This window comes from Aythya fuligula, chromosome 3, assembly GCF_009819795.1.
Source record: "Aythya fuligula isolate bAytFul2 chromosome 3, bAytFul2.pri, whole genome shotgun sequence".
Classification (NCBI taxonomy): domain Eukaryota; kingdom Metazoa; phylum Chordata; class Aves; order Anseriformes; family Anatidae; genus Aythya; species Aythya fuligula.
In genome coordinates this window covers 49,869,114-51,022,546 of record NC_045561.1, presented here as the reverse complement: position 1 = coordinate 51,022,546, position 1,153,433 = coordinate 49,869,114, and the positions used below count along the sequence as shown (strand labels likewise).

At 39.8% G+C, this 1,153,433-nt stretch overlaps 4 protein-coding genes across 20 annotated transcripts in view; all 4 read right to left on the bottom strand.

The window, feature by feature from the left end:
- Positions 1-3,716, bottom strand: part of TAB2 (TGF-beta activated kinase 1 (MAP3K7) binding protein 2) — a 19,983-nt gene extending 16,267 nt beyond the window's left edge. Inside the window, exon 1 of the mRNA XM_032183737.1 lies at positions 2,597-3,716. Coding sequence (XP_032039628.1) covers positions 2,597-2,698 — 102 coding nt within the window. The 5' untranslated portion in view covers positions 2,699-3,716. The remainder of the gene's footprint in view (positions 1-2,596) is intronic.
- A 104,644-nt stretch (positions 3,717-108,360) lies between these two features.
- On the bottom strand, positions 108,361-268,986 carry UST (uronyl 2-sulfotransferase). 2 transcript variants are annotated; one of them, XM_032184695.1, is made up of 9 exons: positions 268,492-268,986; positions 209,616-209,659; positions 190,157-190,312; positions 183,283-183,362; positions 168,431-168,584; positions 143,766-143,863; positions 141,506-141,663; positions 112,074-112,353; positions 108,361-111,697 (listed from the first exon to the last, which is right to left on the bottom strand). In XM_032184695.1, exons 1-9 carry the CDS (start codon positions 268,757-268,759, stop codon positions 111,640-111,642), a joined length of 1,296 nt encoding a protein of 431 aa, XP_032040586.1. In that variant the 5' UTR covers positions 268,760-268,986; the 3' UTR covers positions 108,361-111,639. The 2 variants fall into 2 exon arrangements, with proteins under 2 accessions (XP_032040586.1, XP_032040587.1); XM_032184696.1 differs by having other exon boundaries at positions 108,361-112,353.
- A 43,271-nt stretch (positions 268,987-312,257) lies between these two features.
- Positions 312,258-861,892, bottom strand: SASH1 (SAM and SH3 domain containing 1). 10 transcript variants are annotated; one of them, XM_032183556.1, is made up of 21 exons: positions 861,467-861,892; positions 412,477-412,605; positions 375,918-375,968; positions 375,747-375,796; positions 364,336-364,376; positions 362,722-362,808; positions 361,336-361,448; positions 359,982-360,083; positions 345,529-345,661; positions 341,220-341,566; positions 337,344-337,472; positions 336,698-336,769; positions 334,133-334,276; positions 331,779-331,914; positions 330,594-330,763; positions 329,366-329,575; positions 328,506-328,656; positions 326,133-326,246; positions 318,613-319,748; positions 316,881-317,012; positions 312,258-316,055 (listed from the first exon to the last, which is right to left on the bottom strand). In XM_032183556.1, the coding sequence occupies exons 1-21, from the start codon at positions 861,875-861,877 to the stop codon at positions 315,795-315,797; spliced, it is 4,119 nt and encodes a 1,372-aa protein (XP_032039447.1). In that variant the 5' UTR covers positions 861,878-861,892; the 3' UTR covers positions 312,258-315,794. The 10 variants fall into 10 exon arrangements, with proteins under 10 accessions (XP_032039447.1, XP_032039445.1, XP_032039449.1 ...); XM_032183554.1 differs by lacking the exon at positions 337,344-337,472 and having other exon boundaries at positions 340,731-341,566; XM_032183558.1 differs by lacking the exon at positions 337,344-337,472.
- Positions 861,893-892,192: 30,300 nt separating this feature from the next.
- Positions 892,193-1,004,187, bottom strand: STXBP5 (syntaxin binding protein 5). Of its 7 annotated transcripts, XM_032185451.1 has the most exons (29): positions 1,003,906-1,004,187; positions 1,002,165-1,002,262; positions 973,903-973,984; positions 972,929-973,029; positions 962,545-962,679; positions 961,220-961,283; positions 957,261-957,344; positions 946,877-947,000; positions 945,437-945,515; positions 939,464-939,618; positions 938,402-938,474; positions 936,354-936,501; positions 935,847-935,914; positions 934,778-934,818; positions 932,471-932,691; positions 930,821-930,999; positions 929,790-929,915; positions 929,143-929,294; positions 927,584-927,667; positions 921,048-921,113; positions 917,855-917,911; positions 917,718-917,765; positions 910,717-910,767; positions 905,742-905,981; positions 904,464-904,833; positions 901,637-901,802; positions 900,771-900,882; positions 898,217-898,437; positions 892,193-897,583 (listed from the first exon to the last, which is right to left on the bottom strand). In XM_032185451.1, the coding sequence occupies exons 1-29, from the start codon at positions 1,004,056-1,004,058 to the stop codon at positions 897,542-897,544; spliced, it is 3,540 nt and encodes a 1,179-aa protein (XP_032041342.1). In that variant the 5' UTR covers positions 1,004,059-1,004,187; the 3' UTR covers positions 892,193-897,541. The 7 variants fall into 7 exon arrangements, with proteins under 7 accessions (XP_032041342.1, XP_032041343.1, XP_032041344.1 ...); XM_032185452.1 differs by lacking the exon at positions 927,584-927,667; XM_032185453.1 differs by lacking the exon at positions 927,584-927,667 and having other exon boundaries at positions 921,048-921,110.
- Positions 1,004,188-1,153,433: the final 149,246 nt, after the last annotated feature.

Sequence of the window (1,153,433 nt, the reverse complement as noted above, 5' to 3'; positions counted from 1 at the left end):
TCAATGAGCAAATTGGAGAACTCAAGGGGGAAATGGGGCACATGGAGCCCCTGTCATCTTCTGGCTGGCAGAGGCAGAGTTTCAACCGCTTCTAGCTCTTTATAGATCAGAGAACCGGTTGATGGCAGAACTGAGCATATTCCAGCAAAACAATACCCCTCATCTTAGCTCTGCCCATGTCCCAACTGAGTTTAAAATGTTGGCACCCTGAAAGAGAAAGAAAAAAAAAGAAAGAATAAGAATGTTGGAGGGAAATGAGGAAGCAAGGAGAGGATGTAGACTTGAGGAGCAGGTGGTTATAAAATGCCCCGGACGAAAAAAAAGAACAAAAGGGGACAATGTCCAGGGAGAGAGGACGTCGCAGCAACTCCTTTAAGTGAGGAGAAGGGAACAGTTGAATGCAGGAAGCTTGCTGGGAAGAATGGAGGGATACAAAACTTTTCAGGAACACTCAATGCCGTCAGCCCAAGAAAGCAGTAGGATTGTCAACTCCCTAGATGACGCAGGTTTACATTTCACCTATTAGATTTTGGTTGATCCCCTGGTTTCAGGATACTAGGATATTGCTAGTAACAGCGGACAAAGAACAGCATTGAGGTATCTGTGTAGTATTCCTGCACAACTCACAGTCCTCTGAAGAAACTTTTGTTGTAATGAAAACCTCTTGTCACTTTTAACTGCATAACTGCTTAACTTCTTTTGGGTTCTCTCAACATTATACTTCCTGATTTAAAAATAGCTTCTCTCTGACACATCAGGTACTGGGGGGGCAAGGCAAATGGCAGCATTTCTTATTGCTGATAATGTACTTACTACACTGCATACTTCTGTTACCACATTTATCAGAAATTCCTTTTACCATGCTCAGCTTCTAGAAGGCAGAACATGGGATGCAGACGCTGTTCTGGAAGCATTGCAAATACACATAAAAGTACCCTCAAACTCTGCTTTCCAATCTTTACCTCCACCTCAGGTACAAAGTTTCTCAGATTGAAAAGGTTATTTTATTTTTTTAAAGAAGGCTATCTTAGAGTAGCATAACTGGAAGATGATTCAAAGAGATCAGAGCTCATGAATTTCAAAGAAACACCAACCTAAGAAAAATGTTGGTGAGTCTTAGAAACTCTCAGTTCTTGCACAAACAACTATTAACAAAAAGGTAACTTTCCAGTGTACTGAATTAGTGTAGTAGTATTGCACATATGGAATGTTAAATCACCTTATATGATTTTTAAGGCTCCTTTTTATATTAAAAAATCACTATTCAATGGTATGAAGACTGAGTCTCTGAAGAGACATACACCAGCTTTTAAAGAATCAGTAATTACACCCAAAAGGTGAATATTGTTGCATTCACTGTCTACTCCATTGACCTTGCTCAACAAGCAATTCTCTTGTTTGAATAAAAAAAACCCTTATACTATAAAAAATAGATGATTCCTACAGAGAGCTAATATAAAAATGGTGAGGTACTATCCTGAGAATGTATCCAGGCTATCCATAGTCTGGTTCAATTTCCCCTTTAGCTAAATAATGAAAGAGAAAAAGTTAAGGCAAGCCTGAAACCTCACAGGCCCTCTTGCAAATCGAAACCAATTCTCTCAAGAACTGCAGTTTTCATAAATTCTTACTCTATTTCAAATATAGAGTTATGACGAGGTCTTGAAAATACACACATTCACTTGACACAGTCACACTTGTACTCCCAACAGTACCAACAGGCACAGCACTGCGTTTATATGCATGTATGTGTGACTATAGATACTTATATATGAAGTATGTACATATATGTATTTTACATGTTAAAATACATATAAAAATAAGAACCAGCAGTGTTTATATCATAATTGTATCATAGCCATGGATGTCATAGCCATAGTCCAGTGACATCCAGCTTCTGGGAACTCATGGCCATCTTTCTCCCAATCAAGTTGTGTATAGTGTTGATCATTATGAGTATGCACACAGTCCTCTATTATCCAGAGTACTCAAAGGTTGAATACTTTAGATAATGACAAAATCCAATCAGCATGGGTACTTTGGGATAACCAGAAATGCAAAGCAAACATTTAAGCAAAAACAGTTAAGCCTATCAGCATTTGTTAGCTCTGGGCATTCAGCTGTCCCCATGTCCTGCTTCCTCAGGCTTTGGTCAGGCTTATTAAGTCATCTGCCAAAGTAACTGATGTGATGTTATACAGCAGAAGTGACATAAAATATGGGTATACGCAATGTTGCATTTGTGCAGCACTGCCTTAAATTACTCCCACTGGACTCAAGTTGGCTTTGCATCTCTCTTTTTGCCACAATTGGCCTTGGCTCTTGAGATGGCAGGAGCATACTGATTGGAAAAATGGTAGTCTCCATGCACACGCTGCTTTGGTTTACCTTGGGCCACCCCTGACTAGACATGGAAGAGAGGCCAATTTAACACTTAGCTCCCTATGCAAAATAAACAAATTGGCTGTGTATAGTTGTCTCATTCAAAGAGGAAAACAGAATAAAAAACTGCTTTCAATGCAGACACCCACACGATTAGTTAATATTTAAAATAAGTACCATCACTTACTCATACGGTCTTTAACAGAACACTGACCTGTAACATGCATCTGGATACAACACCTTCAGGTACCTCAGGAAACTTCTGTCGCAGGTCATGTAAAACCTGAATATCAATTTGCTGGCTTCCTTGGGCCATTCGTATATTGCCTGGTCAGGATTGTTTTTCAACAGGCAGTTTTAGGCCTTAGTAAAGGGAGTACTCATCTCTTCTGTCCCAGCATTTTCTGAAAGAGGAAGGAAAAAATTAGGGCACTGAAAACACGCACTTTTGATATTAAAAAAAAATCAAAAAAAAAATGAAACGCACAAAAATCCCTCTCCAGTTATTAAATGTAAGTCTGTATTTTATGTCAGTGTTCTCCCACACCACATCTCTGGCTAACAAACTGCCCTTCAGACACTCAAAACCTTACAAATTGCTCTTTTATAGGTACATCTCTTAATCAGCTTCCTTTTTTTTTTTTTTTTTTTTTTTAAATGATGACCTTATAAAATGTATTAGGAATAAGAGGCACTTGGTTAATCAAAGTATTAAAATTTGTGGTTTTAAGATCAGCATTTGCTTATTTAAAACATGAATAGAAGCAAATAAGTTTACACCAAAAAAAGGGAGAAAGTCTTAATTCAGCTTGAGTGTACTTAGTTACCTTTATCTTCACTGTTACTGCTTATTACCAGAAAATTGTGGCTAGAAGCTCAGTGTTTTGTAAGTTTCAAAATTTATTAGCAATATCCTACTCTTTTTTACCCAACATACCTCTGAGATTAGGACTGCAAGAAAATAACCCTGTAACGACTTATGTTTCTTCAACTAATTGTTTCTTTTTAAAAAGAAATTATGAAGATCATATCACAATCAGCCAATCAACACATTTATACAAAGTATCTGTCCTGAGCTTATGGTATCCACATGTTATTAACAAGAACAGTCTCTAGCAATTAAGTTTGGAAGAATGCACTTGTGCATTAAGCAAAGAAATGCTATCTTTGGTTTTTTATTGTTATATTTATGTATAATATTAGTTTATACGAAGTAGTCAACTCCAACACTGTCCTGGTTTTGGCTGGGACAGAGTTAATTTTCTTACTAGTAGCTGGCACAGCGCAGTGTTTTGGATTTCAGATGAGAATAATGCTGACAACACAGGGATGTTTCAGCTGTTGCAGAGAAGGACTGCACACACAGCCAAGGACTCGTCTGCTCCTGGCACTGCCCGGCCAGCGAGGAGGCTGGGGGTGCACCAGGAGCTGGGGGGTGACACGGCCAGGACAGCTGGCCCAAATGTGCCAGACGGATGTCCCACGCCATGGGGGCACCATGCTGAGCAGTAACACTGGGGGGGCTGTCTGAGGGTGTGCACAGCCACTGCTTGGGGCCTGCTTGGGCATCGGTCGCTGGGTGTGAGCAGTGGCATTGCGCATCATTTGCTTTGTATGTTGTTATCCCCTCCTTTTCTGTCTTAATAACCTGGCCTTAACTCACAACTTCTATTCCCCCCTCCCAATTCTTTCCCCCATCCCACTGCAGGGGGGGTGAGCAAGCAGCTGTGTGGTGCTGAGCCGCCTGCTGGGTTAAACCACAGCAAACACTCGTTTACCTCTTAAGTTCACAAACCTTCAAACATTTCTGTCAACGTATTCACTTTTTCCTTCCCTTTTCTGCCTGCTTTTCTTTTTTCTCCCCTCCTATCTTGCCTCACACCCAACAGGCATCACTGCTCCACCACCGCCACTGACACCCCCAGCCTTCCCTGAGCACTGCACCAGCTCTGCTCCTCTGCAACATGGGCACTGCTACGAGCAACACCTTCAGTCCAGGAGAAGTACTCCAAAAATTAAATTGGTTTTGAAACATGTGAATTGATGCCTCTTCCTTAACAGACCCTTGGTTTTGTTAAGTACCTCACACATGGCTAAAGAAGTAATCTAAGATGTGCTCAAATCAAAACAAAGGAGTTCTCACAAAGCAAAGTCCATGCTAAAAAAATTAATTAATTAATTTTGGTGTTGATTTTATGCCTTTTTTTTGAAGGGAGGTAAAGAATAGGGGATGAACTATTTTTTTTGGTTTTGTAAAAACAATGGATAAAAAATAAAAACTGGATATGTGACAGATTATTAACTTGTTTTGCTTCCTTAAGTACCTTATTTTTGTGCTCTAAACACTGTCTGGATGCATGCCCTTTGGTACAGTGTCTCTTTAACAATATGGGTACAGATTCTTATCTCTAATGATTTCCCCTGATACTACTTTAGACCAATTATTTCCTCTCATACTTTGTCCTCATTTGGCTTTCATTTTGCTCTTTCTTCACTAGGAATTATTAGGCTAACATTCAACACAGCACGGGTTTCTTTTATGCTGAAGACTAGTGTTTTTTTTTTTTTTTTAAATTTTATTATTTTCCTTCATTTTTAGTCAGTGCTTATGAACTCTAAACGTAACGAGGACCTTCTCCTGCTGCAATGTGCTCGCTCAATGTCTATCTTTTGGGACCAAGGCTATTTAATTCCTTTGAGATTTAAAATACCATAAAATCCACACCAATCTGCCCTATATATTCACTGAAACCATCTTCCTCTACAAAAGCAACCAGTGAGTCAAACCTGAATACGGGAATCAGCTTTTATTATTTTTCTTGAAGCAGTATCAGTATTTTGAGATCTTGCTGAGCCCAGTGAAAAAAACAAACAAACTGCATTTCCAGTTATGAAGACTAGTAGCTATGGAAAAAGTTGATGCATGTGACTGGAGCCCCAAACATAAAAGACATTCCTCAACTCCTCACATTTGCATCCCCAGCGGAGTTTCTCTCTTCATATCCCTTCCCTCTCTCCACCTCTGCCAAGGATTTCTCCTACCTGACCAAGGAAGCTCTAACCAACCTGCTAAAGCACGCAGCTGCTGCCTGCAGGAGCTGCCCCTGGATCCAGCAGCCCAAGCTCTTCCCAACAATCCCAACAATCCCACTGGCACACTCCCCTTGTAATGAAGTGCAATGTATTGCAATGCCATGGCTTTTCTAAGACTGGAAAGATAGAGACAAAGTGCAAAGAACTGGTGATGAAGCAGGAAGCACGTGATTTCCAGCAGGGATCACAAGACAGGCACAAAGCCCTTCCAGGACGGAAGGCCTGAATCACTCCACTCTAAGACCTCTTCAACTCTTCTGCCGTCTCTGGCCCGAACTGGTGAAGCACCAGTCAGCTGGTAACTGGCCTGCACCAGGACACTTCCAATAATAGCTGAACACGGTCTGAAACTGCAACGCGTTACCCTTCAACTGGCTGCCAACAATTCAAGAATAGCTCTAGGGAAGAAAAAAATCATCAAAATATATGTTACTCTGAGGACTGTCTACATGCGCTGCACTTGGAAAAAAACCTCATTAGCTAATAAAACAGCAAAGACTGAAGGTCCTAAGAATACTCCAGGAAACATCTGCTCATTATTTCAGCCCAATAAATCCCATCCTCTATGATACAGTCACAATACATATTTAATTAAAAGTATGGGAAAGGAGAGGAATTTTTGTTGGAATGCTCAGAGATGCTCTGAGAAGAGACCACAAACCTACCCACAGTTTTTAGTGTACGTAACAACGCAATATTCTACTACTGAAGGCAATACAACTTCAAAAGGCCTTAACACACGATTAGTACCAACCAAGACTGTGAGAACTGGAAACTCAGATTATGCAACTCCTCCCCAGCACACACATTCTGTTCATCTGACTGTGCAAGTGCAGCTTCCCTTCTCTTCATGCACTTCATTAATGGAGACAGAGCAGCACAACTCTAAGATCTGGTTCCAATCAGACCTGTGCAATTAAAAAACCTATGTGGAAAGGGACGATCAATATGAAGATATGGGAAAAGAGAGTGCAAGGTGGTTCTGGGAGAGTCCTACACAGGCCAACTAGAAGCAGAAAGACACTTTCAACACTACCAGCCACAGAACGACTATGGTTCACCTAGGACAGATGCACCTGCACTAATACTGCACAAATTTACTGTGTAACCCAAGAGTGCCACCTCAGAGCCATAGAGAAACACTTCAAGAGACTGCTACTACACAAGGCACCCTATGGCAGCTGCCACCAGTCCTTAAGATCAACCACTTAAGGGTAGCATGGATATACAAAACAAGCAGTGCACATACCTTAGAGTTAAAAAAAATAAATAAAAAAAAGACTGCAAAAATCTCTCAGTGAGACATTCTTGTTATTTCTTCAATGGTTTGGAGTGGTAAGCAGCTCTGGGTGGTGACAAAAGCAACACTATTGATACACTTTCTTTAAGGAACTGTTAAGAAAAATACTATTCTGCAGAAAGAAACGAAAAGCAACTGAAGAATTCCCTTGTAATCAGCGCTAACTGCATTGCAGTGCTTCTCTAATTAACTGCCAAAGCTGGCAAAATCACAGCAAGTCCAGAACAATGAAGAATTTTGTTCACAAGAAAATTGATTTAACTTGTTCAATACCAAGTGCCATTTTTTCCAATCACTCCTTGACGGAGTAATCCATTAAACTGCAGAAGAAACAGTTAAAGAAACCCTCACATGCGCCTTCCTAAAACCTCTTAATTTCAGCCCCCAGTTCCTCTAACCTATGTAAAACTAACCCACAACACACTGCATCGTTATCTGTAACTTCTACACTTCTCATTCCCTCTGTAAAGTACTAAAAAAATTGCATCTACTATTTATATAATTTCCATCTTTTGCCTGATGGATCAATTGGCTAAACATCATTTTCTGCTGTCTTCAAGAAGATTAATACACACTTTCCCAGCTCTTACCACAAAAACTGCATGGAAAAAAAGTCACACATCAACTGCTTTCATGAAAAACTTTTTTTTTGTTGTTTATCTAGAACCTTTAAAACCAGCAGAACAAATCACTTTGTATTCTATCTCAGTGTCTGGTGTCTTGATAAAATGCCCAACGTCCACATATGGCTTCACTGGCAGTTTAGCATATAAAAAGTGCACTTGCGTCATATGAGCATTAAAGTCCTACTCCAATCCTTACCTGAAGGAAAACCTACTGCATAACTTGAGTATTTAAAGATTATTAATAAGCAACACTGTGTATTGCCCATCTGAATGAGCCAAAACTTCAAAAGTAAACTGAAAAATCTATTCATGAAATTGTCAGTAGAAACAGCAGAAAGGAAGATATACTGGGCTTTATATTTCAGCTACATCCAAGTAAATTGCTCATGCTATCCCATAGTTTTAATCTGATCACATATGATCTGTGTTTTACTGGGTTCTAAAAGACAACTAATTGCTCTGAATCACGTTGTGTTACTCACACAGATAAAAATGCTGGAAAAATAATCAATTATATTGGGAACCTGGCTGTAAATATTTATTAAGAGGGAGCTATGAATGCAAGAACAAGAGCACACTTCCTCGCATTAAGGATGCAGATTACAGATCCGCACATATGAGACTGCTCTAATGACAGCAAATTCAACGCACCAAGCTGCAATGTGAGGCCAGTAGAGGTTGCTAAAGTGCCTGTTGAGACAGCAGCCAAGGGACTTCGGGCATTTCTTTTCATGGGTCTAGGAGGTGCAGAAAGACAGCAGAAACAGATAAGCAATCGTAAAGACAACAAAGAATAAAAACAACCTTCTATCTCCTGTTCCTTCAGTAGAATCAGTGAGCCTCCCAACTCTCCTAAACTATTCACCTACCTAATGCCTACCTCAAAATAGAAAACAACCAGCTTCTTCCCTGTGCTCCACCTCCATGCCTTCTTGAGCAGTACCTTCCCCCACATACTGAGTTGCTTTTTTCCTGTTATTTCACCTGAACACCTATCCCAGCACCAGGTCAATAACAGATATAAAAAACCTCTCTGTTAACCCTGCTTTCCCAATTCTGATGCATCACTCCAAGTTGCTAGTTCAATTGCAGACCAACTGGAGTCCACTTTCCATCAAGGACTTCCTTACACCAAACTGCAGGAATCATAAAGTACGGCAGATATAGATATTGCTATCATTTCTTTCATGAAAACAGAGGTCTCTGGTCTACACTTAGAACTGGTAATCACATCATAAACTTACGAATCTCTACCCACAAAACACCCCTAAATGGGATCTCATTCCTCTGGCAGTAACAAGCAGCCTAAGTTAATCACCAGTGTACAATTGTTATGCATCAGTACTTTCCCCATGAATTACATTTTTGTATCCTCATTGCCTGAAAAAAATTATTAGCTAAGTGCCACAACTTAAGTGCTTGCAACTTACCTCCCCAACCTCTTACATATCGACTTCCACACTTATTTTTCCTTTCTTTTCTTTCTAATCTCTACCTGCAAGCCCTTGCCAAATGGAAGACTAGAAACTCCTGCCATGTGTGCCAAGGAAATGGGGAAGGAGAAGAAGACTCCCATATTCTGTCTGCAAAAGGGATTATGAGGAACAACAGAATATAAGAGCTTACACTAATATCACTTTAAATACATATATTTAAATAGAGAGCCCTGTGGAAAAGGATCTGGGAGTTCGGATTGACAACACGTTGAACATGAGCCAGCAGTGGGCCCTGGCAGCCAGAAGGGTCAGCCCTGTCCCGGGGCACATCAGGCAGGGCACTGCTAGCTGGCTGAGGGAAGGAAGTACTGTGTGTGGTTTGGGGCACCACAATGTAAGATGGATATAAAGCTGTTAGCGAGTGTCCAAAGGAGGGGTACAAAGATGGTGAAGGGCCTGGAGGGGAAGATGTATGAGGAGCAGCTGATGTCCCCTGGTTTGTTCAGCCCAGAGCAGAGGAGGCTGAGGGGAGGCCTCATGGCGGCCTGCAGCTCCCTCACGAGGGGAGCGGAGGGGCAGGCGCTGAGCTCTGCTCTCTGGGGACAGCGACAGGACCCGAGGGAATGGCATGGAGCTGGGACAGGGGAGGGTCAGGCTGGGGGTTAGGGAAAGGGTCTGCACCCAGAGGGGGGTCAGGCACTGGGACAGGCTCCCCAGGGCAGTGGTCAGGGCACCACGCCTGACAGAGTTCAAGAAGTGTTAGGACAATGCTCACAGACCCAGGGTCTGAATTTTGGGTGGTCTTGTGTGGGACCAAGAGTTGGACTCAATGATCCTGGTGAGTCCCTTCCAGCTCAGGATATCCTATGATTCTATGAATTTCCATTTTTATAAACACACTATTCAGCTTTTCTGTGGTTATTTAAGTCATTTCAACAGTCTTTATAGTATCTCTACTTGAAATAGAATAATTCTCCTATCACAAATCCAAGCTACCTTCCACTCCTTACCATTCATCTCCTAAACAAAGACAAAAAAATCAGCTTATCACAATTACAGTTCCGAGTCCCATCCCCAACGTACCAATCAGTGATACTTTTATTCAGTTATTCACCGAATGTCTGCTCTGCACTTTCTCAAGCCAAGCCAGAGTACAATACAGGATACAAAACCGATTCAGCCACATGGCCATAAAACAAATATCAGAATTGCAAACACAGTGTGGCTAAGAGTTCACCTCCACATACTGGATTTAACAGTACAGCAGACATGTATCAAATAATGATGAGTACAATCAGAGGAAGGTGGAGAACTCTGCTATGGTTCAAAGAGACAATCTGTTCCTTTGGAAAAACTACTTTAAGTGACCAACTTGTGCTTCTCTTCCAACTGTGGTATTTTCCCCCCAGAACTCATTATTAAATATTTATTTCTGTGAATGAATATTAACACATTTCATAATGTCTTTTTAACTCCTGTTCTAAACAATAATCTGCTATAATAAGTCCCACCACAAGATTTTATACATGCACATATACAATACTTAGAGCTTTAATCTGTCAGGTATTTCCTTGGAAACTATGAGCAGTTGATATAATTACCAATTATTTTTCAAGGAAAATTAGTTAGTGGGGGTTGTACTTATGTTAGTCAAATAAAAATTACTTTTTTTTTTTTTTAACTGAATTCTTTTAATTTTTGCCATGTTGGCCACATTAACATGCCCATTAAGGTTTCTATTAATGGATTTTACAGGAACTTTATAAACATACTTTTGAGGGTGGATGCCTACACAGCTAATTGAGAACAAGGGCACTTTACTGAGGGTCACTCTGTGGATTCTAACAAAGCACAGCTTTTGCCATAGCTCAGCAATATTAACGAACCTTACCCACAAGCACCTTAGAAATGAGGTTTCTCAGATAAATATAACTAATTCATCAGGAGTGTGGCTTCATTAAAGTAAAATCTTTCACAACAGTTATCACGCTTGCTTTAACCTATTGTTAGCAGGTATTGTAACAGGTTGAAAACTGATCTGTATTTTCCACACAGCATATTAAACAAAAATCTGGATCTGAGAGTTCTGAAATTTGTTTAAAAAAAAAAAAAGTTTCAATTTTTTACCGTAGACATAGATGTGAAGAAAGAAAAGTATCTCAAAGAGGGCTGAGAAGGTATTTTAAATTCTGCAATTACTCTCAAGGATATACCCATCGATTTAAGAGCAGCACTTTGCATTTGCTGTCCTGTCTGCTCTGTTCTTCCAAAACCATTACGAGCTTCGCACTGCAACAAATACTGAACACTATATGTATCTTAAATACAGTACTTAACATAGGATGCCATATGGAAGTGAAGTAGACAAGGTAAGAATTGCATTACATAACCCAAGCAGTGGAGTTTTGTCAATTAAAAACTCTAAATGCTGCCTGCCTGCATTAAGATTTCAATCTTAACATCTTTCAGGTCAGTTCTACACAAATAATCAATTATCTTCACCTTTGATCAAATTTATTCCCCTTTTTATGCATCCGTGTATTTGCTTCCATTCCTTAGCTTCCCTACGCACAAAAAAATCCCTCATTGATTCAGGAGAAGTTCAAGCAGCAAGTATTGACCTATCCTTAACTGTGGTTTTTATCAGGTTTCTTTTACAAATTAACAGTATCAGAAAGCTACAAAGTATATTCCACATTTTTCCCCTTCACAGAGTTTCCTCTATGAAGAGAGCACAGCTTTCATAAAGAAAATCCTATACAAATCCACAGGATTCTACTGTCAAGTGCAGGTATTGATATTTTGAAGACTACCTATTATTTCTAGCACTGACATTAAAAGGAGAGAAGAAAAGATGAAAGAACACCACTGTGTGCAAAAATGAAGAATCAGAGAAAGAAGCAGGAATACACACTGACATGATTAACTTTTATTTAAGATAGTCTGAAAACAATGACAGCCTACACACAAGCAATATTTGGTTAATTAAGCTTGTTTTTCTCTCCAACTCACTTCACTAGATTTCCTTTAAATTTTTTTTTTTTTTAATAGATGCTTTGGTAATGGAAAATTCAAAAGCTTCCTAAAATGTGGTTTTTAGGCAACAAATTTAAAATGGAACTAGATGCTACAGTCTCTTACAGATTCTCTGGTCCCAGTGCACACTAATGCAACAACATAAGAAATATTCCCATGAGTCAGACAGTCATTTTAGCCCGGTGCTGTCTCCCAACAGTGGCAACAAAAAGCAGGAAAAAGCCTGAGCCTTTTTGCTACATGAATCTCACATTCAACAAGTCTATACAGCTGTTTGATTAAGGGAATTAGAGAGCAGAGCCCATCTATTCCCTTTACAGACCTGTTGACCAGTATACCCTCCCTCAGAGACACGGATCATAGCACCCAGTACTCAAGAGGTTCACCAGGGCTTTATGCCGGAGCAAGACAGACACTGCTCAAGTCCTTACTGACGATGCCCAACACCTCTGTAGGCTTTTCTGGCTGCTGCTGAACACTGAGTCAACCATAATTACAGGAGCTCTACCCTAAATTGTAATGCCAGTTCTGAACACAGTGGCTGTAAGCATCACCAGACCTGCTGCACACCGCAGAACCACATGCTGCGACTTTAACCCCCTATTGCCACCCCTCCTTCCCACCTATGCTTTTTTTTTTTTTTTAACCTCAAAGTCAGAAAAAAAGTGTTAAGTTTGTGGTGCAAAGCCTGTTGTTCATGCTGCTTATGATCACAGTAACAAGTAGGGTAACAAGCATGGAAGTGTTGTTTGGTTTATTTTTATCCTCTCACTTTCATAAATTTTAAATCATTACACACAAAACACTTCTAAAAGGCGCTGGCTCCAGAGCAGTTTGTAAGATTTCTAGTTTTTATACCTGACCTCATTCCAAATCACATCAAAGTTTTCCTTGAACAAGTTGCCCCCTAAAATGATGTAGATATTTGGGGAAGTTGCCAGTAATCCACTGCCAACGGCAGCAATAAAGCGGAGGCGAGTGACAAGTTCATTCAATAGCTTCAGGAACCTCTACAACAGTTGACTGTGGGCCAAATGGGACTACCCTGCAGCCCAAGCGCACAGAAGTCCATCTCAAAACCTCTTGGCTCCAAACACACTCAGTATCATGAAACCACACTCCCATTACAACCAGAACTGCACAGCTTTCCGACTGCTAGCCCCACCACCACGAACTGCAGCCTGGCATGGCTGGCTGCTTCGGAGCTGTCAGCCCCAACCCTGGAGTCTCCAGTCCCACCATAGTTCCTTACCAGGTAAGATTCAGCTTACGCTTGCGAAGGCCACGCGATCTTTTCTTCAAAACTCTTTTGCTACATGAGGCAGCCATCTGATCAAGCAAGAATTGTGATTTCTAGGTCACCATAACTCTAGACATTTCCCAATACTTTTTGATAGCATTTGTCCAGTTTAAAAACTAAACAAGAACAAACCCAAACTAGTTTTCAAACCTTTACCAAGGACAGAGGCACCTGCTTACCATCAGAGGAGCCACCAAGGGACATCACCATGTGGAAGCAAGCACACAGAACAAGCGTGATGCTTTTCGCTTTTAAAAGCTACCTGGAATATCTTAGGCTCTCTCAACATAAAGAAAGCCCTCTTCAAAATTACACATAAACAGTTTATTTTTATAAGACAGATATATGATTTCTCAGAAATAAACTCAGATGCAAACAGTTCGTATTTATAAAAGCACAACTAAGAGAATCAAATCCATGCTGAAATACTCAACTGAAGAACAATTGCAGGGTTTCAGCTGATGAGCTGACAGGTTTTGTGAAACTATGTATTTATGCCTTACCACACAACCCTTGTAGAGATGACCCATTACTACAGCATTGCTGTAAAGTTTCTCACCGATCACTTAGGTGCAGTTAGCTCTAACTTAGCACACCCCAGCTCTCACTCTTGGAGCTATTCTCACTATATCTCACTATTTAGAGCAGCAGGACCTGTCATCGATTCAGCAGTAAATAAAAGCACTTACTTCAGCCTTCTAGTGGGAAGACTGTCAGAGAGGCACTTTAAACCTAAGTGGTGTATTGCTGAAGTAACTGTCAGATTTATCCATGAAAAATGCTTTGAAAAAAAATCACTGAAAGTACATCACTGTTTTTCCTGTATCTCCAATTCGAAGATGAAAGTACACCAAAAACTGAAGTGCTAACGTACATGCACCACATACAATGATTTTGCTCTCCTTTATAGCGGCCTACAACTGTTGAATGTAAAATTATCCCACTGCCACGTTTCCAGAATTCAGAAAGTCTGAGAATGAACTTCGTGCCCTTTCCAGTTTGTTCCCATCTGCAGTCGTCATCATATTTCTTCAAAATTAAGATGTGAACATGAACAAGAACAGTTGTACCATATTTTCAGTGCTTGCCAGGTATTTCCATTTCTGATGTGCATTTTGAATTGTTCAGTTCACAGCAGGAAGCTCTGGAGTGTCTCAGTACCCAGACAAATATTTAACTGAGCCGTTCAATACAGAAGCCAGTGACAGCACTGCAAATCTCACAGCTTCCACTGTGAAACCCAGTCTTACAGTGCTGACGACTAGGAGGGCATTTAACTCACAAACTAAAAGATAACCCCATTAAACAAGATGACTGACTCTAAATCCTACTAGGTGAAGTTGGTTCTCAGTGACAATTGTGACAATTAACACTTCAGCCCTTCTTCCAAGATTAATCTTAAACAAAGAGTCACTCCTAAAAACTACAGCAATATCACAGAACTTAAATATTCAGTGGGCAAAGCTACTTCTCAATTGCACGTCACTGACTTCCAAATCAAGTAACCATAAGCCTTTTAAGTACTAGGAAGTTAAGTAAAAAAAATTAAATTTCAATGCAGCCACATGACATGTGATTGCACATGCATCACTGAATGTCTGTCCAACCTCATGCAGTAACTCCACAGAAACGCCAGGCACAGAACTGCACTCTCTGATTTTAACACAGTGGAACAAAACCACAGACAATTTCTCTCTTCATACCATACTCCAGCTCATTCATCAGCATTAATTGGTAACTCACTGGGCAAAACACTGTGCTTCAGAACGGTGACGTCTTGCAAACAGCCTTACCAACACAGACCCTTTGGTGATCTCATTTTACAGGATGGCAGCAGTTCCAACCTGTGAAACAACACCTTTCCCAAGTCACGGAGACAAAACCTCTGATACCCCACAACCTAAGCAAGCAGAGAGCACTAACACTCTGCAAAGTTTTCTAGCAAGGGCTCTCAAATCTGTTGTGGTCATACCAGTGCTAACAACTTCTGGTTGTATACAATGTACACAAAACCCTCCCACACAAATTGAATTTGCACAAGTTATGGTTATGTACCCTTCGCTGTGATTCACAGACCATGTTGGGAACGCCTGGTTTATAGAAAACACCACCCAAAAGGAGAGTGTTGGAAGTGAAAATGTCTGACCGGTATCACTGGCTTTAGAGCAGTTACCATCTGCTTGCAGCGAAGCCCAAAGCCACAAAGGATAGCTTAAGCAATACCGTTCTGAGCAGGTCTGCAAGCTGTTACAAGTGAAGAGCTGTATGATTTAGGAGCAAAATAAACTCCTCACATATCATCTTTCATATTCTTTCCTATGCAGCATAAAAATTCAGTTACCTGAATGTAAAAACATACATTCAATGCCATGTACAAGTGTGCTTTGAAATTCCAGCGGTGGAATTTGCGATCCTGTTTACATGAAAGCCATTAATCAAGGTGTTAAAATGGATCATCAGCAACCCATACCTGCGTGTTGAACTGCCAGCATGCTGCATCAGAAGAGTTAAAGGACAAGCTGCGTTACTTCCTCCTAGCTGTCACAGCCACACTCTTCCTCACTACACGTTCTGCTTTTTAAGACACTGGAGTCCCATCCAAAGCATACGCATTCAGTACCACAAGCCAAATCCTTCCACTCCCATCTCAGTGCAAATGTAAACAAAGTTTAAACTGCTTGGCTTTCATTTGTAGCTCAGTCCTGCTAATCAACCTGTCAATTCAGATAACCCTATAAAACTAGCACTCCCTGTATTTCAAAAATTTCAGTACGAGACAGTAGTGACTGACATCAAAGTCACTCATGTGTGTATTAAGTGGATTTATACCAGACATGGTGTCAAGGTTCAGACGAGTGGTGTTTAGGACAGTCTAAGGTCCATTTTCTCTCGTGGGTAAGATCCCATTTTTCTCTCCTCGACCAGGCAATACCACTTCCTCCCTCGCACAAGCACACTTGTGTGAAGTATGAAGAAGTTAAATTACTTACAAAAAATAGATCTTAGTCTACTCAGTAACACCCTCCTTTTTTTTTTTTTTTTTTTTTGGGGGGGGGGGGGGGGGGGGGGGGGGCTATGTTAATTTTAACCTAGATCAGTTTCCCAGTCTTGTTCACCACTCTGCCAGTCAAATGGTTGTGCCAACAGGAGCAATCCGGGCTGGCAGAAGCAGTGTCAGCTAAAACCCTTCTCAGAACCACGATGTGAAGATGAAAAACTACTTCCCAGAATACTAATGCTTGCCCTGTTCCCTGATGTTCTTCCCTAAAGAAAAAATATATACATTATTTGATGCCAAAGAAAAAAAGCTTGGGGAATGTTTTTTCAAAAGTACATCTAGCAAGACAGGTACTTTATTCTCACTTACAATCCAGATGGAAGGAACACAAAATTTAGCACTTCAAGAGCTTTCAGCTAGCGTTTTCAACCTTACCTGCAGTGTAAATTTTGTGCAGAAATCAGCCAATCATTTTTAGCATGCCATTTACAGAGAAACTGGTGCCTTTCTTTAACTTTAAAGGTCTCAAACTACTTCCAACAACAGAAAACAAGCACTTCTATTCTACTTCACAGATGCCAGACCAGAGAGTATTCAAAGAGTTGCTAAAAAGCATCAGGCTATGGGTATCGCTTCAGATTTTAATGTTTCACTGACCGTATGCTAGAGAGAACGTTGCAAAATTCATTTTTCCAAAGTAACTATTTAGCCAGATTTCAAGTATAGTTTGAAAACTTACTGAGCAGACACTATTGCAGTTAAAGCAAACACGAATGCTATTAGTGTCACAAGTAGCATGTATCTGTGTTTCAGCAGTCCAAAGCAAAAGAATATATAACCAAATAAAAGTGAAAGCTTTTAGATTTTGGCAGTGTACTTTTCCCTTATGGACAGAACAAGCTGTCCCCACAAAACTAGTATTTACCAAACGTGGCTCGATGATCAAATTACACCTTCTCTGGCGTTCACCAAGTAGCGAATGCATATGTCACAAAAAGCCACAAAGAATCCAAAAAGTTTATAGGAACTCTAAAGTATTCCCTCTACTTTCCACACACTCCTTTCAGAAAGCACTCTCAATTCCCCACTCCACATGCAGAAAGCAAGTTACTTGTTTTATGCATTCATATTTCAAGAACAAATCTTTTCAATCAGATTAATTAAAAAAAAACACTACTGCAAATCATCTGCCCAGTATGGTAGTGACACTGATTTTAATGTGTCAAGGAAGCAGGACTCCTCCTTCAATTCAGACTGCCAAACCAAGAGCGATTTATGTCAAAAATGTATGTGGAATGAGAAAAAAAATAGTTGCTAAAGTCAGAGTTGTGCTTACCCAGATTAAAGACTCCACAGGTAACGTTCATTCCTTAAGATTCATAGCTTTCTTGTTCTTCATTAACAAAATAATGACGTATTTCTAGGTATTAATCTCAAATTTTTACCAAAACAAATTATTTTTAAGGTCTTTTATTAATTCCTCTCCCCCCTAAGGGACATACTGCTACAAAATGTTTTAGCTAAGATGTACTGGCTTTGACACAAATGAAAGCTGACTAGTCAACCTCCTAACATTTTCTGATTTTCAACTCTTGAAAGTAATTCCAGAATTAACAATTTAGCTTACTTTGCTTCTGTGGAAGGAAGCAGAGTAAATCCACTGAATGATACAGGCCCAAAAGCTCCACGAACTGTTCAAAACAAGTCCAGAACGCCCTCATGGTTGGAGGTGCAAGCAATGAAGCTCCAACGCCCACATTACTAGGCTTGCCAGCTGCCTCCTTTTGAGCCACGAGTCCAGAGTGCAAGGTACCTCAACCAGGAAAGGACAGAACCATCTTTAGGCGATTTTGCTCTTTCTAGCTTCAAGTTCCAGACGGCTTACGAGGAATCCTCAAGCCCACCATCGTAATGCACTGCAAAGATGAGCTGGACTTTCCTCTAAGAAAAGACTTCAGGTCTCTTAAGATGTATGGGATCTGCACTGTGAGTTAGTTGCCTGGCAGTAATAGCCAACTTTACACACCCCTTTACTAATGAATCGCTTAGAGACTTCCAATGAAACTACAGGAGAAGGCCAAGACAACTGAAAGCTTCAGCAAGAGAACATCACTTTCCTTCTTTCTCCATCCTGCTCCCAGACATTGCAATTCTCCTGTCTCTCTTGCTCTAGCCATGATACTTGCTGGCCTCTTCCATGTTGAGCTTATTCGAAGACAATATCCTTCTTTTGCTGGATTATTCTTTACGCTTCAGCAGCAGTGAGCTACGGAATAAGCTCAAAATGTCTTGGGTACATCTGCCTTTATCACATCCAGCACATACTAGGGCACACTGGAAGACCTGGCATGCAAAAAGCCTCTAAGTGTGTTATTCTGAAATGAAGGACGTGAATGGATGGATCCAAACATCCATTCCAAGCAAGGCTAACCTGAAGTTTAAATTAGGTGCACAGCACCTTGGTGAGCCCAGTTCTGGAAATCCCTAAGGATGGAAATTCTACTGGGTCTCTGGGAAACTTCCTCTAGTGTTCCTCCACTGACACAGAGTTTTTTTCCTTACATGTAACTGGGATTTCTCTTGTTGCAATCAATGACGGCTCTTGTCCTTCTGCTCACCACCTCTGAGAAGGGTCTTTCTTTCCCATTCTTCCCTGTAAGTCCCATTACGTTATCCTAACGCTATACATAAACCTTTAGCCATCACACTTAAGAGACTGAATCTTCAAACACTGGATAAAAGGAATAATCACATCTACAACCTGCCGGATGTGCTCTTGCGTACGTACAGTCTGCAAAGTCCTTTTTGCCTGTGCTTTGAGAAAACCAACACATGGGAGGTACTTAGAAGTCAATTTCGATCACAGCTACTGCTTGAAATGTGCCTATTTATAAGGTTAAGTAACTTGAGGCTTTTATAGTGCTCTTGCATCAGCAACTATATTCTAAACAAACAAAGTAAAAATGGCCATCTAAAGAACTATAACAATTAGGATAGAAATACTGTTCTCTACTTTTATGTGTGCAATACTTTCAACATGTGAATCCATTTCTGATTATTTTGGGAACACATGGACAACGTGCAGAACCTAGAGAAAAGCTTGCAGTTTCACAGTTGCATACTTAAGAACCTGAAATGGGAATAAACACACAGAAAAATGAAAGCTGTGGGACCGAGTATGCTATGGAGAAAAGCTATGGGCCTGCGTGTGTTTTGTGACACTGCGGCCAGATTCAATCCAAACCTCTGTGCCAACTATTTATCTGCTACTGTTGAGCTGTATGCAGATCCTTAATAAGTAACTTATGTGAACCCCAACTATTTTTTTCTCCTGAGACCTTTAGGTCCCTCTCCATTGGCATGGCACGTCTCAGTGGAATTTAGTTCCATTTGAATAAGACCAATTTCTTTCTAGCCCAGACAAATGTCCTCTGTAGGCATCACAGAGATCCCATTTAAATATTTGAAATTCAAATTTAAAAAATGCTCAACTTCTTAATGCCAAAAATCAAAGCCATGGCTAACAATGTTTTTCACAGTAGGAAAGTTTTAGATGCCAGTATAGACAGTGGAAAAAACTTTTCAATATCATATATTTAAGTTCAGAGAAACTATCAAGACCATCAGTGTGGGAGCCACAGCTCCCCAGGTCATAGCAGCCGGCTGGATCTTGCTCTGCCTTTGTGAATAGAGGCAGGATGGCCATCTGTTAGTTAGTTAAGAGAACAGTAAACCTCATCAGAGAAGGAACATTTCGGTATCAGAAGGGCTACTAGGAGTTGTTACTGGCACTGGCTGTTATGAAACTAAGAAAAGACAAAAACAGTTTCAGACGGGCTTTTTAACTTCACCCCCCAGCCCCTGACTGCCTTGAAAAGCAGCTTCTTTCCAATAAGGAATGGAAACTGCTATACTTTCCGTGAAATAAAAGTTACCACCATGTTGCAAATGAATAGTTGGTTATTTTAAATGAGGTGGTATAGTTAATTCCTTATGTGGAAAGAAACGATTAAAAACATTTTGAAATGCTGTGGCTTCCTCTTATCCTACAGACTCCAGCAAGCCTACTGATGAGTCTTGAAACAAATAGACACGCAATCACTTCTGGTCGTTACGTGAGAAATCCTCAGAGCAAAAGCCTATGAAACAAAGTTGGAAGAATCTATTTTCTTTGAGCTTTGATGGTTTTCTACCTTACCCTTACAGCTATGTTCGGCAGCAAAGAACAGCGCCCTGTCCACGTGTGCAATCAATGGAAATGCCACCTCCTCCTCATGCCGGTATCATCAGGGCACATTGCATGCTTTTAAAAGAAGTAACAGTCCTAATGATTAGGTCCTAGAGGGGAATCAAACAGCAGAAAATTCAAGGCACCTCTGAAATCTTGCCCAGTCTGCAGACAGTCAGGGTTCTCACCCTCCCTTATGTAATAAGAGCATTAATGACACTGACCAAGACATCTTAACCGCTTTATTGGGAGCCACAGGGGACCAATACAGCTGCTTGATGTTTTCTCTCTCTTTTTTATTTATTTTTTAAATTAGCTTGAAATAAGACTCCATAAATAGCAGGAAGCAGCAGCTCCTGCACATTAGCTGAGTTAACAGTAAGGGAGAAAATCACATCTGGAGCAATTTTCAAGGCATTGCAGCATGAATTTTGACCACACTGCACCCGTTTGCGTCAATGAGAGCTAGAGCTATATAGGCTTAAAAGACATGACTAATTTTATTCCCTAAAATAGAGGCTTAGTGACAGTGGCCACAGGCAGCATTCAAGGAAGCAAGTAAAATGCAAAGCAAGCCTTCCACTGAATCCACTGAATTCATCATAACGTAAAACAGATTATCACAGATAATGAAATTAACAGACCTGAAGACATTCAATTCAACAATATTAAAACGTATTCTGAAATACTCACACTTGTTTCACTGTTTCAGTTACAGTAAATTCAAGCCCTTTTACCATCAGTGAGTCACAACAGGATCGATTGCTCCAGCCAAATGAAAAATAAATGCCAGTAACACCACCAGCCTGAGAGGCAAGCTGTAGACCCACACCTTTCGGGAACAGAACAAAGCAACGTACTCAAGAACAACAAAAATCCATCATGATGGAAAGCCACTTCAGTTATATCAATTTAGAATGAAGAACTACGAAATGCTTCTAGGCCTGGATTAATACTGAAATTAATAAGCAGCACAGTCTATTAATTTATACCAGAAAAGAGACAAAAGCCAGTTCTTATTAACTGTTAAAACTCTATAAAGATGACTCTCTTCCAAACAACACTGGAATTTAGAAACGTTATTATAGATTCAAGATGCCTTTTTTTCCAACTTCAAAAGAAATTCTGCTTGAGTTTTCTTTATAGCTTCTGAACTATTGCATAACTTTCTCAAATATCAGTGATTTTAGCAATTTCACTCTTGTGCAGATCAGTAAGCTTACCCACATATTACAATTTTGCTTCAGTGTTTAGGAAAGCTACAAAGAATCAGCAAAAACACTGCCTACAAAGAACAGATTTGTATTTCCTCTCCAAGCCACAAAATGTAGAAGGTTAGAAGCTGCTTTTTCCCCCTCCATTTTAACGAAACCTTAAACTTTGCATAATTAGAAAAAGCTCTTTCCAGTTGCTGCCATAGGATAATAAACTCTTAAAGGAATACGCAAAGCACAGATTTCTACTGTAATACTAATTTATATTTACCAATTGATTTGTCGTTGTTCAACATAACACGATTATAATTAACATTTTATAGAAGTTTGTTTCAAAATCTAAGATTTCTCACTGTCATAAGTATTAGAGCCTATTCCAGGCCAATAATTGGAAGCAAATTTGGGCAGAAGGCATTCCAAAAACTAATTACCAAATAAGAACAATAAAACCGTGTTACAGCCACATGTGAGCTTAAATATTTATCAACTTAAGAGAATAAAACAGATGAAATACTGTATTTACAGGGCAACAAGCTAATTAATTACACAATTAGTCAAATATGGTTGAAAGAAGCCCGCAACTACATAGCCACCTTTGTAAATGCTTAGTGACAACAACTCCATTCTTTATCTCCAGAAATCTTGAACATCTTCAGGTTTTAGCTTCTCATTGTATCTACTCAAGAACTGTGATAATCATTTCTTCTAAGATTTTCTGTTCCCCTCACCTCCAAAAATAAGGCTTGTTGCTAATCTGTCATCATCTGGAAGAGTAACAGTGCAGTTAAAGATGGAAGCAACTACTTCTGTGGTAGATGTATTCCAAGTAGGCAACACAAAGAAGAAAATAAAAAAAACTAAGCCTTGACTTAGTTCTGTCATCTTCTAGATATCCATAGTAGCTCAAATCAGTTTACAAGAGGCATGTTCAACAGAACTGACATGTTCTGAAGTGGTGTATACATAATTCGACAACATAGAAAAATCAGAGAAAAAAAGCAAGAAAGCACAATTATCCTTTTCTCCATGCCACAATCAAAACAAACTGTACTGATGAAAGCTGCATCTGTACGAGGAGTATTTTGCCAACGTAGTCTAACTGTACTTGACGAGCACCTACAAACACAGATTAAGCCATGGGCTGCAGTTTCACAAGCACTTTTTTTCCCCCCTGCAGTACCAGCTTAAGCAGTCCTCATCCCTCAGCTGTGCTGGCACAACTGTTTGTGCAGCTGAGCAGCGAGACCGGTCAGGGAATCGATCCAGGTTAAAAATAATATTTTTCTGATGGTAAATTCCACAACCTGCTTTGCTGCACAGCCACCTGGAACAGTTACCCCAGAGCAACGCAGGGGCAAGGCAGGAGTAAGCAGTAAGGTCAGGGCGGCTCATGCCAGTGCTGACATGGAAAGAAATGCTCATGAAACTACATTCTTGGTCTTCAAACGTTTTGGCAATCCCCGAGTAGGCACATTACCCAAACATTATCCAAAGGAGAAGAATACCACCTCACAAATGGATAAAGAAATAGCAGGAGGCTCCCACCTACTTTTCAGGAAACACTGTTTAGGGGGTTGGGAATTCTCATAGAAGCTACAAATTTTCAAAAATAGAAGTTAAAACAACAAAATCACAACAGAAGAGGAAAATCAGCTGTAAGCTAAGACAATAACATCAATTTGCAGGACCTTTATATGCAAGCATATTTTTGTGCTATAAATAAAGTAACAGGAAGACTAAAAATAATCTGACTATTCTCTCAATATTAGGTACCCTGTTTACAATAAGGGCTACACCACATCCCCTCAGTAAGGCTTTCTTTTAGTGATCTGCATCATTTCTCAAGTTTTTCAGTCCAAAGGAAGTATTGGACAAACTCAAGGCCACAATGAGGTACGAATCCCTGCTGGTTGTGCACCACTGACATGATTTCAGCTCCGGGGGACAGCATGGAAGACAAACTGCTCGAGTTTATCATTGTATGAAGAGGTCTTTCAGACAGAAGTAGCTTTATATCATGTTGAGGTGCGTGCAAGGTGTCTCAACCATGTTCAAAAGGAGCATCCCTGGCATGTGATCTTTTTCCTCCTCCTGCCTGTAAACACAGCACGCAGATTTTTGAAAGGATTGCTGTTAATGCCTGAAAGCGAATGCTTACTTTTATTAAAAAAATAAAAATTTTGGGAACAGTCAATTATGCAAGTTCGTACCTTATTCACACACATGCTTCACGCTCAGGCAAGTTTCCCAACACCTCTCACAAAAATCGATCACTCCAATTAAAGAAAGCTCAGTGACATGGTTTAACGGTAGACTAGGCAGCGCTAGGCTAAAGGTTGGACTAGATCTTAGAGGTCTTCTCCAACCTAAATGCTTCTATGATCCTAGAAACGTGCCTTTTCAAACAACACTGATGCACTTTCAATTTGAGATTTCAAACAGCCAAGTCAGGGCTTTTATGACTTCTCTCACTGAATTTGTGCCACAGCCGTCATGGGATACTTGAATGCTATCTACTCAGAGAATCAGGGAGTCAATGCATTTTTTTCACCTGTTACGTTTAGATGTTTGTAATCAAATTTAATTCAAACTGCAATGTAGAATTTCAAGACGAGTATACCAAAATTAGTGTTATAAAAATTATTTGAAATCAGTAATTGCCAGAAAAAGACTGCACTCTCTCTTCATCATTGGGCAGTAGCAATTCCTCAAGACGGCTCACGAGCAACCAATCTTGTTCGGCAGCAGACCAGGTAATAATCATGAATTTTGATGTGGCCAAATACTCAACACAAGTATTACCTGTTTATGCACACACACATCATCAAAAAATATGCATTTCCTTTTACGTAAGTCCTACCATCTTATTGTGGTAATCTAGAGGCACCTAAATTTATATGCCTTCTCAGAAGATCCTACAGCAGGGAGCTGAGCAAACAGCTCACTGTCACTTGCAGAAATTCCTTTCTAAATACCTTTACCGAGCTCTTTTGCTAAATGTCATCAGGGTCAGCGTCCTGCATCACAACAGGTTTGCAGGCAGAGTTTTGTTGTACATTGTTTAACAGTACATCAATCATTAAAAGCCAACGAATTACTCTAAGTGAAATTTCTTCACCTGTTTATCACCTACCTGTCCCCATGTTTCTGTCCCAGCCAACTCAACCCAGTTGCACAGGTTGCTGCTGCCACCTATCGGAAGAGGCCTGACTCTTCTTTCTCTTCTACGCTACCTTTTCTCTGGTTCACTGCTCACAGGATGCTTCAGAGAGGCAATTGCATTTGCTAGTAGAGCAGAAAGCTATTCTTTGGGGTGGGCTGTATCATTGTCTAAGAAATTTAGCTGTCTAGAAAAGGGACTAGGAAATGTCAATACGAGCACACATGCAGAAGAAGAGTACAGGCTGGGAATGCATTTCCCTTGTTAAAAGGAGGGAACTCTTACTTCCAGTTATACGAACAACAACAATCACAGACCACTAGAATAGCCAAATAACACGTTGCCAGTTATAAATGAAGTGACCACTTCTACTGCTATCTTCAGCAAATATCTTACCATACCATTTCTGCTTAAATAAACTGTGAACAAAGTTGGTTTCACAAGCCTACTGCTTTTATATATACACACTTAAAGACACTTAAGCCTCTAAAAACAAACATTTAACTGACTTTTGGCACCTTTTGTAATTCTTGGTTTTGCATCATTTTTTACTAAAATGTCCTGTTCGACACCCTCATAAGCTTGCAAATGACAGAAATCTGGGGAGAGGGGCAGATTCACCTGAGGCTCATGCTGCCATCCACAGGGACAGCAGGTTGGAGAAGTGGGCTGACAACAACCCCATAAATTTCAACGAGGAAAAGTCCTGTGTCTGGTGAGGAACAACCTCAGGGACTTGTACGTGCTGGGGGCCACCCCGGTGGAAAACAGCTTTGCAGTAAAGTACCCAGGAGTCCTGGTGGACACCAGGTTGAACACACATCATCAGCAGGGTGCCCCTGCACAGAGGCAGCTGATGGCTAACAGCATTCCCAGCTGCATTAGGCAAAGCGTGGCCAGCAGATGGAGAGGTGATCCTTCCCCTCCACACAGCGCTGGGGAGGCCTCACCTGGAGTTCTGCGCCCAGTTCTGGGCCCCCAGCTCAACGGGAGCATGGACATACTGGGGAGACTCCACAGGGATAATGGAGGGACTGGGGCACCTCTCCTATGAGAAGGCTGAGAGAGCTGGGACTGCTCAGCATGGAGAAGAGGGGACTCGGGGGCATCTCATCAGTGTACATGAATACCTGAAGGGAGAGTGCGAAGAGGATGGAGCCAGGGTCTTTTCTGCGGTGCTCTGGACAGAAGAGGCAAGGGGCAAAAACTGGAACACAGGAGGTTCCCTCTGAGCATCAGGAAGCACTTCTGTGCTTCCACATCATAAATATCCACATCAAGAAGCAAGTACAAAGCATACAGTATAACTCAAGTTGTATGGTTAGATGGTAATTTACAAATAAGTCTCAAGCACCAGAAACACAACCATGACACTTCTGCTTCGATCAGTATTTTACCACTCAGTTATGAAAACCCTTTGGAATAATACTTTTTCACCTAGATGGTTGCACAATTGCAATTTTACGACTAAAACTTTACAAATTACAGTTAATCCAAAGTCATCACCAGAATGAAGCTGACCAGAAGCGTTCGCAATTTCAGATTTAAAAGCATGAAACTGTAGCCAAAAAAACCCGATTGCTGTGGAAACAGAAATGAGCCTTCTTTTTCTGAAAGGCTTCAGACAAGAAAGAAAGAGTGAAGAAATTCTCACCAGTATAATTCCTTTCTCTCTCTCATTCAAAACAAGCAGCAGTTATGCTCTTTAATGGAGCAGATAAAGCATGAGTCAAAGTTTTGAGAAATTCTGTGGTATACAGCAAGAGCCTAGGCTCCACACAGCCTCTGCCTGACAGCGTGAAAGGAAGAGAGTAAAAACCACCCTAGAAGCAGTTGAAAACTCAGCACAGACTTTCAGTTTTATGTCCAGCTGTAACATTAGTCTACCTATTCGAAGAATTTTGTCAGACAAAGGCTCAGAAGGGAAGGAACCTCACTCTAGAGTCTTACTCCAGCTGCCCTATCCTAATTTCTTTTGCTTTTCCCTTTCATTTCTGTCACCCAGACTGCACCCATTCCAAAGATTAAAAAAAGACAGACCAACCTTCAACATCTTTTGGTTCTTATAACAAAGAAAAAAGACATCTCAACCCAAATTTATAACCTTGAATTATATGAGCAAGCTTTGCTCTTTAGCCTGGAAGGACAGAATTTTGTGTTTTAAGAACAATCAAGTTCCGAGATGGTGATCTGACTTCAGGAGCCAGAGCTCCATGAACACCAAACATTATGAGCAAATTGTTGAGAAACGACTCGGCTTGGCTCTATGTTTCCTTTGCTACTTGTTCCTCTCATCTCTTCACACATATCCTACTAGTGAGCAAGAATACGCCGAGAATAATCACAGAATAAACATATGCAGAAACCAACGCTTCAATTACCCTACATCCCCTTTTCTCCACTCACTCATCTCCTGAACAGTAACCACAAGTAGAAATTTCACTTTCAGATCTTCACAGATTTCAACAAGCTCCACTCGCTGCAATCAGCAAAACAAAACCAGTTACAGATGTAGTCTGAAATAGAGCTGTCACTATAGGCTGGAGGAACAGGTTAAAAAATGTGTTTGGAAAGATTAAAGTACATAACCCCTTGTAGGATACCCAGGAAAATGAACAGAGGAGAAAGGCCGTCAGAAATAGCCACTAGCAAGAGCGACAAAATCTGTATAGTGCCTAAAAATTCCTGTTGTCAGCCGGGAGCAGCACTACTCACAAACACAAGGTCCTCCATACAGACAGCTCTGTGTGCCTACATGACTTGTTGATCCCGTTCTCCTTGGAAACGGCATCTGCTCTCAAAAGATAATTTTACTGGCTTCTCTGATAAAACTCTTATCTACATCAAAACATAAGACATCAGCGTGACTTTAAGACCCAAAACCTAGTCTCTCATACTTGAATTCCAGCAGCCTACGAAGTATTACGTTTCATTCTCTCAGCTCAGGAAAGAGGTGACTGAGATACAAAAGGAAAACTAAAAAGAAAAGTGTACACGATCATAACTGAGAGAAGAGGCGGCCAGAGCTCCAAACAGATCAGAGAAGACCTTCCCAGCACCCCCGGTCACAAAGCTTGATGTCCCTACTTGCCATTTCCTCAAATACCAACAAAAGGAGATCTGTTCGACATGCATGGCATTAAAGGTAAAAACTAACATGTATGGAACAACCAAATAATTTGTTACCAACATATTTATCTAGTTATACAGGAAATATCTGAAAGCTATCATCATGATCCCTTAACAGACCACAGATACTTAGAGCATCACTGCCCCTAACTGCTGAAGATAAAGGCAAGAAATTTAAGAACTACTCTTACTAACATCTGTAATCCTAGGCTTCTTTTTAAAAAAAAAGATATTGATGATAAAAAAAAAAAAACAAACAACAGAAAAACCAGTTCCTTTCCCTCAGTTAAAAAAGTGAAGGAAGAACCTGGATTCTGAACTGTCATGAGATCCAAATCTAATTTCTTAAAGAAGAAATTAAATGAGCAGTTCAAACCTAACCAAGACTCATTTGCTCTGAGCTCGAAATTAGGATCTCCAGCTTTTCAAGGAAAGCACTCTCCTTCCTTCACACCTTTCACAAGCAGAGTATTTCTTACTACTTGAAAAGAGCTTCACCATTTCTTCAAAACAGAAAATAAACATTGTCAGTATAAAGTGTTTCACATATCTATTAACATATACTGTGCAAAATAATTACATTACAGACTAAAGCCCTATCAAACAGAAGAGCAGAAATCAGAGAAAAATATTTCTTTTCAAAATGTAAAGCGCTTTTCTTCTTAAGATAGGAAGTGTTTTTTCAAGTTTAAGGATGACTATAGCAAAAGCAATCAGTTCTAAGTTTCTCTTATTACAGCTAAGTGAAAGCAGAATTGCTCTAACGAGAGCAAACATTCTTGGTTATTTTAAGCATTTGGAGAAAATTTTCATGCATTTACTCAAAGACATCACATTTTCAGAACAGCAGACTTAGATATAAGGGAATAATGAAACACAAGATTAAGAGTTATTAAGAGTTAAGTCCAAAGATCTAATAATAGAACACGTCTTACGTTTTGTGCTTTGCTGTTCTTTGTTTTACCCATACTTTCCCGAGAAAGAGACTGCTATTACTAAAGAAAAATGCTTGACATTACCTTGCTAAGCTTATAGGCTTCCCAGCAGTATCTAAACAATTCTCTCACTCTCTTCAGGCACGACCAGCGATACCTTGTCCTGCAGCCTCCACAGCAGTGAAGTCTCCCACGGTTAACTCCCTTTCCACAGTGATTTGATCAGCTGAGAGGTGGGTAGGCAGAAGGAGGCTAATGAGCAAGGGAAAAAAATCCACCCACTGCTTGTAAGTACATTTTCAAAACACTTCCACCTTTCGTAATAAATGACAGTATCATTTATCACTACTGAATACTAAGAAGGGTAAAACATATGATCATTGTAGGACACTTTGGTATCAACGAGGCCTTCCCATGCCCTGTTTCCCACAGAAATAGATGCACGCAGAAGGAAAGGTCTGAAGCAACTGCAGCAGTGGGCATGGAGTCCGCTAACTAAGCGACTTCTGCTCCCTTCTCATTGACCCTGGAGACCCACCTTGAGCATCATCTTGGTTTCTTCCACGAACTTTGAGGTTTCTTTTCCCAACAACCTCTTACACCACTCTCTCCTGGTCAAGGAGTACAGAGGATAACCTCACAAACACACTTTGACTTCTGGGCTGGTCGAGTATTTTCTTTTTCCCTCTTTACAAAACAAAATCATTTCTTTAGTCGATGGGAGAAGTGCAAGGTGGAAATCCAGCATTTGGGTAGAAACTTATTGAAAGCCAGACTTCATCAAATTGCTTTTTGCATCTTAGTAAGCAAGCCAAGTCCCTGGCTAATCCACCATTTTCTCGAGATGTTTCAGTGTCAGGAAGGCTAGATACTCCAGCCACTCCTGGGAACACATCTCCAACACAACTCAGTATTGCACTGCCATCCCCCCTGCTCCCAAGCAAACATATCCCCTCTCCCTCCCATGATATGAGCCAGTGCTGGCACACATCTGATCCTGCAGCAAGCCAGTTCAGGGAGCAAAAACAGAGGGGAAAAAAGTAGGGTTAATTTTCTGCTAGATTAGCTTTGACTCAGACAAATGCCAGTGCCAACACAGGGAAAGGGGCTGAGCCAACTTGGATTTATAAATCACACCCTTTGGTTTTCCTGAGGGTAATTTTAGAGGAGGGAGAAAAAGCCCTGTGTTAGCATTGTAGTGTTGTGTTCAACACTAGAAGAGACTTCTCTGATTTTACGTTGCCTTACCACTAGAACAAGCATTTAGGAAGTAAAACATCTAGTACAGCTACACAAGACTGTGCTGTCTTTTAACACAGTTGTTGAGACACAGCCAGAAAGCAGGAGCAGGTGGAGAAGCCTCACAAAGACTGGCATGACACCTTCAAGAGCTAAGGTCCAGGTGGCAGATAGGGAAGAAAGCTCTTCAGCTATCAAACGCAGTACCACAAAGAAAAGTACAGACACGAGCCCTCTTTTCCATCTCTCCTCTTCTCTAGGAGAGGAATTAAAGCCCTTGGGTAGGAAGGGAGCTTATACCAGGAAAAGGCCTACAGCCAGGCTGCCACAGTTCTGGGCTACCAGAGCTCAAGCTGTATTTACACATGGCCAGCTTCACCTGCACAGCCACACGAGCAGCAGGTCCTCGGGTAGCAGAAGCCTTCCTTCACAGAACGGCTGCCAAGGACCAGGGGAGAGAAAGGAAGAAAGGCGGTCATCAAAACTGCAAACTGTTTGCACTTTCTCCTCTGTTAGTTCCCAAACTAACACATGGAAGGACAAAACCAAGGCCCCCACTGCAAAACCCAACCTTATACAAAATGAGGTAACAGGCACTAGCAAGGAAAAGTCAACTAGAAATATTCACGTCTGTGCCAACAACTAATTGTTCCTGTGGCATTTCTTCAGGGGGCATACACACCAAAAGCACACACACCAAAAGCAACAGACATCTCTAAACAGTCGTACCTCTAGCTCCCACTTTCCCATATTTACCTCCTTTATAGAATAAGATACAGATCTCCTGCCCAGGAACTGGTAATACACCACTTTAAAACCAGCCCCTCTGCCCCAAGCATTTCCCATGCTTCACTATGAACCTTCTTCAAAGAAGAGAAAGATGCCACTTTTTCTCCAAGCATCTCTAAAAGCAAGATGTGATCATCACTGTGCTTCCTGCTATGTAAGGGACTAACAACAATGACTTTTTTTCTGTACCTCATTGCAAACAGGATTTGGGAAGAGGAGATTAACAAGGGATGAGGAAATGTATGTTGGGAAGGGCAGAAATGCCTCCAGTATTTGAGGTCTCCCGATAGGTATTGCCATGCCATACATGAAGACAAACTCCTGCAACAGAGGCAAGATTTAAAGATCACCCCCTCAAAAATAAGGTAGAACACCAAACAACTGAAAAAACCCATAGACCAAAACAGGGGACGAGGGGCTGAGGGAAAGCATAGAGATGAACCATTATTTAAGCAGCTAGATATCAAGATTACACTATCATCTAGCAGCACAAAAAGAAAAGCTGCTTCCTGAAACTGACAAACCTACTATTAAACTGTGAAACCTAACCAACTTTTTTAATTGTAGAAACAACAATTTTTATACATATTAGCATGTGCCAAAAGTGGAAAAAAGCTAGTATGTTTCACAGATTAAAGTAGCATGTTATTAACTTGTCAGTAATTCTGAATGAATTTCCCACTCCCTTTATTAATCTCTTATTCTCCCTCTCTTATTTAATGTTTTTGTGCTTTCTAGATATACCACCACGTAGCCCTTAACTAAGAAATTAGCTGCATCTCTTCACAACCGAGTTAAACACTGAAAATATGAAAGCGCATGCAAGTCGGAGCTTCCAAGCTATTGAGCTTCGGTGCCTACGTGTATCCTTCTGACCACAGGCATAACCAGATACCAGGTGTTTCCAGGAAACTACAGAGTGCCGGGATCCCATTTTATAAAAATATATTAAACAACTGCATGGGGGGAAAGAAGTGAGGCTGTATGGATAGCTATTCACAACACCGAAGTAACAATCTATTTATTTCATTTGCATCAAAGATAAGAGGCTTGCTAATAGAGGTAGACCAACTACTGAAAGATGAGATTAACAAATGCAGACTAAGTGGTAAAGGATTTGTTACTCTTGTGCTTAGCTTTGTATTTGAGAAGAATTCAATTTTTCACCCATTCCAGTTTTCTGATGTTTGTCCTGCAAAAACACTAAGCTGTGGGCTACAGGCAGGGATAATTGAAAAACACAGATGTGGACTTTTCACAAGAGCTGGCAAGAAGAAAGGTATGAAGAAAACCTCTGTGCTTTAGTTTTGTGATAAAAGTGCATTTTTTCCTCTGTCGATGAATAGCAAAGTAAGTATTGTTCCTTCTAGTTACATGTAGCTATAGATTCAGAAGTGAGGCAGCGACAATAAATTCTTGAATTCCAAAGGTGCACAAAGCCATGCTGCAGGCTCCTCCTAAATCGATTTCCAACCTTAGCTGGTCGATGCATTCACATTAGAAAACACAACTAAAAGTTGGGAGCTCTAGGTGCGATGATAAAATGTGAAATAAGAAAGTGCTTCTGAAACCAGTGAATTTTGACAGCCCGAGAAGCCACCGCACACATTCTGCCACATTCACTGACGCGACAGCGCGAGGTGATGACTTGCCCTTATCACACACCGGCAACAGCCTGAAGTCGCACATCCAGAGCTGAAACACTATTTTCCTGTAATACTAAAAAAAAAAAAAAAAAAAAAAAGGTTTGGAGTTTAATTAACAAGATCTCATGCTAGTGTAACACTGACTTTTTTTTCCAGCTGAAGCATTCTTTTTCAGCACGAGCTATATTATGTTGAGTCAAGCTGCAGGTCTCAAGATCTCATTTGCGTTGGCAAGAAGCTCCCTGCTCATTGATGGGGAGTGGAAAAAACATTCGGCAGGGCTGCCACTGGCTCCGCAGCGCAGAAACACAAGCTACAGTTTGGCCTGGTCTTTTGGCCAGTTTCGACAGGAAGGAAGCCTGTAGCTCCATCAACTCTGCTAACACCATTAGGTGGTACTTGGACTTTCAGATACTCTCCGTCGCTGGGAATTTACTCGAAACTGAAGCCCGCAACAAAAATTTAATCAAAAGCAAAAGAATAAAAAATCAAACAACAAAGAGGTGATGGCAAACTTCAGCACCTAAATAAGGCTCAAATGCTTGTGGTTCGGACAGCATTTTGTATGCAGGTGGACACTTACATTAAGCTTCAGTTTCAGAAAGTTGTTCAGTATCTGCCAGCCCGAAATCTGCACACACAGGCCATATTGGTAACTATCCTATGATGTTCCAAAGTCCATCCCAAACCTGCAACTTGAAGAAAGAACAGCTACACACTGATTTTAATGCACTGATCTTCAGCTGAGGTTTCACATTCGCTAGTGCAGCTGAATAGCAGACTGTAATTTAATAGGTTCACCAGTTTCCTCTCATAACCATTAGAGATTACAGAAGGCTCTAACTCAAACCCAGCTCAAGTAAGACTCCTCTGTAGTGTGCTGGTGAAACAGCACTGTATTTACAAAACATCTGTTTTGCTATCCCATCTTAACCACCTCCTTCCTCAAGCATCAACAACATTGCATCCCTTTTCTAAGTGACTCTCCATCTCTCTCTCCCTCCATACTTCACATACCTCACTGCGGTTAGGCTTAGCCATTTGCCACGCTTTCACCAGCTTCAGTGGGACCTGCACGTCCTTCTATATTGCAACACCAGGTTACAGCATTTCCAGACTAAACGCTTTAGAAAAACCCAGCCGTTCTTACTGAGACAGAGGAGACTGCTAGGATTCTTACAGGCACCATCACTTACAGCCCAGTAATTAAAACATGCCTGTTTAAAGCACTTGAGATTCTTTGCCTACCTCCAGATAACTCAAGAAGAAATTACTGCATCCATCTTTCGCCCACACAGGCCACTGGTGAAGATTTCCCTGTCAGAACCCACTCGTCTGTTCTGTCGGGGAAGTCGGTTCAAGCAGTTCCTGTCCCACTTTTTCCAGTGGCTAGCTTTTAACCTGTGTTATTTCTGTGATTCTGTTGGGGAGCATGCAAACAGCAGCACAGCCACAGGCTGGCAGAGGTGACTTCTTGAACTGCCCTTGCTGCTTGGCTATCACCGCTCTCAGGACTGCATTTTCATGAGAGGCTTTCTTCATCAGCAACACAAGCTTAAAGAACTCTTTATCCCTTCCTCCTTGCCTCAGCTGTGCAGAAAAAGTTATTTGTGGGATCAAACTACAAACCACATCAGTGAACTAAAGGGAAAGGACAGCAAATCCATATGCTAGAACTGCTGACGCGAGAAACATCACCCCCAGCATGAAGTTGCAGGACACTGCTGAACTGATCTAGCGGCTCGCCAGCACCAAGGAGGGACTCTCCTTCCACAAGATCACCTAAGAAATGTGAACAGCAATCCACTTTTTCTGGTTCGTTTTCTATCTCCCCGTTCATAGACTGACCTGGCTTATGGACAGCGGAAACCAAAGACCAGCCACTTGTGGCAGCAAAAGAAGCTTTCAGCCCTCGGTCACAGCAAGCTCTCAGACCGGCCCAGATGCTCACAGCCATTTGCGTTCTTCCATTTATTTCTGTGAAGGTGCAGCCTCAGGGGCACTTTTACCTACACTCCAAGCATACTCATTTACATAGAAATACCAACAAGAGTCAGAGCACCCGGTGTATTTCACATCCATAAAACGCCTCACCCCAGTGAAGGAAGTTCTACCACCATTTTACCTGTATAACCGCACTGTATCTCTGCAGACATACAACTGCATTACAGAAGGATCTCACGCTTGCATGCATCCAAAATAATGCAAGTATGTTGGTAGTGTTCACAGCCTCGACGAGATCTGTTTTCACCAAAAGCGTGAAGATAACAGATTAGCATATTGATATTTTCCCCCTTTGCAGTTATGTGTATGAAAGCACTACTGGGAGAAGTGATATTTTCCCTTCAGCCTGGAAACCACAGGGGTTTTCAAGCCTTTGTAGAGGAAAAAGAAACAAATAATGGGTATTTTCTCTGAACCATACTGCTCAACACATTACCTGCTTGAAACAAGAGGCTGGAGAAAACAGAAAATTCCCCAATCCAAAGGACAGTCTCTCGGGCTGCTTACAGTTTATTTTTTAATCTCTTTCACCAGATACTGTGGAAGAGGAACCCCAAAAGCGGTGTACTTCTTTAGGGCTGGGAAAGGAAGATGGAAATGTGCTTCTTGGGGAAGAGCTGGAACCAATTCTTTATCAACCCCTTTCATTCATACTTTCACGTTAAGTCCTAACTCAAACACAACTTAAGTTACATTGCTTAAAAAATGCTTAGTTGTCAAATTTCTACTTGCATTCAACCCATTTAAGACAAAAGCTCTCTCATTCTGACTGGCCTCGAGTGCCGTACCACAAACGCATGCCACCGTCACAACTGGAGCAGCCTTCCCAGCTCTGATGCACCTACCTCTGCCCTCAGCAGCCACCACCAAACCCAGGCTGGTGAAGTTCCCACTTAAGTAATTTCATAGCTTTTGCATGAATCATTCAGACAAATCTTAAAAGTCTTGTGTCAAAACAGCTACATGAATTACTGCCGTTCAAGACAATGCTGCAGCAGGCAGGCAATTTTAACTTTTTTTTTTCCTTTAAGATAGGCACTGCTTAAAATCACTGAAAAACTAACAATAGGCATATAAGAAATGAAAGCTAACATGAACACTTTGCTAAACGTCTCTGTCTAATCCAATATATGTATCTTAGTAAACTTTTTATTATTCATGGGACTGCAAACTCTTCTGGGACTGCCTTAATAAATATTTATATAGTGCTCTGCACAATAGAGCCTAATCCAAGTCAAGTTCTCCAGCCAATACCAAAGCATAAATAAAATACAATAATCTAGTATTGGCAATTATTCCAGCAACACAGTTTAAACTACAGTCTCAGACCAAAAAAATAAAAGTAAAAAAACACTCATTTACCACAGACCTGACAAATACACTTTTTTTTTTTTAAAGGGAGAACGAGGTACCATTTATTTTAAAAAAACTGAAGCAGCTTTTTCATAAGCAAACGTGAAACTTACTGCTTCCAGAAAGAGCACCTTTCACTAAATCCATTTAACTAGTACGTATCAACCTAAAATGCCTTTTAAGCTCACTTTTGCTGAGCCCAAGGAGATTCCCACTGCTGTTCACAACCGGCTTAAACCTGTTAGATTAAAGAAGGTTCTAACAAAAATAACCTACCATTCCCTTTCAAAAAAAATGCTTTGTCCAACAAAGGGAAAGTAGCAATTTGAAGCAGATGAATGAATTGAAAGAAATCCAAGCACAGAGCTCATGACACTTTCTTTGTCTCCCAGGAAAGCCTGACCAGAGCAGGGGCAAACTTAGCAACAGATACTCTGAAGAGGAAACAGAATTGAAAAGGGAATGACAAGTGCTGAACTGTTTTCTGAAGAAGGAAGAGGAGTTTCCGAGAAGAACGGTTGGAACAGGTGAGGAAAAAATGCAAACAAAGTAAAAACAAACACAAACAAGAGGGCACCAGCATCTGAATTGTGAAGTATATACCACAGATTTGCAAAGGGAAAGGGAGAGTGAAGAACGATACAAACAAACAGATCTACTCTTTTCTAGGTCACCTACAATTATGAAAGGATGGCAATAAAGAGGTGGCTAGAGGAGACTAATTCTGTGTTCTGCAAAATCTACGTCTGCAGAGACAGATTCTTAAAAAGTCAGGAAGAAAATTATCAACATTGCAAAAAGACAGCACAGTACTGCAAAAATAGATACCTAGCACAGCAAGGGCATGGACCTTGTGAAGGATTTGAAGACAACCTGAATTGACAAAGGATGCAATTCCATGCCACACTATACAACTTCATTTCTTTGAAGTGTGAGTTTTTTCCTACAAAGGTGAAACCGTTCATAATTTTTTCCACCTGAGGAAATCAGACTTAGGACTTCCGCAGGAAAAGTATTTTCTGTATTTCTAACCTTCAGTACGAAGCAAAAGCCCATTTTTTTTCCTAAATAGATGCAGGAAAATAGGTGATGGATGTATCCATGTATCTCGATGTATACGTTACTCACAGCTTCTGAAACATCAGATCAGTAACAAGGACTAACATCTGGTGGGGTGGCTAGATATTGAAGCCTATATTTTTTTTTCCAGTTAGTTTACACTGCTGAAAAAGTAAAACATGCTGAAAACACAGTGATCAACAAATGAGTTTATATATATAAAAAAAAAAAAAAACAACAAAAAACACAACATATAACAAAATGCATTCTAAAGCCCTAAGTGTGATAGCTTTTAGGAATTTTCCTAACAATTACTCCCTGGCCATATATTCACAATTGATCTTTGTACCAGTCACCTACAAAAACAGCAAAGCCTCTTCTTGCCCAATAGTTAAAGAACATACACTGCAGTAAATAGAATTGAAAGTTTGCTGTTAAGCATTTCACCTGCCTGCCAGTGAGTTCCCTTCCATTTTGGCTAGCATCATTTGTGCAACAGAGGTCTACAAGATAAATACCTACTTCAAGATTCAATGAACTAGACCAAAATCTTCACTTGGAAGGGTAGTAACAAATTATTTCAGACATTAAAACAGTTTGATGCTACCATGGCTCATTGTCATGGATGAACCTGTTAGACCCGGGAGCACATTCACTACACCGCTGCACGCGACAGCCCACATAGGCGTGACTGAGTTACACTGACATGAGGCAGCTAGTCAGGTCATTTAAACTTGGAAAACAGATGTAACAATGAAATAACACGTTGGCTATCAAGTATTTTGAAAGCAACATGTATTTCTTATGCAGCTGAAGCAACTCCTCCCTCACGGACGTTCTTGCCCCGTGCTGCTGCAGGTGGGGATAAGTGTAATCACAGCCCTGCAGTGAGCCAGACCCGGGGGCACAGAAGAGGTTTCATGCGTGGAAGCACCAGCAGACACCCAACAGGCACCTCAGCAGCGTGGCAGTCCACCTAGCTACCCCACATACTGCACTTTTTCTCCCCCTTCAGCTTTCATCTTCTTAGGAATCCTTTGTAGCATCATTTTTGTTCAGTAAACCCAGGCTGGCAGCTGCTGCTCTCCAAGGAACTGTCCCATGAGCAGCAGGGCTAGCACAGCCTCATTCCCCACAGGTATGCGCTGCTCTAGCCGTGCTCCCAAGTCCCAAGGAATCGCCTTCCACCCCTGTCCCAGATGCCCTTTATCTTGCCCCCTTTTTCCAAGCCCTAGCCACAGCGTACCTAACTTATCCTGCCCTCTAACTACCAGCTGAAAAGAGGAGTACTGCCCGTCATATCTAGTTCTTACCCCAAAGACTGGCCAACTGGCATGCTCAACACAGGTAACCAATATGCTCATGCAAGACTTTTCCCCCAAAGAGATCCTCTACTCAGTGAAGACATCCATTTTAGGAAAGCTTGTTAAATATTAAAATGCAAAAATCTGAGACCTTGCCTCTTGGCTAATTGTGTCTTCAATGAAGTTAGCTGATGAGCTCAAAATTTATTGAGGCACGGGATTAAAGAAAACATAATTGCTTGAGACTTGTATCTTCATATTTAATTTGCCTTTCTGAAGACAATCTACACAAACAGAAGACCAAGGTGTCAAAGACCTGTCTGGAGCAACATTTTAACATCTCACACAATCCTCAAAAACACCAATTCTATTCAATTTTTAGGTCCGCATGTAAAAGCCAGTGAACAAACTGAAGTCCAACCTCTTCAAAGGTAACTATTTCTTTTAAAAAGTTACACAGAAAACCAGCTCATCTCAGCATCTTATCCACGTGAGATCGGTTCATTCTGAATTTCCAAGTTCCAAAATTTATTTTCTACTAGGTATAATTAAGGTTTCTTAAACTGCACTTCCATGTTCCTTTTAATAACTATTTGCATCCTTTGACCATTTCAAACACATTTTCAAGGTGGTGTAAAAGTCTCAAAGATTAAAAAAAGGCCTCTGCAAGTTTTGTGAAGACTGACGGCTACGTAGAGAAGAGAACCTCAAATCAGAGCCTTCAACGACGGGGAAAAGCAGGCGGCAATCTGCCTGCTCTGCTGGCAGCACCAGCATGCCAAGCAGTCAGCATGCAGATAACACCAGATTTCATTAGATCTGACACAAGCTTAAATACTTAACACGCAAATACTAACTTCAGAAAATCATAAATATCTCGTAGTTTTGTCTTTGGAAATTCTAGCAAGCCTAACCATATCACGACTAATGGGCGTACAGTTCTTAAAAGTGTTTTCAAAAAAGTACATGCAACCTTCAGACGTGCTAGTTTTTATTTTTTAAACCATTCCACATTGCTAAGTCAACACTTCTCTAAATATCAAAGGGAGCACAAGTTTTACATCCCTTCTGAAATGCTAGCAATTAAAGAAAGGAAAAACTAGGTTCTGCTCATAGTACAACCAGGATGTGAATGAGTTTTAAACCACTCATCATTAAACACAGTGAAATTTGATCTTCATCTCTGTTCAGAATAGTAAAGAGCTATACATTTTCCATACTGCCATAAAAACTGATTATACATCTATTATATTCTTAGCAAAATGCTTTATTTTTAACGATTTTTTTTTTTAACTGAAGTTCTGCAGCCAGATATTGAACAAAACTATTCAGCACACTACCGTAGGTAATGCTCAACTTCTTGCCGCCAAAGATACCCAAGACGCTCTAAAGATATTAACTATTTAACTCCACCTTGGCTGCACCTACAACAAGATCATCTTTAATGATGCCTTTCATTCAACAACCAATGTGCTCCAGTTACATCAGGATATCACATACACACAACACCAAACTCTCCACTTTAATTATGTGCAACTATTCCACTTGGCTTTACTAGAACCAGATTACTAACTGAGGAACACCAAAATCCAAAGGCAGCACAACACAAAGCTAGAAAGAATGCAGTAATCATCTGTACACTCTTTGGAATACCTTGAGCTTGCTGATCAGTTCAATAAAAATAAATTCTTAATTCTAGAGTCATACAAAAACGATCTAAAAAGCCTTATGTCAGGGACAGCATTAATACTGTCACAGTGATTTTTCTGGTAGGCATTCTTAAGAGAAGGTGAAACTGAAACAACTCTTATACTGTAACCTCTAAGTGCAATTACCAGTTTATCAAAACTTTTATCCAACTGTGAAACCGACCGCTTTCTCGCTCTCCCAGCTGCATGTATGTATGCGGAATCCAATCAAGACCAGTTTGCTAATCAGGGTTCCAGATGTTTTAGAGCATCCACCAGCATTTTTCCTGTTTGAAATACAGAGTGTATACTTTTAGAGTTGAGATAACCTACTACGCAATTGAGGAGGAAAAAAAATGCAAAACTCGAATCATTGTACACATTGGTGGAAAAAAGTTAACTTTTGCTTCAATCATTTAAATATTTGAGTTTTGAGTATAGCTTTAAAAAATCCAGTTCTGAATCAGTGGAATTTTTGTTCTATTTCCTGTAAAAGCACCAACAGCAACATCATTCGGCATTCCGCTTGCAACAGTTCAGAAAAGATCAGCCTGATCCCTCAGTCCTAAATTTACAGTCACTTCATAAACTCGAGGTCACATCTGACCAACTTATTTCTTCCACTGTTTCCAACCAAGGAGATCGCAGTCAGAGGGAGGAACTTGCAATAGGATGAAGAGCAATCTAGTTTTATGTTTCAAAGTACTTACTCCCAAAGAAAGTTTGCCAAAAGCACTTTAAGCTCCCTAGCAAAAAAAATATAAGTTTGCTGAAAATAATCTCTTCAACAGATGACAGGTTTAATTCTATAATGCTTAAAAAGCATACCAGTTATTCATAAAACTAAAGACCATTACGAAACAACACAACCTCAGCCCTCAAAGCAATGCAACGGTGACAAAAACTACTGCCTTCTTTCATCCTGTCACTGGATGAGAAGGTTCAACCAGGACACCATCATAGGAAGAGTGCCCATTTTCACGAAATCTATATTCGTTCCAACAAACTTAAAGGAAGAACCCATTTGACTTCTCTTGATGTTTAGATGAAAATGGTTTACGTTTCAGAAAGATTTTGAGAGCTGGTATGCGTGAGGGCAGCGTATCAGGAAGATGGCACTGCCCACACAGATAATGGTATGGAGGACGCTTTATCAGACATCTCTCAGTCGCAACACCTCCTCCAACAGCTCCACCCACTCCCTTCTGCAGGCTCTCCTGCAAAGCAGCAAGAGGAGCAATGACCCAGGTCCTCCCAGCTCTTAACTGACAGCTCAGTGAGCCTTCTGCTACAGCCCAAGTCAAGGTACAATCTGCAAATGAGCCTTTATAAGTCCAACAGATGAGTAACTTCAATGAGCTCAGAAGTGACTGAAGCTTTCTGTTAAACTGAGGGCAGAACTTACTGAAGCTGACGACATACAGGTCTCCTAATCTGTCAGGGGAACTTCCCTCTTGCCAAGAGACATAGACAAGATAAGAACTGTGAGTTTTGACAAAACCTAATTACAACAATACAGATAGAGAACAAAATCGAAATATTTAGATGAAATGCAAATGCCTAGCTATCTGCTAAGTCACTGGCTAAACCGAAAATTATTCTTGATTTCAGCAAATCACGGCCATGCTACTGCCATAGGGCCACTAACTCACCTTACTGTAGTGCACACGCTGGTACAATTTTAGTGTCTACGGTTATAATGGAAAATAGTTGCAGCAGTTGAAGAGAAAGACTTTTCGTGTTTATCTTTCCAGTACCTATATAGGTCAGAGCACTGAAAATTAGGTGCAATGCCATCTTCAGCCCTCTATAAATGAAAAAAGCGGTTCCTGAATTTCAACCTGTGTCAACACCTTAAACTAAAGGTGACGAGAGAAGCACGCCTGAAACCCACTCCTTGCAAGGAGGTGTTTTTTTGGGATTACTCTCCTTTTTTAAAGCCCTGCACTCGGTGCCACTAGGATGGAAGTGCCTACAGGTCCTGGGCACAGCGCAGGGACCGCCGTGCTGCCCAGCACAGGACAAAGCACACGAGGCCCGGCCTGCAGCAGCTCAGGGCACCGTGCAGGGCTCGGGCTTTCCCAGCAAGCCTTCCAATGAATGAGACAAAGCCCCACACACCTCCCCACCGCGCTCCCGGCTCCCGCAGGGGGGCCAAACCGATAGAGAAGGCCACCAAACCCCACGGCCGGCTACACCCAGCCCCTGCCCGCCCCGCACCCCGGCCCCACACAGGCTATATATGGCCTCGGCGCCGGGCAGCCCCCGCCGGGCAGCCCCCGGCACCGCACCTCGGCCCCAAATGGCGGAGCCGCGCCCGGCGGCCGCACACCTGTCACCTGCCGGGCCCCGGGGGGGCAGCGGGGCCGGGAGCGGCGGGGCCGGAGGCTGCGGAGCCGCCCCGAGGCCTCCCCCTGCCCCCTCCGCCAGGCCCCGGGATGGGAGCGGGGCAGCCCGGCCCCGGGAGCCGCCGCCAGGCCCGCCTGGGCGGGGGGAGCCTTACCCTGCTGCTGCCGCCTCGCCTCCGCCTTCCTCCTCCTCCTCCTCCTCCTCCTCCGCCGCCGCCGCCACTACCGCCACCAGCGCCGCCGCCCGGCAGGGGGGACCCCGCCGCCCCGAGCCGCTCCGCAGCCTCCCGCCGCCGCCGTCCCGCTCCGGGGGGGAAGGAGGAGGAGGAGGAGGAGAAGGAGGAGGAGGAGGAGGGAGAGCAGCGGGGTCCGTGCTGCTGCTGCCGCGGCGGGCGGGACTAGCGGGGCGGCCGGGCTGCGGCTGGCTGGGTGGCTGGGTCCTGGCTGGGTGGCTGCTGGGTGGCTGCGGCGCCGCCGCCGCCGTCCTCCTGCTGGCACCGCCGCGGCTCCTCCGCTCCGCTCCGCTCCGCGTCGCGCCCGGCCCGGCCCGGCCCGGCCCCCCCTCCCCTTCCCGTCCCTTCCTTCCCTTCCCGTCCCTTCCCCCGCGGCTGCTGCGCTCCGAATCAAAATAGTGTCACAACATGGCGGCGGCCGCACGGCATCGCGAGAGCCGGCCCCGGGGGCTAACGGGAGCGGCGGCGGGAGGAGGAGCAGCAGCAGCAGCAGCAGGAGGAGGAGGAGGAGGAGGAGGAGGAGGAAGGGGGCGGGGGACGTGGGTGCGGGGCTCTGCCCGCCCGCCTCTGTGCCGCTACCTCCCCTCTACGCCTCTTGTCCCCCCCTGTGCCGTGCCCGCGAAAGTTGTGTTAAAAAACAACACCGCACACACACACACACACACACAAACACAAACAGCGCCGTGACTCGGAGCTGTTGCGCTGGGAGCGGGTTTCTGTCAGAAATGCCGGTGCTGTCTCTGAATGCCGTCGTGCTTCATGCAGGGTGCCTGATTGCCATCACTGCGCACATCATCGCTCACCAAAATCCTCTTTCCGAAATGCCAAATCAGCAAGAGCAACTCAGTATGGAGGCTGGCAAAGCCCTCCATGCCCAGCCCCAAACCCTCCTTCGTGCCCAGCCCAAAGCCCCCCTCCATGCCCAGCTCGGTGGTCACCAGCACCCACAGAAGGGACCCCTGACCTGGCCAGGAGCCCCACCGGCCTTCGAGCAGCAGGCCCTGTAGGTCCTCGTACAGAGCTCAAAATGGACCAAATCTTTCCTCTGACAGAAATATAGGCATCCTTGGTTTTAGTGGGACATTCAAGTCGGTCCTTACATTTCATTTTACAACAACTTTCAGATGAGCTTCTAGAATCATCCCAATTGTTTTTTGTGTTGGAGGAGTGTTACGTCCCACCACTGACTCTTCCCCGCTCTTGCTTTATTTCCTTTCTTCCTGCTGCCTTGGTCTCTTCGTCCCCACAGCTCTTAGCAGGTGCTGACCCATGCAGTCCAGCAGCGGACAGTCTGTACGCTCGTTCTTGCATTATACTAGTCAGCAAAGTACAGCTAGAAACAGAAATGCTGTAAAACGAATCTTCATCACTGGTAGCAGAATGAAACTCTACGACTCTCAGCTTTCAGACATGACTATACAAGTAGAAACTATACGACTATATGACTTTCAGATTTCCCTGTACAACAGCGGTACTGTGCAGAAATTGGTTAAGAGAAACTTTTTTGTCCCCAACCTTAATTCTCAAAGGTACCAGAGGTTTCCAGTGCCTTCCAGCATATGAAAGGAACCACAAAACTGCTAGGCCGTAGTCATTCTGTAAAACCCTAAAAAGTTGCAATATCCTTCACAGTGGTGTGATGAGAGGGCTCTAGTTTCTTCACAGGACATTAGCTGAGAGATTGGCCAATTGACACTTGTGATATAAAATTGCATAAACTAACAAAAAACAAACATGCATTAGACAGGAATTAAATTATTTGTGACATAATTTAGGCTAAGTGTTCTGTTACAAGAAACGATATTCTCTGACATCACAACAATGGATATTTTCAGAAATGGTTAAAACATGTTTTCCAAATGAAAGCACTAACTTGTAAAAAAAACCAACCCTCTGAACCACATTCAAATTGTCAAACAGAGTAAGCAATAGCAGAGACGAGTTTTGTTTGGAGTAGGCAGGGAAGAGAGAAAACACAACACCAACGTGCCTGATAGTGAGAAGGGAAAAAAAAGGGAAAAAAAGGAAGACATTTTTTCCCCCCATCTAAAATATAGAAATATAGGCGTGCATATACATTCCAGTAAGAATTAGTCATTTTCATATGCTGCAACAGAGAAGTTTGCAGTTCTTCTGCACATCAGCAGTATGGCACATGAAGTGCATGCGCCCAAAGTTTATTACCAAGCCTGTCTTGAGTCAAGGTTATAGAGGGTGGAGAATCTGCTGGAATTTGTTTGTTAATTGTAAATAAAACAGTATCTGCCCCAAAACAGCCAGAAAGGAAGGTAGTCTCTTGCAAAAATGGGCACTGGGGCATCGAGAAAGAAGACACAATGGAAACATCAGATCACAGAGAGCCATAGCTGGCTTGGTCCACTGTAATTGTGCAGATGAATTAATCAAATCTTCTTCTTTTGAAACCTGTGCTGTAGACAATTCATGATCTACCCATCATCTGCCCAAGCACACTGCTGTTCAACTCTTCCAACACAACTGTTTCAAATGTCGCTAAGCAGTACCTGACCTTTCAGACAGATGTGATAGTATACTTAAATGAATAAATCTTGTGCATTAGAAACTGAGTTTATTTTGTTAAGTTAAATACCAAGTTAAATATTTGACTCTTTTTGCCTGCAGTTGCTAAAACAGGGATTTGCCACAGGAAAGTGAAAGCCCATCTCTCACTGCTCCACAGAATCACAGAATTTCTAGGTTGGAAGAGACCTCAAGATCATCGAGTCCAACCTCTGACCTAACACTAACAGTCCCCACTAAACCATATCCCTAAGCTCTACATCTAAACGTCTTTTGAAGACTTCCAGGGATGGTGACTCCACCACTTCCCTGGGCAGCCTGTTCCAATGCCTAACAACCCTTTCGGTAAAGAAGTTCTTCCTAACATCCAACCTAAAACTCCCCTGGCGCAACTTTAGCCCATTTCCCCTTGTCCTGTCACTAGGCACGTGGGAGAACAGACCAACCCCCACCTCGCTACAGCCTCCTTTAAGGTACCTGTAGAGAGCGATAAAGTTGCCCCTGAGCCTCCTTGCTACAGCCTCCATCAGCAATATTTACTGCAGTGCTTAAGCGACGGGACATGGGACCGAGCTGCTCAGTTCTTTTCCTTCTCTTCCCAGGCTCTGTTCACACTGCACCTATGTCTGAGCCCGTTCCTAAAACTGCCCTTCTCTCCTCTATAGCAGCTAATTTGAAATCATTTTTATCACCTTCCCAAAGGCAAAGAATGCAGTATTTAAGAAAATTGTTCTGTATACTGATATTCAGAAAAGAACTATTCTCCTATGTATCTGTAACAAGAAGTAGGAGGATATATCTAATATTAAAATCTGGGTGTAATTCCTGAGATGATGCAAATCAAAGCTTCAGTCATCACCGAGGCACAGGCAGCTGCCTGCCCAGCAGTCCGGTAGATTCAGAACCTTACCTCTTTTGCTGCAGATTTTAAATATTACCTTTTTTTTGGCCTTACAGGTTACAAGTTCATGTTTTTCAAACCTTCACCAGAGTTCATATTCTTCACAGCTAGGGAATAAAATTATAAATTAGATTGGGGAATTATTCTGAATATTTTGTACAGGAAACCTGTTTCTGCAAAAGTACAGTGAATTCTGTGAGTCCAGTACTGACATTTCTGGTGCTCAAATCTCCTGAGAAAGCTTTTTACAAATGAAAAGAGAACCAGTGCAGTTAAACCCAATGCACAACAATTGTCATAATTATGCCTGAAATTGAGTTTAAATTTGGTTTTCTGCAATGGAAAATGGTGGCATTGACAGCTTTAAAAACACCACTTTTCACTTAAACAGTCACCTGACAATTTCTTTTCCATTCTTCTAGACAGAAAGTCTGTCAATCTTCAGGCTGACAAAAAGAGGACAACAAAGGAGAGCCTTTGAAAGCTCCCAGTCTGAGGTTACACCCACAGCTTTCTCTGTAAAAACAATTAGATTTATTTTTTTTTAATAATGTGACAAGGGAATACAGAAATTCACCTTATTTCACAGAACTCATGCGTTGTGCTTTTCCTGTTCTACCTAGCAGTTATCAGCCGTGTGCCACAGTACAAGAACTTGCCTGGTCTAATGTACAGAAGTGGACATTGCTGGATTTGAGAGAAAATTCAGCTGCAGAGCATCAGCACAAAACCAAAGCTGTGATCAATACACAGGACAGGTTTGCTGAAGGGAAGGAAGGTTCTCAGAGCTTGTCCTTCCCACTCCCCCTTTGGGTGCTTATTCTGTGAAATAGCTTAAAAGACACACACCTTTTTTCTTTTCAGTATTGCACTAGTCCAGTTATTGATGTTTATTTGGAAGAGTGTGTTGGAAACTGTAATGTCAATAGTCTACTTTCTTCTCCTTCTGTTATAAATGTCAGAGTAATCCTGAGTCTGGTTTAGAAACAAAACAAAACAAAAACCAAACCCAAAACACTTTATTCTTTAATCAGAAACAGTTCTAGGAGCTCAGAATTTATGAACAACCCTAAAATAACAAACAAGTATAATCACTCAAGTAGGAGAAAATGTTTTGGTAAAGAAATGGGTTTCAGCTCGAGTTATTCAAAGATTATCTTGAACTCTGGATGCTTGGGTTGCACACACGAGCAGTTGGGAAAGGCTGTTGTGCCCTGACATTTTCCTTGTTGATCTGCAGCACACAAACAGCTGCACTATCGCTGTTGAGCCTCCCCTGGTTTTCCAGGTTGCTCCCTTCCTTTCTTCAAGATAGCACCAGCTTTTTTACTTCCTCGCAGCTCATCTATTTAGGAGTAGAGAGCAAACATGACATTCGAGATAAGGATGTGATTAAGAGGTGCCTTAGTGGTTCATGAGTTCTCGCAGCCTCACAAGATTTGGATAAGGCATGAGGGAAATCCACTGAGAGAGGCAGTCTACCTTGGCATTTCGATTTTAAGGCTTATGTGGTACAAGTGAAGCATTATTGTAGGCTACGTATTAATCTGACACACAAACATAAAACAATAACAGTTTTGGAGACTTGGTAAGGCTTTTTTTTTTTTTTTTTTTTTTTTTTTTTTTTTAACAATAGCTTGAAATAAAAGCATTCATTTATATCGATCCTGAGTGTCTTAGAAGAATGTTTACACTTGAATGAAAATATCTTAGCCTGGCCAGAACAATTTTGAAGTTTTTTAGAAGTGTTGTTTTAAAACTGGGAAAGAGTGCTGTGTTAAATCAATCTTTTGACTAAGCTGGAAAAAGCACATCATTGATAAATAAACAATTTATGGATCTTTCAGTGCTCTGAATAAGAGAATACAAAATGAATAAAAAGCCATCTAGGTTGCCATGACATATGGCTGAGACACTACCTACTGGTGGGACACATTTAGTATTATTTGATGCTACCATCAAATGACTCTTTTATGAAAATATTTTTTGATGGCTCACATAAAATATAGAAAGCCAAGATCATCTGAGGCTCCAAGGCACGTAAGAAGAAATATCAGTTATTTTTCATCCTGAATCCACCATTTACTATAATTTGTGGGAAGTTCAGTAGAAAGTAATGATAACAATACATTTCTGCTTTTCTTTAGGGTCTTGGTTCAGCAAAACATCCAGTCTCTTGCTATGGTCCATCTTTTTTCAGGATACCCCTCAACCACTTGCTTAAATTTTACACTGTGCTGAAACCTGAGGCAAAGAATGGGCTTAAGTTTTTTTCTGGACAGGTATAACTTGCTGGTCTGAGACAGGAAACCTACCTTGAAGTCCAAACAAATAACTTTCCTGTTCCAGATTCGAATCAGTCATGAATGTTTTTGTAGTAAAAACATGTGCAGAATGCCTTAAAGCTCTTTCATTTCCCAGCTACTGATTTTAACCTCTTCTGTCTGATCGGCTTGAGCCAAATCCTTCTCCTTTACACACTTTGTAAATGTGAGCACCAGAGTGCAAGCTGCAATACACTTAATCTTATTGTAAATGTCAACATACAAGGTGCAATAATTATATTGTGTATAAATTCCCCCAGGAGGGGGGCATTGGTAGGTGGTTAGTATATTTTAAAAAATAACCTGCAGTACTCCCTAAACCTAAATGGTTGCTGGTATTAGATTTCTCCATCATCTTCTGGCCTTCTGCCTTCTCCTGTAATTACCTTAACTCCTCACCCAATAATAAAACTCTCCGAGCAAATCCTGTGCCTGTTATTAAGTGAAATTAAAGCTCAGAGGAGATTCCCCGCATTCTTTCTTCTGTTCAGCTGTGGTGCTTGACAACTTGCATGGTACAGATGAAACGCACAAAGCCTTTAAGCCATCCTGTATTAAAAGAAAAAGTAACTTGGAGCTTTCTAACGCTGATATGCATTAGAAACAGTTCATGTTGATGTAGAGTGGTAGTGGATTCACCGTTTTGGTGGAAAACTCACCAGTGTAACGAAACAGAATCAGTCATGTAAGCTTATATACAAACTGTACCGGTTTGTTTCATCCCAGATCTCCTGCAAGCCCTTGTAAGGAGAAGGCAGCTCAGATTGCAGGTCCACTCTGTCCTAGGTCTGCCCGAGATTGCCAGCAGGAGTGAAAATTGCTGGAACACGTTTCACCGTGTAACCAGCCACCCTCTGCTCACTGCATCAGTGTCACCAGATTCCTCTCTGACCTGTGTGACTTTCAAGTTCCAAGTCGAGCTGCGTTTCAGTCATCATCTCCCAAGCTTCTACCTTTCCTATTGGAAAAGATCACTTGTATGTATTCACAGTTAAAAACCTTTCGGTATCACAGGGCAAGATATTAAGAAACAATGAAGTTCTAACTCATTAGCTCACTAGAAATAAGGAAGGTCATTCCTTCTTCAAACTAAAACACTCAAAACAGGTAGAAAAAACAATACAGAAAATAAAGCTTTCTACCTGTGAAAGTATCAGGAGGAATTCCTGAGGTGGCTGGTCATTCATGAAAACAATCAGCTAGTGCCTCAGCTGTGTTCAGCTACTACAATGTCACGCAGAGGTTGAAGAGGAGAGTTGTGAGAATTTTCTTAGGAAAATTGCATAACTTACATATTTAAAAGAATGAATTGAAGTCCAAAAATTTTCAGCATTTCCTTGTTGGTTCATTTTTCTTCGCAAGATCTTCCGATAAATAGCAAAATACCTTAAAAATTCATGACAGTCTGTTTTTCCATCAGGAGGGTGCCCGTTCTGAGAAAAGCACGCAATCCTCAAGAACATAACCAAAAAACTATAGCCCCAGCTAGGCCAAAGACAAAGTTGTGCTTAAATTTAGGCATAGGAACAGTTCTCCTGGCTTTCCTCGCATGCTTAAAATTAAGCATGTGTTTTAACACTTTACTGGATTAAGGCCCATGTCAGCAAAATAAATTTCTTGGGGAGAAGTAATAAAACCGTAGCTTGCAGTGAGGGACAGCAGAGCTATTCACGGCTACAGGAGCTTTAAAACACTGGCTGGTATTTATGTATTTAAAGAAGAAATCAGGCGTTAAACAAAACATTTATTTTAGATAGCTATCTAATTAGCCTGCTACAGAAGCACCTTCATTTTTCTTAATTTGATGAAAAACATTTCTTGCATCTTTGCATCCCTAAAAGCAAATTAAACTCCACATCAAGGAAGAAAAGTTTTCCAAGCACGAGCTTCGAAAGCAATTATCCCAGTGCTTCGTAACAGCCTGGCTGCTCCAGAGATACCTCTGCATTCCCCAGAGAAGGAGACAGGCAGACAGGAGGCCAAGCTTTCTAAACACTGAGCTTCGTTACAGGCATGCACCTGAATTTGCTCATTCAAAAGATTTACACAACAAATAAATCATATAATCGCATATATACAATAAATGTCAGCCAGCTAATTCTCTTGTATGGATTGTGCACTGATGCATATTTATTTTTAATGTTAAGCACCTCTCTAAATATTTGGTATTGTATGCCTGGCCTTTAAAGAGAACTTACATCATCTGCAGAAACAGAAGGCGTACAATACTCCTAGATGGTGCCTATGTTGATTTTATTTTTTTCCAGCAAAAACTTTCTGTTGCTAACAACAGTGCGGCAGAATATGAATTCTAGCACAGATAGGGCTCCTTTGGGGTTTGACGTGCAGTGCTATCTGGCCCCATTTGGGACAGACCTGACTTAGGCAATGGCACTGCCGCTTGCTCTGCGGTAGCACATCAGCTGCTCCCAGCAGCAGGGGAGCTGTGCCCGTGGGCATCCTCTTGCTGATGTCCTTACACAGAAGATGTGCTGAACTTGCACAGTAACAGCTCCATTTATCCCTCTTGCACTACTTTGCAACCGTATTGCCAAGCAATGGATGCACACTGCATTTTCTGCATTCTCAAAAGGAAAAACTTGGATTCGAAAGACAAGGCACACTCATTTGTTTTCAGGTCAGATCCCATCTTCAGAAGCCTTCTTGTTGCAGGCAGTTTTCCAAAGGGAATGAGGCTGCCGAGTGCCCAGCCTCAGGCATGCACTCATCCATCCTTCTCAGCCGCAGCTTCTGAGCCCAATGGATGGTTCCAGGCAGCCACATTTGCAATGCACGATTTTTTCAGAAAATAAGTGCCTGGGGTGTAGAAAAAGATAGTAGTGTCTTTACAAAAGGAAAGAATAAAGACCAGGCTGCACTCACCCATGTTGCATCGGTGGGAATCCACAGGGAACCCCAGCCTGGAGGCACCAGAGTATAGTAAAACATGTTTTCTGACTCCACTATTGCCAAAGTCCTGCTTTCACCAGGACTGAAAGCTCAGGATCCTCTTTTCATGCCTTATGTGCACAGCCCACTGCTCAGTGAAGACCCGTTCAAGGTCCCAATGCCCCACAACACAAATAAACATTAAACAGTAATTTTTTTTAGCTCTGTAAGACTTCTGAGATCACAGATGGGAGTAAAAATGGCTCCAAGAGAGGTTTTTTTTTTTTTTTTCCTGGTAATCCTTTTGGATTATCCTCTAATTAGCAAGGCTGGTCAAAGAATGTCCCTCCACTTCTTACCGTGGAAATGAGCACTTTGGAACCCATACCAGTCATGTCTCACTTCCAAACTATGCCTGTCTTCTGCTGCTGATGGGCAGAAGGGTACAGGAAGGCCAGAAGAACGGGTCAGATTCACCAACAGTTAACTCTATGCCGTGCTTCTAAATAGCTGTAGTAATGGGACCATAAAAACTCCCATCAGGTCGAGGTTTCCAGCTTGGGAGCTTGCTCCCATCATACTACATATTTTAGAGCTTAATCATCAGCCCTTCTCCAAGCAAAACTCCTACCTGTTTCAGTTAATCTTTGTCAGAATCAATCCCGGTGCTGGATAACAGGCTGCATTTAAGGTAAAAAATAAATAAATAAAATAAAAAGAAGTTTCTAATCACGGAAATGAAGTGCTGAAATAGTCTTCCAGCGGTGATGGGGAGTGAAAACCAGTTTCAAAATGCAATAAAAAAATGCTATTGCAGCTTCATAGAATTATGTTCAATGAACCAGAGAATTCTCATCCGCTCCAATTTCCCAGCTACTAAAATGCAGTATCTGGCAGTCATCTGAAATCCGTGCGGGCACTGAGCTGCAACTGATTAAAATAATTGTCACTGATCTTTTGTGATAGTGAGACTATCGCCCTCAGGAAACCAGAAGATGTAAACTCCTGTTAAGAACAAGTTGCTTTTTTGTTTGTTTGTTTTCCTTCTTTATAACAAGCCACTTTTCAGCTTGCTTGTAAATATTTGATGCCTTACAGCATGGACACGCTTTGTTTTTAATTTAGAGAATTTCAATTTAATTTTTAAGAGTATTTAAGAGTATTTTTCAGTTTTATTTTTAAGAGTAACACTTCTATACAGAAATGGATAGAAAATATTCATTTTCAGAAAACATACTGTGTTCTTTAAAAAGACACCAAAATATTTCATGTTGTATTTTAAGGAAATATGCTAATACATAAACTATTTGCATTATAATCATTCAGTACATCAATGACTAGTTTACAGAATTGGTAGCTTGGATTAGATAAGGTGGAGAATATGCTCCTAAGCAATAACTAGAAAGGGATTCATGTTTCTTTAGACTCTTCTATTTTTAGCTGCTAAAGAAATCACTTTCTTCTACCTACATAGCACTAACATGTGTGTAGCTGTTACAGCACTGTGCACACACTTTTGCTCCAGATAATGAAGCTCTAGTAAGGCAATGCATATGCTAAATTGCAGAAACACCTGCACATTCCCAAGGCAATAAATATTTATGCAGTAAAAGTGTTTTAAGTATGATTAGTGCTCTTAAGAAATCTTGGGTTAAAATCTGCATTTTTAAGCTTAAACTAGTTTTCATCCCTCAGCTTATACAAGAGGGAGGAAAAAAAATGTACAAAAAAAGGACACAGACATGTAAGTTAGGTTTTGGTTGTTATTTCTATTATAGATTTCCTAACCATTAAAAAACAAAGAAAGATCACAATGAAAGAAAAACAAACATGGAAAACAATTAGGACACAGTTTTACATTACTGACACTCATAAGGTACCTGCATATAAAGACCAAGGAGCATGGCGTGTTGCACAAGAGGAGAATAGAGGTGATTTTTGGTGTCTATGTCAAGATGAGATACCCCAAAGAACAGATTTCCTTTCCGCTGCTCACCTATGATACTCATTAGCTCGATCTATCCAACTTTTAGCTTAGGAGTGTATAAGCCATTCATTTAGAGTCACGATCCTGTTTACCTAAACGTGCAGCCATTATTTCTCATGCCTGTGTCACAAGTGGAGGTTTGCAGCTTCCAATTTCAATAATGCATGGTCAAAAAATGAATAATGTCGACCGCGAGGCCGTGTAACCAGGCAGTATAGCTGCAGCCGCTTTCTGTTTCTTTTAGAGGTATGGTGACTCGTACAGGAAAATTACGTCTGTGCAGTCACTCTGAAGCAATGTGATGATGAAAAACCAGCATCCGGTATCATTTTAGAATGGAATCAAATGGAAATGTTGTAAAAGGGAGGGGAAAAATGTTGCAGTACAGTGTGTAATTTCGTGCTTAAATGAAAGGACGCGCTGTCACAGATGATGCAATAAAATAATAGCATACAACATTAAAACAATGCCCTGCAATAAGGGAGTTGGCTAGCAGATAGTACACCTATGCTTCTTGTAAGGTGTTTCCTATTGCAGTTGGTTCACCAAAATGAAGACCTCTTTCCTGGGTATCTTTGGACAAATGCTCTCTTTTATTTGCATTGCTTTGTAACAATTCCTGGACTGCTGGAAGCCACGTTGGAGCAGCCGGAGGGGCTCATCCTGCAGAAGCAGCAGGCATGGCCCCCCATCTGGCTGTGCAGCCCATCCCCAAACAGGGCCCTTGCTACCCATGTCTGCTGTACTGGTAGAGGTCTCTCACGGTGCTGTACCTGAGCCATGGTGGCCCCCCATGCCCTAAAGATGCCCCGCTGAGGAGCGTGTCAGCAACAGGCACTGAAAGCAGTGCAGTGTGTGTTTCAGTCACGTTGCACGGTGCAGGTTGCTCTGAAGCAACCACTGCTGATGCTGCCACCCCTGCAAAGTACACTTATGGGGGAGGAGGTGCTGCTGTTTTATTACTGAGAGAGGAAAGACAGAGAGGAAGAAGTGAGCACAAGGTTCCTGTCTGGAGTAATGCCTGAAACAGTGTTAATAAAGACATATTCTGAGCACTGTGATTTTAACATTTTTCTGTAGGAAGATGCTCGCCTGTGAAATACTTATTTCCTCCTATGGTAAGAAAAAATCCCCACACCTAACTCTGGAGACATCACGAGTGTCTTAATTAAAAGGCAAGCATGTAGGACAGCACAGAAACAGACTTGTAACAAACAAATCTTCATGTAGAAAAAGCCCTCCATAAATCAAAAAGCAGCACAACTACCTGGGCGAAGGATCAGTGCTTCCCATTAGTGCAGAGCAGGTCCATTGGCATATGGTAAGGAACCCCAGGCTGAAGGGATGCGCACCAAGAGCATGGAGTCACTGCCATTTGGCATGCATACGACACCAAGCAACCTGGAAACACAGAAACCCCCCGCCCCAGAAGCCCCCCACCCTGCCAGTAACAAAAGCTGGGAAAGAGATCAAATACATCAACTGAATTATTTCAAAATACAGAAAAGTTCCATTACATGAACATTTTTTCTCTTCCACGATATGATCAACAGTTCTGTCTTGTATTAGATGAAAGACTATTAGAATTCTTTAGCTTCCAACATACTTAAAAACAAAAGAAGTTAAAACCTGCACTGATGTTTTATTTCCACCAGTGTATTGTCCCTTGGCAAAGTTCTACAATTCTTATATTTAAAATTATTAACAAGCAACTTTCCTTGTTCTTTATGCTTCTGTGTTTCCTTTTAAAAATGAAAATATATGCCTTTTAATTTTGCATTTTTTTTTCTTATTATTTATGGCTTATTAAAAGCATTTCTACTGAGAGCCAGCTCTTGGTCATCATTCACGCTACCTTGTTTCAGTTCTTTTTTTTTTTGAAAGTGCCTGACTGATGTGTCCTCACCTCTGCTAGATGACCTTCTCTTAAAAACCACAAAGAACTTCCAGGTAAACAATGTCATATTAGGCTTTATAAACAAGAGTAAAGACAGCAAGATGCAGAACGTAATCTTGCCCTGCTCAGCACTGGGCTTCACAGGTCAGGGTGGATTTAGATCAGTTTTACTGAAACCAGAGAAAAGCAACAAGGAAGGATTAGAAGTGAAAAAATTGCAACCTATGAGAAAAAGATTGAAAGAACTGGTACTCTTTGATCAAGAGAAGGAAAAACTGAAGACTGATAAACTAACAAACTTCAAATATGGGACAATTGCTTAAAACAAACAAACAAACAAACAAAACCACACCACCAACAAACACCTTCATTTGCTGTGAGGTTTGTGGTTAGACCTTAAGTGAAGCTTTCTAGCAGCGGGTGCAACAGAAGTACTGCAGTGCTGGGGAAGTTCACACAGGTCCACCTCTGGAGATGTCTACAAACAGGTTAACACACAAATGTTGGGCAGGAATGCTGTAGGGTACAGTCAGTCTCAAAGGGAATGGATTACATTACTTCTTTAAGGCCCTCCCCAGGTCTATTTCTATTATACACTATTCTGTATATATATATATATATTTAGAGAGAGAGAAAGAGAGAGAGTTTGTTTTGTTTATATATAAACATGTGTTTATATAAAAACAATATCTATGTATATATGTATTTATACATGTATATATATGAACATATGTTTATATATAAACAAAACAAACAACCACCACCACCAAAAAAATAAATAATGAAGATGCAACTATTTCTGCTAGCTTATCACAATATTTTACTGTTGTGATCAACTCCTTTATCAATCTAAACCACTACCATGTTAGATACATGCAAAAAAGTGTTGTTCAATGCAAACATAAAAAATATGTTTTTACAAATTCTTACTGTTCACAAAATACCTCTCTCCTTTACCTCTTCCCTCAGACTAGCAAGTGATGAAAGAACAAGTCACTTTATTCTTTAATATGACTTGAAATGATCATCTTATGCATTATCAGTAAGAAGTCTGGCCCTTAAGCATTCCAGCTCCTGTATTCCAAATTATATACAAAGGATTAGAAAGGGTCTCCCGGGTCATCAAGTCCAGGTCCCTGCTATCAGAGTCAGCCCTGTAGTCTGTAATTTATCAAGATTGAATTTGTTTGCAGAGTTCTGTCTTGAAAGACTGCTTTCATTATGCTCACTGGATGGCTGTTCCAGACCACACTCCTCTGATGTTTCAAAACTTCTTAAGTTTTCAATGTAAGTTTAGTTAGGGCGGTTTATACTACTTTGCTCTTGTGCCAGCACTGATTTTTATCTTATATATCTCCTCTGTGACAGCAAAGTCCCTCTTGATTTGGGGGTTAAAATTTTTTGTTTCTTCTTTAGCTGGTCCCTTCACCACCTTCCATTTTCTCCTACTAATTTTCATCTTTGTGGCATTAACTCTTGTTTTCCCTGATGTGTTTCATTGACATCCAGATGGCTTGGATTTGCTGCTTTGCTCCTCAGCAAGATCAGCTGGTAAAGGCATATACCTTATTAGCATGGCATAATCTACTCTCGAAGTACATGTTGTATTTTATCTTATTTTTAATTTTTCTCAATGTATGCAGTTATGTTTCCTTCAATAATTGAAAGCTTTACACAGGGATGAGATATGAGCAATGGATCCAGCTGCTCATGCTGTATCTCAATATCTTAATCATAGGCACAGTATTTGCTACTTATGCCCTTCCCTCACTATCTGACCTGGTGTCAGCTATTTATTCAAGTCTTCACTCTTGGATTCCATGTCAAGTGGTAGTTCTTTCAAAATGCTGCTTATTTTAATGTATATTTCCATCATCAGCCTTTCAGTCTCGGGTTGTTCTTCAAATGATTGTTGGTTCTTATTTAAGCCAGAGGACCTCAGTCAATAGTCTCACCAGCTACATTTGTGTGGTAGTCCTACAGCACCCTCCAGGAAGGAGGCAACTAGGACATGGATTCCCCCTCAGCCAGAGAGGGCCCAAGCCAAGTTACAGAGTCACAGAATCATCTAGGTTGGAAGAGACCTCCAAGATCACCTAGTCCAACCTCTGACCTAACACTAACAAGTCCTCCACTAAACCATATTACTAAGAAAGTAGAGAAGTTCTTCCTAGTATCCAACCTAAACCTCCTTTGGTGCAACTTAAGCCCATTCCCCCTCGTCCTGTCACCAGGCATATGGGAGAACAGACCAACCCCCACCTCGCTACAGCCTCCTTTAAGGTACCTGTAGAGAGCGATAAGGTCGCCCCTGAGCCTCCTTTTCTCCAGGCTGAACAAGCCCAGCTCCCTCAGCCTCTCCTCACAGGACTTGTTCTCCAGGCCCCTCACCAGCTTCGTTGCCCTTCTCTGGACTTGCTCGAGCACCTCGATGTCCTTCTTGTAGTGAGGAGCCCAAAACTGAGCACAGTACTCGAGGTGTGGCCTCACCAGAGCTGAGTATGATCCGCTCACCGACCCCCTACAGGCAATTCTCTTGCAGGACCTTCCTCATCCCATCTGTTAGGCTAAGTTATGGCATAGTTCAAACAAAAAACGTTGGGGGACCACGAGTGGGAGGAGGAAGACAGAGCTTGTGCCTCTAGCCTAGTGTTAGGGACTGGGTCATAGCCCTGAGGTGAGGTGCCCAGGCTGTGGATGCATTTCACTCAACGGTGGTTAGCGAAAAACTCAACATCACCTGTCCGTGTGCCAGGTACAGAGAGGCAGGAGATCCAAGATGGTATTCTCAACAAAGCAGCCTGAGTGGATGCGAAATGCTATATCTCACTCGCGTTTCAGTATGTACTGATGGTGTGGGAGAGAGAAACCTGCTGCTGTGGTGTGAACTGCCATGACTTGGGATGGGGAGGCAGGCAAGGAAGTAGGCTGGGTGTTTTGCCAGCTATAGTTAGGCGCCTAAATTCCACTCTAAACAAAATGTGAGTGTTTCAGTGCTTACAAAGTAACCTGTTGATCAACAGTCTGCTGACAAAACCTGAGTCCAACACCAGTTAAAGGAAAGCGTTATGGCTGTGGCTTCCCTGACTTTTCTGACCACTTCAAGCTTCCTAACCTCTGCAGCTTGCCCGTCTCTGGAGGAGCAGTAACACCCTAGCAGAGTTTATGTAACTGCTACTCAATATTGCTTTAAGCTTCCTCCATCTGACATGTAAAACTTCCACCTGCTCAGTCACCCAAGTCCTGACTTGAACTAATGACTCTTGATACTACAGTGCTATATTTGCTCCCAGCAGGCTGATAACATATATGGAGGAGCGCCTGATCCAGTTTATGCTATAGCCTGAGACAATAATTGCTTTGCACTGGTTGTTATCACCTAGCAGCGGGATCAGTTTAAGTTTGTTGCTCTCGAGAGAACAAGGAAACTGCAAATATGGTGAGAAATCCATGTGCCATTCTGCCTTAAAATGCCAGAGAGCCACTGCTATATCATTAACTATAATTTTAACCTTTGACAATGCTGTCGATGAGCCTTGGTATTTTGAGTGCTGTTGATTATGCTGTCGATGAGTTCTTGGTATTTTGTCATCGCTGTACTATTTGTAAAAAAATGCTTCTCTCCATTGGCTTCTTCTTTCATCTCCGCGGTTGGCAGCCTTGATATTTGTTTTTCTGTATAATGGAAATTCTAGAACTGCTGGTAGAAAATGAAGTGTTGCTATGAAAAACACATGATTTCTCCCCTCCCTTTAAATACTTCTTTCTTTCTCTCTGTTTAAAAAGGAATACTTTACAGTGTAAATGAATACTGTTTCCTCCCCCTCCCAATTTGTTCCGAAGGCAGCAGGAACTTTTTAAAAGCAGTTTCTCTCTAAACTTACCAGTGAGATAATTCTGAGTCACTGTGAAAAGTTTGTTTCTGTCCACCCCCTTCTCTTTTGCACAGAGGGATTTTCACAAATCTGTTATCAGACAGTGCTGAGAGCAGAGCAACTGTGGAGTCTCTAAAATGCCAGCAAAGATGATCAAGTTTCCAGTGATAAAATGCAGGAATAAACAAAGCATTGTAGCATGCCTTGCTCTTCATTCGAGCATTTCCTTTGCCTCATTGACACAAAGTAAATATAAAAAAGGCCAGCAAGTACAAAATAAGCCTCTGTTCTACACCAGAGCAGAATAAAGCAGCTCACAGGCTTTCTGTTTAAGCAGCTTTACAAAGTTCTGTTTATCAGTGAAGTTTCCTCACTTCTAAATCTGGCAATTTTTGTTACTCCCTTTATGCTCAGTGAGAGGTCTCCGCTCTCCAGTCCTCTGCCCCTTATCCCTGCCCTGCTTCTGCTGCTGTGTGCAGAATGAGCTTTCTGGATGCTCCTCCACAGAACACAGCAGAGCTCAAGTTCCATGCAATAGCTGCATCTGCTCCAAAACCATTTTTTTTTTTGGTCTAAATAAAGGCAAAGATAGAAAATCCATTCACCTTGCTGAGACACGGCCACTGGAAGCACTTGGTTCCTCTCCATAACACTCTGGGAAAATAATTTAATGAAATACCTGGGCATTCCCTGTCCCACATCTCCTTAGATAACATAGGCTTTATGGTCACCTTCTTTCCCTGGCTGTCTGGTCATATTAGGACAGGAGATGGGAGTCCAGAGGATTTACATGCAGTGTAGGCAGGGCAGAGGTGCATTAACATACAGGAGGGACGTTTTAAAGGCTCTTTTGTTGATGAAGAAAACTTCTCATGTTCCTTCATTCCTAGTGGAGGTCAGTTTTGGCACTGTACTAGACACTTTCCTGGCCATACACAAGAAGATTAATGAGAAATATTTACCATGGCACTGGTGTGCTGAATTCAGTGTATCCCTGTGGAAACAAGCCCCTCGGATGACCAGAGACACCTTGCTGGCGATTTTGCAGTGGGGTTGGGCAGAGATAGAGTTGGAGATGCCCAGTGGCATCAAGGTGCCACTGTCCTGAGCACGTGGCAGCAGAACTTCAGGGCTGTACGGAGAACTAGAAGTGCCTAGGGCTCTTAGGTGCTAGAAAGCAAGGTGTGTTTTGTGGACGGCTCATTACATTTCACTTTAGTAATGTTTTAGTTATTATTATTTTTTTTTTCTGTGTACATAATTCTGTATTTTTTTTTTTTCTTTTCTGTCTGATCCTGAGGAACGGTCATTTTCACAGCCTGGGAACTGCAGGGAAGAGGTGAGGTAGCACTACTCTGCCTTATCCTGCCTCATGGGTGGTTTGCTGCTGTGTGCTTAGTCACAGGTGGTGCCACAAGAGCAGCAGCCCGCTCCCTGGTGGATACCCTAAACTCAGCTCTTCCAGAGCACAACTTGATACTCCAGTTCTGACCCACAACCAAATTAATGCACAGAAATCATGCAGGTGGTTTTAAGCTCGTACTAGGGACTTTGGTGTAAACATTGCTATGGATGCACCAACTTGAGCAGAATACATCAAGATGCCTCAGGGAGGTCAGGAGACATCTCAGACACAGCGCCTCTGCTTCTCGCTGAGTCCTAATAAGCTTCTGGGTCTGATTAAACATGAGGGTTTAAAAATTTCTGTGAGGGCCCTGAAAGCAAATGCTGAGCCTTTTGATGTATCCCTTTCACCACCGGGCAGCCAAAAATCACCCACAGAAGAAGATAACTCTACCTCTTTCATGGTGGAGGCAATGAGGGATGCACATGCAAAGTGAGGTGTGAAAATGTTCAAGAAAATTCAGAAGTTCAGGAAAATTCAGGAGGCACCATGCAGAAAATGACACACATTTACATACCTGTGTGCTGGATTTCATCTCTATAAGCCCTGGACTGCTGGTATCTGAGGGAACCAGGTAATTTTCTGTTCCAAGAGTTCTTATGCCCCACTTCCTAGGAAGCAAACAAAGAACTGGTGGATAGGATTAAAACAAGTAATGTGATGAAATGCCACCTTACTCTTTTGATGCTCGCAAGGGCTACCTGAAGAACGGTTTTATCTTGTTAGATCAGTTTTGTGCCCAAGTTACTTCTAAACCCTGACATGTATCCTTTTCACAATTTGAGTGAGACCAAAGGCTGGAATTAGAATATTTATGAGAGAAAAAGATGCAGCAGTATGTTAAAAGGGATTGAGGAATGAGTTTGTTTTCCAGTTCTAGAGGCACAATGAAACTAAGTGTTTTGCATGAACTATATCATCAATGGCTTAAAAAGATTAAGAGAGCATGTGTGCTTTGTGTGCATAACCTTTTCAGCTGCATGGCAAATAAAATAAATTAAGAGAATAGACCAGATCCAGCAGTGGGTTTACATTTAAATACAAAGTTTACATTTAAGTTTCTAGGAGAAGAGTTGGAACAATTTGGAGTAGGTTTGGATCTTCACATTCTCTTAATATCGAATTGCATAGTATTTTTAGATTTTAATACTGTACATGTTTTGACCCAAAATGCAGTTAAAAACTTCTTTTGTCTTGGGTCTATTGTGAAACATTAGCACTTGACATGCTATAAACTAGGGCTAGCATAGACTTTCATAGACATAACCCCCGAATCAGTGTTTTTTTGTTTTTTCTTTCTTCTTTCTTTCTTTCTTCTTTCTTTCTTTCTTTCTTCTTTCTTTCTTTCTTTCTTTCTTTCTTTCTTTCTTTCTTTCTTTCTTTCTTTCTTTCTTTCTTTCTTTCTTTCTTTCTTTCTTTCTTTCTTTCTTTCTTTCTTTCTTTCTTTCTTTCTTTCTTTCTTTCTTTCTTTCTTTCTTTCTTTCTTTCTAGTAAACACAGATTTACAATGTGCCAAAAACTATACAGTTCCCTTCAATCAGAAGTCAGGAGGGAGGCTTTCAAAACATTCTGTGCTTTTTATTTGAGCCACCTCATGGCTTTTTTTTTTCAGGCATTCCTTCCCAGCAAATAGCACAAGAGCTAGCATGCTGAACAAATAAATATACAAAGGTTACTGAATGTATAACTCTTTCCCTCCAAGGAACCTCCTTTCACCTTGCATGCACACAGTGCAGGCTCAAGTTGAAAACATAATTTTTTTCCCTCTCTCAAGAGGAAAAAAAAAAAACATAAAAAAAAAAACCTGTAAAGACTCAGAAGAAAGATTATTAAATCATGGTAATTTATTTTGTTTGAACTTTCCAAAGGTCAAAAACCTCCAAAAGTAATTTCTTTTTGTTGAAACATTTGTTTAGACCTCCTCTTAATGTTCACTGGGGGCTCCCACATTTTCCTATCCCTCCACAAAGCAAGACTTGAAGATTGTCAGTGAGACACACCAAGTTCATGTTGCTGTTGATCAAGTTTCTAATAATGAAATCTAGCCCTTATGGCATCTCATTTAGTGCTATGGCAAGGCACATAGGGTGAACACAATTCAGTATGGCAAACTGCCCTGTCCAGTAAGGTAAATTATTTTCTTAATCTCAATCTGTATATAGGGCAGATTTTGGTTCATTAAAAGTGAAATCTTACAGCTTTACAAAGCTGTGCCTCTCACAACCTCAAAACAAAAACAAAAACAAAACAGGCTGTTTCCTAACTAGCCAGCTCTGAAGCAGATAGAAATATCAAAGGAATTCATCTCACTGGCCAGTTACCTGAAGTGGGCTGTCCCACTCCATTCAAAAGGTGAAGTTTTGAGCAATAGGAATTATATACTCTTGGGCTCCCCTGGAACACAGACAAAAAAAAAAAAACAACAAACAAATGGGGACAGCAGGGTCTTGCACAGGAAGGAAGGCAAGCGGGTGAAGCTGCCCTCTCCACTGCTGCTCTTTGGGGCATATGGAGGCTGAACATCACAAGGTTTTATGTCAGATTTTGCCTTTTTTTTTTTTTTTTTTTTAACAGTCACTTGGTCTAGGTCCTTTTGAAAGATCTTCACAAGCAGGATTGCATCTTTGGAAACACTGTTTTTTATAGGGTTTAAAACACACATGGTTAGAAGAACCTGACCCAGAATTTAATGTTTCTTGGGTAACTGATAAACACGGAGTCTTTCTGCGTTTTCTTCCTTCTATTAAAGTGTCATTAAGGAAGCATTAGATGTGAAGAACATTCACCAGCCCATTTTTGTCTAGGGAGGGCAGTACTCTTCCCTCCTTATATCCATGTGTTGGGATGCTGGACACCACTGGCAGGGCAGCATGACGAGCAGCAGAAATCCTGTTACAGCCGTCGAGCTGTGCTATAGCCACGACCTGCAATGTACCCAGTGGTTGCCTGTGGGGAGGATGGGTGTATCCGCAGGAAATCCTTCATGTTTAGGGTTTGTCATTGCATTTGGTTCCCATGAAACTGGAACTGAAAGAAGGGCACACTATCAGGAACCTTTTAAAGTTGACCTTATGATCTACTAACTCGGACTGTTTCCCTGGTTCTTGAAAAGCAGTAGTAATGCATCAGAAAATACGGGTGAATAAATCAAACCTACACTTGCACTTGTCTCTATATTCACCCTCACACCTCACAGTTTTCAGAGTGAAAACTGGCAGGTGCCTGCCATAACGCAGACACAGCCATTTAGAAAAAGGCAGTAGCATTGGTTAAGGGCCATAGGAATATAAAATATGAGCCACTTGTCACCTGTCAGTTAAAAGAAAACATTGCACGAGCATCTTGGGACATCTCCTTTGCTGTGTTTGTGTAATTTGGTAACTTTTCCAAGCACTTTCCTTACAGAAGCTTTCAATTAGTTTATTCTCTCACCATGCCCACTTCCCAAGATTTGTCCTTCATTTAACCAACGGAAGCACTCATTTTATTTTAATTTCCCCTTCCCTCCCCACTCGGGGGCTTTCCCCCCTCCACAGAGGGCGGCTGTGGCCTGTTGGGGCCCTCTCAGGCCCTGGGAGCACCCGAGGGCCCTGCTTGCTCTGGTGGCCTACAGAGGCCTGTGGGTGCCGTGGTGCTCAGGCATGGCCCTGCGCTTTGTAGCTGGGTGTAAATACAGCTCAGCTCAGGGCAGGGCCGAATCCGGCCCTCAGCCGGGCACAGGGCACGGTAGTGCCGCTAAGTATAGCAGCGGCTTCGCGTACAGTAGGGTGACCCAATAATTATGCAAGATAATACTGTATGCAGCTTGCTCGCCTCGCCATTCAGAGCACTTGCCAATAATACACATGCACACTTCGTTATCTCCTTTCCTAGCTGGTGGCTTTTATACGCGGTCTGTTTTCTCCCGAGATCACTGGAGCTATGGCACGGAGGGCTGTCTAGGTATATTTAACCCTGCGGGTCATTCCAACGTGCTGCTTTAAAAGAAGATCATATTGTTTTTCCTGCTTTCCATTTTTGAAAGGCTAGGCTTTGGCCAGAGGGCACTCTACATATCTGGCTGCAAATAGACTGCTCAGAGCCAAGCAATGCGGTGCCTTGACTAATTTCAGCATTCACTTAAGCTAAATTATTTATGATACTCTCCGCACAGGCCTTTCTCTGTTGTTGTTGTTTTAATGTTGTAATCTTCGCCAGAATAAAGGGATAATTTGCATGCATTTTCAGCTACTGCAGTAGCTAACACATGGCTCTGCAGATCGAGGCCAACTACAATATATTCAAAGTTTGAACTGAGTGGCCAGAAGAGGGAAATTTTGACGTGTCAGTAAATCACATCCCTAATGGTGAGAAAGCTTAGCATTTTTACATAAGCAGCTGAAACAACATCAGAAACATTTTCCAATGATATAGTTATTCACTTGTATCACAAGCTCATCGCCTTTGCTGCAGGAACGTAAATCAGGGAGATGTTAGGCTGAGAAGGGTCTATTTTCACCTCCAAGCTGGTATTATGAGTCCAAGTTCATTGTCAGTGGAGCGTGGCTCTGTCTTTATGAGAATATCAAACAGAGGGAAGAAATACAATAGCATTTTAAGGAGCCTTCTCGCTCCCAGCAGACACAAGGTACAAGAGATAAGAAACCAAATAAAAATTGGAAGGGAATGCAAAACCGAGAGGTACCCCCTGCTTCACCAGCTGCTGGCTTGCCAAAGAAAACAACAGAAATGGGGATTAGAGCTTGCAACGTGCACATTAGCGCAGGACTACCTATTCCCTGCCTTTTCTCCTCTGAAAAGCTGCCATGTGAGGAGAAACATTCCTTTTATTATTTATGGGGACAGCCACTCTTGTTTATTATGCTCATGTTACTATGCTCCATGCCAAGTACAAGCCCTCTTTTTTTACGGAGAGGTTTTTCTTTGTATGAAGGGGGGAAAAAAAAAAGAAAAAAAAAGAAAGAAAAAAACCAACTGTTTGCAGGATTTAATTTAGAAATTAAAGCCAGGGCAGAGAAAGGAGGTCTTTCTGCAGAGCTGGGAGCAGTAGGAGCAGTGTGCTGCAGCACCCAGCACCAGTGTGCTCGTGGTCAGCTTGCCCTGGCCTTCTCCAGGCACCCAAACACCTGAGCAGCACCAGGAGCCCCAAGTTCAGGGTGGAAAAAAGATGAAACAGCCAATAACGTGAACAGCAGTGGCTGGGCAGTTTGTGGGAGAGGGATATTTCCCTCCCCCCCACCCCATCTCCCTGGGTTTGGAACAACATTGACAGGATGGAAAGAAAAACAAGTTTATTCCCCCCTCCTCCTTTTTGTTGTTGTTGTGGCCAGGCAGCTGAAGAACAGCTGACCTGTTTTCTGAGTTCTGCAGCTCTGGAGGCTCCACAGCACCTGACGGCTTCTTTGTGCCTGTCCCTTGAAGCATGCTTAATGCTCAAAGGCCTTGCCCTGGTCAGGGACTGCAAAGAAGGAAACTCTGGACTGCTCTTGGATCACATCCTGAATGTGGGCAAGGGTTTGAAACACATAGCCAAATACAAAGAAAATCCAAAGGCGAATGGGAGGGAAACCAGGCAGCAGCTTTGTCTGTGGTGGATGGCAGTAGATTTACTGCCTGGTTCACAAACTGCCTACAGCTGGGGGAAATTGCTAGTTCAATTCTCCCATGTTTAATGTGATTACTGGTACTAGTTCACAGGCTTAATTTCATTCCCTTGAATTCCTCGCCACTAACAGAAAACAATCAAACAGAAAAAGGCACAATAAAAATCCCTTCCAAATGCACAGAATACAGAATGCATTTCTCAAAGCAGGAACTTTCACTCATTCTGTCTTCAGAAGAGATTTTTCTTTTCTTTTTAAGTAAATTTTACAGAGAAGAGGTTTATATTGGAAGATGGATATGCAATGTTGTATGGAAAGAAGAGAACTCTTTCTTCTTTCTCTCTGGGGTTTTTAAAAACCCTGACCAAAGACCCTTGAGAACATAATCTAGGAATTATATATTTGGATATGGGAGAAAGTAGAAAGACCAGAGATTTGCAGAGTCCACATCAAACACCTCACTGGATGGTGAGAAGGGGCAGCTCTCCCCTGCTGGGAGAGTGCATCAATCACAGAATCGTAAAAGTAGGAAAAGACCTCCAAGATCATCTGGTCCAACTGTTCCCCAACCACCAATATTACCCCATAAACCATGTCCACATCCAACCTTTCCTTAAACACCCCCAGGGATGGTGACCCTTGGGATGGGTCGTCAGCAGACCCAGTACACCTGTTCCAATGCATGACCACTCTGAGAAGAAATGTCTCCTCATTTCCAACCTGAACCTCCCTTGGTGCAGTGTGAGGCTATTCCCTCTAGTCCTGTCCTATTCCCTCTAGTCCTGTCACTGGTTATCTGCGAGACGAGGCCGACCCCCAGCTCCCCACAGCTTCCTTTCAGGTAGCTGCAGAGAGCAATGAGGTCTCCCCTGAGACTCCTCTTCCCCAGACCAAACACCCCCAGCTCCCTCAGCCACTCCTCACAGGACTTGTGCTCCAGGCCCTTCACCAGCTTCGTAGCTCTTCTCTGGACATGCTCCAGGGCCTTGATGTCCTCCTTGTACTGAGAGGCCCAAAGCTGAACGCAGTACTCAAGGTGCAGCCTCACTGGAGCCGAGTACAGGGGAACGATCACCTCCCTGCTCCTGCTGGCTGCACTATTCCTGATACCAGCCAGGATGCCGTTGGCCTTCTTGGCCACCTTGGCCATTGCTGGCTCATGTTCAGGCAAGCATCAACCAGCACCCCCAGATCCTTTTCCTCTGCACAGCTCTCCAGCCACTCTGCCCCAAGCCTGTAGCGCTGCATGGGGTCGTTGTGGCCAAAGTGCAGGACCCGGCACTTGGCCATGTTGAACCTCATCCCATTGGCCTCTGTCCATTGACCCATCCTGTCCAGGTGCCTCTGCAGAGCCTTCCTACCCTCTGGCAGATCAACACTGCCCCCCAGCTTGGTGTCACCCACAAATTTACTCCTATCCTATAAGGACTCCTATCCTATATGTCATTTTTCAGATTTTACCCTTAAAATACAGGCTACAGCAACTGAGTTCTGGTTCAGAAACCACTTATTGCTTCATGATGGCCTTACAACAAGATGTGGAGCAAATGTTTTCCTGTTTATCAGCAATACAAATACCATATGACAGCAATACTTCAGGCAGAATCTTTCTTTCTTTATTGGCATGATCTGAGTTACAGCACAATTCCCAATAATGAAACGGAGCATACCATAGCAAATTGTATTCCAACAAACTGTGTTTTTCTCTGTATGAGGTTGCTAATATGAATACTATAAGCAAATTATATGTTTAACATGCCATTTCACCCTTCTTTACTATAAATTGCTGAGCTTACCTGGATTTCATCCTCAACATAGCATTAGGGGTTGCTGCAGATACTGTATACACTACATTCCCAGGGCAGGTATCTCCAGGTTATTGCCTCAGAACGACTGATAACTTTCCATGCTCTTTCAGACTTGCCTGGGTAAATTCTGCAGGCATGGTTTCTCTAATGGTGTGCCTATGGATGTTTTATTTTACATTTTTCTCATAAAGAGGCAGAAATAATGGCCACCTTATAAACAGAACGCCTGATATAGTGCGCTGAAATACTACTCTCATTGTGCCTGTGCTATCCAGTGTACTGTGCACAGCACAATACATTTTTGTGTGCTGATTTTACTACCTGTTAAACATATCTTCTCTGTCAGTGAGACTGTCCATTTAATTTAATATACATCTGCTCTGCAACTGCTACATTATTTAAACATTTACAATCTTGTTTGCCAGTGATTGTCTCAGCGTCTCTAACTTGTTAATTAATGTTTATTGCGTATCTGATTATATTTTACTCATTGTTCCCTTAATTTCCACTGAATAAGCCATAAACAGTTCTTATTAGTTATTATCAGTTTAGCTCGGCACAGGATTAACGTTATGCCATTGTTGACATAAAGCTGCAGTTAATAATTCACTTCCTTCCCTTCAGCCAAGGCAGGCAGGGAGTTATTTTCTGGCTGTTTGCATCCCCAGCCTCATGCCCCTGCCCGAGTTAGACACTGTCCAGTAGATGTAGGGATGAATTATGCTCCAGAGCTCTCTCTTGCATCACCATCATCATCTTTCATCCCCTCACTGTCCTCACCTCAGGAAAGTCAAACTGAGTCCAGTAGCCTCAAGGGAATTATTTTCATTTACAGTGCTGCCCTGCTGCTGCATCCTTATCTCACCCCAGTGCCTTACCAGCCTCATTTTCCTCAGCCCTTGATTTCCTCCTCTGAGAAAGGTGCTAAAAATTACCAACTTCCCCTTGGGGCTTGGTGGCACAGGTAACTCCCAAATTTTCCTGCCTGGGGTGAAGTCAGCACTTTATAAGCACTGGTGTGCCCTCCCCTTTGTGGTTCCCCACCAAGACAAACATGCTCTTGCTGATTTACCCATCCTTGGGAGCTTTGCAGTCAGCAGCTCTTCCCAACAGTGCTCGGGGACTGGTCTCTGGCATTATACCCAACCAAGAGAAGTTGTGGATGCCTCAACCCAGGAGGTGTTCAAGGCCGGGCTGGATGGGGCTTTGGGCAACCTGATCTAGTGGGAGGTGTCCCTGCCCATGGCAGGGGGGTTGGAGCTGGATGGTCTTTAAGGTCCTTTCCAGCCCAACCACTCTGTGATCATATGCAGCATGGATATACCTGTATCTCTGGCAAGTAGATATGAATCTCCCAAACTATCTTTGGCTGCAGTTGTTCAGTCTTCTCTGGGGCATACTGCGATGCACGTCTTGCTCACAAGGCCCACCAAAGCTTGAATCTGTTTTTGTTGTATCGCTCTTCCTGGCTCCACGTGGGCTGGCTGTGTGCTGAGAGTGTCAGGTCTCTGTGGGAGAACCGCTGTCAGCTCATCTCTTTGTAAATCATGCTGCAAAGTGCAGGCAGGATGGTTGCGGGGGCTCTGGGCACCACTACAGTACTAATAAATGCTCAGTAATAATAAAAGTAAAGGAAAAAAAAAATAAAAACAAATAGCAGCAGCAGGAGCTGGCAAGAACCAAGAAACCGGAATGTTTTCATTTCTTTGACCTTTTATTAAAGCTAGTCAAAAATGTGTATCTGAGAAGTCTTTTCCAGGAGAAAATCTCTCTTACTCTTTTCTCCAAAGTGAAAAGTTACCAACAGTTTTATTTTTTCACAGAAGCTTCTACAACATTATAGTCAGATTTACTGAAACTACCCACAGATGTGTCAATTTACTGAAACAAACCATCTTAGACAAATGCAAAACATTTGACAGGAGTTCAAAGAGGACTCTTTAAAAGCTGCTTAATAAAAATGCTAGAAAAGCTGAAGAATCACAGAAAGAGAATAATTTTGAATACTGTTACACAGTTCTAGTTACACAATTTCTGCTATAAAAAATTGGAACTGTTTGAATATATTGAATACATAATTGTGTGTGCATGTATCCTTATATATCTATGTAAGTATCATTTATATTTATTATTAATATTTATTATTTATTGATATATGTATGCTAGCACATACAAATACCTATATGTGCTTAACTGTTTCATGGCCTTAGAAACTATCCTGGCCCTCTCAGGTACCGACAGTCACTGCTATATAGGGGCTCTGGAACAAAGTCTGGAGAGACACCCACACTCTGTGGCTCTCAAGGGGGTTGCAGAACCCAAATAGGCCATTATTTATCAAAAGTTCATCTGTCTTGCAATGGAAATAGGAAGTGCTTAGATACATAGAGACAAAAGATTTTCACTCTGTTTCACAAGGTGCCTCAGTCTCTGTTGCTGAGGAGCTCTTCTTGCAGTACGGTGCTGTCAGGGCCACCTAACAGACAGTCTCCAGGGGGTGATTTTGTTCTTGAACTGTAAAGGGTCACTGGCTTTAAAAAGCTTCACATTCCCACTCTGAGTGGAGCAATAACTTTTCTATTTTATAAATAATGTCATTGTAATGTGCGTGTAAATTAAGGACCCTGCTGATTAGTTTCTAATATTTGTTCTGCACTCCCAAAGGAAAAAAAGAACCTGGCAAGGAAAACAGGTATCCAATGAATCACTCTTCTGTTGATTGAATGAGGTTACTATTATTTCTAGAGACTTGAAAAAACATGACCTGTGCTTCTGAATTTAATTTTATTGTTACTGACACTTCTGGTCAACTTAATGCAATGTTAAGGCCTGCTGGTTCTCCAGAAAACTTGGCTCTTATAAATAATGCTCACTGTCTGGTTGCATTGTGGAGTGTTGCCCAGATCACATCCCGGGTGCAGACCTGGACAGAATGAGCACCTGTACCAGTCAGTCTGACCCAGCATCCTACTTCTGACAGGGCAGCAGTACCGTGGATGAAGTGATGCCTTCTCTGGAACACCCTTCCAGCTTCCAGCCGTCAGCAGGTAGGGGATTTCAGGATCAGGAGATAGCATCTGGGCAATTGCATCAGTAGGTCTTGATTAAGCTATTCCCTGTAAATTGTTTAGTGTTTTCTTATGACTTAATTTACTTTTTTGGCTGCCACAGCATCCCGTGGGAATGAAATCTACAGCATAATTGTGCTCTGTGTGTATTGATTTAAACCTGAGGCCTGATCATTCTAGTTTTTCTGACACAATGAGTAAGTGCTTCCTATCCATCTTTCTCCCCTGTTGACTTGGTTTTATAGCTACCACATCTCCTCACAATTATCTCTTTTACAGGCTAAAAAATTGCAGCCTCTCTAGTTTCCCCTCACATTCCATACCTCTGAGCATCCTGCTGCTTTCCCCGACCTCTCTCACTCAACCAGCCCTGTCTGAGGTAGGGCAGCAGAACTGCCTGCAGTAACTGTAGTGTAGGTGGATGATAAATTTACCCAGTGAAACAATGACGTCTTCTGTTTCACTCTCTTTTTCTTTCTCGGAGGCTTTTCAACTTTCTCTGAGCCTTGTGCAACCATTTTTCTGTGTGTTAGCCACAGTGACTCAAAGGTCCTTTTCCCAAGCAGCAAGTGGGTTAGTTCCCAGCGTTCTGCACACGTAGGTCAGTTTCTCTCATTCCCCGTGCCCCTGGTTTGTGTTTCTCATCACTGAATTTCATTTGCCAACTTATCCATGTCTTTTAGGGCACTCCATACATGAAAGAGTTGATCCTGAATGCAAGGAATGGGAAAGATCAAATGTTACATTCATTTCTCATGCACACATGCATGAATCTAGACTTTTGATTATTTCTCTCTCTGTTTGAACAACATACTCTCCTCTTGCTAACAAAGCTATGCTGATCTGTCACTGACACCCCCCAGATCAGAAGCAATTGCTTTATTTTGTAGCAGCTTAGACTGCACAGCTCATTACAAGCTCTATTATGAACACCTTGTTTTTAATTCTCTCTTGAAAGTAAACTGTTTGAATATCTTTACTGATATTTTATTGGCAGGACAGAAAATGTCTAATACATTCTGATTAATATTGCTCAGTTAATTTTCAATAAATATTTTACATATAAAACAAATCAGACTTGGTCAAGTTATCATAGCCAAACAATGTACAATCTCATCACCACATTAGAGTTACAAAACCTGTATCATGATGATCTGCTTTTTATTCTGTGTTTTTAAAACTTTAATGCTGGATGCCTGTTCCACACTGTGTCACACAAGAATAGCAATTCTTTATTAGGAATTGGTCAATGGCACAAGTGGGCATGGGCTTCCCATGTTCAGTGTGAGTGCTTTCCCCACAGTCAATTGTTAGCACATAAATCTTAAAGCAGCCTTAGGTAAGTACTTCAGCTTGGCTCTCAGCCTTGTCTGGAAGTTCTTCTCAAAAAAAAAAAAAAAAAAAAAAAAAAAAAAAAAAAAAAAAAAAAGAAAAGAAAAAAAGAAAGACCACCCAACCAATTTTCTGTTGCCAGTTATGTATTGTTAGATATGCCATGTTTTCTGCCCCAAGGCACTCTTTCTAGTATTATTCTACCTTTGTCTTTCCTTCATGTGTCCTCCCCTTAACTCATTTTTATTCAGAATTCTGCATATCAGGAAAAAAAGTTACAAAATCAAAAGAGGAAACATTAGATTTGCAAGGCAGCAAAAACAGAAGTCCAGCCAAAGAAGAGTAAAATTTTAAGAGAAGAAAATAATAATTTGGTCAAATAAATTGCCTCCTACTTACTTTCCTTCTTTTATTACACCAGATTGTTCTTTTGGTGAATGTGTCAAGCTGATGAAGGTCTCTACCATGATTCCCAGCTGAGTTTCACCTCAGAGAAAACAGATCTTAAAGTCTGAAGGACCTTTGGAAATCCCCGAGACTGAAGGACTCTCCCGGCATAACCGTGTATGTCTGCATTAGGAGTGTTGTCTCCCCAGCTCCTTAACCACATACCCCTTTAGGGCTGTGCTGGAAGGGATGCTCACAGGTATGGCTCCTTCTGCTTCCTTAGTACCCATTCATAGATAGCACCTGACCATTTTCAGCACAGCTACAGTGAAATGACACATTTCCTACTGCAGTCATGCCTCCAGCCTCACATCTAGATTTTGGCCCTTGTACAGGATAAGGCCTCCATGAGGAAAGAAGTGGGATCTTGGCAGCCAGCACTGCACAATCTGGGGGACAAGAGAGCATGATGTGGAAAACTGATTACAAAAAACATCTCCCTCTTTGCTATACTTTATGAAAATACAAATGAAATACAAATATACATAAAAAAGAAAAAAACACGCACAAAAACAGAAACAAACAGCTCCCCTTCCCCAGAACTAGTGACTATGGATACCTTGCTAGCTGAGATGACTTTGGGTGGCCCCGGGAGCTGGAGGTGTATGCAAAGTGACAGTGTCTGACGTGTGGTATCCCCAGGTGCTGAGTTTTGGGAAAGTCCCTCCTGCAGACACAGAGTAACTCTTCCTTAGCAGTTAGCAAGCAGCAGAGGTGACTTTTGCTTAGGGAAACCAGATTGCCACATGTTCTAAACGTGTTTTAAAGGGGGCTTTTTTTTTTTTTTTTAATAGTTAATGCGTAAGACCAAAGAGTAGGTAACAAAAGAGTTACATGTGAAAGAAAAGCTAAGTTTCATAGCCATGATTATGGTACATGGGACCTAGAGGACACCCAGGCCAAAGGCACTACAAAGTGGATGTGGCCAGCCTGCTCCAGGGTAGACAAACCCTGAGCAGTGTGAATTTGGGTTGGTCTTTATCACTAGGCTGTGGATTTACAACCTGGAGTTATGGTTTTTACACTATTTGTACATAACAAGAAAAAATGTTTTGCATCTTACGGCCTTTGAGGAAAGGCTCTCAAGGCGATTTATGAGCACTGAGTTTCCAGAGAGCCCAGTGAAATTCCTGTTAGGAATTGCTTAGTTGTGGAGATGAATGAAGCAATGTGCCGTAAGTTTAAAGCACTCATTCATCACCATACAAGCTGTTTAGCAGAAGAAGCCCAAACCCAGAAGCCTTTCTGATGCGTGGTGAGCCCTTCACATGTGTCATGCTATGACAAAGGGCTCCTGAGGTGGCGGCCTGCGGCTGATAAGGCAAGAGCTGCCTTCCTGCCCTGCATCTCATGCTTGCTCCAACCTGGTGGCTTGGCAGCATTCTTTCCAGTGAAAGGAATACCGTGGGAATCTTCTTCCCTTCCTCCTGCAGGCCAGGCTCTGTTTCTGGGCAGATCGCAAGGGTTTACCTTATCAGGAGAAATTCTTGTGCCATGCAGCCTGATGAACAGTTCAACTGTGTGCAACGTGCATCCCCATGCTGCAGCGAGAGGGAAGGCTGGTGGACTCCTGCGCACCATCCTGGTGACATATAATAGTGCAGTGACACCATAACCGAGTCTGAGTGGTCTGGAAGCTTTATTGGATTGTAAGGGAGCTCTGCCCTTCATGTGACATAGTGACAGAGCTTGCATGGTCTGCAGAGCTCGGAGCATCCCCCAGCACCTCAGCCTGTGCCAGACTAAAAGCACAAGCTCTAGTGAGAGGACAGGAAGCCTCCCACCAGCCCATGATGGTGGGACCTGCAGGCGGTGCTGCTTTACCCGCCTGCTGCCTCCTCACCTGGCGCAGTTTGGTTAGCAGCTGTGGCATTGGTGCTACAGGCAGCTGTCCAGGCCGTCTGGCATCCTGGCTGGCAATATCCTCGAGGGAATAAGGGAGCCTCGAGGCTCTGCTCCTCCTCTGCCATCAGAGGTGAAGCCCTGCAGGATCCAGGCATGTGCTGGCAAAACAGCCTGGGGAAGCTTCTCTCACAGTGACACTTGCCACATATGCCCTGAGGATGCCCAAAGGGTTTCAGTCTCCCTCTGGCTCCTCGAATAAACATCACTTCCAATGCAAGCAATGTAAAACAAACAAAAAAAAAGTTTGGAGTACAGGCTCAGTTTACTGGGGAAGGACAGCAGGGTCAAACTGCAGGGGAGTCCTGGGCTGCACTCAGCATGCAGCGGATCCAGCTGGTTTGGTTCATCTTGCTCTAGCTGTAACAGATGAGAGAAGAAATGCTCCTGCCTGAAACTCTGTTTCAGTTCCTTTATGGGATTAGTGCTGGAAGGACCCCCGCCTGCATCACGCTGCATTGCAGAGTTGCCAACATCTCCCCATCCTGGATCCAAAGAAGTCCCTATGCCACCTGCTGTGTCCCAGTCAGAAAGGAAGGATGTGAGATGCATCTTTTTCTATTTTTTTTTTCTTTCCAAGTTCACATCTGCAGGAAGGGACTAACTTTGTTGCCTGTACTTGAGACCATGTGAAGATGGGAGCTGCTTTCAGCAAGGGTCTTTGGATTCGAGTGACACTGGTAATACATGTAAATAGCTAGGCACGTTCAGTAAACAACAACAGCTTTTCTTTCAGTTGTAGAATGGTATCTGGCAGGCAGACAGCATCTTTTTTGAATATAAGGCACTTAGTCTACAGGTGGGACGCTCCGTCCAAACAGTGACAATTGTATATTCCTAATACCTTTTGCAAAAGTCTGCAGTATCATCTGTTAAAAAGTGTCTGGAAAATCCACCTTAAAAAAAACACACCAATGAAATGGCCTGCCAAGCTGCAGCTTCCTGATCCTTCCATTATAAAGAAATTTGCTTATGGTGCAATTTATGTAGGCTCCATATTCCAGCAAAAATACATCAAGTGGTATCAGGTTACCAGAATCAGTCCTAAAGCAACTGTTTCCTAGAGGGGGAGGTAAAAAAGCAGCAGCAGCTTGCTTCACGTTCAGTAAGTGGTTGTGACATAGGGAAGTAACAGGAACATGAGAAACAAGATTTTTTTTTTTTTTTCCCCCTTTTTGAAAACCTAATATGGTAACTAAAAGGAGAGGAAGTGCCTATTTTTCAAACTGAACCTTAATCAATTTTCCAGCAAGGACAGTGTCTCCAGACAGCGGTCTATCTGCTGCAACAAAACAACGACCATAATGATACCCCTCCCTCTTCTTTGAGAAATTTCCTGGAAAAAATATCGCTATCATCTCTAAATCTTCAAACGTTGTAAAATATCCTGTGTGGGGTCAAAGAGGCTTCCTGAAAGAAGGTCTAACAACACAACCTCCCACTCGCTATAGATAAGCTTGTGTTCTATCTTCCAGCAGGAACTCGCGTTTCAAAGACATGATTTGAAATAAAAATAAAGAAAAGGGTTTTCATCTTTTGCTGAACTGCTTAGGTTTTTCTGTTAGGGAAGCAAATATTAGCAGAAGCCAGTGCAGCTGCTACAGAGCTTTTTTTTTTTTTTTTTTTTTTTAAAAAAGAAGCTACATAGATGCATGAAACAAAACTAAACCACATGTTCAATCGGTGGAAGTTAGAACAATTTCTCTAGAACCCACAGTCATATATTCATCAGCTGGAAACACCCATTTTTTAAAGAGCAGTTATTTCCTTACGTTTTTCCATTTATCTGGAGCAGAAGCAGCAAGCCCAGTAGCATGCTCGAGCCCAGACCATTCCCTATTACAGAAAACAACCTGAGTGCTAGAGAAGCAAGTTCACACGGAGTGGAAGTGACCTATTTCATGACCGTGACTCACTTTCCTCTCTCTTTAGGCTGGCAGTTAGCTGCTGTGCCTCTGCTCCCCTCACCCCACGTGGAAGGGATCTGGTTTTGCTGAGTGCATCTGTGTAACTTTAACTGTGAAGCACTGCAAAATAGGCTCTGGAGATGATGGTGAGCCTGAAGTACCTGCAAAACTTCAGCTTTACAGGAGTCTTATTTTGGCAAGCAGTAACCCTGCAGTTACATAGCTGGGTATTATATTGTCTTACAGGGTAAATCCAGGCAGGCACATGCTTGCTAAAACATTTTTAAAAATCAGATCTGCAGAAGATACTGGCTTGTCTACTTTCTCAGCTGATGTGATTACCTGCTCCCATTGCCGGACTTCCTGATCTATAAGAACAAGGTGATCTTGAAGAGGTGACACCCATACGAGGTATTTCATTTGCATACTAGCAGTGGCAACTGAACTTTTTGGAACTGATGTTGCATTTTGAGTTTGGGGACATGGGAGCAAGAGCTTGACACTGAGTACTTGATCTTCAAGGTATTTGATCTTCTTTATGGAAAATGTGAATAAGGCTGCACATTGCTTGTGCTATCCAAGCTTGCCTGCAGCTTTTATTCACATAGCCATGAGATCCTAAACATGCCATTTAGTTTCAGGGCACTTCATAGTAATCCTCTCATGAATAGTCACTATGTGTGCAGAGGAAGAGATTAAAACCCGAATGGTTAGCTCATGCCAATCCAAAGACTGGCACGCTGTGGGCTCATTAGGGAGCAGCTCTCAGAGCTTCCTACGCGCATAGCTGCGGTGTGACACTGACCTCTCTGGGGCTTCAACCTGCCACTGTGATGAACGGGCTGGGGACTCTCCCTTTGCACCCGGATCATCCCCTGTCATAAACTGCCAGCAGCCTACTGTTTCCACAGCATGACCAGGGCTCTGTTTCACCATCACAGCCCTGGTGGCGGGGCATCTACTCTGGCAGATGCACAGCCACAGATCTGCTACTGCTGAGGACTGTGGGTTGGGCTGGGGCTCTCCTTTGCATAGCTGCCTGAGGCTCAGGGTGCCTACAAAGTCAGCACCATTTTCTATGTGGACAGTCCTTTAAAAAGCAAAAGAAAGGCAAGTTATTAGTACAGTTTTATATCTCTGTCTGAAAGCAATACAATTTTTAAATTAGAATAATGTCAAACCTACGTGTAGATATGAAAAACACTGATTGCACATTCTGCAGTAGAAAGGAACATGTACAGCAAACAAATGAGACTTTAAATATAAGTGTTCAAAATAACATAACTCACCAGAGTGAGTCTGCATTTTATTAGCATCTTCACTGTCCCAACACCCCTTTCTGCAGGCTAAGGAAACACCGTGCAGGTTCTCCTACCCTGGTTTGTTACACTTGCTGAGGATGGACTGCAGGTCTGTACAGAAGCTACTTGATTTTGATGTTTCTTCAGCTACATCAAAATCAAGTAGATGTCATGAAAATATTTCTGCACACCTCTGGTTTATGTGCTACAGGGGAACTCTGCTGCAGTGGTTTTATTGTATTTAGTTTCTGAAAATTTTCCATTAAAAAAAATCTCATTGTTCTTAACCAGAGGGATAGGGCTGTAAAGTGGAGCCCCATATCAGACCCCAGTCAGGCAATTGCTCTATTCACTTAGTTTTCCATTAGAAATAGATGCAGTTACAAAATAACTTGATTTTGATCCTGTCTATCCTAGAAACCAACATTTGGGGTTGGTTAGAGCATGGGTAGAGACAGAACAAAAATGTACTGCATGTTCATTACTCCTGTCCCAAATCAGCAGGCTCTCCTCTTATCAAATACCCACTGCCTTTAGTGATCAGCTGAGGGGGATGCTTTTAGTGCACCTGTGTAGGCCTGTCAATTAACTGTCAATTAATTGCCAGCTTTTCAATTAAACATCTGGGGTAGAAGGTGCAGCTGGAGTAGGAAACTTGCCATAGGAAGACAGCAGTCTGCTGAAACAGTCTGGGAACCATAACTTTAACAGTTACTACTAGACTCTTTGATAGTCTGGTTTCACAACTCTAAACTAAGAGTAGGTAAAGCAAAAATTTTGTATCTGGGTGCTAGAACAGCCTTATGCCAAATAGTGGCATTAGACGATATAAAACTGAATGAACAAAGTCTTCCAACACCATCTGTATTTGATTTCTTCCATTAAAAAGTACCTGTGAGAAAAGTCACATTCTTATGTTAACGTGTACTTACCAGAAAATTTCTTTCCTACATGCAAATCATCTTTCTTGAAGAGTCAGTGTGCAATATAGATTGAAATTTCTTACCGTATTTTCAATGTTACTACAAAACAAACTTATCATTTAAGATCATCTCTCTTCATTCAAGTTTCTCTTTCTGACAATGCTTTTTGCTTCTGTACCTCTTGTAGCTTTTCTTAACTTGTGCCCTCTAGTCCCTTCTGAAGATCTTCATTATTTTGCCCTTTTCTGACAGCCATACTGATCTTCTCTGCCAGCCAGTTCTTCCAGTAATGCCAAATGCAATTTATATGGGATTAAGCACTAAAGCTAAAGAAAAAAAAAAAAAAAAAAAAAAAAAAAAACAACAAAGAAACCAACCCCAAAGACTTGGCCAGAGACTTTTCTTCATGGTGTTCTTTCACCACATACATTCGGTGCCAAGCTCGTTTTAAAATGAACTTCCTCTGACAGTTTACATCTTTTAACACCTCCTCCCCTCACCCACCAGATATCTCTCCTCTTATCAGCCTCTGCCATTTCTCAGGTGAATTTTTTAGATACTCTATAAGAATCCAATTAAAGAGTAATCACATTAAAATAACGAATCACCAAGCAACATGTGGGAGAACTCACACTGAGAGAATGAGGAGAACTCAGCAGGCATAGAGCCTGCATCATAGGCAAAGGCTGGCAAACTGCTGAGAAAAGCAGACACACAGCCAGGCCTCAGTGATGGGGCAAAAGATATTTCCTAGAGTCTCAGAGATCTTCTCAGAGGAGTTTTTGTTGCAATACAGAAAGTTCCCGAGCTGCTGAACTGAGAGGAAGCCTGAAAAAAAGGACCTTTTCTGCCAGGACATAGTGGGCAAGAAGGAATTCGGTTTCTAAATGCTTTTTCTTCTGTTTTGTCTCACGCTAAGTTTTATCTGTTTAAAAAGCTACAGGATCTAGTTTCTGTTATAATAAAATGGGTTTGAGTTTAAAAGCTCTTTTGCAGTCTTGGGAGTGCCCAACTTAAGAAGAAAAAATTGGCAGATCTACTGCAAAGCTTTAGTCAACTTGGAGTCCCATCACAGCCTTCAACAATCTGCACATTATGCTTAGTTGGGAAAGAGATGTTTGCTTCCTCCAGTGAAATAGATGACAGAATCTGTCTCAAAACCTTCAGAATTACCAAGAACAATAGTGTACATAGCACATATCAGCCTCTTTTCTTCATTTACTTGCATGACTCTTGCTGATCTTTGCTGCCATATGAGATTTGCCTTCCTTGCTTTCCCCGGGAGCATAGATTTTATGATTTCGTGCTCACAGTAGTGTTAAGCTTGATGAAAAGTCAGAATGATATTCTGACTGTTCAGCTAAACAGCAGAACAGTCAGAATATCAGCCTGCTTAATGATGAAATAATTTCAAGACTGTCCTTCATAACGAAAATACAAAGCTCAGGTAAAAATGTGACTATGGTATAAGGCCAAATGAGATAGCAGTGAGATGGCAGCGTATATCTACCTATTATTTGTCACTCTAGTTTTCTCTTGCAAGTTTTACCCAGCAATGAAATAGTTAACAACACTAAACTGTATTTTGCTGCATGGCTTTAGTAATAACATGCCATTAAGATGAATGGCAAAAGTTCAGATCTTTGAAGATCTTGCTCTGTCTGACTGTGGACTCAAGCAGACACCTTTGAATTGCTTATCTTTGGCTTACGTTTTCAAAACCATTGCTACAACCATCTGAGGGCCAGCAGGATGTTTGTAAAATACTAAAGCCATGGGATAGAGCACAAAGTGGCATCCACTACAAGACAGACTCATCCTATGCTGCCTGTGAGCCAGCTCAAACTGCCCACACACTATGTGTCTTCATGATTTGCATGCCTCTCTTGGGCAATATGCTCCCTTGCACCTCACTTTGTCTTCAGCCTTACGAACCCTTTGTTCAGACCGAGCAGCAGAAAAGCAACACTTAGAACAGACAGGGAATTATCTCACTTGTAAAAATAAGCATGCACGTGTATGCATGTGCATGCATGTATGCTTGTATGTGTACACACACTAAAATTTAGTTTAATGATTCATGTTGTTTTTCTGCCTTTCCAGTCCTGCCCTGTTGATGTCCAGAAAGAAGTTGCCATTGACAATAGTTTTGAAACTAGTGGGCATGAATTTGTGAATAGAATTTCATTACTGTGCTATTTTGTCAGTCATTAGTACTTCATTTTACATGCCATCCATAACATCCCCAAACCAGAATCTGATTGACTGAATATGTTTTGGCTTTTGCTAATAATAACTCTTCTGTTTTAGGAGCATAAACCATTGCTGCTAAAGTGTGGTCCTAATGAGGAGTTTGTGTTAAAGGAAATCAAGGTCTTGATTTGACCCTGGTTGGGACTTACAGCCAAAACACTTTTAATCCTTCCTTCAGTCTGCCAAACAAGGTGTTGCTGTATTTAGGCAGCCAGGCAAAGGAACCTCTAGCATTTCAAGTTACTTCCAATGCATATACCACATGTAAAGCATAATTTCATATTATGATGTGGTAAATAAAAGCAGAAGAAATTCCCAAAAGCATGAGCATCCTGAAAAATACTGAGTTCAGCCTTTGAGGCTTCCTCTCAAAATGGATGAAAAGTGGTCTGTCAAGCAGCAGCTTAGTAGGCTGCCAGCTCCTTTTCTGTCTCTTCAGACTGTGGCTGAGATCTTCAAAGTTCTCCAGCTACTTCACTCTTGGTTGAATATCTTTTGGTGTCTTCTGTCAAAGTGATGCAGGTCTCTTTAGAATTCCGATTACCTGGGGCTCCCTTCATTTTTTCTTTCATTTGCTATATGTATCACAACAGCATCCAGGTTAGTCAGCACAGAGCACTCTGAATATGCAAATACAGACTCTCCTCCTTCCCTCATCCAGCCTATGATCAATGGTGTTGCTCCTGTGCCCTTTCTGAGTCCCACAGTAGTCATGGGTGGCTTGAAAGACCTGACTTCAATGAGGTGTCAGTTGCCCCACAACCCACCTCTGTCAATGCAATAATCAGGACCTGCTCTGCTCCTAGCAGCTCACAAAATACTTCATCTCTATCGCCGGCTCTCATCTGCAGCATTGCTTGGAGTATAAGCTTTCAAGTCTATTATTGTAATACAATCCTTTTAGCAATTGCTATTGCTTTTAAAACCAATTTGTTCCGCACTCACAGGCCTCTAAGCTCTCATAATATTAAGATCAGTGATTGGTGCCTGCACACTAGACTCTGCTTGCTAACAGAGGTCTCAGAAAACTCTCTGGTTACACAACAGGCTAGTGTGGAGACAGTGGAGAGAGAAAGGGAAAAAAGAGCACTTTAACTACACTTACTAGTCTCTCTTCCAGAATTGCAAAATTCCCTCTGTTGTAAATTACTGATGAACAGTTCCCCACATACCCGTGCAGTGCAATGGCTGTTTGGAAGCTCTTTGTTAGCATAACACAGTGTAAAATGCTGATCTTGTGCAGCAGGTCTGAGAACAGAAGGCAGTAGGGTATTTCAGGAAGATACTTCATCATTTTTGGCTTCACAATGCACTGTTCTAAAACTGTTGCTTCAAAATATTTTAAAATACGTTCATTATACTATTACAAGCATTGATGGATTCATTTGAACTAAACAATTAAAGAGGTATAATAACTCTACTCCCTGAGCACTTTAATTTCACTTAACAGTGCAAGAGCTCAGAGGAACAAGGGCTTACACAAAGCCCATCTGTTAGCCCGTTTCCCTGTTAGTTGGTTTCAACTATATTTGAGAGAGCACCAGCCTCTTAAAGATAATTTCACAAACTTGGCAGGAAGGGTGGGGGGTTGAGATGATGTGTGTGTGTGTCAAAGTGGTGGATATTTGAGTCTGCACAGCGGTTACAACAAGCCAGCGGACAATATCCCAGAAACAACAAAGCGTGCTTTATTCTGCTCTAGAGGCCAGGATAAGAACATGAATTGAGGATGGCTTGCTGCAAGGGTTGGAACTGCATTCTGTTGTTCACCCTATTGTTGTTGTTATGTATTTACCCTGTAAAAATATACCGGGAAGGACAGGACTAGCATCTTGATAGCCTTAAGACTTCCTCACCTGAATCTTAGTTAAGAAAAAAAAGTTATTTTCAAAGTTCCAATGTTCCAAGAATATTTCAAAATAAACATACACGATTATTTTTTATTGAACTTAGACCTGCAAAGATGTATCTTATGTTAGGCAAAGCAGACAAGTGTGTCTTCTTGGGATTGCTTTTCCACTGCAATTAATTCTGGCACCTACTGAAAGGATAAGAATTATATTAGTACTATTAGAGTGACTATGCCAGCCAGCTGATGATATGAAAGCAGCTAGGTTAAAGCATTTGCTAGGCCACTGAGCATTCCCAGCATGAGCTCAAGAAACATGAGCAAATTCAGGCTGAGCAAATTGCTGATTCAGTTACTAAAACTGCAGTGCCTCCTTGTCAGCCAAACTCAGTGCTGAGCAGAGTGTTCACCATCTGCCCCCTGTGCAATGCTCATAAATGTTGCAATCAATATACAATTTGGGATGTATGGGCAATGCTGGAAGGTAAAAATATATTTTCCTTGCCAGATATATGTTAATTGGTTGTTTCATTTTGCACATATGGGACAGTAAAATGTATTTGTTTTCTTGCCAATAAAGGAACATTTTCCTAACACTCCTTAGTCACATCATATCTACAAAAGGAGAAGGCTCTGATGTTTCCTGTTGGGTTTATGGTTTACATTACAATTCATACACAAATGTTTTTTGGCACTCTAAATCCTGAGCTAGAAGTATTTTTAAAATTATGTCCTGAAATAGGAACTTCAGAACACTGTGTCGGCATCTGGCAGATATCTCAAGAGTGTCATGAACTGTTACTACTTGAGGAACTTGGCAGGCACTGCATGGGCCTTGTGTACCTTACAAGTGTGTAGGAGTCCACTAACAGCTTAATTGTTGAGCATCTGTATTGCTGGGCTCTGCAATAGGCTGTCCACCCTCCAACCTCGGCAACACACGGTGATCCAGGAAGATTTCACGGGATGTGTCTGGGCTCCTGAGCAGTGACAGGCTGCTCAAACACAAGTGACAGCACCCCACCATTTCATGAAGCCCAGCATTTCCTCCTCAGGACAAACCTTTAACTGCTAATCAGTCTCACTGCTCGATGGGCTTGGCATGTGCGTTTCCATCCCCGTGTGTTTTACAAAGTGCTGATCTGCATGCTGAGGCTGAAGGCACTTTATAAAGTGTTTGGGTTCTCATGTACAATAGCGTTTCCTGGTAGGAGAGCAGAGGGACTGCTGCTGGGGCGCTGGGTGAGAGGCAGCGGTGAAGCCAGCAGGCCCCAGAGCATGAGCGCATGGCTGGCGACGACTACGGCTCTCCCATCCAGCAGACCTCTTGCTCCAGGACAGAAAACCCTTCCACTCGTGCTTAAAAGTGGTGCCACGTTGGGACTGAGGGCTTGCTGGGTCTTTTTGTGGGCCTTGGCCCCCAGCCTAACTGGCGTTGTAGCCACGCTTTGTGACTGCTCGGGAGCAGCCGCAGCTGTGCTTGTAGGCTGGAGTTTGCCTGGAAAACCAATTTCATGTCCATCTCTCTAGCTGGGCCTTTGCAGAGGCCTTTTGGTGGGAGCTGTATACGTGTTGTACTTCAAAACATCTGCAATCATGTGTGTTCAGGACAAACTCTTGCTCCTTTAAGAAGACACACATATGCCATACACTTCCATATGGTTAATGGCAAGGCAAAACTTTTGCCACTTTATAGGGTCTTCATGGAAAAAGTTACATAAATTTACATAAAAATGTTAGTATTTTTTTCATGGTTTACTCACGATTCTGGCACAGGAATCACATAACTCCAGCACAAAAAACAATGGTTTTGGCACTGTCTGAGCCATGGAACTAAGTGCTGGCAACCCAGGAGCCCTTCTGGGATGAGCAGCAATGCCAGGGACCTTGGAAAGGGAATGGAGGCAGATTACTGTTTTCAACCTAGGTATGTACGCTACAACGAAGTCTGAGGCAGCTTTTCCCAGATGTCTTGGTGACACTGAATTCCTTTGCCTCCCATTTTTTAGTAGAGCAGAGAAATCCCCCAAACTGGGAAGAGTAGAGAGAGAGATGCAAAGACCAAAGTGAAGAATATGCAGTAAGTCAGTCCCACGATCCACCTCCAGCAAGAAGCAGTAGGGAAATAAGAAAACAGGAGTGCCAGAAGAGCAGGCGCCTAGGTGAGAACAAGCGTTCCTCTGGGGCTTGTGTCATGTGTGCCTTTTTACGACACCAGCTTTCCTAGAGCTGAGTGCCTTCTAAACCCTGCTTTCTCCAACAGGAGCTGGGATCTGCCCTTGGGCTGTTAAATTTTTACAATAGTTGAAACAAACCAGAGTGCTCCTGCTGTCTATCTCTGGGCCTGAGCTACTGGGACCAGGCAGGAGGACTCGTCCCCTTAAGCCCTTGGCTCTAGTATTTATTGCTTCTTACCATCCAGTTTGGACAGTTGTAGAATGTGTCGCAAGACAGAACTTTTAACTTTGGCCTTTATTTAATTTGACACAGGGTGGGGCCTTTATTCTACATCTTTCTTTAGAGGATAGAAATGTGTTTGGTCTGTATTAATTTTCTGTTCTGTACCAATGGTTGGCATCGATTGGTTTTGGGTTTTTCTTTTGCACTATAAATGTTAAAATAAACATACCAAGGTCCCAAGTGGTGGTCAGGGATTTTGCCAGACCATGGGAAGTAGTGGGCCCCAAGAGGCTCTGAAAACCACCCAGAGAAATAGAGTACAGAAGATCTGCACCAAGCAGGGATAATAATCCATTCCAGAAGCTAGAAAATATTTTCCAGGAGACTTGGCAATTGTGGCTGGAGATGGAGAGAGAAAGAGAGAAAGAGAGAAAAAGAGAGAGAAAGAGAGAGACAGGCAGTAAGAGAGAAACTGTCCTTTTTCCAGGAAAAATTGAAATGTCTGAGAAAAGAAACACCCCTGCTATTGCAGGGTACATAGCTACAAGGAGAGATTCACCCAGCAGAGGATTTGCAACTCCAGATATGCAGAAAAAGTTCTTCACCTACTGCAGAGTCCCAACAGGTGATAGCTGCAGGAAGTGGTTGATTATGAGAGAGATGACAAGGCTGGTAGATAAGAAAAAAATTAAACTAACCCATATGAGTCTCCTAGACCCACAGTATGAGGGTCAGAGAGACCAGCAACTCCTCTGGTCTGAGCCTCCTGAACCCAGTTTCAGCCCTTAGGATAGGCTATTAGGTTTTGGACAGTTATCCTCATAAGGAGACCAATGGCTTGTCTAACAGAAGCTTGTCATTTAGAAAGGCCTGGAGCTCTGATGTGATGATAGCTTGACATGCAGAACCCACCGCTTTCTTTGACAATTTGTTTTAATGCTTACTCTCACTGTTGAACATTTCTGATTATTTTCTTATTTGAATTTTTCAGGCTTCCGCTTTCAGCTGTTGGCTTTTGTTGCACATTTCTGCTAGATTAAGAGCTCTTTAGTTCATGATAATTTCCCTCAGGAGGGAGACATCCTCTGTAATCGAGTCACTACTCATTTTTTACAAGTCTTTATTACACTCAACCAACTGACTTCTCCAAGTCATGGCATTTTTCTCTAGACCTTGCATAATTTCTTGTGGCTGTTTTCTGCACCCATTCCGGTATTTCAACAACCTTCTAAAACTGTGGGCATTGAAACAAGCTCCCTAATACTGTACACAGGGATAAAAGCACATCCCTGCTCAAACTGGATTGGGGTAGTAAACTGTTTTTACAATCTTATTGTGATTTTTTTTTTTTTTTAATTTCTGTCTCTGTCAGAAGCTGACCTGGTTTACAGTTGATAATGAGGTCCTACTCCCTACAGTGCTTTACTGGTGTCTCTTTCTCACACACTCAAAGTCACGCTGGTCATCTGTCTTGGCTACAAAATCATCAAGCACCTTTGTGAGGTTTTCACCTCTTTCTACAGCATAAATCAGTCACATATTTCTAACCTGAGCAGTTCCTTGCCAATGTGGCAAGATCACTGCTCCCTCTGTCTTACCTGTGACCCACATCTGATGATGGAGACACTGTGGTCCAACCACCAGTCTGGTCATACCTAAGCAACACTGAACAGCCTGCTGCATGTGGATGGCCATCTGAAGGGAACCCTCTAATGAACTCTTTGTTGTGGCTTCAAGCCCTGTGTTAATCCCTTTGGAAGGAACTACACAGACATTGTGTATCATTAGCCTTACAAGAATGCTATGTTGTAAAACAGTGTAGACTTCTAGTGACCGTGTTTCCATCTAATGTCATTAACAATTCCTTTTTTCTGCTTGTTATCCCATTTTTTGGCCTAGGATCCTTTGTCAGGCAAACTAAGCTGCAGTGCTGTCAAGTCTCCTTGTGACCCACTGGGACGTTGGCTGAACGCTGTGCATTGTTCTTGGGTCCTTCCAGTGTTTCAAGATTCACTGTAAATGAGTATTTCTAGGCCAGGATCTTCTCTACCATGTCTGTAGGTCTCTTGACTGCAAGTTATCTAGGCCTGCTGATTTTCAAAATACCCATTCCAAGTCAGAGTGGTCTAATATATTATTTTTGTTTGTTTGTTTGTTTTGTTGTGAGTGGAAAGAAGGCATATATGCACAGCAGCTTCTGCCTTCCAAATACAAGTAAAACCAGAGTAAGTCTATCTTTTTTTTATGTGGCTATTGATCATCTTATCATCTTTGTCTGTCATGCATCTATTTCCTTTTCTAGTACTCCTTTAAGCATTGTGTCAAAGTAGTCATGTTATTGCTTATGGCATAAATCAAGCCTTCTTATCAAAATAAATCAAACATAAATCAAAATAAATCTTCTTATCAAAATAAACCAAACATAAATCAAACCTTCTTATCCATCTCCTGCTGCTTTTTACATAGGTTCCCTCTTATTAAAGCTCCATAATTTTTCTTTCTCTTATTGGTGCATAGCTAATTTCACTTGAATATTGCTTTTGATGACTGGAGGCAATATTCTGAGAGACACCAAAAACCATACAGTCTAATGTCTGGCATCTGAGTCATTCTGCAGAAGAATCCATCTCCTTCAGTAGGGAATTCAGGCTCTTTCGTGATGTGCTCTGAATTTCACCTAATACTGAAAACTTGAGTGAGGGTGACTGTTGCAACTTTGGGGTCACTTTAAATACATTTTTGGTCCTGGTTTACTTCTTTTTGATTCAAGTGCTCTTTCTCTCTTCAGTTGTACCAAATTAATAAATCAGTTTTATATAACTATCAAGTTAATTTGTTTCTAAATAAATTTCTAAGTTTCTAAGTAATAAGAATTATAATCTAAGTTAATAATCATACTTCTACCTGCTTTTTTTTTTTTCACCTTCTCTCAGTTCCACATTTTTTTTATTTTTATTTTTTTTTAATATGTTCAACTTGTCAGCAGTGTCTTCCATTTGCCCCTACTGAATGTCATGCTGCTACAGGCAGTCTACTATCAAGTTTCAGGCCAGTCACTAATTATCTTTATCTAGCATAAGGAAAACCAAAAGATTTACCTCTGTGGGTACAATACACTTTTGTTGAAAATTCTTTTCAGACAAGGATTATCTTGCAAAAGAATCATACCTCTCTAGATTTTTTTAAAAAATTAGCAATTTGTCATATCTGCCCCTCCCCAGCCTTCCCAAAGTCTCCATCTGGGGCTTTATGCTGGAAACAAAACAAAAATGGGAGGAGGGGTAGAGAGAAAGAGTAAGGCTGACTGTGAGGTAGATAAATCAGTGAACTTAACTTCACAGATACATTTTCAACTGTTTCCCCATATATTTCCACTGTATTAAGCCGTATGTTCCATTTTGATCTCTGGAAAGCCTCCACCTATTTTCTGCTTAATAAAACATAATTAGCCAATATTTGTACTTACCGTAAGCCCTCTTAAATCAACACTCTATGTTAGCAAAACTCAAAGCAGTATTGCCTAGACCATTTTCAGTGTTGACACTATTTCTTCCAGTGTACAAACCTCTGATACTAGTGCTATTGGACACCATGTGGGAAGCAGTGCTCTGATTATACCCTCCCCCCCTTTATTTCAACATGTGTAGATTCTTTGGCATTTTTTTTAAATTTTTGGGGGGCTTGCAACAATATATTCTTATCAGAGGTACACAGGGAGAGCTTGCATGAAAGAAAGGTGCTGTATGCTTGTGTTTAAGTCCTCGTTCTGGAAAGCACAAGAACTGGGAAATGCTGCGTGGTGGCAAAAAAATGACAAATGTGGTTCTTCCAGTTTTGTGTGTGAACAGAGCAAGCTGTTTAGTGATGCCTCTGGCTGAATAGTTTTCTTAGTTTGTGTTGAAACCGAACATAAAACTGTCTCCTGTACCTCGTGTATCAATATTTTTTATACCATGGTGATGATAGTTAGGGAGTTGTTAAATTCAGAACAGGAACATAACTGCATAAATAAACCTAAGGGATCCCAGCCCATGGAGAATTGGTATCCAGGTATTCAGCCAACCAAAACCGAGCGTGTTTATGTAAGAAAAGGACTTGTATTTCCTGTTCTGTGCCAGGCTCCTTGGTAATTAACGTCCCGATACAAAACTGTGCATTCACTAACGCCATGCACATGTCGTGTGGAGCTCTTTCAAAGCTCCTGAGCAGTCCCAAACTCAGTAACAAGCACTACCGTGGGCCTCTCCAGGTTTACCTGGAGCCAGAAGCAGAAGTGGGTAGGTAGTAGAAAGGGGACAGCAGACAGCTCTGTTTGTACAATTTGGGTATGAGGTAGCTGAGAGCAAAAAGCCCATAGCCAAACCTAAGCAACAAATAACCTTAAATCCCAGTGCAGGTCATCTCCCAAGGAGTGGCTGCATCCCACACATTTGCTGATTAGTGGTTCACACTGAAATAACCAGGCAGGCCCACTCAGACAGCTGGCTGGCAGACAGGATTCCACAAAGGAGGAATCAAAGCCAGAAATCCCTCCTAAATGCCAGTTTCAGACATGCATCTTCATTCCTCCCCCAGCCTCCTTCCTAAACCCAGAAGACAGCAAGCAGGATGGACATTTGATGCCAGAAAGCACTGTCTGAGATGTTTATTTTATTGCTGAAAAATTGAACAGTATGTTGAAGTACAGATTTTGTTTTGGGCTAGCCAAGACTGAAGGCACAGAGGAGACCTGTCAGAGCCAAGGAAACTCTGTCACAATCCCTTACGCCAAGCATTTTGCACTTCCAAAGTAATCATGGAGCTATATCCGTAAACACATATGGAGTGTGTGCAGGACCTTGTACCAGGAATAAGGAAGGAAGGGAAAGTTACTAACTGTGTGACCAGCAGTGTGTACCGTCTGGCAGACATGGTCTAAAACAAGTCTGGAATTGAGAAATTTATCTATTGTGCCTTTTTTGTTGTTGTTTTAAGAAACTTTTGCCAGGGAAGATGCCACGTTACCAGGAAATGGCTTTTTGATGTGATACCGTATTTTCTGCTGAGTTGTTCTGGACCAGTGACTGGACTGAATGCCCAGCTCCAGGAAAACAATTGAGATCAGGCCTCCAGATACAAAGGAGCTGCTTTCCATCAGCGCAGGCTGCTTTTACAAAATATTTCTGAAGGTGCACAAGGTTAGATGTAGGGTGCCTGTGCAGGGAGGCCATGCGACCGCTCTCAGTGTCACTTGTTTGCTTCCACCGTGCGCAGGTAAGTTGGCCACCCCGGTGTGCTTGTAGGGACAGCGGCACACAGGGGACATGGATGGGGCCCAGACCGTGCTGAACTGACTGTGGTGAGAGGCTGCGCCGTGGGCACCACCTCAGCCTCCTGCTGCCTTCGCAGTGGCTGAATCCCAAAAGCACCTACTGATCCCCTGACTGGCGGGCCAGACCCAGCCACTCCTGTGAGAACACGGCCCACCTGCAAGCTGCCATCCGCAGGGAGGGAAAGACATTTGCCCTGTAAAAAACAGAGTGAAAAATATGTTTGTCTCCCCTTTAAAGATAAAGCAGTGACTCTTATTAGCAAAGAATATGTAAGTGGATTATGTATTTATGACCGCAGATTCACTGCTTCACAAAACGCGAACAGGGTTTTTCTTGGTAACAATTCTTATAGGATCCATTTGGGGTGCGTTTACCACATTTTCAATAAGTTAATAGAGATCCAGAGGCTGATTCTTGATTCTGACCTAGGGTGGTTCCCACAGCTCAGCCATCTTATGGACAAAACCCTAAAAGTCTCTGTTCAAGATCAGTGCAGTCATTACGTCTATCGGGGAGCTACGAGGGGAACGCTGTGAGGAGCTGGGAGGTTTAACTGACACGTACTGAGAGTAACACTGACCATGGCTGTGTCCTCTCTTTCCTATCTTGTTTGCAGTGAAAGAAGAGTTCTTCGAGTGCTTTACTGTGTTTCGCCATAGCTTCATAGGTTTTGAAGTATAAAGAGATGGTTAGATTTGAGCTGCTTCGTCAAGAGTCAGCTATTTCTGGAAACTTTCTTTGGATAGCTTGCTCCAGTGGCTTATTTGGCTCACTACAATAAATGATCGTTTACACATAAACTTGGCAAATGTCAATTGCTCCCATTTCAGTTTGGGAGGCCTTACTGCACTCTCTTGAGAAGAGTGACAGTCGCGTGAATGAGGACTTCTCAGCCCCATTGGCCGCTCAGAAGGGCTAAATTTGCCCTGTTACAAAAAGTGTCAAATTTCATGATTCTTAGAAGCAAATCTATTGCTCAATCTTGCAGGCATGTCCAAGAAGCCCTGCTGGGCTATTATTTACAGATTCTGAGATAATAGCTTTCAGGAGATTTTCTGGGAGGCACTGGATATTGAGCGAGAAAAGGGTGCGCTGTGCAGGGAGGGACTGACACCTCCCTCTGCTCAGTGGGGAGATCCTGTGAAGATGTCTATGGGCTGCTCTCAGTCTGCGTCCTCCAGGGTGCTAACTGGGTCAGACATGGTGCTGGAGGGCAGGTGGAGTCCCTGCAGCAATGGAAAGAAAAGCTTCTCCAGAAGTTAGAAGTAAATATCTAACCGTTGTGCACAGTGAGATTTTTTTCTGATACTAATTCAATAGCTCAGCAAACTGAGCAGGTGAGACATGCTGAATTTCCTAGACTGGTTAGAAATTAAACTCAAGTATGATGCCTGCAAGCTGCTTGCTTGATCAGCCCTGTCCTGTAGCAGCTGCTGCAATCAGTGTTTAGAGGGGACTCCAACCAAAACCCCGCTCTGCCACACCTGCACTGACTGCCATGTCCGAGATGTCGCAACTATTACAACAGTGAAGAGCTCACTGGCCAGATACCAGCCCCAGGACTGCTTCTAACTCCCTGCAATTCCTTGTTTTTGATGGAAGTCATGTGAATGGGAGCCAGAGCAGCAACACAAAACGTTGTGGCTCCGAGAATGAGAAACATGTTCACACAGCAATGGTAGAAAAATATTTTGGATTCCAACAACAACTATGAGAATTAATACGAGTTTTATAGGGACACACATTTGTTAGTCCTCTAGGCTAATTACAGCACCATAAAATACGGTGATAAAAAATTACTGATTGAATTGCTAGAGATGGAGCGTGGAGAAGGGGGAAGGCAGGAGAGGTATTGCTAATAAATCATTGTCCTGTCCAGCGGGTTTCCATTATTTGGAGAGAAGGGCAATTACCGAGGCACACTGCTGCCCTGCTTTCAAAGTTTAACATTCCTGTTTGATATCTGATCCAGCAAACAGTGTTAGGGGGTATCCAAGCAGCACGCACAGCACTTTAAACAGTTAAGAGAGCAGGGGTGCTTGAACAGGTTGGCCTTCTCGGCCATGGGGTAATTAAAGACACGCACACATAGGCATCTCCTTAGAGGCTTATAGGTACAGCCTAGATGTGGCTTTGATGAGAAGGGGGGACCATGTTCCAGGCTCAGCATCACCAGTGCATGGTCTGAGGCTCCTGTATTCATGAAAGAGGTTGGCTTATGCTGCCTGAGTCAGAACCTGCCTCAACTTTGCTTTCTAAAGCACAGGCTGTGCTCCAGCTGGACCCCAGCTCTTCGCTTCCAGAGAAAGGTCAAGGGAGAGCTGGCAAGATAGGGTGGGCAGCTCAGACACAGCCACCTTGATGCCACCCCAAATAACAGGCTGTTTGGCTTCACATACATGTGGATGTAGTGCTCAGTGACATGGTTTAATGGTGGACCTGGCAGTGCTGGGTTAAAGGTTGGACCAGATGGTCTTGGAGGTCTTTTCCAACCTAAACGATCCTAAATGACTCTAATTGCACAGGACAGATTCAAACATACAGATATTTTGTGCTCAATGCAGTACGGTGCCTAGCCTTGAAAACAAAATATGAAACCACAAATTTCTACAGCAGAAAGATGCAAACACTTCAGTTTCTGCATTTACATTTATCCCCTTCTGCTCCCAGTGATCGTTGGGGGGGTTCACCATGAATTAAGGACACAAAAGTCTTTCATTTTATTGTATGGTTGCTTGCCATAACTTTGCTGCCACCTTCCACGATGGTCCCAGTCATCTCTGCTAAACTGGAGAGTGCTGCACCATGGGCTGGGGCATTATTTTTTCCCAGGGGTCCTCTCACTGACCTGCTGCGTGAGCCTGGCCCCTACCTTCTCTCTGAAACCTGGGTGCAGAATAGGGTCAGTGAGACTGATCTGTCTCTCTCTCTCTGTGTCTGTGAACACGAGGCTACAGACTGTGCACGAGATGCTGTTAATACAGCAACAGTGGAGTTAACATCTAGTGTCGTACACTGGAAAATGAGAGATGAGTTAGATGGGCTAAACGAGGCAAATTTTTATTAATATCCTGCAGAGTCCAACAGAGCATACAGCCCAGTGTACAGCCCACTGGGTGTTGAAACATCAGTTTGGCTTGCCCGACTTTATCCTTGCATTATTTATGATTCGAACCACCCTCTCCTCCCCTGAGCACAGCCAGGTTTTAACCATTTGAAAGAAGTCAGCACTCGGAGTAGCTCTAGCAGTGACGGGGTAAGGATAAAAGCCAGGAAAGGATTGCAGGGAGAGGTACTTACTGTGCATATTTCCCTTTGCCTTTGAATCACATTTCAACTTTCTCTGCCACTTCTGTGTCTCTTATCAAGCCTCTTCTGGGTTCAAAACTAACTCCCAGCGCAGGGAGGGAGCTTACTGGAGCCAGCAGCTCTACACCGCAGGTCAAACTCCGTTGTTTTCACTCTGCTCAGCCAGCCAGAAACACGGCCCTCCCCTTGCCGATGTGCTGTGCCAGGAAAATTGGGAAGAAACTTGCGGATGGATAGGCAGGGTTTCAGCCTGCTAGCCCTCAACTAGTTAAAGCTGCCGTACGCCTTTCATAGTACTTCACACCAGCTTGGGTTGTACTCATTTCACCCAGATACTAGGGCTTCTTGTGGCTGTTGGGGAGGACCCAAGGAAAAGCCTATTTCCTCTCGTAAGATCCACTGATGTACCCAACCTGTGTTGGTTCCCCTTAGCCTATCTGTTATGGCTCTCCTCTCCTCAACATCTCAGTCCAAGGAAGCATGGGGCTGGCTCTGCTCCTGCTGATACAGATGTTGGCAGCCTGTAACCCCAGGGTCTGCTGTGCCCGGGTGCAAATCAGTCTCCACCTTCCTTCGGCTGCCAGGCCAGAGGCTGCTTATTGAAAGTGATGGTCACACACAGGCAGGTGTCCTGGCACCGTTAGCTCCCTCGCCTGTGTCACATTTGCTCTGTAAGCCTCTAGGTGTTGATCCTCATCTCAGCTGTTATCATCTCACTGCTTGTAATGTTCTGGCATTCGGAGGAGCGATACTTTCATTTTCAGCAGCGAAAGAATACACTCTAGCATGGCAAACAACTCTTTATGGTGAAAAGAAAGTCTCAAGTCCTGTTTGTAACACTTTCACCTCCGAGCTACGTCAGCAGGCCTTCCAAATGTGATTCTTCACTCTCCCCATTTTAAAAAAAAAATTATTATTATTATTTTTAAGTTTTATTTTATTTTATTTTATTTTATTTTATTTTATTTTATTTTATTTTATTTTATTTTATTTTATTTTATTTTATTATTTTTATTTCTTAAAATGCCAGTCCAATTTGCTGGACTTGCCTGCACTCCCCAGGAGACCAGGGAGCATTCTGGACCAAGGGGAGAAATCTTATCCCCCCCAGCAAAATAGAAGGGGGAGATAGTGGCCCACAGGGAAGTACTAACATGCAGCACCTGGAGGTAAGGGATTCCTGTTCCTAGACACAAAGCCACGGGTGCAGTGTCTTATATCCAGATTGTTGTGCAGTCTAACCCAAAGTGGTATCAGTACCACTGTTGCTGCCGTGAGGTTTTCTCCAGTCAAAAAAATTGCTCTGCAAGCTAGCCTCTGGGTGCTTATGTTTTAACCGCTGCTGACTCCAAGCCCCAGAGTATTCCCTCAGTGGTTACCTGAAGTGCTTAAGTGAGCTGCACCTGGAAGGAATGCAGCTACAGGAACTTTTTTTCCGGGCTACAGAATATTAACTGGTGTTACCCAACTGACTGGCATTTCGGTTTACATCATTCAACATCTTTGCCTCAGAAGAACAAAAACACAAATTGAATTTTGGCAATGTGAGCAAGCTCCATTCCAGGAGCTGTTTATGAGCTGTCTTACCAGTCAGGGAGCAGAGAGGGAAGCGAGGCAAGCTCCTCAGAGAGGCTGCATCGTGTGCTCTTGAGCAACCCTAGAGCCATTATCTCAGTATCTCACATTTCAAATACTGTAAGAAATGGAAGCATTTATTAAGAAACTGGTACTCCATGGTCACCTTCTGATTTCTCTAATAGGATTTTTATAGTGGCCAAGCTTAGGGAGACCCAGATTTGGGTGGGGGAACATTTTCCCACATCTGTAATAGATCCATTGTGACAGTGAAGACGTGTCTGGACTGCCAGTATTTTCTTGGAAATATAAGCTGAATATTTTCCTTATGGAAGTGAAGAATTCTCTGTTGAAATTTATAGTCTTCCCTCTCTAATATCCTGGAGGCTGGACTCCCACAGTCCACCTTTACCATGGCTGGTACCTTACTTTCCCACAGACCTGTGGAGACCACCACCTGACCAGAGTTTACCACGCAGTCAGGCTAATTTGAGACCCTTCCTTCTTCTTCTCCCCGCTGTTTACAAGCTGTGCATGTACAAGACACCAGAGGAAGGAAATTGGTAAAGCCGGAGAGAGAAGAAAGGAAATTAAAATCTTCAGATCCCCCAGGCTAAATCCTTTCTTGCTGACAGAGGCTGGTCTGCTGCAGGACCTGGTGGGAGCCGCTCCCCCCCGTCTGCTGTAAGGTGGGATGATGTGAGACTGGGTTACCTCTGATGGAGGAGCAAGGAAAAATGGCTCAGGAGCAGGGTCAGAGTGCACTTCTGGTGGATTACTCCAGAGAGACATGGGGAGGAGGGAGAGCCACAGCACTTCCCCAGCCTTTTACATGTAGATCTGATCTGCCACAGGCACTGAACAGCTCTGTTACGCCAAGGCTAGCCACTACCACCCCATCTGGGCACGTTCCAAATCGTTTTTGATGCAGAAATGTTTGTGTTTAATCCTTCCTTGTTTCTCTCATCCAAGCCTGTGCCCACCCCATGTCTTTCCTCATCAGCTTTGGGAGAAAACATGGTCATAAGGCAGGTAAGAAAGAGCAGTGGGAGCAGAAGTCCTGGCTCCTTGATTGCTGCTCTGCCACGGCTCCTTCGCCTGGGATAGCAGCAGGCTGAAGGCACAGAAGAAGGCAGAGGGAGCTGCCACCACGCCGCTTCGTTTTCAGCCGAGGAGCTCTCCTCCTTAGGGCTAGCACAGTGATCTCCTTGTTTCCAGAGTAGGTGCAGAAGCCATCCTATTTTCTTAGCACTGATTTTCATAAAGAAAGGACTTTATGGAAACCACATGTGATTGACTCGAAGACTGATGCTACCAACACCTGCCATTCCTATTTATGCCTATTTTTAGCATCTCTTCACACAGTGCTGATGCAGCACAATCTCTATTCTATAATATCCTTCCTAAAAGCTGAACTTTGCCAAGAAATTTCACACAACCATATGTAGAAATAGCCAGATAAATATCCAGCAGAAATGGATGAATCCTTCTGTGTATGTTTGTGTGTCTTGAAAGGTTCTCCCTGAATCCAGCTCCCAAGGGTATGCCAGGGTCTTATGAGAAGACAGAGAAAAATTGGAGCGTGTTGGCTGCCCAGACATCTGTTGATGTACAAAGTATTCCCAAGCTCCTGCACTGCAGCTCCTCATGATGAATGGCAGCTCTAACTGCATGGCACTGTGCTGAAATTCTCTGTACCTGTCAATTATTTTCCCCTTGCTGTGAATGATGGACAATTTTCCAGAAGGGGTTCAGACTACTACTTCCCAACCCAAACCCCAAATCTTGGACTCCTAGCAATCTACATTAGCGATCTTGACTCCTAGTAATCTACGTTACTCTACATTGCAGGACTCATAAGGATGTTACTTCTAAATTTTAAAAATTAAATATAAATAAAATGAGCTGTACATGAGTTACAGTGATAGTAGCAGCTTATTAATTATACATGAATTTGATCCACACAATCCATACAAGTGATCTGTCTCCATCTTCCTGAGAAAGCAGTCTTCATTAGTCTTGTTAGGAATTTGTTGAAGATGGGACTAAAAAACCCCTGAGCCATTTGGATCATCTGCCTCAGTACATCTCAGCTATGAGTCCCCTTTCCTGCTCCTGACAACAGAATCTCTTTTGCTCGTTACTCTCACTTTGTCGTCACAGATAACTCTACATAGCTTGTGGATATCAGCTATGGAAACCATGCCAGCTTCTCCAGAGTAGCTTTAGCTGGTAGCTTGTCACAATTCAGTGGTGACAGGAAACTGAATTTCATCCCTGGATTCTGGAGCAAGTTAAAACACCTTTTGATATTTAATGGGCCTTTGTTCTTTAACATGTAGCTGTTTACCATCATATTTTGGCAGCTTCTTTGGAGATACCAGCCCAAGGAGGTTGTTTCAGTGGAAGTCCTGGGTCCCTGCTGCTTGTTTTTGCCATGCCGTGATGGAAGGTGCTGTTGGGCCTCGCCATGCCTTGGTGAATCCAACACTTGCTAGGAGCCCTTGCTTTCTAGCCAGGAACTGCTGCAAGCATCCATTCCTTTCTTCCCAGAGTACTTTCCATTCATTTTACCCCTTCTTCCCATATTCAGACTCCTTCATATATCACCTGCATCCAAGAACAGTTCTAAAGCAGCATCCAGGTGACCCAGACCACCAGCAGCCTGCAGAGACGCTGGTGTGACAGCCCTGTACCTCTTGTGTTACTTGCCTCTCTATCCCACCCTCAAAATCCAAGCAAACTGCTCACCTGCTTCGCTCTGGCTGCCACTTATCCCCACCTAAGATGCATGGTGCTGCTTTGACCCTGTTCCCTGGTTTGTGGCCTCTGAAAGGACCGGTAGGAGATGTGCTTTGCAGGATGGGAACCACAGCGAACCAGAGAGCTTATCCTTTCCACCACGTGGATCAGATAACAAAGGTGTGCAGGGCTTCTCTCTCAGACCTGCACCCTGAAGATGGAGCGCCTGCTTCCCAGGTCCTCTCTCCCATTGTTGCTGCAGGTATAGGGGCAGGCTGCCCCATGCTAAAGCTACAGCACAGTGGGAGATGTGCTAATGGAGAAGGAGGATTAAAACCCCCTTCACCTACCCAGGGAAATGGATTCTGTGCATCCCAGAGGCCATGAAACATTTGCCTTTCAAAGGCAAATGGTGCTAGTAAATTCATACCTACATTAGTCCTCATTATCATACACCAGATTTTACTGACCTTCATTATATTGCAGCAGGTTCTGCTTTAATAGGGCTCTCCGAAGGGCTCTCGGATGCTGGCAAGACTCTATTTAGTACTTCATGCCATTGGTACGTGGCATGGTGGGAGAGATGAGTGGCTGCTCTGCCCAGACCCCATCCCGTTCCCATTGCCGTGGCCACACCAAGAAAACTGCAAGCCAAACAAACCACCTTACAGCACCAATTCCTTAACAGGCAACGGCCGTCTTCCCATAAGGTCTGAGCAAGAGACGATCCCTGCCACAGACGCTTGGGTGTTGCCCATGGAATTTGGAAGGATGAAATCATCACACGTCCCCCCACCCGCTCACGTTGAGGCATTTCTGACTGGTATCATATGATGCGGTCACCTCCAATTAGAAAGGACTGGGATCAGTGATTCAGGAGGTCACTTCCAGGCCTGCGGCTGGAAAGAGTTAGTTTGAGGTCGCCAGAGGAAGGCAACGATAATTGTTAAAAGTGGCTTAGGGCCTGGTCGTGTGTGAGGAGGGCAGGAGAGGGGAGATTCAAAGCCCAGCTCCTTAACTCTGTTTGTACGTTTTGGCAAATCCTTAAGCATGCTGTCCTTTTTATTCCCAACGAGTTTCCCTTTTCTTCGCAGCTTCTGCACGGCCCCGTGGGCTGTGTATGCCACGGACTCAGCCTGGCTGCTGGCACCCAGTCAGGCTCAGTACACGCTAGCAGCACGGTGAGTGACACAGTTATTCAGGGACCTTAGACATGGCTATTGATATAAACAGCTTTGTATCGTTTGCACCTGGATCAAGAAGGATGTACTTGTCATTGCCCCCCTGGCACATCTCCTGGTGGGATGCAGCAGGCACTGCTGCACCTCCTGCTCCAGCCCATTTCCAGATTCAGGAGCATGCATCTACACTGCAGCTAATCTGTTGGGAAGGCTGCTTTAAGAGCCTTTACGCCTCTAAAAAAGCAGAAGTTGAGCACTCTGACTGGCTGCCGCAAAATAAAGCCCTTCTCTTCTTTCCCACATGCATGCACAATATTAAATAACATCTTCGTGTCTGAACTGGGACAGATCCCTGCACACGCTGGGCACGCAGAGCCTCAAAAGAGCTTTCTTACACAGAGTCTATGGCCCAGAATATTTATGCACAACTATGTTTGTATGGATGTGTTTATATTCACAAGTAATTATGCAGCAGCTAGGCATTTTACAGGCTTGTCCTCTCTCTGTCTCCAACAAATAGTGTCTTTAATGTCCTAATGATGTACCAGTTCAATGTTTACATCCCTTTTTACTGTGAATGTGGTTGTTTGATGTTTGACAGCAATATTTCCTGTCTCTTACCAGCAGGACCAACAACTGATTTTCATTTCCTTAAAGAAGAAACCCACATTTGTACTCTCCGAAGGCAAAAAATGTATAAAACGTGTTTTCTGAGGAGTAATTTCTGGGCATGGTGTGATGCCAGTCTCAAGCCCTGATGCTGAAAATTGTTCTTCTGTAACTTATTAGTGTTAGTTCCTCCTTTGGCCTGCAGATGAGAGTGCATGTACTAATAACTCAGCAGAATAGTACATGTGGTAATATATTCAGTAATATTCAGCTTTACCCATGCATTCTTTCTCCTCTGTTTTTGTAAAGAGTTCCCCTTCTTTTTACAGTTAAGCCTGGACATATTTTTCTATTTTAAATTTTCCAATGATTTGTACAAGAGAGTATTAAATTGCTAAAGGGCATATTAAGTATTACAGCTCTGTTAAACTTGAATGAAGCAATGCAAGTCTGGAACACATTTAATAAATCTGCAGCTTGATAAGCAAACTTTCTTTGCCGAATGTGACATTCCAGTGCACTAATCAGCTGTGTGAAAGACCTGCCTCTAATTCTTTTATTCTTTTCACTTCCTCACCCAAGGACTCCAAGCAGCTGTGGGCCTCCCCTTCTCTTGGCACTTTTTAGTTTAAAACCATTTCTGTATCCTTCAGGGGAAGGTTTGCGGGAGCTGGGCATTGCAGACTTAAGGACTGTCTGCACAGCCTCACTGCATCTTACATTTTCCAGCCTTTTTTTTTTTTTTTTTTTTTTTTTTTTAAGTTGGAGAATGAGAACCTAGTAGGTTCTGGTCTGAGGAGGGCTCACACTAAGTGTGTGGAAGTCATATCAAGAAAACACCTATGTCACTGACTGCAGGGGGAAGAGATCAAACTGGGCCACCCAGAATTGCCTGGGAAAGCTTAGAGATATGACAGGTTTTTTTTTTTTTTTTTTTTTTTTTTTTTTTTTTTCAGTCCTTTTATTTATTTATTTATTTGTCTGAGTGCTCTTTTATTTAAAAAGATCACAGGTCATCTCCAGGGTGATGCACCTCTTTAATTTCATCCACAGAGGCACTGGCAGTTGCATTGGGCTCCATCAGGAAAAGCTTGTGAAATGTGAGATCATTACAGTGGTGACGTATGGTGGCAAATCATCTTAGATGGATGGTAACTGTTCTAGAAGGCTTCCCCTTGTGCGTCGGGTTCTGCTGGTGGTGTGTCCCACCACTGTGCCTGTCCATCTTTATTGTAATCAGCACTTCTTGCCTGGAATAGCATCTTGCACAGCCCCAGACTTGGTCCTGGCCCTAAACTGAAAGGGGAGGCAGAGCACGTACAATGCTATGTTGCTGCAGTGCTCCTGGAGGGCTGCTGACACTCGTGTTGGTCAGAGCAGTGCCTGGGGCAGGTCAGTGAGCTGAGCAATTCCCAGGTTTATTAATTAAATTTAAATAATTAATAAATCATGTTTAATTAATTATTCCATTTAACATCCCCTTTTGCAGTGTCTCGAGGCAGCTTCATTGTAAGTGATGTGAAGAGTGACAAATAAAATGCGTGCACACAATTTTCACAGCTCTCCAGCCAGCAGTGCTCCAGAAAACAGAAGCACCTTTCCTCACAGATGCCCATCTGTTTGAAGATGCTCGAGGGCTGACATTGCAGAGTTGGAGAGCTCCAGAGGTGTTTCTTGAGTCTTTCCCAGCCACTAGGAGAGCAAACATGATGACCACTGGAAGAAGAGAGGATAGCAAATGGTCATGGAGACATGGAGAAGAACGGGGTGCGGGACTGATGGTTGAGTCCTGGAGCTCAGTGAGAGGAAACTGCGTGTCCTTCTCCTTTAACATCAGCGTACAGTAACTGGTCCCCATGCCCTGCGCCAGCCTGGCAGGACAGAAAAGGCAGGCTGGGCTGCGTGAAGAGGCCAAGCACCGCACTGACAGCGGGCGCACAAGGCTCCTCATGCTTTCCTGATGACACGCTTCAGCCCAGACGGGGCTCTTTAGGAGCGAGATGCCGCATGTGTCACAGCCCTCAGAGCCTTGGCCCCCGCGCCGAGGCTGCCACCGGGAATGCCAGCTATGGCGCTGGGGTTATTTTCACCAGGCTGAATGGGCTTCCCTGCCATTCCGCAGAGAGCACGAGACAGCTGGAAGGCAGCGGCAGCTCTTCCTCGCACAGGAGGCTTCAGCCACCTCATCCCTCCGTGCCCGACCAAAATAGCCAGCGGGGAGCCGCGGGCAGGCTCCTGGAGCTCGGGCACAGCCCGGCTCCCACCGCCCTGCTCCCGGGGCCGGCTGCCCGCCCTCCATGCCCCGGCCCCGGCCCCAGCCCCGGCCTCGCCCCGGCCCCATCGCCGCGCCTGCGGCTCCCCCTAGCGCCCGGCGGGGCTGCACCTGCCCGCGGCCGGGCCTTGCCCTTTTAGTCGCTATTTTTATTACCATTTTTATTATTATTATTATTTTTTCGAGGGAAAAGCGGTAGTCCGTCAGGGCTGCGGCTCGGGAGGAGGAGGGCACCGCTGTGTTTTGGAGAAGCAGAGGGCACGGGGTTGGGACTGGGGGGTGAGAGAAAGCCTTTAAACGAAGCTGATATTGGCCGGTTGCTAGAATAAAGCGTGAAACAATGCAATAGGCGGCCTTGCTTCCTTGTGTAAATGTGCGGTATCAGCTTGCACCAGCAGTGCTGAGGCGAACCGAAGGAAGAAATGCCCCTGTCTCTGCTCCACTTCCCTCAGGCTGGCTCCAGCACATGAAAGCCAGTGAGGTTTTTTAAGCAGCATCACCCGGACCCATCACTACTTCTGGACCGGGGGCTGAATCCTTTCCCTGCTGCTCTGTGCTCCTGACTTTTATCAGGCGAAGGCTTTTCATGAATTGTGCCTACAGTAGCAGGGAGAGTGCTGCCAGAGAGGCTGCGACTGCCTTTCCATGAGCTCTGGTATGGATGCCCAGCCCCCTAGCACCTGCCTGGGGCATGTCTTCCCCTGGTGCCCCTTGCACAGAGCCCTGCTCCTTCCACCTCACCCATGCTAACTGCCTCACTACGCAGGGACCTTGTAATCACTGCATGTGCCAGCCCTGTGGCACCACTATGCCAGCTCCACTGGCGCTGGTCAAACAGCAGTAACCATCACACAGTCTCCCAGCCTGAAGCAACAGCTAACGTAGTGCTTCCCCAGGGCAGAGCTAACCAGCCCCAGTTGCTTCCAGTGCAGTTTTGGGGGTTTGTTCAAGCCATTTATATTCTTAAATGCAAACAGGAATGATGAGTAAGTAATAGTTTTCAACTCACTGGGCTAAAGCAAAATGCTTTTGGAGGGACAGGCTAAAAAAATAATGGATACTTTGGTTTTGTTGGGCTTACTATTTTTTTTTTTATAAGAGACTGTTTCATCTAAACTGAAATGACTAGCAAGCACTGGAGGGGAGGGAAGAAGGAGAAGCTAGCAACACTCTGAGCATCAAGGCATACAACCTGGTCCTCCTCAGTAAGAGGCTCCCACAGCTTAACCTGCACTCGCCCTCCTCTTGCATAAGGATTCTTCTGCATAAAAAGGATTTTTTGGCTCATTACAGATGCTGGAAAAGGGGGGTGGAAGCCTTGGGCAAACCAGGTGGTTTGGAGCTCCTCAGGGCACTTGCTGCTGGAGCTGGTGGGAGCAGAGGGGCAAGCTTTCTGCTCTCTCTGAATGAGGCCCTGGCTTCAGCAGCTGCATGTAAATAAGGCAACCACTGCAAAGCATCCGAGCCTGCGAAGCCAGGCTCTACCACAGCCATTGTGATCCGCGTTATTCAGGAATTCTACAAAACGGCACCAATCCTCATAAAAGTTTTGCAGAGTAGATAAATACTACGCTCCAGCCCTCGCAGCGAGGGAGAGGGAAAGCTTTAAGCAATTAGGCTAGGCCACACAGCGATTCGGCAGCCGGCCGGGCCGCCAGCTGTGCGGGGCTCTCGAGGCAGCCGTGCCTCTGTGTGCTCCTCTGTGCCTGGGACAGCAGCGTGACCCACACCGTGACCCACACCGCGACCCACACTGCAGCCTGGGGAGGGGTACTGCAGGACCACATGCATATTTTAGGGAAGAAAGGGTCTGACCTTGCTCACCTTAGTGAGGAGAAGCAGCTCACCTAAAAGATGCCGTCTGAGAGCAAAATGTGTTTTCTCTGTTTGCCCTCCCCCCTGGACTTTCTGGATTGCTCTGGTAAGGTTTCCTATCTATTTTGTGCTTTTCTATCTGTTTTGCAGGGAAGTTAGAAGCTCTTAGCTTTGGTCAGAGCTGGTCTTGGCCCAAGTTTTGCTGCTGCCTCTGCTGTCTTTCCTATGATGAGAACAGAGAAACTGGGCCGTTCTTGTCTTCCTCACAGGAGCTGGCTGCCACTGCACTCTACCTATGCTGTACAGAAACACTTTAGGCTCCTTCGGCGTGACTGGTACATGCACATGCGGGACTGGAGCAAGCTCCAGAAAAGCCTCCTTCCCCCAGGCAGAAAGAGGACATTTGCTTTCCTGTCAGAGAAGCAAAAGCTTTTCCTTTGTCTCAGAAGACATTGTTTTGGAAAATCAGAGCTGACTACATCATAATTCCATCCCCTTCTCCCAGTTTTTGAGTGATAAGACATGCACGATGCTGCTTGACACTGTGATATTTATAAGACAAAGTAGAGGTCAGATTTGCTGAATGGTTTCCAAATTCCAGTGAGGTTTATCACAAAGAGCCCCATGCACGGACCGAAGTGGCGTGACTGACAAGGCCAGGATTGTGGAGTCACTGAAAAGCCCAGCTTCCAGCCAGCACTGATGGGCCACATCACGTTCACTGGGGCACAACCTGCTGGAAAGCTTCAGCTATGTGGAGAATTTGGGGAGTTTTCACAGCGAAGTTTCTGGACAAGAAGCCCCATTGTGAGGAGCTCAGTTTCATGCTCCGAGGAGCAGTGCTGTCCTCCATCTGCATGCTCCTGTCTGGGCCTGGAGGGGAACAGCCCGGAGCTCAGCCCCCATGCAGCAGGCAGGCAGGGGGCTGCTGTCCTCGCTGGATGCCTCCAGTCTCCCTGGAAGAGAGGCACTGCCGGACTCCACTTGCCAGCTTTCTGTCCCGAGAAGTGCGGGAAGAAAGGTTTTTCCCACAGCAAGTGCTGACAGGACTAGCATGGAGTTGTCCAAAGGAGATTTGGCAGAAATGCCCACCAGCTAGCTACAGTTAAGTAACTGGCTCCGTCTCCCTCTCTCCCCTCAGACACTGGCCTCCAGGGCTGCTGCTGACACCCAGAGCCTGTTCTTGTGTCTGAGGCCTGACGCTGCTGAGACTTCTTTGCACCCTGGTGCTCTCACCTGCCAGCGCATTTCAGCCTCCCGGCCCCAAGCCAGAGGGGACGGATTTGGCATTGCTAAGCCTCAGTTATTTCAACAGAGGCAGGCCATGACTAGCCCCAGTACTCAGAGCAGAAACGGGAGCAGGGGTGAAGCTGACACCTCCAGGGTGGGCTCAACCTCAACGTCTTTGCCCCAGTATCAAGGTTTAGACCAAGGCTCAGCAGCTCTCGCTCCTCCACAAAGCACTCAGACAGAGGGGCTGGGGTGACATCCAGGCTCGTTCACTCTCCCTGAAGATGCTCCCAGAAGACACAGACAAAGCTCCAACAACACGCACTGCCGAGGCACCATGGTAAGGCAGGGAGGAGTTGAGGGAAAGCACTGTGTCTGTCAGCTGAGAGGCACACGCCCTGCCTGGCAGCTGGAGAAGCTGTCTTGCCTGGAGGTACGTCACGCCAAACCAACTGCACAATGGGCAGAGTGGGAGCTGTCCTTTCGCTCTGTGCTGGTGTTGGTTGCTGAGCAGGAAGGCATCGCATCACGGTCTGGGCTTCTAGGCACTATTGGAAACAGAAGGAAAATTCAGTTTAGACTATGTATGCAAACAGATCTGATGACTTTTCAGGTAGGTATTCTTGCAAATGACTAAATCTGCAAGGTGTGACTTCATCTACCCATCTATCCTCATCTGTCCTCATCTAACCCATCTACTCATCTATCCTCAAGATCACCTTTGAAAAACACAAAGCTGATGTATAGCCTCTCCAGTTCTACGGGTGTCTGTTGTGTAACCAAGTAAGAATAGGAATTACCTGTTGTCCCCAAAGGACATAAAAGATCTGATGAATGGCTAAAAAGTCATTCCTATTTAGGCTGTTACCTGAAAAGTTGGGAAGTTTCAAGGAAAAGTTATGGGGAACAAAAAATTTTCACAGAACTTGTTTTGTCTTCTTATATCTAGGGCCAGTGTTAGAGCAGGAAAGAAGGGAAAAAGGGTTAAGACAATTGACTAAATTGTAATTGGTGTCTTCTTCACACCCCTCCTGTGCAATGTTGGGAATATCACTTACCCACTTGCAGTATCCGTTCCCAGTGTATGAAATGGGGATAACAGCACTTCTTTACCTCCACTGTGGATCAAAAGGATAAAGGTATTAATCATTTTCCAAGATGCTCAGACAATATTGTTAGTGCAGAAGTACCCTACGCAGACTGACTTTGGGAAATATACCAAAGTCTGTGGTTTGTTCAAATGCAAAACAAATGGATAAGGTAAAAATAAGAAAGGCTTGCAGCTCTTCAGGGAGGAATGGGTGCCTCATTGTCACTTCTTCAGCAAATCTCTTCAGCGTGATCTTATGAATCTTGTCTTCTTTGGGGAATCAGGGAGGAGACCAGCAACTGTGTAGTTGGTCTCCCCTTCCTCCTTCCCTTCCTGAGTTTACTGCCACACAAGCTAGACTGCAGGTGCCCAAAGGAGAAATCCCCATGTGCCATGGGAAGCTGTGTTCTGGACTTTCCCTTGCATCTGGCACAGGCTGGAACAGCCTCTGTTTCTCTCCTGCACCTGATCTGGAGATGATCATGAGTTCAAAACTGGGAGATGCCATTGGCCTTTGCTATCTCCTGCACTGTCCTGGCATCTGAAAACTGTGGCAGCGGCTCCCTTTGTGGCACTGTACCTGAGTATTACGCAGCTTGCTAGCAGCAGTGCTGCACTGAGGAGCATTCAGTTCAGTCAGCTTATCCACAGCACTCAGCCTGGAGAAAAGTGTGCTGAAGGATCAAATCCTTGTCTCAGATCTGCTCCTGCACTTCAGAAACAGGTACAGGCTGCGTGCTCTGCCAAGTTTTTAGGTAGGGTAGCATGGGAAAAGCTGTGAGAGTGCTAATTAAATAGAAGCACGTATGAAGCAGCATTTTATTTTAAATCACGGTCTCAAGTTCTCCAGATGAGACAAAGACAAAACGAGAGTGAATTTGTGTAACACTTCAGCTGGATGCTCTGTGTAATCCTAGTGTTTAGACCACTGTACTTAACAGCGTTGCCTCCATGTACTCCTGCTTTTCACAGCCCTAATTCCCCCTCAATCTAGCAGATTTCTTTGCCGTTCTCCTTTCTGCCCATCTGATAGGAGGAAGGGAACTGAAGGATGGTGAAAGTCTGAATAAAACACACTCCTACCATGCCTCGCTGACACCAGTGTTATTACTTACCCTTACATGACAGCTAAATTCGTCCACAATCAGTTAAATGCAAAAACAGACTTGCATTCTTCCTTTATGTACTCAGAAAAGGAAATCCACATGTTTATATTCAAAATCCACATCCAAATATACCATTGGTGAGATCTTACCATTTTCCAGCATGTGAAAGGCCGAATACATGTTTGCAGAAAATCCTCCCCCCTTCCCACCCCACCGTTGCCCCCAGAGCAACCTTCCACCCTGCCTCCAGGCTCCTGAAATGTGGCAGCCCCACACACTCTGCCATGACACGACTGCTGTGGCATGCAGGGACAAACTGAAGAAAAGATACAAGCGTTTTTCAGTTGGAAGTGAGACATTAACAGCTGATTTATGCTGGCTGAGGAGCTGAGATGTAGCTTTCAACCTTCAGCACAAGATCCCTGCCATCTATGTCTAACCTTCTGCATTTTTTCCCCGGTGTCTGTCACCAAGTGGTCTTGTAGCACACTTCACCTCCGTGCACCTCAGCAGAGCCTAATTCTGCAAACACTCCCTTGGGACACTACACTGTAACAACAGAAGTGGTCCCAGCAGTGCCAACACCACTGGGTGTGCGTTTTCAAGCATCTCACCAGATGCTCTTCATTTTTTCACATGGAGTCTGTTTATAGAGGTCTATACATAACAAGGCTCAGTTCTTTTTTCTCGTCTTGGCTCATGCAAGCAGATTGATCAACACTGCTTTATATATTTGCTCAAATCTTTGCAGTAAAGGCTGAAACCTTAAAAAATAAAAAGAATGGTGCAGTATTGTATTACAGTCTAGTTGCCCTCAGAAATGTTGCTGCTGTCGTTTTAGGCTATGGTCTGCTGTCACAGATGTTCCCTTTCTTAAAATGGAGGAAAAGTTCAGAGCACCATTACCCTTAACTGGGAATTACAGAGCTTTATTTTTTAATAAGATGGGGAGCTCTATTCTCTGGCAGACCACGCATCTTCATTTAATAAAGAGGGTCTAAGTTGGCATGCAGTGTCATCTCCTTTATTAGTCAAAAAATGTACCTTTATATTGAATATTTGTCTTTATTACATCAAATATTGAAAGCAGGACAAGTTCAATGGCTGACATCCACAGATGTGCTCTCTGGTGTTTTAAATTTGTAATTTTCTTTTGTGTCTTTATGACACTATGTACCAGTGGTAATCATTTACAAATTGAAATACGTCAAATATACCATTGATTTCACATACCTTGAGTTCTGCTGAGCTACTTCTCTATGTGTAAGTAGAGAACACTTTAGATACTCTGATTTAGCCACACACCATCAGAACAATTTATGTGGAAGAGAGGTAAATTAAACAGGAACAAAAAAATGCACCATTTGTCACCATCATTGAAACTTAAAACTAAGATTTATTTTTTTTTTTTTCCAGAATGCTGCATTTTAACAATGGTTGATTCTTTAGTGTGAAAGCACTGATGTTTTGCTTACATTAGAACATTGCTTTGGACTTATGGAGCTTTTCAGCCTGGCCATCAAATACCATGTCTAGCAAAATGCTGTGTATGGGAACCAAGCTGTTTTCTTTCTACACAAAACTTCTTTCTACTTGAGCAGCCATAAAGCAGACTACACAAGGTATTTCGGGGAACTTACTGCATGTATCTCAGGTAAGCAAGATAATTCTGCTTTCCATCTCATACCTCCAGGCAGTTCTGGACGCAGAAAATAACCCAGGAACAACCTGCCCCAACCTCTCTGCTGAAGTTTGACCTTTAGATAATAAACTGTGCCGTATAAAATCCTGTTCCGCCTGGTGCCATTCCAACATGTCCCCGTAGCCAGTACACCCAGGCAAGAAAACTAGTGTAAGCAATTAGATTATAGTGCTATGAAGAAAAGTACAAGTTTTATTTTTAAACATTGCTGGGCTGAAAAATATTTGTATGGCTTGTTTATCTTTCAGGAGATGGTAGTGAATAAGTTAAAGAATATTTCATCCCAAAACATACGCTGCTTTCATTGATAGCTAAGCTAATGTACACATATGTTTTCTTATTTTCATAAATGTCAAGCACCCGCCTTTTTCCCCCACAAAGATTTACAAGTACATGCATGGCACTTCCTACAAAGCTGTCGTGGGCTAAAGGCTTAAAAACAATGTTGTTTTTTTCCTTGAATAAGAAATATTCATCAGACCAAAATATAATCATTTAAATCAACTTCTTCCTGAGAAACTTAGAATTTGGAATGTGCTGAAAAGTTTCAATAAATAAGTCAAAGATTAACCAGCTTAAAACGTACCTTTTAACAATTACGTAAAATATATTTAATGACAGACAAAAAAGCCGTAGGACCAGGAATCTTAGATGCTATGTGCCAGATAAATTTATGAAGTACCATTCGAGGAGGAGAGGCCAGGTTGATTGTTAAGAAAAATACAACAACGTTAAAACCTAGCAAGTAAATTGTTTAACAGTTTTTGTATTTAGGTTACAAGTAGTGATGGCTGAAGATACCATTAAATAAACAGATAAAAATAGACTTTACAGTAAGCGGCAGTGAACTTGCAGGAAGGGTGAATGTGTTAAGTGACTGATTATTCTGTTACAATGTTGGCAAAAAGGATTCAAACAGAACTTCTGAAAGGTGAGAATATTAATTTTCTTTCCAAAATATAACAATTCCACAGTGTGTAAACTAATCATTACTCTTTCAACGTAATTTCATAGAAACCACTTAAAATATACAATGCAGCAGATTCATATTTTAGCTAACATGTTAGTTGTTATCTGTGCCATGTTCAGCTTTCTTTAATGCACTCCCTCATGGCAGCGCATTGCTACCACCAACCTGGGATGTTAATCATGAGAACAGAGTCTTCTACGTAGCATTTTCTGTAAATAAATGTCTTGTCTTAACACGATTACACTTCTTTATTCTTGTTCTCTATGTGTAGGTACGGTAAAGACTGCTGATGAAGACAGGCCATAATGGGTATTGGCTCTCAGCAGGCTCACGGCCGAGGAAACCCTTGAAAAGCACATTCGAGCTTAGCCTGAGTTCATGTGCCTCGTCCATCACAAAATAACTTTTGCTGTTAGTTCAAACCGAAGGATTACCGTGGAGACAGCAGGCGTGCTGCTGAGACAGCCGCAGGATAGGAAGCCAATAGTGCCTGGCAGATGTTTGAGAGGGCACGAGCTGGACACAGGTGCTTTACTCCAGAAGTCTTACTGGGTGGGACTCATGATGCAGTTCTTCAGCTGTGCTCTGGGACAGGAATTTATTGCTATTATCCTCTACTGGTTTAGCTTCCTCTGGGCCTAAGGGTGCACAAGAGGCCAAGGCCTCATTGAGACCCCCAGCCCCCCCTGTTCTGCTGTGGAGCAGGGTGGCTCTGCCCATTGCGGTGTGCAGGTCTGTTGGTTCTGCACCTGCAGCCCAGGCAGATCATCACTGGGAACCCCGGGGACACCTACCTTAAAGACAACAGCCTGTTGCATATGGGAGCCATCCCCATTTCTCCTCTCAGCCAACCCTATTCCACTTCCCAGTGTTTGCTGGTAATACTTGTAGTGATCAGCCAGGGCAGGCTTGCACAGTGCCTCTCTCAACAATGCATCATTGAATTGGCTTTGGTTTTACAGAGCATAGCTTTTTCTTTTCGTTTTATCATTCTGAAGTATTTCAGCTAGGGAAGTGGAGTGTCTCCATGTTGTTAATTTTACTTCTAGCCACACTAGTAGCAGATGTTTGCACTGGTGTGGCAGCTGCGCTGTGCTTCAGACACGAACAATTAAATTCTGCGATCACAGAAGCATTGCTTATGTTGAATCAGAGCTCCATACCCTTTTTTTTTTTTTTATTTTATTCTTTTTTTCAATTGAGCAACTTTTTCTGCATCTCTACAAATACTCTCCCTGAACAGAAAAAACACACTGCACCTTTTCCACCAGAGTCTAATAGAAACGTACTCAGCTGCAAGGAACAAAACTGCAGTTTACATAACCCTGCCCCACAGACTCTTCATTCTTGCCATTCACTGACCTGGTAGCTTTTTCCGCTCTATGAACTAGAAGGGCTTACCAGAAACATCTAGTTCCTGTAACTTGCCTTATGACCAGCCGCATTAATTTGCCAGAATAGTAGACTTGCTCCTCCCACACTGAGCAATTCAGAAGCCATTATCTAACCCACTCTTGAGCCTGTTATCCTTGGACGTGCACACACGGCAAAGGCTCTGACTGCATCACTGGAATACCAGTGCTCTCTGGGCAGAGAGAGGCACTCTTCCCAAATGGCTCACTGCCTCCTCATTTCCGTAGTTAATGCCGCAGTATTATGCAATGAAGACTTGTTTCTGGAGAAAGAGAGAGATGAGAGTCTGTAAAATTCACCTTGAAATAGTGCCTAATCTGTTCTTTTATGTTTTGCAGATGCCCAGGGGACTGTTGTGTACTCCAAAAGTTATTTTGTGATAGACAGTAGATACTTCTCTCTTGAAATATGCTATAGCAAGGAATCTATGGAGCCAGCACAGTACAGTAACATCAAACCCACAAAACCAGGCACCTCCCGATTGCCCCAACATGTGGGACTGCTCTGTTTCGTTCTGTTTTAAATGCTGCTGCGCATTAACTCAGTTCCTTAAAGAATTACTTTTAATAATAATTAAAAAATCTTAACAAAGCTGGAGGGGTAACCAGAAGAGAAAGGATAGCTCTTCCATCCATCACCTTTTATAGATATCCTCTAGCCACTTTTCATCATCTTCTTCCTCATCGTCTATGGGTTCCTCTGTTTCCAGGGGAGAAGGGATGAAGAACTCGGGTCTGGGACGTGGTTTCCTGATAAGAGACTTCAGTCCAAACTTGCGCTTTAGCAGGTGGAACTGTTCTTTGACATAGTAATAAAACTCATATTCATATCTCATGCGTTGGTAGAGGATCTGTATTGCTTCTGGAGAGGGGACGGTCTTTTTCACTGTCACAGTCAGATTGCCAAGTTTCCTATGTTCTGTAAAGAAAATAAGCCACATGGTGGGTACTGATTAATGAGACCACCTAAACCTTTTTTTTTCATTAACATTAAAACTTGACTGTACTGCATTACTGGCACAAATGACCTCAATCTGCCTCCTTAATAACGTAACTACTCTTAGTGATTTGAAGTTAGACTTGCATGTTTAAACATGGCTAGTTCGCGCACAGCATTTGGCATTGCAGATAGTCGCTGAGGATCTTAACAGGCAATGGTTATCTGCAAATACAAATCAGGTCACACCAATTATGAGCACAAACTACATTTAGGGAAACACACATAGTACCTAATTGTGCACTAATCTTGCCTAGCTTTGGAGATTTTTGCTGATGCATGTGAAATATATATCCAACACACAGCTGAGCTGAACTAATCATTTACTTCCTATGTGGCACAGTATGCCGTGCTGCAGTTGTGCTTTATGACTGTTCAGACCTAAGCGGATATGTATCCGTCTGAATCCATCTCAGGCTAGCACCGTTGCATCAACAGATGACACCCCAAGACTGAATGTGCCTGTTGACTTTGTCATCTTGATGCACATATTAATTACACTAGTACATCTTCCTATCATGTCCTGGGACTGGAAGATTTCAGTACGTTTCTCTTCACCTGATAACTTTTGCATTGGTCAACCGAAATAAAACACAATTATTGCTGATAAAGATTTAGCAAAAGCACTGTCTTGCCTCTCTCTTTGCCTCCTCTCTCAATAGATTATTTTACCACTAGAGATTAATTTATTTGAATAAGGTGCAAAGTAAACCACTTCAAGGATCCATTTTGCTGTTTTCTACCAGATGGCAACAAACTGCTGGACTATCCCAAGTATATTCTTCTTCTCCAATACAGAAATGTAACTGAAGGTCAACCGCGAAAAGAGCAGAACAATAACCTCTGGGAGTACTGACCCCCCTACTACAACTGTCTTAAGAAGAAGTGGAGATGAATGTTACAGTGATGAAGCAGTAGCCTCTGTCATTAATCAGTTTTTCTGAAAACACAGTGCTCCAATCCAGCAAAGTTCGTGTGTTACTTTTATATAAAGTGACACCCATGGAAATGATCCTAATAGCCTTAAAATACCCCTTGGTCCAGGCTAGGCAAGATGAATGGGACTTGCCATGTAAGCAAAGAGTAAGACAGCAAGACTCAAGACAGCAAGTGCTGCTGGGCTGGAAATTCTCCTATTCATTTGGTTTTATTATGTGAACACATCTGGTGCAGAAGAAAAAAAATGTATCTGAAAGAGGTATTTTCCCTCTCATTTTTGCTTACCAATTATAGTACAGCAATTTGTAATGGATATTATACAAAAAGAGAACAGGTTGACTAGTCTACCAAACTTAATGTGGTTATAAATCACAAAAAAATGATTTAAACATTGATTTTATTTTGCATTTGTACTTTTAATTCCTTCTCTAAAGGAATAATGGTTTTCATTATTTAGTGACAATTAAAACATGCTGTTCTGTTACTAAATGGAGCTTTTACACCAAACTTCATAATTTTTGGCACTGAGATGTCTTTACTCATATATCTAAATAATTAAACAGCTTAGTGTACAGAGTTTTTGTTCTTTAATTACAACAGTACCGGTGACATGATCTATACTTACTGACTGTTCACAGGTTGTCAATTTGTATAGTTTTAGTTAGGAGTAAAACTATTAAAATGCATAGAAGTTGACTTTAAAAACAATCGGGGGGTGATCTTTAATATGCTGTCTAGATAAGAAAAAGCGTAAAGGAAGGCTCATGAAATATTTGCATTTAAAACTGGCATTAGCGTAAAAAGCTAATGAATGGGGTCAAGAACTTATTCTCTTCTACACTGCCTACATCCATAGACTGAAATAGACTAACAAAGGTCTCATGTTTTTAAAATTTTAATTATTCGTTCATGTTGTCATTGATGGGCATTAGACAAATGCGTTCAAGGAAGGACACTGTACTCAGCCTGTCCTTGGGTAAGAAAGAAAGCAAGAGCTGTCTTCTTATGATGATTTAGCACTTCAAAAAATTCCTCATTCTGGTGCTTAGTTGGTAGCTTCCACCAGCTTTGCAGTCTGGTTTTCTTTACAAACTCAGCAGCAAATATACACTACTAAATATTTCATTTATTAAGTTCAAGCCTTTATACTGCTTGCCAACTGCATTTTTATTTTACGTAGGTTATTTCTGTTACAGAAAACACCATTTACATCGCTGGAGAAAGCTCTTTATTTATACGGTCCCTCCAGGACTCTAACTGGGAAAAGCCACTTCTTAAGGCACCAGCTCCCTTTGGTGGCTGCTCCTTCCAGCAGAGAGAGGCACTTGTGTTCGGCCCAGGAGTGCTGCCAACGATGACAAGGTGAAAAGAGCTGGGCTGTTTTCTTGGGGGGGGAGCAGCACAGGGTGGGACCAGCCAAAGGGTGGCTTACTGGTGCTGTGCCAGGCCAGGAGCAGCCCGCCAGCACCAGCTCGGCCAAAGAGCCAGGTGCTGCATGCCACCCTCGCAGGCAGGCACCGCCGGGGGAGAGCCAGCCAGCAGCTAAATACACTCAAGCTGAATTTGCCCGAGCTTTGCAATTGCAGTAAGCATGACATAGAGTATCTGGATGCGTGCAATTATTCTGTGCTCTATGAACGTACCTATGTGCATATATTGATATATACAGACAGAAATGCACATGCTCTGAAAGGAGAAATGTATATTCTCTGTCTCCTTTCAGTTTGCCTCTCAGTGTAACTATCAGTAACTGCAGCGTTTAAGTAGCTGTGAGATGCTGCTTGTTAGATAGGACTAGTTGGGACTTCAGGCTTAGCATTTTGATAAAACAAGTTTACTTTTTTTTTTTTGTTACACTTGAATTTTATTTAGACTGGTTTGTAATCTTAAATATACTTGAAAGGCTCTTTAATACAAATATGAATGAAATCACAGAACTGCCCCTTGAAGTCACCTTAACCACTTCTCATCGTATAAGCAAGATGGAAAAATTATGTAGATTTGGCTTAAAGCCAAAATAACAATCTGCATATGCTACATAAACCCAGCTGTCCCACCAAAGGACCCCATTTTATGACCTTTGAGACAGCTAACCATATGGAGGGCAACAAACTACACCATTTACTTTTTAGGGTTATTTTTTTAAACTGTGTTTGCTTTGGCGTTCTTTTAAATTACTAAAAAGAATGTACTATACAGTAACCAAACCTCCCAGTACTGCCTGCTCACTCCTTGAATTAACGTGGTGAAGACTAAATTGATACACAGATATGGGTGAAGAAAATTAAATTCTTCTGGGTTACCAGGTGATTAATATTTACTGTTACTTTCCCCACTTTCACTTCTCCTTTCTTCTCTTTTTAATTAAGAACTCTGACATTACTCACTGCAGTAATGCAGTAATCCAAACCGTAGGGGAAGGAGGTTTTTTTTTTTTTTTTTTTTTTTTTTTTAAATTTTGTGGCTTGAAAAACCTTGGATTGCCATATTTAGACAAAATGATCCTAAAGACTACCTCCAAAGAGAATTTATGAGTTGTGCTTTCTACCACGAGGTGCGCACTCCCAAGCTTTGCTCCCAGCTAAGCAGAGCTGCGGGGAGCTGAGCGGCCTCAGGGGCCAGGCCAGGCCATGCACACCAGGCCTGGGCCAGCTGTGGGTAAGCAGAAGGTGGAAAAACGCTGCCCTGAGCTCTGCTGCTCCAGGACTGAGTGAACACGATGGTTGTCAAAGATAGAGCAAACTCATTTCCTGCAGCCACGCAGGGAGGCCCCCGTCTCGGCTGCACACAGCTGAACTGCAGCACATACCTACTTCTCCATGGTTTTAAATGGAAAGAAACGAGTGTCGCTGTGGTTGGGCATGACGTACAAACCACCGAGGGCCTCTGCTTGGTGTGCCACTCAAACGAGTGAAAAAAACGAGCCACTAAAACAGGACTCTGGTGGCTGTGTGAAGGGCAATCTCCCCTCAGAGTATTTAGCTGCAGCTCAGCTGAACATTTTCAGGCACCACTTTTTCAGACTTTAAATTTTTGCTGAGCTCTCGAAGGGCATCAGGGAAATGATGTTTTTGCGAAAGCAGAGGAAATACCTCTGTTTGGTCTTTCCCTCGGGCAGGGCCTGTTCCTGGGCCAGGTGGAGGAGGCAGGCAGCGGCCCATGGCCACACCGAGCTGGGGTGGTGCAGACCTCTCCGAGTCACCAGCTGAGGTGATGGGTACTAAAACGGGAAGCTGATGAAAAAATAGGCAACAATTTGTCCCACAGCATCTACTAGCTCTGTCTGAAATACACCAAGTCCCTCTTATTAACCTCCTTATTGCTTGTATGCACCGGGGGTCATACCAGAAACAGAAGTTAGCTCTCTTCCTCTCAGTTAATCTCATTAACAAGATAAGGTGTAAAATTTAACAACATTTAGATAAAGATTAAACATTTGTGTGTGTACCGAAGACAGTTACACTAAGCTCACTAGCAATACTTGCTTTGTTTCAGTATTTTTATCTTAATTGCTGTGTTTCCTTCATGGCATGAGACAATTCCCAGCTCCAGAGGATTAGAAAGAAAACTCTACCACATTGGCACACAGTAATGGCCCATCTCTTAATTGTCAGATACGTATCTCTGTGAAAAGACAGCTATCTGGAGGTACGGAAACACCCCAAACTTCAGACATCTCTGGTCCTAGGCAAATCTGACGTCCTTATTATCAAGCAGGGATCATGGGAGCAAATACACCAGATTGTAATTAGTTCAGACACTGCAAATTGACTGTCTATGAGAGCGTCTGAACCAGGTGGGACATCACAGCAGTTCTGTTTCTACTTTGTTACCACTACAATGTATAAGGAAACCTCAGGGAAGAATAATATCACTGTTAACCTAACATAATTTCATAATTTTATTAACAGTAACATGGACAAACTGCAGGGAGCTCAGAGAATGATAACCTAGCAGAGAAAAATGGAGGAATGCCAAAAAAGAGATTAGCCAGGAACGGCTCACAGAGGCATTCTGAAAGACACATAATCAAACAATTACTTAAGCTGAAGGATATAAACACCAAGGAGGCAAGGGACAAAACCAGAACAAGGAGGAAAGAGGAAAGGGAAGGAGGAGGGAGAAAGGAAAATAAAAGGGAAAGGAAATATTAATCATAAATGTATGAAATACATCAGTAAGGCTCAAATCAACAAAAGAAATATCTTCCCGTTGTATGCATGTAACACATATTAGGAATATATTGCAGAGATAAACACTGCACTGGTCTGGCCATGGACTGGACAAAGTAACAGTGGTATGTATCCAACAGTGCTCTGTAATACCGCTTAAGCTATCAAAGGCATCATATCACTATTACAAAACACTTGCGTTACAGCACATTCAACAACACAAATATCTATCTTTCTCCATACTTTCTAAACAGACACCACTCTTTGAGGTCTCTTCTCCAGCTAGAAAGTATTTACATGTGTCATGAAGTCTCCAACTCTCCTCTTGGAAACTTTTCACAGTATTATGCTCATGTCTCTACCCGTTCAAAGCTGTGGATACAACAATGTGCATTTCCAGCTGACACCTCAGCTGACTCTCCTGTATGCTCTGCCTGTGGTGCCGCCCAAGCCTGGAAACGTGCTGTATCTCACACACAATCAGATAACAAATCTCAACAGGATCTTCTAAGAGACTCCTTTTCTTTGGTTCAATTTATGCATTGCATTCCCAGTTAAGATAAGTTATCACACACACCAAAAAAAAAAAAAAAAAAGTTGAAAATTAACCCCCATTGGTAGAGCGAAGAGGCAAATTCTTATGAGAATGTGGTCAGGTACTTTTACTGCTGTTTAGCAACTTTTGAGCTGAAACTAGACAGGGTTGGAGGTGCCAAAACCAAAGTCATCTGCAGAGGAAATGCCAGGATTCTCTAGTTCAAGCTGCTGAGAGAATTGCTAGGTTTGCAGTTCATATGAAATTCTGAATATATCTTTTATAGCTGTATAAGTATTACTGAATGAATCCAGTCAACCTGACAATCTGACAAAACCACAATTTAAAAATAGTTTCTTACAGATGATCACTTGTGAACACTGTTACATAGTAGGTTAGGCAGATACTACCAATATTAACTTTTTTTTTTTTTTTTCAGAGAGAAGAGAAAGTTGGAGTGATCGAGACAAATTTCAGCTGTGTTCATGAGCAGGAAAAGCTACACCACAGATATGTAACACAGAAAATCTGCAAACAGAAATACAGCCTGAGACTTGAGCAACTTGAACGGGCATCTCGCCTTTGTGCTTCAAGTCACAGTAGACCGATATGTGTGATTTGTGTCCACAAAAAGGAAGCCTTGGAAGAGGCATGCAGAGCAAGCTTACAGTGTCTAAGTGGGATGGAGTGAGGTGGAGGTGTCTTTATTTCCATATATAGTATTGATGAGTGCAACTGGCATATAGCATTCAGCTTTGTAACCACATCCTAAATCAGACAGGATACGAAAAGAGCCTCGGAATGAATACCGGGGTTGGAAGGAGGACTTTAGAGAAAGAAGATACATTTGCTCTGTTCAGCTGACCAAAAAAAGATAGAGAGGTGACTTGTTTACAGCATCCACGTACTTTCATGGTAAGAAAACTACAGATTCTTGGTTGGAAGTTGAAGCCAGAGAAATATGAACTGGAAATAAAGCACAGTTTTTCAAGTGGTGAAGGTGATTAATCACTAGAAAAAAAAATAAAATCAGTTGATTAGCCCTTGGTATTTTGGTGTTTTTACATCAGAACTGGATAACTTAACCAATTCCAGTTACTGATCTCTCTGTAGGAGAAATTGTGTGGCTGGTAGCACAGAAAAAGCCAAGCTAAATGCTCCAGTGGTCCGTGTAAGACTTTTATAGCTGCAGATTTCAAAAGTCTTGCATGTCTCAGCTTCCAAGCCTGCAGCACCACTTCTGAAAGCCTTTTCTGAGTGCTTTTGAGACACCTAAGTGAATGTCATTTTAAGAACATTTTGAACACCTAATTTGCTACCATTTTCAGTTCTTGGCTGTTCAAAGCCCAGGGGTCACCACCCTGCAATATCAGGCCCTGGGGGACTGTGAAATAACAAACACTAGGTTAAAATAAAAGTTTGAGTACATGATCTTAAAAATTATTAATTCTAAGTGTTGCACCTTTCTAGTGCATACATATGACTGCTTATTGCTTTATATGAGAATAACTACTGAAATGAGAAACTAGAGCAAAAATGCTAACTAGAGCTAAAGTAATTGCCAATAAAAAAAATGCATTGCCAAGGTAAAACCACGACTGATATGGTATAATGGGGCTGGAAGATACGCAATACTGTATGCAAGTGGCTATTAAAATGGAGAAAAAAAGAAGGTGCCAGTTCTCTTCTCCCTTGTGAGAAGGCTGCTGGTTCTAAGAAGATTTTCTCCTAACTGTGTCTGCACACAAGCAACTCAGAGCCCTGAAATTGCTTTATTTCTTATTATTAAAAGTTAAAGAAGGTCAAGAGAAAATTCTCTCTTTTCCCCTTAGATTCTTTTGTGTATAATGAGCAACTGAAGGCGGCCAGGGGCTGAGGCACTAGTGAAGAAGGAAGAATGCTACAAGAGCAGAAACAACACACTGTTCCTTTCAAGTTCACCCCCTCCTGGCCCACAGCCTGACTGCCTTGGCCAGCCGCCAGGGTATTGGGACAAAGGCTTCCTCCTCTGGCCAAAACCGAGGAAAAGGGCCCGTTGTTTAACACAGGCAGACTTGTTTCAGCAAGAGCAAAAACTAAAAATAAGGGGAATTATATTAACTGAAAGTCCTGAGAGAGAAGAGAAATCCTAGTGTGGCTAATGCAATTCTCGCTCCATGCCTTTCCCATAGAGGGAACGTCTTGACTGTCTACCTCTCAGGCTAGAAGGGAAAGTGAAATGTCTCAACAGGGTTAAAGCCATAAGGCTGCTGAAACAAGAATGCATCTTTCTTCTTTCCAGGAAGCCCCAGGTGTCCCACTACGCCCCTCTATGCCTGCCCTAGTACGCTTATGTGAAGGACAAGCGTCCTCACTCATAAAAAGATAGCAGAAATTTCCTTGCTCCTAGCAGACCTTAAAGATTCTCCCAGATAAGGAAGGCAGGCATTTAGCTATCTAGGGAATTCACAATGACTGAAGCTCCTACTGGATTTCACAAAGCTGTTAAAACATAGTGAAGGTGGATTCACACCTGGGCTTGTTGCCATCTCATGGTCTGTGATGGAGAACATGGGACACTCAGGGTTCCCCACAGGCTGAGAGGTCTCCCTCCTCCCCAAAACCCCTGAGGGAGATGCTGTTGCAGAGGTTACGCAGAGATGTGGTGGCTATCCATGCCACCCTCAGCACCTCCTCTTCCAGAGCCCAGTCGCATCCAAGGGCAGAAGACTTGAAAAGGGCAGAAAAAGCTCTAGGTCTGAAGCAAGCCACTTGACTTTGAGCACTGAAGTGCTTGAGTGATGTCAGCTACTTCAGAGGTTGTATTACAGGATGTAATGTCTCAGTGAGCTCTTGCAGGAGACTTCCCCCAGCAATTATTCATGTGTCTGAGAGCTTTCGGAAGCAGGCCCCAACTCAAGAAGTGATTTTCATCTGCCTGGGTTAAAATAAATTAATACAGGACACTTTTCAGTGCTTAGATGCTGTTTGAGGACCATCAGGATTTAAACACGAATGTACTTGCTCTGTATTACAGGCAATAGATTTTCCTCCTGAAGTGGAGAAATGGCATTTTTGACACATACTTACAAGACCAAGGTCTTTCCTGGAGAAGGCCTCCGTGTACATCTGCACCAGCCAGTAGCAGAGACAGGCTCCGCTGCAGCACTTCTCATCTATCTTCAGATTTGTGTGATCCGTTCCAGCACACCTTGACTGTTTTTGTGTGTCAGCATGAGAGCAACCCATTGAGGAAACAGAGTTTGCTCAATGATCCCTTTTAATTCAACTCGCATTTCGCATTACTGTGCTGACAGGGGAAGAGATACATGGTCACATCGTCCTGCCATCCATCACCTTGTTTACAGGAAGTATATTCTCAGTAGCCTCAACTCGATTGCAGGATAAAGGAATTAGCTGAGTATTATGAAAACATGAATCAGAATGGGAGATTTAGATGGTATGAAAAGCCACTACTTCTGTACTTGATCCTGCAAATTGCCTTGAGTCTGTAGTATTTCAATCAGTAGTTTCGTTCCAGCATAAGAGAGACTGGCTAGTATCAAAGTTTCCAGGATGACTGCACTTTTTTTGATTTAATGACAATACTAGCCCTGACATAATGACTACCATGCTTTAAGGCTATACTGCACAAAACTTTCCTTTGTGCCTAAGAAAACAGGAGAAAAATGACCTACTGTCTTCTTCTATTTCTGTATTTCTGTATTTTTCTATTTCTATATTCTGTATGCACATGTAAACATTAACACCTCCAAATGAGTACAAAATGGGAGAGAAAACAGGAAGGATGTGACAGCAATTAACGAGAACCCTTCAAGAAAAATCAGTTTTGAGAAGGAGCTAGGCTACTGAGAAGAACCCTAGAGCTGCATCAAACCAGGCTTTTGTTGAAGAAGATTGCCATTTTCTACATTGCAATTTTCAAGACCGGTGAAACACAGGTCCCCAACATTGCTCACGAGGTATGCAATGTTAAGAGTTGAATCAAGATAAAGAGAAAACCTCGTGGTAGGTTGACCCCAGCCAGCAGCCAAGCACCAAAAGCCACTTGCTATCTCCCCCCACCATGGCCCCCACCATGGGATGAGGGAGAGAACAGGAAGAAAAAAAGGCAGAAAACTCCTGGGTTGAGATAAAAACAGTTCAATGGATGGATTAAAAAATAAAAATAAAAAAGTGATACAAAGGAAATCACTCAGCACCTCCCACAGCTAGACTAGTAGCTCACCTAGTCCCTAAGCAATAGCCAAAACCTCTCTTCTTCCTCCTCTACTGTTGTTATTGCTGAGCATGAAATTGCATGGTATGGACAATCCCTTTGACCAGTCTGGGTCAGTGGTCCTGTCTGTGTCCCCTCCCAAGCTCTTGCTCACCCCCAGCCTAGTGGCTGAGAGGGCAGAGTCAGGAAAAGAGGAGGTCTTGACCCTTACTGAGCTCTGTTCCAGAACCACAACACAACATCGGTGTGTTATCAATGCTTTTAGCCACAAATCCAAAACACAGCACTACACAGGCTGTTATGTAGAAAGTTAACTTGAACCCAGACTGCCCCAGCACACCCACTGACACAGGGACATCAGTTCTCCTCAGGGAGTCAGCATCATGGGCCATGTCCTCTCATGGACTCAAACATGCATAAAAAAATGTCGGATATAACATGCATGAGAAAGCAGGAAAATTGCATTATCATCTTCTTTTAAAAAAAAGACATAATGGTAGCACTGGGCTTGAGAAGGCAGGATGACACAGGGTGTATGAGAATTGTTCTGAGTCACAACAGCTCTCTAACAGCTTTGCAAGGCTTGGTAGACAGAGCCAGGAGAGGTTCATAGGCTGTGAGGCAGCTCTGCCACATGCAGGCAGGGTCCTGCAGGGAGCCAGCATAGTCTTGCATGGCTGTGTAAAGCCTTTCTGAGAACATAGATCTTTTTCCCAGTCCCTCAATTCCAGTCGTTCTTCTGCATGGTTCCAAGGCAGTAACTTCAGTTGGGGTTATCTCTGACTTCATATTAGCACTTCGGCACTCATGTCACCACTTGGATTTTTTGTGTTTGGCTGGTCACTCCAACACAAGTTGAAAGGTTCACTTCACCCTGCACGTTTGGCAGCGTAGATAGGGCCACTATTCTGTACTTTCTTTGGAGGTCAAATTTTCAAATTTTCAGCAACTTGGGGCCACCTGAGTACTGGCAGCCCTGTCATCTTTGATGTTTCAAAACAAAGACATCACAAATTTTCGTTCGAGAGCAAAGCCAGAATAGCGGAGCTCAGCTCCTACAGGCTCCACAGGCTCTAGCATGAAAACTGCCAGGAGAAGAGATTTTATTCCCAGTTATCACATTGATGAGGTAGTTTTGACAAGTCCCTCTATGCCAAACAAATCAGAAAGTATAAATTAGAATGTTTTAGGCAAGACATAGATAAGACGAGAGAATGTATATATATGTAGAGAAATGAAAAGTGGGCGTAGGTTTTATGCCAAGATGTTAGAAGAAACAAGAGAAGACGGGAACAAGAGTTAGTTTGATAAAGATGTCCATGTGAATGCTTATACCTTTGTGCTTAGCTGCCAACGTGCATCTGCCATTATCGTTTACCTGATATTTACGTTTCCAGAGTAAAAGCGGCTGCTGTCAGGTGTGGGCAAACCTGTCACACCTTTCTCTAGGAAACTTAAAATACACATATAACTCACACACGTAACAGGCACAGTGGATAAGATGAAGTATCTACTCAGTCACTCTGCTGAGTATTGGAATGGTGGCCTGCCATTTCTCTTCCTACCAAAGCCATGCCACATCTCTGACCATCTTGATTGCTCCTGCTGTGTACTTGCTCTAATTCTGCTAGACACATTTTGACAGAGTGCGATTAAAGCTACAAATAATTAATGAGGTCTCAAGGAAAACGCTGCGATTTGTGGTTAAAAGCACGTACAACATAAATAATTTCAACATTTTTCATACGTAAGAGGCAGAAGCAAAGACATAGATTTAACATAGATTTGAAATAGTGCTTGTCCCGAAGCACAGGCTGAGAATACTTCTTTTACTTTAAGAACAAAGGCAGTTCAGTGCAAGAGGTTTCTTCAACTTCATTGGCTAATCCTAAAACCACGAGCAGCACCTACAAGTGAATTTAATTTATCTGGTAAAGTAACATAGAAAATGTTATTAAATATGGGAGTTAATAATTCAGTGCCCACTTTCAACAGATAATCCTCAAAATATTAATATTCTTTTTTTCTTTCTTAAAAAATAAGAAAAATTCCCATCCCTAGTGGATTCTGAATCTATGAAATCCAAGTCCTATTTGTTAAGCTTATCAGAAGAATAAATGCTTGGATTTTAATGAAGTTCTGTGGAAAACATATCGGAGAGGATGACACATTCAGGGTTTCCACAGTAACAGAAACAATAAAAAAAATAAAAAAAATCAAGGGAGCCTTGTAATGGCCCATTCAAACCCAAAGAGATTGTCTCTGGGAGACTTGGAGTGAGTTTACATGGAAGGGACACCTACTGTGTTGGATGTGCACATGCCCTTACACATGCCAAGAGGGCCATAAGGCCCACACTTTGACTCAGGCTCAGTTCTCCCTTGGACACCAAGGCATGTATAATCAGGTTAAAATCAGATTTGTTCTTAGTGTTGAGTATATGGGTCCCAGAACTCTTCAAAACTCTCAAGTTTAGTGTTTAAACAAAGGCCAAGTTCTCCTATAAGCATTGGGGTTATGAAATTGCGCTTCTGAGGTCTTTTAAAAATATATTCCTCGCTGGTGTGGCCAGTGGCTATGGTCATCATTTTCTGAACAAACATGGTACCCAGGCACATCATATTCAGCTGACATTTCATCCATCTGCTTGCCACAGTGGCTGAAAGTATTTCTGGCATATGCCTAGAGCATTTAATTTTGTTAAGTACATTTACTGAAGAAACTAAAATCCCTAAACTGAGCAAATACAGAGTCCCCATAAACATAACTACATTTTTTTTTTTTTCATTTGCTCAGAGTAATAGTGGGAAATGAAAAACCACGAGGCTGAAGGAAGTGAAAGGACTATTTACGTAGCATGGGAAAAATTAAACTGAGTTTCAATGCTTTAAAGTGTCCACCATCTGTTTATCAAAATATGTTTGTTGTGCTTCTTTTGTCTTCAATTATCCAGCCTGTCTGCTCTGATTTATGGACACTGCACTAGATTCTTCCTTTGATTTTAATGGCAATCTGTGTAAGTTCTGCCTCCACTTTGAAATCAAAATGTTGGGTTGGCACTGCCAATTGCCAAAAAAATATACCAATGTATCGTGTGCTGTTTCTTCACAAAATTGCTCACACATATGTATACAGTATAAAAAGATGCATGGGGCTTGGAGTTTTTCCTTTTCTGTGCATGAGATGTGAAATGTCTATGCTCTACATTTTTATTTATGTTAAAATAAAACCTGTTGAACAAGTGGGATGTACACCAAGATGTGGTCTGGAAGGGTAACAGAAACAGACTGTAAATTAAATAGCTGAATTAAACAAGAATTCAAACCATTGATTTCTACAAGCAGCTTGCAAAAACATGCACCAAGGAAAATAATTGTCAGCGATTCAAAGCAGAACCTTTGGCTAAATAGTGAGTCTGCACTTAAAATAGGCTATATAATGTATTCTGCAACTGCAGAAAGTACTGGAGCTAGCAGGGGACCACATGCTATATTCTACCAGCAGCAGAAGGCAGTGCCAAGTAAATACTGAAATTCAATACACAAAAAAATATGCTTTGCAACTTCACTGTTGTTCTGGTGTTAGAAGTTCTAGATGAACTGGGCTGACATTTTGGTAAGCTGTTTGCAAAAGTTTGACAGGTTTTCTGCTATCATCCAGCAGCAGTGGCATAGCTGCACCAAACAGGCAAAGCTGCAATTTGTACCTGTTATTTTCAGCTAATAAGAGACAGGAATGATTGACTATGAAAAGGGTTTGCAGTCCCATAGGAGCTATTCTTGGTATATCAGGATGAGTATACTTGTATATCTGGATGGTATTCAGGATAATGCCTTTCTGTCAAGCTCTTGGACACCAACAGCACTCATCTTACCCTTTTCACCATGCAGACTGAAAAGAATCATTTGCCATTGGCAAATAAAACAAAATAATCTGAACAAGAGAAATCTGTCCATAAAGAAAAGCAGCTGGTTTAGCATAGAGAATCATGGGCTAAACTGAGTACCCCAAAATAGGAAAGACCACGACCTCTTCAAAGCGCTCTTTGGCATTCAGGATTCCCAGCTTATACCCTATCTCTACTGGTATTTAACTGGCACCACAGGCACCCAGAACTTACCACTACATCTGACTGGGCTAAATTCAGAAGGGGAATGCTTAAGATAAGAATTTGGAGAGAAAAACAAACAAATGAACAAAAACAAACAAACAACACCTGAAGGATCCACAAATCTTGAAACAATAACCCTAACAAAGACATAGAAATCACTATTACCTGACACCTTTATGGTGAAACTGGACAAACAATAGTCACTATGAACTAGGATTCAGTGCAGAAAAAATGATCGAGGTCTTTTCAAGCAGTGAAACATGAGCTATGGACAGGGCAAGACCAGAGACACACCTCACACGTGGTTGCATACAAAAAAAGCCATGGAGAGAACATAGAGCAGGCAGCTGGCAAAATTACTCCACTGCCAAACATCCAAGCAAGTTTGTTTGATCATTGCTTTCTGCCCCAGTTGATCCTGCCACACTTTACCCTCTTCAAGATCTCTTCAGTTTTACTATACAAACTCCTTCCTCAGATTTCCTGCCTTCTGCAGTTCATTCTCTAAGCATTCTTCTAGCAGCTGCTTTTGTCTCCACATAGGGGTTCCCAAGATTTTACTGCAGTAGATCTTTCTTTTCATCAATCTCTTTTGCTCTTGGCAAAGAAGTCCTGATCTTCTACTGCATTTCTTTGCCATACAGGGAATCAGGCCATATACTTTGCTCCTGAAAACACCACAGCAAAAAAATATTACAAAAGATGCTAAGAAAACCAACCCAACCCAACCAACCAACCAAAAAAAAACCAAACACCCAGACATTTCCCCCCACCTCCCCAAAACAGCTCAAATAGCAGTCACATGCACATATTCATCTATTGGATAGGCAAGGAGAACACTAGTAAGGCATAGCATAAACTCTGTTTTTATAAGCATACCTCTTCCTTGCCCCTACAAACAATACTAAATGCAGGCTCCTTGACAGCATCCATCTGCACCCAACTTTATACAAATGTACAGCACAAGAGAGAAATATTCCTGCTTTAGGACTTCTGGCAGCCACTGAGGATATCAAACAACCTCCTGAAGAGATAAGTAGCTGTTCGTTTCTGTTCACTGACCACGTAGACTTCAGTTTCTCTTCATAAAGTACCTCACACTAAATAAAGTCAATACGCAGTGAAGTGAACCAGGTTTGGTAAGGGTCTGAAGACCCTCCAAAGATCAGTCATGGCTACTGTGAAAGTGGCACAGCACGTACAGTGACAGTGGGGAGTGGAAGATAACTTGAAAAATAAAAATAAGAAAACAAAGCCCTTCAAATTTTTTTCATTTCATATTTTCACTGAAATAATATTTATTGGTATTAAGGTTAAAACAGTTTTTGGTGAACATTTTCATTCAACATTTTGCATTAATTTGTTTTGGCTATGTTCTCGCTATTGTCATGTCCAATTTCCACTAGCTTTTAGGAGATTTATACTACATAGCAGCCATACATTAATTCCCCACTCTCAATCCACATGGCAGAAAAAGTGCATGCTTCTGCCCAAGCAGTAAACCTTGACACTCCCTAATGCCCTGAAAGCAATGGGAGCACAGTCCTGCAAAGCACAAGGACTTGTGTGTGCCCACACAAATCCTACAACAGCTACCAATTTAGTAAGGCATCATGCCCTTTATTCAAGTGACAGCCGTAACCTTATTTCCAATATACCTCAAGAGTTTCTGACATCAGCTGAAACTACTATTATGTATTTATTTTTTTTTAATTAATCCAATTTCAGAGACATTTTCCTAATGTTGTACTTGTGTTCCCAATAACCTATCACTTCTTCCTGGCTAGAAACAAAGAAAAATCCTCCCTACCCTCCTTTTTCCTAGGTGCAACAGTGCTTGTTATCCCTCTCCTCTTCTCCCTTTATTTCCAAGAGAAGCAAGAAGTCAAATAATGTAGCTGACTGTAAGTGAAGCAAAACAGTCAAACAGCGGGAGCAAAGAGATTGGGACAAGCATACAGACTTTGCTCTAAGCCCTGAATTTTCATGCTCTGTAACACCAAAGGTGCAATACTTGTTATGATTTACAGGTAGGTACACACATACATGTACTTAGAGCATGATGTATCACACAATCACACAACAGATTCATGTACCTTCCAAAACACAACTGGGAGAAAAACTATGGAAAGGAACAGACCACTACCATTACCTATTCAACACTTTCACTACACAAAAAGTATGGACTCATACCACAAAAGATGTGGGATCGGGATACATCATTTTTCCATTGACCTAGCATAGCACAGGAAATAAGGTTCCTTTTTATGTCCGATACAGAGAGCTGAGTAATCCAATAGTTACAGGGAAGCCAGAACAGAGGAATCACGGAAAGCCATGGGGAAAGTAAATTGATTGTGAAGAGAGAATATTTCAGGGCCTGAGAACAGAGTGGGAGCACTGTGTCACAGACAACGGATGCTGCTGCAGGCTTTCAACAAGCAGCAAAGCAGGGAGGGATGGATAAATGCTCGAGTTTACTTGTTCTAACTGAGCAACTGCAGGAAGATGCCTATTTAAGGCACTGCCCCCTGGATAGCTCTTCTATTTCTCCTGAGTCTCCAATTATTATTTTTTTTTCTCTTCAATACCCTCATTTCCCCTGAGTATGCACTCATCAGCAACTTGCATTCCTCAGAAATCCTCCCACTAGCTGTCTGGAAAGACATTCATGCTAGAGGGCATAACACTCTTCTGACACGAAGATGCCTTTAAAACCACAAGTCATCTTCAGAAACCGAACTGCATGGAGGTGCACGAAGAATTCCTCCGAGACCTACTTTGGAGGCAAGTGAATTCAGCCAACTCACAAACATCAGCAGTAATTTCATTCAAGTAAGCATGTTTGGTATTCTGAAAGCCTTCCCCCAAACCACACACCTCTTTGCACGTGCACTTCTTTTAAAAGTATTTTCTTCTTGGCCTGTTTTTATGCTTACTTTTTGCCCTCAGCTTGTATGATAAAAATGTTTTCTGGGTGAGCCCTGGAGAACCGAGCAGACCAAACACTAATGCTCATATGGAATTTATTTAGAGGGGGGAAAAATCCCTTAAGTTGAGTACTTATGTTATTTTGAACTGGTTTTATATTTTATATGTACATAGTGGAGCTGGAATTTCAGGGCTGGCTTTTGTTTGCATTCATCATGAAACATTTGTTATATGAGCTGCTGCTACTGCTACCAAAACAGCTGCTGCTCACTGCTAGAAAACCAGAGCCCATCTCAACAGTTTCTTTCTTTCACTGGTAAATCTAGCTGGCAAAAGAGGCCCAGTGTTCCTACAGAAAAACTGCCTTTGTTTGGCTTCACTGTCATCCTCACCATCTTCTGCCTACCCTGAACATGGACTTGAAAGAGAACAGATAAATCAGAGCAAGAGCAGGTATGTACTGATGCTCCTGACATATCTGCAATTAAAGGCAGATCAGGACTACAGCTGCATGAGCTCTCTGGTCTGCAGCTAGGACAGCACCTCAGATATGAATGCCTTCCCTTCAGCTGCTCCTAGGATTTAGCCAGGATTCAGCCTTTCTGTCCTATGTCATCATTTTCTGCTATCCAGAAAAACTGAGCCATGGCTTGATCTACCTTCCAATAAAAACTTCATTGCCATAGAAATGCTGCTGTCCAGTGACTCAGGCGATCTGTAGGAGACTGCTTCTCTATGCAGAAAAAAACAAAACCCCCACCTACCTGACAATCTGTACACTTTCCTAATGACTTGGCCACAAACCAGGACCCAGCAGATGAGTGGACTGTAGTCCTGAGTGCTGAGGACAGACCTCCTGAACTACACATAAGCTGAATTTTAGTATGTTGCTTTCTTTGTTACAAGCACCACAACACTTAAGTGTTGTTCTCGCTGCTTCCTGGTGATTTCAAGTTGGCAGTGAGCACTCTAACCCCATTCTCATCTTTTTAAGAGAAAATTTATCCCAGACTTAAGCACAGTCCCTGCAGGACTCCACTGCTTCTTTAAAGTAAGGGGAGACTACCAGATAATTAATGCCTACCACTTTAGCCAATTCTATCTTTCAGGAGAACATTTTTTTTTTTTATTTTCTCATAGCTGGGTAACTTACTTTCCTTAAGAGCTTTTGGACAGATCCTGATGAAAATCAAATGTGTGCCATCTTATATCCATGTGCTTGCTGACTCCTTCAAGGAACTAGCTGATTTTTGAGGCCCTACAAAAGCCACATTTAATTTTCTCAACTGTCTACTAATCCCATTCTTTCTTATAATTCCCAGACATACCTAAATGGGATTCTGTCATCTGCAGATGTCTAGATCACCATTTCAGCCCTTAAAAACTTGGAATCATGTTAACTACCTTCTGTTCTTCCAGTGTAGCTGTGGATTGATAGGACACACAGCAGAGCTGGCAATTACAGTTTCAGAAACATCCTTTGTGAGTAGTGGCTATGACAGCAGCATCTTGACACTGCCAAGGAGGAAAGAAAACTGAGGAGAAAATTTGTTGCTCTAGCAACAAATCTGTTACCTGTATCATAGATGGCATGTGTGAATAACTGAAAAGTTATTCGGAGTTAGTCCAAAAAGATATGTACAACTCATAATACGGCATTTTTAAAGCGCTGTAACCATTGTGCAAATGTTGGGGATAGAAAAAGCAGCCCAACTGGAAATAACACGCTAATTAAGGAATACAATAGGATTGCAATGCAGAAGAAAGGGTTGAGAGAGGGAAGATGAGCCAGAGAGAAGTGGAGGGGAACATGCTCGTTGCTACTACATTTGTAAATGTGTGATTCAACTCCAAGAACAACGTAAAAGAAGAAAAAAGGAATCTTCCTAGCCATATTTAGTAAAAACCTCTTCTCTTGCTACAGCTTCTGGGAAAGCAAGCTTTCAAGAGGGACAGGTCAAAAAGGCTGGAAAATTCCAACTGGGAAAGGAAGTGGGGAGCATAAACTCCAAGGAAGACTTGCTCTTGGAAGAGCAAGGGGTCAGCTCAGCAGCATTGCAACAGCCTCCTACCCCAGGGCAGGTAAAGGGGACCTTCAGCAGAGGGGCTCTGAAGAAGAAGCAGAGGAATGGTGTGAAGCTCTGCTTGAGTGAGCACATTATCCCCTCAGGAGTGATGGTGGCAGACATACCAAAAGGATTCCCGTGTAGCAGCTGAGAGCTACACTGCTAATACATTTCCTTGTTTTTAATTCTTTTAACTTTGTAACCAAGGGCCAACCCTTACACTTTGCTGAAATTTATTCACTAATTCTTACATTTTTTTTTCTTTTTTGGTAAGAGTAATCATAGTAATCTTAAAGTGACTTAGAGGTCTTTGGATGACCAGATGATTCCCACTCTGGAAGTAACTTACCTATTTACAGGTACACTCTTGGGATGCTTCAGTCTCAAGAGAAGAACCACTATCATCCAGGGACTCAGAGACCCCAGACTGTGTTTGGCATTTGTAAGTGAGGAAGGGGTAACAACTCACAGTTTGAGGATCACCTGGCACTTTCCCCTTAATATTACCGATTTTTAATAAAACCCCTTTCTACTGACCCTTCAGTCTCTGATACCTCCTCATACCCGTCATTACTAAGAATAGGTCCAACATGGAGCCTTCATGTTTTACCTGTAGGCAAGGTAAGTACAGTGACATTTTCTATGATGGCTTTCTTCTGCTTGAGAGTGCCTGCCTGCCTGCCACCTCTCCCAGCTACCCACCGTCTCCCTCCTTCCAGCTCTCTGGCAGACCAGTCAGTTGAGGTTGAAAATAACTTTTGGTATTAACTTTAATGCTTTTATCAAGCTGCATGCAAGAAAATGCCTTGCTATAATTTCATATTTAACTTGTTAGAATTTATGGTCTTTCATCTTTTCCTTATTTTTGTTACTACAACATTTTAATTGTTATAGCAACTAATTTTTATCACTGTAAAAAATTGATTTTCAATTGCTACAATTATGTGAAAACCCAAGTAATTCCTTAAGGATGGCTACTCATCTTGACTGTACAAAAATTACAGGTAAAATCTCTTTAATTATACTTCTTTTCTGTAGTTACCTTACCCTTAATATTTTTCAAAACATTTCAGAGCCATCAAAGATACTTTCTGATGGTACTCACATTGCTCTTGCAATGTGTCTCCAGGATAAGAATCATCAGTTGAACATGTAACCTATTCTGTTGCTGCTGTAATAGGCACAACTTATGATTAGTTTGAGGTTAAAATACAACCACTTCTTTGAACACGGAAAACATGATTATGTTTCTTAAAGCAAAGTGAATAGTCAGCTCCAATCTGCTCCATACTGTTGCTGTTACGTCAGATATGCTGTATCTTCAGTTAAAGACATTTCTACCCAAATGCTAACCCTGAAAATGTAATGTGGCACAGAGTCATGATCAAACCAAATGTTGAATTGTTATGGACCTATTAGTAACAGAAGTTCCTCATATTCCAGCCTCAGCCACTTTGTGCAATTCAGTTGTTTCCATGCAGGTGAAACGAAGACCTGTGTAAATGTACTGGAACTGTAGCTGAGACCAGAAGCATGCCTATTAATTGGAATTTAGCAGCCATCCACCTTGTCCACTATGCCTTACGCTGCCTAAAGAGAGGTCAAAGTTGCTGAAGAAGCAATTTGCATAGTGTTACTGCTATAATTTTTATTCAAATGCTGTTTTAAAAGCATACACAGTAACAGAGGTTTAGCTGGAACGTTAGTGATTAAAATAGCATTATGATTTTATTTGGTAAGTTATTCAAGGAGGAATGAACTGTCAATGCAAGCTTGAATTGTCTGCCATTAAAAAGATTGTGGCATCCTGTCATCAGTGACCCTGGATTATTTATGAGATATTAACGCTGTACCTGAATGCAGCTTTCCCTGTGTGCCAGAGCTTTAACAATGCTGCTTCCCCAAGTTTTTTTTTTTTTTTTATACTAGGAACAGGAAACATTGAAAAGATGCATCAGAGAAGCAACCTTGGATGAATAGCAGGAGCACTGTTACAAATCCATAACATCTTTAGTGACTGATACACTTATTAGATAAACATTATAGTTTCTTGAAAGATACCAGCATCAACGCTTCAAAATGATCTCCTGACACAAGAGAATACACATGAATTCTAGACATGTGGGATGCAAGGGTTTGGCTGACTCGCCCCTTGGGGTTTAGACCACAAATACATTTTGTTTTTACTCCAAGAAAGTATGAAATTACATCTGTGTGGGTTTAGTCCAAAACTGGACAGCCCATCAATAGATCTGATGAAAGGAAATTGAAAGAATGCATGCATCATGAAGATGGGGGATGAAATGCAGAATCTGAAGACTAAAGTCTTTTGGAATTGCACTAGAAGATGAAGATGAAGCTGCAGGTAGTCTCGGCCTTCATAAACCTACAGATACAAATGCACTACGCAGAAAGTTTAGAGAGGGAAAACTCTGTTCATGGTGGAGAGGTACAGACAAGAGCATGCAAAACAATAAAATGGCTTCAGGCAGACTTCGCCAACTGATGACCAGAAAAAGGTGGCAGAGAGGAATAAGAAAAAGGTAGGTGACTGCAGAGCACAGCCTGCAGTTCTGAAAACCAGCCAGAGATGTATGGGCTTGGTCTCTGCAAAGGTTCACAAAGAACCACCTATATAAGCAGGTGAAACCAGCACCCAACGAGAGCTGTGCATCAAGGGAACACCACGCCAACCAGAGAGAACAATTATGGCAAGCATGCCAAGAAACTGGATTCAGTCTCTAACAGAAATCCTTTTCTACGAGAACTGAGCTTAGTGCCCAAGCCAGCAATATTAATCCAGCTAGCATGTATTATACCACAGAGAAATGAAAGACTGAGTAATTCTATGTCATACTTAGCCTATCTCTGCAATACCTTGTAAATTGTCACAGCTAATGAGCTCACGTGTTTAGAAGCTTTAGTAGAAGAGGAACATTTGACCTAGGTTTTTTCAAAGGATGACCCAAGGAAACAGGGACTTCACCTTCCATTACATCTTCACTTCAGGGCAATACACAGGGCAAATTCAGAACCACAGCAATAATTTTGGCAGATGGACCCATAAATTGCTCTTTTCTACACCCTAAGCTCAAGGAGCAGATTTACCCTGGATGAGAGCCGTAACCATGTCAAGCTCTTAGCTATCTCACTTTTCAGCTCAAAAGGCACCATTCATTTTGGACCATTTATAAACAAATGTTCTGCTGCATAACCATGCACATATGGACTAACTCCAACCTAAAAAGCACATGTTAGCAGGGAACAGTAAGTACAGCAGGCTTGATCCTGGATGCATACAAGCTCCCTGTAGGCTTGGAAAGCCTTTCCAAACTCTCTTGCCACAACTTCAGTGTTGCTGGTATTTTAACAATGATATTTAAACTATCTTGGATAAATCTTTTGGTCACACAGTTATGTCTCCCATGTATCACACACATACTCTGGGCTGGCTTCACCTTCCAGAGCAGAATAAAAACCTGCAGCTGTTATGAGATGCCAATTGTTTCTGCAGAACGCGCCACAGAGAGTTTAGTTTCTGAGATGAATCTTCAAAAGATCTAGAGGCTCTCCTGAAAAATAGTCATGAGAAAGTCTAGAAGTACTCAAATGCTTCCAAGAGTTCCTATTCTTAAAACAGCTTGGTTTATTCACAGTGGGATTTGAATCCTCTGAAAGTCAGAAAACAACATATTTTCCTTTTATGGAATTGGAAAAAGGAAGAATATTTCCACTGATTGTGCTTATCACTGATTGGTGCATCCACTAAATTCAAGGCACCCCAGATCAGGCAGTCTGATTTTGTCCCTGCTCTCTAAACCTTATTTTCATGGCTAAAGAGCTAAATAATATATCTACAGCTTTTTACACTGTCCTCAGCTTTATAGAACAAACCAAAGAGCAGATTTTTTGTGAACTGTCCTAGATGCTACCGACAAAAAGGGGAACAAATATCCCCCTGGGACATGTGCTGTGGCTTCCCCTCCCCATCTTTCTTGCACACAAAGAACAGGGAATTTGTTTTACAATACAATAAACAACAACATAATTAAACACTTTTCCTAGAGCATAAACTGCCTGTTTTAGTGTACAGATTATTTTAAAGCATTCTTCTAGATAATTTTGAAAGTTCAGACATCAGAGGGAGAAGAAATGAATGCCTTGTCCACATTCCTGCTTCTATTTTCTTTTTCAGAACAGGATGTTGGGTGATAAAGAAGAAAACGCCACCCAGGCAGAATGTAACTTCGCATGTGCTGTTACCATTGGCACAGTGTTCAACTTCCCTGAAAGTCCGGAAAAAGCAGGGAGATTACACCACCTTCTGGACAAAACTTTTTAAGTCACACAGACAATCATTTTGCTCCACATAATGGATGGAAACATGCCATCAAAGCGTTATACAGCTAGCTACTTCCCATGTCCAACTTCATGTACTACCTCCATGCACAGCTTATGATTTTCCTTTTCTGTAGAAAATTTTCATATGTAGTGATTCCTTTTCAGAGTATTATTTAGGGAAAGCACAAAGCTGGTTTAGAGTGTGAGGCAAAAGAATATACAGCATATTTGGAGTCTCCAAAGTTTTTAAGTATTTGAATGTCTGCAAAGTTTTCCCATATTCTGTTTTAAGAAAGTAAGAGATGCAAAGAAGTGATGCAAAAAATCTGAGAATCTAGATTTAATCTCATCCAAGCTGGTTTTCTTCTCACATCAAGAGTAAAGATGCTTGTAGGAGAGAGAGAGATGTATTTGTGCACAAGAGATGGGCCAGTGTATCCTCTTTCCACCTATCAGTGCTAGCTCTGCCCTCTCCAGAAAGGATGGTTCTTGAGAAGTAGGTAGAATATTAGAAGGTACAGATCACCTGACCTTTTTTTTTCTTATTATTAATTTTCATTTTGTATTGAACAAAGGCAGAGCACAAGACAATCACTGTTTAACACTGCACAAAAATCACCACCTCCTTCCATCAAACTTCTTTCCACTTTTCTTATTCAGAATTTTTGCTCTTAGAGGTCACATCTGCAAAGGCTTTCCTCTCAGTTCTTGGATGGAAAACACAGTGGGATCCTTCCTGCCCTCCCTTTGATTTCTCCATATCACAGCAACTTTTCTAGCAATAACAATCAGTTCATTTGAACTGATTTTCTGAACATTTCCAAATGCAGAGCATCCATGTCCTGGGTGCTGGAGCACTCTAAGAACAGGATGCCAGAAAGGCTGCCTGGAGAACTTAGTACTAAAGGTATCAGAAATGTCTTTCTTTTCTGGGGGAGCACTACTAAAGAAGTGATGTCATGAACGGGGGATAAAGAAAGAAAAGCCTCTCTCAGCCTTCTTCACTTGCAAAGAGTTTTATTTCGACAGAGTGGAAAAAATGCTCTTTTCCACTTCTAGCACAAGAACCATCTGAAGGCACGTCACACCTTCAGTGAAGTTTATCTCATCTTTTTCCTAACTCTACCAAAGGGTTTATATCTGTGTTACAGGACCTCAGCCTTGCAATAACAACAAATGGCAGCAGTGCACTCCTTACTGAGTTTAAAAAGAATGAGAAGTTCATAAACAAAAACAAAACTCTATCATCAGCATTCATGAATACAAAACGATTAAAAAAATCAGCATTTTTATATTACCTAGGACAGTATTACTACGTTTAAAACCATTCTCTGCAAATGTAATTGTCTCTAAGAATTACATTTTCAAAAAAAATCATTTTACATTTTACCTGAACAATATATTTTGTTCCAGCTGACAGTATCAGTAATTTCATTACAGTCAATAAAAGTAACTGTCTGAAAAGTCTAAGTTGGTCTTTTTGCTTTCAAGTAAGATCTGTATGTCCTTCATAGCAAAGTGTAATGTTCAAGAAACAAAGTTATGGTACGGGGAAGAAGTGTTTTTATAGGGCTTCTAGTGCCAAAGAAAATTTCTGAAAGGTGAGAGAATAAGGCTTATTTCTGAGGTGATTAAAAAACCCTTTTTATTGCCTATTCTTTTACATTAGATGCTGTTAACTTTTACCCCATGTCAGAGAAGTTGAAAAGGCCAAAAAAATGCTCTGCTGTGCTTTGTGTGCATTTTCTGCCCCTTTAAAACACCAAAGATACAAAACCCACCCGTGCCCATTTAAAAATAAACCGTGTAAGCATTCTCCACTTTCTGGCTACCAGCCAGACCATGGAAAAGAGCTACAACCAGCAAAAATGAACAGGACTGACCAATTATTTTTCCTTCAGTTGTGCTCCTGAGAGTGAGGAGAGATTTTGCATGTGAAGTTATTCTGTAACTATTTTGGGCCTTTCACATTGCAAAGGAATACTTTCAAATTCTGCAGTAAAACTTATCCAAGGCTCTGCAATTGGACCCTATCTGCTCCAATGATGGGGAAAAAATGAAGGAACAACAGAACAGCAAGCAGCTTCTACTGCTTAGCACAGAACAGAAATCCAGTAAAAAAAGTAATACTTTTTTTTTTCTTTTTTTTTTTTTTCTTTTTTCTTTTTTAATTCTATCCATGTATATTTTGCACTATCCTCTCCCTACTTTTGATCTCTTGTCAAAAGCAGTTGTGGCCATCAAGGTGGGAAGTGTGCTCTGGTGATCCTGCTTGGCAGGGGCTTGGACTAGCTGACCTTCAGAGGGGCTCCTTCCAACCTTGGCCATTCTGTGATTCTGTTTCTTACTTTTGGACAAGACAGGCACTTAAAAAAGAGGAGTACCTTTGCAATGCTTGATTTGATACCGATATTAACACGATACTTAACTTCACGGAGAGAGTAGAAAAGGGAAAAAACAAAACAAAACAAATGAAACAGCTGCAAAAAATGCTACAGGATTAATAGTTCCAAAGAGCTGTCACATTTTGTTGCACATTGTTATAAAATACACAAGTCAAAATATTTGGCATATGGATTAGCTCAAGGAACCATTGTTATTAATGCAGTGAGGACAATTATTCTTCTAACATTCTCTGACATTGAAATTTCTTTAAAAGTTACCTTCCATCAGTCTCCTCCTGTCAGCTTATATAAGACATGATGAAATAAATCTTGTGTCACCAACAAATGCCCTTAAGTCACATTACATTGCACAGTTATATCTGTCACTATATAGATAGACAGCCGCACTTCAGTTTATGTTCTCTCTGATGTAAATGTCCTACTATCTGATCAACAGAGCCACAATTTTATTGCTCTTCTGCTTCAGAGCAATAAGAGCAAAGTATTTTTTGATGGTAAAAAGGCTCCAGGCTTTGTTTTCTTGCTAGGAGAAGAACACTGAGCAAGAGTGTTTATTAAAAATTATTGACCTGCTGTCTCAGATGAGAAATTCTACTGCAGACAAAGAAAAGAAAAAAACACTTGAATAAGACTTGTGTAGTTAAAAAAGCAGAGATGAGGAAAAGAAAGTTTCCATATTTACTGATATGTGCTATTATCACCCTACCCTGAAGGTTCCTGATAATAACAAATTTGCTCAGATTAGAGCTGTAGCAAGCTGGTTTCCACCCAGAGCACCTGTAATGAGAAGGATGGCCCAAACTTTGAGAAGAAAGGGTTTAACCCAGAACTGCCACAGCTGTATCTTAGATGCTTTTCAAGATGCCCAAAGCAGCCTCCAGCAGATCAAGAAGTGCAGGTATGGGCATGTCCAAAGGTCACCTTGTGGAGCATGTGTTTTATGGACATGAATACAACCAGCAGTTTACTACCTACAGTGGGAGGCAGGTGCTCCTAATTTTGCTTAGTTTCCAATGTTGGTGGGAGACCAGCCACCAAGTTGTTACTTTACTTTCTAATCCATGTAATCCACTAAAGGATGGAGATTGCCTTCCTTCAACCAATTTCTGCTGCTAAGCAGCTCTATAAATTCAGTTTTTGAAATGTATCTAATCCAGAACTGCTTGTTGCAGTGAGCTCTGGTGCAGACTCGTTAGCCTGGGAATAAATCCCCCTCTTCCCCCCCCCCCCCCATACAGGTCCTTCCACTGTATTTTTCTCATCTGAATATGTTAAATTGATAAAAAGTAAGTTCTGGCAAAGCTTTACCTTTTTTATATGAAGAGAAGACAGACGGCCATTATAGTATCTCAGGTGGAACAGCAGGCTAGCACACAAAACTGTACATTTTATAGAATTATCTGCAAGCGTTAGTCACAACAAAAGGTTATGTTTGGCTTGAGGCATTTGCTGCTCTGTGGGGTACCACACAGCTGGGCAGGAGAATAGCATCTCTTCCTCCCAGCACTTCATGATGCAACAGCAGAGGGTGTTGCAGATCAGGTCTAAGGTGCACTGAAAAGAATTACATAGGATTTCTTACAAAGCACTTGGAATTTTTTTTCTTTCTGACTGATTCTGTTAAGTCTTTTGTGACTTAAAAAAAAATAATAATCACACAATACACCCTTGCATGTATGAAAAGAGTAGAGAAGGGTTAACAAAGGGAAATGGTTTCCTTTCTATTACTCCTTGTTAATCAGTGAATGGAAAGAATAAAACAAACTTTAATCCACATAGGGAATATTGAAGCAAAGAAATGACAAGACAGGTCTTATCCACGAAATCCCAGAGAAGAGGAAATCACTACCCCGAAACGTGGGTCAAACCTCCCATATATAATGGGATATACACAAAGAAGAGATTATCCAGCACTTAAAGATTCTGGGAGATTATTTATTTCACTTCTGATGATTTCAAGGGCACTCTGATGAAAAATCAAGATCCTGTGTGCTGTTTATTAGCTTCCCATATTGGAAAAGAAGTGAAAATCTATGCTGCATAGAACAGCTGAGGAAACCCTACAGATTCCCACTGAAAAATCTGCTGATTACAGAGAGTGTCCTTCTAGTGATCCCCAATCTCCTTCCAGTCTAGCATTCCTATGGAAAAACCTTGGAGAAAGAACTGGGCAAACTTTAAGAAGACTTCCTCATGCTAAAAATGTCTTGTTATTTTATTTATTTATTTATTTAATTTACAAATAAAAGAGAACTTTCCCTGTAATATCTGTATCATGGCTTAATACAAAACTTCCAGACATCTGTCCTAGAAATAGGGACTGGTAGACAGTCACCCACTGAAACCCATAATTTTTTCAAGGTGACTGATTACTGTTACAGCTGCTCTCAATCAAAAGCCAGTGATAAGCTTAGTGCACTACAAACAAAATTCAACATTTGATTAATGTGTTTTTGATATATAAATCGGTACAAAACATACTTCTCAGTGGCTGTAGGCATTTCTAATTGACATGAATGCAACCGAGTCACCAGGAAAGAAGGGAAGTTTTACCCCTCCTTAGTTCATACCATGTTAATTACCCAGTCAAACGTAAGCAGATCAGTTCTGCAAAAACAGGAACATCTATTCCTTGATTTAAGCATAGGACACAAAACCATCTTCTAAAGAAGTTAACAGAAAATAAGCATTGGGAGGGATGGACTGAACACAATGAAAGAAACCTTTCAGGTTGATGCCACAGTGCAAATTAAGAGGTTCTCATTTATCTCTGTTCTCCTTTATCTGCTGAAGGCCACCTGAGTCTTTTTTTCTGACCATGCTTTCTATTCAGCGTGCTGTGAATTTGTACTTTTATTTGTACTCATTTAATCTCTGTTTAAGTGAACAGTTATTTCAACATAATTGATTAAAATCTTAGCAACTCTCACTCAAGATTAAGGGAAAACAAATAGCCTGGTAATTAAGAATCCTTGCGGTTCAGCTCCCCAACCAATTTCTTCCAGATTTCATTAGGTAGATATTGCTGACAGCATTCTGAGAATTGGCAACATTATGTGAGAGCTCACTATGCCAGAATGAAAAGAAGAAAAAGTCACTCTAGTGATAATTGGGAAGCTTTCCAGCATGTGGCAAGATTACTGGAGCACCAAGTGCTTGCCTGGGAATGAAAACCACACAAAGATATTAAGAATAAAAGCAGAATACATACCTTTCTCCATCAATCAAATTTGCTCCCTAAAAGGAAGATAAATCTCTTCATTGACTAACTAAGACATAAATAGTCTACCTTTCAGTCGTTATTTAAATTTTGCCAAAATTTCTGTGAAAATAGCTGTATAATGGAAAAAGTTACCTGGGTTTTTGTAGATGCTAAGCACATCCTTGAAATAATGAGGTAAGAATCTTTCTAATAAAAGCAGCACATCTTCCAACTCCTCCAGAATACCCACAAGCAGAAAATTTTCATTAACGTTCAGCTTTGCTCTTTCAAGGGCCCATTCACCAGGTTCCCTGTATGAAATTAACAGACGGAGAGGAATGGAATTAAAAAAAAAAAAAAAAAAAAGGAATGACTGTTTAAATATGTATTTACTTCAGAAATTCAAGCCAAGAAGACAACTGCAGGGGGAAAAATATTCAGTGCTGAATGCTGTTCCTCCAACAGAAGATTAAAAAACAGAACAAGACAAAAAACTAGTGTGCCTTACTGAGATTTTCCACACGACATCTAGACTTGATTTAACATATCATGAAAAACATGATCACAATAAAATGAGGTTAAAAACTGTATGGAAGTACCCAGTTCCATAGATAACTTCCACAGAGATGTCTAAAAGCTCACACTTGTGAATTCACACATTTCTGCTCAGAAGCACAACCCATCTTGCTGGAGGAATTATTTTTCCAGGTGATGAATGGCTCTGAGGGGACAACTCTGGCAATAACTCTGAACAACACCAGGAGAACTGCTGCATGTAACCATTGCCTTTTGTTATCCAGTGAATGCCACAGAGGGGGCAACTGGCCTGTTTCCTGCCTTGTCCTTGGGTTAAGGACGAAGTCTGCCAAGGTCTCCAGGAGCTTCCCTTTCTCTGCCAGTACCCCATGACTGCCCTGCAGATCTGATACAGGATTCACATTTGTTTTCGCTGACAGATATTGGCTTCAAAAATCATTTGGGGGTTATTCTATCTTTTCCCTCACTGACAGAAACTATCAGGAAACTATCGCATCTCCATCATACCAACAGGCTATGTCCTAAGACAAGCACATATCAGTTCCTGCAACAGAAAATGTGTATGTGGTGTTACATGTGGCTGGACATATATCCACCACATGACCAAAAGCAGTATGCGTTTTTCTCTTGTCATGGGTCTGAAGAGACAACCATCCTGTATTTCAGTTGTGTGACATCATGAAGACAGGTGGTCTGTCCTAGCCAATTCCCATCTGGATTTAGGATCTTTCTTAATATCATTTCCTGCTCTTCTGCTGGAGACAGCATGAAGCTTTCCCAGCGAGGCCATGACATCTTAGAGAAAGCAGGTCTTAGGACTCCTCACACTCAGCCGAAGAGGCTGTAATGCTGAACTTCATCTTGAAAACGAGTTTAAAGACATGATTCTTCTCAGACCTGTAGCCAGTGCATGATAGGAGACAGATCTAGAACAAGCTAAAAACCAGTATTTTAATGTTCAGGAACCTCATAGAGATATATTGTGAAAGTATTTATGTGTGCCACTCTTGTTAATGGGATTATTCATATATGCAAGTCAAATATGCGACCATAAGTATTTGCAAATGAAGCCAAAATATATAAAGAAAAAAATGTTTAATGAAGACATGAATCTGTTTTGTTTCTCAATACTATCTTCCTTTATGCCAAGAAATAAAGTAGAAATTTACAGCAAATAGAAACAGAGACAAAAAGACAAAAATATGAATGTATTTTTACTTGTTATCACAGCTACAAGAAAGTATGGCTTTTGTAAGAAATTTTTGAAAATATTCACAGCTATTCCATTATGGAAATGTGATAATAATAAATAAATATATAATACCTTGAAGTTGAACAAGCCTACTTAAGAATGTGTTGTGACCCAAAATATAAAAATATTTGAAAACAAGAAGGTATTTAAAATTATTCACACACTGCATGAAAGTTTATTATGCCTCATCAATAATACAGCAACATGAGAATGGCAAAAATAGACACATTAAAAATGAGCTAATTCAATTACAGTTGTAGAAGGCTCCACTTTACATAATTTTAAGCATGTTCACTATTTCTTATGTAGAAACAGAAACCTAGGGTTCCTAAGATACAGGCCTGGTATAAGCATCTGAGCAAAACTAAAATGTGTATTAAAAAATTACAGTATGGGTAAAATGGTTAACAAGCACATAAGGTCACTCTGCCAACTCAGAAAAAAAAAATTCCTACCCCTCTTATTCCAAAATATACACATGCAGTTGCCACATACAGAATTACACTGTACTTAACACTTTTCTCTTGTACTTGAAATAAATGTTATCTCAAATTACCAGTTTCTGACAAAATGCTGTCAATGGCTACTAGTGAACAAATTGAGATACCTTTTATATTTATTTACCTGCACCTTGGATGCTGTCCACAGAAATATGGTATGATATAAAATAACCTGGGATTGGAACATTCAGGGTAGTTTTCAAGGATACATACATTAATGTCCTGTGGGTGAGAGAAAAGAAAATGAGGTTGATTACTGTGTTTTCCTTTCTTTATTAACAATTGTTTTATTTATCTCACACTTTACACAGACATCTCAGAATCAAAGAATTGTGCTGAGGCTATACCAAATACCTTAGAAGGAATTTACCAGTCATTTTAATACTTGCTACATTTTATTAGAAAGCTGCAGAAAAAAAAAAAAAAAGTTATTTTGTTCTATAATGTTTTTCTGCAAAAACCACAATTTTTATTTTGAGATTAATGTATGATTCAAAGCGTGACATATGGATTGACTTTTACAATGAATTATATATTTAGTTAGGATATTATTTTCAGACTTAGGATATTATTTTCAGACTTTTCTTTCTTCTGAATACACCCAAGGGGAAACAAGAAGGGGCCAGAATAAATCAAATTTAGACAATGATTATTTTATTTATTTATATTATTCTGCTTCATACAATGACTGGAATGAACTTGTAATTCACACAGCTTGCTCCTGATATAAAAACATACATCACCATTGATTACATTCCTGAGATGTTCAGAATTGAGCCTATTGTGTAAACCCTCACTGAGAGAAGAACTTATTAGAAAGTATTTATCATTTTCCTGATTCATCAGCCATCTAATTATGGACTATCTTTCATTTCTCAAAAGACTAGGCATAGCTACTGAACCCTGAGGAACTGCACCCCATTTCTAGTTTTACTCAGCTCACTAACACTCCTGTAAATCGGATTGAATTCCACCACCCTTATCTAGCGCCTAGTAGACCCTTGTTCTGCAGGCAGACTCACTGATTCCAAAAGGACTTACTGGGGAAAGAAAGAGTAAGACAACATAAGCAAAGATGAAAGAATCGTATCTTTGCAAAACTCTCCCATCGTTCTTCAACATGTGCTTTTATAATGCAATAGCCTTGGTACACATGGACAGGAAACCAGTGACTAACCATAGAATCATAGACTCATTCAGGTTGGCAAAGACCTCTAAGATCATGAAGTCCAACTGTTAATCTAGCACTGCCAAGTCTACCACTAAACCATGTCCCTAAGCACCACATCTACACGTCTTCTAAATACCTCCAGGGATGCTGACTCAACCGCTTCCCTGGGCAGCCTGTTCCAATGCCTCACAACCACTACAGTGAAGAAATTTTTCCTAATACACAACCTGAACCTCCCCTGGCATGACTTGAAACCATTCCCTCTAGTCCTGTCACTGGTTATTTGAGAGAAGAGGCCGACCCCCAGTTCCCCACACCTTCCCTTCAGGTAGCTGCAGAGAGCAATGAGGTCTCCCCCGAGCCTCCTCTTCCCCAGACCAAACACCCCCAGCTCCCTCAGCCGCTCCTCACAGGACTTGTGCTCCAGGCCCTGCACCAGCTTCATAGCCCTTCTCTGGGCAGGCTCCAGGGTCTCAATGGCCCCAAACTGAACATAGTACTCGAGGTGCAGCCTCACCAGAGCTGTGTACAGAGGGACAATCACTTCCCTAGTCCTGCTGGCCATGCTATTTCTGATACAAGCCAGGATGCTATTGGCTTTTTTGGCCACCTAAACACACTGCCGGCTCATATTCAGCCAGCTATCGACAAATAGTCACAGAGCCAGCTTTTTACCTAGCAAAGGGTATACCTGTCCAAGCCATAATCAGCCGGTTTCTCCAGAAGAATGCTGTGGGAAGCAGTGTCAAAAGCTTTATTAAAGTCTAGGTAAACACCATCCATACTTTATAAAGTAAATGAGATGGGACAGAGAACATTTCTGTGGGCACCACACCCTCTAAGAGCCAGAGTTGCTCAGCAGCATGGGAGCTGTGTAGAGCGTCCACTATACCAACAAATGCCTTGGGCAATCCTAGGGCCGTGTGGGGTATAAGGCCCTGGCTGCAGCATCAGCATCTGCGAACTCAGTGCAGAAAAGCTCTTCACAGAACATAAGCCCTAACTAGTTTCACATTTGGGTCCAAAAGCCTGTTTAAAGTATTTTCCCCTTCCTCTCATCTTACGCTTCTGTAAATCAGGTTTTATTAGTGAGTCAGGAGATACTGGACTGCAAAGTAAATTACATGGTGAGGAACTATCAAGGAAAACAGCATAAAAATTGCAAACTGGCATACAACCAACCCATCTCCCCTGCTCCCCACAAGCATACTGAGAAGATATATACTGTAAGATTTATGTTCAAGACATAAATTTTGAAATTCAAGGCTCAGAGCTTAACCTAATAAACACCCTTTGCTCTCACTGCTATGAACATCACTGAGAAATCTACTGGTGGCACAGTAGGGTGGCACGGGTAATTTGCTAATTTGCTCTTCCTACGCTCCCAATTTTTTTTGTTTTTCTTCTCAAAGACCTTATTGCCACCTTTCAATATATAAAGGAGGCTTATAAGAAAGATGGAGAAAGACTTTTTACCACAGCCAGTAGCAGCAGGTCAAGTGGCAGTTTTTTTCCAGTTTTCAGCTGAAAAAAGGTGGATTTAGATTGGATATACAGAAGAAATTCTTCACTCTGAGGGTGAGGCACTGGCACAGGCTGCCCAGAGAAGCTGTGGATGTCCCATCCCTGAAGGTGTTCAAGGCCAGATTGGACAGGGCTTTGGGCAACCTACTTTGATCAGACCTCTCCACAATAAAGAAAGAGGGACCCTTCTTTATTCCTCAGCTCTCAGATGTGATCTACACTGTTCATGTCCTGCTGGGCTTCTCTCTGCAGGGAGGCAGAGGGCTGCCTGGAACCAGCAATGGTCCCCTCCCCACAGCGGCCCTGGGGCTGTCAGTAACAACAAATGATTTCTTTTAAAAAGAGTTTTTCTATTATTGTTACAATTTTGGCTGGAATGGCATTTTGGTAACAGCAATGTCCATTTCCTTTGGTAAAACTGTCTTTCATATAAAAATAATGATGTGCCCTAATACACTAATCTGTGAACAAGTCAGACTACTGATCTATCAGAGGTGTATCAAAGACGTGCTATTAATTTTTTTAAGTTAATAATAGAACTGTTTTATTTGCTGTAGCATGTTCATATATGCTATAAGAGGAAGCCTGCATGTGCTAAAAAAAATTTATGGATACAAAATTTCTTCTGGAATTTTAGTGCTGTCATAAAAATACCAAACGTTAAAGCACTTCCTGTAAAACATAAAACAATTTACTTAAGTTAATGACTTTAATTCATTGCAGATATTATATCATATACCAAAAGACCCAGTCTTAGATTTGAGACTTTTTTTTTCCCCAGTGTAAAATCCTAACAGTACTGGTAGAAAAAAAAATCATTTCTTTGGCCAGAAGATGGAACACCAAAGTTAAAAGAAAACCTGAGCTTCAAAACATTCCATATTTGTTTCCTTTTCTCACAACCACGATGCAGAATAAGACAGTCTTTCCATGTCCTGCCCTGGTTGAATATTGTGGCTTCTGTGACAGAGCCAGGAGACCCTGCTTACAGCCGGGTCATGGTGCATGGTCCTTATTCATGTCCAAAGGCAGCAGATGTGAAGTGAAGCTGTGTCATGAGGACTACAGAGGAAGCAGGGAACTAAATAAATACCTTTCAAGGAGAAATATACCCATGAAAGGAAATGAAATAACCTGATGTGGAAAACCAGTGAGTAAGCCCAGTCAATGGTGACCTCTCCTGCTTACAAGGCTGCTCTTAATACTCCGTGGCAGTCAATGGCCCAGTCTAGTCCTCACCATGGGCGGCCAAGAAAAGTTTTTCTTCTCTGCTGAGAGACCCCAAAATCCTCTCATGGCTTTTTGAAGGTTTTCTCACATACTTGCTCAGTGTTTGTAAGGAGGTCAAGCTGACCATTACATCCTTAGGACAGCGTTGCATCATACAAACTAAATACAACCACATGGAAATAAAAAATAAAATAATTTGCCTCTTCCTCTGACCCCTGGCTAGGGAGCTGTGGGTACCACAGAGCAACTGGGAAGAAAATGTAAACAACACAGTTCAGAAAATGCCTTGCAAATGTAAATATGAAAGGAAAGAAGGAAATGCATGGTTTTCTACTTTGTAAGGCTACAGAAAGACATACCTTGCTCCTAAGAAACTGAAAAATCAAGGTATAGTTGGAGTTAAGGTTTTCAAATACAAAGGTAACATCTTACTGAATGTTATTTAGCAACACAGGTTATGTATGTATTTTTACAGAAAATAAACTATGCCATAAATATTTTTAACCCTAGTTAAAAACATTTTTACATCATCAGTTGATATTTATGGGTTTTATTCAATTGCAATCAAATATTTGGATAATGAGAGCCACACAGCAGCAAGGAGACCTGCTTTATTCAGACTCTGGAGGAATTTGGTGGTGCATCAAGCCTAACAACTTTGGCAGAAGATGGCTGTGAGGTGTGCAGGCGCTGGGCATCGCTTCCCAGACCAGCACTGCCAGCACAGCTGAAGCCAAGTGCTTCCCAGCCAGTGCTGTCCTTGTATCGAGCCCCTCCAAGAACTGCTGCCAGGCAGGGGGGATTGAGCCAAACTGCACGGGAGATTTCCCAAGCAGATGATTGCCCTCTGGAGACTACAGTACGCTGGTCAATGCTATCTGAACACCAATGGCAGACTGCAGATCGAGCAGCGGGTACTTCAGGGAGAAGCTCCACGAGATGGCAGAGCTGATCTAGCTAACCAAAATGCAGGTCCCCAGCTGGCCCCTCTGCACCAGCTGTGATTGCCCCTTCACTCTTATGCGGGCTCCACCAGCCCAAAAAGGCAACAGAAACCCTTTTCTTTTCCTCCACTGCCTGGTCTCTCCATCTGAATATGAGGGGGCACTTCTTTACTGGGAGGGTGGCAGAGCACTTGGCACAGGTTGCCTGGGGAGGCTGTGGAGTCTCCTCCTCTGGAGATATTCAAAACCCACCTGGATGCCACCCTGTGCAGCATGTGCTAGGTGACCTTGCTCGGCAGGGGGTTGGACCAGATGGTCCCATCCAACCTCATCCAACCTGTGATCCTGTCTTCTACATCCCTCCCCAGGTGAAGCAGGCCACACCAAACGTCTTCAGCAACACTCTTCAATTTTTAGTTTTGCTAATGTGGTCATTGCAATGACTAGGAAACTGTCACCAGAGAGCGTGGTCATTTCTCCCTGGCACCGGTTGCCTACTGTGCCCAAATACTGCCCCAATGGAGATACCCATCCATGCTCACACATGCACCTAGCGGCTGCCAGGACCAGAGTCACTTTGAGCATTTTCTTCTGTGGCACTGTGAAACTCCTCACTCCCCAGGGACCTCTTTCAGCTGGCACTGCCATGCCTTTTCTGCTTAAAGGCCAAGTGTCAATACCACTTTACCTCCAATCACCACTACGTTAAAAGCTGAGCTAAGGTTTAAGCTGGTTTTAGTCACCAAAAGTATTCCTTTCAACTCTTTCTCACTTCACATGTCTGTTTTTGAAGAGATACATTTCTGAAAGCTTTTGTACAGCTCTTAAAAGGCTGCACAGACACTTCACATTTCTGCAGGTTTTCAACTTCCCTTCTTCCACATATTTGTCAGCAGCTGAAATATGCTTTTTCTTAAAAACAACAACAACAAAAAAAAAAACAAAAACAAACAAACAAACAAAAAAACACAAACAACACCTTGATCTAATAAATTCCCAGGAAAGCCTCATTATCATTTCTCCCCAGAATTCCTCTTCACCTTAAGCTAAATTGAATATTTGATAAAACGCAGCAGCAAAAGCTACTAGAGAATGACGAGAAGAAAAGAGAAAAATGGAAAAGTCAGTTCTCTCATCACCCACACTGCTGTCAGGCACAGTGCTCTGCTGGTGAAGGAGACAATACAACAGCCTACACAAGAGATCAAAGGAATATCCTTCAGAAAGTTTCAGGGACTCTTAGCAACAGTGTCTTGGAACAGCAAAAGCACCCCGCAGAGCCAGCTCCTTTGATTCAAGCTGCTGTCCTCCAGCTATCTGATGTAAAGGTTAGTACAAAACAGAGATTACCCTGTAAAACAAAGTGATGTGCTCTTACAAATGGTTTACTGAATATATATATATATATATATTATTTTTTTCTCCCAACGATTTTTCATTTCCTGGAAATAGAAAGTGAAAAATCCCTTCCCATCTCTTCCAATTCTTCAAATGCTTCCTACAACCCCACTTCTCCCCGCAAAGCATTAGTTAACCACTTGCTTTGATGGTGGGACTGCTTACCTACCCACCTCTCGCCTCTTGATGCCTTTTGCTCACAAGACCAGAAATGTGGAGAGCGAGAGGCAGTAGTGTAACACTGTCAGCATTCAGGGACCACCAACGCCAACCCTGCATCTTGCACAAGGTCCCCCGGGAGCCCATGGGAAACAATGAGGACAACTTGGAGGACTGGACCCTGCTATGCTTTTGGGAGTATTCACAGGGCTATTTTTGAGAGGAATCTTATGTAAAGTTGCCACGTACACAATTGTTCTGGGGAAACAACAGATCCCCACAAGCAGAGGCAATGCACAAATGCCTGCACATTAGCTCTTCTCCACATCTGCCTTTCTGCCTCGTCAGGCTGCCAAAAGGCTCCAGAGGCATCTTGTCCCCTCTAAGAGCAACCTCCCTCCCTGGCAGTACTGAGCTGGGTAGCAAGTCACACTACTATATGGACACTTGAGGCAAGTCAACAACGTGTACCATAAATACATTTTGCAAAGATAAAGTGTGGAACATAAGGTAAAGTGGAGAATAGGAAGGTCTCTGTTCCGAAGAAACTTTCTTTAAAGAAAAACGCACTTGAGAAACTTGAAAAATGTTTTCCAACGTTTAATATGAATAAAATTGCTGTTTATTTTTTAGAATGGCTTTTGCTGCCACAAGCAGGACTGCACCACTTCCCCTTTCTGATCCTCCAGCTCAGAGACCTGATGTCAGGAGAAGACATGCCAGACAGCTCTCCTTCCCCCAGGCAGGGGCAAGGCCACCAACCATTCTGAGAAAGGGTGGAGGGGCCTGGCTGCAAGTGCTCTGAGTTGACTTGAAAAAACAAACTTTAGAAGTACTTGTGGTACACGTGATAAAAATATTGGCAAGCCTGGGAATATTGTTTTCTCTTTCAGTTTCATCTCCAGGGAACGAGTTTTCACCAATTAGCAAGGTTAGACAAAACCGAGCTTACCTCTGTACCCAAACCAGCATCCAACTGCACACAATGTCTGCTGTAACCGATGGGCAGTGCTGCCACTTCCACAGACAGAAATAGATTTAGTCGAGGTGCCATGGATATCGGTGACTGTACAGCCGCTCATCCCAGCAGCCTTTCACTCCTCAGCCCTGTGGCTGGCTAATTCTGCTCGGCTCCTGGGGGTACGGTCACCTCCTCGCTTCCTTGGGGTGGGCAAAGCATACTGCCACGCCACCCCACCAGTCCCATAACTCCCCACTGCCTTCTGCTAAGCCTCCTTTACCCATGGTTACCAGGGCAGACTTACTACTGAATATTTCTATCTCATGCTGCCCAGGGTAGCAGACTAATGCTGTATTTGAGAGAGGGGATGCGGAGCTCACAGAAACCTTGGCTACTGTGGATGACTAAATATCCGGACAGGTAGTGTAAGAAGGAATACATACAAAGTTTGAGATTTCTCATGAATAAAGGCATTGGTAGGCTAGATATTTCTAATCACAAGTTAATGAAACTTCACTTTGTTTCATAACATGAGATAATTTTTCTTTAATTAAAAAAGCCTGTATTATAAGAGTACAACTATTCAAGAGAAAATTCTATTATGAAAATCTGAAGAAAGAGACAAAAATAGTTTCAACTGTTACCATACAAAGACTGGTTCACTTAAGCCTTCTTTTAATTTTATTCAAATGAGAGAACTTGACTTTTCAAAGCTAGCCTAGGGTAGCCTATGGTTTGCTTAGATTCAAACCATGCTGTCTTTACATCGGCATAGATTTCCTTTTTTTTTTTTTTGGATAATTCTGCATTTTCTTTGAATTGACTTTCCACTTTTTTTTTTCTGGCAAAATGTGTGTTTTTCATTTTTCCCCCAGACCACATAAGCAAATATGCCGCCAAGTTGAATTCCCACTCTTTTCTTACTGACGGACTTTTTTTGGCTCAGCTAGTTTGCCTGGCTTTTCTGCCAACAATGTATTCAGCTCTTCTTCCTGGCATCCCAACTAGTGAAGCAGCACCTAACAAAACAGTGTCTTCTGCTAACTGTCTACATGTTCGTTTAGCACAGGCATAAATTATTCATTCATGTACAAACTTTTGCTGGCATTAACGTAGCAGAGGTGAACACCTCTGCCCACAACTCCAACATGTATTTGGCAGACACCAAATGCATTTGCAGATCCCAATTTTCTATTTCATAACTCCTCTGTTACCAGAAATATAATTAATTTGTAGACAACCAGATTTGCTAATTAGAACCAAACCATTCCTTAGGGCTGTAGCACTGCTTCTGTGAAGAAAGGCTGAGAGAGCTGGGGATGTTCAGCTTGAGAAGGCTCCAGACAGACCTCACTGCAGCCTAAAAAGCCTTAAATTAAAAGAGGAAAGATTTAGATTAGGTATTAAGAAGAAATTCTTCACTCAGAGGGTGGTGAGGCACTGGCACAGGTTGCACAGAGAGGCTGTGGATACCCCATCCTTGGAGGTGTTCAAGACCAGGCTGGATGGGGCTTTGGGCAACCTGCGCTGGAGGGAGGTGTCTCTGCCCACAGTGGGGGGTTGAAACTGGATGGCTTTTAGATTCCTGCCAACCCAAACCATTCTGTGACTCTGTAACAGTTGTAAGTAGGTACCTTCTGACATCTTCCTTTTTCATTGCTTTTGTATTTTTCACCTCAAACCATCTTGGCACAGGAAATATATTAAAAAAAATAGAAAGAAATTATGCCACAAAGAGTACCTGCCAGCTGGAAGAAGTGTATGATTTAAATAATCATCCTATTGTGCAGGAGCATTATGCTGTGATAAAGAATGAATTGCAGTGGCAACTAGCAGCACCGAGACAGTCCATCTGTCACTTTTGCTTATCAACACCTCTTCATAAAAGAATCTGGAAAATTAGTTTGCTCAGATGATAACCCTTAATAAAGCCAATTAAGGATGGCACATATACAATCCTGCAAGCCCTGACCAGGAAATACTCTCTACCTCACTGATTTTTCATCCCTTCTGAATGCAGCGGCTGGATGCTGGCCAACAGATGCTCGTGAGAAAAGCAGCGAGTCAACAGACAAATGCAGCTCACAAAAGGTAATTGTGGAACACAGATAAAGTCAGTTAGCTACAAATGATGGACTCAGCCTGGACTGAGATGCTGGTCAGTGGGGTTGAAGCAGACGCAGATGGCAGGCGAGGCTCACCACGGCAAGGGTGGTGGCACAGGTAGGGACATGGTTTGTACCTGGACAGTGGGATGCAGCGCAGCTCTGGCTGCTGCCTCTGCTTGGGGGGAAGGCTGCTACAGACAACCCAGGGCTTCAAGAAGCTTTTTAGTCCATCCTTCGCTAAGGGAGAACTATGTTTTTCTAAAGTAGGGTTGTCAATTCTCCATAATGACTTATCGCTATGATGACATCTCTCTACATAAAAATGTCCATATCCTCTCTCTCTAATAGTCAAGAAATATTTACTAGTACCTGACATGAATACACCTTTATGTAATTTAAGGAAACTCCTTTTTGTCTTAAGTTGTGATGAACACATGGAATAACTGGAGGACAACTGCTATACAACACATTTTCACTCCTTTGCATTTCCCTGCAGTATTTCCTTTTTCAGAACGTCTTTTGGACTCCCTTCAATTTCTTAGAAGTCTGAAAACAGAGCACTTTTAACTTAGGCTTTTCCAGCTCCAAATAAAGCAGAAAATACCTCGCTGATGTCTTCTGTAAGTTCTCTTCTGAAGAAGAGAGTGCTATGGAGAGAATGAAGGAATCATTTCATATCTCTGGCTCCTGGAGCCCAGCATCTTCTGTTGTACTTGAAATGCTGGATCCCAGCTTTGTGCTACGCATTTGGAACAGGCTGCCCAGGGAAGTGGTGGAGTCACCATCCCTGGAAGTCTTCAAAAGACGCTTAGATGTAGAGCTTAGGGATATGGTTTAGTGGAGGGCTGTTAGCGTTAGGTTGGAGGTTGGACTCGATGACCTTGAGGTCTCTTCCAACCTAGAAATTCTGTGATTCTGTGATTCTGTGATTTTTTAAAAACCGAATTAGATAAGATACAGAAGAAATTATTGTAAAACACTGCAGATCATCACCTCTCTACTATACTACTCTATTTATGTTAAAAGACTCACTGACCAGTCAAGTACACTACAACACTAAGACTCAGCGTGTACTGAGTTGAGAGCAAGTCCTGCTCAGAACTGAGCAATATTATGCATTAAAGATTGTTTGGAATGAAAAATCATATCAGAAGAAAAATATCTCTTATCCCATAGGAGAGGTGGGATGCTTTCATACACAGGAAAGGGCCCTCTAGGGAGGGAATTAATCAGAAGAAAAGTTTCAAAATGAAGTGACAGCCAGTGATGTTTTAGGAAAAATGCATAAAATGAACAGAAGAAAAGATTGCCAGAACCAGCTAGTATTAGAGGACACTATAACAAAGAACACAACTAGCAAGAGGAAGAATCAACATATGTTAGCAGAGATAGCTGAGCCTCTCCAATTTCTGACAGTTCTGTGATTCAGTCCCTAAAGAAATGGCAAAGACAGCCTTATGTATCTAAATTCCCAAGGAAAAAAAAATAGAGGAGGGGCTGATAAAGGATAGGAAGCCAAGGGCAGGAAATAAAATGGCTAGTTTTCTTAGTGAAATGAGACACTGAGTAGGGTTGCACAGTATCTGAAATATCACTTGTGCATTACAGAGAAGGCTTAACAGTGAAATAATACTTTTCAGGGATTATTAGTGACAGTGGATGAGAAATCTGGCCTCAGAGAGTTATAGAAGAACCCTATAATGCTAAATGATTAGTTGATGAAATGCTGGAAGAAATTCAGGGCCGGTAAATGCATACTCTGGATGAAAAAAGTGTAATTGGGTTTTTAAATCCGAAAATAAGAGAGAGGAATGGAAGGATGGTCTATCGAGGGTTATTAAACACAGATATGAAAACAATGTCTGGCTGAGGAAATCTGCAAGCTGAAGAATATCAGGAGCTGGGAGGATGCTGGAGGGGAAGCAGCCCTTCAGCCCTTCCCCAGCCAGGCTGGATGGTGCTCCTGTCTCGCCCAGGACATCTCATCTCATCTTCATCTCCCAACGAGGACTTAAGGCAGGAAGTTCACACGTTTACTTACGACACTATGTTGTTTGCACAGATAACATGGGATTTAAAGTTTTCAAAATATTGCTCAGTTGCTATAATACAGGAAAGCCTATTTTAATAACATGACATTTCTGTAGTTTCACATTTTTCTCATGTCTTCTTTCCCAGGTCAATTCCTTTAAACCCTGACCTCATACTCAGAAATCATGCTTAATGGATTTTAGCAAAAACCTCAAAACACCTATACTAACAGAAACACATTTAAGTTCTATGAACTCCATAACATCTTGACAATAACTTTACACTGTTTCAGTAAATCTCCACAAATAAACAATAATATTGTTTTAACAATACGAAAGTTTTTATTTATTTATTTTCTTTTTTAAAGTCTGGTTAAAACAAGTATCAGAGTTCCTAACAGTAAATATGTAATCAGAGAGAAACGATCCATGAGACAAAGGGAAATTAATTTCATTGGCAACAGGCATTAAATATGAATGCTGCCTTACTCATTCTATCAAGACAGAGAGAGAACAAACAAGAGACCGTTCAATTTGCACATGCTGTAATGGAAGTTCATATGACAAAAATTAGGGAGAAAAGGGCTTACTTTATTCAATATAAATCTTCAAAGTAAGAGTATGTATATGAAGAAGGGAAAATATGCCACACACACACAAAAGCAAAACTGCTTTCCTGAAGCCTGTAGTGTTTATTTATATTGCTAAGCTTTTCTCATCAGAAGATGCAGCAAAATTCTCAATGAAAGGAAACACTGAGTAGCTTAAAATTTTCATTTTAACATACAGCTCACCCACAGCTTAGTCTAGCTCTCTTGTGAATTCCAGCCATTCTCTTTCCAATTCTCTTTCAGTGATGTTCAGGGAAAGGGACTGTAGCCAAGAGCCTATGATGTGTACCTGAAATAATTGTCACTTAAAAAAGACACTTAAAAAGACTTTTTTGTTTCTTTAAAAAATAAATAAAAAAAAAAAAAAAAAAAAAGCTCGCTGATGTCCTCTCATTAAAAATGAGAAAGGGTACGATCATCCTCATACAGTACAGGTTATATTTTCCTAGTATTTTTAAAGTTAGATGATAGTTTTTAAAAGCACAGTATTGACCTTTAGGAAAAATCAACAGACTTCCTTACAGCAACAAGGTCTAAATGTCTTCTATATCCTCTCAACCTACTTCAGTTGTGGTGGCACTTTACCACAAGCCTTTTGAATGGTGAGACAAGAGCTAGAAGTGTGACTTGTGCCCTGATTCTGTTTTCTTATCAGATTTCTGCTGTGTCTGCTGACCTTGAATCTCTTCCTTCGCCTCTCAGGGCTTAGATACAAAAAAGCAGAGAAGAAAAAAAAACGCTTTTTCTGCACATGGCTTCCCTGCTGCTGCACCTGGGGATGGTGTCTACTCTGCTGACCCCATCTAATTTTCATATTTATAATCTTCCCCACGCTGAACAGCTATAATGCTTTTTTTTTTCTTTTTTTTTTTTCTTTTTTTTTTTTCCTGGATGATTACTAGTACTTTGCATTATTTCTAGCAGTGCCATTCTGAATTGTAGAAACAAAATGGAACAAACATATTGATTTCATCTGTCAGTTTGACAAGACAATCACTGTATGGACAACTCCAAGTATTTTAAACTCCTAAAATAACAAGATATAGACACATAAAATGTTCGTATTTGCCTCTTTTTTATTTTTGAGCCTTGAGTCTGCTGAAATTCTTTTCTACAGTGTTGAAAAACAGAAAAATGCTTTCCTACCTACGTGCAAATCCACCATCTATCATCTTATTCCAAATGCTACTTCAAAAGGTACAAGTAACAAGATCAATTATAAAATCATGTAAGTTAATAACTCTACTAGGAGGAACAGGGAAAAAAAGAATTTATTTATTTTTTTAATTTTAAAAATCAAAGACATCATCTCTTTGGATTACTTTCTGACGAAATTTTGATTTTTCTTTTCTTCTCCAACCATTGATGCATAGTTTTGTTTTATTTTTCTCCCCTTTTAAAGGGAACAGAAAATTAATTTCTAAAAAATCTCATTTAGCAACCCACATTCACCATGGAAAGTTTCCTATTTGCCACCAGTTAGTGGATTTTTCCCCAAGAAAAAGGAAATTACTCTTGACAAGCTTAGTTATGAATAGTAGCTGGCTTTGCTTGGACCAGAGCTCATAGGAAAAAGTTGAGTTCAAGGCAACCTGACTAGACTGTGTTTCAACAATTCACTGAGCAATAGGCAGCTTTGCTGAAACAATGGCAGCCCCTTTACCAGAGTCCCTAATAATCATCTAAACACTCTTCTGTTGTTCTTTTACTTTTCTTGTCTAGGTATAGTGCCTGTAGTTGCAAGGGATATAGGATCTTTGAAAATACTAGTCAACGAGAAACAAGAAGAGAACGCTTAGAATGAAAAAATCAGAAAAAACGTACACTGCTTTTGCTTGATAGGAAATTTTCCCTACCTTAAAACAGTTCATGGACAACATATTTCTTAACTGTTATGGATGGTTTACAGCTGCTTTTGAATGAAGGATTTACCTTTTCATTCCACAGAGGCCCCCACTGCCTCCCGTGTTAGTTCATAACCATCAAACTGTAACCAGCATCATCAGCCAACAGGTCCGCGAGTGGCTGTGCTTTTTGAGTAAGGTTATTTAACGTTAGTCATCCTAAGAAAAAAATAAAGCATCTGAAACAGTTGACGTCTGTCTCATGTTTCCTCTCATTTCTTTCTTTAAAAAAGTGAGGAATTATAAAGAAAGACAAGAAAATGTGTTCCTGGCATCAATCCCTTTCCTTAGTTGACTGACTTTAAGGAAACAATGGCCAAGTGCCCCAAACCCCACTCAATGTCAACAAATACAGGTTTGCAGCTTGTCACAGTCTGTTCCCTCTAGTTTTCTTCTAGTTTTCTCCTGGCAACACCGCCTTGCCATGCTATTAAAAGTTGCTTTTTTTTTTTTTTTTTTACTTTTTAATTCAAGTAAAATCCATCACGAAAAGGCCGAAGGAAACAGGGCATGCACAGTTTTCTGAAGTACCCCCAGTGACCATCAGTGACCACTCAGCTGCCTGGATTTATTTCCACTGGGCTTTCATTTCATTAAGATGCCAAGATACCTTAGAGCATGTGGTTTGAATCAGTCTTCATCTCAGGGCACAGAAACCATTATTCTTCCCAAAGCAACTGCACTGAACACTTGCCAAATGCTCTTTTGATTGCAATTGCTTATCGGGCTGGCAAAGAAGCCAATCTTCTGACTCATTGTCCCTGATCCTTTCATATCCCTCTGGGAAAATATGAGAAGGGAGGACACTAAATACCATCCCAGGGCCTCCATGTTAAAAAGTTCATTTAAGTTCATTTAACTGAAGCTATTAGCATGCTGATAACCTCATAATAAAACTTTGAGTCTTAACAAAAAAAAAAAAAAAGAAAAGAAAAGCACCCACTGTAATACCCTTTATGCCAAGATGGAAAATCTGAATATCTGGAATATCTGACACCTGAAGACACTCCTGTGAGAAGGCAAACCAGCCACTTGCCAGGTGGCACCAAGCACTGGAGAGAACATCCAAATGCAGTTGCCAACAAAAATCTGTGGTGTTTGGTATCTAGTTAGAAGTTGTTTTGTAGAAACACAAATGCATATTTCTACCTCTAAGGAGCTTATTGAAGCAAACAAAGCAAGACTAGACAGACAACATCTGTTTGTTGGGAAGACTACTCCCCAGTTCTGATCTGTTCATTCTGTGAGGAGACAAACAAAAACGAAATTTGCATTTTGTGCTTCATTCTCACTGTGTCATTCAGAGGGTTCTTTCCTGTATTTGTGTGTTTAGTCAGCCAATGATTACAGTCAATTTTATTTGTAAATAAGACACCCTATTCTCTTAGCATTGTGAGCACGCTGCTTTTGGCATTATAGAAAAGCCAAAAATCCATGGTCTAACATTGTCCAAATAGATGGCATTGCCATAGGAGTTGCCACAACAGAAGAGTTACTAGTCACAGGCACCGGTACTTTTATTTAGCCTGGGCAGGAAACAACATATTAGCTTTAGCATCTGAAGGAAACCTCTGGAATTGCCTCCTTCTGGCCCAGAGTGGTTGTGCACCTCAGCTGTGTCCCCAGTGACATTTGGCACCCTGTGTTTGTCCTGGCTCCAGCCATGTGAGCCTGGTGCTGACCAGTATAGGGCATGGTGCGCTCATGCAGGCACCTGGGTCCATGCTAGCTGCCACCAAGGGTAGGTACAAGACTTCAGAAGGGAAGAAATCTACAAGAAATAGGATAAGCTAAGTCTTGAGTATGCCTGGGCACTGAAGGTCCCTTTTTTTTTTTTTTTCCTGCAACATGCTGCATCTCAGCTTGCACATGGTTTCCGCATAAACCACTTCAATCTTAGAAATACAGAATTTATCTAGTTATTCTGCATTCACTAGAAGAGTCCACACCACCACCAAAAAATACATGCCTGGAAAATGCTTTGCTGATGATACACAGTTTAAACTAACGATAAGAAGAGAAACAGATTAACTTAGAATACATTCAGGGCATCGGTCTAACTGTGCACACTAACTAACAGTTTAACACTGCACAATACCTTAAATATCTCAGCTGTGAATGTGCCAGGAATCTAGAGCACAGTATAGTCTTGAATACTTTTAGGAAACCACTGCTATATTTTACCATGCTATCAGTGTGCCATAGGCAGGTTATTCTGCTGACCCCAGGACACTGAACTCACACTGCGATTCCGCTTTCTGGAAGGCTTTAGCAAAGAAGTTTTAGAGATCAAGATTTCAGTTTATTTCACTTTACTGGCAGTGCTGACAGCCAGAAAACTTATGTATTAACCACAAAAAGGAAAGAGGAAGGAGAGTGACAGACAAGAAATAAAACAGGCTAATATATATATATTTTTTTTCTGTCAGGTTGTCAGTTCCTACATATTTTTTTTTGTAGCTACAGAATGAAGAGTATACCTGACTGCTTGAAATTACATTATCACACCATAAGCTGAACGTGTTCAATATATTGACTGTAAGAGGAGGGGTGCCTGCCTCTCAGCCATCTATAAAGAGGACTAAAAGGTCCTGCAGTTTCCCTCCCCACCACACTGTCAATAAAATATTTTTGATTTAATGTGGTTAGAGCATAAAACAACCAGGAAAAACAGATCTAGTAAGGAGCATAGTTAGGAGGGTATTTAGTACGCTTTTCTAGTGAAGGCCCCTATGTCTTCATTAGACAAGACTTCAAACCTTCTTTTTTAATTAATCATTAATACAATACCAAGCATTTAAAAAATCAGACTTCTATTGATGAATATATAAATATGATTATATGGTATTAAAAATATTATTTGTTGTTTAATGCAAAGTCTATGTTATTTAGCTCATGTATAATGTAACTTTAAAGACATTAATTTTAAAATTTATGCTAACAGAAGAGGAAGTTGGAGTTATTCTTTTCTTCTTGATAAAAAACCTGCTATTCTAAAAAAGTATCAAGCAATAATTGGTTTTACTTGATGACTGCTACAGCACAGAGCTCTTTAGCTTAACACAAAACATTGGTGTGCATTTAACAGAACACGCACATCACACAACGAGGTTCTCTTAAGCTTTGTTTCCATTCAAATGCAATGGTTACTTACCAGCTAATTATTGTAAGTACCCATTTATTGGGAACCATTTAAATGTAGTCTCCTTAACTGTGTCCTCCTGTTCTCTTCACATTAACAGCAATCAAAAATACATGAAATACATGAGGAGAAACAAAAATGTGAACACTCAATCAGGAGTTACAGAAGTTATCAAAACACCTGAAGCTCATCCTTACTGAAAAAACTGTACATCAAAAACAATAGATTTCTACATTTTGGAAAGCATGTACTTAAAAAAAAAAAAAACAGTTTAAAACCACCATATTAATTATTTTCACATTGTCTGTTTTGGCACCTTTACTAGTAACAGGGCACAATGCAAAGTTGTGAGTGCATTTCACACTTTAAATATATTTGTCTCATCTTTTTCAGATAAGTTTGAGAATAATCAATACAGTGTAACAATTAAGAGCTTCAGGCCTGTTGGGAAATTGTAAAAAATAATTCAATCGGAGCTCTAAGACAACAAAACTGTGGCATAAACCCAAAAACATGAAATTGGTTTAAAGTTAAGACACAACATGTTTAACTAGAAATGTCTGTAATGAAAACTAAGTGAAATCACCTAACAGTAGAACTCATCTGCAGGAATGTTTGATACAAAGTTTGATTTTGACTGACATGGATCAGTCACTGATTTTAGAAACTCTTTATAGGCTATGAGGAACATCTACTCATGTTCCTCTATGCACAAGAGGAAGTGAATTGCACACTCCCAGCACTTTTTCCTGGGTAGGGAATGAGAGCTTAAGGTTATTAGAAAGATAGGCTGACAAAATAATGCTTAATAAAGCTAAGAGTTAAGTCAACTCTTAGCTAACACATGAAATACATATATGCAACCAAATAATAATAAAATGCCACCTGTATACTTAATTCTACCTGCACTACTGCAGACACTTTGTTGGCCTTACACCAAGAGCTCCCCACCAATCTTCCCCTTCTCCCTGTCCCCAAACACGGTGCCTCCACTGCCTCCCAGGGTCCTCCCAGTGTCTTCCCATTACAAACCAGCTCCAGCATACAACGATGGCCATCCTGTTTCAGATCTGCAGACTGCTCCACTTGTGCCAGGACCCTGACCAGGGCCTCTCAGCACGCACCTTGCCAGGACTGGAAGAACAAGACCCTTCTTCTACACCCCAGGCTTGGGCTGTGTACCAATCAGAGATTTCCTGAAGAAGAGATCTTGCCCAGATATTCTTTCTTTGTGCAACTTTCCCATGCCTTCTGCAAATTAGTCTTGTTATATCCTCTCTCCTCTTTATTTCTTCCTCATTTGAAGCGTGCTAATCTACTTAGTCATTCCTTGCATGGAAATTATTCCATACTTTCATCGTTACTCCTACCCAGCTCTGGATATTTTCCAGTTCTTCCAAACCCATTTTGGAAATGGGAGGTCACAAATGTTCGAGGAGGTTAAATGCAGCCATGCTACAGATTTATACACAATGACGCTCTCTGTTTTGTTCCCTGTGGCTTTTGATTTGCCTTTTTTTTTTTTTTTTTTTCCCAGAACTGAGCTGATGCTATTGCAGAGCCATCCACCCCACACCCCAGGCCCTACTGACTGGTAACTGTCCACTGAGTCCACGTCGTTTCCTCTGTGAAATGAGGCCTACACACCCCTCCAACTGCCCTCCCGCCTGTGCTGAAGGCGAGGCTTGACTTTTATCCCTGGGCTACCCAAGAATGTTCTTTTTTGTTCTTCTTTTAAATCTCCAAAACATTCTGAAAATATAACTTGGACATAACTTCTTCCCTTATCCAGTTATTTGGCCCAAAAAGGCCAGTATCAACATATTAGACACTCGGTTCGACATTTGTGATTTTCTACCCCACAAACACTAGCTTCCTACAGAGAAGTTGCAGAAAAATAGTTCCCCATGTTACCATAATGCATTTAAAACCAACCAACCCACCCACCCACCCAAAAAAGAGACCATCAAGTCCTATCTTGTATTCTTTACACTCATAAAAGTACTACTAACTAACTTGGCAAAATCAACATAAAAATGAAGATTCATGTTTCTCAGCTGGGATTAATACAGCTGGGTCCTTAAATATAAGAACATAAATTACTGTATATACTAATGCTTTAATACCATGTACAGTTTATTGCTGGTGCTAAGACTCTGTTATTTTAAGGCCTCAGATTTCTCGTGTAGTTTCTTAACATTTGCAACAGGCAGAATTTTTCAGTCTCATATAATTGACCAGTAGAACATTGCACAAAAAATACCTCATGTTTTTAAATTCTGAAACAAATATTGTGGTTATCCTGTATCCTGACTCCATGAAAAGGAATGCAATACAGAATGATATAATTAAAAGAGCAATATTAATAAAATCCATATCTTTGTGTATTTGCTATTAATATATCTATTATGAATTACATAAAAGATTTTAGTGCTGCAATGTTAAACCACGATATGTTGCTTATTTACCCTATGCAATTGACTCAGATCAGTAAATGAAAACAGATTAGTAAGACGCATTTTCTCACTCTCATGTAATTGCATAATGTTGCAACATTAGGAATGCAAATCCACAGGGGAACGTTAAAAAATATTGCTTTGTAAATTAAAGTCACTGAAAAGTAAATGTCAGCCATGAAAACATTTCCTTTAATGTTACTTTATAAGTTGTTTAATCAGTCTCTCCTCCAACTGAGTCTGAATTATCCTTAACTTCAAGGCCCAATATATTATTAATAAAAAATGGGGAAAATCTGAGGGCAGGATAGTTTGCTCGATGCTTTGGAATATAAACAGCAGGCGAAGAGTTACAAAAAACACGAGAAAAAAATGCCGTGAAGAGTTAATACAGCAAAAGAGAACAGCTGGAGACTATTAAAAGCACTCGTTAGAAGGAAGAAGCAGCAAACTGTTCTAATTGGCTCAGCTGACAGGTGGCTGCGCTTTGGCGGTGCCTTCCCGGCAGCCGCAGTGATTGATGCTACTGTGTGATCCTTTGGCCAGGGGTACAGCTGCAAGGCTGCCCTGCAGCTCAGGACACGCTGCAAGGCCTCGAATGATCACTTCAAGTCATCTCAGCACCGATATATGGCACGGGGAGCAAAATGACTACTGTATGTTTGGGAAGGAAGGGAAAACAGAGGGTGTGTAAAATACTCAACTAAACATAAGTACCATTTTCAGTTACTGGGTTCATAAAAAAAAAAAAAAAAAAAGGAAGAACTCCCTAATATCTAGTATGCACTGCATGGACATAAGCAAATCATTTTAACCTCTGCATGCCACAGTTTTTAAATCCAAATGATACTAAGTTCATCAGACCCTCCAAAAAGTCTGTGGTTCAGTCAACATCTAGGCATTTGTGAGATCCTCGGCAGAAAAATCCCATATAGAAATGTGCCCACCCCCAAGCTGCAGACAGGCAACTCTCCCATTCCTTTCTAAGCAGAAACATGGAGGAGACTGGCAGCAGGGAGGGACAGCCACAGGCTTAGCGCCATGACCTCTCCTACTGGCCATGTCTCTGGCAAACTGAAGGACTTCAAGAAACCTAGCTAAAGTTATGAAGGAGAAAATTTTTTAGAATTTTGTTTGTAAGTTATGAAATAACCAAAAAACCAACAGGCCGCTTAAAAATTTTAGTAAGAAAAGCCAATCTTTGTCAGAGGAGATGTCTATGTTATCACAATAATTCTGACTTGAAAGTTTCCTAACATCCTTTGAATTTTAATTTGTTCCTTTAGAGTGATCCTAATGCACTTTTTACAAGTTTAACTTAGAAAACAAAAAGACAGATGTTCCTTTACAAAATTATCTTTAATGTAACCAAAGCTGAATATGATCAAATATTATTTTTTTAAATGAGAAATTCCTATTTATTTTCCTGAGATATTGAAATACTATGCTGAGCCTGGGAGAGAGATGCTGCAAACTTAACCACTAATTATAATGAAAATCTGAAACATCCTATATGTGGATGACAAGTTCTTAATTTATTAAGCGCTCTCTCTCTCTTTCTTAACACAAAATCTCTCCTGGCAAATTAACTGAAAGATATCTAGGTCTTGAGTTATAAGCCATGCTACTAACAATCCCAGAATTAAAAGAGATCAGAAGCACACAGAGCCAATTTTCTGCAACTCAATCAACAGGGCACAGCTCACAATGCTTCACACCTTTATTCAGGCTTGGCAGTCCTACATCAAAGTTCTAGAATGCATTAAAGGAAGATGAAAAAGCCATGCATATCTTTTGCTTTCGATGTTTCACACTGCAGTTGTAGTAACTGCCAGATAATCATTAATAGGCCTTTTGGAAGGGACAATTTTAATACAAACCTTTCAAACATTTATGGTAGTCACACCATCAGGAGTGCTTCTTACCTTCTGCACTTTCAGGCCTAAGCTATATCAACTGGTGCGTAATCTTCTCTTGCTGGGTACAAGCAGTAATAATAGCTGTACTGACAAGGGATTACTTGCTTTATTAAAGTGTATTTATTCTAGTTCAATCTGAAACACATCCACTACAATGAATTTGAATTCATTATCATGAATTTATCCCATCTTACAGGAACATAGGGCAACTCTCCCATGAACATGCTTGAGAGTTTACCTGAGGTCCTTGCTACGATTTCAGACCAGCACCCTCTCCACGGTATTCCACACTAAAGCATTGTCACTGTTTATTTTGGGATAGCTTGGAAGTGATCTGTTTAGGTGACTGACAGTAACTCACTCCAGCTGAGAAAGTGCCAGGTCAGGGCAAGGAGCCGGCTAATCTGGATGGGAAGTCTCACATTGCAGCAGCTGCCTCCACCGTATCTGGCTTGTGAATAAAGGACTTGTTTTCTATCTTGGCTTTGAATTAAATTTTGGTAAACACAGACATTTGCAGAAACATTTAAAACAATTTATCTGACTCCTGAATGAATAGTTGTTTTCTCTGGAGTGGAGTCAAAGCCTGAAGCTCTATTCAGAGAAGATTTCAAATGATCAGCGAACAGTGGAAATTTCTGTCTTTTTTTTTCCTCATCTTTGCAATGTCAGCAGTTAGGATTTTCACAGTTAAAAAAAGAGCACCCAAGGAACAAAAGGACTAAGTTTTTTTTTTTTTTTTTTTTTTTTTTTTTCCCAGCCCCCTCTCCCCCATTTCTTTTTTCTTTAAGGGTCAGATCTAAGGGGAGGGAATGCCTCCATTAAGGATATCACTACCTGTTGGCACAGCAGGAGTTCACTGGGTACAGAACTTTACAAAACCTGATTTTAAAATGTTTTCCTTCCCTTATTTACTTATTTAAAAGCCCACTTTTCCACTTTTTAGAGGTGCTGAGCTCCCACACTTTCACATTGAAGTTTCTGAGACAAAATGCATGCTCTTAGCTTCTCAAGAGAGAAGGGCAGTGTTCAGTCATTGACCAAAATGCCAGGGTGGCCAAAACATCTGCCAAGAGATGTGAAGCCAGGAACATCAGTGCTAGGAGAAAAATGCAATTAGCCATGAATATCCCAGTTTCAAAGGTTGAGCACCTTTCCTCATGTAAACCTGGCTCTGGTAAAACTCAGGAATTACTTGGCCTTAGACATTTACAGGTTCTCCAGTCCATTTTGTAACTAACTGCTGCCAGCACAAGGCTTTTCAGGATCTTCAGCAAAGAGCACAACCTTTTGTAACAATCAGCAGTTCTGTATTTTCCTAGCTTTTGATCTGAGGCACAACGAAAGAAGAAAAGTAAAAGCTTCTTGTATCCACCCTGTGCTTTCCAGGCATCTGCTCACAGTCAGGCACATCTCATCCCAAATGATTTAGGTTTAATTTTGTGATCAATACAGAAAATATTTAATATGTTAGTGTTATCATTAAGAACTTGAAATTGGGATCTCTTAACTTCAAGTTTATCATTCATATAGTCCCTCACAGAAAAGCAACACTTTATGTCAAATTTTCAATAAAATAAAAAGGCAAACATTGGGGAAGAACTGTGAGAGGTATGAGGACAGCAATCAGGCCAGCCATCGCTTGTGTGCTGAAGTGCTGCACTGGCTCACACGCACAGAGGTAAAACCAACTGCTTAGTTCTTCACAGCTACATCAGGCAATTGATTTAGCAGGCTTCTGAAGCTACTATGCCACAAAATCCATTACCCTGAGTTTTAAAACACATGCCAGCAGATTCTTTTGCACCACCAAGGAAAAGATTAAAATGCAGTCACATAATACATTACTTGGTTGAATAGCAGAAGTCTTAAAAATGCTTAACATTCAGAATGAGTGGCTTTCATTAAAATTAATTTCACTGGCAGGTGGCCTATATGTTACTCTGACAGGAACAACCACCCTCTTTGAGTAGCGTGACTGACAATCAAACTTTGCCAAGGAGAGGTGGAGGACAGATTCCAAAAAACATTTCCAGGCTTCTAACAATGAACTGGAGATCAAAGCAAAAAAAAAAAGTATTTTTGATGAAGGTTATGAAGGTTATGATCAGAGTCTCAGAATGACAAACAGCCTTTTCAACAAAACGACTAATGTTCTCAACAGATGGCCACTTAATATTTCCTTCTGATTGTAGCTTTTTTAATGATTTGTGTATGTGTACGTGTGTACATGCATATAAATAATTAAATATAACTTCCGAAAGAATACCCCAACACAAATGAAAATAAGAGGTGATTTATTTTTTTTTCCCCCTCTTAGCTTTTAAACCCACACAAACACAGGAATTAGATCTGTATGTTTCAGTACATCTGGCTTGTAACATCTCATAGGATAACATCATGCTGTCCTGTCAGAGTTGTGTCACTGAACCCTCTCTGCATGATCATGTGTGGCTGAAGGCTGAGTCCAACCAAACTGGATCTCCATTATAAAGAAGTTAATATTTAATTCCACCTTTTTGCATTCTTCTGTAGGTGGTGATGAGCATGCAAAGAGATTGGTTACCAGGTATCAAACAAGTGAACCAGCACCCTTACTTCCATGTTCCTCCCTCAGCATTTGTACACCTCCTGACACGGGATCCTCATCTGTGACAAAGGTTTACGGGCATTATGATAGTTCAGCAGTTGTGCAAAATAAAAACTGTTGTTATGAACAGCAGCACATCAAGCATTATTACCACTTTCTTAATCAAAAAAGAATACAAAGCCAAACCTAGAATTGGTGTGAAGAAACATTGCACAACTCACCAGGAAAAGTATCAGAGACTTGGGCACACTGAATTTACAATTTTCCCAATTTTCCTCTAGTGAGGCTGAATATTTACTGCTGCAGCTTCAACCTAAAACTTTGTCTGAATATTCCTAATAACTATTGGCAGAATGATTACATCTTACTACTTAGTCCAGATCCAACTCACTGGGAGGACTGAAATTCAATGGCATTTGGGACTTGCTGCCAGCTTATACAAGATCAAACAGGACAACTGAACTCACCAGCAACAGCCTTCACATAAAGGTGGGCAAACTAAGGACCAAGAAAGATGAAGACAGTTGAAAACCACAACACTGAAGGTTCCTCGGTCTCCTGCTTTTCAAGCATCCAGTTTGAACATCAGCATTATGTATCTACACAGGGACATCAATAATTGGAGCTTTTGTTTAAACATACCAGATATCTTTCCTCCTGCCTCATACTGGGGGTACGGATCATGTGATTCTGTTCTCCTCTCCAGTCTCCAAAACGTCGAAAAAAATAATTGGATAAAAATCGATTGACAGGATCTCTAATAATATTGATGTACACTGGCTGGTCTCCTCCAAACCTGGTGGGAAGAAAAATGGGTGAATCTTACCAGAAGGTTTCAGATAGGCAAATGTATCTCTTTCCCCTGAATGTTTTCAAACTATTCTCTACAGAGTTCACAGCATTTACAAAGCTAGAAGTAAAGCTGAGATGCTTATGACTAGTTACAAAACTGTAAATGCATACGAGATTTATTTAGGTGTAATGGCAAATATCACATTAAGCTGTATGTGGACTACGAACATTTTAGTTTAAGACCATTTTTTTCCACTGTGTCAATGGTTATGCTTCTCAGCTTTCTCCTTATAATTTTCAGATGAAGAACCTTTTGCAGATGAATCCAAGGATGAACATTTCTTTTTTCTAAACACTTGCTTCCCGTCTCAAAAGTCATGTCAGAGCAGGCAGTGCCTGACACTAACTGCCATAGGGCAGCTTTGCATCACCTTCACCTGTACAAGAGTGGGAATGTGCTAAGGATTTTGCAACATTCAAGCATATTTCAAAAGGCTTCTTTTGGATGAACTGACAGATATGTATGGTATTTCCATCTATTTATTTGCTGTAACTTGTGCAGATATTCCTCCCCTCACCCCCAAACCTGCCCCATCTGCTGAATTTGAGGTTATTTAGTGGCTATCTAGCACCTTACACTCATACTGCATTTCACGGAAAAAAAAAAAAAAAAGTCAATATGAAAAATCCTGCTTCAAAAAACAAATTAAGTATTAATTTCAAGTACACACAAGTCTGAGGAAAAAGAAGGTGTAAAACCATCTGTGACCAGGGTCTGTTAAAAAAGCAAAAGACAGCATAGGTACCTGCATCTTAGAGGACCTGTCTCCTCCTGATAGTTAAGACAAACATGTTCAGTTTCATATACGGAATACAAAAGGAGAAAGGGAGGAAAAGAGAGCTTGAGAAAATACGGCACGTGATTTTACTGTATTTTCAGAGTGTTATAATATTGACTGCTTATTTTACATCAACACATATCACTAGCAGGACAGGGAAAATTGCCAACCCAGTGGAAAGAGAGAGGGAAGCTGCTTACATTCTTCCTTGGTCAAAACAGAAGGATGAACATTTATGCCCTGGAACTGACTTACAGACTGCAAACGATGTGAGACAGAGCAAAGTAAAACTTATTTGGATGGTGCTGTTCCTAGGATAAATCCAACTTGAAATTTTCCTGATCTAAAAGCGTGCATTATGTTTCTCCACTCTGTTTCCCCACTTTAAGAGAACAATCTTTAGTTAAGCACTAGCTCATGTTTTATTTTTGGGAGCTGAAGGATATAGCCATATTTAAGTATTTAAATGCTGTTTATATGATTGTCTAAGCCACAGGTTGTATTTCTTTCTTATAAAATGTGAAATATTAGATTAGAAGACAGAAAACAGAAGACACCACTTAGATTAAAAAAAAACACAACACAACTCTCAGGTTTTCTTCATTTTTGAGTCAGATAAATAATTGAAGGTATATAATAAAAGATCAGGGCTCCTCATAAATATTAAAGACACAGCAAAATGGTTTAAAAATATGACTTATAGTAAGAGACAAGAAAAATCCCATACTCTCAAATTTATTTTTATTCTCCATGATTCCCCAGACCCGTAAACACAGCCTGCAAAGGTTTGTGTATATTTATAACTTATTATTTATGCATATCTACCTATGTACACCAGTAATTAGATAATAATTTATTTATTTATGCATATCAGGAATCTGATTGACCTTAATGTTGCAGGATCACCCCCATAATTTGAAGATGCACAGACAGCAGAAAGCTTTGAAACAATCCAATTAAGAAGGCAGATGCTTCTTGCTTCCTGATTAGCACATAGCCCAGTTTGGACATATGTCTGTAATGGAAACATCCTGAATTCTTCTCTGAGATTGTTTTTGCTGCTGTCTTTGCCTTTATACAGAAATAAAGCTTACATAAAAACCAGACATTCCTGCAATTATCATAGAAAATTAAAGGCATAAACCTTTGACAATATCTTTAAAAAGAAAAAGGTTGGTGAATGCCATGGCTGGTAGCCACAAAAACTACTTGTTCAAGTGAAATTGCAGGCAAGATTAGGTTGCACCTAAATTACCAAACATATTATTTTCCTGCTGCTTGATGCAGATTAACAGTAATCTAAAGACAGTAAGAACAGATGAGAGCAACAGCAAGTTGTCTTAAGACATAGAGAAAGATTACAAGAGTCAGAGAAGCGAAAGAGCAGCGGTATCCAGCCTGGGGTTTGTAGAAGATGCTAAGCCTAAACTAAACGCTCCTCAGCAGAGGAAAACAAGCAAAACCAGACAGTTATTATTTGTCTAGATACAATATTCAACAAATAATCATTGTCTTTTCTGAAGTAAAAGGAGTGGTCGGATTGCATAACCAACCACCCAAAGCATTAAAGCCTCTTCTTTTTCTGGTAAAGTCGTGTCCCTGAACACGTGAACTGTAAACTCAGTACCAACAGCTCTGAGAGAAGAGGCTCATCTGTCCCTAAAGGACAGCTGGGATGGGAAGTCAGTCTCTCACAAGGTACTGCAGAGGAACTTCTCATTTTGGAAATGGAGACTGTGGCCTCCCAAAACACCGCACAGCTCAAATTTCTGACTTCCTGCACACTTTAACCGGCCTGGTATACACCCAGCTGCAGTTGCTCCATCAGGCAGCAAGCAGGGAATTTTTAGAAAACTTAAATCTGTTCTGGCACTTATTCAAATCTGCATTTTTTAAGCATGGTTTATAATACTCCAAATTCCAACCATTTGTTTTTACGGACTGTACTGGGACTCTGAGGGAAGCTAAGCAGCAGTTGCAGGGCACAAAAAAAAAAAAAAATCCTGATGGTTAGAAATCAATAACCTTAGGCTATTTAGATAAAAAAAGGAAAATCAATGCTCCATTTGTTCATGTATATTCTGCCCATTTTTAGATATCTATTAGTCATCATATTAAATATTACTTAGCTCTCCCAAATGCAACTTTTCAAATTAATAACACCCACTTGAAAATGCTCCTGCAAACAGTAATAACATATAGTGCTCTCATTATACATGTACATCATATTATCTTATGTATTCCCAAATATCTGTTGTGAAGGATTCAGAAAAAAAAAATAATTTTGTTCTTCTAGGCCTGAGCAGAAGGCTTATCTTCTATAAGAGGAATCACATTTGGATCCTGCCTGGTAAATATATTGGATCCTTCTCACGCCCCGCAGCTCATCGCCATAATTGGGTTGAGTGGGACAGGACACAGCCTCTCCAACGGAGAACTGAAAATGTACACACTGATCCTCTGCAATGCTCCTTCTGCACTTAGCTTCCGATTTATTTAGCATATACAATTACATCGCATTAATTTTAATTACTCTGTTGTGACAGATGTATTTTCAGATTCCTCATCAAAATAACTAGCATATTTGCAGGCTTCAATCAATGATACTTAGATTCATTTGTAGCATTTCCCCATCCCTCTTTTTTTTAAAGAAAAGAAAAGGAAAAAAAAAGGCTGAGAAATAAGCCAGATGTTGCAACTCTGTCATAGAAAAATGTCTCTGACGAATTCTGATTTTATTATTTACATGAGTAAAAACCTTTGCCCAAAACAGTTAGCAAACCCCATTTGAGTCAGGAAGAAAAAAGCAGTAAAAGATTTCAAAAAATTCCATCAAACAATTTGTTTTGCTGTAAAATGGAGTGTATTTCAGCTCCTGTCATTCTTCATTTAAGCTCTTTTTTAAGGAAGGTTAAATATGAATGCAGTCCTGTCACTTCACTTCAGGAGGCTGCTGCAGGTCTGCTCAGCACAAAACTCTTTGCACAAGCAGGCTTCTTCATCCCTATAGGCAGAGCACATTCCTAGAGGAAATCAAGATTCCCAACCTTTTCTCTACAAGAACATCAGCTGCCTGTTACTCTTTTAATGTGAAGAATGTCTTCTTAAACAAATGAGTTGGTTGCTGTAAGTTAAATACATGTATAATGGCAACAAACAAGAACTGACAGTCAGATTAACATGGATAGGTATATTGTGTCCTTCTCAGAAAGTCCAATTTCCTTCTGCAGCTTCATACAAACATGCTGAGAGCACAATTGCCCAGGAAGCTTTACAGATTAACTGTGTTACAGCTCCAGTACCTGGTCTGCAGCACAGATTCAAGGAAAGATCAGGTAAAAACCCCAATGTACAACTTTCAGCTTTTCAGGACTTAAACAGATCAAGTCATATCAAATCCTGTCTTCCAGAAAAGGTATCTTACTTGCAGAATTAGAAATGAAAAGTCACTGTAATCTCTCTTATTAACAAACACTTCTGGTGAAGCAAACCCATTCTGTACAGGAGGCATCAGGCAACTCTGGGTTACTCCACCGACCCTCCTCAAGGATGAGCTGCCACCTTTTTTTGCAACAAATCCCAGAGGAGTGGGCTGAGGTATTGTCTGCTTGGTGCTGCATTGTACTGCCAGACTCCCAACTCAAGGAGTTTATCTTCTTGCTTTTGTGCCTTTACCCTGTGCTGTGGCCATGCTTTCAAGCTTTTCTTTGGAATTAGGAGGAAAAAAAGAAGTGTGCAGAGATAATTCTTTTAATTTCAAGACTGCATTCTTGGCTGGGCTGGCCTTGAATGGGAGGTGTGATCCAAAGTGCTCAGTGGTTCAAAGTTAACAGTAAAATGGTGCAAGCTGGCAACACTGCTCTCATAAACTACCCCTTCCGAAGCTGTGACATCAACAGCAGAAATTTCAGCTCCCGAGTGACATGTCTGGGTAATGTCATCATAAAAAAAAACAAACAAAACAAAACACAAAGAAATTGCTTAGTAAACTGCCTCAGACCAGTGAACAACTGGCAGATTACACTGTGAGGCTTTCTATTTCACTATGCTGTAGATCTCCCAAAATATTTTATGCTGTATTTCTGCCAGCCTTTTACGTCCATGCATGGCAAACATACTGAAAATTATCCGTATCTATGCCTTTCCGTACACTAAGGATATCAAAGTAGTTTGAAATATAAATTGATAATGAACAGCACCAACACTGACACAACTCCTGCCTGTGTCTATGTAGCATCCCCAGCTCAAGTAAAGGGAATACTTGAGAAGGAAATACTATTTGTGGTTTTATTAATGAACAGCTGGAAGCAAGAGTGAAAACACTAATTATCCACACAACACTAATAGCAGTTAAAGTCAAACTCTGCATGATTTAAAACCACTTAATTCCAGATACTTTGCTTTCAAGGCTTTCAAAAGGTCAGGCTCAGGAACTCTCTAGACCTCTAATTAACATTTTGCTACAATTTGGAGATGTTCCATCAAAAGCAAATGTTGCACATTATGTAGAGGAATGGAAAAAAAATTACAAATTATTATGAAAAAAAAAAACAAACATTTATAGTAGAACAGCTAACACAACACTTTCAGAAGTATTAAATCAACCAATATGGTATGCAGGAAAGACGCATCTTCAAAACTGAGAGCACAGATTTGGCTGAGATGGTTATTCACATAAATCTTGTGACCTGACTTCTTAGGAAGGCTATCATGCAGAGGATGTAGACAAGGGTCAGAAGTTACAACGCACTCGGTATTGCATATGCAGCTTCCCGTCTTCATGCTTTTATCGGGGTTGTTAATGGGGACTCCAGCTGTTTTGTGGAAATGGCTGTCACAGAGCAACTGAAGACAATGCTACGAGCACCATATGGAAATTCAAATACAGTAAACTGGGTGTAATGAAAAGTCACCTCTCATCACAACCCGTAACTTGGTAGTACATGTTGCGTGACAATGCACAGAATATAAAAATCAATGTAACATGACTGGAAACAACAACTGAAAACATGGCTGCCACATCCCAAAAGTGAAATTCTAAGCAATCAGCATTGAATAGAAGGATCTGTGGATATTATTACGTTTCAGTATTTGAACCTATACTGTCTAATATCACCATCTGTGGTTCAGAAGAAAAGCAGAAAACCACTGGTCACAGTTTCAGATAATAAAGTAGCAAGAGGTGAGAACAATAAACAGAGCGGTTTCATGGTACAGAGACACTTGAACAAGCCACAAGGTAAGCAAACACACATTGTTGGACAGAAAAAAAAAAACAACCACAAACACCACCACCACAAAACGAAACAAACAAAAAAAATCACAAAACAAAACCAAAGTACCTAGAACCAAGAGCAGAGGACACTCACAGGAAAGGAACCATTTTTATAAGGACCAGCATGCCTGCACTCAGCAGTGTGAGATTTTCTAGGCCAAAATGATCCTAGTTTCCCTTCTTCTATGATGCACGAGTGGAGAAGAGCAAAGACCTGCCACAGCACCAACACAAGCACTAACTGAGCTCTGAGTCCTTTTCAAACAAAGCACGCAGAATGTTCAGAGCAGAGTCACAATGATGAAAAAATGCCTTGCAATGAAAAAAATGTCAAGAAGGGCAGAGCCTTCACCTTGAAAACAGAACGAAAAGGAAAATAAAAACACCTGAGAAGCCTGGAAGGTGACTTTACCACAGCATAAGAACCTACACATGAAAGATAACATAGGAGAAAAATCAGATAAAAGGAGCCTTCAAGTAGTAGGGCAAATGGATTCTGAGATCCAATAAAAAGGAGTCAATTGGCTTTCTCAGAAAAAAATTATGAGGAAAAACAACTCAAAATTTAGAGTCAGAGGACAATTCAATATCAGAAGAATTTACCAAGGATAGCAGATTCTCCATTATCAGTAATTTTGAATCAAGGTTTAAACAGTCTGTATAAGGTGTTGTGCAAGGGTGAGGAGGACTACAGAAATGACTTGATTGCCGCAATCCAACTTTTGCCCCAAGGCAGAATCAGCTATGCAGTTATCACTACCAACTCCAGCATCCATGAGTATACTGCATTTTGTTGCTTTGCTGTCGTCTTTGTTCACACATTTTCTCAGATGCCCAATCTAGAACTCTGCTGATGCAATTTAAGACCACCACTTCTGATATCATTACTTTCAAAGAACAGTGTATTTCCTTTACCTTATCACAGTCCCCTCTTTCCCAGTCTTCTCTCTTGTTTCTTTCTCTGCCCTTTCAGTCTTTTGTCACAGGTCACTTTTTTCTCTCTGATCTTTTCCTTTACTTGTTTTTGGACTCTTACTGATTAATGAACATCTTTCTCAAGTTAATGTACTCCAAGAATAGTAATATAATCTACAGTGCAAATATGAGCACAGAAACCAAAACAACAGTAAAAAATGATAATTTAAGCATTTTGACTAATCCCACTGGCCTTCAAGTCCATGGTAACTAAATTTCAAGTAATGATTTCTATTCAGTGAATATTGTATTACCTGCTAAATGAAAGCTGTAAAGTCTACTATGTGAAGAACATGGGAAATCTATGGAAATAAATTTTAAAGCAGATAATCTAAAAAACTGTGAAAAAAATCACTACAGGGCAATGTTTTCAAACAACAACAAAAAAACAACCACAAAACCCCCAAACTCTTAGATCATACAAAGGTCAAACTCCACATTAGATTTGTGCTTAGCCTTCCATCAAGTCACAGTTAAAAACATCATTACACTGTCACATCATTAAAAAAAATTAGTATAAAAAAAGAAAAAAATTTAGTAGGAGGGATTACAGCACCATGTGGCCATTCATGAAATGTGTACTTTACAAGGCGGACCTCACATGATGGTAGAAAGTGTTTCATGATGTGTTAGCAAAAAATATAGATTATAATGAACACACATAAAGACACAGTGTTAAAGCCGGGCACATAGGTTTAGCTGACATTTCCCTACTTTTAAGGGCTTAACCAAAGGTTAATTTTTTTTTTTTCTTAGCATATTTTTATTGACATTCTCTTTTTTTAAAGGAGAGAAAATCCACAACATGAAACTACTTTAGTAGGTAAACTTAGGCTGCAATCATTGTTTCAAGATGTCATTTCAAGGAGGTATTTCAAAAGCCTGATCCCTCCTACCAGTGAACTGCACAAAATGGGTGCAAGCTGACTGATTTACTGCATGAGTACTCATGCAGTATACTCATGCAGAGTATACTATAGTTTGTATTTGAAGGGGCGTGGACATTCAGCATCTTCAGATTTGCCCTGAACATTTTTCTCGAAAGCTAGTTGAGTACAGTTAAAACACATAATAGGCATGTTCTGCAAAACATCTGCGTTCTGTGTGGTATTACTTGCTCTGGAGAATTTGGAGAAACAAGAATTCTCAAGTTGTTAATAAATGGGAGGGTTATGACAAATATTCCATGGCTCTGTTTTAAGTCAAAGAAAGCAGCATCACAGAGTCACCGCTGTTTTACAGACGTCTTAGCAGTCTATAAAACATTTAAATTATATTTCCAAATTGACAGGTCAAAGACACATGTGCAGGTTAAGCCATGGCAAAGCAAGATGACCTGCTTTTTAAAAATGGGAATAATTTTTAAATCGTATCATTTTATCATACAACCCTTATGAACAATCAAAATCTGACATGCAAGGCTTTCAAAAGCCAAGCTTCCAAGCAGAGTGCCCCGCTTTCAAACATGCAGCTGATTTGCATGACGTATAGGCAAGTTACTTTTCCAAGAGTTACCTCCTTTTTGTTTTTTTGGCCATGGACACATTTTTACAGAGCCCAAGAACAAGAATGCTGTAATGTAAAAGTGCTGTGCTGAACTGTTATTTTCTGCATCAGAAGAAACACGACTGCCAAAGAACAACAACAACTGAACAATATTCAGAAATCAAGCACAGTTTTGCACTTATCCATACTGAATCTCTCTCTGTCCATATCTACTTCAAACAGCACGTGATGTACTGGTACCCATAATTCAGAACTTGGGTATGAGTTGAAACAAAGGTTGTAAACTCATCAGCACTACTGCATGTGACTGTGTCAGTCCCTACAACAGACTGATTTTTATTAGTTAGTGTTGGCCTCTGTGTCTGTTTAAAAAAGTAATACAAAAATCAGTAATGCTGATACAGACTGTTTACCAAAAAAAATAATATATTTTTTTCAAGAAAAACAAGGGCTTTGCACATTAACTTTACTAATGAATAACAGAAAACCAGAAATATTTCTTATGTTGATGCCAGAGACTCAAGGCAAGTACCCTCAGGAGCAGAAGACCTAACAGATTTTTCTTTCCTCCTCCAAACCTGTCCCCCTCGTGCACCGAGCAGGAAAGACACAGCAGAGCTGGGGCTGGCATTCAAGCAGGGCAGAGGGTGGTGGCCGCTGGCTGTGGCCCAGCAGAAGCCTGGCAGCTCCGTCTTGCTTGGCTTTCTTTTCGGCGGAGGCACCTGCAGCAACGTGGTTGTTTCTGGGTTTTCTACTGGCCTTACAAATTGTATTTGAAACTGTCCAACGGGTTCAGAAGTTATTTAGGAATGAGGTGTGGGGGGAAAATGGAAAGAGAGGCAGAACAGCTGGAACAGCTGCATGAGCCTTACTTTAGAATTTAGTAAGTTGTGCTAAAAGGAACGCATTGTCCTCTCCTGTCAAGCACAGGCACACAGACACCAAATGCAGACGCACTGCAGGTATTAAACTGCAACTGAAGAGAAGAACGGGGCAGCAGCCCAATGGTGCAGAAAGGCCGATTCCTCCCATCTGCTGCTGGCCGTTAATTCATTCCGGCTTCTCAGACAAATAAGATATACTGAAATTTAAGGGCTAATTAAAACGTGAGATTAAATTGAGTTCACACTTCATCTCTTTGCATCTATTTACCACATCATAAGACATTTTAAAGGAGATTACTCCAGTGGCTTATGACTCCTCCTACAGTAAGTAAAGAATTCATTGCTTTGGTGAAACCTGAAAAAGCCTGTTTCTCTCTCTGGGTGGTCTTTTTAATGCTTCTCCCACCTATGACTTTACCCTGACCTAGCCAGCCAGCCTTTATGCAAGCAAAAATCACTTACCAGTCACTGACAGAGGCACGCCTTTAGACTTTAACACATTCCTGTGTAATGTTCATTTACCCTGAGACAGGAGGGAGCAGGCAGGCTTCCAGCTCTGCTTGAACAGGGGGCTGTAAGTGCATGTTCCGAAGATATAAAAACACCTACTGTGATTAGGTGTTGGAGGGAAGAAATCTGCCTTACCACATCCAGACTGGGAGTTGTGCAACTCTCCCGATCCCTGACTCATCCTGAACCAAAGCCTTGGCCTCGCTGCCCCTATATGCATTCCTGCAAATGTTCTTCTGCTTCTCTGAAATCTGTGACACTTGGAGCACACTCCAATGATCTTGAATGGTTGCCAAAAGACTGTTATAGTTACTTAATTCATCAGAAGAGTTCAAGCGGGGCTTTTCCACAAACTTGAAGCTTCTTCCCACTTAATTTTTCACAGGCTAAATAAATAGATGACAAGGGGTGTCTATGATAAAACACAGTGAACTTGAAATATGAAATAGCTTTTTATGTTTCTGCAAGTTATTCCAGTTTTTCAAAGCTTCTACAGCCTAACACCATGCTACTTGCATCTACTAATAACACCTGCCATCTCAGCAAATGTAGCAGCGGCATATAAATCTGTACCTACCTTGAGCATATACATTCTTATGTATTTGTTTCTGATTAACATGTCAGAAGCTTTTCACAGCAATATTAATGTAGAAAATTAAATTCAGAAAGAGACATGTAAGAGACCTTACGAAAGATGCCACAAAACCCATAGTACTTTTAATAATGGAATTGTTCCCACAGTTCTTTTTAAATAGATGCAGTATTGATACTGAAAAGGAATTGGCATATGACAAAGCTAAATGGCAGCTGTCATCCTGATCCTGCCACGTGTCCTTTTCAGGCAGACATCCATGCACAGATACAAACCTTTGGAATTCTTGAGATCCTTGTAAGTGGCGATGGGTGCTCCTGCCTTGTGCATTGTGGGCTTTAGCACAGGTTATTACGGACAACTTCTACCTTCCTTGGGTACATAAGATTTTTTTTTTCCTTTTTGTTCTTAACGTTTTTCTTTTTAAACAGCAACAGCCAGTATAAAACCAAAAAGCATCCAAACATTTACCTCTGCAGATAACAACATTTCAAAGTAGGGTTATCAGAAGAAAGCCAGACATGTAGAAGCCAGTCCAGCATTTAAAATTACCTGAGCAAGACAATGATCATTAATGAAAAGCCTCATCCAAGAATCACAAGCAAAGGAGGATTCAATAAACAGCACCATTTCCCCCAAAATAAATAGTCCCGAAATGGACTGGATGGAGCAGCCACCCATCTGAGGCACGGGGATGTCTCCTAAAGCTGGACAGACACAAGGCAGACTGGAAACACAAGCTGGGAAACTCTGTGAATAAAGTTTTTCCTTAACTGGTCTGTGACACGTGCGACACATAAATTCCCTCACATTAGAAAACAGCAAGAAATCTAGTTTTTTGTCTTCTGTTTGAAGCTGCAATTAATTAGATTTCTGTCAGTAAAAGTTCACATGAAGATTTGCTTTAACGTGTTCTGTTAAGATTTAACTTTTTGTCTGCCTCTTTGCACTCTTTGGGATTGAGAAAAGATAGTACTAAACTAAAGAAAGACAAGAATGTAGGAAAGTAAATGAAGATTCATGACTGCAGCTGAACCAGCAGACACTCTTAAATTGTTCAAAAAGAGAGGAAAATGTCCCTGGCAAGCGTTCAGGTTCGGATGGGATTTTCAAATTTTCAGAACTTTATTCAGCAGAACTAACAGTGCCTCTGAAACATGCATGTGCTCAAATTCACCGGTGACCTAAGCCTTAGCTCACTTCCACAGGAGATTTTTTCTGGAAAGAAGATGTAAGTGATATAGGCCTTTTTTTTTTTTTTTCCCCCTCTCCAGTTGGAAACAAACTAAACAGCATAAGTAAATGCCACAATGCTTTTCTGAATATTCAGAGAGCTTTAAGTGCTGACAGGTTTATAAGCAGGTGCAGGATGCGAAGGAGGAAAATCCAAACGGTCTGTCATTGCTGTTATTCACATCAGGGACATTAAACAAAAAGCAAGTTTATTTTTCCTACTACTGTTTGGGAAGCTGCGAGGCACCAATAACTGGAGGCGAAGCAGACTCCCTTTTTGCAGGCCTCTGCTCTGTTTTATCTGCTTCTCTAGTAGCCAATGCTAGGCTTTGAACTGCTTACAGCAATCCCTTCAGATCCTGAAAGCACTCAAACAAAAATGTGTGGTGACCTTGAAGCTTACTGAAAGAGAGATGAAGATAACATGCCTTTACCTCCCACCTGTCTGCTCGATAAACACAGGTGGAAGGAGAATAAAGCATTCTCTATCCCTTCCTACAAACAAAAGGCTAGGTTCAAAGGTATAAAACACCAAAGGTGAAGTGACTTTGTTCACTGGACTAATATCCAGGATGGCTGCCTGGGAAAAACTTTGTGATGTCCAGTAAAGGTTCTGCTACAATACCTTGAAGAAAGCCTCATCCCTTTCCTTGTGAAGGAGCAATGATTTTCACCAAAGTGGGCTTCTTTTATGTTCAAGCTAAGTTGTCTCCTACCTTCAGCCCCACTCCCCGCTGTGCTGCCTTCCCACCAAGAGGTGCTGTGTAAAGTCTTGAGCTGTCAGTCAAGAAACACCACACTGATACTTTGACACTGTTGTGTTTTTGTTTTTTTTTTAGTTTCTGGGGTATTGCATGGCTTTTATGTTGAGCTGGTAGAAGGGCTAGGTCAAACAGGAAGAAGCATATCCCATAGGCAATTTCAATTCAGCTATCCACTATGGATGGGCCATAAAGGAATAGTTCTAAAAAAAAACATCCCTCAATCAACCAGAAAGGAAAAAGAATGCACAGGCAAAACTGGAACACCTTCACAATACCATACTATTTATAATGCCTATTTAAATCACATTCTTGAAACTTCTGCAAAATCGGTACTTGACACTCTGCTCCCTAATGAAATACAGTCTAAAAATAACATTATAGAATTAAAGAACAAAGTAAAATATCCAACATCCTGCTTCACCATTAGATGGAACACCACCAATATATTTTGAAACTAAAACTCTTACAGATGTTTAATTTATCAGAAAACACTAGGAAATCCTAAACCAGAAGTAAACAATATTGATGCACCTCAGTGGTACCCTATTTAAAAGACTAATCACAGCCTCTTCACTACTAGACAGCTATCAGTTAAACCAAGTTTTCTCTCAATAAAAGGAAAAATACATTTTCCTGATTTGCAAGTAACAGCCAAAAAGGAAGCTGAAAATATTTTAATATATTTTACACCGTTCTATGTATTTTCACAAATTTGTACTTAAGAAAAGTGTAGATGGATTTAATCTTATGGAAAGACTACAGAAGATACATGTTACCCGTGCGACAAGGAGGTACCATATTTATAGGAAATGGAATCATAGGAAGAGTAAGAGGTAACCGTGTTCATGTTTTTCTCATGTATCTAATGCTGTGTACCGCCTCTGAAAAAATCAGCTTAATCAAGAACTTCCCTTTGACCCTCAGGCAGGCTACTTGTTTGATCCTGTATTTTGGCTGGGAGAAAAGATCATTTACCAAAGATGTGAAGTTCTATTCTAATGAGTTTTATAATTTAAAAATAATGTATTAGTGATGGAACTGTCATAGAATCAGAACAGAGAACATGGAAGACTAAAATTCTGTTTAACTCTTCAGGTTTTCATGCAGTGAAAACATGCCTATAACCAGTTACAGGCAAGTGAACTTTCAATTGCTCGGAATAATGTATTTTCTAAAAAAACAAAACCACCAACCCCTCCCAAAATTTAGCATTTCTTACTGCATTCTCTACCCATGCCTGAAGCCATACATTCAAAGCACATCCACTAATATTATGGCATAAACAAAACACTGGGAAGCTAGGCAAGCTCTTGCAAAGCTGTAGAAAATTCACACTTCTACAGAAATTCTTTCATCTAAATACCAGGAATCCAACTTAGTAGCACAGATGGCACACATCCTGATTATAATTTTTAAATGAAATTTAAAGCCCGGGCAATAACCATCTGCAGTTAGCTTTAACCTCTGTATCCTGGCTAAATGCTAACTGGCATAACTCATTCACACCGTTCCAAAAGTTCCTCAGAAGTTTCATCCAAATTCAATTTTCTTCACATTCTATGCTATAAATTTCTCTAGAGTCTTACTGTGTAATTTAAAGAGCTGCTACTTTTTATGCCAGAAGGGATTGCACTCCCATGATATGGAGTGTAATTCATTTGCATGGTTTCTAAATACTTCTGTATCCTGTGGAACTGGGACTATTTTATCAGTACAAAATTAAATTGGTTAAATAAAAATCATTCCAGGTACAAAATTAATGAGCTTAGCAGAGCTTTCATTCTTAGATTAGCATCTAATTACACAGAGATGCCACACAACTGTGGCACAACAGGCTGCTGCTAATCTCAAAGACCCAAGTTACCACCTCTAGTGTGTTGACTGGAAATGTTAGAAACCAAGGTAATCTTGGCAAAAGCATACAATAGTTTTCTGGCTTTTCAAAAACATACTGTATGTAACTATTTGGTAGGAAAGAGACAATAGAGAAAAAAACTCTGAAATGTGACTTCCAACGCCAGAAAAGAATAAAAGTCCATTTTTATATTTGAAAAAGAAAGACAAATATTGTGTGTATTACAACTAATAGAAATCAGCAAAAAATACTGTGAAAATATGTCTTACCTTGAGAAGTTGAGGAAATGAACATGTCTAGTGAATAAATAGGGCTGCTCAGCAGTGCTTATGTTTTTAATCAATTCCATCTGAAAAGAATTAACAAATCAAATTTTCCATGTTATGTCAAGGCACATTATGGAGACAAATATAACTTAAACAACATATAGTAACATAATTTTCAAGTCAGCATTACTCAGGAACTCCTTTCCCACCATCCCTCCCAAACATCCTTACCAAGATAGCACTATCACTATTGCATGCCTAAACAAGGAAGGTTAAAGATGCAGACACCATCATGCTATCATGGAGCTTATGTACTTCCAAAAGTGGATATTGGTTTAGAGAAAGGCTTAAACGAAGGGAAAAAATGAAATCCTGCCTAAATCTGCACCAGAAGGTTGCAACCGGCAGCTGCCTTCTGAAGACACCAGATCCATTAGCTAGAATGCCAAAATGTAAAATAACTGAAAATGTAACAGAAAACAGGACCTGAGCCAATGTCTATTAGAGCCTGGCAGAAAATCATATCCAGACTACAAAAATATTAAACTGCCTCCAAGGGAGATCAATCATTAATTATTTCTGTATTTCTTAGTTTTGATATTTGGACTTTTTGCCATGTTTTTTACATTGCATATCACATTTTGTTGCTTCTCATCCATTTTTCATTCTCCTTCTTTTTTTCCATAGGACACACAACCTGCCTTTGTCTTTCAGACAAGACTAGGTGTAGCCATATAATTCTTAGGACCAAATGAAAAGTGCACACACAATTATGTTCTTCCCTACTTTCCTCTGCCTTCAACATTTGTATACGCATACAACAAGCACTGAAGCAAACTGTTCATCCATCAGGCAGGAAGGGAAGAGGCCACTTAGCTTTAGTTGGTCATCTTTAGACTATGGATCCAAGTACAAACATACCTTCACACAGCTCCTCCAGCACAATAAAACTGCTATCAGCAAGAAATTCAGAAACCTAAAGAGCAGAACTTGCCCAGCCCAAAATTAGAAAGCCCAGGACACTTCATAATAACCCAAATAGCTGACATCCAGTTAGGACTTGTAACTCTCTGTGCCAAAAAGTTATATTCATCCACCTTGTTTCCAGAAAGAAACAGAGGAGAGACTCTAGGGGCTGGATATCAGAGGTCTCACTTTGTTTCTTTTTTTGTGTGTCTGTTTTATCCAGCCAAGTTACAGGAGAATTGGAGTTCTCAAAACTGTATGAAGCTTTCTGCTGTATTGGTATTTTACCTGTATTACTCTATCTGCACAAATGAGTGTCAGAAGGAAAATACTCATATGGTACAAAAACTCTGTTCATGTCACTACAGTCATCACTGTAATTCGTTCTTGGAATAAATGAGGTACCATCATTATAGCATAAATACGGAGATGTAAAGCTGTTATAAACATACAATTAATTATGTTGTGTATTACTTTAAAGCTGCCTGTGTTTTTAATGACAGATAAATGCGTGCAATGGGGTACATGTGAGCATTACTAAGTACCTCTCCAGCCTCCCTTGTCCATCACCTCACCCTGTGGCAGGTGCCAACTGGCTATAGCACCTCATTGAGTCACAGTGCAGTACCACAGCACTTCCCATTTCTCTTCATCTGATGTATTGGGCTTGTGTCAGCCTGCTGCTGGACCAGCAGAGGCACTTCGGCATCACGAGCACAGGCAGTCTGCAAAGATACATGCAGATGGCTGCAGAGCATCTGGCTGCCTGGCTTTTTTTTTTTTTTTTTTTAAGTTCTTGCTACCAAACTCAATCTCTTGTGCTATGATAACTTACTCTAAGGCAGACACAGAATTTTGTTTTGACTTAAAGTACCTTCATACTTAGACACTTAATGTTCAGCTGGGCTTGTAAGCAGATGTGGATAAAGCTACAACGTGCATATGAACAAACAAGCAAAAAACATTCTTTAAAAAACCCTGCCAAAAGGGTAAGTAAGGCTCAACAGAAACAACACACAGATGTCAGTAGGGAAAAATAAATAACTGTAATGGCTCACGGCCACATGCAAATTGTGTCCATATTTCCCATGGGCCTCTCTCTCTCTGATCCCACTGTGTTGAACTGATTTCAGCTTAACAAGCCAAATGTACTGCTCAGGAATACCAAGCAATCAGCTCTCCTTTTAAGATGATGCAAAAACAAATAAAAAATCTTCCAATGTCTCCCAGAAGAGTAGGGTCTCTAGGATTTCTTTTCTACAAGAAAACTGGTATAGAGGAAGAATGAGGAGTGGACGATAGCTCAGGAATGTGAGCACCTTTGGGTGCCTTTGAATGGGCCATGCAGGAAGGAGATAGACACAAGTATAGATCATCTAAACCACCCTAAAATTGAAAAGAGATGAAGACATACAAGCACCAGCAGATACTCCTTGGTATAGTAGCAGATACTACAATTGTGCTAGCAAACACAGTCAGGGGGTGAGAGGAACCAGAACACATCCATGTTTGGGGAAGGAAGCTGCAAAAATATCTGGGGGAAGCCTGAAAGGCACACATGCCCGCTAGGACATGGGACTGTAAGAGCCGTCCACCTTTCTCACTGTCACCCTGAGCTCCCCTGCAAGAATTAATTTCTAGCTTTTTCAGTGAAACAGTGCTTACAAAGATATCAAATGCATTGGAAATGAACTAAATTGCACCAGGAAGTTGATGCTGCTGAATGAGGATCTAGGGAGAGGGAAATGGCAGGACATGAAGAGTGTGTGGACATACTGAGGCAGTGGGACCCTATGCCCACATGCTCACATCTGCCAGCAGAGCCCATGGTGCTGCCTGAGCACTTCAGCTCCGTCGCTGGGCAAAAGTGAGCCCAAATCACTGCCTGCACTGTGCTGCCAAGGACAGCGAGACTGCATGCCCCACAGCAGGCATTTGGGAGATACTAAACCAAAGCAAGCAACTGCAAGGAGCACTGTGACATGATCAACTGTGCTGAGACATTTGCTGTCATTGACAGAAATATTTGAAATTTAAAGATAAATTACATGAGCAGAAGAAGAACACAATCCCCCTCAGCAGCAATTCATTGCAAGGACTAGTCTTTCTGACTCCTGTGACTCCTTGCTTAAGCTTTCATTCTATTTTTTCTCCAAAATCAATTTTCTGTCTTTTAAACAGGATCTTCAAACAAGACCAGATCTGCAATTAGAGGCAGCTCCATAAATCACAAGCTATTTTTGAATCCTAAAGCCCACCTGAGCAAGAAAACCAAGAGGCAATACTCCAAGGGAAAAAAGTTTCCCTCAGACTACTGTCCTACACTATCGTAGCATCTCAGCTGGCCATGCTGAAAGAATCAAGTCACCATGGCTCGGCATCAGCAGTGTATTTTTCAGTCGCTGCTGCATTGTAAATAACAATCCAGCAGATGGCACAGTGAAATGACTTGGAGAGAGACGGCTTGGGGCCCTCCCTGAAAGGAAAGAAACGTGGACCATGGCTTGGCTCCAGCCACAGCATTGTTTCTGCATCAAAACTCAGCTCAGCCTTGTGAGATAGGACACCTTCTTTCCCCCTTCCATAAACATCTATCTCTACACGCTGGCCTGCTGAGAGCAGTCCCATTGCGTTTGAGATTTGTAATGGTTAATTGCACTGGGAACAGGAAGAAATAATCAGATAATAATCTTATCTAGAGAACAGCCAACGTGTTCCTACTTTTTGGAGCTGATTCATTTCACTGGGAGAGAATCTGAGGTCAAAATATATAAAAACAGTGAGGTGACTGATTTTCCAAGTGGATGACACTATGGTTTCCACTAACACTGATGCAAATAGGACAAAAAATTCTCATTATTTGTCTCTCTTTTGAGTTGTTTGCCTTCTTTTATACTGGTTACGGTCTCTAAAGAAGGCGTGTAGGGTCCAGGAGGCACAAGTATCTACAGGCATTTGGCGTATCACTTTCATCTCAGTATTACTTCATTTCCATAAACAATTCACAGCTCACAGGAATGAGACCAGATCTTCATTTTCAACTCTCAGAGATTTGGAATTGTTTCAAAAATTTCTTAAATTCCCTGAGCTGCTACGATCAATTTTCTGCTTTCAAAAGAATTTAAGAAAAATTAGCAATGGATGTTTAGTGTGTATAACTTGAATTATATATAAAGCCAGCTGTCCGTCCAAAAGGATGGGGGGTAGAGTGAAATGATGTGAGGTCAAACTATCAGGTACTCCTATATATGGTCAGTATTTGCATATCTATAGACAAACTCATTCTTACTTCTGAGTGCAAAAAAGAAGTTGAAATCTGCAATTACATTGACTTTGTATACATAAATACTACTCATAAGTTCTGTAGTTGGAAGCTCCTAATTATGAATTGAAAATATAGTAAATGGCAATGACCTAATTAACTCATCTGCTTCCAGAAGCCACTCCTTTATGCCCGTGGAGGTTCAATGGCTACACTTCTAATTGCTGGCAGGCAGACATAATTTGGGAAAATTTCTTCGTAGGATGAAGACTGGAAGAGGCAATGAGCATACAGATTCCAGTTAAATGCAATCTCCATAGTCATTAAAAACACCTACATGCTTAACTTTATTTAACAATTGCAGACTGTGCAAGCTAAATATTTACAGAAAAGTCTTGGCTGGATCAGAGCTTTAACCAAACATGGGACAGACAAATGACAGAAGGGTGAGAGCAATAACATCTCGAGCGAGTTTCTTATGCGGGGAGCCTACAGCCCAGCCCAGACCTCTTTTCTCTCATTCCAATGCCTGAAGCCTCAGACAATTCATTCTCTTAATTTCCTCTTGTGTGTACCACATTTAAGGTGGGAGAAATAATTCATTTTTCATATTTTACTCATAAAAAATGGGAAGACAACTGAAAATACCCTAAACTACAGAACAGTTAGTGTCTCCAGGCATGTAACCTGGCGATCAAGTGTGCTTTTCAGCAAAAGTATTCATTAAATTATGAACCTATTGTAACTACGTAAATAAGCCATAAATTAAAATAGAAAGACTCACGTTATAGCAGGCCATGCTAGAGAGTAAATCATCAGCTCTGTAACAGTATGTCTACCACTGTTTGCGTTCCTGCACATTCACTGTACAGTAACCCAAAGCTTCTGGAGTGAAAAAAATAATGCACCTATTTATCCTCTGTCAGTGTATTGCTTGCATCACAAATCAGTCTGGGCTTTTTTGGAATCTTGACATGTTGGACCAAAGCACAGAAGACTGTTTACATGGGATCTGTTATCATGTTTAACATGTTCTGTGCCTACCAGAGAAATGCAGCAGATTATGAGGATGAAGGATTGTGGCTGTTAATACTTCTGAGGTTTTTAGATTTTATCTCCCAATTAGCAATGAAACACAATGAAGGACATAATCAAAACAAAACCCAAACAACCCCGAACACAAAAGCAATCGTACCAATAGAAATCCCCTACTGCATAACCAACAATTAAGCAGAAAAAGTAAGAAGCAGAAAAAATAACACAAGAAAGCTTGCCCCTGACCCGGCCATTCTGCAAACTCCCCAGGCTCGGTTTTGCTGTGCACAGAAGGATGCTGTGGCAGCTACAGCCCTGGGCTCTGCCCGTCCCTTGGTCACCCAGTGAGGCTGAGTAGGGGCAGCAGAGGGGGCACTGCCCTCTTCCACAGCCTTTTGGCTGGTGGGCAGCCCCTTATAGCCAGTTCCTGTCTCTGGCCACAAACAAATGCCCTAGAGGGTTAGGTGAATTGCTGTCTGTGGGACCCGAACGGCTACACTGCAAGGAAGGAACACGGGAACTGCAGTAGTTTGGGAATCCGCTAAGTTTGGGAACTTTCATCTGGAATGAACTGCTATATCTAAAATAACAAACATTGAAACTTATGCTCATAAACAGGCTACAGATAAATAACCCCTAACCCCAGGCTGATGCCACTGGTAGGCCCATCCCTCTGTTTTGATCACTGCCCACATCCTTTTGTGGTTTGTAGATTGCTCATCTCAGGAGTGATGCAGGCAGCTACAGCAGCACTTACCTGAATCAGCAGATCAAAAGAACAGCTGTGGGCAACGTGTGAAACAGCTGTGTGTAAGGCATCTGAACTAATCAGCACACTTTGGAGACTGAGTTTTTTTGTGTTACTTGCATCAATACCTATGGATGACATTGGTAGTTCTGGTGGGCACACAGTTATGCTAGATACAGGTGAATTTAAATAACTAGATCTCTTGTGGAATGAAAATAATGCCCTCTACAGCTTTAATGAAGAGGGTTGTCTGGGTAAAGAGGTTTCACTTGGCATTGATTTAGGGAGGGTTGTTTTACAATGTGAAAAAGGTAGACAAGTGAGAGGCTGAGATAGGTTCAGGGATGTGTCAGACTACAGCAACATGACTTAGCATGGCCTGGGGAAAAAAATTAAATTGATGCAAGTCATTACTAAAAGTGAATGGGAAAAGCCAGCAGAGAAATTGGCTATTATTTATTCATACTCTGCTTAAAGAGACCCAAGCTAGGTCTGAATAAGCCAGCATGCCTACGTGACAAACGGCTGTGCCCTGCAGATACCTTAACACAGGTCCCAGAAGCTGTTAGCACCTAACTTCACTTGTAGTAACTCTTCTTGCATCTCTGCTGGATTAACTGCTACGTCGAGTACATTCAAGAGCTGTCTCACTGGAAGCTTTTTTTTAACATAACCCTCCACATCATGTTGCTCTTGGCTCTACCATCCATTTCTCCTGTTAACTAAAGCTACTTAGAAGATGATGAATACTGGCAGATTACTCAGGTAATACGTCTTTTCAATATGATTTGTGATAGTTCCCTTTGTTTCTCAGCTTCACAAACACAGTAACAGAACAGGATCTAAGTTGAGCAGGAGTAACTTACCTGTTCATTTTTGGTCAGTCTTGTTTTGTTATGAATGTCAGACGTTACCAGGTTGAATCCATGTTTCTCTGATAAAATTCTTAAAAGCAAAACCACAGTTCGACTTCCACACTTTCCAACTCTGTTGTAGACAACCTGGCTGGGGAAAGGAAGTACCTAAATAAAGGTTGAAAAAAAAATGAGTCAGTATATTGCTATTTTTGGCTTTGTATCCCAGTCACAGAATATTTTGCCCGTCAGCCAACAGGTATGTAGAAGACAATTTCTAGGACCCTGCCCAGGTCAGAAACATTCATTTCCACCAGCAAGCCATAAGCTCTTTATAATAAAAACACGTCACTCAGGAGATGGCAAACATAGACTTCCCCCTCATGACCTACTTTAAAGTAACAGCACAGATCAGTAGCTACACAAGGAACACTAAGCCATGGCTGATGACTTCCAGTGAAGATGACGATGGACTTGTTGACTTGATGGGCTTGTTGACTGCCTCCATACAAAGAATGAAGAGCAGTGAACTTGTGCTACAGTTTGGCAGCTCAAAGTGAAGTTGATCTAATGAAAGAGGAATGCTCAAGTTGCAAAACTTCAGCTTTAAAGAAGCAACAACCAATTGGAGAGAGCTAAAATTAATCAACCGTTTCAATGTAAAATATAAACATGAATCTTCTAAAGTCTTAGAGAAGGAATTGTGCCACTGGCGAGGTACGTACTTGTGCAATAAACCAAGCCAGAAGACACTGCCGGGCCTGGAGGACAAATGGCACAGTCTGGTCACAGCCACACAGGTGACATTCACTAAGCATCAAACCAGACCAGCCACATCCCACCCACCTACCGGCAATGATCTCCAGCTCAAGTTTCTTGCACCACACTCCTGTCCCCACTCGGGAGACTGATAGTTGGCTTGGGCTAAAACTATGCCAAGTACTATTCAGATAATTTAACAGCATGGGCAGCTGTGACCCCAGACTTGGCACTCTTCATGCAACTGCTGCAGGCATCAGTGCTCTTCACTGAATACCATCTCTCTGAAGCTGAAGGTAAGCTTCTTTTTGGTTCCAAGAACAGCAAACAGAAGGTCGAAAAGTTTGAAATTTCTTCTTTCAGTTATTTCTCAGAAATTCCTATTACAGTTTGACAACATTTATTATTATAATTATTACTGTTTTTGAGGCAAAGAAGGAGGGACCAGGGGTGCAGGTGGGGTACCTGTGTGGTTCTAACAGTATTTTTCCAAGGCACAACCAAAAGAGCAGCTCACAATAGTTAACTAAATGCTTTTAGACAGCTCAGGTATTCTAGAAGAGAAGTGCTTCACAAATAAGCAAAGCAACACGTCATTGATGGTGCTTCGTATGCTAGACTAACGTGAGCAAATATAGCATGTTAATTAAGAAGTTTTATTACTAGACATATTGAAACCCAGCTTAGAGCAATCGCAGGAATAATAAGGCCAGTAATACAGGAAGTGGTTTGGCTCAAACCCCAGATCACCTGGGGAAAGGTAACAGATCTACAGTCAAAACTTTCAAGGATGAAAGAATAGGACAACTGAGAGGTGAATATGATATCATGATTTGTGGGCATAAAAACCAACAGAATATGAAAACCACAAAGGCTGTCATTACAGTAAGTCCAGTGAGGAATTATGGCCACAAGTCTGCAACTAACATAAAATGATACCAAAGTCCAGAACCACCAAGTGTCTTCTACAACTATCTACAGGCTTGCCAAGTTGAGACCTGCCATGGATGGGTGAGCACCCACCTCTGCTCCATGCAGTGAAGCCTTATTTTGGCTATTTCCATTCAGACTGCTGACAAGGAAAAGGCTTTTGATTATTTCTCCAAATGAATATTTAGAAATAGCTTTCATTAACTGCCAGCTTACAAACTGAACTTCATTAAGCCTGCTTTCATACATTTGCACCAGCTGTTTTCCACTTCTGGAAAATGTCTGTCTTGCCTTTGAGGCAAGACAACCAATGTCAGGAGTGATGGACTCTTCTTTTAAATACAGTATGTCCTATCACACTTCAGACATTTTTCATGCAGAAGCTTTCATTTTTTGCTACTTAATGAATTGTTTGGATTCAGTCATGGCAGACATGGTGCCCCAAGCCTCTTCTGTACTGTCCTTGCTGTGCTCTTTCCACGTCCGCTACAGATCTCCCTCACTAATGTAGGCACAGCACAACTTCTACAAGAGACAAACAAGGCTTCCTCTGCAGGAGTCAGTGGGCACAACTAGCTTTCTGATCATTCAGCAGTTTGGATTTCTTCAGTGACATTGAGATAAAGTCACTGTTTCTTATCCATTATGGATTGCATGCTAATTTTAGCTATTGCCTTAAAAAAACCCTTCTGGCTCCTAAATTTCAGCTGCTCCTTACTGGTAGTGAAGAGAAGATCAATGAAGCACTGATCTTGCCAATACTAGTCTACTGCTGCTCCTGGGGATGCCAGTCTCTTAGCTCCATGTCACCCATGCTGCATCTCTTGGAATTCAGATCCTCAAAACACACTATAAAGCATTTCATTGTACTGTTTACTGACCAAATGCTACTGCTGTCTGATAGTCCACAATTTCCTTGACTTAGACTAGATACCAAAGCAAAATGATGAGAAATTGCATGATGTTGTAGGAATCCATTATGCATAGCCATTCCTGCAGGATATACAAAAGACTCTCCTGTCTATTTTGTAAGATGAATAAAACTGATGTTTGTTATTTATCTTCTAAGAGCAGAAGTATTTTGTCATTCTGGTATATATTTCTAATATGTCAGAAGTCAGAGTGTGATTGTTATATGCACTACATTTTTATTTTTTTTTTTAAAGAAAAAGAAGTAAAAAGCAGTCTATTAAAGTACATAAAACAAGCACATTGAGCTATTCTACTGATTAGGGTCACTACTGATCAGAGATGTTAGGAACAAATAAAACTGGAGTGAAAAGGAAGGAGACATCAGATTTGAGATCTGCAGACTGCTTTAGAAGCTTAAATCATAAAACTGGGAAACCAAAAAATGCAACTAGCAATTCAGTGTTCTAAAGAAAGCTGGATGCAGCCTTGTTTTGTTCCTGGATGATTTCCAAGGGCTATTCTATCAGTAAAAGGCACTCTGAAGTCACATTATCACATTAGACAAACAGTTGGTATAGCAAATAGCAGCAGCATCTAATGCTATAGACCAAGAATCATCTGTTTTCAAGACCTTTAAATTGGCCAACATTGTCAGGACCTCACGGTTTCACCTACAGCAGCACACGTATGGCACTTAAGGAAAGCTTGTTTTTATATTAAGACAACTGCACAAAATGTTTCCTGACACAAGGCCTGCAACGTGGTTCTAGGCAAGACATTTTCAGCACAAGGAACAGGTCATGTGCCAAAGCAATGGTGTGTCTCAACCTACAGTTACTTTTGCTGGTGGTGCAATCATGTTTTCTAGCAGTAGGATTTCTAACATAACAGCAGTCAGAAAAGGCATAGAAAAGGCTTCTGGCACTTCTCATGATATTGGAACAGCTAGCAGATCTTCATCAGAGAAGGAAAATGCTTCCTCAGGAAACCCTTCAGATTACATTCATAGAAGACTGCTAACTAGAAAAAAAATAAAAGGAGAAATCTAGATACCCTTATATATAATGGGAACATCATACATAATGTTGAACATAACATAAAGTGTTGGTCATTCATGGCACTTTGCTATCATCATTACACTTCAAGACCAAAAGAATATTACTATTGCTTCTAGTAGCAATGTTTAGGATATCCTTCACTGCAACGTAACTATAAAGGCTGTGACTCCCCAAACTAGCTGTGGAAGGGGTAGGTATTTGGTGATCACTGTCTTGTTTGAGCTTTCTCCAGTACATCTCATCTGCTGATTCAGCAAGTGAACATGGGCCCCATAAAACACACATAACACACGACGTCTTCACTATTTTGCCACGCTTATGTAAAGGTTTTCTATGAGAAAACCAGCCCCCTTATTCTTTAATCAATCTTTCCTGCAGAAGCTTTACTTCCCATGAAATGCAAAATCCCATCCTCAGTGGTTACAGAACTCCAAAGGTGATGAACTGGATGGTGCACCAGTACCTAACCTTTAATACTGGTAAAAGTATGTAGTGGAGAGTTTGGAAATGTTAAACAATGCTTCATAATTATTAACTGCTTTGATTTTCATTTCAGAGTTGCACTTTGCAAGACAGTGAGCAAAAATTTTTCTACATTGATACTTAATTCATTTCAAGTGAATTTTGCTGCACTCAGATTAAATTCAATTTTTAAAGAAATCCCTGATTTTATTACACAATAACTTTTGGATGAAACTTATTAATACAATTCTTTTTTTTTTTTTTTTTAAAGAAAAGAATGAAAGCAAATAAAAGTAGGCCTTTGTAAAGTTTCTGTTCTAAGCGCAAATAATTTTGCCAGCTAACATCTACTAATCAATTTTGGCCAGTTTTCACCTTTGTTTCTGAAACTCACCTTCTTATGTAATGCAGTTCTGCTCTGCATGCAGACAATAACCATGGCAACGCAAAAAAAAGAAACCAAAAGCAAATGCTCACTACAGATAGAGAAAGCTGAAATAAAGGGCTATTATTTCCAGAGAACTGTTTAGTTTAAAGGAGGCCAATATATCAATGCCTTGATTGAGTAAACATGTGAATGCGCTTGGGTAAAATCGGACAAGATTCAAGATAAACACTACAGCTCTAAGATTGCTTTAGAAGAACACAATAATTAGCTGTAATCAGAACTTCACTTGTAGCACTGCTGAATGTGGCTAGCTTTAAGGATTCATTGCTGATGCTTTGCTAACATTTTATCTATTAACGTCACCACTCCACTTACACACCTAAATGCAACAGAGAGCATGCCCAATACACAAAGCCATGCAGCACAGAGGCTTTTGGTACTTAAACAAACTTTTGTTTAATGTGACCAGTTCCCTTAGGACACTGCAAATCTGCTTTCTGCATTTTAGGAAGAGATTAAGTAATTTCTTGGAAGAAGAAGTACTTCTTCTAGAAACCTGAGTTTGTATCAGGCAGATCTAGACATGCAAGACAGAGAAAACGAGGAACTTAAAAGGAACTTTAAAAGAGGAACTCCTTTGTTTTCCCACTCACAATACCCACAACAGCAACAGTCAGACAATATAAGAGATCATGGCAGAAGAGACACTTGAAAAGAGTGCTTCTATAATATTAGCAGAAGCAAGATGGAAAACAGAGGTTTGGGATTTACAAACTGCTAATTGGGTTACATTTCATTTTGCAATGGGAGTTGCACCATATAGGCTAATTGACTGAGGTGATGCTCGGCAACATAATATTCATGTAACAATGCATAACTTCAAAACAATTAGAGTGACTTTATTGAGCATGGCATCAAAGCCCAGAGGTAATAAAAACAATTCAAACATATAATTAATTTTGGAGTTATACAAATTGGTACTTACAGTTATAGAAAAGTAAAACCCACAGTATAATTGCAACAGCTCTTTTCAAGGAATTGAAAAGTTATACAACAATGTACTTGTCAATTCAAACTGTTTTTTTTTTTCCTTTTGTTCCACAGTTAAAGAAGTTGACAAGAACCATTCTGAATGAAACCCAGTGGAAGAAAAATCATGTTTATCCCAAAATGAATTTGCATTAAGGGTGACAACTGTCAAAGAGCTCTCTCTTTAGGCCAGTAAGAATTTCCCCAGATAAGTAACTCATGTCAGAGATGCACATATCCAAAAGCAGTCCATTATCTCCACAAATTTTGCAGGTAAGTGAATCACTCCAGTGACCACTGTCCTTATGCATAAGAGAGGCCTGAAGCTGATGCCCTAACTGGCTTCTCCTTTCTCAGCAGACACTAACTTGTGGTCAGAAGATGCTCCACCTTAGCCGTGTGAATGAGGCCAACCAACACACACACAAGTGATATGATTGCGAAAACAAACGCTTGCTAATGTCACACATCTCTGTGTAATACCAAATCTTCCCTCTGCAACCCCTCCATTTTCTTCCTGCACAGCTGAGAGACAATCATAAAGCTTCAAAAATGGCTTACTGTGTCAAAGGAATGGTCTGTTTGGCTCATGAGTGGTGGAAGATGCTCATTATGGAGAGCAAGCAACACCCAACACTGTCTGCAGACCATTTCTCTCTGACATTTCTCCTCCTTTTCCAGCACACCCAAAAGAAACTCCAGAATTTTGTTAATCACCATGCATTTCATTTTTACCTTATCTTCTACTGTTCCCAGTGAACACCCACCCTCATATTGCGGGTTTCAAGAAGACAGATTAGATAATTCAATTACTAGCTTTGAGATCTTAGATCCATCTGATGCCTCTTTTTCTGTGAGGTTTGTAAAAAGCCTGTCACAGGCTACTTAAAGACAATCATCGAGGCCAGTTAGAGATAGCATATTGCAAAGATAACTTCAGAAATTCCCCCCCGCCCCCCCCCAAAAAAAAAAATCCCTTTCCAAACAAAAATTACCTTATTCTCACTTAAAAGTGCCTAGAACAAAGAATTACTAACACAAAGATTTACCAGTAGAAAGCGTGGTTGAAAGGTGAAAAAGTTACCCTCCCTCTCTCCTAGCTAAATATCATAGACACAATTCTGTCAAGCACCATCATGCTTCTCTGGGCAACCTGTGCCAGTATCTCACCACCCTCCGAGTAAAGAATTTCTTCCTTATATCTAATCTTAATCTACCCTCTTTTGCATACAGGTTTTAGAAGCTGTGGATGCCCCATCCTTGAAGTGCTCAAGGCCAGGCTGGATGGGGCTTTGAGCAACCTGATTTAGTGGGAGGTGGCCCTGCCCATGGCAGGGGTGTGGAACTGGGTGGTCTTTAAGGTTCCTTCCAACCCAAACCATTTTGTGATTCTCTGGGCAGCCTGTTCCAGTGCCCTACCAACATTAAAGATTTTTTTTTTCCTCATATCTAATCTTAACCTATCCTTTTTTAGTTTAAAACTGTTATCCCTTGTCATGTTACTACACTCCCTGATAAAGAGTCTCTCCTCATCTTTCTTTTAGCCCCCCTTTAAATATTGGAAGGCTGCTATGAGGTTTCGCCAGAGCCTTCTCCTCTCTAGGCTAAATAACCCCAGCTTTCCAGTTCAATCATCCAGCCAATTGCTTATCCACCAAGTGGTCCATTCATCAAATTCACATCTCTCCAATTTGGAAACAAGGGTGTCATGCAGGACAGCGTCAAATGCTTTGCAAATTCCAGATACTCAGCAGTACCTGTCTGTCTATCTGTAGAATGTAGTGGCAGTAGGGAAAGACAAGCTTTTGGAAGTAACCAACACTAAAGCAGACTAGACAGCATCATCCCCTTTACGGTTCACTGAAAATACACTTAAAACCACAAGAAAGATAAGGGTGAAGTTTGTTTGCAAAATCTGAAGTCCATACAGCTGCAGTGGAGCACTGAAAATAGGCAGAAGAATAAACAGAAGATTCTTCTGTTGCATCTTCATTAAGCAACTAATTCAATTGAAAAAGCATGACTTTTAAAAACAGAGCATTTCATCTTTTTGGCAGCTAACATATTTGGAAGAATAAGTTAAAACGTGTTCCCTAATGATTCAACAACCCTAAGTACCAAAATAATTGAAAACATAAGCATGGAGCACAAGCAACAAAAGGAGATTGGATGTAGACACAGTCCTCCCACTTACTAAGACAGAAGAAAACCTACTATAAAGTGTCTTCCAATGTTAGTGATTCCCAATTTGTCCCACAGAACATATCTATATAGCCAATACCAAACCCTCCTATACACATATATATATTTTTTTTCCTTTTTTTTTTTTTTTTTTTTCTTTTTCTGGGAAGTACTGAACCCCTATAATTCTGAAAAGAGCTAAGACCAAAGCATAAAGATGTCTGCCTGTTAAATCTTGGATCAGATCCTATTACAAGATACCAGGTCCTATTACAAGATACCACATCTGTACATACAGCAAATTGATACTTGGATAATATCAGTAACAACCTGTGAAAAGAAAATTGCAAAGAGCAAGTTTTCAAAGTTAAGGCTGAACCTTGTCAACACATTTGGCTTTGCTCATTTTATCCCTCATGTCTGATTTATTTTCCTACAACAGCAGCTTGCAGGTGAGTAAAACCTCTACTGCTGCCATCTGCTGCTCAAGATTTCCCAGAAAAGAGAACAGAGACCAAGTTTATTTCAGGTATGTGAAATGACCACAATTTTTAAATTCAGCACAAGCATACAAAGAGCGAAACAGACTGGTAAAGAGCAGATGTTCATTCAGATCACTTGGCAGTTTCAGGTGGTCATCGATATTAGACAGCACCTTGAAGTGCGAGCAGACTCCTGGATCTAATCCCTCAGACCTGAATGGAAGTGGTGGCAGCTCCAGCTCCTCTTGCGGTTGAAGCAGGCGAGAGGGAATCACCCTACCAAGCAGGTAATGACTGGGGCTACAGCTGAACATCTGCTAGATTAACCACATCTTTTCCTTTCACCCTTTCTTAGCACAGCATGCTTTTCAGCCTCCTCTTCATTCTTCTTGCTTTCCTCTGCAGTTGGCAACTTGTTCACCTCTTCTGAGACCAAAATTAGACACAAATCTGTACCTTTTCACCCTAGCACCAAAGAGAACTGAACAACTATGCTTCATATCTTGCAGATGTCCCTTTTTAATACACCTGAGAATGACATTTAAAACAATCGATGACTGTTTCTCGTATACAGAGAGGTGCAGAACAGAAAGACCTTACTCTTTTCCTGTGGTTTGACCTCTCTCAACCTTACATGGGTGTATGCAGATCACAACAGAAAATAAAGTATGGTAAGGCTGTCATTAGTTCTCTTCTAAAAACCAGCATTTTAATCTCTTAGTTACAAAGCTCCTCACATTGTGTAATTCCTCTTGCTGGCACGTGCCTATCTCATAACAAGATAAAGGAGATCAGTGATCCAAATTGTTCACTGATGCTGGCAATTGAGAGAATGAGCATGAATTCAGGTAGGTTAAAATTTTTTCATGTCACTTCAATCAACCCAGCTTTCCACTGAGAGTTTTCCACATACTATTGAAAAACCCTTAAGCTGCAGATTTTTTGCAAGCCAGATTCCAACTCCAGGGTACCTTCACATTTGTGTATATATATATATATATATATATATATATCCATGAAAATAAAAATATTGGAACTGTAAAGTTTAAAACCAATTGGTTTTCCTCCTGAGCCCAGGGTTTTGTACACTGTGATGTGCTCAGAACACACTGGCACAGTTATTCTGTCTAAGTAGTAAATCCTATCACATCCAACCCACATATTTATATTGGATACTTACAAAATAAGAGATATTAAGTAGCTAAGCCTGGTTTTAAAACTTTTTATAACACATTGTGGCATTGGAGTTCCCTTAAGTAACCTAACTACCTTGTAGCAGTTTCTGTGCTTCCAATGCAGTATTCATGAATTCACCCAGGGAGCCAATAATATTGGATTTGACTGTGGTGAGTGGTAGACTAAATAATTTATTCTTCTATATGCATTTGTCTTGCTTCACATTAAGGTTTAACTCTTTTGTATCTCTATTGTGGTTGACTATCAGTCAGGCTGTAGCTAGTGTAACACATCATGGTTTCACCACTACCAAGGACCTGTCACACTATGTCTCAGTTTGCCCTCCTATCCTTTACTTTAGCCCCTCTTCAGTACTTTCACATTTTATTTTAATGTTTCCAGCATGGTCTTAATCATGTCCGTATTTTCCATTGCACTCTGTGCAGGCACTTTACAAGTCAATTGCAGCATGAAATATATGTTGTTTATAGCCAAAACTGAATTTTAATTTGTAAAACAGGCCAGTTGTGCTGACACTGTCAGGCTGGCTCTAGGGTGCTCCTGCTCCACATGCTCAGAGGAACTCAAAGGATCTGGATTTCCTTCAGAGCTTCTGAAGGTAACAGATTCAAATCTGGTTCATCACAGTATGTCACCACCTGGAAGGAGCAACAAGAAGCACCCACATGAAGGATGATGTACTGCCGGGTGACTCTTCCAGGGCCATTATTACTCACAGGGCCAGAATAACTTTCCAACTGACCAGAATTCACATCTGAGCCACAAATGTATCCCATGACTTTGGAGATGCCACATGCTGTAAGCCCAGTATCAAGTGCTCCCATTTTACCTTCCTGCAGTCTGACATGATGAATCTGGCTTGCTCAGGGAAACCAAACTTCATTCCTGCTGCCCAGAGGAGGACTCCTTTCCATTACAACGGGAGGAACTTCTCCCTGCACCTACTCAAAAATCCCAAATAGTTCCAGCAGCGAAGGGCTCCATGTTCCCCCAGGATGCCAGGGCATTATTGGTAACATCCTGAGAATTACCTGTTCACATCCCCACTGCCCCTGGCTTATATTACTCACCCAAACTCCTCCTCCACCTGAATTACCATGATACCATCACTCTTGCACTGTCCCACTCAAGACAAACTGTCCTCTTTGCTCAGTTATGAGTCTATGGTTGACCACACATAGTTGAGCTCCCAATCTCCTTTTTGATTAAAGCTCATGGTTGTTGTTGAAGTACTTCATCACTATTTACTGTTCCCTCAGCTATACTTTATAGTTAGAAAACTATACAGTAGAAAAGTGCCAGGAGCTACAGTCTTGCTTTTTAAATCACTAGGCTTTCAAATTAACATTAGAATTCCTATTTGTTTTTCAGTTTTGCAAGCTTTTTTAACATCTGGGTTTTCATGTTTTTTTCTTCAAACAGAGTGGCTGGAAAAGGAATATTTTTTTCAAGTCAACAGAGATTCTTTCAGAATTGTTTTATGTTAATAGATTGGGTTTTAAGAACATCATCAAGGAAGATGAAGCTTGTGGTAAAATCATGAATGTTACTCAACTGAGTCACAAGGCTTAGAAACTTCCACCAAATCAGTTTGTCACTTTTACAAGATATCCTGTTGTGCTACTCTAATCCAGAATGGCAGATTTTTATTTTCTCCACTGGAGGTTTAGGTCATCCAGACCTAGCTGTAAATTGGACCTCAGTATTATGAACCAGCATTTCCTACACAACATATAATCAAGGCGGACGTGATTTATTATATTTCTTATTTACCTGGCATTCTGTGGAGCCATGTATTTCTGCTAGGTTTCCTTACGTAGTGTAACATATATCCATTGGAATGTATTCGATACAACAGTATTCTTATTTGAGTGGATATGACTAAGTGACTATAATGTCCTTCTGTGCTATGTTAGTTTATGAATACATGCCTGTCACGAAGGGGAAGAACAGGGAGAATGAACTGGGCAGCTGGAAATTTGAAACTGCAATCTGTAAAAGATCTTCATATGCTGTGAAATAATCTGCAAGGATGCTTAGCAGGTGAACAAAAATCAACTCGGTAGAAATCATGTACTAAATTTCAATGAAAATACAGAGCTCTATTAGCTTCAGAAGTGGGGACACTAATGCCTTGGACAGTTTATTAGTTATTGTACATGGTATAAAACAAAACCTACAGGTCAAAAAGTTGGTGATACCAGAATTTTTCTGTTTTGTGTAATACTGGAGTGACTGCTGTGTTAATGCCATAAGCAAGAAAAATCCACCTTTAACTACGCATGCAGCTTGACAATTAGAATACAAATCAAATACAAGACACTTTCGAAGCATCTTTGAAATAAGTTAGACGAAAACTACAGACTGCTATCATTCACAAAATCTGCACCCCTGTTGTTGCTCAGTCTTTTGAAATTGAGAGGCTGAAAATGTAAGGCTTAGTAAAAAGAAAATTCTCTATTGTTGGAACTTTTTCAGGATATCAGCATGCATAGTATCCCTCATGGATTTATCTTCTTGTGACAGGCAGTCTGGCTTTAATTTCCCAAGTCTCTTTGTACTGTCCATTTACTATCAATCAATCTTCCTATATGAACATGTTTCTGATATACTATGAACTGAAGAAGAAAAAAATAATTAATGATCTTCTCTATTTTGGGGAAAACCAGTGGAAAACTATTTATTTTCCTGAAGATTCTATATCAGTAAATGAATATGAACAAAACAAACAAATTAGTGCTCTAGAACTATTCAAATATTTTTACAACACAATTCAGACTTAATAGTGTAGATTCTATTGTAGCTTTTGGCAATGTCTCTCTAATACTAGAGGGCTACATCATTTACCAGCTATAGCTTTAGGAGGATTTCAACTGATTATAAATAATATACAATGGTGTAATATTCCTGGAAAATCAGATTTTATTCTCTCGAGATACTGTGATTTATAAGCAAGAACACCATTTCAGAAGAACATAAAATAATGATTGCCAATATTTCAACTACTCTTTTACAACCCTTTAATAAAATTAGGAATTGACAAGTATTTTATATGTATTTTTTAAATCTAAGTATTTATCAATTGTACTAGGCTCAGAAGCCCAGTTATACAGTAAAACAGTACTTCAAACTGTGAAGGGTGGTCCTTGTTGTTAAGACACAGAATTCTGTTTTAATATTTTGATTTTATCATCCATGTAATAAGTCTTGCAACTGCAGTAAGTTACTTACTGTATTTTAGCATTTCTGAATTCTGACAATTTTGGCTAGATGAAAACTTTCACACTGCACAATCATGTCATAAACAGCTCTTCTCTCTATAAGCAGGACAGGCTATTTTTAAATCACTGAAATTTCTGCCTTCCTCCCTCCACCCTCATCCAGATTGACTGTTTCTCAGTGTTTAACCTAGACTGCAGTAAACTATAGGATGGCTTGCTTCAAAGATTATCTGCTATTTGTTTTAGAACAGAGAATTAAAATACTATCAAAACCACAGACACTTCTGATTCATGCTTTTTAAAATTCCTAATAAGCATGTATCTGAAAGAAACCAGTCTTTTTTTGTGTATTTTTTTAAGTCAAGTAATTCATCCCTAACAAATTGATCACTTAATAGCGCATAGCACTACAGGAGTAGAAACCCATGCTCTCAAAAAGATTGCTAGCAATAAAGCAAAAGTTCAAGTGAAACAGGAAGTATCCACTCAAAAAATATCTTAACAAAGGAAAATACAGCTCTTGGCTGTTATCCTTGTAGTGCTACTCAAATAATTGGAAAAAAAAAAATGAAGTTGGCAAACCTGATGGATATGAAACTCAAAGTAATGGAGGCAATGCTGACATCAAGACAAAATAAAATAATTAAAAGAAAGTATGTATTTGATAGCTGTGTGTGGCAAATGAATGGGCACAGTGCATATCAAAGGCTGCTCAAGATTTCTGCTATATTTTCTGTAGTCTTGATCCATATGGAAAACATGAACAATTAGTGCAAGACTAGTAGGTAATAACTAAAATAATGGTGTAGAAGGAATTTGTCCACTTTGCAGCTTCAAACAACAAAATCAATTTAAATTTTATTTTGTGCATGAGTTTTTGTTGTTGTTGTTGTTTTGACCTCATACTGACCCACATCCATTTTTGTGTTCACTTAAAGCTTTGAAGTACCGTCGCACAAGTGCTAAGGACAGGAATTTACTGGCACCTAAACAGCTGCCAAAAGGCATCAGAGCCATGACAGGCATCCCATGGGAAAGCCATCAAGAAAAAGAGAAGGGACCACTTGAAAGTCATTTGTCATCTGTGTGCACAGCTCCTTTACACATATATATCAGCTGCACCAAAAGAGGGATGTATCCTGATGCTCTTAGCAAGTTCTCAGGGGAGAAGCTCTCATCAGTAAAAACAGTAGGTTTGACGAAGATCACATCATTAGCCCTCAAAGGTCAGGTTCACCCTCATGGATGGAGAAAAAACATCTTATTCACTAAGGAAATAGCTAGAACAAATATTAGAACAGAGTACACCATTTGTATTCACTGAAATGCTCACACAAGAAAAAAATCAACTGAATCATCATCTGCCCACTAATTAACGTCAATTTCACAAGTGTTTTTTACAATAGGCTAGAATCATTGATAGGCATTACTTATATTCCAATCTACATGGAATGGATAAACAAACGATCACCTTGAAAAAAAGCTTAAAATTAACCTTTTCAGATGTTTATAAGGAAACAAACAAACAAAACAAAAACCAAGAGAATGAGATAGACACTCAAACTAGGAAATCCAATGCTTTAACTTCAAGAGTTATTTTTTACTGATAGAATAGGAGGTTATGTTTGGCTCAACTGTATTCCCTTTTTATCTGCCACATGCTAATAATACCAGCAAGATCAGGCTATGCTAGTGTTACTGGGAGTTGTTTCTACTCGCAGAAAAGCACAGACAGATCTATTTTGGGACTAGAGAAAGTCTAAGATTAGTAAATCACTGGTTAAGTCTTCAGTTCCTAAGGACCAAAGAAGAGTGGCCTATGCTAGGTGTGTTACCTTCATACCACTGGCACATTCCCCTTATCAATGAAGGAAGCCTCAGCTGGGGGAAGATTGGAAAAGCTGGCTGAATGAGATGTAAAGGGAGAACCACAGCCACCTCGGTGACATTGATCTGTGGCACTGAACAAAACCTTCCTTGTCTACCTGCACTGGGAAAACTGCTGATGATACCTTTATTTGAAAGAGCAACCATGAACCTTGACCTCCTGACACGTAAGCATGCTATTCCTTGTTCAGAGAAAAGTTGCTACTTTCAGTTCTTCCACTGGGGGAAAAAAAAAAAAAAGGTACTTAAAACAAAATTAAGAAAAAAGGCACCTAGCCATGATGAAAAGCCAAAACTAATATGATTTACAGTAAAATATTAGAATAAATTCTGCAAAACAGCTACTATTCAGTGATTATCAGCTGTTGGTGGCTTTCTTCTACAACTACATATCATTGATGCTAGCTATCATTCATTTCAACCCTGGACAATTAATTGTTGTTCATTAACTGCATTCCTATTTTAAAGTAGACACACAAAATTAGAAACCCTTTGATTCTAAAATATACCTCATAAACCTACCAAATACCCCCCTCATGTTTTCATTTCCTTCATGGCATGCTGTAATTCCCTCTGATTAATGCAGCTGGCATTAGGAAAACACTGAAGACTTTCACATAACAGTGCCAAGTAGGACTGACCCCAGTTGAATGAAGCAAGACAAGGATACACTTCCCAGGATAAGTGACTGCCAGGATTGCAAAAAAACAAATCAAGGGCTTTTTGTCTATTCATTATGCATACTAATAAAAGAAAGCTGTATTGTGTATAGAAGCCATGCATAGCTTCTATAGGTACATGAGGTAAGTCAGTGATAAAAGGAAGACTAGGGAAATTGTGGGCCTTCTCTAGAAGGAAATGGGAGACCTGTCTACCTGAGATATGGAGAAGACTGAGGTATTCAATGACTTCTTTGCCTCAGTCTTCACTGTCAAGAGCTCTATCCACACAGCCCAAGCCCCAGAAGGCAAAGACAGGGACTGGGAGAATGGTGAACCATCTACTGTAGTGAAAGATCAGGTCTGAGACCAGCTTAGGATCCTAATGGTGCACAAGTGGTGGCTTTCTTCAATGGGGTTACAGCATTGGTGGATAGGGGAGGAGCAACTGACATCCATCTATATAGACTTGTGCAAAACATTTGGCACTATCCTGCACAATACCCTTGTCTCCAAATTGGAGAGACATGGATTTGATGGATGCTCGGTAAAGAAGTTGTCTGGATGGTCGCACTCAAAGAGTTACAGTCAATGGCTCAATCTCCAGGTGGAGATCAGTGACGAGTGGTGTTCCTCAGGGGTCAGTACTGGGACCAGCATTGTTTAACATCTTTGTCTGTGACATGGACAGTGAAATTGAGTGCACCCTCAGCAAGTTTCCCAATAACAACAAGCTGTAGGTGCGGCTGACACACTGGAGAGAAGGGATGCCATCCACAGGGACCTGGACAGGCTTGAGAGGTGGGCCTGTGCAAACCTCATGAAGTTCAACAAGACCAAGCACAAGGTCCTGCATCTGGAACAGGGCAATCCTAAACACAGATACAGGCTGGGCAGAGAATGGATTGAGAGCAGCTCTGAAGAAAAGGACCTGGAAATGTTGGTTGTTGAAGAAGCTTAACATAAGTGTGCACTTGCAGCCCAGAAAGCCAACCATATCCTGGGCTGCACCAAAAGAAGTGTGGCCAGCAGGGTGCGGGGAGGGAGCCCAATGGGGGACCATGTTGGAGCAGTTTGCTCCTGGGGGATGGGACCCTGTGGGACGGAGACATGTGGGAGCAGCTCTTGAAGAGCTGCTGCCTGTGTGCAGCCCCCGCAGGCTCAGCTGGGGAAGGACGGCATCCCATGGGAGTGACCCCATGGGGAGCAGGGGCAGGGAGTGACCGTGAGGGAGTGGCAGAGACGAAGCCTCTGGGACTGACCGCAGCTCCTGTTTCCCTGTGCTGTGCCGGGGGGAGGAGGTAGAAGAGGGTGCATGGGGGGGAGGTGAAGGTGTTTTTAATTTGCTTTTAGTTTCTCACTGCTCTAGTCAGCTAGTGATAGGCACTACATTATATTAATCTCCCTATGCTGAGTCTGTTTTGCCTCTGATGATAATTGTTGAGTGATCTCCCTGTCCTTATCTTAAGCCTTGAGCCTCTTCCATGACATTTTCTCCCTCTTTCCTCTGAGGAAGGGGAGTGAGAGAGTGGTTGTGGTGGAGCTCAGCTGTGTAGGAGGGTAAAACCACATCATCTGTTATCAGTGTATCTAAACACCGGCAAATACTTCAAAAAGCAAATTACCTGTGACTAATACAAGGCTATATCCTGCTATTCCACTGAGCTATCCATCAAGCTTTCAGGAGTGAGGATGATTACATAAAAAGCCCTAAAAACTTTACTGACCACGTAGGCAGCTAATCACAGATTACCTACACAATCAATCACCTACATACCTAATCAACTGGCCTTTCTAGAGACAGCTGAGTTCCAGCTGGATGAGGCTGTGTTCACACAGCTTCAAACTATGTGTTTAGAAAGGCAAGGAAATTTTCCCAATGTAAACAGGAAAGTGTCTGGGTTGGATAAATCTGGCCAACGGCTACTATCCATTGGGGTATAGTTGCTATCCACAGTACTTTTCATCAGCAAAACAAAATTCCTGAAGTAAAAGTTACCAAAAGGTTAAATCTGAATCAAATTTTCAAAATTCAGAACTCTTATTTAGATTAGTGCTTTTTCCCTACTGGTACAGCTAAGCATATTTGAATGCAAATGCAAGCATGACAAATACAGGTCTGGAATAAGCATTGCTTTATTCTTTGGAGCTGAGGGTTCACTGTGGAGACCAGGCAAACACAATCATGGAGGCTGATGTACTTCTGGGAAACAGAAGCTGACTACCCAAATAATTAGGAAAAATTTTAAAGAGGGTACAAGAGGGTACTAAATGAATTTTAAGTATGGAACATTTGTTTAGCTTTAGACTTCCCCTCTACTTCCCTCTCACCCCAATCTCAGTTAATAATGATTAAGATAACAGGTGATTAAATCACTTCTGTATACAGCCATTTGTATTTGCACATGCAGAAAACATGAATAACTTCTGTTCTTTGAGGGGACAAAAATCAGAAGTCCACCATCCCCTCTTTAATTGGACTTTGTGAACCTGAGTGTAACAAATTTCCATGTACTTGCTGAAAGTTACAGATCTCATGCACACACTGAATTTTCAGGGAAAAAAAATAAAGTGAAGAATCCCAGTAGCTTGCTTTCACTGAGAACTGAGCTAAATCAAATTTGTTTCCACATTACCCTACTTCCTCTGACCAAACGCCAACCGTTTCACCACACTATCTTACACATGTGGTTGAGCATTTTAAAGTGAAGGCTCAGGATGTGATTTCATGGTCACTTTAAAACAGACATTGAGTGGGAAATGCCATCAGAATGAGTGGCTCTTCACTTCCACCCCATCTCTAACTCCTTGTACCTGCTGCACTTGCATTCAACAGTGGGCCACATCAGTGAAGCAATCTGTCTGAAAACTAAACTAGAAGAAATATGCATTTTCGGTAACTGCTCCAGCTCTCCCACACGAACAGCTGTATCAGCCCAGGGAAATCCTGCACCACTGTGAAAAATGACCCCTCCATCAGCACACTCCACTTTTTTAGCTCGAAGTGATCATACAATCTCACCTTTTGACAAGGAGTTCTTAAAGTAGGTAAAATTTCTACTGAAAGGCCAAGAGAGCTCAGAAAAGCATTCAAGCATCTAAGTCCCACTAAACAACATTACTTCAAGTATGCCCCCTTCCGCTTTGGTGTTTTACAAGTAACAGTGCAAATTCAGCATAATTTGGAAAGGAAACTTTCATAAAAAACGCACCCTGAAGTTTTACAGTTGCACAGCATAAAGACTACAAAACCACAGTTCTGCCCAAATACCTCAGTAAGATAACACACTGTACCAGCAGAAATAAAGTCAGTCTGGAGAAATTAAAAACAGCAGGAGAAATCTCTCTCTCTCTCTTTTTTTTTTTTTTTTTTTTTGAAAATGCTACTATACAGAAGGAGTTATTAGAGCCTTGCTGTCTGGAAAGACAGATACAAGATTGTATCAAATCAGGTTTTAGAAAATAAACCAGCAAAACAAAACAAGAGACCCTAATTTCTGCTTCCACTTCCACTTCTTTCCTCTTGAAGAACCATCACAATGTTGGCTCTCAGCTGTAATGTCATGAGATGCCATGACTACAGTAAGGGTATAGACAGCACCACACAGACATACTTGATAGAAAAAGTATATTCTACCCCCATAAAATGGCTCATTATGTACATTTATTAAATATATCCTTCCACTCTGCTTGAAAGGATTGCTCCTGCAGCAGAGCCCATGCTTCAGGAACTGCTACCAGCAAAAAGGCCATCTTCACTTCCCTTATTAGCTCTCACAGTGGTGTCAAGCCTCCTGCTGCATACTTGCAATGCTATAACCATACAAATATTCATACAAAATGAAAACAGTTATAGATCGGATATTCTAGCATGAATACAGTTTGTCCTCCAGTGAAAGTAGTTCACCAGGAGTTGACCATTTGCAAGCAAATACTTTGCAAGAAAAACAACATTGCGACAACTGGTATGATTTCCAAAACAATTAAGGGATGCCTGTCCAAGAGAGACAAATCTTGTCTTTGCATGACTTTGCTGACAGAAAAAATTCATCACTAGAATCCTATCTCCCCTTGACTCAATGACAAAAATCCCATTAGTTTAATCACCCAGACATTTAACCCAAGTTACTTACAAATGCCTGAGAACACTGGGAAAAAAAGTCAGAAAGGCCAAGTGCTGTTGATGTAAACTCAGCAGGGCTGTTTTGCACATATTCCAGAACAAGTAAACATACTAAACGTTAAAAAATAAAATGAAAGAAAGCAAAAGCAAGAAGAAAGCAAATGCAAAATAAAAGCAGCTCACCTTTTGAGGGGGTGGTCCGTGGTCATCCAAGTAAGTGGAATTTCCTACAAAAAGAAGGTTGAAAATAAATAAAACTCATCCAATGCAACTTCAAAACTTGTCAATGCATGGGAACAGTTACCTTTATCGCATCTGTTCTGTGGTGTCAAATAATTCAAGGAAAATAAATACCCTCTGCTTTAATTTCTGCTTCAAATGAGAAAAACAGTAGTAATTTGATTTGGCTAAATTTATGATAAAAGGTTAGATGCACTTTTTATTTTTTTTTTAAGCATAAAATTAAATGGGCCAAGGCAGCATTAATTAAACAGTCATGGCATTCAATTATTTGCATGACAAAAGTTGTCAGCTGCACCCTGGTACACTTCAAGCAAATGAATACAGTTAACCTCAAAAAGATTCTTAAATAGTAAAGTATCAAAGGCCTTCAACAGATTTTTCTCTGATGTAGTTCACAAGCATTCACTATCTTCCTTCTAACAAGGGTTTTTCCCAACCTCCAAGCTGCACCTTTGTTCCTAAGCAGTACAGATGGAATAGGATCTGTATTCTGATGTGATTATACATGTATGTGCCTTTCCAAGATGCTCTTTTAATTCAGAAGAAAATTTTCAGAAAAAAAAAAAAAAAAAAGCTTCTGAAATTCTAAATTGCTCTCTTTTTAGGTAGTTACAATAGAAAAGGCAGCATTTTCAGACTTTATACCTATTACTTGCACACACACACACTGATAAATAAAATAATCCCTCCCACACTCATCCACATGATGTCTCCTCTCCAGCTATCCTTCCTGAACCCTTCTGCCGAAGGATTAACTATGAGCTTTCCCAACATGTCCCAGCAGAGGATAAAACCTTGGCGCAGGCCGAGAAGTTCTCCTCAAGCCATGCATACATATCCTCCAAGTCATCCTCATATCAAAGACAGCAAAGATACCTCTGTACTAATCTTACATCCATATGGACTATGAGAATAACTTTTAACAAGTGTCTACTAAATACTCAAACATGACGTTGGTGAGGTCTCTAAAAAGCATGGTCCCTTAGTGAGCATCTCTACTCTTGGGGCGTTGAAGGAGCAGCAGATGATGCCTCTGGGGGAACATGAGATAGGTGGGGGGAAAACAACTTGCTACCAAAGAGCTCCTCTCTTGTCAATCTGGCCAAAATGATGGTGTGTCACATGATTTTTGAGAGTGCCACAAACAAACAAACAAACAAACACAAAGAACTGGGTCTAGGAGGCCAACTTTTCTGCAGCCAACAGCCACCTTCTATATGATTTAACTGTTCAAGTGCTTTCCATGACTCTGATGCAGAAAAACTCAACTTTCTACATATTTGACACAAATATCCATCCTCTGAATGACACAACTGATTATTTTAATGCCATGGATAATTTCAATCAACCCCTATATCCATGGATGAAAAATTTATGTTATCCTTTCCTCTGATATGGTTCTAACTGCCAGGATAGTCTTCCCGTGCACAGACTGCTAACAGAGTCTCCTGTACGACCTTCTGGTAAAAGAGCCACCTGTACACACAGAGATGGTCTTGAAAATAAGCTTTTCAGAAAAATGTGGAGTTATACATTGGAGTGGTGCAAAGAAAGCCCTGTTAGTGCTTCCCCTCCTGCACTTATTCAGAAGTTAATTTTCCTGTAGGATCAGGCTTCATAGCAACTTTCACCTCTTTGTCATTAATCAAGCTGAAATACTGCCACTTCGTCTTTAGCAAACACTCATCATAGCTCATTTTGCTGAGGAGAAGGATTTGAAATTATTGAGAAACAGATAATTACAGCCATTGTTTATATGATATCTTAGACTGCAGTGTCAAGAGAATCTGAAATATATTACAAGAAACATTGTTGAGATATCCTTTAAAATTAAGGAGCCAATAACTTAAGCAATTTCACTTTCCTGTATCACTAACCTACGTTCTTGGTATGCATACTGCATTTTCCTTCCTGTGTCAATTTTTAGTTATTACAATTAAATCCAAATCTTCCTGGCATCGAACATGTATCCTGCAGACTTGATTCCTGTTCTTATTTATTTATTTTATTATTTATTTATTTATTTTAAGCACAGTCTAGTTACTGCTGTATCCACTTTTCCATTTTAAGACAATAGTAAGTTTTGGTCCATTTTATAAAGCTCTTTTTCATGGCAATTTCGTACTCAAATCCAGAAGTAACAACTGGCTATATAAAATAATCACAAGACTGACACAAGTGGTCAAGCAAATTCAGAGTACTGATTTGAAATCCAGTCAGAATACCTTACAAATCAAGAGACGAGGATGGAAAGCTACAGAAATTCACCACTCCCTTACACTGCCCCAAATGCCATGTGCTGAATTAGTTTCCTTCTCCTGCCAGTTCTTCTGCTTGGGCTCCTCAGGCATATAAAATGGAGCTGATTTCAGCATCCACAGTGTGCCAGACCAATTCCATAGTCTGAATTCTTTTAGGTTCATGTTTAAAATGAGTATTTGTTTTCAGTAATAAAAGTGAAACCTTTTGCTGTATGATTCATACCATACCCTTAGTAAAAACACTAAAATAATTCAACAAACCCAGCTGTGATGGTGTGGACCAAGCAGGCTCTGTGGTCTGTCTGCCAGCTCCTTAACCTTGTGAAGCCCTTCATGTGCTCTCATTGAGCATCTTATCATCGAAGATATCCTTCCCTTTGGCCAGCAAAAGTAGGGCAACACTACTTGAGCCTTAACATGTGCAGAAATATCCTGAAAAATACACACCAAGCTCAGAATATTTTTGCAGAATACCTGCAGAAAATAGTAATTTCTAATACAAGAAGAGGCAATGCATGTTACACATGGCTCCTAAGTTAGGTACTTACAAATTGTATGAACTTTTAGTGCCACTTCTCAGAAAATACATATCAGACTATGTTAATTAAAAATACAAAAAAAAAAAAAAAAAAAAAAAAGGAAAGAAAGAAAAATCAACATGATAGGTATTGCAACAGTGAAGAAACATCAAGGTAAAGCCAATCTATGAACTATTTTCTACTAAGAGATGACACAGAAGTACAAAAAATGGAAGTTGCACAGTAAAAATCAGGAACTTAGGAATGACTACCATAAACACTGAAACCACTGTTCATCAGGCTGAAGTGTTTATTGTAACTACATCAACACAACCAGCTAATCTCAGATGGAGAATATGATTATGCAGCTTTTATATGCTCTGGCAGACAACAACTAGAACATTATACAAATATGCTTTTGACATTACTAAGTGTCACAAGAAGAGAAAATATTTTCTGTGGTGCCGCTTTCTGTGTGAAGTGATAGAAGTCAACAGTTTTTCATTAAGAATCTACTCCGTTCTCCTGAAACAACATATTTCATTAAATTATTAATAGGATTTTTCTGAAACCCTTTAATAAACCTTTAGTAAAGCTTTTGTTCTTGTCTGTCATCCAACGAGACTTTTAAAGATTATTTTTTTTCTGGAACAGAGTATTTATTCTTTAAAAAAATAAAAAATCTGCCTTATAACTTTTTCTGCCTTCCTTTAATAGCACAATAGTCAATCATTAGAAACAACAAAGGAGACAGAATAATCAATGGTCAAAACAGTGGTATGCATTCCACAAACACGCTCAGCAGCACACTTGCACTGACTGAACACAGTCTTTTCCAGTGTCTCAGGAAAAAAAAAAAAAAAGAGTCCAGCTTTATTACAGAACATGGTGAATATACGAAAGCAGTCCAGTTTTCTCCATAATTTATTATCTTTGAGGTTAAGTGAATCAGATGTATGCAAAATCTTTGGGGAAACCTTGTGGTTATGTTCCTTTTTTCTTGGAATCACTGAAGTGTGGGAGTTTTTGCTTGAAGCAAGCCAAGTTTAAACAGAAAAAGATGGTCAGTCTCCAGGATTAAGGACAAACATGACTGTGTGCAGTTCATAACCACAGAAGGCAAGATTAATTGCAATCCTGGAAAAACATCTTAAAAAAAAAAAAAAAAAGAAAAAAGACTGGAGAGTACGGGAAGAGGTGGTAAATGGGCTTATGTATGAAGATCCTTTGATAGTAACTGAACCACAATCACTGCATTTGAACAATTTAGATATCATATGGAAAGAAATGGTCAGAGATGAAGGGAGAAAGCCAACATGGAAAATATGGCATTTTTACTATTTTCCTGGAGCAGGTTTTTCCCTTGGTGGGGATCACAAGAAGTGGTCTAAGGGAACTGGGATGCAGTTACTGCCAAATTTATCATGTCTTCTGAAAATACCACTTTGTTCTCTTTACTTGGTCACTGTCTCAAATTTCTACTAGCCAATGTAATCTTTCTTGGCATACCGTCTACAAAATAAATGAAAGTGCCAATGACTACTCAGAAGAGGATTAGTTCTGCTCTGCTTTCAGTCAAAAGTTATTTAAACAAGAATCTGAAAAGCCACTCACAATCAAGATCAGTTCATGGCTCCCCAGTGCCAATCGTCAGTTTGTACTACACATTTGGTTGGACTCGATGACCTTGAGGTCTCTTCCAACCTAGGAAATTCTGTGATTCTGTGATTTTCCTCACTTTCTCTTTTCTTTCCACCATGAAAAATTTCCCAGGACAGGAAAGACTGCAGAGGCTCCACCAGTAGGAGCGTTAATTTGAACAGGATGCCTGCGGCCGGCAGCAGGTACCAAGACCAGCCAGGACTGCCAGAAACAACAGACTGAAGGTGCTGGGGTTGTTCTCAGCCTTCTGTGTTTTATAAGTCTTTTTTTTTTTTTTTTTCCCAAGGTAGCAGTGGACATCCTCAGAAATGTTGTGGATTTTTACACATCTGAAATAATACCATGTCCTTAGTCATCATTTCCTGGAGCCCTTTATGGATCAAAGGCAGGAAGGGGGATATGGACTACAACTTGAAAATCAGCAGCTTAGCAGTCTGATGTTGCCCAGCTCAAATCTAATATAGAAGGGAAACCCTCTGATTGCTGAGGTCAGCAGAGCTGTACCAGCCTCAACAGAGGGATTTTTTTCACAGGTGTACAGAAAAGATTAACATAGTAAAACCCTAGTGTCCAGTCTGCACTGCAACACACAGTGATTCACTACAATTTCTTCCATTAAATATAAAAGGTCCTGTACCTACAAGCGGTTTCCTCAGCTTAAGACTAACACCTGTCAAAATTTTCATTTTGAAGATGGAAAAATGTAGAGCACTATTTTTAAAAACATTCTGAAATGGATTTTTCTGCTTCCTTTTTTGCCTTTCAAAACATCTTAGTTATTTCTCATTTTTTAAGTCATAAATACCCCCAAAATAACCCCAAAGCTATGTATTAATTCCATGTCACTGCACGCAATGAACCTGGAAGATGACTAAAATGCCTGTTTAGCTTTACTTTCCAGTCACTGAACCCTGGAAACTTCATTAAGATATAATTCAGATTTGTTTACCTGCAAGTTTGCTCTAATACAAAGAGGAGAGAAACTGGCACACTCAAATACGGTTTTTGAAAACTTACTTGTAATTCAACATATGTAATATATTTAAAAATACTACTATTATAAAGACATGGAGGGTTTAAATAACTGCAGGTTCTAAAGTAATGCAGAACATATATCAAAGAAAGACACTAAAGGAAGAAAAAAGCCTTTATACATATATATATAAAGATACGTTATATATATTTTATACACACGTATAAATACTGTCTTTCTTTATACTCACAAGTTTGTCCAAATCTATTACTGCTTATACATTTCCCTTTTAATGTAATCAGGCTAGGGAGTTAAATTGTTCCATAGGTCAATTGCTTCGGAAAAACGTCCATACTGATTGTATTTGTTCCATTCAAACATACTGAATGTATAATTACAATAAATAAAAGAAGAAAATCAAAACTTTCAGTGTTTTCATTCAAAAAACAAACCAAATTTCTAATATGGCCAAATTTATCTAAATTGTGTGAACTACAGCAAACACTATGATGGAAATAGGGCAATCCCGGACATGAGTACAGCCCTGGAGAAGAACTCATTGAGAGCAGCCCCACAGAGAATGACTTGGGGGTTCTGGTGGATAAAAAGCTCGACATGAGCCAGCAGTGTGTGCTTGCAGCCCAGAAGGCCAACTGAACCCTGGGCTGCATCCACAGATGGGTGGCCAGCAGGTGGAGGGAAGAGATTGTCCCCCTCTGCTCTGCCCTTGTGAGGTCCCACCTGGAGTGCTGTGTCCAGGTCTGGGGTCCCCAACACAAGAAGGATGTTGATGTGTTAGAATAGGTCCAGAGGAGGACCACAAGGAAGATCAAGGGGCTGGAGCACCTCTCCTATGAAGAAAGGCTGAGAGAGCTGGGAATGTTCAGCCTGCAAAAGAGAAGGCTCTGGGGGGACCTCATTGCGGCTTTTCAGTACATACAGGTAATTTATAAAAAAGATGGAGAGTGACTCTGCACAATCAGACAACAACAGGACAAGGGGGGATGGTTGTAAACTAAAAGAGGGAAGATTTAGATTAGAGATTAGGAAGAAATTCTTCACTCAAAGGGTGATGAGGCACTGGCACAGATTGCCCAGAGAGGCTGTGGATGCCCCATCTGTGGAGGTGTTCAAGGCCAGGTTAGATGAGGCCCCAGGTGACCTGATCTAGTGGGTAGTGTCCCTGCCTACAACAGGGGGATTGGAACTAGGTGATCTATGAGGTCCCTTCCAACCTGAGCCATTCTATGATATGATTCTATGAAATATCACGGGCATTGGTTTATTTGTGATATTCCTAATGTTTTACTTTATTTTATTTTTAAATTTTCTTCTATATGCTAATGAGACAAACATCCAGTCTATACTTCTACAAGAAGAAAGACACAGTTTAATGAACAATTAGAAATGCTGTCCAGATGAAACGTAATCTGAATATTTAATAATGACAACTCTTGGCTATAACTGGTCTCAAAGAAGGGGAAAAACCCTTCCATCTTACAAACTAACAAAGACAGAACCAGGCAGTCTGAAAAGAAAGTACAAAATTGTCCTATTACCAGCCACAACATCATGTATTCTTCTCGTATACAGACCATGTACAGAATATTTTGCTCTGAGACACTTTCTGGGAGACTTTTCCTAACCTGCACATGCAGCAGAGGTGAAGGCAGGGCAGGGGAAAGTGCACACTACACACAGCCCTCCTCCTGCAAAGAGAGGAGACTCCAGAAGGCAAAACAACTCGAATTGTGTAGTTAAGCTTTGTTTCAACATGCCTGCTACAGAAAGGCAACAAACCTTTCCACTGCAAAAGTACAGGCACGCGTTTCATTTTCATATTTGTTTTGTCAATACACTACTTTACTACCACTGGAGGCAAAAAGAAGAAAACAATAAAATAAAATCAACTAAGAAAAACAGATATTTTCCTGTACTCTAGGCAGTTTGGAGAAGAAACTAACATCCCAAAAAAGGAGGTGCCATTAAGCAAAACTATTTCAATGTTACTTGAATGTGTTTCTCTATGAGAACAAAGACTACTGTCTATCCCCACTGCCAGGTAGCTCTTTGCAAACTGCACTTCAAAGCTGCATTAATCTGTTCTTCGTCTTCACTCTGTTTTTCAGCTGGTTCTCAAATTCTGCTTTCTGGTATCACACAGCAAGTGAACACTGATTAAATAAGAGGTTTTTCTTTTCAGAGAGGATTTTTACCCTGCCTTCTGTCACAATGTGTGCCAGGTATTTTGCAATGACTTGTGTTTACTTCTTAATTTCCTCAGCAAAGATTCACCACCACAAAAAGGCAGAGTAAATTCTCTATATAAATACAGTACTATATTCCCCTGTGCCCTTCAGGGAGTCCTTCTGAAAAAGTTGTCATCGCCAGGCAACTGCAAACAAAGCTGGTCAAAATTTGAGGGGCAAGCTGAGACTGACAGCTGAAGTGCCACCCATTCAAATCACACAGACAGAAAGACTGGCCCCCGACTTTATTTCCTAACTGGCTAACATGAGAATAACAGTGGAAGCTGTGTCAAATTATTATGGCTGAATACAAAAATGATTTGCGTAGCATAGAAACTGTCAAGTTTCTCTGCAAGAGAGTAGTTAGAAACATGACATTCTGAAATGAGCTAGACTTAAAGAAATTCATGTTGCATGCTTGGGAAACTGCCAGTAGTCTGCACTAACCACTATCTTTGAGAATTCACAGAAAAGGAATGAGTGAAAGACAATCCTCTGAAAACAGATATCAAAACTCTTAAACTGAACGGATTAAGCACAGAAAGATGTTGCAGTAAATTATGAGGATTGGCCATCCCCAGGGATGTTTAGGAGCAGATCAAGCAGGCACTGCCAGGAATGACACAGGCGTCACCATGCTGCTTAGATCAAACATAATAATTTAGATCCCATTCCAGCCTTACTTCTTAATTTTTATTTTTATTTTAATCAAACAAAAATTCCCTGGGTGTTGTACTGTGTCCTATCATTCAATATTTTCATTCATTTATTGAAAAATGCAGTACACAGCACTGGTAATAAATTTGGTAACCATGCCAAGTGAAGGGATTTGACAATGGAGAAACTCTGGGACATTGTATTAAGTTTATGTGGAAGTCTGGGAAGCAGGGGTCTATTGGACTGGCATCTACAAGAAGAGCCCAGCAGCTGCCCCACCTTAGATCAGAGCCAGCTCCAAAATGGGACCCACTGCTAGCCACAGCTGAACCCATCAGGGATGCTGGTTGGGCCTCTGGGACAGGCAGATTTAAGAAAGAGGGAAAAAAAAACAACAACAGTTCCCCTGCAGCCTGTGGAGAGGCCCCCGGTGGAGCAGGCTGTCACCCTGCAGCCCATGGGCCCCACATGGAGCAGATCTCCATGCTGCAGCCCGTGGAGGAGCCCCCGGTGGAGCAGGTGGATGTGGCCTGGAGGAGGCTGCGGCCCATGGAGAGGAGCCCACGCAGGAGCAGGGGTCTGGGGGAAGCTGCCGCCCAGCCGTGGGGGACCTGTGCTGGAGCAGTTTGCTCCTGGGGGATGGACCCCGTGGTACAGAGCCGTGTGGGAGCAGTGCTTGGAGAGTTGCTGCCTGTGGGCAGCCCCCGCAGGCTCAGTTGGGGAAGGACGGCATCCCATGGGAGGGACCCCATGGGGAGCAGGGGCAGAGTGACCAAGAAGGAGCAGCAGAGACAAAGTGTTAGGGACTGACCACAGCCCCTGTTCTCTGTTTCCCTGCACTGCTTGGGGGAGAGGGGGGGAGGACGTAGAAGAGGGCGTATGGGGCAGCCAAGGTGTTTTTAGTTCACTTTTAGTTTCTCACTGTTCTAGTCTGCTAGGGATAGGCACTACATTATATTAATTTCCCTATGCTGAGTCAATTTTGCCCATGACAATAATTGTTGAGTGATCTCCCCATACTTATCTCAACCCTTGAACCATTTCCATCATATTTTCTCCCCCTTTCCCTTTTAGGAGGGGAAGTGAGAGAGTGGTTGTAGTGGAGCTCAGCTGCCCAGCTGGCTAAAACCACCACAGACTAACAGAGTCAAAAAGATGTTGATCGTTCAATGAAATGGCCTGAAAATACTAGATGCAACTCAGTAACAACAAGTATAAAAATTTCAACTCAGGTAAGATCAACATCTTCAAAAAAGAAGAATGGGAAACAATGGGGAAACTGCAGAAAAGAGCACAGGGAGAGATGATGGGAAATGAATACCAATTTGCTTCCTTTGGATTTCTTTGAGTATTCTGTGAAAACTTTTCAGAAAGATCCCTCCATTCATCCTTCCATTCCAGCTGAATGTCTGGTGATACTTTCACTAGCTTGGCAAAAACTCCATTTTAACTAATCTTCTTAGGATTAAGCCTTAAAAGCCTGTTTCCCTCCTCCAAAGTGAGAGATTCATATGAGGATATTTTAAGACCATTTGCCTTCATCAGAGAAATTTATTTATTTATTTTTGCTGTTACCTGCAGAACGCATGACACAGAGGAAGAAACTTTGTTGGACAAAAGATGCTGACAGAGTCAGGACACATCCCCTCTTAATGCTCACACTCTCTCCTGCACCAGGGAAGAGCATGTCAGATTCAGGGAATTTCCAAATGCACATCTGAAGTTTGGGACTGCAATTCCACAGATCAGCTTTCTCTTTACAAGACTCTCCTTGCCAAAGTGACGACAATTTAAAGATGGGCCTGATGGCTGGAGAACAGACATAATGATGAAGCTTCAATGAAAACCCTGTCAAGTGCAACGCCTCTTATTCTCGCTTCACTCTGCCATTCAGACTGCGAACTCCAGGGAATCTGTATCGACCAGACACCTTCTCAGATGATACAATTCTCAAGAGTTTCCTATTACATCAGTACCAGACATCAGCTCTGGTCTTTTGCATGATGTTTTTCCAGAGACAAGGATTTTATTTGCTTAGTTAAACCTACGCCAACTTGCAAGTTTTATTCCTGTTCATTGCATTTATGTAGATATTTTCAGATTTTTTTTTTTCTTTTTCTCTCTGTTCCTCCTGCACAGGCAATCTTGGAAACCAGCAAGTCAATGAATTTTGGAAAACACCCAGCTGGCAAGTCACCATTTATTCAAGGAAGATTTTTATTACTGTTATTATTATTAAGCACTATGCAGCAAATGCTGTCCAGAATGGGTTGTTTGTTGGGTGTTTGGTTTAAAGTTCCTATCCCAGGAGGCACATTTCCAAGAAACTGCTCAGGGCTGCGGTCTGACCCCAGCGGTATCTTCCTAGCGGAGAAGAAATGAACGTGCTTCACAGATAATTGATTGCATAAAGCTTTAAAGAATTATTCATATTTTTATCATACTAAAAGCAGATGAGTTTTTGTGCATATGCTTTTCACAACATCCCTCAGGTCATGTGGTTGCTATGACTTTGTCACACATCATTACAGACGCAGCTGCATTTAGGATAATGGACCCCCCATCTGAGGGAGGTGTGCGGGATCAAGGTATGTCTCTACAGTCTTCTGCTTTCTCCACAGTCAGGTTCCCTTTCTATCTGATCTTAAAAAGTACTACTGAAAACAGAAAAATATACTTCTGCGTTTTTTGTTTTTTTTTTTTTCAAGTCTGTCTCCTTTTATTCTCTCTCTCTTTTTTTTTTTTTTTTTTTTGTGCCATTAGGAAATCACTGTAAAACTCTTCCCTACACTTGTATACCTTTCAGAAAGCAAAAGCACTCCACATAACTGCCTTTGTGTTGCTTTCCTCTGTGAAGGAAACATGAAAAAAAAAAAAAAAACACAAGTTGTTTAACTATGATTAGTTTCCCTTCCTCAAAAGGTTTAACAAGCATAAAACATTGAAGTAGCATTTCTTGCCAAAGTCTATTAGAAGCCTACAACCACAAAACAGTATATATAAGTAGGCCAGATAAGGAACATACCGTACTTAAATGAACTATTTCTTCTGTATGACACATTAGCATAAAGTTTTATTAATCTCTATTACAAAAAATACTTAAATGTCAGATGGTTTTCTAGACTTCAATATGATTTAATGTAAATATTTTCCATTACTATAAATGCTTTGGCCAAACTACTCAATTTTCACACTATCCGGCTACTGGCTTCAGTTCATGAAGACATTTTAACTCCTTTCTACCTGACTCAAACAGATGCACTTTAATGACAGAAAGACTTCTGTAAGTGTTCTGTGTTTTAGGGACTTCTGTGTACAAATTGCATCTTTAAAAATAACAGGCAAGATTTAGCAATCATAGAGCATTGGACTTTGCTTAAACCTGCCTTTCCATTTGAGCACCCCTTCACCTACAAATGCAAAAGGACAGGATCGACCCCATTCCTGCCATTCCAACCCCTTGCAATACATTTCCCTCAAATTCAGTTTTCAGCCTTTACTGGAAAAAAAGTCATTTTAGCACATGGAACAAGCAACATAAAACTCAATGTTTCTGAAATTATTCTCTTCTACATCTGTCTATTCCTTCGATCACTGTATGCGTTCAGTATAAATGTCATGATTTAAAAAGATGAGTTTTCCTGCCTTCAGCCTCACTTCTCATGATCTCAAGCAAGATATACTCATTTTTGTACCAGTGCTTGATTTGCTAGATTGACTTGTTAGCGTTCTGTAAGGTGCCCTAATAATTCAGTGAATTGCCATAAAACATTTTTGCTCTTCAAAATCTAATGCTGCCTTTATTACTAAGTCTAAGATCCACATGGCATACACAAGACTCACCTGTATGAAAGGACAGTGTAACTCTCATGACTCTCATGAACTCATAAATGCATACAGCAAAAAAATATAAGTATGTACTGATGGCTTTTCCCAGATTGTGAACAAAATGATCTGGCCCTCAATTTTTAAGCATTTAGTACACTCTTGACTTTAAGATGTTTAGGTAAAAACATGGGAAAGACAGTGTTCAGATGAACAGTGTTCAGATGTGTTACTTAATTTCAGCTGCCTTAAGCTCTCTTATGACTAAAATAGTCTTCCAAAAGTGTCAGCAATGCCAGGTTCTACATTAACATTGTTATGTTAAAAAAGAACCATACAGTCTCATAACAATGCAGTGTCATACAACCATACAAATAGTCCAAGTTTCATCGACCTCAGCAGAATTTTTCAAAATAGCATTATTCCCTTCATGCTCTCTACCTGTCCCAGAAACATTTCTCTTTTATATGCTACCAAACACTTGCTCCTACCGGTGAGGAATTTAGCTCGGTGAAGACGCTAAGAAGATCTCAAATGCATTTTGACTCACTTGGATAACTGTTTGTTTATTTAGGACTGCTCTTGGTTGCTTTGGCTGCACTTATGAACTCCGAGATGCAAACATTCACTCCTGGTAACAATTACCTAGGCGTGCTCTTTCTTTTTATATCGTTTTCCTGTGTTTTATTTAGCTTTGAGAACCACATCAGGATGTCACAACTAAGACATGGTAGTTTAATAGATCTCTAACTGCCACTCACCAGCCCTCCTACAGACCATGATTCTTATAAGAGACATCTCAAAATACACAACAAACATCTGTGCTATGTAGGCTATCACCATATATCAGCCATTACCTAAATTTGGCTTCTTAGTGTACATATGGATTAAGAGAAGCTTTTTACTATATTTACATATAACTATATAAATATATATCAGAAACAAACTCTAGTTTGCACAAATGGTTGGGAGACTTCTAACCAACAATGAAATTAGTTGTTTAAAAAAAAAAAAAAACACAAAAACAAAAGGTATCACTTCATTTTGTCACTTACTACTCGACAAAACAGCATAGACGTATTATTGCATTATGTTACTAGAAGGTGTATTATCACTAAGACATGCCTTAGCCTATTTTGGAAAGGTAATAGTGCTTTAATGCCAAAGCATTCATTTTCGCAAAGCTTTTCAACTTTTGCTGAAAGGTGAGAAGAGGCTTATCATTCTAATCATATAGGCACAATGGCATAATTCTGCAACATTTCACGAGGTCATTTCAGTGACAGTATTTAATTTCTAGAAATTTGCTTGGCTGAGATACAGAATAAAGAAATTGTAGCACACTGAAATTAACATCCAGATACCTCAAAAAAATGCAACTCTTCACCTTTCTACAATTCTACATAATTTTTATTGTTTTCCAAAGAAAGAAGCTTGAAGAATGTCTAAAGTGAGGCCATGCTGCTGCTTAATATTATCTGCCAACTGCAGCACTTGCTAATATGAATGTACAAAATTCATGATTAACTCCAAAGGGACTTTTTTTTTCCTACAGCTGAGAAAACAAGAATGCAAAAAAATTACTTATGCTAATTTAATACATAAAAAGCATCTTCTCCCCTATTACAAAGTCTATAGAGTTATGGCTTTTTTGTGTATTAGAAGTTTAAATACCAACATATAACTACAGCTTAGTTTCCTCCTATGTGCTGTTTCCTTAAGTGAAAATATTCCTAAAGCAAGCTCATCCCAATCTCATCTATTAATTTTCTTACAGCTTTTTCTTTCTTCATGTGGGATTTCTCTCCCCTTACAGCCGAGGTTCTGTAAGTACACTAATTCTGAAGTTAAATTACTGCATTGTTCCACCAGCAGCAAATTGCAAAAAGTGAGTCCTATTTAGCATGACTGGAGGTCCTTACCCTGGAGATGTATAGCAGAACTGTTTTCACATAGATACCATAGAAACTAAATCAAATCTCATCCCATTTATTGATGTGCTCTTTCCTCAAAGATTTTGCCTTTTTAATGCCCAAGTTTTAAAGCTAACAGACCAATACCTTACAGCTCGAAAGAGACCATTTTCAGAGGGTAGATGCTCAGAATTTTCCAAAGCCAGGTACACATGCTGGCAAATTACATACAAGGTAAAGAAGCTAGCACCTCCAGACAGAAAAAAATGGTCTGCAGTGTAAAGGGGATGAGAATAAACAGACAAGTACATGGATGGTACCTGCAGTACTGATATTAGTCACTCATGGACAGCTTAATGCTTCTATGGATTGTTCTGACCTCTGATCCAAAGACAGAGGATACTTTCTGAAGAATATTGAACTCTGATTTAGAAGAACTCCTGTGGGAAATGAATTCTATTTCTGGTAACATCTAAAAATTGGTAAAAGGCCAACACCAAATTTGTTTTGATTTGAATGCAGCCTTAAGTGAGTGCATTAAATTGCACTGCCCTGCCACAGCAGCAGGCACACTCAGTCTGCAGCCTTGCTATGAAGGTAAATAACTTTCACCAATGGCTGCAGCAGATTGCTTAATATTCCACTGTCTTATGCCTGACAAAGCCCTAGGCACTGGGACATATGTCGGGGCTTTTTGTTATTATTTTCCTCTCTGGTGTTCAAGAATTTGTCCCAGACTTCCTACCAGAAGTCATCATATTCCAGGTCTTGATGTCCTTATGGATCCACTATCAGCAGCTTTCATGCTATGGTCAGCCAGAGTGTCAGCTCCTCGGCTCCCCTGCCTCCAAACAAAATACAGCTGTGAAAATACATCCTCTCAGTGGCTGTTGCAATTTCATGCAAGCCGTTTTAAAGGTCTCCACTGTTTTCTTCTTGTTTCCCACAGCAGTTTCCACTGTATTACATTATTTAACAACGAAGAGCTTTCCAGAACTTATTTTTGTCAAACAGTAAGAAAGAATGTAATTCCCCTAGCTGCCTCCTCAAAAATAGTACATTACTTTTTTTTACTCAAATTAAACTAAGGATTAAGAAAAAAAAAATCATCCTGAGACAGAATCTTGGCACTGTAAATAAAACAATCTGTTGAAAATTAGGAGTTGAAAATGGGACTTTAAGGAGGTAAAAGAAGGGGGTAGAAACTTTGACAAAATGCTGTGGTACTGGGATTACTAATATTCGTATTTCAGAATACAACGGTGTATTTACTCAGCTCAGGCTGTAACGTGTGTTCACAGCCAAGGCATAAGCAGTAAAGTGTTTCGGATGACTCAGCTGGGCCCAGAGCTCCTGCTCTGATGCCAGGCAGTTTCCCTCCCTTTGCAATTCTTCCTTAGAGCGGGACAAAACTGTGTTTCCTCCAACAACTCTAACAAGAATTGCTTTTCTTCAGAGCCATCTGAAAATCCAGATCATTGCGTGAGATATTTTGTAAGAGCCCTTACAGAAGGGAATCGATCTAAAAGCCCTGTGAAGGGTTACTTTACTCTGACATGTTCATACAGTACCCAACACTCACTAACTTCATAATTAAAGCACATCAAGCTTCCAGCACCACTAAGAGATTTGCATTCATCTGTTTAATTCCAGGACTTTCTATATACTTGTGTACTTTTCCCTGTTTCTTTGGGATGTAAACAAGCATTGTATCCAGCTCTGGAGAATCCCTGCAATATGCTGCCATTTTAGTTCACGGAAAACTAAAGGAAAAGGCATAAATATGGTGCTGTCAGTTGGAAAACGTGGTGAGTAAACACAAATAAGATTTCGCACAGGCAGCTGACTATACAAGACTCCTATAAAACTATAGCATTTTACTACAGGCTTACAAGACTTAGACTCCCACACACCACCATGGATGGAAAGTGGGGAAGCTGGGCTTCTTTTGTTTGCTTTCTGAAACAAACGGTCTGGCAAATGAGTCACAGTGGGAAACTAGGGTGCGCACACATCATAAAAAAAATTAAAAAATCTGCACCACACACAAAGCATTCTGCCTAGAGCTTCACAGAACTGGGAAGGCCAGCTTTGCCCTTAAAAAATCCTTTTTGACGTTGTTGCTTCTCTCCTTCCCCCTCATCCACTCATTTAGAAGGCTGCCTTTATCATAATGAAATCACAGATTATCCTACATATAATTTCCAGGGGTAGAAAAGTAACTTCGCACTTGATTTATCATGTTGTATTAAGCTACTACATTTCTGCTGGGGCTGGGAAGGATGCCAGCAGGCTCAGCATACCCTCTTCCGCCACCTCCAGTCGAGTAAAAGATTTCAAGACCTTCTGCTTGTTTCCAGCACTAACTGTAGTTTTTTATAGTATTCTCCAGTATAGTATTTTGATAGTATTCTCCATTACATAGAACTGTTAACTAACAAGATACATTTTTACCATGTATTCTCATGGCACTCGCTGAATGTTTAGTCACACTTTAAGTACCACGACTGAAAGCTATTAACAAACAGAAGTCATCCCTTATGAATTCCCTGGGAGAAGAAAAAACAAACAAACAGAAACAAGGATATCACACCTCGTCAGTGACATTGCAAAATCTTAGCCCTACACTGCAACCTCCTGGGTTGCTTGGGCAGCTTAGCCAAACCCTGGCAATGCCCAGAGTCCATGCAAAATGCCAGCCTTACTTCAAGGGATCGGGTCAGGTCTTTGACCACCTTCAGCATCACCGCTGAACCTGGAACTGTTACCAGCAAACAGCTGGACCACTTATTTTAAGTTAAATGTCCACAGTGCCTGAGAGACAGTTTTCACAACTGCCAACATTCACAGCTCCTGGGAATTGTGAGTCTTGGTTTATACTGTAAAAACATTCAGTTATTGCAAGAACTAGCAAGGAGAAAGGACTACCGATGAGCCCCAGGAAATCTGAAGCAAAGCGTTAAGCATCAGGTGAGACAGGTCCCTCTCCTCTTTATCAAAAATGGATTGGCAAACAAATATTAGTAAGCCAAAGAGTTGTTAAGGAGTTTAGGGACTTTGCTGTTTCCTCAGCTTGGAGGTTCAACAGACTCAAGCTAAGACATTGACTGACATCGGTATCATTGCTAGGACTACGTGCTGGGACTATGGCAGACCAAGCAGAAGAAGTGAATAGGTTGTATCATCACATTGGACTATGGTGTTCTAGCCACAAACCACATACAAAGAAAAAAAAAAAAAAAAAAAGAACAAAAGACAAAACCATCACTACTGTCATTTACCTAGGGATTCCCTACACCCATTTTAGAGGACAGATACTCAAGTAGGTCATTAAAACCCAAACAAACTTTTAAAACAATTTTTGCTAGAAGCCACCTCTTGGCTACACAAAATTGTTTCTCTGCTTAAAGAAAGAGTGATTTCCTGCATGAACCTGAGTTGTTATAAGATGCACATCTATGATACTTCACGTTCCGCATCATATTCCAAAAACGTTAATACAAAAACACCAGACAGACAAGGCACCCTTCCCAAAGCATGCGTGCATCCACAAGGGCACAAGCAGTTTCCAAATACATACAAAAAAAGCAACTTTGAAACTTCAAGAACTTCAAGTACTCTATGTGACATTTTTAGATCCAGCAATGGCTTTGCACAGCTAGAACAGGACAGCAATATCAGAAGTAATTAGAGCAGGCTGGGAAATGTGATTTCATAGTATAGCTAAGATCTAGGAATAATTTACTCATTCAAAGATCACAAAGGGGAAAGTAGTTTTACTCCTCCCAGCCACTCACCAATATCCCGGAGGAGCTAAGGTTTCTGTTAAAACGATCACAGAGGAACAGGCATTTTACAGTTTCAGAAATTGTTTTCAATACAGAAATAAATGAAGGCAGTTCACACTTTTCAGGAAACTCATAAAGGCAGCACAGAAATGTCAGAAGCCCAGTTCGGATGTCTTCAGTGATTAGAAATTTCTGCCATTGCAAATGGAAGAATACCATCACCTCTATCATAACACTGTTTTCACACAGCTGAAATTACAGTCTTTTTTACTTTGCAATCTGGCATACAACCTGTTTTTGACTTGACTTCTGTTTTTAGCATGCTAGTTAGTACTTAGAACATTATGCAGTTTTGGTGTTTTGGACTATATTTCTGCAAAAATGCCAGCTCCACGTTTTTTCCAAAACTGACCTGGTATTTACTGCCAATCTGATTTTTCTAGATTGTTCTGACACACATCTGTGCCCTTTCCAGCTCTTACAATATCTTTACTTCAGATTCATCTGCAAATATAATCAAAATGTTAACTCTGCACTTCTTGAGCATTAATGCAGATGTTAAATGAAACCAGAATACTGATCCTTAATAGATACCTTCTTCAACACATACATATGCTGTTAGAGCTTAACACTGTGCTACGTAAGTATTATAATCATTGCTGTTAATCTCATCAATTAAGAATATATACACTAATGGAGAATGCAGGTTAGATGAAGGAAAGAGACTTAGCTTCTGTACATCATCATTGTTTTTTTGTTTATACTTGTAGTGTTGCACTCTAGCACAGCTTACATGATACAAAACTGCATCCAGCCACCAGCAGCATCCTCAGCACCACAAGAGGCTCTCACAACCAGCATGTGGTTCTGCTCTGCCTTCTGTAAGCCTGCCCCAAGGTGTGCCTGGACGCAAGTTCCTGGTACAGCTCCTGCTCATGCAGCTGCAGCTTTGGGGTTTCAGGCACAGTTCTGCCACCTCCACTGCTCAGCATGAAACCAGGCTGCATATGGAACCAGCTCAGGTTGCCTTACTGTCCTCCCTACCCTCCTACCACATTACTGAACGTCACCACAGTAAGCACAAGGTTCCCCTTCTGAACTCTCCAGATTTGATGGGAAGTTAATAAAACCGACTGAGACTTACTAGAAACGTGACAACCATGCCCAGGACGCTGCTGGGAATTTATTCATTATCATCTTAGAGAAAAATAACTTCCTACAAGAAGCATGAGGCTTTTGACTACAACCTCTGAGCAAAGAGCCACTTGAGCAAGGCACTGTCACGAGCACACAGCAGCCACACACCGCTTCCTCTGGGCACCGTGCAAAGCACTCAAACGTTAATGGTTCTGATAAGAAAAATTTCAGGGCTGCCAGCACTACACACCATGACATCTTTAAACTTGAATTACTTTATGATTGAATCATCAACTACTGCTTCAAATGTTCCAGAACTACAATGTGGCACGTATGAAGTTATTCGCTGGGACACAATTCTTTACTGTGTTCTAGTTTCTAGCAGCCCTGAATTGAAATCACGCAGTTTGAAAGCAGGACCCATGACAAGCTGGTTGCTTTTGAGACTTCTGGCTAAGTGTCAAAACTAGAAAGGTGAAACGGGAATTAAAGCTGTTTTGAGACAACATTTTTTCTCCCTTTGCTTCTATAGAAACCAAACCCTATCTGCTTTCTCTTGCTACTGCTGTTTTGAGAAAAAATCAAGTACATTAACACTTTCATTTAACCACTTGCTTTTACTTTAGCAGAAATTCCAGTTCTGCATAATAAGTTAAAAATAATGATAATAATACTTCTGGTGTGCCAAGAGCATCCCTTACTGAACAGCGGTAGAGCTGTGCTACTGCTGATTCGGCTGCTTCTGAACCCCGTCCTGATTCTGTGATTCACCTGATTGGCAACAATGGAAAAAAAGCATGGAGAGTGCAAACATTCAAAGTAACAGCTGAATAACCCACTACTCATCAGTGATTTTTTTTTCTTAAATTAAAACAGATTAACACCACTAGGCAAGCCTAGCTCTTCCACTACACTCCATCATATGTTTATGTTTCCTGTACACACTTTAACTATGACAGTTCTGCATTTCCTTCAGCTGTTAGTAATGTAGTTTTAATGTAATAATAATGAAGAAAAGCCCCAAACCACAACCTGAAACATGCAGTAAATAGGAATGACAGCTTCCCTCAAGTGCTACAGATACATTTCACTTGCGATACAAACCAAACTAAGCTTTCTGAGAGTCTCTTGCTGAAATCCATGGCATACATACAGCGTGAGTCAGGTGGGAACTGATGAGCCTTACAGTCTCACAGTTTTTGAATCTCCATCTCCCTCGGTGCAAGAATCCAAGTGGAGCTGAGTGACCGTGCTCTCGTTGCAGGGCCCGTTGCTGCTGCCATCACCACCAGCAGCTCCTGTGTGAGCTGAGCCAGGCCCTGGCCAACACCCCCATGGGAGCATTCTGCAAGCGTGGCCACAAGGGAACCTAGCGCAAGGCCACCATGGAAGAACTCATGTTCCCCATATCCACAGGCATCCAGCAGGAATTTCAGCCTCCCACAGAGGCCCTGCAGTCCTACACCAACCCTCAGACCTGTGGCCAGGGTAAATTTGACATGGCCACACAGGCAGCCACAGTGATGTTTAATCTGAAAAAGGCTCTCCAGAGGAACAAGGCTACTTGCTGGTTGAACACGAGCCAGCAGTGTGCTCAGGTGGCCAAGAATGCCAATGGCATCCTGGCTTGTATCAGAAATAGCATGGCCAGCAGGACTAGGGAAGTGATCATCCCCCTGCACTCAACTCTGGTAAGGCTGCACCTCGAGTACTGTATTCAGCTTTGGGCCCCTCACTACAAGAAGGAACCCAAGTTGGTGGAATGTGTTCAGAGAAGAGCAGTGTAGCTGGTGAAAGCGACTGGAAAACAAGACATATGAGGAGCAGCTGAGGGAGCTGGGGCTGTGTAGTGTGGAGAAGGCTGAGGGCAGACCTCATCACTCTCTGCAATTACCTGTAAGGAGGTTGGAGTAAGGTGGGTGCTGGACTCTTTTCTCAAGTGAGAAGTAATAGGATGTGAGGAAACAGTCTCAAGTTGTGTCAAGGTGGGTTTAGATTAGATGTCAGGAAGAATTTCTTCACAGAGAGGTGTGGTTAGGGATTGGGAAGTGCCCAGGGAAGTGGCGGAGTCGCCTTCCCTGGAGGTATTTAATAGATGTGTGTATGTGGCTTCACGGTGGAAAGGGTAGTGTTAGGTCATGGTTGGACTTGATGATTTGACAGGTCTTTTCCAACCTAAATGACTAGATGTTACTCTCTGCTGGGACAGGCTAAGGTACACATGTAATTGGATATTATCAGCAAGCACATGAGCCATGGACACAGAAGCAGCTGGAGTCACAGAGCAGTCAAGAAAACCACGGGTAAATTCACTTCCTTGGTAGATTTAAGCAGGAGGTAAAATATCTGCTGTCCATAGTAGAAGGGGGTGAACACCACTTTGGTCAAATTTTCCCCCAGGTACCACATGGCAGTATTACAACTTAATGCACTCACTTTTGCTCATCTCCTTCACTCCTGCAAAGACATTATTTTCACAATGTGGCATCATTTCTGGCATCAAGCTATGTTATGAAGAAAGTTTAAGTGATAATTTTTACAAATGACATTTCTATAATCTGAAGACTTCAGAATGTGTGAACAACTTTCAGCATTTCCCTTCTAAAATGTTATGATCTACAGAGAGTTGTAAAAACAGTGAATGTTTATTCTGAAACAGATTCTCAAGCTAGACATGAAAATTGCAGCTGGAAATGCAACTTTTTTTTTTTTTTTTTTTACTGAGCAGAAAAATAGGAAAGCACGACAACACATGCAGGCAAAAGCATGATATTGTGCTATCCAGAGGGTTTTCAGTACATGTAAAAAACATAATTATACCATAAGAAACAAAGAAATTAAAATTAAAAAACCCTTTTTGTTGAACCAAATAGTATCCTATTTTTGTGTTTAATTGAATGTTCTCCAAGCAAGACATCTGAATTCGATTAACAGAAGTTTTGTTTGGGGGTTTGCATTTTTGTTTTGTTTTTTAAAATACTAAAAAATTAACTATGTGATCTCATTTTTGTTGAATGACAGGATCATGAGACAGAAAAAGCACAGTCCAAGTTTTTTAAAAAAAAATTGTGTGCAAGAAACATGGAATGTGATCACACTGCAGTAGTGCAGGGATATGTGCCATAGTCGTGCTGTTATACTAATACATACGTTCTGAATTTCAGAAGTTGTTGTTTTTCCTCAAAGTCTTGAGCATATAGATGATGTGCTAATTTGTTCCCAGGTGCCTCTAAGTAATGACTTTTCTTCAGAAAAGGATAGATTACAGTTCATTTTGTTCCTGGTAAAATAAAGGCCACTCAGATAAATCAGGAAACTTGAAAAACGCATATAATTAAGAGTTACGTTTTGGCTAGTATTTTCAAATATCATTTCACAGTTGATACGCAGAGATCGATACACAGAAAATTCTGATACAACAACACAGTAGTAGTCACTAGCTTCTTTCTGCTATCATTTGTGACTATTTGGGTTTCTCTAGAAGCACAGCACTGGCGTCAACTGTTCAGTTTTAACTTGGAGAGTGTCTCATATGCAACCTACAGGCTGGAACTGACCTGCAGGAATGAAGGTGTGAATGACCATCCAGACTTCCCCTTCAAAACCTGCCATGAGCACAGAGCATTACTGCTCACCCAGGAAGCCTGGGACAGAGTACTGCTGTTACAAGACATCGAGGAGCAGAGTTGTCCACCAGGGCTGCGAGAACATGCACTGGAAGGTGAAAAATCCTGAATATTCACAAAAACCCACAGCAGTATTGCACACAGCACACGGGAGGAAGATGGAACTCTTGCTAAAATACATTAAAATGGAGACATGCTGCTATTGCCAGTGAGTGACAGCAGTAGCTTGCGGGGGGATTCTAGATGCTGATCCAGTCAAGCCAGTGAATACAGATAAAATACCTATTTAAGGTATTTTCAGACACTGATTAGTTCATTAACAGATCACAATGGACTCTTCCCCAGGTCTCTTTGTGGGGGGCTACTCTGGCTGATAGGTGTTAGCACACTGCATCCTCTTCCACATATACAGGTGTCTCAGTCCGTTTTGCATTTCACGGGAGTCATGACTATTCTTTTCTTATAAAAGCCACCTGATTCTCCTTTCTAATGTCTAACCAAAATTATTGAAATATTTGTTTGTATCTGATCCATCTTTCTTTCCAGTAATATTTGTTCAAAAACAAGAGACAAGACAGAAGTTCAGAATTCAGCAAGCACCCAGGGTAAGAGCAACAAGCCTTGCAGCACTGTCCACGTGAATACTTTCCTTTGCACAGCTTGAACCCATTAGCTTCTTTTGCTGTCTCTACACCATCCAATAAAAGTAACTGAATCCAGCCCCATTTGTAACATCCCATTATTTAAATGTAAGCATTTATGCCTCTCTTTCCTCCAGATTTATAGAGAGAACTGTCTGTAGATTAATAAAGCTGGAGATCTAATAGGCTGACCAGCATATGGGAATAAGAGGCTGTGTTATTAAAGGGGTGGGGATGTGCATCTTGTGACCTATGAATCCTCTATGAAATTGTAAATACAGCAGCAAGTCCACAATGAAGTACTCGAACCACACAACAATATAACAGTGCCTATCAGCCACTGTAATTTTAAGGTATGTCATTTTTCTCCAAAATTGCAAATGTTGGTTTCAGAATAAACACATTTAAAACTTGAGAAACTACTGCATGCTTTCTGTAAGCTCAGCACGCACACTCCCATCAGAGTGTCAAGCCCTGTTCTACAGAACATAAATAACTTCCATGTAAAATAGGGAAGAGACATGACAGCATTTGTTTTGAGGTGCCTCTGCAAGAGGCAACTGACATCTCAAAGTTTATAAAATTGTTTCCATGCCTCAGGTCACACAGTTTCAAATGACAAAAATACTTCTTTCCAAATTGTTACCTACCACATCTGACTAAACAGCATGCATACAAGGATGAGCATGTTTGTTTTTCTAAAACCATTCCATATATAAAATTAGCTTGCTTAGTGACAAGCTGATGGTAAACCCAAGCAAAAAGCACTTTTCTGGTTTATCTTGGAACAGATTACCAGCTTGCAGCTCACACAGGTAATGCTGTGCATGTTACTCCTAATGTGTGAAAGCCTAGGACCAACTGTAACACAGGAAGAGCAGCTGGGATTATTCTCCCCTATTACAGAGGGCTAATCTCCTACTTTTCCTGCAATTTTACACCAAGGAAAGAAAAAACATTAATCATGTACAGTCCTGTTGTTCAAAACATTAAGAAGAGTAGTACAAAAGTCTCAGCTATCTTTAGGAGAGAAGACTGACTGCCATCCATGTGAATGGAGCCCAAGCATTGCAAGACCAATAGAGAAACATGGTACTAATATTGATGTTGATATTTGGTACTCGTTTAGAATTGTTTGGAAAGTTTAAGCATTTCAGGGAAGTATATGATATTAGCTGGACATCTGCTCTTAAGCTACAGGAATTCATACACTTTGCTTCCAACTTCACCTTCCCAGGAGGTCAAACTCCAAATTCAATCCAACGCTGAACCTCTCGCTGTGTTCTACGAAAAGCCCAACACAGAGCTCCAAGAAAAGCACAAGCATCAAAGCCTTCCCCTGGCACATCTGAAGATTTCCCAGGAGCAGCTATGATTGTTTAACTGGTCCTTGGCTCCGCTTCTCGGATGGGCCTGCTGCACTCCTGCTGTCAGCCATAAGACCTGGCTCACTGGTGGAGCCCGAAGGCAGCCCTCGCCTGCTGGCTGCGCTCTGCAGCGCCTCTGCCAGCCTCCCTGGCTCTCACTGCCTCCTCTCCAGCCTGCTTCCTCTCTCTGCTGATATCTGCAAAATGCAACTGGCTCTACCAGACACTGTCTCCACCAGACACTGTCTCTGTGCAGCATCTTCTTTGCCCGTGCCCAGGCACCCTTCCGAATCATATTGTCTGCAAACTTTCTTCCTCCCTTGCTGTCTAAAGGGAGGATGATCTTAGGGGGGAACGTGTGGGGGAAAAAACAACACAGATGGGAAACCATTCTTGTTGCATAAATTTACTTAGTGAAATGAAAACTCACACGTCGTGTTTGGACAGTTCATGGGGAATTCATTTTCAGCAAAACTTTGTAGGTCTGCTGGCGACTGAAAGTTTGCTAGAGCCCAGGAGTGCTCCTCTCTCCTTGGCTTGCACACAAGCTACTTGTTCTAGGCTGTGTCATGAGTAGGCTATTATCCACAGTTGTTTAGTAATACCAAGCCTCACAGCTCCTGTATTTTGTAAAGGGACAAATATCCAGCTCAAGCAGAAACTGTTTAACCCTTGGGCAAAGTATGTAAAATGAGCACACAGCAGAAAATGCCGCATAAAGTTCAGATTCCTTCCTGAAAGCAAGAAGAATTTCCCTTGGCTCCCCTTCCAGATGCCAGAAGAAATTATTCTCATATCATCATCCTGTACAACAGGTTAGAGAAGTTTACCCCTCAATTACTGCCCAGCTCTCCCTTGCAGTGGAGTATTTACGGAGTATTTACTTGCCCACCAGTTGGCGCTTTTGAAGGCAGAACCAAAGAATTTGATACTGCTCAAAACAGCTCAAGTCCATTTTGACAAAGACTGTTGCAGCCAGTTTTATTTCAGAACTAAAGTGCCGTGATTATTTTTTATTATTATTATTTTTATTAAAAAAAGACTTGTTTTTGAAGTGTTGAGTACTTCAATTCTGGCATTCACCAAAGAAATCAGCAAAAAATGTTTCCACTTTTTTTCCAGAAAAGACATATCTGAGCCTTTGCCACAAGAAATGTTTTTGTCCTACATTTTTGATAACTTCCCAGAACATTTTCTCCTCCCTTCATTATATTTTTTGTTTTGTGTTTTTTTTTTTTTTCTCCGTTTTTCTCCATGACTTCTACACAAACAGCACAAGAAAGCCAGAATGTTTCTCAAATGTAATTTTCAAAAAACTTGCTACTGATACTGACTTTATTGCAGCCAGATGCTCTGTGACAGGTTTTTCTCTGTACATCTCTTAGGGCTGACCCCAGATTTCTCCACATAATGAGATTATCATTGCTACCTTCAATACAAATTTATCTGATTTCAGCTTCCAACTATTGCTTTCTGTTATAAGTTTCTCATGTACTGTAATTTTCTTAGTATTTTTGGCCAGCAAAGGTACTTGACCGCTGTAATCAAGTTATATCCCAGTCTTCTTTATGCTAAACCAATATTTACTGAGTTCTAAGCTTCATTTTGCAACATTTTTTTTCCATCCCTCAAATCAATTTAGCAGCTTTTTTTTTTTTTTTTTTTTTTTTTTCTCTCTCCTGGTACTCTCTCCAATATATTTTTCCTTTTAAAAAATGTGGCTGTTAAAAACTACACTATGTACAGAGATAAATGTCTTCTAATTGTTTTTGTTTACTTGCATTAGAGCAAATTATTCCTCCTTACCACGGCACCAGCCTGAAGTGCATGCCAATATATTGGCAGAAAGGACATTATATTGTATAGTATAGTGGTGTAGTATAGTATATTGTATAGTATAGTGGTGAGCATAGCTGCCTTCCAAGCAGTTGACCCACGTCTTCATCGATGATCTGGATGAGGGCATTGAGTGCACCCTCAGTAAGTTCGCAGATGACACCAAGCTATGCACGTGTGTCGATCTGCTCGAGGGTAGGAAGGCTCTGCAGGAGGATCTGGATAGGCTGCACCGATGGGCTGATGTCAACTGCATGAAGTTCAACAAGGCCAAGTGCCGGGTCCTGCACCTGGGGCGCAATAACCCCAAGCAGAGCTACAGGCTGGGAGAGGAATGGTTGGAGAGCTGCCAGGCAGAGAAGGACCTGGGAGTGATGGTGGATAGTTGGCTGAATATGAGCCAGCAGTGTGCTCAGGTGGCCAAGAAGGCCAACGGCATCCTGGCTTGTATCAAACAGTGTGACCAGCAGGGCTAGGGAGGTGATCGTCCCCCTGTACTCGGCTCTGGTGAGGCCACACCTCGAGTACTGTGTTCAGTTTTGGGCCCCTCGCTACAAGAAGGACATGGAGGTACTTGAGCGGGTCCAGAGAAGGGCGACAAAGCTGGTGAGGGGCCTGGAGAACAAGTCCTACGAGGAGCGGCTGAGGGAGCTGGGCTTGTTCAGCCTGGAGAAAAGGAGGCTCAGGGGTGACCTTATTGCTCTCTACAGATACCTTAAAGGAGGCTGTAGTGAGGTGGGGGTTGGTCTGTTCTCCCACGTGCCTGGTGACAGGACGAGGGGGAATGGGCTTAAGTTGTACCAGGGGAGTTTTAGGCTAGATGTTAGGAAGAACTTCTTCACTGAAAGGGTTGTGAGGCACTGGAACAGGCTGCCCAGGGAAGTGGTGGAGTCACCATCCCTGGAAGTCTTTAAAAGACGTTTAGACGTAGAGCTTAGGGATATGGTTTAGTGGGGACTGTTAGCGTTAGGTCAGAGGTTGGACTTGATGATCTTGAGGTCTCTTCCAACCTAGAAATTCTGTGATTCTGTGATTATATGTGAAGCAAGCTTAACCTTGAATACTGACCTACACAATTGAGCAATTTTATGTATATAAATATTTGCAAGGATTCTAAATCTAGATAGCAAACCTTATACTACCTATTACTGCTTAGGCTAAAATTAAAAATATATAAATATATAAAAATATCTGTGTTTCTTTGCAAGACTTAAAGGATTTTTCAGATTTTAACAAACCAAAGCAAGTTTTACTCCTTCAGTTCCTACACTTGATACCAGCAATGCTAATGGATAAGAAAAAACAAGCTGGACAATGCCGCACACTAAACAGAGTTTACAAGTGTTACTCGTCCAGCTCATTTTCAGAAGTAGTCTTTAAAAAATTTGTCTTTAACCTATGAATTAGGACTGATTTCTGGTTGGTCATAGACACAATATTTAGCATCAAATATTTTAGTGAAAAGTACAGCAGGTACCAACTGATTCTAAATAGGCCCCAGCATTGTATCTCTGGCAAATTAGTAAATGATAATTTAAAGCTGCTATTTCGTCAATTGCCATTGAACTAGACCTTAAGTTAGTCACTGTTATTCAATATTTCTTAAGTGAAACAGCATGTCTACGTTTAAAAAAAAAAAAAAAAAAAAAAAGTCTATAGCAACAGAAGTCAAAGCGTAACTGCCATTAAAATCTGTTATAATTTTTGGTCATCATACAGACATCATGTTTTGTAGGAAAATACCACTGGCATTCCTGTTGTAGATAGACTGGAAATGTCTTTTTCCTCCATATAAAAGAAATATTTTCCTGCAGAATTTCAAGGTCTTTGAAAAATCTTCAATTCTTAGATTTCCAGAGGAAATGTTTCCCTGGACACAGTCAAAAAGGCTACAATGTTTTAAACCCGAAATATCTTTGTTATATTTAGTGTTTTTTTTTGTTTGTTTGTTTGTTTTTGAGTATCCTGTGGATTTTTTTTCTCCTGTTTTCCCATAAGTAGAAGCAGTTTAAGCTGTTATGACAGACAGATGTACACAGACGTGCATCAGCACTTCCTTGCCTTCATCTTGGCTTAGGTGTTAAAATAAGGCAAAAACTACACTCAGCATCTGCCCTTTCAACACAAACAACAAAGACAATGCCCAGAGAATTTTAAGGAGATTCTTAGCTCTTTCCGTTCCCCCTTTGTATTTTGATTATCACAGATTTTATACTTTGGATTATTCTTAAATACAAATCAAGCAAACCTGAACTAACAATTTAAAATCTAGATCTCTCCAAATGTTAACATACACCTCTGCAAGCACCAATTCCTTTCTCACTGATCTGCTGGCACAGCTTTAAATCATGACATTCTGCTAGTACCAGAAATAAGAAAAACACTTTTTTTTTCCAAAGGTCTCCAGTAGTTCTTTTTCACATTCCAATTCTATTAGAAGTCCTTTCTTCAAAATAGCATTTCTTTGCTGCATCTGTTGAATCACACTCATGTTGACAAGTTCCTCTCATAATAAATGATGAACATCGTTAGAGCTGGCCATAAAGCTGGTGGAAAGCAAGAAAACACTTAAATGCATTCACTTCTGGATTTCACCAAAATATGCACTGATGACAACACGAAAGCATGCAACAGTGGACACCTCTGTTCCGCACAGAAGGTGGTGTATGACAGCAGAGCCACACCTGGAAACAAGTGGTGTAGCACACCGATGGTGGGCTGGCATGTGGACTACAACGCTATCCAGAGCCACAGCGCACCATGGAGGGCTGTGGCACCCATGCCACCACGCTCAGGGACACGTGTGTGTCCCATACCGGGGGAATATCTGCCCTCACCAGCATGCTTCTCACTGGCGTAGGCATCTCCGGGCTCTTTGTGGTGTCACAGCACTGCAAATGAGGCCTTGTGTATGAACAGAGTGGCACGGGCCTGGACAGAAGGAAACAGGAGGTGGACACGAGGCCTCGCAGCAAGGGCAGCTGTGGGCATGCTGCTCACTCTGTCCATTGCCCAGGTTAGCATTCACCTCCTGTTGCAAGGTCTTATTTACAGCTGCTTAGAAACTAAAAGGGCTTTGGCCATTTTATCCCGTATTTACCAGATGAAACATGTCTTATGCTGTAGGTGTTCTGGAAGTAACATCTGACATACGCAAAATGGAAGTCTTCTCTTATCAAATACACAAGCAAGAGCGACTAAAGACTATCTGAGAGAGAAAGTGCTTATTTACCACTGGCAATTTTTCAAGGTGAGGTAGACCAGCATAAATCTTACTGAGACATGCACATCCTTCATAAGAACAAGCCATGAAATACTGTTTGGTGTGGTACCCTACTGACTACATAAATAATACTAAATAGAGGGGTTACCTACAAGCTGAAGAGCAATTAAAACAGGATCTTTGTGACATCAGAGAAGATGAATATTGAGCACATCTTCAGAGCTAATAAGAAAGTGCTGTCACAAACTTGTCACCTCAGCTAGCAATTTTTATTTTCCCCAACATTTTTTTCTAGTCGAAACTTATCTAATAGAAAAATAAACATTAGCTCTCTTTCCACAAGTCAGGTTCATTAGTCGTTTGGTAGAAATGCCACATCTTTTCATCTCTTCAAGCCAGAGCAAGATGGGATGTACTAATCTGGGACAACTGTGAAGGCTTCCTTTTCTTCTCTGTCCCTCATATTATGTACCATATCCTTTCCTATCCCTCTAGACAGAAAGTCTGTTTCATAGCTATTCCCGATCATTTCCAATTGCTAAAAACACTCACACACTTCCCAAGTGCCTGTACTTCTGGAGGAGCTGTGGCTATAATATACCCAAAGCCACAGACCTCAAAGTAATCCTGTCACTGTGAGCACAGTTACTTGTGTAAGCAGAGAGCATAGGCAGGAGAGGAAGGGTGGCAGAAGGAAACGCTTCTCTCTGACATGCTGATGACCCAAGTCACCTACAGTAGACCCAGAGTCCACCTCTGGAACTGGCTGGGACTGTATAACAAGCTATATATATGAAATGTATTCTTGCCTCCTGAGGGAACCTGCTGTTGCCACCAGAACTATGTTCTCCATTGCTTGACCTCCTGGCACCTCTTCTGCCCTGGTGTGAGCTCTCTTACAGCAGCCAATTCAGCCACCCTTCGCCCATTCTCTGAATAGAAATGCTGGACTGCACTGTTACTAAAATAGGTATTCCCTAAATAAAGGATTCGAATGCTTCCTCCTGGGAAACATATAACTGAAGTAATATCTTTCATTATTGTACAATCCCTATGTTTTAGGCAAATTACTTTAATCCACAACAAGGGCTTCAATCACATGCATGAAATCCCTCAGCCTGCAGATTCTCGCATGTGGCACAGTTTGTTTCATTTCTGTTGCTATTGTAACACTATTACTTAATCGCCTAACTATGTAAAACCCAACATATGCCTCTCATCTTCTTGTATATCTTCAAACCCCTTTGACCTACTTCACAAACAACACTAAACAGCACAGTAATCACACACACACAAAAAAAGCTTTCTGCTGGCTTAATGCAGTACAACGAGCAGTGATCTCTTCTAGAGAAAAAGCAATGAAGGTAACGAACCACACTCAAAGCAACCTTCCACCCTCATTCTCTGCACTAAACACATCACTCAAAACAAACAAAGCCGATTACGAAGAAATAACAGCCTTCAAAAAGAGAAGAAATTCTGTTTCAGAAGAGGAAGCCTTCACCTGTTCGGCACAAGCATCACTTCAGATACGGACTCACTGCTGTGTAAAGCCTCATCCTGGCACATGCAGAGGCCGGAATGAAGAAACAGAAGTTGAAGATGCTCAAACACTTTAAAGGTTGTTACACTGAGGACCATATGTCTTCACTGTGCTCTCATTACCTTCCAGAGTATCATTTTCTGCAAATATGAGCAACTCCGCATATAGTAATTTTAAGTTTTAATTTGTCTGTATCATGAATTTAGAAACGGAAATCTTTCAGGTGTTTTGGATGAAGAGTGCTATCTGATGTGAGGGAGAACTATTTGATGTGAGGAAAAAGGATTTCTCTGGGACCAGAGGCTCTTTCCAAGGACAAGGAGTTGATAAGTACCAGAACTGAACCACTTTCCATCATTCCCTTTAACTTATTGAGTTATACATTTAGACCATAAGAGCCACTTGTGAAGTCTGGAATTGCAGATATGGCCATGATAAAGATATTCTTTATTCCAGTAAAATAAACATACAACCATGGAAAGGCAGCCTGTATCTAGAACAAACTAAATCCAGTACTGGGGCAGGGGGGTCTCTTCATTGTTTTTACCAACTTAGCTGAGGGAAAAGCTGGAAGAGCAACTGTTACCAGGTACCACTTTTGATCTTAATCCTTAAGCCAGTTCATAGGGTATGAAGAAGATGTAAGATGAGTTCTTCACCTGTGCTGTACTGAGCTGCGAGACTGTCAGCCTGTTTTGTGGGCAAGGAACTGTAATGTTTTTACTCTGCTTTTCCCTGAGCTTTGAGAAGCATCCTGGAAGTTACTGGAATTCTTCTTCAATACAATTTAGAGTAAAATACTTTAAAGATGATACAGTACCATTTTTCATGGTTTGCTTAGTCCTTTCAAGTTTCAGGCTATAATAAAATCAGGAATTTCAGATGCAAAGTGGCTGGCCACTCCTGCATTGCTTAGCAGGCAACTGTGTATGAAACCATTTCAGATGGAAATAAATTTACTCAAAACTGTCAGCAAAACCCAAAAACATTAAGGAAGATGACTGTAGAGTAGGGTCCCTCCTCCTATTTCACCTTGAGCCACCCATTCTATTCAAGGCAGATCCTCAAGGGCCATCAATACGCAGCAACAGTTGGGAAGAAGAACCAAGAGGATAAAAGACTCTGATACAAATACATGCTAGCCTCTCTCTATTTTGGGGAGTTCTGTACACCCGTCAGACTCTTGTAGTGTGTGCTGGACATAGGGCTCTACTTCACTGCAGAAGAACAGAGACACCAACAGTAAAAAATGCAGAGCATCAGTCTATAAATAAACCTGAATCCCCTCCAGTTGGAATCAGTGAGTGGGAGCAGAAGAGAAATGAAGTAGGAATTTATTCACTCTTGGTAAACAAGCGCTAGGTTTCCAGAGGTTAAACAAAGCATCATCCATCACACTGATATATGCACAGGTCCCACTGCAGTCAGATTCTGAATAACTAAGAAGTTGTTTCCTGAATCCCATATTTTCCACAAAATGTTTGCCTGACATTCACTTTCCTACATATCCATTGTTATGTTAGGGACAGTGATTGCTCGTGTAAGCTACCATTTCTTTCAGAATGGCTCAAGCTAAGTTCCTAATGAAATTCACTGCACCAGGTAGGGTACCGTAAGATGGTCTAACCACCCATTTAGGGCTGGAGAGGGAGCACTTGAACAGACAGACCTGCAACTCAGTTTTGGCAATACTGAGCAGATCTCGTGAATACTTCAAACCACTTAGAGCACTTGTCAGCATCTGGACAAACTTTTTGTTGTTTAACAGATAGAAACAAATGTAGTAAGAAAGCAGAAACAGTGTACTTAAGGCATTTTAGAAGGTTTTCAAACAGCAGATGTTACTTTTCAAACATCCTATCTGCCATGTTACCAATTGCCTAATTCAGCAGAAAGAACAAGAGATGATGTAGCCACTCCTGGGCTACACATCCCGATTAGGGCAATTAGGCCAATCTTCAACAAATCTTGTTTGCAAGTCTCTTTAGCAGGGTTTTCTTGCCCAACATGAAGGTCAAACTAGTTCTTCCTCTGTTCCAAACATGGGGCCAAACGCTGCCTACGTCCAGCACAAGAAAACATCAGAAAGCTTTTCTTTGCGATAACACATTCATTTGCCAGCCTTCAAAAACTCCAAGAGTGAAAACAGACCACCCATGCATTTAAAGCTCTACACAAAGTTTCTCTTGCAGATGTCTAGTCCTCCTTTTGCCTAATTGATCATCTCTTACAGGTTTTACAAGGCAGAAACATCTCTCCTCATCATGACAGTTCATTTGCTTTACTGGACGGACAAAAAAAATTAGAGACAGCAGAGGTCAACAATTAAAAGTATATCCCATTTTTAAATGACAGAAAGATATTTTAGTATCTCACATAAATGACTCCATATGTTTTTCTGAAAAGAAAGTCCTCCGAAGACAGCCAATAATATCCAGAGTCAGCTGTACTGCATCTGACACATATGGAAAGGGAAAGGTATGCAGCTTACACCTAACACAGTAAGATTTCACTTGTGATATTTATTCATAAAATAAATTAATAAATTCACAGACCTTATAACAACTGCTGAAATGACTCCATATAACCAAGATGACTTTTCAGCATAACGTGTCACAGAACTTTTCAACCCTATCTCTAAACCCAGATCACTGGGTTTAGCAATCTTCCTGTAAGATGGTGGAGTACAAAACTAAGCTTCCTTCAAGAGAGATTTGTTAAAACCCATCTCTACTATTTTTTCTTAACTGGTTTAAAAAAAATATAAAAAAACCTACAGTTCAGTAAGTTATTAGATCTTCCCATTTCAAAAATAACTATATTGTGAGTTTCCAAATACTCAGTGTTACTATTCAACGCACAAGTAACTAGTGACAAGACTTTTAGGATCCAGTCGGAGAAAGCATCCATGCATGAATCTCCCCACCTTCTCGTATCTTGACTTTGGTTTCCATGCAAGCTCCACTAGGGTCTGTGGAAGGAACACATGACACCAGCTGCCATGGAGCATCTTCAGGTACAGTGCAGAAGAATAGAGGCAAAAAGCCATAGTAACAGTAATACAGTTCTGATTAGTAACCAGAGTGTTCCCTGGTACCATCCATCTCAGCACTTACACTATTCTTAAATGTATGTTTATATTTTACAAATCTATCTGAAGTTATAAGGAACTGAAACAGCAAATTGAAAGTGAAAGGCTTCTTATACCACAATTAATCTTAAATCTGATACAAGAAGGAATGCAGAACTGTTACAGTTTCATACAACAACTGTAGATCAACACCAAAACAAAATACAACTTAAGCATTTGGCCCTCTGCTTTCAACCTAATCGTTTGTCTGAGGCAGACAGAAAGGAAGTTTGTAACTGTATAATATGAACCAGAAGTTGCACAAACCTTACTTTGGACATGTTGTAGTCTATAATCAGAAGGCATAATTTTGGTAATTACTTTGGAAAAAGGTTAGGACTGCTACAATGAAGTTTCCTGGTGACACAAAGCTGAAATGAACTGTCAACAGCGAAGGATTACGATCTGGTGTATGAAGAACCATAGTGATGCTGAGGGTTAGAATAAAGAAAAAGGGTTGAAACTAGGTAGTACAAAACCACACGCTGAGAGATCTTCCCTAATGAGGCTGGAGCCTTTCAGATGGAAACTCTGTGTATTGATTAATGTGTCCAGATCTATAAAAAGATAACAGTGAATGCCAAGAAAGGCAAACGACAGCATAGCATGCATCAGGAAAGTCCTGTCCATGAGAGAAAAAGGATGTAGTAATTATTACCTCTGAACAAAGTACTGAAAGAGACTGCTTATAAAACATTGTGAACCATTCTTGTCAATTTTGTTCTAGAAAGGGTAATTCACTCTGTAACAGGTGCATGACACGTTACTATCCCCATCAGAGGTACGGAGGGCATCAGCAGAACCTACCAAAAAAAAAAAAAAAGTGGCACAAGATCAAAGATACACAAAGATGTCATGGAGAAAAGTTTCAGCTGGAAGAATTCTGAGGAATTCTCTGAACATCTGAGAATTGTTGTTCAGTACCGAACTTTCAGTAAGAATACAAAAGTAATCAAATGTAACTAGCTTTAAGGTTAAATCTGAACAGTTAATAAAAGGGATTACAGTAGGTAGTTGCATACAATAGTACCGGACTGGATTTGGGGTCCCTCCCTTCTGTATTGGTAGCTTTGATTACATAGCTCAAAACTCTTTAGTTCTGCTCAGAAGAAAGAAAAGAACAAAAGAGATTTCTTCAGGTAGGGTTCTGCAATTTTCTCCTTCCAGTCTGGCAGACAACCAAGCTGATACTGTAGTTTGTTTTATCCCAGTATACCCGGCATCCATAAAATCCTCCTCTAATACAGCATGTACAAACAGACCTGTAATCTTCTTTTGTCAACAGTTTTATGCATATTCTTAGAAGAACACACATAGGCAGGGATTTCAGCTCCTGGGCAATGCACACACCCCTCCACCCCCATAATCTCATGTCGTTGCCAGAGTAAGAAAGTTGGGATCAGGCAAATTCCAAAAGGAGGTTAAGTTTTCAAAGTCATCCTACAGGCAGAAGAAAGGATGCTGAAGTGGAATGCACAAGAACAATCACCAGCCCTTACAGTTGGGTGCCCCAATACCTTAACAACACTCTGCTACAGTTTCCAACCTACTGGCAAGCTCAGTCATTTAAAAAAATTACTATGATGTAAAATTAGAAAAAATAATTTGCTAAGAAGGAGGTGAAAAATCTAACCTCAGCTAACTACTAGGGTTGAAAGATCTGAAACCAGAAGTTCCAACACCATTACTGTTGCCACTTTGTCCACAGTTTACTGCTCTGGTGATATGTCTAGACAGACAGATCAGGGATTTAACACAAGATCATCCTCCCTGCAAAAGTTCAGTCCTTCAACTTACAGTTCAGTCAACATACAGAGGCACCGGCAGGTAAGAAATGCACAGTGGAGTCACAACTACCTAGGAGGTAGAGGCTAAACTTAATTTCAACAAAGCCTGCTTGAGATAATTCCACAACAGTTAACACCAATTCTTCCCTCTTTGCACTTCTTTCTTGTTTTCAGCCTGTAGTAAATGATGTATGCTGAGCTGCCTTACAAAAAATGTAGCCTGTAACCAGAAAATGTTACAAGCTAGACCATTTCTAATAATAGGGCTTAATCCACTAATACTCAACAGAGAAACTAAATCTCTTTGTCGTGGACTTCTGGTAACTGCCACTTCTGCATTCTGTTTCTGATGGCCAGTGTCCTCACAAAATGCATGGAAAGCCTCCTCAAACACAGCAAATACAGCACCACACTTGTGCCGCTGAACATACAAATCAAATCTGGAAGTGGGTCAGTGACGGATTTTTTTTGGCTTATTTGCCAATATTCACTTCTGACAACACCACAAAAGCTAAAAAAAAAAAAAAAAAAAAAAAAAGTTTTCAGCAAATGATGCCACATCGTAAAGTTTCAGCTAAATTTTAGAATTCAAGTGTCGATAATAAAGTCAACACCTTTTAAACAAACAGCTTTGTTGATATGTGCTATTAAAAGCTGTTTATTTTGGTCCAACTCGGACAACGCCAAAAGAGCAGGTTTGATTACGTTCAGAGTCTTTCCAGTAATTACACATCCAGAACCACTGCAGTGTGGTTTGCTATTTAAAAACAAACGGCTTAGCCCATATGCTTATCGAAAGGCCAAAAAAAGGTAAGCTATATTAAACATACCCAACGTAACCAGCAGGAAGAAGCACACAAAACATGGGTTGTCTCCCCATCCCAAGCCTCCAATCCACGATTTCTTCCACTGAATTGTTGTTACAAAAATTCCTAAAACGTCAACAGCGCTTAACATACAGGAAAAAAAAAAAAAAAAAAAAAGAAGCAAAACATCTTAACCACAGTATTCCAAAGATTCTCGGCATCTGAGGAGACACAGCCCAACAGCGTTTTCAGTTCTTTATGCTCTAAATACTTCCATAAAGCCATAGCTAAACGCATGTATTTTCAGCACTTCCATACAGCACTCTAAAGAAGTGTTAGACATCCAAACAGCTCAAAAAATGGAGACAGCGCTCCTTGTGAACTTGGCAGTGCCCAAATCAAAAACTTTGCAGCCATCAGTTTTCAACCGCACTAAAAAGAAAAAAAGAAAAACAAAAAATCCTGCAAAACCTAATCCAATGCATTATCTCCAGCTTTGTCAAATGTCACACTCTCAGATCTGCAGAAAGGGCAGATTTCTCAAATCTCATATTGCCAGTTTTAGTATCACACAAAACAAATGAGCAAACAACTACTTTCAAGTGTTAACATGCTTTCCAGTAAGATGATTGAACATTAAACAGATATCAACAGACAGGACAGATGTAATCAAGTATCATAACCAAGGCCAGAGAGTCCCTGCTTGATGAAGAACATCAGAAAATATCATCATGCATCAGCCAATTTGTGCTCAGAACAACACCCAGCGATGAGGACCATTGCTCTGACCACAGCGTGCCCCACACGGCCAGGTGAGGTGATGGACCTCAGGGCAGCAAGGTGGGGACAATTGGAAATGTTCCCTGAATTGGAAGACTTTGCAGGAGCAAGGCATCAAGGAAGGAGCAAAGACAGATCCTGGCTGTACCTTAGTCCCTGACAAAAAAAAAAAAACACAATGAAAACCATTACTTTCTATGTTTGGCTACAGTAGCACCCAAGTTTCTAAAAACAGCAAATAAGTTGCAATTCTCAGGCCTTTGAAAATAAGTAGATTTTATGCAGAAAACAAAACACCATATGCTCCTAAGAGAAGCAAACCCTACCCAGGCAGTAATCCAGTTCTCTGTAACATGAATCCAGAATCATGTTACCTCTGCAGAAATTAAGACAAGCTACATACAAATGTTTTCCTGCACAACAAATTATATTTGTACTATTGAGAAAATTCTAGTGTTCCACCTTTTCTAAAGTACCATGCATTGTCTAAAACACAACAAGTGGCGCATAACACTTCATTTGCTGCAAGCCAAAAGAGCATTAGCTTATTTTTGTGGAGTTCAGAAATAAGTTATTGTATCCTGTGCCATCTGGAACAGCACACACAATAGCAACACAGACGGAGCTGTGTCAGTTCTCAGGAATAACCAATGGACATCGTACTACATAAAAACCTCAAGTCACTTAGAACAGTCAGATTTTATGGCAGTATTAAATTTATATTCACTAGAAAATGGTTAGTCAAGAGTTTCTAGCTTGTAAGAGAGGAAAGAAAACTATGGAAAGAAAAGTTTAATATCTCAATGAGATATAAAGTGATATTTTGCACACCATGCTACACACAAACAGCTGCATGAATGCACAACATATTTATCACTCTTTATACTTACTACTTCCATTTTTTCTTATAGTGTCGCTTATTGCCTTATACTGTAGTCACAACTTATTCTTTTAACTCTGCCAGTATGCAGATTCAGTTGCAGCTTTTACTGAAACGCAACACCCACTATTTGCTCCTCAATACTCACATCCTGCAACACGGAAGACCACCAAGTAAAAATGCTCTATTAGGCCACCGCCACCTTTCTTGATGATATTCCTGTTCACGTGAGTGAATTTGTTTGACCAATGCATGATCATATAGCTTCAAGGATGCCAACTGTCCTCATTTGACAGCCTCTGACTGAGTATCACAGAAACATGGAGAAGCACAAAGGTAAGGAAAAACGGATGCAGTAACTCTTAAAGCCAACACATTGCTACACTTTTTTTGAGTAAAAAAACTTTAATCCTAAATATCACTTAGAAAAACTTATTTACATATGCAAAACGACCCCCAAAATAGATAACAGTCTGAAACAGAAACAGACAAAAAACCCCACCACAGTGAGCGAGGCCAGCACTGCTGCCTTTGAGCTATGCTATTTTTCAGAGTGCAGCTGTTCCCTCTCTCAGCTCTGTTTGTACACTAGCTGGCAGCTACAACCGACTGCATTTTTCTGAGAGAGAGAGAGAATGATTTTGATGCAAGTCCAACAGTAAAGCAGTGGTTATTTGTTCTTGTTAAATCAGGCTTTTTTTCTTAACTATTAGTACGAAGTGTCAGCTATGTGATGACAATCGCATTACTTTAAAAATTTACAGAAGATATTGATATTCACTTTCAGAAAGCCAGATTCAGATTCACATCCCAGGTGTCTCTCTAAAAGACTAGCAAAAGTAATATTCAGAAGTTCCTGCACTTTCAAATGTTCCTCGTAGAAGATTAAAACACTGCTAACTTTCTGAAATCCCTGCTGATTTCCTCATTGTTTCTAGATACTTGTTCATGCAGTGCACAGAATGGCACACTGACAGAAACAAGTCCAAAATTCAAGTAATTTTCTTATTTTGCCCTATAGCTACAGAAGGTTCCCTCTTTGTCAATTCTTATCTACCTAGATCAAAGTTCATATGTCTTGACGTTCACTTTATGTTTCTAATAATAATGAACATCACCTCCTAGACCATTTCCTCTTTTTGATCTCAAGTGTTCTTTTTAAGATATTTGTTTTGTTTTTAGTTTTGGTTTCTGATAGGCATTGTTTCTACAACCTTGCTCTGATAACCTGGATTTGTAACTTCAAAACTTTTCAGTTTGCAAGAAAATTACTGCTCAAAAAAAAGTTGAATCTGCTGCTTGTAAGCACCAGAAATCGCATAATCACTTTCACAAACAATAAAATTAAGCCACAGTGTAAAGTAATGGGTGTGTAATAAGGAGATAAGTTTTCATTTCCCATGCCACTTCAATGGAAATTCTTATCATATTAACAAGAATCATGTAATCATTAAAATGGTTATCATTCAGCTGTCATTCAGCTCCATTTACATGTGAGAATAGACAAAGCATAATGCAGTGCATTATTACGACTGGAATATAAAAAACCACCAGAACTATAACTCTTCTAATATTTCCATAAGTGCCCTGTCTTGTTTAAAGTCCTTTTTCCAGATTAAAGTATCACAGATTTCCTTTCCAAAAAAGCAAACAGAAAAACACAGCAAACCATGAACTATAGAAATGTTCAGAAGAACTTTCATTAAAAGGGAACAAAACAGCAATAGTTATGAAACACTTTTTCAACTTTGATTGATAGTTCTATTCATACAGAACAACAACAACAAAGTCCAGAAAGGAAGTGAAAATATGCTTGATATCGATTATTAAAAGTAAAAACAAACAAACAAAGAAAAAACCATGAACATACTCCCTCTGAAACTCTTACCTTATTATTGGGCATGGCCCTACTGCAGGCCATGTCACCAGTATGACTATTTCAGAAGCAAAATCAAGTAACAGCTCATGGGTTTCTTATGACTTGAAGATGGAAATGACAGAATGACAGAAACATCTCTTGTGGGAACCCATCAGCTGAAACAAAACCCACCTACTCTGAAAACCTTACAAATAATATATATATATATACACACACAAATATATATAGTGAAGACATTATGAGTTTAAACCTAGCTAAACCACTAATCAAAAAAAGTTTCTGAATCTCTGGAAAAGTTTCTAGATACCATATACAAGAGTTTTTCCTCACAGTGGCTCCCTGTATATTTTTATAACAAAAAATATTTTTTATCAAGTAAGCAATATTCACAATTATCTGCAAGTGAGAGAAATGGGACACACGACAATACACTCTAAAATGAGACTTCTCTCATAGTAGCATGAGGCTTCAAGGTCCTTCCATGAAGAAATCAGCTGCACTTTTGTGATCTTGCTAAAAGAGTTGTTCACATTTGAGTACTAAGCATAATTAGTAATGGAAGCTGATTATTATTTTTTTAAACTAAATTACTTCAGCCAGTGTGTTGATAGAAAGTAAATCAGATAACTCGAGCTTGGAACTGTGCATATGAGAACTGTTTATGACTGGTTCAATGAAAGACAAGCAACACAAGCATTTCTTAGCTAAGTCTACATTATTCTAACTTAACCTATAACAACGTTCATGTTTTTGGTCAAAGCACTGTTTTTTCCCCCCTATAAAAGTTCCATTTCTTCTCCTTCATCTCCAAATATATGTTCCTTGTATCATGTACTTATACTATCATATTATTCTAGCTATTATATCATATATTATTATTATACATGCACACTTATGTTACAGACCATTATCTTTTCTTTTTGTTTTGCTACTGCTTACGCCCTGCCTTTCCAAGATGAGGTAGACCTGAGAAGCAAACATGGTGGATGAGGAAATGAATGCTCACTGCCAGCATATCACTAAATTGCCGTCTCACAAAGGGCTGAGAAATGGCTCTAATCTTATTTCCTATTCCTTGCAGCAGCACATACAGTTCCATACAGCAACAAAGCGCAGCATTGTGAAAACGGCGTACAAGTCTACCATGATAAAGAAGGATTAAATATTCACTCTGTAGTATCCATGCTTATCTGTATTTCCACTTTCTATTCCCACTGTTTGTGTTCTCTCAGAACCAAGACTCTTTAGCTCTAAATGACCACTGGTGTGTGGTGCAATCCTGTACTGATCCAAGGATTGGATCCTCTTCCCTCTAAAGGACACTCTCACCCACCTCTTACTTGCAGTCTCGATTCTAGTGTCCATCAACAACTTCACTGAGTTCAGTTTACGTCAAAGAATCAGGTCAATAAAACAGCAGAAATGCTTTTAATTTACTTCTTAGGCAAGCCAACCCATGAAACTAACAGAAAACAGAAAGATCTTTTGCATGGCCCACAACTCCCAGGGCAAATCACCACTCTCAGAGCAACAAAGCATTTGACAATTTTATGTGAAAACTACACATCCCTATTACCTGAGAATTGCTGCCCAGTGGGCAATCAATCCAGTGCAGAGAGCAACAAAGAATCAAGAGAAAAAGCCTTCCAGAAGAGAAAAGTACTTGGTACCTCTTTAAATGGAGAACTTCACAAGAAAGACTTCTGTGATTTATTAAAACATTTGATGAAAAGGAAGTGGAGGAAAAAAAACATCGATGATATGGAATGATGTCCCAATTCTATAATTTGAATTATTCAAATGAATTGTTTTCCAGTGTGCAGTATCACTGTGGGCATTAAACCTCTGCAAAGACATCAGAACCTGCCTTGACAAAACAGCTCTGCTTCTTTCTATCTTGAAGCTTAAAGGTTTCCTTTTAAACTTTAAAGGTTTCCTTTAAAACTTACTCCAAGTCTCCCAACAATTTAACTAGATCCAACTAACACATGCAATTACAGTAGGAAAAAGGATGCAAAAGTACTCAAGCTGATCTTCCTTAACTCCAGGAAACAGAGAAAGTACTGGAGAAAAAGAGGAAAAAAAAAAAAAAAAAAAAAAAAAGGCAAAATTCCTTCAGATAGGAATGCTTGCCAGTGCCAAATATGAATGTCTTGTGTGTGCTAAAGGAAATCTCAGAATATTACTGCTAATCTCAGAAAATAAATTAACACAATAGCAATTCCTCTCTCAATCCACAAGTAATTTTAAGCTAAGCTTGCTATAATTTCTTTAAAATTAAACTATAATTGAAATTTTTTATTTTGTTTTTTTTGGGGCTCCTCAAACTTCAAGTCTCCCATCCTTGGAACACCAATCTGAATTAGATCCAACCTGCCAGAGGTATCAGTTTCACTGAAACAAATCTGCTTCAATATTTTTCACTTGCAAAGGCACTGTCCAATTTATTTCAAGACAGAATCACACTGGAGTCAGAGTAACAAAAACAAGCAGGCTTGATTTTATCTAACTTTGGCGAAGAGACGGAAGCATCATATCGTTTAAAGTTAATACATCCTAGAGGCACAATGGATTTACTGTTCTACTTCTTTGTTCTAAGAAATCGCTCTCCTACTGACCTAAGAGGAAAAAACACACAGAATGAGATGAAAATGAGAAAAAAGGATTGTGCTGAAAAGGGTAAAACGGTAGCTGGAATCACTCAGGAGCAATCCCTTCCCACCATAATCATGTTTACATCCTCTCTTGAACTTCCCATCCATTCTCTCTCCCTCAGACATATATGTTCTCTAGGATTTTGTTGTTGTTTTGGGAGAGCTTAACTTTGCAGAATACATGCAGAAGCTAATCAAACTGTACTTCTAAAATGTTTTCTGCTACAATAAATTGTAGGTCTAAATAATTTTATTTTGACTCCTAGGCTCAAGTCCAACTGGATATTTAACTGCGTAAAACTTAAGAGCAAGTTCATTACTAAAGTTCAGACTCCAGAAGAAATATTCAAGCTATAGAAGTGATTTGTGAATGTGACGTGCAATTTTGACATATCCATCTCCTTTAGGCTGCAACTGAAGCCTGGACGTAGGCCCTACTCCTAAATCTGCACCCAATCAGCAACACATCTGCCACATCGATCACCCTCAATGCATGTGCACTCTAGACTCAAAACAGCTCCACATCAAGTACAGCACAACAAACAGTGAAAAACTGGCTTCTGGGTTCTGTTCTCACAGCATTCAAAGGCTTTATTTTATGAGATCTCATCTACAGTTGGAAATACAAAGTAGTATGATGACTGCTTTTTCTATGTCCTTTCATTTCCTAGCGCAAGAGAAGAAACATTTCCTTCACACTTCACGCTAGAGCTGACTTTTCCCTCCTACTCTTAACCAAATTTCTGGTAGGACAGAACGTGCAGTCAGCTTTGCACAGCATAGCAGAGGTGGAAAGGCACCTCGGGAGGTCATCTACTCCAGCCCACCTGTTCAGGGCAGGGTCAGCTGGAGCAGGGAGCTCAGGGACTGCTTTGGAATATCTCGAGGCAACCTATGCCAGTGCTTGACCATCCAGACGTAAAAAATGTTCTGTTATGTTTAAGTGGAATGTCCTTTGTCACCAGGGCCCCACCTTATTCAGGAGCAGAACCTCAGTTTCCCATCTGTATCTCAAGAGTAAAGGAGATCCAATGGTAGATGTTTTAATTCCTTACAGCCATTCCTAATTCAATTGTAAATTAGAGGGAGGACACACATACTGACCTCTGCGTAGCAAGGCAAAGAAGTAATGCACTGTTTAGTATGTGCTTTAACTCTGCATCTTTTTCATATTGATTAAACTGTGTGTAACAAAGGATATAATTTCTCTTTTTATACACACACACACAATTGATGCTGTTTTTTCCATAATCACATTACATTTTCTTTCTATTAATGTAAGTCCTGTAACCCAGCGCCTAAACTCTGCACTATCTCTGTACTCAAAAACATGCAGGAAAAAAAAAACTACCACTGAAGAAAAATCTAGCAGATCCTCCTCCTAAAAAATGAACATGTGACACTACAGACTGAACTCCAAATAAAACAAACTGAAGATAAAGTTACATAAATACAATAATATTAAATAATGAAATGTAAATTCTAAGAAATTTCAATATACGCCAGTACAATAAACCCAGTTTGGTCACACACTTTATGTTATTTCTAGTTAAAGAAAATAAACATCAGGCCCTACTGAACTGTAGTTCTCAGCAGTAACTTAGCATTTGTGTCTCAGACGCACTGAAATTGGTATAATTCACATAAGGACTATTAATGCAAGCTCTGGCTTTTTAGTTGCTTAACACACACTTTCCCATTCTAAACTCCTTTACTTTACAGGACTTTTAAGCTGGTGAAGCAAAATTTTTTTTTGGTCAAAGAAATTGCGATGCATTCAAAAGCACACAAAAGAGCATTTCGCAAATTTGTACTTTATATAAACTGTTCTTTGTGGTTAACAAAGAATTACAGCTGCGGGAGGCAGAACGCATTTAGCCATACATTAGTACTAACATCATTTTGTTATAAGTGCCCAAAAACATGGCAAAGGAAGGAATGAGGAAAAATGCTTACACTTTTCCTCCTCCTTGTTCTTCCATCCAACTTTCTTTCCAAGTTGAACAGGAACATTTTCTAGACAATACATGTGACCTGCACAGCATTGTAAGCCTCTGTGAGATATGACCAAACGCATACAGGTATGCACTAATAAATCTATCCAGTCACATGGATTCCAAATCCTTGGGTCTGCAATCCAGCAAGCATTCACTGCCCTAGCATGCTACCAAAACAAATAAAAGAGATTAGTAATGCTTGGTCAGTAGGCAGGACCCTGTGCAGTCAAGGATCAGGAGTGCAAACAGCCTACAAACATCCATGCTTCTTTTTTCTTGGAGAAAGAAAAGAGTGTAAACCTTACTTATGATGTTATTTATAGAGTAGGAGTAAGGAAATCCTTTGAACCAGAGCCATACTACAACTGAACAGCTAAACCTGCCACTTCTAACTCAAACTTAACTACATATCGAAGCACTGTGGGTCTCTTATTTTCCTTGATGTTGAACATATACACATAAAAAATAGCTCACGATCACCACATTTATTTGTTACAGGAATGAAATTTCAAGTTTGAATTAGGATTCAGAGTACTATGCATGAAAATGGAGAACGTTCATACTTTGTTAGCCAAAATGTAATCACATAAAAGCAAAAAACTACCACATAAACCACTCAATTCTTCTGCCTTATTTTTTTTTAATATTGCTGTTTTGTTTTGTTTGTTACATGGTAACGATTCTGATAGAATGAGAAAATAAATTCCCTGGTCTCTTTTCCTCATACCATGCAGTAATTACCTGTGAATTAAGGCAATTTGTGAATGTAAAATTTTAACCAATTGTAGCCACAGGGCCTAAACAGATGAAGCTTGCATGAAACTCATCGACTCCCTCACATTATGAGATCCTTTGTAGTAAAAACATTTCTGTTTTCAGCACAGATAAGGAAGTGTTTCTAAAGCTGAATATACAGCTTTTAAACTCTGCTGGCTACAAAAGCAGCTGTTTTAACATCTACCCATGCCACAAATACAATTTTTCCCATGACAGTAGGGGCTTTGGTGAACAAATTACACAGAGGTGATGAAGACAGCTGCAGAAGGCAACAAGAAATAGGCCAATTACCTTTTCAGTGGGAAGAGGCTCCATAACACACCGTTTATTGCTTATCTGCTCCCCCACTGCTATTCCTGTCTCCTGCTCACTCATTTTAAGAAGAACACAGTAAGAGGTGCTCTGTTCTAGCTTAAATCAGGAAAGATTCACCCAGCAACCTGTCCTTCTCTCACCCCACTTTTCCCCCTCCCAGTTATCACTTCTTCCCACACACTTTGCTTTTCTTTTGAGAGACTCAAGTCTTACGTATGGCTCTGCAGAAGCAGGCTTCTCCTGTTGATGGGAACAGGTTGAGTGAAGACTAAAAAGTGGCTGCTTGCAGAAAGGAAAATACAAGTTACTATATGTACATAGGGCAGTGGCTCTGTAAAAGCTACTCCACAGTCTGTCAGACTTCACAGGATCAGAACAGCTTGGGTGGGAAGGGACCGTATCCAGTTCCAAGCCCTCTGCCATGGGCAGGGGTGCCACCCACTAGATCAGGTTGCCCAGGGCCTCATCCAACCTGGTCAGACTTGGTTTCACTCTCTTCTGAACCTTAAAAAGCCCCACCAAAGAAAACCAAAACAAACAAACAAAAACGAGTAACTCCATTGCCTTTCAGGAGCATTGTGCAGATATGCTCCCCACAGGCTGCATAAACTTAAATCACCCCAACCAGGCGAGCCAGATAAGTGCTGTGAAAAAGGCAAGCAGAAGGGCTGCTGTTTTGTTAAGCATCAGTGTTTCATTAGACATGCTGTATGCATTTCCAGGCAAATCCCTGTCCTTCTGAGTCCAGGAAATTGTGGATCTATTTCTGATACTTCTATTCACCAAGCAAACAACACCAAGCAAGTTACAAAGCCCCTCTGTGTGCCTTAAATAAAAGGTGTTAATATTTACTTTCCTCTTTGAAGTGTTGGATGGAAACTGTCATATGAAGATAAAAAACAGAAAGATGTACCCTCTGGTCTGTAATCAGAGATAGAAGGGGAAGAGAGGAAGACAGTCAGCAGCTCCCTTGCAAAAGCTGAATGACTTCTTGGTCTATGACACCAAGCAGGAAATTCCAAGATTTTTTCATTTTTAAGAAATAAGTTTATCACTGATGCAATAGCTCCAGACAAACATCTCTCCCTACAGATCAGGGGTAGTACAAACAAATCCACTAAACAGGGGCAGCTCTTATCTCGGGGCCAGTTGGGGTTCAACAGCCCCTCCAAGCTTTATAACCCTCAGTAACATCTCACTGAATCTTACTTCCCTCATGCCCAAAGCACGGGCAGTGTGTGCGCCCTCACCAAGCCCAGCACCACAGCACACTGGAACAGGCAGCCCACTGGGATCCCTGCCAGGTAAAAACCATCGGACCCTCCACTGCTGCTGCCTGCTCACACTCCAGCCTGACATGCCTTATTCTAGAGCTAGAGGAGTGAAAAGGAGAGTGGCAATGCCAGCAACGGTATCACAGCTTACACAGTGAACTTACTGCATGCGAGTCACTGAACACCTCACCCCAGTAATGAGATCCAGCTACTGCCAGCCTCAGCTCTGCTGGAGCTGGGGTCAGAAGGTGAAAGACTGCACGCAACTTTAGAATCTTTCAGCTTCCAACATTCATAACCAAAACATTCCAGGGAAAAAAAATGAAGCCGTCAGCTGTTTCCATGTAGCACAGCGCAGAAAGTAGGTGACTGCTGAGCTATAAAGAATCCCAGAGCTTTCCCAAAGTTTGCCTCATTGATTAGATAAGATTCAAAACTAGAGGGGGGATGCAACAAGATTAATAGAACAAGGCTGTTTATCAGTTCAAAAGTGATTTAAGAAATAAATCAGCACCAAAAAGGCAATATGCAAGCACCTTGGATTCCTTACTTGGATTCCTTTCTCCCTCATATATGTGCTGAAAAAGACTTCCAAGGAAGCCTGTATTTTGCAAAGGACTTCCCTCTCACATTCCCATATCACCTTCCCTTGTCCAGAAGGTGAGGCTACACCTTGATTTTCATAAAACAGACTTGTCTTTCTTCCCAAGTTACCTCTGGTTTCAATGTTTCCTCAGCCAGTAAGGGGCAACACATCCTCAGGTTGCAGCTAACTCTCAGTCTCACCTACCTCTGTGCCCCTTGGTAATGGTAGCCAATACATTAGCTTATCTATTATTCATTATTATATGTACTGCTGTGCCTCTATCAGCCTGTTGCATGGATGCAGTGATGACCAAAATGACACAAGTGGAAAAAAAAAAAAAAAAAGACAAAAAAAATCACAAAGAACCACAAGTGCTAAAGTTTAGGCACTGCTATTTTGCTGTTCTAAATAATTTACTCATTGTGTTATCTCCCAGTGGGCAACACAAAAGAAATCTGTACATTTGTATGGGAAGTTCTGGTAGGAAAGAACAATCAGCTGCAGATAAGAAAGGAACTAAGACGTCAGCAATTTCACAGCCTTTGCCTTACAATATCTGCTACAATGTTTTAGATTATATCACAACCCTTGTCACACACCCCTCTCATGGAACTGTGAGACTTTGGGAGAAATACGCATACCGTATTATCAAATCCACCCATCAAGCGGTGACGAATATCCCCTGTGGTGTTATTTTTCCAGTGTTTTATGCAGTCTATTTCTAGGCATCCTAAGCACTGAGGTTTCCATGACCCACTGACATGAACTGCTCTCTCAACCTAAAAATCTTGCTAGTGGGGCTTCCAGTCTCCTCTCCCTCCCCCTCATCTCCAGTAGTCATCAACCCATGGTTTTAAGAATAAATGCCACAACGACCCAGATTCTTGCCATCAAACTTCAGAAGTCAAGGACTTGGCTGTCATGAAGACACAGGCAGCCCTACTGCTCTTGGGAGTGACCTCTGCCGCTCCCCGATGGCTTCAGAGGAAACCTTTGAAAGGAGAAGTCAGGGCCTTAAGGACAAGCCACACTCGGTCTAAACCTCATGCAACTTTTTCTGATCATCAAAGACACCTTTCCGTCCCCTCTTCCCCCAAGCAGTTCTCTTCCACTTAACCTCTTCTTGGAACACTACTGTCCAAAATGCCATTTCCATCTGTAGTCTCATCAAACTTCAGAAGAGGCCTACAAATATCTCAGCTCTACAACCTTTCTGTGTATTTTGAAAAATCTTGTTTGCATTTTTCTTTGCTTTTTAAGAACGCAAAGGTACGGGATACTTGTGGGACACTTCTCCCAAGATCCTTACTTCTGATTTTCAACATAGATTCAGATCTCTTTGCTAGATGTAGGACACACAAGAGAGGGAAGAAAGCCACCAAGGGAAGAGAAGCCACTCTGGAAGCCACCAGCTGCTAAATACGGTCTGGTGTTGTACAGGAAATGATTAACCAGGGGACTGGGCCACTACCCGTAAATACAACAGAAGCAGAGGGAAACAGAGATGGCCACATCTTACAAGGCAATGAAAAAATGAGGAAATGAGACCAGAAGAAAAAAAAAAAAAAAAGACCAATACTATATTTATCTCCTTTCTGATAAAAATAAGTGGGAAAAATTGGCCATACTAAAGCTTTATTTGCTGTGAGATGAAGCGATAATAATACTAATCAATTAGTGTAAGCATTCATTTCACAAAATTATCGTGTCATTTGAAATTGAAGCTGGAACTGGTATACTGGGAGACAAGATCTCAAACACCTTCTGAAACGGTATCATCAGACTTGCTTTCTTTTCAGATCTCCTCAGCCGTCCCAGTCCCTGCAGGTCTCATGTTGTTTTCAACACAAATTGAGAATGGAAATTGAAGTTGAAAAATGAAATTGCCATGGAGCAAAGCTGTACAATTTCATATTCTGAATAGGTAATTACTAGTCTATCTGGAAAAACAACAGACTTTCCAAATAGGGGAAAAAAATTGAAATGATGAGTCAAACCCCTTGATTAGCAGCTTTTGATCTGGCCACTGGCTGCTCATCTCAAAGATCCGTAATATGCTAGCAGTTTGGTGACCTCCTATGAATACTATGTTATGTATTCACAACGCATCTGGGGCTGACACATTAAAAACCTCTACTGGCCAAGTGGATGGTTGGTTCTCCTTCAAGTCAACATGCTCAGGAGTGGGAGCACTAAAACCTACCTCTGAGTACCCAAATTGTCAAGGGCTCCATGATCTCCATGCCAGTTTCATGACAAACTTCCACTCTGAATCATTAAGCGTGACAGAAAGGAAGCTTTGGCAAGCATCCAAACATCCGTTTCTGAAGCACTAGTACTCATAAACCCTAATACAGACCTAATAATCGTGCTTCCACACTTAAAGCCAAACATCTATTTTCCACACAACAAGATCTGCTTCCCTCATTCCAGCTCTGAAGAGCAAGAGAGTAAAATAAATTTCAGACAAATTATTGCTCTCCACTTCCTATCCACCCTCCATTCTCCAAACATCCCCTAACACAGATCCTAAAACAAAGAAAAACAAATGCCTTGATATATAAACATAAGCTATGTTTGAAAATCTACTTGCCTGCTCACCAATAAAGATGGGGAAACTTTTGGTGAAAAGTCATGTGTCATCATTTTCCATGGCTTTCACTCAAAAGTTAAAAAACAAAACAAAAATAAAACAAACAAACCAGCCAACAACCAAGCTTTTAGCTTACGCTTTTGAGCCACTGCTGCATTGGTCAGATGAGGTGTTGGAGACAAGAAACTCCACTGCCCAGGGAAAGGCAGCAGTGGCTGAGACAGCAGCGGGGTACTCGAGCCTGGTGCTCCCTTTCACCTTAATGGCAACATGCTATGACTGACCTGTCTGAAAATAACCGATCCTACTTGTATTACACATCTATCACAAGCTGTAATGATCTGGAAGCAGCTCTTGCCCCTTAACGATTAGAGAGGAGATAACTAGCTGAGGGTAGATACCTAACTCAGGAGATAAAGTCTGGCGCATGAGTCCTAAAGCAAGACACAAACAGGCACACAATTCTCATGCATTTCAAAATGAGTCTCATCCCTTTCATGCCCCCATGGTTCAAATGATCAGGTTCTGGACCCTTGTAAGCCCTGGATCCTGATCCCACTACTCCAGAAGTAAAACAACGCAGAGCAGTGAGCATGGGGACCTCCCCCAAGCACCCAATCCTTCATGAAAGACAAACAAATTTGAAATGGCTGCAAACATGTCCTTAAAAATTATCTGTCCTGAGTAACAACGTGGTAGTTTATTTTCTTGAGTGTGTTCACCAAAGTCAGATGAACAGAGAAAGCAGCTATTCGCTCCGCTGGCTGTGCTTCATAACACCATTAAAACACAGGGCTTCCTTTCACAGCGCTGCAATTTGGAACAGCACTTGCAGGGGGTCAGCAGCAGGTGCACAGTCACAACTTCCAAAAAAAGGATAAACAGACTTTTTTTTTTTAAATCTTGGATTGGAAGAAAAAAAAAAAAGTGAATTCTTACATCTCATCTACAAACCTTGTCTTTGCTTACAGAAACAGCTACAAAACCAAAATAGCTACTGGAAACTCTTCTTGAATGAGTTACTGAAGTCAGAAGTTAACATGTAAGTACTTCCCCTCAAAGCTAAGATAACCCAGGAAGAAGGGCTCTGTTCCTCTTAGGTGCCCCAAATTTATGTCTGGAAAAAAAAAAAAAAAAAAAAAAAAAAGGCTAATATTATAAAAATACCACTCAAGCAGTTCCAGTAATTTCAGTTTCTTGCTACCCACAGAAGAGATTAGAAACTCTCTTTTGTGACTAATATATATATTAAATGACACAATCATAAGAAGAGGTAGGAGAAAGATTCAATTACTAGCTGGAAACAAGGGATAGAACAGCATACCATAAAAAAAGAGAGAGAAAGGAAAAAAAAAAAAAAAAAAAAGTGATGTTCTTTTTCTTTTTACTCCTTCAGGCTTTTGTGCCAGAACTGTCCTAGGACCAAAGCTGACCTGTTCAACTATTTTACAGAGCGTTCCCACCAAAAATCAAAGCTCTACATTGTACTTCTATCCTATGTTCCAGAAATTTTGACAAGCTAGACCTGCACTTAAGTAACAAATGAAAAAACTCCACTTACTGTCACTGATGATTCTGACATGTGCTACTGACTTCAGAATAGTTTTATCAGGAATCAGTGTGGTAGAGCTAGCATAGATGTTAATCTCAAACCATTTAACTTTTTTTTTTTTTTTTTTTTTTTTTTTTTTTTTTTAAATAGCCTTTATCCTTCCCACAATGCACTATGTGTTGAAGCTTTTGTACGAGTTACTGTTGTTAGAGTCTGCTTTCCAACATCCTTTAATGCTTATCATTTTTTGCCAAGCCCTAAGCAAAAGCAATTTTCTTCCTCCTTAATTTCATATGAAAATAGAAGAACTACTCCATCAATCACCTTTTTTTCTTCCTGTGACAGCCACCATTCTTTTGGCTGAGCATTCCCTGACAGAGCACAAAATGCTTGCCATTCACTGGAAGTGAATGATGCTTCACGAAAATGTGGTTTTACTTTTGTTTTTGCAAATGAAGTCTATGCAGCACAAACGGAAACAAGAAGTACGCGATCTGACTGCATTCCCTTGGGCATGAAGTCTTTGCTATGAAGACGTACGTGCAGAACTGTTAGAAACTGATGCCCTTTGATGAGACCGTGGCTATCAATTATAACAATAACTCCTAAAGTAAAACTGCACAGAGACTGTGTTAATGAACAGTAGCAATACCCTTAATAGGAATAAAGTAGCTGGACTGCTGACTGCCTCAGACTACATAGGATCTCCCTTCCAACACTCTGCCTCCCTTAACACTTTCATAAATGGCCAAAATCACAAGTATCTTTCTTCTTTAAGTATTTCTATGCCTACCATCACTGTACGGAGAATATAATATTCTATTACATGTTTATCTTCTTTATGTCCTTTGGGCAAAAGGGATTAAAATAAGATGGAATTAATGTACAACTTGTTCAAAGTCATATGAACTCTGTCACAGACAAGAACTGAAGCCTTCCCCACTCCCCCAAGTCAAACTCTAGCATCCCATTTACCCAGTGGACTCATCTTCTCACAGGTGTATACACCTAGGTCTGTATCATATAATCTCAAGTTAGAAATATATGTGTATATATATAAATTTTGAAAAAAGTTGTAATAATATTCCCTCTCATCAGGAACTGAATTAATCTTTTCAAGGTCACAGGCAAAGCTGCCAAGATGAAGCAGAAAAATGTACACAGCTGCACACACACAATACCTGATTGCCATGCTGACTTTTGACTTGGTAAAGCAGAAAATGTACCTCTGAATGAATATCATCCAATTTTCCAAATATATTTAGAATATCAGCATCACACTTTCAGGCAAGTTTAAACACTTTTGCTATATGAAGTGTTTCATGGCCAAGCAGGATAATGTTCTGTGATTCTGTGGTAACATAGTGCAGTGACCACTTCATCTTTCTGAAAGGAAAAGGCTTGAGTCAGTCATAAAAAAAAGGGACATTCTGTATCTGCTTAGAGTATTCCTTGACAGCATCATGTGTTAGCTAGAGCTCTGTTGATCTTACAACTGGACAAGTGGTGAATGATGAGCAAGTCTTGAAGCCTTTTAACAAAAGTTTATTGGAGATGAGGCACATCTTTTATATTCCAAAATAGCTTGCTTATAGCATGAGGATTTAGCAACATATATTGAAGTCCAAACACCTCAAAAGAAAATATGTACCACATTCTCCATAGCAAAATTAGGAAGTCCAAAGAGAACAGAAAAGTCAGTGAGGAAAGATACAGCTACAGACTTGTCATTTTGGTTCAGAATCTTTCTTTTCAAGGCTTTAAGAAGCAACTTCGAAGCTGACATTTCAGTTCCTTGTAATGTTAATGAATTTTAACATGTAATAAATTTCAAGTGTAATGTATTCTTAAACAGTCCACTGAAAAGCCAGACAAAAATCAAAATGCTTAAAAGTACAGAAGAGCTCTTTTGAGAACACCACATGTTCTTGAAATGATGAGGGGAAAAAAAATGTCAATAGGAACATAACCAGGGCCTTGTTAAAAGCATATTCATTTAAGAAGCAGATACTGTGTATCACCATATTGACTTCATCCATAGTGGAGGCTATCTTTCCTTGAATGTATTTTTCCTACTCACACATCTGACAGGTCTTCAAAACCAGCAAGTTTGTGGAAAACAATATTGATGATCCAAGTGCAAAACAAAACTGGATGAGCCAACTTTTTGGCCATTAAGAAACAAACAAAAAAAAAAAAAAAAAAAAAACAAAAAAAACACAAAAAAACAAACAAAAAAAAAAAAAAAAAAAAAAAAAAAAAAACACCCAACGATAAAATAACATGCTGTCTACCTAAAACGGAGCATGCTAGGTGCTTTCACTCTTAGGAAAGCTTGCCCTGAAAAACACCAGAAAAAAATACAAAAGAAAAAATCAACAGCCACACTGTACTGAAATAAAACCAATTCATACTACCTCAATGAAAATTCTTCGCTTTGCATTTAGTTTAAAATAGTTTGAAGATTTCTGCTACAGCTTCCCCTGAAAGATTTCTTTCTGCTGCCTTCACCTGACAGAATTATGGCTGGATTCTCCCGTGCGTCCAAAATAAACAGTCACCCTTGTTGTGACAACTTTAAGCCTACGGAGCACATCTCCTGGCCAAAACACTTGAGAGCTTCCAGCGGAATGAAGAGTGAGAGTGGGGAGCAATTTAGAGCCTGTTTCAGCACAACTGGCCACTTCAGTCTTTTGTCTTGCATAGGAAGCACAGCGCAGGCAATTTCCACATGCAATCAAACCCCTGACATCAAGCAGTGCACTTGTTGGCAGTCTCCCGGGGAGTTCAACAGGGGAAATGATTTAATTGACACGAACAACAACAACAACTTCACACTGCAAATACTGAAGATCAAAAGATTTATTTTTTTTTATTGGCCATTAGAGGGTTGCTAGCAGCCCTTGGAAATACCCGTTTCTGTGTTTTGAAGCACGTCTTTATCACAAGCCAAAGCAGGAAAGACTACAGCAACGTAAAGCCACTGCTGTTCCAAGGGAAAGGGGTCCCCAGTGCCTTCCCCAGATGCCACGGGTCTGCCCAAGATTTATGAGCTCTGTCCTACACATCTTGCAGAAGATCCTCCTCACTTCCTCCAAGTGCTGGAACTGTGTTTTGGTTAGCGAGCCAGGGTTACCTTGGCAGAAGCAACAAGCAAGATCTCATAGATGTTGTGTAAATCCCAATACTCCAGTGCATTACTGAAAAGCCTGGCAGCTTTTAAGCTTTCTTATTTTTTGAAGCTCATAGATGGTCCAGGACTGATATGTGCCCCCACACAGCAAATTTAAGCCCACTGGCAACAGGCATGCTTTTATGAAGTATCTTCCACAGATTCTTTAGAAATAGCTGACTAATACCCGCGCCCCCACAGATTACATGCTGCAAACCAGTGCTCTACATCTATCCTGATGGCCTGACTACAGCGTGAAACTTGAGCCCTGTTCTTGTGAACCACAGCCAGAACGGACAGCGGAAACCAACAGCATTCCACAGACCTTTATTCCTATTAGATCTATTATGAGCTTGAATTCGGAACAGGATTAAAAAAAAAAAAAAAAGCATAGCCTCATATCTACAGATCTCCTCCCATTTTCCCCATATGACCCTTCCAGAGCTCTGCAAAAGAGAAGAGATGGCAACGCAAAGTGGAAATACTGAATAGAGCTACTTTCTCCCCCCTACAAGACACCACAACATTTTTCCAACTGATTCTCCCCGATTAGTAGAGCAAGCAAACAAAAAAGGAGACAAATACGGACAAAACACCAGAGAATCTGGTCCAGGAGGAAAAATAGTTACTAGTAGTCTGAATATTCTAAAAATACAGTCATCTGCCCCCCCAAACCTGTCCCCTGCCTCACCAAAGGAAAGTTGAGAGAATTAGCAAATCTTCACACTTGACTCCTTTGAAAACAAACTTATTCCTCCTCCACAGAGTATGCTGCAGGCCTAAGAACTAAATGAAAGCTGTTCAGCCTCGCAGTTCTCTCACCACCTAGATTTCCTTTAAAGCACACACCTGCCCAACACAGGTGTGATTTCCATCCTGATTGCCATTGAAGTCTTGTGCTGTTACTTGTGAACTTTCTTTCAAGTTCTGAAGTAAAAAAAAACATCCAAGCATTCCTTCCAGAGTATCATAACTAACCAGGAACAACACACTGAAACCTGAAATGCAAATAAAAAAGCAAAGCCGGACAAGACGGCCCCCCTCACGCTATGGAGGCCGCAGAGTAATTAAACTGAGAAATAAGTTTTCCCTTTGGTCTAGTGCCTCTTGGTTCTTGTAGCTATAAATGCAATAAGGGCGGCTGCAAAATTCACACACTGGAAACATGGTTTGCAAACTAGCTGTCTGTCTGATTGGGGATTTAAATTTTCACACCATAAACTGTGGCTTGGAAGGACTGGAAGGAAAGAGTTGCTTGTTCACTGGATCTGTGGCTTCAGGGGAAAGAAAAAGTTTGATTTTCTTTAACGTCATGAGACTTGACTAGTCAAGCTGTTTTACAAAGCACCATGCACATATGTAGGGCTTTGGTCATTAGCACGGCCAGGTGTCCACTGCCTATTACTCCAAACACTTGTCAGTCCCCTGGAAGGCAACAAGACTACCTGGTTACAAAAAAGCGTTCACAATTTGCAAACCTTACCAGTTGGACAAATCAAGGAGTATGGCACTGTTCTTGGAAAATGTACACTAGATATATAAAAACTCTTTAACAATGTCATCCATAGGGTGACAGCCCAAATGGCACTGTACACCAGCAAGGGTAAAATACCTGTAGAAAATACCATTCAAACAAGCACATTTACGTTGAGGCAGAACACGCTCCATTCACCAGCAGTGGTGCAGTTTGCTTGTTGGGTACCAGGGCTCAGTCCACAAGGACCCTGCTTCAGACCCAGGCACCAGCCTGCTGCAGGGCGTGAGGCAAGTCCTCATCCTCAATGTCCCAGCTGACCTGTGCACAAGGAGGAAACTCCTAGGCTAACAAGTGCAGAAGTTTGCTAATGGTGAGATATGAATAGATCTGTCCACTTTCCTCCTGAGGGAAGCCAACATTAAAAATAAAAAAAAAAAAAAAGTGACCACACAACAAAAACAACCACCCCCGTTTTCAAAGAACACCGCACTCCTTCCCCAGGAGCTCATCACGTTTAGGCGCGTACAACAAAGGCTCCTTGGCACCTGCTGAGCACCTCACAAAAACAATCACCACCCATTCACCCAGATCCAGCGTCTTCCAAGCTTTTAATCTCCAGGCCTCAGAAGACTTTCCAGCAGAGACAGCTACCGGCTATGGTGGTTCAAGCATCCGAACCCAGTTTTATTTCCTGGATCCCTCAAGAGCAGTCAAAAGGCCATAAAATGAGATACTGTCTAACCCCGTGTACCTCTATCTATTCCCTATTCTCTATTCACACCAGCCAAGCAAGACTCATCCTTAGTGAAGATTAAAATTAAAAAATTGGCATGAACTTTGCTTTGAAACAGAGATATCTGTACTTGATCCAATTAAGAAGTCAATCAGTTGTAAGCAAAACCTGCTTCCGCCTTGGTGGAAAACTTGTCCTTCAGTGGAGGAATATCTTAATAACTAACATTACATGAAGAAAAAGAGTCAGTAAAATCCAATTGGCAATACTTTGGCAAAGGCAATATGCTGGTGCATTTGTGAAGTAACGTTCAAAGAGTTTCTTCTTCTGTTCTCACTTGAATTTTCATTGACCTTTTTCTCCAGCTACAGTAGACTCAGACTATGAACCGGACAGGATTTCTGTCCACCTGGTCCTCCCCCCCACCCCACAAAACAGGGACAACTCGAAGTGGGCTGCTCGGAACCTTGTCCAGCTGAGCTCTGAGTGCCTGCAAGGATGGCCGGACCTCCCTGGGTAGCCTGTTCTGACATCTGACCACCCTCGTGTTGAAATTTCTTTCCCTAACATCTCATTGGCACTTCCCTTGCTGCAACTTTGTCTGTTGCCTCTTGTCCCACTGCTGCGTGCCTTCCAGAAGAGCCCGGCTTTGTCCTCTTATCTTTTAACTGAGGATACGGGATAGCTTTCCTTTAAAGAAAAGTAACACACGTACACGCACTGAGATGTGCTCCTAGGATGTTCACAAAACACATACGCACGCATACAGCTTTCAGCTTGTTTTTCTGAGCCACAAGTACTGCGCTCTACTTTGCAACCTAGTGCTGCTGTCTCTGAGGGGTTGCCCTTTTGCAGTGCTTAATGCTGACAGCTTGCCTTCGCAGCCACGAGGAGCTAAGGTGGTAAAAGCCGGTACCGAAACGGCTCCGCACCAACCTCCCCGTGAGGCGAAGCCCTCCGTTCCCCTTCCCCGTGCGGTTCAGCCCCGCCGCGGCGCGGCACTTGCACAACGCACTCCCCCCAGCTCCTCCGCGGGGCAGGGAAGCAGCCTCCAGCGGGGCAGACACGGAGGGCACCGCAACCCAAATCGCTGCGGGGCTGCGGCTCTGCCCCTGGGGGCGAAGCGACGCGGGGCGCCCCATCCCATCCCATCCCACCCCATCCCCGAGGCGCAACAAGTCCCCGGCGCGCCCGGCCGCGCTTACCCAGATAGTGCCGCAGGTCCAGCAGAAAGTGCGGGGGCCCCCCGTTGAGCTGGTAGAAGAGGGAGCCCAGGCAGAAGAGCAGCAGGGCGGCCATGCAGAAGCCGTAGTCGCGCAGCGAGAGGAAGGGCAGCAGCGACAGCGGCCGCCGCCGCCTCCAGCCCCCGCCCGGGCCCGGGCCCCCTCCGGCGGCCGCCGCCGCCGCCGCGGGGGGCCGGGTGTCCGGGCAGCCCCCGGCGCCGCCGTGCTGCTGCTGCTGCTTCTTCTTCATCCTCCTCCCCTCGGCCGCCGCCGGCTCACGCAGCCCGCCGGGGAAGGCGCATCCTCCATCCGCCTGCTCGGCTCCGGCTGCCCGCGGCGGGGAAAGTTGCCGGCGGCTCAGGGCGCCCGTCCCGTGCCCATCGCCCGCCGCCCCCGGCAGAACCCGGCGCGGCGGCTAAGGGGAGGGGAAGGAGGTGGCCACCATCCCGCTCCCGGGGCTCCTCTCCTCCTCCTCCTCCTCCTCCTCCTCCTCCTCCTCCTCCTGCTCCTGCTCCTGCTGCTGCCGCCGCCGAAGCTCCGCTCGGCCTCTCGCCCCGGTGTCGAGTTACAGCCGCCGCTCCTCCGCCGAGCCCTGCGCGCCGCCCGGCCCCCGCCCCGGCCCCGCCGCCCCCGGCACGGCCCCCGCCGCCCGCCCACCCCTGCCCGGCCCGGCCCGGCCCAGCCCCGGTCCCCGCCGTTGCCTCCCCGCGAGCGACCCCTGCGGGCGCCGTCGGGCGCCGCCTCCACGGGCCCGGCACATCCCGAGGCACCTGCCCCGGGCGCTCCTGGCTCGGGCGGGGGTCGCGGGGCTGCCCCCTCGCCCCCACGGCCGAGCTGAGGCGAGGGGAGCGCCCCTCTCGCCGCCTTGCGACGGGCCCCGGGGATCACGAAAGCCCAGCGTGACTCCCGACCGCACGTGGCTCGCAGTGTGATCCCTCACGACTTGTGGTCGTGCCCGCAAAGCTGCTTCACACAACAAGGGTGAAGGGTTCTCGCTTCGTGCTGGGCTGTTTAATGCCATCGCCCTCTTCATACATCTCCTTTGAGACTGTTCGTGTCCCCAGGCACCGTCTGCAGCTGCAATGCATTTCGGTGCATCCCGTGGCCACACTGCCACCACTACAATGGAGGGAGGAGGCCTGGTACGGCGTTGCCAGTCCACAGTCTCATTTTATAGACCTGGCTAGAAGGGGAGGGCTTCCAGCCCTTCACGCGATCCCCCGAGAGCCTTCTTTTGTTTTTAGCCAACAGCAAGTTCTGTCCTCTGTGGTTTGGGAGAAAAGTAGGAAATCATGACCCAAGTGCAACTCGCCAGGTCAGAAACCAAAATGCAATCACCCTTTTCCTTTTTAGGCTTAAAAAAATGCATCCTGATTGAGGGGGGCTGACTCATAATCCTTTAGCACTCGCAGCTGCAAATTCTGCTCAGTAGGCTGGATTCGGGCGTTTTTGCCACTGACACTGAAAGGCACGTGTAAATGCCTGAATCCCACCTACCTTACTGGCTTAGATTTGTTGCTGGTTTCCAGCAGTAAAGGGCATCTGCTGAAACAGGGAAATGAACCTTAGTGGTGTGGACAGGACCATAGAGCCAGAACCTGAAAATAAACAACTAGTGAGCAATCCCCTTGGATTCATTGATAAACAATATCCCCATAGTGGCTGAAAGATCAGACCTTAGAGGATTTGGAGAGGAAACTATTTGGTTTAGTTACAGTCTATGGCATCACTGCACAGATCTTTCAAAATCCACACAAAACCCAAACAAAAACAAAGTTAGGAACAATGATACCTCACTTCTGAGAAGGAGAAAACAAAAATGATAAAATATAAAACAGTTCCACTTCAGGCTAGTGCTCAAGCATCAAAATTGACATAAAAGGTCAGTCTTTAGGACTGTAGGTTGCTTTAAACAGAAATCCCCAGTAATATTCAGCAGATACAGTCCTAAGTGTATTTGCATGGTTAGACTACCACTTAGTGATTCTCGTGAATGTCAGTTTGAAACAAAGTGTGAGGGGCTTACTTAACCTGCTCTGCTGCCTTGGATGTCTTGCATTATTTTATATTGCTTTGAACACTTAAATTGTCTACCAGACAGTTTGCAACAACCACACTGCAGATTCATTTTGCAGTGCTAGTTACTGTTGCAAATGAGAAACCGGTAAGCATTTACATTGAACATTTGAGAAAAATGGATGCTTTGACAAGAAGACAGACAACATCTGTAAGGTGAATCAATACATCTCTATTTTTCTAGTTGCAAAGAATGTCTTTGATCTCTAGGAAGAGATTGTGGAAAAAAAAATAAAAATGGAAAGCAAATCTATCATTGGGAAGAGAGCGCTTTATTAAGATCACTCTTTCCATCGACAGGTAAAAAAATTCTCTTAAGAGGAAGAAGAGAAATCATTATTCCTTTCATATGTATGAACTATCACACCTCTGTTATTCTATCAATTAAAATGCCTAAAATTAAAGTAGGACAACAAGTAGGAAAAATAAATATTGTTTACTTTGTTATAGCTTGATGTAGTGTAACTGTCTCCCTATTTTTAATTCCCCTGTTACTTATCGACTTTAACAAAAATATATGATTATGCATGCACAGCGTAAAGCAATTAAAACATATATATATATCCTTAGCAGGATTTTTGCATTCAAACACACACACGCAGAAGAATGAAAACCCACATTAAAGGAAAGATACGGTTGAAAAGCCAAGTGTCAACATTAAGAAAATCCAAAGGTAAAATTTTTCAGACAAACTTGTTTTAACTTGTAGAGGATTTGAGTTGCAATTCAGCCTTTAATTGTGTGATTATATTGTTTGCTCCCAGGACTGCTGCCTTGTATGGTGTCTGCGACAGTCACTGATCATTGAACACGCAGATTTTTGGTTTATTTTTAATCTCTTTGTTCAACATATGTCCTCAGGCTTTGTTTAAAGCTACCTAAATCCTGCCTGTAATATGGAATTATTAATGTCGTAATAGGCTTTTCCACAGTGTTCATTGTTACAGTACCTTGAGCATACCAGGAATGTTTCTGAATTACTTTCATGCAATGCAGCTAATATCACCATTTCACTAATTGTACAAATGGGACACAGAGATTAATGTTAAACATGTCTATTAATTTTGGTTGCCAGGCTTGAGATGACAGGGTTTGCCTTAGTGAAATACTTAGTGTTATGAAGCATTTTGTACGTTGACAGCATAGCTCCCATGGACTTTAGGCACAGCTATGAATGATAACGACTTCTACAAATCAGAGCCCAGGCTCTCAGACTGAACACTAGGCATAAAACGACCACTCAGTGGCCACGCAGTTCAAGCAATCTGCTCAATGCCATATAGGAGTGCTGTGGTGCTAGCAGGCACACCACCGATAACTTTCAGAGCAGTATTTCAGATAACTTTCAGACTGCAGCAGTCTTCATGCTCCTTGCCTGTCTTGACCTTGTCCTGCTCCTTTTTTTCCTCCTCTCCTAGACCCAGTCTCAGCTCCAGGATCTTTGTCCAAGTGTGTTTCCTTCCATGACCTCAGCCAGAGTAGGTCCAGCTTTTTGCTCAGCTTTGCTCCAGCTGAATCCCTCTCCTGGCTGTGATGGTTCCAGCAAGAAGGATACTGTGAGCTCAGGGGTGGCTCCCTGGGGCTGGAGGAGGATGCTCAGAACAATCAAAGGAGCAGAGAATACCGCTGCCAACAATTCCCAGTTGGGTCTACCTCAGTGCTACACTAGAGACTGCTGAGCAAACTCATAACCCCCACTGAGAAATTAGCTCAGTGAGCGAGATGAGCACAAGGAGGTCGTATGTCAGCAGGACACACGTCTGCACTTGGCAAAGGTCCTGGTTTAGGTGCCAGTAGCCCAGTGGCCTCATCTGTCCAGTTTGTCAGGTCAGCTGCTTGCCAGCCCAGGGATGACAACGCACCCACAGAGCTGCTTGCTCATGGCTCCAAGCCCAGCACACTGCTCAGTTGCTTGGGAATGGCTGCGCCAGGCTGCTGGGGGCTATAGCTCCGCTCTGCTGAGCGCACACAGCCCGAGGTCACGTTGAGATCTGTAGCCTTCCATTGGAAGAGCAGAAACCATACGTCTAAAAGTAAACACTGATGTTCCAAGGAGTGGAGGCATTGTAGTTTCTCATTTTTGCAGCAGTAGGATTTTGATTCTAACATAAGCAAAACATCCTTCACTTATTCTGACATCTGAATATTTTTTGTTGTTGTTGAAGTTTTCTAGATAAATTCTGCAAATTCCCCAGCTGGGGTATGCCATAATAGGCAGCTTGCAAAGGTGTAAGCAACTCGAAAGGGATAAGGTAGAACCCAGGCCCTGTTTTTTGTAAGAGAGCAAAGACAGGAATTTTAGATGCAAGGCTACACTGAGTAAAGGCTCACTGGTTTATGGGAATAACCTAATGTAATATCATCTGAGAAGCACCCATGAAAGATTGCAGCTTGAGATTCCTCCAGCACTTTCTGTCTGATTTGGAAAGGGTTGAAAGCATTACAGGGTAATTGATGACAGCCGTGCAGGCTTTATTTTACTTTATTCAGCAACAGTCGATAATTTGATGGAGATGAAATAAGGGTTCACCATGGCTTTTAATTTCATGCACACAAAATGCTTGCAAATTTCATCTTCCTTGACTGAACTAGGATTGTAGGTCTGTGCTGGCTAGTTGTATTAATTCTGTCCTTTGTGGAAGGTTCAGAAATACATTTCTGGGAAAAATATGATAGTAACTGTCTGAAGGTAGGTACATGAGCCACATCCTATAGCTCATACATCAAACAGGTACAACCTAGTGACACTCTGACAATGCAGGGTCATTCCAGAAAAGGTATTTAGAATTTTTAATTAAAATGCCATTTGAAAGTATATGAACATGGTCTATCAACATCACTTGGAGAGTAATAGAACTTATCAAAATGAATTCATATTAATCCCTTGACATTGCTGGCTCTCCCCAGCAAAGTGCTACTCACAGGGTTGTCCTTACTCCTGATTACAATGGTGTTGTTTGTTTAATTTTATCTGAAATCAAAATGGCTAACAGGAGTTAAACCAAGACCCTTTCTTTTTTTTCAGCAGTATGCATATTATTGAGAAGCAGCAATGAAAGCAGAAGATACAAGACAGTGTTTTATAATGTATAGTCTTAAAGATCAATTTTTCCCCCATCATAAATGCCCACTCATAACAGCCCAACTGAATTCACTTTGACTTTGTGTCCTCTTTGTATTGATTTCCCAATAGTAATCTAAGTCTTGCATTTATCTCAGGAAACTGACAGCAGAAAAGCAGAAGTTCCCATGTGTAAACAAGAGTTTTCTCACAGCACACCCGCTAAAAGCCACGCTTGTTTAGACAGTTAACAGAAAAGCACCATGCGATGTACTGGACAGATTTAGACATGTAAAGACTGAGACCGTCACATGGGGAAAATACAGCACTGGTGCTAATGAGGCACCAAATAAAACAGATAGCGAGACACGTCTGAATCCAGGAATTGTACAGAGTATGCTGGCACCACCAGGCTATCTCTAAAGTAGCCAGTGGATGTGTGCAGCACCACACAGGGCTATGCCATGGTAATAACAGGGAGCAGCAGGGCCAGGCCAGTGCAGCGCTCACAGCAGAATTAATGAGGGAGGGCAGAAAGCCATCCTGGCACCGCCTCACCTCCTCCTGTCCCAGAGTGATTCCACAGCTCCCTGCAGTGCACCGCAGTCTCACAAGGAAAAACATTGTGGGAAGTAAGCTGATCCACTGAGAGGTGTGTTGATGCTGCAGCTGGGAATGTTATGGGACAGTGAAACAGGCTGTCATACATCTAGCATAGCCTATAGGAAACCTCAATCCACATCCCTGAAAACACCCCCTAAAAATACCTTTACTCATGTTCTACTAATAGTAACACCACTACTCTCTTATCAAATAAGGCATCCCTATGAACCAGGTCTCTCTTTTCCTACAGGAAAGAGAGACCATTCCTTACAAGTGAATGCCTTTGGCCTCAGACAAGAGGGAGAACTAAACTTTGTGTTTTCTTGTCCTGCGTTAGTTCTCCAACAGCAGAAAAAGTAGGATGTTTCTCTGTGGCATCTAGTCTGGAAGAGGTGTACCAGGGACGCCCACGGGATGGTCCCTCCAGGTGCTATCAGTGCATAAGCAGAGCTGCTATTCCTGAAGGATGCTGCTTCAGCTCCTGGTAGGCAGGTGCTGTAAGCTGATGCAGATCTCTGTGTGGCAGAGGCACCCTCAGACCCCAGGACTGACAGCACTTGCCAGTTAAGGAGCAGGGGATCTAATCCACAGGTGACCACTTCTAGGCCAGTCACTCAGGGAAGGCTCCTGATGAGATTTTCAAAAGCAGAGGTCTGAATAACTAGGGGTCTAAATCCCTCGTTAAATTTGGCCCTGTGTATTTTCAGCTCATCTCAGGCATTATATAGAATCATAGAATATCCCGAGTTGGAAGGGACCCGCAAGGATCATTGAGTCCAACTCCTGGCTCCACACAGGTCTACCCAAAAATTCAGACCATGTGACTAACAGCACAGTCCAAATGCTTCTTGAATTCTGACAGGCTTGGTGCAGTGACTGCGTCCCTGGGGAGCCTGTTCCAGTGCACAACCACCCTCTCAGTGAAGAACCTCTTCCTGACATCCAGCCTGAACCTCCCCTCTTGCAGCTTGACTCCATTCCCTCGGGTCCTATCGCTGGTCACTAAATAGGTCAGCACCTGCCTCTCCACTCCCCCTCGCGAGGAAGATGTAGACCACAATGAGGTCTCCCCTCAGCCTCCTCTCCTCCAGGCTGAACAGGCCTTCACCTCTAGGCCCTTTGCCATTTTAGTAGCCCTCCTCTGGACACTCCAACAGTTTCATGTCCTTCTTGTACTGTGGAGCCCAGAACTGCACACAGTACTCGAGATGAGGCCACACCAGTGCAGAGTAGAGTGGGACAATCACCTCCCTCGACCAATTAGCAATTCACAAGCTGGAAGTTACCTTATTGAATTATTCATATGCATATTTCATCTAATCAAAGTATTTCAGAAAAGCTGTTTGTTCACACATCAAAAAGCCAGCAAATGTCAAGCTCTGTCATGAATCCTTCGCTTGGTAAAGTGGTATTCACTAAAAAATTAAAAAAATAATACTGTTATGCATCAACTGCTTTTATATAAACTGCCATCAGGATGTCATTACATATGTTAGGTCAAATTTTGGGAAAAGCAATGTACAGAAAAGGGACATATCCACAAGCTAAAAGTTTACAGTAAAGTCTGTAAATTAGTTCACTTCATCTTCTGACTGCCCACACAAGTTGTGGTCCCTCACCGCATAAAACCTTTACATGAAACTGCCTTTGTTGTTCCTTCAGTTACCGATGCAACGACCTACGGCTTCCAACCCCAAAACAGAAGTGGGCCCTATGTCAGATAATATAAGCTTCACTACTTAGCTACAGCAGAGGGAAGGGAACATTCTACCAAATAGTTTGCCTCCACTGCACAGGTAACTTGGTCTTCCAAGCACTTAATTTTACCAGGAAGCATGTAACTGGCAGAGTGGTGATACAATGCTGAGAACTGAAAAGGCAGGTCGAAATTTAAAAACCCCAGGCCAACAGAATAATATTCAAATTGCTAGAATAATTTTCTGATAATTCTCCACAAGAGCCTGTCCTGCACACAAGTAGGCACACACATATACTAGGCGTAACTTACACTAGTTCAGACAGGCTATTGCAACAGCCCAGAGCTTTTTTCCAACTTGGTTTTGACTCATTTCCCACACCGTTACATATATAAACTTGGCTTCCTATCATTTCCTTAACATATGCACATATAAACCTGAAAGTTTTAAAGCTGTGAGTAAAGTTTCATTTTGATTCTCTCTGTTCAGATTAGGAATTTTATTCAGTGACAGCTGTAGAGTAACTGTCGGAAATATGGAACTTTTTAATGTTTTGAGTAAGAATTTCTCTCATTTGAATAATTCATTCTTGTTACTCTTACAATTTCACGTGGTTAGAAGTGAAATATGCAAAGTAGCACATAGATCTGCCTATCACAAGTTATTCCCGCCCCCCTAAATTAGAGACTTTGGCAACAGTATTTCTGGAATGCAGTAAACATTTCCTTTAAACCTATACAAAATACATCTGGAAGACAGTGCCTATGGAAAAGAGAAACCGTATAAATCAACTAATCAGGACCTCTAAAGCAGAGCAATAATGTTCATAAAATTAAGGTAAAAAAGATACAATTCAATTAACATAGTCATGAATGTTGGACATATAATAAATAGCAAATAAGTATTTGCAATAGGAGAAAGAACATCATTCATTTACAATGATCTAGGACAAATAAATCAAAGTACCCTTGCTCAATTTATTGCATTTTACCCAACACCAAGGCTTCCTCTGGACCAATTTGGCTTTTCTGCAGTCTTTGGCCAGAGTCACGTGACTGGAGCAAAACTATGAATTGCTTTAAGCACTCCCAGATGCTGGGGTTGTCAGTCTTAGCTCATATTATTTCCAATTCTTGTGGAAAAAGAAGGCATATATTCTCACTGTATGGGGCTTTCAACTGAGCAATCTCCTGATGGAAAGACCTGAGTTTAAAAACCAGAGCAACCAACATGATCAAGTGGTCTGATTTCTGTTGCTTGATGAAATAACAATTGATTCTGCTGTTGCTGCTGCTATTATTTTACCTCCTTTATACTTTTACTTCTGTGCTTCTTGATGCAGAAACCTTTGCTGTTTCAGTGGGACCATGCGTGCTGCTGATTGAGCTAAGCCAGACTTTCACATCACACCTTGTAAAGGCAGCTAGTATTGCCCTTATGGGAGGCTCTTTCAAAAGATGTAACTTTTTTTTCCTCTCTTTTTATCTCAAATTAACACAAGCAGGCTCAACCATATGTCATTTGCACTTAGAGAACAGTACACCCTGTCCTTGAAAGATCTGCTTAAAGTGTTGATGCCTTTTCATACTGAAATGGCATAAAGCAAAAAAGGGCGTATGTTTATAATTTTACAATGTTTGTTAATTTACTGCAAAAGAAAGGTCACATCACCTTCTTCTCAGCCTTGCCTCTTTATTCACAACTGCATCCATCCATCCTTGCAATAAAAGTCTGTTGCAAGGACTGTGTATGGCAGACCTTGCTTACACTCTCTAGATGAGTTGCAGACCTCGTAGATTTGTCAAGCCTTGTGTTGGCCAAAGGATGGGGGATGACAGATGCGCATCTGGGTAGGAAATCTCAGCCTGAATTGGGTAATGGAAACCCCCAAATACAAAGGGAGATCACATGGTACATAAATCCTTGTCTGAGCAGATAACAGGAACAGGGTGGCAGGACAAGGCTATTTCTCCAAAATCCACACATTGCACCAGCTGCATCTCCACTCCTCTGGACCCCAGCCTAGGTTTCTTGGGCCAAGCACAGTACGATGAAGATTTATTCCTCCTGCGATCATCTGCGTCTGATCCCAGGTCAGGAAACAGCTACAGCACTACACTGCAAACGTATGAAATGCAAGTGCTGTGGAAGAAATTATGATACAGGGTCAAAACTGTGATTCTCCCACTGACTTCAGAGATTTGATTGGCTTGCTGATCTTGGCAAGAGTTGAATTTCACCCCAAGAGAGTAATTAAACAACTACTTTAACTGCAATTCTCTTGAGTGTTACATCAGCATCCATACAGTTATAGATCATAGCAGTTAGAGGACAAATTGCACCCCTTATTGTTGTTCAAGCTCCAAATGACAGCCTTGTGTCTCTAACTCTTCTCGTGGTAAGAATCTATAATTTTGCAGCTCTTTGCTACTGCAAGTATTGGTCACACAAGTGCCAAAATGTCCGTCTCTTTACAAATGTAGCTTGTTTGTTCAAGCCAGGGTAGGTAGGTGCAAAACTCAACTCTGGTGTTTTGAAAATTCTTCTCCTTCTAACAGAAACTTAAATATTAGATGGAAATAAATCATGGTTAGACTACACCCTCAGCGAAAAGCAAAGGAGAAACTTTGGTGGAGCAATGACATATTTTAGAGAAATATGGAACCTGAATGCTTCCTAAAAACAAAAATAAATACTTTAAGCTTCAGAAAAGTGGAAGTGGCTTCATTTTTAGCCTTGAGACTTGACCCAGGCATGATCCCCCACAAGGACAAGTGACTGTGTATTGTATATGCATACAATGGACTAACTGTTAGACTAATGGGGGGCTGCAGGAGGTTTCTGGGGCCCCTTCATTAAACTAATGACAAACATTCATCTCTTGTTACAGAGGATACATTCTCTCCTATTTTCCTGTTCTCTCCTGACTCCTTTTGCAACTCACTATATTTTCTATTTTTAAATGTCTTTTCACTTTTGTTCCGTGAATTCTTAAGACAACACAAGATGAGTAAAACACTTATTTTCTATTTATTGCCAGTCAAAATTTCTAATATTAATACACAACTAAGGTTCTTGTAACTACATGTCTTCTGACATCGTATCGGAGACATTTCAACTTTTCTGAGGTTGTGAATGTGGAAGTCTAAATCCATCTTTAGAGTTTTGGATGCACAAAAACTACAAGTTCAGATATTTGCTGTAGTATTGAAATGCTAAACTGGAAGTTTTATTGTTTATATATCACTTATTATATGCCTAATACCAGAAAAAATCAGCATCTTGTACCTGAGTTCAGTGGGCCATACAGTGGGGGTCAATTTAATTGCCCTGTGGACTGCAAGCTGGGACTCCTATCACTCTCAAGTTGTAAGGAGACAACATGCCTTCCTCTGCTAACAGCCATACCTGTCTCATGATGATCTATGGAATGACAAAGTCTTGGGTGGCACAGTTAATTTGATCTTCTCATTTAAATTCATTTTCCCAGCCTCTGCAAAACTGAGTGACCAAATGGCTACATAGAATGAATCTCCAGGCCTCCGCTTCATTTGCGAATATTTGAACAGATATCTGCTGCCTACAGGTCTGTAGAAAGGTGAATCCTGGTTGACAGCCCTTACAAGCTGCCCTTCCCGAGTCCTTCCCTTTCCTTGGGTAACTCATTTGCTGTTGGGGCAAAACCACACCTCACCTGAAGAGGGTCATATACTTCCTGTATCTCAGCCATATGAATATTCCTTCCATTACATTTGTTTGATAAATTAAAGGGAACAAAATTAAAATAAAGATAATTCACCAACACTACCTTCAACCCTAAGGATGCCTCTACTTCTCACCGCTTGGATCTGCCGTATAGGCCTTTTCTGTCCAATAGATTAAATAGGTTTGTTTTAGCACACATACAGCTAAGCAACCAAAACCAGGAAGGGGACGATAGTAGTCTTTTTACTGGAGCTTTATGGCTGGGAAAACTCTGAGAAGCAAGCAAACATATCAAACTTTAAATCTATATATTTTTAGAAGAGTTTGGATAACATTGCTTATTAAATGGTGAAGGCACGCAAGTACCCCACGTGTTGTTTTTCTGCATAGCTCAAGACTTTTGTAAATTAAAGCAGAGCTGGAAGATCCCAAAGAAGTTTGGCAGAGAGGCTGTGAAACATTTTATAACCTTTACATCATTGTCTTATGTTTTTCAAGGGAAATTACTCATAGTGCGATTTCTACTGTGAGTAGAAATCTACTCCCTCCTGCAGCACCACAGGAAAGTTGCAAAGAGGCAAGGATTAGCTGGTGATAGTAAGGTGAGAATTTCCATAGTTTGTCCAGTGTCTCCTAATTTAAACTCTAACTATCCTTTACTAAGTGAATATGAAAACATGCTAGTGCTTTGGGAGCGCCTGCGGTCTGAAAGTGCCCGGTCTGAAACGGGACGCTTGGTGTGCTATATACAACTCAGTCATTGGCTTCAGAAAGCAGGCTGCCAGATGTTTGCACTTCTAGCACGCTCTGTAACATACTCTCCCCAAAAGGAATGATTACATACCTGCTTTGGCAGTGTCACCAACTAGAAGGAATTATTGAAGAGGGTGTTTCAGGGACAACAATGCTTAAAAAGTTTGAGAAATTTAAGAAGCAAAAAAAAAAAAACTATTGGAAGTCTTGAAGTGTGCAAGACACTTCTGTAACAACAAAGTTGGACAAACTGTATTCTAGTTGAATGAAAGCAAGTTATAGGAAGGCAATTCCAAATGGAAAAAGAATGCAAAAAAATACAGTAGGGAAATTTCCAAATTGAAACACATCCTGTTATCACCACCCAAATATTTTTCCATAGCAATTGTTTTTCAACATTCTACATCTAAGTGAGTGCCAAATAAACATAATGCTACATTATCTTCTGAAGGAGACATTGCCTACCAAATAAACCTAAACTCCCAGTGCAGTAGTTCAGTTTTGAGCTGTAATCACTGTGTGATGCAAGAATTCTCTTTCACACTTAAAAACAGTAGTACTAGACCTGTAGACAAAGGACTGAATTTCATATTGAACACAAGTACTACATAAGGAGGAAAGGTAAAGCCTATTGGAATCCTGCTGTGTTTTCTTTTTGTTATGCTTTTGAATGTGAGAAGAAACTGCTGTCATTAAAACTGTCAATTCCTGTTGGGATGTGGCTGGCTGGGAAATGAGAAATGCAAATAACTGAAAATAGGAAAGTGTTTTAAGAAATTCCAAATGCATCATGTTCAGAATATGCACAATACTTGCAAAAGCCAGACATGGACAATCTGACACTGTCCCCACACAAGGGTTCTCTGGCTGGCAGGGTAGTACCTCTTCTGCAAAGGCAGCTGTAGAGAATGTTCTGATTTAAAAAAAAAAAAAAAAAAAAAGAAAAGAAAAAGGACACATGGAGAGCACCTTATTGCACCTTAGAGCCATGTCTTAATTTTCAGTTGTAACTACCCTTTAAAATAATTTGAACTTTTGATTTTTTATTATGTGGACTTTCCAAGCATGCAGTTACTATATTCTGTTATTATAGCAGTAGAATCTGCAGCAGTCTTTCATGCTGGCATTTTAATCACTAGTACTTATCATTGCAAAACTTCTCACAGGCAGGACTGATTGGTTAGATCAAACTTCACATCATTTACAGGGTCTGACATCTCACATAATTAACTAATTTACTATACACCATAGGTCATTGATTTTCCACAGGGGAAAAGGAAAAAAAAAGTAATTAGAGTGAAACTGGCATCTATTACTTTCTTCCCATGGATCTTTCTGTCCATGGTAAGTGTTCCTATTTTCACCCATTGTCATTTCATGAGAAAAATTTCATTACTTAGATAAATGTGTCACAGTCTTGCAGTCTTGTTATCAAGATTATTTCTCTTTTTAGATGTGCAGTTTTTGTTTCTGAATGTGGTTGAAGCATTTTGCCCCATAAATGTACCTGACAAAAGTATGCCTTATATCTTTTCATCTTATTTCAGCCTTTCCATAAAAATCAATATTCTTTTTCTGTATGAATTATAACTAGCTTCCTGAATAACCTACCTTGCATAATAGATTCTCTTATTTCTTACTGTCCTTAGTAACAGAAGCAAAAATGGAAGGGAGAAAAAGACAGCAGTGTTTTATGTTATCAGTTCTTTGTGTAACATTATGCTGCTGAATGACTGGATAGATTTTTCTAACTCAAATTGCACTGTTAATATTTTGGAATCAGAGCAGTTGTACACATGGACATATAAACATTACGCATTGCAGCTTAATCCCTATTCCATCTACGCTACAAAAAGGTAGCTTGTTTATCCATATTCAGCTTTCAGATGAGGCAGCTAGCTGAATGTAATCTGGTTGAGGAGAAATATGTCATCTTGTGAGAGTACAATTTCTTTGGTGTTTTGTTGTTGCAGAAATACCTGTCACATAAAAGGTTTTTGAACACAGGAAAAATGAATAAATTAATAGGTGATAAGCAAAACTTGTCTTTTACATTAGCCAGGGATACAGATCAAGCTATTATACATAGCTTTGACCTGGAGCCTTTCCTGTGGAGGTTAGAAGTGATTTAGAAACACTGTTACTTTAGAGGTTTAAAAATGCAGTTTCTTGCTTACAGAACAGGCATGCTGCTCTTGTCAAGGTTTCCAAAGCTCAGTGCAGAACATGCCCTCAGCTGCCTGCCGGATGCTATGGGCACTGCTGACTCTGCTCAAAACCTGGTCCTTCCCTTTGCTTCCGTAACTGGCTGCAATTTTGTTCTTCCTTCTGCCTCCTTCTTCAGAGGAGCCCTGTTGTCCTTCCCAGCCTTCAGCAGGCACTGTCATCCTCTTCTCCTTCCACACCTTTCTTCTGGGCGATATGAGCTATGAACACAATGCAGTTATCTTCTGTTTCTTGTCTTAAAGATTCACTTCAGAACCGTCTCCAGTCCAAGCTAACATTCCAACCCATCTTCCTCACTCTTCCTCTATTAATACATTTGGAAAAAATAGCTCAGTGTCTGTGTTCTCTTCATGTTTTCTTCCTCATGCATTTTCCTGCCAGTCTCAGCCCTGACACCTGGGTATTGCCTTTGAGTTTTACCTCTCCCCTCTTCCGCAAACCAGAGCTATATCTAAACACTACCAGTTCAACACAACCTATTCTGCCCACCCATTCAGACAAATTGTTCCTGGTGCTTCTTTTGCATCTCAGTTTTGATATGTTTTTCTATCCTTCTCTGATCACTACTTAAACAGGACATGGGAGGAGACAATAACTACTGAGTTAAATCCACGTTTGTCCCTTCAGAAGCATAAGCTGATGGGAGACAAGGAAAGAAAGAATACCAGAAAGAAAGCCAGAAATGAAAGCTGTTGAAATAACATTCATTTTTGAGACTTCTGCTTTCAGTCACAGGGCAAGCAGGTCTCTGCCCCAGCAAAATTACTGTTGGGTGCAGCAGAGCAGAGTGGGAAGACCCAGGGTCACGTCAGTGCTCAGCAGTACTAATGAAATATTCCAGAGCAGCACAGCTTGTTCATCTAACAAGTCCCGTGGCCCAACTACTAGGCTTAACCCTGGTCAGAGCTCTCAGGCATAACGCTGTTGATCTTTCCATTTGGTAGATAGATGCCTCTTTGTGGCCAAGATCTGAGGTGCTACATTTTAAAGTGTTCTTCTGCTCTTGATGTGGGGTTTCCCAATGCTACTGAAGCCTCAAATTTAAATCCCTGGAGAATAGAAGTGTGTGAATGTGGCTGAAGCTGGTATATATTAATAAACAACTTGAACTGCAAAAGGCAGAAGTGAAAATCAGTAGCAAGAACGGAAGTGAAAAGCATGCTGAATGGCATTTTCTGAAGAATAGACATTTCAAGGTATAATAGCGATGTATGCTTATTGTATTGACTAAAAGATAGACAGGACACTTAAAAGCCTTAAGATTAACCTAAGATGATCTGAAATGAGAAGCAGTCAGAATCAAGAAGTGCAGTCCTGAACTAAAGTCACTGACAGTCCTGAAGTAAAGTCACTGACATTAAGAAGGGGGCAGTATGGCAGCAGAGACAACGTGCTGAACAACAAGTTGTCACCACTGGTTAACAGCAGATATTCAAAAGCAAGTGACTGAGTCAGCTGGACCAGACAGGCTTCAATAAACATATCAGGACCAGAAAGAGAAGAGTGCAGTATACAAGTAGAATGGAAGAAAATAAAGCTATTCTTCTCACTATTGTGCATTTTCATTTCACAACATTTAGGAGGTATTCAAGCCTTCTCAGGGAGTGCTGTGCTTCTAAGCTACCAAATTCATAATTATGAACCATCAGAGTTTAATGACAGCACAATCACAACTCAGCAAGGCTCACGCCTGAGTGCATTCAGGTACCAACAGTGAATTAAATGGTTTCCAAAATCACATGTATACACATTCTGCTGAATAGAAATCTATGCTATTATTTCAAAAATGTCTCTCATACTTAATGTAATGTGAAAGGCCAAGCAGCTTTAAATTTTAGAGGTAGGAAAAGATTGCATGTCTTTGAATAAGCTTAAAAGTGGTGTGGAGTGACTCCAGGAACAATCCTAGCCAATTACGAAATCAGAAGGACGTAACAGAAGGAGGCAATAACTGCAGTTGTGTTTCATACTGTTACCTTCAATGAAAAAAAAAAAAACTTATGTCCAATGGGTACAGCTATGTATCATTCACTTTTTTCTCCTGTAGCCAAGATCATAAACATGAAAAACACTTTCCAAAAAGGAAGACATGGTTTTGCTCATGTAAAATACATCTTTCTGAGTTACTGTGGCAAAGGCTGAGCATCAAGATAATTATTTCCCCCTCCCCCTTCAAATGGGGAACACATTTCTAAGACTATGTAGGGGTGAGAAGGGGTAGAAATTAAACAACCAAAATTTTACCAGATAGTTTCTCAGAATCCTCACATCTCTTGGATCCTTGTATCATGTGTCCCTGGAGAAGAACAGCATTACAAAACAGCAAAAAATGTGTATTTTTAGCTGCTATACAGCATTACACATTAAGAAAGTGTTTTGTTTTATTTCAATGAAAACAAACAAAACCAAAACAAAGAGCAGAAGAATGGTGGGAATAGGTCCATGAGGAACCTTGGTAGGTCATTTAGCACATCCGCCGCTCCCAAGGTAGAGCTGGCTATGCCTAACCTACCCTTGAAGAGATATTCTTCAAACCTCTGACAATAAGGGGCCTGCAGCCTCACTGGACACACTTCCACTGCTTCACTATTCTGACTGGTGGAAAGGTTTTCCCGATATCTCAGCTACATCTCACTTGATCCACTTTGAGTTCATTACTTCTTGTTCCGATCACAGCAGTTGTGGAGAAAAGCTTAATTGTTGACTTTATTTTTCCTGGTGGTCTTTAACATTTCTGCTAAAGCATTTCCAATTGTTACTACAATTTTTCTAGATGATCTTTTCTCTAAGCTAACTGAAAAAAATTCCTGTGCCTTTCAACACTGATCTAGTTTCCTCAAGCTCTGTTCTCTGCTGTTGCTCTTTTATAAAAAAATATATTTTTATAATGTAGTGCTGAAAAGCAGAGACAGTACTGAAGTTTGACAATGTCTCACCAGAGCAGGCAGCTCTGCCCCAAGCCATTTAAGTCTGCTCTCTGGGACCCAAACTTCTTGTTTTCACAGACAATGCAAGCAGCAAGGTGATGAAGTGAGTTCTAATTAAGAGAATTATCAGTGAAAGTTGGAAGCTAACCAATAATCTTTCAACTCACATTTTCCTTGAAACATAACTAAAGTCTAAACTCTTTTCTCTTACAGGTACAGGAACATTAATCATGGCTCTCCTGACTTCTTGGGCAACCTTTCTTATTCCATACAACAAATGACAGGATGTGCAAACTTTTAGCTTAAGCTGTTCCTTAATAAGGTTGTCATTTTCTAAGCAAGTTAGTAAGCTACTTAGAAACTAGAGGTAGGGATTCATTTCTGCAGTAAGTGATCTAGGAGCTTTATTATGCATTAAAGGTTATTAGATTAGCTTTTGAAAAATGTGGCCCAGATCTAAAAACCAATGTAAGATCAGAAATAAAATGTTTATTTTTATCTATGTTTAAAAATTCCCCCAGACCTCCTAAGCCTTCTTTGTATCCCTGTTCCAGCCTTAATTTCTTGTGTTTTTATTGCTGAATTTTATTTTTAGAGATAAATATTCCCTTGATGTATTTTGACTATTAAAACCATATTATATATACAGATTTTTAAACTTTTTTTAAAGAAGTTGCAAGAGTCATCTGTTTCTCTTTCTCCAAGAGAAAAGCATCCTATGGCTCAATTAAACTCACTATTTGCAGTTTGGGAAAGAAGAACCCTCCAGCAGCCTGTGTTCCTTCGTTACAGCCTACCTCTGTGCAAGGACAAACTGTAGCTCATGGCCTCTGCTGAGATTCATTGAGCATGACCCTGCTGCTGTATTAAAAGACGACCATGCAGCAAGTCTCAACAGCACAGGTCTGATGAGTTGTATTGCTCATTCTCTGGTGAGCTCCTGTTTTGAGCTACACCCGATAACCTTCTCCGTGACAAAGTCTTGGCACAGATCTGGAAGTCACAACATGGATGGTTTTCAAAGCGCAACAGGGACATGACTGGCCCAAGTTAGGCTCCCTCCACCTTGCACAGTTTTCTAACATTATTCTAGCAGGCTGTGTACTACAAAATGTTTCACGCATGACCCCCATGGAATATGACAATAACCTTGGTTTCATGCTGTAAAAACATCGTGGGCTGTAGTGCAGCTCAGGTTGCTTCAGATGCTCTGAACTGGAAAGAAAAAAATTAAAACAATCACCTCCAGGGGCCTCAGTGCATCAACTGAGGTCTCAAAAAAGTGCAGGGCTGAGCTCTGCGCAGGACATCTGGGCACTTTCTGCTTGGAGGGCAGCCAGGCACTGGGAGGACTGACAGGATGTGTCCTACACCACTTGGCCATGTATTGCTTCCTTCCGTAGTTTACTTAGCAGTACAGGCATACCTAAATGGTCTGAGGCGAGAGGAAGGCTCAACACTCATCTCACACACTTCACATAGCAGAGCTATGCTTGCCTGTAAATCAAGTGTTGCTCTGGTAAGAGCACCACATCTTCTTGTAAATTTAACTACAAATAAAGAATTTGACAGTAGATTTGGGAACGCACAAAATTCGAAACCATCAAACCCTCTGCCAGATGATCAGGTTGTATCCTTGCCTTTTTGTGGGTAAGCATACAGAATTGTGAAACACATCAAGAGTAGAAATGCACAAAGTAAATGTGTTACCACAGGCAAGTAAACAGCTCAGCTGGGTAAACTGTCCCAAAATTACACATTCCTTCTCATTATGTAATGAGAAACACTTTTCTGCAAGAAACATGTATTATTTTTTTTTTACTTATAAAACTTCAACTTTTAAGTCCCTCAAGAGCAGTATTAATTAACAACTAAACAGACCTAAACAGAACTAAAAGAAGAACATGCCTGTAAGGTTGTGCAAATACATTCTCCTACTCAGTGCTATTGAGAAGTAAACAAAACCCATAACCCTCAGGATATAAAAATATAAGAAACAGCAACAAATACTCCATGGGGTGGGTAATAAACAGACAGGAAGTACTGTGAGATGATAGCTGGTGTTAGCATCCTGTGTAAATATATGCAAAAAAAACACACCCCAATCTGAACTTCAGTATGACAGGGAAAAAGCAAGGTGGTGGAAGAAAGAAGGGCATCCTCAACTGAATTCCTGCATTTCTGAAATTTCTCGTGCTGGATTCAGACAAAGTTTTATGCTATTATTAAGTTTGTGATCAAGCTGGTGCTCTGAAGTCTTATATCCTATGTAAAATAGAATTGTTCCTAAGAGTTATGACTGAAGAAATCCTTGATAACATGAATCGGACAGAACTGGCACAGACTTATCTTCAAGAGACCAAAGGCAAAGGAATAATTTTCAATTGGTGTGAACAGCTCATCCCTATACAATACTAACTCTGAAATCTGAAGATGACGGACTGAATATTGACATTGTTATCATTTACTGCGGATCATTTTAGTAGAAAAAAATCTGCCAATATAAAAACTATACTTAAAGACAAGAATATATTTGTTTTACTTAGAGCAGTGATTCAGCCTCCTTGTATACGAATGACATTATTTTCACTTTGAACTTGTTGTACTATTTCTTAACAGAATCTCAAAAATATGTTCATAAATTTTCTGAATACTTGTGATTATATGAATAATTGTTCAAGGCCATCTAGAAAAAAATCTAGAGGTAGTAGCTGAAAATTGATTCACTCATCCCAAATTGAAAGGTCTTTTTTTCAAGTTTTTATATTACTTAGTCATTGTGACAATTACCACATAATTTATCATCAAATTAATTCCAAGTAAACTTTATTTTTCATTGAATCCTATTACTTAGAATTGGCTTTCCATAAGTTTCTTTTGGCAGTCTTTCTACTTGCTTTGTTTTTCAGGACAAAGCTCCTTAAATCAAAGCAAAAAGAGGAAGTCTTTGACAAAACTTGAGCCTAAAGCCTCATTAGCTCAACTAACATTTGGCTCCTCTGCTTTTTTTGGCACCTAGGACCATCTTGGGGTGAAATTATATAGATTTTCAAAGTCTTCCTTTCAGAGACATAGAATGGGATTCTCTTTTACCAGGCATCTTAACAATTTGGTTTCTCCATTATAAATACATTATCAGTTGGTGTTTCATAAGTTTCATTGCTGTTGCATATTCCTCTCTGGATATTCTATGTGTAAATTGTGAGCATGCACATATACCTGTACATATGAATAATGACAAAGACACCACACCAGACTATTTCAGGCTTTTCACATCAACAGTATAGGCAGATGAGCATAAGAACAACAACTTATCTTTACTGGCCCAAATTTATAAATGTAGAATGCTAGGTAAATATATAGGGCTTATGTGAAAAATAAACAAAAAAACAAACAAAACCATTGATACAAGAAAAGACCGGATGGCAGACTATAGAGGGAAAGTGGAAGTGAGAAGAAAAGTTACCACCTGGATTTTTTAAATCAACAGCACCAGTACAAGCTATGAAAAAGTGAAAAACAGTGCCTGAAGACATGGTAATGCTGTACTCAAAACTTTGTTTCTTAAGGTAGGAGAGCTTCAAATGGTTGGAAGTTTTGCAGCCAGCAATCCCTCTTTCTTGACTCCCAGAACTTCATCCTCCAGCAGAGGGGCGGCACCATGTGTTTTTCCTCAAGAGGGCATCTACAGTCTGAAAGGTTTGAAGTCAGTATTTTTGGGCTAGCTCAATGTTCCTTGTCTCCAGTTCAGAGATTTCAGTCCCAGCACTTACATCTGTATTATTGTTTTCAAAACTTTAAGACATTCTGTCCTCCAAGAAATGTTTTTAAGTAATAAACCAAAACAAAAACCATGACTGGGGTGGAAATCATCACTCTTAATTATGCAAAGATTACTATGAAGGTTATCAGCTCAATTTTCCTCCTTCACTGTAAGGATGGCACCTTTCAGCACCAAGACAAGGCATGTGCTCTGTTCTGAGTAAGAAAAATCACCTCATGAGTCACTGTGAGAAATAAAGAGCTTGTGAATTTTTCTGATGCCTCCTGCACAGCTACTGCTCACATCTCCAGTTCCTCAGCTGATGAGACTTGACATCAGCACTTGAAAAGGCTGGCAATCTTCACCTGTGAAGACAGTTTCTTACTATGTAATTTTGACCATCTGGATACAGCATCATTACTTTATTTCATTCTTTGAAACATCTCTTTTCATGAATTCCCAGGAAATCATGTTTCACTCTTCTGCTTGACTTAAGCTGACAAAGTCATCTATTGCATTCTTCCAACAGGTTGAGCTCTTCCTTCAAACTCTTTTGGCTCTGGGACAGATCGTTCATCCCCGATTTTACTATTTCTCTCTTCAGTAATCTGTAATCTGTCTCTGAAATAAGTTTCCTACACTTCTTCAGGCTACCTCCTTTCTATATAGAATGTAAAAAGAATGTAAAAGGATTTTTTGTTTACTTGATGGAAGTTTTCACATACTTTCAGAACAGAATGCACAGCCCTATTGCCTACAACACTAGAAGTAACTGTAAATGAGTTTGGCATTAGCACTTAAGCCTTAAAAAAACATTTTCTTCACTAAGAACATCATGAGGAACATTATTTCTCTTGGCAACAGATGGCTGAGTACACACTGCGAGTTTCAGTGATGAAGAAAATGTTAAGACATACCAAGAAGTAGTAAGGCATGCACAGGAGGTGGAGCTTAGATAGGTTGCCTGGATCATTAATAGAAAATTATCCAGACAAAGTGCCAAACTACATGTAGGAATGCATATGTATAGAATATATGTACTCAGTGGTGGTCTACATCATCTCCAAATGACAAAAACTGCTAGGTTTACAAAAGTGTGCTGGATCCCTGTCAGCCTTTTTTTTTTTTTTTAAATAAAGCTTTGGCTCTAAAGTTTAAAAACAGAACAGGAGAAACACTCAGCCATGTAAAACAGAATGCTTCTTTTCTGAAAAAGATATAAACCTAAACTAGGCCAACAGATAGTACTCACAGAAACCCTAGTTGTAATCCTGCTCCATAGATTTAGAAAATTTCTGTTATTTTCCTTAAAGCTAGCATGTTAACAATCCTGAACCCTTATTTGATTTTCCACTGGGAGAAAAACAAATCCAACAACCAAATTTTGAATTGATTATAGTAAAGGTTTCCTGAACCTGGCTTTCAATCTTGCTGTGCTCCTACACAACATGAAGCCTCAGTGGAATTCACCTTAGCGTGATAAAAATTAGATACACTCTGCAGATTCTTGCCTTTCAGCACATATATAATCAACAACATATCTGAGTAACTTCTTTCAAATATTGGCCACAGTGATCTGAATTTACACAGCACTGTGACCTCTCATTATCTAGCTACAGATGTTCTGGGGATGAAGGACCTGAATGCAGTTTTCCCTGAATTGCACAGAGGTAAGGATCTCTTTCTGCATCTCCTCTTTCACAGAGTGTATAAAGCATTTACTCAGGTAAGGGGAACAGAGGACTGGCCTCCCACCAGCATTGGATCATATGGGAGTCACAAGTCAATTCTTGCAGTATTCACAAAGTAGAACTGGTTGTCAATGAAGATGCACAATTGCAAACATCAACCTGAAAATATCACAATCAGCATTTCAGTCTTTACATTTAGACTCAGGTGCTCAGGTACACCACAGGTTGAATCAAATTTCTTCCTTGTTCAGTTTGCTATACTGAATAGTATCTCAAATATGTCACTGAATTTTGAACATGGTTCTGCAAGCTATTTTATACCCCATACATGGTATTTTAATGCTCATATTATAATTACAGAAGCTGTGTATTATACATACAAATCAAGTAACATGCAGGCATTCCGTAGCTTGGTTCTGCTCTATGAGATCTGGGTGGCAGGTCACAACACCACCATTTAGTGCATATATACATTAAGCCATATATTCAAAAATTCACTAAGCTCCCAGAGGGCTTGAGTCTGGTACTGAGATGAAAAGACAGCGTGATCAAAACAGACAGCTTGTTACTTGTGGAAGAGCAGCTTTTGGAAGAGTAACTTTCAACAGCCCTAAAGATTGAATTCCTGTGGTTTTCCATATCTAAATGAAGGGTGGTGTCATCCCTTCCAACTGCCTCACCAACACACCACTACTCTATTTCAGGGATGCCCCGGAGCTGTTATGCCCAGAATACAGCCAAAAAGCTTGCCCAAGATGGTCTGAGGTTGGACATCTTTGCTGTGTTGTTCTCAGCTTCAGGGCCTGTTGGGGGACCATGCACAGTGCAGAGTGACTCCGCACCCCAACCAGGGGGTGCCCAGGATTCCTGCTTGTAGGGCTCACGATCTGCAAGAAGCTCAGTGCCAGCCACCCTCCAAACAAAGCCTCCTGGATGCCTGCCTGTACAAGTGTTCCCACTGTTATCTGTGCTGTCATCACACCAGTACTCGGGATGAGGTAGAAGTGACCAAACTAGGAAATTGCTTAGACACAGCACTTACATGTATAATGTAACTGCACAAACACAGTGCATTGCTCTCTTTGTTTAGGACTGGTGAAGAGGGAGGACCGTGAAGCATGCTTCAAAACACCTAATTATTCAAACAGGTATTCAATAGCTCCTGCATGTTGTGGAAGTGTGCTCTCCTTGATGTTATGTCCTTTGTTACAAATGCATGCACTTGAAAAAAAGTCTTATAATTAGCATGAGTCCTATGAAAGCAAGACGCACAGTTCACATATTAATATTAGCATGTTATATTTCTGCATTTTTATGAGTGTTTTTCACAGCACAGAAAAACATTATTTCACAGAAATAACTAAATGAAAGCTTTTACATTGGCTTATTTATATCTGAAATCCTCAGTGAGCAGTATTTGTGGAACTGACTCTTTTCAAAGTCAAAAATTCACTAGGTTTGTTCCTCTTTCCATAAAAAGAGGCCCCTGAAATGTCATTAAAGTTCATGAAACAAGATGGTAAGTGACAGATGAGTGTCAACCTTGGCGGTTGTCAGTACAAGATTGCACTCTACTGAAGTGGGAAAGAAACCTTTGATGCCTTTGGCTTTTTCTGAACAGATGATATTCTGAACAAGCCTGTTGGAGTTAAAAGTGAGGGGAGAAGAAGGTATCATTTTTTGCACAGTTCTATACTCAATATTACCATATGGGAAAATGGGCCTTAAAAAAGTGTGTGTGTTTGGGGGGGGAGGGTAAGCAACCTGTATACATTTCTATTTTTAAAGGACTGTCTTCTTAAAATATCTTAAATAGGTTCCCAGCATTGAGATTTTTGAGCATGTCCTGAAAAGAGGTGGCAAATAGGATGGGTCATAGAGTAGACCTGCGTGAGAGGGGGGATATACCCACAGGATTGTGCCCACCTACAGAGAGCATTCTGGATCTACCAGTCTAACACCGTAATATCCCAGACCAGATCTAGAAGCACATTTTTTTTTAATTGGACCTTGATGGGCACTTTTGTGGAAAGGTAAGTGCAGGTAATGTTGGAGAAATACACTTGCTGGAGAGCTTTGGCAATCCAGTCAGTGTGGCAGAGGGGAATGGGACAAGCATGTTGCACAGGAGAGTGCTATATTGCTTTTGGTTTCACTCCCTTCTTAGGTCTCAGCAACTGCAATGTTTAAGCATATCCCTAAATGAGTAATGCAAACAGCATGCTTGCTATGTCAGCCCCAAAGCCATCCCACTAAAAGCCAAGCTGCTGCAGAGCAGGAAAAGTGCAATGGTGATTAGCCTTCCTACTCCTGCTGCTCTCACTGTATTCCTGCCACTGCCTGCTACTAGGCAGATACTGCCCTCCAACAGCACTGCTGCTTCCTGTGTATAGCAGGAGTGATTCCCACAGGTAGCAGTAGTTCATCATGGCCTCTTTGTGAATACCATCACTTTTGCGCAGTGACTTAGAGAAATAACACTCTAGTAAATCTCCCTAATATAAAGGATGGTAGAAATTATAGCCACCAATAGATCAGGTTAGGCTGAAGTCAAAGCTCAGTGCTCCCTGGAGCCATGACAAGAAACAGAAATAATGAGTTGCACAATAATGTCATGAAATGGATAAAGAATTTCCCCCTCTTTCTTTCAGAGGGGAAAAAAAAAAAAAAACTCCTCCTAAATTGCACAGCACAAAGAGTGCTCCCCCTCTTCTCCGATTGTGCTGTAAATGAAAGGATGGTCCCCCACACTTCACAGCCACATGCCTTATCCCTAACTAGAAGGCACTATCTTTAGTGTTGTGAACTATCCTATAGCCTCTCTTGCTTTCTGCCATCACTGTCAAAAATTATTTTTATTGTTGTACACATAACCCTATCTACTGAGACTTAACTGAACTGCAACCAAAATAAGCACACATACACATGCATACCTTAGACCTTCATTAGAAGTTCAGTTGCCTCTTAGCCTCAAGACAGAAATGAAGTCACTCCCAACAGGTTAAGCATTGTGCAAGAAGTGTGCTTACATCACCACATAGCATCTTGAACTCTTACCCCCTTAAGCTGTATCAGTAGATAAATGATACCTACCTTCCTTCCTAAGGGAGGTGAGACTAGCTTATTTTTTATAGCTTAAAGATGATAATAAATTTATTAGCCACAAAGAGATTCTTTATATTGGCTTTGCCACTTAAAAACAATTTGTAACAACACTATGATGACCTACACTAGGCAGACTTCACCCCTCCATTAAAAAACCTTATCCTTTTAAAAGGCATGACTGCAATGACATTAAGTTAATAAATTAAATATCTGCCAACTTTTTTTCCTCTTTAAAGTGGACTGCTTGAAAATTGATGGGCAGTTACTCAGCAAGACTGTTCCTTATCACTCTACTGAGTGAGAGCACAGAAAAAAAAACATTTCCAAATAAGCACAGTTATGCATGTGTATAATGCAAGGAAAATTACCTTGTGTTGCAAAGCACTGAACCCTGTTATTAGTATACGCACAGCCACATATGCTTAGATGAGATATAAAAACTGTCACTGAAGTGGAAAAACAGATCTGGAAGCTGAAAGTTATTAGAAGGGAGTAGAAGCAACAGGGAAAGGACATTCAGAAAACTACATAAGAAAAATACAAACAAATTGCAAAGGGAATGGAAAACACGCAAAGAGCTCTCCAGCACTGCTTGGCCAACCAGAAGTTAGGTTGTTTAGTTACAATGAAAGCTTTTAGGGAGAGCTAAAGAACTTTAAGTGATAAACCAATAGCTTAACAAGTCAAAGTGTGTTGGGGTAAGCAGGAAGCTGAAGAAGAATTTGAGAAAGGGGGAAGAAGTGATCCTGCTGGGACAGGTTAAGGAGCCAGACCTGGGCTCAGTCATGGGAAGGAGCACACCTTGCATTGAGTTGTGTCAGGCAGCCATGGGACACACACTCCCTCAGCTCACCCTATGCTTCCTGACATGACAAGGGATCATTTTCTGAGGATAAAATACAGACATTTCCACAAAAAACACAACTGAGAAACATCACTCCTGCTGCCATAGCAGTCAGTGAATACCTGGGAAGCATTACACTTACTGAAGAAGGTCTAGGGTGGCCCAAACCTGTCTGCTTTTGGGGTACACGCTGTGCCTGCCCTGCTGCCCACCCTGCCCCAACATCCACCCCCTCACACCACAACCTCCATGTGAAAGGAAGCATCGAGCAGAAGTGCTAATACAGCCCTTACCTCAGCAAAAGCAGCTTACTGTTCCCTCCCTACTTCTGTCACAGCCTCCACCTTCCCTGCAGGTAGGAACTAATTAGCAATTAGTAGAGGAGCACACCTCCTTTATATTTTTCCTTTTAATTTTTTTCAGCTGAGCCTCACTACAGGTGCAGCCACACTTGTGCCTCTGCTTAGCTTCAGCCCTTGCTGCAGCTGTGCTCCCAGCCCTGTCTCTAGCACAGGATCGACCTTCCCCACGAGCATTTCAGCATCACCCAGCCCCAACCCATCCTGCTGCAAGCCCTGTGGGTTTCCTGCTGATAGGCCCAGTGGTCGGTCGTGCTGGGGCAGGGCTGGCATCTCCCACCACAGCACATCCTCCCCACGGCCACTGCGGTCCCCCCAGCCTCCCTCACGTTGCTCAGAGAGCTGTCAGGAAGCCAGATGTGTAGTGACAGAGCTGGCCCACCTCATTAAGGGAAGAATAACGACCCTCTCAATTAACGTGCACCCCATCTCACCTTTGCTTTTGGGGCATCCAGAACAGCTTTGTGTGATTTCTGGAATGGCTTGGCTGGCCGGCAGATTGAATGCTTGCAGCTTTGAAGCAAAAAAGATGTTTTATGAGGCTGCCAGCCCTGCACACCCTCTCAGGGATGTGAAAGACGAGCTGTGTACTTCCTGGCACCTACTGCCTCATCCATAATCCCGACCCAGCAAGATGCCTTGCAGGCATAGTTAAGGTGCAGCTGAAGTGTACGAGAGATGATTTGTGAGCCAGGTGCAGTTTAAGCACTGGCAGCAGAAAAACACATTTATTTTATTTTTTTATTTTTACATGAACAAACCTGAGGTTTGAGTGACTGAGAGCCGATAAATGCGGATGTGTATTTTTACAGAACATCTTTTCAGAGTAGAGATAGAGTTGGAGCTCTTAACCGCAGAGGCTGGGATGGAGCCATACCATACGTGTTTATATGGCAGTACAGGAAGAAAGGTTATCATGTTTTAGTTAACATTTCAAACTAAATTTCTCTTAGCTAACTTTCTGCTCAAACCAAACCTCAACTCCCTCCCCTGCCTTTAGATTGCAAAGCAGTTTAACACTATAAAATGAATTTTGAAAACACAGCTGCTTGCCACAGCTCCCTGAGCTGAGTTAAATCTATCAAATATATGTCTTTTGGAATTTAAATGTTATCTTTCTTTCTATTAAAAATTGCACTGGAGGCTCTACTGGAGTCCCGGATGACCTCCAGAGCCAGTGCCTGCATGTGACCACCCGCTTGTCCCTCTCACTCTTTGCAGTAGCAGAGGCATCATTTTCAGAGTCTGCTTTGGCTCACGGAGGTTGCTGGTAAAGCTGCTCTGGGGATTGCACCTCGTTGACAGTGAATCTGTGAACACCTTTTATCTGGAAGCAAATGTCTTCCTCGACCATGATTGACAGAATCCCAGAAGTGTTAATCAGGAAATTTCAAATAGTTTCAAAAGTATTTCTGCTAAAAGCAGCCTTGCCTGGAAGGGGAAGTGTTCCAACTTTAGGAGCATCAACCTGGAAGCTCATTTTTGGGGTGAACATAAATAACCTATAAGTACATTCATATCATCTTTGTCATACTCAAAACTCAGTGCTGCTGGATATTTAAAAAGGAAAACATTGTCAAATTTTGCCAAGATCTTGTGAGATAAATATTATTAAAACAGATTTGATTCTTATGGTACTGTGTTATGATTCAATAATTTTGGGCTATCAACTTTATGGTTTGTGTGGAGGTCTTTCAAACTTGATACGTTGTGATACAACCTCAGGTATCATATAATAAAATGCATATATTTAGTCTTTATTTCCATATGACTTGTCTGTAAGTGTTGCAGCTTTGTTGAATGTTTGATGCAAGTTTCCTTCTATCTTTTCTCCTCTTTCTGACCCTGCTATGCAGGAGTAATCCAGCTGATAGGAGTCAAAGTCATCTGTGACCAGGCTTCTTCAAAAACTGCTGCACCAGCTCAGCTTTGACCAGTGCTTTTCTGAATGCTGAAGAGTGCAGGAGTCCAAGGCACAAGTGTGTAATTCAGACAGCAATGAGTGAGATATCACTGCTACAGAAAAAGTTTGTCTGGCGTGTATCCTGACACTGGCAATTTGAGCAGTAATTTCCTCCCCAGATGCTGTGGAGTTTGAGAGAGTTTGGCTCAAGAGGTTAAAAAAATAACGTTCTGGCAGTAAACAGTTTTTTAGAAACATTATTTGGAGACATTCAAACTTTTGCAATGCTTTGTCTACGGTAATAGGAATTGCAGCAAGTAATGGTATTAGGTACACAATATGTACCTTCAAATGATCTGCTTGGAAGACAGAGCCCTGCTGGACTTTGAAAGCTTTCTATCGGGATATAACTTTTTCAGCTTCTTTATTTTATCCTGCTTGAATCAGTATGACGTGACTCGAATGCCCACAATTTGGGGAAAACTTGAATCTGAGCCTACATGTAAATTTTTGACTTTGTTCTATGGATTTACTGATTTATTTGTCTATAAAGAAATCTCAAAGCTAACAAAAAGAAAAAAGAAAAAAAGGGAAGGAGATGTTTAATGATAATGGAAGCAGTAAGCAGAAGCCAGCTTCATTTCCTTCTTTCCCACCAAATTCAGCCTCTATTTAAAAATCAGTTTCTCATCAGCCAGTCGGTAAGAGGCAGCGCCTTCTCTGTGAAGATGAATCCTGATATTTACCCTAACCCTTGGCCCTAGCCGCTTTTCCCTTCAGAGGTGACAGAGGGGGAAGAGGCATTCTTCAGCTCCCCGAGGGACCTGGACCACTGAAAAGGTCAAGCAAACAGAGTTATAACCACGGGGCTTGAGGCTGGCCAGCACCTCAGGTCCAAGCTGAGCGGTGCTGCTGCTGGGTGAGTAACACGATGAAATTGGCCTTGGTGCTGCGTTGCAGAAGCAGACCTTGGAGCACTGCATGCTTGTGCCAGATGGATTGCTCAAGCTTGGAAAGCTCCCTCGTGAGCACATAATCACGACAGGCCCCATTCCTGGAAAAACAACATGGCACGGACAGAAGGATTTTTACTCACTTTCCATCAGAAAAAAACAATGGCTGGGAGTAGACTTCATGCTGTGGATGGCGAACGGGACTTTATGGGCTGCAAGGAGCCATTTGCTTGCTGCGCACAGTGGTGAAAGCAGAGCTGAGGGGTGCGTGCTGGGCAGGCAGACCAGGGGGAGGCTCGGCCAGGCGGCCTCTGGCCTCCTCCCGGGGCAGGACATGGAGGCCTGGCTGATGCTGCCGCTGTTGTTCCTCTGGTTCGCGTGGTCACTTCAACCCTGAAAAATTAGTGATTGAAATAACAGCGAGAAAGCAGATGTCTGGAATTCGTCTGGACTAAGCAGGATGGTTCCTCTGGTTCCTGCTTTGAAAGGCCTGAGCGGAAAGCTGGAAGGGGAGGACGGGAGGGCAAAGGTAGCGCTCGAGCCACGTCTGCATCACCGACTGCACAGCAGCCGAGCCTACCCATGGCTCCACGTGGTGACCCTTCTGCATCCAGTCCTTCTCATCAGGTACTCCTGGCTTTGTCACAAGCTTTATTATCACACAGGAGGAGAAAAGCAGCATCTGTTTAAGGCTATATATTAAAACTAAGCTCTATATATTGTACACGAAAAGGGAGCGTAAGCCAGGAGAGCATTCCTCAGCTGCTGCTGTTGGCATCAGCTGAAGTTTGGGAAGTCTTGTGGAGTAACACAGTAGTTAGCTGCTCATTTTTTAAAAAATTATCATATATATATATATATATTTTAATAGGAAAGACCTTTCCTTTTTCATATGCATTCTCTCAGTGTCCTGGGCAATTAAATTGGGGTGTGAGGGACTGCAGCTCACTCTCAGCCAGAAGAAAAGTGATCTCACATTTGACCACTAAGGCAAAACCCACTTTGTTACTGCTAGTCCAGACTATGGAAAAAATGAGATACAAAGAGAAAAGCACAAGCTGCATCTTCCAGCCTACGAGTACATGAATTTAAGAACAATTATGTTAGATTGGACTGGTTTTATTCGTCTCGGTATCACTTCTTCAAATGCACCCTGAACTGGAAATTTGTGGAAAGGTTATGAGACATTTCCCCTGTACACTCTCCCAGCTATCTGTGGTTTAAGTGTGTCTTGATGTCAAGCCTACAGTCACACCATCATGTTTTCATCAGCCACAAATGAAGCTATCTATCTTTCAGAAGCTTCTCGATCCTTTATTTCTCCTGGCTTCTGAATCAGCCTGCTGTAAGGAACTCCACAGTCTAGCTGCACTGTCATGAACAATTGTTTCCTCTTGCTGATTTAAAGGCAGTGATTCACTGCTTCATGAAGGCCATGAGCAAACTGTTTCCCATTCCCATTTTCCCTGGCCGTCATTGCTTCACCGACCTTCACCATATCTCGCCTCAGTCTCTCCCTTCAAACCTCAAGAGTTATTCAATCTCTCTTCATATGAAAGCTGTGCTGCACTGATCATCCCTTTCCTCTCCCTCTACCTTATTTAATTAAGTAGGTAAGAGATTGGTAAACACTTAAACTCCACAGTTATTAAGTTAGGAAGAAAGTTATTAAATTCAATATTACTAGCTCAGCTGCACTGAGAGAACAAAGTACCCCCTGCTTGGTTGTGACCCACATTTACCTTACCAGAAATCCAGCCCTTGTGGGCTCTGCTGATTGTGCCAGGGCACACTTCAGCTTACCCTAGCAGAGAGCACTGTTTGCCCCAAACCTGTGTGTAACCTAAATGTGTGCCCCTGCAATGTCACAAGACAGGTGGATGGGGATTGTTTCCACAATTTCACTGCAATCAGTGGGAATCCACTGCTTACCTCTGTATGAGGATGCACTTGAAAGAGCGGTTTGTTTCTTTCACTAATCCTCACAGAGAAAAGCATTATTAGTTTATTAATCTCTTTGAAAACACGGTAAAAGACAGTTCGGATGTTTGCCTCTCAGCGGTTTCTAGCAGGAGGAACATATATCACACGGAGAGACACGTTCCTGCAGAGCATCATGCAATTACCCAAACCTCTCTGCAGTCTGTCAAGAAGCTGTGCTCCCTGCCATGCTTCATTAACAGCAGAAATCCCTACGTTTGTTGGAGCCAAGCTTACACATTTTTTTTTCAAATACGAGTTACACAGCCATCCTTCAGTTCGAACAACTGAAGCTTTAGGAGCCATTTGCTCAGGAGAAGAGCCTCAGAGCAGGCTTTGCCATAGCATCGGAGCCAGTACTGCTGGGATGCCTGGAAGCTGGTACCACAACCCAGCTGTGCCCATCACAGTGCTACCAAAGGATGAAAGATTCGTTCCCTGAAGCACTCACAGCCCAGGTATGAGAAGCAAAGATGGGGAATACAGCCTCTGGATGGGGAGCAACAAGAGGAATGGTCCTGGGCAACGCCAAAACATGAGCTAGAGGCCTCACCACACCAGCACCTGAAACATCATTGAGGCTCCGGTGACACCAGGAATTCTTTAAAGAGAGTTTTGAAGGATGTAAAGTAACTTGGCATGAATCTGTGGATGAGGTCTGCTCAGCCATGGGATATGGCCAGAGAAGAGATCATGAAATGTAGCCATGAGTGGAAGCAGGAATTGGCATCTTGCTGCTGAATGACAAATGACAGCGAAGGGCCAGGAGGGCTCGTGAAAGGGTTTGGGAAGGAAAGCCAGGAGAGAACAGCCACACTGCTGGCTCACGGTGTGTTAACAAACTCCTCCTTGTGTCAGCAGAGCTGTGGTATTGGCAGCACATATGCTTTTAGCTCACCTGAAATCTGAGCTTCTCCCTTCTCCCAAGAACTGTTTGGTAGCAAAAAGGATCGGGTTGAATTCCAGGTGATTTATATTAAAATTAGAAATGATGCTGGTGTAAGAGACCGAGAAGCCACAAAAGAATGATGTCTCAGGCAGTTGGCAGAAAAGGGTGTTACCACACTAACGAGATAAGATACAGTCAGAAAAGGGGATCCTGTGAAGGTTACACATTTCTGGGGTCTGCTTTCTTATCTTGGTTAACCATCTGAGACATCTTGGAGCCTGTGGTTCTGGCAGCCAGGGGAGGAAAAGTATTAACAACCCTTTTCCACTGACCTCCTCTCAAGAAGGCTCAGGGACACAGGCTGCACATGCGGAGTAATTAGCACATGAAGCCAGAACTGGAGGTGGGGGCTTGCTTATAGGTAGAACAGCTCAGAGGGGCCAGGTGAGCACCCACTACCACTGCAGACACACCAAGAGCTGGACCAGAGATGTTGCTGGAGCCCAGGGTGGTGATCTGGGCCTTTCCTCTGCTTCTACCTTTCTGTCTTACTCTCTCTCCCTTTCATATATAAAGGGTCACTCAGCCCTTCGTGAAATAACAAGGTTTAAACAGCTTCCCAATATAGATAACAAGGCTTGATCAATTTCTACCAGAGTAGCTTCTGCCGTCAATAAAACTTTTCAATCAATCGTTTGGTGATACGTCACCTCAATTCAGCCTAAGGGTATTGCGAATATCTCCTCTCCAAGTGGGCTGTCCAGGATGGCCTTCTCTGGGCCCCCACAGCTGGCTCAAACTCCAGCTCAATACATACGGTGCTCAGGAACAAATAATACTCATCTAACCCCAAATAGGAGCCAAAAGCACAGGCAGGGTAGGTCACCATCTCAGCTGGTGCATTATAGCTCCTTCCTGCACCTGGGCCATCTTCTTAGTCTGGGAGAGCAGCTCTGAGCGGCTTTTGGGACAAACCCTAGGTCCTTAGGGTATGTGGTATAGTTTTAAATGCCCTCTGAGGCCTACACATTTCCCTTTCTCCTCCAGAGCTGATTACCTCTGTGAGTGCAGGAGGTGGGCAGAAGTTACTTTTCCAGGACCTTAGTTCAGGGCAGCCCGTGGAAGTGTATGTGATGCTACAGATTATCTTTAGTCTCTGAATAAGAATATTGAATGAATTGAAAAAAAATACTTCGACAACTTCTCATTCTCTCCCTCCCCAAATGTACCTGTAATGGTTTCGGCTTCTATGAGACATACTCTGGATGTCCAGTATAATGGTTTTGCAACCTGTGCCACAGGTGTAGGTTAGCTGACTCAAAATGAGGCAAAGGGAACATGAACACTCATTTTCAGACGTATATCAAGTAGCCACTGGCAGCAAGATGCAAAGTCAAGGACACCACAAATCTCTAAAGTAAGACTCTCAGGTTGGCCAACATGTAATATTGATTATCGTAGGGGCTACACGATGTAAATAAAAGTGCATGGCATAGAGCTGCATGAAGAGTTACTGAACAACCGTGCATCACAGAGCTATTTTCTTTTGATGTCATTCAGAAAAAGTTATTGGACAAAAGAATTATAACATGATTTCTGTAGTTGCTCTCTCAGAATGTGACCTGGAAACATCCCCAGATCCACCCTGTTTGGCTGCTTCTCTTTGATTTCAAGAAATATATTTTCATCAAAATGAAAAAAATATCCAAACTGCTGCACAGAACGTTAAATCAATAGAGTGTTTTCCTGACTCGGAGCCTGGTGGATAACTGTACCACTCACAAAGCTTAGCACTGAGATTTGCCTCTGTCTCACTGTTGCCACTGTTGCCACAAAGTGGGGTACAGTCAAAGTCAGGTGGCATGATTGTTTCTGGAGAGATACAGCATGTGCTGTATGACAGGCAGAGAATAAAACTAATACGTGGTTTGGTTTCAGGGTAAATGCGATTAGCATAAATTTATTTTCCTCTAGAAAGAAAAATACTCTTCATCTGTCCTTTTAAAATATATATATATTTGGTTTTTGTTTGTTTTCATGTTTTTTGTGTTACAGGCATGACTTAAACCAGTTTCAGCTGACGCAGACACAAACCCATTCTTTCTGTTACTGTACAGCTCAGCCTTGTTTGCTATCTGCCCCAAATATCCTCAGCAATGCAGCCCACAGTTCTATAGAAATATATATTTTTTTTCTTCTTGTTTTCAATTTGCCACCTGGACTGTTTCTTAATGCAAAGTCCAGTTCTGCACGGACTGAGAGGAGCATCGTGGAGAAAAGGTGTTCAGATCATCAGGGGCAGTTGCAGAGGACTCGGCAGGGTGAACGGAGGCCATACAACCAGCATTTGTTCTTCTATCTTCTAAGAACATTTGACTCTAAAGTCCTTTTTTAATTTCTGGAAGGCAGCAAGAGATTACTGTATATTAATAGGCTTAAATACACAGATTCATTAAACAAACAAAAGGAGATGGACAGAGGTAGAAAGCTTTAGAAATTTCATTTTAATTTGTCTTTGGCATAAATTCTGCTAATAGCAATTTTATCTGCCTATAGTTATGCCATTTAACTATCCAGTAGCCACTCTTACGACTCAGACCACAAATACAGAAGATCAGGACTAAGAAAGCTTTAATCCCTTGCAATGTTTGTTCCTAGCTGCTTATCTACTAATTCCAGCTCTAAATGGACTATATATGCTCATTTTGAAGAAATATTTTTTAAATTATTTTTGAAGTGCCTTAATAAAAGTAATATTTATGTGGTCTAACTTGTGAGGAGAACTTTGAAGATAGTGAATATTATAGTTATATTTGCCACAACAGAAAAACAATTTTATAGGCCATCATAGTCTTGGATTAATCATATAGAAGCAGGGAAAATGAAAAACAAAAAGGCACAGACCACATAGTTCCCTTGCTATGTAATATCGGTTTATGGGATTTTATTTCTTTAGCCTCCAGTAGATGGCAATCCAGTACTTGGCCAGTAAAACTATCATGTGAAGAAACTCCTCTGTATACAAGTCCACAGGGACTTTAATCATATATTGTAAGTGCAACTTTGCACTGAAAACATCATCCAAGTGAATCATTTAACCAATGTTATGTTACATTGCTGGCCAGCTCAGGACAACACCAGCACAAATTTGACTTGAGAAGTGTGTGGGGGAAATGTCAGCAAATTGGAAGATCTTTCCATCTTTAAGGGATGATGGTTGTTTTAGTGATGATAATCGCTTAAACTGACATATTTAGAAGCCTTTGGAGGTAAATATATACATATATATTAAATATATATAAAAATTTTAGAGTCTACTTGCTTGGAATTTCAGTTGTTCTTAATGTGGTGCAAATCCATTTCTTGTGTTTAAAAATAAACTAAATAAATAAAATGCACAAAACTGCCTGAATATTCTCCCTTCTGTTTGACCTTCTTTCAGGCCATGACTACATGTACTATGTGCCTGTGATCTTCTGCATAGTACAGTTGCTCTAGGACCATTTCTGGGACTGTCACTGTAAGATCCAAGCCACAAAATACCCCAGGTTTGGTGGAGTCCCTGCCTCAGCTGGTAGCCTGGACACTCACCTCACTGCCCAGATCACCAGAGCCTTCAGCTGAGCTTGGGCTTGGTGAGAGTGGTGGTGTCCTCCTGCAGAGCTGGGTGGGAGGAGGTGAGTGGGTATGTGTGTGAAAAAGCATAACAAGTCAGTAAGCTGCAAAGGAAATGGAAGACAGCAAGGGCCATATGATAGAAGGGACATCTTTGAAGCATGAGGAGTTATTTTCTTAGCTTTCTCCAGGCAATCCGTCTCCCACCCCCCAGTTAAAGTAAAGTAAGTTTCCTTGTGTTAAAGGAAAGCACAGTTACCAGTCCCAATTCCTAATATGCTATTTCCTCTTCAAAGTTCATTTTGCAACAAAGACTTGATAAGACATGCCATTAGTTTCTATCTTACTTTTGCAAGAAGGATTCTTAGTAGTACCAAGATGAAACATATTCCATTCCAAGACAGACTTGCCAAGTAAATTATGCTTTTAAAACTTTCATTTTACTTGATGGTTTGATCCTTTTCCTCCCCTGTTCTCACCTTTACAAGCTTCCTTTGTGTCAGGTGAGAACTAAAGCAGGTCACTCACAAGCCATGTCCCAGGTTCCAAGAAGTCCTGGGCTCCATAGTAAGTCCCTCCTCAGGCATCTGATGAATTTTCTTTGTGAGGGAGGGGGAAGGAAAGCTCTGTTCTGTTTTTGCTGGGAAAGTTCTCAAGAGTGATATCCTGATTTCCAATAAAGTCACTGCACCACTTAGTTTGATAACAGACGGATTGTATTCCTTACTAACACCTGGCTAGCATTAGTCAAGTAATAAAAACGTACTCTACAGCAGATCAACTCTATATTGTTTTTCAGCATACAGACACAGAAGGAAGTTACAGCAAATGTGCCTGTAAATACAAATAGAGACTCAAGTCCATTTTTCTTATATTTAATAATCTTGCTCACCCACATAGGTTTTATTCATTGTTCCATTTATACATTTAGTGTGAAGTTTTGTATCTTCTAAAAGTGTGGATTGATAGATGCAAAAAGGGCCTTTGGGCAAATATTTGACATTTCCATAACAGAGATGAATGGCAGCAGCACTTGCAGAGCCATTTCCATTTTCAGAGCCTCATACTAGCATCAGTTACTGTTTGTATTCTGCTTTGGATCGAAGAGGAGCTGGAGGCAAACTAGATTTGCATGAGATGCAGATAACAGGCACTAAGTGAGTTTCTATGTGAATTTCCTTCAGAGGTACTCATACCATATATTGGTTAATTGCCTCATGAGCAACCAGTGTGGGGCTGCTAATTTTGTGTGATCTCATCTTTATTTATTTATTTTAAGCCCTCGGTTCTTTAGAGGTAGTTAACACGATGGCAATGACAAACCTTGTATCTGCTATTTTCTTTAAAAGTCAAGCCAGCAAGCAGAAAGTATGCATCTGGAAAAATTAACAACCTATTTTGTATTCCCATTCCTCTGTGTGAGAAAGGATGAATCAGACACTGTTGTGATTTAGAGCTAGTGACAGCCTGCTCATAAGAGCACAGAAATAAAGAATGGCTTGCCATGCTAAGAGTCGAGCAAGTTCTCTTGTTTGTTTTATACTGTACTCTCCAATACTTCCTCTGGTAGTCTCTGCTTCTTCAACAAATGCTGACAAAGAATCTAGACTTGTAGGGAGAAAAGTGAAATAGAAATATTTTCAATTAAAGCTAACTAAAGATGACTTCAAATCTGATCAATTCTACCAGAGTTTAACAAGTACCTCCTGGCTTGATAACTAAAGCAAACGAAGATCTGGCAAACATACTCAACTGCAGAATCCAAACTTCTAACAGAAATACTTAATAAAAGTTCAAACAAACAAACAAACATTTTCATCCTTTGGCATAATCAAACTTATTTTGCCACCACGATTTGCCAGTGGGATCCTTTCCTACGGTGTGTTTTGCAGAAGTGCTGCAAATCTATAAACTCTACTGAAACAAGTGAAAAGTAGTTGCATGTATTCATTATCTCTGAAAAACTGGACCACTGGTGTCTTGTCCAGTAGTAATTGTCCTGAGCCATGTGATGACTGTTTTGGGGATTAATGGCCAGGATTTCTCACAAGTGTTCAGAAATAAACTGGAACTTTTTGTTTGTTTGTTTGTTTTCTCCTTAATTTCTTCACGTATTTTTAAGTAGTTCCTCTTTGAAAAATGTGGCTTAGAACTGATTCATTAGATTGATGGACAGAGATCTAACATACAACAAACACACTTCTGAGACCCTCTACATTCCCAGAAGGTAGCAACGCTGCTCTAAGTTTTATGACATTTTTCAGCTTCCCACTACTTTCTTTATCCATCCCTTCCTTCTCTCCCAGCAATCCTCACCACCATCTCAGCTGCTCTGGGTGACCCATTTTCCCTCCTCCTATCTTCCTAATGAGGCCAGAGTAAAAAATCACCAGGAATATTCCTTACTATGTTTTATGCTTGGGCTGCTCAGGAAGATGTCAGAGTTGTGTGATTCAGCTGCAGCTGAAGAGGGCACAAAGGAAGAGCAGAGACAGAGCTCGTCGACATCATTCTCCCCAGCTGTGGTGGTTTTACCCAGCTGGGCAGCTGAGCTCCACCACAACCACTCTCTCACTCCCTCTCCTCAAAGGGAAAAGGAGGGAAAATATTATTGAAAGGGCTCAAGGGTTGAGATAAGTATGGGGAGATCACTCAACAATTATCATCACGGACAAAACTGACTCAGCATAGGGAGATGAATAAAATTTATTACGTATTATTAACAAGTGAGATCAGTGAGAAACAAACAAAGAAACCAAAAACACCTTGCCCCCATCCACCCTCTTCCACCTCCTTCCCCTGAGCAGCACAGGGGAACAGGGCACAGGGGCTGCAGTCAGTCTCTAGCACTTCATCTCTGCTGCTCCTTCACAGTCCCTCCCACGGGATGCCGTCCTTCCCCAACTGAGCTTGCGGGGGTGCCCACGGGCAGCAGCTCTCCAAGCACTGCTCCCACACGGCTCCGGGGTCCATCCCCCAGGAGCAAACTGCTCCAGCACAGGTCCCCCACGGCTGGGCTGCAGCTCCCCCCAAACCCCCTGCTCCTGCATGGGTTTCTCTCCATGGGCTGCAGCTCCGGCCCGGGGCCTGCTCCTGAGGGGGCTCTCCATGGGCCGCAGCCTCCTCCAGGCCACATCCACCTGCTCCACCGGGGGCTCCTCCACCCACGGGGGGGCTGCAGTGTGGAGATCTGCTCCATGTGGGACCCTGCCCTGCTCCACCAGGGGCCTCTGCACAGGCTGCAGGGGAACTGCTGCTGCCTGCCTGGAGCACCTCCTGCCCTCCTGCTGCACTCAGATGGGGGTCTGTGGCGCTGCTTCTCACTTCACATTCTCCTAGCTGCTGCTGTGCAGCAGTTTGTTTTTTCCTTTTCTGAAATCTGCTCTCACAGAGGCACAAACAACATCACTTACTGGCTTGGCTCTGGACAGCGGTGGGTCCCTTTGAAGCCGGCCCTTATCTGACATGTGGCAGCTTCTGAACTCTTCTCACAGAGGCCACCCCCGCAGCCCCCTGCTACCAAAACTTTGCCACGTAAACCCAGCACACCAGCAGAAGCAGGGCTGCACAGAGGTAATAGAAGGAACACTGCATGGGATGATAATGGAGGCAAAGGAGAAAAATCAAATGATAGAAAGCAAGTACTAGAAAAGAAATGCTTCCCACTCTAGCGCTGTGCAAATCTCATACAAGCTGTAGGGTGCAATCCAACAGAGCAGTGCAGTTTGCTCTAAATAAAATTTATCCAGATGCACTTCGTGTGTATCAAGAAGATGTTGCCTGGGGAACCCTACTGCTATCCCCTGTACCTGCTGGTCCTCCAGGGTGTCGTGTTGTTTGTGCCTCAGGACCAAATGCTCCTAGTAAAAGCAACATTACTCAGAATTAACAAGTGCATCTGTCCTGAATGCTTCTCTCACTTACCTGATTTAAATGAATTTCTCCTCTGCAGATGGTACTTTGACTTCATAGAACTTTATAAAAGTGGTCAGCAAAATAGATACACCTGAAAAAATGTGCAAAGAGAGATAGCTACCAGCTTGGAAGGCCTCTGGCTGGCTCACTTGTCTTCTCACCCTGATTCCCATTTGAATGTGGTATTTTTTGTGAGGCAGGGACAAAGCATTCACCAAATTGCATCACGGCTGCTGCAGTTTCCTCATGATACTTCACACCTGTGGTGCTGTGCACCAGGGGTCAGAGGGCTGCACACACCTAAACAAGCACCGAATGATGAGCTGGAGAGCAGACCTCGGCAGGACCTTGTCCTTGACACTCTTGCCCACAGGACACTAAGATGCTGCTTGCAAAAAGTGAGGCTGAATCTTGGCTTATTATCGATACAGACAAGCACAGATGAGTTTTTTTTTTTTTTTTTTCCTGGGCATGAAATATCAGTGGTTGGGTTAAACACTGTGTGTTGCAAATGCTTGCCTGCTCCAGGGAAGGCCTGTCTTTACGCTGACAGGTATTAAGCAGGAGCTTGTGACATTGCTTTTAATGTTAACCTGTAAGAACCCTCCTAGACTCTTGTAGAAACCTCCCATATTCCTGAAGCAAGACTAAATCGATCAAATTGCTAAAATACAAAAAAAAAAAAAAAAAAAAGAAGAAGAAAGAAACAAACAGACTTAAGGTTCTGGGCAGCCTGGAGTCATTCCACGGGTTTTGGTGTGCCAAAAGGCAAATTTGACTCAGACATGCATGCATTTTAGAAAGCAGCCTGAAACCCTCTCCCGGTTTGCTATCAGGCTGTGGAGGAGAAAACTCAGACAGCAGCAATTGGTCCCAAGGGATGTTCTGAATCTAGCCCTAAGGGGCTAGGAAAGTCTCTCTTGAGGGGAAAAGGCTTAATGAATGGAGAGAGTCTCTTATTTAATTAAATGAGTGCTCATTTGTGTAACTGAATTAATCTAAGCCATTTTTCTGCTCTTCAGGAACCGCACTGTTTCACATTCAAAGCACCTTCTATGATGCTTATACTTTGAAGTTGTAGAGTAAGAGATGGAAGAACTTCATGAAATAAACCAAATAGTACAAATACGTCCTACTGATCCTTATAAGAATATAAGCTGGAAACACTGCACAGGCCAGAATACAGTTTCAGTCAATCAGTGGACTCACTTTAACACAAACTGTGTTAAAACCCAAGCCTGAAATGGATCCTGTTCAGTGCTTTAAGAAATCCCATAATCAATGGATATGGACTAAATCTGATCTCTCCAAACCTGCTGTATTCTGCTACAAGGTGGAAAACTGACTGCAATAACTGAGGCTTATGTCATGTTGGAAGTGCAAGTTTGAAGCCCACTCAAAAACAAAACAAAACAAAACAAAAACCTCTTTGCAGTTAAAATATATATATATATATATATATATATATATATATAAAATGAAGAAATGTCATTGCGTGGGAATGCCAAAATGACCAAGCTGTAGTGGGGGTAAATAAGTTTTTCCATGGTGATTTCAATTCTCTGAAGGCTTCCTCCCCACTAGTCTTCTAGGCCTGCGAGTGGGTACGAGAAGGAATATGCTATCTGAAATCTGAAACTTGAGAACGAGAGGCTTTTAAAAAAATTAGGACTAGTTAACAAAATAAAGAGATGTCTTATCATGAGGGCATGGGAACAGATGATAATTTTTAAAAAAGGCACGCCAAACAGTTCTTCTAGGCAGCCTTTGTATTTATTTATTTTTTTTTAACGTTGAAAGACTAACTTACCATATGTGAGCTCCACTGCTTCTGGTCTCCTTTCCAGCATTCTCTCATACTGGAGAGAGAGGTGGCAATGAGCAAGTGCAGCCTGTGCTGCTCCAGAAAGGCAGCACACCTCTGTGTGGCAGGGGTTTACACAGGAACCTTCTGCTCAGGAATAAAGTTTCTTTTTAGAGGTATTCGTTTTTAGAGGTATAATTTTAACATGTTTCTTCTATATCTCTTTTTTTCTTATGTAATGCTTCATTGTGAAGAGAGAACGTTTAGACCAAGAGGATAGGTACATATGTGCTGGGGGGTGGCTGTGGTTGTTTTTGGCAGTGGTCACGGTGGTTAGCACACATTTGGATCAAACTAGCAAAATGCTGAGAGCAACAGATAGGGGCTTTGTGTTTCAGCTGCTCCCAAAGCAATCCTGGACCATAGCAGTCTTGGAAGGGAAGCAGCACTCCTTCCAGCTGCAGAAATGGCAAGCGCTCTGGCTTTTCATGTCGTTCAGTGTTTGTTTTGTTTTTATTTCTATTTTGTTACTTGAGAGACTCTTGGAAACAGCCTGTCTTTGAGCCAGCTGCTGTCCCTAGAGGCTGTTTGAATGCTCTCCCCTAGCCAGCGAAGCAGTGCCCTCTGGTGCACAAGCACAGCAGTGGCCTGGTCCTCAGCTGAACCGAAGGATAAGAATAGAGGGAAAAAAATTCAAAGTTCATCTTGACATTTTACTGCACGCTGCCTCATTCCCATCAACTGTTTGCAACGTGGTACAGTTCTGATGGGAGCGCTGCTTAAGGGGAACTGAAGATCCAGCTGTCTGGACCCAACCCAAAGGATGGATTTTTTTTGTTTTGACCTTTTGTCATTTCCACAGTTAGCAATGGCAAAAGTTAGCAGGCACAGTCTACCCTTGTCACTATGGGCAATGATCCATACAGGATTAACTTCTAGGTATGGGTGCACTGTTGCCAAGTGGACTCCATATCACTGCTAGATTGCTAATTGTACCCATTAATTACTTAGAAAATTTAACTAGAGCAACAAAGGCCAACACACTAAGCAGGAAGTGACTTAGGTGAGCAGGAAGGAAGTCACGTCCTAAAGCTCCTTTGCCGTCCCACCTGGACACTGACATCTCCTTACGGACTGCAGGGATGACCTACCTGCTCAGGGGTCAAAGCCACCCTCTCCGCAGCGAGGCACCTACGCCAGCCCAAAGGCACTGAGCTGCATTCAAAGATCAGGTTTGAAATCCCTTCTTTCAGGCAAGAGCTGTAATGCCTGCGAGTTGGACTCCTGTATCTTCCCCTGGTTCTACCAATATTTAATTATTCCACTGCAAAGTGGAAAAGCTCCCAAGGGGAGAATTCAGAGACCTCTCATCCAGATCTCCACAAACCCAGCAGCTGGACATTAAAGGTATGTATGTAAGAGACAAAGATCCAAACCTCCTCAGGACATCAGCAGAGCAAGGGCTGTTCAGGGCACTGAGCTTTGACAAGGAAGGGGGACAGCAGGTTATTGCCGATACACTGCAGAGTCCACAACTGTTCATGAAACTGCGGAGTTCACCAAAACCATGGCAAGGAGGTTCAGACAGTGATGATTCACGTTGCACTCAGTCACATTTTTAGGACTCCGGCTAGTCATGGATTATCAGGGCTTTTAAAAGTTTATTTTTTAATCTTTTTTTTTTTTTTTTTCTTTTTTCTAGCTGTTGGTGTGTGTTGAGAATGCTTACACCATGAGGAACTACAGACTAGGTGAGCTGGAGGGAGGAGGCCTGAGATAGGAAATTAAATAGCTGCACATTGCTACCACACCAGTAAGCAAGTCTTTTAGCTACATTAAGAGCAACCAAAAAAAAAAAAAAAGAGAGACACCAAGGAAATTTATTTACTTTTTATCTATGAACATATGACATATAATTATAGACAGTTTTGATACACAGGAAAACCCTTTTGTCAACCTTTTTTTTTTTTTTTTTGCTAAATGAAACAGCACAATAATCTTTACACATTCATATTTTGTTTTTTTCTTTTTTTTTTCCTTTACAATACACAGCTTTCTTGGGTTGAAGCAAACTGCAGGACATATTGAGTACTGGTATATTACAGCTACTTACATCATTTAAGAACAGCAAATGGAGAAAAATAAGTTATTTAAATATTGATTTCATATACAGAAAGTGCAACTTTGTTAGTTGTTACATAACTTGCTTGACAGTTTTGATTCCCCAGAGGGTGTCAATTAAAGATAAAGGTATCTTGGACCAAAAGTATTATTTATTCTAAAAATAATACAGTACAACTGCACAGCTGTGACTTGGTGAATCGACCACTGTTGCTGCTCTTAGAGATGATGACCTGTTTGAGTAACACAACATTTAATGCTTCTGATCGTGCTCCCAGCTTGCATTTAAAGCCAGGCTCCTCGAAGAGCCCAAGGCCTACCTGGGTAGTAATAGAGGGTTACTGATGGAAGCGCACAGTTACGAAGGCATTCTGCAATATTTGGGGCTTGCTGCTTCTATTGTTAAATAGCTATTTGAGTTACAACGGTACAATGGATAGATGCGTAACAGCATTAGCCTGAGCAGAGCAGGTTGAGGTTCCAGCGGCAGGTTTCTTTTGTGCTTCCCAAGAGTCAAAGAGTGAATTTTTGCTTAGAGCACTGAACGGCTGCGAGGAAATGTAAGAGGTGTTATGGCTGTACACTGCCTCACCTGCTTGGGGAACGCCACGGGTCACTGAAACCACAGCAGGGAAGCTCAAACACTGAGAAGCTTAAGGCTTTTTTTAGATTAAAATATAAACTAAAATTATAATTCAAGTAAGACCACAGAGCACAGTCTTAAAAAGGAAAACAAAGCAACTACTAAAACTCACACACCTCAGACTGCTCACTCTAGTCCTGGATGGGTGGGATTTGGTTTCCCTGGGCTATAAAATCATTTAAAAACAAGGAGTTACAAAGAGAGTTTGGCACGCAGGTTTGGCTTATTCCTGTATTTCTTCTGTTATTAAAAGAGTGGAGGTAATTAATATGGGAGGGCTTTATTATGTGAGTTGCCTTCCCTGCAACAAGAAGAAATGTTTCCTTTTTTTATTGCATATAGCCAGCTTGGGCTCTCTCTTGCTCCAAGGAAGCTGCTGTCTAATTTTCCTCAGTTCTGGCCCCTGCCAGTAATCCCAGGAAGTCTCAATACTCTTTTCATCTCCTGCTTACTGATAGTTGCCATGTAAACCTCAGAGAGGAAATGACAAATCATTATTATTAAAAAGTCTTTTCAATTATTATTTTTTTTAAGTTCACCAGCTGCGTGAAACATCTATGCTGTTGTTTCCTGATGCTGCCATATTACAACACAACGATTATACACTGAAGACAACATTACAGCAGAAGATCTGGAGGAGCTCTGTTTGAAACAATTTCAAGTTATACCGGTGAATTAGTTGCCTTCACGTGATGGTGTAATTCCTGATGGGGACAGAATGCAAAGCTGATGATACCAGGAGTCAACAGCTCTAAAGCTAGGAAAGTAAGCCTAACACCTATCAATTCCACCAGGAGACAAATTAATTATCATCTGTAGTAAAATGCATAGTTATCTGACTTAAAATTTGGCCACGTAAGGACCATATATAGCAAGGACTCATGTAGTAAGCACAACCTTTTATTCATCAATCTGAGAGCATTTCCTCAGGAAAAGTGTTATTAGCTCAATATGAGGCCAGGATAACTGAGGCACCAAACAGTGAAGTGACTGGCCTGGTTTTATACAGTAAGCTGATGTCAGAACTGATAATGCAAACAGTCACACTTCCTGGCCTGTGCCCAGGTTTCTTCATCTCACTTTGCCTACCAGAGTAAAGCTTGCTCTGTCTTCCGTGGAGCATTTGTGCTATAAGAAAGCTATAGGATACACCATACATAGACCCCAAAGAAAAAAAAATAGTTATATGCTATTCATGATAATCTGTATTTGGTATATAAACGTGTACCCATATAGAAAAATAAAATCTGTCATTAGCCACATATATGAATGGAACGTTTCACATGGATTTAGGCAGAAAAATATCATTACATCATGAAAAAATGGTTCACCACATATGCCAGAACAATGCTGTCTTCCAGTGAGAGGTAACATTAACACTCAGACATGAAGGATATCGACTGTTTTAAAATCACAGTGTAATTTATAAGACAATATAGGATTTATTTGTCCATGCAATGAAATTACCGGATCTCATTATTTCTATGGGACACAATTTGATTTTTGATGCATTTTATTTCCCACAAGTGATTTTTCATTTGCAGAAACCCACTGTTTGGAATCGATATGGTCAGGATACCAAGTCAAAGCTGCAGCATAATGATTGACAATATAACACAGTACACAGAATATGATTAAAATGAAAAGCAGTTACATATATACAAGGCAGTATATCTTGGAACTGTTTAGTAAGAACAGTAAATGCAGACCGTAGTGAACAAGAAGTTAGCCTCACAACCAAAACCTAGCATAACCCTGCATTTGTAAAAGCATCTCTACAACCCATAAGATGTCATGATGAGGCAATTTATAGAAGCTACTTCAGCTGGATATCACCCTAAATGCAGCTTAAAAGTGACAGGTTGAAAAAAGGCTTGGGAAACACGAATACAGGTAAGTGAACATTAGGTAACTGCTTAACAGCTTGTTTTAAGGCAAATAAAAAGCAGATTGCTAGAAAGCAGTTATAAAAATGACCTCAGTTCTGTACAAATTAAAAGAAGCTTTCTGACTCTCCTTGGGTTAATTGCATTGGAGTGACAGAAATGGACCATACTGTAAACTAATTCCAGTCCATTGACTTTGGCCTAGCTAAAGGCTTTGTGGCATATTGGGACCTATACCAAGCAACAGCAAAAATGACCAGGGAGGAAGGTATGTGATTAGCTCTAGACTGCTAAATAAATGGCATTTGCCAAACAGCTTCTACCGGGGCTTGCACCTTGGTTTGCACAAGGTCTGTAGGATTGACTCCAGGTGTACAGAAGGCCCCCAACCTAAGGAGTTCTACATAGAAATGGGGCCTATTATTAGTATCACTTCCACGAACTTGTGGAAAATATGTAAGGGTCCCTTAATTCTGTGACACTGTCTGATCCCAGGCCAGCCCTATGTACTTTATGAAACAAGAATACTTTACAAGGGAGAGAGGGGGAGGGAAGTACCACATCTATGTTACCTGGTGGTTGCTTCTCTTCTCCTTCAGTTGCCAAAGACAGCAATTGAAACATTTCATACCCTTTGAAGAAGATATCTGCCTGTCCTTTGGAGCCACTTCCTCGATCCCTTTAGCTATGTGAAGTAATTAGGGCAATATCGGTGCAGGAAGGAGCAATGGGTCCTTGACCAGGCAATGCCATGCTAGGGAGCATGTTAAATTGCCTCTGGATCAAGAGGTTTGAAGAGTCTTGCTGCTGCCAGGAGCTTGCTTATGTGCCTTTCCTCTGTGATGCCAGCTTCTTGAAGGTAAGTTTGTGACAGAGAAGGCACTTTGCTCAGTGTGTTGAATCCTGCTTCTGTGAGCGGGCTGGAATACATAGGTAGACCAATGGAAATCAGCCAGTCAGATACAGAAGTGATAAGTCCTGGGGAGACAGGTTTTCGGCAAATTTCAGTGAGCCCTCCACTTGGAATCTGGGCAGAAGAGAAGAAAAAAGAAAAAGCATTAACGTTAAACATACTGCTTGTTTTACTGCAGGTCGTCTTCTGTTCTTCTAAGCTGGTAGAATTCAACAGCAGGTGTTGCAGCTTCTCCCTCTTACGGGATGCATGTTGGTATGAGAGTGGGCTGTGGGCAGAAAGGCTAAGATCACCACGGAGAAGGAGAAACAGCAACAATTTTGGCGATGTAGATGCAGTGGGCAGTATTCAGTTGCTTGGGCAATTGTCATGTACCATTCTGAATTAGTTTGAAATCACTCAAAAATACCCAGCCTTCTTCCCAGGCTGATCCATTCCAGGTTGATCCAAGGGAAAAGAATACCACGTTTGCCTATTACCTCCTCAGACAGACCAAGCTCTTTTATAAAAAGACATGAAGGTTTTTGATTGTTTCCCCCTCCTGCTTTTTCTAAGGAGAGGAGTGCAAAACGGCACACTTTGAGAAAGGAAAAAAGGGTGCAAAACCTTTCAGGTATCAACACTGATATCAAGATATCAATATACACCATCCTTAGTGAGTGACTCTCTGTTACACTTGATAACAGTCTCCTTAAATTTTCCAGGGATTTGGTCAGAATAAAGGGCTGTCTGCCCTCCTTTAACTATTAAATATCCTCCTTTGGGAGAGGGGGAGAGACCTACTGCCCCTGTAGTACCCCTACATATGTCATACTTGCTGGGTGAGCACAGGCAACAGTTTTGTACCAGGACTTGACAGCTTCCTCCCTTTACCAGTAGTCAATCCTTTTTAAAAGGTCTGCTCATAATTAAGAAACTTGGGTTTAAGGAAATACTTACTGCCATGCGATGCTGCTTCCTCAGCTGCTTTACCCGGATCTGGTCCATGTTTGCAGCGACATCCTTTTCAGGCTGGTCCAAGTCTTCCGAGTACCTCTGTACCAAAGCCTCAGGAATGCCACAGCGACCATGCTGAACGTTCCCAGCCAGCCACAAAGGAGAGACAAGTGAAAGAAGCGTGTCAGTACTGATCAATCGACACAAACAAAGAAGTGTGGGATGGGAGCAAGAAGCATTTTTCCTCAAGATTCACAAAAATAATTTTACTTTGCTATAAAGCATGATGGTGGGGAGATGCAAAAATAGCAGTATGTATCTTTACCAGTATCTTTAACAAACAGCAGCATACAGCTTTTTATGAGCTTTAAGGTCAGTTCCAGTCTCACTGAAATCAACAGCAAAAATCCTATCGCTCAACTTGAAGGAGTGTCTCCCCAAAGGGCATGTTGTTAGCATTTCCCAGTGAAACTCGACTCCCATAAGCTACTGAACAGTAACTGGTTTTCACAGTAAGCTTCTCTGGATAATTTTATGAGGTTTGGTTTAATCAGTTAACTGATGTGATCCTTCAGCCCAGCTGTTCCCTGATTCTTTTGGAGGCTGCGTGACAGATGCAGCAAGCCTCCAACAGCAGTGGCAGGGCAAGGTCTGCCAGAGACAGACCAGTAACAGCATAGCACATGTCAAAGAACATTTCTTAAATTCTGATTTACTCTTTCCACATCATCCTAATTTAATTTGTTCTTCATGCAAGGACTTTTTTCTTCTATGTTCTGTTTAAAAAAGGATTTCTATACATTTCCTACCAGGACAGCATACTGGTAAACTCACACTTGCATCTCCCCTTGCACTCTGACACTGCGGCTGGACCACCTATGCTGTGCTGCTGCAGAGTTCTCCCTGAGTGCCCCAGCCCACCTCCTCCCAGGCACCACTTAACTGCAGAAGATGTCTGAATCAACCAGCAACTGCTATTTGGAATCGTAATATATCCTAGGCACCAAAAGCTTTGGGCTATTACAAGCTTAGTAACATTCTCCTTCGTGGCATGAGATGTAGCACATGTCAAAATTTGCCTCAGCTTTTGAAAGGGGTCAGATATCTAACATTCCTGCAAGTCAGCTGCTGGCTCAGTTCTGCTTCTGAAGGGTGCAGAAGAGGATAGCCCAGAAAAACAAGAAATGCATGAGCCTTATTTACGGACAAAGATACTTCTGGGAGATGGGAAATTACCATGTTCTGTTCTGTTCTTCCTTTTAACACTGCTCATGCATTTTAGCCAATGACTCTTCCAAGAAAACTGAAAGAGCAATCCTCAAGGGACGGACTGGAAGTTAGGACTCCTTCCTTCCCAAAATGATGTCCTCATCCCTATGCTATTGATTCAGATTTTCTTGGAAATCTATGTGACTTCCTTCTTCAGCTTCACTTCCCTACAGCAGCAGAGGAGGAGATTTCTGTGCTTGGTGCCACCACAGTACTGGTGGCCCTAAGAGATGAAGACTCAGAATAAGTCTGGTATCTCAGTCCCTCTGCAATACATCTAGATAGTTATTTTAGGAAGAAGGCCCAATATTAAAGACAAGCACAGACGCATAATGTCTAGAGTCTTCATGATTTATGGTTTATCTAGGCCGGTTACTTGCAAAAATGCAACAGATAAGATAAATGAAAGACTAGCCCCTTGGAACATTGATAGAATAAAAAGACTGAAGCAATGTGCTCCACCTACCTTGTCTGAGTATGGTTCTTCAGTAAGATCAATGTCTTCAGACTGCAGCTTGTTTTCTATCACCATTTCCAGATCCATTCCCCTGCTACAAGAGACTTTCCTTGCCGAAGCAGGACCGAGCTTTACCACGTGCTGCTGAACACTAGCAGTCTCTGGGAGCTCTGACAGCCAGGGCGGCAGTGGGCTAGGAGGGGTAATGGGCTCCTGTTCAGAAGATGTCCTATGGGCAGGTACTCCGTGCAAATCAACGGGAGCGGATGGGCTGGACTTTTTCACCGGCAAACACGGTGCTTCTAGACTGGAGTGGTTCCCGCTTGCGGTCACGGGAGGATGATATAATCCGTTCGAAAGGCGTTCTCGGCATTTTTTGGCAGGGACAGGTGGTGGCTGAGAGGGATTTTTTGGTTGCATTCTTGCCTCGTTTGTGCCTTTTTGCTCAGCTTCTAGACCGCCCTTGAGGACTGGAGCATAATCAGCCCGTGCAAGGTCATGAAAGCCCTTACTCTGTATTTCAAGAGGTGTCCTTGTTGCAGGGTGTGTCACCAAGGCAGCCTGAGCTTCACAGTTTTTCAGGGGGAATAGAACAGGCTTTCCACCTGCACTTTCCGTTACAGAGCAGTCCAACTCCTTACCTCTTCCCTTCTGAGAACTGGCAGCTCCCTTACCTTGCTTAGGCATCAAGTCACCTACCATAAAACTGCCCCCATGAGGCTGAGGTGTCAGGGCAGATCCAGTTGCCTTTTTTGCTGTATCCAGTGAATCCTGAGGAAAAGAATCTTTCTTGCTAGTGTCCTGTAGGTTGGTATTGGATTCTCCCTGGAGATCGTCCAGGGAGTGAGATCTTGGCCAGGTATCCACACCCTGGGGGCCATCCAGAGTTTCATAGCTCCGGCAGACGGCAACTGGTAAACTCCTACGGTTCTTCTTCAGACCCATAACAGCTGGAGGTTGGACAGAGCTCTTCAGAGCACGATGTGAACAGCTCAACCGGCTTTCTTTTTCCCCTTGCTGGAGAGTTTCTATTGACTTGGTCAGTGGGAGTGTAGGATAATTGGATAGCTGGTTTCTGCTGAAGTCCTTAAAGCTGTGCTCACTTGCTGATTTTGAGGGCAGATGACAGGTCCTTCGAGTTTTACCTAAAATCAAATAAATCACAATCCATTATAAAAAAATACCCTCTGCGTATTAATAGGGGATCACTTCTAAATGACTTTGAAACACAGTAGTTTAGTATTTAACTCTAAAAGCACAGGAACCCAATGCCATTTTAAACATGAATTTCTGAGTTTCAGCTTTGCTAATGAAGAACTGATAATTGCTATCAGGTAAGGAAAATACCTTTAAAATAATTACTGTCCCATCTGCTCCCCTGCTTACAGAGCTTTGAGGTCTAAGTCACTTAAACCTTTTTCAATGAAAATATATCCTGCACTTAGACCTGATATTCTATACCAGTTATATGAACTGGTTTGACCCCATGCAGAAGTAACTCATAAGTTCTGGCACTTTTCTCCACTCTTCTAACTCCTTTAGGATGTTGATAAATATGTTCACCTCCTAATGGAGTTTACTAGATTGCTTTAAAAATGCAGGAATGCTCAATTTTATTTTTTTTTAATTACTACGTATGTCAATAGTGTTATTTCATCTCTAAAGTAAACAGCAAACCATTTTTGATGGTAAATCAGAAAGCAAAAATGTTCCAGGAAGACTGGTGTTGCAACAATCCCTTTGTAAAGTTACTTTTAGGAACAAGGGTTTTATGGAGAATGGTCTTACACTATGAAATTGAGACTGTTACAAAAGAAATTTTCAAGAGTGACTAATCTTAGTGTTATTCTCATGCCGTATGCTTTATCAGAGTGGAAGGTCTTAGAAATGTGGTGTTTTATTATAACGATTTAAGATGTGAGGACTTGAGCCAATCTGAACCACATGTCCTTTGTAAGCTTTATTTCATATTTTTATGAGATATGCACCAACACTTTAAGACAGCGTAGAAGTCCATCAAATCTGCTTGATAGAAAAATTCTGATCTCATTACTGTATTCATGAGCATGAAATCCAAGGCCATTTCTCCAGCGCTGCATAGATATATGTGTATTTACAAGACTGAAGTAAATTTGTCTCGGAGCAGACAACCTCTCAGAATGAACAACATATCCTGAATAATTATTTTTTTCTGGGTGATAATGCTACTTTTGCCCACCTACAGTAAACTTTCTAAAACAATGACAGATAGCTAAAGCTTGGAACTTCTTTTTCCAATGGAGAAAAGAAAGAAAAAAGCTTTGGCTAAATGTTGACAAAATCCAATAATAATAGGTAATTAATTGCTGTCAATTAAAGGATAATTTAGCTTTAGAGATCTGAGAACTTGTGCTAACTTCATTCAAAATGAATTAATCTAATGCACTTTTAAGCAATAGATGCTTCCTTTCATATAGTTTGCCTTCAAAAGAGAAGCTTAATGTTTTGTTTTTGAATAATATATATTGCTCGCCTTAAATATGAATGCTAACATAAATCTAGTGTGTGTTTTACTTAGGAGTGTCCCATTTCCAAAATTCCTGTTACGCAAAGAAAGCACCTGCTTAACCTACAAGAGAAATTGCTTGCTTTCCCTCTTTTTATGCTCAAGGAATTTAAAATCAAAGTAGTCAGAAAACTAGCAAATATGGCTGAGGGTACCTTTAAAGAGAAATAAGGAGAACATTCCCCCTCAAGGGGGGAAGTTGGCCACGTTTACTCGTATGCCAGCCAGGTTATTCTGTCTAAAACCAACACGTGCCCACAATGGTGAATACAAGCATACAAGAACTCTCTTCTCAGAATGTGTACAGTTCAGCTCCAGCTAAGTAGCACCATTTTCCCAAAAAGCTAATAAAGACACATCACACAAGAACTTGGTTCCTTTCCTACATCCTTGTATTCAGGTAACTTTGAGAAGTAGCAGAAAAACTTAACTACCTGCACCTTTTTGTGGAGTGAGACCACTGCCTTCTGAAAATAACTTACAACCACATTAAAAAAGCATGTTTAAGAAACATTACATTCATTTTTTAGTACCCCAGGCACTAATGTCAATATGTAGTGAGCATGGAAAGGAGTGTTCTCTGTTCATTATTCATATTTGCTAGCACATGTCTGACTTAGGCAGCGGTTCACCATATTGTCTAGGGCTTGCTGTCACAGCTCACTTAACACAATCCGTGTACCTTCTTTTCAGCCTGAAATATTCATCAGGGCTTACGCTGGTTTTAGAAAGGCACACTGAGATACCTCAACACCTAAAAGAAAAGTTCTGACAAATGCTACTGCTGTGCGATGTTAGGCTTTTACTGAAGTTATGATGGTATCTAGGAAACATCATTTTGTTTCTTTGGGATATGCCTGTGTAAAGTCCAGTAACGTGGGGATGAGAAAAAGAAGAAGTGGGAAACAGGAAAAGGAAGAAGAAAACAGAAAAAATAAGAGAATAAAAATTCTAGGAAAACAAAAGCAAACTTTAGTTCATTCCAGCCCTGATTCACAAAAAAATACAAATGTGGTGAGAGTAAGGGAAAAAAAACAAAACATTTTTTTCTGCAAAATAAGTAACTAGATATATAATCTTTAAGGTCTCTGCTTCAAAATTGTTTAAAACAAGCAGTGGGTTCAATGCTTCAATGCTACTGTTTTGTACAAAGGACAAGGATTCAGATTATAATTTCTCTTACATAGATTTGTCATGAGCAATGTAGCAGTATGACCACTGTGATTTCTCCTCTTCTACCTATTCCTTCCCTCCTCCTGACTGAGGGGTATAATTTCAGTATGCTCTTGTGAAATTAAGAAAAGAAGGCCATATTTCCTGAAAGCAGGCTTTTAAATATGTTTTTAAATTGTTTCCAGGAAGCGGGGACCTATATAAACAATGTCTACAAATGTAACATTCCTTCCCCATCTCAAAACAAACAAACAAACAAACAAAAAAAAAAAACTACAAACCTATACCGGTTAAAGTGTATATTCTTATGACTCCCTGGTAAGCAGACTATTGCCTTTCATAGTGCTGTCAACCACAGCAATCTCTCTGATTTAAATATGTGCAGAAGGACATAAGCATCTGGCTGAAAACTAAGATAACCAAGGTGATCCTTACACAAAATTAATGGAATGTTTGTATTGTTTTCAGTACAAAAGGTTCAGTTCAAGCTACAAGCATACTTTACCCTTTTGTTCAATGTTATGCTGCAGTGTTTTTTTTATTAGATAAAGCTGTGTCCACCTCTCATGATATAGTTATTACTGTTAGAATACACAGAATGAACTTTTCAATCTTCTGTCATTATCTACCTCAGAAGAAAGAAAATTATCTTTGGGAATATTTCCAGAGGTACCAGAGCTACAGCAATAAATTTTGAGTGTTTCCCTCAATACCTTTTGTGTGTGGAAGATCACGCTCAGGGAATTCAGAACTCAAAACCAGATACAGAATATATTCAATGGCCTGTATAGATCCCAGATTTCTTTTTTTTTTTTCTTTTTTTTCTTTTTTTTAGCATTGCTTTCTGTGGCAGTATTTCTGTGTGCATTTCAAACATCTCAACTGACACAACGAAGATGATGGCACCTGAGACAATCCTTACATCACTGCTTTTTTATGAATACAACTAGTAGAAAACCACCCTACATCAGGCAACATGGCCATCTGTTTTGTTGCTTCCTCTTCTGACTAATTAGTACTGAATGCTTAAGTGCTTTGGGTGCTCAGTTGGCACTACGGAAATTTGGGCTTCAGTTCCTGAACAAATCAGAGAACATCATTATCCCACCTGATACAGTCATGGTTTGTCAGCCTCTTCATCTTTGTGCCTTGCATATGCAATTCCTATTCCTTTCACACCCTATTCCTCCTTAAGAAGGTATGCATCACAACAGGAAAAGGTTCAAAGAAGCCAGGCGTTATCAGAGATACAGAATGACTTATGATGGCTCAGATTAGAAAAGAGATGCCTTGAGAAGGAGTATGACAGAGGTCTATACACAGACAATGCTAAGTATGGAGGTTTTAAGGAAGACCATGGATGTGCATAAAAATAAACAGTTTGAGGAAAATGGATGAATGCCAGGAAACTGTACCAAATTCATGGAATTTCGGTACCTTGGGAAGCCTTAAATATGCTTACTCTGTTCTTACATTCTTCTTGTAACTATCTGCTTTTGGCTGCTTCCTGAAGGAACTAGATTTCTGATAAGGTTTCTAAATGTGTCTCAGACAGACAACTGCATGCAAGAAGAACTCAGTAACTGCACTGTTATCAGAAGTTTAAAGGAGAATTCATCTCTCTGTGCCCTGTTTTAAATCAAGGACTAGTCTATATGGACTAATGGTCTGATCTTGTATGGTTGCTTTCTGGTCTTATTTTCTTCCTGTTTATCACTGAATAAGTTGCAAACTTTATAGTCCTTACTCTCTGCAAATTGCATTAAGACCACAATGTTGCTGTAAGTACACTGCAGATACCTATGAGAAATGTAAGTATTTCTGCAGCGGGATCCAGAGAAGAAATACACCCATATCACTGCCATAATACATGGCAAGCCATTTTTATCCAAATTGCAAGAAGAGCTCTGAAATCTTGAACTGATGCCAAAAGGTGCAATATCGGCCTAAAACAGGGCCCTACTGTGGCCATTAAAACATTATGCAAAACCATTCCCCGGGAAATGTGAAGGCCAGTTTCTTCTCATAATTTCATTTTCCCCTTTATGAAAAGCAGTTTATTATTGCTGATCCGCACATTATGATGTTTATATTAGACAAATGATTATCCTTATTTTAACAGTTGAGCCTCCAATGTATTTTGTAAACAATAAATATGGAAGCCATTACTGTCCATGAACTTTGCCGAGAAGGTGGAGCACATTTCAGATTAACCAGCCTTAACAAAATCTCTGAATGACTCCCATACTGAACGTTCTTTTCATAATGGTTTTCAAAGCAAGCACTAAATGCATTTGTGAGCAAAAATGATACAGAAATGCAGCAAGCCATAGATGAAAAGCAATATAAAAATCATTAGTGGTATTTCACATTCTGCAAAACTCAGATAAAAATAATAGTTTAAACGTAAAAGTAAGTATCTAAGCAGACAGGCAATAACAATTGCTTTCAAAAGATTTTATTATATTGTTAAAATAAGGAAAATGTACAGGCAGCAATTTAACTTCAGTGCTACAGCTATCATAATGATGGCACTTAGAGATAAAAAGGAAAGAAAATTGTCACATATGCCATATATCTAGCTATGATTACATTCTAGCATGCCTGCTCCATGAGGATTCATGTTCAAGGCGAAAATTCCCTCTGCTTTCAGGAATTTAGTATATTGCCAATTTCGAGCATTCAGCTTCAAAGCAAATTGCAATTTTCTTCAATAAATGGTTATTTCTGAGTGACAGACTGACAGAAAATGGACATACTAAGAGAAAGATCTTTAGCTTGTATTTTAAATGGGAGAAATGGCTACTACAAGGGGCATACAGCATCTCTGTTTATTTTGTTCTTGGATTCCTGTTTATACTGGATGTTAGTGATGAAACCAGGCACTCTGAGGCCAAAACAAGGCTCAAAAGCTTGGACTGATAATGCCAAGCACCAAGTGAAATACAAACCAGTTTAATCCATTTTAATATTTAATCTCTAATGAAATATTTGTGTGTACAAGCTTAAATCCCTCAAGTATGTAGTCCTCAGTCAACACAACAATCTGATTTCTTCAGAACATGGAGAATAATCTTGATTAGCATCCATCTCAGTAATTTTTCAGCACATCACCTTTCACTGATGCACAAGACAAGGTAGTTGGAACTGAGCATAAGCAGTTCTTGCTTTTGTTTTAGCTTATTTTCTCACAAGCTTTTAAATTAAGTTAACTTGCTAGCCACTTGTTCATACACTAAAATACTAAATCTCTGCACCTGGCCTCTGATCAGATGGGAATGCAACATGCAACCTGAGCAAAATGAAAACAAAAATAACAACAACAAAAAAAAAACAGCCTAAAACACAGTGCATTTTAACTGTTTATCTTATAAACAGTTTCTGTGTAAGTTTAACAGCAATTTGCCTAATCCCAGTGTAGTTCGGATACTTTTCCACTGCCAATGGTCCCTTAGAAAAGTGCTGTCTGAGTGTAAGTAGTGCAAGCCTCATGAGGCATGGCTGCAAGACTATGATAGGGGGTGGACAAGACACAGTATGGCAGTGAGAGTACCTGTTGCCATATGATTACAAAAAAATAGCAGATGATTTGTGAAATGTGATTTGTTTTCTACCACTGCAAATAAATAAATTAGAAACAGCAGCGATGAAGACCAATGGCCCAAATCAAGACGGAAAGAGGCAGCCAGAGCAAGGGAGAAAGTCAAGCATGAAGTAGTTCACATAAGCTAGAAGAGGAGCTGAAACGATACTAAGTTATCTACTGAAAACAGGCTGCAAGGATTTTAAGGCTCATTGAGGACATTATTACCATTCTCCAGGTTTTCACTGCTTTCGTAGCAGCCCGAATCCCGAGGAGAGCATCCAGTAAGGCCTTGCCCTTCAATGAGAAGTTTCTCCTGAGATCCTGACTGGTCGCTGTTACCTAGAGGAAATGAGAATACAGTGAAAACAGAGACAAACAGAGAATTCAGTAGAACTTATCAACCTTCCATTTCTAACATCATTATTTTCACCGTTTTAACAACTACAACAGATCCATGTTTAAAAAACAGTGAGCATTAGGAACAGCCATCACAAAGTGATAAACACTGTTGTAAACATTCATCATGTTTGGCACAGGATTAAGCAACAACATCAGCACAAGTGTCAGGGAGCATTGCTGTAAACAATAAAAGCAGAATGAGCTGTCTGCGTCCTCAGTTGCTTTGGGGACAAGTCCTACAATTTACAACCACCAAAATTTATTTAAAATGATGGTGTCAAAGTTTTTTTCTAAGAATTAAAAAAAAATAATACCCAAAACAAAAGCAAAAAGCATTAAGAGAACGAAATAAAGTGTTTGTTTCTTTGTTTGTTTTTGTTTTTAAAAGAATAAAATCCTAACCCTGACTTATATTCCAGATGGGACCAAAAAGAAGGATCAAGAATGGGTCTGGCAAAGTTAGGCAACGTCTCCTGAGGAAGGGGGAAGTGACAATGGAGAGACTGGTGGTAAAAATTTCCTTCCTTCCTTGATCTGTGCAAACAACCAACGCTCAAGTGTGGTCCAGTTTAGGCTGCATAGACCTGATTCCAGGAACTTACAGCATTCAGTTAGAAACCACGTTTTATAAAGAAACTAAATCTGGAGCTGAAGACACAGAAAAGAAACTTCATGATGCAAGGACTCAGTTTATGCTGCATTCCTCCCCACCCCTGCAATACAATGTCAGAAATGGTTCTTCTGATTCCTATTCTCAGCACATGAAAGGTAATTATGGAGTGGAAAGAAGTGCTGCTGCCCCTCCCAGGTTCCAGCTGTCTGGTCCCCATTTCCCTCTGCTCATCATCCTGACTTGGAGCCGGAATTTATACTTTCCAGCCACCACATCAAATAGTTCTTGACCAAAATTGAAGGTCCCTAAAAAGAAAAAGATTCCTTCAGGGAAGTGAACATTCTAAACAGCTCTGCAATTATTAAAGAAAAGTTCATATTAGGTGACATGAAGCTACTCTTATAAGTGAAAAGAATACAATTCTGCAACTGTAGTTTTACTGGGCGGAGACAAAAGGCAGAGAAACTCTGGATGCCTCTTTGGGAACTGTACAGGAAAGATACATGTCAGTGAAAGCTCAGGCCAAAAAGCACAATCCAAAGATGCTAACCACAAATCTCTTATAATAGAATTAAGCATTTCCCACTTAATAAGCAGCTGTTTAAATTGTTGCTATGACAGTTTTAGCTACACTGTAGGATTTTGCACAGAAGCAGCTGAGAAAGTCCTCCCACAATTCATTCCACCGATTCTCATCTGTGGGATACTAAACTTCTGCCAAAATTTAGGGATGAACGGGAAACTCAGTATATCTTAGGTTGCTTCACGTAAGCACTGAAAGCATCTAAATTCCTGTCTCAAGCAAGACTTGCTTTTCATATAAATGATTCTGCTGTACTGTGACTCTTGGCTACTGCATGGATGGTACAGCCCTGCTTCTTGCTGTGCAGCGACAACCCTGTCCAGTTGGACTGCCAGTGCTTACCCTGCTTGCCCTCATTTGTGTAACCTCGCCTGAGACCATCTGGACAATGGACAGAGTTGCACTGCTGCATATTAGACAGATGGTTCACTGTCTTTCACTCTTTGTACTTGAACAATATATTTTCTCCCTCCTGTGAAAATCACTGTATTGATGTATGCACAATCTGAGGCTACCTGTACAATCCTGTAAGTCCAAGAATCATATGCACATGCAGGTAAAATCAGACAAAGCTTAAATCACATTATCCTTCTCCACAGCCCCCTAGCTTCGATCTTTTTCCTTGATAACCTCAATCTCTTCTCTCTAGTCTAGAAGTGTCTTCTTGACTATTTACTATGCCTCAGCTTCTTATTTTGAGTAGGTCACCTCAGGATTTATTCTCAAATATCAGTATTCTAATGGGTAAATGATGTACGTTTGACATCATTTGAATAGGCTAGGTATGCAGGGCTTATAAAAACAAAGAATTCTGTCAGAACAAATGCAAATCTTAAGTCATTCCTCAAAAATCTACATGCTGCTATATAGAAAGACCCTGGAAATAACTAGATTAGGAAAAAAAAAAAAGTCAAAATCCATGAACCAGTTCCCTGCTTTAAGGGGTTCACAAGGTTCTTGGCAGAGCTCTGTTGAAACTGAAAACCTCAAACATCTCACGTACTATCATACTCCTGCAGAAGTTCCACAGCTGTGAGGAGAACAGCTCTGTGCTCAGGATCTCGGATGTTCAGTTCATCTAAATCCTCTTCTTCTAGAAGCTTAAAGGTATCCAGATCTTCATAACCATTGAACAGAAAAGTGGGCATATGCTCCTGCATAATAAGAGAAAGGAAAGAGCTGTAAGACAACATGTTTATTCAACTTATTTTGGCAATAAAAATACTAGAGGAGATTTTCATAACCAGCAAAAATATCAGTAGCTTAGCAAATGCAAACCACTGTATAACAGCAAAATTATAGGACTACAGCTTGTATAAACATTGCTCAGAGCTCAGGGAGGTAGCTGTGCCAGATAGAATACTGCACGTATTTTTTTATTTGGAATGCACTGTATTAAATTGCCTGGGTAGCGTGCTACCCATCTGCATAATATGCCACAGCTCTGTATGAACAGAGTACTGCAAACGATGAACAACAGCCACACCAATTATCTCCAGCTCTCTGAACAGCAATGTGGAAAATAACTTATTTTGTAAAGATAGAGTAACTATTGTTATTTTTTTTATTATACTTTTACTTGCTTTTGATGGGTGTTAGCTGGTAGCAATACCATACAAAGATTTATAATGGCTACAATGCTCTCTGAGCGCATACAACAAAGAAGCCTGCAGCACATCCTCACAGGCAGTTCTGCCTGGCCTTAGCTATTTCCACTTTGCAGCTAAGACCTAATTCTGTTAAGTGGGGTAATGTTGCTTAGGACTATGAATCTGCAGTGCAACTTTCAAAACTGGTAACTCCAAAGGTGTTATCCTTCCCACAAACAAAACCAAAGGGATAACAGAAGAAATGTGGACAGACCTTTAAGTTGATGCGATCCAAGAGATCCTCCACTGACTTGGGCTGTGGAGGTCTGCTTTTCCGGCGTCTCCTGGTGGGCCGCTTTGGCTTCTCTTCCTCTTCGTTTAACACATCCACGTAGATAAATTTGAAAGTGCCAACCTTGTTGTTCAACAGGCCCATCCAAGTGCCCATGGGGGGTTTGCTGATGATATCAATGATGTCGCCTTTCTGCAGACCAAAGCAGCAAGGAAGTCATTTAGGCATGCTTTGTGATGGATATTCAAGCAAACACATCATTTTTCCTTGGTTTTCCATATTCCCAGAATGGACAGAACACAGTACACAGCATGGAAAACACCCTTTAGTTTTCAAAAAGTTAATGAGACCTTTTGCAAAGATTATAGCCCAGTGATGCATTGCTGCTGTTTTGTACAGAGGTCTCCAAGCAGCGCAACTATCCGAAACTGGTGCAAGAATGAACAGATCAGACTGCTCAGCATATAAGGACACGTTCTCACATCAGATCTTGTAAGGAAAGGAGGCACATGTAGAAAGTAAAACTGTTGGTTTTCCTACCAATTATCTGACCGTAACAGACAAAACAACGCACAAGGTTTTGTATACTTATAGAGATTACCTTTCTTACACCTGCTTTAACAGGAATTAGCTGCCCTTGGAATTTTAAGTAATGAATGCCCTGTACAAAGTCATATAGTTTCGACTGAATACTGCACAAATAAAACACTGATACCCAGAAAAATTAAAAGGGGGTAACAACTCATGGTCAATTAATTCAGTATTAGTTCAAATTAACTTATACATGTATTAACTAAAATGCCTTTAGAGGACATTGCGTGTAGGTGCAACCACATCTCTTCCAAAGATTTTGAAAATTATGCCATGGATGGACTAATTCATTGCAGCAGGTAAAGTAGTTTTCCAATCTTTCAAACAAAATCCTTGCAAAAGAGAAATTAATGTGTGGCTTATTTTTATTTTTCCTAAAAATGCAAGTGTCTTTCCCTTGGATGTGTGGAAATACTAATACTTCCTTGCATTTTCTAATCTTTCAGTATCATTTGAGCAACTCTCAAATGCATCAAAATAAGATAGGTTAAAAGGCTTAAAAAACCCACAAGCAACCTCATTAACAGACCAAGAATTGTACAGTTCTTACGAGGAGCTCTTATGTAAGAGTTTTGCCAAAATACACATTTGACCCCTTAAAAACAAACAGAGCTGGTACCTTGAGCTTCAGAGAGTCTGTGTCATAGGGACTTGGAGTAAAATCAGTGTGAACCCTGGCTCTTCCACAGAAAGGTCCTCTGTAAGGAGGTTCTTCATCATCACCATCTTCCGATTTTACGCTCTCCCTGTTGCTGGTTGAGGAATCCGTTGTGCTCACTGTCTGACCACCTAAGCACATGTACATGACAGACTTAATATCAGTCCACAAAAGAACAAATTATTTGTGAAGGTTAAACCAAAAAAGCAGTCAGAGCTTCCTAGGAAACATTTTTTTTTCCTACAAAATATGTTGTTGGAGTTGGAACTCCTTAAATGCCCTTTCTTACACCAAATTATTCTCCTCAATATTTAACTGAGAAGATGATTAACTAGTGCCTCACCTATGATATGTCACAGGAGTGATATTGTCATCTTTTTGCTAAGCTTTGCCCACAAAAAAACATAGTGATGTGAGGAAATTGAGCTCTGAATCCTATATGACGGGTCCCTCATATTCATGAGTTTGGTTTTATGGTGACACTTTGTGTTGTTATTAAAAAAAAAAAATAAATCAGATTATATTCAGAAAACACTTTCATTATTTAAGCACTGAGCTTTTTCTTCAGTGTTTTTGCCCAGTGTGTTCTTGTTTTCTATTGATCAGTAGTTCATAGAATTAAGTTCACCCCATCTGGATCCTGCTTGAACTCTGCTTTGTGCTAGAAACAACCTTAACCAGAGAGGTTTAAAATAATACTCCTCTAGCTTGTTAATGAGAAAACCTCAAGGTCTCTCTGGAGGGGAACCAAAAAAAAAGCCCAGCAGGAGTGCCCAGCAGAAATCTAGTGTGAAGATGTGCTTGTTTGCTACTTGTCCTTGATCTGGAATTGAAAAAGCACTTTCACTGCATTGTTACAGGTGAAGGACTGTGATTCTCACTCCAGTCATTTGCATTATAATAGCAGGACCAGCAGACCCAGCAAGAAAGAAGGATTTCACTTTTTCAGGGCTCTGTATAAACACTGAGCAAAAGAGACAGTCTCTGCACCAAATAGCTTACGGTTCTTTGTAAGCCCTTAGTGACTAACCCTTTTCTACTTTTAACCACTGTTTCTGTTTTGCCTTTCTCTAATTCTGCTTACTGTGGAGATCTCTGCTCCCTGCAGCCACAAAAATGGAGCAACACAATTAGAACAGGACTTACTCATTGAGCTCTGACCACTTAAGGAACTCCTCAGGCTCTCCACTGAGCCACCAGCTTTCAGCTTGGGCTTGTCCAGGGAGTCAGTGTCTGGCGGTGGTGACTGTGGAGAACCTGGCATGACCCCAGGACTGGACTCCTGCAAGGCATTGAACCATTTAAGTTTGGTAAGCGAGCACAGGTATTGACAGGAGCTGCTCACTCATATCTGAGGAGAGAACTTCTTGTATTTTCCTGCTCTTTAGAGACGGGACAGAAACATAACACATTTATCAACTTATTTAGTGATACTCAGCTGTGGCAGACACCCCATTTTATTACGCATGATGGCAAACAGAAGAAATCAATAACTGTCTGAGAAAGCTAGCACTGCAAGTGGAAAGAAACATTACACAAAACTACAAATTCAAGGTTTCCAAAACACCCACTATATTTTATCAGCAGTGCTTGCCAAACAGCTAAAGCCAAATCCAGCTTTCTGAATCAGGATTTTGTAAAAAGGTGAATGCAAACAAATCAGATAATTCAAGTCAAAACACAGCAATGTAAATTTTTTTTTCAGTGTATTATTAGTATTTTTGCTTATTTACCTTGAAGGAAAAAAAAGAACTAGAAAATGCAGCCTATACATAATATACATGCATACAACACACATAAACATAAATGCATAAATTAAAAAACAAAAACAAACAAAAACAAACAAACAAAAAAAACGGTTTTGCTACATATGCAGTAGGTGAGCAATTTCTTTTTTCATTCAGTCAAACATTACAGGAAATCCAAAAAGGTCTTTCCTAAATTGAAATCCTGTCAGCCTCTGTGACGCAAAACTGAAGCAAAGCAGATTACTTGTGGCAGAATGGTTTTGCTTGTTTTCTCTGAATGCAGGCAGAGATACTGGCACATAGTTTGAGTCATGCCAGAAAGATAGAAGGTAAAAATATTCTGAAATGACTGTGCCAAGAAGCTGGAAAAGAAAAGAACTCTAGCTTGCATACGAGAATAGGGTTTTGAGCTGGTGTGTGGTCATGAAGCTTTTAGATTAAACCTATTATTTGCATGCTGCAGAGTCAGCAGAAAAAAAGTCCTCCCAGCACAAAACTTCAGAGGCCTAGTCAATCTTGCAGAGAGCTAGAGGGCAGAAGTACTGCTAACCCACTGAGTTCTCACTGCATCCCTTCCTTAGGGAGATTTTCCAGCGGGGCACTTTAAGGACAGTAAGACACCAAAGCATCTTATCACTATCAAATCATACTGATAGACCTTGAAATGTTTTAATTATAAACGAAATGTAACCATAACTATGGCACTGCCCCTGGTCACGAACCAGTAGGGCGAGCAGTCCCCCAGGAAAGGATTTCTAATGTTACAGTGCATTGTGTAAGTCTGGTCATGTACCTGCCTGCTGTGCTGTGTCCGTATTTGCACTTTGGGGTTGTTATCTCGAATCTTATTAATTGAAGCTCCTTCTACAAGCAACAGCACTTTGCATTAATGCCAAAAAGCTCTGTCTGGTAGGGCATGACAGCATTTCCGTTTCCATTTCCATTTTTCTATTGCAGCAAGCATCCCCGGCCATCCAGCGACTGGTAAGAGGCCACTTGGGGGCGATATTTGCCAGAGAAAGCTCTGCTTTCCCGGCGGTTTTGTAATCTATTAAATACACATTGCAATAGTTTTAAACAAACGCTGACGAATTTTTGACACACCACCAAAGCAACGAACCCCAAGTATACCAGAAGGGGTATCTATAGAAAAAGCCAGCAATTGTTCCTAGGCCACTAAAATTCAAAGCCTTATTGTACTTCAGGTTTAAGACTGAGTTAGAGAATTCCATAATGAACGAATAAATAGGAAAATGTTCTGTGGGGTGCCCCTCTCTGACTGCATTGTGCATCTGTCTTAATGAGCTGCTACAGAAAGCAAGTTATGATGGAAAACAGATCTGTAATAACAGACAGGCACTGTGTATGTGAAATTATGCTGGGAATTTAAACTAAGGTGTAAACTGCAGACTAAATGTATTACTGTGACCCTGTGTCACAGGCCAGTTCCCTTAATAAATAAGGATGATAGATAAAGAGATGGAAATATAGAGCAAGATGTGCAGTGCCATCAACCACGAGCTTCTGCTGATGAGCTACTTGAATGAAAATCTGGAAATGCATTTTCATGGTTGTGCTTCTGTAAGAAGCCATTTCACAGTGAGGGATTTTATAAGAACATAGGAATAAGCCACAGCACATACTCTTGTTAGAAATTTCTTTACAGATGCCTTGTGATACCTCGAAGCCTGGTAATCAATATTGATTATCGCTTCTATGTTATTAAGCAGAGTCCAATGAGACCTTACATACCTGCTCAGACAGAGAGCTGCTGTATTTTTTAGACATCCTTTTCTTCATGGTTTCCTTTACAGATTTCACCTTTTTGCCCAGAGATATACGGGAGGCAGAGGGCGATTTGATCACTTCTTTATAAACAAAGTCTCCTTCTTTGCCCTGTAAAACAAACCAGGGTTAACACCTATAAAATATAGATCCAATTTCTTCTCCATCCAGCAGTCACTGCAGAGGTAGCCAGTCAGATGCAGGATGGTAGTGTGGTGTTCTGTTTATTGCTTTAAATTCTCTCTTGAGACCTTCTAAAACCACTGCAGCCGTCTGCCATAACCTACTCTTAAGGCCTGACTTGTAACTTTACTGTAGGTACCGTGTGCAGATAGTTCTGGGGTCTGTTGGCACTTCTTTGTCCCTTTGGGTTTCAGGTAAGTATTTGACTTGACAGAGCTTAACTATCTCAGGCTAAGCCCTGCTGATGGGACATACAACAGTCGTGTCTCATGTTGGTCAGTACCACAGTTTTACAGGACTCAAGGTACTTCTGAAATCCTAGCCAAATATCTATATATATACACACAGATACCTGTATTTGGCTACTCAAATTTATGTTCTGTTTTTAGAAAGGCATTCAGCTAACCTCTCGATTACCATCTTTGTGGCTTTACTGTGGATTTTTGTATTAAAAAAAATGCAAACAAAAGCTACTAAATCCATCATCCATGGTGGAAGGTTGCACTTGCACACCTATTCTTGAAACACGGCCATAAGCTGCTGCTGAACTAAATTAGCTGGTCCACATATAGTGGATGACAAAAACCAGCTACTTTGAACGCATTTAACCTTTTCTAAACTAGCTTTAGATACCTAGCATTTACTTTTGCCACAAGCACACACAACGAATTACCATGGATCAGCTAACATTCTGCAGAACTTGTATGACTCAGCCCTTTTTCAGATATTCCAAGCTGCATGTTAAACACAGTTCTTCATCCTACAGCATTTCAGGAACCACAGCACGGCAGTTCTATTAGAGTTCTACCACCACTGCCATCAGTACAGATGCACCAAAAATCACAACGCAAAAAGGGCCAAAATCTGCTTGGCAGCCATCAGATTGATTACTGACTTTGGTCTCTGACTTGGTTCAATATTCCCCTAGAGGAAAGCTTGAGTACACCAAGTAACAGTAAAATAAGTGTATGCTATATTCTACATAAAGGATTTATTCCCCACTCCCCCCAAAATTTATGCATGTTTGCTACTTTACTGATGTTCTGCCAAAAACATTCTCTGATGTTCAACTGATAATTTATTACTGACCATTCTATTTTTTTTTCCCTTTACAAGTGATTGCAATGTCTTTGCTAACTTTTGGTCTTTGAGTAGGAAATAAGGACAGCCCTTTGCCTTTTTGGATGTCCTCCCCCTCCCAACTGCATTAAGTTAGTGGACTTAAATGTTTAAAAAACAAAACAAAACAACAACCTTGATCTGCATATGTTAATTAATCTGGCATACTTTACCTGTCCCACCATGCGAGACAGGTGATGTTAGTAGGAAAACCATAGCACCTAGAATTTACTCTCTCCAATATCGAAAACATAATCTGAACAAAACATGTCAGATTAGCTATGTTTAGGGATAATCAGTGTAAGTTTGGAATTTAGCTTTTTTACTGAGTTGAAAACTGATGAATAAAATATCCATCCAGTTTTGACCAATAAAGGGGGAATTTATGATGTTAAAACGACAACAACAACAAAACGTTGCTAAAAAAAACAAAAACCAGCTGTTTAAATGCTGACATGTAAAATGTTTCACAATTTAGATTTGTTTTAAGTTAACAGGGAAGTTTTCAGAGCCAAACTTGAAACAGAAAAGAAAAAAAAATATAGACAAAAAGAAAAAATGTTGACAATTTCATTTGATGCGACATTCTGACTCATTTCTGTTCTATTATTTTTAGCCACAGGCTGACCAACAGCAACACTAGGATCAACATGAGTAACATAAAATGGAATTAACTCTCAGGGGAGTTACTTTATTGTATAGAAAAAGTTCTCTTATAGACAAAGGGCTCTGTGTTCAATTGTGCAGCACCCAGAACAGCTGGGTTCTGGTCTACTTCAGAACTTGTAGATAATGCAAAAAGAAAAGAAATAATGCATCTCTTACAAAATGACTTCCACCCAAATAATCTGCCAATTTCCACTAAATGGAGATTTCTAATTATTCCAAAAAGTTTTACCAAGAAAAGATAGTAGTTCTATGTTTTGCCTGGGGTGATGCTCTGAGGAAGTTAGACACAGGAATAGTCCACAGATGTGCCCCCAGATCTGTGCTTTGATCACTTGTTCCTGCCTCTTTACACATATGGTGTATAAATACTTATACACACATGGATATGGGTGGATATGTTATTCTCAAAGCTAAGGAAGTCTGTGGTTAACAAAGATACTTTACTTTCTTGGATCCCCAAACTGCTATTATGGACCTAAATTACACTTCAGTCTATTATAACTCTATTGTGCATTTCATTTTCTGCTATTTCAAGCCTGAGCCTTCTCGTCTTATACTCACCATTTGGTCAGAATTGTTTCCGATATGAAGGGAACGATTTGTCAAGTCAAATCCTCCAAAGCTGCAGGTTCTCTGCAAAAAAAAAGGATGGAAACAGTTCTATCACAATGATTAGCTCACTTGAAACACTGTGATTTGAAGAACACCAGTGAAAACACACACGTCTGCAAAAATGGAAACAGACAAACAAACAAAATGATGGGAGATTATAAACCAAGAATGCTGTTAAAAGCAATTTGAGTCATTTGTCTTTTCCAGAGACAACTCCTTGGCCTAAGGTCTGCTGCTGTTGAGTCACCTATTGCCTACTCTTTTTAAAAAGAAAAAAAGACTTTCTGGTCTGAGGAAACTGTTGATCTTATGCATCAAGTTTTCCAGGTTGCTGGCAACTCCACCTCAGCACTCCCATCTGCCTTCATAAATTAGTCCACAGTAGCACTGAAACAGAGAACCACCAATCTTTTAAAGCATCGAATAACCTACCTTCTGGGAATTGCTGCATGCACTCCATTTCCACTGAAATACAGGGAAATGCTACCTTGTAGGGCAAAACCCTTGGTAAGAGGAGGGAAAAAGCCACCCAGCTATCTGTCAGCGTTGTGTCCCCAGTGATTCAGTAACCCCCAATTCCAGATTAGGTATTTACCATCACACCTCTGGTGGCACATGGCAGCTCTGCTACTTCTGGGAGAAAGTACGTCATATTTGCAGTGGCACAATCACCTGAGTGACTCAGTTTTGGCTGAATGCACTGGTGCAGTTTATCATAATCATCCTGCATAAAAAAGAAAATCAGCACTATGATACCGCTTCCTTCCTAAGAGCAGAAGGCAACTAAGCTCAGTACAGTTGCATTTCCACAGCCAAAACCAGATTGTGTAACAGATGAGTCTGCTAAAGCTTTGGTATTGCTTGAAAACAGCGAGCCTCTTAGGGGGCTCAGAGAGAATCCAGCTTTTGCCTTGTAACCTAAAAGGTCAAACCTTTGACTTTTTTTCTGGCCACATGACCAACCAGCTGCACAGCACTCAAATACCCGCCCCTGACAAAAGTCTCAAAGGGCAATCCAGGAAAATGAGGACATGGCTGCTGCAATGTACTTGCACAGCTTCAACTCCGGGCCCTAGGCAGGGGTTTTGAGAGAGTCGTATCTCTGTTGTAAGTATTCTCTTTAGAGTTAGACCTGAGACAAACAGGAGAAAATCAGCAACTTGCAAACTGCAAATTCTTAGGGCCTGAACCACTCACTCCATGGGGTAACTTTAAAGAGACCTTAAGACTCAGCTTAAGACACTTTAAGCATCAGATCAGACCTGCAAATGATTGCCAAATTAGTCCCGTGAGCGTGTACTTTGGAGCTGCAAAGATCCACCACCTGAGAACCACCAGGTGCTTTGCTTCAAGGCTCTATTCCAAAGAAACAAGCCCTATAAACTGTGCCACTTAATACACAATTAGATCAATTAGTTCTGTTAATGGAACATTCTTCTTGCCCCATTCACTACTAATCAACATATGCGTTAATTGCTTTTAAAAAGTTTTATTTTCTGGCTTTACAGTGGGTGCTATACCCAGTGCTTGAATGCCAATTTTTGTACCCATCACGGCTCTACCAAAACTCAAATCCAACTTTGTCTATGCCCCCCCCGCATCCAAAAAAGTGTTGTGATTTGAGACCAACCACAAGGAATAAGACGAGTTTTTAAAGCACAGCACGTTTAGCTATGAGTAATGTTCTCCTGTGAAGAGTCCATTCTAACTATTCCTGCAGCGTATGGTAAATCCAACAATGAAGACAGGACATCTGGAACTGCTCTGAGCAAGCTCATCTGTCAAACCAGCCAAAGCTCCTCCTCTAGCAGTCTTCTGAGACAGCAAAACGCCTGTTGGTTAAAAGCTTCTGCATAAATGTACCGTATTAAGGACTTTTATTGTTATGGATATTGTTATTCATTATGGACCTCCCCTACGTATAACGTTATCTTCAGCCTTCAATTCCAGTAATGAGCCTGGTAATTCTGTACCAAACAAAAGGTCTGTGGATGAGGAAAGGGATATTCAATGGAATGGCCATGCATTAAAAAAATATTATCATTTTGGGAGAAAAGAAAAACTGATGCTATTTGAAAATTTCATGCATGTCCAGGTCACTGAAACAAATATAAATGACAAAAATGAATGGCAAGGCAAGACATAGTGACCGATTCCACTGAATACATAGGCATTGCAATTTCCCTGAGGTTGCAGCAAACAAACATTAAGTGTTTCTAGGAAGAAGGAGTGGCATTAGCTCAAGTTTGCCAGCTTTCTGTGGTTTCAGGAAGAAGTGTGTTGAAAAAGCTAGTAAGAGCAGTGCGTCCCCACCTTTTATCCCATTGTAATGAGGCTGGAGAAGCAGTTAGCTGAGGAGTTCATCAACAACAACAACAAAATGCTATCCATTTCTTCTCTGACTGTATCTCCGTGAATACACAAAAGTCAGTCCAGATGGTTTTCATAAAGAAATTACTGTAGTAAGACCACTTTCTAGAAGAACTGAAAAGCTTGTTTCTGACATCTGTATTTACAAAGACAGCTTTAGAAAGCATTTTTAACTATGCAGCATCACTAGCCCAAACGAATACACTCTTTTGCCTGAGATACCACCTACTGCTCAACCCTGAGAAGGAAGGACAAAAAAGCTTTCTCTTATCTTTGTAATATCATTATGGGAAAACAGTGTCTTCTGAGTACAATATTTATGAAAACAAACAGTATCATGTCAGTGGCAGGGCAAGCAGTAAACGCAGAAGAAATAGCGAAGCAGCCAAGAGAAAATATTCATGCTACTGAGAAGGAGAAAAAAACAAAACAAAACAAAACACCAAAAAACTCAATTTTGCATCCAGAGAACAAAAAGTGGACCATAAAAATATGGTCAGCTCCCACATGTTATTCAGGGACACCGAGGCTGTGGGCTCTTATATTAAGAATAACTCACACCTGGGGAAATGAAGCAGAGGCCTCTCAAAATAAAACCTGTAATTCAAGAAGAAAAGCTGTTTTTACTGTATTGTTCACTGGGATATCTTGCTTAATGTTATGGGTGTACTGCTGTTTCCACCCACGGAGGGAGGGAATATACCTATATTTTCTACTAGACAAGAGACTGGTTCAGCTTTGGAGATCTGGCTGGCCCCAAAGGCAAGTTCCCAGGAAACTCGGCATCATGGTGAAGGGAATGGTCAAAACTGGGTCATATAGTCAGGAAGAGACTTTGGGTCTCTGGAGTGCTCCAATCACTTAATATCTCGTACAACACCATTTATTTTTTTAGCCACCCCTTGTTCCTTTTCCACAGTGCTCTGAGGGAAGTTAACACCTTCACCTCAGGCAAGAAAGGAGGAGCAGTGGCCAGGGACAGAGCAGAAGGGGCACTTTTGGTGGTGGCGAGCAGCAAGCAGGGGGGCAGTGTCTAGATAACGTAAAACTCCCTGTCTTTCTGCAGCTGCGTGTTGACAGCAACTACAGAGCTGGATGGGCAACCTGGTGAGATGCAAACTGAGTTGTGAAGGGCCAATATGAGGCAATGACAGAGGGCAGGACAGAAACAGAGCACAGTTAACTAAGCGTGCTCTAATCCTTTGAAGATCTTGTATATCTCTCAGTGTGCCTTTAAGAGATTGCTGACTTCCAAAGCATCGTAAAAATATTTTTATACTGTCTCAAAGCTTTTCATCAGTCATCTCGATTTCTGCTCTAAGGGAATTAAAAAAAAAAAAACACAGCATTTTGTCATATTTGCTCTTTCTCATCGAGTTACTCTGTGCACATAGAAACTGCAGACTCAACAAAACTCTTCTCTGATGAAATTACATCAAGCTCCTCATGGCTTACTCTTCCCATATAGCTGAATTCCAGTGCTTATGAGTTTATAATGGCAATGAAAGCAGAAGAAGCGCTGAGTTTTAGTTAAAAGTATAAAGCAGAAACAGTGTTGACTGCAACCTCACAGAAACTGGAAGACCACCTTCATGACAACTCTTTGACTCACAGACTTTTGGTGGATTCTCAAGAGAACCCTTTTAGTACAGCGATCCACTGTGGCAGCCCACTTCCTCTTGGCTTCCTCATCCTCCTCTAGCAGGCATCTCCTCAGGTCCTGCTTGTCGGCCTTGCTCAGGGTCCTGTCAGTAACGGGACGCACCAGCTGGGAGAGGTTGAGGTGACTGTACAGGCTTTTCTCCACCACATAGGTAATATTGAATTCGCTGACAGAGGTGCGCCCTCGTAGCCTTCTGTTTGGGAAGCCACAACCTCCACCCCCTTTCGCTTTGTGCCGCAGTAATTGCAGGTCGCAAGTGGTGGGGGATGCTCCTTTCCTAGCAGGGCGCTGGCAAAGAAAAGCTCTGGAACAGGAATAGTTAGTATCCATTTTCTTCAATCGGATCTGCTTCCTTACACTCTGAATCTCCTCCAGGGACACCAGAAGATGGTGCTTGTGCCTGTTGCTGTCATAAAAGCAAATGCTTTCTGTACTTACCCCATGGCTCAGCGAGCCGAGGCTCTTCTTCATTTCCCCATCTGTCAAGGAGCGGCAAACTTTCTGGGTCTTCTCCTCTTCTGGGTAAGAGAAAAATGTCCCAAGTTTCTTGGGAGGCTTGATAAGGCCACGGCTATCAGTTTTGCTGAAGGTCTTCACCAGCTTCCGGTTGGCTCCCCACGTATCAAGGCTGCTAGATGAGGGAGAAGTAGTGAGTGAGTCCGAGTCATCCTCTGGCTGCTTCTCACAGGAGCCATCGAAGTAGAATTGCTTCTTGTGAACTCCAGAGTAAAGTGCCGATCTGTCATCCAGTATGGGCGAGTTGTCAAGTGAGTGCTCTTCCACACCTGCAGGGGGATGAAAGCAGGACAACGGATGTCACTGTTCATAACTCTTTAAGATCTTTCTCCGTAAAGTTTTATTTTATTTAATTATCAACAATCATCCACTTAAAATGGAAGGAAAACTCTTCCTGATTCAAGAAGCCCAGAAGGTATTTGCAGCTGGATACAGCTGAATCAGCAACTTCCACTTGTGAAGTGAGAGTTTTGGGATAACAATAAATAGACTATAACAGCATGTAAATAAAGCAAGTGCTATTTTAAGTTTCTCTCTTTCATCGGCTGCTAAATAAGACCACAAATGCTCTCACTTAGAAATCCTTGAAAAGCTGGAACTGGGATCTGTTTCTTATGTTCTTCTTCTGATGCTTTCTACGATGGCCTACTAAAGCTCTGCCCTAATGAAATTACGATAAGTCAGAAATATAACCAGGGATTAAAAAAAAAAACACAAAACAAAACAAATGCATCTCTCATTTAGGTCCAGTTTTCAAACACCCAAAGCTTCTGCAGTAGAAAACAGTATTTGTCCCAGAAAGTTACAGAGCTGATCTCAGGGCTGAAATGAAAAGAGCTGGGATTTCCACAGGGGAAAAGGAACCAATTTTTATGATACCGAATTTACTTAACAACCAGATGCGAAGTAAAAAAAAAGCCAAAGTAGGTCAGATTGTGGTTGTGCCAATTTCAACACTGTCCTGCTAACGACAGAAACACATTGTTTTCACCAAATACATATTTCACAGAAAGGGAAGCAAACTTTCTGAAACACAAGTGGATATGGGAAAATAGCCAGGTCTCCTTTCTGGAATGGAGTGAAGGGAGAAAAGTACCTGGAACTGTGATTCCTTTTCACATTTATCATTTAAGAAACATTTTTGTCTAGTGTTTTCTACTGAGCAAACTACAGGCTCAGATATTAGATGAAGTAACAAGGAAAGAGTCAAATGAGAGTACACATCTTGCTCAGTCCTGCTTGACAAATTTCATGGCAGTCACAGGTATTTATCAGAAACATCATTACCAAAATACCTATGATTTACTAAAGTCATTTATTCACTAATAAGGGGAAAAATCAACACAAAAACCATTAGTTGCCTTGTACAGGCTTCCTGTCTCATCTTCAGTCACTCAGCTGGCAAAACATATTTGCCCCTTCTTTACTGAAAGCTAAGACACTGTTTTACCAAAATAAAACTCACTGTGACAGTGAAGGGATAGCAGGTCACATCTGACACAACTTTCACTGCTGAGAACTTTGCTGGGGTAGATCTGTAGATTGGAGCCTTGTTTTAACTCCATTTTCACTGGACTGTCCAACTTGCTCTTTTTCTCCTCTAATTCTCAATTTGAACAGAAAATTGACTTTCTCCTGAGACTGGATATGGGCTGATAAACAATTTTAGTCCACTGAGTAAATATGTTTTCAAACAGCTTGTAAAATATGCATTGTGTGTCAACATCGTAACAGATGTTATTTGGAGTCAGTCCATGACACAAAGCCATAATGACACAGATGTAGATTTAAATGTTTTTAAATGCTATATAAGAGCGGTGCCCAAGAATTAAAACCTTCACTTAGCTCACTGAGGGAAGACTAACACAAAATACACATGGATTCAGATATTGGCACGTACTAGTGACTGTCAGATCACCAAAATTTGTATTTAGTGCAACAAAAGACTCACTAGCAGAACTGTGGGAGAAGGATCTGGGGGTAGGGTACTTTAAAAACAATGGCAATGTATAAGGAAATTTGGAAAAGCTCTTCTTTGTCAAGACTTTTCTGAGGAGGGTTATGAGGAATCTTTCTTCTAGGGAATTTCATGTTGGTTTTCAAACCAAGCCTACTGTCATACTTTAACAAAGGCTGTTGAACACCTATGAATTTACTGACATTATGCTGATGCTACTACATCAAATAGATTTCTCACTCAATCCAACTCTCAAAATCCTAGCCATCTAGGATTTCACATGACTTCATGTTTGTATACTGGTTAAATAATAGCAGCAAACAGCTCAAGAACCAATTTAGTCAACTTCAGGTAACTTGGAAGGGCAGATGGCAATCCCCACATCTGACCACAGTATCTTCTGTGATCTTGCAGAGTCCTCTGACACATTTGAACGGGAATACAGACCTACATTATGAGATGTGGGGATGGACAGCATTTATGAAGCACTTTTAATTTGTCCTATGAAAATTAGGGTATGGGGAGACCTTTCTGATAGATATCTAATCCTAATGTGTCATTGACTCCTTAAGGTGCCTTCTACTTATGTAGAAGCAATCCATCTTGTTATTTAACAATATACACTTTTTTTTTTAAGCTACAGAATTCACCAAGAGCCAACCTACAAAGAAACGCCACAGCCCTGGATGAAGCACAAACTCTGAGTTACAGATGAATTACTCAGAAAAGCCTAGCATTAAAACAGAGGAGATGGGCAGGAGATGGAGAAAGAAGGAAGCAGGGCAAGATTTTTTGGAGTTCATTCAATGAGTTGGGGAGCAGGGGTGGAAAAACTCAGTGGAAAAAAACCTGGAAGGAACTGAGACACGTAAGTGGAAGACTGAGGGAGAAAATTAAAAAGGCAATGAAATAGAATTGCAAGTGAAGCACTGCAAGAGAAGGAATTAAGAACAAAACAGTTAACATGCTGAAGAGACAGCCTGGTCAAACTGTAGGAAGGCGCCTGCATGCCCTTGGGCTGCCTGGTCCTGCAGCTGCTCCCAGCCCTGCAGTCTCTGGCTGGTTGCTCCCCGCAGCTTTTCCCAGACCCCCAGGGGGTAGGAAAGGCATCGCTGGCGTTCCTCCCTCAGAGCAGGGGAACACCAGCCCTGTTTTGTTTGCCCCTTCCCATAAAACATGTTTTTACTTCCAAGATAACCCAGCTTTATGCTCTCTTTGTCTCCCCTGTGAGGTGAATAAACCTTTTCAGGCCAAGAGAGCTGCCCAGAGCTCTAAGCTGGCTGAGCCTTTCACTCCAGTTCGTTACATGACCATCGTGCATGAGAGAGGCAGGCTCGATCATAAATCTGCCAGCAGCTTCCTGCCACATACCCAAGAAGATGCACGTGTTCTCCTTAAATACACTCAGAAGGATTCATAATATGGTTCAGCTCACTGCAAAGCTGAGGAGAATCACAGGGTCTGATCCTGGGAAGGCCACTGACAGAGAGAGGTAGCCACAGTTCCAGTAAGGACTCAAGCACGGCTTCACAGAGAGGCTACTGAGGCTCAGGCTTCTTTAGTCTGAGTGCTCACACATGGATCCAGGTCATCCAGAGTTAATTTTGCAGCATGGCATTCCCAGGGGCTGAACTGTTTCCCGTTTCCCCACCCTCCATTCTCTCTCCCACTCCCCCTGTCTCTTGGCAGCACGGCTCATTCAGCAGTCAAACTGCAAGCAGGCTCCCCCTGAACCAGGAGTTAACATTACACGAGGCAGCAGCTATCCCACAAGAATGTCCGATGGACTTTCTGTGCTTCTGCCACAGGAGGAGGCCATGGAGCACCACTGCTCTACCCATCAGCCGCTCCCCTCCCCAAACTAGTTACGAGCCTCACCTGTGCTGCCTCCCAGACCTCGGAGGAGGGAGCAAAGCGGCGGCTGCTCTGCTCCCCTCCTTGCAGTGCCGGGGGGCAGCCGGCTGGAGTCACTCCTGGTCTCGTTCCCTCCAGCGTGGGGCACAAAACATAAACCGAGCTCTAATCTCTTAATGAAGGGCTCTCCAGCACCGCGCTGGGAACGCCTGGAGATCAGCAGTAACCACATCCTAGACTGTCACTTTCCTCCTTCTACAGACTCAAAATGTAATTACTTGGGTAATGCATGCACCATAGACAAGGCAGCCTTTCCCACTGTCCCCTAAGAACACTTCCCACTCCCGCCCCTTTTCTGTCCCCTCTCAACAGAAAAATGCATTAACACATACGCTTTAACCATACGCACACCGATTTTACCTTCTGTGCTGGGTTTTTTCATCTCTTCCACTCTTATGAGTTTCTTTCTGACTCTGCGAGTAGAATTTACCAGCTTGTGCAACCTCTTAAACTTCACCGACTCCTCTGTTTCATCATCGGATTGTTCTCTTGACTGGCAAAGAAACAAAGGGAATATTAATAAAGCAGTTGTTCCACGGCTTGCTCCTTCAAGTCAAGTTAACCCAGTTCATCTGCTGCGCTGTGTCAATGCAGCTCTGTAACTGGTATCATATTTTCAGCCCAGGTCAGAGAGAAACATTTAAATTAGTGAGGGTTTTCTTTTTTTCTTTTTCTTTTTCTGAAAGCGTGACATACCATTTTGATTTCTAAATCTGTGCAACGTAAGATCCTAGGCACTGAAATGCATTCCTGCCCTTGTCCTTCTTCCCATGCATTGTGTAATAACTACTTCCACGTCCTCGCTCAATGCGTTTCAGGCAGGGCTCTTTCCCAGGGCTCTTCTTACCATACCAGTTATGCTCCTGTGGTTTGGGTCGGTCACTGGTCTGTCTGGCATCTCAGAACTCGCTGTTTAAACCTGGTTATAAACAGCTTCTCCAAACCGAAGCTCTGTCATTGACGACTTCTCTTTTTTTTCCCCTCAGTCTTCCCAGAAAATCAAAAACAGCAGCACAAGAAAGGGACGGGAAGGAAAAGGAAGGAGGAGACCTCATCTGCCTTGCTCAGAAACTGCCACAGCTACAAAACGCTCCTTTCCTCCTCCCTGCTCCCTACACTCCTCCTGAAGGCTCTCGAGGCTGGAATTAAGATGGACACAGCATTCCTCCAACACTGACCAAGGGAAAACTCTGACCTTTTCAGATATACAGTGCAGTCCATATTCCCCAGCATCCCGTTTTGCATCTGATCCAGTATGCTCAGTTCCAGCTGTTTTCCCTCAAGTATCAAACATTACAGAGACAAAAAAAAATCCTCCCTTCTCCAGCAGCAGTGACACAACAAGCTGAAACAATCCATTCCTTGTGAACCAGAAGACGACTTCGTATTTTCGAGCCAGATCCAGCGCTCGATGTGCTACTTCCTCTGTTTTAATCAGTTCAGAATGCGAGCGGCGGCGGGGGGAAGGGGAGAGGAGGCCGGCAGGACGCTGCAGCCCGGCCAGGACAGCCCTGGCACTGTGCGCTGCACATTCCTGCGCGCCGCGCGGGCTCCAGCTGGAGCGCGGTACAGATTGTATACCTTAACTTTGTGCTCGCCCGTGGCCCCAGCCAATTCCCTGCCTTCGTAATGGCCGGCTCGAAAACCTTAACGCGACTTCCTGGCGGTGAAGCTAGCTGGGGTTCCGCGGCGCTCCCATGATTTCTCTCCTTCTCCTTAATTAAACTTTGAAAATGGAACAATCCCAAACAGACCCGAGCCAAAAAAAGGGAAGCAAAAAAAAAAAATTTCACCCTCTCCCCTTCCCCAACAAAAATGCTCTCTCTGCTTATCCAGAGACCGATTAAAAGACAGCCCGAGTATAAAAATGCTTTCTGCTTTTCAAACGTACTTCGATATCAGGATGTGGTAACAGCAGTAGATGCTATGGGACAGGACACCAATTAGCAGCTGTATGTGCACAAGTATATTTTCAAAGGCACAAACTGTGCCTGAAGGAATCAGCGCAACTCTGAAAGTCGACCTGGTAGGAGCACATTTCACAGAGCCAGCAGAACCATGCCTGAGCAAACGCCAGCCACTTTCTGCGAGGGCACTGCCAATTCCCGATGCCCCCCAAACTTCCTGATATTCCGAAACAAGAAGGAGTACTGAATGGACCGCATATGGCAGAAGGAATTACCAGGCTGCCACCCGAGCGCCACGGGAATGCATTCATTATGGGTACAGACTGGATAGGTAATTAATAATCTTCCTTCAGGAGAAATAAGGCAGTAGAGAGGGGCAACAGACTTGTTTATATCAAGATAAATTAAGCAGCAAGAAGAGCATTAATTCAGAGATTCCGGCTGGGACAACTTAGTGACATGTCAAACAACAAGATATACCTCAGACATATTTAGATAAGATGAAGAATGGATTATTGACTGTAATCAAGAAGTTCAGTCAAGACTTCTTAGGCCACTAAGCACATTTTGGCAAGCAACCATCATGCGTGCTCTGTACTCCAGATACATTTATTTTAAATGCAATTACTCTACGCAATTGCTTTCCTTCATTACTTCGCATCCATCCTTGGTATGCAGGGCTCCTGTTTACAGAACCGTGAGCTCTGTGTGATTTGGAGCACAGCTCACACCCGGTCCTCCCTCCCAGGATGTCACTGATGTATACGAAAGTTGCCTTGCAGATCAACTGGCCTAACTTCTGCACTACCAGTGTCCGAGAAAGACCTGTCCCTCAGTGTCCTCCACAAAGATCCAGCAGCAATCACAAAAGCTTTTACAGTGTCTGACATTTGCATTCACTACTGCCACAGCGAAAGCAGGTGCCAAAATAGCCTCCATACAAGGGACTGACACCGAACCCGAGTGGGTGGTACAGTGGATCCCTACCACACTTCAAAATACACGAAGTGCCATCCTAATAAAAGGCTAGCTGGTATTTCCTGCCATTGCAGGACTCTTGGTACCCTTTGTTCCAGCAGCCAGGGTCCTTTATGTGCAGTGACAGACACTTCCTAGCCCCGATGCTCGGCCGGGAGAGCTGAGAACAGCCTGTATTTAACAACAGGAACCGCCGGATAATAGCCTGACTAAAAACTAAGTCAGAGTCTCTCTCCAGCAGTCTATTTCCTACCATATTGGGTCGCAAGTGGCATGGAAAATCTTTTGTAAAGGAAAAGGATGGCTAATAAGGTTACACAGAAAGGCCTAAAAACATCTGTGACTACGCCAGTGGTGCTGGTCAGGAAACTTTTTTTGTCAAATAATGCTGATTGCTTGAAAATTAAACTGCTTTGAAAGAGGATCACTTTTGTTTCATTTCCTGATTTCCAAATGATTTAAAAAACAACAAAAATAAAACCAAACACCTTGAAATTATCAAAAGGCTCCATTTTGGCACACGGAAAACAGAGCTTAATTTCCCAGTTCATGCAGTGTTTTCTTTCGCAGCTAATATTAAACAGAAAACAGAAATGTAAAGCATCCGGGCCTAAATGACATATTTGGAAATTATCAAACTTGGACGTTTTGACTCATACGGCCCATTTTTCCTCTCCGGGTTTCAAGGCGACAGAATGGCCTTTTTTGGTTGCGGCTCCTGGCTTCGGATGGGAAAATCAGCCTGATCCCACTGGCCCACCCTCGTGCCCCCTCTCTCCTTCTCTGTCCCTTCACGTGTGTCAGCACGCTGTGGCACTACAGAAGGGCAGAAACACGCTGAGAAGGGGACAACGTGCCTGCCGATGGCCGGGCAGGGTCCGGGCCGTGTGTGTGGGGCTGGTGGAACAGCCGGGCCCCTCCGCAGCCGTGGGCGCAGGCCTCTCCGCGTGCTCCAAGGGGAAAACAAATGGATTTGCAGTACTGTAAATAGGAACAACTGAACTTCCATCTCCTCCGCTCCAAATTTTTCCATCCGAAGGCCCATATGGCTCAACTTTTAATTATTTTGGCTAATGCCGCATGTAGTAATTCTGCGGTGAATGCTCAAGTGTTTCATTTCTGGTTTCCAGGGCAACATTACATCAGATTGCAGACAGCTGGCTCCGCAGCCCTAAACCATAACAAATCGGCCAAGCCAAGGCGCAGGAATCGCGCTGGCTTTAAAGAGATAGCGCGGCCGGGGAGCCGGCGGGGCCCCTTGGCGGGGCCGGCCGGGCGGAGCCGCCTTCCCGCTCGCCTTGGAGCAAGTGCGTCCCCGACACATCTGCGCTGCTCTCCCGGCGCGCGAGGCCGCCAGCTTGGAGCGCTGCGCCGCACGAGCGCGTGCGGGGAAACGGGGACTAAATGAACAGCATCTGGAAGTACCCAGGGCTGCAGGCGGAGGACGGCGGCCACCACGTAGCGCATGGCTGGGAAACGGTGGGGAGGCCAAGGCCCAGCCCGGCCCCACCACGCAGCTCTCTGCCGCGAGTGAGCGTGGCCGAAAGCCTGCAAAGACGGTCTCGAATCTGAAAGAGACCCATTCCCTCTACTAGGACACCTCCCTGCTCGTGCAGCCCAAAGCCACGCACTGCGTCGCCTCAGACATAAACCAAACGAAAAGCCGCGCATCCAGGAACAAGCAAGAAATCAACATGTGCGCTTCAGCATTCTGCTCCCGGCGTCCTCCTCGCTTTCTCTGCTGCTTTTCTCATGCAGGCTCTTCCTTCCCTGCTGCCTGCTCTGGAGGCGAGCAGCACGCGTGGCTTTCTGGCTGTGAAACACCGAGCCCCTTTCATGCGCCGCAGAAAAAACAAGAGCCCACAGTCCTAACCTCGCCCTCTGAATTAGCGCTTCACACACACGCACGCGTGCACGCGGCTAGCGTTTATTATGGTACTTGGAATTAATAGGCCAAATGTAAACCAGGAGTAAGTAGCTTGCTTTCGGCACGACTTTGTTTGGAAACACTACAGGGTTATAGCAGCAGCACTTAAAAAACACAAGATACGCAAGACCCGCTGGCTAGGTCCTAATAAAAATGTGTAAGAAACATCAGGACAACGGGCAGTTGAAGGTATCACAAGTGATTCATCTGTTCCAGCTCCATAAACAAAAACATACATAACTTTTACGTGAGCTGTATGAAGCCATTTAGGGGGATGTTAAACTTTTACCACCCACTTTATGCCCAGCAATCGTACAGCCCCAAACTGAAATCTCTAGGAAATCTCCCATCTAAGAAAGCAAAAAATCCCTTAATACCTGTTTAAGCCTAAACTGCAATTATTTCTGGCTATCAGACAATCCTTATCCAGCAAAGTGGGGCACAAATACACATGCAGATCTGTGGCATATCACATCATCCACCCCTTGCCAGCTCACTTCAGAACTACAAGCTCACTGCAAATACAAAGACATTTTGCTGCTCCTTTTAGGAGACGTGGCTACACGTGTCCTTTCTTCTCTCTCTCTCTCTCTCTCTCTCTCTCTAACAGGCTTTGCATCCGCCAAAAAAAACAACCGTTCTAACTTTTTTCTTTGTATTAAAGTTGCCTGGACAAAGTCAGAGACAGGAAAATAGAACAGAAAAGAACTTAAAAGCCCAAGGAAAGGAAGAGAAAAACTGAGAAAAGCTATACATGCTGTGCTGTGCCTAAGAATAACCACAAAAGCCTTTTCTCTTTCTCCCTCTCTGAAACAGGAGGCACATCCTCTCCACATCACGCTACATGCTCAGTGACTTACCAGCTTCGGCATTTATAGGCCTAAAGCTCAGTTTCGAGTAATTCCCCCCGAGTGCTCAGCTGCTGTCAGCTTCGTTACCCTGAAATTTAGGATTAGACCCTTCTTCTGAAGTATTGCATTCGCTCAGAATCCCGTCCACAAAATGCCTCTTCTCTGGAGTTACATTATCAGGCACCAAACTGGCTCTGATTTCAGCGCTGAATATGTAAAGAAGAAAAAAAAGCGTGATGCTGGACTCAATTAGCTGTTTTCTGCTCCCTGATTGATTCCCCCAGTTACTCGCTAGCTGCATAACTTGCAAGAAAGGCATAAGTCATCAGCTCTAAGCAAATCTTCTATTCACCACAAGGAAAAAAGGGAGTGTTGTACATGGCAAACAATCCCTGTTTTCACTGACGAAAGCTTGCTGACCTCTTGCTGGCCTCCAGTTCCTTAATTACTGTCTATGGAATTTCAGTTAAAGAAAAAAATACAGAGAATCTGTGCAAAGGCAGGACGAAGACTGACCCTCAAACGCAACCGCTAGAGTGGAGCCTGTGTCTATAGGAAATATAACTTAAGCCCTTTACCAGGCTCTTTTTATTTTCACTTTTAAATTCTTTTGACAAAAGCCCCCCTGATAATTTCCCTTTATAAAGGGCTAATTTGACAGAAAAATAAACTTACTTTAATGTTCTTCAAATTAGCAAACTTACTTTTTTTTTTTCCCCTTTTTTTGGTTTGCAGTGCTTTAAAAAAAAAAAAAAAAAAAAAAGAACATCACTAACAACTGGCAATGATGTTTAATTCCAAAATCTCAGCCTGGTCTAGAACTGGCCACGTTGTGGCTTTATGAAACACTGTAGTGTGACTTCCAACTTCTCCTCCTAGGCTGGGCTCAAACCTCCCTTCCTAAGAAACAGACTCTGAGATGCCCAAGTAAATTACAGTCAACCGTACCTAATCCTGGACCTTGAGGCAATCCAGAATTGGGGCAATTCTTTCCAAAGCACAAGAAAATGGAGCAAAACCTCTGCTAATTAGCAGCAGTGCTATCCAGCGGTGGGAAGCAGTAGTGAAGGAATACAACAGCACCCTCTTTAAGCCAAGAATATACATGTATAATCCCCCCTTACTCAGAACAATACCTTTAATGGACAGTTGATCTGGGTTCACTCCAGATCAGTCACACAGTGAAATCATAGCAGGACTAAGTATCTACTTCCTTTGATGACTGGCTGATTTTAAATAGCCACCTGGCCATGTATCTTTCTTCAATTTTCTCCATCTTTGTATTACCAATTTTACAGCTTTTCTATTCCCTAACAGTCATGTAAACTGGATTTACTGGCATGTTGTAGCTGGGATTTTACCCTTGAATTACTTCAGCCCCAAAACTCTGATGTAAAACCCCATGGAAAATTCTAAGCTTTGGATAAAACCAGCTGGTGTTCTCCAATTTCAATAACATACCAGCCCACATCGAGTGAAACATGACAGCGACTTCCTTGAAACATATCCCAGATTCCCTTAAAGTTCATGGCCGGGAGTGAAATTGATCTAAGTTTTGGGCTTGCAACTTGAGTTTTGAAGGTTTTGGTTTCACTAAGAAATATTCACAAACCTCTAATCCTTAGAGAGGCTGTTTATAGAAAAGTGTGTGAAATTCAGATGTGATAATCCTTATCATGTTCTGAGGCTCCCAAAAAGGGCCTCCAAGATTTTAAAGAAAATTGCATGTGGTCATAAAGTTCTTTGCCTCTTCCCAAAATTAACTGCAAGAGCATGAATTGCAAAGACTGTGCGAGTCTAAAGCATGAAGCAGTAGTGTCAGCCCCCCAGGTAAACCGAAGAAAAAAGCAGTCCCACGTCTGGGTTTGGCCTGTGATTACTTACAAGGAAATCAAAGGAGAGTCTAACGGCTACTTTGGTGAAAGATGTATTACACATTAGCTGGTGACGACACTGCTTGCTGAAATTAGTGGGAAATATTTGTCATAAGTAACAAGAGCACAATAATTTAATTCCCCCTGGAGGTCTGTCTTGATACTAGAATAGCTGCTTAGGCAAATTCCTAGATGTTAACTGTTTCCAGGTTTTTGTTAAATAATTTTGAGAAGCACATTGCTGACGTTTGCATCTGCACGCCAGATACATTTCTTCACGGTTGAACTGTTTCTCTTGCGATTAGAATAATTAATTTTAATGACATTATGACTGCGCTCACGTACCACTCATCATAGGTATATGTGGCAGAATGAAGCTCTGCGTTACATTACTTTGTATCTGTTACCATCCAGCATTCCTTTCCAATTCTCCTGCAGACTTTTCTACACATGGGAGAGAGAGACTCTACTTCATCGTGGGTTTTGGCAAGGCCAAGAGGACACGAGGAGAATCCCTACTTTTTGGTGTAGACTGTGTTACTGATGAATGGAGTACACCATTGGTCCTGGAAACCAACCCCTGAGCGTTTCATAAAACCAGTGGTGGAAGGGAAATACATGAAATACAGTGAAATTCGTATCAGAGATGGTTTAGGAAAAACAACAACAACGACAAAACAATGAGAGCCCTTTAGCAAAGGGTATGGTAATTTAAATTATATTCTTATCGCATTTTTGAACAATCAAACCATTAACGCTGCTGTCCTAAGTGCGAGAAGTAAACACCAGCAGTGCGGGGGGAAAGGGGCAAGTGGTAAACGACAGGAGCACAATTAAAATCTTCTATTGTACCACAAGTAAAGATTATTCAGCCTGGGTCTGCCAAATAGGGCAGTGAAACACATGGCTTTTGAGATTCTTAGTTCTTGAACTGAGCAGGGCTTTGTTCCAATTTAATAGGCTTGGTCTCTGAAAAGATGGGGGCAGGGAAACCACATTCTGGATTACAGCATCTCCTGCTGGCTGATGCACGCAGTGGGAACGGTCACAGGAAAAAGCTGTAACCCACGGTCTCACTTCCTCTAGGTAACATGCAGAGAAATTAGGCAGCTGCCCAAAGGCCGAAAGGTATACAAGACAGAATAAGGTGGTAGGGAATGAATATTCAACTAATTTGCCTTCCCACCTTCCACCCTCCTGAAATACGTGGCCAAGCATTTTGTGGTGAAGTTAGTCAATGGGGCTTGTTTGAATGCAGTCAAAACAGAAGTGGTTAATCACAGTCACCACCTGTGCGCTCCTGCAAGCTCTCTCTTCTCTGTCATGATAGCAGGAAGACTTTTCTTAGAGACCTTCCTACAGACTAATTACATCCAGTCTTCACATATGCAGGAGCAACTCCTGCTGGCAGTGACCAGGAGGTGTACTTGGCTTATACCGCTGTCAATGTCTGTGTACAACCTTGTGGTGACAATATATGGTCCCACCAGCTATACAGACACACACCTAGCTAATCTGTATCTGAGGACAACTTGGGCAGGTCTTCCGTGGTAAGTAGTACTTATTGAAGTCATATAGTTGTATTCCTAAATAAATGTATTCTCCAAATTCTAAAATTTTCTGGAAAAAATCAGACCAAATAGGTTGAAAGAAAACCAAAACAACCCAAACAACACCTTACAGCGTTCTTCAAAGCAACATATAAACACATCCGTGATTTCCCACTCCATGCAGCACTGATCTAACTTCAAACTTTGTGTACTGTCCTGGAAACTGTAATGGCAATTTGTGTTTCTCTCACGAATGCTCTTGTGTTACTATACCCATGAGAAACCCTGCTGTTGTGCATGGACAGAGATGGGGGGAAAGTTCATAGCAAAAATGCAGTTATTCTTCTGCTACTAGATTCCAGCACGAGGTGCTGGACACCTGCGCTGACTGAGATCACTGGAGAATGAGGGCAGACAGTGCTACCCCAGACAGACCCCCATGCTAGACGTACAGCCTGGGAATTCTCCGTTTTGATGCTGTCTTATTATTGGCTCTTTCTTCATCGCTACTATTAATAAGTGCTGAGAATATTACAGAAACTTGGAAACGAATAATAAATATACTATCCAACACAATGAGGGGCATTAGTGCCTTTCGGGAGATCTTCACACAAATTGGGTCACTAGACTCTTCAGAGCAACGCTGAATGCTCTGCATTCATTCACAGGCACACTGAGTATCAGCTCCCCTCTGCTACTTCAAAGAGCACACAGGGCCTGGAGGCAGCAACAAGATCTTCAAGAACTGAAACTTGGGAACATCCTGTGCCACTCCTAAGCCTTTCAAGGAAAAAAAATAACTCAAAAACTGGTAGATCCTCCGATAACAGCAAATCCGGGCCTGACAGTGCATAGCTTTCAAAATGCTCAAAGTATTCATGTTGTTTCCGTTTAAATACTACTGTTTAAATTACAAAATCTCCTCCTACCCTAGTCTCCATTCACATCTAACACTGGTTCTGAATACTCACTGACTTCTACCTTAGCTCTAACAGGTTGGAAAGAAGGGTTTTTTTTCCTGTAACATATAGCCCTATGTGATTAGCAGTTATAACATTAACAAATGGTTAACCACTTCAAAAATCCATCAGTATTAAGAATAAAAATCAATTTAAAACCTGATGTATTCTGAAAGCATCAGCAAGCTGAATCACTGAAATACAGTATAGCCCTGAATAATATGGATTTGCTGTAGCTACACTTATATTTAGTCAGAGACAATTGGTGCTATGGAAGGTATATTGCAATTATTTCTTTTCTTCTTACTCTTGTGCTTAACAAAACAACATAGTAATAGCTGTTATGAGTCAGAGACAATTCTATCAGACTTGGTCTTTTATCGGAGTTAAATTTATGCCAAAAAGGGAGCAGGTGCATACACAGGTAATACAATCCTGATTCTACAGCTACAGCATGCCGCAGACTCAAATGAATAGGACCCAAACACCTTTCTCTCCGATTATTTTGGTTTTCACAATGGTAGGAGATACAGAACCAATACTGAATGCTTATTCAGCTTTTAGCCCCATTGAATGGCTGGACAAATGAAGAAGTCCTCAGGAAATAACACAAAACCTGGGAACAACAAAAGGGTATTTTGGTCTAACTAGGCCTGCCTCTGTGTGGACTCAGTTTGCTGCCTTCTGCCATGAGACAGATCAATAGCAGATGGAAAAGAGCAAAAATGGGACTGGAGCTTCCCAGAGCTGTGGCTCACGGTAGATGAAGATCTGGCAGACCCGGCCGAAGAAGCTTCCAGAAGGCAGCTGGAGCAGCACTGCTGCTCTCCCCTCACCCAGCCGCTCTGCCGGAGGGAGATGTGGTTTTTGTTTTCCAGGCTCATAAATTGTAAGGCCTCTCTAACGAGGCTGATAAGGTGGTACGTAGCGGGGAGGGGGGCTCAGGGCAGCTCTCCTCAAACGCAGGCGTGTGTCGCTACCTGGGTGCCGGCGCTAATGAGCTCCGCGTGGCCGGCCATTATGTGATGATCAAAACTGCAGCGCACAAGCCCAACAAAACAGCTCAGTCCAGGGCTAATTACAACTTCATTGAACTTGCATCTACAGAAGCTGTCGGCGAAGTTAATTAGTGGTTTGTTTCCGTGACAGCGTGCGCATGATACACACGCTTCTGTCACAATCTCCCTCCTTTCCCCCACTCCTGCATCAACTATGACAACCGGTACCAATTAGCAGTCTTTCAGCAGAGGGCACAGGAATGGATTTCTATGGGTTTCTCCTAACACTGGTCCTTCAAGCAGAGCTCTGGGGATGGAGCAGCCCTTCCAGGCTTCTGTTTAAGATGGACAGAGAATTTCAGCCCCTTAACGTTATCAAACGAGCTCCTGTCTTTAAGAAGCATAAAAGGCACCTCAGTAATGGGAAAGAATGTGGTAATTTTGAAATCCTCTTTCCCTGAACTTTCTGAATCCTGAGGACAAATAGGTCCTTATCTAAAACCCAGAAAGGGATTCATTTGTAATCTGCACCTGCTTTACAACCCAACACTTGGCAAAAGGCAATGAAAGCTTGTCTAGAGCTACTCTGAGCAGCCTTCATTTTAACGGAGATGAAAAATCAATATTCACAAATCAATTTGTAAAAAATGACAAGGTATTTCAGACTTCATACATCTGACTAAGGAGAAAAACAGTTTCAACTGCATTTTATATTACCTAATAAATAACACACATAACTTTGTTGTGAATAAAAAGGTTCACAGTGAGGTTTAAACCCACCAATCGCTCTAAAGTGGCGGAGAACCAAGTCACCTACTGGCTTGGCAAGGCTTTTGTTTGTTTGATTGTTTCCTAACAGCAAGCAAACAGGACACACAATTAACAGCACAGAAATTACATCAGGCTGCCTCCCTTTGGATACTGAGGAAATGACCCTTCTACCCTTTGCTGTTTATCTCTCGGATTTAATTTTAAAAGGGTGTGAAATGCAAGTTTCCATTCCCTGGCACAGTAATTTAAAAGAAGAGGGGTTGGGAAGAAGAATCTTTAAATCTTTGAAATGAGTTTAGTAGCAACACCAAGGATGTTAGTCATAAACACATGACAGTTACACAAGCTAAAAAAAAAATAAAGCTTGAGTTTCCTTTTTTTTTTTTTTTTTTTTAAACAAAAGAAAAACGACAGCTAATGGCATTTCCCTTTTAGAGGTTATCTCATTGGTGGCTGTTCCTATGTTTTAGGCAGACCTGACTTGAAAGTATGGAGCACTTAGAGATCTCCAGATGTTCCCCCTACATTTTTAGCTTCTTTGAATGCTTAGTTTATTTTATTATTATTATTGTTTTTTATTTGTCTTGAAATGTTGTTATCAGACAAAACTAGACCGAGATTCTCCATAAAAACATCTTCCCAAGTCCTCCTAACTACCAGCAAGTCTCTGTCTGGACAAATAAAACAATAAACAATAAACAGAATAATAATAATAAAAAAAACAACCCCCAGAAATTATACTAATGTTTTGATCTCTCTTAAATCCCTGAAGTTATTAAACAAGTGTATAGCAAGTGAATTAAAATTATGCTTTTCCTGAATTTCCTCAATCTGCAAGTATCCCACAATTCACTTTTATCATGTGTGTACAAAATGTTCACAAAATGATCAAGTATGATCACAGTGTTCCATCAGAAATTGCCTAGTAACAATTTGGCCGTGAGACCGAAAAAAACAGAAATCAGAAAAAAATGCCAACAGAATCAGAAGAGTCATTGCCCAAGGAGTTTTAATTCAAACCCGAAACTTCAATTCCAGTGACTCATATTTTAAATTACTTTCTGGGGCTAGGAGGCAGTGGGCTATCTAACAGAATGTTTCTAATATATGGAAAAACATCTTTGCTCCTTGGACTCTATAAAATGAGTGTGGTAGTTTTGAGTTTCCGAGTCTGCAGAGTACAAATCACACAAATGGCACTGAAAGTCAACCGATTTAGCAAAGGACGGGCTTGAACACAGAATCAACACTGTGCCTCTCAAAAGCTGGTCATTTTAGATTAATAGAGATGTCCTTTGGCAAAACAGTCTGGGTGAACACATGCCCTATCTCTAGACATATCTGACACTTCACACTACTTGTTTTCCTCCCTCTTGCATGTCAGTTATAGCTCAGAGTCTTTCACCCCAGTTAACCCTAATTGCTTTTTGGTCCAGAAAGAAGCCAAGCTGACATTTGTTCTAACATGAACTTTTGTTTCTGCATATGATCTGCTCTTCACTTGAAGGCATGCAGTTTCACAGCTTCTGTTAAATGCAACCAGGATAAAAAATAGCAACAAGGGCAAAAATCTGGGGAGATATTTAGAACGACAGAATACAGATTCCCCCGTTGATGTTAGCAGGAAGATGGTTCAAATCCCACCAGAACAACAGAGAGATGCAAGAAAGCTCTTGGCTGGAAGAGTAAAGACAGCTTATGAAAATAATTTCAGAGAAGAGGTGCCAAGTCATTCCATTCGGGAGCAAATACTGAGTCATATTTTGTCCTCAGAGGTATATACAGCTTTTGGTAACTTCAACACAAACATAAACCATTATCAGAGTATTTCAGACTGAAACTCAGTAGACCTCTGAGATTTTACTAAAGTAAATGAGAGTTTTGTGGCTTTTCTGCTTTAAGTATTTTAGTCAAAGGCATTAAGAGGGGAATGTCCAGGCTATAAATACTAATAAGGAAAAGATCAAGACACTTTCACTTGGCTAAAGAACCAATGCAGAAGAGCAAAGATTCTTCCTTCTATATTCTTTGCACATTTCTGATATAGCAGAACAGGCTAGAAGGCAACATCAGTTCCTCTCTGTTCCCATCTAACTGAAGATGGGCATTTTTTTTTTTGAATACAAACAAGAAAATCCTTCTCCACCACAAAATATTTTAAACATCTCATAAAATGACATAGCATTCCTCTTTTCTTTTAGGGAGGAGAAGCTAACCCTCTGCTGCAGTTAGCAGGAAATTCCATTGACAATAAAATAAATAAATCAATCAATGGGCTCAGAAGTCTATGATTCAAATATATGGGTTACAAAGAGCTTGGATTTGACAGCCAAATGTGTTCTTCTGTAAGATTTATCAGTGAACTTTCAATTAGAGAAATGAAGTGGAATAAACTACTCTGTGGAAATGAAGATATTTGGAACGAAAAATTAATTAATTCAGTATGGCATGACACAAAGACTGGTGCCCATAAAAACAAGCGAAGCTACAAAACTCAGAAGCAAAAATAAGGGAAGAAAGCTGCCTTACTACTTTTGGGTCTCACAAAAGCTGCAAACTTTGGGCTGAGAGTTAGAAAATGCAGAGCTAGAACTGTTTGAAACCAGCGGGCAGCTAGGACTTAGCCAGGCTCTCAGCTAGGATGCATCAACAACAGCTGGGAAGGCCTGAGAAACTCTGATAATTCACAGTAACTGAAAAATAACATGAAACAATTCTAAATATATAAGTATATAATAAATAAATAAAAAAACACACCTCTTTCTGTGCATTAAAAAGCAGAAATTATGTAATAATCCAGTTTAAGTCTACAATAACAGAACCTGATGATTTAAAATCTCTATTAAAGACTTGCTGTAGACAGAGCATATCATCATGAGGTCAAATGATAGATTTGCTATTATAAATCACCAAGTAAATTAGGATACTGCAGCACCACAATGAAAGACTTTAAATATTAAATGATACTGGGAAGCATATCAAAAGGACAGGTACTTACATTACAATTGGAAGACCCATCAAATGTTGAGTAAGAACCATCAGGCCAGTCTGTAGTATCTCCAGTACTTGACTGCCTGTGCTGGGCTTCGTACTCCTTCAGCTGAAATTCAGGAAGACAGAGAACACGTTTTCCAGTGAGAAGAAGCTATCAGTCTTCATTAAAATAGCAAGAGTTTATGTATTTTCATTCTTTTTTCTCCAGTATCACTGTGGAATGGGGAGAATCAGACCTTTTGCATTGCCTGTCTCACTTGTTTAAAATAAACTCATTTATTTTGCAATCAGCAGTTTTAATGATAAGATTTATTTTTTAAAGAAAGTGATCTGTAAATACTGTTTTTTGATGAATTATCATTGGCAAAATATAAATTATACATCCCCATCACAGGCACAGTTTACACTGGACAGACTCACAATATTCTACCAATTTCCTTGATAAAGAAAATTATCTGCAGTGAAGACTAGGAACCGATTTTTATAATTTTACAACTAAAGAACATTTTTTCCACTTTCTAAAGTCTAAATATTTACAACCAACCCTACTAGAGGAAAATTGTTGAGAGGATCATCAAGAACTGATGATTAAAAAAATGAGGGAAAAAAAAAAAAAGAGTTGCTGCTAATAGCTCAGACCACTAGAGGGAAACAATACCAATACATATAGTGAATATTAAAGATCAGGTACAATTCTCCCCCACATTTTTTTATTTTTTTTTTAAACAGCAGAGATCCCAGTATTACCCCCCTGGTGATTTTAAATTTTTGCATTTTTTTTCATGTTATGATTCCCAGTAAAGCAGTATTTCCTTCAGAGAATAACGTAACCTTAATTTCTATGATAGCCTATAGCCAAGATCAAGCTCATGTTTTCTGAACCTGAGGTACCCATACAGAACATCCTGTGCTCCATCATGTTATGTTGCTCAAGGGAACAAAATGAAGAGTGGTACAGAAACTTTATCATTGGCCTTTTGGCTTCTGAGCAAACAGTTGTTTTTCCTGTGGTTCATCAAAATTCAGATTTTGTAAAGAAACACTTGTGTCAGTCACTAATCTGTCAAAAATCACATCTGTTTTGATTTTAATGTCAAATACCCAAAATGGCTGAGAATGTTTGCTTATAGGACTCAATTCATTTGCCATACATTAGGCACCTATTTGGCTAAGCTAAATCTCACTTTTCCCATAAACAATGCAATTCCTATCTAATTTGTACTACCTAGTGCAAAGTAACAAACAGGCAGTTTTTCGCCTGTTCTCCTGTGTTTTGTGAGCACCTGAAAACATTGAATTGCTGTATCCTACATCATAAAATATTTTCCCAGGAAAACTGAAGTGTGTACTTATCATACCCTAGCAAGTGCTTCCTCAATAGTGATCATCTTCTCTTTGACCATCATCATTAGCTGGATCCGTTCCTCATCACTCATCGTGATCTCACTGGCCACGTACCCGACATCCTCTCCTGCAGAGAAACACACCGAGAAAACAACCGTGGTAAAGATGTCACACACAGAGTGGTATATACTGGAATTGGATTTTAGCTGGACTCTGAGAGGTGGTCACCACATAGATCTGGCTGGCCAGAATAGACCCCTCCCAGACCAATCTCATAGTATGATTTGACAGGACTGAATGATTTGGAAGTAACTAAGCAATGACATGAAGTAAATTAGGGCTAGAAAAACCAAGTGTACTATGACACCGAAATCAAGACAGTATATGAGAAGGAGAAATAAAACGTGACTGATACAGTTATTGACCCTAAAGATGAGAATCAAAAGAGAAAGTGTTAATGCCAGGTAAGTCCTAAACTCAGCCCCGAGGAATACTTTGGTCAGCTGAGTGGATGGGAAGCCATTCCAGGAACAGTGTGCTGGGCCCTCTTAGCTCTCTGCTGTAGAGCTACGAGCTGGCACACAGTGCTGGATATATTTGGCCTCCCAGCTCCAGGACCTCTTCTGATATGAGTTCGGAACGTCAGCGTGGAGAGTTAGAACTTGAGAGCCAACAAGGACCCACACTGAACTGACGGTACAAATGCACCCCTTTTCAACCTCGTAAGCAGGTTCCTAAAATTTTTCACAATCCATCTGAACACAGTCACAGTAATGCAGGGAGGCATCTGTTTGCAACAGAAGGATCTAACAGATACACACGGGGAAAAAGGAATTTTCTTTGTGAAGCAAAATATTTAAAGCAATGCACAACTGCATCTTTTGAAGAATCAAAGGAGACCTGACAGTTTAAGTGGAATCAATCCTAAATTTTCACTATTCACCAGGTGCATTTCTACTACTCCTTGTAGTATTGTTTCCTGCAATGAGAGGCTGGACTAAAGCCTAAATCAAACAGGTCTACGTAACTAAATCCCAAAGAAAGGAGAAACACCTTTCTAATTAAAACAGATAAGCATTTCTCTCATCAAGTCAGGCTGAGAAGAAAAAACATCTTATTCATTTTTATATGGTATTTATAAGAACCTGTTAATCACATCATTTTGTGCATGTGCTATCTCTGACAACAAGGACTGAAGGTGTTCCAGCAATTTGGAGTTGTGGCCTCACAGAATGCGACTCATCCTTCTGTGAGCCCCATCACAATGAACCAAGTCAGCGATACTTCCAGATCCACAGATTTGTAAATACCACACTGCTGCAAACGAGTTTTACTCTTTTGTATGGTTGGATCCTTGTATTTTGTATGGATAGGTTCAAAAGCCCTTTAAAAACATTTACCTTTGGAAGTCTGCCTCATTAGTCCTTTCTGGTTCTTTCGGAAATTCTGCCAAAAAAACTTATTTTTCTTTTTCCAGTCTGCTTTCCCTAAGAGAAAATTAGGGAGGGGGAAAGAAGGGAAAGGGAAGAAGGATTTCAAAAAGAAACATTAGTTAGTAAACACTACAGAAGGTATCAAGTTGCATTTTCTAAGACAAAAATGAGAATAAAAAATCTCAAATTTTCTTTGTTTCTTGAGTTAGTCTGTACTAGAACTATGCTGATGTAGCTTATTCAAAGAAATGCGCATTCTTTTATAATTGCCAATGCTATAGATGACCGAGATAAGCCAATAACTTACATATTTTGAACTATAAACAGAAAATATTTTACATTCATTTTGATATCTTTTGAGCTGTTAATGTCAAGTTTGGAAGTGTCTTTGAAGCATTTTGTTGGTTTATTCTCTTTAGCTGAACCATGATTACTCAGCAAAAGCTACAAGTCAGATAAGGAATTCTCTAATATATGTGTGCATATCTATATAGAAAATAAACAGTTTGTGTATATAAATACACACACATATACATTCTGCTACTTGGCATGAGAAATTCCAGGAGATCTTCAGTTACATCTGACTCTTGCTCACTGTATGCCTTGACTGTGCACGGCTGGGACTACATGTCTATTAACATCAGATTTGCATACTGCTTGATGACCCAGAAGTAAATTATTCATTCTAGAAAAGTAACAGGATCTGGATCGAAGGAAGGCATATAATTGTGCTCTGCTGAATTAACCAGGACACATGCTACCAAGTTTATGCCATCTGCAAGAGAACATACTGTGCCTGATCTGGCAGAAATGCTACTGATTTGGATCTACTTCATCCCTCTGTTTTTCAAAAATTCAAGTGAATGCAGTTTGTTCTGTGCCACTGAGTTTCAGCACGTGACTATGGTATTTTGGATCTTGCCTTAGAAGCCCCAGAGTTGGGGCTTCTTTGACTCTTTGAAAAACAGCTTAATTTTGCACTGTGTGGAAATGATCCTAGAAAATTTTTAAAAAGAAACAAGCCCTCTGCTCTAATTTTCCAACTCTCCTGTGAATAAAATAACACTTAAAAAACACACCACCCTATCCAGAATTTTACAAATTTAGCTAATGAGTTTGGATACCAATTTGAACTAATTATAGTAAGTTTAAAAAAAAATAAATAAATTGAAAGACAACAGAAAACAAATACATATTTAAGAACGCAAAATATTTCAGAAACAAAAGATGAGCCTCTGGCATGACATACACAAACACAGTTATTCACTGGCGGTGGTAACTTTCAGAATACAAATGGATAGGCTAGCAGTAATCAAACATTAAGGAATTTGAAATTCAATATAACAAGTCAAAAGCTGTGCATTTATCACATGACAATGCTGGCTGAGCTGCTTCTGAGATCACCGAGAGCCCTAGCATCTCACGTTTAAAGCTCCTAAGTCTCACCCTCCCCACGCACAGAAATGCTGCTGACTTCTGCTGGCATTCTGTTTACTCAGCTCTTCACATCCTAGCACAAGCGAAACTGAAAACCTGTTTAAGAATTCAATAGAAGTATCAAATAAAACGAAATATACTGACCTACAGAGCCTTCTTCCGAACTTGATTTATGAATGGAGAGCCTAGAACACAAAAGAGAAATGGACTTATTGATGCAGACTTCTCACGTTTCATGGGAGCTGTCTGATTACAGTAAATTATAGTTTCCAAACAATACATCATGAGCTGTTTCTCTTCCCCTTTCTTCCAAATGCAGCATGTTGGAAACAAAACCTGAACCCACTGGTCTGACCACAGTAACTGAGTTTCCCTCTGCACTCTCTGAAAAAAGCCTTTGACCAGCACAGAAAAACATCACTGACAGAAGCCTATGGTTAAGCCAAAAGCATCTCGGGATCCCTCAGAAAAACACTTTTTTTTCACATACTTCCCTCCCTTTCATTTCATTGGCTGCCTTAGAAACCGTAGCACTGGGATGCTGTATTTGTTTAGGTTTTAACAGTTTGGGGCCTTCTTGACTTTCATCTGCAAGTTATTTATAAATATGCATTCATCAAACTTTCGGAAAGCCACCAAGAGGAAGACAGGAGCAGAGGTTTAAAGACCAGCTGAAGAAAACTTGTCCGGACCCTATGAAGTGGGACCACGGATGACCGGAGACTACAGCTGCTTCTTCCTGTTTCCTTTCTGTGTGCTTTCCCACCAGTTTACGCTCCCTTACTAAAAAGCTAGCTAGAGAGACTTATTTTAACAGAACATGGGCTTTACAAACAACCCACTAATATAGTACATAAGTCTTTTGTTCTCGGTCTTTATGTTCATTGAACCAGTTTTCCATAATGGATTCCAACTCAGTGCCAACGTTCATTGTGGGACCTCTGATGAGACAACATTGCCCTCCCACCCCCAGCCCCCCCCCATTGCCTTTTTTTTTTTTTTCTCTCTCTGTAAATGGAGCTAATGGAAATTACCAAATCTTGTGAAATTCTTTGAAGCCTTCCTACAGGAATCTCTAACCAGGCTGAGCCAAGCCAGTGAAATTACTCTTGCCAGCTTCAATGGCTTTGCTTGAGGCTCCAAGTGCAAAGCATTACTGCAGTATTTTTGGCTGAGAGCTCTGCCCTGTTACATGACAATGCCCTATTGTGCTGTGCCTGTGCTGTATCCATGCAAAATGGAAACACACATATCCCACTATACCAAGAAGTATTCAAGCCAAATTGTCCTGTGAATGAGGCCATGGAATACATACATGTCATATTCTAGTTGCTGTCTATAGTGTTTGCACAGGTTCCTTGCGTTTTCTTGGACTCCCAGAAGAGGGCAATGCAGAGTTTTTGATAAATCCAGCAAAGCTCTTGAAGGCAAATCTTAGTTTAAAACAGTTCAGAGTTTAAAAGATGTAAGCAATTACTGGCCAACATTTAGTAAGCATGAAAAACACCCTCATCAATTTGCAGAGACATCATTAGAGGGGAAATGAGACAGTATGAAGTTTCAGTTTGATTTAGAAATTCATCTAGGCAAAGAGGGTTTGGCATAGCAAAGCTCTGAAATCTGACCTCTTTCAACCTCAGTCTGATTAAAAAGTTAATCCAGCACAGACTGCAAACCAGCTGAAGTAGCTAAACTTCAGATTTGAAGTGCATCAGGTGGAGGGAGACATTTAGTGTTTTCCTTGCTGATAAAGTCTACCTTTGAAGGGAAAAAGTTAATGATATAGGTGTATGCCACCAACTGCTTGGTATTTCAGAAGTCAGAATAAGAAATGCAGAAGAAAAATAACCCTCAATACTTTCTGGGTAAAATAACCAGAAAGTCCAGTGCCCAAACCACCAGACTTTCTACATCCAGACATTTAAAGTAAAGATGTCAGTGAGTATTTTTTTAAATAGAGGAAAAACGGATTAAAAGTATGTGGACTTTTATAAGGAGACAACACAGTAAAAAGAAAGCCAACTCCTGTTGGAAGTGACAGAACTAAAAGAGTAAATAATTTGTACCTGACCACTGACCTCAACCATCGAGCGAACAGTTACTTTATCTTAAATTAATTCAGTATTCACGAAATGAACCAAATCACCAGCCTTGAAGGATGAACTCTCTTAATTATCAGAACTTTGCCTCGCTAGTGAAATCAGCCTCAAAGCAGAGGCAATCTCTTGCACTCTGCAGCCTCCAAATCCATTTGAATTCTTTTCTTCTTCACAGTTGCCAACAACGATGCTAGCAAGCAGCAGGTGTAGTGGCAATGTTTGTGATGTGGACATCTGTTCCCTGGGAATTAGCCTGAGGCCACCAACTCATTCCATGCTGGTTTCCAAAGAAGGGGAAGAGCAACAGGAGCATACTTGTGATACTCCTGAGCCAGAGAGGGTGAGGAGATGAGTAGGATCCACAGCAAGCAAACTGCCTTCTCCTTTATATCTGATTTAACGAGTATACTGAGTTTCATCATAGGATGCAAATTTCAGTTATCATTTCATGCATTCCCTGAAGAGGAAATCTTCCATGTCTGGGCTGACCTTGAAAATGCTAACAGCTGGTCTTAAAGGATGGAAATGCCAACAAAGCCTACCACGCAGAGCCTGACAAAGCATTTGCTTCTTAGTTCTATCAGACAACTCTGACGCTTAAAAATGCTCAGTGAAATCAATCAAGTGCTTTACTTCCTAGCATAGTACCTCCGAGTTGCTTTATGTCTGATTTGCCAATTACACTCCCTTACCCTGTTAAATCTGCAGCTCTTCTGTGAACGTGCGCTGAAAGTGATTTGTGTTCTTCCATTCATAGACTGATAACTTGTACTGAAAGTTAATGATGCAGTGACACTTGGCAGAAGTCTCAGCACTGCGTGCCTGAAAGGGAGCCAAATGCCATTACTCCACCACAGAGGCCTTCATTTTTGTTGTGGTCTGATGTACAACTTCATTAGCAAGCTTTCACATGAAACGTACTATGTCACAGCATATAGCAGGAGAAATATACGGGTATATGTTCAGACAGAAAGGGAGACAAGATTTATGGCCAGAGGGAAGGAGTACTTCTGTATCTGCCCCAAATCTCTGGAAGTGAGCTTCAGAATGCATCAGAACTTTAATCCATTGATCTCACAAATTAAAAACCATCTTCTAGGCCTTTACTTAGGGCCTCTCAGAGCCAAACTGCCGAAACAAACAAACAACAACAAAAAACCAGCACTATAGAGTATTTAAGAATTGAGCTACTACTTTGGGGAATAACAAGATATTACTTCATTCCTGCCTCAGAGAGATGACGGCTTTCAGTGTAGCTGAGTAAATTACATCAGAACAATCAGCGATCAGAGACACAAAATCTGGTAGCAAGAGCAGCCCTGGATAACCTGGACTAGGAACTAGATTATTAAAAAGACTGACTTAACAGAAACGCCAAACATTCTGACTTAACATTCAATGCCAAAATGTGCTAATACGCAAACAAGAGTGACACAAAGGACAGTATTTCAAATGTTGGAGGTTTGCAGATGATAGAGTACTTGGAGATACCCACTGAAGAAAAAGAAAGTGACAGGGAAAAAAAGAACACACAGTAACAATTTAATCCTAAAAGACAGAAAGAAGGATGGGACATTCCAATGGCAGTATGGAGAATGAATATATATGGGAATAGCCTCTATGATTGAAGTTACTCATGAATTCCAACTAGAAGAGGTAAAGAGAAAAGCTGTAAGGATCAGGGAACTGAACACTTCATCTTAACAGCGCAGGCTAGAAAAGTTTTGCCTCTTCAGCTTGCCAAATTGAAAGCTGAAAGGAGATTATTTTACTGCCTATTAATAAAACAGGCATGTGAACAAGCAGACATAAGGTGGTAATAAACAGGGTGTTACCATTTCCTAACTATTTGGACAAACTTAGACCAGTAGGCAGAGAATGGGATAGCAGCTTTAAAAACTGCTTCTAAGAGGACGCCTGAAAGACCAGACCAGACATTTGATGAGGATGAGCTGGACATGAGGACTGCCTCTGGAGGGCACTTCTAGTTCTTTTTTCCAGACTGTGGGTTCATTGCTTTTGTATAACAACAGAAAAGCCAGGCAAGCACAATGGTCTTTGAATCCATCTGTCCATAAAAGTGCTGCAGCTGGGATGACCTTGCTGTACCAGAGTAACCTCTCCCTTTATAAATTACCTCTGAAATCCTGGATGTGGACTCTAAAAACTGGAATACAAGGAAGAATTGATGCACAAATTTGCTTCACAAGCCCATTGCAACTGAATCTGGTCATAAAGAGGCTTTTAACTTGGCTGTGTTCACCTTCTCTTGCTAACTCTGGGCTGGTTCTGACCCAGAAAGAGAAACGCCACGGCTTGTCTTGTACAGGGAGCGGCTGATTTCACAAGACACACGTTCACTCGTGCCTCAAGACGTGGTGTGCTGGGACACCACAGAATGGGAAAAAGAAACCAGTGACACCATGTGCTGCTTTTATGAATGCACCTGAGCATTTTTGAAAGCTCATCATTCCCGAAGCAGAACTAACACGGGGACTGAGAATGACAGGAAGGCTGATGGGCTTCTGTTTTACCACTAAGTATGTTCGATGCAGATGTGCTTTAACACACAGCTACATCTTGTTTATGGCACATAAAATCCACAGGTGCATAGCACCATCTGTTAATGAAACCACTACTGCTATGATCTTCAATAAACTGATACTGGCCCTCTCCTTTTTCCCGATGACTATTTATAGACCATTGAGGAAAATGCTTTTCATGGGATTTTCAGTCTACACATATTATTCGCATTCATAGCAGCAGACAAGCTGATGTAAAAGCCCACGCTGGCTTCTGTCGCCAAGCCGTTTGGTTATCTGCGTGCATTAGAAATGGCCCAGTCACATAATTAGTATCAAAAACTGACAGACTTGTAACTGCTCCTGACTGAACACAAGGTGATTTATCTAACCAGAGCTGGCACAGGGAAGAAAATGGGCCCTTGGTATTTTTATCAAATTTGCATGAACCTGAAGAGAAAGCAGGCCTGCAAGATTCTGACCTTGGCACCAGTGTGAGAAAGAGATGGAAAGCAAAGACGTTTCATTCAATTATCTTCTCATTAGGTTTCCATAGCAATGGCTCTCTAAGCAGGTCAAAACTTTCTCAGTGGAAACAAACATGGGGCTGCCTGTGGCTGTGTGTGCGTGTCCCAAACCACGACCATGGCGGAGCCACTGGGCTGCCTGTGGGCACCCAACATGGAGGCCGGTGGCGGGGCTGCATCGCACATCGCCCGGGCGGCCTAAGGGGCTGAAGCAGGGGCAGATCGCTGTCAGCCCAAAGCTCCTCCATGGCCAAGCATGAGGCAGCCGAGGTGATGCACTGCATGCACTGCTCGCAGTTCAGCTTCCTCGTGAAAGGCGGCCTTCATGCTGCCCAGCACCCAACTCCCAGGACAGAAAGCTCCTGCCAGCGGCTCGGCTCCGAGGAGCACTGGTTCCCCTCCTCACGTGTCCCAGGCGGTGCTTGGCTGGCCTCTCGCTCCCATTGTGAGGGTTATTGTGGGAGTTTCCTGCCCTACTTCTCTCGAGGAGGCTGTTTAAAGGCAGCATGAATAATTTGGCTTTGACTAAATCAGGCCTCAAACAAGTGACAACGGGGCTGTACACATTCACTGCTTCTTTTTGATTCCTGCAAGCACAGGGTATAAAGAAATGCATCTTAAATGAGGACATCTCCAGTACGGCAAGCTTTTACTTCTTCCTTTTTTTCCTTCCAACACTCCTTTCCATTTTTAACCTACCCAAAAGGAACAATTTATTCCATCAGTAATTAAGTGCAGCTTTTGGCATCCTCACTTTAGGGTTTTGTTTGTTTTCTGCTTTGTTCTCCTCAGTTTCTGCCCTCTCCTTGCCTCACGTCCTCTGGCAGAGGACTCCTGTTTCTTTGCAGAAGAGCTTTCAAATATCTGCCAAAGTTAATTTGGGCACCCTGTCAAGTTGCCAGAATCAAATATGACAAAATTTAAGCCCCCCCCATCCATGACCTGGAGTGATGATTTAATAACCTCCTGCTTTCAGAGCTTGACCTGTAGTTTGGATGCGGTAGGGGATGAGGATTAGGAAATCTAGCGTTAAAAACTACTGGCAAAGGCCAGTAGATTAGTGTACCAAAGGGGGCAGAATTTAGGCTTGCATGAACTCTGCTGCAAAATGAAAGCTGTTTTTAAAGACTGCTGTTTTCAGTAGAAAACACTGCTGAACATGGGGACACCAAACTGCAGGCACTCTCCCAGCCTCGGGCTGATGCGAAGTTCAAGCTTATTCCGCAGGAGTGTGACCGGTGTTACTATGGCACATCCACTGCAGAAAATCCTTAAGAACAGATTCAGTCAATAGTTTCTCCTACAGGGCTGACAACATGCAGATAACCACTTCTGTTGTGGCTTCACTGGCTGGCAGCTAACAGCCTCAGAGAAAACCCCAACTACTGAGCAGCCTGCAACTCCTCCTCTGACATCCACAACAAGCAACCAAGGAGCCGGCCAAACTGCATCCACTCAACGTGGGAGAAGCTTGGTTTAAGACGTGCACCCTGCACACGCGGAGCACACGACAAAGATACTCACTCTGGAGAGCAGCTGAAGCCAGGAGCTGAGCACGCAGCTGCCAGAGGGACAGCAGCTCCCCTGTGCTGGAATGCAAAGCCCCCGAGCAATGCTGCCCCATACGTGTGAGCTGCTTGCCAGCATCTTCTGCTCCGTGAGGCTGTTTCTGCTCAGCTTCCTGCTCTGGCAGAGTCTGGGATTTCAGTATTCAGGATCATTGGGCAGAAAACATTTAAAATATACTGAGCTGCAGGCTGAGAAGCATAGCTAGGCAACGCATGGCACTCGATATGAAGTATGACCATTTACTTGGTCAGCAGTGTTCTTGAGTGGTACAGATCTAGAAAGAGACGGTGACTCATGCAGAAGTTGGCAATTCATAACATTCACTGGCATGCAAAGGTGGTAAGAACGCCTGTGAAATGCCACAAGCATTACCCCATGCATTACTTTGTGTCCTTCCTTTCTCTAGCAGCTGCAAATAAAAAGAATGAGTACACAGGAGTGAGTGACTGTACCTCATCCTGCCTGTATGTAGTGCTCTTGGGTCTCTCACCCACTTTTCTCTCTTTCCGGGCAGTTCTCTGATGCACCATGTTTGAAATTTGCCCAGAGGCTGCTGGAGTGAGCAGTGAGAGCAAGCAGATCTATTTCCCAAGAGGGAAAATACACAACTTCCCCTCTGCAACATCCCCAGTTCTTCTGAAAACAGGATGAGAGTCAGGATGCAGAAGCCTGACTTCAGGGGACTGGGTTTAACCTGGATTTCCTGGCAAACATGCAGAGCTCATCAGTTTGTCATGTAGGCCTGAATACTCAAAAATGGAACAGGCTAAAAGTTGAATTACATTGTTTTAAATGCTCTGTTTACAATTATGAGAAAACCCTGCTCAGTCCCCTGCCTGGGTAAACATCCTTGGGGTGTTGCCATCACTTTGAAATAATAGGGATTGTATATACAAACACATCCCCAGATCAACATGCTATGGGGACAAAGAGGGAATAGTAACTACTAAGAACACACTTACTGCCTATTTGCTACAGTGATTATTCTTCTGGCAAATCAGAAGTCAGTGTGTCTAATTGGAGCACTTGCAGTTCTGGGGAGATTTCTGTTCAAAAATGAAATGTCATGGATAGAGATGCTGCTGCCACTTTGCTGGAGGCAGACTGAGAGTCTGCAAAGCTACACCAGCACCCCAACTGATGCTGTGACTGCTGTTTAAAAGAAGGAAATTTTGGAAAGGGCAGAGGGAAATGAAATTAATTATTGAGAAAACAAAAAACAAACACCTCATTCCATGCCTTGCATTATTTGCTGAATATTATACGGCTAGGAAGCCTGCCCAACTGCTTCATTTACAGAAGTAACTCTAGCATGGCCAAACTCAGAGCAATTGTGAGCTGAAGCTTGAACAAACATGACTTTCTCTTCCACTCTTTATTGATAGCTTTCCAGGCCACATCAGTACCCTTGGCGTTATCCTCCACACTCCTTCACGTGAATCTCACAGGCCTTTGATACAGTGAAGATTTTTCTCTCCTTGTCAGAATCAATCAAACAAAAAGCATCTTTGGTAGGGCATTTATAATGCGTAGTGCAGGTTCATATGTGCCGTCTTTATTTGTACTTTCATCAATTAACAGGAACAGCGTTGCCAGGAACAGAGGAAGGTGGCATTGCCCCAAATGCCTTTTGGAGTGACAACCACTTGAAGTGACAAGCAGCTGTCTTGAGGCTTGTTTAACCCCTTTTTGCCTCCCTCCAGGCACTACGGCTGTTCTTCTGTGTTACAGCAAATCACCCACTAGACAGAGACTTGCTTGGCAACTTGCTGGACTGAGGGGACCAACTAATTTCATGCTGGCTTTGAACAGATGGTAATAATAATGACCCGGGCAGCACAGTTAGTAAGATTCAAGGCAAGACCGAACATACACTGCCTGTCCACATAAACGGGATTTTTTCCTACCACAGGGCATCAAGGCTAATCTGTTTTCAGTGCGGTGCACAGTGGAGCCTGTCAGACTTTCTCTTCAATCGGGCACCACAGAAAAGGAAAACCAAACCAAAGGTTAAAACAAACACAGTTTCTTCCAGACTCTCTCAAAGCCTCTTTCTGTCTGGAATCTCTCAACTGTCAAATTAAACAACCATCCAGGTGTGTTATTTTAGAGCTTTAGATCCTGGTTGGGTTAAGCTGCAGGGTGTGCAAACAGCAGCTCTGGGTGAGGGAGCTACCGGAGACTCCTGCAATACGCTGGGCCAATCGCTCTTGCCTCCTCATGCCAACAGGAATTCTCTTTTTTTCATTTTCTGAAGCAACCAGCTCATGACACTATACAGACAACTCCTCTTTGCTCACCCTAAAAAAAGTTTGTATTTTCAATACACGAACGTGTAATTTTTCGTTAGCCAAGCCTTTACTTGGGCTTTGGAAGAGTATGCACAACAACAGATTTTTCAGCTCCAAAAAGTCTGGATGGGCATTTTGGGACAAATCTTTCTAATTCAGACCTCCAAATCTATTTCTGAATATGAGAAATCGATGCACATCTACATCCAGTTTCAAGTTTGACAAAACAGCCTTCTAACAACAAAAGCAGCTTTGTAAAAGGTTCACCCCAGATCTATCACACAGCAGAGGTGGCCACAGAAGCAACGGTCCCAAAAGGACAAACTTCCTGTCTCTTGTAGCATGCCCATGCAGCAAAACTCAGCTGAAAGCCATAAATTAGACAATGTACACAAAAAGCCACTAGTTCTTGACACATCCTCCCCCCAAAACATCAAACTCAGCATCTTAGTAACAAGTACAGATGGACTTAAAATAGTCATTTTTCAGCAGATCAATTTTATAACCTTTCCCTTCCTGGAAGAGGACTGAACTGACACGGGCATGCCTCTGAGCTAGAGAACTGAAACTAGCACTGATGGGGCAGGCTGCCACTAATAGGCCAGGCCTGTATCATTTCTGCTTTGATTATTTTCTATGGCATCAAGTAGATACTTGTTATTTTCAACACTCTGCCCAGTTAGCATCCATTATGTTGGCTTGTTTACTGAAGTGCAAAGTTTTGATCTGACCTCCCCTGTGCCAGTTTCACATATCTGATTGGGTTAACCACATACATCCCCTTTTGCCCCTTTTGAGGACAAAAAAAAGTCCTCAAAAAGGACACCTGCATTCTTGATAGGTCTTCAAAAATCATAGATCTCTTCCACCACAACTAAGATAATGAAGATAATTTCCTTTCAGTGAAGTAAATGGGTAGTCTTGGAATACAGTCATTCAGAAGATGTTTCTGTAGATACTGTCTCCTCACTCAGTTATTTGTGGTACAACACCTACACAGAGACACATTTTCGGAATCTGGCTAGAACTTGTAAGAGGAGTTTATTCCCAGTTGTGCGCTGTCCTCCTGCGAGATTTTTATCTCGTCATTATCCGAGGTGGGATAATGATGTTGTTTACCCATGGGGAAAACGCTTTGAGACGGAGAGAGAAGTATTATGATTATAGGATAACCTTGAAGGCTTACTTCCCAGACTGCAGTACTCATCATGTTCCCATCCACTCGGCTCCTTTGGTTTCATTACAACGTGAGACAGGGAAGTATCCTTGAAAAGAACTTCTCCATGTTTCAATATCTGAGGTATCACTTTTAAATCTTGCACTTGTAGGTTCTCTCTCTTAACAGCACATCAAATGGGGGCAGTGATGGTACCAAGGTAAAATTGACCTTATCTATCTTAGGCTGTTTTGAAAATGAGTATCTACCTCAAGCAAGCCATCACCCCTTTCTCTGTGAGTGATGAAGAGAGACAAGGCACCTCTAAAACATAATTCATCACTTTCCAAGATCTTCAGCACGAATCAGCTTTTAGACGTTTCTGCGGGAAGCTCCTAAAGAGCTGTTCCACTCCAAATACCTGACTTCCATGCTGCCAGCACTCAGTGAAGCAAGTCCCATGTGCCACATCTACTGCAGCTCTCTCTAGAACTGACACTGCTTCTCCTGAATGAGCAAGAGCAAGGGCAGCAATTTTATAAAACCTTCCTGTTATGGTTCAGTGGTATGGAATCATGGCTCCGCCAGAAGCTATTCAAATGCGAGACTGTAAAACTTTACTAAATAAAGCACCTCACATTCAGATCTGGACTCCGTGCACTGTCTCTGTACTAATCCAGCTGGCACAACCCTATGACGTGCAGGCAATTGGAAATACAGTGTCAGTTGTCTTCCTGCGCTGCTGCACGTTACCCTTAGCAGTAGGGAACCGAAATCTTGGGATCAAAGGAAGGAGGTGCAGAAAACAAGCACACATTGCAGCAGGAGGTGACAGTAAACAGAAACCCTCTCAGTCCACACAGAGAGCTTTTTATTAAGGACTGCTAAAATTAAAGTTCCTTTTAACTTGGTTTTAAATACTTCACTCCCTTGGCACCTTCTTCAAAAGCACAGTTACAAACCCAGGAGTGCACAGGAAAAGGAAAGTGGTTTAAGTTTGTAGCTCTCCCTTCCTCTAGTCTATCTTTTTTGGCTGCATTTAGGTCTAGCCCCAGAAAGTTATTTTTAAACAGGTTTAATTTGCAGAGAATGTGCAAACAGTGATGTTTCTCAGAAATGACTACCAGTTTTATCAGTGTATGCATGTCCCAAGTGCACACGAAGGGAGAAAAGACAACTCTCCCTTGATTTAAAAAAACAAAACAATAAAATGCCAAAAGAGGAGAGAAAGAGCAGGTTCCAAAATGGGAACCAGACAAAACAGAGGGTGGATCTTAAATCCTGGATCTTAAATCTTGAAGTACCAATGCAATTTCAAATCAATTTACTACATGGAAAAAGAAAACACCAAATTTCCCCTCTCCTTTCTTGCCTCCTGTGCCCTCACTTACTTTCTTTCAGTGTCTGGTGTTGACGCGGTGCTGCTGAGACCCAGTGACTCCTGCAAGAGAAGACACACAGCAGTGAGTGCAGACACGAGAGCAGCCTTTGCCCAGTTTATGCAGAATATCAAATGAAAAAACAAACAAACAAAAATAGATGACCAAAATCAAAGTGTTTACCTCAATTTGGGATCTCAGCTGTAGAGATGTGGGGCTGGCATCAGGTTTCTCCTAAAAGAGAACAGATGCCAGGTTAATGAAATGTCCAAACACCAGGAAGAAGAAGTTGGAAGCGCAGAAAAAGGAAGAAACCGGATAACAGAACCTTGGGATACCTCAAAACCTGCTGAATGGCAAACATTAACCTCTCCAGGAGGAAGCAGTCTCTGGATACAGTCTGAAATAACTCCAGCAAAAGCCAATTCCACTCCTTATCACTGGAGGTTACAGAACAATGTAAGATTGCCACACAGAAGGGATTCAAAACTAAACAGAAGGAGGAATGAGTTATTTTCTCTAAATGGTCAATGCTCAAAAGATGCTCATGGAAAAGGCCTGTTACTCTTTTCAGTATTTCAGAATTCTCTCCCTTATATGTTTAGTAAGAGATTTATTGTTAAGCCACTTGGTGTCCCGATGCTCTGTACAGGGTTCCAGAAAGGTTGAAGTGGGGCAAATGTGGGGGACAGAGTAAAAGCTCAGGATCTGTTTCTGTTAACAGACTGCAGGAGCCTAAATGTACTTGGCTAGAGCAGCCTGTGACTACACACACATCATGAACCATTCCCCAGCCTTCTAACCATTGGCACTTGTGATACAAGATTTATAAAAAACATAATTTACAAATGCTTAGCTACAACAAAAATATTGCTGTTTTGAAACTTTAAGGTATCATTTATAAAGAATAATAGATAATTATTAAGTATGAAAGTAGTATTTTTCTCTAAGTATTTCCTATTCCAAGCCAGACAGAATATGCCAGCTCAGTTCACTGCTAGATACAACAACCCTTTTCCATAGCCCAGTGTTAAGGTGCGTTGCTCAGTGACAGCGCATAAGAGCTAGGAACAATGCCCACAACTTTGGGGTCCCAATTATGATACTAACAATGTGGCGAGAAAAAAACATTCACAAGCATTAGTTTCTCAAATGAGTAAAATAAAAAAAAAATAGTTTCAGAAATTAGGCAGTTGAGGTTTTTTACGCATCACAAAACATCCTTCAGCAAAAATACCGCTATCAACAAGAATTTTGCTCATGCAGCTATCTGTATTTCCACTGCAGCTGTGGATTAAGAAGATGCAAAGATATAAAAGATGTAAAAATTACGCTATATCATCACACAACTTATTAGTTAAATTCAAGTGGAATTTCTGACAATTTTCTTTAAAGAGTAATATGCAGGAAAAAAATCAGCATTGAAAGAGCATTTCCTTTTAATGGGCTGAAAAAAACGCGCGGATTCTGCTCTGTTTCAGCAAGGCCTGTTTTTCACACAGAGATGTGCCAACAGGATGGACTTCAAAGCACCTTCCCCCAAATGTCTGGGATATAACCAGCTACCCCAGGACCCAGTCACTGAGGCTCCCGGCGTAATCAATGGAGAGGCAGCAACTCCTACAGAACAACTCGCCTGGCTGGCTTCCCACACCTCGAGTTAGACGAGGCGAGTCCCACTCGTGGTATCTAATTTAAGACTGTTAGCCAGCTACCTGAAAGGCACCTAGCATTAGCAATGAGTCTGGCTGAAGTCAGTGGGAAAATTCCAACTGGGATGACGGAACAAATTATAGTTATTTGTCAGTGCGGAGAGCTGCAATTCACTGCTTGATCTGCATGTGAAACAAGGGGGGCGCCTGCTTATGACCAGATATTCTCAGCCAGCTCTGCCCCTAGAGAAGTTGTTACTGCAACCCAAGGGCCAGTGTGGCTGAGTAAGCAACCACAGTCGTCCACACGCTCACAAAAAAAAGACACGGATTTATTTCTCAATCCTGGAGGTCCTTCTGTTCACGCATTCCTCAGCCTCCATGTAAACCTCTTATCTCTGTGAAATTGTACTTCCTATGCCCTTTGTTTACAGAAAGGGTGACAAAATGTTCTTAGCATTTAATACAAAAAGGAAAAGTAGACACAATTTTCTGGAAATGCAGCATTTTGACGCTGAGCAGGAAATCGCCGCTAAGTGCCGTGAAGTGGTGTGGGATTAGGGCTCCCAGAAAGTTTGCAAGGCCAGAGGAGCCCAGCCTGGTGACGACCCCAGCAGCCTGAAGGACACAGAGTGGCTCATTGCCACATGCTTGGTATTGAGCACTCAAGGCTGACATGGGGTCATTGCTCAACTCGTGGGATTTGCCTAAACACACGCAGTCTGGGTATCTGCTTTTGCTGATCCTATTGCACAAAAAGGGAACCGAAGTCCTTGAGTGGAAGTCAGCACCACAAGGGGACCGTGTCCACCCTCCGGCAGCCCCAGCAGGGCTCCTCCTGCTGTCAAGCAGAAGCTGGACCGAGCCCAGGGAAATTCCACAGATGCTCACAGATCAGGGAAGTGAAATTAGCCATTTGGCACCAGGCATCCCTCTCTCTGTCCTTTGGCTCTGTCAAAATGGAATCCAAGAAAATTGTTTATCCGGGGAGGACTGCGGGCACACTGCTGCAGCCTTCCTCGCCCCCTGGCCCACCCTGGCCTCACAAGGAGGAAGGAAGCAGCAGAAGCCCCGTGCTCCAGTCCTGTCTAATTCACGGGCACTTCATTTGTCCACTGACTGGCACACGGCTGAGAAATGGAGCATTTTACAAGCTATCACGTCTTAAAGTTTCATGTAGTCAGGAAGGAGAATCCACTGTGCGTCCAACATGCCTTCAGATCCCAGCTTCTCAGCAGTAAATATTCCACTTTCTGATGATTTACCTGTTGCCTTAAAAAGCTGCCTGCTGCATTTTTTAAATATATATATATATATTTAATATTGCAGTTTTTGTAAATTATCATTTACAAGATGATATCTGGGTTCCCAAGGCCTTACAGAAGTCTTTTGCATGAGCAGTTGCTTGTGGATTTGTAGCCTGAGACTGCAATTAGATGGAAAGTTACCATTTTCAGCCTAAAATGAAAACTATTCAGATGAATAGCCAGCTGCATCCTGTGTAACAAAATCCTAAAAAAAGCTGACTGTATTTGCTTTCTTTTTTTCTCACTGTCAAGCCCACCCTGTTTGAACAGGAGCAGTTTTATATGATCAGGATGACTGGAGGACAGAAGCAAGGACAACTCTCCTCTTCCTCCTCTAAAACTTCGCAGTGCTGGAATGCAAAACACCCGACGGTCCTGTATTACTGCAATTATAATATCTACCCCCGTTCTACTTCTAATAGAATGATATTTTTGCTATTACTATTTAGACAAGAAACCAAAGGAAAATACTTAGGAAAACATTACTCTTGACTGAACTTCTGGTTCAGGTTTTTATCACAGATCACAGAAATTTTATCAACCTGGAGTAATTCTATTTATTTAGGTTAAAATCCGTTAAACCTTACATTACAAATCCACGGGTTTTGTTGACTTTAATACATCAGGATCAAAGCCTTTTTCTATCAAGGGCTAACTCTAGAAGGTTGAGAAAGCCTTATACGGTTGGCGTGCTATGTAGCACGCTACATCTTTTAAAAAAATATTTTCCAAGATTGGTTTCATGAAAGTACATCTTTCACCATTCTGAACTGAATCTCAAAAACGAAATACAGGAGAGCTTGGGTTTATAGAAGATACTGCTGCAGTAACAGCCACCCCAAGCCTGCATTTCAGTGCTCTGGTCTAGACAAAGTAGGCGTCAGGGCAATCGGCATTTTCTGTCCTAGCTGCCTGCCGCCCCAGATAACTGCCCACCACATGGATCCACAAAGCTCGTCTGCAGCGTGCCAGACATTCATGCCACTTGCACGCTAAGCAGTGTTTGTGCAAGAGATCTACTGATCTGAGAAAGACCCTGCCAAAAGTGGCCACCGAGCTGAAGGGGTAAGGCTCAGGTGGTCTGGTGCATGAGAAGTGTGTCAGTGTTTTCTTTTATTTTCTCCCAAATCTCTCATATTGAAAGAAAAGGCGACTTGTGAGCTTACTGACCAGGAGTTGTGGTTTATGCTTCAAGCCTTAAGTTGATTGCCTCAGGGCCCAAGAAAGAAGCTTCCTTTACAGGTAGCTTTCCTGTTTATTTTGTTCGCTGTGTGATTTATCAAGTCATTTGGTTGCAATTTCTCTTCAAATAATTAAATAATTTCTAAATAATTAATTTTAAAAATCTTAAGTAATTTCTAAATAATGTCATTTCTGTTCTATATGTTATCATCCTTGTAAACATGCTGAAAACAGTCTTACTGTCTTTATGAATCAAGCCTGAGAAGTGCATAGGGGAAGAAAGCATTAAAGCACAAAGCATACAGGGAAGAGGCTTGAAACACATTTCCTGGCTAAAACAACATGCTCTGAATTCATGAGGGACTTTTCCTCCTGCGGTAACTTCAGTTCAGTTGTTCTGAGTGCAACACAAGAGATAAGGGAAATCTCTGCCTATCTGAAGGTACGACTGTTCTGCTACTGACATACACAAGCGTGGTGGAGGAAAGCATCCAACTGGAAACCTGGGCACTCAGAGCAGGGCTTGTGCGCTCTACAAGAGGGCACTTGTGTGTTTTAATTACCTAAGCATTAAGCTTCATCTACGTTCGACACTACAACTTTGTCAATTTAGGAAATTATATTTATTGAATGAATCCCTTACAATTAGAAATTCATGAACCTCTTCACAGTTTCTACCACAGCAGCTGTATGCAGCTAAATTATAAATTTAAACACTCCTGTGCAGATCCCAAGACAGGATTAATCTCACTCTGCAGACAGTGAAAAGTGAGGCGCACACAAGTGCTGGGGAAATTTAGTGACATAACTAATGGAAAAGATGACTGAAGTGCTCATAAATTTATAAATAATTTTAGGAAACCATTTCCACAGGTGTAGATAAAGCACCTACAGCAAAAAATTTCTACAAGAAAGTTCTGAAAGTCTCTTCCCCCAGACACCTCCCGTTTGCTCTGAAGGCGCAGTGCCTGCTCCAGTCTTGCTGCTGAGATGATTAACCACCACCACATCTGACAGACAGCCGGAGCACCACAGGTCTCCAAGCATTCGTTTTGCTCAGAAAGCAGTCGTTCTGCCTGGGGTCCTCCATCACACATCACATTTCAGCCTCTGCAGAGGTTCTGGAGAAGGTGCAGGCAAGCCTTTGTGCAGGGACCGTGCAGGTACACAGGTGCTTAATGGAAATTGCCTGGGAGGCACTAGCCACGCGTCACGGAGCAGAATATAGAAATAAAAAGCCCTATCCCCGTGGCTACTGCCTCAGCAAGTATTTGAAGGGATTATCCAGCTCAGTGAGCTTCCAGGGGTGCAGATCAGCAGAAGTCCCATTTTGAGGCTCAGACTGCTGCCTCTGGTCCATCCTTTCACTGGAGCCGTTTTGGTGGAGAGGGGAGGCTTTCTGCTCCTACATGTTAGGGCCAGAGCTGACACATGCTAACTGATTACATCCTGCAGCAGCACCAAAACACTGGACCGAGGAAATGAACTAAGTGGGAGGAAAGGTGAAAAAATGGGATTTCAACCAAGTAAAGACTTCTACACATGAAATAACAGTCTAAAAATCTCGATGCCTCACAAGCAACACAGACATAGGCCAAATCTTAGCTTAACTACTGATGATTGTAGCTTCAGAACAAAAATGCTGCTACAGCACTCACGTGCCTGCTTTTAGCAGTAGGCATGAAAGAAAAACCATGCCTCTTGGCTTGATGCAGGTGCTGGACCTATCGAATGTAACACGTCACAGGGAGCAGTGCTTGACATTCTCCCCTCTACCAACAATAAAAGCACAAGTGGTTGTTTTTAGTTTTTCCCCCGTAAGAAATACACTGCATTCAACACTAATGTTGGAAGCCACAGGGGCTGAAAAACATTCTACAGTAATTTTGAAAAAACATAATTCATTAGTAATTACAAAGGAATGACAGCCTTTGTAAAGCTCTGTAACAATAAAAAGCTATGCAGAGCTAACTCATAAATCCATTCGTAACAAACAGAGTCTGAATCCAGTGAAATTACAGTGCAGACAGGGAAAAAAAAAATAAACAGCAGCAAAAGCCTTCAGAGAAAGGAAAGTCGATACAAGAACACAGCTTTCTACGGTGGGAAAATCAGATACATTTGGATCAATTTCCAAACAAGCTGAAGCAAGCCCAAAGCTACAGTAGCTCTCTCGGTGCTAAAAATGTAATAATGTGAAGGCGTATATATGCAACCAGGGCACTGCAGGTCTTTGATTGATGTGTTTTACACCCATTACCCAAATGCTAAAATGGTAAAGCCTCTAGACTGGTGTAACTGCATCTGCACTAGAGCTGTTGGTGGTATAAATAGGACCTGCCATTTTTGACTAAAAGTCCTGATGTCTGTCAGCATTAACAGCTAAACTTTTCTTGTTCAAGTATGGCCAAAAAAAATATGTGTGTGAGGAGAAATAACGATAGAAAACAACGCAAAAGAGGTGGGGTTTCAGGAAGGACCTGAAGCTCGTGAGGGTGCTCATGGCATTGGGGAGAACTGCGATCTTTCAGGTGGATGAAAAAATAGCCAAACACATCAGGAATGTTTAAACACGAAGCGAGAGGGTAACTAAGCAAGCAAACAGCTTTGTTAGAGTGCGCTTTGCTGTGGGAGCAGGCTGGGTGGGCAGATGAAAGAGCTGTGGCAGCAGAAGCACAGGGGACAAGCTAGGGCCGGGGGACCAGGCTTTGTGCCCAGTGTGTCCCCACAGAGGGGTGCTGGCACAGGACAGGTACCAGCACACCAAAACAGGGATCTGGCATCTCTGTGAACTGCACGCTGCCCCCGCCCCTTGCTTTCCAGCAACTGCAGGGTCAGGAATTTAGAGTGGTTTTGAAGTGAAACACTAACAGTGTTGCAGATAAGGGGAGAAGAATCACAAGCAGCTCCTCATCTTTAAAGCCACGGAGAATATTCCAAACTTCTTGTGAGTATCAACAGCTTTGGTCAGCCTTTATGCACCTTTCAAATTCAGTATTCTGGTTATGGTCTGTCTCCTTTTTGAAACGTTTCTCAGAACTCACTGATTTTTCATTTCCATGTATACAATGCTGTACTACATTTATTATGAAGCTTATTCACCATTTTCCCATTTTTTCTTCAGTATTTTCAAGAAGAACAGAAGACATATTTTGGCTTTGAAAACATGCAAGGAAAGAAAAATGGAGTCTCTGGCTAAGACTGATGCCTCCAGGAAACTTCTACAGCCACACTATAAGTCCTCTCAAACAGACATGCCACGGAAACACCAGCTAACACAGATCCACTCTAAGCTGTATTGGTATTGATTATGCATTTGTGCACCTACAAGCCACTATCCATGCCTGCAGCACACAAAATTTCAGGTGATCTGTATTGCAAATGAATATAATCTTGTGAGCTGCATCAACTGCTACACCAAAATCCCAGGGATTCTGGTGAGTTTGGTTGTTACTGAGGTACTGCTATTTTTACAAGCATACTCACACTTTGACATAATTAATTATACTAGCTAACATTAAAAAAAACACCTCTCTGTTGTTTTCACTTTATGTTATGCCAAACAGTAAGTTACCAATGAATTATTCAGATCTGTAGCAGAAAAACTACAGTTGACTTTGATTCACTAGGGCCTTAAAAACATTGGTGAAATTCTGGAGTAGGCAAATCAGAAGAAAGCGCTATTCATTAAAAAATCTACAAAGAAGGATTTTTGTATTGCCACAGATGCATGGGGTACCAGCAGTCAAGTCTTTCATTTCAGGAAAAAAAAAAAAAAAAAAAAAAAAAAGAAATATTCTGTATTATTTTCATGCTGGGAAAGCTGTGATTTGCTTTACCTAGGGAAAAGGGAGATTGGTTAAAACGAAAAAAAATAATTACAGAAGTTACCCAATGGAAAACAGGATACTTTAGTTTAAAACTTTACCCTCCAGGTTTTTTTTTCTTTTTTTTTTTTTTCCCCTAATTTATGTCATGCTCATAATCTGCAATGCATTTTATGTCAGAAACATCCATCATTGTAGTTACTGTCATGTGCAGACTGGCTACTGCAATGAAATGAGGCAGCTCTCCCATCTCATTTACTTGAGCCACCTCACCTTACAGAGGCTCAGAACAGCAAACATATTTGAAAAGAGATCCATATCTTCCTATTCTTTCTGTTAGATCCTTTAGCTATGTTGGGTGCCAGCCTTACTTCTCTGAGCTTTGGGGGGCACGTTGCCAAGCAGGCAGAGGAGCTCCACAGCCAGGATGCTGCTATCAGACCATGCTCTTAAGTGCTTGCGACCTACTCCTGAATTTACACTCCTGGGGGGAAATCTGCACCTATATTCAAGCTGCTGATTTTAAAAGGTCTGTATACAGACACATATACACATATTTTGTGTCCTCTTTTTAAATGGGAAACTGAGCCTTCCAGAACATGACTAAAACCTTTATTCAAGAAAAAACACCATATTTAAGACTTTCTCACATCCAGCACAGAATTACTGAAAGTTTTAGTGCTACTGCTCAGGAAATAGATTTTTTTTTCCTTTCAAATTTTTAGGGAAGTGCAACAGTCCAACAGAGAACAGGAACAGAGGTAACAGAAGAGTACAACGGAGATTTAAGCTATGCAAGGATGTGAACCACATTACCCCACATCCCCAGTGAGTAGTCTTATGAGGATATGCCTACATGCACATCTACTAGTTTTCTATTCTTTCCATGAAGAGATTCAAACAGCCTGATATACTGATATGACACAGAAAGAATTATGTCAAAATATGTGTAACATGGATTCTTGCTTTCCAACTGACAGCAGACCTACACCTCTTTTTTTTTTGCTTTCAGGTTACAAACACCATCAGCTACAAGCTCGAAAGTACAGAAATCCTGAACTCAGAGCATCGCAGCTCTAGCCTTCGATCTAGTCATTCTCCGTGCTTTAGACTCAGTAGGCCTTTTCTACTGATTTGCACTTCCAGTTTAATTTTTTTTTTTATCCTGTTTAGCTCCCCTTAGCAACTCGTGTCCATCACTCCATGAGAGGATTGAAGCCAGACATCCGTAACAATGTGAGATATGCTGTTTGTTTCATCATTCAGAAGCAAGGAGTTTGTGAGGTTTGCCCTCCATTTAAGCTGCTGTCTGTGGTAAGAGCAGAAATGCAACTACAAAAAGGTTATGAAAAGTTTAATACCAGAAACTTAGGTCAGCAAAAAAAATCCAGTCTTAGCAAACATTTTTTATTACAATCAGCTCATTTCAAAGGAGTTTGTTTCGAGATCCTTCTTAAGAAGGCACACTTGAAGCAGAAAAGAACTGGTGACACTGCTTTAAGATTTTTATTTTTTTTTTAAATCTGACATTTAAAAACAGAATGAATGTTTAACTTAACTCCTACACAGGTATGTGAAACTGATCACCCAAAACTTAAGCTGGACAATATGAATCCATTCCCTAGAGCTATGCACTGAAGTGTTTGCTCTCAACCTGCATAAACGCACTCCAGGAATGTGAGGGGGAGCGGAAGAGAGACAGAGGTTGATAGTTGGATGCTAACTTCAAAGTCTATTCGAAAATGAGGGAGAATTAATTTCTTGAACAAGAGAACTGAAAACAAATTAACCATATTAATGCAAAAAAGGATTAGCCCACAAATTGCTAGTCTCTATTTATACCTCCTCCCTGCTATAAAAACTGCCTTTGATAAAGAGACTTTCAAATTAGTCATTTTCTCTTTTCCTTTGAAACTGAAGCCTGTATTTGATGGATGCTTTGGGCCAGACCCTTACTGACTGAAGCCTTCATCACTGGCCATCACATGATGATTATCATCAAACTGAATTACAAATTAACTCTGACGCACTGTATCGTATTTTTAGGCGCAGAGATCACATGCAAGGTTGTTCCCATCAGAGTGAAAAAATATTACCAAAGCCCAATAGCTGTTTGGCACATTGCAGTGTATTTACAAACAAGGCACGCAGCATCCTGATCTCTGAAGACCGCAGGACCACAGCCTCTATCTCAGTGTTTACAGGAAAGGCAGCGGGCTCTGTGACATGAAGATAAAGCCAGCTGGGGCTCAGACACTTCAGCGAGCATTTGTCTGCTAGTATCAAGTAGTTATTATGGACTTCTACACAGTTATGATAGGAATCTGTATCTACACGATTATTGATAGATGGATTCTTTACTGGCTCTTTACATTTAAGAAAAGACTAGCTGGAAACTCTTATGCTGGTAAGGGTTAAACCGACAGCTTTGAGCAGGCAATTAACCCTTCCTGCTGCTGGGCCAGCTCCAGCTAGTTGTGAAGCTCAGCCGTGCTGCTACATGGGCATCACTAGCTCCGGGTTTTGCCCCAGCATGCCCACCAGACAGCAGAAATACGGGCTTCAGTGATTCTTGGATTCAACAGGCAACACAGGTGGCCCTGTGGATCTGTCATACAGATGTAGTGAGGGGCACAGGACTCAGATGTCCCCCAGCAGAGGACGAGGGGACAGGCCCCTCTCCCTACTGCAAGGCCAGGCCCGATTCCTGCTCTCCTTAGCCCAGTGCCACGCTAGCACGCAATGGCAAGGCCCAGTTTTGTTTTGTGTCGCTGTGGTTTTACACGGCGTGGCAGTCATCCCGACATGGAGCCAGTCAGGACCTCTTCCAAACAGAAGGCCGACTGCTGAACATTGAGCAAACCTAGCACTAAGAGTGTCTGTGGAGAAAAAGTAGCGATGCCAGCGTTAGGTGCTGCATGCAGACAGCATGTTTGGGCCTTGGTGAGCAGCCCTTCTTCTGTAGCTGCTGAAACTCAGCCCTGCGAAATCCGCCACAAGAGCTGCCACTGCTGCTCCAGGCAAATCATCTGCAGCCATCATCCACAGCCGTGCACACAGAATGGGGAATGCTCCAGGAAAACCTTACAAATGCTTCACTCTCACACGTTTTCTCCCTTGCAGAGCTATAACACGTATTCACAGCTCAGCTGCTTAGACTATTTTATTACTGAAGAGGCAGCTGTGAGCATCCCAAGTTGCACTTCAGCCTCTCTCTCCACCGGACTGTGGGTCATGCTCAACTTTAAGGACACAAGAACTGGCCAAGCAGAAGCAGGTGAAGCTCAAGTGCAGCACAGACTTGTGCTCCAAGAGTCACCTGCGGCTGTTAGGTGTTCAACAGCCCAGCAGGCCCAAGCAGCACACGCACTTCATTCCAGCAAAGCCTGTACAAACTTTGTACTCGCTGACGCACCTTCTTAGTCATCTGACCCACTCAGTGTCATATTTTACTATTAAAGGAGCACTGCTGTCACAGTTAATCAAATTATGGCGTTAAAAACGCTGACATGCGTTGTTTTTAACTTACATAGCTTGTCTTCCACACAGTGAAACAGACACCTCAGTGACCGGTAACCATTGCTGTTTGGAGGCCCTCTTCTAATTGTGCTAAATGGTGTCTTTACACAGACTATCCCACAGCACAAGAGCTGGGCATGATTTCCAGGGATGTTCTGGTGGACTAGGCAGAACTAGCAAATCCAGTCAGTGTGCCTCACCTGTGCTGGCACAGGGAAGGCTCAGCCCTACACATGCCTCAGCAGAGAACCTAACAGCTGGCTAATTGGAAAGAATCACTGAATCACACAGTGGGTTGGGTTGGAAGGGACCTCAAAGCCCATCTAATTCCAGCCCCCCTGCCATGTAAGAGACCACTAACAACCACAAATGCAAGAAATGCCTTAGTAACCCTGGAGCACATTTAGAGCACGCTCTCTACACCAAGCCCGGTTGATTTAATGACAATATAAACACTGTCTTTCGCTGTCTTCCTGCAGAAACTTGGGTCTTTATCATGACTCCTACTTCACATAACTAAACCAATCACCTTCTGTATGAATATTGAACGGAAACAGTCAGACCAAGAACAGAAAACCAAAAACCCAAAGGACAAATGAAACACTATAGGCAACAAATAACAAAGCACCAGACCAGAAGTGGCAAAGGAAATGCTGAGAGCTGGAACATGTACATTGCAGAAGTTAAGACCAAAGCAGACTGTATACTGCAAACCTCAAGGTAAGCAGTGTTGTACCAGACCTCATCCTGGACAGAGATGAAGTCTCTGGAATAAAGAGCCATTGGCAGAACTATTGAAAAAAACAAATGGAACAAACCCCTCAAACAGAAAGGCAGCAGCAAAGGTACAGAAGAAACATAAAACTCATAAACACCAAGTCCAGAGACCCTCACTTCCCTTAACAGCACTGCAGTATTGCTATGAGGAATGCTAACTCTCAATTACAACCTAAGAGAAACAGAATTTGAAAGCTGCAGACAGTTGAAATCTACCGAAGCCAAACCCCTACAGTGAATAATTTGCTGCCAAGCACTTGCGTGCTGCTTTGTCACTGCTGGCAAACCACACGGAGCAGACACATCGCAAGCTGCCCGATTGCAGCAAGCAAAGGGTTTTCTGAGGGAAGGGAGCATGCTATGTCTTGTCTCATCTGCCCTCCCAGCAAAAGCCTTACACATGCAAAACCTGGCGAACAAATGACCAAACACCTTGCCTTTGCAAATGCCTTTGTGTAAGCGTTATGACTCAGTTTGCTGGTAGGCTTTCCAACTAAGTTAATTTACTGTGGTAAGGAAAATCTGAGCAAAGTAAAATTTAAGTTGTACAGACACTTGCAAGAGTTTCTAAATGTCTTTTATTTATTTATTTATTTTTTTAGCCAAGACCTGCTTGTTTGGGCAGGTGCTACCAATGTTATGGGAGCGTCCATGGTACACATTCCTCTGTTCAACCGCCTTCACGAGGGAAAGGTGCCCTGGCTTCTGCTCAAATCACAACACAAACAAAATGACTTGACTGAAAAAGCTTTTTTCTTTCTTTTTTTTTTTTTTTCTCTGCCCAGGCTCTCCTCAGTACCTTAGTTCTTTTCCAGGCTATGATCCTAGCAGAGTTTAGTTACAACAGCTGGAGGCTCTTTTCAGGGCACAGACCATTTCTTTAAGAGCTTTTCTTGTTTCAGCCCCAGTTCTAACACAAGCTGTTCCTCAGCATTATTTTGCCTCTTATTTAATGTTATATGAACTTTGTGAATATGCGCAAACCAACAGTATGCTTACGGTGTCTTATATTACACAAGATTTTGTTAAAAACAAGCCCTTCCTTAAGCGTGCAGAGAAAACTTCACACATGCAGTACAAGCAGCATGTGACTCTGACGCAGTGGTTTTACACAAGGCCATTTCTTCTCACAAGTTTAATCAAGACAGTAACTCTAATTACACAAGTTGGTATCACAATTACTTGCTGATCAGTCTGACACTGATGCATTATATTCATTTTTTATTTATTTTTTAATAGAATCATTAAGGTTGGAAAAGCCCTCCAAGATCATCTGGTCCAGCCACCCCCTACCATCAGTGTCACCACTAAACCACGTCCCTAAGCACCACGTCCAACCTCTCCTTGAACACCCCCAGGGATGGTGACTCCACCCCTCCCCTGGGCAACCTGTCCCAATGCCTGACCGCTCTTTCTGAGAAGGAAGGTCTCCTCATTTCCAACCTGTAATTCAGGCAAGTCTCCCTGTAATTTCTGGAAAAAAAAAAAAAATCCCTATCTACATTCAAGTGTGTAAAGCAACAGTTTTCCTGAAAAGATTCTAAGAACTCAATTGGGTGAGCAATTGGCTAACGGGCAGGGCCCAAAGGGTTATGGTAAATGGGGCTGTGTCAGGCTGGCGGGTGGTCACCAGTGGGGTCCCTCAAGGCTCCATTTTAGGGCCGGTACTTTTCAATATTTTTATAAACGATCTGGATGTAGGAATAGAGGGTATTTTGAGCATGTTTGCTGATGACACCAAACTTGGAGGAGTTGTGGACTCAAATGAGGGCGTAAAGGCCTTGCAGAGGGATCTGGACAGGTTGGAGAGCTGGGCGATCACCAACCGCATGAAGTTCAATAAGAGCAAGTGCCGGGTCCTGCACCTGGGACGGGGAAACCCTGGCTGCATGTACAGACTGGGCGATGAGACGCTGGAGAGCAGCCTAGAAGAGAGGGATCTGGGGGTCGTGGTAGACAGCAAGTTGAATATGAGCCAGCAGTGTGCCCTGGCAGCCAGGAGGGCCAATCGTGTCCTGGGGTGCATCAAGCACGGCATCGCTAGTAGGTCAAGGGAGGTGATTGTCCCGCTCTACTCTGCACTGGTGCGGCCTCACCTCGAGTACTGTGTGCAGTTCTGGGCACCACAGTATAAAAAGGACATGAAACTGTTGGAGAGTGTCCAGAGGAGGGCTACGAAGATGGTGAAAGGCCTTGAGGGGAAGACGTACGAGGAACGGCTGAGGTCACTGGGCCTGTTCAGCCTGGAGAAGAGGAGGCTGAGGGGGGACCTCATCACAGTCTACAACTTCCTCGTAAGGGGGTGTTGAGAGGCAGGAGACCTTTTCTCCATTAACACCAGTGACAGGACCCGCGGGAACGGGGTTAAGCTGAGGCAGGGGAAATTTAGGCTGGACGTCAGGAGGGGGTTCTTCACAGAGAGGGTGGTTGCACACTGGAACAGGCTCCCCAGGGAAGTGGTCACTGCACCGAGCCTGTCTGAATTTAAGAAAAGATTGGACTGTGAACTTAGGCACATGGTCTGAACTTTTGGGTAGACCTGTGCGGTGTCAAGAGTTGGACTTGATGATCCTTAAGGGTCCCTTCCAACTCAGGATATTCTATGATTCTATGATTCTATGAACTGAACAGACTTTTGTAGTACATACAGCTTAAATTCTGTAAGCTATTAACAGAATGTTTCTTTTAAGGCAGGAGGTACAGAGCATTCTTCATTTCCAAATTTAATGATATAAAAATAATACATTAGCAAGTGTAGCTGAAACTACAAAACAATCTCTCATATGCTACACCAACCTTTCACAGATTATCAACAGGTTCTGATAATACGAATTAGATCAAGTGCATTGCAATGCACTGAGGGTGCTACTTACTTCCCTAACGATACTATGGGTGTATATACTTCCATTGGCTTTCAAACCAACAAAAGACACATAGTGCAGTTCATCAATATCACATATTTTTCCCGTCTTTCTAGTCTGCTACTCATTTAGCTTAATCCATGACCCTTCTAACATACACATTTTGAATATTGGCTTTCAAAGACATCGAGAGGTTAGGACAACAAAATATTTAATCACATGCCCATCAACAGTACTGACATGCTTAACTTTTGGCATGTTTTTGCATGCTTCAGTGGATGGAGACCTGATCCCACATACAGTATATAAGCAGTAAGAGTACAAGTTAGCAAATACTATAAGATACTTTTTTTTTTTTTTTTTTTTTTACAGAATGGAATTGCAGTGTCTGTAGAAACTGCAGCTTTCATCATGTTTCACAATGCATAATCTACAACTTCTACACAACCAAACCTTTGGAGGATAAACAGATCTTTAATCTTTTTTCCAGATTTGAAAAACACTCTATCCAAGTACGTCCTGAGACTCTTTGTCAATTCATAAGATCACAGAAAGAAAGAAGACAAGAGGGTGGAAACCATTCAGTGCTATGAACGAGTGGGGAGCTGCAGCAATGACAGGAAGATTACCTGAAGCCAGTTTCATTATTCACTGTTCCTCATAAATACATGCAAATGTTCACACCTAGGAATACTCCTCACACATTAGAATTCTGTGAGGGTTCCTATGACTGCCAAATTGCAAAGGAGGATGTAACGGATTTTTATTTTTTAATAGTCTTGAAGGATCTATTTCAGTTCTGAAAACTAGAAATGCTTCACACAGAAAATATTTTTAAAAGATAATCAAAAAATCAATCAACTATTTTTGCTGTTAACTTTTTCCTAAGTACTCAAAGTAAATGATAACAGTGGACTATAACCATCAGTTCTACTCGTAATCTTCATCGATTTCATTTCATTCTTGTGTCTCCCTGTCCTTGACTAGTGCCAAATTCTAGCTCCCTGTAAGAAGTGCTTGGCAAATGTATATACTAATGCTTAGCTTGCTGTAACTTGAAAATGCCAAAATTTAAGCTTGAATAAGCTGAGAGCACTCATTTGACACAAACATTATTCTTACACTTAAAAAAAATTAACTGCCTCTCAGCTTTCAGCTTGAATTAGACACTGTGAATCAAACTCAACTATTAGCCTTCTATATTAGCAGCCTTATTTGCTTACTCATTCAATACCATTCAGAGTTAACTGAGAAACAACTTTCAACAGCCCAACATTGCATGTTTCAGAAAGCAGTAGATGGATTCTCACAAATTGTGCGGCTGCCCCCCACCTCGCCAAGGCCTTGACATGCCTGCAAGGATTGAAAGCGCTGCTACTGTTGTTTAGGTACTAAAATGTGAGGTTATCTCAGTAGATCACTCCCACTCCAGCTGCCTTGCTGGCTGTGCAAGATATCTGCAGTAAAAACTGTTCCTCGTGGCCTTTGCCTGTTTGCTACTAAATTAGTCTGTTTTCTTTGCACGTCCTTGGCTTTTCTAACACTTGCAAATGCTCATGTTTTATACCGTCCCTTTCTATCACTTCAAGTCTGTGTTACAGGACAAAGACATTCTGAAGTTTATTGACAAAAGAAAAACATCTGCTGGTCAGGATGAAAAATATGAATGATCCATTTGCTTTAGTGTCCTGAAAATCAGTGTCTTAGTAGTAACAAATGTACTTCTAATGATTATTTTCAACGCACTTGAAAAATAATGAAACCATCTTCAATAGTCCATTTAAAATAGGAGGAGTTACAGAAATAAGACCACTGACGTTTTAAGATACGGGCACACAAGGCTAATTGAAGCCTGTCTCTCTCTTTCCTTCTGCATCCCTACCTAACTCTGGGTGTTCTCTAAGTCATAGATTTTGATGTGTCCTCCATACTAGGGAAAGAGGAAGTAAAAGTCTTCAAAGAAGAGGAAGAAGCCCCCTCTAGACTTGTGTTCTGCATATTATGCACTTTGTAATGCCTCAAGCAAGTTGATTTTTAGAGCTGTTTTTACTATGTGCCATCCTACTCTGTGCAACCTACTCGCAAGGGATTTTTCCACAGCTACAAACGTAGAAAAGTGATTTATGTGGTGACCATGAAACACACCATGCACTGCTATTCCCAGAAAGAATAAAAACAAAACAAAACCCACTCAACCTCGAGGATATGCCTCCCACCACGGGAGCAGGTGGGTTCAGGTCTGCTGTACTGCTTTGAACTCTCCTGTTTGTACTGCTGAAGAGAAAACAGCAGCTCTGTAGACAAAACTGGAAAGAGCACGCTGTGATGGTCAGAAGAGAATATGAAGTAAAGCTCAAATGCACAGGAGACTACTTCAGAAGATGGTGCTCCTTGGGTGAACAGCTTGAGACAAAATCAGCAACAGTTCTGATGAATCTGTCGATTACATTTGACAATATTCAGACAGCTGTGGTCTCCCAATGGACAACGAGGCTCCTCACTTTCCGCAAGCAGCTAGCTCAACGCAGAACTGAGTGACAGTGCGGTAGGCTCATCCAGAGAACCTACACGGAAAAAAAATTTACTCTCCATTATTTTCTTGTGCTCTTCCTGTAAATGCTCTGAAAAAACTCTTGAGGGTTTAGGAGACTAAACTGGAATCACTCAGGCTACCGTATAAAAAAAATGAAACGTAGCTATTACCATTTCCTATTCTGCCTCACGCTGCACAAGCACATTAGTAACACATCCTCCTACGGTGCCCACAGACAAAATGGAGAATCATTTGCTACAACTAAAGTAAGCACTTCCTCTAGAAGGAAAACAAAAACACCACCACATACACAAGAACCAAACCCAGCATGGAAATTAAAAACCATTCCCCTTACCTTCTGTGAAAAGCATTCCTGAAACAATACAGGAGAAATCTAGAAACTAAGAGAGGCCCTCTTCCAATTCTGTTACTGACTTTCCAAATTATCACAAGGAAGTCACATAAAACTTCTGTGCCTGTATGTGTTTGTCTGGAAATAAGAACCCTTACCTACTGTTCACTCGCCTGCTTTGCCAAAATTTTTGTGAAGCAGTCTGAAAAACCTCAGAAAAAGACAAACTGAGGAATACAAAAAACTAGAACTACATCTCTTTTCTGATGTTCCTTCATATTTGCAAACCAATGGCCATTAATGCATGCCACCTCAACTCAGACACCTGGCTGGCTGAAGAGGGCCCTGGTGCTGCAACCACTCTCTTGTCCAAAAGAGCCTTCAAAACCATTAGTGAGAGGATCCCCTGAGAAAGTAACCTCAAAACACTGTCACTGTCTCCCTTTCAGTCTCAGCAGATGAATCTCTAAATTCTTACACAGGCGTATACATGCTCGTGTAGATTTATTACACAGACTAGATTTTAATTAGGCTTGATCACTAAAGGCAGCGGTAGCTTTAGCTTTCTCTAGTGATCCAGGAAAGGAGAAAGAGACAACATAGGAGCAAGTTTACAAGAAGCCCGTGACAGCAAGTTGACAAGCAGATGAAGTCTTGCTGAGCAGGTTAAATTGTTTGTCCTATCTTATGCTCATTGTAACTGCAGGACTATTGTCAGGTTCTTCGTTTTCAGAGTAAATAGCTGCTCTGAAAAAATAAATACAGGGAAAGAAAAACAAAACACTCTAACTGCCTTTTTATGACAATCCAATTCCCTGAAAACTCATTCTTCTCAATTTGCCTTGCTTTATTAAAAGTGTGCCTGCCAAGTCGAGATAACATCTCTTACTGTTATAATTTTGATCTACACAGCAATTCATGATTTGCTCTTTGGCAACTCCGGTGCAGTCTTTGGCTCTGATTCTGGATACAAACACACGAGCAGCTCTGCAGACTTCATGGACTGTGACTACATTTCCACCATTTGCATTAATAATAAAAAATTTACTCAACTTAATTTTCCTCCTTAAGCTTCCCCTGTGTTTTGAAAAAAACATTTAGCAATTGTGCTCTGAAAGCAGACTTTGAGGAGAATGTGTCAGCAGTTAGCGTTGTGCCCCTAATTAAACCAGCATATTTATGTTCTCCATAAATTCCCTCGGAAGCCACAATGTAATTGCTTCTATATGCCAATTTTCATAGGTTATGCAAATGTTTTCACATTATCAGCATTGCCTTACTGACTGCCGAAGATAAGGTCCTCATCTAGCAACGCAAAGGAGTCTTAAGCTTTCTCTGCCATGCATCAATAAGAAACAGGAGACATCCACAGAGCGCCTTCTGCTCCTCTAGAAAAATCTCTAACTAAACAAGAGTATTACCATTTCTAGATTATTTAAAGGGACAACTAAGTATATAGTTTTTTCTTCTTCTTCCCCTGACCTAGTATCCCTTAACCAGAATGCCCTTAATTTTCACTGTGACTCCTTCAAATACTGATTTATGCTCCTTGGGGGATTGCTCCTTTCTGCAGTTGGAGAGCTTTTCACATGGCTGAATGAGTGTCCTGAAATTTTCATCAAATTCAAAGAATGATTATTGCTATAATCACACCTATAAGCTTAATTTATTTTCTTGCTGTTTTGAAAAAAAAATATCTTGGCAGATGAAAATCCAAGAATGGCTCACAGCCAACTGTCAAGGAAACGCAGCAACCAAAAGCAACAGCACATCCTGTGTGCCAAACGCCAGGAACACCAGTAGGTTGTGTTATTTCTCAGTGTCACTGAAGTGACACCGTTCATAATTGGTCAGATCTGGTCACTGTCCCACTGCAGGCTTTAGCACACCCAACCAAGAGACTGGACTTTGTCCAGGGGTGAGGGATCAAACCCAAAGTTTTTGAAGCTCTGTGAAATGCATGGATGGAGATCATACATAACAATAACCTGTCAGCATACACATTATTATCATGGCAAAATGAAAGAAAATCCTCACAATGTTGTAGATACAAAGCCTGTCCTCTTTGTGACAGTGTTAATCCACCACCTGAAAAACATGTTTTTGTAAAGAGAAGCCATAATGTTGGGAAAGGACAGAAGCTTTTTTACCTGATGTGCCCTTATACTTCTAAAACATTTTTTCTGAAGGCAAATCAAGTGAGCACTGCGGAAGTATCCTTTCCTGCCTGGTTTTAAAACTTTTTTTGATGAAGAACTGTATTTTCCATAGAAAGGCAAGGGGAAAAAAACAAAACACATGAAAGTAATTTCAGCAGGAGCGTAGGTACTATTTCATATTAATGAAAATCAGATCATAAAATAGCCTATGGACTAAGAAAGTGACAGTCAAACACCTATATTAAAAACAATAGTGTTTTCTCCATTGTAAGACAAGCTTCAGGATATTGTTTTAGAAACAATAAAAAATAAATCAGGATCTTAAAATGCAATTCCATAAAACAAGAGAATGCCCTATGATAGGAAACAACTCGTATAAGTAACAATTTTATTTCACAAAGCAGTTATGTGATTCTACATCTATACAATATAGTTTGTCATTCGATCTTAAAGTTACCAGGCACAAGAGGAAAGCAAGCATGTTTGGTTTGTGTGCATCACATGAAAATTTAAAAATATTTTCAAAATAAGAGATGTTAATATTACATAAAACGGAGAAAAAACAAAACACACGAATTTTACAGCGTGGTTCTGTTGAAAGGAAGTCTGGAGAGCAGTCATGTTAAAACCTGAGTTGGCCCCTCGTTTTCGTCTTTATTATGGCATGCAATAAATAAGGTTGTCAGGGTTCAAGCCCAAGTAATTCATTACTAAATTTATGGAAGGCCCCACTACAGAAATCAATAAATAGTGACTTAAGGAGGCAATATGAATAAAGCAATGTCTTCATAATACTAACTATTATAGCGGTATAGGTAAATAGGTAACTCTATTTGAGAGGATGGCAAAGATTTTCCTTGCGGTAAGTATATTCCAAATCAATCCAATGAATACAATTTGCATTGAATAAGTTATTCAGTATTTTGCAGATGACCTCAATGCTGAGACAGGTTATGTCCCATCTTTTTGCAAGGTGACACATAAATACAGGGGGTTCTCTGGACCTGTTCCATGTCACTCTGACTTCTGGACTGATCCTTTCCTGCAAGTCCACAGTGGGATGTGCTTTTCAGAATGAACTGAAAAAAATAAATCTACATCAATAAAGAAATCCAAGAGAGCACGTAAATATAGCTGCTCAGTGATAAGTTCCTGTGCCAGAATCTTGCCTTATTTTTGGCAAAACTAGTGTCATCTATACAAATACATATGCACTCCAGATCAATAAATACATGCTTGATCTCTACTGGTAGATCAAACAAGGTACAAAGAGACACTGTTGTCTAGATCTATTATCAAGGCGCAAAGGGCTGGAAGGTACTGTCATTATTCATTACACAGACAAAGGTTGTTTTCATGTAAGGCTCCGTTCTAGAAAAACAAACACATCAATCCACCGACACTGCTAGGGAAATAACTGATGAAAAAGCAGATTATTCACTGGCCTAATTTCATAATAGGATGCTAGTCTGTAAAGAGAACTGAAAGGTACTGCATTCAAACAGAATTACGCAGTCAAAGAGATCCAGGGTGGGGAACATCTGGATAGCTAACAGGCTGGCAGAAATAGACATGGGGATTATCATGAATCATAACCACACATGAGCCTAAGTGTCACACTGCTGTATAAAGAACAACTGGTGTATTGCAAATATAAACACAATAGTGGCGTGCTACCAACCCTTCTGCTCCACTCAACCCCACTAAGAAATCAGGTGCAATCATGGTCTGGTTTTGGCACTGTTGTTAGAAAAACAGGGAGCAAATCGATCAGAACACAGGAAAAAACAAAAAAAAAAAGCAGAGATATTTGTGAATGGTCAACCCTGGTGCTGAAAAAAAGGATGTTTAACCAGTAGGAATGAAAAAGGGAGGGGGGAAGAGAACATAGCGTCCTTCATATATATGAAGGATTACTGTAAAGAGAAGGAAAAATGTTTTTTGTTTCATTGCAAGACAGCAAAAGGTAGAGAGAAGTCTGCGAGATACCAATAAAAATACTCAGTGGTAAGGACTGTACACACTAGAATAATTTGCCTAGGGAGACCATGGAATTAACATGTTGGGATAGATTTATGAACAGGTCAGATCAACATCTGTCAGGAATAATAAGCATCGGTGAATCTGTCTTGGGGCAAAGGACACACCTGGTGTTTTCTCGAAATTGTAAGATGAAGCTAAGTTGAATTCCACGCCGTGCAACGCTATAAAACACAGAGACTGAGGGAGCAGAAAACAGGGTATGTTTGGCAACCCATCTTCAACCACAACAACAACAAAAATTCAGATCTTGCTTTGTATTTCACTTCTGGTTTAGCATTTCACACACAACTACAAAGAACTTCCACTCCTCCAGTTGCCGTAAGAGACATCCTTATCCCAGAGCAAGCATTTGCAACCTTAATCAGGTGTGGCTGAGATACAGACTGCTCATGGCAATGTCTAATTCAAAACTGAAGGAAAGGAAGCTATATATAGCAGTTTAATTTCTCACTTATTTTGTACTTTAAGCGATGTTTTACATGTGCACCATCCTCAACTCATCAGTCATCAAGGGTGTGTTTTACATAGATTTCTGAGCCTTTATATTCCTTCTGTTGCTGTTTTGCAGAACTCGCATAGCTGCTTTAACAAAACTCCTGCTTTTCATGAGATACTAGCAACCAACTTGGGGAGGTAAGTACAAGAACAAGGAACATAGAAGGGTAGAAGAAAAGCATGGTGCAGAAGGCACTCAAGGAAAGGAGAACATTAAGCATGTGGGATGAAGTGAGCGGAGAAAAGAGGCTGAAGGGACTCTTGTACTCCAAGTACTGATGAGAGAAAGGGTTGTGAAGCTTTGAAAAGAGACGCTGGACCACAGAATGGCTTGGGTTGGAAGGGGCCTTAAAGATCACCTAGTTCCAACCCCCCTGCCATGGGCAGGGATGTCACCAACTGGATCGGAATGCCCAAAGCCCCATCCAGCCCAGCCTTGAGTATCTCCAGGTGTAGGGCACCCACAGCTGCTGAGTTGCTGCAGGAAGGGATTGAAGAGGAAGGTGTGGGGAACTACTACAACGGAAAGCTTTGAGAAGATAGACGGTGTCAGGGAAGGAGAGTTATTATGAAAAAGTCATTTAAGTCAAGATTAAAAATTAATTAATAAAGGAATTCTTAGTATAAGATGACTTCTTTCACACCTCTACTATAGTTACCAAACTCCAAAGCTGGAGATATGGACAGTGAGTAGGAATAGGTTCCTTAAAAAGTTCTGGTAAGACACTTTAATAAGAAATGCTATTAAAACTACATGAAATCCTCATCAGTCGCAGCTGCTCTCAAGAAGCCTCAATTTGATATTTCCTTTTGCTGTTCAGATGGCTGAAAGACCAATTTAAATAAGATTATCTTTTTAGCTTTCCAAACCTCCTTTGGTGTTCCTATTAGCTGTTAAGCAACACGTGTCATTTCCCTCAGCTTAAAGAGGTGAGCCATGACAAAACTCATCTTATACCCTTCCACTTGGTTTACAAATAATGCACCATTCTGTGAGCTATGGGGTGAGCACTTCCATGTTACAAATGTTACATTACCTAAAGCATTGCCACCATACAATATGTGCTCTTATACAAAATGAATTACATGAACATTATCACCAAAATTTTAGGTTTCACTCGTGGACAAGGTTTTGCCCCTCGCAAGTAAATGAAGCTGGTAACTTTCAAGGTGCCCCTCAGGTAACACCGATCAACCAGAATGAATTGCATTAGCATTAAGAAGCAGAATGACCTGCTCTTGTATATAATTAAATTCTGATTTTTAAAGAAAATTGCTAGGCCCCAGGTTTTAGGAAACTGCTGGAACTTCATAAAGAAAAATTGATACTCCCATCTTCAAGACTGCTTGACTTACAAGATGGTAAAAAAAGGACTGTGGTTGTAAAACGGTAAAGGGAAAATGGGTGTTAAAAAAACAAAACACCACACCCTAGAGATCACAAAAAATAAATAACTAAATTAAGAATGTCAACTTTTTAAGGGAATCCATAAGCTTATATGTAAAGAGTTTGAAAAATGCTGTAATTACCTCTAATGAAAGTTTACATACTTCAAGCAGAGTTCAAGAGCTACTACTACGCAACTAGAAATATCCTTTCAAATGAATTACCTACAACTATCTCAAAGATAATGGTAAAGCATTCTTCACTGCGAAAAGGTCCCCAATATTCAGGGAAGTGTTAAAGAAGACATTTATGTCAAAGGCTGAAAGGAAACACAGCAGATAACCTGCCATAAGCAAAATTACTCAGAGAGCCAACTAAGATGTCTTGCCCTAACTGTATGCCTTTTATTGTCACGAGAGTTATTCAGTAGTGGCCTTTTTTAATAGAAATATGAGTAATTCCAGGTAGAAGAATCTCAATGTCACCACTAGTAAGCAGAGAAGATCAATTGTATTTGCACTATTTAGAGAAAACAATAACTATTTCCTGTTCCATTTAGCATGGACATAAAAGAAAACACAAAGGATGTTTCCTACTATACTTTGCTATGTTTCCCATGAAAGTGACTTTTGGCAAAATGCCTCTCTCCTTAAACTTCATTATAGACCTTATATTTTCAGTATCACCCACTCAGCTAAAATGCCTTCCTGCTTTCTTCTGCTGTGGCTGCCTGAACATTTTTATTTTTGTAATTTTTAAGAGTAGAAGAAATACACTCAAGATACAAACCCTAGAGAGAGAGATGTCCTGCCACTTCTCCAAATGGAGCTATAATACAATAAATCTCTTTTGTATTACAGGATCTTCTTATGTTTTCACAGAACTCCTCCAGTTTATTCTTAAAAGTTAATAGTTTTAAGTCCTCCTCTCATTTTGTGAAGCCGGACTATGGCAGAGCTAACCTCAACTTTCATTTTCTAAGGACTTTCAAGTGTATAAAACAGTCTCTGTAGAAACAGTTCAACCTTTCCATGCCTCTATTTTCAAAGCCTTTATTTTCTCTTTTCTCATTCACTTCATTTTGAAGCTTGCAAAGCTTCAGAGCAACCTACTGTAGTGGAAATCAGAGCCTTGACCGTGGCTCACAGTTGCAGTACCTATAAGGAAAAGATCAAAACTGTTATTAAAAACCTCCTCCCTTGACCTCATGCCTCAACAAATTGACCCTAAAATATACGTATATATATAAAAGCCATTGGTCAAAGGGCCTTAAAATTACTAAATTTATGCTACACTGCAGCATTTTTTCAGTTATTACTTTAAACTTTTGGTTATTACTTTTTGTAATACTTTAAACCATGTTATCTCGTTACAGCATCCTGATCAACACAGCCAGTATAGGTCTCACACCAGTGAAAATAGCTTGGGGCTTTCTGGCAGTTTTTTTCTCTGGTAGCCTTCAGGGTGAATCACCCGTTTTTCTCTATCCTAGCCCAATTTCCTACTAACCTACTCATTGTACCTCCTAGCATTTCACTCCTCAGCCGTGGGAACAAGCAATGACACCAATCTCTCTTCTTTCCTCTTCTTCCTCCTGTCAAACCTCAGTGACAGGTCCCAGCTTATGGGGGCACCTGCTCCAGACTTGCTTGGCATCCTTATTCTGCTCTCACATGCCCCAAAGCCAAGGCTCTTTCCTTCAGCACTCATCACCTCCTGCCATGCCTGAACAGTCTAAGTATCTCAACAAAACTTACAACAGTGGCAAGATGTGGGAAGCTCCAAAGAGCATATCTAACAGCAAAAAATTATCTTCATCTTTCTAACCTTCCAACCTCCTTTGCTCGCTTTGGACCAAAGACTCAGTGAAAAATATATGACTACTTCACCTCTGTATTTACCTTAGCTGAACTGTAACACACTGAAAAATTATTATTTTTTTTTTCTACATGTTTTCAACGATCTTCCATGTATAACTGCCCCCTTTTATTCAGTCATGGAAAGCTTCCTTAGATATTTTATATTTCCATGTTACCAAAGACAGATGTAAAATTTGACACGTATCATGGTGTTTTTCCATTTCCATTGCTTAAAGGAATTTTGAAGATTAACATTAAAAGTTCTTAGGAAATTAGGATGAGATCTACAAAACAAATTAATAGTTCAAGAGCAAAGGTGTGAATTTACATATACCACCTGCAATTTAAAAGCCACAACAAAATTAATCCACTAGTGCTGAACATATCTCAGTTCAACGGAGGAAGAAACAACAAAGTTATCAAGTCCCCTGAAATGTTCATCCCAGACAGCATAAAGGTAAATTCTAGTCTTGCTGTTAATTTGGGAGGCTACTCATAAACAAAGAGATCAAGGGAGATAATTGACCTGCTAATGTCTATCTTACAAACAAAAAGTTATCCAAACTACTCATGGAGTTAAAAACAGCAGTAAAGAAAAACAAACTTGAATTTTGCTAGAGGGTCAGCAGCTTGGCTCCTTTATATAGTATCAATCTGAAGTGAAGCATTTGAAAAAATAAAAAAGGAGCCAAAGCCCATTAGTCTGAGATTCATCTTCCTACTCCATTGCCAATAAAGCCGTTCAGCCCTGTTTCAAGTCTTTTTCAAACTGCAAGTGAAGAAGGTAAAATAAGATTTAGAAGCTTTGTGGAGAAGATGCCTACCTGGAAGATGAGACACTGGTATTCCCATCGCTGCTGCAGGAACTGTTTATGTATGCGAATTGTGCTGATCAACAGATAACGTTAAGACGACTATGGAATATTAAAAGCACTCCAAGATAGGAGATAAGAGTTCAAGTTTCCTCAAGCAGAGGAGAGAACTGAACTTTGGGTTTCTACCCCACTGGATCAAACCACCACCTCCTACTGTTTGCAAACCGTGCCCTTTGTTTCTCATACTTTCCCACAGGTGTTCAAAATGAATATTTAATTTGGGTCTTACTGAAACAGCACGTTTTTCAGCCATCGCTAACTGTTTGCTAACTTTCCAGTGAAACCAATGCATTTCTGAAGAAAGTCCACTCTATAGTGAAGAAATAGAGCTCTCTACTTCTGCATATCAGCATTATCCCCTCCGTACATAAATGGCATAAAGCAGCCAGAGAGCTGTAGGAATGGCAGTGAGCTATTGACTAATAGAGCTAGACTCTTCACCAGACCTCCATACTTCAGAAGAAAACAGTAAAGTTGTTTGGAAGATATTTGATCAAGAATACCTCAGTGGTCTTACACACTCTTAAGATATGCCTGGCTTAAAGAAAAGTGAGATAGCGGGCTGGACTTTAGCCTTGAGCCGCAGGCCACCTAGCTTGTTCATCACTCTGGCCATGCACTATGTAATTAGCTCTTGTGGCCAGTATTCGTTTACAGCTGCTCTGGTAGTACAACCAGCCTAATGCCATTACTTGTTAAATCCTTCTGAACTTACCCATAAATTTTGTGCTGCTCTACTGCAAACTCATAGTCACAGACAAGACATTACAGAATTACAGAGGTAAATCTCCCTCAGCAACAAAATCTCCGGGAGGAGAGGCCTAAACAGGGATAATGGTACTCAAGTTACCAACCTCAAAGGACACAACAAAGGGTAATTAACGTTTTTAAAGTGCTTTGAGGGTGGAAAGCACTATACAAAGGAGAAATTAAACTATCTGGTGAGCAACTGTGTAGGCTAGCAACTGACGGCTCCAATTATGTAGATCACCACATGAATGTAATAAAGCAATTCCGATGACCGACTTCCTTCGTACATCTCATTGGCATCCCTTCCAGCAATTCCCCCAAGTTGTGAAACTTTAAAAGCGATCTTTTGTGTCAAAACGGACTTGAACTATGGCTTAATCTTTGCTGTGAGACCAGAATGAGGAGAAGCCTAAATGCATCTGGAGGTGGCCCAAGACAGACAGCCCACTGAAGCCTGAAATGCACCACTTGGAGGTGGGCTCCTTTCAAATAGTGTTTATCATCCTAGCTTTTTCTTGAAAGAAACTTCCAAATTCTGAGTTTCTTTTGCTACCTTATCTTCCTAATTTATCTGGGTACCTTGAAAAGCTCGTCTGTTTTTCCATAGTTATATCCACTGATTTAATAAGTCATTATTCCTGCAAACACTGCCTTCTTTGCATCCTTACGTGAGCTGAGGTACATGACTACATTGCCATCATTTTCACACGGAAAATGGATCTAATGATTACGACTATTGTCTTATCGGGAAATGCAACAGCAACAGGCAAGAGACACAGACGTAAATGAAAATTACCACTGTGTGTTTCGTAAGAACCTTATGCATTCCAAATTTTGCTTATCATTTCAAGTCTTTCTTCTTTAATTAGTTTCTAATCCGTGACTGATTTTGTTTATCATGCCCAGCAACACAAGAAATTCATCCTTCTGATAAGGTACTGAAATTTAATCCTGCTGCAAAGTATTACCCATTCATATTCATACGTATACAGAAACAGGTTTGCTACCTTCAATTACTGTTGAGTAGCTATTACTTAATTTTCTTGAACATCTAAAAAAGACTCCAGAATCAAGGAAAATCTGGATTCAGAAATCCCAAACTATTTTGTTTCATTTTGCAAGACAGTTGTAATCTAAACTGGGGGGAAAACTGAAATATAAATCAAGAGGGATAGGGCAGACAGGAGTCAGGAAGAGGGGTTTCCATATGCTATCCATTCCTTTTATTATTTTGTGGAAAGCAGATTGATCAATCACTAAAGAAATCACATCTCTTCAAACTGTTTGCACTCTCCTTCAAACACAAAGTTCGCAGACCGTCCTGTTTGAAACGGAACATTTCTCTGCATGCTTCAGGCAATACTGCTGAAACAGGAAACCTACACAACACTGGAAAAAGATAAAGCATGGAGAGATCAAAGGGGGTATCTGTGCAGTGCCAGAACCTACATCATGAAGATCAGGGCCAGGCTGGCAAAAAAAAAAAAAAGAAAAAAAAAAAAGCGGGGGTAGGAATAAACCTTTTGAGTTTGCAGAAGGAAGCCTGCCTTCCTCTGGGCATCTTTGCTGGAGGAGTGTCCTTCTGCAGTGGAGAAACAGATGTTCCAAAGCACATCCAGATGTGCACGAATACTCGTGATGCGTTTCTCATTCCCCTCAAAACATGCTCTTGGTTTATTCCTGATTAAGACCTGTCAGTTTTCCCTGACAACCTGCAAGGCTGTTCCATTTCTTACAAGTGCATTTCTTTTTGGATACCTCACTAACTTCAAGACTTCTGTCTTAAGCAATATCCTCCTTATTCCTTGAGGTCCAGCAATGGTGTTCCTCTACCTAAAGATGCAGAAATGGAAGCTAGTGCAACATTACTTTGATTCCTGAAGCTGCTGTCAGCCATCTTCAGCACACGTAGATGGACTGGTTGGAGGATGGAAGGAAAGGAACAGAGAACTGCCTGGGAAGTCAGAACTAATCTACACAAGGACAACGAAGAGTCCTGGGCAACCTGATCTAGTGGGTGGACATTGCACCTTCTAGGTTCATTCTTCTGATGATTCAGCTGCTATCACTTATCCGATACTCTTCTGATACAGTACCAATCTTCTCCTTAACAGTCACTACTGAATCCAATAGAATTACCAAAAAAGTTACCCAAAGTCACCTATTTTGAATGCAGGACTGGAAAAATCTTAAGAGATTAGCTGTGTGCATTTTAGATCAACACTGGATGCTACTTTATTTTTCTTCACGCAAGTCACACCGGTGTTTTTAGCTGGCTATCAGGATTGTCCCAGGGTTTGCAAAACCACAATAAACAACTGTCTGCTAAACAACCTCTGAACTGCCTGGCAACTTTAGAAAAGCATGTTAAGCATGTTCACAGTATCCTGGATCTTCACTCCCTGAAACTTAATGGTCTGCCAATACATGTTACTGTCCTTCCCAGAGTAATGTCGCTCAGGTATTTGGAATCCTTCTATCAATGCATTGACTGCACACCACAAAAACCATTTACCCATTCGGGGTTTTATTCTGAGAGATGTATTTTCTTATATGACAATTTAATTCGTTTTCTTTCATTTTTTAATAATCTTATTCCTTGCAATGAAATTTACCTCATGGTCCAGGCAGCGTGACACTGTAGATTTCCATGTTGGTTGTCATCTTTTAAATTCAGAGAGGAGAAAAGAAAAAGAAAATACACAAAGGGAGCTGAAGTTAGTCAACCGATTCCTCCTCCTACACTCCCGAAGTCCTCAGGCTCCAATGAGATCAAATCACAGCGTTAATACAAATCTAGTCTGTCAGTTCCGGCAGACATGCACTGCTACTAGCATAAAAGAAAAGCACAGCAAGAATATGTTCAATCGATCTTAGGTTCAAATTAAAAGTCCTGCTAAACATAAAGGGACAAGAAAATCACTACAGATGAAGATGCAAGATTGAGAATAGCTAGAAAAACATTTATACCTCTAAAGGAAAGTTATTCCTCTCTATAGTTTCCAGTCAGACTACCCAAAGTGAGTTACTTTTTCTACTTAGGACATTTTTTACTTATAACAGTATTACCAATTCTGGAAAAAAATCCAGAAAATAAATAAATTCAATATATAAAATACATTCAATAATTTGTTCTTCCCAGAACACTGACATTGCCAAAAATACAAACGTTCCGAAGACTGGAAGTGTTGAAGTGAAGATCCTGCTCCAAAAAGCACGGATCCTCTGAATGCATTAAAGAAAGGTAAGGTCGCCCAAACCACCACAACAAGCCACTGAGTCTCCAGCCTACAAACTCTGGCTATAAATAGACAGATTTTGCTTTAGGGATTATTCATAAGTGGGCTTCCAAAAAAAATAGAGTTGAGACTGCAGGAGATCATTAGCTTACAGAATGTAGAGAGATTTTTACTAAGTCTGCTAGAACTAAGTAGACTAAAGGCTGCTTAGAAACGCATTCACTTCACTGTGTTTGGAACAAGCCTTGCTTTATTTTCATTCTTAATGCTAGCTCTGTATTTAAATGCCTTTGCTGTCTTGATGTGTGATACATGAGACACTAAAAATAGCCTGTCTGTTTCACAATTTCAATTGTGTCTACCTTTGAAAAGCTCCATTAATGATGAAAAAATTATTATGAAGTAAACTTATGTAGATATGCCCTAAAATATCGAGAGACTGAGACTGCAGACACAGAAATCTCCATTATGTATTTCCTACGTATGTAAATCTACTTTATGCACCTCACATTTAGGAAAAAAAGAGCCTTATTTTTTCCCTTCCAGTGTAGTTTGAAATGCTTAAAAGTCCGCATCTTTTACTACTGCTTTTTCTTTCGTGTGTCTGACTGATAAGGCCTGGAAACCCTCCAAAATTTAAGAAGTCTTATCTGCGTGTTCTCCAGTTCTTTTTTTTTTTTTTTTTTTGCATGCTGTAGATACCTTTCTAATCCAATTCAGATGTTGTTTGTATTTTGGAGGGCCTCTTGTAGCCAGCAAGACAAAACAAAACAGTGGGATTCTGTTCCTGCAAGATAGAGGTGTCCTCTCAGGACAAAAGTAAAAGCACACAACATTGCATTTGCAAGGCAGAGCTGATCATTTCATGGCAGGGAAAAAGCAGCCTATTCAAGGGCCCGGAGATTTTAAATGTCTGTAAAACACAAAGAATACGGGAAGTGGCTAGAGCCAGCTCTAGTGCAGGCACAGGCAGATTCCACAAAGATATTCAGGACTGCAACTTAACTGGCTAACTCCCATGGAGACTTCTTAAATGCACATCAATCACTGACTGGGAAACAGTTCGGGGTATTTCAGTCTCCTTCAGCGAAGGCTGGCCGAGTTTCTTTAGTGGTCTTATGATATCGCCCACCAGTAGTACCATATCAGCCAAACGCACCTCTAAAAAGGCTAAAGATTAATTACTCTGTCACTCTAATTACTAATTACTCTATTTGTGCCACTTTTCGTCAACCCTGCCTTGGCGGACACATTTGTACATGATGATGACACCTAGACTGTCGAACCTATTTGTCACCAAACATCTGATTGCTGAGCACCTTTCAAAACCGTGCATGAAGACATGAGCTACGTGCTTACGCATGTGGGCAGGAAGGCAAGAATCGTATCTTGGTTTTGTGTTCACTTCTATTTTCTGACTTCATGTATGTGCAGATTCATTCAGGTTCTGTAAAACCACAAGGGCCTAGGGAAGTTGATTTGTAAGATATATGCAGTGTACTTACTACCATGTAGGCAGAGAGATCCTGAACACTTCCCTTTCTGTGCAAGGAAATCAATTAAATCCATGCAGGAAGAAAATAATAATAAATTAAAAAAAAAAAGAGGTAAATTGTGTGCCTTGTCACTTTCCAGTGACATTCATTTCAAATTCATGCAATTCACAAATCAAAAGATTAGTGCAGTTTCTCAGTGCCACAGCCGTAGCTGTCAGAACCCATCAGGAAGCCTCAAGCTGCTCTTTGACTCCAGGATCACCAGCCACAATGCAGAGCTTGGCAGCAGCAGTTAGCTGGCCGCTGTCAGTGATGGATGAGACAACAGAATGCAGTTTGCTCTTTCACAGCTACATCAATACTGTCCTGCCCTGCTGACAGGCAAGACGAACCTGGTTTTGACAGCGAGCCAACCAGATACGAACCCAAAGACACAAAGGAAGCAGATATGAGGAATAACAAGGAGCCATCCTCACCGAGTCACTTTTCTGGCCATAACCACATTTTAGCAGATGTCCAGATGAATATTGCCAGTGATACATCCATTACGGGCCTGAAAATCCACTCTGTCTACTGCCTGCAGTTCTTCCTCAGCCAGAAAAACATACGGTGCACAGGAATAGGCCAACTGCTAGGAAACGTGGGCAACTCCCATGCTGTTCACAAACATTAATGTCCAAACCCAAGCACATTCTCCATTACAAAAACAGAGGCAAAATTCCAAATGTAAAAAGCAGTTATCGTGGCTGGAGACAACCAACAATCCCTGATGGCACTACCATTTGGAAAAATAATCTGTGTTTAGCTCCATCTGCAGCTACTGTTTTGTTACAAGATATGCTGCTCTCCCAAACAATTTCACCAAGCGATATTTTTTAAAAATCCGGCGAAAGCAGGATATCCAGACTGAAATGGCCATGGTCTGATAGGAAAGGTTGGGGAGGAGCTGATTAAAAAGTACAATATACAATCAAGATATCAACACTTGCTCCCAAACAGCTTTAAAACATTTTCAAAGCGTACAGAAGCAGCAATAAACAGCTCATATTTCTGTCCTTTCAGTGGACATGCTACAAAGGGTGATCTGGGCGAGCCAGTGCTGAATGCATGTTCTTGGCAAGGCTCGCCAGCGCGGGCACTTCTTTGTTATCGTGCTGCTTCTCCTGACGCAGCCTCTCCGGGCAACTTTTGGAGGACGCTCGGACCCCTGGGGTGATCCACTCTTTCTTTCTCTGCAGAGCATTCAGTAAACGCAGCTCCAAACCCAACACTGGCCTTTTGCATTTTGTGTTTAACACTCATCCTGCTTTAAAATCCGAAGGCAAATTCCAATACCTATTGCCTTTTAAATTTTTTTGCACGAAGTATCCAACTTCAGGAGCTCTTCTGTTTAAACCAAATCCTTCTCCTACAGCCGATAATCAGATATATTAAACTATCACAGTGAAAATGTGTGCTAGTCAACGTGGCCATTCCCTGCCCACTGTGTACCTACTGAGTGCAGCACGCAGCAGAATGGCTATCTGATGCCCAGAAACTGTATTATACACTGGTGATGGATATAGCAAAAACTGAGCACTAATTTAATTTTCAGTTGTGTAATCTTCACACTGACTTAAAAGTTCAAGAAGTCATCACTGGAATACCACAGCGAGCAAACCAAACGTGGGAGCCATTGCAGATACATCTCCAAGATGTTCTTTCATGCAGTCATTTTCTCTGACTACAGTTTCTCTTGAACAGGATGAGCTAGTGAACCACTCGCTGGTCTGTCTTGGGTTAGCTCGCATCTATTTAAACCAGCTTGAAGCTCTGCACCTTTGATGTGAGTTAATTAAACTCACATGGGTTTCCCCAGACTGGCTTCTGCAGCTTTGGAAGAGAAAGGAGCCAAATTAGGCCCATCTGTCCAAATGGAAGGGAATCCCCTCCTGCCATATCCTGCCACATAGCACACTCCATCACCCAGCACAGGAGCTGCCTTCCAAGAGCCCCAGTGCCAGAAAAGGTGGGCATCACGGCTGCCAGCAGCCACCCAGCATACCAGGTACATGGAGGCTTTCAGATCCACACTTCCTGCTGCCATCAGCTGCTATGCACAGAAGGCTCAAGGGTCTGTATACAGAGGGATTTCCTGCAATCATCTTTTCTTTAACACTTAGCCTTAAGTAATCGACGTCATCAGGTACAGCTGCTGGAGAATGGGAGCAAACCATTCCTTGCTGCTAGTCAGTGCTGAGATCCAGGGAAACAAAGACAGAACACACCACTACACATCTTCAGCTCCCACATTTCTCTTAAAGGGTTTGAACTCGCAGAGGAGCTGCAGAACTGTTACCAGATACCATACTGGCTCTACCACAGCACTGTGAGGTTATTACCCTTACCTTGCTTTCCCATACAAACAAGATGGGATATGAGATTTACAGCTTGAGATTTCTAAATAAGAAGTACTATACTAAGTGACAGCAAACAATCTGGTTTTTATAAGTATTATTTCATACCAGAAACTCCACAGAGTTTCAAAGCAAAACTGCTAGGAACAACTACAGTCAGCAGGTTCACAATTTACAAGCTCTGCAATAACCAGTAACTTTCGTTATGAGTTTCTATGTGATACCGAAGAATTACCACTGCAGCAAAACAATGACCAAATATAAAATAAAGAAGAATTCCTTCAGTAACCTGTTTTCTGTCAGACAAGATTTGTAGGAAGTATCTACAAAACTGTAAGTAAAATGTACGATACAGTTGGGAAACAAACTTAACATAGAAGACCTAACTAAGCATGCCCAGAAGCTTTCTTCTCTCTGACACAGATTATGAATGTTATGAAAAAATGATGAAAAGGTTTAAAATGAAAAAAACAATCAGTAATACACATGTACAAAACAAACATGCATATATACACTAAGCAGTGATAAACACTTACTAACGTTACAGAACTGTAAGGAAATGGAAATCATCCAACAAGCAAAAATGTTTTTGTGTTAGGCCTCCTGAAAAGGTTCCTCCCCAGACCTAACAAAAATGAGTTACAGAGATGACCTGCATATACTTTAGTTTCAATGAAAGTGGGACTCCCCAAGGAGTCTGCACCACTGAATGGGTAAATTCCTGGCAGGTTGGGCTTTAAGGGTCACTTAATGGTTAGTGTGCTGTACTTGGAAGGCCAGTTATACGCAGAGAACTGCAGGATCTATGGGCCTGTCCCATTAAATACCTGCAGAGGAAATAGATGGCACCATTATCCAGGCTGTGGATTTGAGTTAGAGTCAATACACTTGAGGGCACAGCTGCCTTTCAGAGTGACCTCACAGAAATCTCATGAAATTCAACATGGACAAATACAAAGTCCTGCTCCTGAGAAGGAGTAAACCCACACACCAACACAGGCTGGGGACTGACAGGCTGGGTCAGCCTGCCCTGCAGAAAAGGCCTGGGGAGTTTTGAGGCCATGAGCACACCTCCAGTTGTGCAGCCCTCAGTGCTAGCAAGAATGAATTGTCAAATGAATCGAATGAAACCAGAGGAGGGCCACCAAGTGCTCAGGGCTTTTAGCCTTTACCCTGCAAAATCAGGCCAAGAGGGCTGGGAAATTCATCTTGGAAAAAAAAAGACTGTCATGCAAAGCTACCTGATGGTAGCTATAGGGAGGTTATCAAAAACATGGAGCCCAGTTCTTTCCAATGGTGTGTAGCACAAGAATGAGAGAAACAGGCCCAAAAAATTATACGGGAAAGTCTGTAATAGATTATCGGGGAGGAATATTTACTCTAAAGACAGTGAAGCAGAGGAACAGGTTACCCAGACAGGCTATGCAGTCTCCATTGTTGATTGAGTCTCAAGACCCAACCAGATAAAGCCCTGAGCAACCTGTTTTGAAGCTTTGAATTCAGCGTCAACCCTGCTTTGAGCAGAAGGTTGGATTAAAGACCTCCTAAGGCCCCTTCCAGCCTGAATGACTGCGACTCAATGTCCCCCTACAGGTTCTGTGACATGCTTTAATGGAAAAGGGTTCACAAAATTGGTGACTGCTTATATTTGGGAGCATGAAATCAATAGTTGCACCTCAGAGTTTTAAGAAGCTGTACTTTCCCAGTTCATACAGTGCAACAAACAGTCGTGCAGTTGAAAAACAGTACACAATTTCATTATGCTCACACCAGGAGCACACTGACTAAGAAATGCAGTCTCCAGGCTTAATAAATCACAACAAATATCTAAAAAAAATAATAATAATTAAGCAGTTAATTTCCAAGTGTTTAATTGAATTGGCCCAATTGTTTATTTGCATGAACGCAATCACATCTGGTTACTTCTCTTGGTAGGGAAGTAACTTTCAAATCATCAGGATGAAACACTGATGATTCTCCTGGGTCACAAACAGCAATCACTTGTCAAAAAAGCCATGAACTTCTCTACGTACCACATCAAGGTCTTGTGAAACCCTCCGCTTGCGCAGCTCTTCCATCCTCTCGCACACATCCGTGAAGCAGGTGTTGTAGTAGTCTGCATACTGCTGTGCAAGGTCATCAATGTTTCCCAGTGACCCATCCTACAGTGGAGACAAGGGAAAAAAAAAAAAAAAAAAAAAAAAAAAGAGGCTAATCAGTTTTAAAATTCTAATTTAAAAGCAACAGCACGAGCGTGAGGGAGACCCCATCCCCACAAGGCAGGCAGCACACAACTCGTGGCTACTCAGGGACAAGTGGGTCGGTCCTTGCTGCTCCCTGCACTGACAGAAACAGCAGGGACACTGATGCCGAGCAGTGGTGTCCCCAGGCACAATCTACCTCGATTCCCTCCTGCCCACATGCATTCATATTCCAAGTGGCTCTCCCGAGCAGCTGCCCACTCGCCCCATATCCAGTCATTACATGTTTCACCGACCTTATTTACTGGGAGTAGCCCTGCTTTCCTTGACAATGACTAACAGCACTTTCAAACGCTAAAACCTCTTGCTTATAAGCACCATCAGTCAGACTGCAAACAATTTCAGCCAAATGAGTTTAACAGGCGAGTTTATACCACCCACAAAGACACTCTGCCAGTTGTTCTTTTAAGGTACTCTGGGGGCGGAAACAGGCTTCGCTCGGTCCCAAATGTCTGTTCTGCTAGGCAAGATTGCTACCCCATTAATAAAGTGGCTACAGCCAAGAACCTGATCGTAATCATCTGGTAATTACAGCCAGAATTCATACTTCTTGAATTATGGCTAAATAAGGGGGGAAAGAAAGGCTGGATATTTTAAGTGGCATTAGAAATCTTTCTGAACTTTGGGTATCTGTGTCAGAGAGGGCAGGGAGAGGGGGTGGACAAGGTGGATTACCAATGGGCACACACTTACATGGGGCCAAAAGATCAAATGGAGACATTTTCTCTTTTTGTCTAAATTATGTTAGTGCATATATGTTATTGTATACATATTATCTACCTTTTGAAGAATGCCTACACAAAGTATGGTTGCTGAGAGCAGAACAGGGATACACTGCGGTGTTATTTCATTGTTGCTATCTGTTAATAGATGTAACACATAAACATAAAGTTGTCTTGAATATTAAGAAAAAAATAAGCAACCGAGAAGACATTTAAAAAGAATTATGCTAATAGTACACCTAAGTTGCAATGCAAAGTGTTAACATATGAGCTAGGAGGAAATCTTTTAATTAGAAAGCACATCTTATTGAAGCTATTGCTATTTGAAAATAAATAGCCCTGTTTTCTGGGTCTGACTGTGCTGAAGAGGCAGCCCTGCTCTAATGAAGTATCACTTCCAGTTTGGAAAAAACTCTCCTATTAAGTCAGAGTGGAAGCCTATTAAACCTGAGATTCTGTGAAACACACTTTCTGCTTTCTTAAAGTACATTTCCACATGCTCAACAGGTATCTAGAACTCCCCAGAAAGCTTTGTAGAGAACTCATGTTCCCAAAATGCGGAAGGGTGTTCAGTTCCTTTAAACTACCATGTACAGTAGGGATGGAAAGCAATTTGTTGGAGCAAAATAGGTACAGAAAATATATATACATACGCACCCTCCTCTGTGAGTAACTATATATATATATATTTATTATTATTTTATTTTTAACTGTATTTCCTACCTCTCAACCTGCCAAAGATCTCAAATGGGAGATGTATAGAGTGTTACAAGATTATGTTCCTTAGTGTAAAGACACTTCTGGGAACTTCAGACTTCACAGAGCTTCAGACAAAGTCTTCCATACCAAAGTGAGCATGCAGGTTACAGGGACAAAACACCAGCATCTTTGAGAGCTCGACAGCGCTGCCCTGCCTTGTCCCTGCTCAGCAGCCACATGTCCTCTCCAGCTGCTCCCTCATCACAAGTCCTCGCTTCCCAGTAACCTGGGCAAGAAATCTGGACTCTTCACCTGTGCCACAAGCCCCACACATCTGCCCGTGCAGCTGGGCACTCTCTCAGTGGTTGTCACAGCCTTGGCTGAGCGGCGCTTGCTGATGCCCCCCACACACAGAGCTGCCTTCACAAGGTTTGCACGCTCGGTAGGGATCACCAGCTCTGCTGTGCCAGGGAGGAAAACGAAGACAGAAAAAGCAGCCCACAAATGTAACCTTCATTTGGTCGCTGTTGCAGGCGATACGAAAACCTGCATGGGTTTCAAAGAGATGAAATGAAATCTAATTCCCAGCCATTCCCTTGTGACAAACATTTTTCTGTAAAGGTTACAAAAAAAGTTCCTACTTCCCAGCATCTTCCCCAGCTGGACAGAGGCTGCTTATTGCTTAATAAGCTTTGCCAGTTAAGACTATAGGAGCTGGAAGTGGTAATAATAGTAGGATAAGACTGGAAACCATCATTTCATTAGAACAATATGAAAGCTGCTTCATTACTTTGTCAGCCTGTCTCCTTCCTGAACTCCGGAGACCTTTAAATTTCACGTGGTAAGCTTGCTGGGGAATAGGTGTAACTTGTGTAAGTAAAAGTTATACAACAGAGCAATTATGGATTTTATAGGTTACCGTCATGACTCTGAAATTGAGTAATACAGTCCAAACCCAAACATACCACGTTCAGCTAAAAGCTGAGCCAGCTCTACTGCGAGCAGGGCTGAGACCAGACAGGACAGAGGCCTGCCATGCACAGCAGAGCAAACAAAGCTTCGCAAATACTCATTTTTCACTGCTTTTGGTGAGGGAAGAGTGGTGCTTTTCTTCAAAGGAGGTCTCCACAGGTCCAAAGGTTTGTGACTGTCCCTAGAGTAAAACAAGCTCAATGACAGCACCCAAATTAAAGCCTGCAGGGGTGGGGTGGCCCTCCTGCAACCAAGCATGTGATGGCAAACAGCAGCCTCTGGACAAGGGACAAAGGCCACCAGCCCCAGAAAGCCCAGAGAAGCCACCAGCCTGCCCGGCAGGCAGGATTTCAATGAGTCAACGCACAGGTCTCAACTTAGAGGCTATGCTTCAAATGCAGCTCGTGCCAGCTCTCCAAGGAAGACAAGTCCTGTGTGAAAGGAAGCTTAACACCCAGAACGGATGAAGGGATAGAAAGATCACAAGGTCTCGAGGACAAGAATTGATTCCTGAAGAAGACAATCACTGCAACCCTTCCATACGTTTCTGCTGGGTTGCCAGATAGAGGGCAGTTTACTTGTGGGGGCATCCAGAAAGGAAAAATAGATCCTCAAGTCAGCCCAAGTCAAATACAGCAAATATTTAACACCCAGCAGCACCTACATGTTACATACATGAAAATAATGTTATAACTTGACAGATGATTATGTATCTGATTTACACTATCTCAAGTTTTCTCCCACAGGGTGTACATTAAATGCATGTGATTATCTCCATCATCCACCCCTAATCTTTAAGTTTGTATGCAAACTTTAGCACCCAACTTGAGAACTCATTCATCTCCCTTACAAGGCAGTGGACTTGTCTAACGCATTTTTAAAAACTCCCCAACATAATAACATAGAACATTAAAATCATTCATAACCAATCATAATTTAACAGGATCTCAATCTGATACATAAAGAATAAAAGCCAATATTAATTTTGGTAACTTCCTTTGACTTTCTTGCCTTCATACACAAGCCAAAATCTAGAGGATTTTTAAAATAATAGAAATAACACTCAAAACTCATTTAAAGTAAGCCTTCAGTTATGTGCCACTACATCTCATTTTGACATGGACCAACCCATATTTGAAACAGTTCATGAGATCCTCATGAAAAAAGGCACAGCTTTCAGATTTATTCTTACTGACATATATGTAATTATCATATAAACCCACTGATCATCTCTGGAGGAAAAAAAATCATAAGCAACCCAAATATTCATTAAAATTCCTGAAATACTTTAATTGGTTCGTAAAAAGTTAACATGTTTTTCCTAGAACTCTGCTACTGCCTGAGAGCTTTTCAGAAATAGTCTGATAGGCAGAAAAGCAAACAACCCACTGATTTTGAAGGGGCAAACCTAAAATTAAAAATGTATAAAATACTTTAATGAAAGCAGAAGCTAGCTCAGATCCCTATTTTTGGTTGCCAAATAACGTTCCTGAATTCCCATCTTATAATGTATGCATACAACATTTTTTGGCATCATAAAACAGGGAGTAAATGATGAATTACCCTGGAATTCCCAGGGAATTAGTTCTGATATGCATGTGAATACCAAAGGAATCCACCGAGATTCGTGTTAATGGAGTGACTACAAAGGGGAGCTGGAACGATTTGACACTTATTATAAAGTTAGTATTTATCGGTCACTGCTCATCAGTTGCTTTAACGCCCTGGCAGAATCCTTTGTATTTGACATCTAAAAGTATAAAGGAGAAAAATGTTTCGCCAGAAAGCTCTGCTGGCAATAAAATTAAGCAAAAAATAATTAGTATTTTAAGAATAATAACGATAAAGGAAAAACAGTACTAGGACTTTATTACTTTGCTAGTAACAAATACGTTTCACGAACCTGTTTATGGACCAAAGTCCTTGGCACTGGCACAACATACATTCTTTCTGCACAGATTTTCACACAGAATAGTCTTAGAAAAAGCTTAAAAAAAAACCCACAGCTATTTGAATTTTTACTTCACTACCTCAGGCTCTGACACAGTATTATTACAAAGCTGCATATTCCAGCATATCCCCCTATTCTATCAGCTGTGAATGTCAGGAAAGAGGCTTGATTATCAAATACACATGCTCGCTCTTCAAAGCAGGGAGTGAAATTCATGCAGCTGAGCAAATCTCCAAAACGTAACAAAGATCCAAATGCTATGAGGCTCTTTGGTCAGCAAGACCAACTCTGGCCACTGCACAGGCATGATCTGGGAGGCCAGGAACAGGTCAGAAACCTTGAGGAAAAAATCCAACTTATTAAATGTATAAACGTACGTGGAGAGGGCACAGATGAAGATGCTCTTTTAAAAGGCTTTGCAACCATGCCCTGGCCAAGGCATGACTTTGACCTTCGCAGCCCCAGCTGAGAAAAATCCATTTCCCTGCCTGAGACACAGGACTACTGTGTGGAGAGTGACTGTAAACACGAGCAGCTTATTTCTGGCACTTGGATCTTAACAGGGACGCCTACCAAAAATTTGTGGAAGATGATCATGCGTTTCAATAATACCTTTGGTTTGGATAGCTGTGAGGAGAGCAGAAATGAAAGCCAGAACGTGGGCCAGAGCAAACAGGCTTGTTTGGGGAGGAGAGGATAGGGGGAGAGGGAAGAAGGACCAGAAAAAGAAAAGCAGTGAAATGAGAACATATGTGGAAAAGAAACATATTTGTGCCTAACAAACACACTGTTTTCAACAGGACATCATCTGCACAGCACACATCCAACGAGATCTTTTGATACAGCAAGAACTAGACTACCTGGACAGCATGGGATGCTCAGGTTTCCCTGGGACAACTCTGAACAAGACACCAGCCAGTTGTAGATGTTTTCCCCAGAGTGGGCTCACAGAAGTTGAGAAGTGTGTGCACGCTGCTCTAAGCAGCCCCAGCCTGGCAGAGCATCTCCTGCACCACAGGGTGTACCGACACACGACTTCAGGCCACTCGCGTGAGATACAGAGACTGCATTCCACATTCCTCCACCATTCTTGTTGAGAAGGCAGATTTAAATCAGACCCACACCTTTCCAAAACAGACCAGTTAGATCTGTATCCACCTCTCTGGCTAAGGCTTGCATCTGTGTTTGATACAGCAATTTGGACTCACATGAGGACTTGCATCCATGTGTGTGTGTTACCCATTTCTGACCCTCTTACCCATCCCTTGCTAGCAGCGCATTTCTGTCAGGAACAAGACTGATGTTTCACATGCTGGCTTAGCTTCAAACCAGCTGCCATTAAAAATAAACTCAACAAGCTGCTAGAGAAATGTCTCCTTCTCTTCCTAGGGCTCAGAAAGGACAATCTTCCATTCAGCAGAAGAAACAATTCCACCATCCATAAAGCGACAGGTTCAAAGTCTATCTTGACAGTCAGCAGGGTCAAAAATGTGAATGAGACAGAAGCATGAGGCCGGGGAGCCCTGCACTCGCCTTGATATTGAAGGGCAAGGCATAAAACACTCAATGTAGAAGTCATGACATTTTTATATTGAGAAGAGCTATTTCAGATGATGTTGAGGGGTTGTCATGGTTCCCTTGACCCCTCTATAGCTGGACACTGCGAGAACAAAGAGAACATTGAATGCAAGACTTTCTATTAATTTTTATGGCATCTGAGCCTTGAGTCATTAAGCTATGTGGCTGTACAGATGGTTACAAAAATAGATCTAATAAAACGTGTCAAGCTCTCGGCAGCACATTTAAAACATTTCTAGACCCATTACGATAAATAGAATGCACAATGGTACCGCTTGATGTAAAAGATTTTGTAGCCATTATTTGAAATCAGTGATAGAGCCCACTGAATTCAGAGTAAAGTCTCACTAAATCCAGAAACTTTATACTGAATCACACAGCTGTGTAACCTTTTTCTATTATATACGATACCTTCTCATGTCATCACATCAAGAGAAACTCTTCCCCTTCGCAAATCTCTGCAAATAAAACACTTCTGCCACCATCAGCACCCCCTCACTTTTTATTGAAAAGCCCTAAAACTTTTCAAGATGTAACAAAGCATCTCCGTGCTCCACTTTTTTCCCCTTTGAAAGCACATTATTGGAATCCCTCTCTCTCTGGCATGCAACAAAGGAAGTCCTCTATGTAAAAAAAAATAATAAAAAATTAAAAAATATATGCTAAAGTTGTATCTATGTAAATGTACATTCCAACATGCTTAAAAAGTGGGTATTTATCACAAGCAGAACCAGCTCTTTCACATACTCATTATCTTGACAGACAAGACTATATGCAAATTTCATGCATAAAAAGTTAGTTCAAAGAATCCTTAATGTCCAGCTTCCCTAATAACAGTATATTATCTTCTATCCTCCTTTCCCCAAGGTGATCCGCACTAAGCTCATCAAAATGCAACTCAAAGCTCTTTGTCTACAGAGATACCTGCCAGGCCACCACTACCCATCCGGCTGGTCATCAGTCAGGCACAAGTTATCATTGCCAGCTTGTAAAGCAGGATAAGTGAACAATTCCTCAAGCCATGCAAGAGCTGTGCCTGACATCACCTCTCATTAGTTTTGTTCCCCTTATGATTACTGCCTCCTCCTTTAGTGCACCGCGTTTGCCAAGACCTTTTTCCTCACGTTGAATGGAAAAGCGTCCCTCTGCGCACACAGCTCCAGCAGGCTTCTATCCTGACACTTGGGAGTAGAAACAAATAATAAACAGAAGGGTGCCAAGGATTAAGAAATAAGCATAGATGTGATTAAAGTACCATTAATGAGACGGACAAGAATTTCTTGGTTCACAACCATGAAGGTTTGCATATGTTAGTGGGTGATTTCAGGTTTGAGTAGGCTACAGTCTAATGAAATGAGGATGAAAAAAAAACAAACATCTGAAGTCGATGGTGGAGTAAGTCCTCATCGCAGTGAGCTGGCTATAGTATCAACTATATATCAACTGCAGTAATGACAGAGGTCTCATTAAAACCCGTATCTTTTCTTTTCATCTAGTAGTAACACAGCATGACAAAAAGCCAATTCTACGGCTGTTAGGTCTCCTATGTAACAGAGGTGTGAGCAACTTGAAATAGTAGATTGGAAAAGAACCACCATCAACAACAAAAACTAAAGGTGTTAGTTTCTTCTTTGTTTCTTCCTATCTCTGGACAACTGTGTAAGTAAGGAAGGTCAGAGAGTGGGTATTTGGCAACACGCTGAAGTTGGATGGTAGATGCAATGAAAGCGAACTTCGGTCATTTACATCCAAGTTTTATTACAAATGCTGTAGTCCAAACTGTGATTTCTACTTTGTACCAGCATTTGCTATGAGGCATTCCCTCATCACTAGATGTATTGGTGAAATACAATAAAACAATAAAATGTGGTAAGTAAGCCAAGAGGCACCAAAATGTTATTTAACAGTGATCCTGCTGTGGGGAATTCTGGTTTCATTTTCTACTTCAACTGTGGGGAAAAAATAAAGGGCAGAAACTGCTATAAAAGAAGGGTTTAACTGTGAACGTACTCTTAGGAGTATGCTGAGGTGTATTCAAAGGATGATCTTATTTTAGGCAATTATTTTTCAACTGTTTTTGCAGTTCTGTTTGTCGCTAAGTCAAACTCCATACTCAATCGATAGCCAGAATATTAATACCATCTACTGATACACTATTTGATATTTGGTTCCTTTACAGGATTTCATCTAACCTAATCCTTTTAACCTTTAAACAAAGTATATTATCAAATCATAAAAGAGCAAGGAAAGCACTGATGAAATTTTTGAGTTTGTCAAACTCAATTGCATCAATACACGATAATAAAAATCATTACAGCACAGCATGTGATACATATTTAATACCCACGTTGGTAATTTTTAACTGAGACACAATATGCCCAGCTTCCTAACACATATATAGCTATAAGAAGCTTATACATAATCATCACTGCACTATCCAAGGCAAAAAAAAAAAAAAAAAAAAAAAAAAAGGTTTAGTAAAATAATTCTTTATCCAGTTTGGTGATTTCTAATCAGTTTCTCCCCATAAAACACAATAAATTTGTTTTGCCCAACGAAGCACTTCCAGTATTTTTTCTCCAATGCTAAGAAGCTCTCCCAATCTGTAAGCTCCATATGAAAGAAATGGTATTTTATTCTTATGCTAGGTGCTGTATAAAAAAAAAAAAAAAAAACACAAACAAACAAACAAACAAAACAACACAGTGACAGCAACAAATACCAACTCTGACCTTTGTTTCTCCCTACTTGTATGTCCTTCCCAGGATCGTGACAGTAAAAACAACCATCTCTACCTTAAACTTTGCTATGCTTTTCACCAGGAAATACCTTGCTCAGAAAAAGGAAAGTTCACTGAAAGAAACTTCTTATCCTTCTTCCTCTGCTTCCCCCCGCCTCTTTTCCTGGCTTCCTCAGGGCAGCATTGTTTGTTCCTTCCCCCTCTTTTCCCTGTTTCCTGGGGTCTGGGTTCCCCCCCTTCTTTTTGGGAGCTGTGCCTGAGGTCCTGCCCAGCTCTCCCCAGGGAGCACAGCATCCCTCACCCAGTGACACCCCGTGGTGCTGGCTGTGGGGATGTACTGATAAAGGAGGCAAGATCTCCATGCCCCCTCCCCAGGAGCTGCCTTCTCCGGTTTCTCACCATCTCATTGTCCAACTACTGTGATGGGACCTTCCCTCCAGCTCTGATTTCTGGGGAGCACAGGAGCAAGGCTCCTCTTCTCTCCTCACCTCTCCAATGATCTCTCGTTCTCCTGCTACCCACCAGTTTTACAGCTCATGGGATAATCCTGTTCTGCTCACCAAGGTGAGACTGGCTCTCTCCTGTTTTGGGAGTAGACGTGGGGGTTTGTCCTGGCTGCTGTGCCCGGTGGCACAACACACCGTGCACCCCAGGGACACGGCCCCCGATTCCTGCCCACAAGTGCAAAGGGCTGTTGGCTCTGGAAAAACAGACTGCCTACACTCGAGTTGCTTTCTCTGAAACTCTTCTCTTCTGATTCCTCCTGCTAGAAATTCAGCTTGTGGTCTGGAAGATGCATCCAACCCTTCTGCATGCCTGGAGACTAACCTCTCCCTCACTCCTACTGCTTCCTGGCAGGCAGCGCTTTACCAGGAAAGGAAATAACCGTACTTGAATATGGCAGAAGTCCATCTTTCCCATGTAATCTTAACAGCAGAAGAAATGGTTTCCTGCAACCTGCGCCAGCTACCCCCTGCCCCCCTAGCTGCTGAGGGAGGCCACCAGACCCGCTGCCTCCAGGGCAGCCTCCTGAGGACGAAGCCTCTGGCCAGAGCCAGGCCTAGGATACAAAAGGTCGGTGGCAAGTCAAAGATCATCCTAAAAAACCTGAAAAAGGCTGGCAAGGTGCACACACACAGTGGCACAGCAACCCCTAAGAGGGGAACCAAGCACATGGATGAACCATGCCAGCCACACGTGATCTGCTCTCCACCAAGGCCACAAGCACGATATCCAAGGTGCCACATGCATGGGGCCTGGCAAACAGCAGCCTCCTGCTGCCTCAAAGCAATCCTCCACTTCTGGGTCCTTCTTATGCAGGAGCTTCCTCATGCTAAGGTTCTTTTTGGAGTGAATTGGGACATGAAGGATATTGTTCTGCTTGGAGATATTTTGGTTCTGAAGGAGAGGGTTTATCCCAGTTCCTGTGTGAGGCATGCATAATGACAGCCGTGTTATTTATGAGGGAATACTGGCAATAATGAGCTTGCTTAAATAGCCAGCCCGCATTTACACAGGGAGCCAGAGGCAGAAGCCAGACTGCGATGTGGTTAACTCTGCCACTGCTCTCATTTATTTTTTGTGTGGGTCGTTCTTAGCGCACCTCCCCGGTTTTAGCTTAATAAGAGAATACACCCAAATACAGTGAAACCAGAAAGACTGACTCTGTACTGAAGCACTTTGGTGAAGCTTCAGGTTTGACTCCAGCAGGGGCATGGCACTGTCAAGGCTTATTTTTAACCACTGCAGGTAACACACAGATGAACTAAATATAAAACTGCTCATGCAACACTTCACGGTGCTGGGCTAAGGTTTTTATTGTCTTAACTAAGCGTCATGAAGTCTCTTCGGAGAGCATTTTATTTAGGAGCAGTAATGCACAGTTATCAGGGGGCTTCAGTTCATTTAATTAAGCTGAATACAATTATACTCTAGTGGGTCTTAAAAATGCAAGAATCTATTTAAATATTATTTAGATGCGTATCTTTTAACTACCGCAGACTGCACAGGGCTTCCTGTTTATATCAATTAGGGATATCAACCTAGCAGTAAAGACTCTCTCTCTTGTCAGTGTATAATCCTTTCTGCTCTGGGATCTGGTATTTTATTTGTTCATTCCCCTTTAGCTGTGTACAGTGAAGATGGGCTTTTCGCATTCCTGTGCACCCATATTGCTTCATCGTCGCCAAAGCGCTTCCTAATTAGGCTAAATAGACCTCTTATCCAAATAAAAGAGGTATTTCTGCTTACCTACAAAGCAAATCCTACTGAGTCTGGGTTCGAATAACTGTGTGGCTGCCACATCTCCCAGGTGTCTCAAGCATGTGCTTTTCTGAAGGGGCAACATGCAATTCACTGCTTAAAGGAGCCCCCCAGCAGTGTGCTACATGCTTGCTTCAACCAAGTGCTTAAGCCCATGGTGCTGCCTATCCAGTAATGCCTCCCACTGATAACATGTATTGCTTTTATTGGAGACTGAATGCAATTATTCAAGTGTTGCATATCATATTTTATCGTTCAGTTCAGGGTGCATCTCTGTGAACAGCCGCGCGTGGTAAAGGAGATGCTAAAAATCAGACGCTGGCAGAACCCCAATGTCAATAAGGCGCGTGGAAAGTCACGTGTCTCTACATAACCCAGTAGTTTGTTCTGATTGACCCAAGGCCCCGAGCCACAAGTGGAAAGACAGCAACTGTAGATAAAGACACTTGGACTTGGCGGGTAAACTAAGTTCTTACTTGAACAACTTCTCTATGCAACACAACCCCAACATCAAAAGAACATCCCCCCTACAAACCATTTGTCAGGAAAGGTGTCATGCAGAAGAAAAACATCTCACCTAATTGTAAAAGCGACTGTAAAGTGAGAAAGCCTCAGTTGGATGAGTCCCCTCACAGGTTCTGCTTCTGAGATGAAAGAGCCTGCAGTCTCAAGGAACACCAAGCCGTGAACCCAGCAAGCGTGGCAGAACAAGCTGTGTACCTCGGCCTGTCTGAAGCACCGCAAGAACCGCAGGGAGCTCTCCAAGCAAAAGGAAGGCGTTACACTACTTGCCACAGCGCGCACCATTATCAGCTCCGAAACAAAGGATGCATAGTACATCAGCTGCCTCATGCATAAAGGATTGGGGCTTGAAGGGAAGCAGATTTTGCTGTAAGACTCTCTCGAGGCAAAAGGAGAATCACATGTGGAGATCTCTTTGCAACCTTTAGAGGTACAACCCTACCCATAAGGGCTGGCTGGGAATGAGTTACACATGTACAGGAAAGCTGGGCATTCGGCTGTGTCCAGCCAAACAGTAAACCACTCTCTCACCTTCAGCCTGTTTCAGCTAGCCAGCCCTCTGCTACAAATCATCCCCCTGAAGCATCTGCTGGAAATACCTGCCTGGTGTTATCCCACATGACTCAGTGGTCATTAGCAGCTACCCACCTATACCCTACACACGTCTTTAAGCAAAAACAAAACAAGGTGCAACCAAATGGACACAAAGGCTTACTTTGCCCTCTGATATCCCTACCCAACACCTGAAACAAGCCCTGTCACTTCTGAGCTGGCCCCAAAACTCCGTTACCAGCCCCCCACGTGCTCCCTGCCGGCCTGCGTGGTCCCGTCAGCACCGGGCCTCCCCGGGCCGGCTGCGTGCTGACCTTCCTCCCCCGAGTCCTGGCGCACCCTCTGCTCCTTTCCTCTCACAGATGCTGCAACTCTTCCTTCCGCACGATCTTCCCAAACCCCTCTTCCCAGCAGTTGCAAGTGACGCTTCTTGGCTGGGACCTACTTTTCACTTTTCTAGCCAGAGAAATAGAGTTTCAGTACTGCACCTCTATCGTTTGCCATCCGCCATCTTCTCTTTACGTTGGAGGTATTTGCCTAAGTGAGGTGGGAGTCATCTGGAGAACAAAACAACAAAAAAAAAAACCACCCACATTGTTGCCTTTTTTTTTTTTTTTTTTTTTTTTGAACTGCTCAAAACATGAGCCCCAGAGAGCAACAGCTCTGCCCAAGACAGGCAGGATGGCCAGAGATCTAACGCACTCCCCCTCACCTTTTCCATGCAGTTTACAACATAAATAGCTATCCGCAAGCACTGTGAAGTAGCTGTAATTAGGTTTGGCAGATGGGGGAAAAAAGAATTTGTAGAACCTTTTGTATTATAAGTACATTTGAGATGAGGATTAAAAACCACAATTAACTTGGCAAGGACTACTTGAAGAAAGTAGCATTCTGTCAGAGAGGAAAATCAGCAGTCAGGACTTCCAACTCTTCCTTTTGTTTCAACTTTGGTAATTAGGAACCCGACCTCTAAAGCGAACAAACCTGGTGAGACTCGTCATGGTTGAGTCTGCAACAAGGATATGCAGAAGCATCCCTCCCCATTCTCATTTCTGCATGAACTCACACACACCATATGTGGTATGAAGCAATTCTTCATCACCACGCCAATATTTTGATTAAGTCCTTGACCTTATGTTCCTAGTTAACTTCCTGAGTTTAGATAGATACCATACAAAGCTTAGGTTTTACAAACTTTACCCATCTGCACGTATATGCTCACTTCCAGACATAAAACCTAAACAATACACTGCTGGATATGCGCTGAGCAAGAAATAACACATTGACATAACATGACATACCCCAATTTCTCCTCAATATGTTACACAACAGACCATAGCATCACAGCGGAGTGGGATGACACAGGATTAGACTCCATTTCATGCCTCACTGCAGAGCACTCAGGTAGCAGTAATTAAAGAGGAAAGCAGACCTTTTAAAGAATGACAACCATTTTGTACTACCTACAGCTGAGCAATCTCCACTGATGAAGCAAGAAATAAAGAGACCTTACTGCAAACCTCTCCAAAGAATGAATAGGGCACAACGTCACAAACAACAAAAAACCCCGCGTCTTTCAACCTTTATTTGCATGCTGCACAGCAAGCAATGTAGAACATTACAAGCTGAAACACAGAGAAATTTGGGTAATTAAGAAGAGATACCAGGAACTGTTATTTTTCTCTACAACAAAAACAAGACCTTAGAGAAACTTTGGAGAAGTACGGTATGTAAAAACACAGAAAAACGTCCAAAGAATTTGCCACGTTGTGGAGATTCCCAAAGCGCCAGCAGGGAAACTTCCTTTACTCAGCCATTTTTCTGCAGTGGAATGAAAACAGACATAAGGAAACACATTCAGAGGGGCAAGAGAAAGCCACCTGCTATTGCAGCTTAACTGGTGTTGCAGCCTCATAGGCACGTGGTGCTGTCAACACTTCTCAAGGGGTGACAATGGACAGCTTAGTGGTGGCATGCACTTGGTGGTGACCAAGGTCCTCTTAGATGGCAAGGCCTGACACTCAGCATAATTAAGAAACACAACCCAAAGCACCTTTCTAGAAAAGAAATCTGACCAACTGCAGATATTGGCACTAAGTGTTGAAACTAGCCCATCCGTATGCCAGAGAGACAGCAAAAGGAAAATACCTGTGCTCCAAGCAGCATCTCCCTTATTGCCGAGGTGATGCTGCTCCCTCCTTTAATAACACAGAACCCACCTGGCAGCAGCAACATGTCCCAGGTACTGTTTACACCCTAGACAAACAGGCTGTAGCCTCCAGCCCATGTACGTTGATACAGATTTCTCCAACCTCCTGTGGAAATCCTTTGTCCCTAATTTCTCTATAAAACACAACATATTCCCACAAAACATTCTAAAGCAGAGGTTTTGAAGTGCAAACACGCAGTCATCTTGAAGTTGGAAACCCGAAGACAGAAGTCCCGACTGACATGCAACGTGCAGTCTGCCCCCACCCTTTTCCTGTTAGACAATGGTTATTTACAGACTCTGAGGTGGGAAAGATGACAGATAATGGAGTGGAAGTCAGAGCCTGCGAGTTGTGATGCATATTACATCTGGATACAGTTACACACGTGTATAAAACTATTGTTATTTTCAACCTCACGAAGCATACTTTTTGGCTTAAATGCAAAATATTTGTTGTCGGCTTTCAGAGCTACAGGGTTAAGCTAGCCAACCACTGAAAGCACCAAAACCACAAGTACTATCAACTGTTCAGTGTAGCTGAAGACTAGGCTTAAGTGTATGTAATGATAATGATAACGATATGAAATCAATCTAATAAGGAGAGTAAAAATGATAGTGATGAGCTTCAATCTAGCAGTAGAAAATAAGTGTATCCAGTTTGCTTTCCATCCCTAGGATAGTAGTAACAATTTCTGGTGTAAAGAACCCCTTTGGCTCAGTCTGGACACACAGGAAGCTCCACCTGTGAGACTGCAAGCACAAAATCCTAAGAGAATGGATGTGTTCAGAACTGTAACAGATATGGACACATGGAGACAACTAATACAGGTAAATCACGATTCCAAAGATCTCCCCAACTCTAAGTCCATAAATGCCACAGATTCTGTATCACTGTTAAAAAAGTATACCATGACTGGTAAGATACAATGGCAAGCAGAATTCCTCAAAAGCCTAAACCACATTTTCCTGAGGTAGGACACAATCAGCCCTAATATGCGTTTCCACCAAAGCTCCAGCTGTGGATGTACACTCTGCAAACTTGCAGTGCGGTTCCACTGAGCTCTCATGACAAGTGCTCTCAAATCCATTTTTCCTCCACCGTGTTAGGCCAAGCATGCAGGGGAAAAGAGAGCCAGCTCTGCACTGAGGAGTCAGCTTGATGCTGGAAGAACGATGGGGCTCAACTTGCTTGAACTTGCGATGAAGTGAAGTTGTTTCTCTCCTTTCTTGTTCAAAACCCACGAGCCATGCTCAGTTTCAGTGTAAATAAACTTTTGTGCCTTAGGCTTGCAAAGTTTTTATGTAAACAGTGCAGAAATTAGACCCTTTATCTGTGGTGCCTTTTTGTCTTTTGTTTCATACCCACTGTACCACCCAAAGCACCTCCAGTTGCAAACAAGGTTAGGAACACCCAGCACCAAGGGACTGCTCAGGTGCTCTCGATTCAGTACTGCAAGAAGCACGCTGATGTTTTCATTGTCATCTGTTGACTCCTGTCATGACCACTGCAAAGCTTTCAAAGTACAGCTTTTATTGCTACATTAAATAGTTACCTAATCTCCTTTACACACACTCCACCACACTGAGGATACACTGAAGGTAGAGAGTACTGCGATATAGAATTTTAGCATGCTGTTACCAGACTAAAACACACGATATATCATCGTAAATACAATGACAATAACAAAAAAGAAAAGGACATATTTATGCTCCTGATAATTGTATTACCATACTTCTATGAGTGCATCTACCGATGCACATGAGGAGGGCTTGTTTTTCATCTTAATTTTTTTCATCTGGAGGCCTGATCACGTAAACTGTTCTCAATAGCATATCCCTATGTTCATACAGGGCCATGGGGAAGTAAAATCAGCAAAATCCAATGAGCCTGTAGCCCAGCTGACCTGAAACAGCACTCCAACCAGATTGCACTTGGTGTGACACGGATGTCAGGAACCTGTTCTCCCATTTATTGAATTATGCTTAGTAAAGAAGCCTGAAAACGTGATTTAGAAATCATCGTTGTATTATATTCTTAAGCTTGTCCACCTAATTTTCCGGTTAAGCCCTGCTTAAAACTGTTTTTCAGACAGGTTACACAATCCCTGCTCTCAATTTCACACCCTTCGTAGGAAACACGCCTCTGAAAGTAGCACGTAGCTCGGAAAGCCTTACCCTGCTGCCCTAGGAACCTACACCACCGCGCGTGTCATTACGCATATCTCGGTTCAAGTAGCAAGAGTCCACTATAACCTCGCATTTCAAAGCCTGGAAGCAGACGAGAAAGCTCTGCTGCTGCTGTCGTAAGCACTAAAGATCCTCCACTTGACTCCAGAAGACCGAAGCATGCCCACACCTGGCCCGCATCCCAGCTGCTGGATGGCGGCGGGTGCGGCTCTTCTTGCTTCAAGTTTACCCATTCGTCATGTTGTAAACTTGTGCTGAGGACTCCCGGGTCTGAATGTGTTTCAGGAAACTGTGCTGTGATTTTTTTCCTGCCAGTCAGACAGTTAAGTCTTTTGAAGACAGTAATAACTAAAAGCCCTCCATGTCTGTCTCTCTATCTCATCACACACATCTTCTCTAACGGAGAACACACTTTTATAGAAGAAAGTTAATTTTTATAGATTTGCACCAGTTCCTTCTCTTTGTCCATTTCCTCACGAAATGCTTGGAATCCAAATTCTTGCAAAGCGACCTGACATTTGCACCATCACAGGCTCTGCCATCTCCTCCTCCCACAGCCAACAATGGACACTGACAAAGCTGCAGGTTCATTAGTCAAGGTCCAGGCCATGCAATCACAAAGCAGAAAATTATCAGCAGCACTTCATGTTAAAAGAGGTATTGTTACCAATCGTTTTGCTGGGTCATTAGAAAGCAATTCTCATTCATCCTGTGTTACTGAACCTACCAAAGCCTGAGCACAAAGCATGCTCACCAACCCTTAATACCCTAATGATGGGCAAAGTGGAAATGAAGAAAGCCTGTGCTGCTGCATGAAGGAAAAACTATAGAGGAGACCCAGCTAAAAGCAGAGACTACATATGATTGGGGGATTTCCACATACGATTTCTATTTTCCCCATCAATTTTTACATTTTCCTGTTGTTTAGACTATGCCAGTTTTTCATATCCACAAAAGGAAGCATCATTAATGTCAACCTGGTATGCCATTGCTCTTAGCATTGACACAACAAGCTTGGTTCATTGACTTTCAACATGTAAAAATTCAGAGGGGAAAACAAAAAGTATTTCAAAACACTAATAATGGAGCCCGTATTCACAGCAAACCAACAACACATAGAAACAACAAAATAGAAAATTTGTCTCAAGGTTCCAGTTTACCTTTAATTTAAAGTTACTTTCTATTAAACAGCAGCTCTCAGCAGAAAAAGAGATGTAAAAACCCTCCCTACCTCTTTCTCTGTAATTCAAAGGCCAGGGAAACCCTGAGTTTGCCTTCAAGAAAGAACGTAGAGGGCACCAGACCCACAAACTCTTATCAGTCCTGTTTAGGGTCTTGTGGAGACTGCACTGCCTGCTGGAGACATCTGTGTTATGTGACCTGGCATGTGAGAAAAACCCTGGACCAAAGGTTATCTCTGTGAGCTGTCTTTTTTCATAACGGGATTAGCGGGGCTAGGTGTAACGTTTTGTGGAGACAAGAGGGAAAGGAAATGCAACAGGTTATGTCTGAAGAATAAAGCTAAACACCTAAACTGAAAGTCAATCTCCATTTGGATCCCTTTATCTGAAGGGATACCACTCTGTGGTTTTGTAAACCAGAAGATATGAAAGGTACCAGTCTACAGAGCAGGGGTTAAGCCTACTGGGCTTTATCCTTACTCTTGCAACTGGGACGCACTTTAAAAACACCCCCCAAAGTATCAGAAATCCTTTGAATTAGAATGTCTCCAAGTGCTTCCCAAGCCAGTGAAGCAGCACCACAGCCATTCTGCAGACCCCATAAAAGTTGGGTATACCCCTCCTCCAAATGCACACCCTACCGGAGCCAGGACCTGGCTGCCTGCCCACACCAAGTGCCTATGGCTGAGGCCAAAGCAGCCTCTGGGTGCCAAGCAGACATCAAAGAAGGGGAGGCACTTGAATGAGGTGCTGGGAGGGTGACGGAGGGACAAGATTTCTGCTGCAGGTCATGGCAAACTACTGGCAGCTTCAGGAAGAGCAGTCCTGGGAGGAACCCGCAGCTGGCACGAGCTGCCGCTATGCCTCTGGCTGCTGCTATCAGCCAGGATCTGCTTCCCCCATCTCCACGTAGCCTGGCTTCCTACCAATACTTCTCCCTGAAGTATGCTAGCCAGTACACAATTACACATTATCACTGGGGTATTATCAGCTGGCGTCTTTCTTTCAGTTTGTTTCTTTATTACTTTGATAAGAAATCCAAATAGCCACTGAAACACAGAGAGCAGGGTAGATCATATATATGTAAATATTACAGCTCCCCGGACAAGCAAAGGGGAGCCTTATTGTCCTCAAAGCAGATACTGTGTTCTCTTCAGCTAACAACAGTCGGTAGGGAAGCACTGGTTGTCTCTTGGCATGGTAACTGCAAAATATTATGGAAAGATAAAATTATCTTCTTCAGATCTTATAATGGATTCAATAGTTGGAAATCTGAAACCAGCTACTGCTTTGGAATGAAATTCCAGGAAGACTTCTAACTCATCGTGTCTCTTGCAAGTTCCTCTGTATCTTCTTCAGGTTGTCACACGAAGACAAAAGCTCCTCACATGAAAAAGTCTTCTTCAGCGAAGTCCCTGTTCCATCAAAACTGACCAGAGTTTTGCCAGTGATTTCATTAATGTCAGAATTACACCCAGATACCTGCTCCAGCTATGGAGCGAAAAACAACGCATTGGCATAAAAGACACCACAGGGTCTTCTACATACAAAGGTCAACAGGCCAAGTTTTGAAAGGCCACCTTTAAAAGAACACAATTCTTGATTTTCACTTCATACGGCAACTTGTTTTCAGATCCACATACAAACCTCCAGTCCCCGCTAGTGGAGAGTTTGCTGTTACCTCATAAATACCCGATTCCATGCACTACATACCTCGAAAAAAATATCCTTTTCATGGTGCTGAATTTCAGGGATGCAGAGAATTCCTACGCTATTGCTCACAATCCACGTACTGGAAGCTCAAAACCTTACTATCCTTCAACCAGCCACTGCTGCTCTGAGACGCTGCAAATTGCAATTAACCAGTACATTCCGTCGCCAGCTTGCTACAAACTAAGCAAGAGCTTTTAAGTCTAATTGTGTTATCTAGTAAGCTCCATTAACAGTACAAATAGCTTTGAGGCACTTATACCACAGCTGCAAGTATGGAATATTTCATTAGAATAAGCGCAAAAGGGAAAAGTTGCATTTACTTCGGCGAAATCCCAGTACAGCTGCAAATACACTCGATATTTGTCAAGTATAGCGAGAGTTATTAAGCGACTTCAAAGTCCTTAAAATATGCTGCTTACCAGCAGCACTTGACAAGTATTTGCTTCCCCTCCGGACCTGGAATCTGCCATCACAGGCTCCTGCTAATAAGGTCCTATCTGAAGCTACCTAAATGAAATGCACACAAACAACAAAATATATGCATCGGCCTGAGCGAGGGGGGCTCAGCTTGCACTTCAAGTAACTGCTGTGCACAGCATCGCCTCCCAAACCTGTGCCCTGAGGAGGTCCCACCGCGCTCTGCTCATTTACCTGGGCACGTCCAGTGGGCTTCCAGCAAGGGCAGTGGGATGAAGGGGACACCCTTCCTCCTCCCCATCACAGCAGTTCCTCAGCAGGAGGGAGGCAGACCCAGGCATTTCATCACCTTTATGAGGAACACCTCTTGCATCACAAGGACAGCGAAGCTGTCACCAGGCCAACCTGCTGCCATAGCGCCACAACAATTTCTGGGTTTATGGAGCTGTTCCCAGGGAGCCCCTCCAGTGGCTACAGCTGTGCTCCCTAAATATTTCAATTTATGAATTACTGTAAACCCCCAGAATTTAAGACCCATCTTCTAACTTCACTGACAGCTCATGAGTGGCTCTGCAGGTAACTGTTGTGGACATACAGACCATGGCCAACAGCCTACAGACACCCACTTGGACACCACTCATCTACTTCACTGCTTGCCTTTCTCAGCAAAGGTTTGAAAGGAGCAAACTTCTACATACCAAAAAGTTGAGCAGTGAAAGAGGCACTGGGCTACCTTTTCCTTGCTTTCAGGAGGACAGCCCTAAGCAAGTTTACACTCAGTTCACACAAAGATGCATTTTACAGCAGCAAAGCCTAGAAACTCTTTAAAAACCTGAAATCTGAAGAACACTGATAACTCGCAGTGAGAAGAGCTTCTGTCTTCCCTCAGATAAGTTATTATTATTTGAGACCCAGAACAAGGGTGGCTTTTCATATCTGTGATTGTGGCGTAATACGAAACAGCGCAGTGAGAAAAGATAGCAGTGCTGGGAGCACCCGCAGCAGCTTCACAGTCACAGGACGATAACTCCCTGCAAAGCAGGCTAACTCTAAGACAAATGACTTTCGCTTAGTTCTACTGGGAGAAAAACAACAAATAAATAGCTCTGTCTTCCCAAGAAGGAAAAATAGGTTGTACAGCCAGAAGAAACCTTTTAGCTGTGTGAGAATCAGACCTTTTTTCTGCACCAAACCCCAGCACGCTACGCTGTTGGTTTGGCCTCTTCCAACACCCCTTGCCAAGCGTCCAACAACCCTTTGCTTTTCCTAAACGCAGCGCTGAAACCTGCCAGAAGGAGAGAGAAAGGGGCTGCTCACAAAATGCCGGCTGTCCGCTCCTGCAGCCTGGCAGCGCTGCCCCAAACCCTTCCCAGGGAAGCCGTGCGTGCAGCCGGGTGCTGCCGGACCCAACGCGAGGGGCTGCGAGGAACAGGAGCGAGGCAGGCTTCGCTTGATTAAAATAAGTTATATATATAATTTGAGAATATGAACAGCAAAGTCTACAGGGAAAATAAAAAAAAATGCAAGAACCGCAGCATCAAAGGCTAACAAAGTTCTCTGCAGAGTTCAGCGCCGCTTCAGCTCAGACCCCGCAGCCCCTTCCCGTAAAGGTTTTCTCCCCATGCCTGTTGCTTGCATCTCCGGAGCACGAAGTCAAGGCGCGCACCCAGCCCCTCCGCTCGCTGTTCAAGCACCCCGTGCAAGTTGCCGCACACGCACACGGGGATATTTAGGGATATTCGGGGTTTTTTGCCTCCCCCCCCCAGGCAGCAGCTGCCCGCGGTCGCCCCCATCCCTCCCCAGCACCCCCCGTCCCCTCGCTGCCGGGGGTGTGGGGGGCGCCGCCGCCGCACAATGCCCCCATTGCCACCATCCCCCGCGGGTTTTGGGGAGGGGGCGGCACGGGGCAGCCCCCCGGCAGGTGCGGCACTCACCAGGATGCCCATCACGTCTGCCCACAGCTGCGCGAACGCCTCCGGGGTGCCGCTCTCCGCCGGGACGCCCTCCCGGTCCCGTTCCCGGTCCCCCTCCATGCCCGGCCCCGCCGCCAGCCTCCAGCCTCCGCTCAGCGCCGTCTCCCCGCCGGCCCCGTGCTGGTGCCGGTGCCGCCCCGCCCCGCCATGCCGCCGCCCCGACAACTTTCCGCTCGGCGCCGGGACCGCCGGCCGTGCCCCCCCCCCCTACCCCGGCCCGGCCCCTCCCCGTCCTCCGCCGCGCATGGCCGCTGAGGGGCGGCCGGGGCCGGGCATGGCGGCCGTGGGGCCGGGCCTCACCTGCTTGTGGGGAGTGGGGGCGCCGGGGCAGGCGGCCCCCGGGTTGTGGGGCTGGAAGGGGCTCGTTTTCCCCCGGGGAGGAGGGATCTGGCGCTGGTCTCCTCGTGGAATGGTTGTGGGAGCACTGCCTCTGCACGTGCCTCGTGCTTCACAGCACTCTGCCCCCCCGTATTGTAATACAATTAAATAATCCCTCATTACAGCAGCACTAGGATGCTTCTGCCTCAGAACCACCAGCCCCGTGCGGGCACACAACCACTCATTGAGTAACAACTCCGTGAGTGTGCAGCAGGCCACAGTGTGCCTATGGTGGTACGCCTTGCTCAGCTCCCACATTCTTGCCTCAAAACAACTCAAAAAGCTCCCCCTTCGAGCCGATATTCCCTGGAAGCACCTGTCTGTGCAGGGGGATGAAAAAGCGATGAATTTAACAGAAACACAGCTGTCACGCTAGCCAAGCACTTTAAATGCTCACGTCTAGAGCAGTTTGTGGCACCTCCTGTGTCCTGCCAGCTCTCTGTGCTCCCTGCGCAGGGCACTCCCTCCACAGCAGCACAACAGATGACACCATTTGCTACTGGGACTGAAATAGCTTCTGGAGAAGGCACGAAGCAGCAGTGGGGCGCCTACGTGCTCTTCACCGTCTCTCCACCATCCCAGTCATGCTCCTTTTCTGCCCTCAAAGCTACAATCGCCTGCCTTGCACTGTGTTACAGCTGCTATTGCTGGAGCAGTGAGTGGTGCTTACAGGACAGAGAAGAGGAGGTGCTGGAAAGAGAAACACCAAAAGAGTTATACCAAGAGAAAGTAATAAAGAAACCATTGATGCTTTAGAATTGTGCACATTAGGATGTAGGACATACATTGTGTAATTTGTCATATTAGTGACTAGTAATGAGAAATAATGAAAGGCCTGAAACAGATGCAAAATCTCTGCTAATTGACCTTTTCATTGTATGTGCCTATAAGCCTATGAAGCACGAGGATAAGGAGTGCAAAGTCCCTCTGTGCTCTGAGATGGCTTGCATAACCCAAAACTGGTTTAATTAGTCAGGGTAATTTACTTAGCGACCCTCTGAAATCCATGTTGAACCACTTGCTGTAGTAGCGCTAAACTACATGCAAAATATCTGAGCAAGGCACACTGTTCCCCTCAACATTTAAATAACCTGGGCTCCTCTTGTGCATACTGTTCTGTGTTATACCATCTTGTATTTTGGAGGCATATTTAAAAATAAAAATAAAAAAAGCAAGCTGCAGCACAAGAAACCTCCTTGCTGTGACTCACGCAGCAGTAGATTAAGATCAAATAGGTGCAGCGGGCAGCGCTCCCACTGCCTGGCTCCTCCCTGCCGATGGAGGTCATTGCTCCGTGCAAAGATGACTCAACAACTTGCAGAAGCCAGTCCCGAAAACATCTGCACTCCCCAGCCTGGCAGCACAGGTAACAGGAACTGGGTTACGAACCACGGTGGTCTGAGATCTGCTTCCTGAGCCATTAGGTCACCCCCCTCTGTGGCGGCAGCGACTTTCATCAGAGGAGCATGACACATGGCTGTGGCAGCCTTTCCCTCAGCCAGTGGACTTTAATTTATCTGAGAGTCAGAGCCTTTGATTTTTGGAAGGGGACACATGGAAAAAAAAAAAAAAGAAAAGAAAAAAAAAAAGTCTTGCAAAAAGTCACTCAACTCCAGGAGCAATTGCTTTAAGAAACAAAGTGACGAGCAAATTCCAACAAATCCATGGCAGGTTACAGTAGTTACACCTTCCATGGTCTTGCAATTACAGCCCCTACTGCAAATCATCTTCAGACATTCATTCACAAGATACCATTTTCCCAGAGATTTGGTGACTGTGACAAGCTAAGACATTACTTCCCCACTCTCCTTCCCCCATATGGCTCACCCATTCTAGATACCACGTGGTTCCTCTACTTCAATGATGCCAGTGTCCTGTAGTAACAAGTCCCAGAGGCATTTTACAAAAACAAACAAACAAAAACCATCAACAAACAAACTAAAAACCCCTGCTGCATCAAGAGTATGTAATTTTTCAAACAAACAGGAGCCCGGATCTTGCAAAGGTTTTGAAGCCCAGCTCTGTCTGCAGCCCAGCCTGTCAGACTTCAAGATTTGGGTTGTGTGACAACTGCTATTAATTAATTCCAAATTTACTTCAGTTTAGTGAGTTCAAATACAGTTTTCATTTCCATCTTTACCTGTAGTTGGCTAGATAACAACATAAGCATCCACAAAGCATCATGTTTAAGAATTATGTTGCACTGCATCTGTATAAGATGCCAGGCAGAAATAAACCCAGTCAGTAGTCTGAGGTTTTGGGACACCTCTCAGGAGCTCTGGCCAGGTGCTTACCATCTGGAAGTGGTGGGAAAGCAAAGCAGTGTCTGTACCCCCACAGGGCAGCAATGCTGAGGCTCCCTGGTTCATCAGACACACAGTGTGTGTGCTCGGGGTTGCACCGACACGCACCCCAGTGCACAGGAGGCCCTCCCTCTGCACCCGTGGTGATGAAGCTCCCTGGGGGCAAATCCCTTCGGGGCTCTTCTCCTGCCATGAAGCTCTACACAGGAGATAGAAATGGTCAGCACGGGTGTAGGGACTGCCTTTGGCTGGCCATGGTGGAGGCCCTGTGCATGCGAGTGTGTCCTACTGGCACGCCACCAGCTGAACGTGGGCGTGCAGTTCCTAAGTTTCCCACATCTACATGCCAGACAGGATTAGCCAACTTGGGGAACACTCCCCTGTGTTCAAGGTAGATGGGCTTTCTGCTGGAGGGCTAATCAAAGCAGGAGCCCAGCGCCAAGTCAAGGTGGCTGTGGAGAAGCTTGTCTTTCTCCCTTCTTTACTGAGGGCTTAGGCAGCTGGCCTTCACCAGGTCATGCTGTCTCTGTAATCACTTCTTCACAAGCACAGGCCCCAAACACAAACCTCTGAGTCATCAAGAGGAAAGATCACAATCGCCCTCTCCTCCAGCAGTGTACATCACCTCACCACAGTATCACACAAAAATGACATCATGGTTTCAACAAAGCATTTAATATTCAAAAAAAAAAAAAAAAGCATTAAAATAAACTGGGAGAGATGACAAGCATCATCCGAACTGGATGCCTACAACTGCTTGCAACTGTGTAAGAGACTTCTAATCCAGGAAATCTATACAACAAACAACCCTGAGGACTTTGATATCACTTGTAAACTACCTGCAAGAGTATGTAAGGAAAGATCATGGTGACTTGGGAAGAGGATTGTGCCCCACAGCATAATGGCCACCAGACTTCATGGGATCCTGATAGATGACCCCAGGGAAGTGACTTCATGCTCAGAGGCCTGGCAATTAACCCCGTGTGCACAAACAAAACACAGGAGGTTTCTCAACACCACCACCACCACCCTGCCCAGTATATCAGGTCCGCATCAGAACATCAAAGCTTCGGAGAATTAAATAAACAAGCCCTTTTATGCACAGAATATAGGTGCAGGGGGAGGGAGAAGTAAAATTCCAGCTAGTCCCTACAGAACTAGCCCTAGAACTCTCTTAACACCAGCTAATTACAATGCAACGCTCTATTAGCAGTGATTTTATCGCCTTTCAGCTCCCTCCCTCTTCTCCCTTGGTGGGGAGAATTGAAGCATGCAGTTTCACATCACAGCCTTTAATTTACACAGCAACCCTTACCAGTTGCACGCTCCATCCCATATGCTTACCAGGACCCATACTGTAACAAATTTATCTTCTTGTCCTCTTTTTTTTTTTTTTTTTTTTGAAAGTCCTTCTGAAGTGTCATTTCTTTTAATTCTCACCTGGTCCTTTATTTTTAAAGTATTTTCCTTAAGAATCATATGAATATGCACGGAACAGTTCACAGGATCATATAAATACGCATATAAGCAGTGGGGTGCTCTGTGCATCACCCATCATCTACAGGAGCCAGCAGCTGTTCTCCAGCAGAAAGCAGACGTGCTGGCTGCCCTTCCAGAAAGCCTCTGCCATGGGGCAGGATGGATGCTGCACACCCAAACCATCAGCAAGCAGGCTGCTGCTGTGTGTCAGATGCTCTTGGTACATACAGATGTAAATTGCAGGAGACAGATCTACCACACGCATTTCCACATCAGGCTGCCATGCACTCATGAAGCGATCAAGTTTCAGCATCCTCTGCCAGTTCGATAACTGCAGAAAGTGTTCCTAATTTTAAAAGCAGTGCAAACAATACTTATCCAGTGGCTTTAAAATAGACCATATTTAGACTGGATACTCTTTGCTGTAGTCAGAAATCGTTATTTATTCCTTTAGAGGCTTAGCTGTCAGCTCCTGCTGCTGTTGGCAGCGGGATGAGTACAGAGCGTCGTGTCATGCAGCTACAGCAGCAGTGCCCAACACGAACCAGATGGAGTTAAGGCTGTGTAATTCTATCAGAAGAAAGCTGTTACAAACAATAAATTGCTTTATTCCGATAACAGTCTGAGCTCTCTGCATTACACCACACCCATCAATGTCCTAGATTGCGGTACCCTATTAGATTAAAAAATAAGGAGGGTGAGACACATGCCCAGGGAAGTCATTTCCAGTGGTCTTAACACTGAGGGCTGGCACCACAGTCTGCAGACATGCAAATATTGCTTGGTTTGGCAGACTTCAGTGAAAATACAGTGGCTGTGACTCTGCATGACAACTCATATGGGGAAAATAAACCTATGCCTAGCACACAGTGAGAATTACAGCCCCTCTGGAACGATACCCTCCGAGCTGTGAGAAGGGGAAGGTTCACATCCTCTCCTCCTGCACGTAGGTATGCTCTACGAAGATCCCTGATGCCCTGTCCAACCTCCTTTGGCTGCATGGAGCACACTGTTGTGTCCCTTAACCCCAGGTACGGTGCTTGCCTCTCCAGTAAGGGGCACACATGTGTCCCAGGGACACCACGGCCACACTCCCACTTGGGCACATGGCTCAATGCTCCACAGCCACCCACAGATCAGTGCTCCATCCACCTCCCACCACGTCAGGCACTGCCTGAACGATTCCCCAAAGACATTCTTGCTTCTTTGTATTATTTATTTCTGCCTTCTCCACCCAAAATCAGCATCCCCCATTCTGCATGGGGAAGATGCCTCTGATACTTTGTTTGGAAATTATTCACATTTAAATAGCATTCGTTTTCTATTAGTATTTCTGCAGCAGCTTTTACAAATCACTTTACAAGCCTTAATTAACTTTTCAGACAGGAGTTCGGCATCCTTTGGGATGTCTGGGGGTAGTCTCCAAACTCTAGTTCACAGGAACTTGCTCAACTTCTTGTAGTCTTTTCGTAAGCATCTGCTACAAAAGATACATACAAATATTTTTTCTTTGTGAGAGACTTACAAAATCCACAGAGACAAAACTATTTAGCTCTGTGTCCTTTGGCTGCTCTTATCCCAAATAATTTTAGAACCAGCGAAATGAAAGGAGAAGAGAAAAATCAAGTCTCAGAAGTGGGAGTAAGTCCTAGTCCTCTCCCCTCCCCCTCTTTTTTTCCCCAAATGCAGAGTCCTTTGACTCCTTCATTGAAGCTCATAGTAAGAAAATGAGCCTGATGATCTCATCCTAAAGCACACGACAAAAACAGCCAAGAATAAGGTACAACTTAGTGGCATGTGATAGCTGTGTATTTCAGAGATGCTCAGCACTGACTCAAAGATCACACCAAGTCAGCTGTGGCAGGGTGGGAGAAGCACACAGAGAGGCAGCCAGCCTCATGCAGTGACCCCACTCCTCATGGCCAGCCCCAATTATTAAGGTGAGAATAGATACACCTCAAAGATATTTTCCCTTTCAAAGGGAGATGCATCAAAGATCTTTCCTAAGAACAATACTTCCAGAAAAACAAAGCCCAAGAACTCCTGTTAAATGTATTGTTGCAAAAGAACTTAGTTATGAAGTGCAAATACAGACCTGGAAAAAAAATCTTGTTATCTGCTTCTTATCAAGGAATAGATAAAAATTTACAGAGCTGCCCTTGGCAAAATGTTACGCTAAAGCCCATGTGGCACAAACACACTGATGGCAGAGACTTGCAATAAACCAGAAGATAAAAGGCTGTTTGGGTTTTCTTCCAGAGCAGAGCACTTCCACCCAAAAGCTCCCTAGCACACACCTCCCCCACGCTTCACTGAACATTCATTCTCCAATTTAGTGATTAAATATCATCCCAAAACCTAACAAAACACAAATGATTTCTTCAACTGCTTCTTTGGAGGTTAGTACACCCTCCCTCTGAACGAACAGCAACCAGACCCTACCAGAAGCCTGACTTTCGCTCCTGCGAGGACCCGGCACTGAGCTCAGACTTTGCACTTTTAAAGCTTATTTTACAGGTCACGTGGATATTTTATTAGCAAAGGAGTAGGTGGACCTACTCAATACAGAAACAAATGAACAAAGTAAAAACAAAACCAAACAGCTCCTGCCTGATGACCTCAGCAAGCTACAGATGACAGCAATAGACCGGTAACCAGATGGGAATATTTGATGCTTGCTCACAAGTAATGTCAGCCTAGAGCCAATTCTCCCTACTGCTACCACTGAGCAGAACATGCTTGCTTCAACCTCTTCTTCCAAAGTCACTTTCTGCTGCTAGGACAAATCCTCCTCCATTGCCAGAGCTTCTCCTCTCACCCCCATCCCTGGAAACAGCTCGGCGTTATCAGTCTCCAACAGATGCAAAGCACCCCCTGCCCTCGTCTTCTCTCCCTTTCAAAGCAGCTGGCCCACCTGTCCTGCTAAACTCCTCCTGCCCGTGCCCCGACCTACCGGATCAGACCAAAACACGGGCGTCCTCCCCGCCTCAGCGCTGCGCCCTTGGGTTGGCTGACCTGCACGCCACCCGCTGTGCCCAGACACCTAAATTAAAAGGTAATTTATGGAAAAGCAAACAGCAGCTGGCTAGCAAGCAGCAGGCAAGCGGTTGTAGTACACGTGGTGCCGCAATTCCTGTTGTAATAACAAGTGTTCAAAACCTCACAGATGTCAGGAGCCTGGAAATTACACTTTCATTTAAATATAATGGAATTTTTAAAGTAATACTTTTGGAGTGCTTTAGCTTCAATTGTCTGAATCATCATGGTGCACTTAGGTCATGCTCTTATACTTTTACTGGAAAACATTTACATTTCCATCATAAAAAAAAACAGCAACAAATTGAGGTTTATACCTCACTTGGCTCCAGGTGGTAGGATGTTAAATAAATCATCAGGCTGGTGACGAAATCAGGAGCATTCACAGGACTGTGACAATGCAGTCAAGATGATAAGTATTTGTTTCAGCTGTGGCTGTAAACACGGACATGAGCCTGATTCACAGAGCCCGTGCTCTCCTGGAGGAGCCTTTTTCTTCACTGCCTTGCAAGCTGTACAATCATTCAGGAGCCTCTCTCTCAAAGCAGTTTCAAATTGCCATGGAAAAATATACTAAAACCCACTCTATGCTCACTCACAAGAGTTAACGAGGAAGTGGAGAATCATATCCGACCCGTACGTTTTATTTTCTCTATATTGTTAATGACACACCTAATGTTTCACCCCATAAAATTTCATTAATAGAGGAAAGAGAGAAACATCTCTCCACATGCAGGCACACCCAAAGAGCTGGAAACTGTGCATTTTACACCTATAAATTCACGGAAGGGGCACAGGATGCTTATTACTTGTGCAGCACACCGAGGTGGAGAAAAGGAGGGAGAGTAATTCCACAGAGCAGCTGCTTCCAGTTAGGGCAACCCAGCTGGAAGGCAAAGGTGCCTGTCAAACTAATTAAAGTGAGGAGAAGCCGTCCATCTGAAACTGCAGCTTTTAAGCACTGGCCAACCCACTTTCAAGATGTAATAAAAAAGAAGAAAAGTAAGCGAGAGAGACAAGTGGAAACAGGCTTAGGTATTGCTGAAAACATACCTCCAAGCTATTCTCTTGATAAATATTTTGGGAAGTTCGTGAACAGAAGGATTATTGTTACTGTGGTGCTGTGAGTGGGAGGAATTTACCCTCTACAACTCAACCAACTGCATCGATGATGATACAACAGCCCTCAAGGGCAATGAGCTAACGACGTTGGCTCTGCGTTGATGAAGTTTTACAAGGAAGTCATTTTGTTTAAGTACACGGAGAGTAGGCTGGTATTGCTACTTCTCAGAAAAATGAATCTTCATTTGCAAGGGTTTAATAATTAGGCAGTTCTGGTTAAAGATGGCCAAAGACATTTCTGCAGTTCAATGCGTATCCTGTGGGCAACATATGCCTAGCAAAAAGTAATCGCAATTTGGCTTTTTAGAAGTTACCGATGCGCTTAATCCCAGAATTGCATCACCCATTCCTTTTGACTTCTGGGGGAAGATGTGATTTATGAAAACAAACAACCATTGCTTGGCTGGATGAAGGTTAAAGGGACTGGAAAGGATACAATGATTATCTGAAAGTATGAAGGGTGTGTAAACTCCAAGGGGAAATTGGATTGCTGAAGAAAGCTCATGAGGGTGTAACTCGGGGCAGTGAGATAAATGTATGTGTTTTTAAGCTCTGAAACATTGACTCCCAAAACGATGACATTATTTGTATATACAAAAGGAGATCTGGTCATTTCAGAAGTCATCCCTATTTGTCACTGAGGACAAAAATATGTAAAAGTAGACTAAAAGGAATGAAAGAAATTTGCTGCGTTGGCGAAGGGAATATGAGAAATAGCACCAGCAACTCTCTATCTTGGTGGCAAGCCAGGTGACCTTCTGGAGTCACAGTATATTATCTGCCATCTCCACCACCAAGAAGGCAGCAGCAGGGGTGGTGAACCCACAAGGCTCAGGGCTACAAACAATCCATGACTTAATTTCACATGGCTTGGAGCTATGTACGTTATTTTGGGTGTTTTTCATTTGAAGGTGCATGCTAACTGGGCAATTGCCTAAGAAGTCTGAAAAGCCTGTGTGGCCCTTAAATTTCCACTTAAGTCTGCTTAGTATTTCTCAGCTGATTTTAATTACATATGTGCCATTTAGGGAATATGTAAAAATGTGGTAAAATACCAGCAAGGTATTGGGCCTCATTTAGATGATTTTCATTACCCACCAGCTTCCTTTTTTATATATGTATATAAAAATTTTAAACCTCAGGAGATAAAAATCTTTCTTATATTCATTGTTTATTTATTTTTATACATAAACAGCGTGAGCAGACATTGTTAGGAAAGGGCTGCATTTTGACTTGTAGAGAAGGCAGATTCATTACCTCCTAAAAGCATTTTCCAAACGTTGCAATACCTTTTTATCTTCTAGCATTTTCCAGATAACATTATAGAAACAGACATGGACTTCTCATGTTAGAAAGGAAATATAATTGTTCTCCTGGGTAGTTACTTCAAACAGCTTTCAGTGTATCAAACGTGACTTAAGCTTATGCCTTCTGTTGCCTGTACTTGCCCAGCTATTATTCATGTTTGTCCTCAACTAGAAAGGAATGCAACCAAGAGATCAGGACCCAGTTATTCGCAGTGCCACCAAACACACACAACAGTATCCTGATCTCTAACATGTTCAAATGCATCCAAGGATTTTGGCAGGGGAGAAGCAGCAGTTTTAAAATCTTTCAGCACTATTTCCCCCCCCCAAAAACGTATGTGTTGGTAACAATGGTGGAACAGCTGAATTGTTGTTACATGGATGTATGAGCAATGACTGCAACAGGCTCCACATGTGACAGACAATTCGTGTCGTCGTCAAAGAGCTAAACAGTATTAGAGGCTACTTAGTGTGCTTGGTGGTTTCAAATAAGCTTAACCTGATCACATTTACCCACCAATCCCCTGGCTTGGCTTTAAGACACAATGATCTTGGCAGTAATATTGGCTGCTGCCTCCCTCCATCCCGGGTTCTCACTCCCGCACCGCAGTAATTACAAGGGAGAACCTGTAAAGAGGAGAGTTCAGGAAGGCTGAGGGAGGGTGAGCACAGGACTGGAAAGATACATCAAGTTACATAACGCTTTTTTTCCACCCTATTATCTTGTACAAGTTTAAAACAGCCAAATGGATTTGTCAAGAATTAATTGTGTCAAATCAATCTTATTTCCTTCCTTGGAGGATAATTGGTACTGGATGAGAAGCAGCAGCAGATGGAATACAGATTGAATTTAATAAGGTTTCTACCTTATTCAACCCGGTCAGCTGATACCATTATGAAGTGGTACACAACTGGTTGGAAAAAACACTTTCAGAGATTAGTTTTCAGTGGTCGGCGGCCAAAGTGAAAGAATATATTGAGTGGTGATCTGTTCTTCAATATTTTAATTAACGGCTTGGCTGGTATGATTGAGGGCATGCTTGCTACTTTTACAGATGACAGAAAGCTCAGAGAGCTTGAAAATAACCACTGAACATGAATCCAACATTTTGTCTTGTTGCAGAGCAGCAAGGTTCAGAGCAGGGAGGACACAGCGCAGCCAGCAGGATGCACCACTGCATGCCCAACATGGTGCAAGCTCCACTCTGCTCACCAAGCGTGAGTCCCAGCTGCAGTCCTGGGTCATACCTTCTTCTGGCATGCAGCAGATGTCAAGACACGACGCGGACAGACTACTGGGAGAAAATGGAAAGGGCAGCCCCATGAACGAGAGGTTTATGAGAAGAGATTGGAAGGACTGGGATGTTTTAGCCTAGACGAAAGATTGCCACAGAGTAGGATAATCATTTTCAAAAATGGAAAAGTTCCCTCCACTAAGAGGGAGAATAATCCTCTCTATCTGCTGGGGTTGGGGCAAGAACGAACAGGTTTAATTGCGGCAGGGGTGATGTCAGGTTAAACGCTGGAAAAAGCCGTCTAACTGCAAGGTTCACACAAGCAGTGGAATTGATTGCCTGGGGTCAGTGTGGAGCCTTCATCACTGTCTAACCTGTTCTTGAGAGCCTCCCAACAATCATTTTGGTACAACCGAATCTGCTCTGGGGCTTGGAGTGGGCTAAATAACCTCCTAAGATTCCTTCCAGTCTTTTTATTTTCTTAATACTTTCTTGTGTTTGTTTTAATTCTTTGAAACCAGACTGTGAAAGCCCCATGTACAGCAGCCAGCATTTATTCAAAGGAATATCTGAAAGCCATTCATGCCAAAAGGCCAACGTACAATGCTGCAATTTATGTATTTTGCTGAATTAGAGCCTAGAGGTATCAAGGCTACCACAAAGGGCATTGAAATGCTTTGTGTACTAGCACCACAGGAATGAGTATTGATGCCTGGAGAACTGGAAATGCTGTGATTTTGATAGTGACCTCAAGATCTGTCCCAGACTTTGCTGCCACCTGGCCTGCTTTTAGTATCGCCACTTGCACAAGATGTTTGAATGGCCGTGGCAGCGTGTAACTGATATGATTGGGGATGACAGTTGCCAGAGGGACAGGCTGCTGCACCAGGGAGCCAAGAATCCCAAACTCAATACGCTTCACAAGAATAATCCTAGAAATTACAGCTGCTCGAGGGCAAGGGTTTTGTTAGTTCATATATACTCCAACTGAAATACATTAAATATTTGTTTGGGTACTCCTACCCCTCTTGGTCTTAGCCAACAACAACCACCATAAAACGCAGCCTAGCTGCCTTTCCAAAAGTAAAATTAATGCCTGGTTTCTTTACAGAAGCAATTTCTGGGGAAGCATAGCTGCCTGTCAGAACTGAAATGCTAGAAACACATTGCAAATGTGGTTTTCCTGTGTAAACCAGGCATGCAAAGGAGCATACAACCTTTAGCAGAAGTTGCACTCAAAACAGTTATTCTGCTTTTTTCACATGAGACTTGAGCATGTGCAGGACTTGAACGTGTTGTTGGTGTGCTGAGATTTGCAGAAATGGTTAGGACAGCTACCTTCTTCTCTGAGACCTCCACAGGCACCAGGCATTTGGAAACAAGACCCCCACTGAGTTTGGAGTCCTCAAACTGGACATTCGTGAAGTCACTCCTCTGGGAGCTGTGGAGAGGGACGAGCCAAGGACAGACAGACGTGTGCATTTGCACAGCCCCAGAGACTACGATGTCGTCACGCATTCTGCACGTATTCAACTCATATGTCATTATGAAATTGCATATAGAAACAAGACTGCTATTTATATAAGAATATATGCATACAATAACATCTAGGACTGTGTGTATACATAATACAATGTATGGAAGCCAAGCCAGCAGCAAGTGGCCAACCATCCAAAACAGCAAATCCAGCAGCAAGAAATTATTTCCCTGGATTGTGAATCCCCAAAACCTTCACAGGCCAGTCAGTGAGTGTAGCTCCCACTTTTCACCCAGCAGTACACACGTTAAGGGCATTACTTATGAAGGGAAACCCCTCTCCACGATTGCATGGCCCACACTTTCTGAGGAGGGACGTGTAGAGAGAGTTATTAAGGTTCGGTCAATTAGACACAAGGCTGAAATGACATCCCATCTGCTCTACAAATGTCAAAGAGCTTGCGGCACCTGTCTGGGGAAAAAAAAAGGAGCAAGAGTTTACCACAGGTTCGGATACTCCTGTGATACAAAGGGCTCTTTGTGCTAGGGCTTTCCATAGCAAAAGTCCTTTGGAAAGTTTTGGAATATTTTTTGCAGCAGTATTTTATGTCAGTGGATGAAAAAAACCCCAAACATTCACACCCTTAAATGTCAGACTGAGTTTTGCGGTAGCTTTGCAGGTGCAACAACTGTACCAAAACCACTAGTAGGAAAACATATCTGACCTCCCCCTCTCTCCCCTCCCCACTCAGTACAAGTGTTTAAAGAGGACCAAAACTGGCAAGTTACTTCATTTCCCTGCCAGAAGGGTCTAAAGCAGCTCCTAGCGAATTCTGGGTTTGTACACTGCAAACAGTACGATGTAAGCCATAAATCTCCTAGTCGCTTCCCCTGAACAAGGGCAGCTTCTGAAAGAAACAGAGCAGCCAGAAGTTCCCTTTCTCTCTTCTAATCCAGACGGGACCAGGGATGAGCCAGTCCCTTCTCCACACTGCATTAAAGAAAGACAAGGTCTCACAAAGTCCCTCCACTACCTTCCTGCGCCCTCTCTGTAGCAGCTGCTCATGCTTGATTTAAACTGTCCAAGAAGTACTCCAATTTGCACAAGAAATGGAAAATGAATGTTGACAGGAATATAAAGCAATAACCACAGCTTCTGAAGTAAGCTTTTTCCTTGGTATGGCTATCATCTGTGTTAAAAACAAACAGCCGTGATCTAAAATCGTCAGTGCTTTGACTTTATCCTAGCTGACAATTACCTTGGCAACTGTGAAAGGGAGCTTTCTCCTTCCTGAGCAACTTGCTCTTGCTGCCTGAACTTCCTCGACGCCAGCAGTCCACAATTGGAGATGTTAAAACTCTTGCAGTAATAACGAATGACAACGTTACCAAAGTCAGAGCTGTCAAAGTCAGAGGAATATGCCAAGTAAAGTGGGAGCTTTTGTCTACGCATAAGGCTCTGGAAAGTCTAGAAATAACTAATGCAGAATAAATCCAGGAATAGGAAATGACAGGTACTGGAATCATGATCAAATGTTTCCTGACAAGTGTTCGCCTAAGTTCTGTTTTCTGAATATATTTTGTTCCTTCTTAAATATTACTTAGCATTTAGCCTGTATTTAGTGTCTTCTACAGAAGCAGCTGGGCACCTCACCTACAGAACAAGCTCCTCCTTATTCTACTACACACTTTGTACAGAGTGAAGGAATTTACAGGCTGCATCTGAGTCAGAAGGTGAAGATGCCTGGAGACGACGTGATTTGCATTGGGAAACTCGGCTAATCAGCAGCAGCACCAAGGAGGAAATCGGGGTCTTCCTGAGTCCCAGTCCAGGGACTGCTGGCTGTACTGGGCATGCTGTAAATAGCCAGGGACCAGCCCAGGCTGCGCATCACATGCTCCATGAGTCTAAGGAAGCAAAGATATCTTGGAAATGAGTCAGGTTTGCTGGGCATCTATCATACAGCCTAGCATAACAGAAATAAACCTGCTAAAAATATTACAGCGAAACCCAGAGAAAACATCCAGCAGTAAGCAGACGCTTACAGGGGAAATGCTCTGCAATAAAGCCCCAAACCATGTGAAGACGTGGGAGTGTTTGCTGGAAAGCAGAACTTCTGTAATACAAAGTGCTCACAAGATGCAGAGTTTCACAGGAAACTGAGCTGAAATATCAAATGTTTTGGAGGTGAAAGCAAAGCCTTTTTGTAAGGAAACTGGGCATGTTAGAACTAGCAGATGGCAGTTATCCAGAGAACTTTATCAGCACCACGACTGGGGGGGAGCACAGTGACAGGCAGTCAGATTTTAATTGTATTTCCCATGAACAATTGTATTCATTGTAGAAGCTGGCCCTATATCATAGTGACCATTTGCTGACACAGAAATAAAGATGAAGAACCAGGGAATATTCAACCACAACCAAGCTAATCTACATTTATAAGAATCACAATGACAGGGTTTTATCTGTCTTCATTTCAGGCCCTCAGACCTTTCTGGATTTCCTATTACCCTTCCCTATGGAAAACTCTACACCAATATGGTGAAAGGGGAGAAAGAGGAATGAGACATTTAGAATGGCCTCGCTACTGAAGTCCCTCCCCTGCTGATAGCAGCCAAGGAAACAAATTGCTTTTGAAGCCTCCACGGCCAGTCTTCACTGCTGAAATAGAGAGCAGCAGCCTTCCTCAAGCAGCAATCCAGGTAACACACACCGTGACTTCACCAGCAATCCCTAACGCCTTTTTTCTGAAGCAGCGGTTGACGGACTTCTGAGGCCTCATTAAGTACCTTAATGAAGTCCTTGCAAAGCCATTAAGAAAACGTCTTAGTTTCTAACAGCCGTAAATTCGCCACGCAGATTTGCACGGATGCAATTTAGGAATACATCAGGGTTGCAAATCGCTTCTGCTGAGCCTTGACCGCTCTGAGGCAACAGGTTGGGGATGAAACAGGCAGCTCATCCCACTATGTCCTCCCTGCCAGGCTAAACATTCAGTGCTCCCTCTTCCCTGCCTCCCAGCAGAAGCAGACAGGTCCCCGGGCCCCTGAGGAACAGCCCAGGTAGGCAGGAGGGGAGCCCAGAGCCTCCCAGCCCAAGTGGGAAGCCACTTGGAAGTGCTCCTGCTTCTCTCTGGGGTGCACAGCCACCTTCAGCCACCTTCTGGCCTCCTTCTGGAGGGCTTCTGGAAGCCAGAAGCTGCTCCTGCTTCTAAAACCAGAGCAGGTGTGCACAGAAACCAAACCATGGACTCCTAGGGAAAGCAGCACAGATTTAGAAAACAAATGGGCACATGAGAGAAGGTGCGTGGGACTCCCAAAGCATCACCTGGGAGCCCACCACACCAGTGTAAAAGAGCAGGCAGAAAGAGAGGGGCACACACGTGTGTGTGCCCACACAAACACACGCTGGGGATGAATGTGTGGCTATGCAGAGTACGCTGCTGAGTGCTTTGACTTCTTTGATCATGGGATAATGGCTCCACGACAGATTCCCTGCTATTCTGCCGTTATCCATCTAGTGAAGAAAGACAAAAAACAACAAAGACAGTGACCTAAATTCTCCCCTCTCAACCAAAACAATGTCAAACAGTGAAAACCCAGGGAAGTGATGGAAAGGAGGGAAAAAAAAAAAAGATTACAAACTGAGATGAGGAGAAGAAGGGAGATGAGGTAGTGGGGTTCACTGTAAGGTCATACAAGGGGTAAGAACAAATAGCAGCTCAGTGCGGCACATGTATTAAAAGCCTGTGTGCTGCTAAAAGAGGTATGAGGCACAAAAGAGGAGGAACTAGAAGTCTTAATGCATAACAAAACACATAACTTAACTGGCATAACATCAACTTGGAGAGAATTCACACAACTGAAGTATTAATACAGTGAGGTACAGCCTGTAAGGGAATGACAGGCAAGGGAGAGGCCTGCATTTGCATTTTGAAGGTATCTCCCCTTGTTGCGCTCTGGAAAGAGATGGCAGAAAGCTCCGTTGAGAGTCTGGGGGCAGTAATAAGAGGGGAAAATAACCAAGGTCCGGTACTGTTGAACATCTATCACAGATAACCAAATCAAGCATAAGCCAGGGTGAGTGAGGATTGTTTCTGAGTGGTGTCCCACGGAGCTGCTGGCAATCAGAAAGGCTTACCCACCCAAATGCTACCGAGACACAAAAACCACAGGCTACCAAGCTCACCTTTGATATGCAAGTTAGGGAAAGTGGCTCAAGGTGGTCACGGCAGATGCAGCCTGGGTGTGAACCAGGGAGAGAAGCTGAGCCCGACCCCCTACCCAGGGGACCTTAACCACAGCACACCAAAATCCTCCTGGCACAAGTCTGGCGAGCCCAGCACCAGACATTCAGGCTCACTGATACAGAGGGTTGATGTTGCAGAAGAGAGAGAAAAGGCAAGTAAACATGCACCTTATGGGTTGTGTTTCACTGAGACCCTGACTGGCCATTCGGTTTGACCTAAATTTACAGTAAATATGCTTGGGAACAAAGAGTCACACGTGCTGTTTGTACGCATTTCAAGACGTTATGTTCACATGCCTTTGTGAGAAACAATCAAAATTATTGTCAAATAAAGATATTTTTTATCAATTATATAATACTACGCACGCAGATAAGGAGGGGCACAGAGGTATCACGAGCCTCATTGGGTTCCTCCTGCTCCTTCACATAGGATATTCAAAAAGACAGCAGTCTACACAAAAGTATCAGGGCTGGCGCATGGCAGGGAAACTATCTCAAAGAGTGTTTGTCAGTGTTTTATCAAGACATTTAGGCACGACTCAATATTTTTACAGCAGACTTGTCCAGGGGCTGGTCACATTTTGAGAGCTGTGACCCAGGTGGCTGCTTTGAGGCCCTTGATGGGCCAGTACCCATCCTCATGTGGCTCATCAGGAACCTGCAAGGAAGTGCCCGAGCCTGCAAAGGCCAACAAAAAGCACTGAAAATCATTAGCAAAGAAGACAGGACCATGTCGTAGGGTGTTCTCTGATGGGGATGATGCTACCTGCTTACCGACTTTTCAGATAGCACAAAGCTAGAAAGAACTGCAGGCATATTGGAGAGCATGATCAGATACACAGATGGATGTGGAAACTGGAGAAATGAGCTAACACAAACAGGAGGCAGATGGAGAAAAGGACCTATTTTTACAAAAATACTTCACTTGGGAGGAAATAAGTCAGAAGTATGAGCAGAAGATGGGAGACAGCTGGTCCTGCAGCAGCTCTCACAACAGGATTTGGAGGCTGCAGGCAGAACATGAGTCAACTTCTTTCTTGCTGTCACAGAAAAGCAACCATTATGTGAAGATTTACCAACAGACGGCATTTAAAATAAACCTTTTGCACTCCTCAGAATTGTAGACCTCTATCAGCTGGGCTATTGAGACATTGCAGGCACTGATCCGAATCAATTCAGAAGAGTGCAAAAATACCTTAAATAACCCAGGGACCTAGCTGTTAGGCCTACACTATGTGTCCTAAAAACAAAACAAAACAAAAGCAACAACAAAACAACCAAAAAAACTGCCTGGGACTAACTGTTGTTGGTGTAAGCTTTGTTGGGAGACAATCTTCAGCCTAAGAATTTATGACAGCTGGCATTTCTTTTCCCCTCTCCAATCACAAGAAATTATGTGGACTCAAAAGATTTTTTTTTTTTAAACTAGAAATGGAGATTAGGAGAAGAAAGCAGAGCTGTTTAAATCTCTTAGTTTTACAGTCCATGAAAATACCACTTCAGCATACTTTAAATACTGAAAAAAAAAACCCAACCAGCCAGCATAAAAACATACCAAAAATGTATTTGTGGGGAATTGCTTAAAGAAGAATTCTCATTATTTGGGAAGGCTAATGTAAGCCTTGAACAGCTGAGATCAAGAATACTGCATATTTACAATAGGCCATAAAAGGAAGAAAACTGAAAACATTAAAAAAAGATGTGCTTCATATTTTATGAAGAAAGGGAATAAAGCCCAGTGTCTTTATTTTTTTATGATTTTCTCTTAAAATAGCCAATCTGCATTTAGAAATATGTAATCCTCCCTTCATAGTGATATCTTCATACAATCTACGAGCAGTATCTTTTGAACTCCTTTAAGTGAATTTTCACTGCGCCCTATTTCCTTGTTACTTGCTCCCAGCGTTCCTTGTTACTTGCATCCCAGGGTGGGATGGGGCAGAGTCAGGCAATGTGCAGGAGTTTTGCTTGGTCCCCAGGCTGCCAGCAAAGTGGTGCTGAATTGCCTTGCCTGAAATAATCAGCGCCAGAGGAGGGGATGTGCACCTCTGCAGCCCTCTCTTAAAATGCCTCCCTCAGGGGTGCAGAGGTTCCCACTGGTACAGAGAGGGATGTGAACACGCGAGCCTTTTCCAGGTGGAGTGAGACAAGTCTTGTCATTTTCCCAAGTGAGCCTTCTGAAAGGGGAGGGAGTTTGAAAGTATTTTTTCACTGCATCTCAATGGGGACGCGCTCTGTGCTTGTCACCACTTCAGGAACACTTAGACTGAACAGTCTGGATTTCTTTTTCCTAATTACCACCCATTTTCCTTTCATTTTAAATTCTTATGCTCTAGCATAATGCGGTATGAGAGGGCTGCACTTGTGGAAACCTGCTTATTTAGCTAGGACCTACATTTTTTAAAAAATAACTCAGTTCAGTTCTACAGGAAATTCTAGGAGTTAAGAATCTTAAGCTTGATAAAGCAGATACACTGCAAAGAAATAGATACCATAAAGCATACTTCATGCTTTTATAATTTTTTTAATTCTTTTTGCTGAAGCACAGTCTGCAAATTTCTCAGGAACTAGGCACATAACTGAACAGCTTCTGAGCTTAAAAGGCAACACATTTATATAAAAGGCACGGACAGAAATAGTGATGATCTCTCATTTCAGTGCTATCACAGGGCTGCATTTCTGCAAGCCTTCACACACATGCAAAAGTAGTAAGTCACATAAAAATTACAACTGAAAACTAAATGTTTTCTGATTTTATTTTTCATAAAGACCTCTGGCACGACACCTAATTTAATTCCCAGGGAGTGGGATGGGAATATTCTGCTTTACTGTGCTCTGGGATTTTAAAGCTCAGCGTGTTACTAACATCCGTGCATCACTGGAAACAGGCCTTGCATGCCCTCAGGCACTTTTTTCACATCTTGACTGCATTTTCTCAACTGAATTACCCCCACCCTTTTGGCAGACAAAAGGCTCCGAGGTACGCTCTGATTCAAAGGCTTTACTCTGTAGGAGAAAGTCACTCTTAATTGAGACTTCATTTCTTGTGCCATCCCTGGGAAGTACCAACAGCTTCACTCACCAGTGAATCATCCGGGTTTTATTTTCTCCAGTACAAGTGCCCTGAACAGAAAATCACATCTAGACTGAGTGAACACAGGCATAATACTCAGTTTCTGTTGGCTCAAAACCAGTGTGAAAAGGCGAGTAATTAGAAGCTGTGGCCACTGAGAAACAATCTGAACTCAAGATAAGTTCAAGAAGCACATTTTCAGGAGTATTAGAGCAGAGAGGAAAAAAAAAAAAAAAAAAAGATTGCCCTTTATACACATGCTGCTGCCCCACGTTTATATTTATGGGTCTGTTTTCTTCCAGTTTAAACATTACTCATCTTCACATTCACCCATAATTTTTTAAATGGAAGCAATTAAAAATATAAACCAACATTCAAATCTTACCTGCAATTACAAGTAATTGTCTAACTTCATTTCTTACCTTTCTGTTGAGGAAGATAGCAGGCAGCAGAGCCGTGCACAAATCATAATATCACAAGATCTAGCTTCTCAGGGTGAAAACAGCTTAAGTGAAACTACTTATTTTCAGTCAAACATACAATGACAGTAACTATTAAATTCAGCTGTAATTAACCATATGATAGGTTTGTGAAAAGCATTGATGCAATCTGAATGTAGCTTGGAAACACAGGTATATAGCTATAAAAATGTGAGGATGGAGTGATCTAAACGACTTACCATCTCACATCAATGCAATAGCAACTGTCTCAGTGGGATTATTAAGTTAATTCTTCTTTCCGCTCTAGGCTACTCGCCCAAGCATCTGTGCCACTCAGTTCTGCAACTTCCAGACCCAGCAAGGGGGGAAAAATCATCAGCCTCCAGAACAGCGCTTCACACTCCAGACGAAAAGCATCAGCAAGCCCATCAGTCCCAGCCTCAGAGAAGGGCCCTGCCTCCCCAAAATGCCAGCTAGCCGCTGGCTAGCCTGGTATAACCCACAGCGACAGGTACACGCAGCGGCCCAGGAGCACCGAGCCGAAGGCCTGGCGGGCTCTCCGGCGCTGACTTTCAGACAAAGGCAGAGCCGCCCAGCTGCAGTTGTCCAGCTCCTGGCCTTCCTTTGACAAACAAATAGGGCTTTCCCGTTGTGCGCGCCGGGTGTCACTTCCACCACTCACGCCGGGTGCCAAAAGGCTGTGGCGCAGCCCCTACTCCCGGGCTCCCCCTCTCCCAAGGGATGCAGCCCCCCAGTGTCTGGGCATCGCCCGAGGGGGGCTCCTGGCCCCCAAACTTTGGTCCCTGTTCCCAGCCCTGGCTGCTTCCTTCGCAGCTTCCCTCCCAGCACCAGCCCTGCCGATGATGTGAAACGCTGACAGCTTGGTGTGGCCCTCAGAATCTTACCCAGGACTTGGTCCAGCAAAAACTTTGCAACTGCACTAACTTGAAGTGAACATCGAGTGCTAATAGCAAGCGAATGTGTTGAAAGCCCTAACTCGTTCCTACACCAACACGCACAGATTTCTCTTATACGCACACAAGCACTCTGTCAAACACACTTTCAATATTAGGCCTTTACAAAGGTTCTTGAATACAATTTTATAAAATATCTTTTTTAGTTTCATAGAATCACAGAATCATTAGGGCTGGAAAAGACCTCCAAGATCATCTGGTCCAACCACCCCCTACTACCAATGCTTAATTTGGAAGCAAATTAAAAACTAAAATGCTCTATCAAACACATCTACCATGTAGCTCAGAAGGGGTAGAACAACGCTGAAATGGAGTGCCATAGAGCAAATCCCTCTCTGCCAATTTTACTAACTCATGTGCCTTAGATCTTCCCTTTTCAGCTTACAAAAATTCTTGATTTCTTATATGATCAAAACCAGCATTGCTGTTTTGGAGTAGTGGAAGAGCAGAAAATGATTCTGCTTGAATCATTTCAATGATTCTGGAAGGGTCTGGTTCTCCTACACCCACAGGAGGACAAACCTCCCCACGAAGGAGAGAAGCAGCATCAGTGAGAGCTGCATCACCCCTACCCTGCCACCCATCGCTGCTGCCGTGGGGGGATGGATGGGCACTGGGAAATGTGAGAGAGAGCAATATAGTAAACAGGTACCATCCTTTGGCTCGGGGAGGACACCCATGCATACATGTGGCTATATCCTGGTTTCTCCAGGACTGCACAGCAGCAGTGGCCTTCAGGCCAAAGAGGGCAGGAGCACACAGCCCAGCATCCTTGGAGGGGGACAGGCACAAGCCCTGGAAGAAAGGAGCGGGGCTGTGCTACGGTGAAGCAGGGAGGCAGGCAACCATCCTCCTCCCAGCAGCAGAGGATAGCGGTCAGGAAAGCATGGGAAGGAAGCAGGAAGCGTGCTGTCGCCTGCACTCAGGATTTCATTTCAAGTCTTGAGAATCTCCTGTTTGCATTGAAAGAAAAAAAGAGCCACTTAGTCCTTGTGGTATCAGAGGCAATGATTAAAGTGGAAAAATTTTAAACGCTTCCCTCTCCTCCACAGGGCTTAAAATTCAGAAAATAAATACTAAGACTTCACCAGTCTATTTTTAACCTCGGGATTCAGTCTGACTCAAGCATTTTGCATGTTTGTATAAGGCTGCAGGGGGAATAACTCCTTTTTAAAAGGACTTCCACAGTCTTAATGAATTTCATGTATGTTGAATGGTGAATGTTCAATTAGGCGTACGTATGCCTTCAAAACACTGGACAGTGACCCCACAGTAACAAATCAAAAGAAGAGAAAGGACAAAAACACAATATAAAATGGCAGGAGTTTCAAGACAGTAGTCAGAGAGGGGAGAATTTTGGGGTTTTCAAGTTGATCGATTTTCTGCATTAAAAGTTGAGCTTTGCAACCTCTGCTGAGCAGCTGTAATGCTGAAAAGGAAAAGGCTTAAGCTTTTACATTTAAAATATGAGTGGGGGACAAGCCAGTGAATTACCTGTAGCTGTTTCTCTTACCTAAAAACCATACTAAAAAAAAAATAATAGATGCACAATATATTTCCCACGGAAATTTTCCCGCTGTCAGTCCTGTGAAGTGCACTGCTGAGGACAGCCTCACTGCTCATCCCATCTCAGCCTTGCATCAAACACCATTAAACACAAACAATAAAGCAATGGGGGGACAGGGCCTGAACTTTTCCCACAGCTATGCAGGGCGGTCCTGCAGCTGGCCACGGTGTCCCTGTGCCAGCGATCCCACGTGTACCCCACGTCCTCACAGTGCAGCTTCTCTTTTCCCTCTGTGCCATCCGCATCCCAGTGACCCTGGTGCTGCTTGTCCTCTCTGTTGGCCACAAGAGACAGTGCTGGGTTGGGGCATCAGCTTCCAAACTGTGCTGGGAGAGCAAGAGGGGAAGCTGTTTGGTGGTAGCTGCTGATGGACACTGCTCTCAGCCACTCCTTTATTTATCAGTCAGTAAGGTTATTCTGTTATCTGGTATCTGTCCATAGTTGGAGATCTGTTCTGTGGATTCCCTTTAAACCCTCTGCTGTCAGTTTGCTTACCTTGGGGGAAAAAATATTAGTTATTTATCTTTAAGACCATGAACTGAGGTGGTCGTGCATTGTTTATGCATTTAAACATAAACACATTAAACACTAAATGCATTTAAACAATCGTGCAATGTTTAAATGCTGCAGATGTGCAAACAGAACCAGCGCCGAGTTGAACAAAAGATCTTCCAGGCTGCCCAGTTAAAATGGGCTCAGTCCTCAGAATGAAGAAAGGGTTTACTCTGTGTATCCCCCAGGAAAATCAGAAGTAAAGAGATTAAAGGAAAAATGGCATGGAACAACCTGACACACTGTGTGTGTAATGCACGCAGTCAGTAACTTTGAAGAGTTTTAAATACACAGCAATGGTTCCACTTAGTGTTCCTGATATGCTCTTTCCAGGAGCGGACTGGAGATATTTAATCTGACTGGGATGACAGCGTGTCTCATCTCAGTGATGACGCCTCTATTGCTTGTCCCGTGCTGTGACTGCCCAGGCCAGAAAAAGACAGGCTGGATGAGACCCTGAGGCTTTCAATAAGCCCTTCCTCACCTCTCCCATGGGCACGGCTCCACCACAGCCATGCCTCTCCCAGCTGCAAGAAGTCTTCCTCAGCCAGCCGAGGAGGTTACCAAAGAGACAAAACAGACTTGCTGTCCCTTGGTGGAAAGGCCATGTGCCTTTGTGAGTGCATAAATCCATGCTCTCCTGAGTATCTGGGGAATGTCTCCACCCTTAGCACTTCAGCAAGGTCAAGGGCCATTGCTCAGGCACAGCCAGCGCCTGCTGGAGTCAGAAAAAGAAAAGGCCATTGCACCGAATCCATGCTGACTTTCATGTGTCCAGCAGATACCATGGGATTCCGGTCCAAATGAACAGAAAGGGTTGAGAATTTGCACAACACAAACTTTTTGAAGCCTTACTGAGTGTGAGCCTTGCAACACGCCACTGCCCAGAAGCCCCAACAGCTTCTTCCAGCCCTCCAGCAACCCTGTGGCTCTCTGGAGGGCCTGAATCCACCACAGCAGCCCCCGTGGATGTGGCTCACAGCACAGAGCACCAAGGCATCGCCGCATGTCCCAGCTGCCCACTGAGCATCCTCCAGCGAAAATCACATCCGCGGTTGAGACAGAAAGGCAAGTAAATACACACACACACGTGCACAAGTCTATATAGCTGCGTGAGCCCCTCTGTCGGGCTAAGAAACGTGCTGCTGTCTGCGGGTGGAATAATCAATGAGGCAGTCTCGGTAAGTGATTGCTTATTGCCTCGTGGTTACGAGCCTGACCTCCGCGGAAAAGTCCCGGGCGAATTGATCACACGAGCACGTAGGACTTTAGGGCCTGACTGCTTTCAAAACGCAGCTGGGTTAAGGGACCCGGCTGCAGAATGGTTCCAATTTGTAGCGCCGACAGGACCTTAATAGTATCCTATAGGCGAGCACAAGCCCTAGGCTGTCTAATTTGTATTATTCCTTGTTCTGCTTTCTCTTTCTCTTTAAATAAGGAACAATACAAGGAATGAGACCTCAAAATCCAAGTCATGCTGTCAGGAAGAATAATGGACCTATTCTGCACAAAAATGCCTGTATTGTTGGTTTGTTTACTTCAGCTGCTTCGCTGCCACGCTGCCGTCAGGGCTGGGGAAACAAAGCCCCAGCTCTGAGCCTGCCCCTGGCTGCTGAGCACCCAGCCCCGCTCCTCCACCGCTTGCTCACTCACTCGGGTGGCAACCACCATCGGTGCGGAGCAGCGCTCCACCCACCCATCAGCAGCGCTGGAGACGGAGCTGGGAGATAAATCAGGGCCGTCCAGGCTTCCCGTTACACCACCCCTTCTGCAGAGCCAATCGCTCCGTGGCACATGGGGATTTACAGGCAATAAGGCTATTAAGCATGCAAGTGAGTTAGGCACGGGAGCGCTGCCCCGCACATCTGTGAGGAGGCCTGAACCTCGGGGTCCTTTGCTGGAAGGGCGTCTCCAAACACTGCGCAGTTTCGTGTCACTTCAGCAATGACTAATAAATACATTGTCCAAACGTCTCTGGTAGATTGATGACAAGGAGATGGTTTTAAGAAGTCCCAATTCAAATAAATAACTCAACACAAATATTCCGTTCCCATATAGCTATAGCAACCACAGGCTGCTAGGAACTTTCTAAACAAAATCGAGGCACAGTCCTGCGAGAAAGCTAAACAAGAATCTAAATAAGAAAACAAAGCAGGCAGATAAAGGATGGGGTACACTGCACAACATGCAAAGAAAGAATCAGCACGGTGGAGTAACATGTATGTCAATGGCTGCATGTTTTTGTTTTTGTGGGTTCTGATCTCCTGTAAAAACTACTTTAAAGCAATTTTCTCAGTTTCAGGAAGGATGATTGCAAAAACGAAAAGTTCCAGTCAGGCGTTACAAAACTACAGGAAGAATAATTAAATCATCTGAATGGCAATTTAAATCCCAGAGTGGAGAAAGTGAATGCTGAATCTTAGCATAGCCTATGGAAGAAACAATCCTGTTATTTTACTCTGATAAATTTTAATGAAGACCTTTTCATAATAAATATGGGATCTGAGCCTCGTAAAGCAATAGTGGCATAGCAGGCCTTTTTGACTGAAAGTGAAGTAAGTGCATTTTCATAATCTGTTTCTTTAATTGCCAAGAGAAAGGCAAAACCTCCTCTCCCCCAGTGCAGATGAATTAGCTGTGCTGCTGCCACGTCTGTGGAACAATGCGTCGATAGAGTTGGGATGCTCTCTGCATAACACAGCAGATCTGTAAACAAGACAGGGACCCAAAACAAAAACACCAAACATTTTGACGGTAAAATTCGCTTTAGTCGAGCCAGCTTCATGCAATGCTATTTTAATCCAGCGTTACAAAAATATGCCTTCATGTGAAGTATTTTCAAAAGCCTGTGACAATGTTAGTGTGAAAATTTCTTTTAACTCATCCAGCTCATTCCTAGACGATGTTTCCTGCCAGCTACATTCACCACAAATGCTGTCTGGTAAATAGCAGCTGCAAAGGAAGGATGAGGATGCCAGGGCGCAGCTCAGTAAACACTCCTTAGTAGCTCGCTATATCCTGGGCCAAGCAAGCTGACACACATTCACGGCCGTGTTTAATTTCTCCAAACGGCGCAAGACTTTGCTCCTGTAACTCAGCTGAAGGTGAGGCTAGGAGCTAAGGACTAAGGGCATGCCTGCACGAAGCACTGCCCTCATGCAAAAGGACTTGATGCCATGCAGCATGTCACGCTGACAGCTGCCGGTCCCGTGCTGCTACCAGGGTGGCATTTGCCTGGCAAGGTGGCACTGGTGGTGGTGGCAGCAGTAGCAGTGGCACTGGCTGGCCATGCACCTGGCAGGGTGCGCTCCCCACCACCCTGCTGTGGCTGTTCCTGCTGCCTCTTATGGGAAGCAGTGGGAGGCGAGGATCTGGAGTTAAACAGAGCTATTCTCATGCCTCTTCTTGTCTCCTCACCCCGTCTGGCTGGTTCTTGCAAGCCAACACCTTCTTCCAAACGCTGCCGGGCAGCACTGAGGAAACACTGGTGTGTGCTGCCACCAGCCACAGCCAGAGCTTGGGCACCAAGCACTGCTCACACAGGGTGACAGTGGCCCCAGCATGGGGAGAGGCGGCTCTTGAGGAAGACCTTGCCCTGAAGCAGCTCCTCAGGGAGGATGGCTGGAGCTGGGTGAGTTGCACTGACAGGCCGGGATACCACTGCCGATGCCAAAAACCAGAAGCAGAGGCAGGGTTTCCGGGAGCCACACCTGCGGGGATAAACACGCAGGCAGGGCAAACAGCTCTCCAGAGGAAAGGATTACTGCCCGCTGGCGTCACTGCCTCCCTGCCAGAAGTTATCAGTCTTGCAAATGTGGTAAGGAAACTGCTGGTGTGAATGGCCCTAATCTGCTTCTGCTCCAGCCTCCGATAACCAGGCGGGCTGAGGCGGTGGGGAAGGGTCCAGCAGGCCGTGAGCTCCGCCAGCACTGAGGATGCAGAAGAGCAAGATCTAGCCATGGCCTTATGCCAAATTGCCCTCGAGCTATGGAGGCCAAATGCCCCGATGGGCACTCACTTCTGCACAAACAAGCCCAAAATCCTGCCGGTGTTTTAGGCTAACCCAAACTCCAGCAGCAGCCACCTGAGGAAACTTGAGCTCCTTCCACCTGTGCCACCACTGGCTTGATGCTGCAGAACACCCCCTGCCTCCCCTAGGCATCCCTGGTTATTTCATTGTTTCCCGAGGTGGCCGCTTGCCAATGGGTTTGATTAACTGGGCAGTGAGGTGGGTGAGAAAACTGTGGACTGCGAGGAGGAGGGACAGAAAAAGTGAAGAGAAATGCAGCGTCAGGAGGTCCTATGGCAGCTCTTGTCATATGAAAGGAGAAAAAAATTGGAGTGGGCAGGGGACCTGATCCATAAAAGCTGCAGCAAAATTAAAAGGTTTGTTGTGTCATCTCCTCCTCATCTCCCTTTCCTCCCCCCCAAAACAAAACAAAACCAAGAGTGGGGAAGGAAAACAAACACAGCAATGCTTCATGAAGATCCCTGGGAGAAGGGCACCCCTAACCTCATCACAGCACATCTGCAACCAAGTGAACTGTGCGGGAGGAAGAACAAATGGCTAAAGTGACTCCGCCAACTCTGCAAACCCCCAGAGAGCCCTGGTGCACCCACGGCAGCGTTGAGGGAACACCACCACCTCCACCTTCCCAGCCCCAGCGCTGTGTAGGACAAGGACAACCACCTGGAGACGTGCATCTGCGTGCACCCACTGGGGGCTCTGGAATCCAGTCTGTACAGCCTGAGGTGCCTTGGCAATCAGCGTTACCAGCACCGTATTCATTAAAGAACCTAAATTAATGTACAAAGGAAACCCACAAGCCATGGCTTAGAAGCTTTTAAGCAGCAAGAGCTATGGTCATCATCAGCAATGCTTAAACGGTACCTTATGGCAGAGATTTTAAAAGCAATTTACAAAAAAAATAGCTAAGTAACACAAAAGCCCTGTAAGTAAGAGTAAACATTTCCACATATTGCAAACAAAGAGTCTCACGTATAGGTACTGAGTGAAAGGAGAGGGAAAAACATGGTGATATCATCACATAAAATGAAATTACTTCTATGGTGCCAAACTCCCATGATTTTTTTTATCTCTTTCTAGCTACCTCTCATATTTCAGATTGCATTACTTAGATGGCTGAACCCATGGAGGGCTTCATTTCTGGCCATTTATTTCGCCAATAGTTTACTGACATTTATTACCTAAAAAGTAAAAGTCCGAACAGTTCAAAACAAAGAAAACACAGGTCAGGATAGCTTAACCAAACTGAGAGCGGGGGAGGAAAACAGCCCGTGAGAAGCTGCTACAGCACGAGACAAATGAAATCCACTCTCTCTGGATACAAAGACATAACTCTTTTTTATGTGAATGGGAAACATGCTCATGCACTGAGGGGAGAATAACCGCCATAGATCAGCAGAACGACTGCACTGGAGATGGCTAAAGCCAGACTACATGTGCAATGAATGTGAAAACCATTTCAACCATCTGGGCTATGTAATTTTTCACAGATGCTTTGAGATCTGGATGGACATTGTTGTCTCCCTTTTCCCTGATATTTCTCCAACGTTTGCAAATTGCTTTCTGTGACCTGTGGGATGGAACTCTGCAAAAATTGTCTTTCTGCCATCATCCCAAGTGCTCCAACAGACCCCTGTAGCCAGCTTTCCTTCCAGAAGGATTCTGCAAAACACCCTGTTCAGCTCCATACCTGACGGGCATGCAGTTCAGCAGTAAGTCCATGCAGGCTGCAACCACCTCCCTAGGTGGTTTCAAAAACTTCAGCTCAAATCTCATTGTACAAAAGCTTCTTCTTTTCTCTGTTCTAAAATATACCTCTCCCTTGAGTCATTAAGATCTAGGGATGCTGCTCTCACTCAATTGCTGTAACTACCAGAATTAGCCATCTTCCCATCCTCAAAAGAGGGCCGCCACAAAAAGAAAATGAAACTCCTGCCATTTCACATTCACAGAACCACAGACTGGCTGAGGTTGGAAGGGACCTCCGGAGGTCACCTGGTCCAACCCCGCTGGTCAGGCAGGGACACCCAGGCCCTGGCTGCTCAGGTTTGGTTGTCTCAGAACAGTTTTGCAAATCAGGCGTTAAAAACAAGTAGTGAAAACTGCACTTTAGACTTTGTAAGCTACTGGTGTTTAGAGGTTGTTAGCTGGGTTTTAACCAACTGGATTTAGCTGGGGAGATTCTTTGTTTTCATTCCTTTCGTAGCTCCTGTGCAGAATGTCAGGTTGTCACACAATGCAGTAAATCTGGTTCTAGGGCACGTTGTTCCAAATAAAGTAAAATAAAATCTAGCTATTTGACTTAAAGTACTGAATCTGTCCAAACCTACATTTCTGGTTCTGATTTGTTTTAAAGGATTTCTAAGGGTAACTTTTGTTCTTGCAGGCATTACTCCAGTCAGGAACTGTCTGTCCTCCAAATCCAGCATAAACACAAGTCTGAAACAGATGCTGTTTTGCAAACTTTGGCTAATTGAGTAGCCAAGTGCCCGGGACTGATCTGGGACACATCTATGTTTCCAGTTGATCTGGAGCTGGTATTGCACAGAACTGGTCTTAATGACAATGTAAGCACAGTGTCCATGGGATCACAGCACTAACACTACGTATTCTGACCACTGCTTTTATTTACCTAAATAAATAAATAAAATTGTGCTTCTTAGAGGCACAAAGCTACTTGGGGATGGTAATCAACAATAGAAGGTTGAACAACTCTAACTAGCGTGGTTCATAGCAATGGCATACTGAAAACAGACTACATACAAGAAATGGGTGAGGGTGAGTCACATAGCTGTTGGCGATGGCTTCACCATTTTCTAGAGGTTCTTCATGCAGGCACCGAAAGCAGCTGGTTTTCTAGAGCTGTGCTCTTGAACTTCATGCAGCTGAGACTGTGATTCTTGGAGCGTCTCTCTGATGGCAAGGGTAGTTTAAACAGCCCTGGCTCCGCTTCCCTTTTGAACATCTGTATCCACCCCACTCCTCTTCCTGAGTTATGCCAAAGCCAACTGTTTATGTAGCTGGGTGGTGATATGCATCTATGAGCTGATCTGGCTGCAGAGAAAAGAAACCTGAAATCAAATTCTAGGCTATTTTTCTGGCCAGATCACTCCTGTGATCTGGTAGATCAGGAAGCCACATGAACACCTCTGTTGGCATAGCCCGAGGTGGGAGAGAGGGAAGAGGGAAGGAGTGGGAGTATAACAGGGATCTGCGTGCACAGCTTGGGCATTCATTAGTGATGGCTGGGCCCCTTTTTAAACTTTCCCTCCTTCTTGAGAGGGGTGTGGGGGAAAACAAGCTTATTCGGTTCTGCCAGAATGAAGCTGAAGCCTTGTAAAGCTAAATAAAGCTGGGCACAGCTTTTATAAGCTTGGTAATAGTGCCCTGTGGAAACAGGCCATGATTACAGCTATGGCAGTTTCTGACTGATCCTTAAGTGGCGTCCCAAGTCTGTCACACCAATGTTTTAAAAGGGATTTGAAGCAGGAATGATCACTGCTGTTAAGACCAGGCAGTTTGACTTCTTCTAAACTCCAGCCATCAGTGACACAAAACTAAGTAAGCATTTCATATAAATCCTCAGGAAACTGAAGAAATCAAGGCTTGCTCCATGACTATCACAGTTACTACTAATTTTAATATGCCAAACAACAAGCTTGTAAGAGCCAAGCCTGACTCATTGCTTTCCCTCCCTTCACACCAGAAACCTATCTGCCACCTAGTGCTACGCATACAAAGGCAAGGGATTGCTGAGGAGAGAAAACATCTTGACTCAAATTTCAAATCGCTCTTTTTTTTTTTGAAGTCCTTAAGGCTGCCCTGGGGCCTTATCAGGAGCAGGTCTGTCAGTGACTCCAGAGCCAGCCAAGCGGGGAGAGGCTGCGGGCCCAAGGCCCCTTCTCCAGCCTAGCAGCAGGAGCCACCATGGTCATGGGCTGCCTTCCCTGTGTGGCCTCAGAGGCGACACGACAAAGTACAGCCGAAGCCTGAGCAACAGAAAGAAAAGGTGGAAGTCCAAATTTCCGCTGATTGGTGATACAGGAACATGCTTTACTTAAAGGAAATGAGAGGTGTTGGATGGTGCGAACGTTTTGCAAGTGAATCAGCTGCTCTCACCCTTTGCAGTGTGTGCCAGAGGAAAAGAGCAGGGCGGCAGAGATGCACGCCCCATGGGACCAAGGGCAGGATTCCTCCAAGAGGTGCACTGCAACTGTTTTGAACCTACTAAGCAACAAGATCACACAAAAATAAACACTTGCTTTCCTCCTTCTACCACAGAACAAACAGAAAACAATTCATAGCACTGCAACCCATCTGCTAGGTCATTTCTAACTTCATTTTGTTCATTTTTTTTGGTCTAGAAACAATCACAAAAATGTAAATAACAAACACACGATCTATTTCACTTCATGGGTTGGCTTTCTTATTTAGAAATTAAATATTTCACTTCTCTCTAAATAAAGCATCACTCCTACAATAATATGAGGTCTATTGTAGCATCTAAGAACTCCTTAAAGGAGTTTAAAGATTACCCATAAGCTGACATTTATACACGATAAAGTCAGAGCACTGTGTTCAGCACTGAAACCTAATCCCCTTTGGGGCACGACGCAGCCACTGCTCCTCTGCCGGAGCAGCAGCACGCCAGCCCCTATCAGCACAAACCTAAAAAAGAGCTGCCACCGCCTGGAAGCAGGCAGGGCTTGGGCAGGACGTAGCTACCCCCGCGACACTTTATTTAACGTGGGGAATCAGAGCGTGGTGCCAGAGCACAGGCAGAAGCCCAAGAGCCCCCGCTTGCAGATGGGACTGGGAAGCAGCAGCACTTTTGGCAGCACAGGGCCCCCTGGAGCACTGGTTCGGAAAGGGTTGGGAGGAATAGCACTGCCGGGGGGATTCACACCCTGCTGCTGTGGGCGGGATGCTCCAGCTGATGGTGACGGCTCCGTTTCACATCAACACTGCTTCTCAAAGAGTTTGGCTGGGTTTTTCACATTGCCTTGCTCGCAGCCATGCCAGTGTTGGCATGATGGCTGGAGGCCAGCCCGGCAGAGCTAGCTCTGTGCAGCGAGGCGAGGAGGGATAGTACAGGCCCTCAGGAAAGGAAATGGCTTCTGCTTGTCCCTTTGTTTTTGAGCAGGTTTATGTTTCAGTCTTGTTTCGGTCCCAGTGTTGTGAACTGACTTGACCTCAAAGATAATAACTTCCTAGCTAAGTCTAACTGGGCAAAAGAGGTTTTGCACAGACACAGCAAGCTGGCCACAGCGCTTTTATATACCACTCTTAGAAGCTAACAAGGAGTAAAGGTGTGTAATACAGGTACCATAGGCTGCACACATCATGCAAAATTCCAAAATCTGTCATTTGTAATCCCTTATGTCCCACAGTGGCTTAAATTCATACATAAGAGGCATATGTACCGTTCTGACTTTTTGTCGTGGTTTAACCCGGCTGGCAGCTAAACACCACGCAGCTGTTCGCTCACCCTCCCCCCTCCCTCTCTGGGACGGGGGAGAGAAATGGAAAGTGAAGCCCGTGAGTTGAGATAAAGACAGTTTAATAAGACAGGAAAATAATAATAATAATACAATGATGATAATAGTACTACTAATAATAATATGTACAAACAAGTGATGCACAATGCAATTGCTCACCACCTGCTGAACGATGCCCAGCCTAACCCCGAGCAGTCCGGCCCCCTCCCCCCGGCTAGCCACCCCTATATATTGTTTAGCATGACGTCAGATGGTATGGAATACCCCTTTGGCTAGTTCGGGTCACCTGTCCTGGGTCTGTCCCCTCCCAGCTCTTACTGCACCCCCAGCCTGCCTGTTGGCAGGACAGAGCAAAAGTCTGAGGTGTCCTTGGCTTGGTATAAGCACTGCTCTGCAACAATTAAAACATTGGGGTGTTATCAGCTCTCTTCTCATCCTAAGCCAAAACACAGCATTCCACCAGCTACTAGGAAGAAAATTAATTCTGTTCTAACTGAAACCAGGACACTTTTGCACCTCCAGCTTCTGTTTTCAAACTCTTTGCAATAGCAAGAGCTGAATTTTACCACTGATGCAACTTGTTTATTGTAATGAAAGCTGTCTTTCTCGTGTGATCACTATATTCAGTAACTAAGCATTAGCAAAAATACCAAATATCTTGAGAAATCTAATAAAATGAAAAAAAGAACAATATTCACCACTTGTTCTACACTCCCACTATTGCTATTGCCAGTGGATCTGGGCCAACAGTTTAGATAATGGAAAACATTTGCAAAGAAGTCCTCATGCGTGAAGAACACTTTACTTTTCATATAATCTCATGCAGCAATATTTTCCTGACGGTGTGGGGCAGTGATTCCCCAGTGAGGGTTGCTCTGAATGCTTGCACAACCTCATGTGACTGCCAGATCTAGTGGCTTAGGAAACTACCGTATTAGCCAAGGTAGGCCATTGCATTTTTGCATAACAGGTAGGAACAACTGCTCGGAAGGGAAATAAAGGGGACTATCAACTGTTTCAAAAATATATCCTTTAATTCTCTGCAGAATATCTTTTTAAAACTTCTTTGTCAGATGAACTTTGGCATGCAAAGAACAGTAAATAATCATATATACTGGGCAAAACTGGAAGGCTGCATTTTTTCTTTTTAATAAGATTCTGAGATGCATTCTTGAAGATCAGTCAAAATGTAAATTACTGTATGGAACGATTACTGGCTTAAGACTGAGCCAATATCTTCACTGTACTTACGTACCTTATGCCTGAATTAAAGTGCAACCCTGGCTGTACATTTCCTGTGTTTGTATGACTAACAAGAAAGTACAGTAGATTAGCTGTAAGGACCAGGAAATGCTTTGATCCACAGTTGAACAGGAATGTAAAGCAAATAGGTGCTACAGAGACTGCTAAAGCATTTAAAGGTTTTTTGTTTCTGTGTCACTAACAATGTTAACTGTTATCAGGTGTCTAACAATTAAGGTGAATGACAAAGGGGTGAGAATTCAGGTCGGATTAGGAAAAAGAAGAGGTTACAGACTACTTAGATAAATTGGATGTTTTCAAACAGGCTAGTTCAGGTTTAAATTTACCCTTAGGAAATCAGAGAATTAGCTGAAGCAATCTTGGGGCTGTTAGTGCTGCTGCTGAACCTCCTGAGTGGAGGTGGGAGCTCCAGAGGCTGCAAAGAGGCAACCATGGTGTCTCCTTTTGGTGCCTTCTGTTTCGACAGCGCTTTATTATCTCTCTTTCTGTCATACACTTAAAATGTCACTAGTCATTTGAAAGCTCTCAAATTTAAATTCCCCTTTGGTTTGATAGTCTGAAAATGATTACATGTTTTGCAGACAGAATTTTTGTTTTTGACAAAGCAGTAATTCTGATGATGCTTTCAGTAATGGTAAAAGAAGGAATAATGTAATTTATGATGGCTGTGTGCATGCCCCAGCTAACATACATTCTGAACTTTAAAAAGTAGGTGTATTCCTAAGCAAGAAGACATTTAAAATACAAGTCTCTTAAAGCATTACAGAATACAATTTAATTTACAGCTGAGTAATTTACAACTGTTTAATTTACAACTGAGTACATGATACTCATTTATCCTTTATGTCATTTGGACTGTAACTGAATAAATGACAAAAAATAATTGATTTCTTGCTTCAAAGAATCAAACCTGTTTGCAAATAATTTCATACGGCTGGCTACTAATAAAAACAACAGCATTAGTTAATACACATCACCCATTTTCCTTTAGAAACGTTGAGATGGTAGAAATCATTCAAAACTTAAAAAATAAAAAATGGCTGTTCCTGAGGAGAATGCACGAACAAATAAACACACAGACCATATGTCTTAAGATGCAATAAATATTGCCCATTGAAAAGGAGGAACTTTTTTTTTTTTTTTTTCAGAAAAAAATATTTTGAAAGCCAGATCAGCTTTCAAGATATGCATCTATATACATTATATGGAAAACTTCTGGTGATATGGTTAGTAACAAGTCACGATCTGGCTTTTATTATCCTTTTCTTTCATGTTACATTCCCCAGTCAAGACTGCAAGGCTACTCCTTGTTAACTATTAATCTTTAAAAAAGTTGAGCGAGGGTATGTCATTAGCACTGGCAATGTTACTTTTGGCTGTGGAAAGAACCCCGTTGTTGAGAATTAAACATCGAGGAGACTCCTCAGCGACTGTAATGGTGGTTCAACGTGTGTGAAACAAGAATTCCTTCACCCAGCCAACCAACCAAATAAGGAAGAAAAGCTCATCATGGTGGGCAAAACCAGTAGCCTTGTAGCTGGATGTCCTGATATGGTCATGAGTGTAGCGTAGACAAACCCGTACATGGTTTATGTTACTTCGTTCTGCCAAGTAGTAAAACAAGGGCTTGATCTAACAGGATGCTGGCTAGTGCTGTGGTGTCAGCCAACAGGCCAATTATACATGTATTTAAGAATAAAAATGCAAGTCATCTCAATTCAGCTATTTATGTGATTAAAATTAAGCTCAGGCTTAAATGCCACCTCTTGCAAGATGTGATACAGTTATGTTGGAAGGGGCAATAAATAAAGCAGTCACTGGCATATGTGGTGTGATGCTGCTTCTCAGCACATCGGTTGGTAGCATCCACGGGTGATACCTCACGGTTTGCAACAGGCGGCCCACCACCGTGCTCCAGGTAGAGGCAGAGCAGGCAATATTTTTCTACACAAAAGCTTAATTATCTAATCTGATAGGTGACAAACACAGATTTCTCAGGGACAAGCTACAGGGACAGTCCCCTTCCCTGTCATTAAGGATGCCCTGTAAAACTTGCTCATGTGACAGCACAGCACCTGCATAGCTGCATCATTCTTTCTCCCTTACCTAATCTATATGGCACCTTCATTTTGTTCTTTAATGAGAACATATTGCATACCAAGAAATCATACCTGAATAATTTAGTAAAATAAGACTTACACTTCTGGCTATTAATTTGCTGACTAGCAATTCTCCTGCTCTCTGGCTACAGAACAGAACTTGCCTGATGACAACTTGCAAAGCCTGCAAAGCCAGGAGTAACTGAAATTTGGGGGATTTTGCAAATATTTTAAGTAAAATTCTGCAAATGCTAGGCCAACTTACACACACACAAACCTCTAGAGAGAAAGCAAGGAAACAAAAATAACTACAGAGAGATTAGATCATTTTTTCCTCTCAAAAACATTTTGTTTCTTCAGTAATTGTATACACACACACCTGTACAACTAATAATTATGCAGTAGATTTTCTTTTTTTTTTTTTTCCTTTTACATAGGTAGTGCAGAAAGAGTTACCTGAGTGCAAACAGCATCCCCCCTCTCAGTGCTATCTCTATTCTTCATGCTCCTCTGCCATGCTGACATTGTCAGCAGCAAAGCCAATGAGTCAAAGACAAGGAATAGGCTCTTAACTTTGATCAAAAGTGAATTCAACAGCAAGACAAATAGAACCGTATAATACACATTTCCATTCCTTTTGTTCTGGAATGATATGAATTTTCAAAGATGGAAGTTATCTACTAATCTAGATCCTTATGTGTCTCACAACGATCCATTACTCAAATGATATGAGGTACTGGTAATTTGTTAATTCTACCAATAAACTTTTTTTGTCTTTCAGTATTAGGTGAATGCAAATAAGCCTCCAAAAAGAAAAAAAAAAAAATCTGATTCTGGCTGATCATAAGGGAAAGATGGTTCCACAGCAGTCTGCAGTCATTTTTGGCATACATGAGAATCTGACATCATTTAAGGGCTGCTGGCAGGTTCTTAAAACACAACAAATTTTTGGATCCTCTGCAGAAAATATCACCTCCTAGTCAATATGCTTTATATATTGTTACTTCAGCTATGGGAATCTCATGTAACATAAATCCTCTTAACATCATCACAATATTTACGATCTATGGACTTAGAAAAGAGAAAGTGGTAGCTGACTAGATCAGATTTTGCTGCCACTTTTCTGACAGCTCTAAAAGAAAGAAAGAAGGGGAGGAAGAAATTTTCCCAGTGCCCCAGCTTTCCAAAATCTTCATAGCTTTCATTATTTCTGTTATAATGAATCAACAAAAATCCTTTCCAGTTTTGTCAGCTATTTGGCTCCCTATCCTTCATGTGGTTTCAGTCACTGGAAGTAACTCATACCTCCTGCAGGGAGTCAATCTTTCATTCACAGCCTCATTTCCTTAAAAACTGGGCCTATTGCCTCCCACTGTCTTGACCCGTCCCAAGCAGACAGTCCAAAAGAAATCAGCAGAGCAGTTGTCCCATCTCTCTTCATGCTGACTGCTCTCTGAACTCAATCTATATCTAGATGATTTGGTTTTCATTTCTGTCACGGTTTTCCCAGATGCCAAGAAGAGACTTCATTTTACATACCAACACCAAAGCAGTGAACTAAAATAGCAAAGCAGTGTAATTTTATGCACTAACTTTTTTAAAGGAGGACAGGGAGGTAAAAAAAAAAATGCAAGGACAGCTTCAGAGTAGATGACTAGCTACAAAAAAATGCTCCACGCTTTGCCCAGTCACCTCTGCTGTAACCTGGTCCTTAAGTACATCCAACTGTTGAGAAGCAATACAAATCAAGAGGTAGGAGTCAAAAAACTTTGACAATAATTAAAGCGTGGTTTGTGTAATTTTAAAATTTGCAGATATTGACATGGTGCATTTCAATTTGCTAAATATATTTTATTTTTTATTTCATGAAAAAATAATAGATCAGTCACACATATGCCTTAACATGGAAAGGGCTGTGAAAAAGCCAACTTGCTACTGGATTTAGTTACTTAAATTTTAATGGCTACAAAGAAACAATACTGACTAATGGGTTCACCTCCCTTACCTGGGAAAGGTAAAAATGCCCATGATGTAAGAATTTTTCAGTTTGTACCAAAGACAGATCGATTTGAGTAAGAACTGTGTGATCTGAATTACTACTAAAGTGTTGATTCTACACCATTGTAGCTTCTTGCATGGTAGGAGCAGACCTAAAACACATCCCTAAGGAAGGCCAGCCATGCACCTGCATGGTTAGAGATCCTAACCCATATTTTCAGTTGAAGGAGGAAGCAGCAATGACCATTTAACTGTTTGAACATCTACCACTTACTTGGGTGAGGCTGAAGTGATCAGTCCCCAATACTGTGCAGCCCGTATTTCCTTGCTACCTGTGCAGTACACACTTTAAACACACGATTCCTGTCTTATTCTCTGACAAACAGTGCAAAGTATTTTTAAAGAATGCAGCATGTATCATGTACATCTCTGTTATTCCAAGGAAGAGTTTAATTGCTTGTAATTCTATCATATTTTATTTGAAAATGAACTGTGATTTAACTTCCCAACTGACTCATTTCGAGCATATCAGCAATGCTGATGTAATGTTCTCTTAAGCAGATCTGTTTTCAATTCAGGACAGATGTAGGGTATTTTTTTTTTTAGTATTTTTTATTTTTTATTTTGCAGCCACAGGGATAATTGAATCACTCTTAGCATGGTATATAAAACAGAGGGATTGATTCCTGAGGCTTACTTAAGGTTCCATCAAACTGTCAGTAAGCAAGGGGAAAAATTAAGGCTTACATAACTAGCAAATTTTAAAGAGAAAAGATGGCTTTTGCAACCTATCTTCTCAAGAAATAAACAAAACGTTGAGCTCTGCCATTAGATGCCAGCCACACGACACATTTCAGATGTTTTCTAACCAGACGGTGCCGTAACGTTGCAGTGCAGTTCAACAGCGACACTGCTCAGAAGCAGTTCTGTGGTCTTGCAGCCCACATTACATTTTCAAAATTGATTCAAAGACCAACTACTTGAGTTTTCAAGATCAGGAATGGAGCTCCAAAGGCACTGAAATCAGGTTCAGCAGTGTAACTGCTCTTAGGTTGCTCTCTAGCTTGAATAAAAGTCAATTACGCCAAACTTCATATTTATGAAAAACTGAAAAGCATTAGACATAAAACAATGCTCTTGCAGTAATAACTACTGAAATACTGATGCCTTAAACAAAATCACACAAAAAGGAATATTGAAAATGGGTCCATTTCTCTTTCTTTAATATGAAAAAAAAACACCAATCAACAAACAGCATTATAAAACTAGGCAAGCAACTGACTTTCTATGCTTAAAAATAGAATAATGAATGTATTTATTAGAGCAAGATTACATAAGTAATTGAAAACATAACATATTTCTCCTGAAATCACAAGCAATGTGCCACCCAGGTCTTTTTCTCATTACAAGCAAAACAGCAACAGCATCAAAAACAACCTGAAAAGATTTCTGCTCTCTTTCCTTAAGACCTTGATTTCTGAAGCCCTCTGGAGCACAGATGTCAGACCCAAAGCCAAGCCACATCTCTTTGGGTGCAGTGAAGGCAGGAGCAGGCTGTACACACATACCATATGGCTGCAAGAGACGCTCCCTTTTCAGAGGCTCAGAGGGGGTGCAGAGCTTCCAGAAAGTCTGTATTTGCACCCTATACCCACTGATGCACATGACAAAACTTGTTTCCTTCTTGAGACAGTCATCTCTGTGCCAGAACTGGCTATGGTCTTAAATGTGCTACTTGTGAAGTTCTTCACTACTAAAACCAGGATTCCTCTGAATAAAAGAAGTATGAATAAAAAATCTTATTTATTATTTGTTTGTGCAAATCCACGCTAGCATTTGTTCCAAAGGACTGGATCATCACCTAGAGGAACCTTGTTCCCAAACATCTACAGCCAGTTGGAGAATGCTGGAGAAGTAGACTTTGCAAAGTGCACATTTTAATGTGGTCCAGCCACAGAAACCTCACTGCTTATACACTGAAACAGAAGAGAGCAGCACAGGGCCAAAGACTGGAAAAGAATGCAGTTGTGATATATGCACTGTTACATTGCGGATTGCGATGATTCTGTCATTTACCTTTACAAAAACAACTGGCTGTTGCCAGGTCTTGACGGCCCAGCATCCAGTTTTTCTGTTTTGAAAAGTTTTTGCCTGTGCTGGAATTTGCAGCTGGGAGGAATGGCCCACGAACTAGTCCATAAGGCAAACTTTGGCACAAAACAAAGGCAGGAACATCTGCTGCCATCACGAACAGCTTGTTGGCTGACTTCAGTCACGGGGGAGTGCCAAGCAGCTGAGTTGCTTTCCCACCTCTCTGATTTGGCTGGTAGGCCCCATGTGAATTAATCTAAAACACTCAATACACTGGGCATAGCCTTCTTGCTCTGAGAAGGATTGATCATGAAGGCACCACTTAGACCAGTCCCTCCAGAAAGCAAAGATTTAAGCACCTGCCTTTGCATCCTGAGGTCCCCATTCCTTGAATTACGACCGCTTTCTCAAAGTCTTTAGCTTTACTGCTCATTTTATTGCTGGATTTTTTTGACTTTTGAGGTCTTTTTGTTTCTGTAAATTGTAGCCATTCTGACCCTGAGAGCCAAGCCCTACTTCCATTCATGGAAATGGAAAACATTTTCTGGCAATTTATAGGTATATCCGGTCCTAAAACACTTTTTTTTTTTTTTTTCTCCTCAGCCGGAAATAGGAACCATTTGGTTAACTCATAACTTGAATATTCAAAACACTCATACATTCCTCAAACCATCTTCAAAACCATTTTTACAAAAACTGTAAATACATTTACAATACACGCATAGCATGGCTTAGGTAACGGAGATGGTGACACTGCAAGGGATAAGGAGCAGTTTTTCTTTTGCCTCATGTAATGACTCAGGGGCGCTCTGGAGGAAACTGCATGTTTTGTCTCAGTTTTCCCATCTCCTGCACGTTGTTTGTAATGTTTACCCGTTTACCCCCCTACCTTGCTGAAGGATTTGGAGGAATGCTTAATTAGCATACCCCTGTGCTGTAGTTCAGATAATGGACCTGGAAAGAACGTTTAGCAAGTTTTACACAACTGTATAAAAGATAAGTCATATGTATGATGAAACTTCAAACATATATGTACTGAACAGTAATACAGACGATGAGTATGACATAGATAACAAGGCTGCCTTCTCCCATTGGTTGCATTAACTCCATACGCTACAGGAAATTATTTTCCTATCTTCCATTGATGCTTAAATAGAAGCATGCTGAAATCTCAGAATGGTTTCATTTTTTTAAACAATAAAAAGCAAACAAAAAAAGTCAAAAGTGACCTATTAACATACTGATGGGCCAAAGAACACACCGATGGGGCCTAGGCCTAGCAGCCAGCTAGCAGCCTGTCGGAAAAGCACTGAGGGTTCCTGCCGGACATGGAGTTGTGATGGAGGCTAACCCTATACCACGCTGTGTAAGCCAGGGAACAGCCAGAAGGTCTAGGGAGTTGGTTGTTCTCTTTCTTCTGCATCTGAAGCCACATCCAAAGCTCTGTGGCCACCTTGGAACCCAGCACAAGAGAAATACTGATAAAGTGGAGAGAAACGCTTCAGAGGCCAAAGAGTTTTGGGGCTGGACCCAACCCAAATACTGCCATGTTTGCTTGAAGAAGAGACAGCAGAAGGGCAATCTAACCACAGCCTTCAACTACCAAAAGCAGTGTCTCAGAGAAGACAGAGCCAAACTCCTCTCATAGATGCATGACAACAGGCCAAGAGCCAACAGTCAAAACCTGCAACAAGGGAAATTCCGAATAGATACAAGGACAAGACCCTTCACAGCGAGCATGGTTCAGCAGTGGGAGGGGTGCCTGGGGAGTTGGTCACATCAGCATCCCTGCAGATAGTCAAAATTTGACAGGACCTGATCTGCAGCTGAAGTTAGCCCTCCTTCAGGCAGGCGGTTGCCATAAATCCCTTTCAACTTAAATTATTATGTGATTCTATAATTTATGACTAATGAGAGACATCATTAGTGTTCCCATTATTTGCTTGCTCTCTCTCCCACCCCCTCCTTTCCCTGTGGGGACACTGGCTAGCCAAGATGAACATAATTGTCTAAGAATACCCTTAAAAGTACACCCTGTCCATGTAAGGTGTCAAGTATGAAGCAGCGGCATTGGCAAACATCCAGATGCCAAAATATAAACTTCTAGAGCTCAGCTGGATTTTTTACTTGTCAGATCTGTGTCATAATTGCTGTTTATCCACATTCTTCTTTGGTGACATGTATTTGAAGTCTTGCAGTCCCACTGATTTAGCTGGTCATTTTGTGTCTGTAAGGAATTGTGTAAATAAATATTGTGATTTAAACCCTTCAAACACATTAATACTTCCTGCCAGCAAAGTTAAGAAGGGAAGGCTGACATCTTCAGGGTCTGTATTTATGCATTAGCTTTACATGTTTAAATGAATCTAAGCATCTTTTAGAGTCCATCCACAGTGGCAAGTATATTTAAAATGAAAAACGATTCAGGAATAATTCGTCTGAAAATCTGTATTTCAAAATCAGAATGCCTAAGCTTCAGAAATTATTTAAACCAATCCTCAAAAGTATGCAAAAATAATATGAAGGTGATATTCTTACTATGAAGTAAACATGTCTGCCTCCAGAAAGTTAACCAGGAATATTTTATCTCAAATAAATCTTCAATTATTACCGGGACAATTATTATCCAGACAGAAAACAATAGTGTACACCCATGCTGCAAGACAAAATTCAATTGAAAAAGCCAAAGTTTGATTACAAACAGGATAATCATACCACTATATTTTAGAACAATGCCCAATTTTAAAGGTTAATAGCCATTTCAGTTGCTCAGAGGGCAGATGGAGGATGCATCCTCCGATGGACTCCCAGGACTTTTCAGGCATTTCCAGCTCTCCCATCATGACCTCGGAAGACACATGACTTCCTTGGCATTTTACGATTGCCAGATGAATGTCATTGCACTGCTAACAAAGCACGAGATAGTGTCAGAAAAAGCAGAAGTTAGACCTGTATTAGTAATGTTGCTTTGATGAGATCCGAGCCAGATATTTTGTATTCGAGTTGCTGCTCAGAGGTAGGCAAACTTTTATGGCTGAGTTATTAACTCCACAAAATAGAGTTTTATAATAGAAATGCTGACAGACGCTTCAGTACAGCAGTGCTATTGGGCACTGCTATAGTCATCAGTTTTAATGAGAGCTGTTAATATCACCTCAATCAAAATGGTTGCCCTGGGCTGACGTCTCGGGCTGTGCACAGGTGCTCTCAGCCAAAAACGTAATGAAGGTTATTACATTATCAATGAGGCACAGATGTACATCCAGTCTGAACTCAAGGTGGTGTCACTGCCAAGCACGCATCTCTTTCAGCGGGTCCCAGGTCTGTTTGTATCAATAGGCTGTTCCAGCTCAGTGAACCCAGGCATAGCCTTCTGCTTGTCCATGGCATCGCCAGGGAGAGAGGGGACAACTGTTAGGCATGCAAGAAGGATTTAATCCTGATCTGCAGGTAGATCATAGCTAAAGAAACAACAACAAAATCCCAGTTTGGCTTGTGATAGCCTTTGAACTTTAAATATGTGCATTTGGGTCTGCTTCAGCTTTTCAGAGCGGTTCCTCCCCTTCACCAAGCACAGTAACAATACTGGCTTGAGGGAAAACTCTCTCTCTCTCGGCTGTGGTTTGTCTTTGTCTTGTCTGAAATCTGACATACTTATCACAGGATTTGCATGCTTTCCAAGCCATACTTCACACTTTGCTCATTAGTGCTTATGTTCACTTACTTTACTACTCAAATCACACAAGGTTGTCATATTCCTATTTTTTTAAGCATCTCTCACTTTTATAGTAAATAGACAAATTTTTCAGGCACATCCCAAGTAATGGGTCTGTACTGCCAGACATGGATATTAGAATGGATTGCACTTCTATTCAGATAACACCTGGGCATTTGGAAGCCAATTTGCAATGAGCCATAACCTCTGCTGAAGTCATCCTTCTTCATCTGTCCTCCTAAGACCCCAGACTGAAGGAAGCAGTGCTGTAAGAAGGGTGATGTAAATGAGAAATGGCATCTCATCAGAATATAGACTATGTTTGCTTTAGCAGAAAAGGACAACTGCTCGCAGATCTCAGCTGGCACTGTAATGTTACTCTGTTCCCCAGAAACATATGTGATACCTGGAAGGATGGACATATACATAGAGCGAAGTGAACATCACAAATTCTTTTGTGTCAAAGACTGAAGGGGGTGTGTACATGCATATACATGCATGCACGTAGGAAAGAGACAGAGCTGGCCAAGGAAGCCACTATTGCATCTTAAATATAATTCTTGATGGATTCTGCACAGATGATGATGGATGTGCTGCTTTCCCCCTAGCCTCCCTAGTAGCCAAATCCACTTTGGATTTTACTAACCATTGCAAACAAAATGCTGAAGTCAAACTATTTCTGCTTTCACAACTTTCCCTCCATAACTTAAGGGACAGACAAAGATGAACCCTGTTCACCAGACTGCATCTGGGAGCCCTAGTGTCGGTCCAATATAACTGATAGGTTGAATGATCTCCATGCTGAAATCCCTGGCACTGTATTGTGCAGATAAGAGCAGTGATTCCCAGCTGTTAAAGTCTGTGCTCTAGACCTGTGTTGGAAGTTGAGTCACTGCAATGAGAACACAGCATGGATCTGAACCACAGAGGCAGTCAGAGCAGAGCACAGACTGTAGCTAATGGTAGAGAGAGGTAAGTGGAGGCAGAGGTTGTGGTCAAGAAGTGTTCGGATCATTCAGCTCTGGTCCTGGATACTGCAGGTGCAAAGCTCTGGTTCCCAAATATCCCCCCAACACAACACTTGGAGCTGATCTAACAAATGAACTCAGAGAGGCAGCAAGAGAAGAAATCAATGAGTTCAATGGTTTGAGCTTTGAATTAGAACTACTTCAGGTAATTTTTTTGCTTAAAAAATACCAGTCTTGTTCTTGTAAGGGATTAGATGATCGCAATAAGCAAATCTGTACTTAGGTGAGCAACACTAAAACCAGAAGGAAAAAAGATGGGGAGCTATTGCTCCAGCCAAGCAGAAACAATGCTGCCACAGAGCACTGTTTTCAAATAAGGGAGAAGAGGGTGAGCTGTTTTATTTTTAGCGGGGGTAAAGCTGCAGTCCCTCATTTCTCCTTAGTTGCATGCCTCAGCGGAGAAGTGTTAGATGAATGGGGATGCTCGTTCTGCATTTCCCAGCAGCACGTATAGAGTAATCTCGTTTCAATTTATTCTGGCTGCCCTAGCATGCTCCTGTATTCTTGTTACCATCCAAGTGGAAAGAAGTCAATCTGTCCCAGTATGCACAGACCTCCCCCCGACAGCAGGCAGTCTATGTACGCAGGGCTACATGCCTTAAGCCCTGCCTCTGTGAATATGTGATCACAGATCTTGATCTAACCCTGAAAATAGTTCCCCACAGGACTTAAATCCTCGTGACCCATTTATACATTTGAAGCAAGACTTCAAAACAGACAGATCTCAAAACCAACTGCAAGTGACACAATTATGTCCTAGAGGAGAATTATTCTGCGAGTAATTGCTACAAAGGGAATGTTCAGCCATCGCACTCAGAGAAACTTCCAACCTGGGGCTGAAGTGGTAACTTCAGACGTGGCGCCTCTCCACATTTGCCGTTTCTCTCTGCTCTCTGGTCTTTTTTTGTCTGCCACAAACCCTGCACTGTGGCCCAGGAGGTGGACAACACACCCTGGTTCATCAGGGAAGTCATCAAAACTTTCTCAAGCTCCTTTTCCCGAATCATTATACACATACAAACCTGGCAACGTGAAACTGTATGTACAGCAAAAGCAGGCAAACACTTTAAAGTAACACTATCAGAAGTAGTTGCAGCTCCCTCCCACCCAGTATAATAGAAGGCTTAGCAGGAAATTAGACTGATTTCCTTAAAAGAAATCAAATACCCTGATTGCTTGGTTTAGAAACAATGCTTGGTTTGGAAATGGGGGGTTTCCTGCTCAGTCTTCTTCAGCAATAATAATGAATGCTGTAAGCTGATGATAACGCACAGTAATGACAAGGAAAGAAAAATTTTGACGTTGCACAAGGAAACATTTGTTGAGGGAAGGGGCAGGACCTGGGCTGATTTTCCTAGAACTCTTACATTTTTATTTCCTTCCACCTCTCATATGCATGTCTTCTTCTAATGGTTTAAAAATAAAGGATGCAATCTGTATTCCAGACAGATTGCATGAATAATTCTCTCTTATCACACACCAGCCACAGCTGTCCTTGAGCAGTTAACAAGGATCTGCAGGACAGGAATTGCTCCAACTCCCAGTTGGAGGAAGCATTAGTTTTATAAATACATTTCAGCGTTTTAAACTCAACTCTCTTTTGCACCAAGACACTGAAAAGAAACAGTACATTCACCTGTGTGTTAAAAGAGGACAAAAGACACCACACACTGCTCAAGATTTTAGATCTGAAGTGTCACACAGATTTCTATGAGTATCCCAATGGCAATAGGAATCTCTTTTCTGTGCTAACCTCTCTGCTTCTTAAAACAATGTGCTTTCGTTGGGAGCCCAGGTGTGTCCTTGAGGGCCTTCATTCTGCATGGAACCTGAAACACAAAGTGGTGATGAAGCCTCCTCTTTCACCCCCTCCCAGCTCCTTAGGATGCACACCCTGGTCCCACCAACCTCACTGACTGAAATTTGCTCTGCCTTTTTTTTATTGGGAGCAGAAAGGGGAGTTCCTGGATGGGGGAATGGAACAGAAGTGTGGCTGCCCCCCAGTCTGCCCTCACCTCCCCAGAAGGAACAGCCAGGCTGGCATTAGCAGTGAGCACCACACCACTTAGGCAGTAGAGGAAGGCAAAAGAAGAAGCGCAGAGAAGACTAGGAATGCAAAAATCATTGATTTTTTACTTTTGTGAATGCCATGGTAGTATTGGTATCCTGCTTTCCGTGCTGTCTACCAATGCAGTCACGGTGCTGCCATGGCATTGGTGGAAGAGTCTCAAACCACTGCAAGGCTCCCAGCTGGACACCCACCCCGTAATGGTTCATTAGGAGGTTGCTTCTCCTGGTTGCCCTGGACCTGAGAGCTGCCAGAGGAATTAAACCTTGTTGCCAATGAAGGAAGCAGCAATGAGTTTCAGCTGTGTAGACTAAAAACTGAAAACTTACATCTTAATGCAAAGCTTCTTGGATTAAACAGCTATATGTGGATATAGCAATAGTGGCTGAAAAGACAGCTTCGTCCTGAGAACAATGGTGCGGGAAGGAATTACAGGTAATAATACCCATCCTATTTGATTAGGTCCAAGATGATACCACCTTTGTTTTGTTTCTTTGGTACAGATAGAATGATTCAGCCCTGACAAGATACCTTTTTTTTTTTTTTTTTTTTTTTTTTTTTCAGAATTGTGTAAAAACTGCTCACAAGATTTAAACTAATTATGTTTCTGCTTTCTACTTTTATTTTGTGCCAATGGGAAGAAAAAAAAAAAAAAGAAGAAGCAAGACAGATAGAAAGATTGAAATCTGTGGAAATTCAAGAGATACAGCTATTGTGAAATTAAGCCACCCAAAGAGGGAGCACGTGCATATCCACACATAAACTATGTACTTAAGGTACTAATGTTTTGCCTTACATTTCCTTGCCAATTGCTAGGATCTTCCAATTGCATTTTCCCTTTAAAATTCATATATTTCTCCTACCCTATATAGTCCAAAAACTGACAACCACTTCAACCAAGTTATGTCATTGAACATAAGGCCTGTAGAGATTTATGGAAGAGCTATTTAAATTAGCTCACAAATGTTTCAGCTGCTGTGAGTTAATACTGTACTACGTCCATGAAAAAAAATCACGGTTCAAGTATGAATTAGCTATCCAAGGAAATCTGTAATTCTTTGTCATTTCTGAGGGATTACTGCCAACACAAATATACCTTTTCTCACAAAACTCTTCTAGCGCTGTTGACAATACCACTCCCCTTTCTGTCACCATGGCCCACATTTGGGGTTTGTGTTTGACTCTTTCCCCTTTAGCCATACCAAACCACTTCCAAATCATGACACTTATGTCTTCAGCATCTTCAAAATCCACCCTTTCATCTCCATTCTTAAGAGTGTGATCCTTTGTTCCATCTCTCACTTGTATCCCATCTTGATTACTGCAGCCCCCACTCCTCCTTTCTGGCCTCCCATACGCACAAAGGCACACAAATCAAAGTGCTGCCAAACAAACACGCATTCCTTGCCTGGAAGTTTGATCACCTCTTTTCCTTCCTCTCCCCCCAACCCTTTCTTAGTTTCACCACTGGCTTCCCTCCAAAATCATAACAGATGTCAGCACCTTCCCAGCTCAGTGTAATTCTGGGGCTTTTTAATTTATCTTCTCCTTGTTAAGTTTTATCTTACCTTCTAATCCGTCCTTTCCTCCAGTTCTCCCCAGCTCTCCTGCCTGCAGGTTTTCAGTTTCCTTGTCTTTTGCCCCATGTGACCCCTTCTCTTGATTTTTTTCCAGGAGATCCACTTGTGACATGCTGTTTATTAAAATATATTGATTTTAAGCTGTGCTATTATTTCTTTTGCTCTTACCAGTTGTCCAAGCTGCCATCCTCAAGTGCTTAGACAGTGCCAAGCAAGCAGCTGGCACTCCTGCAAATACTCGACAGCAGCGACCTGGGCACAACACTGAAAACTGATTAAATGATATGGTAGGAGATACAACAAACTGAGCTATCTTCAAAATGCTGTCAAATGTGTGAAACAAGCAAGTTAGGAGAAATGAATAAAAGCAAAAGAGCTTCATATGCATTTAATTAAAATAATTTTGGCTCTTTTTTTTTTTTTTAATGAAGAATTGCTGTTTCTTTTTCTAGGAACTATCAGTCACCTCTTTCTCCTTCTCTTTATCTAGAAAAATTACTGCATATAGCACAGCAATTAATTTTTCTTCCACTTCTTAAGCACCCTACTTTCAAGTCCCTGTTCCCCTTTACGTTCTGGGAAAATCTGTGCTAGAGCCACTGACACAGAGGAGTTGCGCTGGACTGACAGCACTGTAAGCATTACCACAAGCTGAACCATACTCTTAGAGGAATGGCAGAATATGTCTCTGATGCAAAATAGCTACCCAATATTTTATTTCATGATTAACATAGATCTGCTACAGGCCCAACTCAGAAGCTGCCTGTTTGCATAAATGCATGCACGAACATGTGCGTGAGTGTGGACATTCAGACCTCGGCTTCTCTGCCAGGCTCCCATAAGGCTGCTGCTTCTCCCTGTGAGTAATGGCTAGGAGTCGGCCCTATACCAGACTAATTTTTGACTGTCCCTTCCAAAGGCATTAGAGTAAGGACTTTGGCCATTGCAGGGGAGAAAGATCCCCAATTTCTTGTTTTTATAGTTATTTAGGGCCTCAATATGACAAACAAATGTGAGTTGCTAAATGACCTATCTATTGTCCTATCAGGGGATGCTTCCAGCAATCCTGCTAAATAGTCACCTTTAGGTGAACAAGCTTATGGCACCTCAAACTTGAAAATCTGAGCCCATGTGCCAGCACATCACTTCCAGCTCCTCCTCAACAGAGCTTATCAAATTCTGTTAGGCTATGCGGCTTAATACCAAAAAGCTGCCCACCATCAAGCACATCAAGACCCCACATGCTACCATGCTCCACTCAAGCCAATAAAAAAGTTTTAGGGTAATTCTTCAGCCCCTGACTGTGGCCAGAGATGAGTTAAATGCTGCTTGCATTGCCAAAGGAGTGAAATTGCATCAATCCCCCAGATTTAAAACCTCAGGAGTTTTCAGTATTTCTTTCTGTTAAGCATGAGGCAGCTGTTTCTCCTGGGAAGGCTCCTGGAAGACATCTGAGATGAATGCAGGAGGCTGGAATGTGGGGAGGACGAGGGACTGCCAGGACAAGACGTCCACACTCAGGCAATACCCCCAGCTCTCCATTTAGCAGCTTTCACAGCCCTGCCAGCTGCCCAGCTACAGCCCTTCTGTCTTCTCCCAGACTGGGATCAGGGTTAATCCTCCTGCCCAGGGGAAGAGCTCTTCAAAGTGCAGCGTTCTCTGGAGGCTGACGGGCAAACACAGACGGTGGAAGGAGGCCAGCCTTGGCAGAGGCACCGCTCTGACACATCCTCACATGGCAGCTGATGCAAAGCAACCACCCGAGACCTCAATTAGAAAGTGAACAGAGGGGATTTTTCAATGAATTCGAGATGTCCAGTCAGAAGTTTCAGGCTTATAGTTTATATAAAGGGACAAGTATCCCTGCGTGTACATGAAAACACAACTATACTATTAGAAATCCATACCACACATTCTCAAGAGCTCTTAGATTTGGGATTATTTAAACACATATCTAGAATGACTTAGAATTTGAAAGTCAGCTATTGAATTGGAATTAAAACAGTGTTTTATGGCAACAGTATGCCTTGTGCTCTGAGCAGATACTACTGGCAAAGGGGGCCATAAAAGGGAAGCACGTACTTTATGGCAGTGGTTTGTAGCTGTAGGTCACTTAGTTCCAGGTAAAAAAATAAATAAAAACTACAAAAGGATATGACTGGAAAATACAGTATTTAAAAAGCAAGGCCAATTCCTTATGAATTTGCATCCTAAAACGTGACACGAACATTTGCTGCTCGGTTCATAAGCAAAGACCTTGCTCTGCTCCCCAGCAGCTCTTGCGGCAGGCAGCTGCTCTCCTCTTTTCCATACGTCTGCCACTAGAGGGGAACACTGCAAACACAGAGAGCTGGATAGTTCAAACAGATCATGCTGTGTACCTTCAATAAAAAGCCCTGAGCCTTTTTATTTTTTTTTTTCTTTTAATACAGGTGGGAAAAAAAGGAATCTCTCCCACCTTTTTGTTCCCTTATTTTATTTTATTTTATTTTATTTTATTTTATTTTATTTTATTTTATTTTATTTTATTTTTAGCATTACATTGTAGTAACAACAGGATTTCATTTATGTTGCACACTGGTAGCACAGAGTGGTCTAAAGCACAGGACACCTCTTACTGCCCTTCTGCATCGAGGAGACAGGCTGTCATCAGAGGAATCTGATGTCAAGCACCGCCAAGCACATACCCTAGAACTGAATGCTTAGGCCTGATCTGTGTTTTAAAAACTTTGCAATTAAAGCTGATTTTCACATTTTTCCCCTACAAAGCAAAGCCTTCTTCCACATCTGAACTGACAGACGGTGCTGGCAGAGGCATGGGGGGAAGACCCAAGGAGCCCACTGGAGGCATGGAGGTGGGAATGTATGCACAGAAATGACTTCACAAGAAATTGCCTCATTGTCTCATATAACACACATAAGAAATTCCTCCTGCAGCTTTAATGATGGAGTGGGAAGCTAAAACCCATAGGAGTTCCTTTCTCCATTTACCAGAGAAGCAAGATATGGGTTTCAATGATGAAGTGTTCCATTAATATTAGTGCTAGAGGAAATAAAGTGACTTAATTGTAAACTAACGACCTCATCCTAATAACCAAATTCTAAACAGAAAAGGCAAGAAAAAAAATCCTACTTTCAGCCATGCTGCCAACTCATAAATTAAGCAAATGACATTGGCATATAATTATACTAATTAGTAATGATGCCAGGAAAACACTATTTATGGGTATGCATTCACCCCATTTCTAACCCTAGAGCCTAAATCTGAAATAGTAATTCAATCAGAGCACACTTTGGAAATTCAGCGCTATTGCTTATACCATTGTAGATCTAATTTAATCAATACCATATTCTCATTAAATGCAAAGTCTGTTAAAGATGTTCGCAGGCCCCGCAAATGAACTCTATTGGATTCGCCTCATTACACTATTGCTCTGGGCTTAACTATGCATCATTAGCAGAAACAGCATACAAGTAGAGTACCAGGCCCTATATATCACCTTAAACCGACAAAGTCACACGTGATCATGGTCATAAGGGATTGGACTGATAAAAGGTGGCATCTGGAGCGCCTGTCAGGTGCTCCTTGGCTCAGTGGCTTCAGAAAGGGAGTCTGAATTCCTGGTCACCTTCCTGTGTCAAAACGGGGAGGTAACAAGGTGAGATCTGCTTCCCATAGAATCATAGAAACACAAGGTTGGAAAGGACCTACAAGATTATCTAGTCCGCTTTTAATGCTCTTGTCTCAAAGAAAGGACTACAACATTCGGGTGCAGTGGTCAACACCAGGTATCCCTATCACAATACCCTGAAGAGGTCAGCAAGCTCCGTACATTGAACTATGAGAAGTAAGAGTAAACTAATTTATTTTCTTAGTCAAGCCTGAGATGAATACTATACACCTGAAGCGTGTACCAGCATTGTTTAGCTTTAAGGGCTGCTTCCCAATTTGTTTTTGCTTTCAGATATGAATGTACACTTGGATGTGCCATACAAGCACATCCTGCAGCTACTCTACTAGCCTCTGTGCTCTTCAGTGACAGAGTACCACATATATGCCACACACAGGTTTGTCTGGGTTCCATCTGAAATAACTACACGTGGAAGAGCTGCCAACAAAATCCTTCATTCATTTTGTTGTGAAGTTAAGAGAGTTTATTAAAGTTGGCACTTCCTTGCCGCTATCCATTCACATAAGTAGGCACTCAGTTGCAAACCTCTAGCAACTTCATGGGACTTCAACCAGCTTTGTATTTTGTTTGTGTTTTTTGCTAGAACTGGCCAAGAAGATCTGTGTCATTTAGTTGTTTACTGGAAACACATGTATATGGAGAGGTGGAGAGAGAGTGCAGAAAACAGCATAAAACGCTTCCTGGTCTAAATTGTTTACTTGGTATTTCTGCCGACCATTTCCATGTACTTCTGCACTGATTGTAATTGCTAGAAAATTGCATGTTTTTGCTTGTCCCTTCGGACAAATGGGCTGAAATTAGTAGTTGCACATATCTGCAGCTGACTCATTACAACATGAAGCAGCCGACTGTGGGGCTTGGGGTTTTTTGGATCTGTTATTTTAGGATGGAAATTGCTGAGTTGGCAGGCAGTCTGACCATATAAATCAAGCAGCAACTGCATACTTTTAAAATGACATGCATAATCAATTTAATATGTGATGTTTGAGGGAAAGTATCTTTACTGGGGAAGTACTGCTAATAAAAATTCAACCTATGGTACCCCTTAGGTCACTAAGGACAAAGCCATGGGCTAGTATTTATGACAGCAGGCAGCCTGCCTGTCTTTGGATTGCTTCTGGATGAACAATAGCACCTAAAAGGATGTATATAAATATCAGAAAGAGACCACAGGTATCTAATTATTGCTTTCATTAGCACTCAAGGGGAAACATCAGTATTAGCAGAGTGCAGAACCACCAGGGGTAGTTCTGCTGTGACTCTTTGAAGATCTTTCCACCTTGCAACAAAACGTCACATGAGTACCTCTCTTACAGCATCATCCTCCAAATCTTCTGGTTCCAAGGCAGCTTTTTGGTTAACACCATAAGGAAAAGCCAAGGGTCTGGAGGGATGTGCGTTGTTCCCTTCTCACTGTGGTGGGGTGCCCTAAGCTGCAATTTCTCTTTCTAGAGGCATCCTGAGGAGAGGGCTTGAGGGGACCACTGCTGAGGAGTCAGGGTACCCTAAGGAAGAGCACTTGCCAAGTCAAACCACTAGATAAGTTCACAACATTTTATGCCTAGGGAAAAGCTCAAGCCTCACTTTCACACAATAGAACTGCTAATTTTAGGAATAGGAAAGCAAAAATCTGCTCATACATATAAATGGAAGAGAAAACAGACATTTTTTCCAGTCAGCTATTTCATAGGTCTTGACAAATGTAACTGGAAAAATAAGCACTAAAAATTATTTCTCAAGTAATGACTTAGACTGGCAAGGTGGTCACTAAATTTTCCAAAGAAAAAGAACAAAGAGTCAACACATGGTAAATATATTTGTCCCACAAATGTTTTTTGAAAACAGAATGTACTAATCAATTGAAAAAGACAGACTAGCCCTTTTGTTTTCTGTTTTCCATGCACAATGAAAAACATTGGGGCAAATAGGAGACAACATAAAAGAGACCAAGGTTGTGTTCAGTGCATCCCACTTGGGTTCTGACATCAGAGACATCAAAAGTGAGCAGATGATGTAGAAACTATTTATAGAATTCAAATATTAGAGAAAAGAACCAAGATAAAAATCCTGGTGTTGTGAATGGATTTGCCTGAAGTGTTGCAGAAGTTTAGGGTAGGCAAAGACAGAAGTAAAATCAAGGAGGCCCAGGTTTCTGCTAGGGAGAGGATAAATCTGCCTGAAAGGGACAAAAATAAAATTGATAGATTTTGAATTCTGAAATGTCTTCTGGAGTAATTTATTTATTTCTAACATTGATTTAACAGTAACAGATAAACATTCAAATATATGGAAGTAGTTATTGGGGGTCTTTTGGAAAAGCAAAAGATACTGGGAAAAGTAACTACCCATTTAGCTTGAATGACACCTTTTAAACTAACACCTGCTGTAGTAAATAAATAAAAGCCCTCACTTCCATTACATCTTTTGAGCAAATTAAAATCTTCCCGAGAATCAACTATTTGCTTTCATTTTTCATTTTTATGAGGTCCTCATAAAAAGGCACAAAATGTGTTTTACAGAGGAAAAAAGGTTTATTTTAAAAATATAATTCCCACTTTGGCATTCATTTTCAGTGGAAGTAATGGACATAGAACAAATTAAATGTTTAGAAAATGACTTCTAAAAACAAAGTGCTTGTGCACCGTTTTCCACTTTTTGCATTAATAACACCATTTTCTCTTAACCGGAGGCAAAATAATTTTAATAACAGGTGCTTCACTCATACTGTAAAACTAAGGGGGAGATTTAAGTGAAGATTTTTCAAATGCTGTGGGAATTGAGCTCTGATTGATTTAATGAAAAATGTATAGTTAATAGTCTGTAGAATGGTTTGAAGACGTATTCCCTGAATAGGATTTGGTCATTGACATACTGTTGATTTCCAGGAAAACAACTGTCAAGACACAAATTCTAAATTTGTACAAGAGCTACTCAATTCTCTAATTCTTTTTCTGGCACTCAAAGCTATTGGCTTTTAAAATTGTATTTATCTTGTTACAGCAGTTATTTTGCAGTGCTTATTGCTACTGAGAATGTGAAAAAAAAAAAAAGAGTTGGTAAAACAAAAGTTTAAGAAGCCAATGAATATATACCTCGCTCTCTGAACTGGTTTGATCACGGTTATTTTAAACCAAAACTTCAGAAAGCCAGAGTAAGCAGTACCTGTTGATCAACATTTGCTGACTCTATGAAGTGCAGTGGAAATTACAATGCATTTGTCACAAACCCGACAATCCAGTTCTAAGGCTGTAATTAAACCTGCTACTTAAATTACACTTGCTCAGTGCAGTGCATCGACTCACTTTCTGCCCACTCCACAGGACGAGACATGTTATGTGTATATGCAAGAAAGCAGCTGGCTCTTGCTCACCTAGGTGGAGAACATTTTTCTCTAAGTTCAAAGAAGAAACTCAGGCAAATCAGACTTGTTGTACTTGCTTTTAGATGAGATTCCCCCCCCCCCCAGAGTATTGCACTGGTGATAGATGTGGAGTTAGCATTTGCTGCAGCTGTAACTGAACATGCACAGATTTCTCAAAACCTCTCAGTTGAGTTCTCAGTATTTCTTGATTCAGTAGGACCAGTTTTACAGTAACTGAACGCATACAGCCAAAACATGCATACAGTCATAAGCATCTACTACGGAGGGAAAAACAGCAATTATCATGTTGTATGAATACCTCTAGTGGATCCTCTTGATTTTCATACCTTTACACCTACAATTACTTTTACTTTCTAGGCTCACATCATCTGCATTCCTAGTTCTTAGAGGATAAGTTTTCCAGAGTTCAAACATTTTAGAGAACTATGAAAAGCTAAAAATTATTTTCCAAATTTCTATCATTTCTTGAAAATAATAATTTTCATTCCCAAATATCTAGCAAGGGAACAATTTGGGGCCAATATATTACTCAGAAGCACCAAAATGCAGCCCTCAGTTTTCTAGTGAAAAAAGATTTTGTCTCGATCTTGCCTCAGATTTCAAACACGCATAGTGGTGTAGCACATAGGCCAGCCACACAGCGGAGTTAACATCTTGGAAACGGTGAAGCTGCTGTGGTGCACACATGGTGCTCTTCCCATCAAGCAGGCTCGAGTAATGCAGCTCGAGGTGCCCAGGGGAAGCAGTCTGCTGTAAGCTCAGCACGGTCTGGTTGGATATGTCTTTCTCAAGGCTTTTCCCCTCTGATCTAAGGACTGCAAAATTGCCATTCCTTTTCCCAAAACACGAGTTTTAAAGGACCTGAAAGGAAAGTACCCATGCAATTTAAAAGGAGGAAGGGGACGGGGTGAGAGGCAAGGGAAAATCTCCCAGGGTCCCTCCTCTTTCTTCTTTAAGAGCAGCAGATTGTGGCTGGCTCTAAGAGGAAGGCATTTCCTGACTTCAGCCTATAAATTAAGAGAATAAAAAATGCACATAAACTAAAAGTGTAACCAGCTGGATATGTACCCCAATTTCTCAGGCCTTGAAGGAAATGGTAGGAAGTAGCTCTCCTTTCTTTTTGCATCACTATTGGATGGACAAGGAAAACTGCTGGGGGAGCGCAGAGGGGAGTAAGGGAAAGGAGAATTCAAGTTATACTTGCATGCACCAAGGAACACACATACAATCTCTGTAAGTCAGAAATTACATTGTCATGGCAAGCATCCCAGCATCAGTCAAGGGACTTATAGTATTAGAGGAAAAAATAGAAAATAAAGACCCAAACTGATGTGTGGGAATCCAGCAAGGTTAACTGTTTCTTGCGCTCTTTGTAAGAGCCAATTTCTTCTTTGTGTTTTTTTGTTTGTTTGGTGAAGCAAAGCAGATCCTAATCATTGCACTGACTTAAACAGAATGAGGATTAAGTTTTTTGAAGGAGTATTATTAACTAATACATTTCTGATATATGTTGCGGTACAGCAATCTGAGGCAGTATATGTGCTCTGAAAAAAAAAAAAAAAAAAAGACTAAACCTAAAAGGTTAAAAATTAAACAACAACAAAGTGATTAAGAAATTTAAAAGCACAGGCATGGGGAAAAAGAAAAAAAAAAAACAAAAACACAAACCAAACAAATATTTTCAGTTATCCTTTGAAATTAGATGGTGAACAGATGCTTCAGAAAGATAAAGGAGGGCTCCTCCTAGGCAGTGCAAATTTTAGGCAGCCTTTGGCAGGACCAAAGGGCCTCTGATGCTAGATGAGAGAGATGAGATCAGACAAAGACTGCTAAAGCAAGGCAACTTTGAAAAGGCGAGCCTTGCAAGAGGCAAAGACATCTTTTAAGACGGTTGCTACACATCTGTCCTGTGGATGTGGAACCACCTGCTTCCTACCTCTGCCCCCTACCATCGCCAGCAGAGCAGAGGATGGAGGATCCTTGTCTGCCTCTGGATGAGACCTCCAAGTATTCTGTGTTTCCATCACCTCCACTCTGACAGCTTCTATCGTAGAATCAGAATAATTAAGGTTGGAAGAGACCTTAAGATCATCTGGTCCGACCATCCTCCTACCACCAATGTCACCCACTAATCCATGCCCCTAAGCACCACGTCCAACCTCTCTTTGAACACCCCCAGGGACGGTGACTCCACCACCTCCCTGGGGCAACCCGTCCCAGTGCCTGACTGCTCTTTCTGAGCAGAAATGTCTCCACATTTCCAAGCTGAACCTCCCCTGGTGCAACTTGAGGACATTCCCTCTGGTCCTATCACTGGTTATCTACAAGAAGAGGCTGACCCCCAGCTCCCCACACCTCCCTTTCAGGTAGCTGCAGAAAGCAATAACGTCTCCCCTGAGCCTCCTCTTCTCCAGACCAAACACTCCCAGCTACCTCAGCTGCTCCTCACAGGACTTGTGCTCCAAACCCTTCACCAGTTTCGTAGCCCTGCTCTGGACATGCTCCAGGGTCTTGATGTCCTTCTTGTACTGAGGGGCCCAAAGCTGAACACAGCACTTGAAGTAAGGCCTCACCAGAGCAGAGTACAGGGGGACAATCACCTCCCTGGCCCTGCTGGCTACGCTATTCCTGATACAAGCCAGGATGCTGCTGGCCTTCTTGGCCACCTGGGCACACCCATGCATCTCAGGAATTGTACTAGAAAGGTCCTTTCTTTCGTATGTGGTGCGTGACAAAACCCTTCCAATAACCCAAAGCAATCCGGCATCCATCTCACGGGAGCACAGGCACGGGGAGGATCCAAGAACACCACACGTAGCTGCTCAGGCTAGAAACATCTGCTGGAAATTTTTGTGTGCTGCATCCAAGACCCCAGATTTAAATACAAACTTTCTGAATGTTTGAAAGCTAAATGAAGCTGCCAGAATGCCTGTAACAACAACAAAGGAAGAAAAATCACCCTTGAATTGATGACAATTCCTTTTTTCACTTTTCATTTTATCATTATGTAGCAAATAATGAACTTTATTGCTAATAGATAACCAATGGCAAAGAAAAAACAGAAAGAAGCAACTTGAGCCTATTCAGCTGTTTGCAGGAATTGTTTTTTATAATTAGTTCAGAGCAAAAAATCCCCCTTATTAGCATATTAATCTTGTTGAACAGTATTCATCTTTTTCACATCATTTTATGGCGTGCTCTTCCTTTATCAATCATTCAATTATAACACTGTGAGATTACTGAAATTTATTTCAGCCACTTAACAGAAGCTATTTTCCTCTTCCTTTCCCTTCAGATGCAGGAATGCAGAACAGATTGGGCCACACGATATAAAAGTCAACATGATAGCTCAACCTAGGTCATGCTGCAGCTGTCACTCACTGTAGCAGGTTTTCACCTTGTGTCCTCAGCCCATGGACATCAGCCAGAGTCCAGGGAAGGGACTATTGACCTGGATTTTATCTGCACTTTCCATAGATTTGAAGGGACTCCTTTCAGAAGCAGAGTAAGGCTGACTACAAAATTTTCAATAAACACATCCTATCTTTATAAAAGATTCTGGATTTGCCAATACCAAAAATGGTGGGGAAAGTTTGTACTTCCTGTGGATGCTTTGTTTTTTTTTTCTTTTGAAACATAAGTAATTTTAACCAAAAATCCTGGTAAAATGATGTGTAAAAAGTGAGGGAAAGGAACGGAAAAGAAAAAGACATACTGTGATTCATTGTTTATTTAATCATTTTTATCTTGTGAATTCATGGTCCTACCCAGGATTTGGGCTTTTCATCCTATTTTGAGAACTGAAAATGAAATACTATAAGTTCTCACTGCATGAGAAGATAACTTCTCTTCCATGACCAGTTAGAAAAATGCCTTTCCAAGTTTAGAAAACTCATAGAGCTTGCCTACGCTGCAGCAACCCATGACTGCAAACCTCGCCTTATTTTGGGACACTGACAAGAGATCAGCCCTTCTCCTGAGTTCCCCAATTTATCAAATATTTCTCTCTCAGTGTTTTTTTTTTTAGAAGGAATCCTCATGGTCGAGACTTTGGGCTCCTCTTCCCATTTCCAAGGAGAATCCCTTAGCTTTGCTTCAGTCCTTTGCTTTGGCAGAAGTTTTAGGTAAGCATGCTGTCACATCTTTTGAATAAAGATGCCAACCACACCTAAGGGTGGCCAGATGTGACATGTTCAATGGGCTGAGGAGTTATAAAGGGCTGGGCAAGATTTAATACAAGTTGTGACTTCACTCATTAAGCCTACAGCCAGAAGCAACCGGTACGTGCAACCACAGGTGGTTCCATCACCTTGGCATTGACTTCACTGGAGAACAATCTGGGGAGAAATATTTAAAGAAGTCCAAAGACAGGGTATGTCTAAGAGAGCAGAGATACTATTTTGATTTACAGGTAAGGAGGACAGCATGACATGCTGTTCTCTGCATGAGTTTCCAATGTAGTACATCACTGTAAGGGGATGGGCACTCACAGAGTTTCACTACCAGACCCCTTAAAATATGGTATACAGTTCTGGAAGCGGCTAGGAACACGGTTCTTCCTTTTTTGATTTGTGCAGCAATGACAAAATGTATTTGCAGGTTTCCTCCTGATGAGGAAAAAATTTACGTGAGGGAGGGGGCACCTTCCCTGAGATAGCAAAGAAACTCAGCATCTGCATGGGATTACGGCTCCGCTTTGTACAGGGATTGCTGTTAAATGGTTAAAAAAAAAAAAAAAAAGTACATACAAATTGCATTGTGTCTTCTTGCAGAGAAATGTCTGCAGCAGCTAGGAGAAATTAACTGACTTATCCCAGAACCTTCTTGCATGTCAATGTCTAACTTTTTAATCACAACCACCCCGCGTAATATGGAAATTAAGAACAGCATCATTTTCCAGTAATTACCAGAAACATACACATTTTCCAAGAGGGTGACATTATGTCATGAATTCCTTTGTCAAGAGGAAAAAAAGACAAAACATATCATACTTGTCTGGGAAGGCAAAGCGATAGATTTGTCATGAGGGTAATCATCTATAAAAAAATCCACTATTATCAACTTCCTGAATTTCTGAAAAGGGATTCATTTTCTGCCTGAGCTAATAATGAACATTTTTCTTCTATTCATCATCTTCAGTTACTTTCCCTCTTGAGATTCATTTATCACTAACTACTGAACCCGAGAAATAAAAAATAGGCAACATCCCCTTTTGAAATAATGGCTTAGAAGACCATTAAATCAAGAGGCAAAAAATGGATTTCTAAGATATATGCTAGACATTCCTGTAACAGCTGCAGGTTTGTCACAGGGGATGCGCAGCACCACTTCAGTACAGGTATTGGGGAAGGTAAGTTCACTGTGACAGCGGGAAGTGGGGAGCAGCACGTCGCTTTCTCAGATAAAACTGACAATAAAAGGAACAAAATTGCAGGGATGATGAGATCAACGGCGCTTTGAAGTGCAATTCGTGTTGCAGGAATTAGCCTAGGCTGATAGTTGGTGCACACTGAAAACCCCAAACACCCACCATAAAGCAGGTCATGCGAACCCTGCCACTTGTGCTGAGCTTCCAACCCGCCAGAGCTGCTGCTTGGGGCACTGACTGGCAGCACAGGGCTCCTGAGGCACCAAGTCACAGCCATGCCAGGGGACATGTCCCCAAACGCTCTTCCTACAGTATAGCAGGGCCCGAGGCTCCCCCAGGATCGCAGAGCCCTGCTGTCGTTCTGTCTTCCGCAGGGGAAAGGAGGGAGACAGAGGATTTGCACTTTAAAGAGCTCTTCTCATGTAAGGTTCTGCTGTTGCACTGTCTTGTTACCCCTACGCTGTACTTTCCAACAAAATGAGCTTTCGAGACATCAGTCTGTGAAAACGCAGGAAAGCAAATCACTTACAGACACGAGGCAGAAGGAGCAGGACCATCCTCTTTGCTTTTGAGTAAAATGGAAGGAAGGCCTCCCCAAATTCCCTCTTACCTCATCCCTTGCTCAACCGTTTCTGGCATGCCAGGCAGCAACCTGCATGCAGGATTGCTGCTGGAGCTGCTTGCCTGGTGCTCATGGATGTGCTTTCGCAAGGTTATTGCTCAAGCACGTTTGGGGGCTGTGGGCAAACCACTGAGCCAGGGGGAGGCTTCTGAGAGGTTTGCTTCAGCACCTGCAGGACACTGGGATGCACACGAAGGCACAGGTCTCTGATATTAACTGGTTCCATATCTTCCTCACTGTCTCACTGGGATGCTGTCCAAATGCAGCCTCTCACTCTAACTTGCTAGGCTAAAGCAAGTGCAGGGGATTCGAGCGATGACTGTCTTAAATTCCAGCTCGTTGGTCCCAAGCCAAAACACAGCCGTCTGTGACGTCCCAAAGCGAAGCAATTTTAGCATGCAAGGCTGCCCCTGTGCAGGAGAGACTCAATTTTCAGCAGCTAGCAAGGCTGATAGCAGAGCGCAGACCCTCCATGATTTATTTCCACAGCTTTCCAAAGGCAGGGGGCAGCAGAAAGGAATGGGCGTAAATTTAATCTTTGCGTTTGGCCAGCATTGCCGTATGCTTTTTGCTTTTACAAAGCCAACACCAAGAAATAGTTCTTTGGGATCTTCCCTCAGTTTAGCCAACACAGCAGCTTTCCTCTATGTATGAAGCCCCATGCTTCGGAAGCAGGGACAGCTTTCAAGAGCAAATTTGCATCTCAGTGCGGTGTGGACTGAGGGCAGGACCGGAGGAGGAGCAGAGGCTTCAACATCTGGTATTAATGGCACCAAATCATGTCACAGGTCAGCAAAGCAATTTTATCCACCAGGAGATTTCTTGACACTGATTGCTGTAACGCGGAGCTGCCAACAAGCCCAGCTATCCCTAGGCAGCAGCCTAGCAGTAAATAATCCCAGCTGTTTCCAGACTTTTGCATAGTGGGTACTGAAATGGATTCCCTGCTTAACGTCGCGGACAGCTAGAAAGAACAAAGTGTGAAATCAAATTCCATCAATCCCTGAAATTTGTTTATGCAATCCATTGTTACTGCTCATGGAATAGCTTTGGCAGGCAAAGGCCATGAGAAACCGTAGGCTTAGTTTATATAGAGCAATTTTTCCCATCTGCCATTTTTGTTGTCATATTTTTTTATATTGATTTCTCTTCGTGCAGCTTCAAGTTTAACCCGGGCAGAGCTGCATTGATCCAAGAAAGCTGAAGCAATTTGTCTCTCCCAGCGAAGCAGAAATGGGGCAGGAGACAGTACCTATCACCGCTTTTCTGTTACGAATACGTTAGAAGCTCTTTCCCTTAGCCCCAATGTAGATTAAAGCTGTGCTTATGGCCTTCCATACAAATATTTCTGGTAATCCCATTTATCTCTGGCAAGTGAGATGAAATTCACACCAAGGAGCACGTTCCCCGGTAACTCCTTCACTCGCATCGGGAGGAGCTGACTCAGCACATGAATTATGGAACCACAGCTGCCCGGAGCCGCGCCACAGCCCGCGGGTTTACAAAGGAGATTTTTCATTAACTGTAAGCTGAATCGCTCAGGCTCTACAATAAAAGGATGTGACTTGCGTCTACGCGGAGCCCCACTTTTTCCAAATGTGGAACCAGCCCGTTCTTGTCAGTCCTAAGAGCCTGTTTGCTTCTGTGAGGGTTTCCTTCCTCCAAACCCCTCTGGTTGCTGCACAGTCGTGGAAGAGGAACCGTAAGAGCCGGTGTAATCGTGCAGCAGAGCATTCATCACATGTGGGGAGATGAGCAGAAGCCATTCACGCCACTAAAGCAAAGTCTGAGATGGAGAGCTGCTTGCATCAAGCAGACGGAAGAAAACTATTCCAGTTAAAAACATCTCTGTGTAAGGCGACCACAAAGGCATCCAAATTGAAGGGTTGTTGTTTGTAACCATCGAAGCAGTGAGGTTTTTGGGGCTGCCAGCCCAACTGCACCAGAAAGTTCCTTTCAGCCCTTTTGTTTCTATGGTGTCTGTAGCCCTGACATGAAAAACCCCAGTGACACAGGAGTACTTACAGATATATTAAAAAAATAACAATAATAAAAAAATGTAAATTATAGAAATTGTTATACATCGAGCAATTAATCTACCTTAATTTTAAGGCTTTTCAATGAGAAGGCTCCACCGTGACACTGTTAGAAAGCGTGGTCACCTGCATTCACAGCCCCCTTTCAGGGCACTCCCAAGTGGGATGAAATCCAGAGGGTTTTATTTACCAGCAAAGCTTCATGGGGGACAAAGTGTCAACTGCAGGACACTTGCAATTCTTTTTAGCTAATGAGCACAGCTAGATTATTGTGCGACAGCAAGAATATGCCCAGGGAGTAGCCCCCCAATCATTTCATCCTCCCTGGAATACGCTTTTTTGAGATAAATCATAATAAATACGATGTGCCAATCGTCTAACCCATTGGGAAAGAGCAGGCACAGGAGCAACTTGGTGCAAATATGAGAGAACCACGGCTCCAGAGAGCTGCTGACAGGCACGGAAACAGGCAGAGGTTTAAATGTCATTTCCAATCAGAGCCCCGTAGCTAAGGGCCAGGTATGCAGACCAATTGTATGGTATCTTGCAATTGTCCTCTTGCTGGTGACAGGACCGACTGACAACGGTAAGTCACCTATTACAAAGCCTGATACAAAAACTCAGGAATTCATCAGCATGCCCAATGGACAACCACAAAAAAAAAGAGCCTTGAACAGACAACTGATAGGAACCTGAAATGGCTGATAGTAGCTGAGAAATGCACAGGGTACGTATGTATCTGTGTACTGCTGAAATCCAGACCAAGCATGCCAGCAACAAAGGGCAGTAAGTGACCCGCGTTTTAAAGGTCTAAAGACTACCTGGTTTATTTTCCCAACTAGAAACTTCTCAGCTATTGACTGTAAGAGTCAACTGCTTTTCTGTGAAAGGGATTAAGAGTATGATTCACTTTCATTTTGCTGAGCTCCCAACCAGAATGTCCTTCCCTTCTCCTCTTTGGAAAGCAGTTGCCTGACACAGATTCTCTATAAGCATATAAAAGTAAAATACAAAACATGAAAAGTTTCCCAAACCAAGCTGTCAAAGCCCTCCCCGTTAGCTAAGCATGGAAAAAAAAGCTCCACCAGTTTCCAAGAAGAGAATAACAGACAGGATGTTGAGTGGTAAATTCGGGTATTTGGAATACATCTGTGGACATGCACTTTGTCATTCACTACTCAGCGCATCTCCAGCTCAGAAAAATGACTTCTCTTACACAGCAGCAGCTGTTATTGTTTGGATTGTAAATAGTCATAAGCCATATGGTGTGGCAGAAGAAAAAAACTTCACACTTTCTCACATGGACAAATATTATTATTACAAAGCATAAACACATCAGTATACGTGTCTTTTCTCTGGGGAAGCACATAGCCTTCAACCTGATCCTAGAAAGTTATTGTCTTCCAGATGAGCAGATTACCTGCAAATATTGAGTTGGGATTTTCGGAATTTGGATGATTTAACAGAAAACAAATGCGGGTGTGCAGCAGGTGCAATGCTTTCGGTTAGTTCCACAGACACGACGAAAAATAAATGCAAAATATAAATTGAGGTGGCAAAACGGGAGTGAGAATTAGGAGGAAGGGGAAAAAAAAGATATTTTTCCATAATAGTTGCATATAGGACATATTCCAGAATGCTCTGTGGTCTGCTACCTAACTACAATAAAAGCAGCAGGACCACAACATAACATGCAAATGGATCAGCAGTCCCTGGGTAAAGCATTTTGGATGTTGGCAGACTGCAAGTAGACAAGAGCAGGCCTCTCAAGAACATTGGGAACCTCATCTTGGCAAGAGAAGCTGACTATGATCAGCATTTCCAAAACGTGTCACAAGGAGAAGATGCAGCCCAACCATATCTGATGCTGTGGAAGACCTGAGTTCAAAAGAAAGGTTACTTTCTCTTTAAACCATGATTTCTTCTGTGTTTTTTAAATCCACGTGTAAAACCTACAAGTGCTTTTATGTCATCTCAAGCACTTTTTAGAATAACTTTGCTTTAGTGCTTTTAATTAAATGAAAGAGTGATCCCTTTCCATTGTATGGTGAAAGTGGTAACACCTCCAGTTAACTTACAGTTTTGCAGAGCCAAGTTTTTGAACCACGTCCCCAAAATCTTAGTAGAGTGGCACTGGGCTTGCCAGCAGCAAACTCCCGCACATCCTGTCTCGATGGTTAGACAGACAGAACAAAACCCGTTGAACCTGTGACCTGACAACCATTATTTGGAGCTTTCCTTCTCACAGTCTGTTTCGAACACCCCTAATTGGCAAGCCACAATAATTCTGGATTTATATTGAGACCCCTGCCCTTCACCAGGAGATACAGTTGGTGACTGCCTGCGTGGCAAATGAAGTGCTTCAGCTGATGGCAGTGATGGCAAGGGCACTCCTGAGCCCATGAGATGGATGAAAATCTGCATCTTGCAGGAAGTGGAAAAAATATCTTTCCACAGGATTTGGTTGTCCTGCATCAACTAGCCATGATGCTTTAATCATCTCCCTCCCACAGCCCTGTTTTCAAGGTCAGAGCATAGCACTAAACACCTTCCCACCATTGTTACACGTTTTACCCTGACATGCTGGTTATTCTGAATTTCTTTATCAAAGCGCAGAACTGGAATTGAGGTAAGCAAAATGCCTGTGATCAGGAGAATGGCTCCAGCACTGTTACTGAAGCGTTAGCATCCCTCAAAGAGCTTTTTTCTTTTTACCTCTGCCATGTGACATAGCTTGGCCCTATAATCCAATACGGAGGACTGATACTGATGCGAGGAGACCATAGGCGAGTGAGGATGAAATGCTACTGTTCTGGGAGAGAGGCAGAGGAAAACCAGCCACTCCAGAAAAAGAGCAAACTGAGCTGCTCTCTCACTTTTATGTTTAAGAAATATTTCAACCAGTTATCAAAGTATTAAGGAGAAACACTTCCAAAGCTGCCACAGACACAAGCTCACTTGAAATAACCCAACTGTAAAGGTAGCTTCCCCGCATGGGAACATGCTCAGTGTGCATGTTCAGGCAGCCACAGAGGTAGCAAAACCCTTGGTTTATGACCAGATCATGGCCTAAAGGTTCAACGGGATATTCACTTCCACTTGCACACCTGCAGTCACAAGCTAATGACTTCTGTACAAATCATTTATACAAGACAGCAAAATGAAGAAGTTCATAGCTTGTAAATGTGAACTAAATTATATGGGCAAAGATTAGCATAGCTCATACATTTCTAAAATGCAACTTGGTTGTGTACACCTGTATCTTCAGCAGTTGGACAGCCAAAGACTTACTTTGGGGGCTTTTTTTTTTTTTTTTTTTTTTTAAAAAAAAAAAAAAAAAAAGAAGGAAATACAAATATGACTTCTAAGACTGGAACACATTTTATATTAATTACTCTCTCCCAACAGCAATGCTGAGTATGGAAGAAAGAGCTAGCAATGGCTGGAACGGTGTCAGCAGAGACTAAATACACCGCCAAAGCAAGAATCACAGCTGCCCTGTGGAGCAGACAGAAGTTACTGATATTTTAAAAACAGGCAAACAAAGATTTTGGGGTGTACCTCAGTACGCAAGTAAGGCACGATTCACTTTGTAAGCAAGTGTAGTCAAATTGGTGGTACACTGACTCCCTCGAGCTCATGTAAGCGTGCCTGTGGCAGAGCCTGAGGACATACATGTAAGCCAGACACACTGATCATATGCTCTACCAAGTAGATCATTCTGTCTTTCTCCCTCAGAAAAATGTGATCCCTAAGTTACTTCAGAAAACCTCCAGTTGATTTTTCCTTTTCATCAGGCTAATATGAATGTCCTGATTACCATAAGCAACAAGAGAAGGCACAATAAAGTTTACTTGTTCTAACCTGCAGCTATACTTAGGCACCTCCCTATACTTAGGCACCTATTATTTTGTCTGGCCTTTTTAGTCTTATGGGTAAAGACTATGAACTTGTATTTAAAAAAAAAAAAAAAAAATGAAACATGCAACCCTCTTTGGCTGAAACCGATAGTTCAATGACCAAAATATTATTTGAATTCTGATGGCAAAAAAGAGGAAAAAAAAAATAAAAAGGCTATATACAGAACGTGAAGAAAACAGTTAATACAGAGAATATAGTTTCCAGAAAGACACTCATCATAGTTAGCCATTTAAAAAAAATCCCCCATTGGAAATGAAATTAGTATTTATTTTTATTTTTCCTTTTTCTCTAAAGAAAAACCACACCTCTTTAAACTCATACGTAACAATTCCACAAATGATTTTGAAAAGCTAGGTTTCTATTGTGTTAAAAGCAGCTGCTTGGACAAAATACATCTATTCAATCAGCTGACATGTCTCCCTTTCGGAAGAAGTTGTAACAACTAACTGAGGATCAGACTTGCATCTCGCTATTAGCACAGCATTCACATTCCGCTTTCTCATGGAACACGACAGTGAGCATGCCTGTTGCTGTCTCCCCCCTGCTTTAATCGATATGTTTCCCATTTAATGAGAAACATACAACCCCGCAGTCAGAATAGGAAAATCACTTCCATCTTAGTTTTCAGAAACTACTGAATTAAAGTCAGAACAAAAATAGTCCCCCCATCCCCGCTCACATGGTTTACTCACCATCACTTTATTCCAAAACTCGGTTTCACGTGAAAAACGGTCCATTACAATGAAATTACTGCTTCCTTGTCAAAAGTATTGCTCCAACCATTTAAATGACTGAACGAAGAAAAGAAAACATCGTGCTCCACACAGCACTCTAAAGACACACTGTTGTTTTTGCTGATGCAATGAGGCTTCTAAGCAAACGAGTTTGCAAGCAAGCTGGGTAGTGGCATTTTCCTTATGATTCAAGAGCTAAGTATGCCTCAGCTAACTGAATGCTTGCACAATGTACAGTGAAGGAACTCGAGAAATCATACATGTCTCTGACATACTCATTTGTGAAACTTCAACTCCTATTACCATCTATAACTCTGCCACACCTCAAAAATGACGTGCCAGATATGAACTTTTACTGGGTGCTATGTGCAGCCAAAAGAAAGATAGCTCCAAGCCAGAGGCTCGCATTTATGTGTCTCTGAAGTCAAAGTCCCTAAGGTGTATGAAGTTACGTATGGAGCACAAGTGTGGGTTCCTGCTTGCTGTGCATATACGTATCATCACGTTCATCCTAAGCTGCGTGCTAAAAATATCCACACTGCCACGATGCATTACTGGATTAATGCACAGAAAGCGCTGGGATAGGAAGAAGTTACAAAAACTTACTTAACATTTTAATATAACAATTTTTAAAAACCTCCAACAAAAGCACAGGAGAAATTACAGTGCATTTTTTGAGAAATAGGGATAACAAGACCCAGGGACCACCTAAATGCTGCGATTTCTTTTCCATATACGTGCAGACCCCATTTGTGCCCTGAGGCGAGAGACTGAAGAGCTTGGGAACAATTCTGCAGTAAATTAAAACGGGGAGGTGGGCTGGAACCCCCTAATGACTGTCTGCTAATTAGGAGACCGCAGCCTAACACCTGCCGTTTGCTTCACCTGCCTATCCCCAAGCCTTCTGGCGAACCTGCCTTCACAGGTGAACCTCGTGGAGGTTCAAAACCCAACCCCTGGCTAAAAACCGGCAGGCGGCCGGGAGCGGAGCCACCAGGAGGCGGCGGAGGGCCGCTGGCCCCATGGGGCCGCCAGCACGGAGCCGCCGGGCCCGGCCCCGGCCCCAGCCGGGGAGCGGAACCCGCGGAGCCCCCGCGGCCGCCGCCACAACCGGGGCCGGGCCGGCGGCGCAGCGCCCCCGTGCGGCCGGGCCGAGGGGAGCGGGGGGGACGAGGAGGGGAGCGGGGGGGACGCCACGGCTGCCTCAGGGAGGCTGCGAACGGCCCCGTGAGGCGCTGGTCGGTTTTTCTGCAGCAAGGGTGGAAAATAAAAGCGGTGGTCCCGTGGCGGATTGCCTGCCAGCCCCAATGTGGGATCAACTTCTTGTTGGTCGGCGCTTGGTCGCGGTTACTTGTTCTGCTTGCGCAAACAAAGCGGCCTAAAACAGGATGCCCACCATCCTGTATCTGTCCAGAAGTAAATAGCTAGAAAGGATGTTGTTCAGCAATAAATCTATTCTTAGGGCTTTTCAGGCTCTTTGATTCGCAAAAGCCAGCAGACTGTTCCTTATCAGTGTGTATGTTTTTCCTGCTCGGCTCTGTGAACCCTGCAAGTTGGCAAATGAATACAGTCCTCCTGGCATTGGGTGAAACACAGACCTCTTTGTCCCATTAAAAAGGATCCTGAACCCTCTGGGCTTTCCAGTCACAACCAGGATGTCTCCACTGCCCTCTCTGTTGTTTTGGACACCGTACGTTGAGGCCAGCGGGTGGAAATATGTTCTGAGCTGAGCTCAGGAATTTTTGTAGACCCCAATTACTTTACCCCAATGACATTATTTCATTTCTCTTAGTCGTTCTTACCTTGAGAACCATTTGAACCTGTCACAAAATTTCATTTTGACTGAAAATTACATGGTCTTACACCAGTTCTTTCAAAGGCTAGAGAAAAATTTCAATAGTTAGAAAACCTGTGGAGAAAAACTGGTGAAAATGGGAAAGCAGCTGAGTTCTTAGTTTTGGATTAATAACTTGGAGGGGAGGGTGAAAAAGAAGAGCACGGGGTGAGTGATGGCAGCTTGTGGATTACTGGATGCTATAAGTGGGAACTTGGGATAGAGACAGCAAGAAAAACCACAGAGGTGAAATGGCATGCAGTAGAAACCATCTTTAAAAGTCTATTTTTTTCTTCTTCTTCTTTTTTTTTTTTTTTCTCTCTCTCCCTTGATTCTCATGATGCATAGCATAAAATCTTCCATCAGGATCATAATAAACATCTATCAAAGATCTCTCTGCTGCCTTAACAGAAGGCCAAATAATTCAGAGACCAGTTGAAGTTCAATTACATTTTTTCTGCAGTAAGCCAGAAAAAGGTGAAAAGTAAATCACCTTTATGTACCCATCCTGAAGTTCTTTTATATTGATCCCCTCAGAAAACAAGGTTTGAACGTTTTCACATGTCCATCACCTAGCTCCCAGCTTTTGCCTGTACTAGGCAGAAGCACCCCAACATTACATTTTAATTTCAATACCTATGTAAGTAGCTACATGTTAAAATCATGCACATGTAAATAATTTCTTACAAATGTTAATCCTTAGCCCAACAGCACATCTTCTTTGATTTGTGAGACAGATTTGGTTTGGTTCCTATAAAGATTGCAAGCACCTTGTGATTTCAAGGGCCTGTTTTTAAGCAGACCTCAGCACTAATGTTAAATACCCACGTGCCATCTATTCTCTTACCCTGGGTGACCAGGACAGCCACCGCAACACCGCCATGCCAAATACAACACGCACGTGTTTCTCTGCCCCAGAATTTAAAGCACTTACTTCTCCAGCATCTTTATTTCAGTCTTACAAGGCAGAGAAAGATTTCCCTTCTGTTTTACTGGGTGAGGTGTGGCTTTTGCAACATGAAATAAGGTTGCAGATCAACTTTTATTGACTGATGAAGTCCTGAGCTGGCACAGGAGTCCATCAGCCTGGAGGTTAGGATCTAAGTAAAATTCTCCTAACTGCTGACACAAGTCTATGCATTGGCTAATATGACAGTTAATCATTTTGTACTTTGCTAATAGCAAACCTAACGAATGAAATTATGTGCTCCTGGAAGGCAAGCAGCTAGCTTACAGCAGAGACCTATGCCCCCTTCGGCTCTTTGGAAAACCCCCGATCATTGACAAAACTATTTTTAATTGCTCCAGCAACATTAACAAACTTGAGAGTATCACTGTTGAAAATACCTTGTCTCCTGTTCCCACACCACTGCGGCCTCTGACATTGCTCACTCCAGTTATGATCAAGTATGTTTTTTAAACCATTTACAACTAGTGCTGCAAGTATTTCTAGCTTCAGTCAAGCTGAATACTGATTAAAAAAATACTAACGAGTGCTATCGAACGTAGCAAATCTTTCCCAACCATGCTCACTTCCTGGGCATGGACAGAGCCTCCAGTGGCTCCAAACACTGGTTTAGTAACACTAGCATTAGAAACAGCAGGATGAGGGCTTTGCATAGGTGTGAGGCCTGCCAGCAGTATGCTTCCTTCTTGCTACTGCCTGTTTTATGACAGCTGATCACACCTCCTGATTCAGGGCTTGACAAAGTTATTCCAGGATGTGGAGCGGTAGTTTGATCTTCTTTGTCTTCATGGACTTCAGCAGCTCAAGAGCGCTGCGTGCCAAGAGCCAGACAAATTAACACCATCAGAAAGTTGGCCTGCTCCCTCTCCCACTTCATGCATGGATGAGTGCGGTCAGGTCAGCGCCTTATCTGCAGCAATGCAGGATGTGTCTCGCTACGTGATGCAGACAAGAATGTGAGGCACATTTTGACACTCGCTTCACTTGGGCTTGTGTGAAATGCTACTTCACAGAGCAGGTTACAGATTCCAAAATTATATAAAAAAGCTGACCCCTTCCAATGTATTCTTTAGAGACCTATAACATAAATACTGCACCATAAGACATGAAAGCACAATTGAAAGATTCATAACCTGTGATAGTAATTTAATAATCAAGCCCTTATAACATAACATCTAACACCAGCTGACACTGGAGCTCACGGTACCTCCCCAATCAGTGCTAAATAATGCATCCATAACAATTGCCTCTCACTTGATTATGCTAATGTGGTTGATGCTAGATGCAATTCAAAGATTATTGAAGTCAATGAATGTTCTTCATTAATGCCAATGGAATTTGGATCAGACTCATCAAGTTAAAATATGAGAAAGGAGCTAGAAGTGTAGCAGAGGCATAAGCAGCCATGATGGTTCTAGCCCTTGGATATTAAAAATTATCGTATGCTCAGTGTAAAATATCACTGTAAAATATCACTGAAAACAGTTTGTTTGGATCATTTGTGACAAAGGTAAAGTGATCAAATACAACCCTGCTACAATTCCCCACTGCTATCTGTGCAAATCATCTCCTTTTGGCAAGCCAAAATACTCTGGGTGAATTTTCATCATGAAATCCTACAGTTCTGAATTCTAAATAAACTCCCTAATACTGGAGTCAGTTTTATTATTGTGAATTATTAAATGAAGTGGTAACATTTCTAACGACAAAGTCTCAGGTGTGAGAGGAATTCTTTTTCCTGTTTATTACAAAGCAGTACATGAGAATACAACAGAAAGGAATTGACAAATAAAGAGAAATGAGGCAGAAAGGTCCCTGTTCATCTCAGACAGTCATTCCAAATGCAAACAATATAGAGATTAGTAAAATCTGGACACAGGTGTGCTAATGGAAACTTAATCATCATCAATCATCCTTGATTATTATACTACCAAGTCTTTTAAGGATCTGGTCAAAATTTGGCTAGGAAAATGTTCATTACACCTTTACTGCATTTTCTTCAGTCCTCTTTTTGTTTATCAATAACAGAGTAAGAGCATGGGGTTTTTAGATGGGCAGGGATACTACGTGAGGATGGTAAAGGTCACAGCAACTTTGGGAATTCAAAGCAGAGGTCAGAGTCTTCACCCTCTGGGAACCCTCACACAGGCCTTCAATACCTGTGAGTGCCAAAACTTTTTCATGTGCCTGGATACTTGTTCAAAATTGATATGGCAGCAGGAAGCAGGGAAATGCTTCTTCTAATTTTGTAACTATTTATGTTTGTGATTGTTTCTTATTCCTCTTCCTTGCAGGAACAATGCTACTTCTTGAAATTGGTGTGCTGCAGGAAGAGTTCCAATTGCTCTTTTCATCTTTATAGATCCTCTAGCAGAAAACCTTGGAAGGAATGAAAATTTGCAGTAACAGGTGTTCTTTCACTGCCAAACTGAAGCTGGGACACCAAAATCAACTCCTCTGGGAGGTGTGAAAAACATTAAGAACTATTTCAAGCAGAAGGCATCAAAAGCACTCCAGTAGATCAGTGGACTTTGGGGCTACATTTATCTGTGTACATGCACACTGCGGACACTACCATTTGTGTGGAATTAGAGAATGCACAGTAAACTCTTCACTGTTCTAAAAAATGCGTTTTAGCTCCTTCCCAAGGAAGTGGGTCAGTATTTCTTCCTTAGCAGATCTTACAAGCTTGGCCAGAATGAGAACAGCAATTTTAACCTTACTTGAAAACCAAACCAAACCAAATCAAACAAACAAAAACTCCTCTTGGAAGCACCTGATTACCTCCAGCTGCCTAATTTTCATCTGACCTAGGTTTTGTATACTTTGTTTGTTGACTATGCCTTATATCACAGACAATATACACAGAGCATTATCCCTGGTAGGGGAAGAAAACCCCATTATGTAGGTGTTGCTGCCTCCAGAGGAGTGATGCCAGCAGTCTCCGTAACTGGCACAATGTATATGAAAGGTGGGTCTGTGCTTACATGAATTCCTGATACTGCACATATTCCTTATAGAGAAGTTGCCCATGCTAAAAGTGAGGACACACAACCAGTGAAGATCTTTGTGCAGTCAAAAAAGATCTGTAAATTGCATAATTCCTGTTGTAGGCTTCCTACACATCTTGCTTACCCATTAATAGGAGGCTGCAACCACTTATTAGAATTGTTATCCTGAATCCTGGAAGCCAAAGTAATTTTCTGTCAATCAGAGATCTTGACTGGAAACAAAAAGGAGGTTGATTTGTTCTTTTCTAAAGTTCCCCCATAAACATCAGGTTTTATTGCTCTTCCCCTCTCCCCTTTAGACCTTGAAACAGAAATTTTTAAACTTCAGTTCCTCATGCAGCTATGGCACAATCCCAACATGCAACTTAACGTAGCAATCCAGCAGCATGGGAAAACCAACACAAGCTAGGTAGCAGCACAGACTGATATGATTACCTGCCAAAAATGAGCCAGAATTATATAAACTTTATAAATAACCTGCAAGATACCTATCAAACTTCTGGACAATACGGTGTGAAGGCTAAGTCAAGGTTTGATAGTTGATGGGAAGAAAATGTCGAAGGCTCAAAGACATCATGCTTCTGAACCATCAGGTCTGACTCTTAGCAAAAGCAGTGGTTGATCCCCATCCCTCCCCCAGGCATCTGGCTTTGACAGGACAGTATTTATCAGTATGGACGGACAGGTTTGTCTCATTCCTCATTCATCAATACATGCTATCCACTGGTGCTTTGAAAACAAAAAATGACCAACCTCCTTCCTTCCCCCAAAACATTATGGCCAATTCAGTAACATAATTTTCATAACTGAGGATATTTGGTAGCTTTATTTTTCAAGTTTCAGCTCCTGGAATCACGTTGTTTAGGAGAAGCTCAGATTTCATGAAGAATATCATGTTTTAAATGCTCAAGGTCACGGGGATGGGACAGAATCAAGGGAATCCTCTAGCGTTTTGTTTATATCCACAGGTCACCATCGTAAAGCAAAATGTCAAGAATGTCATAAACAACCCCAAATTTCCTCTCCCATCCAACGTGCTCAGTTCCGTTGATTTCAGTGAGGTGGTGTGGCACAGCAGGGGAGCTCACACACAATGCATCAACTTTTCTGTGCTATAAGCAGACTAGTGGTGTTGCAATGGGTAATACCAGAGTACAGCCCAAGCAACCTTACACTAGCAATTTTTGATATGAGCTGGCTGCAAATGGCAAATAAATCTGTATTTTCAAGCCTAGACCTCAGAAAAAGCCAAAGGCATCATCTCATTTCAATGAATGTAACTGGATGGAACAGTTTGAAAGGCTAAATTATTTAAAGCACATTATCACCTTTATCAGAAGGATTTCATTTGGGGGAGAAATTGCAAGTACAGTTAAGATTACCAGGTCAGGACAGAGTCTCAGCTCCTTCCTCTACATCATGTGTAAGTTGTGATCTTGTACGCAAGCAAAGCACGCTCTCTTCCTTCTTCTTTGGTCTGCTGAAGTGAGCTTGTCCTACATTTGTCTTCTTTTGGGGTTTTTGGAGGGGAGGAAGAGGGAGTTTTTCAGCACGGACCTCTCCAGCAGACACAGGGTACGCCCGCTCAGAGGTTTACTCCTGAAACACCAAAGCACACGACACCACCGATTCCCCCGAGTCACCGTGGCACATCCCTGATGCCCTGGGAGCCCCCAGCACCCCTGCTCTGACCCCACAGAGCATCCCACGGACCCACAGCCCCCGGGAGCCGTGCGGGACCCGCCCGCGGCCAGGCTGCCCAGGGCGATGCTGTGCAGGCGGCGCCCCACGCACCGCGGGCTTCCCCTCCGGGACCATTCGTCGCTAAAACCCCGATGCCAGCCCCAAGCTCAGCCCGTGGGGGACATTCAGTAGGATTTTTCCCTATTCCTTTCATTTTAAAAGGACCCGCTAGGTGGCAGCCCCGCCTGCCGACGCGCAGCCCCCGCGGCAGCCCCCGCTGAGCAATCCCTTCCCCGAAGGATGCCTTGGGAGAAAACTCGCTGCAAAACTTAGGAAAGACGATTACACTGCCGGTGAAATTGCACAGAGACAAAGCCCACAAAGCACTAAATACACCGTGCACTTTTCCACTGAATAGCTACAAGAGCAAAAGCACCTCAGGTTTTGTACACACTCGAGTAGAGCCGATTGGATTGAAAGCCCAGGCTGAATTTGCCACCCCGGGTTGCTTTCTCACAAAACAAAACACGAAAAAAACCCACCAACAAAGACCCGCTCAGGTATCTGAAAGGCCACAGCACTGGTCTGCTTTGCATGTTGAAAGAAACAAGAAGAACGAGCTATTTCTGCTTGAAAAGTTCTCTGGGGAGCAGGAATAAAAGCGCTACTTAACCAGAGGAAACCCACGAGGGTGAATTTCAGCTGAGCACTGCCTGCGGAGCTGCTCGCTGAACCCAGGCTGGGAAAGGGAAGGGAATGGAGCTGGCAGCTCCAGCCCGCTGAGTGCATCTCTCCTTGCCCTGTCCCATCTTCTGGCCCAGGACCAGACCGGACAGCCAGCCCCATCCATCCCGTGTCCAAAAGCTGCAGCTTGCCGCTCCAATCTGCTAATGCTGACACAGGTGGTGTGACCATAGATAAGGTATTAGCCGATCCCATCATTCTTACGCCAGGTAATTTGTACGCCTGCAGCTCCACAAGTAAACACCAATCCTGAAACACAGAAGGTACGTTTAACATCAGTGTGCACTGACGTTTGTGAGGCTTTCTCCTGTCCTGGTTTCAGTTAGAACAGAATTAATTTTCTTCCTAGTAGCTGGTGGAATGCTGTGTTTTGGCTTAGGATGAGAAGAGTGCTGATAACACCCCAATGTTTTAATAGCTGCAGAGCAGTGCTTATACCAAGCCAAGGACATCTCAGCCTTTCGCTCTGTCCTGCCAACAGGCAGGCTGGGGGTGCAGTAAGAGCTGGGAGGGGACAGACCCAGGACAGGTGACCCAAACTAGCCAAAGGGGTATTCCATACCATCTGACGTCATGCTAAACAATATATAGGGGTGGCTAGCCGGGGGGAGGAGGCTGGACTGCTCGGGGTTAGGCTGGGCATCGGTCAGCGGGTGGTGAGCAATTGCATTTTGCATCACTTGTTTGTACATATTATTATTACTTTCCTATTATCACCATTGTATTATTGTTATTATTATTGTTATTATTATTTTGTTATTATTATTTTCCTGTCTTATTAAACTGTCTTTATCTCAACTCACAGGCTTCACTTTCCATTTCTCTCCCCCGTCCCAGAGAGGGAGGGGGGAGGGTGAGTGAACGGCCGCGTGGTGTTTAGCTGCCGGCTGGGTTAAACCATGACATCTCCCTATCTCCAGGGTGTACAAAACACTGCAGAGGCTTCTGAGCCTGTTTTAGGCCAGCGAAACGACTGTGAGATTACACAGTAGAAATCAATTGCCATCTAACTTTCAGCGTTGCATTTGGATGCCTTTTTTGCAGTTCTTTATGACACAGATTTGAGGCTATATAAAGACATTTGATTACCCTCATTGTATATCCTTGAGCTAAACTCACAATCTGAATTGTCCCATTTGAAATGAATTAAAGAAAAGATTGAATAGTAAGATTCAAACAGCTGCTTTTAACAACTGTATAATAGAGTTCCCACATAAGATATGTGCTTTCCCCCAGACAGAGACTGGTGTAAGACAAGTAAGAGCAAATTATGCAAGCTGGGGAACAAACAAAATATTCAGCAGTTCAGGAACACCATTCAAAAGCCACTAACCAAATCAGTAACTCTGGTTCAGACGGGGCCAAGCATGGGAAGCTGCACTTGGATGATGAAGAAAAAAAGAGTAAACTAGATTTAGCTCAGTTTGTCTGGCTTGCTTTTTTCTTTTTCCCCTCTTTTCATTATCCGGCATTAACATCTGGAGCTGCCATTTTTTTCTGAACCTGTTGTTAGCTAACATTGAGAGTAACAACGGAGCCTGTCCCATAATGAACAACTGTGCTACCTTGTCCATTCAAAAGTCAATTTTTGTAGAACGCCTTTGTCTGAATGAGGTTTGCCTTTCTGCAGCCTCATTTTCACAAGACAATACAAATGACCTGAGAAGCATCAGGAGCCTTCCTGCTTTAAAACCAATTATTTGTTCAGGTTGTAATAATCACAAGTCACAAGGGTTTTCAATAGGATTTATGCCTCTTCAGAAAGATGCTTTTTAGTGCATTAGGATGCAAGGACACCTGCTTGGGGCAGTAAAGGCTCTGGAAGGTGGCTTAGTAAGGGAAGAGGAGGGAGGGTAAGGTGGATTTGCTGCAGGAGGGCAGTCTGATGGGAACAGCTTTCCAGTCCCCATCTCCTGGGAGCTGCAAGGCAGCCGAGATGCTGACCCGACCTCTCCTCCAGCACCACCTCTGCAGCTCATCTCCTCCGACGCTGTTATCACAGCTCACTCCTCTTCCCTGCCTCTCAGATGTGCTGCTCCTCGATGTCACAAGGCACAAAGGCAGCTGCAGAGGGGCTGTCATACCCAAGGCCACACAGAACGTCTGCAGTGAAGCAAGGACCTGAAGGCAGGTCACTCACACTCCCAGCCCCTCACCCAATGTCTTCTCCCACCTTTTCCTCAGACAGGAGTCCAGCTGCAGCCACAGACAGGATGGGGAAACGGGGCTGGTGAGAAACTGTGTTAAGGATCAAGCATCAGGAGACTGATTGAATATTAACAGTTAAACTCAGCTTTTTGTCGAATTGACATGCAAGAGAAAGCTGCGATAGGTTTTCAAAGGCAGCTGGAGCTTATACTTAGGGAAATTATTGGATTTATGACTTCAGACGTGTATTTTCAGGGCATTAATGGGAACACGTGTCCTGCCCATGGCCCTGGTGCAGCTTGGCATTTCTTTCACTCTGAGCAGCGCTATCCTGAGCGTCTCAGATGGCAGCCACCCGGCACGCAGCAGCTGGCAAATGGCCTCGCCGTGCTTGTACGGCAGCACATTTCCGTGGTTACACTGGCACAAACCCCCTGCCCGGGCACTCCTCCGGAAAGCAGAGTGACCATACGAGGAGCTGTACCTGTGTAACTAGAGCAATTTAATTACACTGGCAAATTTTCCCTGCAGACAAGCACACAGACAGCTAATTCTGACTGCCTTACCCCAGATGTCTCTGCATCTTTGCAAAGTCTGCGAGTGTGTACTGTGCCTTCACCCCCACCAGGAACAACCTGCAACTCGGGACTTTCTGGTTCCTAAGATTTTGGTTCAGAATATCCACGTTTCCCATGCTCTGACTTCTACAATAAATCTTCTATATCTCTCAGAATACTGATATTAAGAAATAAAAGAATAAATAAAAGACAAATCAAGAAATACTCTCCCCCCAAAATGCAGCATCACATCATTTGAGAAATAATCATTTTATTTTCACTATTGTCATTATAAAAGGCTTAATTTTATTACCTACCAAAGCTTTTTTGGTTCTCCTTGGGTAATTTCAGGAAGCCAATATAGGAAACTAAACAAACTGACCAAAAAGAAAGAGAAACCACACAGCACAAACAAGGAGTGTGCACACAGTGTTTTAATGCCACGCTTGATGCAAGGCACCCCTGACTTCTTTTATTCCAGTCTGGTACTGGGCCAAAGCAAACTCAACTGCGGCAGCACACGTGAAGCTGTGCCACACTCTTAGTACAAGGTCCCAGCCAGGTGACCTCCCAACATTTCTGCTCGGTCCTGCTGTTTGGGAAGCCAGAGCCCCCAGAGCCCCCAGACCATGACCTGGATTTTGGCACCTCCCAAGTCGGCAGCTTTCAAGCAGTCCCAAGTCTGCCCCAAAATTTCAGCTTCCAAAACTGGACTCCCCAGATGTATCAAAGAACACATTTGATCTCAACCCATCCAATTAGATCCCATCTAATCCCACATAAACATATGGAAAATACACTTACTAGTATAGTTGCAACTTGTCATCAACCAACTCTAAATAGCTAGCAGATGCTGAGTGAAGGGAAAGCATTAAATTTTACATACAATACCTAAACTGAAATTCAAAATATGAACTTTTGATCATCAATATCTGCAAAACTTGAAATACTTCTACAAAATAACAGAAGTATTTCATTTCTGGATGAGAAAAGTTGTCATTCCTGTATGGCCTGAGGGTCTGAGCAAGTAAAGTGCAGAGATCAGAGTATGCTGTCACTGATCCAGCAGGTTTGAAATGATGGATTTTGTGGTATGAAAACATAAATGAATATTTGCTTTGTCTGGAACCTAGCTAGGGTTTGGTGACAGTGCGGTTTAAGGAATTATGAGACTCTGTTTTCCTGTTTCTGTGTTTCTTCACAGGTGAAGAAAAGCCTGCCACCACTCAGCCCTACAAGTATATTTAGAAAACACAGACGACACGTGTGAATAGGGCTAAACTTAAGGAAATGGCAACACTGACTGCACACGCTGAGAAAATTACAGGGACCTTACATGGAATTACGAAAAGCTGCAGAAGTACTCAGAGTGTGGGCCAAACAGTGATTTATACTGCAGTAACCCTACTCGTTTCATAGCATCATTCCAGATCCAAAAAAAAGTCTATTTTAAGGCTTTTACACTTCTCCCCATCATTATAACTTTCATGCATCTTCCATATAACAGCAACAATTTCAGAAAAAAAGTCTTGAAGTTCTCAACTCTGACATTTCTTCTTAGAATAAAAAACTATTTTGGCAAGAGTAAAAGGAGTAAAGACTTATGGATACAAGGCAATGCCAAGTAAATATCATCTTCTTAAGATGGAAAGTCATTTTTCATGGCCTACAATGGTCAAACACTAGAGATTCACCTAGTATTTGCCTTCCCGGGGCCAGATGTTCTCCGCTTTGTCACAGAGGTTCACTGATGAATACGATTTCCAAGAAGATGACATTATGGAGAAATGCAAACTAATCATTGCTTTCAAAGACCCTCCTGCTGGTTTTGGATTGAAACTGAAGGACACTGCAGCAACACGAACAGAAAATTCATGTGCTTACAGAGCCAACGCAGCAGGCAAGGGGAGCAGAAGGGCTGCCACTACAACCTCTCAACCTCTCAGATGCCCCTTTGAGTCAGGGAAGGGGTTGCCAAAACGGAGTAAATAAGCTTAAAACTTGCCAGCTGTTGCTGCTGCCACTAGGCCCTCCGCACAAAAATGGGCAACAGCTCCTCGTTAGCAGGTTTAGCAAGGGGTGACTAAAGCAGCTGGAAGGAGCCCAGCACGAGAGCAGTCCAACTGGGACTCAGAGGGCTCCAGGAAGCAGCCGCAGAGCCTGCCAGCTGGGAGCTGTACATCATTTTCACACACAGCTACAAAATCTATAAATTAGGATTGTTGAGCCTGGAGTTAACGTGCATGACTCGCAAATCTTTATTAGGAGGAGGGAGTGACATCTCCAAGAGAGCTCAAAGCTTTAACAAGAAAAGAAAAAAAAAAAAAAAAAAAAAAAGATATTTAAGTTTTGAGGAGAATCAGAAATAAGCTCATGCTTCTCAGGGCTCAGCTAAGCAGGGACTCAGAGACCAAACGGGCAGGCAAAGGTAACAGCTTGGGTTAGTTCTTCACCTTTTTATCCAGTGTCACTTTATTTTTTGCCCCCCAGCCCTAATTCCTGTACAGATTTTAATCTATTAGAAGCAGGGAAGATTGCTGTCATTGTTTCATTGGGAGCATGCCTTTGGAATGTACATGGGACAGTTTGTGGGATTTGTGATAATTTATGAGTTTATTATTTACAGTTGAGAAGTTTATTTTTCTTCCCAATTTCTCCCAATATAAACACAGAGAAACTAAAGAGACAAGTTTGACTCTATCTTGCCTTTGGTCCAGAGTTATCATGCACTCTTTGTAATCAGACCACTTAGATATTTCAGCATGCACTTGTTAGTCTGCTGAATTTATTTTAGATCAGAAGAGCTCACAAATGTATAAATCTATTTATTGGAGGTGTTTCAGTGAAAAATGAACAGAATTCACAGAAATTCAACAGAAGTTGAAGCAGAATTTCAGTCCCTTTTCAGTGATGTCAGAAGTCTTTCCGGTAGGTAAATATGGGATGAGAAATCCTGACTCCACTTTCCCCATCAAAGTCAGATGGAGTTTTAGTATCAGTCAGCTTCGACAGTACTTTGACACCATCTGGTCATGATCTTATTCACAGAAGCGATTGTACAGCAGAGTTGTAGTCCAACTGTTTTTCGTATTCTTCATTAACCGTACATTAGATGTAGTAATGTCTCTACTAGACATTAACTGTCTCAGAGATGACACAGGCATTAAATTAGTGTTTGAAATGGAAGAATTATTTGTAGACCTTTAATTTTCCCTTTTCGTGGTTCTTCTACCACTGCATTTCATACTCCAATGTCTTTTTTTTAATTAAAAGAGTCTATTTTAATTGGAGTCTAGTGCTTTTAGATAGCTGGCCCTGGTCTAGACTGTTGTAAAGCAACATGGGCCCTAAAGCAACCTTTGCTGCAGTGGAGCAGATGCACAACAGCCAGGATACCTGAGCCACACCACACTGCAGGGCTGTGTCCATCTTCTGCAGTTGTGTGTCTTTATAGCTCAGAAACTCCCAATATAAGTTAAATAGGTGCATCAGCAATATATATATATTTTCTTCTCCAGAATTTCTTTGCCTCACAAAGACTGACTGGTTGGAAGATTTACTGTCAGGAAGAAAGACAAATATAAGCAGTGAATTCCAGCTTCTGGTTTATAACTAAATTCCCTTTGCTCAAACATTCTCAGATATTCTAACAGATATTCTCTAGACAGCATGTGTCTCTGCTCTCTCCAGTAATGCTTTTAACCTTGTCTGCCCTACCAAAAACTGCCATTAACTTGGTACCATTCAGTTTGTTAAAAGAGCATATATATCAGCTTTAGAAACTCTTACTTAATTCGCTGTAAAAGAGCAATGACTTCTCTATTAAGGAAAGAAATTCATTTTACTGAGATAAAACTAAAGGCTCGGTAATTAGGATAGTTTTAGAAACCATTTAAGATTTCAGTGTTTGCAGCAGCAGAGTTGCTGTATTTCTTGGCCCAGACCACAGTAACAGAACAGTTTTTGACAATGTTGGAGCTAACTTCTTGTTCAAGAGATTTCTTGGTGCATGTCATATCTGATGAGATATTATCTAACCTCTACCAGCAGTCCTTCAAGGCACTTTCAGTAACATTGCTCACATGCAAAATATATCTACAGAACAGAAGATAAAGCTGCCACCCTAATAAAAGGACTCGGGCTGCCCTTGTTTGCAGCAACCTCTGTGAGCACCCTTAATGCCCGCAGCTCCCATACAGCGTGCGTACCCTTTTAGCACCACCAGTGGCAGCACTCCGACGTAGCCTGGCATTAGCTCTCAAGCCCTGCTGGGAGCACATCATAGAAACATTAAGGTTGGAAATGACCTCCAAGATCATCTGGTCCAACCATCACCCTGCCACTAATGTCACCCACTAAACCATGTCCCTAAGCACTGCAAGCTCTCTCTGCTCAAGGCAAACCCTGCTCAAATACGGAGTAACATAAGCAATTAAATGGTCTGGGTAAACATAGGAAGATCTACAAAAGATATAAAATGTGTATTTTTTTTTTCATCCCAGCTTAACTCTTTTGCAGCCTGGGAACCAAAGGGAACTGACTTACCGTATCTAATATCTGAGCTAGCATTAATAACAGTATAAAAAAATAAAGAAAGGCCCAACAAGAACCTTTGATCCAAACCTTCCTGGCTTCATTGCTTTGAAAGTTCAAATAAAACGGGACAAGGAACTTTCCTTGGTTTGGAGTTTTTGCAGAACCAAAGCCCGACTAACAAGGTTTTACACACACAAAAGCTCCCTTGGGCCATCTTTAAGTGCTCTGATTTATTACAGCTTTGTAGCTAATAATTACTTTCAGAGGGGAAGAGAAAAAAGGTAGTTCCAGTTTCTAAATTGTTGCTTCATGATGTGGAAGAATAGTAATAGCCAATACGACTCACTGAGGTGTGCTGCTTTAATAAATTGCAAAGTTTGGATCTATAAAGGAACAGCTTTAGCCCTGAGCAAAGCCTTCAGACCCCAGGGAGCCACCGGACCAGCAGCAGCATGGTGCGCCTCAGCGGGGATGAATGCTGGTGGGCAGGGGTGGCAGCATGCAGAACAGGGAACAAAACCGACAGGTGCCTAAAGATCCGCTCGATTTACTTCCAATAATTCCTGAAAACACAGTGCATGTTGTAAACATGTAAAAACTGCACCCGGATCATTTTCTCAAATAAAACCTTGAGAAACACGATTTGATAGTCAACATCTAGACATAGTAAAAACACAGGTGGGGAAATTGCAGTGCTGTTAAATGAATTTGACCTTCCTTCCCCACTTAAAAATAAATCATGTTCCTGAATAACAGCTATTGAGTTAGGAAGGTTTTGTACTTGGTCATCAAATGCATCATGAAAGAGAATGGCATGCTATGAGCTCCTTGCAAACACTGTTTTGCTTTGGGCAATCATATTCATTTTCCTGTATTATGTGAGTTACGATTATGCAATCAGAACTATTAACAGCATCCTATGTATGGTAGCTTGATTGCAGCTACTCCACCAGTACAGAGCCAGGAACAAATACAGCCGCTATTTTTTTCTGGTATATATAACTTGCTGAATAACTGAATGTAATGCTTTGTAAAACCCAATGAGGAGGCTGTTGAAGAGTGGTGCCTGACTAATGGATTTATTGGAAAGCAAATGCAAAAATACAGTCACCACTGGGAGAAGCAGCCTGTTGTTTGGTGCTTACACACCTAAGTAGTTTTAAATTGCATGAACTTTATATGAGTCCATTTAACTTTTATTCAAGTCGTAAGGACATTTATAGTCTCGATTTACTGTTTTTCAAAATGCATTTTATTTCTGTATGAAAAGACTTCAAAAGGTTTATATCTTTACGCTTTCTGTAATGACTTATAAGGTAACCTTTCCACTATTCACTAGAAGAGCATCACCGAGAATATTCCCAAATCACTGTAGATATATGGGCTTGTATATACACATTAGGACATTTTTGAACTGCCTAACAGGACTTATTGCAACATTTCCCCAAAATTAGTGAAATAAATCTATTTACCGGTAAAATAAATATTTTCTTCAAGACAACAGAAAGCAATCACCTAATTACTCTAGGACAATAACTGTTTTAAAATAACACTTTTTACCTGTTCCCCTATTCCTTGCTAAGCTGTTTATATTGTACCAGAAAGAGGTTGTAAAATTTTTCAGAAACAGAAATATTCACCGGTCCTATCTCAAAATGCTTATAATTGTCATTAATTTGCATATAAATAAAACTTCAAACATTACACAAAAAAAGCAAGTCAACGTTCCCTCCCATAGAAAAACAGCAAGAAAGAAGTCCAATCAGAACAAAGTAGAAAAAAAAAAAGGTGATGAGAAAGGAATATATATAATCACAGAGAAAACATGGCATCATTTTATCTTTTGCCCTTCCTTCTGACTGTGGCTATGTACTTTTACATTTTTTGTCATACATATAGAAAGCAACTAATTCTAGGACATGCCATAGTACGCTAGAAATAAATTTCTAACACTTTACTACGGACCAACTGCTTGCAGACGGTATTCCTAAAGGAATTGCATCACTCCAAGCAGAAGATAGAAATGAGGTATGCTTCCACGATCAATGGCTGGTAGCTAATCAAGCCTGCATGCTGAATATCAAGTATTTTATAATCGCAAATTGCATGTGATCCAAAGAGTAAAAAATAAAATCAAAAACAAAACAGTTCAGCAATTCTGAAGAATGGCTAAATTTTCAGAAATTACAATATGTTTGAGGACATTTGGTGAGCAGACACAGAGGCTAAATTCATCAAGTAAATTATTCACTCAGCATTAGCATTACAGCTGTGTTTTGCCTCCCAAGACTTTTGCCTCTATTTGCAATTGTGTTGATTATGCATATGCAAAATATTTTATCTATTCTATCTATTCTGTTTCCCTCTAAATGATGCGCTAATCTGTAATGACAAGCATGGCGCTGCACATGGAAAACTCATCTTCAGGGCAAGCAAATGCACTTGGTTCATATCTAGCAACTTCCAAAAATATGACTGTAGAATGAAACCAATATAAATCTTCTCTAGCAATATAAATGTGCCGTGTTATACAAGAATGATGCTCTGGTTTTAGGAAACGGTTGTGGTATGTCAGTTGAATTCATCACTGATTATTCTGAAAGCATGACTGCTGCAGCAAACCGGCACTTCAATTTTAATTTGTGAGCCTTGTGCAGGGTGACAGACATTTGCATAAGAGTGACAGTATCTTTAATCCCCCTGTACCCTTGACTTGCATCTTGGTTTCTTTAAATGCATTTTTAAATCAGCAAAGCTTCAGCCAATTAGGAATTATAATACTTCTTGGGAAAGAGAAAACGTTTTCAATCCCCATACAATTTCCCTGAAATAAATTATTTGCATACAGCACAGCCAGTGCCAGTAACTGTATTAAAATGCCACTGTTAATTAAATTGTATCCTTTAAAGCCTGACAGTTTTGAACAGAAAAGAAGGGGAAAGTGTTAAACATATATATAATTTCAAGCAGTATTCTAAACACACAAATATTTGCTGAATATTTCCTCACAAAAACACATTGTGATAGTTATTTTCCTACTCTCTCATACAAAGGGCAAGATGACAAAAGCAGCTGTCTGATTAGGGGCACTGTTGTCCTGAATCAATTACATCCCTGCAGTTGACAGCTCCACTTATGCACCTGTTTTTAAACAGAAAGCTTCTGTAGCTCCCCTTGTACAAGAGAGATGGGGGGGAGAAAGCATGAGTGAAAGAAACAATAATTCTTCTGAAGGTCATCCAGGGCATCCTGCATCCCTCACTCTCCACGCTCGCTGATTGCCTCTGAAGAGAAAATCCGCCCAAATCTTCTGCTACGATCAAAAAGGGGGACGAGAGATCTCTGCTGAACATGTGCCACTTTCACTTGCTTTTGAACAAACATAATCATTGCATTTAACTGACTGACTTCACGACAAACCTCTTTCCCAGAGCTTTTCAAGCTGAAGATTGGCAGAGCTGAGGAGGCTGAGATCCAGCCGCCCATCCAGATTGCAGCGCCCCTCCAGGTATCCATTGCTCCATCCCTGCCTCACTCTCCTCTTCTCTTACCCTCCTAGCCAGGGCTTCTGCTTCAAACACTGCTCACAGCAGAGCTACATGGGCACTCAGCTGCCTCTTTGCACTGCACATTGACAGGCACTTTCTATTTACCTTCAAGCCTTTGGTGGCGCGTCCTGAAAAACGGCTGCTGACTTCAGGATTGCTGATCACAATATGGTTATTTTGATGATCTCAAATCCTGAAGAAGGGACTTTCTCAAATTTATCCTGTCCTATAACTTCTGGAAGACACCTTTCTATAAAAAATTCACTACCCCTTACCACCTGAAATGAAAAGGAGGCTGTTTATGCACTCTTTTACTATATTCATAAAGGTTTTCCTGTAATACAAAATATTTCTCCAGAGTATCTTCATTTACCACCTCTCACCTGTCTAAGCACACTTTTTCTCTTTAATAATAAGTCTTTGTCTTTGCATCATACATATCAATTTCTTAACAAGATGAAGAAATTAGAATAAATTGTTTTATTATCTGAACACGTGAAGAGAAATAATTGAACCCATGAACCAGAGCGGGCTTCGACCGAGCATGTGTTCTGCAGTTTGTACATGTATTCTGTTCTCATTTCCACCACTGAGGTGAAATGTCCACAAGACCCTGTTTCCCTCCCTGCATAGAGGAGGACAGCTAGTCAGCTACCTTCATGAAAACTTCTATATAAGTACTACAGAAGGAAGAACCTCCTCAAGTCGTAGATAGAAATATGCGTTAACATAATTCTGAATGCTTTTTGTTTTTCCATTTTGCTTTCACATGAAAAAAATGTCTCCAAAGACATGTTCATATTCAAAGACAAGTCTTATGTGCTTTGTAATAAATACAGATCATGAAAAGCAGGGCTGAAAAATTCTTAAAGATCATTTTCAGAGTGTTTGATTTTTCAGGCCTTAGATACCAAATTATTAAGCAGATACAATCATGTTAGTTAGGTCATAGAATCATAGAATCATAGAATATCCTGAGTTGGAAGGGACCCTTAAGGATCATCAAGTCCAACTCTTGACACCGCACAGGTCTACCCAAAAGTTCAGACCATGTGACTAAGTGCACAGTCCAATCTCTTCTTAAATTCAGACAGGCTCGGTGCAGTGACCACTTCCCTGGGGAGCCTGTTCCAGTGTGCAACCACCCTCTCTGTGAAGAACCCCCTCCTGATGTCAAGCCTAAATTTCCCCTGCCTCAGCTTAACCCCGTTCCCGCGGGTCCTGTCACTGGTGTTAATGGAGAAAAGGTCTCCTGCCTCTCGACACCCCCTTACGAGGAAGTTGTAGACTGTGATGAGGTCTCCCCTCAGCCTCCTCTTCTTCAGGCTGAACAGGCCCAGTGACCTCAGCCGTTCCTCATACGTTTTCCCCTCCAGGCCTTTCACCATCTTCGTAGCCCTCCTCTGGACACTTTCCAACAGTTTCACATCCTTTTTATACTGTGGTGCCCAGAACTGCACACAGTACTCGAGGTGAGGCTGCACCAGCGCAGAGTAGAGCGGGACAATCACCTCCCTTGACCTACTAGCGATGCCGTGCTTGATGCACCCCAGGACATGGTTGGCCCTCCTGGCTGCCAGGGCACACTGCTGGCTCATATTCAATTTGCTGTCTACCACGACCCCCAGATCCCTCTCTTCTAGGCTGCTCTCCAGCGTCTCATCGCCCAGTCTGGACGTGCAGCCAGGTCCATATAGAAATATATATATTTTTAATTACTGCAGCACTGTACAATTAAAAACCGTACAGAGCACCAGGAAGTTTCTGGAGTACACCGATGGTAACTTCCTGACACAGGTGATCAAGGAGCCAACAAGGGGAGACACACTGCTGAACCTCACTCTTATGAACAAGGTAGAAATAGTTGGGGATATGGCGGCTGGGGCCAACCTCAGCTCCTGTGTCCGTGAGATGATGGGTCTCAGAATCCTCAGAAGGGAACATGGAAGAAAGCGGGCTTACAACCCTGGACATCAGGAGGGCAGGCCTGGGCCAGTTCAAGGACTTGTTTGGAAGGGCGCTGTGGGAAACAGCTCAGTAGAGAAATGTGGATCCAGAACACACAGATTTTCAACAGTCTCCTCCTCTGAGCTCAAGAATGGTCCATCCTGATGTGCAGGAGGTCAAGCATGGTGGCAGGAAGTCTGCATGGATCAACAAAGAGCTCCTGACACAACTCAAGCATAGAAAGGAAGCAAACAAGAGGTGATCCTGTTGCTGAACAGGGCAGTGGACCTGGTGATAAAGAACACAAAAAGACTGAGGAACTCAATGATGAGGTACTTTATCTCAGTCTTTAATGGTAAGGCTTGCCTTAAGCATTCCCAAGCCTCCGAGACCAGTGGGGAAGTCTGGAGTAAGACTTACCACTGTGTGGAAGAGAACCAGGTCAGAAAACACTTAAATGATTGGACATACAGAGGTGCCTCGAACTGTTCCCTTGAATCTAGTTTCCCACAGTTTCCATGGGAATTAAAGTCACATAACGCAGGATTTTCCCTAGGCAGCTATAGCCATTTAAATACTAGACAATGCTGTTTAGGCTCCCATGTTACAGCTAAAGGAGAAAGACACACCTCCAGAATTTAACTGACCCATATGACACCTGTCCTACAACGGAAAATATCTCTGTCTGGTGGCTCTGTCTCTCCACTGATGGTTTGGAGATTCTAGGATACTCTGACTAGATGCTTATGATGACTAAAGTTAAGGTTGGGAAAATATCAATAGTCTGTTTATGTTGATGATAGATAGATAGCCAGATTATTTTGATTATCCTACTGGTTGCATAAATCCTTTGGTGCCTAAGCAGCTTTAGAAATACATGTATGTCTGTCAGTATCTGCCATACTGGAAAACAGAATTCAGGTTCTTGGGCATTTTGGTTTCAACAATGCAAGCTTTTGTGCACACATACAGATACAGTGGAGATTCTTACCTGAAAAGATTACATTCAGATCCCTAAATTCTGACAGTTTAGGGACTGCAACTACTTTGAAATGAAATTCTTATTCTAACAAGATTTACCTGGATGGAATATTTGTAAGAATGCATTTAAAAATCAGCTTAAACAGAAGGCAATATCTGAGGCTGAGGAATGACCTTTTAGAAAGATACTGCTATGGAAACAAAACTCATAATACAGTCTAGTAGGAAGCTGTCTTTATAATTAAAGGAAATCATTTCCACTACAGACATATGTTTTTTAGAAAGCCTAAAAGAGAGTCTGGCACAGCAAATTATAACTTACTGAACAACCTAAAAAATTATAGTATTCTTTTCCTCAATGGTGTCTGCTACCACTCCTATTAAATGACAAGTATCACACGTGGGGATTTTTACTTAATAAAATGGAGAAAAAGGCTGTTTATTAAAAGAAGAGATCCTGGTCCTGTTGGTCAAAAGGTTGTTGCTTCAAAATTTTCCAAAGAACAGGAATAAATAAAGTCAGGAAAAAAACCAACACTTAAAATAAGGGGAACAATAAAGACACATTAGTAGTAAAAGGCCAAACAAGGGAAGAATAGGCTCATAAAATCATAGGATATCCAAAACTGGAAGGGACCCATGAGAATCATCAAGTCCAACTCCTGGCTCCACACAAGACCACACAAAATTCAGATCCTTTGTCTGAGAGCGTTGTTCTAATGCTTCATGAACTCTGGTAGGCTCAGTGCCATGACCACTGCCCTGGGGAGCCTGTCCCAGTGCCCGACCACCCTCTGGGTGCAGAACCTTTCCCTAACCCCCAGCCTGACCCTCCCCTGTCCCAGCTCCATGCCATTCCCTTGGGTCCTGTCGCTGTCCCCAGAGAGCAGAGCTCAGCACCTGCCCCTCTGCTCCCCTCATGAGGGAGCTGCAGGCCGCCACGAGGCCTCCCCTCAGCCTGCTCGCCTCTGAGCAAATCAAGGGACCTCAGCCGCTCCTCATACATCTTGCCCTCCATACCCTTCACCGTATCTGTAGTCCTCCTTTGGACACTTGCTAATAGTTTCATGTCCTTCTTGTATTGTGAGACCCCAAACTGCACACAGTGCTCATACCTTGTTTGACTTTAGCAAGGCTTTCAACACATCCCAGAAAATTAGGATGTTACAGCCTAGATGGGTACAAAACAGAGCGGCTGGACTCAGTTGGTGACGGTCAGTGGGTCATGCTCTGAGGCTGGTTACAAGCAGAGCACCACAGGGGTCTGTCCTAGGACCTGTCCTGGTTAATGTCTCTGTTGGTGACCCAGAGGAGGCAGTGGAGTGTGCTGTCATTAGGTTTGCAGCTCACACCAAAATGGTGGGAGTTGTCAATACACCTGGGAGCTGAGCTGCTGTTCAGGGGGACAGGCTGGAGGAATGGGTCACAGAAGCCCTACAAAACTCAACAGGGACAAGTGCAAAATCCTGCACCTGGGAGGGAATAATCCCTACAATGACAGTGTCTGCGGAGCATTTCTGAGGACTGCTGAAGCACCCTGCAGGTATGGACAGGCACAAGCTGAGCTGGAGCCAGGAGTGGTCCTGGCACCAAAGACAGCTGACAACTGAGGCTGCATGAGCAGGAGCACAGCCACAGTCCCCCTCTACTCAGCATGTCTTGGTCCACACTTTGAGGCCCTCCAATACACAAAATACACTGATAAACTGAAGCATCTAAGAGGAGAGCTATGAAGTTTGACACATCCTGGAGCACTTGCCCTTGTGAGGAGAGACTGAAGAAGCTGGGCTTGTTCATCTTGGGAAGAGACATCTTCAGTCCTGGTGCCTACAAGGAAGTAGTGGGAGAAGATGGAGCCAGTGCTGCATGGCAGAAGGATGGGAGACAATGGGAAAAGCTAAAATGAGAGGTTCAAACTGGGTATCAAAGTGTTTTTGTTTGTTTGTTTTGTTTTGTTTTGTTTTTTTCCCCCCAACTGTTTGGACAGTGAAGGAGTGGAAAAAGTTGCCTAGAGAGGCTGAGCAGGCTCTACCCTTGGAGGTTATCGAGAACAACTGGACAAAACCCTGAGCAACTTCATCTGAACTCATAGTTCACCCTACTTTTAGGAAGTAGCGGGGGTAGATGCTCCCTGATCTCCCTTCAGACTTGAATTACCCTGTCATATGTTCAAACTGCAGTAATGGAAAATGAGAGCAATTTATTCCCTAATATTAAAACAATCCCAAATTTCTAAACTAATGATAGCAACTGTATAATTTAATATTCAAATCTCTTGTTGCTAATACTTGCCAAGAAATTAGGCACCTTGCTAACTTCACACCAACTGCCATGTGAAATCTCACATTTTATTCAGAATTTGTGTAACTCATGCCAACAGGCAAGACAAACACACTATTCAAAGGAAAAAATGTGCACTGACTTTTCCAAAGACTCATGACGATATTATTTTATTCATCTTTCTTTGCCTAGCCAAGCTCAGTAAGACTGAGATTCCTAGTGTGTTTTAAGTGTCACATAATATAAATTCGTGCAACATATGCATACTACTTGTCAAATTAAATTACAGCAGGTTTCTCAAAGCACCCATTATATTAAATACAAATTGAAAGAGGGGAAAAACCGCTTGACTAGAGAATGATAAACAAAGTATAAAAACATATTTTTTTATACAGCTTGACACTTAAAAAAAATCCATAAGCATTTTGCCCAGCAAAAATATTATTCACTTTGCTTTTCTATGCAAGAATTTTTTTGTGTGTGTTTATTTTGTCATTTAGTAAGTCAACCTCAAATGTTGAAAGTTATGGGTTTGAGATTACCAGGCAGCATACAGCCAAGAGCAATATGCATGGATCAGAGATAGTTCAAGTATTGTATTGCTCACTCTCCCACAGACATGCCTAAGAGGTAATTTCTACTGCCCCCATTTTGACATGGATGATATCACAGCACTGCTGTATTTAGACATAATAAATGCCCTATTGCCAGCTATGTCCCCAAATCACTTCCAATCTAGAACAGAACTTCAAGAATAATATATATTTGTATTATTCAGTTACTGGAAAATGAGCAGCTTTGTAGCTCTCTTCTAGTAGTCTATTTAGACAATTTAAACATCTCTCTTCCTGGCACAAACACTCGGTACTAACCTTGGCATTTTAAGTTAGATAACAGATTATATTTCAGGAAGGCTCGTTTATATTCGATTCATCTGTACTACGAGTTATAATCCATATACACTTTCAAGAACAGAACATGTGATCGACAAATTTGATTAAAAAAAAAAAAAAGTTCTAGGAATTTAGAGGTCCAAACCATTTCACAAATCTGTTCACACCAGTCCTTAGATGACATGGCTCTCCATGACACAACAGCCCAGGTATCATCACAGTTTTCTAACTGTGACACAGTACATGTTTCATCTGCCAAGTGAGCACCTAACACCATCAGGAAGTACCTCTTGAATGTTAAGTGGCATTTGAGACACGTTCAATGACTCCTCATTAAGTTATTGAAAGAAATTGAGTAGAATAATATTTTCTATTTTAATTATCCATATACAGTAACTATTATAGTGGCTGTGCTACTATTTACTTTCATGGTAGCAATGATGAAATAAGCCACAATGAAATGGCATCAAAATTAACTAAAATACAAAAGAGAAGAAATAGAGGAAATAATCCCTGAAATCACAGCTTTAAAGAATACCTAGAAAGTCAATACCTAAAAGGTTATTTTCCCAATTAAGGTGTCTGAAGCTGGGTGCACACTTGCTCATCCCTGCACTTCTCAGGTTCCCTCAATCTGATGAGGTTCCAGCAATATCTGTATTTGACATGTAAGAAAACTTTGCAGGTGCACCCTTCATTTCTTTGTTCAAGCACAGCTAGTCACATAGATTTTCTGTTCAGTTTCAAGGCTCCCCTTGGGAGAAGTCATTCCTGAGTCACAAAATAAACTGGGCAAGCTGGTAGCAAGTTTTTGCCAGGGGGCAAATTAATGCGACAAGGGAGTTAACAAGGTTTAATGTTACCCTGTTTCTAAGCCTGTACCACAACCCTCTGGAATTCCACTTGAATATGAGGTATGTCTGCCTGGGTTGCATTACAAGCAATTGGAATCAGGCAAGCATTAAATTAACCAAACCAGAAAGCCAGCACAATTAGCTCGCTGGTGCTGTTTGGCCAAAGCAGTGAAAGGCTGAGCATGGTCCAGCCAGCATGGGTCTTGGCACGGGGCAGCGGTCAGCCTGTGCCTGGTGCTCACCGCCCAGCGGCCCCGCAGCCTCCTTAGTGGAGGGGTGAGGCTGCAGCAGGGAGGCAGTGGAGAGGTCAGGGCAGGCCCACTGGCAGGCAGGACTTGTGGCTTGGCAGCAAGTCACTCAGGAAGAGTTTGTCATCAGACCCTGAAATCCAGCTATGAAAGCAACACCCAGAGATTGACAGATTGGGATTAATACTGAAAACAAGACCCATGAAGACCCATTCCTTGGCTGAAGGCATTTTGTCCTCTTCGGCTGCTGTGGTGGATAAACACCTCTGGCCATGCTCAGCAACCATCTACACCCATATTTCACAACTTTTACTTCTTCCAGAAAGCACATCTCTTCCTTCAGTGATATATGGGGATGGAAAACATCAGCAATAAAAGATGAAAACTGCAACTCAGCCCTGTCAAGGTTACATATTTTCAACAATTCAAACAATTCCTGGGGGAGCATGCAGCAGCTCATGCCGTGGCATCTCCTTTCCTCCTAGAGGCAGCGAAAAAGTCAGGTGGCAGCGTCCCAAATCCAAGCTGAGTTTCGAAGTCCTTCTTCCCTTAGCTCCATGTATACCCATTATGCCCCATGACTCTCTGCACCCTTTTCAACTCTGCCGGTCGCAGCTCCATTATCTGAGGAAGTTGCTGTAACACCTGCCTCCTGCGCCAGCCAAAACACCACCATCTGTTGCAAGCCTGTAAGGTCTACGAACCACAGCATTTTCTGATTTGCCTAAAATATAATGAATCCTTTTCTCCCCAAATATGCCAGGCCCAGCAGCCTCCCCGGGGCTCTGCTGGGTGCTTGTTTCCCTTCCCCAGCCCTTTTGTTCCTGCCCGGGTACGGGGCCAGCCCCGTGCCAGCACACGGCGCTCTGCTGCCTGGCGATTCAGAACAAAACCTCCCTGAAAATGGCTGGCAAAGGGGTGCCAAATTCATAGGCAGGACTGTATTAGGTTGCTAATTGCGGTCTGTGGAATAGAGTGTAATGCTTAGTGCAACTCCTTATTATTCTCCAATTCAGATTTTAAACAGGTGCCAGTGGATAGGTTGGTGCCAGGCCAGATCTTGCTGCCAGAGAGCCCCAGGTTAGCAGAAAGTGCGTGCAGAGCTCACCAGCCAGCCACCCGCCGCCGTAGCATTCCTCTTCACTCATGCTTTCCCTTCCCTGCTTTTGTTTCTTTCAGTTTCCCTGCTAGTCCTTCCCTTTTCTCCTGCAACATCTCAGGCCTTTCCTCTTCTTACACAAAGACTAATTGGCACTGAAGCAATCCACAAACTCACTTAATCAAGGTGATGAAAAGGGATGGAGGCAGGATGAGGGAGTTCACACTTTCCAGAACTATGCTACAGACTGTCTGCCAACTCAGGAAGATGATCCTGAAAAGTTGTTCCAGGATTATCCCTGTCTCTAACCTTTGTTTAACTTTCAGGTTTGGGAAGTTTACTGTCGGATTTCCTAGCAGTCTGAGAAATGTCAGTATTCTGCAGAATATGAAGGTTTATATAATCCACCTGGATATTAAGGAGGAGTGAGGAATCTGACCCATTTTCATTTGCGTGTCTTTGCGGATATTTTTATTTGTTGTCTTTTCTGCCTATTCACCTCAGACTAAGGAGAACAGAAGGGCTGGAAGCCAGGCAGACAAATGCATAGACTTATTTCCCTTCGAGGTAGGAGGCGCAGAGAGCGATCTAAGCAACGCTGGAAAAAGCTCAAACAATTCTGAAAGGAAGCAATAATTATGCATGTCCTAATGCTCAGGTGAATTTAGCTTTCTGGGATTCAGCTTGGCTGAATCATGGTTGCATACAACAACATAAAAAATAGACTTGTCAGAAATGAGCCGTACTTTCCAAGGAACTGGGAGTCAGAGTGCTCAGATGAAAATCAATAGTTATGAGCAAGTCTTCCAATAAACAGACTTTTTTGTTTCATTTCTGGCTAAAACACATTTCTCGTCTGAAAGTGTAGGATTACAACACTTTCCCCATCTTTGACACAGGGAAAGAAGCTCCCAGCTGCATGTAAGAGGAAGTAATCCTTAAATGCACCCAATTCCCCCCACCAATTACCAAGTAGGTAATGCTGCTGTCGTGTACCGTTATGTTTTCCTACTTGCAATTTTCAGCCCTTCCTTTAAACATTGAAATCTGCAGGACACCTCACCAAGATCATGCAATTTGTGTCCATCGGGACTGAGGGATTCGGAAATCTGCACAGAGACATTGGCACTTTACGGAGGCTGCTGACCTCTGCAGCTGGGATGGTTTGGAGGTAGCAGGGAAAGCTCTGCTCCAGCCATGGAAAAATTGATAGTTTATAAAGCTAAGGTTCCCATGTACTTTATAGCTGGCCCTGGCTCTCTGATGGTACCCACATAGGTGAAATTTAAATATATTTTCCACCACAGCTTTGTGTTGACATGGTCTGTGATTAGTAAACAGCAATCATTTTTAATGTTCTTTGGAAAAATGTTTTGGCTGCATTTCAAGCATTTTTTATGTATTCTCATCAAGATCTATTCTGTAATTAAGTTTAAGATAATTAACATTTTCCTTATAATCTGTATCTGCACATCTTTTTACCCATGTTCCAGAACATTAAATTATGTTTAGTAAAAGCTTTATTGTATCCTAGATCACAACAGAATCACTGAAGGTCAAAATCTTATTTTTATTCCATGTAAATAATAAATGATAGTGCATCCAATAATGCAGTATTTACTCCAAATTCTCAAATGGCATTTGACTGGAAATTGGTTTTGCATAGCTATTTACTTCCCCTAATGTTTAAGATGTACCAAATGTACTTTGTAAACACTGAAAGTGATGTGAGCCAGAAGTTCAACAGAACAATCCACTGTGGATTCAACAGTAACGCACAGTAATGCTCTAACCCTGCTACACTTTTATTTTAATTTTTTAAGTGTTAATAGATCAGAAGAGGAGAATGTGGTGTCACTGAAAAATCGATAGACCCACCAGGGGAAAACAAACAAACAAACAAAAAACAAACCAAAAAAAATGCAATTATGGGTTCCAACATTTGCACATTTCAGGCTTAAGATGTATCTAATACATATTTAATATGTGTACATTTAATGCCATTTAAGCTTTGACAGAATGCATCATTTCCAAAAGAACTACCATGAGATGTCAGATTTCAGCCCTATATTTAAGTTTTGTAAACTGATTCTCAATTTAGTGGTCCATATGCACTCAATAAACCACTAAAGCCAACACAGAAAAATCTCTATTAGTAATTCTGAGAACAAAAAGTTTATAAATGTGATATATTTTTAAAATAAATCAATAACTGCATAACGCTGCTTTTAAGATTATACAAGGAAATAATTTGTGTAAAGGTCACCTGGATAATTCTCAACTTACAAATTGATAAACTTGAATTAAAATAAAAAATAACTTACAATATTGCAGAAGAAGCTTTGGAAAAGAGATGTTAGTAAAAGTGGTTATAGCTAGGGTCAAAATTAAATGCACAAAAATGCAATTAAATGCACAAAAATGCAATTCATTCAATGTCAGCTAGGTAACCCAACTTTTGTCCACACTTTTCCACAAAATTTAAACAATACATTGCCCTCACAAATATTTATAAACATTGAAAAATAGCCAATACAAATATATATATATATATATATATATATATATATATATATATATATATATATATATAAAATCCCTAGGGAGGCAGACTGATGCTTCTTTTCATGCCAACAATTCTTTCAGATTCTTTTCAAATTCTGTTTCAGCTTATAACCAGAGCTTCAGTCATGCTGATATTATTTTCTAAAAAAAAATAATTAAAAAGAGGATATAATTTGTGTTGGTATCCTTTGCTGAGCAGAATGTGCTGTAAAGATTGCTCGATAACTTCAAACTGTATCAAAGGCCAGCTATTAATCATACTCCCTATATTACAAGGTACTTATATTTAATACACTGAAAGGCACAGTAAATATATGCAAAATCAAAAAAATGTAAAAATCCACTATTACTGCATTGGTCTCTCTGTTACTCTTCTGCTGAAGGTTAACCACTATTAGAACTATGGAAATGATTTTCCAGTCTGTTTTCTAAATAGTGTGACAATCATCATCTGAATTTATATGAATTCAGTGAATGAATATTCAAAGCAATCTGTCTAAGACCAGAACATCTAAGGATTTTATACACTGACAGTAACACAGCAAAACCCACTTTATACCAAGATGCAGCAGTACAGGCAGAAATTCCAACTGCATTTTTATTGAAAAAAGGCTCATCTTTCAATCCAATTACTTTCCAAGCACACAAAAGACGCTTGCAGGCATTGCTTTCTGCTACCTCTTTGAGTTAACAAACGTTAGATGATGGTTAATTATTTAAATAACTAATCTCCAGTAGATAAATATATAATTGAGAAAAGTTCCAAGTCATTAAGGATATCTAGCTATAGCTCCAGTGGCTCCTCTGAAATGGAGGATTTTCTTATTAAAACCGCATAATTGTTCCCTTAAATGTTAACCATCTATGTAAAGTTCAACTCATTCCTTGAGCTCTCTGACACTACCATAACTGTCCATAATGTGGAGGTATTCATCCTCCTCTCTTTTTTATGTCACTCTCTTTTTATTTTGAAGGTGATAATTTTTTTCCCCTAAGTTGTAGGCATTTGTAATGTCAGCAGGAATTCAGTGGAAGATGGAAGCCTCTCCCTCTCTCAGGCTAACATTAATCCTATCCTGTCTGTGTGAGAGATGGAAGTCCAATACGCCCTGCAGCGCAGAGCTAAAAAACATGGCAAAAATCACAGTGAAGTCAACTGAGTATCTGTCTGGAGGTGTCTCAGCCCTGTGTGAGATAGAGGCATGACTTCTATGAAGCCTGAAGCCACTCTTGTGCATGTAATCCCCTTCAGAGCACCAGTTTGTGCCATTTACCCAAGTCCCAGGCAAATTGCATGTGAGATAGAAATCTAAATGCAACACAACAGAGGCTTGTATAAAGTACTCAGCTTCCAGCATGTTCTTCATAAAACTTTTGTTTTTCTCACGATTAATGAGTAAAGTGTAGTCATGTTATGGAGGCAGAGTTGATAAACACCTATCATAGCAATCTGCAATTGATTTCTGTCTCTTAGTATTTGCTGATTTAACATTATGCTGACACTCTCTGTTAGTACTCAGTCGGCTGCAACATTTAAGACCTTTGTAATTTGTCATTGGTTAATATCAGCCTGTTTCAATGCATTCTTAATGTAGGAACACTTTTGATGTTTTCTGCCATACAGTCTTTTTCTAGCCCCAGAATTTTCACTCGTTGTCTGTGGGATGCAAGGATGTTCTTGCAGGTTAATTTGCTCTGCCGCCACCCCAAAACTTCCAGTATTATGTCCTCATCTAGCAAATATGTCCTGAATTTTGAAGCAAAATATGAGCTAATAAAAACAACCCTTTTATACTAATAAAAATAAAGGCCTTACTTTCAAACATGTGGAACATTCAGCAGCTTTTATTAAATTCATGGCGTACACTGGAAAAAGATCCAGATACTTATTTAGGAAGCAAAGATTAGCCTTTAAAAGCTTTTCTTAAGTATAAGATAAACTTCTTTCTGAAGTGCAGACTATTTATGTAAGTAAATTAAGAACATACAAAAATGTTTGCAGAATCAAGGCTTTTAAATAATGTAAGATGCAGTGGGTCAGTGACAAGCAGGACTACTGAGAAGATGCAAATACTGCTCTTAAGCAGGCACTTTGGGGTTGCACCTCTGTCAGTCAAATTCAGTGTGAAAACAGACCATGAAAATCCATCATGAACCCAGCTGTTAAATCAAAACCATAAACAAAAGCAAAGACTACAATGACCCCAAGAAAATTAGGGTCTAATTTAATTTTCTTTCCTTTTTTAAGAGTGAAAATTCTATATGAAGTGTTTTTTAATTTCCATGTTTACAAAGCAATTTAATCAGGTCCCTGCTAGCCAGCAGCCTGGCCTTGCCCTGGAAGACCAGCGTTGATGGGCAGCCATCATTTAGAACAGAATCTTGAGTAGGGTCGGCTGGGAATTGCTCTGTGGTGCCAAGCACAAGATTTTATAACAGCAGGAAAATAAATAGATCAGAGATGTTCTTGGTTTGGATGATGTTTTACTTGATTAAAATCAAGCTGCTATCTGTGCCCGAAGCAAAAGCAGAGACCCATCTTTCTGAAAAGCTAGACTCCCAAGGAAAGGTAAACCATGAAGAAAAACAGTATGTTAGTGAACTTTGATCACGATCTTTGGTTTCTAAATTAACTACAACTACCTGACTCTACCTTCTTAAGAAAAGAGTGTGGATGTACAGAATGCCTCTGCTGACACTGCACGACAAGTTCAGTCATTAAGACTCTTTTAAAGAGACAAGAAGTAGCCCCAAAGACTCCTGGTGGAGTTCCATAGTAAGACACATTTCCAGTCATTGGTCTGTGTTGGGGGGTCAGTACTAATCCCCAAACAGTTGGGCCACAGGAATCAGTTCTTAGGAGCAGCAGCTCCTGAACAGATGTGTCTTCTACCACCATTCCAGCACCAAGCCAAAGACCTGGGCTGACCTAGTGGTCTCCTTATGAAGAACAGCTTGATCAAATCTGTGATATTAGAAATTTTGTGTTAGAAATGCAAATCAGTGATAAATACTTCATAAAGACTCTTTCCTCCCCCTCCCCCCCTGCTTGCTGTGTGCTCAATTAGTTGACCCAGCATACTTTTTTCTTACACACTCTTTGTTATGGAAACAAATAAACCAATAGCAGCAGCAGCAGCTTGCCATCTGTTGACACGTTTTCATCTGAGGCTGTACTTCACACTACATTTCATCTTTCCATTTGTGTAGAAAAATCCAACCACCCCCTCCTAGACTTTGTATGACAATTTCAGGAATTGTACTGTATGCAGTACAGAAACAAGCATGTCTTTAATGATGCCTTGGTGCACATGGAGTCAATCATGCTCTTGGGATTCTACCACACATTTTCCTGGCTGGAGAATGGGAAAGGTCATTGAAGCTGGAGAGCCATCACTTGAGCTCAAGTGCCCTCTTGTAAGGTCAGAATGATCTTGAGCTACTCAAGACATGAACTATTTAGAAGATAAGCTGGGGAGTTAGACATTTGGAGCACTGAGATATTCAGACTAATACAAAGCAGTTGTTACTAATAGATCTAGAAAACAATCCATGAGCTGCTGAAACGATTCACAGACACATGCCATTTGGTGAAGGCAAACCAAGGAATGACATTTCATTGGCAGAAACAAGGAGAAAGTTGGCTGTACGTAGGCAAGAACAAGAAAAGAAAGACACACTCCACAGGCTGGCTGAACCAGCATGTGCTAAAGTCTAATCCAAATGGCCTGTACCTGGCTAACGCTGGGCTGATGAGCTCCATGCAGCTCTGCTCATGCCTCACAAGGAAGGAGCTCACAGTCCTCTTCCCTTGGCACAAAACTGGAGAACTATTTACTTGTTTCTGCTGGATTCTAACTCTGAAGAAGGTTGAAACTATGGCATGGGTGCAGCCTCAGACTGAGGAAAAAAAAAAAAAAAAAAAAAAAAAAGGCTGGGAATGTATTGCAGTAGGATCTTGACACAATAACTGAGTAACCATCCAGCTGGGAATTTTAACAAGACTGTAATAAAGCTCTTACTACTGTTCAGTCTGATATATTAGGGAATCTTTTTTTCCATCCAGCTTCATTTAAGCTTTTTCCTCCCTGTCCCTCCACCCAAGTAAATCCAATAAACTAAGTAGCCATTTAGTTAAAATCCTCTCAGGGTCAGAGCCCTCAATTCCTTCAGGACTCTTACAGTCCTATCATCATTTCTTCAACTCTGTTTTTCTAGATCATTGATTTTTTTTCAGGGCTGCTTGAAACTGCTCCTCTGGTAGCATTTATGTAATAACCCATCACATAGTGAGCGTCTTCCAGGTCTGACACACACAGTTCCACACCAGAGTATGGCTCTGATGGTCCATTAGAGCCAGATTCCACCGCAATGAGAACTGCATCAATTTTGATTGTTTTATTTAAACTTTTTTTCTACCTTTGACACAGAGACTAATACTGTAATTGTCTGAAGTCTGTGGAATAGCCTGGAGAATGTGCGCGGCTCTAGCTGCTATCGTAGAGCTGAGAGTTGACTTTCATCACAATGCAGCGTGAAACTGGAGGTCCCGCTTAGTAGAAATTCACATACATGTTTCTGTCACTATTATATCTTGGTTCTGCACAAATATTTGGTCTGAAGTGTGGGCTGGTGAGAAACAGTATTAAAACAATAAAGCGTCCGCTGAAAAAATATGGAGTTGAACTCAGATCCATATGTATTAAATTATGGGATAGTACTAAAGAAGCCCATGTAGTCAGCTATTGCTTTTTGCTCAACCAAAACTGCAAGAAGACACATGCTGCTGGAAACCTACATCAGACCCAGCCAGGACATGTAGTAGCCAAGACAAAAATCAATAGAGTGTGGGTCCTAGAGGCTGCAATGAAAACAAGCATCTACAACGGGAAACTATGACCACTGACAGGAGGACATCACGAGTCGTAGGTGGCATCACATGAAGTTGTTAACCAAGATAGTCAGTTTTTATACAACAGTAGGGGGTGCTACCTTTGCCATATCCCAGAAGAATGGGGTGCTGTTTAGCTTGAGAAGGCCTCTGGTGAGAACCACAGCAGGTCAACCAGCTGAGTTCGAGGCACAAGAATTAACACAGTTAAGGCTGCTTGAAACCATGGTTTTACTTCAGGGTAGCTCTGTCAGTCAATGCAAAACCATGTGGGACCCCTCAGTAACTGATTATATATTGCCATTTAGTTAGAATGGTTGTATTGATAGTAATTGTTGTCTTGTGCTTTCTAGGGGCATTGCTGTTGCATTTGGCTGGGAAATAAAAATGGGAGAAAGTGCTTTTAATAGGTCCTGGCATGAACTAATTGGAACCACATGTTACACAATACTGCTTATTACGCTGTTCTGCTCGGCCTGATTTTCTGGTATGGCACAACATATGCCTGCCAAGCACCTTGGTTCCAAGTAATTATCCACTATCATGAGAACAAGAGTAGCCACAGCAGAAACTGATAGGCTTTAGCATATTTGTAGCTCCAAATAACTAACTCTCCTTCAGCGGTGTTAAATGATGAGCTACATGTTGAACTTTTGTCCTCAGTCAGAAAGAAGACGAGATTGAAAAGGCTCTACGTTAACAGAAAACGGTGTCCTACTATCATTTCATTTTCCAGTATTGCTGGGACTGTGACGGTATGTAATTGGAACAGTTTGAAGGCCAACCTTTAAAAAACAATTTGTCTTAATGCAGCCCTTAATTTGGAATGTTAATAAAGTTTATTAATTTTTACAAACTCACGAGGAAAAGACTAGCTAAAAACGCTCTTTTATAAGCAGACATGCTATCATTCTGGCTGTGGAGCCATGTACAGATTTACTCAGAAGCATTAGGCTGCTGAAATTTACTGCCCATTACTTCTTTCCTGTCTTGAGTATACTGCATTTAAATGCAACAATGAGCTAACATCTGTATATTCCACAAAGGAGAAGGCTGATAAATATTAATGAAATTTGCTCCTCATGTATCTTATGAATTTTTATGTATTCTTTCATCTAGAGGCATCATTGTACAACTTTCACATAAATGATTGCAGAGATCCCATTTCAGCCTTGAATTTCCACTTTGCACACAGGCCCCTGTAGAGGGAAAGCCAACAGAGCACTCACTTGGCTGACTGCTCTGATTATTGAGAAGCCTCTAACCCATGAGGAGAGGGCTTTCCTTCTCTCTTTAAAGAACAGTGGTAAGATGAATTCTCTCCCTAAACAGATTAGTTTTAACTCAGCAGCAGTGGAATGAGTCTTTTCTAGATTGCCTTTAGATGGGCATGCTGCCCCTTACACCTAACTAAGCAGCTAGCCATTATAAAACTATTGCAACAGATAGATAGCATTAAGTGACATTACATGGTGTGTAAACGGAAAGGAAGTAGAAAATCTCTAGTGGTAAAGAAGCCCATCCTTGAATACATGCAGATCTCTTAAATGCAAAATGCTTACTCTTCTCCTTTTCTGTATTTTTCTCCATTCCAAATTCATGCTGTACACTTAGCAGACATAAGCCTTTTAGCAAGAAAATAGCAAGAAAATCCCCATTTTGTAAATGCAACCCACTCTAGAATACCATGGCTTCCTGGCCCCTACAGAGGGAAACTTAAATAAAAAGCTGACTCTTTAACCAAATGCAACTTTGACCTTGTTGGTTTTGCTCTAGAGATCTGATGTTCAACAGCTTCATTAGGCAAGAAAACATGTTTGTTTATAAGCGTCTAAATTCTTAGAGTATATTTTTCTTTCCTCATTATTAGTTATAAAATACATAAACGTTGTTGTGACAATTTCTGTGGCGTCTTCTGAAGTTACACACCTCGTGCTAAAATATGTGATTTTTTAAATGACTCTGTGGAAATGTATAGGCAACCTTCAAGGTTTATTTCACAGGATATTGTTTGCTGTTTCCCATCTTTCCTTGCCATGTCAGTTGAATCCTCTTATCCTGGCGATTAGAACTTTTTTTAGGGTGACACTAAGCACAAATGCCCCCAGCATGCCTGCCCCAGCCTTCACATTCAGTGGTTCCTTGGGATTAGGCTCTTCCACAGCTAGATGAGCCCCATGAGGGAATGATGTTTCTCTGTTCTTTGTTTCTTTACTTAAAGCTCTGTTGTATTTGCTTACATTGCTGCTTTGCTATTAGCAAAATAGCAAAATCATTGTTTATACCAAATCAAGCTGTAATACAGATCCAGAACAAATTGCAGCCATGCTGACCTGCACCAAGTTAGCTGAAACAGACAGCTTGGAAACAGCACACATACCAGAAGATCGAGCAATGCCAACAGTAACAGGCCCCTCACAAAATTAATCCCTCAGCTTTGGACATCAGGAGTAGACCTGCTGAGTATGAAGGAGCCAGAGCAGACGATGGGCAACTGCTGTAAGAGGCAGCTGCACCACAGGAATGATGAACGTCTCTAAAATGCACTTGCACAAAACTTGCTGAGTCACAGTGACATTATCATATCATGCTGTTTTATGCCATGGTAACTCATAAGGGAGAGATTTCTTTCTTTTTTTTTTTTCTTTTTTTTTTTTTTTTCCCTGTTACTCCCAGATGTGTGTTGCTGAGCTGAACCTCTAAATAGTTCTCAAGTTACTCAGGAAACTGTGGGAAGAGCAGTATCACCCCAATACACTAAAGGGACTAATGATCAAAGGCCCTATAAATGGACTTTGTCTGCTTTGAATGATTGACTGAGTCAGACTGAGAGGAAATGCGAAACTGGACAAACATACTTTTCTGCCTGTATTTCCCAGTATGGGTACTCCAGTTTAAACTGTATCCAGATTTTCACTGAAAACACGATTTTTCCTGAAGGACACTTTTTTTTTCTTTTTTGTGGGGAGAGTGTGGGTGGGAAGGGGGTTGCTTTAGATCCACAATTACTTTGACAACATGTTACCATGTGAGATTTTTTGTAAGCATCCTATTCAGCTGGAAAAGACATTTCAGAGATGAGTTTGACTTTGAAAAGCTGACTTATTTCTAAGTTGAAAGGGCACAGACTTCATACAGCCTTCAGGAGGGCTGAGAAGCCATCAGCACTGACCCAATCCTTCATGCAATGAATCTATTGGGTAGCACCCAGATTGCACAATAGACCAAATGTGCAAGAACAGCATTTTAGCATACAGTGTGTGACAGCTGATTTAAATCTACTTACAGCATGAATAGTTCTGTTAGGAACATATTTGTGTTTTATAATGAAGAGAAAATAGATTCCTCAATATAGAATGCGTACTGTCCAATTCTTTCCTTCTGCTGTTACATATTCATGAGAAAGCAGTATCTGCACCACCGTATCAGAGTAAAATTTGTGTGAGAAAGAAAAATCAAATCTACACCATCTAAACTATTCAGTGTAACCTTAGAATATTAAATCTTAGACAAAAAATGGATGGTGGTATTTTTCACCACCTTACAGTGTAACATAGGTCTCCCTGGTAAGATCACTAAAAGGTTAAGCCTGTGTTACTTCATGTAAAAAGATTGCCTGTGTTTGACACCACTATACAAGTTAAACAGTCTTTCAGGCATGTGTTCGTATTGAAATTCTACATAGGATTTAGACCTGGAAACTGTGCCTAGTTTCTGTCGGTAGTCAGACAAAAATTAATATTCCCACAGTGTGTCACTACATTGTCTAATCCAAGATGACTACTAAACTAAAATCTTAGTAAATTAAATAATGTCAGCATTATAAAACATATAATTTATATCCATTTGAACTTACGATACCCTTTTGATTAATCATTCCTGATATACTGTACATCAATAATTAAATGTCTTCTAGAAATGTCAATGCTTATCAGAAAATGACTTAGTTAGGAACACATTAGCCTTATAATTTATCTAGTATTTATCTTTAATGTCTGAATTTATGATCCTATTTCTTTCAAAGATTAGTAGTGAATTACATGTTTAAAACTTGGATCACAAACCTGCAAAGTAAAAAAACCTGAAGGTGCAGAATGCTCTGAAGACCTTCTTAGGTACATTTCAAAGGACTATGGAGTGAGAACTGTATGAAGAGTTATAGGAACAACTGAAATGAATAAACAAAAAATAACGTTAAAAAGAAGCCTCAAGAATATTCATGTAGCAACATCATTTATTCACTTGCCTACAAACAGTGTGAATAATCATTCTTGTCTTTGAACTGGCACATACAGGCTAGGCATGGAGAGAGATATGTTTATTAACTATCAGTTAGATCTTGTCTGGCTTTGAAAAGAGAAGGAATCTCTTTTTATTCCAAGATGAATTTCTACTTCTTTTGAGCAGCTACTGTGCAGAATTTACTTTAGTGCAGAACTAATCTTGCAGAAGGATTAATAAAAGGATTTCGCATTTATAGGACTAATATGAAGATCTACAATTACATTAGACAGAACAGAAATTCTTTAAGGCATCCTAGGGTTAAGGAAGGACCTTTCCCTTACAGCAGCTTATTCCATAATTGTCCACTGTGGGAGTTTTAGCACTTTTCTCTAAGATCTAATACTCTCCACTGCTGGAGACAGAAACACTGGGCCAGATATATAATTGTGCTTATCAAATTTGGAAATACTTTTTGTTGTTGTTGTTAATGGTACAAACTTGTACAGTCACTAAAAATTTTGCAAGAATTGCTCATTCTTATTTTGAAGGCTCAGGCAAAATAGTGACAGCCCCGCTGAGAAAGTTTTAAATGTATAGCTGCCCTTCCCGGCTGCTGCCATTATCCGAAGGTACTGCGTCAGCTCCCTCCTCCATTAAACACTTCCATTGAATGGGGTGTTCGAAATGAATGGCTGCGGTTGTAGCTGGCCTGTACTGCTTACACATGGAGCAGATGAAGCTTTAAAAATACTATGGCTCTTATTCTCAGCAGTTTCACGTTTCATAGGGAGAACGCACAAACTAGTGACATAAAATTATGTTTAAAAACTGGGATAGAGGAAATACAAATAGTACATACTAAGGGAGAGTACCTTTGAGGATATCAATAATTTCCCACTTGTTTCTCGGATGTATTTTTGGTTATTTTAATCACTTGGAAGCAGAAACAAATTCTGTCACAAGCAATATATTTTTACGGTATTCTTTTCTCCTTCCCCGTACGAGAAACTGCTAAGAAACCTCAAGCACAGTCAGAATTTTTTTGCTGTTGTTGCTGCCACTGAAATTTTAGCTGGTATTCATCAGAAAATGGCAGGCCAGGCAGAAGCGCAGCTAATGAAAATGGAAGTTTTTATCTTGTCCATATTCAACTCCCCATTAAATAAGAAATAAATCTAGCTACAGAATTCCTATTTTATAAAAGGAACCCAAGACATTAAAACCACCTGGGAAGTGAATACAGATATAAACGCTGCATCTTCTAACCCTGGGGACTGAATACTCTGCTGCTTGCTGCGAGCATGTTGCCATTTTCTCAATTCTGAGCATGAAGTACTGCAGGCACTGAAACACCTTTATTAAAAAAAATAAAAATAAAAATAAAAATAACACAGCACTGCGAGTATCCCTTGCCCCAGTGAAGGCTCGGGAGACTGCAGACCTCAGGCTCGTTTTTGAAAGACCCGTGCCAGGAAACTTTGAGTGAAATGTAGAGTGAATGAATGGGCTTCAGGGATGATTACTAAGCAAAACTATATTTAATTAAGGTAGTAAGCATAACACTCAGCTTTATCAATCTTTTCATTATTTACTAGGGCAGTCTAATGTTAACACTACGAACTTAACACCACCATGGACGTTTTTATCAGGTAGGAACTATGACTAGTCTGAAAACAGGATGGAGATGGCCAGAGATCAGAAATGCTCTAATGTTCCTCTGTTCTGCTTTGTCTTCTAAGACAGCAGTTTCAAAGCCCAGGAAAATCAAATAAAAGCTTTCATATTTTCTATTGCTATTTCTGCACTCAGAACAAGACCAGTCAGGGTCTTCCCATCACTGTCCCCAATACACGGTACAGACCCTGTGACAAGCAAAAAAAGAAGCTACCGGTGAGTCTGGATGTACAGCAAAAGGCATTATTGCACAGTATAAAGAACTCATGTATCAGAACTAAAGAGACAGATGGAAGGTGCATAGTTATGATTATTAAAAGACTTTCATGTAATGTTAGAAGGAACCTCTGAGACTCTGTAACTAATGCCTATCTGAGTTAGAACATCTTTTGAAAATATCCTGTTTCTGTTCTCTGTTTGGGTCCTACTAAACTAAGTCCTTTCTCAATCATTTTCTTGAGTAACTAAACACGTTAGGAATCTTTATTCAGACACTGCAAGGCTCTCATCTGAGTCCTTTCTAACTTGCCAGTCTCCTTCTTGTACTAGGAATGTCAGACCCAGGCACAGAACTTCAGCAGCATTCCTACCAAGTTCAAAATCATTGATCATATTAGCCTCAATATTGCCTTGGAAGACTATGTTCAACTCTTATCTGCTGTGATTAACAAATGTAAAATTGCTTTTTCCCTGGATAACATCCTCAATCTCAGGAGAACTGCTTATGATCATTCTCTTCACTGCTGGAGCCCACCTCTGCAATGAGGGGAGATTTTGTCATGTTTACTACAGTCCCTCAGTTTGCTCACCTATCAAAAAGCTGGTTTTGGTACAGAAAAGCCTGATCAGCTGAGACATAAGTATGAAGGTAAGTGAAATTACTCGTCTAACCTTGTCTAACCCCATCATACAGGAAAGCTTAGGGCTTTATATAAAACCACAAGGCATGCTCTCTGCCCTGATAAGGACAAAGTACTCATATGGAAGAAGGCTCTTCGTGAAAAGGGCTGACAAGACAAAGCAACCGAAGGATAGGTAGTATTAAAAGGAGTTTGCCAGCTATGTAGTGCTTTTCAACAAAATGCCTGAATTGATGTCTGAAGGTTAGAAGAAAAGGTTTTTCAGAGGTGAGGAAAATCTCAGCAAATTTCACAATAAAATGCCACACAACTCAGAAGTTGCAGACAGTTGCTCAGATATTTTACAAACAGAGAAAAGATGAAGTCATCTGGTGTGGAGAAAAGCCACAATGTTGTGAGAGCAAGACATCTCTCTGAAATACACTGCTCTCTTCATTCATCATGTGGGTGGCAGATTCACAGCCCAAAGATTTACTTACTGCCAGGCTGCTGACAAATTTGTGGCCATTGGTTTGGGAGAGGCAGGCAAAGAGACCTGCACAAGGGTGGTCATAGAGCAGGTACCCACAGGAGAGGTAAGCTGAGTCCATGCTCCTGCCATGACACTGACCATCCAGTGCCAGGAAATGCTTGCAGGCTTTTGAAAAGCTGCACCCATCTTGAGGTTTGCTGTATGGGTGACCGACCTCGGACTCTAAAGAGATGCCAGTTTAAGGCCTGTCTGACTCTCAACCAGCCCATCAAGATTATATGGATCAGCCTGAAAAGAATCACGGAAGTAGGAAACCTCATTCCTGGTTTAGAGTGCTCAAAACTGATGAGAATCATTTTAAACTGAAGAAACAAAATACTAAGCAAGTACCTCACACTGAATTACAACACCTTAACAGTTCAGACAGACTGCAGATGTGCATTACATGATTCTGCAGGCACCTGCTCAGGAGCGGATGGAGATACTTCATCTTTTCAAACATGTACAATTCTCCCATAAGTTTATGTACCTGGCAAAATACACTCCCAAGGCAGCCCAACTCCTTTCTTCTCTGCTAAAAAAGGAAATCACTAACAGTTTGGATAGGAGATATCAGAGTACTTGAAAGCTTGGCATTTCTTCTTGAAGTTTCAAAGGTGAGGAAAAAGCTAGGTTTTTGTTTTAAGTCATGCTATTCAACTGTCTTTTCTTTCCCCTTACAAGAAAAACTAAAGCTACAGGGGCTACATTAACTTGTCTTTGTATTTTTTTTTTATTTGGCTGAAGCATGATATTTTTTCCAACATATATTATTTTTTATTTATCATCAGAAGGATATTAATGTGCCCTACCCCCACAGAGCAAAGGAACTACATTCAATACTATCCCTCCAATCTTCTCTTTCTTTTTAACCAACTATCATTTGTCCTCAGGGTGCTCATTAATTCTGAAGTTTAAAGATATCAATCAGCAGTATCATAAATTCATAGATATGAACAGGTAACAGGAGCATTTCTCCCTCTGAGCATGACTTCTTCTTCTGTTTAAACTCTGTAATTAACACACGGCTTTCTGACTTGTAGCATCTTCTCTTCACGTGACAGAACTTCTTATGGAAAGACCTCTTCTTAATATTTAATGAAGCCATCCTTTCTTGTCTCTCAGCTCCAGAGCTTAAAGAAATCACAACGCCTAACTGGCAGCACAGGATCTGTGTACGTAAATTGCTAGTAAAGCACAGTCCAGAGGATCAAGCAAGTGCAAGTGCTCGTGTAGTGGTGAAGTTCCTGTGCCGTGTCTGGGTTAAGTGGGGTAGAGAAGGTTAAAGTCTTTCAAAGATTTAAACAGCTTGGGAAGCTTTAATTAACACATATTCTCAAGCCATCTGATTGTGGCTTCAAAGATGTAATTGCTACTTGGACCACTAATGGATTTCCCCCCCTGAGCTCAAAGAAAAAATGGTTTACAGAAGAGACTACAGGAACACTAGGATGATTCAAACAGCAACCTCATGGGAAAAGAAGAGGACAAAGTATTCTGTACTTTTACAGACAGCAGCTAAGTTCTGGGAGTGAACATTTTCTGCCCCCCTACACCTGACCCAAGCCCTGCCCTAAGGCACTGCCCCAGCCTGGTGCAGGGGGAATGAGCTGGGGCCAAGCTGCCTGGTGCTTATTACTATGCACTACAGCCCCAAACCATTTATCTCCACCTCTGAGTGGCTACCCAAATTTGCCAAATTCAAGTGGGATGTGTCAAACTGTGGCACTCACTATAAGCAATCTACAAACTGCATACTCACCAATCCTTTTACAGAGCAATACTGTATGACAAGCTTGCTTTCCCTGCCGGTTGAGTCACAATTTCAAATTCTTATTAGCAGAGATTACAGATAGAGGAACAATAATGCCATAGGGTTATTGTAAACTAAAGGTGCAGCAACATAACTACAAAAGCTACAACCAGCATCTATGGGTTTAGCAGCACTAATTGGATCTAAATAAAAGTGTAATTTCAAGTAGGGTAACTATTAAGGTCCCATTCAACAGAAGCTAAGCATATGAAGGGGCGGGAGAAACAATTGCACAAGGCTCATCCATGTTTCAAAATTACCAGTATGTCATTTTCAATCTCTTAATGCTGTAGCTCTTTAATACAAACCATTTATGAAAATTGTTAAGGGACATTAAGGGCAAGATCTCAGGTACAGTGAGAAACTGCAGCTGCAGCTGTGTAGCCAGAGCTGCACAGCTTTGCACCACCTTTGTGTTTACTTGTGACTGAATTTTGGCATGTTCAATTCTTTTGAAATACCCAAACACGACATATATAGCTTTCCCAGCTTGAGACCTTAGGCTGAACAGCTTGCTTCAGTTCAATTATTATTCAAGCACTGATAGCCAGCATTATCCTAGATGAAATGCAAACCAAGTGAGAAACAGATTCCACATAAAAAAGCTTGCAAGCTAAAAGAAAATGAAATCCGTCCTTTCAACTCCTTAAAGTGATAGGCAATAACAGGACTGCCAAACCACAGTAAACCTGAAAAGAAACATTTTGTGGCCTATGATTGAAAGGGAACATAAAAGGATGTCAGGTAGATGGATGCTTTATTGCTATTTTATATTTGAAACCAGCAAACAAGGCCAGGATGTAGTTGAAGACACAAAATTGCAAGTCTTCCATTTATTTCAGGAGACCTAGCTGATACTGCAAACCTTGTTGTCTGATCATGATCACACCCCTCATCCTTCTTATGCATTGATCAGCTGCTTCCTCTGAGGGCCACACATCACTAACACCCCAGGAGATTTGCATTTATAAGCACGTCCTTCTCTCCCCATTATATTTTTACTGCAAACAACCTATGAATACAAGCACATTAGTAGTAAATACAGCTGTATAGGAGGAAGGAGGTGACAGCAGAAAGAGTAGGTCAGACTGTGGTGGGTTGAACCCAGCTGCCAGTGAAGCCCCTGCCCAGTCACTCACTCACTCCCCGCAGTGGGATGGGGAGGAGAACTGGAAAGGGAAAAGCAAGAAAAACTTGCTCTTGTTCCGATAGATTGAGGTACAGACAGTTAAATAAATGAAAAAGAAGAAAAAAAGCCACAAGTGACACAAAGGCATTGGCTCTCTGCATCCCACCAGCAGACTGATGCTCAGCCAGTCTCAGAGCAGCAGCTGCTTGCTCAGAGTAGCAAGATGAACAGCATCAGCCCTGGCCACCCCTTCCAGCTTTACCAGAATGGTTTATGGAGCAGACTACAGGAACACTAGCACAAGACTACGTGGTATGGAGTATCTCTGCTCACTTCAGGTCAGCTGTCCTGGCAGTGCCTCTCCCAGCCTCCTTGCTGGGTGGCAGCCTTTTCCAATGTTTTCACTAACCCTCCTGCGAGCTGACTCCATCATTGTGTCCTCATCTGTTAGTTATTCTCTCTCTCAGCTCTTTCATGAAAACAGACACCCAGCCAACTCTCTGCCATGTTTTCCCAATTCTAATTTAGATTTCTCCAACTAATTATTTATTTTTATTCTGAAAAGCAGTGTGCTTTAGCATACCAAATGCCTCTCTTTTTTTCATTTTGCTATAGAGAGGAGAGAGGAGATGCATGTTCCTGACTGCACCAAAAAAGCAGCCTGATGAGTAAGGGCAGTCTACAACAACATCTGGAATGCTATTGCTTTGTGCTCTCTCCCATTTAATCAGAGAGCCAAATACATCAATGCTTCTCCAGTTCAGTTCCATACCAGGGAATTAATCACCTACATGAACCAGAATTTCAAATTCAGTGAAAGAAAAACAGCATAATCCAAGATTTTTCCTTTTTGACCTACCCTGGTGGAAACAGGAGAGACACACTGACACTGCAGAAATGGGCCATGTGTGATTTGGTGACAATGGCTAAGGAACTGTGGAAGAATGTGAACCCAGCCAAAAATGCTACTTCCCTTTGATCAAAGGATGGACTCTCCTCTACTACAGACTGATTGTTGTCTGAAATGCCTCAGAGCTATGGCTGAGCAAGGACAAAAACATGAAAACTGCTGCCCCTTGAGACCACCACATAAGGAAGCTTTTTTTCCCCTGGAGAGAAACAAGCTCTCTTCCTTGAACAATAGCAAGCGTGCCTATGGCTGCACACATCTGGTCCTCCTTGTTTCTCATTCATGAGAGGTACGACCAGAAAATTGTCTGACCTGAGTAATAATGAAGGTGTGAACTTACATCTGTATGCATGTGGGTAACTCATGACCATGCCGACCTGGTTCCTTTTATTGGCACTTCCTCGGAGCATCTGGGATAACATGAAGACCTTTCAATTCCGCAGAATGGCTTTTATTAAGATTTTACCAGGAGTACAGATGGATTTAGTTCTACTAATGATGCGTTACTGCATTAACAATCAGTATTGCAGGTTGCACATATTGCCCTTTTCATATTGTATTCTTTTCAAAAAAGTCTCTGTTCTGCCTTTTAACCTAAGAAGTCATTATGAACTTTTTTTTTTTTTTTTTTTTTTTTTTTCCTGTTACACAATCTATAATGTGGACCATTTCTAAACACAAGACTCAGATGCCTGCTTTGATATGTGTGGGATGCAGTTTCATGATCACCATAAACCCTGGAAGTCTACCATGTGGTCCTGATATCCCTCTAACACTTAGCAGCATAGCACTGAAAAACATTAGTTTCTTTACTTTTTCTTAAGTCTTTTTCTTAAAAATAGGAAAGTTTATGTAGTTTCACGTTTAATGTTTCCTTTTCATCTGTCCAGATGACTCTGAGCTAAGCACTTCTGCATTTTGCCCCACAAATGATGTGAGAAACAATTTCACAGGAGAAAAAAAAAAAAAAAAAAAAAAAAAGTCAGGAAAATGGTAGAATATTAAACAGGAAAAAAAAGTTTGGGAAAATGGAAATTGAAATTTTAGTTTGAAATTTGCAAGACTTTTAAGACTTTGTGATAAAAATATTCCTTTTCAGAAAAAGGTTAAAACTTGGTCAGAGAAGAGCTTTGAAACAAACAAACAAACAAACAAGCGAACTACTGTTTATAAGGGATCCCCCAAAAGAGCCTCCTTTAACAGTTTAGGAAGCTCTAGATCAAGCTTTCTGATACCAGACTCAAAAGGAAACAGCAAAGTGTGTCTGGCTATTGCATCTTTTATTCTACTTGTCTAAGTCAAGTGAGTCTCCACAGCCAGTGAGCCTCCACAATTGGATTGAGACTTGGACTGGATTTCTAATGCTAAATTGATAGGTGTTCAGATACTAGTGCGATAAGTAGGATATAAATACACAGAGGCTGACAGCTTAAATAGTTTGCTAAAATAGACAGCTCTGAGAGCTATTCTGGATAACTGTTTATCTATCCATCCATCCATCCAAACTCACTCTCTGAGCTGTCTGTCTGAGTTTGCAGACAGGATATTTCAGCAGGATAGCTTATTGAAATATAGCTATAGTAGCTATAACAGAGAGATAGATGGCTAAAATAGATATGAAAGCTGAATTAGATTCTTCATAATCCAAAGAAAGCTCCAGGAGTCATGGGGGGAAAAAAAAGTGTATCAGTGTAGGAAGCACAAGTTTGGACCTTATGAATGAAATAGAAATAAAAATCATGCTAATAGCAATGACATTTTCTTACAGCATTCTGCTTTGGACAAAAGGTACCTTGAAATTCCAACTTTAAAATCACCCCAACCTAATTCTCTCAGTAGTGTTTGCACTGGAGATATATCGTTTCCCACCAGCAATGTAGAGTGTGCATGGGTTTGTATAGCTGTACACCTGCACAGCTACTCTAATTGACTGACAGAGAAAATTACTGTCTCAGTTATTTTCCTGCTTTAAACGTACAACATATTGTTCAGCCCAACATTTTTTTTTTCCTTTCACCTGTATTTTTCTGCAGTTTGCAGTTTCTTATCCTTTGTTAATATTCGCCATGTGGGTCCCCAGTCACTAATGACAATGCATAAGCATCCAGTGATAGACTTCTGCCACAGCTAGGAAACTGAAATTCCTCCTCTTTCAGCTCGTCACAGCCTGATATCCCCACAGAAATCAGAAAACAATTAAAACCATAACTGGATTTTACCAGCTAATTGGAGCTGTGGGTCTTGAATAATTTTGTGTATCAATAGCTGCATTTTGAAGGGAATCACACTATATCACAGCTAGGTAGTAGAAGACATTTAAAGGTCTTTTATATAACATGTTGCTACTTGCCTGCTGTTTTTCTGATCTTTATGGTAAATCGTGCATTGAAAGATTGCTGCCTAGAAGGCAAGCAATGATTTGAATCTACTAGCCATCTTAATAGACTGGATGCCATTATTGCCAATGGAACAAGTATTCCTGTCACACGCTCTTGTCTTTCCCTCTTGGAAAATACTTTGCAGAAAATAATATGGATATCTATATATTGAAAGGCTATGGTTACATATGCTATGATCATGCATTTACGTGGCACAGCATAGCTTCCTACTGGACTACACACTCCATATCCTACCATCACACAAGCTTTTTTGGTGTACTTTTTCCTCAGTGGTTCAATAAAGGTCTTTGGTGGATAAATACTGGCAGTTTTACTGGAATTTTGCTCTTCCTCTCAAGTTTCTTTACTGTTGTAACTATAGAAGACCATTGTAACTATAAAATATAGATAAAGTAACAGCTATTCTGGTGTAACTTTGATACTTAAGTTTTATTATTATCCTATACAAATCAATTCTGAGCCAGAAAAATTATCAAGTTGCTCTGCAAAAAACAATAGCTAAAAAAGAAAGATCTGCCTGCTTAGTACAGATAACAGAAAATGCATAAAATTGTGTTAAGCTGCTATTTTTAAGTGGAGAGGATACATGAAGAAAAATAGAGGATCATGATTAGAAAAAGCCCAATAAACAATTTTGACATCTCTTTTGATGTGCCAAGTTACACCAAATACCCACCCCTAATGATCCTGAAAAGATTTTTGGTTTAACAGACTTTATATTAATGTCTTAAATATCTTGACCACCCATGTCAGTGAAATGCTGAAATATGGAGGTGCTGACCAAATAAGAGGCCAAAATCTGGGGGCTAGCCATTGTAGCTAGTTAAGGAAAAAACGCCTGATCACCATACAGGAGCAAAGCAAAGATCCATGCATTCACACAGCCCAGCATAGAATGAAGTGAGACACTGTACATCTCTAGTTCAGAGTGGGTTAACATGTTTGTTTAAATTCTCAGCTCTGGCTTTTAATTAGACAATCTTGATGTAGCAAAGCATATGTGCTTAGACATAAATGGAAAACATAATACATATATATGCTAAAGAAAAAAAAACAGGGAAAGGAAGTAAAAATATGAATGAAAAATGATCAGATTTGTTAAAAATGAATCTGGCAACATTTAAATAAATAAGTCACAGAGAAAAGAAACCAACCTCTTGGAGACAGTAAATCATTACAGGGTGCTAAAGATTTCTTAAAATGCCTACCCTTAGGGCATCTTGAACATAACCCATTTCAATAACTGTTCTGTTCTCTATTTTCAAACACAAACAACACTGCTGATTAGATCAAGCCAATTCTTATGCTAGTAGTGTTGTTCCACCAATACCCACCAAGAGGTATAGCTTGAGGGGAGGGGAGATATGTCGAGCTATGTTGCACAACCTGCTTGTGAATTCTGCAATCTACAGTTTAATCTAGGGTTATGTGCTGCATGCAACAGTGAATGAAGGACAAAAGCCACAGGTTAGATGCAGCTTTCAAATCTGCATCTTAAGATAAATATTTTCTACCAGAGGCAGTGGAATTTCCAAAACCAGAAGTATTTAACATGTTTCCCTGCCCTCCCAGTGACTCCTGTTCAACACCTTTAATTTTGCCTTCAGTTTATCAATGACAGCCTCTCAGGTCTATAGCTCCAGGGCAGCGTATTGTTCACATCACTATCCTACTGCATGGTGTTCACACTCAAGTAACCTTAAGAACTCTTCTGTTCCTAACTTGACTGCTCTCCTCTCTCACCACATCACTCTTCATCTTGTCTTTTAGTAATTCTAGACCTTTTTGTGCCTCGTATAACTACTTCGTGTTTCACATTTTTACTGTCCCTCATACACCCTGTGCCTTTTCTGAGTTTAACTAGAGGACTGACTTCTGTTCCTGAAGGCCAGTCCCATCATGCCAACAAAAGGCCTTAAGGTGAAGAGGAGATGGCTGGCGCTCTAAGATGAGGATTTCCTTCTACATTTTAGGTTACTGACATAAAAGCTTAAATGAGGGACAAGGCGTCAAAAAAGCTGAAACTAATAATAACGTTGTGCATATTTGGGTAGGGAGTGAGATGAACAACAAGCGTGGAAGAAAAAGAGTGTTTCTGAGGAGGAAACTGTCCCCCAGGCTGGACTTCACTTAACTGCAAAAGCTTTAAACTTGCCACCTGCAGAGGAAACGTCTGCAGAACAGGTTGTGGAATAGCATTATAAAAAAGCAGTAGTTCCTTTAAAAGACATCTGCAGCTACCACTCTGTCTGTAGAAACTGGACTTTTAAAATAATGTTTAACAGGAAACTACAAGCTAGAAAGCTTCAATCACTCTACACGTAACCCAGAAATTAGAGATGGAAGGACATATTATGTCAATTTTTCATTTTGTGTCCACTGGTAGATTACTCCCTATTACATACTCTGGAGCTCTTTGTCCACTGTAGTTTTAAATGACTCAAGTGCTTGGACTTCTACCACTTCCCTTGGGAGACTTATCTATTCCACAGTCTAATAGATCTCACTGTCAGGAAATGGCCTAAATTTGCCTTTGCTCAATCTTATCCCATTACTCCTAGTTATGGTAGTTTCTTCCTGTTGTGCTCTGAAACACCCTTATAATGGCTCTTACCCCAGAATCAGAGTGGATAACAGCCACAAATGGAAACCTCTTGCCTTCCATTAAGTGTTCCCTTGTCCCCTCACTCCTGCAGCCTGGCACAGCACACCGGGAGAGATGGCTGCAGCATACAGGACCTGGACAACTGCCACCTGAGACAGGCCACTGCACAAGGCTCAGCCATAATTATGGCACAATGGGGCAGAGCAAACAGCGTAGGATAAAAGCAGTGCCAGCGGGCAGGGACACTTCCTTTTAACCCAGGCACTCTAAGTTACATGCTCAATTTTGTAAATAGCCCAATTTTGTAAATGGGCATTAATCATCTGAGTGAAACATCTCATCAGCATCAGTGCTCCCGCGTGGCACGCCTATCTTGCTGCCTTGCTCCTCCCTTCTCATCTTTATTGCTGAACTGTAGCCAACCATTACGCTGTGAACCGTATGACTAAACTTTCACTATAATTTTAGGAGCTTCTGAGAGACTGATTCCAAATTCCAGCACATCCACTCTTCAGCACAGAAAAGGAGAAGGTATGCACTGCTGGAGCTTGTCAGTTTTATATAGCAGAGATACCTGTTGTGTCAATTAATGATCATACTTTGATTTAAAGACAGAAATACATGAACAGCAATAACAGCAATAGTAATGCAGAGCCAAAGGGCTGATGGCTACTAGCACAGACAAAGCCCCCAAACCAGTGGGGAAAAGCTCAAACACATTATCAGATGAAGCTAAGAATGGTGTTCTCCAACAAATACAAGCTTTTCATCTCATGTGAGATGGAGAGACAGTGCCACGCAGGTAACAATGAGGTAAAATTTGGTATCAGCCCGTCCAGAATTGAACAACCAGTTTGTGTTTTCTCCTAGACAGCAAACCATATGCGAGTCATTTTGTTTACTCCACAGAAGGAATCGATCAGAGAGAAAGGAGTTTAGCACAGATTTCTCAAAAAATTCAGAGAGACAACTCCACTTTTTTTTTTTTTTTTTAAATGTGACACTGATTCAGTCACTTAGACTGCCCACCTCTTTCATTCATTATGCTCCTGTTAATTTTTTATTTATTTTTTTTTTTGCTAAAATTATCTTACTCTGAAGCTTAGTTATTTCCAAGGTTATTTTTGGAGAGTTTGTTTGTTTTGATTATGACCTACCATAGTCTATTTTAGATTTTCCACAAGCTTTCCTGTGGTGTCCTTGGAAATTCTTGATCTGTATGTATACAATCTGGGGACTAAGAAAGTAAAAGAAAACATAAACATTGGTGCAGAGTTGCCTGCAACCTATTATGCCCTTTTATGCCATGTCTATAATTAACCTACTTTGCTGTTAAATGCAAGAAAAATGAAGTAGCTAAGGGAAAGCTACTAGTAAATATTTCTTAAAGTTTTATTTTTAGCCCTGAATAAACACTGTCTAAGCAAACAGTGTATGCAATGGTGTCCAATCTCTCATGCACAAAGAAATGCAAATTATTTTCAACAAATTTATTTCCCAGCCACTGGAAGGCGCACAAAATCTTTGAGTAGCAGGACAGATGACAAGTGATTAATTAAAAAAAGGCCTCAAAGTCTTTAAAGAATAAAGATGCCAGCAGAAACACCTAAAATGCATAAAGAAAAAGGTAGCAAAAGTCAAGGCCAACATGTCTTGCACTTCAAATGCTGTGCTGGCTGAGGAAAGCAATAATCCCACACTCTGGGTTCCTGAATATTTTCTTAGGTACATCAAGAGACAATCTGAACAAAACTGAAATTACTTTCTGTCCTTTTTGGGTCCATTTCACTGCAAACAAGGAGAAATTATAGACTAAAGGAAGCAGCAAAAAGTCCAAAAGGAATTACTAGCACAGAGCACCAAAAAAACCCTCTTCTAATAGGCAGGACAAATGACTTGGAAATATAAGTAGTTCAGCTCTTTATTAAGATAAGCCTTTCTACTGCTACGTATTTCACATTGTGCTGGTGTTCACTCATGGGTTGAAGGCCTGAGGCACCACACCTTTCCTACTGTGGATCTTAGGAAACCCTTAGCATTTCTGTGAAGGGTAACTCTTGTTCCTACTTGAATGCAACTGCTAAACTCCCACTACTTCCATTTGGCATCAGATCAAGACTGTAAGATCCTACAAGGAAACGTGTTAGAAAGAAAAGATGCAATGAGACTACTTTATGGTTTGGTTCCTTAGCTTAGCATAATGACTGCCATTGGGTGGAGCACACTGTTTCACAACTGCTCTCCAGCTGTTTTCACTCATTTACAGTTTTACAGACCAGAAAAATGACAATGTTATTGTTTGGGCATTGTGTTCTGCTTCTGTGAAGCACATAATAAGGAATAAATGTGATCCTGGTCATCTGTGTATTTCTAACTGCTGTAAACGCTTTCAAGGCCTACAAAACGTCCTGTGGGCACCGCTGCTCCTTGCCCATCAGATGTGGCAGTTCCCCAGCCCTACACCAGGCCCCAAGGCAAAATGGGAGTGCAGGCAGGAACTGCACCTGCACTGAGGCCCCACCATACAGAGAGGGAAGGCAGGAAATTAGTGGCTAATTGCCCCTTTGAGGATTTTATGGGTTGATGTGTGAGTTGTCTGTCATACCACTCACCTAGGATTTGCAAACTGGCTGTCTTTCTGACAAGAAAAACTGGGAGTGTAGTCCAAACTGACAGGAGGAGAAGTGCATTTCTCTGTCTTTTTTTAAAGCATCATTTTTTACATTTAGTTGATATGTATAAATAAACATGAGGAGAAGCACGGTGGTAGACTTTGTTATTAGTCTAGTGGAAAGTATTGTATTGCAAATGTAAACTTCTTCAGGGAGGTTGTTCCTGTCTGGCCCGCAAAACCCAATCAAAATATAACTTTTGCTTCAGCTTAACTGTATTATATGCTTTATCACCCAGTGTCTTGTGTAATAAATGTTACTGAAAAGACTAATTTAGGATCTGAATTTATTTTAATTAGTCTTTGTAATACTGCAGCAGATGTTAGCCCATATAAAAGCAAACCTGCACTTGCAAGGAATCTCAATGAGAATGCCCCAAACATTTGATATTCTCAGACACGCTGCTTCAGACTACAACAGCAGAAAGGAGAGGAGAAAAGAAAGAGGAAGAATGGGGAGATGAGGAGGAAAGGCGGCAGAGATTCATTTTGTTATAAAGATGTCCTGTTATCAGTCACAGTACTGTAAAGGTAAGGCTGCAGAGCACCATTAATAACTGACAGTTGTTGTTAACTACCAGGGAACAGCAGATAACCTTCCCGAGAATATCTATACCCCCATCTCGGGCAGCCAAGTAATGAGTCCCAGTGGAATGAAAGCACTGGCCATCTTTGTTGTAGCTATTGATCTCCTGATGTGATTTAGATAAGGGAGGAAGAGATAATGGCATTGATTATTCTATTTAGCAGCCAGACTGAGACTAAACTCAAGTACAATACATAGAGAGGAAAAATCCACACTCAATCACTCCTTGTCTGGTGTTTGCTAGGCAATGCAAGGTGGTCACGGCAACAGGGACACACATCTTAATAAACACGTGGGGTTTGGTTTCTGGGGCAATTAGATGTTAACGAATGTATGTCTTTTTTTTTTTTTTTTTTTTCCTCTCTTCTTTAATGAGCATGCATTGTTTTCATACAGCAAAGCATTGGCTGAATAGGTTGTTTTCCTGTCAAGGAGGTTGACAGAAATCAGTGATGGAGATCTTGGGCTGACAGCAGGACATGCATAACTAATATTACGTTATGCTCCTCTCCTCTGTCTTGAAGAGTAGTCAGCTCCAGTCAGGTAGTTTATAGAGAACAGTCTTAAAAATACTACAAAGGCTCATGCCTATCCACAGCAAAATGTAATTATTCTGACAAGCTTTAACTGCAGGTCACCTGGAGACATGGATTAGAGCCTTGGGCCTTGCCTTGGAGTTAAAAAGAATCCCTGTCACATTTAAGTACAGATGCCAATGATATTTAGAAGTAACTTAAAAAAAAAAATGAAAAAAAGAAAGCCATTTCCAACCATTTTAAGGCTGTTGAGCTTAAACTGCTTCTCAATATGTTAACAGGTTACAGAAGCCACAGCTCTACCAGGGAACCCCAATGAGGGGTAAAATGGATTGACAGCCCTGCTATGTCCTTCATAATGTCATCTGAGGCCTGAAAAACAACACAGATTTGTACTTTGGAGGTTTTAAAATGCCATACTGAGATTCTCCCACAGCCGTGTACATTTAGACTAAGTACAAATCCTTAACCTCTTACTGGTGTGACTGTTAGAATTGCTTTGTAAAGCGTAAGAGGAAAATCAGATAAATAAACTGTAAGATGTAGGAGCTAAAAATAAAATAAAAGTCTGTGTTCAGTTCTTAGATGCCACCATAAACTTTCTGCAGGTGGTAAAGACAATGCTTTCACCTGTTTGTGGTCCTGCTCTTCCCAGTGTCAAAGCACTGCAATCCATGTCAAGCAGAGCTGAATCTGTTTTTTTTTGTTTTTTTTTTTTTTTTTGTTTTTTTTTTTTCTAGGTAAGCACATCTTACCTTTTAAAATGAAATTAAAAATTAATAATGAAATTAAAAAATTAAATCCTTATAGCCTCACAGTTTACTCTTAAAAATGTTTCCTCCCCTCTTCCCATCCCTCTCCTCATTTTGGGTTTCCTGAACACGAGTCTTTTCCAAGGTAAACATACCTGGCATTTTCATAGGGTTCCTTGGATGACAGGGCAAAGATGCTTGAGCTTCCTGCATCTGCTATGCTAAACAAAACTGAAGTTTTATGGAGAACCTAAAGAGTAGATCTGAAGCATCCAAGCACAATTTGGCCTAATGCAAATCTTAGGTGGAAACTGTTTTCCCTCAGACTAGATACTTTGCTTTTCTGACAGTTTTAGTGTAAACCTCTAAGATCAGATGTCTTAATAAGGCCACAAAATATAATTTTACAAAATCACCAAGGACTCGAAAGTCTTTGTATATTGCACTACCATTTTTCAGTTGTCCTCAGCAGGCAAAACATGAACGATGAACAACTCAGATACAGTGATTACTGACATCACTAGCACTCAAAATCTGCTCCTCATTGTCCCAACTCAGTCACTGGAAGACACAACAGACCAAGCATTAGTGGTTGAACAAAGCACTGTAAATACAGAACGTCCTTCACTCACTACGAAATAACGGAGCAGGAAGTAATGAGACCAACCAACCCAGTGTAGGCAGAAGCACAAACTAGAATGCTAAAACAGTCCTAGAAAGAGTTATTGAAATATGCATACACCAAACATGAGCTTCAATGCAAACAGTCCATAGGTGTACATAGTTTTATGGGAAAAAAATATTAAATCAATTGACTAAATATTACACTGAAATTCTGAAAGATTGTCTGAAGGTAAAAGAAGAATAGGTTTTCCCTTTCAAAAGTAAATTGCTTGAGCCATGCAGGAAGGATGGATTTACTCATTTCTTTAACACAAAAACGGGATCAGTACTGTTAGTGCTTGCAATAAAAAATGCTACGGTACATTTCCCTGGACTCTAGGGGTGAACAATGGAAGATTTAATGGTGTGGGTAGGAAAAGCCTGTCATGAAAAAAAAAATACAACTCAGAATTTCATTACTACAAATGAGAACAAAATAACTACACAAAAGCATTGGTATGAATCTGTGTTTCTCCCATATATAGCCACAAAATATTATGACAGAAAACTGATTTATGAATACTGCATTCAGGATTTAGATACAGACTGGGGTGGCCCCTCAGTCGGAAGTCATATTCTATAGTTCTTGTGAAAGACCATTAGGATGAGCCAAAACTCCAGGCACAAAACACACAAAAATTTATTAGGATCTTGAATATCTATTTAATACTAAATAGTTTTAGTTCTGAATAAGATGGAACCCTACTTTCAAATCATCTCTAGTATGGTATCTATATTGGCCGAAAAAACTGAAAGTTGATCTGCTGAAGATCAACCTTGCTTTGATCCTAGCCTTGCTTTTCTTCTGATACAGAAGTTTATTTTCAAGGTAAAAGTTGCCTGTATATATTCCTCACATTTCTAGCAATTTGGAAGGTGATTCTGTAAAGTGTTAAAATGAAGCTGTGGCAGTTGGCCTGTCTCTGAACAGACATAAACCAAACCAAGTCAATAGACTAATCCAAAATCCTCTCCAGTGATATCTTTAATTCCATTCATTTTTTTTTTCTTTCTCTAAAGCTACTCACAAGTGTTTGAACTGTTTTGTCACTGATTTCTTGTGCTGCTTGCCAGATCTTCCAGACCTAGGTAAATTATTAAAGAAATAGTAAAAAACATTTCCAGAATCATTAAAGCAGAACCTCTTCCTACTATTTTAGAAATAGATTCAGACTTTGCAGCTATAGATACTACAAATTATGATACAGATTACCCATTTATACCATAATTCTAAGCCACTCATAATAAAGTTGGTCTATTTCCACTATAAATTTTCAAAAAAAAAAAAAGGCAGATAAATTTTGATGGAAGTATATTGTTTCTACCAATATATTTGGGGAAATACCTTCTAAAAGTTCTTTCATTTCACATAGAATATTTTTTTCCCTTTTAAATTTGAAATACTTTTGCAAGAACCCTCAGGTGTATGCTTAAACACAAATTGGCTTTCAGCTAAGTTTCAGTTAACAAAATTAACTGATGCTTTATCTTCTGCTTAATTGCCAATTAGCCGCCTCCAACTTCTACTTTATGCTACCAAAGTTACATTGAATGGTGCTGCCTGATGATAAATAGCCAGTCTGGATTACTCTTTAAATTAGTTACGAAGACAGTTAATATCTAGAAAACACTTCTGTCGCCAGGCAAATCACCAAGAGTTACAAGAGAGCCTCCTACTCCAGTATAGTTGTAGTTTATGAGCAAACAGTGGGAATGCTATGTTATTGGGTGTTAGATTGACTAGTCCTTTTCTGGACAACTAAGGTACCTTTACCTTCTTTACTAACACCTGGGCTAAATGGCAATTGCCCTTTAGATCAATTCCTTTTGTTTAATGTTCCACCCCTTTCTAGTTTCTAGGCAAGCTGAACAAACACTGAATCTAGCCCCAGAAATGTGCTTTCATGCAATTCTCTTGGGCCTGCCCTCAGGCCACATGAAGTCTGTGGAAGTAACTCTATTCACCCACAAAAAAGTTCTGACCAAAATGCTACAAAACTATGAGGTTCATTTTTAAATGCTTAGTTTCTTTTCAGGAAACTTTTATCAGTTGCTGTAGAACAATTTCAATGGGATATGAGGGAAGTTATAATGTAACGTAAAACTAACAAAAACCTTGCCAAATCAATGTTTACATTTAAAGAGATGTCCCTAACCTAACTAAAAGTACACCTTTCTCACACTAAGAATTTTTGAGACACGTGAAAATTGTCCTAGAAATAAGCATATTGTTTCCACTTCTTAATCTCTCTCTTGTGCTAGATACCCACTTGCAAGTAGAAAGGATGGGAATAACAAGTGGACAGACATTTAGTTTCCAAAGGAACCATATTTTTAGTTTATCATAAACCAGCTACTGAATAATTGCAATGCTAACATTTCTTGAAATTTAAAGGCCATACAAATGACCTGCTCTATAGAGAATATTCCACACATTATAGATGCATGTAGGAAGGGCAACTGCAAGAGAAAATCACAAGACACCATGTCTTAAGTTTAATAGCCCATTTAATATTGCCTTTCAATTCCATTTCATGCTCAGTAAAGCAAGAATAACTGAACCTTTCACTGGTGTTGGCCTTAGATGAACAGCTTTTGTTTTGACGGCTTTGGTTGCAATGCCTTATCATGGATGACAATTGCCTTGTAGCAAGGGCCAGTGCTAGTGTTAGAGGAACTGCTTCTGCACCTGAATAAGGATATTTTTTTAGTGGACTATTTTTCTTAACAAGAGTCATGCTAGCTGCTTATGCGGCCAGAGAAAAGGTATGACATGCACTGCTTTTGTTCTTTCCCCACCTCATTCCTTCATCCTTCTCCTAATGAAACAAAATGCCTGCAAACCAGCAAGGGGTGAAAATGTGTGTGACATGCTGAAGCAAGCAAAACACAGCGCACTGTCCCATCAGAAAGGTTAATGGTGAAAAGAAGCAAGACATCTAAACTCATGACATGCTAAAAAGCCGCTTTAAAAAGGTTAATGGTTATTGCTCCCAGTGCTTGCTTAAAGAACAAACTGTGTTGGGACTCAGCCAACCAAGAGAGAAAAATATAAAAAGAAAGAGCAATGGTTTGAATCAAATATTACAAATTGAACCCCTACTAGAGCAGACAGCAAAGGTTTATAGCTCAGTTACACACGCAGTACTACATACTATTATCTTATATTGCTCATAAACAAAATGATTTGATCAGTATATTACGGAAATTGTACAGATTTTTTATTTCATGTCTATCCATATAGCATAAGCAAGATGACAAGTCACTAATTCACCAGGAAATTCATAGCACATGGTTTAATATTTGCAGTATAAACTGGCTCCAGTCATGCTACTCTACAGCTTTAAAGAATGGCAGTTGCCATATTTGCTTTCTGCTTTGCATGCCCTCCTGAAAAAAACTCATGTTTCATGTTGAAAAGGGCAATATATGCCAGTAAAATTAAGATAATGTAATATCATAACAGCATTGCAGCCCTCCCACGCTACCCTTACTGTACCCAACTTGAAACGGAAAATTAAAAAGACTCAGTGAAGCTTGCTATAAACAGACAGTAGAAATATGAAAAATCATTTTCTTTGCAGATGTGCTGCTGCCTAGCTGTGTTTTTTAGCACAGTTTAGAGACTTTGAATTAATGTTGAACCAGGACACAGGGCTGATCTACCAGAATATTTCAGCTTTATGGAAAGCTGAAATTCTTATATGTCATGTAAGTACATGTGACTTAATAAGTCACAGTTCTGCCTTGATTACACCTGAGATGTGCAGAGAGGCTGAAGCAATCTCAAAGAAAACAGTTTCCTATTATCAGCATAGACAAACATTTTTCACTAATTTACATAGCAACCTTAACAGTTGTGCAAGTTTTGTTGTTGTTGATGATGTTTTGTTGTTTGTTTTTTAATCCCCACTATCTTCACAAAAGAGAAATGACTTCTTGCCTGCACCTGTACTTACTTCATTGCTTTCGTCCCTGTCCCCCCTCTTCTGAAACATCTCTCCACAATGCCTTTCCCATAGATATTGCTTCCCCTTCTCCTCCTATAGAGCTTCAATTTCCTTCACACCCCTAGGAACTTCTGATAAGATGACAGTTAATCTGACCATGTGTTCAAATTTCCCCAAAACGTGATGGTGCACTCAATGACAACATGATCATGCAATATTGCTAAAAATTCTCCCTCAAATTAGTGTGCAGACTTGTAGATGCGGTCTCTACCAAAGGACTGTAAAGGCCAGAGAACAACCAGCTAATAAATATGAACGTGCATTGACTCAGAAGGGAAAGAGAAGACATTTCCATATGCTAATTTACCATAGGTTCTGTTACCCCTTCTTGTTGACAAAATTGCCTGTGCTGTGCTTTGCTGTGACAAATATAACATGTTAAGGGGGAAACTAAATTTGGGAAGCTGTCTTTAAAGTATTACGTATAGTATTTTGAAAGCTTTACTTTAGGAAAAATTGGTTTGGAGAACAGGTATCCATTCACATGAAAAAATATGCTGTTGAAGCCTGTGGATAACATGACAACTGCTTTCTCCCTGCAGTTGCTAATACTGTTAGCAAAAGTACTAGGTTCTTGTGAGGGTGCCACCTTGAAACCTCACCAGTAACAGCGGACAGACAGGATTTGAAAAGCTGCTGGAACTCTACAACCATTTTTAAGAAGCTTTTTCTCTTTTAGCTTCCTGTTACTCCTTTATACCGCTACCTTAATCTCTATAAATGGCTTCAAATTAAATAAAATAATCTGGCTCACCTTTTGAATACCATACATAACCTTTTGATGTGTGGAAAGAAATTAAAATGCCTATTGATATGGTCTGGTAACATGATAAATCTCCCTGATCTCTAACCTGTGCTTTGAGAAATACTTGACAATTCTCATTTACTCTGAAATAAAGCAATATTCCAGTTTATTTGTGAAAGAAAAAAAAAAAACCTACAAACGATTAAGAGACGGGATATCACAACCTGATTTTATGGAGCCATTAATACTTTACATCCCCTCACATCATATGGAAACTGTTCTGCAACCTCAACTATATCAGAAGCGACAAAGCACATGTTCTTAATGTTGTCCCTTGTTCTTTGATAAACAGCTTGGAGTTCTCAGAAAAAAACGTGATCTTCTGATGTTTTATTGAAGCCCTCTCACCTCAAAGGAGTGACAAACTTGAAATTAAAACATTTGAGAAGAAAGGACAAACTTAAAACTTCTTCAACCACAGCAGTATCTCCGTTTTGTTAAAATGCATTTTCAGTATCCGCTTTGTCACAAAATTGAATTCAACTCCTGTGCAGAGCTATTACCTCCACGCTGTGTGACTGTAGGTCTTCACATCATTTCTTACATCCTCTTTGAAAAATAGAAATATAATTTACTGTATGGTTACATTTTGTGAACCTTCCTATTTTTCTTCAGAAATTTACTAGCATTATCTATTATATATACTTGGCATTATACAGTTTTCAAAGTCAACAGATTAAACCAAAGCACCCACAAGATGATTGCCACTTGCTTTGCAAATCAGAAAGAAAAGCTATTAATTCGTATAATGTCAACAGGTAAAGAAAATGCTGTAGTGGAAAGGGGAAAACAAATAAGAGCTCAGTGAGAGGAGCTTTTAAAAGAATTATCTGAAATCATGCAATAGTTTAAGGAATAGAAAAAAAGTTTTTATATATTTTCAGACAGAAGCTTCTTCAGATTTGTAAAATTGGTCATAAATCCAGAAAGGAGGAAATCAAAACTAAGCCAATGCAAAGGGATTTTCATGACTTTTCTCTGCTTTTGCACCATTAGTTATATACAATACACTTCAATGAAATTTGGTTAATGTTTGGGAAAATAGGCTCTTCTAACTCAGGATTCAGAGAAACAGAAATTACTGTACAGCTAGAAATGCAGCTGCAAAGCAATGCCATTTCTGTGTTGAAATACCAACTGCAGAGGTTGTGCACCATGAGCAGTCTTCTGTGTGCCAGCTCATGTCTCTCCAGCAGGCATGGTGAGGGTGCAGTGAGTGACCAGCCTTCCTAGGTCTCCTCCACTGTCCTTTTGTTTTGAAGAACACAATCCAAGGGAAAAAAAAAAAAAAAGCTGAAAATAAACCCTGGTTATACTCAGTGACAGAGGTATGTCAATGGAAGGGTCTTTTTAAAGCAAAAATTACCTGTCATAATATTATGATTTTATTTCACATCAAAGGTATTGCTGTTGGCATTGGGGAAGAAGGTTTGCAAAGTAACAAATGGGCTCAAAATATCTCAGGTTATTCAGAGGTGTGTTTTTACACTGTAAAATATGGTCTGTTCAGCAGACAACAATTCGGTGGAACCCATTAGGCCTATATATATTTTTTTTAAAATTAATTTGGCAACAAGACTACCAAAGAATTCAGAAGTTCCCATGGACGCATGTATTTGTCATCTGTCTTTTTTAAATAACAAAAATAAAATCCTGTTGCTGAAAGGAAGCCCAACATTTCAAGAGCAAACAACCCCTCTCAAAAAGCATATGAAACATCACAGAAATAGGCAAACATCTTTCATGAAGATCCAGAGACTACAAGACACTTGTCAGTGCAAATGTGGCTATATATACTGACTTTTCCCTCAGTTGTTTTTTGTGGATATTCTGATATTTCTTGGATGTCTAATACGATGCTGAGATCTTTAGGGAAAACATGTGCATCATCAAGCATAATTACATTGACTTATGGTCTTGGCTGGTAACAAGATTTATTAATCTTTCAGATATAATAATGTCATAGATTTGCTGTAGTCAATATCTCTTGTGCCAATAAATCTTGATATTGGCAACAGAAATCAATGCCTACTTAGGATTTTCCAAAGCATTGACAAAGCATTCTGTTAATATCTGATCTGCAGTCATGCAATAAACAGTTCCTCTGACGCTTCTTTCTGGTAATGCAATCTGTTTTACTCAAAGAGGAAATTTCTTTCCAAGTCCCATCACTTCCTTAGGTAATAATCAGCTTTCTTCAGTATGGTCAAGCAGAGAGAAGCACAAAAAAGCATTGTTTTTATGCCTTGGTAGGGGATGAATGGTGCATTTTTCTGATTCTGCAAAGTGGATAGCACATGATGGTGCATAATTCCTGGCAGTTCCTTACAAGTCTTACAAATTTTTTGAGATACTTGCTTAGCTTCTTGGTACATAAAAATATTATTTTTTCAGCATGATGTTTTGAATATGGAATACTCTTGTAAAGACTTGGAAAATAAAATTTATTTGGATAAAATGGCCAAAACCTGAAGGAGCAAGCTCTTTTTATTTGGTAATAGCCAGACCTAAAACTCCCAGTGACAGTTTAGTTGAAGTCAGACTTGTTGTTACAACTACCTTTGCTTCAACAGCACTGTACTGCCCATCCCCAGTGCCAACAGTGATACCTTTGATGTGAAATAAAACAATAATAATAATAATAATAAAAGAATTTGGAACCTTTCATTTTAAAGCAACTTCTCTAACAGATCATTCACTCTTTCTATTTCACCCCTGCTAGGTTATTCCCTCACATAACCAGTCATTTCTTTCATATTTTTCCTTGTAATCTGTAGTACCTTTTTCTGACAAAATAGCCTCTTCATAAGAAGGACATGCCTTCTAAAAATAAAACGCTAACTTTGTTAAAAATCCAAAGTTATTGAACTTGTCAATGCACTTCAGATATTCCAACACTGGTTTCTAATTCAATTCTATACTTACTAATCTGTGCAACAATATACAGCGAAAGTCAATGTCTTGATGGATCACTCATGGAAAACTGAAGTAATTACCCTCATTCTAATATTCCTATTTAAATGCATGAAAAAAATGATTAGCTGAAAGTTCTTTATGCAGCGGAAATGGCATCTGCTTAATATTTATGCTAATGTGAAATACCTTTTACCCTAAAGGTTAGGGGTGATGCATGAATGAAAAATGAAACCAAATAAAAACAAAACACATTCCTGCTACACAATGCCACCTTGATTTTTATTTTATTATTATTATTTTTTAATTTCTATAGCAGAAGTTAGACACTCTTTCTTTGGCCTAACTCAGTTTCCCAGAGATTTCTTTTGCTTACATAAGCAGAATCCTACTAAGGAATCCTTTTTTTCCCCCTACTTCTGCTGATAATATCTGTGAGACCTAAGTTGGGTTTAACCCAAAGCAGTAAAGATTTCCGATAGTCTCTTTAGGACATATTCCAATCCATCCCACAAATAAACATGAGATAAGAAAGAGCTAAAATTGTCAGAGCACTGGGGAACTCTGCAGCTGGGCCCTGCCATACAGGTTCAGCAGAACAGCAAGAGCTACGTCAGCATTTTGCCCTCCCCAGGTCTGCCCCAGCTTAGCCAAGGACCCACACTTCACTGAACAGTCCTGAATCAAGTCACTCTCCTTTCAGAGACTGCAGTGGCAAAGAATAAAAACACACAGTAAAAGATGCTAATGACCTCTCTGCCACTTTGTAACAACTGCTGGGGCATTCTCTTCCTCTCTTCTCCTCCATGCCTTTTTTTTTTTAACCTCTTTATATGAGTTAAACAAAGTGTTGACACAAATAACTTGATTCTAGTTTACTAAGACATTTTTGACAGCTTAAAATTAGAATATTTTAGTTGAATTTTAGACCAAAAATATTTAAGAGGTGCAGTGACTGAGACAGAGGATGTATATAGCAGTTGGAAATTCCCTCTCTCCTCTTCTCAGAAATAAAAAATTGGAGACAGGCCTGCTCCAGCTGCACCCTTTCCTTGATCTCTGTTGCTTGTTCCCTTTGCTCACAAATGATCCAGGACTTTTTTTTTTTTTTTTTTTTTTTTTTTAGTTATTATTTTTCTTCCTTTGAGAGAAGTCCACTACTCCTACTGTTTGTTTGATTCTGTTTAGTACAAAAGTACTAAAACAACTTCTCCTAGTATAACTTCTCTTAAAGGGAAGTTTGTCAATATTGAAAATAATAACAAAGTAAGTTACAAACAACAAAACTGAATGAAAGACTGCAAATACTTTGCCATGATACTGACACATGTATCCACATCCATAGCAGGAGAGGAACAGGATGCCCAGTCCTAGAGCTCACTTCCAGATCTGGCCCCAACTAGTCTGGGTGTTCGGGGGGATGTGGAGCTGGGAAAAGAGATGGGGTGCAATTTGGATGTAGGAATGGGCAATTTAAGCAGTAATGAGACTAGCCAAATAAAGTAAAACTGAATAAAGTTTCTTGTAAGAATAGTTATTTCTGAAGGACAAGTAAGCCTACTTTAAAATAGAGTTCTCTTTCAGCAATTCAAATATCTGAAGACTTTGTACATCTTTCCATTCCTATTCACTCCATTTTATTCTCAGCTTATACAAGGTATTTCATGAGAAACAAGGTGAGAGTTTTATTTCACACTACTTGAATTGGCATTTTCTTCTTACAGAGAAGCACAGACTGTATTCCTCTCGGTAACTTTTTTTGACAGCAGGAAATTTTTTCCATGTTAATGTTGTTTCAATTTATGTATATTTGTTTACTAAGAAAAGCAAATGTTTTACTAAAAGCAGTGCAAAAAGCAAAGAAAAAATCAACAACAGATGTTCCAGATGTTGTTTGATTTCAGTATAAGAAACTACTTGCTAAAGTCATGATACAGAGTCTTCAGAAGAGAATGCAGTGCTCTCCAGTGTTGTAGTTCTACCTCCAGATGCCACCAGCCCCAGCAGAGGTGGGCCTTCTTAATCCTGGCTGCTGCTGCGCTTGGACGTGTTCATATTATTATTAGTTACAGGTCTGTTTAAGTATCCTGATAGCAGTAATACCTTGCTAAGTAATAAACAACAATATAATGTCTTGTCCCACTTGATCCCTACCTGACCCAAAAAAGGGGAAGGTAAAAATTATTCCTGCTTCCAGGAACCTGTAAAAGTGAATTAGGTATACAGCGGCAGGAACCATTCTGGCTATTTTGTCTGGTTTGAAAAATGTCTCAGGGCTTTTCTCTTTTCCTTCACCAGATGTTGAATATTTTCTATTTTGAGGGATGAAATGAAATGAAGGACAAAAATATGAATTACCCAACTAGAAAAGACTTGCTCAGGAATTATTCTGCTTTTCCATGTACTGGTTAGCAATTTTAAACCTACTCTGCATATATGATATTATTTTTGAACTTTTAACCATGTGATTTCAAATCGAATGCCACATGGAAGATTTAATACTGAATTATACAATCATCAAATAATTTAGGCCCTAACCAACTTCTAAAGGTGATGTAGTCCAACCCTCTGCCCAAAGAAAGGACAACTTCCAAGCCAGACCAAGTTGCAAAGAGCCTTGTCTAGTCAAGTTTTTAAAATCTCTAATGATGGAGAGAATGACAGCCTCCATGGGGTCCTCATCCAACCAGTGTGGAACTTTCACAAAGGGAAGAGTTTTTTTCTCGATGTCCAACAAAGTGTCTGCTGCCTCTTGTCCTTTTCCCGTGTGCACCTCTGAGATGAATCCAATTTCTTTCTCTAAAACCCTCCTCCCTGCTTGTTAACTGAAAATTTCAATGATATCCCTGTTGCCTTTCTCTTCTCAAGCTGTAAAACCTGCCTCTCTTCCTTTGTTATAGTCTCTCTAGTCTCCTTACCATTTTAATCACCCTCTGCTTTTATGGAGCTTTTCAGTATTATTCTTGCTTCATATTTGAAACAGAGTGTGATTAACAAAGCCATGGCTGGCAAATAGCTCAGAAGTTTTGCTTTGAATTTCAGTGTCCTAAAAGCACAGCCCTGAAGGGCAGAGCTGTTTGCTCTCCATAATTAGCAAATCTCCCTGTAGAAATCTGAAGTAACACTTGGGTTAATATTACATACATTCCATGTCTAAACTTTATTCTTCTGGGAGGATGATATTATTGTAGACTACATACCATCCAACGCACATTCTGGCATTTCAAGAACTGCTTTAAGTGCTAACAGTGCTGGGTAGTTTTCCTTGACACATACTAGACAGACCCTATTTTAAAAAGCTTACTACATTTTTTCATTATATTAGTTTTATGTTTACTACTATCAACCTTCATTTTTGTCTGTTCTTTTTAACCAGCTTACTGTCTGGTGATCTGGGTTTCTGAGGCCATGGGAATTATTTGGCACTTGCAGTCAGGCAGCTGTAGGCTTTCCAACAGCTAACATGTCCCTAGAGGGTAGGTTTGATCTCTGTCAAACCTTCTACAAACTACCAGAAGTCCTTGTTCAAACACTACAAGAAGTGTAGTGTACAAGAAGTGTACCCTCACATAGAAGGGTTATCAGAAGAGAAAGTGCCCCCCAAATAAAGACTAACCAACACAACTGTTGGGAATGAAACAGTGATGCCAAGAAAACCAGAGGGCTCAGAGGTAGAAAGACCTAGCACTCAGCTGTAAACTCCACTGAAAAAATCCCCTCAGGATGCAGAGATGAGCAACTGGGCTCAGAAAGTCAGGAAACTCAGTAATTTTCTAAATACGACAGGACTGTAAGCTATGGTAGTGCTATGCACGAAGTCCACAAATGTGGGTTTGGCTGTATGTTATGGTGAGTATGTTTGAGGAATATTGTGTGATTTTCTGCGGGAGGTAGAGAGGTGGATAAAGTTTTATGACATCACCAGAGAAGTAAAGCAAGACCAATTTTTGTGACTAAGCCTACACTAATGAATCAGATGATGAGACTTACAGAAGATTTCATGACAAAATCAGATAATGACTAGAAACACCCATATATATACAAAACAAACAAACAAAAAACAACTACTGAAAATCTTGGAAGATCTAGAATCAGGAAAAGATACTGAGATGCCTGAAATCCTCCTGAAATAAACAAAAATGTTCTAGCTGATAGGCAGATATTAAACATTTACAATACTTCTAGGCCTAAAATTTACATGATCACCAATTGACAATTCTAAGAAGAAAAAAACAACCAACCAACCAACCTTCTCTGCCCCCAGTGCATATGGAAAAGTTCAGTAAAACTGAGGGTGCTTACTGGGAACTAATTCCTGCTAAACTACTGTATGAACAATTATTGAAAATTAAATGGAACTGGTACAATATTTACTCACTTTTTTTTTATTATTATTAAACTGAGTTTTAAAAACATGCACTTTAAACAACGCAAAAGAATCTTATGGGAACTGAGAAACAGAGACGAGAAGCAATGCTGGTACATAAGAAAAAGTTGGAGATACCATCTGAACCAGGCATTAATATTTACATACATAGGTTAAGTTTTACTATTAGATTATTACTTGTATTCCTAGAGATTTCAGTCAAGAGAAATTTCACATAAAAATACAAGTATGTGTGAAATCTTTATGTGCCAGATACAGAGTGCTAGGAATAGCACTGATAATGACTCTCAGCTCAATGACCAGGACTTACAGCATTCACAAGGGATTGTGGATTTTAATCTGCAACATCAAGTCCCAGACAGCTTCATTCCTTTATTCAATGGTCTGGGACATAATGGAGCTTAAACTAGCTTTTAAATTGCTAATAAATAAATGAAAGGACTTGAAATCTAATGACAAAGCCATATTTGGCTGTGCTTGACATGACAGTCTGCTCTAAAGATGCTACTGTAACAGTCAAAATTTCACTTTAATCATAGTTAAAAATCAAATTTCCCAGTATTATCAGAGGTCTACCAGATACTAGAAATGAACTGAATCAGAAAGGAGAACCTGTTGAAGCTCACTAGAGACTGTCAGAAAGAGCTCTGCACATTGTAGATATGCCAAATTTTCAGAAAAAAAAAAAAAAAAAAAAGAAACACAAACTCTAACCTCCAAAATGACCAAAACCAGGAAAAACATAACCCCTAGGCAAAGTCATACACAAACACACACAATTACTAGCCACTAGTTTTGGTACAACCTCCTTTCTTCTAACCTGAACATCTCTTGGGCAAATACAGTTTTGCTTTGGCACATGCTCTAAGTCACTAAATCCTTTATTAGAGTCAGTGCAGTGGTTTTAAAAAGCAAGATAAAAACCAGAAAATTATCCCAATCTTTATTCATATTTTCTTCTTTAGAACATCTCTGATGTTCCTGATGATTTCTCTCAAAGTGGTGGAATTTGTCTCTTTTAATACATAGAATCCAGTCCAAACCACTAATTTAACAACACATGACAACTTTAACCACATGTTTAATTACCACTAATTTTTGTAAGTCATCAATTTCTTTCCCATCTAAAATCTCATTTTCACAAACAAGAAACTGGAGTTACTGCTATGTGCAGCACTGTATTTTACTACTGGTAATCAATATCCCTCATTTTTAGAAATAACGTTTAATACACTAGAATGTATTTTACAGCAATCTCTGAAGTGAAACAGTCACAGTCTCTAGCTGGCAGCTGTACTAGAACAGATATATACAGCTCCACAGAATATAAACAAAATGGATTAATATTTTATTTCCTCATGGAGCAAAGCATTCACATGGTAATAAGCATCTCCAGAAGCGATTCCACTCCCTGGGAATCACCTTCACAGTTTACAAGGGAGGTTCACTGTTCTCCAGTCATGAGAACCTACCTTACTTCCAAGTCCTGGGTGCACCCTTTAGGTAACCTCTGTCTAATCCTTTTGGTTTGATGTTAGCAGGCGATAATCTCATGGATTTAATACCAACACTACAGTGGTAGGTCATGTCAATCATTATGCCTGCTGTGCCAAAAAAAAAAAGTCTAAAAATGTGCAGTTTTAAATTGAAGTCTGAATGTATTTATCATGGAGTGTCCCTGTAAGCCACTGAATCATGAGGGCCCCTTATGTACGGTCTAACACAGGCATGTTTTTGAAGTCTCACATAGGTGAGACTGTTGTTCTATGAACTGTAAAATCAGTATTGAAAGCAACTTGGCAAAGGATCTTAGGCCCTGGCTTAATTAAAGTTGAGCTTGTTGCGCAAGTAAACAGCACACAGTTGGGATTTGCTCTCTGCATAATTTACACATCCCTTGTTGGCTTCCTCTCAAAGCAACAGAGACTAATTCTAAGGCAGGCCTTGCCTGGCTTGATTCAAGGGTCATGTCACTGGACTAAAAACAAAGAAAAACTATGCACTGATATGTTTAGGAAAGCTTAGCTCAAAGTTTCAAAAGCCTACACGTTGTTTATCCTAGTATGCAGAAAAAATGACATTTGGTTTGATATTCTGTAGTAGAAGAGTTCAAGCTTCTGTATACAAAACAATAAATGTGAATGATTTATTAGTCTTATTCCATTTAATAATAGATGCCTAGAGTGGAGAAAAGTATTATAACTACTTAGTTTTAAATTATTATGGCTACAGATCCTTGAGTGATTATCTGAATGTAAATAAGAAAGCTACTGCAAATGCATTTGTATATAAAAATCCTGTATGTATCCAATTTTACCTTTCACATCTTGTGAGTTAAATATAACCTTGGATTCTTCCAAGTTCTCCAGCAAAAGAATTGTATCATTGTATGTGCTTTTGAGCCCATGTGACAGACAGTTTGATCCTTTTTGGCTTTCTACTGAGGTAGTGAAGTTATTATGCTCTCCATCTGTTGTTCCTTGCATTGCTGATGTTTGGTAAGTGGCAACACTCTTACATACACAGGGTTTTTAAATACAGAGGGTCTGTAAGCTATCTCCACTTGCTGGCAGAGAAAAATATTTTCAAATACTTCAAGAACAGGAAAGTGAAAAAACTTCGAGTGTAAACTGAGCCTGAGTTATGTAAAGAAAATCTACGTGTGTAGCTTCATCGTGTTTTAGACCAAACCTGTACTTTTAAGTCATCTGAGAGTCAGTGAAAAGGAAGTTTTTGAGACGACTGCAAACATCTATATCCTTTGCTTATAAAGAACTAAATTCTACCTTTGATACAAAACCTCAGGGAGAAACACACAGTTGCAGTTGTATCAGGCAATAACTCAGAAAAAAGGGACATAAGTGACAGCTTTATGGTGGTCGAGATCATTCCCACCTCTTCATGTCAGCTCAGGCACACTAGCTAGCAGAAAAGGAGTACTGAGGAAGGGTGTCTACCTCATTTCTCATTTCTCTGTGCTTAGCAGCACGGCTTGCTCCCTGCTGGGCTATAACTTACAGCCCAGGCCAGTGATGCCAAAGGCTTTGGGATTCTTTACACCATCTTCCTCTTGCAATGGGTGTGGGCATCACCCACAACCAGGGCCAAAATCAAGCAAGGTGATGCTTTAAGATTATGTACCTAGTTTCATGTTTTAAACATTACTGACATAAATGCAAATGGAAGATTTTATAAAGAAAGAAGAAGAAGAAAAAAGCTTTTTCTTTTAAAGATTCCAGTCCTGTGAAACAGATACTGTGAAAATATGCAAACAAGAACATAAAAACTATTTAAACTCAAATATAAAGAACAAAGCAGTAAAGCAATTTAACTGTAAAAAAAGAAGGCCATAAAAATAATACATCACTGAAAAAGATGATTTTTCCTACTACGTGCTGATCACAATCCCACAATGAATCATGATTTATAACACAATCATTGCAAATAGACTTTGGGCATTAGATTGTTTCAACAGGTCATGTTTTTTTATACGACTTCAGAATCCTCCTTTGATAATGACAAAACTTAATGTACAGACCTTGAAATTACTACTTGGTCGTAAAACAAGGTGATTCTTCTTGCCTAAGATGAATTAATCTTACAAAGTCATTCTCCTTAAGATGTAAGACATACTGTTGGCATAGATCCTACTACTCATTCTTTTGCCGTCTTATCTGCAGGTCATTGCTCTGATGGAGTTTTTGTTTTCATACAAAGTGACTGATGTGAACACATTCACAGGCAACTTTTATAACCTATTTTTCACATGGTGGCAAGGGACTTGCTAGGAAATGCATGTAGACCAAATAACATCTTAAAGAAAACATCTCTGAAAATGCTGCACAGTGGCAGCTCTCACCTTGGAAAACCTGCCTCCAATATACACCTCTACCATCATATGAATTGGCACCAAACGATGGATCATTTTCTATAAGCAATGCTGCTTATAGAAAATGATCCATCGTTTGGTGCCAATTCATATGATGGTAGATCTTATGACCAACACATTTTAGCATTTGAGTTCTAGAAATACCTATTTGTAAAATGAGCAAACAAAAAACTACAAAATGATGAGGGTATGCTCAATTTTTACTAAAGACCATAAGAGACTTTCTTTGTATTTTGCATACCCCTGGCCTATCCTAAACCTGCAGAAAATCCAAACAGTGTATCGATTAGCCCATAAAAGCTTCTGTTTTTAGCAATAATATGAAACCCAGCTCTGCTCTTAAAGGGAAAAGAGAAAGAAAAAGGAAAAAAAAATAAATCTTTCTTGGTTTTGTGAGAACATTCAGAAGTTTTACTTTGCTTAAATTTGACAACATGCACTGATACTGACCCTTGAGAATGCCTACCTAGATTAAGATCTCTATTTTGGATTCTAAACAAAAAGCTAGATATCTGTAATTAATAGAACCAGACATGAAATATCATTAGTACCTTGATTCTGTCAAGTATAGTACTTCTAATGCAAATCTTATTAACACCCAGTATTAAACATCAATGCTTTATGCCATTAGAAGTTAATGTTTCCTTGTTACAGATGGTATACATAACTGATTCCATATCTAATAATTTTGGGGTTAACAGTCATAAACTGCATTGACATGGGAAGAACAATAATCATCAGTGTGATGGAATTTTAACAACTTTTTTTTACTTATGCATTCAATGCTTGGCTTTCTAAAGGTATATTAGCATACACTGGTAAACATTGGATATATTAAAAAAACGATCAGTGACTCATCACATTGTATGTTTTTGGAACTGGCCCAGCATAAGCTATCATGACTTTTTGTCCTCATTAGGTACATCTTTCTTTGTAGGCCGATACTTATGTATTTTTACAGAGTACAAGCAAATGCAGTCATTCCCAGACAGCACAAACTATTGTGAAGATACACATATGCTGATAAATAAAACAGATCTATAGTTTGATCATGGGTCATGTCCCCTAGTGTCTCTTGGAAGAGCAGCAAAATGTCCACTCAGACACAACTGAGGTAAGGTTGGCAGATCTTGCTTTTTCCCAAGGGGCAGAGTGAATTAGGCAGAACCATTTAATGTCCCCTTCTTCCAGGACCAACTCTCCTGTTGGAGAATTTGATCACTGCTGACTGTCATGCCCTCAACCTTATGCCATAAAACACCACTCTGGTGGGTTGTGACTTAGGCCTCTCTATTTAAGATTACAAATTGAGATGCTTCACCCCTTCTTCCCCACCCCATATATAACCATGTCCAGGAGTGATGGGGTGCCACATGTAGCCCAGGGGAGACCAAGATGCACACGGTAGGAACACCACCTAGTCATTCTAGAGAGGATTAATATGAGCACTGTGGACTTAAGGCACTCCAGTCCTCTTTTTTTTTTTTTTTTTTTCTTTTTTTTTTTTCTGCAAGTCAGAGTTCAATTACTAAGCACTGATTTACTACTGTAGGTTCACCTAGTGATTTCGTCTTTCAACTCACATCTAACACTTAGCTGTCCAGTGTTGATACGATTACACCAGAGCCTGATAGTGATAAACTGTATTGTTATTACAAAAATATATCCCTATTATGACAAGATTTCTTTTTAAACTAAAAATGCTTTTCTTTTAATGTATGTCATATTAGGGTATAAACTTACCAGCCATATTCTACCATTACTTTTGAATTTTCTAAATTAGTTAATGTTAAAAAATCAACACCTTCATGCCAGCTATTGCTCATGTTTTGATATGGTTTCCTTCTGTTTTGAATAGCAAGTTAACCCACAAGAAGCTCTTAAAAATAATATTACATGTTATACAGTAAATTATTACTTAATGTGAAGAAGAATGGCAGGCCATTTGTGATTTCTACTTTTCCCTTACTTCTCAAGGAAATATGAAAAAAGCATGATGCTCACCCAAAACTAAATTTATTTCCCACCTGTATCAATATTTGCTTTGTGTTTCATTTTTTATTTCCTCTTCCAGTTTAGTGCAATCTGCATGTTTCATATACGTGGTATTTTTCCCCAGTCTATTACTACTGGAGCTCTTCCCACAGCATAAGCAGGGCTACCAATTACCACCCATGCTCTTACATAGATCCTCCTTCCAAAAGCCAGTGCACTGTCATTGATCATTCAGTAGTTTTGGGTTACTGCCTGTCAGTTTTTCATCCATCAAATGATATTTAAATTTAAGTCAAGTGGAAATGTATTTCTGAGTCATATTGCATATGACTTCATAGCAAACAACAGTTTACTAGATGTAGATAACTGTCTCCTACCTATAATGGTAAAAAAATGTGATCAAAAGGAAGAACAGGACAAGCACAGAGGCCATTGCTCCTGTCCGAGTGGTTCTCTTAAATTTGCTGGTGATTAACATCCACTCTTTTCAAGCTTCTGACTTAATCGTACTAAGACCTTACTTTAAAAATCTGGAAATTAGATTATATGTTACATGATATTTGCTAACTTGCAGCTTCTCAACTCTCAGCTACTTCCTACGTTATCCAAATGCAAGACTGTCACGTTCATTTTATTGAAATGCTTCACCTTGTTAAAAGCACACAAGAGTTTACCAAATGTTCACGTGAAGATCATCAGTTCAAGCGAAATTTATTTCTAATGATCCCGTCTTATAATTATAGGTGTTTGTAATATTTACAACCCTTGTTCAGTGCAAAGACTTTATACTCACAGTCCAAAGTTTCATTTTTAATGTGGGGAAAAAATATCCTAAGACGGAGATCAAGCATGGAAAACTCCAAACAAGAAATTTAAGCCTGGTAAAACTATTAGCTACAGGAAGCAGTCTTTAATAATGGAAAGCATCAGGCAACATTATTTCATTGCTAGTTTGCCTAAAATTATTCTGTCAGAAGCAATTTACCTATTTCCCCTTCAATACATATGCTTTAGGGAAGGAGGAGTAATTATTTTCTAAAATGCAATAACACCGGACCACGTTGCAGGAGAGGATGTGATTACACTTTCTTACAAGAACTGCAATGTAGTCAGAGGACATTTATGTAAAGTCAGATTTGGTCTGTCCATCGCCAGTTGTCAATTCTAAAAGCAACTTAGGAAAGGTGAAATAGAATGTCAAAACTGTAAGTGATCAGACCTTAGATTTACAACTTTTCCGCCACACTACACTTTATGTAATGTTCTCTTAACAGTCATTTATCCCCCTTTGCCGTCACCAACCTTTCCTATAAATCGCCTCAAGTACCTGATAGATTTCCTAACCAAGCACTGGCCAGCCTTTACTGTGGCTTGTCCTTTATCACTGTGGAAGAAGATGACAAAACATAACATTGTCCTAATACTCAAAGATCATTCCTTTGATCAGTAACAGAAGAAAAGAACAATATATCTGCCTCTGGTACTAGTCAGGCATGCAAATATTTTGCAAAAGGAAGAGGCTTCTTCTGTCCTTATGTGAGAGAAGAAAACTGCTACAGCTAGTTGCATGACAATGCCCCTCTAACCTCTTGAACTGCTCTGCTCCTTCCTCCTTTTTGATTCCTGTAAACTATAGATTTGGGTATGGAGCTACATATTTGCTTCTAGTTTTGCAGTCCCTCTTGCCTTGTCCTGCCCTGCAAAAATGTCATTTCAGCCTATTTCTTTGAAACTGTTCCCATTGTCCTGTTCTGTTTTTTCCTGAAAGTCATCCGTCGGTAAAATTCCTTGGCTTGGGGACTGGTAAATATCTGTTCTTCCTCTGAAATTGTCCCTATTTATAACCCAGGTGTTAGCAGCTGCGTTCTTGGAATCATCAGCCACAGCTACCTTAAATAATCTGCAAGGCCAAAAAAATGTTGCTTCACTGGATTTGCTGGCAAAGGGAGACTGATGGTAGGGTAGATAGTCAGCATGAGTGCTTTACTTCATGCTTTCTCCATTTTACCTTCTAATTCTTTCTTACAACAGGGAAGAATAAAATGCAACCCTTTTCTTCTATAGAATGCAGGTGACATTGTAACAGGAAAGAAAATTTATTATCATGATGAAGTACAATAACTGGAACAATGTCTGAAAGTTTATTTATATAAGAGATCAATGAATAATTTCATTGAACTCATAAAGGCCTGCTTAGCTGGGATAGGAAAAAAAATCCAGGAGCTCATTTCAGGTCAGCTAAATTTACAACTTATAGATACAAAAGCAAGTTCTATATATTCCAGAATTTTAATTAAATCCAAATATATTTTGGAATTGCAGCTAATGATATATGAATATCTAAAACACTTAGAAAATCTAACTGATTTATAACTTGCTGCATAATGGTCACTTGGTGATCCATCTCCAGGTATATCAGTTCTCTTAAAATGCTGGCTGTTAGATATAAGGTCTATAAAAGAAATGCTTAAATACTGATATAAAAATGTCTGTGATAAAACCAGGGGCTCTGAATTTCATGCTACCTTAATACTGCCTCTGAAGTAATGGAAAAGCCATTTTCCAGCACTTGCTTCAAGGACTCCACTAATAACATTTTTCACAAAGGACCTACCTTTTCTTAAATAAGTTATTGTGAAATTATTCTAAAGTATTTGAAGTCATGCAACTAAATTTGATCAAAACTTCTCAGTCTTTTAATTCTGTTTAATGAAAGATTTTTTAAATGATTTTAATAACAGGATTTACTGCAACTTGTGATGCAGCCCATCAACAAGAATAGTATTACTAAGCTCTTCCTTTAATATCACCTGTGACTCTTCAAGTTACTCTGCCAGCCCCTCACCATGAACTGGTTTAAAAATCTATTTCTGGCCAAAGCTGAAAACTGATATGGTGACTTCATACAAGTCACTGTCATCCAACCTTCATCCCAAACAACACTGTACTACTTGATGTTTAGCAGCTATTGCAAAGAAATAAGAAGGATTTGCATAGTGGCAAAATACGCTGACAGAGCTGTGCATGAAAATGCACACAAATATTCCCTGCTTGCCTAGAAAATGGACAGAAGCAAAACAAATATTTTAATGGGAAGTGCAGCAACTCTTGTCAGTGGCAAAAGGTGTGTCCTGACAGCTTTTCATAGAGGATGCCCTAATCTTATCGCTGAACAAGTCATGCTGGAAATACGTAAGAGCCTGCTCACTTTCATCAGCCAATTAACTAATCCAAGTGTTTTTTTTTTTTTTTTTTTTTTAAGATGACAGTGATGCCCATCTGAATTAAAATTTAAAATTGTAGACTAGGAATATAATTAAAGGGATCCTTTCAACAAATGCTGACTTTCATTTTTCAAGAGACAGCAATTTCTTTTAATTTTAAGCACTTGATACCTAAATTTATTTCAAGCCTAACCCACATGAGGCCTGAATCTAATCAAGATTTAAAGTCTTTGGGCCTGAGGACTATGCTTTCTCAAAAATCATTTGATGCAAAATTATTCATGAGCCACTCAAACTGCTTTCCGCGACACCAGATCCAGACTCTCTTCTGTCTTCTAGCAATTTTTAACTGAAGCTCAAGGGTCTTTGGATCTCCCTCATTCAATCTACCCAAAGAACATACATAAATCTGTGCTGCTCCTTCATCTTCTTATTTGCAACCCACAACTGCATTGGTAAAGGCACCTTCAACTGTACTCTTCCCACATCAATGCCTTTTATCAAGAGACACAGGAGAAAACCATAGAAGCCTTTATTTGCCTGCCACATGCTTTTTCCTGTACTGCGTGAATTTGTAAAGGATGTCTCCTCAATAACTTCTGCCAAAGAATAAATATACAGGTGCTATCTCTCCATTTGAGCTTTGTTCCCTCCAGCCTGCATTTCCTAGACAAAAGAAAGAGATTCAGATTTGCTCCTTTTCTGGGGTGCTATGTGTTTTAGTTTTAGGTCCTTTAGTCTGAGTTGGTTAAGAGGGAAATTAACTCAAACTCTCCTGAGACACCAAAAGGCAACCTTCCTTCAAACAACTCTGCTTTTTTATCTGGCTGACTGAACTCCAAATAGCTGCCAAAAATGACTGAAAAGACCCAGAAAGATTGAAAACCCGCACCTAGAAGAAAACAAACACCTATTTTTTATTAAAAACAAAAACAAAAATGTCTAAGAAACTGCATCTTTCTATTAACCGAATGTTCACAGATACGACATTATCATGAGTTTTTTCAGTTTTCTGGTTGAAGAACAATGGAACTAATTTGATTTGCTAGGTATCGGGTTTACTAACTACAAATATAATCACTATTAACCATAAAATGGGAGAATGACAAAATCACCGTTTTTGAAGGGATGAGTTCTTTTCCAAGATTAAAGTCTGCAATTTGCTTTCAACGTCCACAAGTCCACCCAAGCTTTCCATGATTCTACATTTTACCTTGTCCACAGGAGACCAGGTCATTATGAAGCACAACAGAGCAAAAGTACTGTATGCCAACTTAGAAAAGACACTCTCCAGCTGTTGAAAACATAAATCAGGATTTAAGCTACCACTTAAATACTGGGGAATAAAATGTGTTGAACAATTCTTCAGTTCATTACTGAACAGTTTGACACAAATATCTTTGCCATCTTGAGCTGGAATGGTTTCAAATTGATAACTTGTTAAATGATTAGTAACCCGCAAAACAATAAGTGTTTAAACAATATCTTGTGATTACTTCTTAACCTTGTATACTTCCTTCAGATGCTTATTTTTTCCTTCAAATAATTCAGCAGCAAAAATGTTAAGTGATATGAGCAAATGTTCTTGGTTTCAGAACTCAAAGCACATCCTCCAGTAAGCTAGAGTTCAGAAATACAAAAGCATAATGTAATTTATACAGATATAATTAGTCACATTCATAGCATTATTAAATTTAAATCCACAATGAACTACTTAAAATCAGAGTTTACTGGTTTTGTTAATAAAAAGAGCAATTATAGCTATTTCATTTCTTCATTACAAAGCATGTTGATGTAATACAAAGGTGAAATTATTTCTTTAACTGTACAGCCACTAGCAATATTAGCATCAAGTATACATAAGTTTTCAGTTTAAAAGATAATATACATATTCCACATGGGATACTGGTCTGAATTATCTGGGCACAGCACCACCTTTGAACAGAGGGCTTTTGAGGACTGTGCTTGGAACATTGCTTTATCCTCCACAAGCAATTAACCTAGTTCACGTGCCATTACTGCAAAAATTACTTACATTCCTGATTAATCAGACATTAAAAGCCCTAAACGCCTTCTCCGAACATTATCAGAAGAGAAAAGCAACGTGTTCCTAAAAATTTTATGCTTGCAGGCAGATGAAATACTAAGGAATTATCTATGGACACAAGATATATTTACATATAGATGTCAGATACAGTCAAATACCTGCAGATCATTGTCATAACTACACACTGTAAGAGATAAATCTCTAAACAAGCATGGCCATTTCTCTATGACAGCCCAGACGCCTTTAGAATATGCCTAGTACTTGGCTACTCTTCTTAAATCTTTAAACAACTCTGGCAAATCCATCATTTTCTCACTAATTCAGAAATAAGCAGCACTAGGTGACAACATGACAGACTTGGGGACAGGTCTGAGACAGATGGTTAACTGTATTTTTGGTGTTACTAAGATAAACTGATCTTACAGTAACTGAACGGTTACTTATCAGAATGCTATCAAGGAGTTCCTGAGCTTTAAGGTGCAAGTCTTTCAGTACATAAATACAATCAAAAATATGACCATCTGAATGGTTACCTGAACCACGATGTGTTCAATTTGACAAAATGACCTTTTTAGATCCTGCAAAGTAACACCTGAACAACTGTAGTATTTCCTGCAGACATTGGGTGTTAACATGGCTCTGTAGGCTGATGTGTTAATTGCAATTACAATGGTCTTATGCGTATACTTTGGGGAAACTGTAAAAGCAAGTACTGTATTAAAGAACCTGCAAATGTTGACTGTACAAATGTTTGGACATCCCATATTTAAAAATGAAATTAGTTACTTCAGACCCCTAGTTACTTCAGACCCAGACAGATATCCTTTACCTCCAGTTACAGAAAGAAACAGGCTTCTCAAAGCTTGCCCTTGACCTACGTTGAATTCATAGTCTGAAAGACACAGATGCCTGACATGAGAGGAAAAAATAGCCAACAACAGAAGAGTGTACCCCTCAAAGTGGTTTCCCACTGCTGGAAAAGGTATGCCCTGGAGATCAGAAAAAAAAAAATTCTCTGATGAAAGTGAGACTCATGGCCTTTCCGGGCTGTTCATATACTGAAATAATAGTTTAATACCTAGACAAAGTGAAATGTTCAATTTTGATCTCTAAATACACTTGTTTCCAGAGCATAAGAAATGGCTTACTTGCCTAGTAACATTCCACTGCAGATCAGCTAACCAATATTAGGAGTCGTTTAAAAGATTATTAAAATAGCCTGAACACTTTAACAGTTTTCCCGCATATATCAGACAAAACAGGGAGTCATACCCAAATGGGACATAACATAACCCCAAGGATAGAAAATACCTGGGAACAGCAATATATATTATAATTTATTTTTAATGAATATTATTGATTTTCAGACTCTCACTGTTCTCCAGCACTATCATACTCTGTTTAGGACTGCCTTAGAATGTGAGAGAGGACTAAAAATTTCCAAAATTTCAGGTTAATAAATAATAGAGTTGATAAAGGAAAATGATATTTAAAGTCATAAAGAAAAAATAATTGATGGGTTCTTAACAAAAGATCTCTTACACAAAGTTTATAATAATTGCTATTTTTAGAGGAAATTTCAGAGCAGAACTACAATCAGATGTCATACAATACCAATTAATCTAGTGAAAATACCAACAGATTTGATTGCTGCCTTCCAATAATTGCTGGAAGCTGTTTATTGACTGAAGATGTATCATTCATATAAAAAAAATTGTAACTGCAATTCATCATTAATAGTATAGACAGAATAAATCAATTCATCTAGAAATGTAAAGTTTCACACAACTAATTATTATTTAAAAAGCACTCCAAGTGAAAAAACATTTAATACAAGGACAGCATTTGAAGTAGTCTTCAGATGTATCCTACATTCTGGCTAATACTGTGCTATTTATAGAGAAGAATAATTTATATAAGTGATTATTTCTATTTTTCAGATCTGGTAATCCAGCTTAGTTTACTTTAATTTATGATTTTCTAGTAGCTAGTCAAGAGTCGTCAGGGTGACTTGAAAAGAAATTATGGTATTGAAAAGAAAATACATGAAGTGTTTGCTTAATTTCTTTAAAATGTTTTTGTTATAATTTTCAGAGCAAAAACCTTTAAAACTATGTACTATCAATTTACTACTAATTTTACTACTAATTAATTTCTTCTCAAAATAGTAGATGGTATGCTCATATAGACAAATTCGTTTAAGGAAAAGATATCTGGTTATAAGACTAAGCAACTGTTTTCTGTATGGTGTTTCAAGAAAAAAAAAGAAAAAATAGCATAAAAACAAAACAAAACAAAACAAAACAAAACAAACAAACAAAAAACCCAACACCAAGACCGCACCCACCAATCCTTCAGTATTTCCCATCAATGTAAAGAAAAGAAACAACTTCCCGTTACTGTTAGGTACTGTGTTACCTCAATTACCATTTGCAGGTAGCCTTTTTGACAATGACGTAAGGCAGATAATAAAAAGAAGCAGTGGCACAGCCAATGAGAAACACACGTCTTTACATCTGATCTGTTACTGTTTTTCTTCATTCTATATGTGAAATGGGGGTGGATATAACATGCCTTCTCTTGAGGATCCACAAGGATTACTAATACACACAAAATTTTTGCAACATTTGTTCCAGACTTTTTATTTTCCCCCAGAAAGTTGGGTGGGTACAGCAGAGAAAGCCAACTCTCAAGGATGTTGCCATGGTGAATTTAATTCTGTATTTACATACTGACTGTGTGGGAAGTAGGAATACTGGACAAGTTACAAATTTAACTTTCATAGATGGTTAAATGTTCACTTTTCACATCGCCTAGCTTCGCAGCTGAAGAACTTATTCTTATTTGTACAATTGCAATAGGCCCAAACATCTTAGCTGTGAATGGAACCATATTTTGAACCAAGCAGTATCCTATGAAATGTGATCCTAGACATTTCAGGGTAGGCAACCAAATTTAGTTACAATTTTTGAACAGATTACCATTATATATTGGTCCCAGTTCTAGACTGCCTGCTACACATAAACCAGCATCATTAATACTTTGATAAAATACTGGAAAAATTAATCTTTAAATGAGGAAAAAGATTATTGCCCAATTTCACAATAGTATTGATACTAGGTTTATTAACATTCAAACATTCAGACTACATAGCATTAAAATACCTTAGAAAATTCACAGGGATATCAACTGTTCTATCTGAACTGGATTCGAATAATGTGCAGTGAAGTGGTCATAGGGACCGAACACAGGGAATGAACATGAAGTGGGGGGAAACTAGGTACAATCTTTCCCGAATGAAGTGAGAATTTTAAGCAGAAAAAAAAAGTATACAATATACATACAACACATAGGCACAAGAAGAGTAAATGGAGACTGTGAAGAAAACCTTCACAATGACCTCTCCTAGCACCTGAGAGCTTTATTTTGTAACCTCAATAAGACTACTGCTTTGATATGAGATTACACAATCTTGATTTATTTATGAATTATATCATGTTTATACACACTAACATACCCTCACATTATTGTTTCATAGCACATATTTTGTTACTTCTATTTCACCTGCACCTGGAATATAGTGTTTTATGCATCTGCCAGATGCACGATGAACAGCAGATTACAAAGCACTGTATTTAGCATTTACAGCAAGCTCACGTGGTTTCATACTACCCTGCATTAAGAGTATAGAGTGCAGAAGTAGTGCAATTTGGTACAGTACTAATGCTTTGGTACGAAGCCTTTACCATTTTCTCCTCCTTCAGCTCACCTCCAGCTGCTGCTGCCATTACCTCATTCTTCCCCACAAAGCCACCCAGGCAGGGCAGGATCCAAGAAGTCTAAGAATTGTAAGGCCTAAGAAGTACAGCAGGATTTAGGAGGATGTCTGGTGGCCCAAGATCCCAAAACACTGGGCTGGCACTAGCACACCTATGGATGCAATGGATTCTACACTCCTGCTTTTTTTCCCAGCTCTCTGATGTATCTTTGAATGTCCTTGAATACCCCTTTTTCAAGCTTACTACAACACTAATTTTAGTTACACTTTTGCCTGGCCTACTCATGAATTTTTGGAGGACAGATGCTCATTAACATATATAATGTCAAATGTGATAAAGCTGATTTTGAAAGGAGCCTCTAGGTGCTACTATAGTACAAAAAATAAATCATTTTCTCTCTATTCTTGATAAAGATAGGTCAGAGTTGTTGATGTTTTATATGCAAAGCCCCGGAGAAGTTGTTATGAATATCAAATCAATTCCCTTCCTTTAGTACTATTGCTAGTGAAGGTTTTTTTTTATGTCTTTCCCTTTAATGACAACATCAAAGAAATAAGGAAAACAAATTTTGCATTAGGAAGTCTGTGTCAAAAAACATTTCACTTCAAACAAGGCACCAAACATAGAGCTGACAAGATGAGAGATTTAAACACTGATTACCATCAATTTCTTGATTGAATTATTATTTTAAGAAAATGTTATGTGACCCTCTGATTTAAATACCGTTTTCCTTTCAAACACATTTTTCATTGCCAAAATGGGTTCTTAGATTCATATGTATGGATTGCACACAATGAAATTGATTTTTACAGATTAGCCCATGGTTCCACATTTGTAACCAAAGGCTGCGAGGACTGTATTAATCAGAATTTGCATATTCCACATCAGAACTGTTACAGAATAAGCAAGAAGATCTATATCACATTTCTATGTAAGAAGCAACTAACTTCTTCATGTACATCGACTGGGCAATAGAAAAGATGTAGTCTTTACCCTCTTAACTGGAATTCCCACCTGAGTAGCAGACAAATATGCTCCGGATTCCAAACTGCTGCAAGGCTCCATGACAATGGCAGAACTATGCATAAATTGTTTTTCTTTCCTAAAATATATCACAATCACTCAAACATCTCAACGATCACATAAACATAGAGGTTCACAAAAGCATTACAGGTTAATGCACATATACCTCATGTAAATCCTTTTCTTTAATATTCATGTGTGAAGAACAGATTTCATGGATGAATGAACTTATGGAGAAGTAGGAGCTATGAATGCTGTTTTTCTGTACTGCTTTCCCACACGTAACGAGAAAGGCCAGTTACACTGGGTAGATGAAAACTGACCTAAAACAATTTCATGATAGGGGGCCATACCCAGAATGAATGCTGCCAGTCTCAGTTAATAAGGATTATAAGCAGGTGTGTTGAGACCAAGATGCCAGAACATGAGAAAGGCACCCAGGGGAGTAGCTCACCTCTATCCTAATGAGGTTTTCTTGACAAAGGAGAAATACGATGATACAGGCAGTCTATATATAATTTATGAATTCTTGGCACCATTATAATGTTGACATGTAATTGCTTTAAGGGGAAATATGTGTTTATGGGAAGGAGGAGCGTAATGTACATCTGTGGGAAGGGGAGAAGGTGAAATGGTTAACCCTGACATTGCTGCCATGACCAGCCGCTGGCAGGGTAAGGAAGCTGCCTGGGAGGGAAACCAGGTTGGTAAGGGCTCTATGCAAAGTGGTGTGGAGGTGGCCAGAGAAAAAGTCACTCGTATACAAAGGAAGTGAGCCCCCAGCATAGCACTGACACAATAAAATAATAAAGAAAAGCCTGCCCTGTATGCAGGTAAAGTCCTGTCTAAGTACAGAGGCAGACAAAGGGTGAATCCAAGTGAGTTTAAAACAGGAGAAGGGCCCGCTTTCTGAAGGATCTTGGTGGAACTGAGAAAAAGCACACTACAGGGATTCTTATTTTTGCATTTCTTGTGAAAGTTAAGAAAAAGCTAATCCTGTGCAACATGAGCATATCTGTAAGCTATAACCTGTCTTGCTAAATTGTAAATATGGAACAGTCAGGGTGCAGAGCATTAGAGCATGTAAATGATTTCCAGGTCAGTGTGGAAGCATAGGAGGAAGGAAAGCAAGAGCTTTTACTCAGCAAATATGAAAAAAAAAAAGTAAGTGAAGACTGAATCCTGTCACTTTACCTTGCAAGGCAAGATGCAGAGCACAATAGCAACTAGGTGAAAACTCAACCCAGCAAACTCCAGTGGTGTTAAGTCACTACAGGGTGGTGGTAACTCCTAAACTTTGGTGATACAACACAGGGCTTCTGCCAGGAAAAAAAACAGCAACTGGAGTAAGAACTCAAGCTCATAGTCCTAACTAGCTTTCAAAACACATACAACCTGTTTTTCTGCAGGAATATGCAGCCAACTCAGAGCTCAATACTATAAGAAAAAGTTACAAACACAGCATAAATCAGAAAAGCAGGATGCCAGATCCTAATCCATCTTCTTGTGTGTTGAAGTAACTATTAGAAGTTTATAGAAAACAGTGGGGATTTGCTATCTACATGCATATTTCAGACAATTAACTTCTGAAATAATACGTATTTCATATATACTAAGTGGCAAATTCTGGGCTGAATGATGCCAGTACACCCGGGTAAGCTTATTCAAGAGTTGCTAGAATCTCCATCCGTATTAATATTCAGAGTAAGATATGCAGGAAGGTGCTGAGGATTGCTGTTGTCCCTCTCTTATTCTACTTGCCTTCCCATCTGGTATGGCTATGTGCTTGCTGCTCAGTGCCTTTTAATCACAGAATAGCTGTTTTCTACTCTGCACAGAGAGATGTGCCTGGCTTTTTAAACTAGCTTTCTGCAAAACAATTAGAGCACTGATCACCGGATCACACAAAATGCTCAAACAATACAGCACATCTATGCAAAGCACGGACCTCGGAGATAAAGGATTATTTCAAATTAAACAATCATGATTCTTTCTCTGCAATTTATACTACCGCATTGCGTGTTAGGATACTGAAAGCCTATTCTAATACTTTGGTCATAATGAGCTTTAGGACATCTCTAGGGACACATCTGTGACTTGCTTCAAAATATACAAGTTCTGTTTTGCCGAGTGACACCACGGTTTTGTCTTCTGGTTCATTAGGAGGCAATTAAAAAAAGCCAAAGAAAAACATTTTGAATAAATTTCAAGCACAAAGGAATAGATCAAAAAAATCAGATGGCATAATGCCACAATTGTTTCAAGAGGACTTGCTCTGAAATGATGAGTTGTCTAGACTTGCAAGAAGACCTTCTATTATGAAAATAAAGTATATTGTGAGCGTGAACGGCCTTGCTGCATTCAAAGCAGTTTTCGACTGACAGTGGAGGTGCAGGCAGAAAACGGTGGTCAACCTAAAAATCGACTTGATTTTCAAAACTTATCAAAAGCCTCACCATGCTCTTGTTTTCCAGAGCAAAAATGTGAATCTCTCTGTGCATGTCTTAGGAAGGGTGATTTTATTGTTGTGGATTGCTGAGCCAAGTGAGTACCTAAATGAAAGCATTTATCTCATATGAAGTTTAAAATCACACTATTGATGTTCAGCATTCACTGAAAGCCTAACACATCTAAAGACTAAAGCTGCCTGGTTTATCCAGAAACCCCGAGTGAGGGCTCTATCATTTAGTGAGCAAAAATGCAGCAATCCACAGAAACGCTGCTACCATGCCCTCATGGAGCAGTACTGCAGATTGAGGAAATTAATACTGAAAGCTCAGAACTGCATTCATTCTTACTTTTCAGAGCTAGTTTGCACCCTCCAGAGAGTATAAAGCTCATATTCTAGCCCTAAATGACAGCCCAAAGACCTAAGAAAGGTTTTTTTGTTTTTGTTTTTTTTCCACTACTACAAAGAGGTGTAGTTGACTAACATATTACTCACTCTGTGTAATGGAAATGGAAGGTGAGGGACTGTACAACATCAATGATGGAGAAGACAGATCAACAGGCAAAACGCAGCTACATGTTGCCAGTTCTCAGTACCGAGGATTACAGATGTCTGTAATAAGGCTCAGCTATATACAAAAATCAGGTGGAAATTTCATGGAATTACTGCAGTTTTGCTGATTCTGAAGATTGTCTTTGTGGCACTATAAAATCTATGTGGCCTGCTGAGTAAAAAACTAGAACACTTTTTTTTTTTCTTCCTTCCTTTTTTTTTTTTTTTAACATTAAACCAGCCATACAACAAAACTCATTTGACTTCATGCAAAGGATTGTAAGTCTAAGGAATGTATCAAGATCTTCTGCTTTCAGAACTGTCAGTACAAGTAAATGAACACTTTATGTGTTATTTTGCTTTCATATGTTAATTTCAGATTCACAGTTGATACCATATATTTGAAACTTAAATAAAGCATAAAAAGGTTAAAAATACAGACTCTGCTGAATAAAAGCCAACATATCTATCTAGTTAGACTACATGAGATAATAAAAAAAATGACATCAAAGAAGCTACCTCATTCAGGCTTTTCAAAATACTTGTCATTAAAAGATGGTTTGTTTAAACTTCAGACAGACTAAATGTATGCCACATTTTGAGTGAAAGAATTACCTTTCCAGGGTTGCAATTACAACTGTACTTAGTTGTCATGGCAACCTGGCAACATATAGATGTTGTCAGATGAAGACATCAAGCGGGAGACAGCGATTTTCAAATCACTGCGTGCCAAGTGTCATTTTTCACGGGTATATCTGTGCTCAATTAGGGAAAAAAAGATTAAAAATGGAAAATTAACATTTTAAAAACAATGTTTGTACAGCATTCAGATTGCAATACCAATACCCGATTTTGCTGGGCTATTTTAATATTCTTAGTTGTTTTTTTTTTTTTTTTTTTTGTTACTATGCTCCCAAAATAAGTACAGCATGAGGAGTTCAAAGGCAGAGAGGTCAGGTTGAACTACGAAGGTTACCATGCTTTTGTGATTGCTTGAGTCCTGCTATTTTCCTCCACCTTTTCTTCCTGTTTTAATTGTCCTGGTATCTTGACTTGGGTATTTTCAGCCAGATGCTCTTTTTGACCTGTACTCCAGTTCCTTTTGAGACAACAAAAGGAAAAAAACGATCTATAGTAAAAGCCGGTGTTGAGCGTGACCCAATGATGTCAAGTTCTGCAGATACTCCAGCTGTGATCTATTTGTAAAGGCTGAAGTAGAATCCAGAAAATAGCCAGGACAAACACAGCTTTCACCTCTCTTCAATGGCAGCTCATACTGTGGTGCTGTTAGCTATATTGCTATTTTTACCTCTACTCAACAAGGTAGCTTTGCTGTTTTATATTAAGGGTTCCAACAAAAGCTTTCCAAGTTGGTGTTGCGAGTTTATTTACATGGGCCTCTCTTATCATGATGCCAAACTCCTTAATGCCATACATCACAGTACCAGTGTGACTCAGATCAAGCATGAAGATAGATAGGGTTGTACATCCTTTCATCTCACCAGACTGCATGCCCATGTTTATGCTGTAGCAAGAGTGGCACCTTTCAGCATAAGGTCTGTCTGAATACCAAATGATGCAAGTAGAAAATGCCCCCAGTACAATCTGAACTTTCTTTGGCCAAAGTTATTCTCTCAAGCTTTAAAAACAAATTGGACCTAGAGTAGTTTGTTCACCATTTACATGTGTGGAAAGTTTTTGGTCTAGTATTAAGCCACCTCCTCAAAACCCAAATTTACCACCGTGTCAATCCTCACCTTACCAGGCACGCAAAATTCAGAGTGAAAATTTGTCTCATTAAATAGTATTTTAAGTTAATACATGTAGTATCTAGATACAAATATAAGAAACTTAAAAAAAAGAAATATAAGTGTAAGTATATAAGTACACAGTAGGAAAACTCTTTTAGTGGGAAATAATATTTTTAACAAAAGTGTAGGTTGTTCAAAATGGCTAGAATTTTATCTATAAAATTCTACATCATTTCAGATAATGAGATGACTGGTTTTGTGCTCTCAGGTTTTCACTGTTAGAGCTGTTAGAGTACTTAAGAAACATCATCAAGAAAGGAAAGCAGCACTCCACAGTATATAATTTCAGAATTAAGGCTCGTCTTTATTCCCTTAACAAGTGCTTCAAAACAAACAAACAAAACCCACCACACCACACATTGTTTAATTTTATCATTTCTATCACTTCACAAGCTTGCAGAAAGGAAAACATTGCTAAATTGAAATGATTAACATTTTTCATTCTTTTGTGCAGAGAAAGACAGTCTTATTAGTACAGCTTCACACAAGAAAAAATGTAAGCTAAGGAATCCTCCTGAGACCGGGTACCCAACAGTGTGGCAATCATCAGCTGAGAACAGAACTTGTCCAGTTCTTGGCAAACACTAGCTTAGAGAAGAACAAAAGAACGTTCAAAGTATGTCTGCAATATAGTGTCTGCAATATAGTGTCTGCAATATAGTGTACAAAGAACAAAGAAGAGGCCTTTTATTAGGTCTAGTTCTATATTTGGCCTGCAATGACATTTTAAATTTCTCTTAAAGATTAAAATTTCTGTGTGTGTGAAAATGCATTAGAGATTTTCCCCAAACTCAGCAAATTAAATACATAATCTGGCCAATAATTTGGAATTCCATTCTGAAAGGCCCTTTCTGCCTTTTATTTATGATTAAGTCAGATGTCTATATATACATTTTGAAATATTTTTCTGGAACTCACACCTGTATCAATTCTTCTCTTGTATTCCCAATTTAAAGCAAAATAAAACCAAAACATTTTAATGAAGAATTTGGTTTTGCCAATGAATGAAGCATGCCCTTACTTATGGTCACAAGGACAATTTACATCAGTCCTGGCTGTACTGTGTCTTTGCCAACAAAATAATCTATAGACATACAAGTATCAGTCAACCCAAGAAGAAACTGAAAGAGTCACCTCATTTTATACAAGCCTCCAAATAGCCATCAGAATAAAATGACCTAGTTACTCCTAACTGCAGTGGACTACAAGTTATCTCTGTATGGAGTCTTGTTATTAAGACTTTATATTCTTCCATGGTCAATCAAAGGTCATTGTTAACCTGTAGGTCACCTGGGATTGCATTTATCACTTGCGTCATCTGAAGCAATACAATACAGCAGGTAAAATAGCTTTTCTAAAACCTTACTAGTCTTTCTTAATTTCTCTCTTTATCAGGATTTTTAAGAGGCAATACCAACACATTTGAAAACAACTAACCTTAGTGTGGTAGCACATTTAGGCATGTTAGGAAGGTTCACATTTTAGGTACCAATAGGAAAAAGAAACCACAAGTAAGAAGCTAAAACAAAATAAAGAACTATCTTTTCTGAAGTGAGTAAATGAAAATAATAATGATAAAAAAGATAAAGATCCAAAATTAAAACAAAATTGCCGAGAGCCAGCCAGTGTGTAGGCTAACCCCCTAGGAAGCAAGCAGAAACAGAATGCTCCTCAAGTTCATTTACCTAAATAAGAAAAAGGACACCAAAAATCACTCAACTATTAAATAAGCCAGGATTTTAGTGAACATTCTTATGTACTCTGTCTCCCAGAAATAATCCCTCTCTTCAATTTGACATGAAATTCAAGCCTTGCTATTAAAAAGCACAGAAAATGTCACATGAAATCAGAGCACAAAGTACCAAAAGAGTTAGCAAGTCTTTAAAACTGGAAAATCCAACTTTCTCAAAAATTTCTGCTAGGATAAAACTTTGGTCTTTGACATTTAGATATTATTCATTCTGGATATAATTTAAGAGGTAGATCTTAAGTAGTAAGACTGGTTTTGATAGTAAACATATCTAAATAAATTATAAGATTATGAAATCTAGAAAAAAAAGTTATTCAAGTTATGGCAGTACTATTTCCTGCCTTAATAAATATATATACATGAGAATATTTTACATACAGAAAGAAGCATTTTCAGAAATTATTATAACCAAACACCCATTCTACAATTGTTTTTTTCTCAGCTTAAACAAACATGACCTGTGAGTTCCCTGTTTATCCTACAGAGAAGAAGGATCAGAATTCCTATTTATTTAGGAAAAAAGAAATACCACAGATCGTTTAGGACAAATAATGATATCAGTCCTTTTTAAGTATAAATGTAACCAATTAACGAAGGTCTTCTAAACTGCAAGATAAGGCAAGGGATTAGAGTTTTTATGCTATGATATCCATACCTCATTAACACACTTAAAAATTTAATCTGTTAGTTTAACTTCTAATGAGATGTGGACACAGTCATCCAACAACATCTGATAAACTTATTTAAATGGCCTATTTGTTTTCAGCAGGATAATCTGGTAATACCCAGATGTGGCCTATTGAATAAGGCCAATGATCTCCCTTCCATCTTCTAGAAAAAGAACTTTGCAACCTGGACAGAACAGAATAGTCATATCAAACAACCCTCCAGCACCCATTATCATTAGTTCCACCTCTGGCATTTGGGCTGTTTATCCTTAATGTTACATGCATATGAAGTAAACACAAATGAAAAAAAATCTATGTATTTAAATAACTTCATGGCTTGTACAATAGATAATATTAACAATTTAGAGGAACATACAGACTTACAGGAAGATCTTTTGATTATACAGTATTTTGTACAAACGCCCCCTGTAATTCCTTAACCACAGCCTGGTTCAGGTTGGCAATGACCTCTGGAAGCCACCTGGTCCAACCCCTTGCTTAAAAGCAGGGACACCCAGAGCAGGCTGCCCAGGGCTGCATCCAGGTGGCTGCTGAAGATCTCCAAGGGGGGAGACCCCACAACCTCTGTGGGCAACCTGTGCCAACGCTTGGTCAACCACACAGCACAGAAGTGCTTCTGAGGGAGCCTTCTCTATTTGTGCCCATTGCCTCTTCTCCTTGTCACTGGGCACCACTGCAAAGAGCATGGCTCCATCTTCTCTGCACCCTTCCTTTGAGTATTTAGACATATTGATGCAGGCCCCCCCAAAAGCCCCCTTTTCTCCAGGCTGAGCAGTCCCAGCTCTCTCAGCTTTCTTCACAGGAGAGCTGCCCCAGTCTCTTCATTATCTCTGTGCCCTACAGTGGTCTCTGTCCAGTATGTCCATGCCTTCCTTGTGCTGGGAGTCCAGAACCGGACACAGAACTGCAGGTGTGAGGAACAATGAGGAGAGGGGGAGGATCACCTTCCTCCTAATGCAGCTTAGGGTACCATCGGCCTTTGCAGCAAAAGCACACTGTTGGCCTTGGTGGAATAATACATAATGGACACCATACTAATCACCGCATACTTGTACTAAATGTAAACAAAGCTGTTATTTCTGCTCCAGCCAAGCCTGAATGGAAGAGATGACCTTCAGATATCTTTCATTTTCCAGTTCACGTCTGTTTCCACATAACAAAAGCAACTCCAATTACGGAATAACAATGTAAGTGTTTTCAGGCAAGTTTGTTATTCACATCCCTTTCTCTCCCCATACACCATATATATATTTTATAATGGTAGTCTATGTAAATCTACATGTAAAAACACATGGAAAAATGTGGCACCTACACAGAAATGCTTTTTCAAGCCACTCCTTGCTTGCTTTCTCTAGAATATTCAATCAAATCAAGTAGAAAAATACTTGGCTGAAAATAAAATTCTGTTCTCTCTACCCTCTCCAATTGCATCCCTATCCAGTAATATGATCACACCTGCCAGTTACACTTTGTAAGACAAGTCATATCTTATCTAAATCCTAGCACTGTTTTTCCTGTTTCCTTGCTTCATAGTTCAAGCTAGCTAGAAATATTGAAAGAATAAATCACACAAAAAATAGGTAGAGTAACTAAATAATCAGAGTTGGAGTCTTGGCTGGAGAGAAGACCCAGGTTAAGCTAAAAAGGCATTATTAGATCACAGCAAGTTTTCCCACTATGGAGCCAGGTATTTTGCATTTAATTGTGCTCTGGAAGTATGAAGAAAAATGTAAGAAGTTATTTTAGTTCCCATGCATCCCTGCCATGTCCTTCATCAGTAAGAGGTGCCCTGAATTTCAACTTGCAGGATCTTGCAGAAAACTAAAAACCACTTTCTAAGTGGGGAGGAGATTGAAACTGGAGATCCTGGAATTTCCAGCTCTTGCAACTGAGTCTTGGAAATGATGCTTAACTTAATGCTATACTCACCCCTTGTTTACTCTTTTCCTTGGTAGGAGGAAGAAGAGAGAACTGGATTCATACCTCTAGGTGCAAGCAGCATGTACTGACTGCCATGAATGCAAAGAACATGTGAGAGAAGAAGATGCATCTTTTCACAATACAAGTTTAGAAAATCTAGCTGTTGAATTTGTATTAATACCTTTTCTATCATTATCCTTTTATTATTATTATTATTATTATTTTCCAGTTTTCATTAAGTTCCTCTTTCAACCCATACTGTGGCTTTGGAAGGCTCAAGGGTCCTTGGTGTGCTTTACAAAGATATCTCAGTGTAGGAAGTTACAAATCTTCTACACAGGACACAGAGGTACTTATAAGAAGCAGAGGAACATACCAGGCAATCTCTCAATCCATTTGAGAAAGCACCTGCAGGACTCATTTACAGACAGATGAACTAATAAAACCAAGCAAAGCAGTCACCAAGAGAGTGTTCTATTTTACTAAAAGGATTTGTAGCCTTTGCTGCCATCCTATCCCTCCAATAACGCATATACACTTTAACATACTGACTCTTATCTTACTCTCTACCATAATAATTCAGAGGTAGGAAAAGAACAGAACAATAGGGCTGGAAATCATGACCTCTGCATGTAGTAATTGAAAATCACAATGAATTCAGAGTGCAGAATGGACTTCTCGACATGTCTATGCTGGGAGCTTTGAAGCCTGGAAGTATCCATTGTTGTAACTCTAGACTTACATAGCTATGTTGTCATCCTGTAAACTTGCGTTCAGTTAAATAAATATAGTTCAAAGCATCAGTATGCAATTACTAAAAATGAGAATTGAAGCTCCTATACAGATATACTATTACCTTGTTTACAAGAGGTCATTTTTTTTTTTTTTTTTGGACAGCCACTGTTTGTACCACCCATTAGGATGTACCATTTGCAGTGGTGTTACTACAGAGCAGCTACTGAGACTGCAATCTCTACAATAAGCATCAAAGAGCAGCTGTTTTTCAATACCAGTGTTCTCACCATCCCTGTGAAAGCAGAAATTACACGTGGGCACATGAGGGAAAAAAAAAAAAACAACAAAACAAACAAGTATCGTAAAGAAATGGGGTAACGATCAGTACTTAAAACATGATTCTCCTGTCACCACTTCACTGCTTCTAACCTTTTCACTAGAAAAGGCTGTATTATGGCCCAGGCTACATCATTCAATTATAAAAACTCTTGACAATGCAACCTCTATGTTTGCTATTTTAAGTGAAATGATGGCATCAGTGACTTCTGCATCCGGGCTTAACTCTCAAAATATGTTCCTTAAGATCCTTATTTTTTACCTTCAGATCACTAAAGTTAAGAAAAAATTATCTTGGCAACACAGATTTAAACCTCACAATGCACAATCCCTTTGCCTGCTACCTTTCAGCATAAATATTTTATCAGTGCCTTTGTCTTTGGAAGAAGTGGTGCCTGGAGGCAACAGGACAATTTATCACCAAAAAGCTGAATGCCTTTTGACTCTCATTGATGATAATTTCCCTTTGGCTGCAGGGACACTGCCTTCAGAGGCAAGTGAAAGGCTCCTGGGGACAGCCAGTGCTGCTGTGCTGTTCACCAGGCAGTGCTGAAGTGGTTGACTTGCTGCTGGTACAGAGAGCACTGCAAACCTCCCAAAGAGGTGAAACAACAAATTAGCACCCATCACATTGCAAACAAGCTTACTGTAAGGGATGGGAAAGTCCAGGAACTAGATATAAAGAATAATAAGAAAAAACATTTCTGGATTACATTAGTAAATCAAAAGGTTAAGCACAGTTAAAGAGTATATCTGAAGCCATATGAAGAGAAGAGGAGAAGAGAAAGGAGAAGGAGGAAGAGGAGGAAGTTCTTTTTTTGATATACACACAACTTTTCAGGAACAATTTGGGGATGCTGCCACATCACACGAGGTTGTCATAGTCACTGCCTAATTAAGAGCTTAACACATCAATAGAGAAACATGTTACTCTGCATTAGAAACCTGTTCAAGTCTGAAATTGTTGCCAATCTATGCCAGCACTACTAAAGTTAGAGTGGTGAATTTTTGCATTCTGGAAATTAAAGACGGAGACAGTGTTAGCAAGAGCTAAATAATAAAAAGTTGCAATTACCCTTCAAAATCACAAACTGCAAAAATATTCCTCCTCATTGTTCTGCACCATGAAAAACAGGCATACTTATCCTCATTAGCTTTCTTTTCCTTGGCATCTTCAACAGAAATTATTTTCTTTCTACATGGGAAACACTTTTTCCCATCTCAGACCTTCCAAGTAAAACCCAACAAGGCCATTTATCCCAAGTACTTCACATTCTACACTTATTCCCAACTCTGTATTCGTCTGTAAAACCATTCAGACACCCTCACCACATGTACCATGTGTTCTTACCAGTTGAGTTGAAAATTATGAACAAGGCTTTTTTTGAACAGCAAGCCAAGGAACCAAAATACCTATGCAATACAACAAGGAGCCAAGAGTGAAGTTAAATAAACTTCACAGATCCAATTCAACTTTCCTCCCCTGAAGGTAAAAGCTCATTTTCTTCTCCTAGTGAGTCTTTCCATTTGCCTTTCCAGAACACTTTGGAAAACATTTACCAGAATAAGCCATTCTAGACAGGATAGCTATGAAAACTTAGCTTGGATACAGCTTTTTAACACTATCAGCATCATAGTTTTTCATAGACAATGCACAAACATGATTTCCTTAAGTCTAGTAATGTTAAGATTTCTAGAAAACAGGTAACTTGCTTAAATAGAAAAAAAAGTTTAAGAGTGCAATCAGAACTTCTTATCTCCTAATGTCTGTATACAGGTCCTTCAGACTGATGTTCAAAATATTTTTCCATTAGAATTTTACTACAATTTAAGATGATACCTAAGAGGAAAGAAATTGCACCTACATCCCCTGAACATCATACCACTCACAGCAGCATTTTATTATGCTTTTAAAAACTTACCTAATCCTTTTATTTTATTACTGAACAAATAAAAAGTAGAATAAAAATTAGAAAATACAAGTCCCCTGACTATTTTAATTTGAAGGAAAACAACCTTTTTGATATTAAAATCCTGAGTAGAACCACACTGTTTCAGAACAAGGAAGCCATCAGGAACAGAACTGTACGAATACACTGCCCATCTTCAGATGCACCTGCAAATTAGCTTTTGACAGAGCTGGCTTTATTTCTCTTGGTGTCCTGCTTATGTGCAACAGTATTCATTGCATGAGGCTACAGTACAATGATAATGTAATTCAGGCTTCTATCATGTCAGCCTTGGATAACATATAGTTGTCTCCATGATACCATCTTGGCACCATTAGTTTTATGCTTTAAGCTCTAAAAAGGCATTAAATCAGTCTCTACTCCTATATTCCCTCTACTTTGCAGTTGCTTTGAATGTTACTTGCTAAATCACCTGAAGCAATTTTGATTACAAATGATTATGCAATGCAATGCCAGTTTAGAGCATGTATGTCTGTAAAGCACAGCATGTAGATGCAAAACTTGTGAACAGGGCAGATGGAAAAGCACAGAAATAAAGACAAGCCTAAGCGTAGAAACTGGGTAGGCTAACTTTTTTTTTTTTTTATGCTAAAAGAAAAGAAAAACAGCATGAAAACACAAAAACCTTTGAAGGCAAAAAATAAAAGGAGAAAAAATGTCAACAGAAGAACGTATAGCTTTAAAGACAGACTATGGCATGTAAGTCAGGCCCCATCTGCAGCAGGTAGGCACACAAGTAAAGGGCAATTGTCAAAATGCTGACATCAAAGCTTCATTGGAAAGGAAACCAGAAACTGTGTATTTAGAAATGTCATTGATATGATCTCCATATTGCATCTGATATACTTTTAAGACATGCCACAAAAGTTTAAAGAGAAAAAAGCAGCTACCTGCAGTGGCCCAACTTGATATGGGAAACATAGCAAGGAATCAAATTCACCATAGTATGCAATTTAAAAGGGTATAATTATTACCTAATAGGTAACGGACTATATAACTTCCTTAGACTTCTAAATCCAGTTCTGCCTCACTTTTCTCCAGGCCTTTGCCTGCTCAGCCCCCCATTCAGAAAGCCTAGGAAGAACTACAGTTCCTGCCATCTGGGAAGCACAGACTACTCCCACATAAGGAGACAGCCATGATTTTGAGGGAACAAAACTGATCTTTGAAACACAGTTCACAAGTCATTTTGAAGGGGCAGGCATGTGCAATGCCAAGTATCCAGAGTGAGAGTTTGGCACAAGGCTTCTCTAGATTCAGATCTATGTACAAGAGTTTGCGGAGTTTAAGATGGATCAGGAAAGTAGTGGACCTAAGAATCTATCATGACTCCCGTGCTTTCAGAAAAGTATGTGAAAATGCCGGGACAAGTGGAAGGGTCACTGAAGGGCAGCTCTACTGATGCTTGTTTGGTACACACAAGAGCATTTCCTCTGCCCTTCCAAAAGGAACTCCTTTTTACTTAAGCTGAATGCCACAAACCAGGAGTCTGCTACTAAAATGCTAACTAGAGCAGAAGTACATACTTGACTTTATTACTTTAAACTCAAAAAAATGTTCTTTCCCAGTAGAGACATACTGGAATGCTGCAAGATTATCATGTTATTCCTTGATAGTGAAGCGAGCAAATTTCCATTCTACCTGCCATGCAAAGCAACTAACACAAACCACAAGGTATTCTGTTGTTTTTTAAATTTTACCTAGTACAAGTGTGAAGCTAGCAAACAGGTTCATATACATGTACATACACTTGTAGAAATTCTTCAGAAGTGCACATGAGCAGAACCACCATACCACTGATCTGCTGCGTGCAGGCTAAGTCAGCTCCCTGCCTAAAGGTGAAATTTACTGTAACACTTCCCAAATAGAATATGCAAAACACTATTGAAGGAAAATGTAAAATAAATCTTTAAGAGGAGGTATTAATTACCAACAGATCATTACTGTACTTATTTTCAAAAATACATATTTGAACATCCCTGTTCTGATGCTGAAAATCACGGATTGCTGTAATAGGTTTATATGTCAATGCTCTGGTAGCAGGGGTGGCCTCTGTTAAAAAAAGAATCCAGAAACTGCCCCATGTCAGATAAGGGCCTGTTCTTGCCAGCTCCACAGGTTGGTGCAGAAGGAGCTCCAGGCAGGCGGCAGCAGTTCCCCTGTGGCCTGTGGAGAGGCCCCTGGAGGACCTGTCCCCCTGCAGCCCATGGGTCCCACATGGAGCAGATCTCCACACTGCAGCCCCCCAGTGGGTGGAAGAGCCCCCAGTGGAGCAGGTGGATGTGGCCTGGAGGAGGCTGTGGCCCACGGAGAGCCCCCTCAGGAGCAGGCCCCTGGCTGGAGCTGCAGCCCGTGGAGAGGAGCCCACGCAGGAGCAGGGGTCTGGGGGAAGCTGCAGCCCACCTGCGGGGGACCCGTGCTGGAGCAGTTTGCTCCTGGGGGATGGACCCCATGGTACAGAGCCATGCGGGAGCAGTGCTTGGAGAGCTGCTGCCTGTGAGCAGCCCCTGCATGCTCAGTTGGGGAAGGACGGCATCCCGTGGGAAGGACTTCACAGGGAGCAGGGTCAGGGAGGGACTGTGAAGGAGCAGGGGAGATGAAGTGTCAGGGACTGACCTCAAGTCCCAGTCCCTGTTCCTCTGTGCCTCTCAAGGGAGGAGGCAGAAGAGGAGGGATAGGAGGAAGGTGGTTTTAGTTTGGTTTTAGTTATCACTGCTCTAGGTTGTATTATTCTCCCTCTGCGTCTGTTTTGAGCCTGACAATAATTGCTGAGTGATCTCCCTGTCATCTCAACCGTTGAGATGTTTACATTTTATTTTCTCTCCCCTTCCCTTTGAGAAGGGGGAGTGAGAGAGGGTATTTGTTGAAGTTTATCTGCTCAGGATGGTGAAACAACCACAGTTGTCTACTTATAAAAAGAGAAGTAACTGCATACAGTCATGTTGGAGTGCGTTATACAGGTCTGAATTGTTATACCAAAAAAGCACCAACCCCCACAAAGATACAGATGTCAGAAGAATTTTAGAAGAAAAGGCTCAGACTTTATGTGAACCTTAAAATCTATGTTGTACATGATCTTATTTGATCTTCCACAAATGTTCTTTTCTTTTCCCATGATCAAACAATACATCTGAGAGCACTGAAAACGTACTGCTGCATTTAAAAAAAACAAATTCTTTACACAGTCAAAACAGTTTTCTGTATTTCTGTAACATGTTACAATCTGACTTATGCCATACCGGAACAATCCATTCTGGAGATGATAGTATTACATCATTACTTATAGATTTACTTTGTTCCAAAAAAATCACATGATCATTAAAAAATATGAATGCAAGTTACACAGTGAGGCCTGCAAAAGTGGAAGCTTGCACTTTATCAATGTTCAGTGCATTATTTATTTTAACAAGCAAAGTAATACATAAAAATATATGGATATGTTAAGTTTAATAGGCAAATACCAAAAGAAATACTATATTTTAAGATCCTTGGCCGAAGTCATACAATACAAAATACAGATCAGAAAATAAGTTCACCTGCCTCTTCTTTATCTTTCAATTATCTTTCCCAAAAAGGAGAGGAATTTAAACAGAACTCTTACTAGACTAGAGAAAAACAGTGCAATACTTCCAGTCGTTTCTGTTTGGTCTCACAGATTTTGCCGTTTCAAGCTCTATTTCTCTTAGCCTTCCTTACCCCTAAGGGAACAAGAGTGAGAACAACCTGGCCTGCTGCCATCTGACCTACTACTATTTTTTTTTTTTTCATCTTCTATTTTTAGCAGAGATGATGAATAGCTGATGGGAAAGCTCATGTTGCACAAATAAACAAATGTCTCTGTGAGGCATATGTATTAGCAGATATTTAATACCTGAGCTGCCACCATGGCCATGTAGGAGAGAAGGTGATGCAAATGCATTCCACTGCATTGATATAGAATCCAACACAGTGCTGCAGGCACAACATGGCAAAGTATGTGAAAACTGGGATCCTCCTACAGTGGCTACAGCCCACCCTAAGAAATCACCTACATGGTTTTTAGGATCTACTACTGTTCCCAGAGACAATTCTGCACTGTGTAACAGATTCTCCTGCAGTCCAGGGGAGTGCTGGAGCATCAAGTATCTGTGTTGTTCTGAAGCACACTTGTGCAAAAAAATATTTATCTGTAATAAATTTGCTTCTTCGAAAAAAGCACACCCGTAATCACAAAGATGTATATGCAATAGCATCAGGATGTCCCTTTTCTTCTACAACATGGATTCATCACACTTAAACCAGATGTCGTCCATGTCAGTGACAGATGAATCTTTTTCTAAAAATAACCTCTGTTTTTGCAAAACATTCCCGTGTCTTTCTAAATGTGTAATATATTTCCCTGTGAGACATGTAAATAAATATCTGACAGAGATGAGTAAGACAGCTATCACTTCAATTTGCAGAACTAGAGCATACTAAGGATCACTTTGCTACATTTCGGAGTATGAACATAACAATTTTCAGTGATGCACATCTGCTGAGCACAAATACTGTTAATGGAGATGAGTTTTGTTATCAGTTTTCTGACAGTCTCTATTAGCAGTGATGATGGAGCTGACTGAGGTCCGACACCTTCGATTCAGAGACTATGGTTTTAAGCACGTTACTTAAATCCACACCTTATTGCCAAAACACCTTGCTGTTTCTCCATTTGGCCTTCTGGTGGAAACAAATTAGAAATGAATAATACAAGTTTGAAGGTTTTACAATATTTGAAACTGAGAACAGGAAGAATGAAGACAGGAATCTTTCTTTCTTGAATAGCTATGTAGATATTCAGCAGAATAGGACAGGCTGAAATATATACTGCTTTTACACAACACAAATATAAGACACCCATGCATATTCATGCTAACTGTCCTTACATTTCCATTGGTCAGAGTATCTCCTTTAGAAGTAAAGCTTACAAACCTACCAAGCAGTCTCCAGAATCTCTATGAAGCAAAGTGAAGTAATATTCAAAGAATTGGCACTACATACTCTGTAGTCTGTTCAATTTATTTTTAATTTGTTGTATTCATTTTTAAGTTTTATTATATTACTCTTTACCGATATCATTCATTCGTTTATTCTCACTATGGAAAGAGCTCTGCTATCTTCCACAGTCAGTAACCTTATCCAGGCTGTTAGTGTTAGAATTAAGAATTTGAGTCCCCTTTCATATCTATTTCTCCATGTAATTAGAGAGGACATACATTTTACTTACATAACATGTTCTTTATGTTCTTCAGATTACTTCAAGAATGCATTCATTAAATTTTAAAGACACTTAATTTCAAGCCAATTCTTTATCTCTAAATTGACTCATTCTGTTAAGAAATTGACTACAGATCTATTAATTAATTAAAACAAAACAAATAATTATCAGAAACAGGTGATAACCTTGTACATTTGTGTCTTACACAAGTCCTTCCATCTTTTTCAGTAAACCTGTGTGGCTAGTTCAAGAGTTTTCATAGATGAGCTTCAACCTCATCCAGCAAACCCATAAGAAGATTTTTTAAAGGACTGAATCAGTAATTGACTGAAATAAGGAAGGGCAGCATAGTTTCAAGAAATATTTATTCAAAGTCATATAATCAAGACAGTCAGATACCTAACAAATGACACCTCTTGTTGTAAGAGAGTACAGTCTGTACCAGTACTATCCCTAAATCACTCAGAATAAGGTTAAAGTATCCTTTTTTTTTTTTTCCCCCAAGACAGTGTTCTTCTCACATTGATTGCCTTGATAGATTATACACCATTTCAGCCTACTTTTAGAAACAGTCTTATAAACTTGCAGTTTTAGTTCTGTCAAGAAAAGAAAATATAGAGTACAAATAATTTATACAGATTTGGGTAGCAAATTTAATTCTCTACTTGATGAAATGTTGGAGTACTGAGCCACTTCCGAAATTCCTTGTGGGTAGATCCAGAGGCTATTAACAGTTAACATTAATTGTTTAATTGAAGTTGGCACTTTGAAAGTAGTGTCAGTAAAGGGCACTAGATACCACTACAATTGATCCTTTTCAATCTGAACAACAATCTTTGCAGATAAGCAGTGTTATTTAAATCATTTACTTCTTTCACACAAATTAATCATATCTTGGTATAAACAAACTCAAACATCCCTTATGCTGAAGATGAATAAAAACAGGATATAAGGCAGTGAAAGTCTGCAGTGCACGGTATGAAATAAAAAAAGTATTAATTTTCATTTTTATACCTTCAGACGCTTCATTTTTATTTTTGTAGGGGAAAAGAGAAAGAAAAACAGAAGGCTCTTAGCCACTGTTTTCTTGATGGAAGTAACTTACAAGCAACTGATCTACAAATACACTTCAAGCTCCCTTATTCACTTTTTACATGTCTTACATGTAAGTGTGAGCAGAAGAACAGATGGTTATCAAGGAGATTATGCTGAGTGCTAACTGGTTATAGATCCGTGTGAAATTTGAGAAGTCAACTCTATCTTCTACAAAATGTATTCAAGTTTTTCATACTGCAAGCCATGGAAGTTGGTCACAAATAACTTCAAGAATTCATACCTTTGCAAATAACCAACATACTACCTGTAGGTAATGCTAATTGGTAACAGGTAGAAGTGATCAGGGGCATTGTCTGAACTCCTGAAAAAAATCACTACCAGCTCTCCTCACAGAACACTGGAGGAGAAGCCCACTTTGCCACCCCAGCACTCACCAGGCAATGTGATGCTTCCCAAGCATCCTCTCCAGCAACGATGCTTGGGGAGAAGCCTATGGACAAGACCAAAGGCATCATTTGTTTTAGACACATTTCTGTCTGAACACTTCTAAATTAGTGTCCTATTACCTTAAAAAAAAAAAAGTCTGCCATGAGAACAATCAGTAAACCAGGTCCAAGTGCTAGGTAAGTAGTTTAGCTATGAGTCTATTCACTGAGTAACATAAAAAATAAAGGAGAGGAGGGAAAGGGGATCTAGGTGAGGACTATGGCCTCCTGGAAGCGAGGCTCAGACTGACAGGTGGGTTGCTGAGAGATTTGCAAAAGGCTTCCCTCATTAACCCAGCCCATAGCCACTCTTCACTCACAAATGGCTTTTCTCACACAAGGGCGTTACTAAAAATACTTTGAGATCACTGTCAAGAAATTCCACACGAAAACCAGAGAAAGCCTAGGACTGATGAGCTGGCAATACCTACTGTACCGGTGCTGGAGTTGAAGCAATAGAACCCAGGTGTCACAGAATCATGGCACTTACCTTGAGCTCCAAAGCCCACATGCAGAGAAGGGGAGCTGGGGTGAAGCCCCCACATTTTGGGGGTGGCCATGGCCAAGACATAATCACAGAGTGCCTGAGGTTGGCAGGGACCTCCAGAGGCCACCTGGTCCAACCCCCTACTCAAGCAGGGACACCCAGAGGCTGCCCAGCACCACATCCAGGCAGCTTCTGAACATCTCCAAGAGCGAAGACCCTACAGCCTCCCTGGACAGTGTGCCTGTGCCTCCATTTGATCTGATTCATTTGATCCCACACTGCCATGAAACAAACTGCTTTTCAAGAGTAAAAACCTCCACAAAATTCCAAGCCTAGGACCCCGAGCTCTTGAAAAGAAAGATTCCCTATAAATCTTCCTAAATATTATTTTGTAACAGAAATTACAGATCACAAGACACAGAGATTCAGAAGTTTTGTTTCTTGCTTTTCAGTAAACTGTGGGTTGAATCAAAGATGAAATGTTTGCAAGTAAACAAGTTGACAGAGAAAAGGTCAGATCACTAACGAATAAACCAACTGAGACTTCTCCTTGTCATTGAGATTCAGCAGAGAGCTCTGTATCTTGGGAATGCAGGAACATGCAGTTATGGACAAGAAATCTACCAAGAACAAAGTCAAGGAAGGGGGAGGGAAAAAAAGGGGACAGTTGTAAGTTATGCTTGTTGCTTTGTTTATTTAGTTAAATTAAAAGGGATATTTACCTCTGTCACAGAAGAACATCCTTATTTCAGGGAAACTAGTCAAAAGTAGTTTACACTTTTTTCTGTCTTCTCTCATTTTTATGTGCAATTTTTGTTTTTACCAGATTTAGAAACGAAATATAATAAAGGCCTAAGCACAAAAATAAGTGTTGGTAAAAAGGCAGAAATCTCCAAAAGACCAAGCCTATTCTGTTAACATCTTTAACCCCTGACATTTTACATACAGGGAACAAATTACCTTAGCCACCACAAAACACAATAAAAAAAAGAAACATACCCCATCAGGCTATTTATTTTATGTTGAGGTTGCATGAAAATCATCAAATACACATATAAACGAACCTATAAATGCTTACACATTGCTTTAAAAAGATTAAAGCCAGGAACGCTTTCCCTCACTGAGGGATCTTCCTGAAGCCCATGTCAGATGAGGGAATGAGGAGGTAGAGTGAGGAAGCTGGCTGAGAAGAGGGCAGTCTTGTTTTGTCCATTGTCTCATGTGAACAGTGGACAGCTTCTCCACTCTTATTCCTCCACTTCCAACAGACACACTTCTAGGAAACTAGGGGTGAAGCAGGGAAAGAATTAATCTGTTTAGGGCTGGAATCAGTTGTATAGATGGAAGATAGGAAAAATGACATGACAACCACCCTCCCAAATTTTCACATGACTTTATGCTCTTAAATGTGACAAGTTACAGGTCCTTAAGTGAGACAGGACAGGTTTGAGGCCACATACTGTCATCAGAACTGGGGCTCCATCTAATTTCAAAATGTAAATAATGCAGCCAGACAGTGATCTTACCTGTTATTCACAAAACTGATAAATACGAATTGTGTAACAGGAACCATGTAGCCTTCTGGTGAATGTGCTGCTGGTTACAGATGATAGTAATTTGTTTTAAGAAAGGTAAGAGGGATGGTGGTATTTCCTTTATTGCAGGTCTTTGGATAATTGGTCATTTCCAGCAATTAACCCAGAAATATCCTATTTTTCAATTAGACAAGAATCTCATTTGCACTTTCTCAAAGACAACAGGTTATTCTGCTCCCCGTGGCTATTAAATGGTGCAAGGTTAACCTTACTTGTCCCTGCAAAAATATTTTACTCATTTTCAAACAAGTTGCCAGGTCTTCTCTGCAATGGAACAAGGTAAAAATGTGTGAGATGCAGGAGGAGAGAAGATTACAATCTCCACTCACACTGAATTTAATTTCCTGCCACAGCTGCACAACAGCATTGGGAAAGGAGGCAAAGGTTTAGTGGAAAAAAATATCTATCCAGGTTTTGCTTATAAATACATGCATATTAAGCTTTTTCCCCCTCCTAGAATTCGGTAATTCAAACATGATAGCTTCTTCTGAGAAAGATTTGGTGTATGTTACTCCAGTAATATTTTCAGATCACAGAATGTTTAAATTATGTTTAGCACTCAGACACTAGGACAGGTCTAACTCCATAATCATGCTGCTTTTTGTGCTTGCAGTAAACCAAGTTGTGAGTCTCAATCTAAACAGTCTCTGCCCATCTAAACAGCCCCTTTGAAAGGCACACAGCAGAAAGATGAAACCACTGGAAAACCCCTTGCCTCCCTTTTGTTAAGATTTTCCTGGGGAGATCCAGAAGCCCCTTAAGACTTGCATCATTGCAGTATTCAAGATGTCCTTGTATTATATGCTAAAGATCATGCAAATCAGACCTGGAGCTATTCAAAAATTTATCTTTTTAAAATCTCATTAGCATCACCTTCGCCTCACCATCTCCCAGAGGCACTACCCTAGTTCTCTCAGGTCTGCTTCCATTCCTTGCTTTCTTATAATGCTCTACTCTATCCAGAAACACTAGCAATAGTATTTATTCACTGCATTATAAAACACATGGTTGTGTCATGTTCAAATATGTTGTTTGATTCTACCATTATGTGAAATAACTTGGTAAATGGGAGGGAAATGCAGGGGGTGTTGTGGCATCACTGCTGAATTGTCACGGACGTGTTGGGGGAAAAAAACACCCCCTGACTGTAAGGCCCAACAGGTTTTAGTTATGTTGAACTGGGACCTATTTAAAACAAAATGATACATTTAAGATGATTTCCTAGTGGAATCAATTAGAAGAAATAAATTAATGACTGCTATTAAATAAAACATTTTGGCACTGAATATTATGGTAACTTGATTTGCATAATTTAACAGTTGCAGGGACTTTGGGAAATAACAATGTAAATGAGTGCTGAAAGTGTGCAATAATGAAAGAGCAGAATCTACCATGTGTAAGACTCCCCACTATGATTTTACTTTAAGCTCCTCTTTTTGGTTCTTAATTACATTTGTAAATAATGGTTAAAACAATTTGTTAGTAATTCCTCTGCTGTCACTCCACTCTGGTGTTGTTACAGATATTTACAAGTTTCTCTTCCCATCTCTTTTCCCTAGAAATAAATTAAGTTCTGAACATAGAAGAAAGAAATCCCCACAGCTGGGGAAATATAAAAAATAATAAAAAAACAGCTGTTACTAATGAGCTATAAAATAGCATTATACTATTTCCTGTTAGGCAAACCCCAAGGAAAACAGATATTTCACATAATTAGGAAGGCACTTATTCAAATAATAATTGCAAAATAATGAATGTTTCACTTAAATGTTTCATAAAGTATTTTCAAAGAAAAAAGATTTCACTGGCTGTTCTTAAATTCAGCTTTGTTTCAAAAGGATTGCATGGCAGTAAAATGCATAGATCAATACCTATGTGGCATTCCATTACATGATTATTTAATGGCTGTGAACACTCAAAAGTTAATGATCTGGAGCTATTCTGCTCCATAACTTTTAAAAACATCCAGCTTTGATACACAACACCAGATGACATTCAGTTTTGTGTTTTTCCTATTAACTAGTGTGGACAAAGTATCAAGATATTTGCAAGGCTTACTAAAATGTTTAAGGCTAGCTGCAGCAAAATGTAAACCTGAAAACACAGATTTTTGTTTTTCTGTTTTGACTGGCATAAACAAGCACAGGTAAACACCAAGCTTAGTGCTCAACAGGATCTCAATCAAATAGCAAGAACCTCAATTCAACAAGACAATGTGTCATCTCCAACTTAACTGCACACTGGGTTTGTACAAAGGACACTGAGCAACCCGAGTAGGACAAGGTAATCCGAAGTCGGATCATACCACAGCTCTCCATATTGGTTCTACCTACTCTAGCATAAAGTGATGCAACCTGCTACTGAGGACTGTGTGCATCTGCTAGGATGATACTGATTATTTCCATACACATTCACCACTCACTTTTAAAATTAAGAAATCAAAAGAGAAAAACAGCAGCAGCTACAAGCTTATTATTAAACCTTCCAAATTAAATTGAATAGAATAAGAAGCACAATGGTAAACTCCTGACCACAATCCCAACAGACTGATTTTTTGAATTAATGCAACTAATGTGCTTTTTTCTTTATGGAATGTGATTGAGACTAATCCCACCAAAAATGCAGTAAGGTAGAGGTGAGGTCATGGACTATAAGTGGTAACAACGCAACACAATGTATTGGCATATTAAATCTGAAGAGTAATGCAGTTCTGAGCATTAAAACAAAAATGCAAACTAATCTAGGTAGGTTGGTATTATAAATTGTCACTATTATCTACATATGCTTGCTTGCATGTACATGTATATATTCACAGTTATACATTTCCAAAACTTTTCACAAATGTATGATTATTTTAGCATGTTAGTTCAATGAAAGACACCAGGTCTTTGTCAGTGCAGGTTGAAGTTTCTTTGACAAAAAACCTTAACCAGCCTGCTGTAGAAAAAAGCTGCTTTAGGAAAAATCTCAACTGTTTAATCATGAAAAACAGTTACTTATCAAATATTACATATTAGCTGCTACTTATCAGATTAATGCAGTTGAAGTAAGTTTATTAGTGGCAATCCGTCATTAAAAATTTCACATATGTTCCAACGAGACTTTTTTTTTGTGCTGTGCACTGTCAGAAGACTGATGTCTTATTTGCTTAATTCCCGTTAGTGAAACATCTTGAAATGCAATGATTTTTCCTTTAAGTTTAAAAAGCACCTTCTGTCAAACATTTAAAAAATTCATTTTTTTTCATAAATATACAAACAGCCTAGTAAAAACATTTTAAAATAGAAAAGTTTAACAAGTAAAAAAAAACAACAACACACAACAAAAAGAGACACTACACACACAAAAGAATATCAGTAAGAAATCATCAATCCATCAAGCCAGAAGCAGAATGTTTGCAATAGTCTTCATCTACCAAGGAATGCAGGCAGGCATTCCATATATGCCTCAAGATTATGTTCAGCTGAAGTAACCTGCTGAGCCATTAAGAAATGCTTTCATCCCATGCTTATGGAGTGAACTTTGCTAGTCTAAAAGCAAGCAAGTATGAAAGATAGATTCACTATTTAATTACCTGAACAGTTATTCTGAAACGCAAGATTTTTAGTGTTTGCAAGTTTTTGTTAGAATAAGTTTACATTTGGGATCTCCTTTCAGCAGCATCAGAAACAACTGTTTCTTCTGATGTTTTGATGTCTGTACTGTAGCCTTTGACTTCGCTATTAAGGCAAGAGAACAAGCAACATGGTAGTAGGAACTAGAAGTGCAAAGTTTTAAAGGAAATACTTTAATTTCTGAAAATACAACTGAACTTGATCATCAAGAACATAACCAGTGATTGAATATGGAAAAGGGACACAAGAAATATTTACAACCTAAAATAATCAAGATCAAGAAAGACTGCAAAGCCAGACTAATTAAAATTTTTGCTTTAAACAAAGGATTCAGACCAACTTTTCCCAATTTCTGCAATACTATTTTAAGCATTCTCAACACAAATTTGAAAACAACCTGAGTTGCAAAATAAATAGGAAGATTTCTGAATATGAGTTAATCTCAAATTCATTTCTTAACATTTTGAATATATTAGTTTGCACTGTACTTCAGGCAATTCATCTGCAAATCAAACAAACAAATGAAAACTTATTTTTATTGAAATCAGTGAGTATAGCAGAAGTTGAAGATTGAGAGATATTCTCCAATGGTAGGAACATAAAGCTTCATTAATACATAATAACATTGCATACAAATGAGGATCACTGAGGATAAGTTAATTAAAAACATAAAATGACAAGTCATAATCTACATTTTTTATAATGAAAAACTTCAGGCGTTTAGAACCAACACCCTCAAATTAAATGCAGAAGAAAAGACAGGCACATCGATATAACATGAACATTTGAAATGGGGTGCAGCTCTCAAGCTGTTGGACTACATATGGTCATGAAAAGCCACAGCATGGGTTTGCCCTGTCACTGGTGTGATTTGCTCAGACCAGCTTCCTTTGAGGTAGCTCTTCAAACAACATCTGGATTCACGTGCCTCTGCCATTCTTAAAAGGGTTCAAAGCATAAGTATGAAAGAGCCTATGCAAGCACAAAAAACCTGACCTTCTTCACCTTTCCATTTTTCTATTTTCTGATCTTTCTAGTCCTGTTTCTTTAATAGAAAAGAAAACTATAACAGGCTTGAAAACAGCATGGGGCATGAACCTCAATGTAGTATCTGAAGTACAATCTGCTATCTTTAGTATGTTTCAAGAAAAAATTATCTGTCCTCCAGGAATTCATTTTTAAGCATTCCTACTCAACAAGGAGATTAAATTTAAAAGCTGAAAAATAACGTTTAACTAGACTTGTCACTGATATAATTATGTTCTCAGGCACACTGTTCCTCAAACATAGATCACTGGCAACTCATCAGCAGATAGTTTCTATGTAACATTACACACACGCATGCACACACCAAGTTTCCTTCCCCCACTGTGATGGATATCACTGGCACAATGGTTTCTGGTCTTTCTACCCAGCCATCTACATCTACACAGCCGTCACTTAATTAAAGCAACAGCAATGACAATCTCTAGTTCATTTGTTCACCTTTGGCATAAGCGGTTCTTCCATTTTGACATTTTTCTACATAGATCTATCAGTTTTCTACCCTACTTCAGGGAGCAATAAAATCTTAAGTTGATACACAGTGACTGAAGTTTTATTAGTTATTCCAAGTTTTTCCAATTCTCTTTGAACAAGAAGTTTAAATTTTCCTTCATAAGACCTCAAAAGAAAAATTTTTAGCAAGCATTTGGTGAAAAGGTAGGTAAGAGGAAGGGACGTTTGAAGCCTAAGTACTTTTTAATTCTAAACTCAAAGTGCATGAAACAAGACAAATACAATGATAAGGGTATAAAATTGATATTCTAAATACAAGCTACTTAGTACATACATGTATATTATTTAATTATTATTATTATTATTTTTAATTCTTGCTTTGTTTTTATTTTAAACATGGGAAGACTTGAATAAAGAAAACTTTCCAGGACAACACCTTTAAAAGGTTTATAAATGTACATACTCATGCTCTGATTTTGCATCTGCTGTACTAGCTTCTCGTTCACCCCACTGTCAGCTCTGCAGTTGCAATAATCTATAACCTTGAACAAATACATATACCCATTTTCGACCTAATTATAGTATTAAGTAAATGTCTCCCATGGGCCAGAAAAAAAAAGAAAACAAGTATCCTCTAGTCAAGTGACAAATCTCCTGATTAATATCTGGATCTTAAAAGTGCAGGCTTAACTAAACAAAGATTTTTCCACAGAAAACAATTACATCAGTGTAGACACACTGTATCAAGCCTTCATATGATCATTCTGAAGTAGGACTTCATCACTTTCATATTTGATAACCGATTACTTAAAAGTTAAGTTACCCCCCCATCTTTTATTTTTTTATTTTTTTATTTTTTTTCCCTGAAGCAACAAAAGGTTATAATAATAAATCAAGCTCACTGGGTTAGAAAGAGGAGTTTGTGCTGTACAAGCTGCACATTTATTTTTGTAATGTTATTAAAACAATTTTAATGAAGTGACTAGCTGTTCTTTGCTAGCATAACCTTCTTTACCTCCATCCCTAAATACCATCAATATAAATAATTATGTTGGCAAAGGCTAAGCATGTTGGATACACTTAAAGCACTATCACCCTAAGTAATGCATGTTTTAATCCATTACACAAATGAAAGATACATAGGATAAAGAGTTGCAGTCAAAAAAAGAAAAGCCACAAAAATCAACTGGAGTCATAAAATAACATTTCAAAAGATATGACTGAAGAGATAATGATAGCATGCGAGACCACAGCTCTTTCAACAGAAGGATTATACAGGTACTGCCATTTCCAGGACAATGCCAGAAACACAAAGGGAGATTATTTATTTTTTCTCTTCTCCAGCAGTCCACTGTCTCATCCATCATAAAGAACGCGTGGAATTTGCACAGCCCAAGTAGGACATTCACCCCTTATAACCTAAAAATCAAGTTGCTAAAAAATAGTCCTTCCTTCACTTCTACCCAGATATAGTACATCAGCAACCACAAACAAATACAAATTCAAGACTTTGGGGTTTTTACTCTGAAAAAACTCACAGCTAAGTGGTCAAGTTTTGTGGTGGTTCCCCCCCTCCCCCAACACTCAACCTCTGAAGTTATTTTCAAATGGCATGTTACATTTCGAAGACAAGTAGTCAAATCAGAAACAAGTAAACCAATTCAGCCAAGAAGCTTCTGTATTGTAGGACCAAACACAACATAACCATCTACCATTAAACCCAAATTATATCAATAAAAATCAGGATGTTTGGAAGCTGTTTAACCGAGCAGGATCTTCAGAGAACAGAAGATCAATTTTGCTATTCAGAAATACTTGTGCAGGAAAAGCAGCATATGTACACAGTTTTCTAGGAACCAGCAGTTGCTTGTTGCGATGCCAATGACAAGCCAGGGACAGCAGCAAACATTTCAAATTTGAACCAGAGACTTATGTGCTTATTTTTACACAGCCATCAGCGTATTCACGTGATGGAGAACACTTACCACAGCAACAAAATGCTTCCCCAAGCCATGAAGAGAAAGGTTCCACTTACCTAAAAGAAAAAAAAAAAAAAAAGAGTTAAATAAATGGGGTGCTATTAATAGATCAAAAGGAAGTCCTCCATTGCACATCAGCTTTATAAGCAACAATTCTGAGAATGAATATTAATTTAGTGAAAACTGAAATGAGGTAGTGTCTGAAAGTTATTGGAACATTTTTTTTTTTTTTATTGCTATTATTTTTAAACAGAGCATATTGTTGTCTCCACTGTAGATGTGGATAAAGCCATTCAAATCCTTTTTAGTTCCTAGCATGTAACATCAAAGAATGGGGTAGTCTGAGAATACACCATTGTTCAACCACATGAAACACATAGTGTGTAAGCACAGTTAAGAGGTTAGGAATACAGAAAAAGGAAAAGAACAAAGCCCTCATTTACAATTGATAGCATCTTTGAACTGCACTGCTCCTTTTCTAACTTTGCCATCACATGAACTGTTTGAATCATTTAAAACATGATGTTGTGCATTTAAATAAGGATCTTTGAAAGCTTGTTCAAGAGAAAACAAAGGATTTCCTATGTGGTATTTATAGTTGCCTATAATAACAATCCTCTACCACTCAGAGCTTTGAGTTCATATGCAACAGTGCCCTTCAAACACACATTTTAAAATGCATCCGGTTATGCTTTTTAAAAAGCATAACAAGAATGTTCCTATTATTTTGGATCTAGAGAAGCCCCGCGGAGCCCCCATCACCTTAAAGTTATGGCAGATGGTGAAGGACCAGAGGGACAGAGCTCCCCTGGCAGTCCAGGAGCCCTGGGGCAGCCATGTGCAGATCAGCAGTGGCACACTCTGGATGTATCATGGTCATGACCAGCCAGCACATTTCACCCACTGCCCCCATCCTTTACTCAACAGGAGAGTAGGGAGAGGAAGAAAAAATCCACCCCACATCAATCTACCTAAAGCTTTGTTACCTGTAAGCTTTTTCTGAAACCTGCATCATCTTTTACTAAAAACTAAGACCTTCTGAGAAATGGACTTGTCTTCAGCCTTTCACTTACTGTTTGCATATTGGGTATAGCTAAGAGGCTGCTGTTCAGTGCGCTTTCCACCAGACAGATACGCTGCAGCATAGGACTCCAAATAGCCCCTAAACAAATGCTCCTACACAAACAGGAACATTCATCTTCACAACACATTTGACAAACTAAGTCTGGGGACATTGGGCAGAGGTCAGATGCTTTTGCTAAGGTACCTTTTATTTCTACCATTATCATACAGGACAGTTGGACACAAAGAACATAAAATGATGTAATAAACATATACATGTATAAGAGAATTAAGAGTTACTGAAATGTAAACAGCAACCATGGAAAAGAGATACCAAACTGTTTAACTTGTGTGGCTGTCAAAAGGACCAAGCTGCACCTCACATACTTAGGGAGGATCTTGCACTTCTGCTCCTCCTGGACAGCGCCACGCAGAATGCATTCCCTGTGTGTCACCCCCTGCTAGGCCACCTAACTCTCTAGTAAAAGAAATCCAATATTTTACTGTAATTATTCTAAGAAAACTAGCAAACAAAAAAGCAAAAGCACCTACTTGCCACACATTTTAGTTCTTGTTCATTATGAGGCTTACAAAGACCCTGTCCTCCCTCTGAGGCAGCAGCACTGAGCCTTGCACACCTGTGCTGTAGTTAAGCTGTTGCAAAGCTGTTCTGACAGTGCTTTCCTCTTGTAAAACGAAGAATTTGGGGGTTATTTCTTAACTAGGACTTTTATAACCTGTTGCTAACATACTTAACATGCCATCAGCTGGCAGTTTCTGGCTAGAAGAAATAGTGAAATTCACAACAAAAATAAGCCAGAGAAAGAAATAAAGATACATTTTTTCCTCTTGTATGTTAGAACAATGACTGAAGCACCTTTAATATAAATTTCAACTAAAATAAGGTAGCAAGCATTTTAATTCCTAGTTATATGTGACATGGGTGGTTAGAGCAGGCAGCCATAACAGACCTTCTCTTATCCTTCAAAAAGGTCAATAGACCTTTTCTTATCCTCCTGTTATTCGTTTCCTTCTATGCATTTAATGACAGTGTACAATAAAACTCTGCACAAACAGGATTTCACTTACAGTACGCACAATCTTTCCACCCACATTCACTGTTCCCTTGCTCCACAAAGGAGCAGTCCCTCCTCCCCTGCAACTACACACTTCAGTTTTGCTGAAGAGATGGCATATTTTAAAATCCAATTTATGCCAGTACAATTTAGAGGAAAATTAGTGCCCAGTAAATCTAATGGTTAGTACTTCCATGGGAAATGAAAGTGATCTCTTTCTATTAACTATATATTATTCCTTGGAGCTGATTCAGCCCCTCCTTTGGCTACTGCTGCTTTCACATATGGAGATCACACATCATATTACAATTCCTGTCATGATACATCCAAAGTAGTAACACAAGTGATGCAGGCTTCAGCATGCATCCGGTCAACCTTGAACTTACACATTCTCATATAATTTGGTGCCCTATTTTTCACAGGAAAGCACATTTCTGGCACTCATATTATGCAAAATCTTATGGTGTCAAGTGAAGTCTCTTTAAGAGACCTCGTATCATCATCCTATTCGTGATTCTATTATTCAACAACCCAACACACCGCATAGGTACCGAAGGAGGTGCTATCAAATCCATTAATACTAACAGGTGTTGCTGCATCCAGACCAGATGAACTGTGCTGCAAGTTTTTGGCACGAATGGCTCTGTGGCAAGTTTCCAGACCCCCTGTCTCTGAGCAAGGTAAGGACACCTTGAAAACCCAGATCAGAAAACTCATGTATGAAAGTCAGACTGGAAACTGAATTGACTCTGGAGCAAGGTTAAGTCCTCTACCAAACATTTTTTTTTAAAAAGAAGCTTGAGATTGCTATGCAATGAAAGCTTATCTTAACTAACTCCACTTTTAAAGAAAAAGAAAGCTAAGTTACCGAAAGTTATGGCTGTTGTACATATGCAAATACAGTTGCTTTTAGTCCATACACATTAGCAGAATCAAAATAGTTTAAACAATAAAAAGGAAAGCTTTTCTTGCCTTCATTATTTCTATTCTACTGCTTGTAACATGACTAAGCCTGTGAGGATTTTAAATAAATAATTTTATCTTAAATAAAACTGAAGTAGCCTGATGTCAAGCTGTTCCCTTTCTATCCCTTCAATCCCAGGCAGTCTGGACATCACCACATAGGCCACTGCCTTGGTGTTAAGTACTGCATGTAAGAAAAACAACAAAAACAGAAGTTTTTTCTTTCTAGCAAGTGTTCTCAAAAATATCTACAAACCCTTAGCCTGTATTGTAATAATCCATTTTTATTCTCCATTAGACTCAGTTTAAAGGGATTTGTTTCTGCACCAGCTGTGGTGAACTCACAGAGCTGCCTGTAAGATGGAGATAAGCTATGACCACAGTTGCTGCTCTATTAGTTTGCTTGCATGTTGGATATTTTTGTGATTATAGTTAGTTCACGATTTAACGGTAGGAGGCTAATGGAAATGTTACTTGCTACAGTAGCAGCCTAAATCAGTTGGGGAAAGGAAAAAGAAATGTGTTTACACTTGAAGATGTCACATAAAACAGTGGGAAGCTCCCACCCCTGACACTAGAACTGGCATACTCATTCAAGGACTCATCTACATTATTACATGCTCCTTCACACTTAGAAATCTATTAATTTACAATTAGTTGTATTGATTTTATAGCTGATTTGTGATTTCTGTAATAATTTATGGACTACTGAAGAAATTAACTATGCCTCTTCCAAAGATAAGCATTATTGATAAAGAAGTCTTGGCACAAGTTACTGAACACATCACTGACAGTCTGGATTTTTCTGCTCTGAATTCTGTGTTAATTACAGCAGAACTGATTGGTAGATTCTATCTGTCCCACCAAGAGTTTCTTCCCTGGCTCCTGACAGTAATCTACCAGCAGGAAATGTACTCAGCCAGGGGAGACAACTTCAGTTCAGCTTCTGATGCCTTGTTAAGTTAGAGAAATTTAAAGTAGTGTTGTTACTGTGCACACTATTTTACCGGAAAAAGCACTGGGTTCTCTTAAAAATCTGAAAAGCAATGCTACATAAGATGAAGTTTTATCATGATTTTGAGAGCTGTCTACCATCTAGTTTGGTACTGAAAGAATTAACTGAGGCCCACCAATTAAGAACTATTTCTAAAACATATGCTATGTAAATCATGAGAACGTTTCCCAGAACAATGCCAGTTGCTTATTATTTTATAATAAGCCATTTTACAAAACAGGGTTATGCCTGTTAGTTCTGACATGGTTTTTGGTACTTCCTTCATGAAAATAGGAAAAAAAAAAATTACTTCCAATAAGTAATCTTCCCCCCCCGCCTTGGTAGGTACTTCACTTGACAACAGCATGAAAAGAATTTCTTTCAATTTTGGGTGAACCCCTTTTAATATAAAGGTGGTCACTATGTAACACACTTAAAAGAATGCCTGATTTGTGAAATCATGCTACAGAAATAACGTAGCAATACTCCTAAAAATTTCTGCTAAATATTGCTAATCTTCAAGAAATCTTTTGGTTCTGAGTATATTGGCTTTAAAATAAAAACTCATTTTCAATGCAAGGCATTCAATAAGTTAATGTATGTATTTGTATACCCTAGACATCTGGTATTTTGGTACCTAAATGACCTATTAGCCCCAAATGCATATAGATATAAACACAAAGATGAATATCACTGTGCAAACCTTGTACACATAAAATATTTTACAACTGAAAGAGCATCAGATGTACAATGTTGATGCAGAAATTTACCTCTGTACAGCTCCTGCACAGTGGATGTGAAACTGTATGGTAGCCCAAGTTGCGTTTACTGAACCTAAACCAAATGCTGACAGAGTTGTTAAATTGTTCTTCATGGTTATTTGCAGTGTTAATCACAGCAGAACCAGAGTGGTATACCAAATCAGAAGCGTTCAGAGATAACTTCAAAGAAGATATATATACACCCAAGGTAGTTGTGCAATTGCAGCCATTAAGATCATGTATATAGTGTGTCAAACTTCCAAATACCAGAATAAAGAAGGCAGATGACCTACAGTCAACAGCATTAACTCTCTGTGTAGCACTCATTGAGATGCTGAGTAGTAGATGAGGCAGCAGCTTTGATGGAGTAGAAGAAATAGGGTATGGCATATCATAATTCTTGATTTTGTGAACTGTTGGAGGCAGGGACCAAGTTATATTAAAATGTAATAATACTGTACTCAACTCTGTGGGCCCTTAGAGATACTGTTGCAACACAAATAATACAACACTATCTTTTCCAATGATATTAACATGCCTTAAAGGTAAAAATCACAAGTCCTTTGCTGTAAGTAGAACTGCTTGAAGATGAGAAAATGAAGGTCCTAGAGTTGCAAAATAAAATTTCCTGCAGTATTTAGGAGCTTACCAATGAGGTACATAACCCAAATCTTGTGTTACTTGTGCTTCAAAAGCAGTCCCACCCATTCCCATGTGCCTTCTTTTAGGATATCATTACTAAGTACAGGTTAGCAAACACAACAGAAGGGTAAAAAGATTATTTGCTTTTTATCAGTCACGAGGTGTTAGATACTACAAATTGTGACGTTCTATCCCAAGTCAGGGCCACCAAGAACAGGAATAGAAACCAAAGGAAGCTTTACAGTCAAGTAAAAATAATGAAGTTTGGATGCTTCATCAAACGGGACTGGTGTCTGACATCCAGTTAATTTTAACACAGATCTCTCCTTCCCCATACACTAAGTGCATTTAAAGGCAGCCTGTAAGTGCCTTTTATTCAAAGCATTTTAAGCTAATTTTTATTAGAGGAATTGCCTGAAATATTATTTCAGTAGCATAGGCAGACACCTAGCACTAACCCATACCAAACACAACCAGATATCAACATGCGCTTTCCATATATCAGCATTGCAAACCCTCTGCTATTTTTTGTCTGAAAATTAGTGAAGTGTAGCATTATTTGACTCTCATTTCTCAGCAGCACACAGCCCTGCTTTTCTCCATCACTGCCTGTTGCTGTACCCTCACCAATTAATAACAAATGAGCCCTCAGTGTTTACTCTGATCAAAATTCATAGCTACAGATAACTGCTGCAGTTCTGCACTCATCTACAGGAGTAAAGCAGGCTGTAGGTTTGATCAGTGATCAACTGTGCTTGCTGTACATTGCTACTAAAAAAAATTTCCATATTGCTACTCAAAGTCACAGTTCATTTATGCCTCACTGTGATTGATGCACAGGCAGCCATAAAGAGAAGGTCAGCAGCCGCTTATATATATTCAGATCATTAAAATGGGCACTGTCAACCTCTATAGGTAAATCAAAGCAACACAGTGGGACACACATTATCACGAAATCCCAGGTTTAGTATGCACTAAAACATCACCATATGTCAAGGCCACTGCACTTAAGACAGTCTCATAAATACTCACTAGGTAGGGACAGAGACAGACAAGCACACAGCCAAGGTGCTTGTTCTTCCAGGGGAGCTAGGAGAGACCAAACAGCTGTAGTCTACAGAAGAAATGAGACAGGAGGTGTTTGCTTGGCAGTGGAGCTCAGAGAGATGCTTGCTGCTGCTGCAATTCCTCCTGATCTCTCTGCTGGGAGCTACTTCAAATGCTGGCCAAACTCCACCTTAAGTGTCACCCACCACTGTGAAAGGACACTTCTCCTTACTGCTTTTGGGATATAGGTCATGCTTTATTTAGCCTTTCTAACTTAAAACTTAGTTAGGGGAGATGAAGAGCTACACAGTGGCCAGGAAGGTATCTGGAAGAGATGCAAGGTGTTGCACAAACCAGGCAAGGGTGTGGATGAGAACCTTGAATCTCATAGAGATACTCTGCATTTCCAGGGCATTGGGTTTGCTGGGAGCAACAAAACAGAGCTTTAAGAGGGAAGGAATACAAATACTCCTTGCATATATATAAAGACAGAAAACTAAAGAATGAAAGGCGTTAGATAATAAAGCAAGTCCAGCCCCCAGAATCAGCAGGGTACTGTACAGTAGTTTGGACCAGATGAGCTGGAAGGCTGGCTCAGCTCACTGCACTGAAGACAGTATTCCTCTATCTCCACACATCACAGCAGACTACGATATTATCTGTGAAACAGGAGATAGCCATGATAGAAGTGACCACACAGCGCTCCATTAATGCAAATGCCTGCTCAGCTCTTCATGGGCCCAGGTGTAACAGTACTGCCCCAGGGGAAATAGACCATTTAATGGAACTAATGATTAAGGGGCATCTAAGAACTGGTAGGAATTCCTTCAGGTTTTCAAGGCAATATTGAGCTTCACTGTAGATATCACAAAGATCATTTAATCTGTTTCTTCTAACGAGACTGAACTGATGATTGTGGAAAAGGAGGAAGAGTTGACTACTAACAGGAAAACTTAAGATCATCGAGTTGCTAAACACCATGAAAAAAAGAAAAACATATTTCTGAGCAGCTGTAACAAGTTTATTTCTTCCATAGCTCAGGCCTATCACATGCCCAATTTAAATCTATGGACCAGCTTATTGATTGCCTCAGGTCTACTCCCAGAACAATAGATTTGCATGTAAAATGAAAGCACGTATGAAAAGTTATAAACGATGGAAATCCTTACATGTATTGCAGCGCTCCTATAAGAGCACACAAGTTAAATATTTCAAACACTGTCAGCATAGCTGAGACCCAAACGCAGCTTGTAAAATGGCAAAAGATTAGATGTCTGCAAAAAAAAAATCTGCAAAATATAAGATTTTGTCAGAAATCTTCTTAAGTGTAAGAACATTATATTAAGCTTGGTATTTAGTAAGTTAATGTATGCATTCAAAGACAAAAACAAGTTATTTCCTCAATATACTTTTAAAAAAAATCAATTTCTACAAATGATACTTAAACACTTACCTTACTCAAATTTGTACTCATGAAAGAGTACAAATATTGAAAGATGAAGACAGCATACAGTAAAGAAAGTGTCCCAGTTTTACAGAGAATCACACCATTTCTGAATATTCAGTTGCAATTGCTGTTTCTTTCTAAAGTATTCCAGATTAAATAAATGAAGCCACATGAGTCCTGTATGTCAACATACACACAGCTGAGATAAACAGCTTCTCACAGAAGATCATTAAAGTCATAAATTTGGAATAAAGGAAAGCAATATACAGGGATTCAGGATATATATTTTTCCCCATAAACTTCAGTTTAGAGAAAACTAAACACACAAAACAAGAAAACAATTTTACAACTGTAGTATATACTATAAATTAAATCCTCAGAGCTTCTTTTCTTCTCCCTTATTCTGTCAGCATATGCATATGGACAGTAATACCTAACAATTGAGGAGTACAAATTCTCTATCAATCAGTACAGTAGCAACATATTTTGGAAACAGTCTTTTCAGAAAATTGATGTTTTGAGCCCACCTTTGCTGGTTAATGCTTCAGAGTAAACAGCTTCCCTAAACTGTTCTTTTACAGCTGATGGAGCCTTTAGGTTACTGGTTACTACCTACGTGCCTGGAATATCGCTTTGGAAATGGAACAAGTACCTTGCTGGTGGAAGGTGGCAAGAAGATGTATTGAGTAACTTCAAGATGCAGGAATAGTGAGGGCTACAGATGTGGAAATATGGAAGTGGGGGAAGGGGAACATGTAGTGCTCATAAAATGCTGGATAAGAGAATACATGTAAAAACAAGTCACTGAACCCCAAAAAAACAAAACCACAAAAACCCCATACAAAATCAAGGTCCAAGCACTGAAAGCTACTATTCAGCAGTTTACTCAGTTATCAGCAAGCTCCTGGGATCTAGCAACCATTCAACATGATTTTGGTTTGTGCTGTCTTCATCTGCAAACCAAAACCCTCTATAAAGTAGATAGTTTGTTTTGGTCTGCAGCAAGGTTTGCATAAGGAAACACAAGAGGAACTCTTCAGGAGCTGTTCAGTACTGCAACTGTATTTCACACTGAAGGGCCAAATGTCCTCGGTACTGGGACTCTTGCTCTAAAGTAGTCTTCTGGTACCTGCAATGAATGGGCAATTCTTGTTCTTCATGCAGCTCACCTGCTTTAAAAAACAATTTGATGCAGACAGAGGTACCAGAACTTGAATTACTCATCCTTTTCTCATTTTCTTTATTTTCCTTTCCCCTACTCCAGGAAGTGAGGGGCTCAGATACCCCTATGCAGAGGCTCTGCAGGAACAGAGACAAAGGTAGGTAAATAAACCATAAACGCATTTTCACAGATGTTGGCTGTGAAATGCCCTGCTGCAGTTAGGGCATGGTTATGAGCTTCTAGGGATGGGGATTTTCCTGCTCTTTAAATAGAAATAGTTTTATCTTATACATTTAGCAGGGTAAAATTGAAAGACAATCCATAAAGGAAGAAGTGGAGAATTCAGCTGAGTGATCAATAAAGAGCTTTTGTTCAACAAACAGCTCCAAGAGAGAAACAAACAAAAAAACACCACATAAACACATTCAATCAAATGATTAGATGACAGTAATTATATTCTAAGCTTGCTGAATTCTCTTGCAGTTTAATTTGGATAAAGTATTCCCAGGTTCATATCACAACTCACAGCATATGCTTAGAGAAGAACTTCATTTTATTAATAATTGATGTATGAAAATAATTTGTTTTTAAATGATACCTCACGAGTTTGTCATAAGAATTTAAGTGTTTATACAACATTTGGATGAAAGATACAATAGTCATAGTTATTTTAATCCAATTGTTCTCCTTTCATGTAAATAAGGAAAAACCGCTTTGCCACTTTAAAAAAGCAGTCACGCAGCCTCTCTCTATTTTGGAAGCCAAGGCAGTGAAATACACATTCTTCTCTGCACAGGAAGATTCTGTTAGCAGAAAGCATCATGCTACTTTCCAAGTGATTTACACCAGAAATTCAGTTCAGGTTTCTAACATACCAGACATTTGAAGACTAATATAAGCCATATACAAGGAGCGGGATGAGGAGGGAGAAGGTTTGCCTTTACCCAAGGTATTTCAAAGAAGTGGGGCAGCAAGTAAGAGGCAAAAGGTCATACAAAGCTGGCAACAGTACTGCAAATCCCCCAAATTTTCACTGTGCATTTTCTGCAAAGTTCTACACCAAATGCTGCATCAAGGAGCTATGATTTGGGGGCTTTGCACATACTGAGAATCAGAGCTCACACTGGGTATTAAGAAATGCCAGCACAATGAATTAAAGTAGTTTATGATTGAACATCCCACATGAGTAGGCTTAGAAAAGGTGAGATGATTTTTAAACACGATTACGCAAAGAGTTTTGTATGGCATAGCAGCAACAAGAATTAAACCTTTATAGAAAGGCCTCTATAGGAGCATTTTCCAATTGAGTTGCCCACTGTGACTCAAATGACATCTTTGAAATTTGCATTTCCTTAACATTATACCTTTAAATCCAGTAGATAAAACCTGACAAATAAAACACTGCACTGCAACAAAGAGCCACTTCTTCCTAAACTGTTTACCTAAGAACCAGCAGGCATATTTTCATGAATTATCCCTGGATCCCTATAAACTATAAAATTATGAGAATTCAAAAACCAGGAAAAAAGCCAAGACTTGAATTGACAAGCCAAGTCATATTAAAGTGTAAGCGGCAATATTCCCGAGGCATGATATTGAAACTGATAAACACTGCTGACTCATATATTAAAAGCCAGCATCTTCAACAAAACCCACTGAAGCGGCAAGTATAGGAATTTGTACTAGATGGTTAGACCCTATCTAGTCAAGGGCATATTGACTGCTAAGGCAAATCAAAGCAACTGAAAAGCTGCCTTCATGCTTTTCCTTTAAATTTTGTTAGTCTGTCTTGCCCTGGTGGCTCAGGTTTGCTGCTTTAAACAATCTGTTTTGATCCTCTTGCATAAAATACCTCAAAAACATTAATTCAGAAGGAACAATTGGGGAAAAATATAGCACCTTTTATATGTCTGCTCACTGAAGCACAGTATTTAGATGCTGGAGAAGTATACTTCTGTACAAGCAGAGCACTGTAGAATGAGGCAGAATTTCAGAACAGAGGGCAGCAGTAATAAAAAATTACTTTTTTATAGTAATTAAGAAAAAAATCACTGCAGTAACTCATAGGATTCCACTAGCACTTCAAACAGTGTCACCCCAGTTCACACCTGTTTTCTAGTCAAGAGAGTACGTAATTACTTAGTCCTATGGTAATTTCCTTATTTTCCTTTCTAGAATATTGTCCTCAGTAATTCCTATGTCTTCCAGTAACATACTCTCATCTTGCTGCTAGTAGGAAATAAAGTGGGGAAAAGGATCAAATTTTGACAATAAAGTAATTATTTGCTTTCTTACTCAGGATGCTCCCAACATTCATTTTAATCAAATGAATACACAAAGACAAAAGATAGACAAATCCGATGAAGACTTAGGTTTTCTGACAGCTTGACTTGATCAAGAATTTAGCCATTCATATTCCTTCAGAGAAAGGAAATTTGCTACTTGTTAAGCACTTCATTTTATATATTCATTGTATAAAACATACACAATTGTGCTAAGTTGTTTCAGTCATCCATGAAACTTGTTGTTCTGAGACAGAACTGCTGGTCAACGATAACATACAACTATGCAGGCAGTTCACAAACTCTTTCAAGAAAGGAAGAATCAGGTTCCCTCCAGGTAGCTAGCTATAACCTGGCTTCAACTGATTTTGCATTTCTTCACTTGTCTCATTGACTTTGATGAATGTGATTTGCTTAACAAGAAATTATGCCCCTTAATATCTGCAATGATCTGAGCCTGATTAACTCAGATATGAAACAACAAAAAAAAAAAAAAAGGAGAATTTCTGAGACTCCGTCCTCTCACATTACTATTATCACTGGAATCAGGTAACGCATAAGCCAGAGTTTTGATATTGATTTAATGGGAACAGAAGTAAGACTTATTTCAGAAGTCTCATGCAAGAACTTCCATGAGGGGGGAACAAAGTAAAACTATCCTCACAAAAGTAGCCTAACTGAAAGAGATACTGGGTGGCAGGCAGAGCCAGTATGAAGAGTCTTATGAAGGATTTTTCTTATGAAAAAAATCATATTCCCAAATCTAGAGTGTGGCACTTGAGTACACTGAAATGCCCTTGTTAGTTTCACTGTAATTAGATCTCTTTCACAAGCTCTAAATTAGTGCTTAAATTGTTTGGGCCTCCTGGTGTTCAAATGTTATCCCCAAATACATATTCTGAGAAGCTGCCTCCCCTTCTTTACTTTCACTTTCCTATTCACGATTCCCCCCTCTCTTCTGAAATACCACCACTTATTAAATGTATTTTACAGAATTTGACTAAAGGTTAAGAAAGTAGAGGTTAATTTCTCTATCAGCTGTAGGAAAATGTTATTTGTGTGAAATTTCTATGCACATTGTAAATTGGGGCACTCCAGCAATGCGTTCCTTTCCTCAGGTGATTTGCAGTTACTTAAGGAACAATTCATTGATTCGGTAATTTGTGATATGTCCCCACAGAACTCCCTCCTGAGTTTCAGTAGCCAGCACAAATGTATTTGCAACCAAAATCTATGTTTGCATGCTATCAAAACTTGGAGTTTACAACACCTGATGTAGAATATGCAAACAATGCCTTACATGTAGTTTGACAGGTCAGGGGTAATTCTCTTCTGTCAGGAATGGTCTGCCTTTGATCCAAGTGGAAAAAAAAAAAAAAAAAAAAAGAATTTAAAGAGGGAAGGGGCAAATGCTAAAATGTGTTTTCATTAACTTTTCAAGAATAGGAAGAATTTTGCTGGTTTATTTACACTTGTCAAACCTTTAGCCTTCAAGTAGAAGCATAAGAACTAAAGTAGCACTAAGCTGGTTTAGGGTTTTCAGAGTGCTTTGACCCATTAAGTACAAACCAGCTAGTTCTTACTTTCAAATACTGCTCCAACCAGTTGGTTCTTATCCGTGAAGACAACCAGCATACAGTATCATGCTTATTACGGTTATGCATTCAGCTAGATTTCCTAACGTATCAAGGGTCAAATCAATCATAACCTTTTCTCCAGGCCTCAGCGCACAGGTCATTCCCCCCCGCCCCTTTTATTTTTTTTAAGTGAGACACTGGAGCCAAGCCTGGGGGTAAAGTCACTCTCTTTACTATTTCCATTTTATAGCTCTATATTTCCAGCTTTATGGCATCAGTTTATGTTAGGAGGACATGCACCAAATCCTGCCTTGGTCTACCCTCTTAGTCTCTTGTTTATTGCTACAAGAATCTTTCTCAGTGCTTCTAGAAAACATGCACTGGCCTCAAATTCTGTTCTCATTTCTGTATTTCATCCTGTGGTGCTGATATAAGTCACTAGCACTGAAGGGAATATATTTAGAGAACTTGAAAAAAAAAAAAAAAAAAAAAAAATCACCAACCCTGAATACATCCTATTCGGAAATCCTAAGGGATGATAAAATAAATACTGCCTAACTTGAATAGGGACCCTCTCTTTCATGTGAGAAAAGCTGCATAACATCACCTGTATCAGCTGCATTTTGATATCTTTTGTGGCTGGATAACTAAATGAAGATCCACACTACAAAAGCACGTTCTATAAAATTACTTTCTTGCTGCCTCATAGATAGGTAGGATTGACACAAATAAAAAAAGCCTGTTGGTATTTTACAATCATTCCTGTTTTGTTGCTAATTACGATTAATTATTCTGAGTGGCAATTGTTTGTCGCGTCTAGTATACATACACAACGCAGCATGACACAGCCCTTTCAGACACAGTGACTATGATATAATAGCAGAAACTGCTGCAGCTTATACTGTCCTTTGTGGGGCTTTCAGTGTACAGGAGAAAACTGCAAACTGAAGCACAGCCACCTCAAAAAGTGTTCAAAGGAAAATTTAAAGTCACCCATAGTAGCACATGTGTAGTCCTTAACACAGCTATTTAAACACAGTCATTTATGAAGGAATGAGAAAGGTATGAAAAAGATGGCACTCCTAAAATATTTTCAGATAGAGCATGTGTGAAATTTTAGTGTTCTGCAATAAATTCATTCGACCTGGCTTTTTATTGTTTAAACTGTGGCCAGCCTTTCTGATGGCATTCTGCTCATTAGGAAAGTCCTTGTATTAACTTTTTACATGCAAGTCATAAGCCAAAGATGTGAACAACTGCATGGTGTGAGAAACATTTTTTTTCATCTCAAGTCTATTTGAGGAAGAAAATAGATTTTTGATACATCTGTCTTTTTCCCTGATACTTCATTCTTTTCTGTTGGTTCTGTGGACATGAAAGGGTTTCACAAAGTTAAACATTTCCCCATCACTTCAGATGAAAGATTTAACAGAAAAGGTATTTTTAACCGGAGCTTTTGTAGGTGCTTTATCAGCATCTTATTACCAAAGGTAGCTTAATGAATGTTACTTTTGGACATTTCCAGTATTGCTGCATATATTTTCTTTGGAAAAAAAAAAAAAAAAGAACTGAACTAAATCCTGTAGGCTGCATACCCTGACAGTCCTGAGCAGTCAGTCAGGCCATCAGAACCTCCTACCAGCAGGTGCCCTAGTTTCCACTATCTCTTCCAGTTCAAACCTGCCCATATCTCTTGGAATTCAGCAGCCAAGAACAAGGCCTTCAAAGTACAAAGAGCTGTTTTTTTCACATGATAGCATGGAAGAACTAGAAGACCATATACAGCTTACACGGATGCTTCTGGCTGTAAAGCCTCCAAATTACTGTCTTCACCTCTTCTGTATTTCCATGGATGGAGCTGCCTGGACACTCAAGAATAACTCTATAAGAATAAAAAGCAGCTTTCTCATGCCAAATTAAAGATCAATAAACACCAACCTCAGTGGCACCAGAAGTGTCCTATTAATGCAGAAGGCTGCTAAATCCTAGGCTATCCGTGAGGTTGATGTGTTGAATAAATTAAACATTACCACATAAGAATTTTTTGCTGTTGAAATTCTAGCAGCTGCTTTTGTGGCTACTTATTTTGCTACTGATTTTTTCCATTTACCTTTCCTACTCAAAAGATTATAGCAAACTAAGTTCAGCTTTATAATGTCATCTACTGGAACATCCTTTCTCTTTTCTTTGGCAGAGAGTTTAATTCATAGTTTTGTTTGTATGTTTTTAAATCTGTGTTTTCCTCTCTGCCATCGTCTGCTATTAAGATTTTACATAAATGTGCAAAATAATTTTCAGCATATGAAACAACGCATAAAGATTTTTATGTTAAAGAAATGGTTTAAGACCCACAACTTATCACTTTCACAGAACCTAGTGTCACAGCACATTCAAATTGTTAGGTTGCTCTTACCTTTACATGGATGCTTCCAACCACAGCATGTTTCAGGAGCTAACCCACAGTGACTGAAATTCTGTCAGATGTTCACTCCATTTGTAGGCACCTCACACATTTACAGGTTTTTCCCAATTAAGCTAATTTTTAAATAAGGGACATGGAAATGCTAAGTGTCAAAAGACATTCCCTAACATACACAACCTTTCTGTTTGTAAAGTTTCAGTCAAGTCAATTTAAATTTTACCTCATGTAATTAACATCCTATTTTTACAAGTTCTCTAATTCAGCTGCAAAATAGTTTCTTTTACAATGTACTTAAAAACATTGACAGTTCTCAGATCCGTCAGAATAGTTACAGTTATAGAAGCACTTCTAAAGCTACAGAATACGTAACCCACTGAAAGTTAAAGGTTTGGGAGACCAAGCATGTATTTCTAGCTCTCTAAATCAGCAAACCTTAATTCTGATAATTTTTATCCTCTTTTTACTTCTCTGCATTCTACCAAGGAGTGCCTACTCTCAGTAACAGGTACGAGCTAGCAGGCTACAGAACATGCAGCCTAAGAATACCATCACTTCTCAGGCTAAAACTTTATCTATGTGACACGTTATTTTACATTAGAGTGAAGATGACTCTGCCACCTCCTTTAAAGGTACATACCAAACATCTACTTAGAGGACAAATAAAAAATTGCCTAGAAAAAGCATAGATCAAATACAAAATACACAGACTCACGTACTTTAAACAGCATGCATTCCAGATATCAGCATGACAGACTGCATCTGACAAGTACAAGTAAGGAAACTGGTCTGGATCTGCTGGACCACCACCCACAAGCACTCTGTGGGGGAAGGCTGCAGATTTATTCCATCCAAGAATACAGAACCCTTACACCTCTGTCTCTACCCCAAACAAAGCATCTCTCCATTCACATTTTCTTCCCAGGGTCAAATGGAACTTAAGATGTTTGCATTCATCAGAAAACAAAATACACACAACCCCTGTTGAAAATAGAGGATCCCAAAAATCAGAAGATGTAGGTTTATTCCAGGAACAGGTCCTTTACCCTGCACGTTTATCACTGCCTCAGTAACAAAATACTGCAAATCTATGAAGACCAGGAAAAGCAACAGATCACAATGACCTTGCTTTTTAGTTTTCTGAACTCTACAGATTTACACTTTTATCTATATCCTAGTGTTTGTTTTCCCATTAGATTTAATGTAGCTTTACTAAAATAAATCAGAAAGACGAGGAACAATTCAATCAGCACAGGAAAATAAAAAAAAGCCTGCTTCGATTCATGTCAGCACATCCTTGTACTCAAGTTAATGAATTGAACAGGTTTTTTAAAACTGAAAAAAAAAATTGTTATATAATTAGAGAGAAGGAACTGTATCCCATATATTTTTAAGGCATGTATATGCAGATAACCAGACTACATCACTGGAGATTTGTCAATTCCCCAATTGTTAGTGTTCATTCTCCATAAAGTCTCCTTACATAACCTCCAATCAAGCATTAGAAAATGCAATTCCCCAAAGCATTAGTCACTTACAAAAATTTAGGTCAGAGGAGGTTTTTACACTTTAACATCAAAATAATATTTACCTGAAAACTCACAGGGATTTGAGTCTATTTCCTTCAACAGTTTTACTGACTACAACACAAAGCAAAATCATCAAACCTTTACAAGGGCTGAACGTCTGCATTTCAGAGAAAAAGCTTAAAAAACCTTCTGGAAGAATGAGACCTCAGGTGATTTGTGTGAAGTGAGGGAAAGTATCATACCGTTTTTCATCACCTAGACCTACACAAGTATTTTCTTTAATTGCAGAGGGTCTCAACTCCATTTACTACCTTCAAAAACAACAGTAGATTTGGCAGCTGGATGAAGCATGGTTTCTAAGCAAGTATTAGAAATGCATAAGAATAAAAATAGCCCTCCCAACCCTCTGGGTCCTGAAAATTATTATTTTATGTATTACATACACTATAAGCAAACAACCTTTACCTGTTAAGCCTCCTTTCTAAATTGAGTGGAAGTTAGACACAGAAGCCCAGAGGGGGAGAAAGTTAATTTTACTTCCATTATTAAAAAAAAATAAACAGGTAAAGGTTCATAGACCTCCATGTAAAGTGGTAAACTACTAGCGAGAACTTGGCAGTGATACAGTTGGCACACCATATCATTAAGGAAAGAAAAAAATAAATCAGAATGATGCTTGTGGGCTGCCACAAGGCCCAAGGGAGCTACAGCTGAAAGAACTGCTACACAACAGGGGTTGGGAGACCATCACCACTACTGTGTACACATCTCACTACAACTGTGAGTTTCCTATGAATGTGTCCAACTCCAGAAGCAAAACCAGACCATGCAGGGGAATAATAAGGCCATATAATTCCACCACCCACACACACCACACCCCTTGCACCCTCTTCAAACTGTCCTATGGAAAGGAGAAATGGCATTTCAGTACCCTAGATTGGGGAGTACTAGTCAGTGATAACACTAACAACATGTTTTCCACCAACTCCTGAACATGAGGATCTGGCCATTGTGGAGCCATTGGGAGCTTTACTTAAGGAAAGAGGGAAGTGTTTCCTTTCTAAAGCTGTTGGTCTGAAGTGTGCCCATTACATTCCCAGGGGAGTTCTTGTTGTGCTGTGTGGCTGGTCAGGTGGTTACAATTACTTGTGGTTTTGAAATTACAAGCACTCTTTTTCGGCACAGAAAAAAAATGACTCTTTATAAAGCCTTTTGTCAAACAACAACAACACAAACTTCAAGACATTCACACGCACCTTAAAACAAAACCACAAAACAGTGCAATAAGGACATCAGGTTCACCAGAAATATTAGGCAGCTTCAAGCACTGCTTACATGTGTTGATACAAGGGACCCCTTCCCTTTGTAAAGATGGGAAGGGGTCCCTTCTTAGTAGGTCCACTACTAAGAAATCAGACCAAGAAAGATTTTGGTGCAGAATTTAAAATCCTTCATTTTGACTTCGACTGAGACTTCTGCTGTGAGACAAATTTCACTACCCATCTCTCTCTTTTTAGTTAGAGAAAGATCAGCAGAGACTAAATGAAGATTAGTCTACCCAGTTACATAATTACTTTAGGGAAATGATACTAGAAAGACAACTGAAGAAAAAAATGTCTATCAGAGAAAAGAAAAGCCCAAATAATTGTTCATTTTAAAGTCCCTCTCTGGAGATGCACTTACATGATCATAAAATATGTAAATTAAAGAAGTAATGTCAGTAGATCGGAACTGAGTTTTAAAAAGCATTTGCACACTAGAGACACTGAAAGTATTTAACTGTGACTTCAGTGCTTCTGCTGCAACAACCATGGAAGATAGATTTGCTTCCACATATAACTGGTAATGCCCACAGAATGCAATTGTGAAGATTACAACTTCTCCTCATAAACTTCAAAGGCACCAGGAATGCAATATAACCTTTTTTTTTTTTTTTGAGAGTCTTTTTATACCCGTTTTTTTGAGAGATCAAAAGAAGATTCCATATTTAAAAAAAAATAAATCATTTTTCAGATGGCATATTAATGTTATATAAAAATATAAATGAAATGCAGTTGTAAGTCTATGAGAAATTCCAACTGGAATTCAACAGTTGGAAAACTGGCCCTTCTTTGTCTACTAACTGCATTCATGCATAGTATTTTCTGAACTCAATCAATTTCTCTCCCACCCTTGTTCTACTGAACTGATGCCTCTTACCAGTGGGTCACTAAATTCCAGGCTTGCTTTTAATTTCCCATTTGTTCCAATCAGTTAACTATGAGTAAGAAGAACAGCTTCTATTTAGCATGGAGTTTCCATTTTCTGCCTCATTGAATTTTCATCTGCATAAAGCCAGAAATTCACCTAAATAGCCGTTTTATCCTACCCATTTATAGAATCATAAATCTGAATATGTTAAGAGAAAATTGAAGTATTTTTCTATTCTTATTCTCCTTTGGTCTTCTCATCTGAAGGAAGAAGCCAACTATTTTCTCAGTGCTGTATTTCTTTACTCAGAGTAGAGTCACACTATTATCACTGCTTTTCTTTCACTCAACTAAGTGATACTGTAAAATAATTCTAGCCAATCAGGTCTATATAACTTCTATATTCATGTAGTGATTTCAGGTTGAGAACCATCCTAGAACCTTCAAATGATACCCCAAGAGGTGTCAAACACCACTAATCAATTCTGGTCTCAGTAGATCTTTGTACTTTATAACACATCACAGCATACAGACATTAACAGCTCCCCTTCTGCACACTAGAATTGCTTTGATGAAAGACTGTTATTTTTCATTTGTAGAGCATAACTGAAGTGTTTAATAGTTTTGACTGTAAAGTTCTCTCAGCTAACTAGTTTTAGAAGTAAAACATACTTGAAACACAAAAACGTTTTAAACTTCCATCGTGTCTTTGTCAAAACTTTCCTAAATTAAGTCTTTAGGACTCCAGTAGTATGTGTAATGGTTAAAGTTTGAATTCAATCTTTTATACAAGAGAATCTGGTAGAAATTTCCTGGAAAAAAACAAAAAAAAAACAAAAAAAAAAAAACTGTATCACAAGCATCACACAACACAAAAGAACAGCAACAACAAACTGCAACAAGAAATCTCCCATAATTTTAAGGCACTATGGCTAATTACACTGCTTTAAAGAAAATTTCCTTATATAAAAACAGATGGAAATTCAGGCTGTACATATCAGTTTCCATATATATAAGTGTATGAATAACTTCATTAAGGGGAAAAAAGTATAGATACAGTTTGTGCTACATTTACTCATTAAATGTTTTGAAACGTTTATCTGTACAGGTATTATGCCTGTTTGTCCATTTTACATGTATATAAGTTCTTACTAAAAAAGTCTTGTAGAAGACAAATACTTTTATCTGCACACTACCAAGTTTAAACGAGCTTTTTAAAAATCAACAAAAAAGCCAAGTTCTTCCTTTGATATTTTGGTCACATTAAACAAACAGAGAAACTTGTCTTTTATAATTCCAAGAAACTTGGAATATATCACTAACATTAGTAGAGGGGTTGCATTCTTCAATCAGGTCATCAGGCAATTAGGGCATAAAAGACTTTTTTTTTTTTTTCCCAAGTCTATTACAATTCTTTGGAACTACAGACAGAAGTGTTCCACAAAATCTTCAGTAAAGTGTGACACAAATCAGAGCCTCCACAGAGCCTTATGAAAGGCAGAAAATTATGAGCCTCTGTCAGCCTCCTGCACAGAAGCAGAACAAAATTCTTTGTCTACTTTCTGCCCCCTGCACTGGTATAGTAGAGGCACAACTCATGATGAATCACAGCAAAAGATGTCATGCAATAACTACCTACAGAATAAATCACATTTTTTGTTCAGTAAAAACATTTGATAAATTGCTTTTGCCCTGCACCTCTGACCATCTTCACCTGCCCTCTGCCCACATATCCGTCTCTCTGCTTCTAACATCCAGAGGTATTAAGCCATAACACACAGAAACTCCTTAAAAATTATCACCCATACAAAAGCAAATCCTTGTTTTTCCAATACATTAATAATAATAATAAATTGCTAAACAAATACTTTAAAACACACAGTAATTAACTTGAGAACACTGAGCTAGTACTAATCCCCCAATATGTAATGCTCATAAATTCTACATCTCTATGTACTCTCTATGTACTTTCCACAGCCAAGGAATGGTTTAACATACTTAGAAGTGTCACTTAACATTAAATGTCTTAAAAACATCTTGAAAAATCATTACTTCAAGATGCCATGTTTACACATCAGTGGAGAGAAAAAGATACTTCCATCGTGTATCTTGGCACCAACCTTAGGATGATCTTAACCACATCCTAGAAAGGCCTCTTTCTCTTTACTGACTTCAAAAAGGGCCACTGCCTTCATAAAGGAACACTGCCAGTTCACATGTGGATGCCTACGTGGGGAATGCTTTAAGCTAAGCAAGATGTACTCTGCTGTCAGTGTAAAACAATGAGACTGCTCTGTCCTGCTTGGCATTGCTGCAAGGTACAGAATACAAATGAGTATACGGACATAACATAATAAACAACTCACTTAGCAACAGGTAATGGAACATGATTCATATACCATGGCTGTAGCACACAAAGGAACATGTCCAGAAAAAAAGTTTCTCAGTAATCAGTCATTGCAAGACTACAGTTTGGAAAAACAAACAGAAGAAACAAAGCTAAAGTCTTCAAAAAAGAGTGCTATTTTCACTTTCACGTGTAAAGGTGAAACTACAGAAGAAACAGATGTTTAAGTACTTTCAAATGTTGCAGGAAAACGAGATATTAAATGGTTTGTAGCAAAAGAAAATATTCTGAGATAACAGCTCCTTATCTGCATGATCATTAAGAAAAACACAGAAAAGCAATGTTGGACAAGCATAAAACTTATGTTCTGAAAAATTTCACTGAGTAGACAAAAGAAATGTAAGAGATCAGGTGAAAGCATTGCCCAGTCAAATAGCTCTGAACTCCTGTGATGTCTTTCTCTTTCTTTCAGATGCCAACTTAGACCATTCTTTGTATTCCCCATTTTGTTTAGCAGGATGGGGAAGGCTCAGAATGGCCTCAGGAGTTCATTTAATATTTAAGCATTATTACCAGAAAACAGTGATTAGTAAGAGGGACTGGAATGGAGATTTGAATCAAATTTCAAGAGAGAAAGCTTACTTTCTCTATAGCAAAGAGTCAACAAAAAGTCATCATATTCACAGATAAAAATAATATTAACAATCTACCCCCATGTTTTAATGCTGCTGCATAATCTTTAGGTGACAATTTTTTACCTAAAAACCTTATCTGTCCTTCTTTATGCTGTTATTTAAGCAGAGAGAAGTCTTTGCAAAGCTGACTTCACCTGTAACAGCAAAGACAGGAAGACAGAGCCACAATATAAGAGAGAATCCCCTCAAGATCTTGGATGTCTGTACTAAGGACTTGGAAAGCAAACAAACTGAAGATCATCTTTCTCTGCAGAACAGCAAGCTTTTCAGTGCTAGCACAAAAGCTTCAATTTCATGTGTTGTAAAGCTAGCTTCACCATTAATATAAGAAAAGGCAATTTTTGATTGACAACAGCTTTTTGTTAATAAGAATTCCCATCAACTTGCAAACGCTTTTCTTTTATTAATAAACCATTACACAATAGAAGTTTCCATTTATGAGTTTTTTTTTTTTTTTTTGTAAGTTGTAATAAAGCAAGTGATCCAGCATGGTTTTCCCCATCTCCAGTTACCGGGGATATGGTAAAGCTTTGACTGACAAGTAGTCAAACCTATGCAAACATTTCTGTTTCAAATGCATTTACTAAGTCTACAAACTATCAGCAATACCTGAAAGTGATACATTGTGTAATAACATCTCACCACTTCTCTTCCCTCTCTCCTGATTTTTATCACCTTCCATATACTACGCTGCTATTTTAAACATAATAATACAATCATTCACATAGAAAAGTCTGCAATGTGTAAAGAGAACCATGGAAAAGGACAAGCCAGCACAACAAAGCCAACTTATTCCTTAGGTTTTAACAGCTGGTTTCAGCAGGCACAACAGACACTTTTCAAGTCACCTGTTAAAGATGTCTCTTGAAAAGCCAGCTTCTTGCCTATGCTCCTTTCTTTCTCTCACACAAATTTCATGGCTAACTTCCCTTGAGACTTCTGCACAAGTGTCTCTGCCCTACTGAGAGCTCCTGGGCTACACTGAACCCCTGCCTTTTGGCTCCGACCACATACATTTGGTGTCTCTTTAATATCATTTACTTAATATATCTCTTCATATTCTTCTATGATACGAGATACTCATAGTCTCATAGCTTAAACGATAAGAGATTATTTTAAAGAGATTTATTATTGAATATTACAATAGAATACACCACTAAAGAAGTGTCAGAAGCTATGTAACAAGCAATTTCACTCAACATTAACACTGCCATGGAATTGGATCTATCTACATTTTGCATAGCTGGATTTACACCAACAGAGAGGGAGAGCTTTCTGCATGAAAGCTTGGCACAGGCACATGCTAGTCACGTATAGGAAGGCCAAACGATGCAAGCCTGAAGAGCACTGCAGTATACTACAACACACCTAGATAAGGGAACCAGGCACATCTGAACACTTCATACGTGCTTGCTCAGAGACATTTCAAAGCAACTTTAATTACATTTTGGATAAAAGTTAGTTTTGACAAGTCAAAGGAGGTTTCTCTGTAGGCATGAGCAAACTTCATCTCTCTCCCCTTATTTCCAACTCATCCTTTCACAGAGCTTCCTTCCCCACCTCCTTCCAGGGTATTTAAGGACAGATAACAGAGAAGGAGAAAAAAAGCTCTCTATGCAAACAAATAGAAGAAAAGCATTAGTATGACATTATAACTCTAAGCCACTATCTGAGATAAGGTCATATCACCCAAAGGGGAGATAAATATCTTTCCTGGGGTGGGAGAAGACATGAAGCACACAGGAGACCTAGAGACCTCCCCTTAAGTCTTTACTGTATGATTTGTTTTTCCTAATACTCTGGTATTCTCAGAAAGACCCATATCAATGACAGCACCTTAGAGATCTGGTGTATGAGCACACCAAAACCCACTGAAGAAAAATTCTCAGTATCTAGAAGGTAATGTAAGATATTGGTGCTTTGGTAAAGGGGAGAGAAGAGGTCAGCTCATTTTTTTGTTAAAAAATTTTAAAAGTTCAGGAAACTTCAAAAAGGTCAAAATCACTGCTGGATGACTGCCATCATGTAGCAGCGTCCAGGCATGTAACTGTGCCTAATTGCAAATCATGTTTAATCCACTAGGTGACCTGGCTGTACAGAAGTCTGGCAGGAGCAGTCAAGAAACATCACCTTGAGGGGCTCAGCACAGGCAGCCTTCAAAAGTTTTATTTCACTTTTGAAACATTTCTACAAGTGAACCAGAAGGCATTTTAAAAATTAGCTCTGTTTTCTACTCTAATGAGGCTTTAAAGCACTGAATATTGCTGAGTAAATCCAATACATAGCCAAAACCAGGAAACTACGATATGCAAATAAAAGCCTAGAGTATCCTGAATATTTCTTCTGTATATAACCATTAGTTTTCTATCTTCATTATGAAGATATTTTAGATAACCTCTGACCCTCTGATGACTAGCAGTAGATGAAGTAACAGTCCAGTGAAGTAAGTTTCTGGAGCATACTATTTTTTAGAAAAATAAAAAACTAAAAAACTACCAGTAATCATAATATTATATTTCCAAAAAGTCAGTATTAGTATTTGATTTATTTCTATCCAAAAGTCAATGCAGTGCTACGGCAAGGAAGTATAAGAGAACTTGAGTTGTTCTGCATGCTACAACCAGGATAAAGCAATAACATATAGTAGCAATAGTCATCTACCCAGCAATAGAGTGTTTTTGTATTCCTATTCATAATCCAGAAATTTTCCAAGGAAGATGAAGTTCCTTTTAGTCAGCTAACATCCATACATTGCTGAATGAAGTACACTCCTTTGAATACCTTATTTCCCTGCACATACCCCCTAAAACAGACCCCCATAAGGTTGCTGCTGGGACAGGCTAGGACAGCAGCACAGGAACCACAGGAGGTGCTTGCAACGGAGGCAACCAGGCAGCACATACCTGCTCTCTCACTGCGTGCTCCCCCTCCCTCCTCCTGCATTTAGGGAAGGAGCTTTAATAAATCACTCTGACCTCAGCTGAGGAGGTATTTGTACATGTCTCTACAATTTCACAGGCCAGCCTACTCATGAGGCATATATTTTCTCTATCCCCCTGAAAACCAAGCAAGCCACAGCAAACAAAACAAAACTTGTGCTTTACATTCATACCCTGCCAGAAGTCATATACCCCCATCAGTGACCACCACAGGTAACCACCCTTCCTTTTCACCACATGATACATGGCCAGCCTGGCCAGAGAGATCCAGCTGGCAGGCTCCCTCCTCCTGACCACAGGCCTACCCCCCACACCATAGCCCCCAAACACTCACCCCAAAGCATATTTGTAGTCCTTTCCCTTCTGCTTCTTCTTGACCAAATGCAGATGCCCATAAACACCTTCACACCTCCCAGAGAACTGAAGGGGGCAGACGACCTCCTTTTTATACCCTCCAAACAGGAACCACCCATGTTGCCCTCATCAGGCTAACAAGGCCCCAGGTGGGGCTGGCAGCCCCACAGGTCGGGCTTATTCTAAACTCAAAGTCCCTGGAGGAAGGGAGAGCCCAATCCAGTTCTGGTGAAGGGACTGGAGCATCTCTCCTGTGAGGAAGGCTGAGGGAGCTGGGACTGCTCAGCGTGGGGGAAAGGGGACTCAGGGGAATCTCAGCAATGTCCACAAATACCTGAAGGGAGATTGTAAAGTGGACGGAGCCAGGCTCTCTTCTGTGGTACCCAGAGCCAGGACAAGAGGCAATGGGCACAAACTGGAGCACAGGAGGTTTCACCTGAACATGAGCATTTGGACTGTGCACTTAGTCACATGGTCTGAATTATCGGATTGCCAGAAGTTGGACTCGATGATCCTTGTGGGTCCCTTCCAACTCAGGATATTCTATGATTCTATGAGGAAGCACTTCTGTGCTGGGTGGGTGGTGGAGCATTGGCACAGGTTGCCCAGAGAGGCTGTGGGGTCTCCCACCTTGGAGATCTTCAAAAGCTGCCTAGACATGGTGATGAGCAGCCTGCTGTGTGTGTCCCTGCTTAAGCAGGGGCTTGGACCAGATGTCCTCGCCATCCTCAACCCATCTGTGGTTCTGTGACATGGCCATGGACACTCCCCACCCCCAAAATGTGGAGGCTTCGCCCCTCCTCTGCATGTGAGCTTTGGAGCTGGAGGCAGGCTGTTGCACCAGGCTTCCTTGGGCATGTAGGAGATGGGGTTACTGCTCTCCTGAATGCAAAGGCATACAGTGTGGCTGCAAGGGGTCAGAACCCATGTACTTTGCTCAAATGGGCACCTATAAGGCAGCTGGGGGAAATCTGTGTGTGATGGGGCCCAGCTGGCATGTATAGAGCCTGTCTGCCAGGAACACAGCCATCTCAGGCCAGATTCAGAAACTGTTTGAGACAGGAGCATTCCTTACTTCTGAAGAGCAGCTCCTAGACTCGTGAGCAATCTGCTACTCAGCAAAAGAGTATTAAATTTCATTTACTTCAATGTGGGCCAGAAAAATTTTACCTTCACTGAACACTAACAAAGACATTCTAAGCTGCACAAACCACCCCCTGTCCCTGAAAGGCCACACCTGAGGAGTTGCTCAGCTTGCATACTTGAACACAGCTTGACTGCTCCTGCATGTCACAGGCTTTTTTTTTTTTTTTTTTTCTTCTCTTTTATTTTCCTCTCAGTGCCAGATTTAACATTTCTTCCAACTCTCAACATTTAATAACTGTTTTTGCAAACAGTCAAATATGGAAATCCTGCTTGGGTTATAAAATATCTTACTGTTTTAAGATCTCATGACTGCAGTGTACACTTAGGATGGCTGCATTTATCTCTGTAATGATTTGAAAAATAAGAGAAATGCTAAATATTATTTAAATAGCTTGAGAAATGGACATTACTCTTAATTTTAGTAACAGTTAAGAAATACATACAATGACATAAAGTAATGTTTTAAAGATGTCTCTTGTGTGGTGGTTTTTTTGTTTGTTTTGTTTTGTTGTTGTTGTTGTTGGTTTTTTTTTTTTCAAACAGTAAAGTAACCAAATGATATCTATTTTACCCATCTGTAAGAAGTGTTCTGAAAAAAAACATAAATCATAGAAAATATCTTAACTTGCTTTCAAGCAATGTCACAGGCTGAATTCACCTAGGATATAAGCAGAGATTAACCTCTTTGCATGGCATCAGGGATGGATTTTGCTATTACTTGTCTTGGTAGCTTCTGAAACCAAGCAAACCAAACAACCATTCTGCCCCCTAAAAATCTATGAAGCAAACTGAGATACATTAACACTGGAGTAATATACACACAACAAACTCTATAATGAAAAGCTCTTCAGAAAATGACAATTTAGCCTTGTCTTAGGTTTCATGGGCTTTATTGTAGGGAATGAAACTTTGCGTCCATCACTACCTGATGCTGACTCTCAGCAGCCAGGCTCCAGCGAGGTAGATCATGCTGACTTTTACTGGCACTGCTGCCTCTGTCCTGCATCCTTCACATGTAATGGATTATCTTGGCAGAGGATGCTGTTTTGCTAGACTCCATATTCAAGCTCTGCCATTGACCTTTCAATTTATCTTGGGAGACTTGATTAACCATTTTTTTTCCCTGTTGATTTTGACTTTAAGACTTTTAGGCAGAGACTGTTTCAGTGCTGTCTTGGTGTGTATCATTCAGTGTCACACCCACCAGTGCTACCCCTACTGAAGGCAGGAGGCAGGAGAGCAACCATCAGTTCTATTACCGGATTCCTTCAGAACAAATTCAGAGCAGATTATAGCAGGCTTGCGAAACTTCACACAGAAAGCAGAGCAGCCTCTGCAAGGCCAACAGATCATGTTTTATTTGGGTGGGCTTAGAGGAACCACGCTGGCAGCATCAGCTAATTGGAACCCAGGCTCAGCTTCAGGCAGGCACTGAGGCTGGGGATGCTGACGGGTGAGTGTGCTGCTGTGATTCCTTCCAGTGGTGCTGCTGGAGCTGCTCAGGGCACTGACCTCGCATGCTGAGGAGAGCAGCAGCCAACTAAAGCCTGTCTGCAGGGCTTTGCCTCAGCAGTATATGACAGCTACCAACATCTAAGCTGTTTTCTGACATCTTTTTCACTCAGCTGCACTTTTCTTACTTCTCTTTATGTAGGCTGTTTTCTTTTTTATTTTATTTTTATTTTTCCTACAATGTTGAATATTTTAGCTGGGCTCCTTAAATAAGCTTTCATCATATGGATGCAAAGAAGGGAAACTTAAATGAAACTTAAAAGAAACACAGGACTTTGCAAGTAGCTTTGATGTTCTCTAGCTTTTTATTTATAGAATACAGATTAACTTCCTTTTGTTAACATCTATTGTTGTTTTATAATGGGCGCTGCAAATGCTTTGATAAATGAATTGAGAGAATTTGCTGCAGCTCCTGCTAAGTGCCCTGACTTGCTAAAAAGTGGGATCTGTAAAAATGTGTTTCAGACTGAAAAATGGAACAAGAAAATTTCATCTGATTTTGTATAGTTATGAAATAAAGTGAGTACTTTGAAGTTCAGCTGTGATTTTTTACTGACATGTAACCCATAGAATTCAGCCTCAGTATAAGCCACATATCTGCACCAAACACAGTCAGTAAGTCTACCCTTTAGCTACTTACCCTTTATATCACTTACTTGTTTTGCTGAGACCTTTCATATCCCTTTTCTTCTTTGCATTGCTATTATCAGTACCTCTTTATAATACATGGAGCTATTTTGCTTCCAAGGTGGATGTCAGATTCTTTCTTCAATAAAAATGTCCTTGTTTGAAATTTCTACATATGCCTAGAATTATCCCAAAGGTGGCAAATATTTTGAGTCTTCCTAGGATCACTAGAAAATACTAGTTGTGAAATCTTTTATGAACGAGGCCAGGTATGTGCACTCTAGCACTGGTGGCTACTAGGCGGTTACTGCTGTTTCCATTCTTATTTCTTTCTACACACATCATGTTTTTATATTGGTTGCTAATCTAAGTGCCACTGTTCATAACACCAGTGATTTGGCCAGAGGAATATTTTCACAGATAACCTGAAACTTGAGTGTCAAATGTCTAAAGCAGCACAAGCACTGAGGCACCAAATTTACAGTTTAAATGACACTTAACTGCCCTCCATCCATGGAGGTTGTTTCACAAACTTCTGGCTGTCCCCGCTAGCCACATCTGTACCACTAAATGATACAGGCATGATCTCCAGGTCTGCCTGAAGGTACGTAGTAGCTATTTATAGCAAAGCACCAGAAAGCAGTAATAGATAAAAATCCCTTCTCTTGCTGCATGATGTTCAAACCATCATTTGGGTAATGACAGTGTAGTCCTCAAATGACATATCTGTTCCATCCTTTTGATTGCTCATTTTCTGGCCTCCTACATCTGCATTCAGCACAATGGTGCAGCTGCTTTTACCCAGCTGAGATGTCCTCTTGCGAGGTAGGTGATGTGCATTTGAGGTCTCTCAGGCCAAGGAGGAAAGTGAAATGACAGCTTGAGAGCACTGGATGAGTGCCCCAGCTGTGAGGTTGCATATAAAGGTCAGCAACTTGACTGTACAGAAGCAAAAATTAAACATTTGTCCATGCTCAAAAGGACTGCTTTCAGGGATTAAATCCATATTTGGGGTTATAGATTTCAATCTTTTAGCACTCCTAGGTTGTGTTCAAGAAGGTATCTAATTTGTAAAAAAAAAATAAAAAAATACTCCTCCACAGTGTAAATTAATAAATATCCTTCTCAAAATGATTTTTTTTTTCTTCAGGTTGATATGATCATGTGACTATAACATTGCTATTTGCTCTTCCTGCTACCTGTAAATGCAATAGCGGCATGACTCACAGCTCCATCATCTGGAGATACTACTTAATGGTGTATACTAAATCTTGGATTACTACAACATAAATCCTACTTCTCTTGTGTTTTTGAAAAATAATCTCCTTTTCCAGTCTAATTATACTCATTTAATTAATCTCATCTGCAAGGTGACTTCAGATCAGAAAAGCATCATCCCTTTTTTCCTTTGTTTTTAGGGCTTCTACTCAGGGCTCCTTTCTCAGCCACCTCTCCCATTTAATTGGCCAGATCAGTAAAAGGTGATGAAGTAATTAGCACACTCCTTTTATTCACATTTAAAAACATGTCATTTTCACATATTATTGATTTCCAGTTCAGTTTTGCACAAAAAATATTTGGGGAATTGGACATGCTAGTTAGCTGCCATTCCTCTCCTCTTTTCAGCCACTTCCTGCTCTTTCCCGCAAACAGAATGATCTCTCTTTTCATCTTAGCTTTTTAACCCCAAGGACTTCAACTCTATTTTTATCCTTTGTATGAATTTCCAATCTAATGCTTTTAAAGAACCTATCACAGATGTCTAAAACGTTGGAAGTAATTAATTAAGTCCCTCTATTTCCAAAGTACACCAAAACAATTTGTCATTGCATGCAAAATGGTATAATCGAGTAGTATAAATGTTTTCAGGCCAAGTCTGGCTATGAATTATTTAGTTCATCTCTTCTAATTAAAGACCTATTGGAGGATTAATGTCTTGTAACCTGACAAACCACTTTACTAAGTAACAAATTATCCACATAATAACCTCAAACTAAATTTATATAACTCGAGTAGTAATTTGCATAAGTATACAACATCCATTGGAATAGAGAGACTACTACCTTGATATTCAATATGTAGATTTTCAGTCTGCTATCAAGGAAGGAATTCAGACCAAATGTAATTCTAGACTGTAAAATAATTTACAGGATATCTGATTTTTTCAGCATTTGCATAAACATTGGTTTATAAGGATTGTTTCTATGAATACAGCAAGATAACATAGTTATGCTATGAAATGAAAGCACAGATGCCTTCATGCAAATATGACTTATTTTGCTCCACAATGTATGCAACATATACATTTCCTGGTTATAGAATTTGTATTATAATGCTACAGCATATGGTATGCATCTGGAAGTGGTTATGAAAAGACAAAAACCATCAATGGTTCAAAAAGATAGCAAAAGATGAAATACAGAACAGTTGTCCATCTTCATGCAAGGAGGAAAGCTGTATGCAATCCAGAGGGCACCCGTGCTTTCAGAAGCAAAATGTTCAGAACTGTTTCATTACTAAGTATTGATAATTTTAAATATTATCCATAATAAAAACGGACTATGGTAGAACCGGACCCTGATGCTGCAGCCTCCCCCTTTGTCTTCTAGGGCCCTGGCTTCCTCTGTTTCCAGTGTTGGAGGCACAGCTCTAATCTAGTCCAACTGTGCAATTGTGCCTCCAGTTTCTGAGAAAATTGCTAACTTGGGAGAAAGAACTGTGTGAAAGAACAGAAAGTCAAGAAAAGAGAAAATACTAATGGGGTACAACTGTTGAGATGGGGCTGAAGGACTAAAGGGGAAGAAGCACACCAACATGGTAGGGTGTAAAATCCTAAAGGAAGAAGGCTGGGAGGCTGGTCAAGCAAGCTGGGAAGCATCGGGCCATGGGTCTGAGCTGCCAGTGACAGCCTTGATGACGGAGCTGGTGGCAGACGGCAGCTCAGCAGCACTGCAAAGCCAGTGCCAGGGGCTGCAGAGGCTGACCCTTCCCCGTCAGGCTCAGAGGTGCCGCATGCTTACCCCAATAGCTAATGCTAACACTTGTGGACAGATGCTTAGCCTAACAGCTCATCACATCCCACCTATCTCCTGTGTGCTGGTTACATAATAATTGCTTTACAGATTATAAATTCCCTGTATCCTAAGTCTTTCTGTACATGCTAAAGGCACCTGAACAAACTTTCCAAATTGCCAAAAATGCCTGACCTTTTTATATTTCTTTTCCAGGATACATGACCTATTTCTGTTAGGCACAGCAGATCAGGCTAGAGCTGGAAAACTTCTGAGTCCCAGATTTCCAGACTCTAAGCCCAATTACATCTTCTGTTTTCTTTTGGCCCTGCTTTTACCAGGCCACAGTTCTCTCTGAGTTAACAATAACAGAATCTTTCCAATTACACAATTTTTAGTAAAATGAAAAACAAATGTCAACTCTTCTTGCCTTCCTTTAGCAGCTGAAGAAAAAACTACAATCAACACACACCACCAGTCTGCCTGGAGACAAATAAGTGCTCAGAGTACATTGAGAAGAGAATTTATCAGGTCTCAGTCTTTGATCCTACAATTACTACTATAATACATGAAATTATAACAGACAATGATCAGAAGAAAAAATCAATCAATCAAAAAAAAACAAAACAAAACAAAAAATGTGCACTGTTACATCAAATGGTTACAAGAAAGATGAAAAATAGACAGTGAGAACATCTAATTGGGTTTGTAAATATAAAGGGACAAATGAATTTGGAGTTGACTTCTGCAGATGGCATATGAAGAAACACGTTTCACTGAAGAACACATAGCAGGGAAGGCTATGTGTGAAATTCCCCCAGTTCATAATGAACATGATTTTAGTACCGATCCAAATCAAAAAATAATCCAAAAGAAAGAAATTTAAAACAGACAAACAATTTTCCCTGACCATGGACTTAACAAGTCTCTGAGTTACCTAAAACTTAAAAAGGGGGAAGGGAGGGAAAAAAGGGAGGAAAAAGCCCCTCAAGTAATAGAACAGATGTGTCTGAAAATTAGTTAATAGTTAAAATCTATAAACATTAGTGAACCTAGTGGAATGATCATTAGGGTTTGGTTTGTAGTACTGTTCAACATCAATGTATAATAAAGGGTTTTCAAAATTTCTGTATGAAAAATGGAAAAGAAGAAAAATTAAACACCTGAAACATATTCTACATATGAAAAAAACATTACAGGCTGTTAAAATTACCAAGGAGGTCAATTTTACAGTCAGAATAACCACAATGCAAATACGCTTCAGTTTCTCTTTGAGTTAACGCTCAATTAAGTGTACAGAAGAACATGGAAAATGCAGCGCCTTCAAACCAATTAGAACAGGCTTTGTATTATTCATTCTATATTTAGGAATGTCTGTGCTTCTGTGCTATAAATCCATTCTGTATTTAGGAACATCTGTGCTTCTATGCTATAAATAAAATATCCCTCCGTCTTCAGAAATCAGGAAGCATCAGCTTTACTTTAGGTCTATATTCTGTGTAAGTTTTATGCATGCATAAGTCCTGCTGTGGAGTTGAAGGGGAAAAAATGAAATTTGGAGGGTTTACTTCTTTCAGCATCCCGGTCTTCAGCTATATCTCCTATACAACTTATTTTCTACCAAAGCTAAGCATCCTGAGATCCAGTGGCTGCACTGCCTGCAGTTAGGTTTTGGCCAAGCCCAGTGATAAAAAGCATGCCTGCTTCCTCAGTTGGCAGTTAAAACCTACCTATGTTGTACCTTGCTCCACTTACGCTACTCCTCTCCTATCCCAATAATTCCCATGATGCAAGCTCAGTTTTGGCTCTTGGTCTCCCTGACCTCTGGCTCCTGCAGGGAAATCCCCAAGCCCAGAGCTTTGCAGGAGCATGCAAATCATGCTCCAGCTCCCAGAAGCCAGCCCAGCTGGTGGCCTGAACCCAACGAAACTCCAATGGCATGCAACATTCCCTGTCAGAAATACAGGGAGAAATGAGGTTAGCAAATTGTACAAACAAGAACTGAAAAAATATTTTGGATGGACTTCTCTATTATTTTAACTATTTCCAGAAGGAACACGTTGAATAATTTGTTTTCTTTAATATGGAGATTGCATTTGAAATACTTTAATGGTGTGTTTTGGATATATTTTTGGAGGTTTGCTTCTACAATTCTGGAGGGCACAACAACTTCTTAAAAACAACATGGGAAAAAGTCACAAGATGAACTCTTGTGTTTTCTACTGAGAGTTGCAAGGTCAATGCTGATTTAATTGAGGTCTGGGGAGCAGAGCTTTACCCAGAGGTATAAAATAGAAAGATGCTACAAGGAGATTTATTCTCATGAAAATTTCAATTCAATCAATATGAAAGCTACACATTTGGATCAAAAATGGCAGGGAATCCTCAAGGACTCTTCTTACAAAGAGCTCAGATAATCTTAAAACAGCCTTTGATAGCCTGAGAGAGATCATTTTGTGGCTTTGAAAATGTTGAAACATCTGAAAAAAATCGATGTTGCTGGGATCTTTACTTTAAAATTAATGTCAGGCAGTGACATTTCTAACTATTTTGAGTGCTTCCATGCTAATTTCTTTCTTCACCAATAAGGCTGAACCCAGGAATGTTATGAGTTCTCTAACTCCTAATGAGGATACTTGAAGAAACACAAGGCAAAGTTGGAGGACTACCCCAGCACAAGTCAAAATATTACCTTAAGAATTTGTGCTAGAAAAACATCCCAGTATGTGTAGCATGCTTGTTTCTCTGTGTGCCTGTATCTACCTTGTTTTTGTCTTGCAGTATGTATTTTAAGTAAAATCCTGACTCATTTTTATAATTTATAGGCTAAGTAAAAATAAAAAATAAAAAAGTTATAAAACAATATTATTACAGCTGCTGTATTCAATTATTTCCACCTATCCTGCCACCTCAGTTGGATTTGTTTTCATACAAACTTACACTAACACCAAAGTTGTTTCCTCTTAAACCCATTTTAGACCAAATTATAAAAGTTTGCATCACAGCAGACCTTATAGTAGTACTTGAGCTAGTCATCTGAATAGTGGGAATTTTATTTGAATTTGGCATGAAGGTTTTGGAATCAGCTTACAGTAACTGTAAATTTATATATACTGTATGTAATATTTTATTACCTCATTACATGCACTGTATGCATTTAATTTATACTTTCTATTCTATTCATTTAGAGTAAAATACTGTTCATATACTTAATTTTTAAACGTTAAGAAGTGAAGAAAAGACCTTGAAAATAATACAATGATGTTTAAAATTATCTGAGCCTTGTGAACTACAACATTAAACACATTTTAATTTATTTACTAAACCATTTTTACTTTGCTTTATTTACATCACAGTTTATTTAAGAATGCAGTAGCACTGATAATCTCTTTGAAGGGATATGTGCTCAAAATCTATGACTCAAAACCCAAACCATTTAAAATTAAATAACTGTCAGGGGGCATGTGTAATAAAATGAACATTAAAAACAAATCTAAACTGATTCTAAGCTTATTTATGCATTTTCTTCCCATGTGTGGAATAATTCAATATGCAATTTACTTTGGTTTTGTATTTGGATTCAATCTACATTTGAAAAAAAAAATAAAATAAAAAAAAAGCTGCTCAGTGGATTTCTGGGGTAACTAGAAAATCAGACCAAAATAAACCACTCCTTGGTCTTAACAGAACTGTCTACCCTTTTACATATATATATATATATGTACACGTATACACACACACAGACACATATTTACATATATATATATTTACACATATATGTATGTATATATATATGTATGTATGTATACATACATACATACATACATGTATATATATATGCCCTCCAGTTGGTCATCCACTTTGCTTTCTTCCCTCATGATGATAGTCATCTCTGGGTTCCCTCAAAATGGGGCTGTTGCATCTTCCCTATTGGGAAGCAAAGCTGTCATAGAAAAAAGCTGTATCACCACTGGCCAGTCCACCATTACCAATGACAATATATGAAGTTTTTTAAACAGAATGTATTGTACCTTAAAAGGTATCTCAGAAGTTATGAATAACTTAGATGGCATCAGAAAACTTTCAGATACTGAAATATAGGTAAGTAGCAAACAAAGAAAAACAAAACCAATAACAACAAAACTAATAACCCTTTGAAATTAAACTTTGGTCAAGGTTTAAACATTACTGACCATTAGAGATCCAAAGTACTACTGAATGATAGTAGGACAAGACAGATGGTGTGCAATTTCAATTTGACTGCTTTTAAAAAAAATCTGTTAACACTGACACTGACAGGATACATAAAAGCTTAAGTCTTGATTATGAGAGAGAATGTGGCTACAACCTGAAGTGCCATTTAAAAGGGGAAAAAAGTGTGTTTACTTGTAATGGCATGGAAAGCAGTTCCCAAAAAAATATCACCACATTTAAAATATGACTAGCAGTAAGTGACCTACCTTTTATTTTGACTATCAGCTGAACATTTTCACAGCCCCAGAGGCTATGCATGAACTTTCATGCAACCGGAGCTGAGTGCCACTCATACACTTCCTAAAAGGCAGTTGTATAAAAAAGATAAATAGCGACCACAGAAAAAAACACCACAGAAAACCTTTCCCTCCACCAGCAGAAAAACGAATGTTCTACTGCACTGTAATCTTTATGTGAGATCAATTTCTGCTACCAATCAGTCAGATCTGGGCATTCCTCATCCTTTTGCATGTCCTTTCCGATTTATCAATTTAGTAACCTGAAAGATTTATGAATCAAGTGGTTTATTCAGTCAATCTCAAATAGTTTCTTGTAGAGACTGAGACCAGTAAGTATTACATGAAGAAACTGCATCCATTCTGGAGAAGCAATGGAAATAAATGAGGTTCAGAAAAATTAATCTCCTGTGTATGTTTTTCTGTACACATGAAGTCAAGCACAGTCTGTGTCTGCTGTAAAGCCAGACCACTTGGAACAACTTGATGTCTCAGCCTCTCATTTTGGGGAACATTCACCTGAACATTAAAATGGGGTGGTGGGGTGGTAGGAAGAATAATAATAAGGGAAGTCTGAGGCAGACACCTATTTTAATGACTTCTGAGAGTCTACCAGAAGTCACAGAATCATATATACAATTTCAACAGCTATATTAAGTGTAAAATATTCATTGTCCAGTACAGACCTGGTTAAGATTTAAAGTTTTGTAACTGAAATCTAATACTACAGCTAAAACTGCTCAAGATCTCATATTTATTTATTTATTTATTTATTTTGAGATGGATAGCAAAAGCTTAGAGTCTCCTACCTACTTATATTATTTTTAGTTTCTTGTATTGGACAAAGACCCTCGGGACAACTCTGATATTTCATTAACTCTATTGTCTCTGCCAGCCAGCACCTCCTTATACACTCTCAGAATTGTGTCCTTCATGTTTGTGGTGCAGGACGAAGAAAGGTAAATGCCACTAACCATTCAAGTTAGTGTGAATGGTTAGTGTGAATACAATTCAAGTGTGCCTCAACTTCTGGTCCTGCACCAGTAGAATAAACTAAAGCACTTTTATTTATAGTAGCCTGGGCACAAAAGAACCGAGACTTGGTGGTTTGTGCTCTCCATCCATCTTTTTTTTTGTGCCCAAGCTCTGCTAAATGAAGTGGAGAAATGTCCCTTCCTGGCCTGTCACATATCTTTTCAGTCTGCAAAGATTCAAGCAAGATTTTTTATTTATTTTTTTTTTCATTTATCAGTATGTGAAATTACACAGGAGCTACTGTAGGAGAACATTAAACACAGAAAAAAATTGGAAGTGAAACGTAGAAATAGAGAGCAGGTCATCCTCTTGATCCTTAATCTCTAATCGAACCTTACTCCTACCCCTAAAAATAATGTTAAGTCATGTAGAATATTATAGAAATGTCACAAAATAAAAAATAAAATCCCTTTAAGAATTTAAATGGCAAGAGCCTTGAGCAGTTGACAATGGGTTTCTCCCAGAGAAACAACTCATCTAGACAGAGGAGTCAGGATTACTGGAGCTAGCTGTCATGCAGCTCTGTGAACTCTCTACATTTCTGTTAGCTGAGGGTATTGGCCCGTGCTGACCTTCTGTACTATGCCTGAGGCAATCACATCAAACTCCCTTTCTGATGAGCCAATGTGAATGGCACTCTGCTAATGACTCTCTCTGCCATATTTCAAGATTCATGACAGTTCCATCCAAAGGAATTATGGACTCCATATCTTTGCCTGCAATTAATGAAATCCTTTCAGTTCAAAGACCCCTAACTTTAATGCTAATTCAAAGGATATCAAAGTAATTGATAGTCTGCATGAATAAATCTGTGTGCTTTAAAATACTTAACCTTCAAAAAACCCATCAATTTATAATCATTGTGTCTTAACATGGTGAAATCACTAATCAGAAGAAATTCCTGAGTATTACGCATACGGATGGTTAAACTACACTAAGAAAAAGAGTTCATTTCTTTATCAGCTGATTTCATCAAGGAAACTCAAGCAAGTAACTACATACTGCCTCTTCTATGCAGGAGCTCTCACTTGACCACTGCTCAGAAAATTTTTGGTCAATGCAAGTTCCATAGCTTGCATTTCCAGTGCTACTCCTGATTAAAAAAAAAATAAATCCAAACTAATTAACATGTAACAGCCAAAATTAAAAACATGTGCTGGGACTCAAATGAACTCCTAATTTGTAAAATGTTCTCAAGGATGCTGTATTATTGATTAAAAATTAACATTTTCTCTTTCTCTAGAGCAATTAGTGAATATGTAAGTTAATGAATATTTATAAGGCTAAGGTAAAAACTTGATCATACTCTGAGACACCAACTGTTTGTGCTTAATAGCAGCCAGCTACCTGCCAGCAAGGAGATCTTTATATTATATTTTCAGGGGAGAAGTTTATTCATTGCAGTCTAGTTCACAGGTAGAGACGAGAATGTAAGTAAAAGGCACTTTCCCTCACAAAAGCCAAAAGGCATCAGCAGTACCACCAAATAAAGCACTACAAGTCAAGTCAAGCTAAATGTGAGTGCATATTCCCAAGTGTTTGTCATCAGAAGAGAAAGGTCAAACTGTCAAGTTAGCTAACACCTCCAATAAAATCAACAGCAACACTAGTTACAGCTTGCACTGCTTCTGTGCAGAAAAACAGTATGTGCATACTGCATTAGATTCATTTCCTGGGATTCCTTTGGCGGAGGACAAGGCTAGGTATTTTTACTCTGCTGGCAAAGGTAAGATTTGTCCTGTTCTTCAATCCTAATAACAACAGCTTATTTTTATGAGCTGTTCAGCTAGCTATGTACTTCACTCCACACTCACCACAGTTGTAGCTATTAGTACTTTTTCTTAATATCAGCCTTCTCTACAAGACTTAATCCTTCCACAGGCCAATCTGGGTTGCCAAAAAAAATTATTTTGCATTTTTTATTTTGCACCAGGGGCATGGAAGTGGCACAAAGGTCCTTTCACTCATAGCTTCTTCAGTTTCAAAACCATTGGCAGTGTCAAGACTTCAACCATAATTCAGTTCTTTAAAATTATCCCATCCGAACCTAATAAACATCAATAAGGAAGAGCTGAGAGTTTCCAGCTCTGTGATGCTAGTCCTGTGTAGGCGGCTCCAGCTTCAGAGTACAACATATATGCTTACATCCCACTGAGGTTAGCAAGATAAAGGCATCTTCCTCAAGTACTTTCTCAAGCAGGGATGCATGCTTATCTGTATGTGTCTTGCTGTACTGAGACCACTAGGTGTTTTCTTCTTTTTGGCTCTTACCCAAGCAGACCTCACATGTTCTAAAAGCTTTACACTTACTAACTAGACCTTCTGTACCTGAGGTGATAAAATGAAGGAGGAAAATCTTAAAGGCATATGTATTTCAGATATGTTCAACGTTCAGAAATAAGTTGCATTAACTACTGGAAAAAGCACTTGAAGTAGTTGCTAAAGTAGGAGATGCTAACTTCTATGAATTATAACGCAAGAAAATACAGAAGAATAGCTGCCTCTGGGGCTTTTCCTTAAGATCAAGATCAACACATCATTGGTGTGTAGCCAATGGTCCTTGGAAACAGAGATATGTTAGATACCCATCAGACATGAAAAAAAATGCCTGTAAAGAACACTATATCCCTTCAAAACATAAACATATACTATGGAAACCCTCATCTCCAGCCGGTATAGAAACCTTGGTGTGCAGTGAGTATTTAATTTCTTGCTTGTTCCTTCTTCTGGACCATATAGCTATTCAAACTCTTCTGGAGCGTTGCTATGTCCATTTTTTCATATGCAACTGGACCATCATGTATCATCCCTACAGCTCAAGGTTAAGCTCTTTGTCAAAAAGATACATATCTTTTTGAAGCTGAGCCTTACTTCATAGAATCACAGAATCATAGAATGGTTTGGCTTAGAAGGGACATTTAAAAATCATCTAGTCCAACACCACTGACATCAGTAGGCACACCTTCCACTAGACCACATTGCCCAAAGTCCCATCCTACCTGGCCTTGAGCACTGGCATTGACAATGGGCAGCTTGTTCTGGTATTTCATCATTCTTATAGTAAATAATTTCTTCCTTGTATCTAATCTAAATCTACACTCTTTCATTTTAAAACCATTACCCCTTTGCATAACACTTTTAAAAGGTCTCTATGAATCTTCTTTATACACCCCTTAAAATATTGAAAAGCCACTACAAGGTCTCCCTGGAGCCTTCTCTCATACTAACTACTAACATACTAACTACTGTAAATGAACGTCAACCAAAATCCAAGATTCTAATGTGTCATATATATGAATAAAGTAACATAGTCTTGAAACACAAATCAGAAACTAATTGACTTAAAGGAAAAGTATACAGTGTGATTTCCTTTTCTCCTGTCAGAAAGCAAAATTGTTTGTTCAGAATCATGTAACCAAAGGAAAATAATTAAATCTTAACTTCATGAGGGCTACAGATAAAATGAATTACAATAACTTGTATAGGTCCATTTAATTCCTGATATGTATGTCTATTCCAGATTAGGCAAACACAACAAAATTTATAAATGCTGTCTTTGTAAACTTCTAACAGTTTACGTACTATTTTCTTAAGCACAAAACCAGCAGAACCAAGGAACATATAATCTTGCTACCGATACCTTTTCTTCTTCAGTGTTCCTGATGTAGTTCCTTCACTGTGGTTTCCAATAGACTGTAGGCTGCTTCCTGCTGCAGTAAAGTCAAGGTGGCAGGTTTTGGATTTCACATAGGAAAAGCAGAAATTTGGTGTGTCTCACCTCTATTCCCAAACTGTACTTTTCTTTATGATTTCATTATGTGCTCCCGAGTTTGTTAATTCTCTTGTTTTGTCCAACATATATTATTGCCATTTAATTAGTAGAACTATTTACACTTCAGCTGTTCATAGCCAGTAAACTTACAAAAAGTCTATCATTCCCTTAAATCTCAGTGTCCAATAGGCCTTTAAAACATTCAGTATACACTTTTGACATACACAGAGCTCTTTCATGTTTTCTTATTTGGTCTTGCATTTTCTTTGTTATCAGCTGCCTTACTCCTTATGACAATTTTTAATTTCTTATATATATACACACATATCATTATTTCTAATAAGATAAATTACCCCAAATCTATCTACTCATTCTTATAGGTATTTTGGATTCCTATTTCAGATGTTTTATTCTTAAATGAAACAACTACACAAAGGACTTAATATAAACAAAAGAGGAATATCTGCCAGTCTTATACTGTGCTTCCTCATCATAGCTTTACACTTGAACTTTTAATTTAATAGATTCAGCGTGTGTCACAGTATTATTGTTACTTAACTGAGTTATGTGACAACCAGATATAATGGAATATTAAACATCGATACTAGACACCCAGACCTTTTTTAGCATGTTAACTCAGAACAATGGAGGAAACATGTAAGGGTAAAACATCTTTCATCCAGAGTATTTCTGCTATAAAATGTTGTTGTCTACATCTTTGGAGGCTTTTGCAGTAAAAGACCTTTCATACACCCCTGCCTGGCTTCAACTGTGCAAACTACACTGCTAAATTGAACACTTAATCTTACAGAAGTATGGATCAGCAAAAATCTTTTGCCAATATTAAATCATGGCAGAAAAATAAAGTTTAACAACTTCCATTAAGCATTTTAAGCTCTAGTACTGATAGCACTAACACATGGCCTTTGTCTTCATGTCTAAATCAATCAGAGGTTGTGTTCGTAGTATTCTTTCCAGTTAGAAAAAAAAGTTTTTATGCTTTCTATTATTCAAAAATCTTGGAAATTTTGGTGATGTTAACACAAAAATGAGGAGCCAGGAAAGGAAGCTGTTTATCACAAGCAAAACAAGAACACACTCTGGCAACAGGTGAACACTTAAATAGTCAAGTGTTTCAAGACATGATTTACTGCTGTGATAATTAACATCATTACAACTAAATCAGGTATAAAGCTGAGGACACTCTGTAAACATCTTAAAATGGACTGAAACACAAAGAATGTGATTGTGCCAACTACTGTTCGATATTGCCCCACAATTACCAGGACACGCAGCCACAATTTTTGTGGGTTTGTTTTTCAAAGCTTTGCATGCATGTAAGCTACTGAAAATCCACAACTCTAGTTTTCTGTGAATTCACAGCTTCCTGTGAATTTTAATGAAATTAGGAATATGTTACACCTTGAAAAAGCATTATGTAGTTGGCAAGTTAAAGCACCTGTTTTGAGAAGCGTTCAAAAGCACCTGTTCTTAAAAGTGCTCAAAACAAACTATCAAGGGCAGAGCTGCAATTAACTGGTAAATTTGCAGGCCTCCTGTTTTCAGAGTCAGGTATGAACTAGTAACTTGGGTAATTGAGAAATTCAATGCTGCATTTCAATTTGTGTGTGTTGTCATCTACCAGGTAATGAAGAGCTTCCTAGCAATGCAACTTAGACTGTTGCTTCTTTAGAAAAATAAAAATAAAAAATACAAATGCCAAACAGAACAGCGTCTGTGTGAGTTTTCAGGAAAGCTGACTTGTTATATTTCAACTATATTCTAGGTCAGCATTGCCCAGGCTGATTCAACCCATGGGTTTTGTTGTCTGACTCTGACTGGAATCCCTATTTTCTTTACTAATTCATGCCTAGAAATCTTCTGAATGAATTGCTCTCTGGCCAGTGTCAAAGGTGCCATATAATATAAACACTTGCTTAGCATTATCACTATTATACTTAATTTATTGAGATAAATAAGGTTTCCCTTGGCACAGTTTGTATTTTACACCATAAAGTGCAGACTATTTTGACAACAGTCAGCATTATGGGTTACCAAGTAATTACTGACTTAAATCAATAGATGCTGGAAACATTGATTATGCATTGGCTGTTAATTTTCTGGCAGCTTATCTCTTGGATACGTCCATCACATTTTTCACTTCCAAAGTCTTCTAAAAGAACTTAGAAATAAATACAGAATTTCAGGCTCTGGAAAAAGATTAAATAATCAGGTAATGATTCTTCAGAGAAAACCTTTGTGTGTCACTGCATCATCAGACTTTGAATGACCCATGAACTAATTTATTGCCTCCTCCCCAATTAGTGTAAGATGTTAATATGGGTTAAAGAGAACTTCCTGACTGAAGGAGAGAAATATAACAACTGTTATAGGGTTTCCTGCTTGCACTTTTCACAGATATCTTGAATGGAAGTTAAATGTCATCTGCACCTTTAATGTGTTCTGCTTTTATTGAATTGGGCAGGGGAAATATTTCTTCATGAGAGGACAGGTTCTTAGCCTGAGTTTTTAGCACTGGGCAGTAATGATTTCATAAAGCTTAAATGGGGTTAAAAGGGAAATAGGATGATTCAACTGTAAAAGCTTAAGAGCACAGGAGTTAATTACATGTGTGTGAATTAGTGTATGGGCAGATATGTTTGTGAAGGAAAGTTCTGCTAAATGAGGAAGGTAGAAGCTAGAATGGACATACATAGGAGCCAGAACAACACTTGGGGACATAGGCACCTGGCAAGAGCAAAGAACATCAAAGCGAAAGTCATGTTGGCAAGAGAAAAACTTAGTGTAAGCTAACTACAAATAGATTTAGTATGTGAATTAAAATGAAATTACTACTCTGTATAAGTAAGGGAGGCAACTGTGCTAATTAGTCTTAAAATGGGAATTGTTAAATTTATTACTGATAATCCATAACGCTGTAGCCACTGGAAAGATAAATATTTTTTCCCTGCTAAATCACTTCTCCTGAGCTTTCTTTCCCCAGGCACACCGGTCTCCTGGATTTTCACCCTGAAAATATGTAGTTACGTCGTGTCTGCAAGGATCAAGCCCCATCTTTTTCTAATGAGATTTCTCTGAATTTCTTAGCCTTGTCTAAGAAACACCAGTGCAGCCAAGGTCTGGCACACCCATTTTTGCAGAGCAGCCATCTATACCTTTTCAGAGCACTGCCTCTGCAAGGCTGCAGCAGGACTACCTCAACAGGACCTACTTTTGATTATTCCTAGCAGAGGATCAAACAGCTGAAAAAGAGGGTACTGGTTCACATTTCAGTTATTGGTATTGTAGGAGCAGACTCAAGAGCTTTCCAGAGCCACTTCTCACTTAAGGAGAGCCTGATGCAGCCCTAAGCTGGGGCAATTTCTTAGTACAACATGTTTATTTACTAAAGGCTCAAACTCCTCTTTGCTCAAGCACAGAGGTCTCATACTTAGGATATGCTGGTGCAGATATATATACCTTGTGCTTCCTCCCTTCCAGGAGGCAACAAAATAGGTTTTATCTGACAAAGAGTGGCCACTGTTCATTGTTGATGATCACTACCCTGTTAAAGTGATGAAGAGTCAAACCTTTGCAATCCCACCCAACTTAGAAGTCACTCAAATCTGCATGTAGCACGTGACAAATAAAATTTCCCTTTTAAATCATGCAATGATGTCATGGTTTAACCCGGCTGGCAGCTAAACACCACGCAGCCGTTCGCTCACCCTCCCCCCTCCCTCTCTGGGACGGGGGAGAGAAATGGAAAGTGAAGCCCGTGAGTTGAGATAAAGACAGTTTAATAAGACAGGAAAATAATAATAATAATAATAATAATAATACAATGATGATAATAGTACTACTAATAATAATATGTACAAACAAGTGATGCACAATGCAATTGCTCACCACCCGCTGACCGATGCCCAGCTTAACCCCGAGCAGTCCAGCCCCCTCCCCCCGGCTAGCCACCCCTATATATTGTTTAGCATGACGTCAGATGGTATGGAATACCCCTTTGGCTAGTTCGGGTCACCTGTCCTGGGTCTGTCCCCTCCCAGCTCTTACTGCACCCCCAGCCTGCCTGTTGGCAGGACAGAGCAAAAGTCTGAGGTGTCCTTGGCTTGGTATAAACACTGCTCTGCAACAATTAAAACATCGGGGTGTTATCAGCACTCTTCTCATCCTAAGCCAAAACACAGCATTCCACCAGCTACTAGGAAGAAAATTAATTCTGTTCTAACTGAAACCAGGACAAATGACCAGACACAGGGAGCAGAGCAGTGAGATGGAAAAGAGGACCTAAAGGACTCATCCAAATCTGAATCACGAACATGACATATAAGGCATACCACAGTGTAAAACATATTGTCAGATTACATATTAAATTAAAAGCTATTTACTCTTTTACTAGATTTATTTCATTCATTTTAAAGAACTGTGTACTCATCTTTCGTACAAAGTGTGTGTATCTTCTATGGCCGTACAATACGTGTTTTGAAGGTAAAAAATTTAAACTGCAGATTATCTCTTTTGATTGTATTGGTTCATTCTTAAATCTGGGAAAAATATGTTGGATAATATTTTATGTCAGCACTTTCAAGTGATTACTTTCAATACCCTTTTCTCTGTGCGTTAAAATAAATGAAATTTTAACCATAGACTAAAACTGATTGATACCATCCGGTTGATTTTAAAATGCAAGTAAATCAAGTTAATTCCTGAAAGAAGCCTGATTTCACTGCCTTTCCTTCATATTACAGTTTTGCTCTATTTCACAGTGAATATACTAAGCCCTGGTTTTTTACCTATGGAAGTAACATGAATCACAGAATTATGGAACTGTAGGGGTTGGAAGGGACCTCGAAAGATCATCGGGTCCAACCCCCCTGCCAAAGCAGGTTCCTCTGTGCAGGCTGCCCAGGTAGGCGTCCAGACAGGCCTTGAATATCTCCAGAGAAGGAGACTCCACAACCTCCCTAGGCAGCCTGTTCCAATGCTCCGTCACCCTCACCGTGAAGAAGTTCCTTCACATGTCAGTGCGGAACTTCCTGTGTTCTAACTTGCAGCCATTGCCCCTTGTCCTATCCCCACAAACCACTGAGAAGAGGTTGGCTACATCCTTCTGTCCCCCAACCCTCAGATATTTATATACGCTGAGGAGATCCCTCTCAGTCTTCTCTTCTCCAGGCTGAACAGACCCAGGTCTCTCAGCCTTTCCTCATAGGGAAGATGCTCCAGGCCCCGTATCATCTTTGTGGCCCTCCGCTGGACTCTTTCCAGGAGATCCCTGTTTTTCTTGTACCGGGGAGCCCAGAACTGGACACAGTACTCCAGGTGAGGCCTGACCAGGGCAGAGTAGAGGGGGAGGATCACCTTCCTTGACCTGCCGGCCACGCTCCTTTTAATGCATGCCAGGATCCCATTAGCCCTCTTGGCCACAAGGGCACAGTGCTGGCTCATGGTCAACCTGTCATCCACCAGGACCCCCAAGTCCAAGTAGATGATGCCTGTACTTCCTAAAATTTACCTCTAGCCAAATACCATTGCAGCTGCTTTTGGCAATGTCATCTACTCCAGTGGCAGTCAAGGGTACATCCAGAGAGGGGCTGCAGCAACCCCATAAACCCTGACCTGATCTTCCAAAGGCAACAGGACCTGGATGGAAGGAGGTTGATTTGAGGCTTGAATTGTTTTGTACGCTTGCTTGTGCACCAATCCTCCAAATACCAGCTTTCCCATTTGATGCTGGAACCAGACTGGGATTGATAAGCAAGTAGCTGGCTATTTCTAACAGACTATTGTAGGAGGTAACCTGTTTTTACACATGCCAGGCACATTAACAGTCTTTTATGGCCTGTCAGGCAGGCAAATGCTAAACAAGGCTTCAGGCACAATCTTAGCAACTATTTTTGTTACCAAAGATGAAGCAATACTCTAAACACAGGTAAAAGATGCTCCATGTGCACATACAGTCATGTTTTACTTCAGGGCAGAACATCTATAAACAAGGCAGCATCTGCATAATCAGCAGCTGTCCACAAATAAGTCCTTGCTCCTGAAACAGATGGGACTGCTAATGATAGTGAGCATGACCCATGCTGAGGAATTTCTTCTCCAAAAGTACCTGGTTATTCTAAAAATGAGTCTTTCAGGCTTTTCAGATCACAATGTGCAACACTAAAGTTACTTTGCAGTTCTTCCTTTGCAGTTAAATTTATTTTTTTCTGCATACAGGCTACCCAGTACAAAATATTTTCCCTTTTCCATAAAATGTGTATTTACTTATGTATTTATATACAGATTTTATTCAAAAGGTCCCTTATTAAATCACACCTCTGGGGAAAACAAAAAAACAAAACAAAAAAAAGAATGTATGCTGTTTTGGCACCAGAAGAAGCCATTGTATTTTTTGTTTCCCTCTTTACAATTTTGGTTGTAAAATAAGAATGTCTATCAAACTAAGTTAATTATAAAGTGCCTACATAACCACAGGAGTGTTACAACCAGTTCCACAGAACTGCTAAATCCACATGCTGCTCATTCCTGAAATACTTCAACCAAACCTCTTCTCAGGAAGAATGGGTCCTAGGCAGCAGATTTAATCCAGCCCAAGAATGTTTTGAATTCTTCTTTTGGGATCATAAATAACGCTAATATTGTGAATTGAAAAATTGTTGACAGACAATTTTTCTCAGAGACGCATTGTGAACTGACTCAGCTGTTGCAACGACAAAACAATAAAACACTCTGATGTAACCTACCCTACTTACAGCATCATGTTTCATACCTCCCCATAGAAAATCTCACTTAAATGTTTGTGGGTTTTCTTCCTTCACAACATGGGAGAAACATCCTTTTCCCCTAGTCCTAACTTCAGATCAGTTTATAATCTGCAACAGAAACCACAAACCTCACTTTAATGAGGAAATTAGTCCAATTCCTATCTAGACATAGCACACTGGCTATATTCTCATCTTGTTAACCAATCTATTCATCTATATCCATCATTCTCAATGGATGAAACAAATACTGACACTAATAACTTTGCTTCCAGTGGCTGAATGCTGCTGAATGGAAGGAGACTAAATGCAGCTGAATTTCTCTACAGAATGTTTTTTTTCTTTTTTTTTTCGTCCTCCCCTGAAAATATTTTACAGTGTTTTAAACATAAAGATTCGGCTGCTGCTGCACTGATGTTATTTAACATTAGGTATTATTATCATCGTTCTCAGAAATTTTCTGGTACCCATTGCTGTAAAAGTTGACATTGTACAGGCTTCTTGAAATTTCCAAAAGAGGCTGTAAGCTTAAGCTAGTGTGTTCTGAAACTTCAACTAAAAGCCTTGCCTACAAGGCTTCTTGCACACTTTGTAAAAAAGACTAACTGCCACATTAATATATTATGAAGAACTGAAGGATTGATTGAGTTCCCACCCTGTCATACCTTCAGTCATATCATGAACAGTTCTTTATTTGTTTTCACAGTGGCAGTATCAAATCTAACTACTTCCAGTTCCAAAACACTCATTATATCCCATACACAACATGTCTATTATATATGTAATAGTGCATCCTACAAACACTTGCATGCCTCCTAAAAATACAGGAAACCACCCTATCCTTGGTTGTCTTCCACATATCACGTGACTGTTACAACCTTACAAGGCTCAAGTGCTGCCAACATTATTAAATTACTGTTTTTCAGTTACTGATTGACCACTAACAAAGTCTATCTGCATTCCTAAACCAGGAAAGTGAGACCTTATTAAATAAGGAACATAACACTGGGAAAAAAAAAAAAAACAAAAAACAAACAGTAATTAATAATAATAATAAATATATATATATATGTGCTTGCTAATAAAAAATCGGCATTAGACTGTCTTACACAGAAGCATTTGGGCATTATCTGCCTCCCTCTGCAAATTACAAGATTTTCTCTTTGCCAAAAGCAGAGCACACAGCTTAATACTATAATATAAGACCTGTTATGAGGTAACACACACACACAAATTGTAACCAGGTCATAAATGTTAAAATGCAAAAAGAAGGAAATGCCCGTTATTCATCTTCCAGGCAGTATTCAGACATTCATGAAATTGAAAGTTAATGTACCAGGGACTTTCATTATCTGACCCATTCTATCCTATCCATTAGAATCCCATACTACAGGAGACAGAGGACCAATATGTCACTAATACAAGACGGAAAAGGTCACAAAAACTAAGCATCAATAAGACATTACTTCTCTATTAAATTTCACAACACTCAGCAGAAAACACACTTGCTGAAACCAGAATATTTTATTATGTAATGCAGCCAAACTGAGAGAAATATATGTTTACCACAGCAAGGGCATAATGATTAGTTGTCGAGTGAAAATAATGACTTTTTTCTCCATTTCCTTGTTAAAGACATGTTGTTTGTTTGAAAACAAACAAACAAGCATACAAACAAAAACACTACTTTTTTTTTTTTTTTTTCTTTTTAAGGATATTTATTACCACAGAAATATGTTGTTCCTTTGACTATAGCAAACGTTCCCTTTCACAGAACTGAAAATATAATATTATACGATATTTACTGTTATGTTGTGAAGTCAAAACAAATTTGCTTTCCATTTCCTCTAGTGGAATATTTCATTTATTTAGAATAGCTTTCAGTAAGAACAATATCACTACTTCTGCAGTATCATTTTAATGTAGGAAGATGATGTACTGACTCCCCTGAGCTTTCACTGTCCCATTTCTCCCCCAGCGCTGTTGCTCAAGCCACTACATACACATTGCTTAAACTGCACAGCTGAGAAAAATGCACAGCAGAAACTGTGATGTGTGATTAAATTATTATGAATCGACTTATAAAAATAAATATATAAAAATGCTGTTCCAGAAAAATATGTGAACATTCAGAATATTTAAATGCTAGAACTAGCTTTTTGTGAGGCAAATCTTACTGTCAAAGATCTTGGGACTCACTCAGACAACATCTTTCTTCATGCTGCCCTATCCAGTACTGGCCAAAGAGGAGCACAGCCAACAGTAGACCTCTCATCCACACAGAGGATGACGACCTCATCCACAGTGAGGTGGTTATGTGCTGGTAGATGTTGAGCCAAAGGATTTCCTTCATGACTACATGAATTTTGGGGAATGCCACAGGAACAAGTGGTTACAGCTTGCCAAGTTCTCACTTGATGCATTGGCTTGGAGGTGCTATGATTTTACTGTAGCATCAATAAACACCCGGAGACTGGGATAAAACTTACCATTTAAATGTAAATTAATATATCCAATCCTTTCTGCAAAACAACCTCTATTAAAATGATTTGCAAAGGTATGAAAGCAGCATGTAGACCGACTAGAGTACTTAGGGTGATACAAGGAAGATACAAAAATGAAAATATGATGAGATTAAGGAGAGAATATAATAGAAAGGAAATTAATTTCCTAATAGCAGACTGGACAAGATGACACAAAATGTACTACAGCATGTGTGACTTAAAGGGCAACCCTATCTGGCCAGCTGAAAGATACAAGAGATCACTACAAGCCTTCCTCTCTGACTCCCTACCCTTTTCTGTTACGATGGTTTGAATGTTAGATTCAAATGGTGCAAACTGGAAAGTGGGTGAAGAAAAGTCTGACATGATTTCAAGCCAGCTGGAGCCTTGGGAAACAACTGCCACCCTCTATCTTCTGAGCATCTCTGAAGACACTAAATATTTGCGGTCTTTAATTGGAAATTTACAGTCCCTGATATTTTTTCTTAGAAAACAGAAATAATTATTAGAATAAGATAATTGCAACTAAAGAAATTCAGAACTGAAGAGTGATGAAGAGTAGATCAAAAGGCTCGAAGATAAGCTATTGCCTTGCCTTGTGCTCACCGGCTTTCAGTGTCTAGGTTTAACCACATTGCTCGTCATCGTATCAGAGGGCATGGGAAAGCCCCTCTTCTCACCTGCTCAAACTGAGCTTCCCAAAGCCCATCAGCTTCCAGCTTTCCCAGGGTCTCTGAGGCTGTGTGCAGCTGAAGGCTTCTGCTAGCTGAGATGATCTGCTCTGCCACAAGTGACAGAAGTGGGGTTCACTGGCTCTTGGGAAAGACTGACTTTTTCCAGAAGCCTCTCCAGAAGGCTAAACATTAGGAATGCTGACCAGGTCAAAGTGACAGATCCACTGTTTCTCCCTTTCCTATATTTCCTCAATGATTTAAAATTCAATATTTAACCAATAAGTGTGAACAAGCATAAAAAGACTTCTATTGCCTATCAAGAAACACAAAATCCAAAAATTATATGGGTGCATAGGGCTCATTTAAAGCATCTGTGTTTATTTACAATGAACCCCATAGTTTAAGGAGACAGAAGGGCATATTTGGTTAGTTTTCACTCTTGCTTTGATAAACACTTTGCAGTAGACTGTGACACAATTTCTATTTTCAAAGTTGCCTTTGCTTTTTAACTATGCCTGAAAGACTGAATCAATAGTAACACAGACAAGGTTAGTAGTTACTGGATAACCTCTGTCCAAGCTAGCAGGTCCTTGAGGCACAACAAACTAATGCAAAATCAAAGTTAATAGTGCTGAAAAAAATACATAAATCCCTGAATGCATGATACCTAATGTTACCTCTTAACCAATCTGCTTAATATATTTGAGATAACAGAGAAGATAACCCAATAGTCCTCTCCCATCCTAATGTGTATTTTTTTTGACAACAAATGTGTATTTTTTTTGACAAATATAAGAGAATGCTAGAAACACAGAAATTACAACTAAATTTTGTCAAAATTAACTCATAAAAGACAAGAAAGAATGATCGATTGATTAATTTCTTTTATTGTATATCTCTAAATTAAATTCCCTGGATGAAATGGTAGTTCCATCTTTGTGCCCATTATCATTTAATAAAGGCCGGAATTAATTGGAGCATTAGGTGGTAGGACTGCTCCACCTTTAAGAATGAGTCTGAAGTTTTCATCTCTCCTTTGAAACAAGGTGGTCATTCACATAATATCTTCTGCCTGCAGGTGTACTATTGTGAAGTTACCCCAACACATAAAGATAGAATTGCAAACCACAAATATTAAGTTTGCCGCTATGATTCATTACTAATTTATTCAGCTTCTGACCACAACCAAACTTAGTTTTCAAACACTGTAATGCTGAAAAAATTGCTTCTCTCTTAATAGATTTCAACTAATCCAATGCATACAGTTTTACCTAAGGAGATCAGTATTATGGCACTACACATGAGAACCCCCAAACAGTTAAACATCACTAAAAAAAAAACAAAACAACTTAAAATAATCTGTTACTACACATCATGCCTTTTACAATATTTTACAGTTTCAACAGGCAATTGAAAACATTCAATGTCTCTCAAGATACCTATGTATTTGACGTACTTCCATGTATCACTGTCACCATTTACCACTATTTGATTTGATTAGATCTTCCTGACAAAATTCATTATGGAAAAACTTGATACAGTAACAAATAAGGTCTGCTCATTCATAGATTTTTAAACTATTTTGCTGCTATAGAACAAAAATGGTATTTCCTACCTTGGTTACTACTTAAGATAGCATAAGACATAGTCATGAATCTTTGAACACTTTGTGTATGCAGGATATCTAAATTGGAATAGAGCACTGTATTAAGGAACCCTATATTTATTATTATAAGCGATGCTGAAATTGCTGGTTAGGTAAGATGAGACAAAACACCCTCAACAATCCCCCTGCAAATAACATCATTGTAAGAAATGTTTATAAATTAGTAAAATGATAAATCTTCTACTTAAGAACCTTGTCTGGCCTAAGTAACACGCAACTTGCCACTGCACTTGCTCGGAAAGCTCCAAGAAGCTGAGTTGGGAGTCTTGGATAACCGTATAAGCAACTGCTCAAATGAAAAGTACCATACAATCTTGTCTCTCTAAAAGACAGATTCAGCAAAATAACCTGAGCATGATTATGAACTGTGTTGCTTAAAAAGGTATGCAGAAACTAAAGTCTTTGGTCTGAAAGCTCTCCTGAATCAGGACCAGAGCAAGCTTTTTTAGTCCTGCATTAAAGATTAAGATTTACCAGAGGAATGCTTGATGGTGGTTTTACCCAGCTGGGTAGCTGAGCTCTACCACACCCACTCTCTCACTCCCCCTCCTCAAAGGGAAAGGGGGAGAAAATACAATGGAAAGGGCTCAGGGGTTGAGATAAGGACAACACTCTATGATTGTCATCACGGGCAAAACAGACTCAGCATAGGGAGATTAATATAATTTATTGCCCATCACTAGTGGACTAGAGAAGTGAGAAACTAAAAGCAAACTAGAAACACCTTCCCCCCATCCATCTTCTTCTGCCTCCTCCCTTGAGAGGCACAGAGGAACAGGGACTGGGGCTTGAGGTCAGCCCCTGACACTTCATCTCCGCTGCTCCTTCACAGTCCCTCTCTGCCCCTGCTCCCTGTGGGGTCCTTCCCACGGGATGGCATCCTTCCTGAACTGAGCCTGCGGGGGCTGCCCACAGGCAGCAGCTCTCCAAGCACTGCTCCCACACGGCTCCATACCATGGGGTCCATCCATCCCCCAGGAGCAAACTGCTCCAGGACGGGTCCCCACGGGTGGCCAGCAGCTCCCCCCAGACCCGCTGCTCCTGTGTGGGCTCTTCTCCATGGGCTGCAGCTCCGGCCCGGGGCCTGCTCCTGTGGGGGCTCTCCATGGGCCACAGCCTCCTCCAGGCCACATCCACCTGCTCCACCGGGGGCTCCTCCATGGGCTGCAGGGGAACTGCTGCTCTGTGACTAGAGCACCTCCTGCCCTCCTTCTCCACTGGCTTTGGGGTCTGTAGGGCTGGTTCTCACTCCTCTCTCCTAGCCGCTGTTGCACAGCAGTTTTTATTATTATTATTATTATTATTATTATTATTATTATTATTATTATTATTATTATTATTATTATTATTATTATTATTATTATTTTTCCCCTTTCTTGAATCTGCTCTCCCAAAGGCCCACCCACTGTCACTCCCAGGCTTGGCTCTGGGTAGCAGTGGGTCCTTTTTTTGAGCCGGCTGGAGCTGGCTCTGATCTGACATGGGGCAGCTGCTGGGCTCTTTTCACAGAGGCCACCCCTGTAGGCCCTTGATACCAAATCCTTGCCATGTAAACCCAATACAATAGTATAGGTGAACTTCTGTGCTTTTATCTTGTCACCATAATGATACTACCACTGTGGAAATACTGAAGGGCTTAGCATTAGTGTTGCCAAGATACTAGGTATGTGTTAGTATACCCATATTCACCCCAACTAGCTATTCCTTGTTGAACATGCACAAACAATATTAAGTGTCATTGCTCCCCTACTTGACATAAATGAGAACTAGAAATGAAAGAAAGGATGGTCACAATAAAAGTGCATTGACAGAAAAATCTATCAAGTTACAACACTGTTACCAATTATAATTTACCAAATCTTCATTACAATACATTTGTATACATTACTCCTATAAAAAATGAGTTCTTAACATGAAAAATGCTCTTTCTTCCATATCAGCCTAGCTGAAATCACAATTTTTATTTAATTCTTTTCTTTTTTAGACACAAATATAGGAGCACATATGCTCCTCCACTTCAGTAATACTATTTTCAGGTAAATATTATCTAATGCCTGTCCTTTTGGGTGGAGGAAGGAAGAGAGAAATACTCCATATTGCAGGAAATCCAACAGATTCTGAAACTGATGGAAGCTCTTAGAGATCATTGCAGGATACAAAACCATATAATGGAAACTTCTACTTCCTTATTTATGCATTGAATACAGATGCCACAAAGAGAAGGTTTATTATTGGAATATCAGTTGTGTTCCCCTAGCTCTCCATAATATCAATTGTGTGAGCTTTCCTACCAATGTGCCACAAGAATTCAATGGAAATTTTATTTGAAAGAACATTTTATTCATTCAGCTAAACCCTTATTCCAAATTAAATGCTGTAGAAAAGGTCTGGATCCATGGTATAGACTGTAGCCCAAAGAACTTGTGGAACCTTCCCTACGTTAACCCTATGTACAGGACTGGACTGCTTCCCCATTGACAGGGCAAAAATGATAGATCTCTTCTGGCCCTTCACAGAGTAAGGAAAGCTCACCACTGGCTATGGAAAAAGGGGGGGAACATGGCTTAACAGCAAGTTCTCTTCCTTCATTTTATGAAAACTGCTCTGCTCCTAGGGCACAAGAGGAGCACAGAGGCAGTGCAGTCTCAAGGGAGGATTCCCAAACTGCAGATTTCATGCCACACACCTTATTTAATTCTAGCATTGTCTCTCCTAACACAATTGAAAAATATATATATTTATTTATATATACATATATATATATATAATCAAGACTTCATTTTCCTTCAAGTCATGAAGAAATTTTGCCTTTTGTCCTTTCATGTGATCTCTGTCTTCAATTAGTGGACTGCACTCCAAGAAGAACAAGTATGAGTGGGAACAGAGAACCAAAGTACAACAAAAAGCAAGATGCTACCAGAGACAGAAGGTTAAGAAAGAGAAGAAAGAAGTGAAGAAGTAGCCATAGTCTCACTGTCTACAAGATGACAAGATTTATACTAACCTTTGTGCGTCATCCTTCTTCCTGGGCATGGAAAGACAGTATGACATAGTTTCTAAAATGCTAAAAAGAGGGGGCAGCAGGCTTAAGTAAAGAGAAAGAAATGGTGCCCACAAGGCCTGCTAGTTATCTAGGGTACAGTTTCTTGCAACAGCAGAGAAGACCTGAGGAAGGAGTAAAGTCCAGCATTAATTAATTTGATTTTGCCAAGATACTAGAGAAGACTGACTTCATTTGGGTAGAAAATATTTAATTCTGAGAGGGTTAAACCGGTAATTTTGAACATGGAAATGATTTATTCCAGAGAATTAAAGATATGGATGGAAATTAACCAAGGAAATGTAGGAAGGGGACCAGGTAGCAATACAGCATTTCTCACCACTTTCCAGGTAATAATACGTTTACTCCAGAGGTCTGAAAAATTTTACCCAGGAAAGAATCCCTAGTAACCAAAATCTATAAATATTTGGCTTGCTTAAAGTCTTGGCAAAACACATTATTAAGTAATCCAGCTAAGAAAACAAATGTTCCAATTTTGAGACAGTCTGAAACTGAGCACCAAATGGTACACATAAGGATCAAAAGATTGTGTGCACAGCCACCTAACTTATGCATGGCAATGAATGCTTGTTAAAAAGTACTTGAATAATTTCAGATGCCTCATTGAGACTTTGCATTGAGGCTTTGCTTCCATATTTAAGCAAATTGCTTGTTTTTCAAAGTAGAATTTTTAATACCAGATAGTAACATGTGCATGATTTATTTTTATTTATTTATTTATTTTTTACATGTAAAGCTTTAAATTTCATGGCACCTTTATTATTAGGCAGGAGAAAGTAATGTTTTCTTGAATGAAATGCTCCAAATGCCAACAGGTAGATGATGGAAATATTTTCTTCTCTCCTTTTTATGCATCCAATATCAAAAAATAAATAAACTTAGCATCAATTGCACAGTTGCAAGCAGTTCTGAGTATTTTAATGCAGCAGACTTATAGGACTCATCTCAAGTAAATCTAGTGAATAAGATTCTGCAGGCTTCTCAGTGAGTGGAAGGGATGCTGGTGCCTAACTAACTGCTGTCATTGGGGGTAAGGTGACAAGAAGCAGTAGTTCTACTGGGTATGACTCAGTTTGCCTATCACTTTCAGAATTTACATTTTGTCTAGCTTCTGAGCAAGAATAGATGCTTCTTACCCAAGAAGACTGTATATATGATAAGCTTCCACAATGCTAATTGCGTTGATTTTCAATTTAGGGTTAATGTCAGAAGAAAAGCTAACATCAGTTCTAAACATATCTTCCCTCCCCTTAAACTTGATGAGTCTGACCCCTATGTTACCAAGCACCGATCCATTTCACCCAAACTAATCAATCTCTATTTGTAGTCTGAGCTAATTTGTCACAAATGCATTCACAAAATGCCTTTATTTGTCCTAATTCTTGTAGCTCATCTGATTTTCTCTTCTACACCTTTCCCTGGCCAAGGAAGATGATCTGATTAAGATTCCAGTTAAAAGTAACATGGTGTTGGCTGAAGCTGACTTTTGTACCCTTGCCAACAGAAAATGATCGACATTAATAATAACCCATATTGTAGCTATTCTCAATAGTGATAGCAAAGTAATGGCTGATGCAAAGCCAGCACCAGTATTTTGAAACAATCAGGGAAACAAAATGGGCCCACATACCTGGCAGCAATAAGAGTCCCTTCACTGATGGATGGGAATAAATATAAAGGCTGATAGCACAGTAATAAAACAATGATGATAACCCAAAATTATTTATTACAAGGCAAGAACACTGCTGCCTGCTCAGGCTCAGCTGTAAATGGAAGCCGACATCAATGGATGACTCTCAGCGAGAAAACATGGCCCATTTTAATTTGGGAAGTGTCATCTCATTTTTTAAAGTGAAAACCATTATCAGAGGTGACAATGATCTATAGTGAATCAAAAGAAACAATAAAAACCCATACTTAACCCCTCAATCCATTACATTTGCTACAGAAAGTAACTCCCTTTCAAATACGAAAGTGACATCTTAGGAAGCTGAAAAACACCACTAACATCTTCTCAGAAATTAAAAGTCCTATTTGGTTTATTAAAGAAAGACCAAAAGTGATACCGTTATATTTTCTTTGAAGATAATACGATCGGCCAATATTATTCAGACAATGACTGCTGCAGAAGAACAGTGCACCCCATCAGAAATAATGAAAGAATACAGAATAAAAACCTAAAATAAAGTAAAATTCTGATGAGCTGTGTTCAGTAACTCCTGGAAAGTCTAGTCACCAAGGAAAACATTTCTCCTCACCTTTATCTGGCTTAATATGACTAAACCTATATTGACATATTTAAGACAGATAATGTGCAAAAGAAGTCTTACGGCACATCCCACGTAAGTTCTGTGGCCTCCAGTAAATGTTTCCATAGAAACACCTTTGCCACAAGGAAGGTGTACTTTTGCAAAGGACTTGGGAGTTAAACATTCAGATTCCCATGGCAACTGTTGTGTCCAAAGGCTGAAGTTCCATGTGTCGGTGCCTTTTGGAGGAGTATACAGGAGAAAGGAGAAAAAAAAGTCACCCAGTATTTTCTTCACTGGAACTTGTAGTCATAGCTGATAACCATCCAAAGTTACCTGATTGTGAAATGCCTCCAGACTGTATTTGGAGTTAAAAGGTTTGTGTGAGAAGGATAATAAAACAATGGAAAAACAAATTAAAAAAAAAATACTATTGATTCATATGGCAGGGAGTAATGTGACTGACTCTCAATGAGTAAGATCTATTAGGTTTTATGTTTTTTAAAGTCAGAAAAGGGTCTCAAAAATCCCCCAGATATACCTAATACTGAATAACCTATTAGCACAAAAATCAGAGTCCTTTTTGTCCACTGGATTTTATGCTTCCTAAAAGAACTGACTTCAGTTTCCTGTCATGCATTCAACCACCATCACTTGCTGGGAACAGATTACACTTGCAGAAGACACTGCTTGACAGAGATCTAGAGCAAGACTGCTCAAGGAGGGCCACGTATTTCTCTTACTTCAGCAACTTCTCTACAGGCTAATCTAGAGCAGCCCCGTGGGAGCCCTAAAAAAGAGCAAACATTTATTAAAAGCAGACTGCCACATGGTACTTCTATTTTTCAGTGAAGTTCTTTCTTCTACTGACAAAACAGAAGACAGTTTATAGAACAATACCTCTGTCCATACTGTCATTGTTTTCTTTCTCTCTAAGCTACTTCCCCCAGAGATTTCTTCTACAATCTTTCATATCTCTAGATTTTCTGTTGCAGAATCTTGGGTTTGGGTCAACTAAAATTATCAACCCTTTCCCTGTTCTGAAATCTAAGAAGTCAAAATGATCTACTTACCATGTTCTGCAAAGCACATCTTGCCATGTGACCCATTTGATACTCACATATGTTATATGACTAATACATCTGGATATTTTTCATGATTGCTTATTAAATTGTTCTAGATAAAATATTGTTAAAAATGTTCTGAATAATAAAGCATATTTCCTTCACTAAGTGCATGTAGTACTCAAAGATCCTTTATCCAGTTATGGTGAAGCCATACAACTCAGAGTAAAAAAATACAAATGAGGGAAAATGCTGGATTTTTTTTTTTAATTATGTTAGTTAGAACCTAGATCTTTTTTTTTTTGTTTTCTTTCCTCTGTTTTGAACCTCTTTAAACATGTTTAAATGTTTTAACTATACTTTAAAAGAAAGTAGAATTCTTATATAGCACCTGGAGAGAGGAATAAGATGTGTATGCTTCTCTTTTTTTTCTGAAAGTACAGGTAGAAAGAATATTTTGGCCATTTTGAGCAGCAGAAATTGGATTGGCAAGAAGCATGTCCAGAACTCAAAATCAGTCCCAGCAGCAGGTGACTCATGCCCAGCTGGGAAGACTATGCAGGAGGAGAGGAAGAACTCTGGAGAATTTTTAAGAGGGCAGAGACAGGCTGACTGGGATTGTGAGGATGCAATGTCGACATTTATTGAACAACTTCCCTTTTTAAAGTACAAAGTAGGTACACTGAAAACATAGAAAATGTGCAGCAAATTGTTACAATTGAAACACCAGTCTTTTCTGAAGAAGCAGAAAAGTTGTTTAAGTGACCAAGTGTAATCTTTTCCAAAGAATTACATGCACTCAGAAATATTTTATGCATACAGGTTGAAAATAATGGACAACAGTTAGTAGAAGGTAGAGGTTTTTAGAGGCTTTTTTTTTTTTTTTTTTTTTTTCTGCATCCAAAGAAAAAAATGTGCACATAAGCATTCCAGATGCATAAACTGTCAATACATACTAATTCTATGGGGCCACTATGACAGCTAATAGGAAATGTTTGATATTTATTTATTTATTTATTTTTAATAGACTTTCCCACCTGTAAAAATATCAAGGGTTCAGGGACTAATGAGAGTAAAAATGTTTAAGTACTATAGTCTCCTGCTGGAATTCTATATTTATTCATGCAGACATAGTTTAAGAATTTGGGAGCTTTGAACATGCGTGGAAACAGATCCAGAACTGGAAGGAAACATTGAATGTTTTTTCCACTGAAACCCGAAACTTCAGAAAGCTAGGATACAGATATAATTAATAGTACAGGAACACTAATGTATTCCTCAAATGAATTTTGAATTCTTGTCCTTGTGATTTTTAAAAATTACTTTCTAATGTTGACTGTACAGTGATGCTTATTGTCTGGAAGGTAAATCCTTCAGTTTCTTGTCTTGAAGCCTAAGACATTAATGTCTGTGAATCTGAGAGAAAACTGCTTAAGGATGATGAAATCTGGTAAAACTGTGATAGTACATGGAAGATTACTTACCTAACTGTCTAGAGACTGTTCTTCTCATTCCCATTAATCCTATTGGATCTGGTAAAACTGCTGACCTTTTTTGTTCAGATGTAAGTACTTGTTAGAAGCCTGTTTTCTGAGATCTTTGAAATGATCTTTAACGAGAGCTTGGAAAGTAACCAGCATTTTATCTGGTCACTGTCAAAGTAATTGGAGTTCCTTGAGAGCAAATACTTAGAAATTCTCAGAAAAAGAAAATAATAATAACAATAAAAAAAAATCAATGGAAACTTTTTCTCTTGCATCTGAATTAAAACTAGGAATATTTTTTAGAATAATCAAACCGTGGCTGAGAATAAAGGTAAACTCTGGAAAAACGATGAGACAGTTGAAAGGTATCTTCTACTGAAAGATGTGTCATTATACACAGATATTATCATTATCAACAAGTTTCTTATGCATTTCCTGTCATGATCCAGATGTACACTGCAGATTAGAAAAAAACAAAAACAAACAAACAAAAACACCAAAGGGGCAAAAGGGACAAAAAGGCATTGACTGGAGTCAGTCCACACTACCATAACCTTCAAGAAGGGATGGTGAATCCGAAAAGCCAACACAGACAGGCGTGATTTAGGATGATGAAAAATTGTGAAACTCCAGGAGAGAAATGTTTTGTTTTCAAACAAAGGAGGCCCAGATTTTAAACACAACCATACAGAATCCTTATGGAAAAAAAATAAATAATTAAAAGGTAAACATTTCTGTCAATAGATATTCACAGCTCTATCCTTTGACACCTCTTCTGTAGAGATTAATTAGTTGTGAGAATGCATGGCTCTGATATGAATTTTGAAATTATATTTTCAGTGCTTGGAAACTTAAGAGATCTCTTCAAAGAGAAAATAACATATACTTGAAGCAATTGCCTTCCACCTAATCTAGTCCCCGGTATATCAGACAAGCAATTGTATCACATAATCCTGTTTATAACTTTATCAAGTGTCATCTTAAATCTGGTTAGATTTCCTGTTCCAAATGGAAAGCTGTTGCAGTTCTTGTCTCAATACCTGCAGAAATTTTCTATGCAAGAGGTACATGCAATTGGCTGACAACAAACATGTCCTTTCCCTGATAGCCTGCAATAATCCTAGGAGCTCTTATTTGCAATGATTTCAATATCATTCTCATCCTTCTTGATGACAGACATGCCTGTGGCATTGTGGAAGGAACCTCATCAATATTTTAAGTAGTTGATACTACTCATCGCAAAGGCTAGAAATACTTTATCACGTCTCTTGCTATCATGTTTCACACAGCCAAATCTCATCAGTATTTCATAAACATCCTATAAAGGCCTTATGCAGTAAGTCATTTTATTCTAACTGATGAAAATTCAGGATATAGCAGAAATTATTTTTTTCTGATGAACACCTTTATCTTTAGTGCTATTTAAATTCATCTCTTTTTTTTATTCTTATCAGCTCTCAAAATTACCCAGTTCATCCTTCTTGTTATTCAACTCCTCCTCTGCATTGAGATTGACCCCATCTCTGCTTTATCAGCAAATTTCATTCATGAGTCAAGGTCATTAAGGAGAATATTAAATAAGATTGTTCACTTGATGAACTCCTCTAATACCCTTTTTTCCCTTAAATACTTCCACTTTCAAGAAAACCCATCATCTTGGGTAGCTAAGGAGCATACATGTAATAGACAAAGGGTCAGGAACAAACTTGATTGCTTGGAGCCTCTTCCTGAAGCAGCAGTACGCTGAAACCTGCTAGTATTATCAAAGGTATTGGATGTTAATATTTCTGCCGCAGTGCTGGTATTAGACGTGGTACATGGCTCTCATCAAGCTGCTACCTTTTGTTACGCTGAAGTCATCCTGGCCTAGTCTAAGCATAGGGACAACACCACAAGTGAAGAATCAGGGGATGCTGGAGGGATCTGGAAGGAAGCTGGGGAACATTGATGAAGGGGATAAAGGCCTCAAAAGCTGCAGCAAAAGAGCTGGTGATGTCAGGCACAATCTCCAAGAGAAATAACCTTATTTGCAAAGTAAAACCTAGACTGTCTGGAAGACAGATGGTTAGTGAGGAAAGAGAGAGACCCTCAGACCCTTAAATTGCAACCAAAATAGCTTCAAAGTACCATATACATTTGCAATATCATGATTCTTACTTTTTAGTATCAATATTGTGAAAGATTCAAATGGTATTACGCATCCTAGTACAATAACGTTCTGCAATTCTTACAGCTTTGCTGAAGTGGCTTTATAGCTATTCAACAAAATATTGCCCTCTTGTCCTTTAGTGTTGACAGGTTCACAACCACTGAGACAGTCCACTGGAGCTGGCAGGCCAATGGGGCGAGAAATTGGACACCCTCAGCAACACTGCTGAGATAAAAGCCATTGCTAGGCTTAGTAAGTTTGCAGGCTAAGCCAATCTGGCACAAATAAAGAGAAACTGGAAATAAAAACAACAACAAAAAAAAGCTTAATTGAACCTCTTTGCGCATATTCCAGTTATTTTTTTGTGCCTGTGGCAGTGTGAGTAATGGCAGTAAAGGCAGGTGTGAAGACGAGATGGTTCCTCTGGGGAAGGTAGGCCAAATGATGGTCATGCAGGGACACCAGCTGGCTCACAGACTTTGCTAGAGCTTTCTTGACTGAGGTCGCACCATGGGAGGTCAGCAAGCATGGGAGGGAAATGAGAAAGCAAATGTAAAATGGAGAACAGGAATAGATTGACTGCATCCAAGTGAGCTTGGTTCAAACACACTCTCTGGTGATTTATGGGCATACAAACTGCTTTTGAGGGGCATGCTAGTCTATTTAACAAGGATTTATTGTCAAAAGTTGTGTTTCTCACAACTAGGTTGCAACTAGGTTATAGTTCACACAAACTTGAATCGAGCAAGTAAATTCCTGCATCACTATTGCTATTCTACTGAAGTACAGAAGCCCTCAGCTGGCATTTAGCTGTCATACAGATGTACCCCGAATGTAGGATTGCCAGTTCATTTACAGAAGGCTAATTGTCAGAACAGCCTGATAAGCTTTTCCTCTGTAGGTATGACTCAAGTTTTTGGGTCAGTCTGAGGAATTTACAGTTTTGAGTTAGAGGTAAGCTGTATAAAATAGTTATAAATTGAGTTTTAAAAACCTTTACAAGTACCTTTAAGAAATATACCCATAAAATCCAGTTAAACACAATTTAATTTACTTGAAGATAGAGGCTAAGAGTATAATGGAAAAAAAGCTGTGCAGTCAATAGACAAACGAATCAAGAATTAATCTGGGATTTTCAAAGAACCTTGAAGAATTAGATGAGTCTCTGAAAATCCCTCTTTTAGAAAAATAAGTAAGACCTTCTATGCCTTCAAAGAAAAGTCAGTTACCAATCAGTCTCCAACAGTAGATATTGCATGCAAAGACAAGATCTCAGAATTCAAGGTCAGAGTTCTAACTAGATGGAATGTCTTTCATTAGCTATTTTCCTTGGATGTTTCCCAATGTGAGAAAGTAATAACGGTAGACTGCAAATGATCAAAGTGCGATCTGCAAGGAGTTTCTGATGAGAGCATCAAGAACTGTATCACTGATACAGTACTTGATTAAAATCCTCATACAAGGGAACTTTAGATTTAAAGACACTCAGTGATTAAGAATTATACCAAAAGCCTGCAAAATCAGGTTATAAAGACATATGACATTTCTCAGTAATTTCATTATTTTAACTCCTGTTATACTGATGCCCCTTTGTTTGGGCCTTCATTAGTTCACATTAGTACTATAGTACATAGTTCATATTAGTACTATAAAATAGACAAAACTGGAAAAAAAATTTCTCCATTTCTGCTGTAGTATTCCACAAGTTTCTTAGAACAGTGAGGGTAATAAATATTGTGTGTATAAAAAAGAACAACCCTCACACATCAAAAATACATCAGATACAATTCAAAGGAGAGGAAGGAGGTGCTAGGTGCTTTTTTAGAAATGGGTATGGATTACTATCTCTTTTAAAGCAGCTCATGTCACAGTACAAACTTAGACATGATTGCAGTAATAATTTCCCTTCACTTGTCCCTTCCTGCATTTGCAGTACAATGGTGAGCACGTACAACCATAGCTGCTCAAGTTAGCAAAGGTTGGTTGTAACAGGGAACATTTAAAGGGTCATAACATCTGGACCCTGTAAAGTATAGAAAAAAAAAAAAAAGTTGAAAAGAAAAAGGTTGAAGAAAAAAAAAAAAAAAAAAAGAAAGGTTGAAAAGGTTGAAAATTCTACTTCCCTAACAGAGGTAATCAGCTCTGAACACAGGAAAACTAAAATCTTCTGTTGTAAGGATAATTTCTGGTACTATAACATAGCATCCAAGACATGATATTCTCCCTCTATTTTTACTGAAGTTCCTCCTGCAATTGAATTAGAGAAATCAAAGCATGATTTTTTTAATCAACATTTTAGTTTCATATGCTAAGATTTATTTTAGAGCAAACTACTCCTTCATAGTAGGCATCGTACTTCAGTTTTACGAATTTCCTTTTCAATGTCCATTATTTTTCTATCTACGTAAATGCAGTTGCAAGCACAACCTATTAACCTCCTTATGAGAAAAATCTAATGTGTAAATTAGCAAGACAGCCTAAGGTTTAGTGAGTAAAAGTTACATGAAATTCCCTTTTGCTTTTTAAACTAATTACTTAATTGATGCATTTGCTTCATTAAGCCTTAGGTGTGGGCCGGCTGGCCAGCCGGCCTGCCTTCCTTCCTTCCTTTCTTCCTTCGTTCCCTCCTTCCTTCCTTCCTGTAGCAAAATGCTAGCTGTCATGCATTTTAAGAAGGTATAATTTTCAGCTGACTGATTTAAGGATCATATTAAAGCGTTGTCTCTTGGAACCTTTCAGAAAATAGGGGTTTGGTTGTGATTTGTAACAATGGTATACAGATCAATATTGAAAAATTTGCACAAATACGATTCAGAAGAACATAAACGGTATTAACCACCTTGAATATCTCAATACCAATTGTGCACAATAGAGGCTCTTTGCCCATTTGAAGATGTAATGGACTTTTAAAGTGCAGCTTTACAGACTTAATTAATTGGGAAATTCAAATATACATTCACACAAAAGTTACTGCAAATGTTTTTGCAAAGAAGAAAAATTAGTACCAGATAAATGTAATTATTAAAGCCAGTAAAAGAAACTGATCCACACAAGAAAAGCTAACTCTCTTGTAACAGGTGAGAAGCCTTTTCAGAATTAATTAAAGCTAACCATATCAGGATACAGCACATATTCAATAGAATGATGGTTACTTCCGTGTTTGAGCTTTCAAAGGGATATTTCTGCTTTTCCATAGTGCTTCTTTTTTGTTGAACCTTATTAATAATAATACTGAATTTAATTATTAAATATCATTAAATTGTGTAGTAGGACCACACAGACTCTGTTGAATCTTCTAGCTAGAAGATGGATTTCAAATGTAACAAAGAACAAAGAAGTTACACTCTTTTACATAATTTTGGAGAGGTATGTCTCTCCCACAAGTGAGGGAGGAAAAAAACTGTTTTAAATTTGACTCTTGTCAAACATCACTTTTCACTGGCATGCACAGGTGTTTGAACTGTCAGGGGGAAAGGCAGAGCCCCATACCTCTTCACTGTGCAGACCAGAGTCCATTCAGGAAAGTGGATGTTCAGTCCACATCTTTCCAGTCGCAGTGTGGGAGGACACACTGCTTGGTTAGAGAACTATTTGAACCCTTCTTTTGTGGGATCTATCTTATTAGTAGAAATTAATGGAGTTACCTTACTAGGTGCTGCGCTATGGCAACAAATCTGAAATCCATGTAGGTATACTTTTGCTGATATATTCATAGCTGATGTATGGATTTCTTTTTCAGGTTCCAGATGGATTCCATTAAATCCCATACTTTACCCAGATTTGATAATGCCAATGACTCTGTTGCCCCTCTTTCTTTTCCTTTGATTTCACGACCAGGATGAGCAGATAGTGTGTAGAAAGGATTAAGCCTCCAAGCTTCTGCCTGTGCAGATTTCCGAATTCAACCTCAAAGTATAAACTCAAAAGGCAATTTTATGTTAAAAAAAAAAAAAAAAGAAAAAAGAAAAAAGAAAAAAGCATGCTAGGATGCCTCATTGCATGTTTTTTGAAAAAGTCAACATAGCATTAAAATAGGTGCTGTTGAAAGAACATTAAGTTCACTGAATATCTATATTGAAGGGTGAATGGTATTGGGAGTTCAGCAAGCTCACCGCGCAGCAGGTTTCTGAAACATCTGAATAAATTATCAAAACTGCAGTATTTCTGCCTTGCTTTGCAGCATGCTTTCATGTCTCATTTAAAACTCACAGCATCACAAAAGATAGAACTAGTTTTCACCACTATATATTGAGTAACTAGAGAAGTTAAAGGACTCCGAAAGGATGTGAAAATGTAACAAAGATTTATTTTTGTTGAAAGACTGGATGTGTGGTGAAAGCATGAACTTCAGTTGAGTGGGTGGCTGTCTTTGCTATCCTTAGGAAAGCAAAACGTTGAGAAAAGCCTAAAAATGACACACATTATTAATGTAACAGCTTCCAAGATACGCAGATCCATTTCTGACGAGAAGCTCAGTCTGTGAGATCCAAAATCTAAGCCTTCAGTCTATATTAACATCTATTTTGTTCATAGCCTTTTTTTCATGGCTTTGGCTTTCCTAACCCCATTCCTGTGTGCTTGGACAGTGTCTCTATGCTCCTCCCCAGCCACCTACCTCTGCTTCCACCTTTTGTCTACTTCTTTTTTATGTTTGAGTCTTGTCAGGACTACCTCATTCATCCTGCAAGCTTCCTATTGACTTTGACTTTTAAGATCCCTGGAAGTCAACCAGCTCTCCTTGACCCTTCTTCTCTCCATGTCCACATCTCATAGGATCCTTCCAAGCAGGTCCATGAACAGGACAAAGACTGTTCTCCTGAAATTTAGCATTGTAATCTTGCCTTTTTTCTTTTCACCTCGTTGCAGAATATTGAACTTCTCCATTTCATAGTCACTGCAGCCACAGCTGCTCCCAGTCTCCAAATTCCCATCCAAGCATTCTTTGTTTGGGAGTATGAGGTTGAACTGAATGTTTTCCTTCGTTGGCTCCTTGATTACCTGTGTCATAAACAAATCTGTTTTTTGTTTTTTGTTTTTTGTTTTTTTCTTTTTATAATTCCATCAATCCAGCCTTTTTTCTTTCACGATGTTGCCTCGGCACAGCAGGGTTTGCAAGGCAAAACTGGCAGAATCATTAGGAATGAGAACCAGAGGATGAAATGGATAAGAAAGCAACATTTAGTGGTCTGGTCTCATGTTTGAACACTGGATACATCAAAGAGACAGGATACATCAAAATGCAGTCAATATTTTCTTAGAGAAATTAAGACAGTAGATGACTTCACCTCTAGCTATCCAGCAAACTTAAGGTCATTTTTTTTCTGGCATCTCCTGTGGAAGGTACTCTGGTGAGTACCTAAATTAAAAAATAGTGCACTGGGACATCCAATGGTCTGTTTGGTTATCTAACGTGACATTGCATGGTGAAGATGCTAGTTTCCTTGTTCTGTAAGACAGGACCATCCTTTCTTTGCCCTATCTCTTGGACAGTTTAAAGAATTCAGCTTTGAAACCCACTGGCACTCGGTCAAGTTCTGCAGTGGACCAGATGGCAAAAAATAGTAATTCAGTAAAGTTTGTGGTTTGCAGGTTTAACTACACAGTGGTACCTGACACACTGTGTCCCTGTGCTCAGCAAACCACTTATAATGGTCTATTCACATTGCCATTACATTTTTCATTTTGATTCTGCACTTATAATGTCTTCACTAACTGTCCAAATTATGCAATGCATTAAAACATCTTTAAAGTGGGAAGCAAACATGTACCAAAAATTAGTTTCAGTAACCCTTGCTGTGAGGAAATTGAATGATAACACCCCCTGCAGAGGTCCAGAGATTTACAAGTAACCATATCTGTTCACACCAACCATTCAGATCCTGGACAATATGTAAATACCAGGCTCCCCATAGTGTATCTAGTAATTTGCAATGCTCACTTTCAGCTAATAATTTGTTCATCCCTCAAACAATTTTATAAGCTGCAAAAGTTTGGTTCAAATCAGATTGGAAGCTTTGTGGAAAAAAAGAGAAAGAATTTGGGGTTTGCCTGTATGCACAACATAGCTAACAACTTTAAAAGACCTCTTAATTGAAACCAAAACAAAATAGAAAGCCTGTATTAGACAGCATGAAAGCCTTTAAGAATTAAATTAACTATCATTTAATATTGCAGTATTCTTACTAAAATTTGACAAACATGAATTTAGTAATGGAAAACCTGTTAGCATTTGGGGCTTTGAAGTGTTTTATCTGTATTCTGCAATTCATCCCACACATGGCATGATGGTAGGCTGTGTGTGCTAAGATCAGATAGAGGTTGCAAGTTCAAGAGTTGTGTGTGTGCAATAAGTGCATAAATTTTATTAGTGTGGTGCAGAGAAAAGTGGTTGTTACCATTAACCATTCACCTACCTCTTTGTCTGTAACTTCTCTTATGCAAATATGTAATGGAAGAAACTCCACCAGATTTTCCCTCTTTTTTTTTTTTTTTCTTCCTTTTTCTTTCTTCCTTTTCCATTTTCTCTGCTTTATTATCTATTGATAATTTTCATTTTTAGTCACTTTAGAAAAAATAGTTACATCAATTCTGCCTTACAAGTAAGCTGATCTCACTACCAAGAATAAGTTACTCAGAACAAAGACACGCATGCACTTATGCATGCTCATGCAAAACTCTTACCAAGATGTAGCCACCGAATCTCATTTATACACGAACAACCCCTTTGTGACCAGCTTACTCAATTGCAACATCTCCTGATTTCTAACACTTCCACATCCAGGGGAGATGTGTCACGTAGGCAATGGAACTCCTATACACCTTTCAGGTTTTCTTTGAAAACATTCCATTCTTGTACTGACAGAGTAAGTATAAAGCTTTTCCTAGCAACATTACAGCTTTTATCCCTGCTGTCTCCATCTCCCTTCTGCCTACTCACTGCTAAACACAGCCAATTTCAGGGAAGTTTGAGAAAGTGAAAATAAAGTAAACCTGTATGTTGGTGTGCTGTATATCACTTTTACTATGCAAATAATTGTTTAGAGAAGAATAAAAGGCTGTAAATATTTTGAGAAGTGGGCCCCTAGTGCCTCTTCAGTATTCCAAACTGCACTGTGTGCTTCGTAATTATGTAATATATGGAATACCAGCTGTTTTGAATTGTTCTCAGGGGTTTTGGATGATATCAAAATGCTGTGCTCCCCCAGCGAGAGCCATAATCAAGCGAATAATACCGTAAAGTCAGACCAAATTGACATTGAGTTGTTGGCTTTTAATGCACTTTAAACCAGATGTTAATGGCCTACACAGTGATTTTTAAGTTTTTGAGGCTTTTTTTTTTTTTTTTTTCCCTTAGATAAAGCATTATTTCTCTGACAAAGTAATGCTTTGGTATGTAAAGATTCTCTCAGAAGTTGCATTTTATATTTTCTGAGGAGACAGATAACCAAATGTTTATTTTCCACTGCTAGGGCAAACAATGCAAGGGATACTTGTTTTGCTGTCATGAAGCAGTGCATGGAGGCAGCAACACACACATTGCTATGTATGCAGCATGACAATTGCTTAAAGCAAAGTCTTCAGTAAACTTTTCAGTTCTTTCAGATTCTTACAGTGGCACAAACTGAAAAGAAGTGGTAGCAGTTTTATGTTTGTTTCCTTTTTAAGCAAACACTTTCATTTACAGTATTTTTGCAGATAGCTCTGTAGTGCATTACAAAGCAATAACAACCCAGAATTTCTCCACAGCTCATAGTCTTTAGCTCATGAAGCTTTACCAAAATGTAATAAGAAACTAATCACAGAACTAGAGTATACAATATCACACTCATTTCGTGCAATCTAATACAGAAACAGAAAGCTCTCATGCTATTGGTTCAAGTTCTCCCTTACTGAAGTATCACAATTAAACCACTCTCTTTCCACAGAGATTATACCTCCCTTCATTATATTCTTAATCATTTTTTTACAGCCATGCTGAGACAACTTTCAATTTTTATGACAGGGCAAAGAGCTCCTTCCCTTTGTGTACCACACCTTCCCAGGTCAAAGACCCTGTAAAACAAAGAATGAATCACAAACCATTTAGCATGCTTTCTATGACTATAACAATAAGTGGAGCTGGCTGTAACTGGAGAGGCTGATCTTTCCATTCACAGTAGCAAGTGAAAGCAAACATATCTGCCCTCCTGGAGGTATCTAATGAAATAGCAGGATTATCCTAACAAAGAAATCCACATTGAAGTACGGACTTGAGACCCAGCAGTCATGGTGCAGTTCAATACCCTGGTGCCCAACAGCCAGTCTGCTGGCACAACCAACCAACACTTCATACAATGCCTGCACAAATGCCATTCACAGCTTATATTTTCTCACAGAATGAGCCAAAAATCTGTCATGTTTCAAGGATGCAAGATCTTAAGCATGGCTGCCATGTGTCACCTAATCATGATATCACTCCATGTTACTCTTCATCCTTCCACTCCTTGTACGCTTACCAGCTCATCACCTCAATCCCTTGACAGCCATTCCGCTGATTTTAAGCTGTCTTTGTATGTCACCACCTGATCCAAGATGTGGGAGTTTTAGAAGATTATGGGTGCTACTAAACAAAGCTACTGTATAAGAGACGGAGTTCAGCAACTGTTGGCTGCAAGAAAATGAGAGGAATACAAAAACGTACCAACTGCTAATGAATATCATATTCTATGGTTAACCACATTGATGTTTTGTCCCTGATAGAGTAATTCAGCACACGTTTCATATAAGTATATAACATTTTTTCACCAAAAAGCGGTATAATACCCTTAAATAAGGAAAACAAAACAAAACAAAACATATTTTTTATATTATCAGTAGCCTCCTTCCAGGTAGCTTTGTTAAAGCAGCAAATAGACAAGCCCTTAGGTAAAAAGAATAAGCACAAGCAATTATGTTATCCATTATTCAGATGGATAACTACCTTAGAGAAGAGAACACATTTTTTCTAATTAATAACATTTAGGACACTAACAAACTATGATGTCACCTGAAAAGATTTTTATGGCCTACTAGGTGATATTTTCTGTAGGAATACAGAAAAGTAAATGAACATATAATGGACTTCTATTTGGGTTGCAGACAGATTTTATCAGCCAATTCAGGTTAGATTGCAATTTTACAGTTACTTTATACAACAATTCTATGCAGAATGAACTTCTAAAAATGAAGTGGTAGCCTTACACTTAAATAGTTAATATTTTGTTTTCTATTATTTGTGGAGTCTATCTTGTGGAGGCGGATTTTTTTTTTTTTCTTATCAGTTACATTATTTTCAATATATCAAAAACTGACTTTCAATCCTTCTTCTCCCAATAGAAGTGTGTAAGGAATCCATATCAAAATGCAAATTTGCAGCCTTCCATGTGAATGGGCCTCGAGATAAACTTCTTGCTTGAAGCTTGCTGGAATTTTAAGAAAGTAAAATCTAGAAAATAATCCAATCGGCTTTGGTACCTGTAAAGAAGTTCCGTTTGAGCAGCTTAACAAAAACATTGCTTTTTTTTTTTTTTTTTTTTTTTGTACCTAGGATACTAACTCTACTTTCCCTATCTTTTTTAATTAGTTTCTTTTATCCAGGACAGAGAACCAAATAAAGATTTTTAATTTTTTTTATTTTTTTCCTCTCAAGAAGAGCACTCAAAATTTTCTTAGCAGGAGTGCCTAAAGATGGACTCCTAAATCTATATTTGGGTATCTAGGAGGTTTGACCTTTTGGCATAAATAACAAACAGCTCTCTTGGAAGATATTCAGCATCCATAAATAACTGAAAGTAGGTTTTTTTTCAATGTCTATTAAAGAATAGAATAATTCCTAATTTAGTAGGACAAGTCTTGTAATGATTAAGATTAAAATTAGTATTACTGGCCTTTTTGAGACCAAGATGCTGTAGCTGGTTCAATACGTGTAATTTCAAGAATTATCCAGGAGCACCATTGTGAGATCAAAGCTAGTTTTCTTGCTTACATTTGTCCCTTTGAAAGGTAGTTATCCCCCAGGTTGCTTTCCCAGAATCATCTCCTGCAACTGTGCTTCACTGATTACTTGTGATTCAAGGACATGACTGTGCAGAAAATTCATCACAGCAGGCTAGAAGGGTGTTCCATTCATGTTTGAAAACTGCAGGCTCCATCATAACATGTCTTCAGCCTTGCTCCAGCACAGTAACTACAGAGCAAACAGCTTCCTAGAAAATATCAACACTGAATTTCCAGAGGCAGCAAAAAGCAACATGATTTTTGATTCAGAATGTGATGCCTGGCCTACTGATACAGATATTTAGAAAAGGATTTGCACGTGGAAGCAATTTAATTACACTGAAGTTTAAGGTAATTAAAGCTTCACAAAAGATGCTTGTGATTTTTATGCCAGGCTGCAACTATCTGCAAAAGTAATGTTCAATTTCTTCAGATAAACTGATAAATATGGTTGCTTTGCTACATTTTAGTTTACATCTTTTTTGATATATACTGAGGTTATTTATTCTCCTATGATTTTTAGGAGGTCATTTAAAACTAATTAGCAAATTATATGTAAACAACAAAATATGGAATATTATTACTGCTTTTATAAACCTAAAAATAAGCAAAGATTATTTTTATTCAAGCACAACTATACAGGGACTGAACTGGAATGAATTACAAGTGGTTGATATTTCTTGCTTTCTACCCCCACCTCCCCAGGGGTGGTAGCTAATGCCAAATTCACACCAGAGATTTTGGCTTAGAGAATGACAAAATATAAGGGAAATTAGTTAGCTACCATTACCAGTGGGATGGATATTATTAGAAAAATGGCAATGAGATCTAAGAAGAACCAGAATCATGTCACTGATAGCAGGTATAGAGTCATTATGGAAAAAAAAAAAAAAAAGTTTTAAAATATAGTAATGAGAGACGTCTTAGCAATATTAAAAACTTAATTTACAGATGGAAATGCTAAAACTTCACAGCATACCAATGAGGCTCAAGTGTTCATATGATACTCGTATTTGCAAAAAGCAGAAAGTGTTTTTATCGCATGAGAATGATGAAAGATTTCATTGCAAGAAATAACGTAAGTGGATAAATATTGACTATGGACTAGGGATAAGGATTAATAAATCAGCTTTTACTTATTTATTTCCTAACTACTCCCTGAAGCTCTAAGGAGATGGCTGGAGAGATATTTCAACCACTACTAGTAGGCTGCTAACACAGAAAACTTAAGAAATTTGGAAACATGTTCATATTCCAGTATACAACAAAGGCAATCTAAGCAGTATGAATATTATGCAAGATAAAGGAAAAGATTCCAAAAAATTTAGTTTCTAGTAGGTTGGAATACAATTTGGGTTTACATAATGAAAGTCTTGGCAGCCATACCTAGTTCTAGGGTTTTAGATATTATACATCTCTGAACTAATCTCCCAACCTGTAAGTTGCAACATTCTTATTTTGTATCATTTTGGCTAGAACCACATTAACTACTAATTAGAAAACAGCACAACACTGGTCAATATCTGTAAAGCACATATTCTGAGTACTAAATGGTCTAAAATAATCTAATTCTAAATCATTCCAAAATGCTGAAAGGGTGATTTTGTAATGCCCTGTGCTAGATAAAATCCCATCAAACATTTACAAAAATAATCTAGAGATAAACACAAAACACATAGCTGATTTTCTAACTTACACAAAGACTGCTTGTGAGCAGTGATACAGAGAAGAATGTAATTCAGATAAACCCATTACTGGAATGGTAGGCACATTGAGGAATCCAGACTACAGCCCACAGTAACACTGTGGGAGGTTTGAGACCTGGGAAATGGTGAAGCTGAAAAAGATTGAGAAAGAACATGAAATCCCAATATGAAGTTATGACAAGAAGTACTAATGGAATTTTTGGGTATGAGCAAGAACTATCAAGGAGAGATAATGACCTCACCACAGTGTAAAATTGACATAAGAGTATTTCATGTGCATTTGGCATCCATAAAACAAAAGTGACATTCAGAAACTAAAGAAATTTTAGGGATGATTCTTAAAACTAGTAAGGTTAAGATTTAGGGTTAATCTGTGGAAGATTCAGAACAGATCCATGTCATATACCAAGAAAGCAGTTGCAAAATAAATATATGAGCAGCATTTTTTTCTTACCCTGTCCTTGCTGAAGGTTGAAGGAATTGAAAGAAACTGGCACACTCATCTCAAACTGCTGTATGATAACCTTTCCTCCCACCCCAGCTAAGGGATTATGTTGCTCAAGAAGAAGGATTTTAAGACATTTTGACAGTTGATATTTTAGGCACTAATATCTTCTGATCATCTGGCAGAGAATCTCTTGGTCAATCATTTTTATATCTACCTGTCCTACAGATTCAGCATTCCAGCTGTGCACTGTTGGAAGTAATATCAAAACATTTTTGCAGCATTTTTTTAAAGCTCTAATTTATTTATGTTTACAAGGATTATTTTGCTCTAAGCCATACGATTCTGATGAGACAGCTGGGTGGTCCCTTGAAGAAGGACAAAGTGTCTGTGCACCACAGCTGTGAAGAATACAAGGGTTATAAAAGAGACCTGGTGTAGTGGGTTTACGTGGCAAGGTTTTGGTAGCAGGGAGCCATAGGGGTGGTTTCTGTGAGAAAGATCTAGAAGCTGCCCCATGTTTGGGAAGGGCCCCATTGTTTTCCAGAGCTGAGCCAATAAGCGATGTTGTTTTGCGCCTCTGTGAGAGCATATTTAAGACAGGGAAAAAAAACGCTGCACCACACAGCAGCCGGAAGAGTCAAGGGAGTGAGAGAACAGCCTTGCAGGTGCCAAGGTCAGTGTAGAGGGAGGGGGAGAGGTGCTCCAGGCGCCGGAGCAGAAGTCCCCTGCGGCCTGTGGTGAGGACCATGGTGAAGCAGGATGTCCCCCTGCAGCCCATGGAGTACCACGGTGGAGCAGGGTTCCACGCTGCAGCCCGTGGAGGAGACCACGGTGGAGCAGGTGGCCCTGCACCGACGGAGGCTGCCGCCTGTGGAAGACCCCTGCCGGAGCAGATTCCGGGCCGGACCTGTAGCCCGTGGAGAGGAGCCCACGCAGGAGCAGGTGACCTGGCAGGAGCTGCTGCCCATGGGGGAGCCAGGTTGGAGCAGTTTTCTCCTGAGGGATGGACCCTGTGGTACAGACCCATATCTGGAGCAGTTCTGGAAGAGCTGCTGCCTGTGGGAAGCCCATGCCGGATCAGTTCATCAAGGACTGCATCCTGTGGGTGGGACCCCACAGCACAGGGGACGAGAGTGACCGAGAAGGAGCGGCAGAGAAGAAGTGCTGTAGACTGACCATAACCCCCATTCCCCTGTTCCCCTGCGCCGCTCGGGGGGAGGAGGTGGAAGAGGGTGGATGGGGGGGAAGGTGCTTTTGTTTTTTTTTTTTTTCTTTTCCTTTGTTTTCTCACTTCTCTCGCTTGTTAGTAATAGGCAATAAATCTTACTATCTCCTTATGCAGAGTCTGTTTTGCCCGTTACAATAATTATTGCGTGATTTTCTCGTCCTTATCTCAACCTTTGAGCCCCTTTTCACATATTTTCTCCCCATTCCTCTTTGAGGAGGGGGAGTGAGAGAACGGCTGTGGTGGAGCTCGGCTGCCCACTTGAGTGGAACCACGACACCTGGCTACAGATACAATATAAGGAAGCAAAAAAGCAGGTAATTTTTACAACAGGTACAAGGAAGATATCTTGAGCAGGTAAAATGCAATAATATATATGAGAGGCAAAAGGAGGAGTATGTGTACATATATAACAAGTAGATGTTGGAAAAAGATGTAAAACTTTGCAAGAAGGAGAGGATAAAGACAGAGGGTATACCCCCTAGGAGGCAGATGGGGTGTAAACTATAAATCTACCATGGAAAGTTCCAAGGGATGATGTGAGGGATGATTTAGTAGAACAATGCCTGGCAGCTTCAGACAACAGAAAATCAGAATTTCAGCTTGTTGAGGAATGAAATAGATGCTTGGAATAAGTTTTTAAAAAAGTGTCCAACAGCCTCAACCACCTTTGCTGGTGTATTTCTCATATTCTGCACTCCTCCATTTCACTTTATCCTTTCTGTCTCAACCTTGGAAGCAGGAGTTAAGAAATAGAATTTCTATCTTTTACCACTTTTAAGCATCCAATTTTTCAGCTATCCCTAGCAGCGCTTCAGTTTCAGTCTTTTGGGTTCTTTTCTGACCCAGGATAGCATGGTACCTGTGAGATTCTTCCTTTGTATCTTTGCAAGACTGAAAATGGTATCAGTGAAACAACACATCATCAATTTATCAGTATTACTGCATCACTGCTTGCAAAAGGTGCTGGCAGTGTCTCTGTGAAAACAGAAGTTCTGTCTACTAACCAAAGATTATCATTTGTTATCACCTGCTACTACCAATATCAGCCATATTTTGTGACTGTCAGGGAAATAACTATATTTGAAAATAAATTTTAGGGCCAATTTAGCAAATTTGGTTATAAAATATAAAACCTGGGGCCAGGGCAAAATCTTGCTCTGTGTGAAGTCCCATGACTACTGGAAAACTGTCCCCTTTTATTGTTCCTAACTTGCCTTCTGCCAGCTTCAGTTCCGACCCCTATTGCTTATACAGGAAGAATTTTAATCTTATCAACAGACTTGGTCAAATCTCTGTTCATGACCGTTCCCAGGTAACTTATGAATATGCTGAACACTATCCCAGCTCAGATTCCAGCTAATACACGAAGTCACAAACTATTCCTAATTCTTGTTTTTGCTCAACTACTATGCATCCCTACTATGCAAGAAATTGTATAGGCAGCAATCCTAAAGCCACTTAATTTCCTTAAAACACTCAGCCTTCAACAAGACTCCTTTTCTATCTGGAAATTCGGACACTGCTTTGCCCACATACTTGCTGACAACTTCCAAGAATTCTACTGGCCTTGTGAGCCAAGCACTCCATTTAAAAAGCCACCATGAATGTTGCTCAGTAAATAATATTTATCTGTATGCCCATTAATTCTAATTTACCACAGTTTCTATTAATTTCCCAGAAAATTTTATATGCTGTTTCAGACAAGCATCTATATAGATTACAGGTCAATATTAATTCAACTTTCCAGAAAGCCTTTTTAAAAACTGGTGTCACTGTTGCCACCTTCCAATGCTCAATAGGTTACATGATGAATTACAGACTGTGGTTAGTTACATGACAATGAAGAACACCTTTTTAAAAGAAAAAAGAAAAAAAGGCAAATTTCAGCTGATGATGTATCTGAAGGACTTAGAGCTGCGATTATATGCTATCTCTACTTTCTCTCAACTGTACTTGACTGCAAATATAATTTATCCTCTTAATACTGGAAGTTCTATCCTAGCTAATTTCAAAGATAGAAATTTTCTGATTTACTGATTTTGTCACTATGCCCAGTCAACTAGTTTGTATGCAGTACCTGCCAGTGTGCCTTTTTCACCACTGGCAAAAAACAAATGTAAGAACATTAACCTTTAACAGCATCCTTCCCAAGACTTCTGCTTAAATTTAATTGGATTTGATGACTTCCCGTTGTCTCCAGTCTTTGGCATAATTAATATCCTATTTAATTATAATTGAAAATAACTGCATTTCCATTCTGCTTTGTTGTGAACTTTTTTCATCATAAAGGTTTCAGACAAAAGACCAAAATGGATTTAAGAGAACTGAGAGTCTCTGACATAGATACCTGTCATCTATGTCAATGCTTCTCAATAAACCCATTTAAACAACTCTGTTTTCCTTTCTCATCAGCAACCACTGCTACCCTGGCTTACTTCTAAGAAATACAAATTTAAGTTTTGTACAGAAAATATGTATTAGCAATACAAAATGCTGTCTAGGAATGTTCCTACTAGATTAGGTTATTCTTCCTGCAAAGAACGTTTGTTTTACTACACAATACACAAGGAAAGCATTATTGTAGATAATATAGCCACATTAATGACCAAATGATATTTAATACATTGTAAATAGTCTGTACATACACAATCTCATTTTGTTCCAGTTATAAAGAAGTGTTCTACAATAAAGACACAAGACACAATAAATGGCACGTGACTGAAAGACCAAAACATTTTCTTCCATTTTCTTTCCTTGATTCAAGGAGGGTTGTCTATCCCGTGTAAGGCTCAGAAAGATGGTTTTCCTCCTTGCATCAGATACAACTAAGTAGAAGCTCTTGTATATTTGTCTCATGACAACACTGACAACATTTCATCTTAATACAATCTGGTCACAGCAGCTACTGCAGAAAATTGCTCTCTGTTTGCTGGCACCATGGGAGACCATCATTACTGACAAGATTGAGAAACCCGTCAATGACAATTCAGGACTCAATCTAACTCTGGCATCCAAGTGCTGCGCTTTTTTATTAAGGCTATTTTCATGCATCTTTTTAATTCTTATTCATGTCCATTGGTCCTTGACTCACATTAAGATTCAGTGCAATAAAGGCTTCAGCTCAACTAAATTCAATCTCAGAAATCATCAAAAAGTAAGATTTATGTAGTAATTTTTAGAACACCTTATGACGGCCAGCAATTCAGGTGAGGGGATATACTTGTAAGCCCTTCTTCAATAGTAATATAATGATGTTCACCTATTTCCTTTGCAAAAGAATCACACAGGCCAGTCTATTCCATATTGTGTTGTGATGATGTAAGTCAAATTCTATGTGGATGTTTAGCAGAAACCAGCTACCACCCCCACCACCGTCTTTGTTTAATAGCTTTGTTTCACTGGAATTCATTTACCATAAGGTAGATTTTTACAGAAAAAAAAAAATCATCTTTCATTCTCATGGTCACTCACTCCACATCAGACTAAAGCCATCACTTCTCTTAAAGACTGTTTAGATTAAATACAGAATCTTTTGATCAAATACAACTTCCTCAGCTTGCAAATGTCACAGAACATCTCCAAAACAAGAACCCAAAATTACAGGTTTACTGACTGCTTCCTTGTAACTGCAAATGGTATACCTATACCAACAAGGGAGAGAGGCACTACAATTCTAGAAATGAGACAAAAAATGCATCCTTTTCATGAACATGACATACGACAAAGATTCATCGTGTCTTCAGCTGAAGTTGAAGCACCCATCACTCCTATGCTTCACCTGTTCATTGGTGGTGTTCTGAAGTACAAACCTCTTGCTTGATACAAATCTACTATTTCATACTGTGACAAGAATTTACAGCAGTCTTTGCTCACTAGTTTTCATGAAGTAGATTTGAGCAAATCTGTATTTATAATCTGACATGTAGAGAGAAAAAAAAAAAAAAGTGGGATTCTTCTTATTTCCTGTTCCCTTATATCAATTTTCAGTCCCTGTTTGGCAGATCTCATCCAAACACATCTCACTGGTAATTGGTGGGGTAATCTGTCTTTTCATTATCACCATTTAATGAAAAAAGTGGGTTGAAATACATGCAAAACAACTTGTATACAAATTTAGTTCACATTTCCAATTTCTGTACATCTAATTTGGAGGGCTAACTGTGCTTTCTTTTATTAGTTTCTGTTTTGGTTGGTTGGTTGGTTCGGGGTAGGGTTGGAGGGAAGGGTTCGTGTTGTATAGTCAGGCACAGAAAAGAGCTCAGGCAGAAAGTACATCATATCAGGATGGTGTTGAAGATAGCTCAAAAGTTTTTTGAAGGTACTTGAAAAAAATGATATGGCTGTCCCTCTTTTGTAGCCTAAGGTTGACTCCATCCCAAGCAAAGTCATCAAAAACTAGCCTCACAAAGGACATTGTGAGCAATTGGCTAACGGGCAGGGCCCAAAGGGTTATGGTAAATGGGGCTGTGTCAGGCTGGCGGGTGGTCACCAGTGGGGTCCCTCAAGGCTCCATTTTAGGGCCGGTACTTTTCAATATTTTTATAAACGATCTGGATGTAGGAATAGAGGGTATTTTGAGCAAGTTTGCTGATGACACCAAACTTGGAGGAGTTGTGGACTCAAATGAGGGTGTAAAGGCCTTGCAGAGGGATCTGGACAGGTTGGAGAGCTGGGCGATCACCAACCGCATGAAGTTCAATAAGAGCAAGTGCCGGGTCCTGCACCTGGGACGGGGAAACCCTGGCTGCATGTACAGACTGGGCGATGAGACGCTGGAGAGCAGCCTAGAAGAGAGGGATCTGGGGGTCGTGATAGACAGCAAGTTGAATATGAGCCAGCAGTGTGCCCTGGCAGCCAGGAGGGCCAACCATGTCCTGGGGTGCATCAAGCACGGCATCGCTAGTAGGTCAAGGGAGGTGATTGTCCCGCTCTACTCTGCGCTGGTACGGCCTCACCTCGAGTACTGTGTGCAGTTCTGGGCACCACAGTATAAAAAGGACATGAAACTGTTGGAGAGTGTCCAGAGGAGGGCTACGAAGATGGTGAAAGGCCTTGAGGGGAAGACGTACGAGGAACGGCTGAGGTCACTGGGCCTGTTCAGCCTGGAGAAGAGGAGGCTGAGGGGGGACCTCATCACAGTCTACAACTTCCTCGCAAGGGGTTGTCAAGAGACAGGAGACCTTTTCTCCATTAACACCAGTGACAGGACCCGCGGGAAAGGGGTTAAGCTGAGGCAGGGGAAATTTAGGCTGGACGTCAGGAGGGGGTTCTTCATAGAGAGGGTGGTTGCACACTGGAACAGGCTCCCCAGGGAAGTGGTCACTGCACCGAGCCTGTCTGAATTTAAGAAAAGATTGGACTGTGAACTTAGGCACATGGTCTGAACTTTTGGGTAGACCTGTGCGGTGTCAAGAGTTGGACTTGATGATCCTTAAGGGTCCCTTCCAACTCAGGATATTCTATGATTCTATGATTCTATGACATCACATTAAGCTATTGTATCATTATACAAACAGAATGAGTTAAGCCAATACTAAGAAACAATTCATCTCTTCTGTTTCACCATTCCTTTACACAGATCCAAACAGAGATACCAGATAGATCATGGTACAAAGCCAGTATTGGCAAAAATACTCACAACACAGCGAGACAGAGCCAAGCTTTCATCTGGGAAAGTGATACTGTGCAAATGGAAAAATACATCTGCCTGCTACAGTATGTTCACTTATTCTGAACCACAGTTTCAAATGACTCTCAGAAAAAGCAGGTGGCAAGACCTATTTATTTTTTACACAATTAAAATAATGTAAAAAATATAACAAATAAAAACATATCTAACAATTAAAGTCAGGAAATAAAAAAAGTAGATGTACAGTTAAAAAAAAAAAAAAAAAAAAAAAAAAGCTAGGCCATTTTTGCCCAAATTAATTTCCTCATCCGTTCTTTTTTCTTTCTCTAGCTCCAGTCTGTTTTTAATCTTTAGACTGAGAACTGTTCATAGTGTGTGATCTCTTTTACCTCTTTACATTGCTTTCTATGATCTATTCCTCATTAAAATATTAGAGTTATACAGTATGATAATTATTATTAATAAGGCATCTAGAATTTCTTTTTCCTTATGATACTTCTAATTGTTTCATTTTTAAAATATATTTTTTTCCTTTTTCCCCCATATTCACGTCGTGTGTGTGTTTGCTTTTTGAAAAAAAAAAAAAAAAAAAGAAAAAAAAAGACACTGGACAAAGATGATTTTACTCTATATTAAGTGTTCCTGCTTATCAGGTACATTCACTGTTTCTTAGAGCTCTTCCATATACTACCATATATACATCTTCAAAATATGCACAACCCTGAACTTAATACATGCACTGAAATGGTGGAAAACAATATAGAAATATTACTATTACTTCATACTGACTTTTGAAACCTCAGATATGAGTATAAACTAACATAAAATTGCCAGCTTCACAAATGTATGCATAAGTGCACAGACACATTTTCCATCGTTTTACTTGAAACACCTTAGAAATATGAAAATATATTCAGAAGACTTTAGGTTATTGTTGAGTGAATCTACAATGTCTTAATAGACCTCTGTAACTGCTGCCTCTGAATTTACCCCATAATGATTGCTACTTTTTTCTTTACATACAATCTGACTTTGAATAAGGCTTAATTTCAATAAGGTTTACAGTGTGAAGGACTAGGACGCTGTGGAGAGGATAATAAATCTTAATGCTAATCCTGGAGAAAACAGTGTGGGTAAGATCCAGTCTCTTTACCTGCTTCTTTGGTCAAGGTCCCCACAAGACAATAGTTCCAGTTTTTCTGTCATCTAACTTTATCACCTATGCCAATCAGCCTGCCCTAGCATTTACACTACAGGGAACATATTTATTTTTATATTAGGGAGAATATTTATTCAGCACAGAGAAGTAAAGTGTTGAGACTTTTATACCTTATACAATAGAAATAGCACAACAAAGCAAGGTATGACTGTATGGTACCAGCAACAGGGTCAGATAATTACAGATTATATGCCTTGTTAAAACACAGTCTTTCTAGGAGTCACTAGAGAGATCAGACTTTTGAAAGGGATATTTTTCCCATGCTTAAATAATACTCTCTGTGACTAAAATCAGGGGCATTTAGAGTTCAATCTGTATATTCTACGGATCTTCATTAGGTGTATGCTGAAGAATCAAATCAGAAAGGAAAAGGAAAAATATTTTTCATTAAAAAAAAAATAAATTGAAAATTGTTATTAACACTTGCATACTATGTTCTCACCAGAAATTTCTAAGTAGAATTAGTTTACTTTTGTCCTGATTTTATATCCAGTTTGCAAGTAGGAAGCAGAGGACTCCACAAGTAAATGATATGATTGATATGATACTTTTTAACTACTAAAAAGACAGAGAGAGAGAGACTGAACAGAAATCTATTCAACTCTGAAGTTACAGAATGAACTGTTCCTTAACCTATGGTACAATGACAGTATACCATCCTCCTCACCGGAAAGACTCAGTAGGTGTTGTTGTTGTTTGCTTTTATTGTTTGTTTGGTTGGTTGGTTTGGCGTGTGTGTGTCACACGCATCTTTGTATGGCTTTCTTTTGAGACAAAAGCACTGACAGAAGTCAGTAACGAAGAAGGTTGAAACTAGCTGTGGTAACAGTGGTTTCAGATGTAGCTAATGTATTACTTAATGATGTGAAAACACATCTACACTGCATTTCTGCTCATTGCAGCAAACACTGTATTTATGAAATGATCATACTGCATGCGACAAATCTGTACAGAAATGTTGCAAATCTCTTCCACAATAGTTTAACATATTCTAATTGTTTTCCCTCAAACCACTTGATTATGCCAGCAACGTGTGCATAATTATGGACATACAGAAGTTCATGCGCTCAGCCCAATCAACTATTCCTTGACCCAGTAAAATAGTTATACAACCTAAGCTATTCAGGTTGGATAAATAATTAATGTAGAAGGTTAAGAAAACTCTGGAATACATTAGGTATTTGTGGAGTAAAAGCTAAAATAGTATCGCTTGATTTTACACATGAAGAATATGAGTAGAAAAGAATCTGTTGCCTTTAACTACTCACCTTCCTCATGGAAACAAAAAATAGCTCATGCAGGAATTTTTCCCCCCATTATGCTACTCATTTCTAGTCAAAATGAAAGTTCTGTAAAAAAAAAAAAAAAAAAAAAAATGTGTAAAGCAAATGTCTACTGGAAAGTACTCCATCCAAATATGAAGGAATTAGCTGAATGGAAAATTGAAAATTCTTTGATTGGTGGTTATTCTCTGCCACTGAGGAAATGGGCATCGTAAAATCATTTGCTCTTCAGGTTGCTTGGGGTCAGTAGTTTATTCCCATTTATTACCTGTGAGATCAGAATGACATCAGTGTCATGCCTCTATTGTTTTAAGATAATTTTGACTGTCTTTTTATAACTTGGAAAAAGATCATAAATAATCACATATACAATTAGAGTACTGAGAGACTGCCATTAAAAGTATTCAACATATGTCTAGTTGCTCAAGTAGGATAAAGGCAGTCTCCCTTTAACACAAATCTAATTAAAACCAGCTTACAGAGAGGGTCTCCAGAGTATGCTGAGACAATATGGAAAATATGCACATTTAAAATCCCAGGATTTAAATCTAGCTTAGAAAAGAATGCAAAAGAATGTAAAAGAAGTGCTTTCATTAAAATTTAGATTCCTAAGTGTTTTTTTGTTTTTTTCTTTTTCTTTTTTTTTTTTTTCTTTTTTTCTCTCCTTTGCTGGTAGGATCTTAAGTTACCTGGGTACATTTGACGACATTATCTTTGGTCTACAAGACAGGTTTTCCTACTGGATCTCAGATTCTTTAGACAATAGCACAGTGGAGTAACCTGGTTGATATCATCAGAATATTGTGTGATAAAAGAAATGCAGTTTTAAATAATTTTACTCATCCTTTGGAAGACACGAGAAGGTCTCCTGAAGAAATGTATTAACCAGATATTAATTAACCAGGAATTACTGTAAATACACCCATAAATCAGGGGCTTGCTCTCAAGCACTGTGGTCCAAAGTGATTTCAGAACAGCATCTACTACCACCAGGCAAAAATAAATAAATAAATAAATAAATTACAGAAAATAATCTGAGCAGGAAAGATAAAAGTATCTGGACATATGGAAGACAACTGCAAGGGATCTAAACTGAATTCTGTATTTCAGGGAATGGGTGCTACTAAAAAGAAAAATATGAAGAGAATCATCTGATCACAGCAGATTCTGGTGTTCTCAAAGAGTTTTGGTTGGTAATCATGCAGAAGAAGCTGACTGTGCAAGTGTATTGCATACAGCTGTGGAGTGTCATGTTAGACCAAAATGTTTGTTTTAAAACATGCATGGTTTAAGCTTGAGGACAGAAGATAAATTAAACCTTGAGAAAGTTTGTGGCTGATCTAAGGCTGAAAAGCTGTTTGCAACTTTGAAAGAATTAGCTGAGATACAAGACCACTCTTGATCTACAGGACAGAAATCTGAGGGAGAGATTTCAAGGAGACTTAGAATTAATCCTTTACAAGGTGACTCTCATTTTCCCAGCAATAGCTACCATGTTTACCAGGCTGAAGTTTCTGGCCCCACAGTCAAGATTAGAAATGAAAAGGTATCACATGAAAGGACCATAAGCAAAAAAGTCAGTAGAGCAGGTTCAATGTGTATGCAATAATACCTGAAGCTTGCACAAGGTGCAAAATCAGGATAATGTAATGGTGAAAAAATGCAAGGGTTACCAGTTGTATTTAAGAAAGGACAAAAATACACAGAATCAGTCAGCACACAGAAAGGGTGGTGGCAGCAATGTGACTGCATGATAGCCTATTAGGGTTCCAATATAGGCATGCTTAGACTGCTTACTAAGCAGTATTAAAAAACAAAAGCAGTAAGCAGTATTAAAAAACAAAAACAACAACAGAGTTTACTCTGAGTAAACTTGTTTTTTACTCACAAATGCAAAGTCAAGAAACACCCCCACTTCAATTTCCTAGGCACAAAATAGATATATTTACATGCAGAGAAGCACCTTGTTCTGTGGAGTTAGGCATCTGTCATCCAAACTCTGGTATACCTTCTTCCACCTAAATTTCTGATAGAAATAAAACTAGCAATTTATGAATGCTTAAATTGTGTAGGTAGGAGTGGAAGGGTCAAGGCCACACTTCCGTACTTTGCATTTCTCATTTCAGAAGCGAGATATTCAGGGCAGCTCTCCAAAGTTTTATATGTCATTCACTTCTGCTGCTGACCTGCTTAAAAACTTGAACTTTGTTCTCATGGAATGACTGAGAAAACAGTGTGAAGCTGCATTTTACTTGATAGTTCAGATCTCATCAGGAAGTGTCCAGCTGCTGAGTCAGTAAGTTTTGTAAAAAGCTTCCCCATAAAGCAGTTCTAATACTGGATTACTTCCAGTCTACATTGTTGTCCCCTTGTTGAGTTATGGGGCATGGATTTTTCAAACAAAGCCTTTGCTGCCTGCCATTAATCCTTTTGGGTAAGCAAATCAGCAAGTCTTTTAATCACAGGGATTGATACAACCACTCCTAGCACAGCACCACAAACCATCTGCCAATTTCACAACTATCAGATCCATGAGTGAATGAAAATACAAGATAAACATCATGGTACGGAATGCCACAGCTGAATAAAAAATTAGAGCCATCACAGGGGAGACGGATTATTGCTTTATTGTGCTACAACCCATAGAGCAGTTAGATCTTGACATATCATTCCTATTATGGTATCCTTTGCTCCAAACTGCAAGTCTAAGCATAAACACATTTCTGTGTATTATGAAAACAGAGGAAAGCAGTCACACACCTAACAAATATGAATATAATATGTATTTTCACTGGATACCTTGTTCTTATTGCTGAATAACATGCTATGTCTGCTCAGCAACCATGAAACAGCACTTCAAAATAAAACAGAAGTCTGTACCCTTCTCAGTCACAAATGTCATAATTTGTGTCCTGTATAGCTGTATAAGAGCAAAACTGATGAGATATGAAATACTCCTTCAAAACGATGACAGGCCAATCTCACAGCAGATTAGTTGCTAAAACTACGTGCAAAATAAAGCTAAGGGCAGGTCTGTTTTGCAACAGTCAAATGAATATGGAGAGTTGCAGGGGAGGGGAGTAAGGGTAGGTCCTCCATCTGTATGTTTAGATTAGAATAATTTATCCATTAAATTTTTTAACATACCTCATCTTTCTGGAGAAAAAGGAAAAAAAATGCCTAAAGTATGTTTGAACTTAAATTTACTGAGAAAAAAAAAAAGTGATTATGTCTAATCATCACCACCACAACTCATTAGAAGCAGTGCTGGCTCCAACCAGAACAAAGGAAACAGCTTGGAGAACAGGTGAAAAACATTGGCAGCCTGTCCTCTGGGGCCCCTTCTGAGCCTCCCCACCATTGCAAAGATCAAAATACTCACCTCAGACCTCTCCAGAGTAAGTTCAAAACTCAGAGAGCTAATTATTTAACAGACACAACCAGAAAAAGGCTGGTAAACACAAACTAAAAAATATAATTCCTGTTGCCCCCCCCCCCTTCTCCCAGGCAGAATTTTCCACCTCCACAGACAGCAGTCACATGAAAATTTAGAAACTTCAGCTGACTGCTGATTGGGCATTAACCACAAATTGCACCTGAAAGATGTAAATGTCTAGTGGGAGTGAGAAGGGAGAGCCCCTCCTGCACTGGTTTGGCTGCTTCTCCTCAGGCCTCTGGTGCTGGGTAGGGCCCCACTGATGTTCCTCATGCAAAATTTATTCCCATAAAAATTTGGTAATATTCACTTAAAAAAATGTCTATGACATCAATGGCAGAATGGATTCAGAAGGCTAACTGGTAACATTAGCATAGGTGAAACTATTGGCAACTGTGTCTAAAAAATTAGATCAAATCAATCAGGAAGAGAGGGATTTACTAGACTGTGACCATCTAATACTCTTGCACCTATTTATTGTGCTTGACTATTATTTTTTATTAATTTATTTATTTTTTTCAATCTGAGGAGTGCTTATTATATCCACAGGGTACTTGCTAGAAATTAATGATCAACAAGGTAAACAGAGATTACATCCAGATATTTTCCAATGACAGCAGTGCCCTGTTTAGGTAATTTGTACCCTTTTTATTGCCCATAAGTTCAGAAATAATCACTTTCTGCTTTTTAGCACAAAGACTTTTGAGAAGTACTACAGTTTTGTCTGTTGCAACTGTTTCCTAAAGCCTTTCCAAGACCCTTCCTGATGTGCTAGGTCTGTCTGAAGGCTTTGAACTCTGAAATTTGGCACATTTATTCTTGATTACAATTTTTAATGTTATGCCAACAGAAAAATATCTGCAGCTTTATGCATCAGGGGATAGATGCTTTGTTAAATTTGGTCAGCTGACCTGCTCCTGCTGGGGAAAAGGCTTCAGTATATTCATGGGAGGACCAAGCTATGAGCTGGCTTCAGGTTTACTATTATCTCTTGAATCTTAGAAGTCATCGTTATTGCTACATTCTGTGAAACATCTATCCCAGATAGGCATCTAAACCCAGAAAGGCACAGTCTCCTACAGGCAGAGCCTCTCAGATTTCTAGAGTGCTCCACCTCCTTTCTATATATTCTACCTTTATGATGTTTTATCAGTATCTTTTATCTTCCACATCCCCCATTCAACCACCCTCTCTTATCCTTTCTGCGAAACATTGATGGTGCCTTGTTCACATTTCATTATTTGAATGTTCATGCTTTTTAGCATATTTCTTATTTAAGACTCCTGTGAACTGTGAGAAAAGCACTAATACATGTTGTGGAGTTCAAGATCTGAAGCACAAAAAGGTTGAAGGCCAAATCAGCTAATACCCAAATCAAAAGAACACTGATTACCTCTGTAGACATGGACCAAAAATTAACTGCTTTCACATTAGGTAACATAACATTTACCTGCCAGGGCGCTGCTCTAAGAGTGGAATCCATGCTGCACAGTAAGGTGTTTTTCTCCACAGTGACAAGAATAGTTACATAATTTACACAGGCAGTGACCTTGTTTTACTCCTTACCTATGCCCTTACCAACTTTTTCTGCAACTCTGACAACAGGAAGGGGAAGCAAGGACTGAGCATGGCTTCATGCCTTATGTCAGGCTATGTCTGCTCTGCTGCCCAAAGTAGCATGCCTACCCTCTCCATTTTCCCTTCTTTCCCTTGAGCCTGTACAGTTTCTCCAAGGGTACTAGAACTCTTAAAAAAAAATAAGCCAGGACATTACAGGAATTCTGAACCAACTTGGGACACTGTAAAAAAACAAAAAAACAAAAACAAACAAACAAACAAACAAAAAAAAAAAACAGGAGGAAGAGCAAAAATCAATGCAAGCACATTTACTGACTGGTTTCTGTAAAATCCTCACATAGTCCAGGAAGCAAGGGGCAGAACCAGAGTAGGATGTGGAGGCAGCTGCCCAGGACAGTCCATGTTTTCAGCCAGCATCCTGTCACTTGTAGTCTCAGCATTTTCTTAAACTGACTGTGCTGACCCTGAAAAGGGCAGTTCCTTTCTTCTATGCACTCTCTGCTTAGCATTCTTATCCTCCTTGCCCTTCATAAGCCTCAGAGCTCAGACAACTACATACAGATTTTGGAGGTTTTCACTTCAGAAAGTTCTTCACTAGACCAAGTCTTGAAGCATTTACGTGAACAAAAAACAATGCTGTAAAGTCAGGTTATTTGTGATTTACTTGAATGATGCTGGATACTTCCAGGCAATTAAACAAAAATAATACATGCAGTTTGATATTCCTAGTTCCTGTAGTGAGGCACTACAAAACTATGATTTACAATCAAGGTATTCACATCTCAAGAGAGTGCTATTCCTTTTACTGGTGATTACTACTGTATAAAGTTACTTAGATTCTGAAAGGATGCATAAAAAACAATACAGTTGCTTTGTGAAGTCTGAAGCCCCACTGTAAAACCATGAAATGCATTTACCTACTGTTATTGTGAATATACTAAAAAAGAAGACACTCTGTTTTTCATGATAGACTATTCCATGCCAGAAATAGGGAAGTGAAAATGAAAATTGCTATCAGATTAGAATCCCCACAATCAAGCACTCATTAGAAACTCAAAGGTAGCCTATATGCAGACATGTAAATTTCTTGTCACTTATATCTTAAAAACTACTTGGAGGGTAAATTTTGTACATCAACTTTGAATCCTTTGAAAACTTTCAAATATACCCTTACAGTAATTGTATGACCTTGTAGGTTTGTTCCATTTTACATTACAGTCATTTGTAGTTGAAGATTAGAGTGACTGAAAGAACTGTCAGTGAGTGCAATTTCAGAGCATTTTAGAGCATTACATAAGTAAGAGTAAACCTGCTCCTTTCATTATGTGAACATGAATAAGATGTGACACTGTGACAGCTGCAGTAACACTATGCCTAAACTTTACTGTTAACGCCTCCTTTATCTTTCTCATCAAAGCTTTCTTCTCAGCTTTTGCCCCTGTCACTTGCAAACTTGCAGAGGCTTTTAAGTCAGCTATTGTAAAAACATGGAAATGTCCTAATCAGTCTTCTCTTGCACGTCTCTAACGTGGGCATACCTGTTGGATCCCATGTGGTCTAAAGCCCAATGAGCCCATTTACTGACTGATGATCTTGACTTGTGATCTGGAGCTCTCAAATGCATTATCACTTTGGCATCCCAGAAACAAGGGAGATCAGTCCTCTGCAGCTCCACTCAGAGTACCTGCCACCAAGTGTTAGTTAGTGCCTTGCCTTGTGCTTTTGGCTCACACCAGCTGAGCTAGCACTGGTGCAACTGGGTAACAGCTTGGCTGCAGAAGAGCCCTGGGACTGTTCCAAAAGGGTTTATCAATGAAGCCATGATATTTTCTGGAGGAACATGTTAGCTATGTAACTTCAAACTGTGTTGTGTCACTCAAGCTTAGGACCAAGGAATGGGTCCTTGCCCTACGTTATCCCTTTTCAGCAGAAGAGAAATGTGGCAAACAGGCAAAGAACTGAGTCCCAGCAATCACGTTTCTTGACTTTGTAACAACCCTGTAGGAACAAAATATCGTGGAGAGTTATCAGAGTGAGAAAGCCATGACAGCAGTATACTCCACGTGTGGCAGTGGTCTCTTGGTCCTTTTACTGACAAATTTCATTGGGCTACACAGCCAAGTCTGCCTATGTGGTCCTGGCTAACTGCATAGATTTCTTACGAGGGATGTTCAGGGCTTTACCTTCTCTGTATTCCCTTCCCTTAAACCCCCTTCTCCTCCTCCCATATTTCCCTTTATTTTCTTGAGAGTGATTAAAGAATGAGAAACTACCATTGTAATTGGAAAATGTCTTTCAGTCAAAGGTCCTTGATTGCACAGAGACAACTTAAAGCCTGTCACACCTCTAACTGTCAGGCATCAGCTACAAAACTGTTGTTTTCACCTACCACAACAGCTAGTGAAGATGACACTGCAAAGGGAAGGCTGTAATGCAGAGCTGAGTCCTTGAAATAAAATGGAAATTTACCCACCTGGCAGGTCCTGATTACAACGGGATGTTACTTTTCATACTACTGAAGACTTCTGTTCAGAATGTTGTTTTCTTGAGCTAAGATTGCAAACTTTCTAAGGAAAGTGTTGAACTTTCTGCCTTCTTACAATGACCTGATACGTTTCCTTACTCAAATATAATTGTGGGTGTTTTACTGAGAACTTCGCAGATGGGTAGCATCCACTATCCTCTTCCATTATCTCCTTCTCTGCAGAGGTGCTAATTGTCCAGGAAAAAATGATATATATATATACACATATATAAAAGAAAATCTAGACACTTTCTAGAAGAAGCAGTGACAAAGAAGAATCCCTCTATCAGTCTTCTCAGTCAGTCAAGAAGCCAGCAACTCAGCAGCTTATTGGAGAGGTCAGAAAAAGCTTTCTTAAGATTGTTTTTTTTTTTTTTTTTTTTAAAAAAAAAGTCCTTCCAATTTCTTCTTTACATTCTTCATGTTCTACTATACTTCTAAATAAGCCATAATAATCATCACATCATTCTTGCCTATGATAAACTACACATCAGCTGTCAAGTAAAACACTTTTCAAAGCACCTAAGATCCTCCTCATTCCAGAGTGACTAGACTTCTAAGGGTATGCATATACACTAACCTGATAATACAGGAAAAGAAACAGACAATGTAATTTCAAAAACTAACCCTTCTTTAAAAAATTGAAAAGAAAAATCAAGCTCATATTCAAAGATAACATTTTAAAAAAATTTTAAGCTTAATATATTAAACTTTACTGTCACTCAGGCAAAGGCTGTCATAAATATTTGTCTTCACTAAATGAATATAGATTTTAAGATCAGATAGACATTTTGCCTAGCAAGCACCTACTTTAGGATACTGTTCTTCTGCGGTTCTGTGTAACTGCCATGCTGTTTTAAGGTTACTGCACTGACCCGCATTCTTCAGCCACTTAGAGGGAAATCCAGCAGCTAGGCCAGAGACACATTTCCACGACAGTAAAAAATAAACCCACTTAAGTTTGCCCTGGCTGAGGAATACTCATAAAGGCTGTTGACAAAACTGTCCAGCAGGAGCAGGCAGTTGTGAGGTTGTTCTCAACATTTTTGCAGCTGACTGCTTTGCGACATGCATTTAGGACTTTGACTGTAAAAAGCTAAGAATTAAATACAAGCTTATAATCTGTAGCTCTAGTCTGCTCGTTCAGAAACTAGGCTATTTTATGGGTCATTTTTTGGTCTTGTTTACAAGTAGGACTGTTCACGAGACTGGAACTGATGCTTTAGACCTTTCTACAACTAGTCCAAAAAATAATACAATCTTTTTGTACAGTCAGGGTATGGATTTCATTACTCAGTCTCTGCCTGCTACACACTCTAAACAAGCTAATTTAAACAAGGGCTCTTGACAGTTATGGTTTGCCCTGAGGCAAAAGCCCCAAGGAGACCTGGGTTACAGAACTAAAGCTATGACAATCTGTACAACCTAAGTAACTGCGGAGGAAAAAAAAAAAAAAAAAAAGAAATGGAGCAAAATTATCAAGCATCTGGAAAGCAAAAAATAAAATTCCATTCCCTACATCACAAGTTAGTAAGTTAGTACAGTACTAACTACTAATAAGTAGTACTAATAAGGTAGTACAGTACTACCAGTGTACAAAGCTTACATGATTGAATTAAGTGTACATCACTTTCAGGCTGGTGGAAATGAAGATGCTTGTAACCATTTTTGTATTTTCTCAGCAGTAGCTAAGGGCACAGTTTGCTAATTGTCAGAATATAGAAATGCACCAGTAGCAGAGGACATGAGGAAAAAATGCCATGTTCAATTATTTATTTGGTCAGCTCCTGTAGTACACATCAAAATCACTTCTGTAAATAATGAAAACTTTACTCTTGTATAAATTTGGTGGTAAGTCCAAATGCATTGGGGCATGGCGTTATATCCAAAACATCACACAATTTGTAAGAGCTCATTACCTGGTCCAGAAATTATTACTGTAAATAGCACCTTGTGAAAACAATTAACAATCTGTACTGCGTTTGTAAAATGACAAGTCACTTTCAGACAGCCTATACGTTGCTTCCGTAACATTTGTATATTATTGTGTATCAAAGATGTCTTTATAGTTAGAGCCAAGACCCTTGAAAATTTAGAATGTATGTGTTTGAGGAAGAGAGAGTATAGATATATTTGGATAGCCATCTGTTTTGGATGTCGTCTGTTTGCAGCATGTGTTGAACTCCAGGATGCGATAACCTCAGACACTCTCTGAACTAGATATACATTCAATAATTTTCTGCTTAGCAGAAAATAGTCTAGAAGTAGGTCCTCATTAGCATATGCTATCCATATGCTTCTTATCTATAATCAAATCATAATACATTTGTTCCATCAAAACATAAATGCGTGTGGAATTTGGAGAAAAAGGCTGTTAGAGCACTGCACAATGAAATTCTCTTTCTCTGCTCTCTTCCTTAGAGACAAAGGAAAATTTCATTTTTAAATACCACACAGTTGGAAAGATTCTTAAAAGTTTTCTGAGGACACAAAATCCATTTTAACTTTGATACTTCATAGCCTTGGGCCCTAAACTAACGTTGCTAGTTTTACTGAAAAAGTAAAATGATTGCAATGACAGTGTGCTCTCCTAGTTTTGAGACTGCCTTCTTTTTTACTGATCACTTACAAAATAAGACTTTAAAAAACCTAGCACTTCAAACTCTTCTATGTTGCACCCTTTACCATTAAAAAGTAACCAAAGTGGCAGTTCCAACCTCTTGTGCCTCACCAGAGCACCTAATAAATACTTATAAATACTTATTAAAAAAAAAAAAAAAAAAGATTTTCTTCAACAACTTTCAGTAGTATAGGAAACACAAACTGGATGTACACCAACTTAAGCTTTTATCCCATATTTCAAGATTTGGGCACATGTCCATTCCTCAAACAGAATCCTGGTGCTTTAATTATAGCTGCAATCAGGGAGTGCTACCTTATTTCTCTCTAAATAAATTCACATTTTATCAGTCAGGCACAAAATGAAGATCTGAGCTCTTAAAGAAAAATGGGGTCGTTGTGTGCATATTTGTATATATGTGTATGTATATAAGTATTTGTCTATTTATATGAATATATGAATATGAGAAGCATAACACCTTGCTCCTTAGATCTTCATGACACGTAACATCCAGAAATAATACAAAATCAGGTGAAGAGTAATAACAGTTTTGACAACAGAAACTATGTTGTACCACTGATTCTTTAACCAAAACCCTAATCACAGTCAAACTGACCACTGTTTTTGAGCTTAAAAAAGTCAGTTAATAGTTTTTCTCCCATCAGCATTTTCCTTTTCTATGGATTCCATATGACAGAAATATCAGAGAAGAGGCAGCTCTTGTGGTCAGACTGAAAGAAGCAGAGAAAATTTCTTTTCAGTTGGCCTAGACTTGTTTATGGAGTCAATGTGTTCAATGATGGAACGAGCCTCCAGATTTTCTGCAAATTTATTCAAATTGTTTGAGATTCTTCCGTAAGCAACACCAGGAAAAGCAATGCTTGCATGCTATGAAATGTCACCTTTATTACTTAAGAGTTACATATAAAACCTGAAAAGAAAATAAAAGAAAAAACAAAACAAAAAAAAGACCAGTTTTATACAAAATCCACAGCCTCCACCCTTATAGATTTTCCTTAAAATAACACAGCTATTCCAGAGGCTTAACCAGCCTTTTTAATACATAAAGTTGCTGTTACCAAGACTGGATTAAAGCCCCATTAATTTCCTTAAGGTATTTCTGACCTGCAAATTGTTACACCTACTGAGTATATACTGCAGTACAGCTGAAAAGCTCCTGGAGGACCAACCTAGGCGGCTATTCAGTTATTATCATAGTATTAAAATCCCTCCAATGGGGTCACATGAAATGCAGATAGGATACAAAACACGTTCAATATGCTTTAGGCAGTGTGATTACATGAGAAAACATGAGACTGAAATACAACCCCCAAAAAGAGATTTGTTAAAGCTGTAAAAACTTTGACAGACACCTGAGACATAGAACCATGACAACAACTTTTCAGAATTCTCCGTTCTGCATGGGTGCTGAAAGCTTGTGAGTGCAAACTTCAGTGTGAGGAAATAGAAACATACTCCAATATCACAGTGTGATCCTGTGTACAGGATGGATAAACTAGATAATGCACATACAAAGTCATTATTCCTTTACTCTGTGGATCTGTAATTGTGGATGTCTTCTGAATCACATACTTCACAGTAATTTAAATGACCCATTATTAAAAGAGCAAAGCTGAATTCTTTCCAACTTACCAAATTTCCTTAATTAGTGAAAAATCTCTCTCTCACTGCCAGAACATATATTAATGAACTATATTTCATTCATCTACTAACTTATTGTAAGACTTGTATTTCAAAAACTGGATTCTGAAAGGCAGATTGATGGTTAGTGTTGTTTTCACAGTTTGTTTTTTGATGATAGTTACGAAGCACAGTAGGAGATTCCTTGTATCAGGAAGGTAACAGGGGACTTATCAAAATCAGAGGATTTATCTGCAGTTAGTTGCGCTATCAATAAAACAACAGAGCTCCTGCTAAGGAAGCAGTTTGTGGGGGGCATGTAGCACAGTAGGAACACCGTGTTTGTCTTTAAAGGTGACCTGAAAAAATTATGTGATACTGCTGAACTGTTTATTATGGGACTGTTTCATTTTACAGTGGAAAACATGTCACATAAGAATTACTCCAAAATGTTACTCCAAAAGTACTGGTTTAAGAAAATCTGGAGGAAGTGCATCCCATTACACAAAGACAGAGGGTCAACAGACACGCACAGTAATGACGTAAAGCAGACACAGCACAAGTTCATACATTTATGGAAGATAAGTCTTTACCGTGGAATATTATTGCTTATCTTTTGCTATGCCCTTCATTGCTTAGGTAGTGACAATTTTTTATTTCCTTTTCTGAAGATATAGATCAAATCCTACTTGTTAAGATACAGTGGTGAATATGAAAAAGTACAACCAGCTCAAGCTGTTGAATGACTCTAGATTTGGTGCAGGTATGGGGCTGGCTTTGGCAGACATAGGTTCAGCTTTATGGCCCATCGGTTTAACATTCCTCTCTCCTGTCTTTATGCCATACACCCTTCATACTCTTAACTCTGCTCTTTGGCAAGAACATTACCTCTCTCTAAACAAATATGCACTAAACAGTCAATAAGCACCAGTCTTAATGCATCTTAAAGATATGCCAGAGGGACAGAGACAGACCTTGTAGGCCAATGACAGTTACTTCAATTAGATAAACTATGCCAACTATACATCAGCTATATATACATCAGCTATATAAATTCACAAAATAGCTCCCTCATCTTTTTTCAGCTATGCTAGTTGCCTCCCACTGACAATAATACTTGAGATAATGGCAGCTTTTGCAAATAAAGAATACAGGAAACTACAGTTCATCTGTTTTAATTTGCTATCCATGTTTTTATTAGTTCAAACGTACACTGATTTCTTCTTAGGCTGAAGATAGATATCTTCATCATCTCAGCCCTTAATATGCTAAATATTCCACTATCCTCTCACCCTTCAGTGGAAACGAGTTGTGATTATTATCTTTTACATACATATATGTGTAAAAATAAATTCTCTCCAGATAGTATGGGCAGATTGCCTATATGGGCAGCTAACTGACATTGTGACCTCAAACATAGGCATGCCAGGTAGGCTCTGCTGCCACACAAGCTGGACTGTTTTGCTTCTTGAGGGCAAAACACCACGCCACACCACATACATTTCTCCACACCACATACCACTGTGAGCATTAGTCTAGGTCACTCAGATGACCACAAACCATATTACTTTCTATTATACCTACAAGTGAAATTTTTGCAGCCTAAGTTCCACATTTTTCCTTTTGGAGTTTTTTGTTTGCTTATTTGTTTTAATTCATCCTGCTCAGCCCACATACTTATGACCCTAACAATCTAAGAGTTACCTGACCATTGGTCTTTGTATCTGTGTTAAATACACATTGATCTTTAATTTGTACTAGCTTCAGTTACATTGCAAATTACCTAATGTATCTATTAACTGAGAGAGATAAGCTTAACAAACACGCCAGGTAAATATATATTTAATTGCTGTAAAATGTAAAGATAAATACAATATGATTTTACCAGGAGCTAAAATGCATGTCTTTAACATTGTGTTTTGACAAAAATGTCATCTATCTTTGAAACAGAAAAAATAAATGTGTTTGATGAGAGCATATCCCTCCCAGAATGTGGCCCTCTGCATCAAGGTCATACAGTTATGAAGATGTTTTTCCTCCATTAGAACACAGTGCCATTATGATTTATGACTACAAAAACCTTTTCAAATTAAGATTTGTTTGATTGTCTGTTTCTATTAAAGGTATCATAATAACACTTCTCCTTTTTCCAAACAAATGTTCTACACAGCCTAGCATCCAAACGACATGCACAAGGAAGTGACAGTGATTAATTTCTGTTGCTGAATTCTTTATTTCCAATAACTAATTTAAGATAGTCCCCACTTTTTAATAACAAAAAGATATAAATTCTGCAGGGCATTTTTGCTTAGGTAATTGACAAAACATCTTCATATTAACAACTGTAAATTATGACTGTATTATATAAATCTGTCACCTAGCAAGTGTCCTCTAGAACACAGCAGTATAGGCAGCTGCTGTGCACTGAGGCAGAAAACTTGTATTATGAAAAAGAACACATCACCACAATGCCAGAAAGTTGTCTGAACAAATAAAAAATATACATTTTTTTCCTGTGTGAGTTTTATCTGGATGATGAAGTTCTGATGACATAGTATATAATTGAAAAGTATATATATATATATATCTGGCTCTCCTGAGACTCATTCAATATCATTTTCCCATAGGAAATGGCAAAAGCACAATTTCTAGAGGCTTCTTTTAAAAGCAGATTAGACAATCCACTGGAAAATTGCCTGTGGAGAACAACAGTGAAGTGACAGACAGAAGAACTAGGTGGCTTACCAAAACTTTCATAATATCTATGAATTTCTCAGCTTCTAGTCCATTCTTAGGTAAAACTATCATCAAACGTAGCTAAATTTGGATGGAATTTCAAAAATAAATAGCAAGCTACCTCCTCACTCTTACAGCAAAGTTCATCAAAAATTTATCCCAGCTTTTACAGGATGCTTTCTTAAAACTAGCAGGGCCATCATCTATTTGCACTGCATAATTTTTAGTTACATTGCAGTATCCTTTATAGTTTCACAGAAACAACAGGAGCTTTGGAAGATGCAACGACACACCAATGCAGCCACTCCACCACACTGTGTTTGGACACCTACATTATACTAGTGACTAAAACCTCTCTAGACTTTGCTTCTATCCAAGTAATCCCCTATCACCTATATTCATGGTACTTCCTCCCTTTCACGTCTGTGCATGCACACATGTATACTATATCAGGGTTTATATCAAGAAACAAAACAATGCAAAAACCACACACTAAGAAGGTGCCTACCAAACAGCTCCTCTTAGACACTACGTAGGTCAGCAGAGACCTTGTTTGTGAGTGTGCAGGTAAATTTTAATGGCCCCGGGAAAGACGTCAGATAAAGGATTGCAAAAAGAAGAGGACTCTTAGTTTATAGACCGTTATTATTCTCCAAACATGTCTTCTCAGACATGGTCTTAATAGCATTATTGCAGTACTCAAATTTAATAACAAGAATTCAAATGATGCTGTGAGGACAGACACGTAACACTTTTTTAGCACTTAGTTGTTTTAACAATAGCATAGGATTTATTCAATGGCAGTCAGTCACGTCTTTCAGGGACCAAAAATCTTCCTGGAAATGACAACGGCATCATGTCACGTTATTTTTGTGCCATTTACCAGGCATGGAGCAGCATAGGAAAAGAAAATTACAGTAATTCCCAAATTGACCAGGATGAACACGCTCCTACCTTAAGTACAGTTTCCTTTCACTACTGAAAGGAAAACTGAGAATTCCAAACAGACTTTGACATGCCACATCCTGCACCTGAGTACACCTGCCTTCCTTTCCACATTTACTCAGATGTGCCATGTGCAGTTTGCTCCAGGTTAGATGCTCTGCTGGGGTCAACTTCGTCATAATCTAACCAAGCTATTATACCAAAAAACAAATTAGTTTTCAAATTTCTGCAAGTATAAGCACCACCCTGTTTTTGCAAATGATAATATAATTAGAGGCTATTATAAAATAATAATTGCTAAACCATATTTTTGTATATTTTCACTAAAAATTCACATTTTAAGTACTATAATTATTGCTATTATCATTCAAGTAATATTTCTTGTAAAAGCTTCACTAGAAGCAGATTCTGAAAGATCCAACACCTTGAACAGTTACAAAGTCATAAACAAAGAGTTCCTCCCTGTACCTTAAGAATCTACAAAAAAACTGAGCTAAAAGTCTTGAAAATGATACAGATGGTGCTTCATATCAGTATGCCTCAAAACTAAAAATAAAGAAGATGGAAAAAACAGGCTATGGATTAAGTTTTGAGTAGTAGCAATGTATTGATGCTATACTATGTATTTTAGCAGCTTCTCTCAAGTGAAATTCTTGGTAGGCAGTGGACAAAACCGTGAATGTATCATATCTTTGAATCTCAGTCTGTGATAACTTTCTGTCAGACTAATTGTGTAAGTATGCAAATGTATGTTAACATTTAACATGTATGTTAACATATTAACATGTATGTTAAAAGTAAAAATATGTTATATTTTTACTTTTGCTTCTAACAGTTTATTTGAGAATGGGCTTTCATCTCAACATCTTCTTTTCTTAATACAATATGGAAAATACAACAGAAGATATGTAATATCATGACCTATTCCAAACCCAAGGACTTAACTGCAGTATCTATGTATGAATATTAGAGCAGAATTAGAAATGAAGCAGGTATGCAAAACATTGGATGGGAGAAAATACTATCAAAATACAAAGTTTTACAAAATCAGAAGAAATTAGCAAATTCTGAATGCTTTACTTTCTAGGGCGGCCTACCAAAGATACTTAGGTATCCTGCAATGTACACCTAAAACTTAATCTAAGTTTAAATATAACCTACATTTACCTGAAGTATTGTTACTTTAATTTTAATGTAAAAGTAGAAAAACTATTCAGAAAGGTACCACTTTACAGTTAAATCCTAAACTTTCTGATTTTAAGTAAGAATTGGGTAGATCATAGCCACAATGTCAGAATTCTGAAGCCCAAGGCAGATTCCTCTAGGAAATAATTGTCATAGGTTTTCTTCACGCTGACAAGCAGCCAAGTGAATGGAGAAAAGAGACACTGCAAATAACAGGAAATGGATTTGAGATTTAAAGGGCAGTAACAAAATATTTCTATATTTTATACTTGCAAAGACACAACTTTGAAAATAATTAAAAAACAAGAACTCTGTGTTTTTCTCAAACATCCTTTTTCTCTTATCCAGCACCTGCATGGTCAAGTCCTTCCTTTCTCCCCTTAATATTTCTTCATAACATTCTGAAAATATGCTCCCACCTTCACATTGTCGTGAAGTTTTCCTATTTTTTGGTTCTCTCAAATCTAAAACAAACATTTCTAACATACTCCAAAATAATCCCTTATTATTTTATTTTATATTTTTTAACTTGTAGCGATATCTGTCCATACCATATTCTAGAACTTAACTCTCTTCCTTATATGCCTCACATGGCGGTCACATCACCAAAGAAATAAAGTGCCACAGGAATCATGCAGGCAGGGAAAGTACAGATCTCCTAGCAGAGACAAGAGGAAGAGAAAGGCTGAATGAGTCCTTCTTTCACCATACTATGCTGGAGCACATTCTGTGACATCCTGTGGGGGCACAGATAATTAAAGCAACAGACAATTCAGTAGGACCCAACAGGGAGCATATAAAGTAGCATGCACATTACTCAGCAGGCATTACCGAGTGAATAACAGAGGAAGTATTTTGGCACACAGAAAGAAAACAAAAAGGGTAACTCCTCTGGTATACACAGAGAAAGAATTTATTTTTTGAATATGAGGACATCTCTTTACAGTTGGGATGTATGACATGACACTAATGGGCAAGAACACATCCAGATTTCCAAAATAAAAGAAGAAAAAAAGCTTTCATTTTTGTTATTGCTTTTGCTTCACTGACCATCACTGATATCATTTTGAAAAGGACAATTTGTGAGGTCAGTCTCCTGATATATTTTAACAGCTGCTCTCATGTGGCCAACGAGAATTATTTCCTAGAGACAAAATTGAAGCTATTTTCACAATTATTTGATTATAATACTACTGCCCACACAATTCTCAATCCCAGTTCAGAGCATGAACAAAGTTCCTTGAGATAAGCTCAGAGAAATACAATGTTTCCCGAGTTTACCTTGTGGTCTGGCAAAAAGCAAATATGTGCTGTATTTACTATAAGGAGTTAACAACTGTCATTTAATAGTTTCCATATCACAATCTTCTGTTTTTACTACAGAAAGGGAAAAACTTTTTTTTTTTTTTTTTTTTGTTTCCCCCCCTCCCCCTCCCCAGGCTTTTCAGTTGATGCTTTCTATCTCATATTTCTAGAAATGTATGTTTATCTATGTCAAATACCCCCTTTTCTTCTTATCTCACTTCTTATATATAATAGAGAAAAAAACATGTTTCTGCTTCTAAATTTAAAGTTCATGAAAAAACAAACAAACAAACAAAATGAAACAAACAAAACAAAAATACTTAAAATGCTATAACAAAGTACATGGCTACAAGGCAGAGTAGCCTTAACATACACGATAAACCAAGCAGAAGGATGTTTGTGCTTGTGTTTTGTTTTCTTTTTCTTCATTTTATTCAAAAGACAAGTGTAGGAATATTTACAGGTTAGGCCATCTGATTTTATTTAATTTCTTGTTGACTGGAAAGAGCAAAGTGTTTGATTTCATTTTCAGCAGCAATCTAGCATTTGATTCATAAGATCATAGAACAGCTGCAGCACATTTAAAAATAAGACTTCAGTTTCTAAAGACAGAATTTAAAAAGTAATGCATTCTCCTTTGTAATGAATTTATATTCTCATTTTTGAGTAACTAGCACCACCACAAGAAACTATATAATAAATAGTAGCATCAAAAAGTATTAGGATACTTTTTGAAGGGCTGACGCCCTTCATAACTTAGTTCAGGTAAATATTAACAGAGAGATAGAAAAAAAAAAAAGCCTAGGATTCTTGTTCGAATTAGAGCTATCTGTGATAGAGCCTGCATGTGCATGACTAGGACGAAAAAAACATGCTTTAAAAAAAAAAAAAGCGTATCCAAGCCAAAAAGAAAAAAACATCCTGAATGACCACAAGCAATAATGTTCATACACATGAAATATAAAACATTTACATATAAGAATGTGTTGTATAGTGGGCTTAACAGATGGGTTATATATTTTTCATGTATGAGCAACATTATTTGCACACAGTAGCAATAAAAAGGAAAAAATATATATATAAAATATGTTAAGGGACCATAAAAGAAAGTCATATTTAAAGTCTCAGTTCTTGAGAGCTGGATACCTCACTTAGGGATATTTGCCTCTGAATAGATTTCATAGCTGAAACAACTTGATTTCTCTGAATTCTCACGTCAAGGATTCTCATGTCTCTGTTTTGCATCAGATTTCATGATTATGCTACTTCACGGTGAGTTAGTTCAAATGGCTCATCTTGTATGCCAATACAGAAAAATAGATGAAAAGTTTTCTGTTGGATCAACTAGATATATCATCTCAACTTCTAGTGATATTACCACTTGATCCAACATAAAGTATGGAAGTGGGAACATGGATTTGGGGTAGGAGAGCAAACAGACCATTCCTTTTAGTGGCTGCTTGCTATGGTGGCATTTGTACCACTAATGTTTTTTACATGTTGTCAGTGTTCTCCATTCCTTCTGTGTTAACACCCAAGATGTCTTCTTTAGCTGTGACCTAGCAGTACTTTCTACTTCTTGGGAAAGTGACATTGTACTTTGGCATGCTTACAGTAAGTTCTTGTTAATGGATAAGTTTTTCTAATGCTTTTGTAATAAAATTTGTACCAAGTTATCCATGAGTTATCTTTGCAACTCCTTTGATAAGTTAGTAAGCCATATCCTAGGAGGCAGACAATGAGTGGAAAGCACCTGATCTATTGATGAAGGTGGCCCCATAAGTTTGGAGGGGCGGCATTGTTTATAAACCTTTTTAAAAAAATAAATAAATAAATAAATATTGCCTTCTAGTGACTGACACTGAAAAAAACAGAGGTTCAAAGGGCAAAAGTACTGCAATTCCTCAGAGAGAATTTGGAGCAACAGGACAGTTTAAAAGAAGTTTATCTGAAGAAGAATCACAAACCCATCCAAGGCCAACAGGGCTCCTAAATACTGAGAACAGATAATCTGTTTCTGTAAGGAAAACATCTCCTTTTCCATCTTAAAAATCTTCAACATATCACTTCTTTTATATGAGATCTATGACGGAGTTGTGAGCAGAGAGATCACCCTGGCTTCTTTTCAGAGAGGCAGATGAAAAAGAGACAAAATCATCCTTTGAAGGCATGGATCTGCCAGTTCTACCTCATGTTCTTTTTAGTGGAATAAGGTAGTTCTTTTTAAGGGCAACTACCTAAATACTGAATCTTTCTTGATGTTTAGTAGAGGGCATTTCAACACTGAACTAACTTACAAGTTTGGCCAATGATGTGAGCAGCCTCAGTGCTGAGCTACCTGGCCTCAGGAGAGATGACTGATGCTGACACCAAGCCTTTGGAAGTCACAGATGTCTGACTGAGATGCTGCAGAGAAGAATTCACCAGAGGCATCATAATCCTTTGAGATGCAGAGAATATTCATGCTTTCAGGCACAGCTCTTGAAATAATGATCCCAGGATCAAGAATAACAGCCCCTGAATACGGCAGCCTAGAAATTCTTCCTGTCTTCTTAGAAACAGTTGGTCTGGAGCCTCTGGCAACAATAGCTTAATTGCTAGACTGTCTCCAGAGTTGCTGACATCACAAGAGTGTTTGCATGCTAAAGAATACGGCAAGCAGGTTTCAATTCTGGTAGACTGGGTGTCTGCCTCTATGACTAGAGCATCCTCTGGAAAAAGGTGAAGAGTAGGAAGAAGGTAGGTGTATGGATAAACACAAAGTTACTTTTTTACTTCCACAGACCGAGTTTATAGAAGCTCAAAGAACAGGAAAAATAAAATCCAGCCACAAAGCAAGAATGCAACAGTCCCTCACATAAGTAAGCTCTGTCATTAAAGAGACTGAGCACACAGCCAGCATTTAGTCTCATACTAAGCATGTCTTGTTGGTCTTTTGTTGTGGTCAACAACCATTTCTTCACTGTGATGTACTCCCCTGGTCTATGTGAACATTCATGTGAGAACAGACATATTTGAGGACCAAACAGAGTTACAAGTTAACACAACAGAAAGGTGGTGACTAATTCTCTTTGAAGTTATCTCTCCTCTTGAATGTATACTTCACCACAAATGGTATGTTAGTCGCATAACAGATTTGTCTTCAGTTGTTTCAGCTCAAAGCCTCTGGTTACTACACACCGAGTCTGGCTTCCCAGGGTTAATTCACAGGAAAATTTTAGCATCTTCTTAAAATATTTTTCAGTCTCCTCTGCAAGACTAGTTTTAAATACATTGCCCTGGCATAATTTCCTCTCTTCAATTTACCAAATACCTCTGTCTCATTTTTGTTCTTAGCTAACTGGCAGAAGAAGTCTCATTTGAGAATCCCTGACTATTCGTTCTCTTGTGTGTACCCAGACCACTGCAAATGAAGCTCTACAAAGCATCCAGTATCAAAGAATATTTCAGTATGCCCTCAGAATTTGATATGTTGGTCATGACAGTGCAACTGCGGAGTCCAGCACAAGTTGTGCTACTCCATCAGCTCAAGGTGCTGGTGAATATGGTGACTGTACAGAATCTGACACAGGAGAGAAATTAAGAAAATACAGTATGTTAATTTTATGTTAAACAAAATAAAGTGAAAATCAGATCAATATTTTTCCTAACAATTAAGAAAGGGAATTCTCTTTGGAAATGAGAATACGGATTTCATTGTCATTTACTACTGACCTAAGAAGAGTGCAACCAGCACAAATAAAGCTGGTGTCTATCTGGATTGTTTTCTGTAACTTGTATGGGGACAACCGTCTTGGAGACGGTTGAAATGTGCTCTCAACTTTTCTACTGATCACAAGACTGAAGTCCTTGGGCAATGCTGGTAAGCAGTTGAAGTTATCATGCATATTTTCTGTGAGGTTGTCCTGGTTTTGGCTAGGATAGAGTTAATTTTCCTCCTAGTACCTGGTAGGGTGCTGCATTTTGGATTTAGGATGAAAATAATGTTGATAAATACACTGATGTTTTAATTGTTGCAGAGCAGTGCTTACACTAAGCCAAGGACTTCTCAGCTTCTCACTCTGTTCTGCCAGCAGGCAGGCTGGAGGTGCAGCAGGAGCTGGGAGGGGACAGACCCAGGACAGCTGACCCAAACTGGCCAAAGTCCAGTTCCATACCATCTGACGTCATGCTAAACAATATATAGGGGTGGCTAGCTGGCTTGGGGTGACTGGCTGCTCGGGGATAGTCTGGGCATCACCCAGTGGGTGGTGATGCATTGTGCATCACTTGTTTGTACACATTATTAGTAGTAGTACTATATCATTACTATTATTATTTTCCTTTCTTTTATGTCCTAATAAACTGTCTTTTTCTCAACCCACAAGCTTTCACTTCTTTTCCGATTCTCTCCCCCATTCCACTGATGGGACAGGATGGGGGTGAGAGTGAGTGAACAGCTGTGATGCTTAGCTACTGGACAGGTTAAACCACAACGGGGGTGTGCAGCAATTCCACAATCTCCAGCAACCAAGACCACCTCTGAGTTTAGATTTGTCTTCCTATATTAGTTGTTCACTTCCACAATGACCAGTATATGTTCCTGTTCACAGGCAGAGAAGGTGGAGGGTGGCATCACCATGAAGGGAAGAGGAAAAGGAACAGAGACCAAAGATCAGAAAGTCCTCTGGATTTGACTAGGTGATCAGATCAGCACCTACATTCTCTGAGGCAGCAGATGATGTTACAGGACATGATGTATAAGGACATACCATATTTCTGAGGATCTTTCTGAGACACTGTACTTTCCATCAAATTATCTAGCTACAACTATCTTAGCAATGATTCTGCAGCTAGCACGTAACAGTATTAGCAGTATTAGCTCCAAGGAAGCACTTTTTCAACAAAAAGCAAGTTTTCAGATAAGCAGGGTTAATCCTAAGCCAAGAATTTTCAACAACAGTAGCAACCAGGGCCACAATATTTGCAGTAGTACTCAAAATAGATCTAATCTCATGTACATGAGTCACGCACGCACCAAATATAGAATCTTTGTAGACACTCATTCAAAGAAGTAAAAATCTAAGCATCAGACTGCCTATATAGGCAGAGAACCAGAAACACTAAACAATGGTTCTTAAATATTAGAAAAAAATTGATTCATACCTTCCCAGAAAAAAAAAAAAAATGTTTATTTATTTATTTTTTTTTCTTAACTCATTAAAGTAAAGCAACAAAGTCCACAAGTTTAAAATCAAAAGCTATAAATATTTTGGACTGAATATTCTAGCAGAATAATTTTATTTCAAAAATTCTATGACTGTCACAATGCTATCATAGCCATTAGCATTAATGCATGGATATACTGCATATTCAGACCTTTAAATTTAAAATTACCTAAATCGTTGTTGATTATATAACGTCCATGAGCTGTTCCTTTTCTCATCCTATTCCTTAAATGAGATTTAAAGTAAAGAAAAAAAGGGGGGAGTGGGAGTTAGATTTGTTTATTTTGCATGCTGCTTGTCTTTATAATGTTTCTTTCCAAAGTATATGACTGTTTGGATTTTGGATATTTTGGATATGCAAGCACAGAAAACCCAAATGCAAAGAGAAAAAATTATGGAAAGGAGAGCAAATTACACAAAAAACAGTGCAAGAGGTAAGGAAATAGCAAACATTGTAATCATACTATATGTTACTGTGAAATTACATTGAAAAACCATTAAGAAGTTTTCCATGATATCTCATAAAGTATCTATTTTCTATATGTTAATTTTTTTTTTTATTTGAGAAATCTCTCTCCTTAAAAACAACAACAAAAAACACAACACAAACAACATTTTTGGCAAATAATATGAGATTTCTATAGGAAAATCAAGTCTGTGTTTTTGACCAGTAACAGAACTATGTAATCAGTGCTGCTCTGCAACCAGAGCAGAGACTGTCATATCTTCAAAAAATTTGTCAGGGTACTGCTAATATTCCCATCATGTCTCCTAACAGAAATGCTAGTTGAGTGCAGCAGGTAATACTGTCAGATAAAGTACATGATGGCTTTCCTGTTGCAAAGTACCATAGTGCCAAAGTTCTGCTTTCTATATGCCAACGTAAGACAACGGAGAAGGTGAGGGTAATGGAATAACGTGACTAAACAAGGTAGATAGGTTTTTCATTTGGAATGCCCCCAACATTCAGCAGAGAACTACACACTCATGGAGAGAAAATTCTGTTCATAGAAATGCCAATACATCTCATTACAGTGGAAGCACAATAGCATGGCTTTGATATTATTAAATTCACAGCTTTGATAAACAGCCCACAAATTACCTTTTGAAGGGAGCTGCACAATAATACCAGAAGCATAAAGACAGGAAATGGAGTTTAATTAAGTGTTGCCCAACTAAATCACACCAGGAAAAACATAGGGAGGTAGGAAAATGTTGAGGACTTCAGCTCCACATAGAGGTGGCAAGACAAAGTGGTCATACAAAAGGCTTCATCTGAAAACATGCTGAAGCTCAAGTAGGTTACACATCAATAGTTTCTGGAGACTGAAAACATTCATTCTCACTCTTCCACATAGTCTCTTTCAACAGGCAACATTCACTTAAATAAAGCTCTTTTTCTCCCCCTTGTACACAGAGGGAGAAAAACAGTCTCATAAAACAAGAAAAATGAGTAAGGCTGAACCGTGTGTGCTTTAATTCATATTTAATACTGCAAAAAATACAAAGCTGCAGTGCAGTGTACATTTAATAGCCCAGGAGTAAAGTCCTGGAGAAAAAAAAAAACAAACATAAAGGCAGATGGACCATTGTAGAGAAAAGTTGCCAGTATTATACTGGGGTTAGAAAGTAGTGGTAAGCAAACTTTTTCGCAGAATTATTGGATGCTTTAAATGAAATGGTCAGGATTGGCAGGATGCTAAATACTAGTATGCATGCTGTTCTCCTGAAGTATCATAGCTGATACTCCAAGAATATTACCAATCATTTGGCACTACCTAGCTGCAAGCAAAAAAAATCAAAAGCAATGTACCTTACTACATTTGGAAAGCATACATTATCATCTTAATTTTTTTTAAGAGTCTGACTTCTGTAGGAGCCATTAGATTCACTGGAAGCGTGCTGCCACGGTGCCACAACACCTACTGACATTGCAGAGACTGCATTAAACTTCGTCTCTACTAATAATCCTCAACTCAGGCCATTTCATCTTGTATTAATGTTCTATTGCCCTACATAAATGAACTCTCAGAAGCATGCAACAGATGATCACTATCTTAAATTCAGATGCATTTTCAAAGATTATTTTTGTAAGCAACAATTCAGCCATTTGATAGGATAAAAATTTATAGGCTTTTATGATTGCGAGAAATAATTCCATCTCGTTTGTCCCCACTCTGATCCCTAAATTGAAACATATTCAAGTATACATGTGATGCATAATAGTTTAAGAGAGTGGTCCTTACATTAATTTAATACTCAGTTACCTTCATAGAAAAAACATTGCAATTGCCACGTGCATAATAATCCCAGCTAGCTTGCCCTAAAGTCAAGGAATATTTTGCAACTAGCTGCAAAACGGTGCAGTAACCCTTTACAAACAAGAACAGGCAAATTTTGTGACATCTTCTACAGCTTTGCCTTTCACTCATTAATGAACAAAAAGCACTTTAAAATGTTTTATGTAAAAAAAAAAAACACAGAAGTATTTCTTCACTGAAATTCCACATTTCCATGGATTAGCCAACTGCTACCCTAAAGCTCCAAGAAGGCAACAATTACACCGCTTGTGCTTCCTTAAAGGTACTCACTTTAAGCTGGAGACTGAGCAGTCAAAACAAAGAAGTTCACCAGTACATTGTCTGTGCTAATAACAGAGAAAAGGCATCATCTACTAATTAACAAACCAATAATTGAATATTGATTAGAGTTTGCCAGATTTAAAATAATTGATTCCATCTTGAGTCTAACAACCAAGAGACCGTTAAAGATTTGTAATAAACAAAGGATCTTCAATTCAGAAACGCTTTGTCAGCTTTCTTATTGTGTTCTGTACATTGAAAGATGCAAGCAAAATATATTCCCCTATTTGATAATTTTCCCCATTTTTCTGTTACCAAATAAAAACAATTGGGGTAGCCTAAGTGCACAAAAGTCATACATGCCATTTAATTTCCATATACAAAAGAACATCCAAGTATGACATATTCAAGAAAAATAAGACCTAGTTACCGCTTAATGTTACATTATTTACTGGAGATTTAGGATAAAATTATAAGGGTTTCATGGCAACTATGAAAAGTCAGTAACACAAAAGAATTGAGGTGAAGGTTTCTTTTTTTGTTTATTTATTTAATTATTGGAGGGTGAATTTTCAAAGAAATAGCAAAAGTATAAACTGTGCAACTACCAAAAGCTTTTATATGATTCTACAGAGCCATCCAATCCTAAAAAAATAAAAAATAAAAATGTCTACACTTGACAAAAACTGGAAGAATGATGGCTGAGAAGGTACCTGCATGGTTAACAACATTAATGAGTAAAGGGTACAATCCTGTCTGGAAACACGAAGGCCATTAGTCTTCAAAAGTTTTCTTCCTAGGAGTGGGAAGAATATAAGGCAGAAGAACAAAATATTACCCCCAAGCCAGAGGAAATGACAGTAAATGGAATGTTGTTCATAAATACCACTGTAGTGTACTTAACTCATCATATGCTTTCTCAGGTTTGAGGGTCTGTAGCCCCTAAAAATTCAAATTAAGGCCCATAAAACCTAAGACTGGATGTAAAATGGTTGCTTTTAAAATAACAATGACATTATCATATTTCAGCTGGTTTTGACCAACGGATTTCATATTTTCTAGGGAAGTTACTTTCTTAGTATGTTAAAAAAATCATGTGAGAATACATAGACAATATAAATATATGCAGTTTGCCAACTTCACTTTAAAAAGGGTATTAAAGTTTCATCCAAAAAGGAGTTCTTAACAGCACGGATTCAAGAAATGCATATTAAAAAAAGTCATCCTGATTCCAAAAATTTGTACTAAAATAGCCAGTTTTGTGATATTTGCATCACAGATGTTAAAGTACAGGGCACCTGCCAACTGAAACCGCCTGTTTACATAAGTGACTGCTCGTTTCTTTACTCTCTGATCTGAAAAAAATGCAAGGGCATAACCAAATCATAAAGTCAGAAAAACACTTGCTGTGACTAACTAGTACTTTAAGTGTAACAAAATGAAATGTTATTGGTCAAATAAATAAATAAAAGTATTTTAACGTACTTAATAAATTGGTCAATTCATAGGTATCCCTTTGCTATTTCATGTTTCTTACAAGACTGAAGTGAAGGGGCTCTACAGTTTACGCTGCAGCTGGGAGAGATAGTGGTATAATATCCCACCAAACAACATTTTTTCTCCTCATAGAAGTTTTCTTCTGTGAACGGCTTTTGGGAAAAATACATTCTGGATGAAGGAGTCAATTTTTCATTAAAAGTCACTGAAGCTCATCTTTCAAATAGTGCCAAAAAGGTTTCCCGCACTGTGACCCCCTGTGTCAGCATTCGGCACGTAGGGCATTTTTCCAGCAAATTCTACACCTCCCGCACAGCCTGGTTCAAAAAGGAAGCACGGACACAAGGTTAGCAATGGCCACGTTATGATAAGAAAGAAGGGAATACAATGACTGTGATAGTTTTCCAAAGCCCACCTGGAGGACCTGGTGGCTAAATGGATTATTCGCTGACTTCTCACCTCTGGGACTCCAGCCCTGGCTGGAGTGACTGAAAATCATTCTGATCAGCCAAGTGAAAAAAGACCAACGTGAAATTAGACTGGTGGTTTCAGCTCGGTTCCCTCAGTGCTGTACTTCCAAATCAGAGAACCACAGCACGTTGCACGCTACTAGCAGGGGAGAAAGCGAGAGGCTTTAAGGCTTAATGAGCATGAATCCAGCTGCCTCTCCAGCTCACAAACACCTTAACATAGACCATAACCACCCCATACAAACAGGCACAAACTGGAATAAATGACTGTGGATTACCATACAAATTAATCAGAAGGAATCCCTTGCAAACGGGTATTGAAATGTCTGCATTGCATTACATATGACAATAATATAATTGTTAATCTTATTAGATTAACTCTGACAGCCAGATGATACTTTGTGAATGTTTAAAGTAAGTCTCTAACAGTATTTGAACATTTCTATAAAAAACATCACATGCCCTTCCATTTTCATCGCACTCAAAAAAAAAAAACCAAACAAAACAAAAAAAAGATTCTAAGATACCCTGTTACCTACATATGCAGATATTATTTTAATTCACAAATGAAGAGTTTAGTAAATGCAGAGACTGAAGGGTTTTCTCCATAGATTTATAGGGCCAGAGAAGGCTGCTGTGATCATCTAGTCTGACATTACACTTGCCACTGTCTCTGCACAAGAGTAGACAGCAAGAATCAATAAACAGAACTGCTGTTGGGATGCAAGAGTTCAAGACTGGAAACCCCAAGCTCAGGTCCCCATTAACTTTTAAAACCAGGCGTAGAAAATTTGCCTTGATGTCAGTGTTTTACTGCAAATAAAAGTCTTGCCCTGTGCTGCTGTCTTGAGCTGTAGCTTAGCCAATAAAGATAGATCAAATCCCTCTTCCTCCAGTGAGACAATTTAAATGGGAGATGAGAGCTAGCATACATTAAACGTGTATGGAAAATACCTTATCAAATTACTCTTTGGAACCAATCAGGAGAAAGATCTCTGTCATAGTGTGAATAATTCAAGGTTTTTGGAATATTCTTCTCCCCTTGCCTTAATTAATTTTATATGACCACTTCTTTATGTCAGAATCTGCAGAAAATACTCCTTTGCTACGTGAACATGACTGACATAAGGAAGAAACTGTGATTTTGCAGGTTGGAGCTAAGATATCTCAAAAAAGAAGTCTAGCAGAGAGCATAGCCTAAAAAAAAAATGAACACTTATTTATGAGATTATTATTTGGGGGCAACCAGCACGTTGTCATGTTTTTCATTAAATGAAAAATCAATTGAGCTAAAAACAGAGCCTTTGAATTTCTCCAGGGGATCAGGCATTGTTCCTCACTCAAAAGCAATGTTGGTTTTGCACCTCAGAGCTTTCCCAATTCTCACATCAGAGCAACAAACAGAACAGGAGTTCTTCCAAAGCAGCCTCAGCAACCAACTCCTGCTCACAGAAGTCTCTGACATTATTCTCCTCCCCTGCCACCTATCCATCCTCCATGCTCTCTTTAATGAGATTAGGGAATATTAGCAAATATGCAACACTGGACCGTTGTGAAAATGTGTGAGAAAAATGTAGAAGTCAATTGAAACGTCCTGTGTACGTGAAGAATTTTCAAATATGGCTTGCTGCAGAAGGCTTGATTAGCTAGATATGATTGCAATCACTAATTTTCTTCTTTAGGGTCATATGACTGCTCAGATGCCCAAGAAATTTCAATTACAAAGCAAATAGGTTGTGTATGCTCCATAACTGTTTCACTAGCCTAATACTAAAAATCTTTCTTAAATACTGTGTTTGTAAATACAAGGAATTTCATAATGTCATGCTTTTGAACTATTTGTCTTTGTTTAACAATAATTTCTTCAAAGGATTTTTCTTGGTTTAATTTAAATTGTATACAATATAAGACTGCTTGTGGAACTTTTGTACAACTTAATATTTAATGAAACGTTATGTTAGAAGAAGTTTTAGGACCTGATAACAACTGAAACACTTGGTAGCTACTTGGTTATGAACAAAATACACTTTACTCCAAATTAATTTATTATTATATATATATATATATATATTTATTATAAGTTATTGCATATACCTTATAACCCAGGCGCTGTAGCACGTTTATCCTGCAGCTCACTGTTTTTTACACTGTTGTATCCATAAATTGGACTTTTTTTGGATTAGTCTTTGACAATTGGGACCTGGATTATTTACTATAATTCACTGAGCTAGGCTTCTACTGAAAAGCATGTGGCATAACTTTTCTCTAGTAAATCATATGCATTAGAAAAAAAAAAATGGTTCACTGAGAACCTCTGTGAAAACTAGTCTGAAATTAATTGGTCTCCATACAGACACAGATACGAGACAAAGGACCTGATACACTCTATCATAAAGGAAAAATCAGATCTGCTAATACCATTTACTGCTATGCAAAATTAAGGAGCTAGATGCAAGTTAATTGCATCTGATGATTCATCTGTTTCATCACAGAAAAATCTTCATGTGCTCTGCCATAGAAAAGCACCACTATAGAAAATATTACTTTTGTTGATGCATCACCAGAAATTGAAAATGGCTTTTTAAAGAGCCTATTGGGGAACTGACATATTTTCCACATTTTTTTCTTCCTTTGTTTCTCCAAAATGGATTTTCTTATTGATTTTGGAGCTATCATACATTGTAGTTCACGGTAGCCTGGCATACTAAAACATTGCTGGGCACATCTATTTCTTTTGCTCTCTGCTGTTTGGATTTCGCATTAGATTCATTTCTCATCATGCAAGTCTGCATCATTTCCATTGGAGAAATCATATTAATCATTTTTAGCTTTACTTTCACATCAACCCTTTTCTTACCAAGGACAGTACATCTTAACTAAAAATGAAAAATCCAAAAATCTACTAGACTGTTTTAAGTGATCCCTGTAATATTTTGATTCATGTCAATAGGAATGTTTCCATTTATTTTTTTTTATTATTTTATACTTGCAGCAATATCCAACGAAATATTGCTGCTCCAAGAAAAAACAGCTAATAGAAAAAAATTTCTTCCAAAATACTTCTTCCAAATACTATCTCTTAAGAACAGCTATCAATAAGTCCAGTTTCGTTCAAAAGCTAGTAATGAGTCAGATATGTTATTCTCATTTAAATGCATGCTTGCATAAAGAATCATTATCTGTCTACATCTGTACAGAAAATCTCTCCCTCAGAAAATAAACCAGAGCTATGAGCTGAGCTCTGCCTGTGAATCAAATAGAAGGGTTTAGCTGAGAATGGACAAGCACCACTCTAAGCACTGCTAAAACACTGAGGGCTGGTACCACAGTTTACTCTCTGCCTGCATCTGAGATGACAAGCCATTACCACATTCAGGTTAGCATTCCTACAGGTTAGACATTGTGTTATGAATGTCCACTTCTCTCCTCCTCTTCTGCAGAAAAGAAATGGAAGAAAGAGAACGTGGTGGAAGTTTTGGGCACACTGAGAAACTTGCATCTTCAAATCAGGGCTCTACTCAGCAAAAAAGGCCTGGGAGAAACAGTCTACATGAGGACTGGATTCCAGCTGAGATCTCATACAAGCATCCTAACAGCTGGTAACAAGATATAACAGAAAGAAAAATACCTTAGAGTTAACCAAAAGCATAGGAAGAAATGAGGTTGATTTTCCTGTATTTTGCTATTTCAAATGTTAATACACATGTAAATAATACATTTACCATGGTAAGGCATTAACCTCTTAATTTTATGAATTGATTTGTGAACATTCATATTGCATTAAGGATGTGTTCTCACAGCACCAAAGCACAACACTCTAAAGTGAGAGGCAGGGCAGGGAGGTTCCTCCGCAGAGCTGCAGCAGTGTGGCAACAGACAACATGAGGCACTGCGCAGAATGAATTGCCTTCAGACAACCAGCCACAGCCAGAGGGTCCCTAGTAAGCAAGGACAGCAGGGGAACAGCCAAACCCCTGGATTTGTGACCATACTGTAACGCTTCTCCTAAGAGATCCTTTTAGTTTGTTTGCTCTCTTTTGCTTTTCCCCAGCATCTTCACACAGTGGGATCTGCATGCAAGCAGAGGGCAGAAGCTCCCATCCTCTGAATCTCTCACCGCTGTGATCAAGTGCTTCAAGTGGATGCATAAAAGTTAGTCCCATTATGGTGCAGCGCCACTCCCATGGTGTTTCTGAGTGGTATAATTCTCCACTCTCCACAAATAAATAAATAAATAAAGCACAATAAAACTTATTTAATATGCTAAGAGGAGAGCATCTCCCTACCAACTATCTTTGCTAGAAGGGCCCTTGAGCACCCTTGAGTTCATTTACGCTGCTGATATTGGCAAGGTTTTGTTTTCCTCTTACTGGTGATTGTTACTATTTTTGGGGAAATGCTGTTTGAAACAAAAGCACCTGTAATCACCGACACTTCACAGAGTGCCCTCAGGCACGGAGGTAGCAGAACAACGGATGCCTCCCCACACATTTGCATATATCGGGTTTCTATATTCAGAGGAAAAGTTATTAGACACACAATATTTGAGACTGTCGATACACAAATAAAAGGACATGACACATTTAAATTAGCTTCCTCCCAAATAATATTGCTTGCAGTGGGTATTTTTCAATATAGTAAAAACACAAATGTCAACAGGACGAGGCTGTCTCATTAAAAACCAGAGGTATATGAGCAACTGAGACTATAGCAGCACATCCTATAAAGAACAAACCAGGCTGGTAGATGTCCAGCCATAGGCTGTGGGGAAACAGCTTTTCTGCAACCGGTGATCTACAGCCACAAACCCCAGGTGGTACTCTGAAAACTCTGAAGTCTCTCTCTCTACTAACATTTTAAAATAATAGCTACATCTCCCGAGAAATAATAATATACTTTTATTCTATAACTGACCTTTTCTCTTTAGAATTTGCCCAGCAATCATCAGGTCATTGTATGGCAGAAGGTAAAACTGTAACTGGTTGCTAGTTCTCTAAAAGCAAATGTTCCTAAATTCTTGCCTTCCCAGATAATATCTTCTAGTGCTCTAAAAGGCACCAGAACCCAAAACAAGACTGCAGAACTAACTTCTCAAGGTGTTGAGCATTATTTCACTACTAAACATTGGGATATACTTTTATTTGGTAAACTTTGGCTAACCTAATACTGTTCTCTTAACATCTGGATGAACTTCAGAAATTGCAAACCCCAGAACTTCTGTATAATAAAATGAAAAGGTGATGGGAAAAAACACAGCATTAAATATTCTTGTGTGCCAAACAGGCTATCTTTAAAGAAAACTCTAATTAAAAATACATTAAGTATTAATAAACTCTAAAAATATAAACTGGAAAACTGTAGTCAATATATATCATAGATCTTCTACAGCCTATAAACGCATTAGCATTCTGAAGCTGTAATTAAGCACATACAGCATTTATGCAATTAATTTCATTGTGAACACAAATAAGTACAAAAAAAAGTATGTTTTTTTAAGGAATGTAAGTTCATGCTACATCAAAATTAAAATGAAAGAAACATGAGTCCATCGGGATATTACATTTTTCCCATGGTATGAAAACAAGTAAGCCTAGATTTATTTCAAAACTCCATTTCATCTTTGAAAAAGATTGGTAATAAAAGTGGGAAAACACTGGCATTTTCTAGAAGGTTCTTTGTGTCACTCAAACCTGATGTTTTCAAAGTTCAAAGATTAATTATTAAGATAGAAAATAGGTTTCTTACATTGTTTTTCACATAATATGTAAACTAATGTACACAGAATTTTTCTTTAGCACCGAGCATTTGCAGCTTCTTCCCAATACAGTTTAACCAGAGAAAACTACAGGATACCATTGATCTTGTTCTGAATGCGCTTGGTGCTCAAGCTTATCTTACTTTAAATAGCTACATAGTTCTGCCCATTACACTAGACAAAATAAAAAGGTAAACCTGGAAAGGACAGTCCAGGGACTGCAGGCAATTCCATCATGTAAACTTTATGTTGATCACTTCACTGTTCCTTTCATAAGTGATTACTAATCCTTTGTGAGATTAACCAGTTTTTGCCCTCTCTGCTGCTCTTGGCATATTGCTCCAGAAGCCTGTCCTGAGCCTACCTGGTCATGTGTACTCAGGGACAGTTATATTCATTCCAGTCTCATGTCCTCCTTTAGCTGAAACAGCTATTTTGCTCTCTTCTCTGGTGCCTGCTCCTGAAGGAGTAATTACATTTCTAAGCCTTAATTGTAGTTGTACTACATTTAAGGAGCCAAGAAGGTCTCTCCACTACCGTCATGACTGCTCTGCTACCTCCACAAAAGTGCATTGCTTCATACTGGCTAATATTACTGGCTAATATCTGATTCATGGATGTACCTTCGGGTCATAACAGGTCTTTTTTTTCTTACTTTTCTTACTTAATTTCTGAATGAAGAGGACACCTCAGTGCTGGGACTAGCAGCCTATAAGGCTAAAGAAAACAAGTCCAAGGACTCTATACTGCCACCTCCACATCACACAACAGCAGGGTCTAAAATTGGGACATCCTTTGGCTCAAAGGATATGGTGATGATGATTACTATCACTGGTACTATTATTACTATAGTGCATTTTTGTTTGTTTGTTTGTTTTCAGTTCAAAGTATCTGAAATAACTCAGAAGCCCAAGCTACATTGGCTATTTTTGATGCTACAAACAGGAGAGTAAGTGTAACATGCAGCACAAGGCTGTGGTCTGAAAGCTCATGGGAATGTTTGGAAAAGTAAAGCCTGTGGGCATTGGAAGACTGCAAAGTGGTGCCAAAACTGATTTCATCTTTTCCAAAGTGACTACTGGGAGTGGTGTTTGGAGCACACTACTCCCTGAGCCATATCTTTATATTGTCTTGAAGAAGGCTGGTTGGCATGGCCCAAAAGCACATCATGGAGTGTGCCAGAAATTAAGACCCATGCTAAAAAAATAAGCAGTAAAAAACAGCAATCACTCCACAATCTCATTAACTATCTCCACTTTATTTAGCAGTCCTACAAATGTAGGAATGATCCTACATTTGTTAGAACTGAATTTCATCACATTTCTGTTACAATCTTCAAGTTCCTCCAGTTCTTCTCATTTCACTAACTCAATCCCCTTCTCTGCGGTAAATCCCTCTTAAACTTGTGTCAACTGCAACAGGAGTACAACTTGCTACAAAATTATTAATGAAAATATGACATACTCCATTAACTTCCTTATCTCTGGGAAATTCCACTTCCTTCTCCCCCTCAAGCTGGTTATTTTTTTTTTCACTACAATCCGCTGTCATCTCTAGTTAGCTAGATATCTAGCTTTCTAATATTTCACATAGTAACTTCAATCTTCCCCAGGTGTTCTTTTCTTTAAAAAAAAAAAAAAAAAAAAAGTTTTTCACCATTCCTCTCTAAAATTAATTTGCCATACTTCAGTACTACTCTGTCACTGTAAATTCCATCTAAATTACTAATTCCAAACTGACAATCTTATTTAAAAATCTTCTCAGAATTCTGGGGTATAAGCTATGAATATAAACTCAGTTCTCCAGAACTGAGCACATTCATCTCCAGAAATTCTGCTTGGATGCAGTAATTCCCATTTTCACACATGCAGTCCACAGCTCCTTGGGCTTAATCTCAGCAGAGCCTCATATTGTAGAAAATCCAATTCTTCACTACTCTTTTATATACAGAGTTGAAAAATTTATTTTGAAACTTCTATAAGGATTTAAAAGAAGTGTACATGTGCCAAAATATGAAGCTTTTACAGTAATACAGCTTCACTTTTATTATACCTTTATGGCAGACACTCTCAGTTCTCTCTTCATACTCTAATTAAATAGTTATTTAAACATATGCTTGGTTCAGAACCTCACAATAATGACAATGTAGATTCATAGCAATATTTTTTTTTTGAGCTTTTCAAGTTCTGACCTTACCAATGAGCTGCTAATGAGTCCAAATTGTACTGTTAAAATAATAACAGAATTGAACTTGATTTTAACTTGACTTTTCTAATCATATTCTTTTAAACATGCTTTAATGAAACAGCTGTAATAGCTAGTAGCAAGGAAGTATTTGGGTCTAAAAATACTTGGTTTGATTAAAAGTGCTGAGTCTTAAAAAAAAAATAAGACCGAATATCACACTATTAATTCCTTATAGCCTATTGCTTAAAGGCATAATATTTTCTTTTTATCATTTATCTTTTATCATTTTAATTTATAATTTAATTTATCATTTATCTTTTTATCATGTTTCAAACAAATAGGGTATCAGAAGTTTTTTAAAATAAATAAATAAATATTCTACTTGAACTTCTGAGCTCCTCTTCTCAGTTACTTCCAAGAGCTCCTAAATCTGACATATCTCTGATACAAGTAATCAAAAAAAAAGAAAAAAAGGAAAGTGAAATATAGCCTCTGTAAGAAGGAGAGAGGAGATAAGCTGATACACTTTTATTTTATTATTATTATTATTATTTTTTTTTTTTGAAAAGGGGCAACCCTTCCAGCAACCCTCAGCCTGGGACACCAGATTCAGTGAAACCTTCTTGCTATCCCAAATCTAGCTGTGCCTCACATATTCTGAAAAAGATCATACAAAGGTGAATTTAGAGAGTTTGCTCCTTCTAGTTTTTCTTTTGTTTGGTTGGTTTTGCTTTCTAGCAGGAAGAGAGGATTTGCTTCTGCTTTTCATTGAAATGTATCAAAAAGAATACCTTTAAGAATATTTATTTTCTTTTCTTCACCTCCTGTTCTCTCAATTAAAAGACAGAGTATAACAAAAAGCATATTCTGATTAGTATTCCACAAAATAACCAATCCCCGGAGCTCATTCTCCTCTCAACAGCTGAAGGAAAAAGATAGGAGCTAGAGCCTTTTTATCATAAAAAGCTGTCTTTCTATGCAGTCAAAAGGGCAGTTTATTTATTATTTGTACATTCTTCCATTCATTCCAGCAGTCCCTTTGACCACAAGAATTACTTACACCTGCAAGGCTAATACTAAAACTGATTTATAAAAGTTGTTCTTGGTCCATCCTTCACCAGTACCTCCTGACCCAGCTTCCTCTGCCTCTCTGGAATTAAATGAAAGCCATATGCTGAGAACACATAACTTGAACACTCTTCCCAAGTTAGCAACCTTATGACTTGTACTGACAGAGCAATACTTAGAGGATAAAACAGCTACAGTGGTATCATCCTTTCAGAAACACTGCACACAGACTAATCTACCTCTAGCAAGTAGAAGCATGGAGAAATTGTTTTTGAAGACAAACCCACTAACTAATTTGATGGACGTTCCTCCCTTTCTCCCAATGACAGCTAATGGTACACTTCTTTTGAAGTAGGAAAAAAGATTCCCACATTTATATATAGAAAGGTAAAAACACAGTCTCTTTATGGTCTGACTGAGAATACCCATGGAGGCAGAAACACACGCTGAACCTTGCCAGATTTATTTTCTGACATCAGATGCAAAGCAATTTTGTGTGAGCATGCAGTTTGCACTGTTGTAAGACCTTACAAAAAAAAAAAAAAAAAAAAAAAAAAAGAACCAACAAATGATTCAAGATGCTGAATCTCAGCAATACCGTTCAACAACGTAATGATTTCTGAGAAATATAATTGCATTCTCACACAAAAGGACCCAGGGAACTGATCCTTTATTACCAAAAAGCTCCAGTCAAACTGTAATCCTTCATTGTCAGGATATTTTCAAACAGAAACAAACTTCTAAAGTGAAACAGTATGAGACTAAATTGTGGTTTGTAGAAGGTGTCTTTCTTTCTTCAGCAGACAGTTGTATTAGGTCTGCATGTATTATAAACTTCAACTCAATTAAAAGAAAAAAAAAGGCATATTATTCTCTAGAAAATGGAAAGTAAACTTCTATTAAAAGTACATAAATAGTTATTCTTTTAATGTGCCATTCCTAAATAGTAATAATTTGCACACCACTACCTCTAGCAGAAGTGGAGGTTATAATGATGGTGATGCTCTCAGAAGTTTCATCATCTGCACCTGTTTTTAAAGAACATTACCAACTTCCATATTATAACACCAAGAAATAAACATTTTTTTAATTTTTTCCAAAATATATGACTAGAGAAAACAAGAACTTCCCTATGTTGGCTGCTGTCAATGAATTTGCATAAGTATCTGTCATTATCACCTACAGTTCTTCTTCTGTGGTTCACTGTATTTTAACTACAGCTCCCAACCTGCTGAGAATGGATGCAGGTTCACTTCCCCAGAAGGTGATCAAAACATCTAATTTGCTTTCAGTGAGAGCTTTTCTCACAAATGACTTTTTGCCTGAATGCCCTTCTCTAAAATCTCAATAAAGCTTTTTACAGGCAAAATTACTTTTATCACTTATAGTTTCTTTTATTTTAATTAATAACCCTGGATGTAATTGCAAAAGGACATTTTAGAGGGTGCAATTATAGTTTAATAAACCATGCAGGGTATTTAAAGGCAAAGTGCCCTAGGTTTTCAAGTACTCTGCACTATTTGCATACTCTTTGACATGCTTTGTGGCTTAGTCTGATGTGGCTTTTCTAATTAGAAATAAACAGAAGTTAATCATTCAGGAGGCACTGGGAAAGGGAGAACCAGAAAAAAAATATACCTATTTTGCAATTACATCTTAATTCCATGTAGTAATTTAGACATAATTTATCCTTTTTTGTTTGTTTGTTTTTGTTTCTCCTCCAAATAGAAAGAAGATTTAGAGTGAAACTGACAATGAGAAAAGAGAAAAAAAAAAAAAAAAAAAAGATGAGGATAACTTACAAGTGCTAAAGCAGGAAAGAAAAGTTCTGCTAGTATTTAAGAGTGTGCACATCACTTCTTTCCACACTGTGTTTTCTGAACAATATATTGTAGTATTCTTCAGTAGGGAATACACACCATTAGTTAACCAGGTGATTCAGAAAAGAAGAATTTGATAAGGATATCACCCAAGTTGTACATGGAATCTGCATGACTCACCAGTCACATAAAGTCTCTGGTATCATTCCATTACTCATTTCCTAATATTTTGGGACCGTCTAATTTCAGTTGGGATAATTACTAGGAAAAAAAATACAATCAAATTGTCTAGGAACAAGGTCAGATGTTTATACAACTCAAAGACTTTCTTAAACAAAGCAACTGCTCAGCCACTGCCTTGCGGAAGTTCAGAAAAGATAAGGAAGCTGCGTGTACACAAAGATTTTTATATACTTCATAGTAATGAAAGGGAAATGCTTAAAATAGTCAACCTAATGAATAAATTCTGTTTTAAGCTTGGATTTTTGAAAGCTTCCTTCCCTGTGTAAATTACCCTCCACTTTTGACCTGTACTGTTTTCCACACTGAGTCAGGACCAGAACCATCAAGGTCTGTGGGTGCTTGCTGCTACAGGCTGGCATTTCAGGGCCTTCTCAAAATGTACTGCCATGATAGCGTTTGCTCCATAACACGTTCTCTCCCTACTTCAGACTATTTCTGAGGTGAACTAGTTTTACAGCAAATATTCTGTGCATTGAATTGTGCTTTGGATGAAGAGAGAAATGAAGAAGAGGATCAACTCACCAAGGAAAATTACTACCAATTTAATCAAAGAGGAAAAAATAAAAGTTCCTTCAATTATTATAGAAACAGGATAGAACATGACAGGTCTCTGCTTAACCTTGTAGGTTATCCCCAAATATTGATTTGCAACTATTACCCAAATAATTTTCTAATTTTTTCTTGCTAGATGTGTTAAAATTAACAAGCTAAGGGTTCTGTGAAGCATGCAGCATGTCTTCATTCTTACTGTATATATATTCTAGGTGCATTAACTTTTATGCGTATTATTCATTCTAAAGAAACCTCATAAGAATATCCCAGAGCCCTGAAAGTTTTTTTTGTTTTTTTTTTCTTTTTCTTCTTCTTGTTCCTCCTTCCTGTCTGTAGATTGCTTTGTCATTCTCATTTAATGAAAATCCTTTTGAATGCAGCAATTTAAAATTCACAGCTGCTCAGAGGACTACAGAAAAGTCTCTGACCACCAGGTGCCTACATTATGCTGACACTTGGGACTGCTCTTTTGCTAAATTCTCATGGAACTTTTTGTGAAGTATTAGATTCAGAAGGTAGTCAAAAGCAGTTGGCATTTTTATAATGAGAGAACAAGCCCCAGCTCCAGTAAATGGAAAGTATTTGCTACATGTGCTTGTCTTCCCAGCACCTGTGGGAGCTGCTGCCAGAGCAGATGGCAAAGAGGAGGATGAAAAGGAGATGGATGAAGGAAAGAAGGAACCAGACTGACAAGTCAGAGATAGTATTCATCTAATTGTACTTTTTTTTTTTTCTTGTTTCTTCCCTTCTGTCTCTTTGTCTATTCCAGACTAAAAAATAAGTTGCACTTCTTCAGGATGTTTTAAAATTTTACAAGGAAACTAAATGATTATATTAATTCTGCTTTCATAGGACTCCAAACAACGAGTAAAATAAATGTTAGCTTATAATGGAAAAAATGCTAAACAAGACATGTGCTTATGCCTGCAATAAAATGTCTTTCTGATTATGTGATTCTCCCATCACATAAGCACAAAATTGTTTCAAACGATTCAAAGACATTTCTGAATTTATCTTCCTTTATTCATGATTGTCCCTATAGTTTACTTGTTTCTAAACTGCCTTACTCCTTTCCTGAAACCAGTTCTAATACACATATAAACCATTACTAAAAGGCATATAATTAGACTTAAATCAATAGCTGGATATCTGGATTGTGCAGTGGCAAAAGTCAGGCAATTCCACAGAAACAGCCCCTGAGGAATATCCTCTGCTGCTGTATGAGGTTTTAGATTTTACTTTCTGCATTTTGACTGATTAATACAAAATGTGTCTTGGCATTTTTGCTGCTTATAATGCAAAAGGTTCGTAACATTCAGCAGGATAATCTTACATTTGCACAATATTTCTGATACAAACACTGCCTTAAGTTTTCTGAATTAGAGAAGCAGATTTATTTATTTATTTATTTTTCTCCCCCTGTATTGGTAAAAGCACTAGCTTTCAATTTTATTTTATTTTTATTGAGAATTAAAAATCTGTTTATTTGATTTAATCAGCTTATTGAGCATTCTCTTTGTGCCTCTAATCCCTGGAATGGGGATGTCAAGGCATGTGATAGCACATAACCATGACGATAATCTCGAGGTTTTCCATTACTGCCATTTGTAATAAGTAATGCATTTTAGTGTTAAAGAGACAGCTGTACTCATTAAAAGGGAAATTTACTCCTCCCCATGCATAAGAGCAGCAGCATCTGGCCTTGGACAAAGAATTATTAAGGTCTTCAATGTACACAACCCATTCTCCAAGCAGGAGCTGGCTCTGCAACCCTCCACAAATGCCACGTCAGTCCATCACCTTTTTTTCTTCAGCTTCTGGAGTAGGGAGCAAGTGATAACCAGATCTTACTCAGTTCGAGTTACTCCTCTAGAGTCCCCTTCTGCTCTTAACTATACTCAGAGACTGCCACGGACCCAACACTTTGTTTTCCCACTATGAACATGAAGGAAAAAGAGCCTTCTATATCCAGTTATGGATAGCTTTGTGTATATGCATTCATGTGGTGTATACGGCATTCTTTGACTCTGAATCAATGACTATGCACACAAAAACATGCCCAGCTTTATCTCAGAATTGAGTATCTTTAGTTAGACAACCCTGCAAAAGAAACCGTTCAGAGATGCTGGTTAATGGCTCTAAGAAGGGCTGCCAGAGCCTTAGACAATCAGGACAAACTTATTTCATCTGCTTCAATAACATTTTATATACTTATGCTCGAAATTGAGTGTTGTTGGGCATGAGTTGTAGATACACATATCTACAAGCTAGGTTAGAGAACAATATGCCGGAACAGCAAAGAAAATTTTTCATCTGGAGATGAAAACACACTGTCCCACTTACCTTAAGTATAAGAAAAACAATTATTTATTATACAGTTTCCTCCCACTTCAGACTCCTGTTCAGTACAGATTAGTTTTTCCTGATAGTCGCCCTGCTTCTCTTTACAAACTCATCAGTGCCTGCAGTTGCACTTCATGATGGAAAAAAAAAAAAATAAAGAATCAGTAACATGCTGTGAAGGACTGTACAATGCTGACTAGCATTCATTTGAATGACATGTCCACTCAACAGGGCAGGTAAAATAAGTCAATAAGGTTATCATGATTGCTCAGTCATTCTGTCTCTGGAGAAATACACAGTCATCTCAAATAAAGCAATTTTTGCCTCTTTTCGTAACTCACTGAGATAAGAAAAGTCGAGCCATTACCCCTTCCACCTCACAGAGATGACTTGATTTTTCCACTAAATTGTGGCTGTGAACTTCCAAAGAACCATGAAAAACCAGACAGTTTGTGCTCATATAAAAGAACCATAACATCTGCCAGGGTTTATCACTGTCAGGTTTGGACTGCATTTTATTTTTGTCAAATGCAACAGTTTCTTGCATTGGTAACATGTTTATATTCATTTGCACTTTGTCATATATGGGTCATGTGATTGCCTTTAACTACACAGTTGAAAGAGGTTCTGGGATTTCTACCACAGCTTAAGTTTGCTGCCATTATTTGAACATGCATATTTATGTTTGAGCTTTAGTCTGCAGAAACCCTGTGAATATCAATCACAAAAACTCTAAGAGGATGTACAATATAACCTCTGTGAAGTGACTAGATCCTAACTAATTGTCATCTTGAGGCAGCAGGACAAGTTCTATTTGGCTACGTGTAGAGGAATAAAAAACTCCTTCAGTGCAACACTTACTCTAGAGTCGGACTCAGTGTTACTAAGAGCACAACAGAAACCTTTACCCACAGATAGCAGCAGATAAGCCAGCAAAGTTTATGCCATGATGCTCACCTCTTTGTGCTAGAGTTGACTCTGTTCTAAAAGATATTTCAATACATAACTGAAGAACTAAGCAGGGAGATGTAAAATATCTAAGTTCCTACTGGCTTCTTCTAGAGATAAATATCAAAAGCTGCAGAATCAGACACACTTTTTTATTATTATTATTTTTTAAACGCAATAAGCAAATGTCTTTGACCATTCCTTTGCTAACCATGTGAACCCATGTGGATACCCAAACGTAGCAACAACAAAAGCAGCAACAAAGCATCCTACAAATTATTCTATGGAGAAAGGATGATTTCCATAACACATTTTTTAGTGTGACATTTAATGCCTGCTAAGTCATTAAGCCGAAATTTGACTTTGATCCACTCTGGGGAAGCATTCTCTCTCCTCTGTACAAGCATGTGCACTGACTAGAAACAATTGTAGCTCACCACCAGAGCTGCTTCAAAATAATTCATTCCTTATTTTAAGATAGATAGGTCTCAAATCAGCTTGGGGCCTTGACTCCCCCTGCTAAGACAAGACACAATACCTGTTGTATCCCCTCAAAAGAATCCACAAGTCAGAAAAACTTTAAGGCATCAAATTCAGGTGGGTAATTGTGACAGTCACGAGGGCTGTCTTGTGCAGTGAAGCATGCACAGAGGAAGATTTTCTTCCACTGGCTGTGAAGAATCTTGTGCAAGGACATTAAGAAGCCACTTGCTTCTACTCTGATTTATCTTTGTCATCAATTAGATAACTTTTATTTATGCCTTAGGGCTGTGCTGTGTTGGCACTTGCTGTGCACTGTTGCCCCAGTGAATTTATTAGCCAGAGATGTAATTTAATCAGTGATTTCAATTTACCACCAGCAAATCACATTTACCATCATTGCTTCCAATAATATTGTTTTTCAAGAATGTGGTGCTTTATTCTACCTCACTTTAAAACAGTGTCTTTGCTATTGCCAGTCTGGTCACATTAAGCGTCCACCTGCATAAAAGGATGGGATAGCTCCTCTGAGAAGCAGATCTATTACTTCAGAACATGCCACATGACAAAAATATCATCAAAATTTAAACTAACAGCCTCCAGCCAGTTCCTTGTCTATCTTTTCCTACCCTGTTCCAATATCTCCTAAAAAAGCACTTGGATAACAAGAGATTGAATCAGAACATCATATGTGCACCAATGATTAAATTACTCTTATAGATCAGTTTCAGTTCCATTACTTTCCTGATACAATTCCCAGTGGTCTGAACAAAACAAGGAAAGAAAAAGCAAGCCTCAAAATCAGCTAAACCTGTATAAGTGAGGTAATACTGGCAAAGGATAGAAGAATGGCTGCCCTGTTTGAGCTCTTCATCAGGAACCTTTTATTGTACCTTTGTGATATCAACTCTTTTGTGCACGATGGGCATGCCTGGGACAGGAGTTGAAGTAGCAAAGGAGCAGCTACCAAAAAAAAATATCTCTGATTTTCATGGATATCCCAGCTGATTATGCTGAAAAGGCACTCGGATATCTTCTACTTTGCAGCTGGTGTGGTAGGGAAGACTTTACAACGTTTGCACCTTTCAGTGCTGCTAACAGCCTAACACAGGGAAACAGCTAAAAAAAAAAAGGTAAGAAGGGCCTTGATGTTTACAGCTGCAGTCCCTTCTAGTGATCCTACAGGGGTTGCCTGGAAACAGTCTTCCCCAGATATTTTGCTGTAACGCTGAAGACCTGTATTTGCAACTTAAGGGTAATTCTTTGCCATCCAAATAAATGTGACATTTATCATTTTGATAATGCAGGCCAATCTGAATACCTGTCAGTTTTGCATAGAAATTCAAGGCACCAAGCAAAAAGGTACTGCAACAGTGGTCTTCAATGGAAAAAAAAAAAAAAAAAGGAAAAAAAAAGAGAAGCTAAGTGATGAAAGATGAGCAAGTAATGAATTAATTAGCACTTAAAAGATGTATTCACTTACTAAACATAGGTTCTGTACTCCAATCATTCATTATTCTCTTTAGTTGATATTAAAATGAAACCTTTAATTATGGATTATTATTTCTAGAGAATTTGGTATGTGTATAAATTCTATAATTCAGATGTCAAATATCAGGCTGGTATGGAGCAGTATTTTGTGATTTATTGGTTGTGTTGTGTAAATATATTTTTTACTGTGGTTTTATATACTCTTATTAGGGTTAGAAGTTAACATATCCAGATAACAGGGACTTCCTAAAAATTACTAGCAAATATGGATAATGGATCTCAAAAAAAATCTCATATAAAAATAAACCTCTCTGATTAACAGTATTTTATACCCATACTTTTTAATGAGTAAAGACTGTTAATAGCAGCAATGAACTTGATGAGAAAATGTTTGTAAGTTTTAGTATTTTTTCTATGATTTAATTTCTCACATGCATAGTTATAATTAGCAAGAATAAGACAGAATCTAAAGAAAAAAAGTTAACATTTTGGGTATCGCTACTTGGGACTACACTTTTCCTGAGGTTCAAAAGTCTTCTTAATATGGGACACAGGTAGAGATGAAAAATCCCAGTTATTCAAACTAAAGAAACAGACATTTAAATTAATTTGGGGAATGCGCATGCTCTCTGTAAATGAAATCTGAAGCCTGAAACAAAGATCCCCATCTACTGCAGGTCCTTTAAAGTATATGTACTCATATTCCATCACCTTCACAGTCTTTCTACTTTAAATAACCCAGACCGGATCCTCAGATGCAACAAACCTGACTTTTGGGCAGGACAACAAGGACAAATTGTAGGCAGATCACTCCATCTGGCATATCTAACTTTTACCTTTCTATTACAGAATATAACAAATATGTTAAAAGAAATAAGATAATATGACTGGGGTTCTGTTTTATTGAGTATTTTAGTCAGTTTATGTATTAGACAACAGACTTATAAAATAACCATGCTAAGCCCACATCATCACAGACTTTCATGAGGATCAGGAGCTGCAAACAAACTTTTTGAGACAGCTAGAAATTCAGTCTACTGGCTTTCTGTTAAGTGGCTTTAGTTACCTGCCTGCTGTCATACTTTGCCAACCTGCAGCGTATTCACAAAATGAGCCAAGGTCCCAGGTTATCACTCTGGGCAGTAAGAGAATAAAATCATGGATACAATCCCATGGAAGATGTTTTAACATGAACTTAAGCCAAAGTGGTAACAAGAAGTCAAAACCTTACAAGTTCAGAGGACAAAGCATGATCCATTCTGAAGGTTTCACTCCCTAGTTGACAACATACAGAAGAGTGTAATGGACTTGAACCTAATGTGTTACAAGTTTCATTCCTACCCTGACATTTTCTTTTATTTGCAACACAAGAAGCATAAAGTTCTGTTCCATATACTTAGTTTGGGCTAGCAGTCATTTTCCTATTGAAATGTTACGTAATTTCTAAGTGAAAGTGAGGTTGAGTCTTAAAAAAAAAAAAAAAAAAAAAAAAAAAATAACATTGAACTAACAAACAAACAAAACAAAAAAACAGCTTCAGAACTCTCAAAGCTTTCCAGATACACAGAAGAGACTACAGTTGGGCAGTGATGTTTTCCTGCATTACACACATTCAAAATACAGCCATATAGGAGCCTGAATCACTTATGTGCTAACAATTAATAAAGACTAAGCAATTCGAGAATTTAGGGATATCAAACAAACAAGCCCCAAAAACCCCTTTGTACTTCACACTGCATTGAAAATAACATTTAAAGAGATCGTTTATGTCTTCAGCTCTCAACAGAAAAACAAATTATGTTCCATTCTCAGAAAAATTTGGCCAAAAGAGATCTGATGATTAAAAGTCCTATGTATTTAGGGTTTGCATACACACTTTTAGATATCTAAGGGAGCTACCTACAATGCTAGGTCAATAAAGTGTGGACTACTATAAGGTTATCCATTTTGATATTTAACAAATGGAAATGGTTTAATCACAAGTCACCAAATGGCAAAGCTAACACAGTACCTGAACAGTTAAAGAGTTCATGGTTTCTGCCTACCATTCCACCAGTAGGAACTGGGCTGTCCTAAGGCAGTCCTCCCAGGAGAGCTAAAATACAAAGGCATCTTTGGATAGGGTTAGGAAAAAGCTCAGCTTTATTTATTTATTTTGAGAGGAATGAAAAAGGGAGTTAATGGAAGCATCTGTTCAGATAAAGACCAAACATGTAGAATACAGTCTCGGTCTCAGAAACAGAAGATATCTGAAGACAACAAGATTGCTTCTAGATAATTTTTGAATATGTTACTGCAAAGTGAAAAACTCAACAAATTAATTACCCTGAGAGGTATCCAATAACTTGCACTCCCGAAGAGTGAGATCTACAAGGCAATAACTGCTTCAGTTCTTTGTAAAGATGTATAAAAAGTAAGTTCAGCATAATTCACTATTTAGGTGGTTGAGGAGTGCTTCTTCCAGCACTTCCAATGTCAGCCTCATTACTAGTAATAAGATACGGACGTCTTGATACACATTTCATTTTCTATAATAGTCTAAATTGGTGATGCTGGAAAAGCTTTTTAGGCACATGACCTTCCTCTATAAAACTGCAAGTCAGCTCTTGTTTACAAGTGCTGGTGTTGTGTTATGCTGTTATCATTATCTATATATCTACAGCATAAATCACATTATAGATCTAATTTCTGAATGGTTTGGGGATGAAAATTATATTTGTATGATACAAAAAACTCTCCAGGCAAAGTATTATATAGGTAGTTTTTAATTTTCCCAAACTATTACTAATAACAGTACTTCATATTTCTGCCATAAGTCATTCACTGGTACCCAAATGCTATTTAAGCAGTAATTAATTAGTTTTCTCAACATGCTGGTGAGGTACTGTGGCTATTATTTCCATCATACTGAGAGATTAAATGACTTGTTCAAGGACACGGAAACAAGCAGAGATTCAGATGGAAGTTTGAATCCTAGTTTCCTGCTTTTAATGGTGATCAACACTTTCCTTTCCTTTTCTGTGGAGAGACTCTACCATGAAGATTTAAATGTGTAATCCATTAAACATATAATTTTGCAGGCTATCAGTATCAGTGAACATAAATACATAGTCTCTAAGCATTTCATCTTCACTGTCAGTCTATGACAAATTACTTCAATAATACTGAAAAAGGAGACTTATCAGAAGGAGAGATCAGAGGTTAATTGTTATCACATTAAACTCTAAAAATACGCTCCCCTTTAACACCTCATGACAGTTGCCAGAAAAGCATACAGAATCTGTCACATGGGAACAAAAGATCCTAATTTGCAGATAAGCCAAGTGTACTCTACAGTAATAAAGTCAGTTCTTGTTGTTTCTTAATAATGAGCTGTCAGATTATAGCGAGGTTTGACACCAAACTCCTTCCCATGGAGAGCCACAGCTTTCTCCATGGCACTCACTGCCTTCCCTCCACTCGGATGCATCGATGCCATCCCTTATAAAATGGCACCCAATTTCACGCACAGTACAAACCAACTTTGAAACCCTCAACGTCATTTTGTGGGGCAGGCAGGCAGGAGGGAAACCACTTCATAGGCAAACTAAATCATGTTGCTAGATTATCATTTCTCACAAATAGACTCTGGTACCCTCTCTCTTTTTCCCCTTGCCCCAGGGCATAACACAGCACCGTGCAGCATATTGCCTTATGAATCTTCTTCAAGTACCCAATTATCCTGGTGCACCAGACCTGTCATTACCATGACAGCTGCATGCAGTATGCAGTACATGCTGTCAGAGGTGAAAGATTGCACACAGGCATCCTGCATTTCCATTACAATGTGGAAAGTGAAGGGGAAGAAAGAGACAGACAAACACACACCCCCTCAACAAAACAACTTTCCTAAAGAAGCTGATTAAAAGCAGAGGTTAAGATCATTTTTATAAGTGGTAATGTAATTGCCAGACATTCCGGTGCTGTCCCTGCCTCTAGCAAAATTCCCCCGTGTGTTTTTTGTCATGATAATCAATGAGGTGGTGTAAGTACATTTTGAGCACTTTTAACAGAGTTGAATAAACCAGTTCATCAGCCTGCAGTTCCTCGGGGAGGAGAACTAAGCTTTTGAATTTTCTCTTTCTGACCAGTTTTCTTTTTTAAAGAGTAAATATCTCACCTACCCACAGAAAGCCACCCCAACAGGAAAGCCCATTCTGTCACTGCTGTAATTGAGCTGTGGTGGTTCAAACAGGCTGCCAGGAACAGGAAGGGGTACAAACATGATGTAGGACACTTGCCCTCCAGGTGAACATTGCAGACTGAGCACAGAGATCTGACCCAAAACTCATCTCAGTAACCACGCTGTGATGGATAAGAGCTGGCATTCACATTGCGGGAGGTAACGGATGTTACCCCTCTGAGCGTATGCTCATGCTAGGTGACATATGCCCTCAATTCCTACTACCATCAACAACGACCATGCCCTGCAAGCACCACAGTTGGTATCTCACAGGATCAGGCCTTTAATGACAAATGTGCAGCGCAGATGAGTGGTCACAGTTCATAAGAATATGCTGCAGATTTTCTAATTGCACGTAATGTTTGGCATTTATGTCCTGTGTCTCACTTCCTCCTTCCTGAATTATCCCCAGCAGGCCCCCACCAATTCTTCGTGTGATTGCACAGTTCATTATAGCTATAAATATAAACATCCTTTTTTCACAACCCATCATTATTAGGAAACCAGACGGGAAAAAATATCCAGATTAACAGTAGACATACTGAGATTTCTTGTTCCCTTGGAAAGGGAAAATTTGCTATTTTAAACCAATGAATAATAAGCTTGTGGAAAACAATAATTACAGTATGTATAGCTAGGACAGTTAAGGATTCTTTCTGAAGACAACCAGATGGGAAAGGCCATCTAACTGAAATAACTCATCATTCAAAATTAATTTCGTCTACATCAATAGAGACAAATGGAAGCAACATGAAACCTCTGGTCAAGTATTCTAATACCAACACTCAAGGAGATATATCTTCACAAGCTGAAATGGAGAAGTGGAGCAGATGCAGAAAGAGAAGGGAAGAAAACAGAGAACTCCCACCTCTCCCTTGCAAAGTGGGGACAAGGTGTTTATTACTCAGCATCAGCTGCTTGCTTTTCATCAGATGACATAACAAATGAAGGCTCTGAGGTCTAGAGTTAATACCCTGCACAGACAGGCAGCACACTTATCTAGCCAGAGGAACTGTGAGGGTGAGGTTTCAGGGAATATTCACAAAGACTCACTGTAGCCCCTGATAAACTTGGGCTCGTTCCTTGAATGAGCTATATAAATGACGTCTCCCTCAAATCAGTGTCCTGTCATCAGACATGACAGCGTTCTTCTCAAGTTTGGAAACATCACAGCTAACAGGACAATGAGGCAATCTCACTCTTTTCAGAGATAATAACATCAAAGACAAAAAAACGTGTAGAGAGCACATGAGCATTGAAAGTTAAGGATGCAGAAAAATGTGAAAGAATACGGAATTAAACCATTTACTCTTCAATATGATACATTTATTCTTCAATATTGCTGCTCCATTGCCTAGCAAGGCCTAGGAACATCACTGTATCACCATCTTTATGGTGCACTTGCACCAATTTCTACAACAGATTTTAGTCTGAAAAAAAGATCTTTGAAGATGGGGTAAGAATTTGTACAGTGAGATAAGAGAAGAGAAGGGGGGAGGGAAGGAAAGAATAGTAACAGCAGCAATAACACAGCAAGCTCTAAAAAGGATAAACTAAATATTCATCTTATCTTGTAAAAGCAGCTCTGACAAAAAATAAACCCAGAAGTTAATCTGACATATATAAAATAAACACCAGTTTTACTGGTTTTGAAAAGTGCAGTTATTTTGTACTGGAAGTTAATCAAGTTTCATATGTTTTAGATTGTTATAAATTCTTTAAAAGTTTACATTCATCTCTTTGATAAGGACATTTTTCTATGTAAAGCAAATTGCTTTCATTTTAAATTATGTACTATCCTTTTTTTTTTTTTTTTTTTTTGGCTAAAACTAGTACTTATAACAAGTCACAAATACATGGTTTACTGCACATTCCTAAAGTAAACATCCTCTTATGAAGCTTCAAGGTCAAAGGAATAAAATACTCACACAACAATGTTAGTTGTAAGAAGGAGCTATAAATAACTAATTTTATTACACATCTTCCTCCCAAGATCCTTTCAGTTTGCTAAAGCTTGTGAATCTTCTTTGCATTGCTGAAATAGAGCACTATGTATCTGGAGGACAACTTTTATGTTCTAAAGATATACTTAATACCTGGACAGTAGCTACATGAAAGCTGAAGGAAATCAGAAAGCTTAGTCTTCAGCTTCTTAGGCATCCTTTAGAAGCACGACTAAGTTCTGGTTAGTCTTAGCTCTACAAGATGACGTTCATGCTTAAGATTTTTTTATTATTTTTATTTTTAACTTCTATTTTCTTTCTTGGCATTCTGGTACTTTGAATGGCAAATTATCTGAAATTCTGGCTGTCAAAAATAATTTTGTTAGTTTGTGATTAACAGTCTTGAAAAACAGTCTTCCTAATGTGCTATGAAGGAAACCAGAGGTGCTAAATGCAACTTTCATTCTGAAAAGCAACACTGTAAAATTAATGTGCATGTACATAAGTGTTTCTGAAAGGCAAAAAGGATGCACTATCCTTTCTAACAACAGAATGAGAATTTCAGAAATTATTTCATGATAAAAAGATATTTGTTCCTTAAAAGAAAAACAAAAACAAAACAAAACAAAAAACTAAAAAAAAAAAAAAAAAAAAAAAAAAAAAAAAAAACACAAGGAAATTGCCCTCAATATTTCCACCTTCAGCTGTTTACACACACACTCCCAACAAAAGAAATTAAAGATACCAGTCTGGTAAATGAAGACCTCAAGTTACCAGAACTTGTGTGAGCATACTGGCTGTAAACCACTGATACCAACAGGCTCTCCTTATCCTTATATGTTTTGGATATAAGGAAGAAATTCTTAATAATGATTGTGGTGAGCACTGGAACAGGTTGCCCAGGGAAGCTGTGGATGTCACATCCCTGGAAGTGTTCAAGGCCAGCCTAGATGGGGCATTAGGCAACCTGGTCCAGTGAGTGGAATCCATGCCTGTGGCAGGACAGTTGGAACTGAATGATCTCTAAGGTGTCTTCTGACCCAAACCATTCCGTGATTCTACGTACGCTGATGAAGATGTGCCACAGTTGCTGTTCACGAAGTTTTCTTATTTTTATTCTGATTGTAATTGAGCTTTTGATTTTGAAGGCAAGCATATTATCCCAAACCTTCACTTCTGTTACTGTTATCATCACTCAAATTACTGATAGTTTTCAAGATCTGCAGTAATCCTTAACATACACTTTAAAATTATTTCATACAAAAAAAGGAATTCAGCAATGGAAATTTTGACTTTTTGTTTTGAAGAAGGGAGAAAAAACATTAAAGTGAGTAAAGATATCTAAAAAATGTGTATTTCCCCAGTGTCCCTGTACACCCATAAGACTATGCTGTCTTCATGCCTTAAATTAGCTGTAACTGTTATCACTATCACTATTAATAATTACAAATAAAACTAATAGAGGTTAGTGAAAGATTACAAACCAAGACGTTCTACTTCAGGAAAAATGAGAGTGAATACCATGCTTATGAAGAGAATTAGCCTGAGCCTTTCAAAATCCTCACGTAAAACATACAGTGCTTGTGGATTGAGATGCATGGTGCTACTCATTGTGAGTGTCAAACATTCCAGACAACTGCGTCCTTCAAAAACAGAAATTACTACCTTTCGCTGACCTCCAATTTCTTTTCCTTTAGTCTGCTGTTACATTTTATTTCTATATTAGGCCTCCCCTGCCTCAGTTCAGCCAACTGATATCTGTAGGTAACATTTAGGAAACTGGGAAACAGTCTGAGGAGTGCCTGTAGACCTAAATATTCTAATAAACTTAGTATTTACAAATGATAATTTTTGTCTGCTTTATAAGACTGCAAATGTTACACCACACCTGGAATCCATTATCTGTTGTCGACGTAGTAATATGCACCTCCCATAGCATGCACAACAGAGAATCATTAACCTTACAGGATGATGCTGTAGTAGCTAGAATGCCCTTTAGTAACAGCAACAGTGCGGGGGCCTAGCACTGCCAAATTGCAAAAGTAGCTATTGCCATGGAGAAGTGATAAGCAGAGAGCCTTAACCATTATCATATGCCACTGGGGCCAAAAAAAGCAATAACAAGGTAAACTACTTGCATCCATAGACTAGGATGGAAGCTTCAGAACGTGCTGGGTGAGGACCCAGCCAGAGCTGCTATCTGAGCATTCGATAGAAGGAACTCTATCTACTCATAGCTGTAAGAGTACATGCTTTCACATTGATCTAGCCATCTTGTGCTACAGAAATAGCAAGGTTTTTGTTGACTAAGATTATGGTGAAACTTATCTGAGGGTCAAAGCCTTAAGCAAAATCATTTATATACCTGTAGAGGAAACGCTGCTGTTATGCTCTGCTTGTGATAACACCAGGCACTGAAAGTCTTTGTTTTTTCATCATATCATAATAATTCGAATCAGCAGAGGTGTTTTTCTTAAAAACAAAAAAATGCAGCATCATATTAGAAACATTTGAATATATTAGCAATGTAAGTCTTAAGGAAAATTGCCTTCACGCATAGACAGTCTTGTAATTTCCATTTTCTCCATTCTTCTCCTATGTGCCTTTTAATAACGTGGCACATTTAAACTGTCATGGGACAAAAAATATGTATTAGCAGAAATACTCAAGAACAAGAAATCTAGGATGAAAGTTATCTTCCTTCTTTTCCCGTGTCACAGAGCAGCAGCTCCACTCTCTCCTGTACACAAACTCTCTGTAGAATAGCTGCCAAATCTGGGTAGCAGAAGACCTACCATTTTTTCTGATCTTCTCTTGCTCATTGTGACCTCCAGCTCAAATCCTGCTCTATGGGATTGCACAGACACATCTGAAGAGTTGGCCTATTCCTTTCAAGGATGCTCAGCATAAGTTTCCCCAAACCCTTTCATCCTTTTATGCAGTGTCATAACATTGATTTGATCATGTCAGCGAGGGTCTAAAAGTATGGAAGAAAAAGAAATTGCTCAATCTGCAGCAGAGTTTACCCTTCAGATTATGTCTGTTCTCAACATTTCTTGTCAAAGTTGTTTAGCTTCTCCTTCTAAGCAAAGATATTCTCCACTTGTTTATAACCATCAGTCTGACATTTAAGAACACTTACAGAAGCAAAAAAAATGCAACCCAGTTTGGAGCAACTGATAAGCAATAAAAGTACAGGTCACTTATGAGCTTTGAGTCAAATAACGGCAAATTGCCAAGTTGACTGACAAACTAGGACATAGCTTACTTGGCTCTTTTTTTTTTTTTTCCTACTCCATTTACAGCAAATAGCAGAAAGGTCTTTAGCATTTAAAAATGCTAAAGTTGTCTGGGAAACTGTTCTCTATTTAAATTCTATTGCTATTTAAAAAAGTAGAGGTGGAGATAGAAGATGAATTTTCCATATCAGAAGAATTACATCCAGTGAATGGCAAAACAAATTGTGACATGTAGCACACTGCCCAATTGCTTTTCAGTCACGGCTTGGGGCCAAGCACTGCTTGTCTATTTGCTTTGCACTAACAGCTGAACACACTTATCCATAGTAAGCTGCCTTCCTAATTACATCTAACAACATAATTATAAATCTTTAAAACAAAAATGGAGACACAGGAAAAGGTTTACATTGGGACACAGTATCTGAGTGTAGAAGAATATGGCTACTATTCAACTTTTCCAAACAAATTTTTTACATTTCAGAATTTGGTCTCGGTTATATACTGGAAGCTGGGGTGTAGGTTTTAGTCTTTCACAAGAAAGAAGCTTTATAAATTTGCAACAGTAAAAGTATTAATTAAAAAGTAAAAATCAAGGATATTGTAAAAAGATAGCATAAAATTGAGAATATTATTTTTTAAAGAATCTGAAGTTATCAAAGCATCTTTATCAATTAGTTGCTGCCGAGTGCAGAACTCAGTCCTTTAAAATATTCAACACAGTTCATCAGTCATCTACTAGATAGCAATGTTGGAAAGCTCTTATAGCTGAAAAACTGCAAAGAGGACTTCATCCTCAAATTACTGCACACAGTGACACATGAGTTCTAGTTTGTGTGTGCGTGCTCTGAACGGTAGTAATGCTTCATGAGGAGGTCCTGTGTCTGCTTTCAAGCAATATTCTCTAAAAATACATCAGAGTAGAGTCAGCCATAGCCTGGAAGAAGACATTAGAAACACTTTGGTTTACTATACTAGTAAATGTTAACATGTCAAGAAATGTTCCTGGGTACCAAAACTCAGCTATCTGTACTTTTAAAGTACTGTAACATGCTTTGGGGCTGTGATGACCAGTATGCCCTAACAACTACCTGCCATGGTCCATGAGTTAGGACGCATGGGAGGCTACTCCAACTCGGCAGTCTGTCTGTAACCATGCTGTCTCTGTTTTGGAGGGTATGAAAAGAGTGTGAAAATGTATTATGAGTGTACAGATGTGCCATAACAGTTCTTGGCATGTTTAATTTACTAATGACTGTGTGTCAGTACAGTACAGATACCAGAGGCTGATTCAAGTATGCTCTGAGCAAGCTATTAATAGACACTATGTTCAGCAAAAGATAAATGTTTTAATTTTAAGTACATGTTTACCTTTACACAGATGGTGTGCCTAAATGGCTGCCATGAAAGAGAAATGAAGACACAAACCATTACTACAGAAATAAAAATTTCCAAAGAATTTGCATAAAATTCAAAGCAGCAGTAAGTGCACTAAACCATGTTTGTGGGTTCAGCCAGTTAAGTTTTATTTGCAAGTGCAGTTAAGTTACTACAGTGGAAAAACATTACTTCAGGGTAAAGATCTTTCTTAATAGAAAGGGGATTCCTATAGTAGTAGTCTCTGTATTGCAGATATACAGCCTAAGAAAACAGCGCACTGAAACTGTGTGGAATAAACCATCTAGCATAATAATGTAATTGCCATTAACTTTAAAAGGTCACTACTTTCTGAGCACTGAGTAAAAATGACCAGTGTGAAGATGAATTCAAGCAGAGTGCAATTTGTTGCTGCTACCAGATGTATGCTAGCTGTGTTATTTGTTTTTACTTGTTTAGGAGATGAAGGAAGTTTTGTTCCTCAGAAGAAAAGAGGACTGGCAACATTCCATCAAGCTCTTCTATGTGCTGCACCTCAGGGGTCCAGCCAGCAACTTTATTTTGCTTTTGTTTTGTCTTTACATAAGGGTCTCCATATGCTTTACCAGCATATCCATATGCTGTTTCTTTGGGTCTCTGAATAAAGAATTTGGGATTATTTATTTATTTGTTTAAACTAACAAAGACTTCGTTAACACTCATCTCATATGAAGTGAAAACATAAAGTAGAAATCAAGAAAATAATCTTATCAGCTTTCTTTTCACCTCCTGAAACCTACAAATGGCTAATCTTTTGCTACCTTTCTGAACACTCAGCAGTCAGTTATAATACTTGGAGTGGAGCATGTTATCATATATCTTAAGGAATTTGGGACAGAGACTTCTAAACACTATTGCCTCAAAACATATGGCAAAATTTTTCTCCCAAGAACATATACAAATTTGAAAAAAGCAAATGTCAGAAGAAGCATGCTACATAGTTTTTATTGAATGTCTCTCTTTATAAATACTGTTTATGCTAAAATTCTGAAAGCCAGTCTTTAAAAGTTATCAATAACTACCACATTGCAGTTTATTTCACACAAACACAGTGCAGACTAATTTCTTCCATGTTGTGCATGTGTTTATTTTTATTTATTTATTTAGTAGCAATGTAGTATTTAGAACTACTAAATAAAGAGATGGAGCAGAATAATGGCAACTAAAATTATTTCATCTTTCAAGGTCACTATTTAGTACAGCCTCTTATTTAAGTCCATCCAAAGATTACTTATTTGTTTGGACAGAGAAAAGTCAAGTGCTTATCAAAATATTCAAACAATCAGAGATCTTAACTTTGATATGGAGAAGCAGGTTGGCAGAGACAGACAATCTTCTTGAATGGAATAATTTCTCATTGTGTAATTTGGTTTTCTATTCTTGACATCTCTACAGCACTTTCTAGCGTATCACCTCCAGTTCTCTATTCTTCATGTCTCTTTTTTTTTACAATTCTTATAAATAGAACATTTAGCCAGCTTATCATCTAGTGACATTCTATATATTTATGTATACGTGTGTATAGATGCTGAAAAATGTTATGTGGAAAAAAAAGATTACCTTACTCATACGCAGTGAACATGTGCAGCTGGTCATCCACACACCCACACAGCAGTAGCTCTTGTAGGCTGAGAAGTTAATAACAAGTGCTTCTTTCGAGTCATAATATCTCATCTTTGTTATTGTAGAAGAGCCCTTGTGTTACATATTTACATTTCCATCTGTCCACATTTCAAACATTTTCTTTCAAAATATGAAAAAGTCTGCATATTAATTTCATTTTTAAAATAAGTATACAAAATATGACTTAGTACAACAAACTACAATAAAATTTTATTATGAACATATGACCATATCCCTGTGAGTTTTCCCTTCCCATGTGTGTTGTCCTCTCCAGGATACTTCTATAAAAAGGTACTCTAAAACCCACAGAGACATAATTACCGAGCATCATGTCTTTATAAACTGAGAGCTTCAGGTAGATGCAATGAGATGAGGAAAAAAATGAAAGTGAGTTAATAATACTTAGAAATCTTAATTGCGCCAGGTTGAAAGCAAAGATATCACTATCACAAGCAAGAACCTGCAAAACTACATAGCTCTTGCAGTGAAAACACAGTCTCTTCAACCTTATCAAAATAAAAATGCAACTGAACACATTCATGTTTGGACCAGCCATATGTCAACACAGCTCCTGCCCACTGATTTTATTTGCATAACAGCCAATTACTCCAAAGAAATTTGTTTTCTATCATGGCAATGACACTATGTTATTTTTTTCTTCCCTCTGCAATACATTCCTTCTACATTAGATACTCTGTCCTAAAAGGAAATTTTTGGTTATTCCTGTCCCACTAATTTTTGTAAAAACAAACAAACAAACAAACAAAAAAAAAAAAAAAAAAACACCCCACCAAACCTAGCACTATCTGATCACCATAACAATGTAATGCTGCTTGTGCCATTACAGCAGCAAAGGGGCTTTCTTGATTCTTCCATCATCCTACCTTAAGGGTTATGTTTTTAAAGTAATGCAAACTTTTCTACTTAAAGCAGCAATCCATAAACACACAAGACAGACAGCAAGAATTAGAGCAGATTTCACTATGAGAGCTCAGACAAGAGTTCTTCTGCAGTAACAGGGGGGAATTGAAAGCCTGTGTGAAAGCCAACAGTAGCGGAGAGCATATTTCACTGTAGTCTGACAATCAGCCACCATGTTATTTTGATGGTGATATAAAATAAAAATAAAATTAAAATAGAAGTGTTTCATAAAGCTTAAGGCTAAGAAAAGAAACACACAAAATACAGGCTGGTGGACCATAATTTTTGTTTTGCAGTAAGACTGCATAACATGATCTGTGCCTGACTTTCTATATATTCTTAGGTTGGCAAGTATTTTACAGTATCTTTAAGTACTATCTGACAGTTAATTTGAATTTTCTAGAGATCTCCTCTTCCTTTACTTTTTTAAATAACATGTAAAATTTTAACCCACAACAGAATCATTTCTGTCATAGACTTCATATCCTGTAAATTAAGCAATCAGGACAAAATTTTACAAGAAATGTATAGAGAAAAACACTTCAGTATTTTCAGCTGTTCCTCTAACATCAGCCAAAGAAATATTCCCTTAAGCTTCACAGAAGCTAAGCGACAGAAGCCAAGTGATGAGATACAAACTAATGGAATGTGCATCTTCTCCATAGATACTACCTTAAAATTAGACATTCGCCAAGAAGTACAACACAAAGAGCCAAAGACAGAAGTAGAAGGCCACTGTAGCAGTCAAGAAGGAAAGCCAAGTTGGATTCACACTCTTTTTAAAATAGGGTAGCTGGGAAGAAGGGAGAGGAAATTACAACAGCACTTATGTCTAAAAGCCCAGGGGTTGGACTACTTTAGGGGCAAGAGACCCAAGGTTCAACTTCTATGTCACTGTATAGAATGAATTTTTCTCCATAGTTCCACTGGCAAAAAAAACCCAAACCAAACCAAAACCAACCAAAATAAAAATAAATAATAATAAAAAAAAAAAAAAAGAAAAAAAATCACAGTAACCTGAGGCATGAGCCTTGGTGTAAGAATAGCAGACAGATTTAAACTCCAAGAGATGAGGGTACTTTCAAGCAGCAGCAAAGCTCCTGTTTGCTCCTTTCTTGTCCTGTAACTCCTGCATGCCTGGCTGCACAGCCATCTACCTTCAAGAGAAGATTGGGGTGGGAGGGTCACTGTCCTCATAGCCTCTTCCGAAAGCATCTGCTTAGAAAACTCTCCTGATAAGAGACATCTGTAGCTCAGAATCCCCTCAAACTGAAGAAAGCTCTGACTTCCAGGTAAACCATTAGAATGCTTCCAAAACAATCCCCTTAAACCTTGCCCCTCCATGACCAGTCAAAAAGACAGTCAAAAAGTTCACCTAAAAAAAAAAAAAAAATCACTTGCAAATCACTTGCTCACAGTGGAAAACATGCTTTGTGTATCTGTCCTGTAGCCTGGAAAACGGAAATGAAAGATGTCACACTGTGTAATTTCATTTTGCAATGTTCAGTAACCAAGTGCATGGATATTATGTAACACTGCCACAACAGTAACCACATCTTTTCTTATAACCTTTGTTTCTGCTTTTCCACTTTATCAAAGATGACAACTCAAAGGCTTTCACTATCACTTATACTTACAATCTCAGAGCTAATTTTCACTTCTCTCTTTCCTCTTTTCTGTGTCTAGGAGTCACACTCAAATTCTCTGCTGCTTCATTCTTAACATCTCTGAGATCCTGCTGATATTTTCTATAGCCAAGTCTCCTAACTCAGACCCACATTATACCCCACCTTGACAACTGTTAAACCTTGCTCCTTGAGTTGCCAGAAAGACCCTCCTCATTCTTTGCATAATGCAGCTGCAAGAGCCATCTTCTTTCACCTGTCCACTCGATCACATCAAGTCACTCCTTCTTTGAAACCTTCCACTTCTAACACATCAAATTTAAGCTTCTTGTCATCACCTTCAAAGCTCAAATTGCCTGTCACTGTCCCCATATTCCCCTGACCTTATGCTGTGAGTTCCCTACAGCAAAAAATGTTCTCCCTGAATACTTGTAAAGTGATTAGTTGTACAACAGAGGCTATTACCAGAAATAAACCATAAACAATAAAGATTGCGCCAAAGCTCATTGTTTATTTCCCTCCTAGCCCTGCAAACTAATTTCTACAGCTCAGACAATAGTGAGATAAATTTCACTTCCTGGGTGACACCAACAAAATTTCTAAATTATGGACCTCAACACCTCTCTTCTCCAGAGTAACAGAGAAAATTACAGTGTAGAGATAGAAACAGAAATGCACAGGAACAAAATACAGCACACACACAAAGTTTTTCACAGGAAGAATTGAGGGCAAAAGAACCAATATAAATTCTCCTCAAAGGAGGTTTACACAACAGCAAATAAATGCCCTTTATGTCTAAATGAAACCCTTACAGCAGGGTTGTATGCCTCTGTATGCACATCACCTCCCACCATGAACTAGCTGCTTTCCTACCTACATGACATTCTGCAGAGAAGCCCTCTGTTTCTCAGGTGTGCCAAACATGGAAGAAAGTTTCACTCTGCTGCTTTACAAGATTATCTTGCGTAGTAATATAGCTGTTGTATGTGCTCTCTCACCTGCACTGATACAAAATTCATATCTGAGCAATCCAAACAGGGTAATACTACTCTGCTGTGGTGCTAGGCTGACTGGAAGGAAAGACTTTTCAAAACTGGAAGAGCTGTGAATCTCCTTGCTGTTTCCTTCACCAATTTAATTATAACAGATTATCATTTTGCTACAGATATTCAGCACAAAAAAATATTATTTACAAATAAGCTTTTAAGAGATTCCTTAACCTCTAATGCTGCATATAACAAGAGGCAATTGTGTTTCACCATCCAACTCTTCTGTCCAAAGGTACGCCGTTCTGTATTGGAGAGGTAAGCAAGCTGACTAATTAGCGGAAAGGGTCTGTATCTCCCCCACAGAGCTTTTCTCTTTATACAAATTCTGGCTTTGCGTGTTAATTTAGAGGAGCTAAATCTCCACTGGTGTCATAAGCCTGCAAGATGTCAACATCTGTAACAGATTTAATCCCTTTTTCTGTAGCAAGCATTATGTCAAATGCATGCTATATTTTGATCATTTCCCTGCTTGCTTATGGCAGATTCAAACACCCATGACAGCTCAGCACAAAGGAACTATTCAAGCTTTTGCAGATTCCAGGAAGTGTCACCAGGAAATCTCTTTAGGCCACCACACAGTCCTACAGCCTTCACATTTCCACCTTGCCAGTGAAGGTACCTGTTGTTCTTACTATTCTCCTCTCCTTTTATTACTTAGATACTTCATCCACACAGTGAAGTTAGCCTGTAATGTTTCTAATGCATTAAAAAAAAAAAAGTTTATCAGCATCTGTTCTGTTCACGCAAATCTTTCAGGAAATGCTGAGGAATTCAAAAGGCAAAATATCCCACAAAATCTGTTGCCCTTTCTTCTGTAGCAGCTGTAATTTTCAAACCCCTGCCACAAGTTCATAAGGATAATAAAGAATAGTGATGACAGCACAGTCTGGTGGGTGCAGGCTTCCTGAGTTCATTGCTGGCTCCCTGCACCTCTGTTTCCTGCCCTGTGCTTTATCTGCTCCTCTGGCAAGGCTGCTGGGGTGAAGAGACACTTTACAACCTGAGCTGACCTGAATGATGCTGCTACTGAAGAAGGAGCTGTAGGTACAACCAACTCTTCTGCCATTCCCCCCTTGATCCCAGTGGCTTCTTTGTGCCACAGCAAGTGCTTGCCCCACTCTGCACTACATATAGAAGAGGTGTCGAAGAAAAGCAAGTGAAGAACTTTCTGCTGAATTAGCAAGGTGAAGGGACTAAATGAAAAGCTGTGTGAGAACCACAGCTGCAGCAAAGGAGATTGGCAAATGGTGTGGTTGATAACAAGAGGCAGGAGGAGTATGGGAGGAGAGGGGAAGACTTCTCTTTACAGCACTCAATGAGCTCAGCTGTACCATGTAACTGCATCCCCAGGCTGAGGCTCTATAGCAGGCCAGATCAAATCAGCTTTGGCTCTATGCAGAGAAATGCAGGTTTGATGAATACCAGAACTGCCAAAAGTGAGTGGGACAGGACTGTGCAGCAGAGGAAGGAGGAGAGTGGGACTGTGCAGCCAGCTGTTATATCAGCTTAAATTCCTGTTAGGTGCTAGCAGGATCTTCAGCTGGCTTTCTGAGACAGGAGTGTCTCTCATCTGCATTCATACAGCACCTCATACAGCACAACTTCAAATTCAATGAGGCCATTAAGTGCAACCACACTGGAAAAATACAATAACAGATAACATAAGACACCAAAGTGAACACATTTCTTGTAACATTTGCCAAACAGTTATACTTACTCCTTCACTGGCCACATTCTTAGCAAGCGATAGCATCAAATGCATTGCAGATTTTGCATGGAAAATGCCTCAATATATTTGACAGACCCCTCACAGCCATTCAGAATGACAAATTCCAACAAGAAGAGTTTTCATTTTGGAAGACCTATGGGCATCAGAAAGAGAGCCATAAATCCTTTATTTTGTCTCCAGATCATTCTTTGTAAGACCAATAGGAAAGATACATCAACCTAAATATACTGCACCAATGTAGAAATGTGTGGGACCTTGTTTAACAAACTGATGCTCTTTCTGTGACAATTTCTTACTCTTTTTATAGACTCCTCAAAGCTTAAATAAAATCTGACAGTTTTCCTCCTGCCATATGTAGAGGTAATGAATCTATCAAGTCTCTTGAGGCAGCCAGCAATTATCTCTGACATTAGATACAACACACTTGCATTTACCCACACAAGCATAATTTTAACTATGGGCAAGAATAATTAAAACTTTGGAAGCTGCAATGAAGAACGGACAGAACAGCTGGTGAAATGAAAGAGCACTGCAAATAGATTTTAAAACTGCAATGCGCTGATTTTCTCCTGGCCTTATTTTTAGTAGTTAAGGATGTTCATAGAGAGATGTTCAGTGCAACAGTTTGGCCCAATCCACCTCTGAACAGCCCAAGTGTCTGCAGATCTACTCCTCTCTCTAGGTCCCTTCCATATCCCTTCTCCGAATCCTTCAGTGACACTTTGAACTCGCTCTTCCTCAGTCCTTACCCTGACTTCAGGCTCCTCATCTCCCTAGTTTTAACCTTCTTCTGGTTGAACGGGTATTTACTCATAGTCACCATACTCCAAAGAGTTTGGAAATTTTAGTTCAAACCATAATAATAAAGGTGCTGGGGTTGCCCGTGAGTTAAAAAAAATTTAATGCTCTGGGGCAGGCAAAGTGCCTCTTGTTTTCCTGTTCACCAGTCATCTTTGCATGGGGATGGTCAACCATAACAGCAGACTCTGCCTCTCTGCCATGTAGTAAGGCTGAGAAGTGTCAGAATGTTGCTAGTTATTCGGTGATGTTTCCACAGAAAATTCACTGTCTCAGCTAGCTGGGCCAACTCTTGAGAGACAAGCCAAGCTGATGTCCCAGATCACCTTGCGATAGCTCTCAGGGAAAGGCTGTCAAGTATCCCTCAGCAGCTAAACTGCAGCACACTGTCTTGGGCATAGGTAGATGTGTTCTTGCTGTAATACAATTTGGATATCCTAATGCAAGACGGAGTGACATTTTGACACATGCATCATGCTGTCATTCTTGGAAATTGGTAGTTTCAGGCCTACATGCCTTACAGCTAAGCAGTGATTTCTGTTACGCAACTCAGAGAGGAGCTTCCCAGCTCTTCCTTTTCATCTTTATCTGGGCTATCAAGTCCTCAAGCCTACATCACAAGAGGAGACTGAACTGCTTTTTCCTCTTTTCTTTCGGAGTAGATGGTTACTGCAGATAGGCAGAACTTTGTTTCCAGACTGCTGTATGTGCTAGCCAGGCTTGCTTAGTCAGCAACACACACACAGTTTGTACAGGTCAGCAATTACCTGGGAGCAAGCAGAAAGCAAAGAATACGACGCAGCTTACTGATGCGCCTGTTCCTGCTCACGTCTCCTCTGGCACTCTTGGGCAGTGGTGCAAGGTGACTGCCAGACCTCTCCTGCAGCAGCGTGCAGTCCTGCAGTGAAGTACTGTGTGTGCATAGAGGACAGTCACGTCTGTTCTCACCATGGCACTATTGCCTCTGCACCACACACATTATGCCTTGGGATTTGCAAGGTCTGTACAGGACCTTTACCTGTCAGTACAAATCAGAAGCCTGACATTCTTGCCAAGAAGAGTTACAAAACAACTGTTTTTGTGAGGCTGCATGCCTACACTACAGCGGAGAAGCACATCTCTATTTTTGAATTACGTTTAATTCCCTTCACCCGCTCCCTGGAACTCATGGGTGCTGAAGACCCCTGAAGTCAGAGTTTCCTGGCACCAAGCATAAGGCCTGCCTTGGTTATGCTCACTTTGGAAAATCCCTGTTGTTGGCACCATGGGAGTTTTTCAGGCCTCCTTGAAAAATACTACCCTTAGTCTCAGAACTACTAGTCAAACTCCCCCAAAACCATTTCACAGTTATAATTATAAACCCACCATATGCTGGAAATAGACATGTAAACTAACATTTGCTTCATAAGCTTACTAAGTCTTCTAAAAGACAATTGTTAAAATTTGTTTTAATTACCCTTACAGCTTCCTATTGTTAGGACATGATGAAAATGAGCAGATCTGATGCATACTACAGAGATGCATGTTAGCTTTGTGCTTACCTTACACAGCAACTGGAGGGAGAAGCAGAACAGTAATTAACAAACTATCTGAATGTTGTGGCAGTGCTAATTAGACACTGCTAAAGCTGATTTAGCACCACAACAATTTCCACTTAGGTAGTCACTTCAAGCATTTCTTAAGGGGTCTTTCTGTCAATCATATAGAAAGATTCCTGCTTTGCCTTTTTTTTTTTTTTTTTTTTTTTAAGCCTGTCATGATATAACTAAAAACTTGCCAGACAAAAGAATAAAGATCAAACTGTGCCTCGTCTCATTTTCTCTGAAATCAAAACAAACTCAATACTTGACAAGTCAGGCTTATTTAACGTGCGCAGAATATGTCCCATCGTAGCCATATTTAACTGAGGAGTGATTTAATATACTTGGCCACAGGGCAAAACAAGAGTTCAGTCACTGCTTCCACTCTATTCTCAGAGGTGAGCAATGCAGAAACCAAAAGTTTAAGAAATCTGCATATTACTCACTAGAAGAGAGAAGTAAGCAACTCCAAGAAAGCAAGACAGATTTCTGTGGAAGAATAAAATTGTCAGGCTTGTAGTCCTAATGTACCAAGCACGCAAGATATGTCATGTCCACGAATTGTTGTACTTGTAGCTAACATTTTGGAATGAATTAGATGGGTGGATGGTTAAATGACAACAAGTACTGTATATCTTTAGCCCTCAAGGAAGACAGTACTTCAGAACCCCTTACATGTCTTTTTTTTTTTTTCTTCTTTTAGGCAATAAATTTTTCCAGGAAAAGGTCAGGCTGGTGTGACAGAAAATCATTCTGATTTGAAGGCTGTTAGGAGTCATGAGAGTAACACATCCTGCTATATTCAGCCCGGCTAGATGTGTGCAGAAACCCACAAAACACAGACACAAAGAAGGTGAGGGGTGTGTGGGGGACAATAGAAAAGAAAAGAGAAACAAAATCCTTGCAATGAAAGTTTTATCAAAATTACATCCAACCATGTGGGGAAAGACAGAATAGTTCTTTCTATTGACTACAAAGCCTCTTATATCTCTGCTAGCACCATTGCCTACCATTTTTTTCCCCCACATGAAAGTAGCTATTTCTGTAAAGTATTTTGAAACAAGCTGGCTAAATACATTTCTGAGCTTTCACAAAGCATGGAGGACCCAACTGTGAGGTGCCTTGAATCTCATCCCTTGAAACACGTTGACCAGAAGAGGTGAGCTAAGGCAGAGAGGAGATAAGCAGTGGCAGGTTTAAAGCCTGTGATAACGCCCTGATCTAGCTCCAGGACACACACAACAAAGCTTCTTCGAAGACTTATTTCACTGCATTCTTTACCAAACAAGGAAATCTCCTCTAATCTGCAAGTAAAGGAAATGACAAATGCGAACAAAAACTGAGCCCGTTGCAGACTATTCAACCTTAGATTATATTACTCTGAACTGTTAATTAAACTCTTTTTATAACTCTCTCCTGAGCCTGCCTGGGGCTATACCTTTAAATTACCTTTTAATGGGAAATTGATGTGAACAGCGTGCAGCCACAAGTCTGGGGAAACATGTCCCCATTCTTAGGACGTTGGCTGCATACATCAATGGACAAGCGGGGTTTGTGTCGGGCCGTTACCTCTATTCTGGCCGCATGAAGAGCCAGCCAATTAACCGGCTGTCAGGAAGCGCACACGGCACTGTAACACTTGGAGAGAAAATGAAAAAGCATACAAATCAGAGAAAAGAATACAAGATAAGCAGGTCACCTATCACAAAAGCGTGAAAAAAAATAGCTACTGGAAATACATGAGCACGATGGCTCATGCTTCCAATTCAGTAGAGTTATACTGAGGTGAGCTTGGCCAAAATGTTTACAAAATGATATCTATTACACTGTGATGCCTTTTGGAAATAATTCCAAAATCCTGATTTATACTTAAAAGGTATCGACTGGTAGCACATGTCAGATGAATGGTGTAAGTAAGATTATTGAAATGACAAACTTACAAAAAAAAAGAGAGAGAAATATCAATGACTTTATTTTGTAGCCTTAAGTTAGGAGTGTGGAGTAATGCTGAAGGTTTGAAAGGGTTTTGTTTCATTATCACAACTCATTCCTTTTTGCAGAAAATACAGGTGTAATATAGCTTCAGCATCTCAAAGCTTTTCTGTCAAAGACAGCATTTTCCACTAGATCTATCTTCTGAGAAAATCCAGATAAAATAAAGTTTTAGGAAGTGAGATAAGAATTTATATCTATAAAAAGAAGAACTGCAAGCTGTCTCAAATAAGACACTATTAGCACGAAACAAAGTTGAGCTAAGTTCTGCCCTTAGGTTACAGCACAGGAAAATCAGCTTTCAGACAGTACACAAATGCGTTCAGGAGAAGACTAACTCAAAAGAAGAGGACTGGCAGGAAACACTAAGAATTCTACAAAGAAAGGCAACAGTCACCTTTTTTGAACTAAAGAAAAACTACATGAAAAGAATCACCACATGACATAAATAGTTGAGGTCTTGGTTGAACTTCAGCAGCAATGTAAATCAGAATAGCTATGATGGGAACTGAATTCATGACCAAATTACAGATCAGGTCAGTGCTCCATTGCTTAGACATTCCCAGTACTGGGGAAGCAAAAATAAAATAGCTCCAAGCAACAATTTCTGAAACATTCTTTTAAAATACATATTCAGCTATATGAAATTCTCCTATCCTTACCTGAAAAACCACTAAGTAGTGTAAAAAAAAAAAAAAAAAAAAAAAAAAAATGAAAAAAAGTCAATGCATTTTTTCATGTCTACAGGGCAGATTTTACTCTTTACTAATAAAACCAAAATTATAAACCTAAAAATCCTGTCCAAATTTGAAGCCCATAGCAGTTGATGTTTAGACAGAAATTACAACTCCATCAGTGCAGCATCATGCTGTGCACTTCTGTTCTCAGTTATTTCAAAATTATCACCACAGTTTTAACTAAGAAGCACAAAGCTAATGACGCACAGTACAGCAGAAGCAGGCCTAAGATCACAAACCTGAACACCTTTGTTCTGCAACAGCAACGTTATAAGACAGCAGTATGGTTGGATCACAATAAAAAGTGTACTTCGTTAAACATTTCTGATATGGCACCTGTGTCTTTGGTTCAAATACACAAGTGTTGATCATCACACAAAAACTAGATTATTCAGCATTTCATATCCAAAACCTTTTACTCCTCTTTAAGCAGAGCCAGCAGGAGGGGGAGTAATGATTTGTTATTCTAACAGGTTATCGGCTAATTGCTACAGTCTTAGAGGAAAGAAGCAGCAAGGAGGGAACAGTAGGGATGGACTATATCCTGCTGATTCAATGCAGCTTGTAGAAAAAATCCTTTATTTTGAAGTAGAAATGCAAATGATCTTGATGGATGAAATCCTTCCTATTTCCTCAAAAAAAAAAAAAAAAAAAAAAAAAAAAATGCGATATTTGCATGCGAATGGCATCCTCAGGAATCACCACTTCCATACTGCATTTCAGGATGCTGACATCTTACCTGATCTTTAACATTCCTAAAATATGACTCGGCTGAACCATATTTGTGTCTGCTAGTCTTATACTGTAATAGAAACAGCAAAGAAACAGCATTTCACTGGAAAGAGCCTCAGCAAGCGTAATCGTGTAGCACCCAATAAAAAGATAGGAACCTAGCTCCCCTTTTAGGAGTGATGAGTACCCCCAAAACAACAAGAAAAAGTAGTCTCAGTAAGGCTTTAGCCTACCCAGTGATTTTGAAGCAGACAAGTGGAACATTTTACTGCACACAATCTACAATGCACAGCTGGAAACAGAAGAGTAAGTGCACAGCATTTAAACTTCCAAATGGCTAAAGGCATATGGAGACATCAACAAGGATGTAAACAAACCCTGTCAGAATTTAAGAGAGGTAATCTAGGAGGCATCCTTTCATGGAGGGGTTATCTGTATTGGAGTCTCGCTCTTAAACTACATGATTCTGTTGCTCACTACCATGCCCACTAATGCTGATAAAATGCCACAAGAAGAAAAGTAATCTTTACAGCAGGCAAATAGTTTTGCCAATGGCATTGCTGAGAAAGTAACTTTTAAGAGACAATCAGTTATAATTATAACAAGTTACCAGATTTTTTTTTATTTTTATTTTTACTTTTGGACTTAGCTCCAGTTTCAGATTACTTTAAAATGCAATCAAGCAGAGTTAATTACTTTCAGTTACTTTTTCTTACACTGTGTATTGGTACACAATCAAAAGAAAGATTGCTGAAACGCACAGACATTTCCTTCCTCCCTTCCCCTGTGAAAGAGGAAACTTCAGGGATGCACAGGGACAGAGCAGAGGCTGCTGGCTGCTCTTTCAAATTGCGCTGCATCACTGCACCATTCAGCTGTGCAAATGCAAGCTACAGAATGAAAAATATCACTGATATTCCCAGTGCGCCTAAGTGGAACACACATTTTACTTATACACGTTTTTCTTGGTTTTGAATGTTGATGTCCCCAGAGCCTTTACAATAGGTTTTCATTTTGTTTCCCTTATGGAAAGAAAGACTGGGTGAAGGAAAAGGAGAGAGAAGGGACGCACTGACCATGAAACTAGAAGCTCACTATTTCATGCAGCTTTTAGTCAGGATAAATACAAAGCACAAGAATGCATGATATTTTGGAGAAATTTCTTCACACTCCTCTCTCCCCTCCCTTACCCATTCTTTTCCCTCAAATCCCCTTAAAACCCTCTGCTATCACAACTACCAGAGCTTGACAATGGTGTAGGCAATGCATTACTGCAGTACTGTTTATCGTCTTGGATTTCACAATTTGTTACAGAATGTTGATAAGAATATACACTGATTTGTGTATGTATATATATATCCGTATACATGTTATTTCTAATAAAAAAATATTTTTGAGCATGATTTACAGATAAATGTAAAACAGTAGAATATTCATTTTAAAAACCATATTAGAAAATCTGAGAACACAAACAGCATCCAAAAGCTGCCTTCAGAAAGGGCAGTGTGCAGGGATGAATGCAGCCACAGTCTAACAAGGAAGGAGGATGTGCATCGCCAAGCATCTCGCACAGCATACAAGTATACTCTGCTCTCTCCTCAACTCCTCCCTGGTGATGGCTTGGGTGCTTCAGAGCTTACATCCTCTTAGTAAATAGTGTATATGGTTGACTTGACAGTTCACGGATTATTTTTATTTCTACAGTGATATTACAAAGCATTTTAGAATGTCATAAAACTTCAGTCCACTATCTTCAATAACCAAAAACATCAACTAACAAAAATATCAAAAAGGGGATGACGACCTGAATTTGAGATAGAGTGCCCAGGTACCTTTTTGAAACCTGGCTGTTCCACACATGCAATGAATGTTCTGAACCTCTCCAGGTTCAGAGATGTCCACAAGTCCTACAGTTTTCCATACGAGATTTAATTCAAAGTGGTTTTCTGACCTGATAGGCTATAAAAGCCTTGACATTAAGAATGTATTTAGATTAAGTTACCTAATGCATTATTGTAGACACATAAGGGGAAAGATGAGAGAGACATGCAATACTAAAGGTTTTATCCCTGATTCATATTACTCATTTTAAGATCGAGATTTGAGGAATTGGATAGCAAAACATGGCAGAAAGCCCAACAAAGCTATTATCATTACAAGAAAATAGTCTTAGGCACTAGAGGGAGCGTCTGCCTTTACAGTCAATGAACAAAAGTTTCTGTGTGCCTACAACATATACATAAATTTCACTATTACGTGGAATAAGCTGTAAGTCATACTTTTCTCACTTTTTGAGCAGTTATTGAATAGCCTAATAGTTTAACACCATCGCTTGACTTGTTCAGGAAACAACAGCGACAACATTTTATTTTAAGGACACAGTTTCAGAATTCTACAATGCAGACACTTCCACATCTTGGCTATCTGCCTGGACTCGCCTTGAGAGAAGGGCGAATCTGGGCTGTGATTCACCTGACCAACTTTACACAGCTGTCAGAGGATGAATGTGTGAATCATTTTCTAGAAGTGCCACATCTATGAACTGGAAAGGCAGCTGAATGCAAACACCAAACATGTACACCACAGATGATTAGACCACAGGATCCCCACCCCAAAACATAAACAGTACTTACTTAGCAAAAAATTGTGTGACAACGTTAGTGAATACAAACTGTGGGGGTAGGGAGTGTGAGACAGCATATAAATTAGGGCCATTAAGGTGAAACTAAGCTTGCTGAATTACGAACGCTAAATAATTTGTTTAAAATGGAAATGACTTCCCCATGGGGCAGCAACTATGACAATGACAGAGCCTTAAGAAAAAACTGCGGCAATTCAGGAATATCATTCTCAGCAGAGGACTATATCAGTTGGTCACCCAGAGTGTACTAGCATCACAAACTGATGGTAAATTTTTTAGTACCATAAAGCTCTTCATTATCATTACGTGCAATACATCCAGTTAAGAAAGTGAAAGCAAGAGACAAAGCAGAAATCCTGTATTAAAGGCTGTAATAAGCAACTGAACCTAAACACCTAAGCTTGCCTCCAGAACATGTAATAGCTTTTGTTTTGTTTTGTTTTCTTCCCCTGAAAGCAAAAGAAAACATAAGTTTCTGTGGTGTGTATTTCCCTTTAACATCTCAGCTGTTCTATGAACTCCCTTGCTGACTGGCAGGCATACATGCTCATCTCAAGGTAGCCCTCACCTCTCTCTCTGGATGCTGATACCTGAAGCAATGCTGAGAATCATGGCTTAGTTACATACCTTCTAGAAGTCATTATCGACATCAGACATTGTGATCTTAGACCTCATGCCAAGCCCTCAGACAGGAAATTTTATTTTCAGGTCCATCAAATTGGTCCTGCTGCAGTCAAGGATATTAAACTATGTAGGTTTTGTTGTGCCTTTTTTTTTTTTCTTCTGTCCACAATCAGCCGTCACATAAGAGAGACTATAAATTTGGGAAATAACATTTATTTCCACTTATGTCTTTAAAGCAAAGGACAGTGATTGAGGTTCTTCAGAATTTTTACTAGGATGCTGCTTTCTTTCTCCCCTCAATATAACAGTATTTCTTCATTTTTAGACAATGACTACACAGTGCAAAGGTGGAACTACAGTAGGATCTACAGTTATCCTCCCAAATGAGGAACACTGTCTGGTCTATCCAGTGCTGAGGGGAGGGTAGGGCAGCTGAGTTGCTCTCACCATAGCAAAGGTGCCTTCATGTCAATGTTGCCCTCCAGAGAGGGAAAACAAAACAAAACAAAACAAAACAAACAAAAAAACAAACAAACAAACAAACAACAACAACAAAAAACACCAAAAAACAGATAAGCATGAAACCAGTTCAACCTGATGCAAGAATACTGTGCACAAATTCTTAAATATTCTTTTGACTGACAAATATTAGCAAAGGGATCTCAATACATGACTTAATGAACCAGAATAAGATAATGGGAGCCTCTGAAAACCCAGTTTCCAGATAGGAATGCTGGCAATGGTCAAAGTTGGAAGATCTTGCAAATCCACTACTCTGGACCCTAACAAAGCTGAACAGAACTTGTTTTACCAAAAGAAAGCCACAGAGTAGTGTTTAGAAATGCAAATTTTTCAAGATGTAGCAAATACAGAGGTGTCTAGGGTTTATGTGTCAAGATTTAGTAGCAGAGGGGCTGCAGGAGTGACCTTTGTGAAAAGAGTCCAGTAGCTGCCCCACGTCAGATGAGGGCCAGCTCCAGCTGGCTCCAGAAGGGACCCACCGCTGCCTAGAGACTAGCACTTCAGCAACACTGGTTGAGCTTCTGTGAGAGCAGATTTAAGCAAGGGGAAAAAAAAAAACTTGCTGCTCAACAGCATCTGGGATAGTGAGGAGTGAGAGCCAACCCTGCAGCCCCTAAGGCCAGTGCAGCAGGAGGTGCTCCAGGTATGCAGCAGCAGTTCCCCTGCAGGCTGTGGAGAGGGGCAGAGAGTAATCGTAAAGGAGTGGCACCAGTGCATTAGCAACTGACTACAACCCCCATTTGCCATTCCCCTGCACAGCTTGGGGAGAGGAATGAATGGGGGGAAAGTGTTTTTAGTTTGTTTTATTTTCTCAATGTCCACTAGTGATAGGCAATAAGTTACATTAATCTCCTTATGCTGAGTCCATTTTGCCTGTGCCAATAACCATAGAATGATCTATCATAGAGTGATCTCCCTGTCCTTATCTCAATCCCTGAACCTTTTCCAGTGCATTTTCTCCCTGCTTTCCCTTTGAGGAGAGGGAGGAAGAGAGGGTGTATGGTGGAGCTCAGCTGTCCAGCTGAGTAAAACCACCACAAGAGTGTTTCATAATATAGAAATACTTCTATATGCAACTAAACTTGCCTTATAGTCCTATGGTCAGTCCCTTTGGTGCTGTTGTAACAAGGCAGATGGAGATTCCCTTCAGCAGTGGAGCTTATTAGTCATACTGAATGTCTGAACTGCAGGGCACCTGACCAGGGTGCATGTGGTTGCAAAGAGAAGATGAAAAAAGGGCAAGAGGACCAGGAGGAATGAGTGTGGTTTAGACTTGTCCCAACATGAAGGTGGAACATTATGAGACTCGTAATTTAGAAATGAGCAGAGGTGAAGAAAGTCTTTCATCTTTTGCACTTTCTCCATTTATTCAGTGTGAGCTTCAGCAAAGACAGAAGTGCCCAGGTCTCTCAAGTTCGGTATGCAATATTTTTCTTTTTCCTGCAAGATGAAAATCTCTTTTTAAAGTGCTGTGTGAGCTTTAATAAAGTCCTATAGCTAATAATGATCCAAAACACTATCAACCACAGGGGTGATCACTAAAGCTCTTCTCTCTCTCTTTTTTTTTTTTTTTTTTTAACTGTGTCTTGTACAGAGATTAGTTTCATGTACTGAAAAATAACAGGTTACCTATGTGTCTGATCAATAATGTCAATCTATTCAGAGACTACCCCTTCATATTCTATTTCAAACAAGCCACCTCCAGCCATCTAAAAACATCTTTTAAAGAGTTTCACAATCTGAGAAGTTTTATATTGCTACCTAGATTCACCAGACAGAACGTGTAATCTGAGTAATTGACACCCATAGCATCCCAGATCTTTAACTCCTGTTTATGTGGGATCCATGAAGTTAGTCACGGTACCAAGGCCCAAAGTTGAGATGATGGTGCTACAACCATAAAACACTAAAGAATCAGAAAGTCCCCTTTTTCTTTTCCTTTATGGAAGAGGTACATTAAAAATTGCAGCAATCTATAATGTTGTACTATGAGGACAGAACACTAAGTCTAGGAAGTGTTTACTCTCCATTGCTAGCTGCTTTTAAAAAGCAATGCAGGGACAACTTCTCCATGTAACAACTCTACAGGGACCTGCTTATTATGTTCTGGTTATATTTTTAGGAAAAGTTGGACAAAAATTGTGCTAATTTTAAGAGAACAGAGAAGGACATACGAAAAGTGATTGGTTCTGATTAACAAGATAAGTTTTGAGACTGAGACTGCAGAGAATGAACAGCTAGATCCATACAGTGTGCAGAATGAATTACGAAGTACACCAGAGCAGACTCAGTCCAGAAGAACAAAGGTGCTAAAGGCACTCTTGTCTCCTACATGTCTTAAACTGCTTAGAGGTGGCTCTGTAACTCTCACCAGCTCCATCCCCCAGCTACTTGAGGACAGCTTCATGTACCAACAACAACCAGAGCAATGCTTATACTTCTGTTTGGTTCACAGGCTTCCTCCCAAACACAACAGATTGTACTACAGGCTGTGAGTGGGAAGGCTACAGATTACCCCCATCGTTTCAGTCCTCTATTCCTTGTGCATTGTGGAGAGAGGAAGAAAAAATTATTTAAGATATATATACATATATATATATATATTTCAGTGCAATTGAATTCCTACTTAGATAGCTACTAATGCTTTGCTCTATAATGGTGAGCTTTTTTTATTATTGTTATTTATTTATTTTTAATTTAATAGTGAAATCTGGTAAGGCTGTCTGTCTTCAAAAGGTTACAGGTAATTATTTTTCCCCAAGCTCTGAAAATGACAGAGCAGAGCCCTGTGAACCATTTTCTATACAAACTGTGGGACACTTGCTGTCTTAGAAGCAACACATAAATATGTATTACCAGTTTATAAATATGTATTGTATTATAAATGAAGAAAACAACTGAATAGAAGATCTCATAATTGGTAGGATCATTTATTTACAAATAATAAAAAAGGAATTACATAACTCCACAAGGAATTACTTTATATCAAATCATTAAAAGATTGCAGAATAGTTTCCACTTCTTCATACTTGAATGTAGCATTTATGTTTGAACTTTATCTAAATTCTGTGATTTTTCAAGCCAACACACTAGCGTAAGTAAAGGAAGGAGGCAGAGTGAGCTGTCTGGATTCTTGGGAGAAGGAAGATATGGCTATTCAGTACCCATTCACATGCCAATAATGTTTGTGCAAGCCCACAGCATCTCACACTGATTCTATCTTTCTTTTTAAGACTGGTAAATACAACAGTGTCCAGTTGAGCCCTTAAACAACTACTATAAACATGCCATCCAGTTCTTGCATCTCTCTTTTCCAACTACATCAAAATAGACAAGGGTAGAAATGTGAATATATAATTCTATACAAGTTCTTCCTATCAAAAAAGTTAATCAGATATTTGAAGCCTTGTCTTATAATTTGAAAACTATAAATATAAGAGAAAAAATTGAGCTGACTGAACTTCCCTTTGAAAAGTATAGATTTTGTCAAATCTATTCTGTCCATCTAAAGTGTTCCCGATTTAAAATGACATCCACAGATCATCCAAGTACTGCACACCCCTCAAAAAGCACTGGACATCATCGCTGGCCAAAGAAACAACAGCAGCTCAGCATCACAGCTGACTGTGTACTGATGTGTAGCTATAGGAAAAGACACACAAACACATGTCCAGTAGTTTAGGCTGCTGAATCCTGGATGCCTAGTGAAGACACCAGGAACCTGAATCAACTAGAGAGGCAGAAAAAGTCTGAAGCCAAAGGCTAGTCCTCTAGAAACTTAAGTATAAGCAAAAACCTGAAGTTATGTTTCAAAATGTGTCATAGGCCTCCCATTATCTAGTTCGGGTGTCTGGCAGCAACACTCAAGACATCTGAGTTGGTTGACAAGAACCCACTGAAGAAAACGCCACTTCATCGTTCAACCCCTATCATGAACTTAACAATGGAAAACCAGAACAGTTTACAAGCTTCACTGCAGAATTTAGTGGATAAGTCATAAAAATCAACAGTGTACAAGTTAAAAAAAAAAAAAAAAAAAAAAAAAGTGACAATATCAGTAAGCATACTATTTCCTTTTAAAAATAAAAAAAAAAAGAATGTAATGTACAAAGAGATGCAGCTATATTATTCACTGTGAATATCACATACTTCAGTTTGTATATCAGAATATTATTTTTATCTTCGTCACCTGTAGGGAGCTATACCAAACACATGTTCTATGGATACTGAAAATCTCTAACCAATTGTTACCAGACACATTGCAGGCAAGTTTTCCATAGGTCAGAATGAAAGACTCCATAAGATGAGCAGGGTACATAAATGGGCATTTAATAAGAATCACCTCCATGCCAATGGACATGATTTCCAGATTCTTTTTCTTTAATGCTAGTTGTAAGGGTAATTCTACCAACATCCCCAGGGGTAAACCTAAGGAATATCAAGCCCACAAGGCAAGTTTTGGGTTGCAACTTGATGATCCAGACCAAAATGAGCTGTTCTACTGCAGAAACAGAAATGGAAAAAGCTAGTCACTTGAATCACAGGAGAAACTTACAGGTTGTCCAAGCATCCTTCTGCCTAGATCATCCAATCTCTGTGTTTGAATCCCACCCTTGCATATGAAAGACAAAACTTCAGGAAGGAGTCTCTAGAAACTCCATAACATCCATTGCTCTTAAATTATTTCTCTACATATAAAATGAATACAGACTAGGGAGAGCTTTTCAAGAGCATGCTGGAAGCTATGTAGGCTATGGAAAAAGACCATCACATAGAACGTTACAAAAGGTGACACAGTGATAGCCTGCGGCCATATCTTCCATGTAAGACAAATCGGGACTATAAAGGAAACAGGAATCCAGGGTTGAGCCCAGACCATCCATTCTTTCATGGCAGAGGAAGATCTGGGCCTTTGGTTGTATTTCTTTTATTTCCAGGAGAAAAATGGTACTGAGATTTGCATGTAACATATCACTTATTTTAACGTTCTGCAATTTAAATGAAAACAAAAGCAGACTTTGCAATTCAGTGACTTAAGGTTCTGAATTAATGACAATGAGATGACGAGAGGGGAATATAAATGAAAGGGCTCAGTACTAGAATTCCCATGAATAAAGATCTGAAGGATTCTGAGAAATTTTCAAAAAACAAAACAAAACAAAACACATGAAGTTATTTCACTCTGTTATCCTTCAGTAAGGGCTAGAAATATAGTGCCATTTTCTGGCAATCCACTAATGTATATCTTTATTGAAACTTCATGTTTTATTACTAAATGAAAAGATAATTTACCAGTTTATGAGTTAGAAATTATTTTACACTTTCGAATCTCCCTCCCACCCAAATACCATAAATGTCTCATTGTTCTCCCAAGAGCACATCTCTGGTGGAATATAAAGATGGTGCTTACAGCAGCATTTTGAGTCACTTAGTAGTTAATCATATGTATAACTGTAACAAACTAGGGGACCAAATCATTTTTAAACCTCCCTCATGCACTCTGTATTAGTACCTTGGGAACCTGACAGCCTGATGAATAGTGGGTCAAAATTGCACAGAATGCACAGTGTTTAGGTGACTGAAAAGGTAACTGTAATAACAGCAAGGAAATTACAAGGGGAAAAAAGTCTTTAAAAAAATCTGACTTCAAGAACAGTACACATTTAAGCATGTTTCTCATGAAATTCAGCTCTCAGGCCAGCAAGAAGAACCAAAAGATCTAGAAACCAGATAACTGGTCAGGCTGGCAGAACATAAGGAGGTGAGTCCAGTACACTGTATTTAACATGCCTCCTTATTGTCATACTGAAATGGGATGAAAGCATAGTCTCCAACATCTCATGAAGTTTATCATCTAGGACTGACTGTCTTTTAATTTTTGGATTTCCATTTGATGTGGATATATATAGGAGCACATGTAGTAAGGTGACCAGAGGACCCGTGTTTACCCACGTATAATTTAATAATAAGCTATGACCTCCATGTTCTGAACAAAGTCTCTGAGAAGTATTTTGCCCTACATGGAGTTCACTATGCAGGATTTTTCCTCTTTCCCTCTTTTAATCCATGGCTTTAGGAACTCACCTATTCCCAGCCTCCAAAGGAAGGCAGGAGATAGGCACCTTGGAATTAACCCCATCATCATATCAAGAAAGCTCTTACTCATAATCTGCTGTAAGGGACGAAAAGCTCTTAATTCATGATGCTACATTTCATTTTTGAACCATTTTATTCTTCTAAAATATTGTAACACTCCTCAAAAGGTGAATAGGTCCAAGGCCCAAGTATGCAAGCTTCATAAATTATGAAAAGAACAGCAGTGCCATGAAGCAATAGCTACATTACCCTTCCTTTAGGAAAAAAAAACTCTCCAAAGCCCCACAGTTCAGACTCCTTGCCTATTTCCACTGTGAGAAGTCAACAGAGGCTGGCTTTGGTTGGTTTATGGGGCAGCTCCACCCACTGTGAGCAACCTTTCACTTGGAGCTACTGGCTCCTTGCAGTCATGCAAAGATCTGCATGATTTCAGTGGTCAGAAAAGACATACCTATTCCCCTGCCACGTCAGGCCTTAAAAGGTGGTACAGTTTCCTTTGAAATCACTTAGATTTGAGGACAATTTGTTCCTAACCTTGTTTCTACACCAACTTACTACCATTTTAGTGCTAATTTTCTAAAAATACTGTGAACCACATTCACTGCCTTGCTGCTCAAGATGAAACAAGGGGGCAAAAGAATCCTAATATCAGAACTAATTCACCTTGGAACATTGGAAGTGCTGTAGACATGACAATAGGAGGTTTTGTAATTAAATACCATGGCTTTAAAGTCATCCAAATATTATATATACATATATATATATATTCATTCCCATATTAAATAACAGTATAATAAACCATAGAACAGAAAACATTTGTTTAATTTTTTGGGGGCATTCTGATCTTCTTCACACAGTATCTTGCTGTACAACAGAAGAGCAACAGTGTGGAAACTCCCTCTTCAACTTTTACAGCATTTAGGGGAAAAAAAGGTAAAAAGCAGCCAAAAACTTGTAAAAAGTAAAGAGTAAATGGCATTAACATTTGGGGACTAAAAGGAAGAATATTAAGAACAACATTCAGAACAGTATATTCAGTACTTTGGAAACTTAAAAGAGAACAGCTCTAAAATCTGACCATGTCACAAGGAAGTGAAAAATGTGTGTATACTTACTACTCAGCTGGCAAAGAAGCTGCTTGTGTGAATGCCAAAGAAAATTAAATAATATTCATTTGGAAGCCATTCAGGGTTTAGTTTCACATGATTATAATGAATTAAATGCAGCCAGGATTCACAGCATCAAAGTACTCAATCAAAATAAAACAATGAGAAAATAGGCAAGTGAACTTGATGATTTAAATATGAACAATTATATCATAGAACAAATAATTCTCAGTGACACAGCCAAAGGAAAATAGGTGAAACCCTACATTATGCATTTTGCCTTTTGGTGTTTTTGCACCTACTGTAGAAAAAACACCATTTGTTTGAAAATATATAATACTACATTAAAACTGGAATAGACTTGATTGACAGAGAGGGACAGGGATTAAAATCCCCAAGGTTTACTAGCCTAAAGGCAGTCATGACAAACTGCTGCCAGTTGCCCAAAGCCTGCACAGCTACTCGAGCACACAATCCTCAAAATAGTCATATGTGGCTGAGGACAATCCCTGCTGTGCAGAGCTGAATTTCAAACTGGGCTCAAGAGAAGGGAAAACATCAACACAATCACACACCAGTCACTCACATCTTACATTCATTATCAGGTTTTTCAAAGGAATCCCCAAGGTGGCTATATTTCACAGAACTGAAGATTTAAAATAAAAGAAAGAAAAACAAAGCAGCTCCCTCCATTCAAAGATGCAGTTATGCTATTTTACAAATGCACAAGAAGACAAATAAAATGGTTTAAGTAGATATTAAGAAAAAAATAAAAGACGTTTTGGAAAAGAAATACTAACAGTGTAGATAACTTAAATATTAACACTGTAGATAGTGGGAATAATAGTGGGACTGGGCAGTCATGAATGATGACAAATGAATGTCATCCAACATATAGGATTCTTAGCTGAATACTATTCATTTATAAGAACCTTATTTTGCAGTAAAACCCACAAAGATCTTGAATTGATATATACAAAGTACAGCTACCTGTCTTGTTCTTTCCACTGTAAAGACTCTATGTACCACTGCAGCTAAATATAACATATTAGCAGGAGGATGTGATAACTTAACACGCTCTAATTCCCAGTATTTCAACAGAACTGATGTGTGAATAAATTTAAAGCCTGCGCATTAGAATGATTAATAGAGTCTAGAAACAAAGTACACGATTAGAAAAATCTGTTTGAATTAAGAGACTTTGCAGAGACCTCTTACATAATCTACATATCAACATGCATGTGAATAATTACTTTTTTTTTTTTTTTTTTTTTTGATTTTTTGATGTCAGATTGAAATTTTCTTTACTGTGGTACCCCCCAAAAATAAAAGGCAGAGAAGAGATTACTAAAGATTTCAGAAGGATTTGCGTGTACTTTAGTGATGTAGGTACAACATATTTCTCCGAGAAATCCAACAGTAGTCAAATAAGGCAATGTTTATCAGTAACGCCTGCGGATAGCAGGCAAGCCAAATAAACATACATCTGTGATGGATGTTTGTATGGATGAGGACAGCCTGGGAGTTGCTGTTTGTTTTCTTTGTTTTTACTGCAAGACACAAGTAGCCTACCTACAGCAGTGCACTGTCCTTGTGAGAACCCTTCTTCTGCATTGCCCTTTCTCACCAGTGGGAAGTATTTCAGAAAGAAATAAAGCTTGGATTTAAAAGATCGAACTGATCAGACTGGTTAGCGAGACTGACTGCAGCCAGCAAAGTAATTGTCACTATCCAAATCTATGAATTACCCATCACTCTCACAAAGGAAATGTGGCAACCAGCAAGCCCTGCTTGTGTCAGGCACAGATGGGAAAGCTCCCTCCTTCTGCTAATTGACTGGGAAGAAAACTCATTAAATAGCACTTTTCACCTGTCACAGACCATGAGCAGACTCAGCAGCCCTCTCGGCTGCCCACCTGTTGGGGAAGGCAGAGCTGATGCTGCAGTGGCATCTCTCCTGCTACTGAACAAATGCCCTGTTGCTCGACACAGAAGAGCAACAGATCTTCCCTCTGACAATTAAGCTCCTGTAAATCACAACGTCACACACACCACTCAGTTTGATCTCCACCACAGAAAGTGTTCTAACCCGAGACTTTTTCATGGGTGGTATGTAATGAAAATTAGAACAAGAGATCTGCATTTTTCCCTTCTTTTCCTTCCCACTTTTAAAGCACTGTCAGCACAATGGAGCTTTATGAAAAGATGCATTTGGATTTTAAAAAGTGCATGAATTGTTTTCTTGTGACTTTTTCCTTTTTCATAAAGCAAACCCATCTCTATTATTTACACGCATTATAAAAGAATGTAAAAAACAATACAGAAGGATTTCATTTTTTTCCCCGTTTTCTTAGTACGCTTGATTTAATAGCAGCACAATTTTGCTAAGTCAAACAAAGCAAAGGCATCTATGACAATAACATAAATCCACGCTAGGCCAGCAAATCCTTTACTTCCATGTTACACTGGTAACAAACAGAACAGAATTTGGCTTGTGGCATTTGCGGGAATGGTTGAAGTAAATCCTAGACACTTGTGCTCCTTCATTGCGTTGTGAAAATTGACAGCAGACTTAAAGAGAAGGAAGCTTAAATATCACATTTAAAAATTAATATTGAACAATACATTAGGTTCAAATACAGTGGATATTGACACCCTTCACAGGGAGAACCTACCACAATCATGCATTCTCTCATATAATGAATTACAGCAAGAAAAACAAAACAAAACACAGAGCTAGAAATCTCACAAGAAATAATAGATAGTTACTTTATAGTAGAACAGCAGACAGCAAGAGCATATAATTCACATCAAGGGACAAAGTGGAAAAAAGACAGTGAAGGACTCTGGCAACCTCAGAAACACATGGGACACCGCCACCCCCAAAAAAGTTCTAAACACCTCACCTCAATACAGTTCTAAAGAAAATTCCACCAGAACCCTGTCAAAGTGAATCAAAACGATCAGCAAAGTAGGAAAGTGGGCATAAAGTGAATCAACAGTCACAAATCCTGCCAACAATGCTGCCCTTCCCAGTTGCACCCCTTTTGTCCCCCCTTTCCCCCCCCCCCAAAAAAAGAAAACAACACCAGAAAACAGAACAACGTCCCTCTCCCCCCAGCACTTATCTGTACCACTGTTCATCTGTACCAGTCTGTTCATCACAGAGACCTGTCCTTGTTGTTAGGTGAACGGAGCTGCAGGAAGAACAGGACTTTACTTCAAACCAGTGTTGTTTTCAAGAGCCACTTAACTACCACTCTTTTAATTTTAAGATTTGTATGCCAGCTCTAAACCACAATAGAATTTTCTCTCATGAACACTGGAGAAGCTATTTCAGGATGCTGACAACGAAATTGAAAGAACAAATAAGAAAAACAGTCCTGAAATAAATTCTTTTGAAAGGAAGCATCATGTGACATCAGCTTTAAAAGAGCTGGTCTCAAGACCTCAGCCACTTTTCTACTTGGACAGTTTTTCTGTGTTGGTCTCCTTTTTCCTTTCATTGTGTGTTTTCCTTTATGCAACATGCTAACAAATTTTGGTTTACTTAGTCATGGACCAAGATCTCACTGCTGTAGAAAACAAAATGCAGAACACAAGATCCCTTCTGATTAATACGGTATTATCTACAGGGAAGATGGACATGGAGAGATGGAAATCCAATAAAAAAAAAAAGTTCAGTAGCAGCAGCGTTGGTCAGCCCAACAGTCACCAGCAGGTCCTTTATCCATAGGCTTAACACTCATGGAGAATTTAAAGTAGGGATGTGAAGGAGAAGAGTGAAGCAGTTCTACAGATCTTCACAATGAGCCCCAACCAAGCATGGAAAGCTTCACATGGGCAAATACAATGGGTGCTCATTTGAGGATGTGTTAAGTAAGCACTGGAGACAGATTGTAGGTGTAGGCAAGGGAGATGATGTAATTTTATATTAGTCCTACCCAGTACAAGAGCAGAAAGATGCCAAAATGGAGCAAAGACAAAGAAAAAAAAATACCAAAAAAAAAAAAAAAAAGAGGCTGAATGAGCATTAAGTTTGTCCTACTTCATTCTGCCAGCTCCAGAAACTGCTGAAAAAACACTGATGGAACACAAAACATGAAGAGATATCCCTTATTCCCCCAAAATGTGATTACTTGATTCACAATTCACCCTTGCCTGTTTGCTCACAAGGCAGAATCCAGTCCTCAGCTACTTTCCCTCTTCTTAAATTTCTTTCCGTGTGACATGATGGTAACAATCATCAGGTTAGGCCAAATTTGCCGCATAGACAAAATTTTCCTATTTTTCTACTTCGTGTGTTCTACAACTGACAATGCTCCAAAGAAAACTATTGTGCAAGCTCCTTGGTTTGGTTGAGCTTTGTGAAGATTACCACAATGTTACAAAAGATCTCAAAGACTGCAAAAAAAAACCCATATTGTTAAAGTTATTTGGTCACTGCCATCCTATTCGAAATGCCTTTTCTGCCCCTTCCTTGCTTCAGATGAAGCAGCCCCATTATGTTTTCAGATGTCAGACATAGCGAGCACAATGCTGTCAGACTATTACAAACAAAGTTTTTTTTTTTTTTTTTCCATAATGTTATTTGTTTGTATGAAGAACTGTGCCAGGGATCTGCTAAGTTATATCATATCCTTCAATGAAAGTAATTTAAAAGGAAAATGAATCATGGGCAAGGCAAGGATATCAGCTATTCTACATCCACCCTGTTCCTTCCTGTATCTGTGCCTGGAAAAACCAAGCAACAGGAACACAATAGACTGAACTCAAATCTGGTGTAATAGCACTGAAGTCAACGATGTTATGGCATGAATGAATTTGGCACAACATCAATTTATTTTTTAGCAGTGCTGAAGCCAATCCTAGCGTGTGAAGATTTGCCAATTAGTTGGCAATATGAAGATGCAACTTTTGTGTCAAAGCACAGTATGACACATCCATTCTGACTGAGAATTTACAGGTAAGTGGGAGGCACAACATATACTTAAAAGTAGGTTAATGCAGCAGCAGAACAATGCAATAATTGCTATAACCAGCTGAATGAAGAATTAACAGTAACAGCAGCAATGCGCTGCCACAGCCAAGCAAGATCCAGTCATTTTACATCCATATACAGAGTATAGCATCAGAGGGACAAGGTCAGATTTATGATTGAAAAGTTATTTTTATCGTTAGTCCTCATGTCAAGCATTTTCACACATTTTCTTATGAAGGTCATTCTCCAGGAGAAAATTTCTTATGCTTGAATTGTTCCCATGATTTTGGGGTGTATTTGTCATTCTCTTAAAATTGCACATAAAATAAATAGGAAATCATATGCCCAAGCATAAAAGTCCTCTTTCATCAATTTAAAGATTATACAGATATTTTTTCTTCCCTCTTCAGTTACTCAAATGTAATATTTTAAATTATCCACACCTTTATTTACCACCCATTTGATCTTCATTAAAAAGATGGACCACATTCCAAAGCCCACACAATGCTTCTTTGATTTATTTTTTCTCCTCAGTGTCTCACTAGTAAAACACGTGTTGCCACCAAAGTCAATGATTCTCCATACTTTGAGAAAATGTGGACAGAGAAGGCACAAATAAGGTTGCAAAGATGATGAGAAGTGCATAGAACTGGATCAAAAGTTGTGCTGACAGACAAATGATGAGACATGAAATATTTTATTCTTTTGGAATTAAAGATTTTAAGTGTGCTTCTGTAATAAGTGGCAACAAGACAGCATTATAGTTGTTTTTGTTGGTTTTGTTTTTACTTTGGTCAAGAACACATGGTTTCAGGGTCCCCCATCCACTATTGACACATTCCCTTTTTCAACACATTGAAATAAACTCTATCCCTATGTAGCTCATACCCACCACTTCAATTTGTTTTCAGAACTCTTTGTCAAATGTCTTCAAAGTCATATAAATCTAAATGCACACTTGAAGTATCTCTTAAGAAAATGTACTGAGCAGTGTCGTTATTTAACATTCACACATAGCACTATAGCAGGGTGTAACACAGCATCCCTAGCCTACTCTCCCTGTTCAGTAACGTGGCAATCATATCACTCGTCTGAGCTATGGCATCTAGGCTTGTCACTGTTGTGTCCTAAAATTCATACAGTATGTAGAAACTTGTAGCACACCTTTTAAAACTAGACCTATATTCTTAGCAATGAAAATTGATTTTAGATTAAGAATGTGTAACTATAAACTGGAAATCCATGAACTTGTGTCAATTTGTAAGAAGGTTTTTAAATTAAACTAAAGAAACAAAGATGGGTCAAGTATATGAAAGTATGTAAGCATGAAAAACATACATACATTTTCAAGTATGAAAAACAGCAATGACCGACTCCAGAATATGTATGCAAATATGCTGGCATTAAAAAAGATAATTCATAATAGGAACAAATAGACCATTCACACACTGCTTCTATGCATCCAAAAAGCACTTGAATCACTCTCAGTGACAACAGATAGGTCAAGCAGAAGCTGATGATCTGTTGCAATGGGTGCCAAGCTGATACTCTGGTGACTGCAACCTGCTGGTGTCACTGACCTCAGCCCATCTCTTCATGCCTCAGTTTCCCAGCCTTCAAAATGAAGGCCAATGGCCTTACTGAAGTACTTTCAAGATTTCTCAGGACAAGCCCTACAAACACTAGGAGCTGGGTCTTGTTGCAATTAGCAGTATGCCACATGCTTTCAATCACACCAGCTTTACTACTTGGGACTGAAATATAGCCTTCAGCAGAAGAGATTTGCAAGTAAAACCTCTCTGGTCCCAGTTAAGTGTCTAAAATGGCATTTTTCCTAAATTTGCATTCAGTGGTGACAAGCAAATAGGACACAGTTGTGCAGCCTCAGAAATAGTCTAAGGGAAACAAATACTCACTTTGTATTCCTCTCCTCCTGGTGCTCCCAAGGAGAGTAAATGGCACTGAGTGTGTTGTTTAAATGCATGTTGAAAGCCCTTTCACTGCCCTGGAGCACAGCACAACCTATTCTGCAAAAGTGCAGAATCACCCAGCTCCTTAGGTGAAGGCCTGCCTTCTTCTGTAGATCGAGTTTCTATTCTTGTTTTCCAGCAACTCCAGTAGGTGACAATGAGATGTAAAAGGATGTATATATCCCTTCCCTATGAAGCCATTTTGTATTTCTATATGTTTTCAGTGTCTCAGAAATAAAAAGTTTAGCTGTGTGATGAATGTTCCGCAAGGGCTGGCTGTCATCTATCACTTTGCTTACTGTAATACCATAAAATGTAGTGATTATGCTACAAGGAGAGGATTAAATCTGAAGTCTGTATTTAAAAAGAGCAAGCAAACCTAGTGAAAAGTAAAGTGAAAAATAAACTCCCAAAACAATAGAAGAAATGAAAAAGAAATTTAAAAGCAAGAAGTAAGTAGGAACAATTACATTTCCAGATTTCTTTTTTTTGTAACTGTCAAATAAAGAAGAAGTAATGTTTAAATCAATCTCATAAAAGTAATGTGGCAAATTAAGTAAGGGTACTGCTTAGTAAAATAATAGTAAAAAAATAAATATACTGTAAGTCTCTGCTAAACTGATGTGTGAGCTACAACAACATGATTCCAAAGAATAGTACTGTTTGTTCAAAAACTTAACAGAGGCATAGGTATGAAGAAATTAAGGTAAACAACCAACACTTACTGAGAAGAAATAGATATCTACAGTGATTTTGAATTTACATTATATAGACTTTTTTTTTTTAAATAGATGGCTCAACAATGTGTTCAAACAACTAACTTCAGCTAGATATCTCGGTGATGACTTTTTAACCCATATGACATTTGCATACGTGCACATACCAACTAGTGAGTACTACTAAAAATACAGTATTATGTTTTATTTCAACTGGCACAATGATGCACAATATCATCTTATTCATTCCATAGGTATGTCAGTGGCACACGTGAGTTGCAATTGGATTTCATCTGTGAAGACTAAATCCACTTTTGAAGGTTTAGAAAGTTAGAGTCCTGAAGCAGCTTACCACACATGAAACCATTTGTTTTTCCAACAGAAAACAAGTTCTTTTTTTATTTAGAGGCCATTAAGAAACTCAGCCTGTTATTGTTTAGAAGCTTAAATTTAATTCAAATACTCTCCTAAATATTGCTTAACCATGATTTTTGCTGCATTCTTAGTGGTAACTTCACATTAATGAAGCATAGCACATGCATATGCTGTGGTGATAACAAGAGAAAATACATTTTATCCCCTCCCATGTCACAGTTAGTTATGTATTTCTTACTACTTTTTCCCCAGAACACACACAGAGCTAATGTTTACCTCTCTGAATTCCTTATATTTTCTTCTACATCCTTTTAACACCACCCTAGGTTACTAGAATAATGTATTTTTCATATTCATTGTATTTCTCTCTCATGTTCAGGATATTAGCATTATTTAACATCAAACAGAACATTATCACATAGTATATTAGGCATAATGCCAGTGTCTACCTACTTGCAGGTGATTGAAAACCACTAGCAAAGTTATATTACTTTTAGTCTAAGACAATCATCCAGAAAAATAATTTTGACCCACATAGTTCTAATCCTAATCAGCCTCACGGCTAAATCTTTGCATATTGGACTAAAACCCCATGTTTAAGAGGTATCTCCTACAGGATAATGCCCTCCTATACGCAATTAGCTCAAGAACACCAAAGGTCTCACGGCTCTCTGTTCAGAGGTACGCACCCGCACTGCTCCATACTGTTAATTACTCCACATCAGCAGATGCAGAGCTTTACTGGAAGTTGCCATTGATCCTTAACAACAGACTTCCAACATTGTATTTGAGCAACATTGTTAGGCAAAAACCAAGCATGCAAACAAAACCCAGTAAAGACTTCCAGCAGGATTGTTTTTTCTTTTTCCTTTCAAACTTAAAAAAGTGTAGGAGATTTTGAAAAGGAGCCCTTCCAGACTTGCATGGCTTTTGATCATGAATCAAACTATTTCACTGTTACTCCCTTTACTCCCTGCAACCTCCCACCCTCCTTACCAAAAAGCAAAGAGGTGGTCTGCCTAAAATATAGCTATTTGAAGCAGGCTATTGTTTCCTTCCCCCCTCAGAGACCACCCAGATTTTCTATATTGAATCTTCTTTGCACTAGACAGATTAAACTAGCACCACAGCTCTCTGCATCCTGCAAAGACCTGCTACTCTGCAATGTATTTGTCACTATTTACCACCATCACTGCATAAACAGAGCATACTGCGCTGGCTAAATGCATATGCAGAGATAGTGAAAGTTAGGAACTCTGCAAAATCATAGGCATTTGGTGGGGTGCTCAGGAAAGCATGTTCAAAAGTTGCATATCTTTGCCTTTTAGGGACTGTATCTGAAGTCTTATTTTCTTTACACACCTTGAGTTTCGACTGCTATATTTTCAAGCTGGGGGGTTAATTAAAAAAAGGAAATTGAAGTTATCACATAATAACCTAATTTCAAGCTCTAACATTTATGGGAAAAAAATAGTGCCTAAAGGACTCAAGTTACAGTTTGTCTTAGAGGTTAGGGCTGTACATTGGGAATTAGAAAATAAGAAAGCCATAATTAGAATCTGTATAAACTCTTTCAGCTCACGATGTTTCAGTTTCCCACCTAGAAACCAGCTATATCGCTGCTGAACTCCACTGTGTTTTATTTCTCTTTTGTGGATTTCAAAAGTTATGAAAAGAGCTATGCTGTTATGAAAATGAAGTGGGGAATCACTCAAGGGATAGATGTTGCTTAGGGGCAGGATTTATCTAGTTTTAGCCAACAACAAAAAAATAAAATAAATAAATAAATCAAGCCAGGCACAGTCTTCTTTTATCACACGAAATTATTGAGAGCCTCTTTGGAAGTAGATACGAACAAAGTTGCTGTCTGGAGATGCTCAAGAGAAGTCCTTGTCCAATCAGTGATTTTGTCAACTCGAAATTTATAGTAGGTATCAAAATAAAGTAAAGTTATATGCATGCAAACATATTAGGCATTTATCCTTGGCTCAAGGCACCACAAAGGCACTAGTGTTGTAATGCATTTTATCACATCTAACATAATTGATTTTTACCGTGATCAGCTGTACATTTTGTTTTACTAATCATGAATTTGCAACCCAAGACTTGACTTCTTACAACTGTCTGAGAAACTGTCCTATAAATCTCAGCAGCTGCTAAACGGTGAGGTGGGGCAGGCAAAGAATTGCCCAAAAGAATGATTGAGAGAGGGCACTTTCAGTGATAATACGTATCCAGGAACATGTAAAGACAAAATTACAGGTGAACCAAAAGCATGTCATTATTAAATCTAAATAACTAGTATCAATAATGTTAGACAGGGAAACACAAAATGGAGAACTGTACACTAGGTTGTGGGTTATACTTTAAACATCCTATTAGAACTTTTAAATCAGGAAAAACATCAGACTGAAAATACTTGCTCTGTCACTACTGACATTTAAAGTGGCTTATAAGTGAAATGTTGCCCCTTAGATGTTGGGCTGTATTCTTAGTTTCCCATTTTGGGTCCCTGCAAAACCATACAAGTCTGTATGACAGCTTCTCTTGGAAACAGGCTGCTTGTGCCTTCTCTTAATTGCAGCCAGCACAGATGTGATAACCACAGTTTAAGACACCAAACTGGGGTGGGTGGTCAGAGTTTTCTGAGAAGTGCACAGGGACAAGATAAGTGACAATCACACAAGTTGTAACACGGGAAATTCCAGTGAGATATCAGGAAACAAGTTTTCACACCAAAGAGTCTAGCACTGGAATAGGAACACAGTGAGGCCGTTCAGTATTCACCTCTGGAGATACTCAAAATGGCCTTATGCAACCTGCTCTAGGTTGGTCCTGTGTTCAGTGGAGGGTTAGGCTTAGGTCTCTGAGGTACCTTCCAAATACATGTGTATTCCTCTCCAATTTTAAGCCACCTTTAAATATATTTGCTTTTTAAATGGCTACCATTCCTTCTAAGCCATTTAAAATGATTACAGTCATTACAAGATACTATTTCCATTGTGCATTTTTTCTGCATACAGTAGCTCTATTTTTGCTTCTTAGGTGGGAAAACAACAAACAAACAAAAAAGGTTCAGCTGGGATCCTGCCTTGAAAGTCTTAAGTTTGCTCAACAAAAACTGATTTCTTTCTCATAGCCCTCACTTGATCCCCGTGCCCTCCAGCCGTACCCCCAGATATGGTCTGTAAGCGGTTTTCTGCCTGTAAAATAACCAATGGCAATAGTTCTTTGATAACTATGTTGTGCTTTTGCCAAGTTGAAAATTTTAATGAGGTTTGCTGTTGCCCAGTTCCTGACCAGGCTTTGAATCCCTCCACATGCAGACACAGAAAGAATTGTTTGTGCTTCTGTAACCCAAGTTTAACTGCTCAATGCTATTCATTTGAATGAGCTATTCCCCAAAATAGATTTCTCAAAGATATATTAACATACAATAAAAAAGGAAGTGGTTGGTATGCTCTTTACCACACTGGTGGCTACACTGGCTCATACTAACTCAAAAAAAAAAAAAAAAAAAAAAAAGCACATTCAGAATCCACAGGAAATTTTGGAACAACTGTATGTTTCCCAAATAAACAGTTCTTCTCACCTCTAGTACAGATATATCTTCACAGAAACCATCCCAACTGTAAAAGGTCAAATGGCAACTGGTATTTCACAGAGGTTAAAAGGAGTTTGAGGGAAAATATTCCTGCCACTTCTTGCCAATCTCATTTCACTTGTAATTTGATAATACAGAAGGAAGAATAGGTTCACAGGTACCTGACATTAGTAACTACATCAGGTTAGGGCTGGGACAGAATAGTAAATTAGACTCCATCATCATTATAATCATGGTTGTTATTATGCTATATGTTCATCAGCTACTGAGCTTCTGAACACTTTAGGGCAGCAAGAACAGCTGTCATTTTACAAACACCAAACCTATCTGTTCCTGCTTGCATGAAGATGCAAAAGTAGCTAGAGGGAAAAAAGCAAATTTAAACTGAGAAAGGGATGAAGTGGACAGGTGGCTGTTTCTTTCAAAATATGTTAAGGCTAGAACATATACAAACACTCATATATTTACAATGTTGACTTTGTCAACTGAAGGTTAGCAGTTTTCATGTGATTTCTTCTTTTGTCTAAGAAATACAGCCTTACTACACCTTCCTTACATTTACAATTTCTAATATGAAAAGCTAGTTTGACACAATATTAATGCTGTACTGAGATGGAAGCCATTTTGCTGCCACAAACGATTTTGATTCTTTTTTCTAACTATAGATAAAACATTTTAAAAAAATCAAATATGGCCTCAGGCCAAAAGTTTGGAAAAAAAAAAATCATTCTAAAATCAGATGAAACATTTCATTTTGATAACTACAATTTGTTTTACTGTAAATTAGAGTTAGAAAAAAAAAAAAAAAAAAGAGCTTTTATTTAAATAGTATTAAATTAGAATGTCACAACAATTTCAGAACTTCAAAAACATTTCAAAGCAGGAAATTCCTGACCACTTCCTATTAAGGCTGAAGCCAGGAAAATTCTGCTGTAGCTTGCTGCTCTGCCTGGCCTTTGCATACATGACATTGAGTATTTCTAATACAGTATAGCAACGAAGAGATAGCATTCTGAACTCCACGGTGTTAGAAACTGGAATGAGCTGTGAGGTACATTTTACGAGCTATATTTACATAAAGAATTGTCAGTGAATCGGAAAAGCTTAAGTAAGAAAGGAAAGAAAACTGCCTGCACATAGGTGTGAGAAGCAATATTTATAGCACCTTATGCTTTGATTCTTAATTCATTGATTTTATCTGTGCAAAGATTATTTTAAAAACTAGTGAAAAGCTAACCAACTTGTCGTATACTCTGGATTGTGAGTTTATCTCATGCACTAAACCATTCACAAAATCATAAAATACAACAGTAAAAGGATAAAATTGAATGTAAAAGGATCAGCATTGAATGAATTATTCTATCCCTGGATCCCCACATTTAATCTTCAGATGTGTTACAGATGGACTCAAGATTTACTGTTAATTCTTCAGATGTACAGGATTTAAGAGTTATTATGTTTTAGAGAAGACCATCTGAAAAAGAAGAATATTTGGCTCTTTGACCATCATGTTACACATAGACAAGCTTAGCATATGCTGCCGCCTTTGTCTTGGCACAAATATTTTGCAGATTTCAGATGTGGAAATGGCCTAAGCTGATGTATTTAGGTAGGCTGCAAATCCTTGTTTATGATGGAATTATACAGGTTATTTTCTCTTGGACAGAAGATCAACACATTCTCTGGGGACAGAGAAGCCACACAAGGGCCAAGCTATCTGTGGCCTGGATTGTGCTGCCAACCTCCATTACACCAGCCTGACAGTCCTGAGCTGTGAACTACTCTCTGCATTCACAAGGAAAGGAGGTTCCTCATGGCACACCCTCAGAAACTGGCAACCTGGGTAGGTGGATGCATAAGCACTGCCAATCTAAATGCTTATTGTTTTTTGAATTAATGCGTGTCATGGTGTTGGCTGGAACAGAGTTAATTTTCTTCATAGAGGGACATATAATGCTGTGTTTGGGGTTTCTAATTAAAACAGAGGTGGTAACACCCTGACGTTTCAGCTGTTGCAGAGCCATGCTCACATATCAGCCCAGGACCCTTCTGCTCCTGGCACTGCCCTGCCACCGAGGAGGATGGGGGTGCACCTGGAGCTGGGGGGGTACACAACCAGGACAGCATGCCCAAACTGGCCAGAGGGATGTCCCACACCACAGGGGAGCTGATGCCAAGGAGGAGGAAGGGGGGACATTGGGAGTGATGGCATTTGTCCTCCCAAGGAGCCACTCTGTGTGCTCAGCCCTGCAGGCCTGGGAGCAGCTGAGCCCCTGCCTGCTGATGGGAAGCAATGAAGGGATCCTTCGCTTGGCTTTGCTTGGGAGCCCAACTCTTGCTTTACTTGGTGAACTGTCCTCTCAGCCCATGAGTTCTCAACTTTTACTTTTCTGATTATCTCCCCCATCCCACTTGGGGAAAGTTGCTCCCCTGTTGCTCACAACAATGAGCAATGAGCCTTTTCCTCCAAAAAGCAGTTTTAATTAAGGGCTGTGTAGGACACATTCTTGGGCAGCCTGGGCTAGCACATTCTTGGAGCAAAGAAGATGTGCTGCAACCTCCCCTGTCCTTTCTGAGATCCCCAAAATGAGCAGAGGGTAGCCCCTCTCTCCTTCTGTTTTTTTGTTTTTGTTGTTTTTTCTTTCCCCTGCTGCAGTCCCACTGTGAATTTTTGATGTAGCAAAGTGACAGGTTTTCTCTGAACACACGTACTGGTTCAGCTGCATCAGGAAGAGGCAAAGGGGAAGAAATGCATCCTACGAACACTCAGACACAAAACAGGAATAATGAATACTAATTGACCTGAGGCACACACATGGTTAGACGTGTCTTGAGATAATATTTAGGCTTTCTTTTTCTATCTAGTTTTAGGCCCACAGGGGCTAGGGCACCAGTGCTCTGTTGGAATGCATGGAAGTGAAAACAAAGAGCAAGAAGGCAGAAAGCAATTTGCCAGTGAACACTGCATGTACACACAAACAAGTGCAAGATGCTCCAAAATGTCCAAGAGTAACAGAGGACATTTTCTTTCACACCTTACCTCACAGCAGAATCCTTTGCATAGAGCTTAGGGATATGGTTTAGTGGGGACTGTTAGCGTTAGGTCAGAGGTTGGACTTGATGATCTTGAGGTCTCTTCCAACCTAGAAATTCTGTGATTCTGTGATATTTCGAGCATTCAGCATTACGTACTCTTCAGGGCTGCCAAACAAAAATGTTTTCACATGTAGCCATGGAAGAATGGGAAAGTGAGGTCCCAAAGATGCACAACCTTTACAAGTCCTGTAGTTGACAGCTTAAACCTTCCTTACCAAGCCTCAGGTGATACCTGTGGTGCTTCGTGACTTTACAGATTTAGTTACGTCTTAAGTATTTAATAACTAAGAGATATAAATAGGAAAACAAAACAAAACAAAACAGCAGCATCTTGAGAAGCTTCACACTCTGAAGGAAAGAGATATGTGGCTGTCCTCTGGCATTTGTTTTCATTGCTTCATCTCCTGAATAAAGCTGCTGTTTTGTAGGCATTGCAGTGCTGTTTCATAGTGCTACTCAGACTAATTGAGAAATTAACTTTAGTCATGTGGAGCTACTAGCAGTGAACTTCAGTCCCATCTAGTTTTATAGCACAACAAGAACAGCATCAATGGCTACAGGAGTTTATTGCAATAGTAGCATGTCACAGGGGTGTTCACAGCAAGTAACACACCATACTCCTACTAGTTTCCCAGAGAGTTACTCCCTTATTCCCTTACAAAAAAAAAAAAAAAAAAAAAAAAAAAAAAAACACCTGTTCTGCATTTTTTGCAACTCTGGGGGAGGGGCTAGGTGTCATTTCTGGGAGCTCTTCCCCCTAGTTTAACCATAGTTGGGATGAAATAAGTAGTTTAAACTGCTGAATAGCAATTCCAGCAGAATTGCTGGTTCATGTAAATTACCTACCCCCTGTGGCATGTTTACTAACCAATCAAAATATTTTCATCAGACAAAGCAATGCAATAAATTTAAATGAAAATAAGGACAACTACAACACAAGACACATAATAAGATATTTGTGCACAGCATGGAAAGTATCTTATAAGAAAATTATGTTCATGCTTTACAGTGCCAAATTTCCAGAGTAATAAAGCATATTCATCACTTGATACAGTACAGTTATTTCCAACAACTTAATGAAAAAACTCCAGCTATAAGTGGCAGTTGCTGTTGGACTCACTGGGAATAAAAAATTAATCTAGGCAAAGCATTTGAAAAAACATGCATATTCTATGAGAGTAGGTCTTTTATCACAATCTTAACTATAAAGAACGCTTACTGAAATGTAGATTACAATCCTGCAAGAAAATTCAGTTCAATAACTTCTCGGTTCCATCACAAGGATGGATGAAGTATAACACAGATGTCATCAGAAGTTACAGGACAAGGCACAAATACCAGCTGAACAGAAAGGATTTATAAATACCCTGCAAAATAACTTCACATCCCTTCAACAGAAGTACGTTAAAGATCCTATTACTACCAGGCTTAGAAAGTCTCTGTCTTGGTTTTCCCCACACCCAGAATACTGTAGGGGATTATGCCTTTGGGATCTGATATATATCCCAACACAAGGTAGAAGGTATTGTATAAAATACTTCTATCTTCTAAAGGGTGCAGTCCTTTGGTCTGCTTTTTCATTAAAACTTTTGTATAAAATGACAGAAGTCACATCCACAAGACCGTCTCCTGGTAATTTCTGCAAAAACGTCTGTGAATTGACAGTCCCAGAGCCTTTACATGAAGTTTTTCCCTTTAGCCTAATTACTACTTTGTATATTTAGATAAAAACGTGTTACAGCATCCTGAGTCAGGATAAAATAAGATTTCATTCCTCTTTATATCTAAATTTCCACCTGATGACTAAGGATGTTGGATGTTCTGGTACTTGACAGAAACTACCTGCTGCTACATTGAGAAAGCTGGCTCTCTGTGACTTTCTCCATGGGGAGCTTTATGGGGTCCTGTACACATATAGCTAAAAGCAGGTAACTACCTACAGCAGTGGATTTCTGGGGGCTGCAAAACAGACCTGGCCTTTCTTCCTCTTTTCCCATTTCAGAGCTGTGAGGAGCGACACTTGATGATGGAGATGCTGAGGAAAGTCACAACACACTGAGTTACTCCAGCCTGCAGCAGAAAGAACCAGCCTGGCCTGAGCCACTTTCCCCAGCACCATCACTCCCCTCAGGAGGAAATAAGTTCAGTTTTGCTTAAAGGGACTCAGTGACACCTTACAGACTTCACATATTCTGCTGAAGGGCCTGGTAAGCCTGCCTCATGGCAGTCCCCTGGGCACCCACTGTGCTTATCCAACAAGCCCAACACAACTGGCTCTGCTGAGCCAGGCCTTGGAGCTAGCAGATGGGACCAACAGCAAATTCTTAAAACAAAAGCAGCATTCACCTGCTGCTAAAAACTAAGTATTCCTACATGAAACTGTGTACAATACAAAAATTAATTGTCGCATGAAGGTAATCTAGGAAAAGCCTTCAAACAAACCCAGCCAGCAACCTCCCACGATTCTTCACCTTACCTCACCAAAAAGCCCTTTTCTCTCAAACTACCTCCTTCCCTGTCCTCCACCACACAGCCATCTTTTACTGTCCCAGCATTCCCCACCAACTGCTCTCGGTTGTTTTTGCAGTAGCAATTTACTTTGAAATACTCATTTTCACAACTACTTATTTTTCCTCCCACAGCTCCCTACTAAACTGAAGTTGCTACTCAGACAGTGAACCCATCAGCAAGTAAGTATATCGATATACCCAATTATGTAATTCAGACTCAAAGAGCAGTTTAAATTTATCACTTCTGTACCAAATCAGAGCTATTAAAATGAGAACATCATGAAAAGGTTCCTTGCCACAAGTGCTTGATAGGCAAGCAACAACAGCTGCCAAGCTGCCTGGCACAGCAGTTCCCAGTCACCTCAGTTATTTGTCCAGCCAGGGCATATCTTCATCTACCCAGCTGTACCACATCTCACCCAGCAAAGGCCAAACATTTGGGACATTACAAAATACAGAGGACATCAAGGAACTAGTGGGGACAACACAAAGGCAAATAAGAGGCATACACACATGGGAACAATGTGAGGGGGAAAGAAGAGAGGTAGTGCGCACAGCGAAGTGTGCAGTGATCTATAATGGCCCATGCACTAATCTGGTTAGACTACTGTTCTGCTTTTGAGAAATGGGCAAATCTTGCAGGCTGAAGCTGAAGACTTCAATTTTAAATCTTTCACTTTGTTCAAGAAAAAAAAAAAAAAAAAAAGATTAAGAACAAATGATAAAAAGGTGAAGTAGTAATAGCATAGGTAAGTTGGAATCAGTCACCTAACATTACCAGAACAATGAAACAGAAGGCAAGAAAAAAAATCAAATAGAAGAGTGATCACTATTGTGTCACTTAATAATTAAATTGAGGCTTGTTGTAACAAAGCGACTTAAAATTCAAAACTGAAGCAAGAACATATCTACATTATTGACAGCCATGTGTAACTTGTAGAGCTGTCAAGGATACTTAAATTTTGTGAAACCAACATAACATTACAAAAAGCTATTAAAATCCTATGCTTTATGATTTTAAACCTGTCTTTAAATATCTATAATCAGAATAAAAACGGTTGTGAAGAAGAAATTATCTGCCCACTGTGCCACTTCTCCATTTTCAGTTATCTGATGCTGTCAAATGCACTGTCAGAGCCAGGACATCAGCCAAGGCAGCACTGGGAGCTGGTATTCCTGCAAACAAAGGGCTCATTCCTCATCACTGAGGTTTCCCATAGCCATGGTTCTGCAGACTCAGTGATTCTCAAATAAATCCGGGTTCACAGACCAGGAGAACAACTTTTTTTGGAAAAAGGCTGTGATGCTGGAAGGGGATTTACAAAGAACAAAAAATTGGAAACCACTGATCTGCATGCTGTACTTAATGAAGTATGCTAGATTTCCATTTGAACAAGAAATTATCCTTTTTGTCCTGTATACCATATATAACATATATTTTAGTGGAAAAATCATTTGTTTTTAACTTTTTTTTTTTTTTTTGAATTAGGGAAGATTTATTAAATCTGTATAATATCTTTGGCTTAAATAACTATTACAACATCATGACAGCTTTGGCTATTCAACTGAAGCAAGAACTGAATCATCCAAAGTGAAAATTAAGCCCAGATCTGAAGCAAAGAATTCTGCTTTAGAACAGTAAGAACAAAAACACTGAAGATTCACATTGGGTCCTGGTGTAGGTTTTTGTTTGTTTGGTTGGTTTGTTTTGACTTTTAATTATTTTGCATGAAAACTTCCAATTATAGTGAGTTTTATAGTCTGCAATCTGTTTGTATATTACTTTGAGCTAGAGATGAAAACTACACCCAGCAAAACATTTTAATCCAGAAAGTTAATGAAAAATGAAATAGCCCAGTTCTTTCTGTATTATCAAAAATTTTTGCCTTGAATCTTGGCTGAAATCTCCTTATTTCCACTGAGAAAAGAAGTTAACTTGAGTTTGGATAGCCTGCATCCTGGCTAACTAGCACAGATGGCAGCATGGCTTAGAGCCCAGGATCTAGTTTCAACCAAGTTAGCACCTGCTTATTTTGAAGAGAGAATACAAGTGAAACAACACAGAATCCTCCAGTGCCTTTCCTGCAGTCCTTGTTTCCCCCATAAGAAAGGTTAGTGTTCCACATCTGGCTGGGATAACCTCAGAGCATCTCAGGTCTGCAGGATGTGCTCCATCCACACCATAAAGCAGTACAATAGCTACATCTAAAGAAAAATAAATAACTGAAGCTTACGGTTACAAACTTGGGCTTATAACACCTGAAATTGGTGTTTCCTGGTGTCTACCACTTTGATGGACTTGCTTATGGAAGAGTTTGTGATCATCTCCATGCACAAACACTCTGTTGCTAGGGTATGGACATAGAGCTTATCAGACACAGCTTTATGCTCGAAATTCACACTTCTATGATGAGAAACATTTGAAAAGGTAACCAAGGCTGAGTTTTCGGAAGCACTGAGGCATCAGGTCACTGACAGCTGGGATGTGACTAATGTCAGCCAATGGGCAAAAAATTAGCCAGGGGGTGAAAAAAAATCTATGAAAATTGCAGTAGGTGTCCAGCTGCATCTTCAGAGATGTAATCAGGCTGCTCAGTAAGTGGGGATATTACACAACCCTCCCCATGGAATGAAGTCATACTAGCTATAAATTTAATAGAAAGTGTAAAACTTAAGAAAACATGAAACAACTTAAACATCTGTACTGTTTAATATGCTTATTAAAATAAATCATATACAGTAGCTTCTCGTTTTCATACTGGCATTTATAGATGACTTTTCACCTTCCACCCTTACCATGCTTTAATCTCCAGTTAAGTCCAGCATCTCATAACCCTTCAATAAATGTATCTTTCCAAATATCTGGCAGGCGCAGAAGTGCTATTCTCTCATGTTTCATAAATATGGTGCCTGGAAACTCATTATTAAAACCATTTTTGTGAACACTCAAGTTCTAATTCATGACTTCTCTGAAACTCTTTAATGAAACCAAGATGTCTGATAGTCAAGTTCTTCCAATGGGCATGAGCAACAGATCTTTCACAACCTGTTAGAAGATGTGCCAAGACTAGTTCCTTTCCTGTGTAATAGAAGCCACAGGAATCAAAGTTTCTGATCAAAGTCCAACACCTCAGCACTGCCAAAAGCTGACAAGCCCTCCCTTAACCCCCCCCCCCCCTTATTTCCTGAAAACAGCTCTGTAATCATGCTGAATTTTAATAGGATAACTATCTCTTGGACTCAGACTGAACTTGGTTGTATTAAGCTATGATTAAGCCATATGACAGTTGCTACATATAGCATTACTTCATATATTTATTTTTAAAGTGTGACGAGATTCTTATGCAACCTACTACCACAGTCCAGGTTTTCTTTATACAAAGACATTTTTCCCTTATTTATACTATCCATGAAACAAAATATTCAAGCAGTAAAGTGATGATTCTAATGCATTTACTGAATGCCAGCCCAGAACATGCATGCAAGATGTAGTGAAGTTATTCTGATTTGACCAGTGTAACAGAAGAGATTTTAACACTTGCAAACAAGTTCTTCTTTTCATCCCTTTGTCCCTCTCACCCTGTGGAGCCATGCACAATAACTGCTCTTAACCTGTTCGTGGCTACAGTCCTGGGCAAATGGTCATGGCTACCAGATTTATGCAGTAAGGCCAAATGACTGAAACGTAGAAATGCAGCACAGGTCTGGCAAAGCTTACCCGCTCCCGTTTTGCACTGTAGCTCACTGACAGCACATTTCCAGCTCACCAGTGAGGCACACCCCCATTTGTGGGGGATTTAACCTGAGGCCACATGAAGTCTTTCTTAAAATGTGAAATTGGATAAACTGTCCCTGAGTAAGAAGCAGCCTTAAGAGGATTTTATGTAGACAAAGGAGATTTTAATTTAATATTCCACATAGCCAATTCACACTGCAGCCAGAGCAGGGCAAGGGGTGGGGATGAGTAAGGACATTAACATCCTAATGAGTGGCTTTCCACAGCTAGGCTGATGCAGAGCTTCCCACAGAGCAAAGACACAACCACACGTACAGGCTGAGTAACTCAAGCCTTCTCTGAGCAATTCTTGTGGACAAGTGCCACTCCAGACAGACAGCTTCTCTCATCAGCGAGACAGATTTTTATTTTTATTTTAAAAACATTTCATGCCTCTTGAAATCTTTCAAAAAAAAAAAAAAAAAAAAAAAAAAAAAAAAAAAAAGTTTGGTTTCCATCAGTTCTCCTACAAACTAGTACAGATGCTTACCAGCTTTGGATGTATAGGTAAACTTTAGATGTTATTTAATTAGGTGAAATATTTGTTCCAATAGTATAGTATTATATGGGAGTTTGGACTCTTAAATTTCTTATCCCTTCACATTACTGATTTATTCTACAATCACAGCAAAATCCAAGAGTATCCTAGTGCTTTAGTTACCAGAAGCAGTAAATCACTGTCCAAAGTGTGATGTTTAATTAATGTTTGCAGAATACCTTGACAGCCTTATTGAAAAATTCTCAGAACTGTAAGTCCCAGGACAGTTAAGTTTGTGAATTTCTGGTCACTGCAAAGGAAGCATGTCTTGAATTTCATCCTGGAATTTAAGCATAAAAATGTTCCAAACAGTCACAAGCTTCAAGCTGAGAGTTTGTGCTCCATTCCTTGAGAGTGCTGAGTTTAACAGTTATCCTGTCCAAATATATGTGTACAGTGGGAAGGGGAGAAGTACAATACCCCTGGTATAAAGAAGTCTAATTGTCCTCCAAAGAAAAGAGTAACTATAATACTTAGCCTAAAATGACGAGTCAGAAGAAAGTCCTTAGTTCAGAGAGAAATGCTCTTTTACTCAGGGGGCAGAGAAACAGTTTCAGCTCTTCTGTTTCAGTCAAATCACTGTTAAATATGTGTGCCAATGACCTAATTCTGTTTTCTAAGGATGTATTACTTACGCAAGAGAGACCATAACAACCTCTTCACAACTATTCCCAGTCAATTGCAGGGTTACATATTTGCCATATGTACAGCGCATAGTGAAACTTAACTGTAAGGAAACATGCAGAACTCAATTTAGCAGAGGGATTATAAGAAGTTAATAGAGCCTCAGTTGCATCTCAATTCAGTAAAAACAAATCTATCAGGTTTCATACCATATATTTACAGAAATTTTAGCACCTACAGAGAAATGAGTTAACCTCCTGAGGCACCAATACTTTCAAATTTAAGACATTATAGAAACAAAAAGACCATCTATAGATGATGATAAACCTCTAATCTAGCATAATTTTTCCTTTAAGTGTAGTTTCTCACTGCTCTCTCTCTATTTAGTATTTACTTATATGCCCATAATATTATTCATCTATATAGGATTTAAAAACCTGTAATAGTAGAATCACCCCAGTTAATGTTTTGAGAGTTTCTATAGGAAGCTTAATTTGCACTGTATGCTGGGATTTGTGTTAAGAACAGTTTTTGAAAATCTTTTGTTTATTCAGATGCGCAGTGCTGACAAAACCTCACAACTCACGACCTATGTTCAATTCTCAGTGAGGACTAAATCACTTTGATGGATAACAGGTTTCATTATGATATATCATTCCCTCTGAATTATCTTTTTGTGGCAGACTTGCTAAAATTGTCCTTACATCCTAACCTAAAGACACCAGGCTTTTTTTTTTTTTTTTTTTTTTTTTTTTTTTTTTGATAAATAAATACCTGCCTGTATGAGTTGCTTCTGATGGGCAAGCAGCCACAGGAACAAGCAGACTCCTCTATCTCTGGCAATGCTTAAGTTTGTTTGACCAGTCCCAATGCAGCCAAGGCTTCCAGTGTGGGGCTGACACATGCAACCTCCCAGCAGTCATCATGTGAGAGAACACTGCAGGCTTGGGCCCAAGTGGAGCCAACCGTGTGTCAGAGCACTGTTCATTTTCTTTCCTACCCATTATTGGCTTGACATGCTTCCCAGCCAAGTTCACGAGTTTTTCCTACCAATTTCAGCAAGAGAAGAATTTTAAACTCACAATACTTTCACGATTTACAAAACCGCACATAAAGGTAAAACACCAAGGCATCATAAAACTTGGAAAATTAGGTATTTCTCACTCTCTAAATGCAGAAACCTTATATTCACAGTGACATTTTTTGGGGGAAAAAATCTCTGAAAGTTAAAATCTACAATAAAAACCTGATGTGCACCTGAAAAGGTTTTATTTCACAGGTTGTATCTGAAACATAGCTGTTCACATCCTGGCACAAGCGAGCCAGGAAGGTCTGCACTTTGCTCCTCTGCCAAGAGTTCCTTTACTGCTTGAGTGGGTATTTAAGTCGCTTTCAGTAACTTGAGTGCTAGTTCAGCAGACGTACTCCTCTTGGTGAAATGGTCTTTACATCCCCACCACACCACCACCCACATCCACCCCTTTCCCTTCCCATGGTACAGCTGGTTTTACTTGTAAATTCTTCCTAGTGTCATCCTGAGCAAAGCAGACCCCTCTGCCAGCACTGCTGCTTGGCCAGAGTGCAGGGAAATGTTTGTTCACTTCACACTGCTCAGGGGGAGGCAGATTATCTCATTATTGCCCAAATGGGGGAGTTCAAGCCACAAGTGCTCATATGCCTGATAATGTTTGTATACATGATGATCATGCTTCCTAATAAACTAATTAGCGCATTTTGGCATGTTTATATCCATAAGCACATTACAAGGCATCTAATGCTTAGATATAAGAGAAATTACCTGCCGTGATGAAAAGACGCATAGAAGAACTGAGGAGTAGGGGAGTAATTTTCCAAGTTATTGACATCATGAAACAAGATTTAAAAGAAGAGCTAAAACGCAGGTAATGCCTTACACTACATACTTGCCTCACAGCCCAACAAGAAGCAGTGACTAATGTAGTGGACATTGTAATCTTGTAAACCCTCTGCTGTGACCGAAAACTAAAGCATCAACACAAGTGCTTGCCTAATGTGGAGCACAGTACCACTTAGTCTTCCACAAGGCAAGACTTATTACTGCCAGTGCTAGATCTTCCTAACTACCACTTTCTCAGAGTTTACTATTAAACTATTATCTAAAAATATAAGATTTAAAAATAAAGGCATTTTAGAATTCCCATACAAAGTGTTAAAATCCCAAGAACCCTCATCCATCATGTCGTGGAATTAAAGCTACTGTTATTTATGATGTTTCACATAGAAAAGTACATTGGCAGCAATGAGCATGGAAGTGGATAAAGACTCCCTATTTGACAATATACAAGAGGAATAATTCTGTAACACGAATTTTACTAAGAGTGATTAAAACTGTCTTTCTGTGTTTTCTTCAGTTGTGTGACCAGAAGAATAATAAAAATTCTTTAATCCTTTTTTGCCTTTTTTTTTTTTTTAACCAATTCTAGAGAACTTCCTCACATGTTGACACAAAATTCTGCATATGCCAAACCCTAAAACATTTTTCTTATTCCATGTTGGGAGATGCATAAGTTTATGGTGAGTAAATGTGTTTACGCTCTCTCTCTCATTGCATACTTTCTAGATCAGATCTTGGCAGGGATGGAACAGTATTCACTGTTAAAGTTTTCTTGAAACCTTATTGCCTCATAAAGTACCAGCAGCGCTGCAGTACGTCCTTCCATACAAATACATATTAAAAGTTTCCAGATATAGAGAGTTGAGCTTGTTAAAAAAAAACAAGAAAAATGAAGTATTGTGAAATGCTTGTTTTCCCACTAATTGTTTTGACATTACGAGATAAAAGTCTGTGAAGAAACTTCCACAGCAAAACAGTGTCTGTAAAGGATTTTGCAAAGATAATAAATCTTTACATGTCAAGTTTTGGTCTAGTTTCCCAAGATGCCACTTATTTAAATTTCTCAAATCAAAATAGCTCAATAGTTAAGAAGTCAAAGCAGCACTAACTAGCGTATATTTCAATTTTATTTTATTTTTTACATCAGTAGTAATTCTGGGGTCATGTCAACCATATGTTTAGCACCTTGTTGAACTACTAATTAAGGGCTTCCATGTGCAGGTTGAAGAAAATTAACTAGTTGTACTATGGTTTATGCAATATGCATTATAGTTAAAATAAAAAAAAAGTTCATATTTCTCTATCTAAACTGAATTAGGATTCTTTACGAGAAATGACTTCATACCATGCACAGCTTTTTAGTCTTACAACATCTACTTCACAGTATGCCTGATTAGAATACCAAGGACTGTTTTTATTTTATTGTCCAGTTATTCTGATTTCTTATTTCCTCTACCAAGTACAATCAATACTTTGCAAAAATGCATGCTTCTCATTTGTTTCCAGCAGTCATCCCATTGACATTTAACTAAACATGGAGATAGCCATAATCCACTCTTGACAAGTACTCATCTCATTAATGCCTTTTTAATCATCAAGGATGACATCCCTGTCAAGCTTTAGATAAATTGTGTCAAAACACATTCTACACACAAAAGCATCATTTTCTCATACAACTAAGTATAAACGGGTTCATTTATGGAGAACTGAAATAAAAAAAAAGCAGTGGACAATTTATAATATGTACATAGCAAGTGTTTTAGTGACATTTTAAAGTGCCAAGGTGATTTTTATTCTTGTTATTTTGTTTGGTTTTAGGTATGCTGGTTTATTTTTTTCCCTCTAATCCCTGTCTTCTCCTGTGTCACAAGAAGATATGACCCATCAAGACTACGACTGTAAAGCTGTAAAACTGCAGTTGTTTGTCCCGGCATCAGACTTCAAGCTACCTTATGCTCCCAGATCCTTCCCCCCACACACACACACGCACACGTGTACTGGGTCTGGCTGGGATGTTAACTTTCCCTGCAGCAGCCCATACAGTGCTGTGCTCTGCACTTGTAGCTAGAACAGCAGTTGTATCACACCAGTGTTGCGTCTGCTGCTGAAGAGTGCTGGCACAGCATCAGGACTCCCTCTAACCCTCCTAGGGGGTGGGCAAAAAAGTGAGAAAGGAACTTCACCAGGGCAGCTGATCTAAACCAACCAAAGGGATATTCCATACCATATGATGTCACACTCAGCAATAGAAAGTGAAAAAAGGTAGAAGAGGGGAGGGATGGGCTCTTGTTGTGAAAACATCTTTCCTCCCTAACACTGGCTACGTGCGTTGAGGCCCTGCTTCAAGGACACAGTCAAGCATCACTCACTTGTGGGAAGTAATTTCTTTCCTCTGCACTTCCACACAGCCTTCATTGTTTGTTTGTTTGTTTTCCTTTTCCCTTTAGTTAAATTGGTTTATTAATAATAATAATGATCTTTCCTTAATAATTATTTTTTCCCGTTAATTAAATTATCCTTATCTCAACCCGTGAGTTGTTCTTTCCTTTATTTCCTCCCCTTGTCTTCTCAGGAGGAGGAGTGAGAGCGCGGTTGTGGTGGAGTTCAGCTGCCTAGCACGGTAAAACCACCACAACAGGCAACACAATTTTTCCTCCCACCACTGTTGCTCCACTGCCACCGAAACATTTCAGCACTGCTCCACCCCCCTCTTTCTTTGCACACTTCCATATGACAGTGTCTGCCCCAACACTGCCTTGGGGCCAGCACAGGGTTCAACAACAGCACAGCAAGACAAGGGCTATGATTTCAGTTTCAGTGCTAGTTCTTCAGCCAGGAGCAGCAACTGCAGTAAAACGAATTCAACTTCAATGCTGTAGCTCCAGGCTAAAACAAGTTAAGCATCCCAGAGATGTTGATATGTGCACAGACTGGTCAGCAGTGGCAGAACTAGAATGTGCAGCAAAATGTTCACACAGCTTCAGAGATTTTAGTAAAACAGTATTATTCACCAAGGCTAGCTTCAGTCAACTGGGATTATTCTTCCATGACTTTCTCCAGAAGTAAAGAAAGAAGAGAACAACTCAGCAGGAACTTAACTTTGATCCTTTGAATCAGCCATGGAATAACTTGTTTGCCATTAACTACAGAGAGGATCAGCCTTTTTCATTACCTTCCTTTTGACTCTATTCAGCACATGCAAGTAGACTTTAAAGTTTATATTTTGGCAAACAAATAAGGAAAGACAAAAAGGCCACCTGCTCCTACATTTCAAGTCTGTGCTCCCAACTATTTAACACCATACATAAAGCTAATAAAATCCGCTGGAATCATCTGAAATCTAAAACATTTTATCTCCTCATCTTATTTCCCAAAACTATGCAACCACTTTTTCCTGAACCTTTATAAAATATACTAGAAAACAAATTCCACTACAGTGGAAAAGTTAAAAGATATCTATACATTTGTAGTACTTAATCCTATCAAAAATATTGCCTTGGCTCCCTTCGGTCACTCCAATGATCTACAGAATTGTCTCAAATCAAACCATGGCAAATGACTTTATTTACAAGTACACATCTTAATGATAAAGAACACACAGATTTACTCAGGCTTATTGTAAACTATTATAACGTCATGCAACAGGGAGGTGTCATGCAGAACGATCAATAGACAGAGGCCAGCTTGTAATACTATTAGATGTTATTAGCACTACACACACACTATTTTTAGCCTAGATCCTTACCTTTAGAAGTGAAACAACAGCAAAGACTGAAAGTTCTAGTAAATGTACATCCTCAAGATTTGTTCCAACAAAGACACCACCTTCTCTCAACACCTCATAGGACCCATGCCAAACTCTCCTCACTAAACCCCTGCCCCAAGAAAATTGAATAGCATTATAGGAACAATAGTTAATATAGCTGCATTTTATACAGGAACTTGACCAACTTACAGCTTGATTAATCCTCTTATCATAAAATGAGATATAAAGTGAAATATATTCAGACCATACAAGACTTACTCAAGCCTTAAATTTTGCAGTTTCTAACTTCAAAAGTTTAGCTAAGTAAATGCATTTCATTAACACATTGGTTAATCCATTTATAAAACCATCAAGAACAATCACATTGTAAAAAAAAAAAAAAAAAAACTCAGGAGAAATAACCTTTAGCAGTTTTAGATCTTAAAATATACTTTAAAAAATATCTCTAGACTAGTCAAGGTAAAGTAAGAAAATACAAATGAATGGAGTTTTAAATAGTTTCAACACTTTTCTATATGCCAATTGTTTCAAATCAGATGCAGCTAAGAAATATTTTGACTTACGCGATACTTTGATGAAAAACTTTCCTGCTATCAAATGTTACTCATATGGGGAAGGGTAAGCTGATGGCCAAGTAGTAGCTTTTAATGTTAAAAGATATATTAAAGTAACATTGTTAATACATTCCTATTCATGGAAGGCTTCTAGGCATGCCTTTGAAATATTTTTTTTTGAACATTTGTCAAACGAGTGAGACTGCACACTTCTATATTATCTCTGACTCATACAAGATAAGTATCTCTTCATCCCCTCACCAACACTGGAACTCTACCACTCAGGCTTTCTGATTATCATTCATAATTTCCCCCTTCTTGCCTGTAAGAGAATCCTTTCCTATACACAAGCTTTTCAAAACAGAATGTGAATTTAGAACCACTGCCTTATATCTCAAAAAGACCAGAAGAAAGTCCAGTGAAATATGTTGATACTAAAATAATAATAAACTCTAAAGAATGTCAATTTTTCCAGCTATTGCCCTTTTTGATGTTTATTAAGTTCTACCCACTGAACTTAATTGCACTGCATAAATGTATCCGACATGAGAATTTGGCTAACAGTAGTTAGAAAGTATGGCAGTAGGTCAATATTTAGACTCCCCTGCCAAGGGCAACAGAGTATTGAATATTATAAACATTCTGCTGGGCTTCTTTGTCACTGCATGCCAAGTTGTTCTCTTCCCACACATGGGCCATAAACCTCTGGAAGCAGAGGCTGCAATTGGGGGCTTTAAAGCAGCTCATGATGGCTAGCCACTGAATGCCCCATTGACTGGGCATTTAATTTCTTTTCCTCCCTCTAAAAAGCTTAGCTTTCTTGCACGGTCTTCTAACATAATGGATGTTATACATATAAAATAATGTTCCCATACATCAGATTTCTGAAGTTATTCAGCTGTCTCAGTGCCTAATGGGATTTTTCAAAAGCACTGAGTAATTTAACATTTATTGATTTCAATGGAGGTAAGCAATAGTATGATTACCTGCATCTGTAAGTATACTAACATATATAATTTAACTAGACTTATGAGATCACCTAATTGGATACTCCAGTTTTGTCATTGCTAGTGGTGTGACTTCCAAAGACGCTGAGTCTTTGCAAACCCAAGTGACTCAGAGCTTTGTAGATGCTCAGCACTTCTGAAAAGGCATGCTATAAGCACACCTGCCCTAATCAGAAGTGGAAGGCTACCTTTGATCAAGTATGCCTGACACAGCACATTTATTTAAAGTGCTGAAGTATCAGGCACCGAACACTGAGAGTCTGCCTGAACAGGAGACCAAGGGGCCCTTCCACTTTCATTCAGAGTTCACATGACGTGCCAGCAGTGCGCTCACAGCACTCCACTTAGGTAGGCTTGAAGAACAAAAGGCTATTCATATTTCAAGGATCCTTACCCACATGCATCAAAAAAAAGAGTTTCAAACTAAATTCCCTTTAAAACCTGGTCTTTGCTAAGAACAGTGCAGCCTCCACAGTCCTACTCTGCAGCAACAGAACCAAAAGTTACAAAGCCATTTCTGTGACTACTTCTTTGGCATTTATTTATACCAGCTCAGAAACTTGGCTGGCACATCACTGTAAGCCTTCAAAAGGATCTTGCTATTCAAATAGCAAGAATCTACTACACTCGAGACCATCCAGATGAAGTAAAAAGTTTCTCTAAACATAACAAATAGCTAGTGTCAAAGGAATGAAATTCAACAGGGCAGTGAGAAACAAAAGCACATAAAAGACATTGGCAGGGAGGAAGAGACTATCACTTGAAATAATCTCAGCTTTGAGGTATGCTTTTAACCTCTGCTCTTCAAGCAGATCTCAGCCCTAGCTCAAAGTGGAGCTTATTGCAACAAGTTACCTACTTTGTACATCCTAGAAGGAAACTTCTAATTCATTAGTCGTGGAGATCAGAAACTATATTTCTCATATTTCTTCAGCAATTAATTTAGAGATCTATAATAGATATTAGATAATAAACAACATGAGGAAAAGGTTCTTATTAGTGCTACTGTAAAATGCAGAATAATATAACAGTAATGACAATGATCTATTTTTTTTCCTCCTGTAAGTAAGTTAAAGAGCCTGAAGTAACTATTATAAATATAACTCTGATTAGGACACAAAAAGGGGAAATCAAGAGGTCAATAAAGCTGAGACTCAAGATCAAGCATTTTGATTTCACTGCTAGGGAATGCTTTCAAAGGCACAAAATACGGCATGATCCGAACAGTCTTATAAGAGCAACAAAACTTGTGCACGTAATTCTTAATTCTGATTGTTTCAGACAGCACTGGTTATCCTTGACTTTGAGTCTGTGAAAATGTTGAAACTGAGGTCGGATGGCAGGATTTCTCAAATGCTTTCATATTGCAAACTCTCTTAAGGTAGTCTTAAATTTCTTTGACGTATATCCTTCCTCTCATAGACGCAGACAACCATCCTTTTCCATTCACAAGTCATACAATATCTTTTCAATGACTACCTAAATTGCTTACATAAGAGAGCAATACTGGCAATGTGGTTTTGTCTTTCTTTTAATGAAATTTTGAAATAGAAAATGAAAAGGACAGTTGAAACCATATGATTAGCTAGCTCTCAGAGGATCACATATTTGCCATGTACTTCCCAGACCATCAATAACTACTGAACCACAAAGTGAAAACCAATGACACAGTGGAAAGTCACGATAAAAGTAAGCCAACTAATTTTTGTTTATTTCATTTCAAATGATTCTTAGCAATGTCATCTAAAATCCATTGAACATACTAGAGCTAATACAATAAAAAGTGACTGGAAAATTTTAAAACTAGATAATGAATTCAGTTTAGAAAAGAGGGTGGGGGAAGAGAGAGGGGAGGAAAGAAACTGCTTTCCAGTTTCTGATTAGCCAGATTCCAAAGATTCTTTGGTGAGAAAAAATATTTGAGATGTAACTGTATGAAGCTCTTCAGCAACAGTACCATTTGTTTTAGAGGTGGTAACATTTTTTTTTTTTTTTTGAGGAAATTCTTGCATAATTTCATGTGTTTTCTTTCCTCTACTTAGACACATAGAAATACCTATTTCCAACAAATAAACTAGATCAAGGAATCATATGTAACTTGGAAAAAAATCTCAAAATATCATTTGTTCAGCTGTCACTGAGAGGTTTGCAATTAATGGGGTCAAATTTGTTTTTTCTCTCCTTAAGATCACAACAGATTAATCTGATGTATAGGAATACTGAAAAACTTTAAATATTATCTTAATAAAGCTTTTAACTTTGAAGCAGACTTGGGCTCTTCCTAATTCAGAGGAGTTTTACAGAACTAAGTTTTGTGTTTTCTTCCTTTAATAGATTCAGGATTTATTTCCTCATATGTTCAGCATTCTTTCTATTTTCCAGTGAGCCCTCTTTGCTTGGTTAGCCACAAGCAGACAGCTATTGATATAGTGCAACAGTAGGTTTCAGCACAACACAGCTCAGACAAACACTTACAGCTATCTCTAGCTCAGTCTATAGCTAGAGACAGAATTATGCCGCTGTTCAGCCCTCAGTTCCCAGAACTCAGCTGTAAACTGAGCCAATATAATCTCAAAGTTCCCTAAAATATCTGCATTAACACTAAGTTAAATGGACAGCAGCTGAAGGAACCTGAACAAGATGTTTCCTCGGTAAAGCCAGCTTCACTCAGGCCTTCAAAGTTTCATTCAAAGGAGTTGTTTCTTGTTGCCAATAGTTTGCAAAATTTGAAGCCTGCTGGCAAAAACCCAGCCTGTCACCTCAGGAAAACCACCTTCCCAAACAGCACAAGCCTTCAGCAAGATGTCACCATGGACGAACTCCAATTGAGAACATATGCCCTCGGCTCCTCTGACACTGTCCTTTCCCAGTGTAACACCTTTGTCAGCAAGGATGCTTGCCACTGGGAGAAGCAGCCAACTCTGCACATGTTCCAGTAATACAGCAATGCTGGCAGCTGTGGGCTGGCAAGTTTGGGAGTCTCATGGCTCACCAACATAGGAATATAAGTGGAATAGATTGCATTCTAGGATTTCAAGTTAAATACAGTTTTCTTTTGGCTTAAACTTCTTATCTTCTTTCATACCTGATAAATTAAAAGGGAGTGTGTTTTAAGAGCAAAAAGTGAAAGGAGAAATAAAATAGGCCCTTGTCTCTGTGGGAAACAACGTGCTAGCAAAAAACATAGCTATGGCAGCTTAGAATTTACCTTTTAGCCTGTTGTACGATAATTAGAGCTGACTGGGTAATTTATACCTTGGCGTCTACCAAACAGGGAGGAAAGCATGATCACCAGTTTCACTGCTTTTAGATGACTAATATTTCATTGCTGAATGGACCAAGAACTGTTTTAGTCATGAAAAAAGATTCTAAACGCCAAGAAGTAATATTTAATTTTGAAACTCTACTGTTCCAAGAAGAAATTACAAGCCAAACAGATCTGCACAAACACGCACAGATATCCATCTTTAGTACAATGAGTAAATTTTTTAATTATTTATTTATTTTTGGTAAACCCCATGCACAAACATAACTTCAGAAAATGCAAATTTAGATATGCATAGTGTATGGTCACAGTACTTTCCATTTCTGTTGAATAAATAGTATCAATCAAGCTAAAGGACACTGTCTTTTGCCAGACTTGACCTAAACAATAGCCCATTTTCAAGCTGTCCTGCAAGGCATCATGCCACCAATACAAACAGCTCTTCAGGCTGTGCTATTACACAAGTTGGTTTCTTGATACCTAAGACCAAGAAAAACAACTTTTGATACCTAGATGAAAGCAGACTTAATAACTTTCACTGTCCTTGCACACACTGAAAGGAGGAAGAGAGGGGGAGAGACAGCAGGCAGGTTGACCAGGTCTTCAGTAATAGCAGATTACCCAAATTTTGTACAAAGTAGGGACCTTGGGCTCAGCACAGAGGCGTGTTCCCATTCATAAGAAAAATAACAAATGCATCTGAGTAAATACCAGAGTTCAGCAGCAGCAGCACTGTGGTGAGATCTTGATTAACTCACACAAGGTAAGTAGGTTTCTGAAAATGAAAACAATTACGCTATTTATGTTTATGTTGTAATATTCACTTTTGAGAAAGCTTTTTCTGGGTCAATGGAAAGGAGGCCATTTGAATAACGTATCCTTAGATTTTAATCACACATTAACTATTCACGAATATGTCAGGTGGCTGAATGGAAAAGTAACCAATGATAATTGAAAATAGATTTTTACTCAGAGGAAAAGTTACAACTCATGTAATTCAATAAATTTAGCACCTGTTTACTACACAAACAAACAAATGAAAGATTCTAGTTCACAGTTCACAAAAATTCAACAACTAATGTTTCTGCTCAAGGGACAGTATCTAAGCAGACATCTGGAGAATCTACTGATTAATTAATAGATTCATTAATTAGACAGCTGTACTGTTAGAAGAGAATTTAATTGTTTGGATTAATAACCCTACTAATTAGTCCTAATGAAAATCATCATCAACCCTTATAGCTGAGAAAACGCTGACTTCCTACATGCCCATCTGCATGATTATCTTCTTCCTAGAAGATGCTAGATAGCTACTGGCTGAGGTATGATACCACATGTACCATGGGAACATCCAGAACAACCCTGAAGCCAGTGATATTTCCAGTCTCCAGCAAACATTCCAGTGTAGACAGGCACTAAAATCATTTACCTGCGTCTTGACTCTGAAACATGGCACCAGCACAGAAATATGTGAAAAACAAATTATAAATAGCAAGCCTGTGAGTGGGTACAATAAGTCATGAGGCAGCAGATGAATATTACTTAATTTAAAATCATCAAGGTGAGCAATCTATACACAATAGCAAAGAGAAGCCTTTCAAAACCATGACAGGGCTGCAGCATTCACAAATAACCTTATATAATTGTCTTGTCTCACCAAGAAGATACTCATATCCCTTTCCACAAAGAAAAGATTGTAATTATGAGGTATTTCATACGAGCTATGACCAACTACAGTATGTGACAGCCAGCTTAGAGTGCTGATTAATAATGAACTAAAGACTTCATTGGAGAATGTTCCTGTCATCATAGCTGAATCAAACAGTACATCTATACTGTGTTAAGTACGCTAAAAATTCTGATACTAGTTTTCCTTCTATGTGTTTAAGTTACCCAAATGTATAATGGAGATAGTACATCAAAGGATACTGAGGGGATGTGAGGGGGAAATAAACATAGTGAATTTTATGAAGCACAGATAACTAAAATCCACCTTAAAAGCCCATGGAGAAATGAATAGTTTTGAATTATAGTTTAATTAGCATACAAAAAGCATATTGGGGGCATAGCAAGGAAAGATTAATTTTGCACATCACATGTGGTAAAAAGGTTTGTGATCAGTTAAAAAATAATTTTAAAAAATACACATGGAAGGAAAGGAGAGGAGAAAGGGTGAAGAACTTCAATTTGCACAGGTAGCCACAACCTGATACTTCTTCAGCTATGCGTGTTTGTTGCTGACATTTCTCTTCCCGTATTCCTGAATTCTTTAGCTTAAATCTGTGCATGCTATTTATTTTTGTAACATCAGGTGTACTGACAAATTCCAACAATGAAAGCAAACATTTCACATCAGATTATAAAAGTGACTTGTCTAGAAGAAAATTCACAGAAGTGCCTGGTAGAATTTCTGTGGGAAAGAGACACCAAAGAACATTCTGGAAATCCCACTACATCATTTTGTGCTCAAATTCCACTGGCCCAAGATATCCAAGAAAAGCCTTCATGAATGTGTCATGTTATTACATTTACCAATAGACTACATGAAAATAGGGCAGACACATGGTATATAATTTAGGTGAAATTAATATTTAAACAAATATAGAAGATAGCCATCATTCTTAATTTTTGTTGAGTTTGCTTGGTTGACCTGCAATGTAGTGTTTGGGTATTAGTATCAAAATTCCTGCTCAGTAATGCCCATCAGCTCTGCAGTTGGTTGTATGACCAGAAGTTTCTAATAGAATATTGACAAAGCACATTCAACTGGGTACCCACACACTGCCAGATGTAAGCCTAGTGCTTCCAAAGCAGGTTACATCCCACCACAACCACCATCTGCAACGGGGAAACTGATGGGAGGAGTACTTGGAGAAATCTTCAGTCCAAGCAGACTGCTTGAGTGAAGACCCAAGGAAATGTTAATTTTTTCCACAACTTGAAAACAAATAATGGGGATAATAATATAGGGGCTTGGTAGGAAAGTATTGTTGATGGGAAAAAATGGTCAATATGTAGCTACAGTTATAGTATTAGAAAGCAGAATGGGCATGAACAGAATGTGATTTATAGTCACGCACAGACTTACACATTGAAACTGAACCTCTCCCTGCCACTTGTATACAATACATAGCCCATCTTCTTTTAGTTTCTTCCCAGCCTGGGTTCATGAAAAAGGTACCCAAAGAGCCTTGACTACTGATAAAGAACTTGTTGATATCACTCTACCCTCTCATCTCTCTCACCTCCAAGACGTATATGCTAATAATCAAGTTGTAGGGAAAGTATGAACTTTCTGCTCCCATGCTGAACTCATATATGTTGAGTGACACAATTTCTTAGGATTTCAAAGAAAACGTAGAAAAAAAATGGTAGGTGACTCCACAATCTGATACAGGCATCCATTCACTGTTCTACCCACCAATACCTTTTTCTAACAGAACTACCTATTTGATCCAATTTACTGTTTCATACAAAATACAGATACAGGTAGCAGAATAGAGACCTCAACACCCAGGAATTCTTCATAAAAACCTAACTGGCTAACCATGAGAACTTTAACTCTATTTAACATTAAACTCCCTTGTTTCAGCAACTTGCTTTATTACTCAATTATCAGAACAACTGGACCTAGTTGAACAAGTTCCCTGGATAACCTGGCAAGGAAAAAAGATGAATTAAGAAAATGAGATTGACCATGCATTTGGGGCATGGGGGAAGAAGAGCGACACTATTTCCAGCTTCTCTTCAATGACTTTTATGGAAAAGAGTGATTTGTTTGTGCTGATAGAAGAACAACAAAACTCTATACTAGGTTTTGCAAACCAAGTCCAAAATGCAGTGAAATATGCTCAAAGGAATATTGCGTTACAGGAAACTACCTTCTTGCCTTCTGTAAGTATTCCAAAAGTTATCAGAAACACAGTAGACAAATAAACCAAATATTATAACCTATGCTAGGAAAAATAATTCTGTAAGTAGATTTACTTCATGTATATAATCCACAAATTCCTATTACAAGGTGTTAGGGAAAGACAAATATCTAAATAGATTGCTGTGGCTGCAGTCAATAAACATATTTCATCACTGCTGCTGCCAAAACAGTCTGTACAGAAATGTGTCTGACAATCATAAAAAGAACTAAAAGAAATTGAATTACTTATTCCTTGCATTACATTAGTAACTCAAGTGTTTGGGGAAGGATGGACCAAGGGGGCTAAAAGTAAATCATTTCTACAGCATTTTTAATAATAATCCTTACTCACAGCTTCTATCCTGACTTTTCGTATGACTTTTTCCTCTGCATTTAACACCCTTTCCTACTGATGCCTTTTTAAGAAAGCATCACATGCACTCAATGATTCTGTTTACCTAACACACACCAAAAAAAGCACATCCTAACATAACAATTACCAAGTTATGTATTTAAATTGCAAACATCAGATAATAGCACATTATCTTTTGGGTACGGAAGAGCACAACTGAGCATAAAAGTAATTTGAAGGAGGACATATTGAACCAGACTAATGGATCTAAACAAGCACCATTGGTGACCCCAGAAGTACATCTACTGTCCTTTAGTTTCCCCCTTTTCTTTCTGTTTTCTTAAGACTTTAAAAAAAAAAAGATAATTCAAGCTATGAAATTATTTAGGTTGGCATAGATTAAGTAAATCAAGACACACACCCAACTGAAGTGTCAGGAGAGAAAACCTGAGCTTTTAGTTATGTTGAAACACGGCTGTATTCAATCTTTAGTAACTGATCAGCATCAGCAGCTGGTAGAGTGTCAGCTATTAAGCTAAGGTAAAGCTAAATGCCCTTGCTACTATCTCAAATATTTTGTACTAACTTTTTTAAAACATAAAAAACACTATTACTGCTACAGCTGAAATTATTGGAATAACTCTTGTAGCTGAACTAATTATTTATAAAACACTCCCTCCTTAAATTGCTTGCATCCTTATTCTCAACTCTGCATAAGGTGTGGTAAGATCCAAATTTACCAACACAATAAACCTGCATTCATTTTAAAAGACAAATTTTTATGATGACAAAAGGAAAGGCAATTTACACAGACGGAAAGCAGTGGCCACATAAAATAGTAGACCAAACAATTTTGGAACACAAAACTGAAGGCTGGTATTTTACTATATGTAAGTAGGGAAAACTGAGACAGTGAGTTTTTAATATCTGTACTTGACTATAAAAATCTTATGACTCCATTATAATTAAATGTAAATCTCACTTCTTTTATTAGATACCAGGACTAGAAGAACTAGAGTTTTGGTGTGTTATTTATTTATTTTTCCTCTAAAACATGCACATCAACCAAATCATATAGTGTGTCAAAATGTGAGTGTCAAAGTCAGCCTGCTTCCTCTGTCAAGAACATGGGGAAGATATGAACATGTTGCCAACTTCTATAACACTGTCAGAAGTGCTATCAGCACTTTTCTTTCCCTTTGTGAGGCATATGGTTAAGTGACAATGCAATGAGCATCCGTTCTTAAATAATGTGTTCTTTGTAGTTGGGTAAAAAAAAATAAAATTAAAAAGCACAGAAGTAAAATCAGAAAATTTTCATAAGAACCTGAAAGAACCAGAATTGATCTCATGATTTTAAATCAATTTACTTATTTCTTCTGATTGAAAACACTTATATAATGCAGCTGTGTTGGCCTGGACAAGCAGAAAAAAGGGTTACTGCACTCTTAGTAAGGTCTGCAGATGTCAGTACACTGAAGCTCACCCAAGAAGGAGTTGAAATAATTAACAGTCACTGTCAACAGGACATGTACCACAATAAAGTGAACGTGTCATCAAAGCCTGTGGTACGTGTCCCTCAAGCGGACAAGAGCACCACAGCAACTCACCACACCTAGGACAGAAGACATTCACTGCAGAATCCACCACTTCCCTCATAGTTAAGACTAAGGGTGATGAACCAAGCCACGTTCTCGTGTAGATCTTTCAAGAGGCCTATGCAGCAAGTACCTTCCTGCTGGGCACTGCAGGACCACAGAGCACTGCTATTCCTGAGAATGCTAATGAGCTTCTGGCACAGGTATGATGGATCCATGGCATATTTTGTCACAAGTGAGAATCTAACAATATTTTAGTACTGTTCACAACCATTTAGAGGTGGATCTATTGCATACACTCCTGTATGAAATTCTCTCTCATCTCATCAACCAACTGACATCTCACAGTTCCTGTTTCCCAATGGAGACCATGGAGAATAAATTAAAATAGTCCATAAGTCATGTAGGTAGCATCCTTCCTCCCTCATTCCCATCGTTCTCCTCATAGCATGAATTCTGGACATTCTGGGCAACAAGTCTGGCCTGACCCTAACTGAAGAACAATATACAATTCAGTATTTTCACTTCTCTATATATACACAGTCTCTCCAGGGCATTTAACAAGTACTTCATGGTTTTCACTAAATAAAGCTTTACAAAAAATCTCACTGCCCTACAATAGACTCTTTTCTCAGAAATCCCATATCTTCCCATGGAACGTTCTGTTAGGGTAAGTCGATAGAAGAATAAACCTGGGCCTTAAATGAGCACATCCCCATCTCCACAATATGCACACCACATATAGCTACGTTTTCACCATCTGTTCCACCTTCAAATCACACACAAAAAATTCACAAACTAACACAAAAAGTAATAATTATGATTTCTTAACGTTTGTGTGTTTCATTTTCAGCAGGGAGAGCAGTTTGCAATGGCACTTCCCTGAAGCAGAGCAGCATTTTTCATAGCTCTACAATATGCTGTATTATGGAGTAGCTATACTACATCCTGCAAGTCAAATCAACAAGTGGTATGCATCAGTGTACTGTCATTAATCCAAAAGGATTTGTATCCAGCTTCACCATGTAATACTCTGGCTTTCTATTCATTTTCACTATGCACTACTTCAAGATCAACAGGCTGGCTGTTAGGAAAAGAGGGGATGTTCAAGTAATGGTCACAAATATCCAGTATTTACTTCCTGATTCCTTTTAGTGGTTTCAGTTATGTGATTCTTGATAAATAGGTAGTAATAAAAATAAAGGGGAAGAAACACATGGGAGAAAAAGGGTATTGTAATAAAACAGTTTTGGAGCAACTATTATATTTAAGTGCAATTATTCTGGATTTATTTCAACTCAGCTGAGGACAGTATTAAACCCATTGGATTCTTTTACTTCTTGCTACATCTGCAAATCAGCTTGCTGCCTGCAAGTACAAATAATGAGATTTACTGTACATGGGAAAATAACAACAACTATCTCAAAGGCCCCTGAATCATCAAGAAATGTACTTATTTCAAGAACTACTGACTGATATAATAAAAGAGAATGGTAGACAGCTTTCAAAACATAATTCCAGCATTTACATTTTCACAGCTAAGAATTTAGCAGAACTTCTATTATCCACTACCAGAATGGAAAGAAATGTGAAACTTCCACAGTGCTTGCACCAAAACATTATACTGCCCCAATGAAAGTTACCCCATGATAATTTGATTTACAATAACAGGTTTGGTGAGTGTTGCCATTGTAAGGCATTTTTCTGCCTTTCAGTAAAAGGATTGCTCTCCCATTTCATCTCATTCTTCATTAGGAAAACACAGCTTTCTGGAAATAATAATCCAGGACAGACCATGGGCCTGCTCTACTCTCTGTGAGCCCTGACACGTTTTGCACATTCAAATGCAGTGGTATTGCACCTCTGTACTGCCCATCACTAATCCTCTTAAAGTCAAAAGATACTCCTCAAATTGCTTGTTCAAAAACTAAAAACCACAACTCAATTACAGCTTCATGTTTTAGTTTTATTTTGCTCTCAATTTTGCATTTTCTCCCCTTTATTTTATTTTATTTTTTACCTTATGCTTTAAGTACTATTTTGTCAGGAATTCTTAAATCCACTTTTTAAAGTTTATCTTTCCCTCTTCCTTGTGCCCTGTCAATCCCTTTTGTCTTTGAACTAGGATGATAGCTGTTCTTGATATCTCAGCATGCAACGGGGGGGGGGGGGGGGGGGGGGGGGGGGAGGGAAGGAACAGAGTAGTTTTGCAGAGGAATTGATCCATTTCTGTACTACAGAGATTACCATAGTATAAATTAATGCAATAATTTATTTTAGAATCCAGTCAGTGAATACATGGAGTCAATCTAAGGTTAAGTATACCACAAAAATTTTGATTCTGGAAATACTTAGAGCCTAGGGTGCTCCATACCCCTCCAAGCTGATCGGTAATAGCACAAGAGAGCAGGTCCAAAACAGGAAGCATGTCCAAAAATCAAAGCAATGTGACACTGTGTTAAGTGCTGCCAACAGTGGCTGCAAAAGCATTCTTGCAGCAATCATAGGATTTCTGTGTAAACAGCCAAGGCATGTGCCCTCTCTCAACTGAGCTGCCTCGTAAGCATCTGACTGACAGCTTGCTGCTTTTAATGAACTGGAAAATCTGTATGTTTCCTGCCTCTGCAGATATAGGCAAGTTCAGCTCTACAAGAAATCATGAGCTGCTTTCCTTACCTTTGCCCTCTCCATCATCCCACTCCCTTTAATTACCCAAAGCAAACTGCTAAAAAAAACAAAGGCTTGTTCTTCATTGTGAAAGGTTTTCTTGACGCCTAAGACCCATCACTCCATCTTCTCCAGTAGCTTTGTGTCATTCAGACAGAAGACTCAGATGTGTTTGGAAGCCTCAAGGACTCGCTGACAAAAGCTTTTATTCCCAAATGAAATGGGCTCTTCTTTTTAATTCTTAATATGTTTGTATTCATTAGCAAGATGACATTTTCCACAGAACTCTGCCTACAGAATGGGGCATATCACATTCATGCCACGACTACCCTACAAATAGCCATGCTGACTCAGGGCTGCTGGAGCCAGTGAATATTTACATAATGAGTAAATAAGGTCTTGCACACTGTGGAATAAAGATAAAATTAGAAGACAGGCAAGTCAGTTAATTTTTTTTTTTTTTTTTTTTTACATCAATGGTTATTAGAACTGGGAAAAGTGCTTTGATTAAAAAAAATAGTGGGCAAGAGGGGAAAGCTCTAGCAAAGCTATTTCCTTAGCAAGAGACTGCAAGGCAGGATGAGGATGTTGCTGAAATTCTTCCTTGCTGTAAAATTAAATTAATCTCCATTTAGAGCTGCCAAAACACTGCAACCGGCACCACTTAACTGTGTGGCAAGATTCTAGATTCTTTATCCCACTCTACTTTTAAAAGGTTGCATATAATTTCTATTCTTTACCCTTCCCTCACTTCTGCAGTTGTCACCAGCCCAAAAAACATGTTGGCAGACAGGCGTGCCTGATTTCCTTCTGGCAGCCCCTCTGCTAAGAGCATCTCTATGCTAGCCCAAGTACAGCCAGCCTCTGACACCCCTCTTTGGGACAGAGTGCTTCATACAAGTGCTCACAGAGGGCAACTGGGATACTTGCCAATCTCCTGCTGAAGGAGCAGAAATAACTGTCTGTGATGGAGATTTCTAACTTTGTGCTCTGACGCTAGACTAAAAGTGGAAGCTGTTGTTCTTACTAGTTGCAATCTCAAAGCTTGTCCAAGTTCTAGCTTCCTGGACCTCAGGCTGTGGGTGAAAGGACCAGCCCTTCCCTCCAGAGGCCTGCATGACAACAATCAAAACATCTGCTGCTTCAGTTCTGCTCTGTGAAATATCCATAAAGAAGCACTCTAGCTTAAAACAAACACTATTCTTTCTTCTTTATATATATACTTTATTTATTTATTTAAAAAAAAAAAAAAAAAAAAAGAACAGCATGCTCAGACATTTTAACAACTTGTTCTCATTTTGAGAAACAGCCACTTTTTACAGTGCAAGGATGTTGCGCTTGAACACCAGTGCTCTCAACGTATCCTATGACATTTACTTTTCTCTATTGGTTCCAAAGAAAACATGTTATACCCTACGCAACAGAAAGTGGAAAAACCTATATCTCATCATGAGCCTGCACTTGCAACACTGCCAAACTAAACAATCCAGGGTAACCGGACACTACGTCTTTCATCACTACACAACTTTCATCCCTCACTTGTCCTCACTTAGCATATACGAGGACAAGAACTTGAAGATTTTTCACCAAAGTCCTGTAGCTTTCTGTGCTCTGCTTCATCCCTAGAAATAAGATTGAAGTGATTTGTGTGTAATAAACATACTGAATGGTTTGAAGTGTAAATATATTTTTTCCCATTTGAGAAATTTTAGAAGTAATGCACTGGTGGGAAATCATTTTTGCTGATGTATTTAACTACAAAAGTCATAAGCAAATTTCATAGCTGAGTGAAAAAAACAGTTTGTCCTTATTTTTATAAAAGTCTTTTATAATGAATTTAGTACTTGGAAGACATGGGCTTTGCAGTTTTAAAAGCTCTCTATTTTTCCAGAGAGAAGAGAAAACAGACAAATGATGCATGTTTTTAAACTCAATCCATCCCAGTGCAGAGGGAAATCAAAGTGACTGGTTTCAGGTTATCTGCTACTTTATTAGTTAGAACCTCCAGCTCTTTTTACTCCCTAGCACTCCCTTCAGGGGTCATATTGAACAGTGTCCCACTCTATAGGCCATTTAAACAATAGGAAAAGTAAGCAACATGGTCTGCTGGGAAAGCTTTGTATTTTAAAGTAGAAGCATTTGGAACTGTTTTTAAAATAAAACCAATCTTATAGTTCCTTCTCCTGATTATGAAAATGAGATTTTAAACAGCCTCAGGAAAAGCAAGTTACAGTCACCATATCAGTCACAAACATGCCACTATACATGTTTCTGTCCTCTTAGGTATACACACATGCATTTTTATCCACAAGTTTCCAATGATACTCAGTTTCAAGTACGAGTACTGTCATTCAAAAACACTTCCTTACTGTAGAGCACATCAGTTTTCAGCAACGGAGTTCAAGAATCACGGAACTGTAGGGGTTGGAAGAGAAGTCAAGAGAACATCAGATCCAACCCTCCCGCCAAAGCAGGTTTCCTAGAGCAGGTTGCCTATGTAGGCACCCAGATGGTCCTTGAATATCTCCAGAGAAGGAGACTCCACAACCTCCCTGGGCAGCCTGTTCCAGTGCTCCGTCACCCTCACCGGGAAGTAGTTATTTCACATGTTGGTGTGGAACTTCCTGTGATCCGTTTTGTGGCCATTGCCCCTTGTCCTGTCCAAACCACTGAAAAGAGGTTGGCCAAATCCCTCTATCTCCCATGCTTAAGATACTTGTAATTGTTAATAAGATTCCCTCTGTCTTTTCTCAAGGCTGAACAGGCCCCAGGTCTCTCAGCTTTTCCTCATAGGGAAGATGCTCCAGACATCTGGAGCATCAGGAAAAATAAGGGAGAAATTATGTTATTTTTCAAATTCTATTAATAGAACATATTTTTGAAATTACAACCTGTACTCAATACTAATATATCTACCCTTATGAATCTAATGCTCAAGTAAAGTATCTTGTTTATTCACAAGGTACAGTTGATCAAGTAGATTGGTGCATTACCATACTAAATCATTTAGCACAACCTTCCTTTCTCTTTTTAAAAAATCGTTCTTTGTTAACTTCACTAAAAAAAGTCTCTCCCACACAAAGAAAACTCAAAATTAATTATTCAGAAACATAATATGTAAAGCATCATAATATAACATGAAATAAAACACTAATTATATTGGAAGCTTCCCTAATAATTGTCAACAAAACCTTAAATTAACTTGGCAAGATCCTGTAGATTTTGACAAATGCAAATGCCAGCTAATACATTTTGACAAGTAGTAGACTGGAAGAAGAACATCTTGAAATACTGCGAGAAATATGAGACCACACTAACTGTTGTGTAAATAGTCATTTTTCAAAATGCTTTAAATATTAAAGAGCTGTCAGATTATCTCCTGAAATGCCAACAATTTAATAGATTTATTAGTCTGATGCATTTAATTTTTGTAATAATTTAGTTAATATTGCTGTACATATCTCAAGGGTCTCAATTCTGGGCTATTTGTACATAGCACAAGAGATATTTAAAACAGAAGTTAAAGTTATCATTTTAAATATACATCTATGCACATTATAGTCATTTTGTGCTGCAGCTTCACATGCCATTCCATTTGCTTCCCATCTTATTATATAAAAGACCCTTTTGATCAAAGCCTTAATTTTTTCCATAATTATTCAGTCCAAAAAGCAGTAAAACATAGGGTTTGCAAAGAGTCCAAGAGAGTGCTCCATTCTCTTTCTTCACTTACAATATTTGTCTGTACGCAAAGACAATTAAAGTAGGAGAGATTTTTTCTTATTTTCATCAGTTTAAGTAGGGAATATTCAGCCACTGCTTTTAATATCTTGCAGAACAATGCTTTAGGCAACTGCAGTTATCATGTTCAACTGCATTCTGCTTTTTGGATTAGATTTAAATTCAACCACATTTTTTTTTCCCATTTTCTATTAAATTTCCTGGCTCCCCGTCCCCCACTCTCTCTAAACAGGATAAATATTTCATAGCAGCATCTATTGCAGTGGAAGGATTTTCAGGACAATATAAATATACAAACCATCACTTAAAGTACATTATATAAGGTAAATCACATACTAACGCATGTGTTTTGACATTAACAACTTAAATTTCTGCAAACCCCACACATACTAAGCTGTAGATAAGTTTTATTTAATTTTCATCTCAGAGTAAATAACACACCCTCTTCACAATTTGTTGTGGAACGTTTTGACTTTCTACAAGCAGATTTTCTCTTCATCTGTTTTGCACACTGGAAGGGGATGGGAAAGGATGTAGCATGTGCTACTAATATTTGAATGAAACTGAATTCATTTCCAAGTTGTTTTAATTTTCTACTCCAATTAACAGTAATTAGACCAGAGAGCAAAATAAATTCCTATATTCTTCAGCGTACTCAAATTTATTAAACACACAACTAAAGATTCTCCATAGGGAGTATATTAAGTGAGAGGAAATAGCCACGTTATTTTGCCTTTTTTTTTTTTCTGTGCTTCTCATTTCTGGAACTTTTAGATGTAATCCTTCAAACTGCCCTCTCAGCCTCTACCTCTTCCATTGTGAGGGAAAAGGGAATACACTGCTGCCTATCATGTGTCATTTGCCTACCATTTTTTTCCAGGCACACAGACTCTTCAAGTTATTGAAAACATTTAGACTTCAGATTCTAGATTTTGTTATTCTTTGGTTTACAACCTAGTGAAGATTCTGGCACCAGACTGGAAGGGTCCACAGATGCATATGGTTGAAGAAAAACTAACATGGAGCCATGGAAATGAAAGCATGGTAGCGTACCCCTCCTTTGAAATAAAATGTTAAGTATTTAAGTGCACGTCAAAGTAGGTAAAACTACGCCATGTTAAATAAAGTGAGCAAATCATCAAGGCAAGAGCTTGATGTATTCTGTCACAATGTATTCTGTCACTAGTTCTCCTTCTTCCTAATTATACAAATTAAGGATGGCTATAATAGGTGTTACAAGACTGACCATGGTTACAACTCAAGTAGCAATTTATTTTTTTTTTAATTACCATTCCACATTAAAAAAAATAGGTTTACCTAATTTAGTTTAGTAAAAACAAATAATTTATAAGCTTAGAATTCTTGGGACGCTCTTCAGTTTCAGGACTGGGAAATGTGTTTGTCCCTTATGTTACAGATGATTCATATGTCCCTGATAATTCTCTCCCTACACATGCGATCAAGTAGTTTAAAATCTTACAATTTTAATATTTTAGTTTCATAATGGACTTCAGTCTCAATCATCTATATTTGGCTCTAGGACTTACAGGTATGCCAACTTAAACACATGCTAAAGTATCTCTAGGAATGTCATCTTTACTGTGGGTATGAAAACAAAGTTTGGGATAATCTGAAAACTTTGTGTAGCATCTTATTTAGAATTTCTATTTATTTTAACACCCAAGAGTCTATCTTTATTATCTGTATTTTTATTTCAACATATGATAATGCTAGATATCTTGGATGTACACAAGTCAATGGGGCCAGATGGGATCCACCCGAGGATACTGAGAGAACTGGCAGAGGAGCTGGCCAAGCTGCTTTCCATCATTTATCAGCAGTCCTGACTATCAGGGGAGGTCCCAGTTGACTGGCAAACGTGATGCCCATCTACAAGAAGGGCCGGAAGGTAGACCCAGGGAACTATAGGCCTGTCAGTTTGACCTCAGTGCCAGGGAAGTTCATGGAGCAGATTATCTTGAGTGTCATCACATGGCACTTAAAGGGCAACCAGGTGATCAGGCCTAGTCAGCATGGGTTTATGAAAGGCAGGTCCTGTTTGACAAACCTGATCTCCTTCTATGACAAAGTGACATGCTTGGTGGAGGAGGGAAAGGCTGTAGATGTGGTCTGCCTTGACTTCAGTAAGGCTTTTGACATCATTTCCCACAGCATTCTCCTCAAGAAACTGGCTGCTCATGGTCTGGACTGGCATACGCTTCATTGGGTTAAAAACTGGCTGGATAGCCAGGCTCAAAGAGTTGTGGTGAATGGAGTCAAATCCAGTTGGAGGCCAGTTACTAGTGGCATTCCCCAGGGCTCGGTCCTGCGGCCAGTCCAGTCCTCTTTAATATCTTTATTGATGATCTGGCTGAGGGCATTGAGTGCACCCTCAGTAAGTTCGCAGATGACACCAAGTTAGATGCGTGTCGATCTGCTCGAGGGTAGGAAAGCTCTGCAGGAGGATCTGGATAGGCTGTACCGATGGGCTGATGTCAACTGTATGAAGTTCAACAAGGCCAAGGTCTTGCACCTGGGGCGCAACAATCCCAAGCAGAGCTACAGGCTGGGAGAGGAATGATTGGAAAGATGCCTGGCAGAGAAGGATCTGGGAGTATTGGTGGATAGTCGGCTGAATGAGCCAGCAGTGTGCTCAGGTGGCCAATAAGGCCAACGGCATCCTGGCTTGCATAAGAAGCAGTGAGGCCAGCAGGGCTAGGGAAGTGATTGTCCCCCTGTACTCGGCTCTGGTGAGGCCACACCTCGAGTACTGTGTTCAGTTTTGGGCTCCTCGCTACATGAAGGACATGGAGGTGCTCAAGTGAGTCCAGAGAAGGGTGAAGAAGCTGGTGAGGGATCTGGAGAACAAGTCCTACAAGGAACGGCTGAGGGAGCTGGGCTTGTTCAGCCTCGAGAAAAGGAGGCTCAGGGGTGACTTTATCACTCTTTATAAGTACATTAAAGGAGGACTTAGCAAGGTGGGGGTTGGTCTATTCTCCCACGTGCCTGGCAGGATGAGGGAGAAATGGGCTAAAGTTGTGCCAGGGGTGTTTTAGGTTGGATGTTACGAAGAACTTCTTTACCGAAAGGGTTGTTAGACATTGGAACAGGCTGCCCAGGGAAGTGGTGGAGTCACCATCCCTGGAGGTCTTTAAAAGACATTTAAGATGTTGAACTTAGTGATATGGTTTAGTGGAGGACTTGTTAGTGTTAGGTTAGAGGCTGGACTCAATGATCTTGAGGTCTCTTCCAACCTAGACAATTCTGTGATAGATTTTCAAAGTTATAGCTTATACTATGGTAAGCTCCAATTTCACTGAGAACAAGAAAAATGAAGGGAATTCTATGCAAAATAAAATGATGCTAAAGCTAACTAAGCTTAACTTGAACTATACTTCAAGTTGGTTACAGCTTCCAAAATATACATAACTTAACACAAATTTAAACCTTCTAATATACATAAGTAAAGAAGAAAAAAGCTGATTGATGATCTGTGGCTAAGAGTCATTATACAGGAAGACAGCCTCCAAAGCAAAACAATCGCAACCTCAGTCTCAGGAGGGCAGGTTCAACAGAAGGGGAGAAGGGAAAAACACGTAATGGGCAAATCCTTACTAAGACATTTAATATTATCAAGCATGCATTATTAGACTCGCTACAGCCAGAAGATCTGCTGAAGAATGTTTGTTTTTGACCATGCTTAGTCTAGCCAACATGTTTTGAAATGCTAGGGGATCATTCAATGTAAATTTAGCCAGTCAAGTCACAAGCTAGAGGAAAAGCCTGTGGTTGACCTTGTCCAGTCAACATTTTGAGTATTAATTTTAATGTTTGGCACATGGAATCATTTTGTTAATAAACACAGGGCCTCCCATGCCACTGTTGGCTGGAGCCAAAACATATCTGCCAATCATTCTCACCAACCCACGTCCACTTTGAATCACAGAATCACAGAATTTTTCTAGGTTGGAAGAGACCTCAAGGTCATCGAGTCCAACCTCTGACCTAACGCTAGCAGTCCCCACTAAACCATATCCCTAAGCTCTACATCTAAACGTCTTTTGAAGACTTCCAGGGATGGTGACTCCACCACTTCCCTGGGCAGCCTGTTCCAGTGCCTCACAACCCTTTCAGTGAAGAAGTTCTTCCTAACATCTAACCTAAAACTCCCCTGGCTCAACTTAAGCCCATTCCCCCTCGTCCTGTCACCAGGCATGTGGGAGAACAGGCCAACCCCCACCTCGCTACAGCCTCCCTTGAGGTACCTAAAAAGAGCGATAAGGTCACCCCTGAGCCTCCTCTTCTCCAGGCTGAACAAGCCCAGCTCCCTCAGCCGCTCCTCGTAGGACTTGTTCTCCAGGCCCCTCACCAGCTTCGTCGCCCTTCTCTGCACCCGCTCAAGCACCTCGATGTCCTTCTTATAGCGAGGGGCCCAAAACTGAACACAGTACTCGAGGTGTGGCCTCACCAGAGCTGAGTACAGGGGGACGATCACCTCCCTAGCCCTGCTGGTCACACTGTTTGTGTCACACTTTGTTCACAAACTTATTCACAAGCATGTTTTGCTTTCAACAGAAAGCCAATGAATATTCAAGAGAAACAAATACAATCAAAGATTTGTTTTCCCCCTTTCAGAATATGTGCTCATCAAATCAAATTTCCAAGTTTCTGTATACAGTTGTCTGCCTGTTTGTCAAACATACAGAAGATCTGACAGCCACACAAAGCATGCATGTTCTCTTCAAGGGGCAGCAAGGAAGAATTGCTTCAGCCACAGGACTCATCTGTTGATCTTACAAAACCAAAAAAAGAAGTGTTAGGTTATGGAATGGTGCAAGGCAAAGTGAAACTGAACAGTCACTTGAGGATCCAGGTGAGGATCACCTACTAATAGATGCTTATGCAAGGAATTTGGAAATACTTCAAAGATAAGGTATTATTCAGGGGAAATAATGGCAAATACAGTTATACTAAAACTTAAAGTAAAAAGACAAAGGAAAAAGCATGTTTATGCTGGCTGTGAAGAATAAACATGCTACTTCAGTGTTACAGGTCCCCCCTCCTCAAAGGACTTCCAACAGGAAAATACTTTTAGGACAATATTTAAATAAAAGTGAAGACCCCACACAATCTCATGTGAGCACTTGCATTGCTGAACAAGACTCAGAATGATTTTTCAGGGACTGAGCGGACTTCATATTCTTAGACAGTTTTACTGAATTAAACCATTAGTATGGAAGAACTGCTAGAAATGGTAAACATGTACAGCCATTCGATTAAATGCAGAAAACAGTGGTGCCTGACATTTTGTCCCTGTGATGTACTATTTTATCCTGTACATATTTTAAAGACTGTTTCAGTTCTGAAATATATATATATATATATTTTTTTTTATAGAAGGCATGATACAAAATACATCCATAAAAGACTTTTCAGGTCCTGAATTATGTTTAAAAGTTTATTTCCTTCCTAATGTTCCACTGGAATGACTTTTTGGCAGAACTAGCTGGAAAGCAGAAAACAGATCTAAACGCAGTTTAACCCATTTGCCTCCCTTCAGAAATTAATACTAATATTTATTTAAAAAAAAAAAAAAAGTTTTCCCAAAGCTACAAGCTACAGATTTATTTTTTTAAAAAATTTGCTTTTCTTAATTTTCTCTTTGATATTTGTTTCCCTAAGAAAGTCAAGGGAAATTACTTGAAAAAAACAGCTGACAACTCCAACCTCTCCCCCCCCCCCTTCAGCTGGTTGATGGGATTCTTTATACAACTTCCAATAGCAGTTTTCAGAGGGAAAGATTGCTAGTAGCCCGATTCTGTAGTACACTTTAATGTGCACTATCCAGCACAGTCCTGTACTTTTTTTTTTTTTGTCTCAGTAACTGCAGAAACAGAATTAAGTATAGAGCATATTTACATGAGAGCTTGATAAATATATATTTCATAACTTGAGATGATCACCAACTATGGTATTGGTTGCAGCTATTGGACCAAGCCCAAAATAATAAAAAAGATTAAAGCTGTCCAGTTTAGTATCATTCTCCACAGTAAAAGTGAAGATGCCTAAGGTTTGAATGAAAAACAAGTGTCAGTACAAGACATGCAACACAGTAAGCCAAGAGATGCTCATGAGGAAAATTATTGGAAACTCAAAAAAAAGAAAACCACCCTTCCTTGCTCTTCAGAAAAGGTATTACCTTTATTGTGGGATATGTAAAATATAATGCTTTGTTTTATACCCACTCCAATTTTTAGAAAACAACCTCCATGGGATTAACACTTCAAACATCTGGCTGTTTCCTTAACTTCAGAAGTATGAAGAAGAAACACTTTCTATTCAAGTAGAACAGCTCATTTGTATAAAACTAACCTTACAGTGTTTATAGACCCTTATATTAGAAAGCCAGTTAATTGCTCAGCATAGCAGTTCTATTAGAGCACAGCAGCTTTATCAGTACCCTGCCCAGCTATATTCATTACTACAGAGTATATGGAAATTATTTCACAGAAAGACTTACAAAGTTCTACAAGTTATTGCAATCCTCCTTCCAACTAACTACTTTTCACATGACAAAGGAGTAAATAACATACAATTTAGAAACCTAATTTTATATGCAAGTGAAACACACCCAGGATTTTGCAGCATTTTACCCTCTACTACAACTCAAAGCGGTGACTTGGAGATTTGGTGGCACTTGTTAGAACTGTTCAACAGAGGGACCTCAACTTTTAAGTGCATCCTTTGGCATTAATTAAAAAGTTAAGCCAGAATCCTACCGTGTAATTTGTCATACCAAGTATTTATTTTGAAAAAAGAAAAAATGGTTGTAGCTCACACAAAAACAGGTGTCTTTTCTTTCTTATAAATGGTATTAAAGAGAAAAATAGAAGTAGCAGTGGCAAGTTTCTACAGATACTATAAGAACAGATGAATCAGATTGTTGTACTGTAACTATTTAGGGCACTATGACCTTTCTGCCTACTACCTGGGGGAGGTTTGAGTAATTCCTCCAACAAAGATTTACTTTGGACACTTCTGCTGCATCAAAAATTCAAAAGCAAAGATCTCTTCTGAATTGCACCTTCAATGAACTACATTAAATGGGTTGTCTTCAAAGCTGATGTGAATTCTCTGCAGCTTTACTTGTTCTTTGTTGTGTGTTCCCACAACACAGCAAGTTACCAGGAGCAGCACGAGCTCAGGGTTGACACGTGCTGATAAGGAATTCCAATTTGCGACCCGCTGTCAAACTCTGTGCTAGTATTTCAAGTAATAAGAATAATACTAAAACTGCAGTTTGAGGAAGAGAGAACACCCCTCTGCAAGTAACGGAAAGTTTAGGATAACAGATAAGCCATCAGAATTTGACAGAAATTGTATCATCATATCATTCTGTAAATAGTACGTTCATCTGTGGATGTATATGGACTGGCACTTGTAATAATTAATGAAGACTTCTAGAGCATCCATGTAATTTCTACAACAACAAAAAATATCGTATCTTATGACTGTAAATCACTCCATTACATAGGGCCCTATAATTAAAGAGTTCAAGCCACTTAATTTGCAATATTCAAATAAAAGGGAAATCACACAGAATACACGATGGCTAGTGGCAGATGGGTTTTCAAACAATACTTAATTCTACTTAGAGCCACATACACTGAAAAATAATTTCTATATGCATGATTCTCTGCAATTACTTCACACATTTCATGATCATTTCCCTGTTTATTTTCCTAGGGGATTACTTTATACTGCAATACTTTGTACTTCATTTCATTTAAATGAAAGATTTTGAAAAACAGGCCTCTCATCATTAGATTTCCTGCACCAGAATCTTAGTCCTATCAAAGGCTCATTCCTCTTACCTTCCTCCCAAAATAGGAAACTTACTGAAGTACAAAGACATTTTCTTTGCAATACTTCTTCGTTTTGCTAAAATTATTACCAAATGATAATGACATTAATCTCTACATTACACTTGACTAAAAGCAGCCAAAGTAATGAGGAACTCAAAAATATAAAGTATCTGATTGTGTTACTGAAATCCACCAAGGGAACACTGAACATCCACTGGAGAATGTGTATATATGGCATGTAAGTTAGGTGCTGCTTTATCATAGCATATTTATTCATGGCAGTGTAATTAATAACCAGCTGTCAACATCCTGAAATGGTTTTGGAACCACAGGATGTTTAAGTATTTCTAACTTTTTTGTTAATATGCTTCTCTGAACAAGCATACATGTATGCATATATATAAGTTATACACACACACACAAACAATCCTTAACTATTGTTATGAATGCCTGAGGAGGATTAAGAAGCTTTCTTGAAATGCATAGACCCAGAGGGTTTCATCTGCTATGTGGGAAGCCAGCACTGCTCGTGGGCTTCTCAGGTTTATATTACATTCATTATCTTCAAGCACTGTGAGGTGTTGACAGTTTTAACTGCCTTCATTGGAACTACAGCCCCTGCAAAACTGACTGCAAGCATGAGTCTGTGATTTACTGCCCATCTGCCAGAAGGCAGAGTCAGCCCTTCTTAAAGGTGTGCCACAGTGCATCCTCACCATTGCTTCTAGGGGAACACGCGTGGGTAGTCAGGGTGAGGAGAAGGGGGAAAGGGGCTGGGAAAACAACTTCCAGCCCTGCTCCCTGGGAGCTTCAGTGTGAACTGCTGTAGTCACCCCCTCCTGGAGATCGCATAGCCTCCCAAACACCAACAACGATCTTATGAGGCTTACACAAAGTTAAAGTTAAGCATAAGACCATGCCTCAACCTGTTCTTCTGGAGCAGTCACCATGAGAATGTGATAAGGTTTCCAAAAGCAGAGTGACAGAGGTGAAATTTAGAGATTCTTTAGTTGATGACATGAAAAAGCTTAGATGATTGTGTTCTTAGTTAGTCCTTTCCATTTTCAATGCCAGTAGAGAGTATAAGTTTTTGTCTATAGACCACATGTATTTTTTCAAACCAGATATATAGAAAGCATGTTTTTGTCATATTACTTTCATTATGCTATTATTGTAAATTTCATTAACAAACCCAACAATTCTAAGGGATGGAAAAAAAGAGAGAAGGTCACACTTGAAGTAATTGTCTGCTGGTACCAATGTGTTAACTATTAGGCTGTTATTAATTGATTTGGTACCATACCAAATCATGCAGTGCAACCACAGAATGGTAGATGCATTCCACAGGATTTCACTTGTGAATCTTTTTAAACTGCCAATTATTTTTTCCCCACCCCCTAAAATTGCATTTACAAATACTGAACTAGAGGGAAACAATGCAAAGGAAGAACCTATCAATGTTTTAATATAATACAAAAATGGTAGCATGCTGTTCCATATAAAAAAAGAAATCTGCTATCCATCTTTGCTAGCGAAGTTCATTGACAAAGAGCAAACTGCAGTATCTTATACCAAAATAGACTGTGAGAGACAAAACTGAGATAACAATGTGGAATAGCTTTAAAGAAATTACAGCAGAGGTCTTAGCTTGCATTGTCATTGTTAAAAAGAAATGCAAAGAAATAAAAACCTTATGTTTGCTCTGTAAAATAACCCTTTGAAATGCCTTCCAGTCCTTTGGAACCTTTCCCTACCCTATCTTGTTATGAGACTGACCTTAGAAGCAAACTCCTACATAAGTTTACACAAGGTAAGTAGCCTTGAAGTCAAAAGAATAAGTCATAGATGAAGTTAAGCATTCAAGTAACTGATTAAGTGGCACCCAGAAACACAATCCTGCCAAAGCTCATATGTATGCTTAACTTTCCACAACAAACATAACCCTACTGCCAGGCTGCTCACAGCATGCTCGGGTTGAACATTTACAGAGATCACCAAAATTTTGCTGTATCAAATCTGAAGCTAGGAGCGAAGAGCAATGTTTTACTGAAGAAGCCACAACTATAGAGTTACCTCAGTAACTTAATTTACCACACAAAAATTCATGAAAAGAGGGTCCTCACAACAATTAGACACTGCTGGAAATGGTATCAATGGGTTACATCCATCAGTCAAGAAAAAAAGAGGAAACACCACATTGATTCAGAAGGGTAATGCTTATATCTTAAATAATCAAGATATGGACCAAAATCCACTTTGGTTTATTTTTCAGTAGCAGAGGATACAGAACATGAGGGCAGATGTGGACAAGAGATGACTGAACTAAGACTATTTGAGGCAGAGGTTTTAGCTTGAATTTGGAGAACCAGATGTTCTGCATTCTATAACTGCAAGCAACAGTGAAAGTCAGAAGATCAGTAGGAAGATATATATGTGTATATACATATTTTTTAAAAAAACATAAATCACCTTTTCCACACCAAATGACTTGTGGGAGAACATGAAAAAAGACGAGTGGCTCAGTCCAGCACCTCATTTATCCCTGCTTTCTGCTCCCAGTAGCAGCAGGGAGAGGAAGCTCTGCTGAGGGAACAGACATGGGAATGGCCACTTGCTGCATTTGGTTTCCCTCCCTGTTGTGGAGATAAGCAGTTATGGAGGTTCTTTTTTTTTTTTTTTTTAAAAATCTGTTTTACATCCATATGCTAAAACTTTTGAGGAGCTTTCATATCACAAGACTTGATGAATTTGCAATTCACTCTGTGAAGCTGTGATCTTCCATAGTGCTTTCCCCCAGCCCTCCAAACTTTTCCTCACAGCACTGCTACTCAGATCATTTTTGCCATCCTTCTTGATACCTGGCATAACTACATTGTACCCTATTTTGTGCTCAGTTTGTACTCAAGACACAGGAACAAAGTTTTATTCGGTAGCTAAACAATACTTTCCATTTTATTTTTGGTTCTTTCCCTGGAAGTTCCCAGTATTTTTTTGGCTTCTTTAGTTGCTGCTGCACAATGAATTTAACATGAATGTCAAAGATCCTAAGTTGTAATTAGTATTTCTAGGTTCAGAAACATTTAGTTCTGGTTTGGATTATTTTTCTCCTCAACATACTACTTTCATGTCTGTTTACGCTAAAGCCATCTGCTGCGTTTTTGCCTACTCACTCTGCTTTGTGAAGATCCTCCTGCAGTTCTCCACCATCACCACACCATTTGACTACCTGAACAAAAGCTCAGCATCATCCACCAGTCAGCCTGAGTGGTCTATAGCTTCCAGGCTCCCTTTCCATACAGGCATACATGGGAGACATACAAGCAGTCCGCCATGCACCACAACCATGGATCCCAAATGGGACCTTACTCAGCTCAGTCAGTGGTTCAGTAATCTTGCATTTCACAATGAGTCCATTCAGCACCCTGTGGTGGATGGCACCTGGTCCTGGTGAACCGTTACTACCAAATCTGCTTGGTCTCACATTTTTAAGATATTTACATCAAAATCATCTAGTTTCCTCAGGGGACAGCAGGGTGATTAGTACATGACTTTGAAAGTAGTTAAAAATTTAACTAAGTTGAGACTGATCTAGTGTACTATTTTCCCCTAACACTAAAAAAAAGAAAAAAGTAGAATTTGTGAATGTCACAGAGCAGGGGAGGTTCAACACCACACCAGAGAGTCTCTTTTTAAAGAAAAAAGAGATCTTAAGGATGAATATATGGAAGAGAGACAGCTATAACACTTCACAAAGCCAGACCAGTTTATATCAAAACAGTAGAGGAGGAACATGGGTAAATATGTCAAACTGTAATTAACTGCAAGTGTCAGCAGGACAACACTGCCCATGGGAAAAGCAAATATAATCCTGTGATGGATCAACAAGGTATTTACAACAGAAATATTCAATTTCAGCTGAAATAAATCCAATTTATGCATACCAGACATTTAGTTTAAGGTTGGAAATAACACTTAATCCCACTTAAGTATGACTCTCTTTGATCTTCGCTGGACTCTGAGTATAACCAGTCTTACAGCCTCTTCAAAAAAAAAGTACTGAGACCTCTACCTTTATTAAAAAAAAAAAAAAAAAAAAAAAAAGTTTTGCAGAAAAAGACAAGTCTCACTTCATACAATAAACCACCCCTCACCCCTGCACTTTTTCCTTCATTCTTTTATGCCATAAAGACTAATATTGTCACTCTACAAAAGACAGCTTTATCTGAATTTAAAAGTTATATTCACGCTGCAGATAATTAGGAATATTAATGATAATTGAGGTATAAGAAAATATAACCTTGCAGATAATTATATTAACCTTGCAGATAATTGTAAGCTAGTGCTTGCAAAGAGCCATGAAAATACAAGCTCTATATATAGCACTACATGCATCCATACAAGCTACCCAGTGCTGTTCTTAGCAACTGCTTTATTTTATTTTTTTTTCCTGAAATTTTAGGGGTGGCTGCACAAGGCAGTATTTTTTTGTTGGAAAATAAACAAAAGCGACACAGGAAAATTGGGTTTTATTCCCAGATCTTCAATTGATCTAACATGCAATTTCAAGCAATTTATTTTACTCTACTATTCATAAAAGTTTCAACACCTGTCAAATGATGTTTATTTCCACTGTAAAGCACATGAAAATTACTGAAGACCACTTCTATATAAATGAGCACTTCTTTTTCAGTTGATGTCATAGGTTCTGTAACTTGTTGACCTAGACACCTACAGATTAAATGAAGAAAAAAGTTAATATATGCAATAATAGAAAGTAGTCCCACAATCTTGAGGGGAATCACTACTGAAATAGTGGTTAATTCTAGTTGGATTTAGTTTTTGCTTTATTGTGCTCAGTTTAAGAAAAGCACTGTTAAAATTTTGTTTATTCCTAAACAACCTATAGCTTTCTTAGAAAAAAAATAATTCTCAAGTCAGCCAAAGGAAATATTAATTTAGGCTTGTAAATATTTTTCTTCAGAAAAAACTGCACTGGCTGGAAAAACCAAGCAACTATGAACTGGCTCTTTCTCAACTCCAATGAAAGCCAAGCTACTGGAACATTACATGCTAATTTGAAACCATTGATACTGATCAACAAAGTTGTTTGTTTGTTTTTAAAAAACAAAACAAAAAACAACACACCATCACCATTTGTCAAAAACAAAAGCCAAGAGCAGAACTCAAAGTAGTTTGTAATTATGTTTTCCAGAACTGCTATCTTTCTGTCTCCGGGGAGATATTACTGAGGCTTTGCTTACTTTAAGACACGAACATGAAGGCGGTTTTGTTGATTATTCTATTTTATTTATACTTAGGTTACTTTATCACTGAAAAATATTATGGATAATAGCCCCAAACTTTACATTTAAGTGAGTGAAACAGCTTTGCCTGTGACACGCTTGGAAGCAGGAAGTAAGATGGCAATGTTTGCCAGGTTAAAAAAAAACAAACAGACAGGAGCAGAAGGCTCCCAGCCAGCTCATCAAGCCATCCTTGCTTCCTGAATGAAGGAAGAAATGGGAAAACTCTCACGTTGGTTCTGGGCACTCCAAGCACGATGAAAATTGTGTCACTTGGCACAACAGCAGCATCAGGTCACCCAATGCAAACTATCACATGACAAACCATCAGGCTTCATGTATTAAGAAACATCCAAAAAGGCGACTTCCAGAGGAAAACTTCAGGGCTGCTGAAACAGGCAGGAATAGCTAGGAAAGAAGATCTCCATTTCTCTTTATCAATAATTGGCATAGCTTTGAAGGCAGGCTATTAGCCTAGAAAAGTCTAGTTCTGGTTCTGATATATGTCAGTTTTACCTTTCACTTTCCCCAAGCCTCCCATAGTTCATCTTGCCTCTTCAGATCATAAGAGGAAACAAGTCATTTTAATGTGTTTGTAAAGAAATATAGCACTAGGCACTAGCCTGGTACAAAGATAATTCTCAGTAACACTAGCACAACACCCAGTACTAAATGAGAGATTTTCAGCCTACCACTTCAGGTAAAACGTGTAGACTGAATTGAAGCCTGGATGATATTCTGGAACTCAATATTAACTTCAGCAATTTCCCATTAACTGTCAAGTCAGTTCCAGCTTCTCCTTCCTTCCATCCTCAAAAAAAAAAAAAATCTGAAAGCTGTTGCTCCTGGGAAAGCAGTAATTGGAAAGCCAATACACATGATGTGCAAAACAATCCTGTGCTGAGGATGGTGCAAGCCTTGTGTACTAATTAATTCTGAAATCCTGGGACTGCACTAGCATAAAAAATAGAAAATGCACATAAACCGATATTACACAATCAAGCGCATATTAAACATAACTTTTTTTTTTGCACTTCTGTATTTCCCTGACTCCAGCTCTAAGACTTCAATTGTTGTCGTCTAATTGTTTAAACACAAAAATATGGTGCCTTTTAATTCTCTAATAAAACTGGAACATTTAAGAGTTTGGAAAAAAAAGATAAAAATGCAATGTCCACTTCAGTAAACACTCCTAGTGTCTGTTTTTAAGGCTCAGGAAACAATCTTCACTCCCAAAGTCCTTGTTTTTCACATGAATAGCAATGCTGAGTTCAACCAAGACTGCTATTTAGAAAATTTTATTTTTTTAGTATAGAATTTAACTGCATCCATTTATCTCTGTTACACACCTTCTGCCACCTGTGACATATCATATTTCTTGACTTCATCATCAGAAGATGACTTGTTTCATATGTTTTGTCTTTACGCTGCCGTGCATGCATTCCAATCACTGACATTTTACCAGTGGGAAAAGAATCTTGTGATTTCAAGACACAGAAGGAGACTAATGACAGAGCCCTCAGCAGGACACTGCATCTCCTTGACACCAATCAGAGATTACATTTCCTGCTTTCCACCGTGGCAGAAAAGCACCGGCTGAGTAGTGCTGAGGAGACCCAAGTAGCTTCAAAAAAAACGGAGCCAATCACAACTGCCTACTGGACACAGCAGTCACAAAGAGCTAGATTAGTATGCAGAGCAGGAAGAAGATGTAAGTTATTTATTAACTCAGTCATCTGCGTGCCTTATTAAGCAACTGGAGAGAAGGCTAAAGAGACAGAATGTAATGAAAAAGTGTTAGAAAGCAAGAAAAAAAAAACAAGAACACCAGCCCTCTGATATTATAAAAAACTATAACAATTAATTGGAACAGCTATTCAAGTACCAGTGCTCTTAGGCAAATGATGTATCTGCTCTGCTCTCATCCCCACCCAGATTTCCTAGAGGACTAGGAAGTCCAACAGTCAGCTTCTTTCCTAAGCATGCCATCCTACACAGGAAGGGCAAAGGCCTGAGATCCTCAGCCTGAATAGGAAAACATCATCATCTTGTCTAGACGAATGAAAATCTTGAGAAAATGGCACCACTTTGGTTGGGCTGCACTCCATTGGTGTCAACAGCAAAAAAAAAAAAAAAAAAAAAAAAAAACTTAAGTTATAATTGGCACATGTAAATGGGAGCATCTATTACTGAAACAATCCAAAGGAGGAAGAATAACATGCAGAGATGCTCTGCACAACACTACAGAAATAAACCAGCCTGAAGGCATGAAGAAAAGCAAAAATTAGCAGCACATCTTGAAATTTCTTTTTGCTATATCTGGAGTAGCTTAAGACTTCCATGCTAATCATCACTTGATATCCCATACAGCAGTGAAGGTCTGACATAATTTCAGAGTTGTAAGAACATAGTAGGAACAGTCCTGCACAAGCTTTGTGTGATTGTTTGTGCTAGTTGCAGTAGAGACCTGGTTTGGTGTGTACCAATGAAGCAAGACAATCGGACAAAAGATCCTATCATCTGTGACAGATTGGAAAAGGATGTAGATGCAATCGGTTACAACAGATCATGATCAAATGAATTTTAGGTTGTCAGAGATAAACAGTCACGTAACACTAAGATCCAAGTTTATTTTATAATAAAATGATATGCAAACCTTAGGGGTAGAAATGAATATGTGGAACATGTAGATGTGCTTTAGAGGACGCAAATTTTCTAAAATAATTCACTCCTATTTGACAAGATTTGGCTATCACTGTTCAAACACAGGGCAAGGATAACAGTATGTTTGTGTGGCAGGCCACGGCTTTATTTAATTCCCATAAGTATGAGGAAAATTGCCCCAAATGCAGCAATGTAACCATAATCAATCACATACTAGGTTTGGTACGGAATGACTATACTGTACTACACCTGTATCAACCTTTTTCATATTCCTTTTTACTCAGCATCATCTCCTTAGTTTCCAAAAAGAGAATAAAGTCATACTGACTCTCCTGGATGGCCTTCATATTCTTTCCTTTGCTCTCTCAAATTCATTAGCTGGCAAATCCTGCAACAGCACCAGCTAATTTTCTGTTTCAAAGTACAAAACTAGGACTTTGAAGATTCTTTTCTAGAAAATGGAAATCTCATTGTCACAAAGGTAAAAAAGACAAAGTTTAAATAAGTCTGTTTATTCAATTAGAATAAGGACTGAAGATTGTCCGCTTTAAAATACATATATATATATATATATATATATATTTTACCCTAAGGAATGGTGCTGTTTCTTTCTTGTGAAAAAATAACATTCCATTCTCAGAATGCTGCAGTATCAGATCCCATGTACTTAATCAAAAACACTGTTTCACTAAAATATTTTCAGAAAAAAAATCAACCAGCTCTAGTGTCCAATTAAGTATAACAACAGCTGTTTTAAAAATTTGGAAAAGTCAAGCCACACACTCCTGAAGCTTTAGGATTATGTCAGAGGCAGAAAATTATGTCTAGAGAATGGACAGGGAATCATAATCACAAGATGTAGAATCTAAAGAGCCCATTTATATATCAGGACAAATAAGACTTAGTAGCTCACAACAATATATAATTACCATGCAAAAGAAGAAAAAACACCCCCACAAAGACTTCTCTAGTCCGTATGAGACAAGATATTCTGGTACCTCTCTTCTGCACCTCATTTACATTTGGGACAAAAGAACATTAAAGTTGTGGCCTGTTTTTCCCCCCACTCAGTTAATGTATTTCATCTCTGCTCACTCATGAGATGTCCTTGGCAACTAATGATTTACCTCACCTGTTCCAGGAACAAGCTGATTGTAATAAATTACTCTGGCTTTCAACACCACTTCTCCACCCATATGGCCCCTAGTATACACTCATCATTTATCTACAAGGTTTTCTGAAACAAGTAGTGTTGGTGAACCTACTGCTCCCACAGTAAAATAACATTTCCATTTATTTATGAAAGATGAGATTTTGAGTGAATAATATATGCTCATGGTAAGCTTCAGTACAGAATATGTCCTATGACTGATCAGTCACAAGTGTCTGTGGTTACAAATGAGCATCTAAAATGGCATATTATTACTTTTAGGCCAATCACTGAAATAAAGCATCTATGACATATGACATGACAGATAAATTACAGCATTACTTTGCAGGAACCAATACACCAAACATTAACGCTTTACTACTATCACAAGACAATATTAATCTCACACTTGCAATTATGCAAGTACATGCCAGCTGCTGCCATTTCACAGTCTTTACTGTTCAATTTCACTGTTTTAATAAAAAAAATTGCAAGTAAACAGAATTGTAACTTTACCACAATTCCTTACCTCTCTTCCAAAGCTTTGCCAAATAAACCTCAATATTTAGGTTGTTGCTCTAATGTGTCTTCATGCTTTGGTACTGCATGCTTATTGAAAGTTTGTACATTGCACAGATAGAGCATTTACAATGCAGTAAGAAGAAAACCTGCAAGGGACTGGTATGAGCTGTCTTGGTGCTCAGACTTCTGCAGATTGTTACATAAACTAATATAAGAACTGATATATATTACAACATTTACTCTAGGACAGTGGAATGAAAATTCTGATTCATTAAGAAACACAAGAAGGTGTAGCTGTGGCTATGTAGAAAATAGTTAAAGAATTAACCCAAAAGCAATTTTCCTGAAGTTCCTGTAAATCTGTCTTGTGACAGTACTATTTATAGAGTATTCTGCCTTTGACAGGATTGGAAATATGAATTTAAATTTGTTTTACTGAATATTGCACATCCTGCTACTACTGCTTTAGAAGACAAAACACACCGGATTCAACTCCACAATGGCTCTACGAGAGTTCTGTATGTTACATCAGGGATGGATTGTGTGCCGCCCCTCCCCTCCCCCCCCAGGTTTTGTGAGCAAACAAAAACCCTAACCCCATATATTTTTAGATATACACACACAGTCAAAGACACATGACAGAACACATGTACTTCTCTCCAGAACAGCACCAGCCTAGTGAAAAGCACCAATCCCTTGGACAGCCTGAGGTCAGCATCAACTCGTGTGGTGATGGCAGTCCTCTCCTACCTGTCTGGCAAGGGTCCTTGCAGCCACAGGGCACAGAGCATCACAGGGTACCACATTAGTCCAAAACCCTCACATGTGCTACCCACAGATATCAGAAAAAGTGAATTCCTACACCAGCAGCAAACTGAGTATCCCCAAATACCTGAAACAGCAATGAATGCAGCAGCTTCCATTGCTGTTGCTCCTCAGTGCCCTGCCCATCGTTCAACGATAACTAACACATTTAAAACAAAAACTTTAAATGATAAATTCCATATAGGTTACAATTTCTGTTGATAAGCTACGCTAACCTATCCCAAACAGCTGCACTCCCACCTCATATGCAGCCACTGTAACTTAATTGAAACTCATGTTTTGTTTTTGTCAAGAGAGCATCTGTACAAATAAAGTTAATGCAATCTTAATTTAAGACTCTAGCAGACGTAAAGGTCTCCTTTAGATAGAGATCTAACCCAACAGTACATTCAATCAATTCCATGTCATGCTTTCTTACTTCTGTTATTAATAAGTATTCAGCCCATCCTGGTCTATGTTAATTCAGCCCAGGTACTTCAAATACTCATTCTGAACTCAAACGCTTATCTAAAAGTCCAACTCTTCAGAACAATGAAGCTTTAGCTAATTATGCTAATTAAACTAATTAGGCAGCTCCAGCTAATGCATGTAGCCGCTGCTGGTTTTAGAATATTTCATCTTAAGAGGCTAGCATAGTTCAGCATAACTGAATGCACAGTCACTTTTACAGCAAGGGTTAACAGCCAGCTGTAGTGAGTTGTTTTGCACAGGAAACTGTTGCTGTCTTATGCTCCCACAGAGAGAAAAAAACACTCAGGGGTCTCAATAGTACTTAAATCAAAAACACTCAGCTCTGGGACAGTGGAAATGTAACTTGCACATCTACTTGCCTTGCTGCCCAGGAACCTCTCAACAGGATTTTACAGTCAACAATAAAGTCCAACATGTGACAACATGTGTATCATCCAATGACATTTAATCTGACAAGTCTGATTTTGCCTTCACACAATCAGATGTCATGGCTGTTACATGGCCAAGGGTCTTCCCTGCCCTACAGACCACAGATTCCTTATTGGAGCTTCACAAGCTAAATGATCAATATGGAGTTAATGGGATATAATACACTTCTGACTTAAACATTCAATCCCTTTTGGAGGGATTTTGTATTATAATGTTAATTATAATGTTAAATGTTAACATTTAATGTTAAATGTTAAAAATGTATTAATACGTCTTCAATGTTAAAAATGTATTAATACGTCTTTGATTTTGTTAACGTGATTACCAGTTGCTATGGATTATTACTGTCCCTTGAAGGACCAGAGGCCTCAAACAGTATCTATTGTAAGGCTGAGCTCCAAGAAATAGACTGATTTGAAGTCTGACCATTTTGCACTTTGGTAAGCTATTCACAAGTGTAGAATATACCTCTTCCTCATCCTGCTGCATAAAAGCATTTGTTAGGATGACATTCAAAAAACATATATGTTTAAAAAAATATTTGGGTGGATGAGCATAAGGCCAGATAGAATCAGAGTCAGAAAGAGCATCCAAACTGAAATTGACCTATACTATCAACCAGTAGTAATAGAAGGATGAAGGGCCAACATCTTTTAAAAGAAAACCTTGAGACCATATCCTTCAGTAGGAAAAAAGGTACCAAGAAAAAAAAAAATCAGCAAAAAAACAGCATGATAAATGACAGTTATGGTTAAATACAACTAAGAACAGTAGCATTCTGGTGGTCTATTTCATTTTTGCTTACTGTTTATCTTATTTCCTTGTCACTAAGGAAATACCTCTTTTTCCTACATGGAACTGTAGTGACATTTGACAAAGTAATTAAGAGAAGGACGCTCATGATCAGCTGCCTTCGCCCTGTTACCAAACACAGTCAATACACAGTTCATGACTCCAGCAGATGTTCATGTTTTACAGACTTTGTGGGAACTTAAGGTCTTACTTTTTCTGTCCTTCCTGTATGACACAGAAAACCGAGTCTAAACAGAGAAACCACTCAATTATGAGCAGCAAGCATTAACCCATCCAGTGCTATCTGCTATGCAAATCAGAGAATAAACTCTGCCCAACAGACTTATTTTGGCAAGTCCACAGTTACTTTGAAACCAGCAGGTCTGAACTCTTGGCAAATGGAAGAAAAGCTAGTTTGAGCAAAGAACTCTGTTGGGGCTGTTTAATACTCACCCATCACCCACTACTCCTTCCAGTTTATACTTGGCTGAAGTAATCCTCCTTACAACACATGGATCTACAGCACACAAGGATAGAGAGTCACATCTTAAGGAGGCAGGGGAAAACTGACTCAAATAAGCTCTCCTGAATTCCCCCCAGCCCTTATCTTCACCTCTGCTCCACCTCCTCGCTTGGGCCACTTGTCTGTGTATGACCTTGGATTTTCACATGACGCAGGACTAAAGAAAGTCAAAACCAGTCCTCCTCACACAGAGAAGATTTTGCATCTGTGCTTTTGCAAGAGAGGGAGGTAGCACACAGTTTTAAATGTAAAAAGATCCCTCCCCCCCCCCAAAAAAAAAAAACAAAACACGACAAACACCTCCATACAAACAGTTTAAGCTGATTGTAAGATGAGGGCCTCCTTCTGCTTCAGATTCTACTTTCATTGCTGATTTGGCTAAAGACATCTTTGATTATGCAAACAAGTGATCTGACTGAGCAGCTGTGAGGGTGCACAGGGCACGTGGGCAAACTCCTCCTGGCCTTGATGATCAATCCCTGGACGTCAGAAATTGGCATGCTGTCACCATACCCCGGAGTAATACAACACAAGCTAAAACAGAATACTATCAACTTATTCTGGTGACAATATGGGTCAAAAATAAAAGGGGCACTGTTTCCATGCAAACTTGTAGAGAGAAACCACTCATCCAACAGCTGGGAAACTTCCCTTGTTTCAAGTTTTTCAGTCACTATTTCCAACAAACAGGTATATAATCAGTAACTACACCACTATGTTTTGCATCGTGACTTGACTGCTAATGTACCTAAGCACTATCTTATCTCAGTTTAAATCCAGATTTAATAAGAAGGGGAAGTGCTGTTTATGCTAATGCTTTTGAATGTTCTAGAGAAACATGTTTTGGTTAAAATAGCTTTAATTCTTATAATTACCAAGTGTAAAACCTAATCCATAAATAACATGTCTTAAAGTTGGTAATCTGTTTCCTTGACTTGTTGCATCAAGGTACTAGAAAAGAAGAAATATTGGCAAGAGGAAGAAAATGGATGGAAAGGAGAAGTGTGAACAAAATCCACCACATTCTTACCTTATTCCAAAAGTATTTAAAAATAAATTCTCAAGTAAAATGCCTTCCTTCCCTACATGATTTTTAAATGCTTGTGGTTTCAGTATATTAGCTACCTTTTTAATAATTCATATATATCTAAATATGTGTTTGTGGTACAGGTAGAGGTGAGGAAGAAAATGACATTTACATTACTTGCTAGATACAAATGAGTCTTGCAGCTATTCTTAAAATTCATGGACTGTAATAGAGACTATAAGAGAAAATACATACACACAGCTTTGGCTGCTCAAAGCTAGCTACTTTATTTTAGTTGTAATTAATTTTCAACAGCAAAAGATACAAAGGGCTACATACGTATTCTTTAACTTACCAGATTCTAATTAATATAACTCCTGTTTTAAATTTACTGTTATCATCTATTAAAGAACAAATAATTGTACAGCTTTCCAACGTGTAGCTCAAGCTTTAAATCACTGACCATAACTAATAAGCAGTGTAATAGCATGAGTGTCTTAACTAAAACCATAGACTGCAATTTTGTTGATTGTAAATCATCATCATTTTTAATGCAAAAGCAACAGCAAATCTCTGTAATTACTGGGTGCATTTTGAATCACTTTTATGATTACTGCTCTATACCCATTAAAAATCCAAAACACTGAATTGCGCAGGGTATAAAATTAGAATTATGATACACAACAAGCTATAATTGAAATCCATAAATTTCTGTACTAATGTTCAAGAATTATTTTGTTGCCAAGAATTGCAGCCCTGCAGAATTGACTTTAAAAACATTTACTTTATCTAACAGAGTAGTAGTGGCAGTGATAGCAGTAGTTACTTTGGGGTATTTAAAAAAAAAAAAAGTAAAATATTGAGGATTATATTTAGCATTCCTGCTTGTTTGTTGAACATGTGGCTATCGATGCAAGAAATGCAAGCATTACTTGGCTCCAAATCTCTCTTGCCTGTGCATTTTAACTCTCAGAGGCTTATTGAGAGCTTGCTCATTTTCAGCAGCACATCCGTCCCCACAGTTACATAACAAAAAGTGCATTTCCACCCACACCTGACCAAGCACTTATTTTATAATAATAAAAAAATATATATTTATTTCTGCTAGGCTTAAGGTGTGATAGTCAACCACAACATCACAGTATAGAGATCCTCACAACACATGGCCATCACACAGTCCAATTAATAAACAGCAGTTCTTCAGAGAATGGTATCTGTAGTTTCAGTAGTTGACCACTGTTAACAACAGAGGAGACTTGCAACCTCCCTGCTCTTGTGAGTCACAAGTAAGGGACAGGTTAGGTGGCTTTAAAAAGTGAAGGAAGTCCTAGGGATTAGAAGTGTGAATGCTGAAACCCTGACAAAACAGCAGAAAAACACACAACTGTGAAGAAGAAAGTAACATTTCACTGTGCAAAGTGAATAAAGGTTGTGGTATGACCTGTAAATCTGCTCCTGTGTCAGTCATTCAATTGCTCATACTCATACAGAAGGCTACCCCAAGGCCTCTGTCACTGACTTTATGTCAACTACAACAAACTGTTTTTTTGTTGTTTTGTTTTTTCCCTCCTCACAGTAGCTGTAATAAACAAAAACAAAATAAACACAGCCTACAGAATACCTACCTGCCTGTTGTAAAACCTACAAGACGTCTATGAAAATTTGAGGTCTTGGTGCAAGAAAAACTGCAGAAGAGCATAGACAGCTTCTTAAAAAAGAAAAAAGCCAGTCCACCAGGTTACCCAGAGAAAAAGAAGTTGTTGCAAGAATATGGTAAAATTCCAAACTGTGATTTAAAAAGTGCATTAGCACTACCCCTAGTGACCCTGAGTTGGGTCAGTGTGTCTGCAGGGAGACACAGAACAGACGCATTTATTTTTACATGACGTGCCCAGCAGGGAAAGCGTTTCCTACAGCTTACACTTTTGTAGACTTAACACAGAAGAGATACGTCTGAGGCTTGAGAAATTTAATCATGATTCATCTGTGAATTACATCTCCACATTACTGTTTTTTTCAGCTGTGTCCTGAACTGTAGGATGGGTTTCAGTGTTCAATATGCATCAGGTCCTTGGCCATGGCCAAAACATGCTCAGCACTCCCCAGGAGGGGATTTATGCAAGTGTCTCAAGGCTTTCTTTTGCCTCACTTCTGCACACACACAGATCACTGTAGTACCTATGAAGTCTGCAGTCCCCAGGGGCAGCACAGTTACCCTCGGCTCCCATGTCCAGTAGTCAACTAGCAGCAGAAACAGAGTAGACCCAGGTGTCTGTGCCCTGCGGACATCAGATGCATAGGGACAGACAGGAGAGGGGCTGCTGTACATCAAGAAAGTATGTTCTCCTCTCAAAATCGGTGCTGTAACAGTGATCAAGAGCAGGTATTTGTTTGATAAAGGTAGATGACTTGTCAAGAATAAATTACAACAAATTAACCTAATCTCCTTACATACCAAACAGCAAAATGGAAATAAGTAGATGTCTTACATCTTGACTTCAAGAAGCCTTTCGATACAGTTTCACTGGACATTTGTACTCACAAACTAGGGAAGCACAGTCAAACACAATTAACAACTATAAATATGTTTGCAAAATTATGCCTCCAAACCACATAAGACAAAAATTTGAAGAGTTATAATTGAGAAGCTTTACAGAAGCTGTCCTCAGTAGAACAATAATTATTTTTAGTACCAATTTGGATGATGAAAAGGAGAATATTTTGATAACAGTGGGATATATTCAACTGGTTGGAGCATTAATGCACAGGAGGCCAGGCTTAGAATTTGCAGTGGTCTTAAACTGGAGAGAGCCAAGTTATACAAGCACATTCTTCATCAGGAACAACAGCAGGAAAAACACAACTGAACATGTATCGTTATGTACGCAAATAATGGGAATAATTGGACTGCATTACTACCTAAAGGCCACAGGGCCTGCTGTAGATCCAAGGCATGAGCCAGCAATATCATAGCATTACAAAAGGTTAACAGCCAGACAGTGACAAACAAACCCAGTTATAAACTGCAAAGACAAAATAACTAGCACTCTGATCAACACCAGCAAGACCCCAGCTGGGACACCTCGTCCAGATCACTTCAGACCCATGAGTGAAAGGGACAGAAGGGGCCAACTTCAAAAAATAAGAACAAGCCTAGAAGAGGGAGATGAATAACGCATTAATCATTACTTTATTAATTAACAAACCATTAATTATCAGAGATTGTTAGGACTTGCAGTACTCTCAATTAACTAAACCTTACCACCATCAGAAAAGAAAAAGGTATTCTCCATGGTCCAAGAAGACATAGGAAGAAGTAAACTAGAATTGTGGTATGGAAGATTTAGGTCGAATACTAAGGAAAAAAATAATCTTAATGCTAAAGACAACTTAACACTAGAAAAGGATTAATAACTAAGATTAAGATCACCAGTAACACAACCTCTGTAAAGTTAGACAACAGAATCACAGAATTTCTAGGTTGGAAGAGAACTCAAGATCATCGAGTCCAACCTCTACCTAACGCTAACAATCCCCACTAAACCATATCCCTAAGCTCTACATCTAAATGTCTTTTGAAGACTTCCAGGGATGGTGACTCCACCACTTCCCTGGGCAGCCTGTTCCAGTGTCTAACAACCCTTTCGGTAAAGAAGTTCTTCCTAACATCTAACCTAAAACTCCCCTGGTGCAACTTTAGCCCATTCCCCCTCATCCTGTCACCAGGCACGTGGGAGAACAGGCCAACCCCCACCTCGCTACAGCCTCCTTTAAGCTTGTCAATCAGTATTTTTAAAAGCCAGCTAATGCTTGAGAAAAAACCCACATCATTATTTCACCTCTATTCAGAGGCTTAAAACTATTTGGACAAGTATTTCGACAACAAATTACTAAGGGTTGGTACTTCCAATTCGGCAAAGAGAAGGACATTTAACTCACAGCATGGATCTGGTGTAATGTGAGCAAGAAATTATTTTTTAATTTATTTTTTCATAATTTCAGCAATCTCAGTTTAGTCGAACCATAGAAATGTTGAAGGGAAACACACGGAAAACTGCTGCAATAATTTCACTGCTTTTTCTGCTCTTTAGAGATATACACTTGGTTCAGTTCCATGCAGCAATACCACTTTGTACGGTGGAAGAAAAAAGCTTGCAAAAAACTGCAGGAGTCTTTTTCTAAACATATTCTTCAGCTGCAAGCTGTCTAAACAACATCCAGAGCTGTGATTTAAACATGAACCTATTTAAAAAAAAAAAAAAAAAAAAAGTGCTTTTCTCTTCCAACCTCTTGAATTTAAAAGACACTATTTGGAAACCCAAGGTCTAAGTATTCTTTATGCAGAGTTTTGGGAATTCAAAACAACAACAACAACAACAAAAAAAAACAACCACAACAACAAAAAACACACACACCCTTAAGAGTGTTATTTCCAATACTTTTTTAGTTCCTATTCCCTCCCCCCCTTTCAATTTCCAGGCAGACAAAGCTGTCTACATGGGCAACAGCAATGGGCTCACAGGGTCTAGGAGCTCATGCATTTATCAGGAAAGAGAGCAGAAACCAGAGATTCCAAAGGAAAAGCAAAGGAGCATGTTGGCAGACTGCCAGTAACTTCTCTGATCATATTACGTTAAATGAAAAAAAAAAAAAAAAAAAAAAAAAAGGAAATTAGTTACAATGCCTGCCAAATTTCCACCTTCAGGATTGACAGAACATGTAAATAAAGCAATCTCCAAACAAATCCCACCATTTCATCCAAATCAGACAGCGATCTCTGCCTTCGGGTACATAGCTGTAAAATAACATGATACAAATTCTGTCTAAAGACCTTTTTCTCAACCTAGCTGTTCTGATGTTTTCTGTACTACAGCTTATGTTTTCTTTCCAAGTTTAGGTTCTCCATGGCAGTTTAACCCCAGTAAGACAACAACAATCAACATACAGGATTACTCTTAGATGTGCTAAAAGTCCTTCTGAGAGGACTATCGAGCATCACAGCACAACTATCAACTGTTTCTATTTACTACATTCTAAATATTTTCATATACCAAAAAGCTTCTTTCTTACTAATTATATTTTCTATGTCTTTACTTCTGACCAAAGAAATGGAAAGTCAGCCAGGATTTCAGCACACGGTTTGACAGGCTATGGCTTATTTCACACATTTCCAGACCGGAAGAATGGGGAAGGAAGAGAAAGGAGCAAAAGAAGAAGAAAAAAAAAAAAGTAGAAAGAGGTATGTATCAATTTAACATTATATGGATAGTAAAAATACATTTGAAGAGCCACTTAGCTCAAGGCAAGGCAGAGACTAGAAACCATACTGATTATATTTTTGTATTTAGTGGTTTGAAAGACAGACTACAGATCCTGTGCAAAAACCTCTCTCATTTCCTAATACAAATCAACACCAAGAGCTCCACCAGCTTTCACAGCACAGGGCCAGAACCCACATACCCAACCACACCTACTGTACGTGTACTTTTGAAAAATCCTACTGTAGAAAAAGCAAAGCATGTGCAAGACAAATCCAGTGCTGCTGACTGTTTACGAAACATTACAAAAGATCTAAAACTAAAACCCAAACATTCTCTGACAAGCTCTGTTGCACTGAAGCATGCTTATTTGCATTTAATGGCTGCCATACTTTCTCATAGCAGTTATTAATCAAACATCCTGAAGCATCGGTGATTAAGCACACAGCCATCAGACAAAAGGGGACATTAGAAGCTCTTTAGATGAAGAAATCTCTCTCTGACAGTTATAGCTTAGTTATTAACACTTAAGAGCATTGTTTCTTTAGCACTGGCTAAAGCGAGTAGCATTGCAGTGAAGAACTAACATCAAAACTAAGGTTCACTTGTCACTTAGGGCGTAAAAATGAATGTATACAGAACAAGCAATACATTAAGGAACCTTCACACAAACCACATGCCCCTAAAGCCATGCAATATACACGCCACAAGTATTGCTCTGTCTGCTTATTATTCATCGTCTCTGTGCTGTTGGCACAGATAATAGTTGGCAATAGATAATCACTGTTCAAGAACTTATCCAAAATAGTCTACAGAAAAATAGCAAATACTTTAAAAAAAAAAAAAAGATTACAACTAAAGAGACAACTTAAGTTCTGGGAATGATTGTATAAAGAAGTAAACATTAGTGAAAACACCTGAACCACTCTGGAAGTTTTTCTTAAAAATACCACCTCTAGAACTGTAGAACAAAATTTAAGTTTCCTTCAGATTAAAATTTGAAAAAAACATAATATCACCACTTCAATTAAAAATAGTACATCTTGAAAGTTTAAAATTCAACTCCACATAATATGAAGAAAAAGGACAAAAAAGAAGATTATGATAGGGCACGATAGGATGCTCTAGCTCCATAAAGGATGAAATTATTTCTGTTCAATTGTACAGTAAATTCAAATTAGAGAAAGAAATCTTTCTGTAATAAATGTGACAAGAGAGGCAAAGCAAGAGAAAAATAAACTCCTGAATTCCGTCACCACCTTTGCCTTGAATTTAGTTGATATTCATTGCAAGAGCGAAGCTATTATTAAAAGGCTAGTGCTCATTTCCTTATCCACATAGGAAGCAGTGTGCTCAGCACAAAGAAATTTCTGCCTTATTTTCCACATCTCGATCAATACTATTAACTATCACATCAGTTTCACCTACTTGAAGATCTATAAAGACACATTCTATAAAAACAATTCATTCCCCTGGACAAATTTAGGCTGCTAGCAAAAACATCATACACATAGACAGGAAGGATGTACCGCAATCACTTATTTCCTGTTAGACATCATAGAAATTGATTTAATGAAGCTAGTGGTTGCATAGGCAGCTCTTTTTAATATATTTATGTTTAGAATATAAGTTCTCTTTTAAGTACGCTTCCAGTTCTGTGATGAAATAGCCCCTTGGGGCAACACCTGAAGCCTTTACAACTTCCTGCATAGGTGAAGCAATACCCTCTACTAAGGGCTCATAAGAAAACCTCCCAATTTTGTAAGAGACATTTCAAAAAAAATGCACAGCACTCACACTATCACATACTTGCTACAATAAGTTGATATTGTAGCAAGCCTGCTTCATCGAGAGAGTCAGGCTTCCTCTAATTATAATAGACTCTCTCTACTTTCATTGATAGAAGCTTTTCCAAACACATAAAACTTACTTACAGTAACTGGTACTACAGATGATGTAAACTCCCTTAGAAAAACATCCCTAAGTGATTAAGCCCTGGCCAGGGCACTACTCAAGATTTAAAAGCTTAAATGAGCTCAGGCCACCAGCCTGGGAGTGCCCAGAAGCAGGCCAGGCTCAGCTGATGGTCGTTAGCAGTTAAAGCAGTTCCCTTCCTTCCCCAGTCCAGCACTCATGTGCTTTTCTGTCAAAAAGAATAAAATCCTTTTTCCAGGAAATGACCCCATCAGGACTCAAAGAAAATGTTCAGGATGAGGGTGGTGAGGCCAGGCTGGATGGGGCTTTGGGCATCCTGGTCTGGTGGGAGGTGTCCCTGCCCATGGCAGGGGTTTGGAATGAGACGGACTTTAAGGTCTCTTCTGACCCAAGCCATCTCTGATTCTAGTACTGAAGGGGTAAACAGTATTTTTCCAACATCACTTCAAACACTGAGTTGTTGTGACCACAAACATGGGGAACAAAGTCTACTTTTTAGGAGAATTTTGCCTTAACCTTTGCTAGGGTTGCTGATGTTACTTCTTAAAGAGGCGCAGTATGATTAACTTCATATGCATTGTTCTTCATGTTTATTTTTGTTTGGTTTTGACTTTATTGTCAAAGTGACACACATTTTGTTCCTTCTAGTCACTGGCTGCACAAAGTGTGTCCTTCCTGTATGCAATTTTTAGACCCGGAAAGAGAACAACTAGTGGTAGCTTGTCAAACTTTCTCTTGCTCCTTCTATTCTAAAAGTTATAAAGCATTATTTTTACCACTGTGTAAATATCAAGTGTATGTGAAAATCTTTCCTCTGAAGTATTCTCTTGGCAAAGTCTTGTTTAGAAGTTATCATCGCAAAAGCCTAGTAATTTCTTTCATGTAAAAATAGCAAAGCAGGTGAGATGAATGTGACTTTTTTTTTCATCTTTCTTGGTATAATTTCAGTCACATTTCCTTTGCTTCTGCTTTTCCCCTTTATTTGAATGTTAACACCTATATAGGATAAAAATGAACGGACCTTCTTGCTTAGTAATTTCCATAGTTCTCTTTGTTAACGCATTAATTTTGTCAGAATGGCATTTTAAAATGAGAATTGTTGTGAAGTTTGGTCTAAAATAAGAGTGAATGTAGTCTCAGGGCCAGAAATAGTCACTCACTCTTATCTTAGGTTAAATGTTATAGCCCAGGAACCAGCACATGAAGATGTAACAGGTCTTCACAAGGGCAAATTAGATTCTTGATGACTATTCTGGTACCTCCCATTCCCTAGCTATGGAAAAACCCTTACTAAACTAAGAGTTGAATATTTAGGGGGAGACCTTTACTACGAGGTATACAAAAGATCAGAGGTGTGTCTGTATACAGTTCTCTATATAATACAACACAATCAGTTTTTAGTAGAACAGGTTTAAACAAAATTGCAAGAAAAGCATTTTGGCAAACACCACACAATCGGACTAGAATTAAGAAATGCTACAGTTCAGAGAGATTACTGAGATCACATAATAAGCACCCAAAAACTATGCCAACAATTGTTTTCAACATTTTTGCAGTGAACTCATAACTTTTGGTGAAACTACAGCTTTTTTTTTTTTTTTTTTTTTTTTTTTTTAAGTGATACATTCCATCTTGCTTCATAAAGACCAATTTGGTCTCATACCTATTTTCTAAAGCTGTAACACCTACTCCTTTCCCCAGATCTCTGGGAACTCTCCCAAGTGGGAGAAAGCCTTTCTTCTCAGCAGAGCGTGGAGGAGGCAAGGGAAGGATCCAAATTACAGCCCAGCACTCTGGGACAGTGGGAAAGGGAGGTGGAATAAAACTCATGCAGAGCTGGGGATGGGATGGATAACTAACACAGGGCTCAGCATGGGATTGGAAGGGGATGAATCAAATGAGAAGACGGAGCATTGTCTCAAGCTGTACAAAAAGGAATTGCTGCCTCAGTTCTCTCTCTCCACCCAAATAGATCAGCGGTAACACTCCTCAGCTTTGTTGAGTGAATCTAGACTGGGGTGAAAATGGTTAGAGAGATCCAGGAAAAAGATGTACATTCTGATCTTGAGGTCTCTTCCAACCTAGAAATTCTGTGATTCTGTGATTCTGTGATTCTTGGGTGGGAAACACATCGCTCTTAAGGAAGAAGGTAGAGTGTCTTTAGGCAGATTTAGGAGAGATGGGCAGTGGGTAGCTCTGCGATGAGCAGAGGGCTCTGGGGAAAATGGACTGGGAGGTGCGGAGCCCAAAGGACGGGAGCTTCCTAGCACAGAAGAGTCACTCCTGGCAAAAATCTCTACCCAAGATACACAGGCACCGATGCCAAATCTGCATCTGATCTTAGCTTTATTTAATTATTTGTTTGTTTTCTCTATAGAACATTGACATATTGAGTGCATGGCCAGTTGGCCACTTAGCTAACCCTGGAATATAAACTGCTCAAGCTTTTCTTCATCCTGGATGGAAAGAAAAGGCTTTTATTTTTGACTTTTTAACTCTTTCCTGAATGACACAAAATTTACTGTGTGGTTTTTGAGGCACAGACATCAGAACTGGGCCTAATTTCCCCATCATGTTCCCACAGATGTCAAATGCAGAGTGACAATACCACATCCCTACTTCAGAGTGTGGATGCCCAAGACCAACGCAATTCTTGGAGAAAAAAGAACTCATGGAAGACGTATGTTTGTACCCAGTTGTAAGTTTTATTTGATACACGCCATTTCTTTCTGATTTATAGTTGCTGACAGGACAACTGTAAACAACTGTTTACTTGATTACAGCCAATATAGATGAGCATAGATTTCAGAGAATATTTACTAAACATTTATTCTAGTGTGAACCTGTGAGATCTACACTCAGAAGTCTGCCTTGCTGCTGTTCAAGCTGCTAATGGTGATATTTAAAGGCCTGAAAAAGTTCTGGTTTCTTTTTGCGTGCTACTGCTATATTTATCATTCTCATCTCACATCGTACTGTTCTCACCCATCACAACAATTACAGTTGGTAAGGGTGTGCTTGTTAGCTGATTTAAATTTGAACACTTCAAGCCAAACCCAGCATCAAATGAAATCCCTGGCAAAATCCTCAGTGACTTCACTGGGAATGAGACCAACTGGAGGAGCAAGACTCCAGCAAGAGGCATGTATCACTGCAATTCACATACTGCTGAGCTCGTGAGAACAGGGACGAGGCATTATTTGAAGGCAGCTGCAGTTGTGTTTCATTTTACAAACCACTTCTCTTTTGTTTTGCAAAATATTAAGAGACTCTGCAAGTAGCAAAGCTAGCAGCCTCGATGACTCAGTGCAGACAGTTTTGGGCCAGCCTGGCTGCAGACTGGCAGTGCTGGGGAAGGTTCAGGCAATTCTCTGCTTCCTGATGTACAGCCATTCCTAAAATAACGCGGTGGTGCTAAACATAGCTCTGCCATGTACGTTTAATAAATGACAATTCCTGCAGCTTGTACAAGCCACCGCGTTTGTCAAGATAAGTACATCAATATGAGATGTCATGTTAGCCTAGACAAAGAGATTGAACCAGATAGCTTTGTCAAACACAAAGCAAAGGGGCTCATTCAAACTGACAAAGGAAGAAACGTAAAAGTTACACCTACTGATCCAGCCTGAACATACTGCATCCTCCCCTGCTTTGGAAGAATCTCAAGCCAGAAAGTGACCTCCTGTACTAAATTCCCTCCTAATTGGGAACAACAATACTCCTTTCACCTCAAACCCCTCTACCGCATTTTTTGGAAGTTCAATGATACCTGTCAGTGTGTTTCAGATCATACATACATGTACTGTAGTGGATAAGGACTTTTCATAAATGACATATGCACACAGGGTATGTCTAACAGGCAAAAATAACAGGCATAGGTAATTGTCATATATCCAAGCTACTATTTGTTCCTTGATCACTTTTCTTACTTACATATAGGGAAGCTTAAATTTAATTTTAAGGCACTGGCGAATGGCCCTGCACATGCACACACACACACAGAGTTCAGAATTTTCCTGAGAAAATTCAGTTCAGCCTCGCACCACTGAGCTCTGACTGAATCATGTCCCTGGGGGGAAGAAAAAGCCTTCTGGGAACTACAAGAGGCCAGGCATCTTTCTTTTGCCAGGGAGCTGTAAGTTGAGTTTCTCCTTCAAACGTAACGCCATTTGAAGGCTGGCTAAAGCATCCCCTTCATGCGCAGTTGATGCTGAGCGCAGGGGAAGGCAGCTCAGCTCAGCTTCCACTGAGCTCAGGACCCCACGCTCCACTTCACCCTTCCAGCACCCACCATGACCAGACCTGAGAAGACACACAGGGGAAGTGAACACAACCCTAGAAAAAGAGAGAAAATACTAAAAGTGGATGCTATCCTCTCTTAGGACTCCACCTTTAATACACCCTAATGGGATTTTCTTTCCTCTCAAAACTGAGACATAATGAAACCCAGGAAAATTCACATTCAACATTTCCAGAGGAGAGTGAATACACATTAAAATATTCAGGAAGTATTCAAATGCAAATACAGCAGAGTGCTGTATTATTCATATTCTGCAATATCTTGCCTTAATGCTCTTTTGAGAGAAGACCTTTTCCAGTTTGTTTGTTTTTTTTTCTGAGTTTAATAAATTGTGACTTTGAAACAACTGTCCAATATATGAGGTGCTGTATTTTCTTTAAAAGAAAACAGAGGTATGAAGTTAAAGGCAAATTCAGTGCTTCCTAATATAAAATACCTTTTTACTTCCTGAACATTGCCTGTAGCTTTGCTAATTTATTGCCATGAAAATATTGTTACTACTTAATGCACTAGTACTTTTGTCAATAGGCAGCTTTCCCCAAGGCATATTTGAGAACGCTCTGCTAATCAGGGTTGATGCAGTTATTCCAAAGCAGCCAGGTCTTTAGAAAAAGGTTCATGTTTAATTCCAGTATGGGTGAGTGTTGCCATTTCTTCAAAGCACAATATTTTTAATTCACCGAATTCATTTCTGTAGCTATCTGAAGCACTAACTAAATTATCCAGTCCCACACTCAGTTTGAATCAGTATGTTTCAAAGAGTATTGCTGGCATCTTTACCTCTTTACATATGACTTATGCGAGATATTCCTCATTTTGCGATGGCAAGGATTAAACAAAGATTTAATCAGAAACACAAATCTGTGCTATACCATCAGCATGGAACGTAAAAAAAAACATAGTTGGATGTTTAAGCAGATACTCACTTGGATCTGACTTCTTTCTTTTCTACATCTGCTTGAGCTCTTGAGATTATGACCTCAAATGCAGCTGAATTTTCAGTGTTTGTTTTCCAAGCATGCTGATAATCGTAAACAGCACAGTGAGTGACAATGAGGTCACATACAACATACACATGTCATACTACAGTTTTATTCTCTCTAATAAATATGGAAATCTACATCAGTATAACTTTATTGAGGCTACGCAAATCATCTTAATTGGTGTGGGAGGTTTTAATGCATGTATATTTTCAGTCATTTTTAATGTATTTGCAGTTCTCTGCAGATGAAAAATTGAATAAAGTTCCTCAAGAACAGGTCAGGCCATTTGTTTCAATTAGAAATAGTAATGAAATTCCAGTAAACTATTAAATGTCACTTAATCTGTATTCAAGATAAATAGAATACTTAATTTCTCTTGACATGTTCCGCGACAAGGTACCCTACTCGTCTTTGTATTGACTAAAGTGGAGCTCCTCTGCTTTCCATACCACAGTGACATTTAGTGACATTATTCCTGCTCGAACCGAGCATGGACATAATCTGGTTTGCAGACAGCCCACCAAGGTAAGAAGTGTGTCTGCATGGGGGTGAAGGCTCCACTGCCTTTGTTCTGGCTGGCTCAGGTCAGCACTGAGCTCCCCTTTGTTCATCTGAATGGGAAACTTGGCATTTTGCTCATTTTAGTTTTCTTCTGCCATCGCACCCCCTAAATTCTACATGTCAGAAGAATAGCAATACTATTCCTACATCCGGCATAACAGATTCCCTAACTGAAGACAGAATTACAACCAATTATTAAATAAATATTTAAAAGCAGCTAGATGTTCTGGGCTGACTCAATGAGGTACCACAAGCTCTTCTTTGAAGTGCACTGCAGCCCATCACCTCCACAAGAAGTTCCTCAGATTCAAGGGACTTGTAAGGAGATCTGACACAGCAGGCTTGAAACCGAAACAGAAGACTTGGAGTATTAAGGAAGATTACCGTTGTGGAGAAAAAAACTGGCCTCGGTAGAGTTCTTCTCAGTTACAGTTATATTCCTTGGTTTACATTTGAAAAATATAAAAGATTCAATTTGAGGAAGTGAGGTCTTAGGTTCTAATTCTCCTGGAAATAATCAAGATGGCTTGCGATAATTCTCCATGTCTGAAGTCGCCCACACACATGGCTTGAATTCAAAGCCTGCACGTCTTTAAGAGATTTATATTAAGCTGCATTAAGTAGTTGTTACTCATTTTTTCTGAGTGTGATCAGGCTAAGTTAAACTAAAATTTACCTTGCCAATACATTTCTATCCCTCACACTCTGTGTTTTCCCCCTTCATCCGATAAAACAATGACAACACTGAAAGGAGACAGCAAAAAGATGTTTTTAACATCTCATCATCCACACCTAGTACTCATTTTTGGTGTTTTGACAAGCCTGCAGCTCAGGAAGCTAGCAAAAAGATGTAAACAAGGCAGAGGATCAGCACTTCCAGTTCTCAGGGACATTTTCAAATAAAACTCCAAAACTGTCTGAGAACTACATAACTGAATGCTTTAAGTATTCCTCAGGAAACAAGTAAAATACATATATAAATATACACATACAAATACACATAGGCATGCTCCTCTGTGTAATGCTCCATTCATAGACATTGAAAGTCTACATGAAAAGATGACATTGTTCATGTAAGCCATGGAGTGAAGGAGAAGGCTGGTTAGGAGCTCAGCAGCAGAAATGCAAACAGATGTTCAATAGGTTGGTGTCTAGTGCCCTGCTCCACACCAGCTACATGACCATCTGTAGACAGATGTGTCTTTGGATAAATATATACAAAAACTTGGGATATACCTGAAGCTGATTCTTTAATCTTATGTGCAGAAGAGAACACATCCGGTTTCTTTGGACATGCAGAAGTCTGTACACTGCATATTCTATATAAAAACATATAATACAGGTTGCTGAAATTACAGCCAGTTTTCTAAAGGACCTTTTTCTTCAAAAGAGGCACAATTACAATACAGTTCTTTCCCAAATGAAAGAATACAGTATTTATTTCTCGTGTTCTACACAACATCCAATGAATAATGCACAGTGACGTGATCTTTTGGTATTCCCTTTAAGCCGTTTTTGAGATGGATTGCTACAGTGGGTGGCATTCACAAGAACACATGTTGAGCAACACACATTCAAATCTTGCCAGTTTTATGGTTTCTTACAACACGCTTCAATGTGAAGTGATTCACATTAAGAACATGGAGAAAGTTTTTCTATTACTGTAAAAAAAAATGATGTTATATGCATTTATCATCCAAAATAAACACTGACACCACAAGCTGAAATAAAATACAGAAATAAAGCTTAGTTCCTCTTTCTACCTCAAAATGTTACATTTACATTTAAACCCATTAACGTTGAGTGACACTTTCCATGTAAGATGAGCTTGTCCTGACAGTTAACCCACATTACTATCAGACCCATCAAATTAAAACAAGGTGAGCTAAAGAAGAAATCAATGCCAAAGATTTTAATTTCCGTGATGTCACACGCTGGCATCTTAGGAATGTTATAATTCCTACAAAGAAGGTAGCAAAGAGAGAAGGTAGTGAAGTGAGAATGCAGGGAATTCCTTGGTAAGAAGGAATTGATGACTGTGAATATGCACAAAGCTGAAAGAAAGAAGTGAAACAGCTGTGAAGGTGGGAAATGCACTGCAGCAGCACTGATAAGCAAGAACTTTTATGGAAGTTTGTTTATATAAGACGTGTAATGGTAATTTCAGAACAATGTCGGTCCAATGACATATCACTTTAAAGGGAAAAAGATCTCTCTGAAATGACACAGTAGGTTTTGGAAGATGCTGTACTTAGACTCAATGTATACGTTCAAGGATGTCTTGGCCACCACCCTATCAGATTTGGTACATTGCCTCTGATCCATCTCAGATTGTCTCTTCCTGAAACATCTGTCATCAGTCAGATGTTTCAGGAAGAAGTGAACAAAGAAATGTATCAAACCAGTCAACTGTGCTGTACTGGAGAAGTGACTAGTGGTCCTCTATTAAAAAGAGGAGTCCTGAAACTTATTATCCTCTTAGCCTTATTATGAGCACCTCCACATTGTTAACCAAGCTGAATTTCACCCATTGTTACCACATCCAGGCCCCCTGCTGCTGATGGTAATTCTCAGTTTTAATTCATCACAACCATAACCATTTCTAGAGACCCAGACCTGCAGACTTCCCCATCACCTTACTTCCATGTGTTCTGGAAGTTTTTTTCCGAGGCAGAAAGTGCCCACAATTTCAAGGTCAATTGACAACTGCTCAGGTTTCCTGAAAAAACATTATCGAAAATATGGGCAACCTGGGTCATCAAACAACTTTCCGAAGCATTTCATTCTCAGCTCTGAAGCAAACATGCATTTTAATACCTTATTTTCTTTCACAAGTCACTTTCTCCTCCATGGCACTGCCCGTTTAATTCTATAGCTGTATTCATCGTGCATATCTTATTTGCAGCAGGAAATCTACAGAAAACTTCAGACAAAACAATTTCTACCTTCTGGACCACATTAACCTTATGCTTTAACCTTTCCAGAAGATAAGAATTAGGTGAATGTCGGGGGTTTATCAAACTGGAATACACTTTTCTGAGACCCGCACTTTTCCGGCCTTTCAGCAGAACATGTGTCCTGAACACCAACTGACTCGTGCCCGGGGCGGCTGACGCATGGTTTTGACATTCACCGCTCACTTCCATCCCCTAGTAAATAAACGTGGGCAACAGGAGCTGTTCCTCCAGCCACAAGGCTGCTTCCTTCGGGAGCCACTTTGCCAGCAGGACCTGACACTAGCATACTACCTGTAAGGGCTGGTGAGAGCAGCTATCAACCCCCAACACAATGGAAAAGTTGCAGAAGGCAAAATAAATAAATAGAGCAGAAATAAAATAACAAACACTCGAAGCATCTTGTAGGTGGTCCCGTCAATCCCTGCCTTCACACCCAAACCGGACCGGAGCCAAGGACCCGGCCAAAACCCCGAGGAGCTGTCTTACCTTGTTGGAGTAGGGGGGCTTGCTGAGGTTGATGCCGTCGCGGACGAGCTTGTCACGGATCATGATCTTCAGCTTGAGCCGGGGGTAAGCCACCAGCCCCCCCCGGCCGGGGCGGTGCCGGGGGGCCGCCAACCCCGGCCCCGACGGGGGGCGGCCGGTGTCGGGGGGCGCGGGCGGCGGCTCCAGGGTGAAGTAGAGCCCCGCCGCCGTCTCGGCCGCCTCCTTGAGCCGCCGCACGGCTTCGTGGATCCGGCGGCGGTGCTGGGGCACGGCCACGCCGATGGCATCCAGGTCCGGGTCCCCGATCTGCTTGCACACCTCCAGGTCGTCGTAGCCGTTGTCGACGAAGGACTCGGCGTACTGGGGGAGCTGCAGGGTCTTCAGCCACTCGTACACGATGTTGGTGCACATGCTGGCTCCGCGGGGACGGCGACCGCAACTTTCAGCACCGGAGCCAGCCTCCCCCCGGCCGGAGGAAACAGAGACACGGCCAGGAGCCGCGCCGCGACTCGCGGGGCTCGGGAGCAAGGTCACGAAATGAACACTCACAGAGGGTGGGGGAAAAAAAAAAAAAAAAAAAAAAAAAAAAGCAAGCCACGAATCCCTAGAGCAGATCAGCAGCGGGGCATCGGCAGCGCTGCCGAGCGAAGCCCTCCCGCTTCTTCCTCCTCCTCTGCTGCTGCCACCAAGCGCCGCCGCCCGCTGCCACCGGAGAGGGGAGGCTCGGGCGAGAGCGAAGCCAAGTGCGAGGGTGCATCCCCTAAAATCCCCAGCCGCTGCCGCACAACATCCACCCACTTTCTCTGGAAGTAATTCGCCGGCGCTGTCTATTTTTTTCTTTTTTCCCCCCCTCTCTTCCTTCCAGCTTCGGTTTCTGTTCCAGCTCCCGTCTCACCTTCCCGTGCTCTGTCGCATGATCAATCCGCTCCCTGCCTGGGGCCGGTCACGCCGGGCGAGCAGGATCCCCTTCCCTCTCCCAGCACAGCGCCGTGCTTTTTTAAATTATTATTATTTTATTTTTATTTTTACGTCCTTTCCCCTATCCCTGCCGGCAGCGGGTGCACACAGGCGGCTTTCGCTTCCCTTTTAAACGGCTCCTTTCGGATTAGGATGGGGAAAAAAAAAAAAAAAAAGAAAGGGAGGGCTGATAAGGAAGGATCCCGCTCACTTTCCCGAGTTACTTTCCCCGCTGCCCTTCATCCCCGCCCCGGGATGCCGGCATCAGCCCGGCAGCGAGCCCCCCTCCTGCTCCCCCTGCCCCGGGCGGGCAGGCAGCCGGGCGCCGGCCGGGCACAACTTTGATCCCCCTTACCCCCCTTATTCCCTTTATCCCCTTGATCCCCGTTATCCCCTCTTGTCCCGGCGGTGCCGAGCGGGCGGCCGGGCTCCGCGCATCCCCCGGCGGCAGGGCTGGCCCCGGGGCTGCCGAGCCGCCCCCCGCAGGTCGCTGCCGCCTGCCCCGCTGCCTTGGCCGAGCCCCCCACCGGTCCCCGCCAGCGGGACCCCTCTGCGGAGCCCCCTCCCTGCCGGCTCCTCCTTCCCCTACCCCTGGGGGCTTCGGGTGGCTCCTCCGCCTCCTCCCGACGCGGCTTCTCCCCGCTCCTGCTCCTCCTCCTGTGCCGCCAGCCCCTGCCCCGCCGCCCTCACAACTTTGGAGGGGGTCGCGGGCTGACAGGCAGCCGCCGCCGGCCGCCCCCTTTACACGGCTCGGGGCTAGGGCCAGGGGCTGTGGCAGGGGCAGGGGATGGAGCTGGGGCAGGAGCAGGGGCAGGGGGGCTGCCCGCTCTCCACACGCCCTCCCGCCGCCCCGTCCCCCTTGCGGACAGCGGCAGGACGGGCAGCGGGTCCCGGCCAGCTGGGCACCGCGCCCCGAGCGGGGCTGCTCCGGGGGCGAGCCTCGCTCCCCTCAGCCCCGGCCCCGCCGCCCCTCGGCCGGGGGCTGCCTGAGGGCGGCCGCCCTGCTCCGGCCGCACCGCCGGGCTCGCGGCGCCCTCGCCAGGCCGCCGAGGGAAGCGCCGCCACCGCCGGGGCCAGGCGTCGCCCCGGGGGAACCCAAAGGGGCCGGGGGGGGACCCAAAGGGGCCGGGGGGGTCGCCTCGCCTCGGAGGGAGCCGCGGCCGTGGCGCTGCGGGGGGAGCGGGGCAGCGCCTGGAGCCCGCGGCGTCCTGACAGGAGGCTGTGGGCAGGGGGCAGCCCGCATTAGGCTGCGGGGAGCTGCTGAGGGCGCCCCTCGTGCCTCCCCCCTTCCGTAACTCGGTTGGTTGTAGTGGTGACAAGGTGCCTGGGGGACCTCTGTAGCGGGTGGGCTCGGGTTTCTCCTCCGGACTTGGTAGCAATTCACCCCAGGATTGTTTAACACAGCAACATCCTCAGCTAAAGCACTGTACATGTATTATTGCAGGGCGTTTTTTAGAAGTTACATACTTACAAGCGGTTATAATGCAGCCTCTGGGTATGGCTCACACATTCATACACTAAAAGGGGAAAAAGAACAGCACTTTTTCCCCTTTAAAATCTCCTTCCACCCATCTTCTCATCTGGTATCTTATTTTCTTTCCAGGCCACGCAATATTTCAAACCCTCTCCCCAGCCCCGACACGGAGATTGCAGCAGCAATTATCTTCTTTTCACAGGCCTGGTGAACGACTGACAAGGCCGGAGAAATTAGCAAGGAGGTTCCGCGAGCAGAGCTGGAATTGATGGTGTCAGAGATAGATGGGGAAAACTGGCTGGTGCAGCCCCCATTCGTCGGGCTTACTGACAGCACATACAGAATTATATCGGTTTCATCTGTGGATTTCAGAAGGGTCTGGGAGGGCTTTTTAAGGTATTGCAAATATTGTGGTTCAGCTGTGGCTTGGCAAACCATGTGCCTCCCATCTGTAAGAGGGCAGGGTCCTGAGCATCTCTCTGAACCTGTGCATTGCCCCCTCAGGACTGTGGAGTTCAGCCGCAGGTTACAGCGTTATGAAACTGTCTCTGGTTTGGCATTGACATTGATTTCACAAAAAGAGTTCACCTGGTAGCAGATACAGCAGAGTTTTAGGTGACAATTAAATAAAAAATAAATAAATAATAATAATAAAAAGTTATGTCCTCAAAAAAGACCTTAAAAAAAAACAATCAGAGGTCCATGGAGGAAAAGACCCATCCTCTTCACCTGGGAACACACCAGAGCAAGTCTTCATGAAGAGTTGTGTAGAGGTTTGGTGGCTACTGAAAAGGGCATTCCTCGGGGTTGATTGTGGGGCCAGTACTGTACGGTATCTTTGCAGATGCCTTCAGTGGCAAGGTGGGCTGCGTCTTCTGTGAGTTCCCAGATGACCCCAGACTGGGAGGGGTAGGCAATAGCCTGGGGCCCTATATTAAGACTGAAGGAGGAAGATCTCCAAGTGGAGGAGCAGGAGATGGAGGTGTGTTTTGAGTGATAACAGCAAAGTCAGCTTGAAAACCTGTTACATGCAAAAATGATTATTAAAAATTATTAAATGTTAAATTTGTTAATTCCTCAGATATTGAACTACAGTTTTGATCCAGCTCATGCCAAAGTGTGTGTTTGCTGATTGTAAGGCTCCACTTGTCATTTGTATCTTATATGTAGAGCTATTAAATAAGATAGTAAAACATTAAACAATATTTCTTACAGTATTTGCAGATTAATTTCAGTGGTGGAATAGAGACACTATTTCAGCTTATATTTAGCTTTTAGCTTATCTCTGCAGAGTACACTATTTATGCTCACATTATATACAGATACTAATTAAGATGTTAATATATCACAAGGTGGGGGAAGCTTTCCCTGAATACACGGGTTTTCCTGACATACATTGGAAATAGTCTGTGCTTAAACAAAGAGCCAAAGCACAAGCAATTGGTAAATGAAAGGCACACAGGCTAATAGTATGGGTGAGCTAAAACATGTACAGGTAAATCTACCTTCAAGTTCCAGGATAAACAGCAGAAAGGAAGTAGCACCACACATCCTGGCTTTCTTCATTAGGTATTGTACCCAGCTTTTCAGCGTGCAAATACTCTTCCTCTTTTCTAGGCCCTGGAATGGTCTGTGACCTTCCAATGGACCACATGAGAAGGGATGAGCCTCCCAGGGAAAATCTGAAACATGCTGTTCCAGTAGAGATACACAGCAAATATCTTCTTACCTCTATGTTATGTATAAATGTAACCACAGGTATATATGTAATCATGCAGGTGACAAGTGAGAACAGGGCACTCCTCCTTGCTTCTCATACTTTGCCATTCAAATAAAGACCACCACTTTTGGGGCAAAGTTAATCAAGCGACACTGTGACTGGAATTCATTAGAATTGTGTGGGCTGATGATAATTGACACAATGCATCTAACTTCTGTAGTGCTCCATGCGAATTGATCGTCTCCAGCATTTCCAAACTAAATCTCAACTTTGTTTTTCAAATTCAGAATATAATAAAGAGAACACATATTAGAAGCTTCACTGATATACAGGATTGCAATGTTGCAGTCACTATCTACATAAACACATTATGGAGGGAATGTTTGCTACCAAGTTAGTAGAATTTTCCTTGTAAGCAGTTTGGTAGTGAAGGGTAAGGACCAGATTTTTGCTTTTCAGGTTAAGTTTGTAGCAGCTTCCAGCAAAATGGATAGAAGTTATTTCTAACTTGTATTCAGAAGAATCAAGTCCAGATGAGATATGTGGCAGAAAAATACCATTTTTCCCTAGCATTTTTTTTTCCAGCATCTTTTCAGGCGCACTATGAGGGAAAAAAATGAGAGTCCTGGCAGGTTTCACCATGTCAGACTGTATTATTCATGTAATATGACATAAATGCGATACTTATTGCCAAAAAGGATACATCATAGCAATGGCAAGTTTGTTTAGCAAATGTAAAGGATATTTTAACTAAATCAGTTTAGGTAACCTTCAAACAGAGGGCACCCTGTATTCATCCAGGGCACCAGCAAATGAAAAATGTTTCATCCTTGAACTTCTGTTCTGAAGTGTACGCTATTAAAATACATGCTTAGCTAATGGATTACATTGTCAGATAATGGTAGATTTTGCAAAGCTATGGTCACCCATTTTCTATACCGTGAGATGCTGTATATAGTCATTTTGTGTGGAGTGGGATAAATCAGATTGTAGCTGAATGCTAACTTACACCTAGATAAAAATATACTCAGGAATCTTTAGAGGTTGTTTCTGTTTGTTTGTTTCCTACCTTTACCATTACTGACTCATTTTTGACACATTAAGGAAACATGGCAGGCCTTTGCTCTGGATAGCTGAGTACTTAGTGTTTTGAACCACAATGATATATTTGATGTTTGAAACAAAGCTAGACATAAACATAAATATTCTGAAGGATAATCACCTTGTGCATGAATTGGAGGAAGAGTCTGAAAATAATAAAATTCAATTAAGGTATTTGTGACGCTCAGCTAGAAAAGTAAATTCAACTTCACATACAGCATGAGGGTATAGCACATGATTACATAGCTATAAATAATTTATTGAGTGCAAGCTAATACTTCTGTACTTTTGTAAAACACAGAAGCAAATTCCCAAATACTTTTCTAAGGTTTCCACCAGGGCAAAAGGTGAATAATTCACTAAAATGAATGTAACTGCTCATATACAAAGGTAAATATTTGCAGAACTAGGCTATTAGTTAAGGTAAATAGAGCTCTTTATACTTCCTTGTAAAACGTTGCAAATGTGTGACCATACCTAGAATACATTGGCAAAAAGTCCCAAGGAATTTAATGGTGATGAGATAAAGTTTGAAAATACTCTCTTATCTAAAGGTGAATGTGAAGTGAAAAATATATAAATACAAAATTCAGCATCTAAAGGAAGATTATCTCATGTAAACTCTGCAAATAAATAAACTTATGTATAAAGGTTAGAAATTCAGAAATTAGTACACATTATGTCAGCTCTCATGAATTGTACTAACTAATGAATAGTACTGACTTAAGTATTCTGATGACTGAATTTTCCTTATTAAAAAAAAAAAAAAAAAAAAAAAAAAAGGACCACTAACTACTTTAAGTACACTTTCATGGAAGAATGGAAAATTTAGATTGGAAAGGACGCCTGAAGGTCATCCAGTCCCATACCCTGCTGAGAGCAAAGTGAGCTTCAAAGCCAGATCAGGTTGCAGCTGGGTTTGCCCACCTGATTTCTGAAAATCTGCAAGGATGGAGATTCCCCATCTTCTCTGGACAACCTCTTCCAGCTTACTTCCTCTCTTACCAGGACGAGCATTTACCTCCTGTTTAGTGAAAGCAACTGCGCCCTTCGTCTCATGTCCTTCTGCTGGGCACTTCTAAGAAAGGTTTGGCTTTACCTTCTGTATAGATTTCCTGTTATGTTGTCAAAAGCTGAAGACTGGTTTCCTTTGCTTTCTGATCTCTAGGCTAAACAAGCCTTTGCCCTCTCTTCATATGTTGTCAGTAGACAAAAATTTGAAAAGATACTATTTGTGAGGAATTAAGATGTATTTAAGCAAAAGCTCTATCACAGAAAAAAGAAACAGAAAATGAAGACTGACGTAAACATGGCAATATGGAATTTCATATGAAATCTAAATGTAAAAAGAGTATTGTTTACAAAATGAAATGTATCAATTGTTTATATAAACAAAGCAATGCTTTAATTTTAAATGAAACTTCAAATATACAAAAACTTCAAAAACTACAAAAACTTCAAAAACCACCTTCAGTCCCAAATATACTCAGAATATTCATTTTTATAATAATATAATACTTATTGAGTCTATCTAAAGGGGAAAATAAAAGAACCTAGCTGATGAAACATCTCTCTCTCTCTCTCTCTCTTTTTTTTTTTTTTTTTTTTTTAGTCATGAAATTAAATTATTTTGGATTTGAAATCACATTTGAAACAGAGTAGCTACCTTATTTACTGTGGTACTCTTGCTTCCTTTCCCATAAAAATTTACAGGCATTAATTTAAGATCAGGACTATGATAACTAGATCACTTTCTGAAGGTAACAGAGAAGCAAATTTAATAGAAATCGGAATAAATATCTACATCAAGGCTGTTTTTCTCAGACCAAGTTCTGTAACCAGAATTCAGTCTAAACATTTAGCTTCTTTTTCCTCAGTAGCAGAATGAGAAGGTGTAAGAGCTAAACTTCTTCCATAGAGCAGCCCATTCTCTGTTAACCAGAAGACTCTTAAGGTTTTTTGCTTGTTTGTTTGTTTTGTTTTGTATTACACTTCCAATGAAGAGCTAAAACCAGTCTGCACAAGTACTGGCTTCTTGGCTTTTCATGGCAAAAACTCTAAAACCAAAACAAGACAAAACCACTTCATCCCTAGAAATATATTGTGACTGCTGTTTCATTCACTGCTGGTGGACACCTATTTTCACAATGCAATAGTTCCTTCCCTACAATAATTCAGAGTGGGCTTGTCTTTACAGACTTTGAACAGTGACCAGTATTGGCTCTGAGCCAGAAGGCAATGCTGATGTGGTGTGCACACAGGAATTTTACATTTACCCAAAACATTTTACTTCACACTGAAAGGTTTTTAAATAAACTACTTATAGCAGGCAAATGTAAAAAAAATAAAATAAAATAATAATAATCCTATATTATTATTAATAGTAGTGTTCCTGGTACTACTTATGTTGTGGCAATCCCTAGAAATACCAGCTGAACAGTGTGTAGAAAGTTAATTAATATAAACACCCACATAACTTACAGTCTAGCACTTCCACATGACACTGCCTTGGAATTATAATGAACAAAAAGCCGAAAGCTTTGGTTTCTTGGACATTTACTGTGTGCTTCTGTCACCTTTTTTCTACAAATGTCCGCATACTCCCCTTCATCAAGAAGAGCTCCTTTATCAGATGCTTGCACAAACCATGAAACAACAGTCTTTATGCAGCTTTGAAGTTGTTTGTTCTTTTTTCTTTTTCTTTTTTTTTTTTTCCAATGAGAAATTGAATTTAGAGCATACAGCTACTGCCTAATAAAATTGAACTCACTTACAGTCAGCATAGTCATATGTCTTACACAAAGACATTGTAAAAACCTGCAAACATCAGGCAGGCACCACATTTCCAGGACACAAAAGCATTTTGTGGAGAAAAAAAGATGATTTTGTAAAATGGGGAAAAACGTATCCATCATTTCTAACTAGCTTGTGCAGCTTGTCCTAAAAATCGTGGCACTAATCACCAGCTGCAATTACTGTGGGGCAGGAAGCGTCTGTCAGAGACAAGGGAAATGATCAACCCTTCAGAAATTATCCTCTTGGTTCCAGAAGATTCCTCCAATGTCCTAGGACTGCAATGCAATATTTTGACCCCAGGGAAAAACACCCTGCTGGTTTTGTTCAGCTGAGGTTTCCATGTCATCGGGGAGCAGAGTCACCCATTGATTTTACAGAGCTATCAGAGAAGCTGCCAACTGACAGTCAGCTCTTAGTTTCTCCCATGTTTGCATTTACTCTGCCTCTCTTCAGAGGCACGCAGGTGAAACCCCAGATTTGTAATGTATTTAGAGGGAGATAGATAAAAAATGATGAGACTTTTAAAATTTCTCAAAGCCACAGCTCTCTAAGTACATAAACATTAGAAGTGTATTCTTAAACTCCCTTCTCTTATACACACAGCCAGTAATAGACTGGCTATTTTCATTACCCGCTGGCATATGCTCAGTTCCTTTGACCATGTGCTCCTTCTCTGACTGCTCCATTCATCCATCCTTCCTCCATGTCTATTATCCCTACCAATTTCCTGCGGCTCTGTCTGCCTCATGGACTGTGTTTTCCATCATCTCCCATTTCCACAATTCCTCCTCTTTTCCTTCATGCCTTCTGTGCTGAATGGCTTTTTTGTTAACGCTCTTCACTTTCTGTTATTTTCTCCTTTTCTCACCATGTCCAGATCCGATTCCTGCCCCCCTCCAACAGAAATAGTCCAGTTGGAAAATTCCCTTGCTGTGTTTGCCTTGTTCTTATACTGACTTTTTGCTTAGGCTCTTGCTACCTAGACAGTATATCGAATTCATGGGACTTACCTGATTCAGTGTGGCCATTGCTGTGTGTGATCTTACTAAAGGTGAAAGAACAGTCCCAGCTTTCCCTTTTTCTCTCAAGCTCAGCTGCTGTAGATGGCATAAACACACAGAGCTTTCTGAACAGCACTTGAGACGCAGGACATAAAAGCTAGAGCCCTGTGAGGTAGAAATCATCAAAAGTAAAGCAGAGTGTACTTATTCTGTTTCTTGAGACTCATCCAAAGTAAAGTGCTCCCTTGTAGGGAGAAGTCAAAATTGTTATCCAGGTGGCTATTGGGTAAAAACCCTTGGAGCCAAGCAGTGCTGCAGGGTAACAATCATGATTTTTCCTCTTACAGGAAATTTTTCCTCTTCCAGGACACCTTTCCCAGCACATCAGCAGGACCAGTAGGCACCCAGAACACATGAGGAAAAGGAGGAGGGGAGGGAGAAGGAGAAGGAAGGAAAAGAGGAGGAGGAGGAGGAAGGAGGAAAAAGTGGAGGAGGAAGAGGAGATGGGAGAACTGGCTGTGTGAAAGGGTTCAGCATGGCCCTAGTAAATTAGACACTCTGAGGTGGCTAAGGATTTGGCTCCTCGCATTGAACTGTGGGGTCCTGATAGCACTGATTCTGAAGAACCTCCAAAAGGAGATTAGAAAGCTCTCTTTGCAGCAGTTCAAAAGTGAGATGGTAAAAAGTGTTGGATTTATGCAAAAGCTCCTCTCCAAATAATCAATGTTTGAAAGAATCAAACATTTCCCTGAATTCCCCTCAGACACTCCCATTCTGGATGAGTAATGAGAAATTAATCATCCTGTCAGAATAAATGCCGTGAGACCTTTTAGTCATGCTCGCCCCTTCCTCTGTAATAGATTTTTGTCAGTCATCCAACTAGGTATCCCAGAAGGCAGCACTGCATCCCAGCTCACACCTTTTATGTGGCCTCTCTTGCAGCTGGGGCCTGTTTCCAGCCCTGTGGTGTGTCAGGAGTTGATCAGGCATCACAGGAGCCTGGCCCATCACACCTATCTCTGCCAATGGCCGCCCTGCAGCACCTTGCCATCGCTTCCTTATTTTGGGTGGGTCCCAGTCTTCCTGCAGCTGGTACCCTGCATCTTCCTAACAGGCATTTGGGGATGGTGTGTCTGTGGGGTTTTAACTGCTTGGTTGTAAAAACACAAGCCTAGCAGAATATTACAAGATCAGGGAATTAAAAAAACAAATGGTTTCTTGAATTTACACCATGAATATTTCTGATAAAGTGGATCTAACAGTCTAATTAAAAATAAATAGAAGAGAGAGGAAGAAGCAATATGTGCTTACCATCTGAACAATTTTTCTTTGTTAATAAAGAATCATACCAGCTAAAAGAGCCCTGAATTTTTCCAAAGATACAAAATCAGGATGAAGGGTTTTATCTCCAGAGAACACGTCCAATGTTATGTCTCTGATGTATTATATTTTAGTTTCTTTTTCTACAGTATCTGAACAGAATTTTTAAATCTATGCATTTTTGAGTTGTCTTTTCTCTATATCATGCATGCAGTATCCATACACTTATAAACACTTTCACTTGAGTGAATTATCATCCATCTTTCATTAGCAGCTTATTTTGAAGTGAATTTGGGAAGATTCCTGAGAGGTTGCAGAGACACAGGCAGATCTGTCAGTTAACCTCTGCACCTCTGGTGGGAGAAGATGGAAGAAAGAAGACTTTTAAAGCAAACAACTTTCAAATATCAAAAATACCATGTGTGGAGATTGCTGCTGTTAGTTAACCTTGGAAGTGTCGGTAGAGGGATGGAAGAAAAGCTTTCTTCGCTTCCAGTCTTCCATAAGCTTTCATATCACACCTATTTCAGTGGAAAATGCAAAGCAGGAGTGGGCTCTTATGCATTTAAGGGCTGTCTATGTGAGATGATCCAAGCTGTGACACAATTCCAGTGCTGAGACCTATTTCAGAAATGGCCTCACTGACAACACCTTGGCATTTGTCAACATCTTCATTCTTATCATTACCTCAAGTCAGAAGAGGCATTTTTGATTATGGCTCTGCCTTTTAAGCATCAGAAAAAGGCTGTTTCAGCTGGGTGAACCATGGACATTTCTGAGCTCTCGTGTGTCTATATCAAGGTACATTTTTCATCTGTGTCACAACCTCTTACTGAGGTAAGTTTTCAGGATCTATGTGGTTACCTGTGCAGTGGCTCATAAGGTAAGAGTAGGAGTCACACAGACTGACAGACCGGTGTTGCTCACATCAGTGACGATCTCAGTTTGGATGGCTGAGAGACCCGGACATGGAAGCATGCCACGAAGCACACCCATCTTTCCATCTAACTGCAGCCCTTGGGTTTCAGTCCTGCTAATGATCTGAGACAGGTTAAATTGTGTCAGCATGAAGTTCACGACTCTAATTTGGAAGGAAGATCCAAGGCTTGATCTAAATCTAACATTAATAAAATAATGATGAATTAGCTTAATTTGGATTAGTCAAATATTAGGGCAATTCCTGTTTCATTCAGGACCAATTAAATACCCACATGGAAGACTAATATATCTTTATCCCTGACCAGTCTTAGCCTCATAAAATCAACATTGGTTCAGACTGGTCAGATGAAGTGTCAGAATTATTCTTCAGGGATGTGCTGTAATGATTTATTTCCTCTCTTCAGAGAATATAAAAGCTACCTCTTTCTAGTGATGCCAGTCAGTAAATTGAAGAGACAATCTGTAGTTTACCTTTCCATTGGCAGGTATATAAGCTACAACCCCAGATGTCCCCTGTCTCTCTATAATAAAATCCCACCTTTCTTATGGCAGCAAAAATCAAACCAAAAAAGCCTGCATCAATTCCAACACGTGCAAAATGTTCCAAATCCAGTGCAGGGCTCATGGAGTTACAAGATTTTACCAAAACCCCATCTCACCCAAATGGGTTATTTTATTTTGAGAAGAAGGCCTTGTCTTCTATGGATGTTTTTAATCAGAGCTTTTAAATTCCTAAGTTCCCTGTTTGATAGATGTTTTCTACCCTGCACACTGCAATGCTGAACTATGCACTGCATGTCTGCTGTAATAGTAGATCACAGGAAATGACACTTTGTTCAAGTAAAGTGAGAGCAAGATAGATGCCAAAGATCAATTCTTGTGAACTGGGTAAGGAATGCAAAATGGGGGCCCTATCAATGATATGACAGAAAATTATACATCTCTGTGATCTGCCTAGAAATTCAACCTTAACAAACATGACTGTAATTTTTAATGAATAATGAAATTAATTAATATTTCTGATGAAATTTTAAGCGTGCTTTGTACAACACAAGTGCATAAAGCATGGCTAGGTTAGAAGCCTTCACTGAGCTTCTAGAATTGACCAATTTCAAATTCCAGCTTAGTCCTAATTGCAGTGTAAAGCACCAAACACTATTTATAGGTGCCAGGCCAAGGAATTTTGGGGTTTCAGATCTCTGAAGAGTAATGATGGAAGGCCACATGGTCTTCACTTTGCCTCTGCACAAAGTACAAATAGAAAACAGTGTTTGTTTCACTGGAAACCAAAGATGTTTAAGGCTGCTCTTTTAATATTGGCTGATCTGACCTACGCTCTAACATTCTGAGCAGCTCCCTTGAGATGTAACACTGCTAAAACCTTGCAGCAGTTATCAGTGAAACACCTGTTTTTCTAAAGCGCTAATTCCGACTGTTGCTTAAAAACAGATTTATCTGTTCAAATACCATGACTGCTTCTAAGATATATAGATAGATTGAATTTTGGTATCCTATTGCTATATTCATTAGAAAGATATTATTAGATTAGCAACTGTTTCTGCACTGCATTGATTCCTATTTAAATGCCAGAATAAGAACCCAGAGATCCAAAAAAGTTGCAGGAGTGATGCTCTGTGGCCACTTGATCCTGCTCATTGCAGTGGCGGGCTGTGCGGAGCCCAAGGCTTTCCCCCTTTGGCTCCTATCCCTCAGCTCAGGTGTTCAGTACCAGCACAGGGCTTCAGCTGCCTTCCCCCTTTGGCTCTGATCCCTCAGAGCCTTTCCTGGGAAAGCACAGAAATAAGCATTACTGCTCCCCTGCCTTCCCACTAATGCAAACAGCCCGGGAGCCCTCTGAGTAGCAAGGACTTGTCATGCCATCATTCATCAATAGTGAAACAGAAATCTTGATTGCCATTAAAGAACTTTTTTACATTCTTGCGAGGCTGTAACAAGCATTTCAACTGTTCATTTGCGTTAACATTGCAAGATAGGGTGTAACCTGGAGACTAACTAATTAAATGCTCTTTGATTTTGAGTGAAGTGTTTGCTACAGTTTAGACAACAGCGTCTAATTAGCGCTGGATGTTTAATGGAACTAAAGACCCATGAAAAGCAAAAGGTGCTGAAATAAAAAGTCAGTGAGAGAGATGTGAAGATAAATGAGAGCAAAATAAGGAAAGTAAAATAACCCTTTGCTGTATTAGAAATACCATTCCCTCAAAACAAACCTATATTAATTATGAGAAATTGATAAAATCTCACCAACTCAAATGTCCATCTGCCTAAGATAATATAATGGAAAGCTATCCAAAACACATTATGCCAGCAAACAACAGACTAAGGTATTTCTCACCATCTCAGGACATTTCATTTCTTCCAGGCAACAAATTCACCCCAGTATTTTTACAAAGGAATAAAAACTCAGTATGTATTGCTTTGTGCTTTATGATTCACAGCATCTCAGCAGGAAATCGAATGTTTGCCTTAGCAGCACCTTTTTCTGTCAGTAAATGCAGCCAATTTATGGTTTTCCTTGGCTGAGAAAAATGTGTATGCAACTTTCTACCCATATGCAGTTAAGTCCATAAAGTTCAAAAAAAATTTTTTTTCTCAACAGATGAGTCTACAGTGTAGCTTTAAAACAATAAACTTTTATTCAATGCATGTGTCCTCTCTAAGAGGGGATTAAGCTGAAAGGCTTGGGAATAGCAAAATCAAGATTACATCCCCAGCTCTGCCACTAATTCCTTGGTACTATCTTCTGCTGAAGACCTGGGAGCAAGATGTGCCAAATCAGCAGTAAAAGCCATGGCCAGTTTAATTTTTCAGCACCTCAGGTTCCTAGGCACCACAGAGATAGCACTCATAACCTTTTTTTTTTTTTTTTTTTTTTAGTGGGGATTTAGTTTTTAGCTTTAATTTTTGTTTTGCTTTGGTGTGTTCTTTATTTTTCTGAAAAAAAAAATCAACTATGAAGTCAGGAGGCTGGTAATACATCACTTGTTTACATAATCACTACTGATCCCTAAACAAGAGTGATTAAAAAAAAAAAAAAAAAAAAGAAAAGCACGCAGGGTAATTGTAGTACAAACACAGATGCTTTGATCCCACAGCAGCAGCATGTCAATAAGCCTGGAATCCCCCAACTGCTTTCTAAGAAACGACATTTGTGCAATGATGTGCAGCATCCCTATCTGGTGGCGTGTCATTCCCCATGGTTTTCCTTCTGCTCAAGGCAGAGAAAAAAAACAAAACAGGACAAGACATCACCCAGACATCACCTTTGCACTCCTTTGCATGGGGAGGCATGCTCTTTGGAAAAGGCCCCTGAGAGTGGTTGGATGCACCCTGGGAGCCTGGGTGGATGGGTAGGATGGTCTCACAGCCCCACAAATGAGTTTCAGAGCTCGTTCTTACACAACCTTGTATGAACCAACCCCAGCAGGTCATGGGCCCAGGCCCCAACCCCAACAGGCTATGACCAGAACATAGCAGAGGTCTCCATGCCAACATAAGGTTCTGCTGCACTTTGGCTATGTTTTTTTTTTTCCATGGGCTGCAGGTAGGCTGCCTTTTTGTGTTGAGATTGGCATCTCATGCTGTTAGTATGAAAGCCAATGCTGAACAGTTGCTGAACTGCCTTCTTAGATTGCTGCTAGAAGCAAAGTCCAAGTACAACAGCTGGAAACTAGAGCCTTAAAGTCACCAAACCTCTGTGTCCTTTGGCCACTGGTACAAAGAATGACTGGCTGCTTCACAGCCTACCACAGGCAACTTTTACAGCACGACTTCCAATCACGTCATATAGAGATTTGTGCTTGGCTTATGAGAGAAAGAGGCCACGGAGGTTGCCGAGATATTTTTGGAAGACTGTGTCAGTCTTAGAAAGCCAGTCTTCTTTACATCTGCACTTTGTCTACAGGCATGGAGCTTGGAATGAGCAGCCTTCTCAACACACCCACTTTTTTTTTGCCAGAAGGAGCCATTAGTTCAGCCCACTTCAAAGCCAGGGCATGAACTAACAGTTTACAGTTTGGACATCTGCAGGGAAATGAAACCATTATTAGGTCACATATGGGACATTGGTGCTACAGAGAAGTTTGGCATGCATAGGGTGTGCTTACATTTATGTTACAGTTTGGATTGGGAGTGCACAGTCTGAAGCATGTCTCACAATTTTTCCAGCTCACAGTTTTGATAAACTTGGTAGAGTTCAGAAAATGCTTGGTGGGCATCACAACACACCCTTGGAGTGAAGGAACTGGTTTCCTCCTGGCCAAAGCTAAACCAAAACACATGCTCTAGGAACACAAATAATGTGTTTCATCTGCTTACTGGGGTCCAGCCCAGGGGGCCAGAACAGACCTAACCCAAAGTAACCCTACTGACTGAAAGCCAGCTCTTTACCACAGAGTGTTTCTGTCTACAGACATCTTTCTACCAGGCAATACTGTTCTCTAATGTAGCTGTAGCCCCAGTGGTCTGTCTCTAGGACAACATTTTCACCTTCTCTACTTGTCAGGCTTGGAGCTACTGCCATCTCTGAGGAAAGAGAACTGATTCAGCAGCTAGAGCAGCAGGGTTTTATACAGATCAGCACAGCACACAAGGTGGCACCATATGTTCCTGCCCTTCAGCATCTTACAAATATCAATTAATTCCAGCAGGCACCAACACAGAAGCAAGTACTAATTAGAGATTTGGAGAAAGGGATGGCATTAGTAGTCTAAATATTGGGGGAAATTCATGCTATGTTTAGTTGTACACGAAGGAGGACAAACTGAAGGTCATTTGCATATTTCCATTAAAAAAGCTGTGATAGCAGTCAGCCCTCCCCTTCCCTCCAACATGCTAAGCTAGAGCTTTCTTGGTCAGAGCTACATCCCAGGAGATTTGGAAAAGAAGCTCATATTCAGTGCAATGAAGAACAGGAACTCAATTTAGACTCTCGTGAGGGGATAAAATGAGTGAAACTTTGAGCTACAAGGAAGATACTTTCCCTCAGGAGTATTGTGAATGTCACAGAGCAGCTTCTTGGTGCTACTGAAATATAGATAACACATTAACAAACAATAACTTCTCCAAAAGTGCAAATTTATATAATTTTAATTATTTGGGGTATTACATCACTCATTGCAATTCCACTAGATTTTAACTTGGATTTACTGCCTTGGATTTAATGCATTCATTCACCATAGCTGTGAAACTTATGTGATCACAGGGAAGAAAGATGTGATTTTAGGCCTGTTTCAGTGTTCTTACATTATCTAAATAATGACAAAAAGCAAAGCTATATCTTATTATCTTTCTTTCAGGGCAAATTTGTTATATTTTCAAGTAAAGTTTCCTGATTTTCTTAAAGGCTTTGAAGTACAGTGACTTGATGACAGGACTCTGCTACCAGCAGAAGAGTGGGAGATGCAGCTATGGTTGGGTACCCAAGCTCTTTCAAAGATCCCAGGCCACAGAATTAGAGTATCATCAATGCTGACATCCCTTCCAATTTGTGCTTTTGATTTTTAAAGCAAAACAAAACAAACAAACAACCAAACCAAACCAAAACAAAAACAACCTCCACACAAGTAAATGAAAGTCTGTAATTTGAAAGGCAGCAAGAGGAAGAAGGATCTGAGTGCCTGAGGTCATGGAGGACTGATTTTGGTAACAGTGACCACATCTTATCAAAGTTATTGTCTCTGGAGAACTTCCACCCCATCACTTGGAATCTGCTAGAGCAGTTCTATTGAAACATACATTGGCAAATATAATTACTTACACAGAAAAAAATAGAGCAAGAAATAATTACTGAATTTCCAGGTCTATTTGCACAGAACTTAGTGGTTTTCTTTTTGTCCAGTGCCAGTGCCAATGAAGTCTCTAGAGACAGTCAATACAAGTATTTCGTTTGGAGCAGAGGAAAGTCATGCCACTGGTGGTATGTCCTTCTCCATCAGCTATCCTTTGTTTCCTGAGGTGGGTTAATACAGTCCTTTGTTTCTCTGTTTTTCTGTAGGATCTTTGTTGATGCTAGAGGGGAAATGTTGAAGAGCAAGTTCAAGCTGAGATGAGAAATGCTGAAAAACTTAACTCCAAGGCTGGTTTTCATGAAAGATTAAATAGAAACAACTGGAACAATGAGACTACTGCTAGGTCTGCATCTCATCAGCTATTCACATGGATTAGTGCTGAGAATGAAGAAATTAAATGGGTGAAGTTCAGAAATGCAGACAGAACCCTGGAACACTGCTCATGTAATTAGTTCAAATGAAATTTGAGTTAATATCTGGTGCTGTGTGTTGTTTCTGAAGTCACAGCTGTTGCTTTATGAGGAGGGAGGTGAGGGAAGGGAGACTTCAGTGTTGTTATTTGTGCTTAACTTACTGCAATAATATCAGATCTCTGAAATTGAATCCCAGCACCAAAGCATGGCCTTTTCACTGTCAATCAATTTGTATTGTTTTTGAAGACTGGGAATGGCACAAGGTCACCAAATCTCAGAAAGCTTACCAAAAAAAGTCATTTAAGAACTTAAGCAAGAGAAAACACTGAGGTTTAGGAGACAAACTTTTGCACCAAGAAGGACATTCCCCAAAAGCACAACACCGCCTAATCCTAAAAAATTGAAAGCCACATGAGACATGGTTTCAGGCCAGTTTAGTGGTTAGACAAAAATGGAGGCAAACTATCAAAACAGAGTCACCATAACCAAAGTGGACTACAGTTTCTGTGGTTTGTTGTTGTTGGTGGTGATTTGATATTTTTCTTTTTTGGCCTTTCACAATCCAGTGGCACCCTGAAGAATTCTTTTACTCCTCAAACCATCTAATTGAAAGGCAGGTCAGGCTTTATTGTGGCTCACTGTTGCCAACAGCAGTTTTGCTATTCACTCTAGAAATCCAGGACTGACTTTCTTCCTTCTAAGACCTTTCCTTTGATACAAAGGAACAAAAAAAAATCCCTGCACTAAGATTTGTTGGTCTTTTGAAAGATAAGATAATGTTCAGCATTTTATACTGACCCTAGCCCTACAGTCCAGAAGAAAAATGAATAGTATGAATAGTCACAGAATGTCCAGAGCCCACTTCCCCTTCAGGAGACAATTTTATTCATGATCTAACCAGAAAAAAGGTCTGAAATCTTCAGGTAAGGTTAAGTAAATTAGGCTTATAGGTAGCTCTGTGCCTCACGTGAGATGAGTCTAAAAGAGAGTAATGGATGCTAATCATGCAGTGTAAACCAATACAAATACTTACCATCACACATTTTGGCATTCTGTATTTTGTCTTTGGTGAAGACACTGGAGGCTCATGAACTGTGAGAATGCTCTTAAGCAATGAATGCCAAATAATTAATTTATGTGGATATTCTGCTCCCAGGAGGGTGAAATTCAATAGCAGAAAGTAAACATTTCATACTCTCTTCTTCCTGAAAAGACTCATCATTTGTGATAGACACTTTAAAATGCTTCATCCTAATTAAGACATGGCTATCATATTTGGTCAACACTTGAAATGGAAAGTAATGGCATTAAGCAGATTACTTGTCCATCAAAATTCTTAAGGTACTCCTCAGCCATCATAAGAGTCTCAAGGGAATGTTTGCTAGAAAGGAGAGAGATGCCCCTCTGACCTGACTGACAGCTGGAAAGGCAGCAGCAATTTTCCTGTTGAATTCAGACTGCTGCATGATAAACACTGTTTTAAAGTGAAAGCTTGAAATATGAATGTGGATCCTCTGCATCAAATTTGTGCTGACTAAAGAAAATGTGCTAGGCAACACAGGTTATCAAAACCATGCTGCCCCAGCCCTGCTGGTGTTTGCTTTTCTATATCTAACAACAAATCAAAGGAAAAGTTTGATTCATCTCATTTCATGAGTAAATTGTAATTTGTATTTGCGTGGTCCAGCAGACTACAGAATTGGGATTTGTAATTGGATCCAAACAAACAGAGCTGGCCACTTTCCAGCAGTGGAGCTGGGGGAGTGCCCACGGCTGCTCTTGCGTCCTCTTCGGTCAGTTCAGGAGGCTGAGGCTCTTTATGAAGCAGTGCTGAGATGACCACAACATTTGCCATTTTTAGTGCTAAAAACACAAGCCACTCCTTTGACCTCTTGTCTGGAGGAAGAGGTAAATGCGTCTTTTCCTCCCAGTAGTTTTGGAAAGTGCACAGGTATTGCAGTGTTAATCATCTGTATAAGGACCTCAATCAATAAATTGTGAGACAAAGGCACAGAAAGCTCTGCTGAGGCTGCACTCAAGGTGCTCTTATAACATAAATAACAAAAGCAATTTTACGGCTTGGTGCCTGAAAGGACAGGGCTATATGGAGCACTGATTAAAGTGGACAAAAAGCAGATTTTCCCCCAACAGCCAGCTTAGACCCATCCCTAGGGCAATGCAAAGCCGTGTGGAGTTACCTAAAAGCGAAGGGGACTGAGCTTTTCACACCTGGCAGCCAGCTCTCTGCTACAAACATGCTGGGGCTGCTGGACCCCAGAGCGAGCCTTGGTTTCTCTTCTTGGTGTGCAAAGGTGGGGAATCCTGAGGGAGTTACTGGAAAGAAAATCATTTATTAAACTTTGCCTATTCAATTCACTAAGTGCTTATCAAGGTTTATTTATTTTCAGAAACAAAATTATGGATTTTGACATTTTTAATTTTTAGTAGGGTTAGCTGGGGGTGGGAAGATGACACTGGACTTTGAAACTGGTAACAAAACCAGAATACTTCAGAATCTGAAGAAGTGCTGTTGGCAGAAACTATACAAGTGACACGGTAGGAGGAAAGAGATGGAGCACAGCCCTAGCAAGCCTAACAAGGATACAGATGCAAAAGATGGGGGTTTGTCTGGACCTTCTGGAGTCTTTCTAGAATGAGGGCAGTAGAGACAAGGAAGTGGTTGAAGGGCGTGAGGCAGTGCAGAGGCAGCTGGTGAAAAGACCTGCAGGGCAGAAGGAGAAGCAAGATGGGCACCACAGAGACAAAACTCTGGTCCTGTGGGGGACAAGGTCCCCAGCAGCACATGGGGCACTGGGGCAGGTTGGGTACAGCAGTGGTGGAGACAAGCACTAGTAGAAAACCAGGTGCTTGGGGACAGAAAAGGAGAAAATGTCTGCTTTGCAAGCAGAATTGTTCCAACAGTATACAAAAATGAAACCTATTTTGTCTTAAGTGGTCTAAGTTTTCACTATCCAAAGTAAAAACTCAATTCGCTCTTACCTATTTGCTAGGTTAGCATAAAATTGTATAAATCTTCTACACATAAAGTATAAAGGACTAGCATAATTTAGCATCTGAAGTTAACTTCCCTTCATAGCTGTCTGTATTTCTGTTCTAGATCTGAAAGAAAAAAAAAAATGACTCTTTGTTTTAAGCCAGGTTGTTTTCCTTGAAGGGATTTCCTTCAGAATAAGCCTTGCTGACCCATCTGCCCCAGATCTCCATGGTCTGAAGTGTATTAACTTTCCAGCTGACATTATGCCAGCATTTATTAAATTTCCTAGAATTTTCTAAGCATGGAGAAAAAGAAAATGGCAATTAGGAAACCTCCAGGTATAACAGATTTTGAGGGGAGTTTAATGGAGAATGCACAGCAGGCATAGCTTTGTTATCAACATGGGTTCTTGTTTCCTTGGCCTTTAATTTGGTACAAACTTTGTTATACATCAGTTACTATCAGTTTAGACATGGACAAATGTTATTACACTTCTAGCAGCCCAGTGAGCAATTCTCAGTAAAATAACAAGTATACAAGCTTGGGCATGGTAGCCAGGACATGGCAACACACCCTGGTAAGAACTGTTTGATGGAGGGCTGCAAACTCACCCGTTATTCCAGCATAAAAGACGTGTGTGATGAGAACGGTAGTCTGTGAGGTGGATTGGATCCAGAACGTCTGTCTCTGTCTTGCAGAAATTTGAAGTAGCTTGTCAGACGGAAAACATTATGAGACATAATGATCATAACACAGCTTTGAAGACTGACTCTAAGAAAAAAAAAAAAAAATCTCCTCATACAACCAACACATTCAATTCTTGGGTTGTTGCTCATAAATATGAAGTGCAAAGCAGCTGTATGACAGCCCACACACTGCCATGGGTTGAGGAACTAGGGAAAACTATTTTTCAGTGTTGGCCCTATCAGGGATGTACACTCTAGCACAGAGTATAGCATTTATACCACCATGCCACAGAGATCTGGCTCCAAAACACCAGGAGAACTCCATTGAAAACATAAAAAGTCTGTACAGTTATTTTCTTGGGGTCACAAACAATTGCTTTGCTTGACATGAAGACTTAATGCAGAGCTTCAAATCCAGAGAAAGGAAAGAATTGGAGGCTATATGAGGTTATTGCTGTAATTTGCCTCTGAAAAAAAATCCCGGTTCTGCTTTTGCTTTTCAGTAATGTATTTTGATTGAGTTATTGCATTTTATTTTATTTCTTTGCTTATGACAACAGCTTCTATACCACAACAAGGAGGAAAACAAGCCCCAGGCACCATGGGCTCTGCTGTTCTTGGCTGGTGGAGGAGGAGCAGGGCTGAGTCAGTGGTTCTCACAGACACCAAACAATTTATACATCTCCAAATGTTACATAGGCCATGCTGGGATTGACTAGCATGCTGTTCTTGTATTCATAATGTTTTGTTTTAGAATTTGAAGAATTTTTCTAAATATTCACCGTCACATCTGCACTTGAAGAGAAACATCTAAAACTCTAAAAACACCTGAAAAGATCTTTTTCCAGTACACCAAAAGAAGAATTGCAACTTACAAGTTACTTCACTGCTGGTGATAATGAATCCACACCTTTTATGTATTCTACCAGATGAGAAGCTCTGCCAATAAGCACAAAACTATGGAAGTGTGGTTGGGGTTGCAAAGGGACGTTCTGAAATAAATCTACAAGCAGCACTGAGAGAACAGGGTCTGTTCTAGAGATACCACATTAGCAAACAGCCTAAGTAAAACGCCTGGGCAGTCCGAGGCAGTGATGAGACACGGTATGAAATCCGCTGGGCTCCAGGCATCATGGGGACAAAACATGGTTAGTTAACACTTGCAGTAGCTGGGGTGGCAGAAATATGCCCATGAGCATTGTTTGTACAGGAAGTCCGCAGAACTCCTGTCTCAACAAAATCACTTGAGAATAGGGTTTGTCATAAGCCACTGATGTTACACACTACCATATCAAGGCATTGAAAGCCATTAATTTTTTTCCTGAGAACAACTACCTGATGGGTAGACAGCCTCACCATAAGGGGTGAGGGGGATTCATGTGCCTCATTTGTCAGGAGCACTTAAGTAATTATTTGTACATGTTCATTCTTGAAGATAGAAATTGTTTGCTTGTGAGCAATAATAAATTACATATTTTAAATATTTGATCCTCTGCTGTCAGAAAAATGTCATTACAAAAGCAGTTTCCACTAGCTAAGATTCATAATAGAAATTCAAGCCCTTTGTTGAAAAGTCCTTGGATTTAAGGATCTCATCTTTTTCTGTAGAGAAAAAAATAAGTAAGAACATTGCCTATTTAGGTGAATCTATATGCTTGATAAAAACTTTATAGGTTTTTCAACTGGCTATTACATTTAGAACGAACCCATTTAGGCATTGTTATTCTTCCCTTATTCTTAGCTGAAATGCTGGATTTTGCTAATGCACATGGCTGTTTAATGGGGTCACCACAATATTGAAAGAATAATTGTCAGAAACAGGGTAAATTGTTTTCTCTGCTCTTTATTGTTACCATTACTGTTCCGAGATGTATATCAAACAAAGTTACCTAAATTGCCTCTGAGAACCTCATTGCAATGTGATGGATTCCTACAATTTAGCTGGCAGAACAGATTGCCTCGTGGTCCTAATACACTGCCGTGCTTCCTCCCCCCACCACTCCATTCTACAGACATTGTGTTTTAATAAAAAGTTGTAGTTATGCTGCCTCACCTTCATCACAGACTAGAAATGCAGACTTCAAACATGCTTGAAGTGATTTCTATTTATTTTTTTCAGTAACTTTCCAGAGCAAGAATAATAATTATGCAGATTTAAATCATAGTTTCCACAAAACAGTTGATAGTAACCCTTCTGAAGAGGGTATCTGTAAAATTGGATGAAAATGTGAATACATAAGAGTTAATTAGGTCCTGCAGTAAAAACTTAAAGACTGTTTCTTCTGGAATGCAGTCATGTAAAAATGACTTCTAATTTCTGACTGAATAGCTCCTTACAATATCCAGTCACATCCGCTTACTTGTTTGATATAAATGACTTTTATTGCCTTTTCCCCTTGAGATACAGTACATACCAATGCTGTTTTAAAAGTCTCCTTTCAGTGCAGAACCACATCGCATGGCCAGAAAGGAGACAAAGACCTCAGCAAGCCTTTTCATTCCTGTACAGCCCTCCTCTCCCCGCAGTCAGGCATACGTGCTGTGCAGATAGGTTTTCTTTAAATTTGTTTTGTTGTTGTATGACTTTCTAATTTATTGCAGGTATCCAGAGAGGTAAACTGACAGGCAGCTGAATGGTAGGGTGATATTTCTCTCCTGACAACACTAGATGGACCCAGGCACAGGAAACAACGTGGTATCATGAGATATTTCTGCTGAGTATGATGCCTTCAATTGAGCGTCTTCAAGACTGCTTTGGCTTTAAATCTGAATTTACCAGATATAAAGGATTTGACATTGACCCTTCACCTGAGAGTAATACATTTTTTATCTTTTAATAACACAGAGTAGTGCTGCGTTGTGATTTCAGGAAGCTCTTTGAGTAAACAAATCATATTCATTGCCTAGAGACTAACATGACTTTCCAGAGTCTATACAGATGAGAGATAAGCTAAAAGATAGGCTTGGAAAAGTTTTGAGGTAGCTAACAGCAGAATTTAAGGGTATATTTCTGCACTGGTTAGAACTAACGTTTAGAGTGATTTATTTATTTTATTTTTTTAAGGTACATTTGTTTATAGAAATGCTAGAATTGATTTCTTAACACTATTTGATCCAAATGAGGGTTTTAAACTGGGTCTGTAGCCCAGTTCCTTGGGAGGTTATATGTGCTCTTACAGACTGGCTGCTTGTACTGAGCAAATTGGTTTTGAATTTAAACTCCAGTTTGCAATTTCACTTAAATTTTATGTCATAGTGAAAATAATCCCCTCCAATTTCTGATACCTGTTCTGGCCATCAACTGTGGCAGACACACCATGGTGGGGACAGCTTTGGGGCTGGGCCAGGCTGCCCTGTGGGCAGAAACAAGTGAAGCTGGAGAACAACATTACAGTGAAATAAACTCTAAGTGGTACTTTTAAACAGAAAATGAAGACCACATTGGTAAAATTGAGGAGTTTTGTTTAAAATGCATTGTTGCAATGGCTTTCCAGGGGAAATTTGCATTGCTGTGGGTAACTATCACAGCACGTCAGGCTCTGCACCTACTTTACAGCCCTCCCAGCAGAGAACTTTGCTCAAGATCCAGTTTTGGATGGCAGCTGCCCCATATGGGGAACTTCAGCTGGGACATGGTGGTAGGAAGAAACATGCCCAGCACAGCAGGATGGCAAAAATATAACTAGCTGTGGGCTATGCTTGGAAATTAGCTGGCTGGGTGGGAAGCAGCAAGATTTGCCTGAGGTTGGAGGAATAACCAAATGAAATACTTTGGAACCTAGTGGGGTCCATAAGCACACTGGCCAAGCGGGAAAGGTTTCCAAGTATGTGGTTGGAAAACGACGGTAGAAGGACATATATATCACTGGAAAGCTGAGGACCAAATATCACCCTCGTTGCCTACATGCAAATCTTGAAGTTACTAATGAGAGTTTTGAAACTGTGTTCAAACTGGAAGGGAATATTTTTGTGTAACACAGCGGAGAGTAATTGCCTACAGATTGAAATGAACAGAACGTGCATTGTACCATTTATTTTATCAATTGAATTCTATGATTTGTTCCTCATCCTACAGTCTCTTAATAGCATTAAGTGATGATTGTGTGCTACTGTGGGTAATCAGAATGAAAATTAGCCTTTTTCAGTCAAATTAATTGTCTCTATTTATTCTGCTTCCAATTCAGTTTTTAGCTATTATTTATAGTCTATTTAAGAAAGATTGCATCTCTTCTGCAAAACCACTGTCTTCAGCAAAACCACTGTCAGAAATAAGAGCAGTTTTACAAAAAACTGAAATAACGCAGCATTTCTCATTTCAGTTGGATGTGCCTTCCATACTTAGTTTTTTGGCTTGAAAAGAAAGCCATTATATTCAGATAATAGTTTTCCCAGCCAAAAGCATGCACTCATATGGAAAAGATTGACTGTTAAACTCTAAGAAAATCTGTAATCTACGCACAATGACATTTTATAATAGAAGCCTACTCTAAGGCATTTTGTTTTTATTTTTAAAAACTCCCGAGGAACCACAGAGTTGGAGTATCTGAACACAGATCAGGATGTCTCTGTGCTTTTGACAAAAGCTGATTTGTTCGGTGCTAGAAAAGGTTGGGAGGGGTGTATCAGAGTTGTGGTGATTATGGCAAAGGTCACTAGCTCTAAAATGTTAATGTGGTAGAAGAGCTGGGTAACCTTAATTTGTGCCATCCTTATTATTGATCATCCATAATAATTGCTAAATGACCCAGCACTCACTTCATTACAGTCAGACCTAGGTTAAAAAAAAAAAAAAAAAAAAAGCATGCTTTTGCCTTGATTATGCATCTTGAAACAAAGCTTTGCCCTAGCTCCAACAGTCGGCCCCTCAGATGGGTGGTAAGCCCAGGCCTATATAAAGTATCCTCAGATAAACACAGATTTCTCAGAAAACGAGTTAGTGATGAGCAGGATTACATGGTGTGCAGTGCTCCTGAGTGCTGGGTTAAGCCAGGTTTTGAATGTCCCCCACACTGGTGCTGCTATTCCTGTCCCTAGGGGATTTTCACGAAGCTCAGGAGGGGAAAGAGGCTGTGAGCAGATCCTTGTATTATGCTCTGTTGCTTAGAGGATGAGCTTAAACTGAAAACTAATAGCGTGAGCTGGAACAGTCATAGAAACCAAGCTGCTTCTCATGGCTCTCCAGTGATGCCTCATGTTTGCAAAACAGCACTTCAGGCCCTGGCAAGCAAAGCTGGGTTTTGCTGTGCCATCAGAGCAGCAGCCCCCCAAACAGAGACCTCGTCCCATTGCACTTGTCCAGCGCAGCCACCTCCATCCTCACACCCTCCAGCTGCTCACCTAGTACTGGTGACCGCCAGCCCGGTGTCCTGCTCCCCTTCCCTCACCTGCACAAACCTGGCAGGGCTCTGCCAGCTTACCCCTTGCTCCAGGGGCACCACCAGCACCATCCAACCCAGCTCCCCCTCACCGCCATGTCGGTGCCTGGCCCCACACAAAGTGCTTCCATCCCGCACTGCAGCCCCTCGCCTCCACCCTTCCTGGCCTAACTACCATGCTCTTCACCAACCTGATGGGAAGAGGGAGGCCATTCGTGAAGACAGCGTTTTGGAGTCTTCCTCTTCAAGGCAGGCCTGCCATGCTGCTGCTCCTGTGGCCCAGCTGCAGTTACTTGTCTGGCACCAACAGGGAGGAAAGTGCTCCATGGTGAGCTGCCTGCCCACCCGCAGAAACCTGGAGCACAGGCTTTGGTGATGATTTCCCTCTAGCTCATTTCAGTCATCCTGAAAGCCCTATGATGTGACAGCACGACTTTTAATTAAACCCACAGGGCAAGAGCAGGAGGCTATTTCACTTCAGAGCAGGAGAGGTGGTAAGGGTGAGAAGGGGTGGCTCTTTACTCATTAAATTGCCTCTATTGCTCCTACAGACATCCAACTGGTGCCCCACATCTCGTTACCTACAGGCCCTGTTCACTGCTCACAGCGACCTGGAAGCAGACACTCAAGTCTCAGGCATGCCAATGCAGCCTGGCCTCCTCAGCCAAAATTTCAAATTTCACACTTCACCAGGCTCTGGGAATAAAAGAAAAATCTGTTCCTGTGTCACCTGCATTTCCGTCAGGGAGCAAGAGGCCTGGGGCAAGGCAGCCCTGCAGAACAGTGACCATGAGGCCGAAGGCTACTCGAAGAGCTCTGTAATGAATCGTTTCTTCACACAAAATGGTGGCTGCACTGCAACACCCCACCGACAGATGCCGTCACATATTGGTGCGTGGTAGGAAGCTGCACACATGGTGTTATGTTAAGCATCATTGCCAGTTAATTTGGCCCAGAGCAGTGCTTGTTTTTCTCCTTTCTCTCCATAATAAGAAGATCTATAAAACCAAAAGTTGATTAATCTTCACCTTCCCTGTTAAAGAAAACCTGGACTATGTCTAACCATTACTGCTTCACAGCCACCTCACAAAAACACTTGGGGTCAAAACCCTAGTGTCAGTATGAGGGCAGGTTGCAGGACTGCATGAGGGGCATCCCTGTCTCCGCTCTGCCAACTGTGAAGGCCACCTGTATCCCTTGGGGAAGGGCAGAGGTCCCAGTCTGGATGCCAGGGAAGATGCAGCAATACCAAACCCTCACTCTCCATTTCCTCACACAACACAGCTGTGAGGATCATTTTGGAAGCCTGCTGCGTTGTGCTCTCTGCCTCCCTTTGTGTCACGTTCCCTTTGCATCCCCCTTCACAGCAGCAGCAGGCACGAGCAGTTTGTCTCCATGTTTATTGCCTGCACAGCACCCCATGCCCCGCCAGAGCTATCTTTGCTCGTTTAGTGGGATGCCAGATCTCATGTGGTAGGAGAACCATGCCAAACACCATCAATTCTGGTTAATTTTTTTCAAGCAGTGCTGCTTCATTTTTTCCATGCTGTTGTTTATGTTAGGGAGTAGCTCCCTGTAAATACCAGAACAGCCACACTTTATGTCCTTCTAAATGCGTTCCTGCAAGCCCTCCTTTGCCACAATAGCTGCCAAAATGTCACAGGAATTCAACTGGTCATGTGCCAACTAGCTCAGCCAAACTTTGTCTCCCTGTTCTACCCCCTTTCCCATGTCATTCTTCTGCCAGGCTGAAGCCTATAGGGCCAGGCTCAGATCAGTGTTTCTTTCTACATTTTTGTAGCTCTTGTAACAGTAAGAACAGAGCAGATCACGACCAGGGATCTCAGAGATATCAGAGAGATAGCAATTCACACAGCTCACGATCTGGCCCAACCTTATAGCTTAAGAAATTCCTTTCAGCTGGTACTGGAGAACTTTTAAATCATTGCTTGTCATCAGTTACATGTAGGACTATGGCAAACAGCCATTACTCGCATCAGCTTTGCCTTCTCTCCAGGTCAGGTCACAAGGAGAAGGGTCTTCAGACTTGAAATTGGCTTTCCAGGATGTGGTACATGGCCAAACCCTGTCACTGCTTATGTTTTGGAAGTCTACATGGATTCTTTGCTTGCTGTTCTGTTTCAAAGCTGATATGCACATGCATACTCCATCTGAAGACAATAACTGTAATGAAACAAAGCCCCACGAGGAGCCTAGCCCACTGCACTTTGCACTCCTTGATCCTAGAAAACCAAAAAGCACCATAGTTGGTAGGTGACCTCCTGACATTCAGAGAACAGAATCTCAGTAAGTACCTTTTATAAGAAATTTGCAGGTGCCCCACAGCATGAGGAGGTACCACCTCGAAATTTTCTCTTTGCTCCCACAGAGAAGGCTGCATTACTCTTCCCAGGAGTCTTCTGCACCACAGAAATCACAGTTGTATAAAATTCCTCATTATGTCTGCTTAATTAGGCAGAGGCATTGGTAAACTTACCAGAACAGTATGCATAGTCTCAGACTTTGATTGCAAACCCTTTCAAATCAGAAAGCCTCTCAAGCCCTGCCTACACTGCGGATGAAGCAAGATACAGAAATGCTGTTATCTGCTCTGAAACAGAACATAATTCTTTCCACTTTCCTTTTGACTGTGGATTTTCTACAGTCCTCTATTGCCCCTTCTGAGCGGTTTTGGGGTCAAACAGCTGCAAGTGAGCATTGGAGAAGTGCTCAGATCTCAGCCAGCCAGAGCGTGCAGCTCCCTCCTTCCCTCCCTCCCAGCCTGCACACTAGCCCCAGCCCAGTCTCCTTTGACAGAGAAATCCAGTGCTAAGGGAGCATTAATTATATATTGTGAAAATCAGCCAAACAACCTGGAATTATGCTCTGGTGCGCTGATGTTGATTGCTATGTCTGTACTCATCCTCCAGCACTGGACCTTAGTTGCCTACTGCCATGTTGTTAGGGGACATCCCCTACTCCCATGTAACTCCCAGGCAGGGTTGGCCAGGGACTATTCCTAATAAAGAATCTGGATATGACAACCCTTTGGAAGGTGGCACAGTTTAATACTAATGTGCACACCCTCATGTGGTCAGCAGGGCTCAGATGTATTTCATTTAGAGTAAGTTTGCAACGAAACTGCCATAACACACGATATGCAGAAGGACCACGTGTTATGTGTCTCCCATCAAATCCTGGCTTTCACTGAATTAAAGTGCTTCATTTTGCTTCCCCAGCTGGGCAATACTCCCCTTCCTTTTGTCAGTCCTTTGATGCCATATGCAGCCACAGGGAGTCCCACAGGGAGGATTTTTGCCACAGTAATGAAAACGATGACCAGAGCCACTAAGTGGCTGGAGTCATTGTCACAGCTCAGAACACCCTCCATTTAATTGAAGTTAAAACAGGTTTTGATTCCAACGCATCATCTTATTTATAACTCCATGTTTCAGGTTCAGAATACAAAACTTTCAGATATTAGAGAGGAGGAAAAAAAGGGAGGCAGGAAAGGTCTGGAACCAGCAGATTTTTGATACAGATGAAATTATATCCTCACTGCATTAACTGCATACTAAAACAACCAGCATTGAAGTATTCAACTATTTGAGGTGGCATGAGATTAAGAAAATTTCACCAAGGTGTTGCAGTTTCATACATCTGAGAATCACTGCCCCAGCCTCTCTTCAGATTCAGCATGTCTGCATTGTTCAGAATATATATATATATATTTTTTTTTTAACCCCCACAACAGTAAAAGACAGAAAGTTTAATGGATTGGAAGTTATCCTTGCAACATGTCCTTATTATAATATTATAAAGGACATCTTGAAACTTCAAGCGAAACAAAAAAAAGTCCCTTCTTTTGGCAAGAAGGGACTTACTGCACTCCAGACAGCAGGAAAATAACTGTTAGGGGAAGGAAAAAAAGGAGGGGTGGGGGGAAGAGAAGTAAATTAGACTCACTTCAGGAGAGATTTGAATAGTTTATTTTGCCCAATCAGAGCCCTTCAGCATAATGACACATTCATATACACATATATGAACATTTTTTTTTTTTTCTGAAACATTAATGTATAATACATTTTAAATTTAAAATACCAGCTGCACAGGTATTTTTATTTACAAAAATATTCCATACTTATTTTTTTTTTTTTTTAACTTTGTTATGATGACATAGTTCAGTTCAAGTACATGTAAGTAAAATAACTCTATGCAATCTAACATAGTTGTTTGTAACAGTACAGTTTGCAGTTCATATGAAACTATATTTGTAGACAGATGGATTTGCAACCCTACCTAAAATGCATATTCCAGTAATCACCCTCAGAAGAGCTAGTGGGGCTCAGCAAGACTTAACTGAAAATAAGTTGCAATGAACAAAAAGAAAAAACACACATGTACACACTAAGTTATACATAAACGAGAACTGCTACACATCAAGCATGCTTACCCACAAGTGGGCAATGTTAGAAAAATTTACTGATTCCCCCCCCCGGCCCATGGTGCTGGTACAATGAAACAGTAGCGTAACTAGAAAGCAGCATGTTTTCCTAGTTCTAACCACTACAGATAGCAGAGCTCAGGTCTAAAATAACATATTACTGCTTATTTACAGTTCTTTTTTAAAAGGGAATATTTAAAACATGTTCCCACCCCACTGTCTTTGCATCACTGAATAGTAGTAGTAAACCACATACAACTCCTTACATGTCTTCAACTGAAACAGCTTAACTTCTAGTTATTTGCCTGTAATATGTAACTTAGGTACTAATAAAAACAAATGCAAGTGTCAAAGAAACCTACGGCTGTATGACAAACATTTTGAGGTGCTTTCCATGAAAAACTAAAAGGAATGCCAATTGACAGCTTTCATTTGACTGTTCTATGTTTTTATCTTGTCTTTACCAACATCCACATCTTTTAGCCTGAACTTTATAAAGAATAAAAGAACCCAGAAACACAGTACGCTCATCTGGCTTGGAACAGTAATAAAATAGATGACAGCACATTTTTATAACATACATAAGAGAGAAACTGGCCCAGCTTAAATTAGCTTTTCAATGAAAACTGAAATAAAACCAGTACACCTGATTCTCCTACACTACGCATTTGTTGATTCTCTTCCTCCCCTCAAACATCACTCATTTCTGTCTACGAAGTGAAGATTTCATGGTAGTAGCACAGTTATCAACATCTACCCAGAACGAATCACATCCAAGAAATATGCCAGAATGAAGAAAAGAGTTCCACTGACAAGTTACCTTGCAGCTTGTAGAGGGAGGCAAGTCCTTGCACAGTTTTCCCACCACATGCAGAACTTCAGCCACTATCAGTATCCACCAGTTATGTGAAACCATGATGAGAAAGGGGAGGAGGGTACTTCTTCAGTCACAGGCTATAAGTTTTTCGACACACATTTGGTATACCAAAAAATGGTTTACATGTAAAGAGCTGATGTATAATGAAGACTTGTACATTAGTCAAAGAAAATCTTTATTGGACAAACCTCATTTCAATTTTCGGGAATTTCAAAAGTCCAAGGAATATAGCTGAAAATTCTTTTATATGAATACTTAAAAAAAAAAAAAAAATATCATAGAAAGCAAGTCAGCCACTGACTGCAGCTATTGAGAGAATTTCTACGTTATGTTCATTTTCTGAATGTGTTATCTTCCCTCTTCATACTTAGGGAATTTTTTTAAAGACTGTTCAAAATGGGAGGTAAAAGTAAGAATAATTATTTTCTGCAAAGCAAAATGGGCTGTTTGTTTTCATTGCTTAGTAATTGTATCATCTCGATATGAGATATGAATGTATTCATAAGCTTAAAACAACTTCTTCTATGGATAATATACATACTTTAAGTACTTTGACTTAAAAATTGAACATAAGTCTTTAAAATTAAAGGTAGAAGTGTACATATAAAAATTACTTAAAATTAAAAGTATATTCTTAAGCAGTATGTATAAATATAACAGAGTTTATTGTATTATCTAGTAACAAATCTGAAAGTGTTGCAGTAATTTATAAACTGAATGCTGACACAGGATAAGTGCCTTTCATTAGATTCTACATTGTATATACTTGTATATACATATTTTGCTAAGAAAACACACATTCTGAATTATAGTCACATAATTAGCAAATGTGCCCCAAAATAACCTGCTCTAAACTCTTCACTGAATGTGTGTGCTTATATACAAATAATGAACCTGAACTGCACAAATGTCCAAACAAAATTAAGGAATAAAGTATCATGATTGAATTAAAGTGCAGGAAAAATTCAAGTTTAAAAGTTCAGGTAGGATCAGTGCTATTAATTAAGGAAAAAAAAATAAAAAAAGAAAAAAGGAAAAGAAACAAAAGGAAAAAAGGAAAAGAACTTGCTTCCAAAAATCCTCCTTTGGATGTAGCTTTCTAACATCACCTGCCGTGTAAGTACCACCTCAGGCAAAAATCTTTGTATAAAGACAGACAAAGAACACAGCTATATATTACTATATTTTATAACTTTTTTTTTTTTGCCAAAGAACAAATCACTGGAGATGCCTGTGGTGTAACACTTTCAGACTTATTTGGAATACACGCATATTTACACATATCAACATTCAGAAGTTACAATTTGGCAGGACTAAGGTGAAAAAAAGCTTCTTCAGTTTACAGTTCCTAATGAGACACACTACATATAAACAGATAGGTAGCAGCAGTTTCTTACACTTCCATCAAAAAAATAAAAAAGTAATAGCTCAATTGTATTTTATATTTTTTCAAGACACTCTAAAAAAGTTTCACACAACTAAAATGCTAGCAAAAAAAAAAACAAAAAAAACCACAGGGGTGTTTCCCCCCAGGAATTTCAATGTAGTTTGCTGTACAAAAGGTGCACCACAAATAGCAGAAGATACACGTATATGATCAACTTCCTTCTACAGAGAAGGAATAAGGAACATCTTACACTGAGATTGTACATAGCCCCTGTTATTGACCAAGAACCATTTTTTATATTCATCTTCTGAGCAATCATTCCATTGGTTTTCAAATCTAGAAACATGCTCTGAACATGTGCAACAAAAGAATCAACTATGATACATTCTATAATACCAAATAAACCACTGCTCTACTTATACTGGGCACGTGGTCACTCATCGCCTCATTTTTTGCTTGCTGGTGGTCATCAAATGTTTCCCAACGGGAAAAAGTTTAATATGCTTTTCTTTCGAGCCAAGGTCATCTTCCATTGAACTGATACCACAATTTGCTGAAGAGTATTTTTGCCATCCTCTCTCCCAGAGACTAACCAGACTAATTTTCCAGGATGATTCTGTTGTTCTGAAATACAGTTCATCTTCAACAAGTTACATAATATTATTTATGAATGTGAGAAAAGGACCAGCACGAATGTCAGGTAGGGTGTTACATTTTTGTAAATGGTATAACCAGGTATGATCTAGTTATCTTCTACCTGGACTTTGAACAAAATGGTATCAATTTAAATATGCATTAGTTGGACACTAAAAAAAATAGATTAATAGGCAGAGACAAAATGTGTGGAAAGCTGAGTTAATGTTGCCTCAATAGATATGGTACAGAGACATCAAGAAAACAGTGCCACATGTTCAAATTGTGATGTTCATACAGCTGACACAGCATGGTATGCCTTCATACTGGCAACAAAAAATTATTTGTCTTTAAATGTAACTATAGATACAATCAGAAAACTTATCGATTTGTGCTACAAATCCCAAGCACATTTATTGGGATGAATGACAAATTAAAAAAAAGAATTAAGAACCATCACTAACTTTAGTATTTGGCATCTTTTTATATGTATTGTAAGGTTCACATATCTATGTACCTGTAACATCACTTCACAATACAGATATAACCCAGGTTTTTGCTTCAGAACATTTGGAAAGTATGTGAAAAAAACACACAGAATGCAGTGCTTGGACAAGCAGACCCAAATAATTAATTTCTGACAATATTGCAAGACATCACCTATCAGCTTCTAAGTATTCCCTTTTATAAAGCAAAACCAGACAGTAACTATTCCTGCCTTTTTGAGGAAAATAAAGGCCAAATTCATTTTTGAAATGCAAACATTTATTTTAAAAGACCCCTGGTCATCCCCACTATTACAGCTTTAGCGCAGCAGCCAGTAGCAAGTAAGGTCAGCTAAATTATTTACCTTACCCAACTTGAATATCATTTCACCAAGTTTTAGTGGACACTTAACATTGCCCACAATATTGAAAACACTGCTGTAGAGACTAAATCTGAACTTTAGACAAGCTGCCTTTAACACTTGTTGGGGCTGAGATAGGTACTTGTAAAATAGCTCTACTAGCAGGGTTTAAAAATTTGCTGAACAATATCTGACAATTATTAAATATTAGATGCTTGCCATTATTCATGCATCAGCACCTCCATGGAGTGTAAAACTGTTTGAAAACCTGAGTACAAGATTATCTGATTTCATAGTAAAGGACTAAAGGGGCATCTAGAACTTAAATTTTAAGTGACACTATCTCAGCTATTTTAATTAGTGGCTGTAAAGATACATTCTGTTAAACTTTTATAAAAATTCACAGCATGAATGGAACCCACAGCCAATTCTAAATGTTATATAAACTAAACCAATAACTGTTTTTGGCAAAAAGGAATATTTAACTAAACAGAAGTTGAAGTATTCTTACCACAATGAAGATGTTACCACATTTCACATTGCACATCCATAACACAAATGAAAACTCCCAGCATGACACATTCCAGTCATATTATTCACTTGACTTCTTTTAATGCAAAAATTGTGTATTCTCTTGTTTTGCACTTCACAGAGTATGATGTGAATACAAGAATACTAGATCGGGGTCCAAGAAAAGACTATGCACAGGTCAACTATGTATACAATTTTCAACATGAAATTTTCCAAGCTTCCAGCTTTTCTGATGAAAGAAATGACAGCAAGCTTCCACTCTTCGTCAACAATAATGGTAAATATAGTGAGTCCTAGAGAGGGTAAGTGTAAGTCAGCTACTGTCCAGCAAGACAAACAACTTTATTCCAGCTCTCGGACCCCTGATTTATTGCCTCTCCTCACAGGAGGGTATAACACTGGCAGCAAGTACAACAGCACAAAAACTTTTGGCATATGAAATACTAACACAGGATTGACCCTGCATTGCCCCTGCCCATCACACTACTTCCTTTATCCCTTTTCCACATATTCCAGTTACCTGCTCTGTTCTCCAACTCTCAGCTAACCAACAGCTAAGAAACACTCCAGGTTTCTTTCTTTTTATGTTTCTATAAAGCTCCTCAGTTAAAGCCACGACTGAGGTAAAACAGTGTGTGATTTGTGCTAGGAAACAACAGTATCCAATGTTGAATACTTTTTTAAATTTCAATGTTCCTGCCAAAATTAATGAAAAACAAGATTTTTTCTCATCAGGACAAAATTAAACAGGTGTAATTGATGAGCATCATCAGAATTGGTACCACTTCTTGTCTTTGTACTTCAACATCATCTAAAAAACAAAGAAACAATTTTTAATTAATGTTTCTATAATGTACCAAAGAGTGCTATAACACAAAGAAAGCATCATAGTTGAACAGTGAGGGTTTGGCATGATGAATTTTCTAATGGTGACATCATTGCTGATTTTCTGGTCTCTGACAGAAAAAGACAATTTTGGAGAACGGGAAGGTTGCACAGAAGATTGGGGTATGAAAGGAGATCTGCAGAAACACTCAACAGAACAGCTATCCTTCGTAGTGACTGAGGAAAAAATGAACTTGGAATCACAGACTGTTGGATCTTTAAGAACCACATGACTCTCACACAGAACATTACTTATCTAATTCAGTGACAAATTCTTTAAGTAATGGGAAATGAACAGGCCTTTTTGAAGCCTATACACCAGTCAGACAGATGGCATACCCTAGATCAATGTGCCAAAAAACAAAAGGTGCTTACCTTAATATTTAACTATTAGGAGTAATGATTGCAAGATAGAAATGAAGTCCTTTATAAATGACATTGCATTCCGTTTAGACCTCTCTAATATGTCTTTAAAGCAGAAGTCAGTTTCTTGCAAAGATTACATGTATTCAATAGACAACTAATTTAATGCTCTAAGTTTAACATGTAATAAACTCACCTCATGAGCATGTTTAGAGAAAGAATCGGCACTGTAAAGCATAGCTGCAGTTTTTTCTTCCAGTTCTCCTAGTTTCTGTCCTCGTTCATCTAGTGCCAACCGGGCTCGTGCTAGTTCACCAACTACACCAGATGCTGCTCCTTTGACACCTTCAATACCCCCAGGCCCTGGAATATGCTGGGCAAGACTTCTTGATGCCTTTCCAGAAGCTGATTCTCCAACTGGAGGCATTTGCAAAGCAGCAAAAAAAAAAAAAAAAAAAAAAAAAAAAAAAAAAGAACAGTAAGGTTTCTTATCATTATGACAAATATCAATATAACTGCTTTATAAAGAGGTGGTTTTTTTTCTTTTTTCTTTTTTTTTTTTTTAACATGGACAGCAAACAATCATAAGCATGCCTATGAGCAATACTCACTACTCTGTTACTATTTAATCAAATTGAGATTTTAAAAACATATTTCAGAGTTTCCAGGCAATTTATAAAATTTTAACCTCGTTACAGTTCAAGCATGAAATTAAAACCCACAACAGTGTTGACATCACCGTCATTAACAGAATTATGCAGTTTTTAAACAATACAGCTTGCTTCACAAGAAGGGTGTTGGAAATTCAGCAAAGCAGGAGAACTCCAGTAATAGGAGCTGCGGTCAATACTGAAAGTGCTTTGCTGATACAGCCTACCAGCATAAATTTCTTACAGTGGGAGTTCAGTTTTAGATTCAGACACCTAAAGACTAGGTATCAGTGATCCCATTAGTGTAAGCAAACATGTTTAAAAGAAAAGTAACATACATCTTGGAAAGACAGTGCAGCTGTATGAACAAATCAGTTCATCCTAAAATAAACACCCACAAGTAGTGAGCTGAACAGCTCTGCTCTGGTAACCATACTGACTATATCTCCTTTGCTCATAATGGGACATCAGCCACCTAGTTCAGTTTAGAAACTTAGACATTCATCTCTCTCTCAAGCCGAATTGTATACTCTACAAATATCAAAAGAAAGGACAAGAAAAGGCCTTCCTGGGTATTAAAGTCAAACCAAATAATCTTTTTATTTTTGTCTATTTTTAAAAATGAAATTATGGTTAACATTTTTTCCCCCCAACTCTAACAAAGAATATTATTACTGTTAAATAAAAAAATTGCTGCAGTACTTCAGGATTTTCTGATCTGATTTTATGGTTCTAGGAAGAATGATTTTCATTTCAACCAATACTACATACAATTTGATTCTTAAGGAATGTACAGAAAATCATTTCACTTATCACAGACATTCTGCTGTGATCCTCATGTTAAGTATTACTATTTTGAATATGTTTTCAGATGTCTTAGTTGTCATTGAACTCACTGTCAGGCTACAATTCATTTGGATTTTTTTCCTATTCAGCATTTTTATTCTGACAATTTGAGCCAAAAAAGCATTTTCCATTGAAAACCACAAAGCCAGAGACTGTTATAAAAACCACTTGAGATCTCCTTAAAAATAGGTCAGAGGAGTCAGTGCAAAATTGTGGAAACTTGAAATGATGTAAAATGATACCTTCTAAAGTTACAAGTATGCTTTTCTGTTGCCATGAACTTGTAATTTTCTGGTGTCCCAGTCATACTAATTAAATGTATAATTTCTACATGCGAGTTTCTCTAATAGAATACTTGACCAACCTTTCAAATTATTATACGTACATAACTACAAATGACATTTTTAAATTGGAAAACACCTCTCAATATTTTTTATTTATAAATACACACGTTCAAAATATACAGGAAAAGAAGTAAGGATTAATTTTTACTGGATAGATCAAAAGAACTTATAATAGAAAAGTTTGTCAGGGAGCCTTGTCTGTTTTAACAGCAACATTTCACATTAAAAAGGAAACAGTTATACTTACCAATAAACTTGCATAAAATGATGTTTCAATTAGCAAATCTATGACTAAGTAGATTTAATTTCCTTTAAATATATTAAAATGTTGCATACTACCACAATAAAAGGCTAATAAATATGTAATCAAGAAGTAATGACAAAACGCAATAAAATTTTGGCCAAATGTGAACTTAATTCAATCCTCTATTCATAGGACAATAAAGTCCAGTGATGAGTACAGTGGTGTACTCTCTCTCATTTCTGAGGCACAAGCCAAATGAGGAAAAAATCTAGTAGATGAATTGAATTAGAATAGTTTCAGTTTTCTCACTGTCCAAAGGTAGTGTTCTCCAGAACCAGTCTCTTTCAGTTTACCAGCATTAAGAGAATTATGGACAGTGCTATAGACTTAAAACGAATAAATATAAGATCAGTTGTCCCATTTGCTGTCTTATCATCCACTCTTGAATAAATAGGGTAAAGCAGCATGTCAGAAAACTAACATTTTCTGATCTTGTTGGTAAGGTGTACAACATGTAAAGCTATGAAAATTTATTTCTTATCATTCCCTTTCTCAGTTTCCTCTTTGGAAATGTAGTGTCCTATTAACACAGTCAAAACATTTCTCAAGAATCACTGGCTTCCTTGGATGGAAATAACAGAAAAATAAAGAACATTAAAAACTTACACAGTTCTTCTCTGTCAAGTGACTGTGCCCCACCTCCGAACAGGCCTTTAAAGAAACCCCTATTTGGTGCTTCTGGTGTTTCTACAGGAGTGAAGAGCTCACCCAACATTTCCTTTGCAATAAAGAGATACAACAAGGCATACATCATTTCACACACAGATTAACGAAATGTTCTGTCATTTCAAACATTTAGTTTGTGGATTTGAATTTCAAAATAAATGTTTTAATAGGTATCTGACTTTGCAGTAGGCAGTCAATGCTACTTAGCAAATAAAAAAAATAAAAACTTATTAGGAAATCTGTCCAGACCATCTGTTCATATAGTTGCAAGCTTATAGCTCAAGAATATTTGAGTAAAGCTGTATTTTCCTCTCAACTTGGCCAACACTTCTGATCTTGTTTTGTTGAAACTGTATCCACAAATATTCATATCCACAGGTTGCAAAGCAGAATTTGCATAATGTATTTCTGCTATATCTGTATCCTATACAACTTTGAAGCTGAAGCATTGTAGCGAACCTGCTTGAATTCTTAGTACCCCTGGAACATAATAGTTTCCTTCAAGTACCTTAAGTTAGCAATCTCCACTTTAGTCTGCATGCATCTCCACCAGCTTCATTTGAACAAGAATTGTGCACATGTTAAACATGGAAGAAACTGTTTCAAATACAGGAGTATGGATGAAACAGTACAGTATAAGAGTGGGGGAAATTCATCCTGAGTTTGACTCTACAGTGAGAAAAATCAGAGCATGATAGTTGAAGTGCAGCTTTGTGAGGAATATAATTACTGTAAGCACTGTGAATTTAAAACAGACTTGGAGGATAGCCATGTTAGAAGATAGTAAATTTGTTTTTATTAATTACCTGGAGATTTTCACATGTTTCTTGACTGTAGGTGAGCCTCTGTATTTCAGTTGGTGAGACAAGATAGAGTGCTTGTCCATTATTGGTGAAGCAGAATGTCCTGGCTATTCGCATGTTGGTGAGTGGCAGGTAATACACATCCAACAGTGGCCTTAAACTTGGCAAACTTAAGAAAGAATAAATAAATTAAAAAAATGTAACAGGATTATCTATTATTGATCAAATGGTTCATTTTTAAAGCACACTATTTTCCTCCTCACTATTTGAATAAGTACAACAAACACAGGATATCATTTAATGCAGTTAGGAAAAAATTCAAAACAGAACTATGCAATCTTCCAGTTAGCACCTCAACAAGAAAAAACAGACATCTGCAACAGCTGCATGTGAAAGCACCATTTAAATGATACTCTGAGTATATATATCACAGGTACACTTAAAGTACTATTCAGTAATTACTAATTAAATATTTTAATACCTGCTTTTTTTTTTTTTTCTTTCATAAACAATTAAATACCCTGCCTCTTCTTTCAGATGAAGATTTTCTTCTTGAATAAAACCACAGGTCTGAAAGAACTGTTCGTATAATGCAGGAAAATACACAGGAGGAGTGCTTTCAAAGGATGACAGAATTCAGTAATTTCAAACGATAATTTTGTGAATTTATGCCCACCTGTTTTTTTTTTCCTGAGTGTATATTTAAGAGGAAATCCTCTTAAATCAAGGTTTTGCTTACCTTATATTTTCTGTTTCTGCATATGGAACTGCAGTACTTACTGCATCAGGCTACTAAAGAACAGATGCAACGCACTCATGCTGTAATAATGCTCAAGCTACCAGACATTCCTCTCCCTCAAAGAAATACTAAATGCATGGATAACTTATGTCTTAATGAATGGAACCCAAAATGAACCCCTACCTCAAAAATATTATTTGTGAAATTTCTGTAAAAATAGAATTTACACAAAATGTTAACTGAAAATCTATCGACAATATATTAAGCAGCTTCTGCTGCAGATATCATCTAAGATTACTAGTTCTAAAGACTTAAGAAAGCAGGACAAAGTGAAGCTGGAACTAATGATAAAGTTAAAAAATATAGTGATAGCAACAATGATCTGCCTCCCCCCGCCCCCCCTTTAGTACGACACTGAAATTTCTAAATGTTAAGCTTGCGTTTTACAGACTGCGTATTGTCCAATAGCAGGAAAAAGGAAAGAGTAGATACCTGCAGAACTTTCCTCTAAAGTCATATTAAGAAATAAAAAGCAATATTTTCCTGTAAGCACATCATCCAGCTATGACACATCTGCACTGCTTGTATGTAAAATAGGAATATTCCTAGACTGAAGAGGGAACTGCTTTGCCTCAAACTGCTGGAAGCATCAAATAATCCTTACAGCTTTGAGAGAAATCATGACAATATTAGGTCACATAGGACAAGCATGGCATTAATGACAGCATTTTCAGAGTATCAAACAAACCTGTAGCAGAATGGTCTTACCTAAATTTATATCTGTAGATAGGCATTGGGCATCTTGGACATGACAGTGCTCTGACAACTTTACACAAATGGCAGCAATTTCATGCTTATGAAATATCCTCTTAGATAGGTCCAAATCCCTTGGCAAGCAAGTGTAGCTGCCACCAGAAATAACTATTTCTGAAATAAATTCATGTTGTTCTAAATAAACTCATGACAAGAAGTCATGTCAGGGCAAGGTTGTCATAGGAGCCGATCAATTCAATATTTATAATTTAGCACCTACTTCTCAATGCAAAGTTCAATAGAAAATAATTGATCCTGAGAAAAACAGGATTTGTTTGAATATACGGAACATGAACGTTACCAAATTCAGCTTCAATTATGGAAAAAGCAATACTTGCCCTGCAAACAAACAAGATGAGCAGCATTTTCTAGAGATGTTTAGAATGTATGTTGGGGTATAGATCAACAGAGTTACCAACAGACTTAAAAATAAAGACCTACTTTTTAAGTTATGATATGAAACAGCTTTAGTTTTATTCCTAGAAGCTCCCTGGAGAAATGAATATCTTTTTACAGAATTTCCCAAGCTTAGTACTTGATATTTGCAACTTTTAAAATGATCTTTTAGGAATTGTACTGGCACAATTTTGAGTGCCATATTCCACATTCATCTTACCATTAGCCACGAATAAAATATAGGTGCAAGGATATAGGTATATACAGTCTTCTCCCCCGTCCTACTGCTACTCAGAATAAAACTGCATTTGCAAATACGCAAGAGAAAGGACAGGTAAAAGTTACAAAAGTGACCTTCAAACATTACTTTTACGAATGTTTAAATTAATAACTTAAACCTCTTAATTTAGATGATTTTTCTATACTGCAACTGTCATCAATTTGACCTTTATAGCCTGAGTTTAAGGCCTTTGCGACATGAGCAAGCTACAGAACGAAACAGTAAGCTCAAGACATGATTGAGAAGCAAACAGAACTGTAACAGCTGCACAAAAAACATGCAGAGCTATGATTAGCTAAAGGTCTAACTTAAAGCAGTTTCCTCCATCAAGGAGTAAGCTCATGTTTGAGACAATCTTCATGAGTTCAAGGACTTATAATTTGTTGAATTGCTCTAACTTGAGTTAGCGATAAATAATAAGAATATATAATCAAAGGTATCCCGGCCAGATGTTAGAGGTTCATCAACACTGAGGTGAATGTATATTTATTTTATTGATATTATTCTGGAAAAATAACTTGAGTTTTATCTAACTTAAGACTCATTTTTTACTTATATATATATATATATGTATGTACATCTTACTATCAAGGAGGTCTTACCTAAAAGTCATAATATGTCCATTGGCACAGAAACATGCAAGGCAGATACTGTTACTCAATGACACTATGTCTCCACGAAGAACAAAAGAAGTCTCTGTTATGTTTTGCTTATAAATACAGTTCTGGGATGGCAGTGAGATAACTTTTGCTTGCTTTTCAGAACATATCACTGCATATTGGTTTTCACTGATTTCCTGAGAGGAAGAGGGGGACACTGAAACAGGTCGTCGCTTTTTCAATTTATCTTTTTCATCTTTATCTTCAGGAACATTGTGTTCTCTCCAGGGTTCATGTGCTGGTGAGACTAAGGATCCTGTGGTATCCAGAAAAGCCATTCTCAAGATTGCCCCTTTTAGCCTCAGGATGGTTCCTACGAAACAGAAGTTGAGAAGATATCTAAGTTGAATTTTAAATATAAAAGATTTCTTTATGAAGTTAGCAGAATGAAAGCTAAACAAGAACTTAGACTTGCCTCAACAAAACAGAAGAAAAACCTTTGGATATTAATCTGAAAACCAATGAAACATGTGCAAGTGCACATACCTATTCAATAAGATGCTATACCAGTTTTCAAAATTTAAGTGTCCGAATATGCTCCATTAACATCAATAGTAATGTATTTATTAAAATAATAGAGCTGGAATGCATATTTGTAACAAAGTTTACAAACATGCATCATGTTCTGCAATGACGTTGTAGTAGGAAAGCTAAATCTATGCTTAACAGCACATTATTCAGTGTTTACCTTTATTTAGGCAACAGCCTGAAAACCATTAAGACATCATTACAACAAAATCAGTTGCTGCATATCAGTAAAACAAGATCTCTCAGTAAATCACAGGAATACTTCATCATTAGTATTTAAACCATTAAAATACACAGCCCTTAATTTTTATTTATTTTTCCCATGATTCTGTAGAACTGAAAGTTTCCTACCATGCTACTGAAGAAAAAACAAAATACACATCTTCTCTACTGTCTCTGTTTAACTATTGCCATCCACTACATTAAAATGAGAACGTCTACTTTTCTCAACAGATATACTTTGATTTTTTTCTTTTAATATTATGAGATTATATTCTCAACTCTGGAACATTAAAATTCTGATAATAAAAGTAACCAATCTATATTGTTAACCTTATTAGCTAGACCAATGAAGTATATATTAGTTTCCAATTACTCCATAGCTGAGAAAAATAGTTTCTTAACATAATAAAATAAAAGCATGAGAAACAACAGCAATATTTATCTTTAGGCTGTACTCTGCTTTCTACTCACCACTAGGAGAAACAATTACTGGCTGAAGAAGTCTTTGCTCTCCTCCTGGGGGCAGGTTCAGTACAATGACAAGCACTGTACCTAGGGTGGTCCCAACCCACAGGCACGGGGAAGGTGATGTATCAGCTTTTCTTGTGAAAGTCTCACAAAAATGAAGAGCTGAAATTGCCTCACGTGACTCTTTATCAATGCTAGTTACACTAGAACTCCTGGATCGACTGAAAGAATTGTCTTTGACATCTGAAAACAGATAGGTATTAATTAGGAAGAGCAAAATGCAGGAATTAAAAAAATTGAGATCACCTTTTAGTTTTGTTCTTTCGTATGTATTATACTACTGCTTTTTATTACTACTTTATTCTTCCTTAATCATATTTCTACTATGATTTTTCCTTAATCATTTTTTTTGATTCTATTTCCAACAAAGCACCCAATCTTTCTTCGCAGAGGTAGTGATTAAGTAATTGCCATGAATGACTTATCACAGAATGGTTTGGGTTGGGAGGGACTTTAAAGACTATCTTCTTCCAACCCCCCTGCCATGGGCAGGGACACCTTCCTCTAGACCAGGTTGCTCAAAGCCCCATCCAGCCCAGCCTTGAACACCTCCAGGGTTGGAACATCCACAGCTTCTCTGGGCAACTTGCTCCAGTGCCTCACTACTTCTTTCTTACTAGTATCAAATCTAAACCTGCTCTTTTTTAGTTTAAAACTGTTATCCCTTAACCTGTCACTACACTATAAAGCATACTGGACATTTCTGCCTTCTAGAGACAAAGAGTAAAAGTTACCATTAAACAACAGGAGTTAAAAAAAAAAATTATAAAAAACTGTCAATTAGCTCATTGATCAGATAAAAAATGGCAAACAGCTTAATGATTTTTTTTTTTGAATATTTAACTATTTTAGTTTCAGAAGGACAGGGACAACCAGACATCACGATTACACAACCTGTAATGACTTACAATATTGTCCCACTTCAGGAAACTGCATGAGTTTTCATAGGCCATTTGCACACACCTGAACTTTTAGTAAGAGAAACATCAAATGCTACCAAATGCCACTTGGCACTGCTATGAAAAGCTGAAGATCTCCTTTTTGAATACAGTACAATATGTCAGTAACACTTTTCATTGGGATGTCTTAGTCTTTTTGCTTGGCAAATACGGTTCTTTTAACAGAAAGTTAATTAGCATATTAACAAAAAAATTAAAAACAAACCATGCTGCTCTATTCTAGCCGTGTGTTGTCTGTAGCTGTGGTGATACTTAATACATCAGCATGTCTGAAGTTATCTGTGCACTCCAAATTAATGCTTTACTTTCTCAATGCGTCATTCCACAATTTTAGCACGAGACAACACTTCCCAGTAAAGTCTGGTACACTTTGTTTATATCACGACTTCCTAAAACTAAATTATTATTTTAGATCTTCAGGTGGTGCACGGAACATTTCTTAAGCAGGATTATGAAGAGCAACGTTTAACTGCATATGTACTAGAAGTATCAATATGGTAATTTCATTAAATAATTGCAACTTTTCTACAAAGAACACCCAACATGCATTTGAAAAAATCTTACAAACTAGATTTCAGCTGACAAAATACAGACACGTAGACAATATAAACAGTGAAACTCTCAGGAGAGATTTGTCTCATTCCAACAAGGATAGAAAAATTATTGTCCTGCCTTGTTTTTATTTTATTTAATTCAAATGTAAAACATCAATCATAAAAATAAACTAGGTCAACCACTCATATGCTGACATCTCAAGTTTTCACATTTAAAAACATTGCCTAGGAAAAACATCAAATCCAGGATAAAATGATGAAAATCCTTTTATATTTTTTTTAATGACCACAACCTCGTACAATGCTTGTTCCTTCAAGTTTGAATATTTATTGGCTTTTTGTTTTTTTCCAACTGTAATAGATTAATCACTCTGAATATAATCATACATTTGAATTTTGCTGACACTAAAATACATATTTGCAAAAAAGGCATAAATATTCTGTAAACCAAATTAAGGCCAAAAAACCTGGAATATATTGGTATATTCAGAATTTAAAAATGCAAACCAACTGTAAACCATCTGCATGAATAAAAGATAACTCAAATCCTAGCATCTCACTAGAACATGGGACTACATTAATTATACCCCTTTGACTAACAATTTGAGAACATACTTCCTATACTCCTTATTTCAGAAAAGATCCTTCTCCTCTTCCTGAGAAAGATACAATTACTGCAACAGGCATAAGATGTACTTTTCTTCAGTTGCAGCTGGTTGAACATTTGAAAAGCATGTGTACAAATTCCAGAAGTATTGGAACAGACAGGGAAACACAGAAATTAACTAGCCAAACAATACAGGCATTGTAGAGAGTGGACAACTCATTCAAAGAGAAGAACTGGGAGTGAAAGATTTAACTGCATTAGTGCATATTCTTTATCCTGAAGTCAGGCAAGAATCTAATTTCTTAATAGATTAGTTTTGAATGAAGAGGAAGTTACAATAGTGTGACTACAAAACCACTTCATCAGAAGGAAGGAAAGATGAGCCTCTTCTAAGCAACTAAAGCTAGGACCTAGTGGTAATGGTACCTTAATCATCTGGGTTACAACATTGAAAAACAATAGTATAATGCAGACTACAGTATGCTTAAGACAATTTCTATTTTAGGAATTGAAAGATAAATATAGGAGCACAATTTGTTTTGGCTACTTAGAGAGAATGGGGAGTAGATCAAAGATTTAGACACAAAAGTATTTTGAAAGAACACAACCATGAAAGAGTAAATGTGATCAAGGTTCAAGAAGCCATGGAAGAAAATGAGAGAAAATATGGATAATGAACTTGTGAGAAAGACATTTCAGAGCTGAGTCCTAGATCCAGTACATATGGTCACCTAAGTGACAAAAAAAGTACAAGCAAGCTGAGTCACTGAAGAACCCTATGCAAAAGCTATTCCACTAGCAGAAAAGATGGTAAGTCAAATAAAAACAGACTTATCATTGCCTAAGGAAGTTATTTACAGACCTGAAAATCTAAGAATTCTATACAGAACAAAATGAGGTGTGTAAGTGCAGACAGCTACACATGGGGTGAAGTCAAGCAAAACCAAAGACTACAACTAAGTAGTAAAGAAATACACCAGAAGTGAGTTGAACAAAAAAGCTCCATTATTTCATTAGAACAGCAAATATTAAATCATGTAAAGAATGCTGGCAATTTTAGCATTAGAAGATACTGTTTTAGCATTCTCTTTTCTCCTTGCTCCAATTAAAAAACAAACAAACAAACACAACTATGCACTTATTGCTATTGAAGAATTTCAAGTAAAAACAACAGTAGAAATAGAATGAATTTGATAACATTTAAGCATAAATGCATTCCAGTTTGCAAAGGCTGATCAAGTTCACCCTAAGCTGAAATTATCCCTAAACTGTCAGTAAAAGTAGTAAGGAAGAACAAACACACAGTGAAAAGACAAACGAATTTTTTGTGTTCCTTAGTGCTAATGATGCCATGTTTAAATCATTCTAGTGCTACACAGAAGACCTTTAGAAAGACGAAGAAAAACTCAAAGTCCAGAGGCAATTAACAGAAGCCAGTCTAGATTTAGACAATGTAACTTAAAAGTAGCTTGATTTTGTTAAAAACAAACAAACCTAAACCTATCTGCAAAAATGAAGATTAGCATGTGATGACAGCTTTCAACAGCATAAAAGATGGACTAGCAAAGAGAAACAACAATAGCTATCCATGTTCCTTGTGGAAAGGACAAGAAAAAAAGCTAAGTTAATATGGAAGCAAGGACTATTGTTTGAATAACAGGAAATTTGTTTAACTGGCTATAAAACACAAACTTTGTCTGGTATTTTTCTAGAAACTTATTTATTGGAGGCTCATGAATGAGAGGTTAAGCTGCCAGACACCTGGATCCTTGCCATAGCAATGGATTAAAGGATTTCTGAGGGTTTCTTCCAGCTTCACATTTCTCTGAGCAGAGCAAGCTGTAATGTAAATCAGGGTGGTCTAACTCTTAAGTTTCAGGATATTCCAGTGCCATCAACTCTTCCCTTGCTGATAGCAAGGGTTGTCAAATACACGGTTCTCCAGCTGACAGTCCGATCCTGATCTGTTTTCTGCTGGGGTTGTACAGGGGATTCTGCTGCAAGAGGGGAAAGGGAACTGTGGCAGACAGAAGGCAGCTTTCATATACAGGCTACATCTACTGCTGTAGGTCTACAGCTGTCCCTGATCATTTTTTTCTCTAAAATGCTGGATCTGCTCTACAAGCTGGTAGTCAACTTTTGATGAAAAAGCTCTAAAAAAAAAAAAAAACAAAAACAAACCTATTCATTTGTATGTTGTTTTAGTTATGCAAAACATTTAGCATTACAAACTTCACAACTTATTTGCTTATTATGTAAAAAGGTATTGTACTTTTTCAAGGAAATTGAAATTCTCAGACTGGCCATCTACCCAGCAAACAGCTGTATGTTATTTTCATTTATGGAGAGTGGTCACAAGACAATTACTATTTGTAAAAAGCATCCAACTATTTGCTGAGCAGACCTCAACATATCCTGTTGTTCCCAAGATACTGCATTTTTCAATTTAAAATATATCAGATGGTTTTAAACAGGCAAGCAATTTTCCTTATAATAAATTACCTGCTTATTCAACACTTTTTCTATCACAGCACTATTTTGAAAGTAGGAGTGACAGATGCCTAAAAATTATGACAAAAATGTGATAAGCCATGTACAAAATTTGCAGGCTTACCTTATGATGACAGCAATGACATTTTGTGCCTGAGAGCCCCCAAGGAGAGTGGAATTAAAATTTTAGTTCTACACTTCAGATAATGCAACTCAGTCATGATAGTTTACATAAGTAAGGACTCTTTAATGTATGCACACTCTGCAAAACAGTTTCAATAAAGATAAAATCAACTATGTAAACTTACCTAAATCAGGCTTTAACTCAGTTGGCAAACTTAGCTTCCTGGACATCTTTGCTGAAAAGTGAAGTATATCTTTTTTTTAAAAAAGAATAAACATAATTCTGCTGGCCTTTATTTGCTGCTTTCCAAACATTTAATAAATTATTCTTCATTACATTAACTGCAGTACTTAACAGGATTTCTATTAAAGCAGAGCCCAACTTTCACAAGTGAAGGGTGCAAAGTAGAACGTGGAAGATACCGCTGTCTTCAAATACAGCATTTTATTACTCTTGCCCAACTTCATTTCCCCTTAGACTTCTGAATGAACTTGATGGATTGGATGAATTTTGCTTTGGCTCAAACTCAAATTTTATCTCTTTGGGTAAGAGAAGATAATGCAGACTCAGTTACTGCAAGACTATACACTGAAGTTTTCAGAAATTGAACATCCCCTCCACTCTTCTTCTGCCCTACTTCCTGATCACACCTGAGATACTTCAAAAAAGAAATCAGATGAAATTTTAATTGCTCTAAAATGTAACAGGTAAGAGTACATGTATAAAATAAGCTAGTAATCTGAGATGTAATCAGCAATCTTAAAAGAATGAAATTACAAGGAATAATTATATATGATCAGCAGCATACAAATGTAACATGCAAAAAAGTCAGATTTCAACAGTACTGGTCATGTGAAAAGTAGAGCTTGATATCATCACTGACATAGAGAATTCTGTTTGTAGGAACAGAAATCTTATGGCTTATTTAAAATGCAGTATTATGCTAACAAACTTTGATAAAGTAATAGTCACTAGTAGACTTGTAGCCATACATCCTTCATCTTTCTTTTAACAAGTAGTAGAAGGAATAATTTTGATATAGCTTAACTTCTAGACCAGGGCTAGAATTTGAATTTCTCAGCCACATGCTATATCATTTAGTTCTTCACTGTCTTTTAAGGGTAATACTTCTCCACCTAAATAGATGTTGGATACCCGTCATTAGGCAGATTGAATCTTGCTTATTCTCTGTTAAAAATGGGAGTTCGCTTATTGTAATTATCTTTTTTTTTTTTTTTTTTTTTTTAACAGAAATCATTGTTTGCAACATGTCCTGAAGAAGAGTACATGATTTAAAGTTACTTCCACTCCTTCAAAAGGAGAAGTACTTCATTGTATTATCAATTATGCTCATCAATATTACAAATGCTAGTTATCTGAATGGTTGAACAGTTTTATTCCTGTCATACATTATGAAAATTTGAGAGTAAGGCTCCAGAAATAATCTTCTCATTTCCTTCACATGTCATTGTTACAAAGTATGTCCTGTTCAAATTAAATTCAACTCAGACCACAATGCTAGTTATTTTAACTTACTTTAGTGCAGGCTGAAACGGAAAAGGGTGCTGCACCTACATGTTTTCTACCCTCACAGCCTTGCATTGGCATCTGCCTGGCTTAATGATGAGGCCAAAGCTCATCTTCAAGAAGTTTTTGCCAGAGGCTGTTTTCAGCAAGACTGACTTGTTTCAGATCAGTGCTCAGCTATACATATGGTAAACTGTGGTACAACACTGCACTAATTACAATGAACCCTTTTTTCTGCTGTCAGCTTGAACTTGCATCAGCTTGGTGCAAGAACATGCAACCTCATCTGGAATTAGGAAATATAAGACAGGTGTTCCTCATCATAAGATTTATTTTCTGTTTTGGACGTGTAAATCATAAAAAGCTGAGATACTGAACAAAAGCTGAAACATGCACACAAAAATTGATCTGGTCTTGGCTTTTCACAGCTTTTACCATGTGTGAATATCAGTAATGATTAGTTTATTTAATCATTTTAAAGACTAGAGTGGTTATTTTTGGCTTCTCAGATCAAAGTGTTTAACAATTTTAACTCAGAAAAAATGGCAAGAAACACAAGGTATAAGGCAACAGGTCATACAAATACAGGTTCGTGTGTCAGATCCTAAGAGTCAATCCCTACTTTTGGCTTTTTTGTTCACTAGTAAAAGGCCAGCTGCATGGTCTAGGTTGACAGGGTAAAACAAATCTGCCCAGCATCTTCTTCAGTACATACTAAAAAATGCCTCTCATTAATAGGACTACAGGATACAAGAGGTAAGACTATCATTGCTAGAAATCATGAATTAACGTTATCAAGAAAACTTACAGCTCAAAACATATTTCAATGTGTCAAAAGCCTCAATAATTCCAATGTAAATAAACAAGAGCCTATTTAAATAGCAGTACTGCCATCTTGTGCTTAAAGAGAGAAGTGCCTGAAGATGCAATAAGAAAATAGGAATATTTCACCAGCCAAATCGTTTTTTAACAGTACTTGGTATAATAAACTGCTTGCATTCATATGTGGCTTATAGTTTACAATAGTTTTAAGAAAATTCAGTTTTTCCATGAGTTAGATGAAAAACAGCAATACTGCCAGACAGCTAGAGAACTACCACATAAAAGATAATGATCGGGGAAAAGGAAAGGAAACAGGATTGAGATGTCAGTGTCCGGCTTTTGACTCTATTTGTAGAACAGGTGATGTCAACTGCCCCTTCTGAGTGTAACTGACCTCATGTAGCAGCTGTGATGCCACTGCTGAATACCTCTGCCCCATTTACAGCCAAGGCTGCCTTTCTGCAACCAGCGCAAGACAAGGAGTCAGACTAGGGAATAATTCTGCTTCTCTTGCCTCTGCTTAGACCTACACTTTATACTTCTCTAAATTAGAAAACCTGAAGTTGTACATAGGCCACATACACACGTTATTTTGCTTATTTATATAACTAAACATATATTATGAAAATATGAGATTAGAGAACTGTCCAAGAACAACATCCACGATTCTTGGAGATTTCTCATATGTCAGTCTTGAAGTGGTAAAAAAATTAAAATAAAAGGTTAGCTTTGCACACTGTGCTATTTTTCAGTATAGCAGGCTCAACCAATTCAACGAAGAAAATCTGAAGACTACCTGAGACATATCTCAACTGTCAACAGGAAGCTATGGCTTAAAGTAATAGTTATATCTTATTTTGCAGTATGTTACCCTGAGCTACTTTACAAAACATTACATTGTATAGCACATTAGTTTGAAAGCTGTAAACTGTTTTCTCATATATTCCCTATTCAAGGAAACAGTCAAAACCCTCTACTAAAAAAAAAATCCTTTAAACCTAAAATAAAGTAAGACGAGTATCTTGGTGTTTTGACAGACAAGAGAATAGTTTACATGAAGCATAATTCATTTAACATTTAATGAGAAATATCTAACCAGCCTTGAATTTTCTTTCTTGCTAGTATTTTAGACATACTCAAGTTCCTATGTGATTCAACGTTTGACAACTGCATAAAAGGAAAAATTTAAATTACCAAATTTCATGATGCTTAAAGAATCAAATACTGTACTGGTGACAGTTAAAGAAATAGATTATCAATGCTGAGATGTCTAAATTTGTTAGAAGAATAATGAAGTAATTTTATAACAGAATGCCTGAATCAGACAAAATATTAAAACGCTGGAAAAAAACACTGGCATTTGGGCATCTGAGAACTTAACCTTTGATTCTGTGAAAATGGAATTAAAAGTCAATGACTTTAGCATTGTTTGGCAATTTTAGTTGTACACTTCATAATGTGAAAAGCCTTATGTTAATGGTAACAGCTATGAGTACAGAAATTTTGAATTGCAATTACTCTGCTTAGATCTGCCTAATGATATCATTTGCAATTGTTCTTAAACTTGCAGATTGCAAAAAAGAAATAAAAATTATTTTACTGAAGAATGCAGTCTGAAATAATTATAGCGGTACTGAAGTCTACAATATTTTTGAAGTCTACAATAACTTCACTAGAGCTTCTTACAGAAATGGATGTTGTAATACCTCAAGTTCTGACCAGATTCATATTGATATATTAAGTCACATACCAGTCATTGTACCAAATACTTTACTGACACAAACATGTAAAACAGCTAAAGATATTGCTTCAGCTGGAATCAGATCACAATGCCTTTCTACAAAAATTACATGGTCTTAGACGTGAAATACCTATTTTTTTCTCTTTACGTCTAACGCACTTTTCAACAGTAATTCACAGAACATGACTTACATTTTCAAACGTTTGTCATTCCCAAGAGAAATGTTTGCATCACATAACAGCCAGAGTATTTTCTATAAATTCCTAGTTGGTTAAACCAAGTATCTCCTTGTATCTAAGGTAATTGCAACTATTCTGAAGTTCACCCCAATGCAAACGAAGGGGAAACGTGACCCTAAAGCCACATATTAACAATAGACCTTTGGATAGGTACATCTGCTTTTTTTTTTTTTTTCCCTCCTAAATACTCGTAAAGACAAAGCTGAAACGTTGGTTCATGAAACATTTGCATTTTAACTTATTTATCCTACTGTTGCAATCTTTGATGGTTTTGGATCCTTTAATGAAGTAAGAACCCTTGCCTGATACTGTCACTAATGATACATATCAATGGAAATGAAGATGCTTCTATATAAAAACTTCAATAAAATGATTTAATTGACAATGGTTTCATATTTCTAAATGGATGCATTTTCTGTTACCACCTTACAGGCCTATCACTGAAATTAAATTATTTCTGTCTTTGTCAGCAGTTTTCTCTCACTGTTCACATCTGACAAAAAACACAGGGGTGATATTAACAGTGACTGAAATTAACTATGTAAACTATTCTTTTTATTTGTAACCCATTTTGACAGGTTGTATTTCACACATGGATAAAGACCTGAAAGTACTTGAACTGATTGCATGATATGCCAGTGCAAAAAGCTATGACCATGCTACATACACACAAACTCATTCCTGTGAACACAGTTGATCGTAAATTGTGTTCTTTCATACAGCAGTGTGAAGATAATGACAGAAAGTAGCACTCACATTTTACAAAACTTATTTTCCATTCACATTTAGCTGACAATTCCATTTAAAACAACGAAAATGCAAAAACATGCAACTATTAGCACCAAAGAAGTGGCATAGCATTTTGCCTTATTTTACATATACCGAAGAGCGTACAATATAAGTTCAGAAAGTCATGCAGAGGAAAGATGCTGGGTATAAGGTATAGAAAACATAGTAGTGGAGAAAAAACAAGATCATTCCTTGCACAGCATCCAACTAACGGAATGCAGATGAAATAATTACATTTCTTCAGACTTCCATTACACTGTGCAAGGTACACAATCAAAGTAAGGGCTGACTGGGAAACAGTTATGAATTATACATCCAATGCATTCATTATGGCCTCAGCTCTGCATTTAACTTACACCCAGAAGAAGGCATTGCTTGTAAACATTATGCTATTTTAGCTGTGAAAAACATTCACACTTTTTTTGAAAGGCTTCAAGCTGAAACAGATGTCAACAGTTCTATAGAATTATCATTAGCATGTTTTATTAATACCATAATATTACTCTTTTAAAAAAGGGAAAAATAAAGTAATGCTCCAACACATTATAAGACCTCATATCTTGTGCAAAAAAATAAGTTTAGAAGAGACTGCTTTGGGACAAAAGGAAAATACCTCATCAACAGGCACTGACCTAACATGCACAAGATTAAGTGTTGTTTTTCTCAGGAGAAGAACTGAACATAAGCTTCCAGTTAGCCAGAATCCTTTAGGAGAACATATCAATGAATATTCATGTAAACCATGCTCAAGTTTTTCCAATTATATAATTTAATTGACATAATGATCTATTACTGAGAGACACTTGCTTTTTTGAATTATGCTTCGGCTTCTCCTGTCTCTGAGCTCATCTTCCCTAACCTGTTATCGCTGCAGTTGTGATAGTACTGAGCAAAGGGGACATTTCTTACTCTTCCTCATGTTATGCTTCACATTCCAAAGGAACCTTCACCATAGTCATATTTTCATATTAATAATTCTTCTCGATTACTGAGTTGTGGATTTGTGGTTTAGGATTAAAAGTTAAGTTGTCAAACAGCAAATCAGAGAATAGTGAAAAAGAAACGTCCTCCATCACCTGACCTTATGGTTCAACATAACCTTTGAAGTAGTACTTCAGCAAACAACTTCACTACACAAAATAGTTTGGTTTTTGACCTCACAAAAAGAGTTAAAATTAAGCCTTCCTGCTAACATACTATACATATAATTTACATATACTAATGTAAAAACAGAAAACATAATGAAACATTAACATAGAGATTCTGAAATGAAAGTAGCCATATCCCATGCAAGAAAGAAAAACCCTTTCCCAAAATCAAATCACCCAGCCCCTGGACTTCATTTATTTAATGACCCAATTGTTATAAGCAGAGTTAATTTTCATTCCAATCACAAAAGTGTTCAATCTATAACCCACATACAACATATTCCAAGGCAGTTTGTTGCCAAATTTTTAAGTGAAGTCTGGATTTGGAAGGAAATTGTGTCACTGTTAGATGCAGAAAAGTAAATACAGTCTGGACCAGTAATGGGGTGTACGTAATATACATATATATATTTATGACCAAATATTTAGTCATATATATATATTACACACACATATGACCAAAAGTCCTTTTCCACGTGATTAAATCAAAACATGATACTACCTCCACCTTGACCACTGTAATATGGAAATCTGACCATGTGGCTATGAATGTAACACACAAAAGAAGTTTAAACAGCCACACGTTCTCAAAGGGAGTGTACCTTTGCAAAAATAATGGAATAATGTTGTGAATTGCATAGACTGAACTCTTAGTACAGATTAGAATTCCACCCATCCAGAAAACAGAGAAGTGCATTTGCAAGAGTGTAATTTAAGCCACCAGTGTCCTTGATTTTTTTAAAATTGTGCCCAGTGTATTTAGTACAGAAGCAGCCCACAGAATTACCAATTAGAAAAAAGAATGAAAAACAACTAAGTATGCGTTTTTAAAAATTTTATTTATTTTTTGCTGCTGAGTTAGTGTTGCATAGAGTAAGGCACTGGATTAGGAACAGAACATTTTCTTTCTACTTCCTACCTATATCATTGGCTACCATCCTGGAAAATTTTCTGCTTTTGGTCTTCACTGTAAATAATATATTAATAAAAAAAGGTCAATCTATGTATCAAAGAATGAACTGGAAAAAAAGACTTTAGAAAAGAAAAATACTGTACCCTTTTCTATAAAATTATTCATTTTTTGATCATCATCAGAATTTGGTGAACCAGAACCTATGAGTGAAGACAGAATGAAATGGATATACATTTAATTTTGACACAAAACCAATGCATTAATAAAATTTTCAGTTTAAGGTAGATAAAAAGGTTTGTTAAAATATAAAATACTGATGGTGGTATTCTCTGGAAGCTGGTAGCTGTACTAGATACTACGGATTGCAAATTATTTTATTGGGACAGGAATTCTGCCACATTGACGTTAGTATAGTGAGAGAAATATTTCTCTCACTGAATGAAATATTTAACACTGAGTAACTGTATTGCTGTCCTAATCATGGTTCCAGATAAAAAATTAGCCCAAACTACAATTCACAGAACACAGTAGTAACAAAATAAGAAGTTTTGAAAGTCTTTTTTTTTTTTTCCCAATGCAATATAACATTGTTTGGCCACAGCTCCTCAATTATTCCGCCAACAGCTCAAAGCCAATGTTGTCACCTAGGATTTTTCAGCATTCTTAATACTGAAAAAACAGTAGTGGTGTCTGTAGGCCACTACTTGAAGCCTCCTACTGAAAATAGAAAATTTCACTGGATTTTATTTTGTGCAAGTGTAAAAATAAGAATGGAATGCAAACATTTTGACATTTGTGAATACAAAAACATGATGGTTTACAATGCTATACATTTATTTTATGGTCAGATGAATGCCCTCAGTTTATCACCTCTTAATTTCTGGAGAGGAAAAAAAAGCAGGAGACAAAGTTCCCATCTGTCCCTTTTCCCATCCCCCCCTGGTTTTCTGTAGTTCTCTTATTAAAACTGTAGGATACACTCCTAACTTGCAGGTGGCCCCTTTCACAGTCCTCTAAACTGTATAATCACCCAATGGAGCAAATCAAATGGAAGTTAGCTTCCGTATCTCTTCACCTGGGGACTGAAACGTGGAAGACATGGAAAATCTAGATCACTAGAGCAAATTCAGACTTCAACCCAAACTGACTGGTTTGTTTTACAGGTCATATTATTAGCAGTCAAAGCCAGCAACATATTAAATTTTCAATCCACCCCTCCAAAATTAAAGGTAAACTTTTTGTGCTAATACATTTCTTTCTTTACTAGCCAGACTATTTTGGAAAAAGTTTATTTAAATTTGGCCTCCATCCTGCACCTCAAGTTCACCAGTACAGTGCGATACTTTCTCCAAAATGTCCTCTCTTATCTTTCTGAAAACAGCATGTCATCTTCACATGACTAAAAGAAGACTACAGTGTTGTGATCTTGCCCAGAAAAGGTGTAAAATTCAGAAACCAAACCTAAGGAACTGCAGTTCTTCTCATATCCATAAGAGCCGGCCTTCCCCGGAACATACAAGCATCACAAAAAGATTTCTTATCAGTGAGGTGACTGCCTCCGTCCCTAGTTACAAGTATCTTTCTCAAAGGAAAACTGGAGAAGCCTGCCATGAACCTTCTCATTCATGAAAAACTGGGAGGAGAGGACAGGACAGAGGGAAGCAGGACACAGTCTAAACTTACCACTTCAAGAATCTACTTTACAGGGCTTGCAGCTGTGGCTTCTCAGCTCCCTCTTTTCTCTATTCAGTATTTTTGGTATTTAGAATTATTTCTCTTTAGTAGTGCATGTGTACCTAAGAAATCATATACTCTTTTCACAGAATATTCAGCTCCCCAAAATTCTAGATTTTATTATGAGTAAGCTACCTTCTAAAGTCTTCTCAGATCATCAATTTATAAATTAAAACTTAAATCCTACCACTCTATGGTTAAGATTTACCCTCTAATTTTGTTTCCTTTCAGAACATTTAAATCTGTCTATTCTAAGTTGTCCCCTTATTTGATTCTCTTTAAAATATAATGCAATTTGGATACATATATATATTATCTACTCCAGCTAACACAACCCAGACATGAGGGAGGGAGGGTAGGCAGATTGTTAAATTTAAGATTTTTCCATATAACCTTGATTCTTACCCTAGTACTTCCATTGCACTGTTAGTGGAAATGGTGATTTGAGTTTTATACCACTTCAATATCAACATTATGAAAAAAGCCTCTAATTCAACTTAGTGTTTTAAGCTTTAGCTATACAAGTTGGAAGTCATTTGGGCTGACATTTGAGTGATGCTGGAGCAAGAGAGAAAAAAGATTGCAGTTACAACTCATTATTTGTTCCCTGTAAACATTTTTGCAAAAACAGTAAGTTTTTCAATGGAAATGGGGCAGATGATAACAAGATATAACACTGCATTTCAGTTTTAAACAGTTTCCTTCATGGCTCACTTCCTTCACTCCTCACATGGCTCACAGGCTACCATAGAAAAGGAATCTATCCTTAGACCCCTATATTGATTACCAGTTTGCACGACCTTGCAAGTATACTAACTACATTACACTAGCTACCTGTGTAAACCTTTGACCTTTAATTTGGAGCAGAGCTTTCAGTGAAACAGATGAAGTGACAATACTTCTTTAAAAGTTTTGTCAAGAGTAATGCTGAAGATGCGTCTTTTACCTACTACATGAAATATTAATTTCTAATACTATACACTGACACATACTATTTAATATTTACATATCTATAGCCTCAATGAGCCAACACTGAAAAATTTTAAAGTTGTGTAACATACTGCTGAAGCTTTCTTTTAGAATATTAAAGTACATGGATATTCAGTAACTACTGAATATCCATCCCCTTCTCCTTTTTTTTTTTTTTGGAAACAAGAAAATCATACTTTGTAAGGATGACAGCTTCTGAAGACCTCTGATTCCAAAGGAAAATGATAATTTGTGGAAGCAGAAGTAAACTAGCTCCTTTTGCAAACTTTTTTTTTAAACTACTTCTGACAAGTGAAACACCAGATACCTGAACTACTACAGGAATTCATACACCTCTTATCAGTGTTTCAGAATTCCATTGTGCAGTTTAGTAGTCTCCCTGAAACACAAATATTGCAGATTGTATCTCTCTTCACTCATTTTCATGACATTTTTATTGCATCTGTTAAATAAACTTTGCTTTAAAAATACAGTGGAGCAACACAATGGTTTTTCAGGACTTCTCACAAGTTATACAGGTTTTATATAATTACTTAACCAATATGCGCTTACTTAAAGCATGCCATCTTCTGTGCAAATAGGAAGATGAAAGTTAGAGAAAGTGATGATTACCTGAAGTAGGTGATTTGCAGCGATCTTCTGGCACCATTGTACCTTCATTAATATCACAAAGACCTGCTGGAACACAAAAACAATGTATAGTGAATATGGCTGCTATTTCATCCTTTCTTCCATTACAGTTAGGATTTTTTTTTATTAAATACAAACCAGCTGGCTGTGGTAGAATTTGCTACATATTACACTTTTAAAAATTTGGACACTAGCTGCAGCCAGTGCAAAGCTATTCACTTCATCCTACTCATTAAATTTCAGTGAAAAGAACTATCTTTTAAGCATGACACACTTATCTGAGCACTTAATTACATTATATAGATATATCAGATATACATCATTTCTATTTTGAAAAAAATCCTACAAAAATGTAATTGTTAAAGAAAGTCACATGAAAGAGGATCTCTAAGACTACAACCACATTCAGAGTATACGTGAAACTGAGTTCTTTCACTATTTGTTTTCTATCTGTTAAAGTGATGAGCTTTGTATTTACTTTCATTCTGTGAAGTTCAATATGGAGTTTTACTGAAAGATTATGTCATTTGCTGAATTTAGGGTATTAGGGTGCTTAAAAAAGCCTTCTTCCTTATACGAAGGCATTTCACTAAATTACATTGTCAACTCTGACCATTTGAATAATGAATATGTTAACATCTAAAGCTCATTCCTTACATTCCAGTGAAGGAAATAAAGCATAGGAGTTCAGTATCTGATGCTAAAGATGGAAGTTACCTCATTAATGTACTAAAGATTATTCCATAGCATTAACTATGAATATACAAGGAATTTTGCCCTTTTCCTTTTTGATAATAAATTGCTAGCAACACTGTCCAGTTTTAAACACACTTGTGACTATAAATGTTTTGTACTACACAAGGTTGTGTAATAAATTTTCTTAAAAATACACAAGCTGCTCTCCCCAAAAAGCAAAATAAATTCTAGAGAGTAGCATGGGTGGACAATATATTTTTATGTATATTTAAAGGACGATGTCTGGGATACATTTACAGGTAAATTTCAGCATGTTATCTCTCCAAGATAGCCTGAGCAGACCACGTGTTATACATTCAGAAATCAATAGCTCTGCTAATCACAAGTAAGGGTGATCAAAATCAGCTTAGAATTAATGATCTTTCTCATTAAGATTTCTGAAAATTCACAGAGCTCCCTTTTCACAGATTAAAAGCATGTGATTACCACTCTGAGAATATGGCCTTGGTGAGAGCAGATGTCCCTCAAAAATATAAAGACAGATCTTGATGAGGCTTCTTTAAGAAATAAACATGAATTTTTGGTGCTGGGAACAAACAACCAAATCGAGACTGCACTTGGTTACTACATGGGGAAGCTTTTAGATGAGAATGAGGGGAGGGGGGGGACTGAAGCCTCCTTTTCGGGAAAAAAAAAAACAATCTTTTAAGCCTAAAATGTGCTTATTAACAGTTTTAATAGCTAACATCCAGAAGGATCCTCTGACCCTACCTAAAACAGATATTAAACATCTCCCTACTCTTTCAGCTGGTGGAAAGCACAGGCCTCACAGAATGGTTTCACTGGGCAGCCTATATCATCAATAGAGGAACAAAAAAAACCGTCAGGAGTAGCCACACATAGTTTATCAAACCAATTAGCATCTTCTTTATAGAAGTTTTAGGTGTCCTGAATATTTGAGGTGGAGTCTTCTGGTACTAACAGTTGAAAAACCAGTTTCACCCACAGAAGAACAAATACCATTTTGACATTTTGATGTTCTTTCATCACTGACTGTTTATTCTTGCCTCTCCCCACTTTCTTTTTTGGTAATCCAGCAAAAACTTTGCCAGCGTTGCTGAGTAGGATTTGAAAATGAACATGGTCCTTACGTATGAGGGGAAACAGTTCTTGCAAGCGTGACAAAGAAATACCCAGGAGGTTTTCTGGCCTTCACTTTAAAACACGCTACCCAAGGCCTTCCTTCTGGTGTCTGCCATCTAAAAAGCTGTTAGCTTAGACACAGTGCTGTGCTCACACTGCCGCTCAGATGCTACACATACCTATTGTACATGAAGCTCTATTACAACATGCAGAAATATGAGCTCATTACTCCCAGTCAAAGCACAGTTTCAATTCTGAAATGTCACAATAGACAACACAGTATCACACTATGTAGACTGGCTCATTACTGGAAGTAGGAGGTTTAAAGAACGCTCTTTGACCAAATATTAAGTAAATTCTCACAGCAGTGATACAGGGAGGACAAACATATATATCCTGTGCTTTTAGAAATAGTCATGTTTCTAAATCATGCTCCTCAGGGAGCCAAACAACATAAATCCTAAGATGCAGTTCAGGAATTTAACATCCTCTCTCCTCACAAATATTTTAATTCTTTATCTTCAGAGGAAGAATTGAGCTTCTTACACTAGCTTCGTCTCAAAAGTGAAATCCTGCTTTGTCTGGAATAGACTTTAGACAAGAATAAAGTCATATACCTACACATTTGCTTCCTCTGTAAGTAGTATTTAAGTTAAATTTGATTAATATCCATCTTAATGAATGACTCATATCAATTGATCCAAAAGAAACCCTCAAAATATAGTCTCTTGTCATAAAGCTATATGCCAGTTTTATGCATTAGTTAAGATTTAGCCTACTAAAGAGTAAGTGGGCATTATGACCATCATTATGGCACATAAACCTTGGAAATCTAAGCATAGTCAACACTGCTTTTATTTGACAGATAGGAGAAAGGGACAGAAATATATATAAAAAAAAATTATGTATTAGTTGTTACAATGAGCAGAGAGTAATGAAGATGATCTGAGTTGAGCCTATGAACTATGAAGGCCTGTCTACCTTATAACCCAAGGCACCCTGATATAACCCACGTGCACAGTAAATTCAGGAAAGGTTTCAGGCTTACAACATATGTGCAACTTGCTGTGAATTTCTAAACCAATTGATCCAAAGTCTTCTATTTTAGAACTGCAACCTGACTAAAACAAATATATGGAAAAGTGATCTTCTTAACAAGCTCTTAGCTTCCTTCTGAACTCTAGTAGCAGGAAATTTGAAATAAACTTTAAAATGAATCAAAGTCATATAATGCTACTAAAGGTAGAAAAAACATCATGCTGCATTAAATGCTCCCTAGAACTACAACCAAATTTAATTAATGTATTCATTAATGAGATGTTTGATAAGATGATTCATAAGATGTTTGATGATTTTGTGCATAAGCTTCAGGCAGATTTATCACAGAAGAAACAACTTCACAGAAAACCTGCCTAACAAAAAATACAATTAAAATAATAAACAACATGAGAATTAGAATTAAAAATAATTAACTTGAGACAATTAAATAAACACAATAATCAAACTGTGATTTCAGTTCTGTATTTGGCTTAGCCACAATTGATGTTGGTCTGGTTTAGTTTAAGCCTAAATTTAAAAATTCAAAACAAGTTCAGGTCCAGATCCAGTTGGAGTAGAAATAGGATGGGTAAATGAGTAGAACAACCAACCCCTGTACTTTCTTCTGGTTTGATTCAACTCCAGTTCTGAAATCCTTGTTGGTTACATTAAAAAAAGACTTTTTGATGTGTAATCAAATAAAAGTCACATGCAAGCAAAAACTGCTTCTACTTTGTCTGAATAATTCTGAACTCTCTCTGCTAAAACATATAAAAACGTTATAGGAATATATAAAACATACATACATTTCTAGTATATTGTACTCGTTGAAAAATCACAGAAACCCTTGCAACTCCCACCAATAATAAGCTTTGAAAGAGTTAATAAGGTTGGTGTCTTCTGTGAACTCAAAATTATGGGACTAAGCAAGCAACAACTGCTATTTGTAGTTCTTTTGTGTAGTCATAAAATTTTGAAGTGTGTGATATTTGGTATCAGTACTGGCTGTCTTCTTGCTGACTCTATTCTCCTGTCATATTTTGGAATTTGTATATCAAGCAAGGATCTCAAAACAGTATTAACAGCCACTATGAATAGATTTCTCATCATTCTGTAGAAAATTTTCTCACATTTCAGCATACAGCCAAAGCTAACTTTTTTCTTCCACAATCACGAGTTAAAGATTAAGATTGACTTCGTTTTTATCCATGACAAGCACCTGAAGACGTTGTTTAGCAGGCCTTCACAAAACACATACTGCATGCTTCACAACCTATAAACTGTCACCTAAAACACTAGTAAAATACCTGGTAAGATTCACTGAAATTGCAAAATACAATCCCAACCATAGCTCGTACCTGTAGAACTAGTCTGAAATGTCAGTTCACAGTCAAGCTAGTGTGGAGTACCTTGACTCTAAATAGATGTTGCTTTAAGATGCGACCCTGAAATTCTTTTCCCAAGTAAAAAGATGACAGAAACATACATCATATTCTTGTATCACAAGTGAAGGGAAAATCTTGCATTTCTACTCATACTTTAGAAAATACATAGCTCTTAGTGTATGATTTATTATTTTTTTTTTTTATAAAGAAAATCTTTCTGAATTTTCAACTGATTAACTCAGAACATGCCATTTAGTAAATTATAAATGTCTATTTAATAGACCATTTAGACCATCTGCTTACAATTTATGCTGGAACATACGAAATAGCAGGGTTCTTACTGAGGAAGGATCAACTCTTCTTGCTTTGTTTGGTCAAAATCTGTGGAAATGGTTGAATAACAGAATATTTTTTTCCTCTATCATGAAATCATTTAATCTTTGGTTTTGCTAATCTTGGATACTATGGACAGTAGCAATATGCCGCTTTGTCACACTGTCTGAACCTGAACTTCAAACAACTAATTAATAATTTGTCTGAACGCCTACATAGGTTAGAATGATTACCTTCTAATGCTGTTGTTGTCTCAAAGAATGAGAAATACACTCAAGTTTCTCTAAAACATCCACATTAAGCACACAAACTCTTTTTCTAGGAAGATTTACGTACTGAGTACTAGTAATGCCTGAAGGTTACTAGAACTGTACAGCAGTTGAAAGTCTTATGCATACAAATCTTCAGATGTATTAAAATAGAAATGCTTTAAAGACAAAAACAAAAGAATTCAATGAATGTAGGCTTGAAATACAAACGAGTGAGCATAAGTTCCTTGTATTTTTGAAGGCACTAAACACCAATATTAACATTCAAGAACTGGAGAACACAAACCCCCAAAGTGCACTGACTAGCTCATATAGCACCAATCCCATAAATACAGCAAAAAATTATGCTTTAGCTTAACAGAGTTTTGTAAACATATACAACAATAATTATTTATTTTTAAGCTACCAAAGTCTGGATAACAGCAAGAACTAGAAAACTAGAAATCATTAGAGATGTTAAATAACTCTAGAGAAATTAATTTCAGTCTTTATAGAAAGTGAGTGTGCAGCTCTAGCTAGTCAAAATTTGGAAAGGATGGTGAAGGAAGGCAGGATCAACTACTTGGTTAAGAAACCAACTCTCAAAAAAACCATTCTAACCTACAAATATTCCAGGTAAACTCAGATTTTCAATTGTTGGCTTCAGAAGGCAGTTCTGGAACTTCTGCCCATCTTTTGCTTCCCTTCACAGTGTCAAAGGAGCATCAGATCCCAGCTATCAGTTCTTTATCATCTCAAGGTGGAAGCGTTTCTTTCATGCCTAACTGTTCCTTGGCAGCAGATGACGGAAGACCATAAAGAAAGAAATAGTTGGCTATTAAGCCTACCATCTTTGAAATGCATTTATTTTTTTCTCTTTTGGAAAAACCACAGAGAGAAACTAAAAAAAACTAGACCACAGTCTCAAGTATGCCTTCCCCCACCCTGCTCACTGTTCCTTGGGTTTAGTTTTATTCTACACTCCTGTTATAAGGTGGTCGGATTACAGCCCAAGGGCTGGAGAAAACTAGCATACTAGAAAAATGCACATTGCACTTTTAAAATCTACTTTATATTTTCTGAATTCTTGAATGCTGTGACTGCTGGAACACATCAGAGAAGCCCTGAGGGTAACTCATGGCTCTGATGGGCTACCATCAGCCCCCTACAGGGCTGTGCAATGCACCAACACCTGAACTTTTAAACCCTACAAGCAATTTCTTCACAGAAGTAAGCTTTCACTTTTAATGGACAAATCACCATTACAATGTTAATAAGTAAATAAATAAGTGTTGTCATCTTGTAACACGAGTTCTGAAGCTTTTTCAGCCAGGATGGGGACCAAGCAAGAGAAGGTTCTAGCCTCAGAGGACCACTGGATTTGGTGAGTCAGATCTTGAGCCTATAGACATCAGCAACTTATGAGACAGGTTCTTGCTTTCCTCCTCTCTCCTGCCAGTACATAGACTATTATCATGGTTGCTTTTTTCCTTCCAGTTTCTTTCAATGAAGCCATGAACAAGTGATAGATGTATGATTGATTAAAATCAGTTTCTAAAACTAAAACAATTACTTATAATGGAATAACAAAAAATATTTCTGGTGAATAAACAGCAAGTAAAAAAAAATCAGGTTCAGATGTTCAAAAATATTTTATTGCCATGAGATGACTTACTTATATAAGAGGTGCGAAGCTTTTTCACAGACTCTGAATATAAGTTAGAAAGGCCGCACATGCAAGAAGCCACAGTCAGCATACCTTTATGCAGCAATGAGAAAAGGAAAGACGGAGACACTAACAGTACATTTGAGAGAGAAAAGCCAGCTCAACAACTTGTATAACCAGGTTTAGAAAACGCTCTTGCCATGCAGGTCATTAGTATTAAAATGTAAGATGAAAAATTATATGATTTCATGTGACAGTTACATTCATGAGCAAGAAAGACTCGATTCATGAACATCGTAGCCAGAGTGTTAACTCAGATTTATGCTGAACATTAAAATAATAAAAGGCAAGAGAAGCAATTTTTAACACTAAAAATGCAGTTAATACATAAATGCATGAGGTAGAAGTTAAGCCCTTTACTACCAAGTGCAATTAACACAGTGAAGCTGCAAAGTTATATATATATATATCTTTGAGAAAGAAAGAAATATGTTTAAATTATACTTAAAGTATATCTTATCTGACACAGGCTAAGAACTGCTTATGTTCTGCTTTGTGCTAATGCTTTTTTAAAGCAGTTTTCTCAGTTGAAGTAAGCTGACTGGTGTTAACTACATCTTTCTCAAACCAATGTTTTACTAAAATTTCCTGGAGCATCAATTTTCACTTGGATAAAATGTTACTTGAACTTTATTCTGGATCAGTTAAAATAAACCAACCAACTCTAGAGCATGAAGAAGTTTTTTGAACATCAATAATTTCCCATCAAATGGTAATCATATGGGGGAAGCAGTGACTTTGTTGATAGCCCTGTCTTTAGCTGCTTTCCAAATTAGCTTAAAATTATCCACTAACTAACAAGAAGGAGAAAATCTTGAAATTCTAACTTTTAATTTTGGCAACAAAAAGTTTGGAATTCTGACTGAAAGGTCATTTTCCTCCTCCACTGCAAAGAAGCACCCTTCTTAAGTATACTTTTGAAGTCAAGTTCATTTTTCAAAAAAAGCTTCTATTTTACTCATTTGGATTGTGAAGTTTAATTGATTTATTTATATCAAAGGCTTCCTCCGAAACTAATATAAGAGCATGTACAATATTATAACACTCTTTAGATTATCATGGACCTTTCTAAACAAAGGTTAAAATAGGATGCAAAATGATCTCAGCAGATACAGTGACTATCTGCTAATATTAATAGGTTTATACATGCATGTGACATGGATACTAGGCTTAGCAGAAGAAATGACTTCAAGCTGTGTTAAAGGCATAAATCTACTGAGTGTTTGTAACTTACATCTACATACACAGAACATGCGTTTCCATCTGTTTTTTAAAAAACTAACATTACACTAGAAAACATTAACAATGATATCACGCATTACTGAGTATTGTTTTATTGAGTATTATTTTTGAAGGAAAAAGTAACAAACCTGCAATAGTGATGATCAAGAAGAAAGGATGAAACCATAACGGCAAAAGCATACTTGTATGCAAAGAATAGACACTGTTAGCCTTGATAAACTCAGAAGATAGACATAGCTGGTTAAAATAAGTGCTGAATAACTCACCCCCAGATGGCTGCCGAGTTTTTCGGGGAGATCGTGGCTCCCTACGATAAGGATCATTGGAGCCATACAGTTCAATAGTGCCAAGATTCAAGAGCACTGTCTTCTGCAGGTAATCAACCATGGCAATACCATTACAGTTTCCAAAAACTACTCTGGAAAAAGATAAGTGGAAGGGAAGATAATGCTAGTCAAATATAGGTATAATTTCAATTTTGATATTTTTTTGCTGTTAAGAATTTTAAGACTTCCTATTTTTTTCTTACTTTATTATTACTATTTTTAATAAGTTGCCCTAAATTAAGAATCTGTATAAATTATAATTTTAGAATGCAGAATTGTTTGTGTTCTTTTGTATAAAGATGTGACACTGACTAAAGTAGATCACTGTCATTGTATGTGCCAACCTATCTGACAGAGGCTTAACTGACATTTAGCTCTACAGTGCAAACACAAGGAAGAATGATGCTGATTTGTTTCTGACATTAGCATCATCAGCAATCACTCTGCCATGACCCACAAAATTTAAGCACAGGAAATTGATTGCATCTCGTGTTGCTGTGCAAGTCATGTGAACACACTGACTTAATTTTTAATAGCTGCCACATTAACAAGATAATGAAAAACAAAATTGCATAGAATATACTTACAGGCCATATGCTGAATTGACTGCTAAGCTGGTTATCTGCTGAGGAGGTTCTCCGCTCACCCACACTAGTTGGATAACTAGCTCAATTTGGTAACCTGGAGACTGCTTAAGAGGAGAATTTTTAACTCTGCAAAGTAAGCAAAATATATCTTTTTGACTCTCTAAAATCTTTTTTTTTTTTTCCTTACAGGCTCAGAATTCACTGAACTTTTGAAAGTTTGGATAGCTGCAAAGAAAATCAACCAAAAACAGAAAACTACCTCAGAACTGCTCATCCAGTGTTTTAAAAGCCCCTTTGATTCATTATTGTGTTGAAAATAAATTGAGCAATGATCACAAACTCCATTTCTCTCTTCTTCAGAAAAAGTACAGTATTTGCACTCTGTACTGACTTGAACAGCATCTAAAAGGAAGGTGGCACTAACTCTTTTCTGAGTTCCTAAAAGAACTCTGGTTTAGAGGATGTAAGAGTGAGGCATGTGGATGGAAGAAGCATATGGAAAATGAAAACAGAAGCACAAGGTATTAGACAAACACAAACAAGAAGTTAACAATAGGGAAAAAAATTCAAAGCAATGTAAGATGACTGTGATGGTAGACCAGTTACAAATAAAAAGCTTGAGGGGTGGGGAGGCGGGGGGGAATTGAAGCTCTTGGAAACATTGCCTGCATGCTGACAAACAAACTTAGGAATTTAATTTAAACATTTTTATTTAAAATGCTTGTTCTACAGCATGAGCATCTATATCTATACTACCATCTGTGCCAAAGTTTCCCAAAACAAGCAGCATAGTCATAAAACTATTTTCTGATTATTATTATTAATATCAACTGGAATTAGGACATTTAAAGAAATTAAGATTGGAATCAATTTATTGAAAGGGAATTTAACTTCCAGATATTTGCAGAATGTTGCTGTAACAAATGTGTTTCACTGACAGTAACATTTCTGTAAGATTTTTCCAAGTAGATATATTATCAGCATACAAATTTTCTTGTTTCAAACTCAAAAACAAAACAGAATATACTTACTTTAAACATGGGACATTATCACGAAGTCCATCAGATGAACTACTACTAGTTGATGGATGAGACTGGGGAACAATGGATTGAGGATTGGAACCTGTGCCAGGAGTTGGTAAAGGTGGCACCTGCTCACCATCTGGAGATTCAATATCATTTATTTCATACAACAGACGTACTTCCAGCATCTGCAACATAAAGTTAAAAACAACAACAAAATCTGTCAATTCTGTCTTTCAAAAAATACATGAATTAAATGAAGTGCAACCAAAGTTACTAGTGCTAAAAGTGACATCCAGGACTTCTCCATCTTTTTAAAGATAAGTTGCTTAACAAATATCACAACCTGAACACACACGGTCTTCAGAAATAGAGCAATACTAGCTACTTGAGATTGAACATACAAAAACCTGAAAACCTAACTTATTTCTCACCATTTACAAGTTTCCTGCTCAATAAGGACAATAAAAGGAAATACTGAATACAAGACTCATTTAATTGTCATTATGTGCATGTAATACTCTTAGTTATGATGAAAGCTTATTTTATGTAGTTTGGGAATGCTGAAACTAAGAAGAGCCAAAGGCAGGTGAATAGTTTGACTGATATACCCACTCAGTAGCACTATACGTACAGAACTTAATTCAATTTTTAATGTTGTATCGATCTAGACTATACATTTTAAAGAACAGAAGCTCATCATGATTTCAGATTTTCTTCTGTTGGATCTGCAACAACGTTAGTATTAATTGCAGCACCGTTTTAAGAAAGTTTTCCAATATCTTATTCTCATCTGCAAAGCAGAACTTAATTCAGACAAACAAATAACTATACAGTAAACTTTAAAGCATTTCGAACAAAGAATCAGCTTGCTACTTGCTTATTTCTAAAAATCCATTAGAAAATACTACTACTTTAGAAGGGAATACACTTACACATGACTAAACACTAGAAGAAAAACAAACATGGCTCATCTCCTTTACTGAGACTTGTCTCAAGTGGAAAGAATAAGAACTGTATCACCACTAATGATTTATTCAGAACATTGATAACTAACCATCTTCAAGTTAGCTTTCTGCTCATATATCCAGATAAGCAAAGTTGCATGTCTCTAATTTAACAAAAGATTTCTCAAACTCTTGTACTAGTCTTCCCAAGTCTTCTACAACTTGTAATAGTATCAAATCAATAACAGCAAAGTCCTTAATAGACCTTTGGGCATGTATTGTACAGTTCTCCCCTTCTTGTTCTGCATACTGCAGAATTGTTACCAAGAAAAATAGTAATTATTAGTAATCAAGCAAAAAAAAAAAAAAAAAAAAAAAAGGCATCAACCGAAAGATTTGAAAATTCTTTGACTCCATATCTCATTCACTTCCATTTAAAATATATCTCTGATTCAACTAAGTTTTGATCCATGAGTTGGTTTGATAGAGCAAAGTACTATTATCAGTAGCAAGATCTGAAAAAGGCAATGAAAACCAAATCTTGGTGTGTAATTTTTATTTCTGCTGAATTTCATAATTTATTACTTTTCTTCCATGAAAAGCCCTCCCACTTTTGAGATGATCTTTTTTGTCCGTTTTACTAACAAAATGAAAAACTGAATTGCTGCAAAAATCTTATTATAGCTATATCCTATAAAGTTATACAAATTACCGGAATGACTTCTGTTGTCACTTCCTGCTTGCTGAACCTGTAAATAATGACATGTGCAGAAACTCCAGCTATGCACAGCATTCTACTTTCTGGACACCATGAGATGATCTGAATAGCATATGGATCTTCATCTACTATATCCGTGTTTGGCCTGTCATCCTTATTCCGTGATTTTTCAAATACTTTAGCTGTTTTGAGCTTATAGAGTACTTGCAGCGTTACTAGGAGCAAACCAAGAGAAATAAAAGTTAGTTCCCATTTAAGCAAATATTTTTCTCTTGATAGTTTTTCTAATTTAGAAATGTTTCTTGGTAGAGACAGCCCACGTGTTCAGTAAAATACAGCAGAGTAGAAAAAAATGAGTAACTGTTGATACCACCCATGCAGTGCACCACTCGTCCAATGCAGGATCAGTTAGTATCAAAAACTTTTCCCATCTATAGATATATATGCTAAGCTTAAATTACAAACTGCTGTCAGAGTTTCTCACGTTTAGCAACACTTCAGGTTCTCTTTATATTGGTAAAAACTAGTTATATTTACCACACCACAACTTAAGCCTATGGTACACAAAGTGAAATTCCTTCCCTTTCTCCTTACAGTATTTCAAATCCATGGCCTCTTACTTGTGTTTTCAAACTTAACAGCCTCAATTCCTCCAATTTTTCAAAACAATTTTTGCAATGATTTTTGTATGTGCTGACACTGCACTCCCACATAACTTTTTTTTTCTAGACTAAGTTTTGAGTGTATAGCCTTGATCCTATATTCAAATAAATGGTCTCATGCTACTCAACAGTCAGTAATATTAACCTCAATTATAATTGTAATTCTAATTCTTTCTTCCAGTATTCTTGCAACTGCCCTAGTGTTGCTTTCAAACTTCACAGGAAGTCTCTGATCAGTCATCCAAACCCTTGACATCAGTACTAATCATATCCCTATGAAAACCTAACCTATCCTTTCTGCTCTTCTGTATTTCAGTAGCTTCACCCGACTCACATACTCACATTGCCCTATTATATCTTTAGGGCTGTGGTGTTGGAGAAATTTGAAAAAGGTTCAAAATTAAGACACAGGATATCTGTAGCTTCCACTTTAACAGGCTAATTAATCTGTTATTAAAATGAAACAAAATGGCTATGACAGGAGCTACTTTTGACAGATCTATGCTGAGTAATATTTTTAACCACAGAGAATCAATCAGTTTTTCTTTCTTCCAGGTTCCACCCCCACTCCAAACAAATTAAAGATCTATAATACTCCCAATACTCCTCCTTCCCGTTTTTAAACATATATATTGCATCTGTTCAAACCCACACACTCCTTAGCATTTTGGAGCCTCACCAGTCTTCCACAAGTTTTCAAAAGACAACTGATAATGATTCCAAGATTGTTTCAGACAGCTATAAAGCCCTAAGAGTAAGTTTAGTCAGAACTAGATGATTTAAAATATCTAACTCAATGTAATCCATTCTAATTTGAATTCTTACTGCATTTCTCACTGTTAGCTGTGTAGACCATCAGAGGCAATTGACCCTTTAAAAATGTAAAATGGCTTGTTCAGTGCTACAAAGAATTTTACTGTTCTCCTGCCTTTCTTCACAAACGTGTAGATCACTTTACTAGCACAAATACTGGCTCCAATTCTCATTTTTAGATACTCTGAGTTCCAGGGTGCTGATATTATATAAAAAGAGCCCTAATTTTAGGCTGAAATAATTTACTGAAATTCAGTTAGTAAAGTAAGTACCAAGTACTAAAAAGGGATGCATTTGGCTGGCATTCTTCTGTATGGTCAATAAGCTACTTCTGAAATTTAAAATACAAAAAAACTTCTTTTCCAGCTGGGCCTTGAACTACTAGGACAGATTGCTGTACCTGGGTTGGGGTAATCCCAGACAGTACAGCCTGGGAGAAGAACTTACTATGGGAAGCTATGTGGAAAAAGACTTGGGGGGTTCTGGTGGACAAAGAGCTTGAAATGAGCATGAGCAACCTGATCTAGTGGGTGGCATCCCTGCCCAGGGCAGGGGCTTGAAACTAGATGATCTTTAAGGTCCTTCCAAACCAAGCCATATGATTCTATGATTTTCACTGAGGTGGTTAAAAAAAAAGTGAAAGGTTAACTAAAAAATCATGTTAGTTTTATTTAAGTTTAAATCAAAATTTCATATGGAGTTGCTGACTGTACATAAGGCAGGAAATAAAAGAATGACTAGTTCGTAATTGCATTCCATTAGAGAAATCAGTAAGTTTAGAAAACTCCTGCTGAACAGAAAAAAGTTCTCTGCTGAAAACACTTACTTGCTGAGGCATCCCAAAACTTGATTGACCCATCAGCATGCCTATGAAATATTAAAAATTAATAAGATCATAAAAAGGTTAGTTTGAGTGTTAGACCTCTTTGCTATTAACTGATTAAATATATGACTGACATTTATTAGTATTTGTTAAAAAACAAAATGTCATTACAACTTATGGTAAACCATTTACAAACACATGTCCCACGTATTTAGACAAAAAGGATTAAAAAAACATTTAGAGGTTACCTCACTGAAATTCCACTGTAATAATTTCCCATTTTAAACTGATTTGAGTTACCTACATTTCTCATAAGCAGTTTGGCATACCTTACCATGCGTTATTTCTTAAAATGATGCCATTATTTGAAGTGACACTCAAAGTAAATGCCTAAATTAACTTTCAGTGTATTTCAGCGTAAATGAGTTTTCTAATTTGTTTTTATCCTTAAAGCATAGTCAGAAGACTAGACTTTCAGGATCATCTCTCAAAATCTCCGTAACATTTAGTACGAAGGTGACAGTAATCCTCATTGGGACTAACGGGCTGTTCTTGAAAGAATATTTTACTGGTGCTCTCACTTTCAGTGATGCACTGAATGGTTATAAATTAGATTTCCTTTCTACTGCTTACAGTAGAGTTAGAAGGACCTGTTTAAAAAAAAAAAGATCAAAACAAACATTTAAGTATTTGGTTGTTTATTTTTAAAAGAAAAACTTGGCTTTCCTTTGAGAACTGAAAAATCAATAACAATTTAATGGACTTCCTATGCTTTAAAACATAGTTCAAGTATTTTCCAAAAGTTAAGGAAAAAGGAAAAATTCCAGGATGTATAGATAGCAGACAATCATAATAACACATAATAGTAAAACACTTGCTTTCATACTATTCCTACCTTCTCTTCCACGTTTTACTTTCTTGTCAAGATTATGTAAATATCTTGTCTAGTGAACATAATTTCTTAAATGATTAAACCACTCATGGAACATTTTTCTTTCTATAAACGATCAAAATATTCTCAGTTCTACTCAACCAGATAAGTGAGTTATTACTACACTATGGTGTCACTTACCCTGTAATTATTATCTCTGGATAGCTTTGAGTAATCATACCCCAGTTGCCTCCACTGATAGGCCATTCCTAGAAGATTAATCAATGCAATACAGGATCAAATTTGGAAATATAGTACAGGAATTTGAATACAGGAACAAATACACCAAGGTAGAAAATAAGATACAGTGCAGAGTTAAGCCACTGAAATTATTATGGATAACTTTCTGAACTTGAGAAATATTAGAATCTGTGTTACTAGATATGTCTACAGCAAAGAAAAGTAAACAAGGTCTATGGACGACACCCATGCTCCAAGAAAACCCTTAGCTTCCAGTGATGTGGCAATCAATTGAATCACATCAGGAAAGCAGGCATGACATATGCTATGTCCTCTCTAGACATCTACTAGCCAAAGACAGAATAATTGGTCAGGTGGAGCTTTAGTCATAGCATGGCCATGCTTACACTGTTTGGAGCAGTTGATTTTCAGAATTTTCAAATAACACTTATGTACTAAGTGTTTTACCTTCTTACTGTAACCTTGACGTTTCTGTCGAGCGCCAACTGAATAGAGTGCAGGTATGAGGTCCACAGGACAATCAGCAAAATATTCACAACAGGTAACTGGAGACTCATGTATTGTCAAAGGATAAGGATTCTCAAATATAGGGTACCTTTAAGGGATGAAAGTGGAAGACTCAATCTAGGAAAAACAATTTATTTTAAATCCAGAACAAGTGAAACACTGAAGACTGTTTGGGTTCTTTTTGTACAAAGAAAAATAAATGCATACAAAATTAGATTATGAATGAATATATTATGAAACTTTACTTCTCATCGAGTACACTATACAGATTCTGTAGATCTCTAAACAGAACCTGAAGTTTGTACTGTTCCTAGAATATGTTTACAATACTGCTGTTCTTTACAGCCTCATTTTCAACGTGTTAATGAGCCTTAATGTGGAAAAAAAAAGTCAATAATATTCGGGTATATTTATCTGTGCTCAAAGGACTCTTCAGTCAAATTAATACTATGCTTTTTGTGCGTGTGAATCAGAAACAGCTTTTCAACCCATTTAAAGGAAAAGTTAGCAAAAACATATGAAAACTTTATGCATACAAATAATTTTACATAAAGCTATCTGTGAAGCTACAAATTCTTCTAAAAATGTCTGAAAGAGGCTTAATTTTAACAAGATATGTTACATCCATATGACAGCATGGGGCAATCTGAAAAATCCTGTAGCATCTACGCATGCACCTGTGCATCTTATTGCTTTTTCCAGGTGCAAAAGAATTAACACATTGCAAGTGAAACAAAGACCATGTAGGTCTTCTAAAAAACATAGCTACTGAAGATTATTATTACTTTATCATGAAACAGACCAGGAATTATCTTCAGATTTCAGGCACTGCCAACTACTTCACTTAAGAAAAAAAGACTTGTAAAAAGCATTTTATTTCAAGCCCATTAAACTTGTTTTATGAATTTTTGAAGCTTAATGCCATGGGTTTAATCAGAAACAAATTTTGGCTTCAGCATATGGCAATGTAAAAAATGGCCACGTAGAATATCTAAATGCAACTGCTCAGTAGTTTCCATTCCCATTAAAGTTGTGAACTAAACCAATTTCAGATATTAGGATTAAACTTGACCTTCTTCCAAATTTCACAGATCCTTTACTGTCTAAGGTATCACCATAGACTTTGAGAATACTTATTTACAAGCTTTTGTTCTGCCATAGATGGATGTTCTTCACATGGTCCATTACTTTTAATCAGGAACATCACAAAGATCTTATCTGTCAAGTTCCCTTGCTACTAATCCATTAATAGTTGGTGGCTATTGCCTATAATGATTTTGAAACCTCTGATAAAAAATTGCAAGACCCACCACAGCGTACAGATTGTTCTATGGGCAAAGTAACACAAGTTTCAAGATGCATGGGGTAAGTTTTAGTTGTGAAAACTGTAATAAGATACTAGTTTTAAGCAACCTCTTACCACACTAAGGAATGAGGGAATACATTACCATTCTAATTTTGTGTATATACACAATTTTTGTGCGTGTGTGTGTACATGGTAGTTATTACATCTGTAATGAGTTACCAATACTATCCAATACTTAAAACTTTTCAATTCGGGAATAATATTAACAAATATTTATGTATGTATATGATGACAACCACACTCATTGTCAGCCAAAATTACCCAACCTCTCAGAACAACTCTTACGCCTGCTCCCTTCCCTAAAATTCTTTGCAGTATTTTGCCAGCTGAGCTCTAGTTCACTCTAAAATAAACTAATAATTAAAAAGCACAAGTGATCTGCTAGTAATTTCCTTCAGTCAACTTTGGAAAAAGTTGCATATACTGTTCCCATCTACTACATGATAACTTGAGAAAAGCTGCTTTTAAAAAGTATTATATTCTACCCAATAAAACTTATATTAAATATTCAAAATGTTATGTTTTGGGCAGCGAGGCAGTATGGTGGATTAAGAAGCTAAAGATCACAACAACAAGCTGACTACTGCAAGCAACCATTAAAAAGACTATACAAGATTCTTACCCATTTTGTGCAAGGTCAATCAGCACTAAGTCCTTTTCTAACAGAACAACTACAGCATACGGTTCCTGAAAGTCTAAAAGCAAGAAAAAAGTTAAGTTATAGATAAACATCATACTCTGCATGCACAGCACTCAATCAGACCTTGCACTTGATTAGTCAAGAGTAGAGAAGCGATTTAGATGACACACGGTTTCTGAAGGTATTTATGCACTCACTCCTCTGAATACTCTGAGTTTGGAAAAGCCACACTCCTTTAGCTTATGTCCTCAGCTCTTTTTCAATTTGCTAGAAACATTTGAACAGATCATATAACATGAAAAGGAACATGCAGGTGAACTTGTATAAGCATGATTCTGAAAGTACCAATTACTGAACAATAACACTCCCCCAACCCCAAAATTTCCTTATTTATATAAAATAAATAATATGGAAGTTGTCAAAGTTTAGCTTGCTGTCTTTCAGAAAGACAAATTCTCAAATTCTGAGCTAAGCAGTTCTATACACTCTGATGGAAGTTGACAGCTCAAAACACCGGAATCAGAAATAATAGCACTAATGTGGGACAACTATCTAATCCATGATAAAGAAATCCCCTTCTGCAACAGAGAGATTACAAGTTAGTGAAGAATTTTGTGTGACTATTGGAATGAATAAGAAAGTCACTAAAGTTAAGAGTACTACACAAATGCTAATCAAGATTTAGCATTGACTGGAAAGGTCTCATGTGCAGTAATAAATATTGATGAACACATCTGCTGCAATAGCAGCTTAAAATTGTAATGCTACTTTTTGTCTGCAATTGCTTTTGGGGTTAAAAAAAGGAAAACATGCAACCAGCAATCAGCATTCTTCTAGAAACAAAACAGATTTTATTATGAACTCTTCTATTATGAATGCTTTGGGAAGAAAAACAGACCTCAGACAATAGGAATAACAGATGTTGCTACTGCTGCAGTCTGATCCCCAGAGATAAAACAAGGACAATAGTAAGAAATATTCTGATGGGATAAAACTCCAGAGAAATTAGGTCAAAGTACAGAGAAAAATCTTTACAAAGCCTACCGTTAGGATATGGTGTTTCACAGAGGGTTAGAAAATCAACAATAGAATAATCCATTTCTAGCACAGCAGTACTCTTCCCATGCATAACTGTTAAACAGGGTCTTCTTCCTACAGTGTCATATGACAAGCCTCCTGAGAGAATGATGAAAGGCTCCCTAGAATAAATCAGACATATATAGGATCAAACCAAGATAATAAGTAAAAAGATTGGTCATTTTTTGTGACCTAATAGTAAAGTTCCACAAAATATCATTAAGCAGATACATCAAGAATAACGCAAAGCAGCTCTGCATACAATAGGTAGCTTGGGTACATTTCAAAATTTAAAAAGACTGTTTCCCAAGATGAAGCAGTTTTTATTATTTTGTTGAACTTTAGAATTGTTTCTCTTCTATTGAAGAGCATATTCAGATTTGCCAACACCTACATATAACCACAATATAAAATATTCCTGCAGGATTATAAAGAAATAGTCTCAAGAATTTTGCTTTTTGTATAGAATTAACCTAAAGCTTGAAAGATGAAAAATTTTACGAAAAAAGGCGAAGCAATTTTGCAATCACAAAAACTTGGCTTTCTTAGAAAAGCAACCAGGTGCTTGGCAAACTTCAAAGACCTTACAAGAAGCAAGTACATAAATAAATGCCAATACTTCAACATATATTTACTCTAGATGTTTTATCTTTTTTTCCCTACCATCATGCATTAAATTGAGGGATTTTTTCTGTCAGAGATTACACTCATGCCGTGTAATTAAATGACTAAGAGCAAAAACAAAAAGCCTTCTTGCCATGGTAGAAGAGATTACAGACTTTGGAAAAAAATTAAGTTGCTACAGAAGCATATTACAAAACATTCACATTTTCTCTAATATGCACATAATATATAATTTACTGAAAGTAAGATAAAGTAAATATATTGTACTAGATATTTTCTTCATTTCCCAATTATTAAAAGGCCACCACTCACTTTAATACTGTTTGTTTAAAATGGGGTCTTATACCTTTTTAAGAGCAGACTGACTGTTTATATAGCTGCTCAAGAAATCTCACCCACTACTGACTACTTCCTCAAATTTGAGATTATATTTCTGGAGGAACAACAGGCACTAAGGGGACGCAATTCCTCTTATTTACTTGTACACCGACTTTAGGATGGCAAGACACACCCTTTGCTTGTGTCTGTCTTAAGTGGAAGTAGTTAACACATCAGAATCTGGAGAAAATTTGAAGGGAAAATTTGTAGGGAAAAAAACTATTCTCACTGATTGAGAAAATGAGGCTGAAGAGATGTCTTTATGTTGTCTTTTCCCATAACTCCATCTTTCCAACGTCTAACTGGATTTCACTTGTGTTTCAAAGAAGTGTGACAGATTACATACATCTTCTTGAGAACTTTGCATGAAGGGTTTCTTTTATGCACATGCTGGCCCTCATAAGCTTGGCTAAAATAGACATTGTGTTTGCAGTACTAAAGGCAAAGCAGACTGGGACAGGTTCCAGTTTCTCATTATTTTGCCATCTGCCTGATCCTTCAGAAAGCCCTTTAACTGAAGGGTTAACATGATCAGTAAGTTCTGAGGCTGAGAAACAGATCTCAAAGGAATGGACATAAGCTAGACCTCACTGAGTTCATTCAGTACCCTGACTCCACCATAACCACAACTGAAAGCAGTAAGCAAAGAAGTAAGGACACTGCAAGCACTTTCCTTGAAACTTGGAGAAGTTTTTGCTTTCTTACACTTCCTCATATGGGAACTTCCTATAATCTTTTACGATTGGGTCCATAAAGTGATTCTCAGGAAGAGAATAAAATATGATATTCTTCAGGATGTTAGTGAATAGACATCACTTGTGTGATATGCTTCCAGTATCTCATTTTGATGGGATTATTTACTAAGTAGTTTGTTTTGGCAAAAGTTTTTTTTTATTATTATTTTTTATTTTATTTTTTTAGTAAAGCTGCCAGGACAATTTATAGTAACAAGTAGACTTGTGGATTCACTTAGATCATCTGATAAAAACCATAGTGATACATTTTAGTTTCCAAGTTTCTAACATAACAGTGAACATCACATGCTGGTTTCTGCCAGTTTTATTTCTCAAGGTAATCGGGTTGCTTTTGGCAGGCTTACCAGAGTCTGTATCATTACAAAGGAAAGAATGGAAGAGCTGAGAATAGATTACATAGATCTGTCACATGGATATTTCACAGATGAGTCAAAAATTACAGTTAACTTTAGTCTGACAAAAAAGACAAATAGGTTTGGATATAAACTTTTCGTATTTTCATTAAGCCAAGATTTACCATAAAAGCAAGTGTACATTTTCTAGTTAAATACTTGTGTTGTTCTTCAATTGTGATACATATTAGAAAGTTAGTGCACACTGATGTTTAATAAAAATGATTTAAAAGAGAAAAATAAAGATTGTAATTTACAATTACAATTAATTGTAATAGGTGAGATGGATTCAGCTTCAATAGGTACATATTACCTACCTAAATCTATAGGAAATATTTAACAAGATAGAAAATGTACAACATGAAGTGATGCTCAGCTCTTAGTGAACAGCTATACAGCATTTCCAGCTGCTGTGAACATCAATTCCTCATTGAAACAGTTCTGCTTCAGCAGGACTGAAATCAATCTCTTCACATTAATTTGCACGATCACTTAAATTTGTAAAATTACTTGGATAACACTGGAAAATATCGCTACATGGGTGGAAATGTTTCATTGAAAAAGGTCTCAAAACCCACAGGATTACCTCTTGCAGTGTATCAATACACAATACAATCAATATCAGTGGCTAACATTCCTGCAGGAACATTTCTGCTCAGTTTTAGAGGCAAATTGTTAAACTTCAGTCAGTTTCAGCAATCAGAATCAGCAATTTAGGTGTGAGAAAACAGATATAGACATCACACCAATGATACCAGCTGATTTGCTTTTCAGACCATGAGTGAACAATTTTCTTTCAAATCTATTACATGTACTTCTATAATTTGTGAAGAAATTACTCTCTAGTAATGAAGGCAGAAAAGGCTTCAAGAGTTATTTTAGTGCAAGAATGAAAGTCTTAAATAATGGTGAAGATAAATCAAATTCATTTTGGGAGGTGTGTTTTTCAACTGACATGCTCACAACACAAAATAATCCTACTAAAACTAAATTCGGTAACTTACTTATCTGGATACCTTCTCATTATTCATGTAATCTGTGGATCCCAATAATATACATTTATCTTGCTCGGAAGTGCTGCTGGACTGTCAGTCTTGACAGCTGCATTAGCTACCACCAACAGAATACCCTCTTCACTTATTAACAGGAAAATTTACAAGCTGTAATTTCCATTAAACAGAGCTCCAGTAGCAAAAAATAAACTTGAGAAATTTCACGTAATGCTAAGCCAGAGTGAATACCATCATGGACTGAACCTGGGGGGTGGGAAATTAGCATTAGGAAATTCATGAGATTCTCTGGATACACTTTAGACAGGAAAATACATGTAAAGCCACCTCAGCATACTCAGATGGTAGCTCACCTTTGGAACAACCACTTCAAAAGACAGAATAATTTAGATGAACTTAAATGGCTGGAGAACAATGATGTTACGCTCTGTGATTGCAATGTTTTTACCAGTTTGATTAAGGAATACATCAGGAACCTGCCTTTTTGACCTCCTAAGTCCAGATACAGAAGGATTGTCAATAGTAACTTTTCTACAGATGTTAATATGCTCAGATGAATAAAGCTATAGACACACTATTGTTGAAGGGTAAACATAACTTCAGAGGGAAAAATTAAAAAAAAAAAAGAAAAAAAATGCAAAGACCCCCATAAACTTAAAGAACAAATAGGTACTCTGTAAGCACCCCAGCATGTGCTCACATCCTCCTGTTCTTCCCATTCCAACTTCATGATGTGGAGTAGGTAGTGGGGGGGGGGGGGGGGGGGGGGGGGAAGAGAAGGTATTAATAAGTGCTGCAACAATAGAAGGAATGGTGTCTCTAGCTGCTGCAACAGAATGCAATCAGTTATGCTCCTTCCTTCAGTGTGGTTGTGGACATATTTTCTCAGAAAAAAAGTGTTTATTAGAATTAGAATTATGTTTTCACAAAAAAAGAAGTTAGGTAAAATAATTTATTACGCATTAGCCACTTTTTAACTTCTTCTAGTTTTTTGTTGTTGTTTTCTGAAGAACACCTAGAGCAGACTACTATAGAAGCAAAATTATTTCCTTTACTGGCCAGAAAACCAGATACATGTCCTAAACAAACCCAGAAGTGATTATTCTCTTCTCTGCTACAGAAATCAAGCCATGAGCAAAGTATGACAGTCAAAATTGTTTCATGTTCACACACATAATACATTTCCATTAGTAAAGAGAAAAGCTATGAAAAATCTAAGCACTGAAAGGTAGTTAGTCACACTTTAAAATTCTTGTTATAATAGAAAATAGCAAATAGAAATCCAGCTGCACATGTGAACAGGTATTTCTAGTGCAACACTTCCTTACTACAGGGCAAACTGTTTAGTATTTATTTTGATTAAACTTCTGGAAGGGAAGAATATGACAACATAGACATATTGTTATGGATTTAATAAGTACATTGAATGGAGAAGAATATTTAAGAGAAATTAAATTGAAATTCATTCAAACTGAATGTTTTGATGCACGCTGGAAAATAAGGGGTAACAAAAAAGCCTACACTAGGATACATTCTCCCCAAAGAGCTATGTATTCTCAGAAATTGTACTGGAACAAGCTCCTTTTTAAAAGCTGTATAAAAGGTCAACCAGTTTCTGTATTGTAATATTGAAGCTTGTTCTATAAACTATTTTTTTTTTCAGAATTCATAGTAGAAGGCTTTTGACTGCAGAAATTGTAACCTGAAGTAGCTTCAGCTTCAAGTTATCTGTACCTTTATTTAGATCTCAGTTTGACATTTCAGTTGCGAAAATATGCAGACAGATGTAGACTGCTGTAAAAAAATGACTATTCAACTGCCTGTGGATGTTCAAATATCTGGGTACCAGCCCTAGGTTTCTACTTCACTTTTAGAAAGTGAAATTACACACAGCCACTGATATTATCTGTATAAATACTGATATATAGTAGAAATCAATATTACATCAATTAATAATATTCCATAGATTTGAATGCCTGGAAAGCAAACAAGATAATACATAAACATCCAGAAGCAAAAAAAAGAAATTCAAATAGCTAAGCAGGTTTCCATGAATATTTTATCTTTATATTGCACCTTATACTCAACCATTTTAAAGCACTTTAGAAACATAAAGAAAAGAAATCCCATAAAGTTCATGAAATCCTTCAATCCTAATTGCAGTCTTGCTAACAAAACATGCTATTCAAGATACTGTAATTCCATCTCAGCCTCTTCTTGCAATTACTGCTTTGTTACTTTTTCAATGTGCATAATTAGGAACAATTCAATGCATAAATTACTGTACTCTACCAGAACAGCTTCCGTCAGTAACATTTTAGGGGAGTACAGGGGGAGGAACATATATTCAGAATTTAGAATATCTGCATCAGGCCACTATTTTTCAAAGTTAAAATTTTTCAGTCCTCTACATTTCAGTGTCCTCTGTGCTCTGTCAGGCTTTTTTTTTCTTTAATAAGATACGTTTTTGTTTTTTACTATTGTATAGTAAAAATATACAAGGATTGTTTTTGTTAGCATAGAATAAACATGTAGATGGTGCACTAGTGATACTAGTGATAGTGCACTACCTAAGTTAAGGTTTGTGCATATAGCAATTTTTTCATATTTGTTTTTGCAGTTTATTCAGCAAATCTGATTTTTTGAAAAATTATTTCAGCTTTTTTACTGTAGCTCAGTGATACCAAAATATGCATCCCAACAACAGGAAACAAAGGACATTCTTAGAGAGCTAAATTTACTTTAAGTATGCTATAACTTCATATTCAAAACAAGTCTTACCCAGCTCTAGTTGTTTTATATTCCACTTTAAGGATAGGTTTGCAGGGTTCTGGTTTCTTTCCATCCTTCAGCTGCTTTCCTAAAGTGAATTTTTCTTATATTAATCTTACAACTCCATAACATGATGGCAAATTAAGAAATTCACTATGCAACTTACAAAGTAGAACATTTATGCAAACATATATTCAACACCTCTGACAATTACAGAGTATGCCTTGAAATACCAGGAAAAAATTGTTAAAGTTATCAGTACATTAACCCTGAAAATTTAGAGTTTTGTTAGTGGTGCCTTTTTTGTGTGTGTGTCTTCAGTGTTGTGAAATCTTTATTTTCAAAAATATAATCTTCCCCTAAAATTATTTTAAGTAGCATGGAGGATTTAAAACTTATCTCTACCATTTTGCAATTACAATTTCTCAGCTTACAAGAACTTTATTTTAAGTTTATTCTAAGCATTACCCTTAAGAGCTTGAATATGAAGGGCCCTTCTTCCTCTACTTTGGAGTATTAGCAACTAAAGCTTCTACAGTCACAATTTCTCCTGGAGTCAATAGAAGTTAGAAGTATGGTGTAAATATGCACCTATGTACATTGATAACATTTGATAAAGCTATAAAGTTCTGCAGAAGATTTAGTTTGCAGCCCAATAACAAAATGAAAACGGTGAAGATGACAAAACATAAAACTGAAGTTAGCCTTGCCTTTTTTTCCATGAGAAATTTATAGCTTCCTCTTTCCACTCTGGCCAACATCCACTATAATAAGCAGGGACTTGCTATAGTCTCAGATACGTAAACCAGAATGCTTAACTACAGCATCCAGCATCTTACAACTGACCTCACAGATTATCCTCACCATTGCCTTCACACTTGTCTGAAGTAAATAAATTGCCGTGTACAGATAATACTCTGTATACTGATATATATATTTTTGAAATATGCATCCGCATATTTCACAGAACATGTTAATTTTCTAGGCTTAAATTAATGCAGAATTATCTGAGAAGTGGGAACATCTTACAAGATGCAAATCTTATTCTTTTACAAACCTTTCCAAGAATTTATATGGTAATCTACACATTTATACATGAAACAGATGCTTGCTTATATGTATTTTAAACAACATATGGGACTGTAATGTCAAGCAAAAAGCAAGCTCTGCAAAACATGCCTTAGTTAATTTTAAGATCAATGTCATTGTGTAAAAAACAGCCTAAAGTTTAGAGATTTAGATAATATTGAATTGAGCTGGTCTCCTATTTCATAAAGACCAGACTTTTTTAAACATTAAATCTATCAGAATTTGACATGACAAAATCTACTTGCACTGAAATAATAGATTTTTAATACTTAGTTTTATAAAACATATTTCCATTAAAAGTTTCCATTAAGTTTCCTCTGGGTTTTAAGGCACACAGTGGGCATCTATTTTCAATCTTACCATGTGGAGTGATTGTCTGGAACGGTTTGGTAGGAGATTTTACATTCCATATGGTCAAGGTACCATCTGAATGACTACAAATAAATTGTTTTCCTTCATGATGCCAAGCCACAGAATGGATAGCCTATACAAGAAAACAAACAAAATATAACAGTACAAGACTAATATCTTAGTATCATTTTATCATTACTCCTTCCTTGATGACATTAGACAACAAAAGGAAATTACAGAAAGCACTACCTAAATCTTGTTGCTCTTACTATGTCCTAAATTACCCATGTTCTAAAGTACTTCTTTCAGACATAATTTATTCATCAAAAACATTACCTTCATTGTACTGACATGTTTAAGGGGGGGGAAAAAACCTCCTTGGAATGTTGCATTAAAACATTTTCAACAGTTGGTAGTACACAGAAAATAACTGCAAACTCTTATTTGAACTTCACTAACCAAAGCTTATTATTGGGCAAAATAAATTATCTTGTTGATACTGAAGATCTACTTGAAGAGATCATTAAGTCAAAAATTAACATGTCATTTTGAGATGCCAAGTGGATATGCACAAGAGGCAAACAAGGGCTGAGAACACCAGTGAAATGAGAATTGAAGTGATCAATAAGATTTTTTTTTTGAAGAAATTAAACATTTCAGTTTCAGATGAAGAAAACAAAATATTAGCGTTCTGATGTTGCAATAGCAGTGTTGAGTAGGAAACTACTAGTAAATCTTTTCACAAATAAAAAAATGTCTTAATGTTCATAAAATTAGGAAGTGAGCAATCAGCCAAGCCACATAAAAACCTACTGCAGAAAAAAAAAGAAAGAAATCTAGTTGCTGCCTGTAGGTGAGAAAACAATGAACAATAAAGCAATGCATTCAGATAAAGCAAACAGATTAACTAGTAGGAATAGATGATTGTTGCTATTTCTGCTTCCAGTCTCTTAGTACATGAAGACATTATGAAACCATTTGGTGATATTCAAGAAAATGTTAGTTATATCATGAAAATATCAATAAACAATGATAAGTCCAAGTATTTTATCTACTATCCAAAAGGTGCAGAAGGAAGTATTACCTGCTATAAATATTGAGCTTTGGTCCTGCTCAGAAAGTAGATTTGCTTAGTAATCATGGTGGAGACATTACTCTAGGTAAACAAAGCAGAAACTGAATGTGTGAATGCTAATAGGCTGTCCAATACTATCTTTTGAACGCATACCCTCAGTAGAGATTATTTGTAAACAGGGCTCAGACTCACTCCATTTCTTATGTACCTATGGATTGCCTCTGCAAGGATCCCTACCCAACAGTGGACGCTTAGGTAGTAAATACTTGGCAAAGAGCAAATCACAGAAGACAGATGTAAGACAGCTTCATCTAAAGTGATTATACACAGATCTGATCTTCACATTTAATAAAGTTATGCAGAAGAACAAGACAGCTTTCAGCAACACGAAGGGAGAATCCAGAGACAACGTGACAGACAGGAAAATGACTGCATTACATGAGCGTGGAGTCTTCAGTACAAACAGTTTCAATTGAATACAGCAGATGTGGATATCTGCAAACCACTAATTAAATTTGACAAAGAAATGCTAAACTTTAAGGTAATCTTGCTCCCTCTTTCATGTGGAATCACTATGGATTTTGTTAGAAAACAGATTTAGTGTACCAACATCTCATCTACACATTTGCAGCTTGGAAACCTAGACAACTCATATGAAGTTAACCTAGAGACCAAGTAAAATAGTCTTGCTTAATCTGTCTGTGAGGTAATATTTAATTATCAAATAAAAGCAGGAATTATAAAAGCAGTTTTGCTTATAATTTTTTTTCTAGATTATGTTATTTACCAACATAGTACCAAAGTTAGAGATCAGTGAGTTTGAAGTGTAGACTAGCTAAAGCAAAGGCTGTATTTGAAGAAGTTCTCTTCACTTGAAAGCTATCTACACTATTAGTGATGCAATGTAATAAATGTTTCAAATACTCTCCCATATGTAATCAGCCAACTCATAGTGTAAATTAAGCCATTTATATGTCTATGAAGAATAGGCCTTAAGATCCAATAAGAAAGTAAACTGCACAGAAAGAAGGATAATTGAGTGATGGACAGACACTTTCTTTTTATTGAAAAAAGGTCAAGAGGGAGGACACAAAACAACCCAGTACTGTTGAAGTGCATTAATGCTTATGAAAATCGAGATCTGATAAACCGAGCACAAAGGAGAAAGACAATTGCTATCACTTAATTTCTGCAAGGAACCCAATGAGATGGAAAGAACATTGCAAAAAGAACAATGATGTCGTGGCTTTATGACTTTATTGACTAATTTTATAGACCATCTGGTTAAATTTAATGACAGTTAAATATTATTTAACGCATAACATATTTTATGTATTTTTCAAATAATTAAACTAAATTCTCTGGACAGAGTATGAAAAACTTTGGTACTGAGCACTATCCTTTGCTATTACACAACTCAACTTTTTTAAGTCTAAAAATCAAAAGACTTGTAAGTAGTTGAACTCTCAAGGTATTCAATGGGCTGCCTAGGGCAAACCAGTTATAATGAAAAAACTACAGTAACTTTAGGTGGCACTAGCTAGTTCGTATCAACACCTTCAATCACCAAAAAAAACTTTTTCCATGGTTACTATTAGTGCTAGAATTAGAAAGAAAGTATAACATCCAAGACAGAAAAATCAGGCAGAATACACTGAGGCCACAAAGATATACATAGCTTCTTAGAGAAGAAAAAGCCCTTAAGAGTAATACATTTTTCCACTAATATTTTCATACAAGACCTACCAATCCAGAACAAAACTACTTAAATTCTAATCATAATTCTTATCTTTGATTATTAATCATCATCTGGTATCCTTTTGGTACCAGAGCAATATGACTAAATCATCTGATGCTGATTCAGCTGCATCTCATATTTTTGTACAATATCTCACTGGTCACTTGGATCCTGATCAGACAGTAATCTCTCATGAGATCATGCACTAGTACTGCAGAGGACTGTTGCTATATTTAAGGCAGAAGCTGTCTACATCCTCAAGAAGAGTTGCCTGAATATGAAGCCTCCTCAGTGGCAGGGTAATACAGGAAGCAGAGAAGTCCTTGACTTAGTGTAAACACTGCTTTGAAACAACATCGGTGTGTTATCAGCATTATTCTCGTCCTAAATCCAAAACACAGCACCATACCAGCTACTAGAAAAATTAGCTCTATCCCAGCTGAAACCAGGAGAGCAGCCCAAGGTTCTGACCTCAGACGAATACCCTGAACCCTTCCATTCACAAACAAGCACCAAATACACAAAAACTGTACATGAGATTAAAGATAGAATGCTCTATTAATAAAGTAAATAGATTTATTTAGATGAAGTGAATTATTATAACTAAAAGGTGTCTTATTAAATTAAGAAATCACCTCTTTCACTTTGATTGTAAGTTAAGGCAGCTATTCTGGGTTAAGTGGAAGCGTGTTTCATAACTTTCTAGAAGATAAGTAACTGCCTCAGAGGAAATAAATCCATACATTTTTGAACAACAAAACCATCATGCTTGACTTTGCTGTCAAAGCAAAGAGTAAAATCCAGAAATGTAGAAACTGACCATCCTAATGTACTACATGGAGATAGACGGTGCACATAGGAAGCCTTACTTTCACCAGCTGTTCCAGATGCATGATCCCATGTGAAAAAATGACTGCTGTACTGCCTGCTATGAAGCTAATATATTTCATATTCAGAAGGAAACATTTTTGCAATGTCTGCAACAGTTACCTGAGAGAAATGGTAGGACTGTAAAGTGAAAGAGTCCGAGAAAAACAATTAAAAGCATTTATTTTTCTACACAAGACTTAATTAGATCACTGATAATGAGATTGATGCATTTTAATATTTTATGCAACTTTTTTTTTCTGCTACAACAGCTTGTTAATATCCCTAGAATCACTATTATTTCTTGGCTCTTTAGAGAGGTACAAAAAATTAGAAATTCTAAAGACAACTTTTACTTAGCATCTCAGAACTAAATTAATCAATAGAGACTCATATTTTCATATGTTTTGATTTTTTTTTTTTTTTTTATATATCTATGGAGGGCATTTAACTGTTTCAGTTCAGAAAATCTTTCCAAAAATAATCTTTTCAATTCATATAGACCTATTTTAGCCCTAGAGCTGATTACATGCATACTATTTTAGAACAGTTTGAAACTGCTCTTCATTTTATCTTCCCACAAGACAAGATACATGCAGAAACCGATACTTTGATATGAATACAGTATTATTAACCTTTTGCAATTCTCCCTATTGATAAAGAATTGTTTTAAATCACATTTCTAATATCAAGCTTATACTACTGCAAATACAATTGCTATGACTCAGAACAAATTTAAATCATCTACCTTTTTAATTTTTATTATTTTAATATGCACATGCCTGTATACTTTTCAAGTATTAGAAATCTTCACTGGCTAAACACCTCCGCATAATTTCCCAGAAGAATGAACCAAAACTGGGGAGAATTACATTCATAATTTGTTTTTGACCATGATTTTATTTATTAGATTTCCTCCTTATTATGATAGCCTTCCATCTCCTGCATGGACACATAAAATGTTTTTTGGTCAACTTGAACAGGTGATGACACGCGTTCTTTTTCTACTGGTTCACCAAAGTATCCAAAACATGCATAGTAACGTCAACATTCCTGTTAACTCTCTTCTGTGGCATTTTTTTCCCTTTTCTTAGGCTATTGAGAAGAAAAAAAATAAAAAAACGTAGTTACTGAAACTTAAGTGAATATGTAACTCATGAAGTTCATTTTGATGCAATGGAATGTGCAAGGCATAATGACTGCCTGATCGTGCTTCGGTTTCTGGCAAGTCATATTTCAGGGTTGTGGATTTTTGTTTGTTTTAAATTAATTTATTTAAACTCCCCCAGGATACTTTGACATGCTTTTAATGCTGTAAAATAATCCCTTACCCTCAGCCATGTACAAGAAGATTGAGCCTAAAAATAGCAAACTGTAATACATTCTTTGAGTTAATGCTATCAAAGCTGACTTTAAATCAGAAGAAAAAAATACTACTTGAAGAATGGACTTTATTGAATACTAAGATTGAAATGCATTTTTAAAAATCTAGTTTATTTAAGAAACTAACTTTATTTAACAAAGTAATATTACAGACTAATATTAAGTATTGTTTTACTTATTTCATGGCTGCAAATAAAGAAAGGGAAGCATCTGTAGTATAAACCGTATTCCATGGGAGAAAAGCATAACTTAAAAAAAAATATCACCAATATTTGAACATAAAAAGCTTAAAAATTATGCAAAGAAAAAAAAAGATTTTACTCCTATTTTCTCACTAAGCCTGTCCAAGACAAAAAAAAAGTTTGTTCTCCAAATTCTGTGAATAACAAGAATTTAGAATAATTCATAAATGTAAACATGCAACATATTGCTGTTGTAATAAAAAAGTATATACTACTAGAAGTTCAGAACCTCTTTCGTGATACAGAAAAATCAAGAACAAATTCTAACTAAATTCCCTATCATAAACTAGCATGTTGTAGAGGGAGGATCACTCCAGTAAACAGTACTAATACTTTACTCATTAGCCTCCCCCAACCATGGTTCAGCAGCAATATGGTTAAAATGGTTTTATGCTGTCGTGGTGGTGTTGCCCATCCTTTAATCATTCCTGCCTGTCCTTGGGATGAAAGCTCCTAATTTTGTGCTGCAATTATCAGAGTATGGGGCTGGGTGGGCATGCAAGTTCAGACAAGAGGAAAACAGGGACAGTGTTCCACTGACTCAGCTTTCAGATAACAGATCAATCTGCCACACAACAACATTGGAATTTGCTTCAAGAGAGCCTCCTTGGTGGTCATGAAGTTCTGAATGAAACCCAGCAGAAGTTTAAGAAGTTGTAATAGGATTCAGCTTTCTCCAAGGAAGCTGCACAGCTATCTTGCCATAAACCTATGATCATATAGGAAGGTTACTCCTTGCTCATGAGTAGAGGAAGACAGTAAAAGGATAACATTTGGACCCCTGGACACTTGGGAAGTTTAGAGTCAGTTACATCAAATGACACTGGTAAAAAACAATGAAGGTAGAAGAAACTTATCTAATGGCAAGGTTTACAAACAATTTTTATGGTAATAAGTGTCTCTGGCCATCCTGTCTGTGACACCTACTGAAGCCTAGTCACCCATTAACAGCCATCATAACTCAAAATGTAGCAGCATTGTGAAGCACACACATTTCTCTTGTAAAGAGTCTGCAGAGCTAGAGATTCACCTCTAGGCTCCAGAGGCAATACCAGAGGCAATGTCTTGTGCTGCAGCACCAGGCTCTGCTAGTGTCGATCCTGTAACTCCCAGCAGCAAAGATCATGTCCCACATAGAGAGCACTACAATTTTTAGACAGGTGTAGACTCAGTCATTACCTTTGCAATGACTGGTGGTGGACTTCAATCGGACTGATGGGACCAATATCAGTATCGGAGTCATCATCTATTTTCAATAGGGTTAGAGCCAGAGAATGTTTTCCAGTGCTAATAAGCAGGCTTCAGTTGCCAAACAATATTCCTACCACCAATTTCTTAGACTTCTGTATTATGAAGACAGAAGATCTCTTAGTGCTCCAGTAAAAAAGTTACCCACCTTTCCACAGTAACCTCACTCAGCATTAAGCAAATAGGATGGCTTTTCTCTTACCTGTTAGGGATACTGCTCACACAAACTAGATTTATTTATTTTTTAATCAGCGACACTTACTTTCCCTTAGCTGAAACTTGGCTAGCTGACAAACAGCAGGAACAGTATATTCATATAGGCCACTAGTTAGTCAGCATGGATCAAAGCATAATTAGGAAGTTAACATTATGAAGCTTAACATTTTTTTTCACTGACAAATTCAGGGAGATTCTCAATTTTTGCAGCTGAACACAGAACTGAGGCACTGAAGAACAAAATGAAGGATACAGGACAAGACACACCTCACCTAGCCCATGCTAAAAAACAGATCATACACATACGAACAAATAAATCTAGTCATCGTTCACTTTCTGCAGCTTTACCTTTGCTGCATCTGATACATCATCTCTCATGGCCATATGGCCAGAGACAATTACAGTACTCTCTGCAATGACACCTGTCAAGAAATATACATGTGTAACAAGATTAATCATTTTTAATTTTATGCCACTCAATACAGAATCCAGAAAAATATGATACTGTGCTAACTGTATCAAAGCCAAATTCAAAAAACGGCCATTGTTCTATTTTTCCTCCTTAGAAAGTTAGATTTAAAACACATGCCTATAGATTTATTTTTTTTTAAGGAACGTTATCGTATGGTGATGCTCACTAATGAGAACAGTAAAACTTCTCAAGCTCACTCCATATATTTTTTTTTTTTTTTTTTTTTTTTTAAAAGGTCTCCTCCTTATCCACCTCCAATTTATCACATTATCACAACCGTAAATACTTTCTTTAGCAAAGCATCTTACCTCAGGTATTTCATTACCTCTTCTGCAGTTAAAAAAAAAAAAAAAGAAAAAAAAGAGGAATAGCTAGATGCATACACCTACACATCCTATAGAAAATTAAAAATGAAATGACTTAACTATGCACTGCTGTTTGTGACCTCCCAAAATCAGGTTGGTTCAGGAAAACTCATAGATAACAAGCATGAGGTCAACCTTTAAACAAGTGGGCCACAAAATCCAAAGAAAAACAAAATAAACAGCGTAATGACTATTCTGGGTAAGTTTCTATAACCATTACCAAAACTTTATTAAAGAACTAACCAACGTAAGAATTAGTTTAATATACCAGGTACGAGCAGTCAGCATGCTTTTTGTAACAGGAAATCACATCCAACAAACCTCTGAAAATGTAAATAAGCATGTGGCTAATTGAAACACCAATTAAGCCATCTACATAGATTTTTTTCCTCAAAGTCTTCAACAATATTTCTCAAAGGAAACCAAACAAACAGATTAGATATCCTTGAACAGATGAGTAACTGGTCAAGGTATCAGGAAGTAAAGCAAGCTGAAGGAAAGACAGACTGGCAGTAATTGATCAGTTAACAGATGAAGGTAATTGGCAGAGAACCTCAGGGAGCTGTGCTGCTTGGTTTATTCATAAATAGCCTGGAAAATCAGAACAAGAATATTGAACTGATAAGGTCCACTGACAATACTAAGGCTTATTCAAGGTAGAAATGAGTCCTTCCAGTGAAGAACTGCTGAAAGATTTTTTTTTCCCCTTTTCTAAAATCAGCCAGCACATGCAACTGTGAAGTGATGCAGACAAAAAAAAAAAAAAAAAAAAAAAAGAGTTTAGTATTCTCCTGGTTTCAGCTAAGATAAGGTTAATTTTCTTTATTAGTCTCTGGTATAGAATGTTGTGGCTGGTCTACAGGTTTTGGATTTAGGAGAAAAATAATGCCAATAACACACCAATGTTTTAGTTGTTGCTTTTACTTGTTGCAGAGCAGTGCTTACACAGAGACAGGAATTTTTCTGCTTCTCATGCTGCTCTGCCAGTGGGGAAACTGGGGGTGTACAGGAAACTGGGAGGGGACAGAACCAGGACACCTGATCCAGACTGTCCAAAGGGATATTCCACACCATGTGGGATCATGCTGAACAATAAAACTGGAGAGGTTGGCTGGGGGGCTGTCCCTGCTCGATCTCAGGGACAGGCTGGATGTTGGTTGGTGTGTGATCAGCAATTGCATTGTGCACCACTTGTTTTGTATATTCTTTATTATTATTATTTTCCCTTCTTTTTCCATCCTGTTAGACAGCCCACAAGTTTTTACCTTTTTCTGATTCTCTCTTGTATCTTCTAACCCCCACTGCAGGGGAATGAGTGAATGGCTGTGTGGTGCTTAGTGGCCTATCGGGTTAAACCACAATTATACATTAAAACAAGGGGCACTGAGCTGACAATTGACACTAAAAAGTGATACAATACTTTTATAGCAGGTTGTTCCAAGGGAGTATTGTTTGATCCTTGCAAATGCTAATCCAGTATTTAAGATCGAAAGAAAGAAAATGAAACCAAACATGAAGTGATTCCCCAGTAGAAATGTTATGTGCTTACATCTTGAATAAGCTATTTTGTTGTGTTTTTCTTTTTAAAAGGTACGATAAGACTTTAAAAAATAAAATCTGGGATGAGCAAGAACAGTAAGAAGTATAGAAAGAGATTGAAGATGAACAAAAGTAAGACTAGAAAGAGATGGAGATACGAAGTAGTTTATAAAATGAAGCAATACATAGAGAGAATAAGTGAGGTGCATGTAATGCAATTGGAAGGTAAGAAATTATTCTTCATATAACATACTTTGTGTTCAAAAACAACTGTACAAGCTTCAAAGAAATCTCATCCAGCTCTGATGATCTAAGGCTTAGGCTGCTTCAGAGATTCACCCTTCAGAGAAACGCTCCATAGGTAGAGCTGACACATGCAAGTATAAGTACTAAGCCAGAACAACCACAAAAAAAAGAAAAAAACACAGAAAAACCTGTCTCGTGAAAACTTAAGCGCAGAGCTAAGAAACATACTCCTTTTGTGATATACAAAGCATGTCTAGAGTAGCTAGTACCGAACAATTATAAAGACATTTTAGGATCTTTTAAATGTAACAAAGACTAGCTTTATGTTATTTTAAATAAAATGCATATAGTTGCATAATGTGTTGAACGATTGATTTTTAGTTTGTCTTTCCAGCAGCCTGAATTCTCTTAAAAAATCAAGTTGTAAGAAATAAATGCCATTAAATGCTCCCCCCAACCTTCTTAAAAAAAAAAAAAAACAAAACAAAAAAAAAAAAACAACAAACAACAAACTCTCCTGGTTTTAACATTGATCTTATCCTACAGTGAAAAGGTACACTTACAGAACCATCTTACTGACACTATTAATTAGTTTCTTTTTTCACATTTTTCAGAATGTGAGATTTTCCAAACTACAAAAATTGCTAAGCTATCTTATTTCAACTAAAGACTCAAGCTCTTAATATGGATGAAAGTCACACTACTCAACAGAAAAACAGAGCTGAAACCTTAACCGCAGAAATTGGGGAAGAAACCTAATCCACGACACCAGTCATTGCAAAAAACTTGAACTCAAACACTTCTTCAGTCTGAAGTTTCTATTATTCAAACACTCTTTCTTTTATAGAAAGCTTCAAGTACTTGCAATTTCAGAGAGACCTATTTATTCATCCACTAGTGACAAGAGCAGGAGAAGAACTGAATAAAATAATCAAAATGGTATCTCTAGAACTGTGAATGATGTCCTCATAATGTACAATGCAAATGAAAAATCGTTATTACCTCATCGTGTGAGTATCTGTAATCTGCCTTCTTTGACTTCAGATCCCACAATACCACTGTTCCAGACTCAAAGCCAATCAGGAGCTGCAATAATAAGCATAAATATTAAGTCTTTATAAGCAAATAAAGATTTACATGGCCTGTAGTTCTCGTCCCAAAGAACTGCAGCCTAATACTAGGTGAAGCAATCGCAAGTGATTGAGAAGCCAGAAGTTAGCGACAAGCTGTGAAGACCTCAAAATTGAAGACTTACTTTATACTGTTTATCATTCTCTTCCAGCTAATACAATATTATTACATGATGAAATTCATTCAAAGTTAGAAAAAAAAAAATTGTCTTAATCTTCAGAAGAATCTTTGGAAATCCCTTTGAGTTCCAGAAAGCCCAACATTAAACACTTTCCTAATTGTATTCTTTCCTGAGTGAAAATTATGGTTGGGGGAAGCACTTTTTGTTCACTAACATATGTTTTCATCACTAGAATTTGTTCTGCTTAGATTTGTTAGAAAAAAATACACTCATTTCTGAAGTTCTGGGTATTGTTTCATTGTCTCTAAGAAAAAAAAAATATAAGCTTTCCCCGATGTTAATAAAAATTGAGTTAACTGGCTAAATGAACACAAAGAAAATTAGCTGTTCAAAGGAAAGGTAGAGAGAAATTAAATATAATGCTTTTTGAAATCATATTTTTCAAGAAGCAAAACTATTTCTGCAGGGAATGAAGATCCAAATTGCTCATAATAATTGCATTATCACATTGCTGAGTATCTGTTTTGTTTTCCTATCTTAAGTGACACTTCTCTTAATGAAAACAAAACAAGGCCAACATAAAACAGTAGTAACAGCCTTTGTACTTATCATATAATCAAAGAAGGTTCTTCTTATTAGCTTATTTTACAGTAGTTGGATCTACTCCGAAAGCCTTCATTTCAGCAACACTGAAGTGCAGCATTATGCAGCAGGCCTTCAATTCCACTTTTTTTTTTTGTCCCAGCAAGGACATACAGAAAAGGAGTACTTGGCTACAGATATTTATTCACTGCTGTAACAACCTATTTCATGTAAGCTGAAGCACCCCACGGACTGATCTTCATACTAGAGGTTACAAAACACTGCCTTTCCATACATGCCACTGCAGTCAGGGAAAAAGATCTACATGAGTCTATTGTTGTACCTAGAGGTTTTGCCTGAACAGTCTTTTCAAGATTTTGAGTTTTTCAGGGTCTTCAGTTCTATCCAATATGTAAAAGAGGATCTCCAGCCAGCATACAGACAATATATTCTATTTCATTGCTACATAACACAAAAATGACTTAAACACTAAGCGTGTTTGATCCAGTAAAAGTGAATGTTAGATATTTTTCCTCACTACATTGTCATGTATACTATTATTTTACACTACCCTGCTTACCATAAGCCATTTTATAATTTTTCTATTTTAAACTTCAAATTTAGCCTTCTATTCATTACGATTTTTCTAAGAGCCTGAAAGTTTTAAGAAGCAAGTACACAGCAGATTCTTGCAACTGCACAGGTCTTTGTTTTGTTCTGCTTACTTTTATGGATGTTTTTTTTATTTATTTATTTTTTTAATTAGAAAGAAGAGGACCATAAGGTCGTTCTACAAGACTAAAGAACACTCAAACTGATAAAAACAATACACCTTTCACTTTAATTCACAATAATTAAATATGAAATATGGGTAGAATACACCATACTAAATAGATTGCTCGTCTTTCTCAAGTTACCATAGTTTAATTACATTTATAATCTAGCGTTCATGATTCTGGAGTGCGATTCAGACCAAATCCTAGAGAAAAATCCAATAGTTACATGCTTACCTCAGTGAATTTCAAGTGAATGGAAAAGCTCTACTTGTTAAATTCTTTTTGGACTGAATCCTCAGACATCTATGTTACAAGCTCACAACTAGCATGCTGTTAAAATATTCAAATCACTGCTGAGACAACACTATCATTGCCCAATCTTTTCAGTTTTATCCACCACTAACACATCAAACAGAAAACACAAACAATAATATTTTTCCTGTACAAGTAGAACAGTAGAAAGCAACATTATTTTCTCTCTCCTCGAAAGTTCTTTATTCTTGGGAATTCAAAGCTCTACAATATTTCTGAGCCATTACACTGACAAATAAACATTTAGAATTTAATTCATCAATATATTCAATTACTTATACCTGAATATATCTATATATGCTCTAGAGAGGAATCAATGAAAATCCGTTTGAAGAGACAAACTTTCTCAAACGGTATTTGGCTAGACATACCAGCTCTTCTGGTATACCTAGCTAAATTATAACCGTGTTTTTGAAAGTTTTGAAAGGGGTCTATACACTTTTGGAAGAGATGCATATGTACTATACTTCTCAAATCCCTCCTTTTACCTTTTTTTTTTTTTTTTCCCTGTTGTGAAAATTAAGGAAAACCCTTCCTGCTTACTCTTCAACTGTGGACCAAGACACCTGAACAAAAATTGCAGCAGATCAGTTAGATTTACTAAGTAACTATGAGGCAATGCAAGCTAAACAGGCTAAAGATCCTTCAAAGCGTTAGAGTCACAATCTCATCCAAAGATTAGAAAAGAGATCAGACAACTGAAGCAAAGCAACCATGACTGAAGTGAAGAATGAATGGCAAAGCCATAACATATATGGTGTCATTCTGTACACACTTGATCATGTGTAAGTGATTCTATAGCATGTAACAATACAGAATAAAGCACTTAGGAAACAGATACAACAAAAACAGATGTTCCAGCACAAATGGAAGCATTTCTTTATACAGATTCTTGAGGGTTTCCAAGGATTCATTGTTTTCTAGCACAACTATCTTGTTCCATCCAGTGTAAAGAAAGAAATCAAGTGGAATAGGCATTAACCACGCAGCCAAAAAAGCACTGAATTAAACTGCCTAGCAGGTCACTTATTTATAGAAGTGTAAAATAAAGTATAAAAAAGTATTGTTTTAGTATTACAGTCATTGCTCTCAGAGAAAAATGTTTTAACTACTTGCCTTTATTTTTAATTCATGAAATCTTCACGATGAACTTAAGTTATTCATTCTATATCATTTTTACATGTGCCTTGCAAGAGGTCTCCCAAAAACAAACAGTAATACGTGCAGATTTATTCTAGATCTAAGAAAGTTCTAAGAAAGAACTTATGACCACTGATTTCATTGTTCAGGTTCTTCTTGTTGGCTGCTGTGTCACAGGACATTACAATAAACGTTCTGTGAGGGCTTCAAGAATGTATACCATCAAAAATTATTGTTAAGACGACCACGTTAGCAGTATCTCACAAGGATAATACAAGTCTGATACGTAGTTTTCTTGCATGTTTTACTACAGATGACTTTTCTTTTGTACTACAAGCCAGTTAACTTTTAAGCACTAGATACTGCTAAGTGATAGTTTGTCGGTTAGATCTTGAACTTCATAAAAATTGCTGTCTTGAATTGGCTAAAGATAAAGTACACAGTAAGCTATATAAATACACTTCAGTGACCACAAAGCATTTTACAGTTGTAAAAGTAACAACAGCCCCATGGCAATATAAAGCTTATTAATTTTCATCCCAAGTTGTTTTTTTAATCAACTTTTTTTTTTTTTTTTTTAACCACAAGTAGTAATGTTCCTTGCTTATATCTTCAAGGATTTCTGCAATTCAATACTTTCACCTGTATTTTAAAATGTTTCTGATTACAAGATACGTTCAACTACCCTAGCAGTGTTTCCTATATTCATGTCTGTACTTTACTTCATATTTCAGAGCCTAACGCCTTGATTTAGTCTTCCTTCATGCATCCAACATTGTCCTCATCTACTTAATCCCTCCTTAAAAGCAGTCGGATTTATTTCCTTTTTTTTTTTTTTTTTTTTTTTTGAAGTCTCACTTGAAAAATAGTTTGGTGAAAAGCCTTCAAATGTATCTTACCTTTCCTTCATCCATTGGATTGTCGCTGATGTGAACAATAGGTCCTGGGTGAGACTTAGATGATCTAAACAAGGAATAATTCCAATTAGGCAAAAAAAATAGCCCTGCCAAAATTACATCTCATAAGGTGATTACAAGTAATTAAAAAACTATATTTACTCTCATATTGAAACATCTAGACATCAATTAATCTTAAAACATCTCCTAAAGTTGATCAGGAGAAACAAAGCACTTTTAAAAAAAGATCAGTAGCGTTTCATACAATGCCTATTTCATGTGCCACTTTTCTTCAGAAGATTTCAGTAGACTACATACAGTAGACTTTTATCTTGTATTCCTGCATACACACAGATTATCTGAACTCTAACTAACAATAGCTGCTACAGATAAGACAAAACCCATGTTATTATTTCCATAAAGCTTTGCCTCCTTTAATTGCACAAACTGGAAAGCTACATTCTGCTATCTTCCTTCTTCCACATGCTCTTTTGTAGACAAGAAGATATGACACGCTCTCTAAACTGTTAATTCTTCAGTGATTAAAAAAGAATTAGAGTAACTGTTTTTTAACCATTATATAATTTTTATGCTGCTCAAGATGGGTACTATTAAAATGGGGTTTATTAAAAAATATATGTTTTTATGTTGACTTCTTGCTATTAAAGAATTGTTATCTTGATATTAAAGAAGACTGACAAATGAAGAGATGTGCTTTTTTTCCAAAAGCCTTTGGCAAGTGATGGACTTCATGTATGTTTTGAAGATAGATATAACACTCTAGAAACAACAGCAGCACAGCAACAGCAGCATATAAGTATGTTTTCACCCACATACCACTACATTTACATTCACAAATCTATTATTAAAAAAGGAAGGAAGAACGGAAATAGCTGTAAAAAATATATTTTGTTCTTGGAATAGGCTTATTTAAATTTACATTTTTAGCCAGTATGCATTGGCCCTGTCACAATGCATATCTTTACACTCTGGAAGATATTCTGCAAGGATTACTGAATCCAATTATCCCTGAAAACATGCTGATGTTAAACAGTTCTGGGCATCACAGTCTTAAGTCAAGTCAGAAATAGTTTTAACAAGCTAGAAAAACAAAAGTTCACCAAGTTAACATTAACACTTCACTTTTATGAAAATAAAGTTATTTACATGCCCATGTACTTTGCCCATATTATTTGGTGCAATGAGACTAATATGGAGGTTGTTCTAGATAAGAATGTCAATTCTGCAACTTAAAACATCTTGGACACTTGGACATCTGTTTCCCTCACCACCACCACCCCTAACAGACAATACTAGACAGAACTCACAGTTCAATGGCTTTATTCCACATAATGACATAGCCTGAGAGAGTAAATGATTCCACATTGACAATGTGAATGTTTCCTCTTTCGGTGCCCACATATAGCCATTTACTTTGGAAAGGCAGATGACAAAATGTTATCCTGAAAAAGAATACCACCAGAAAAAGAGGATTAAAGAAAAGTTTTTTTTTTTTTTTTTTTTTTATAAATCCTGTATTTCAATGTCTAAATTGACAAAAAGTAGAAGAAACGCAGCAGGCAAACAGGAAAAAATACAAGTTACAGTTAGATAAAAATAGCAAAAACAGTACTTGATCAGAGATCCACAGACAACGTAAAATTTAGACTAAACATGGAATATAAACCAAAGTATTCTAAGACTATTAAGTCTTTCAGATAAAAACCACACCACTGCCATTGAAAATCATCACATTGAATGTTTTTCCCCAAGTTAGCTGCCATTTTAAGCTTAAAACACAATACTCTTATGTTATAATCCATAAATCTCCCTTTGAAAACTATCTAATTTCAAGTTTTGAAGAACAAAACTTAAGTTAGTTAAGTTAAGGAAGTAGCTTGCTGCAGTTTAAACTGGCTTCAAGTGAATGAAGCAAAGGGAGAAAGTGTAACCTAATAAACATAAGTTTACACGTAACCCAATGTATCCCCCAAAGAGCAAGCCTATTAACAACCATAAGACCTATAAAATAATAAAATTCATTTTAAAAGTAATTTAAAGTTGGTGTTACTATTTTACTTAAACCACACTTTAATTTCCAATCTTGCATTTTTCACCTCTGTTGCTAGGAAGAAATAGCTGAACAAAACCCAAATGCTGATGTCTGGCAGAAATCCTCTGACTGTATCTCCAGTGCAAGAAGTAGTATTTTAAAAGTTACTTATTTCTGACCTCTTGAGTTCTGCTTATTGTTTAATTTTTTGATAAAGGTAATAATGTATGCATAGGAACTGGAGCTTCTAAAGTATTTGAGTTTTCTATATAACAGAAATACTAAGTTAAACCCTAGAAAATTTCTATAAAATGTTTTTGAATTTACAGTTTCATCTGATAATGTCCAATATGGTAAAAACCTGACAAATTCCTTGGACTATCAAACTAGGATTTTCAGAAAGGTTTCAGTGATAAGCTGAAATAATTATTAATTGGGAATTTGTTTTGTCAGTGCTAATCCTTAGCTTTACATATTTTTTCTTATTTTCTCCCAGTTGGGTTCCCTTCTTGCCAAATCCATGCATCATTTCACAAGCCTGTTAATAATTATTTACGCAAAGAACAGCTTTAGATCCTTTGCATTAGATGTTCTATATATGCATTTAACAAGCACAAAAGCGAAGTCTAACAGCAGCAATGCAAAAAATTACTGAAGGATGAAAAGACATTAATTTGTATTACATGTTTCAAAAGTTAAGGTGTCTGTTGTAACACTACCTGGATCCAAAGTGCACCACTTAACTTTTTATATCCCTTATTTCCAGCAAGGGAATGCTGATTGCTTAAGCAAATCTTTAATTTATCCATTTTCTGACTTTCTTGGTTTCTTTTGCTCTTGTACTTTAATATTAAATTGCAAAGGCTGCACTTTTTTTTCCATTGATGTTAGATAGAAAAAAGTACTCTAGGCAAGGTTTAAAGTGCTCCAACTCAGTGAACTTGTAGAGGTTATAACATTTTTACTACAGAGTAATCTGTAAACACTGCAGGTGAAGCACTTGCATTTCACCAACTTCCTTGGAAGAAAGACAAGACAGATTTTATTGGAAGTCAGAAACATACATCCGTACACACACACCATTGAGGACCCCAAATACCACTGCCCAGTAAGAAAGCTCTCCCAGTGTAAGCAGGACAGCAGGGTATATGAAGAAAGGCAGCATGAGGCAGGAGGTAAAGCAAACTTTCAGCACTCTGCGATGCTATAGATTTTTTTCCTGGCACTCCATGTGCCAGAAAAAAGCTGGCAGCCGCATCAGCTGGATCTAAACTTGTGGCCTAGCAGCCAGAAAGAATATTCAAGAGCAGGGTCACGGGTATATCTATGTTGATCTGTGAGTTAATATTGTCACCTATAGTTGCCCAACACTCATTCTAAAAATAAAAACAACACAACTAAAAACTAAAATCTATTTCATGGCATTTAAAGGTGGACAGAAATATAATTTTGGGCTGCAATTTCAATTGCTATAATGAAAGGGCAACACTTGAAGGTAAAAGAAAAGCGTTCAACTCCTCAATACTCTTGATACCTTTCTGGAATACTTTTTGCACTCTTCAGCCATACTCAATGTCTTCTCTGTGCAGCAGAGATTACTTTTGTCAACAGTTAGCAAGCAGTGAAATACTTCCACACCAAGAGTAAGTTACATTTGATCTAGTAGCTTTACTAAATCTCAAAGTCAGGAGGCAAATGACTTCAGAATTGTAAGTATAGGTACATTTAAAACAGTGTTCCCAACCCAACCTTCAAAGTGTGCTTTTAGCAGTCTCCACAATCAGAAAGTCTTCCATGATGTTTATATAACTAAAAAATATTCTTTTGGAGCTTTCATGGTTCACAGAACTGATGACTAGCTAAGTCCAAATGGAATTCACTGTGCTGAAGCTGCAGTGATGAAAGAATCACTGCTATTACTCCATTTTCTTTCTGAGATAAAAGTATACCTTCCAATTTTCAGAAATTCTATTAAATTTTCATCTATTTGATTCATTTCAGATAACTGCATTTATTTTTGCATTCAATTTACAGAATAACATTTCCAACATTATGGTTCATGTACTGAGTTTCTCTTCTCTTCAGTGTTTAAGGCTTCACCTAAGACACTAAGCAGATTTTAAACAATGGCTGGAAAATTTATAACCCCCTTAGAAAATAAATTCAGTGAAGCTATGACCATCTTAACAACCAGAGAAACCGCATTGACACGTTAACATATAACTATGTCACCTAGCTTATTTCATTTTAAATTGGAGTTTTGGTCTGCAAGAGATTTAGACTTGCTTTGGGAGATGAAAACAAGTTTCAAGGTCTTCCTGGTAATCAGGCAGCTCCCTTCTGGCCAAGAACAGGGCATTTTTTTTCCTTAAAAATGCAGACTTTCCTCCAGAAATCTTTATTTCTGTCATGATACGATTAGAATATGATATTAGATACTCTGTCCCTAACGCATATATGATTCACAGAAGTAGAAACTGCCATACTATGCCCTGCCAATTTCCAAAACTAAGGCATTATTCTCCTTCTCTCCTTACACACAAAGGGATACATACACTAATGTAGAGAAGAACCAGTGGTTGGGCAGAGATTGAAAGCACTACAGATGCACCAAACCGAAGTGAAATTTCTTTGCGAGCCTTTCTTGAACACAAATTCCAACTGCCTAGTAACAGTCAAGAGCAGTACACATTCTTTCCTGTATCAAACCATTCTGACCAAAAAATACCATGAGAAAGGCATCCATAAAAAAAAAAAAAAAGGACTAGTTTTGTGCATCCAAAGACACAGCTCAAAAATGGGACTGCATGAGCAAGTGATGAGAGAAAGCAGGCTTCTGCAGGCAGTTCGTACATGGCACAATAAATTTATCGTGCTATCTCTTAAGAAATTTCTGCTACCTCATCAAGTACATTCTGTGAAGCTGATGGAACTTTTGCCATAATACAAGTATCGTGCTTTATTCCAAATATTTTGAATCCCTTTATAGAAGAAAACAATGCTTTAAAGAGTTTTTCTCCAATCTGAGATATACAATGACTTTAATATATGCTAAACATCACTGCCTAGATGAGGTACTGCTATGCAAGCCCAAAACAGTCAGCATAGTCCCAAATTCTAACGTATCCGTACTTTTCTAGAAGCATTAATTCTTCTTCCTTACTGCATACACATTCACAAAGCCACTGTACGTGCTCTCAACCTCCCCCTGCAACAAGCTAACAGAACCCAAGAAGAAGCTTTCCTGTGAAATGTATTTATCAAAGTTTAACCACTATTTCTCAAGAAAACAGTTATACACAGAATACAGCGTTGCACTAGCAGTGGAAAATGCTGATAAGAGAAAAACCCTAACCCTCAAAATATATATATATATTTTTAATATTTTTACTGCACTCAGGATGTATTTTGTGTTGTTGCTTATGGGAGAGCATTAGCAGTGACAGGAGTCTTTAAGCAGCCATTTGGAAACCCACTGAAAAGATTTTTTAGTAACCGCAGACCATGTATTTTCTTACAATGTCAAAATTATTTAAAATTTTGATTGTGGTTGTGTCACAGCATATATAAATAATTATAGCAAATTACAGTATTCCCTAGAGGAATTTAATTATAGAAACCTCAAAGAATAGAGTTTATTAAATTAATATGCCAACAGCCTAATTCTTCCACTTAAGGGAACTAGTAAGTAAAAAAAAAAACGTTAAGTGTATTATTATGACAATAAACATCCTTCTAAATTAATCTTTACCTTTCCTTAGTCTGCTGCATTATGAAGTATTATGTTCTTCAGAATTTTCCACTGCTTTAACAAAGCACAGTGACAAATACTTTGATGAATGTCAAATGCTGATAACAGGTTTTATTTTTAATACACTAAACCTATTTCTAGAACCTCACGCTATCATTATAAGTCTTCAGTTTGTGCAATTACATTAGCTGCTCAAATTTGTGTATATGCAAAATGTTTTTTTCTAAGAAAAGGGGTAAGCTATCAGTCACCTTCTGCATACATCTCTCTCCAAGCTATCATACATTGGATAGTCAGAACAAAATTCCGAGACTGAAAAGTTTAAGTCATATACTAGACCAGACTCCATGTCTGTGGTCCCTGTGTCAAGAATTTAATGGGCACAAAACAAAGAGCCATTGTCACAGTGACTTTCACATGGAACCAAGCAGTAGCTGTGATTTTTCCCATACTTCTGCCAAGGGGTTATTTCCAGATTTGTTAACTGCAAGAGGTTTTATATACCTACTTGTATGAAAAAGGCCTGAAGGGGCAGGAAGCACAGGCAGAGGAAGAATTGTTCTTCAATGCCCCCCAAAATTTTCCCTAAAAAGGCCATGTTGGTAAAGGTAGTACATCATACAAACTGGCCTAGGTACTTTAATTCTATCTATATCACGTAACAGCACTCTCAATGATTCTTCTCCAAATATGATCACTTGAACACCTGGCTCTGATGTTGACTGACATCACTATTACATCGACTTATACTCAGTATCTGACTTCTTCTGTACACTAGTGATGTCAAAATGTGGTATTGGGGAAGCTAAATCTGAGAACAATAATGAAATAGAAGAATGCCATGACTGATGCAATCAATATTAAGGCCTTTTATACATCATTCCAGATAGAGGCTCACTTTTAGAGTTTCTATACTCAAGGAATAACCACCATGTTTGGCATCAGTCAGGTAGCTTGCTATAACACAAGCAGTTCAGGCTAAACATTTATTCTTGGAAGTTATATATGAGGATTTATAAAATGGCCACATTGGAAATGTAAATTTCCCATAGGAGAAAGAAGAGCTATGCTCATCACTGGTGAGGAAAAGTCTGCCAGGCAGGCAGGGCAAAAAGACTAGAGGTTGAATTCAACCTAGGAATGTGGCAGTTGGTCATTATGTGGCTCACAGCACTGCAAAAATCATTGGTGTACAGGGAAAAATGGTAATTGGACAGTGGAGACAGGTTTTAAAAACTGTTTCATAGAAACCTATAGTCTCAGAGTAATAGGACTCAGTATTTCAGTTCTGCCTCAATGCCAAAGGCAGCAGAAGAAGAAAACACACAATTGTAGCTCCATCAACCGCACCTACACATGGGACAGAGAATGCACCGCATGGCCTCCAGAAAACATTTTTCAAAGGAATTTGATCTTGCACAAATGAGACATTCAGACCCGCAGCAAACCCAGACAGTTGAAGAGCTCCTTTTCCCTTACTAACTTCTTGAAGCAAGATGGAACTCAAGTATGTCCTCTAGTGGATCACCATTAAGTAACTTTAAGCCCAACAGGAAAAAATGGTCTTATATGACATCATAAAAACAGATGATCATTTCATTTTGATCTTGAAAAATAAGCCAGCTTTAGAAAAAGGGTGAAAAACTTAGCTATGTGTCATATGTCAGATCTATACTCAGTATATTATTAACTCAGAGTCCAAACATTCAATTTCTCAGAAGTACTGTATGGATGTGCATCTTTCCAGTTATACTATAATCCTACCTCAAAGCATATAGGTCAAGGTGGGGGGAAAAAAACAGCCCCCCAAATAAATGGTGGAAGCACAACTGATACTAATACACAGAAAAGGGAGGAAAAAAAAGTCTATCATAATCTCTTCTCAAAGGCAAAAAAAAAATCCTGTATGTCTTCCTGCTATCCACAAAGTGGCAGAATTGGTCAGTTTATAAATTCAGTGAGGTGGAAGGAGAGAGAAATCCTTTCAACTAATGCCTGGTAATGCGTGGCCTGAGTACAAATTTACAGTATCTAACAAGGTGAGGTATGTGTCATAATAAAAGTCCAAATTCCTATCTGTTAGTATAGAGTAAATACAAGTGGGATTTTTCACACACAGTGCAGAGTTTGTGTTTTAAATACAAATGTGAAGTGGCTGTTTTTCAGAGTACAAAGGCAGCAATACTTAAAACAATTTGTTAACTCCAAATCATGCAGTTTCATGCCGAGAAAGACCATTTAAATCCTACAGCACAGAAGGTGACATATTAAAAATTAAACTGCTCTCAATGCATTCAATGATCGATATGCAAAGCACTGGTACACTAAACACTTGGTTCTATTTTTATGCTGTGATTTTGGTTCTTGTCTTTACGCTAAGCCACAAAGCAAGTGGAACATTTGTTTCTGCATTAAGGCACGGAATCACAGGCAGCTCAGGAAAGATGCAAGTCAGGTTACAAAACAAATTTTTCATGTCCTACATTAAGCTGGCATATTTTCAAGTTTATACAGGTACATAGATGACAAAAACTATTGCCACTCACTGAAAAAAAATCTTAGCAATGCATAAAATCTAGGATACTAATAAGTTCACACTCTGAAACGTGTATTTCACAAGGAGATACTAACACATTAATTTGCACGCAAGCAACCCAGCCCTCCATGTAAGCACCATTACGCATTTTCTTCTGGCCCCTACATGCTGCCCCTCTTCCTCCTTCCCACAGTCAAGGAGCAGTGGCCAAGCTCAGCATTATATTGGTTTAATATCTTCTAACTTTTGTTTAGTAACTAGAACATGGAGCAGCTGCAAAACCCACACAAATGTGACAAGAACAAAAGGCTAGAAAACTTGCAAAACTAGCTTGTTTTGTATTTCTGATATCTGCCATTATTTTTTTAATTTGTTATACATTAACAAGTTCATCAGTCACCAGGTCAAAAAAGACTTGTTTCAGATTACTCACCAGCACTGATACAATAGGCAGCTATGAATTTATTAAATGACCAAATTCTTACTTACAGATAGTAATACTCATTTACAGGTTCAACAGAAAGCGGAGTCTTTAAAGACTCCTGGCCGCTACTTTTAAAGAAACATTTTGTTCAAAACTGAAAAGCTGCAAGTTAACCAATGAGGGTATTTTTCACTGATAAGAATGAAGTCTGTAATGGGTAACACTCACGTAAAACTCTTAATCTCCATTCTTAAAATTCATGAGCAGAAAAGCAAGAATCCAGAACACTTCCCAGTCACATACTAGAGGCTGCATTCTTAATTGGTTTACAGGTAATTCAATACTTCAGGTTATTGTTATTGTTTTCCTTTGTATCAAAAATATTTAACATAAGAATTTATAAACAAGATGTGTCAATTTTTGTTTCCTTGTTTTGATCTGCTCAAAACAGGCCTAAAATAAAGATAGTCAAAATACATCACCAACAGGTGAGACAAATACAAGTTCTGGAAATATCATCATTAAGCTAAGAGCACATTCACGTGTACGGCTAAAACCAGGGAATTAACCAAAGCTGGTAAAAGGCTATACCAGGAGAAGAAAGAATTCAATAATGCACCATACCCCTACCTTTTTTCTCCCCCCTCCTCTTTTTCAAAACATTCAAGAATAGGTTTAAAAATATATCTTTTAATCTGAGTAGCATAAACTGTTACAGTTAGCTTTCTATGCAACAAACAACTTTATAAATCACATCAAATCCTTATACATCAAAATCCAATTTGAAAACAGAATCTGGAGAAAACCTGCCCCTTGACATACTGAGTTAAACTCTTTAAGTAGAATACAAATACTGTTTTTCTGCAATGTCAACACACTTCCAGGTACTCCCAATCAGGCGAATAATTTTAAGCCTTTGCATCTGGAGTTCTAAGACAAATACTGATATAACCAAAGCAATTGATTCAGTTATTTAGTAAGATTTGACTTGATTTCTCCTCCAAGGACATTTTCCCATTCATTTATTTTCTTTTACCCAAACTGATTTCCAAGATACTGAAAATCCCTACAAAGTGCAAGCTGGCAAAGTGAAGCATCATTGGAAAACATTTCTATGAGGCTCAGTTTTAATATTTAATATCTTAATAATTAATGGTTGAGAAGTTAATTATCCTTATGAGAAAATCTTAACCCCAAATCATAAATTATTTAAAACCGTTTTATTAATTAGGTACCTAACATCTTTGCACTTGCTAATTGAGTGTTCAGTTTTTTTCATGAACACTCTTCTTAATTAACTTCGTAGCTAATACACAACATAAAACTGACCCAAACAAAGTCAACTACTTCAAATTCACATAACATAACAAACCTATTACGAGTAGTAATAACACTAATGGCTCTAAGTTACTAAAACCAACTAAATAGAATTATTCAGCAATGAATTTGCAATTTTCTAAAGTTCAGAATCAAAATAATTCCCTTCTAATAAGATTGCACTTTATAAAATAAAGCTTCATTTTATGAATTAGCCAAAAGAAAACTATTGGAAAACATATGTAACCGTTATCCAGCATGACTTGATAAATGGCTGGTGACATTGGTGGCTTGGGGACCTTAAGTGTTCTGGCTACTTCTGTAAGTTATAATGATGGATACTTTAAGATTAAAATTACTACGAGAATAACCCTTGTCTCAGAAACTTTTTCTTCACCACTCTTGATAATTAGGATGATCTCACTACGTATTTCAGCAAGGCACAGCTTTTTTTTTTTCTTTTTTTGAAAATCAGTAGTCTGCCCAAAACTAATAACTAGTACTGCTACTCAAGAAATGTGAGTTATCTAGACTTTTCCCTTAGCCTGTTCTGTGAATGGCAGACAAAGCTCAACTGCCTATGACAGGTTTTGCTTGTGAGAATACCCCATTTAGAGCAAAATGACAGTTTAAGATTTCCATTGTTTAAACTAAGCTATATCTACATCTAAGACTCTAAAACAGCTTCCAACTGATTCACACACAGTCACCTTCTCAGACACCCATTTTAAAGAATTAGTTACATGCTGCTGTCCAATGCTTTGTTTCAGACTGCAAAGAATCTTGCTTTGTAAGCAGAACTTTCCATTTTGTGCGTAATAGTTGTGCATCACAATCACGAAAACAACCTCAAAAGGGACTTGGGACTCACTTAATCCTCTACCCCAGAAAAAACAATCTGCTTCTGTGTCATTCCTGACAAACCTGTTTATGATCTGTTCTTTAAAACTACAAGGTTACTCCACAATCCACCCAACAGTCTACTGTAGCATTTCATATGACATTACGTCAGAAGGTTTCACGTAGGTATTTAAACCTTCCTCTTTCGCACTACCTATTACTTAAAGCCTACTGCTTTCCCGCCCTATTCAGAGGTACAGGTCACAGACTACTGTGCATTCTTGCTAGGCTCCTCTCAGCTCTCTAAGAAGTCCAGTTCAGAAACACACTGCTCAAGAAGTACACATAACATTCCAATTGAGACTGTACCTAATCTGGCAAGAAAAAAACTTCCTAAAAAAACTTGAAGAAAAATGATAGAAATATATCTCAGAAAGCCTTCAAAAATGGAGATAGTTTTCCTGTTGCCTTGTTAATACATACAAACACTTCTGTTCCAAAAATTCATTTGGAGACAAACTAACAGTCTTTTTTCCCTCCACTTGATAAAGACAGGAATATTGTTGTTCAGCAAAACAATGCTCACAATAATAGAGAAGTAATCTCAAGTTAGCAGACATATGGTGTGTCTACTTATAAGCAATTTGGACCCTAGCAACCTGGAAGTCAATCCTAAAGTAAATCCAGTTACAATTTTTAACTATTTATTAGTTGTACTGCTATAATAAATCCAATCTCCCACTTACACAGTGTGATGGTAATGAGCAAAGCAAAAATAGTCCAATTCCTACCGTTCTCGGTTAAACTTGAGCGAATGAAGTATAGCAGGTCTCTTCTGACGTAAGTTCCACAGGTGTAAGGTATCATCAGCCAAGGCACTCACAAGAGCTCCCTATTAGAAATAAGTTCAGTAAAACTTTATTTCTAGAAACCTAGTATTTGTAAATCATGGTATTTACAGTATTTACAACATCAATATCAAGTATGTAATATTTGCTACCAGTATTAAAATATTTACAAGCATGCATGTCAACATCATAGAGCAGATAGTTTCAAACAGTAGTAACAAAGTAACTGATTTGATCATGACACTGAACTCACACACATTTAGTTCAGTGCTATACTGAGGGGTAAAGGGGAAGAAAAAGCTTTTTCTGGTGTGAGTACATCAGTTCCCTCACATACACAATTTGCAGAGAAATTAAGCAGTGAACTCAGTGGCTAGTGTCTATGCCCCAACATAGTTAGCAATACTTAATTTCAGCATTCCTCTGAGCTAGAAATCCCTCTAGAAATCTGGCGATAGCTGGTTTAAGAACAGCATTACTGTCGGGTCTCAGCTGCAATATTTCTAGAAAAAACACATCCGAAATTACTGAGGGATTAGATTAGGGATCTTTGCCCAGCTCACGTCTAAAACAGTAGCAATCAAAATAAAATTAACAACCCACTGAAACTGTTGGCACTATTAAAAGCATACTTTACTACTGTAAGGGATAACATGCAACATTCAATGACACGAATACATTTTCCTAGCAAAACAGTTCTTGCCTATAGCAGGAGCACTCCAGAGACAGCCAGTTTCAGCAGTTAGTCTAGCAATTTATGTGATTAAATAAAGGTACCTTAATTGTTATCACTGTTTAACAAAAATGATTCTAAGTGTGAATAGGATTAGTATTTTGATGTTTTCTTAATGAGAAGTTGAAGAAAACATACTTTGTATCTTCTCAAAATTATGGAATATAAACATCATTTTACTAACCTCATTAATCAGAAACTGAAGCTGGATTACTGCAGCTCCACTGTCATGCTGGCAGTAACACTCCACTCCTGGCCGACCAAAGCTGAAATTGGTACTGTTAAGGAATAATTGTTGTATGCAATGTAGGAAAAAGAAAAATGTTATCAACATCACTAGTATCATGTTCAAACAGACTAACATCCTGCTTAAAGCTAGTGCACTCAAAATATTTAACCACATAGACCTTAACGATCACTGAAAAAATTCATAAACAGAGTAACAACAGTTGAAAGGCCCATTTTATTTATCCCCATGAAGTAGGAAAATTATGTATAACTGCTAAACTTACCACATTTATTTAAAGGATCCCTCGTCAACGAGAACACAGCGGAGGATGATGAAGCAATTATTTTAGTAGTGTTAAATATCAGGACTAGTATAAAATAAAGTTAATTTAAATAAACATCACAATCAAAATCTTTTTTTTTTTTTTATTTAAGTGCTAAAGGAGCTTTCTCTCATTTTTAGATGCTACTTACAGATGAAAGAAGAGCTGAATAATGCAAGGCATATTAAAAGAAAATGTGCTATGACAGAGATAAAAAGATCAGTAGCCAAAATATGGAGGAGTCAATGGTAAATTATGTATAAATGTAAATTTCCAGTATCTCTGTATCAAGATTTCCTGGATTCATACCAACTATGAGATAACAAAAGTGTGCTCATTTTCACTCCTACACATAAATCAGTCCTCTACTTTTATAATGAATATCAAATTGAAGGGTAACAACACAGATTCTTCCTTATCTAGAAACTAGATTAATTTATTAGTTGCAAAGACTTTGTATTTCCAGTTTGGTTATCCTCTTTCTTCTGTCATGAAATTAAGGAAATTTTCCAACCTCTAGGAGAAGGAACAGAAATAACACAAGTCCAAATGAATTACGTGAAACAATCAGTATACCATCATTACAGTACAGAGTTCACAGAGAATAATTTGCCAAAGAGCTGAACACCTTCCCCATATGCCTGTTTAAAACAGGAGAATAGAAGACATATGCAAATCAGGGAAAATAATGTACAATTTGTTCTCTCAGTAAACAGTAGAAATTAATAAAACATTACTATTCTCACCCATTCTTCAAGCTTTCTGTTTACTGAGAAATTGTTGATCACAGCAAAAGTGAATATAAATAACCTTTAAAAAAGTATATATATAACAATATATACAGTACATAATTGTATTTGGTTTACATGGCAAGGGCTTGGTAACAGGGGGACTGACTGCAGGGGTGGCCTCTGTGACAAGGGTCCAGCAGCTGCCCCATGGCAAGTAAGGGCCATCTCCAAAAGAGGACCTGCTGCTGGCCAGAGCCAAGCCAATTGTGATGCTGGTTACAACTCTGAAAACAGATTTGAGAAAGGGAATAAAACTTGCTGCAAAACAGCAGCTGGAAGAGATGAGTGAGAGCCAGCCCCGCAGACCCCAAAGCCAGTGCAGAAGGAGGGCGGGATGTACTCCAGGCACGCAGCAACAGTCCCCCTGAGGCCTGTGGAGAGGCCCCTGGTGGAGCAGGCTGTCCCCCTGCAGCCCATGGGTCCCACATGCAGCAGATCTCCACACTGCAGCCCATGGAGAGGAGCCCATGCAGGAGCAGGAGGTCTGGGAGGAGCTGCCACCCACTTGTGGGGAACCCATGCTGGAGCAGTTTGCTCTTGGGGGATGGATGGACCCCATGGCAAGGAGCCGTGTGGTAGCAGTGCTTGGAGAGCTGCTGCCTGTGGGCAGCCTCCGCAGGCTCAGTTGGAGAAGGACAGCATCCCGTGGGAGGGACCCCACGGGGAGCGGGGGCAGAAACCAAGCGTCAGGAACTGGCCGCAGCCCCATTCCCTGTTCCTCTGTGCCTCTCACGGGAGGAGGCAGAAGAGGATGGATGGGGGGAAGGTGTTTTCAGTTTGCTTTTATTTTCTCAGTGTTCTAGTCCACTAGTGGTAGGCAATAAATTATATTAATCTCCCAATGCTGAGTCTGTTTCGCCCATGATGATAATTGTTGAATGATCTCCCTGTCCTTATCTCAACCTTTGAGCCCTTTCCATCACATTTTCTCTGCTTTTTTCCTTTGAGGAGCAGGACTGAGAGAGTAGCTGTGGTGGAGCTCAGCTGTGTAGCACATTAATTTATAATGCACCACCCACACCTCACAAATATTTATATATATAAAATATACATTCACACCAGTGAAAAGTGGAAAGGCTGAAGTAACTACTAAGTTTCATGCAAATTAAAGCTCAAACACAGATCTCCCACTCAGCTTCTAAATAACAAGATGTAATGCAAGCAGAACTGAAGTAGGAACAAGTCTGCTTCAACAGACCTCAGTGTTTTACCTTTTCTACTTCAACCACTTTCTTCTCTTAGCTTAATGAATCCGTATAACATCTAGCCAAGTGATAAGAGATATACTAAACAGATGTTGAATAATCCAAACTTAATTCCAGCTTTCTTCCCTGAACAGAATTAGTAATTTAATTTTGTTCTGGAGTGGAAGGGCTTAAAGAGCCAGCTTGCTTCACCTGTTTTTTCCCCTTGTATTTTACATTCTTATCAGTATGTTTCCTGCACAGAAGCGTCATCAGCCAGTTCCATATTCCACTACCATGTCATAGCTCTTAATATAAATAGGAAGCTTAAAATCCACGTTCCCCTCCCCCACAGATTAGGGTACTTCACAAACTCAGGGTACTTTTAATGTAGCAGCAGTGCTTTTACAAATTGCCAGGCAAGAAAAAGGAAACCCCCACAATAACAGAAATTTCAGAGTCGATTAGTTGGTTTACTTCATGTTTCTGCATTTACTTAAATTCACAATTTCTCATAGAAATAGTCAAAGCCTTTTCCGAAAGTGAAATTCAGATGTTTACAAGAACCGAATTTTATGATTTGTCAATTATTTATCTGCACTGACACAGTTTTCTAACAAAAAAAAAAAGATTTCCCAAACACCTCCACTGAACATCAGCTTCCAATTTAAATATGCAACACTTGTTTCAAATAAATTGTGGGTGGTGAAGGAATTGAGGCTTTATAGCTACCTTGCCTTAAAACAAGAGTATGACCCAGAGTATGACAGCATGACCCAGAGAAACCCACAGATTCTTCAAGTTACTCCAGCCTTCACAAGCTCTATCCCTCAAACGTTGGCTTCAAGCACTTTCTGCTGCAAGTATTTTCTAGAAGCACTATTATAATATTGAAATTTGTATTCACTAGTTAAGAATACTTGAACTTTTGACCAACAATCCTTTAGCATTTTGCAGGACATCTCAACCAGTTCCCTCTCCAGATATCAGTACATCCGCAGCATTAAGAGTAAGTTTATGTAAATTTTAATTGTACAGAGGCAGTTTCTGCTTTTTGACAAGTTAGTGGAAGCCTCATGAGCAGATCTGGAGACAGAGTTTGATCTCTTATCTTGCTTATGTTTATCAAAAAAATTTAAGTGCAAACAGTCCTAGCAGTCAGTCCATTTAGTTCCTCTAACCAAGGATTATGTAGCCTTCACTTTTTCACCTGGTAGCTAAATTTGTTCTTCTCATCTCAAATTAATATCACTCTCCTAATCAGCATTAATCTTCTTTTCTAAAGCAATGCAAAGCCTTGCAGTTTTGTGGGGGTATTCTGTGTTGAAAAAGCACGTTACAAATACTGACTGTGCAAGGAAAACAGAACAGTTCAACTGGAAGGGACCTTCAGGGATCATCTTGTCCAACTGCCTGACCGCTTCAGGGCTAACCAAAAGTTAAAGCATAGTAACGAGGGCATTATCCCAATGCCTGTAAGAACACATGGCTGTTAAAATACCCTTTCCATGTTAAGCATTTCTCGATGAACCATACAAAACACACAGTATTCCAGGGAGCGCAGTTTCTCCAATTCCTCTATAGCTGTTGCATATGAATGCTTAAGGCAAGAGAGCTCACTGTACTAAGCAGTGGCCGTCTACCACGTAGTAGTCCTTGAAACAGGCAAAGATTATAATGGATAATGACAAGACGGGCAAAGCATTTTCATGCTGTAGACAGGAAAAATTCTCTGCCAAAGAACTAGGGTTGCTCAGGAAGAAATAGTCTGCTCAGAGCAGTTTTGTTTTGCTTTTTTTTTTTTTAAATCAAATACCAATCCTTCCTCCTTCACTTCCACACATTTCTTCCTACTGTTCCTGTTCTGTTCCTAATTCCAAACATGAGCAAGTAAGTTCGATTAAGAGCTTCTCAGCTATAGTTGTGAATATTGCTTCTGCGCTCCTAAATGCCATAGGAAGTTAACCCTGACAAACACAAGCATTTGTCTCCAGTGCATGTTTTATGAAAAAGCAAGCAAAAGACAAAAGGCATGGCTGAGAGAAGGAAGAGATAAGGTACTCATGTCCTAGCGTCAGTGTTCATTTTCCTAACTGCTAGAAGCACAGATCATACCTTAGAAAAGCACATTATCACACAAATACAATATTACATAAGGACACCAACTTTACTCTGATTTGTAGCAAGAGTTCCAAAAGGTATTTTTGCCCAACATTTTTCAGAGCTCAACTTGCAATTTTTTGTTTGTTTTTAATCTAAGCAAAACTAAAACATTTCAGTTTCTAGTATGTGTGTTAATGCTGGAAAATATTCTGTTTAAAATACTATTTAGAGCTTATCTGTGTAAGAACAACTCAGTGCATATCTGCCCTTTACAGTAATGTTCTGAGAATGAAAACTAATTCCAGAATACATATGAAAGACTGCTCAGAAGAGCAGTCCATTTATTTATTATGTTTTGGTTTTAATTCACCTTACTCTAAGTAAACCTACGGAGTATCTGGGTGTTTTTTCACTTCTGATTGACCCATATGACACTGGAGACAGTTGCAAAACTTGTAACTATATCAGCTCAATCCCCCAGCATAAATCAGTTACAAATTCAAAACTACATTTACAATATAAGATACCTTTCAAACTATCCCCACCTTCATGTTCATACATTGCAATAAAGTTTTGATAGTTTAGTACAAGATATAGACCATACTCCTGTATCAGATTTGCCACTGTTATGATAGTTTGGGATCTTCAAGACAAATACAGAACTAACAGCTTTTAAAATTCATCACCAGATACTTCTTAAAGTTGTAGCCGTAACACCTGTAGCTGTAACACAATTTTTAAACATCAGGCAACTTTGACAGAAAAATAGATCTCCTAGTAGAGGAAGATACATACTACTGATATGAATTATGTACAAAATACGTTGCTTACAATATTCTTATATACACCAGTCTGTAGCATATAGCTCTACAGCACCACAGATTACACGTGCATTTTTACTATACAATCCCTCACAGAAACAGCCTCCAAGAACAGTTTATCAATATACACAGCTCGTCAGCAAGAGAGTTATGCCAGAAGTTGGGAAGTACCACATTCAATACTGTCTACAAAACTAGCTTTGACCTTTCATGTCCATTTAATACCAATAAACAGGATAAAATTAAGTCACAGAACATTTAGGGGAGTGTTTTAGATTTCATGTCAAGCCCAATATGGTAGCATATCACCACTTTTCAAGAAAAAACAGAATTATAGAATTTCTTTCCAAAATCTTAGGCCTGAATAGCATCTTGCTGTATTCACATCCCTCAGCTAAGCAGGTCTTTATTCTTCATGAAGTCTCACTGTTTATGCCTGCAAAAGTATAAAATAACATTCAGCAACATTTCACATCCACTTTCCTTTATGAAAGTGACAACATCAGGCAAAAAAATAAACAAGGGCTTCTGTTTTTTACGTAAACAGTGCTACAGCTTAAAATGCAAAGAGGAAAACAAACAGCCACATCTCTAAATGAAACAGCTTGCTCTTACATACCTAGAATCGTTAAAACTATTTTACCCAGAATTGCAGCACTTGCACACACAGACTTAATTTTTTTCTTCGTTTTAAAAATCGGGTCCCTTAAGTTCTCCAGCTCTGACTTTTCCGACCCCTACCTTAAATAGCGGCCCAGCAAGAGCTACACTCACCCTGCTCAATGAGTGCGCTTAGGGAAGGTGCAGACGGTGAAACATTATGAATAAATTAATCTATAATAAGTATGCACTTATGAAAGGCAGAGATCTTTTATAAATTTAAGGTCAGGTACAGCTCCAAAAGAAAGCTGTAAGACTTCTCAGATTTTTTCATTTAGCAAAATGGTAGTCTTAGTCCAACTTGCAGACTTACTGAGAAGACTGATGAGATTTCTCCTTTCTTCTGACCATCTACATCCCTCTGGATGAATTTGGTGCCATTAAGACCCCTCTTCAGTTTTATCTAATCCTTCCATTACTAAGGGGTACTACCAAAGTAACTCCAAGCCTGAGTTTTTTTGCAGTAGTAGTTAGGCTTTTTTCTTTGCAGCTCCCCCCAAAGTCTGTCACACTAACAGTAACTACAACCAACTGTGGAATAAAGGAGAGTGCCATGAAATAAAGCCATCTCCACAGAAAATAAGAGCTATTTTTATTTTAAAAATACAAAGGATATACAACCAAGAGAAAACTTCGTAACATATCAAAGGTACAAGGGATAACCGCTAATCTGAAGAAGCAAGCTTTTGTTAATTAATGAGCAGGTCTCATTTTCTTCAGCCTTGAAGCATAAAGCTCATATTGCTGCTTTCCAAAAACCAAGAAATTCATACACGAGTTACAAAAGCACAGAAATACGCAACATTGCTAACACTCTTTCAACACTGAAGAGAAGCTGAACTCACTTCTACGGACACTTTTTCCTCTCTCCTCTCCTCCAAGTACAGCCAAACACCAGCTCCCCCACAAGTTCTCCTCTAGTGACAATGAGGGCCCTTCACCTCCATACCCTCCCACGCATTTCCCCAGTACAAGCCAGAAGTTTCAAGGACAGGAGCTGCAGCCACAAGCAGGCCTAAGAACAGGCAACAGGGTGAAGAGAAGCCAGGACAAGTGTCCGCACAATGCAGGCTCCACTAACTCCCACTATTTCTTCCTGAAAACCACAGCCACACCTCACAGCCACTACCCTCTTTGGAAGTTGAATAGTTTACTGCTTTGTTACAAGGACCATAGTGCTGTCATCCGCACTTCCAGACTAAGTACAATTAGCTTCAAAACTGAGATTAAAGGTTGCCAGGTGGGAATATTATCAAATTACCAGCAACAGCTGGCTATGGGAATTCCAGCTGGACTGCTGTAATGCATTCTCCTTCTGCCGGCTAAGAAGTGGAGAAGGCAGGGAAACTGACCTTAAGGAAGCAGGATAAGGAAAAAGATGCCAGATACAGACAGTCAGAAGACACTGGCTGTAATGCCTGTGCATCAAATATAGCACTTGCTGAATTAGCTGATACAGTTTGACCTAGTTATTTGGACAGAAAAAACCATCAACATTATATATATTGTATTTGGAAACCAACTCAGGCATCCCTAGACAGTAAAGAAATAACTTCTAGGCAACGAAAAAAAATCTACATATAGCTTCTTTCTATTAGTCATAAAGATGAAAGTAAATGCAAGGCACCTCACTGTAGAAGACACTAGGATCTCAGTGCTGGGAAAATCTTTTGCTAACCTTCCAAAGGTCTTCCCTTCCTTGAGAGAAAGGAGAAAAAAAAAAAAAAAAACAGTCCCCCAAAACAGAACTAACACTCAAAAAAACCACAAACACCCAGGAAGGTAAGTTCTTATGGTCTTACGGTCTCCAAAGATACCAAAGATACCATTTACACACAAAAATCAAACCATTACGTTTTTCTCATTTCCAAGAAACCTTAGCATTGTTCAGGTATTTTTGAGAGCAACTGTACTGAGTGATGAGTTTTTTGTGTTTGTTTTTATTTTTTAAATATGGCCACTGAAGGCTAAGAAGCCACATTCAGATGGGTTATATGTGGCCAAAAAAGTATTTGAGATGCATTGTCATAATATTATTTGATACCATTTGAACTCAGGAGTTCATTTACACTCATAATTTTGAGTTCACAGTTTCCCAGAGGGTAGAAAACAACCAAAAAATTAAACTCAGAATTTCCTTTGTCCAATTAGTATCAGCGAAAGAGGGTGACAACACCCTGGGCAATCTGCTCCAGGTGGCCCTGCTTGAGCAGGGGGAGCTAGACCAGATGAACTCCAGAGGCCCCCTCAACCCCAGCCATTCTGATTCTGTGAACATGTGGTATTCAAGCAGCTCATTTTAGATCTTAATCTTGTTATTTCAAATGCCATATTGGCTGAACTACTGCTGCTTGCTCCTGCAGCTGCAGAAATTCCACTGAACCAGTGACTAGGCAAGCCCCTGGAAGGAGGATTTCTCAACTTCCAAGTCAGTCACTGATAACATCAGTTCCTGCATAAATGCAAATCATCATCCATAAGCATTCACCTTGTTCAGAAAACAGCCTCAGCTCCTTTAAACATCATAGGCCAAATGATTCAATAGTGTTTTCAGAAAAAAGAGAGTCTTACATGGACAGGGTGAAAATAGGCAGGCAGTTGTAGCAATTTTAAAGCGTAAAAAAAAAAAAAAAAACGAAAACACTTTTCCTTAGCTTATGTCAAAATTATATGTCAATTATTGAACTAGCCTCCACAGAAACTGATCCATGGTGGATATTGAGCAGTTATATCAGATCTATTTTCTAGCAAAGAATAGCTAAGAGTCAAAATACTTAAACTTCAAAGCTACTTACATAAATAGGCAAAAATACAGCATTTCCCAAACAGCTTTGAGAAGTACCAGTAAATTTTCTGTAAGGGCTGTATTTAGTAGAATTTTCTCCTGCCTGCCAGTAAGAGGCAATCTTTCTTGAGAATAAGATGTAAACTAGGTAGTAAAAACAGGATTAAAGCTCAACCTAAAAAAAAAAAAAAAAAAAAAAAAAGGAATTATCATTAAAAACAATTTTACGTACATTTAATTCACGGATAACAATACATGTCATTAATTCAAGCGGCAAAAATCATCAATTTAGATTAAGCAAATTTTTCAAAAACCCTACAAGGTTACTGGATTTCCTTGATTTTACTCATTTTGTTTTCTGACAGAATCTCATCCAGGTCCTACTACTTAAGCCTAAAAGCTATATTTTAGCACCAACAATGCAAAAAAAAAAAAAAAAAAAAAAAAGATTTATCTGGCATTTATTCACTTGGGATGGGAGGGAAGAAGAATGGCAGAACACAAGGGGAGAGAGAAGGAAATTGCTACAAATATATTTGCATAATGGTTCCTCTGACTACACAAGATGTACTGAAACGGGTTGTAACTGCTAACTCACTGAAGTTTTTTTTTGGAAAGACTATATACGGAAGAATAAAACTAGCAAATCATTACATACTTTGAAAGACCTTTATCAAAATTCAGAAGCAAATCTTTTTATTCTGTTATATGCTGCTCATCTGTCATCCATTTAAAACTGTTTAATTTTAATTATAAATATCCTATCTCATCCATCCTTCTGGTAGCATACGCTATATCACAATATTAATAATTAACCAGGCTTTTTCTTCTTATGTTCATAGCTTCTTGGCCACGACTGAAGGCATGGCCACTTTATGCTTGCTCTCTTCCCTGTGTCCAAATATTCCATACAGATATTGCCAAAAACAGCATTAGCAAATGTAATGTGCTGAACTAGATGTTAAGTGAATTTTTATATACCTATTTAGTTTAACTTACAAAAGCATAAAGAACCATATATATTACCTTACAACAATAACTTAATGTTATCAAAGAACATAGCCAATCCCTGCCCAATCAATTATTGTCAATTAATGCCAATTTCTGACAGTAAAGCAACTGTTGGGTCCAGAAACATGTCTCACCCCTTATTTTGGGGAAGACAGAATGATCTAAAATACTTCCCCTAACGTTTGCCTGCCAAACATACCTTATTCAGTTATTTTTCAGTCACAAAACACAAGATACTCATGGCAGAAGACACTGACTGTTAGAATTTCATCTCAACCTCATTCATATCTAAGCTCATCCTTCAGTTCCCTCCCTCCAAACTGAGCAGCAGCTAGTCCAGCCTGCTGAGTCCCAGTTTCACTTCTACCTCCTTAACCCTTTAAATCTTTTGTCCTAGAATAAGACCAGAGAGCATTACAATTCCAACATTAACATAATTTCTAATTTTGCACAGCATATTTGCATTTCAGTGCTATCTAAGCAGTAGTGACAGTTTTATGGAAGGCTAGCTCAATATTACCACCACACAGAACTAAGATACAATTCAAGCAATTCAGTAGATGGCACTCTTTCACAAAAATCAAGAAAGGAAACTGTCCTCGCAATAAACAAATGATTACCTTGAAGCTGCAAAGCTTATTTTTTTAATATGTAAGAACCTGAAATACTCATTGGAGCATTTAATATTTGGTACTTTTCATAGGAAACCATGTATGAATCTTTTTTACATGCAAAAACATTAAGAGACATTGTTACTTTTTTTTGCCAAAATGCAATTCCACATTGCTATTTTGTCCAGACATTTGTCTTACTACATAGAGGTCCATTTCTTATCACAAAAATAACCATACATGAAGAAACACTGTTCCACTGTAACCATTGTTACATGAAGAAACATTTTTGTGGGTTTTTTTTTTTTTTAAACCAGAAGCCAGTCTGAGAAAGACTACAACTTTGAAGTTGTTCCTCGAAGCTGCTTATGCAACCTTAATTCAGTATCTCCTGAAATGCAGAAGACCAAAAGGTCTTCTACTAAAAAAAAAAAAAAAAAAAAAAAAAAAAAAAAGATTAGGCATTATTTTACTATCACTAGTAAACATTTGGCATGATTTAGCCTAAGCTTTATTAATAGTGTCAAAAAGATAGATGGCCATTAAATCAATTTAAAACAATATTCAATTCTTTGATATTACAGAAACGTGAATATAGTAGATAGAAGGCTTCCTATTTCATCTCAGCTCTTCTTTTAAATTTTTTTTGTAGATGGCACCTTAAATCCTGCTCTTTCTCATTGTACTTGTATACTTCAGATAGTTCCTTTGGCCACAAGAAATGCATCACCCTGTGCTAAACAGAATTCCCATGAGAGCATGAACACAGCACTACTGCTTGGTATGGCTGTGCATGTCAAACATACCTCTTACTAAGATTAGGAAGGACAGAATTCATTAAAGTCTTGTAGCACTGCAAGTATCCACTGCCCATTTTAAGACTACAAAAGGATGGAAAAAATAACATGAACAGAACAGCCCAGTCCAAAGTAGTTATCCTAAGCATGTTTCCTGCAGTTTTTCCAGGTGGAATTTGACTGCATGGAGATATACTACTACCTTGCACACCTCGCTTCTTTAAATGAGGGTGGGTTTTTGTTTTTTGTTTTTGGTTGGTTGTGGGTTTTTCTGATAGTTTAGAGAATCTGCTCATCTTTTGGCCTTGTGCACTTCCAGTTCCCATCAGATTCCATGTAATATCTGGTATTTAAGGCAGTGCTCATCCACCCTGCTATCACAAGAATGTTTTACTTCTTTGTAATCTGCTATTTTAATCATTTTAAGGCTGAAGAATTATTTTTGTTCAAGTTTGACAGAAAGGAAGAAGTGTTGCAGATAATGTTTTCCTGTAAGCTTTATGAAAATAGGAAGCTGAAAAGAGAAGAGAAACCTAGATTAGATGCAGAGCCCACCAAAAGGGCCAGCATTACCTCAATATCCTAAAATAGAGGCTCTGCATAAAATGCTGCAGTCATGGAAAACTGTTACACACACCGTTAACAACAGTTACCACACACAGGGTAATTCTATTACAAGAGAGAGCCATATGATACCAGGTTTCACAAATTAAACGTCTCAGCTTTTTTTCCCCAGGTAAAGGTAAAGGAATACCCTCATCCTTTAACTCTTTTCCTATAACTGAAACTGTTCCAGTCCCAGGAAAGGGGAAACTGAACTCTTCATATAACAGTTCGAAGGAAAACATATATGACAACATGCATCTCTGGCTAAAACCCACAGAAATATACCTGCTTTTGCTGCCCAGCTCCTCCAAGGTTCCTCCGCAATCCTGCAGCTTAAATGAAGTTTCTAGCACAGATTCTGCAAGAATGAGATTGTCTTCAAAAAAGCCTGCACTGAAATTTAATAGCTTGAAATCTGATTTATGAGGAGCAAGGAAAGGGTCAATGCAGGGAGCGGGGGGAAAGAAAGCTGAGCATTTGTCTTGCTGCATAGTCTTAGAAAAGCTGCAGAAACAAAGACTAGAGCTTCTCCTTTCTACGCAAAGTGCTGCTGTGTCCTTCACTTACCAGTCTGCTCTCCAAATGCCAAAAGAGATCTTCATTTCCACCACTTCTCTCCCTCACCTTTCCCCCCTTTTTTAAAATGGTAAAGAGAAAGAAGGAAAGATAAATACCAAGGCTGTACAGAGATCTACTTGAAGAGAAATCCAGCTGGATTCCTCAAGAAATTGTTACCTTTAATTGCATTTTTACAGTTAAAAAAATAAGGAAGTTTGGATCGGTTTTTGAGCATTTTGGTTCTAACTGGAATCTTTTCAGCAACTCATTTGCTCTTGAGAGCCACCCCAAGAGGTGTAAACAACCACTGTTTTAAGTATCACAAAAGTCAGCAATTCTAAAAATCAAATAATTGCTATTATCATTACTAGTTCCAGTACTACTTCCCACTCCACCCCCAAAGAAAATCTAAACACTTGCTGTTTGTAGTAGGCTATCAGACCAGTTCAGAGCTTTACTGAGGTTTTAATTTCAAAGCCTGAAGTTACAGATGCCAGAGGGTTTCTCAGTTTGTCTGGGTAAATTTTTGTAGAAAACAGTACTGCAGAAATACCACAACACGACAATATCTAGGGACTCAGGCAAGAGCAGAGGTCTCTGGAACAGGACTCCCCACCCAAACTCAAAAAGGTTTTGAAGCAGCAAGTTCAGACCTTTAAATTGAATCCAGCCTAGTGAGTTGAGACCTGCCGAACGTCAGGAGAACCTGCACTGATACAGTGTAATTCACTGCTTAAAACCCTCAGGGTACAGTTAACCCTCCCCCCCCCCCCCCCCCCTTTTATTTTTTAAAACACTGAGTATTATATGGATTTTTATTACTCAGAAATAAGAAGAAAGTGAAAACATTTGTTAAGCTTCACTTCTGTAATGCCTTCCATCAAAAAATATTCCAAGAAACCGCTGCTGCAGCTCTTAACCAAATACCGAAATCACTAGAAGTTGCAACATGCAGTAGTTTTACATATGCTGTACATGGTAATGAATAAAAACCGTGGGACGCTCAAATATAAGCTGATACAATAAGCATTTAAGTTGGTATCTGTCATACCAAGCCTGTCATACTGTGATGATGTTCTTAAATGTACGCTAGAAGGAAAAATAAAAACAAAAACAAGGGGGGAAATTTTTTCCCCCCAAGAATTAGGTAGAAAAGTTCAAAGAGAATACATGTAAATACCATGTTTACAAGATATCATTCAAAGCTTATTACTTCCTTCAGATGTGGGCATACTAGAACGTCAACCCTTTAAGCAGGAACAAGCAACCCTGTTGCACATATACCATTCTAGACATCTGTGGGAACTGAAAAAAATGAAAAAAAGGATTAGCCTTCCTGCTAGTAAAGAACTCCACTTGAGCTAAACTCAACTCAAACATGTATAAAGAAAAAAAAAAAAAAAAAAGCTGTCTTCTCCTAAGAAAAAACTTTATTGGGCAAACTGCCTGCAGACTTGTTTTATTTCTTTCAAGTGCTACAAGTCTAGAAGTGTTTTGCCTACAATCCCAACTAGTTTTGCATCCAAGGGCTACAAACAAAATCCGTTTGATATGCTAGCACAACAAGTCTGATTACTACTCATTTTTCCCATGAATGGCCAAGGTCCCAGCTCCAGCCTCCCAGAAAGGCTGATTAATCGGGAATCACCAACAAATCCCCCCACACGTTCCAAGTCCATGCAACTCTAAACTTGGGAGAGCAGGTCGCCTTCAAAGCCACTCTGACATCAACAGGGCTGCACAGCACAGACAAAGAATTTTTTCAATAGAACCAAGTGCCATCTCTTCCCATAAGCCACATATATAAGCAAATTTGATCCTCCTGAATCAGAAAAGCAAGAAGAAAGTTCAATTATTAGGCCCAGACCACCTGAGATAGTTGCCAAGAGCATATCTGGGCTGGGTGCTGGAAGAGGCCACTCACCACGAAGTGCTATGATGAAATAACAAAAGCAGTGCTGTACCAATGAACACTCAAAAACTGAAACAGCATTTTTGAAGTTACTCCATGAGAAAAATAAATCACCTACAGACACAGAAAACTGCAAACATTTATGATAAAGACAGACCAACTATTCTTTTCTGAAAGGTAAGCAGATTATTTCTATTAACAAAAAATTCCCAACATGCAAAACAGCAACACTCTCCTCAAGGAGAACAATCTCCTCCAATACAAGTGAGGAAGGAACTTATTTAAGACCTCCACGTTAGGCCAGCCAACCCCCCACATTGCAGTCACACAGGGACAAAAATGATATAGGGAATGGCAATTTTTATAAAATGGCTACTAATAAAGGCAACCACAGAAGTAACAAGGAGTAACAGACAGTCAAGCACTGAGCTATGAAGATACTTGAGGCTGCTTGGTGTTTCAAAAGTTATTAGTAGGAACTGAAAATATTTATAGAGATTCAGCATCCCTCACACAGACTGCATTTACACTGGTCATCTTTAAAAGTGTTGTAATAATACAGTAAAAAGACTAACAACACGTATTGCCAACTGAGTAATTTCATTAGCAGTAAACTTCCCCCCAAATTGCATATTGTATAAAATATGCAAATTTATATTTTTTTATTTTATATTTTTATATTTATATTTTAAATTTATAATTTAAATTTATATTTTAAATATACATTTATATTTAAAATATATATTTTATATTACAAATATAAAAGTATATTTGTAATATGTACAATAATACGCTTCTTAATATAATTGCCAACAAGAGGTTTCAGAATACATGTAGAGTTGTGTTGTGTTTGTTCGCTTTTAAAGGGTATTTGTGCTTTTTTGTTTGTTTGTTTGTAGAATAAACCAAGTTTAGAACAGAAAACACACCTATTATCTTCAATGTCAAGTCTGGGTACAACTACTGTGCTAAGATGCTATAGTGTTTTAAGTGGCACAAAGTAGTTTTCCCCCTCAAATCTTACTCAGCACCAAGCTTCTGACCTTGCTTAGCACTCTGTTCTAACTGCAACAATAACCTCAGCTACAGTCAAAAAAAAAAAAAAAAAAAAAGGCAGGAACATTAACTGATCACAGTGTGGTTATCACACTCAAGTTTTCATGCCAGCTTCTTTGACATCAAAACTCACCATCACCAACGCACCAACACCCTTGGCATTTTACATTACGCCATACCACAGAAATTGTTTCATCAGCTCTTTAGGCATCAGACAAATTTTGCTTAAGCAGCAAGGATTATCCCCTTGCCACTAGACAGTACAGGCTTAGAGAATTTTAATTTGCGTGCTGTAAAAACAATCACCATGCAAAGTACTGAGCTGAACTGAAGATGTGTGTGCAGCCACACAGCTAAGGATGTCTTTCCTCTGACAAGAGCCAGCTGACGACCACAGAAACCACTGCACTGACTCAAACCAGAGGCCGCACATTCCGGCACCATCCTCTACATCATCACTATGTGCTATGTAAGAACAGCATACAAATCTGGCCAGTGTATTACATGTTTCTAAATGTATTTAATATAAAATATTATATTCAAGTTGAATTCAAAGAGGTGAATTGCTATGAAATTATACCAAGGACTTAAGAATTAAACATTTAAGTAACACTCTTGGAATTGAAGTAAACTCTCCCAAGTTTCCACAGCCTCACTAGGAGCTGATCTTTTTCCTCAGGTCAGTCTTGAAAATAGAGGAAGACTACATTTGTAAAGAAAAACCCAAATTTAACCTGAAAGCAGGCAACAAGCACTTTTTCCTGTTTTCGAAGCCATCCTTATTAAAAAGGGTTTCAGCAAAGTAACAGCTAAGTGTGTAAGTATTCTACCCAGGTCAGGGTCAACTAGACATAGAGAAGCTAAGGTCATTTTTGAGCACTTCAGGGATAAAAGCCTGCCCATAACCTCAACGAAGGATTTCTACGACTTCTGTCAAATGAAATGAAATGCACTGGGTACTTCTCCTGTAGCCAGCTCCTGTTTGCCTGGAGGAACTGGAGAGCTGGACTCAGTGATCCTCACGGGTCCCTTCCAACTCTGGATATTCTATGATTTTCTGAAGTGGTGACACTGACCACCTGTAGTGCTTACTATGCCAAGGCAGATGACTTGACCCTGAGGTGCAATAGTACTAACAGCTTTATTTTTAGCTATTTTAGGATGGAGCAAACCTATTAAGATTACAATTTTTAGTAACTATCAAATACTTGCAATTTAAACTACACAGAACCACCACTGGCCCCTTTGGAATTATAATCACTGGTATTATAATTGAGCTGGTTTTAAATCAAAAGTCTACACTAAATACAGGTCTTTTCTTCCACAAAGCAGGGAATCAAACTGATACGAACGCATTCAAATATTAGCACTGCAGAGCTGTGTTTGCTATCCACAGTAACAGAAGCCTTTATGGCTGTTACCACTAGTGCCACGTTGTATGTCTTACAAGCAACTTTCCTGCATTAAATACATGTCTTCACTAAGTTTCGGTTACTTTTTCTGTTGAAAACTACAGGAGGTAAAGAGGCTGCACAAATGCCATCAAAATCCTGGTCTGGAAATGACAGAACTCATTGTTAGTTACGTATAACAAGACGATCATAAAATGCTGGAACTGCTTCTGTTTATTTGCTAAAATGCAAAACTGCAGTTCTTCAGTATATTCTAAGTGTACTTCACTGTTACCACTTTCTGTTGTGCTGTTTCTCCCACTGGGAATTGCTAGCAGAAAAAAAACAACAACAACAAAAAACGTATGATCAAAAGTTGGACAATTTGCTCAGGAAAAGCCACCACCTCCCCACAATTTACCTCCACCCTCTGCCCCAAGAACAGCATTTATTTGATCTAGAAGTTACTGACAGAACATTCATAAGGAAAACAAAACACACAGTTCTTTTAAACTGCCATAGTTCTCAAGTTTTTGTCCTTTGCTACTGAAGTACGAAAAGAATGTTATAGAAGTTAACTCCTGCTGCTTCTTCCTTACAGCATCCTCCTCAGAATGGATAAATTTCATTCTTCCATTCTATGTCACTGCCCACCACTTTTTTCTTTTTAAACAATCCCTTTCACTGCTCAAGCAATTGGGACTATATTCATAGTACTTTGATATCTCCATAGGCAGTGCCTGAAAGAAAACGGGTACAACAGTCAAGTACCCTGCGTCAACAGCCACACACACTGTAGAGAATTGAAAAAATAAGTTTTGAACTTACATGCCTTTTGTTTGCTTTGTTGTTGTTGTGTTTATTTATTAACAGAAATAAATACAAAATAAGTTTTTAAAAAGCAGAGTATTCAATGGGAATGGCTGCTATATGAACACTATTTCCTTTGGTGAGCAGCCCTTATGAAAAGGCAGGGACATTACCTTAAAGAGGTAGGCTATTCAATCTCTTTTCTCTAAATTCAGTAACTCACCAGGATTTCTTCCCAAAATGTTGTGTTTGCCACCTAATTATTTTAACAAACGAGGAGATATTCACCTTGCCAGCAAGAGATCTCATTATATTTAGTCACCTAAATGGGAATTTATTGGGCAAGGGTGTAGAGGGAAGAGTTGTATTTTGCTTTGTTAGGTGGCTCTGCTTTTTATCTGACATCTAAAGGTGGCTGTGAAACTAATTTCACTGTGCCAGTTTACTGCACAAGTTTCATACTTGTACAAAAGGGAATGCTGTGCAAATTATTGTTATGAAGCTCACTCTGCATATTAATAAGCATCACTAAAGCTTTAATACCAACACTACAAAGTTCAGTCAAGAATGTTTTTCAACTGTGAAGATGAACATCTGTCCTGTTTAACAAGGTAGTAAGACTGGATTGAGCATATGCTAAAAAAATACAAGCAAGTTAATCCTATCAATTTAACATTAAGTGATCACAAAAATACAGCATTCTATTCTTTTCCCGTAATGAGCAAGTAGAAAAATGCAAATTGCTTTTGTCCATCTTCTGCTGAGCTGGTGTTACTAGGCCACAAAGAGGCAGGACCTTCAGCAGAGGAGGCAATAAAAAACATTAGATACCAGTTGGATTACCTCTTTAGTTGGCTGTTCCTTAAGTGTTAAATATTTCATTTTAGCATGAACCAAAGATCTGGTGTTAATCGAACGCATACAGGGTACATGCCTGGAAGCAGCTTCAAGAGGCTACGCAGTGCACCCCTCTGCTTGAAACTGCACCAATCACATGAACTAAAGCAGGAGCTCACCAAGCAGAGCCACAAGGGCCTTGCTTACTTTGGACCTGCATCCTTTCTTTAGTTGCTTGCTTTCCAAAGCCAAGGCAGTTCCTGTGGATGTTTTTCAGGAGAACACAGGAGCAGAATGAGACAATTAGGTCTTGGGAGAAACCTCATGAAAGGGTGAGTGCAGTCTGCAGCCTTCTTGCTGAAGAACCTGAGTCTCTCCCCATCTGCTCTCCACCCATGCTGCTTTCATGAGCACTGTCTGGTTTGAACAGGACCTGCTAACAATTATTCTGGACATGCAGTGGCCACTGTGATTTTCTCATCTAATTATGAAAGGAAAATAAGATTCAAGTTGCCCAGACAGAAAACAGATTGTCACTACCTGATTAAGACATTTATTAAACAAAAATCCAACGACATTAGGTGAAATTAACAAATAAACAAGTGTAGCCTTAGTTATTCCTATCAAGGATAAACTTCTCTGTAGAACAGTGATCAGGTAGACAACTTTGAAAACTGCAGTGCTTCAAACTGCACAGCACTTGGTCAAGTAATTCAAGATCAGAGTCACTACAAAAAAAAGTTTCATAGGCTTTAATTGACTCAGTCAATATAACCTTACATTTCTCAAAACATTTAATCTTGCACTTTGTTTTCTGCACTAGCAGGGAACACCCATTTTAAGTTTCACCTACCTTCACTATTCTTGACATTTAAGATAAGGATTTCTCATTCACTCTGAATGTTAAGTACAGAAACACCAATGCAGAGTAGAATTACTGTAGACAAATGACTGGGGAAGCCATATCCTGAATACAAGTGAAAAATTTCACCTAATACAATTTAAGCTATATCAATTGCTGAGTTACAGTTGATTTTATCTCAGTATAAGCACTATCAATACCTAGCATACTTTTTTTTTTATTATTAAAAAAAAAAAAAAAGAGAATTATCCAGATTTAAAATAGACTAGCTCTGCGCAGGAAGCAATTAAGTTAGAACTACTACTATGCAGACCAGGGCTTTCATCAGGTTGTACAGATCTCAGACATAAAAGCAGGCATCTCTTACCAAGGAGAGATTTTAACTGCAAGACAAAATGGTTCTCATTTGTGGCAGAGTCTCAAACAGAACATCAGTGTGTCAGATCAGACTAAATGATAGCCACGAAAGGAGTACTTTCATGAAACCACTGTAAAAATCAAGATGAATCTAGATTCAGTATGAATCTCCAGAGGTTGAGAGAATTGCTACATATTTTAGAAATGAACTAATAAGGAAATTTACCACTCTACCACAATCCTCATTAGTGAATATTTCACTTGTAGCTATTTCTAAGACTCATTTTACACTCTGCCTAAATTTAGTGGTGCAAATATCACTGCCAGTACTTTGAATTGCATTGTTAGAGCTTTACGTGTATTTGCACTGGAAGTCAACACCAGTAGTAACTTAGTGTTCTCTTTGATAAACACAAGCTGTATTATTATTATCAAGTGCCTACAACAGAAGTGTTGACACAAAAGGTCACGTAAGCACCACCAGCTGAATACTAAGAGCCTATGCCAAGGCATAGCCCTGATTAGCACTCAAGTGTCAATTTCAATACTACAACTCAAACTTAAGTTCAGTAAAATAAGATAACTGTAAGAGTTGATGGAAGTGTACTGGCAAAAAAGTGGTAAGCAATGCACTCTCATACACAGTCTTCATTCATGAGTACCATAAACTTTTTTCTCAGGTCAGCACACAAATAAATACTCTGTGTGTCAAAGAACTAGATCTCTGGAGAATTAGAGTCTTGTTTACTTAACCAGATGTACTTTGCAGGTCTAAGAATCAGCATTTTTCAAATAAATTAGCATGATCATTTCAACGGTGCACTCCAGGACGGGTCAAATCAGGAATAGCAAGAAGAAAAGAGAAGACCCAGGGGATTAAAGACTTACTGCAACATTTACTCTCTCAGAACTGAGAAGTTTTTTTTTGTTTGTTTGTTTTTTCCCCCAAATGCAAAACCATTACCAGACAACTAAGATTAAGGACAATGTTCCTAAAATTCAAGTTTTCCGGTATTGTTTAACTTCAAACAGGCACATAACAATTTGCAGGTTTGATTCTGTTCTTTCACTGAAGTGCTACAAAGACTACCCTATATAAACAAATGTTCTACGGGAACCCTTTTTTTTTTTTTTTTTTTTTTTTTTTACTGTTCCAAAAGCACTAAACAACACAGGAAAAAAAAAAATAAAAAAAATCAAGAAACAGATGTTCTAGAAGAGCAAGAAGATGCATATAAAGTAGTAACTGAGGGCACTTCTGGTCACTTTAATTAGCTGGATGGTCACAATCAAAGAACAATGAGTGGTGCTCCTCAGGGGTCAGTAATGGAACCAGCACTGTTTAACATCTTTGTCAGTGACACGGACAGTGAAATTGAGTGCACCCTCAGCAAGTTTGCTGATGACACTAGGTTGTGAGGTGTCGTCAACATGCTGGAGGGAAGGGATGCCATCTGGAAAGAGCTGGACAGGCTTGATAGGCAGGCCTGGGTGAACCTCATGAGGTTCAACAAGGCCAAGTGCAAGGTCCTGTACCTGGGTTAGGGCAATCCTGAGCACAAACACAGACTGGGGAGAGAATGGATTGAGAGCAGCCTTGAGGAAAAGGATCTGAGGTTGCTGGTTGATGAGAAGCTCAACATGAACCAACAGTATGCAGTAGCAGCCCAGAAAGTCAACCTTATCCTGGGCTGCATCAAAAGCAGTGTGGCCAGCAGGGCAAGGGAGGTGATTGCTCCCTCTACTCTGCTCTTGTGAGACGCCACCTGGAGTCCTGTGTTCAGCCCCCAGCACAAGGACATGGAAGTATTAGAACAAGTCCAGAGGGTCACAAAGACGACCAAGAGCACCTCTCCTATGACGACAGGCTGAGGGAGCTGGGGTTGTTCACCCTGGAGAATAGAAGGTTCTGGGGAGAAATTATAGCAGCCTTCTGGTGCCTAAAGGGGGCCGTACAAGAAAGCAGGAGAGGTGCTCCTTATCAGGCAGCGTAGTGATAGGACAAGGAGTAACAGCTTTAAACTAAAAGAAGGGAGATTTAGATGAGATATAAGGAAGAAATTCTTCACTCGGAGGGTGGTGATGCACTGGAACAGGCTGCCCAGAGAAGCTGTGGATGCCCCATCCCTGGAAGTGTTCAAAGCCAGGCTGGATGGGGCTGTGAGCAACCTGGTCTGGTGGGAGGTGTCCCTGCCCACAGCAGCGGGGTTGGAACTGGGTGGTCTTTAACCAAGGATCACCCAACCCAAACCATTCTGTGATAAAGGCACTCCATAAGAACATTTAGCTTTACCTTGTGAATTCTTTTTAAAAAACACAGATGTGCTGGACACTTAAAAGAAATCTAATGCAGTTACAACATTTTTGACAAACAGGAAGTTTTGTTAGAAAGGGCTTACGATCTTAAATTGTGCTTTCAAGCTTTATCACATCTCAAATCATGAGCCACTTCTGTTATTCCAGCCATGACTACCAAAACTGCTCATTTCTTCTCCTGCAGCAATAATGCTATTTCAGTTCTAAAAGCCCTTCCACAGCGACTGAGAAAGAACAAATCCAGTAAAATGTCGAATTAAGAGTTGGGCACTGTACCAGAAACCTGAAAGCCTAAGCTGGGTCCCAGCTGTCTAATTCCCTGTTACATTTTACCCTAAAATTCTGGTTCAGTGCTGTGAGGACAAAAAACCATCAGATCACAAAACTGCATCACCTCAGCATTTCACAGACAGCTAGAAGATCCGAGGAAACAGACCCTGCTGGTGCTACAGCAAAGCCTGCAGCCTTGAAAACTTCACTTGTTTTCCAGAAGATATTCCCTTCCCCAAGCTCACTATGACCCAGCAAGTTTCAGGTTGCAAGGCTACGTCCATTAGGTTTCCACTTTGTCAGTAATATAGCTACAACAGGGATGAAAAGTTTTCATTATAAAATTCATTTTCATAAACTATAGTATGAGATTTAACACAATTATACTTCAGGTATTTATGAACAACAGTGATCACTGCAAGCTCTTGTTCAGAATTACAAGACGAGATAATACTTCAAACGGATGACGCAGTTTTCTTACTTTAAGTATCAGTAAGTCTCCCAGCACGAATAACTATAAATTTTAAAAGTAAACCACCCTATACATTGTGAAGAATTCAGTCAAAGCTTTCTCTCTGTAGGACTAGCTCTCTATAATTCTTTGCATTTCTAAGAGTTACACATCACACCATACCATCGTTTTGATCATATTTCACTCCAGTGTATCCAAAGGTTGATTGATTTTCTTCATTTAGGGGATGGGAATTTTTTTTCCCCCCATTAAAAGCAAGCTGTATGAGAGCTGATGATATTCATGTGAACTAAGTGCTGAAAGATGTGATAAGAAATGTGGTAACGTTTAAAGAAATGAAAATGTGATAAGATTAATGTATGCTAAAACCAAAGTACTTTAAAAAAAAACACTCCTCCTCTATGTGAATTGGGTGGTGAGGTATCCAAAAAACATTTTCTCATTAATAGGTAATCACAGAGTTGCTCTGGCATGACAGTACTGCAATATTTTTTAGAAGCTTTACTGATGCACTCTTCTTCAAACAGAAACATTTGTTCAAAGTCCAGAAGAATGTGGGCACGGATTGAAACCATTCTCTTCCAACATCCACATGCCAAAAACCTGACACTCCAAAAAACATTAGTTTAGTTTGAGTTTAGTAGAATCACAGAATCATTTAGGTTGGACACAACCTCTCAAATTTATCTGATCCAGTCTCTCACTTGAAGCACTGCCAACTTCACAGTTAGATGCCTGGTCTGAAAAACTGAAGTCTTCGCTTTGAATACTGCAAAAAGAACTCCACTCATCTCCCTGCTGCCCTTCTGACAGAAGAAAGAGCAGGTATTCAGCTACTTCAAAACAAACAAAAAAACAACTCCTGTTGATATTTCAGTATGAGGGGGAAATAATCAGACTACCTTCTGTAGTTTGAACAATGCAAATGAAAAAAAAGTATTGTTAATGGATATAATGTCACAAGTTTAACATAGAAATTTGTTAGAACTTTAGAGACTTCACTGATTTGCTTGAATTTTATGGTACACATCCACAGAAGAACTATTCAGATGCTGTAACAAACATTTCATCAGAAGCTGCAAGGAACCGCACATCCAGGCTTTGAGCTATTTTGATCAAAGAATTACAGTTGTGAGATCTTCTCACAAAGGCCAGAGAATGGAAGTCACAGAAAATAAGTTTTATATGCCTCAGATATATGAAAACTTCAGCCATTTGCTTACGTAAGAGACTTCTTTTACTGCTGAAAAGAATGGGGGGAAATGAACAGATGCTGACATTCAGAATGATTGGGATCTTCAGTTATTTAATGACAGAATGACAAACAACCTAATTTTTCTCCTTCCTGTGAACAGAGATTGCAACAGGAAAAAACACTCTTTAAGTAAAGAACCTATTCTGCTTGGAAATAAAGACTCATGGCCAATTTGATCTGTGTGGAAGGCATAACATTTACTGTATGGGTATCCCCTTCCTTTTCAAGAAGTTCTCATGGAAATGGTCTTTTCAGACTCTTAGTCATGAGAGAAGCTGAGCTGCAAGCTCCAAATGAATGTTTATTAAAGACGTGAAGCACCAGTAGAAATGCTGTATTCATGTTGGCAGACAATTAAAATGTGACTTACTTGATCTACTGTCCTGGTTTTGCTATAGAGAAATTAAGGCACAGAGAACTGAACTACCTTGTTTAAGACAGAATAGTTAAACAGCAGGCAGCAAGTTTCCTTCAAATTATCTGCTCTCGCCTCAAAGCTTATCCTACCTCCAATCACAGTCAGCTGAGCTTCCCTGTTTGTTTTTAAGGCCTGGGCTCTGCACAACTAGTTACAAAGTTTTCAGGAAACATCGTTCCAAGTCCCAACAAATCCTGAAAAAGTGTTTTTCATGTTTATCAAACCTCTTCACTGCACAAATGCCATTGCAGTCAGGTCACATTTGACTCCTAGAGGGACTTTCAAGTGGAAGAGTGAGAGTAAACAAGAGCACAGAAGCAGCACCATTACCCGTGACACTGCAAGCCATCAGGATATCAAGGAACAGAGAGTCTGCCCCATTGAGCCATGCAGGTAAGTAAGACCTTAAGTACATACACCCAACTCATTAGAAGGTTTTGGTATGTGCTGGGAAAGTAAAGCACAGATGGTTGTTAGGCAGGAAACTTCCTTAAAATTCTGGACTGTGTGTCCTGTTGTAACGGTTGATGTATGCTCAGGAAAGAAACAAAAGATAGATGAACATCTTACAGCTTTATATCCAACACATCTGGGACAGGAGACCAGAAGGTGATAGCAACACTTGTAACAACAGCTAAATGGCTTTGCATACGGAGAAGCTGATGAGACTGGCCTGCAGTGACAGGTGAGGTCCCCAGAAGCTTATGCTGCTGTTGAAATTTGACATGTATAAATAGTGAGAAAATTGTTCCTTGTGGGGAATACATTCACGAGCATCCAACACTGCAGTAAGCCTGAGGTAGAAACGCCACACATGAAGGCCAGGCCACCAGGCAAGACTCAAGACACCTCAAACAGCTAGAATGAGCATCCTTCGATCAACACAATGAACACAGAGGAACAGCTGGATCACAGCGAGTGGATAATTGCGAGTATGGACAAGATAAGCAAATTCAAGTTTTTAATGCTGCTCCAAAGTGCACTTCTGCTCTTGTTCCTATCGCATCACTCAATTTCTCCTGAAATACAGAACACAAAATCAAACTGCTCAATTATTTTCAACAGGTCCTAATGTCAGGGAGGATGTTCACGCCACCTGGCTGTTCTATGTCAAGTGCAGAAGGTCCAGGATCTGACACCTCTCCAGGTTTGTATTCTATTAAGCTATACATGTACACACTTTGTAACTTCTCCCAATACACAGTAAGTTGTTTTTTTTCATTGTTGATTTGTTTGTTGTTTTAAAAGGGGGTGGGGGCAGGATACAAGCTATAAGCAGCTCAAATTAAGCTAGTGAATACTACTAAACTACCACTTCAGTGACTTTCGTATAAAAAAAAGTTTCTTTCTACTACTTTATGGACTCCTCTCCCTCTTAAAACTGCAAGGTCTAGAACCAACTGCTGGTCATGGGAATGAAATGGTGACATTCTATCTCTTGCATGCTAACTCACCAACTCCACAGTGCTCTTCTGATTTTAACTGGTCAAGCTTAGGATAGGGACAAACATTGGAAATTGAATTAGTACTTTGTTAACAATCTGATTAGAGAAACATGCAACCTGTACTTCGGTATTTCCATTTTCACAATTACATTGTGGACTCAGAGCTTAATATCATGTTGATGCTATTTTGTCTTTATTTGCCTCTAATTGATAAATATACTAAATCAGTGAACTCCCGTTGTATTTCTGTTGACAAATTCTGGTTCTTCAGAAAAAGCTTTAGTTCTACTGTAACATGTAACTGTACCAATAGTAGAGATAGCAGTATTTGTGCATTGCAATGCATTTTTTCTTCCACTGTTTACAGAGTCCTCAAAATTAAGAACGAGATGGGAGCATGACTGAGAACATTCCTGCTCACATTAACCTTTTATAGACAACACTGAAGTTAAAATAACTGAATTGAAAACTGCTCAAATGCAGAGAACATGTTCTAAGAAGGGACTAGCTCATAAATTGCTGTAAGTAAATCAGGGCTATAGTATTCACTAGTACATAAATTAAATTTAAACCAGGTTACTACATTTCTTATGAGCATTTTATCTTTAATACCCTTTCAAAAAACCAAAACACCCCATTGCTTTGCAATTACTCAGATCACCTATTTACAATAGAAAGGAACTGAAAGCCTGACAAGCTGCATCCATACTTGAAGACTAAAGAAAAACACTAATACTCAACTCCCATCCGCCAGTAGACAATGAAGGAAGAAAGCATTATCCTTCCTTTACTTCTATATCCTCACAACAGAAGAGGAAAATAAGGATTGACTTTCCTTACACTTAGAATTTAGATCTCAATGAATACCTCTTTATTCGCTCTCAGTCTTCCTAGTTCACACCTCATTTCAATTAAGACACACTTCTGCAGCTCTAAAGAGAGCGTGGCTTAGATTACATGCAATGAATCCTTGCACGTAATTTATCATTAGTAAAAGCCTCAGCAGGTAAGATATCCTATAGTTACCAATAACTTTGAGGTTCAGTTTTTGTCCATTAGCAGTAGGGTGAAATAAATAGCTCTTGCAAGTTCCACTCCTTCCCAAGAGTAGTCTTCCTAGGTTTCACTAGGCAGAAAGTGAACCTGGTTTTACACTTACAGTGTATCTGAATCTATCCCCTCTGCCTGCACCTATCCCTACCCAAAAGCAAGTAATCACAGGAGATACAACCTCTGCAGCGCTGTTGGGTTACTGGGCTAACCCATCAGGCTAAATGGAGGGCTTTAAAACAGTTCTTCCAAGACTGAAAGTCAGCACTGAGATAGATGCTGACCCTGGCTAAGTTAGTGGAACACAAATGTTTCGGTCTCAGCATGAAACTTCTTCCCTTAGGAAACATTTTCTGTTCATGTTACTGCTTCCTCTCACAGCAACCGATGCTTCCCTTGCAATCCTGCTAGGCTTCTCCTGATTATTTAGAAAGCAATTCACGGGTGTAGTCAAAGATAAGTGACAAGAAATATTCCTTTCATACAAGTTACTTCAGTTCAACCTCTTCTTCAATACTGAAGTTCGAACTTCTCCACTTGTCAAAGACAACCTTTTAAAGACAGTTAACCTTAGACAGAACACTGATGTTACAGAAGGAAACAAAATGTCCACTTGTAGAGTAACATAGTTAACAAAGGAAAGAGAATGATGACATTTACCTGCAGTTGAAAGAGAATTAACTCGATTTTTCTAGCAAGATTGCTAAGCCTTCTCCAAAAATTCTCAGAATTCAGACAATTCCAGGACAAGAGAGAAATCAACTCATTCTACTCTGTTGCAAAGTAAGGTTTAGGTAATGTTAGTGTGGATTAAAGGATCTACAGGGCACCTTCTTTTAAAATAAAAGTTTAAACACATATGTTATTATGTGGCTTGGGTGGTACAGTACGGATGTGGTACCATATGGCTTTGAGCATATGGACAGTTCACTTTTTATTGAACATGAAGAAGAAGGGTTACTGTTGGTTTATTCCATGAATTTAATCTGCTCATCTCTGTCAGTTACAAACTATTAGTGAAATACTGTTCCCACACCCTTTAACGTCCCCACCTGAAACTACCTTTTGGCAATACAGTAGTAAGAAGATCTACACTATTACAACATTTCTCTCAAGAGCAAGACACAAAAAAAAAATATAAAAATAATAAATACAAGTAGCATGGAGTTTTATAATTCCAGGGGTTATAGCAGAAAATGAAACAGACCCTCAGACAGGTCTTTTTTTTATAGCAGCTGACTGTGCTTCTAATTTGTCAGCGTGTAGGTAATCCTCTACAAAATGTATATATTAACTGCAGATAAGGGGGACTAAGCAGCCATACCTCATAGCATTAACACAACCTGAACTGACACATAACAAGCAGAACAGCCAGGCCACCCACCACCAGAAAACAGAGATTTTTCCCCCCCTTCTGCATACCTGGTTCCCACCACACCTGAAAGGCTCCAGCAGCTGAATCAAAACATGACTTGTGTGAGGTACGCTAATTTCCTTTTCAGAATAGGAAAGGATACAGCCTTAATGCTCCAGTCTGAGTCCCGATGGCCAGTATTTTCTGAACAGGATCAAATGCCAGGGCTGAAGGTTGATAGGGGAAACCATGGCGCACAGTCTAACAAGTCAGAGCATCGTAGTAATGATGGGACAAGCAGCAGACCAAAAATAAACAGAATCAATATCATATGTTAGGGAATAGGATTCAGCATTAATCACAATTAAGAAAGGAACCCACAGATTGAGAATAACAGCTGTCCTATATTCACCAATTATAAAAGATTTTTTTTAAAGTTGGTCCAGTCATTCACCCTTGATCACCAAATGACAGTCATACTTACTGAAACTTAATGTGAATGTTGCATTATTTCTGTACAAAGACTGTATCAACATGGATTTTTTTTTTCCATCCATGTCATCCTCTGAATACTCCTATTTTAGTCCTAAGAATGGCACTAACCCATTAAAACCTGTGATGTTCCTAGGAAGTTTGGCAACAAAGCCAGACTTGTTGTTAGAACTGTTACAAATTGCTACACCTGCTTGTCAGAGCTTCTTCAATTTCACTCCAACAGGCCCCACATGACAGTGCAAACTCTCTCATCACCTTTACAAAAAAAAACAACAATAAATAATCAACCCAACCTCCACAGAGCATCTCTCTCAACCTCTGCTTCCCCTCAAAACAAACAAATAAATGCTACTGAAAACAGACAAATAGAAAACATGCCATAAAAACAAACCAAGCCTCCTTAACCAAGGGATTCTTTCTTAATACGAAGCAGTTGGCACATCTGGGTTTCTGATTACCAAATTAGTCTTGGCTAATCAACCACACAACAACCCCATTACACTTCTCAGGCTGCAATTAATCAGAATCAAGAATAAAAGCATTATCTATTCTGACTTCTACTATAGACGTATGCAACGTAAGCCACACAAACACTGGCTTTTCAACTGCAAAACCTTTAGTTTAACTCAGGGTTATTTTAGGACCTCATAGCGAACTTCAGATAGACTCCTTTTACTTCAGTGAAGTTGCAGGCATAGCTCACAACTCTCGGTATTTCACTGTGAATAAAATCTAAGCAGCAATAGCCCTGCTCTTCGCCGTGTCCTTCATGAGCAACTTGTAAAAGTGGCAGGAACACCTGCAATACTAGATAAAACAAGGAGGCGAATCCACAAACAAGCTCAGCCATATCAAGCTAGGCCACGGGTGCACTGTAAAGATAAAAATGGGTATTGATATTCAAATCAGTTTGTATTCCTCTAGGTACAGCTGGCGGATTAATTCGCTGCATCATTTTCCAAAAGCGTACGGGCACTAACTGCAGTTATTGTATCACACGCGAGCAAATGAAAAAAAAAAAAAAAAAAAAAAAAAGGGGAACTTTTCCTCCGTCTCTGGAGAACCTTTGCAACAGCAGCCCCGGCGACTTGGCAACACACTGCAGCCACAGCACCACGAACGTCTCCGGCCCCCTCCAGGCGCAAAGGCAGCGGGCAGCCGCGTTCCCCGGCACGCAGCGCCCCAAACCCCGCTCCTCGGGGCCCGCCAGCTCCCGCTGAAGGCCGCGATGCCGCCGGGCATCCCTCCCTCCCTCCCTCCCCCAGCCCTCCCTCCATCCTCCACCCCGCTCTCCCCACGAAGCCCGGGCGCACCCCGTGGGCATCGAGCCCTGCGAGTCTCCGGCCAAGCTGCTCGCGGGCACCCCGCAGCCCCGCTGCTTCTCCCCCCCGTCCCCCCGGGGCGTTCACCTTGCAGAGCTGGAAGTGCTCGGACTGGAGCGTCTCCTGGATCTCGCTCTCCCGGTTGCCCGCCTGCTGCTGCTGCGCGGCGGACGACGCCGAGGCGGCGGACGAGACCGCCGTCAGGCCGTCCAGCACCTTCCTGATGTTAAATTTCCTCATGGCTCGCGGCGGCGCCGAGGCAGAGCCGAGCGGGGAGCGCCGCCGCCGCCCGCTCCGCCCGCTCCCCCCGCCCCGCCGGCGGCAGACGAGCCCCCGCGGGAGGGCGACGCGTTAGTCCGGCAGCGCAGCGCCGCTCCTCATCGGGGCCCGGCGGCTGGAGCCAAGCAAACGGCGCCCGGTCAGCCCGTGCTGTGCTGCTGCTGCCGCTGCCGCTGCCCTGCCCGGCCCGGCCCCGCCCGCAGGGGGCTCACGGCCCGCCCCGGCCCGTCCCACCCCGTCCTCCCGGCCGCCGAGCCGCCCGCAGCCTCCGCGCCCGGCCGCGCAGCCGCCTCACATGGTGCCACCCGGCCCCCCGCCCGCCGCCGCAGTCCCTGCTCGGCCCCCCCCGCCGCCTCGCAGCGCCCTCCCCTCCCTCCCTCCCTCCGCCCCCTCGGAGCTGAGCTGCGTGTGCCGCCAGCCAGTCACCGGCGGGGCTTCTCCCGGCTGCTGCCGCCGCCCGCCCCCGCAGCCACCAGCCTCCCCGAGCCCTCCTCCTCCCCCAGCCCTCCTCCTCCTCCTCCTTCTCCCTCCTCCTCCTCGGGCCGCCTCGCGGTCGCTCCCCCTTGCCTGACAACGCGGAAGCGCAGCGCAGCGCCCCGGGGGGGCAGCGGCGGCGGCAGCAGCAGCAGCAGCAGGAGGAGGAGGAGGAGGAGGAGGAGGAGGAGGAGCGGTGCCAGGGCTCGCAGTGGCCGCGCATGCGTCCCCACAGGGCCGGCACCCGGATGTGGCGGTGCCCGCTCCCCCCGCAGCGCCGCGGCGAAGGGAGCGGGCACCGGGGTGCTGGGGGCGATGGGGATGGGGACGGGGCCGTCAGGGCGGCGGCGGCGGGGCAGCGGGGACGGGAGCCCCGCGCCGCCTCTGGGCAGGGAGCAGGGAGCAGGGGGCGGCGGTGGTGGCCGTTACCGGCCGCGCTTCCTCACAGCCTCCCCCGAGTGGCGCCGGTAGCGGCACGCAGCGTCTGGGGGCTGCCGGCTTGTGCCCGGCCTTTGTTTTGCCTTCATTAGTAGGTCGCGTTCCTGGACTGTGCCCTGAGTGGCGCAGGTGGTGGTTGGTGTTCCCCCCTCAGTCATGGTGTGTCGCTGACGGCAATTATTCGTGACTCAGATCAGTCAAGTAAAACAAACCGGACCATCAGTTATCACCTCTGGAGGAAAGCTTGTAGAGATGTGGCTCAGGACATGGGCCTGCAGCCACCCAGCTGCAGCAGGAATGCCTGAGCAGGAGGCTCAGCCCGCAGTAAAATGGCATTTACAGGTGGTGCCTTCAGCCCCAAAGCCAGGCATGCACTATTAGCACACTCGGTGTGACAGTGCACAGACAAATAAGCGCAATCAGAATGCTGCAAAATAGTTACGATGCACCCACAATAATAACCTCAAAAGTAAAAGTTCTTAGACTTCTTAGACCTCTAACCCCATGTCAGTTTAAAGCCATATTCCCAGCAGGTGTATGGTGTATAAACATTCAAAAGAAACCAGGACGCTTACATACTCTTATGAACTGACAGAGCTTTTCACCTATGTAACCAGGACTGTTGGACACTTCCTCAAATCACCTTGGTGAACATGTGGAAGAATGTTTCCAGAGATGACAAAAATCCTCAAATAAATAAAAGTAGACTTAAATAAGCCTCATTAAATACCTGATAATAAAATTTATTTCATTTTAAGAGGGAAGTGTGTGTATTTTCAATGTCTTTAATCATCCATCATATATTTTATCTAAGAGTCCGTAAGTTACAGAAATAATGTCTGTTTTTTTTCCAACTACTCACATGTGCTTATTGCAGTACGCTACATTGGGAAGAAAACTTCTGGAACTCAACTATGCTTGACTGAATGGTAAACACTGATTGTGTTTACCACACACATTGTGTTGATAATGCATACCTGTATAACCCTAAGAATGTAACTAATAGTCCATCTGGGTCCTGTTATCAGCATAGGCCAGGCCCTACAAGCATTCCTAGCTACAAGATTCATATCACATCTACTCTCATTATTTATGTTAATTATTTATAGAAATTGTTAAGGAAAACAACTTCAAAGCTTGCTGAAGAATTAAAGGCCTTTAAAAGCCATCTTTTTGCATACTGCGCTTTTTTATTTTTCCCTCCAGTGTATTTGGCCCTTGACTTCATTCTTTACCTGCATTGTATATACTTGAGTAGAGATTGCATTTCATTTTCTGTTTAGATTAACACTGAAAGCAAGGAGGACCTCATTCATTATTGTAACACTGTACCAATACTTACAAACATTTATGCAAGGTATATATTACAACATATACACGGTTGAGACAACAGCATTTCTCTTCTCTCACACTTTGTAGCCAATGCCATTCAACAAGCCAATGCTTTCTGGTACAACTCCTTTAAAAAGTGAATGACAATCTTCTGTTGTACTGGGATACCAGTGGGAACAGTAGTAGGACTTTCATTTTATGGTTTTATAGCAAGCATCCCAATTATCTCTCAAGATTTAGCTGCTGTGTTTCAGAGCTTCTTTGAGGTCTCCTGCTCTTACCCAACAGCCACATCCTGTTTACAAAACAGACTGATTCTGCCTAATTTCCTTAGTTCATGTTGCCTGCTCAGACCTTCCGGACACTGATATCTGAAATCTCTTGCCAATATTTTATAGCCCCGTCCAAAGCCTGAGTGACTTACACAGCTGAGGATGAAGCAATCAGACCCAACTAGATTGCAACCACTTTTGTGTTCTACTGTGACAGGATCCGCCTGTGACAGAGCCACTGTTAAATGTTCATGAGTCAGCCCCCAGCATCTTCATGGGCTACGCAAATCCCTGCTACCAAACGAATCCACTTGGTTTTAGTCTTCTTTGCCTGTCTTTTCTTACTGATCATCCTATCTACTGCTTCTTGAAAAGGAGAGAAAAACTCACTTGCTCATTTCTTGATCCATATCTTACGGATACCACATTGGCAAACACTATTCCTTGTACTTATTTAAGGCATGGTGCACGTAGTATTGGTATACGTACCAATGCAGTCCCACAGACCACAGTTGGTGTAGGTCAGACTTCGCTTGGTGGGTCTTTTGCCTCAAGATAATCACCATAACTTTATGGATAACTGGAATGCAGCCATCACCATGCTTATGGTCTTTATTTTTTTTCAGGGGCAGGTTGTGGTAAACCACCAAAGCATTAGCATGAAGAGGGGATAGAATGATAGCAGTCCTGCACAAACCAGAATGAGTAAAATCTCACCCAGTTATAATGCATGCTAAGACTTGGTAGAATAATCCCAGAGCAGTGGGTAGGTAGTAAAGGGACAAGTCTTCTCACGGTGTTTTTCATTAGTTCGTATGTACACCCAAAAGTGTTACTGGTTGTATCCAGAGAAGTTCATGTACTTCAGGTGAATTGCACACTATAATTATTGCACTAATCAACATGGATGAGGAAAGGACCACCAGAAGGGGCCTTGAGACCTCTGCTTGGCCTGTAACCTCACTAAAGCTTTTGACAGTCAGTCAACCCAGTCTTTGAAGACTAATGAAGAGAATTAGCTTTCCTGAGAACTTCTTAATGGTGCTTAGTCACTCACACTGCAGAGTCAGAATTGACTGAATTGCCAAACATTTCTTTGCAATGAATAGAAAGAAGCTGGGATACATTTTTCAACTAATCTTATTCAGGTTGTTTTACTTAACTGCATTGGACAGGACAGTGTAACCACAGCTCCAAGTGAGTTTTGGAACCTTTTCTGGCTTCTGCTCAGGTTCTTTAGATTGTGAGCTCTTGCCAGACAAACATCTGTGATTTTTTCTTTTCCCCATTAATCTGTATTGGTGAAAAATCCAAGGAGGACTTCCAGCTTCAGGTGAACTTTTTGATATTTCTGCAGCTTACTTGGAGTACACTGTAAGCAAGAAGGAAATGGAGAGCATGTGTTAATTAGTGGGTCAGTCCCTAGAAAAAGCTGTGATAGGACTTGCCATAACCTCAGCTGGAAATAAACTGTCTAGTGTTTGTAAATTCATCCATTTCAGAAAAAGCGCCATTGACCATGCCCGTAATAATATGATGAGTTCCTCCTGCATCTGGAAGCCAGCATGGTCTTTGGCAGGCTCACAGATTATTTATTAAAGACCTATGGAACAGCACAACTAACACCTTGTGTATGGATGCCGCTAGGGAGAAAGAGGGCACATCCTGCTTCTGAAGGGACTGCACCAAAATTCCTGCATTTTGAGTTCCAGCCATTATAGTGAGATGTGTATATGTTGGTTGTTGAAGTATGAATTAGGAAGGCTTCTCAGCATTTGTCTATACAACCAGCAGAGGAGTGTCCATGTAGCTGCTTTGTGTTGAGCTGGAGCATGGCAAAAGAAGCAGATACAGCTGTCTTAGGAAGCATTCAAGGATATTGTTAGCAGTTGACCAGCGTAGATCTGACTGTTGGCTGATACCAGTGATATGTGACACAAGGCAAATATGCACTAGCAAGGAAGAGTACATAAGGCAGAAGGAAGGTATTAAAGCAGCACTATGTGATGGAAATGTGAGACTCGTGAAGAGGTCATGCACTGTTCTCCTTAGTGTCTCACATACGCCTTTGTCCCACCACTGTCACCTTGGACCAGACAAAGAGAGTATCAGCTATTGAAATATACACAGAAATTTACCGTTTCTAGTGAAAGCACATTTATTGCTTTTTATCTATTGACCTATTTATGCATTGTTCTCATCTTCACTGAAGGTACACAGTCCTTTCAAAAAATGTTGTAGTTTGCATCCATCTGTCACTCTTTACATAGAAAATTAATTATGCCAAATAAATATTCAAGAAGGATGTTAACACCACATTTTTTTTTTTCAAATTTACTTTCATTACTTTCAGCCATGTCTTCAGTACCTAAGGTTAGGTCGTCTTAGCAGCACAGTCTGACTGATTTGGCTCCAGCCAATCCTTTCCTTTTATCATTGTCTTCTGAAGGAGTAATTTATTTTTCTGCTCATCAAAATTTTCTATGGCCACTGCAGGCACTTAATTAATTTTGTTCTTATGTTGTACTAAAATGCACAGTTCTTTTTTGTTCATGCAGTCTGTCAATTTCCTCTTTCTATACCACATTTTACTTAAGCCTGGGCCAGTTCAGTGTTAAGAATAGAGGCATTTCACCTACTCTGCTCTCATTCTTTTAATTACAACATCTTCCTCAGGTTTTTTTTTTTAACCCTTTAAATTAATCTCTCATGCAATTAAAACAGATAGGTTTGGTGGTAAAGTATTTCTTCTTTTTTCTTCATGATTTTTCGTGTTAGGAGTATAAACAGTCCTAGGAACAGATTTAAGGACTCAGGACTCCTCCCTTATCTTGTCACAACTACACACCACCAGGGCTAGGCAGCCCCAGAATAAGCTGTTTCAAGCACTGTGTTGTGCTTTGGCTCCTAAAATCCACATCTGCCATACTTCTGTTCAATTCTTTGTTATATTCTCTCAGTCCTAATTTTATTTTTATGGATACTTTCTTGTGTAGGAATTCATCTCAGTGTTTATCTCCCACTTGAAATTGAGTGTTTTCGGGTTCTTGACCTCTACATATTTATAATAAAATCATTACTTAGATATTTCTAGTGTACTCTGATTGTTTACAGGAGGAACATGTAATATATACAGTCAATATTTAAGTTTGTTTAGCATGTTGTATTTTTTTCCTTAGATGCCGAAATGAAATTGCAAATAATGATACTGAGGAATTTCCAATTTTAACCTGACTTAGGCCATCACTTCAACATGTAATTAATCATATGTTCCCTTCAGTGCCATCTGTGTACCTCCTTTACATGATGTATAAGCTTAAGCTACATCAGAAGACATGGTTACTCAACCACGTACAAAACTTGCATTATTATTTGCATTAGGTCATATTTCTTCTGTAACTGGATCTATTTTGAGAAGTACTTGAAACATATTAGTGCAGAATCATATGAGCACAGGATAACTGAGGTTGAAAGGGACTTGTGGAGGTCATCTGGTCTAACTGTCCACTCAGTTGTAAGCTAGATCCAACTTCAAAGTTAGATCACGTTTTTTGTGGTCGTGTACACTTTTAGCATATATCCAAAGATGGAGATTCTATTCTTTTGCATTATTACAAAATGAAAATACAATTTCACATCCCATGCTCTGCATTTTGCTGTTTTCATATTTTTACACTGGCAGTAGGCCTGAGCCAGGATTAAAGCCTCAGGCATATGATGCTAATACACCCAGAACAGGTTTTGAACAAGGCAAGGCTTTTATCCAAATAGAAAAAAAGTATGGTTTAATACTTCACTGAATAATGAAAAATGTTTTGTATGCATTTATCATACACTCTATGGTCTTCAGTCAACTATAATACAAGTGCTTCTTATTACAATGCCTCTTTGAGACCTGCATAACAGAGTGAAGCCAAATACGAAATACAATCTGTCTCCATTAAAAGGCAGCAAAATATTGCAAGTGAAATCAACACAAGTTTTACAAAATAGTTAAATTAAGATGAAGTATGAGTGTCTGCCAAGAGAAGAAGGGTTTTCTTGGACTAAATGAATTAAAGCTAAAATATGATGAACAAAACTAATTTATCCATTCTTAAACAGAATTATAGTGCTGCAATTTAAAAAAAAAAAAAAAGTCTTTCAAATTTAATGATCTGTTTATATACAGTATTTTGTACCAAGTGTAGTATTTCAGACAGGATCTTTCATCAATGAGTCATTTTAAGTGACTACCCACTACAGTGAAAAAAAAAAAATCACATTTTATTATTGTCATTGTAATTATGGCCTGTTAGCTGGGAGGGGATTCCTATTGTACAGTAGTTTAGCGATCTAGACAAGTATTCATTTGGACTACAGAAACACCAGTCTTTGATTTAAAATGGCTAGTATTTCACTAGTATGTTTTCTTCTTTAAATTAAAAGTAATGAATTACATAAACTGCAAAAAAGCAAGCAGGCAAACTATTCCTTTAATGATGTTTAAGCTAGAAGACCCAAAATGTGTGTATGCTTCATTTCATTATATGTTTTTAATTTCTTGTATTTTCATCATGTTATCATTTTCTGTGAATATAAACACTTCTTTTAACACCATTGATATTCGGAAATAATAATGCCAGATATGTATTTATATTTTCTGATTAGCTCAGTTGTGCAAGAAAGGTTCAGATGTCAAGGCAATTGAAGGATTTCCCATAAAAATAAAAATATTTCCCATATTCTATATGGTTTTAACTTCATTGCAAGCATGGTAGACAGAACCTCTTTATGTGTCTTCTCCTATCCCTCCCAGTTGGTGAAAGAGGAGGTGAAATGTAATGACAGCTGAGACATTCCAAAGAAAATGCTAGTACCCTCAAATTAAAATGAACATCATAACTTGAGATTAACAGAGCAAATAATTGTTTAAGAGAAACTAAAACAGTAACAAGACAAATGGGTAGGAGAAACCTAGAATACGTAGGACAGGTTGAAATTTATTAGTCATCGAGTCTTACAATTCTAATTTCTCCTATTTTTTGCATTTTTTGTTTTTAAATTCTGTCCCAACATGCTACTCAGTAAGCTTCTTTGAAGGAAGCTTTAGGTCCCATTGGTAACCTAAGACTTTTTGAAAACCTAGCTGAAGCAATTGAAATTTGTCTTGTAGTAACTGATCGAATTAGAGCCTAGAAGTAATTATATGCTTTAAATATATCACTTTATCAAGTGTTGTCGTGCATTGCATTGTCCTGACTAGAATTTACAACTATTTCTGGGATTAAGATCAGTATCTTGATGTACTGTCATAATTTTGAGCTTTACTTCAGGCAAGGTGTGGAAGGGCTCATTACTATCTGCTCCTTCAAATCTCTTTGTGAGCAACCATCCCTTCTATAGTATCACAGTACAGGCTTGATGCAGTGCCAATTAGGAATAGACAGCATTTATTAATTTTATGGATCATTTATGGTGTATTACCAGGTGTATTTATTATGGTGTATTTACTCAGGACAAAAGGCCACATTCCGAGACCAGTACAAGAAAGATTATTACTGGTATGGAGGCCTACCTCTTTAGGTATGACTGACAGACTCATGGGAAAACAGAAATTATCTTCACTTTATCAACTGGAAATTGGCACACACCATGCTGTTTTAGGTATGCTAGTGCCATGTGCGATTTTAACTGCTTCATACAGCTATGGCTAAACTATGACCTGCACTGGAAGCTGTTTAATTTGGATTAAATGAGCTTTTTTCCCTCACCCATAAAGAAAATACCTTTACTACAGCAACACTGAGTTGTGCACAGATGTATTGCAGCAGAGCTTGGGCACTGTTTGCTGGCACTGCCACAGGGCGGAAGCCTGCCCACCAACCATGTCCTGGTCTCCATGACCTGGGAGGCAAGTGGGCACCCACAGCTTTGGGTCCCCATCAGGCTGATGGGATCTGTTTTCCCCTTCCCTCGCTCTGTTGTTTTTGCAAGAGCAGAAACTGTACTGCTCCTCACTGAAGCTGAGTAGCCCTTACCCATACTGTGAAATTTTGGGTGTCAGGACTGCCCTTGATTCTGTCAGGGGAAGGCCTGGCAGCCTGTCCAATGCCCCTTTCCCATCAGAAACAAGGCACTGGGAGCACTGGGGCATCCCCAGCCCTGACACTGGGCACCTCCTTGCAAACGGGGACAGCCAAAAGCCAGGCTGGGATGTGGGCCTGCGGTGGGGCAGGGCTGTGGGGAGCTGTAGCCTGGCCCTCCTGTGGCCTCGCTAGGGCTGGGGCTGGTGGCCCCAGGCTGACGAGGGTTCCTGGGCCTAGGAATGGGCAGGGACAGGCAGGGCTGGCGGTGCCCTCAGGGCCATGACATTTTCTTGCCAGCATCTAAAATAGCAATTCATATCTGAAGGGCAGTCTTAATTTATGTTACATGGAAATTTTTTGATACGTCATGACTATTTTTATTGAAAAGTTCAGCAATAGCAAATTTTTTAAATGAAAAATGTATCTCATAAATAATCCTTATATCAAATTTAAGTGAGTTATTCCCATGCTGCATGTACATGCATTCATATTGCTAGAAGGATTCCTTGGGAAAAAAATTGTATAAAGTTGCTCCGTTGTCAAATTTAAAATTAGAAAATCTAGTAATGTTTATTACCAGTTATGTAACGTGTGTGATTTTTTTAAAACTATTTATTTTGTTTTACTTAATGTGAAAATAAGCTTTAAGATTTATATCATACAATGTCAGTTACGTCTTTTTACAGAAGTAAATTTAAAGTTCTTTGGCTCTCAGTCATCTAACTCCCAACCAAGGGAGACCATTGTTTTTCTGGAGTCTGATTTAAGAAGAAATGAAACCTGTGTTTCTCTCATCTGTGTCAATCAGACTGTCTCACAGATTACATTTTCATTTGACTGCATGTTTTTTGCCAATAAAGCAGAGTACTCTCACTTATTCTATTGACTTAAAAAATGGCAATGAAAGAAAACAAAACTTGTAATGAGTTATCACAAATAAGTGCAATTTTCCTTTATTTGCTATTTATTATGCATTGTACGTCTAACATGGATTGGGAGAAGTATCTGTGTGAATCTTAAAATGAAAGAAATGCTGCATGTCAGGCAGCAATTATGAAAGGTCTCCAAAATCCATTTTGTTTTTTTTGTTTCATTGTCTTGCTGATACCTGTGCTCCCTGATATTTTCTGAATAGCGTGCAGTGTCTTTCACTAACTTTTGGTATAGAATCATAGAATAAGCCAAGTTGGAAGGGACCCATAAGGATCATCGAGTTCAACTCCTGGCTCCACACAGGTCTACCCAAAACTTCAGACCATGTGACTAAGTGCACAGTCCAAACTCTTCTCAAACTCCAACATGCGTGGTGCTGTGACTACGTCCCTGGGTGGCCTGTTCCAATGCACAACAACCCTCTCAGTGAAGAACTTCTTCCTGATATCCAGCATCCCCTGCTGCAGCTTGACTCTATTCCCTCAGGTCCTATCACTGGTTTTCCAGGCTGAACAGGGCAAGTGACCTCAGCTGCTCTTCATATGCCTTCCCCTCTAGGCCCTTCACCATTTGTTCCATCAGGAAATGCTGATGGTTAGGCTAGGCTAGACACTGGATCACTTATATTTCCACTGCTTCCATGGTCCTCAGTTCTTAAGCAGGTATTTAGGAATTCTCCATATACTGGATACTACATCCACGTCTACAGACTTGTTCATGGTTACTCCAGTCAGTTTTGAAGGCACTCATAGACACAATGTGTTTCAGAAATCCCTTACAGCCACTACATACAGGAAGCCACCACATACTTAGAAGAGTCTCAAGGCTGCTCTATCTTATCTTTCTTTAAGTCCTTTGACATATTTTTGTCTACCTCACTGACTGTGCACTAAACACAGTTTTATAGAACCAGAAATTTAGGACATTGAAGAGTATTTTCAAGGAATTAATCTAATTTAAGCATAATTTCAGTGAAATATATCTCTAATAGTTGGATACATAACACCTATGACTTTGGAGCTTTTAAGTGCAGACATCTCTCAAATGGAGTCTTACAAGAAAAAAAAAAAAAAAGGTTTATACTATATTTATACTATAACAAAACCTCAGCTTCATATGGGCATTAACAAACACTGCTCCCCAAAACCCTGTACATGAAACTGTTCACATAATGCTGAAGAATAATATTTCTTCCTCACATCTTTTGAAAGCATGATCTAAGTAAATGATTAATAAAATAAATTTATCACCACTATAGCTGTTGAGTGAACTTCTCATCTGTTGTATGCTGATTCTTTTCTTTCAGTCTCTAAGGAGAATTATTTGAGCTGTGTAATGTTTTCCTTTTGTAGTCTTTGAGCTGGAGAGTTGATTGCTCATACACGCTATTGTGTTCTTAAGTGAAAGAAAGTACAATCAAAGAAATGTGCCTTATACTTCAAGCAGAAAATGGTAATGTTTGTGAAAATCTGTATTCCATAAAAACCGTAAATAAAATTTGGTGGAAAAATAGAATTTTGTTTAAACAATAAGGAAAAAGCTTTCATAAAGGTGAAAGCAGAGAGAAATATTTATTCTAAGAACATAAATAGAATAAATAGATACTTTAAAATATTTTTTAAACAGACTTTCCTCACAGACCTCTTGCTACCCAAAACCTGTAAGATAGTTCAGCCAGTGAAACAAATGGACAGTAGAAGTAATACATTCTAAAATGTAATATGAGCAAAGTGGGTGAATTTATTTTCATGCTGGACAATAACAACAAATGAATGAAAGAGCAGAAATGAGAAAAGGAAAGATTCTCCTTTGCTTTTCATATGTTTTGAAAAAGAGCATAATTTACCACTGCCTAATAACTTCTAATTTTTTGGAGTAATTATGTGCATTGCGTAGTGTTAGTCAAATAAATGGTGTTCATATCACATTCTCCCCACTCAGAACAAGCTGAACATCTCTTTTTCGTAATACAAAGTGCACAGTTGAGGAAAAAATCCTGTGACCTGGAAGGTCAGTGACTTACTTCCAGCTCCAGTGAATTAACAGAGAAACACATCCCAAGACTGAAGATCCTTTGGCAGAGATCTCTGCCTTCAGCTCCTGTCTGATTGAATAAAGAACTGTGAGTTGAGTGCCTCAGCTGACCTCAACTGTTACAGCATTACACGAGTGAGAACTATGCAAAGGACCATGTAACCTTCCATCCCCATGAATTTTTCTCTTTTTTTTTTTTTTTTTTTTTTTTTTTTTAATATTTGTGCCCCCCACTGATCTTTTTATTGCTATAGTGTGAAAGACATATGTGATACTTGGAAATCCTGGTGAAAGCATTAAAAACTCAAAGCTTTATGGAAACTTTTGAACCAGAAAAGATTTTAGTGAGAAGACTTACTGTATAGATTTTCATAAAATCTGATTTCCAGTAAGAGGGGTAACAAAAGATACAAAAATGTTTCCCTGCGGTACCACCAGATGTCAGGTAGTCATCAGGAGCATCAGTGTTAGATGTTATCCGCTCTCAGCTAGTCTCCATTTTCTCTCTTCTCCATCTGTTCATTCTTTTTGCCTCTCCATGGGGTTTATTGTCCTCCATACTTTATTCTGGATGATCCTGTAGGAACTTTGAACTTAATGTTTCTTGTGACCTACCTTATAGCTATTATTACTTATTATATTACCTATTATTACCTATTACCTATTATAGCTGCTGTCTCTTGGTGCTGATTTTTAAGCCTGTCACTCTTCGTTAAAGACACGGACTGTTTCTTAATTATGTTTTGGGTATCCCATTTTTTTGCCTTCAGCTAACACACAGAGAATTAGACTACTTGCTCTTCCTCCCAGGACATTATGCTATTCATACATCTGGCACAGCTCACACCAGCACTAAAAGTAGTAAATACAATTTTTCCTAATTCCCTCTCTATGACAAGTCCAATTCCAGTTTTACTTCACCTTTCTCAAAGTCACTGTGGTGACTACAGGTTTACCTGTAGGTAGCTAAACTCTGGCATACTGCTCTCACTCCTCAGAAGGCAAAGCACAGAAAATAATGATGAAAACCTTGTGGATTGAGATAGGACAGGAAGATCACTCAGCAATTGCCTTCATGGGCAAAACAGACTCAGAGTAAAGGAGATTAACATAATTTATTGCCTATTGCCTACAGACTAGGGCAATGATAACTAAAAGCAAACTAAAAACACCTTCCCCCAATCCATCCTCTTCTACCTCCTTCCCCTGAGCAGCACAGAGAAATGGGGAATGGGGCTTCGGTCAGTCCCTGATGTTCTTCGTCTCCACCTCTCCCTCACGGTCCCTCCCTGCCCCTGCTCCATGCAGGATCCTTCCCACGGGATGCTGTCCTTCCCCAACTGAGCCTGCGGGGGTGCCCACAGGCAGCAGCTCTTCAAGCACTGCTCCCACATGGGTCTGTACCATGGGGTCTGTCCATGCCCCAGGAGCAAACTGCTCCAGCACAGGTACCCCATGGCTGGGCGGCAGCTCCCCCCAGACCCCCTGCTCCTGCGTGGGCTCCTCACCATGGGCTGCAGCTCCGGCCCGGGGCCTGCTCCTGCGGGGTCTCTCCATGGGCCACAGCCTCCTCCAGGCCACATCCACCCGCTCCACTGGGGGATCTTCCACAGGTTGCAGCATGGAGATCTGCCCTGTGTGGGACCCATGGGCTGCAGTGGGACAGCCTGCTCCACCAGGGGCCTCTCCACAGGCCACGGGGGAACTTCTGCTGTGGAGCCTGGAGCACCTCCTGCTGCACTGACCCTGGGGACTGGAGGGCTGGTTCTCACTCATCTCTCTCCCAGCTGCTGTTGTGCAGCAGGTTTTTTTTTCCGCTGTCTTAACTATATTCTCACAGAGGCTCAATAGAGTTACTCAATGACATGGTCCTGGCCAGCAGTGGGTCTGTTTCAGAGCTGCCTGAAACTGGCCCTTACATGACCGGCTGCTGGACTCTCATCACATTGGCTACCCTGCAGCCTGCCTGCTACCAGGCCCTTGCCATGTAATACAGGCACAGAGATTTCACTTCCCAGATATGTGCTACTTTCTCAGGTCCTCAACCCATAATAACTAATGCAATGTCTGTCAGTTTTCTTCGAAAACAACCTTTCACACATTTTTTTTTTTTTTTTCCATGAAACACAGCAACATTATCATCTATGCCCAAATTTCTATATCTTTTATCATTATACCACTTTCATTGGGTTTAAACTTCTTTCCCTTCCTACCATGTAAGAAATAATGCAGAAAAAAAAAAAAAAGAAGCATGAAAGTAATAGCTTTCATTTGATATACCTTATACACAGAAGTTTTTAAAAATTCCAGGAGATGTTTCTGAAAGAAAAGATCGGTATTTCTTTTCTGAAATATCTTTGTACATGTAAAAATTATTTTAAGAGTCTCAGGTTGCTCTAAGACTATTTACTTTCATGACATTATCAAGGATATTGAGAACAGCCTCAACTTGGAGACTTTACCTTCAACAGATAAAATAAATTTAATAAAAGTCCAATTAAAAAAAATATCTTACTATTGTAAATATTTTAGTGAAGTGAAACTAGACAAAGGAATATTTGATTTATCTTATTTACTCTTTAGTGAAGCCCACCTGAACAGATATTATGTAAAAAAAAAAAAAGTAAAAAATAAAAATCATTGAGTAGAACTGGGCAAAAGACAAAAATTTAAAGTAAAAAGAGACAGAAATAAGCAGTAAATTAATAATAATAATAATAATACAAACTACTCCAAGATATACTTAATATATCTATTGATATATTCTGTGGTTATTAATGATCTGGAAAAGACAGCTAATCACCTCTAGCTGAGATAACTCATGAGAAGACTTCGCAAAGCTAAGAAAAACATGTGACCAGCAAAATACAATGTTGGTAAACTAATGTATAAAGTGGAAATTTTTCATATATATATATGAATATTTATTTTCAGGTTTCAAATTAATTTCATATTGCCTATATAAAACTGAATCACAATCTGTGCTTGGCAATAACAAACAAGACAATTGTTACTGTGCACAATCAATAGAATAAATTTCTAGAAAGATATTAACATCATATTGATTTTCTCATTAAAAGTTTTTGTAAAATGAAAGTAGGTAAGGAGAGTAAATAGGTAAGGAGAGAAAATAATAAATAAATAATAAGGAGAGTCTCACCTGTTCAGGAGAACTGTAAAAAGAAAACAGGTCTGCATCATTCAGGAAAGAGGAATTAAAGAGTTATCCCTTATGTATGAATAACAGTGTAAAAGAGAAAGTTAAGGGGATAAGTCTACTTTCTACTTGGTCACATAAGGAAAAAAAAAAAAAAAACAAACAACAAACCTACAAATATTTAACTAGATTTTGGCACATTAAAAGTTGACAACAGGGACTATCTCTCATAGTACACAAAATGGGCTGTTGGAACTCAATGCAAAAATATTAGAGAGCCAAGAGCTTTGAAAGATTTTAAAATAAGATATTTGGATGATTAATGAGAACATTCTCTGATAATTAGCTGACAACTTTAAAAAATATTGCATGTCACTGTTCATAGCCAAATTAATCAGAATATAGCTGGGGTAAGGAAGGAATCTGCTCTATTAAGAGATCAGTTGCATTTCTTCATTTTGGAGGTTTTTATAACTTTTTGTAGCTATCAAGTACTTTCCAATGTAATAAACAGGATTAGATGGACCACTGATTTCCATTGATAAACTACTGTTCTCCCAACTAAGGCAGCAATTATTTCTTTTGTGATAGCTCTAAATTTATGACTGAGTGTCTATCATAGACTATTTATCACATAGAATCACAGAATCACAGAATTTCAAGGTTGGAAGAGACCTCAAGATCATCAAGTCCAACCTCTGACCTAACACTAACAAGTCCTCCACTAAACCATATCCCTAAGCTCTACATCTAAATGTCTTTTAAAGACTTCCAGGGATGGTGACTCCACCACTTCCCTGGGCAGCCTGTTCCAATGTCTAACAACTCTTTCAGTAAAGAAGTTCTTCCTAACATCCAACCTAAAACTCCCCTGGCACAACTTTAGCCCATTCCCCCTCATCCTGTCACCAGGCACGTGGGAGAACAGACCAACCCCCACCTCTCTACAGCCTCCTTTAAGGTATCTGTAGAGAGCAATAAGGTCGCCCCTGAGCCTCCTTTTCTCCAGGCTGAACAAGCCCAGCTCCCTCATGACTATTTCATAATCTTTATTGGTAGCAGAGACTTAACCTCTGTGTAGGAACCTTTTTGTTACTGAAATTCTTCTCTGAATTGTGAAATTTCCATTCTTATCTGAGGGGAAGCGTTTACCAACCTCTAAAGAATGGTAGTGAGGAGAGTCACCACTTCATACGTAATATAAATAAGAAAAATTCCCTGTATAGTTTGTATGTATTTGAGGAACCATGTTAAACTTTATACATATTTGGCAAACACAGTATCTGACATTTAAAAAATGTATTAATATTTGGATGAAAATCCTGGAAGACACTTGAAATTCAAGTGGCAAATACACCTGGATATCTACAGGAAGTTTTTGCTGGGTACAAAGAATCTGTTTCTTCTGTGAAACATTTCCAGTGTTTCAGGACTGAATGGAGCTATAGAGGATCTGCACTTCTAACTCTAAGAGCCTTTTAAAAGAATGCTTCACATACATAAAGGTTTTTTTTGTTTGTTTGTTTGTTTGTTTGTTTAATATTCTCTACCATATTATAGATTTAACATGACTAATCACATATATACATGTAATTTTAATACAGTGTGTCTGCTTTTCAGCTATGTTGAGCTTTCAGAGTGAATGCTGGACTGGTTTCTCATTTACTGGTTTTAATTTTATCATAGTGCTTATAGCTTATCATAGCTTGAAATACTACAATGAAATTCACCCCTGAATTATTTATTTTTTCAAAGCATGAAAACTATCATTATTTCTTAATATATTTATTTTTAAAATGTACTTCATGAGTATCAGGTTTGGTGATTTTTTTTAAAGTGAAGATTAATAACCAAAAAAAAGAAGGAAAAGAGTGAATCAAATACTGATCTGAAAAACCAGGGCATCATGCCCTGGAGAATATGAAATGTAGGCCTTCAAGGGCAGCACATCCCAATGGTATGATCACTCAAGTGAGAAATTCCTGCCACTGGATATGACTGAATTCAACACTGAAGTTAAGCAGGAGTAACTCTATAATTGTTCAAATACTAGAGTCATAGGAACTCTATAAATTCCCTAATTAGAGAAAGAGAAAGCTTAGTTGATGTGCATGTGTTGACTTAAGTCTGCAGCTGCCTCTGAACAATTCATCGGGAGTTGTGCTGGGGAGCCCTCTGGCTGCCCTGCAAGCAGCATTGTCCTAGGCTGCCCAGGACTGTGGTCATCCTTAACACCAACATCTTAAAAGCAACTCTTCTCTTACCCTGTTACTAAAATTTAGTGTGGAGGTAAAAGATGATATGCTGTCAAACAACAGGGCAGAAACAACTACCTGCTCCTCTAAATGCCTTTGTACCACCAAACTCCTGGACTGAGCTGTCCCTTGCTGTCAGATTTGGCAAAGGAATGAAAAATTAAGAATTTTTATTTAATGACAAAGCACTGGAGGTTTTAAGCTGACTATGACTGGAAGCAGGAATTCCCTTGAGTTTTTTGAACAACTCACCAAGCAAGAAAAAAAGTCAAAACAGAGTACAGTCATTTCTTCTGGAAAAAATGAATCAATTCTCTAGCAGTCTGGAAACCCCTCTTAAAGTGAAAATCCTGAAATACATCTGTATAGGCCAGAAATACATTATGGTCAATGGTGAGAAGACATAAAAAATCCAGACAAATACTTCTGGTTCTTGCTGCAAGGAGACCTTCCATCAGGTTAGTCTGTACAGTCTAATTAAGATAAAATAAAATGAAGTCTCTATATGTGGCTATACTTAGCCACCTAACACCAATTCAGATAGCTCTCTTAAAAGAACAGGTGCCAGGCAGGACAATAATTTGTAGATCTGCTGGTATCCAAAGATAGTTGGGAAAAAGATATAACCACTGCATGCTTGAGCATGGTCAGCTTGTCCTTATAAAAGAAGGCATTAGCAATCCTCAGCAGTAATATCTCCTTGATTATTAGTGTGTCTCTGATAACTTTAGTCAGCCATGAAGAACATACTTAATGATAACACGATGATGAAAGGGTGTAAAATGATGTAGGACTGACATTTTTAGTAGAAATCTTCTGTATGACAAATTATATATTAAATTTATGTTGGACCGGGTCATTAGTATTTTGCTGAGTGGAAGAATCTCAAAAATCTTTCAAAAATCTTACGGGTAGGACCAGTTTGTAGCCAAATTTCTCATAATCCAAAAAAAAAAAAAAAAAAAGACTTCATCTTTAGAGCTTCCTGAATTTTGTCTTGCCTTTGGTAAGGAAATTAGTTAAATTTGAGGCTACACAGCCTACCAAATTTTTTAGTTTTCTAGATATACCAAGAAACCAGTATAGTTATTGCATTCTTTGCACTGTAAGTGGTACTTCACAGAACGTGCAGTTGAGAGTAATATCAAAAATACCTTTGCTTAAGAAAACTTCATTTCCTTGCATTAAATATTAGGAGAAGGCACTTAGACAGATAACCTGAACTTTACAAAAGCAGTTCCTCATGATATTCGTGTGATAAATAACGTTTTGAAAATATGTCACTTGTGAGGCTGGTCTTCAGGTTTGTTGATTCTGTTCTGAAAATTAGAATTCCATGCGTATTGACTGTCTGTGTTTTTATTTTCTAAAATTTGCCAAGTTTATAGATAAAAATATTTTTCTAGTTGACAGCAAAATATAGTGCTTTTGAGACATGGAAACCAAGACTGGAATTTTACTGACTCATGTATCATGATAATAGGCTGTCCTTTTGTCACCCTCAGAATTCTAGAAATAGCTGTTTTGCCTTTGGTTACACTGATGTAGTCGTATGGTACACAAGGAAGATGTAATAAGTGGTTTGATTATTGGCAATATGGAATCTGGTTTACTTTCCCATTGTCTTGTTGGATCTCTGACAAAACTCAGAAATAAAATATATATTGCACAAACAGTGATGAAATATAGCTGACTATGAGGAGAGAGCACAGATGAAGTGATGCCCCATGTTGTGCAGCAGAATAGAGAACTACGCATTAAATGCAAAACCAAAATCTGAACCAAGAAAATAAACATTAGTATTAGGCCATTGCAAAAACTGAAAGCTTGAATGTAATTTACCTTTAAATTTACCTCTAAGCCAGCAAAATCTGATCCTTCCCAGTAATTATTTTTGATGCTACTGCATAGAAAATATTGTTTGTTTTTAAGGCATGAAATATGAGAGCAAAGGTTATCTCAGTAAATGTAGGCATGATCATACCACTATAGGCCATTACTAAGCCTAAGAAGAACACTAAAGCCATCAGCCAGCATTATATGCCCATGGTACACAGATTACAGATACCAAGAACTCTCTCACTATATAGCCACTAAGTTCTTTGCCTTTTGCAGATTTTTAGATGCCATATTTTTTTAATACATACATCTGTAATGAAAATAGTCTAAATGCCAATGGATATAGTGTTGTATTAGTGCTTTATCCTAAAACAAAAGCTCTAAGATGTGTTATTAGCTCCATTTATCCAAACTATAAATACCTTCATTTTAGCGTACAGTTTTATTAGTAGACTCCGACTCTTACCTAATGAGGTTTGCTACCATAGCAGTTAGGTAGCAGAAGCCAACAGATTAAAGGTATTCAGCTGGCCAATTTGATGTTGTCCAACCCTTAATTTTACTTAGCAAGTGCTGCACTGTTCTTGTGGGAGATGTTGAGGCAGGAAAAGTGGGGAGAGTAGGCACAGGGGACACCTTACATGCATTGGACAGGCTGAACCACTTCTTGACTTTTGCCTGCTGTGAAAATACATTTCAAGCTCTCAAATATTACACTTCTGAGGGAATGGTGACTTCTGTTTGCAGTTGCCAGAAAAAAAGTGCCCTTTGTTTGCAGCCTGTCAATAGAATGACCTTTCCCTCTTGCCAATTTATGCTCAAGAAATACACGTGATTGTTTTCCCTTTGCTGAATGTTTCAAGAATCTTCCAAATTTGTTTGATCAATGGTTCAGAAGCTTTCAAACTGACATGAGAAAATACACATTTTTGCAGACTCATTTTCTGTTGGACCTGAAGCAGCTGAAGCTAGAGATCAGCTAGAATTAATCTCTGCTTAATGAAGGAAACTTGCTGAATTTCTATAAATGCTTGCCTATGACACATATTCGGAGTTACATAAGAAGACTGCCATTTATGCAATCTGCTTTGGCAATATTTATATTTGTATTCAAATCTTCTCCCTTGTGAAAACGAATAAATCGAGACCCTGTAATTGCCTATCAGACAATTACCTGCATTTTGGAATGCATGAGGCTACCTCAAAGGTTAGTCTTCAAGAGCTGCTTTCAGGTTTTTAGATTTGGTCTAGCCAGGAATGCTTTCTTCCTGCTAGCAGATGTGCGCTTTGTCTTTAATGAAACAATGCAGATGCAACATAGCTTTATATAACTGCAGTGGAAATTTAAACAGTAAATTTAGATGCATTCTTGTCTGTGTGACAATGCGGCAGGTACAGATGAACTCAGATGTGTTTTGACTGTACTCTAAGTTCTCCGGAAATCATGTAGCCATGTTAGCATGGTGTTGTACCCGAGCTACAGTTCTGGGCTAAAAAAGAAGCATATGTTACCCTGAGCACATGTTCCATGCTAACATTGTGGTTCTGCTTCTGATCTGCACCTGATCCACAGTCAGCCTTCTGGGAGCAGAGTGTAGGCCTCCTACTGATCTCATTTCCTTCTCTGGAGGTAAATGAGATGCACAATTGGCATCGGGTCCTCTTTTTAACTGTTCCATATTGACATTACATTTCATTTCAGCAGTATCCATTAGTTGCTGTTGCATTGGGTAATGTTCGGGACTGTCTACAGTGGAAGCTCATGCGTTCTCTTGCCTAGAGGCAACAATTTATGCCCTGGTATGCTTTCCCTGATTGTTCTTTATGTCTTACATGTATCTAAAATACAAGTCTTAGAAATGGCTGCCTGCACTACCACAAACGTTCTTTGAGGAGGCAGGAAATACGGGGACATATTTTTAGGAGATTTAGAGAAGACTGCTTGTCTGTGTGGGGCAACACCTCTCTGCTAAGCTGCCTGATTTGTGATGGGTCTTGGCAAGTAGCATGCTGGTTAGACTCCCATGCGGTTGCACAGGGCAGATTACTGCCTCATGTGCCAAGTGTGGAGCCATGGTTGCATTACATGTACTGTACATTAATTAATCCGTTCTTCCCTACTGACCTCAAATCTAAAAATCTCAACCATTATGTAAATCTTACAAAAGCTAGGGCATGTGGAACTCATAAATCTCATTGACTCAGAGGGTCTGTGTTATGCATTGAAGTCAGAGCAGCGACAAGCAATGATAAAGTCCCTCAGCCTAAGCCTCAAAGAGTGAAGGTGGAGTGAATTTTAACCATAAGTGAATTTTAACCTCACACACGAGGATCATATGCAGAAACAGCTACAACAGAGTAATTTGGCATGTTGTGGTAAATTTGGATGGTGTATCCAAGCCATGTGACCAGCAATTGAATTCCTCTTGCTTTATATGTGATATCTCATATAGGTGCACTGGGCTACCTGTTCTTCTCAGCTGTCTTTTGAGTACCACACTGCCTTTATACCCACTGGCAGCTGCCTCCAGACCTCTTCTAAAAGGATCTTAAAATATTATCAGCTTAGCTACCCAGTTATAGAGAAGTCATGCTAGGGTTACTTAAAACCAAAGATGTGTTTAGCGTACACTAAGCTAACCTGTGCTTTCAGACAGTGACAGCTGTGATGCAGTAGCAGCCTAACTAACTCTCAGTTGTACTTAACCGTGCCAATGGTCTTTATCTGTTGCTCCTGGCCAATGTATGCTCAAACAAATTGTATCCTTAGCTGCAAAAAGTGTGCCTTACTGCAAACACTTCATCATGTTGCTCCTCTGGTCTGTCTCTATGTGAAGAGGGAAAAGCAGCATTCACCCTAGAGCAGAAGGCAGTGCAGCATGCAGCCTGGCAGACAGGGAAACACCTTTCCTGAAAGGTGCAGAGACCACCATTCAGGTGTTTGTTGTGGCCTCACAGGTGAGATCACTGAATGAACTGTGAATATTTCTCTTTTCACTGTATTCACTGTATTTCAGTGCAAAGTACCCATGGTTTAAGGCAAGCCTTTGAGGGCACAGCCCTCAAACAAACATGTCCTGTTGCATTAAGAGGCAATTTAAGAGATTGCTCAACTGCTAGTTACTGGTTCCTTGGTGAGAACCCATGAAAAACAATGGAAGTATTTCTAGTTGCTGAAGCTGACTTTGCCTTGAACAGAGTTACTCGGGCATTACAAAGAAAGGAACAGCAAGCAGAGAGGCAGTACACACCACAATCCTAAACACCTCACAGTTTCAGTTTTTGAGATTACATTTTTATCCCTCTCTTTCAGCATCTGCATGGCAAGACATGCATTCGTGGGGCAAGTGTTGGTACATCTGCTTATTAATGGCATTTGCCCATAGTCTCACTCAGAGCTACATAGCACAGAGTGCTGTCATGTTGGTACTAAGTGTCAGGCCTCAATGCCAAATGAGGCTTTGTGTGCCAACCTAGGAGGGTATGGGACATACCACAGGTATCAAGTCTGATCTGAAAAATGCTCTAAGCCTGTCTTTCTCTTGTCTTTCTACTGACTTAAAATTGCTTGGCATTTTCAGGGCTGTAACTTAAGCTAATGCTCTGAGCAGCTTGCAAACTGGGAGACTGAAGCCACGTTTAGTCTGCTAGCAGATGCCAGCAGATGGAGAAAAAGGATATGTCCGTAGTGCACAAAGGAGCATGGTCCGCACGGTAGTCATATCAGCACAGTGCCATCCCAAGCTCATTAGGCTTGCTGAGCTGTAAAGCTTATTAGTTCATTCACATTGGCTTCCTATCGCAGCCAGACTGCTTCCTGAGGCTAAACTAGCATGCTGGCACATGTGCTACACCATATTGTCACACCAGCTCATTTGACAGAAGTTCAGACAGCTATGCACTTCTCTCCTCGTGCACTGCAGCTCTTACCTAGGAGGATAAGTACTGACTGAGCTGTGGCTTTTGACACTAGTACTTGCGTGATGCCTATAACTATCTATAAACCTGGCCTTACTCTGTTTATAAAACAAGTCCTAGATGTATGTAAGATTATAGAGTTGATAGATAACTGATACTAGCCTGGTAAATGCAGGAATTGTCACTTTCATCAGTGCAAGACAGATTTTTGTGGGTCACTGTTATAGCTTCCTTTTCAAGACTTGAGTCAGTCTCTGAGGTCAGATTAATGCTCTCATCAGAAAGATTCAAGGGCATACATCTAGACAGTGTGATCTTCCATTGAAACCTCTCTTAATGGAAAGGACCCACATTACTGTCAGCCTCTGGACAAGAGATGCTTTTACCACATTTCTAGAACTTTCTGTTCCTTTTCTTTATGTTTATTTTTAACCTTGTTTGTGGTCAATCTTAATTATGCTTCGTTTGTTAGATATTGCTGTCTAGAAATCCATATCCCACCAGTAATGACTTCAGCAGTCAGCTGCTGGATAACTTTCCTATTAGGGACTAGATGGAATACCGGCCTGTTCAGCAAGAGCAGATTCTCTTTATACCATCTTAAGTAGGCTACAAGTGTGTTATTTTTCAAAGACAGCTAGTGAAGTAAATAAAGTGCATAGAGTCAAGAAGACACATACTGAGCCACTAGTTGCTTTCCCACATTTCTCAAAGGCTCTTCTTCGAGTTCTCCTCACCCCCCTTCAAACCCCTTTACCCTAGACAGAAAGACTCCTACTACCCATTTCCTCCATTCGTCTCTTACCAGCTCCAGCAGTAGCCCCATGCAACTCAGGAGATGCCATTTTGCCACCAAAAAACGATTTCAAAATTTTACTACTTGCCACTAGTGAAAATCAAGAGATTTGGAGCACAAACATGGTCAGGTATATATTATCTTTACATTTGGATTATAACCACAAATACCAGACCATGTCAATCTTTTAATTTTTTTTTTTTTACCTTTTTTTTTTTTTTTCTCTTTTGTTCTCATTATTTCATTTTTTATTTTAATCTTTCCTCATCTAATGTGAAAGAAAAAAGATCACTTCAGAACTTTTAGAAAACTTTGAAAAAAAGTCTTCTGTACTGTTAATTTCACATCTGCAAAACCACATACCAAGAACATCTTCCACCCACTTTTGGTCAATAAATATCGTTACTGCAAACAAGCATGAATTGTAGGAGCTGAACAAATCAAGATGCGCTTTTGACAGGTTCATTTGGCAGTGTAGGAGGATATTCTACAATTCTAAAAATATGTTCTATTTTCACAGACATTTTGAGATGTCTCTGTAAGTTCTCTTACAGGAGATGGCCCAGAGCCCATATGGTACAAGTCAATCTGACAGATGTTATATAATAATCTTCCTTGATTAAACTAGTACAAGACATTCTCTTCTCACAACCAAATAACAAGCAAGAAAAAAAAAATCACATCAATTTTGAAACAGAACACCACCAACTAGATAGGAATGATAGAGTTAGAGACCTTGTTATAAAGAATGTCCTGGTCTCATTTGAGAAACCCTTGGCCCTCTCTGTCACAGTCAGAATCCATTGCCAGCTGAGGCAAGGCGACAAACAGGACTTATTAGTTCTAGAGCTTATATCTGTGTTATTAATTTGAAAGCCACATTAGGGAAGAGCAACATACACCAAAAAAAAAATGTAAAAAGGAAAGCATTAGGAAGAGAAGGACATACTGTAGCACTGATAATAATTTAATGGCTTAAGAAAGAAATTAAAATAAACTCAGTTACAGGGAAAGCTTATGTGACATTTTGTGCAAAAATAAAGGCTCTTCAAAGAGTTTGTATTGGACATTGCAGGAATAGGAGTCAGGTTTCTTTTGGAGTAGGAATGTGCTATTACTTTTTTGAATGTACCCATGTATATAAAGGGCACATGAAGAGCTGAAGTAACTTTAGCTATGCAGCATCTTCTAAGAGCTGTTTACAAATACCACAAAATAAGGAAAGTCTTTAAGCTTTTTTTCAGGTTGCTTGAAATTGAATTAGAGTCTCCAAAGTTGTTGATGAGAGGGAAAAGAATGTCGTGAGACCAAGCCTATACTGCCAAAAGACAATTTAGCTCTGCAACATCTGTACTGATCACCTAAATTTAGCATGCAAGAAAAAAAATATATTCAAATCTATAACTCTCTTTAATGACTTTGGCAGAAAAACCTTCAAGCTTTGGCACATAGACATTTGATTGTCTTATGCCAAGTATGCTGATGTAGGCTGCAGGTTCCCTTCTGATTTTCCCCTCCTTTTTTGAGTTGCTACAAAGACTTTAAGCATTTAATTGCATTTTATGCGTGTTGAACCTCACCATACTGTGTTATGATTTGGATCTAATTTTGTAAGCCTAATTTATTTGCTATATTATTTGCATTTTTAGTCACGTGGGGATGATTATAATTAATTATTCATATGAATAAATCTTTACAAGGTTGGATCTTTAGTCTTGATCAGTGAGACTGAAATCAAGGTGCATTTTACATCAGAATGCTTTTGTGGATCTAGATACTCATTACTTCTTAGGATTTCCTTCTTTCCTTCTCCCTCTCAAAACTGTTGAATTGTCAACAAATCACTTCTTTAGTAAGCATAAAGCCTCACGCTATTATCCTATCTTGTTTAATTGCTCAAAGGTGTGTGTTTAGATTCACATGGCAGTGTCAGAGACTCAAGATACAAAAATAAAACACCCTCATCTAGTCATATAGTGCATCTTGTACAGGGCTGTGAATCTTCACTCTCAGTTTCAATCCATTTTCTTTGATGTAAAGGCATTTAAATGTGTAGGAATGCTCCCATTCATGTTACTAGTCCTGACGTGCTTGTCCATCTCAGCTAAAGCAGCAAGCTTCTGTTTGTCTTGTGTATGAAATTAAACTTCATCTTATTGTACCAAAACTCCAGGGAACTAATTACAAGTCTATTTTTATAGTAAAACAAGCATATTAAAAGTTTACAGATTGGGTGTGTGTTTACTTTCTCTAGCTCACATACTGTGCTCTGGAGTATTGTTCCCATATGTAAACAACATTGAAAATATAAATTGCCTAAGTGGCTTCTCTGTTGTCAGAAACAGCTGTTCAATGTGCTAGTTACTTCATTTTATTTATTTTTTTACAGTATTAAACCCCCTGAATATCATCTTTTAAATGAGTAGCAAGGTGGAATATTCTAATCATTATTTTCTTCACTGAAAACATTTAGTCTTGAAGGTAAGTATCTATTTATAAAATGAATATGCTACCTTTGGTTTGGCAAAATATAAAATCATGGACCTCAAGGGGCTACACTCATGTGCTTAATGATAAGCATGTGTTTTAACATCTTAATGGATTTCTGTCATAACAGCTTTCCCTGTCTAGAAGCACCTCCTTATGAATGGATGAAGATAAATTTGATTCTTTGTACTCACTGGCTATGTTTTGAACCTTGAGGAATGTTTTTGTCATTCTTTGAGAGTTTTTGTTGTTGCTGTTGTTTGTTTTAATAGGGCTAGGTATGTTTTCATTTATTAAAATAAGATGAAAGTTATTTGGTAATTCCAGGTGACTTGTTTTAAAAGAAAGACCAGATTCTGTGAGACTCATGATAAAACTATGAATTTATAGAACGAGAGAAAGAAGTCACTGCTACATTGCAGTTAAGAGGTCAAAGAGACCAGTTGTGTGCATACTTACATCTGTACGTGTGACCAAGGTACACAGAACACACCAGATACACAAATGCTAAGACGTACAACTTCCCTGATATTTCTGTAGCTCTCTAGCAACACTCTAAGCCAGTAATTACTTTAACCTCTACTGTTTGAGGCTATAAAGACCATATACAGAAAAAAACATCAGTAGGATAAGATGAAAGAATTCTTACATGGTATTATTCGTCTAAAAATTAACCTTGGTATTTTGCAGAGTAATTCTGTGGTAAGAATGACTATGTACAGAAATTTTGGCAGAAGTCTCAGCAGCTATACTAGTAGTTTCTATCTAGGTGGGAGTTTCAGAGCTGAAAATGCTAAAAATGAAACACCTCACAAAGAGATGATTGAGTGGATGTTAGTGGGTGCATGTGTGGTTGTAGAGTAGTCCAGCATACATTGTTGGTACTAAGACATCTATACATTGTTCTGGGCAATCTAGGAAACCTGAAGTTCTTTGGAATAAGTAATATTATTATTATTAAAACAGCAGAAAGTTTAATTAGCACAAACAAGCAAAGCCTTACCCCTGATAGGGAAGGTGTGGTATATATATTTAAACAGGCACACCTTGAAAACAGTTCCAGTTGTACCTGGAATGAACAAACAGGCTTGACACACTATGTTTATCAAACTTTAAAAAAAAAAGTGTCAATAATAGGATGGATGTTGTACATGATTTTCTCAGGAAAACTAATACCAGACATCAACATGAATTCCCTTAGTTATTATTGCCTACAGAAACATTTCCATAGTCTTATAAAAATCTGATCAGTTCTGGTAAGAAAAATACTTAATCAAAGTGCCTATATTTTCAAAAAGTTACTGTGAGAGGATGATCCAAGAAGTGACCAGTCTGATGTAATCCAGACTACGTAAAGTTCCTGCCTGCTCTGTTATCTTTTCTGCTACAGGATTAAGGCTGGTTTGGAAAACCCCATCATCTACACACCTATGACAGCTGTGTAGGTGCTGGGAGTGGCTTGGCTTGGCCAAGAGGGTTCCAGAAAAGGCCTCTGGCTTCCAGCCTGGAAAAGCCATCTGCTTCACCATGCTCCGTGGATAGTGTTAGGAAGGGCTGGTAGCATGCTTCCTCCATGTCGGAGCTAAACACAGAAGGAGTCTGCCTCTCCAGGGAAGCAGATCTCTGAAAAAATACACAGAACATGCTGTCTGCCCTTTTTCACTGCTGTTGTTTCCAATGCTTTCCAATTTGCACAATGTATATTTCAGGTTTTAATGCCCTTGGTTTAGAGCATGGCCTCACTTTCTGAGGAAGGGTTGTATATGTTCTGAAAGGCCCTGGAGTATTGTGACTCCCTTTATAAGGACTCTGGTTTGGACCCTAGTGTATGTCTGTGGATATAAACAAACTGAACAATGATAGATATATGCAAATAAAATCATACAGACATAAATGTATCAGTATATGTTATTTGTAACATTATTAACACTATGAACCAGATAAACCAGCAAAATCTAACCATTGATATAATATTTAAAAGTTGTTATTATAAATAGAGTAAAATGTATGACAGGGAAGAAATATATGTTAATACACAGAAAACTATAGAGGAAGAACTGATGGAGCTCTACAGTGATCAGAATACATCATCTAAGAGATATGACTAGGAGTAAAACCTCAATGGATGTGTCACTGTATCCAGAAATCCACAGGCCTCTTTAAAAATGCATTTTAATGCCATCTTGGGGGAGGAAGATGTAATATTACACAACAAAATAAATGCTTATATATACTGTTCAATTATATTATTTCTAAAATTTGAGAGTATGTTCAAGAATTATCTTCCCCATAGCAGAGGTGACTCCACTGAAAATAAAGAAGTAACTTCAAGTGTCTCCTCATATAAATGGCAAAAATTGTTATCAGGCACTTCTGGAAACTGCAAAGACTAGCCTCAAGCACACATCACTTCACTGTTTTGCTCTTAAGCAACTCTATTTCATGCCATTTCCAAGCCTGTTGTCTATGTTGCTTCACATTCTTAAGTTGTGGAGGTTGTTTTCAATTCTGCTTATAAAAATGTTACTGCTTACTGCTGTTGACACCATGTACAGTGCTGCCAGTGCAGATTGGTTGTACTCTGGATGTTGCTGAGTGGCAATTGTGATTGAAGGGCTCTCCAAAAACTCTGTGCATATGCCTAAACAGACTCACAGATTCACCTTTTTCAGATTAGAAAACCTCACTGCACAAAGCATTTTCAGCAGCTGATCACTGAAAAGAAGCAGTGTACTCAGAATGATTTCTCAAGAAGAATCTTTTCCTCTCTAAATTATAACTACTTATGACCTGCTACCTTAAGGCTGGATATCTTTAAGTATTAATCTGTTTTAAAATTTCAGACTGAAATGATGCATGAAGATTTCAGGAAGCAAAAAGCAAATAAACACTTGGGGTGCGGTGGAAGCAAATGCTTACAGCGCTGCACTATCTGAACATACTGCAAGCAACAGGGAATGACTTAGAGCATCTCCTTTTGTAAGAGAACATGCTGCTACCCCCAAAGGAAGGAATGCAGTGATGCATTTGAGGTAGAGAGGAGTTTGAAACAGAACTGCTGATGCTTATAGCACAGCCATGCAATTACACTACCAGAGACTCAGTGGCTAGGACACAATGAGATGTTTACAGAGGGCTGAACTGATTATTTGGGGTCTTAGGTCATCAAAGTACATAATTTTCAGACTGAAACATCTGAAAGGCAGGAGCCACTTTAAATACAAAGGTGGGACTAGGGAAAATTCGATAGCAAAGGAAAACCACCCATGTATCATGTATCCCAGAATAGACAGTCTTTAGTACTGAAAGGAATGGAAACCTGATATTGCAAGGGTTTTTCAAATATTTAACTTGCATTTCTTTAACGTTTGACAATTTTTTTATTTGTTTTTTTTTAAAGAGAGTATTTCCGGCAGTATATGAAATATGATTAGAAGACCAAACTGTATTTACCTTGCTCTGATAAGAGTCTGTTTCACATGGTTATCCCAGGATGCAGAAGTGTGACATGGTGGTAGTTTTGTGAACTTCTGCAGCTGCTTCACAAAAAAAAAAAAAAAGAGAGAGAGAGAGAGATGCTAATATTGGATAATATCAGCATTGGATATTATGTTTTGTTGATATTTTATGTTTAAGGTTATGAATTGGATAATAAAATGTTATATGCTAAACAGATCTCATTCTTCTTTTATTTAAGGCTTCTTTAAGGAAAATTTCTTCTGGGGCTCTGCAAGCAATATTTAGTTTGGTATGCTGAGAAATTTTTTAAAGTAAAATCTGTGGAGGTTGACTGTGATTAAGTCATGAAAGTTTTTGAAACAAAATTATTGCCCATAATTCTACTGGAAAACCTCTCTCCATTCTGTAGGCTGTATTCATTTAGAGCAAGCCAAGCCCTGGAACTACGAAAATTCTACTTTAAAAATAAAGGTGTTCTGCCTAGTTACTTATGCTCTTATGAGAAGCATATACCTTGACTTCAAAAACAAAAATATCTGAAAATACATTTGCAGAATACTTATTATTTCTTCTCAAAAACTTCTGTATGCAATTTCCCTTCAAAACACATTTTCAACCCTCGTTTGTCTACTTTATTATGTTCAAAGTTCTTTTCTTTTCTTTCTTTTTTTTTTTTTTTTTTTTAAACTGTGGTTCAAATGTGTCATCATCATTAAAATATTCTTACAAGGATAGACTTTTTTTTCCTTTCTTTTTTTTTTTTTTTTTTTTTTTTTTTCCTCCAAACTGGTTCTATCATGCTCTGAAAGATGATGGTTTTCTAAGAATGAAATATTCTATATTGTGATCAAGGGTGTTCAAAAGGATCACAAAAATGTGTTCTTTCTTTTCCTAAAAGGAAAAAGAGAACAATGAAAATGGCCTTTTCCCACAGGAAAATATCACAACAGTTTCCAGTAGTGGGAAAGGTGCATTTATGTTTCTTAATGTTCTCTCATTAGACTTTTTTTTTTTTTCCCTATTATTTTTCTTCAACTCTAGCACTTATTGTGCTATCCCCCTATTTTTCTGCTGCCATGCTCTCTTAATTCATCTACAGCAAGATTTTCTTTTAAAAAGTCCATGGGATTTAAAGCCTGTTGTAAAATCAGGCTCATCTGCATTTTAAGTCTTATTTCCGTCACTCCAATTACAAAATGAAAAATGAAAATTCTCATTTTATCTGCAGTTCAAACCTGTCCGCTAGTAAGGATTACTCAAGTTGCTATGGATGCCTTCCGGACTGTGCTTTCACAACTCTCCTGTTTTTTCAGGTACATGTGATTCAGTAGGGCTTGGACCAGAATACCAGAACTCTAACAAATGGCAGTTTATGTCTAAATTATGTACAATTTAAAGTAATCCTGAAACTACTCTCCAATCTGTTAGTAGTACAGCACGTAAACATAAAAATTCCTTTTAAACCAAGTCTTAAATAGGACTCCTCTGCCTTTATCAAACACAGATACCATTCCAATCCAGGAAAAAAAAAAATTCAAAACTACTTAGGTATTTAGATGAAGGGGGTTTACAAAAGTGTCTGAGTGATTATGCAAACTTGCAGATTTCCCTGGTGCCTGTTTTTACCCAGAGGATTCTAAATAGTTTAGCTAATCTGAGTCTATAGAACCAATTTGCCTATTAGGCAATAGCAATATTCAGGTGACTGCGTGATTAAAATTTCATTACTGCTTACTTTATTTCTCATTAAGTTTATATTTTCATTCAACATTAATGTGACCTACCTCCTCTAGGCAAACTATGAGCAAGTGTTTTTATAAGGAACGTACTTCGGATTGCTTCATATACAAACATCAGATGACAATAATAGCAAGAGGTGGTAGTAATAAATGGCAGTGTATGAAAGACACATGAATTGCCTTAGCAAATGATGTTAATTTCTTTTCTGATTAGACAGCAGATATTTTCTAAAAAGATCTCAGGAGAAACCAAACAGTATCTTTATCCCATTTTAAAATCGCCCATGTATTTATCCAGCACATTTAAATTAATATTCTTAACTTAATAACTCTTCTCAGTTACTATTATCCTTATTTAATCTTTGGACCAACTGCTCTGCTACCTCACCTGTTATATGACTACTGAACATCTGTTCCAAGCTGGTAGTCCAAAATACAGATTTAGAAATTTAGAAATAGAACATGCATGTTATTCTATTAAAAAAAAATAAAAATAAATGGAAAGAAAAAAAAAAAAGAAAAAGAAAGATTGCTGTCAGAGTTGAACAGCTCAGAACTACAAATCTGAAGCATAAATAAAATTCAAACACCCCCATCTCCTCTTCATTTCAAAATCTCACACATACACATCATCTTGACCTTACTAACTTTATGAAATAATGACTGTTGAGCTGGGCTTATAGTGTGTGGGGTTCTATAGTGTGAAATTAATGAGCTGGATGGGATCCCTTATATTTGGGAGGCAGAAGGAAGTTCTGTGGGGAGGTGTGAAATCTACTCATGTCAGTGGAAATGTGTTGTGTGGGCACTGAGGTGCCTTTAAGAGGAGTTCCGTAATCTGACATTTTCTTGCTTTTAAGAGTCTTCTCTGCATGGATGTCATACTTACTCAGCCTTAATTGATTCCAAACAAAGTTCTTCTCTATGGGAATATTCACAGTGAGCAGGAAAAATTCAAAGTAATGTTGGTAAAACTAGACATAGGTTTTGACGCCACAGGAAGCTAAATTCAGCAAGCTCACCACATACCAACCTAAACATAGTCTGAATTTAGAGCAGAAATATTCCATTAGTCACCATTTGGGCATGATACAGTCTCTTAGTGCTACCTGGCAGTGTAGCATGACTGGGAGACTAGAACTGTTCAAAATATCATCATCTGAAAACATACAAGTCTCATCTACTAGGGTTTTGTTCTTAACATTGTTTATTTTTTTGTGGTTTTGAGTCTGTTTTCTTACAATCTGGAACATCAACCTTTCTTCAGCAAAAAGTTCTCAGCACTTCAGAGTAAGTGTGGGTCCACAAATGATATGAGTGTAAGACAGCAACACTACTGTGTGGGTCTGTTGATAAATATAGTTGTGCTCTCTGTATGGAAATTTTTAATATATATATATATTTTTAAATTGCTGGACTTTGATGCAGACTTTATTTCAGGTGATTTATGAACGTGATGTAAAGAAAATACTAGCATAAAAGCTCCTAATTCAAAGAAGTTTAGCACCACTGTATCAGTACAATTCCTCTATCAATCTTTCCCAACATTCATCTTCCCTTTAACTCTTTCAAATATCTATTTGAAAATGAAACACTACTGGATAGGCATCAAATTATTTTTGTTGTTGTTGTAGTTAATGGTTTTCACAAACACTGAAGTAGAAAATTTGTGGTTTTATGCATTATAATTCAATGCATGCAGTGAAGTGTAGGCAGGTACAACTTTGGGGATGTGGGGATGTTTTGTGCAGATGCCCACAACATGGGCTCTCCCTGACAAAGAATGTTGTAACTTCTAACCCTGAATTACAACCATGCTTTGAGTCATACATCTACCTTCTTTTTCGAGTGAGCACATAACCTTAGGCAATCTCGCTGTATTATACCGGACTGTTATTTGATTATACTGCCAACTAAAGCCTTGGTTGAGGTAGCATAATTATTTCCTTTTTTACACAGTTGTTCTCAAAATTGGAGGGAAAAAAAAAAAAAAAAGAAAAGTGCACAGATTTTGGCTCGAGTATCCCTTTGGTTGGTTCCTACCCAAAAAGAATTTTTAAAATGTTTAATCAGAGATTCGTTTCAGAATGTGAGCGTGGGAAAATAGACAGACATTTCTCATTATAAAAAAACACCCTGGTGTTATTTTGAACATCTGTACAACTGTAAAGTAGAGATGTTAAAAGCTGAAATTGAGTGAAAAATTGTTTTGATTTGCTTGAGTTATAGGCTTTTGAAAGCAGGACTCTGCACTTGGTCAAAGCAATGTTTTTTTCACTATGTTCATAACATACCATGCTGTGATGCTTTTATGGCTAATATGCTAAACAGCCAGGGGCTGAGGGAGCATTTCTGTGCATTTTCAGCTGGAGATGACAAAAAAAAATCTGCAAAAATGGAAAATGGCTTTCAACAAAAATAATTAAATAATTTGTCCTTCACCAAAAATGTTCATTGAAATAATAATAACAATAATAATAATAATCATCATCATCATCATCACCATCATCATCATCATCATCCAAGGGCAATAATTTTTAATTTTGGGTTATAAAAAGGGGAAAAAATATATAATTTATTTTTTTTTTAAATAATATTTAAAAAATATTATTTATTGGCATATATCTGAACAATGATTAAGAGAAATGAAATCACCCCCAAAATTGAAAATGGGACAGGACTTCTGCACTGCTTCTAAATATTCCAGGAATCCAAGAAGCAGTACTGTTACCTGCAATTAATTCTTTCTATTTACCAAAGGTGTACACAGATAAGTCTTCCAGTAATGCTGGCTATCACGTAGGAACATGGGCTTGGTGATACTGGAGCATATCAGAAGTGTATCTCACACAAAATTCTGTCAGCTGAAGTACAGAAACCACCAGAGTAAGCAATTTTGAGTCATCCCAGGAACATTATTCCAGACTCAGAGAACTACAGCTTATGTATAAAGCCATGCCATTTAAGATTATATGCAGATTATATTGATTTTACTTCTACTGAACTTATTGAGGTGTTTGACTTGCAACAAAGCACATAACTAAAATTTCAGTTTAACAGGTAGCTTGGTATAAGTAAATTAACTTAATTCAAAAGAAGCTAGAGTTTATAAGGAAAACAGAGCATAAGATATGAGAATTTTGGTCAGAGTATATAAACTGGGTAACAGAAATGTTTTGATATCTGGGATTATAATGAATCATCAGCAAAGTCAAATTGTGCTAATAATATGAAAACATAATTTGTGATTAGTGCTCACTTCAGTTTGCTGTGATTTGAAGTCATTAACCTCTATGGCCAGTAAGATTAAGGCATTTCTAGCAGCAAGCAAAATGGTTAAGATGTGTATAGGACATAAGTTTGTAAAGCAGAACGAAGTGTAAGCGTATTTATAAGAAAGTCATTGTTGGAAGGGATAGCTCTCTGTAGCAGGATGTGTACACATTTTTAGCATGAACACATTTTTGAGCATGGAAGAATATAGGAAATTGCCAACATACTGCTATGCAGAGTTTGATGGGAGGTATCTGTTCATATTAGCAATTAAAGAAAATTAAGTTTACCAACACTTATCTGAAGTAAACCTGACAACTTGTAATGATTTGAAAGCGATATTTCAAGACTAATTAACAGAAAATAAAAAATATTGACTCACATCAATTTCAGTCTAACATGCTTTAAACATTGTTTTATCAGAAAACTACTTTTTTGCTAAGTCTTTGGCCTCTGTAGAACTATGGAGTATCTACTTTTGCTGTGCTTTATTAAAAAAAAATTGCAAGTGGGATGGATTTGAATATAGGATGATGTTAGTATATTTTCTATACCATTTTCAATATCATTTTGAATATATTTTAACCTTTCTTTCATTTTAAATGCATGATGATTTTCATTGATTACTAGCATATTGATGAAAACATGCTAAAGCAAAAGGAGTCTTATAACGGAACTTTGGTAAGTTTCTGTGTTTTTCTTTTTTTTTTTTTTTTTTAGGTGCAACCATTTTCTGTGGAAAAAAAAAAAAAAGATTGGTTGATTTATTCTCTTTTCTTATAACATTTTTTACAATGTTATAATATACAATAACATATTGTATTCACTTCTTTCCACCTTACTACTTCTCTTCTTCTCAGACACAAGCACATCATATAGTGGCACTGCTATTTATTTCTTATTTATTTTTAAGTATAAATGACTGTCTAATAATAAAGGAATTATTTTGCCTCGCTGAGTCATTGTGTCTCTTACTTCTGTAAGAGAATGTTTATGTGACAGATGGTGGGATTACTTCCTTCATTTAAATCAAAATAAAGTATTAATAATTTGCCTGAATGACCTTTGCTTCTTTCTATATTTTTAGATACAGTTACTTAATGTTCAGCCCTGTGTCTCTCATAAACAAACACCTTCCAAAACTCTGATCTACAAGTGCAGGAAGAAAACTAAGCAATTGGCTTCTATCCACAGGGACTTTAATTGCTTAGCTACTCAGGGCATGAAGGTTTTATTCCTTTACTTAAAACACAGCATTTCTAGAAGTAGAAGAATAACTGGGAAGGGGATCAGAAAATTTTGAAATGATACAAGAGAACTTTACAAGAGAGAATTACAACAGGCAAAAAAAAAAAAAAGTAAAAAAAAGAAGAATATCAAACTCATTTTTTTTGCTTATAGGTGTTTCCATGAGGTAAATATTCTTAATAAGGATAAAACAAGGATGGCTTCACATATGTACTAGGTCATCTCAGGACAATCTCTAAAGTATTATATTCTTATCTCAATATTGTAGACCACTTATTCCAATTTCTTAGTTCACAATTACACTAAACGAAAGCTTCAACTTTATATGGACATGTTTGAAAACAGCTGATTTGTGTCTATTGTAATCAGCTTAGTCTTAAGACTTACATATCATTCTATGCTATACATCCTTAAGAAAATCAAATGATTATAGATTAAGCAGTTGCACTGAATGAAGATATAGTAAACAGGTATAGTTTTTCAGGCTTCATGTTTCAGTTGGTGGTTTATATGTCAATAAGAAGTCTTTATGTGGGAATATTGTTCTTTTAATTACCTTTGGTAGTATGACAACTCCTAGAAGATTAATCCTGCACACAAAGCATGCCCATTAATCTTTAGTATGATTCTGTCATCATTTAAAGAGGTTGTAGGGTTGCTAACACCATTGGATTTACAGAGATGAACCGAAACCTGGTCCCACATGAAAACTGAATGTGAGCATTCACTGGAATTTCAAAACTCCTCTGATTTAATTTAAAAATGTACAGCTGCTTTATGAATTTTTAATTTGGTCCTTTTCATTTGATCCTTTTTATTTCAGGTTTCATTATTGTTCTGACACTAGCCAAAATTCTATACAAACAAGAACAGGTTACTGCAATATACTGTTTATCGATAATTGGTTCATTCTGGAAGTGGAAGACTCTCCAAATAAGCTTGCATCATTACAGATGTGATGAAGTTCACATTTATGACACTGTCATACAGAAAACTATTTCCCCAAACCAAAAAAAAAATAATCTACCATGCAACCAACAAGAAAACAAACGAACAAACAAAAAACAACCAGCCAACCGACCAACTGAAAACAGACAAACAAACAAACAAAAAATAAACAAACCAACAACAAACCTTTATAGGTCTTGACAAATTACTAGGTCTCAGTCTTTCATTTCAAATATGCCTTTCTGTGCAAAATGCAATTGATTTTCATGGGAACCTTCCCATTTATGCTTGCATCTCAGCAAGATTCTCACTCTGAAACAGGGTAGGTTTGTTATTGCTGGGTAGCTGTAGGTATGAAGGTAATTTAGGGAAAATATTTAATTTATTGTTAATTATCTGCAAGTACATGTAAGTGTGAAGTAAAATACAGATATTATGTTGTGGCAGTTTGAGAAGTGCAAGCGGACCATGACTTTTGCTTGCAGAAATACGTGATACAACTTGGTAATTAGCACTGCCATCTATTTGTCTCCGTTAGAAAATGGGCCAACGCTTATTCGCCAAAGAGAAAAGATTTGTCGTGGTTCCGCTCAAGTGGGCAGCCAAGCTCCACCACAGCCACTCTCTCACTCCCCCTCCTCAAAGAGGAATGGGGAGAAAATATGTGAAAAGGGCTCAAAGGTTGAGATAAGGATGAAAAAAATCACCCAGTAATTATTGTAACGGGCAAAACAGACTCTGCATAGGGAGATAGTAAGATTATATAATAAGGGGACTCTCACTAGAGAAGTGAGAAACAAAGGAAAGAAACCAAAAGCACCTTCCCCCCCCATCCACCCTCTTCCACCTCCTCCCCCCGAGCGGCGCAGGGGAACGGGGGAATGGGGGTTATGGTCAGTCTACAGCACTTCTTCTCTGCCGCTCCTTCTCGGTCACTCTCATCCCCTGTGCTGTGGGGTCCCACCCACGGGATGCAGTCCTTGATGAACTGATCCGGCATGGGCTTCCCACAGGCAGCAGCTCTTCCAGAACTGCTCCAGATATGGGTCCGTACCACGGGGTCCATCCCTCAGGAGAAAACTGCTCCAACCTGGCTCCCCTACGGGCAGCAGCTCCTGCCAGGTCACCTGCTCCTGCGTGGGCTCCTCTCCACGGGCTACAGGTCCGGCCCGGAATCTGCTCCGGCAGGGGTCTTCCACAGGTGGCAGCCTCCATCGGTGCAGGGCCACCTGCTCCACCGTGGTCTCCTCCACGGGCTGCAGCGTGGAGCCCTGCTCCACCGTGGTACTCCATGGGCTGCAGGGGGACATCCTGCTTCACCATGGTCCTCACCACAGGCCGCAGGGAACTTCTGCTCCGGTGCCTGGAGCACCTCTCCCCCTCCTTCTGCACTGACCTTGGTGCCTGCAAGGCCATTCCTCACTCCCTTCACTCTCCCAGCTGCTGTGTGGCACAGCGTTTTTTTTCCCTGTCTTAAATATGCTCTCACAGAGGCGCAAAACAACATTGCTTATTGGCTCAGCTCTGGAAAACAGTGGGGCCCTTCCCAAACATGGGGCAACTTCTAGATCCTTCTCACAGAAACCACCCCTATGGCTCCCTGCTACCAAAACCTTGCCACATAAACTCACTACAAGATTCTTAGATGCTACTCTTGGGAGCACACAGAGACAAAAATTCCTAGTAATGCATACCTGATTTAGTTTGATACTGTGACAATCTCTAAATCAAAGTGGGGATTATGGGAAATTATTATTTCACTGTTAATAAACAATGATTAAAGATTTCATGTTGACAAGTTAACTCAAAAATCTCTCAGTTCCCTCTGACAAATACTGTATGGGAGAGGCAGTAAGATAAAGCATGCTATCATCTGTGTTGGGTTTATGTGGCAAGGTCCTGGTAGTGGGAGGCTGCAGGGGTAGCCTCTGTGAGGAGAGTCCAAAAGCTGCCCCATGTTAGATAAGGGCCAGTTTCAGCGACTCCAAAGGGAGCCACTGCTGACCAGAGCTGAGCCAGTAAGAGATGTTGTTTGTGCCTCTGTGAGAACAGATTTGAGAAAGGGAAAAAAAACCTGCTGTGCAACAGCATCTGGGAGAGCGAGGAGTGAGAGACAGCCTTGCAGACAGACATAAAGGCCAGAAGCGAAGGAGGGCAGGAGGTGCTCCAGGCAGGCAGCAGCAGTTCCCCTGCAGCCCGTGGAGAGTCCCCTGGTGGAGCAGGCTGTCCCCCTGCAGCCCATGGGTCCCACATGGAGCAGATCTCCATGCTGCAGCCCCCCCGTGGGTGGAGCAGGTGGATGTGGCCTGGAGGAGGCTGCGGCCCATGGAGAGCCCCCGCAGGAGCAGGGGGTTTGGGGGGAGCTGCCGCCCACCCATGGGGGACCCGTGCTGGAGCAGTTTGCTCCTGGGGGATGGACCCTGTGGGACGGAGCCGTGTGGGAGCAGTGCTTGGAGAGCTGCTGCCTGTAGGCAGCCCCCGCAGGCTCAGCTGGGGAAGGACGGCATCCCATGGGAGGGACCCCACGGGGAGCGGGGGTAGAGAGTGACCGTGAAGGAGTGGAGGAGACAAAGCATCAGGGACTGACCACAGCCCCTGTTCCCCTGCACTGCTTGGGGCGAGCAGATACATGTCAGCACAGAACATTTTTCTCTTCTAAAATTACAAGCACTTAGTGATAGATATTTTAATGAAGACGTCTCATCAACCATAGCATGTTTTAATTGACAATGTGCTTAATGGACTCTAAATCCATATAACATAGAGCACAAAATCGAGAAAGGGTCCCCGATGATTTTACAACCTTGCAATCTCTAGCTGAAGTTGTGGGTATAGAAAAGATATGACCTTCGTTTCTCAAAATGCAGGTTAGATAATTTTCCTCTGAAAAGAGTAATAAGGATGCTGATTAAAAAAAAAAAAAAAAAAAGTCTGATCTCCTGAAGATGACTACAAAGAACTTCAAAATGATCCTTTCTGCTAAGAACACATTCTGTTCGCAAGCTCCAGGTTCAGTGATCATGATAGAAATTTGGCTAAATAGAAGTAAATTTGTCCTATAAAATCTTCAGTTTGATTGGTAAGCTAAAAAGGAAGTGAATTAAGTAGGGAGTCACAAGAAATTATCATATGTTTAATATGACACTAATAATCATGGATAAATTTATTACTTGCATCTGTTGCAGGAAGAACGGCCGAAAACACGACAGACACTAGTATGGTCAGATCATGCTCTCTCTCCTTTATTACCCAAATAGCCTGACTTTTTAGTAAACTTAACAGGGGCAGATAGTGTCTCACACAAGATTATTGATCAAAAGCACTCAGACAAAAAACTGCAAGAAAACAATCCCACCTGCAAGAAAACAACCCCCTTATGATTAACAGTCACATAGATCCCATCCTTGAAGCCAGCTGCTGGCAACAATATTTTTCTAAATTCCTCAGTCGGGTGATGTGGGAACACTGTCATGGGAACTTCTCATAGTCATCCTGGTAGCTTGGTTTGCTCAGCTGCAACAAGCCATGGGATCTTTGCTGTTTCAAAAATCCCTCAACGTGCATCTAGGAATGTTAGTTGTTCTTTTGTAAAATAAAAATCTCACCTACATTTGTATATATAAGATGTGCTACCACCAAAAGACTGTTTCTTGGATGGTACATCCAGCCAGGCTTACTTATGTGATTATTTATGGCACAATTTTGAACAGAGGCAATAATTTCTCATTGATGAAAATGTGTCTTTGCTGTAGTTTTCCTGTTTATTGTTTTAGGAGAGATTGAAAGACAGAAGGGAAAAGAGAAACTTGGAAATAAGTAGAAAGATAGAAAAATATGAAGAAAAAACAAGCAAAGCAAGAAAGAAGTATAGATGTCTACGAAGATCTGCAAATATAGATCAGTGGAGGATGAAAAGAATTGTAGAGAGGTCCATTTAGAAAAAGAAAATCGAGGAATAGCAAATAGAAAAAATCATGAGAGAAACGACGCTGAGGAGAAAATTCCTATTAAATAAGGCTTCTGACCTTTGAAAATGATGCATTGGCAGAGCTGAATGGTGCAGATAATTTTATTTCCTGATCTGCATTATTTCCATAAACACATTTTCCTTCCTCCTATATAAATCAAAAGACCTGCTATGTTGGTTTTATGAATGCTTTACTCGATGTGCCATGAAACATCACATTAATTACATTTTGACTAACCTAGCCCAACAACTGGCAACCCTTTTCTACATTTTTGTTTCTACCAGTTCACTTGTTTGGGGATTGGGGCATGCTAACTAACTACTCACTCAAGATATAATAAAATTATACTTATATAAATGTATGGCTCAAGACAGTCAGATTTTGGAAAAGCAGGCTGAGATAAACTGTTAAATTCTGAAGACTTGGAAGTTGTGCCAATTTGCACAAGCAAATTTGGACAAAGAAAGGAATAGATTATTTTAATGCATATTGTGTATGTTGTTTTATGTGGTTTTAGAGGTGGTGGTTTTGTTTGTTCATTTTTTAATGTGTTCTATGAGAACAGCATGGCTTCTCCAAAATTTTGAAATTAATTTTCAAAGATTTACATAAATTCTCTAAGGGCAAATCATTTTAACTTGAGGAAGGAGCCCTACCCAGCTGTGCTGCGGATTTTAAGTAAACACAGATTTTCCAGGGGAGAAAGAAACTACATCCCTAACAAAGTTGTAGAATTAACTCCATAAAACAAGTGCCATTTCTGAGCACTCTGATAAGGTGCCTGTCCTTACCACTTTAGAGTGAAGTTGCTATAAGTTTAGCCATGTTTGATCAAAAGCAAAATAGACTTGCCTACCAAGTGGGAAAATCACTGAATCTGGAGAGCTTGATAAACAAATACCACTATAGGTAATTATGTAGATTTAATATACATCACAGTATTAAACAGCTATAGCAAGCAGTGCTGTGGAAAAAATAAGGTCAGACAGAGCTAAAGTATATCAAGACCTAACCTAACCTCCAGTAAATGAGTCTGATTGTTTCATAATTTATTATTAACACAAGCCTTGATCTAGCAAACTATAAAGTACATTCTTAAGTTTTCAAGTAGTCCTTGTAAAGTACGTGATTATATAATTAAAGTTAAGGATGTACTTACAGAATTTGTTGGATCAGTGTAGTCAGTAAATCCTTGTGTTGCTTGTAAGTTGATGGTGTGGAATAAAAACTAGAACAATGGGGAAAAAAAAGAAACTCTGATTTTATTGGTTGGTAAGTTTTCTTCCCTCAGAATAAACAAACTTGATTCTTCCCCCATCATCTGTTGTCATTTGCATCCTTGTCCATATTCCCAATATGAGGAACCACTTAGTTGAATGGCCAGCCAGTCTTTCTCAGTTTCCTGTACAGTTAAGGGAGAGAGAAGATCCTTTCCAGGGCAGTTCAAAGCAGGAGTTGTGTCTGGGTCGTTTGTCTTCTGGAAAAGGACTTTCCAACCTCTTCATTAATGAGGTTTTGGAGATTACCAGCTGACAGAGATGTAGGCTAGGTATTCTCTCACAGCTGACAGAGATGTAGCGAAATTGTGCTCTCAACACAGCTTGAAACCCCAATGAAAATTTTAAGATATTAAAATAATAATAATAATAATAAAATAATAAAGAGATCAGCACCTAGGAACAAGAGAATTGAGCTCTCATTTGTTTCTTGAATTACAGAGTTTTGTGGAGTTTTCTGTAATGCAAACTGCAAGTGAACATAACACCCCTCCAGGACTTTTCCATTGAACGTGTTTGAGTAGCCACGTGGTTTTTATTTTTAAATCCAGTTGCAGATTTTACAGAATCAAAGCATCATCTAGGTTTGAAGAGACCTCCAAGATCACCGAGTCCAACCTCTGACCTAACACTAACAAGTCTAACTAACACTAACTAAACCATATCACTAAGCTCTAAATCTAAACATCTTTTAAAGACCTCCAGGGATGGTGCCTCAACCACTTCCCTGGGCAGCCTATTCCAATGATGTGCTAGATTGTTTGCTTGTAATTTATTTATTTATTTTTTTAATGTGTGCTTGTACTTCCAAGTATGAGCAGTATGGATTTGCATACATATGTGTAATGTCTGCAGAGATTCACACTGTATTTTTGTGTTTTGCAGTGCTTGACATTAAGGATACGTCATATTTCCAAAAGAGGGCAGAATGTGTTTCCTGGATAAGTTACACTTTAGCTATTTGCAGCAATTTTCTGCTTTTGTGGTGTTGAGGGAGGGTTTGAAGGCTGCCTTTTGCCTGCTAAGAAGTTCAGCCAGAATGTGTTTTAGCAGTCCTCTCCACCCTTCTGCTTGCCCTCACACTGACACGAATTTATACTTTCTCTCTTCTTTATTTCATCACTATGAAGATAAAGTGAAAGATGGAGATAGAGTGCAAGATCTGCGACTCTCCTGACCCTCTATGATGAACAGAGCTTTGAGTGCTTTTCCTTCATTTCTGGCCATGAAGAGGGAGTTTGACCATGACATGCTTGGGCCCCTGTGATGTTAATCTAAATGAAGAACTCACACCTTACTCTGACATGGTAGGAATACACTTTTTGGCTCCTTATTTCAGTTAACACAAGGATTACTTCAAAGACTAAGCAACTATTTAAACATAGAAGATTATCTCCTTGCTGGTTTGTGTTGCTATCACATGCAGTTTAAAAATTGCCTCTTAATTATCAACTGGTTGGATGCTTCTTTTTTCCAGCTCCTTCAGCTGTAATGTTCTTATGGCCAATGAGGTGTTATCTTCCTCTTGGGCTCTAGTTTACCACCTCAGTACTTTCTCTGTTCTCAATACAGGTCAGAAAGTACAGATTGGAAAGCCTGAGTACAGGCTATGTAGAAGAAGTGCATTTTCCTGGACCTCCATCAAGAAAATCTTGATACCTGGAACAGAGGACCAGACCAGGGAGTTGCAAACTTCTAGGTTAATATAGTTACCCACAGATAGACATGGTCTACAATTTTCCCTTCATATTCAATTCTTCAAGTGACCTTGGAACATAAAGCTTAAGAAAATTAAGAGAAGTGATATGTTAGTAGGTGGATGTCATTTACACGGACTCTCCCACAAGCTCACCTGTCACTTCTTTCCTTTTATTAAGTAGGCCTTTCTTTTCATTGTTTCTAGAGTCAAGAGAGTCCAGCCTGCATGCTCACATTAATAACATGTACAGGCCTATTTGAACAAACCCCTACATCCATAAAATCATCCTGAAGAGGAGAAAACCAACAAACAAACAAACAAACAAACAAACAAACAAAAAACCTGTTCTGGGAAAGCAAGCAATATTTGAACTGGTCAGAAACACATAGGAAACATTTTTGAAACTCTTGCCTGATTCCACTATTATTCAGCTGAGCTCTGAACTAGCTAGAATATATCTTATATCTTCTACATAAAACACATGTATCTTCAAATATTTTATTATGCAGATTGATAGAGAGCCTCCAGTAGACAGAGACATAGATTTTTTAAATAGCAAATAGCTGGGCTTTCCAAACCCAAACTTACATACTGTGGTGAGTTTACGTGGCAAGGTTTGATAGAGGGGGCTACAGGGGTGGCCTCTGTGAGAAGACTCCAGGAGCCTCCTCATGTTAGATAAAAGCCAGTTTCAGCCAGCTCTAAGGGGACCCACCACTGACCAGAGCTGAGCCACTAAGTGATGTTGTTTGTACCTCTGTGAGAACAGATTTAAGAAAAGGAAAAAAAGAACTGTTGCAGAACTTCAGCTGGGAGAGTGAGGAGTGAGAACTAGCCCTGCAGCCCCCAAGCTCAGCGCAGCAGGAGGGCAGGAGGTGCTCCAGGCAGGCAGCAGCAGTTCCCCTGCAGCCCGTGGAGAGTCCCCTGGTGGAGCAGGCTGTCCCCCTGCAGCCCATGGGTCCCACATGGAGCAGATCTCCATGCTGCAGCCCCCCCGTGGGTGGAGGAGCCCCTGGTGGAGCAGGTGGATGTGGCCTGGAGGAGGCTGCGGCCCATGGAGAGGAGCCCCCACAGGAGCAGGGGGTTTGGGGGGAGCTGCAGCCCAGCCGTGGGGGACTCGTGCTGGAGCAGTTTGCTCCTGGGGGATGGACCCTGTGGGATGGAGCCGTGTGGGAGCAGTGCTTGGAGAGCTGCTGCCCGTGGGCATCCCCACAGGCTCAGCTGGGGAAGGACGGCATCCCATGGGAGGGACCCCACGGGGAGCAGGGGCAGAGAGGGACTGTGAGGGAGCAGGAGAGACAAAGCATTAGGGACTGACCACAGCCCTCATTCCCTGTTCTCCTGTGCTGCTTTGGGGGAGGAGGTGGGAGAGAGTGTTTGGGGGGAAGGTGTTTTTAGTTTTTCTTTGTTTCTCACTTCTCTAGCATGTTAATAATAGGCAATAAATTTTGTTAATCTCCCTTTGCTCTGTCTGCTTTTCCTGTGATGATAATTGTTGAGCGATCTCCCCTGTTCTTGTCTCCACTTGTCTCCCGTTTTCATCTTTTTTTTTTTTTTCTTTTTTCTTTTTTTTCTCTCTTTTCCCTTTTTCATCGTATTTTCTCCCCCTTTCCCTTTGAGGAAGGGAATAAGAGAATCATTGTGGTGGAACACAGCTGCCAACCACACCTACTGAAGCACTTAGTATTTAATATTTGGCTTAGTATTTAGCCATTTAGCCATTCTTGAAGTTTGCTGTTTGTTTGCTGGTAATATGTAAAGGATATTTTTGCAATCAATTAGTAAGAAATTATTGTACTGGTTTCCAAATATCATAAATGCCAAAACAAATTCTAGCATAATTGATCTGTGAGTCAGCAAATACCATTCAACCAAATCTACTTACTATCTTTATAAGAACCATCTCCAAAATTGTGTGAATGACCCAATAGCTCACAGCATACTATGAAGCTTCCTCATAATAATTTTTTGCTTTCTCTTGGTAGAAAAAAGTCACACAGACAATCTCACTGATTTGGCTTGTATGGCCACTCAGGTTTACCTGCACTTTACCATGCAAAGATTATTGGAGAACAATTTTGCCAAAATAATATATGATGTGCTTTTATATATGAATTTCCCATGGTCTGAACCTATTTGAAATGCACCTAAGGTCATTACCATATAGGTGCTTTTTAAGTAGTGTAATAAGGCCATATGGATAGTTGTGACCTTTTTTTATTGAAAGCTTACATTTCTTATGGGAGAACAGGACATCCATAACTTGGAATTGTTTTCAGGAAGTCTACTGCCAGATCACAGTGCTACTGAACATCATAGCAGACTGCCAGAAAGTCAGTGTTTCTGCCGTTCTGCAAGGTTATTAAGATGTCAGTACTTCCAAGGATAAGGTGAAAAATATGAACTCAAGGAATGATGAAGTATCACTTTACCTTCAATGGCTTGAGGCTCAATTCATGTTGGCTTCTGGTGAGTGCTTCCATCATCCTATAATCCCTCAACACTGCCAATTACCTGTTGGCCTTTTAAAGGCAAGACCAGATATAACCATATATCTTAATGCAAACATTTACCTGTCAAATAGGCTGGAGGGAAGATGCAAAGCAAGAGTAACAAAATGCATTTGAAGGAAAGTACCACTGTATTGCACTCAGCCTAACAGAAGTTTTAAACTGGGAACTTCCCACTGGTTCCTGTGTGCTTTGGGCTCCTGCCAGCTTGGAAGGGTGGAAAGCTCTTAGCAGCTTCTGAAAACACAGCTGATCCCAGAGGGCAAAGATCTGAGTATTGCATCTGATCTTTGACTCTGGAAAAGCTTGCTGTGTTTGTATTTGTAAAGGAGAAAGAAGAGATATTTTTCTGTGAACCAGTTTTAAGAAGAAACAGGGCTTGTCTTGGAAGACATTCATGGATTGGGGTTATCAAAACTGGTGGATTGGTGTTGGCCTTCCTACTTGGTTTGTGAAGGCAAAAACATGAAAATTCTATGTAAGAAAAATATGTTTTTCAAGAATACTTGATACTTCTGTTCTGATTAAAATTCTCAAATTCACTGTTTTCTCTTCCTCCAGAGAATGGTAAATTTGCAAACTTGACATTATCACTAGTGTCACTTGTGGAACATTAACTCAGTCCTCATGGTTAATGTTAGCCTCAACCCACTCCATCTTTGATCCTGTCACCTATAAACTTACTCATATCTTCTGGTTAACGATCCCTTCCTCTGCACTTGGTCAGGTCACATTTTATTTTCTCCCAAGTGCCTAGTCAGGAAAGCAGAGACTGCTGCTCCCAGCTCCTTGTATTCCCATGGCTCCTGTATTCCCATGATTTAGACCTGAGCCTCTCATGATAAAAAAAAAAAAAAAAAAAAATGCAGGCATTTCCCTTAGCCCCAGGGTCATGAGCTGGCTTATTCACAATGTGGCAGAGAGGGCTTGTTAAGCTGGAATCCTCAAAGAAGTTTCCATTGAACATGCATGTTTTGAAAGGCCTTTATCTTTCTTTGAGCAGAGTTTCCTCAAGGGACAGCTCCTTTGCTCCTGAGTTGGCTCCCCCGTAAAAGAAACAACAGTGGTGTCCAAGTTTCTTAATTAAATGGTTGATAGTACAGAAGGATATTTTCCTTCAGTTCCAAGGTCAGAAGTAGTTAATCTTCCCTGCCTCCTCTCCCCTCAACATTCATTCAAAAGCAGACACCCATGTTGTAATATTATAGTTTAATGGGAAAAAAATTGGAAGATACATGTACATAAAACTTAAAGGCACAGCACTCTTCTGGAAATCATTGGCTGAGATTACTGGTAGCTTTACTTGGTATATACATATTTCATGCCAGCAGCTTATTATGTAAACACATGCTTATCTCTAAAGCCTGGAAACATTTTTTTTTTTTTAAGAAAGCATATTTGCAGCAGTATATATTTTAAGCCTAGTGTGCTTAATTCAGTGAAAAAAAAAAAAAGCAGACAAAATGCTCATATTAAGTTACTTTCATGCTTTTTGTTTTTCCAGTTTGTGCTAGCTATTATAGTTCAAATTTAATTTTTGATGATTTTTTTTGTATGGACCAAAACAGTATTTCAAAGCAGTGTTTCAGGATTCCCCAGCAACCCCATTGCTCGAACAGACCCAGGGCTTCACCTGGGCTGCTGGTGAGTGCAGGGTGCTGACTGACTGCCTCCAACACTGACTGCAGCTTATCTACCTGCACTGTGTCCAGAGTGGGAGAGAATGCAGGACTAGTTCGCACACATGCAACACCAGCATCCTTTAGTACTGCTATAGAACACTAAATTAAATGCTGGTAAATAACCAATAAAAAGGAAAGAGCAATAGCATTTAGATCATAACGTCAATTTTGTGTGCCAGAAGAGACACAAGAAGTTTTTAGGAAGAGATGAATGCATTCTTGCTTCAAAATTGGTAGTTTGATACATATCAGCACAGTTTTATGACTTCATGTTTGGTGTGATGAGGGTCTGGGGGTGCAGGGGGGTGCAGGCCCTGCATGGAAATGAGGCTGTGTCTGAGGAGGTGGCAGTGTTGTGTAACTGCACTGACAGAGTGCGTCACAACGTGTGACATGTGGCAGCAGAACAGCCTTAAATAGCTCTCACCATCTTTTCTCCTCCGGAGGTTTTGAGGAAAATTTGGTTTTCTGAGTAATGTTTCATCCTTCCCCAGATCACCTGATAATATGGCTCAGTCTCCACCAGAGAGCATCTCCCTGTGTGGTCAGAGAACTTTAGGGTAGAGAGGTGGGTTCTTGGTCTCTGAAGTCTAGATTGTACGAGCATACTTCTGGGACTATGGGATGAAAACATGTTCACTAATCCTAAAGTTAAAATTGGTATTGACCTCCTCAGTAAGAAAGGGGCTGAAAGGGGCTCAGCTAGGGGCTGAATTAACTTCTGCTTGCACTAAAGCCATTATTAGAAAAAGGTCTGAAAATTACTAAAAATTTTCCAGTTTTAGAAGATCCATTACAATACATAAATTTTTGTTTCAACATTTCATTACCCTTGCCACTAAAATTTGAACTTTGTTCATGAAGGTTCAGGAACTTATCTGGATTCATCACCCACTCAGGATTCTATTCATTTGTCCATTAGACTTCAGAGACCTTATTACCGCCTTTCTGTTCTTCACTCACGTACTTACAGACTGTGACCAAGTCACTGTTTACCTTAGCAAGCCAAATATATTGTGTTCCTTCACTCTTCCTCTCCGGGAGTTCTTTCCACATGATCCTCATTACTCTGATCTCTCTACAATTTATCTGTGCAGTGTTTGATTTGTTACACCAAATTTGGACAAAGTAGCTGGCAGTGGCCATGCAAATGATGAATGTGGTGGAAAAAGAACATCAATAGAACTCCTCAATAGCCTCCTTTTACTCTCCCCAGAACTATATTGGCTATATGTGTATGCTGAGATCTCATGTCCAGTTCATCAGTGTCCTTAGTCCTTTTCAGAGTCACTGCTTCATGAGGCCTCTTTCTTGTAAGCATGTCTTTCATTTTTTGTCTCCAGCTGAATAACTTTGCACATGACAATATTAAAATGCACACTGTTGCCCATGCCTGAGAGCCTCATGTTCCACTGACCGAGGCTCTGGGCTGCACTGACAGTGTTGGGTTTTAGGGTTGAAGCAGAAAGGTAGAAGCCATCCTGGAGGAGTTTGCTGGTTTGCAAGCTGAGGCTATGTGGGCAACAGTGTCCTGTGGGATACTTCTCCTGAAGCTGTGGGTGGCAGCTAAGAAGAGAAAGGCAACTGCTGCATGGGTGACAACCATCATGAACAAAAATGTTTCGGGGGCAGCAAGTCAGGAAATGGTGACTGTGAGCTCAGAGAAGAGACCAAGGAAGCTGCAGAGCAGAGAGGAGCCTGAGCTTCCTCCCCACCCCCCCTTTTCTCTTATTTCCCTTCTCTTCTAACCCAACATAAACAACTTTTTCTCCAGGCACTCCTTGCAGACAGCATCAAAGCTGTGCATCCAGAAGGAAAAGGACTGCTGGAAACAGCCTGTAGCTAAAGCATCCTGGACAAATAAGCATATTTTCTCTGCGTTGCTCTGGCCATTCAGTTACTTAGAGATGATGTTTGTCTATTTCAGTTTCTTCCCTTTCCTTTAAGACTGGCTTCAACACAACACAACTGTCTTTTGTAGCAAACATGAGATATGTGAAATACAACAAAGGAAAAAGAAGGCAGCATCCTCCTACTTGCTTGCAACCCTTCCCACCACTGCCCCCCAGCTTCATTTGCCATGCAGCAGCAGTCTTTTGTACAACCTTTCTCAATACACTGCTCAGTGAATAAGCATTAATTAAAAGAATAATAGGAAGATGGAGATCAATGTTGATTTATGGACAGAAGACAGAGAGCTAAGGCTGAATGGATAAGTAGCTCTGAAATTAAATCTAGATCTAGAAAGTGGCTGGAAAGAAAAGAATGAAATATGTGTCAGAGCCTTGCAGAAGAAAAGTAAGCCAAATTCTGTTTGAACCTAGGACTTGCAAAATTCTGGTGAAAAGGACAGGACTGGGTAGCTTGCAGGATACTGGTGGCAACAGTGAGGGGATGGGGGTACAGCAGGAGCAGCTGATTTGTTTTCTGGGCCACAATTTTTTTACTTTCAGTTAAGACATTTTTCCCTTCTCAGTGTGCTGCCATGCAGTCTGCAAAATGCTCCCGATGATGTCCAAAACCTGTTCCTTTCTCTCATTTGCCCCTACAGGTCCTTCGTTTCAAACAGTAACAGAACTCATTTCCAGGACTTCCTTCTCATCACAACAACATAATCTTGAGCTGATTCTTTCCAAATTCTCCACCCATTTCTTTATTTCTCTAATCCCTAATAGAAAACTAGTTTTGGAATATGACACATTTCCACTATGGTATATGAAAGTCATACAGAGGGCAGTGGTGCCTCTTCACAGGCTCTCCTTATTCCAAATGTTTCACCACTCCTTATGATATTTTTTAGCAGGATTTTCTATTTTTTAAGCCAGAGAGGAATACACTTCAGGAATGAATTTACACTGGCCTTGTGCCATCTAATCTTGAGAACTGAGACACTGAATTTAACATTTCTGAGACAAACAGTAGCATGCTATAGGGAGTACATAGATTCACTTCTGAAGGAGGAGAGAAGGTGTTTGAGTGGGCATGGTTAATGGAAGCAGTATTTAAAAAAAAAAAAAAGACCTGGGTGACTTGAAACAGAAACACTGCCTCTTAGAAAGAAGTGGCAAAGATTTTTTTTTTTTTTCCTTTCAGAAAAGGGTTTTTCAAATGACAAACTGTGCCAAATTCTATTTCTCAGTCACAAGGCCCATGATTTGCACCATGATTTGGTGCTCAGTGCATGAACATCTGTAAAGCAATGACTGAGCAGGCTAAGCAGTAAGTTTCTGTAGCTCTCTTAATGCTATATAACACAATTTCTTCAAGGGAAATAAGACCTTTCACTGTGAGAAATCCCCCAGCCACTTCAACTCCAGGTCCCTGGAGGCCCCATTAAATTGCTGTTAGGATGAACTTTGGGCTATGTTCTTCCCTCCCTCAGCTCTTGCATGTTTTGTGGCTCCTCAGCTGGCTCCCTCATTACTGTGGAGGGAAATGCAGTCAACAGATTGAAGATCAAACGGAGTCAAAAGCAAGATTTGAAATATCAGCCCAGTCAGAATCAAACAAACGGCATTTGATTTTCACTGCAGAGGAAGCAGTCTAGCGACAAACATACAGCTGTGCTGACTGTTTGGCACACATTGGGAGGTGTTTGATCACTTTGGTCGCCTACTTGCCTGTCTGCTGTTAAATTTATGATCAGAGAAGGGACAGGGAAGGGTGGGGAGGAGGTCTGTGTCACCCTGAGCTGCTCCAGAGAAAGAGCAGGAGATGTGCAGAGAGTTTCCCCGCTGCTGACTGTAATTGGGTTCGAAGCTGGAGACACCACCCTCCTTCCCCTTCCTTAAATTTCCAGTTGATATCACATTATTCTCCTGTGTGGCATTCTTTTGCTGGAGAGTAAAATAGATGTTCTGGCCTGAAATTAGACAAACAAGAGAGGTGCAGCTTGCCCCACAGTTTCAGACATGGCAGAACTGGCTCTGAACAAATCTTCAAGGGTTATACAGTTATGGTAAGTAAGTAAGTCCTGTCCACAGGCTTTTGGTCCATGCAACAGCATAGTTACAGTTGTACAGAAACCCTATATCTGCACTGACAGGACCTTTCTACAGCCAGAGATGACCCGAGCTGCAATGGCAGGACTAGATGATCTCCAGCAGAGCCTTCCAGCTCCTGCCATTCTGCAGGATTGCAGCCCACAAGAGAAGCCAGATTTGGTAGAATTTACTGTTCTCAATGCCTGGGAGCAGTTATCTAGCTTTGATAAGAGCTACCAACATTTTTAGAGGATCAAGTGAAGAAAAAATAACTATAGAAATAATCAGTTTAGGAGTTTTAACAGGCTTTCCCATTTAGTAGTATAAGCATTTGATATTTCTGCTTGGCAGCTTTGTACAAACAGGTGGAGAGGAAAGCTCTGGGCTGTGTTTTTTGACACAGCCAAATGTCAATATTCAGAATTGTGTCATGCAAACCAAAACCTCAGAACTGAATGGCTCCAGTTTTGAGGAAGTTTGCAGAGAGATCCAGATTTTACAGTTGGCTTCTATCTTTATGAAGATCTGTCAAAGGCCTAAGGGCTGAACATTACTGAACTTCAGCATAGTAAGGAGCTGCACAATGCAGACTGAACTTATCTGGAAATTTATGAGTGAGAAAAGAAAGCCATTGTTGCTTCCAAATACAAAAAGAGCCTTTCCTTGCACTGAAAGCTGTTGTTCTCCTAGTAGCCAATTTTTCTTACAAAAAAAAATAAAAATAAATAAATATTAAAATGGCTGGCAGAGCAGAAGAAAGTTGTTCAGGTGTGCCCAGGACAACATACAATGAACAAAAGGGAAGATGCCATTCCAACTTCTACTAGTGAAGGTTCATTGAACACTACTGATGGATTTTGCAGCCTTTGGATAAGGTCATGACCGCTCCAAGTGAAAAACAATCACAGCAATAACAAAATAATTCACTTCTGAACAGCCTCATGAGCCACACTGAAAGCAAAAGAAAGAATGTGAACTACATCAGAGGCAAATCAGAAGCCAAAACAGAAATCTAGTAGCCAGAATCTACTACAGTATCCTCTGCAACATTCCCATTCATCTGTCAGAACCCTTTACACAGCAGTCCAACGTGAACAAACCTTTGTGGAGCTCTTGATGCCTTAAGGCCAAGCCCATTAACAGTAGGCTTTGCATATGCCAAAAAAAAAAAAAAAAAAAAAGAGTTTTTCCCTGTAGTGACCTATGTTTCTGCACTAAAGACTCATTCAAACACAAGTTTAGTTTCATTCCAGTTCATAGGTTTTGAAATGAATAGAGATAAAGTAAAACATGCACATTCTAGGACACATATCTCCCAAACCAAATGGTAAGGATGCACTTACACAGTTAGGTTAATAAAAGCTGTTCATAAATTCTCTCAGGCTAGGTGTGGTAGACTTTACAGTCAGTAAATAAACTCATCCCTTCTCGTGACACTAAATACATATTACTCTATAAGGAGAAGAATACTAAAATACAGGAAATAAACAATAGGGATAATGTCTGGATTTGTAATTAGAGCACACAGTCCAGGTTCATTTCACCTGATACCATAAATCTTTATGGTAACCCTAGACAAACTGTTTTAACAAAATCTTGAGGGGTATAAAGGTGCCTCTACCCTACTTATTTTATATTTTTTCAGATGGGGTTAGTAAGAATTAAGTATCTAAATATGTAGTTCAGATCTGTTATCTCAGAGTCTTCACTAATAAATAAGAGCAGCAGTGTTACTTTGTCCTCACAACACAGTTAGAGAGTAATTGCATTAAAGTTTTTGAGGCTCTAAGGTGGATGTAATGGACACTGCACAGATATCACACACTGAAAATGCATATTGCTGCCACTTCCTACCTGCACCCTGAGGGGACTTTTCACAGAAGCAGCATGGCAATTAAGTCAAATCAATCAATTCCAAAGTCTGCCTAGGCTAAATTAAAACATTTCCTCCTGGTGTCCAAGGAGATAGGCACAGAAATTGTTATCCTTTAATTCTGCATGTTGAAAATCTCAGCGCTGAAAAGCAGGTATCTTGGCAACATCTGGGCCCTGATACCTGATGTAATTTTTGGTGTTTTGAGAAAAAATCCTCTCCCATCTTGCCAACTGTGAAAGTCTGTGTGGCTATAGTCCGGTAGTCAAAAGTGGGTCATCACTGGCTTACAGTTTGCCAGTCTCTTTATTTGCAAGTTATTTCTGCAGCATAAAAAAATGTTTCTGAAGAGGGACATCATTTGGCCAGCATGGTTGTGTCCATTCCTGCTCATCAATGACAATTTAAAATGTTGCATTGCCCTGTCTGCAAGCTGTCCCGCTTCTGTCATGAGAGGCAGAAAGTGAGCGCTCTTTTGGTCTTTTCTTGGGGGAATTGCTAGTGTTTCATCATTCAGGATCCCATGTCATTGTGCCATTCATGCATATAGATTTTAAACAAATCAGGCCTAAGAAATATTTGCAACCCAAATGAAATGTTTTAGAAGAACATTCCTTTAGCTTTTAATTATTCTTACTACATTGTGTACAACCAAGGTCAAAGAAAAAACACACACACATGAAACAAAACAGAACAAAACAAAAAAAAACAACCACCAAGAAAACTAGTGTTTACAAATTGTGGTATATGACAAGTCCTCATATGTGTCAACTACTGGAATGCTTATTTCTGTAATGTGCAAATACAGAAAGATAAAGAAACAGGGAAATTTTCATGACAAGCAATTTCTAATAGCAATTTCATTTTAGCTAGCATATTTGACCTCTCTTTTTTCTATCTATCTCATTCATTCACTTGGTTATTTCTTACAAATGGAGTTGCTGAAAAGAAAATCCTTTTTTGTAATTAGTGGAGATATATAGTACATTTAAAAGTGAATACAGTGGTATACGAAATAAAAGAAGCCTTTGTTCCTAGCTTGAATACTTCTATGTATCTTCACTCAATGCCTTCTCTTATTTTATATTTACAAATAAATCATCAGACTGATTCTTGCTATGAGGAATAGATCCATTTTCATTGTAACTAACCTACTTCCTCATTCTATAATAAAAATGGATCAGTATAAATATGCTAATGGCCTTTCCTGAGGCAGGCATTTTGAGAAAAGCTAACTGAGTCTGATGTACAATTTCAGTTCAGAGCATCCTATTTCAAAGCCTGCACAGATTTCTATTTTTGTAGAGCAAAGAAAAAACTAATGAGCTTTTAGACATAAAACATCATGCAGCTGCTGTATGCCAGAAATGCTGACAAACTTGTTTGTAAGTCTGCAAGAGCCACATGACACAGTATGATTCACGTTCATTTTGACCTTTGTCTTGTTTGTGATTGAAAACAATCAAAATTACCAGAGTCAACAGAGTGCAAACTATGTAGAGTAATTGGGTTTGGTTATCTCTGCCTTTAACTATATTTCTGTGTTTCATCATTCTGGCTTTCATGTACACAGAAGCTACTGAACCATTCATGCATGCTCATGAGGAGATGTAGATTTAGTGTGTTTGACAGCTCAGGAAAGTCACAAAGCAATGTTGTCAAACAACTGTGCAGAAGATGCAAGAAGCATTAGCTAAACTGTCAATAAGCAGCAACATTAATGTAAATTATCAAATCAAATTTGTTAAGCTACCCCAGTGTAAACATGCATTTATCTTAACAGAACAGCGTTTGGATACTTGATGATTAAATTATCTTCTGACACAGCATGCTAAAAGTATGGATCATATTAATATTTCCCTTATTAGCACAGTGCCTTTAAGCATGTCTTCAGGAACTATTTGCCAAGAATACCTTATTTTTGAGTAACACCTCAGTCACATACAAATTTCTTGCTCGCAATTTCCTCCATTCCGGTGCCCAACATAAACACATGGTGAGGCCTTTTAGTGGTAGTGGAAGGTGATGACAGTACCTAAGCAGGTTACAAACACTGATGTTTTGGCCAACCTGGGGTAAGAAAGTCTGTACATTAATATGCATGATTATAAAAGGTTGCTGGCATTTAGGTGGCCCTGGTCATTCTTGGTGTACCCCTTCCTTCTGTATTTGGAAGATATCCAGAAGACCCAGGGACCTATTTCTTCACTAGGGACTCACAAACTACCATGGTATGACATATTAATGACAGTACTCATATTCCTTCAAGTGGGAGTTTATCATATCTCTATGACCAGTAGTTTCAGGATTCAGATAGAGTCTAGGTATTGCTTCTCTAAATTAGAGCTCAAAAACCTTTTCTTAATTTCAACTCTTATGTAATATAAAAAATGCAAGTTACAGCATGTCTGAAGTCTTGCATTTCCCTGAACAGGGACACTGTGTTTTACTGAGGTGAGTTCAGTGCCAGAGTTTGCTGTGATGAATAAGCAGGCAGTCTAGAGTCAGATATTGTAACTCCAGATACCTTCTTACAGTGTCAGGAATCTCAAAAGCAAAATGTGGTGCTATTACAATCATCTAGACAATAAATAAAACTGGCCACAGTAATTTATTTCAGTGTGAAAGGGCTTTATTACCTCTTTTTGATAACAGGTTATTAGATTATATAGTGTAATTGAAGATAGGACCTCTAGCCCAGGAAGTCCCTAAGCTCATCTTATCTTAATGGCATAACCCTTCATATAACATTATACATCACTAGGTTACATGCATAGATTAGTCAAGCAAGATCGGGAACTTCATGTTATGAAAACCTGAAATAAAATATGTGTGAAGATGGTTATTGACACAATAAAGTTGTGGAGCACTACTGAAAATATTTTTAAGAAAAGCAGCCTTATAGATTTCTTCAGTTTTCAATTATTTGCCTTTGTTTTGTTCTATGCAAATATGTTCTATACACTTATTCATGTCTGAGCACTTCAGGGAGTAAATTTGCAGTCAATGTTGTCATCTGTCTCTCGTTTCTATTAATTATTAGTATACTGAGTGGATTCAGAAATGTAACTTACTTGTATTCTAGTAATACTGTCTCTAAATGTAGGCTTTTACGTTTGACTTAGAACAATATATTTTTTTTTTTTCCATTGCAAACCTGTCTTTTGATTGGCATTTCTTTATACTCTTTAAAGAATGTCTCCACATGTGCTGACATCTTTCATGTCATCCCTCAGACCAGACCTAGCAGTCTCTTTGTTTCCTAGAGAACTCCACAGAGTTCATTCATGTAGCCATTTATTTTTATTACTATACATTCTCTGGCTTTTGCATCATGTTTCTCCCTGTAGCATTCCATTCATCTGTAGAAAAAAAGCTAAACCTTTATTTTTACAAGAGCATCTAAGCCATCATAGCCTTGGGTAATTTTCCTCTTCTTTGCAGGAACTAGCAACAAATATTCATGTCATGAGCACAGTTTTATCTTCCTCTTACCAAGTTTATCCAGGTTACTATCACTGTCTTCTTGCTATTACTTCTACTACTTTCTTGGTAATTAATGTTCATTTTATTTTCCTAATCTCTATTCCAAAGTCACTTACCATTTCTGTTCTTTGCTTTTTCCTAATGAGAGGAGATGGAGGAAAATAAGGAAATGTATAACAAAACTAGTTTTTGTTTGTTGGTTTGTTTCTTTATTCTTCCCATCTAAAATCTCCAAAGCCAGAATTATAGTCATGAATATAATAATTTACGGGAAGGATTGTTTTCCTTTGAGATACTGAATACCTTTAGACATTCATGCTTGAGGATACAAGCCAGTGATGACCTGATAGGATTAAAGAAAGTTTATAACAGTATTTTTTACACAGTTTTCTTCTAGAGAATTTTTCTAATTTTTCCCTGAAGCAGCTGGCATTTTTTACAGAAGAAGACAAACTGGAGCCCAATATGGAAGAGGGTTTCATTGAACATACAAAATAGATATGTACAATGGGTAATCCCAGCACAAAAGTCAATCATGTCACTTCCTTAAGGCTTTGACATGAAATGCATTACTTCCCAATTCAAGCTTCCAAAATTCTGTTCATCAGCTTCATAAATCGTGATCTTCTGGTAGGGAATATAAGCTTCTACTCAGAATATTATAACTTTTATATGCCTTAATCATGGATAAGGACTCATTGTCCCTGGCAAATGAAATAGGCCCCAAAAGACATCCTTTGCCTCTCAGAAAGCTTAGGCTAAGGGAGAAGACTAATAAAAGAGTAAATGAATTGTTTTATTGATCAACATGTGCTCTGAATATTCTCTTGTTAAAAGCTTACATGCATGAGAGAAAAGGAAAGTTATAAGGAAGATGGTGAAGAAAAATAACGAGGCAGTGCTGTGACTAGTGTCAGTCCTTTCTTTTAACATGTGAAGAATGCCTGGGAGAAACACAAAGATGCTGTGCTTGAAGGTTAACAAGGGAAGCAGAAGCTGGCATTGTAGCTGGTCAGAGATCAGGATTTTTATAACAAATGAGAACAAGTGCTGGGATGGATATCAACAGTCTTACTGTTGATCAAGCAGCTTGCTCAATGATACAGAGAATGCAAGCCTAGGGATGGTGTTCAGGGAAATCTCAATGTCCAATGTGGCCATACTGAAAAAAAAATCAAACATTTACATGTTCATAAAAGAACTAGTAATTGTACTTCATGACCTGTTGCAGGAAGAATGGCTGAAAACACGACAGACACCAGTATGGTCAGATCATACTCTCACTCCTTTATTACCCAAATAGCCTGACTTTTATAGTAAACTTAACAGGGGCAGACAGTGTCTCACACAAGATTATTGGTCAAAAGCACTCAGACAAACAACTGCAAGCAAACAACCCCACCTGCAAGAAAACAACCCCCTTATGATTAGCAGTCACATAGATCCTGTCCTTGAAGCCAGCTGCTGGCAACAACATTTTTTTAAATTCCTCAATTGGGTGATGTGGGAACACTGTCATAGGAACTTCTCATAGTCGTCCTGGTAGCTTGGTTTGCTCAGCTGCAGCAAGTCATGGCCTCCTTGCTGTTTCAAAAATCCCTCAACAATGACCTATTGTGTTAACATGGATTTTGTTACCTGCTTTGCCTTATTCTGTCTTCTTTAGTGTAAATTATTCAGTGTAGTGCAGTCTAAAGACAAAGAATTGATTATCTATTCTTTGAAGAGCACACTTCCTAGGAAGACGTGTTCCAGAAATAATTATGCACAGATTTAATTGTTTTGGTACTATATGGCTGATGTTAGACAGATCTTCATGTCAGTGTTGTCACACTAATTATATTAACATCTTACAGTTTTCCATGGTTAGAGTCTTATACAAAATAACCGTCTTTTTATGAATAGACATTAATCAGTATCTCTGCCTAAACTAACAATATGTCATAACATGTATCTTCGCTGCACACTGCTAATCATACCAGAACATACATGAGAACATACATAGTAATACACATTTAAAATATATTTAGTGCTAATAACATCCAAATTTAAGTACATGAATAAATTCCTGTCAGGGACTCCCACTATCTGTACTATTGTATAAGCTGCAGTTTCCTTATTAGTTCTTAAAAGTTATCAGGTCATATTCCCTCTTGAGTCATTCATAACAAAAGACTACCTCAAAGATTTCAGGCTTTGCAAGTGCAAGGGTCAAAGAATGACAGATTCTGGCAGCTGTACTGAGACAGGAAAAAGACCAGGAAAGATTTAAATAAATAAATAAATAAATAAATAAACCAAAATCATACCAAACAACACAACTTTCTCTCTTAAACAATCCCATTTTCATACAGGTGAAATAACTCCAATAATATAGATTTTCTGATTTTCACTGTTATATTCTTTAAAATTAGATAAAGTGGCATTCAATACCTCATACACACACATTAAAAAATATTTTTTTTTCTTGTAAATCTTTGAAGTTACAACCACTCAAGAGATAACTAACAAATCAAAATACTTCATATAGATTGTTCCACATAAAATAATAATATATATTTTATATATAGTATTTCCTCTTAGACCTTAATTGAAATCATCATAAACATCAAGTGAAAAAAAAAAAAAAAAAAGACTCCTTGGGCAGCATTTGTTGGCATGACGTGATTTATTTATTTATTTATCTATTTAGAAATGAGTAAAAAGAAAACATAAAATACTACTAAGTTTCAGGAGCAGTGATTTGCTAAGTATATCACCATCTGAGTCTAGTCAGTTTTTCACTTCACAAAATAGGTTTTGTTCTTTAATATATTTTTGAAATGGAGCAACGGAAAAGGCTTATTTTCCTAGTCAAAGAAAAAAAAATCCTTTTCATGTTTTATTAAATAAAACTTGGCAAAGAATAGTGAGGTCTAGAATTCCACAGAGAAAAATCTAGAGGAGGAAAATAATTTTTGGTTTGATTATGCATTATTCTAAATTTAGCAGGGGCTCTGAAATGTGATACTTAAGGAAACACAGCTCTGAAAACTCAGACTGTTTTTTTGTTTGTAGACTTGCAAAACTGCAAGACGCTTCAAGGAAAAAAATTTCTACTAAAAGTAGAAATTTGAATTTTTTTGGCAGTAGTTTAAGAGTGGAAGGATAAAGTACACTGCTGGTCCTGAAAGTTCTCATGTCCATACGTCATAGGTAACTGTAAAACTGTGATCAGTTGTACAGATTTTCATGCAGCTATTCAGTGGAATACATTTAAATGTATCTATAAATGTTGGCATCACAAGAGCGGAAGTGATCACAGCACTCCCTAGGGAAAAGAAAAATCATGAATGTAAGAAAATTGAAATTTGCCATTTTAATGGTGTTACCCATCAGATTTATTTTTGATATTCTCTCAGAGCATACCAGAGAAATACAGGCCTAAGAAACTCCTGTATAGTCACTTTGTTTTAAAATGCTTATATGATTGGTAAGACATATGGTTAGATATATATTTTGACAAATTTAGAACTCACTTTTTGGAGGATTATTTTTCAGCTCTCATTTAAAATAACATATTTATTTAGCCTGAATCTTTCATCCTGATAACACTTCCAGCTGCTTACAAAAAGACTATGTGCTTTTATCGTTGCCTCTCTTTTACATCTGTTTATCCTAGACTAGTAAGCAGTTTAATCTTTCCTTTCAAAAAGCATAGTGCACTCAAAGCTTTTACTATAAACTACTAATAAAATAAAGTGAACATACCAATGAAATACAATGAATAATGGTAATGCGATAAACTGTTAGGTAGCCTTTTACTAGCTTGAATTATATAGGTAATATCGATTATATAAGATACAAGAACATTAGCTAATCTTTGTATACGTACAGATACACAAAATAATCTTCTGAAATGCTAAGCCATGTGATGGAGAATTAATGGTGCCTTTGAAATGGGGGCTGTCGGTATGAAGTAACTGTTCTGACAAGTCTTGTTTTCTATATTGTCTTCATAAAAAAAAAATAGAAAAATATATCATCTGTTTTAATTTATCAGGATAAGCATACATACAATTCCATATTTTCTACATCTGTTCAATAATTTTGAAATCTATAAAAGCCAAAACACTAACCACTTTTGTCTGTCCCATGTTGCTTCTCTGGTAACATTCATATAGTTCTCAGGAAATACAAAATCCTCAGATGTTACATGAACTATCCACAAAAGCTTGAGCAATTCTTCAAAAAGATTCTTACAGAGACCATTTTCACAGCACTGAATTTCCTGGAAATAAAAGTCACCAGTCTCATTTTGTGTAAGGTGTAGGATGGCCTTACTGACTTCAGTGGGTACAGTGAGCCTTGTGCCAGGTAATAAACTAATCAACTCTAACCCCGTTTAGCTGGAAAAGAAAGAATGGAAAGAACGGAGAAGAAATACATTTTTTAAAATGTTAGTGTGGAGGGGAAGAAGGAGGTTGTAACAAGGTGGATGTGTTGTATCAAACCTTAATGGTATCACTTCAGTTTTGTTCCATGTAAGCCTAGGAAAATCAGCATTTCCTCAGCTCCACATCTTTAGTATGGTAACACCCCTCCCGCCCAGCCAACATCTTTTCTATTTCAACTGGAGGCCCTTCAGTACAGAGGCTCTTGTGGGTGTATGAACAGCATCCAGGTTAATGATGACTGGTGTTCGCACAGGGTCTGGTCTAATAACCTGCTGATGTATTACTTGCCATTCAAATTGATCTTTGCCAAACCAGATCTGAAATGGGCAGTAAATTGGAGATGATAGCTTAAAAAACTGTAACTGAAAATTACAGTTGACAAAACAAAGATGATTGGCCAGGTCTCTTCTCTGTCCCTGAAGGATGTCATGGGTAACTCAATTAAGCATAACAGAATTACACCAAAGCAAAGGAATGGTAAATCTGGCCTGATGTATGCAAAAATTAATGGTTGCAGAGCAGCAGGGACCCAGACCACGTCTGAACTAAAGATTTCTGGTGAGGTGGCTGTACAGTTGATTGAGAAGGAATGTTGAGTGTGAGACGAAAGTCAAATTAAATCAGTATATTCGTAGGGAGAACATTAAATATTAGTGAAATGACAAGAAGAGGACAATGCAGATGAGCTGAATGAGGTAGAATTGGTTATACTGTTTTATTTAACTTAAAGGGGTGGTTGAGGGGAAGTGACAACACTGGAAAAAACCAACACATTCATGCTAAATAGCATGCAAATGCTAGTAGAAACTGAGTTCATATCAACATGTTATAGAGATCATTTCTGTGATATCACCTTATAGTTTATGGTGTTTTTTGTTGCTGTTCATTTGTTTTTAATAGAAAACTCTCCCTGTATAGATGTACATATGCTTTCTCCCTCCAAAATGGCAAACTTTTGCTCAGCTTTGAATTTATTCATTGTCATTAAAAACAAAAACAAAAACTTATTTTAAAAATATATTTATGAAGTTATCAGTGCTTCATGGAGCATTAGAAAGCAGTCAATTCAAAGGCATTGTATAGCTTGTATCTCTCTGTCTAGCCCACCCCTGCTCAGAGGGCAGCCCATCAGCAGGCCTCAGCAGCAGTACCCTGGGTGAGCTGTGCCCATGTCGCAACACCTACATGGCATCTCAGACCAACGCACTTCACCCAAATGCAGCCTCTCTGTCAGATCTGTTGCTTCTCTGTCAGATATGTTGTATGAAAGCCTGAGGAATGGAGAAGGGGTCTGCTGGGGAACCTCAGCCATGGCTTGTCTGTGTGCTCAAGGGACAATGATACTGAGAGGCTCCTCTCTTGGCAGTTCCCCCACCCTGAAAGGAGCTGGGCCTGTTCAAGGCACCATCTTAGTGAGGGACCAATGCTCCTCCAACCTTACAAGCCAGTCTTACAGGCTTCATTAGGCCATGAAAGAAAGGCTGCCTTTTCATTTATGAAATTGTTTGTTTGTTTGTTTGTTTGTTTTTGAAAGACAACCATCTCCCATCTAAAGTTTCTTAATTTGCTCTTCTCTTTCTGACTAGAAACACTCCTCAATGCACAGCTGCTGCCTCAAGGGCACCTGCGCAGTCCCCAGTTTCCCCCCATCCTAAACACACAACACACTCGCTGTGTATAATGGTGCACATGCCAAACATCATGGAGGATTGCTTTGTTGATGGCTTTTCTATGACTTTCTAAGCTATAGCAGAGCCTTCATGTCTGTGTTTGCTAGATGTTTTAATATAATATGAGGAATTTGTTCTGTGTCAGCTATTTTAACGCAAATTATAGTCGCTGTCAAAGGTGCCAATTAGACTGACAAGCCTACAAGCGCAGGTCTCACTCTCCAGAAATTATGTAGTAACATATCATTTCTGTGATTGTATTGAGGCAGCTGTCAGAAACTAATTCGGCATGTGGGCCTCATCCTGCAAGGCAGAGTACACGCTTTATATAGGAATTTAAAACCCAAATGTAAGATAAGTAGTGGAAAATGTCTGCTGAGGAGTGTGAACAGAGAGATAACAATGACTCAATACTAGTCAGCCTGAAAAAAAGTAACCCCAGCCTGTCTGCTGCCTGAATTTTAACAAGCATAAGCTTTTTGTCAACATTAAGACAAGAGACAGTTTTGAAGGAGGGCAATGTTTGGAGGCCTCTTCTACATGAGAGGAAAACACAAGGAGCCTGATATTATTGGCAAAGCCAGGGAAGGGGTCAATGGCAGACAGGAGGTGACAGTCTAGGCAGGTATTTCACAGCACAGAAAGGGAGAGAAAGGTTTTGTAGTGGATCATAGCTGAAGTGACAAGTAGTGCTGTGATAATTTTTCTTTAGATGAATAGTTCTTTCTACCAATGAATGCAACCTCTCTGCCCTCCTCAAGACAGTACTGACAAGCCAAAAAAAAAAAAAAAAAAAAGGATTGTTGCAGCAGTCTTCTGGTTGTAGCAGGCAAATAAGAAATTTGTCTGCAAGAGTGGAGAGGAGAGGTAGCCAATTTATGGATGGTTATGCAGGGAATAAGGAGAAAGTTGTAGCTCTGATGCTGCTTTTGAATCAAGGAGAACCATTGTAAAGAAAGACTGACAAGGAAGATGGGGTGGTTTCTGCAGTGAAAAACAATAGGCTAGGGGAAAGATGAGGACCTCCGCTTTATGTCTGAGGTGGCAGAACATATATGAAGAAAGTCAGAGATCCAGGCCAACATTAAGGCATGATGAAATACAGAGTAACTTAAGTTAACCAAGGTAAGCAGAAGAAATTACACAAACTAGCTATGTGCCCTGTTTCAAGGCTGCAAGTGAGTTGAAGTGATATAAACAAGAATATTGCCGCAGTTCATCTGTTCCATGCCTGATTTGTCAACTGCAGTCATTACTCTCCATGGCACCATCACAACCTCCCCAGCAAATGACTGCAGCGTTACAGACTGAGGTGTATATGAGGAACAAGCAGCAGGAGAAAATTAATCTGTCATTAACAATCTTCTCTCCTGGAGTGTCTATGCTTTGAGAGAGAAAAAAAAAAAAAAGAAATCTATTCCATGGATAAACTTAATAACTGAAGTTATCTTTACAACCCATGTATTTTGTATTTTTCAGGAAGGTTTATTATTATTATTATTATTATTATTACAAATTTTAATTAAGCTTTTATTTCACTGTCTCTCACCAACTTTTGTCAGCTCAGCAAACATAAGCTCAAGTGCAAAGTTGTGTCCACTGCAGTAATATGGGTCATAAGTCAAAGTATAGCCACCTCTAATCCATGCATCACAGGATAGCTCAGCTCACTTTCCCACCATTGTGCTGTTATTACAAATGAAAATGTTAGTAATAACTTTTTAGGCAGCAAAAATATGCCAAAGGAGAAGAATCATTATGCAAGACATACATACAAGTCATACCAACCTTTTTCCTTACCATAAACAGATTGTATGCTGTCTACAAGATCCATGCAAACAAAAACAAAAGAAGCAGTGCAAACCTTACGTAGATACTTCTGCAGTGAATGACTACAATTGCCACAGTAAATCCACCATCTGAACAGGCAGAAAATTTAAAGACAGTGAAGGATATAAGCTATTTTTAAGGAGAAATTTCTTAATTCTGAAAAGCAGCTTCCGTTTTTCTGAAGGAAGTTTACTTCCCTAGAAATAATTTACATTTGTGAATAGTTTAGACATTCCAGTTTTGTTCCAACTATTATGTTATCAAAGGAGAAATGAATCAAAATATCTAACAGTTAGCAAATCAATTCTTTTGAAAGACCTACAAAGGTGCTTTTGTTCTGTGTGTTTTCTAGTTAGTGAAGCAGACCACTTTCAAACTTAGGTATACAGTTTTGCAGATTAAGATGTGTGCAGCCCTCTTAATGGAACCCAATGATTTCTATGTCCTTGAAACAAATTTTGTGGCAGCAGCTTGTGATCTAGCAAGTATATCAGCAAAAGTGACCCATATGTCAACCTTTCGCTTCACAGCCCTCTGCTGATTGTGAAAGTAGCTTGAAAAAATTCAAAAGGTTCCGGTTCCCTCACTTTAAGTACTACCACATGTGGGTGTTCAAGTTCTTCAGCTATAAAAAGAAAAAAAAAAAAAAAAAAGCAGAAATGTTTATGAGGACAAATATTTGCAGGATTTTTTATAATTCTTTCTTCTGAGGAGGCTAGATGTTTCACATCAGTAGTCTTACCTAAGATACAGTGGATATCTTTTAAAGTGTATCCCATATCTTTATGTACAATGTTTTAGGATCCCTTGTGACCATCAGATAACATTGAACATTGTGCATTTTGTAGTCTACCCTTGTACTTCAGTGCTCAACTCCAATTGAAACTGGTTCTGAGTGCTTAACATCTTTTGGTGGTTGTACTGGCATCTTTAATTCTAGTCCCAGGTATGAAGAACTGAAGAGATATACAGAACCTGAGGTTGGAAGGAAAAAAAAAAATAGATTTTTAATTTTTTTTTCAGGACTGTGGTTTCATGAGTAGTCTACTTAGGTGTTTTTTTGTTGTTTGTTGGTTGGTTGTTTTTTACATAATTCTTCAAAAGAATAAAAAGCTTTTAAACTTCTATGGCCTTTGACAGTAAGCTGTTTTGTGGTTATAACCACAATCTATGTAATATTCCTAGTGTCATACTGAAGTCAGTCTGTCAGCATAGAACAATGCCAAAAGATAACAGATCAGATAAGAGGTACTTTTCTGCTGAGTAAGACAGTTTTGCAGCATTGGTTTTCTTGAGTAATTAATTACTGTGATATCTTCCATTATGAAGGTCTGAAGTTCTGAAAATGTTGGAAATCTTATTCAGCCTATTTGAATGAAATTACTCAAGGCCACATTCTGAATCATATATATACATGGAAAAAAAAAAAAAAAGTAAAACATAGGATCCTCTCAATTTCTGTGTTTCTTCACTGGTCTGCATAGATTTTGTTTGTTTGATTGTTTGTTTTTGTTTGTTTTCAGATGGCATTGTAGACAATACATAATCTCTTTGCAGAATGTACATTCAGGGCACAGTGTCTTGTCAGTAATGTTTTATTGGCTCACCTGTTTAGAACTGGTGATGTGCTGGCTTTCACACACACACAGTTTGGACTAGCACTGCACATAGGGCACCTCAAGATAGAAACAGGAGTATCGACCCAGGTAAGGAGGGACCACTGAAAATACATATCAAAGATGGTACAATGTGATGTACAAAACTGACCCAGCATAATAATATTTAATAAGTTCTTGTGATAAGACAACATCAGTGAAGTGTCTTGTGAATGAGTCACAATGACAAGGTGAAGTGTAAGTATAATTTTGGTATTTTTTGAAAAATATTGCCAGGAAAGGGTGTGTTTTGTTGCCTCACTGTATGCATGGCACTTTCAGTGTCTGTATATTATTTCTTCTGGTATAAGAAGATGTGATTCTCATAAGTAAATAGAGGATTACTTTCTGCCAGCATGCTGACAAACACATCTTCTCCTCCATGAACTTTTCATTCTTCTGTGAAGCTGTGTTTTTACTAAGAATAACAGGGGGCATGGTGAGACAAACTGTAAAATTGCTGTCATGATGTATGCAAACAGAAAAGTTACTCTGTCTCTTTTGGGTCTTTTCCACAACAGCTAGGATTATTTATTTATTTATTTATTTTCCCCAGAGAATTTTTCCTTCATTTTTTCCTGGAGCGTTTTTTTTCCTGGGGCATTTACTTCCTCTGGCCATACAACAGTAATCACTCTACATGGATACATCTGTAACCCTCTAAGAAAGGTGAATGGAAAATGGACAACCATAAATTCTGTTAAAGGATCTGTGGCAAGGAATAAAATGAAAGCAAAGAAATCGTCCAGAAGGCACTGACATTATAAGAGAATCTTAATAATCCTCCTTCCCCTTTTCTAACTGAAGAAAGTTTAAAGACTTGGAGATTGCCCTTTGGGGTACATATATTGTGCAGGAAGGAAAGACTTACCAACATTAAGAGCAGTATTCCTAGTTTTGCAAAGATGTAACTGTAGCTCTTGTAAAATATATTTGAGATAATCACAAAATAAGTGAACTGCTAACAGAATAGTAATGAACACAGTGCAAGATGCAGAGATCTGCTCAGGAAGCACCTGGGGCTGAGGCATGTTTTGAGTTCCCCTCTGGTCTGATACCTTCTAGGCAGTCTAGCTCAACCTCAAAAACAAGAGTAGGGACAGAAAACTGCAAGGTAGCTTCAGGGCAAATGCTGGAAAGAGAAAACAAAAGAATGGGCAGAAACGGCATCTTCTAACAGCAAGGTAGAGGTGTTTGGCCTCTGGGATGTGTACAGGAGAAGCTGTCTGAACACTGTCCTGATATCTCCTCTTCCTGGCAAGTGCTGTGCACACATCATGGCACTGGCATTGCTACCACAACCAAGTTTTGCCTGTGGCTAGGTGCATTGGTTTTACATGGAAAGGTTTTGGTAGCAGGGGGCTGCAAATGTGGCCTCTGTTAAAAGAGTCCAGGAGCTGCCCCACATCAGATGAGGGCCAGTTTCTGCCAGCTCCAAAAGGGACCTGCAGCTGGCCAGAGCCAAGTCAGTGAGCAATTCTGGTTGGGCCTCTGGGAGAACATAGTTAAGAAAGGGAAAAAAAAACCTGCTGTGTAACAGCATCTGGGAGAGCATGGAATGAGGAACAGCCCTGCAGACCCCAAGGCCAGCACAGGAGGGCAGGAGGTGCTCCAGGCAGGCAGCAGCAGTTCCTCTGCAGCCCGTGGAGAGTCCCCTGGTGGAGCAGGCTGTCCCCCTGCAGCCCATGGGTCCCACATGGAGCAGATCTCCACGCTGCAGCCCCCCCCCGTGGGTGGAGGAGCCCCCGGTGGAGCAGGTGGATGTGGCCTGGAGGAGGCTGCGGCCCATGGAGAGCCCCCGCAGGAGCAGGCCCCGGGCCGGAGCTGCAGCCCGTGGAGAGGAGCCCACACAGGAGCAGAGGGTGGGGGGGGAGCTGCTGCCCACCCATGGGGGACCCATGCTGAAGCAGTTTGCTCCTGAGGGATGGATGGACCTCTGAGGGGAAAGGGGGTGAGAGAGCAGTTTTGAGTTCAGCTGCCCAGATGGGTATAACCTCCACGAACTTTCCTGGTGTCCCTCCAGGAGGGCAGTAACAGGGTCCCAGTGCAACATGGAAAAGTTCCCATAGAACATCACTCATCTTCCCATCTTCTAAGTACCTTTATTCTTAAAGATTATCTCATATGACCTGAGCACAAGATTAGGAGTACAAGTTAACTTTAGGTTTATAGGGATTGGTATGGAGCAATAGACTACCTACTTTATTTGCATTATGCTGTAACAACATCCTCTATGCCATAAATGAGAATGGAAGAACAAAATCTATTTTGATTCTGTCTGAAATTCACTCCATAGATGTTGTAGTTAACATATTGCTTTTACATTAGATTTATTTTATTTATTTTTTTCAATTTTGCATTAATGCTACCTTACTAACAGCTAACACACACACTTTCCTGGTCAGAATTTCATAGGTGTAAAAGACACAGATACCATGCCTTCATTTGCAAGTACCAGCTAAGATTAAAAAAAAAAAAATCCACATTTGATCCCTGAACAAGTTTAAGATTTTTTGGGAGTTCCCATGGACATCCAAGATTTACCCACAATTTTACATATGAAAACAAGTGACACTTTCATATTTGTGTTTGTCGTTATTTACTAAGCTTGCATTCTCTGTGGATGAATAATTTAAAATTTCATAGTATTATTGATACTACCTGGGATTTTGTTTTTAAGTTCATCCCTTAAAGCCAACAAATAGGCATCTGCTTTGCAAACTCTGTATTATTAGTGTCCAATGTGCTTGCAACTCCTTGATACTGCAGGATTCTTGCAGGATTCTTATTTTTTTTTCTCTAGGTATTAAATGTGTATTCATTTCATCTACATAATTCCACTTCATACATGGAATAAAGCAAAATATTGCCAAATCATCTTCACATAAAATGCAGATACAAAATAACCCCAGGGACTGGAAGGTGCCTCCCTAGTTGCCTTTTAGGAGGTGAGCAATTAAGTGGGTTTGTGAACCCCTTGGGGTCATATTTTACTGTGCTTGTCTGCATGAAAACGGAGTACTGATGGGTTGGTATGTGATGCTATAGGAGATGATATATATCTGGAAGTGGCAGAGTAGGAGAAAAGCTGAGGATACTGCAACTAGGATCATGGTGGGAGAGGAGATGGCAGGGGGAACCTGCCAGCACCCTCACATGGAGGCAGCAGCAGCAGCTCCATGTAGGCAGAGGAGGCTGTCGGCTAGCTTGCTAGCCAGGCTGCCCCCGGCTAACAGGACATCTTTCAAAGCCAGTGCTGACATTTTCACCAGTCGCTGCTGGGTATATAACTGGTTGGAAAATTTCTGACAGAATAATGTTTCCGCTAAAGAGACAATTCTATTAAAATTGACACATTTCACAAAAAGAAGACAGCGTTGATTCATTTGGACTCTTCACATTCTAAAAAATGAACCTTCTCAATCCAATTCAATGCTATGAAAACAATTAATCTCAACTTTACCACTTTGATTTACCATGCATTTAAATATTACATGACTTATCACATACATATAATATATGTAGGTAGCATTCTGACACTAAAGGGACTTAGTGATTTCACTTTATGAAAAAGGCTTCACAGTATCAAAAGGAAACATTTTGATAGTAGATTCACGCTACAGTTTCCACAGTGTCTATTCATAGGAAGTGTGAAAGATGAGGGTTTCCAAAACAAAATGGGAAACCAGGTTTGCCTATGCAATGCACTGATCAGGTTTCTGAACACCTCCGCGTGGGAAGCAATGACTTAAGCTGTAAAGTTCTGCAGGGCAGATGCTTGGAGCAGGCTTTTGATTTCCACAGCCTTGACCATCACCCATAGTTAAGCCAAGGAACCAGCATTGCTACTGTTTTCTTTCCTCTCCTCTTGAATCTGCTGTCAATAGACTCTGCTCTGCTAGATAGCCAGTAAGATGCAGGACTGACCACAGCTGCTCATCAGTCAGCTCTCACAGCCTTCTGCCTCTGTTGAATTTTAAACTGGGATTCAGCCTTGTAGTTAGTGACTGACCAAACACAGCTGTTAGAAATGTAATGTTGCAGCCAGGCTGCAGGACTCAGCAATGTGGGTGTAATTGGACAATAATGATTGAGGTGTGGAACATTTCCTGGGGAACTGATAACCAGCTGGGAGGAGTTAATGTTCTGCACAGTGCTGTGGCTCATTAACCTCTAGCAGATATTAAATCCCCAGAGGACATTCCTTGTAGAGGTTGTTGCTGCTATTTGAAAAGGGATGAGGCTGTATTTTGTTTTCTTTATATCTATTTGTTGTCACCTGTGTTATTTGCATGATGGTGATTTCTTTTGTTTTGACAGAGAGAACTATAAGATTTGTAAATTTCCTCCATTAGCCATAGTAAAGGTCTTGAACTCACCGGTTGGTAACTGGTTGTTCCTGCACAGCTGTGCCTAGCTGGGCCAACCCCAGTATCACTTACCGTGATACAGTCCCATACTGACAGTGGAGGTATCTCCTTTTCCATAGGTGAAGCAATGCAAGTATGAGGAAGGGAAATGCAGAGGATGATACATGAGGCCTTTTAATTTATTCAGGGAAATTTCAAGGAATCCTGTAATTCATAAGCCAACATTGATCACCTGAGAAAGAGAGCAGTCCCACAAACTATTCCTGAAAAGAAAAAGATGTAAAACAAATATGCAACTATTTTTAGAGGACATAACAGTATAATAACAAAAGTTATTGATGGATGCACTTTTGTCAGAGCAGCTCAATAACATTATCAACTAAATCACATCCCCAGTCTTTTACAGTTTTCCTACTGTATTGGAAGCTAGCCTTCCAATTTTTATTTGGTCCAATAAAAGAGATTGAATACAGTTTTATGTCATATTTTGGTACGTTTTGAAGTTGTTTCCTACTTAGAAGGAGAAATACTCACTGGAAATATCCTAAAGAAAACCCAAAGCTTTTCTTTCCAACCTCTTTCTTAAAAATACCAGGGACTGCTCTGGAAGTTATCATCAGTTAAAAGTGCTATTACTGGTCTGTCCACTGGAAATTATCTTAAAGTCATTTCTTGTGGAATTACATGATACAGTTACATCAAAGGTGAATTTGGTCCTGACTACAAGAAGAAAGGACAGAATCACGGTGGACAGTGTGGTATTTACATCTGAACATATGGCTTACTGTAGTGGGTTTATGTGGCACGGTTTTGGTAGCAGGGGGCCATAGGGGTGGTTTCTGTGAGAAAGATCTAGAAGCTGCCCCATGTTTGGGAAGGGCCCCATTGTTTTCCAGAGCTGAGCCAACAAGCGATGTTGTTTTGCGCCTCTGTGAGAGCATATTTAAGACAGGGAAAAAAACGCTGCGCCACACAGCAGCTGGGAGAGTGAAGGGAGTGAGGAACAGCCTTGCAGGTGCCAAGGTCAGTGCAGAAGGAGGGGGAGAGGTGCTCCAGGCACCGGAGCAGAAGTTCCCTGCGGCCTGTGGTGAGGACCATGGTGAAGCAGGATGTCCCCCTGCAGCCCATGGAGTACCACGGTGGAGCAGGGCTCCACGCTGCAGCCCGTGGAGGAGACCACGGTGGAGCAGGTGGCCCTGCACCGATGGAGGCTGCCGCCTGTGGAAGACCCCTGCCGGAGCAGATTCTGGGCCGGACCTGTAGCCCGTGGAGAGGAGCCCACGCAGGAGCAGGTGACCTGGCAGGAGCTGCTGCCCGTAGGGGAGCCAGGTTGGAGCAGTTTTCTCCTGAGGGATGGACCCCGTGGTACGGACCCATATCTGGAGCAGTTCTGGAAGAGCTGCTGCCTGTGGGAAGCCCATGCCGGATCAGTTCATCAAGGACTGCATCCTGTGGGTGGGACCCCACAGCACAGGGGATGAGAGTGACCGAGAAGGAGCGGCAGAGAAGAAGTGCTGTAGACTGACCATAACCCCCATTCCCCCGTTCCCCTGCGCCGCTTGGGGGGAGGAGGTGGAAGAGGGTGGATGGGGGGGAAGGTGCTTTTGTTTTTTTTTTTCCTTTGTTTCTCACTTCTCTCGCTTGTTAGTAATGAGCAATAAATCTTACTATCTTCTTATGCTGAGTCTGTTTTGCCCGTTACAATAATTATTGCATGATTTTCTCGTCCTTATCTCAACCCTTGAGCCCTTTTCACATATTTTCTCCCCATTCCTCTTTGAGGAGGGGGAGTGAGAGAGTGGCTGCGGTGGAGCTCGGCTGCCCACTCAAGTGGAACCACAACACTTACCAGTGGACTTGGAATTGTTCACTTTGTGTCTGCATGGAGAGCATGAGGGAAACGCATTAATAGTGGAAGGAATTAAAAAGGCAGAGGCTAAGAACAGCTATCCAGTGAGGTGCAGCCGTTATATATATAACCAGAGCACTTGCCATGAAGTCATTAAAAAAACAAACAAACAAAAAAACACAACAACAAAAAAAAAAAACAAATAAAAACAAACAAACAAAAAAAAACACTGCTTTATAGCTGGTCCTTGAGAGAAATTCTCATTTGAATTACTAGTTGTTGCTGAGAAACTTTGCAGTGACGTGCTTTTATATTAAAGTGTAGATAAACTTGGGCTCCTGTTGTAGAAAAATTCCACTCTGTGGCTGTCTCTGAAAGAGAGGAGGCTTGAATTATTTTTTTTTATTCAGTTCCCTTGTACTGGTAACCTTGACAAGAACAGACTAATGTGGTTGGGTCAGCCTTACTTGTCAAGAGCAGCTTGTCTGTGGCAAGGCTGTGTAGATGCTGGGCACCTGGGCTGTGTTGGGCTGGAGGGGTATGTGTACTCGGGAGGGCAACCAGCCAATGTGACTGTGCCTAACAGATATGATGAAGGAAGCTGGAGTTGCATGAGAAATGTTTTATGGGCAGAGTTTTGACCCTCATCAAGCCAAGCAGTTATTAAGACTGGGACTATGGGCCACTCTGCTGATGCAATGGGCTTTGTTCACTTTTATGTACAGGACTATTTTATATTTTCCAATTAAAGTTGTTTGTCATTTGATCTTCCAGAAGACTCTCCTATGATCTTAAAAATTTGAAGAATACCTGGAAAGCAAATGAGAAGGTTACAGCCTGAGTCCCTAAACCATAAGAATAGACACATTTTTAGACAGGGAAGATTTAAAGTAAGACCACTTGGAAAACTAACTCTGGCAGTCACCATTGACATCTGGTACAAGGTTATAAAATAAAAAGGGGAAGAGATTGAAACATATGAGCTCAATGAAATAGCTGCTCTTGTGGCATGGTGTCCATGTGGAATAGTATAAGATAAATATACTTAAATAAGAAGAAAATAGACTGACCACTACTCTCAGGATGCAATAAAATACCAAAGAATATTATTCCTCTCTCTTACACTCTGTAAGTGTATTACAAGTAGAATGAGGACTGAACTTGAAGAACAGAATAATACTTTAAAGAACAAATAATAGGAAATTGGTTTCTTTCTTTCCTGTTTTTTTTTTTTTTTTTTTTTCAATATATATAAATATTGTCTCATATCACTTCTATTGTTCTTCATCTAAAGTGCAAGAGAGCCTCAATGTGTATGTGTGATGCCAAAATACTCTTCGGATTAGAATTAATATTCTACCCTTGTAACACAGAAGTCATTCAAAAACTGTCATAAATGATATACCTAATACCATAAAACAGTTCTGAGACTGGATGAAGTGAGGGCTTGAGGATTCTTTTTTATATTTCTTGAGTTCTTATAGGGCTTTCTCTGCCACAGAATCTTAAAAGTTGTGACCTTAAGAATTTATTCCCATAATACTTTTATGTTATTATGTCTAATTTGATAGATAAGAAATAGGGGCCCAAAGAGTTCAAGGAATAAGTCTATGAGACATAACAGTTTGGAGTCCTAGAGTCTTAGTGGTCTTCCTCAATCTTTCTGCTTAGCTCTTTGAGGTTACAGCCTATATAGTACACCCATTCTGCCTCTTGAATATGCTCTTCCACTATATAGATCTGAAATCACTAGGTAACAAGAACACATCTAACCTCGCAGAGCCTCAAAGTGGTAATTTGAGTCTGGTCTCCTCTCTAAGAACTGTTAATACTTTTTATTCATTTATTGTCATCAAATACGTGCTTGGCTGAGGTTGGTTTATACTAGAAGGACTCTCTCAAGAATGGTTATTTTAAATTAAAAAAGTAGTTATGCCTTCTGAGTCTTTCAGGGCCCCAGCTCTGTGAAGTGGTTTGGTACTTCAGACCACTAGGCTAAGTAGGCTAACATCTGGAGTCCTGTGTCAAGTGAAGTTGTGTGTTACTAAGTAGAAGGGTAAAATTTAAGAATGCAAACTTGTATCTGAAGCATTTACCTTTTACAAGCTCAATGCTCAAGCTATTGGAAACATCCCAGTAAAATGACAGCTTCCCCACAGAGGAGAGAAGGTCTTAGGCTGTTGCCGTTCAAGCATCTGATTAAAAACTGTGCTTTCAGACTGTGAACTAGAGTCATGGCAACCCAGAAGGTGAGTCCTTTTGTATGTCTAGCCTTATACGCCTGGCCCAGCTGGGCAGCAAACTGAATAAAAGGCTGCAGCCCAGATGGATAATTGACTAGAGGACAGAGCTGGGTCATTCACACTGAGAAAGAATCACTTTGTTTACAGTTAGCCATATTCAAGTTAGATATCTGTTACTGTCACATAAGTATCTCCTTAGCTGACAGGAAAAGATAAGACTAAACAAAATGCTCTTAAGTGCCTCTATGGTTTATGAAATGTTCCTGGATGAATGAACAGAAAAAAACCCCTAACTTTTTGATGGCTAGAGCTGGAAAATACAAATTCTCTCCCCTCACCCCCTGCTTTTTTTTTTTTTTTTTTTTTTTTTTTTTTTTTTTTTGTAAGATTAGTATTACCAAGAGTAGATGCTAAAGCAATACTGTGAAACACCTGGTTTTCATCAGCAAGAAATCTACCATTCACACATCAGTCATATGTATGCTTATTTAGGCTAATAGCCAAATGACATGGCCTTAAAGTCAGAGATATCTCCCTAGTAGGAAAACAGTCTCAGTTAGAAATGTTGATAGGTTAAGTAAAAGCACCTGGACTGGTTGAAAGAGAAACCTGCTTTAGGGATCATTTAGAGCATACTAAAAAAAAATCTTTTGTATCCTCCTGAAATATGTACAGTATAGTTCCATGAGACAGCACCAGACAAAAGCGAAGTGTGTGTGGGGGGCTTTGTTTTGTTTTCACACACAATTTGCATATAATGTGAGGATAACTATCAAAGACAGCATTTAGATAGTTGAAAGAATTAGTTTTTCCAGTGCATTCCTGCAAAGTTCTGTTTTCCAGCAAATTCTTTAGAAACCATTTTCTCAGAGTAGAGCAAATGGATTGCCAGAAATCATGAAAACAAAATGACTGTCACCATTGATTAATGAAAATAATATACATGCTTGTAGGCGCACACTCACTAATCACATTTTCCATATACAAGCCCTAATCTTATATTTACATTCAAAAATACTTATTTTGCATAAAAGGGAACAACAAAAGAAGCTAAAAGTAAATACTCTGTGGGAGAATGCAGTCTGCATCTCCTCTGCAGCAGCCTGTGTCTGAACTGAAGATGTGACAGTAGCAGTCTCCAACTGATACCAGATTCCTAGTGACTGAATGGGGTTATACAAAGAAAAGAAGAGCATGATATTTCCTACACATCATCATGCTCTTGAATTCTCCAGACCAGGAGGTAAAAGCGATGGTTAACAAACTGATGAAAGTTAAGCATTAACAAGTAACTCTTTCTTTGATCTTTTAGCAACATTAAGTCCTCCAATTCTCTAAAATAGACACAGTGAAGACAGGACTGATGTAATTCAGTGCACTGTGTATTTTTAGACACTACAAATTGTACTCAAGACAAATCCCAGCCACACACTTTTAGACCTAGGTTCCCCACCTTTCTTCTTTTCTAACAGTCTCAACAATTTCCAAAGGCTGTGCACGTCCCATCTGTAGCTAGGGAAACAACAAAATCAGACAGCTCTGCATACAGCACAGTGGCCATCCTCTCCTCTTCTCCCTTCTTTAAGCCTTAGGCCCAGCTGGCACCAGATACCTCATTGTGCAGATGGTGGCCTTCCCACTCTTGCAGTCCTTTCTTTTCCTTGGCAAAGACTGCCAGCTTTCTGGTGAGCATCTAAATTAATTTATCTTTGGGAGTGATGTCACATCTTCAGTCCTATCATGAAGCCCTAGTGAATAGTAATAAAAAGGAAAGGAACCAAGACTTGAAGAACATGTTTTGTGTGTATGCTTTGTTTGGTTTGGGTTTTGTTTTTTTCTTCATTCCCCAGTTTCTGCTATAAGCCCAAAGCACACAGCCTTAGGTAAATTAGGTTTAATAAGAATGCAACCTGCAACCAGACATAAGTTTGTATGGCACATAACAAATAACCTCTTTTGCCTTTTCATTATTTGCATGAAACTCTGAGCATATGGAAATGACAAGCAGTAATTGCAGAGCAGCCAACACTTCCATAGCTGGTTGGACTGTTCTCACATTGAAAATCTTCTCACTTCCTTTCTGACAGTGCACTTGAACCAAAATCTCAGATCCAAACTTCCTCTTGAACTTTGCAAAGTTCAAACGAACTAGTGCTGAACTGTGCAGTGGCAGACCATGGAGAGCAAATGCATTATGGAAGTGTTGCACTATCTGAAATGGCTAAGAACAGAGCCTTACATTATTGTAACTGCATCCAGGGAAGGCACGCAAAATAGCTGCAGGCAAGGGGCTTGTTTTTCCAGTCATTCTGAAGTATTTTTATCTCAATTTCATCTATGTAACAAGCTTTGAGAGTTAGAAAGGAATGCAAACCTGGAAAGGAAAGCCCTCCTGCAAAGGAGTCCCAACACTTTCCTTCCTCTCTGTTCTGGTTTCTCCCTCCACTGCACAAGCCAGCAAAACACAGCTGGGAGATTTGCTGGCTTTGGCACTGTTGAGGGACTCCATCATAACTTCACGTGTAGGATGGGAATCTTCTTTTCTCTGCCTTTACGACATGATGAAGAGAGCCAAGAAATGGCTAGCTGGCAAGCAGGTTTTTCTCCACTCTTAATAAATCTATATGCACATTTAGTGTTTCTAAGTGTGTAGAATTCTATTTAGTGTTGGAATTTTAGGAATATTCTTTCTGTTGGTACTTTCTGGTACAGTACAAATTACCGATTGTATACAATCATATATTTGACCTAAAACCAAATCTTAAAGTGCATGATCCCTAGAAAGCATGATTTAATTATCCTCTGCTAGCAAGGGCAGCAAAAACAAAGTTTTTATGGGAAAAGCTTCTGGTTGGGCATGGACTAACAAGGGTATTTTGTGGCAGGGTCAGTTGTGTTTTGACCACACAACTAAGAAACATACTCTCACTTCCCCCTCAGTGACTTCTCTTACCCAGCATCCTGACTGTCTCAATTCAAACTACCAAGGGAAAACCTACATTTCCTATTGCTGAGAACCTGTCAGTCACATATAACCACTCACTTCAGCTAGAAAACATTAGTCTGCATTTTTGTGAATAACTCCCTTAGATATGAAGGGTCAGTGGAACAGTATCTCTCTCTTACATTGCCAGCTACTCATCCATATGAAATATCAGTTCAGTAAGAAATTACATAAATAAGCCTGTGTTAAAATTTGTCTTTACAGAAGTCCTTCTGATTCATCTAGATTTAGTTAAAAAAATTTAAATTTTGTACAATGTGATTATTCTTTAGATAAATAATTTTCCTTCCTTTTTGAAAGGAGACTTTTTCTCCATTTCCTTAAGATCTTCTGACTTATAAGAGAAATGTTCTTAGATTCACATTTTGAGCGGCAATCTTTCTTTGCAATGTTTATGACCCTGACAAAAAGAGAAAAATTTTAAAGATTTAAAGTTATTGCTAGAGTTTTTCATAGGTGAGTTTCTCAAGGAAATCTAATATCAAGCAAAGATTCTTTATTTCTAACAAAACTTGATTTTGGATCTGGACTCCTTATGGAAATAATACCATAATACCAAAGAAATAGTAGGGATGTTAGAAAACAGAGGCCGTAAACAGAGGAAATAATTCAATTTTGAATAGGAAGGAGCTGGAACAACCAGAATCATACAGGAAAATGAGGACAGAAAACCTAGGACAGTGAAATGACACCTCATATATTATTTTCTCATTTCAATAGACAGCAGTTAGGAAGACAACATTGAATTGGTTGGGTCATAGCAAGAATAGACTCTTTTTCCTTTTGCAAAGAATCAGCCATCACCAGTTCTTCAAAAAACTCATCAACTCAAGCACCAGACAACATTCTGTGGGTTGTACTTCATTTAACTTCACAACTGTTTTTAAAACAAATACTGAAGTGCCATTTTCCACTTTTATAGTGCACATCTACCTTCTGGTAAGAACTCTAATTTTCCCAGAACTTAAGAATGATGTACATGTATTTAAGTGGGAATTCAGGACACTGTATTTGTACATACCATGAGGTAGAGCAGGTGGGAAGGGAGTGGGGAATTGGTGATGAAGGATAATTAATGGTCTGGACTATGTATTGCCAATTTCTTCCATTTGAGGAAGAGTCAACATCAGGAGTAATGTTTACAGAGGCTAGGAATTTAGAACCTGGGAACATCTGGTGTTTTTTGTTTTTGTTTTATTTTTTATTTTTATTAACAAGCATATCTATATGGCAAAATGAAAAGAAAAATGTAAAAACTGGATTTGGTAACTATAAGAGCCTCCTCTTTACAGGAAGTGTGTTTTTCATTCTCCCTCCCTCTTTTTTTTTTTTTTTTTTGTAAAGATATATAATTTTTTTTTTTTTTTTAGCTTTTGATTACATAACCCTGTAATGCTTTGCTGCTTTTTTAATTAGTCTGTTATTGTTATCTTTCAAGCAGCATTTCTGAGCAATCCTGCATGTCTTTTAATCTATTCTGTTCAGCGCAAACTCTGTGACTTGTTTTCTATACAAGTATTTTCCAAACAAAAAACTGTCATCATCCTTTGTGTCTTAAATTGTATGCTCAGCAATAGAAAGAAGGCATGACAATTCTAACCTTCTCAGGTATTTGTAGTCAATGCAATATTGCAAAACATCAAAAGCATTTGAGCAAAAATTTTAAAAGCATGCAGAGAATGTGAGCTACTTTAAAACACTGAGCTTGCAGTGATTGGTACATCCAGCAACAATACTCTACCATGGCCTTTTAAAAGCATTGAATGCCTAGTGAAAAATGCCATACAACTTGGAAGCCAATTTTTAAGCATTTTGTGTGTGGCTTCTCTTTGTAAAGGAAGGAGAAAGATAAGCTGTTACCTTGAAAGCATTCTGTAAGAGGCATGCTGCAGCTACAGTTGTACCGTGACTTTTCTCTGTAAATTAAACAGCAAATTTCCACAATTACCTAAACAGGTAAATGCTGAATCTTAAACCTTCAGTAGGTCCTTTCAAAACTACTTCTGTTTTTCTTCTTTCAGGGAGCTTTGGTTTCTCTAATAGCCACAAGAGTGTGGAAAGAAAAGCAGTGCATAAAGGTGAATTCATTAGTTTTTACTCCAACAACAACAACAACAAAAGGACTAGAGCTGCAGCTTTTGGAGAAAGAAACGAGATACAGGACAAAGGGCAGGCTTAAGGCAGGGCTTTGTCCAGGATACGGTTTTAGTCTTTCCATTTGAGACTAAGCATGTTAGCTAGGTTAGTTTGGGCTCAGTTACATCTATCTTAAATACCCAGACTTTCAAAAACTGATTACAATGGGCACAGGAATTCTGAAAAAGGAAATAAGTAGTAGTATAGAGATTGTCTATATCACCATGCTTGAGGAGCCCAGGATGTTAATTCTCTGGAATGGTTGCCATACACATAGAACTGTATTCAAGTCTGCATATGACTCACTCTTTGCTTTACTTGGGGGAAAGGCTTCTGCCCCACTGCACCCACCCAGAATCCCACAGACTCTGTATATGCACTATAGGGCATGCCCTACAGCTGTGGTGGCTTCCCCAACGCTGAGCGTCTTCTGAAAGGAGACCAAAGCCAGAAATAGGCATGACTGTAAGGCCTTACCCTGCTTGTACATGGGCTATCCTCACTAGTAAGGGTGGTCTCTCCTTACTGTTTGCTGGTCCCTTCCCCTATCTTACCCCAGTGCAAAAGAATCAGCCCAGGTCCTCTACAGTCACAGAATAGGAAGCTCAATTCTCACAATCATCATGAATTTACACCAGGCTACCCACTGGCTATCTACTTGCCTGGTTAGTGCCTACGCTAACACTGGTTAGAGTGGGTTGCATTTTATTTACACATTTTTTATGTATGTATTTTAACCTTTAGTCCATAAAATAGTAAAAACATAAATAACCAAGGACATTGATTCCTGCTCTACAGCTAGCATCCGTATCATCCATGCAGTCAACCTTCCTTTCACCATGTGAGCTGCATACACAACTGCCTGTTAGTCTGGGGGCTGACATCTAACCTCCTGTTATTTTATAGGAAGATTCCAGTAAGACTTTGACATTTCAAGCTGGTGTGAAGTGCTGTGGTCCAACTTGCTCCAGGTTAGCATGGTCATCTTCCATTTCTGAAGCCAACATGACACAGGATGCTGGTGCTGCCAGTCTCCCCTCCAGGCAGTTCATCAGCTCAGTGGCCTGCTGGCTCTGCTTACACGCCACAGTACACGTTGTGATTTGCTGCTTTGGGTCTGATATGGAATTTGAAGTTCAAGTCCTGGGGGGTTAAGTATCAGATATTTTGTTGTGTGTCAGGTCCAAAATATTTTCTGTCCTGATGCGCCTGAACTGACTTATCAGTGTGCTTTCTTTTTATAAAGCAAACAAAAAACAACACACCAGCAAACCCAATACCTTGCACTGAGACCTGATTAAAAATAGTGATGGCAATTTTTCAGAAATGTATTTTGTTCTGTATCTTTGTATATCACTGGAATTTCATGAAAGAAACCAGACGTTTTGGATGCCTCCAATTCTGCATTTGTTTCTTACCACATTAATGAAGGCTGTTTTTCCCTGTTATAGATATGCAGCACTTCTTGAGAAGCTAGGTACCCAGAAAACCTCTAAATACATTCTGAAAATTTGAAACTTGGTTACATTAAGACCTTAGTCCTGTATTTCTTTGACAGAGCTCCCTTTCATTTCTATTATCATCTGATACAAAGTCTGTTGTTTCTCTCCTACTTTTGCTTTCTGCATCTATTATTTTAAGTTCTTCAGCACAAGACCTCTGCTCACATGTTGTCTGTAGCACACTGTAAAGAAGCTACAGGAGTAGAGGTCTTGTTTGTCATTGTGTCCAGGTCCCACCTTCCCTGTATCACTCCCAACATCAGAACTCTGGAGCATGGTCCAGTGCTGAAGATATAGCTCTGACTGCACAAGATGAACAAAAATTTTGGCAGAAGAACAATCATCTGGAACAAATATAAACTGTAAGGAGAATTATGCTTCCAACAAATTTTTTTCCTCAGCTTGCTGTACACAGATAATGTGACCAGCCAGCTTGTTTTTCCATGGTACTGCTCCTTTCTCTCCTGCCTTCTCTATGAAGATGTCCCTGCCATATCTTCACTGGACACTGAGTATCTGCAGCATTATAGCACCAAAAAAAACAGCCTAGCTCCAGGGACAAAGTTTTCACTGTAAGAAGTGCCAAATGGAAGACTGCATCATGTGCTTGTTTTACAGGGTTACAGAAATAGACTTTCTGACAGATTATCTCTGTGGAATCAGCAACTCTTGTATTCCTTTCATAGGCACTTTATTGCTACTGATGCCCAGCCTTGCTCATTTGGCATCCTGTGCTGCCTTTGCATCAAGACACAAAGCAGGCTTCCTCTTCACTGCACTGGCTGCACATATGCAGAGGCAGAAGGACTGAGAATGCAGTGCATCCCCTACCACCAACCAGCTTATCAGCACCCTGTACTACTGCCAGGACAGCCCGTGGCTGGTGACTGCATGGAGAAAGCCTAGTTTCTGAAGGGTCATCTCAGCAGGGCAGAGGGCTGGCAGCCCAGAAATAGCAGAAACAACTGTATCAGGAGAATTTTAGAAGTCACGGGAAACATTTGAAGCTGGAGCTTGCCAAAAACAGGATGGAATAGTACACAGCAAAGGTGACTTAGAGGAAGCCCATGCCTCCCCCCAGCCTCATCCCCAATTCAGACCTCATTATGTCTCTGGTTTTCCCCTTTAATATCATCACAAACCCTCCTCTTATTTGTTTTCTGAAGATAGGGTACAATGTATGAACATAAAACAACAGAAAACTTAAAAAAAAATAAGCCTTTCCTGGGTACTTGCCATCCATAGGTCCTCCTGCAAGTGCCAGCAGGACATTGAGGAAGACAAAGAACACAAAGCCACCCCTGCCTGCAAGCACCAGGGTAGCTGAGATTGTAACAGTTCCTCCTTTTGCATAAGCAACCCTGTTGTAAGTAAGCGGCTTGAGACAGTACAGAGCTGGCCAACTCCTTGCCAGAGGATGTGCTTGTCTGCACTGCCCCAGAGGCATAGTCCAGACGTTATCCCTGCCTGCACTACTCTGCCCATCCCTGCCTGCTCTGCTCACCTCCTGGGTCAACAGGGCTCCTTGCAGAGCTGCACATCAGCACGTGTTGGGGTGCCCATGCCACCATCCTCCTCCTCTGCTCCTCCTCTGGCCATCTCAATGCTGCCAGCATCACTGTGGCAGCCCATAAACCCCTTTGCTTGAGGCTGCAGGGACAGGAGGTCACATGTTCCTCCTTACTGAGCATCACACACATCTCCACATGGTGGTAGGAAGGAAGATGGGGCATTTGTTTGCACAGGATGTCTTTTTTTTTTTTTTGAGAGCACTTAAAGACTTAAGCTAAGCCAAAGCCAAGCAAAATTTTCCCACCAAAACCATAGCAAGAAGCAAAGTCAATAAGGAAATGAGTTAACCTTGTGAAAACCACAACTAGTTATGGGATTGAAGAGGATTATTGCAGTTTAAGTAACCTTAAGAAGCATTATCTATCTTGTTTATACTTGTGTCAGATGCAAGGTAGAGAGGTAGACTGTGAGTCATGGCTGTCAGTCCATCAGAAAAAAAAATAAAATAACCTTCTGTGAAGGACCTGGTGAAACACCAGTACCCAGGATGAAATGCACCTCTTCTCCAAGTTTTATTCAGATGCTCTTGTTATCCGGGAAGCATATCCTTCTAAGAGATCAAACACCATGCTTTTGAGCATTGAAGCTGAACTGAAAGTGAGTCAGAGCTGGGATGTTACTGGACTGAAAGAGACAATTCAACACCAGTAATAGAATTTTTGCTGAGAAGAGGCTGCAATTTATCTCATGGAATATGCTTCTTTCCAGGATGAGAAAATCTTTATTAGGAAATCCAGTCTTTTCAAAAGATACTATGTTTTTGACCTGCCACTGGTTGCACACTGCATTGACTGATTTGTATTGACATCTGTTACGTAATCTGCATGTTGGAAGAGTAACCACTCTGTTCCAGCTCACGTTATCTAAGTGTTCAAATATATAGACATGTACATGTATATCCATGCCGAATCTACTTTAATTTTCTCTGAGCAGATACACACAAAGTTTGCTAGAGGACAGTCAATTCTAATGATGAAACATTTCCCCTTTTGTTTGAAATGAAAAATAACCTGAAAACCTTTCTCTGGTAATAAACCCATCTTTGTAGCATACATTTTTTTTTTTTTTTTTTTTTAAAAAAAAAAAAAACACTTGGAGTACTCACAAAGAAAAACCTCATCAAGATATCAAAAATATATATTTTGAAGCACAGAATATAGCAGCATGCTCTTTGATGAATAGGACTTGCTCCATTTTTAAGCAGAAAGTGTCTAATGACGCTTTTTAAGAGATGCAGGCTGGCAAAGCGGAATTGCAGGTTATTTGCATCCCAGCCTCAAGCTGCCAACAGGTTTTACCCACACACTGAATATTCATATACACTCAGGACTGATAATTAGATCAAATTTATATTTATCTCTTTGATCAGAATTTTATCTTTGTTATTCCTCATTTGTTGCCTAAATTAATAATGGATCTTTGTTTTATTCTTGGACTATAATATTTAGTAGAAGGAATCGCATAGTTTTGATTTGTTAAATATATATATAATCTTATGAAGTGTGTCATAGTAGGAACAACTGGTTCCTCTGCTCTTTCATGCATCCTGTTGTCTCTTTGACCTTGGGAAAATTTCATTTCAAATTAATCAATCACATTCACAAGAAACACCACACCTCAACCAGAAACCACCACCTGAAACAGAAAACATATTTTGTTAGAAAGCCACTAAATACAAAATAATAAAATATTAATATATAAAATATATTTATAATATATTATATATATTATATATTTATAATATAATAAATATAAAATAATGTGGCTGTTTACAAGAGACTTTACTTGCGTGAGAGAAATCTGGGATTCCATGAAAACGGAGGAGGACAAAGGTGTGTGACAGCCTGCGGATTGTTAATTTCAGCACTACCTTTTCTTTTAAAACCTGATGTTCCCTTCAAGGGAGTTCTAGTCTCTCTTAAGTGAGAAGTAGCAATATATGATCACAGGAGTTCTTGGGATAGGAGAGAAGAGCTATAGAAAAAAAATATCTAGCCTATTTTTTTTTTTCTTCTAATTAAACATGTCTAATTTTCACTTATTAAAACTGGCTGGAAAATCAAAATGAAAGCAAACAAAATCTGACTTTGTTGGATGGCACGGTTTTAATGAAATTTGAAAAAAGTTTTCAAATCAGACTTACAGTTTCCATTAATATCTTCATTTGAATGCAAAGCTATTAAAAATAAATGCGAAATTTTCTATACCAATAACAACAGCCCCGGAGGTATTTCCCTTTTCACAACATGAGCCCAAATTCATGGCATAGTACAATTAAGCTAGATGGAAAAAAAAAAAAAATTAAGCGTAGGATGTGAGTCAATCAGGCATCTCATAGTTATTATTCTTTAACTTTTGATATTTCTTGTTCCCAAATATGACTTTTTAATGCTGTAGAAGTCCTGATTTATTTTGTTTGGCTTTAGATACACCACACCTTATTTATGCATGTAATCAGCTCATACTCTGTACTTGGACTGTGCCTCTTTGAAAGAGGGAACTCACCAGCAACACACTGGAGGTCCGATTCATCTCTTAAAAGACATTTTTCTCTTCCAACTACTGGGAGCCTGGGTTCCCTAACCTTGGCTGCTATTAAGAGAACGCAGCTCTGTAATATATCTTATTCCCAGCCAATCAGAAAGAACTGATATTACAAGTGAGCCCATCCTCATATGTGCTTAGTTCAGTTCTGCAGCCTGAAAGTACCTGGAGAGTGCAGAAGTTGTTGGTAATGCAGATGATCTCCCTTACTCCACTATGTTTTAATTATATAACAGCAATGACATTTTCAAGGAAAATGCGCTATTTATAAGGGGGAGACATTATTGTTCTTCTGAAAATGTGCGTTTTGCTGAACCAGAGAAACAAAAAGCAATAAATGAATGAAATTACATAATTTTGAGATCAGTTGGCAAGTGTTTATACACATATCCAAGACCCTTTAAATTTATTATACCCATTTGTTAACTCCCATCATAAAAAGAAAGATGTGATTGTCTGATCTTTGTTTATGAAATGGAATATAGTGTTTGTGTAGCCTTAGATCAAGCTGAACTATGACCTTGCAGACCATGCAAGCAAAAAAAAAGTCATTTCTGGACTACTAATAAACTGGGATTCAACTTATTTTGATTCACTGGAAACTCTTGATCATTTCTCTTATTTTGCTACCAACAGACACTGCATAAACTTCATGGCTTCCTTGTCATTTTAGCTAGATCATGGCTTGGTTAAAGAATAAAGGTAGTTGCCTTTTTCTTCCTCCCTAAAAATACAACTCACACTGTGTCAATGTATGGCTGTTTTTGTCAGTGTTAATTTGAGTTTCAAAACATATGCATAGAGAACCAACGTAAGAAGTTTAAAACCAGTTACAGCATGAGCTCTTACCAGTTTCAAGAACTCACTGCCTTTGTCAGCTTTTGGAAATAAAGGTAAGTGAAATATAGGCCAATTATTTTTTCACTTTTAAAAAGAAAGCCATATTTCTGTTTTGCACTGAACGAAAAAAGAGGGTTTCTAAACTCTTTTGAAATCCTAATACTGTAAAGGGGAATAATTTGTTTTATGAAACTTAATATTTATGAAAATATTTTTATAATGCAGCCCCAGTATCAGTCTTTTGGTCTGAATGTGGAGTTGTATCCAATGTGCTTTTCGCAGATACAAATAGCAGGAGACAAAAGAGATGTCATTTTAATGCCAGGGCTATAGACATTCCAGTGACACTGATCAACTCACAAACAGCAGAGAAAAATGACATGCCTCTTCTAAAATGCCTAGCTTCATAAGTAAAAAAAAAAAAAAAAAAAAAAAGTGCATCAGTACATGTTAAGAAAAAATCACAAATATTACTTCTTACAAGCATTCATCAATTGATTTGCATAGTCAGGACATGCAACTCCTAGAACTATAGACAAAGTGTTGTGTGGCCCCTGTGCACACTCACTGACTTCACACATATGATCTAGGTTATTGAAAGCTAAGGAAACAAATCCAGCTATAATTTCCCTGCAAAAGTAATGACAGATGGTTTATGTCTCCACAACTGTGAAACACTGCCTTTAAGTAAGAAGCACCTGCAGCTTTTCCAGTTAATGCTCAAACAGGGGCTCAGTGAGTAAAACAGTTCAACACAGATGACACCATGCTGCCATCTGTACTTGCTGAGGGCTTGCAAATCCCACTCCATGTGTGTGCCCGAGTGGGACTGCTTGGTACAAATCTCAAGTCTCTTGTGAGACTTGGTATCATGGACTTAGATACATGGTACCTTTTGAGGTAGGTTCCATTAGCATATTTGGGAGAACATTTTGTGATTCATTTTTAGAGTTACTTGCAGCCAGTTACATTTAGAGAAATGTATGCTCAGTTACATTTAGAGAAAACATTGCACCTCTAAAGCTCCCTAGAGTCTGCTTGACAGTCCCAGCACAGCTCCACAATTCAGTTATGATTCACAGGCATCCAGTTTTATGATAGGACTGGGCTACATTTCAATGACCTTTGGCTGGGTTTTCTGCAATACACCTCCAGGAACAGCTATGGCTTATGGCTGAGAATTGGTGAGCATGGCTGAGCTTTGATGAAAGTTTTTGAATCTGAACCATGAAACCAAAGTTTGGAATAAAATGTCCAACACTTCCTGAAAGCTGATAGCTACAGTTCTTTTAGAGCTAGTGTTTTTTGTAGCACATGAAAGAGTCCTAATGTCAGTATGGTCCCTTCTAAGGTGCTGTGAATTGGAATAATTCTAGTGACCATCTCATAACACAATGGAAAAAATATTGTCTGTGCATCTCCACAAAATGTTTTTACCTTATTGGCTCACAATTCAACAGAATCACTGATGGCAGATTAAAATATCATCTTTCTCTGCCTAAGGCCACAAAGAATGAACCAAAGAGAATATTAGAAGAAAAAGTGAGTAAATGTATCAGACAGGAGAGTCAAGATATTTTAGATGTTGAATGCTACAAGATTATGAGTTACAACTAACAGTGAAGTAGCTGTCTTAACAGGAAGAAACTTCTGGACAAATCAGACTATCAGTATGCACCCTGCTTACCTCTCATGCTTTGTACTTGTATGTGTATATAATTGCTGTGTCAAATCTTACATTTACACCAAAATTATTACTACTTGCAGATTTTGTATTCAGTCAAATAAAAGACCAGAGATTTTCTGGCTTGGTAAATACTGCTGTATTTAATCCTTACAGAAGAAGGACTAACTGTCACAATTAAATTTGGCCTAGGAATTTGAAATCAGTTTAAGGCCACTAAACATTTTTTCTCCAAGTTCAGAAAGTTCCTAGCAATTTAATGTCACTAATCTCTTATTAGTTTGAAAATTTGTTCTCATGCATCTTCTTTGTGCAGGAATGCAGCCTTTTACCACTTCCATTGAATTCTTAGTCTAATTTTCTACAGTGAAGAAGTACCCTGTCTGTCCAATCTGCTCAGTCAAGCAGAGTAAGCTCTCATAACTGCTGACAAAAAGGTCACTTTGCTAGCATTTTGTTATTCTGTGTCTTTTCTAAGTCTTGATTTTTAACTTGACACTAAAAATAACTCATTTTGTGTTCTTCAGGCCTCAAAGGTTGCTAAACTGCTTTTTGAGTGCTTAGCATTTTTATTTTTATTTTTTTGAAGGTGATGGGTGATACTCTGCATGTAGTGAAAAATACTGAGTTATTTTGATGTCCATCCATGGAAGAATATGCATAGTCTCTACTTCCTCCCATCTTCTAGACACAGCTTAAGATAGAAATAAAATAGGAGCTACTTTTAATAAGAACAGTCAAAACTCCCCATAGGAAACTGCGGTTTATTCAGAACTGTAGCTTTTTAAAGCTATCTCAAAATACTTTTAATGGATGTAAGGTGCTACCCTCTACCACTTTGACCAAAATATCCTTGTTGCTAATGATTTTCCAGCCTGCTTCCTAATTCGTTTTAAGGTAGTTTTCACTGCCCATTCCAAACTACCTTGTAGTATTTGCAGTAAAGCTGCTAAGCAATAGCAACATGGGTCTCTCTTCAGGCAAGGTACACTGAACATCAAGAGTGCAATCTGTACTTACAGTCACTGAATCTTTTTGTTTCTACAGATTAAAGCTCTGCAATAGGAGCCTGCCCATCTTTTGGCTGCACTTGGAATATCATGAAAGTAAGCACTATCTGCTAGTGCTCACCTCGATGAGAAAGGAGCTCAATCTTGCTCTCCCCGTAGTGTGCCAGAGAGATTGCCCTCTCCCAATACCTTTCCCTCCCGAGATATTGGACAAAAAAATAAGAGCAACTTTTACCTTTTATGTACCATTTTAAGTAGATCATGGGTAGGCTGAAAGCTCAATTTATGTCTGATTATTCAAACTACAGTAGGTTTTTACAGCTTCTCAGGGTACTGCACCATACTCATCTCTGGCTTCACACTGAAGTACAACACTCTTCTGCCCAGAACTCTAGATTAATGTGTGGATCAGCTTGCATGAGTGGGTCTTGAAAGTACCAGAAAAGATACAGTCTCTACTGCTTATATACTGGAACAGATTCCAGCTTCTGCTTGTACTTATGCAATTGTGGAAAGAGTGAACTGCAGACTTATTTTTAGTGGCACAGACACACCTACTGTCTCTCATTGAGACTGGCATGAAAACAGAATGGCATACTCCCAAACTGACACAGCATCTGTCCTCAAGTGGTTTTCCCTCTTCAAAACAAGAATTTTTATTTATTTATTTATTTATTTTTAAAACTCTGTCCTTCCTATTTAGGGTCAAGGATGTGCATGAGCTCTTGCTGCCTAAAAAACCCATGCAAAGTTTGCCAGGGACACTCATAAAACAGTGTAAAAAGAGCAGCCAATGTCAGATTTCAGGTTAGTTTCAGTCTGTGAAGTGAAGAAAAAGAACCTCCTCCACCTATAAAGGCATTCTCAGAATTACAATTTCCTCCAGGAATCTCCCCAGAGAGATGCACTATTTAAATCCACCAGCTGGGAGTCCTCCCTTCTGCTCACTAGGTGCCTACAGGATGTAGTGAATTTCTTAAGCCCTTACAGTGCACATCCAACATGCTGCAGATGGCTTTTTAGAGTGAAGGCATTCCAACTATGGTCCCAAACCACTGATATTTTTTGTTCAGATTTGCGTTGAAGAAAAAGCAGGAATAGGGTACTATTGGTCAATGCAGAGATGAGGTACCCACAAGCAAGGTACAGCTAAAGTACTCAAGGAAATTTATGCATTTGGAAAGAAAACATGGGACAATTCACTACCCAGAGTTTTAGGAAAAACAGCCAATCTGACAGATTTAAATAGGAGGTAGGGATCAGTAGCGTTTTATGACTGGAGAACAGCAAACACCAGCTTTGTCTAATAAACATACCATAAATTATGTTTGTAGCAATGGAGCCATTTGTTTGGTTTTGCTATTACAAAAACATAATTTTAAAGAGGAGAATCATTACAGACAGAATAAAAGAGCAAATAGGACAAGACAATGTGAATTCACCAGTGTTTGATCAGACTAGACTGATTTCTTTCTCTGGTGAGATAATTAGTTTTCACACAGGGAAATACATGGATGATCTAATCTATCTGAACATCAGAAAATTATTTAAATTGCTACCACATAAGAAGTTATTAGTTACACCGGAGAAGATAGGGAAAACCTATGAGAATTGTAAGCTGTAAGAATCTGCTAAAGAAGAAGGCAGGTTGGAAGGGAATATCAAGCTGGAAGGAAAGAAAAAAGGCAGCTCCTAAGCAATTAGTCTTTTGGTCTCAACTTACATAATGTTCTTGTTAGTATTTGGAGCATGCCAGTGAAGTTTGCTGACCCTATGAGGTTGGAAGGCATTAGAGATGTAATAGGGTTAGACAATTGTATTGGAAGAAATAGATGACTTTGCAGACTGAAGTAATAGAAATTGTATGAGTAAATGTCATTCCACATAGACTACTTATTCATTTTGGGACAGACAACAAAAACTTCTGCTTTGAGGGACATATACCAACTAGAAATAATGGAAGAGGAGAAAGACCTAGATGTTTCTAAGTGTGGGATAATCACTGCTGTCTTTGACAGTAGGAAAATCATTTCTGTAACATTGTTACAGTCAGCCATCTTCTGCAGTAGGATGGAGATTTTTTTTCTGCTGGGCCTTTTCTCTACACCAAGAGAAGAAGCACATTAAGAAACTGGCATTTAAAAATACCATGCCAGGGCACAGTGATGAATGGAGCAGCTCTTACCTCTTCAAAGTTATTCACTCAGGTTCATCAAAACCAAAGTTAATATAGCACCCTAAAGCCACTACTAATACTGGTTACACTCAGCTTTTAGAGCTTTCTCAGTGAAGGCGTTAGGTAAAAAGAAAAAAAATCTTAGATACTTGTGAGCAAGATGCACTGAGATAGACGTGCCAATATGCTGTCATGCTGGATCAGCTGAATGGGATGTTGCAATTAAATTATATGCAAATATTTAATGTCTGGTGAGTATGCTCACCTGTGTGCTAATGCCTGGACTCCTAGATTTTCCTTATTTTTTTTTTCTTCCTGTATTTTTTAATCTCAGTTTAAATAAAAGCACAGATTGACAAGAAAAAAATGCAAGGCATGATTTTATAAATTAATAAAGATAAGGGATGTCACAGTGGTTACTCTGGTTAGCAGTGTATGAGGCTGTCAAGGTAGGCTTTATGAAGGGTCAGTCTGAAACTGGACAACAGTTTTATTCTGAAATGAACTTCCAAAGGAATCATTTAAAAACTGTTGTTTCCAAGCCAGATGGAAGGTACACCTCTTGAATTTTGGTCTTCCATAGCAGAGGTAATGGAAATGGAAATATTAATTCAAGTCAGTCTAAAATACTCTCCTAAAATGCAAATAACCTTTTCTTTCATTTCAGACCAGAGCAGCAGCCATTCTTCTGAAACAGGAAGCTGCTGAAACACATTTTAATCCCAAAGGAAAAGGTGAAGAAACAGACACTCATAGATGTGATAACATGGCTTAATACATTTTTAAAAGGGTGATCAAAATGAAAACTACATAATAAACACCTTCAGAACACAAACAGTTATAGTTTTTATTACCACCAAGCAGAACACATAAAAATAGATGAGCTTGACTAAGTTATCTTTTAAAGATCAGTGAGGAAAAGCTCTTAATTTCCTAATAGGATAAACCTGAATTCTTAGTAAGACTGAGGATCATTAAAAGATGAGTTTTATATAGTAACAACTGTAGAAACTGAAAGCAGGCTTGCAAGCTCAGACAGTTGAACTAGTGTGGCGAGACCACAAGTTTGGGAGGAGAGTGAAGCTTTAGCAAAAAGACACATACATCTTCCACAACAAGTACTTCAACCACAGTTAAGGATCTGAAGTTCACTAGTTCTGCCTATCCCAGGGATACCCTGCAACAAATATCCCATGAATCACTTCAGGTTTCAAAGTGTTTCACAGCTGCAAAGGGAAACAGTCTGGTGAACTCAATTAACAAGAAGTTTAGTCTGTTTCTTAACAAGCTCTCAAAAAAAAAAAAAAAAAAAAAAAAGCAAATGTCACCCTCCACCTCATTTCCTCTACCCCTCCAACCCTCTTCCAACATCAGCAGTGGCCTAGTCTGTGTCCCTCATCCTTGTGGAAGCAAAATTTAGTTTTGCTTCCTCAATTTAAAAGTGCAAGTCAATGCTGATATCTCTAGGGCCTACAGGATTTTGAAGAAGCATTGGTAGAGCTTAATGACCTTTAGCCCTCTAAGGGATGGGCTTGAATTTCTGAAGACATACCATGATAATGTCAGATTGATTCCTGCAACCTTAGTGAAAGGTTGCAGGAACTGCAGATATTCCTAGAAAAGGAGGACTAGGGTCAGAGCAGCAGTTTGTCTTAAAGAACATGGCCTCTGTCAGCTTTTCCATGGTTGCATGTAAGTACCCTAGATGTATCAGGTTATTCATTTTGGCTCAGAAAATGCAGAGGTTTAAGAGCCAAAAAACACTGCTATTCTGTGGAGTTACAGGGCAAAAAGGTCAAGTTTCCCTAAGAATCACATAGAGGAAAATATATATATTTGGTGATTAAAAAGGACAGGGAGAGAACTGATATTAGAGTAAGATTGCAAGAACTCCTGAAAAGCACTCCTGAAGTGGTGGAAAAGGTTGAGAATAATGGGGAAGACTTTAGTTTTCAGTATGAGATTTTGTTCTTTTTTTTTTTTTTTTTCCCCATTTACATAGTACACCTACAACTTGAAAGTCTGGTGAGGAAATAACATCTAGAAAACAGTTTTTTATAACTCCCCAAAAATGTTGAAAGGCATTTTCACTAGTGCTGAAAAAATGTAATGATGTTTCACTCTTTCATGTGGTTGTTTAGAGAAAAGGGGAAAACTGAAATCAGGAAAAAAAGCAGACATATGAACAAAACTAACAATTAATAGCGTACTTTTTCCATCTCGAACCCAGTGCAAGGCAAACATTTTGAATAAATAAATTTCTCAGATACACTTCACTAAGTTGTCATTAATTTAATCTAAACAGTAATACTGGTGTTGGGTGCCTCAGAACCAACCCAATCTGCCTTGTGGGCTGGGTAATCCTTCAGTTATACAAGTCACTGAAGAATAAATCAGAAGTATAAATCAGAAGTGTTTAAGCTCAGTCATAAGTTTTAGTCAGAATGATGTTAAAAATTAGAATTAAAAGTGAAGTTTCTGCTTAATTTCATGTAGCATGTTGAAAACTAAAACGTGCTGAACCAGCTCCTTTTCATCTAGAACTGAGAAAAGTATTTTTGTTTCACATACAGACACAATAATCATCAACACATTTAAAATAAACTGCTACAGTGATAGTAAGTGATGGAATTACAAAACCTGACTTCTTGCTGTTGAAAATCCCAGTAAGCAAATACTTTCACATCCACACAGCACCACAACTGAAAATCTGACCCCATGCCTCATTTAAAGCTAAAGAACTTTCAAAATTTTACCTCTCAGCACCATGTATCAAATTCAGACTTTATTTCTAATCCTATTGTTGCAAATTTCACAGAAATCCTGTTATCACTGCGATTTATGATCTCAATTGACTTGAACTGAGCTTTTGAGTTTTCCTGTGGCCTGGCAGCAAAGCTCAAGAAGCAGAACAAGGACAGCAAAGCTGATACACCAGCATAGACATTTTTAGGAAAGGGATAAGAATGATTTACAAATCAGTAGCACATTCACTTGGATCTGGGGTTTTGATTATACTGAGATGTCAAGTGATATGAAATTTTTTCCCCCCTCCTAAGAGACTTGCACTGTATGAGTGAGATTACAGCAAAAGGTTTGTGTGTGAATCATTCATTTGAAGTATATCATTAGCAGCTTGCTGTGTTCTCGGTTGACTGCCTGTTCTTATCCACCTCAGTATTTGTTAGGGATTGTATATTGGTTTCAGTTTATAATTTGCCTTTATGTAGTTGTCTGTAGGAAACTAATTTGCCATGCACATTAGCCAGCTCCTTCAGCATTAACATACATTAGTTCCAACTTCTTTTAAGTGATGGAGTGTGACAGTCTTTTCTCCTCCACATTTCTGGGGTGGGGCTAGAAAATTCCTTGGTTTAATTTCATCATGTTTTATGATAGCTCTAATGCACAAGACAGACATTGTACTATGCACAGATGGTGAGAGGTAAGAAGGCTTTTCTTCCAAAAATGCTCAATATTTTTATTGTTGTTTTTAACACAATAATATCCAAGCTCCATGGGTAGGTTCAAACAGAACTGTTTTACACGTTTGGGAGGAGTTCTTTTAACCCCTCCCAAACTGAAGGGTACAGAGTCCTAACACACTTTCATTTTTGCTGCCGATACATAGAACAGTACATTTATACCATGTGCTGAAGCTAACAAAAAATTGGTACCAGTGCTTTAAACAAAATGATTTTTTTTTTTTTTTTTAATATTATTACAGAAACCATAAAATCTAAAACAAAAGCAGTGCACGAGGGTAACAAGACCTTGTGTATTTACACACAGTTCATTTCTGGGTGTCTCACTACAGTGATAACTGCAATAAAAATATCACCATAAACCCTAAAAAAAAGTATATGCCTAGAGCATAGTAGCACCCAGCTCTCAAGATAACATACTTCTCAGAGTCAGAAAAAGATCATGAACAGAGAAGCTGTTGAATCCTGAATATACAGCTGCTCTGAAGTTATATCAGCTACTTAAGCTTGTAAAACTGAAGCTGCTATCCAGCCCATACTTAGAGTTTACTACCAGCATAGTAGTAAGTGGGAAGTGAGATTGTGATCAGGTTTTGCTAAGCAGTTTTCAAATACTGCTGTGAATTCCACTCCAACAGAAAGTATATTAGTACAATGAACACACACCTAGGAACATGATAAAATTCCTCTGCTGCTGGAGAAAGTCAAACTTGTATATAGAAAATTTATAGTTATTTGAATCTCGGAGGAGGTCCCAGTTGACTGGCGGCTAGCAAATGTGACGCCCATCTACAAGAAGGGCCGGAGGGCAGACCCGGGAAACTATAGGCCTGTCAGTTTGACCTCAGTGCCAGGGAAGCTCATGGAGCAGATCCTCCTGAGAGTCATCACGCAGCACTTGCAGGGCAAGCAGGCGATCAGGCCCAGTCAGCGTGGGTTTATGAAAGGCAGGTCCTGCTTGACGAACCTGATCTCCTTCTATGACAAAGTGATGCGCTGGGTGGATGAGGGGAAGGCTGTGGATGTGGTCTACCTTGACTTCAGCAAGGCTTTTGACACCGTCTCCCACAGCATTCTCCTCAAGAAACTGACTGCCCTTGGCTTGGACTGGCGCACGCTTCGTTGGGTTAGAAACTGGCTGGATAGCCAGGCCCAAAGAGTCGTGGTAAATGGAGCCAAGTCCAGTTGGAGGCCAGTCACTAGTGGCGTCCCCCAGGGCTCGGTGCTGGGGCCGGTCCTCTTTAATATCTTCATCGATGATCTGGACGAGGGCATCGAGTGCACCCTCAGTAAGTTCGCAAATGACACCAAGTTAGGTGCGTGTGTCGATCTGCTTGAGGGTAGGAAAGCTCTGCAGGAGGATCTGGATAGGCTGCACCGATGGGCTGAGGTCAACTGCATGAAGTTCAACAAGGCCAAGTGCCGGGTCCTGCACCTGGGGCGCAATAACCCCAAGCAGAGCTACAGGCTGGGAGAGGAATGGTTGGAGAGCTGCCAGGCGGAGAAGGACCCGGGAGTGATGGTGGATAGTCGGCTGAATATGAGCCAGCAGTGTGCTCAGGTGGCCAAGAAGGCCAATGGCATCCTGGCTTGTATCAGAAACAGTGTAGCCAGCAGGGCTAGGGAGGTGATCGTCCCCCTGTACTCAGCTCTGGTGAGGCTGCACCTCGAGCACTGTGTTCAGTTTTGGGCCCCTCGCTACAAGAAGGACATGGAGGTGCTTGAGCGGGTCCAGAGAAGGGCGAAGAAGGTGGTGAGGGGCCTGGAGAACAAGTCCTACGAGGAGCAGCTGAGGGAGCAGGGCTTGTTCAGCCTGGAGAAAAGGAGGCTCAGGGGCGACCTTATCGCTCTCTATAGGTACCTCAAGGGAGGCTGTAGCGAGGTGGGGGTTGGCCTGTTCTCCCACGTGCCTGGTGACAGGACGAGGCTGAAGTTGCGCCAGGGGAGTTTTAGGTTAGATGTTAGGAAGAACTTCTTCACTGAAAGGGTTGTGAGGCATTGGAACAGGCTGTCCAGGGAAGTGGTGGAGTCACCATCCCTGGAAGTCTTTAAAAGACGTTTAGATGTAGAGCTTAGGGATATGGTTTAGTGGGGACTGCTAGCGTTAGGTCAGAGGTTGGACTCGATCTTGAGGTCTCTTCCAACCTAGGAATTCTGTGAATACTTGCAATATACCTACTTAAAATTAATGTTCTTGCTCTATTCTTAGAGCTTATTTGTCTGTTTGCTTAGCTGGCCTTGTATCGATATTGATGCACATAGCTTTAGAATGATTTTTTTTTTTCCAAGTAGGTCACAAAGAACTTCAAAAACAGCAAAGGCTGTTTTGTCACAGAAGAATAAATGTGACAATAATATAGTAATGTTATTCATGTGGTATTGTATATGTAATATCAGTTACAACACATATAATCCAAAACTACACAGGCAGTTGCATAATTATATGTATCATATTAGTTGAACATTTTTCTTTTATTTTAAAGAGAGGTGGAAAGAAAATAAGGTACTTTAAAGGAAGAAAACCACAAGTTTTCTGTAAATGTTGACGAAAGCTTTTATATATCAATATATTCTCTGTAAAATTGTGAGATGAACAAGAAACACTCTTCACACACTTCCTTAATGACTGCAAAAATAGTTGTTTAGCTTTAAACAAATCTCTCAAAAACAAACAAACAAACAAACAAACAAAAACAATAAATGGATTCCAGCCTATCTAGTTGTGACAACACTGGCTTTCAGAAACAAGGTAATTTCCAGAATTATTACTACATTGCATTGAACAAAGATACCAAATGGATGTGTCATGCAGTACAGAGAAAAGGAAGTAACTCTTACAATTAGGAAAAGCATTTTTCATGTAGCAACACAGGATCTGTAAGGCTCAAATCTGAGAATAGTTGAATATTATCCCTCCTCTTAATTGTTAAGTGAGTGCTAGCCAATTGAATGAAATCAGATGCTGCACATACTGAGCCATCCGGGCAAAAACCTTGAGCCATGAAAGCATCTTTTTAGATCTCTGCTCTAAAATGCTGTAATTCCTCTCAGCTTTTCCTTTTTTTTTTTTTTTTTTTTTTTTTTTAAATGAAAACAAGAATGTATATTTCCATTTTTATTTATTTAGAAACAATTAACTGAAAACAAGTTTATGACAAATTTAAGTGGTATATAATTTAAAAAGCACATCAGAGAACAGAATTCTTGCATTACATGTTAACCAGAAGAAAGACTGAAAGAAATTCAGCTCTTATTCTTACATAGTAACATAGATATGCATTCTGTGTTTATATTTAACCAAAATTAGAATTTTAACCAGGACAGTTAGCAGCTAATATGCCACCAAAAATTCCCCTCTTTACTAAGAAGTCTGTAGGCATACTGCCTTCCTCACTTGTATTGTGTGAAGATGAATAGAATAGTATAACTGAGCCAACCTCAAAGTGTTCTGGAAGAAACTGCAATTTGTTCATTAACTTAACATTTTTTCCCCATGAATTTCTTTAAATAATTTGTTTTTGCTGTCAAGTGAACAGTTTTAGGGCTGTTTCCTTAGGCCAGGCTGAAGCCACACCAAAACCTGCCTCATAGGCTACACCACAATGCCAGATTGTACTGTACTGGCATATAATGCCAACTCATCACCACAGCAATTGGCCCCACTCCCAGCACAGCAGTGTTATATGTAAGATCTGGGGCAAGTGATCGCCTAATGGAGAAAAACATGGGAAGAACTTGTGTACCAGCAGCTTCAAGAGGTAACTGCAGGCAGGTAGAGCAAAGATGCTGTCTTAATTACTAATTTAAAAGACATCTGGCAAAAAAAAAAAAAAAAAAAAGTACCTGGCTGAGGGGGCTGTATTTTCCTTACAGTTTGGAGGGAAATTAGATGCTAAATCCACAAGGCTGGCTCTTTTCTGTTTCATTAGAGTGATCAAGAAGGAGCCTGAAGTTATAAAAGCATATTTTCCCTCCCCCTTCATTACTCTCAGGTTGCATCTCCAACATGCATATTAAATCTAATGTGCTCTTAGATGCTGATGAAAAAGTTGTATTGGGAGTGGGTGTTCTGTGAACTTAATTAGCTGTATAATGTCTCCACTTGGACCAGCCAAATCATGTTCACCTTTTTCAAGCAGGGCCCTCTGAGTTTGACAGGAATGAACTTGTGAAAAGTGGCAAAATAAGACAGATTTTGTTCATATCAAATATATCAAGCCATGCATAGAAAATTAAAGGTCTATATTACAACCCTTTTTCTGTCTTCTCAACTGTCTTGCACTTGTGACACCAATTATTTAGTTAATATTGAAAATTTGAAATATAATTTAGAATTTTATTGTCAGTTCATAAAGTCTGCTCTCTTTTTAAGTCTGACTCATTCTTCCCACTTAGTAATAATCTTGCAAGAGTGACTTGAGTCGCAACCAAAATGCAATTTACATGTAAATTAAATTAAGTATAATTATGTTTCATAATTACCACTTGCAACTGAAAATGCCTCTTTCAGAAACTCAGTAGAAATAATTTCTCAGCAATTTCTTTGTAATTAAGAGAGACTTAGTAAAAAATAAAATAAAATATTCCTACTAGCTAGACATGCCTTGCAGATAGTACTTGCGTATGAAATGATATCATCTGCTGTACAGTAATTTAACTCACACCATTTTACACTTGTCTTTCTGTTCTTGAGGTTCCTCCACAGATAATTTGCCTCAACATTGAGATGGCTCTATACAGAAGGGACTACAGACACTGCCCCATGCTTTTTTTAAAAAACAAAAACAAAAACTTATTGCCAGGACAAACGTATCAGCTCCTACTCAACAAAACCACTTGCTAATTATCATTTCTTCCATAGCCGGGATTACTGAAATGGAAAGAAGAAAAGTGCATTTCCTGGTAATGGCTGCTCACATGTATTAACACTTTGGGCTGCAAACAGTGATAAACCCCAAAGCCAGCCAGTGCCATGAGAGCTGTTTTATTTTAATTGTTGGAGAAAGGAGACTTCCTTAATCTTTCAGGTGTTCTCATTTGTTCTTAAAAGAATTATTAGTAACATGTTGAGGGGGAAATAGGAATAATTTTGAGATCTATGATCCTTGCAGGGAAGAAGCTGTAAGGGTTTCCATCTTTCTATGCAACTAGGTGTTAGTGACAACAGTATTTCACAAGTGTTCTGCCTCATCTCCTTCCGATTAAGTTTGCTGTATTTTACCTTTGAAGATATTCATAAAGCAATTTCACCACTAAATAACTTGAGGACTAGAGAGAGGATGGATTAACAGAAGTATAATTGTAGAAGCAAGTAATCAGGATCTAACATCACAGCATCATTCAAGACCAAAATGTATTTCTATACGGGAAGCTTACGTAGTAGAGACAGGAAAGGCAGGAAAGGTAGAGATGAATTTAGGTTCCACCCCGAATTCCCCCCCAAATGCCTCTGAAGACAGTAATAAATATCTGATATCTTTTCCTAAGAGGCAGCTTCTACCAGTGTATGTAATTCATCAGTCCCCATTAATAGATCCTTTCAATTTATACAAGGTTTGGTACGTCTTCCATGATTTCCCCTCAGCATCACAGCCTCTGAATGCTTCCTGTCCCTTTGCCTTGTAAAGGAGACAATTTTTCTATTAATCCTATTAAATAAATGCTCAAACATCAGCTCAAAGTATTAGAAAGGCCGTTCATTTGGAGAGCAGAACCTTCACCCACAAGCAGTTCAGCATTTTATGAAGAGAAAAATGGTCCAGTCATACATCAAAGCTGACACAATTCATTTAAAGCAACTGCATATATTGACATGGATAGGTATTTTATATTTGGCAAATAATAATTGCTTGACTAGTGATAAGGATGATGGAACAAGATGCAGCTTGTAAGGAAGTCTTTTATGAATTACACATTGAGAGCAGTGGGTAACATTGATTTTACAGAGATCAAAAGTAAAAAGGTGGTATAACTTCAGTAAACAGCATGACTTAGTTGACAAGCACAAGTCTCTTGGTCTACTTGCATAACCTAATCCTGTCAGAGGACTGCTGAATCCTTGAACTACACCCCTGTTTTTATACAACCATCTTCAAGCCATTTATAGACTGGACATCTAACCAATGGAAAAAAAATAAAGCCTGCTCCACAGAAAACCTGTTACATCCAAATGGAGGCATCCTCAGCATATGGGAGGAATTGAGCATTAGAATTATTTTCCTCTGTGAATCTACTACTTAGACTAGTTTTGAAGACCAAAGCTTAATCAAAATAAGTCCTATCCCACCATATGTAATTCATCTTCTGAGTGTAGTGGTTTAACCCGGCTGGCAGCTAAACACCACACAGCCATTTGCTCACCCTCCCCCCTCCCTCTCTGGGATGGGGGAGAGAAACAAGAAAGTGAAGCCTGTGAGTTGAGATAAATACAGTTTATTAAGACAGAAAAATAATAATAATAATAATAGCAATAATAATAACAATGATGATAATAGTACTACTACTAATAGGTACAAACAAGTGATGCACAATGCAATTGCTCACCACCCACTGACCAATGCCCAGCCTAACCGCAAGCAGTCTGGCCCCCCTCCCCCGGCTAGCCACCCCTATATATTGTTTAGCCTGACATCACATGGTATGGAATACCCCTTTGGCTAGTTTGGGTCACCTGTCCTGGGTCTGTCCCCTCCCAGCTCTTACTGCACCCCCAGCCTGCCTGTTGGCAGGACAGAGCAAGAAGCTGAGATGTCCTTGGCTTGGTGTAAGCACTGCTCTGCAACAATTAAAACATCGGGGTGTTATCAGCACTCTTCTCATCCTAAGCCAAAACATAGCACTGTACCAGCTACTAGGAAGAAAATCAACTCTGTCCTAACTGAAACCAGGACAATGAGCAGGCAAGTTTAACTTCTAGAGAAGTCATATTCATGTGGCTGAAAATACCATCATGTTTTCTCATCAACAGCTGCAAGCCATTATGACATCTAATGCAAAATTAAATGATCTCTGGAAAAAAAACAAAAACAAACAAACAACAAAAAAAACCACTATTCCTTCCAGCAACATTTATGGTGATATTAGAACACAGAAGAAATGGTAAGTACTAACTCAACCACTGCTGCAGAAAATCCTTGTGAATTGACATCTGATCAGGGAGAGAAAAATGAAACTAAGACATGGATCGCATAGTTTTCTATGAATGCCTACATGCTGCATTATATAATATAGCGTATATACGTGGAAGTGCTGGTCATATTATGTCAAGACTTATTTACAGGGAACAATCGTATTTCATCCTCTCATATGACAACAGTAGCTGGAGGGACTCAGACATATTTGCTTGGGTTTGGCACTGTTCTCAGAGGGGTGCCTGCAGTGGTTGTCCTTTGTGTGACACCCTGACTACTATTCTGGTTATGACACAATACGAAGCAGCATTAAAAACTGCTTCAAATATTCAATGATAGAAATTCTAGTTTTGTGTATGAAGAAAGCTTTCTAGATAAAGTTGAAGTAAAATTCCTCAACCTTATCAAAATTAAATTGTTTTGACATTCCTAATATTGTTTCAACAGAATCAGAACAAAAAAAATGGTTTTGGCAAACAAACTTCTCGGACTTCTTTTGCAATACAGGGATTTTGTATTCTGACCACTCAGTGTGCAGACAGGGCACAAAGAATGCTACTAATGGGCCAGTAGGATCAAAGCATTACAAGTAAAATTTATAATTGCTGGGAAGACAGCAGTTCCTTTACTCATCACATTACCAGACATTTTTTGCCATCTTAAGCAGGAAAAGAATACATATGGAGCACACGAAAACTTACCCATGAATCATCTGGACTCTTAGCTTAAAAATTTACTCTTAAAAAATCAGATGTAGTTCTTCTGGTGTTTTAATCATACTTAAATATATAGCTACACAGAATATTTTGTTTGAAGTGGATGGGAGTATTTCAGGGTGCCCAAACACAGAGAGCTGCTACTAGCAGATAATAGTGCCTGTGTTTCTTAGTAACAGATAAAATATTTAATATAAGCAGGAAGTCTCACTGAGTGGCCTTAGCTTTATGTTAAGATCTGCTTAAAGATGTGCTCTGAAACATACCAAAAACAACCGGAGGAAGAAATTTCAGGTTAGACCACTGCTCTCCCTAATTGCCTGTTTAGGAATAACCAAAAACCAAATAACTTCAAAGCAAATGATGCTGTTAGGCATTAGAAGAATTTCTTGTGTATTTTTAAATTCTCACACTTATCTTTTCCTTTTTACTGAATGCCTGCTTGGTGCTTAGCAACTACAAGCTGTCTGAAATGTTCTTTGCAGTCATTGCCACACAATGGGAGAAACTTAAAGAAAAGCATCAAAAGATTATGGAGGAAGCTCATCAGGAACTCATTTATTGTATGAGGTCATAAAAATGATCCAGAATTGGCCAATTCATCCTCTGTGCTGACATGTGATTCAGGAAACAATTAACATTTATATGTATACACATACATTTCAGTATTCAATGGGTGCACAAAAGACCTAAGTATACAACTATTTCTTACATCTAGAAGAAGCTTCAAAGTAAGAAGCCAACAACCTCTCAGCTGATCACTCAGAGCAGAAAAATTTGTCCCAGCAGAAAAATTAGTTGCAAAAATCCAACAGTCTACTTAAAATTGAAAAAGAGCTCATTCAATACAAGTATGAGCTAAGAGAACTACATCTATGCAATGAATGTTATATAAAGCCACTGTGTTGAAAGCACGGGGTCAATATATTCCATCTACTGAGAAAGCCTTGAGAAAAAGAGCAAAAGTAGTTCAGTGGTATGGCATGTTAACAATGTGTCCGAATGAGAAGAGTAGAAACAATCATGAGCTCCTAAAGATCAAAACCTAAATACACAGTGAGGTTGATGAAAAGTTTTGAGCCACAATTGGTAAAATGTCTCAGTAATAAATCTACTTGGAAGTACATAAGGAACAGAAACCCTCCTGAAGATTAAAACAAATCAATTGAATATAATGTAAAAGCAGAAATCTATGAAGAGAATATACATTATTCTTTGTATTGCTGTTCACTCTTGGGAGAAGCTGAGATGATTCCCATATCAAAAAACAATATTTATTTATTTATTTATTTATTAAATGAGGGACCCAGAGTATCTACCTGAATTTGAAGTGACTGTAGAACTGTAGGTTATGGAACAAATTGGCAAAAAATGAACTTAAATTGCCAAGACCAGATGGTATTCACTCAGGAGCTCTAAAGGAACTCAAGGATGAAATAACTGAATTACTAAGGATAGCGTGCTCTCATAGCATTGATACTTGAAGATGACAAATGTGACAACTTTTTAAATAATGTTTTCAAAAGGAACTGCAGGCTTCTTGACCTGATATTTATAGCAAGTAAGTTAGTGGCAACTTAAATATAAAACAGAATTAATAAGCACTTGAATTGTCAACTTAGGGAGTCAAGGCTTTTAAGACAAGCCATACTTTACAAACCTGTATTTTGCAGAGGGCAAGGAACTGTATGGATAAGTGTGATATCTACTTGGATTTTGCAAAAAAACCACAAACAAACAAAAAACTACCTTATTAAATGGGAGGAAACAAACACCAATAACATTACTTCTTGTTCCACCTTCATCTTTTTTTTAATCATTTGAAGAAAGCAGAAAGAGAAGCTTAAAGTAGTTAGGTCTTTCAGGCCACTGGTTTGACCCAGACTAATTCTGGTTCTCATTCTGATGAAGGACCTGAGAGAGCCTTAACAATGAAAGTCTGTTTCTTTAGTAAATACTACGTTATTAAGGTTGAGGGCCAACAGAAAAACAGCAGGATCAGAGAGCTGCTGCACAACAAGGAAACATGGGAAATTCACTGCAGATGACTATTAAGGATACACAAAAGAATAAAATGCCATCCCAGATTCAGATATAAATAACGGCCCTTACCAATGAGCAGAATAGTACCACCCAGAAGTGGTATCTTGGGACTATAACAGAAGTAGAAACAATATATAACTATATAAATGTAATACAAAACTCAATGAAAACACCAGCTCAATAATTTACAAAGTTGAAAAACTTAAAGCTTAAGTGTCATTAGGTGACAAACAGAGAACAAAACGAGCCCATCATTATTCTATGGTTCAATTGGATTGTCAATGTTATGTATGGCCCAGTCTCCTCATCTCGCTTATGAGTCTGGAACAGATTCAGAGATGCAAAGCAAAGAGCAAAGTAGAGGATCAGATGGCTCAAACAGAAGAGTGACCAAATAAGAATATGGTAATATGGTAGAGGTCTACAAAAGCATAAGGCTCATTGAACAGGTTGAAAAAGGATGGTTTGTTTGCCCTCTTTGCCAGTTAAAAAAAAAAAAAAAAAAAAAAAAAAAAAAGTCCTTTGAAATCAGGTTTAGAAGACAAGAGAATATAATTCATGATGCAACTTTTCATAAGCCCGTAATAGCTGTAAACTGGGAGAGTATTAGGGGCTACCTATACTTGTGGTGTTTTCATTTTTACACATGCATCTATCAGTGGCCACTGTAGTAGCTAGAATAGAAAAATCAATGTATCCTTAGCCTGACTGGGCAGTCTATCTTCTATTGTTATATTAAGTTGAAGAGTTATAGCATCTCACTTCTAGACAAATTATGATATATATAAACTATGGCCCAAGAACTGCTTATCTGGATTTCAGGATAAATATGGACACTGTTTACAAGTGACAGCTTTTCAGGAAGTAGGTATCATATATTTGAATACCATCTCTACAACAGCACACATGTAACAGATGAAGAGGTTTTAAGAGAAAGAGCTTGTGAAATCAGTGATAATTGTTTCACTGTGCTTTTCTCTTGGCAATAAGCTATCAGATTTCAGTAGCTAAATATCAGCATAGCTTCTGTCATTTCACTGCAGCTCTCCAGGAACATGCAGAAAAGGGTCTCAAAGAAAATACTGGTGCTGTCTATCTCACTAATTAAATAACATTTGGGATTGTTCCTGCACATGGGAATGTGATGGCCTTTATACTTGTTAGCATTGTCCTATCAGTTAGTGCTCTATCACGAACTCATAGGTATGCCTCTAAATCTAAAATATTCCAGGGACCATTGCCAGGTCATTTTGAATATAGGCTTTCTGTTTTGAAATCAAGGGAAAACACAGGACTTTTCCACCAAAGAAAAGAGGAAATAACTTCTTTATTCTTTCATTGCTAAAAATCTGTACTCAAATGCCAGGTTACTGTTGGACTTCCCATACCATTATATATAATCTTGCCTTCCTGCTTTAATATCCTGGTAAATTCTGTTGATCAAACCCTTTGCTCTTTCCCCTCCATTGATCTAAGGGAAGCAGCCCATCACTCATTGCTCTATTTCACATTGCTCTATTTCAGGCCCTGAAGTCAGTCCTTTTCCCCATTGCCATGCCATCTGCAGCCCCCCCAGTGTAGGAAAGGTACAGGTATATGAAACAAAGCCAGCTTTGTCCCCCTTGGTGTTCCCAGTACAAAGGCTAAAAAAAATATTCCAGTATTTGCAGACATAAGATATGATGGAGGTATGATTTTAGGATCAATACCATTTTGTGAACAATATTCTCAGTTTCATATTGTCCTTTGCATTTGAGGTAGCATGTATAGCAAAACCCTAAAATGACTTATAAACTATGTGCAACTTACTTGCCTTTTCCACTGAATAGGTTTCTGGTTTCCTTTTTTCTGTCAGCCTCCAGAATGGCAACAGACTTTCCTGAAACCTATATGCTGCATAACAGATGTTATACACTCAAAGTTTGCACTTGCAATGAAAAACTGGGTGTACAGCTGCCATCCATGAAGATAGCTACACAGCTGTAAATGGTTTATCACTGGTATGTAGTATAGAGAAACAAGCAACATTCTGAAATGCATTTCCTTTTGTTGTAGATGAACATTACACAATCTGTTGGTATAAGAGAGCTGTCTAATATCCCTGCCTCCTTCCCTCCAAATCCTCTAGAAATCCATGCATGAAATAAGTGATTTCTCTGAAGCCAGTGAAAAACCCTGGATGAAGAAAGGTGTGTTTGTCTATGTTTTGTATTTTCCAGTTTTGAATGCAAACTTCATCATATTGAAATCCCAAGTGTGACAGAGACTGAAGTCTTTATGCTATTTAATATCTCCACTACTTAATGTGCAATGAAGCAAAAATAGATGAACTTTCCAAAAAACTGTATCAAAGGGACTCAAAATGGGTTCATCCTAAAATAATCCAGGTGAATAAAAGAAAGAACAATGCAAGCACACAACACATTAAATAGATGAAATACAGAAATAGTTTGATTCCAGATATACTGATAATTATAATATCACTAAAACTTAGTCTTTGCTTAAAAAAAAAAAAAAAAAAAAAAAAAAACCAAACAAAACAAAACAAAAAACACCATCCTAGACTGTGAGAGGTCCCTACGATTTTACATCAATTAGAGGACCCTAGAAATCTTTCCCTTATCTCAGCAATATTTAATCTCAGTGTCTATTGAAGCCACTTAGAGATTAATGCTAGTCCAGTTTATCAGGAGAGCTAGGAAAAAATTGTTTTCTGCTATTAGGAATAACACAATTAAGATTTTCAGCTTGTGATCAAGAGGCCATTCAGAGCACTGAGCTTTTTTTGTAGTTTTCACCTGATGTACATGATGAAAGGTCCTGTTACATACCACTTGAATACAAATATTCCAGCCAAACCATGAAGAAAATCCATGCTTTTTTAGCTAGTTCAGAAATAGTATCAATTACTGTTTCACTCCTAAATTGTAAAACTATAGCCACTTCAAATTGCACTAGTCTGAATAAAAGTAATTTATCCTATTCCCACACATGCTACTAGATAAAAACTATAACGTTGTATGTAACCAAGACCTCACTTCAATCACTTCTACCACTGCCATGAGAAATCTACTCCGAGTTTGTCTGTTCTCTCCCTCATTCCACCAACACAGAAGAGCACCTAGAGACAGCTGGTGATTGATGACTTGAATTTGAGGGGCTCGTGGCAAGATTGCAGCTTACAATCACTTCTCAGCCTTGTGGGCAGGAAGTCCCAAGGAATTCTCATGTTGCTAGAAGTATCACTATGTATATGCATAAATACTTTTTGGATTATTTCCCCCCCCCCCCCCTTCTTGAAGGCTGAGGAAACATTCACTTTGGCCTTCTCTCTTCCCATCCCAGAGAAAGTCTGGCTAGTCTAAGGGTAGCCTCCACTCTCTCCTGCTTCCACTGTGCTTGGATAGAAAAAGAACTCCTTTGTTGATGCAAATCAGTTTAAGAAACAATAGAAATAAGCCAAAAGATTATGTTTTATCATCTTAAAAAGTAAATATGTATATACACATATATATACATACATATATATACACATATATATATAGCCAGTTTAATTATATTAAGTGGAAATTCTGAAACAGAACCCATTCAAACAGAATTGACCCCTCTAAGTCAACTTTCAAAATTTGTTAGCTCTTCCGTTAACCTATGAACCTACACATTTACCTGTGAAGTTTTATTTTTTGAGAAGTAAACAATAGTTGGGAGATTTAAAGGGAAGTGATGTTTATTAAGCTTTTTTTACGTAGACTTTTGTAACAAACTTAAGCTCAAAGACATTTTCTTCTTAGAAAAATGATCCTGAATAAAAACAAAGTATTAAATAAGAACAAAGTTGAGATATACATAGAAAACATAATACCTTCTCCTCTCAGAGCTTAAAGATGCCCAAATAAGAATTTGCATGTAAACAGATTGAGATAAGAAGAGGTTCAGAATGGGCATTAGGAAAAAATTCTTTACCATGAGAGTAGTCAAGCTCTCAAACAGGCTTCCTAGAGAGGTGGCTGATAACCTATGCCTGTCAGTATTCTAGAGATGTTTGACAAGTCCCTCAATAATATTCTTTAACTTTTGTTTATCCCTGAAGTGATCAGGCAGTTGGACTCAATCTTTGAAATTCCGTTCCAAATGAACTATTCTATTCTATCTAGTCTGTTCTGGGAAAGGGTTGTAAATCCCTCTTAATGAGACTTGGTGCAGGGGAAAAAAATTGTCAGCGGTGGAACTGAGGATTGAGAAAGCATAGAAAAATTTTCTTTGGGTACCAGATAAGACTAAGTCTCTTCTAAAAATACCCTTAAAGAAAAATAACTCACCCCCATATCAGATAAATGAGTCTTAAAATGATTGAGCATCCTTTTTGTCTTGAGAGATTTTTTTGTTTGTTTTAAATAAAATTTTTAAATAAAATAAATTCCTCTGGCAAGGAAGTCATTCTATCATATTAACTATACAGTAAAGTTAATATGAAAAGACTATAAAAACACAGAACTATGCTGAACATTAAGACAGGTCAAGGAAATCATAGTTTTGGAAAAAGCAGTTCTTTCAGTAAACAGAATTTAGAAATAAAGAGTAGGAGGGGAAAAGCCATTGTCTTGCCATCCTCTGATGAACGAGGCTCAGCTAGATCCAAATCCTTTTCTTCCACCTATGGAGGAAGTATCTTTGGTAGCAAGACTTAAAACCTCTGAATACTATAGTAAATGCAAAGCCTCCTTGTATAATTTTTGCAGCAGTGTATTGCTTTGCTTCTCGTACATCTCAAAGTTTCTGTCCTTGTTACCTCTCCCCAGCACTTGCCAAGTATTTAGAAAACAAAACCTTATTCCTAACCTGCCCCCCACCCTGTGGTTCACAGCTGTGGAGCACCATTGGGGTAATTGCTCCATTGCCCACCTAAATCACAAGGTCTTGCATAAGGACCCTGAGGATTCATGCTCATGGGACACAGAACAAAACTTGTGAAACATGTGGGAGGAAGTTTAAGAATTAACCTCATTACAGTATCTTCTCATCAAGGTGATGAAGTGTATGATAATCATACATCCCAAAACTGCACTTCTGCCCAGGTTGCTTAGCTGCACTAGGCAGCCTTGGCTTTATCTTCCCAAAGCTTTCTGGGCACAGCAGCACTCATTTAGGTGCCTTTTCATTAAAGAACCAAAGGTTTATTAGCATATCTGTCCCACTGAGACTTTCCGTCTGCCAAAGAACAATTACTTTGCATATCCCTGAACTGTCATCTAGGCTTACAAAAACAGCCTCCTGCATGTGTCCCACAGAGTTTTCTAAGGGAATAACTCTGTGTGGAGAGGTCAGGCCATCACTTCAATAGAAGATCAATTCACTAGAATAATTATTTTCAGACTAAGCACAGAGTTCATATTCCTGTCAGCCAAGATCACTGTCAGTATTACAGCAGTTCCTCCTCGGATCTGTAGCCCTGCTGTGTGGGATGTGGTACAGAACAAGCAACATGGGGAGAACACAGAACAAACAGGGTCCCTGTAAGGTGCAAGAGGCAGGGGATGGAAAATAAACAGTGCATTTTATTTCTGCCACCCAGGAGTTCTAAGCTGTGTGCATTAATGAAGCATGTGATTTTTGAAATGCCACACTATTGGGGTTATACTCACTAAAACAGAAAGCAAGAAGATATTAATGAGATGGGTCACCTGCCTACACAAACAGGAATTCTGCCGGGTTTGGCCCAGTGCTATTAATGAAATCAAGACAGGAAAGACTGGAATGGCATATGGCTGACAGATGCAAGCATGTAATTTGATGGTGCAGTGGAAAGTATTACTCAGTACATTATTACCAGTTCAGTATTTTTCCAATTTCTTAGGAAAAAAGACCTCACTTCTGGTTTGACCATGCAGAAATTAACTTTTCCATAAAGTGCTACATTTTTTTTTTTTAAATAAATATCATCTTCATGCATAATTTACTGCACTATTTAACAAGAAGGTTGGAAAAGAATTTAGGAAGTCACATAGCACGTGCCCAGGTCCAGCTTCAGTATTGCTATTTCTGATAGATGTTTGTCCAACCTGTTCTTAAAGACCTCCACCAATTTCCCAGTCTAAGACAATAGCTCATCTTTATTTTTAGACTTTTTCCTAGCACCCGATCTCTAGTTCTTTTGTTCCAGTTTAACCTTAATGAGCAGAAATGCTTAGTGAACTCAAAACTTTAAACTGTATTTTTGAAGGCCAGAGATCAGATTATTCTTTCATTCTTTAACAAAAGCACCACCACCACACAATGACCTCTCATATGAAAAATCCAACTTGCTATCTCTTCTTATTTTGAAACTGAAACATTGATAACCACATCCAAAGAGCAGCTTAACTGGAGATAATCAATTTTTCACCCAACCCAGTTTCCTAAGGACCAAGAATTTCACATGAAATGCTGTCAAAATATCTCTTTCCTCTCAGGGTATCATCACACTGTCCAGCCATCACTCTGAAGTTCACAGATAACTTTGTCAGGGCATGAAGTATTTAACTGCTGGCTGTGGAAAACAGCCAGCAGACTATTCAAGGTATTTTTTATTATTACAAATTTTAGACAACAACAGCATATGTCCTCTCTTTCTTGATCCAGCTCTGTGATACAGGGAGAATGTTTTGGAGGAATGCCCAGAAAGATCATGAGATGGCAATGGTGATGGTTGGTGGGGTGCTACTAAAATTCTTTCTAAGCAGACATGGATTAGACGGATAGACATTGATTTGATGGATGGACTACTTGGTGGGTAAGGAATTGGTTGAATGGTTGCACTCAAAGAGTTGTGGTCAACAGCTCAATGTCAAAGTGGAGATTAGTGATGAGTAGTATTCCCTGGAGGTTCAGTAGGGGGACAAACACTGTTTAACATCCTTGTTGGCAACATGGATACTGGAATTGAGTGTACCCTCAGCAAGTTTGCTGAAGACACGAAGCTGTGTGGTGCAGTCAATACACTGGAGGGAAGGGATGCCATCCAGAGGAACCCAGGCAGGCTTGATGGGTGGGCCCACGCAAGCATAGTGAAGTACAACAAGACCAAATACAAGGTCCTGCACCTGGGTCAGGGCAATCCCAGGCACAAATACAGGTTGGGTGGAGAATAGATTGAGAGCAGCTCTGAGGCCTTGTGGGTGTTGATTGATAAGAAGTTCAGCACAAGACAACAGCATGCATTTGCAGCCCAGAAAGCCAGCCACATCCTGGACTTCATCAAAAGAAGCATGGCCAGCAGGTGGAGGGAGGTGATTGCCCCCCTTCTACTCTGCTCTTGTGAGGCCCCACCTGGAGCGCTTCTATGAAGACAGGCTGAGAAAGCTGGGGTTGTTCAGCCTGGAGAAAAAAGGCTCCAGTGAGACCTAATAGTGGCCTTCCAGTACCTAAAGGGGGCCTACAAGAAAACAGGGACCCTTTGTCAGAGGCTGTAGTGATAGGAAAAGGAGTAGTGGCTTTAAACTAAAAGATGCAAGGTTTAGATTAGATATAAGGAGGAAATTTTTTACTAGGAAGGTGATGAGGTACAGGAGCATGTTGCCCAGACAAGTTGTGGATGCCACATCCCTGGAAATGTTCAAGGCCAGGCTGGATGGGTCTTTGAGCAACCTGGTCTGGTGGGAGGTGTCCCTGCCCATGGCAGGGGGGTTGGATCTGGATGGTCTGTAAGATCCTTCTCACCCAAACCCTTCTATGATTCTATGAACAGGTCTATTTCGTTTTGGGACAATGCATTTCAGTCCAGTATTGTCTCCTCTTTCACGTCACTGAAATTAATACTTGACTTCCAGTTTGTAATGCCAAGTGAGCAGCAGATTGAATTCTGAGTCATCTGGCAGGGATACAGTCTCCAAAACAGTAAGTTCAAAGTTTCATCCTCTCCACCTTTCCTGTCTATTTTTCCATCCTTTTAAATGTGGGTGGTTGTGGAAGAGAAAAAGATAAGGAATTCTTCAGCTCAAAAATGAATTAATGTTGTTTTCATCTCATGACCTGCATCCTACAGTAACATCTTTGATATCAATCTCAATAACAGGTATAAGTTTTCTTGACTAGTAAATCATGTACATCCTGGAATATCAAATTACCACAATCTGAAAGCATAGGAAGGTGAAATTTGATACCTGGAGCTGAGTCCAATCTTAGTCTGTCTCAAATTAAATGACCTTAATTATTTTCAAAAGACACATTTATCACATTTAACTGGTTTAGCTGCAAGTATTTGCTTCACTGGCAGCTAATATACACATTTAACAACATGCATATAAAAGGGTTCTACAAGATGTTAATCACCTTTTTTCCTCAGCTCCAAAGTGCAGCTGTTAATCAGATATTTAGCTGTGTTTAGAGCAAGTGATTCATGCATCCATCCAGAAGCTTACCTACAAGTAGCTAAGATTTGATTCTTCAATAGTTTTTATTTTCTGTAATTGAAAGTATGTAGGGACAGTTGCAGCTCACATATCTTCCACATTTGGAGGGAACCAAATGAGTCCCTATACTTTTTTTTTTTCCCCTCAGTGTGAAGTGAAACTCAAACCAAAAGCAAAGGGACATATCTCTTAAGGATTTTTTCGTTCTGATTTGAGCCTCTCAGGCAAGCAAGCCCCATACATGTGGGAACGAACTAACTAGTTCAGACATTCATAGCTCAGGTAACTTGCCCATCCCATGCTTTTAGTACATCCCACATCAACTTTTTAAGCTGGCTGCAGAGACAGAACTTCTGTACCGCAACATCTTATGTGGCCGCACAATGCCATACTACTGTATGCAAAAACCAATGATAAGAGATTGTTTCACTAGCGATGCACCCAGCCCTTCTCATTGGGGTATCCAACTGCATGGCCTGTAGCAAGCTTTCCCTGCATGACTCACAGGCTTTATTTCCACCCTCCCCCCCCCATTAACTAGCTGCCCCAGAGGGAAAAGATGGAGAGGGAAAATTGACAATATTTCTGCCTCACTGAATTCTGCACGTCCCCAGCTCAAAAGAATTAATGGAAAAGGAGGGAACCTGGAGAGTGCTCTCTCACAGCCGCCTTTGTGCACTTGTCTGAATTGCAGAGGAATGGGTCAGGTATTGCTCATTAGCTGTTATGCTCCCCCTGCTGAAGCATAAAATTTTCTGACCACTGCTCATATTTTGGCAGCAGCAGAGAGAGGCTGTGACTAGAGCTAATGGCTAAATCTGAGAAACAGCCTTGAAGGAATTTGCTTGTTTTGTCTTCCACACAGCAAATCAGATTAAGTCTAGTTTAAGCCTGATGATTTGCATTAACATGTCATTTGTCTACATACCATGACAAAATGTTCCCCAAGTTAGAAAAAGGCCATGTTTAGAGTCACTAGTTTTGAAGTCTGGAAATGAATCAGCAGTTTTGAAATTATGCAGACAGACAGACTAACCAAGTTCTGCAACAAAACACTGCCCATGACAGGTCCCCTCTGTTTGCCTCTCCTGCAAAAACCACCACAAGCCAAGGCTCATCTCAAAACAATCCTCTGGCATTTCAGTAGAAAAGTGATTCAGGATCACATGTCCTTAGGCTGAGGTTTGCAAAAAATCTGATGATACAAGGTTGTTCAAGATAGAATTGTTGTGAAGAAATCTTTCTCAGGAAAGGAAGAGACAGAATCACAGAAGAACAGGGAAACGAATAAATTACCTTGCTTTTATCCTGAATTTGGAGAATACCTCAGAGAGATTTGGGAAAGGTTTTTCAGAGAAGTCTCCAGGAAGGCTGTCCCTCTCATTGTCTCTCTGGAGAACATAACCTTCTACTTTGCCTGGTTCCAAAAATATAAATAAATATTTTTTTTTCTTTGAAATTCCCATCAGAAATGTTGACAGAAGTAGACAAATTCCACATAAAGCCTGTAAAAGGGCTACCAGTGTTTAAGCAGGTCCCTCTGCCAGCAGAGTCTTGATGAAAATTATCACTGGAGACCCCTGAAGTTTGCCATGCCTCTGCCTTCTACGCACCATAGACCTGGATCTCCACACTTCACACAGGGAAATGTGTCCTTTGGCTTTTTGGTGTCTGAGGGCCCTGCCAGAAAGGACTGCTCCACTAAGAGACAACCATAGTCTTGGCAGTATGTAATGCTGCTCAGCTCCAGCCTGCTATAATATGCTATCCAGGAACACACAGAGAACAGCAAAATCAAATTCAAAAGCATGGACCCTGATCAACCTCCTCATTAAGAATGCTCTGGTGATCCTTGGTGTAGAGACAGCCTCTGCTGCTGAAGTGGGTTCTCATTTTTTATCCTCCTACGTCCAAAAGCCTTGTATTGAATTCTTACATAATCATTCTTACACATATTGTCTTCTTTAAAAGTGGGGAAGAAGGAGAAGACAAGGTAATTTAGACTTCCTGTTAAACTGGAAGCTAGCTTTGACCAAGACCATTCACATCAGCCTGGAGATATCTGAAACACATCCAGTCAAAGCTTATCTGGTAAGTTGCCCCAGATCTTTATGCCTAGTGAGTAACAATCCAGAAATGAGTTGGTGGAGAACAATTTACTGCTTTTTTTTTCCTCCTCTCTCATTGAGCTAATAAAGCTATTGCCTAGTTCTGCGTGCAGACATTCTCCCTTAGTTGTTGCTCCATAAGCTGGCAGCTATGATGAAAGGCCAAATAATTGATTAGGTTAGATGCTATCAATGAAGTGCCCGTAAGGTAGGAGAAGAAATAATCACGTTTGAAAACAAAAAGGATGGTACAGACTCCCTGGTTTCCAAATTCACAGTACCGCAGGAGATATCAAATGTCTATCAACTGTCTACTACACAATAGGGTCATGCTTTTTTTTTTTTTTTTTAAAAAAAAGAATCTATTCCAAAACATAAAAGCTGAAAGATTTAAATATTATTGCCGTGTAATTCTCATCCAAATGAAATGAATCCAGAAGAATCATCATCTATAGTTGTAGTTCACTTAACTTTTTTTTTTTTTTTTTGCATCATTTGTTTTGTTCTGCACCTACCCTCCCTATTCCAGATTGTGGCCTCTTCCTTTGCACGCAGGAAGTCTGTATTTATTTCAACAAGAACATTGAACCTCCCAAAATTAAGTAGGAAGACAAAATCAAAAATGGCCATTGACTGCATAGGATGTTTGAAGAGAATTTTGCAGCTCTTTGTTCATTGGAAGAGAAGATATGAATGCTGAGAGTTCAAATATGTAATTGCCTGAAGACATATAAAGGAAGCCATGCAAGTGACTTGTTTCCAAATGATTTTAGCAGGTCTTCAACCTTGCAACTCTTATTGAACATATGTTCAGCATGTTACGCAGCAGTACTCCTCATATAATTTGGTAGTCTGTGAATAGGGATCTCTCTAATATCTTGTTCCTGCTTTTTAATACCTTGGACATAAGGTTTTTTTTGTTGTTGTTGTTGCTGTTCATTTTTCCTCATTGAGTTATTAGTTAAACAAAACTTTACAGAGAGGAGAATATAAGAAAGTAATAATTTGTGGTACACACACACAAATAAAAAAAGAAGCCTATTATATAATGATTTTCTTCACTTTTGTATATTTCATACCCATCTGCATTACAAATTTCTGTTATTGTCCAGCCCTACCCTAATCAATGATGGAGCAAATATTGATTATCTCAGACAAACCTAGGACTAATAACAAGAAAACAACTGATTTATTTATTTATGTGAGCAAATTGGGAACATAGCTTATGCTCCTTCTGCATTTTCAAAGGCCCTTTTTTGTCTTTTTGATTTAGTAAATTTCATAGCCGATGAACAATTTGGTTTCAGAATCTAAGAAAACCAAGAGCCTAAAGCATAACATTAACTAACTCAACCATTATAGCAGTCCTTTGGTTTCCTTCTTTTTTTTTTTTTTAAAAAAAAAAAAAAAAAAAAAAAAAAAAAAAAAGAAACAACCTAAAATGGATCTTGCAAACTAGAGAAAACTGTGACCACTATGGTAACAACACAATAGGTTATAAATAGACTGTTATTTTTAGAGTTCTGTATCTCTTAATTGCCTATAAACTTACCCAGTTGTGAACACTTTGTGAAGACTCTGATGAAAGCATGCACTCTCCAAAATTCCACAGGGCATAGAGACTATACATTATATTTTCTGGATATAGCTGACAATAACTGACAGAAACAGAGAAAGACACATATTTTTAAATGCAATGAGAGGAAGAACGAATGCTGTTAGCTCACCCCCCAGCCCTCACTCTGCTTCATGTGGCTCAGCTGTGGCTCACAGGTGTGAGAAGCTGGGGTTGCCTATCCGACCTCAGCCCAGGCTGAATTTCAAATTGCCTTCAGTGAGACCTGGATTTCCACAAATCTGTATATGTTAAAGAGAATTCAAGACAAGTGGGAACATCCTAGTGAAAATTCCTATAAACCAGCTTTTTTCTTCAGCAGGCATAGGCTCTGTGGATGATTTATGCAGCTTCTGTCAAATGGCAAGATCCTTCTCACCTTAATAACATAACAGTCATTCTGAGACAAAAAGGGTGTATGCATCTGTGTCTGTGTGCCTTCTCATCATTAAGAGGCAGACTGAAGTGACTGATGTCTCAGTTGTAATAAGAGAAGCCAGAAACACCAACAAACACTGACAAGTAGAATTTGTTAACAGAGGTTTTGCAAGCCTCTTAGGAAAAAAAAAATAATAACCTTAAAGAAGACATGCAGCTATTGAGAAAATTACTGGGCATTATGTGCTTTCTTTTGGTCCATGGTATCAGTGAGATAAGTGCTTCAGACCGGATAGCAGTTTTCTAAGAGATGGTACATCTTCATCAGAAATGAATAACAACAACTGAGTACTCTATGGCCTTCCCTTGCCAGCCTCTTCTAGACATACTTCCACGACCCACTTCTGTACCTGCTGCAGCACTTATTATTTCTCTCATCTTGCTGTCCCTACAACATTCCACGTGTACATTGTTTTTTCAAGTGCTTCCACCAGTTTCCAGCTAGTTGGTGTCCTCCTGCTTCCAAGTCCTTCTCTGTCTTCTAAAGTTCTACAGCTTTGCCTCAACTACCTTCTTCACCCTGTTTCTGTCTTGATAGTCAAGTTTATTTTATTTTATTTTATTTCATTTTATTTCTTTATTTTATTTTATTTTATTTTATTTTATTTTATTTTATTTTATTTTATTTTATTTTATTTTATTTTATTTTATTTTATTTTATTTTATTTTATTTTTATTTTTTATTTCTACCAGAACTGAATCACCTCATTGGGTTGCATGGCTTATGTTTCTTTGTACACATTTGGTCCTGTAGTGTCCATCTAGCCTCTACATTAGTGCTCATAGGCTCTAAGAAGAACTCCATATGGTCAAAACCAATATCCTTGTAAGCATCAAACTTCCAGCTGAGGAGAAGTCAAAAAGTCTGTGACTATTCACTTAAAAAACACTCATTTATTTACTCCTTATTTTCCAGCAGAGGTGCTCAGATGGCATGGAAACAATCCCTTTTCTCAGGAATCTGTCCAGTTCCCTAAGGCCAGATCTGTCTTGAGCATTTTCTTTGGTTTGATAAATATGGCAGGGAGCCAATGCCTACTTTTTGGCCAAGCACTTTTCACCAGAAATTGAGCAGCAACACAAAATTTATTCAAAGTGGTATCAAGCTTTGCACAGCTGTAAAAAGAAATGTTATCACTATGAGTAACAGTGCCATCTGCTGACTCCTGCTACAACCATATTGGGAGGGTTCCATAATAGATAATTAAGCAACATTTTTTTTCCCAAATCCAATATCTTTCTGCAGAAAACAGCTGCTCTCTCTCTCTCTCTCTCTCTCTCTCTTTTTTTTTCTTATACGATTCTAAAGTTAAAATACTTTTTCATTATGACTTCTGAAGTCAAGAAATCCTCAACTGTTTTCATAAGGACCTGAGAGACAGCCATAGGATATTTGAAAACTTTTACATCAGTGCACAATGCATCAGAAAACTTTGTATAGCTCTCCCCAGTTTACCATCTCTCTAAGTGAGTCTGATTAATTGAGATCCTACCTTTCCAGATGAGAACAGAATCCTTGGGGTTCATAAACTCAAACCAGCATTTTTGAGTAGTTCAACCCAGTCTGCATTAGGCAATTTGGAAGATAAGCTGTCAATTCTAGGAGAAGTGGACAAAAATGTCCTAGATTTATATGCATTGAACCTACCCATCTCAGGAGTCTAAAACCCAGTTTTTGTTCCTGAGGGATCCAAAACAACAGGAGACTGATGCTGGCGGCAACCATTTTGGTTGCCAGCCTCCCAAGTCATGACCAAAGCTTTCGTCATGTTCAGGCACATTGGATGTTTTTATTATGATTTTATATATATATATTAAAGATAGTAATCAATTGTTTTTCAATCAAAATTTTCTTGATGGATCTTTCCTTTTCAAATAAGGAATATTACTTACATATATGGGAGTTATTATCCTTGTTCTTGCCAGGAGAAATACTTTTGTCTACTGTTCTATTTGCCACAACTAGTTTAATGGAAAACATTTTAAGGATGAACCCTGAAGAAAAAGAGAAAGCACAAAAAGGATCCTGGTGCTGGGAAGCAGCATAGTTTCAAGACCTGCTGAGTCAACTCAAATCCTCACTTAAACGATGCTATATCACATATCTCTTAGCAGTTCAGAAGAATTTGCCTTTCAGCCTGCTATTGCTAGGCTGATGTGGGCTGGCTGCAAACAGAAGATGCAATTTGCTTCTTCTTCAGATGTTCCTTTCCTGCCACCCCAGATGGCTGAGTAGCATCTACAGATCACACACTATAGAGACCTTTGCTATGGGGATGGCATCACTATACAATTCTATTACATTTCTAAAATATTATCATATCATCATACCAAGTTTGCTAGACCCAAACTGGCAGAAAATGCAAACAAGGCAAATTTAGTTGTCTAATCTTTACTGTGTTAATATGACAAAGCTTGGATGGGACAAGCATGTGTAAATTTAAAGTCTGAGACAAAAAATGCAGAAAATATAGAACAGAAACTGCATAAAAAAACTGCCTTAAAGATTAGGTGTAGTTTTGGGCCTGTATGCTGTTATGCTTTGTGTGATACTGCCATGTTCTGACTATGAAGCCATGCTGGTGGCTGAGGGTGAGTGTGGGAAGGTTAATTGCAAACGAATTTCTGAGAACAAATTATGTCTGTGAAGGAGGGATTTCAGTGAAGGCTTTGGCAGAGGTTTTGGAGTCCTTACTGAGATCCTGTTAGAGTGTTTATAGGAAATAATTCAATAAGAGAAGACTGAAATTAATAACTCCATCGAACAGAGCCTTTGTCTATGTAGCAATACACTCCAGCTTGCAAATATGTTGGAAAAGGTTTATATCGTAACTTCTTTTTCTGGATCTGATCCGCTTGAGTCAATGAGAGTTTTGTAGTTCCTTCCAAGGGGTGTAGGGCAAAACTGACACGGGGCCAATGTTCATATGTGTGTATTGATGCTTCCATCTGGTAATGTGAAAGGAGGCTGTATGCTTTCCCTTCCAAAGTGGAAAAGGGAACTTGGGAGGTAGATTGAACTGTCATAAACAGTTTGATGGTAAATGAGGAAATAACTCTCTGTCTTGACTTTCTCCCTTTTCTGCACAATTTGTTGTGCAGAGAATACATATCTATTTATCATTTTTCTCCTCATTTGGCTTGCTCTTTAAAATAGGAGAGGAGAAAGAATTTCATTGCTTAGAGAAGATCAGTTAATCCTAAGTAAATCTTGCTTGAACATCCACTGCCAATCCAGACAAGGGTTACTTCATGTGTCTCTCAGGCTGTGCTACAATAAGTACACTCCAGTGAGAAATATGCCACTAAATTTTCAGTGTAACATCTCTGACTCTTGGTCAGTTTGTCACCTTCTAAAATTACTGGCAGAATTTGTCCCTGAACAGATGCTACTTATGAAGTTCATACATATTCCCAGATTTCTGCCTTGGCTGACCTTGCTCTTCCCTATCTCATGTCATTGCAAAGGGGGTCTTCATCAATTTTTCAGGTTAATTTTTGATTTCTAATCCTGTTCTCTAGCACATCCACAGTATTTCCTAGCCTGGTGCAAACTTCAAGTTTAATACCCTTATGATGATGTGGTCTGGGACAAACATGCTGCTCAGGATGTCTTCCATATTGGAACTTGGAAGATCCAGGCTGGACTGCCAGTCCACAAAATCATTTAGAGGTTTGGGAAAGACCACAAATATAATTCTGGAGTATGTATTGAGGCTCACTGGGGAATGAGGTCTGTTCAGCAGGAAGCAGTGGGTAGGATCCAGTTCTGCTCAGATAACTGTATGATGGATACTGGCCATGCTAGGAATCATGACAGGGCACCTCACCTGGTCCATGAGAGCTCCAGGAGAATTTTTATGGAGTTTCTCCCAGGAATTCAGGGAACACCACATACACAAAAGTTGATAAAGTCAGTCCATCTTGGACTGACACAGTAAATGTATGTCATTCTGCCCTGTATTATTCATAAGTGACCCTGGTACCAACTAGAAGTGTGTGTGTATGGCTTCTCTAGTTATGTTTGGTGGAAACTAACACAATACAGGTCAGTGTAAGGCCAGAGGCTGCCCAGGTACCCAGAGACTTCTAAGGACTGTCAGTGGCATGGAGGCACTTGTCTTCTGCCCTACCTCAAGGAGAAGGGATGGGACATCACCTCTGGTGCAGAAAGTCATAGTGAATGTTTCACAGGGATTGAGTGTTCCACAACAGTGCCTCCAGATTCAGAGTACAGGCAATTGTTTTGGATTCTCTCTAAAGGGTTTTCTGAGTCATTACAAAAATTATGAGTTCATCTATTCCTCTCTCTTTTTACCTTCCTCTCTCTCTTGACTTTCTCTTTTCCTTTTTCTTACAACTTCTTTCTTTATTTTGACAATTTGGGATTTGATTTAGATCCAGGTTAAGATAATTTGATGTAGCAACATGAACTGTCTAGAAAGATATTTCAGCTCATCTTAAAATAAACAGCTGCATTTGGTCAGCTGAATAGTTTTTCAGGCTCCATATCCTGAATTTTCTAACTTTCCATTGACCACTCTTGGAATTTAGAGACCCAGTTTACATTTGGACGACTATGTTGAGGTATTTTAATCTGAAAATTGATCCTACCCCTTTTGCAATGACTCTTTGTTGTAGGTGAGGTCATTATGTAAACTGACTACTTTGAAGATCACCATTATCTTCTCCAGGTAAAATGAATACACTTCACCCAGATTAGTCTGTTGGCTTTCAACTGTCTGGGCTGCCTTGTTCAAGCGTGGTCTTTAATTACATATTTGTTTTATTTTCCCACCATCATCACAGTTACTATATAAACAAAGGAATTTTCTCCTGTGGGATACCCGTACCAGCAGAGACTAGTTTTCCACAGCTTGTCTATAATTGTCTTCCTAGCTTCCTACTTCCAGTTTTTATCAGAAGAGTCTATCTCAACATCTTCATTTATGTAATGGAAAATATAATTCCTCTTATTCATAATTATCATTTTTTTAAATATAATTACTGAAAGGGTTGTTAGGCACTGGAACAGGCTGTCCAGGGAAGTGGTGGAGTCACCATCCCTGGAAGTCTTCAAAAGACGTTTAGATGTAGAGCTTAGGGATATGGTTTAGTGGGGACTGTTAGCGTTAGGTCAGAGGTTGGACTCGATGATCTTGAGGTCTCTTCCAACCTAGAAATTCTGTGATTCTGTGATTCTGTGATAGGAAGAAAGACAAATTTGCATACCTTTTAATTTAACTGGCCTCTTTTAATTCCTCACAGAAAACTCCTTCCTGCTTAAAGACATCTTTAAATCAAGCAGCTTCAGTGCTAATTTAAGCATGACAGAGTCTTCCTCAGCAACTTCTGAACCAAAACTTTTGCAGCCTTTACTCTTCATAGTATTTTTTTCTATAGTAAATTTTACAGTGGTCCACCTGCCTGCCCATAGTGATAAGACACGTCCATGTCTCTTTCCTTGCCAATATTCACTTCTGTCTCACTCAGGAGAAGATGTTGGAATCTCCTTCCACAGCTGTGGTCACCATACGTGCAGTGTATGCACGTGGTTTAGGGACATTAAGAGGGTCAGATGTGGATATGGGTGTTCTGGTTGCATCACACATTTATATTTTTTGCCCGTCATGGAGACAGAGGAATTTGGAGCTAAATCTCCAGTCTTTGTTTATGATCCTTATTTTTATGACTGACTACATAATTTAGATTTATCAGCCTAGGAGGACCACAAATTGTGAGTTAAGTCCCAATACTATTAACTGGAGCTGTCTACTTTTTTCAACAAAGTATTGCAGGAGAAAGAATACAAAAGAGAAGGCAGCAGACTCTGCTGATGTGCTGCAGAGGTGCTATTGTTCTGGCATAAGTTTTTGTTTTATTTTTGGCTGTTCACTGAATTCATCCTTTTGCACTTCAGATTATGCAACACAGAAAAAATAAGAAAACTGACATTCTTCTACTCTAATACCTGTGTAAGATTTTAATCCCCAAATTTCTATTTATAAAACTGAACACAGCTTAATCAAAAAAAAAAAAAAAAAAAAAAAAAAGGAGACTGCATCTACTTAGATTAAAAAAATGTGAAAAACTATTTCAGCTACTTTGACTAAGAAACTACTCAAACTAGGAACTTCTCAACACTTAAAACTTAAAAACTTTAAAAAATATATAAAAATGAACTCTTTGTCCTGGATATTTCTTAAAAAACATAAAGTAAGTCAAGAATGTTTTTAACTGTCCTGTTGGCTCATTACCATCTATGAATTTGTGATTTTTTGATTGCTGGTTCTAGTTTCCTCATGGCATCCTCTACAGCAGAGTTTGGCTGCATTGCTGACAGCAATCAGGGTTTTACAACATCTCCCCCACGTACAGGGAACCACATTCCCATGTCCCTCATCCTTGTGCCATGGTAGTGACCATTCATGAAGCTGGTGCAGTTTATTTAGAAGTCAAATATCCCAGGTGGAAACTATGGAGCAAGGCAGAAGACTGTACAACCACGAGGAGAAGACATGGAGGCAATGTCCATACTATGGGGCAAGGCAGAAGACTGTACAACCATGAGGAGAAGACATGGAGGCAATGTCCATACTATGGGGCAAAGCAGAAGACTGTACAACCATGAGGAGAAGACAGGGAGGCAAAGTCCATATAGACCAGTCTGGCCCTGTTTTCACTGCACTGAAAGTCAGCATCACAGTGCATGCAGGGATGCTGGCAGGCTGTTTAGTTCCAGTGCCACATGCAGAAGAATTTACCCTTAGAGTGGGGCTGCATCAGAAGTTGTCTGCAGTGAGGAGTACCAATAGTGCTGCTCACTGACTCCTCGCTGCAGATGACTTCTGATGCAGCCCCACTCTGAGGCAGCTTGGGCCTCTATTTTTGTCCCTTTTCATTTGCTAGCAAAGTCATGAACACAAGATTATTTCTTCAGATGTCAGCAATACCCAGTGATTATTCCCCTGCTCACTTATAACTGTTTAGTAGCTGAATCACTTCCCAGCCAGCAATTGTGAGCTCAGAGATGGAGGCATCTGTTCACACAAACCGAGGTGTGGGAACAAATTAACTCTAGGTTGGAAAGAGGTGAGGGGGAAGGGGAAGACACAATTTAAACACAAGTATCTTAAGCCCTAAGGCAGGCAAGACAGCCCAGCAAAATACCACACACTGCCCTGCAATGTTATTTGAGAGGGACTTCTCAAAATCACACAGGAGAGGTTTTTGAAATTACTAATTAAAAAAATCATGAACAAAGGAAAAGTTGCACAGTTGTACCTTATTGTCTCTTGCCAGTCCAACTCAGATTATCATACTGTAGCTTCATCTAAATGGCTTACCAAATTCTGTCACTATGCTTGGAAATATGATTTGATTGTTCTGGTGCAATAAAGCTTTCAATGGTGTGAGATGATTAAGGACTCATCAGTATGGATTTTCTGGGTTCTGCTGGCTGAGATGCCCCTGAGCCTCTGAGCTACTAAACAGGAAGCCCTGTTGTTTTTAGGTTTGTTTGTTTGTTTGTTTGTTTTTCCTTTTTTTTTTTTTTTTTTTCCTATTTCTTTTGCTCTCTTGTATGGCTACTCACTGTATTTCCTAAATGCAACAGACTGCCTCTCAGCATCCTAGCTGGCTTCCCACCCCTCCTTCTCTGATGGAAGCCTATTCAAGAACAGTCTTCACAAGCTTTGCCCAAGGCTGTTATGTGGTCTGATAAAAGCCTCATGGACAAACACACAATCAACCATTTAAGCATCTTTTCCTGGGGAATACTCTGTATTCCCGATGGCAATTTTCCTGAGGTTAATTAGAATATGTCCAATCTTCATTGTATTTCCATCATCACTGCTTCCCTACAAGCTGTTTTAAAGCAATACAGACCTTTACAGACCTTACCTCTGACAGGGACAGCTTTAGACTTGGCAAAGGATGGGCAGGGAGGGGAAGGGAGGAGCAAAGAGGAGACAGGATAATGGTCAAGCCTGAGGCAGAAGCAACAGTGAGCATTTGTAGCCATGCAGAATTCAACCAGGAGCCCCTCTATTGAAGCCCTTCACACAAAATCTCTCTCACAGAGTAACGCATACCCTTGTAACACCCTCCTGGGTGCCCTACAGCCAATGCTAGATAACAGAAAGAAACAAGCCTCCCAACAAACAACCCCCAAGTCCTAGCATAACTTTTAAATAAAACAGCAAGGCCTCAAAATCAGATTATTTATTTATTTATTTATTTATTTATTTATTGCAACCTTTTTCTTGCAACATGCCTGATCTGGACAGCCTCAGGCCTTTTTTTTTTTTTTTTTTTTCCAGAAATATCTCCCCATGACTGTTGTCAGTGTGTAATTGCCTTCAGCAGCGGATATATGTCAGCATTCCTGCAGTCTTTTATATCTATGCATTAGTTTCAGGAGCTCTGTATGGACGGTGAATGATCTCATGCAACAGAGTATAATGTCTCTGAATCCACAGGAACTATAAAACACGGACATTTTGCAATGTGGTTTGGGCTTAGGTTCGTACATGTGCTGTTTTGGGTCTGTATTTGGTTAGGTTCGCTCTTCTCCAGACACCAAGAGTCAGAGGAAAGTGCTGTGCTTGCTGGCATGCGCATGCTGTGATGCAATTAACAGTTACCACCTTTTTCCTTTGAGGTTAAGAGCTAGAAGCAACAAATTAAATGTTGCCTCACTGCTGTCATTGCTAAAACCACAGGAAGACTTGCACATGTGGCTGATTCTGAACGAATTTTCATAGCAGTTCCCAAAAAAAACAAGGGGAAAGAGCCAGGGACTCTTTGTCCAGATAAGGAAACAGATGAGTTGAGAAAAGGCACAAGCAAGGCTGCTGCCCTTTATAGGGAAGAGAATAGAGCCCAAGGCCACTTGGATGCAAGGGGAAGATGTAGTGGCAGCACTGAGTACCTTCTTTCAGAAAAACCTCCAGAGGACATTCATTTTCAGCCCATGCTTCAAAGCAAGATAGCACAGCTGTAGGATTTGACTTCAGAGTGACAGCTCTGTGAAGGATGAGTATTTGGTGTGCATTAGAACTGGAGATGAAAAGTTACTGTGACTTACTGTCCTCATTCTTATATAATTGGCTTATGAGTAGAATGAACAAAAGCATAAGAAAACAAAATCTGTCTTCCCTCACCCAGACTCTCAGTAGGCTGTACCTTCAGTATCAGTACAAATGCCTCTTTCCCTGGCTGATAGCTTTAAAAATCATAGGTAAATTATAGTTTTTGAGAGCTCCACCTTTCCAAAAAAATTGGATGATATTGGCCAGACAATGAAAAGGTGATGGGCAGAATCACTGGTCAACCTGTGGCCCCATCTCCACAGAAAACTAGGCTAGAGATCTCTTTTGCACAATGCAGGTATTCAGGCATGCTCCAAAACTCAGTCAGAGCATCTGCAAGATCAAACCTGAATTTCAGTTTTATCCTTCACATTGGCTCAGAGCTGCAGACAGACTATTTCCGACACCCAGATACAGGGTGTCTCAGGAGTTTTGTGAACTAGAGAGATAGGGCTTGAAATCACATCATACAGGAGAGGACTTTGCAGACAGGCAGCTCTGGACTCACATCAGCTGCTGCTCTGAGGTCAGGAAGAGGGCTGAAGTCAAGGGAAAAAGTGTAAATTTTTTGCAGACTTTTTGCCAGAGTCAAAAATGTAGGTAGGGATTTCATAGAGAACTGGTATTATCATAAGCAAAACATAATGATTTTACTGGCACCTAGATGCTTAGGTGTTTATTCATCTCCTGCTCTTCATAAAGTTAATTAAAAGATCTCAGGATAAATAGTTTGGTTATTTGCTGTAGAGCTGGCTATTTATGTGACAATTACCCTCACTATTCATACTCAGCTGATTAATCTCTAGAAGAAACTGAGGCCCTGTGTGAATTGATAACCTCAGCTCCTCATGCTGGGTGGGGAACTCGTCAGCCCAAAATGTCCCTCCCCAGCATCCAGCAATCGCCAGGTGAAGAAAGGAAAATGGGTTTAGAGAAAGAGAAAGTCAAGGACTTGGTAGATCTCACAAATCTTTTTCATCAGGAAAAGAAAAATTGCAGTCTCCCCTTGCTATCTTAGGAAAGGTTAACAGTTAATGATGGCGAGCCAGTTTGTGCTGATAAGCAGAGCTGGAACAGTACAGCACAGTCAAAAGAGCAACAAAATCTTTATCAGTTCTCAGGAAGCCTGTTGTTTGTAAGATTGTTTTAAAACAAAATTATATCAGAAAAGTGAACGGGAGAGTTTGGGAGCTAATGCCAAAACAGAATATAAGACAACTTCCTGGCACTTGCCAGAGCTGCAAAAATGCTGTGGTTTCCTCAGTCCTGATTAGACATGTCACAACTGCTTCTGCTGTCTCTGAACCAGCACCAACAAAAAACACAGCAGAAAGCCACTCTGAGGTGTTTTGACATCTTGAATGTGCATTTGGAGTTGCAGAAGAAGATCACTGGGAATTTTCAGCTGCTTCTGGAATAGCTGTTTAAGGGGTGTTCCTCATACAACATCTTAGCTGGGCAGATCTGAGGGGACAAAGTTTAAAGCTGAAATGTATTATGATGAAAAGAAGGTTTAGATGTTAGTATTGCTGGCAATTAAATTTATATATTGCTGAAATTTGTATTGGATCACACATGCATTACATATTGGCCTTCAGAGAACAATAGAGATGAAGGGATTTCAGTTCAAGTTTTTGATCTGATTTATTTCTGCATTTAGCAATATTGTATATAGTTCAGTACAATGAACTGAAATCTAAGCAGGTGCCAGGAAGACTCCGTAGCTAAGAATTTATTTCAGTTGTTTCCTCCCATGTTCCATTAGTTCATGTGGGGAAACAAAGACCCTCTTGGCATTATACAACTGAACAGAGCAGTCACCATGCCAGCACACTTTGCTGGAACAAGTGTTTCCACCAGTATGAAACTAGGAAAATGTAGGTGTCCATGGATAGGTTTCACATAACCCCCGAGTGCCCTTACCATGACAATTCTAGCTTTGTATGTCTTCCCAATATTCCCATCATGGAACACAACTATTTCCCAGGGTCATATGTATTTTCCTCCTTCTTTCATGATCAGATATAGCTGTTTGCATTTGCCTGTAAGACATTCTTCTCTTCTAACTTGGCATCAGATTATCTTTAGTTCTCAAAACTGCCCATGCAGCTAAGAGGAAAAAATACTCCACTATTTTTGCTAAGTCTTAAGCACAAGCTGGATAGTAATCACTCTAAGTCCACTCGTGGAATAAACACAAAGCACAAAGCATCTCTTACCTGAGCTTAAGATCACTTTTCAATATTATAAACAAAGTAAATTATGCCAATTAGTCAAGTGCATATTATCAAAGGAAATTGATAAGCAGTTGAATAAAGAATCAGAAATAACATTTTAACTGTAGATTGTTGTCTTTTCTTGGTTTTGAGACTCAGGTTTCTCCCCTCTTTTCCCTTGTTTCTCTTAAAATGTACTTCCATTGCATTCCTTAGAAATCATTTATGGGAAATATGAATTGTGAAACATCTCATTTGATTCATTAATTTTAATTCATTCTAAATCCTACATAGAAAAAATAAAAGATGTTTTAATACAATAGATAGACTTCTGTTCCCTGGATTCCCTCTTCCTTTCACTAACATTAGGGGCCCTGCACTCACATTCACTGTAACATACTCCATCCTATCTGCAGTGCTTCCAGTTCCCATCTCCACTTCCATCCCTGCTCCGGAGTTCTTTCTCCTGCACCCAGCATCCCTGCAATCCCTCTCTGCCCCTCCCGTGTCCCCTTCCATCCTGCTGCCTCACATAGCCTGATCCCATCCCACTGCTTCACCTGTATTTTACCCCTCGATTGGACAAAAAGCAGGAAATAAATGAAGCAATTGGGAGTAGAGTATGTAACAACTGGCCAGTGAGCGGCTGCCTTAGGGCTGTGAGGCAATGGCAAAATCCTGCCTCTACTTCAGTGCAGGCACTGGTAGGGTATCTTTCCTCCACATCTGACTTTGGCAGAAACTATAGGAGTTTAATATCTCTGAGATATTATCCCTTAAGTCCTTTGCCAAATTTGACTGAGGTGAGGCAGCTGATGGAAAAGACGGGAAGGGGAAAGGGAAGGTTGGGAAAAAACAGGCAGAGTTGCCACATCACCTTTTGATGCCAGATACCTCTTTGCAGTATTTGAATGAGATGCAACAATGACTGGACATTAAAATATCATTCAAACACAGTAATGATCACAGCCTAAATCCATCCACCATATAAGTGCTTTATAATGTGAAAACATACTATTTGGTGGCATGACAAATACAAGATGTCAGGTTCTGATTGCACAGATATTTGTTGTTCTGTTGCCATTAATACTCCTAATCTATGGCAGTAGAAATGATGGAAGTGCGTTAATAACACATGAACCAGACAACTGAAAGGATTACCACCAGCAAGGCACCTGCTCCCAGTCTCCACAGAGACTGCCTGTTCTACTGGAAAATAAATCCTCCAAAAAAAAGTCCTTCCAGGGTACATGGAGGAGCTCTCACTGCTGTGTAACTGGAAGCAGAGTAGAGACTGCTTGGAAACATCACTTGTCCCAGCTTTTAACCACTTTTTTTTTTTTCCCGTTATGGAGAGGGAGAGGTAACAATGAAGGAAGCAGGTGAAGTTCTTTGTAGGCAGCAGTGAAGGCAAGGATCTCATTCCCCTGCCAAGTTAAGTTATTTCTCTGAGGGCAATGGGCACCCTGGCATGTGGAAAACAGTTCTGCGTGGCTTTTCTTTCCTGTCATGGTTGCTTTTGCCTGCTTGTAGCCCAAACTTCTTCCTGTCACCCTTGGTCTGGCTCTCGCTGCGATGAATCACACACTCTTTGCATACTGCACATCCCCAGGCAAAATATCTCATGGAAAAGCAACCTCAGTTTAGTCACAATTTGAATTAGATCCACTCAGGCACACACTATAGGGGGGTTTTGTTGATTTGTTTGTTGCATATATACTGGCTGTTAATTTTTATTGCTTGTAAACTTTATCTCTATAAAATCTGTGTGAAAGCTGGACTACCATGTTAAAGGAAAGTTACCAGATGGGGAAAATATGGTTGATTAAAGTGGCTGTTTCCATGTTTGCTCAGTGTTGTGACACATCTTCACATTGGGTAAGGTGATTGGCAGAGAAATAACAGCAGTGTGCACTGATGAATGTATGCGTCATGTAAAAATGCCTGGAGCTGACTAGGGCTTGGATTTTACAAATTTCAGAGCTCCCAAGTCTGATTTATTGCAGGGTTTGCTGGAAAAAAAAAAAAAAAAAAGGAAAGAAATAAAAAAAAAAAATCAAAAAATAATTGTTACAATTTCTGCTTTAGACTACTGAATACAAAATTAAGAAAAGGCAGGGAGACTATCTCGGAGAGGGAAGTAAGGTTATTTTAATATTAGAAGTACTCTACTGTAAGTACAATCCTATTTATTGTTATTAGCCTTCTTCTTTCCTTCTTAGAGGAAGGAGGGATAGTTCTCTAGTTAACCCTGAAGGTTAAGGCTGGTCTTCCAGTACTATCACAGATGCTGAATATGATCTGGGAACCATGTCATCTCCTATTCCTTCAGCACCCCATCTATGAAATGTGGATAACACTTCTTCCCCCTTAGTCTTGAACCTTGCATGCCTCGTGCAAGTTATTCTGTCTATGTATGTGCATATAGAAATATGCAGAGATATAGGCAGATGTATACAGGCTGGTCCCAGTCATCTCAGGCTCTGATTTTTTTGACCTCTGGCTAGTGTTATAAAACAAGAATAAACAGTAGGGAGCAAGTTCAGTGGGCAATTCCTTAGCTCACTTATTGGTCTAAAAATGGACATGGATGAGACCTGGGACCACAGGTAGCAAACAGAGATGCAGCGGACTGGTGCAACGTCATTTGCACCTCGGGATTTTTGAAGATTTCAAGAGGTCTTGTTTCCTTAGAGAGAGGCAGGTATGCTACCATCCCCAGCTGCTGGGATGGTAGCTTACCACAGCTTCAGTCCCTGCGGGTGTTGTGCCAGCTGCTGCTTGTCTCATTTCACACCCATCCTGAAAAGCCTGTTCATCAGACTTTCAGCCTGTACCTCATCTTCTCCCTTTGTCAATTGTCTTAGTGATTAATTTATATGGGGAACTGGATGCCTGGATAACCATGTGGAGTCTGACTGAAAACAAGGATTTTTACTGCCAGGTCTCTATTTGAATCCAGTTGTTGCAACTGTAACTAGCAAAGCCCTGGGGAAGGGAGGGGTGGGGGGGTGTGGAACAAACAAACAAACCAAACCAAAACAACAGCTGAAATGAAAGATGAAAGGTGTTTGTAGGTCTTGCAGGGAATACCTGAAAAACGGGAAGCTTCTCTCCAATTGCATCAAAAGCTGTGCTAGATCTGCATACGCCATGCAACAGAAAGCTCTTCAATTGGACAGAATGAGAGCACAGTCTAAATCTAGATGGTGACAAGATGCGTTTCAAGATTTCCCAGAGTGAATTTCCCACAGCTGTGGTAATAAAGTGAAGATCAGCTAAAAGGCCATGGAGGGGCCAGACCAGCTTTTGAATTTCCCAGACAAAAATCAAAGTCAAGGACAAACAATCCAGAGGTTACTATAATGCTAAGCTGACATGACTATCTGTAAACTTTCCTGTATAATACAAGAGATTCTTGATATTAAGGCAAGATGGTTGTGTTGGTGCCTGGGTAGAAGTCCCCTGTTCTCAGCACCAGAGGCAGCAGAAACACCCACCAGCAGAGGTGAAAAGCAGGCATTAAGGCTGGTGCTAGTGCAAAGGATATTTCTGATGTACACAACTTTCTTTTCATTTCTCTCACAAATATTTGCATTTCCCAAACCTTGTTTGATACCCAAAGAGGTATTCTGCCTCGTAAGAGGCTTTGCAGTGCATGGTCATTTATAGAGGACCAAGCAACAAATTGCAGACCTTGGTGATGAATTTTATTTTCAATATCCTTATAAATGGAGGAATAATCAGAATAATCTTCTTGCTTGATAATTTATGAGCTAGCCGACAGGCGAGAGCTTATAATATTCCCTTAGAGGGCATGAAGTGCTTCTGCCAAAAAGAACAGTCCTTCAGAGGTTTTTTAACTTTTCTAAGCTAGGCTTTTCCTCTCGGGCTTATTAGCTAAGGCTGCCTGTCTGCTCAGAGCATGTTCTAGGGGGAAAAACACAGTATGGGATAATTTCTGTATAAGAATATGAAATGCAATTTGACTGGGCAGTATGATGACAAGCAAAATAATTTGTTTCAAGGGAGGCTATGCCATGACAGTAGTTGAATATTCAAACATAGCCACTGGCTAAAAATTCAATCAACAGGGTATCCCCTTTTGGGGCTTGCTTTTCAGGGGCTGATATGCAGACAGCAGGCACCTTTCCCTTGACAGTTCTCCATCAGTCACTCTGAAATTAAACAAAATCTTTGCTTTCAGCATCAGTCTAATAGTGCTTCCTCTGCTGGTGGCCAGTTAACTAAAACATAAAAATGAGAGAGAGAGAGAGAGAGAGAGGAAAAACAGCAACTTTTTGGATTGATAAATAATCAATTCCTGATGATCCTTGCAGAAAATTTGGAGATAAAGAAAATGCATGCCCCAAAAAAATCAAAAAACACCAAAACAAAGCATAAACTGCTACAGTGTTTTGTTCTCCATTTGTAGACATGACACAGCACTCTTATAAAACAAGAAAAGATAATTCTGCACTGTCATACTTGTTCCTTCCCTGTTTCCATGACTGGCAGCTTTCTGAACTGACAGTTCTGGTTGCAGCCCGGCAGTCAGCCCAGGGCTGGCTCTCTGGGCAGGCGACTTTCCTGCAGGGGTCATATTTTGTGGCATTTGGCAGAGCCAAGCTGATACGTGGTACAGACCACTGGACAGTCCAGGCACAGTGACTGTGGAGGCATGCCATGTATCTGGAGGTCAGCACAGCATTTGTAGATGGACAACCAAACTGATCCTGCTCCCATGTACATATAGTGTAACCGATGTGTATGAGTTATTTATTTTTTTTCCATGGGTAAAGAGTGCAATCTGTTCAGTTGCCAGGTCCATTTAGGCTACACAGATAAAGATATTGCAAAACATCCTTGACCTTGCCACAGTGTTTGCCCAATCTTTACTGAATTTCAATGCAAAGAGACATGCTTTGCTGGGGAACAACTGAGAGAAGGAGAATAATGTCACTCTGGTGCTGGCAGTCGACAAAACACTGAAGTGGATAAAGAAAATTCAAATTACATTTGAGTTTTACAGCACCACAGGAACTGATTAAATGTATGCTTTCTTTTGATGTAGTGCTCTGTTTGCTCACTCTGCTGATGAGGGAAGTACCAGGGGCTGCTGTAACATGAATAATGCTCCTCACGTTGCCAGGACCCCTGGTTTCAGCCAGACGATCTATGGGTTGTCATGCCCTCATTAGCAGTGCCCTCATTGGGAAGAAGCGCTTCAAATCCCAGCTGGACAGTGTGTGACCAAGCACCTGTGACAAGCAGAGCTCTGATTTGGCTCAAACAAGGGAAAGCCCACACAGCACCCATGCAGATCCTCCAGCAACTCCTGCTTCTTGCCACATCTCATCTATAGACAAGGGGGCTAACCCAGCCCCTCAGCCTACCCCTTTAGCTTTCCTGCAGCACAGCTAAATGCCAGCTGCCTTGTGGCTACTTGCTCACAGTAGCCTTGTGCCAAAGTCCATAGGAGACCTGCTACTCCTGCCTGCTGGCATTGCAAGCGCCTCATCTTCCTAAAAATACACTCCATTCTAGCCTGAGAATTGCCTGGGTTTTTTTTTTTTTTTCTTCTTTTTCTTTCTTTTTTTTTTTTTTTTTTCTTTTTCCTGATCTCATTTATTTCCCATCACTGTGCCTATGATTACTCTTCCTCAAAACCCTCTCTCTCCCTCCAACCAGCTTGCCTTGCCTAATTCCTCCTGAGACATTATCAGCTGGGATGATGAGCAGCTGAGCTCCCCGTATTACTGCTGACGCAGGCAGGCTAGCAAACAAGGGAGCGAGCGCCAGCCTGGCGGGGTCAGCTTTATGGCAGCAAGGGAGGGAGGCTGCTGGGCTGGCACATAGCGAGTGCCTGCAGCTCCTTGTTGCTGTCTCCATTTTCCTCAGGCACTAGGGAAGATGCGTGTGTTACTCTGCCCTCCCCTCGCCAAGCAGCTCCTGGCTACCTGGCTGCTCTGAGCCTTGCCCTGTGTGCTGTGCTACACAGCCAGCTGGCAGCTTTGTAAAGGAATTGAAGTTTTTTATTATTATTATTATTGCCCCTTGCTCACACCACTAGGATAAAGAAAGGTGTGTGTGGCGTTAAGTGCATCAGGCTGCCCTAGCAGAAAATGCCGTGTGGCTTTGGGAGTTGAAATGTCATCTGAAACAAGATGAAGCATGCCCTTATTTTCTCTCCACGGAAGGGTTTCAACAGGATCCTCAAATCTTCACTGCTTGGGCCCTGTGACCACAGCAATTTTGGGGTCAGCAGCAAAAACAACAAGCCACCATGGTCATAGTTTACTTCTGCTAAGAAGCCCCACCAGCAGGTTGTGTGCCCTGTACTGCAGATAAAACTCACTGTGCGTCAGAGCAAATCTAGGGTTGGTGGTGGCATGCAGAGAAAGTACCACAGTTCAGGAGCATGAGTGTGATGACTAGGGAGTCCAGGCTCCCAGTTTCATGCACCTTTTCCACTGTGGTAGTGGATGCTGTTAGCACAGAATCAATCACAGAATCATAGAACGGCTCCGGTTAGATGGGACCTCACAGATCATCTATTTCCAACTCCCCTGCCATAGACAGGGACATCACCCACTGGATCAGGTTGCTCAGGGCTTCACCTAACTTGGCCTTGAACACTTCCATGGATGGGACATCTACAACATCTCTGGGCAACCTGTTCCAGTGCCTCAATGCCCTCTGAGTGAAGAATTTCCTCCTAACCCAGAATATAAATCTCCCCTCTTTTAGTTTAAAACCATTCCCCCTCATCCTGTCAATATCTGATTGAGTAAAGAGTTACTCTCCATCTTTTTTATAAGTCCTCTTCAAGTACTGAAAGGTTGCAATGAGGTTACCCTGCAGCCTTCTCTAGGCTTCTCTAAGCTGAACATCCCCAGCCTTTCTTCATAGGAGAGGTGCTCCATCCCCTTGATCATCTTTGTGGCCCTCCCCTGGACCTACTCTAACAACATCCTTCTTGTGCTGGGGACTTCAGACCTGAACGCAGAACTTCAAGTGAATTAAGCAGCATTAGCATTACCATAGCTCACAGAACTGGAGGCAGCCCTGTGAGCTATGTGGTCTGTTCCATGGTGGGAACAGGGAGCTGCAGCCATGTTGCTCTCCTTCCTCCATCTCCTGGCCTCTACTCAACTCTCCTGATTTGAGCATTTGGGATCTCCCTTAAGCCTCAGGTCTTGGCATCCACTGAAAATATGGGAAGTTCACCTTTGTCCTAAAGCAAGGGCAGGTTTCCCATTCTGCACTTGAAATTATGCACACTGTACACTCAAATGGATGCCAGCTACATGAGCGAGTTTACAGTGGGCATTCACAGACTGCTTTTTGTCACAAAAGCAGCACAACACCTTGAGATGGGTTCAGTGCATTGAAAATTGCTGTGATGAACTGCTGTAAAGTCAAATCAGGAAAATTTTACATAACCAGCCAGTATTTGTCCTCCCTGCTGAGCTCCCTTTCCCTGTGTGTTCTTCTGCTAGTTATACTCCTGGTGAGGTGGTGTTTCTTTTTTTTTTTTTTTTTTTGGAATTTGGCTGATTAAAAGAGAACAATTATGTTTATGCTCTGCTTCACTAATGAATCTGAACTTGCGTATGAAAGAAAGCAAAGGAGAATCTTTTCTAAAAGCTTGAATGTCCATTCCTGCAATGGATGCTATAAAATTACACAATATAACAACTAAATAAAGCTTTAAACAGCACTTTATCCTGTAAAATTCTCGCTTAATTCCTGGGGAGCAAGTCTGATGCCAACTGTCACGGTACCCAGCCAGACATACCCTTTTGTATCTCATTGAATACAGAAAAACCTCAGGCAGAGAGCCATTAGCGTCTGCTGCTTGCTTAACTGTGGTTGGCTCATCTTATTTTCCATCAGCCTGTGTAAAATAAATCCCACAGGGACAAAAGCTAAAATAAGTGTTACTACATACATTCTGCATGAGGTTGTTAGAGCACAGCAGAAAAACAATGTGTCACCCAATGCTCAGTGCAGAAATCAGTGGGCAGATGGTGGCCCTTGGGGTGTGATTGAGTGGGTTTGTTTCACCACTAGATTACACTTGTGGCTCTGGGAAAGGATCCGGCCACCTCCACCACTGGCTGCAGGTAGCAGAAATATTGAAGTCTGAGGTTAACCCAGAGCCTCCTCTCCAGGTGGGGAGTCCCCAGATCACCTCTCAGACATGGTCACTGCCTGATGTAATTGAAGTTGTTGAACATTAAGAAGCCCTGCTATTTATCTTGCAAAAGTAAGGTTAGATAAAAGGGTGATTTTGACTTTGAATTGCAGGAGGTTTCCCTCCCAAAAGAAGAAGGGTAATGTGCATTCTGTGAGAGGGTTTCTCTTCTTAAGCTGTGGCTTCCAGCTAAGGATTAGTGAGAAAAGTTAGGGTGGTCAAAATACGGTGTGTCAGGGCCCATGTCCTGCAAGACCCCAGACTCACTCTGAAACCATGGCCATGTTGTGCCTCTCATCTAACATCACTTTCAGAAGGCCACAATGTTTCTGTAGTATTAATGCTAATGCCCAAATTTTGAATTGCAAGGATAGAACAACTCCTTGCTACCCAGCACTCTCATGAGACAAAAACTGTTCCTATATATAAGTGCTCAAATACCATAGGGTAACACACTGTAGCCACCACTGAATTGGAAAACATTTTGAACAATGATCTCCGTTCTGCTTCAGAGCTTGACTTTGTATTTGATACTGTATTTGATACTGCTGATTTTTGACAGAGTAGTCAGTTAAAACAGAACCTGGGATTCAAATGGTGATATAGGTTCAGATTAAAACAGCACTCACTGTGGCAGCAAATTTCAAAAGATACATGAAGGTGTAGATCATAGAATCACAGAATGGCTTGGGTTGGAAGGGACCTTATAGATCATCTAGTTCCAACCCCCCTGCCATAAACAGGGACACCACCCACTGGATCAGGTTTCTCAGGGCTCCATCTAACCTGGCTCAAACACCTCCAGGGAGGGGACAGTTTTGGGCCCCTCGCTACAAGAAGGACATCGAGGTGCTTGAGCGGGTGCAGAGAAGGGCGACGAAGCTGGTGAGGGGCCTGGAGAACAAGTCCTACGAGGAGCGGCTGAGGGAGCTGGGCTTGTTCAGCCTGGAGAAGAGGAGGCTCAGGGGTGACCTTATCGCTCTTTTTAGGTACCTCAAGGGAGGCTGTAGCGAGGTGGGGGTTGGCCTGTTCTCCCACGTGCCTGGTGACAGGACGAGGGGGAATGGGTTTAAGTAGAGCCAGGGGAGTTTTAGGTTAGATGTTAGGAAGAACTTCTTCACTGAAAGGGTTGTGAGGCACTGGAACAGGCTGCCCAGGGAAGTGGTGGAGTCACCATCCCTGGAAGTCTTCAAAAGACGTTTAGATGTAGAGCTTAGGGATATGGTTTAGTGGAGGGCTGTTAGCGTTAGGTTGGAGGTTGGACTCGATAACCTTGAGGTCTCTTCCAACCTAGGAAATTCTGTGATTCTGTGATTCTGTGATTCTGTGACATCTACAACATCTCTGGACAACCTGTTCCAATGCCTCACCACCCTCTGCATGAAGAATTTCCTCCTAACCTTGAATCTAAATCTCCCCTCTTTTAGTTTAAAACCATTTCCCTTCATTCTGTCATTATCTGATTGAGCAAAGAGTTTCTCCCCATCTTTTTTTTATAAGTCCCCACAATGCTTAAGGACAGTTGTAATCATATTGTTTAAAGCTTCCCTTGAAGTAAAGGCCAGCCACATCCTTCTGACTTTCTGATCAGTGTGGATGTATGTGCTCATCTATGCCCTGACAAATACTGAGAAAACAAAAGGGTGCAGAGACCAATTCTCCCAGAATCATAGAAACAGGAGAATAACACATCCAAGCATAGCCTGAGATGGCAGCCCTATCCCCTCACCTCCCATTGATCTGAATAGGCTGTTTGGGCCATGCAGAATCCTCCTGGATTGCACTTCCACAGATCTGCTTTCAAAAAGAGAGATTTATGTTTTTTACAGCTTAGCAACAGATTATAGAGATAATGGGTGCAATTTGTCAGCAAGCTAACCTTTACAGAAACTTCCTAATGTGAAGATCTTCCTATCACATTGTGCATCTTAAAATGAATAATGATGGCCTCATGAATTTTGCTGTTTCAGGTTTTCTCTGGCTTATGGTCTTTGTTTCCTCTTTTTCTGCAGAAATTGAAAGCTCCTTCCCAAATGCATCTCCTCAATATGCAAGCTTGCAGTGCTGGCCAGGCAATTAACAACTTCACCCACAATCAATACATAGAGTTTTCCTGAGTATATAATGCCGTGGATAAGGAGATGAAGATAGATTTTTCCTGTGTAAGCTTTCCACAATATACCTGAGTGTTTACATGTCTTGCAGTAAATCTACTTACCTCCTTTTAATCATGATGATTAAATCAATTAATGATATTTTACTTGTCTGTCCAAAAACTAATAAGGAGAAGATTTATAAGCAAGCAGGGTGTGCTTGATAGTGAATTACCAGATGGAGACTCAGGAGACTTGGGCTAGTCCCTGGCTCTGCCATACTGAAAAGTCTACTTAAGGCTTCCACAGTGCTGGACAAGACTGAAAAAACTCCAGCGTACCAGACCCCTACGCTTAACTTTGTTTCTGTGGCAATAGAACAAAGCAAATGCTGTGTGTTTGATTAGCACTATTACCATACAAAGGGGAAACTAGTCCATATTAGGGAGCCAATTTACAGGAACAGTTTGTTTACTTTTGGACAAGAAGTACTGCCCATGAGAGCCCAGTCTCAAGCACAGCTCCTGCTGACTTCAGTGGGAATCTGGTGTGAGTCAAAAGTGGAGGCTCAGTAGTGCTCTACAGAGAAGCATGATCATAATTATAGTGAGGATTATAATTGGATGCTTTCGAAGTCAATCAGGCTGCTTCTGTTAATATCAATAGCTGTCTGGTGGCTAAATTCCCTAGACTAATTCTTTTTTAACACCTCAGCCATAAGACTCATAATTAAACAAATGCCATATCCTAATATATACTGCAGCTTAAACACAATGAGAGCTTCAATCTGTTTTCTAATCTCTGTGATATTCTGTCTTGTTGCCCACATACTGGGGAAGAAAATTTTATTGTAGGCAGAAGACTGCACGGACTGTTCCCCATCAGAAGGTTCTCCATCTTCATGTCCCCGAGAAGTGATAGGCTGATGCAGAACTTTGCTGCAGGATGACATTTGAAAAATAAGTAATAAACAAAACTTAAAGCAAATTTAAGAGGTCTACTGCAGCTCTCAATGCTGCAAATCAAAAAAAAAAAAAAAAAAAAAAAAAAAATAAAAAAGATTCATAAGTGGAAGGAAAAGGTCATTCAAAAACCTAAGCAGCACAAAAGTTGGTGGTCTATAACCTATAACCAACTAAAAAAAAAAAAAACAAACCACTATTTCTTTTAAATTAAGTTTAATGATATTAAGAGAGTTTTCTAACCGAAAGGTATTCCAGAAAAGCAAACAAACAAACAATCAATCAAACAAACAAAAAAACCTATCTTGCCCAGCAACAACAACAATCCATACCACACAGTGAAATGTGTACCAGGGAATTTTCTTCAGAGTCAGCTACCATAGAGAAGTAAAAGGCATTACTTGTCCTTCCCTTGTGGAAGAAGGCTAACTCCCTGAGATCTAAGGGAAGGATGCAATCCTTTGATTCTCTGAGGCTTAGGTAACCTTTCTCTACTCCTTTTGTTGCTCAGCCATCAGCTTTTTAAGAGTTTTAGCAGCTGTTGGTCAAAATATGCCCTTTGTTTGCAATTTCTTTTGAAACCTCATGGGAAAGGGGAATGACTTTCACACCTTGTGAAGGGGTGGGTGTCAAAATGCTGAAAACTTACATAATTAGGGACTGTGTCTGCATTAATGCCCTGAATGTCTGAACCCAATGGCACAGTATGGCTTATATCCATCGCAGTCAACTCCCTTCCCCGTAGATAGATGTAACCAAATGGCCTACTGGGCACTTCCCCTGGCCCATACCAACACCTTAATCATGTCAGGATGCCATGGCATAGCGCTCATTAGCCTGGGCCAGAGCCAAGCCAGGGACTGTACTAACAATGCACAACACAAGAGTGAGGGCATGGCCCCTGGTACAATTCAACTTGTACAGTTAGCTACTCTGTCCATGCAAGTATACTTACTTGAAGGGGAGAAAACTGATCCTTGCTGTTCACCAATAGTTGATTCAAAATGGCCTGATTTTCAGTGCCCAAATTTGAAGCAGGTTCCTCAGCTCCTCAAAAAATCATTTCTAGTTAGAGACCTACCTTTTGGTAACTGATTGGGAACATTATGACCTGTCTTTAAACCATAATGTGTTACAGAATTAGAGGGGCAATTTATGGGACAGCAAATACTTCCCTTTGCAAGTTCCTGAGTCCCCAGTGCATTTTATCCTTATAATGAGTCAATAAAACAAGTCACAGCTACAGCACAATGAATGCCAGGAGGCACAATGGACAGCAGGTATTTTTAATGATTTAATCAGCCTCCTGAACAAGCACTTGTACTTTTTAGAAGTTTAGTGCACTACACTGCACAAGGTAAGTGAGTATTGGTATTTAAGCTGAACCTCTTGTACTGCAGCGAGATCAATACTCTGTCAGCCTCGCTAGAGGAGAAAGGTCAGCTGAGCTGTTATCCAGCCTGAGGACAAGCATCAAAAACAAAAAGTGGAAAAAAATCTAGGATTCAAAGGCTCAAGGGAGCATTTCATGGGAGTTTGTAGCAGTGAAGATTCATCCACTGGGTGGGTGAACTGTGTTTGGGATTTATTGTGGAGCAGTTACACATTTGGTCTTTGAGTGGTCAGAGGAGTTGAAAGCCAAACAAAATCCTTCCAGTTCACACAGATTGATTCTCCTTCAAAAGCAGAATAGGGCAAGGCAGTGTGCAGATTTGAAGGGCTAGCTGGAAGACAGAACTATTGTTATTTTGCAGACCGGTGCCTTCCAGTCACCATTTTTCACTTTATTTCCAGCACTGCTCAAAACCGACGACAGATTCCGCTGCGGGGTAAGCAAAAGACTACGAAAAGACTCAGAATGGAGCCGGACTCGAGCAGAAACCCAGCGTTTCCCTCTGGCAGCACGGGACCGTCTCCCTCTGCTGAGCTGCAGCCGCAACTGCTGCCGCCGGAGCCTTGCACTCTCTGCACCGCCGCTCTGCCTCCCATGTCCCTGTCCTCTGTCCTTGTCCTCTGTCCTTGTCCCTGCCCCTGTCCCTGTCCCTGCATGGATGCACAGATAGCAGCAGCAGCAGTCTTCAGGAAGAAGGGGCTTTGGGAACAACGTACCTGGCAGGAAGGACTAGTGCACCCAGCCCAGGATCTTGAGCAACCCCAAACTTTTGGCAAAGAGGTCCTCAATTTGGCAAAGAATCACCGAGTGCTGCCGCATTTTTGCCTGGACTGGGTTTTTATGAGGCTAGGAAACAATTCATTGAGGTGGAAGGTGTTCCACTCCCCAGAATGACTGTAAAGCTGTCATATTTTGTTTTAGTAGATGCAATATTTTAGATTTTATGCACGAAAACAGCAGCATCAGGACTGCACAAAAATTTACAAATCATTTAGTAAGGTAAACACTCTCTTAATTACCTTATTCACAGTGTATATTACCTGTTGACATTGGCACAGTTCAAGTGTCTCATTTTAGAAATTTCCTCCAGGCAATAATCATTATGAATTTTTAAAAGTGGCTGAATGACTCAGCATCCACACTCAATTGGCCAGATATGCATTGCCTCTATACTATCTGTGCTATCACTTCCAGAAAGTGACCGAGGAACAACAGTTCTGTAGGTTGCTCTTTAAAGTCATTTACACTATCCATATTACTTCCTCATCTAGACACACCACCATCAGGGTGATAAGGAAAAAAAAAAAAGCAACAATGAAACCAGTGGAACCCCTAAAAAGGATAGAAAAAGGAGGCTCGGGGTCCTGTTGTATCTGAAGGCAATGTATTTAAACAGACCATCTAGGGTGATATCTCAGAGTGCCCTACCCTAGTGCATCCTGCTGGCAAAGTCCTGGTCTCCAGCAAACCTCCAGCTGCATTCCACCAAGCAGGGACTCAACCACACAAAATGTCTCACACATGATTTGCAACATCAGCACTGTTGTATCAGTGCTGGCTGTGTGTTAAATTATATGGATGATATGCTCAACACATGTGCTGGTAGATACATGGGAGAAAATAATAGACCTCTAGCTTTTGCTAAGGTCAGTGAAAAGATGGGAAATAGAGTACAACTTGTCTTGCCTTTCTCTGTATCCCATTTGTAAATGATATGAAAGGGAAGTAATTTTTTTTTTTCACTTTAACCAGGTTTCTCAATTTTCAATTATTTATTTTTTTTTGTTTCGTGGTGAATAAATCAGAGACTTTAAGAGAAAGGAGATATGGATATAGACAAGTACCCTAAAAACCACTTGATTTTATGCACAGTGTATGCATAAATGGTATTTCAGAGCATCAATTATCAAAACAGTTTCCATCTGCAATGTAGCAGCTGCAATGTGTTAAGACTGTAATACATATGGGGGAGAAAGCAAAATACTCAAAAAGCTAAGATACCAATAAAGTCTTTGAAACTACAAAAGTAGTTTAGGTGAAAGCCACTCAAACAAACATGAGAAATGTTCTTTTGGGAAACATACCTTTTGTAATGGCACAGTAGAAAAGCAAGGGAAAATGCTGTGACATACTAGAATTAAGAGTAAGGATAAGCTCAGTGGATGCAGCTTCTGATTCCTTCATTAGCTGAAACTCACATCCACTCATGACACATTTCTGTAGTAGAAGAGAAAAAAGTATAAGTATTGCTTCAGGCATTTGAGACTAATTTCTGGTCTCTTTTTTTTTTTTTTTTTTTTTTTTGGGTCCCAAGAGTCATATTTTTAACAGATGTGTAAAACTGTGTGATATAAAAGTTTTCATCCTTTTGTCTACCCAGATGGCTGGAAGCAGAGCAGCTTTAGTCATTCTTGCCTCTCTAGATCTATGGTTCTAGCTTCTGCCCACAACTACTGTCTCCAGAACTAATTCAAGGTTTAGCTGTAGTGAAGGAAAAAAAAAAAAAAAGAAATTAAAAAAAAAAAAAAAAAAAAAAAAGGAGGAGAGGAGATAGAGAGACCTTTACTGACCTAAAATGGAAGGAGTAGAGTTGAGTTGTGATTTCTGGGTTGGATAGAGTAGAGAAGAGGAAGAATAGATTTTTATTAACAGTGTGGGTCCCCTTAGGCAGCTTCTTTTTTTCTCGATGTGTAAAGTTATTATTCTTAGTCTTATTCATACCACAGCTGATTGCTTTGACTGCCTCTGCGCCCTGCCTGTAGCTGATATCTTCTGTGGGTATTTCTGCCACCTGTAAGATATCCAGATTACCTGGAAAGGAAATTAGATCTACAACACTCCAGGCCACAAAACAATGTTCTCTTTTTAGCAAGACACTTCATTAATCTGACTTACTAGTAAGTTAAACCTTAACAACATTGCTGGACATGCAGCTGCTCTCTTTTCCTTCCATGTTCCAGTTTTTCAGCTAGCTAGCTCTGATACAGAGTGTGGCTCTCCCTTGCACTTCTCTGTGTCTGGTCTCATGAGCATTGAGCAGTGGCCCCAGCTCAAGGGGAGCCAGGCAAGATGTCTGTGATATCCAGCTGAGTGGAGCACACTCATACAGAAACCCTTGCTGAGGGGACAGAAGCATGGCTGTGGCTTTTCATGGCTTGTGCTGCAACCACTGGGGCTACCATATGCAAGAAAACACCTCTCGTGTCCAAAAGAGGTGCTTGAACGCAGGGAGAGCTGCAGGTACTGGGCAGACACACACAAGGTTTCAGAGAGTGTGCCTGACACAAAGCGACATGTCCTGGCTACAGTTGTCTCTGTTCTTTAGCTCAATCTCAGATGAATTTGCTAATTCTTAAACCATCATCCCTAATCATGCTCTTACTATCACAGAAGTCTGAGGTGCTAAGACTTACCTGAACCCCCCCCCCCCCCCCAAACCTCTCTTTTCTGTTATTTCAGCTAGCAACATCTTCAGAACACCTTTCCCTTATGCTATTGTCTCACTTTATACCATACGGACTGTCTTTTCTCTTTTTCTGATTTTCTACTTCTTTCCTGACTTTGTTCTCTTCTGAGATAGGTACTACAATAGCATCTTGTTTTTCTGCAAGAAAATTTAAGTCACTGAAACATTACCTGGATGGTAAATTTATTAGAGCTGATTCAGAAAATGAATGAGAGGAAAGAAGAGCTCTGAAAGTGAGATTTCTCTTATTCTGCAAACTGCTGTGTGATTATGCAAAGCTGTTCTCTTATGTTTTCTGCCAGACAAAATATGTAGACACTTTTCTTGCCTTTTGGAGAGGAAATGCTGTGCATGTGCATAAATGCTGTATCTCTTCCTTGAATTAAAATGAGACCTTACATAGCGGGTAAATTGCACATTGCTGGGGTGAGCAGGCTGGCAGCTTAGAACTGAGCCTCATTTCACAGCACATTGCTTGTCTCAGCAGCGAGGCATCCTGGAACGGGCATGGTCTGGTTTTTGGTCTGTAACTCACTGTGTAAATGCCAGCCAAATTAAAGCAAAGCAGATGGGACAAGTCATTTGAAGATTAATGAAGCTACTTGCGTTAAAAAAGTAACTTTAGATATGTATTTAATGGAAAAGATCCTTTCTCATTACTAATAGCTGGTCAAAAGTAAAGGATCAAGCAGTGAAAACAGCTAAAGCCTAGCAGAACATAGCTAGAAAGAATTATTACTGTGATTAACTCATTAGGGAGTTAATCTTCATTATTCTGAATTATCAGTCAAGGACTTTATTTCTTTCTCAGGTTCCTACATCACTTTGTAACTGCCTCTGAAACTTTATAAAACTTTCTCTGATCAGAATGTCTAAACATTTTCTTCTCTATAACGGTCTATGCACCATGTGCATGAGAAATGGGTATCAGGAATCAGTATAGCAAACAAATTCTTTTTGTTTTACTTCTACAAAAATAAAACAAACCCCTAAGCAGAGCATTAAATGTGTCCCCCTGCTCTAAAGAATCTCTGATTCAAAATTACAGCACATCACGGAGTATAACTGCAGAATATTTCCAGAACTGCTCTAAACTGTGCTCTCCTGAGGTTTCTTGATCTGCATAGCTGATCCACAGGAAGGGAACCAGGCTCAAGTCTCACATGCCACTGCACTGACTCCTGAAACTGCTTCTCCTTGTGCACATCCTCAACAAAGACCAGGTACTGAGAGCCTTCCTGACTTCATTTTAAACACAGAGATCTGAACTAGTTTTGTGTTTGGTTCATGAGCTGGAGGTACTGAAGGCATGTACAGAGATGGGTGTTGCCATGTTTTTCTTCAAAAATAAGATCTGGCATTTCAGGGGAGAAACACATAGATCTCCAACTCACAAGACAATTAAACTACAATGTTTAGAGATCAACATAGATATCCAGGCTGTTCTTCATATACAGACTCTTCCATGTACAAAAATTAGCGGTTGCGTAAGTGAAAAACTGCTAATTTCTTGAGGATTGTTTTCTGTAAGTAACGTTAGAATGAAACTGCTAACAAACAAACAAAAATAATAATAAAAAAAAAGCTCCTCCAACCCTCTACTCTGTGACTTGAAGATGCTGGGCATCTGGTAAAGTATGCTTTCATGCAGCCATTCCTCCACTGTGCTTCCAAAAAGACTGTCATAAAAGATCACGCAATTGTGTCTTGATTCAGAAATGCTTCTCCTATCTATTCTGTTCTGTAAAGGGCTCGACCCCATGTTCCAGTCTTTTGCTGAAGTCCTTTACTGAATAAGAAAGAACGCGGTTTAAAACTTATCCTTATGCCTTTACCAAATCCAGCTCTGAATGTCCAAGCTGAGTATAAACAGGACCAATTCCAGAGCTTTTATTACAGGAAACCTAGAGAAAATACAAATGCTTGAGGCAATATGATATATTTCTTAAAGAAGCAATCTGTAAAAATAGGATCTGAGCAATTTCTTGTACTGAATATAGGCAATAAGTTCCTTTGATATAGAGGTTGGGTAGATCTCTCAAAATCATGATGCTTAAAAGCCATCTTACTCCTAAAGGGCAAAAGCACAAAAGTGTTTTATCCATGTGAACACACATGGTTTGACTTTAGGGCAACTTGGGCTACAAACTGGAGGCAAAAATCATATAATTTTAAACACAGCTGACACTTTTACTTATTTGTTTTTCTTAAAGTAAAGTACTAAACATGATAGCTCCTTAAATTACTAACAATGACTTCTTTGAAATACAGGCACGTTTTATCGTAAATTTTGTTCAACTCTGCCCACTAACTTAGCCTGCAATGTAATAATGTAATAGCATAATGTAAAGAGCTGTAGTGTTGATGTAAAACTGAGGTTTTAGAAATTTAATTCATTTCTGGGTCCAATGTTTTTGAATTCTTTGGCACAATCCAAAAAAAGCCTTTTGACTATCAGGCTCCATTACAATGTAAGTGGATATTTTGGTTTTCTGGAATGTGCAGAAGTATTTAATAACTTGGCTGCTGCGCTTCTCTTAAAACAGTACATACTCCAAAGTACAAGCAATTAAATAGCATGACAATAACTCCCTCATCATACCTGCATTGTTGAATTGACAAAAGAGCCACTAAAGACACAGCAGATTCTGACTATGCCACAGAACTTCTTTAAAATGAGGAAATTATGAAGCTTAAGCATTGTGCATAACATCAGAACTAGATTTGATATTGTAGATCTGAGTACACTGTGTCTAAGTTTCAGTCAGTTTATAACTGTTGTGATCATGCAGGTTATTAGCTGCAATTTTTGACATTTAGATGTCGATTATGCTGGCTTCTGGTGTTGGATTGATTTTTACAACAGAATGTCATTATAGCACTTGCAGTGACATCAAGAACAGAACTTCAGCTTGATCTTCCTCTACAGAAGCTCATTAGAGATTCACATAAGAAGACAACCAACACGTGCTATTGCCATGGAAACAAGATGGAATATTATAAAGCAGTATAGCCTATATTCCAAAATAGAGAGGACAAAGTCAGAGCAATTATAGCACAAAACTGACAGGCTTTTCATTTGCAGCATGTATGGGTCAAAGCAAAAGCTAGCTCCTGCTCTTTGAAATAAAAATCAGTGCAATTTTAGGGCTGTGTTGTTAATTCCTTATTAACAAACACAAAAACTCAGTCCAGTGAGTTTAGTGTATGTTGTATGGGAGGAAGGGGGCCGAATGGAGGCAGAGGCATCACAGCAGGTGTGTAGGTGTGACGATGTACAAAGAACAAACATCAGACTGATAGAGGAATGAGTCAAGTTCAAGCCAGGCAGTAAGGTACTGATAAAACAGAGGTGAGCAAAACCAGCAGAAGCTGAACATCTGGTACGTCATTAAGATGCAAAAGAAAAGCTAGTTTAAAATGCAATGGATATCCAGTATCAGTGGATGGGACACAAAGGATAACATTTCTTGTGATTTACATTAAATAGGTGATTCTCAGTTTCTCATGTACCTAGATAATGAAATGGACATATTGTAGATATACAACATGTAGGCAGTCAATCTTCCTAGACTTCGGTGTGTGACTACATACAGAAAGTTCTTTAAGCCATTTATAACAGCTCCATCTGGTCTAGAAGGAGTTTTTTCCATTGTAAAAGTTTTGACCATTCTCTCTTATTACAGAGTGCTACCTAGTGAGTATGAAAACACGTATTTTTTTGTATTTGATGACAGTATTAAAAAAAAATAGGAATGCTACACCAATCAAAGCAAGAGCTGAAGGGAAATATTTTGCACTTTATACAGGAAGCCTGTGAATGCCATTTCATACACACACTGTTTCTACCTTTAAGAAACATTTTTAAGTTCCAGCTGATGGTTTATTGTAATGACTTTGTGCAAAGCCACCATGGGAAAAATATAGTTAAGGAAAGATAAAGAGAGTAATAAGATTTAAGGGAGCATTCAACAAGCCTTGGCTGTACCATGAGCTTGCCACTACAGAGAACTACTGTGAGATTCAAAACCACTTCCAAGAATGATGCCAGATATGAAAGGGAAAAAATACTACAGTACACAGATAGTTTGTGAGTGTCTACAAAACCAAGTTTTGGGAAGCCTTCCAATGTCTGCATAAGAGATATGTGGTATGCCACTATTTAATTATTATAAACTCACAAGTTGTCATCCACTTAAGGAGCTCGTGTTTCTGCCAAGTTAAATGACTTCAAGACTGATAGGTTACATTCACTGTTCCAACTCAGGCTTATTCTTGACTGGCTCCATTTTGATTGTTTGAAAAAAAAAAAAAAAAAAAAAC

Excerpts from the sequence above, each read along its gene's own strand:
- UST (XM_032184695.1), bottom strand. The coding sequence starts at position 268,759 with ATGAAGAAGAAGCAGCAGCAGCAGCACGGCGGCGCCGGGGGCTGCCCG. Across the intron at positions 190,313-209,615 it reads ACGGACCACCCCCTCAAAAG|GTACTTCCTTTCCCCAGCCA; the intron begins GTGAGCTGCTTT and ends ACCTTTATTTAG. Across the intron at positions 141,664-143,765 it reads GGACAGCATCCAAGGTGCAG|GGAACCTGGTGAATGGGCCC; the intron begins GTAAATAAATAT and ends AATTTCATACAG.
- SASH1 (XM_032183554.1), bottom strand. The coding sequence starts at position 861,877 with ATGTGCACCAACATCGTGTACGAGTGGCTGAAGACCCTGCAGCTCCCC. Across the intron at positions 375,969-412,476 it reads TTTCACAAGACCTTGATGTG|GAGAAACCTGATGCCAGCCC; the intron begins GTACGTAGAGAA and ends GTTCTCTTTTAG. Across the intron at positions 331,915-334,132 it reads GCAGCTCTCTGTCTGAGCAG|GAGTCCAGTCCTGGGGTCAT; the intron begins GTATGTAAGGTC and ends AATGCCTTGCAG.
- STXBP5 (XM_032185451.1), bottom strand. The coding sequence starts at position 1,004,058 with ATGAGGAAATTTAACATCAGGAAGGTGCTGGACGGCCTGACGGCGGTC. Across the intron at positions 961,284-962,544 it reads TGGAATAAAGCCATTGAACT|ATCATCTAAGTCTCACCCAG; the intron begins GTGAGTTCTGTC and ends TTCCTTGTTTAG. Across the intron at positions 938,475-939,463 it reads TGAAACACCATATCCTAACG|ACTTTCAGGAACCGTATGCT; the intron begins GTAGGCTTTGTA and ends TCTTGCTTTTAG.